Below are 1,153,433 nucleotides of genomic sequence, written 5' to 3'. Positions count from 1 at the left end.
TATTTGTGTTGAAGTCTTAAAATAAGCAAAGTGCAATAAAACTATTTCTTATTGTGTTCTTAAATGTTATATCCTCTTGTATAGTCATATGTAACCTAATATCTCACCGTCTTGAATATATTTTCAGATTATTTTAGCTAAAGTATTATGAACTGTATTTTAAAAATAGTGGCTGTATGTAAAGATGAAGAACCTACATGTGACTTACATGAAGGTTATGAAGTAATGGAGAATTAATGCAGCCTTCCTTAGTCTTTGGAACCAATACTTGAATGATCATATAAATAATGCTGTATTTTGTCATGCTTTTTTTCAGCTCTGCATTTCAATTGCTTTATTTCAAGTCAATGTGAGGCTAACACAGTTGTGATCCATAGCCAGCAAGTTTTGCAAATTTAGCCCATTGTGTTAATGGATCCTATTCAGTATAGCAATGACTAAACTAGTTAACATTAATGCTCACTTATGAATATTACACAACCTAAAAGCCTGTGGCTACAACATAAAGGGCCTTTGATATGTCAATTAATTTTTCTAAATTGCAGAACTTTTCTAGGGTGACAAAAGACTGTTATATGTTATTCAGATAATGTTAGTCAGTTAAATCATTTAATATGTTCTTTCTTTTTCTCTTGTTTTCCAGGAAATATTTCTGTTTATTACCCCAATTGCCAGAACACTTAATTAAAACAAAAATGATTTTCAGCCTTACTTTGTTATATGCTATAGGTAGCCTTAACAACATATCAGAGAAGGTAAAAAACAGCAACATACTGGAAAAAGCAAAATGTTGTTAAAAATGAGGCTGGCAGAATGGACTGAGTATCTACCCTTTTGATTCTATTACACAAATCACTTTAATCTCAACATGAAAAAAGAGGAATTTTGCCAAACATGTCAATTTGGCCAAGCTCTGCTTTTCATCCCTACTCCCTGTCTTGTTTTGCTAAATTAAAAGACTTGATTTCTTGCCTGTTAATTAATTTGCATAAGTAGCAGCCTTTATCACTTACAATAGAATCTCTGCATGATGATTCATTGTATTGAAGGAAGCATGCAGATCTGCTTTCTATTTTTGTGACTGACAATGTCCAAGCAGCCTTCTCCCTTATGGCATTTGAAGAGGACAGCAGATGACAATTTCAAGAATATTTAGAGAGTGCATTTAATTTTGTACCTCAGCAAATCCTTTCAATAATCTTTGCCACAAGAAAAGATACATGTTGTACAACTTCCTTTTCTCAATACACTCATTGTCATAGGAATGAGAAACAGTACATAATTGACAAGGAATAGTTTTGCCATCTAACAAACTACCAAACTGCTGTAAATTTAACAGCATTTTTGAAGACTTTAAACATTGCCATTAATCCAACCCTTTCTAAGAGCAGAGGTTTCTAAGAGCAGGTGACTGATTAGCAGACCGTAGTGTACACTGTTGAAAGGGTTGAGATAACACTTTTGGTTGTTTCTCACCACAGCTCCCCAAAGTCATAACATAAAATTGGAAGTGCTAGTGTTCTTAGCTTCCTGCCAAGAACAAATCAGTTTGACCAAGTGCTGGTCCACAGCTGGAGGGCTGCCTGAAGTAATAACGCAATCATGCCATACTGAAGTGCCTCACACATTAAGTCAGACACAGTGTGATACAACGATTGCACATAAAATGCATCTTATGAAAAACAAAGACACAAACAAATCCTGTAATCAGGGCAGAGCACCAGATTGCATGTTTATTTTTATTGTGTTTTCTTTCATATAGAAAGTCCGTTTTACACTATGAATGTCTTAATTTCATATTTATATGGTATGTTATCGATGACATCTCATGCTGAAATGAAAGCTGATAAAATAGATCAATGGCTACCTATTCCCATATCAGGTGCAAATTTACCAAAGAGGTGTTAATGCTACTCCTACATCATGCCACTTAGTGCTGTGTTCACCTTATGGCTCTTTACTTTTATGAAATCTGCTTTTCATTGTTGTGTACATCTTTTTATGAGGCTGCTTTAAATAGGATATATCTGCATGTGGCCCTCTAAGGACTGTAGTACTTGAGCTCAAGGTGTAAACTGATCCAGCTCATCAGCAGGATGGCAATCATTTTGTATGTTTATATAAAACATTCTTACACAGAGACTGCTTTCAACACTACATTGTTCTAGAAGCTGGAAAACAATGCTGCTTTTCATCATCAGAAGGTCTGTTTTGTTTCTAACACTACTGCACCTAAAAGCAGAGCAATTGTGAGATTCAGTAATGAAAACCAGGGCAAAGAGAAACTAGCAGTCTCTGAGATATCCTCACCAGTGGAACTGGACATCATTAGCCTAACATTTTTATTAAAACAACCTTTTCCATAGTTGTTAAACTGAGACAAAGCATAGTTTTGTTTTGTTTTGTTTTGTTTTCCTGTGGCAGCCAGTCCATATAATCATAATCTGTATCTCCAACTGAAAAGAATTGAACAAATAGAGCTGTAGCAAAAATGCATGCTTTGCCACACTTCTTTTTACTATATTGATTTAAACTTTCAGAAAGGAAACATTGTAGAGGTATCATACTGACAGATTTTTGAAGAGAACTGTTCTGAAGGATGAATAGAATAGAATAGAATAGAACAGAACAGAACAGAACAGAACAGAACAGAATAGAATAGGAGAATAGAATAGAATAGAATAGAATAGAATAGAATAGAATAGAGTAGAGTAGAATAGAATAGGATGTGTTTAACTCATAGACAATTCAAGAGACTTACAGATCTACCAATATAGCCAAGTGTTTGTGTATATCACTACCACCTCTGTTTCCTTAGTATCCAGAGGTGGTTAAACAGTTTCAGAATTTCAGGTGAACAGAGACCTAACTGTTTGTCTTTCCTTCCAGTAATATTAATATTATTATTATTTATTATTATTATCTTTTACCCCTCTGACCAATTTCCATCAGTTTCAGCAAGTATGACAATGGAAAGTATTGCTTTCTCTCAAAAAGCAGCATGTCCTTTTTCTTCTGCTCTTGTACTTTCTCCCTTCTTCCTGCAGAATACTGGCTTTGTGTATGTTGCACCCCCTCCATTGTTCCACTGAGACAAAGTTTATTCAAACTAGTTTATATATATATATTTTATATTTTTGTCAGACAAAAGACTAGGAGTTCCTGTCTTTCTAACAGAAAAATAGGTGATGTAGGAAAATGTTGACAATCAAAGGACAAGAAAACAATGCAAAGAACTCATTATATCAGAAAACATTAATCAGAAACACACATACATACAGATTTGTTCCCCAAACTGCCAAAAGAAATATCTGATATAGAAAATACTTTTGTATATCTATTAAGGAAGAAGCATTGCTGTGAAAGGTAATTAGTGTACTCTGTAATTCCATTTCAGTGAAACATAGTTTCTTGCCTTTCATATTCTATACAGAATGCTATTTCCCTAATTAGGATTAAGAGAGTTTGTGCTCCTGAGCTCTCTGGTCTTTGGAAGTCTCAGAACTCAGTCCATTTCTTGCTTGGTTACCTAGCTATTTTTAATTTGCTCTTCCAATCATATCATCACAGCAAGCCTGTGTGTTTCTTGGTGAATTCTTTAGCTAAGAGCCACGTGTCTCCCGGCTACCAGCTAAGTGTTAAAAGGCACAGTGACAGTAGAAGAACAGTACGCTATCAAGTAGTTGACACAGCAACCTTTTGAAGGGCACTACAACTTAATATAACATCTGTCCTTAGAAAAATCATTGAACCTATAAAAAGAAGTTCAGTCAGAGAAGCTGGGTGTTCAGGACCAATTTTCAGATGGTCCAGACCATTCAGCTTTTGCTCACTTCAAGTAGTTCTATTTTAACTATGCTGAGATTCAAGTGCTGTGATTCCCTGCTGTCTACACTAGAACAGCTCTCTTCAAAAACTGCCCTAGATATGACTTTCAAGAAACTATATATGCAATTTTATAACACTAAGTCTTTGTAAGAGGCTGGATCGCCTTGAAGACAGTGTCTGATGTCACTGCCTGGAGAGATCATTTTGTTCATTAGGAGAATTGTATCTGCTAGATCCTATGAGGCAGCATCCTGACATCATTAAACAAATAGATAGATAGACATGGCACAAAGACTCCATGGGTACGAAAAGATAGACAAAAGCCAACTTAGCCAACATTTCAATGGTCTTTTTGAATAAAAGTTTGAAATGGGCTTTATATGCAGAATTTTATAGTTTGCCTGTTACAGTTATTGCAATTGAATGTGTAAACTAACCTTCTAGTTGCTCCATCTCAACTGGAGATGGAGCAACTTTCTTTTAAAGAATAGGTAATTGCTCAGATGATATAAAGCATTGAGCAGAGATGTTGCTTAATACAATTCTGAATCAATATACTTTATCTGCTTTCTTTTACTTTACAGTTTCAAAACTGTAGTGAGCAAAAAAGAAGAGTAATAGCGACTCTGCTTTGAAGCTTTTGGGTCAGTTCTGAAAGTTATTAGGATACCAAGACCAAAGGCAGATTTAGTGTTGTAGGATAAGGCATACAAAACAAGGCAAGACTATGAGATTGATTCAAAATTGATCAATGTCAAGCTCTCTAATTTTTTTACTCATTATTTTGTAAATTAGTAATTTAAAGAGTTAGGCTTTATTCTCATTAAGTTATTTGTCATGAGAACTCTGAAGAATTGTATGCCCAGTAAATTATGTGAGATCAGGTTGAGTTCTGTGTTTCTCCTTCTTTTCTATATATTGTTTCGATGCAAATGTTTCCAGCTGAAGAAGGCAAACAGCAATCAGACCTGTTAAAAAAAATCTAAGTGATATATTTATGTATAACTCACAGAAACAATCATAAAGAAAAAAAGTTTACGGCGAGCAGGACAGACAGACATAAACCAGCTGCTATAGATGGCCACGCTGCATTGGAGCTGGGCCTCATCTTTGAGTCCCCCAGTCTCAGGAAAGCTTGCAATACACTAGCATAGCAGGTGGTTCTTGTGATCACTTTATCAATCTGTTTTGCTCACCAGATTTCTTGATGTGATGCTGGGAACTGCACAAAGAGGGTATCATAGGTCTCTACCATGTGTTTGGATAGCATTTGTCATAATTAAGCATAATCACAGAGGATTTTTATTTTTTGAGGTAATTTGACAGTCAGACACTTTGTCCCCTCTATTTACGCAATGTCAAAGAAAGAATTTGAAAATCCTGGATTTATCTTTTAAAGACAAGTAATGCAGTAACACTGTCTGCAGAAACACTATTATCATGGTAGGCAGAAGGGGAATTCTTAGATCATGGACACAAAGGAAGCCCATGCAAAAAGCCAAAAACACGAATGTGGAAGTTCCTACTGGAATACTCCAATTAGAGTGTATCTATTAACCTACTCAGCTTTTTCCTGTTAAAACACTGAGCTGGATTTATGGAACATGGTTAATCCTATTCATGGTGCATCAGGTTCTCTGGCGCTTGGGAAATCAAATCAGAGGGAATTGTTTAAGCTTTGCAAAAATGCAATCATGGAAGCATAGAGATGAAAATACTTTAGTTGTAGGCAGATTAAACAGTGGGGCCTACATACAAATTGACTTTTTTTTTTGTTACATACAGCCTAAGCAATAATACTATGAACCTAAGTGGTGACAAAATACAGATAATATGCAGTAGTTAAAATAAGGATGTGATTCTTTGGAGATATCTTTTGAGTGATCTTTCTGGATATTAAGCCATGTGTATTTTAAAAAGCTATGTTAACACACATAATTTTAACATTATTTTAGCAATGTTGATAGCAAATATTGACTTGTTTCTTTGTAATCCACATGAAGCAAGGTCAATTATAACAGTAATGACAAAATATTTGTTATGCTTAGAAAAAAAAATCCATATGAAGAAAACTGGAAGATTTGAGAGTGAGAAAATCATCTTCTAATGTCACATTTTTTCTACCTGTGAAAGAAACTCTATAGAGATTGAAAATCTGAGTATCTTAAGCCACTCGTAATCCAGAAAACCTCAGACATTTCATTTTATTGCAACACGTATTCTTTTCTTAAGAGTAAGATTAATCTGAGCACTTCCAGTGTTATACTATATGTCTGAATCTTTACATAGCTGTTTCACACATATGGGGGGAAGGGTGCCCTCATTTTCACTAATCAGGTTAGCCATTGCAGTTTCTTCACAGCCCCACGGCTTTGTTTCTACGTGTAAAAAAGGACCAATTTATAAATATGCTGTCAAATTTAGCTACCTGGAACTGATCCGAATGTTTTTTTAAAATGGCAGTGCAAAGTATAGAAAGAAGCAGTGCAAAATGGCCAGGAGATGCACATCAAAGGAATTAAAAATGTGGTTAAAATATAGATCTCTTCACTCAGCACACTATCTGAGAGCTACAAGATTGCAATCATAACAGAGTAATGAAAACGGATTTAGCTGATGGCATTTCTCATTCTCATTACCATCATTTTCATGAGAATGGATTAATATTGTGCTATTTTGTATTCTCGTGGCAATTTTTGTCACAAAATAGATTCATGCAAAGCCATCTTCTGTTCTTGTTAATCTTTGTCAGGAAGGCAGAACACCAAATTTTTCATGACCCAATGAGTTCATAAGAATCTGTAAAACTTCTACAGGCCTGCCGAATTCAAACTTCTCTTTTTGGTGGTTTGGATAGTATAACCCTCTGTGATGAAACAATACCAGTAGAAACAGAAAGCATGAGAAACACAACAAAATATTAAGATTTTTTTTTATTAGTGTAGTTTATAGCAAGAACAGTAGAAAATACAAAAATGTAATACCTATGGAGACAAGTGGATAGAGGTCATAAGTGACTTAGTTAACTATTTAGGTTTTTACATTTTCATGGAAAAGTAGGGTTATACATCCAAAATACCTCTAGCATACATAAGTGTACTTGGTATTTAAATTATGACAATAAGACATAAAGATATTGATTATAACCAAAACTCAAACCCACTATGTTTTCATTGTAGTGAAGTATGTATGGTGGAGCTTAAAACACGGCAGAGAAAGCACCTCAGAGAACATATACAATCCTTTTCATATGTGTATATATTTGTGCATAACCCATTTGACTATAATTTTGAGCTAGCCTGTTTGAATTAGTTTATTTTTATTTTTTTTACTTTCTCTTCAATCTACTTCTGATTCATATCAAATACATGAAATAGTAATCTGAATACTGTTCATCAACCATTCATCAAATATCTGAAATAGTAATAATTTTGAAATAAAACAAGTCCATACAAGCATTATATAATCATTGGCATTACATAACTTACAAACTGATATATTTTTGCTTTACATGCTGAAAGAAGAATGTAAGATAGCATGGTAATTCAAGTAGGATGGTGGAATTGTATGAAACTCTCCTCCACATAGGGATATGTTCTTATTCCTGTCTTGAGCAAGACTGCATGTGATCATTAAATAAGTTGATACATTTGTGTGTGTGTGTCATGGTGTTGGCAGAAGGGGCTGCGGAGGAACGCTGCGAAGAGAAGTGAGGGCTGCCCTTTGCTGGGCACAGCCAGTTCCGTATGGCTCCAACCGCCCCCCCGCAGGGCACAGCTGGGCCTGGCAGCCAAGATGGCAGTGCCTTTAGGAGAGTGTTTTCAAGAAAGGGGAGAAAATGGTCAACAGACAAAGAAAGAGGGGACAAAAAGTCAGCACATGGAACTGTTGAGTGAGGTGAAGAGCATGGCTGCCTCCTCCAGCTGCTCTGGCCCAGGACCACTCCTGCAGAGCTGCCGGGGCCCAGCCAGTCTCAGGACCCAGGGTCTCTGTCCAGGCTGGGGCACATGTTTACTGTTTTCTCCTTTGCAGTTTCAACAGGTAGCAAAGCTAAGCACATATCCCAGAGACACACAAACATACACAGAGAGAGACAGGACAGACACAAGCGGTCATGCAGGCTGTCCCACCCCAGGGGTAACTTCAACAGAACTTACACACAGGACTCTTGCAAAATAAAGACACAGACAGCCACAATCCCTTCCTCCTCTTCAGGTGGTACAGACAGATGGTCACTAGTGAAAGCTCACTCATAGCACTGTCTAGGTTTACAAGCATACACACATTTGTGAATCATTTGAGTACTGGCACAGCTCATCTGTCTGACAAGCACCCCTGCCTGGATCCCAGGTCCCTTACCCACTTGAAAGGTTGCCTGCTCACCAGCTGGTCCATATTTAAGCTCGCTGCGCGCACACATGCACACAGACCCATACACACACAGACACACACACAGACCTACACACACACACACACACACTTATCCCTCATGTACATCATGTTCTCCAGTCCCCCTGAGCTTACCAACACAGACTCTCCACCGAACTGATAGCACAGCCCAGTGCTGAGGCCCAGAGACTTTCCATCTAGTCCAGTTTAAAGTTTTCTATGTATACACACACTCATTCCATGTGCTTTGGATTTGGGGAAAACATACTCACCCCTCCCAGAAGCTGGCACCAGACACATGGGCTGTGACCCATGGCCCTGCTCCAGCTGCTGCTGCGGAGCCCTGAAGTCACCTCATTCACATTGGTCCCCCCCAGTTGCTGGTTTAGGAAAACACACTGCTCCTGTCCCATGGAGCTCCAGGAGCTGGCACCACAACCCGCAGGGCTGACACAGGGCTGACACCCCTGGCCTAACTCCAGCAGTTGGCACCAATTTCACTCACATACACACACAGGTCACCCAAGTAACTGGAGCTGAGACCCCTGCACTCACTCCAGTAGTTGGCACTAGAGGCCAGAGGTGCCTGCTCCCCAGTCTGACTCCAGTAGCTGGCACCACTCTTCTCTCACACTCACAGTCTTCCCGTTAGCTGGCACATACTCCCTGCAGCACACAGGAGAGAGAGAGTGAATATGAAGAGATAGTTAAGAAAAGATTTAATGAGAAAATATAAGAAGATAGGACAGTCTGAGTTGATCAGGTGCAGGGCTCAGCCAGAGAAGTGTACTGCCCAGCCCCATTTTACACATGATCAGGCCTTTTATACCCCCCTTTATTTTTTCCTCCTTATTTCCCTCTCTCTGCACACCCTCCCATGCGTTTGCAGAGCTTTGCCTTTTCCTGCTCTCCCCCCAGCCCCCGCATAATTTCAGTCTCAACAACTGAAAAGTCCAGGTTGGTCTTACTGAAACTGGCTCCTGTAGTTTGATGGACCATCAGCTATTGTGACTGGGAGGTTTGTTCCTTGTCATTGTCTCCATGTTTGCTTTGTCAGCTCTGTATCTGAGCATTTAGCTTATTGTTCCCCTTCTTTTTTCTTACCATCCCAATCCAGAAATTCTCACTCAGATAACCTTGCTTCAGTCAACACTTCCACAATCTGTTCCTTTCCTTATCAAATCGTACAACTGACCAGGTTTTTATTCCCATCCCATCCTCCCTTTTTTATTATCCGTTGTTGCATTGGAAAAGGTCCTTGACCAGATACAATTAAAGGAGCAGACATTCCTTCATACACATACCTAAGTCAAGTCTGAATACTGATGAAGTAGCAAAGTTCTTAGTAGTATAGCGCAGAGTACAGAAAAGCCATATTTAATATAATTCAGTAGAAAATTATGAGTGAAAACTGAAACAGTCATGGTATCAATATTGTTTTAAATGATAATTGCCTTGTAAGAACACCTTTGAGCCTCTTCTATTTTATCTTGTTCTACCTACTTCAAAGTGCCTTAACTCTTTGCATCAATCTATTAAATGAAAGATAAGTAGAGAGAGATCACTTTGTTAGTACAGCCTGAAGCAAACCAGCATATCATCTCTGATTTGGAACTCAGTAATTTCTCATTGTCTGGAATGCTAGATTAAAATCTCATAGCTTTAGAAATTTTTTGTTTGCTTGTTTATTTGTTTTTTAATATAAACAGATAAAAAAAAAAGAATGGAAAACAAAATCTAACATGAATTTTAAAGACAAATCATTATCTCCCAACAAAATTATTTTTAAGCCTTTGGAAGAAAAATTTTTAAGATTCCCAAATTCTTACTTTGTAATCCTCTTCTGAATACCTTTCACCTTCAAGAAATCCCACATTGTTTTCAAAGTTGCTCGCAAAAATATGGCATGCATAGTTTAGTTTTCCTGACTTCATGCATTGCAGAATTTTCCTGACTAGTGGCTAGCTATTTCAAAAGGATGTGAATTCCTTTCAGAATGTAGCCCTTCTACTGGAGTGTTTGAAATGTTTCTCAGATATTTCTCCTCATGTCTTCTGGATGTATTCTAGTTCCTGAGTGTCATGTTACATATTTCCCAAAGATCTAGGTGTTTTTTCACCTGAATATCACTGTGCTTCTGGATTATAATACAAGGTTTATATTACAGTGTGGTGCATTACATGGTTCAGATTTCAATTGTTTATTTTCTATATAAAGAACTTAAAAAAGGAAATCCTGCCTGCCCAATATCAGAGCTGTGGGAAATAAACAAGACTTGGAGCTTTCTAGTCATTAGGATAATATTAAATGTCTGATCTGTTATTCCCACAGTTGATGACTCATCAAACAGTTTCAATTTAAAAGTTTGATTTGCAAATAAAACACAAGTCCTGGCCCAAGTGACTGTTGATGAATTAGACATCACAAATAAATTATCATATAACAGGTTTGGGAGCAAGAAGCAAAACTTAGAGCTGCTTTGTTGAATTTATACGGCCTTACTTTCCCAAAGCAGGAAAGTGAATTTCTTAGCTTCACTTTATCTCTACTTATGCAAAGTAATCTGTAGGAACATATATATTTGAATGCCTGTGAAAAATGAAGATATTGAACCTTGCTCTTGCACTTCTTGTGTCAATGCTCTAATAAGAAGACTATTACATCCTGAGTGGATGAGAGCATCATTCATAAACATTGTGTTACTCCTCTGTGATAAGGATTTTGAGGTCACCACTGCCCTCAGTGTTTCCTGTTTCCTTCATATAGGTAGCTATAATCAATTGCTGAATGTGCTAACTTCAGATGAACTCCTGTTCAGTGTTTGTAGATTTTGTTTTCAGATCTGTGTTGCTTTTATTTATAAGAGCCTCTGTGTCTACCATTAGAAAGCTGATCATGTTCCAAGGTCCAGATATTTAAAAGCTGAGTACTGCTGTGATATATTCAGTTCCTTGGATATGTACTACCATTATTATATAGTATGTGTTGCAAAATTATTTATGAAGAAATAGATATTAAAACCAAAGAAAGAGTTAGAGACTGTTTTACATATCTTCATTTGTTGAACAGAACAAGCACGCATAAAGACCCTATGAAACATTTCTAATAAGAAAATTCTGTAATGAGATTGCAGGACTGGTCATCATTACAGTGAACAAACCTTCAAAACCCCACTAGACACAGGTTACGTTAAGACACCTGCTGTGTAAAGGGCAGTGACAAGTGCATATGCTCAGTTTTTGATCACTTTTTACTGTATGTAAAACTCTTGCTGATAAAATCTAATGTCCCTATCCTGATGCATCTTTTTCTCTTCATATACATCCTACCATTAAGCAAACACCACACAAAATAATTTAGTTTTCTCTGTTAATTTTTTATGACTGTAGTCATATGGGAGGTAGAAGGAAATAATCTCCAATTACTCATTTTGGATAAAAACATCAAAACACAATTCTAAGTTTGTTGTAAGTGTTCTTTCACAAATCACACAAATATTTGTTAAATTAATTTTAAAGATTTAAAAGAAAGTGTAAAAGAAAACAATTTGTTGCTTCAAGAAAAAAAAAATTCTAGGAAAGTGAGAAAGCAGAAAGGGAGAGAGAATCACAGTGGTTAAGTGAAATGAATGCTCTTTTTTTTTTTCCCCTATTTTTTAAAAACACCAAGAAAAGGTGGGTTAAAAAATCACAGGAAAATCCTTAATCTTTCATGCTTTAAAGGATGAAATATATACATATTTCAAGTCACTACTGAGATGTAAATAACAAGCAATAATTTTCCTGTAAATTGTGACCTGTCTCAATCAGGTCACTACAAGACCTTGGGCAAAGTAAAATTGCAAAATGTTGACTCTGTGACTGAAGAATTGAACTAAGAGCAAGAAAGATAATAATCATTGCTGGCACCATTGACTGGAAAAAAGAGCAGAAACTTATGCCCATTTATCCAATAAGTGGCTGCCTTACTCTGTTTTAATCCATCTGGGATTAGGTTGATTTGTGCAGGAAGTTCCTTGTTTGCTTCTATTACATTGAAGATGTTCTCTCAAGGACTAAAGAAACAGAAGATCTTAAGATAAATTAATGTATGTAACAGAATGAGTCTATTTCTATCTCAGATGGTAAATATTATTTTAATTATGAGAAAAATTGATTATCTAGCAACTGCATCTGTTCAATATATTGTATTCATAATGTCTGTTAATAAAAAAGCATTCCATACACGTAAAAATAGAAATGGAAAAGAACTGTAATGAATTCTCATTCAGGGAAAAAGATAGCTTTGTACTATTTTTGTCTTTCTATTGCATACTGGAGTACCATTGTCTGTAGTAATCTACAGGGTTTTTTTTTGTTGTTGTTTTGTTTTGTTTTGTTTTAACCTTCTGTTTTATTCATATAAAGCAATTAGTGTCTTCATAGCACACAGACTTTCAGGCATGTTGCTTAGTTGTTAACAAACATAGCATGGAAGAAAACTGATGTAATCTTTTCCTTTATTAACATTTCCAGAGATTCTGACTGATACAGTGACTGATACATTTTTGTTGGTGCTGATGTTGGTTTTTGTTGTAGTTGTTTTATGATGGTGGTTTTCATTTTCACATAGATCTAACTTCTAAACAGGTAATAATGACTGATGTTACATGCAATGGTGTGTGATAAACACTGTGATATAGTGCTTTTCCCTGCAACTAATCATGATCTAAAAAAAATAAATTAGATTTGATCACTTGCTTTGAAATCAGCTATGGCTGTTGCAGTATCCAGTAAGCTCAGAAAGCATCATCTTCCTAAATCTAAATTTAAATTCCCTGAATTCTATAAATATAGGTATGTTGAGCCAAATTAATAGTATATTGTCACTACTATAGTCACCATTACTTTGTTGGAGACTAAACTCACAGCTGTGGAATAAGACGGTTGTGCATTACACATGCAACTATTCACTCTGACATACATAATAGAAGACTATAGATTTTTGTAGTGCAGGTGCATATATTAAAGAGATGAAGAAATAGCTTCACTGTGCAGGTAGTCTTGAAGAAAGTGTTCAATATTAAGCATATTTCTAATACTGTATTGGGAAAACCTCTGAAATAAACATCAAATGCAGAGTGTTCTGCTTTTCTAATCTCCATTAATGTTGTCATGGTTTCCAGAAAACAAAAACTCTACAAGAAGGAAGAACAGAAAATATCATAGTTTCTGACCATCTGCAGAAGAAGCATATTAATAATTCTGAAGAAATGCCATGGGAATTATTCATACACTGAGTTTTTGACACATTTATAGATAAACCAGATTATTTAGGGTTATTAACATTTTTGCCTAAACAATACAATATGCTTGAATATATGTAATATTTCTAATACAACACATTCTCTGTTATTTGGAGATCTCAAATTTGAAAGAGCTTCCATAAAAAAGGAAGCTATCATTATTTTGCTTCTGCAAATAATGATGAAACTTGGAAACTGTTCGTTTTTTTGTAACTGGAATAATATAATTCAAAGTCTTAAAAGAAGATAAAATGAGATTAAATTAGACAATAGACAAAATAACTGCAATGCCTTTGGTTTATTAGAAGTGACAGAGAAATAAACAGTCACTTGTTATGAATAATCTAGGGACTTGTTAGAAAAGTTTAGTGCATAAAATGACATTTTCTACTACTTCTGCACTAGTAAATGGATCTGCTGCGTATTGCCAATGGCACTTGCATTTATCTAAAGCGTTGAGAAGAAAAGCATCCAAAGTTTTAAATGTTTCAGAAAAATTCTAAATTGTTATGTCAACATGGAGGATATTGCATTTGAAGTTCTCAAATTTTAATGTCATTAATACAATTTTTAATACCCATGTACATTTATTATTTGGTACAAATATAATGTTCATAAGCTTTCAGTAGCTGACTGTGTTAAATAACCAAAAATCAATGCATTATTAAATTAGTATTGTAAAGGTTAAGTATGACCACAAAGAAGTCAGATAACACATGAATATCTTTAGAAGAACGGGTAAAGATACAGTGATATGTTGTGTAGAGGTTGTGGTGATGTCAGTTTTTTTTTTCCTGTTTTTTGCTATTGTGTGATTTTGTGTTTGTTTTTGTTTGATTTTTTAACAGAATTGAATAATTTCCATTCTTAAAATAAAATAAAAAAAACAGTCCAGAAAAAATAAAGTGCATTCTGGAGGACTGAATTTTGGAAGATCAAATCCATTTATTTCAACTTTGCCATATAATCAAACTGTACCAATAACTATGGCCTAATCCACATTTGTCATGATTACAGAATTTATTTCACATTATTGAAAATAATCACATAAATGCATGAACGGTTGCACTCATAATAAATGTATTACTCATAAAATATATAAATCAATAAAAATATTTGCTAAAAATCATGGAACATGCACTCTTAGAATAGCAACCTGATAAATATCTGATTAATATCTCATTATAATCAACTTTTTACATAAGTGAAGTGTACACTAAAATTATACCTGGTTATGTTTATTTTCCTTGGACTATGAACTTTCCAACTATCCTAAAAATTGGAACCGTTCTATTTTAATATAAACAGAAAAGATAGCGTATTAAGATAACTTTCATTTAAGCATAAAGTGTTTTAATATTGCAATATCTTAAAGTAGTACAATTCTTCAGTATTTCAATTCTTAATATATAGTTCACAAACAAACAAAAAGTTTCTGATGAGGTGTATGGCCTAAATAGAGGCTTACCTGTATTCATAGATGAGATAAAGATCTTTTCCAAATCTTTTTCTTCTGGATGATGAGAATTCCTTGTAGGTCTGCATTTTAATTTTTACCTTGGTTTAAAACAGATTCTAAAGGTATGTGGAAGAATGTGTGTGAGATTCTTAATAACCAAATGCATAGTACAGTCTCTTAAGAAACATATTAAATTGGGAAATTAGAATGGAAAACAATCATTTGTAGCCTGTCAAAACAAATATGTAATTTTTGCAGTTAGCATTTTTTCTAATATAGAAGGTATAAATTCGTTATTAAATTGATTAACATAAGCATGACCACTCTTTTGCACTTAAGGAAGTCACTGCATTTGCCTTCCTTAAATGTGTGCTTGTGTTTTACATACTCTTTTTATCAAAAAAGTCAGTTAGAAAATATGATAAGTTGTTAATGTCCCAAGGTACAGATGGTTAACATTTAAGTATTATTTAAATCACTGAACTGAATAATTAGGAACTGTTTTTTGAGAAACCTACTTGATAACTTTTACTATAGGATTAAATATGCTGCCTGAGCTAAAGAACACTTTTTTTTTTTTGCTTGCTTGATGTATAATATATTAAAAAGAAAAAAAATATTTCTATTTCCACATATGAAAATTTGAATATTTTGACACTTTTCAATCAAACACTGCTTGAAAAACAAACAAAATGAAACAACAGAAAATCCCACATGAATCCATCTTCAAGCACTTTTTCCTCAACATGGAGATGTTAGCTTTTCCAGCTTACAATTTATACAAGTTTGGAATGTAGCTGAAGAGAAAATGACGCTATTAAAATTTTTGGTTTATACTTATATATACATAAACACACATGTATATACATAAAACTATATATATACTATATTTAAGTTAAAACACACAAATTTCACAAGTATGCCTGAAAAAGAAAGTTAAAGATAATTAAATTTCTTAATATGGTTGTCCTGTATTTTAAGTTTGTAATTATACATTTATTCTCCTGTTTGATCAGACCACACACTTGCACTGCTGAGGTATCAGGGCAGATATTTCTTCCTATTCCAACAGTACTTGAAAATATCTCAAATTTCTTCAAGGCTATACAGCTTAGAGATGTAATAGTATTATTGGTGACAATTAAGCTAATGCCCTGAAACTTATATCTACTGTTTTCTTTTTAACTATCATTTTTATTTTTTTCTTTAAGTCATTCACACCCTAATTTTCCTCTCATTAAAATCTGTGGAAGCCCTAAGATCCCTAATAAATATGATGGAAAGGAAGACTTCACCATCGTTTCCAAGACTTGAACTACAGGAAAAATGGGTATACATATTTCCAAGGTAGCATATAAGTGTTTTTTTTGTTTTTTTTTGTTTTTTTTTGTTTTTTTGTGGTAGTATTTTTTGTTGTAGTCACTGTTGGGGTTGAAGAAGAAGGCTCTGAGGAGGCCATACAGTGGCCTTTCAGTACCTAAATGAGGCCTACAGGAAACATGTCTGTGGAGGGAGTGTAGTGACAAGACAAGGGGTTAACATTCTAAAAATAAAAAAGGGTAGACTTAGATTAGATACTTTGAATAAATTCTTTACTGTGAGAGCTGTAAGGCATTGTAACAGGTTGCCCAGAGAAGCTGTGGATGCTCCATCCCTGGAAATGTTCTAGGCCGGGTTGGATAGAACTTTGGGCAACCTGACCTAGTGGAAAGGTGTCCCTTCCCATGGCAGGAGGGCTGGAACAAGATGATCTTTAAGGTTCCTTCCAATTCAAACTATTCTATAGTTCTGTGATTCTGAAAGTAGATTCGTTTTTAAAAGTATGGTTATTTACTTATTTATTTATAAACCAGATAATGTACAAAACAAAAACAAAAAAACAACAACAACAAAACAGAGAAATTAATTCCATGATGCACCTGCTTAATAAGGTATTATGCTGATACTATATAAATTGCGCGGAACATAATTTCAAATAATACATTATCTTAATATTTACAACTTTTTCATTATTATATTTACTGTTTGTTCAGTGAAATCTACATTCTCAAAAGCAAGATTGCTACTTTTCTGTTGGGACTCTGAATACTAAACTCCTATCACATGCTCACAGTATTGAGAAAAAGAACAGTAACAACCTGAATATATTTTTGATCCTTTACTTCTCATCAGTCATTGTAAATAAAGAACATTTCATGTCATCAGAAATAAAATAGAGATATTGTATGTACCTTTCTGTGCACACTAAATTTTTTGGTTGTAGCTGTTCTTATATATCATTAATGAATAAAACTCTTAGATTATTTCCTTACATATACATTCAAGTAATAAATTTGTATATAAACATGAGGTTTCACAAAAATTCATAGATTAGCTGAGTTCTGGCTTTGATTTTCTTCTTTCTGTGCACAAGGGATGCACGATTTCAACAGTTTTCCCCTTAGTTCCTTGATGTGCTGCAGTTACATATGCATTGAACATTTGTTTATCGTGCCTGTTGGTAGATACAGAAAAAAGATAGACTTTTCTAAATGCAAAAGCTCAATGATTTTCCAAAATTCACCCACTAATGTCTAATGTCAGAAGTGTTTTTTGGTGTTTTTTTGTTGTTGTTGTTGTTTTTGTTGTTTATTTTTTATTATTATTTTTAAAATCAATATGGATATTAGCAAAGTTTAAAGAAAGTCTTCATTCTAAAGAATTAGATTCCTGCAATACTCTAAGGATGCTAGTCACCTGCCACAAAAACAGTAAAATAGAAGAGAAGAAAGAGTAATCTTCATGAGAAAGGTAACCGATAATAATATTTGTAGATTAAAAAAATAAAGCTATCATTTAATTCCCTAAATTAAATATGGTACCTGAGTAACCAACAAGAGATATTTGACTGAACAATCTTTAACTTATCTACAACACAGTTTTAATTTCTGTGATCGCAGTTAAATCCAAGAACTGAGCAGCTTTCTGTTGCTTACTCTTACTCAAGTTTATTTTCTTTCCTTTAACTGTTAAAACTAAATCCAGATGATTAAAAGCAAGCTCAAAGAAAGCAATTTCAATCTTAACTATTCCTATATTAACTTCACTCCTGTTGTGTTGGTATTAAGACAGATGAATGCACACTTTATATGAGAATCTCTGGTGTTTCATACATAAAAATTACACTAGTATTTAAGTTAGAGCAAATTCTTTCCATGTAATGATTGTTTTTGTAAATAATGGTGTAAAGATGGTTTCCAAGTTGTAGCAAGAGATTTAACTAGGTTTGCTTTTGTAATTAAAAAGGCTACACATTCACTTCAAGAATCTTTTAACCATTCCCAAGGTAGTTCAGAAAGCTCTGTGATCTAAGAAATCGATACTGAGTTTAATAGAGAAAATACCAATTGACTGAAGCTCTAGATTCCTTAGTGGTTAGATGACAAAAGCTTTTAGTTATAAAGCTAAGTTTTAATGTTGTGCTATTTGTGTACGTATAAACTAACGCAGTATACAAACAATTTATACTCATAAGGTATTTATGACTTACTAACCAAAGTAATTGTTAAGCAACAACTATCTGAAAGAGAAAAAGAGATTTGCTTTTACAATCAAGGTATTTGTATTATATCGTTCTTTTGAAGATGTACCATTCTCTGCTGTCATAAAGTAATGCTAAAAAAATTTCTTTCACAGCCTTACAATCAGCAAGTTAACCACCTATATTCATGTCAGAGTAAGAGTAGATAGAATAATAGAAATATTTAAGGTGAAGTTCTGTTCTTCTGAACGAGGCTTGAAAAAGAATCAGAAGTTGCTTAAGTGACAGTAATTTCAGATTCTCATTTCAGATGAGAATTACATATGGCTGCAAAGCCAAGATTGTCATTTTGTGCTCATGGTCAGTGATTCACCTTAATTCCAGAGGGGAAAGTTAGCAAAGACAGGAAATGACACCAGTCCAGAGTCCTTATCAAGTATCTGGCTTGACCACCTGTGCTAAAAACTATTCTGACTAAAAGGGTAAAAATGCTTTCAATTACACAGACAAACCTAAAAGGATATTTTCAACTAGTTCTATCATGAAAGCCATTTAGCACCCACAAGCACACACCTTTCATTTCTGAAATCAGTTACTGCAGGTTTTTCTGCAGTAGCTGTGAAGAGAGATCTTCAGAGTCAGCAGACTCTTCTTTTTTAAGAAATGAAATGGCCACTAAATATCCAGTGCTCACATGATTTATTCCAATCCAAAATCTGAAATGGACTTTAGATGCTTATATACATACACATGAAAAATTACTTAGTGTAATAATGAATAAACATTTGTGAGTGTTTATATAAATATAAAATGTATGTATATACACATTGTATTGATCTGAACAATCTGGGAAGCTTAGATGGTTTACAGTATACTGTCTTCTTTTATTTTTCTGTTAGCTTTCTAATTATCAGATAAAACACAATGTAAACATTTTCTTCTTGTCCTCAGAACTCCTTGTAAAATTTTCCTTAAATACCACTGTTCATAAGGATAAAGCTTTTGGTTTAATCCTTGTTCTCAAGTTACCACAGTTCTTCATTTTCACTTGCTAACTCAGGAATTTTCTTTTTACAAATCTCACTATGAGTTCTTCTGAGTGTCCTATGAATTTGAATATTTATAAAGACTCAATGAACACTTACCTTACTATGAAATCAAATTACAAAAAAATCCTGGTGATATTTTGCATTTTGTACTGATCAGTAAAGACTGAATTATCATCACTTCTTCTAATGAATGATGTTACTCCAGATGCCAAAAGCATCGCTTTCCATGAGACTTCTAACGTAGCTGGACACTGTTCAAACAGCTACACATTGCACAGCTGCAACCTACACCGTTTCCCACTTCAGAATAAGAACACTCCTTCATTATTTTGCTTCCTTATTTATTCACCAAATACAGAACTTTTCCAAGCCAGGGGTTATGAAACATCTCACACTTTTTTTTTTCTTTTTTTCTCTTTCTGAAGAAAACATTTCTTCTCAGCTTTATGTCTATGAAGCTAGTTCATTCTCCTCCCACCGACTCCCTTTTTCCTTTTTTCCTTTTTTCCTTTTTTTTTTTTTCCTTTTCTCATTTATCTCTCAAGGATGACAGCAGCTCTTCAATTAAAATGGTCATGCTTATTATTTTATTTTTTTTTTTAAGATTTGCCAAAACTCCAAGGTTTTCTTTTTGTATTTGTTTTTGAGAGGGAGAGAGAGGGAGAAAGAATGCAGAGTAGAAGGAAACATTTTATAAAGAATAGCATCTGTAGTAGGAAAGAAAGAAATTGTATGTAGGATTACATGGAAACATTAAATACAAGCAGATTTATGTTCCACAGATCTTTGTATTCCATTGCAGAATATTCCTGAATATTACTTTTTGTAGGAATTTTCTATTATGCAAGGGAGAAATAAATTGTACTTTTTTCTCATGTGTTTAACAATATGGTAAATATTTCTTTCAGTAAATCTTTGACATTTTCTAGGCAATGAAATGAGACTTTAGAAAATTAGAAGAAATTATTTACTGTGAAGGTGGTGAAGCACTGGAACAGGTTGCCCAGATAAGTTGTGGAAGCCCTGGATGTGTTCAAGACCAGGTTGGACAGTGTCCTGAGAAACCTGATCTAGTGGGTGGCATTCCTGTCTATGGCAGAGGTTCAGATGATCTTTAAGGTCTCTTCCAACCTAAAGCATTCTATGATTCTATCATTCTATGACTTCTGGAGGAGGAGTGGCCAACTTTTAATGCTGATTTCCAATTTTTTCATCACAACCTATTCTTCTATCAATTTTGGAGTTAGTATTTTTCATGTTTTCTCATTCTCGTGAAGATGTATGTTCATCATAAAATAATATGATGGAATTTCTGGATTGCGTGAGGAGACAACCTGTAGAAAAAAATGTAAAAAAAAAAAATGAAAAAAAAAATTAATTACTCTAATTAAAGTATTTGATTTGTAGCATAAAGCTCTTATGTAAAGGTTTTCAGACTTACTCTTCAACAATTGACTCTTTAGGTCTGTATGTGTGCTTTCCAGGTGTATGTCTCACAACTCTTCAAACTGTGCCCACCTTTTTACTTCTCCTATTTTTCTTTGCTTACATTATTGGGGCAAGAAGCTTACTTTATTTTAACATATTTATTTGGGTCATTAACCTTTTCATTCACATTTCAAGAAGCAGAAATTGAAATGTCAGCTCCATTCTGACAGTGTGGTATCTTCATATCTTCTTGGCTATGGCAATTAATTTCTCTGAGTATAGGTTCAGTCCACTGTGAAAAATATATATATTTTTTTTTTCTCTATGTCCTGAGCAGGAAAGAACAGGTCTATTTTAAGAAACACCCACATTACACTGGGTTAATGGTGCCAGGGGATCTGTGTACCTTCAGAGGACATGTCTCTTTCTTACCTCTATCCTGAGTGCCCTATTATTTTCATTATCTTTCAGAAAGCCACTTTCCAAATACCAGGCACTATGGAAACCTATTTGTACAATGACCCTGGCTTCTGGTCTTGAAACAATGGCTGTAGACTCAATGGTAAAACTTTGTCCCAAGCATGACTTTTATTCTGACTTTAGCAGCAGAGGCTTGCTTTGACTGTAATTCTCAATAAGCATGAAACCTTACTAACCCGGGGAGGACAACACCTACATATGATTTTTTTTCTTCAGTGACAGAGAATTTAATTCTAATCTGGGACTTTCATTATTTGTAAATCTACAAATTTGCAAGAACAAACCAAAGAACTACAACTTCTTTCCTTAAAGCCTTAGAAACTTTTCCTCATGAAATAAATGAGAAACTGCTTTTCTTCATTCCTCCACATTCTGCAACACTATGTGCTACATCAATTGAAAACCTTTCTTCAGAATTGCTTTCCTTTCCTTAGGAGTCTTATGTAGTCTTACTTTTGGAATCTGGAATGGTTTCCAGAAGTTGACAGGTACTGTACAGGGATTGGTCATAAGAGAAACCTTCCTAAGTCTTCCAGCTGCGTATTCTGGCTTAATATAGGAGATGTAATTTCATTTATCCAGGGTTCAGACCTCTTCTATGAAACTATAAATGATGTTTTACTATTTAGAGATACTTCTTTTATTGATCTGTAAAATCACTGATTGTCATATCTGAACTGTCTAACTGAACAGGTACAATTCTATGGGGCCTAATGATAACCTCATAACTTTACCTTTACTATGTCTTTCACCATAAAATATTGATACATACTTTTAGAATAAAAACTTTAGTTTCAGCACAAGCTGTGTATACTTCTAATGCTTATCAGACAATAAAGACAAACTTTTCAAACATTCTTTTTCCAGTAAATGAGACTGTGCTGCAGCTTCTGACATGAAGAAGAGTTGTTTGCAGGTGCTGCATTCGTGTAATGTGGGAATGAATGTCACAGGTTTACACCACCAAATGGTCACAAGGCAGGAATTAACTATGTGCATCTCACATTCAAGGCTTGACGTGTAGGTAAATTAGAATTGGGGATGCATTTTTAGGCCTTTCTTTATCAATTACTTTACGAATATATGTTGATTTATTTATTTATTCATTTATTTTGACCAAACATCATTTCAGTTTACTTTGGATATTCACTATTTGTACTTTGCATTCAATACTTGAAATTGAAGTCTGTTGTTGGCTTTGATGTTCTGGTGATCAGGATAAAACCGACTACCTAATAGATAGGAAATATATTTACATTTTGGGATTGTATATACCATGTTCCATTCATATTAAGCTTCATAATTGCAAAATTGACTGTACTTTGTAATATTAAAGAAATCAAAATTTTGTAAAAGTCTCCACTTAAACTACCGTGGTGTTCTTTCTTTTTCTCTATTGGTACTGAGTTAGAAAACTGAGTAGGATACTCTGTCTACCAGAATGATAAATTTACTTCAAATTGCCATGAAAAGTTTTGTTGTTGTTGTTGTATTTTTTTTCAATTGGTTGCAGCCCAGCAATACAAATACTTGTGCTAAAGCCTTTCCTAACATACTTGGCAGCAAGGATGATGGATACAATATGTAATTTAAGTCACACAGACATGAAAGATGCCTCATGAAATCAGCTGAAAGACAGATTTCTTGTCTTGAAAACATCTTATGTAATTATGGAAATACAAATTACAATTTTTACTTGAATTTTGATTTTGAAACCAATTTTTAAAGTATTAGGAAAAAAAAAAAAAAAGTGAGGAAAAACACAGCTTAAAAATGCTTCTGCAAATTCTTTTCTTTTTTTTTTTCCCCAAGCACTGAACAATGCATTTTTTCCAGGCAAATGGCATCATCATTTTCAAAGCTAACAATAGTTGTGAACTTCTCAAAATGACCAGTTCACTTAATGTTTGACAGAATTCACAATACATTGCACAAATCCCTGAAAGCCAATACTTACTTTTGCAATACATGAGGGTAGACAAATGTATTCTTGAAGACAGTAAAAACTACTCCGGGTCCTTGGAGTCAGCTCCATGGAAAAATGGGTGTCTTAGAAAACTACCTTTTTAGTAGTTGGCCAAAAAATTCCTCCCTGTCTTTTTGCAATGTGCAGATTTTTCATTTCCATTCTGTCCTCAGTTCTTTCATTCCTCTCACTGCAGGCGTCAGAATCAGAAACATTTTAAACTTAGTCAGCAAGCTTTCAACACTTTAATTATTTGATCAAGAGGAATAGATGACAAACAGCAGCTACATAAAGGAGTTCTAACTTTGCATAAGGCATTTATGAATCAGGAGCAATAACCACAATCATTTAGCTCTATGTCTCTAATTCCTGTTTTGAATGCAGAAGACTTTAATTTATGTTTTTTGAGACAAAAAATACAAGTGCCAGCATCCTCAAAACCAAGAGCTCTAGGGTTTCTCTCTCTCTCCTCACCCTAACTGTAGACCTAGTCCTAACTCTTGAAAAAGCTCTGAAATATTGGAAATAGTGGAAATTCTTGTGCAATAAAGGCTTATGTTTTTTTAACCTGCTTTGTTGTAGTTCATATATTGAATAAATTAAGTCTGAAGTCTTTGGTGCAGAATGTTTACCGAACATGTTCCCCTATTTCTTCCCCTAGAACAGAGGATCTAAGCTGATGCATGGAATCTGAAGATTCTTGCAGGAGAGATCCTATCTGGCACCACTGGCTCCAAGAAATCTGACCATAGAAGGATCTCCCTTGGATCCCTGAACTCCCAGATTCAAGTAGGGAGCAGGACTCAAAGCTACAGATAGGAGTCTCCTGGGAGTTCCTGGTCTGCAAGAACCATGCATAATCCATGAAAAGCCAGCATAGCATAGTTACTGAAAGATCACTCTATCTAAAATATTTCCTGATAACAGCAGGAAAAGCCACTTCCCCATCAAAAGGTTTAGGACTAGCTGTAGTCAGCCATTCAAGTTTACTTAGATTTGTGTGACAGGAACATGAGAAAGTATATCGGCAGCATTAGTACAGCACTGACCATGGGTCAGATCTCACTATATAGAAATGTATGCCCCTCTGTGCTCAGCTTTGAACAAAGTCGTTACTCTCTAGCAGTAAACTATACCTGCAGAATACTGCAAAGCAACAAGAAATCTTTGCCAATATTTAAATCTTTGCCAATATTTAAATATTGACAGTAAATATTGACAGTAACAGACAGTAACTATTCTTCTGTTGACTCAGACTGAAGCAGTAAGGCCATAATTATTTTTGTTTTAAGAATCTATTCCTTATAACATGCACACAGAACACTAATCAGTCATTATGTTCCAAATAGTATAGTTTCAAGAAAATCTGCAAAGTGTTACCCCAATGTCTTGTTTTTTCATGTGCTTTGATTACTTCAGAATATCATTTCAACAGAGTTGAGGTGAAATTATAGTATGGGAAAAAAAAAGTCCAAATAAACTGGAAATTGTGGAAAAACTTATTTCAGAAATCTTAAATCACTGTTTCACCTAAAAGACATCATCAGTGAAATTGGTAACTGGCAGAATTAAAATCTTAACAGGAAAAGGTGCAACTGCAGCTCCTGAAAGCACTTCAGCAAGTAAAGCACTTCAGCAAGTAATCTGTCTGTGCTGGGCTCTGTTGTTCCCCTTGAATTCTGACCTTCAAATGACCAAAAGGTTATTAGACATAACGTGTTTCCAACTTAACGCTTCAGAATCAATTAATTAGCTTTACTTGATTCAGCACACTTTATTAGGAAATTCCTGATCAGGTGTATAAATAAATATGAGCTCAAATGTCATTTTTTACATATGTAACACTCATAGCATGGTTATGATATATTGTAAAGTACGGTGAGAACGGTTAAGTACTTCTGGTTTAGGTAATGTTTGGGAAGCAAAAAGAATAAGTTTTGCAGAAATAATCTGAAATGAATGAAGAAAAGGCTTTGTCTATATTTTGTTCTTCATTTGAATTAACATTTCAACTATTTGTTTAGATTTTAAACATAACAGATTTGTTTTTATTTGAGAAATATTATAGGCCCACTTCTCGTGTGTGTTTTTTACTAACGTTACATAGCTTTTCATGTACTTAGAATTACATCATTCCAAGATTCTCTTGTTCACTTCTGCATGCAAAAAAGTGAGTTACCATTTTGACTGTTCATACTTTTAAATTAATAATTTTAACTTGCCAGTGTTTGTTATAGTAATGAATTAATAGAACAAACAAACAAAATACGAAAAAGTCTGCAGCTTTGGTCAACACTAGAATTGTGCAATATAAATATATTAAGATATTTACGTATTCTTTTGCTCTGAGTAGATTATTGAAGGTACATTTAAGTAATATTTTAATTATTTAGGTAATATTATTTTAATATGGAGTTTAACATAAATCGAGTATGCTTGAAAGCTTTTCTATTTTTGCAGTCATTTGGTAGCATATGCTAAATGATATTACCTCTTTACACAATACTTGACTCTCTTCAGTAATAGTGATATTGCGTGCTTTTTGCTAACAAACGTAAATGCAACAGCTAAACAAATGGGAATAACAATGACTATCTTAATGTTGTGTTTTCTGGTGGATCAGAGCTAAGGCTGCACGAGGAACTTTTCTTTTCCAGCTTTCTAATGATTTACATTAGAGAGCTGTCAGTCTGTAATGTAGCTGTTCCTTTTGTTTTATAAACCAATATGAAGCTGAAAGCATACAAACATCACAACCTTTCCTGACTTCTGAGTCAAAGAGTACTGTTGATATGAAACTAGTCAAAACAGTTCAGTCAGTTACTGGTTGTAGTATCAGGTTATTAGACCAGTGGTTTTTTTAAATAAGACTTTGTATTATGAGAAATTCTAGTAGTGAACATAACAGATCTATGGACAAACAATAAATCCAATTTGTTTTTTTGTTTGTTTGTTTGTTTTGTTTTGTTTTGCTTTTTTCCTTTTTGTACAGCTATCTTACATCTCTTTCTTCTTTAAAATGTGAATGTAAAAAGATTGCTTTCTTACTGGTGACTTTTTACAAGCTTGGGTTATAGTTAAAAAATAAGTTCTTGACAGTTATGTGGTATGAATGACAATATTTGATGATTTAAAAATGAAAGTGCAGTACACCATTTAGATCATTGTTCCAATTGTTTGCAAAAAAAAAAAAAAAAGTTTAAACTCTTGCTGCATTGTATCTTCAAACATTTTATGCACTATAAATATTACACATTAAAATAACTGGAGATGTGTTCAGAGAATCACAGGATCAGAGAATGGTTGAGGTTGGAAGGGACCTCTGGAGGTCACTTAGTCCAACGCACCTGATGATTGTGGGTTTTCTGATGTTTAGATGGAATCTCTTGTGTTCCAGTTTGTGCCCATTGCCTCTTGTCCTGCTACTAGGCACCATGAAAAGTGTCTGTCTCCATCTTCATTGCACCCTCCCTTCAGGTATTTATAGACATTGATAAGATACCCCCGTGAGCCTCCTCTTCTCCAGGCTGAACAGTCCCAGCTCTCTGAGCCTTTCCTCCAGGCAGATACTCTAGTCTCTTCACCATATTTACAGCTCTTCATTGGTCTCTTTCTAGTATGTCCATATCTCTCATACTGGGGGACCAAGAGCTTGACTCCATGGTACTCCTCACCGGAGCTGAGTAGAGGGCAAGGATCACTTCCGTTGATCTGCTGGCAATACTTTGCCTAATGCAGCCCAGGATACAATGAGCCTTCTTTGCTTAGCTGAAATTGCTGGCTCATGTTCAACTTGGTGTCTGCTGGGACCCCTAGATCCTTTTCTGAAAAGCTGATTTCCAGCTGTGTGGCCCCCAACATAGACTGGTTGTTCTTCCTCAGGTGCAGGAATATACATTTTCCTTGTTGAACTTCATAATGTTCCTGTCAGACCATTTCTCTAGCCAGTCCAGGTCCCTCTGTATGGCAGCATGACCCTCCTCAGCCATTCTTCCCAGAACTGTGTCATCAGCAACTTGCTGAGGGTACACTCTGGTTCATCACCAATGTCGTCAATGAAGATGTTAAACAGGACTGGACCCAGTATTGACCCTGGAGTACTCTGCTCTTTACTGGCCCCAAACTAGACCTTGCTCCAGTGATCACCACCCTCTGGGTCTGGCCGTTCAGACAGTTTTTGATCTGTCTTACTGCCTGATCATCCAACCCATGCTTTATCAACTTGTCTTTGAGGATCTTTTGGGGGACAGTGTCAAAGGCCTTACTGAAGTCCAGGTGGACAATATCCACTGCTCTCCCTTCATGCTCCAGGCTGGACATTTTGTCATAGAAGTTTATCAGGTTGGTCAAGCCTGACTTCCCTTTGCTGAATCCATACTGATTACTCCTGATGATTCTTGCTGAGCAGGTCTTGTTAATAGGACTTTATCTCTCTTTTATTTTCAACAATTTCTACTCTCATTTTTGGTCTCCACGTTTCGTTAAAGTGTAAAAGATTGCTACAAAGATGATTCAGAAACCATTTGCATAATGTAATCAAAGTCTAGGAATGGCATTTTTTATATAATTATTCTTTTCTTTTTCCAGGTCAGTTTAGGCCTTGACACAGTAAGATAATTTTCAGTAAGTACTTAGAAACATAAGTCTCACTGGGAGCTCTTGGGTGTTGGAAATAAAGCCTGTGTTATTGCAGTAATCATAGCTCAAAAATCCTTTAAAATCCATTTTAAAGTCGATGAATTTTCCTTTGCATTGATTTAATTTTTGTCCTTCTCTCTTTTAGTTGACAAACCTATTTATACCAGAATGCTGTTTAGGACAGGTTTAGTGACTATTAGATATTTTTCTAATTTCTGATTCAAATGTTTTCACAGCTGCTATATACCCATCCACTATTGTGCCAATACTGACCTGTAGCTTAAACAATGCATTTTTCTTTGCTGATGTTTATACCCTCATTGTGTTTGTAAAGAGGTATCATACTCCTCAGTCTTTCTTTTGCTAGATTGCATCTGATACAGACAGAATTCCACTGCCTAGAGTCTAGCTAAATAACAGATCCTTGGCTAATGTAAATCTTTATGACAAGCCCATAGATTTGAAATTTGTAGTAAGATGTTTCTAACACTACAATTCTTAGTGTTCCTCACAGTATATTAGAAATACTATGATAGAGTGCATAAACCGCATATTTCCTGTTTCCTCTCCTAAGATCAGGTCCCTACTCACTTTGTCATTGCTCTTGTCATCATCATTTGTAGTTTGATGCTATTGTTCTTGTACATGAGGAAAAAGAATGGTTTTGAGCATTTGAGAAAAAAAGTGATGGTGATTCCACATTTTTCTGGGGAAAGTCTTAGCTGAAGTATCTTGGAGCTTATCTTTCTTCCACTGATAGTTCATTTATTCATTCCATGATGACTTTGTATATTCAGGCTTTTCTTCTCCTCAGTTGCTTTCTGTCAATATGCTTGTGGAAAAGTTGTGTAGCTAAAAGAAATCTCCAGAAAGCAATTTGTTCTAAGGTAAATGTCTAAGACAGAAGGTATACATCTTATTGAGGTTTTTCTTTCTTTCCATTACTGATGGAGATCCAGAAAGACTAGCTTCACCCTGAGACCTGATTTTCAGCTAGCTTAAGTGGAATGCAGGACAGAAACTCGTATTTACATTTTACTTAATTTAAACCTGCAAATAATAGAAAGTTGAAAAAGGAATTATTTTTAAACTATACTTCAATATTTGTTTTTAAACCAGTGTCAATAATATCTAACTAGACATTATGTTGTCCATTTATCACTGATAATTTGTAAATCAGTATTTTTGAAATTAAAAACAAAACAAATAAACAAAACCAACAACAACAACAAAATCTAGTTTCACAGTACATGTATATACCTCTAGCTAGGTAGCTAAGAAAATATTCCATTATTTTGCTCAGATATGCAGTCATTCTCTGAAACTATCTTGCATTCTGCTGTGTTTCCAAGGATAACTGAATAGAAACACTGACAATTTAGAATTTAGACTTGTGCTCTCAAGAATTAGTGCTAATAAATGTAGTAAAACTAACTGACATAGTAAAATCACTATATTGCATGGAAAATGCTCAGTTTTCATTTTAGTTATTTGGCCCATTGGCCAGAATAAACTTAAATTTCACTCAAATCTAGAACACGATGAAGTTTGTATAAAATGTCCTTTAACCAGCTTATAATTTTAAAAGAAGTTGTATCAGTATTCATACATTTTACTGGTAAAGCTTTATTTACACCTTTGAATGTGTAAAGGAAATCTTAACTGAATAATTTATTATATTAATAAATATGTGTGAGCTTTTATTTTGAGAATGGTATGTTGTAGATGGTGTTGATTATTATATCATCAAGAAACAGCTGGAACACTTACGTCTTTGAAAATCTCTCCAGACGTTACTAAAATTGTTAAGGCAGATCTGTGATACAGGTTGATCTAAAAAATAGAACTTGGATTGAGAAAGCATGTTCATTTTTTATATCTGACACAGGTTTCTTGGGAGAATTCCACAGATAACTTTGGTTCTCATTGTTTGCTTCCCTCTGCATAAAACAGAGATGACAGTCATTCCATATCTAGGGTCTGTGTGAAAATATACACAAAGATTAAGACTGTTCTTGTAACACAAAAAGGAGGACAAACAATTACAGACTGTTAATCAAAACTTTGACAAATAAACCCCATTCTAATCTGACACATTCTTACAGTGGCTTCTTCAGGCCCTTCAGAACACAACCATCAACTTTTGGCCAGTAGAATGCCACCTATTTACCTTTCTCTTGGAAATTTAGTATCCACCAGTATCACTTTTCTGCCAGTCCATTATGCAGATGTTTTGAATTTGCAGCTTTCTCTGTTATAGGCAGATACCTATTAAAGCAGGAATAGACATGATCATTTTAAGCAAAATGTGATTGACTTTATCGTATAATACTGTTTAAAAGGACCACACAGATACATGATAAAGATGTTTTTGCAAGATAAATGCCAAAGTAATAAAGTAATAAGAGAATGGTTGGATGGAAGAGATGGTGTAGTTCAAGGTTTAGATCTTTCTTCCTATCCAAAAAAAAAAAAAAAAATCTGAACCAATTCTGTTTTGTTCTGTTCTATTCTATCTTACTCTATTAGGTGGAGAATAGATAGCTTGACATGTATATACTGTCACTTTCATTATTTCAGATTCCATTCTCCAAATCCAATTATTCAGGGAGATGTATTGTTTCAATGATATGGATACACAGGGATTAAGACAAGCTCAAGAAATAAAATTTAATTTGTGAGCTAATGATTTGAATTTGGGTCTCCAGTGATAAAAGGGAACATTTCAGCAACCCATTTTAAAATGTGTTGGATAGAGGTATCCTGTACGTAATGTGGTGTGTGATGTTCTGATACTCCATGTTGTGTTTCCACTGTTGACTATAATAAGTATCATCTCAAGATGCTGGAAAATTACTAACATGCCAAATAGATTTGGTAATCGCAACAAAAATATAAATGCAACTACAGAACAATGATATATTTTTGAGCCTGTCACTGTTATTAACACCATTATCTTCATCTACTAGATTCTTCTTCCACATTTTTTTTTTCTGTAACATCTCTTAACAATGACACCAACAGCATAGTAAGATAATGCTGTCATTCAGAAACGCAAATAACAGGAGGTCAAAGTGTTAAATAACACCAAACATTTGGCATCCTATTTTTAAATAACAAACTAAAGTAATAGATTTCATTGTATAATTTTTATACTTACTGAAAAGTTTTAAAATCTTTACAATTTATGGAAAGAAAATCTGAATTTTCAAGAACTAGAAGCTGTATTACATATTTATTCTGATTTTTTTTCCTTAGGTATCCAAGTCCTTGTTCATTTAATCCTGTAAAAGTCTCAGTCAGCTAGCAGAAAACAAACATATGTCACAGAAACCAAGAGACACTAGATTACGTCTATTTCCTCATCACAGGTGTTCCACATTTTGTCCTTTCTATAATCCAGTGTCATTTATTCTGACTTTATTGCTTTTTGACAATGTATTACACTCAAATATAGCAGGAAATCTGCTAAGTCTTTATATATTACTTTTATGTCAGTAGTACGTTTTGATGGTAGGATGAATGACTGCAAATGAGGATTATTCCCCATTCAAGGCTTACTTAGCTACAACTTCAATCAAATTAAAAATTCTTTGGTTCTTGCCTTTGACCATTGTCTAATGGTATCAAAGCACTGCAAAATCTCATGTCATGCATGACTCAAATTATTTGTTCAAATTTGGGGCAGGATTGGCCCAATCATTAGAGATTTTTCAAGAATGCATTAAAAATGTAGGATCATAGGTTATTGGTTCTGTTCTTTTCATTTTTATCTATCTTACGCATTATGTTTATGCACTGTCAGTGAAACAGCTTCTGCTATTTTAAGATAACAATTTTCTTTCTTATCTGTCGAGATTACACACATTTTGATGTTACACTTTCAAGTCTGGCAACAATATATCATTTGCTTTCTCTTGTCACCCACATTTTACTGTAAAAGTCAACATGGTATAAGTATATAGAATGACAGAAAAATAAACTGTGGCACAATACTTTTGATTTTGACAAAGTCTTAATGGTCTTTGCATCTGTTACACATTAGAAAGTGAGTGTAATAATTGATTTTCTTCTGACTTTATGCAAAATTTACAATAGTTGGAAAAATCTTTTGTTGACACTATATGCTTGACTGATAGATTTAACTTGACAAATAATGACATTATCTTCATCATGAAACACTATGGTTATGAAGAAATTTGAACACATTGATAGACACAGATGAATTAATTAGACAATAATTTCAGGTGTACTTTTTAAAAAGGAGTGATATCCTTAAAAGACAGTTTACTACTTTAGTTTTCACATAGTTCATTATCACATAATGAACTATGATCACATAAGATGTCATAACATAGGTTTTTATTTTAGACTAGTATCTAGAAGATTTATTCTGATCATATTTTTTTGTGTGTCAAAAGGTATTTAATTATGTAATAATACCTCCAAACCTGTACTATAATACCTATAATACCTCCAGACCCTACCCTACCTTTTTTTTATGATGATGAAAACATGACTCCAAAAATGTTTCTCATTTTTATTAAGACAAAAACTATATATAGAATCTATCCACTTCTTCCAAAAGGATCAGTTAGTTATTAGATATGTTTCCTTCTATAAGTTTGTCTAAATTTAGGCTCCAGACATTGATTCTTATTGTGCCTTTCTCTACATTAGAAAGTCTTTTTGATTTTTTTTTTCTTTTTTTTTCAGCGAGAGGAATGAAATACTATGGTCAAGCTGGAAATTTCTTCTATTGGAACATATTGTCATTTAAGTCAATGACAATAGGCTTTCTTCAGTGGCTGTATATCAGTTTAGCACTCTTCTTTGTGCTTTGTATATTTTGTTATCTGTAAAATCTAGTTATAAAAACTCAACGCAAACTTTTACAAGTAGAAAATTACTTTTCTCTGTGTCTGCACTATTTTTAACCAAATCACTCTCATTTTTTTTCATTTTTATGACTTAAATCTAGAGCCATTGCAGTTTATGAATGTGTTATCTGTAGGTATGGCCTTCATTTCTTGCTCCAAACCCTTTGCTTTCTGTTTGATTGGCCACAGCCAATCAAATCATGAAGACACTTTATCACTGACCTATCTTTCTAATTCTTTAACATCCCAATAACCTTTGTGTGTCCTATAAATTTTATTCATTTCTAATTAGAATTTCTAATTAAGTACACTTAATTTACATTTTACTGGCTCACTGTTTTAGTGTTACTTACTTGTTATACCAGCTTAATAGGTCACCTTCTTAAATGATATTGGAATTACATTTTATAAGGAAATATAACATTCTTCCTTATTTCAAATGTAACTTAAAGCCATTTGGCAGAAAAACACAGGGGAAAAATTAGGGGGGAAAAAAAAAAAAAAAAGGCAGTCTCCATCACGAGAATCTTATTGTATTACTGTTGTGTATATTTATTCATCTTCTTTTGAGCAATGGAGAATAGAGAGGAATCATCTTGCATAAAGTGCAGTAACATATTACGAGTAAGTTTATAAAAATCAGTGTCCTAGTTGCTGCATGCTGCTATCTAGTTTAGCAGAGGTTTCATCTTCCACACTGTTTGTGTTAACATTTAATTTATATTAGCAGAATTCTCCACTGCATTTGAAGTCAATTTATGAAATATTACCTTTGAAAATAATTTTATGGATACAATTTTTTATCTAATGGACTGTATGGAAAGTATACAATATTAATTTCACAGAGACTAAAACCTTGCTTTATGCTGAAACATGCACATATCAGCAGAAGTGGAAGCTTCCCCATGATGCTGTGTAGACAGACATAGGCATAATCTCATCTGGAAAGCAGAGGAACTGGATGTCAACATGCTAACTCATCAAGAAAGGTGAACAGGTAGACAGAAGTAAATAACACATTGTCATAGTGGAAAGATATTTTTAGCGTGAAGGAAAATAATGTATACTGTTGCACTGGTAGGTGAATTAGGTGTATTGGTTTAAATGATTTTTGTATCCAACTGTAATGGATTTCAGAAAAGTTGGGGGAAAAAAAAAAAAAAAAGCTATTTTGTTTTGGAAATAGAGTCCATAACCTAGGATTCATGGCTAAGGTGTATCAGTCCTGATGGTGTGACAGTAGGCCAGGATAAGGAACTAATAGGGTATTGATTTTGCATTGTACAAATCCTTTCTATTTTCTCAAATGTTTGAAGAGACATGTATAGGTCACTGATAAAAGATGAGCCTGATGTTGTTATTCTTGTATAGAACTGTGTGGCTGAAGTTTGTGTTTATGTGAGTTTATTGGTGTTTTGTATATTGGTATTTATCATTGTAGATTCTAAAGGTATACTGTAACATATACCTTAAGAACAGCCATTTTGTAATGGGAAATAGAAATAAAATTAAGAAGTTGAATACTTAAAGAATATGCTTAATACTTAAATATATTTCCCTAATATACTTAAGTGTATTCCTTCATATACTTAAGGAATTCCTTAATACTTAAGGAATCTCATATCTATAATGTTAGTTTCAGAACTTCAGAACTTGATATGGTCATGCCCTATTAGGGATATAGTGTCTTAGTTTCTTGTGTTGCAAGTCATTTATGCAAACATATATATTTTTTTCTCTCAATACATTATAGCAGATGTTACATTCTCTAATTGTACACAGACTAATCAGTCTTAAAATACTGGAAAATTACTAGTGACATAAAAAAAAAAAATGTATAGAGCTAATACCATCTTCTCAATCCAGTAAAAAAATAAAAAAATGTCTATATCACTTCCAATGACATATTAAAAGCTTATTGTTCTCAATGATGTTTCTGACTGCAGGAAAACTGAAGTTTTAAATTAAAAGTTGTTCCTGGAAATTTCTTTGGCATTATAAGAAGCAGTGTGGCCAGCAGGTCTAGGGAGGTGATTGTCCCCCTGTACTCAGCTCTGGTGAGGCCGCACCTCGAGTACTGTGTTCAGTTTTGGGCCCCTCGCTACAAGAAGGACATGGATGTGCTCGAGAGAGTCCAGAGAAGGGCAACGAAGCTGGTGAGGGGTCTGGAGAACAAGTCTTACGAGGAGCGGCTGAGGGAGCTGGGATTGTTTAGCCTGGAGAAGAGGAGGCTCAGGGGAGACCTCATCGCTCTCTACAGTTACCTTAAAGGAGGCTGTAGAGAGGTGGGGGTTAATCCATTCTCCCACATGCCTGGTGACAGGACGAGTGGGAATGGGCTAAAGTTGCTCCAGGGGAGGTTTAGGTTGGATATTAGGAAGAACTTCTTTACCGAAGGGGTTGTTAGGCATTGGAATGGGCTGCCCAGGGAAGTGGTTGAGTCGCCATCCCTGGAGGTCTTGAAAAGACGTTTAGATGTAGTCCTTAGTGATATGGTTTAGTGGAGGTTTTGTTAGTGTTAGGACAGAGGTTGGACTAGATGATCTTGGAGGCCTCTTCCAACCTAGACGATTCTGTGATTCTGTGATTCTGTGATTGATGTTCTCTTATGTTCTTGCTTATAGTGAAATGAAATAGTACTTAATTGCCATACATTTTGAATACAATGTAGTACATTAAAAATGTTTAAATAAAATTAATCCCTGAACTAAAAATTATATTGTTACATTTGAATATTATAACTGAGTATAAGTACACAGTTGGACATGTTAGATTTTTTTTTTCCTAAAAGACTTAATAGTTTCACTTATTTATTTATAAAATTTGATAATTTTCCTTTTCACATTGATAAACCTTTTGTCACAATTCATCTTAGTTAGCTGACATAAAAAAAAAAATGTCTAGTGCTTTATGGTTAAAAGTGCCAATGATATAATGTTTATAAAAGATACAAGCTAAATTTTACAGTGTAAACAAAACTGTAGTACTTTAGCTGGGATTAAGAGACAAATATTTAAGATTTCTGTAGGATTTCCTGTGGAAATCCTCAATCACTTATATCTCTGTACTATGGATTCTGTTCTCAAAAATGGAAATAAGAACATATCCATATTTATCAAGGTGTGGTGAAAAGGTTGAAAATATTACAAAGCATTATATGTGTGTGTGTATATATATAGTTCTAGGTATACAGTTTTGAAGTTATATATGTATGTATTTACCTGCATAATATAATTGCTTATGACAAGAAACTCTTTAAATAACATATCCAAGGCACTAAAACAACATGATAATATGGTAGAGAGCCATAAACTTTTTGAATAGCTTTAACTGACATAAAATGAGCTAACATTTTTATTATTTCTTGCATCCCATTCTATGTACATAGGCATAAATTAGTTCATTCGCTGAGATTCCAATTTAAAATCATTTAACATTCCTCCTTTAAGAATATTGTGGCAATAAAAAATCAATAATTCACACAGAATTTGATATGATTCTGTCTTATCTCAGTCTTATCTCACTGCCACAAGCCTCATCAAGTGATACTGTAAAACACATTTTTGAAAATATTAATTCCTTCACGTATAGCCTATAGTTCAAAGTAATTTGTCTGACAAGTAAGGTCTAATATTTCAGTGACAGGCATGAAACAAACTTTCTTTTCCAGTAAGGCTGTTTTGTACAACACACTCCCTCTTTTATATCATACTACCTTTTTTTCTTTTGGAAGTATAAACGGCATACAATGAAGCAAATTTATCTTTGAAATGAGATTTTTACTGTGATCAAATACAAAAATGCTTATTATTTCTTTCCTATGTATACTGTACAGTTTCTTTTCTAATAAGAATATTTATTTGCTAAATGTAATAGAATATCAGAACTATTGAGAATACAAGACTTTTACCTGCTTGTAATTCGTGCATTCTCCTAGCGGCATATAATTGATTTTTGAATCACTTTCACCCTGGCTTGAAGAAGTCAGTCCAAATATACATCTTTCTCTGAATTATACCATTTTAAAATACTTTATTCACTCTTATTTTCAGAAGTATGAGAAATCCCTAAATATCCTAAAAATATAATCTGTCATAATTTTATATATTTTAAACTACTCAGTTGTTTTATATTCACTTTGATACTAAATTAGAAATTCAAAGTATGCTCAAATATCCTTAACCCTAGGAGTTAAAAGCACCTGGTTTTTTTGCTTCCTACAACATTACTTTCTCATATTTCTTACATTACTTTCTTATATTTCTATAACATGAAATATAAATGGTATCTTTTAGAGTAGAAGTATACACTTTCTATCTAATCTGAGTGAGGAAAGGTTATTAATAGGCTTAATGGTTATTAACATAACATATTCAGGTTGATTGTTATATTTCTTTTCATTAGTACAAATCTTTTTTTTTTTTTTTCACTATCAACTTTTCAGTCATGTGATTCAATTTCTATATATTCAAATTATTCTGTGTATTATGCCTGGAATTTTGTGGAGTTATTAAGAAATGTTTATAGAATATTTTTGACTTATTTGCTTTTTTTAATATTTTGAGTAAATTCAACGTATGGTCAAATGTGGTAAATATATGTTCATGATTATTTTATAACACTTCCTATTTATTGGAAATCCTTTGAATTTTCAAAGTGCATCTGAGAATCTGGTGAAAAACATTGAAAACAGTCTCCTGGATGGGTATGCTCACCCTTGCTGGATGACAGCAATACCGCTGACTACCATTAGATGCAAGTACAACCTAAAGTAGAATAGTAACACTTAGCACAAAATTATTTATTAAACATAAGATAAATGTGGTAAAACAGAACAGTACATCTATAATTAACTTTCTGGACAAAATCAGACTTTAAAAGATTATCTACTGATTCTGTTTCTTATATTTAACTTTTCTCCATTCTCCTTTCATCGTTCCAAGCTTCTAAAAGACTGGTATGATAGAAAATCAAGAAATCTAGCATAGCCACTGAGACCCCTAGTGGCAAAAGCGTGAATCGCCATCACAGAGTTGGTCAGAAAAAATGTATTGTTGAACTACAGAAACTGAGGGAAAAAAAAGGATGGAAAAGACGGACTCCAGGAATGCCTTGGTTCCAACCTATTTCCTTCTTTTGATAAAAATGTTGTAAGTGGAATAACTGTTCACAGAAATCGAACTTAATCCCTTTAAATATAGTAACCAAGGCTAAAAAGTGTGAAGACATGGACTGCAAAAATAAAAAACTGAGGTCAATAAGCCACAAAACTGAGAAAAATTGAACAAAACATAGTTTATCAGCACAAAAGCCTAGATAAAACCTCCACGATTAGAAGGCAATATCAACCTTAAGGACTATGAATTTTTGAACAAATATTTCAGATAGCTTGCACATACCTGAAATTTTTCTCAGATATTGAGTCCTTTGTTGTCTCTGTTTCTAAATTTGGAAAAAAAAATTATAAACACAACCTTTAGTATAAAATAAGTGTTTCACTTTTGGATCAATAACAAATGTATTTACCAGGACAGACTAAGGAATAATGCTAAATATAGGGTAGGAATATTTTTGCACTCAAGGTAAGCTAGAGATGTAGTTACCACCACTATTGGAGGACTGGTATACAGCAGTTTAGTGGATGTAAGAATGGAGAAAAATGACTCTGAGTTTGAGACTTGACTGACTCTGGCATAAGAAAGATTGACCTTGTTCCTGTTTTGTTTGTTTGTTTTGTTCTTAAAAAAAAAAAAAAAGAACAACAAACAAACAAAAAGAAAAACTTTTTATTCAGGAGTCTCAGTAGCCGACCTGAATGACATTGTTGCTCAACTTCATTTGCATTTTATTTACCTTAGCATTAGCGTTAGAATCACTGACAGATATGAGTTGAGTAATTCATTTATTCTGCCATTTTCTTCTCTTGGACTTAACTTCGCAAGCTGCCACCTGTTCTTATTTTCACTTCTGTCCATATTTTAAGGAGAGGTTGGCAAAAAGATTATTATAGAAGCCTAAACAAATAGCGTAGGACAGGAACAATTACAGCAGGGTGGGTTTTTTTGTTTGTTTGTTTGTTTTCATTCCCCACTGGCTGACCTGCAAACAGAGGAGAAATTTGATGAGATCACACAAAAAGCAGTGAAGTTCTTGAAAATGAAAAATAAAGTTTCAGGTTTCTACTTCAGAAATCATTACTGTTGTCTACAGACATCACGTCTAATATAGTATCTTTAGGGAAGTAATTTTAGGTTTTGCCAACATCAGACACTACAGTTGTTACACATCTTGTGCAATTCAGAGTTGCCTGTGCTGAAGTAACAATTCCCATCTGAAATCACCTTAAAAGACTTGAGCAAGAGTTGAAAAGAGGAGGCCTAAAAGGCTTTACAGCAATCCTTCCACCTATCCAACCATATCTACTTAGCTAAGTTTCCATTTTCTCCTACAGTTTTTGCCTCTCTTTTTCCCCTGCCTCTAATTCCCTTTGTAATATAGTGTTCCAAATATATATATATATATTTTATTTTGCATCTAAACAATATATCAATATATATATACAGAGTGGGAGATGGAGATACTTTCCAACAGAGGCAGTCAAAGAGAGAAAGGGAGAAGTTCTTCCCCTATTATGGATACTTTGTCTTTTTCCTTAGTCTTACCATAGTTTAATTGTTAAGAATTAATATGCTGTAAATAAAAGTGGGAATATTTATTCAAAATTCATTATATACAAAGGAGAGAAGAACCCTCTTACTTTCATAGACTTTTGCCCAACTCTTGGTTGCTTTTATGTTCCTAGCCCCCTCCCCTCCCTCTCTTCCCCTCTCTTCCCCTCCCATCTCCTTTTCCCCAGTCACAGAACATTTAATAGAAATGTGTGATAGAAGCTGGAAGTCTGGGAGAATGCAAAGATGTCCATATCAATACAGATTTCTTGTTTTGAAGCTATGACCATCCCCCAAAAGTCTGATTTGCCTTTTGATTTGCCTTTACTTATCAATCTGATAATCTGAGTGGGAAAAATATATATATATATAATATATAAATAATATATAATATATATAATATGTATAAATATATAAATATATAAATAATATTTATATACATATATATACACATATATATAAATATATATATGTACATATAAAATTATAAAATAATTAAATAATATCTCCTACCAGAAATGATAGTGCAATGGCTAATACAGATTGGCAGGTAACACCTAAACAATTCAGTGCTTGAGCTAAATACAAAAGAAATTTGGCAGTGTCCTGAGTTTCCATGATTTTAATTAACTATTTCTATTTTGTGTCTCTGAACAACAGCACTCACAATGTTACCTATGTTTTGCATTATACATTCAAATGCAAAATGTACATTTCATAGGAAATAGCTTTTGATGCTTCATAAATAATTGTCTTTGCAATAAAGAAGCAGATGTTCTTCATCTGACTCACTCCAAGTACTAGATAAGCTCAGCCTGTTTTGAAATAAGATAAAGGATAAGATATAAGATAAAGGCTGTAGAAAATAGTCTTTGTTACAGTCATATTACAATCTTATAACTTTGTAATTTTAAAAAGTCATTGAAATAAATATAATATTTCTCATATAATTGCTCAACATTTTATGTCCAAGAGAAAGGAGAAAAAAAAAAAAAAAAAAGCTGATCCTCAGAATGATTCTCCTTGCACAGATAGGAATCACTATTTAAATAGAAGCCATCATAGAGGTTCAGGTCAGCTGTCTTGCCACAGGTGTGGATCCTGCTTCACAGAATCCTGTGAACAGATTCAAACTGTGGTAGCATGAAGTAACCACATTCTTTTCCACCTTCTCCATAAAAACTAAAATGTAGCAACGAAATGGTATTAAGAGGTTAGCTGGGAACTATAAAAATGTGGAGTGCTGACAATGATCTATTGATTTGATACATTCAACCATAGCCAAAGACATTATAAAGCATCTTCTTTGGTGTAACTGAAGCTTGTTCAAATTTGCATGTCTCAAATGGAATGAACCAATTAAAAATAAATGTTAAGATACCTGAGACTATATTCTGGAATCTAACCTCTCTCCTAATTACCTACATAAAGTGCATATACTGGAATAATATAGTAATATTTAAGGTATAATAATAAAATAATGGTAGCTAATAAACTGCTGTACCTTCTACTACAGTAAAAAGATTTGAGATATATAAAAAATTATACAGGAAAGACAGCTATTATATATGATTCAAATAAAGAAGGAGACAAGAATAAAAGTCAGCCTAAGATAAAAGCAAAAGCAAGGTCAGTAAGATGGCTGTAGAATTTTTTCTTTTTGATATAGATATTCTTTTGATATAGAAATAATTTTCATAGAAACAATCATTCACAACACTCATGTAGAGGAGACATTGTGTAAAACCTTTAAAGAAAACATAACAGCAATTTTTAGCACAATAAGGGGTGAAATTATTCATCAGATACAGTTTCATTACAGATACAAATCAAGAGATTTCTGTGTATACATGTTCTTAAAATACAGTGAGGTGAATGATATGACCTAAGAATGTGTGTGAAAATTAGAACCTGTCCCTACTTTCCTATCATCTTTCTAATAGTGAACTCTTAGTTGCATAGACAATCAGTGACTAATAAGAACTAAACTTCCCTTGAAGAATTGTTAGACTGCCACAGGGCTTTAAACTGTTATTGTAGAAAGCAAAAATCTGAAAGCTAACCTAAATGTCTCGTGTCTTTCTTGGATTCCAAAGTTTGGCAAATCCAGTTAAAATTATCATAATCAAATGAACTACAAATCTTGAGAGAAAAAAAAAAGATGGATTCTGATAATGTAAATGTTTTTGAATGGTCTTTTTTGTACAAAACTTCGACTCAGCCCTTTGGTTTTTATAGACAGGGGAAAAAAACTGCTATTCCAACCTGAAGTTGGGACACAAATAATTCTTAAGCAATATAATATTTATATAAAGGAAACTGTCACCATTCTTTTTGTTAGGAAAACTGTAACGGGACTTCATAAATAACACCGAACGAGATCAGTCATACTACAAACATCATATGCAACAGTAAAGTCAAAAACTATGTCCATGTTTATTCCTACATTATTTCATGGCCAATAATACTTTTATTTGCATTCCAGAAAGTTAAGCTGAGTAAGGTTCATTTGCATCATATCATCAAGTACAAATCAGTGCCCTTGTGGATAAGTTCTTATCCTAAAAAATAGACCAAATATTCTCTATAAAATGCTTCCAGAATTTTGTGAAAGATCAGTAATTATAATGTCATGTAACTACTACAAAAGATTAATTAATCTGTCAGTCAGTCAACAAGAATCACTCTCTGGAAGTGAAAGATATTTTTCCACTGACTAAAATGTAGCTTGGAAATAAGGATCTAATTTAGACATCTGAGGCAAGTGATTAACATTACCTGTAATGAAGCAAGACTTTAAGAAACAGTTATGAAATACATTTGAATGCTAGAAAATGAGTAAGAATAAAAAAGCAAGCCTACTACAGTGTACCATTTGAATAACAGAAGCACTGAAAAGACTTTTTCTGTCATAAAATACTTTTAGATGCAAGATTCAGTGAAGAACATGGAATTTGACATTTACTCAATTGCATAAAGTTTATTCCACTGAAGAAAGCTGTGATTTTTTGTGGACAATATGAGTATACTATGTATTACTCCAAACTGTAGGACTGGGCCTTAAGAGTGGGAGAAAAAAAAAATTTAAAAAAAAAAAAAAGAAGAGAAAGAGAAAAAAGGAAAAAGGAAAACGAATGAAAGAACAAAAGAGAAAAAGAAAGAAAGAAAGAAAGAAAGAAAGAAAGAAAGAAAGAAAGAAAGAAAGAAAGAAAGAAAGAAGAAGAGATAGAAGTAGAAGAAAGAAGAAAGAAGAAAAAAGAAAAGGATGTCTCCAACATTTTCCATCCAGTGGGGGAATCCAGTTTCATAAAAACACATGATAGGTTCAGGAAGAAGACACGCACAGCAACTCTGATAGTCTTTGTCTACCTGAAAAACAACACGAAGTGAAAAAAGTATTCTTGAAAAACATTCTTAATTTCAATAAAACAAATTTTACTGGATGTTTAAAAATTCCACAGTCTTTTGAAATTCTATAGAACAAGATGTTTTATCGCCTCTCGGCCACAAGAAATACTAACCTTGATATAATATTTGATGTAATAAACCCCATCTAAATATCTAGATGCCATGAAATACTGATGTAATCTTTCTTTTTCAGTTAACCTGAAAGAACAGGAATCAGTGAGACTCAGACTTAGTTTTTTCACAATAGTAGTTTGACTTCACTTCTGTCATTCACTCCAAGCTCTATCAAAATAGATTTACTTTTACAGTCATGGAGAAAGAGCACATTTCTTTTTAAAGTTAGAGGAAATTTATTAGTTTGTCGGACTACAGGTTTTGTAACCACCATATTCCAAGCCTTTAGGCAAAAATTAGAAATTAGACTAAGCAGCACAGCTTAACAGTAAACACTTAAAAATACTGCCCACTTCCCACTTCTTTAGCTTTAACTACTACATCTGCTCTAAAAGCAGAGAAAATAATATGTTAACTAGGTGGTCAATCACATCCTGAAAGAGATTTTCCAAGTTCAAAATAGGAATGTATAAGTGATATTTGTACTAAAGGTCTTTGCTTTTTTGCTTCATATTTATTAGCCAATGATAAGACAAAATATTAATTTGCTATGACAACAATATATATCTGATTTAATTTGATTATTTATACTGTTAAAGTGGTAAAATGGTAGGATGTAATAAGATAGTAATGTTTCTGCCTAGCTAATAATTACTTGACTGATCCATCCTTTCTAAAATAATGAATTGATTGAGTTAGCTTTAAATATGCAGCAGCAGTTAATTTGGTCCTGTGAGAAGTATGAGCATTTTTTTATGTGTTGGTAAAGTGTCTGAAACTGGTATCAATTAGTTCATAGTATAAATATACCCATAATTAAGCTAGCATATTTGAACCAGGCCAGACAAAATAAGAAAATCTGATAACCATTGTAAATTCTAAATAAACAGATTTACTGAAGACACTCTAGACATACTACTTCGAGTAAAATAAACATTTAAAGAAGTTATACTCACCAATTGCTAGTTTCAACAGATGGTATACAAACAATGCTTGTTTTTTTAAGTGTTGTCACACCACTTGTATAGTACCAGCAGAAAAAATATATCTCAAAATTTGTTGCTACTTTACGATGTGTTTTCAGAACCTTTTTCTCCCAGTTGTCTAAGTGGTTCTTTAATTTTTCCCACTCTCCCTATTCATATAATATACCCTCACATGCTTTTTTTTTTACATATGTGCATGTGTCTATACATACATGCAAGGGAGATAGACAGTGCTATGTGCACAAATTTTTGCTTGCATTTTACTACCCAAAAAGGTTTGGAGAAAGTTCTCTCCCAGAATTCACATTTTTCTTTACCTTTCCAGCAGATATATATTATCCCTATAAATGATTCAGAGGAAAAATAATAATTGAACAACAACAGCAAACAAACAAACAAAACTACATGGTTTTGTCCTCGTTTGTATTCAAATATCAATTGGTACTCTCAGGTCAGGAAGTCAGATATCCAGACACAACACCTTCACTGAAAAGGGCATACTTCCCTGTAATACGCGGGAAGAGAGACTCTGTGGTCTTTCTAGCATAGGTCCTGTGACTGTCTTGGAAGTATGAGAAGTGGCAAGGCATCCTTGCCTAACACTAAGTCTCATTACCACTAGACAAGCTTGAAACACTTTCTATGCAACATTATGTCATATTATTTTGAGACACAGACAAATTTATGTTTATGCATAAAGAATTCAGATATGGCCCATTTCTAAGTAACAGTATGTGGATAGCTTCTAGAATGACAGGTGTTAAAAATCATTAATGTATAGGGAGGCACTGCAATCCAGTTGTTGACAGCTCATATCGATCATATCAAATTTTTTTTTCCTTAAAGACCTTAACAGCAAGAAATGAGATAAATCAAATAATCCTTTCTTTTTTAGTAAGCATTTTAGTTCATTTGCTTACAGAGAATAAACAAAATATTAAATGTTTGAAAAAAAAAAAAAAACTCATATTTATTTATTTTTCTCGGTTGTCTTTCCAAAGTTTCATTTTGGCAGGACTTCACAAAATGCATCTTATCTGATTTTTGTAACAATTACCATTTTACTAATGTACTAGCAATTCACCTGTATATTAATTGATTTAATTCTTATGAGTGTACCATGCACACCTCATGCAGCAATTTTTGCAATTTAATATCACTGCCATGCTCTTCATTTTTGACTGGCCATACTAGTTTACTACTCACTTTTTATTGTATTTGAATTTCCTTACAAAACTCAATACACAACAGAAATATATACCTCTAAGGATGTACATGAAAACCCAGCCCTTCTAACTCATACAAAACTGCAGTCATCCATTTTTTCTAGTTGGTGGGAGCTGGTCAATGCTTTCAATAGGAAACCCTCCATCTAGACAGAAATTTCTGAGATGATAACCCTAAAAATAGTTATAAAATAACCTTTTGAATGATATCACTACATCGAGGCCCCTAATGAATTTTGTAAGGTTTACTTCTGATTTGTGAACAGTCAGGTTTTCTGTAATTTATTTATTTTTCTCTTCAGTAAATCATCAGTCACAGAGGGCTTTGGGAAAATACTTACAGACTTGTTTTAGGTTTACACGAACATTTAGTTAATTTTTGTTTTCATTTTACAAGTCAAATATTTTCAATACAAAACATGCTCTGAGACAAAGCAGAAAATATTCAAGAAAAACTGTATATAGGCAATAAAATATACACAATAATAATGTACCTCAGAGTCGTATCTTGAAAGAGGTTAAGAAACCCTTGCTTAGACAATGAGTAAGTTGGGTCAGCTTTTGGGAAATTTTATTTATTACTGCAGGTTAGAGATAGCTTCAGGGTTCCTGGCCTCAAGAAAGAGAGATATAGCTAAATTACTTTTGAATGCAAAAGGGCAAAATCTGTGAACATGGATACATATAAAAACTTTGCTAATGGTAGAAATAACTGAACTCTGCAGCTCTTCTCAAAAAACCCTGGGTCAATGCCACATACATTTAAAATTGCTGTGCTTCAGTGAAGTTAATTAGAATTTTCACTTAGACATGCAAGCTTATTTAGAAAAAAAAATATATATATATACATATATATATTGAGTAACTATAGAAGCAGCTATCAAATAGATGCACTTGATAGGAGCAATAAACTTCCTCAGACAGAAGCTGCTAGGGAACATGCCTGGATCAAAGGATTTCCAACACTTCTCTATAGATGCATCTTACGACTGAGCAGCACATTAATTTTAACTACTTCCAGTGTTTCTTCAAGAACAACTGTTTTCCACTTTGTATTGTCTCATGTATATATATTTTTCATTATAAATATGCCGTTCCATAATTTACAGTCAAAAGATGATAAAGTAGTTATGTTCTGGGCAGGTGTGAAATGTTGTCATCAAACTATATTATATTTTGTGAATTAATTTTACTTAAAATAATAATCATTTTAAAAAAACAGCAAAAATATGTCAAAAGAGGTGAAACAAAAAACATAACAGCAAAGGAAACTTCTGGTATGAGAGTGCTTTTATTTGCTTCAGCACAATAAAACCTCAGTAATGATTAACCTTAAAGTTCTACTTGCATTCTGTTCATATAGAAAAGACAGACATGCTGTGAAGTTCTAATCTTATTGAAGCTAACTGGTTTTCATTACTGAATGAACCAAGCTTACACTTTACACAGAGAATACATGTAAGACAAATTAAAATATAAGAATTTTATAAGAAGAATGTAAGAAGAATTTTCTGTTCTTTGCAGATAGTTTTCTTGTTCATTTTTTTTTCTCCTAAAACTCTAAAATGTAATTAAAATAAAAATTATGCATTTTAAAAGTGAGGTCAATTCCCAGTTCATAAGCAGTTTTTGTAGCACTACAATAACCATATTCTGGGGACATTAGAAAAGAAAAAAAAAAAAAAAAAAAAAGAGAGAGAGAGAGAGAGAGAGCAGAAAACTTCCAACTAATACTTCTTATACTTCTTCCAAAATCTTTGCTTCAGTAAACCAGTTATTTGAAATCTCTTTTGAATATTTACAGTAGCTAAGAATCTGGCCCTCTGATACAATGACTAATGGAACAGCTAAGGAGAAAAATGTCTCCAAAAGCCAAGCTTTATACTCTTTTTTTTTTTTTTTTTTTAAATGAAGATATTAAGGGTCATGAATTCGGATTCTACAATATAATATTAAATAACAAAAATACAATGTAACAGGTCTGGTCTTTCATTTTCCTTTTTTTTTTTTTTAATTGAATATTTACATTTTCATGTCTGAAGATATTTTGGAAGATATTTTTGAAGATTTTCTGGAGCACCTCTCCTATGAAGAAAGATTGAGGGAACTGGGCTTGTTTAGCTTGGAGAAGAGAAGTCTCGGGGGAGACCTCATTGCAGCCTTCCGGTACTTGAAGGGAGCATATAAACAGGAGGGGGAATGCCTGTTTACATGTGTTGATAGTGATAGGACAAGAGGGAGATATTAGGAGAAAGTTTTTCACTCAGAGGGTGGTGAGGCACAGGTTGCCCAGAGAGGCTGTGAATGCCCCATCCCTGGAAGCATTCAAGACCAGGCTGGATGCGGCTCTGGGCAGCCTGCTCTAGTGGTTGGCAACCCTGCCCAGAGCAGTGGGGTTGAAACTAGATGATCTTTAAGGTCCTTTTCAACCCAGGCCATTCTATGATTCTATGAAGATATTTTCAAATAGATTATTTAAACAAATATATTGATAATAAAGTAACCGAAGCAACTGCAATGGTTGGTAAATTCTCCAAGTACCTGAGAAAGATTTTGACATCTGTGACAGCTGCTGGTAGAGTGGCTTGACTCAGAGGTGTTAATAACTCTACTTTCATATCTTTGTTTGCATGTTTTGAATATATTTGATATTTTTGAATGTAGAACTCAAGCTGTTTGTCTTCAGTCAAAGACAATTGAAGTTATGTCAGTGAAAAGTAAGCCATACTTAGACAACAAATGATAAAAACATGCTTTTGTTTTATTAATTATCTAGAAGCAATAATAATTGAAATTCAACAGCTACAGTCTGCTTTCTTCTATTGGTCATAAGAAAGCAGTGCTTGCTCTTTCTTCCTCAATTTATTCTTCTTCTTCTTCTTTTTCTTTCCTTTAAATTAGATTGTAAAGTGAAAGCTTTTAAGCTTTCATCCTGCCTGACACTTGAAGCAAAAAGCTGCAACATTTAACACTTCTGTGATACACTTATCACTAAAATCTTTTTAACAGAGGTTTTATGAAATCCATGGGCGGTTCATTCAGGATCCACTCAGGTAAAGTATGGCTGTAATTGTATTAAGTTTGATGGGGCATCAATGATCTGCATCATCCTCAAACCACCCACTGCTGTTTTAATTGCTTTGGCAGGATTGTTAAGCCAATTAACATCAAGTCTCTACAAAATTAAAGTCTTCTGACTCCACTCCATGTGGTGTACTGTTATATGCACGTCACGACTTATGTTTTACTGGTACTGAAGGGAAAAGGAAATTATTTTAAAGATGAGGAAGAAATAAATTTGCATATTTTTTTCCTTTTGCAATGTTTTTCCTGCCTTATTTCCATTAAGCTAATTAATCATAATTTTAATGAGTATTATTTATGCACTTTTAACTCTAGTGAGCATGTTTAGAAAGCCAAGATTAACTGCATATTTTAAGAAAGAATGAGGACTATCAAACTTCCTACAAAGAAAGGCAAGAGAAAATTATTTACCCCTAGCTACTAATTAGAATTGTTAACAAGTGTTAACAAGCTGAAAACTTTAGTGTTCACCTAAACTAGTGAAAATATTCCATGCTTTTATCTAAATGCCCCCTTCAGATGTTCAGCTGGTATAGTTTGGAGAACTTATCTCTTAGATTCTTTAGATGATGTTTACGTGATGTGCTTGGCCATATACACAGTAGAAACCTTGGCTTTTACCTTGTAAGACATTTTCCTTTCCAGAAAAGTGATTTTAGATGACATAACAAATGCACTAAGAGTTAGAACTGCATTGTCACCGAACTGTTTGTATTTTCAAAGTAATTTATATTGTTAGGGTTAAAAGCTGTTCCCTAATGCTTATATCAATACTAACACCAAATTTGACAGAATTCATTGTAGGGAAAAAAAAAAATTACTACATTATTTTTGACTATTCTTCTGGACAGTTGTCATTTTTATGGTAGCATTTACTTCATGCTTCAGCTATGCTTTCTGTCTTTAATAATTTCTGATAAAAACAGTAATGTTTTGTTGGCAGTCTCTTACTCGTTTTCTGTTTCTGTTGTTCTGCTGGTTTTGTTCCCTTTTCCTATTACATTTCCCTCAGTATGTTCAGGCAAGTAGCAGAAATTAATACTCCAAAATGAAAGAGAATGAAGGTATCCCTGACTGGAACATCCAGGAAAAAAAAGTGAAATTATGGTCCTTCAGGTCTATTACAAAGGAATTATTTTACATTTTACAGCACATTATCCTTGAGATTGCTAGGGTCCATATGATATTGGCCTTTTCCTTCTCACAGTAAGAAAAGTGTACTCTTTAATTGGATGAATGGGTCAGGAAAAAAAGTCTGTCTAGATCTTCATTTCATAGCACATTTGCATAGTACAAGAAAGATCTTCAAGCTTATCTTTCTGCACTGAACATCACTTGCCATCTGCTGGCTAAATAACAACTCAAGTGCTTTTGAATTTGATTGCATTATTCTTATTTGTTTACCTTTCTAAATTTCCTGGACTTCAATTTGAAGGAAATCAGCATATCTCGCCATTATATATTTCTGAATTTTGCTTTTTTTTTTTATGCCCTGAGGAACCATCAAGATTCTGACTACTAATTTCAATGGTCACTAAAGAGACAAACAACATTTCACCTATTCCAGACATTATCAAGCTGAGTTGTGCTTCACTGTCTTCTCATAGAAAGGAAGTAATGTTGAAAAATTAACAGGTTTTAGACAAAGAGTCTTTTAGAAAAAAAAAAATCATAGAAAGTTGAAATTAGAAAATTGGCAGAAATGAAATAATAACTGTATAAACTGCAGAGAAAAAAAGGAACATTTTCAAAGGAGTAGTGGATGCCATTATTAGGTGGGAAAAATGAAAAGTAAATGTGAGGCATTACATAAAGAAGAGTGTCCTGCAGCAATTTCATATATTTCTGAAAAAGAGGGTGGTTTCCACCACTGTTCTTTGACTGACCTTTGCCATAACAAATTATGCAGGTACTTTATAATGGATTTACTAATACAGCCATTGTTAAAAGCAGGAGTGATGCTCTGATCATTTATAGCAGAGCAGAAGACTAAAGAGCAATCTCCTTGTCCACATGTATTTTCATAAATTCCTTCTTATTGAAGTCAACATGCCAAATTCAATTGAAACCAAGATGACTTGATGGGATGCACGTTAACATAGACTTAGTCCATAAGAGATATCCATGTACATTTATAACTGGACCTCAGGAAAGAAAAGATAGTGAATAAAGCTAGATAACTTAGACGAATTGACCAGTAAGTCCAAAATACTGGCAAATGCAACTTTTTGTCCAGAGCAAACGCTAGAAAAATAGGTTACAATAGTCTCTAAATTGCATGTGGATTGGTAATCTTTGGCATGGGATCATTAAGAGCATGTGACTGGTGAACGAATATGCTGAGTACCAGAGTAATTAATTCAATGAAGAGTGCTAGTTCTTCCTTAACCAAGTCTCACAGTTCAAAAACTTGTACATACTACTTGACAGACACAACTTTGACAGTTGGTAAAGGACAGGCTTTAATATTGCAATGTACTTAAAAAGGCAGAATACAGATTCTAAGATGGAATTCACAACTTTTAATAAATAATAACGAGGCAAAGCAGAACATTTAATCATAATAATCAATAAGTCTGCTGCTTCCATTAAGGTATACAAAAAGCTCCCCAAAATTAAAATTGACTGTTTTGTGGGCTTCTTGCTTGTATAACCTTAGACATATGTCCCTTACTATCCTGAAGGAACTACAAAGAATAGAAGTCAAATAAAGGTCAAAGCTGCAAATGCAGTTGATCCTTTGGAACCAAACCAGACTGAGCAGAACAGCATTTATTTATTTATTTAATGGAAGTGAAAACCTTAAAAACATCTTTAGTTTTCAAGGATATGTTCCACTCAGTCTGCTAAGAAATTTTATCTTGCATGAGAAAAGCGAAGAGAATTTGTGACTAGATTCAGAAAACTTGGTGGTTTCTCTACTGTTCAGTTATATATGTTTAACTATTCACTCAGAAAGCAGATCTAGGTTTTGTTGGTGGTGGGTTGTTTTTTGTTTGCTTTTTTACCTGAGACTTTTAATCACCTTCATTTCCAAGAATGTTTTATACACCCTTTTTAATTACCTAGGGGATACAACCTAGTGGGTTGCATATAAACAATTAAACATTTACTGGTCCAGATGAAACAGGGAGTCATTCAACCCCCTGCTTTATTTTCTAGCTCAATTTAAGTACTGTATAGCTGAACACTTAGACCTCAAAGTCAGAACCCCCAACACACACGTGAACACACATGTACATATATGACATATATACAAGCTAAATAATCAAATAGCACTTCACTGAGCTTCACCTAGCTTTCATGCAGTTCAAGCACAACTGTTCAGGGGCAATGTGCAATCAGCAATGAAATTTGCCTTGGCAGGATTTTGTTAGACTGAGTACTTAGTCATGGAAAACTGCAAATTAGCAGGGACTCCTGATGCTGATACAGCTCTCTTGCAGCAGGACTGAACTGTGTACCTACTCTGGCTGCTGTATCCATATCTGAAAAATATTCCACATTTTCTCCAAGATGTGTAGTTTTCAGCTCCGTTAAGATTTATACCTAGCTTACAGAGAAAAGTTAGTCATGTCAGATAGCATCAAAAAGGATGTTCCTTCCTACAAATTTTCCTTATGTTATATCCATGGACTATCCTGACTGCAGTAACACTAATATCAGAATAGTATACCTAATGCATAGTTAATACTAAGACATTATTTGATGAAGATTGATAATATGGGGAAATACGGAGACAATGCTATTTTACATTTTTATTTTATACAGTATATAATTTTGAAATTGTGCATAATTACGCCATTATAACATAAGGTCTGTACCTTGTGAGTCTTTCATTTCACTTCAAATTCTTCTAGATACCATTAAGCACACATTTATCTTTGAAATAAATCTTTTCCTTCCAGTGTATACCTTAAGTTCTCTTCTGACTAACCAAAGCTAGGAAACTTTTTTGATTTTGCTGTAAGGATGTGTTTGAGTTTTCAAACAACAAAATGATTATCAGTGTTTGACACAGCACCATAAAATAATAAAATAAGCTATTACTTGAATGATGATTTATGATATAATAACATGGAAACATTCCATAACATGGAAAAAGCATAGCAAGATGTTGGGTCCTTTCTTTTTCATATATTTCTGTGTTATGACTGACTGAATGGGATTTTTTCTGTTCAACAATTAATAGTGATTGCCACCCAATAGTTGTAAAGGTAAATGAAAAGTATTTAGTAACTATGTTTTGACATAAAGATTCTCCATATTGCTGTGTGAAATACGTGGATCAAGTGATTTAAATTTCTAACAATGTTTACAGGTGTGAAACGTGTATTATCTGAAAATAAGCACTTCATTGGAAGGATAAAGGGTCTTACAGTAGTTTATATGTACCACTGGAAAAGAAAAGTCAACCTTGGACAAATTAATGCATCTTGAATTTCTGGGATGGGAAATCAGAACTGCATTAGCAAAAACACTTGCATGAAGGCTCTGCAGGAGGATCTGGATAGGCTGGACTGATAGGCTGAGGTCAACTGTATGAAGTTCAACAAGGCCAAGTGCCGGGTCCTGCATCTGGGGCGCAACAACCCCAAGCAGCGCTACAAGCTGGGAGATGAGTGGTTGGAAAGCTGCCTGGCAGAGAAGGACCTGGGAGTATTGGTTGATAGGCAGCTGAATATGAGCCAGCAGTGTGCTCAGGTGACCAAGAAGGCCAACAGCATCCTGGCTTGTAGAAGAAACAGTGTAGCCAGCAGGTCTAGGGAAGTGATTGTGCCCCTGTATTCGGTTCTGGTGAGGCTGCACCTCAAGTACTGTGTTCAGTGTTGGACCCCTCGCTACACGAAGGACATGGAGGTGCTCAAGCGAGTCCAGAGAAGGGCAACGAAGCTGGTGAGGGGTCTGGAGAACAAGTCTTACGAGGAGCGGCTGAGGGAGCTGGGATTGTTTAGCCTGGAGAAGAGGAGGCTCAGGGGCGACCTTATTGCTCTCTATAGGTACCTTAAAGGAGGCTGTAGAGAGGTGGGGGTTGATCTATTCTCCCATGTGCCTGGTGACAGGACAAGTGGGAATGGGCTAAAGTTGCTCCAGGGGAGGTTTAGGTTGGATATTAGGAAGAACTTCTTTACCGAAGGGGTTGTTAGGCATTGGAATGGGCTGCCCAGGGAAGTGGTTGAGTCACCATCCCTGGAGGTCTTGAAAGGACGTTTAGATGTAGAGCTTAGTGGTATGGTTTAGTAGAGGACTTGTTAGTGTTAGGTCAGAGGTTGGACTAGGTCATCTTGGAGGCCTCTTCCAACCTAGATGATTCTGTGAACTTTCATAGAAAAGAGATTTTCCCCCAATTTTGAACCAAATAAATGTAAAAACCCTTCAGATTCTTCTAGGTTACTCTGCCTTATTCTGCAACTAAACCCAGCCCCCAATAATTTAAGCAACTATATTAAAAAATGATTCACCTTTCTAATAACATTATCCAGATATTTTTGCCCAACTTATTTTTCCTGAAGTATTTCTCCATAATGTCAGTAGTCTGAAGGTTAGAAATCTCTTTTTTTTTCCTCCTGAATTTACTTCTGGTGCAATTATAGTCATTCATTCTTGTGCCAGAATTGTGCTTCAGATTTAATAGTTGTTTTCTCTCCCAGACATTTGGTCTGTCTTTTTATGATCCTATATATAAACCTATATAGGCTTCACTTCACTAAATCAATCTGGCATAGTATTTTTGTCTAAATTAGGCTATTTTTTTGATCATTCAATTTCTGCATCTAACTAAATATTTAAAAACAATGACCCAAACAGTATACAATAAAGGATTCCCCATATTACTTGTCTGAGGATTCTATTATAGGTTCCTTATATGATAACATTTTAAAACAGGCCAGAGAGAATGATGATTCAGACTATTCACATATTCAAAAGCTTATTTGTTTCTATTGATTTCATAGGATACTTTTCTAATAATGAAGGTGTTTCAGTCACAAAACCTACAAGTAACAATTATTTCCAATACTCCAGATGAAGTCTCACTAGTATGTGCACATTAGCACAATTCCATACCTACTTCAAGTACATGGCCTGATCAGCCATAGAGAAATTCAGTGACTTTCATTTCTCCCTTACACTGCTAGTGGATGAACATCCTGTGATGAACTGATATAGGTAGGATTTTGTCCTCCTTTGCCCTTACTAACTCAAAATATTCATGCATACAGATTTTTTATTATTAGCAATCATGCATTTTATACTAATACAATTCATTTCCATTTCTGTTCCTGCAAACATCATTCCTCCCTGTAAAAATGTTCTGATTCTCTTTATCAGTATTGCTTTCCATATCTGTGTTAGACAAATGTTATTAACACTTTGTTACCTTTTTGGTCTTGTTATTGAGATCATCAGGATAAGGAATTTGTTTTTCAGCATGGTGCTTTTACTTTCAATACTACTATGCTTAATCTGCAGTAGAACAGAAAGCAGTTGAAAGACTGCTGTCTGAGTTCTCCAAATTCAGAATAATTCCCTATGTGTCTCACCATTAATACATCACATCTCTATAGTTTGAGAAAAATAACCAGCATATCACCTCTTCTCACAGAAAATCAACATCAGAAAGATGAGTACTGTATTCAGAAACAAACATGAGCACTTAGATCTCAAGAATGTGATAGGTAATCAATGTGAATTAACTTCACAAATGACTTCTGATGTGTAAGCGAATGTTTATTCTTTGAATTATTTCGTGAACATGAATTGAAATATCATGTCCCAAATAACAATTTACTCCTTAAAATTAACTAATTAAATTTGTGTGAAATTGAATGTAATTCTTGATTAAACAGTTTGTTGAAAAATAAGTGCAGACACAAAGAATTTTTCATTTTTCACTACAGAAATATACCCCTCCCAAATGCATAGTAACTAAATTATGTTAGTAACTCTTTTTGCATTTAATAGATTATCTATGAAAATGTTCATACTAATTTACACTAAAGCTCATGCTTCACTTTTATGACCTGATCCACACTAATCTCACTGCAAGTAATCCAGTTACTTGTCTTCTTTGGATTTGAAAATGCAAAAGCTTGTTTCTTATTACTTCATTTAGGACATGATAAAAGTTCTCTTACATATGACAAAAAGCTGCTGTTTTTCTATTATTGAGTCTGAGGATGTTATGTAACTGAAAGGTTTAAAAAACAACCTCTCAATTATGGAGCAGTGCCAATTTAACTGAGCTGTATATAGTGTTCAGAGTGACAGTCTCTTAACTGGGACAATCTGTGACTGACAGTTCTTCAGGAAGTGTCTGTTGAATCACTTTTCCAAAAGACCAAAAAAGAATTTTAAAACTGAGTGAAGATGTGGATTTTTTTCTGTTCTTTCCTCTTCAGACTCCCTTAGTATTTAATTCTATGATATCTTAATTTTTACAATTTTTGTTTGAATATATATCTTACAATTTATTTTTTCTAAATTTTATTTCTTTTTTTATAATAATCGTATTATTATTATCTTAAAATATATTGATAACAAGATTATAAATATTGGTTTTAATTTTTCCTAAAAAAATCCCTCACATACTCTGTTGTCTTACAATTTGAGCTATATTTTTTTCATAAATATACAGCAGCTATAATTTTGTTATGACATCTATTTTTGTGATATAATTTCAGGGAGGGTAACAGAAGTGTCCCTGAGAACAGATTTTGCACACTTTTTTCTATAGAAACCCCTTTTTGATTCAGTATATGCATTTTTTTATTATTATTTTATTAATTATTATTATTATTGTCTTGGAGACTGAAAGCAGATCATGTAATCCAAAGTTTAATGTTGCTTTCATGCAAATGTTAAGTGAAAAATATTAATCCCAATGACAAAGCAACAAGGAAGAAACAGAAACTGTTTTTAATATTTGAAGATAAGACTTTTAAAGACCTGAGATTTTTTTTTTTTTTTTTACTTTTACTCATACTAAATCTCAGATTTATTTTATAATATTCCTAACATACTGTCAGAATATCCTGGATGATAATTTGTGTACTAATAAACAATGCCAAAACATCTACATCTGCAGTGCTGAGCACTGAGACTGTATTTTTGAGGTTTAAAGTAAAAATTTAATATGATTTTAATGTGTAGAATAGAAAAACAAAAAGTCTCCTGACAGATGGTTTGGGGTTAGCAGCACTGGGTATCTTTTTCCCATGCCAATTGTCTTGACATTTCTGTGCTGCACATAAATCTGAGCTTACTTGCTAACAGAAACCAAATCTACTCTTTCTGAATGGTATGTTTACAGTTCATTCTTGGCTTGAACTCTGATTTAGCTTATTGAATTTCTTGTCCTGGCTATGTTGAGTGCAAATTCATGTCATTATGTTCACTTCCACCCTCTTCAAAGAATATATTAATCCCACTCAAGTCATGGATGGAAGCTGTCCCACAGGCATGTGCTGAGTAAATGTGAGATTTTGGAAGATAATTATACTATATAAATAATCTTATATAATCTGAAGCAAATATGCTCCAAAATCTCCATTCTAGTGCAGAACCTACCTCAACAGGTTGGGCCATTCCTTGAATCTTAGTAACATCCATCTGAGATACAGTTATTAAGTGAGAGTGGATGCTGGGTTTCATGAAGTCCCTCACATCCTTTCAGAATATAGCAAAAAACTTCTGATTTCTAACAGTAATAAATGGGAAAAAAAAATGGGATTCCTTAAATAGTGAAATACTCATATCTATGGGTGAAATAGATTAAATACAAGTTTGAAAATAAATTTCCTTTAAGCAGTCTGAACTTCCAACCATTCCTCTCATCTTGCCTTCCAGACAATAACTTTCAAAATTTTAGAGGCTCTACATGTCAAAATAATATGTGGTAATATCTCTCCATGGAAGCTCCCTTCTTTCCACCATTTCTGAGACTTAACTTTGAATTTGTTTCCAGTTATAAATGTGACCTCTTTTGCCTCCATTCTACTGTAGTCCCCCTTCTTTATTCCACAGTCCCATTTAGAAGGTTTTCTAAAACTGAGTACACTCTAATGATCAAGAGAAAATCTCAGTTTAATATACTCTGTGGTAGGTTTTCATACAAGATAAGACGACCAGGGCCAGATGAATGTACAGCCCTCTTTCCTGTGTTCTGTCACTATTTAACAGAAGACTTTACCCCATATTAGCAAGTGACATTGATTGAATAAATAGTAAAGCCACTGCCAACTGTACCAAGATAATTTTGAAGTGAAGACAGTCAAGTCTAACTAGCAGAGGATGTTACCTACTTGATTTTAACTGAACCAATCTAACCATACTTGTGAACTTAACTGATTACTTTGCAGCTTAATTTCCAGGATATTCTCCTTTGAAATGGAAGACAGAGGATTTGTATCCTGCATAGCTGAGGTGGAAAGTTATGCCTTTAATTTACTGAATGAGTATTTGAAATAGGTAGATTCCTAAGCAAAAGGAATCTTTACCAAAGGCATGATATAATTCTTAGATAAAATTTCAAAAAAAAAAAAAAGGACGAAAATATTTAAGATAATGTAAGAATGGAAAATTGTTAGTTGCCACATTTTACAGTTCACAACTGACAGTTAAAACAAATAAAAGGAAGTAGTATTTTAACATAATGCTTAAGTAAATTGTGGTATACTTTGCCATAGCATATTTCTATGTAGTAGAAAAAGAATGAGGTTTATCTAATGATAGGTCAATCAGTAACCACTTCTTCAATCAGTAATCAGTATTGAATAGCATGACCAAGTGCAATTTACTCATGGTTGCTCTGTTTCTTAAACTCTTTTTCTAAGTTCCTGCTGCTGGCTACTTACTGTCAGGGACAGCATATTGGAATATGCAGTTGCTTCTGCTGAAATATAAGCTGGTGATGCTTTTATCAGTCATCATTTGAACATGGGCACATTAGCAGATGCTTAAGTGTAGTAGATGACAGCTTCAGATACAGACCTTTTATTGGTATTTTGTATTAATAAGCTAATATTCTTCTCACTCATTTTCTCATTTTTTCTGTTGTGTATCCCATTTTTAGATTTAAATTGATAATCAATTTCCTATTTAAAATAGAAACTCCTGTGCTTATTTATTTAGAATGAATTGTTTAAAATGCAGTGTAAAAAGCCTGTAGATGCTATAGAAGAAAATGGAATATTTATGTCATTATTTCTTCAATGAATGTCCTATCTTCAGTTCAGTCTTATCAATTTATAACTGGAACTTGGCACCTAACAGGTACAGAGACTGTGTGTGTGTTTGTGCCTTGCTGTCTTTACCATATTCACTTTATCTTTGCAGCCATTTATATTGGCATTATTAGTAAAATTATCAATTCCTGTATATTCAACTTTGCTAACCTTTTTTTAAGAAGGACTTGCAGAAGATAAAAGCTAATTTTCATGAATCAAGAAAGCTATGAAATATGAAGTTTATCACCGTTGACTCAGGCTGTTCCTTGGCTTCATGTCTCTGGAGGGTGGGATATGTTGCATATTGGCCCTATTTCTGGTCTCTTTTCTAAGTGTTTGCAATTGGCTTTACAGCTGTTACAAAGAAAAGATAAAAACTAGACAGACTTGTTCAAATCCAGTGTGGATCATTGCTATATTCTTAAATGAAGAGAGTAATCCTATAACCAATGTGATGTTCGAAAAATTATTAAAAGTAATTTATGATCTGCCAATGTTTTTTTTGTTCGTTTGTTTTTTAATCACAATAGTCTTGTGATAGCTACCATCTTTGTTCATCTTTGCTTATCCTGATGATTTAAATCATCAGGTTGGCATACTTAATATTCAACTATTCATCATCATATCCAGTCCACTACCTACACAAAACCCAGAACACACTGCTGTCAAGAGAAATTTAAGATAACATAAACCAAAGCTCTTTAACTTTAGCAAGAAACTGTTCATAGAAACATGTTAATGATGTGGAAAGATAGTCATAGCTCAACTATCAGCTACAAGTATCACAGAATCACAGAATCATCTAGGTTGGAAGAGGCCTCCAAGATCATCTAGTCCAACCTCTGACCTAACACTAACAAGTCCTCTACTAAACCATACCACTAAGCTCTACATCTAAACGTCCTTTCAAGACCTCCAGGGATGGTGACTCAACCACTTCCCTGGGCAGCCCATTCCAATGCCTAACAACCCCTTCGGTAAAGAAGTTCTTCCTAATATCCAACCTAAACCTCCCCTGGAGCAACTTTAGCCCATTCCCACTCGTCCTGTTACCAGGCACGTGGGAGAATAGACCAACCCCCACCTCTCTACAGCCTCCTTTAAGGTACCTATAGAGAGCAATAAGGTCGCCCCTGAGCCTCCTCCTCTCCAGGCTGAACAACCCCAGCTCCCTTAGCTGCTCCTCATAAGACTTGTTCTCCAGACCCCTCACCAGCTTCGTTGCCCTTCTCTGGACTCGCTTGAGCACCTCCATGTCCTTCCTGTAGCGAGGGACCCAACACTGAACACAGTACTCAAGGTGCGGCCTCACCAGAACCGAATACAGGGGCACAATCACTTCCCTAGTCCTGCTGGCCACATACAAAGTAAATTTTATTTTGTCAGAAAAAAAAAAAAAAAAGACTGATAGTAGATGCCCCAGAGCTAAGATTATAACACAGTTTATCAACTCCTTTAAGTACACTATGGAAAAATGAGAATGAACTGCAAATTTAGGGGATTTTCTCATCTACCCTCTCCAGTGAGTATGGAGTAAATGTATCTGGCTTCTCTTGCATTGTTTCCTAAACTTCACCAAACTATAAAACAGAAGGATCATGTTCAACAAACACTGAACTCAGGTAACTTCCTGGAACTTGATTTCTTGATTACTTTTGTGAGTTAACATGATCTACAATTCTGAAAGGGCAGGATTAGAATCCAGAAAACATCTGGAGTGTTTTTAAGGAAAAGCTTCAGTTCAACAGCTGTATCTCATGAAGGCAAGTGAATAAAAATTTACCTACAAACATTTCATAAGCCTCAAAGCAGATCTGGTTAAATACAGTTCACTTCTATTGCGGAACAATGATATTTAGTTCTTAGCGTATATTAAAGATTATATTTTCTGATAAGAGTATACATATTCAAATTCTTAATTAATAGTTCAGCTTTGATTTTGCATTACCATTGTTTGTAGGAATTTTAATAGTCTTAACAGACTAAATGGCATTCTTATTTCAACAACACCAACCAGATGATGTACAGTAGGCTTTCAATACAAATACTGAAAATGGAGAATTTGATTTATTTCTCCTAATACTTGAATGAATCTATATCCCTTGTGTAAACAGATGTATATTTATTTTCCAATGATATAATAGATCCAGAGAAAAGAAATAACATTTTTGCTTTAAATATTTTGATTATATAGGGTCATATGTCTTTTCTTAATGAATTTTCTCCTAGGGAAGCTACTGTCCATGAGCAGCTGCTCTATCTGCCAGACAGCATAAAAAATTCCTATTTTGAGGTGCAGAAGCAGCTGGGTTTATTTAGTAGGTGCTAAAGGGAATCTCAGTCAGTGCTTAATGAGTTTACACAAAGTTCTCATCTCTTGTCATTATTATTAAATCGATTCTTTTTTCAATCACAGTCTTTGTCAAAGTGAGTGCTATTAACACACTAAATTTCAAATATTTTATCCATTTTAGCTATCTGTGTGGAAAAGGTGTGACAATAATTTTCACTCTTGGCTCTAGAGATTGTTCTATAAGGACATTTGTTTTCATTTTCATCAAACTGAAAAAAAAAATAGATTAGCACTCTTCCTCTAAAAGAAATAAAAAGGAAAAAATAAATCTATAAGCAAGCCCAATAACCTTTACTGCATAGCACTAGCAAGGAAAATTAATGTAATATTAAAATGCACATTTTTTTGTTATTCGAGTTTGTTGTTGAAAAAAATGCAATTCCACTTTGCATTTCTACATGATATATATAAATCAACAATTAAATTAGTGATTCTGAAAAATATATGAACCTTCAACTGTATTTTATATATAAATTTTATATATGAGTTGTCTTTTAGTTCAAAACAGTGTAACCAACATCAATTAATGGATATGTGGAAATGATAAAACTAGAAATTGGCTGTATATAATAGACATAAATATTTAACATTATAGGTATATTTGTTTATATAAAACAGATTTTCTAGTTTCCCCCAAACACTCCTTCTTCCCAAGTACCAGTGAATTTGGGTTGAATAGCTTAGATCTCCTCTTCTCTGAAGGACATTTTTAATCCAAAAATCACCATGCAACCTATTTTGACTATGCAAAAGACATTCAGAATTTGAGACTGAAGGCTTTTTTAGTGGTCAGTACAGGGGATGCAGTAAGAATATTCCCGTATTTTTTTCTGCTTTTTATGTATACATAAATGTACCTGTTATCTGCAGTTTATTAACATCTTATTTCAGTGAGCACTCAATTATATTTCACTTTCAAAAAGGGAAAAAAAAAAAGTACAACTCTAAAATAATTATTTATATTTATCTACACTAAGTACTCCTACAAACAGGAAACAGTAGTAAAAATAATTTCTTTGATATTTGTAGGGGGTTGACCCTGGTTAGCAGCGAAGCACCCACACAGCTACTGAGAGAGAAGTCTCAGTAGAATGGAGAACAAAATAGGAAGAGAAGGAATGAAGAAACTCAGGCTGAAATAAAGAGGGAAAAATCACTCGCCACTGTCACAGGTAAAACGAACCTGACTTGGCAAATTTCATTTAACTGATTGCCAAAATCATATAATGTAAACAATTAATTACTGATTCAGGTGTGGGAAATGAAATTAAACAATAAAACACTGCAGAGAATACCTTTCCTTCTCCTTTCCCAGGCTCAGCTTCGCTCTAGAAACTTTTCTTCCCTACTTCCAGTTGTCCATTCTCTTTGTTATTGCTGCAAATTACATGTAGTCTCTTTGGTGAGGGTGGTATGAGACTGAGATGAAGACAGAAGTTTCTGCCTGCTGCCCCTTCATTCTTACTTATTTTCACTTCTCTGGCATAGGTCCTCCATGGGCTGCAGTATCTTTAGGGTGCACCTGCTCTATTGTAGGCTTATCCATGGGTCTCCCTCTCTTCAGGGCTATTATCAGTTCCACCACGGATCACTTCCTACTATCATGAGATTCATCCCCTTTGTCTGTCTATTGTTCTTCAATGACCTCTTCAATATCTTTTGACCTTTCTTATATTTCCCAGAAGTGCCACCCACTTAGCTGATGGGATCAAATGCACCCTCTTGTGGCTCCTTTGCTGAGCCAACTGCAACCCACCACGTCTGGTACAGGAGCAGTCACGATTTCCTACAGGTGCCACACTTACACCCCGCAGCCCACACACACACCTTGCTACCAAAACCTAGCATTTATACCCCATGTGACAATCAGCACTTATATTGATTTTTGTTGTTGTTGTTTTTTGTTGTTGTTTTGTTGTTGGTGGTGGTGGTAGTCTAATCCATTATTTTATATGAAAATAATAAATTTTATCATGTCCAGCTTGCTCTTCATCATAGTTTATTTCAGTCAAGTTACAAAGAGTGACATGAGTGCTGAGTGTCTGTCTCAGATCAATCAAATTAAATAAGCAACTTAGTGTGAATGATTCAGGCATATCGATGTAAGGGACAAGTTCTGTTACTATTATTGTTATTATGTTCTTTTAGTGACTGCTATTAGGAGATAACTAGTCTTCTGCAGTTCAGATGTAAATCTCATTCCTGAAGACAGAAATACAAGGCCAATAGTCTAGAGCAAGAAAAGGAGATAGGTTTTTGTTATAAATGGAGTCATTACTGTATGTCTTTAAACAGGGCACCCTCCAGAAAGGAACTGTAAAAACATGAAGTAGCTGCCAACTCAGGAGGTTTCAGCAGGTGCTCTTGGATCCATGAACCACCTGATAAGTGGTTCATCTGGTGGATGAAAAGCTTGACGTGAGCCACCAGTGCACGCTTGCAGCCCAGAAGGCCAACTGCATCCTGGGCTGCATCAACGAAGGAGTGGCCAGCAGGTTGAGGGAGGTGATTGTACCCCTCTTCTCTGCCCCACTTGGAGCATTGTGTCCAGGTCTGGAGCCCCTAGCACAAGAAGGATGTGGACCTGTTATGGAGGGTCCAGAGGAGAGCCAAAAAATGATCAAAGGGCTGGAGCACCTCTCCTATGAAGAAAAGTTGAGAGAGCTGGGGATGTTCAGCCTGGAGAGAAGAGGACTCCAGGGAGACCTCATTATGACTTTTCAGTACTTAAAGGGGTCTTACAAAAAGGATGGAGAGATGGTCAATCAGATAATGACAGGACGAGGGTGAACGGTTTTAAACTAGAAGAGGGGAGATTTAGATTAGAGGTTTGGAGAGAATGCTTCACTCAGAGGGTGGTGAAGCACTGGAACAGGTTGCCCAGAGAAGCTGTGGATGCCCTGTCCCTGGAGGTGTTCAAGACCAGGTTAGATGAGTCCCCGGGCAACCAGATCTAGTGGGTGGCATCCCTGCCTATGGCAGGGGGGGTGGAACTAAATGATGCTTGAGGTCTCTTCCAACCCAGTCCATTCAGTGATAACTTAAGTAGCATTATCTGATAATAACTTCTTATTCTTATCATTGGCTAGAATTTAGTACTGACAAATTAAGATAAAAATTTATAAAGTATTTAATACATAAGCTTTTCTGATGGTGCTGCAGTTGTATCTCAACACAGACAGGAAACTCAGTAAAACAGATACATGAGGAAACATTTCTAAATGAAAATAATTAAAAAATAAAAAAAAAAAATCCAAAAATGAGAGTATGTGCCAGCTCTACACATAGAGGATTTCCTGTCAAATAATTTGTAAGATTATATGAGGATTTTTCAATTTTTAAGCCTGGGTGCATAGACCAAGCACTAAATCAAATGTTTCAAGATTATAAGGAAAATAAAAGTAGTATAGAAAAATATCATGAAATCAATATTACTATTCCCATAAAAATATATTTTTTTTTCCATTTCATTGCAGACCACGTAGGTAAATGATGTGAAAGAAAAAAATAAAGAAAGAAAGAAAAAAGAAAAAAGAAAAAAAGGAAAAGGTTGCATTTCTCTTACATCTCTCCCAATATTTATTTAATTAGTTTTTTTTTTTTTTTTTTTTTTTTTGTAACGGTATTATGAAAAACACATACAAAAACTTTCAGGTACTGTCAGTTTATTTACTTTTGTTTCATAGCAAAGTTTGTTCTTGCTCATTCATGTGTAAAGTGTTCCCATCTTCCTTTCTAAGTTTTCCATCCTTGACTGCCTGTTTGTCAGTTTCTTGTAGATTGACCCTATGCCTTCACTCACAGGGCTTCTTATGCATTGCATCTGATATCACAGCTTTATGCAGGGCCCCTGCTCTGATTGCATTTCAGGCCCTCTAATGACCCATTTCTTTGATGCTGCAGCCCTTTAGGCATTCAATCTAGTAGGTTTATATTTATTTTTAATTCCATTCTTTTTTTTTCTTTTTATTTTTTTTCCCTTCATTTCTTCCTCTGTCATTAGAATACAAATATCTTTGTACAGGGGTCATCTTGGAAGTGCAAAGAAGATGCTTTGCACACTGAGAGTGCAACTAAAAGAAATACTAGTGATATGTAATAGAATATATGTATGAATACAATATGTAACATTTTAAGGATGCTGCAGCATCTCATTTTGGAGCAAAATATGATTATATGAGTTATCTGTTATCATGTAACAGTGAGAAATTTAGAAATAAGAATAGAATAAATGTATTTTCTGGACAAGATATGTCTTAACCGTGCAAGACATCCAACACTAACCAGGCCTTCCAGCTCAGCATAATAGAAAAAGAAAGGGGGATTTGACTAAACGAGAAGGAAATCAGTACCTCTGGATTCTAGATAACATAGTAAAAAAGGTATTGTATCTCTCACACTCCCTTGAGCAAGACTTGGATTGACGGTTGCCAGCATGTTTGTCCTGAGACATTTTCCTTTCCATTAAAGTCATAAAGAATGTCTTTGGCATCAGCACACAATTGCCCTGCTCCTTATCTCAGCATTGTTTTGGAATGTAAATTTTTGAAGCCATCTTCAGGTTTTGGCTGTACTTTTGTTGCAGCTTGCCAGTTAAATTCTTTGAGGTAGCCATGCAGGTACTGATGCTAGATAGCAGTTTTGCTCTTATTTCTCTAATGTGGGTATTCTCTTTCAGAGGTGAGACGCAACTTCAGAGAAAATGTACTAGGTGAGACTTCCTCTGTGTAGAGCTACATTTTGTTTTACAGGTGTGATGTTAATATGCATTAGAAGCTTGACATTTCTGCTATAAATTGAAAAGACTGTCGTGCTGTCATCTATTATTTCTGTTTGGCAACATATCAGCTTTCCAAATTCTTTGATTTGATTATTAATATCTTAAATAATTGGTGAAAAAGCAATTATTGAAATTGCTGATAATCCACTTCCCTTTCAAATATGCACTGACATTGCTGAAATGAATATTTTACTTTTCATACAACACTGTTAATTACTGTGCATTTTGTTTGGCTTTGTTTGGTTTTGTTCTCCTTACAAACCTCTTTCTTCCTTGCATGTTAAACAGAAATTATATTTTAAAACATTAGCTTATGTAGCTCTTAGATTATGATAACACCATCTGCATCAGAATTGGATACAAGATTTCTCATGTTGAATATATTTTGCTGAAAATATAATTGGTGTCAGTACAGATCAAATGCAACAAATTGTGTATACATTGTAATTGACTTACTCACGCGAAGATTTCCTTCCTTCCTTCCTTCCTTTCTTCCGTCCGTCCGTCTAGTGATGTCACTCTTGTGCTCTTACCTGCACTATACAGACGATGCTGTAAATTGACTAAAATGTTGGGTGTCACAGGCTATATTTTACCTTGGCTGTTATTTTTAACAGTGCACTTCTTTGTGCATCTGACTTTATATACATTATGCTTCTGGAGTACATGCTTTTTATTTTAAAAATGAGAGTTTAATGAGTAACAGGATCCTGATAAACAGGTACATTAATAACTTAAATTTCTTGAAATTTTTAGATCATCACAAAAGTCTTCACAATGACTTTGGATTACCTGAGAACTCTGTTCCTGAGCTTTTAGTGCTTTGAAATCAAAGCCTATTAGTAGAAATAATTAACAACTTGCAATTTTTGTCTTATTGGACAGGAAAGGCTGATTATTTTTAGACTAGAAAGCAATATTTTTATTTTTTTAATCATGTAATAGATTTTTGTATTTATAATAAAGCAACACATAGTGACACTTCTGATAATTAGTTTCTTAGACTCTTCTTTTGCTGTCTTATCTAAATTGCTTCTGCAAATATGTATCATTACCTCCCAGTCACTAAGAAATTGTCTCAGGAGAGCTAACACCTTTTTTTCAAGTTCATTAACTGTTCTCATGATCTTCACCTGAAACGCTTGGCTGATCAAATCTCATTTTCCTAAAGCCTATAACTTACACCTGTAAACTCATCTTTCACAGTGATCTCCTGTATGTATGAGGCATTATTAGCACTCCTTTAAACATTGATGGGAAAGTGACTTCTACCTTAAAGATTAAGCTTATAAACTTAATTTAAGAGTGAACTATATAAGAATATATAAGAATAGTTCACACTGTTAAAAGCCACAATAGCTAGTCTTGAAACAGAACATAATTTTATCTCTATTTCTCTTATTTCAGTTTCTTATTTGTGTTCTGGATGTGACACAGAGACGACGAGATGTAGACTGCTGAAAATAGATTTGTAAATGGGACACCTGGCCAATAAACATAGTCCTAAAAATAATCTGAAATACTACACAGTGCAAAACGTTAGTGAACTGCATAGCTTTATACTTTATACTTAGTTTTATCTTATTGTATATATAAAGTATATTTTTGGTATATGTAGCACTTCTTTCTTTGTTGTTGTTTTTGTTGGCCTAGCTAACAAATACCTACCTTTGCTTATTAAAGCAAATGCTTTAATTTAAGGCTGGTGAAGGGTCTGGAACACAAGTTCTATGAGGAGCGGCTGAGGGAACTGGGGTTGTTTAGTCTGGAGAAGAGAAGGCTCATGGGAGACCTTATTGCTCTCTACAACTACCTGAAAGGAAGTTCTGGGAAGCCGGAGGTTGGCCTCTTCTCATAGATAACTAGTGTTAGGACTAGAGGGAATGGCCTCAAGTTGCGCCAGGGGAGGTTTAAGTTGGAAATTAGGAGACATTTCTTCTCAGGAAGAGCAGTCAGCCATTGGAAGGGGTTGCCCAGGGAAGTGGTAGCAACACTGACCCTGGGGGTGTTTGAGGAAAGGTTGGATGTGGTGCTTAGGGACATGGTTTAGTGGGTAACATTGGTAGTAGGACGATGGCTGGCCCAGATGATGTTGGAGGTCTTTTCCAACCTTAATGATTCTATGATTCGGCCAAGCAAGTTTTTTCTTCAAGTTTAAAGACATTTTTTCTTCCTATTCACTTTCCACGTTTAATATTTAATTTCACAGCTTTTTCCTCCCCACACCAAAATATCCTATGCTGAAAAATCTCCAAGCTTACTTTGAGAGTTTTCCATCCACATAGCCGATGTAACAAATGTAGGAAAATCTAGCACTTCACAGACATATTTCTACATAAAGTAAGAGAATTACACCAACTTACTAACTCTTGGCTTTTTTTTTTTAAAGCTCAAAGGCAGGAAGGACAGGGATTCTAAAGGGTAGCAAATGTCTCTAAGTAGCTATTCTGATTGTACTTATTTTATGTCTGCTCCATTCTACAAGGAAATAAATAAGAATTTTAAAATAGGTCATATATTTCTGTTTGGCTATTTCAGTCAAAAACAATCTCTGAGTTACAGGATAATATTCTGGCCTGTTCTGTGAGAATGATTACTGTCAATTAACTGAACAGATGCTAAGGCTAACTACTTTACGAGGAATTATTACCATTTTAAAATATTTTAATCTGATGGTTAGCTCGCAGCACATTTGTATGTAGTTTCCTTCCTTTTTTTATATTCACTTTTTTATATTCATGCTTTAAAATGTTCCATTGTTTGCTAATTCCAATTTTTAAATAATTTTATGCATTTATTAAAGAGAAATAGAAATTTTTACTGTTTTTTTCCTAATGACTGGAGAGTATGTTGACAATATTATTTTAAAACGTGTTCTTTATTTTAATTATATTTTATTAGTAGGAAAAGTCAAAATTGTATACTTCTGTACTCTCAAAATATGAATTGGCACAAACATAACCCAGTTCTGTATTCTTATGAACCAAATTAAATCCTTTGTTTGGTATAACATTGTAGGGCTACATCTAAGTTAAAGCTCAGATGACAAGATTAAATGGCCATTTAGTTTTAGTGCATTAAATATTTGTAGTGGGTTTATGTGGCAAGGTTTTGGTAGCAGGGGGCTATAGGGGTGGCTTCTGTGAGAAGGATCTAGAAGCTGCCCTATCTTTGGTAAGGGCCCCACTGCTGACCAGAGCTGAGCCAATAAGTGATGTTGTTTTGCACCTCTGTGAGAGCGTATTTAAGACAGGGGAAAAAAAAAAAATGGGCACTGCGCCACACAGCAGCTGGGAGAGTGAGAGGAGTGAGGAACAGCCTTGCAGGTGCCAAGGTCAGTGAAGAAGGAGGGGGAGAGGTGCTCCAGGCATCGGAGCAGAAGTCCCCTGCGGCCTGTGGTGAGGACCATGGTGAAGCAGGCTGTCCCCCTGCAGCCCATGGAGTACCACGGTGGAGCAGAGTTCCACGCAGCAGCCCATGGAGGAGACCATGGTAGAGCAGGTGGACCTGCATTGACGGAGATTGCGGCCTGTGGAAGACCCCTGCCGGAGCAGATTCCGGGCTGGACCTGTAGCCCGTGGAGAGGAGACCACGCAGGAGCAGGTGACCTGGCAGGAGCTGCTGCCCATGGGGGATCCAGGTTGGAGCAGTTCACTCCTGAGGGATGGACCCCGTGGTATGGACCCATATCTGGAACAGTTCTTGAAGAGCTGCTGCCTCTGGGCAGCCCACATCGGATCAGTTCAGCAAGGACTGCATCCCCTGGGAGGGACCCCACAGCACAGGGGACGAGAGTGACCGAGAAGGAGTGGCGGAGAAGAAGCGCTATAGACTGACCATAACCCCCATTCCCCCTGTTCCCCTGCGCCGCTCGGGGGGAGGAGGTGCAAGAGGGTGGATGGGGGGGAAGGTGCTTTTGGCTTCTTTCCTTTGTTTCTCACTTCTCTAGCTTGTTAGTAATAGGCAATAAATCTTACTATCTCCCTATGCTGAGTTTGTTTTGCCCGTCACAATAATTACTGTGCGATCTCCCTGTCCTTATCTCAACCCTTGAGCCCTTTTCATCGTATTTTCTCCGTGTTCCTCTTTGAGGAGGGGGAGTGAGAGAGCAGTTGTGGTGGAGCTCAGCCGCCCACCCGAGTAAAACCACCACAATATTCTATCTAAAATTTTTTACCAGCAGCAAGATTATTTTCAGATGCAGCATATTCCCACATATACAACTACATCAAAGATTTATTTTAGAGAAGCTGCATAGCTTAGCTAATGTGCCCCATGGATACCAAGCTCTACATCATACCTGTGAATGATACTGTAAAGAAAAATTGACACACAATTGTATATAGGAATAGCAGTATAACTTGTATCTTAATGAATTTGTAATTTACAGATAAGTGTATTTTTGTATTTTTGCATGTATTTTCCATTTTATATGGAAAACTTACAGTAGGTAATAAGCTTAAGAAACACAGACCAGCAGTTGAATATAGGCAGATACAACTGTCTAGAAAATCGGAAAAAAAAAAAAAGGAAAAAAAAAAGAGAGTTTTGAATATTTCTCATAGCTCCTCTTGAGACTTATGTATGGTGAAACGGAAGAAAGGGAAAAAAATGGGAGAGAGACAATACTCTAATTATTAGAGAAGTCAGGAAGATAGTCATGATGTTAAAGATTCAGACTGTATTTACTTTAGAGTAAATTGAACAATTCCAGTGAACTGTGATTTGCCTTAAAAGTAATATTAATTTGCCTTACATCTATTCCAAAGCAAGGATGGCTCATTTACTTCTGGAACACATGGTTGTTTTTTAATGTACAATATTACACTGTGATAATGCAAAGCACATTGAACCCTGGCAAAAGGGAAGTGGAAGCCATATGAAGTTTCTATACTCAAATATGCAGAAAGCAAGAAAGAAATAGGAATCTGTGACAGATAATAAAGCAATAAGAATGCAATTGCAAAACAAAAACCTTGTTAAAAATATTATTTGATATAAATAAAATGTTCTTAATTAATTCAGCTTCACATTAGTTGTGTAGAGGTATGATGATACTTAAAACACAACGACAAATTCAGAAATGCATACAGGGTTTGAAATTCACAAGTTGTTATTTGGTTAATAGGGGAAAATAAAATATGTAAAATTTTTCAAATATTTGTGGTTTTTTATCAGATACTAGGAATTGATTTATTCTTCCTTTTCTGTTTCCTCTCCTTTTAAAGGGACAACAGAAAAATAAATTTAAAAAAAAATCTATTTTGAAAATGGAAAATAATAAGTGGTGTTTTTTAAACATTCTATGAAAGATTTCATTTTTTTCTTAAAAAAAACGGGCACCGTCAAATTTATTGAAGAACACTCTCCTCCAATTATCTTAAAATAATCAAAACAATTTATTGTTTGACCATCCCTGTTTATAAGTCAGGGGAAAGTATATGACTAGCCACAACTTTTAAAATACATTGGGCTTCTGGTTCTTCTCTTTAAGAAATACCTATTTCCATTCTGTGCTAGAGGTTGCCACTTTGCCAGCTCTAGGTATTCTATACTACAATCAACCTATGACAAATAACTCAAGGTATATCTGCAGTACACAGTCAGGTGGTTTCTCTTGCCTCTCCTTTCCTGTGTATATATCTACATAATTGCACATTAAATTTGAAAGAATTAATGCTTTTCTACTGCTTAAAGGATTATGATCATTTTCTACTTGAACTGCAAGTATGATGACGGAAAATAGAACTAGTTAAGAGGATTACTTGTGAGACTGGAGATATACTAAGGTGCTAGTGTCAGGCCAGAGTTTCAGCCTTTTTTGTGACACATCTTGGTTTCATGGCTTGAACGTCAAACCTTCAACAATTTTAAATGTATCTTATTGTAATTACATGGAAGATCCATAAAGGAAAGTTGAAAGATACATTCATAAAGCAGTGTCTAGGAACAGAATAATTGCAAATGTACAACTTAGAAAAATAAATAAATAATCACACTCAGAAATGCTATTACAGCTATAAATGGGGGAACTTGAAAAAATACAGTAAGGAAATTAAAACAGGTTTTTCAACTATTATATGGTGAGAATACAAAAACCTCTTGAGAAGTAAAATGTGCCAAATGGAAATATAAAAGCATGGGGGGGAGGGGGGGGGGCAGGAACGACCCGACGACAACTTCTAGACTAAAAGTATTAAAATGCCACATTTTCAAGTTTTTAGAAAAATATGTTTTCATTATTTCTGTAGTACAGAAATACAGATTTATTTTACACAACATAAATAGCAAAATTAGTGCTTTTTCTAGAGAACAAATGAGAGAAACGTTGTTCAGATATTACTTTTTTGCATTTTAAGAGCCACTGATGGCTAATTCTGATTAAAGAACTGAAGAAGTGACAACAATACAAGGCAATTGAATTTCACATATGGAAAAGTAACGGTAATACCATTAGAAGATGTAAAATTGTGAATTAAATCATACATCAAGTAAAAGTAATTTTAAATGTTTTAAATGGATATAGAAATCTCCTAGTGTAGCTCGTGTATTGCAATGTGTTACAGAAGTCAACAGATTAAATATTTTAAAGAGTTACTGTTTTTTGAATAAGAATATGTGCACACAAAACAAACGGACAGAATGCTAGAAAACTTACAATAAAAAGAAGTGAGTATAAAATATAATTGAATTGTAAATCTCAATTATTGGAGGTGAATTCCCTGATGAGTTAGTCAATATATCTTTTTCATTTAATATTTGGAGAAGAACAAGAAATCAAACAAACAAACAAAAAACATAACCAAACAAGACAGCTTAATATTTTCTAAAATTAAATAGCTGCATTTTTCTCAATATATGTACATTCCTTCAGAAAATAAATTACTATGAATTAAAATATTTTATAGCTTCTGGAATGTTAATACAACTTTCTGAAAACCCTCAAAAACTGTTCTACACAAAGCGTGTTGAATTATTTTCCAGTTTTATTTATGCAATAATTAATATAATATTCTGAATTCACTGTATGTTAGACATTGTCTTTAGTCCTCTTAATGTTGAAGACTTATTAACATTAAAAAAAGTAGCTGTGGCTGATGATATTGTTTACCTGGGATAAGAAAAATAAAATTTAGACAGAAGTTTCCAGTCTACATTTCAAGTGTTGTATAACATTCCTAATACCAGAATAAGAATAATAAAACTTCGAAAGACAAAGTCTCTTTCCTTGATTCATAAGTGATGAAGTTTTTGTGTTTTAGTTCAGATTAAACATTTACTTTCAACTATATTCAGGAGACAGAAAATATATCCTCTGGTATCATTTTTTGAACTTCTGACTTAGTTGTTAGCTGGAGCAATTCATTTTATAGGTTTCTGTGACATGTCTGTCTCCTTGACACTTCCCACAGATGGTATTGATTTTATTTGTTTTGCTTATATTTTGCTGTGTTTTACACAACATGTTACAATAAGTGTGGCTTGGCAGCAGAGAAGAGTTATATATGTTCCCTGTCCTAATTGATGCATATGAATACCCTTAGAAAAAAGGGTATACCCATATGAAAAATCGAGCTGATTGTAGCTTTTAAAGTACAAGCTTTTAAAGAAGCTCTTGTGATGTGTGTGGTGAACAAGAACTGAAGTAAGAGTTTGTCAAGCATGAATAAAACCAATACAGTTTTTTCAACCCAGAAGATCTCTGAAAATTACTGGATTACAGAAAGGGATCATAGAATCACAGAATGTTTTGGGTTGGAAGGGACCTTAAAGATCATCTAATTCCACCCCCCCTGCCGTGGGCAGAAACACCTTCCACTCAGTCAGGTTGCTCAAAGCCCCATCCTACCAGCCTTAAACACTTCCAGGGATTGAACATCCACAACTTATACCTATACACAACAGGTATTAGTAATGCTTTTTACAAAACCTTTTTTTTTTTTTTTCTTGTCTGATCATCTCTATTTTATAAGGATCTTTCTCAAATAATTCTAGAAATCCATTCTTGCTCCTTCTAAAATAAAAATAATCAAAAGGGCCGATTCTACTTAAAAGCCGTAGCTGATTTGGGGTAAGTAGCCATCAATTGGTTTCTACGTTTACATGTTCTGGAGAGACTTCACTAATTTTTTTCCTTTGTCAGATGTTCTAAGGGTTTTGTTTTGTTTTGTTTTGTTTTGTTTTGCATTGCTTTGCTTTGTTTTGGTTTGTTTTGTTTCTGAGCTCTGCTGAGTTTTACCAAAGCCTACTGGGAAAAATGAAGTGTTCTCAGCAGGAAGCATTGAACAAGTTTCTGCTTTGCTCTGCCAATTACAGTCTGCATGCTTCCTTCAGAGCTGAAAGCTACTCTGGCACATGAACCTCTTTCATGAATTATCAGGAGAATAGCAAGGGATTTCTCACAGTTACTGGAGAGATTACTTTTCTGGGATCATAAAGAGGGACTGAGTAAAATATATACATTTTATCCATCTAAAGTCTGCCATTAGAGCAATGTTATTTTAAGAAAAGAAAATCAAAGTTCGTGTGCCAATGCAAATTAGTTTTGATGCATCAGTAACCTTTTCCCTCTGAGCCAAGTATTTCTGTCTTGACACAGGTATATGGCTGAATAAAATCACCAGCTGAATAAAAACAGCAGCCTGAGGTCCAAAACAGACCTTTGTAGGCAATTAAATTCAAGTATAGCCTCTTCAGAGTTTCTCAAAACTCTTTCAGTCCTACAGCGTGTTTCTGCAATTTAAACAGGTGACAAGATATCTGTCACCAAGATAATTCCTCATAATTAGAGCATTTGAATACTACTGTTTCAGGAACTAAGTCATTTAACTCAGCTAAAGATAACCTATAATGATCGCTAATTGTGATGAGGATATGGAGAATAATGTTGATTTTTAAAATTAATTTATTATTATTTTTTGTTGTCCACAGGTGTTTTTTTTTGTTTGTTTGTTTGGAGTTTTTTTTATTTGTTTTTACCAAATCAGTTAAAATCTGCTTTTGAGGACTATTGTTAGAGTCTTGATTACTTCCTGAGTATCCAGTTCAGATGAGGTTGGTTCTAGGAGAATTGCAAGTTTATATCTAGTGTTATCATTGCTCTTCATATATTTTTGACATCAAGACTGAAATTCTCTAATGCAATCTATATGATATGATATCTATATGAATTGTTCAAAATTTAGTTTAAAATTCCATTCATCTTGTTTTAACTAGTGGAAAGGTTGGCTTTGAAAAATACCTTATTTTCCTGTGCTGTATGTGAAAAAGATTTCCCCTATGCACCTGCTGCAGTTTAACACAGATAAAACTCAGTTTATTGACAGTGATTTTTAAAGGCTTTGTTGATATTCAGTGTTAATAGTGACTTCTGAAAACCTTGAAGGATCAGTCCATCATCAATCCATATACTTATTTATTCAAATTAAATAAGATGAGAATTTTGAGCTTTCTGCTTATTTTTATCACTGAAATATAGACGTCCCATATTCTTTTCCATGTAGATTCATGCAAGAATTATGATGGAGGCAACTAAATACACCATAAATTTTACACCATCTTCACAGGTGAAGATAAATCAGTTTTTTCATTTTTCTTGCTACCTAGATATGCTGTTGTACATTTGGTATCAAAATACATTCAATCTTAACATTTTAAGTAGAATATCTTTTTAATTCTATCATTAAATAGAATTTTCTGTAACCTCTACTAGGAATTTTCAAAGAAAAGACCTATTAGGTATATACATTATTAATATTTTTACCTACATTGAATATGTATTCATTGCATTTATGCATTTACACATTGTGTCAAGAATAAGATTTCATCACTGTGTTAACTTAAATATTTATCTGTGATTACATATTGCACATGCTGTTAGTACGTGTTTGGTAGCTATGGAATATTTACAAGAAAAAAGTAGTTCCTTAATCTGAATTCCTAATGTCTAGGATTACGTAAAATATATCTTTACAGAACTGATAAATATCATTCAGGCCCTTTAATACTGTGAGTCATACAAATGAAATTGTTATCATTACTTTGTTATTCATGTGTCCAATCATTTTGCTTTTATATATAATTTATATTTTAAAATATTAGTTAAATAGGCATTCTGGGCATAGATTCTAGGTCATATATTTTGGGCAATTATTGTATTTTTTGAGGTGAATATAAAAATTATATTTTGTCTTGTGCTTCCCAGCTTCTTAAAACAGAATAACCAAATCCTGCATTAAAGGCCTGAAGGCATTATTCTAATAACTGAGCATTGATGAGAGCCTGTTGTCTAGTTCTGAGGCTTAATGGGATTATCTTGCCTATCCAAACTATTATCCTTTCGTAGCCTCTAGAATATTTTTCTGCACTCTGTCTACTGGGAATGATCCTTGGCCTGAAATCTGTTGTAAATTGTGCCTCACAGCTGACTGTTAAAGTATGAGTTGGTAATAAGTCACAATAATTCCAAGAAACAGACTAACAGTATCAATGTCTTGTTCCCAGTACCAAACTATTATAATATGTATTGGTAATTTGCATGTGTTTCATTCTTTGCTGATACTATTATTAGACAGGATATTTCCATGATCTAAATATTATTCTGAATCGATCTTGTCTTCAGATTTGCTTTATTTTGATAATTGATTAGTACTACAGACATAGCCATTGTATCTTAAATTTAATTAATACCATATTGCCAAATTTGAATGCTTATACAGCTACAAAAATATTACAGTTTATTTCTTAGTTTATTTCTTAGGTGTTGCTAATAATTGAAGTCTTTTTTTTTACTTTTTTAGTTTTTTTTTTTTTTTTACTTTTTGTAGAATCGGGGAAAAATACATTCTAGTACTTTGTCAAAAAAAATGAAAAAAAAGAAAAATAACATTAAAAAAAAAGTAAAATCATAGTTCTGTGATCCTTTCTGAACATTTTGATATAAATTCAAAAAAAGAACTGAGCTTTCCCTTAACATCTGGCTTCCTTCTTTCTAGCTCCTTTGCTGATACATTTTTAATTTAAGTAGGACATCCTGGAGTCTCCAGTAATCTTGTTCTTTCTTTTCATCCTGAACTACATTTACAATAGACTGCAATAGTCAAGTGACCCTTAACTAATATGGTTTCTTAAGAATGAATGAATCAGGCTAATACTTCCTCTCATACAGTTGCAGAGACCAATTCATAGGACCTAAATTAGTTGGAGTTGGCAACAATGAATTTTTCAAAACTCAGGCCTAGTTTTCAGGCAGATTAGCCTATGTGATGGACTTAGTTCATTTTGCTCTAATTGAGGAACAATTTTGTTGAATATAATAAAGTATACTTCCTTGAATAGTTTAGGAAATTAGTTCTATTTTAGTTCACATTTAGTTCACAGTTAAGTCTACATTTTTGAGCAGTTTTGTAGCAGTAAGAGAATCTGAATGTGAAGTAGTGAGGTTACTTGATACAGTTACCTAATATCCATTCTATTATTCTTTCAGTGTTACTGTTGACTAGTCCTATACATATGGATCAACTGTCCATTAGTGGCTAGAGTGCACTAGTTATTTCTGAGGTGGTTCTTTCAGCTTTGTTTCATCCGAAGATCACTTGTTCTGAGAATGCTGCATTATGTGAACCAAAGCACACTAAGAGGGAATAATTCGGAGTTGAGTTCGGAACCACATTTCCAATCCTAAGGAAATGGTTATCGTGAACATACCTATAAAATGCCTACTATAGGTACGCAAAAAAAAAAAAAATCAATTAAAAACATGGAAGTAAGATTATAATCAGTTTAAAATTGATTTGTGGATCGGGGTGTCTACGGCAATAAAGATTAAGTTGTTCTGCACCTGTTCCTTACATTTTTAATATAGTTGCATACTGAAACTGAAAAAGATGAAGAATAACATTCTGTAGAATACAGCTCAGAGTTAGCTAAAGTACAGTTGATCTTAATTTAGTATGAATCATCTTAATATATAATATATAATATATATTATAATATACATAATATAGAAAATATAGAAAAAATATGTATTAAAAAAAAAAAAACTAAAAATGCACCATGAGTCAGTTTTAGTATAAAATCAGGCATTCCTGGAAACATATAAGCAGTTTTATATAAAAAATATTTTATAGTATACTAAACTTCTATTCAACTGAAAAGTGCTAACATTGGATGTCCGAGTATATGCATGTTACAATGATCATTACTATACTGTTAACTTTTATTTTTTTTCTTTCCTCCATCATTCACAGAGGTCTCCTTCCAAATTCAAGGAAACTGGAGTAAATGTGCTAAACAGCTGTTAGGTACAACACAAGGTTTGGAATATGCTACATCATATAATACACTAGTGTAAAATATGACAATTGGCTGAGTGTTAGGTACAACATATGTTTTATGATCTGCTATATTAATTAATTATTTATTTAATTACATTAGTAGTATTTTTATTTAATGTGGTTTCACTGTTCAGTCTTCTATACAGGAAAAACTGTGCCACTATGAAAATTCGAGTACTTTAGATAATACTATTCAAGTATTATCCAAAACATGAAAATAGCATATCACAGAATCACAGAATGGCCAAGGTTGTAAGGGACCTCTGAAGATCATCTAATCCAACCCCCCTGCTGAGCAGGATCACCTAGAGCAGATTGCACAGGATGGCATCTAGGCGGGTTTTGAATATTTCCAGAGAAGGAGACTCCACAACCTCTCAGGGCAACCTGTTCCAGTGCTCGGTCACCCTCATAGTAAAGTGCCTTTTCATATTCAGCTGGCACTTTCTGTGCTTCAGTTTTTGCCTGTTGCCTCTCATCCTGTCGCTGGGCACAACAGAAAAGAGACTGGCTCTATCCTCTTGACACCCTCTCCTCAGATATTTATACACAGTAATGAGGTCTCTCCTCAGTCTTGCCTTTTCCAGGCTAAACAGGCCCAGCTCTCTCAGCCTGTCTTCGTACAACAGGTGCTCCAGTCCTCTAATCATCTTAGTACCCCTCCTTTGAATTTGCTCCAGTAGCTCCATGTCCTTCTTGTACTGGGGAGCCCAGAACGGGACACAATGCTCCAGGCGTGGCCTTAGTAGTGCTGAGTCAAGGGGGAGGATCACCTCCCTCGACCTGCTGGCAACACTCTTCTGTACGCACTCCAGGACACCACTGGCCACAAGGGCACACTGCTGACTCATGGTCAGCCTGCTGTCCACCAGGACTCCCAGGTCTCTCTCTGCAGAGCTGCTCTCCAGCAGGTCAGCCCCCAGCCTGTACTGGTGCTTGGGGTTATTCCTCCCCAAGAGAGGACTCTGCACTTGCCATTGTTGAACTTCTTTGAGTTCCTCTCAGCCCAACCCTCCAGCCTGTCAAGTTCCTTCTGAATGGCAGCACAGCCCTCTGGGGTATCAGACACTCCTCCGAGCTTTGTGTCGTCAGCAAACTTGCTGAGGGTGCACTCCGTACCATCATCCAGGTTGTTGATGAATATAATATATATGATTTAATTATTCATAGAATCATATAATGGCCTGGACTGAAAAGGACCTTAAAGAGCATTTAGTTTCAACCCCCCTGCTCTGGGCAGGGTTGCCAACCACTAGAGCAGGCTGCCAAAAGCTGCATCCAGCCTGGCCTTGAATGCCTCCAGGGAGGGGGCATCCACAACCTCCTTGGGCAACCTGTTCCAGCGCCTCACCACCCTCTGAGTGAAAAACTTTCTCCTAATATCTAACCTAAATCTCCCCTGTCTTAGTTTAAAACCATTCCCCCTTGTCCTATCACTATCAACACACATAAACAGGCTCCTGTTTATACACTCCCTTCAAGTACTGGGAGACCGCAATGAGGTCTCCCTGGAGCCTTCTCTTTTCCAAGATAAGCAAGCCCAGTTCCATCAACCTTTTTGCATAGGAGAGGTGCTCCAACCCTCTGATCATCTTAGTGGTCCTCCTCTGGACCCGTTCCAAGAGCTCCACATCCTTCTTGTGCTGGGGGCCCCAGGCCTGCACACAGTATTCCAGGTGGGGTCTCACAAGAGCAAAGTAGAGGGGGACAATCACCTCCCTCTCCCCGCTGGCCACCCCTTTTTTAATGCAGCCCAGGACACAGTTGGCATTCCGGGCTGCAAGCATGCACTGCTGGCTCATGTCCAGCTTCTTGTCCATCAGAACCCCCTTCTCCGCAGGGCTGCTCTCAAGTTCTTCTTCTCCCAGTCTATACAAATACCTGGGATTGCCCCAGCCCAAGTGCAACACATTGCACTTGGCCTTGTTGAACCTCATTAGGTTCTCATGGGCCCACTTCTCCAGCCTGTCCAGGTCCCTCTGGATGGCATCCCTTCCCTCTATTTTATCGACTGCACCACTCAGTATCAAGCACTGACGTGAGACTGACAGGGCTGTAGTTGCCAGGGTCTTCCTTCATGCCCTTCTTGAAAATTGGTACATTTGCCAGCTTCCAGTCTACTAGGACCTCTCCAGATTCCCAGGACCATTAAAAAATAATTGAAACAGGTCCTGCAATGACATCAGGCAGCTCTCTAAGCACTCTGGGATGAATTCCATCTGGACCCATGGACTTTTATGACTCCAGCTGGAGAAGCAAATCCCACACACATTCAAGGTCAGTTGGGAGTTTATCATTCCCACCATCATGGTCCTCCAGCTCAGGACGCCAGGGTCCCAAAGCCCATCATCAGTGTTGAAGACAGAGGCAAAGAAGGCATTAAACATCTCCACTTTGTCTATGTCCTTGTCTGTGAGGTGACCTTCCCCAAGCAAATTCATTTATTTAATACTTGAAATCCTTTAACATTGGGTATTTCATGGGATGGTGTTCACTGTTGCTGTTAACTTTGTCTACTTTGTCTTAAATATCTTCTATCAACACTTCAAGTGTTAACAAATCTTCTGTGCCAGCCTCATCAAACTATGTCAAAGCAAATAGAGAAACAAAATGTAATTTATTTTTTCTAACTTATCTGCCTGCATGCTCCTTTTGTACACAGAATATTTGCTGGCTATGGAGGCTCTCTGTTAAGCTTTGTTACAACTACTTTTTTTTTTATTTTTGGCTTTGATACTGTGTTACTTGCATTTTTTTTTCTTCCCACTAGTGTTTTTTATATGAATCTGTTTTTTCTCTTAACCTGCCATAGTCTGCGATGGTTTTATTTCATTTATTTTTAGGGAATTGCAGATTCTGCAACTTGCTTTCCTTCCCAAACACTCCAGTTTAGCCATGCCAGCTACCTTTTTTCTATTCTTCAAGCTTTGATTAATGGCACATCTTTTTTTCACCCTCTAATACAGTATCCTTTCCTAATACAATCTTTGCTTTCTCTATGAGGATTTAACACCATTAGCCTCTTTTTAAACGCTTTCTTATAAATTAACTGCATAAGTAGTTTCTCTTTTGGAATTTGAGAACAACCATGGAGGGTTTGTTTTGCTTTGTTTTGTGTTTTGTTTTTGTTTTTGTTTTTTACTTTTGTTTCCTCAGCAAGCATTTTGAATCTAAGAACATAATGGCCACTGCTAGAGAGCCATTCTTCAGTTCTGAATCAGGACGTAAACAATAACTGGAATCTTGTCAATGGTTGCTTTGCATTTTGTGGCTTCTCTAACCTACTATTCCAAGATACAGTCACTTATTCTATGCAAATATTTAAATTTTAATCTTTAATTATGCTGTGTTGAGCTATTTGAACAATTTACAAAGTAGATGTAATTACCCATTACTGTTGAGTTTTCTGTCTCATCCTCTCTGATCCCAGCAAGTGACAATCCTGGTCGTAGTCCTGGTCAGGGGAAACATCACAATCTTAGCTAGAGAAGTATAACCAGAGAAGACAGAAGAAAAGAACAGTCTTTTCTTCTTAGGGAATTTCAAATAAGACATACTTTGTCTAGCATGTATTTTGTCTCTGTGACTCCTTGGATTCCCTTTTTGGCAGGTGCCTGGTCCTTAACGCTGGAATGTGGACATATTAAGCACTTAAAAATGTGCATGAAGTAAACAGGAGCCAAGTATGGTGTGATAGGCATGAAGAAAAGTGTTTGAGTAGCTGCAGGGTCGTGGTGGGATAAGGCCATAAACTATCCTGTGCCTCTCATGGCTGGTTCTTGATGCTCTGGGACTGATGTAAACTATGGTGGGAAAAACCACTGACACCAAAATGCCATAAAGCCAGAGGAGCTTACAGCCCTGCTCAGGCATATGTACAAGAGGCACTGCTAACCACTGGGGCTGGAGACATGTCAGCAGAGTATCGCCACGCCACAGTGGTACATACACCCCCAGTGGACTGCAGACATAGGCAACCCACATCAGGACGAGGACATTAAGGAACTGAGCATCAGTAATCCATTAAGCACAGGGCAACAGGAAAAAAAAAAAAGTGTTATGCTAAATACCCTAATTCCCTACTTTCCTTGCATTGTAGGAATTTGGACAAACTCATTGTGACCTACAGAGAAAGTTGAGATGAGTTTGGAGGAAATAGATGTTTATGTACATGTTTGTTTAATTGTTTATGAGGTTCTTTTTCTCTAAATAGGAATCACTGAACAGAAGTCAAGTAAAATTCTCTGAATCAAGACTGTTTTACCTACAATTATATTTTATGGATTCATGACCAAAAGACTAGCCATCAGAAATCCCTACAATTTCAATGCTGGCTGAATCTCCATTCCTTCTGTCTATAACTATAGTATATCTATAAAATAGAAATAATGATTCTGTATTTTGAGGTGCAGGTTAATTCCCTGTCTAAAATGTTCAATCTTCTAGAAAATCATATTAGCAAATTAATAATTCAGCTAACACTATACTTAAAATGTTGCATAGTAAATAAGGAGAGGATCATTTGCAAAGAGTGAAGACCAGTGCAAATATTCCATCATTTTCCAAGGATTCTTAATTTCGTGATGAAAAGTGTAAGGGTATAAAGACAATTAGGTATGTCATTGCCAAAATTAGCATGTATTTGTAAAATACACAGGGTGAAAGTCAAATTGTGCAAGCATTATATAACTTGAGGCATTTCTTGTATTACACGTATTAGTTGCAGTTTACCTATTACGTTGTGCTTAAATTTGATGTTTTCAAATGCACATCAGAAAAGCAAGTATGATGTCACCGTCTCATGGAGCAGCAAGTGTGGCCTGTCCTGCAAGGAAATGTAGCAGGGAGCAAGGAGTGACAAAGACCTCTGGGCACCATCCCATAGCACCCACGCAAGAAGCACAGAGCTGGTCTGGAATGGCACCCAGAGCCAGCCAATAGGCCAGTTGTTACCAGACACATCCATAATGAGGAGTCAGGTCCTATAATCAAGACATAAAGTTAAATATTTGGGTCAGAGCCTGGATAAATGGGATACAAGGGTAGGACATAAGAGCCAGCATAGCCCAGGTAAGTCATAGAATCATAAAATCATCAAATATACTGAATTGGAAGGGACCCACAAGGATAATCAAGTCCAAATCTTGCACAGAACCACACAAAAATCAAACAATATGTCTGAGAGCATTGTCCAAACGCTTCTTGAACTCTGGCAGGCTGGGTGCTCTGAACACTGCCCTGGGGAGCCTGTCCCAGGGCCCAGACACCCTCTGGGTGAAGAATCTTTTCCTAACACCCAGCCTGACCCTCCCCTGTCCCAGCTCCATGCCGTTCCCTCAGGTCCTGTCACTGTCCCCAGAGAGCAGAGCTCAGCGCCTGCCCCTCCGCTCCCCTTGTGAGGGAGCTGCAGGCCGCCATGAGGCCTCCCCTCAGCCTGCTCTGCTCTGGGCTGAACGAACCAAGGGACCTCAGCCTCTCCTCATATGTGAAGACCAACAATGAGAGCCTGAGCTTAAATGCAGCAGCTGAGGGAGGTGAGGGAGCCAACAGTTCTGTCTCACTTCTTTTCACAGCATCTTGATCCAAGGTCACAGCCCCATGCAACCAGAGCCAACCGTGAGCACAGACAGCAGACCATAAAGTGTGTGTGCAAGGTGCAGGGAGGGGACAAGAGGTACACCCCCAACTCCGGCATAGTGACATGATTTTAACAAACATTTTCTGATTTATTCCCTTCTTGGACAGATTTTTTTTTTTTCTGAGAAATTCTTAGGCAGATAAATTCCATGGGTACTTCTCCAATCTCAACTTAAAATGTATTTATTTTTGTCATTAATATTTATTAACTCTTATTAATAAAATAAAACCATATCCAGTAAGATACTGGACTGGAATGAAAGAAACATAGATATAATTTTTGCTTTTAAATGACTTCCCTGGGGTCCTGCATAAAACTTGCTGCTTTGCTTCTCCATTACTATAAAAAAAAATAAAAAATCATTATGCTTCTTTTCACTCAGTCTTATGTAACTTTTCCTTTGAGAGGTAGTTTTTCTTGAAGTATCTACAGCATGTCCACACAAGTCCCAGTCATGGGCATTTCTTAGTCTTTATCAATTACATGGAAACATCTGGGGTTATAGATAGGAAGATTTTGTCTTTGCCTAACGTTGACCTAAAATCTAACAGTTATCATAATTGCTTTCAAACTTTATCTCATGGCATGATTTTGTCTCATGACTTATGGCATCAACATTTTGTGGATGTTTAATTTTTTTGGTTGATCTTCTACTTCATGTATGTTAATATTGTAACTACTTCACACTTAGCTCTGTATTTTTCATACTCTTCGTTATATAACCTTTTTTCTCTTAATTTTATTGTTAAAAAATACAACAACATTTATTCTCTCTTATTGTTTTCCATGTATTGCATCTCGACCTATTTTTTCCATTGTTTTTACAGGATGTATTTGTTTACTTAACATTAGTCATTCTAGTATTCTCAGAATAATCTCTTTCAATTGTGTGAAAACATAATGGATTTTGTAAAGATTGAGTATCAAGTTTTGTAATGCTTATTTAAAAATAGATCAGAAGTTTTATCCCATCCCATTGTGAGGCAGCACCCTTTATCAGTAAAAATGAAGCCTGTATATGATATCAGAACTATGCAGAACCACAGAGATGAAAGGCAAAATATGTGGGCAAGAATTCTTCCATTTTAGTTCTCTTTTCAAAGTGTCTGAAAAGAAAGATAACCTTTTATAAACATCAATTTTAGTAACCCCTGACAAAATCTCATTATGAAAAAGGTATGTAAAGATGGGTTGCTGAATGTAGGATTTCTAAATATACAGTAATATAATGCATAGACTTTTACATCTGATAATAGTGACAGAAGTAATAGCAGCTATAATTGATATAATAGTTCAACACTGATAGCTTAAAAGAAAAAATGTTAAATTATCCAAATTACACATTTGCTAGAATATTATCTAATGGTATTGCTGAACTGTGATACTTCATGTGATACTGAAGATGATGGAATAGTCTCAAAATAGAAAGATGCTTAGTATTCAAGAAGAGCAGTTTGCTTGCAAATTCATTCTTTATTTATTTTATTTTATTATATTATTTTTCCTATGGGGAATTAACTCCCAGGTGTGTAAATATAAAGACAGAGACAGGAATTAGAAATTGGCATACCTGCCTGACTGTGGAGTTGGTGGTTAGAGTATATCACCTATTTGAAGGCAGAATTGGAATTTGATAATTAAATGAAAACAAAAACAGTTCTGAGAGGAGGAGCGAAACTAGTTTCCATCCCTTTTGAGTTTAATGTTTTAAGCCTGAAGTCTGTTAGTCATAGTTAACACCTTTCTTGTTTCTTCAAAAGCTTAAACAGTGCTGGACACTGCTTTCACAAAGGTCATTGGGCCAGACTTACATGTACAACAATTTCTTAATGAGGTCCAGTGTTGTCAAACATTGTCTCAAACAGTGAAGGTTACTTTGAAGCAAGAGAAGAGAGAGGGAAGGGAGAAGGGAAAGAGAGAAGGGAAAGCAAAGACAAAGGGAAAGGCAAACGTAAGTCTCTCCTCTGGTGAGCTGAGAAGAGAATTGATGGAGAAGTTCTTAGAAGAATGCTCTCCCCTGGCCATCCCCTCAAATCCTGCAAATGGTTGCCACATATCTTTACTGTAGTAAATATAGAGTTTCATCAGTTTGCCTATAAGTCACTTCCATATACAGTACAGTCTGTATAGAACACTGAATGGATGATCATTTCTTTGATCAGGGACAGGTGCTGCATACCGTTAAGCTTTGCACATGCATATCACTGAGTCTTTCATTGGGCCCCCCAAGAGAAAGAAAAGGAGGAAAAGAGAGGAATGCCAATGGCAATGACTTACCATGAAGTCTGCTATCAACAATATCAGGTCTTGCAGGAACAAGGGCATGGGAATAACAACATAAGAACAACAAGGAGAAAATACTGCCACAGAAGTTGTAGGGAACAGTGACACATCACCCTGGGTGAAAGGGTGCAGAGCCGTGAGCAGCAAGAAAGCTGCAGAAGTGCCAACGGAAGGATTTAGCAATTAAAAATGCTATGATACCTAAGGCACAATGCAGCAACCTGCCTGTCTGTTACCAAGTAATTCCTAAGTGGTAAACAAGGGAAACAAGAACCAAGTACACATAGATAAATAAATGTAAACATCCACAGAACTATCAAAGTAAATATAAAGGAACCTAATGAACACATTTACAGACCAGACTGAAATGCTTATGTAATGCTGAAAGCTAGTTAGACTAGACTGTAGTCTAGGACATAACTAAATTTTAGATGCTTTCACCCTACTTCAGGTGAAAATAGGAGAGACTAATATTACTCTATAATTTTCAACAGTTCACTGTAGCATTTAATAATTTTCATCTCAAGTTTTCCACTAATCACATCTTTATTTCTTGTCCTATTTGCCCACTTAACATAGTACAAAGTATGATCCAAAATACTTTGGAAATACATGGGGAAAGAAGATGAGATTTCATGATAAGAAGTAATTAAGGTAGTATTTCACATACTGTGTAAATATGAAAAAAAATAAATCAGAATAGGTATTTTGAAGGGCCAGAAAAGGCTTTTTCATAAACTAAATTATCCTGGAAGGCTCTGTAATCTTCTGGACATAATTCACTTGCCTACATAATCGGAATTTCTACTTTAATTATAAATTAATGATAAATTATTAAATCATTATCAGGAAAACATCTGTAGTTAAAACTCATGACTAGTACTTAGATGTTCTGCTTTACTCCTCAGTTTTGCCAGATGTATTATCTGAACTTGGTTATCATTAGCTTTGGCCAAGAGAGGGAGGGAAGATGGCATGTGTGATTTTAAGCTGTTTCTGTTCCATATGCAAGTATATTGACTAGCTAAATGAAAATCAAATCTTCAGCAGGATCAGAAAAAGAAGTCTGGCTTTAGTTATACCAGTGTAGTATAATTAGATGTAGACCCTGTTTTATTGTGTATATATATATATATATATATATAAATTTAATGAGGCTTTGACTGTATTTAGTGTGAACACAGAAATGTTTTTCTCCATTTGAATTCCTAGGCTGTGAAGGAAAATACAGAAGCGACTTAGGAAAAAAGTGCTCTAAATCTATCTTCAGTAATGCAGCAGGTGTGAACCAAGATTCCCATTTGCCAGGTGGAACAATGACTACAAAATCAACAGTTCACATGGTAGTGTGTTTTCTTCAACTCTGCATTGTAAAGGGGCAGATAATATGTGAGAGGCAAATGGTTGCTGAGTGGCAAGTGGAACCAAAACCCATTGTAATAAAATGGACACCAAGGGAAAACATCTGCTCAGACTTCTATGCAGAATGCTGGAAGATGAATAAAAATACTACTGGGGAAGATAAAAATCTCAGTGTCCCTCAGATATGCCCCTTACAGCTTCAATTAGGTGATAGTCTCTTCATCTCCTCTGAGCCATCCTTTCAGTCCTATGGAATGAATTTGGTAAACGTCTCCAAGGAAGAATTTATTAATTGCCCTAAAAGTGTTTTTTTTCAAGAGCAGCTGATTTTTGTTTGCCAGATAAGAGGACTGCACCAAGTTGACCCAAACTGGCTTGGTGCTGGAACTCATTACTTTGCAGAGCTTCATAAGAGAGGTCCAGCATTGTGCAAGATGGGCCTTCGTCTGAATGTAACCGTAAAGCAGCAGTTTTGCCAACAGTCTCCAAATGCACCATTATGCTCTGGGCATGGAAGATGTTTAAGCCACGTTTGGGAAAAAGCATATAATTGCCATTGTTTGCCACAGTATTCCGGAAAATTCTGCCAGAAGTTTGATATGTGCTCCACTAAACCTTGCCATAATAATGCCTCATGTACCGAGAAGTCAGAAGGTACCAGAAATTCATATGAGTGCACTTGTCCTCCAAAATTTTCAGGTATTTTTTTTTTCTCTCCATGTATAACTGTTACATAGATATATATTCTTTAATGCATAATAATGCAGTGAGCACATTATTAACAATGTTTTTATACAGTTTGATTGTCCATTGACCCTACCACACCTGCACTGTCCTTTTTACCTACAGTTTCTTATATGACTATGCAGTCATCCAAAGAAATGTAGTTGGTTACATTGTGTGTACATTGTGAGGAAAGAATAAATAAATCCTCATCGTGTTTCCTTCCCACTTAAGAACAAGACATAGATAAGTACTTCTGTATTTAAAAAGATAACTGATTATCTTTGTTTGCTTGCTCAGCAGATCAAGTTTACACAAAATAACATAAATAGCTGGGAATCAGCCCATACACAAATAGTTATTAAAACAAAATTCTGACAGCCAACAGTTTTGTTGAAATAAACATTTAATTCAACCAGCAACAAAAACGTCCTTTTCAGCTGAAAGACCTTTGAAGTTACATTAAAGAAAATGTTAAAATCAAAATCTGTTTTCAATTGAAAAATCATGCATTTAATTTGAAATGCAAGCAAAAAAAAAAAAAGTACTATTTTTTCCATATTTTTCCATTGTTAAATTCCTTTCCAAGTAAATTTACTAAAAATACTTCTGTTACCGGATTAAATATTTCACAAATTGAAAACAAAACAAACAAACAAAACAAACAAACAAACAAACAAAACAATTTTGTGTAGGAAATATTGCAGTATTTATCTAAAACCCACTGAAGGAACTACCAGAGAGTACAACATGATTATATACATTCTCACTCAGTCACTGTCTTGATTTCATGGAGGAACAGAAGTGGATGAAGGAAAGTACGGGTATGTTTTTCCTAGATTCAGAACAATGGAGTTCAGGAGTCCTTTAGGAAGTACCAGAAATAAACATTCCTATCAAAAGAAGGATTATTGTATCTCTTTCTTTTTTCGTGAAGCAGAATTCTAGCACTGTTCCTTCGGTGGATTGCAATTCTGTGCTCTTACAAATGTGATGTTATGCTGTGAAACACAATTGATGAGTCATGAACGAGTGAGGTTCACAGAACACAGAAATGAAAGTTATGTTGCATAAAGTTTGCTGTAATTTATTTTTAATTGCTTTTCAGACTGCATAATAATTTGATTACTAATGCACTTGCAAATAGCAGATTGTGCAGGTATGAATATGTCAGTATTATAAGAAAAATATATTTTTAATTATTCAAGGTTTGGTAAAAATAGTGGAAAAACAATGGCAAATTATTGATGCAGCATGTTTTCTTTTTTTTTTTATCTAAAAAAGCTTTGTACTACTTTTATTTAAACTGATGGAAAGATTCACAAGCAATTATATTAAAACCAATCATCGTGCTTAACACTATCATTAAGCAATGCTTAAAATATTCTGTTAGGCTATATGAGACAGTGTTGGCTAGGGCCATCATTTTGCACTGACATTATTGGTTCAGTAAATAAACTGTTTGTAAACAAGAAAAAATAGGAGATTAAACCATCGTATATTATGGATATGACTACACAAAAGTACAAGAGCTAAAAGCACCTCCCATAAAGTGCATTAGAAAGTGGAAAAATTGCTGAAGTGTGAATGATGTTATAGCAACAATTCAAGTGGCAAGCAGTTATGTGTTTTTTTCAGATCCATATGTTTTAATAGCATATAAGCTGATAATTAGAATTGTAATTCCCAGAAAGCTTCATATTAAGAAAAACTTAGTCAAAAGTTGGACTCCACTTGTAAACAGCTTTTGGTCTTATGCTGGAAGAAACTGTAAGCTACTTTCAAGTCACAAAGAAACAAATACCTATTGTACTAATAGCACTTCTGGGTTTTAATTTATATGTGAATTTGTAGCTATATGGTAAATGAGTTCATATTCCAGCAGCTGAACATCTTTATACCTCACTTTAGAACTTCAGTAATTTTGGTGAATGCTAGTGATAAGAGCACAAGTGTCTAACCATCTATCTATAAAATTAAATGTTATATTTTACATATAAATTTGACATTTCAAAAAAAAAAAAAGTAAATATTTACTTATTTTCAGTGTTCCTATTATCTCTTTTAAATAGGTAAAAATTGTACAGAAATAGTTGGACAGTGTCAGCCACATACGTGTCTCAGTGGTAACTGCAGCAATGTTACTCCAAACACTTTTCTTTGTGAATGTGACAAGGGCTTTACAGGTAAGAAAACACTTTTTTTCCTTTGCTATCATAATGGTGTGAACCTTTGCTTCACTGAAACAATTGTTTTAGATGATTGTTTCATGGTTTGTAATTTCCTCAGATTTTTAAAATGTCTTGTAACATAAAGAAATCAGACTTCCATGTGATAATTTTAAAGGACTTGAATACTAAAGTAAAGTTGTGTAAATGACAGCAGTTTTTGATATGTGGTTCACATCCATGAGGACCTTCCTCTTGTCGGTAATATGCCAAAAGTAGGATCATAATCACCAACTCACTGATTCTCAGATACAGAGTTTACAAGAATCAAGGATCAGTTCTTGCTCAATGATTTAGGATGATTGACATATATATTCAAAATTTCAATATCTTCTTAAGAGATGTGCTAGAAAAGTAAGGTAAAAATAATTTAAAGAGTCAATAATGTTATGATTAAGTGGTGTGTCTCTCAAAAGAAACAAAACTCAGAGGTTAATCAGTTTATGTAAGATAGTTGACAAATAAGATGATTTCATGAGAATAGCTTAAATCAGAAAGTGTATCTAAAACCATTCTATTATAAACACTTTTTCTGGGAGGTTGTGATAGCAGTTAAACTTAAAACTGTTCATTCTTATACTTCACAGCAGAGATTTATTGTGCTGGTATAAGAGAAGTAGCAATACTCAGAAGAACATTCTTTAAGAATGAGCTAAATATAAAACTAGCATTTGAATATCCAAGGACAGCAAAATTTCTAAAAAATGTTTCTTTCATGAAAGCATTAGTTATCCCTGAAAAGCACAGAATATAAATAAATCATCACATTGAGATAATAAATTAAAAGTAGAGCAAAACATGGGAGAAAAAAAAAAAGAAAAAGAAAGCAAAGGGGAGTAAATTCTAGTGCCACTGTTTATTTTCTTAAAGAAAGACTGAACATTCCTGTTTACATTTTAGTTGACTCCATTAAAAAAAAAAAAAAAAGATGTTCCTAATTCTATATTTTTAGTAGCTCCTTTTTATATTCCTCTCCCCTTTCCTTCACTGGATAGGGGATCATGATCAGCCTCATTCTGAGAAAATCCTTTCTTTCCAAAGCAGGAAACTCAGAGAGTCACAGAATCCATCAGTAAAGTTTTCTACAACCAACTTTTTCCCTGTGCATGGTCTATTTTTTTTAAATAGTTTTGTCCCTTTCACCCAAATTGTGCTGAAACATTCTTTTGAAATTTTTACCCATGAAATTCTTTTGGATCTAAGCAATCGTTGCCTATTGGGATTGAGGCAAGAAGACAAGGACCACCCTTCCATATACAGAAAACCTGAACCCAATGTGACATGAAAATAGTTCAATGTACTCAACTCTGGTGACATGGCAGCGGTCATTGAAATGTAGTGCTCCAGGTTTCTGGCAAGGATTGAGAAGAAGAAAATGAGACTCTGATTGTGAATTACCTTCCTTTTTCTTCCCTAGGTAGCTAAAAGAGCATGGAGTATTCTTTCTTCTCTCTAAGCACACTAAGGAGAAGGCAGGATTTCAGGAATGAGGAGGGTCTCTTTTATCAGGTGACAAGCGATAGGACATGAGGAAATGGTCCCAAGTTATGCCAGGGGAGGTTCAGAGGATATTAGGAAGAATTTCTTCATGTACAGGGTGCTCAAGCTGCCCAGAGAAGTGGTGTAGACCTCATCCCTGGAGCTATTTAAGAAACATGTGGACATGGCACTAAGGGACATGGCTTAGTGACGGGACTCGGTAGGTCAGGTTGATAGTTGGATTTGATGATCCTGAAGGTCTTTTACAACCTAGATGATTCTATGATTCTATTCTATGAATGAATCTTTTTTTTTCCTGTTGTAATATAAATTACTTCAGCTTTCGCTGTTATAGGGATGTAGTACATCAGCATACCTTGCATCAGAACTATTTGACCGATATACAATAACGTTCTTTAAGTATTTTTTGACCAAGTGTGCTTGTTTTAAGTTTACATTTCTTCCTGTGACACTATGTAAAATTTTCTGTCTGTATTAAGGCAATTTCAAGAATAGTTCCAAAAAAAAAAAGTTATAAAAAAGTGGCATTATTGGTATTCCAATGTATCTGTATTGTGTTCTGAGACAAGATGAGCTGTCTAACTATGAATCTTGTATCAAGAATGCTATTTTAAGTGTTTGAGTAGATTAAAATCATTCACCTGTTTTGGGGAATGAATTTGTGCATGGAAAATACAAACAAAAAAACAAGATTGTGTAAATGATGTTTGAGATTTTTTTAAACTTTTATAAATGTAATTTTTTTCCAAACTGAGGTAAGAGACTAGCAGTAACTGTTAACATGGTATGAAAGAAAATACAAAATATTTTTGTCACTGCAAGATGATAAGATGTAAATAAAATTATGATAAAGTTATTCTATATTTGTAAATACAATTATTATTTACAAGTATTTATTCAAAAGAAGTAAAGGTTACTTAACCCATGTTGTTGCGTTCACTATGATAGAATGCTCTTATTGGACTGGTAATGTATATGTTCATGTTAGCTATGGATTTTTATTTTTTATAGATTGTTTAGTTCATTCACTGAGCTCTCACAACTCTCCTCACACACATTTTAAACATATTTCAATAACAAGCAGTTAACATTAGGCATGCCATTACTTTATGATTGAATACTCTATGATGAAATTTGCATACTTAAATTTATTAAGGAATGTTTAGGATAGGCAAGGATATCTGGGAGAAATGAAGACAAGATGGATATAAGGATGAAGGTGGTAAAAAGACAGTATGAGAGCAGCTGCCAGTCTGCACACTTGTCTGAGTCCTGCATCTAATCACTGTAGTCAATCCTATCTTCTTATATAATCCTTTCTTAATTTTCTTTCCATGTAATCTCACTGTCAACTCTGACCGAATACTTCAAGATCTAGGTACCAGTGACAGGAGATAATAATGTGACTGAATATGGGGTCTGCAATGACAATTAGACAGCTGGTGGTAACAGCTCTGACTTGTGTGGTGCCAGCAGCTGGAGTGAATGAGGGTCTTAAGGTCTGCAACTGAAGGAACTAGAGATCATTAAGAGTGTGTGTCTGTAGTGAGTGAATATACTTTCACTGACTGGAGTCAGGTCTTGGATGATGGTGGTCAGCATGTCCAGTGCCATCATCTGGAACAAAAGAGGGTCCCAGCATCAGCACCTGTAGAGTGTAAGGGTTATAAGACCAGCGTGTCTGAGCACCAACAACTGTGGGGGCTGGTCCTTTTCCCTTAACCTGGTGAGTGTGTGTGTACGCGTGTGCGCGCATGTGGAGTTCTTTCGCAGATAGTGCTGGACTAGGTGGTGAGTGGGAAGCCTGGGATCTGGGCATTGATATAAGCTGAGCTGAGGGCACGTGCTGGTGTTCTAGGGATCCATGAATATGCATGTCCTTGTGAATAAGAAAGTAAAGGTGTGCATATTTTAGCTGTTTAGATTCAATGCTGGTAAATCAGAGAGGAGGACTGGGATTCGATGTTCTGTGCTTATGTTTCATGTCAGTTGTGGTGTTATCCATGGGTATTGCTAAAAGTACCTTCTCTGTGGGCAGTCTACGCATCGGGCCATTAGTGTTTTCTTCATGTGTGTCACCTGTGCATATATCTCTGGCTTACATGTTCATCTTTTCCACTGGTTGAACCTGCAATGGGAACACTGCAGCTCCATCCATCAGCCTGCAAGGGAAGGACTTCCAGGGTGAATGGGGCTGGCTTCCCACAGCTGGGAAAGGAGTATCCTTGAATCCTGGATTCCACTACAGGAGGTGCCTCTTATATATCCTCTAATAAGCAGAATGTTTCTGAAGCTGAAATTCTGACAGATTTTGTGGTACCATTCTGAAGATGCACACAAAAATTAATGGCTCATTCACAACCAACAGGAAATAGCAGTATCTTACTTATCTCCGTAATGGTAGTGTATTTACCACAGACAGTGTTTAGTGGATTGAGAGAAGAAGTTTTCTGCCTGAATATGTTTTGTTAAATCTGGGGGGCTTTTAATTCCTTAGGTGGGAAGAGGGGAGTTAACAGAAATGATTAAAAAAACAACCCTCTGTTGAGCACTTGAGATTGTTCCTTTTTTTTCACATATTCCTGTAACGGAAACCTGTATTTTCTGTCTTCCCCAGTGGTCCAATTAGCCTCTTTACAGACCATGATGAATTCCATCTTCCCTTTTGGGACAGGAGACAGTATGTTTATGAATGAGGTGGTTTTGCTTGGAGCCACTTTACTAGAGCTTCCATCATCCAGGTACTTTCATTTAAAATGGTCTGCTTAATCAGTCAATTACAGCCTGAGTACTGTGAAAAAAGTCATAATTATAAAAAGACATATATATATATATATATATATATATGGTCTGAATACATTTATTGTTTGTAGTTAGCATTTTAACAGCCTAATGATTCCATTTGTCTAACACTTGTAGTCCAATTTAAAACCTAAAGACTTATTAATAATAACCAAAAAAATGACTGGAAAAAAAAAAAAAACACTCTTCCTAGTACCTATTTTTTATTTGGGTGTTATGCTCAGCTTTTCAGTATTCCTCTTGGTCCCTAGATCAACACATCAAACTTCCTCAAAGACTGAGGACAGGACTCACTATAAGTCATCAGTATCCTGAAGTCTTTTCTGGGAGGAGCATGATGTCCATGGCGGAAGATTCTCCCCCATTAGTCAAGGGTCCAGGTTAATTTTACACATTTTCATATCACATCCTTCTTCTTTCTCCAAGCTATAGGCTGGCAGTGCCCCAACTACTCTTCCTCCCTTCCCTCCAAACACACACAGACACAAAGGGTTATTGTTTGTCAGGCAGTAACATAATGGGGAGAGGGAAGGTGGTGGTGTCACTCCCTCCACAGGGGGGCCATTCCTAGGGATGAAGCTAAATCGGTATCAGGGGATGCCAGGTATTAACCAGTCAGGTTCTGAGCCACTGCACTGTCAGGTCAGGACAAAGGTCAGCCTGAAGACATATTCCTCCTATATGGAATTTGTTATTTATTGTTTCTTTAGGGAGCAGGCAGGGCAACAACAGGGATGAAAGGAGATCAAGGGAAGAGGGCAATTAGAGATCAAGTCTTTCCAGGCTATTTTAATCTCTCTCTCTCTCTCTCTCTCTCTCTCTCTCTCTCTCAGCTGACAAAGGTTTAATAAAACAGTTTGTCAAGGATGACAGTTTACTCAGAGAAAGCTTTCAATCATGAGGATGATGATCCTTAGTTATAAAATCATCCTGAGAAATATTCCCTTAACTCTGCTCAATGTCACTGGAATGGAGAAAGTATGGCCAAGCCTTTTGGCCATTTTTATAAATGACACCAGAATGGCTGTAATTCTTTTAGTGTTAAAGAAGAAAATGCATGCTGTATTTTTTATTTTAAATGAAGTTGGGTTTTTTAATCATGTAATTTCGTGTATATTTCATGCTTCTTTCAGCAGTACTGTAAGATCTGTAACAGCATGTTCAGTATAAGAGTTTGTATCTCTCATCTCTCTCAAGTATCATAGAAATATTTCTTTCTTATTATAAAATGCTTTCTATATGAGAATTCAGTCCGGTTTGCTTTTCTCAACCCTTTCTACACCTTCATTTCTAATTTACTTTTAATCTAACTTTAAAACAATTAAAAAAAAGAAATTTTTAAGTTAGTTTTAGTCTTCCTCAGCATCTTTTGCTATATTTAGCCTCTGTCACAAACTACCATTCTGTAGATGCTTTGCTCTACTAATTTTCATCATGTTCCTCGGGCAGTACTTGTCCTCACTGATCTGATGATTAAGAGACTCAGCTCTTCTCCAGATGAGTCCTATCGCATGCCAGAGACCATAATATGTCAGTCACATGTGACTCAGACATGAAAGTAAACATGCAAATCCTAGCTCCCGATTCTCTGATACATACTTCTTTAATTACTGTATTTAACTCAGTACCAGGGAGTTCATAATATCTTATTTAAATCACTTTCAATTAGGTAATCTTAATTGGGACCTTAAGTTTTTTAGGGGCTGATATTTCAAGAGAGTGATGCAGGGAACTGAGACCTTGAAGACACCACTTCAGTAACAAAGGAACATTTTACTTTGAGAGCTAAGTGCCTTTAAGTTAGATGAAGAGAATATTTGACAGGACTTTTCATATACTTGCTGAGGCTAAAGCAATTTAGGCAACTGTCTAAACTTGTGCTAGATAAATCTGATAAAAATAACTATAATTTACTTCTACAAACATGATACAGATCAATCTTACATAATAATAAAGATACATAACAAAGACCTGTTGGAGCTGCACCAAATGGTATGAATTAGTTTCTCTGACCAAGCAGATTTAAGTTTTCTTAAATGTACTTTCCTGGCATGATTCTATTACACACTTCAGTAATCTAGTTTTCAAAATTTATGATATTTAATAAGCTTCCTGCGTCATACAATGCAGGAATTCCTTTTATTAATAGAAAAACATCATTGAGTAATAAATCAGTTTCAATACAATGATTGAGCATATCTCTGACAGTACTTTATGGTAGACAAATATAATTACTCTGGGATAACACCAGACATGTATCCTTCCTGTTGTTTATTGTTAACTACTAAGTAGAACAGCATCAAATGCTGAGCAGTTCAGTGATCCTTTGCTCACTTTAAAGGAATAAGCTAGCTTGCACTCAAGTTTCCTTATTATTAAAGTTATGTGACCTTTCCAAACCTTAAGACCTTAGAGAGTAAATTGTACATTTCAATGACACTCTAACCCAATATACCAACTAGTAAGCTTGTAACAAAATGCATTGTAACAAAATATTTTTAAAAACGGGCAGAAGGGGAGAGACAATTACTAGCCACGAGATGAATAACAATGCTTAGTTGTACAGTAAAAGACGGAAATTGTACTATTATATGAAAAGCAACACTATCAACACTAAAATAACTCTGAAGTAGATGGCAATGTGCAAACACTTGCGTGTGCTGTACAGATTTAAGTACATTGGTTATAAGATTCTTTGGGAATGTATGCTTGAGCTGTGATGAAGTAAACAGTTTGGCTGATGAAATCTATGGCAGAATACCAAAAGATGGCTGAATTCAGAAAATGTATTTTTCCTCATAATATCTCTTTGTCTTTGTGAAAGCAAGCTGTTCATCAGTATTGGAGGGCAGTGTCACCTTAAAAATTTGGTTTTAAAATTAGTTTTTTTTAACTATCTCATAATTCATTAAATGCCAAGACTTAGGCTATAAGTTAGTGTCCACAGAACACATCAGCATATAACTGATACATTTTATGAAAGCAGATATACAACCATTTATGTTATTTATAATAACTGATGCACTAGTTTGATTCAGGATAAAGTAAATTCCTGGTATCATTTTTTTTTTCAAATGAATAATTGTCTGACATATTCTTCAGGGAAGGTTTTTTTGTTTGTTTTTTTTTCCCCTACATGACTCTTAATATCATACTTTGCAACAAATTTCTAACTGAATAACTTTTTTTATTATTTCTGTTTAAAATTAAATCTGTTTATTTTAAAATGTGATTGGGTTATTAGTAGTTGGATAAACAACACAATTCTCACTGAAACTTAACTAAATTAAACCTCTTGTGATTCAATTCGTACTCACTACCCCTTGTCCTATCACTGGCCACCACTGAGAAGAGTTTGACCCCCTCCTCTTTACATTGTCCCCTCAGGTATTTGTAGAGGTTGATAAGATCCCCTCTCAATCTCCTTTTCTCTAGGCTAAACAGGCCCAGCCCACTTAGTGTTTCTTCTTAAGACAGATGCTTCAATCCCTTAATCACCTTCGTAGCTCTACACTGGACTCTCCCTAGAGATTCTATGCCCCTCTTGTACTGGGGAGCCCAGAACTGCACACAGTATTCCAGGTGTGGCCTCACCAGAGCTGAGTAGAGTGGTAGGATCACCTCTGTCAAGCTGCTGTCCACACTCCTACTGATCCTGTTGGCCTTCAAACTCTTTCTTTTAGCTGGAAAAAAAAAAAAAAAAAAAAAACTTCAACCTTTTCCACTTGATCAGTAGTCTGTTAGCACTGTTTATTTGAAGTACAAATAAAGAAAAAGAACTGCTATTTGGCTGAAAATTAACTTTTAATATCTGCAACTTGAAAATCTAAAGTGCTGTAGTTACCTAAACTATATTTTACATAGCTCTGATATATCGTGATATCAAATGCTTGCGTGTGTTCCCTGGTTATATGACATTGACTCAGCCTTACATAAGTAAGGATGGAAAGAGAATATCCTCTAAGACCAGCTGTTTTCTCAGTCAGATCCTTGGTAAGCAAAAGTGAATTTCTTCAAAGATACTATTCAGTTATCATTATCAAGGACTTTTGGCAGAACGTCTCGTAATGTAAATGTTTATGAATGTTTATGCAATGTAAAGTCATACAAAATTTTCCATACTAGCCAAAAATATATTATTAGCTAAAAGCATTTTTAGGATTATAGTCTTAAAATTTCATTTTAAGTTTCCCAGCTGTAAATCACATTATACAGAACCCTTCCCCCCACCCCCCACCCTTAAATGTGGAATTAAAAAGATAATTTTTACTTAGTTTCTGTAATCACCTCCACTTCAAGGGACATAAATTGAAAATGGCAATATAATATATATATTATAATATATTAAATATATTATAATATAATTTGCCCTCAAATACAAGGATACTAGCCTATCCACATCAGAGCAATCAGAACCATGGACACATCAGTTGAGGAGTACGGATGTGGAGCAGAAGGGTCAGGTTTATCCATGAATTCAGCAATGCCCTCCCTCTCTACCAGGCCTAACATGATTGCAGATTGTGAATAGCTTAGAGAGAGCATGTACTGCTGGCAGCAAGAGTCTCTGGGAAATGGACTGTGACAGACCTGCAGAAGTATGGGAAAAGTAAATTTGTGTCATGACACATATCTAAAAGTAAGTTTCCAGTTAGTAAAAACTAGTAGGAAAATAAATAAGGGGTAACAAGTCAGGAAAGAGATGAAAATTTATGTTCTTGTGCTGAGTTACAAGATATGGAGGATTACTTCCAACACTGGTAAGGGATAAATGTACTGATATGGAAGGAGCCAGTAATCTAGATTAGAGTAATATAGATTAGAAAGCTCAGAGGAGTTTGAGTTTCTACTGAGTACTGAAGGAAAGAAGGGCTAGGGAAAAAAATAAGAAGTAAGAAATGAGTGGCTTTTTACAGGGAGTGATTGGTTTAGGGTTAGCAACAGGATAAAGGTTTGGAAATAAGTCAAACAAGCTAGTTAAATATACAGTGGCTGTGGTATCAAAATATATCAGTTTAAATAATTTGGTGAAAAAATAAATAAATAAAAATAACAATAAAAAAATAAAAAAAATAAGGCCATTGAATGCACAACAAACACTAATGTGATTAAGAGTCAGTATGGATTACATAAAGGGAAATCCTGCCTCATAGAATCATTAAGGTTGGAAAAGACCTTCAAGATCATCTGGTCCAACCATCACCCTACTACCAATGTCACCCACTAAACCATGTCCCTAAGCACCACATCCAAACTTTCCTTGAACACCCCCAGGGACAGTGACTCCACCACCTCCCTGGGCAACCCATTCCAATGTCTGACTGCTCTTCCTGAGAAGAAATGTCTCCTAATTTCCAACCTGAACCTCTCCCGGTGCAACTTGAGGCCATTCCCTCTAATCCTATCACTAGTTATCTACAAGAAGAGGCCAACCCCCAGCTCTCCACAACTTCATTTCAGGTAGTTGTACAGTGAAATAATATCTCCCCTGAGCCCCCTCTTCTGCCGACTAAACAACCCCAGGTCCCTCAGCCACTCCTCATAGGACTTGTGTTCCAGGCCCTTCATTTTACTATGAGTTGAATTTGAGTTGAATGAGTTGAATTATGAGCATCAGTGTAGATTAGTAAATGATGGAAAACCTAGGCAAAAACTGATTTAAACAATCTTTAAATGATGCTGAGTTTCCATATATGACTCAGGAAAGGAGTCACAAAATCACAGTATTCTTTATGTCAGAATGGAACACTTACAGATTATGTTGCGCAAACCCTTTGCTCAAGCTGGGTCAGCTACAGAAGGCTGCATAAGACCATTCCCAGTCAAGTTTTGAATATGTACACAGATGGGAACTTCACAAACTTTTGGGCAACCTGCCCCAGTGTTTGACCACCCTTATAGTAAACAAGTGTTTTTGGGCATCCAAAAAGAATTTAATGTTTCAGTTTTGCCCATTGGTTCTTGTCCTGTTAATACGGACTACTTAGAAGAGTATGTCTCCCTCTCTTCCTTCTTTCCCATAAGGTATTTATATGCATGGGTAAGATGCCTCCTGAGCCTTCTCTTTCTCAGTCCCAGTTCTCTCAGCCTCTCTTCATATAAAAGGTGCTCCAGTCCCAATAATTCTCTTAGCCACCTTTGTGTTATTGTTTAAAAAATTCTGGAATCTTTGGCTAAATGTTCTGTGACAGACAGAAAAGCCAACAAATTCTTGGGCTTCATCAAGAACAATGTTGAGAACACGACAGAGGCCTCAATCTGTCACACGTAAAGCACTGATGTGGTCATATCTTGATTATTGCACATTATTTTGTTTTGAGAATAATTTAACAAAAATTCCTGCCACTTAAGTTTATAGAGGCATGCAATACCAATGGGCTGAAAAAAAAAAAAAAAACACAAATGTAGGCCCGACTGTTGCCATACCACATCGCAACAAGGTTGTTTCATGTACTAGTTTAAATTGTCAACTTGGTCAAAGGGGGGAAGAAGTTGAGTAGGGGGTTGAATAAGTGGATCCTCATATGGAGAGATTATAAAACAAAGGACTAAAGGAAAAGTACAGACTCAATACAGGATCTAGAGGAAATGAAGAAAAGGTTGCAACCTTGTGCATTCAATGAATATTTGCTCGTGTTTCTCCTTTGCTGAAGAAGGAAGATAAAGCAGGAAAACTATGTAATGCAGCATGAATAATCTGTGCCCTCTTCTCCCCAAAATAATTTTCAACTTATATACATTTTGACCATGGAGTCTGGTAAGAGTTCGATTTTTTCATATACTCTTCCAAGTGTTTTGACTGCCTGGGCTCATAGATGGTCAGGGAGTATAGTGGTAGGACAAGGAGTAATTGTTTTAAACTAAAAGAGGGTAGATTTTGATTAGATATTAGGAAGAAATTCTTTACCTTGAGGGTGGTGAGGCACTGGAACAGGTTGCCCAGAGAAGTTGTGGATTTCCTGTCCCTGAAAGTATTGAAGGCCAGGCTGGATGGGGCTTTGAGCAACCTGGTCTAGTGGGAGGTGTCCCTGCTCATGGCGGGGGGGGTGGAATTAGATGAGCTTTAAGGTCCCTTCCAACTCAAACCATTCTATGATTCTACGATTCTATGAATATGAAGGTAGAACACATGGCAGGGGACTCAGTAAGAGAGGGCAGACAGGAGAAGCCAAACTCACAAAGGCAGATAAGGGAGAGAGACCAGCAGAGCAAGGGAAGGGCCGCAATGAAAGTGAGGATCACGCATATGATTAGGTTTTCCCAGGATCTGGGAGGAATGAAGATCTCTACCTAGATCTTCACTCCTCTTAAGCTGCATCTTCAGAGGTCAGGAAGAAAACCATTTCCAATTATCTCAGAGGCTAACAGCACAAATAATACTTTAAGACACATGTAGATTTTGATTCATCACAGAAAAACTTTATCAGAATTTAAGAAGTATTTTTGTAAACTACAGTTATTCAGTAATTACTTGGATTTCTTAGTAATGTATTAAATAAATAAATCTAACACAGAAGTATTATTTTATTTCTTTTTGGAATATCTTTTGTCTGGTTTTGTTTTGTTTTGTTTTGTTTTCTGAAAAAATGATTGCCTGGTGCTAGACAAGTGATTTTTTGTATTTCTTTCAACACTTCTCAGCTTTTACACTTTCTACATTTTCTCAGTTTTTATTACAATTTGAGATGGTGAAAGGTAAAAAGAAATGTCCATTGATGACTGGAATGCCATTAAAAATGAAGGTCTGAAGAAGTAAAGACAGGCAATGAAGAAGTAATTATCTCCTTCTGTTTGTTTAAATGAAGTCTCCTGTTCCCACATATAGTTTTCTGCAACCTTTTTATCCACAGAGGGCTTTGCTGTAACTTTATGTAATCCTAGTCTTTAGCTGTCATGCCCCAACTTGATTACCTTTTACCTCTTCTGAGCTAATGTCACGGATGATTATACCATAATCTTTACCATTATAAATATATATCAAGGATGGGCATAAGTTTTCAGCTCTTCCTCTTACAAGTGAAAAGATACAGACAGCAAAAGAAAAGATAATTAATCTGTCCTTTGAACAAGACTGAAGAAAACCCACATCATTTCTTCTGCTGGGTGTCTTTACTGCTTGAATGAGAAAGAAGTCCAAAGTTGTTAAGTTTTTCTTTTTTATTTATTTTTTTTTTTCTGGGGTGTGGTGGATAGGGAGGAAGTGTTTCCCAGGCTCTATCTATAAAGAAGGAAAAAAAAAGAAAAAAAAAAAAAAAGAAAAAAAAAGATCCTGGAAAAATCTTGAGTCCCTCTGAATTTGAGCTAAATTCCATTTTAATGTGGTCAGGATTTTCTTGACTGCGTTTTTGCTAACTTTCTATTTTTCTCCTTTTTTTATTTTTATTCAACAATTAAGAATAAATAGAATCAGCAATGAATACATATTCTGCCATAGTTTTAAAGATAGTTCAATTTTTAGAGTTTTAAATTAAGATGTTCTGCCATTTCTTCTCCATGGCCCCTCCAAAACGGGCTCTAACCTTCTTTAGCAAAATAGGGCAGACACAGACTGTGTATCTCAGTACCTCTGTTATTGACTGAAGCTCGCATATACTTCAAGGAAAGCACAGAGCTTTGTACAGGTGGTATAAGTGCATGTGCACATTCAAGTACATGACTAGACTCAGTTACATGCTTTCCTAAGTGCTTTTCTGGATCAGGGCCATAAGCACTTCCTTAAAATTTTATGCCTGATGTTGCAGTTGGGAGAGTAAGATCGCTAATAAAAAGAAAAAAAGACAGAAAATAATAACTTTGAGATAAAGAAAAAAAAAAGAGTGATTGCATGAATTACTGCATGGCCATTTCATTACTAATTTTTTGTAAACTGATACATTAATGATTGGGTTTGAACAAAGTTTAAAACTGATATTTCTTATTAAATCAACCTTATCAAAGAAAAATAAACAAAAACTTGATAGCAATGATCCAAAAGCTGCATTTTACAAAGATGTCAATTATTATTGTAGATTTTTTTTTCTAATCTATACTATGCTGAATATTTTAAGAAACCATTAGAAGACTTAAATACATCTGAACATTCATAAGTTACAAGAAAGAAAAGTACATGTTTTGTCTAAGTGCAGATATTCTATTCATTTAAATATATTTTATGCCAAGCTTAATTTCAGCAGAAGTATAATTGAGGTTGATTTATATCAAGTTGACATTCCTTTTCTTTTAGACATTTATGGGTAAAGAGAAATGGTTTCTCTGATAACCAGTATCTTCTTGCTTTCCATGTCCTATAAAAATTAAAGACTGTGGCTTCACAGCTATAATCTTGCATTACAAATGCATTTTAAAAGAAAACAAAAAAACGAAACTATTTTTGGATAGCTCTTGTTTGATAGGGTCAAGTCTTAAGTCCTGTGAAAATTTTTATAAGCCAGAAGTTCCAGATTATCTTATTTTAACCTTAGTTATTTATCTGAATATTTAGCACTTCCAAACACCCTGCAGACAGTCTTTTACTGTTGTTTCAGATTGAAGTAAAGGCACCTTTAGCAGCAAAAGTAAAAATTCTGGAGAAAAATTAAAACTTAAAAAATTTTTTTTTGTTTTTAGTTTTAAACCAGATAAAGTATATTGTTAAATTTTGTCAACAGCAATTTAGAAGTTTTTAAGTGGTGGAATATAGCTTCAGTGTTCCAGCAGTTTTGTACTAGCATCCAAAGATGGTATACTTACCAACACATAGCAATGTATTTTTTTCTTTCACTTTCTTAGTCTCATTGTATTCTTCAGACACCAACCATAGCAGTTCATAACAATTTTCTCTTTACAAATCTCTCTGTTCATTTGAATCTGAATGTAGTTCACTTTCTATTTAAAACAATTATGGTAGGAAATGCAAAAATGTTTATCTAATTGTAATTCCAAGTGTATGATCATGAATCTTTTCTGAATAACAATGTAAGAATATATATTTCTATTCAAAGAAGCTTGGAGGGCAGGGCAGAAGAGAGGTGTGTGGGATGGAAGTAGAATTCTTGCCTATATTCTCCTCAAGTACTTCACACAATTGCCATGAATAGAGAGAAAAATGAACCCCTTATTGTAGAGACCAGAGCCTACAGTTGTTTTTATTTAAGCAATAAACACATAATATTATGACAATGGGGATAATAGATGATTCGCTGAGGCACCATCAGTGTGCGTACATTCTACAAAACCCATGAAAGAACACAGATGCAAGCAGTATCTAAGAATCTGAATATTTCAGTTTGCATATGTAGGAAAATTTACATTGGAGGACAAACCAAGTGGGATGTAACATTTCAAAACTGTAGGCGGGGATTAAGACTAAAAAATAAGCCAAACTACTCTCATCTGTATTTGATGGAATAATGGGCTGAAAATGCTAATGACTTGAGAGGCAGTACTGATACCAAGGACATTCAACAAGTGTTTTATCCTTTTCTGAAACTTAATTCATAACCGATACAGGTTGAAACAAGTCCAAAAGAATGGATAGGCCCCTTAATGATATAGTCACTGTCCTACAGGTCCTAGTACTTAATTTGCACTGGTGCATATATCATAATGAGATGATAAAAGATCATGACCCTTACAATACTACAGCCATTGCAGCTCAACATCCTTTTGATATTTTAGGAAGCCATAATCATGACTAGACAAGCCAAGAGCATCTGTTATTAGCAGCAGACACTATAAAGGAAACCTAATCTTATGGTTAATAAGCACTTCAAGCTCTTAACAGAGCTCCCAAATAGACTAATAATGGACACAGTTTTAAAGACAAGCACATATGCCTCAAGAATGGATATGATTTGATACAGTCATATGATGTCATGTGACCTATGTTATAAAAGGTGCTAGCATGTATGCACATGTGATGTAGGACGCCTGTTATCTTGTTTCAAAGCCCATATGTCTGTGATGTAAAATTCAGTACATACTTCCTGAATGTTATCAGATAAAAGAAAGAAGGCAGAGAAAAGAGGGAGGGAAAGAAAATAAAGGAAGGAAAGTGAATGAGGAAGAAGGGAAGAAAGAAAGGAAGAATGAGAGGAAGGAAGGCAGGCAGGAGATTAGGCAGTTTCTCAGAGGTCTCACTATGACATCAAAGCTGGCTACAAGCTGATGCTACAAAGCTATATCAGCTCATCAGAACGTTTCATTGTTCACTTTGTCATCCTGTAGCATCTCAGGATTTGTATGAGAAACTTTTTTGCAATCCTCATTCTTCTTGGGAGGAAGCTGTGTTCCTGAAAAGTCCACAGCCTCAGTCAGACAAGTAGCTGAAGAATCCCTCAACACATAACAGCTGGTGATGATTTCAGTACCTTAGTTTCATTAACTATGACTTCAGAGCATTATACATCTAATTAGTTAATTTCCTATCTTTATATTTCACTGGTGAATTACTCTGTACCAAGAGCATTCAAGTGCAAAAAAAGTCTCTAAATGTCTCTCTTTACAAAAAGGATAAAACAGATTTAATATGCCTAATACAGTCAGGCATATTTACCGTTTTGTGCTTTAAATAACATAAAAATATCATGCCATTTTTCTTGTGTCTTCTTTTGCATCCTGGTAGCACAGTATTTTTGTTGTTGCTGTTGTTTGTGGGTTTCTTTTTTTTCCTCCTTTTCAACCTAGAAAGTAAATCAACTATGCTGGAATGTTTTTTCCTTTTGATGTTAATGATGTGCTTTGGGCTAAGCTATATTTATAAATGATTTTTTTCAACAACTGATTGCAAATAATTTTATGTGATTTAAAAGAGGCACAAGTTGTTAAAGATATGCTATATAGTACATTACTATGAGTTCTTAAAAGCAAGAAGTGGAAGAATATGGTTAATACCTCAATACTCTTGATGACTATACAATCAACACTTATCAAAATGGTCTTCTGCAAAACAGATCTTGAAGAAACTTTACACTATGTTTATGTACTAAACCTAGACTTTGCAAAATAACAGCATCTGTAAAGTGCTAAAATAAATAATAGTGTGTAATAGTGTGTAAAATGGTACAAACATAATTGATATTTCAGATGTAGGCATAAATCATTATCTTGTGTTATTATTTCCATATTGTTCCTAACCTGATCAGTATCAGTGTCAGCATATGGTAGAAAACATAAAATTAACATTTCTAAAGGTTTTTAAGCTAGCAAAGTGTGAACAATGGTGTTGCAGATGCTGCAACTACAGTTTTAATATAGTCAAATACAATCTCATATAACTAGGAGAAAAGTAAATGTCTTCTTTACAAAGAGTTTTAATACTAGCAAAAGAAGAGGCTGTTACTTGATGTCAACATCATTTTAAAAGATGTAAGATTATCACAGAAAAACAGAAGAGGGGGAGATACCAAGAAGTAATCTAGAACTTACCCCTTTCCTTCGGGTGACTAATTGTATTTATCCTTTCCAGGGGGTGTAGGTGTCAAAGTATCAGTATCAGTATATGCAAAGTATCAGTATATGCAATATATATAAATATAGGCAGCGGCTGGGGGGTGGGTGGGAGGGTGGGGAGGCCGGGGAGGTGGGCTGCAGGGGTGGATGGCCTCTGTGAGGAGAGGCCAGGGCTGCCCTGTGCTGGACACAGCAGATTCCAATGGCCCCACCACAGGGCATATCTGAGCCCAGCAGCCAAAATGTGGCATCTTTGGTAAAGTGCTTTTAAGAAAGGGCAGTGATGGAGTGAATGAAGACAGGCCTGGGAAAGTGAGGAGGAAATGTGTTGTTTTAATATTTGTCTTTGTTTCTCACTACCAAAATCTGTTTTTATTGCCAGTAAATTAATTGTCATGATTGCCACATCGAGTCTGGTTTGCCCACAGCAATAGTTGACAAGCAACCTGCCAGTCTTTACTTCAATTCACAAGCATTCTAATTCCTGTCTTTCCTATTTTATGACCCTGTCCTGTTGAGAAAGGGGTAGTGAGCAAGCAGATGGGTGGGCATTTGGCCCTTAGCCAAGCCCACAATCATTCATATCAATATTTTTCTCATATGTTCTTAAAGAGCTCCAGAGAGAGACTTTCTGATCTCCCAAACATTTCTGTTCTAACCTCATCATTAACAGTTCGCTTAACAACTAATTTAAATATTTTTGCCAAGTTATGTTTAGTGCCATGACTTGTGCTGGGCAAACAGAACTGTCTTTTCTATTTGCAATGGTCTTTGTTGTATATGAAGATGATGATACCTACGTTCAATAATATCTTCCTTAGGCTAGTCTCTCCCAAATGCATTAAACTCTGTGCTGTCTTCTAGGTGCTTTGTTCCAGACTTTTTCTGGAACCTGACAGTAAATCAACCACCTATATTCTTTGTTTTCTCTTTTGTTTCTTTAATTTCTGAATTTAGACATTATATTAAATCTATTATTTCAGTGAAATGAGCTCATATGCTAGACAGGAACTCAAAGACATTTTTTAAAAGTGTTTAGTTTTTATTGTTGTTTATTAGTTTGTTTTTTTTTTAAGTTTTTGCTACAGTTTAATAGAAACTACTTACACATTTTATTGAAAAAACAAATAAGTAAATAAATAAAAACAACCCTATTTTTCCTTCTTCTGTCAGGCATGAAGACTCAAAACAGTTAAAGGTTAACTTTAAGGATAATATATTTCCATTCTAATAACCCCAGGAGCTGTGGAGTTTCTATCTGTTGCCCCATGAAGACAATACTCTGGGCACTGAGGATAGATGTATTAATATTTTGGATATTCTGAGAAAATACAATGACAGATGAAAAAATAAATAAATAGAATCCCCCAATTCTTGTACCTGAAAGGAATAGAATTAGTTGCATAATGTTGAGTCCACTTAACTCAAATGTTGTTATCTAGTTTTATTAGACAGTATCTAGTTGTATCTAGTTTTATTAGTCCTTATGTATTGGTAACCAGATCGATCAAACACACTGAAAAAAGCCTTAGACCAAATACTAAATAATGTTTTCTTTAATGGAAAGAAAACAATACTGAGATATGCAGCAATACAATGTAGGATATCAGAGTGGTCACCTCTGTACACTAAAAATACTTCATTATGCTATGAGTTATGAGCAGCTTCGTTAGTTTGTTACGAATTTTGATGTCAGTAATTGGCCATTTGTGTGCATTGCACTGCCTACTTTGATATGTTTCTGTACTTTCAACGCTTCTGCTTTGAACTCTAACGGACCCCTGCTACTATCTTGTTATTGTCCACTTTTGTATACTTACTTACTTAGCAGTAACACAGCACAACATTGGTGTTTGAAGGCATATATGTATCACTTTCTCAACTAGTTATTATCAATATCAAACCAGTGCAATTACTTGGTATGTTTTTTAATATGGTTCTTTAACAATTATAGTTCAATCCTGATACACAGTTAGTGGAGACACAGATTTTGATCTTACTTAATCTGTTCTAGAATCATCTGTCTCTCTAGAAAAAAAAAAAGAAAGAAAAAATAAAAGAAAAAAAAAATATCTACAGAAAGCAAGGTACTAACTTGTATGCCTCAGTTAAATACATAATGCCTTTTTTTTGTTTCAGTATTTACTAGTACTGATAGATATTGGGCTGCCTGTTCCTCAGAGTACGACCATGACTAGGGGAGCAGTGACATTCCATCTCTGGCCACCGAAATTGTAAGAGACCAGTTGTATCAGTTGAATGCTCATAAGTTCACAGGGCATGATGGAACTCACCAAGAGAGTAAATGAGGGAGTTAGCAGATGTTATAGCTGAATCCGCCTTCACAATTTATCAAAGGTCTTGGAAGTCCGGGGAGGTTTCTGCCAACTGGAATGCAGCTAATGTTATATCCATCTTTAAAAAGGGGACAACACCCTGGAAATTACAGACCTATTATTTTAACTGCAGCCCCTGGAAAAGTTATGGAGAAGATTATCCTGGGGGATACTGAAAGACACCTTAAGAACAAAGCTGTTATCAGACATAGTCCACGTGGGTTCATGAAGGGAAACTCCTGCCTTAGTAATTTGATTCCTTTCCATTATAAGGTTACCTGCTTGGTGGATGAGGGGAAGGTGGTGGATGTAATCTTTCTGGATTTCGGTAAGACCTTTGATACCATCCCTCACAGTATCCTTCTGGACAAATTGTTCAACTATGAGATAATCAGGTTCAAGCTACACTGAGTGAGGGACTGACTCAATGGTACAGCTCAAATGGTCATAGGAAACAGGGCTACATTTGGCTGGCAGATGTCACTAGTGGTGTTCCCCACGGCTCAATTCTAGGGACAATCGTGTACAACATTCTTATTAATGATCTGTATGCAGGTGTATAATGCATCCTTAGCAAGTTTGTTAATGATACTAAACTGTGAGGGGCTGTTGACTTCCTGGGGGGATGAGAGGCCTTGCAGAGGGATCTAGATACATTGGAGTACTGGTCAATCAGCAATGGTATGCGTGGTGGTTTTACCGTGCCATGCAGCTGAACTCCACCACAAGTGCTTTCTCACTCCCCCTCCTCAAAGAAAAAAAGGGCAGAAAATATGAGGGACAAGGCTCAAGGGTTGAGAGAAGAACAGGGAGATCACTTAACAAGTAGTGACATGGGCAAAAGAGACTCAGCATAGGGAGATTAATATAATGTATTGCCTATCATTAGCAGACTAGAACTGTGAGAAACTAAAAGCAAACCAAAAACACCTCCCCCTCCCCCCTTTCCCCATCTCCTACCTCCTCCCTCCAAGCACTGCAGGGGAAAGGGGGAATGGGGGCTGTGGTCAGTCTATAGCACTTCATCTCCGCTGCTCCTTCACGGTCACACTCTGCCCCTGCTCCAACTTGCAGTCCCTCCCACGGGATGCCGTCTTTCCTGAACAGATCCTGTGTGGGCTTTCAACTGACAGCAGCTCTGTAAGAACTGCTCCAAATATGAGTCCGTAACACAGGGTCCATCCCCCAGGAGCAAACTGCTCCAGCATGGGTCCCCCACGGGTGGCAGCTCCCCCCAGACCCCCTGCTCCTGCGTGGGCTCCTCTCCACAGGCTGCAGCTCTGGCCTGGGGCCTGCTCCTGTGGGTGCTCTCCATGGGCCGCAGCCTCCTCCAGGCCACATCCACCTGCTCCACCAGGGGCTCCTCCACAGGCTGCAGCGTGGAGATCTGCTCCATGTGGGACCCATGGGCTGCAGGGGGACAGCCTGCTCCACCAGGAGCCTCTCCACAGGCCACAGGGGAACTGCTGCTGCATGCCTGGAGCACCTCCTACCCTCCTTCTCTGGCGCCTGGCACACTCCCTCCCCCTCCTTCTTCACTGACCTTGATCTCTGCAGGGCTGTTTCTCTCTACGTTTTCTCACTCCTCTCTCCCAGCTGCTGTTGCACAGCAGCTTTTCCCCTTTCTTCAATCTGCTCTCCCAGAGGCCCACCCAGTGTCGCTCCCTGGCCTGGCTCTGGCCAGAGGCGGGCCCCTTTTGGAGCCATCTGGAGCTGGCTCTGATCTGACATGGGGCAGCTGCTGCGCTCTGCTCACAGAGGCCACGCCTGCAGCCCCCTGCTACCAAGCCCTTGCTACATAAATCCAAGACAGCATGAAATTCAAAAAAGGCCTCAGAAATTCAAAAAACACCTGGGATAGGATAACACCAGACACAGAAACAGACTGGGAGATAAGTGGCTAGAGAGCAGCCCAGCAGAAAGGGATCTGGGAGTGCTTGTTGACAGCAGGCTCAAGATGAATCAGCAGTGTGCCCTAGCAACCAAGAGAGCAAACAATATTTTGGGGTTTATTAAACATGGCGTAGGCAGCCAGTCAAAAGAGAAGATTCTCCCACTATATTTAGCATTGATGCAGACTCACCTTGAATAGTGCATGCAGCTGTGGACTCCACAATATAGAAAGAATGTTAAGATATTTGAAAGCATCCAGAGGACAGCACCAAAGCTGATAAAAGGGCTGGAAGGCATGTTATATGAGGAAAGGCTGAGGACACTGGGCTTGTCTAGTATGGAGAAAAGCAGGCTAAGAGGTGACTTCATTGCTCTCTACAACTTCCTCAGGAGAGAAAGTAGCGAGGGAGGTGCCAGTCTCTTCTTCCTGGTAAGCAATGATAGAACATGAGGGAAGAGCTCAAAGCTGTGCCAGGGAGGTTCGGAATAGCTATTAGGAAGTATTTCTTTACTGTGGGGGTGGTCAAACACTGGAACAGGCTTCTTAGTGAGGTGGTTGTTGCCCCATGACTGTCAGTGTTCAAGAGGCATTTGGATAATTTCCTCAATAATATGCTTAACTTTTGGTTAGCCTTGAATTGGTCAGTCAGTTGGACTTGATGACCTTTGTTGGTACCTTCCAACGCTTCTATTCTTCTATTCTATTCTATTCTATTCTATTCTATTCTATTCTGTTCTGTTCTGTTCTGTTCTGTTCTGTTCTATTCTATTCTGTTCTATTCTAAAAATATGATGGTGAAATTCTATGTTGTTTATTTCTTTGGCAAAGAAAAAGGGGATGGGTAGAACAACATAAAAATGGGGTAATGCATAATCAGAATATTTTTGGACATTAATTCCTTTTAGTTCATTGTTTCAGCACCTGCTAGATGCATCATGAAAGGGAATGTCATCAATAATATGCATTTATGAGGTAGCCAGTTCTGTAAAACATATTTTTAAAAGGCAGGTACATGCTATTTCTCTTACAGCTGCAAAGCATGCTGCTTAAATAATCTCTATCAAAGGAAGAATATATGAAATATGATAAGCAGTAGAAAGCCACAGAAGTGTTTCCACTTCCTTCCAAAGACCCAGAACAGAGCATGCATTTTCTTTTCTTGACAGCCCTGTACAGTTATGTTATCCAGAACAATTTTCAGTTTCATGTTATATGTATAACCAATGAATTAGAATGATTTAGAGCAAAGACTTAGTAGTAACTTCTTGTATAACCTATCTAAAGAGAGTGGTATTACCAAAAGGGGAGGGGGGGGGGGGAGGGAAGAAGAAAATGAGGATTTTTTCTGTAAAACTGAGTTTAAGGATGATGAGCCTTCATGGAACACAGGCTTACATGGTGGTGTCATGTAATAGACTGAGAAGAAATAAGGCATCAGAGAAAGACATTTTGAGTTTAACAATTAGGATTTAAAAAAAAAATTAAAGCTGAAGACAACAGAGAAGATAAAACGATAAAAATGAAGAGGGAAGGAAACAGTTCATGTGACCATAAAAACAGAGGTATAGTTTGCAAAATGCCCAAAGTGAGTGTGAGATATATCAATTATGCATGGGAGTCTAGGGGACGCAACAAGGCTGATGAATAAGAGGATAAGAGGTAGCTCAAATGTGACATCCTTTTTTAGACATAAGCCACAGCAAATACTGAGAAAAGAACTCTACCTCCAGAACAGTGCTGGGCCTGAAATATGGCCTGAGACATGCCAAAGGCTCTATTAAGCCCACAGAACACATCAGTATTCATTTTTATGGAAGTGATTGGTTACTGGGTTGAAGGATGAATAGACAGATAGATAGATAATACAACAAATAGAGATTGCTTATGGTTTGACTGTCAGTATTCATATTTAGCAATCATAGTTGGATTGGTGAAGACAAAGCATACATGGCAATATATTGGGTTAATATAGATGAAAATATAGAGATGAAATATTCCTTTTTGGTTCTGCCTGTGCTGCCGTTTCACTTACAGAGTTACAAATTACATTCACTGAGACAAAAAAACACAAGGTGATATGAAAAGTAAACCATAAAAAGTATACTGAAGACTGACAAATTCTGACCAAACAAATATTAAAAATAATAGCAATCATAAAAAGTTGACAAATACTGTAAGAAATAATAAAAATGACACAGTCAATAAAGGTACTGCCACTCCAAACAGAAGACTGTTTAAAATTCTTAATGTTAAGTAAATAATTTTTTTTAAAAAGAAAAATAGTGTGAAATCAAATCCATAGTTTAAGATCAAAAATAAAAGACAGATGTTATTATCTCACACTGATATGATACTAATGACTTAGAAAAGCCACAAAGAGGAGGAAAAAAGATCAAGAATAAGACAGAATATCATGAATTTGGAAAAAATAGAAGCTACTTTGTAGTTTCTTTTTTTCTCTTCCTTCCTTCCTTCCTTCCTTCCTTCCTTCCTTCCTTCCTCCCTCCCTCCCTCCCTCCCTCCCTCCCTGCCTTCCTGTAATTCCAGTCATTATTGTACTAAGGATTGTGCAAGGAAAATATCTCTTCTCCAAAGACTTTATGATGAAATAACATGTCAGGTGAATCCTGGGAAACTGTAGCTGAAGCTCCAAAGTCACTCAGCAGGACACTGTGGGAGCCAAGAGGTAGCCAAGAGCTCAGGTACCATACAAAAATCACTGCTTATTTACTGGATAACCCTAACTACAGTAGCATTCTATATACAGAAGTGACTTGCATAGTATGTATCTCATTGAGTTATTGTACAGTATGTGGAAAATACCAACAGAAAGTGACTGACTAACCAAAATCAGATTTCATGAAAAGAGAAAATTTTGATAGCACCTATGATAACAAAAACATTATGCACAACCATGGAAATCATAGTAACTATCTACATCAAACAACTGTATAAAAAGGTGATTACATTTGGAAATGTAAATCTACAATAACTGGTTCTTGGGCAAGTGAGCTGTTAAATATGTGTGAGAGATGATCAGCAATAGATTTAACATCATCCTATTAATTACTTGAATACAGAAGGTAAAGTTGTGGTAATTAAATCTGCTAAAGGCTCCAGTTAGGATGCTCTATCAATAAAAAGGAGAATTAGAAAAGTTTTACAGGAAGATTTGGGTGACCTTGAAGACTGGAGTAATAAAAGCATTAAAAATATACTTTTAAAGAGTAAAAATAACAACAACAACAACAAAAGTCTGTTAAAAAGTAAGGTTATTAATAGATGGAAAGGAAAATGTCAGTATTTGGCTGATCCCAAAGCAACCCATACAGAGCAAGCAGTGCAGTACTGTCATGAAGAAGGCAACTGAGATCCTATGACATTTTACTAGAGGTATTTTCTACTGGCATACAGAGGTATTCACACATTTACAAAGTACAGTAATGAAATTAGAAACTCAGAATATATTCTGTAAACTTCTGCTTATCTTCATGAAAGGGAAATAAAGTTGTGCAAGCAAAGCATAAAGGAAGAGGAGACTTATATCAACTTTATTCCTGTAACCCAGCAAAATACAATGTGAGAATACAATGATTTTTTTTTCCAAAGTTTTTTTTTTTTCTGTAGATTTTGAAAGACTTCTGTAATTTTGCTACTGTGAATGTCCTGTAAAACCAACAACCCAACTTGTGAAACATACATTCAGACAAATTTTTAAATAAATCATTAAAATAAATAAATCATTTAAAATAAATAAAACATTTAAAAATATAAAATTAAAAAAAAATCATTTAAATAAATCACAGAATGATGGAATTTGTAAAGGATCTCTCAAGGTCATCTGGTCAATGTGGCTCCTTTTTGCACCTTATGTGTTGTTCCTCCAGCAGAGATAAGGCAGGCTGAAGTGTCCCATGAAGGTCTTGTGAATGTGAAGCTGCTCCTAACCATCTAACCATCTAGGGAATGCCTCATCCACTTATTCTTCCTGGTCAAGCAGCCTATAGCAGACACCAACTACAATGTCACCCATACTGGTCTGCTCTTTAATCCTTACCCAAAAGCTCTTAGTTGGCTCTCCATCAACTCCCCAGGGAGAGCTCCACACATTCCAGCATAAATAAACATATAAACATTCCACTCCATAAACAGCATCTCCACCTCGTCTTCTTCCCTGTTATTCCTAAAGGTCTGTATCCCTCCATTGAAGCACTCCAGTCATGGGACCTATGCCACCAAGTTTCTATAATGACAAGTTTATAGCCCTGCAACCACACAGAGATCTCAAATTTCCCATTTTAGTTTTCATGCTGTGTGAATCAGTGTACAAATACTTCAGAAAGGCACCCCAACGTGCTGTTTTCTCAGAAAGGGTCTAGGGTTTGTTGTTGTTTTTTGTTTTTGTTTTGTTTTGTTTTGTTTCATAGTGATGAGTTCTTATTGGCATTTCCTTGCTTACATGAAAAAATGACAGAGGTGAAACCCTGTTTTGTTGATTTTGTGTTCCCTTTCATTCACATCACTTCAGGCCCTGTGCTTGTCAGCACTTTCCATCACTCTCTCACAGGGCTTCTGGTAACTCTGTTTGTCCCCCATTTTGTCTAGTTTAAAACTTTACTTGCCAGGTCAGCCTTTCTACTGGCAATGATGCCTTTGCCCTGCTTAGTCAGGTGGATCCTATCTCTCCCAAAACAAAGCTTGTTCATGTTTACAAAAGCAATTATATGATGTAGTGCTTGATGTAGTGCTTTCAACAGAGTATGGGACTCCACAGTCCAACTAAGTCCCTCTAATTCATGTATCTCCATGAAGCAACCGTAACCTGTATTTATCAACAGAAGGCAGTTTGTTGCCCACCTTTGTGGCAACTAAACAACTGTAAAAGAACTGCTAATTCTGGCTTGATATAGACTATTTTATTCAGTTGAGGAGTTCCAGTGTAAATTTGTCCACCAAATTATGTTTTGAGTATAATGTTTTATACTCAAAACCACCGCATTATGTTTTGAGTATAATGTCCTCCTGTTAATAATGTTACTCCTGTAATATAAATTCAGTTCACCCAGTATCATTCTCCTAGGAGTCCTAAATGGATACTATGGAAAACAGGAAATGACAGTTAAAATGATTCAAAGGGAAAGAAATGCTGGAAAAGAGGTCTAAATTATATAACAACAGTACTACAATGGAGTGTAGATCTAAAGAAGAAACCAAGATTATTCTAAGAACTTGTTAATGTTGTAGGATAAATTAAGGATTATTTAAGACCTTATTAATCTTTACTAAACAAGTAGGAAGGAAATGAAGATCTTTCATAAAAGTAGAAGAGAAATAAATGAATAATAATAGAAGGCTAACATGATAATCTAGTTGCTATGGTAACCATAAGTAAAAGCCAATGGTATCATTGATGATTTGCACTCCATAGTACAATAAATAAGTTAGTATTTCCTGGCAGAAAAGAGTCTGTATCACATCTATGATTTGTACTGAGGTTAGTTAGCTTTTTAAAAGCCTTCACACCAAACTACCTATTGTCTGCTACATGCCACAGGAAATAACATACCAGCAGCACAGATGATAATGAGGTAAATATTTAGTTTGTATGAGCATGTGTTATTTCCCTTGGCTTCACCCCCACAAACTAATCTTGTGCTGGCTTTTTTCACTTAGTAGATCAGATTTACAAAATCAGCTTGAAATCATATCATCAACATTCAGGGAGAAATGGTAATAGTTGTATTTGCTTAGATATTTTGATTGCAGCATATACATTATTTTTTCTTCCAGAATTATATTTAAAAAAAAACCACTCCAGCTTTAAAATAAAAATGGAGCCAGTTCACAAACAAATTTTTCTACAAAAAATAGTTTGACCTACATTTCACCACCACAACTCATGAAAGTTCTACTCATCCTGAATAAAACAAGTGTTTTTGTTTTGTTGTGTTTTTTCCTCCAAAGCTCTGCAGTGCCAGACTTCCATCAAAATATCCTAACTCTCAAACTGTCTTCTGTGTTTCTTTAAACATATGGGCTTTACAGGAATTTCTTTACAGAATCACTACTAACTCAGTATGTGAAGACTCAGCTTTGTGGCTTCCTCATGAGAACTTAGTCCCTTTTTTATAGCCATAGTAATTTATAATACTGACTTGTAGATAATTAGTACCATAAATACCATAAAAATATTATGTACTTTTCACTGCAGTCTGTTTGAATTTTGTCTTTCGTCCATGTTGTTTGAAAGATGTTGCTTGAAGGCCCTGGCAATATCAATACAGGTGGTTCTGTGACTCAGCAAATTACCCTTAGACTTTAGCTTTCCATTTTGCAGTGGTACTGCTGCCACTGCACTAAAGATTGAGTATAGCCATTTAATGTTTCATCAAACTTATTTTCAGCCATTTACTGTTTATTACCTTGCCAGTGAAAATAGATTTGAGCAATCTGTTATGTGACATGCAGATGCCTGAACCAGCATATTTGTTCCTAAAGAAACATACAGCCCTGCTGTTGATCTCAATATTCATACAGGCTCATGTGGAAAGCATTGAAATGTTTATTCTGATGACTGCAAGTTTCTAACTTTTGCACCTGACATAAAAATGGTTTTGAAAAGTGAGCAGAACACACTTTAATTCAAAATCATTTTATTTTATTTTTTCTTTATTCCATAGATGAGTTTTTAAAGTCCCAAAACTGAACTGGATTTCATTGTCACCAATGTCCATTTTATCAGTTACATTGCCAGCCTAGCTAAATTCTCTCACAGATATTTGAGTGCCTCAGTCTCTCAGTCATGCATGGGTCTAACTGACATTTTAGCATCTTCTAGATTTTCAGAGTTGTGAAGCTAGATCAAGACTTTAATTTCCTTTATGCTGAAGTGCACGTTTAATGGCTTAGTCTTGTGATCAAAAGAGTTAATGAGGCATCCTAATATATGCATAATTATTTGACAAAGAACAGCCGATGGTACAATGGTTATATAAATTTTGATATAGCACAAACTATTCCATTTTAACTGTTTTTGACTAAAAAGACCTAAGCAGTCTGCCTTAAGGACCTGTCCCCTTACCTTCTACAAATTAAAAGAAATATATTCAAAAACTTGCCTGAATGATGATATATTTTCCTGCAGCCACCAGAGAATCTGATAGCTGACAGTACTGTAGTAGTACACATTTTTCCTAAATATCCCTTGTTGCAAAAAAATTATATCAGCTTGTTCAGAAACTGAACTGATAGGTTAGAAGGAGTTTATTGCATCATCACTGTCAACTGGTATTCTTTTATAACAATTCTACCACTGAGAGAATCAATACGGTAGTTATCATGCATGAGAGGTCATGTTTCTCTTTGTAGAGATGAACATTATATTTTCTTGTGAAAAAAATGTCATTTTTTATATGAAGTCAATCAAAAACACACTTTTGCTGACACACTAGTGCCTCCAATATTTCCATACTTTGGTGGGAATACTGTTTAAGTTTCTGTTGAACTGCTTTATTGCATCTGTTTGGTAGCCAGGTATATCACAGAGGGGTATAGATACCTTCTGCTTTGTGATGGGCAGCTTAAGTTTCATTTAACATTTTGTCAGAAATGATAGATGAATGATTTAATGGTGTTGAGTTGTTCACTTTGCACCAGTGATTCAGGATTTCTCTTCCATCAGTTGGCAGAATTTGATCATCTCCACTGCAATGTTGTGCAACAGCACCATCATAGGGGATATATAGTTTAAAGTCATTGCAGAGGTGTTTGATGTGATATTGTTTGGAATTTTGTTGACATATGCTTCTCCTCATTAACATTTTAAATCTTTCATATATGCAGCTTTTTTGTTTGCCTGTTTTTACATTTCGGTCAAGCTTTGTGCCATATTTATATTTAATAGTGCTCTGATGAAATCACTTTTTATTAAAAACAAAAACAAAACAAAAGCAAGCAAACAAAAAATGCTTCTCACATTTGTCTTTGGCAAAGCAAAGAACCTACTCTGAGGCAGTGCATGCTGCCTGAGATACTTGCATTTTTACTGACAAAAATCAAAGAAATATAACATTAAAGTCTTCCCAGTGTCATCTACTCCATCACTCTTCTCCAGTACAGGATCAGGTATTACTTGCATTATTCCTTATAGGAAGGGATATTTCCTTTGTTAGGCTACAAGGTTACTACCATATAATTCCTCGTTAACGTCTGCCTTGCCTTTTCTTTAGTCACAAAGGTATTTTGCCCCAGAAGGTTCTGGAAGCTTCAGCTGTTAGAATGGAGCAGCTAAGTTTATCCTGAAGCCAAAGGTTATGCACAGCATAACAGGCCTGAAGGACACACTGTATGTGCAGCATGGCACAGGCCTGTAGCTACTAAGGGCAGCTGTTATGTGGATTACGAACTGCTGGGCGTAACGTGGTCTTTGATCAGGGTCAGTACAGAAGATTCTACAGTCTTCACAGGCACAGAGTATTTCCTTCAGCAGCACTTTTTGTACTTGAAAATTTCTATTATCTGTATTTTCTTCCTTAAGCTGAACTCAAAATTCATTGAAATTGCCTTTGTAAATCCTGCTCACGAAACTTTTCTTCTTTTTTTTTTTTTTTTTTTTCATTGATCAGGGCTTTCTCTAATGATTCACTTTTTCTCACTTTTTTTTTTTTACTTTTATTTTTAGGTTAAGCATGTAATCTAACTGAAATAGAACCAGTGTTGATTTAAATCAAAGCTATGTCATAAATGTTTGCCTTGTTTATATTTTAGTACACCTGTGGTTTTCAGTCATGCATTTTTGAATTGTGCAGTTTGTGACTGATGGTTCCAACATAAATTATTTTCTTCAGAACATGTTTAAATAGACAGGTTTTTCATAAGTGAATTATCTTGCAGTTGTGTCTTCTGAAACTGTCCTGGTCACCTCAGTTCAAAGAAGTCAAAGTAAAAGCAAGAATAACGGGGGCCCACATGAATCTTATGAAGTTCAACATGGCCAAGTACAAGTTGCTGCACCTGGGTCAGGTCAATCCCAAACATCAGTACAGACTGGGAGATGAATGGATGGACAGTGGCCCTGAAGAAAAGGAGTTGGGGATACCAGTGGATAAAAAGCTCGACATGAGCCAGCAACATGCTCTTGCAGCCCAGAAAGCCAACTGGGCTGCATCAAAAGAAGCATAGCTAGCAGGTCAAGGGAGTTGATTCTCCCTCTCTACTCTGCTCTTGTAAGACTCCACCTGGAGTACTGAATTCAGCTCTGGGGCCCACAGTTTAAGAAAGACTGTTAGAGAGACCTGTTAGAGAGGGTTAGAGGTGGGCCACAGAGATAATCAGAGGACTGGAGCACCTCCTCTACAATGACAGGCTAAAAAAGTTGAGGTTACTGAGCCTAGAGAAGAGAAGGAGAACTTATTGTGGCCTTCCAGTCCTTAAAGGCAACAGACTCTTTATCAGGGAGTGTAGTGACAGCACAAGGAGTAGCTGTTTTAAATTAAAAGAGGGTAGATTTAGATTAGACATTGGGAAGAAATTATTTGCTATGAGGGTGGTAAGGCACTGGAACAGGTTACCCAGAGAAGCTGTGAATGTCCCATCCCTGGAAATGTTCAAGGCCAGGTTGGGTGGGGCTTTGGGCAAGCTGATCTATTGGAAGGTGTCCCGGCCCTTGACAGGGCACTAAATTAAATTTAAGGTCCTTTCCAAACCAAACCATTTTATTATTCTATGATTCTCTATTAATGGCCACCCGAAACTGTAGTATACTACTTTTCTTCTCTAAGACTATGCTGATTTTTAAGATTCACAAACTTTGATCATATGTTCACATTAAACTTTCCAATATAGGAAGTAAAGGTTTTGCCATTTCATAATATTTATTCCCTTCATTATTTACCTTCAATTGTAAAAACAAACAAAAACTTTTACGACCTCCTGTGTTCTTTCATCATAGTGAGTGTATTGCCACAAGAGTAGCACGGGAACCAGCAAGTTCTTTGCAACACCAACTATTGGCCTACTAGTTCTTTACATAGTGGTTTATTTGTCAGTAATTGCATATTGTTCTTTTCCTTCCTCCGTTTTGCCAACCTATGCAGCTTCAAAGTCTTACAGCCGAGATTTGCTGGTGAAGCATTTCTAAATTCTAACTATTACATCTGCTTATCACTTTTTCTGTTTCTCCACTGTAGGAGTCGATATAGTCAAACATAAAAGGAAAGGTGCGGCACTGATTCTGAATATATATTCAAATTGTACGATCATAGCAAGAAAAATTGTGTGATACCATTCCTATTTTCCTATCTGTTAATTATATATTGACATAGATAACTGAAAAAAAAAAAAAAAAGATAGTAAGAGGCAAATTGTTTGAGTATGGTCAATGAATATAAATTTCTTATATTCAACAGCAGAAAATGCAGAAGCGTCTACACATTCTGTCTATTTATAGCCTTTTACATGGGTCCGCTGCTCAGAACTGCAACAGTACTAAATAGGAAAAAGCGTAGTTTCCAAGCCCTTAGGGCTTTGCAAAGTATCACTGCCGCCTTAATTTCAGTCCAAAATCCAGCAGGCAGCTACTGCCACAAATCAGAAACTATGCCTAAAGAGAAAAAGTAGAAGAGAAAATATTTCACTTTTTTTTTTCTTTATACAGAAAATATTTCAATTTATACAAGTTATTTTTTCAACAGCAAGAAATTACTGATTCACATTTTCAGTATGATACTCTAAAAACATGAAACTCTTTTCTAAAGAATGTTATTTAGCAAGTCATTACACATATTAATATTGTTATCTAATTGTAGAACTCTGAACATGCTCCACTGGATTGCCTACTACAATTCTCAAGTATTTTAAAAGCCGTATTCCATAGCAAAAAGCTGTCCCTAACACATCTTAGTAATTTGTGATTATAGACTCCCATTTGTATCAAGCTCATTTTTCATGATTTTATGGATTTATTCCAGTGATCATTTACAAAAGATTCAAACCCAGAGTCAAACAGTATACCATAAATTAATACACATTTAGAGCTGCAAGAAATATGTTTTGAATGGACTGAATTGCAGCTGCAAGATTACTGTAGCTTTGTTGGGTAAGAAGAACAAATCACTCAAACTTCTATTTAGTTTTATGTAAAAAGAAATAGCCAAACTGCATCTATCACTGTACTCCAATTTAAAATACGTTTTTGTACTTTGTGACTGTATTATTTACAACAAATTAAAATTTATTTAATTATACCTATTAAATAATCATTAAATCTTTTAAAAACAATGAAGTTCCTGAAAGACTGTCAATACAGTGACCTCTTCTGTAATTGTATATCTATATAAAGATATTTTTGTAATATCTATGTTTAAAAAAAAAAGTTTTGTGAACCAAACATACAAACATTCTGCAGTAAGCTTTTGTGAGAATAATATGACCTCCTCCAGAAAGTGGCTAGAGCTCAGTTTTATTAAAATTAACCATGATTGCATGTAACTGTAGCTTCTCATGCTGTGGACTGAATTCTTTATAATAATATATATTATATAATATAATATATAATAAGCATGACTTTCTCTAATTATGTATAGTTTATTGAGCTTTTCTGGCAATTTATGGAGGCTCCTAATTTTTGTATCCTCACTGAACATGGTTATAGTATGAAAAAAAAAAAAAGATAAGCAGATGTCCTTGGTATGTTACTTCAATTAGAAGTGAATAAATATCTTTTGGCTCTATTATCTTAGTTACACCACTGAAGAAGGGCAGTGAATAATCAAACTGGAGTAGCTCTAGCCTAAATATAGCATCTGCATGTTAGACAAATATAGAATACAGAAAACATGATGCCTATAAACTGTGGGTGTCTTGATGGTAGCTGTTTGGAGGATATTTTACCACAATTATTTATATAGAGAGAACTTAGTTACCAAAGTCTTGCCCTTAACTCTGAAGCTTTTATGAGATCTAGGCTGCAGATCACATGATCTTCCATATCCAGGTTTCCATGTAGATCTGAGCACTGTACCTTGAAGTGTTCCGTTACCATATATGGATACAGAATGTGGATGTACACACATAATTTGATTTGTCCAAAAGAAATGTCTTTCACAGCAGGAATAAAGAGCTTAATAAGTGTTCAGTATGAAAACTACAGATTCACAATTTCTTACTGTTATTATTGGCCTTTAAAATCAGCAGGTACTCTCTAGTCAATTAATTTTGTGGAAGATCACTTAGCAGGCACCATATTATCAACACTTGACAAGTAAAGAATGATTTGCTTATGACAGTAGGGTATTTCTTATTTTGTTGTTATTGTTCTATAAAAAGAAACAATCAGAACAGTTCCTGAAATGGAATTCATTAAAAGTACAGAAAGCCTTAATATACTGTCTTAAACTGTTGTACAAGACAGAAGCTTTTGTGGATGCCTATTAACATACATGGAATTCACCCCTTCAAAGGAATGCTGTGGTAGGTAAGGAACTGAGATTTTTTTTTAATGATGGAAATGACTGCAAATGCAGAAAAGTTAACAATGTAGAGTAACACTTTGTATAGAATGCTGTTGAGATTAATTCTAAATATTTTTCCTTTTGTTTGAGGGATATCCTTGCAGAATGTAAACTCATATTTTTATTCTGACAGTGCATTGAGAGGATTGAACACTAGATTTATAAAATAAATTGAAAAGATAATGCTGTACTTTTTACTGATTTAACTTACATATCATACACCTACAATTCTATCTGCTCAAAAGTTCAATTTCTTTTTAAATACTATGGTAATGGAACATAATTGCTGCTGTTACTTTTCCTATATCTGAACTTGTGTTGTTTTTATGGACTCACTATAGGGAATAATTTCTTTAGTTTGTTACTTAAATCTGTTATTTCTCTTACTTAAGCCCTAGGTGCTTACTGGTCAAGTTGTGATAGCTGGTTCAAATGTAAAACTGTAGTATACAGGAGCAGTAATTTGAAATTTCTTTTGACACTAAACATGACCACAGGAGCATATCAATCTACAGTCAAGAGAACTAGATTGCTTCTTCATTTGTTTTGTTACTATGACTTATTTCTTCCCTCTGGCTTTTCAGCTTTCTCCCAAGCTAATGGGTTCTCAACTCTGAGATACCTGATATCTTGCCTTGTTATTAATCACTCTGAAGTTAACAGATAGTACACCTTTCAGCATTATCTTGAATTTAACTTCGTCCACATAGTAATGAATCAAAGTCATCAAAATATAGGATAACTCCATTTGAAAGCAAGACTCTTTTCTTTTCATTTCAGTCTTTCGTTCTTAGAAAATCTTTACATTGTTTCAAGTGATTGGCAGCCTGATTGACATTAATGTGTTAAAAAAGCTAATTGCATATACAATTGGAAATACAAGCATATCCTGTAAGCAAATTTGAATGTTTATTATTTCTAGTAAAATAAAGTGTTGAAAAAGTATTGTATATTAAAGAATGTAACTCCTTTAGGCCTTTTATCATGTCATTTCAATTTAGAATTTCCATTTTTATCCATTATTATGTGGACAATTTGGTCTGTACATTAAAAATTGGTCTATACGGCAGTTCTTGTCAGGATTTCCAAACAAACAAAGAAATTTAAGTAGTTTGCAAATTACCTTTAACCCGTGGTTCATTTTGAAATTTATCCTTAACTTTGGTGTTGTTTCCTGCAAAATAGGCCACAAGTTCAGTGCAGGGCAAAGAATGATTGTTGATTGATTATTTAGTTTACTACCCAGAATAATAATTCTAATTCTGAACTTTCTAAATAAGCCATTAGCAAAAGAGATCTTCTTTCACTTTTCAGATCTTCTTTCACTTTTCAAGGAGAGGGAGTTGGACACTGGAAGTTTTGCCATATTTCAATCAGTTTGATTCTTGTTGTGTGTCTCACAACAATTTATAATAGGAGAGTGTTCTGAGAATGCAAATTCATTGAACCTTCCACTACATTGACCATAATCATAAAAAAAGCAACTCTAGCTTATGTGCATTGAAGCTTGAGCCCAGTAACCAAGATCCATAATGCGGTTTCACATTAGAAAAATACTTCCATATTGTATCTGCCTAGTCAAAAAACACAACTGCTAAATATTTATAATTATATGCATCTAATCAGAACTATATGCCTTCAAATGCACAGACTGTAATTTTCTATATACTTTATTGCTGGGTTGTATCAATAACTAGCTTTTTCACAGCTTTGCTTTATCAGAGGTCTTAAAAGCAGCCTCTATACATAAATGTGCACATGTATCTCTTACAGGCATAAAAGATTTGCAGAGATGAATAGAACATCCTTTTTAAAAACACCTTCCCTACTTTAATTGATAGTACGTGGTGGTTTTACCCTGTTACGCAGCTGAACACCACCACAAGCGCTCTTTCACTCCCTCTCCTCAAAAGAAAAAAAGTAGAGTAAACATGATGGAAGAGGCTCAAGGACAGGGAGACCACACAACAATTATTTTCATGGGCAAAATACACACAGCATAAGGAGATTAATATAATGTATTGCCTATCATTAGCAGACTAGAACTGTGAGAAACTAAAAGCAAACCAAAACCACGTTCCTCTCCATTCACCCTCTTCTACCTTCTCCCTCCGAGCGGTGCAGGGAAAGGGGGAATGGGGGCGGCGGTCAGTCCCCAGCTCTTTGTCTCTACCACTCCTTCACGGTCACTCTCTGCCCCTGCTCCACGTGGGGTCCCTCCCACGGGATGCCGTCCTTCCCGAACTGAGCCTGCAGGGGCTTCCCACAGGCAGCAGCTCTTCAAGAACTGCTCCCACATGGCTCCGTACCACGGGGTCCATCCCCCAGGAGCAAACTGCTCCAGCACGGGTCCCCCACGGGCAGCAGCTCCCCCCAGACCCCCTGCTCCTGCGTGGGCTCCTCTCCACAGGCTGCAGCTCCAGCCTGAGGCCTGCTCCTGCGGGTGCTCTCCATGGGCCGCAGCCTCCTCCAGGCCACATCCACCTCCTCCACCGGGGGCTCCTCCACGGGCTGCAGCGTGGAGATCTGCTCCATGTGGGACCCATGGGCTGCAGGGGGACAGCCTGCTCCACCAGGGGCCTCTCCACAGGCCACAGGGGAACTGCTGCTGCGTGCCTGGAGCACCCACCTCCTGCCCTCCTGCTGCACTGACCTTGGGGGCTGCAGGTCTGGTTGTCTCTCATTTTTTCTCTCCTCACTCTCCCAGTTGTTGTTGCACAGCAGTTTTTCCCCTTTCTTCAATCTGCTGTCCCAGAGGCCTACCCAGTGTTGCTCCCTGGCTTAGCCCTGGCTAGTGACGGGTCCCTTTTGGAGCCAGCTGGGTCTGATCTGACACTGGGGCAGCTGCTGGGCTCTGCTCACAGAGGCCACCCCTGCAGCTCCCCCTGCTACCAAATCCTCACCACATAAACCCAATACATAGTAATAGTATTAACTGTAAACATATATCATGACTCAATGTCAGCAGTACCTTTATCATTTTTATAGGAGTATTCAAAGTATTTAATGATAGTATGCAATAGGATAATAAATTCAGAATAGAAGGCTCTTCAGTCACAAGCGAGGTAGAAGAAACCGTAAGTAAGTCAGAGATATTGACATCAGTATGACACAGCATTTTAAACTAACTAAAATGAGCAGTATGGAATAATGGCACCCATTCAGCAGAGCATTTAAAAGGTATTGGTAACAAACTGAATTGCTGTTGTTTGGTGGTTTCAGTTGATATACTGTCACTTTAAACAACAACAACAACAAAAGTCAAGGGTAGATTCCTTCTTCCCTGTTGGGAACTGGGCAGACTTAGGGGAGAATCCTCTGCACTGTACAGGAGGCTCCACCTCAGTCTGGTGGCTGAATTGGTGACCCATTCCAATATATTTATGTCCCACTCATAAAACAGAATTTAAATAAATGTGCATGTACTTTGCATAGATGTTCTTCTCTTGGTAAATCACTTCCAAAGACAATTCTAACAAATCACAACTCATGATTCTCTTCTTCAGCCTGTCTCATAATTTAACCCATCCAAATGGCTTACCACTTCTCTGAGGAAATCTGAAGGAAATCAAGACTTAAAACAAGCCAAAAACAGCTACAGCAAAAGCAGAACTAATTTCAAACAAACAAAAAATCACCTGTCAGTGGGGACTAAATTACTGTATTTAAATACTCATTTATTTACTTCAAGAGTCAATCATGTAATTTGTTCTTGAGGTCAAATTACCCAAAACAGATAAGATGTATTCTAATATTCTTTCAAGAAAAAAAATGCACATACGTAGTCTCATTCATCTTGGGGTAATTTGAACAATACAACAACTTCTACTGGAAACAATGCTTACTGTAAAGGTGAAAAAGAAGTAAGGTTTCAGTCGCATCAGAGCACAGTTGAATATTTAAGTACGTGTTTGTACACATGCAATTTAAGTACGTGTTTTCAAGTAAAAGCTAGGTTTAAATCTTCTCTTACGTCCAGATCTCATGTCTGCTGAGATTCTAGAAGCTAAAACTACAGAATTATGTTTATGAATTAGAGTCTTTCTACCAAAGGATAGGTAAGGCTAAGGATATGAGAATGCTAGTTGGAACCTCAGTAAGTTGAAGAGTTGTAGGAAGTAAAAGTTATGGATTGAGTCCTGAAGAATTTGTCTTTTCTGCAGAGTTTAGCGATCACTACAGTTGTAAAGGTTTATGTTGTCAAACTGAACAGATAGAATAAGCTCAGTATATTTAGAAGTGAGTAGAAATGAAGGATATGAAGAAAGAACAGAACACAGTTTGAAAATAAAATGAAGGGAAAGGATTAAAAAAAAAAAAAGTTATTTTTTGCATCGGGTGGACTTAGAGGATGAATCAAACTTTACAAGGCTCTGTATACTTTATCTTCCAAAACAGTGTTCTAAATGAAGTAACAGAACATTTTTCCATAGCAGTATGAGTAAAGTCAATAAGATACAGGTTTGGATAGCAAGGCGATAGGTTCGTGCACAAACTGAAGTGCTTTCTAAAGTGAATATCACAAGTCCTTCAGTATATACGCATCAGATTACCTTTTTCTTTGCCAGTTAGAGGACAAGCATGCTACTGATTAGCTGGCTGACAATGTCTTGCACCTATGAGTGTGTGTAATGCTTGTGTGGCCCACTGAATATGTGATTTTTGCTGTTACCTATAGAAGCTCACAGTCTGACACAACAGTGCAGGGGCAGGGGCTCAGCCTGCCCTTTGTCTTAGTTGGATTTCATTGGTGTAATCCCTGCACGAGGGCCCAGTGTACTGCCCTTAGCTTCAGCTCTGGGAATGGCTTCACTGGGTGACACCACCATCATCACCAGTCACTTCCTGACAGACAGCAGGCCTTTGTGTGCATGGGGCTGGGGGCCACTGCTAGACTGCTGCTGGCAGAATGGGAGAAGTGGTCTATAATATGAAAATATATTGAAAGCGAGCAAGTAACTTACACCTGAGACAGAGGAGGATGAAACTCTTTCCATGAACATCATACTTTTCATCAAGAAGGCATCAAGAGCTCATAACTCTCATTGTTAATATTATGTTAATGCTATGTTATGCATAGTTAATACTAACATTCACCCCCTTCTTATTTAGGAAGACAAATCTGTCAAACTTGTGGTCCAGAAAACCACTGCAAGCATAAAAATAACAACAGAAGGAAGGGATATTAGCAAATCAGTAAATTAGTCATCATCCCAGTTCATCCTTAGCCTTAACAGCAGCAGAAGGGTAACAGTGGTTGTTAAATAACATGTGAGACAAGAAGGTATAGCTAGAAGCTATCATGCTGTTTGGCTCTGTCTTTGAGAACAATGCCTTGGGAGTGATCTGTAGTCATCCAGCATCAGAAACAGTACATTAGTGTGCCACACTTAAATAACTCAATAATTCATTTTGTTAATGTTTACAGTTCAGATGTAGTTCCTCAGAATTCATGCAGTAAAAAATAACATAGCAGATTGAGTGGAGCTGTCTTGACTCATAACACTGTATATTGAAAAGGGCAGAAGAGCTCTCACTCTTCAATTAATTAATTAAGATTTCATGTTTTTGTAAACTCTGAAACTCAAGCAGTTTTAAAATCAGATAGGCAGCTATAAGTGAAATACTTGCGAACACGTCCATTTTCTGCTTCTAGCAGTTTTCTGTTTTGTCTTCCATGTTCTCCAATACTTAGTTTTGTTTTGTTTAAGAGTTTTTCTTACCCTCCAAGTCAAGATTAAGGTAATTAGTACATTTTTTTAGTAGCCTACTCAAGTACCTTTTGTTCTAGCTAACTTGTACTGAGTGTAAGTGTATTATAATTATACTATACAATACAATATGATACGATACAATACAATATGATACTATACTATACTATACACTACCTTTTTCCACTACAGAGTAGGAAAAAAAATTAGAAAATGTGACATAACCTGAGTCAGCCAAAGCTTTGAAGCAGGCCTGCCTGCACTTTAATAAGGAAGGGCTTTAAACTGCTAAAGCTGTGTTTTATAAAAGCATGAGAACAATTAACTTATAAAGAGATACATAAATACTAGAACAGATTAAAATACAAAGACCTTTGTTGTGTCCTTTCCTCCAATTTCGCTATCAGTTCTCTAACAGTTCTTTTGTCAGCCCAGTTCTCTGCACTGAAGCAATTCCTATGCTTTTCTTCCTGGGATCACAGGAAAAATCTGTCTCTGTCCTTTACCAGAGTGCTTTAGCTCGTATGTTTTCTCTGTCTCTCTGTATGCTCATATCACCCACCTTGTTGATTGCAGCTCTGCCTGTATTCCAGCAGCTTCAGTTGTACTCAGGAGTGATTTCGCCCATTCCCTCCAGCAGCTTCCATCTAACATGTAGTATGGGAGACAGAAAAAGTTATAACAGACAATAATCCTTTATGCTGTACACTCTCATGGTTTTAAAAGTATTTAACATATACCAACTTATAGTGTCATTTTACATGCAGTAAAACCAGTAACACAAGTATCTAACTTTCTCATTTGGAATCTCTCCACCAGAAGTACAAGCTTCCTTAAAGAATTAAAGTTGAGGCTCTTCTATAATGACATGCTGTCCCATTCTGATTGCTCAGAGGACTGTGAGTCACCCACAGCAAGATCAAGATACAAGCAAGGTCAAATGTTGTCTGCCAGTTAATTACTTTTGTTTAAAAATATCAAAAGAGAAGCAAGAGTTAAGAAAGGAGGATTGACAGAAAAGGTATTGAAATATAAGCAAAGGTATCTGATAGATTGCAAGGGATAGTCACCACCATGGATCCAGTAACATCCTATTGGTCTGTTGTCTTCAAAGTTGCAGTGGGGAAGGTCCCTCGTGTCTTGAAAAGGCACCGTCTTTTTATAGTGTTCCCCTCGTGGTCTTTTTACCTGTTTTCCAAGGTAATGGCACGTAGCCAGTTCATCACTACGTATGCTCTTATTTCCAATTGGTCAAGACCGCTGTCACTGGGCAGGGAGACCTCCAGTACCACATGCCTAGCATGTGCCATACTTGCATTTTTCTCCTGCCCATGGATCCTGGTCTGTTCAATCAAGAAGAGATGCGCTAGCCATAGGGATATGTACGTCTATGTTGCTAGGCAGGAAACTCTGAAAACAATTTTTGGGACAGAGCGTAAATGACATCTTCCACACATGCCACTAAATGTTAGTGGTCTGTGAAATAATTTCCAGACAGAAAGTCACAGGATTAATAACACCGCTATTCACTATACCAATCTTTCTCCCTGGACTAGTAGCTAATTATCACTGATGGAGAAAAGATGCTAGAACTCATTGCACAGTTTTCATTATTCTTCCAAATAAGTATAGGTGGGTATGTTTAAAAAAATGGGTATGTTTAAAAATCTGAAAATATTGATTTTATTAGAAGGTAATAATTAAAGAATTATAAAATAATTTTGATTGACCTGCATACAACCCATTCATAATGTTGATTGACCTGCATACAACCAATTCATTTAATACATCTGCTGTTATGGCATTTGATATCATTTACCATTAGCATTTACAAATTACACCTTTAAGACCTTCAGTAGCATGTTAAACCAGTAGCATGGTTTAGTGGTGGATTTTAGTACTAGGATAAAGGTTGGACTAGATGATCTTAAAGGCCTTTTCCAACCTGAATGATTCTATGATTCATTAAAGTGGAGTATGGTCCTGAAGGCAAATGAAAGCTTAGTGTCCCTGTGCTGTTGGCGCTATAATATCTCTACATCATTCTCAAAGCAATCCAAATTTTGTCATACCAAAGATTTGCTGTTTGATATTTTAATACTTCCCAGAGAGCAACCCTCACTTGAACTGTCTTCCTGCTCTAAGTAGCAACTCAGCTTCACTTTGCTCCTTTTCCACACCCCAACATGCCTTAAGATCAATACCTACCCATAGGCAACATCCAAGAAATTTGGTTGGTAAATGACTAATGTTTGATTTCAGGTATGAGGCTGCTTTCATGTAACGTGGTGCACCCTGCAGACACTCTTATCTTATCTTAGTTCTGGTCTGGCATGGCTTGGCTTCATCAAACTCCAATCTTTTAAATTAAGGACATTGTCAAAAATGAATGGAGATTACAGGTGAAAATAAAAATACACTTTAGGAAAAATGAAAAGATTATGTTAACCACTGTCCATTTTAGAGTTTTAGCTGTCATATCCATAACAAAATCTCTAAAAATGTAGGTAGGAATACATCACTATTGAAGTAGCTTTTCTTTCATTGTCTTTTTTCCAAACAGTAACCAGTCATTTCAAAAACATGATTTACTACCTTGACAGTAAAAACAACAGACTAAAAAAAGATTGTTTTTATCGATTAGCTTTTCTAGCTTTCTGCAAAATGAATGCTTCTGAAGATAAATCTGTGGTAAGACTACATTCTCTGGTTACCTTTAATCTATTCATTTGACAAACAGATATTCTTTGTTGACCAGCCTCACATTACTTGCATAGTTCTGTGTCTAACCTGAACTCTTTGTTTAGTTTGCCCTGTTTAGTTAGGAGAAATTGAAGTTTCCCAGGAACAATTCATTGCATCTTTGCAATGATATCTTTTATAGATTTTTTTTTTTTTTAAGATGGAACGAACCATACTCTAAAGGTGTTTGATTCACTTTGGTGGTTTTAACGGGGGTTACAATGAACATCTAGTTTTTATATGATTCATGTTAGGTCATATAAAATTGCATTTTATATATCTCAGAGCACAGACATCACATATATTGAGAGAAAACATAATTTTCTGACACAATAGAGCTCTCATTTACTATTAAAGGGGTCCTCTTATTAACTAGTATATTTATTCTCAGAATCACAGAATGGCCGAGGTTGGAAGGGACCTCTGAAGATCATCTAGTCCAACCCCTCTGCCAAGCACAACCACCTAGAGCAAATCGAGCAGGATGGCATCCAGGCAGGTTTTGAATATTTCCAGAGAAGGAGACTCTACAACCTCTCTGTTCTAGTTCTCTGTCACCCTCATAGTAAAGTGACTCCCCGTATTAATCCAGAATTTACTGTGCTTCAGTTTGTGCCCATTGCCTCTCATCCTGTCGCTGGGCGCAACTGAGAAGAGGTCTGTATAAAGACAAAAATGTACAGTATAAATGAAATCTTAACAATCGTTAATGCAGAAAATATTTCAACAACAATACAGTTAAGGTTGTTATACACACATTTCTTGGCATCTAACCCTTTTCCAGATGTTATGCTTACCCTTTTTCTCTAAGAGGTTTTATACCAGTGTTGGCAGCAGAAATCCTTCTCCAGGAGAAATATAATATTTATTCTGGTGGATTCATCTTCCTTGTTCCAGGATCCACTTAGGGTCATGTTTATATGTTTGCTAACATGTCTTTATATCTTTCTTTCTCTTCACTGGGTTGCAGCTCCGCATTACATCTGAATTTATTATATGTGGTGGCTTTTAGTAAGTTGGATACTATTTCTTTGTTCTTTTTTTACACTTAAGATCAGTTTTGTCCAGCTCCAGGTCTGCATTTCTTTAACTGACCACTGGCGAGTTGCTTACAGCCATCAAATCTCTAGTGTCAAGCCTGTGCCCCATCTCTTATCATCCCTTACTTGTACTCCCTTATGCTTCATCCTCTGTTTCCATTTTCTAAGGCCTCTTTTATCATACCCAGCTTATATTGATTTATATTACATAACTATTTTAGAATCATAAGACCATGGCGGTACTATCTGCTTTTCAGACTCTAGGCCCTATTACCCTCTTGATATTATCGCCCTGGCGTGTTGTCTGTACCAAGTGCATTCTATGTCTTCAGTGCTTCCTGAATTGTTGGGTGCCCCGATAGACTGCTGAGCATCCTGAGGCATCCATCTAACTACTCCCAACCTGTCACATTAAATAATTCTGATGGATATCAAATTTGGCCTCAGGAAATGGAAATATACTGAAAGGTCCTTTGAGACTAAAAGTTACTGTTCTAAGAAGCCTTGGATGTTCAAAGGCTGATTTTCTTGAAAGGATATAATACTCTGTTGTTTCTGAGTCTAATAATGTTATCAATTGCCATAATAAACAGCCATTTTCTTTCTCACCACAATATGAATAGTTGGCAGATGTACAAAACGTGATTATCTAATTTTAATTAATGTTCTTTTTCTATAGGTAGTCCTAGAGATTTTTTCCTCTCAGGATTAATTCACTATAATACATTAACATGTATTCTAGAAGATGAAAAGATAAGTTGGATCATAAAACGATGTGATGTGGTCACCTAACACATAACACATTTTACCCACATGAACATTTTCTTCAGCACAACTGAGCCCTCTTGGGATTTTACATGGCAGTCTTAAAATCTTCTTAAAATTCACTAGCTAGTCTAAAAATCAGTGATGTGGCAATACTCAAGCTAAAAATAGCATCTTTTTCTCACCATCAACATAAAAGTTATAAATTTTTTTTTTTAAACAGCTGTTCTCAACATTTTTCTTCTTCCTCTGCCTGCTAGGATACAAAATGTACCAAAACAAGGATATTGGGAGCTACTCATCCCATTTTACTGCTTCTCCATTAGTGTCATGGACTCCTTTACTGAGATTCAAGGGCTTTTTTTTTCTCTTGCTTTCTCTACCATTCACTTGCTCCTCCTCCTCCTCCTCCTCCTTATAATCATCATCATCAGCAGCAGCAGCAATATACTCAGTCCTCACTTCTGCCTCAGGCTTCCCCTTATTTAACATATCTCCCTGCTCTCTGAAGTTGCCTGAGGGCACAACCTCCCAGAATATATTGCTACGATTTACATCTCTTCCTCAACCCTGAATTATTGAATTTCAAGTGGAAATCTCTCCAAGATCTGTTTTCCAGGTCTTTAGTAGTTTCCTCAAATCTACCGTCATGTTCCTGCACAATGTTAAGTAATTTGGTAGGGATGCATCTCAGCTGAAACCCTCTGTTTCACTATAATAGAGGGAATATGTCATTAGGACTGTGATTTCTGAGAACCATGGAAACAAACAAACAAAAAAGTATGTATATATATTCCAAATAATTCAGTCAAGCACTGAACAATGAATTCTCTTCCAATTTCATTATTCCCTACACCAATTTCTTTCTTCTTACTTTATTGTGAACCTGCTTCTACACTACCAACAGATTAGAAAAGTATGTCCTCTGTAACAGTAAAACCATAGACACAAATAAATTACTGCTTCAGTCATTCACATCTGTTAAACTTCTCATTTTGAAAATATTTTTGTGCAGGTATTCATAGGAATTAGTGGATTCTAAAGGTTCAAGCCACCAGCCCTTGGGTCTCATCCCTTTTCTCAATGGCCTTAGTTTGCTCGCTAAGTAGCACAGCTAACTGTACCTAGTAGTAATTTTTCTGGATGTATATATTGCTGGGGATTTTTCTTTTATTTATGTACTCTTGCATTTTGCATTACTAGTAATTGTGTTGTAGTAGTACTGTGTGAGAGAATTAAATGGTTTTAATAACTGTATCTCACTAAAGGACTCCACGTGAAAACTTGACGGTGAAAATATGTCAAGAGACTTGTCAAGTTCATTATGTAGATCTGCACATAATAAAATAGTGCTGTGAGCTGCATTTGACTACAGGTGTATTTTGTTGATTTAGAGCTGATGTACAAAGGTATAAATGGCTTGGTACCTGTTTACTAGAAACTTTTGACTTTCTCACACAATACAGATTTGACAGTAATCAAGAGAAGAGGTCACGCTACATGTTGCAGAAGAAAGCACTAGAGTATTCTAATGAATGCTCAACCCCTTGCAATGCTACAGGCTAGGTGGGGGAAGAGTCGCTGGAAAGCCACTTTTCGGGCTGGAAAGCTGCCTGGCAGAAAGGGATCTGGGGGTATTGGTTGATAGCCTGTTGAATATGAGCCAGCAGTGTGCTCAGGTGGCCAAGAAGGCCAACAGCTACCTAACTATGATCAGAAATACCATGGCAGGACTAGGGAAGTGATTGTCCCTCTGTACTTGGCCCTGGTGAGGCTGCAACTCAAATACTGTGTTCAGTTTTGGGCCCCTCAGTTCAAGAAGGACATTGAGGTGCTGGAGTGTGTCTAAAGAAGAGCAATGAAGCTGGTGAAGGGTCTGCAGAACAAGTCTTACAAGAAGTGGCTGCGGGAGCTGGGGTAGTACATTACTGTAAGTACAATTACCTTAAAGGAGGCTATAGCAAAGTGGGGATTGGTCTCTTCTCCCATGCACTAAGTGATAAGACAAGAGGAAATGGCCATAAGTGGCACCAGGGGAGCTTTAGGTTGAATATTAAGAAAAAATTCTTTGCTGAAAGGGTCATGAAGTATTGGAGAAGACTGCCCAAGGAAGTAGACACAGACACAGATTTCTAGGTTGGAAGAGACCTCAAGATCATCGAGTCCAACCTCTGACCTAACACTAAGTACTCCACTAAACCATATCACTAAGCTCTACATCTAAACGTCTTTTAAAGACCTCCAGGGATGGCGACTCCACCACCTCCCTGGGCAGCCCATTCCAATGCTTAATAACCCTTTCGGTAAAGAAGTACTTCCTAACATCCAACCTAAAACTCCCCTGTCGCAACTTTCGCCCATTCCCCCTCGTCCTGTCACCAGGCACGTGGGAGAACAGACCAACCCCCACCTCACTACAGCCTCCTTTAAGGTAACTGTAGAGAGCGATAAGGTCGCCCCTGAGCCTCCTCTTCTCCAGGCTGAACAAGCCCAGCTCCCTCAGCCGCGCCTCGTAAGACTTGTTCTCCAGACCCCTCACCAGCTTGGTCGCCCTTCTCTGGACTCGCTCGAGCACGTCCATGTCCTTCCTGTAGCGAGGGGCCCAAAACTGAACACAGTACTCGAGGTGCGGCCTCACCAGAGCCGAGTACAGGGGGACAATCACCTCCCTAGACCTGCTGGCCACACTGCTTCTTATACAGGCCAGGATGCTGTTGGCCTTCTTGGCCACCTGAGCACACTGCTGGCTCATATTCAGCCGACTATCAACCAATACTCCCAGGTCCTTCTCTGCCAGGCAGCTTTCCAACCACTCATCTCCCAGCCTGTAGCGCTGCTTGGGGTTGTTGCGCCCCAGGTGCAGGACCCGGCACTTGGCCTTGTTGAACTTCATACAGTTGACCTCAGCCCATCGCTCCAGCCTATCCAGATCCTCCTGCAGAGCCTTCCTGCCCTCAAGCAGATCGACACACGCACTTAGCTTGGTGTCATCTGCAAACTTACTGAGGGTGCACTGGACGTCCTCATCCAGATCATCGATAAAGATATTAAAGAGGACCGGCCCCAGTACCGAGCCCTGGGGGACACCACTTGTGACCAGCCTCCAACCAGATTTGACTCCATTCACCACAACTCTCTGGGCCCGGCTATCCAGCCAGTTTCTAACCCAGCGAAGCGTACGCCAGTCCAAGCCCCGAGCAGCCAGTTTCTTGAGGAGAATGTTGTGGGGAACGGTGTCAAAAGCCTTACTGAGGTCAAGGTAAACCACATCCACAGCCCTTCCCTCATCCACCAAGCGCGTCACTTTGTCATAGAAGGAGATCAGGTTCGTCAAGCAGGACCTGCCTTTCATAAACCCATGCTGACTGGGCCTGATCGCCTGCTCGCCCTGCAAGTGCCGCGTGATGACCCTCAAGATAATCTGCTCCATGAGCTTTCCTGGCACTGAGGTCAAACTGACAGGCCTATAGTTCCCCGGGTCTGCCCTCCGGCCCTTCTTATAGATGGGCGTCACATTGGCTAGCCGCCAGTCAACTGGGACCTCCCCCGATAGCCAGGACTGCCGATAAATGATGGAAAGCGGCTCGGCCAGCTCCTCCGCCAGTTCTTTCAGTACCCTCGGGTGCATCCCATCCGTTGAGTCATCCGTAGTTGAGTCATCATTCCTAGAGGTCTTCAAAAACATGTAGATGTGGTGCTTAGTGACATGGTTTAATGGTGGACTCGGCAGTGCTAGGTTAAAGGTTGGAACAGATGATCTTAGAGGGCTTTTCCAACCTAAATGAATCTATGATTCTATGAGTCCATTTGATTTTCCAGCCCACGCATATCCTTTATCATCAGTCAGTTGGCTGTAGTAACTTCGAGGAGAGAGGACAAAGCTAATGACCTGTCATGTGCTTCTAGAAACTTTGTATATTAGAAGATAAGTACCAAAATGTCAGCTTTTCTTCTGCTGCTTAATTTAAAGCTCTTCCAGGGTTCATATAACTACCTGAACTACCTATATTTAAAATATTACATCTCTGATTTCTACTAGTTTCAGAATAATTCTTGAAAATAATACTGCTGAAAAAAAAATAAAAAAAAATAGTAATAATAAACAACTCTTGAATAATTTAACAGTTCTTAAATGTTTACATTTATTATATTTTAGTCATGATTGCTAAATACTGAAGTACATAGTACAGGCATGCTAGAGCCAATATTTAGAGGTCTTTTAGGGAACTTCCAGTTACAGGTCTCTTTCATTTCTTTTGGATCTCAGTAAGAATTAGTCTAGAGCTTTCAGTGTCCAAAGATGTAAAATATACTATTAATCTGATGACTTCTACTCTGTAGGAAGGAAAGCTGAGGAAATTTCTGAATATATTTATTGCATCTATTGATATGTTTCATCAATGTACATTCATGAACTTTTTTATAGGATTCCTTCTGATTATACCAGACTATGTGAGATGATATATGCACTGAGATGGGTTAGTCAATAAGCATGATTATGACTGCCTAAAGACTAGGAGGTGCGGCATTTTGCATGTTTGCATAAGTGAATTAAAAATAGCCTAAGAAATATAACCCAGATTGTTACCAAAGAAGGGTGTATATTTTGTCAATCATTTCTTTCTACTTTATCTCTTTTATACCTAAATTCAGTTCAAATGGGATTTTTTGTTTTACCTGTTTGTCATAATAATAATATAATAATTTGAATATAATAATTTGACTCAGAAGTTTTAATCAAAATTTAAGAGTTATCTTCTTTCTTTTCATATAACATGTTCCATTGGAAGATAAAAAATATAAGTTAATTTAAGACTTAAGTCTCATCAGTCACAGAACAATAGAAAAACATATATCTGCAGATTGCATTTAGAATGACACCTGATTAGCTGATAATTGGTGACTTCTTTCTCTGTGAGAGAGGGAGGTTAGTTTTGCTAGAATATAACATTCTTTGGGTTTTTGTTTTTGTTGATTTTTTTATTTGCTTTAAAACCTTCTTTAATTTCAGAGACATGGGAGTTGCTCACCATTATTAATTCCAGGCTCTTCTTGCCTGGACTACATATATATTCATTGATGGCAAAACTCTATGCTACCCTGGGAACAAATGAATGACTAAACTAAATAAAAATTTTGCTATGAAATGCACAGAGTAAATCTTATGGATTCCAAAAATATGCTAGGAAAAAAAAATAAAAAAAATAAAAAAGAAGGAAAAAGAAGATGGGCAGAATAAATTATTATGTAGAATGCAGTAAACCTGTTAGCACAGAATTCACAATCACTTTTCAAAAATATGTGGCCAACTTGTGCATTCCACTATCTAAAGCTGTCATTTATCAGCGTATTTTGCAGTACTAGCTTAGAATTTTCATCCTGCAGGTGCCTAGATTGTTTTTAAAAATGGGGCTTCATAGGATATCAAAGTACCTAATTCACCCAAAAAATGAAGTGTAAAATTCAATATGGAGTTGCCAACACTACTTTATACAAGCTATTTTAAATTGTGAAATAGACTAGCTTTACTAGAAGAGACCTCTAAGTGAGATATCTCACATAGCACATTTATTTTCTGTGTCAAGTCATTTAGGTGCTTTCAGAAATGTAATTCAGGCTCTTTTTGTGTTTTTAACATCTCAGCTAGGTTTATGGTGCTAGAAAGGTAAGTACTAACAAATTACACAAATTTAGATTGCAGATTAGATTACACAAAACAGATTACACAAAGATTGTTATTCATGTTGTGAAAATTTTATGTTTTTATAAAATAGAATGACCCAAAGTATTATGAGTGTTTCACAGTAGCCAATAAATACATAATTTTATATATCCCATCAAAGAGGCTGTACATTCAATGCCTTCTGAAGGGGTTTTGCCACTTTTTAGCAATATGTCCTTTTCCATTTAAATAAAAACATACAATCTAGAGGAAAATTAATTTGGGGGTTAATGTAATTAAAGACATGTTGATCTTCCGCATTATAGACATAGGGTTTTGTAGCAGTGAGGACCAAAATCTGCAAGTAACTAACAACTGAAGGTCTAAAGATGAAAATAATGAAAGGTGGAAGTAAAAATACATTTATTGATTTGACAGAAACAGTTGAAGAAAAAAATAAATAAATAAAGACCCAGGTTTCGTCTACAAAAGCTGTTTTGTCCCTACAAAACTTCTCTTGCTTCATTTTGTAGTGCATTTTTTATGTTCCTAAAGAGCTTACTAAATAGCTAACTTCACCAATATATTTCTATAAATCTCAGTCTGTTTTAATTTTTAAATAATTTCCATTACGATAATACCTATGGTTTATCTTGGTAAGATAGAGTGTTCAAAATTTGAAAAAATAAATTGTTAAGTTGTTGCATGTATGCTACTTATCAGACTTGTACTGATCTTGTAAAATTAAACTGCCATGTAGCTTTTTAAAATCTCAAGCAGTAGTACAGTGTATCATTAAACATGAGTGTAGGAGCCAAAGTTACACAAAGTAATTACACTGCTCAGCCGTATGACTTCGTGCTGTTGAATGCGTGGTCTTTTCACATCTTTAATATAAATTTCAAACGTAGTTACTACATTTGTCTACTACAGATATCAACAATTTGAATCATATCATTACAAAGTTTGTCTGACTGATAATAGACTACAAATTAAGTTCAGAGTTAGTCTCATATTAAATTAGAAGAGATCTATTGATGCTTTGTAATACATCATTTTCTTACTTTACATGTGATACAAGCACAATGGTTGTATCACATGTAAAGTAAGAAAATGATTTTTATACTTTTTTTTTTGTAACCATTTCCTGCAATAATCTTGCCATCATCATTTTTTTCATTTTTCTTGTTTTCAAATTTGTCTGTTTATTAATCGTAGCATTTTCACCTCTTTTTCATACTCAGTAAATTTAAATAAACCTCTTAAATGTTAATTTTTCCATTTGGGGTTTCTATAGTTGTTTCATTCCCATTAAATAGTAATTCATGTGGGATTTGGGATAGGTTTTTTTCTGTATACATGACATTAAGCAGAAGGTATAAAAAGGAGGCCTACAGTAAAGATGGGAATGGATTCTACCAGTGAGTGCAGTGATAGAACAAGTTTAGAACAATTAGAACAATTTAGGAAAAAATTACAGTCTACTCTGTACATTTTTCTTCTTTCTTTCTTTCTTTCTTTCTTTCTTTCTTTCTTTCTTTCTTTCTTTCTTTCTTTCTTTCTTTTTCTTTCTTTCTTTCTTTCTTTTCTTTCTTTCTTTTCTTTTTCTTTCTTTTTCAGTATATTTCCCACTCTGTGTACTTCTTGGAGATGTAAGATCTAAATATTGATGTGGTCTTTTTAGAAATAAAAATCTTTAAATAACTTGAATCTTCAACTTACTGTTGTCACAATATTACCAAAATACGTACAAGTTTGGCTAATATTTTAAACTGCTATTCTACTTATTTTGTTGAACTAGACTGAGTCCCTTCAGTTAATATAATGATTAACTATCTTCTCATCCAACATTGGCTGGCAAGTCAGCAAATCTGAGCAGAAGAAATATAGAAACGGGATTTTATTTTTTATAGTAATATCATCTTAATATGCATATATAAAGACATAACTTTCTTTGATAGATATTTCACAGAAAATTATAATATATTAGAATTAGGAAAATTAAAGTATATCAACAATATTTTACCCACATTACGCACAATGATCAAATTATTTGTGTTTCAGAAAAACAAAAAAATAAAACACAGCATTTATTCAAAATTTCAGTGAAAAAAAAAATCTGTTAAAAGATCCAAGAGAAACAGCATAAGTAACAAACATACCTATGGGACATAGAAAAAAATATTTCAGTATTTTCTTTCATGTGAAATTTGTTTTTAAGCCCGTTGTTTAGCCTTTGGAAAAGAGGGAAGTTGAAAAAACAACTGAACAACTTAGACCGTAAGGAGAAGCAGAAGCCCCAAAGTCTCCACCGCTTAAAAAATAAAATGCAATAAAATAAAATAAAAATAAATTAAATTAAAATAAATTAAAATAAAATAAATTAAGTAAAGAAGGGATTGGATTTCAATAGGCAGTTAATCATTGCCACTATGAAGCATTGAAGCTACTACTCATTACTCCATTAAACAGAAGAGAAGAAAATATGGCTATATTTCCTCACAAATAACAGAAAGGTTCAGGACCTTTCAATTTCTGATGGGGTTTTTATAGACGTGCATATAAGTTTTAAGTAACACCTTGCCTGTTGCGAATTTATTAGACTTACACTGTTCCTTGAGGCATGTTCCCTTTCCTATATTATTAAGCTCTTCAGGAGGGATGTTGCTCTTCATTTCTAGCTGGCCAAAAACACACAAACAATAAAGTAGAAAAGGTTGGATCATATTTGTTCAAAATGTGTTTCTTTTCTTTAAGGTTTTTCACCTATCATTTACTAATAAATACTGCTTTTATTTTCTGCAACAGCTCTTGAAGACCAGGAAATATACATCCCTGTATTAGTAACATAAACATCTGACAATAGATGCCCTTTTGGTCATTTAACATTTTTCTTTCATGTGTGATTTTTTTTTCTATTCAATTTATTTTTGCTGCTTTGCCTACAACACCTTCTCATAACTGAAGTGGTTTCTGCCTGTTTCCTGAGGAAACGTCCTCTCAAATATCTCTAAAAAAGCACTTTCTGCCTACTAGTTCTGTCCTGATTCCTGTCCATACTAGATTAATCATACATTGTCTTTATGTTGCAAACCCAGGAAGATATTTCCCTTCTAAAAAAAAAAAAATGTTGGTATTTGCCCAATAGAAGGAGATAATATGAGCATATGAAGATGGTCTGTGAGCATGGGTAGGTCCAGCACTGGTACAATTTGACTTGATCTGTTCACAAATAAGCCTATCCTGGCAAAGCAAAACATTAGATTGCAGATGACAACAAGCTGAGTAGTGCAGTTGATACAATAGAAGGAAGGAATGCCATCCAAAGCTGGACAAGCTTGAGAACTGGGCCTACATGAACCTAATGAGATTCAACAAGTCCAAGTGCAAGGTGCTGCAACTGGGTCAGGGCAATCCTGGATGCAAGTACAGACTGAGAGAAGAACTCACTGAGAGCAGCCCTGCAGAGAAGGACTTCAGGGTTCTGGTGGACAAAAAGCTCGACATGAGCCAGCAGTGTGTGATTGCAGCCCAGAAAGCCAGCTGCATCCTTGGCTGCATCAAGAGAGGAGTGGCCAGCAGGTCGAGGGAGGTGATTGTACCCCTCCGCTCTACCCTTGTGAGGGCCCTCTTACTGTAGACCAGACTCAGTACTGCATCCAGGTCTGGGGCCCCCAGAACAAGAGGGATGTTGATCTGTTAGAGGGCCACGAAGATGATCAAGGGGTTGGAACACCTCTCCTGTGAAGAAAGGCTGACAGAGCTGGGGATATTCAGCCTACAGAAGGAAAGGCTCCAGGGAGACCTTGTTGCAGTTTTTCAGTACTTAAAGGAGGCTTATAAAAAGGATGGACAGTGACTCTGCTCAATTGAATAACAACAGGATAAGGAGGAATGGTTTTAAACTAAAAGAGGGGAGATTTAGATTAGAGGTTAGGAGGAAATTCTTCACTCAGAGGGTGGTGAGGCATTGGAACAGGTTGCCCAGAGAGGATGCCCCATCCCTGAAGGTGTTCAAGATCAGGTTAGATGAGGCCCTGGGCAACCTGATCTAGTGGGTGGCAGGGAGCTTGGCTTAGATGATCTTTAAGGTCCCTTCCAACCCAAGCCATTCTATGATTCTATGATCTTACACCTCTTGGATTCTCTCTTCTCCCTTCACTGATCTAGCTGCATCCCCAGGTTTCAGTCAGACAAACATTAGTGCCTTTGCACAATTTAAGTAAAAAAGTCTCTTTCGCATTCATACCTGTATAGAACATGCTGAATACAATGCTAGTCCACAAATTACAGAATAGACAATGTCATCTCAAAGAGGTGGAATATTTAGAAGAATTATATGTGAGCCATTAGCAGCATATCTTGCATTTTTGTATAAGAAAGGCCTTGTCACCTGAGGGGTAGCTGGGCAATTGCATTAATGTTATGTGGAGAAACTGTTGCCTTACAGAAGGGCATTTATTTATAAGGGAATTAATCACCAGACTTTTAAAATCACCTTCCCCAAAGATGCATAAGTAATCACATCATTTTACTGTAGTAAAAAATGCAGAGTATTAATGGCTTCCCTATTAATGGATACACTGTTAGATTTTCTTGTGCTGCATTGTAAACCCTGTTAGCCTGCTGCAAGAAAGGCACTTTTATATCCAGACTATTTGTGGGTGGGTAGCATTGGTATCCTTGGTAAAAGTCAAAGCTCTCAATTTGAACATTAAGGCTATTCTTCTTGCTGCCCCTAGCAGTGATTTGAACACCCCTTTCTGCAACAACCTGAGGCATTAGGAAATGATTTTAGACTGGAAATAGTATATCTGTTAGAACTAGGGTGATGCCCTTTTCTCACCCTAGAGAACAACTGCCTTCCACTAGCAGTGACAGCAAATGCATACTGCCTTCATAGTGACCAGGATGGCATCAGCTCAGAATCAGTCCAACTCTATTTGCTTCAGCAATTTTAGAATTTCTGAGGTTTAGTCAAGATAAGAAGTAAAACAAAAAGTTTACAAGGACTCTTGATGAGTCTTTCCAGCAGTGCCATAATTTTGTCTCTAATAGGCTTTCCTCTGATGGAAGCTAATGTTCTTTTCATTCATTTGCTTCGAAAATGTCTATTTTCAAGTCTGCTGATTGGAGCTTTGTATAAAGCACATCAGTGAGCTTTGATACTGCCTATTTGGTCTAAAATTAAGATTGTAGCCCTTATAATCTTTCATGGAGATTTGCACTCAGTCTCTTCTGAGACCTAGATTTACAGTGCCTTAAGTAGATTTCATTTTCATTCAAACTTTCTTGAAATTTCACATGCAGTAAAAAAATGTCATTCACTGTGTTTGATTAGAAATGTACATGAAGTTGTCAATACTGTATTCTTATTTCAAAGATTAGTATTTATTGTACCAACAGAAATATTGGTGCATTTCAGGGTCTAGATATATGAGAGACAATAGCTTATGATTCTTTTCCGAAGAGAATTGTTAAAAATCTATTTCAGTTTTGCATTTGAAAGGAAGGGCAGCTGATAAAACTCAGGAAAGTAAAAGCAAGAATTGAACTGCATTAGACTAATTACAATGAATTGTTAACTGAGCTATGCAAATAGGAATTAATTTAATTACAGAAATACTTTCATTTAATCAACAGAAATCCGATGGTCCTCAGATTAATAAAGCCTTATCTTGGAGTTAGTTTTAAAGTGAAAAAGAGTGCTGAACATTAGCAATGGCACAACTTAAGAAGGACATGACATAAGAAGTGGGTTTCTATAATTTCAGTTGTCAAACTGAACATAATAATAATAATAACATTTGAATTATCATTCTTCTCTCTATTCCCAGGCTATCTGCTGTTTACTGCCTACAGTGTATCTTGGTCCTTGATTGTAACTCCTAGCAACCACTTGTTTCAATTAAACTGAAAATAAATCACTCTCCCATTAAATAGTTCCTTTTTTTATGCTAACCCTGAAATATTATTGCTTCATTCTAAGTAAAGTGAATATATATGGATGTAGCACATGCTGTTTCCTGAAATAGTCTACTCTGCTTTATGCATAAATGCTTTAGAAAATACTAATTTTTCATTAGGGGAATGAAAAAATAAAAGTACTGAAATCACATTAAAGCATAGAAGCCTAGTATAATCTTTCACATATTTTGCTCCTTGGGAAATATTTCTCTTCCTAAGATAAATGGTTATATAAACACAAAGCCCAGAGAAACTTCTATTATATATATATATATATTTAATGTTAACCCGTAACACCAGATATTCATATAAATGGCACTACATGTTATTTTGACCAATTGATCCTTATCAAAGGTGCCAGGAATGTCCTTTGAATTTCAATGGATTATCATTCAAATTTAGTAATAAAACTATGGAAGACTAGCAGGGATACAGTTATATCAAACATTGAAAGATTTTATTGCTGTTGTTTGATTTTTTTTAGACAAAGGTACTGGAGGGTATTATTCATTTCACATGTAAAAGTAATAGGAAATTCTGGAAATAAGATTCAGTTCCTTAAATAAAAATTCATTTACTTTCATATAGGTCTATAGGATACTCCTATTTCCTAATTCATTCCTGCTTATTAATCTTCTGCAATTTTTATTTTATTGAAGTAAAACAAACAAGAATTCACTGTATTGAAAGACTATGGTGAACCCAGCCTACTGATGATGTCTTTAGTTTCTTGAATTTTCCTCTTTAATCAGAGGAAAATCTGATTAAAGATTTTCAGTCAAGCTGATAATTTATGTTATTTTTTTCATATTGAAGCTTCTTGAATCAGCCATCTCCCAATAGAATATGGTCTCTGTTAAGGGCATTTATTTTTCTGAAAATTTGAACAATATATCATAGCTACAAGTAGCTAATCATTCATCAATGAACACTAAGGAGTCTTCAGTATTTTCAGTAATTGTCTCTTTTTGGGTCTAACTAATGGAAGAAGTACTTCCATGATCTGCCGAAGTTGTTGACAACAAAAATACAAAACAGCTATGTTGAAAATTATGGCATTGTTACTGATATAAAGTAAAATAGAAGGTTATGCATCAAATCTATGCAGTTAAAAGAATTCGCCTTGCACATTTTTAATTTAAGCCTCTGGCCTCCAAAATTTGTAGATATTCTTTACGCACTTGCAAGTTGGACTGATATGTTGTTCCCAGATACATTTTTCATTGCTTAACAAGTATTATCCTTCTTCAAGGATTTACATTTGACTTCAGATTGCACAGATCTATTTTTATCCTGCTTCCTCTTTACCTTGCTAACAGCATTCAGAGGTCAGCTAACAGCATTCTAGATCTTAACACGGCTATGAAGTTAGTTATTTATTTAAACATAGCTAAACAAGAGGTACTGATAATGACAAAAATGTGAACTTTTAAATGGGAATTTGGTATGAATTCCTAATTTTACACAACCTTTAAGAGGTTTTGTATACATTTTGACTCAAAGTTGGTGAATAGATTTGTAAGTTTAGAAGAACAGTTCATCTGTTCTGGCCACAAGTCTTTATACTGCTTACCTATATATTGGGTCTTCTATCTTGCATATGGTTGAAGTACTGCCTTTCGAAAGCCATCTAGCCTTGACATAAAAACATCAGCAACTGCAGAATCCAGTTCTTTCATGGTAGTCTGTTACCTCACTTGTAAATATGTGAGGCATTTCTAACTGTATTTGATTCAAATTCTTTCTTCATTCATTTGCTTTTGTTATACTTTTCTCCACTGAATTAGAACCCTTTAGTGTTTGACATTTTCTCCCTCTGAGGGCTGTAATCAAGTCACCTTTCAATCTTCTTTAGAAAATATATTGAATATGACATCAGGTTTTGGAATGGTAAAATAAAAAGCTCAACACACTGGTTCTCCAGAATTCCTTTTATTGACTTGATTTTTCAAACTCATCAGGCATGGATGTTCAGGTGACAGAGCATTGCTCTTGCTTTCCACAGAAGATTCTGAACACAATAAATAATAAAGTAGAGGAATGCCAAAGACATAGGTAGCTTTAATGATTAAATAACCATTCCTGCTCAGCACTGAATTCTTCCTAAAAGATGTTAGATAGTTGGTAAAGAATTTGTTGAATTCACCCTAGATAGACCTATGGAAGTTGTGCTTTGTATTTTAGATCATGAGTACAGTTGCTGCCTCAGTGTCTCCTTTTAAATTGATCCCCTTTGACCTGGTTAGGTAATTGGCTTCCCAATTCACACTAAATGCACTCTTTTTCCAAAGTAGCAAATATATATAAATATATATACAATATATATATATATATAAATGTATATATTGCCCTTTTGCATGGTGAGGCCAAGGAGAAAAGAGGTTAAACACTTTTTTTCTTGCTGTCCTTGAACCCTGCATTCTTCCCTCCCATGCTGTGATTAACAATATTTCCTTATCTTTATCAGGTTTTTCTCTATTCCTCTTCTAGCTACCTTTACTGTTCCCTAAATATATATAAATATATATAACTATGTTCTTTTTAGCAGAACAATACCCTTTTCCTTGCTTTGCTACAAATGAGCACAGCATTACCAAAAAGGCACTTCTTTGATCTCTTTTTCCCAATTGGCCTTCATTGTACTGTGTTATTTTGTTCATTTAGCCTTTCACTGTTCTAATAATCCAATCCAGTGGCAATTTTAACAAAGGCTGAGAATATTTTTACACTGGTGGCAGGAAAAATGATGAGGATCAGAAAGATTCGGAGTAGAAACAATGGAAGAAGCAGCTCAGTAATCCACTTGGTTTGTAGAAATATGCCTTCTAGCTTTTGTAGAGCAGTTGGAATCATTGTTTTGATGATCTGTCTTCACTGGTTGTACAATGTGTGTGAGACAGGAGTACCCAGATGTTCCCAGGTCAAAGGAAAAAAATAAACAAGGTAAGCTTTGATATATAGTGTCAGCTTCATCTGTGAGTGCTGCTGTATTTTACTGAACTATAAAAGGACAGCTAATTATTAAATTGAATAATAAGAAATAATAGACCAATTCCCCTCACTTCATGTTGCAAATGTTCTCATATGTGCATGAATACCAGTCAATAGCCTCATTCCTCAAGCAACCTTGTCTAGTGGAGGGTGTCCTTGCCCATGGCAGTGGGGTTGGAACTAGATGATCTTTAAGGTCCCTTACAACCTGAGACATTCTATGATTCTATGACTCTGAGGAATGGCATTCTTGTTTATTCCTATTAGCAAGCCCTAACATCTGCAAGTTGCTATATAGTTTTACTGTAATTTTGTTACTATGGTGATGAGGAATAGCAACAAATTCAGAAAGGGTACTTTGAATGTCCTCTGATTCTGAAGAAAAGTGAATAATATGTCCTAAAAAATAAGTCCAATTCATCTTGCCTTTCTGAAACAACTATTTCCAATGAATGGATTGAATGATAAAATTAAAATGTGGTTTGACCCTTTTTCTGCTAATGGTATTTTCTTGTAAGGTGTTTGTTGCATCAGCTGTTTTTGTATATAATAGAGGTTGATTGTGGTATTTGGATCTCTTGGTAAATGTTCCACGTACTTACAATAGTTCCATACAGCTAGTATGTATTGGCAAGAAAATTATTTAGTGACCCACATGTTTATCTACTAGTTTATCTTCTGTTTATCTTCCAGTTTAGAACAAATTAGCTATGTTTTCTTATGTTTTACAATTCCAAGTTAAAAGCATTCTGTTTACCATTTCAAAACAAAAAAAAATCTTTTTGAAAAGTATAATTTACTGTTTTATGAATGTCTATTTTTAATTCTGTTGATTGAAGTGACTGACAAAATATGGAATCAATACATGCTACTACCTGAGAATAGATTTGTTATGAATTTAATGTTATTGCTACAGCAAATAATTGAAAAGTGCTTCTGATGTATGTATTGAGAAGGCATTTTAAATCAGAGTTCCTTCACAGCAGAATATCAAAGTACAGGATATGCAAAAAAGCATATTTGCTATACAATTTTCCATAAGTAAATGGAAGTAAATTCATTCTGCTATAGCTCTTCTACTTCTTTAATGTTACACAATTAAAAAAAGTTAATTGTCCGAAATATCTAGGCAGCTCATAACTGTTGAGTTATGTGGACAGATTTGTAGGCCCTTGACTGAATTTACAATAATTGAACAGGACATGGAAACTACTGGACATAACATGAGAAATTGCTAAGCATAACATTGCTGAATGAGTAGCAGACAAGTTATAAAGTCATGAATGATGACTGGATTTCAAAGATGGTTAGGGGAGAATTCAGAGATAACGGGGGGGGGGGGGGGGGGGGGGAGGTTAGAGAGAAGAGAAGGGGAGATTGAGGATTTGCAGGGGGATTATATTCTTGCAAGGCCAACAGCGCTAGGCAACCATATCGGTAATCCCATATAAAGCTAAGATTTTCTAGGTCACCATATCAAAAATACTGAATTTGTGTATGAATGTGACAAAACTGGGGTCAATGGGGACAAGCAATTAGGTAAGGGTTATTAATCTAGGAGGAAACAAAGGTAGAGAAAGGTAGGGGTTAGGGTGGATGGAAGTAAAAATACGGGAAAATGCAGAAAAGAGGTGACAAAAGGACTGGTGGAGTGTAATAAGGCTGCTGCTTATTATGTTTGTCTGGCTGAGCCCTGCATCTGATCAGTGTAGTCTCTGCAGAATTCTTTACTACCTTCTCTTTCTGTTTGACCACTCTTTTTGCTGGGCAGGGGTTGGGCTTTTAAGCTGGACTGGCCAGTGGCTATAGTGACACCCATATCTGGAAAGACTCCAAGTCTGAACTAGCAAGGCTCAGGATCTGTGTATAGATATTAGCCTGATTTAGAACTCGTGCTGATGCTTGAGGGCTTCATGAATCTGGGTCTATTTGTGTTTAGAAAGTGAGGAAGTGTGTATGTTCATTGGTGAGCTTCGATCCTGACCAGCTAGAGATGAGGAGAATGAATATTAAAGTCATCTGTGTTTTACACGCTCACATGAGTATTCTTTGTGCCTATGTGGTATGGGGAAGGATACCTCTTTCCATACCCATCTATGTGGGCACCATGAGTGTGTTGTGTCTGTGTGTTTGTGTGTGTGAGCAACTACTGAGAATACGCTCAGCCTCGCTGGACCCAAAGTAATGGGAACAACCTCCTTCGTCTGGAAGCCCACTGGATTCAGCTTCCTTTGTGACGCAGATGTGACTGTTCCCTGTCTCCTGGGACCACAGTTCCCTATCTCTTCCTTCCTTTAATAGAGATGAGTTTACTCACTCACACATATTTATGCCATGTGTATTCACCAAACAAACAAAACATACAGGGGTATTCTAATTTCTTTTTTTTAAGTGGTGATAGTTTACAGGTGTCTCAGTCAGTAACTAGAGCTTCACATTGTAGACAATTTAAGAAAAACACAATAAATAAAAGCATCTAAATGCCTCCTAAAATTAATCAAATAAATAGTTAATTAATTAAAGTGAGCTCATGAGAAATAATAGGCAAACACAAGATAGTAACTGTCCTGGGATCAGTAATGTTTAATATCTTGATCAATGACATATACAGTGGGATCAAGTGCACCCTCAGCAAATTTGCAGATGACACCAAGCTGAGTGCTGCAGTTGATAAAATAGTAGGAAGGAATGCCATCCAAAGGGACCTGGACAAGCTTGAGAACTGGGCCCACATGAACCTAAGGTACTGCACCTGCGTTGGGGCAATCCCAGGCATGAGTACAGACTGAGAGAAGAACTCGAAGAGAGCAGCCCTGCAGAGAAGGACTTCAGGGTTTCTGTGGATGAAAAGCTCGACATGAGCCAGCAGTGAACACTTGCAGCCCAGAAGGCCAACTGCATCCTGGGCTGCATCAACTGAGAAGTGGCCAGCAGGTCAAGGGAGGTGATTGTACCCCTCTACTTAGACCTTGTGAGGCCCCATTTGGAGAACTGCGTCCAGGTCTGGGGCCCCCAGAACACCAGGAGTGTTGACCTGTTCAAACAGGTCCAGAGGAGGGCCACAAAGATGATGAAGGAGTTGGAGCACCTCTCCTGTGAAGAAAGGCTGAGAGGGCTGAGACTGTCCAGCCTACAGAAGAGAAGGCTTCAGGGAGACCTCGTTGTGGTTTTTCAGTACTTAAAGTGGGCTCATAAAAAAAGATGGAGAAAACTCTTTGCTCAATCAGATAATGACAGGACAAGGAGGAATGGTTTTATACTAACAGAGAGGAGATTTAGATTAGAGGTTAGGAGGAAATTCTTCACTCAGAGGGTGGTGAGGCATTGAAACAGGTTGCCCAGAGAGGTTGTGGATACCCCATCCCTGAAGGTGTTCAAGGCCAGGCTGGAGGAGGCCCTGAGTAACCTGATCTAGTGGGTGGTGTCCCTGCTATGGCAGGGGGGTTGGAGTTAGATGATCTTTGATGTCCCTTCTGGCCCAAGCCACTCTATGATTCTAATATTTATAGGCAGCATACCAAGAAGTATCCTTCTCTCAAACACACCCTAATTTCCTATGTTCATTTCTTTTAGGTCCTTTCTGTGAGGAACCTAGTGATCCTTGTGCATCTCTGCCATGCCTAAATGGGGGTCTATGCCAATATAATCAGTCTGGATATATTTGTGATTGTCCAGCAGGCTTTCTTGGTCACAGTTGTGAAATTGATATCAATGAGTGTTCTTCAACGCCATGTAAGAACAGAGGTACATGTATTGATTTGCTGAATGTAAGTATAAACTTCAAAGATCTATATTTGAACACAGTGCAAAACAACTTAATTCTAACTTAGCGTTATCTGTATGTATTATGTTCACAATATTTCTGTGGTTAAAATGTTTGAATTCCACATTTTCAGTTGTTTAGAGGATACTTACAAAACCAACAATGTTGTTTCATTTCTTTTTTTATTTTTCTCTAATAAAATCTTCTAATATAAACATGATACAACAGTCATCTTTATTACCAAGTAGTAGTCTCATATTGTTGCTTTTCCTGTGGTATCTGTTTTTAATTTTATTATTTTAATTTATTTTATTTCATTGTAAAATAGAATAAAATTCACGCACACTCTCCAAGATTTGATAATACAGTTATATCTGGTAGTATTTCAAACTGCATTGTCAATGTTTTTTCATTAGCATGACTATTGAAAATAGCAGTGATTACACAGAAGCAATATAGTCAAAGAAGAGTTCAAAAGCTCAGTTACCATAAACCAGTGATATATGCTCATTCACAGAGAGAGAAAAAGAGAAGTCTAAGTTGCTAAAAAACATGATGGGTTTCTAAATTATGCAAACTGTCTAAATATTTCATGTCTCCACTTAATTCTTAGCTAGTAGATATACTAGCACATACTAGCAGTAGTTTGTTTCAAACATATAAAAATCTCTCAACAGATGATAAAATAAAGTTCCTTGATCATGCTTTTAGGACCAGTTCTGAAGCAACAGTTGAACACTACCAATTTCACTGGGGGAGCAACCCCCCATATACTTTCCCTTTTCTTTCTGACATGGAAAGGCCTGTAAAGAGCTTTACATTGTTCAGAAAAATAAGGATGAGAGTATCAGCTCTAATAAATATTTTGTTGTAAAATAATTTACTGTTCTTGCTGTGTAAATTACAGATTGCAGTAGCTGGCAGATGTCTTTCAGCATCATAAAGAAGCATATTATCCGTGCTTCATGTTGGGGAGGGGGGGAAGGATACAAACCATTTTCTTTCCTTCTCTAAATATTGAATACTCTTTGATATATGATGTATTTCCTGCACTATCACTGTTTGATAGAGATTTTCACACTCAAACAAATTTAGAAATGAGGAAAAACAAACAAGTTACAAAGCACCTTCTTGATTCAGTTATGAAATCACAAAGCCAGACAAATTTAGAGCTGGTGTATTTCGAACTAGCAAACTCACCTCTGGTATAATTTGTGCTGGAAGTCCTATTGCACTTGTCCTAAATTATGTTTGTAATCTATTTTGGGCTATGATTGTTTTTTGTTATGTATTTGTAGTCTGTTTAACATGATGAGATACTGTCCTGTTTAGGGTCTCTGTAGTAATGGAAGTAAATACTAATTTCTGAGTTGCCTTGGGTACAAAAAATAATTATTTCCAATTTCCTTTTCTTCTATAGGATGTGGCATGTAGTTGTCTGCCATTATTCACTGGCAGGTTCTGTGAGAGAATACTGAATCCATGTGAATTGTTGCCTTGCTTAAATAATGCAACCTGTGTAGCTCAACAACAGAACTATAACTGCCGGTAAGATTAGAAATTAATTTATGTCAGTACTTTGTAGGATCACTTGATGTCATTGACTGCAGAAAGAAAAGATGTCATCAGTTATAGAGTGCACAGAAAACTATAAACACATTTTAACAATTTTTTCTTATTTTCTGGTGCTCTACAATGTAACATCTTGAAAATTAATTGAAGTGATTAAAAAAAAAAGATTTAAAGCACTTAAGGAGTTATAAATTGTTTCCTCATTAATTCTTTAAGATAAAATATATAAATCCTGATGGACCGACAATATGTGAGACAATTAAATTACAGATACCATTCCCATTCAAAGGATATGATGTTTATGTTATGTTTCTGAAAAGATAAGACAACTGTGTTCATTCCTAATTCACAGACATGCATTAGTAGGTCTTAGATTCATCCTTCAAGAAGCATATTAAAAATTTCTTTATTCAGAAGGACCAGGCTGAAAATTGTCCATTTGCGAATAACAGAAGTGATGCAGTAGGTATACAACTTCATTCTGTTTTAAATAGCTTTATAGATATTTTCTCACACTACTGAGGAGTACAATTTGTACTCTTCAGATTTGCTTGGCTTTTATCTTGTTGCCTTAAAAAAGTCTGCTAAGCATTACTGAAGTGCAGTAAACAACTTTCAAATTTTAGGATATTCATTAAAGCAGAAAATTGATAGCTGTGGTACACAAAAGCCTGAAAACACATTACGAATGAACTTAGAAACTGCAAACACATAACAGAAGTATAGAACATAAAGTTACATAAGAGGAGATTCAGATGAAAATTTTGGAAATATAAAAATATGTAGAACTATGTTTACAACTTTCCCATGAAAGGGAACAAAAGAGATTCTACATACATACAGATACACACATAAACACACACACACACCGTTGTTTTCCCATATAGATATGCATAGCACAGAACAACAGTGTTACCATTTATTTTCCAATATTTGAAACACTGATATAAGATATTAATTTACTATTATGTAGCCAGTTTTTTACACAGTATGTTGGTGCATGAGTTAGTATGAAATGATGCCTAAAGCTTACATTTAAAATCTGAATGACACGAACAATTAATACCAAGATGCAGATTGCCTTTTCTCATAATAATCATAATAATAATCATAATAATATTGAAAAAAATATTCCGAGCCCTGTGTGTAATGCTATTTCAATAATTTATAATTTCAAAAAGCACTGCTAGAGATGGTGCTTTAACATTAACCTTGTTGTCCCACTGACTGTGGTTAATAAAAATAACTATGCACAGGTATGGTGTTTTAATGGTCTTTTTAGTGATATAATATGTGAGAATAAGATAGATATACATTATTTAGATCAATATAACAGAAAGTAGAAATGTAAAATTAACAACCCATTTAAATCGGTTATAAAGAGAACCACTTAAGTTATATTGTTAAAGGTAGGTACCAGAGGTTTTAGTCTTGGGCTCAAAAAGGGTACAAGCCTATTCGCTATTAATACCAAACACTAAGATCCTATTAATAGCAGTGTTGCCAAGATTTTACCTTTAGTATTTGCGTATTATTTATGCATTCAGTTATGCTATCTATAAAATACATATTTGACAAGACAGGCAAGTCACATTTATGGAAAGCTGGTTTGAGATATGCGATAAGGATTATAAGCTTATTATTTTAACACCAAGAATGATTTTAAAAGGGAAAGTAACATCCTAGAGAAAACATTACTGGATACAGTAATAAGCAGTGCATCCTTCAACTTTGTACAATGTCAATGGTTTGGCCCTGAACGTACCATTCAAGTAAAATCTTTTGCTCATGTTCTTTCCTCATGTTATTCCCTAATATCTAAACTATACAGCAGGCTTTCTTGGTGAAGGAAAATAAGAACTACAGCAAGTGATTCATACTTTCCAAAGTGAAGTATCCAAGACAGGTGGTGATATGAAGCACTTTCTGAAGGTTCCCAAGGTGCTCTGTAGAGAGGTACAGAGAAAGCCCAGACTGTTGTCCTGAACTAAATACTAAAACTGTAAACTTTTAAAGTTAGATAAAAATGGCCACATTGGAACTTAAGTTTCAAAACCCATCTTTCATTTTAACATTCAGTCACTGAAGGATCCAATTAGTGGTTACAACTTTAAAAATGTTATTGTTAATAAATTAAATTTATTTTCTCATTTTTGTGAAAATAAAATCAATTTTCCACAACTTAATCCCAAATGCTTAGGGAACGTAAATTATGTGCACATTTGTACCCTTGTACTTGGAAGAAAGGATTTAGGTGAGAGAAAGCATTTTGAGGGAGTATGTCAGGTACTTTTCACAAGGAGACCAGATACAGTAACTTGGTTGTGAGTGCTGCAGTCTTGACAAAGTGAGAGTGTTGAAATGCAGAGATGTGAAGAGCTCTAGAAAGGTCCAACTATCAGAAGGTTTTACGAATTTTAAGATTCAAAATCCCCTTTGTAAATGTGTCTTGCATTAGTTACTTGGATAAAAAAAATAATAAAATCAGAAGACCTATAGGAACTATGATTTAACAATTTCGGTTTTGTTAAGTTACAAACTTTGAAGCTTTCTGGGAGCGTGAGTCACTTTTTTATAATTTATTTTATGTGTGGAAAGCCTCAGGTAATATATATATATATATATATTAATATGTTAATATATGTTAATTAATATAAAATAATACCTTATTTAGATATTTTTATTTAGGAGGATTGGAGCCTTATTTAGGAGGATTGAAGCTGGTCATTCAAAGTTCTAAGTGGAAGTTTTGTTACATTTTTGGTAATAATTTTCAAATACTGTAGATGACTATATCTAGTTATTCCATAAGAAGCCACGTGTTTCATTTGGTGTTACACCTGATTGACTTAAATAGTATCGTAGCATTTTAAATAAATATAATGGCACTTAGTCTACATACATATATAAATAATAGCCGACTTGACCTTTTTGTTCCTTTTATTTTGTTTTGGTTGTACCTACTTTATCTGCTTCTCCTTATGCTCAGGCTGCATTCTGCTTATATCCACCACCATCTAAGCTTCTATCTTCTTCTTTGAGAAAGTAGTTGTTTCCCAGTCTAAACATAACCAAACAGACTTGATTTAATTTTCCTCGCTTCAGTTATGATGTATGACTATCTTGTATCCTAATTCCATCCCCTCAGTCTTCATATCATATACAACTTTGTGCTAAGAATCTAATAGTAGCATTTTTTCTTAAATGTCAAAATTTAAGGTGAATTCAAATAGGCAGTGAACAAGGATATCCATCACAATAAATGGTGACTGTTTACTTTGTAACTTCTTCTATTATTCATGTTCTTTAGGACAATAACAAGTCACAAAAAATGTGAAAGGATGTTCTGAGAAAATTTGTTTTCTTAGTGCCATATTTGCCACTTTACTGCCAAATTTTTTGCTGTTAATTTACCTTATATTCTCTGACATTTTCATGTCTATTGCAAAGAAACAACAAAAACAAAACTATGAAAAATGTGCAAATATAAAAATTAGAAGAAACAACTTTAAAAATTGGTTTACTAAATTATCTATTTTATGAAACAGTCATAGATTACTCAAGTAAATAGAACCAAGAATAACAGAAGCTCTCTTATCTGATTCATATCATAGCTGAAAACCTATCAGTAAAACAAATATTGTAATTGAGTTAATCTGATTTGTTTTTAAGTGTGATTTTAAAAACAAATTATAAAAAAGACACTATATAATTGTTTATATACATGTAATATTTCTTTTATGTCTAAGTATGTAACTGCCTGATATCGTTCAATAAATCCCTCATATCTTTGCTGAAATAAAAGCATCTAAGCATTATGAAAAAAATAAATAAACTAGCTACAATAGTTGAACTGGAATTTTTGTAAGAATAGACTTTGCAAGAATTCTGATTCCAAGTATTCAAAAGGGTAACAGTTGCATTTGGTGTAGGATTTCATACAGGATTTGCATGCAGCAACTATTTCTAAGAAGAAGGTGAGGATTACATAGTCCATTGCTACTTGTGGGTAGCATAGAGGACCCTCCTGTGGTTGTTTATACTAGCTTAAAGAAAGAAGTTTTGTAAATATCTATGTAGAGAAGGTTTTCCTATATCCACTGTCCTTCCACATGTCTCCTTCCACATGGTCCTCATGGTCCTACAAATAACCTGTGTGGATGCTGTTAAAGGGTTTGTAGTGAAAACCAGCCTGTTTGACACTTTACCAAAAGCTAATAAATGACTTATGCCCCTGGACATAGTAGACGTCTCTGTGCATCCCTCAGTGGCATAGCCATACACACTGATTAAGCTTCTTTAGAATTCTTTAACTGATTTAGAAAATACAATTAACTCAGAAATTTTCTATTGAAATTTATTGCCTCTACTATACTTGATATTGAAAATATATCTGTTAATGTTGTACATTCCATAATTATGAGAGGCTTCATGCATTCTGAAAACACCTTCATGATTTCCAGCTTCTGGGCTGAGCCATGAGACAAAATACCCATCAGAAAAAGCAAAAGAAACCTCCTATCTATTACTTTTGTGTTCCTTCACAGTCACATTTTTTCAGCTAACTGGATGTTTCCTTTCACTTTTACTTAAATATTTTCTACCAGAAAGAGCCTTTAAAAAGAGGAACATGCTTAGTATGTCTCTAAGTACATACCTAGTGAATTAGACAGGGATTATGTATCTTTCAAAATTCAAAAGAGAGTTTTTGCAGTCTGGCTTCTACTTTTTGCTCATGTTAAGCAAGATATAAATATTCAAATATTTATTTTTCTGCAGTGTTCTGTTATCTCTTTTGAATAAGACTTTTTTATTATCCATTTGAATCTCATCTTTTTTATTGCACATTGGATTCTTTTTAAACACTGTAGGGCTAGAATAGAAAAGACTATTCTATAATGATGAATGCTGGCATGAAGCAGAAGAAATATCTATAGCTACTTTTACAATAGAATGAATAGCCACAGCTCCATTCATATCACATAGAACCAACAAACAGTCACAACACAGAATATTAGTTTTCTCCTTTAAAGAAAATACAAAATTACAGTTAAGCAAACACAAAAACAGCCATGTGTTATCCTCTGAACAGGTTCCTTACATTGTTTCTTCATACCTAAGTGTGTCATTAGTGACTAGTCTTTGCTGATCATTAGCAATGATTGATGCTAACTATTTTAAACCCCATTTACAATCATATTTCTCATTTTTCTCTCTGATGGTTTAATTGACCCATCCTTTCTAATAGATTTCCAAAACCTTGTTTACAGCTTTTTATTAAATATCGCCTCATTCTAGATTGTGTTTGTTTCCGGAAGATTATATGAAGCATTGGTATGAAAATACTTTAATCAATGAAAAAAAATATTTTATGGACAAGTAAAAATATCCAAACTCATGAAACTGATTTTAATTGCTTGAAAACATGTTCTGCTTATTCTAAATAACGTTTGAGATCTGTTCTGTTACTGCAAGAATATTATTTAATAGAATTATGGAACATAATTAAATACAATTAACTTTTAAAATCCAAGCCCTCTAAAATACACTGGTGTATTTGCAGCTGCATGCCAGGATTCACTGGAAAGAACTGTGAGGAAGTAATTGACTACTGCAGACTGCTCAGCATCAACTGTCTGAATGAAGGATTGTGTCTTAATATAATTGGAGGATTCACTGTAAGTAATTTAATACATGTTAAACTAATTCAGTGTTCCAAAGTATAAAAGCTTCAGAAAACCAGAACTTGAAATGCATTCATTACTCTAAGAGACAAGAGGGACATACATTTATACGGTTGCTGTTTATTTAAATCAATAACACAAAGAGTACTCGCTTGGGTGATATGGATTTTTTTATTACTTTTCTACTGAGACAATGTTTTGCTTTTTATCAAGTAAGAGGACTGAAGAGTATTTTTATAGTTAAAAGAATACATAACTAATTGTGTTCCAGTGCTATTATCCACACAGATAATAATCACAGCTATGTTACAATCTTTAAAAATGCATTGCCTTAATTGAGTACATCTGTTGCCATTGTTTAAATTTAATAAAAACACAGTAGTTTGATGATGAAACTGCAGTGTGGTGAGGTTGGTTCTAACTGACAATTTGGGGAAAAAAAAAAAAAAGTAAAAAAATACACCATAATTCAGGCTGGTTTGAATTGAAATAGCTCTTGAAAATTCTGAGCAATATCCATTATATACCAAGATTTTTCTGGCCATAACTTGTCAATAGAGAGGAAATAATAATTTCCCCCAAAGCAACTTAAAGATTACTCTAAACTAGCACTCATTCTACAAATAATGGAAAGCGATCACACAATCAAAGACTTCCCTGCAGTCTGCAGTCCCTGCAGTCCCTGTCTGGGACCAAACAGTCTGGTATCTCTTCTCCCTTGGAATTTTGAAAAGAGGAATGTAGAACCTGGAAGAGGTGAGTAGAATCAGAATCTTCTAAGTTCGGTATAGCCTTCTGATTTTCAGACTGCTCCTGGGAGAATTAGAAACAGTTCAAATTCTAGACTGAACTCAAAATTCTCAGGATTCATAATCTTTTCAAAAGCTGTTTGATTATGTTTTATTAGAAACAATATTTGTCTTAACACTGTTCTGGTTTCCACTGGTCCGTTTAGGTGTTCAGGCAAAATATATTAGGATTACTGTTACTTCTTGTGACAGGGAGCTGGAAGAGTAGTCTACTCTGTAAGGGAAGGATTGCTGGGACCAAGTGTTACAGCAAGGCAGGCAGGAACAGTGAATGTCCTCACCAGCAAGGGGCATTGTCCCTCAGTAGCCACAAGAACACTGCAGATCAATATTCAGCCGATAGCCCACTGATACCAAGACAAGTCCGTAGTGATGAAGCAGATTTGCAGTCAAGCTGAGCAGTCAAGTCAACAGGTCAGAATCAGCAAGATACAAAGTTGGATACAGACCTACTGACAAAATAACTCGGGAAAAGTTCTAGTGTAAAGACCTGGGTTTTAACACAGCTCATGAATGGAAGGCGTGTAACTGGACATCTCAGAGTGGGGATTTGTTTTCACAGCAGGCTGATCCAAGGTGACACTTCTGTGCCATGTCTGAGCCGACCTTGAACACAGGCAGTTAAACCTGTGAAAGAGGGGAAAGAGGTCACAGAGGAAGAGTGCAGAGAAAGATAATTTCAAACTGGTTAGGCCGATTAGAGCCTGTGGATGCATTCAAGTTCCTGACAGTTTCTCTCCCAACTTAATTTGAATCTGAATGCTCCTTGCATGTAGTTATTCATTCAATACAAATCTTACTGACTTTCTTATAGTCACAAAAGCTGAACAAGCATAGATATTTTCTCCCCAGTGCTTTTCAGCTGACACTTTGTGTTTGGTCAGGTTTCTTGAGTCTTACCTGATCTCAAATTTGCTTCATACAGGTAACCAAAGATTGTTTATCCTATCTATATATAGGAACAAAGAGAAAAGAAACTTCCAGTCCTTTGTTCACAGTAGTTGGCTCGTATTTTTGCACCTAAGTCTTTGTGCAAGTTCTAAGTCAGATTCTGCTGTGGACTTTTCAAGCATCAGTAAGAATCAGATTCATACCACTGTTGACTGCATCACAGTCACATAGTTGCTTCATTTTGTCCTTTTCCTTGGTCCCTGATCTTAATTGCCAGAAGCTGCTATTTAGGTTGACCCATAACTCATTCAGCTGCTTGCAATTCTACAGAAAGGTAATCAGATCTGTAACAGTTCTATAACAATAATTTTATTTAAGAGCATGAGAAAGTTAATGAAATAAATACACGTGAATCATAAGTTGAGCAATTAATTAATACTGCTTTTTACTGGAAGAAGTAAGTATGTAGTATCTGCTAAATTCTGAATACTGATTTTTAAAAAAAAAGCATTTTAGGAATAATTTTTGCACTGTCAGCAAATATACATTAACTAGAGAAATAGTACTTAATGTATTTTAAGAGTAACCTGAGGCAGTTTGCAAGATATTGTGTATCAGACATTTTTACTAAGAGCATTAAAACATACACTTATAGAAGAACATAATTCTTGCTTTGATGAGTATGCAATATACCCACAGAAGAATAAAATAGATGGCTAGTAAGTATCTTTATCTGATAATTTGCCCCTCCACATTGTTGCCCTGTTGAACAGGTTTCCCAGAGATATTGTGGATGCCCCATCCCTGGAGGTGTTCAAGACCAGGTTAGATGAGGCCCTGGGCAAACTGATCTAGTGGGTGGCGTCCCTGCCCATGGCAGGGGGGTTAGAACTAGATGACCTTTAAGGTCCTTTCCAAACCAAGCCATTCTATGATTCTATGATTCTGTGATTCTATGGTTGTTGATAACAGATGCAACAAACAGGAACACTGAGCCCAGCTCTGCTGCACTGAAATAAGGAGAGTCAAGAAAAGAGTATACTGGTGTCTGTATCTCGCAGTTAACTTATCTACATGATACAAATGTTATATTCAGGTCCAAAACATTTCATTCAGCTCTTTTCAGATATTTATATGTCATGTCCAATTATGTCAAGCAACAGCAAAAACTAGAGTATACAAATTAAATTAAATTTTAAAAAGCACACAAGTAAAACAGGTGTCTGACAGTGAATGTCGTCATATGATAACCATCAAAAATACACATTCATGACCAGTATAAGATGTGATACTCCCTTAGCAGATACTTTGTTAGGTTATAAAATGTAGCCAAAAGAGCTGGCACAGCAAAGGCTGGATTATTTTATGTAGACTTCAATGCCTACAGTACTGGGTGGTATGGTGTAGTATGTGACACAATCACAGAATCATAGAATCATTTAGGTTGGAAAAGACTCATAAGATCAGCAAGTCCAACCATCACTTAACACTACCAAGTACACCACTAAGCCATGTCCCCAAGAGCCACATCCACATATCTCTTAAATACCTACAGTGATGGTGACTCCACCTCTTTCCTGAGAAATACTTTAAGAGACCTTAGGGATTGTTGAAAGAATTTTTAAAAAATCAGTGTTGAATCTTAAGATGTAGTTTATACATGGATTTTAGATTTGAAATTCATCTCTAATTTAGCTTCAAAGTGTAGTAATTAGAATTGAAATAGTATAGTTATATGTTTTCAGAATTGTAACATTTATCAGCACAAATCCTCTATTACTAATTAGCATTAATTACAAGTAATTGTAACACAAATAAATATTCTGCTTACATTTATTATGTTCGTTAATTTACTCTAAGTTTCAAAACTAATTCTGCCTCTATGAAGAACTCCCTAGGTCTAATGTATGCTAACTTTATGTTAGACAGTAATACTTAGGAAGCATTTACTGATGATGCTATTGTGTCAGATAAATATAGGTATTGTTACTTCTTAGGAAACTGACCTCATATTTCATATTCTCATAGTTCTTACATCTCAATTTTAATACCTCACAATTCAGAATACAGCTGTAGTAGCAACAAATGATATCCTTTGTTGAGGATATCTGTTGTTTTCTATCATCCTGGGAACCAAAGTAATGATGTATACATTGATATAGGATTTATCAATAGAAAAATAGTGTGTAGTTGCATAATTAATTGCAGTTAACATAGCTTAATGAAAACAGATCATATCAGACAAAGTTGACTTAATGAGATAACCTGATGGATAGTGATAGAGAAATATTTTCTGCTGCAATTCCCTCATGAAACAAAATAAATCATTTAATGGAGCATGTTCAGCTCTAAGAAAAAAAAAAATCTGAATCTAGATGACACTTTAATGGCTCTAGGCAAACAAAAAATATTGACACAAGATAGCTGAATATTCTGCTTTTTCTAGCCTCCCTCCCTCCTCAGATGAAGCACAAGATCCCACAGTGTGTTAGTGTGTGTGCTAGATGTGCATGTTATGGCCAACTGCCAAGAGGACTGTAACAGAGCTAGATTTCTTTCATAGATAAATTTTTGGATTTTTTTCAGAATTAGAAAAAAAAACATAAAAAGTGTTCTAAAAGAGTCTGCATACACAAGAAAAAATAATCTGTCAGTTACACAGCAGTGACTGTTTCCTGATAATCAGTGATGATTAAGACAACTTTGAGCTCATGTTAGATATTGAATTTGACGTGAGATCCCACCGCACTATTGATGAAGGGAGAAGGACAATCCATATAGTCAAAAACAGAAGCACTTCTGTGTGGGCGTAATTCTTTCAGTAGAGGGCATATCATGGGCAGTTCTATCAAAATTGTTTTAATGAGGCTGAAAAACTGGAAACCCCTATAACAATGAGTTTTGTAGGTTACAGATTATTCAAAACTATAGCCTTAAAAGTATGTACAGATTCACAAAGTGTAGGCAGTCCATGGGCTACCAGTTTTCCTTAGAAGAAAAACAAAGGAACAACTATATTTAAAATATTTAATTCTAGGTACCAAAAGATGTTGAAGTCACATTAGCAGGGAAATGGTTAATTTTATGTATAGCACTGTGCAGCTGCTTCTTCCATGCACCACTGACTACACCATAAGCATTTAAGAAATTGTTAGGTAATAAAATGCAGTGTAATGCAATGTATCAGCAGGTTTAAGGTAGATCAGCAAGGCCAGGTCACAGCTGTCCTGTCCTAGAGAATAACTACAGTATACATTAATTTTCAGTAGAATCATAGAATATCCCAAGTTGGAAGGATCATTGAGTCCAACTCCTGGCACCACACAGGTCTACCCAAAAATTCAGACCATGTGACTAAGTGCACAGTCCAAACACTTCTTGAACTCCAACGGGCTTGGTGCAGTGACTACATCCCTGGGGAGCTAGTTTCAGTGTGTGACAACCCTCTCAGTGAAGAACCTCTTCCTGATGTCTAGCCTAAACCTCCCCTGCCTCAGCTTGACACAATTCCTGTGGGTCCTGTCACTGGTCACTAAAGAGAATAGATTGGTGCCTTCCCCTCCACTCCCGCTCGTGAAGAAGCTGTAGACCGCGATGAGGTCTCCCCTCAGCCTCCTCTTTTTCAAGTCTGAACAGGCCAGGTGACCTCAGCAGCTCCTCATACATCTTCTGCTCTGGGCCCTTCACCATCGCCATCTTTGTAGCCCTGGTAGGACATAGTAGGATCTATTAATTGAAAATTAATAGTAGGATCTACTATTAATTTTCATGAGGATCTAAAACCCAGGATTCCTACAAAAGATTGAGGGCTGGAGAACTTATTGTGGATGGATTCTAAAAGACATGAAGCAGACTCCTTCCACTGATATTAAAAAGTTGGGACAAAAATTATAATTACCAGAGTTGCCATGAATAGTCACCATTTAAATAAAACACATTATTTGGACTCTATAGAAGGTCAAAGATATGATGTTTACTTCATTAGTTTCTAAAATAAGGAAAGATAGGATTGCCATCTTGCTTGAGAAATTTAGATATTTTAACACATATTTTAACAGGTGAGCATTTGAACATTAGAGATTTTCCTCTTTCAGAAAATCTTGCTATGTAAAATTCTAACATTTACTATTGATTTGTCAATTATTGAAAACTGTTATTGAATTTCTTCTGTTTTGCAGCTGTAATTTTGGAAATCACTTTTAAAAATCCATATAATCTCTGATAAACTTCTGAAGAAAATTTTATGTAGTTTGTTTTTCTATAATGTTGTTTACATAGGAATTTTTAAAATTAATGCTATCCTGATTCAGCAACCCTGAACCCTGAACACTTCCACCTGCTCAGTATTAGAAGACAAGGACCAGTATTTTAAGGAAAAATTAATAAAATTAATACAGGTTTAACATAAACCACACTTTCAAAATGACAGGTGCTGAAAGTGTAAACCAATTGTAGATTCCAGTAGTTTATTCAATAAAACTATTCACTTTAATTTGAAAATATGACAGGCTGCTTCTTAAAAACATTTCCAAAAAATCTGCCCACAGAAACAGATTTCAACAGATATTTCTATTCTCATTGTCACTTTTATTTTTCTTAAATTTATTTTATAAATGAGAAGTCAGTGTTTTTAACTTGCAGTTGATAGTATTTCCTCAATGCTTTTAATCTGAGGGTCTACAGTCATTTATAACTATAAGTATCTGTTTATTCTTTCTGTGAAGATGGGAAAAAACTGAACTCCCAGAGGACAGCTGATAGGAAAGAAAGAGCTGCTGTTTCTTTCATGTTAACCATTACCATCTGCAGAAGAAAAGGGCATGAGTGGTGTGAGTAAATTTCTCCCAGTGAATTAGAATGGCTCCAGAATTAGAATGGCCTGTCACACAAAGAGACTGGACAGTGAAAGCAGGTAAAAAAGGGCATACAAACAAGGAATCATCTGGGGATTGTGTGACTTTCCTCTAGGAAAGAAGGGATTCAAAGGTGGGATCCCACCTATTTATCTACAGCAAATGGATTAGATCAAGACAAAAAGAATTATCTCTGCTTAAGATCCCCTGTTTTTTTTTTCCTGACCCATTAATAGTAAAGTTAAATAAATAAATAGATAAATAAATAAACAAATATCGAAACCAAAGATACTAAATAAAATAATAAAAAGATTAAGCTAATTTAGTCTAACTTATGAGGATAACAGAACTGTCCATTATCAAATTTTGGAATCCTGGAAAGACGAGCAGAAGAATATGACAGTGGAAGGTTGAGGATTTGAAGACTGTCCAGTACCAGGCATACCAGCCTTATTCTGTAGGGAGGGACAAAAGATGGTGTTCTTATATTTCAACCATTGAATTGCATAGTGTTTACAGAATCCATAGGCTAATTATGACTACCTACAGAAGTGTATTTGAGGGAGAAGGTGCAGCCCTACAGCATTTGCAAGCAGGGAATTTGGAATAGCTACATATTTTTTCCAATTTCCGCTCAACCACACGTGTTATGGAGGGACTAAATGCAGATTAAAATTGCGTTCCACTTCTTGTAGGGTGTAAAAAAAGCTCATTCACAGCTTTTTTCTTTCCTCACTGCTCCTTACCATGTTACAAGCAACAATCTATCAACTTACATGGTTTGCATAGTGTACCCAAGACTATTTTGTCAATATGCCTTTCAACCGTCATCCTGACAAGTCACTGATTCGTGGACATGTGCTTACTGCAAACAAAAGAACTGAGTTATAAAGGCACAAATGCTGAAGCTAAAATATGAAGTGAAAGCAGTGTCATTGTAAGGGCCATTTCTATTTGCATGCGCTACACTTGAGACAAGGACTAAGCAAATCACACAGACTGCCTCAATAGCTGGGCTGAATTGGCAAGCAAATAAATACTGGAGCAATGTTAAAGAAAGAGACAATAATCTCTGCTATCTCTATAGGGTTTTAAATTAGGGTCATTCAAAGCAAATATTTACATTTTCTTTGAGAAGCTGTACTAAAACTGAAATGTGAAATGTAATGTTGGAATCATTGTCAATGAATGTCCTGGTGCCTTTCAAAAGATCAGCAGGAACTGGTGCTGATTCCTGGTTGTGTTTATACAGGGCTATGGAAGTAGATTGTGCTGTAAAGGCAGAACAAACCTAGATCAAAAACAAATCATGTTTTTAACTTCTATAAATGTCTTGAAGAATATGTGTTCTACAAACATCCAGCATATGCCTGGGAAATATTGATTAATAAAAAGATATATATACCAACCAAAACCAAACCAGAAACCACCTAAATATGTACCATTATGCATACCTTTCAGAGAATCACTTTCCAGTCACTCAGGTTTTGCTTTTTTATATGGATATGTATTTAATAATGTAGATAGAATAGTGTGTTCCACTGTAACAGGACATAAAAATTAATCCAATGGAAAAGGTTGGTATCTAAACACTTGCCCTGCAAATGGCTCTGTGGCTGTTCATGATAAATACTTTTGATCCTTTTCCTCATAAATATTACCAAAGACATAGCTGTTGTACTTGGAGTTTTATGGTGAACCTAAGATATTTCAATAACAAAATGTGAACTGAGAGAATATATGGTTGATAAAGTACACTTTTGAGTACAAATGAATAATCGGTAACACCAGAGGTCACGTGATTGTGGTTTAGATTTAAAAAGCAAATGTGTGCGGCCCAAGGATCATTGTGCTCCCTACTAAAGCAGAAGAGGTTTACATGCCAACACAAAGAACTACCTTCACCAAAGGCAATGATACAAGTTCTTTTTTTGCAGAATGGGGGAAGGAGGAAAGAGGGGGGAATCTCTCTTTCCCTTATTTTCACCCCCCATCCCCCCATTCCCCTACTTCTGAATGCCATTATATGGTACACCTTCACCATAACATAAGCAGAAATTACAATCAGGTATACAAAGCTCTAGGTCTTATTCATAACCAGATGAGTTTTGCCCTTGTGGGTGCAGAATCTGAGCCTTCAGCCACCTGCTAGGCTGGGAGTCCAACTGCTTCTTTCCAGAAGAGTGGCTAGAACAAGCCCACAAGCATGTGGTACACCCTAAAACAGCCTGACCAACAAACTCCGCAAACTCTGCTGTCACTGCTCCCCTTTTCCACTTTGTGAGCTGTTCCCTGAGGAGGCTCTCTCAGTCTTAATGCTTTTTGACAACAGTTTATCCCCAGAAGTCTGGCTGAATTTATAACCCAGAAGCAAAGCATTTCTATGCAGAATGAGCAATAATCTTCCAACTTGAGCTACATCAGTCACACTGCTTAGATCTCATTGCCCTAAGAAGGCCACAGACATACTCTTAGAGAACCCATTTGTATTTATTGCATGAGAGGAGAAATAAGTTCTAGATAACAAGCTCAGAATAAAAAGGAAGTAGAAGAAGTGTAGCTGAGAGAAAGCATTCCCCTGTTTAACAAACGTAGAAATGTAGTTCTAAACAAAACAAAACAAAACAAAACAAAACAAAACAAAAAAAAAGTCCAGAGGGGCAGAGGGGAGGGAGACTAGGGCTCTTTTGAAGCCCTCCATACTGTATCAATCAAAATTTGTCTTCTGAGTATTAAAAAAAAACATTTAATATGTTTGGCATACTATATATTAAAGTAGTTGGCTGGAGTGATAAAATTGTTATGAATATTTATAACAGCTCTACTAGCAATGCTAGAAGCAATGAAAATTGGCACTGCAAAATCTACTGCTCTCAGATGCAACTTTTATATTTATGTACAACATATAAAATAGATTATTGTCATTTTCCTTTTTAAAAAATCTAGAGACTTTCCTACTGTTTTCTCCCCATGGACTATCTGAGCAATATAGTTCCAACTATGTGAAGCCACTTTGCCACTGTCATTAATTCTACTGATGTCTCTCTTGTATTTGTCCTTCCAGCTGACTGTTCAAACAGCAGCAGTTCAAAGTCAGATACTTCCATTGGGGGCTAGTTTTGCACAAGTTAATTAGTCCATTTCCTTCCACACAGGAGTAGTAATTCTACAGAAGAGTTCACATAAATTTTAAAGCATCCTATACAGTTTCGTGCTTCTTCAGTATTTAATTAGAACTTTATCAAAATAACCTTTTCTTACTTTTCTTATTTTATTGAAATAAACAGCATCAAAGCACCCTAGGTGCATTTCACACATTATATTAAGTATTGCTGAGCATTCCAGAAGTTAATGAACAGTGGAATTCTTCATGTAATGAACTAAATATTCTGTTTTCCAAGTGTTAATTTAAAATAAAAATATTAAGTTAAAGCTCTGATAATGCAATACCTTTACAAGAGTAAATGGTAAAGGTAGAATGTATCTTAATCGATCTACTATAATGGCATATAGATAAATGTAAAATCGTAATAAAATAAACTGGAGATAACCAATAAGAATATCTTGTTTAATTTTTAAACAAATCTTCTGTGAGAACATGACAGTCATTTTAACTCAATGTCAGCAAAGCAAACAAAGCACAAGGCAGCACAAAAAAAATGAGAAATAAAATAGTTAAAACTAGGAAATATTACAGTGAAAGAGTTGGTATATGATAGTTATGAAATATTGTTTGTTATTGATAAAATGCAATGCCATTTCTAAGAATTATATGAAAAGGAAAAAATATGTTTTTGACACAATGAAAGAGACAAATAATATAAGCTGGGTTTTAGGTGATAGGAATGGAAAGACGAAAAGATTTTCTAGAAGAAAGGAAAATTAATCTTAAGGAAACAGTGTTAAAACAAGAATAGTAACAGTATTACTTACTGATTTTGTACTATGAAATAGTCCTTATATTAAAGGCCATACAACCTACAGCACAGATGTTTCTAATTTATATAGGAGGATATTAAACATATAGGGGGAGATGAAAACCTTTACCACGGTGGAACATCATGTGCATTAAAAAAGGACCATATGTAACCGTACGTGTCTGCAATGCACTTCTGTATCGTAGAATCCCGGAAAGGATACTGCTAATGAGCAACTTTTTTTTTTCCCCTTAAGGAATTATGATTTTAATCTCATTGAGTGAAGCCAGAATTGTTCTATGTAAAAGTTTAATAGGTTGGATAATAAATAGTCACAATGTTAATAGCCAGTGCTCTTTCAAAAAATATTTATTATGAAATCTTTCAGTGATTTAAGGTTCTATATATTCAAACATATAAAATTATATAAAATAATGTGTTATTGCCTAATCTAGCAGTTAGACGGTTTAAGTATTAAAGAGAGCTGGAAAGATTAATTTCAACACGTATGAAGAAGTTCTCTAGATAGAGGCAATTTTTATTGTCATTAGATATGATTTTAATCTGTTTGCATTAATGTGTTATCAACAGTCACAAACTGATACAAGAGACACTCCAACTAGATATAAGTTAAATGTTTTCACTGTACAGACAACCAAGAACTAGAGCAGGTTGGCCAGAGATGTTATGCAGACTCCAGAATTGGAAGTTTTCAAGACTCAACTGAATAAAGTCCTGAGCAACCTGATTTGATCTCATACATAAATTTTTATTGAAATAAAGCTATTAATGAAGAATTTTATGTTCTTATTGAATAAGATTATGTTCTTTAAAAAAATAGTACTGTGATTCATAAATATTATTTTTCCACTTCCCTTGCTTGTCCATGTGTTTAGTTCTTATATCCTCAATGCTTGAGTCAAAACTTCAATTGTTCTTGCCTAAAACTGTCAGGCAACAGTGTGACTTAAAGGCATTTAATTAAGAGCTGTACCAGGACTCAAATGTACAGTTTATACAAAACACACAAATTAGTTAACTATTCCCCAAAGTTGCCTAGTTATAGTAAGGAACACAGGATAGTATATATAGCAGTGTAAACTGAAAACATACTGAGCGTGTTTCAGTGTCAACTAGCTTAAGCTCATTGTTAAGCCTCTAAAAATTTGAGGAATTTTTCTATAGCTATGCTTTCATTGCTAGTAGGTAATCATAAATGTGCAATGCAATATATAAGCAATAAATATACAAATATTACATATATAAATATATAATATACATAAATGTATAAAATATATAAACGTATAACATATAAATATATAATATATAAAAATATATATTATGTATATATTTGCAATAATATATAAGATTATTAAATATCAGGGCCTTCTAGACTTACCAACATGAATAAGGGGTACAATCATATTAAACGCTTGTCACAATGATAGACTGTAACTAGAATTGCCTTGTTCATCTTGATACTTTGGCTGAATATAACTTAAATCACTAGATAGCTGTGCAAAAATGGGTTCCTTCCCACAGGATGCCGTCCTTCCCAAACTGATCCTGTGGGGGCTTCCCACAGGCAGCTGCTCTTCAAGAACTGCTCCCACATGGCTCTGTACTACGGCGTCCATCCCCCAGGAGCAAACTGCTCCAGCACGGGTCCCCCACGGGCAGCAGCTCCCCCCAGACCCCCTGCTCCTGTGTGGGCTCCTCTCCACAGGCTGCAGCTCTGGCCTGGGGCCTGCTCCTGCGGGTGCTCTCCATGGGCCGCAGCCTCCTCCAGGCCACATCCACCTCCTCCACCGGGGGCTCCTCCACGGGCTGTGGCATGGAGATCTGCTCCATGTGGGACCCATGGGCTGTAGGGGGACAGCCTGCTCCACCAGGGGCCTCTCCACAGGCCGCAGGGGAAGTTCTGCTGCATGCCTGGAGCACCTCCTGCCCTCCTTCTGCACTGACCTTGGGGTCTGCAGGGCTGTTTCTCTCTCAGTTTCTTATTCCTCTCTCCCAGCTGCTATTGCGTAGCAGATTTTCCCCTTTCTTAAATATGTTCTCCCAGAGGCATAACCAGCATCTCTGGCTTGGCTCTTGCCAACCAGCGGTCCCTTTTGGGGACCGGCTGGAGCTGGCTCTGATTTGACATGGGGCAGCAGAGTGTATCAAGCGTGACATTGCTATTCTGTCGAGGAAACTGATTATCCCACTCTACTCTGTGCTGGTGTGGCCTCACCTTGAATACTGTGTGCAGCCTGGAAAAGAGGAGGCTGAGGGGAGATCTCATTGCGGTTTACAGCTTCCTCACAAGGGGGAGTGGAGGGGCAGGCGCTGATCTATTCTCTTTAGTGACCAGTGATAGGACCTGAGGGAATGGTGTCAAGCTGCATAAGGGAAGGTTCAGGCTGGACATCAGGAAGAGGTTCTTCACTGAGAGTATTGTCGCACACTGGAACAGGCTCCCCAGGGATGTAGTCAGGGCACCAAGCCTGTCAGAGTTTAAGAAGCGTTTGGACTATGCTTTTAGTCACATGGTCTGAATTTTTGGGTAGACCTGTGTGGTGCCAGGAATTAGACTCGATGATCCTTGTGGGTCCCCTCCAACTCGGGATATTCCTTGATGCTATGAAATATGTTCTACCAGGGGCATAAGCAGCATCACTCTCTGGCTTGGCTCTGGCCAACAGTGGGTCCCTTTTGGAGCCATCTGGAGCTGGCTCTGATCTGACGTGGGGCAGCTGCTGGGCTTTGCTCACAGAGCCCACCCCTGCAGCCCCCTTGCTACCAAACCCTTGCCACATAAATCCAATATAGCCTTCACAAAACCTTTATACAAAGAAGAATTTTTTTTTTTAATGAAGCATTGAATTACAATGCAACAACTATCCCCAAAACAGAAATAAGAGAATCAAAGCAGACCTAATATTTCTTTTCTGTTGGTTGTATAAACCAATCAAAATAACACCTGGAATATTTTTCACATTGAAAAATAATTGCACTGATTTTCTAAATAAGTATCCTGATAAATGGAATATCTTCATCAAATGGGAATTATACTGGAAGCACAGAGGAATGAAGGATCATATTAATAATTACACTGATTGTAAACTAGTTAGCTGAGCTGACACAATATTTATTCCAGCTGTGATTATTCACAGTTAGGACCAGGTATAAAAACAAACAAACTAATAAACAAACAAAAAACAACTATGTACGATGATTTCTTGAGAAATATGGAGAAAGTAGTGGTTGGGTCTTTCACAATTTCTATTTCTTTTACACTCTTGTTACTCAACTGATCTAAAAGATTAGGTGTTTGGGGCAAAAGAAAGACAGGGCCCAGGGCTTAAGAGTCCTGTGAATAATCAAGAAGGAAATGTGGACTGAATTTTACTACTGTATTGACAAGTGAAAATTGATCTTTACTGTTATGAAGAGCATAGACTATATTTTCACTATAGGTAGAAAAGCAGTTATATGTTTCATATCGGCTGAATCACAATGGTTAATAGCAGCAGAAGGGTGAGTTTTCCCCAACACTGTCCATAGATTATGATTTTATAACAAAACAAGACTGTATAAGACCATTGCACCTTCACACATATACATTATGTAAGCAAAAGCAGTTTGTTTGGCCCCATGCATTGCATAGCAAAGTATGCATTTAATAATACGGAACCAACAATGTTGTATAACTGTTGAAATAAGCTCTTTTCCTACATCTCAGGAATAAGTTCAAGGAACGGGCAAACCAGCTGAGTTTGAATTATTTTTTAACAAAATCAGTTAAAAGCAAGCCTGTGCTCAAGTTTAAATTACTTTTCAAGGGTTCAGAAATTCCCTAAACATCATCTTTTCTGTCCTCATTATCTAATAAGGAGCTGGCCTTTTGAGATAAGGAGGGTGGCTGTAGAAAGATTCCATAAAAGTTCGGCCAGCCAGCTCAGCACTGTGTATCTCTGAGGTACATAACTTGTAACAAAAAAGTTTAACCTGTTTGTTAATGTGAATAAGATCAGACACACATTCTCCACATGCTGTATAAATTTTGTGGCACCCTCAGCAGCTGTTTCCAAAATTCCACCATGAATTTCTAGCACATGGTACAACTTCTTGATGGTTATTTTTCATCCCTCAATACCTTTCTTCCTCTACTACCAAACACTCAACAAAATTGAACATTCTTAACTACCCTTTCTCAGGTGTAATTAAATATTAATAAAATGCCATTATTTTATAAAATCTGATTATACAAGAGGTAGCACCTGTTTGAGCTATGCAAAAATCAAGATCCTCTCCCCCCCCCCCCCCCCATATCTCTATAAATGAGATATTCATAGACAGAATTTTACTTCATTGGAAGCCAGAGGAATATTAGTCTCTTTCATGTAGTTTCTGCTTCCCCACAAACGTCCACCTGAAAAATGAAAAAATATCATCTTTAATTATTTTTTTTTTCTGTCCAGACCCTTAATAACTTTACCTGAAATCAGAGATTCACATGAATGAGTATCTCATATTAGAGATGAAGTATCTCATCTCTTAATGTCCCTGGAGTGGTAAAGACCCTGGCCTGAGGTCAGGGGGAAGGGATTCCTGAGGATTCCTGAGGGAATGATTCCTGAGGGAATGGTATCAAGCTGAGGCAGGGGAGGTTTAGGCTAGACATCAGAAAGAGGTTTTTCACTGAGAGGGTTGTCACACACTGGAACTAGCTCCCCAGGGAAGTAGTCACTGCACCAAGCCTGTTGGAGTTTAAGAAGTGTTTGGACTGTGCGCTTAGTCACATGGTCTGAATTTTTGGGTAGACCTGTGTGGTGCCAGGAGTTGGACTCAATGATCCTTATGGGTCCCTTCCAACTCAAGATATTCTATGATTCTATGATTCTATGATTATGGTGATCACAGTGGACAGAATACTACAGCTGTACCAGCAGAAGGCTTAGCCACCTTTGTGGATCCCTTATCTATTCAGATTTGGGACCAAACAAGTAAGCCACTTCAGCAGCTATCGAGAACCAACACTGCAATAATGACTCATATACCATAAGCAGGATGTGGGGGAATGAATACTTCAACTCATGTATGCTGCCAACTCTAATATCCTCCTACTTAGATACTTGATGTTTTATCCTCTTTTGCCTCACTCTGAGGAAAAAAAAAAAAAAAAAAAAAAATGGAGGCTCTCCTCCTAATCACCTCCTAATATTACTTAACATTGGTGCTTTTTTTGTGTCTTGCCAGTGTATTGGGTTTACATGGGAAACTTTTGGTAGCAAGGGTCTGCAGGGGTGGCCTCTGTGAGCAGCACCCAGCAGCTGCCCCATGTCAGATCAGAGCCAGCTCCAGCCGGCTCCAAAAGGGACCCACTGCCAGCCAGAGCTGAGCCAATAAGCGATGCTGTTTGCGCCTCTGGGAGAGCAGATTCAAGAAAGAAAGAAAAAAAAATCTGCTGCGCAACTGCAGCTGGGAGAGAGAGGACTGAGGATCAGCCCTGCAGACCCCAAGATCAGTGCAGCAGAAGGGCAGGAGGTGCTCCAGGCACGGAGCCGAAGTTCCCCTGCGGCCTGTGGAGAGGCCCCTGGTGGAGCAGGCTGTCCCCCTGCAGCCCATGGGTCCCACATGGAGCAGATCTCCACACTGCAGCCCATGGAGCTGTTTGCTCCTGATGGATGGACCCTGTGGTAGTGACATACAAGACCCAAATAAATGTATACAAAGTTTCCACATTACATTTCCATTTTTTATTTTTATTGTTGTTGGTGGTAGTTTGTTGTTTGTTTGTTTTGTTTTAATTTGTTTTTAATACACATATATGTTTTTAATATCTAGTGTCTCTGTGCACCTGGATGGACAGGAAAATTTTGCCAATTCGCTGAAAATGCATGTTTGATTTACCCAAATATTTGTTCTGATGGAGCAACTTGCATTGATATGAGCCAACTGGGAGAGCAACCTGTTTTTCAGTGTTTGTGTCCTCATGGTTCCACAGGTAAGGCATATACATGTCATGTAGAATTCTATAGTTTCATTAACTTTCAAATATTGAAGCACAGGTATGCTGAATTTTCAAAAATAAGGAATAGAGAAGTGTTTGGTGCAGTAATCACATCTCTGTATTTTCTGTCCTCTGATGCTTACGAAATCTAAATTAAACTTACAGGTTACATTTGAACCTTCCATAGGAGCGTAAGAACAGACCTTGAGCAGGTTTCAGCTCCAGTTGAAGACACTAAGTGTATGTGTATACATGTGAATTATAGATCTAACTAGTGGAAAGACTGGGAGTTTGTTAGCTTTGTATCAGCCTATATTTGTTCAGATAACTATAGTTAGCTAAGAGCTGCATCCCGCCTTATATTTCAATTCCTTGGTGGACACTCGATGACTTATACAAGTCAGTTTGGGGTGGGATTAACTGATTCACTTTACTTGACTTTAGAAGTCTAATGGAATGTGAGACCTAGTAAACAAATTTTCCAGGCTCCACGTATACTCAGTGGGTAAGAATTTTCAGAGGGGAATAAAGACCACCTGTATTAGATATCTGTTAGTAGTTGCAACACTTTCTTCAGGAGTGTTTCTCTTTCTACTGGATATAAAGGAAGCCTAGAAAAATAGTTTAGGTTAACCACCTTGGGTTTTAGCTGGCAAGGAAACAATTTCAATATTTTCCTCCAGCCTTACCCTCTAAATAGAACCTTAGACTGAAGCAGATTCTACAATACTTTAGAAATCTTTGGTGAAGGAGAGCACTGAAAGAGAGGTATTACATGTGATTCACTCCAATTTTAGGTAAAATTAAGGAAACTTATATTAGCTGTATACATATAAATTTAAATATAAGTGCCAAAAAAAGTTTAAAAGAAAGAAAGAAAGGAAGGAAGGAAGGAAGGAAGGAAGGAAGGAAGGAAGAAAGAAAGGAAGGTAGAAACAATATTTACTACATAAATAAATAAAATAAAATTAGGCAAAAGAAATTCTAGTAATATACAGATGAAACAGATTTCAAATATACCGCCATTGAAAAAGAACCTCAGTAATAACTATCATCCTGTCTTTTCACTTTCACCTTGTCACTTGTATGATTTGCTTTTGTTATGCTTTTTGGCATAACAACCAAAATTGTGGATTTGTTGACAGCAGTACTATTTCACTAGAACACATCAAGGCTTTTGGGGTGGTAGTAAGGCTTCTACTTAAAAATATAAACCCCAGACAAAAGTTTGTCAGACAATAGTAAACCATAATAAATGTATGCAATCAAAACAGTTCAGCCTTACTAAAAACTGAATTACAACTGGGTTCAAGTGGAAGTGACTTCAGTGTTGAGTCCCATCCTACCTTCAGGTCAATATTCTTTCCTTTGTGGGATACTAATTTAAGAGATTCTTTGTATTGTAATAATTTTATTTTCTTTCTTTTCTTCTTTTTTATTGTTTTATTCTTTTTGCTTTTAAATAATGTCACTTTTTCAATCTTGTTCTTTAGCTTTTTTTATTATGTTTATTATTTCATTTGTGTGCCTGGGAAGGAAAGAGGGAAAGACCATTTATTGATTATTTTGGCATGTTTACTCAACTCAGAATTACATAGCATCTGCAACCACATGGGCTGTTGCAGTTTCACATCTAATTGTTTTAATATATGTCTATGTCTATAAATTATAAACACTAGAGCAGTAGCCTTTGCATTAACATTTAAATCATATTTGGGGTAGGTTTGTCTTAGGAAAAGCAAAGTATGATATGGTGTAACATTCTCAGCTCTGAAATGCAGCACTTAGACTTAAAAAATGTCAAAAGCAAAGTCAAAAAAGTTAAAAGCATTTCATTTTGGTGTCATATTCTTTAATGAAACCTCTGTACAAACTTAGTATATACACACAAATGTGATTTTGAAGTACTTTTTTATTTCTGTGTATATGTAAAATACATTTCAGATAATTGACTTAGAAAAAAATGTGTTTGCTTTAAAGGCTAAAAGGGTAGAATAAAAATGTTATAAAATACAGTTATTTTGGTGAATAGATGTCATGACTTTTGCATTTGATTTCCTTGAACAGATAGCTCCGTATTTTTCCTTACAATTCATTCCCTTCTCTGAAAGTGGATAAAAACCTGTGTTATCTACAAAGTACATGTAAGCAACACAGCTTATGACATTGAAATGAAACAATCCTTGTCAGCGATTTCTCAAGTTTTGCAGAGTAGACCAATTGTCCTTGAAGAAGCTTCCTCTAATTAATTACTAACTTTCCTTGTGTGTAGAGCAATCATATTGGCAGGAATTGATTGGGCATGTTAGACACTTAATTTAGTTGGTAGAAAAATCCTTTAATTACAATAATCTTACTGCTGCTAAAATGAACTGCACCCCAAGCAAACTCACAGATCAGAATTTAAAGTACTCCTTCAATAGCATACCTACTCCTCATATTCAAACTTTCTTTTTGGAAGACTCATTAAGAGCATTCACAGATTTATCCACAATTTATTGTTTCTCCTTCTCTCATTGTTCTATTGATTTAAGGCAGGGTTACTAATTTCCACAGGTATATTGGAAACATATACACAGACATGAATGAAATTTGCACTACTGAACTATGTAGGTGGTTTGAGACAGTCTTCTGTAGAAAGAATCATTGATGCCATAATAGCTAATCATATAATCATAGAATAATTAAGATTGGAAAAGACCTCCAAGATCATCTGGTCCAGCTGTCCCCCTACCACCAATATTACCCACTAAACCATGTCCTTAAGTACCATATTCAATGTCCAATAGAAGTAGATATGAAATATAAAAATTTCTAAATCTTTCATTTCACAATCCAGTTAAGACAATGCTTATACTAGTGAATAAAACAACGATACGGCCTGATCTAACTAGTTCTCTCTGGTCATATACACGCTTTAAAATTCTTTTATTCTCTATAATAGAATGGCTATACCCAAAACTGCCTATTAAGAGTCTTCTTGAGGCTAACACAAAAATTGTGCTTCAGAATTGTTTAAGAGGATACAGGAACCCACCTGGAAGTGTTCTAACCATTCAACAGACTTTTCATTGGCATTTTTTAATTTACTGATATAGATGTAGCCCTATAGAAGGGCTACATATAGGGGCATTGTCTTTCCCCAGCACAATGAACAGGTTAAGAAGCAGAGACTGAAAAAGACCATCCCAGGATAACTGATGGTCTGACAGTCCTCAAAATCACAGCAGATATTGGATACCATGATCAAGTCCCTGCTATGAAATAATTATATTTTACTTTTTCTCAGTTCAAGAAATTGTCCAGAACATTTGGATAAGGCCTCTATTTCATGTTGATGTTCAATGGAAGACTTTTATAAGTCTCAAAACCTTCAAATGGATAAAAAGAACTATAACATTTCTTCCCCAGCTCTATTCCCTGAGCTAAAGGTGAGCTGGTAAAAGAATTTTCATAGCATCATGGGAGGTTCCTACAACACAGAAGTGTAACTGGAATTACATTGAAGTGTGTCTCAGCACCAGATGCTGTCATTTTAAGCTTTGTTCACTGCACTTTAGGTGTTATTACTGCTGTCACCTTTAAAAGAGAAATTGTTGGTGCACACAGATTGCTCACAGACTGAACTTTGAAATCAAGACTACAAATTGAAATAATGGAATAAAAGAAAACACTTGCTAAGTATTACTAAAGGAATTCACTCAGAATACCTATCTTCTTTAAATGAAGAAAACCAGAACTGACTCCTTTGCAGAGGATTCAGTTTTCTGTTTAAGAACTTTCAGTGATAACTGACAGAGCAAAAATAATAACCACTGTAACTCAATCTCTAGTACTCTTCAACGGATGTCTAGAAATGTTTCCTGCTATTTAAAATGACCTTTAGAATAGGATGTGGCTGAATAACATTAGCTACAGTGAAAGGTAAATGGTTTTAAGGTAGGGCATGGGTTTTTACAAAGATCTTTTACCTAAGAAGATAGCAAGCTGAATTATTTGAGAGCATTGAAACAGCAGTGTTACCACTCCATCTGAAGCTAACTAAACTAACTGTACTGACTCCACTGTACTAACTGAAATAAGAGGATAGAGCAGTAAACAGTCCAAAAATAAAAGGAAGACATTAAAGCAGGCTGCCATACTTTGAGGCAGATAAACTCTAGAGTACTAAGAAAGGAGTGATGTCTGATGTACCATACTTGTGGGAGCTCCAGGCTGCCTGGGACCTAAAGGCAGGTTAAGTCAATATTTTTTCTCAGGTCTTGATTTCCACAAGAAATACTGAGCCTACTGAAAGTTTTATGCTGGAAACATTTTTTTTTCCTTTGGCATGCAGCAATTGCATGAAAAAGACTTTTAAAATGTTCTGATATTTCAACAGGAAACATGATATCAGTATTTAAGTTCTGGCTGCTTTTAAAATGAAACAAAACACTCCCAATGGACATGTATGTTTATGAATATGTTCATATTTCCTACTATTTCAGTTTTCTGTTTAAGTCAGTGCACAGTGAATGCATTTGGCCTTTATGAATAAGAAAACTTTGAAAGAATTTTTGTCCATTGTGAAGCTATATTTTACATGTTTAGTTTAATGGTGCTGTAGTTTGTTGAAAAGCTTATATATACCATTAATGTCTATGGATTTCTAAGTAAATAATTCAATAAGATAGCATACTGAAAGAGATGCTTAAAAATATGCCCTTAAACTCGACATATAAAATATTCTGGCTACATCTGTTCATGAACTCCAAATATAGTACTTTCAACCCTCTCTGTAAAACTTTTTTTTTTTTTTTTTTTGTTAAATCAAAGTACAATACTCATTAACCTTTTACTTTCTGGGTCTATTAGGTCAAAAAGAACACAGTGCACTCACTATTCATTCTCATTATTCTCATTACCCAGCATATATGTCTGCTGTAAGTGATGAAGGAAATAAGAGGTTGCAGCTTTCTTTAACCATACAGAGAGACAGCTGAAGAAACTGTACTTCCATATAGCTGTACATCACCAAAAAAAAAAAAAAAAAAAAAAAACATCAATAAGAAACAGAAACAGGAGGGCTGTGTTGTTAAGCTCAGCCAGACACAGCATTTCAGATCTTACCAAGGTTCAGAAATTTTCAACAGCACTATAAAATCTCCTATCACACTGATGGTCTTAAAACATAAAAACTGTGTAGTATGGATATAAATATTGCATGTTTAGAAAGAGAAAATGGATTGGAGAGATGAACAACACTATGACATAGACCTAGTGACAGTTTTGCTTTCGCAACTGATCTTCGTAGTTCTATCTTACTTCATTAAAAGGTCCCAGTCTTAAACCTTTTGTCCTCTGAAATCTTTCTGTATATTGGAAGAATACAGAATGGGGCTTAAGGTTTTTGAAGAATTTATCATAATAGGTAGAAAACATGATTAAACAAAACTCAATCTACCATAGTATTCTTATATCAGCCTGAATATCCCCTTTCTTCGTTAAAACACTGATAACCATGCTTAACCACATATCACTCTTAAGATACAATGTACCACACCGTTATTTAACATAGTCTACTGTACCTCTTCTGAAGTTAGATTTGTGCTAACATAGAAACAAATTATTCAAGGCTTTCTTATGCTGCTTCTCAAGCTTTGTATTCAGTTATTGTTCCTTCTAAAAAAAAAAAAAAAGATAATCAGTTTTGTTTGAATACTATATATGGTACTACAACAATGTGACAGACTGAAGGCATGGTTTCATCTACTGATGATGATATTTCTCCTCTGATATAAGCACTCATCATAAGCATTGCAAGACCTATTCACTTCTTTTTTAACCCACTTTATATTGTAAAATTGCATACAGCAAACTTCTGTACTTTGGTCTTCACTCTAACAATATTATTTTCTGGGATTCTGTCTCTGAATAGCTTAGTTTTACTTATCTTTTTTTTTTTTTCCACATAGATATGGATTTGATATGCAGAGAGATTAAAATCCAAATTAACTTTGCCTAATTTTAGGTAGCCCCAGCTGCAGATTGAAAACATTAATGAATCTAGAAACTAGACTTACTTGTACACTAACATATATTTAAAAAAAAAAAAAATCTATTCACAAGCTCTTTGACAAATAGGCCTGTGCTTGCTCTACTTCCATTGCAATCCAGCTAGACGTAAGTTCTAGTAAGATTGAATTTTTCATGGAAAGTCTAAGAGAACATGACACGTTTTGATTATATTTTACACTGACTTTTTATGTTAGGGTGTGAAGTAAGATCACTGAAATGTGTATATGTGAACATAAATGATCTGTGAATATACTTATATTAGAAATGTGAAAAGAGAAAAGAAAAGAAAAGAAAAGAAAAGAAAAGAAAAGAAAAGAAAAGAAAAGAAAAGAAAAGAAACTAATAAAAAAAATTTCTAATGATTGAAGTATTTGCCATGCTTAGCAAATTAGATTCGTTCAAATTTGAGAGAAGAGTAATCTCTCATAGTATTTTATCTACTTCTGCAAAAGCACAGTTTTTAATGCCCCTTTTAAAAAACATTAATTTAGCTTTTATTGTTAGCATTGGGATGTCTTCATCTCAACAGTGTAACAGTAAATTGAACAGATGTGCCTTGTTAAATAGATCACTCTACAGGTGGTTTGAGGTAGATGAATCTTCTGTTGATTTTTTTTTCAAATGAAAAATCAGATTTAAGTGAAAAAAAAATCTTTTGACATTTTTGACCAAGAATTATAAAGCAGAAAGATTTTTTGGTAAATGAGAAAATGTGGAAAATTAAATCAAAATGAATTATTTTGATTTTTTTATATGGAAATATTTGTAGTTTGCTATAATCTATCACCTGTAACAGTCTTTTTTAAAAAAAAAAAAAAAGAAAAGGAAAGGAAAGAAAAGAAAAAAAGCTCATAGAAACCATTCTTTTTTTTTTTAATGAAATTTTGTTGAAATACCCTGATATGCCATTGAACATATCCTACTACCCTGCTACTCATAGCAAGGAAGGGTAGAAGAAGAATGATGACATCCACAGCAAGTAACTGGCTGAAGAAAAGACCTTCCTAGGAGAGCTATGCATCTGAGAAAGCTGTAGGGAGAGTGTGCTCAGAGCTCTCTCCTTGTAACACCTACTTCTTTGCTCCTCTCGTCAATACTGAAATTAATCTGATAGGCATCCAGGCTAAACTACCAGTGCTCTATTAATTGGATTCTCTCCATCTGACTTAAGTGGGTGGAGTACTTTCATGTCTCTTAGACAGTATCTGTGGGATGGTTAGGGGAACTGCAGGATCTGGAAGGAAGAAAAACCTGCAAGGATAGTGTTGTTTATCTAGGCTGAGTGGGATGCTCACTGTGGAAGGCTTATTATCTCTGTGAGTGGTTGTTTTGGACCTCTTCATATATCAGATATGATGACTGACTGATTCCCATCAAATGAGGAAGACTTTAAAAGAAAATGAAACGAGAGAAAACTAGCAGGAATTTTTCTGTTCTAGGCATGAAAAATGCTTTGTACATTCTTCTAGTATCCTGTTGGTTTTTTGTTGTTGTTGCCATTGTTTTCTTAAGATCAACATATATTTTAATTATTTTTGTGAGACATATGATGGGCACATTAGCAACAAAACAAACAAATGCCTTACAAGAGTTTCTGTTTGAAGAAGAGGCCTAGAATAGGCTTAGCCAAGTGCTGAATCTTTAAGGCTGCATTTCCGGCTGAATCCTGGAGGTTTCTAAGAGAAAGGACAGCCAATCTATTTGATGGTCAAAAGTCAAATTGTCTGTTCCAGAACACTGAGTTACTTTAAGAACCAGCGTTAATAAAATGTTTCACACAAATGTAGAGATGTTCTGTAAAAAGTAGCTCAGCTAAAAGACTCTGCTAAAACAATGGTTACAGAGAAACTTTTATCACTGATTATTCCTAACAGTCATTTCATCCTAAACCAGGAGAAGGTGATATTTTAACTGCATATTTAACGTTTGATAATATGTACCTATAATTCATACAGCAGTAGATGTGAGGCTAAGTCATAAGCTGATGGCAATCAGTGAAAGCTCTTTATATCTTTTCAGAAATCTTGGAATCTATATCTATGTAAACAAAAGGATGCTGGCTGGTAAAATTTGAGAATAAGCATACCAGTTATATATAAATATATATAATACAAACTTGAACTGGAAAATGATTGTGTTAAAGTTTAGATTCCCTTCATCTATGAAACTGGGGCAGCATTTAGTGAATGTGTGTTTTCATTTTGGTTGCTCTCACTTATTGAGGCATATGTGTCTATATTAAAAAGGTTATGTTGCTCTCAAAAATAGGAGTAGTAGCTCTCTAGAATACTGCTCCACTGTGTGGTGTAAATATGCCTTATATCTTTCACCTAATCATGTTTAGTAAATTGTGAGTCCTGATTCCAGAACTGTTACCTCCAACCCAAGCAAATTATTGGTTCTGAGTAGCTAATGGAACTCGTTCCCTTTAAGTCTTGATTAGAAGAACTGTATCCTTAAAAATTATTAATATCACATTTTTCTTGGGCTAACTTTCTATAATCTCTTCCTCTCAGAAAAACAAGAATTAAATTTAAAGTGTGTTCATGTTAAACTCAAATATTAAAAGAAAGACAATTTCAATGCTATGCTATAAAGTTTTGTAAACCATTTCAACTTTTTGCAAGATTCTTTGAAAAAAATGTTTTAAAAACACCAGCTTCTAAACATAGAGTTCAAATATTTAAAACAATTTTTCACTGCTTCTGTGGATTTCACAATCTAGCACCTGTTCTTTATTAAGAATTAATTTCAGGAGATAAATTGCAAAATATTTCATAAAGGAAGAGCTCTAAGACTGAAAATGTTTGCTTCATTCTCTCTGTAAAACAACTGCATAAACTATTACTCAAGTAGGAAGAGCTCTACTGAGCTTTTAAAACCCCTAAGGTCTATATGATGCTACGTAATGCCAGATGCTGGGTAAAAAAAAAAAAAAAAAATGTAAAAACCAGGAGAAGGCTTTCCTCCAACCTATCCCCCCACCACCACACTGGGATTTAATCTCTATAAAGATAGTCTCTTTCCTTCATCCTTGTTATTTCTTTCCTTTCAAAATATTATCACTTATTATTCTTTCTACATCTGTTCTAGCTTTCTGTACAGATCTATTGCCTTTTCTTTTCATCCATTCGTTTTATTCCCATAATGAATGATTTTAAAACAATTTAAAAATTAGAGAGAGATATTCTTGCTGACGGTGTTTTAAAATATGTTTGATATGTTCAATACTTTCTACCTAAGTAACATTCAGTAAACAAATTCTTAGATGAGAAGTCCCAAAAAAACAATTAAGAAAGAAATATTGATGATTCAGTAGGTGATACTATCCTTTCCAAGTCCTTGTGGAACACCATCCTAAAAAGGAGGTAAACTGTGGAAATAAAGAGAGGAAAATATTAAAAATTTTCAGATTTAATGTGGTGGTTTTACTCGGGTGGGCGGCCGAGCTCCACCACAACTGCCCTCTCACTCCCCCTCCTCAAAGAGGAACACAGAGAAAATATGATGAAAAGTGCTCAAGGGTTGAGATAAGGATGAGGAGATAGCACAGTAATTATCGTGACTCAGCATAGGGAGATAGTAAGATTTATTGCCTATTACTAACAAGCTAGAGAAGTGAGAAACAAAGGAAAGAAACCAAAAGCACCTTCCCCCCCATCCACCCTCTTCCACCTCCTCCCCCCAAGCGGCGCAGGGGAATGGGAGGTTATGGTCAGTCTATAGCGCTTCTTCGCCGCCGCTCTTTCTCGGTCACTCTCGTCCCCTGTGCTGTGGGGTCCTTCCCAGGGGATGCAGTCCTTGCTGAACTGATCCGACGTGGGCTGCCCACAGGCAGCAGCTCTTCAAGAACTGCTCCAGATATGGGTCCGTACCACAGGGTCCATTCCTCAGGAGCAAACTGCTCCAACCTGGATCCCCCACAGGCAGCAGCTCCTGCCAGGTCACCTGCTCCTGCATGGTTTCCTCTCTACAGGCTGCAGGTCCGGCCCGGAATTTGCTTCGGCAGGGGTCTTCCACAGGCCGCAGCCTCCGTCAATGCAGGTCCACCTGCTCCACCGTGGTCTCCTCCACGGGTTGCTGCGTGGAACCCTGCTCCACCGTGGTACTCCATGGGCTGCAGGGGGACAGCCTGCTTCACCAGGGTCCTCACCACAGGCCGCAGGGGACTTCTGCTCCGATGCCTGGAGCACCTCTCCCCCTCCTTCTGCACTGACCTTGGCGCCTGCAAGGCTGTTCCTCACTCCTCTCGCTCTCCCAGCTGCTGTGTGGCACAGCGTTTTTTCCCCCGTCTTAAATATGGTCTCACAGAGGTGCAAAACAACATCACTTATTGGCTCAGCTCTGGTCAGCAGTGGGGCCCTTACCAAACATGGGGCAGTTTCTAGATCCTTCTCACAGAAGCCACCCCTATGGCCCCCTGCTACCAAAACCTTGCCACGTAAACCCACTACATTTAAGTATAAAAATAATATTCACAGATTACATTTAAAATACCACTATAGAAAAATGTGTGCATTCTGAAGTCAAGTGTCATTTCAGTAGGTGGTATTATTCATCAATTTTGTAAAGTATTCTTAAATACTTCCTATGTTCTGAGAAGCATACATAATAGATGCATTGTCTCAATTTGTAGCTCACATGTAAAGGTCAACATTTAGTAGTATGCATCCTACACTGAGTGTCTATGACTTACACAATTCAAGTATTTTTTTAATTAAATATTGGGATAGAAGTAAAGATAATTGATAACATACCTAATTCAGTATGATGTATCTTTAGCAATTTAAAAGTAAGAATTTAGTCTACAGGTTGTTTCGATTCTATGTATAGTCAGTGGAGTTTATCTAGTTGTAAGCACCCTCAACTCACAAAACAATTATTTTCACCTATATTATAAATTTCTCCTCAAACAGGATGAATTACGTCCTCCTGTTTTTAATGCTTAGCTGTAGAGGGAGTCTAGTCAACTATGTTTTATCAGTACACAATTATATTTTGTTTTGAAAGGACTGAAAAACAATGTGCATTTGTCTTAAATACTTATTTTCGTATTTGTAATCACTGGTTTATTATAGACAGATTTTTCATGGAGCCTATAGTAAAATTTTTGAACTCTAATAAAACCAAGTCATTAAACTTGGTTGTTCAACTCTGTGAGTTACAGACAGGCAGACGTTTTTACCATCTGCACATGTGAATTGTCAGATCAGTTCTTTTTTCCTGTGTTTTTTAATTGTTGTTGTTGCTCTTCTTTTCTCATTTGCAAAATCTACTTTATTTGGAAAAGCACAACAATTAATTGCTATGATTAGATTTATCTAAAAATACATTTACTACACAGTTCAACCAAATTTCCAATGAGGAATTATTCAGAACCAGTGAAAAACTGTTTTCCAAATTCTAGTGGGTCCAATACAGGTTATTGTAAATGAATTTAATGACCCTCAAAAGAATTAAATGTAGAGTTGCTGGGAGTGGAATAAATCAAGCCTGATTTTAAGTGCCTACATTGTAAATGTCTGTATCAAGCTTGTTGCTCTGTGTTATCTGCAGATAATGTGGAAAGAAATGAGCATTTTAAATATTCCAATCATCTGATCTAGTTTGGATGTAAAGTTCAGGATGAGACAAATCACGTTTTAAAAGTTAGGTTTTCATGGCCTGTAAATGCAATAGCATGGATATAAAGGCCCACACTTCAGCAGGTGAATCTCAAGTGTTCGTGCTTTTTCAAAGAACATTTTTATTTATTTATTTATTTATTTATTTATTTAAAGTTGTCAGGGGAAGAATGGTAAATTTGAATGAATCACTCTCTTGCTTCTACCTTCAAGTGTCATCGAAACATTTGCTTTCTTATGTTCCTAGTATCACCAATATGCAAAGTAGATATAACTGGATCAGTTGCTTCTGTCACGGAACTTGCTTTGTTCAGGGTTAAATTAAACCTTTAATATGTCATTAGCAGCAGTGGCTGAAAGTAAAACTGAATGTTACACCTGAGACGAGTTCTTGTCAGCTATAGGTCTGTATTTATTTACCTTACCACCGGTGACTCGTGTTTTGCTCTGGAGTCTCCAGTGCCAAGTCTGTGCCCCATCTGCTTTCATTCCATGCCTGTGGGACTCCATGCTACGTTCTGTTACTCCACTTCTCAAGGTCTCTGCTGTCATACCAGGCCTATATTTCTGTACAGCACTGCATTAGGGAAGGTTTTCTGTAAGTACATTTGTAGCAAAAGAAAATTCAGGAAAAATCAGGACTCTCTGCTTAATGGGACAGGGGGATCCGAAAAGAAGTAAATTGCTTTTTATGCCTCAGTTTTTACTGTTATATCCTTCTGGTTCCTTGAGACCAGTAGCAGTATCCACAGTAAAAGAAAATACTGTTAGAGAGCACAGAAGCACATCAGACATATAGAGGTCCATGGGAACCTCCTGTGTTTGTGCCCACTGCATCTTGTCCTGTCACTGGACACCACTGAAAGGGGAAAGTACAGGCTATTACCTCAGTCCCTAGTAAAGTTATGGACCAAGTCCACCTGGAAGGCACTTCCAAGCACATGAAAGACAAGATGATTTCCAGGGGTCTCTTCCAATCTATATGATTCCATGATTCTATCATCCTTCGTTATTTCCAAATGGTGGACTGTTGTAAAGCATCAGAAATTTTCATTCTTACTTGTTATAAGTATGAACATGTAGTCTGTGCAGCAGTATGTAATGTCTTCCCTTTTAAATCACTAATCCATGTAAATACTTGGCTGTAACCAGTACTTTTCCTTTCCATTTTCCTAAATACTTTGAAAATTGTTTAGCATTCCCCACTTCTTTGTTGTTAATTTTAAGTATGCGATTTCTTGTGGTCATATTTTATTTATGTGATATCTTGGGCATAAAATTTGTAATTAAACAATTTCACTGTAAGAGCATACACTTAGGTAAAAAACATGTAAGGATAATTTTTAAAATAAACAGTACAGCAGTAAACTCTTTAATCAAATTATTTCCCTCCCTCTTATGTTGCAATTTCTTCATTTTTTTCCTTTGTTCCTTGTACCTGCTGAACTTATTCCTGATAGAAGAATAACATTCTTAATTGCACACAAAAATCTTGTTTGAGTTATATAAGTACTGCAGTTCTCAATTATTCAGCCCTCACTCACTATGAAGTGATAATTAGGCATTAAAAGCTAAGTGGATTACTGTGGAGATCTCTCCTGACATCCATTTAGCACTTAATCAGATCTTAATACCATAAATTATGCATTTCTCAGCAGTATTAAGATTCTAAAAAATTTTATAACAGTTTGGAGTTACTGGGTTTCCATGACCTCATTGTGGCAGTGAAAAGTTGTAAAGTTTGCTTAAAGGATTCAGCCTTTATAAGGATTTCAGATTTATACCAAAATAATTCTTTAAGCCAGTTTGATGTGTACTAATGTTTATTCATAAGGGGGTTTTGGACAATACAATTCCACCTTTATGAATAAATGTGAAAAACAGATCCAAAATCTTTACTGAATGGAGCTGAAGTTTATTGCCACCTTTTTCCAATGTTGCTTTCCTTATCCTTTTTTAAATAAATAAATAAATAAAAATAAATAAAAAAAAATCTAGGAGACAGCATAACTTCCTAGATGCATTCAGCTATTTCCTGATTAAAATTCTATTAATTTTTTTTTACCTTTCTTTTTGCCAATCATATCACAAAGTCACGTCTTGTAACTCATCCTGGCTCATAGCATTACTTTCTAAAACTATTAATCACAATAGTATCAGATGCCTTTAGTTACTGTTAGTGTCAGTGCAATGTGAGCAAATTGGAATCTTGTAAATGTAAGGTCAAGTTGTCCATAGTTGTCCATGTAATGTTACACATTGCATTATGTAACAACTATAAATAACAAGAGGTATCTAATTTCCCATTGTCTGTATTTTTAAAATTTTACAGCGTTCATAAATAAATATTTTTAAGTCTTTCTAACTCAGTAAGCTTTACAACAGTAAAATATGCTCCTGACTGTTGAAAAATTGTTATATACTGGGCTATTTTTTGCTGAGGAGCAATGGGAAAAATAAACATTGTCTGATTGGTATGTTGGTCGACCTTTCTGAACATACATGAGACTGTATGTGTGCTGTACCACCTGTTACATAAGGTAGAGATTTATGGCCAGTAAATCACAGCAATGAGGCCTTAATACTCCTGTTAACATTTACAGAAGTCAGCAAAAAGCAAACTTTAAGTCTTAGTTTGATACTCTATTCCAGTTTATTAAAAGATATAATGTATGTTTCTGAAAACTTAAATATTTTTGGTTAGGAATGGAGTAATGTGACTGAAGTTAACAGAAATGCTTTGCTGAAACAGGGAGTCCTTCCCATACCATATTTTATACCATTAGTTCATGTTCTCTTGAGGTCTCTAGCTTTAGATCAAAAGGAGAAATGACTAAAAATCAGAAAGCATAAAAAAGTCATTATATATAAAATATGTATTTTTTGCTATATGAAGAATTTAAAATAGAATGCTAACTTTTTACATAGCATTTAACAGAACATATGGCCTGATTAAAAAAATATATTCCAGTTTCTTGTACATCTCTCCAATATGTTTGTCCTGTTCAGCTCTTTTGCTTTTTCTGCTTAAGCCATTGTAATCAGTAACATTGATTACAAACAAGTAGGTGGTAAACCTGAGTAATCTTAATGTTATTTTCTTTACTGAAGTTTTCCTTTATGAAACTGTTAAGAACTCCTCCATTTTCTTCTAGATTTTTCCACAGTAAAAATTGTTTCACTTTTTCATTTATGTATTTTTTATCTTTTCTAAAATTAAAAAAAAAAAATCAAAATTCCTGCCATAGGATTAACTAAAAATAAGATAAAAATATCATGGAAAAAAATATCACTCCAAGAACAAGAAAAAAATCTCAAGATCACTTACACAGAACTCATTATATTGTTTTTCATACCAAAAAAAAAATAAGGAGAAAATATTCCTCCCTTCCCCTTCCCTTCCTTTTCCTTCCTTTCCCTTTTTTTTTTTTTTTGTCAAATCTACTGGCTTTCCAGTTCATTGTCTTCCTTATAGACTCTTGCCAGAAATCTATTTCTCTCCTGTATAGTGTTTTTAGAACTGCCCAGTTACAAGTTCAGTTTCTTTCTGCTGAGCTAAGAAATATCTTCAGCTAAATAAGCAAATAATTGTCCAGCAGAATGACATTAAAGGTTACCTCAGACAAATGTAACTAGCTTTTTCCTAGCCAAAATAAAGCACAGAAAAGACATAAAAATTTTATATGTATAATAGAATAAGAAGTCTTAACTAGAGATCAGTTTTGGGTTCTTTTTTTTTAGCAGCAGTAAAATGTAGAAGAAAACGCAAAGGTATTACCTTTTTTTCAGATGATTATTTCCAGTAAAAATGCTCTCTTCAGCTCCGTATCCCCATTTGAATCCCAATCTAAAATTGTTTCTTAATATTGATAGGGATCTCTCAACGTAAGAAAATTTGTTTTGACTTTTTCCTTAAGACTGTAAGGCTTTTTCATATTATTAAAGCAGTCTTGAACCTTACATAAGGTTTACAAATTCTAAAAAAACAGAAAGGCTATTTTCCTATTTAAAGCAATGGCTATTTTACTAATATTACTAATATAGCTTGTTTATTTTTGTTGTGGTTTTGTTTGCTTATTTATTTTAAAAAACACAATATTAATTCTTAACCTTGTTAATTTTTTTTTCCAACCCCAGGAGAATTCTGCAAGGTGCAAATTGATAACTGTGATTCCAATTCATGTGAAAACGGAGGAACATGTGTGGACTATGAAGACCATTTTAAGTGCACTTGCCCCATAGGTGAGTCATTGTATTTTTTTATTTTATTTTCTGAACAGAACAAGAAAATCCCATCCCAATACTTAAGTTAAAAAATAGAAAATATAAAAATTAAATTAAAAAATAGTGATATATCTCAATGTATGAAATTAATATTTTTATGAAGAATAGAACTTTTTCACTTTGTTTAGGAAACAAAAATGCCAAATAGTAGAGTGATATTAACTGCTAACACCATGAATAGACACAATCTCAATATTGTGAATGAACTGTGATTAACCATTCTCTTTGTGGTGTAGGTTTTGAAGGTGAAAGATGTGAACGGGATGTTGACGCCTGCCTATTCTACAATATAAGCTGTGCCCCAGGAGCACTGTGTGTGAATAAATCTCATGGATTTAATTACACATGTTTATCACCATGTGTTGGAAACACAAAGGTAGGATAAAGTGATATATTCCCTCTAGTGTTTTGGGGAAATCAAAAAAGTTATTTGAAGAGCATTGTGCCAACAAAGGCTTATTTCCCAGGGCTTTCCTAAACACAGGATATATACTCATTCTCAGTATATTCTTATGCTAACCTTCCTCTTTCCTGTGTGTAACATGTGAATCCAAAAGTGCACGATATGACTGGCCTAGCCACTGTCAGACAAACAGTATGATGTCTGAGCTCTTCCTACATTACTCTTTATATGTTTATTTGTTATTGAATTATAGTTATCCTTCTGTTCCCTACTTTCTATGTTGTGAAACTTGTAAGAACTTGATGCAAAATTTGCTTGAAATGTCCTGATATGTTTAAAAGTTATTAGAGAGAAGGCTGATGATGCACCAATGCACAGAAAGAATAACAAAAGCTGCATTTCCACAGAAAACAAGAGTAGAGACCATAATCAACCAAATAAAACCAAACAAGCAAACAAAAAATAAAGACTAACTCTGCAAGGAGTATGAAAATGCGGTTAGAAAACAAGCAAAATTATTGAAAATTACTTTTAAGTGCTCATATAATATAGTAATGAATTTCATTTTAGTACATTCTTTTATAAATCATTGAATTAGATACTGATAATACTTAGGCCAAAGTAGCATCCATTGTGGACCCAGATGTCTTTAAGAACTTTGCTTACTGTGTCCTTCTCACTTCCCTTTAGTGACACTTTTAGTTAAATTATTGGTTTGTGTAACATTCGTTCACATCAGGGTGGTCTACAGACCCAGGTCCTTGAGTTACTGAGATTTTGGTGTGGGATAAAGTAAAATACTGTAGCACCTTTTCATTCTGAAAGTTATTTTAAAAGCTGTATACATAATGCCATATATCCATTCCAAACAGCTGCTCTAACATGATAACCAGTGTTTCAAAGGTTTAATCAAGTCTTTTATTGAAATATATTCACCATAAAAATATACCATGCAGAGCAAGCAATGTATTTACAAAGAAGCAATCAATATTTATGTCACCTTGAAGTCCTTGGGTACCCACTCACCAATGACTAAGAAATGTAGTACTGAAATACATACTGGCTTACAGGTTTATATTTAAATTGCTCAGCATCTGGTAAATTTTAACATTTTTATGATTTAAAGTGCCATACTGAGTGCAAATTTATTGTACATGGCATAACACTATAATGATGTAAAAATCATTATGGCTAGTCAGAATGGGAAGTAATAGTGTGCCAAGGATGCTGATGAGAGCTACTGAAACATTGTACTGTAATATTTGCTTAAAAGCTCACAAACATTTAATTTATTCATACAAACATGACACAGACCATCATAAATCTCATGTGGAGTATATATATACATGTATCTATCTATATTTATGAAATCACTCTATGGGACACTTAATTTTGCCATAATGTCAATAATTAGCACACTTTCTTATGGGAAAGCGAATAAAAACTAAAATAAAGGAGTGATATATTTGGCTTTTTACTTGTTTTCTTGGCCTATCATTAAAGTAATATCATTTGCTTATTGGAAAAAATAATGGTCTTATTCAAGCAAATGAATATTTGAATACTCTTTGAAGTTGTGTATGTAACAATGTGAGATTAAAGTTTTCCATTATTAAGTAAATTACATAATTCATTCAGCATTTAATCCTTTATTTATTCTTTGTGGCTAGAACATTAGTATATATTTTTCATTCTTCTTTCATTTCCTTTCCCTCTCCAATGGTACCTTAGGTATAGTGAACAGTTTTAACACAGTTCGTGCATTCAGCACAATAGACTAAAAAGAATGTTAATGTTTTTAATGTTATCTTAAAGTCCAAAAGGTAAAAGTTATTGGTGTTCTTTTATTTTTTTATAAACATATAATGACATAACATATAAACATGATTTTTTTTTCCCCCTGGCATAACATTTAAAGGGTTAAGGCTACTTTTCTTTAAAATAAACATACAAAAATAATAAAAGTGAACATATTAAAATAGGGAATATCTTCCTTTAAGTTTCAAACTCTAATCTTTGTAACCAGGAAAAAGCCTACCTGCCATGTGCCTAGAATTAAGAAGGACCTCAAAATAAATCAGATTTTTGTCATCTTTAAATTAATGACTTCCAACAAGACAGTATTTATGACATCAAAAGAAATAAAGAAAAATCCTTGTCCCATTAGAATATAGGATGTATGCTACAAAATCTAACATTTCTATTAACAGGACTTAATAGAGAATTGGTAAGAGCAATGTGAATAATAAATAAGTTTATTGCATCACACTAGGCCTACATGGAATACGCAGGAAAGGGAGCTTTCCTGCACTTTACAATATAGCTATAGGAATACTCTAATGCCTCAGAGAAAGAAACTTAGTTCCATTTTGTGTTGCATTAGTTTAATTCAGCTTCCTCACGAGGATGAGCGGAGAGGCAGGTGCTGACCTCTGCTCTCTAGTGACCAGTGACAGGACCCAAGCTTGAAGCCGTGACAGGGAAGGTCCAGGCTGGAAAAGATTCTTCACCCAGAGGGTGGTCAGGCACTAGAACAGGCTCCCCAGGGAAGTGGTCATGGCACCGAGCCTGCCAGAGTTCAAGAAATTCAGTGCTGTCAAACACATGATTAACACATGATCTGATTTTTTTTTTTTTTTTTTTTGGCTTGGGTGGTCCTGTGAGGAGCCAGGAGTTGGACTCGATGATCCTTGTGGATCTCTTTCAATTCTATGATAAGACATAGATAGTATTATCTGTGGTATTTTTCAACCATATCAAAGTAATTGTCAAAGCTGTTAGCCAAATCACCCAATCACCTGCTTGATTACAGTGGCCAGTTAGTGAATTGTCTGTGCTTTTTTGATTTCCCACGTGAATTTAGTTTGTCACTTTCTGAAAGCTAATAGCTGTCATAACTCAAGACTATTCATTCCTTCGGTGGAGGTCAGCATGATGTCCACAGGACAGGACTGCTATTCATTGCTTGGGCTTCCACCCCCACAAAATTGTCTCTGTCAAAAAAAGGCTGTGGCAAACATTGAAAATCTTCAGGCAGCCATACCCTTATCAGTAGAGACACAATGATGCAGAGATTCTGGTAAGACCTTAATATTTATATAGGTAAAAAAACTGTCCAGTCTTGCAAAAGGACTGATCATAACCATAATTTTAAAGTGATATCTACACAAGTGCTTCATTGGCTGTGAAGACTGCATTAAGACTCATGTCTTAATAATACTTGTGTTAATAAAAAGAGAAAGTATTCTCCTGCCAGAAGGATATTTCTGTTTATTATAGTGTTTCTTACTCTTTCCCTGGAATATTTTTTTAGTGAGATAGGGTATTGATGCAACATTATAAGGTTATTCCCTGCACTGCTCAGCTATTGCACTTTGTACACACAATTGAGCTGCTGTGTGTATGCACAGTATAAGAAAGAAATCAGTCTTCCTAGTAAGCATTGTTACTTAGTGTAACCTTAGTATTGGGGTGTCAGTTGCCAGGAACATAAAACATCAGTATTTCATGCCAAATTTAAAGTATAGCATCCTCACTGCTCTATGTCTACATCAGTAAGTAGTGTAGCACAAGAGAAAATCAATGGAGAGAAACAGTTTTGGCTGAAGGTTGACTGGATTGACTGGATGACGATTACTGTTTGGAACATGTTAGGCATGTTCCCAAAATGCATCTTTTGTTTAGTTTCATACAAAAAGAAGCTGCCCTGGGGTCTGAGCAATTGCTCAGCAATGTCAGAAATATGCAGAAATAGTGATAACTGGGAAATTCACTTCAAAAGCTCACACCTGTGACCAAAAATTCACAAAAGAGGAGGCATCCTGAGATTATTTTACTGATGTAAATCCTATGGCTCAATTATATTACTTCCCTCAAAATGTTTCAAAGTGCTTTTAGCAAGCTTAAAAAATAATTGGTTCCACTAGCATTGTGGAGGTTTGAAATTTGAGAAGTACAGGAACTTGAAGAAATTAGCCAATGGTTATTGTTTTATAAAAAGAATCATAGGAGTTAAAAACTTTTTTTCCAATCTTTTTCAGTTTTAAAATGTAAACAGGGACACTTTGTAGGCATCAGCTTGGATTATTAAAGATAATTCCTATATGAGTTAAGATCTGAACCATCTCAGAAAGTTCCTCTTAGTGTCTAGTCTACATCCTTAGGTACCAATTTCTTTTAGTCTGTCCTTCAGAATTTAGCAGTTCTGATAGCAGCATGTCAGTCCTCACTGGATCTGTATGTTCTTCCCCTCCAGGATGATGTCAGTACCTTGGCAAGACTCAAGATGGACATTAAATCCTGTGTTTCTCCAATTTAAATCCTGTCTTCCAGGCTTTTGTGTATTTTTTTTTTTAATTCTATTTGCAGACAGATACATCTTTTTTTCTTATTCCTTTATAGATCATATTTTTTGACAGTTGCAAGCTGAAGTCTGTGCAGTAGCTGATAAATTAGAAATGAACTGCATGCATGTGGAGTTCATCCTGATGTGTGTGTCTTTATCTAAGTACGACTTCCAAGAATTAAAAGTGTACCAGTCGCAGTTCTGTTTTTCATAATTTCTTCTGGTCTTTCCAGCAAATATTTCTTGAAAATCCAGTATTTTCATTTTAGGGAGTTAATTGTTTGTTTAAGAAAATCATTTTATCTGCTTACTCAATGTACTATTAGTCCAGGAAAGAACACAGGGCAGATGAATCAAAATTGTACTTCGGGAAAAAATTGAACATCTGGGTACAGTTGGATTTGCAGTAACAGAGCCTGAAGACTGTAGTAGTTATATGCCTGAAATATAACTTTAAAAATAAAAAATAAAAAATTAGTTTCATTCAAACTGCAGAGAACTCTGGGAAAAGTAAGCTGGAAGAAGTGTTAGGAAATAATGATTGCACTGAGGTGAGGTTCTTCTAGCTCAGTGTACTATCTCTAGCAATGGACAATAAGTGATACATAGAAAATAGTCATATATATTAGGGTTACTTCCCTCAATTACTGCAAAGCTAAGAGGGAAGAATAAAGTGTAATAATGTAGAAATTAATTATCTTTCCTTGCTGTAACAACATTTCTTGCTTGATATTAGAGTGAAGTAATTCTTCTTACATTTTATCAATGCTACATAATAAGGTACATTTATTTTATGATGCATGCAGTAGACAGAAGTTTGATGATCAGACTGACCAACAGTCTTTCTCTTAAATTGTAGGATTTGTGTTTAATCCCCAACTACAAGAAAGACTCACTTTGGGAAAAAGATAAAAGCTGATTAATGGGACATTGCTACTCTTTCCAGAAGTTCGTCTATTTATTTTAGTTTTAAAAAATGTTTCTTGTATAAAAAAGTGACAAAAAAATCTGCTGCTAGAAACTTTATAAAAACATAATGTGGAGATTTTCAGTAGTAGAGTAGAAGAGTTTTAGAATATGAAGGACATCAATACTAGATTAATAATCCTACTTTAATTAATTAGCCTTAATGTCTTATAAAACCTTTTATTTTTCTATTTCAGAGTTTTCAATATTTAAATTGATAGGAATTAATTTTTCAGCAGAGATAAACAGCTATCTGATAGAGAAAACTGCTTACTAGATTTTATGCTAAAGATATCTACAATAGATTTAATCAAATTTAAAGATGCTGTGGATTGCACTAAAATCTTAAAGGATAACATCTTTCTTCACAGTATAAAGCATCAAAATAACAAAAATACAGCCATGTTGTGACAATATTGAAATATGGAAATTTAATTTTTGTCTTAATTTTCTATTTTTTTCCTAAATGATTTCTGTTAAAAATAAGTGAATATTTTAACATAGCCTAGATACAATTCATAAAGATAATCTTTAGGATTTAAAAACAGTTTGTGTTAACAACAACTGTGTTAACAATTTTGTGATTTGATTCTGCTCTTTACCTTCTTACAGGCCCCAGTCCTGAAATGGACCTAGAAAACTCAGTTACAAGTTAACTTATAAATTTATGGCACATGATTTGTAGGATCATGTTTTTATTATGGAAGAAATCTGAGCTCATTCAATCCACACATAAGTAGAAATTTCTCAGAATTAAACCCATGGGAGCTGAATGTGCTCACTTCATGGTTAAATTTTGCTTAGCCTATCTTTCACAGGTGGTGAAAGTAAATATTAATGTTATCCCTGACCAGGTATATGCAAACATCAATGGGTAGAATAGCTTGGCTAAAGATTATTAGGCAATTAAAACTGTGTTACTTTTCCTTGAGTGTAAGTTTCTTTGGCTTTTTTTTGAGCTTTGAGTAAATAGTAATCTTCAGCACAAAATCCTGCAGCAATGGTTAAATAAAAAAGACAACGCATAAAAATTGAAAAAAAAAAAAAAGCTTCCAAGACTGTACACACAGTATTCTTTGCATTTATCTTGAACTGTGCTCCTCTTCAAGAAGATGTCCTATTTAAAAAGAATCCCAAGTTAAGTCTAAAATTCAGTACTGAGAGCATAGCAAAAATCTCTCAATTTTAAGGTCAATTTAAAACTTAATCAAAGACAAATGAGTATTAGAGGATTTCTGGCAAGAACTGTTATTATTACAAATCTTAACGATATTTTAAAGAGATTCAAACTCAATCAAACTGAAGTACTAGTACATTAGCTCATCTTCTAGACACCATTTTCTTTAGGAACCAATTGATTAGAAAGAGAGGTCTTAATTGCTTTGAAATGAAAGCATAGCTATCCATTTCTACACCAGCAAATTTTTCATTGAAATGAAACTAGACCTTAAAAGTACAATAAAGAAAGGAGTGTTCATTCCTACTTACAAGTTTCTGTAATGTTTAAAGAATGCAGGGGATACTGTGTTAATAAGTAATATTAGGAAAAAAGAGAGAGAGAAAAAAAGAAATGGAAAAAAAAAATGTTTTTCCTGTCTAGGTTTATTAATTTTTCAAGATATACGGCTTCAAAAGAAAGAAGACTACGGTTTTCCCAGAGCATAGATGTAATATTGATATATATATCAATGTGCACAAAGGAGGGCAAAAAAGGTGGTATCAACTGCAGGTATCAGCTTGGTGTCATCTGCAAACTTGCTGAGGGTGCACTTGATCCCAGTGTCTATGACACTGATGAAGATACTGATACTGATGATGATGATAAACAGCTCCTCCATATGAGGAGTGGCTGGGATCATTTTTTTTGTTCGGTTTAGAGAAGGAGACAGAGAGGTGATGTCATCGCGGCCCACAGCTTCCTCACCCTCATGGGACAGAAAGGGGGGCACTGACAGGACCCAAGGGAACAGCATGAAGCTGTATCAGAGGAGGTTCAGGATGGGAATTAGGAAAAAGTTCTTCACCAAGAGGTTGGGCACTAGAACAGGCTCCCCACGGAAGTGGTCATGGCACCAAGTCTGCCAGATTTCAGTAAGTGTTTGGACAACACTCTCAGAAATATGGTTTGATTTTCATGTGGTCTGTTGGATTCCATGATCCTTGTGGGTTCTTTCCAACTCAGGATATTCTTTGATTCTATAATATATCAATATCTATAGATATATTGATGTAAACAGGATTCGAGATTGTGAATGAGGATCACGATTAAAGTTTTAAAATATTCTGTCTTTTTATCCTGACAGCCACAAATTAAATTATATTACCCCTGAATTTTAAATGTAGGAACAGTTGCAGTCTTTCAGTGAAAGGTGAACTCAATCACTCTATCAATGGAAAAATAACAGGTTATTTCACTATCATCTCTCCTAAAATAAGCATATTCTAAAGTGAATTATGACAAAAGGCACTGTTACATTGAATTGTAACTGGCTGTTTCCAATTAAACAATGAATGATATGTTGGTTTAATGACACTCAGCATTTTACATCTGCAGAGATCTGTATTTTGTAAAATTACAATTTAAAAATATTAAATAACAGTATTTGTTACCAGTGATTTATTCAGTTAAAACTTTTGGGGTTAAAAAAACAATAATAAAAAAAAACATCTAAAGAAAAGCCTCTTCATATATGTAATTCTCATCATCAGGCATGTGCAAATGGAGGTAGCTGTTTCTATGATGAGGACAACCAGAGATCTCACTGTGTCTGTGCTCTTGGATGGACAGGACAAACATGCCTGGAGAATATTAATGACTGTGAAGTAAATCAGTGCCAACATGGAGCCACATGTGAAGATGGAATGAATGAATACAGGTACTAACATGATGTTAGAAGTTGATACTGTATGAAGATAGCACTGAAAATATTTTTCTTTCAACAAGAATTACAACAGGATTTGCTATTGCAGCAATATTTTCCTCAGATTATACAGTGTCATGGATACTAACTTTTAATAAGCACACATATTCAAAAAGGTAAGCTATTTTGTCAGAAGTATTACAAAGGAAACCCTCACAAATATTTCTTTTTGCTGGACAAAGAAGCTAAACCAGCTACGCAAAATTTCAGATAAATAAAACATTTATTTAGCAAATGGTAAACACTTTTTGAGCCTGGAGTGTGACATGGAATAACTTTTCTTGTTAAAACCTGAATTATAATTTTCAAATGAATAGTTGAAACTTTTAGCACTTTGTAGCTTTTTTTTTTCTTTTTTGAGGTATTGACAAAACTATAAAATATATGCTTTACTTAGCGATCTGTAACATGCTATAGATATTTGAAAATGAGACTCTATAAAAGTATGGGGAAAAATAAATGGAAAGGGATTTTTTGAATAAGCAGAGCTCAGTTCTTATCAGACTTGAATTATTTATTTCTTTCCTCTGAAAAAAAAAAAAGAAAAAAAAAAGAATAACTAAAATCTGTACATAATGTCTGTGAATGTATTTTGAAGGGCTTTGATTTTATGCTCTCTCCTGAACTTGAAAGCTCTGTAATTAAACAATTCAAATAGAAGTAACTAAACATTTCTTTCACTCCACCAATGTGTTTCTAGGTTCTTCAGTAATAATAATTACTGCTGTAATAATAATAGTAATAATAATAATAATAACTCAAATCCCCAAGTAAACACAGAAATACAGATAAGTATGTGAATCTCAATATACCAAAGTCGAAAGGATTTTGTTTTTACAGAGCCCTTGCAAAATGCACATCCTTCTTTTTTTGTCAGATTACACAACCTACTTTTATTTAAAAGTACTGGGACATAATTTGACATTTTATTTGATTGATAAATCTTTGTTTTTCCTGTCCATCTCAAGGAGAGAAAAGAGAATTTTATTAGAAGAACAAAGCCATGCTTAACTTAAAAATTCAAAAATATTTATCACAAAATGAGTAGATTTGAAGACTTCCAGTAGAACAAGAACTTTTGAATTTAACTCACTAATCCAGACTCAGGCTAACAAGAGAAAACACTTAATTCTTACATTTTCAGTCCTTGAAAGACAAATTATGCTGACTGATTAGTCTGTTTATTTACGGAACAAGAAAACATACCACTAAGATCCCAATCCTAGATGTGTTAGCTGACAGTTTTATCATAGAACTTGACCCCGCAGAAACATAATGGGATATTTTGCAAGGACAGTGTGCAAAGTGTTCACAGCATAATACCAGCTCTGTGGACAGAAGATTGTTACTTCTGAATGACAAAGAAGATTTTTTTAAGAGACCTGAACTGTATCTTCCTTAAGAATTATGGTTTTCCCAGGAGTTATTTTCAGCAAGTGAAACAATTGTCATTTTCCCTTTCCTATACACCAGTAAAGCTGAAAAGGAGAAATGCTGAATGTAACTACTGTAATCACCCAACATTTTCAAAGGACTCTTGCTATTTGCATTTCTATCCTAAAGTATCATTTTTGATAAGGCAGATATCAAGAGTTGTATTTGATGCAAAGTAGTGTTAGGAAGACACAAGAACACTATCAGCAGAACATGTGGTGAATTATATGTGTAAGTGACATCAACAATTCTACTGAGATCTATTTTTAAAGCTATTATAGCCATTCAAAGAATTACCTACCTTATCTCCTCCTCTCATTAAGTAAACATTTTAATTATTTGCTAACTATCAAAATGTCATATACTATTTTTTAATGGAAAATTGTCATAAAATTCTAGGCTTTTCTGCCAGTTTAAGAAAGTATACATTTTAAACTAATTTTTAAACTTTGATCATAACACATTTTCCAGTGACGGCTCGTTACAGCAATGTTAAGACCAGAAAATCATGGAGAATATCCAGCTTTGCTTAAAGAACATTGCCTACTCTCTTTTAAACTTTCATCTTCTGTGAGAGGAGCTGACAGGTTTTTGCAGATTGGAAATATGCATTCAGATGTACATAGTTTTTCTTACTTTCTATTGACTTGTTTACTCCGTTTCTTCTCCCATTATATAACTGCTGTTCCAGACAGTAGTGTCCTATAGGTGTACATTTGATATATGAGCAGAATTTGAGTTCACCACAGGAAGCTGCTCTGGATGAAGGAGGGGCACTGGGCTTCATGCCGTTCTACCTGTACTACTACCTACCTATACTAGGATGATAGTAAGGATATATAATAAGAACAGCATAATCAGAATAACATCTCTTAGAAGTTTTACTCCTTTGGTTTAGTGAGCCTCTCTTACAACTAAAGTGGCTAAAAACAGACTGTCACAAAGCCTCCTACTAATTCAAAAGAATTACTGCATTTCCTGCTGACCCTGTGCTATTTGAGTTATCGTAAGTTAATCATCATGTATTTAAAGTGATATCTTCTCCAAAGAATTACTGCTCCTACCACTGGGTTGATAATGCATCTGTAGATACTATGAATCTGGCAGATACCATGCAATAGTGCAGTGGGCCAAAGTATCAGCACACCAAAAGGATGTCTTGACCTTTGGTCACATACACCTGGGAGAAAAACAGATTTGTTGCCTTAGTAAATAGACTGTGTTGCTACATACAAAAGTATTTGAATTTTCCTTTCAAAATTACTTAGTCTAACCTCAGGTCCTGGAAAAATATGGAGAAGATTGTCCTGGTAATTTCATCTCCTTCTATGATAAGGTCACATGTATGGTAGATGAGGAGAAGGCAGTGGATGTAATCATTCTGGATTTTAGAATGGCCTTTAACACCATCCCTCACAGCATCCTTCTGGACACATTGTCCAAATGGGAGATGAACAGCTTCACAATGCACTGGGTGATGGACTGGCTCCATGGCAGAGCTCAAATGGGCTACCTCTGGCTGGCAGATGGTCACTAGCAGTGTTCCCCCAGGCTCTGCCCTAAGGCCAGTCTTGTTCAACATTTTAGTAAATGATCTGGAATGCATCCTCAGCAAGTTCACTGACAACACTAAACTGGGATGTGCTGTTGACTTCCTGGAGGGATGAGAAGCCTTGCAGAGGGATCTAGATAGATTGGAACAGTGGGATTTTAATGCATTTTGGGATGCATTAAACACAGCATAGCCAGCCTGTCAAAAGAGGGGATTCTCCCACTATATTTAGCATTGGTACCACCCCCCCTTTAATATTGTGTGCAGTTCTAGACTTCACCATATAGAAAGGATATTAAGGTACTTGAGTGTCCAGAGGAGGGCAACAAAGCTGAAAAAAGGGCTGGAAGGCATGTTGTATGAGGAGAGGCTGAGGAGAGTGGGTTTGTCTATTTGGGAGAAAAGGAGGCTAAGAGGCAACCTTATTGCTGTTTACAGTTTCCTGAGGAGGGCACGTAGAGAGGCGGGTGCTGGCCTCTTCTCCCTGGTAACTGATGACAGGATGAGTAGGACTGACACAAAGCATCACCAGAAGAGGTTCAGAATGAATATTAGGAAGAATTTCTTTATTGTAAATAATTTCATTATTTCTATTCTATTCTATTCTATTCTATTCTATGCTATTCTATTCTAAATAGCCTCTCCCTCTCCACTATGTTCTCTGAAGAGAGGAGAGAGAAGAACAGAATTAACATGGGCCAGTGAGGAGCAATTAATGAATAAAGTGAAAGAACACTTTATGGAGTTGTTCCTCCTGTTTTAAAATCCAAGGGTGGCAGAGGTTATTTTCTTCACCCTTGCAAATTTATTTCTTGCCAATAAGTAAAGTTTTGGACAATCAAGATCTTAACTGAAATAGGTCACAGATAGTGTATTGTAATCTATTTAGTAAAGGGAACCAATAAAGGGAAAAGATAGAATATATAATTCAATGTAGTTTCCATTAGCTGTCCTGTTTCTCATGTTTCTTCAGTTCAGTCCATTCAGATGAAGTTCTACACTTATAGCTCCAGGGAAGCCCATCAAGATTAAGATGCCTGAGGAAGCTGTATTGTATGACTTACTACTGCAATTTTTATAAAGGATTATATTAAACTATTATGATTTATAAATGTATCTTTCTCTATAGGTATTGCTCTGAGGTCAGCATTTCATGAAGTTTGATGCAGGAAAATTTCCCATAAAGTGGATTTGGTGTACAGGAAAGTTTAACTTGCCAACTCAATTTTCAATATTCAGCATATATATTTTAATGTGGACAGTTTAATCTTGAATTAACCTCAGTAGGAAAGACCTAGTGACACATTGTTAAATAAAGTGTTTTAGAATATGAAAATCTTATTTGCTTGATGCCAGCAAGATTATGAAAGCAAACATAATTTAGATAACTTTGGAGTATCACATTATCTAAAGCTTTATTCATTCTTGACTTGTTCCATTTTTTTTTCTGCCAGATGGATAAATTAAGCTGTTTGATTAGATTCCTTTGTATCTAATTTTCCATCTTCAATTTTATTCATTCTATAGTATATATGCAATTTGACTGCAGGTCCTAGTTGGCACTGCCATATAAAGTTAGTGTTATGATATACACAGTTTTCTGTAGCAATAATAGGCTTTTTCCAATAGAGAAAGAGGAAAAATACATTTCCTCACTTTGCTAAAGCTCCAGAAAGTGGGTGAATATATGCTACAATTTCTTAGGGAATATCTCTGTAGTAATTTATACTTATATATACTTACAGCTTTTCTGTAGATAACACAGATACTTACAAAAAGCCAAAGTGGCACTAAATAACCTTTCAGTCCCTTTATGAATGTGTTTGCAGTTCCTATAGAAAACAAAATAATTAACACTGAGTAAACACAGTTAATTTGCTTGGATTATTATAATAACAACATTAATATATCTATATTAAAAAGGAAAATAGATACTGAGAAATCTTTGCTAGTGCCTAGCTTAAATGTGCCTTCTTGTCTCAAAATAGAAAATAGTTGGGTCATGTAGCACAGATTAGCATAGACACAGTGTATCTTCAGTCTGGTCTTTAGCCTTTATCAGTCATTTTAAAGATTCATCAGTTGCCACAGTTATTTACTCAATGGCTCAAGTCCTACATGGCTTCAGTGCACGCAGTCTATAAATGCATTGTGACAACTACTGTGCCTGGACTAAACAGTATGAACCCACCTAACTACATACCTACTGTTCCAGACATTGGGGGGTAAAAAGGTTATGTCTTACTACATTTTGGTAGGAACACATTACAGCCACCCCATAACTATCCACATTCAAGTGTCATGTTACTTCTTAGACAAAATTCTGTGCATGACTTACATGAGTCTCCATCTTACATTTATTTCATGGGCATATCAAATTTTTGTGCAATATTAACCAGGTTTAGGCAGAAGAGTATCAATGTTCAGCCATCTACACAACATGTGTTGGAGCAAAGCAATCCATAATAGCGTAACTGTGGCTTGAGTTTGGTATCCACTACTAAAATCTATGTTTGTAGCAAAAGCACTAACATTGGCTTTCTCACAGAATCACAGAATCGTCTAGGTTGGAAGAGACCTCCAAGATCATCTAGTCCAACCTCTGACCTAACACTAACAAGTCCTCCACTAAACCATATCACTAAGTTCAACATCTAAATGTCTCTTAAAGACCTCCAGGGATGGTGACTCAACCACTTCCCTGGGCAGCCCATTCCAATGCCTAACAACAAGGACCTGTTTCCTAGGATCTGTTACACTCAGTCTTGTTATGGACAAAAGGGAGCACACATGAACCTAAGAAATTGTTGTTATTCCCATTAGTGTTTGAAGAGCCTAATAGATCAAATTATTAGTCGGATGGCCATACTTAATAGTCCAAATGAATACAATAAATCCTCAGTAAAACAGTTAAAAGTGGTATACAAAACTTCATATTTACATTTTCTGTAGTGCCTTGCTCGTCCTTTAAATGTTTCTCCAGTTTCTAAGGTTGACATTTTAGTATTCCGTAAGAAAGTAGTTGGTGGGTGACATGAGCATCTCCAGGTCTTTTCTGGGAGGTGTCTCCCTCTCCCCATCAGGGCCATTCAGAGCTGAAGCTAAAGCAGGGCAGCAGCAGCCACTGGGCTGTGGTGCAGTGGTTGAACCTGAGAAATCCAGCTCAGGCCAAGGCCAGGCAGAGCCCCTGCGCTGCTGGGTCAGCACACGGCCAGGGAGCTTCTGCTGCTAAGGGCAAAAAAACCATGTTTCTTGGGTGAGAGATTCACCTACAAACACAAATTATGGTACCACATGTACATCTGTAGTTACTGTTAATTTACTGGAGTATCTGTAACTCACCCCATACCAAAGGTGGAAATGAAAGGGCAAGACAAACATTCACTTAAAAATTATATGTATATGTATATGTATATGTATGTCATTGAAATATTAATATTTCTGTGTTGTTTTTTTCTTGGCTTGTGCTTTTTAAATTTATTGTAGGGAAGCATTTTAGCTTTACAGCAAATGAAAACTGCAAATCAATCTACCATTCAAAGCTTTTGATATCATGTTCAGTATTTTAGTACTGTTGAAGTATCAATGCAAGGTCATAGTCATTAAAATCTAATGTGGTGATGGTATTTTCCTAGCAAAAGGTCTAATTACTTAGAGATCATTGGACTTCATATCATTCCTAAGAAAGACAGGAAAAGGTATTTGAAGTTCAGCTACATCACTGTTACACCAGCGCAGCATTTAACAAAACTGTGTTCAAGACAAATTTCATAGAATAACAGAGAGAAAATGATAATATAAATCATACAAGTTGGATAATTTAGTATCTTATACAAATGCTGGAGCTACAAATAAATACAGTCAGATGCTAATATCCAAAGCCTACAGAACTCCACTTATGTCATTATATGTTAAATTTGAGAAACACACAGTATAATCATATCTGCTTAGTACATATTACTGTTATATGTACAAGACATTAATGTAAAAGGTAACTATTAATTGTTAATGCTATTAATTAGCAGAAAATGCATTAAAATTAAAGACCTGATTAGTTTAGATTTTGCTTCATAAAAAATAATCTCTTTTTCTTGAAAAATAGACATATTACCCATAAAATACAGATTTTAGATAATGACAGTTACTAATATATTTATTTCAAAGTATTTTGGCCCTTCTTTGTAGACTTTCCATTTATGATATTATGTGTTAATGTTATTTGTAAATATACATTTAGAATTTGAAGTAGATTATTAAAAATTATGTTTCTAAAATATTTATTGAGTTTTGTGATCCTATCACCACTAAAGATCAGTCTGGATTATAAAAAATAAATGAATGATTCTTAGATGTTGTAATCTTCAATAAATTACATCTTAATCTACAGTAAGAATTTAGGTTAGTAAGAGGACTAGAACACTCCTGTTTGCATTAATGTATATGTTTGTATATTGCTATGTGTTGAGCAAACAATAACAGAACAAAGCCTCATTCTGCAACATTAGTCTGTAGTAGGCCACTGTTGTGAGCTACTGCCACTATTTGGGGCATGATTAGCTTTATACATCAGTCACTGTTTCATATGACTGTAAGATCCAGTTTTGAAGTTACTTTCTCATCTGATATCACACCAATTCCATTTGAATATTATCATTGGAAGTTTGATTTTAAAAGCTATACAGCTGCTATTTTGTCCAATCTAAATTCGTACGATTTTGATTATTGCACAGTTCCATTTAATTAATTTCATTCCAAGCAGTCTATGTGAAACAAAGTTACTTGGTGACTAATTAAAAGTAAAGAATGAAGACTAAAAAAGAATCCAATTCATTTGTGAGTAATTAAAAGTACAAATGTTGTTAACACTGTTAGACATTATTGACCTACACACACCTATCAGAGACTGCCTTTTTTAATTTTCTCTTTTTAACAACAGGTGCATATGTCCCCTTGGTTATACTGGCACTTTCTGTGAACTTGATATAGATGACTGCATTGGAAACCAGTGCTCTGAATATGGTTTCTGCCAGGACCACTTGCATAATTACAGCTGTAACTGTATGCCTGGATATGAAGGACCCTTCTGTGAAGTTGAAATTAATGAATGTTCAAGTTCACCTTGCAAAAACGGAGCTACCTGTGTGAATTTAATTGATCACTTTTCATGTCATTGTGCTGAAGGGTTCAAAGGTAAGTTTTCACTGTTGAAGTGCCTTGTACTACAAATGTGCTTGTCCAACTCTATCTCAGCAATGTTTATAAGACCTTTTTATAAGAACTATGTGTATACATGTGTATACATGAAAGTATATGTGATTTGACAGAGTTTTAACTGAATTAGTATGGAAATTCTTACATTGTGTCTCCTAACTGTTCTTCTGCTGACCCTCCCTCTATTAACTGTACAATTCTGAACATGAATTTTGATGCTTTTGGCAATAAAAAAAGATCAAGTTCCAAAACACAATTTCAATTGGGTTCGTTTAGTTTCCCTAAAGAGCAAATCTTGTGACAAAGAAGGGTTATGATATCCTGTGTGGCCTTAGAAAGAGTGCTGCCAGCAGGTTGAAGGAGGTGATTCTTCCCCTCTACTCAGCCCTGGTGAGATTCATCTGCAGTTCTGGATACACTTATGGGCTCCCCAGTACAAGAGAGACATAGACATATTGGAGAGAGTCCTGTGAAGGGATATATGAAGATCATTGAGGAACTGAAGCACATCTCCTATGAGGAAAGGCTTAGAGAACTGGGACTGTTCAGCCTAGAGAAGAGAAAGGTCACAGGGAATCTCACTAATCTATATAAATACCTGAAAGGAAGTTGCGAAGAAGATGGACTCAGGCTCTTTTCAGTGGTGTCCACTGGAAATGGCACAAACTGGAACACAAGAGGTTCCATCTAAACATCAGGAGACAACATGAGGGTGATGGAGCACTGGAGCAGATCGCCCAGTGAGGTCGTGGAATCTCCCTTCTTAGAGATCTTCAAAAGCCATCCAGACATGGTCCTGGGCAACCTATTTTAAGTGACCCTGCTTGAGCAGAGGGATTGTACCAGATAACTTTGAGAGGTCCCTTCCAACCTCAACTATTCTGTGATTATGTGAGCATTAGGATTTACTTATATAGATGACATCTTACTGGAAAGTACTTTTGTCTTATTTTATCACCCAGAGAGGTATTATATGATAGTATTCCAAGAGAAGCAAATTCAAAGTCAAAAGAATTTTCACAATATTATTAATGTAGTGCAGCTCATTATCATATGTACAGAATATAATTAATTCTTTTTTTTCATACAGTATAAAACAAAAACAATTAATAAAAGACTAGAAATTTATAAAATGTGGTGGTTTTACTCAGGTGGGCGGCCGAGCTCCACCACAACCGCTCTCTCACTCCCCCTCCTCAAAGAGGAACACAGAGAAAATACGATGAAAAGGGCTTAAGGTTTGAGATAAGGATAAGGAGATCGCACAGTAATTATCGTGACGGGCAAAACAGACTCAGCATAGGGAGATAGTAAGATTTATTGCCTATTACTAACAAGCTAGAGAAGTGAGAAACAAAGGAAAGAAACCAAAAGCACCTTCCCCCCCATCCACCCTCTTCCACCTCCTCCCCCCAAGCGGCGCAGGGGAACAGGGGGAATGGGGGTTATGGTCAGTCTATAGCGCTTCTCCTCCGCCACTCCTTCTCGGTCACTCTCGCCCCCTGTGCTGTGGGGTCCCTCCCAGGGGATGCAGTCCTTGCTGAACTGATCCGACGTGGGCTGCCCACAGGCAGCAGCTCTTCAAGAACTGCTCCAGATATGGGTCCATACCACGGGGTCCATCCCTCAGGAGCGAACTGCTCCAACCTGGATCCCCCACGGGCAGCAGCTCCTGCCAGGTCACCTGCTCCTGCATGGTCTCCTCTCCATGGGCTACAGGTCCGGTCCGGAATCTGCTCCGGCAGGGGTCTTCCACAGGCCGCAGTCTCCGTCAATGCAGGTCCACCTGCTCCACCGTGGTCTCCTCCACGGGCTGCTGCGTGGAACCCTGCTCCACCGTGGTACTCCATGGGCTGCAGGGGGACAGCCTGCTTCACCATGGTCCTCACCACAGGCCGCAGGGGAGTTCTGCTCCGGCGCCTGGAGCACCTCTCCCCCTCCTTCTGCACTGACCTTGGCGCCTTCAAGGCTGTTCCTCACTCCTCTCGCTCTCCCAGCTGCTGTGTGGCACAGCGTTTTTTTTTTCCCTGTCTTAAATATGCTCTCACAGAGGCGCAAAACAACATCGCTTATTGGCTCAGCTCTGGTCAGCAGTGGGGCCCTTACCAAACATGGGGCAGTTTCTAGATCCTTCTCACAGAAGCCACCCCTATGGCCCCCTGCTACCAAAACCTTGCCACGTAAACCCACTACACATTTCTATTTTCCTTTTTTTTGTCTAGGGTTTTATGATCCTGGGATATGTTATATTACAGAACAGATTTGAAGTTCAGTCATAACTGCATGTTATGAATCAGTGAAGAGTATCTCAGTATGATGCTAGAAAGACACATTTTGGTTTTGTTATGCTATGTAATTCAACCTTTTTACATATCCACATGTGCTTCATTTTTCTTCATAAGTACTAAATTCAATTTCAGAGGAAATATCAAAGGCAGCAGTAAATAAATTTAAGAGTAAAACCGAAGTTATTCCTGCTCAGGACTCTGTAAATCTTTGGGAACTATTATACTATGTGTACCAGGATTCACAGATTTGCAAATAAGTCATGACTACTCAGCCACCAACTTGTTTTTTCTCCTGTTAATAAATGAAACCCTGGGTACTCTTTGATATAGCATTAGAGTCAGTTTTTCAGAACCAGATTTTACATAGACAACTCATAGCAGTCTCCTCTGCCTACATGATCATTTTAGTCTGATGTCTATCAGTATTTCACAAATGTTTTGCATTCTATTATCTAGGGTTCCCTTAGGCACTGTAAAGGGATTTATCAATATGAACAGCTTTCACAATCTCATTTGATAAAAAGAAGCTTATAAAAAATCCAAGGCTTGGGCATCTGCGTATTAAAAATAAATATAATATTTTATATAATATATTTAAATATATATTAATGTATAATACATAATATTTTGTAGCATCATATACCACATTCTTTTCTTTTGAGCTGTTAACTGTACTTGTGATGGAGACTTTAATATGGAGAGATTTTGTTGGTGTCTCCACTACCAGCAAGAGAATTTGGCCTGTGCCAGACTTGGAAGCTTGCAGTATGACCTGTAAAAATTTAGTAGTTTTATGAAAACCTTTATTCCACCATTTTGATCATGTGACAGTCCTCTATATTGCTTTGTTGTGATTCAGTTCTTCAAACATAATATAATTCTATTCACATGAGAAGTCATTGTCAGTCTCTCTTCTTCCATATCTTCATTTTATTCCATATAACAAAATCAGTGCTCAGCATCAAATGGTTCTATCTTTCATGATTAATGACTTGGATTTCTAAGCAAATACTGCTGTGCTTCATTCTGGCTCAATAGAAGCTCTTCTTGGAAGTATTTGTTAAAAGATTGCCTTTATTCAAACATATCCTTCATTAAAAGTCTTGTTTGTTCGGGTACTTACAAAAATGGGAAGACAGCTGCTGAGAATTCTAAGTAGATAAGCAATATTGCCTCTTGAGGTTTTGTATCTATACAACATTGATTGCTGTATAGTTAAGATGTGTGTTTTTTTTTATTTGTTTTCTTTTTCTGGATTTATACTGTAACTCACATAGCAAGATATTGATCCATCATTGCTTTATACATATGCAAGCAATGTATAACACAATTAACACTCATCACCAGTGTAGGTCTTCCAATAGCTTTTTAAGTAGCTTTATATGTTCTATATATGCTGCTTTTCAGTTTTCTCTCTCTTTTTTTGTCCAAAACAGGAAAATAACATACAGACTTTTAATATCATTGTATTACTTTAAATTTCTGTACTTTGCTTTTTTATCTATTATGCCACAGCTACATCAGAAGAATCCACCTAACATTTAGAGTCTATTAGAGGAAGCATTTAAGTGTTTGTACTTTCAGTAAGTTATTAATTGTTCTTAAATCATTTGGATGTTATTTAGATAGTTTTTCATTTCTGTGGTAGAAATTAACAGTATATCCTTGATGCTATTCTTAAAGACAAATCTTGAAAGGAAAAACACAAAGTTGTGTGAAACTTATCCTTTTCAATACAAGTGAACTTAACTGCTTGAACAACTAATGTCTAGAACAGCTGGTGGACACTAATATAATGAAGATTGACTATGTTATATCAAGGAGCAGCAAGTGCACAAGGCTGCTTCATGAGGGTAGCAATGAACCAGGGGCTGAAAACAACCCCAAGTGCAGGCACTGCCCTCACTAAGCAGAGCACAGTCCTGCAGCATCTAAGCAGAGCAGGCAGAGCCCTGTTAACCTGTTGCCCTCAAGAGCCCTAGGCACTGAAAGCAACTGGCCAGGCCCAGGCCCAGGGGGCCCAGTTAGAAGCAGCAGGAGGCAGGGCTACAGACAAGGCCAGAGGCAAGGCTGCAATGTACATACAAGGGGTCCATTCAAAGAGACAAATTACCCATGGTGTGAGCTGAGGTCCATTTTTGAGACAGGGCCTTGGGCAGGACTATAAACAGGCACAGATATAGCATAGCTCAGGCCAGAGCTGACTGCCTAGGGCTGAGCTGAAATGGGGCTTGTTGGACAATGGGCAGGGTGTTTGGGAAAGTCCCAGTTGGGGCTGCTAAGGACAATTAAGTTCCACCAGTGCTCTCAAGGACCTGATATGCATTTATCTTACAGGTCCACCTGAAATTATGAAATTATGAAAACTGTACAGAACCACAGTTTGTATAGCTACACATCGTATCAAATTCATAACTGTTTTCTGAGACATTTTTTTTAAAAAAAGTTTGTCTTTGAGATTTTCAGAGAACACTGATGTGTCTGATTCTTTTTAGTGCTAGATTTGTTTTCTGCTAATTCTTTAAGACAATTACCTCACGGATAAGATAGGATTTTGATTTTTAGTTTTCATTAAAGGATAGCCTACAGACACATAAGTAGTAGTCATCATGAACTGCAAAATTATTTGTAATATTTGCTAATTTAAGAGTTGTTGCTATTTTTTGCTAACTTTTCCTAAAAGCATACAAGTCATAGAACTGTATAGCTGGAAGATGCATCAACATGTAATGTCCTTCACCTCTGTTACTATATATGCCATTCTGATAGCTCTTAATCAAACTTATTGTAATATTATGGCTAATATTAAAAAGCTTTTACTAACATAAAAAATGGACACAGAGAATGTATTTATAAAGATCTTCATAAATAGAAAGATTGCATCTTCTCAGTCCCCTCTTTTTGAGTTTAAACCAGTCCATTGCCTTCATACTGTCTTCAATAATATTTCCTAAATTTCTAGTTTTACAGATTTTCCATCTGTAGGAAAAGAAAGAAGAATTGCCAAAGTAATTCAAAATTCAGAATAAAATACTATAAGCTTGCTATGTAGCTATTATCTGAATCACTGAATATGCTTTCTCCACTGCATATGCAGGAAACTTAAGACATTATGGGAGCACTTCCAGTGCTTCCAGTTCTAAGCATTAGATATCATTTTTGTTGTCTTAGCAGCCTAAGACATCCTCATAGGTCAGATATGACTCAAGGTGCACATGAGACTTCTGCCCTTTAGTAACATATGAAAGCCAAGACACTCTCAAGCATTAATGTAATACTAGATACCTATGTTTAACTTACTAATCCCCATCCTACTGTTCCTAATTTAGTAAAATTAAATTAATTCTGGATACATACAATTAGGTGAAATACATCCATGAAAAATTATTTACAAAGCATTGTCACATGCACAGATAATGTCCCTTTTATTTCAATGGCTATTTTATTAACTAGATCAGACTGGCTGTGTGCTGTGCAATCAATCTTCCAGTGCAGTCTGCCAAGCTGTCTTGTGAAAAGATATAGGAGCCCTCTACTCCAGCAAGTTCTTAACTGATCTGTGTAGCATGTGAAGTCAAGCTCATATATTTTGCTATTCAGCACATAATCTACACAGAGATTTGCTCTGATCTACTAAACAAATTGAAATCCAGACCTAAATGAAAACTCTTTAATAACAATATCAACATTGTTCCTCATATGAGTTTCTTACAGTACCAGGATGCAAAAAGGGCATAAGGACCTTTTAAAGGCCTGGAAGAGTAGCAGGTACTGATCTGGAATGAAACTACCTACCTGTGGTTGGCAGCTGCTAGTTGGCAGGTTTAAATGGTGCTTTTGTGTAGCAGGACAAAGATACCTAGATACTACTCTTATGAGAAAGAGATGTCTCCTTAGTTAGCCCATCCTTTGGCAAAGTGACCTATATGATGTATTGAAAACGTTTCTGCTGCACAAAGGAATGCAAATGGATTCACGTTTCTGTTCACCATTTCCAGTGAATGGAATTTTTCCATTTCAAGGAAAACATTGGGCTGATACTTGACAAAGAAGGTCACCTAGCAAGTAAGGATGAGGAAAAGTCATTTAATGCCTTTTTTTTTTGTCTCACTTTTTAAAATTCGTGGTAGATCTTGGGCTTCCTGGTCCTCAGAGTTGGGCGCCCATGACTGGGGGAGCAGCGACTTTCCGCTTGTGGGCAACACAGTTGTAAGACAACAGCTGTATCAGTTGAATATTCATAAGACCATGGGACATGAAGGGACTCACACCAGAGTAGTGAGGGAGTTAGCAGGTGTTATAGCTGGTCTCCTCTCCATAATACGTCTTGGGAGTCTTGGCAGGTCCCTGATGACTGGAAGTGAGCCAATGCAATAATAATCTACAAAAAGGGCAAGAGATAAGACCGAGGAAACTACAGACCTGTTAGTTTAACCCCAGTACCTGGAACCATTATAGATAAGATTATCCTAGGTGCTACTGAAAGGCATTTAAAGAACAAAGCAATTGTCATATGTAGTCAACATGCCTTCATAAAGGGAAAGACTTGCCATAGTAATTTCATCTCCTTCTATGATAAGGTCACATGCATGGTGGATGAGGAGAAGGCAGTGGATGTAATCATTCTGGATTTTAGAATGGCTTTTAATACCATCCCTCACAGCATCCTTCTGGACACATTGTCCAAATGGGAGATGAACAGCTTCACAATGCACTGGGTGATGGACTGGCTCCATGGCAGAGCTCAAATGGGCTACCTCTGGCTGGCAGATGGTCACTAGCAGTGTTCCCCCAGATGCTGTCCTAGGGGCAGTCTTGTTCAATATTTTTTTCCGTGTTCAATGTTCAACATTTTGATCTGGAGGCAGGAGTGGAATACATCCTCAGCAAGTTCACTGGCAATACTAAACTGGGATGTGCTGTTGACTTCCTGGAGGGATGAGAGGCCTTGCAGAGGGATCTAGATAGATTGGAACAGTGGGTGATCAGCAATGGCATGAAATACAACAAAGGCAAATTATGGGTTCTACACCTGGGATGGAGTAATGCCAGACACAGTTACAGAAAGGGAGATTAGTGGCTAGAGAACTGCTCAACAGAAAGGGAGGTGCTGGTTGATAGCAGGTTCAACACGAGCCAGCAGCGTGCCCTGACAGCCAAGAGGGTTAACTGCATTTTGGGATGCATTAAACACATCACAGCCAGCCTGTCAAAAGAGGGGATTCTCCCACTGTATTTAGCATTGGTGCTGCCTCCCCTTTAATATTGTGTGCAGTTCTAGATTCCACCATATAGAAAAGATGTTAAGGTACTTGAATGCATCCAGGGGAGGGCAACAAGGCTGATAAAAGGACTGGAAGGCATGCTGTATGAGGAGAGGTTGAGGAGAGTGAGTTAATCTATTTGGGAGAAAAGGAGGCTAAGAGACGACCTTATTGCTATCTACAGTTTATCCTCAGGAAAAGGATAAGGAGGTGCTGATCTCTTCTTTCTGGTAATCAATGATAGGATGCACTGGACTGGCACAAAGCTGTACCAGGGAAGCTTCAGACTGGATAGTCAGAAAAAATTCTTCGTTGTAAGAGTGGTCAAACACTGGAACAGGCTTCCTAGTTAGGCAGTTGATGGTCCATGCCTGTCAGTGTTAAATAGGCATTTGGTAAGATCCTTAATAATATGCGTTAACTTTTCATTAGCCCTGAATTCGCCAGGAAGTTGTGATTGCAACCTGCAAATAGATTGTTAGGTTTTATGGCTACTAGCTGGACTGAAAAAAAACAAGCATTTTTTTCAGTAGTACTTTATTAAGATTACATTAAGCAGAATTTTAAATCATTTGCTTTTCATTTGATCTGGGAATAGAAATATGCAGTTTATGTCTTGAAGTAATATTTCCCAATTAAGGGGTTAAGAGGTTTTAATAATAATAATAATTAAAAAAAAAAAAAAACTTAGACAATTTTTTTGTGTTCATTCTGTCCATCTTTTCATTGTCAAACTTTATATTCCATTATGCCTATAAAACAAAATTTGGTATGAACATTATGCAAATGAAGTGTGGCATTTTGATATTTTTGCATGAAGTAAGCCTGAAAGACATTAAAAGTAGCAGTGGCAATTTATAAAATGGATGACATTAAAATACAGATACTTATATATAACATCCGTTATATTAAGAAAATAAGCTTTCTAATTATTCCTGGTTTTACTCTAATGTACGAATATTTAATTTGAGAACAATATGAAATTAAGCTTACTCTGAGATTAAAAAAAAAAAAATCAGTTTTGCAGATATCCTAAAAAATGTCAAAACAGTTAAAATCATTCAGTTAAAGTGTGAGGTTAGGCAATTATGTCATCAGAAATAATCAAAATTTGAACTACTGAAATGTGCAGACTTTCAATGTTGTAATCTTACAGAGTTGCTGTTACTTCAGAGTAAAGGAATATTCAATGAGACTTCATCCATTATATTTTGAAAAGGAGTATTTCTTTGGTTTCTTATGTCTATTTACCTGAGAACTTACAAATGTCTTCATTTGCTAAAATAGTATGATTTCTTTAAACATTATATTAGTAATGCTGACAGACTATGTGTCTGCCAAATTCCTAAGCATGCATCCACTGAAGGTCCTAAACGCGTATCTCTTAGCAAGTCTTCTGTTCTGCAGAATAATCAGTCACTTCTGCGACATCAGTGTACCTGCAGAAAGCTGCTAAGCATCAGGCCATGAGATTTGCTAGAGTAACAGAGTTTCCTAGGCAGCTCTAATTATTTGTTATGTATTTTAAGAAGACTGCAATTTTATACATGATAAAACACACTATAAAGTAAAGGGAAATAGAATCAGCTTATGATGAGTTTTAACATTCTGCTTGTATTTCAGAATTTGATGACATGTACCCTGTGAATTGCTTAGGAATTCAGACCTAAAGCTATGATTTATTAAATAACTAATTAAATATTATGTTATACTACTAATTATGTTTGGATTTGTTGTATTAATGTTAACCTTAAAAGTGTAAACCCAGAAAATATTTATATGAACATACTTTGATGTTGAAAGTAATTTGTAGCCAATTAATTATTCTGACTGGATGTTCAAATAAGGTTTTCATCATCCATTTCAAACGTGTAGTTGAGATTAGCTGTATACTAAAAAAATAAATAAATGGATACACTGTATGCATCTAGCTTTTCCACCTTTCTTCCTGTCTTGCATACTCAGAAAATATCACACATTAACTTTATAAACTCTTTTCTTCTCTCCGAAACACTTTAAAAAGTACTGTCCAAATATTGCCCTCCTATTCTGAAGGCATAAATTCTTAAATTTCCATTGCAACTGCATGCAAGAAGTTTAAGGACATGCCTTTTGCTGGGTGCAACTACCAGCTTAGTGCTGCTCTGTGTTAGGACACATAACTACAAGAGTTATTGCACTAACACAGGAAGGTTTTTCCAAGGTTTAACATCATTCACATATAATAATAATTAAAAAATGCTGTTTCTGTAGCCTTTTCTGAGGTGTACAAAATAATAAAAGTGGCACTTTTAACTTTTAGATGGAAAATAATATCATTTTCTGTCATCTGTAATCTGGACATTTTTCAGTGGCTAGATAGAACAAGTAGAAGGAAAACAAAAGTGATCTTGATGGTATGGCAATACAGCTGCATGGAAGCTAAAGTCTTAGCTGTGAATGTCAAAAGTACTGCTCGTTTGTCAGGAAAACAAACAAAAACGAACAGGAATAAACAAAATACCAAAAAGAACAGTGAACTATTTAATGTGTTAAGAGTATTTTCAACTGGAATATTTCAGTAAATTAAATAATTTTCTAAATCATTCTGCAAGTAGTGCTAGCTAGCACAAAATGTAAAAGTCAGTGGTTTTTGTAAATATTTTTGTCAGTTATGAGAAAGGTATTCTCAAAGCTTGATAACTCAGATGAGGCTGAGTGGCATGTAATTGCTTCTTTGTCAACTGAAGTAATTTAGCTGTAATAACAGCCTCCAGGCATAAAATCAACACCATTGTTATCAGAGCGGGGACTTTTTTTCCTAATTCCCTTGTTCTTTTATTAATGCAGAATGGAATTCACACACATTTAACATGGCTACAGATAAATAAAAGCAAAATACCTGAAACCAGATTGTTTTTCAGCAGTGTTGAAAATGTACAGCAGGTATACTTCTACTGTATAGTATTAGTCTGGACATTTACATTTGGGATCAATCATCTAAATTGGGACTAAATATTTTAATCTATGGAGTGTTGCAGTATAGATTAATACATTAAGAAAAACTGCATTAATAAAGTCTTAAAAGAATGGGAGTTAATAGTGTGATATTTGAAATGAAAATCAGTTTCTGATAACACTAGTGGGAATTTCTTATCTATAGATTATAACCAATATTTATTTTATTTTTTTCCAAATGAAGGCACAAAATAAATCCCCTTTTTCTGCTTCCTTTCTCATATTGCTCAAATCACTATGCTTCTGGTTAGACTTCAATAGGAGAATGGCTTTGAATCCTTTCTCAGCTTTTCTACACACAATCAGATTTTGTCACTGCTCCTCAAAACAGCTAAAGCTCCAATGTTCATCTCATGTCCCAAACTTCTCGAGCCTTCATTATTTCATCATCCTCTCATGAATCCCCAGATGTGTCATTTCATATATTTCAGTCAAAACATGGCCAGAGAATTAACCTTTTGGTCTGTTTATCTGGTTGTCTTTTTACTTTTGAATTCCCCAAAGGCTTCACCTTGCACAGTGCAGACTACTTTTTGTTAGTTTTTGGAAATACTGTACAGTTCACTGCTGCCCTTTCTGTCTGGTCTTTTCTCTTATTTCCTACTATCCCATCAGGACTGCGAGCCTAAATGGTACCAATTTATGGTACTTTTATAAAACTGTTGTGACTGTCTCTGCTTAGTGTCCATTTAATCCCCTAAGAAGTATTTTCTTGAGGCTGAATACAGGATTGTCTATATAGCATTAGATAACATCATTTAGGGTGCTGAATTTCACTGTAAATTCTCAGTTGAAAAGTATAGACCTAATTAGAAGCCTAGATGCAGTTGACTCATCCCACACTAATTTTCATATCCCAAAAAGAACAGAAAAATCAAAGGACATAGTTAACAACAGTTCACAATTTGGAAGAAATTGTAGTTATACCTGGTACAGCCATGTCTTCAAATTATGGTACCATACAGTTCACAAAGATACCTTTGCTGCCTTAGATTCAAGAGGCAATTCCCTTAGAATTGCATTTGTTTTATTTTAGACTTTATCCATTAGAAGTATACCACAGCTTAAAGGATGTGAAAGAATCTGTTTCAGGTAGTTTTTCTTGTACATATTGCAGCTTACCCATGGCTTGTAAACATATTATTTACTCCTAGAAGAAACTCTGTGCTACTCTCCACTTATCTGTGCATAAGAAGAGAGCCAATGCATCTCCATTTATCTCCCTCCAAAGAGACCTACCGTATTCTGGGACATAGCTGTGGGAATAGGTCTGAACTAGAAAACATAAGGAAAGCAAAATATTGGAATTAGATCAGAAAGGTTGCATATAGTGCTATTTCTTTTTCAGCACTTCAAACAAACTTTACAAATATAAAAAAGAAATCTAAAAACATCTATATTTTGGCCACTTCCAAATATCTATATTCCTGACAGATGCCACAGCACACTGAGCAACATTCAGCAACTGCTGCTGTCAAGCAGGTAGCTCTTTAGTTTACTGAGTTATCTGGACTCTCCTTGGTCTCTACGTGTCTCCACTTTTTCCTCCACATATCTTAAAATCATATGAACAATGTAGAGCATGGTTAGACGTAAGAAAAAAACACTAATAGAAGTTACTCTGCCAACCATTTTAAGCGTGGAAGAGAACCTTAGTGCTACTATGGGCTTCCCTGATGAAGGCCTTTTATTTCTGGTAGATATGATAGGTACTTCTAGTGACAAAATAAAGGTTTTTCAGATCTGACTGTCTTGATACATATGGTTGCATGAGAGGACATTTATGTGTGCTGAGGATAAGAGACCAAATATTTTCCTCAGTGCAAGGAATTTAGGGCAATTTCAGGATTTTTATTTTTTTTATATACTTTTCTGTGAGGTTCAGCAAAAGCCCCACATGCTTTATACACTGCTGACCTATGATAAGCACTGCACTTATGATTTTCCTCCATATTCATGTGGCTGGAAGTACCTATTCCTGTTACAAATCAAAGCAACCCCTGTTGTAGATTACAAATCTACATTTAATTACACTTCTTACCTTAGCTCTGAATTATTTCATTAAGTAATAACTGTATTTTGCTTCATTAAATAAATATTCTTCAGTGACTTGATTATCCTCTTCTGTTGTATTCATGGAAAGGTATATCTGGTATCATAGTAGTGGCAACATTCTGCTGAACATAAGCTGAACTCTACTGTTACATATAACTCTGTAAATTAGTGTTGGCCTGCTTTTCATGTTCAATGGTACTCTGCCATTCTTTTTCAAAGGAGACAGTGAGTGAAATGAAAGAAAACGATTGACACAACTGAAAAAAAAAATAAAAAACTGCCTGAATACAGTAATTTTGTATAACAGGAAAACCCTCCAGGATTGTGTGTATCCTCTCTAGGAAAGCTCTCTATTTTCTGGATTGTCATGCTTCCAATATTGCCTGTCAAAATGGACTCTTGTAATGAATGAACTAGAAAAATTCATGACATAAAGGATGCCTACCAGCGTCCCTGCATGCTCTACTAAGTGTGCCTTGGCCAGTGAGGTCAACGTTCAGTCTATGACATTCTGATAGTCCTTTTCTATTATAAATATGTCCCTATAATTTGAACAGATCTGCATGTTTATTGATTTATTTGTTTATTTTAATATAAAATTTCAGGAGAAACATGTTCTGTTCACGTGAATGAGTGTCTAGACGGACACTGTTGGAATGGAGGAACCTGTGAAGAGGACATAAATGGATTCAAATGCAATTGCCCCCTTGGTAAGCATTTGAAATTTTTTATACAATTGTTAATTTGGTATAGTGTGTAAGTACCACATTTATATCTTGTGTGGTATGAAATCTCATATGGCAAAAGCACCTTGCTTGCATTTTGAAAGGTACAGAGGTAGTTATTTAGATTAAGGAAAATGAAAATTTCGTCAGTTAGTGTCCACGGCAATTTGTCTATGACCAATTTTTGTAGAATCATGGAATGGTTTGTGTTGGAAGGTCCCTTAAAGATCATCTAATTCCAATCCCACTGCCATGGTAAGGGACATCTCCCACTAGACCAGGTTGCTCAAAGCCCTATCCAACCTGACCTTGGGAGGGGGGCAGCCATTTTTAATAAATAAATGATTGCTTGGATTAAAAAAATACCTGTATTTTGTAAAAAGCCACTGAAATACTGTAACACACCATTAAAGAAATACGACAGAACTGGAGATTTCCAGTAGTTTAGTATCTGGTTATATATTTGACCTTATAGCAACACATTTCTTGATGAAATTGTAAGTTTTAGGCAGCAAAAAAAATGTTGAAATTTTACAAACATCTAAAATCCCTGGTTTTGGGATTCAATTCTGCTGGCTGCATTACTCACACCTAAAAGAATCAAGCACCACTCTAAAGTATGCATGAGCTCAATCAGGTTACCTGAGCATGTGCATTTTGTATCACATGAAGTGCCCTTAAGTATCCAAGATATTGTATGAGGCTGGCAGATAATAGTGCAGGCTATAAAGGACGTATAAGATAAATCAGGCCAGGCAGCAACACAGTGAAAAAAGACACAACAAAATAAAGGAAGAAAGAAATATGATGTTGAAGATTTTTCTTTGCCAATTATATATATACTGTATAATTTGTGATTTTGCATGCTATTATATGCAGATTAAGAAAAAATAGAAAAGGGGGGAAGTAGAGATTCCTGAGATTAGAGATCCTTTGGCCAGGATCAACAGCCTTTCTCCAGTTTTTAAAAGCACAGTGGCCAAAGAAGGCTGGAGTAGAGCTTTAAGACTGGTAAACTCACTGGCATTTATTGGTAAATACCAATAAGAAATCACTGATAAACTCTGAATAGGTTTTGACATGTGCATTTACAGACATTGTTACTGTGGAAAACAAGGTTAGAAAACCTGTTTTTACACAAGCATGGTCTGAGAAGGCTTACAGAAGTACTAAGGTGTTTAGAAGAAAAACTGATAGCTATCAGTTTTTGAAAATGTCAGAATACTGAAACACAAGTGTCCAACCATCCCAAGCAAAACAATTGTTTGTAAAAGCACTTTAATATACTTAATATCCAAAGATCCTTAAATGCTTTGAGTAGTATCCAGTTGAGTTTGGAACTGAAGACAACACTGAGTTACATCTTCAAATGCAAGACTGTGCTTTCATATTTGTTGCTTCATGTAGGCATGTGTTGCTTAATTAGGTCTGTAGCTAAAAATTATCACAAACATTATTTCCTTTGTTCTGGGATGGGGATACTCACATTCAATATACTGCTTTGCTATCCCACATTTAGTTCCTGTTGGTGTCTGTTAACTCTTGTGTACAGCGGAACTTCAGACAGCAGCGTCCTGCACCTCCTTGCACAGATCTGAAAGGAGATTGCTTTTCACATGGCAGAATGTGTGTCATTGATAGAAAATAAAATTATTGTGACATTCTCTCAGCAGATCATTTGTGCCTCTTCCTTTAAAGATGTCAGTCATTATATACAGGCTTTATCCAATGAATTTTTATTATTTTTCTTGGCTTGTGCATACATGGTTTGAGCGTCTGTAGCTATTCATTCCTTTTTGCATGTGCCTCTGAGGTTAATACAGGGATTTATTATGGACAATGAGGTTTATGTAATGGACATACATACAATATAAACTATGAGTTTCATCCTAATGACTCTACTAAAATGCTGTGAATAGCAGTGATTCTTCATCATTATCAAAGGATCAAGTAACTCCTAGTGAACAAGAGGTGATCTGTATAAATGGTCAGTTATTTTTTGAAAAGAATGAAGATTTGCTGTACTAACATTTGCAACTACATTATTAAAATTATGGGAACTTGAATTAGAGAAGGAAAAAAAAATGTTTAGTGACAAGCACACCTAACAATGAGCTGAAAAGATGTTTTAATCTAAATACAGATGCAGATATCCTTTGTGCCCTTGGGTAAATTAATTAATATCCCCAGTTCGTATTCTTCAGTTGAAGCTGTAGATAAATAAATGTAACCATCTCAAAAAAATATTTCAATGATTAAATAGATAATGTCTGTAAATTGCCTGAAAATAAAAGTCACTATGTTACTGGGCATTTTTACTGTTGGCTTGGTCCTAATAAGAACATCACTTCACAAAACAAAGCAACTAATTCTAACTAATCCTTAAGTGAAAAATGAAAACTTAAGCTTCCATACTTTCAGTAAAATCTAGTGTCATATTGGATGTGTGAAAATAAGTAGGTTTTGCTCATGAGAGGATCAGAACTGGACATAGTGCTCTAGGTGTGGCCTCACCAACAGAATAGTAAGAAATACACGTTGAAAATTTGAATACAGTTTTTGGAAAATAATTTGTTTAGGTATATCAAATACTTTGGTAGATTTAAAGCATTATTGCCATTAATTACTTAAGTTTGTTAAAATTTGCTTTAGATTTTTAGGGATCAGATTCTGACCCCTTTACAGAAAACAACTGCTGTTACTGAAAATTAAAATTTTAATTATTTTTACTGAATTCTTATTTTCTGATTCACACTTCATATATTAAGTCCTCAGAAAATATTCTATCTGAACTATGAGTAAGAGTGGCCTCTCCACCTAAATGCAAGGAAACTCAATTGTCTTTGACAATTTTGCTACCATTAGCTGGACCTCAGTATTAATCCCTCTGATGGCTCAAGTGATTAGCTAGCCTAGCTTGAATTCACTGATGCACTACCAACCTCTGCACTCACAACAGCAACATAAATACCAAAGTACTAAATTGATTAATAGCAGTTCATACAGTATGTCTTTTATGAAATCATGTTTCAACCCTGACACAAAAGTAGAAAATCATATTTCGCCACTCTTTTCTCAAAAAAAAAAAAAAACTTTGAGGAAATTCACAAAGTTTTTAAAAGAAAGGGTGTATGTCCCCTTCAGTTATACAAATTTGACCTCCATCCTTTAATATAAGAAGTAATAACTAAGTACAAAATAAGAGAAAAGTTTGCACACCAGTCTTCATACCTGTTCTGTCTCAGGTGAAATCAGGAAAACTCTCTTGTAAGTCTGAGCATGTGAGAAAAGCAAAAACAAACAAACAAACAAACAAAAACACTTTTTTTTTCAACAAAGAGAACACCACTAAGGAAATTGTTCATCTATAAAAGTTGAAAAGAATAATGGCCTGAGGGCTAAAGCAATGAACTGTGATGTAAGAAATCTACTGCAAATTCTTTGTTGCTCCAGAGCAAATTTTTACACAATATATTTTAATACCTCAAGTTTGTCAAAAAATTGGTTTGCTAATATAAGCTGCAGAATGACATTGATGGCAAAAAGTGTTGAGCAGAAGTTTCTGATCTCTGGCTTCTGCTCATCTAAATCTGAATTCTAACTGCAACCTTCACCTGAATCCTTGGTACCAGTTTAGGTATGCCATCTGTCACCAGACTATCATCCAGATCTACCGTAAACACTTCTTGTTCCTACACAGTCATGTAAAATGACTGAATACTACCTATGTTCGTTGTTTTAGTTTACAAACTTATATAGTTTTTCTGTCCCTGAGACGCAGGATTGCTCTCCCTTGATAAGAAAACTGAAGAACTATATGTATTTAGCACATCTAAAATATACACACTTAATTTGTATGTGCTGATTTTATGGAAATATACCTTATCCTTTATTAGTTTCTGTCAGGAGTTTCATTGTCTTAATATGTTAAAGTTAAGTTAATAATAATAAAGTTATTATTTTCATATGAAAAATATCTTTTCAGCAGCTTTAAAAATTATTTATTAAAATTCCCTACAGTACATCTGAGATATTTCTTAGAAATTACTTATTACTCCAGCCTGCTTAAGATGTTGTCACTAAATAGGATGAAATAACATTTAATAATATAGATCATTGATTCACATAAATATTTCTGAGCATTGCTGGAGACCTGATGTTAACTAAAGCCTTAATTTTTAAAAATGTGTAACTAGAGAAAACTCCTTCCATTTAAGCATTTGGGTTTGGTTGTTACCAGCTTTTTTTTTTTCCTTTTTTTTTTTTTTTTCTGTAGTGTAGTCTTAATTTTGTATCACAGCATAAGAACCCCACCCATCAAAAAAGTATATGTTACTTTAATTAGGGGACTCCTGTGGGACTCTGCTTCTGTGATAAAGTACAAATTCATTCATATCTCAAGAAATAAGATAAAGAGTACCATAGTAACATAAAATGGATGAAATGGAATTGCACAATGTCTTTAGATATTTTGTGGCATCACGAAGTCCTTCCTTTTCTCTCTGTGCGGAAGACATGTATTGCTTTCAGGTAAACATCTGTAAATTTAAACACCTTTTGAAAGTGTTCAACAGGAAAGTCATTTTATAATAATAGATTGCATCACTGGTTACTGCTAGTATGGCTTTTGGTATATTCTGCTGAGTCTTAGACCTTATACAGGAGATTTTACAAGCTCCTTTTATATTTGAACTTTGTCGTTTTAGAGAATAGTATTTCAATTTAGCTGGCAAACAGAATTGGTTGATTATGGTGTATGATTACCTACTGTGAATTTCTTTAGTTTATACACACACACACACACACACACACATATATATATATGATGTTGGCTGCATCCTATTAAAGGGCTGTTGAGGGTGTAAAGAACACACCCTCTGAATGTCAGCTGCCTGGCTATGCTAATTCATTTCTAACAGAGTAGCTTCTGAAAAAGCAGGTAAGACTGATGATCTGTACCTCCCACTCAATATATGGACCACTATGGACAGAATGTGCACACTGGCACTGTGCAACAGGCATATGAGTTTCTTGTGCATAGGCAAATTTTCAGTCTTCATGGAATGCAGCTCATGAAAACACATAACTGATAGCGCTGATAAAGACACAATTGAAAAAGCTAAAATTTTAGTCACAAGAAATTGAGGCACACCAGATTCACTGCATACGTTTTAGATACCTAGGCCAGAGAGATTTAGAAGTCTGGATTGTGCAAAGTGTATTGGGGGTAAGTGGAAAGGTGTTGGCAGTGGAGAGGCTGCATGGGTGGCCTCTGTGAGGAGAGACCAGGGCTGCCCCATGCCGGCCCCAGCCAGTTCCAGCTGGCTCCAATGGCCCCACCTCAGGGCACGGCTGGGCCCAGCAGCCAAGGTGGCAGCACCTCTGGGAAATGTGTTTAAGGAATGCCAGGTGGAGATAGGAGTAAGAAACAGCTCTGCCAACATTAAGGTCAGAAGAAGGAAGCCAGAAAGTGCTCCAGGTGCCAGAACAGAGATTCCCCTGCAGCCCATGGAGAGACCAATGGTGGAGCAGATATCCACACTGCAACCCATGCAGCCCCACACCAGAGCAGGCTGATATTTCTTGACAGATCAGTGGCCCATGCTAGAGCAGACTCCTGACAGGATTTGCAGCATGTGGAGAGGAGCCTGTACACAAGCGGTCTTTTCCTGAAGCGCTGTAGCCCATGGGAAACACCCATGTTGGAGCAGTTTTTGAAGAGCTGCAGGCTCTTCAAAACCAGGACCCATGCTGGAGCAGGTTTATCCTGAAGGACTGTAGCCTGTAGTGAAGACCCTTGTTGGAGCAGGGGTAAAATGTGATGAGGGAGACGTGGCAAAGAGGAACTGTTTTGGCCTGATTACAGTGCCCCATTTCCTCTCCCCCTGTTCTGTGGGGTAGAGTAGAGGAATCGGGAATAAAAGGTGAAGTTGAGCCTGAGAAAAAGGGGGAGGATGGGGACATGTGCTGGAGATTTTGTCTTCATTTCTCACTATCCTGCTCTACTTTATTTGGCAATAAATTAAATTAATCTTCCCCCAGTAAAGTCTGTTTTGCCAACAATGGGAATTGGTAAGTGATCTCCGTCTTTCTCTTGACCCTACGTTTTTATATCAACACTATCGTGTTGAGGGGGTGGGAGGTGAGGGTGAGAAAGTGGCTGGATGGGGATCTGGCAGCTTGCCAAGGTCAACCACCACACATACACAAGCACCAGTCTTGGAAATCAGCAGATTTAATAGAAAGAGAAGTAAAAATAGGATTCTTTATCATCATAACCTCCTCAAGTATGTCTTGCATATAAGGACAAAATTTATAGCAAGGCAGTTCTAAAATATTTAAGTCCAGGTTAGCCAATTATATTGTTAACATGAGGAATTATGTTTAAGATTCTTGAAATATGGTGCAAGTACCCTAATAATAATACATAAAGCACTATGAGCAGGATGAAAAGCCCCTAGAGAAACCTTCTGCTCAATACTTTGACAGAAACAAGTGCTACACCTTTGGCAAGAGATATGTCTGGAAGATGGGACTGAAAAAGCAAGGAATTCCAGGGAATTAGAATTCTTGCATTGCTAAATAATACAACCTAGAAAGATGTTTTCCATCAATTCTATTAGGAAGAAACAAATTTCTGCCTGTTTCATTGGAGTGGAGAAAACATCCCGCCATAACTACAAGTACTAAGGAAAATGTGATAGACACTACAACTGTGTGTGTTTCTGTCACACACAGTCCCTCTGTGATCTTTTTCATAAGAAAAAGAAGAATTGATGAGTATTGATTAGTTTGTATTCCAAATTTAGTGTAATAAAAGCACAACCTAATGCCATCCTTGTCAATGGAAGGAATGGCAGAGGAAGAGGAAGACAATGAAATTTCAGTGATGATATGTAGCTAGTATAGGATACTCAATATGTGATAAAGAATCTAATATGATGTTGGGTCAACACAGAGTGAATGCAATTCTTCACAGGGTCTGTCAAGAAACCTGAAGGGCAGATAACTGATGAGGAAACCCAGTACAGTATTTGAACCTATGCTGTGCTCTAGGATTTGTTAAGATTAATGTGTCCACAAAACATTTAATAAATCAGCATTTTTATCAGTAAAAAAAAAAAATCTCAATGGTGAGTTTTAGATTTGTTATAGCTCTGAAAAACAGCATTCATTTCCTGTGTATTTTATTGTCGTGTTACTTCATTGTACGTGCTACTTCTTTTAATGCAACTCAGTCTTCAGGTTTGTTATTTTGGTCATTTTGACAATTATATTGCATTGAAACACTATTACTTTGTTTGCCTTGGTGTTTGTTTTATATTCATTGCTTCAGGTTGTTTTCTGAAGATGTGTCAGTGTTGCCCTTCCCATTCGTTTCCCAATGGTACTTAGCACTTCTTTTGTTTGATGATAATTAATATTTAGAAAATTATTTGTGGGAGGTATGCTCACACTGACTAATTAAACTTCTGTTTCTTGCAGTAAGGCCAGTTAGCAAGCTTTTTTTATTTTTTATTTTTTTTATTATCCTAGTATTGGTGTTCCTTTTCTGATTAACTTGGCAAGTACGTTTACTTGTTTAAATTTTAAACCTCCTTTCTTTTTACTTTTATAAATGAGTTCTGTTAATTAACCACTTTAGTTCACATTACATTCATGTAGAATAAAGTAATTTAAGCATTTCAAAATTTGGGGGACTGTTTATGCATGTTTTCTTTTTCCTTCATTTCACTCCCGGCAAAATAGTCTAGAATGCCATGATAGCCTTTTATGGAGAGAGTGACTAACTCTTTTACTCATCTTTCTCTTTTAATCTTTCAGCTGACTGAGTGTGGGAGTAAAATGGAAGTTTTCATTTTTATATGTTTCAGTATAGATGAATATGCCATTAGTCATTGCCTTGAATCTGGAAGGTTCTTAACATAGCATTTTGTTTTGAGATATTTAAAATCATGAATGACTTGAGGAAGATTAATTTATTAAAAGAACATAAAGACTAAGCAGCAACTAAATAAAACTGTAGCAACAAAAAGATATCTAACCCAGCTGTTTCCATGACAACCTTCTTCCTGGCATTTCAAAAACCATTTTTGCATTACTCCCGTGCTACTCATCACTTTCATTATATGTTATTTTAATTGATAGATATTTCTATTTTATCCATATAAAATAGAAAATATTTCTTTACATGTACTATAATGGTGTTTGTGAGACCTGATTTATATTAGGAGCGATTATACAATGTGCTTTAGGTATGTGTGTGTTTTTGCAGTAGCAAAATAGGCACTCATCCAATCCAGAAAGTTCAGTAGTTTCTGCTTTTTTTTTTTTCTTTGCTTTCTTTTGTTTTTAAGGCCAATTGCCATTGCTGTAAACAAAATAATCAGAATAATCAGAGCATGATTGGATATATTAATATTGCTTTCCCTAGAAATTTCCTAGTAGTTGCAGAAGCAAGATGAATACAGGTAGGATGAACATTTTATTAGAGGTACCAGTCTCTTTTAACAGAGCTTAAGCTGAGAAATCTTAGGTTTAGGAAACTGAAGTGATTTTCTGTATGACTAGCAACACTGCACTAAAAGTGGATAGTCCTTAGTCTTAGTGTGTTGCCCTTCTTACGTCTTTATAACTGAATTTTGGGGATTGGATTTTTGATTCACAGTTTTCTACTCTGTTTTTCTCATCACACCTTTCAGCTTTCAAAAAGGTTCATCTACTTTAGTAAAGCACAACTTTATATAGATCCTGAGTAAATCTTAAAAGGACAAGTGGCAACTTGTGTGTATACTATAACTAAATGTGAATCCTCAGAGAAATAACATGAAGGAATTTATGTGCAAGAGGACTATAAGAGCAGAATCTCAATCCCTATTTGACAATGAAAATAAGTTGTAATAAAGCACCATTAAAAAGTTCAATAAAATTGAACCTCACAAAACCTACCAAACAATTTCATCAAATTCAACATAATTGGCAGTCCTTTTTAAAGAGTAACTCAGGACTGAAACAGCAAAGCTGATGCCTGCTAAGGTACATTGACATTTCAGGCAAACTGCACACAGTTTGCATACATTATACCTTATATATATTATCATAAAAATGAAAACTAATTAATAACATTGTTTTCTTGCAACCAAATTAATCTGGGCTGCCCACATTCTTATCCAGTTGTTGAATCCAGATTTAGTAAGCAGTCAACAAAGTCATATACCCAGGCCAAACAAAACCAAGAATGACTTAGACCAGATTCATGCAGTTCACTTTAATAACAATAAAACAATGATGATGTAATTGGCAATAACATAAAGACTATCGGTGACTAATTTGGCATACTTGTTTCTTAAGAAAAGAGCACCTGCAAAACACACTGGGATTTCCTACAGCGTTATGCTCCCAAACTAGAGGCACCTTTACCCTAGTTATGCTAATAGTTATGGTCTACTTCAGTTATTATCTACATGGTTATGTTGGGATCTCTGTACAAGGTTAACTGATTTTTCCACAAATATTTTTGTTTTGAAAACTTGAAAATGTGCCAGTTGTGTTGCCTGTCCTTCATTATGTATTTTCTTAGATAGCCTGTACATCTTAGAAAACCTGTTAATCTGTACACCATCTATGAAGTATATTTTTCTTCAGTTGCAGATAGACATTTTTTTAAGACAAGGTATGTTAGAATCATTACATCGCAATAATAAAAATATATTCAAAAAAATACAAACTCATTTGTAAAATATACATATTATATCAATTTATCTGTTATTACCATCTACTTATAACTGTTAATCACAGTTATCAAACTTGCTTATGGAAATGTATTTGATTTGATGAACCAAGCCACATGTTGATGAAAAAGATCTATATCTACTACTCTTGGGAAATATTTAAAAAGAAAGAACAATGACTTTAATCTTTTCTATAGCTGGTGATGAAACTCTTTCACTGGAAACAATTTTATGCAATATTTTCATTAAAATCTTGTTGTGAGGTGTAATTATTGGTATAAATATGTAAAGCTTATTTACTTACACTGCCCAAAGTTCTCTTCAATCTTTCTTTAAAGTATTTTGTTAAATTAAAGGAAAAATATGTATTTATTTGCTTATGCCTGGATGACAAATCATGCTGTATTTCATGGGAATATGTCATGACACTGCAACATTTCTATGCCTTATTTTATTACAGTGATTATACTTCTGTATGACAAGGCAGCCCTGCCACTTGAAGTATTCTACAACTTGAAATTGGTAACATGGTTAGGAAAAGATGCCTCATATCACTGGAGACCAACTTTGAATGGCAAATTTATCACTGTTGGATTCTATCATAGGGTGAAAAATGTATCTGTTGCAGTTAGCAATGCAGAAAATCTGTTTGGACTTCTAGTCTGCCACTGCAGCTAGTCACAATTATTCCCTCCAGTTGATTTTAGACAAACTGTGATTTGGTTAGACAGGAAGTTGACTGTTTGGTTATTCTTTCTACTCACCATCTGCAAGTACTTCCTGGGAGGGCTTGTCAGCTTGCCTTCTCAAAGCTTGTTGCTTAGCCTCTGGCAGCTGTATTGGCTGGACTTCCAGGGAATATAAAGCATGCTTCTGATAGCTGGATGGGGAGTCTGTACATTAACCAACAGAGACACAGTGTACGGTATGGACTGTATATAATCCCAAGATAATAATTTGGCTTTTCTAACTGAGATTCAGTTAACAGGTGCTGTACTTTGGAGGTTTTGGTGCAATTCAAGTTTCTTTTTTTTTTTTTTTTTTCAATTTAAGTCCATTTAATTTCTTTCTAATGCAATTAATTTCTATGTCACCAAAACCAAACTGATTTTATTTTATTTGTTTTAATGTAGACTTGTTTTGTCTGAGATGGAGTTAATTTAATTTAATTCATAGTACCAGTTATGGTGTTATTTTGGGGATTTTTGACCAAAACAGTGTTGATAACTTGCCAACATTTTAGCTATTGCTGAACAGTGCCTACAGAGAGTCAAGACCTTCTCTGTTTCTCACTCTGCCCCCACAGTGAGTAGTCTGGAGCTGCACAAGAAGTTGGGAGGGGACATGCTGGGACAGACAGACCCAACTGTTCCATACCATATGACATTATGCTCAGCAATAAAAGCTGGGGGAAGGAAGGAGAAAGGAGGGAACATTTGAATTATGGCATCTGTCTGCCCAAGTAACTGTTACATGTGATGAAGCCCTGGAAGTGACTAAACATCTGCCGGATGATGGGAAGTAGTCAATGAATCCTTATTTTGTTTTGCTTTGCTTGCACCACTTTGCTTCATATATTAAATACTCTTTATCTCCAGCCATGAGTTTTATCACTTTTGCCCTTCCGATTCTCTCTTCCATCCCACCAGACAGTGAATGAGTAGCTGTGTGGGGTTCAACTGCCCACCAGCATTACAGTCATAGAATCATTAAAGTTGGAAAACATCTCCAAGATCATCTGATCCAACAGTCCTCCAACCACCAACATCACCCACTAAACCATGTCCCTAAGCACCACATCCAACCTTTCCTTAAACACCCCCAGGGAGGGTGACTCCACCATCTCCCTGGGCAACCTGTTACAATGCCTGACTACTCTCTAAGAAGAAATTTCTCCTAATTTCCAACCTGAAATTGCCATTAACCCAATACATTATCATACTTTCTCTCCCTTGTTTCTGCTACCTAGAATAAGATGCAGCTATACTATAGAATACTAAAAGCATGAAGGTATTATCAGTACCCATTTTAGTTAAACAGATTTGTTACATATTCTTCTGTCTTCTCCTCTGAGATAAAATTAGCTCTGCTTTGGACTGTTCTCAGTAGCTCAATGAATAGTTCATACCACCAGTCATTTCCATTCTTCACATATATGTTATTATTGGCAAATAATTCTTGCCTTTGCCCACCCACTCCTTTCTAGTTACCTTTTTCCTCTTAAAGTATTCAGTTATTCTGCAGAAATTATCTTCTCAAGCCTTTTATTTGTCATTCTTATATTTATAATCACTCCAGAAGGCTGAGTGCCTTCAAGTAGTACAAGACACATGCTCGAGGAGCCCTTTTACTTCTTTTATCAAAATACTGAAATTATATGTGCATATTACATTCTTATATATATAAATGTATACGAAAAGCATTCTTTATGGTTCCAAGATGCATGAAATAAAATGTCATGTTTGCCTGTGATTATTGAATAGCTCTGAGTTCTTGTAAATAAGAGCTCCTTCCTTCCAGAAGAATTGTAGAATCTAGGGTGATGGCTGTATAATGTGATAAAAAGGTTTTAACTAAATGAGATTTTAATATATTCAAACTTGTGAAGGTTCTTCACATTGGCCAGACTTTACCATGGGTTTACTGAGCACACCCCTCCACCATGAACAGCTGTTTATTCATCTAAGTTCTTTAAGTGTCTACAGGATAAAAAAGTCATGCCTAATAACTTCAGTGGTCTTCAGGGGGAAGAGGGCAGCACCTCCCTCTCCACTTCCCTTCCTTAGAAACTTGTAGGGTCACCTCCTTTTCTCCAGTCTAGACAAACTCAGTCTCCTCAACCTCTCCTCATACAACATGCCTTCCAGCCATTTTATTAGCTTTGTTGCCCTCCTCTGGACACTTCCAAGTACCTTAGCATCCTTTCTATACTGTGAATCCCAGAACTGCACACAACGTTCAAGGGGAGGCTGCACTACTGCTAAATATAGTGGGAGAATCATTCAGTTAACTTTCTTGGCTGCCAGAGCACACTGCTGGCTCATGTTGAGTTTGCTGTCCAGCAGGATGCTGTAAGTAATAATAACAAAGGCCTTACTGAAATCAAGAATGATTACAGCCACCACCTAATGAAGTCTTAATTTTTAGATGTTTTTCTCTCAGGGCTGGAATTTCGCATGAATTCTATGATGTGTTAGAAGAGGAGAGATAATAGTAAAGATTTTTAGTCATCAGAACACCAAAACTCAACTTTCATTTTCATGGAATATATAGAAATAGTACTTTTATGTTTATGCCTTTTTGAAATTTTAAATTGGTGAGTGAATTTAATGTTAGGATTGCTTGGCTTTTTTCTTGTACACACACACACAAATGAAATACTTACATAAGATTTACTTTATAAAAAAAGTAGTCACATTAAGTTTATTTTAGAAAGAAATAAGGCTAAAAATAATATTCTTTAAATGCTTAAGCTCTTATATTTTTTCAAATTTTATTTAGCTAGTCAATTTATAACAGAAAATGATTAACTTTTTGACAAGTTGGAAAGAACTTCAGTATACATTCTAGCATATAACGTCTTGCTTTGAAAGGAGAAATTTAACAGACAAGACTTTCAAGAAATAATGAAACTTGACATTTCATAAAGAGCTTCATTAGAATTTACAGAAAAAAAAAAAAGGGAACAATCTTATATTTCAGGAAGATTTATTCCTAATACAAAGAATAGGCTACGATACATAGACATGTATGAAGTTTAATGGACTTGATATCTTGTTGCCTTTTATAAAGGCAGGTGGTTTTCTGGACATATGAAGGAATATCAACAAAAAGAGCTGATGTCTACAATTTTGCTGTCGTTTATGAAACAGTATTGATCAGATAATCACAGATGTTAGCTGTGTATGTGATGAATCTAATTATTTATTCTACATAGTGAAATCCATGGAAATCATTAGTTATACTAAATGTCTTCAAATTATTCTTTTTCTATGGAAGAATTAATATATTTCAAATCATCCAAAGTCCAGTCATTATCAACCACACTTGATTACGGAGTGAAATGTATGTGAGATGCCTCCAGCAGAACAATTCTAAAAGCAGTGGGAGGAATATTATGAATGAGTTAATTAGGTTTCTTGAGGAAGTACCTGATGTCATGTTGAAACTGGTATTTAGCTTTTTATTCTTTACATCTAAAATACCATGTGGCTTAGCTGATTTTCAAATCAGTATGACAATAGTCAGAAAGATCTTACCACCTTTTCATTTCTGTGCTCTTAGACACCTGGAACATATTTTAAGTCCTGTTTTTCTCAAAGTATTCCTCCAAAAGAATAGGCAATAGGAAATAATGTAGATGAACATTGTTCTGAAATACGTGCTTCCCTCCTTTCCTGTTCCCCAAAAGTGACACCAACTCTAGCACTACTAGAGCTAGGCCAAGTAACACAGCAATGCTCCTACGAGATATTTTTTTCTTGCATCATAGGTTACAGGTTTTATTGCAGTATGTATTTTCACAGGAAAAAATAGAATAACAGTATTCAACAACTGGGTGTAGCTACAAAAGTGACATTAAATCTAAAAGACTTCAGAAATCCAAGGTAAAATCTTGATTCTGTCAAAATGATATGAAATTTGCTAGTTGTCTACAATGAATCACATATTTCCAAGGTGAGCACGGCTTTGAAAAGGAACATACTTTATGAACTACTAGCTTTGGAAGCACTGGAAAAATATCAGAATACTAAATTGTTTCCTTAAGTGTCAAACTGCATTCAATTCTGTATATTTCTTTTCCCGGGGAAAAAACAAAAAATAAAATAAAATAGAAAAACTTGGTTTGGAAAGAAAAATGCCTTTTAGCCAAAACTAGAACAAACATAAAAGCAATGTTATGATGTTGCTTATTTTTCTTTATTTCATAAGCTACCATTTCTGTTCATATTTCCATGATAAATCATGGTCTTCTTGTTTCAGGAGATATATAGTGCATCTTCTGAGTCTCATGGCTGTGTCTTGGGAGCTAAAGTCAAGTGTGTCAACAATTCCAGCTGTTTTGATAAAATGATTGAAAGTTAAAATTTAAATGCTAGCCCTGACAAAATGTCAGAAGTAAATGGGAACTATTTACCCTAGAGTGGTGAGCACTTGTCTGGATAAACAGTATAGAAAAATTGAGAAAAGAAGACAAGGAAAAATAAAGAACTCCAAGTGTGTGGACCTGACTGAAGTGATGTAAAGTAAGTTCTATAGACAGCAGAGACAGCTGAATCAGAGAATGGGTGCAGTCACCAGCATAGCTGAAGCATGCTAACACCAGAAATACTTTCATTTCACCTGGAAAAGGTACTATAGCAGGGAAAACAATACACTATTTCTCCTCAGAAACTAGAGGAGAAATATACATAAGGACTTTCACAACTAATAGAGTGAGGAGATCCTCAAATGGATCTCCTTGTAATATTCCCCGTCAGCTTTGGTAGCTGTTATATGATCTGAAAGGAATGTAATACAGCACGTCAATTCTGACATCTGTGGCACCCTGTATCTTTTCAAATTTGTTAAGTCATGCTGACTTTGTGTCTTCCATCTGACTTGATGTGTCTGATATGACATTACTAAATTTATTGTTTCTGAAATTAGTAGCAAGTTTTTGTCATGTCAGAATAGAAACAGAATAGACTCAAGGGAATGCTGCAATTTCACAATACTGGCAACTTGTTTAACTTTAATCAAAATGAGTATTTACAAAAACTCTTTTCATGACTTGTTTCATGGAGCAGGTGGTTGTTTGGCAATATTTCACGGATGGGTTTGAATATTTTTTTTTTCAAATATAGTTGTTTAGAATGGATGGAATGCCAGTTTTCCTTTTGAATTTGACCCTCAATTTTCCTTTTGAATTTGAAAGCCTTTGTTTCCAGCTACAGTGCCATCCATTATTCATAACCAGTCCGACAGCCTGACTATTTTCGGAATGTCCTCTGAGAAGTCACAGCTCATGTAGCCATGGACTGAAATGGGTATGCACAGTTTCTTCTGTGTTACTTCTTAAAAAACATTTTCTCTGAGTATATCAACATATGCAGATACCACTATATCCACTATATGTTCTAAAATACATCCTTGGGTACAGTTCATTATACAAGATATAATACAAAACAAATTACTGTATAAAAATAGGGAAAAAGAGACATTTCTTGCAATAGGCCTTACAATATCTGCAGTGGCAAATTCCTAGTATTTCCTACAGTGTTTCCTACTTGTTACACTTTTATTTACTTGGGACTCGATTTTCATGAAAGCATTAACAAAATGATGATGTTACTTTAGAGAAACTTGTATACGTTTAATACCTATACAATACATTAAATTCCTTTTCCCAGTATACTGCAGTAATTGTAAAAAAAAGCTATAGTTATTTTAGATTCACAGAATATTATACATAAATATTATATATAAATGCAAGAAATGTTCACTTGTGAATTTTCAGCAGAGCTGGTTACCAAATCCAATGACAATATATTGCTTGTTGCTCTGATCAAACAATTATCATTATTACATATTTTAATACATAAACTGGGTTACTGTCTCACTGATGTCTAAATATAAAATACTTTTATTGATTTACCTCAGTTTACCATACAAAATCAATTAATCTAGTCTCCAGCTAATTTTCCTGTAAAAACATCTTCTTGATGCAGGGATATTTGTATATAGGCAGTAGGAAGGTACTTTCTTGATCTTTGAAGTATGATAAAGATTTATTTTTTTTTAATAAAAAAAAGATAATTACAATGATTGGGTAGTCTGATAGCACTGTCATCTTGATTATATACATCTCTAAAATTTATATTTTGGCTGAACATTATGCATGACCTAAAAATAACAATTCTGTGTTTTTATCACACTGTACCATATTTAAAGTCTGTCAGAATAAACCCGAGTTGAAAATATAAAATTTCATCTCATAATAGGGATAATGAATCTCTCATCCCAGCTGTTCAGTTTCATTCTCTGTTTGAAAGAGATCTTTTTTTGCACAAGAAAAAAAAAAAAAAGGTTGAAAAGGTATTTTAGAAGTCAGTTATTGAAATTTAAGCTATTAACTAAAACATTCATTTATCTAAAGCAAAACAGAAAACATTTCACTCAACCAAGCACTGAGAAAAAAATCTAAAGGCAAAATGTTATTTCTTGTTATATTGTTATAGCCAATAGCCAATATAGGCTATATTTGAAAATTGATTTTATTTATTTTTTAATAGTGAGCATGTTAAGGACAATACAAATATGCAATAATTAGATACTACAAAAAAAGGATGGAGAGGAAGTAGTAAGAATAAAAGACCATCGATGTGAATAACTCATGTGAATAATTAATTTGATGCATTCTACATCAAGTCATGTCCTAATAATTGTTGTGTAATCTGATCATACATCCTGTAAACTTTTTCAATATGTATATTTCATACTAGTAAGAGTGAAGAAATATATCCAATAAATAAAATAGTAGCGTATGAATATTTGCCATTGCCTTAATTGGGAAATTCCTTCTCTATTAAAAGAAACAGATGGGTTCCAGCAAGTTTTGTTAATGTAAAGACAGGGGCATTCCTCCCTCTTCCTTGTACTCCATCCCTCTTCTTCCAAAGGGCTAAGAAAGGATGTACCTGAAATAACCCCTCAGCTGAAAAGGGAAAGCAAAGTAGGTGCAACAGTTATGCTAAAGTTGATTTAAAAAATAAATTAATAAATAAAAGGATAACATAAGGGAATGCTATAGTTCTGAAAAAAATGATTTAAAAAAACAAAGAAACAACAACAACAAAAAAAAACACGGATAAGGTGAGTATTGTTCCATGTACAAGATGGGCTTTTATAGTAGTTTACCAGACATATTACATCTATTTTCATTATTTATATCATGACTTCTGCCCCAAGTGCTCTCTCCCAGTAGAAAACCATCACACATTTGCCAGGAATCATCTGCGAAAATTAACTGCTCAGGGATAGCCAGGACATTATGTCTTCCCAATGCTTTCTACGTGGCCACTCTCATTCCAGCATCTCAGCTCCAGAGCTACCTGCTCTGACCAGGAGAAGGGCCTTTGCTGTCTTCATATGGAAATAGAAAATCAGCTAAAGAAAACACCAAAACCAATGTCCTGTCCTATTCATTTTTTCCATATGCTCCAGTCTTGGGAGTATTATAATATTATATGTATTGTATAACAATACAAAAAAATGCAATAGGCAAGGAACAATACAAACCAATGCATTGAATCTTCTGCATTATCAACATCTGTGTAGGCTGTTACGGTAATATCAGTGCATATGGGTTTCTTAATCTTGCCAAGACAAATAAAATAGTATGCATAAATTTATCAACGTTGGCACTCTTGGTGATAATTTTATTGATGTTGAATTATCCCAAGGCAATTCAGAGGTAGGGCACATTACTAGAACTGTTTGCTACAAACTGAATTCTGAAGCAACTTGACAATAGTTTTTTGTTTTGTTTTGAGTTGGAAGAAGATACCCAACCATGTTCTTTGTTGCATCAAAAGAGGTGTGACCAGCAGATCAAAGGAGGTGATTGCCCCCCCTCTACTCTGCCCTCATGAGGCCCCACCTAGAATACTGCATCCAGGTTTGGGGCCCTCAGCACGAGAAAGATGTGGACCTGATAGAGCGAGTCCAGAGGAGGGCTACAAAGATGATCAAAGTGCTGGAACACCTCTCCTATGAAGGAAAGCTGAGAGAACTGAGGATGTCCAGTCTGGAGAAGAGAAGGTTCCAGAGAGACCTCATTATGGCCTTTCAATAATTAAAGGGGTCTTATAAAAAAGATGGAGAAGGACTCTTTACTTTGGTAGATAATGATACGACAAGGGGGAATGCTCTTAAACTAAAAGAGGATAGATTTAGATTAGACATTAGGAGGAAATTCTTCACTGTAAGGGTAGTGAGGCACTTGAACAGGTTGCCCAGAGAAATTGTGGATGCCCCGTCCGTGGAGATGTTCAAGGCCAGGCTGGATGGGGCCTTGGCCAACCTGATCTAGTGGGTGGCATCACTGCCTATGGCAGGGGGGTTGGAGTTAGACGTTCTTTAAGGTCCTTTCCAACCCAAACCATTCTATGATTCTATGATCTTTCAAGTACTACATTGTGGAAAAAATGGTGATCAAGTACTTGACTATGTCAATGTTAACATCAGTGTACTACCTTGAATGTATGCATGAACTGTGTACTCTTTCATTCATGATATAAAATAGGAATTCATTCTTTTCCCATTAAGAGTCAATATGCTAACTTTTTGATCAGATTCTGGGGAATAATGAGTTTAAGCAACTGGGAATATCAAACTCCATGGCACTGTTTCTATCTTACAATGTACTGGAAAAGGAACTGTTTGTGTTCCAGATTAACTGAAGAAAAAAGAGATTTTGGCTGACCAACATTCCAAGAACACCAGACATTTTAGAACAATAGATAAGGTTTGTTTAGATTTCAGAAACTGGAAGTACCTGAAGAGTCCTTTACAGCAATCTTGTATATTTCGAATATGAATTCCTTAAGCAGAGATGGTATTAATTTAATTCATCTTGAATTATTTTTGAAACAGTCATATGCCATATAGGCATAGCTGCATAGCAAATAGGGACAAAAGAGTTACTTTTAGTGAATGATTCATTTCATCACACCCAAAAACTACTGAATATGTTCCTCTCAGGAAATGAAATGCCCACAAGCAGATCTCCCTTTATCTCACTGAACTGTCTCCCACAGCTTTTTAGAAATGAAACCATTCTTTGAGCTGTAAGTACCCTGTCTTCCCCTAGAGATATTCAAAAGCTGTCTGGACGCAATCCTGGGTAGTGTGCTCTAGGTGACCCTGCTTGAGCAGGGCAGTTGGACTAGATGATCTCCAAAGGTCCTTTCCACCCTCAACCACTCTGGGATTCTGTCATTCATTTAACATCTCAGAGTACGGAAGATAAAAAAGAATTTATACGCATGCCTATGTGTATGATTTTAAACTATCCTATAAAGAAAATTTGAATTGAAAAGGTTGTTTCAGTTTGATAACATACAGAAAGTCTCAAAAAAAATTAGCAAACCAGTGAGAGTTACATCCAGTCTATATTCTTTTTTGTTTTATTTTATTTTTTGAGCAATTTAAGACGAAATTGTAGGAATGAAACCTTGCCAATAGGAATGTGCAAATAACATACTTTGGTTTACTTCATGGTGTTCATCATTACTATATAATGGAATTCCAGTAGCAGTTAAAATGGTGTTTCTCAAATGATTGTGGAGTCTTATTTCTATCCTTCTATTAAAAAGCACTTACATTTTCTCTTGCAGAAAAATTGATATTTGCCAAGTCATCTCTCTTTAAAGTCACTTGTTTATGAACACTACTAATCTGAACTATAATCAAAGCATTGTCAGAATGGGAAGAGTTGATTCTTCTTTCTGTCAGTAGTGCTGTGATACATAATTTAGGAGGAGAGACCTAGAGGCTTTGTTTATTTAGCCTGGGGAAGAGAAAGCAAGCAAAGGAGGCTCATATAGCACTATATAATGAGAGCTAATGGAGAAGATGGAGAAGAATTTTCTCTGGCATATACAACAACAGAACAAGGGATGATGGCCAAAAGTTGTAGCAGAGCTTCCACAGAGGTTGTAGAGTCTCCATCCTTTGAGAATTTCAGAATGCAACTGGAAACAGTCCTGAAAAAAACTCATCTCCTTTAAAGGCAGACTTGCTTTGGCTTGGAGGTTGAAGTAGATGACCCCTCAAGGTCCTTTCCACCCCTATTACTCTATTGTTCAACAAAACTGCTGTTTCATCTCCCTGCTGCCCTCTAGACTAGTTTGGAAGAAAATACGTCTTATTTATTTGCATGATCCTACAAAAAACATATACATATATTAAATACAGCCTCTCGTGAATTATTTAAAATATGAATTAGATTAATTCAGTGTCTCTTGTGAAGCTTTCTGAACTTATTCTGACACTATTTCCACAATGGATCTGTTTCTTGCAATTAGTGCAAAACTCAGTGGTTTTGTGCAGATTCTCAGACAGAGCTAACAAACAGTTATTCTCTACCTGAAACATGAATCATTTACCTGTACTGATATCTCTTCAGGGAACATGTTCTTGTTAGTAGTTTTCTGCTGTTGCATTTAAAGATACCATTATTTTAAGGGGATTTTTTTCTTTTTTAAGCTTCTTGAAAGGGAGCTAAGAGAATAAAAGAACACTCCTTGTCATTTTATCTTTGAAGTAAAACCTTTGTGTAAGTAAGTATGAGTCATTTGGATTTGCTGCCTACTGAAGTAAAGCACTTGCATACTGTAATATTGCAGATATATATTGTTTGAATTACAATTTCTGTAAAATTGAACTTCTGTAAAGGTTTGAACCAGTGAGAGGAATTGAAGATATTTTAATGTCTCCTTTCCTGAGGCACCTTCTAAATGATGACAAATAGTGATAGGATGAAGCTTCTATTAGACTGCACTTCATAGGATATGTGGCTGTAGTCCAGGGATACTGCAAAAGAGTAATGAAAAGTCATTAAACTTTAAAAGAGAATATGAGTTTTCTTTTATATATCAAGAAGCCATTATGTACTATTGCTGTATTCAAGTGTCTTTCCACGGTTTCTTTATTAACCTTCATTTTCAAGGACCTCATAACTCAGCCATTTTAATCACAGATTTAATCACAGAATCATCTAGGTTGGAAGAGACCTCCAAGATCATCTAGTCCAACCTCTGTCCTAACACTAACAAGACCTCCACTAAACCATATCACTAAGGACTACATCTAAACGTCTCTTAAAGACCTCCAGGGATGGCGACTCAACCACTTCCCTGGGCAGTCCATTCCAATGCCTAACAACCCTTTCAGTAAAGAAGTTCTTCCTAATATCCAACCTAAACCTCCCCTGGAGCAACTTTAGCCCATTCCCACTTGTCCTGTCACCAGGCATGTGGGAGAATAGACCAATCCCCACCTCGCTACAGCCTCCTTTAAGGTACCTATAGAGAGCAATAAGGCCTCCCCTGAGCCTCCTCTTCTCCAGGCTGAACAACCCCAGCTCCCTCAGCCGCTCCTCATAAGACTTGTTCTCCAGACCCCTCACCAGCTTCGTTGCCCTTCTCTGGACTCTCTCGAGCACCTCCATGTCCTTCTTGTAGCGAGGGGCCCAAAACTGAACACAGTACTTGCGGTGCGGCCTCACCAGAGCCGAGTACAGGGGGACAATCACCTCCCTAGAACTGCTGGCCACACTGCTTCTTATACAAGCCAGGACGCTGCTGGCCTTCTTGGCCACCTGAGCACACTGCTGGCTCATATTCAGCTGCCTATCAACCAGTACTCCCAGGTCCTTCTCGGCCAGGCAGCTTTCCAACCACTCGTCTCCCAGCCTGTAGCGCTGCTTGGGGTTGTTGCGCCCCAGATGCAGGACCCAGCACTTGGCCTTGTTGAACTTCATACAGTTGGCCTCAGCCCATTGGTCCAGCCTATCCAGATCCTCCTGCAGAGCCTTCCTTCCCTCGAGCAGATCGACACACGCACTTAACTTGGTGTCACCTGCAAACTTACTGAGGGTGCACTCGATCCCCTCATCCAGGTCATCGATAAAGATATTAAAGAGGACTGGCCCCAGTACTGAGCCCTGGGGGACTCCACTAGTCACCGGCCTCCAACTGGATTTGGCTCCATTCACCACAACTCTTTGGGCCCGGCCATCCAGCCAGTTTTTAACCCAACAAAGCGTACGCCAGTCCAAGCCACGAACAGCCAGTTTCTTGAGGAGAATGCTGTGGGAAACGGTGTCAAAAGCCTTACTGAAGTCAAGGTAGACCACATCCACAGCCTTCCCCTCATCCACCAAGCGCGTCACATTGTCATAGAAGGAGATCAGGTTCGTCAAGCAGGACCTGCCTTTCATAAACCCATGCTGACTGGGCCTGATCGCCTGGTTGCCCTGCAAGTGCTGCATGATGACATTCAAGATAATCTGCTCCATGAGCTTCCCTGGCACTGATGTCAAACTAACAGGCCTATAGTTCCCCAGGTCTACCCTCCAGCCCTTCTTGTAGATGGGCGTCACATTTGCTAGCCACCAGTCGACTGGGACCTCCCCTGATAGCCAGGACTGCCAATAAATGATGGAAAGCAGCTTGGCCAGCTCCTCCGCCAGTTTTCTCAGTACTCTCGGGTGGATCCCATCCAGCCCCATCGACTTGCGTACATCCAAGTGCTGTAGCAGGTCGCCAACCATTTCCTCGTGGATAGTGAGGGCCACATCCTGCTCCCCATCCCCTTCCACCAGCTCAGGGTACCGAGTGTCCAGAGAACAACTGGTCTTGCCGCTAAAGACTGAGGCAAAGAAGGCATTGAGCACCTCAGCCTTTTCCTCATCTTTTGTAAATAAGTTTCCCCCCACATCCAGTAAAGGATGGAGATTCTCCTTAGTCCTCCTTTTGGTGTTGATGTATTTGTAAAAACATTTTTTGTTATCTTTAACAGCAGTAGCCAGATTGAGCTCCAGATGAGCTTTGGCCCTTCTAATTTTGTCCCTGCACAGCCTCACAACAGCCTTATAGTCCTCGTGAGTAGCCTGCCCTCTTTTACAAAGATTATAAACCTTCCTTTTTCTCCTAAGCTCGAGCCACAACTCTCTGTTCAGCCAGGCCGGTCTAGTTCCACGCCGGCTCGTCTTTGGGCACGTGGGGACAGACCGCTCCTGAGCCATTAAGATTTCCTTCTTGAAGAGCGCCCAGCCTTCCTGGACTCCTCTGCCCTTCAGAACCTCCTCCCAAGGGACTCTGCCAACCAGTGTCCTGAACAGCTCAAAGTCAGCCCTCCAGAAGTCCAAGACAGCGGTTTTACTGGTCCCCTTCCTGACTTCACCAAGAATAGAGAACTGAACCATTTCGCGGTCACTCTGCCCAAGACAGCTCTCGACCACCACATCTCCCACCAGTCCGTCACTGTTTGTGAACAGAAGGTCTAGCGGGGCACCTCCCCTGGTAGGCTCTCTAACCAGCTGCGTCAGGAAGCTATCTTCCACGCTATCCAGAAACCTCTTAGACTGCTTTCTCTGGGCTGTGTTGTGCTTCCAGGATATGTCTGGGAAGTTGAAGTCCCCCACGAGAACAAGCGCTGATGATTTCGTGGCTTCTGCCAGCTGCCTGTAGAACTCCTCATCTGTCTCCTCATCCTGGTTTGGCGGTCTATAACAGACCCCCACCAGGATGCTTGCCTTGTTGGCCTTCCCTCTGATCTTAACCCATAGAGACTCAACCTTATCATTCCCAGCCTCAAGTTCCACAACATCAAAACACTCGCTAATATAGAAAGCCACACCACCACCCCTTCTGTGCTGCCTGTCCCTTCTGAAGAGCCTATAGCCAGACATTGCAGCACTCCAGTCATGAGAGTGGTCCCACCATGTTTCCGTGATGGCAACCAAGTCATAGCCTGCCTGCTGCATGATGGCTTCCAGCTTCTCTTGTTTGTTACCCATGCTGCATGCATTAGTGTAGATGCACTTCAGTCAGGCCATTGCCTTCTTCCCCGGCTTTGCCATTGTTCCCCCTGGTACAGCTCCAACAAGCCTTATTTCAGCCCCATCCCCCTTCTTCCCTAGTTTAAAGCCCTCTCAACGAGCCCTGCCAGCTCCTGGGCTAGGATCCGTTTTCCCCTTAGAGATAGGGACCCGTCTGCGGTCACCAGGCTGGGTGCCGAGTAAAGCGCCCCATGGTCAAAAAAAACAAAATTTCTGTGTTGGCACCAGCCTCTGAGCCACGTGTTAATCAGGTGGGCTTTCCGTGTCCTCTCAGTACCCCTCCCTGCCACTGCAGGGATAGACAAAAACACCACCTGAACTCCCGCTCCATCCACTAACCGTCCCAGTCCCCTAAAGTCCCGTTTGATAGCTTTCAGGCTTCTCTCTTCAATATCATCACTGCCAGCCTGGACTATCAAAAGAGGGTAGTAGTCAGAGGGGCGAACCAGGTTAGGAAGCTTTCTGGCAACATCCCTGACCCTGGCCCCAGGGAGGCAGCAAACTTCCCTACGGGTAGGGTCAGGTCGACAAATAGGGCCCTCTGTTCCCCTGAGAAGGGAGTCACCTACAACGATCACCCTTCTGTCTTTCTTGGTGGAGGCAGTCTTGAGGCATGGAGTCGGCTTCCTCACCCTAGGCATCCTCCTGGGTAGACTTCCTACCTCATCCTCACCCACCGGTCTCTCAAGCTCCAGGGCCTCAAATCTGTTATGTAAGGGCACCTGGGAAGGTGGGGCCGATAGGGGGGGGCGTTGCCTGTGAGGTCAAGCAGGGACCTATCTCCATTCCTCCTCACCTCCTAGGTCCCCTCCCTCTGCCCGACAGCGACAGGGCAGGGGGTCCACCCCCATTTGGGGTGTCTCACCCCGGTACCTCTCCTTCAGGCCCTGCAGGGAGTCGCTCCGTCAGTCTATCTCCCGCTCACACTCCCTGATAGCCCTCAACCTATCCACCTCCTCTTTGAGTTCTGCCACCAGGCGGACCAGGTCATCCACCTGCTCACACCTCACACACACGGTGCCTCTGCCTCCCTCAAATGGCAGCAACAGGCTCAGACACTCCCTGCACCCAGAGACCTGAACTGCCGCATTGTTGAGCAGGCGGTCAGTCTGCGTGGTTACAGACTTTCTAGAGAGAGCAGTCTGCCTGGTGTAGACCATTGCAGCCTAGCTAGCGGTCGACAGCCGTTAAAGGTGTTATTCTTATGGGCGGGAGGGAACCTCTGCCACCTCTGCCCCCTCCGCCCGCCCTGCTCGCCCGCCCTGCGCGAATTGCCGCGCAAACTGCCGCGCCCCGCCCTTCTGACGCGCCACGCCCTGTTTGCCCGCCCTGTTCGCCGTGCTCCCTAGGAGCTGCTTTTGAACGGCCGGGGAGAGGGCGCTGCTGGCTCCGCCTACGCCTCGTCAGCCTCCCTCGCGAGGGCTGCCGGGTCCTGCCGGCTCCCTCGGGCCGCCTCGATGTCGGAAGAAAAGCCCTGCCTGTCCCAATCCCCCACTCTGCTGCAGAACGCGCCTGCCCCGGAGCCGATCGCCTCGGCAAGTGGCGATCACATTACAAATGCACCTTATCTGTCCAAATGCATGCATGCTAATTTTGTTTAAAAATTCGAATATACTTAGGCTAAATATATTGACGTTATTGGCTGAGGGTCAGACAGTAGCTGTAAAGTGACAAGACATTGCTCTTCAAACCTCATGTGCTGAACTGGTGATGTTAATTCAGCTAAGGTCAAACTTGAACAACACTTACTTAAAAATAATGGGTTAGACTCTCCTGTCAGGCACTTCAGTCTGTGAAATAAACAGGAGTTAGAAAAACAACCCAGGCAGAAGAGATCATGAAAAGAAAAGAAAAGAAAAGAAAAGATAAGAAAAGAAAAGAAAAGAAAAGAAAAGAAAAGAAAAGAAAAGAAAAGAAAAGAAAAGAACAAAGAAAAGGAAAGAAAAGAAAAGAACAAAGAAAAGGAAAGGAAAGAGAAAAGGAAAGAAAAGGAAAGGAAAGAGAAAAGGAAAGGAAAGAAAAGAAAAGAAAAGCAAGGAAAAGAAAAGCAAGGAAAAGAAAAGAGAAAGAACGAAAAGGAGAGGGGAGGGGAAAGGGAAAGGAAGAGAAGTTGGGAAATTGTTGCAGATCCTTTTAACAGTATTTTCTACTGGAAACTTAGCAGGGAAAAGTCAAAGTGTATACTTTTTTACAGATTTATCAGGTTAAAAATTAATTTGAAAGTAAGAGTGTCGTTGATTGCCAAAATTTGCAGATATCTTCTCATTCCATGGGCAATTTGACTAGCTACACAGTAACCAACTGTCTTAAACACTCCATAAAAACAAGTTCCTATGGAGTAATATAGTATTAGGAGGTGTCTTCTGGGCCTGAGCCTAGTTCTCTGCTATTGCAGATGAGCACTTTTTATAATACTTTTCACAAACTGATGAAGTACCATTTAAAAGTAGTATTTTTTTTCCTGTGATTTGTGGAAAGTTGTTCTGGAAACTCAATCACTTTCATGGCTTGCAACTTTCTTCTTATTCGTATTCAATCATGACCGATTTTTACCAGTTTCTCTCTCTGCCTCTCTACTTCTTTCACAGAAATAAACCTCAAGAAAAAAAGGTAAACATCCTTATACCTCTTTTGTGCTATAAATCCATAAGTAGATGTGTAAATATATGGATCCTTCCAAACCTTGTTTAATTTTTTTCTGCCTTTTTTTTTTTTTTACTAATATTCATGCTCTTTTCATATATATACAATATTTGACTGGGTCACGAGGACTCATTTGAAGAGGAGAATGTAAATGGATGTGAATTACATTATAATAATTTATATGGGACAAAGGGATAATATGTGTGCTTATTTTGGCCTCCTAAGAAAAGCCTGGTATGTAACATTATTTGGAAAAGACAATTATCTTTGCCACAGTAATAGCTACGCATCCTGACCAAATCCTATCCAGTTGCTCCACTGATGCATAGACTCAACCCTGGAATTGTCAGGTCTCTGGGACATGACCAGTTTCACTTATCATTACCAGGGTAATGCATTCCTGATTTCACTAAGCAGCTTTTATTCATTTTGTAATCTAAACACTGTAAGTTAATTTGAATTACTGTGAAGTCCTTTCTAAACATGAACTATATATTCTTAGCATGTGTTTAATATGTTAACTACCTGTTTATTAATTGCATAATTCTATAGTTTACCAAATTATTGGTAGCAATTGATTATCATACTTCATTAAGTTCTGTTTTATTTATTTGCCATCAAATACAGTAGTTCAGACTTCATTTCTGAGATAAACAAACTTTTAAAAAACATGTTATATGTACCTTACGGCATTTTTTCCACACAGTGCTGCCACTTATGTACTTCATAGAAGTGCTATTTTGCATCCGATATATAGTAACTGAGTTGTGCCTCACAACAATCAAAACTTATTTATTTTGCTGTATGTCAGAATAACTGCATACTGGCTGCTTCAACATTTCTTTTACAGTTACCATTGACTTTGTATTTCAGCATGACATTTACTGTTGCTGGTTTATTAGAATATTCTGAAATGAAAGTTTGGTCTTCTAGTCAGAATAACAAAGTGGTATCTTGTAATATAAGTTACATTGAAATGCATTCCCATATTCATAAAAATGTGCTTTATCATCTTTTTCCACCTGTCTGCTTTGATAAATTTCACACAAATGACTATTTTTTTCGTAATCAATTTCAAAGAAAATGTAAATATTCATGAATTCATCCCCCCAGTATTAATTTGCTGGGGTTTTATTCGCATAATAGGGAGTCTCTGATGAATCTATTATAATCTCACATGCTTTTTAAACTTGACAGTGGTAAATGAGATCCAGGAAGCACATGCTTCTTCCATTCATAAAACTTAAAGAGTGATAATAAATTATTACAATTAGCTATAATAAGTCCATAACTATATAGAGGAAAACAATCCATAGAGGAGGGAATCACAACTATATCCCTCTTCAATTCCACTCTTTTTAGTGTGTTAATAGTACACGAATTAAAAATTCTGTATATTCAGTTGTGTGGTTAAGAATTTTGATAGTTTTAAAATTGTTTAAAATATTTTTTTCTAGAAATGTTCTTAACAAATTAAAAAAAATGTTTCATATGTAATAGGAATGAAAGCTAATCTTAAAAAATTTAGGCTTCTGTGAGAGAAGGAATTTCTGTTGTGTGTTTCAAAGGGACATTTATGCAGGACCTGTCTTTTAGGAGACAGAAATAGTTGCAAGTTAAATTCTTGAAAATTTAAAGTCGATTTAAAATCAAATCACCTTTTAGCTGCTGGACTTTAAATTACATCCAAGCCTTGCTTGCACATAAAGAGAAGGTATTCTAAACAGAAGTATGCATTATGACCAAAGATAGCCCAGAAGACCAGATAGAGGAGGCAGCTTGTGCTTTCTGTTTGTGGAGTTATTTAACATGTATTAATTATATAAGAATGGGTCATTTATTTGCCAGTGCGTTTAATTTCATTCTGTAATATAGACTCCCAAGTTCCTTTATGGTTTACCTCTAGACAGAATTTTAACAGGAAGGCAAAGGAATTATCTTTTTTTCCATCTGGAATACCATACAAAGTAAGTCACATATTGTACACATTGACTAGATGATGTGTTTTCTCCAGTGTAGGCCTTCTTCTGTCTTCCTCTTCCTTCTTTCCACTTTCTTCTACTCTTCATTCTAGAAATAAACATCACAAGTTCAGTGGACTTTGTAACAGTGGGGAGCGAGGGCCAAAAAGGAAATATAAGTCCATCTTTATATTAATGCACATCACATGAAGTGCACATTATCAATGCCTATACATCTGTACATTGTTCTGTGTTTACAAGCAAGCTCTTCTTAAAAAACAAATGGCTTCCAGCCTGTAGGGTACAAAACTGTTGATGCCTCAGCCCCTTTACTAAACAAATATTCATTAGGCATAATGAGCAGATCCTTTAAAAATGAAATACTGGGTTGTTCTAATAGCACTCTGGGACAAAATCAGACCTTCACTCATAAAAATTAAGATCTCTGCTGCTGCATAAAGCTACTCCAATATTTTTCTATCCTACCAACAAAAGCTCAAATCAGTAGGAAAAAATAACAAGATGTTTATGGTAAGAAGGTACTCATGTCATCCACTATTTATGCTCTGAAATGAATGGATGTCGCACTTAATAGTTCCCCAACTTTTGCTTCTCACCAAATTCACAAGTACATAAGTCTCGTCAGGATCTGAGAAGCATGAACTAGATGCTGAGCAAAGCCCAGTATGGATCTACAGAGTTCTCATGTGTAAGTTATCATGTATTCTGGTAAGGTGTCTACCACATGGGATTGTATACAAAATAAAATGGTAGGCTTTGCTTTATTTAAGGGTATTCTAATATTAACATATAATCTTCATTAATAGTGTACAGGTTACAGTAGTCACACAATTTTTGTCTTCCTTCATTGACACTCAAGCATTAGAGATCTGTCTTTCCATTGTCATTAGGCATTTTTTTAATGTTCTGTATCTAGAAGACTGGTTAAGGGAGGGTGAAGATCTGTCATTATAAGATAATGAGTTGCTCAGCTGGCATTAGACAATAAAATCAACTTTTTTTTTTTTTAACTAGCAGTCAAATTTCTACATGGCAGTGGTTTCAATCAATATAGAGCCCCCAATGGTCTTAATACATTCTCATTATATTCATGCATGACTGAACACAGAATGCTTTTCTATAATGAATAAAACAGAAAAATAGGAAGTACAACTAGTGACAAAGGTAGTCTTTCTAGATCTAGGGCAGAGATGACTTTATCTGACTCAGGTGGCTGGGTATGGGCTGGCTTGGACCAGGTGCAGCTCCCCGGGAGCACTGTAACACAATGTAGTAGCACTCCTGTGGAAATAAGTTAAATGGCATTGTCTCAGTGATCCGTTGGTTCATAACATCTCAGACTATACCTAGCTCATGGATTTCTTAATTTTTCACTGTGCTCCAAAACATATTATAAATATGTACTTGTATATTTTTTTTTAATATGCACATATATTCTTTCTTCAGAATTTCTTGTGTTGTTGTATTTCATTTGAGTGAGCTGTGGCAAGATAACATTGTGTTTGCTTTAATCTTGCTGCATGCAGTAAATTTTTCAGGAACTGGGTATTGCTGTTCAGATTTAGATTTCAGCAAGAGAGGTTTGTCTGTGCTACAGCATACCTATGCATCCACATAAGTATCCATGTAAATGTATATAAATGCTATCTCACAGACCACTCCTTCCAGTAGAAACTAGTCTACAAGGTAATTGTTTCAATTACCATTCAGGAGAAGAGCAGTAAGACTAAAAAATGTTCATTCTCATAGTGTTTACTCTGCAACCAGGAAAAGGAAAAATCATTTCTTGGGGCTAAACCTGTACATATTTGGAAGACATACCTCTCCTGTGTCTTCTCTTCAAAAGGCATTCACCACTGCACAAACAGATTTCTTGAAACCTACGTAAACATAGTATAGCAGCTATTTTCCTGGTAGAAAGTTCTATACATTGCTTTACACAGTTGTGAGAATCTAGAGCAGTATGTCTGAAACAAAGCTATGGTTATGTAACACTGCTCACATTGAAAAATCGGTATAGCAAACTAGGTCAGTATGCATTCATAAATGCTGAATCCTGCAATAAGAAGTACAGTCATCTTGTGAGCACCCTCCATGAATCTGTTAGTAATTTTCTTTACATTCAAATTGCAAACAATTATATTAACATCTCTCTAGGCTCCCTGTAGAGAAGCGTTGCAAATCAGACCTATGAGGGGTGTTAGAAGAGAACAATGTAAGTACAAAGCTATTGTGCTTCTGTGTGTCTGGTGATAAGGAGCCATAGTTTATAGCTGGCCATTTGCTGAGTATAATTAAGACATAGTAGGTAACAGAAACCAAAAATGCAGCATTAGATGAGTGACTGCAATTTAACATATTCTGTGGTAGAAAACTTAGCATGATACATTAGATGAAATAGAAGTCGTTTTCCTCTGGTACTAAGTGTTTCTGGCAGGAGTGTGACACACGTAGAAGCAAAGAATATAAACAAAGGCAAAAAGAACAAAGAAATAACTGCTGCTAATTTTAGAATAGGATATGTCTACTGATTCATTTAGGGAATCAGTGCACTATATTTCTCAGTATTTACTGTGTAAAACATAAAACCGTACCTCTGGATGGTGAAAACTTTTTTTTTTTTTAATTAATTTGTGCATTTGGTATTGGTTGCAGGTTGATGTAAAAATTAATAGCAAGAAATCAATAGCAAGAAATAAATTAATGAAAAATAAGTTTCAGTTATGCAATCTTTCTGCTAGTACAAATATTCTTATACAAACAGCTTTGTTATTGTCCACAGCTTTGAGCTGGGGATATTATTGCATCAATCAGGCAGGTCAAATATCCAACAACTAGGCAACTAGGCCTAGTAAAACTCAACAATAACATGATTTTGTGGTTGTACCTGTATTTAAAAAAAAAAAAAAAAGACTTGAAAATAATCAATGATCAATGAACATTGTCTTTTGAAGAAAGTAGGGCACATTCACTCTATGTGTGCAGGCTTACTTATCTGGAAGGTATAACCTATGGTTACTGACACCTCTAATGAATATAATGAATATTGTAATTAATGAACTATACTTTCTTTAGTGTATATATACTTATTAATCACCACGGAAGGAACATAATTTGAGGATACTTGCATAAATTAGTGTGTGTTTGAGAGAAAGGGAGAGAGAGGAGAAAAGAAATGAGACCAATATGGTTTAAAACAATGTCGATTGTGACATACGACATTTGTGTAAAAATAGGACATTTTTGCACTTCTTGATCCCAGATTTTACAATAAAGTCTACCAGGAAAAAGTACTGAGAGACATAGGATTGGAAATAAGATGAAAGAAACATTTTTGCTATTAAGTTTCATAAGGACATCATAAAACAGTTAATTTAACCATTTCTGTTCTGACATCACCAATAGGGTACTATAAATGTCTCAATCATTTTTAACTCATAAAATTTCTGCCTTTATGAATACATATGTAAGGCAAATGAGAAAAGTGAGAGTCAGTATTACAAACATTAATTTATGTGTCTGCCCACTAAAGTCTTTTCTTCAAGCTTTACGTAGTCTTTTCTTGTAAATGAATTTCATAGCTGTCATTCTGATATATTGATTTGTGCAAAATATACCTCAAGGCTCTCTGGCACACTTCCTCACCAAAAATAACAACAGTCGGAGGAAAAAAACTGCAGCAAATTGACATTAAGTATAGCAAAAATGTGTCAGTAAAATGACAAATTTAGTTTGATTGGGCTTCTTATGCAGTCTGTATAGGAAATTATCCATCTAATTATCTTTCAAAATGGCTTGTATTATACCATGCAGTATTCAATGTAGCTTGAAATGATGTCCTTACCACTGCATCTTAGGTGGATGATTTGCTAGCTGATGTTGCTTAGAACTAGTGTCTGTGTTTGGTAATTTTTATTCCACACTTCTCAATCTGCAGTTATTCGTATCGCATGATTTATAATTTCGCAGGGACTTTTTTTTTTTTTTTTTGAGAAAGGGAGCACCTTTCTCAATAAATCTGTAATTTTTCCTGTACATTAAAGAAAGAGAGGATTGCATCTATGTGGCTGTGCATGCATGAATAGCAGATACAGATGTATTTTTCTCTGTTCCTTGACTTGTGAGTAGCTCATGTTTATCAGAGTATCAGCTAACGCTAGTGCATCTGCTGTTCTGAACCAAATGTATTATACAAGCCTAGGCATTAGTATTCATGCTTTCTTTCTCCTTTTCACTTTTTCTGGCTTTATAATATATATGCCTTAACTTTCTGTGAGTTTATCAATACAGAGTACTCAGAGCATTATAATTAACATATAAGAACACAGATAACGATTCAAAAGGACAATATAGTATGAAGAGACTCTGTTCTTCATGCAGAAATAACAGCTATACTGCAAGATGTTTTGAACTTGTTACACCATTTACATTTAATGGCTGACCTGTTAGCAGAGGTGGTAATTTATACTGGAAATCAAAACACTTATCTTTTAATTAACCTCTTACACTGAAATATACTGTGGTAGATGCTATTGCTAATGCTCACAGTAGGTGCAAAGTGGCAATACGCTTACCTGGAAGACGTCAAATGTCTTTAGGTAAGAGAAAATCTCTAAGTTTGGTCTATAAATTACTCCACCTTGAGTGTTTAGGTACTGTACAAAATTATCTTTTGTATTTATTCATAGAATCATAGAATGGTTTGGGTTGGAAGGGACCTTAAACATCACCTATTTCTAACCCACCTTCCATAGGCATATCCCACCAGACCAGGTTTCTCAGAGCCCCATCCAACCTGGGGCATCCACAACTTCTCTGGACAACCTGTTCCAGTGCATCACCACCCTCTGAGTAAAGAATTGCTTCCTAATATCTAAACTAAATCTACCCTCTTTTAGTTTAAAGCCTTTCCACCTTTTCCTATCTCTGCACTCCCTGATGAAGAGTCCCTCCCCAGCTTTCCTGTAGGCCCCCTTTAGGTACTGAAAGGCTGCTATAAGGTCTCCCCAGAGCCTTCTCTTCTCCAGGCTGCACAACCCCAGCTCCCTCAGCCTGCCTTCATAGGAGAGGAGCTCCAGCCCCTTGATCACCTTTATGGTCCTCTTCTGGGCTTGTTCTAATACGTCAATGTCCTTCTTGTGCTTAATTCCATTTGTTTATTACTCAAAATTCCTGGTATCATTGGGAGGTAAATGCAAAGTATTGCCTGAATAAGGAACCAGCTCAAGGCTTAAATTCTTTAACAAGTTTAATGCAAGACAGCCAGAATAGAGTCACTCCAGCCCCAAAGTATGATTCCAAAGCCTTCTGCGTAGAGATGCATAACCTGAGAAACAAAGTGAAGGCTGTTTTTGTAGCCTTGCAGTTAGATCACTCACATCTGAGTTTCTCTTTTACAGATTTCTTGTGAAGATACTGTTCTTGTCAAAACTTGCCAACTGTAATGAGTTTTTAACCATTAGTCTACAAAGTTTTTCATTTTTGCCTCTGTCTGTGCATTGTCTTTACCCATTTTATGTATTATTTGTTCACTGAGGATGAGAAAATTATTAAGGTTGCATCTTTCACAAAGATATCTGATGGCTGCAAGGTTAGGACATTTTCCAAGTAATAGAAGATATTGGCACAAATAATTTAGGGATCTGAAACTCTCTGAATCAAGATTTTCACTTCATTGGTTAGGACTCAAAGTATAAAGTAATAAGAACCCTATGTCAGGGAGCAGCAAGGATGACCCCAGGGCAGGCAGTGCTCCACCCATAGGGCTTGAAACCTATGGACAGAGCCAGGGGCTGGTAGCAGTGGACATCCCAGACACAGTAAGTAATGAACCAGGTCCAAGGTCCATCCACAAAGTCCAGTCAGGAGCAAAGGAAACAGGGCCAGAGACAAGGCTGCAACATGAAGGCATACAGAAGAAGGGTCTATTTTTTTACTGTGTAGGGCTGAGGTCCATCCAGGAGACAGGGCAGAGACAGAGATCAAGACTGACTCTCCTGTGGCATTGCTGCAACTGGAGCTGAAATGAAATGGGGCTTATGGGTCCACAGGCAGAGGTCAGAGGAAGCATACCAGGGAAGCTAGGCAAGGACACAAAGGTCTATTGGTACCCTCAGGGTCCTGACACATGCCTGTCAATCTTCTGTGTGTTACCACCTAAAATATAAAGAGATGAGCGGAGATATTGATTCTCAGTAAATGATTCCCAGATTTGCTCTTGAAAGGGTTAGAGACACATAGTAAGAGATGACATGTATTTGAGGCACATGTTTCTTGGGATATATCTTACCAGCTAGCTGTCAGTGGTTCCTCATTTGGCATATGATTTTTGCCATTTCACAGTACCAGTGTCATCCCAAATTCTGGTATGGGAACCTCATTATTTCACTTCAGAAGCTTAACAACAGGGTCATCTATTAGACTGTGTGACAGGTGACTTTCCATAGATCTCCTATTCTAGAAGACAGTAGGAAAATTTTAAAGATAACCACACAGATTGTAACATTCCATCATGAACAGAACCAAGGTAGTCAATGACATTCTGCAGTACCTCTGTTAAATACAGTACATAATATGACTTTCAAAAGCTAAAGATTCAAGAATAAAATATTCCAATTTGAACTGAGAGGAAATAGAAAATCATAGAATCATAGAATTATAGAATGGTTTGAGTTGGAAGGGACCTTAAACATCACCTATTTCCAAACCCCCTTGCATGGGCAGGGACACCTCCTTCTAGACGAGGTTGCTCAAAGTCCCAAACAACCTGGCCTTCAATACTTCCAGGGATAGGGCATCCACAGCTTCTCTGGGCAACCTGTTCCAGTGCCTCACCACCCTCATAGTAAAGAATTTCTTCCATATATGTAATCTAAATCTACCCTCTACTAGTTTAAAACCAGTACTCCTTGTCCTATCACTGCAATCCCTGAATATACTAGTCTTTTGATTTGGTTTGTCTCTAACTTTCAATAATCTAGTGTAGTGTCCAGATATTAACAAAGCTCTCTTGCATTGTGGTATTGAAATTCATATTCAATAGGAGTTCAGCATTTTGCAGTTTTAAAATTTTGACCATATATCTTCCTATAACATTTACTCAGCTGTAAAGTATGCAAAGGTGGTGGGTTTTTTTTTGTTTTTTTTTTTGGGCGGGGGGGAGGTGTTTTTTGTTGTTGTGTTGTTTTTTTTTTTAGTTTGAAATAAGTACAGTAAAAGGAAGAAAAAAAAAACAAAACACCAAGAGTAACATTTCCATTCACTTAAATAAAACAGTGGTACGGTAGTTTGAAAGTAAATGTGCAATATTAGTGACAGCATCAAGCATTGAAGTGAATTTTACCTAGTCTGCAGTTAGGTTGAATTTCAAGTATTGAATTTTTTTGCAGTTGAGTGTAGAAACTATATCTTAAAATATATTTAGAGCAATCTACAAAAGTTAAAGTATTGTATTTATGTCAATATTTAGAGATACTTGCTTTTTAATTAGTAAGGTCATCTGATTGTACCTGGATTGTGGAATAACTGAGTTACAAAATAAAACAGCAGATCATAAAAGATTTGTAATTTCCATTGCATTAAAATTAGGAATTTAGATTATTTTTTTTCATATTTTATACCAAACTTAAATTTGTTAAATGAATACTGAATTTAACTTTGTGTGTTTCATGACTGAATAGTCAAAAAAAGATATCTAGTGAAGAAAAGGCTATGGAGAGATAAAATGTAGTATTGTGTATGAAAGGGCCAAAGTCTGCTTGAGGTACAAATCTACCAAGTTCTTAGAAATGCAAAATGTTCTTTTCAATATAACATTTTGCAATACTGCTTTGTTTCTTTTGCTGTCTATGCTCAGTGTACAGTTTTTTTTTTTTTTTTTTTGTATGAACCCATTCTGTGGCTGTCGTTATTCATCTTGGTTATGAGCTACCTCATCATTTATTCCTTTGATTTAGGCAGAATGGTTTATATAGTAAAGAATTGGTGAATATGAGTAAAGGGTTAATAACATCCCTTGAGGAATTTGCTTATAAATGTAATTTTTGTAATAAAACTCTTAATTTCCTTTGCTGGAATGATCTGACTGCACCTTTATACATTGAGATATAGATCTTTCACAATGAGATCAAACAAACTAACTAAAAGTGATAAAATTACTCTGATTTTGGAAAAAAAAAAAAAAGTAATTAAAATCAGTAAATATCCAGAGGGCTATATCAACATTTTATAGAAACAAGGAAAGTTCTTCCAAGATTTGTAAAAGACTTAATTTATCTCTCACTAAGCATTTTCATCTCTTCTAGTGCCAAATCTATATGCTAGATTTGGTCTTGCTATATAATTTCCTGGAAAGTACCTTAAGCCTCTAAGTCTCTGTTCAGTCATGACAGGGAGCTGAAATTGAATACAATGTCCTCTATTATTTTGACTGTTACTAAATGAAATGGAATTTGACTTGCCTTCATTTTGTCCTAATGCAAGGGATATGTTTTCACAGGGGTTTAGATCAAGCCATAACTTATTTTAGAAAAGTAAATATTTCAAGAAAGAAAATTCAAGTATACATGAAACAATGAAAAAGAAAATAAGAAGTTAAAATACCTTACTCCTTATTCTATTCATATTATCATTAACCAAAAGCTTATTTTAGTAAAAAGGAGCTTATCAAAAATCCGCAGCAAGCTAGTCTGAGCTCCTAACCCTCAACAGAATTGGATCTCTTAAATGAAAAACAAAGATTGACTGGTTTCAATATACATTACATTTGTAATTGAAAATAGAGAATGAGTAAATCCAAAGTGATATGTACTGACACATAACCTTCCTGTCAAAACAGCCTTTTCTTTCCTACAGTGTCAAAACTCATTTAAAAGAAAATTGACTTCATAGGATGTGGGTTTTTGTTAGTGGTGGTGGTGGTTTTTGTTGTTGTTCTTTGTTTTGTTTTGTTTTATTTAGCAGTTAGGTTTTGATTTTGTTTTGGACTGCAATGTAACTTTCTCCTTATACTGTGTAACAGTGTTGTCCTACCAAGAATAAGGAGAATTGGAGTAATTATGGAAGAATTCCCTGTAATGTCTTACATTATATCTTGTAAATGATAGGCTGTTGCATGTTCAGATGACCTCCTCACAATTGTTAGATGAAATCCATGTGCAGGATTGGACCAATATTTGTTAATGGTTTTCTGATATCTGTTAAAATGTATAATGTAATATGTAATATGATGTGTATTTTATTATTTAAATATTGTGAGGGTGCAGGAATTCTAAGACCATGTTAGCGAACGTCATTGCTTGTTACGCAAATCAGTGACTCTACAGTCACAACCTCCATTTTATAAAGTAAATGGGATATACTTGCACTTAATATTTACTAACTCCACTGCATTATCTCATACGTGGGGGGGAAAAAAAAAAAAAAAAAAAACCTCTGCTGTTCACTAAATAACTAATTGAAGCTACTTGTCTTTATCAATTACATCTGCAGCAGGTAGAATTTTCTGAACATGAGAAGTGCTAGAATTTTAAATATATAGTTGGTAAATCCTAAACAGTATTTTCAATGACAAAATCTAACAAATGTCCTTAATCAGCTCTTCAGCTGCCACTCTGCACAAAGTAACCAAGCAAAAAAGTTTAGTCACGGAGAAAACAAACAAACAAACAAACAAAAAAATCAGTATTTTGACCTTTATGAGATTTACATGTGAAAATATTCCTTCTTGCCTTTTATTTGCAGTTCTAATGTTTGGACTAGAACAACATGCATGGTCTTTTTTTTCTTCCTTCAGTCATTGGGATTACGGATTCTGTTCAGGTCCACCAAGGTTTTTTCTACAGCTCAGACAATTTTTTTTTTCAGTTGTTTTCCTCCATCCCATATTATAATCTCTCTACTTATAAGCACTCCCAAATAAATATTACATGATCTTTATTTAATTGGAACTGCTTTTACAGTTACTCCAACTGCCTTAATTCATTGTTAATTACTTCCCCTAGCTGACTCTGTTACTGTGGCCACTGTTTTCCACAGTGGCTGATGCTTCCTCACAGCTGACCCTGAAGCATTTCAGCAGTTTCAGGGTGGTATATGTGTAGTACTGATTTAACTTCATCCACTTTGGGAATTCTTAGACTAAATATTTTCTTCCTTTTCTAAAATAGGCAGACAATAGTAGCAAATTACTACAAAGCTAGCCTTACCTAAGCTGGTGTATTTTTCACTGGAGTATTGATTAGCCTGTGTCTCTCTGCTTCTCACCCAGCCCCTTGAGGACTTTCAGTATAATTTTCTTCTGTGAACCTTTCATAATTATTTTATCTCATTTAAATATAAATAATAAATTACAGAAAGTACAATTTTCAGTGACAATTTTTAAAGTAAAATTGTTAAAAACAATGCCTTTAGTTATTAGATATTTGAAAGAAAACTGTAATTTTGCTCTCCGCCAAATGTTTCAAGTCTTTACCTGCTTAAAGCAGTTTTGACCTATACCTGAGGAAAATTGACAGAAACAGAAGCCCACATTGAAGGGAGACCTGACAATGACACAATTGCATTTAAGGGACCATTTTTAAAATCTGACACTCGGAAATATTTTGTTTTATGTTTTCAGGAGAGCCATTATTTTATTTATAAAGTCTCTCAATTCTATTTTTTGTATTCATTTCACTGCATTTGTCTTTCCCTTTGTCACTTGTATTCATTTATTTTACATACTTCAGGAACAAACATTAGCATTAAACCTTGGCATATGTTAAAAGAAGTACTGGAAACAAAAAATCTAAAATCACGATATTCATTTTCTATTCTAGGTGCTTGAAAATTCTTCCAAATGAATAAGGTTTCCTATTTACCCTCTACCAATAAGGAATTTTTGGAAACCAGGTCTTTTGGTTTGTTTTTTTCCTCCTTTTGGGAGGGAGGTAAGAGTGGTATTTGTGGAATTATAGCCTAAGCAATCTCAAGGTAACAATTCTAATAGAGCAGTCAATGCTCTCATGGGCAAACTTCTTTTTACCAGGAATAATTTATAAAAGCATTCATCCCTAGGTGTTTAGAAAGGCAATTGTCAAAAGTGCTTAAGTAATTTAGAAGCCTAAGTCCCATGGTTATATCCAGGCAAACTCATTTTAGAAAATTTAACTTTAGGATATAATTTTCTTATGTGCTATGATCTAATGTTCTATTTACCTCATTTTTTAAAGAAACTATAACTCATGTTCTGCTTTAAAATGTTGGTCCATCTGGTTTGAAGCATCAAGTTTACAATAATGATAACTCCTTCCCCCTTATATAGGGGGAAGGATAACTCCTTCCCCCTATATAATGAAAGGGGACATGCTAAAACTATATCATCATATCAAAATTCACATAATTTCAATAACCAATGCTTGAGATGGATTTAGTATGGTTAAAAGGAAGTTACCTGCTGTTACATAGCCATATGGTAATGAAGTTCTCCAGTCTGCTAGAAATATATCTATTAGCCTAGACAAGATAGATAATGCCTGTTTTAGTATAGACATTCGTTTTTCCCTCATCCTTAAGACATTGACAGTGTAGCATACTGTCTGCTCATTTTAAAAGGCCTGGTGAAAAACTGGAGTGGACAATGCTGAATGTCTGAAATTGATTAAACAGTTTATAGTGAAAGATATAAGAGTTCAGTTTATCAGGAACGAATAATGGAGGGTTATGTCATAGCTCATAAGAAAACTTCCATGATGTAGAAAACAGGCAGCAATCATTTCTTCAGTGATAAAGATATAACAAAGAACTCGACTAATCTGTTTATTCTCTAGCTCTGCTCTGTAAATCAGGTTACATGCCTTACTTGAATAACCAAGTGAACTGTAATGCCCTTTTATCTACAGAAAGTAAGACCTGGTAGAAGTCCTTTCTGCCTTTAAAGCCTACACAGAACATACTTGTGATCTAAACATACTAAGTGTTTAAACTACTAAGTGTCTAAACATACTAAGTTTACTAAACATACTAAGTGTCTAAACTACTTGTGTTTAGAACATACTAAGTGTTCTAAACAAAGACCCAAACTGTGCATCTCTGCTCTGCACATTTGTAGTTTTGTATCAGTAGTAAGCAGAAGCAAGTTCTCAGTGTTGCTAAGTGGACATTGAATGTTTGCCAAGTGGAAAATGACACAATTAGCAGAGACAATTATTTTCATTCCTCAGATCTGCTCTTCTGAATGTTGGGGAAGAGAAAAAGAAAATTAAAATTTTGAAAGGCACTTAATGATTTCCCTGTCAGGCATACCATCTGAGAGCTGTCATTACATTTTATGATAATTTGAGAAGCTAATTGACATTTATAGCATAGAAAAATGGCTTTACACTCTCACAGTTCTAAAGACAAAAGTCTTAAGAAAGATACTGTGTGTTTAAAAAGCAGATAAATCAGAAGTCTAACAAAAAATGTCTGCTTTTACATTAAATATCTTTAAAAGTTTTAAAAAGTTGTTTTGGTTTGGTTTGGTTTGTAAGTCTAAGATTAACATTTTGAATTATAAGACTTGTTTCCTAACTGATTTAGTTAGGAAAACAATGAAATTATCTGACTAAAGTGTAATAGCCTCCAGTGAGTTATCAAAACTAAGTTAAAGTAGAAAGAGTACAGTTGGGCATATATGTGTGGTTAAGAGTTAATACTTTATGGTTTTCTCTGTGTGCATTTACTTCTGCTTTTTAGAACAACATCTGTTAACTTTGCAAATAAAGGAATAGCATAATTCTTAGCAGACTTCAAAATTCTTTATGATTTATTTTTTCATGGAGTGAAAATTGTGATAGGTTATTTCTTTAGAATTGTGTAGTTTGTAAATGTCTCTGATGGAGGACTTCTATTTTAAAATGTTGCGTAGTTGAGAGATCAATATTTGCAGTGTAATGCTGATTATAATATAATCACAGGAAGATTTGGTCTGGAAAGACCTTGTGGAAATGATCTTTTCTAATGTCTGCTAAAAACAGAGCTATATTCAATTTTGGGGGGATATTGTCCAGTAAAAAGATTTTTGAAAATCTCTAAGGATAGAATATCCCTAGCTTCTCTAGGCAATATTTTCTCTGTCTTTGTCCATCTTTAAGGGTCCTTCCAAACGAATAACTTTTTAAGTTATTAAACTCAAAACAGTGTTTTAAATTAAGACCTCTCCCCTTTATAGAACAGCTTTAATCTTTTTCATTTGTTGCTTCTCTTCTTTAATGAGCAAAATCATTTGCTTTTTAACTGCAGTGACACAATGAGCTAATATTGCTACTGAGCTTCCATGTTTTTTCTTAATTGAATACCTCAGTTTAGTCAACTGTAAAATGTCTCTAATAAAGCACTTTCCTCCCTCACAAGGGTGTTGTAAGGTTTAATGAGATAATAATGTGCAGTACTCAATATCTTCAGATAATAGATAACATGTATATGCAAAGCATTAATTATTATTATTCCTGTCCCTTAGAGAATACTTTAAATTCCAAATCAGCATGAGGATGTTTATCCTGTTTTTAACCAACTTTGGTTTTCTATAACTTTTGGTCAGCTGTGTGCTACAGGACCCTCATATTTATCCTTCCCTAGACTGACTTAGTTTTCTAGAGTTGATAATTCCCAAGTCCATGGTTAACATTACATTGGGGAAAAAAAAAAAAGTTGCTGCCAAAAATCTCATTATAAGTATAGCACATTTAGGTCTAGTGTTCCATTTAGGAGTTAGGAGGAATACAATTTGAAATGTTTTCTCTGTCTACTTTGTAAGTGTAGGACTTGATTCAGAGAAGGGTCTATGAAAGCATGCCTGTCTTTACTAATCTGAAGTTCTACTACCTTGACAAAATTCCAGAGCTAGGTTCCTAAGTTTATATTTAGACATCCTGAACATTAAAAAAAAAAAAAAAAAAAAAAAAAAAAAAGACTGTCTAGGATTATCCAGAATTCAAATTATACAGATAAATTGAACGAAATTTCACCTGTCAGTCAGTGCCAAGACACAGGCTGATATCTTCCCTTACCAGAGAAGGCCCCAGCTGTGTGCTAACCCAGCAGTGTAGGGGCTCAGCCTCTTCATGGCTTAAGCCAGGTTTCACTGGTCCCAGTGCTGGGTGCCCAGTGACTGCTGCTGCCCTCCTGCATTAGCTTCAGCTTAAGGACTATCCTATATAACACAAACTGACCCGTATCCATGCTGATCTTCTGAAGCAAAGAAAAATATAAGACTGTTATATGAACCAAAGAACAAATTACACAGTATAAGCAATACCACGTTTGGAGACTCATTCATATGTTCACAGTGTGAGCAAGTCATGATAACAAAGGCAGGTAGCCATAACTTCCCTTTTTCTCAGAATCCATTGCTTAAATACATTTTTAAACTAAACTATTGAGCAGTTTTGAACTGCCTTTCATCATTATAATTAGCAAGCATCATTAGAAATTAGCAAGCTAATATTAACTGTATAAATTTAATGTAAACATATTTTTGCACATATTGTTCCATATTTTGAGCTACAACATTGAATTCTAAAAGCTTTCCAGTTCTCATATTTCTATAAAACTCTACCTAAGTATTTCTGCTTTCTTTCTATCCTAGCTTTCCTAAATATTTCTATCCACCAAAAAGATTCAGGCCTCTTCTCCTACTTCTATTTCTGTCACTCCACACACTTCTGAACAGTCTGATTAATTACACATATTAGCAGAATGTGGCCCTAATAATTCATGAGGAAATGGTTGGCGACCTGCTACAGCACTTGGATGTACACAAGTCGATGGGGCCGGATGGGATCCACCCGAGAGTACTGAGAGAACTGGCGGAGGAGCTGGCCAAGCCGCTTTCCATCATTTATTGGCAGTCCTGGCTATCAGGAGAGGTCCCAGTCGACTGGTGGCTAGCAAATGTGACGCCCATCTACAAGAAGGGCTGGAAGGTAGATCCGGGAAACTACAGGCCTCTTAGTTTAACCTCGGTGCCAGGGAAGCTCATGGAGCAGATTATCTTGAATGTCATCACGCGGCACTTGCAGGGCAACCAGGCGATCAGGCCCAGTCAGCATGGGTTTATGAAAGGCAGGTCCTGCTTGACGAACCTGATCTCCTTCTATGACCAAGTGACACGCTTAGTGGATGAGGGGAAGGCTGTGGATGTGATCTACCTTGACTTCAGTAAGGCTTTTGACACCGTTTCCCACAGCATTCTCCTCAAGAAACTGGCTGCTCATGGCTTGGACTGGCGTATGCTTCATTGGGTTAAAAACTGTCTGGATAGCCAGGCCCAAAGAGTCGTGGTTAATGGAGTTAAATCCAGTTGGAAGCCAGTCACTAGTGGAGTCCCCCAGGGCTCAGTACTGGGGCCAGTTCTCTTTAATATCTTAGTCAATGATCTGGATGAGGGGATCAAGTGCACCCTCAGTAAGTTTGCAGATGACACCAAGTTAGGTGCGTGTGTCGATCTGCTCAAGGGTAGGAAGGCTCTGCAGGAGGATCTGGATAGGCTGGACCAATGGGCTGAGGCCAACTGTATGAAGTTCAACAAGGCTGGGTCCTGCACCTGGGGCGCAACAACCCCAAGCAGCGCTACAGGCTGGGAGACGAGTGGTTGGAAAGCTGCCTGGCCGAGAAGGACATGGGAGTACTGGTTGATAGGCAGCTGAATATGAGCCAGCAGTGTGCTCAGGTGGCCAAGAAGGCCAACAGCATCCTGGCTTGTATAAGAAGCAGTGTGGCCAGCAGGACTAGGGAGGTGATTGTCCCCCTGTACTCGGCTCTGGTGAGGCCGCACCTCAAGTACTGTGTTCAGTTTTGGGCCCCTCGCTACAAGAAGGACATGGAGGTGCTCAAGCGAGTCCAAAGAAGGGCAACGAAGCTGGTGAGGGGTCTGGAGAACAAGTCTTATGAGGAGCGGCTGAGGGAGCTGGGATTGTTCAGCCTGGAGAAGAGGAGGCTCAGGGGCGACTTTATTGCACTCCATAGGTACCTTAAAGGAGGCTGTAGCGAGGTGGGGGTTGGTCTATTCTCCCACGTGCCTGGTGACAGGATGAGGGGGAATGGGCTAAAGTTGTGCCAGGGGAGGTTTAGGTTGGATGTTAGGAAGAATTTCTTTACCAAAAGGGTTGTTAGGCATTGGAATGGGCTGCCCAGGGAAGTGGTTGAGTCACTGTCCCTGGAGGTCTTGAAAAGATGTTTAGATGTAGAGCTTAGTGATATGGTTTAGTGGAGGACTTGTTAGTGTTAGGTCAGAGGTTGGACTAGGTAATCTTGGAGGTCTCTTCCAACCTAGATGATTCTGTGATTCTGTGATTACCATGCATTGATTTATGCATTCCTTTGTAAGATAATGCCTTTATTTTTTAGATATTGTACAGGGATAAGCATCTTACCAATACTATATACAGGAGAGCGAGCCAGTCAAACTGGACTGTGATGAGTTGAATAAAGTATCCCTTTCATGAAAGCAGGTATTTCTTGTACATCTGAGCCCTACGTACGGATTAAACTAAAAGGCCATCAGGTTAACACTATAAAAATAAATTCATTTTGCACATGTGGAGGGAAAGGACTAATCTCTATTCTTGTCATGCTCTAGATCACATAGAACTTTAAAATTTAAAATAATATTCCTTAGAGAAAAATGATGAGAAATCAAATGGTCTGTTTGGTTTTACACAATACTTGTGTTGCTGTTTTTAGCTACCAAGATTTCCTATTCTGTTTTCTTCATTAACATTTAATGAATCTGAACTGAATTGGTTTTGTAACTGCACTGCATCCCATAGGTAGAGTCGTGTTCATTGGATTATTGAAATACCTATTGCTCTGGAGGTTTCCTGGAGTGGATATAAAGTCCAAATAGCAGCTGGAAGATACAAAGTGAAAGTAACTTCAGAACAAACCTAGCTTACACTTCTTTAAACTTCTGATCGTGTTTTCCGAACAGGGTGAAGAGTAGACCTGAAAGCAATAACCTCTGTAGGTTATGAGAGCTTCAGCCTTTTCTATAGAGACAAAGCTGTCTACAGATGATCTCTGAGCTTTCTGAAATATTTGCAGCTATCTTGGCCTTCCATATCTTGAGAGAAAGCATAAGTGTTTCAGTTATAGGATTAATTTTCTGCGTAAGACTATCATGCAGTGAATGAAATTTCAGTGTAATATATTGCAATAAAATGTAAGAGTAACTCTTTCTGAGCTGATATGAATTAGAGGAAATTTCTATTTCACCTTGAAGTGTAGACATAGCAGGCTAAATTCTGCTGCTGTTACACATTTATGTGTTTATTTTCTGCAGCATCCCTTTAGTTTTATGTGGGTTTTGAAATAGAAAGATATTTACTGTAGATGAAGTAAAACACTTAAGGTATAAATTTAATAACTGGTTTCCTTTCTTAAAAAGAAAAAAATATACTCATAGGGCTACTCAGTAAACTCTTTACAAATACACATATCACATGCTAAAGCTTCTAATATATCTGCAGTGGACCAAACATCAAGGCCATTCAAGATAAAAACATAGCTTTCTGAATATATGAACTGGTGTTAGTTACTTACTTCTTAGGGTAGGATATTGTCTTATGACTCTGCAAAGTAACTGTGATTCATCATTTTTTGGTAAGCTGTCAGAGTTTCAGAGTTCGTACCTGTTTCTCTCTAAGGTCAGAATTGCTTTCAGATGAATATTAAGAAAAAAAAAATCATTAAGAGAAATCTGCAGTAATTGATTTACTACTGTCCTGGGCTAAGCTGGTACATATTTATCTTCTCAGACTACTGTACAAGGCGAAGTAATGTTGAGGAGAATTTTTATAACATTTCATGTCAGTGATACAATTTCTACAATTTCCATATTGACTTTCCTTAATTTTTCTGTTTGTAATTCAATTCTTACTTTTCTGTAGTTTTAATAATTGAAGACAAATGTAATAAATCAGATCTATGATATATAATACCCTGTGATGTCTCCCACAGGATAAATTTTGGGGATAAAGCCTGATTTATATGGGTTCCACTAAACAATATCTAAAAGTAACTAAAAACCTGATCAATTTTCTCAAAGATTTTTCACAGAATCAAACTGATTTTTTTTACATCTCAGTTTTAAATTGTCAAGATTTTTGTTTATCTTCTTTTAAAATCTCCTACTGAATTCTGAAGTGAAAAATACCATCCGTCAGTGGTATAGGTCCTCTCCAGGAAGGTCAAAAGTAACACTTAAAATTAAAAGGTTAATTTCAAACACAATTTGTAGCATATTTTGGCAAGGAGTACTTCTCACTATGTGAGCATTCAGAATGATACACCTTGCAAATTGGATTAATTTTTTCTATAACTCTTTCACAGTAAGCTCAAGAGTAGTTCATAAGACAAAAACATTTTTTACAAAAAATAATAAAATGAAATAAAATAAAATAATAAAATAAAATAAAATAAAATAAAACCATGTTGTGATTATAAAGTAAGGATTAATGTTTATTTCTCCAAGATAGAATATATTTGTAGAACAATGTCCAGGGAATAGAGAACATTTAGCATTTTCTTTCTTTCAATTTAATTCAAAGACTTATTGGAATATAGCCTTTATAATACAGTGCTCTCAAGTTTTCAGCAGAATTACCATAATAGCTATTTGGAAATTTTCTGGCAAAATTTTGTTTATTTATTCTGTTCTGGTTTATTCAGCAAGCTTCTGTCTAATGACTGTGACACCTGGTTTGCTAAGTACTCTTCTGTGATCCACATCTTGCAGAGCCTGTGGCTTGAACAGAACTTTCAGGGCTTCCAGAAACCCTAGCAAAGTTCCCAAGTCTGGTAGCCATTGTTGCCATTGCAAAATCCCATCTGTCACTCAGTATCCAGGCTCCTTCGGCTTTGTATTGGAGTTGAACTGGGAAAAAAAAAAAAAAAAAAAAAAAAAAAGACTTCATGTGAAAACATTCACAGAACTGGAGTATAAATAATCTTGTCAACACCATGGACAGTTACTTCCCAAATTATGCTTTTTCAGGCTTTCTACTCCAAAGAAGGTTTTAAGATTGGTTCACATTCCAAGATCATCTAGAAAACAGTGTAAGCTAATTCTCAATTTGTCAGTTCCCATTGTGCACAGTTCCTATCAGCATGCTGAAACAGAAGATGTTGAATTGCCTCATGAAACTGTCCTGACGACTTCGTCAAGTCCTTGGCATGTTATTCCCAGCTAAAATCTTCTGAACAATTCAAATGCTTCAGCTACTTGTCCAGAACACAGCAGCTTTACACAGGCAAGAGGCCCTATTTCAATAACTAAGATCACTATTATTATCATTTTCTACTAACATATTAATAATGTTTATGGATACTGTTGGACCATTAAAGATGTTTTCATTATGGTTAGAGGCATGAGGCATATCTGGGAGCCCACAGACTTGCACGTGAGGAAAAACAAATAAAAGTGAGAGAGAAGATGAAGGAGCAGGATTTTTGCCCAGTCAAACAACAGCTCAAAAGTGGCATCTATTATACAGCACTTAGCCCTGCTTCGTGGCCCATTCCAGGCTTGCATGATTCTGCTTCTTGTAGTTTTCCTTCTCATGTGAAACTCTAGGTTAATAATTCTCTTGAACTAGAGTCGGGAGGTTAACCTAACCTACAGATTTCAGGGAATTCACCAGAACAAATGCCATCCAGGATGGGCTTTTTCAGTGCTGCTTGATTGTCACAACTGTTACTAACTTGGCAAGACTTGTGACAATATAACTATTTAAGTAGTCTTCAGTGACAGCTGACATTTGTTCTCAGTAGGAACAAGAAAGACTGTGTGGCATATTATTGACAATTTGTTCTTGAACTTTTTCTCTTTTTGGAAGGCTCTTGCGAATTGGAATTACTTTATATCCACTAGATATATTAAAATGAGTTAATATGCATTAAATAAAAAAGGATAACTTGCATACCTTCAGCAGTACAGTTAATTTTCAATTTTAATGAGATGGATAAATTTTATCAAATATATATATATACATATATATATATGTATAATCATTACATGTGCCCTGTATTCTATTAAAAATTTGTCATATATGGTTTTGCTGAATTTTTACAGCCAAGCATAAATAATTCTACACAGATCAACAAGTGTAAAGTGTATTCTGTTTCTTTTCAAAGAAAAGCTTTTTTTTTCTTTTTTTTCTTTTTTTTTTAATATAATGCAATAGTATTGATACTTTTACATTATTACCATTGATATAGATGGTTATTTTCAATACTGCAGTTACAGAGCATATATTACTGGCATTATATAAAAGGATGTTAATGAGTATAAGCGTATATACCTATATTGATATTCTTGTTTTCTCTCATGTTTCTGCCTGATACAAAACCATTTCCTTATATATGTTTTTGGCCTGTGTTCTGTTCTCATTTATAAACTAAATCAATGGAATAATTTTATTAAAATCTTTATGAAATCTATTGATTTTTTTTGAAAATGGTTTTGTGTGAATATTTAATTTTAAGAAAAGGTTTTATCCAAAGATCTTGTGTAAATTGCCATAGCATTTCATTGAAATAATGTAGGACTAGGTAGTGAAGGGAAGAAATTATTTAACTTCTTGAAAGAGAACAGCATACGTTATAAAAAGTAGGAACTATTAAGAAAGAAATCAATGGTCTTTTTCCTAAGACTGAGTAAGCAAACCAGGCTTGATCCTTACAAAATCCCTAAAAAAATCCTTACAATATTATTTCCAAATGTAACTTTTAATCTTCCATCTAGAAAATAATATGAAAAGGAAAGAGTTTCAGCCTTTATGTACAAAGATAGAAATGATATTATGTTAATAAAGCCTTCTTTGGATGTACCAACATACTGTAGTGCACCTCTGGATAAGCAAGTTCAGGTATTTAAAGTATGGATAGCACGATGTTTCTTAGAGCTTAATTTAGTCTACCTAGAAATCTCTCCACATGTCTTTGTGTAGTGTCTGTGTGTGCATGTATCACAGTATTACAACTCCGTGTCAGTAATTCCTTATCTTTGTAGGGAGCTAGTTCCCCTTAGCCCTTTAATAAAGTAAAAGGTTGTTTGTTTTCTTTTCACAGTTACATCAAAAACTCTTCTTGTTCATTAAGCAGATGGAAGCTTAATTAAATGTTTGTTATTTGCAAAGCTATTTTGTATCTATGCAGTCTTTGTATTCTTCATACCATACCCTACTCACTGTAGAGTGTGGCCTTGGACTAATTCAAATGATACTTGTTTGTTGGTGCAGTCAACAATAAAGAATACCTAAGATATCTAGACAAAAATGTATTGTTGACTGCCCATGTAAATCATGATGAGCTATGACCAAACCTTTATCCTGATCAAATACTCAACATATCAAGAAAGAGATTTTCCAGCTCTTTTTAATTTTTTTTATTAATTTTTATTAAATGAATTATTGAGGATGCTGGTTTTAAGATAACTGCAGTAGGAAAACCTTCCATAAACTAGTTTTCTTTAAAAAAAAAATATGCACAGATAATATCTATAAGTGATTTAAGAAAGGTTTTACGTTTCCTATTTATGCTATAAGCTTTCACTTTCAGACCCATCAAAAGTGGAAAAAATAAGCATTTCTGATTTTTACACTGCACAAGAGCAAGGTTAAAATGCTTTTGATTCTAAAGAAGGTTATATTATTTTCACTTGAAGTAGCAGAGCAGAGAAACAAACTGTGAATACTGAAATACGTCTTGTTCAAGGTCAAGTATCAGTAAAAACATTTTTTAATTATTTAATTTAATAAATATTTATTTTATTTATTTCTATAATTCATATATTTTTTCTCTATTTTTAGAGACATAGGTTATTGTATTAGATAATTAGCTAGGCAATCTAAAAGAATTCTTACTGTTTCTTTCTCCTCTAATTATATCTGTGTTATTTGTATTATTAATTCTTAAGATTGAAACACAAATTTTCTATTGCATGTGCTAAACATACCACATCCATGACATCTTCTGCTCTGTGTAGTCCCTTTAAGAATATGTGAAACAATTCAGGACATCACACACTTTGTGGAGGTAGAAATAAGTATAAAAGCTTTTCAGAAATAGATAATCAGGTTCCCTTTGTGCCAAATAACATTTCACATACAGAGATCTTGCCAAGGAGCACTCAGGCTTTGTTAGAGGAAATAGCAAGGGTGTGCATAACAGTAATTACTGCATATCCTGGTATTTGTTGCAGCAAACAAGTTCACATGCTTCTGAATTCCAGACAAAGACATAAGAGAAGAAGATCAAATCTTTTAGAAATTAGTTCATTTCTGATAAAGGCAAAATTTAGATGTTTCTATGGTTTATTTATGCAGATTAAGATATTTGCAATTAGAGCTGAACTGAAAGGGATTAAGTATTTTTTTCGAGATGAACTATAGGCAGATTACCAACCTTAAATTTCGACATCACTACTTTTGACAATTTGTGTCCTTTACAGATACAAAAAAAAATAAAGTTTATATTCTTGTAAAAAATATTGGTATTACCCAGTTGCCGCATATCATGTATATATTAAAAATTAGGCTTACTTACTTTTAACGTAGTTATTTACAGTAGATATATAGTAGACAGAGTAGATATGTACTGGACATTTATTTAGAGTAGATGTGATATTTTTGGATTTCAGCAAAGCTTTTGATACTGTTTCTCACAGTACCCTTCTGGACAATATTTGAGGCAATGCCCTGGATGTATGTACAGACTCAGTGACATGAGGCCGGAGAGCAGCCGCACAGAAAAGGATCTGTAGATTTTGGTCAACAGCAAGTTAACAGTGTGCCCTGGCAGCCAAAAGGGCCAGCTGTACCCTGGGGTGCATCAGGCACAACAATGCCAGCCGGTCGAGGGAAGGGATTGTCCTGCTCTGCTCTGCACTGGCGCATTTCTCTCTGCTGGTCCGTTTCAATTTACACAATATGCTCCAGGCAATCTCTGAAATGTCATACACAATGTAAAATAAATAATTGTCATGAGAATTCCAGATCAAACTTCTCAAATAAAAATCAAAAGTTTTAGTTAGTGCTTATAAAGCCTAAAATAGTTTGATCTAAGCGTAGATTTTAAGGAAGAACTGAGCTTGCCTATAGACATTAACTAGCTATTCCAAAGGCTGGTTATGTATAACAGAGGACTCTAGTTTTTAATGGTCCAAAGATGAACAGGCAGGATTGTTTTCAATGACTGTACTAAAAATATAAGCATTACCTCTAGAAGGACTGCTTCACTATGGACACTGAATTCCACTTTGTCTTATAACAGTGCCTCTTTTCAGTCACTCATGATTTATGGACCTCTTAGTTAAGAGGTTACTGTAAAACCCAGTGTGCTGAATTGAAATAGTAAATGATACATTCAACACTAACAATTCATATCAGCCTTCATTTTACTTTTTTTTTAATAAAAATAGATTTTATCTTGACATGAGATGCTGTGCTCCTTCTATCTGAGGAATTAAAGTTTTCATAGATTGTGCACTGATTTGACCTTTATGTCACTCCTGTATTAATTCTGGTTGTGTGCTCTCTGTTAGCTTTCCATGCAGACTGAAGTGTAATTTGGTGAATCAAATATTTTTCTGAAAATTGGACTAATTTGGTTTCTACCATATTTACACCTTCACAAGCATAATACTAAAAATATGTGATCATCAGTGTAGTTGAATGGCAAGACCCCAATGCAGATAGAAGAATCTAGAACCCATTATTTAGAATAATAGAATCATATAGCCACAGAATGGATTGGGTTGGAAGGGACCAAAGACCGTTTTATTCCAACCCCCCTGCCATGGGTAGGGACACCTCCCACCAGACCAGGTTGCCCACATCCAGCCTGGCCTTGAACACCTCCAGGGATGGGACATCCACAACTTCCCTGGGCAACCTGTGCCAGTGCCTCATCACCCTCACAGTAAAGAATTTTTTCCTAATGTCTAATTTAAATCTCCCATGTTTTAGTTTTAAACCATTACTTCTTGTCCAATCACTACACTCCCTAATAAAGTGTCCATCTCCGTCTTTCTTGTCTATCCCCTTTAGGTACTGGACTTTTTTCCCCCCCAAACAGAGATATCAATCAGAAACAATCCTGACAACATTTCATGCAAAGGTTGTAGGTTTCAAGAATAGCTAATTATATTGCTAAAAAGAAGGAGTCTGTAAGATACATACATAGCCACGTACATGAGAACTCTTTAAATGAGAAGACTCAGCTTACCCAAAACAGCAGAAAACACAAGTAAAGTGGGAGTAATGATATGAGAAGAGATTGATTTCTGCCAAATGTTCTTCATGGTGCCTTGCTGTCTGTTAATAATCCCTAGAAATTCTTCATTATATATGAATGTAAACTCTACTTTCTACACTATTTTTAATTGTGGGAGGAAGTGGTGAAGAAGGAATGCTATACAGTTTTATGCCAGAAGGTATCATCAAAACATCTGTTCCCACTTTCATATTACAGACTGTTATCTTCCTCCACCTCTCTATATTAATCAAAAAGTTTTAACGTGACAGCCCACTGGCACAGTTGCAGGGCACAGTTTATGTAAAGGAAATTTAAAGATATGAGTGTATCTTTAAAGTGTCTCAAGCTCCTGCAATGATAAAAGTAGGTTAAACAGAATATATTGTTTGATGTCAGAAAATATATACATGTATATGCTAATGTAGAAGAGAATTGGGAAAATTTGAGAACACTGGCAATCTGACATAGAGCAAAACTCCTTTTCAAAGATAAATCCAGTGATCAACATGACCACTAGTATGTAAATAGGATATCCTTGTCAGGTGTAGAAAGAGAAGATTTTTGGTGACCTCTGCTCTAGGCTGTACTGTATCCAGTTTCATTTAGCTTACATTCCTTCTGTAGTTATTTTGATCACACCTAGAGTACAGAAGAGTATGCATGAGTCTTTGGCAGGTTGTCATGAAAGGAGTTATGCACTTCACTCATAAAAGAGAAGTAGCAACGTATTTATTGATGAGAATTGTGATTTAGCGGGGCTTAGTTGTGAATAAGACAGTGGAGTTCTAATGGCAAATGAGACATTAACAAGATTTGTGATGGCAGTCACTTGATTATTTACCACATAGAGGACACTGCCAGACTAAAAGCATCAGGTTGAGTCTCAAGGTTCAGGATGGAGTTCCTTTTGCTGTCCAAACTCAGAGGAGTCTAGATGTGACTGGATCCTATCCCAGTCTGATATTTAATAGTTTATGCCTAAAGGATTATATACAAAATCAATCCTTTACATCACGTAACTAAGATAACTAAGTCTTAGCATGCTTAGCAAATTACTTGCAGATTTTCAACAAGCTTTCTATTAGACATTTTCCGAGTATCTGTCACAGGTAAAGAATCTCTCAACCTTGAGGAAGAGCCTTGAGTGGCACCCCTGCTCCAGGGGAAGATCCTGGCACACAGCTTGCTGCAGTACAGGAGAGCTCAATGGGCTTAGGGCTCTCCCCTGTTTATGGGGTAAGATGACTGACTACCAGTCATATTTGCATACCAGCCATATCTGACTGGTGCATGCTCCAGTAGCCCTTGGATCTATCTCCCTGGAATCCACCCTGAGCCCGATTCAGCTATCGCAACCAGACACATTCATCACAGCCGTCACTGATGGTTATCACCCAAGCAAAGTTAGAGGTCAGGATGGGGGGAGCAGGGGGAGGACAATGTCACACAGGCAAATGGAAAATTAGGGAGATTTTTTTTTTTTGATTGGGTGAGTATTTTTATGCATGCCCCTCTCTCCACCAGCTTGCACTGCAATCTGTATCAGACTGTATGACCAATAATTCTTACCAAAGCATAGTCCTGGAAAGCAGAATTATCTCTACAGGTTGCCTTGTCTCACTGAGCAAAAACTTTAACTTTTGTGTAAAAGATCTAGAGCAGCGAGATATGAAGCTCCTTCAAAAGACATAGTCAAATGGCATCAGAAGAGCTTGGCAAATTGTTTACTATGAAAATACCACTTGGACGATTACATGAAGTAAAGATTATATGGTGTTAGCCTTGGTTCTGTCGCTGTCTCTTTTTGAAGGCCTGGATCATTCCCATTCTTCATTTCCCCAGCAGTAAAATAGAGACTGTACGATTTAAAGATGTCTTCTAAGGACTTGGTCCAGAAACTTCTAGAAAGCAGTATCTCTCTATGCAAGGCTTTTCTTCAAACAAAAATCCTGAGAATATAAGGAATATCTGACACTTGTCCATCCCTTTGACAAATTATTCAGTGTCATCAACTAATAAACTAATAAATATTTTTATCATCTCCTTCCCCACTTTAAAATAAATCTAAGTGAATCTGACTGAAGAAAGCTGATTGGATATCTTTGATTTTCAAAGATTTGCTTCTTTTTTTTTCAGTGGAAGGAGAGTTTTCCAAGAAGGCAGATGTCAAAATGTCTTTAACTATGGCTGAAATTTCATGCTTTGAGGGTTATCTCTGTCAGTAATTGTTTATGTGAGAAAATTATATATACAGTCCTTGGTGTTACTTTAGATTCCATATTTTTAATGAGTTTGGCACGGCTGGCCCTTAGCAACCTGGACCTTACTTTCATAATATTTTAAAATATTTAAAATGCTTACAACATTTTAAATATATTGTGAAGTGGTTTTCTCTTGAGAGTCTATGTAATGTAAATAAACAGGAGTTACCATGCCTTTAATTAATTTCCCATGAATTTATGGTAAATTCAGTAAGCTTACGAAGTAACAGCCTATAAATACCTTCTCTCTTTTGAAAATAACCTAGCTTTACTGAAATATTTATAAAAAGGGGTTTATGTATCAGAATATGCTTCAAGAGAAAATTGTTTCATGAATAGTGTCCTTATTATGATGGTTCTAACTGACTTGGCTTATAATTTCAGTATATTTTTTTTTCCTTTATAAATTGTAGATCAAAAAGAATAATTATTTCTCTATAAAGAACATTTTCCCTATAAAGAAAAAGTCCCCACCTTCCTTTCTGTCCTTGTTCCTGATTATGTTCAGTCACTCCCTTCGTTGAAGCATTCAGCAGAAACAGACAGGTGGTGGCTCTAAGGCATCAGATGTTCTCGCTTGGGTTTATGTTCAAGATTCCTGATGCTCATTTTGTTCAGTGGTCTTGTGGGTCTGTTTCTGATGACATAGAGGACTTTCTGTCTATATAAGTGTGCTCTATTGGTAAACACATGACTACAATTCAGGTGAATCTGAAAATTCAGGCTGAATAAAATAATTCAAAAGATCTGATATATACCCTACTGTCCTTGGTGATATACTTTGTAGATTTCCTTTCTTCTTTATTGTAGTAATTTGTGCAAAGTCTAATAACCTGCATGTTAACAATTTGTATTACTCTCCCTTAAATGTTACAGTTTCTCAAACTTGTGGTAGGCTGGCATTAAGAGTGTCCAGCCCAAACTTCCCTCCTTCCTCCCAGGCTTCCAGCGGGGATTCACTGCATCTCCTCACTGCCTACAAAGTATCTTGTCTCCCTTGTTTGAACCATTCCAGGGGTCATTCTTTGTAGGTTTCACCGTCCCTGATGCCAGACCTTATCCATGATAGCTTCCACAATCCTTAGAAGATCTCTTCTTCCCATGCCCACAGGGAAAGACACTAGCTGCTTTAATCAGCATTGTGTTATGATGATCTAAAACCAGCCTACTACATTGCCTTTGCAGCAGGTTTTTCCCCATCCTGGTCAGTTTACCTTCCAGTATGAAAAAGAAAAGTAGGGGAGGGTGAATAGCCTTGCTTAATCATTCCAGGCTGTTGAAACCATAAATTGTATTAACTCAAGCTATCACATCTGGTGTGGTCTGACCTCAGCTGCTGGAACAGGATTGAGAGAGAGAGAGAAGTGGTGAGAGAAGGACTGTATGAAATTTTTGCATAGTTCCTCATTTTTCCATGATTTTTTTGTTTACTTCTCACTGTTACAGCAAAATGAGGAGGGAGGTTTGCAAAAGTTTTGTCTTACCCTGCTTCCAAGTTGACAGCTGTTGGTGCTTTCTATTAGCCCTTTGTTCTGATCAAGAGGGTAGAACTGACTTGTAGCTTATGTACATTTTCTTTATGTAGGGACAAACAGATCCAGACTATTTGTGGAAAGATAAACTGTAAACAGTGAAAATAATATTCCTCTTTCACAACTGTACAATGGAATATCGTTGACTTCAGTGAAATTCCATATAATTTATCCTAGCATAACACGCTTTTTTTAGCCCGCCACTTTTAGTATTTTTAGTATTTTTAGCTACTTTTTTTAGTATGGAATCATCTCTTCCAATTAGATGCTCACAATTAATGGCCATTCCAGGACCTAATGAGTCACAATCGTGTTTGCATAGGGAAAGTACATCTGGCAGCAGCAGACCCACTCCCATCCTGTGACCAAGGCATGAACTGATGTCAGCAGGAATAGAGGGACACTACCACTGTAAACTGCTTTCTCTAGCTAATAAATCTAACTTGCATAATTTGTAATTTGTCAAATTAATTTATACCACAGTAACTACTTAGCACGATTTTGGCAAAGTTGCAATCAACTCTCTTTTTGTTTGCAAAAGATTAGTTCCTGTTTACACTGGGATGGCCTTTGACAGTGCTTTGTCCCAACAGCAGCCTTTTTAAATCAGTGATGTTCCACATGCATGCTCTCGGGATTTGCTTGTGACTGATTGCTGTTGTTAAATTGTTTTCTGTAACACAGCATAACAAGATGTACAACGACATTTGACATTATATGAAAGCCCCCAGCCAATTTTAAATTCAGATCAGATCTGTTAATCAAATGTAAATCTTTTTCAAACTAGTGCAAGGCATTTGCACCTATTTGATAGTTGTTTCTAATAGCAGTGTCAATTTATTAATATATACTGGTGATCAATAGAATGCTAAACATTTCGTTAATATGAGATTAAAATTGAAATGCAATGAGATTGTTTTTAAAGGATATTGGTTTGAAATAGGCAGAAAAATATGTATATATAGATATCCATTGACTTTAAGCAGTAGAGGGTTTTTTAGAATTCTTAGATTTTTCATTGACAGATAATATTATTGCTTTGATTCTCTACTAGGTAAAGATCCCCAGCCCTAAACATTAGGAGTTCGAAAGTTTGGTATTTGATGTGTTAAATAAATGCAGTAGACAAGTCATTAGTCATATGGTATATGTAATTATACATGCAAATTTTAAAGAGCAGTTTATTAGAAACCTTTAGTGTACTGTAACCCCTAACTTACTATTAGATCCAAAAAAAAAAAAAATCACAAATACTCCTTCAATGCATTTTTGATTATATATATTTTACTTGAGGCCAATCTCACAGCCAGCATATCCATATTGCAGTCACCTATTCTCTCTCCTCATATAAACAATTAAATGAAGATATATGCTTTTAGCACCCAGTGAAGGAGAGGAGTCATAAGTTTTTATTTTCTTTGCTTTCTTTCCTTTATATCTTAGCATACACGTACTTTAACTGTTGGGTTCATACTTCTACTTTGACCCAATGCAGATTTTTTTGATTTTAAAACTCCACTGCCAGACATGTTTTTCACCCTTGATTAAGCACTTCAGTGTAGAGATAAAATGAAATGAGGAAAAAAGAATTCCTTGAAAAGTATTTAAATACCTTTTTTTATGGTCATGATACAATTAAACGACATTGACTGTGAGTGGGGGATGTAAAACAATGTCCTATAACACAACAAGCCATGATTATTCTTGTTACTCATCTGTTACTGACCTGTCAGGAGAAATTAAGATAAATTCCTTTAGTCTTAACATGTTGATACCAGTAGAGACTAAAATAATTGAACTTATGTACCTGAAGAAATTATTGGCTTAAACATAAAATACCTGATACGAAGCCTTGCATCATTGCTATTTTATTTTTAAGTCAATTAACTTATAAAAGCACTGTTATAAATAGATTATAGAGGTGTCGATTTCCTCACATAGATAATACACTAAAACACTAGTGGATTTACACCTTTCTAAGCATTCTTGAGTGTATCTTGTTCAAACAGAAGAAAGACTATACACAATAGGAAATACTGAACTTTCTAAGAAGCTTTATGAACCAAGAATAGACTAGTTCTTTCTATTACAAATTCTTTTGCTTTGATCTCATTATTTCCTTTCTTCCCTATATCTTCCATACATAGTCTCCACTAAGTTCTGCTTAATGAATCCTCATAAGTTACTATAGAAAGTGCCATAAATATGAGGAAGTGTGGAAAACACTGAGTCTAACAGATGTGGTTGGTTAAGTCAGAGTCAAACATTTAATTATGGAAAGACCTGATTGTCTGTCAGATGGTTTTATGCACAATCATAGCTATTCTGATTATAATACTGAGCAATTCAAACTGAAAATAGTCCTTATTAACCGAAGTTTAACGACTACCTCTAAATGTAGTACTATGCCATCTTCCTGAGCTTTGGCTATGTATTGGACTGGCAGGTGTAATCCTCACTATGGAGATCTTGGCTTGGGGAGATTAAGATCGGAGCCAAAGAGAATTTAAATCAATAGAGAGAATCATATTGACTTCAGTGGGATCAGGCCTTTGGAGAACAGCCTGGAGGACCCCTAAGCCAGCCAGTTCACCCTCAGCTATCCACTTCTCTCCAAGCTGGTGGTGCTGTTTTCCCGCAGAACTGTCTAGCTGGCACTAGCAAGCCAGCTGGCACTGGATTTTCCTGATAGGGTCGTTTCTCTGTTGTTTTATTTTGTTGTTGTCATTGTTTTAAGTCTGCTTGCATAGGGTATAAAAAGAAATATATTTTTAAAAACTGCTGAATTTCTTTTCTCACTTTTTATGCCATGAGTCCTAAAGAGTTTCCAGCTATCTGAAAGTTTTTGAAAGTTGGACTTTACTGCCTTTTGTCTTTGATTAATAGATTTGTTCTGGGCATCTCAGAATCTTTAACACCTAGCCATAATATAGAGATTAAAATGACTTAGCAGAATACCTCAAAGAGGTGTGCTAAGACAGTTAAAATATGTGGTGGCATAAATAGTTTTTTTTGGGGGGAGAAAGTTTCTGGATTAAGATTTCTGCCCTTATAAAATAGGTTATCATGTGGAGGTAACCTTAATTGTATAGTTGTTCCGAAGAGTATGAAAAAAGTGCCTTAAATCCATCACTACAGGGTAAGTAGCTTATGTGAGCTACTGATGTGTGACTGGAACAAGGGTACAAAGGGTGAGTTTCTCTGTAAAAATTGTAAAATATCCTGTATAAATTGTTATCTTAAACTGTAAGGTATTATATCAAGACAAAATTATAAATCTTCTTTCTATAAGAAGTTTAAGGTCTTTATGTATTTAAAACTTGAAGTTCCTCTTTTTGCTATGGCCAGCACCTCCTTCTGTCTATATTCTGATTTTTAACACAATAAAATATTGTTACAACAAATGCTAAAAGCAAATTTACAGATGGATAGGGAGCAAACATAGTGACAGATCCAGTAAGAGAAATAGGTATATTCAGAATTTGCAATGTAAAATAGGTTGAAAGTAAATATTTCAGTAGAAGCATTAAGGCTCCATTGTAAAGCAATGTAGAGAAAAGATAAGCCATAAAAGACCCCATAAATTCTCAGAAAAAAAAAAAAAACATATGCCACTCATTTACAACATAAAAAGTAATATGAAGAAAGATATTGTAGTTAAGCAGCATTAAGCAAGGGCGTACATAGAAGAGAAAGCACAGTAAAATAAAGCTGTGAAAACTGTAGAATGAAGCAAATTATATACAGGTCAATGAGCTGAATAAAGCTATCTTCAGTGTTTACTTTCACAATGTTTATATTTTTAAGCTTTTTGTTGCTGTGCAATGGTTTTATACACTTGCTTTAGCTCTGCTACAGCTGCAGGAGTAGATGCTGTAAACACTGTGACAAATCTGGCCCTGTACTCAATGCGTTCACAGTTTAACAGACAGCATTTACCCACAGTTCACACTCTGCATAGCATATGTCCTACGTTATCTTCCTTTTCAAAATAAAAAATAATTGTGGCATGTTATATATCTGGTTGTGTTACCTATTATTAAACATTGATTTTTGCTGGACATTTTTTGTGTCAGTACTAGCATAAAGCTGTGAGCCACAAACCAGCTAGCCTGGAGTCCAGCCACAGACAGCTAGGTATTAAATACTGCCTGTCTGATCAACTCTGACATGGAAAACAGTATTTGAACTATTTCTCATTCATCTTCAGGATAGAGCAATTGCAAACCATTTCTTTGTTTATGCATCTTGTAGAGAGATTCAGCTGCATCATTTTCATCAGCGGTTAATGAGCTGCAGTACAGCCTACTGGCTCTTAGATTCCTCTTTTCTCTCTGAAGGCATTGCATTACATTTCTCATTTTCTTTTCCCTGTCATAAAAACAAGAGCTAACACTCTCAGAGCTCTGGATGATGTAGGCGAAACTTGGATTGCCTTTTCAAATCTGCTCAGATATGAGAAATTAATTTCATTGTGTGCCTGTTTCCATTTCCCTACTTTGTCTGTCTCATCTTTGCATGTTCTAAGCTACTAGAACTGCCATACCTGTATAGATTGTAGGTATACCAGCATTTAGGCCAATAAATTTAACCATCTGAACAAGCTGGAATTTGCAACACAATTAATCGACAACAAAAAATAAATAAGCATAAGGGAAAGAGAGGTTAAATGTGGATGGCAACTTAGAAGACTCTTATCAAAATGCTTGTTTCTTTTTAGCTGAAGACCTCTTTTCACATCATGAATTTTTTGGAGTTTTTAAGTTAGCATGAAAACTGCCCAGAAGAATTTTAAAAATACTGTTTAGTATTTAGGAAATACACATTGACAAAATCCGAATAATTGCAGCCCATTGCTGGTGTAGTTGATATGCCTGCATTCCAAAGCTAAAGATGTTTTAAACACAGGTTTAAGGGAGTAATGCTGAGTAATTTTCTCATATAATTAATTATGTGGTTATGTAAATTAGTTGTAATAGCAGGAATCAGAAATATCACAACAATTTAATTACTACATTGTGAAGCATATCTTAACTTCAAATGAGTTTGCCTCATCAAAGTGCTTTCAGCAACTATTTGACTTCGTAAAGCATACAGTGAGTGTTTTGTGAAAAGGAAAAAAAGGTGGAGGCATTTGAGTTTGAATCAGATTGGATAAAGAGCCAAAAACAATATTATGGTAATCTCAGAGGGAAACTTGTTGAATAAATTCTGCACACATATGCTGAAGTCATTTACTTATGAGCCTTATACACATTTGTGTGCTAAAATGCTATGGCATTATAAAATTAATACTGTTAAAAATGTTTATATAAACCTTTTGATCTGTTTTTAGCATACACAGAGATTTAGAGACCTAGGACCCAGACGGTCTGCTGCCTGTTCTCAGCAATGGTAAATGACACTAAAATGCCATTATATCTATGTTGTAGCTCTATCTCCTGCTCTGAGCCAGTAAAAAGAACAACATTAGGTGAGGAGTAATGGTGAACTGGTTTCACTGATGAAAACTAGGATGGAGAAAGTCTCACACAGTGCAAGTGAGGTTTGTGTAACCAGCTCCTGCCTCATGTGGACCTGCCGCTAGGCCTGTGCCCTGCTCTTACTAACAACACTATGCCATGTCCTTCCTTCCGATCTGCAATGCCACATAGGTGTTTCTGGCTGGATCTCTGAGCTGGTTTCTATCTCTGGTAGGATTCTGCACTGCAACTGAACCTCAAACACACAGAACCCCCCTTAGCACCCTCCAAGCACCCCTGGGTGCACCCTGGGCTATTCCTTGCCCTGTGGGTGGGTTTGTGGCCTGCAACCCACCCATCCACCCACAGACAGCCTCTTCGCAGCACACGACCCACAAAGTCTCCCACTTCAAAATATAATAAATTGGTTTTCCGTGCTTATTCTGTGCGCTCTGCAAGTTCAATGGGAGGAATTATTTCTTGGGTTACAGTTGGTGTATCCAGGGTGACCTGCTCCAGTTTGAAAAAAATGACTGAGGAAATGAGTAAGGAAATAGACACATGATTGCTTTAAAAGCAAAATAAGAGATATAACTCAGCCAGAGCATTCTTTGACCATGTGATTTGTTTTATAGCAAGTGTGGTGTTCTGCTTTCTAAAAAGGAAAAGTTTGAGTGTCAACCCACACTAGAGTCCCCATTTTGAAAGTTTTATGAGATTTCTTTTTATTCTGCTGACTCTGGATTTTTGCGTAAGGGTGAATTTTATGCTGTACCAATGGGGTCCAAGTCCAGTAGAGAATTTAATCACCTGAGTAACTCCAATTATATAAGTGCCTCCACTGATATCAATACCATTCCTCACACACTTAAATTGTACCCCTAGTTAAGTGCTTTCTTGGATTCAGGCCTAAAGCACTGTCATTAGAAAATGTGTTTCTTTTTATTTCAAAGAAATGTAACAATAAAGGGATATTTATTGAAAATTTTCATAATTCAGATGCATGCTCATTTCAAAAGGTCAGATTGATTCAAGCGATCACATTAATAAAAATTATAAATAAACAACCTGAAATTTAATATGTCAATCAATTCCCTTTAAATAATTTGCAAATGCTGTTTCCTTTACAGATGTGCACATATTCAGTTAGTACTTTTTTTCTACATAGTCCTATACAAATTAAAATGAATTAGAATTGACTTTAGATTTCGTACAGGCCTGAACAGAATAAAAATCAGCATTACAAATTTCCATATGCAAAGTAAAGATTTAAAAGTAATCAAAATCAATAATAATCACAAATTCTTCTGACCACTGGAATGGACAAAAAGTATGTACAATATAAACTCATCTGGCAGAGGTTTTCTTCTGCATCTTTGTATTTTATATAGCATTTTGCATTTTTCAGACAAACTTGATTAACTGAGGTTCTTAAGATTGTCTCCACAAAGCAAAGTTTGAAGACCTGAAACTTTCCCAAATTGTTTTAAAAATGCCAACCCAAGGAGCAGGTATAGGATTCCCACAGTGTTCTCACTGGTAACATATTTAGGCCAAGAACAGATCTCTTCCATATCTAATTGAAATATTACTGCTTTGCAGAGGTTCTATAATCAAAATGACTTTTGTCTCAACTCATTTTATTTTCAGTAAATCTGGGGAGCCCTTAATTTGCATATCACTGATTATTCAGAATATTTTATGACACTAAGCCAAAAATATAAATAGAGAAATGCAATTTTGTTGTGTCAGCATGTTTTCTCTTAACTGTGCTTCTGATCATGCTAAAAATGTCAGTGTTATTTGACATAGTCCATTTTCCTAAAACAGCAATGAATGCTGTTAGTTATGTTGTTGTTCAACAAGATAATTCACATCTTACTATAACTGTTTTTTGGAATTACTGTCAAGCTAACAAATCTAAATCCCTAAGAGTCCTCTTATTGGGACTTTCAGTGTAATAGTCAACTGTGTGACTCTCTCCTCCATCATTCTGAAGTTTTCCTCTTATTCCAAGTTTTGTCTTAACAAATATTAATTGAGGATGACTCAGCTCATTCTTTTAATAATCCTGAATGAGAATTCAGTGCCTCCATAGACTGAAAATTTAGTGAATTGAATATCTGTCATTTAATGTTATCTGTAGTACTAATGAAATTGAAAATATTTCATGATCACTGCAAAAATAGAAGTAATTCCCAAGTTAAAAGGAAAAAGTAGTCTTGTCTCTTCAGTATAACTTCACAGTATTTTCAACAAATGCATCAACAATGATAATGAAATATAAGTTTGGAGGCATTAACGAAAATTCTTCAATGTGTCCGTTAAAAAATATATACATATATTTTCAGAATTTTTCAAATTTCACAAAGTATTTTACTTATGACTAATTTAAATCTTAATCTTAGTTGTGCTTCTTTGTAATTACATTAAACCTAGAGGATATAAGATGGATATATCTGTAAATTCCAAAGGAGGGATTTTTAATGTGATTTATTTATATTTGCACTGTCACAGGTAATATAATTTTGTTTATGCACTCCGGGTGTGACAGTATATGGAAGAATGACCTTCAGTACTTATAGTCTGATGTTCAAGTATGCTGTGGCATAAACATCTGATGAGGATGGGTTTTTAATTCTGAGATTTTAACAGATTGACAACATCTTATCTTGTTGCTGCATGCATGCTTCTTGAAGGCAGGAAAGGCAATTTACCCTCCACTGTGACTATTTATTAGCTTTTTAATTGTCTCAGACTAGTTCTGTACAAGAAGCCATTAAATCATTGTTGAAAAGAAAGGATCTGCATGGTGGGTGAAAGCATCTGTGTGGTTAATATCTAAGTAAATAAATTGCACCTATTCAAACATTATTTCTAACACCTGTTCAAGAGCAATTTAAGCTATTATATTGTCAGTCTGTTACTTTTTAATCAGTTATAGCTGGCATGGATCACCGTGATGAACAAAGCGGTAATCCTATAGCCACAACTGTCTTCAAGTTTGTGGTATGAATACTCTGACATATGCATTCCCTATACATAAATTTTGCCTTTAAAGGAAAAATACCACCTTTGAGGAAAAGTTTTGTAAAAAATAGTAGTTTTCATGTTTTGTTTCAGTAGGTGCAAAAGTCTTTAAAATAATCCTGATGTCTGAAGAAATATTTATTGAAATGTATGTGCTAAAAGAAGTTTGAAGTACACATTCTTTGAATAAAAAAATAAGATTCAGAAGTATAAGCTTTATGCCCAAACCAATAGCCATAGAAATCAGCTCCCTGCAAGGTTTAAATCCTTATACAAGCTGAATTCCTGTATCCCATTGCACTGTGGAAATATGAAGACACTATAACGAGATCTCAGGATCTCAGTATGTCAATGGATGTCCCAGTCTGTGTGTCTGTCACCAGGTTTTGAGAACAGCGACAGGAAATTAAATTTAACATGGGCCAAACTTTGTGTCAAAGAAGCAATATATAAATTGCCTGCCTGGGTATCTCTTGCATTTTTATTTGTATGGGATCTAGTTGCTGACATTACTTGAAATATATTTGCTTTTGAAATGCTTCTTTTACTCTCAAATACACTTGTAAAGACTTTCAAAATCTTCAAAATCTTGAAATAAACTCTGTTGATCTTAGCTCTATCCTGGGCAGCTGATCCTTGCTGCTTCTCATTGCCTGCCTTAATATTAATGGTGTGAATTTACCAAAAAAAAAAAAAAAAAAAGCTTTACTAAAATCTCCAGTATAAGAAACTGAATGTCTTCAAGGACATAAGTGCCTGATTTCCACTGACTGCTAATTGCAGTTACAACATCTGACTTCCCCGGACAGTCAGGGGAGAGTAACTCCCACAGGTACTTTTCATTTAGTCTTACTGAAAATAACACTACAGGTCATATAAGTAAGTAGTTTAGTTTATTAATTACACTTAAGATTTCTTCCCTGTCAGTTTCTTTTATAAATATTAAATATTTCAGCCTTCCTCCATAGCAGAGACTGTTCTCACATCCTAAATGACTAAGATCATCTTAGTCATAAAAACCATCCTAAGATTATAAAACTCAAGAAGTTTTATTAAGCAAATATTCTGTTGTTACTGTATCTTTTGTCAAATCTTTCAATTTATTTTTCCCATATAATTGTGGTTTTCTTGGCACAGTTGTTAATTTTATTACACTGTTTTGAAAAGATTTCTGCTAGGAGATGGGAATAAATTGTTAACTCTCCTGAAATAAACATTTATTTCATGATCAGAAGCTTTCAGGTGTGAGAAAGGAAGAGATGGCTGATTCAATGACTTCAATAGCATCTGCCAGTTATGTGTTCCTGTGACTTGTGCTGCTTTGAAAACTAACCGATTCCCACATTTCTCTGGAGAAATACCCGCTGTCCTTCTAAGATCTGATACCAGATTTGATCTGGTTTTTTAAATTTTAAATCCAAGAATGTGATTAATGTTCTTTAATTGCATTAAAGATTAATAACATGTAAGGCATATGCTTGGAAATCTTTAAGCTCCGACCTGTAGGCTTTTTAACTTCCCTTATGGATAATGGATTTTATAAAGAATTTGCATAAAATGATTAACATAAATTAAGTTAGTAAGTAGGATGAGTATGGACAGAACTATGCTAAGCTTTACCTGTCACACCCCAAATCTAACTTAGCAGTCAAGTGATCATAAGCTTTTCTCTGTGATACTCACATGACTATAGAGTTATTTGTATTGGTTTGCTTCTGAGTTCACTATTTCCTGCTTCCCCACTAGGCAGTTTCAATAATAAAATACAATAGATACTGGAAAATGAAATGCATTTCTGTTCTCAGAGGAGGCCCCTTCAAAGCCTGAATGAGTCACAATGTTTAGGATACTTCTGGGATGTCGTTGTACTTGTTTTAAGCACCTGTATTAAAGGACAATGCCTGTCCAATATACTTACTAACATTATGCACATGTTTTCAATGAAACATTTCTAGCTACATAGCTAAGAGAATACAGAAGTCTTGAATTTTCAAATTCCAACACTTTGTTCCATGGAATAACACACTTGAGACACTCCTTAACTATTCCCATAGCTAGTGGTGAAGCAAGCATACTCACACACAATGTCAGAAAAAGTGCTTTTTTTACCTGGCACAGGAGGTACAACACAACACTGAGTAAGTTTTCAGAGCTGCATCATTTTTTCTTGAATTTTTTTCTTAAGACTTGTTACCATTGTTAATTGTTCAGTAGATAAGGAAGTTTAGACTAGGGTTTCTTTACATATGAATTACACAAAGATATGAAGTTTAATAAAATCTACAGGAAAATGGAAAAGGATAGGGGAAAAGAACAAGAAGATACTTGTTTCTTCTTAGAAATAATATGAAAGATATTTTTGAACTGAAAGGCATGGAAAAGGTGAGTCTATTAAGAGAATAAAAATAATATTGACCCAGAAAGATTTCAGATAACTGAGGCTTTTACAAGTAAAAAAGAAAATTGCCTTTAATCAGTAAGTACAGAAATACTGATTCCCTACAGAAAATCAGTCATTGTGGAAGGTAAATAATGAAATATCGGGAAATATACACATTGCTATATATTCTTGTACACATGGAAGGACATGTTCCAAACTATTTTGCTAGCAAAAGAACTCCAAGTTGGCAGGTGCATAAGAATTGTTGGCTTGAAGAAAGCAAATGGAAACTTGTTTCTATTTTTTTGGATTATGAGGGAACAAAGAGTTGATTTCTAGTTACATGTTTATGTTTGTGTAGTTTATCTACACAAGGTGAATTTTTGTTGATGGTAAACATGCAAAGAAACATCTTGATTTAGCCTTAAGGCAGAATTTTTACGGTAAGTAGAGAAAAATACTGAAGGTAATTCTGATAATTTATTCTTATATTGAGTTCTTTTGCACTGTGATTCAAAACTTTGTGTTTAGACAGATTTCTAATCAGAATACAGGTTAAAAAAAAAAAGGCTTGCATTTCAGTTGCTATATATCACTATCTCGTGCTAGAACAACATTGTCATGCAGTTCAAATTTGAAGTTTGTTTTTTTTTTTTTTCATCATAATTTCACACTGTAATGCCAGCATGATAGACTCATAATGGGCTCCCTATAGACACATACAGAAATCATTTTGTCATGGTTATATCACCTTGTATCAGCACAGAAAGCAGTTGATCTCCATGGTCTTGCATTAAACTGTCACATCATTGTTAAAATTCTTTGTTTCAGGAAATGGTGATGGTACATCTTGAGTGGTGTAAAAAATAACTACTTCTTTGTTCGTGGTTCTTTAAAAACAGATTACTCTGTTATTCATAAGTGGGAGGGGAAATTATTTTTCAATAGTAAGTGATGGTAGAGATTAACCATTTTCTTTGCTTGTTTAGCTGTCTCAAAATGATCACATTAGCATTTTACTACCTCAGTACTAACTCTTATGGCAATATTTATGTTTCCAGGTATCCGTATTTTGGTTTTCCCTAATTTTAAAGCCTTTTTAAATATTACACTCTAAACATGCATTTTTTCCTCATGATTATTTAATTTTTCATGCTAAATATAGCTCAGTTACTCCCCTCAGAGGACACTAACTTGACTGTTAATATTTCTGAGTATTCATTTCTCAGAAATGTTTTTTTCTGCCTGTATTCTGACCATAGCTTCATGCATGTGCACTAGATGGAAGAGAAATTTATTATCATGTTGCTCCAAGGGAAGAAACTAGACTCACTCATATTGTTTGGCTCTGAGTTCAAATTGTTTTTATTTAATAAAAACTCTCGTCTTAATCATACAACTAGAAAGAAGAATCAGTTTAACTGTACCAGCAATGTACGTTAATGAGAAGGACCTCCCTTTTAATATTTAGCAGACAAAATATATCTGGTATACCAAGAGCATATCTTACAGTGTCCAAGCATTCATCACAGCAGGTGTGCAGAATGGGCCAGGAGAGGATTCTGCTGAAGTCTATGCAGAGATGGATATGAGGCCCCATGTGGCATGGTCTCCAACCTAGGATGGAGCACAGTCCCCAGCACACCAAGACAGAGCTTTATGGCAGGATGCTGCCATCCAGATCTTAGTTAGCAAGCAGTGCACATTGGCTTGGCAGCAGTGGGTAGTTGCTTCCATCCCTTGCAGGTCACCTCTTTGCTGACCTTGTTTGATGTCCAGAGACGTGTTGTGCTTTCCAGGCACTTGGATCCAGAATGCTGACTGACCCTCAGGACATTGTGTCTGCTACTTTTCCACATAAGCACCAAGCACTCAGGGCATGGGGGCCCTCATGGTGGTCTCCTTGATCCTGATGGTAAAGGTGAAAGTCTTGAGGGGGAGCAGATGGAACCAAGACAGGTTCTGACTGGATAAAAGGAAAAGCTTTTCAACAGGAGGATGGTCAAGAATAGGCTGGCCAGATAGATTGTGCAGTCTCTTTCCTTGGAGGCTTTCAAGACCAGATTGGACAAAGCTCTGAGCAATCTGGTGTGGTCTCACAGTTGACCCTGATCTGGGCATGCACTTGGACTAGATGGTTGCCTGAAATCCCTTCCCTCCCTTTCTATGATAATCAGGTTAAAGATTGATGGTAATTCAGTTTTCCTATTTTATTTCAATACAGTTAATTTGATTTACAATTACGGAAAAATACACATCTGAAAAATCATCTTCATATTTTATATGATCTAAATTTCCAGTCCTTAAAATATTTCTGTCATTTATTAATTTACTGGATTTTGAATCATCACAGTATATCATATCACCACTAACAAATATGGCCCTCGACTTTTATTCTAAAGTAATACAGAGATTGGTGTGACATAAGAATTTCCAGAACACCTTATTCCTGTCACATGCTAAGGAGGACAACAAGAGAAGCACATTCATACATAGTGTAGTATCTGTGAAGAACAGTGATCACAGCAGTAAATACAGAGGACTGTTTATAACCAATTCACAGTGAGAGTGAAAAACAGCTGTATTCCTGATGTTTTGTTGTATCGGTATGGAAAAGAACGTGTTGCATGGAACACAGTCATCAAACCTTACAGAGAATACTTCTTTAGTTGGCTTTTAGATAAAAAAGCCAACAGGCTTTTAGATAAAAAATTACTTTCTAAACATGTAAACATCTTACATGTTTACTGTAAGTGACATTCTCCATCAAGAGAAACCACATATTTTCAGTCTATTCAGAATGACATCTTTGGTGCCAGTCAAACCACTGTCAAGGGTGACACAGCATAAATGACAATACATAGTGGATCTGGATAATGAGGTTTATTTAAGAACAAATCAATTAGAGTTTTTACTCAACTTGGTTACCCCACAGAGTCACCCACTCACACCTCTTTAACACCCTGTTTACCATGTTTTGACTTGGTTGGAATCACAGAATCATAGAAGATCCTGAGTTGGAAGGGACCCAAAAAGATCACTGAGTCCAACTCCTGGCTCCGCAAAGGACCACCCAAGAATCTAACCTTATGTCTAAGAGTGTTGTCCAAACACTTCTTGAACTATGACAGGCTCGGTGCTGTGACCACAGCCCTGGGCAGCCTGTTCCAGTGCCTGACCACCTGCTCAGTGAAGAAGCTTTTGCTAATATCCAGCCTGAACCTCCCCTGATGCAGCTTCATGCCTTTCATTCCCTCAGGTCCTATCGTTGGTCCCCAGAGAGCAGAGGTTAATGCCTGCCCCTCTGCTCCCCCTCATGAGGAAGCTGCAGGCCGCCGTGAGGCCTCCGCTCAGTCTCCTCTTCTCTAAACTGAACAATTCAATTGACTTCAGCTGCTCCTTATACTTTTTGCTAAGCTCATGCAGAAATTCATGCTGGTTCATGTTAAGCTGCTACTCAAAGTTATTAGTCTTGGGAATCCCCTGCCATTTGTTTCAATGTCTCTCTCTGATTTCCAGAGATAGATCACTTCTAGGATATTTCCTCCAGCCAAGATCTTCACTACTTTCTTTGCCAGCCCCCTTTCTATCCAAGACCACTTCTTTTTAGGCTCTCATAATTTTCAGCACCAGCTCTTCTCTCTGGAACCCCAACTCCCCAGTTTTCTCACTGTAAACAGTCTATGTGCAGAAACACAATGGATGATCAGCCTCCTAATAAGTGTTTCTCTCTCATGGCTCTCCATTAACTGGCAGATTCTGGACATACCACTTTTACCTGGTCCAGGTGTAATCAAAATTTAGATAAAACCACAAACCACTGCAGCCAACAAGTTGCAGACTTTTGCTTGAGAGTTTAAAGTCAGTTTCAAATGATCACCCACATCCACAACTATCTGCTGTTTAAGCCTTTGTTTTTTTTCTCTGAGCGTCACATTAAGGATTTCATGATGAATGATTATCAAATTTCGAGGATGTGGATTCAACCGGTTTCACTGGGAGTTGTATTCAGCATATTTGCCCCTATAAATTACAGGAAATTAGAGAGCCTTCATTAATTGTTTATATGACAGAATTTGTTCAGATTTTACCAATAAGATGTAAAAATTAACATTCAAGTCCTAGTTGAAATGCTACACATGCTGAACTATTTGTCATTTAGATTTAAGTGCAGTGTCCAGACTATTTCTAAACTTACTTTTGAATTTTTCCTAGGGTAAAATTGTGTCCTGAATACTTTGCTTATAAGGACAGCTAATTTAAACAGACTTATGAATCTATGGAGTTGTAGAATTATTAATATTCTGCTGAATTATTTAAAAGAAATTCATAACACTCCATGTTCCCAGAGAAAAAAATGGCATCCTTGTGCATCTGCTGGGCAATGAGCATACTACAGTTATATGCATGATAATTTTAGTCTTTGGATGGAAAAGTTCCCACCTGGCTATTGCAGTCCAGATATACAATTATTATTTTTAATACCATTTGTCCATTCTATTTCATCTACTGTCAGTTAATCTAGAATATTTGTGTTTGATTTTAGTTTAAAATCTGTTAGAAAAATAGATGCAAAGACAATACAAAAAAAAAAAAGACACAACAGCCTCAAAAAGGAAAGAAAAGGAAAGAAAAGGAAAGAAAAGGAAAGAAAAGGAAAGAAAAGGAAAGGAAAGGAAAGGAAAGGAAAGAAAAGAAAAGAAAAGAAAAGAAAAGAAAAGAAAAGAAAAGAAAAGAAAAGAAAAGAAAAGAAAAGAAAAGAAAAGAAAAGAAAAGAAAAGAAAAGAAAAGAAAAGAAAAAAAAGAAAAGAAAAGAAAAAAGAAAAGAGAAGAGAAGAGAAGAGAAGAGAAGAGAAGAGAAGAGAAGAGAAGAGAAGAGAAGAGAAGAGAAGAGAAAGGAAAAGAAAGGAAGAGAAGAGAAAAAAGAAAGAAAAGAAAAGAAAAGAAAAGAAAAGAAAAGAAAAGAAAAGAAAAGAAAAGAAAAGAAAAGAAAAGAAAAGAAAAAAAAAGTAAGAAGAGGAAACAAGAAACCAAACAGTAGAATCCCAAATAAAAGCATTTCTTTAAATTCTTGTAAATATGTTGCCTTTAATATATTTATTATGTCTAGAGAGCACTGGAACAGGCTTCTTAGGGAAGTGGTCATGGAACCAAGCCTGTTATAGTTCAAGATGCATTTGAACAGTGCTATCAGACATATTATGGTTTGAGATTTGGGTGCTCCTGTGTCAAGCCAGCAGTTGGACTTGATGATCCTTGTGGGTTCCTTCCAATTCAAGATGTCCCATGATTCTATGATATTTACACCAGGTAAAATTTTGATTACATAGATCTGTTGTATTTTCTTACAACTCTGTGCACTTTATAAATTATTTTATTCAGCTGTAAATGCTGTTATTCCTTATATTCAAGCTGTAAGTCCTGAAGATGATAAATTCTGAAAGCAGTTCCTCAGACCTAGAGATGAAACAATGGTTGTCACTGTACTGACAGTAGTAGCAGGTATATTCAGCATCTCACTTGGAACAGAGCTCTATGTGGTGACATCTGTAGCCTTTTATCAGTGCAAGATACTCAGGTGCTGTTCATGTGTCCTTGGTTTTGATGTGGTTTTGTAAGTCTGTCTGCAGTAATGACATGCTATCAAAAAGGAAAAAAAAAAGTAAAAAGGTAATAAGAAAGTAAATAAATAAATATGTTCTTAACAGCCATGGAAGAATATTCTCTGCTGCTTTTCATCTTTAAACAAAAATTTCATTGAAAATTAGAATGGGTTGAGAGCAAAGTCTGGTAGATCTCCTGCAAGGAAATTCAGGAAGCCTCAAAGTACAATTTTTATACAATTACCCTGTCAGGGGCCACAATTTTCTGTTCAGGCCTATATTATGGTTTGTGTGATGAGCATCTACCACATGCAAGTCTTTCTTTATTTTTCTCTACAAAGACAAATCATACAGTGTTTTTTAAATAATTGACTGGCTGTACTCTCTGCTATACATTTGTTCATAATTCCTATTGAAATTTGTTCAGCAGTCTTTAACTGGCTGTCAAGAAAGCTTTATCTCCTGTACAAATAAGTTTAACCCTTGTAGGAGACAATTCTAATGGGTCTATTCTCTCCTTTTTCTAAGTTTTCTAAAATTTTGGTATCCTAGGCTCACACTACTGAGTGCTTGAAAAAAATAAAAATATGACATGAAATACCATAGCAGAGCTGGGTGGTTTGTGGAAGACAAGGTATCCCAGTTATAGATGTTCTTCTTGACTTCCTAAACCCACGAGGTTAGCAATGGCTTAACCCTGAACAGCCAGAAATGTAAAGCAAATCTTGATGCAGATTTAGAAAAATGAAACAATTGTGTAATACAGTGCTATAGCATTCAATGGAGTTTGAGATTCTGTTCTTTAATGCTTCTAGCATTAATCTACAGTAATTCATTTGTTTTAAACTAGTACTGAAACCAGAAAGTTACATACATTTCTTGGGGACTCTGTCAACTGGATTAATTCATCCCATGGAAGTCAGTGAAATTTTGTAAAAGCAAAATAGTTTGCCTATATCATTTTCCTTGCATGACTGGGGACTGCCTGTATCATTTTCCATGCATGACTGGGGACTTCATTCTTTCCTTGTTAATACGAGAATGTACCTATTGTGTATACACCCAAAAATTGGATTTAAAGAATGAGTTTTCGAAATCTCAAAAAGTCGGAATTAGGGTTGTCAGTATGATTTCCTGCACCCTCTCTTTTCTCCTTTGTGTAAATCCATAGCTTGGAGTTACATATAAACTTGGATTTACATATAATCTGAAGTTCCATAATTTCTTTTGGTTTACAGTATGCAGAATACATTCGTCCTGGGAGTAATGTTTCCATACCTACACTACAATATTGTTAGGTGCCAGTTAAAGTCCAGAATACTATGAACGACTTCTGTTTAGAGAATTATTTAAAAATTAATTTACATTAATAGGCAATCGATACTTTCTCTGCTTCTTCCTGGATTCCAATAGTCAAGGAGATGTCTTTATTTTGAATAATATTTAGCGCAGTGTTATCTCAATCATAAACATAATCTTGATCTTTGGAAAAATATTTTCTTCTGTCACATTCAGCTGCTGATATATGTTGTTAATTCAAAGCTGGTATGTTACCATACAAAAATAATCATGTGAGCAATTTTATATCCTTTCATTAACACCTAATACTATCACAATTCATTTATGCAGGTTTAAGAAGCTCAGGAGAGATGATGAGTACTTCTGTGAAAATATCTAATAAATAAAGTATACAGCAAGTAGCAGTAAGAAATCTTTTTCTTTTTCTTTTTTTTTCTTTTTTTTTTTCCTTCATACACTATTTTGGATGCATTTTAATATAAAACAAATGGTTTTATTTTAGGCAATTTAATAAGATTCATGAATAAGGAAATAAGTTTTATTTCCCAGACTCTGCTGTTATATTTGTTCCAGTACAAGATATTGACATATTAGAGCAAGTCCAATGGAGAGCCAGCAGGATAGTTACGGGACTCTTGCATTTTATATGTGGAGAAACCAGGAGAACTGGGTCTGTTTAGCCTTAAGAGGAAAAGGGTAAGGGGGATTTTATTGCTGTACACAACTACCTAATAGGAGGCTATAGAGAAGGCAGAGCCAGAATCTTCTCAGAAGTGGTCAGTAATTCTCAGCGCAGAAAATGCTTACTAGATATTTAAAACAACTTTTTTATTTTTTATTTTTTTTAACACCTGGAGCACCTTGTCCAGTGCTGGGCTCATCAGTGCAAGAGGGTCCAGAAAAGGGCCACCAAGATGATCAATAGGCTATCTCACCTCTCCTGTGAGGAATAGCTGAAAGAGCTGGGACTGCTTAGCCTAGAGAAGAGAAGGCTCAGAGGGGATCTCACTGATGTATATAAATACCTGAAAGAGGGGTGCAAAGAAGACCAACCCAGGCTCTTTTCGGTGGTGCCCATTGCCAGAAAAAGAGGCAGGGAGCACAAACTGAAACACAAGAGGTTCGATGTGAACACCAGAGAACACTTTTTTACTGTGCCTGAGCCCTGGTACAGGTTGCCCAGAGAGGTTGTGGAGTCTCCCTGCTTGGAGGTCTTCAAAAGTTGCCTGGACATGGTTCTGGGCAGCCCGCACTGGGTGTCCCTGATTGAGAGGGGAGTTGAACCAGATGGGCTCCAGAGATCCCTTCCAACCTCAACCATTCTGTGATCCTGTAATTTTATAACTATCTCAACATACCCTCGAAAGACTTTGCTGACACAGTTGTACGTCAAAGCGCTGGTGTGCATGCACTCATATCACAAAGCTACATGCTCCATTCCTGTGGCCTTTACAAGGGAGGAGAAAAGGGACTGATCTCAACACTTAATTTGGGTTCTTACTGTTCCTTGAATTTTGTATAGAATAACTCTATTTTCATATTTCTTTTTGTTGTAGTCTTGTTGTAGTCTTATGTATATCATCCAATTTCCTTAGTTTTCCAATTTTGAATGATATGTCAATATGCATAAGATGTAAAAATAGGGAATAGAACAGAACAGAACAGAACAGAATAGAATAGAATAGTCCTATTATACATATATTATACATATGATCATCTTTGAAATATAATTTTCTTATACCTACAACCTTTAACTAGGTATTTAATTTTAGAGTTTCATTACCATAAACTAATCAAAGACAAATATACTATTTCCCATTCGTGTACTGTCACAAGTGATAATTTTGTTCTATGTTAACACATATTCACATCAATTCCATTTCATATTTTCATCTGTATGAAACTAGTGAAACTTGTAGGATATCCAAGCTAAAATACAGAATCATAGAATCATAGATTCTATATTACCAAACTTGTACAGTTTCATGCACTCACATATACTTATATTTCAATTTCCCAATTCCTTTTATTTTATTGTCTGATTTAATTTTATTATATTAAAATTAGGTAATCAAGTGTGAATACATGGTTTAAAACTTCCCTCTTAACTGCTTCTTGATTTAAAAATAATGCAAATGTTGCTTATCCTCATGTTCTTTCAGTACATTAAGATAGATAACTGATGTTTGAGAAAGTGGTGTCATTTGTCAGCATTCAGATCAGCAAGAAATAAACATAATCAAAGTATATGATATTATATTGAAAATGAATAGTCTGCTATAGCAGAAACAAGATAAATACAAATTACATTTAAATTGCATCTGTCTGCAGGAGGTTCTCTTAAAGACATGAAAAGGAAAAGATAGAGAAATAAAAACCTATATTTTCTTTGTAAATCTTTCAGAATGGTTAATTCACACTGTGTACACCAAACAATTCTATTAAGGACAGATTATACTTATATCTTTAATTTCTTCTCTCCCCCTCTTTAGGTTTGTAATATACCAATGTCAGCTCCAAACAGCTGTAACAGCATGGACAATGTAATGAATTATGCATCAGCACCTTTAAAAACATGTTTCTGTTATCTGCAGCTCCCTTTCCTATCATTTGCCTCTATGATATTTCCCCTTGCCTGCTAGTCCTCCTGTAACAAATATCCTCAGTATGTCAGGAACTGACGCTGGCTATTTAATCCCTTCCTGAGAAAGGGTGCTCCTGCCATGTCTTGTCACAGGGAGCTCTTGCAGCTTCCCAACCAGATATGTTGAGTGCTGGGAGCTCTCGAGTCACTGTGATTTTCTCACATTTCAGAATAAGTCAATTGCCAATGCTAGGATCAAAAAGGGTATTTTTTTTCTTTTACTTTTTTTTTTTTTCCTGGCTCTGAAAGGGCAGTAGCAGTACCTAAAATACTTCCATGCTATTAACAGAAACTATGATATGAATGTTAAGCATTTGTTATTTAAAAAAGTCCTGTGTAATATATTTTATAACTGTTAAGAAGCTCTGTAAAAAGCATTGATTTGGGGAGATAACTTCTGAAATGGGGAATGCTAAAACAGAGCAGAAAAGAACTAGAAAATATTCTTTTTTATTTCTTAAGAAGGATGTGCCTCCGTTTGTGCTTGCAGTTGCCTACCTTATCACAAAAATAAAAGTTGTTTGAGCCAGATTAAGCAGGTTTTCAATTTGAATTAGTTTCCACCTAGTTGGCTAGTTCTCAGGTAATTTTAAGAAAGCTAGCAAGTACATTAAGATAGCTTGGCAGCTAACTGCCTGTTTGCTCCCTAAAGGTCAAAGAGCTAAAATGCACAGGCAAAAGGAATTTGCCTGTATTTATTTAATACATTCACATGCAAAACAGCCTTTTTTTTTTTCTATTTTATTTTGCTCTAATTGTCATAGCACAGTGCAACCATTTTAGTTTCAAAATAGTTACATTTTATATTTTAAATGTATAAACTATCAGCTCATATCAGTGTTCTTAGTATTTTGATTTTTTTCAGGTTTCTTCAGTGTTGGGTATCAACAAAACAAATTAAAATATACAGGCCTCAGTTTGCACTATAAAGCCTTAAGAACACTTCATCATTGTACTTTAGATTAAATCTTGCACTTTTGGTTGCTATTTCTAAGAATGCCAATTCATCTTGTGTATCTGGTGCATATAAATTAGGAGGAAGTGGATTAGCTCTGTCCTGAATTCCCACAGTAAGAGCCCATTTAAATTTTTTGTTGTTTTTTGATTGGCCAAACTGAATTTCTAACTCTGTGTTTCTAAGCTAAACAGTAAGGCAGTTTAATTCTTTACACCGTTTCCAGCTTTAGCCATGCAACCATATACTTAAAGAGTCACTAAAGAGAACATGAGGTAAGTTTTAGTTTGACTGACTAAAAGCTTACCTGATAATATCCACAGTTTAAGCTTTGTATTTCTATATCCAAGGACACATATCTGGTATTGTGATTTCTTGAAAAGTGCTGAAGTTTAGAACCAATCTCGGTGTCCTACGGACACAGGTCTGATCTGATAAGAGTTGCCAAATCCCACTGCCACAGCTCTGTGCCCTCTGGCCCATCCAGTAGTGAGGCTGAGCGGATTTGTCTAACAAGTACGTGCACAGACACAGTACTTGTACTCATATACTCATGGCCAGCCCCACAGATTGACACAATCAGGACACATGGCACTTGCAGAAACACAAACAACACCAACTTCCTCATCTGTTCTCTTCTCTAGCCAACCAGAATTAAAACAAGTTAGTGGAAGGCATATATGATACATATATACATACAATGTAGATCCATCCTGGCAGCTGGGCTCAGATGTTCAGTCTATCCAGTAGCTGCCCCTGCATCCCAGTCTACCCTGTTGCTGGTACCTGGGCCTCCATGGCAGCTGCTGGTACTCAAACCTATACACACACACATAAGTGCTTGGACACATGCACACCCACACACCATAGAGGCCTCTGGTACCAGGCCTTAGACACCCAGCCAGCCCTGTATCTGCCCCCTGGGTCTCCTGGTCTTCCAGGGGGAGTTGCACAGACATACACATGTTCAGATGGGTCTCCTCAGTAGCTAGGCCAGACCTACAGTCTCACCAGGAGCCAGTCCCCAAATCCCATGGACTTCCCACTAACCGGCTTGGACCTCCTGGTCCTTCAGTAGCCAACTTGCAGACTTCCAGTATCCAGCCCAAAATTAGGGCAGCTTTAGTACCTGCCTTCCAACCCACTGTACTCTTCCCCAACACTCTGTGATAAGCCCTGTACCCCTGGACAGTGACCTCCCTTGGAATGTGAGATGCCCAGGGGGCCATCCCCATGGACTCTTGGTGTGTGGCATCCTCTAGCCCCTGGGTCTGAAGGTACCCTGGGACAGACCTCAGGGGCCCGGAGTGGGTGTTTGTGTCTCTGAATGGGGTTTTGGTGTTCCCACACCCATCATCATGCCTCTGTGCTCCTTCACCCGTGTGGAGACAAGTCTTTTATCACATAACCTAATATAACCCATAAAACAATTTCACATGAACAATAATTCCACCTGAAAGCAAAATGATTTTTTATATTGTGATGTATTCCTGCAAAATTATTTCCATCTATTCATTGTCCTCTACATGACACTCTTTCAAGGAAAGGTGTTGTTAGGATAACTTCAGTTATTTACTTACATGAGGCACATTTAAAGAATTACTTAAAGAATTCTTACAGAAGATTGAGAGGGAGGTTATTTAGAGAGAAAAGGCCATTGGGCAGGTCATTTAAGAATGACAGCTTAGTAACAGAAATAAAGCAAAAGCTAATATGTAGGGTAATTGTAGTAGGCAACTGGGGGAATTAGGCGTGGGTTAAAGTAAGTAAGGCAGAAGACTGTTTACTTGAAAGAATTTGTTGGCATTCTTATCTTCCTTCAACACTGCATCATAGCCATCTCTGTGCTGCCTTCTTTCCTCAATTTTCCTGATGATATGGCACATCTCTTTTTGTCAGCAGCACATGTACAGGTCTGAAAGAAGAGAGACTTGGAAGGTGAGTTGAGTGAGACAATTTTTTCATTTCCTCCTCATTTATACCACCTCCTTGACGGAGAGGGAACAAGAAACTGTCACTTGACAGAACAGGAATGCTCAACACAATTTTCTGTCCTCATCCACTATTTTTTTGCCTCCTAATCTTCACCTTAAAAATCCTTTCGGGGGATTTTATCCATGCTCACACCCATTTTCTACTCTGAACATAAGGTGCTCAAACTCTCAGAGCCCATGGGGATGTTTTGGGATACCCTAGGTGATGATGTTTCAGTATTTTTCCGTTGACATTCAGACGAAATTACATAGAAGAATAGACAGTAACAGAATCAATTACTATGGAGTTAAGTATTATAATTTTGTGAGGCAGTGTCCAGGAATTGTGGATTTGTGGAGACAGAAAAAAAAAAAAAAAAAAAAAAAGGAATATAAGTTTTAGAGGGGTCCTTTCCCTGAAGACTAAATATACTATACTACTACTGGGAAATCCTGACTTAATACAAATTTTCTTGTATTTAAAACTTTTTTTTTTGGTATTAGGCGTGCTGATATGAGAAAAATAGCTTTTAGCATCGTCTATGACATCCTAATGTTCTTCTTATTCTTATAAGTTCCAAGGACAGCAGTTTTAAGACTTTGTGAGAAATAAAATAGTGCCAAACCCTTGAACTTCTTGAGCATTGTGTTTCACTCAGAAGCACTAAGCTGTCAGAAGAAATGAAGGCTATGGTTTAATACCACATACACCAGTTTTACAGCAGTATTAGGAAACTGCACTGAATTTTAGTTGTGTTTCTCTGATTTACAGTGGTCTGAGTGAGTGCAGAATCAATCTTATTGGTTTTTTGTTTGTTTGTTTGTTTAAAGTGGTTTAACTTTTAGCAGTGTGAATTATTTTATGGTTTTGTTTATCATCAAAGTACCATGATCTATACACAGTAAACCTGTCACATCCCATTATATCCATGAAGTAGTGAATTCATAAGCTGTTACCCAATGCAATATAATTTTGTTTACTTGAAGAATGCAGCAATACAAAGATTAACAGAGATAAATGCAGATTTAACTAAACAGATAATTTGGGAGGCTGCAGGACTACTTGCCTGCTACTTCAGCTTTGCTCTTCAATATCTGATATTCTTTAAGAAAATCTGTAACCAAATTAAGATTGCTAATAAAGTTTTACTCTGATTTGGCATGCCTTTATGCTTTCATGCAAACAAGGTCCTAGGGAAAAAAAAAGAAAAAAAAAAAAAAAAGAATAGAGTATAAATTTAAAGTGTGCATAGAGGGAATTTTAACTCTTCACAATTGATGTGATCAGCGCAACCCTAGTGTTGTGGTTTGGTCAGTTAGTACTAATGATTGTTAAAAGGTGAGGATTCAGAGCCAAGTAATATCTTAAAAAATTATCAAAATAAATAGAGGAGTCACATACTAAACTATGAAGAGATATGTCACATAGTAAACTATGAAGACGTAAGAGAAGCATTGAGGAAGTAAATGGATCTTCAATCTGAAAAGATTTATTCTTTTGTCACAAATAAATTTCTCCATTCTAACGTTGTATACAGGACTGAAAAAGTACACTTCCATAAATGCAAAACTTCACATGCAATCCATAGGTGAGCTGCATATTGGATTGAGATGTGCTGAAGAGTGCTTGCTCCCTTCAGCCTGAAAATGTTGCTACAAACAGTCCTCATGAAGTATAACTCTATCTCCTGACAAATTAGGAACATGAGCAGACTCACTTAAATTCATATTCTCAGCTGCGTAGAAATTAAAGCTAGAATAGGTCTTCTAGTTTATTGTTTGATTTCTTTGGTAGTGCAGAATTTTTGTTCCAGTTCTTTTCTTTTATAAATTCTTATCTAATTTGAGTATATATGGACCATTTATAAAATTATATTTCCGTTTTGTGTCTTGGTGGGTTTTCTCTTCAAAATCAACACCACTTTCAAGCTCTCCTCCCCTCTTCTCCTGTAACTTCCTCCCCTTTGATGAAAGTCAGAATATATTTTATATTTCACTCCTAATTTTTGATTCATATCTTATTATTATTATTCATAGAATCAAAGTATGAATCACAGAATGGTTTAGGTTGGAAGGGACCTTAAACATCACCTAGTTCCAAGCCCCCTGCCATGGAAAGGGACACTTCCCACTAAACCAGGTTGCTCGAAGGCCCATCCAGTCTGGCCTTGAATGCTTCAAGGGATGGGGCATCCACAGCCCCTCTGGGCAACCTGTTCCAGTGCCTCACCGTCCTCCATAGTAAATAATATCTTCCTAATATCTAATCTAAACCTATTTCTTAATATCTAATCTAATCTAATCTAATCCCTCTTTCAGTTTAACATTACCTCTTGTCCTATCACTACACTCCCTGATAATAAGTTACTCTCCTACTTTCTTGGAAGCCTCCCCCTTTAAGTACTGGAAAGCTACTATCAGGTCTCCTCTTCTCTAGGCAAAATTACCCCTTTCTCACCCTGTCTTCATAGAAGAGGTACTCCAATCCTTTTATCCTTTTTATCCTGTGGCCCTCCTCTGGACCTGCTCTAACAGGTCTACGTCTTTCTTATACTGTGGACCTGAGAACCAAATGCAGTACTCTAAATGGGGTTTCACAGGAGCAGAGTAGAGGGGGACAATCACTTCCCTCGACCTACTGGTCTTGCTTCTTTTGATGCAGCCCAGGATACAGTTGGCTTTCTGGGCATACGAACTTTCTTACTTTCTGTAAATTTCTTACTTTCTGTAAACTTTCTGTAGCTAGCATTATAAACAACATGAGGTCATCCTGCTCATAACTTAGAAAAATATAAATGTAAGATATTCTTTCTTCCTTTAGGAAATTCTTTCAACCACATCCCATACCTCAATATCATTTTTCTTGTACTTCTCTGAATTTTAGAAATTTGAAACTACCACTCTGAAAATAAAATTAAGAACATAGTACCTTCCCGTGCTATGTATTTTGTCAATATTTATCCAATATCCAAATTCGGTCCAAGCCATTGTCTGCTTATACCAGGATGACAATTCATAAAATAATCTTCTTACCAAATTTATAAAAAAATATATGTTATTTTTTCTGGATAGTATTTTTCATTCTTTATCTTTGATATTTTCTCTTTTCTGAGGGAAGCAGACTTTCTTCTTTTCAATTTGTGTTTAAAGAAATCTAACAAGAGATCTCAGCTGCCATGCCTTTGGAGGTAAACTGAGCTCTGCAGCTTCTCGTGAGCTATTGGGAAGTGATGGTACAGAATACCTTTGCAGGGAGGAAAATTGTCAATCACAGTTTAACAGGATTGTTTTTGAAACCAGGGCTTTCAGAAAGTGAGGGCTTTTTTTTTCCCCTTTGATTTGTGTGAGTCTCTTGTTAGTCTGAAAAATATTCACCTTTTTTCTTTTACTTTTTCTTTTTTTTTTTCCCTGAGAAGTATTGCCACAAAGTAGAAACATGCTGTAAGATCTTCAACCCATCTTCTGTTATTGAGTGCTTCTAATAAGAAGGTATATCTGTTTCTTGTTCTTTTAATTGGGGGACCTCCCTTTGATCAACACAGGCTACCACTGTGAAAGATGAGAAATTATTAGAACAGTAGTGTTCTCTCATCTTTTCCATGTAGAATTGTTCAGAGCCAAATCATGAAAATTCTTCATTATAAGAAATAAAAGTGCCGGTAACTTCATTTTTTTGGTAGCTAACGGTAACAGCTAACATACTGAACAATTTTCTCTCACAATCTTAAAGGAATATCTCCTTTCATCACAACGTTGTTTCCCATCCCTTGTCTTTGACATAAGGAGATTCTTATCTTCCTTCTGGACAGAAAGAAAGGCAGCAAGAAGTTGTGGCAATAACAATTACCAGTTAATAATTCATAACATTCGATTTAAAGAGAGTAAGTGGCAAAAGCTTAATTTCTCATCATTTCAAGCCTACCATATGTAAAATGCGTAAGAGTTAGGGCAAACTTCATAGAAAATGAAGAAGGAAATGCAAAAGATACTAGCCATAAGCTTGCTAGAAAAACAATGCTTTATTCAACCTGTCTGTGTATATAATAAATCACAACTTAGAGAAAGGATTTGAGAAATCATGGATTTCACATGAATATGTGGATTATTGGATATGTGTTCTCTACCAGTCCCATGGTAGTCCCATGGCTGAGAAAGCTGTATGTCTAAATGAGTGAATAAAGGGCTCCCATCTGTCTTTAACAATATAACGTCTTGAACATTTATTCTATCATCTGAGGCTGGCAGGAGTTATCTTGTTAGAATTCCTCCTGAATGTCTGATTGTACATCTGCAGATCAGTCAGATACAAATAACAAAAACTTGAAGTTACATATTTGCTATTTAAGAAGGGCACATCTTTCTCATTGTAAGTTTGAGAAAGGCTCTAGTCTCAGAGTTTTGCAGTTTCTGCCATGACAACTTCAAATTGTAGCAAAATTTATATTAAATTTTAGCATGGCACCATTGACGCTGTGTGCCTCTAAACTTACTCTTCCAGACTTTTAAATTAGGAAACTTTAATGAGTCTGTGAAAATTAGGAAATTTTGATGAGTCCTGCAAAAATAAATAAATAAATAGATAAATAATAATAATAATAATAATTTACCTGGGAATTGAATATGTTCTTCAAAGCTCCCAGTTTACAATGCCTTAAAGAAATAATTCTTTGTTAATTAAAGAACAGCTAAACATGTGATAATGCATGTATGCACTGCATTAGAATTTATTAATAAAGAATTTATAGCAATTAATTTTGGCCCTCAGCTTTTCATACTCACAATGTTTAATCTCATAATACATAGGTAAATTATTGTTTTTGTTTTAAATATGAAGAATGGTTTTACATTGCTTTATTCATTAGGAAGTTAGATAGGTCATATAAAAAATGTTAATTCATTTTGTCATGTTTTCCATTGCAAGTTTGAAACCACAGGGCCCATCTAGTATTCTGTGAATCAGTTCTAATCTCACAACTCTTTTTTTGTTGTTGTTGTTGAAATTTCTTCTTCAGGGGAATTCTTAGTATACAGAATCTAAAATATGCAGGATGAGTACTGGCGCATATTCTAGTCATTACAAAGATAAAATTGCCATCAGGTATCCCTTTATATCATGATCCCTTTACACATTCACTGTAGAACTAGTCCAAAAGTATTGTTGTGATGATAAAATTGTAATGAATAGTCAAATATGCAGTTTTGCATTTGGATTTGCTGTGGAATAGTTATATTAAAGAACATTGTTGTTAAATTTACTAATTTGTAAGACTATCAAATGTCTTTTCAACACCAATTCACCTAATTCTTCTGTCTTTCCTATTAATTTTCACTTTCTTCTGACATAAGGTTATTAGCTGGCACAAATCAGAATTGCTTCTTCTGTGTTCCTGAGTGAAAGAATATCAGACTGGATAGGACTAGCCTCAGAAGCAAGAGTGACATTGTGTATCTATGAGCTCAGGGTCATCTTCACAAAAGAACTGCAATTTCATGGTTGTTACTGTTCATGTAATGGCATGTAATCCTAAGAAATCCCTGGAACCTTTAGGCTTTGTGTCATGTGTTGACTGCTGTGTTTCTTTCCAGCTATTAATAATTTTTAGAAAGGGCCTGGAAACACACAGTTCCCAATCTTAATGCTTATAAATGAAATCGCTTTTGACTACAAATGGACTGGGATATTTGGTTGTTCTGAGTTCTTTCATTTTTCTTTTCCCTACAACGGTCAGTTACAATGGTCAAGTGTTAATGTCTCAGTTGTCTTGGCAATTAGGTCATCAGACACGTCAGGTATAATTCCCTATTGTAGTGGTTTAAACAAGTTTGTCATATTTCATAGAACCATAGAATCATAGAATCATTAAGGTTGGAAAAGACCTCCAAGATCATCTGGTCCAATCATCCCCCTACTACCAATATTACCCACTAAACCATGTCTCTAAGCACCATTTAAAGCTCTATTTTTGGAAAAATACAAAGTTGTTACAGTAACTGAGAGAACTGACCTAAAATGAAAATGTCAGACAATGGCTAGCAAAGCCTCAGTTCAGCAAAAAACATTATGTGTTTTGGAAGACCTCAAAACAACAGTTAGTCAATGGGATCATACCATTATAATAGAACTATAGCATGTCCCAAGTTGGAAGGGACCCACAAGGATCATCGAGTCCAACTCCTGGGTCCCCAAAGGACCACCCCAAAAACAAACCAAGAGTCTGAGAGCATTGTCCAAATGCTTCTTGAATTACGACAGGCTCAGTGCTGTGACCACTATCCTGGGCAGCCTGTTCCAGTGCCTGACCACCCTCTCAGTGAAGAAGCTTTTCCTAATATCCAGCCTGAACCTCTCCTGTCACAGCTCCATGCCATTCCCTCAGGTCCTGTCACTTTCACCAGAGAGATCAGTGCCTGCCCCTCTGCTCCCCCTCACAAGGAAGCTGTATATATTAAAATCCGTATTATAAAAAAACACTTCACAGGAAGATATCAACATGTGTCAGACTCTTCCAAGCAGTGAGAATTTGCAATTCTCTTTGTTTTTTTTTGGGCCAGCCAGACAGTCCGAAGAGTTGATGTTCCCACAACGTATAGTGTTGTTGTGGCCTCCCCTTGAATATTATGTGGAATTCTGGTCTCCACAATATAAAAAGAATATTAAGACACTTGATGAATCCAGGGGAGGGCAACAAAACTGATAAAAGGACTGGAAGGCATTCATATGAGGAGAGGCTGAGGAGACTGGGTTTGTCTAATTTGGAGAAAAGAGGCTAAGAGGTAACCTCATTGCACTCTACAAGTTCCTGGGGAGGGGAAATGGAGAAGGACTTTATGTGAAAGAATAGTTCAGAGAGGGCACCTCTACCAACAGACACAGGGAGGAGGGCATTATAAAGGTGAACAGCACTTTTCACAATGGAACCTTGAGTATTTTATGGTCCAGACATTTATGTTACCAACATCTGTGATGTAGAACACTATAGTTTGGCAGTCTGTATTTCATCATATCTTGCTGTAGGTTTTTCACCTTGAAAAAAGATAACCGGGTTAACATTTTTGATACTGAAACAATGTGTGTAGGGTGGGCTTAGTGTGATAAACCCCACAGGTGCTTATTTGGTGTGTATTTAAGCCTGCATGAAGGGTTAGCACAATGGATTAGCTAGCTCCCATGCTGTGCTCTTCCTGAATATGGGTTTAAAGTGTACATTTAAAATATTGTATAAAAGGGAATAAGCATTAAAGATATTTGTGTGTGAATATTGTTATGAATAAGGAAATTTGATTAGCAGTGTAAGCTAAATTAGACAAATTTAGTTCAGGACTTGAATGATGTACCAACATTTTATGATACTCCCACTCTTTAGAAAATGAAGTCTGTTGTCAAATATCCAAACGGTGGGAAAATAAATCTTATTGAAACTTAGGACAACTGGGAACATCATAGGTTATTAAGGCCAGTTCCACAGCACAACAGAGTAACAAAAAAAATAACAAAAAAGAACTGGAAGGGACAGTGTGCACTTCCCTGGTTTGACCATAGCAATGCACAGGAATTACAGTTTACCTCACACTAACCCACACTTTGGAATGTCTACCATCAACATATTAACTATTACAAGTCATCTACATTTTATTTGATAGTTAGAATCATGGGAAATATATGATACCAGAATATATCTGATATCAAGATATATACCAGAATATGTCTGATATCCAGAATAATCCAAATAGTGATGACTGTGTAGGGAGTCTTCTGAGAAAGTTCAGTTTAAGACAAGATTAAAATTAGATTATTTGAAAGCATGTCTGATATTTGACTTCTGTATTCGATGCAGGTTGTGCTCTATAACTTATGTGAGACTCCAACCATATATTAGAATTCATAAATAAATTCTGCAAGGAACAGGGAAAAGAATTGACAGATACACTGATTGCACTGGGGCACTCCACTATTTACCTGTATTTGTTGCTATTTTGCTGACACAACCATCAACTTTATACAAATTATTTTCTCTGGTATTCACAAATGCATCATAGATTGACATGTTATCATGGTTCTGAAGGCTTTTGAATTTGTTTTCCAAATGAGATAACGTTTTAGGGAACTTTAAAATTGACACAAAAATAGGAAAGAAAGATGTAAAACCAATTGGTTTTCCCAATATATACTGTAGTTTTAATTTATTAATTTTTATCTGCTAGTTTTAAAGACCACTTTTAGAGAAAATATACAAATTGGGATTTTTTTTGCTTTAGATAAATATACAGGTTTAATGGTGTGCCACGTCTTCACTATACATCTTTCACAAGTCATGTCCTGAGAACTTAATATAAAATAGAATGCTTTTTCTCCATTCAAATAATTACTGTAAGGTACATAAAAACAAAACAAAACAACAAAAACAACAACAACAGAAAGATCAAAAAAAAAATCAGCACAAACACTTTCATTTTATACATGGAATTATTTTTTTCTAGTAACAATGAACACATGATTTCTTTTGTTGTTTTAATTAAATTAGGACATGCCTTGCTTGTAGTAAGTAGGTCATCATCAGTTATATATTAAAAATTAGCTGAAGAACTCAATATGAATATATTCAGCTTTACAGGTGTGCACAGAATAGTATCTACTTTCCATCCATTGTTTATGTAATGCCTTAAAAATAATGATTAGAAGAAGAGTGGCAACTTGTTTGAATGGTGCACTTCAATGGAATGTGCTGACAATTGTGCAAAGATTAGTAGCAATATTTGGAATTAACATGGCACAAAGCTATATAGATTTGGTAGGTTGACATTGGCTGGCTGCCCAACACCCACCCAGCCGCTCTCTCTCCTTGGCAGGACTGGAGGAGAAAATGTGCAGAAAAAGCTCATGGGTTGAGATGAAGACAGGGAGATCATTTATCACCTACCATGACAGGCAAATCAGTCTCAACTTGGGGAAAATCAGTTTAATTTATTGCTGATTAAAATACGATGGCATAGTGAGAAACAAAGACAAAATAAAACACCTTCCACACACTTTTCCCAGGCTCAGCTTCACTCCTTCATTCCCAACTCCTCTACCTTCTCACCCAGCCCTGATCAGTGCAGCAGTCTGGCATTTTCTTCCCTTTTTTAAAATAAACTTTCCCAGAGGCACCGCTATCTTGACTGATGGGCCCAGCCATGCCCTGTGGTGGGGCCATTGGAGCTGGCTGGAATCAGCTGGGGCTGGCACCAGCACCAGGCAGCCCTGGCCTCTCCTCACAGAGGCCGCCCCACTGCCAATGCCTGACTACCTACCCCTAGTACGGTGTATTGAAGGAACAAGGAGACTAAGTTGCCTTTTCCTTTTGTTTCTGTGATGCCTACTTTCCTTCTTTTCACAAGATATGCAGACAGCATCCTCACCTATTGTAATTAAGTTATACAATTCACACGTACTGAAGATCTGACTCGTATGGCAGCTGTTTGGTATGCTTCAAAGTATTCGTACTCTGTATATTTTACTTCTCTCCACAGCTGAAAGAACTAGACAATAAAATAATTGATATACTGTCTCTTACATGTCAAAATTCACAAAAGGTATCATAAAAACATCAAAGTGGCTCTAATACAAGCAAAACACATGAAAATATGTATATTGTTTGCATAATGCTATTAATGTCTTCCTACTTTCTGGAAGTACTTCCTATTTTATTTATTGTTTTATATCAGGAATAAAGACATGTATTTGCAATACTGGATATGAAGTGAGAGAAATTTAATTCTTTGTCGATAAAATACAGAAGTTCTCCCTTTCAGGTTCCTCTTTCAATGAAATATAGATTCTAACAACTCTTGGTTTTAATTACAGAAAAACATTTGGAATGAAAGTTTCATGTTAATACCACACATAAAGATGAAGAAAATCAAAGATTGCCTTGTTTCCTTTGCAGGTTTTTCAGGCCAGTACTGTGAAATAGAAATGAATGAATGTGATTCGTCTCCTTGCTTGAATGGTGCTGTCTGTCAGAATGATGTCAACAGATACGATTGTTTTTGCCCTGAAGGTAAGTTGTTCAAAATAATTTATTTTTATTATCTCTGGCAATTTTTAAAATTGCCTTCAGTCTGCAAAATATATTCTTGACAATCTAAAAAACATTTTTTTTTAATTTTCTGTCTCTGAAAATAAATTATTCTTTAATGAAGTCTCATTTGCATTTTTGTCCATCAAGGCACCCAATAAAACAAGCACACTCAAAATGAATGGAGGCAGATATCTGTTACATTTATCACACAAAACCTCATGATTTTCGCAAAACCTGAATAAGTGAAGAAAAACATAAATGTGTAGCACGTGAAATTCACAGAAAATTGTATGAATAAGCTTACAAATAAAATATTTTATCCTGATGTACTAATTTGCAGTTTTGTGACTGAGCATAAGAAGCAAACTATAATGGCCAAAATCAAGATTTTGTAGCAATTCTTCAGTATGAAAATGTATTAAATTTTCACAAACAAAAAGAATGTGTTTTTCAAAACTTTGGTCAGTTTCTGTAAAAATGCAAATTGCCCAGTGTATGAAAAGTGTATGAACAAATGAGTGGTTTCAAGAAAAAAGGGTAGTTCAAGGAAAAAATAAAAAGCTTGAAAACATTAAATATTACATTGTCTTTCTGCAATACTTTCAAAAAATGTGTTTCTTCTGAATATTTGTATTTTTATAATTGTAATTTTAGTTAAAAAAGAGTCAAGCTTGTGTTTTATAAACTGATACTTAGTTTCTGCATTTTAAAATTTCTTATACTTGTTGAGTTTAATCTCAAACAGTGCTGTTTTGTATGTTTGGACTGATGGTGAATTGATTTCATAGTTTACAATATTTCAGTGATTTATACACTAATACAAGCATTCTAGTGCCGATGATAACTTTAGAAACTCATCACAAAATATGAAATTGCTACAAATATTTCTTTTAAGTACAGCCTCCATCATTAGTTAGTTTAAATTAGAAGCCAAAACAGATATTGGAAAGCAGTTGAAAACTGAGCTTGGAAAAGATCATTCTGCTGTTTACTCTGCCTGATCAGCTTACAGAAAAATAATTCTTGGCATCCACGTTGATAATTTTGTGGCTTACTTGTTACCTGTGAGACATGGGTCTGATTAAACTCTGATTCCAAATGAGAGTTGTTACTATATACATTATTAATGAACTCAGGGTAATTCTAAAGTTTTATGACTTAGGGATCAGTGGAAATTGGTTCCATGGTCAGTTTGAGAAATTATGAGAATATGGCTTGCACTGAGGGTGCTGATGGCTTAGCATTAGTCATGGTCTTTCTGCAGCCATGGCCTGTGACAGCACTAATGACAACCATTTTGTAGCATGACCAGGAATTAGAATACATTTACAAGAGCATAAAATGTCAGATATTGGAGTGGAGATTCTCCTGCAATTTCAAGTATAATTAAAAAAAAAAAAAAGAGAGAGAAAAAAAATGTTTGGACTTCTTAGTTTGCTAAAAGTCACTATTACATGAGAAACAAATAGAGAATAAGTGGAGAAGTGACTATTTGAGAGTTGATTATTAAAACTATAATCAGATGCCCAAATCCCAGCACATCTGTAATGTTCTCAAAATGGCAGAAGATATACCAATTCTTTAGTTTCTGCTGAACATAAAGTTCAACTAGATTAATGAAAATACTGAATCCTAAAATATGTTCTTTCAATTATTAGCTCTTTTTAAAGTATGTTTGATGGTCAAATTATTTTTTTATTAATGATAGCACAGGAAAAGCTTTTAGGAAGATCTTTCAAAAAGAGTTCAAGATAATTGTATTGAAAGAGTAAATTGAAACTAATCTATTCTTTAGAAAAAAAAAATACCCAGAGAAGGCACACATGTAGCTGAATAATGCATACCACTTGTTTTTGTTTGTTTGTTTGTTTGTTTTTTCCAAGGATTTGAAGGTCTTAACTGTGAAATGAATGTTGATGAGTGCACTTATGGCTTCTGTAAAAACAATTCAACTTGTTTGGACCTGATTGCAGACTACAGTTGTGTTTGTTCTCCAGGATTCACTGGTAAGATATATTGTACTCTGTACATTAAATACTGTACTCTGTACATTAAGTAGTTAAATGTTTATTTACTTTTCTGAAATTAAAAAAAAAAAAAAAACTCTTTGCGATTGCATTTTGTTTAGTATTTTAGCATTCATAAAAATAAATTCGACTTACTCTTCCATGCTATTGATAATCTGCTTTAGCATCCTTACTAAGATGATAAAAAATGAAAACAGTGTGTATGCTTTTAGACTAATTGATGGAAAGCAGAACTATACTTTGTCTAGATAAAAAGTGTTCAGAAAATACATAGCCCATGAAAAATATTATTTCATCTTTTCCTAGGCAAGCAACAATAGCTATAGCTGGTGATATTTGTCTTCAGAAGATCATATCACAGCCATAATTTTCTTGTGGTTCAGATGGAAAAAAAAAGAATACAATTTTAGCAAGAGTACACTTTGTTCTCTTCAAGAAAGATGCCATCAGATCCTTATGATAATTAGGTTGGAAATTGCACAATTATTTGTGTGTACAACAGGCTTAAGAAAATAGCTCTTGCATCAGGAGCAGTCTTCATGAACCTACTTGCTGCCAGAAGCAGCTAACAGGATCATGGGGAAATCAATAAAACTGTCTCAGAAAATATGCTATCTTAACAACTAATAGGCTGTGATGTCAGGGACTGGAACACACTGACTTTCAGCTGCTGATTTCAGGGAAGCAAATGGAATGGCATTAGTATGGAGTGAGTGGTAACAAGATGAGCCATGGCAGCAAAAAATCATCATTTGCTGGGCACTCTCAGCAATCCTACGAAGTTAGTGGGTGTTCTATAAAAAGCAAAATGTGTGTGTACAGGGTGTTCAAAATCTGTGGTGACAGAAAAGAAAAAAAAACAATTATGGAGAGATGGAAGGTTAAAGGAATGAGTCAAGTGGTGATGGATGAAGAGACAAATTTAAGTTATAAGTAAATAAAGCATTTGAGGTTGATAGTAACACCAATGACATCCAGTTTAGGAGAAAGTCATGTATTTTATCAATGGTTAACAATAGGCAGATGGGACATAAGGAATGTAAGATGATACACAGAAATGTAGAATCTGTGAAAGTGATAATAGTTGCAGTTCCCACAGATGTTTACAATTTTGCTTGATTCATGCCAACATATTTTAATGTTATTCTGCATTACAAAACTGAAATGTGCTCTATTTCCTACCAGATCATATTTTCCTTTTTTTCTTTGATAACTGGCTTTGTTCTTATGAGTTTGTATAGTGTATGCCTACGTTATATCAATCATAAAAATAAAGGAGGTGACCACAAAGTATTTGTTCATGTAAATGGGAGCATTTTTAATATGATACTTTTAAAATAACAAACTGAAAAAAATAAACAGAACAAACAAACAACAACAGCAGCAAACTCTCACTGCTATACTGCAAGGATCAAAACAGAAAACATGTAATTTTTTTATAGTAGTCTCCAAACAGTCAGTTTTAACTAGGGAATGCAGGAAAAGCTATTCATTTGAAAATACAGCTACAGTACTTTGGGATATAAGGGAGTTCGTATTACAGAACCAGAATTACAAGGAGAATTTTGTGTGTCATGAAAACCTTGAACAAGGTATGTTCTCCCTAGGAGGCTCACTTAATCCTAGATTCATACTGATGCAAGCAGTTTGCTAATCTATTCATTACAAGACAAAAAGGAAACGTTCTGTCAATGATGAAAACAGTTACCAGTGGATGATAGGCAGATTTTAATGGATACTTTGAGGGCTATCAATAGTACATTATGAAAAGTTCTGTTTTCTGCTTATTATACTGGCTTTTTTTTTCTTTCTTGTTTTTGTGAGACAGGACAGCTCCCGCGAGAAAACAAATCAGCCAGTGCACTGATTGGAACTGGAAGTGGGTATAAGGGCCCTCCTGATTACACTGAGTATTTTCATCTGTGCTTTATGCTATTTGTGCAATAAATGCACAATCAACTGTTGTGGATGTCATTAAAACAGACCTCTCCATGCCTTCTGAGAACTGCTTCATCCTCCCTAGATGCCAAATACTGAATATTTGAGCTTATATCTTCTAAGAAAAGCAAACAGTAGTAAATCAGCATATTGTCCACAAATATGCTGATTTAATGCAAGATTTACAGATTTCAGTATCTTGCAGCTTTCTGAATTGCCGCTATTTACTTATGGTACCCTTTATGTCCCATGTACTTCTGAGTTCTAGGACTGATGTAAATGTCCCTGGTAGATATTGCCATAATGGCAGTGGTATACTCAAAATAAGTTTAGAAGCAAAAGGAAACACTGTACATACAGGAATTTATTGTTCATCCAGTTAATATTTAAGCAATGTAGAAATCCATATTATATAACAGATACAGAAAAGCATCATTAGCAGGAGAGTCAAAATTGTTATACCAGAAATCCTGCTATTATCTACCCATCTTCTTTGTTATGTTCATCCTTCCAGTGTCCCTTCTGAGGAAGACAAGGAAAAGCCTTTCCTTCTCTATTAAATCAAACCTTGCTTTCAAATGCCCTCTTGTGGGAGTCAGCATACACATGATTACTGCAATTATCCCATACTAAAGAACGATTGGACAAATGGACAGATGGTGGCAGTGCCATTTCCTCCCCTCACAATGTTTTGTTGGGTTTTATCAAGTAGAGGGCTTTCAAGCACTTCTAGCAGTCAAGACAGGTAAAGACAGTCCATGTCTGTTAATCCATGTCTGTTAGCATATTCTATCCAGATGCAGAACCTATGCTGTAAATCTGGCAAACCTCTGCCTATCTGGGTAACATTCATCCCATTCTCTCAAAAGCAACATGAAGGTTCTCTGTGTAGGAGAAGTGCACAGGGTCAATTAAATGGGAGTCTCGTCTAAAATCAGCCCTGAGAGTTGCTGCTGCAGCTGGTGTGGGGGGAAGCTGAGGCCCCAAGAGGACAGCCCTGCTGCCTCACAGCTGGCCTGCCTCCTCGTGCCCAGCATCGCTGGCCCTTCCCAGCCTGGGCCTGCTTGGTGTAAAGACATGGATGGGACCTACAGGAGCAGTAGTAGTGTGTGGAAGGACACATCTCCAAGGGATTTTGCTTTCATTGGCCATATGGCTAAGATGGGCCTGATGGTGGTGCCTTCAGCCTCACGCCTTTTTCCTCCAGGGCCCCAGCAGGTCCCTGCTGGTTTATAACTGAAACAGCAGTGCTGGGCTCCTTGTAGACTTCAGCACAGCTTCCTCAAAAATGAAACCACATCCTTTTATTTTTTTATTTTTTTTCCCTTCAGGGAAATTTTATAGATCAAACCTATGCCTGTCTCCACTGGGGAGAAATAAAATGATTCCAAAGTGTTTTTTACTTCTCTTGAGTCATTTCGCTGTCTTATCAACCAACTAATTTAACCAGATGAGTAGAAAGGCTCAGAAATAGAGCAAGCCTGTTCAGATGAATGGCATGCATTACTGTTAACTTACTAAAATCAAAGCACAACTAGCCAGAAGTGAAGGGGACCTGCTGTGGTCCTAATTTTGTTAGGTTTTGTCATGTATGCTTTCTGGATGTAGGAATAATTTGGAATGGGGATGGATTTAAAAAAAAAAATTTAATGTTGGGAAGAGAAATTCAGGAAAGCAAAAGGCTTATATAAGCTCCAAGCTGCTGACGAGAACACCATGCTTGCTCTCAGAGGTAATCATAGAAATAGGTGATACAAATTAGCTGGCTGTGGATTAGTACTAATATTTATGATTCACAAATGCGATTTATTTTATTCATCACATATATCCACCAGTCATAGCATAGTTAAAAGTAATTGTCATGGTTCTGCCAGGTCCCATTAGCACTTAGCACTGACGTTTATTCTAATTTATATTCATGAGATTCTGACTTCCTCACTAATATCATGGTCCATATGAATGCTCTATGGGTAACGTGATCCTTATTTGAGGTTTTGCATCTCTCTTGTTCATGTTTGTCATTACCTTGAAACAGTACAAACCAACAGTCTAAATCTACCATCAGCTGAATGTTGATTTAAATAAGTCTCTAAGCTTTGCAAAGCAGAATAAATACATTTCCAAGCTTTCTGAAGATCAAATCTATATATTTCCCTCTGGTATGTCTCATACTATGAGTTTGAAGAATCCTGTAGTGGCTACTGTGGCTGAACAAGTGATTGCTGCAACACTGAACATTTATAAATCAAGATTATAAAAGGCAGTGTGGTGTCTTCTAACTCGATTCACTCCAATGCAAGGCAAACTGAGACACCTCTTTTGTGCTTTAAAAAAATCTTTTCCTGTGTATTCAATTTCTGAGGTTTTCTAAGGCTTGTTTTCAATGAGTCTGCAAAAGCTGTCCTACTTCAGGCAGTTTTTTCAGGCAGGATGATCTAGATGTTTTCAGTTAATGTCAGTAGCACTGTACAGTTTAAAATCATTGAGTCCCTCCATCATCCATTCCACGCTAATCATCTCCAGTCCTGCCCTCAATGATTCAAAGGAATGAACTGGCATAAGAAATCTTTTGGTGCTCACCCATCTTTAGAGTCACGGATAGCCTCACATGCATCTCATGCATCAGATTATCGTTCCACATCTCTAGCCCTTACAGAAGCAGGCCAAAAGCCAGGTATCCTTTTCTCTGATGTCTCCTAATGACTCCTAATAAAAACAAAGTACCTATATCTGATCTCTAGACTGAGCACTGATGTTTTTCAAACCAAACTAAAACCTGGAGACAGAAGACTGAACAGGGACAAGATGGTTTCCCTGGCTCCTGGCCATCAGAGCTCTATCTCAGAGCAGGCTGCTAGGATGGGACTGTGCTGCTGGGCTGCTGGCTTTGAGAAACGCTCCAGAAGGCGGGTCACCTAGCGCAGGCTTCCTACAGTTGTGTGTGCAAACCTGACAATCTGGAAAACAAACAATATCTGTGCATATGTGGAGCAGTATTCAATATGTATTTCTTTGGTTATTAGGGAATGTTTATCGTCATGTCTAATGCATAAGCATACCTGCTTCCCCTCAAAGGAATTCAGCTTAGAACACTGAGTGGAAAAAAAGATTAGTCGAGTGCACAAAAGTCTGTTTAAGTTTCATCATGCTGCAAATTACATTACATAAAAATTTTGATAGCCTAATACATTAAAGAAACTATTGAATTGCATGAAAGAAAAACAAATCAATTATAGTTCAGTAGCAATGTTTTTTTTCCAGTCATCTAAAAAATAAGCAAAGTCTATTTTTATGAGAAATCATATGGCACATTTTTCCAATAGTTTCTCATCTGCAAATACTAAGCATGATTTGTTTAAATTAGAGGGTGAATAATAACAGTCAGAACCATCTGAAAAAAAGATAAGTTAATTCTTCAATCAAAAATTTAATTAGTTTATGTAGGATTTACTTTATCATTGCTCTACTTGAGGTGTTATGAGATTATTTTTTTGTTTCAGTTCATCCCCTTTATTTTATTTATTCATATCCCCTTGATTTTTTTCAATGGTGATGCCAATTGTCATGTATAATATAAACTATTTAGAACAGAAATTAATATCTTTTGGGGAATGGCTGTGTATTTAATTAATTTAGATAAATTGGAACATAATTTAAAATGAAGAGGTTTATTTTTCAATAGATTAAAAAAATAAAAAGATTGTAGGTTGCTGGGAGGCCCTTATCAATTCAAAAATGGAAAGCCATCATGTCTAGAAAAGCTCGTATTGTGATTAAAGCACAAGCGCAAGACTGGAAAAGATTATTAAAATTCTTTGTCTTCCTGAGGTACTGTAGGAAATTATCCAGATTTTCATTAAGTCCCTACTTTTTGTATAAACCATTTCTCTTCTCTCTCTCTCTCTCTCTCTCTAAATGTATTTATATTATAAACAGTTAAGGTCACAGAATCACAGAATAACAGAATGGTTGAGGTTGGAAGGGACCTCTGGAGATCATCTGGTCCAACCCCCCTGCTCAGGCAGGGTCCCCTAGAGCTTATTACCCAGGATTCTGTACAGACAGCTTTTGAATATCTCCAGGGAAGAAAACTCCACAACCTCTCTGAGCAACCTGTGCCAGTGCTCAGGCACCCACGCAGTAAAGATGTTTTTCCTCTTGTTGAGGCAGAACTTCCCATGTTTCACTTTGTGCCCGCTGCCTCTTGTCCTATTGCTGGGCACTACTGAGAAAAGTCCGACCCCATCCTCTTGACACCCTCCCTTCAGAAGCTTATATACATTGATCAGATCCCCTCTGAGCCTTCTCTTCTCCAGGCTGAACAGGCCCAGCTCCCTCAGCCTTTCCTCATGTGAGTGATGCTCCGCTGCCTTAATCATTTTAGTAGCCCTTAACTCACTCCAAGAGCTCCATGTCTCCCTTGCACTGTGGAGCCCAAAACTGGACTCAGGACTCCAGGTGGAGTAGACTGGGAAGATCGCCAGAGGCAATGCTCTTCCTAATGCACTCCAGGATACCACTGGCCTTCTTGGACACATTGCTGGCTCATGGTCAACTTGCTGTCCACCAGGACCCCCAGGTCCTTCTCTACAGAGCTGCTTTCTAGCAGGTCAGACCCCAGCCTGTACTGGTGCATGGGTTTATTCTTTCCCAGGTGCAGGACCCTTTATTCACCTTTGCTGAACTCCATGAGGTCCCTCACCACCCAATGCTCCAGCCTGTCCAGGTCTCTCTGAATGGCAGCACAGCCCTCTAGGGTATCAGCCACTCCTCCCAGTTCTGTACCATTAGTGAACTTGCTGAGGAGGTGCTTTATGCCTTCATCCAAGTCATCTGTGACATCATAGAATGAACATAAACATGCCAGTACAGTGAACACCATTTTTATTTTTACCTGCATCTGACTGCACATGTAAAAATAACATGGATATCAAGATAGAATCTCCTACTGCATCAAGGTTTTTATTATAACTGGCTCAGTTAACCTGTTAGGACCAAATTTTATGTTATGACAAGAATAATTAGTGAGTGAATTCTGGTATGACAAAATCTGTCTCCTGACAGTTTGCGCAATGCACATTTTCCATTCCTCCCAAAGATTCTGTTATTGAGTTTGGAAAATGGAAGGGCTGTCTTACAAAAAGAACAGTTTCTTCTAGGTTTTGGTTTGTTTTATTTTGTTTTGTTTTGTAGCAGACAGATCCTTTTCTGAAAACTACAACAACAAGCCCACAAAACACTGATCTTGGATGAAGTCTGTTATTCAACACCATCTTAACAATACCAGCTAACATTGTACCGCAGGTTTTGATACTAAATGATAGTATGATATCTGTCTGTGTATTTAACAACAATTCACCTTTGGGCACCCCATTCTCTGGTAGCACCATACTAGAACTGGTCTGACACTATCAGTTTTGGAGAGACCACACTAAGTAGTGACCATATGTTATGCCATCTTCAGTGACACAGTTGACTTTTTTCTTCACTGTTCAGTCTTTGTTGTGATTTTTTTCTCTTTTTTTTTTTTTTTTTTACACCTTCCTTTTACTCAGGTCTGCAGCTTCCTATAACTTCTGATTTTGCTATATTTGAGGCACTTTACATATGTTAAGCATTTGTCCTTTGTCCCTTTTGTTACCCCTAGAACTGTGTTTGCCCAATATCACTATCAGTAATTGACTACAGGGGACCTATTAATAGCCTTGGAGTCTCCAGTATCATCCTACATACACAACTTCCAAGGCCTGTGCTCTCTCTCCTGTACTCCTTCAAGATGCAGCCTTAGGGTCATAATTAGTTCATTCTATAGAGTTCTACAGAATTCTTGTTATTCCTGTCTACAACTTATTAATTATAACAACATGCAATTGTACAAAACTAAGGAAAACTAAAACAAATGAGGGAAGATCTACTTGGCCATTAGAGGCCTCAACCCTGAGGCCTCTGTTGTTAGTTTGATGCAAAACCTGTGGGTTGATGCTAGCAATGGCAATTCCATATGTACTGGGCTACAGGGATGCAGTGGTGATGATGGAGACATTACCCAATAGCCAGACTCACTTCACTTGAATGGTGGGTGGCCAGAGACTGCTGCTTACCCAGATCTAAGGAGTGCCTGGGGCAGAAGGGGAAAAGTGTTAAATGCAGTTATGTTTTTAAAGCTGTTTTTATAACTTTTATCAGAAGTCTTCTTCCTTGGCAATTTTGCATTCAGACAAGAAACAGAAGTGCATAGATTACTTGCTCTGGTAACAACAGAGCAGCACCTGACAGACAGTTTTTCTAGGTAACAACAGAGCACGTATGCTGCCCAAGGACAGGATGTATATATTTCAGATGATGACAAGGATGCTACAGGGATCAGCTCTCTTGAGGTGGGCTATTGGTGCCACAGAAATATATCTGACTTGCAGAATTCTCTTGAATTTTTCCTAGAAAATGCAGTCACTCACAGAAGGCTATAGGATGAGTAAATTCATTCTGGAAGCCTTCTAACAACCCGTAGATTGCTGGTTGCATGCTCTACATTAGGTCTGTATACCAGAAGGCAGTTAATGTTGCCCATTAACCACCTTGTACTGGATCTAATTACTTAGTTTTGATTAAAGCACACATTGAATCCAAAAGCATTCAATCCTGATTTGAATGCATGAAGAGAAGCCAGAATATGACTGGCTTTTTTTTTTTCTAATAGTAATCACCATCAGATTTAGACGTTTATATTAAATATTTTGTTTATATTTTTGTCTTCAACTTTGAGTTATTGTGTGTCATTACCTTTGCTACACAAAATGAAAAAACCTCTTACTACCCAAGTATTTTCTCTTTGTAGAAACACTTATACACTCTAATCAAGTCACTTCTTGTTTTTGTTTATTCTAAATGAAGCATATGGAGGTCTTCAAGCTTTTGCCGACAGCATACTTTTTTCAGTGGTTGAATAAACCATGTAGCTTTTCCTGCATATTTTCAAATATACAAGGCTTAGGACTGTATGGAACTTTGTAGGCAATGCTTTACGCAGAGGTAAAATTACCCTTACACATAAATAGTCCTTTTTTTTTCCTTTTTTTTTTGTTAATATGTCTAAGAATTACTGTTTTTTGTCACAGCATTGCAACAGAGCTCATATGCTGAAGTAATCATCAGCAGTCCTTTCCAGATCACATTTGCTTTTTCCTTAAATATAGTTCAGCTATAGTTTAGTAGCTATATCTTTAGTAGCTACATATCTTTTTGCTTACTTGGCAGCAGTGAAAACTAACCTGCAGCACACTAAAAAAATGTACTGTTTAATTAAACAAAAATTATCACAACAGTTCGATTAGTGCATATGAGTGGTCTCATGTAGCAGAGGTATACAGGCAAGGAAGTGAGAGTGGAAATGCGGGTACTGGGTGAGTATAGGCTGAGAGTGTCAAAAGCTGTACCACTCCCTTCATAATAGTAGGATTTTCTATCTATCCATATGTATTTGCAACTATGTACATTTGTAGTCTGCATGAGGAATGTGTTTTCCTCCCCTTGCTAGTGTCGATATTTTTGTTATGCGCTGTGTGTCCTTTGTTTCTCTTGGCTACTGCATGCCTGGACTCACCTCTGTCTTATCTGACTACTACAGAAATGGTTGTTGATAGAGAGACAGAGTGGAGATACAAATCTGGATAGAAGCATAAGGCTCCAAAGTGGGAGCTCTGTTATCACATACCAAACAACTTAAGACCTTTCCGATTCTACTTTAAATTTCCAAGACTTTTGAAATGGATGTCTCTTGGTCCTTCCTTACATGACCACAGATTTGGAATACTTCTACTTTACACAGCGAATTTCAAGACAACACAATTTACAACACAAACATAAAAGCCCTTGGATCTTCTTCAGTGTTATAAATAGTGCAGGTGTCTATTACATAATCTTAGCACTAGAAGAAAACACTAAATATTGTCTATTCCAGCTTCATGCCAGCGGAAAACAAACACTACTATACTGTGTGATTCCTGACATGTGTGCCTCACCTTATCTCAAAGATATCCAAAGACATTCCTTATTTTCCTTAGGCAATCTGTTCAGTGTGTTATTATAGTAACCATTAGAAGGAGTTCCTTAACGTTTAATCTGACTTTCTCTCACAGCAGCTTGAATGCATTACTTCTTATCCTGTTGGCTATGGAGATGGAGAACTAAAAACATTTGTGAAAACCTTTTCTTATTTGATGATTGTCATCATATTTCTATTCAAATCTTCCTTACTTAGGCTTTACAAACCCATTCATTGTTTATTTTTTTTTTTACCCTAAGAGGTCACACCTTTTAGTTCCTCGTCGTTTTTGTAATGCAGCTCTGAACTGTCTTCATTTTCTCAGCAGAGAAGAGTTCATGAGACTAAGACTGGTGGAGTTCAAGAAGTATTTGGACAACACACTCAGACATGTGATTTAATTTTTCGGTAGTCTTCTGTGGAGCTAGGAGTTGGACTCGATGATTCTTGTGGGTCCCTTCCAACTTGGGATATTCTGTGATTCTATATAATTTTTCTTGAATGCAGCTCACTGCACAGTGCAAAGCACTTTGAATGCAGCTTTACGTCAGCTAGACAAGAATGGAAGGATTATTTTATGCATCTAACTGGTTATGTTCCTTTATATCTCAGCTGATTTGAAACAAAATTCTATTTTTTGTTCCTACTTATGATCTCATGTATTGTGATATCTTCCACTTGTTCTTAATGGATAAAATTTGTTATTTCAAACTTTATCTCCAATTTGTCAAAATTTATGAAGACTTCTAATCCTGTCCTCCAAAGTACCTTTTTGTGATGCCAGGATGTCATGTGAGATAGCAGTGTAGCAGCAGAAACTTACTGAAATGTGAAATATTAAATAGGCTGCTTTTTATTAATATATATATATTTTTAAAATCCACAAGGATGGTAGTTCTGGCTTAGAAGGGAATTGCTTTGCTTACATAGGGTTCATTTTTGATCATTTAGTTTTGTTTGTTTGTTTGTTTTAATTAGGTTCTTACAAGTAATTAAACTTATTAAACTAAGTTTTTCCCATGTTTTCTCCAGGAACTGAAATTACACAAACGGATCTATAATTTCACTGCTCCATCTTTTCTTCCTTTTTAAAGGCTGACATTACTGAGTCTTCAGGTACTTTACCTGTCTTCCACAAGTTCACAAAGAAAACCACTAAGTTTTTATCAGCCAGCTCTCAAAGTACCCAAGGGTGAAGTTCATCAGGCCAACTTGTCTGAACATCCAACTACTCTGAACATTCTCTGCCTGTCTTCTCCATTCAGCACTGAAGTCTTGCCCTTTAATCATAGTTATCAATTATGATAACAATCTGCTTGGAGCTGACCTTTTTTTATAATGATTGAAGCAAAAGAAGCATTAAATAATTTGGCATGATTGCCATTATCAGTAGCTATCCTTCTCCATTGAATTATCCTTCTCCATAAACCATACCTTCCCTTCATCTTTAAAACTGAAGTACTTACAGTATGATTTCTTGCTACCCTGCATATCCATGATAGTTACATCTTATTCTGTGTCTTTGCTGTTATAATTCTATGCCAACATATTTATGCTGTACTTTTAAGGTTATCCTTCTTAGCTCAGCTTAGCTTATCTTAACCTGACCTATTTTCTGTTAGTTGTGCATTTTTCATCCTTTGAAAACAATGACCTGCTAACCTGGTCTCCTAATACCCAGGCTCTTACTCCCACAGAAATGTAGTTCATCCTGGTAATCTTGCAGAAGCTTTCTTACTTATCTTTTTTATTTTAGTTCAGCCTCTCAGCAGGTTTCGCATCACCAATTTTTTTGCATTCCTAGTGATTTTTCTGAATTCTTTTGCTTTTACGCTGTTCATCCCCTCTCTTCTCCCTTCGCATGGGTCCATTGCTCTCATCTAAATTCTTCATATTGTGTTCTTAATTTTCAGAGACTACTCTTCTCTTTTGCTTAGAATCAAATCTCAGAAAATATCTGTTGTTGTTGCCATCTCCACTACTGAATAAAAAGGCTGCCAATAGAGCATTCAAAATCTATGCATTTTTGAAGGATAATTCATTTCCAAAATCATATTTGGGTTGTTAAATTCCCCACCATTCCAAGTCCTATGTTCTTAATACTTCTGTCTGTTCTATTATTTATTAAATTAAAAAAAAAAAAAAAAACGAAAGCAAGCAAGCAAGAAAGACTTCTTCCACTTCTGCCTCCTTCCTGTTTTTATTTTAGAGAAACAGTAGAAAAAGGTTGGCTTTTTTCTTCCACTGTCTTCCCATCAATTTGTCTCCAGCCCATTGATTTTGGTTTTTATGTAGATTCAATTTTTACCTGTTAGCTCAGAAATTATCATATGGTTAAGGAAGACAAAACTGTCAGGTGGCACCATCTGCCAGCCATGCATTTATTCTTAGAATGAATCTATCATTGTCTGAGCTTTGATCATCCAAGACGAAACGCAGAAACCCTACTTTAATTCCTACTCCCAGAGTTTCATACTCATTTGTAATTTTCTCACATAGCTTGTAGTATATGGTACAAGTCAGTGGGGGAAGCTTCAGTAGTTCCTTAGACTGAGATTCCTGGGAGACATTACCTATCTCTTATATCCAATTTGAGTAATATCCTTCCATCACTTTCTGGGTAGAATAGCAACCACTATTTTGCTTGCTCACATCAGTGATGGCTACAGTTTTCATTGTCCATCACTGGAGCTGTTAATATCCAAAGTTGTTCCTTGATTTTGGTTAAATTTTGGATCAGAAAGATCCCAGTATAATTAATAGCAGGTTAGAGCTTGCTCTAAATTATTGCAGTGCACAACACATAGATGAGGAACTGTGAATTTTCTTCAGTATGTCTGAGTTGTTTTCATATATTATATTGTATTCTAATGTTGTCTTCTACGTTTCTTCTATACATGCTTCTGCTACATTTTTTGTTGTTTCAGATTTGAATTAATTTGAATTTCAGCTCAGTTAAATATCTAAAACTAAAGCAACAGCTGAAAGAATTTGTTTTCTGTTGGGATCTAAGAACTACTTTTTAATCTAAGTATGGAAGTAACTTTGAGATTTTTTTTCTTATTGTTACCAAGTTTATTAAACCACTTAAAAAGTATTTTAAATATGATATATAGTTCTAGTAATTACAGTGTTGAGATATAATGCTAGAATACACAAAAATATATTTGCAAATTTAGTTCATACTTATTTCTTTAAAATATTTAATTTGTTAACTATCAGCTATGATCTATGAATAGCTATAGTTTTAAAGCTGTCAAGCAAATATAAAATAGTGTTTCCAACCTGGAAAAGTTAAATTATGCAGTTGTCACTTATACTGTGAAGTAGCTTTTCTGCTTTCCCAACCCAGCATGATTTATAGTTTTAATGTTTCATTTTCTTTTCTGTCAGACAAAAACTGCTCCACGGATATTGATGAATGTGCCTTCAAGCCCTGCAAAAATGGAGGCCATTGCCGGGATTTGATTGGTGAATTTTACTGTAGCTGTTTGCCAGGTAAGAAATCAGGTGATATTTACATGAGAAATGTTCTGTAATATTCCTGAAAGAAATATGTTTTTTCATAAGCCCACAGCTAAATAGTCATTTGTTTGGCTTGAAAAGAGAGAAGGACTGAGCAGGCACTATGTAAGTGTACTTAACAATTGCTATGTGGCCAGTGTCACTAGAATTTGTTTACAAAACATAGCTTGCATCCCAGAAGTTCTGCCTTGCAAAACTGGTGAATGAAGAGTCTTAGAATGTCTGTGGTATTTATGGAAGAATCTTTGAGGAATATTTCATTTCTCAATCCTTTCAAAAGTTAATTTTCTGGTTACCTTCCATAAATGTATAATAATTTTGTTTCCTTCTTTTTTATTTGCAAAAACAATTTTTGAAATTTCTTATTGAAGAAAAAAAACGGGGAGAATTTATATGTTAGTTGTCATAAAGATTGTCTGCGCCAAAGAGAGTTACAATTAATAACTGAACTGAAGTCATCAATAATATCAGATCAATCTCTTTCCTGTCTTTATATGATTTGGATAATTCCCATCAGATATAGAGTATCCTATAAATATATGAACTTACATGTTTCATTGTGGCTTTTTCTCTATAAAGCTGGATTGATGCTACAGGCCAGCTTCTACATATTGTAATGTAATGTTTTAATATAACCAGTTAATTTAAATGTTATACTTGTATAGTATCACTATTTGTTGATTTTTTTTTCCTGCTTTCTTTATTGAGTCAAATAGTCATCATGTGTTTGGAAAGTAGCAACTAAAACAAGAAATGATAGTGCTCTTTCAGCTGTGTTTTTTTTCAGATTTTTAGGACATTTTAATTAAACTTTGTTCCATTGTGTCAAGTTAGCAATTTAATAGTAAAATGATTGAGCTCATATTTGGACAGAGATATTTGCTTATAATGAAGAAGAAAAAAAAAAAGAAGTGGTTAAAATTATGTCACTATAAAAATTATGTATATTTTTAATATAAGTTATTTAAAAAACATACACAAGCCATTTCATTTACTGTATAAGTAGATGGATATATATTGAAATGTAAAATATAGAAATACCACTCACAGCAGCCAGCACTGCTACTAAATCACAGTGTACGCACATAAAAATAACTTGAATATATACACAAATACATTTAGGTATTAGTAAACATAGAGGCATGTGCATGTATGCATTATACATGCACAGACATACAACCTCTTTTAAAATCTGAGTCTCCTGACAAACTTTCAGGATGCAGAATACCGGTTCTGTCATTTTATTTTTTATTTATTACAATGGCTAATTTGTTAAGACTGAATTCTTTTGTTGATGTATTAGCTTAGTTTTACTTTTTAAATTACAAAGCATGTGACTATATTTCATTTCTTTTTCCATGGTGGATAAACCTAATGTCACACCTCTTTTTGTCACAGAGTATTTTGCTTTGTGCAAACTGAAATATAAGTATGAAAACATCTGCCTGCTGTACACGACTGAAATAGTGAGATCATTTGATCTTTGAAATTTGAGTCAACAGTGTGCCCTGGCGGTCAAAAGGGCCAACCATATCTGGGGGCTCATCAGGCATTGCTAGCCAGTCAAGGGAAAGGATTGTCCTGCTCTACTCTGAACTGGTGCACCTCACCTTGAGCACTGTGTGCAGTTTTGGGCACCACAGCACAGGGACATAAAACTATTAGAGAGTGCCCAAAGGATGATTACAAAGATGATGAAGGATGTACAGGGCAAGACATATGAGGATTACCTGTAGTACCTTGGTTGTTCAGCCCAGACCAGAGCAGGCTGAGGGGAGGCCTCATGGCGGCCTGCAGCTCACTCACAAGGGGAGCGGAGGGGCAGGCGCTGAGCTCTGCTCTCTGGGGACAGTGACAGGACCTGAGGGAACGGCATGGAGCTGGGACAGGGGAGGGTCAGTTTGGATGTGAGGAAAAGGTTCTTCACTGACAGGGTGGCCAGACACTGGGACGGGCTCCCCAGGGAAATGGTCACAGCACTGAGCCTGTTGGAGTTCAAGAAGCATTTGGACAACACTCTCAGACACATGGTTTGATTTTGGGGTGGTCCTGTGTGGAACAAGGAGCTGGACTCAATGAGCCTTGTGGCTCCCTTCCAACTCAGGATATATTATGATTCTATGATTCTACGATACGCACAGAATCATTATTAAAATGATGTAACAAATACAAATATGAATTTAGACTATATAAATTTTCTAATAATATTTTGTTAGGTACTTTTTTTTGAAGAATTATCACGTACAAAATACTGGATGAAAATAAATGATTTAGATGGTATTTAGTCTAAGAAAATAGGAAGTTATGCATACATGCACTGGATTTGAAAGAAGAAAGCAATAAGGTTTATAAATAAAAGAATTTATAAATTTATAAAAGTTTATAAATAAAAGAAGACAAGTGACATATAATAATTATGTGTCATAAGGACTGTGATGACATAAAACAGAACAGCTAACAGCTAAGCAGTAGTCATCAGCATCAGCTGAAGCAAATATCCCAGGCAAATCAGTCTTGATACAGACAGTACTACTGAAGTATGATGTTGCCATGCAGGTTTTGATCTGCAGGGAATACTGCTTTCTTCTTCCTGGGGTGGGGATGATGATGTCATCTATGACGGAGATGAGCAGACTGCAAACCATCACAGAGAATGAATGCGGGAGATCAATCAGTAAGGTCTTTCCAAATACACTGCAGAGGCAGAAGACTGAGCCACATCATATCTTGCTACACCACAGTTAAATGATTCGTGGTCAGTAGTACAAAGCCTAGTTGGCAATTGTTACCTATTGGCATTCATCTGGATTTGATACTGTCAAAATCTATCTAAAGTCTTCATTAGTGACCTGGATGATGGGGTGGGTTTTGTTCTCAGGAAATTCACAGATTTTAAACTGGGCCAGCAGTTGATGTGCTCAAGGTTAAGGATGCTATTCAGAGGGACCGGATAAACAGGTCAACAAGAACCTCATGGAGTTCAATAAACAAAAGTGCAAGTCCTATACCTTTGGAGGAATAATCCCATGTACCAGCAGAGAGAGGCTGAAGGCCAACTTGCTGGAAAGCAACTTTGCAGAAAAGCACCTGAGAGTCCTGTTGTTCATCAAGTAGAACAGGAGTCAGCCATGTGCTCTTGGAGCAAAGGAGCATTCTGGGCTGCATTGGGAAGAGAGTACCAAGACTGGAGGTGTTTATTTTTCTACTCATGACTTGTGAAACTGTATCTGAAGGACTGTGTCTAAGTTTTGCACTCTCCAGTAAAAGAAGGATGGTGGAATAACGGGACAAGTCTATCAAAGGGCCGTGAAGATGGTTGGGGCCTGAAACACCTGAAGTACAAAGAGAGTCTGAGGGAATTAAACCTGCTCAGCCTGAAGAAAAGTCTAAGGGAAGATTTTATGGGGTTTACAACTACCTTGTGGGAAGGTAGGAGCAAGACTCTTAGAGATGAAAATCAGGACGGGGAAGAAGTAATGAACACAAGTTGGAACTCAGGAAAATTCTGATGAGATGTTGTTGTTGTTTTTTGTTTGTTTGTTTGTTTTTAAGAAAAAAAGAAGCGCTAAGAAGATGATTAACCATTGGAATGAGTTGTCCAAAAACCTTGTGGAATCCCTGTTCTTGAAGACAGTCAGATCTTGCCTGGATAGTACCCTAAACAACATGATCTAGCTGGCTTTGCTGTCAGTGAAGATTAGACTGTGTGGCCTCAAGAAGTCCCTTCCAACATAAATTATTTTATGAGTCCATTACTGAAAAAGGAATCTTTGCCCCATTTTATCTATGCTTTATAAATGTAATATTTCTAATTGTATTTGAATTGAATTACCTATGCCTATATGCACAGTCTTTAAGACTGCAAACATTTGGGCCATATCAAAAAATCTTCTTTAATAATCATTAGGATGTCACCTTGCATCAATCAACTTTGTAGATGAAAGGAAAAAATATAGTGTAGAGACAATGTTTTTCAAAAGTCAAAATTTGTATGAATATTTAAAAACTTCGCAAACGTCATTTTTTCCCTATGTGTTAATTTAACCTTCCACTAGGAAATTGTTTCACAGCTATACTGAATTCTAAAAAGGAAAAAAAAAAAGACAAGCACTACAGTGTTGTAGCAAAAATTGGTTAATACTAACCTGTCATGTGGAAAACATGCCTTGAAATGGTACACTAGAGAAGCACAGTTCAAGGAAGAGTGAGGTGTTGCTGTTTATTACTTAAAGTTTATTAGTTGGAGAGAAGTTATCTGCTATTTGAGGAAGTATCAATCTAGAAGATGTTGGAATTTCAGAAGGTATTCAGAAAAGCAATAAAAGTGATCACTGGAATAGAGTTACTGCCTCATGATAAAGCAAGTTTGTAAAAGAAAAGGATAAGAGAAAGAGAGGAAGCTTTGAAAGAAAATCATGAAAGCATGTACAAAACAAAAAGCAGAGCTGTTGTCCACCAAAGCCTTTTCACAAGAAACAAGAAGGCAGTTAAAAACCCAGTAGGATCTGGGGTTAAAACACACAAAAGAACTTTTAACAGATGACATTCATTTCTGAATTTGTTGCCACAGAGTGTGATGTAGCTAGACAATTTTAATTAGAAGGTTTGGCAATGGATTAGCCAAGCACACAAACAAAAAGTCTGTAAATGTATACAAATGGATCTTCTGACATCTTTAATACAGAGTGGAACAGACTGCTGGAAATGGCTAGGCTAATATGCTCTCCCTAAATAGTCTCTCATTTTGCCACTCTCACAGTTCTGGGCTAGATGCAACATTGCACTGATGACACAGTGTTTCTTAGGTTCTTACAAGGCATTCTCATGTTTTTGTCTTTTACAAAACCTAACGTCTACTACACAGCTTCTTTCCCATCCCTATCCATGCTTCAGTGATGTATCACCCCTGCTACACCTAACTGAATAAATAAATATTTATTTTCTAAGTGGCATTAGTGCATGATTAGCAAGATTGCTAAAGAAGACTTTTCTTGAAGCAGAAAATCCTAAAAGTTGAGATGTTTGGGCTGATGGATTCAACCTAGAATCAACTTTTGTTCAGCTTAATATGTTGAAACAGAGAAGCAGTAGTTCTTATGAAAAGTAAACTCATACACAGAAAAATTATAAATCAAATTCTTTATTTGGGTGGTTCCCTGTTCTAAAGTTTACTGTACCATGAAATAAGACTGTACTTTCTTTTAAACATTTCTGGCAACTGTTTTTATGAAGTAGAAGTTTATACACGAAAGTTTTTACTCCAGGAAGAGAGTTCAGGAAAACTGTCACATTCTGTGACTGAAAAAAATAGAGTGAATAATTGAAACAGCAGATGGGAAATATTTAGGGAATCACTCAGTCCTTCACACTGCTACAGCACAATCACCCTTAACATAGAATTTGTAGAGAATATTTTTTTGCTTTAAAGTTGCCTGATAAGGGGGTCAAATATTTTTTTATGTGAAACTGTTCTTCAGCTTAACAAAAATGATTTTCTTGAAACGTAGTTTAAAAATTCTATTATCAATTTCTTCCTCCAAGTTACAATTTATTTATACAATTTTGAAGTCTTTTTTTTTTTTTCTTTCTACCTCTAACATCATCTTTCTTTATACCAGCATACCAGCATAGCATTCTTTCTAAGCATGTTCCTCCTCTCAGCTCTAGAAACGCTGTTGACCAGTCTACCACTTACAGGAGATGATATGCAAAAGAGTACAGGACCATCCAAAGGAAATTGGTAGCTGGACTCAGAATTTTTAGGACGTTAGTACATGTTATCTCTTTTGCAAAGTCTTTATACTGAAACTTCTGTGGGTGGCCACATCCAAGAGATAACAGCATTTGACTCACAGTCCAGGAAGAGGGCCGAGGTCATTGATGATCAGAGCTGTTAGAGGTTGAAGGTTGTGCAAATGGCTCCCCAGGCAGGGAAGCCATCTGCCATCTTTTGCAAAAGCCATACCTTTTCTGGCAGCGATGACTAAGAGGGAGCTTCAGTAGGACCCCTTCCCAGGAGTTCCTTTTTGCATTTGTATCTGATCCATACACAAGCCTTATTTTTTCTCAGATATTTGTTAAATATATTTTTACTAACTATATTAATTCTTCTGCATTTTTGAGAATCTTGATACATTTAGCTATTTTTCTAATAATGGCACTCCTCACTGAGAATGTCCAGCCATTTGCTACTGTAGAAGGTCTGATTGCTCATTTCACTTTTTCATGAAAATCTTTACAAAATTAAAGGCCATTTATTTGTTACTTTTTGTATAATATTTTAGTCATAAAATGTCTAGAGGAAAAAGTGGACCATTTTAAAATTAGCACAGGCTATGACAGTGAGTCCTCTTTTATAAAGAACTGTGGTGCTTTAATGTTGATGGGCAGCACACCAGCACCACACAACTCTCTCCCCTTCCTCAACAGTACAGGGGAAGAAAATATGATGGAAAAAGGCTCATAGGCTGAGATAAAGACAGGGAGACCCCTCACCATTTACCATCACTAGCGAAGCAGACTCAGCATATGGGAGACATGTATTTTATTACCTGATGCTAACAGATTACAGCAGTAAGAACTAAAAGCAAACCAAAAACACCTTCACCACCCCTTACCCCCCTCTATCCACCCTCTTCTACCTCCTCCCCCTGAGCAGTGCAGGAGAATAGGGAATGGGGGCTGTGGTCAGTACCTAACGCTTCATCCCTTCCATGGGATGCCGTCCTTCCCGAACTGAGCCTCTGGGGGCTGCCCACAGGCAGCAGCTCTTCAAGAACTGCTCCCACATGGCTCCGTACCACGGGGTCCATCCCCCAGGAGCAAACTGCTCCAGCACGGGTCCCCCACGGGCGGCAGCTCCCCCCAGACCCCCTGCTCCTGCGTGGGCTCCTCTCCACGGGCTGCAGCTCTGGCCCAGGGCCTGCTCCTGCGGGGGCTCTCCATGGGCCACAGCCTCCTCCAGGCCACATCCACCTGCTCCACCGGGGACTCCTCCACAGGGGGGCTGCAGCGTGGAGATCTGCTCCATGTGGGACCCATGGGCTGCAGGGGGACAGCCTGCTCCACCAGAGGCCTCTCCACAGGCCACAGGGAAACTTCTGCTGCGTGCCTGGAGCACCTCCAGCCCTCCTTCTGTGCTGACCTTAGGGTCTGCAGTGCTGGTTCGCACCCCTCTCTCCCAGCTGCAGTTGTACAGCAGTTTTTTCCCCTTTCTTCAATCTGCTCTCCCAGAGGCCCACCCAGCGTCGCTCCCTGGCTCAGCTCTGGCCAGCAGCAGGTCCCTTTTGGAGCCAGCTGGAGCTGGCTCTGATCTGACATGGGGCAGCTGCTGGGCTCTGCTCACAGAAGACACCCCTGTAGCTCCCCACTACCAAAACCTTGCCAGGTACACTCAATACAATAATAAAATTTGCAAATATTCTAAAGTATTTGCAAAGGAGGGAAGTAGGAAAAATAATCTTGCTGGTCTATCTTTCCTTTTCAGTTCTGCAAAGTAATGGTTAACCTGTCCTTCCTCTCTTCCTTTCTCCCCTGTAATACTTGCGTTAACCACCACATTGTTTAAGCATGTACATGAAAGAGTGCCATTTATTTTAGCTTTCTAAGATGTATCAAATAATATGTTGAATAAATCATGGCCTCGTGAAATTCAGACATCACTATATTAGGGTGGTTGCTAGAATTTTCTGCATGCCTCAGCAAAAATGTCAGATGATTAATTATGGTAATAAAACAGAAGCATGCTGATCAATCCTAGCCTCAGCCTAAGAGACTGATGGAGCAAAGATGATAATCAGGCTAAGCAAAATTGTCCTATATGGGGACCTAGGACAGAATCTAGAACAGCAAATGTGTAACCCATCCTTCCTGCACAAAACAACCATACATGCTGTACAACAGGCTTGGATCCTGAAAATGTGAAAAAATTACCTATTTTTAACTTCAATATTATCACTTATTTTTACCTCTAAAAAATTACCTAATTTTTAACCTCTATAAAGTTACCTATTTTTTCTGTTATTTCTTAAAAAAAAAAAAAAAAACATTATTCAGAATTAAGAAAAATAATTTAAAAATAGTCTGTAACCTGTTCCTCCTCAGAAAAGAAGCACTCAAAAAGAGAGATTAAAAAAGTATGGGTCATTAATGGGCATTCCTCGCATTGATTGGCTCAATGTACTTGGTCTGGTTGATATACATATAAAACACTTTATCTGCATTCTATGTGTGACCAAAAGTGTTTATACCATGCCCATGCTTTTGCTATTGCTGAGCAGTGCTTGTACAGTGTCAAGGCCTTCTCTGCCTTGGCAGCAAGGAGGCCGGGGATGCTCAAGGAGGGGACACAGCCAGGACAGCTGACCAAAGAGATATTCTATACCATACAATGTTGTGCTCAGCAGCAAAACTGGGGCAAGGACAGTTTCACAAAGTAGTCATTGCCCAGAGACTGGCTACGCATGGGTCTGCTGGTGGGAGGTGGTGACTGACAGCCTTTGCATCACTTGTTTTGTTTTATTTTTTTCTTCACTTATTAAACTGTCTTTATCTTGATTCATAGTAAAGATTCATAGTAAAGACTTTCTTCCTAATGTCCAGCATGAATGTCTGTCCCTTGCACAGTTTTGTGCCATTCCCTCACATTCTTCATTGCCTCTTCTGTTTCTCATATGCATATTTAGCAACAGATACACACACCTATACACACATATTTATATACATGCACGTGTACGGAATCTCATCCTACATTATTTCAGAATATTTTCTTATCAAAGGAGATAATCCTGATATTTATTATACTTTCTAAATAACTCTATTTTCCATACACTTAATGGAGGGCACACTTCAATAAACCATACCATTCTTTAAAGACAGTACTAGAGATCAACTGACAGGTTGTACATTTGCTAACAGTTAGATAGACTCAAACTTTTTTTATGCAGCCTGTACTTTTCTTAAGAACACAGATAAAATTACATAAATTAATTCTAACACTTCAGTTTTTCTTATTTATGTATTTAGTTCGGCCATTCAGTTTTAAGGAATTGGATTGAAATTGTTGCCTGCTGCTTACAAAATGAAAAGCTATAAATGTCAGGTCAACAGAAAGACAACATCAGTTTTCCCACTTTACCTTTTCAATATAAGAGGTATTTAACAATTTTGTAATACAACATTATTCTGCCTTTAAGTCATATACAGAACGGGCAATTAAAATGCTATTGTATGGTATATGTAATATTTCAAAATGTACACATCTCTTGTTATTTTCATTATTTTCACTGGAAGAACAAGGTGACAATACAGTAAGGTTTAAGTAATCATGTAATCCATGAATTCATAGTGGTAACTATGTATTCAAAGTGTTTGTCATGTTCCATGATACTTGTACCTTCTTTTATATATTGATCCCAAAAGCATAGTAGGATTTTAATTTTCAAACCTAACTTTTATTACTTTTTTAAAAGTGGACATATATGTATGACAGGAAACAAAACTGCAATTTCTACTTAGGCGAGATTTCATTGTGTTATTTTTACACAGATAATCATTTGGTGACCTTTTGTGCTTGAATACTGGAATATGCTTAATTTTGTAAGTTAAAAAGATAAAAGAAGACATAATTATTAACATTTCTTGCAATAGATATACATTTTAATTACAGACAGTTTCTACAAAAGATAAGAAAGGAAGTAAAAGGATAAGGAAACCAAGGAATGCAAAACATTCATTATACACCAGCATATAAAAGGCAGCATAAAGAAGCATGAAATGAAGTGTAGGGGAAGGCAAAATATGGAAGCTGAAAGCACTGTGATGAAAATAGGAAGTGAAAAGCTAAGAAAGGTCAAATGAGATGAGCAACATACTTCACAAACTTTGTTAAAAAAGTCTCTTTTAGGATTCGGTGTTAAGGGAGGCTGTGATGAAGGAAGGGAAAGTAAACTTACCAATAGGCCAGAAGATGGCAAATTTCTCACTTATAAAAGGAACCAAACTTAATAGGTCTAATAGCCTTACTAAGTTACTTTCTTTTTTATATTTCCAATTTTATTCTGTGTTTCTATCCTTATCAGTATAAGTGCTTCATGATAGTGGTAAGTGAAAACTTCTTGCAACAGAACAAGAAAAAGCTGCTGGCTTTCTCCCTTTTTTCCAAAAATGTGCTGTCAGTTATGAAGCTAAAAATAAAGACGTTTTTCAATTGATTAGCAGCTCATTTGTAATGTCAATTCTAGCCTACAATCCTAACAGAGATGACTTAAAATTTTGACATTTTTGTAATAGAAATATATTATTTATTTCAAAGTAGATAATAAGACATTGAGTTACTGTTAACAAAAGCAGACAAGAAACAGTGATCTCTTGAGAAATATTTTAATAACTTATTACAAATCCCCCAGGTGAAGAAATATCTCTATGATAGCCCTCAGCTTGAGTCTATTCATTTCTAAAACTACTATATGGGCAGTAATATAATGGAATGGAAATGTCTGTTCTCTAAATATTAAGCAGTTACTTTAAAGACTTGTTCAAACATTCACAGCCATATTTCACAATTCACCAAGTTTACACTCTTCTGCAGGGGATTTACTCCTCAACTGATAGTTAATTTTTCATTTGCTGCTTCTTATTTTTGGCGTCGCTGCATTTTTCTTTTTGTCTGATTCATTGATCGCATATGTTACCATATTTACGAGTTTCTTGCTAATAGAAGCCATTGACACATAACAGGAAATACATAAGATCACCCCTGACAGCAAAAAGAAAGGAAAAAAAGGAAGCAAACAAACAGAAAGCTAAGGTTTATTAGGTAAACCAATGAATCAGTTCTAAAAAGTCACTTAATTCCCTTTCAAATGTGAGAAACCTCAGGTTTTGGATGCATGCATATAATCTCTGTGGGCAAGAAGAATCTGAGCTGTAGCAGATCCAGATTTCTAACCCCCAGCATTTACCAGAGGAATTAGAAGATTCATGCATTGCTTGTGTTGGATAGTAGATAACCCAATAGTAAACAAGCTCCATTGTTTACTCCATTGAAGCTTTGAGTCTTCTACTGAAAAAAAGAAAGTGTGACAGTGAGCTTCTGACTAATGTACCCTATAAATGGGATCTGTCACACCCTCATCCTTCACTGTGTGATCCTTTTGTCAATGGTATGCACAGATGTCATTAAACCAGACCTTTTTATAGAAAATAGACACATTTCATTGCCATATGCTTGTTTAGAACAAGGTCAGCACAGGACAAAACCTCCATAATGATAAATGGAAGGGTAATCGCACAAAAATAACTGCATAGACAGCTGACTACATGTATAAGGGTATCTAGGCTTATTTAGATTACTGTCATTGGTGAGAAAAAAAAAAGGAGTAAGGTAAAACACTAATTAATTTCTCAGAAAATGAGGAAGAGCACTCCATCTGTTTAGGAGAAGCTTCACTATGAAAAACTATCTGGAAAGTATTGTGCATGCTATAGAAAATGTGTAGCAGTACAGACAATTATAATTTTCTATTAAAAAAAAAAAAAACAAACATATTTTACTACCCTCATGTTGATATCTATCCTGTTCTAAGACTGCAGAGAGTAACTACTCGTGCACATTGATTGTTTGGCCACATATATTTTAAAATTAATTTTAAAGATGGCACTTACATTACACCAAGCTTCATATCTTCAAAAGTTTTTAGCTCATTTTCAAGGCACACCTTAGAGATGATAAACTTTGTTCCCCATTTCAGAGGAAGAGAGGAAAAAGAAAGCAAAAAAAAAAAAAAAGCAACTGTTTTCTAAAAAAACGGCCCAAATTAAATTGGAAGCATTACTTGGTGTAAATCTGCCTATCTTAGTCACCATACAGAGGCAAGTACATGAATGTTTTTACTTCTGTCACGTCAGTTCTAAGCAGACAGTGACTAGAAGAATAATGAATAATTCCTCATTTCTCTTCTACATTGTCTGGCATAGCTAGCCAGAAGTCAGGCATAGCTAGCCAGAAGAAGGCAAACAATCAATGTTATGAGTATTTTTAAATTATAATACTCCAATTCAATATACCTCCCAAAACCTACCTTGGGCAATGCCAAAACAGCTATACAAGACACTTCGTTAAAGAAAAATGAAGCCAGTAATGTATACATTTCACTTAGATATTCCATGATGATGAGAAATGAAGCAATTATCATTAAGCAGGAGCACTCATACTTTCCCCTTACAATGAAAAGGAAATATGTATATGCATGTATGTGCATGGGATGAGATAAGAGGGTGTATAAACTCACATGCATATTCTTTGTCATTCTTTGTCATTTTTTTTTTGTCACATTTCTTCATATTACAGATTTCTGAAGCTTGAATTTTAGTCTGATTGTTGCTCTGCCCAGCCTTTCATGTTGACAGCCTCTGGATACTCTCTATTTTCTTCTGTTTCTGTTATTAGAAATACAAAAATATTTATATTTAGACATCCTTTTCCAGAACATAGCTATAGACACCTAAAATTTTAGTCAATATGCTTAAAATCACAGAATCATCTAGGTTGGAAGAGACCTCCAAGATCACCTAGTCCAACCTCTGACCTAACACTAACAAGTCCTCCACTAAACCATATCACTAAGCTCTACATCTAAAAACGTCTTTTAAAGACCTCCAGGGATGGTGACTCAACCACTTCCCTGGGCAGCCCATTCCAATGCCCAACAGCTCTTTCAGTAAAGAAGTTTTTCCTAATATCCAACCTAGACCTCCCGCTATTTGCAAAGCAGCTAAGGTGATAATCAAACTACAGACTTTTTCTGTAGTTACTATGTCGCATCTGCTAAACATAAATTTTATATGTCTGATTGATACGTTTGAGAGTTGTCTACTCCAAAAATTCTCTTTCTGGAAAGTAGGTATCTAACTAAAAAGAGATTTGTCCAATGTGTCTGAATATATTCAAATTTATAATCAGGGATGTAAAGGTTTTGGAGTTATGTTCTGCTCTGTCGTTTGCAATCTACTATTTGAAAAAAAAACCTGGAGTGTATTTATATGGACAAAACCAGAATGGTCTTAGTTCTACTGCCATTATTTAGCAATATTAACATTTCATATTTTGGATGGCATTTAATCTTTTCCTTAGACATTTCCATACACTTCTTTAATTCTTCATTTGTATTTTTGCTCTGTCTTTACTCTTTCCTACCCTTCTGTAAAATAACTTCCTTATTCAACAATTCACTGTCAAACTGATCTTGTCCTGTTCCTGTAATATACTGAAAAGTAAGTAACATTCAAGTAACAGTTTTAATTTTCTGTGGCTATATTTGCATTAGTAAGCAGAAAAAAAATGTTGTATAAAAATCTTGATGTTTTCAGCTAACAGAATTGTCTGACCAGACTTAGCAAAGTCTATAGCTGTTGCTTTATGTTCTTTGATAACCTACCTCTTTTCTGGTATCAAATGGTGTACTTATCCGGTGAGAAATGAAAGATCATATTTGGATCTTATAACTATTGTCTTTCATAGTTACAAAAGATAAACTAGAATATATATGATGGATGAAAGGTAATGTTTACGTGCTTTTTCTTTGTCAAAGAGGTTGCTTATTGTCAATTCTGAAAAAAACAGTTCAAAAGCAAAACTTTATTTATTGTTTGCCAACCTTAATACTGTGAATGTCATGAATAGCAGTCTAATGGATTTTTGCTTTTATTTGCCTTTTTTATTTGCCTTTTTGTCTTCTTGAATTTTACTTCAAAAAAAGTTTTTACACAATTGAGGAAACGTATACCCAACTTTATATTGCACTTTAGAAACTTTTAATTTAAGGCATTTAACATAGCTTCTGTAATAAATCTGTTTCTAAGATAAGAATATTACTCTGAAGAGTTTTTTATTTATTTGAGTGTCAAATTTATTTAATGAGTGTCAAATCACACTATGGGGGGCAGCTCATCCTCTTGTCTCCTTGTTTTTAACACATGAATTCTGAAAGGCAAGCAATGCTTCCAAGATGTGACTGATGGGAGACAGTACCACTGCCCACTGCTTGTGCTGATTTTACAGGAAGGTTCATGTTTCACTGATTTTTACTTTTTTTCCAAAGATATTACGATAAGTTACATTTTGTGTAATTATCAAAAGTTAGAAAATATACATTAGTTATTACTATTATAATTACTATATTCACTTTTCTATAGAAAACATAGTTCAGCACATATACTGGATTTCTATTGAAATTCACAGATGTTTATTTCTAAGAAATATTAAGTGTTTGAAAATTATTTAGATCTGTCAAATAAATATAAGTTTTGAGGGTAAACACACACAGAAATTAAAATTTCTCTACCAGTCTCCTTTACTGGTTTTAAAGAAGAGCTGGTTTGAATTAATTGAGTACTTTATTTCCATTCATTAAATTTTAATTCTTTTCACTTGAAACACTATTCCTATTCTTTTCAGAAAGAAATAGTTTAGCACAATAGACACAAGTTTTCAATAGTGATAGACATTAAGGTAGCAGACTACCAATAGAGAGCAGGTGTTGGATACATAAGATTTATCGCTAAAAGTAAGTAATAGCAGCAAACAATTATAAATAAATTCTGTCAAAAGGAAGCACCAAAGAACACTGTTAAAACAGAAAAAAAAATCAATATTTAAGCCACCCCCTATATATTCTACTGAAACATGATTATTGCGTATATCAGCACTGCAGCAAGATGAAAGAGATGATGGACTTTTGTTTTAATTCTAGACAGGCAGAAATCTTCCTGTAAGCTACCTGTAAGCTATCCGTGAGAGAAAAAAAAAAAAAAAGTTCCCTAAGAAATATGCTTTTGCAAAACAGGCATTCTGGAAATAAATAAATAAATATTTTTTTATTTCCTCATTTTTATCTTTTTTTTTTTTTTTTTTTTAAGAAGAGTTATAGTTCTGGCTCTGCTTTCTGGAGCAACATCATTTTAATTTGAGTTAATCTCACTACAGGTGCTTTAAATCACATGAGAATCAAGATGTTTAGTTTCTTTATTTTCTGATACACCTAACAACATTTGAGCTGTAAGATTTTATGTTTTTTAGTTCTGGATTATTAATCTGTGAACTATTTTTTTTGTTTAAAATATGTCGTTGGTTTAGAAGCTGAAATCAACTGTTACATCCTGATCTACTAGCAGCATTGTTTCTTCCCTGATTCTAACTGATTTTTGATTCCAGACAAAGTACTTGCTGTACTTGTTTAGATAATATTCACAGGGGGATAAAATTACTGAAAACCAGTCGGTATCCTTAAAGCCCTTTAAAAATTTTCTGGATATGCAAATTTATATTTAAGGTTTCCAGTGTGCATTTTGCCTTATTTGGATAAAAATGCCCGTAATATTTATTTTGGTCTTGTTACACAGAATTTGTCTTAAAAAAAATCAAAGTAGCATGTACAATCACTCCTTTATGGGCAGAAGAGAGGAGTATGTCTCAAGAATTCATCTTTACTTATCTGCTGAATTTTTGTGAAGTGTTATATTATACTTATCTCTGACAATGCAATATAAAATTATACGGAAAGATCAAAGCTATTACTGTTAGGCAACTTCTTAGTCTCATTTTTTTTCTTATGCACAAAGGAATGTATAAATGTCTGAGGTTCTTATATAAGTTATTAGAACAGATAAGCTAGGAAAGGGTAATAAATTACCTATTGCTAATAAGAAACAAGATATGTACAGTGATATACATTACCTTCTAAGTATGTCTTGTCATCCTTCCAAACAAAGCCACAAACACTGACCTCTTAGAAGTCCATCTTGTAAAATGAAAACGGATAACTGCTATTATTTCATAAGGCTTTTCTTTTCCTTTTCTTCGTCTAAGTTATTCTGCAGCTGTAAAATGGCATTAGGTCCTGTTCTAATACATCATACCATAAAATGATAAGATATAGTCTGACACATTCCAAGGCAGCAAGCACAGTCAGAATAAAATGTTATTCTGTGACTTCTTAGCGTAAATAAAAGAGAAACTGGAGTTGCCTGCTGTGCTATAGTAATCAAACTTCTGTTGTAATAGCTGTAAGTCTTCTGGTGTATTTCTGTAAGATGTATAGAGTACACCTCTGTTCTTACTTAATCCTTTTTTCTCTAGGTCTAATCCATCTTTTACTGGAACTGACAAAAATGTTCCTAGAGTACTGGAAGCTGTATTTGGCCTTTGTCTCTACCCTGGTTGGGGGGGGGGGGGGCAGTGTTGAAAGAAAAGTATTGTAGAACAATGGTTTTCTTACATCTTATTAAATTTTATGGCTTAAGATCCAGTTTGTCCAAAGCAGTAGAAACAGTCATTCAAGTCAGGCTGCTAAGAGAGAGGTAAGGGATGCACTCATTAGCCCTGACTAGCAGAAGGAAATTCTAGACAGGGGAGAATAAAGAGAAAGAGTAACAGAAAGGTCAGAGATCTACAGAGAAATTTGAAGATCACTAACAGCAGAGTTTATAGAGTCACATATCTTGAAAGAAATTTCTAGATAATTAACTCTTGTTCTTCTGTTTTGCTCTATATCTAAGAGATGAAGTAACCTGAAAATAAAAAATGATAGGAGGAAATCTATATCTGATATTTGGGCAATTCTTTATAAGAGATAAGAAAGTTTTGTTTCCTAGAGAAAGAGACAAAGTTGTTGACATATTATGACAAGAAGTTTTCAACATCCCTTCTGTATAAAGTAAAAAAAAAAAAAAACAATCAATCACAGTGAACAGTCCACAAGAAAGATCTTTAAAGATAAGAAAAAAAAAAAAAAAGAATAACCTAGAAAACACTTAGATAAAAATGTATACTTTAAAGTCTGTTTGGCCACAACTCCAGCATGCTATTTAGAAAAGATTCGGAGCAATTTCAGTGTTTTGTTCTTGTGGATAGGTCAAGTAACAGAAGAGTAGAAATGAGCAGAGGTGAATTACAGAACTGTCAGGTTTAACTTGAATTCTTATCCCCAAAAAAAAGAAAATAGACAAGACGTAAAGATGAACTGCATTTTTAGCACTTGAAAATAACAAAAGGATAACAATTGGTCATTAGGCAACGTGGATTTCTCAAGAGCAAAATGTGTGAAGAACCAACACCTCCAAGTCCTTCTCATTGGGGCTGATTTCAATCCATTCTCCACCCAGCCTGTATTTGTGCTTGGGATTTCCCCAGCCCATGTACAGGACCTTGCACTCAGCCTCATTGAACTTTGTGAGGTTCCCACAGGCCCATCTCTCAAGCCCGTCAAAGTCCCTCTGGTTGGCATTCCTTCCCTCCAGCATGTCACAGCTGGTGCCATCAGCAAACTTACTGAGGGTGCACTCAATTTCACTGTCCATGTCACCAACAAAGGTGTTAAACAGTGCTGGTCTCAATGCTGAACCCCAAGGAACACCAATCATTACTGATCTCCATTTGGACATTGAGCCATTGACCACAACTATTTGAGTGCAACCATCCAGCCAATTCCTTACCCACTGAGTGGTCCATCCATCAAATCCACGTCTCTCCAATTTACAGACAAGGATATCATGAGGGACAGTGTCAAATGCTTTCCACAAATCCACATAAATGATGTCAGCTGCTCTTCCCCTATCCAGCAATGTTATAACCCCATCATAGAAGGCCACCAGATTTGTCAGGCACAATCTGCCCTTAGTGAAGCCTTGTTGGCTGTCACCAATCACCTCCTTATTTTCCATGTGCCTTAGCATAGTTTCCAAGAGGATCTGCTCCATGATCTTGGCAGGCACAGAGGTGAGACTGACTGGCCTCTAGTTCCCTGGTTCTACATTTTTTTCCTTTTTAAAAATGGGGGTTATGTTTCCCCTCTTCCAGTCAGCAGGAATTTCACTGGACTGCCACGACTTCTCAAATACGATGGATAGTGGCTTAGCAACTATATCCGACTGTTCCCTAAGGACCCATGGATGTATCTCATCAGGTCCCATGGACTTGTGCACCTTGGGCTCCTTAGCTAGTCTCAAACCTGATCTTCTCCTACAGTGGGTGGTTCATCATTCTTCCGGTCCCTGCCTTCTCCTTTTAAGGCCCAGGCTATGTGGCTAGAGCTCTTGCTAGTGAAGACTGAGGCAAAAAAGTCACAGTTTCTGTATCTGGTGCCTAGATGGAATCTCTGGTTGTTGCCTGTGAGAGATACACCATCTTGACATCATTGTCGCATTAGTGTTTATGGTATATGTACATGTATTTTTTGATACCAAAGGAAGTGAATGGTCAGCAGAAGGTGGACTTCTATCTAAGATTCCTCTCCAGATTAAATTAATCTTAAATGATGTATGTTAGTTTGTGCTGTAAAAATATCTTTTCAGTCTTCCTGTCAGAAAATTGTGATATTAAATTTAAAGCAAGCTGTAGTGATGATTTTTCAGCTGCCAGGAAAGCTTTTTGAGGAATATCTGATAAAATGTTATTTCATCAGAAAAGATGGGATAGAAATGACTATTGGTCTACGACATTTATTTTTTAACTTACTACTTAGTCAAGAAACCTTTGCAAGAGATTTAAAACTGTTGAAATACTTCACTTCAAACCTTCTGCCATTCCCAGCAGAAAAGAACCTGGGGGTATTGGTCAATAGCCAGGTGAATATGAGCCAGCAGTGTGCTTGGGTGGCCAAGAAGGCCAACAGCATCTTGGCTTGTATCAGAAACAGTGTGGCCAGGAGGACTAGGGCAGTGATTGTCCCCCTGTACTCAGCTCTGGTGAGGCCACACCTCAAATGATGTGTTCAGCTTGGGGCCCCTCACTACAAGAAGGACAGTGAGATGCTAGAACATGTCCAGAGAAGCACAACGAAGCCACTGAAGGGTCTAGAGAACAAGTCTTGCAAGGAGTGGCTGAGGGAACTGGGGTTGTTTAGCCTAGAGAAAATGAGGCTCAGGGAAGACCTCATTGCTCTCTACCACCACCTCAAAGAAGGTTGTACCGAGGTGCGGATTGGTCTGTTCTCCCAAGCACCAAATGATAAGACAAGAGGAAATGGCCTCAAGTTGTGCCAGGGGAGGTCTAGATTGGATGTGTCGAGAAAAAAATCTTCACCAAAAGGGTTGTGTAGTATTGGAACAGGCTGCCCAGGGAAGCGGTTGAGTCACCGCCCCTGGAGGTATTTAAAAGACATGTAAATGTGGTGCTTAGGTGGTTTACTGGTTTAATTGTAAACTTGGTAGTGCTATGTTAACAGTTGGACTTGATGATCTTGGAGGTCATTTCCAACATAAATGATTCTATGACTCTATGATTCTAATGATATAGAATTGTAAATCTGTTGAAATTATTTTTCCTTAGAATATTTATCTATTTATCCAAGGAATGGAATACTTAGGTAAGAAATTGATGTACAAACACCCTAAATACTCATAAAAACGTATTCTTACAAGGTGTTTTAACTTCTTTTTAGATTATGTGTACATAAACACAAGTTTTGGCTTGTCCCTGAGACAGACTGGGAAATTAAATGACACCTGAACTTCTCACAGGAACACAGTACCATTTCCAAGATTTCAGCTGTTGTAAAATCACAAGTCTGCTTGTGATAATGAGCAGTCTTCAAAGAATGCAAAAGCCTTCTCAAAGTCACATATGCATCATTTCTCAATCTCTTTAATTTTGGAATATGACGTTTCTAAAATTTTTAGAGAGGAATTCTGTTATGTTACAGAAACCTAACTGAAGTTCTCATTGTCTTTACTGAGAATTACTTAGTGGTTTTTGATCTCTGAGTTCCAGAAACCATATATGCAAGAGGGATACAGCAGAGGAAATTATATCTTACACTGTGTCTTTTATAGCTGCAGCTGGTTACTCCAACACACCAATAACATGTATTTATTAGTGCAGATGATCATAGTACAGTACTGTTGTATTTTCTTAGGTAACGGCAGCATTTTTTTTTTCTGTTTTCCATCCAGAGGTGATTTTTCCTTTTTATTACTTCTTCTCTATTTTGTTCACCTATGTTAATATCAGCTATGAACTTTTTACATTTTGTATAATTTTAGCAACATGTACCATTTTTATATTTGAAATTCTAGAGGACCCCAGCAAAATTATGATAGGTATTGCATGACAAAAACAGTATCAATCACTTCTATCTCAAAAAATAATAATAAAAAAAAATAAAATGGCTTGTATGTTATTAATATCCAGTGTAAGACTGTAAGTAAAGTGAAATTAGCAACCCATTAGTGTGTAAGGATCTTAATAACAGTGAAAATATTGTTTGGGTTTTAAATAATTAAACAAATTCTGACATTTGTCCCTGCCAGTCTTTAATTTTTTTCCCCAGTATAATTTTAACCGTAATCATAAAACTTTTTCACCGTAAGTAATACTTGTTCAATAAGAGTGAATGAATGCACATCAAATCCTGCTGGCCCTGACAATAACCCTTAATGTGAGGTTCCAGCTAACAGCCTCAGATGTACCTGCCATCCATAACATAAGGAACCATGTAGTGAAATTCTCGTAAATGTGGCTGGACTATGTCAGAATGGATCACAATGCAGCGATCTCCCCAGGGAGTTTACATGTCATAGTCTGACTGCTAAAAATCACTTTTTTCGTGAGACATTTGGGTTTGTCAGAAAGAAAGGTCTGAAGAATATAAAAGCAGCATATCTGCAAAAATATATATATTTTAAATAGTTTGCTGCTAAATTTCCATTGTCTTAATTCATGAAGTGTCTTTTAAGAAACTGTATTAGAAAAAGACACTTACTCATTTCTTTTGATGGGAAACAGTATATTCTTAAGTAATACTACTGAATCTGTTTTGCTGAGAAACTTTATACAAAACCATATTTTTAATATTAAAATTTGGCCCTGAAACCACCACCCCTTGTTTTTCAACTTGGTATATTAACTTCAGATATATTTGTCAATGCAACAACACTGCTAATGGATTCAAAACACAGAAGTGAAAGCATACATAGGTTATGATCCTTTTTTCCAATCTTTAAAGTTATTAAGAATATTTAATTTGTCAAGTAAAAGAAAACACATTAGATTTTCTACATTGTCTCCAATTTGATGTCAATCTCACTTAACCACATACAACAGTTGTGCATATATCTGTGCATAACTATTACCATTACTGATTAATGTTTCAATTTTACTTCTTTATCTTAATTTTGATGTTTTATGTAGTAGTTCAATAAGCAGACGTTAACATTTATTTACAAAGGCAAAAGTGAGAGAGATGCTTAAATTTTTAATAGCAATCAACAGGGAGGAAAATTTCAGCTTTATGAGGACATTGCACAGCTGGTGTTTTGGATGGAGCAGAAACATAGCTTGAAGACACCTTTCTGCATCTATTGATTTAAAAATCAAAATGACTGAATGTGTAGGGCGGTTTTAATATGCATTGTCTTGTATTTATGCCTCAAAGGCTTGTTATACAAGCCAGGATTTCTGAAGTGCAGTATGTTTCAGCAATTTACCCTGATGGTCAGAAGTTGCTGTCTTACCTCATCTAACCAGCTGTTCAACAACTAAAAATTCTTCTAGATTGGGAGCTCTTCAGTAGTGCCCTAAGGACATGCTTTACATATGTTTTAATTTGAAGACTACACTAAACTAGGCCCAAGCAAGAATGAACTTCTAAGATTTTGTAATAATTTATTACAAAATGCAGGCTGGGTCGAGAATGGATTGAAATCAGTCCTGATGAGAAGGACCTTGAGGTGCTGGTTGATGAGAAGCTTGATATGAATCGGCAATGTGTACTTGCAGCCCAGAAAGCCAACCTTATCCTGGGCTTCATCAAAAGAAGCGTGGCCAGCAGGTCAAGGGAGGTGATTCGCACCCTCTGCTCTGCTCTTGTGAGACCCCACCTGGAGGGCTGTGTTCAGTTCTGGGACATGTCCAGCACAAGAAGGAAATGGACCTATTAGAGCGAGTCCAGAGGAGGGCTACAGAGATGATCAAGGGGCTGGAGGGCCTCTCCTATGAAGACAGGCTGAGTGCTGGGGCTGTTCAGCCTGGAGAAGAGAAGGTTCCAGGGAGACCTTCTTGTGGCCTTCCATGTACCTAAAGGGGGCCTATAGGAAAGCTAGGGAGGGACTCTTCATCCAGGGGTGTATCGACAGGACAAGGAGTAATGGCTTTAAATTAAAAAGGATAGATTTAGATTAGATATTAGGAAGAAGTTCCTTACTCTGAAGGTGGTGAGACACTGGCACAGGTTGCCCAGAGAAGCTGTGGATGCCCCATCCCTGGCAGTGCTCAAGGCCAGGTTGGATGGGGCTTTGGGCAACCTGGTCTGGTGGGAGGTGTCCCTGCCCATGGCAGGGGGGTGGAACTAGGTGACCTTTAATGTCCCTTCCAACCCAACCCAAACCATTCTATGATTATATGATTCCTCTGCATCTGCACTTATTAAAAAAAAATAATAATAAAAAAAAGGTTATTTTGAGATTTTAAGCTAACACAGTATACTGTAGGAATACAGATTTGTTTGAATGCCTTTGACCAAAGATTCTCTCTTTTTCTCATTGTTGTGTAAAATGTTGATGAACTCAAGGTTAGATACAGGGCAACTCACTGGCACACTAGAATCTTTTATTGCAAAACCTATGCTACTGAAGCAGGACATTCAATCATAAATCTATTTTAAAATGAAATGTGAAGTTCAGGTTTTCAACCAGACTTGGTATCCCAGCTTGCAAGACATTTGAATTAATTATATTTAGCTCACTGAACCAAATCCCTGGTTTAAGTCTTTAGTGGCTTTTTATGCTATAATTGTTAAATTATAATAAATAGGTCCAGTCTCTTTTGATCTTTGCTGAAACATTATTTTTTCAAGAATCTAAAAACCTTTAGAAACTTTTTCGGTGTTCTGTTAATAAGAAAACAGAAAACTTACACTTCTTTTATTCACAGATAGTATTTTTTTTCTGACATAAGTTACAACAAAAATGTCTGAAGTTTGAAATTCGGCATTTATACCGAGCACTTGGATCCTAGCTCCACACATAATGCTTGATATTTTAATTGATTTATATCAACTACTTCGAAATTATCTATAATTGAAAACATTTCTCAGTGAAAGTGTGTTAACTTTCAACTATTTATTGAGAACATTCTAAAATAAAGATGCTGTCATCTCTCAGCCATCTCTGATTTTCTTCCTGGTTGACGGTTTCAGAAACTCTAATACCATTGCCAATGTGCCAATACCCTAAGTGTAAAATTTTGATTCAAATTTTATCTTTGGTTTTCTTTTTTAAATGTTGTGCCTATGTAGCCCTCAACAAGAAACTAGGATATTCAGTGTTTCACAAAATTAGGTTTCTTATTAGGACAATTTTCTTTTTTCACTTTTTCTTAAAGACAGTACAGAGTGCTACACTAAAAATGAGAAAGCATTCATCAACAGTGCGCTTACCACTATTTCAGTAAAACTAGAAATATGTGTATAAAACTACTTTAACAAATTGTCATTCTGTCAAATTCTCTTCAAGGCCTGTTGTGTCATAAATGGTTTTGATCATTTCTAGTATGGCTTTATCATAGAGTTCTTTTGTTTAATTTAGAATTGGTTTGTATACAAAACAAGCTTTAAAAGAAACTGGGATATTTTTCTCTGTTCTAAACAAACTTTTGAAATAAAAGAACACAAAAGTACTTAGCAAAATTTCTCTCTCACTTGCCTGTTTTCTTGTACTAACTCTCATAATAAAGTCTTTGTCTTCTGCTTTATTTTTCATCAGGTTTTACTGGTCAGTTTTGTGAAGCAAATATTACTGCCTGCTTGTCACAACCATGTGGAGCCTCCAGCATCTGTAAAGACATATTTGATGGCTATCTTTGTTTCTGTGCACCTGGTTTTATAGGTGGGTTCAACAGAAAGTATTGTTTAACATCTGTTTAAGTCAGTCTTAAACCACAGAAAACAACATTATTCAAAAGTAGTAATTAATATAATTTAGCAGTGTTTCTGAGTCAGGCAGAAGCAGTTTTTGTTTTCCAGCACATGAGTATTCCATTGTAAAAATTACTAACTATGAGGGACTCTTTCAGCCACTCTTACTTTATGCTACTTTAGACAGGGTGTCTGACTTATGCTGATATGATTGCAGCTCCTGTAGCCATATGCAAGCTGGCCTTAATTTATTTGTTTGTGCTTCCTGTAACAATAAAGCTGCAGTAACAAGGACCTCAACTGTCAAATATCCATGCAATATTCTGGGCAGGCTTAACTACTCACGTTTAAATCTATCCTGCTGGTCATTGTCATCAGTACTGGGTATGACTAAATCAAAAGTAGTTTGGATATGTCAGCATGTTGTCTTTATAATTCCAGATTGCATTGTAAAGCAAACAAACAAAAAAGAACACTTCTAGACAGAGACTCAGATCAAACACAGCAGGATTTCCCTGTTCAGTAGGTCAGCTCTGCAGTCCAGATTCATCTGGACTGCAGGGACTTTGACTTGGCTTTTAAATCAGAAACAGGCTGACTCTAGAGTCTCTGTAGTCAAGGAGGACACGGGCGAACAGAGGGATTCAGGTCTCGAGTAGACTCAGTTATGTCCACCATACCTCTTAAATTGCTGCTCTGCATCCTAATGTAGGCATCCATTTAGATGAAACAACCTGTAATTTAATAACAGCAGTATTACTGTCTGTAACATAACAAAATGCTATATCTTGCTGCTATGTATGGTTGGTTCATTTTATTATCAAAATATTAAATAAAATTGTCCTGTGTTATTTATAATAAAGTTGTGATGACATATTATTTTATTGAAATATTTTGTTGTTTTTGTTTTGTTTTGTTTTGAAGTCTTATACTCACATCTACATAATATTAGATTAGTATTTTTAGTTTATACTTTTTCCGTGGGCAAATAAAACACAAAACCCCTCAGAAATAATCATGAACTTTTTAGCTATTATCATCTATTTGGATGTCATATATAATTTGCAAATAAATATTTTCTGAGCTTTTTCTACCTTGCAGGCCGGAAAAATATTAGGTACATCACGTCTCAACAAGAAATCAGTATCTATAATTTCTCCCTTTCATTTTATTTCCCATGGAAATCTTCATAAAAACTGCATAACTTAATAAATAGACGAAAAAGAATATTATAGAAAAAAAGACTCTGATATATGGTGTTAGAAACCAACTTACGCTTCCATGATGTTTCAGGAAAACTCAAAACTTCATTGCCCTTAAAATATGAAAAGATGCAAATATTTGAGTAGGTCTATAAATGAATCTATAAATTTTCCATCATGTCTTTGTTTAGCATTGTTGAGAAATAAATTCCCTGAGGGCAATTTTTGGATCATTGGTAAAAGTTGTATGTAACTAATCTCAGTTATTTCATTTTGTTGTTGCTTCTCACAACTGGTGACTCACCAGTGGCATGTTCCTAATAAAGTGAATCCTTCGTGTTTCCAGGTAATAACTGTGAGATTGAGGTGGATGAGTGTCTTAGTGATCCCTGTCACAGTGGAGCCACTTGTGTTGATCATCTGAATGCCTTCAGTTGTGTCTGTCAGGATGGATTTCAAGGTATTAAAAATCCACAGAACTATTATTTCACAAATGTTTACTTTGAGTTTCACACCAATTTTTTAATGTATCAGATGAGATACATGCAGACTTATTTTAGTGTCATCTAAAGTTCTAAACAAAGTAAATTAGGTACATCAGTTCTCAACAAGAAATGAATGAAAAAGAATATTATAGAAAAAAAAAAAAGACTACAGTCTTTAAGATGTAAGTACATCTTAACAAAAGTTATTTACTTTGTTTTCTTGACAGCATGGAAATAGGTGTTTTCTGTTGGCTGGTTGTTAGCTATTGAAAATAGATCAGCTGGGTTCAATGAAATTTTGCAAAAGCATATATTGTTTTCGATAAGCTCTTTAAACTGTTGGCAGATTTAATATAATAGAATCAGAGAAAAAAGCTATGTGGGAAAGGTTTTGTTCTTGGCACATTTGTATGATTCATATGAGAAATGTAATCACTTTGATAACTATCTGCAGTTATTCTTTGCTTCCAGCTCAGATTAGGAATTTAAAGTGCATCCTTTTTTTTTTTTTTAGTGCATCATCTTTTAAACAACATTGACTTGTAATCATTGAAATTCAAAGCAATGTACAATTCAAATGTCACAGGGCAAATTACTACATCTCTACTGCTAGTTATATTCAGATCAACTATAGCCTGAATTTTTGTTTATAAAAATTCTTTGAACTTCCCAAATCTTGCAATTTGCTGTAATTTTTCATTTATTCTTCAAATCTTCAAATGATAAAAAATTATTAGTGAATTCACTTATTATGTGATATATTCTTGATAGTCTTTGTGTATCCTAAGAAACTATGTTATGTTAGCTATAGTCTAGACTAAATGGTGTTCTCTACATTACATGTTCTCTACATTACATGTCTTCTTCCATTTCCCATAAGTATATCTTCTGTACTTACACATGGAAGATTTCCTCTCATATCATTGCAACGCTGTTTATTATATTTAACGTAATTTGCTTTCTATTCTTCTATATTGATATAATATGGAAATTACCTGCTTTAGGCCCAAGAAATTTATTCAGTGACTGCTAAGACTGTGCTTTTCATATTTTTGGAAAATGAGTGAATAGCTTAAACATTAAAATTCTCAACATACTGTCTTAAGTGACCAAATCTGAATATGAAGGCTACAAATCTTGAAGGCTGTCAAATATATTTCACTATGTGAGTTATATTCAATTAAAATAATTGTTATTTTATTATATGTTATACAATAACTTCTTCTCTATGCCTGACTGTATATTTATAGGCACAACCTGTGAAACAAATATAAATGAATGTCACTCTTCTCCATGTCTTCATAATGCAACATGTGAAGACCTTATTGGTGGCTATGAATGTATCTGTCTACCGGGCTTTACTGGTGAGTCCTGTCAGCAGTCAATCGTGTTTTCTGCAAAGAGGTAGATCACAAAACATTCATTAAGATATCATTGGCTAATTTGCTTGTATTTCCTTCTCATTTCTCCTTATCTGCCCTGGTCTAATGTTTCATTTGCATCCCAACAAACTGGAACACTGACTCCATCTGTAAACTAAACACCACAAGATAAATTAGTCTGCATATCAGGAAGATTAGTTACCATTTAGCAACTCAGAAATAAGTTGTGATATATTTGTGGTGAGAAGAATTAAATGGATGCTCACATTTGTATATATGGATCTTTATTTAGCTGATTTATATCAGTTTCTTCTCACAAGTTACTTGAGATCCTTGTGGTGCAAATGAATTAGAAATCGGCAGCTGATTGTCTCACTTAATGTTCAAATCTTTTGTCTTTTCAAAGGTGCAAGATGCGAAACAGATAGAGATGAGTGTGCTTCATTTCCCTGCAAGAATGGAGCCACCTGCATTGACCAACCTGGTAATTACTTCTGCCAATGTGTGGCTCCATTTAAAGGTAATGAACACCAAGGGAGAAGGGAAAGCAAACATAATTAACTTTAGAAAGCATTTCTGTCAATTGTCTGAACTCATTTCATTCTTCCTACAGCATTATTAGTCCTTCATTTTCTCAAGTGAAGCTCTTAAAGTGACCAGCCAATTATGCCCTAGGCTGCAAGTAATGTGAAGTAAACTTTATTTATACATCTACTAGAACTGTTTAATTATTAATCAGAATGGATACTATAAAATCAGTTTGTTAACAAATAAGATTATTTACAAAATGTGAGGCATATGTCCATAGAACAGCCATCACAATTGTTCTAAACGTTTTTCTCTCTAATTTGATTGGTCATGACATTCTCTAAATTATGTTTTCATTCTCAGAAAACAATCTATAGTTATCTTGGAATCCATAAATCATGTGTGGTTATTTCTGTTGATGCCTTAAAGAAATACTTAAAATGCAAGCTTTATTGTGACCTTTTTCATAGAAATTGGGGGGGGTGGGGAGGGGAGTGGGGGTGGTAATTTTAAACATGCACTGCTAAAATAATTTAAAATAACAAATTGTGCAGTGTTCTTGAGCAAATCTAGTTTAACTGATAATTTCCATTAAAGGCATTTGTTGATTTATAAATTAAATATAAACACATTTTTCCTCCTGCAGTTCAATATAATGATACATACTTAGGATTCCAGAATAATCATTAAAAAGACAATTTTCTTGGTATGTTGAGACAGCAGGGTTTTTCCCCTTTAGGGGAGATGGTTGCATTAAATTCATCATTCATGAGAAAGAGGGAGCTCTAATGTTTGTTCTTATTATTTTAGTTAATGGTCAAAGTCTAGTTTGTCATCTTTATTAGTTTTAATTTATGTTCTGCTGAATAAAATCTAGTAAAATAACAAGTAATTGTGTAGTGCAGTTTCAGAATTGTCTCTGCATAGGAAGATGTGGAATCATTTTCACACATGGTTACAAATAGTGGTCTCTTAAGTGTTCGCTTCACAAGGAGACAGATTTTTCAGGAGACTTCAGTATTCATTTAGATATTTAAGTAAATGATTAAAATTTCAGAAAGTCACTGTTTCTGTAATCACCCTTCAAGAAGCTCACATTTTCTAATGCTTTCATTGGTAAGGTTAAACTTCTCTGGCAAGGGGATTACATTAATGGTAACTGAGATCCTCTGAAAACATAACGCTCTTGGTATAAGATGCTTAGAATCCATAGGATTGTTGAAAAAAAGGATTTTTGAGACTGTTTAGTTCTTTACAGGCTTACTCAGCACCATTTCAAATCAAATTCTTACACTGATATTACCTAGTTTTATGATGGTATAAATAAAATCAGATTTAGATTCATAAGAAAACTCTACCTCGTTCTCCTACCATGTTTATTTAGTATTAAACAGCTGTAGAAGTAGTCTTTAACTGACTCACAGTAAGCCAACATAAATAATGGAAAGTTAAACTATGTTTTCTAATTGTGTGGAAATATTCAGGTTTCTGTGATGAATAGCTTTGTGTGTACTAATTACAGGTTACAGAATTGTTTTATTAAGAAAGCAAATACACGATAAAAGTAATATAGAAATATCTGTTCTAGTTTTGAATATTTTCACAGAAGTTCTTGATCTGTTTTTCTCAGTGTTTTCTCAAAGCATACATGCTGTGTTACGAATACTGTCATTTACTTGGAAAGAAACTTGAAGTTGTATATACCTAATACATTGTAAAGATTTTGTTCTTCAGTTACAAAATCAGATTTAAAGGGTATGCAGCACTATAGAGAAGAACATACACCACTTCGGAATGTGTTCAGCAACCCTCTACTATACAGAACATAGAATTAAGGAATTCAGAGCATGATTTGGACATTCCAGGTGCATTCATACAGAAGGTAGCCTTTCAGATTAATATAGAAATGGATTCAATCTATAGATAGTGGTTTGCATACATTTATTTGTCCCTGATTTCCCTTACTAACCTTATTTATTGTGAAAAAAGAGACTATGCTAAATTGCAAGAAGAAAGTTTTTATTTTTCCTTTTTTCTTTTTCTTTCACTTCATTTCCTCTTGCTAAACAGAGAACAGATTTTTTTATTATTATTATTATTATTGCTTTTTTTCCATTTCCTATTCTTCTGAGGACAAGCATAGCTACTTCTCATTTCTGTGCTGCAAACTTTTTTGATATCCTGAATATACACTTTCAGATTTTAATGAATTTCACATTAGTCTCAGGTGAGTATGAAAATTCATCATAAAATTCATTAAAATACTATTGTATACTATACTATACTATATATAATATATATATATTATTCTTGTATGCTTTTTAAAGCATGGATTTGTCTACTTTGACAAAATATTTTAGCTCATTCCACTCGCTTCTATAGAACACTGGAAGACATCCAAATCTTTTAAGAACAATGATGCTTGGGCAGTGGTACATATCTCGAATTTTCTTCAAACGTCTGACAGTCCAGGCTGTGCAAATGAACTGTACAAGCTTGATGTGAGCAGGATGTTTTCCTGTGGTCACAAACCACTTTGGAAAACCCAAGTTCTGTGGTAAAATCAATGCATGGTCAGCACTGGAGAAGTTGCTGTAACTGTAACAGTGACAGAACTAATACACCCCTCTCCATCAATGTTCACCTGGCAGAGGATTTTCCCACAGCTAGTGTAGATCACTGATCTTTCTATATATTCTAATATTTCATTGGAATTACTGCCACTGAAATTGCTGTTTCATGTTTTCCAAATGTTCTGCTGAACACAGCTTGAGGCTACTAGCAGTCCATCTATATGCATTTTTCGAAAGAAAACTGAAGAAATACAGAAATTCCAGATATGACAGAACATCCTGGAGGGCTGTTTACCGCACTGCCACTTACATCTACTGTAGTATAATGTTCTTTTCATACAGAGATTTAACCTAAGTACATATCTGGTATAGCTGCTTCTGTTCAGTTCTAACATATTAGTCCCTGCAAATATTTCTAAAATGTCTCCTCTCCCACCCATTTTCTGTCATATCTGAGGTACAACACTTAGTCATGTATATAGGAGGGTTTTTTTGAAGGGCATTCTGAAGTTATGCTGAAGTTAAGAAACAAGCTGTTTTTCTGCTGCATCCTCTACTATTGGAACTGGGAGCAGGTAGAAAGATAAAACTTGATTTAGCTGCAGGACAAATCAAAGATTTTAATGTTAGCAACAGGAGACAGATCGCTCAGAAGTGTATTTAGCTACAGTTCTGGCCAATACTCTATCACTGATAGTCTTTGGCAGTAATTTATCTATCACAGTGTTAAGCAGGCCTCTCAGTCCTCTTATGAGCTTGATTCCATTGTAGTATCCTAGCTGGGGAGTTATTATAATAACTTTTCTATTATGATATTGATCGTACAACTGTAGCCTTTCTATAATAGAATCACGGTTATTATAGAATAGATATTAAGTGCTTCAGAAGGGAGCAGAGTGTGTGAGAAACATATTGTGAGGCTGCATCTCATTTAAGGGTACTAACGGTCTCATGGAAGGTAGAGTAAAAGCTCCCATGTCTCTATAAGAAAATACTGTTTTGTTCCATTAAAAATTCGAACACGATTCAAGAATAGTGCAACTAGTAAACTACATAGCTACCATTGTCATATTCTATCTGTATATAAAATATCTATCTATATTATAATTCCATCTACATGTGGAAGCATGCTAAATGCAGACCTGAAAGTATTTAATTTATGTAGCACAAGCTCGTATATGTATATTAGTAGTTTATTAGTATATTACTAGTATATTAGTATATGAAGCACAAGCTAATAAAAATCATGTTTTCAAATCAACATGTCCTTTACTTTTCAGTGAAAAAGAGAAAGACTCCTCATTCTCTTATGCTAAGGAATTGAACAATATTTTTCCAAACCTCAAAACTACCATTTCTTATGGTCCTTTGCTGGTCTCCATTGTAAGTTAGCAAAGTACCTTTCTTGTCTTAAGCTATTTATTTTGTTATATGGATGAAACATTCCCATTATACTCTTCCATCTGTGGTGGCAAAATCAGAACCGTCTTTTTGGATTCCTGCAGCTTTATTTTGCTTTCATAATTTTAAAGTCTTCTCATATCTTAAAGCTTTAGAGGCACATCAGTATATAGATTTTACCTAGATCTTACTCAGCTGTATGAAGGAGAGGCGAGGAATGCTCACAGTTCATCAACTGTTCAAAGATATTCAAGCAGAAGAGGTTGTCAGATGCTCCACTGGTAAACATTGATTTACTACTTCTTGGTAAAATGGGCCAATTACACAGTAGGTGAATCTTTCTTACCCTGTTGAATTGTTCTAGTATTACGTATTTACTTTCAAGGTACCTCCAGATGCTTCAGCCCCATCATTAGCCATTTCATCCGTATTCAGATACACTGGTGCCCTAAGTGGTTTTGGTGTTCTACAAGAACCTTGCAGCAAATTCTAATATCCTTCTAACAGCTAGGTCCATAGATATAAATGCAAGTTCACTGCTCCCAGCTTTGAACTGCCAACATTTTAAAGTATTACACAGCCACATCAGTGTAGTTGGTCATAACTATTAGACATCAGTCTTTGCTGAAAGTGTAGCAAAGAGGGAATACCCTGTATCAGGCATGTGTCTTTTCAACATCCTTAGCATGCAAAAGGTGACCCCACTACAGCTTTCAGACTAGCTCATTTTTACAGAAAATAATATCAATCTCAACAGAGCACTTTATTCTTACACAGGTTTGGAAGCTGAGAACAGATCTTGCATTCCCACAACAAAATTGCAAATTTCCCCCATTTTCTACACTGGGATTTAAGGAAAAGGTGACCCAAACAACTTTGCCAACATTTCTGAGGCCCATATACTAAGCCAGTCTTCTATTTGCAAGGACAGCTCAGCAAGGAAGAAAGTATAAAAATGCCCCTTTCAGGTTAAGATTGTATATTTGATATGTGATACCCCTGTAATAGTTGATATTAATATTTCTTTTTTCCTTAACAAAAAAAAAAATAATAATAATAAAATGAAATAAAATAAAACAAAGCAAAAAGCTCCTTAGTATGTTTTTAATAGAGCAAAGAGAATTATCCTCTGATCCAAATGACTACATGACTCATTTAAAAAATGCACTGTGTGTGTTTGGTCTAGATGCTGCTAATAGGTATGACCTTTTTAATCAAATATATGTAATTGTAGAGGAAAATTGAAATTCAGTTCTGAGGAAATGTCTACTTATTTGTTGCAGTCTTAATGACACATGTCTCCAAATGTGTTGCAATTAAGATTAAAGCAAAAATGGTAATTGGCCATTAAACATGTTGCAAAAGAAAGTAAACTAGTGAGAAAGGCAACTCAGCAGAAAAAAAAATGCTTAAGTCTGTTGAAAAGCAAGAGTAATAATGGAGTTTTCAGCACAGGACACTCTATTATGGGAACAGCTAATTACAAAGCAGATAATAAGTAAGAAATGTAAGTGCTCATGAAGGCTAGAGTAGATATAATGGAGCAATTATTTCTTCAGTGCTCACAGGCCAAATCTCAGTCTTTCCTTTGCCAAGTCCCATGAAAAAAAAGAAAAAGAAAATGAAAAAAAAAGAAAAAAAAAAAAAGACCTGTGGCTCCTTCTAGCATATATATCTGTGTTATACCACAAAAGAATATCTCCTGTTCAATACCAGTTCATATCTGTTTTTGCCACTTGATGCTGAGCAGCCAAAGAAAATTTTATTTAGGGAAAAAAAATAAAAACAAAATGGTGCAGAGAGCTATGTGATTCACTTTTTATCATATTGGAGCTTTTTGTGGATAGAGAAGCACAGTGTCCAAGTCCGTGGTATATGATCTAGAAAATAAGTATTACTTCCAAGCAATAAAGAAAAAGATTGTCGTGGTTGATCAAAAAGGTTACGTGATGTGGGAAACAGTACAAATGGGAACTTGCTGTTTCTCCTATATGAAGTCACTGCAGAACTTCTTTGGAAATTTTTCTGGTATTTCTAGCAATCTTGCTATTGTTTCTAAAACTTGACATCTAGATACATAAATTCAGGCGTTTCTGTCTCCAAAAATAAACAAGTCAGGAAGCAGGTCTTTTGCTTAGCCAATTTAGACACTCCAGAGGTGGATGTTAGACATCCACAAGGGGCTGGCAAATATAAGATCAGCAGGAGACCCAGTACCTCCTGGAGCAGTGCCAAGAACCCAAAAGCATCTCTAAAAGCCCTCGTTGATAACTCTGTCCATACAAATTCAGTGAGGTAAGCGTTGTAATTTTAGCTCTGCTTTCAGTTTGCACCTTGGGATGCACCATTCCACAAGAAATATCTTCTAAGCCTTTACAGCCCTGAGTACTCTGGGAATACTGCCTCTGTAAATCCAGTCATCTACAGCAGATCAGGGGTTTGAATCAGGCATCACCTTGGTGACAGGGAGGAGATTTAAGTTATGTAGATGATACAAGGTATATTCATTGCAAATGAGAATCTCTATGTATCTGTCCCTTATTTCCCAGAAAGTATGTGCAAATCACAGTTTTTCAAAGGCTTAAAACATGGCCACCTTTGGGTATTGCTGTTAATCAGAAAAAGTTTATCAAGCTTTGTGGGTTTTTTGGTTGGTGAAATAAAAGTTTTCAGCTTTATGTTTCTACATGGCAAGCCTATATATGGTATAGGAACATCTGCCAACACACAAATCAAAGTAAGAAAATAATAATTCTGGCATATGTTATAAATAATGTCCGGCTAATCTGGCAAATTTTAAGCAAATGAAAACAGGATCTTGAAACACAGAAGGGTTTGGTTGCCTGAACTAAAGATGGCCAGTGGTATATGCAAAAACTATTTCCACAGGTACTAGGCCATGAAGAAAAACTGAGTTTAATATTGGCTTCCTGTGCATTCTTTTATATATTCTCCAGTAATTTCATTTGAGTTCTGACGTAGCAAAAAAGGTAAAGAAAAGCATTTATGTATGTGTCAGTAGGAATTAAATTTCTGGTAATTGTTTTGCTTTGTAGCATTCTTGTTTTTATTATCTGAGAAAGAATGAAGCATGATTTTATGCTGAAATCTGAAGTGCACAAATGTGGATATAGATTTGCATCTTCATTGTTTATTAGCTAGAAACTTGTAACATTTTTTACAAAAAAAAAATGCACCCAAATAATATCTTCAACTCCTGTTTTTGTCTGTTTTTACAGAAATTTATACAGGTATGGAACAATATATGCATCTGTGTGATTTTCACTTTAAGTGTGTGATGTGGATCTATCTTATGCTTTGTTCCATCATTGCTCCATGGCTTGCATTATCATACACAATTATGGGAATGTCCTTTACCTGAAAAGTGCCAAGTATTGCTTTGCAAATATTCTTCCTTTAAAAAACAAATACTAAAAACCGTGTTCAACTTGTATGGATTTCACAGAAAATGCCTTTTCACAGAATATGTATAGAATCACAAAACCATTCTTTTAATGTAAAGTAGAATTTGAATTCCACAGAAAATAAAGGATTTCCTGTAAGTGTGAACTGAAAGAAAACACGTCATATTGTTAAAATGTTAGAGTAATGCTTGGCTTAATTTCTGGTAATATCAATATATACATGCTTCTGTGGGTATTCTTTTCTTCCTATCGGGTTCCAGATTTTTTTTTTAATTATTGGTGTTTTTTTTTTTATTTACATGTACTATATTTTGTTTCCTTATGTCTAAAAGTAGATGAAACTAAGCAGCTAATTGATAAATAATCGCAAGCATATAGGTACATCTGAACTTTTCAAAGATACAGAAAATGACAGATTTGAACTTTTAATAGAAACAATTCAATCTTTATCCTTAAGACATTTAATCTTTACATTTGCAGGGACTTCAAATTTTAGGCATCCAACTTATTGCTCATTAGTGTTCCTGGGATTTCCCATTACATTATGATATGTTTATGAAAGTCTTTTGAGGTGGGAGCTGTATAAAGTTTATGCAAACCAAAACACAGATTTCTCTGGAGTGATTAAACTGTTTTGTAAAATAAAATTAAAATTATTGTATCTATTAGTTTCAAAAGAACAACTTCGGGAACAACAGCAAGTTACTTATAGATTCCAGGTGGGGATTATTTTGTTTTATATTTGCTTTTTATATAGCCTTAGAGTTCCATTTTATGCTGGATTATGTCCCATAACCAAACACATTTTTAATTTCATTGAATGGCATTCAGTTTACTTGGATTTACCCTTGGAAAAACAGTTGTAATTAATGATAGAAGTGTCTTTTAGATCTATTGTTAAAAGGGGAATGTTTTCTGAAAAGTTTCAGAAAGAGTGAAACTTAATGCTCTTGCAAGAATGTTATAATAATAAAGAAGAAAAAAAAGACATGGAAAACATCTAAGAAAGCATATTTATCATGAAAGGTTCACGTAGCTCATTAATTTTTACTTCATATACAAAATTAATTTACTGTCAGTTTGAAGAAAATGGTTTCTCTGTATTTTGAGCCTGAGCTCAACCAAATAGCATAAATTTAAATAAAAACATTCCTGAGTGAACACCAACTTTTGAAAAATTTCTTGTACACATACAAGCCATACAAAACTAGTCTGTCATAGATTTTCTTATTCTTTTCTTCCTGACATCCTTTAAGCAAGTATAATTTTCTTACTTCATAAGAAAAATGCTGTTAACCCCATTCATACGATATACATTCTGTTTCATCAAATTCATGGCAATGGTGAACAGACTTCAAGCAAGGCTACTGAAATCCAGTGATACCAGTGTAATAAGGTTACTGGACCTGGATCCCAATAAAATAATCTTCTAGTTATCTGATCAGCATCACAGTTTTGATCAAAGCAGCTAGCAGAACTAGGGCAGTAACACTCACCTCATAACTTCACAGTGCATCTTCCTCCTCTGACCCTGTGATGCCCAAGGGTAGGTGCTGCTACCTGCTTGGTTCTTCACCTCGTCTATGCCTCCATGTGGACCATTTGGCAATGATGCCAGTTTGTCTTCAGAGCTTTCTGTCCTCATGAGTCCATATTTAACACCAGTACTAGACTACATGCTATTTAGGAAATTGACATTCAAGTGACACTCTTCTTGTTCTAGAACTAGCCACAGATAGTTTATTTTCACTATATTGTCATAATCATGCCAGCAGTTTGCAATCAGATACGTTTTGTCATTGATCCAGTCCATACTTTTACTGCAAAAATGCTGACTTTGAAAGCTGTTGTCAGATTTAATTCCTTAAAATGTTTGTAGCAAATGGCTTTTTTATTAAATTATTTTCCCCAAAGAATAACAACATTGAAGTGGTGCCATTTCTGATTATAAGAGAATTCTGTAGTACGCGTCACAACATTTCATGTACAGGTTTATGCTGAGCAACTAAAAATAAACAAAGGTCAATAGTTTTGCATAAGAAAATGAAAACTTATGTCAGGTAATTTATTTTCTATGCCATTTTTCTAAATTATGTTTTTGACTTATAATAATAGCCTTAACAAATCAAAGTCTTTTTCAACAAGAAATTATCTGTTTTCATTTTTCATTTATGATACTTTGAGCCTACTGTAGAAGCGAACACACTAGAAAAGACAACTGATTAATATTAGCAGAATGACATTTCTGATTATGCAATACGCTTCTCATTCCTAAACAAAACAAAACAAAACAATATGTTTTCAAAATAACTTCTTTAGTATTTGATATATATTTTATGCTTATAAAGTCATACTAATTTGATATATTGTGCCACTGAAAACAAATCTCCTTCAACTGACTGTGTAATTTAATCACTAGTGCATATTCTTTTGTGTTTTGTTCAGTCTTATGCTAATGGAGAGATTTTTAATGCTCTAGTAAGGTAAAGACATTCTATTCCTGTAATCAATAAAATACAGCCAAGAATTAAACAAGCAAAAAGGTTAAACTTGTCTAATTGAAATAAGTAAAATTGGAAAGCTGTGCTGAACTTATTAATTCATTAATGAACTGGGTTTGAAACTTTCACACTTGATCTGTTGGACATGCTTTCTCTTTTTTGTCAGCTAACCGTGTTTAGTGAATATTATCATTTCTACCGTGTGATGGCCAATTTAAAAATCCTGATATGTTAGTGAGAGAAGAAAATTTATGAAGACAGTTTATGTTATGTTTCCCTGGCATAGCTTTCATTTCTCTCAAAAATCACAGACTTACTATTTCGGAAACTTACCAGATCAAGTAAGAACTTTCCAATATTTAGTTTAAAATAGATGTATTCAAATTAATCACCTAGAGTTATGCATTTAATATTTATATATTTACACAGAAATATTTTAGCAAATATTTTATTTTAAAACAAGAGAAAATGCAGCATTCTCATAAATCTACTTTAATACAGAAATATTGCATATGTAGTCTGTTTGTTGCTTGATTTAGCCAAATAGCTTTAACCATACAATTACAGCTTTGTAGAAAACGCTGATATGACAGCAACAGCAGCAGGACATTCATTTCACTAACACGTAACCACCACTGCCTGGTACCATCCAACTTTAATCTTTGTTTGGATATGCCCTTTTCCAAAAATTCTACTTTAAATCAGCAAACTTTCTTTTCTTGCATTCTTGCTACTTGTATTGATTAGCATAACTAATCAATTATTTATTGCTGAATGGTTTTCAGTATTGCATTGAAAATAATATAAACATTTGTAATCTTCTGAATGTGGGAAGAGTCTTTTACATTATTAATTCTCAACACTGAAGGTTAAAATTAATTGAGTCAAGGGAAAAGGCCAAGTAGGTAAAAGAATCTTCTTATTTTCTTGTCTTATTCTTTTTCCAACCTTCCAGTTTAATATGAATGAAATCTTAGCCACTTCAGTGGCAAATAAAGATTTTACATAGCAGAGAAAGATTTTCCATGCAGGGAAATGCAAGAAGGCTGTGTGGGAAGAAAAGAGGTTGAATTTCCAATTAAAGTGGCTTAAGGTGAAGGTGGCTTAAAAGAAGGCAGTGAAAAAAAAACTGTTTAGAACACTACATAAAATTAATATTGTATAAGCAGATATGGTTACGGCAGTGTGAGACGGTGATGTACTTACTGCTCAACTCAGTGGGGCAGGATGAGAAGGCAACCATTTAAAGAAATATTGCACTGCTCTAGACACCTTTATCCAGAAAAGTTTACAAAGCCGTCTTCAAGAAACTGGAAAAACGCCTCATGAACACAGGCCCTATTTCTCACTGCGACATTATGACCCTGACATTTCCTGGAAAGACAATGTGACAAGACTGGAAATTTTTGGACCATGTTGGGGACAATGTTTTGAAACAAGCACAGGGCAAGCCAAATATGGGATATAATTTATTGGGTTTTCTATTTCTGAATAAGGAAGAGGTAGTTTGGGATGTAAAGATCAAAAACAGCTTTTGCAACAGTGGCAGTGAGATGATGGAGCTCGTAATCCTAAGAGAAGTGAGAAATGAAAGCAGCAGAATAATGACCCTGGGCATCATTGAGCTGACTGGTTTGTTCAGGGATCTGTTTTCCAAGCTCCCATTGGAGGCTGCACCAAAGGGAAAACTGATATATCTTGGGCCCACTGATTTATCCTGAAGGATAACTCAAAGCACAGTTCTTTCCAATGTGCAGGAACTCAAGCAGAAGAATGGACAAGTGGGGAATTCCTGACTGAGCTTCAACAGAACAGGATATGTACAGAAAGTGAGCTACCTACCCAGAAGGCATCCAGTCATATAGGGACAGAATTAGGGAACCTAAACCACAGCTGGAGTTGAAACTAGCAAGGCAACTCGAAGACAACAAGAAAGAGATCCAAAGGTCTACTGGTAACTGAAGAAAGGATAACAAAAAAGAGATCCTGCTGCTGAATGATGTAACAACAGCATAGAAAATTCTGAGATACTCAATGACATTTTCATGATATTTTTTTTACCAGTGAGGGAGGTGGTCTTGCTCAGCCTGGAGAAGAGACAGTTTCATGGGGGCCAAACAGCAGCCTGTCATTTATTTAATGTGAACTAATAGAGAAGACAGAATAAGGCTCCTTTTCTCAATGTGCACAGTGAAAGACATCTACTCAGGCTTTCATTAAAAAATAACAACAACAACAACAACAAAACTTATCATCACTTACTGGATTTGAGAATAAAAATATGTCAATATTTGTTAAAAATAAGTTTATGAAAGTGCAGGTTACCTTGGTACCTTACTGTCTGAGTCTGTTCACATTGAACCTGCTACACTCCAAGTATTTCCAAAAATCATCTCAGAAATAGTGTTTGAGATAGCATCTTCACCTGATGCTTAAAATAAATTATGAGTTTCTGAGTAAGAAACATACACTTTTATCCATAGATCTTTGAAGACCACTGTCTCTTAGAGGCACTGAGACCAGCCCAAAGTTGTTTGGCTACTCTTTGGTTGTTCGGCTACTCTTTGTTTAAGGACACAGTGTTAGTGCACATACAGTATAGAAAGAAAATGCAGAAGAAACCTGACATATTACTGAATCAGCAAAATGTTTGAAAAAATATATATTAAAAAAAAAAAAAAGCATTCATAGAAGCCAGAGGTCTGGGAGTATATTGAAAGGTTTTTTTGTTTGTTTGTTTTTTAAAAAAAGGTAATAATTTTCTAAAATATATAGTTAATTCATGAAACTTGGCCACAAGATAATGAGGTTAAAAGGTTATAGATTCATTAGCATTCATATGACAGATATCTGTGCACAGTCCTATTTATACCAGACAAATATTTGTAAGTAATATGGCATTTAGGACATCCACCCTCACTGTTTCTTTTCTGATTCTTCTCCAACTGTTCATCAAGATTCTGTTATGCTCTCATCCAAAAAGCAGTTGGTATCCAGCGTTGGAGAATACTACAGTAGCAGAAAACTGATGCAATGTGGCATGACCTTGCTTTATCTACCAGAAATGTCTACCTCCCAAAACACTTGTCATGTAAAAGGACAGGCAAATCTGTTTAATGCTTTTTCCATCAACCCAAAAGAAAAACAAGTACTGCATTACTGGATCATCTGACAGTTCCACTTACCATTGTGAGCCATGTGTTAAGTTTATTCATGTGGGTGTGCACTGCACTTTAGGAATCAGCAGGGTTGTCACCCATGTCAAGCTGTCCTGATATAAAGATGAAAACTTCAGGGCAAAATATCAATGTGCCATATGGCAGCATTTGCTATGCAATCTCAGTGAATTCCATAATTGTCAACTGCCTGTGGCAGAATCACCCTGCATCGGAGAGACCACTGGTGGCATAAAGACAGGAACAACTTGTGCCATGCTTTTTCTCCTCCGTCAGCGTCACTGCTGGGGTCAGAGGGATGTGTATTTTGTTTGTTGTTGTTGTTTTTTACCCCAATCCTGTTCCTGCTTGTTGTTTTTGCTATCAGAAGCCTTGAGATTTCAGCCCTTAGCTTACTTCGCCTTACAGTGAGGATTCAGCTCACCAAAAATACTGCTGACATTTTGGAGAGCACGTGTTTCATTATTATGAAGAAGACCTGTTGACAGCCAGTGGGCTACTATGTGATCAGCAATCCCTGTAACAAAGGAAGGCAACCAACAGGGAACAGTCCAACAAAATTTTGTCTATAATGTCAGTATGAGCAAAGGAGGAGATATGTGGGTTCTGCTGACTGATGCCAATACTAAGCCTATATATAATAAATGTGAGTCTGACTGGTTAATTCCTTGTCAGGAATTCCCATCTGAAATCTTGAGTCTGAAAAGATATTGAAAATTCTCAGGACTATTATTCACGTCACAAAATATGGCTTACCTTATGGATTGGGTGCAGGCACACAGGCGGCAGCAGCTGGAGGCAGTGGGGCTCCTCTGAGTAGACGCCATGGCTGCCCCGTGTTTCAGATGGCTCCAGTGGCCCTGCTGCAGGGCACGGCTGGGCCCTGAAGCCAGAAACACTGCACAGCAGTTGTGTGAGAGGGGAGTGAGGAAAAATAACATGAGAGAAACAGCCCTGCAGACGCCAAGGTTAGTGAAGAAGGAGGGGGAGGAGGAAGGAATGGCTGGGCAGCCAGAGCTGGAGCACGGACTCAGGGGAGGTGGGCAGAGGGCCTGAAGGACAGCAAACACCAGACAACTCCTCTGGTAAGCACAGCATGGACACGGCCCAGCCTCAGCAGCTGCAGAACGGCAAGGAGGCTCCACAGGGCCTCAGAGGAGCTTGTGCACAGTTGGTTGCAGCCCTGAAAGTCACCGAGCTCTGCCGGAAACAGCCTGAAAGAGCAGACTTGCCGTCAGCAGTGCTGAGGGAAAGAGGAGGCAGCTTTACAATCCCATTTGATCTCTGTTCTGTCTGCCCTCAGCGTTTTGAGGTTTTGCTGCTGAAAAACGTGAACCAGTCTTGTTTACGTGCTAACAAAGTGAGACTCACTTTAAAGGGCCGTTTAATCTTTTTTGATCTATCTATTGCAAATTAAGAATTTAGATGAGGGCATCTGTGACCCATGATCACCATCATACAATTCCTTGATTACCCCGGATAAATGTACATAATCTGTTACACATTACAGTGTTTGTTAGGACGGAGTAGAAAGAGACTGTGAGAGATTTTGTATTATAAGGCATTTTTATACACTATGGAGGAAGCCACTTGTTATTAGAAAAACACATAATTTCAGTAAAATAATTTGTGTGCAGTCATGAATTGCAAGCTGAACAATAATATAAGGTTACTTGCATTTCTTTCATGTTCAGGATTAGGGGTTAACTATAAACAACTTACATGGTAGCTGTGATAGCAATATCAGGAAGAAGTAACAGGAACCTACAAATCAAAATTTATTTCTTTTTAAGTACACTTTTTGAGCCATCTAATGGATAAGGATAAACAAAAAAAGCATAAAATATTCACATAACTATTTTGATTTTGAAATCCAATGTCATGTAAAAATACCATACAAATTGTCTTTTTTGTTTGTAATACTACAAAGCAAATAAATACTTCTGCGTGGCACTATACATATCTGTATCTCTAAGACCTTCCAACTTAATTTTAAGCAGGGATCTAAAGAAAATACAGCTCATAATAGGCAGCAGCTGCAGGGATATGTTCATTCATTAAACACTGACAGCTTTGTTATTTTCCTTTTCAGGTTCAAACTGTGAGTTTAGGCCTTGTGAGGCCAGTAATCCCTGTGAGAATGGAGCTGTGTGCATAGAAGAAATGAATTTGGATGTTTTTCCCCTTGGATTCCAGTGCCAGTGTGTGAAGGGCTTTGCAGGTCCACGCTGTGAGATCAATGTCAATGAGTGCAGTTCTAACCCTTGCCTCCACGGATACTGCTATGACAGTGAGTTCACTCTGGTTACTCCTTTTAATGTAGAGTAGTCTTTCTGTTGAAGCATCTGTAGCTACTGAGCTGCTCTGGGGAGAGCAGTGGATAATTTACTGAAATTTAGCTTGTCTGGAGCTCCACAGCCAGTGCCTGGAGGATTATTTTTGCCAAACTGCCTCAAATCCTGGTACTGAGGTTTGTGTGTTCAGGGGGTCAGCATTGCAGCTAATGAGAAATTTTAATGAGATTTGTGCTGTCTCCTTTGATACCTAAATTAGCCAAACATATCTTACACTGTGCGTCTGATGAGAGAATATTCAGGTGCTGAAAAGGGGCTCACAGAGCAGTTAGGCAGTGTATATATGCCTAACAATTCTAACAAGTCGAAAAACTGCATTCAATACCAAACATGCAAAATGGAGTTTCTGTTTACTTCCAAGTGCCCTGTATTGTGTAACTGACTCTTACTAATAGCTATACTTATATGCTTTAGATGCAATCTGATGATGAATTACTCTACCATGTTCTGTTTGGGGTGGCAGGCTAAATTAATCTTCCATTATGTCTGGAGTACTTAGTGGAAAGATTTGTGGGATACTAACTATAAGACACTTTATGTGCTTGGTAAACAAAAGGAAAAGTGGTAATTTTCAGAGAATCTTATCAATGCTGGTTGGAAAGGAGAATGATGTCTGGAGGTCACAGTCAAACCTCCTGCAGAAAGCTGTGCTAATATCACTAGAACAGATCAGACATGTTTTTTTCTTGCTGTTTTGAAAGCCTGTAAGGATGGACAGAAATTCCAGAAACTTTTTGGGACAGCCTGTACCAGAGGAACAATACTCCTGTAGTGATTTCCACTCCCTTCTCCCTTGATAACCCATCTGAATCTCCCAAGTCATAATTTTTGGCCATCACCTCTTATTATATCATCTGTCACTACTGAGAGGAATTCAGTTGTCATTATTGTAACTGCTCTTGAAGTTATTATTACTTAACCTTCTAACTATTAAACCTTCACCGCAGGTACTAATACAAAGCAAACCTAGCTGACAAAACCTTTCCTCATAGGTCCCATACTTTAAGCACTGGGCAAACCTGCTTGTCTTCTGCTGCAGCCCTCTCCAGTTTCCCCATATCCCTTTCTAAATGAGAATGATGACTTGAGAAATTCAGAATTGATGACCCTGAAATTCAGAATTCTTAGACAAATTTGCAGATCTAATTAATTTACTGTTTTCCAAAATGTCTTAAAGATCTGACTCCAAATTGCAAAATATATCTTTGCCTAATACTTTCCTAGTTAAAAATAGTAATCATTATAAATGAGCTTTAAGAATTCCGTGTTTTCATACATGGGAATAAGGAGAGTGGGTTCATATTTTATCTAGTAAAGACTATTTCCCAAGATGTTTATTGATGTTTTCTATTTACTGTATATTAGTTCAGAGAGATTTTTGAACTGGAATTTAGATGAGATGCAGTAAAGTTATTCATGCTAACAAAGTGCCAGATTTTTTTGTGGGTGGCTTGTCTTTGTGTTGCCTCTGAAATTGACTTGTATCATATGGATGTCTCAGTTCATCTGCACTCTGCACACTGACTGCAGAAATGTGGAACCCTGAGGAAGGTGGGAAGCTCTGAGCAGATAAAAAATGCTGCTGCTCTGAAGGACTTAAAGCATTTAATGAATATAATAGCAGCTATGTGTACAGACACAATGACAACATAGATTCTGTGGTAAATCTCAGAGATAATGAAGAACCCAGGGACCTCTTTGAGTTTATAATAAATCCAGGCCTGTAAGAGCTGCAATTATTGTTCTCACGAACTCCTTATGTGAATGTAGTACTCTGAAGATCCTCTCCCTTTAGATCATTAACGATGAAAAACAGATAGAATTCTCATCATTAGCGTGATAAGATTGAAATGAAGCATGGAAATCTATCATAGGTTGAGCTGCCAATTTCAACTGAAGCAAGATTTCCTTTAATATGGTTGTATAATGTGAAGCATTCCTTACAAAACAAAACAATCTCCCCCCACCACCGAAAGCAAACAAAAACCTTACAATGTTTAACCATTCCTATATCAGGCAGGCACAATATTAAAGATAGAGTCTTATGTAGTTTCTGCACAGTTTATGTCATCACGTTTCAGAAGCATTAATTATAATTCTTATGTCAAAACATTTGAATTAAGTAAAATGCAGTGCAGTAATGTGTTTACATATTTAAAAAGGTGTTTTGAGATAATGTGTTTCATTTATTTCAATTTTTAACATGTCCACACCTTTCAGGTAAAGATAGTCCAAGTATTTTCCGGGGTAGTCATTACTGTAACATACTTAATTTTACTACATTCAGTTGTTATTCTGAAACGCTCCTATCTTTGTTACAGTTGTCGATGGCTTCTATTGTTTGTGCAATCCAGGATATGCAGGACTGAAATGTGAGCAGGACATTGATGACTGCATAATCAACGCTTGTGAACACAATTCTACGTGTGTTGATCTGCATTTGGTTAGTACAGAATATTTTTTAATTAAAATGATATCTAATTTTTCTTCCTGAAATTTAAAGCAATACTATTGCAAGTTCTGAACCCCCCACTTAATCCATACACCTGTAGAGTTTTATAACTAGGCTTTCCAGTCATTGCTTTTTTTTATTATTTATTCATTTATAATGATATAGGCAATGGGTGAGAAGAATGTTTTTACCATTTAAAATCAGTTGAGTCAATATGGTTATTTGAGGAGTTCAAAAAGAGGAGAATGTTTTCAACCAAGTGTGTTTATGGCCTCTTTATAACCGTGACAGTAATACTTGTTTACATCGATGACATAAGTCTCAAAGGGGCTTAAAAAGTGTCTTACCCTGCAAAATGGCTTTATTTTAAGTACTTCTGCATTTCCTTTCAAAATTCTTCAGTTATATTGGTTCTTGAAACTTGGAAGGTGTTAAAGATAACTTCTTTCTTCTCAGAAATAAAAACAGTCTATCAACTGATTCCTTCATGGAAGGAAAGGAGAAAAAGCATTTACATTGTATAAACTTTGGCGCCAGAAGTGACCTATGTTCTGTGTCAGACCCTCCAGGAATCTGTCAGGAATCAATTTGTTTTCAGTAGGGACACTAACACATAGAGTATACGCATTGTCTTTTGGGAGCATTCAAACTATCAGAGAAATTAGATGGGGTTAAAAAAAAATGGAAGAAAGTTTGGCTTTTTTTTTTATATTTCTTCTAGTTTCTCCAAGTATACTTGTGAGAAAATGACATTAAGAAAATGCTAAAGCAAGGTGTAGAATTCAGATTAAGACACCTAAAAGTTTGTGTCCATATATGAGCTAAGTATCTAAGCACCCTCCAATGGTACTATGAGTCCTTGATGGTGCAGTCAGCACAACCCAGAGATAATTCAGCCACCTATCTTGTAGATGTCCCCTTTGGGTGATCTGAACAACCCTGTAGTGCCCCTGACTGTATGGCTAGGCTGCACTAGTGCTGAAATAGACACCCATATTTAGGTATCTGCATTTCCAGCTGACTCCAATCCAAGGAGCCCGGAATTGTTGGGGGTGCGGGTGGGGTGTAGTTTATTTGGTTGATGGTTTGGCTTTTTTCTTTTTCTTTAGTAAATAGATAAAGAAACTGCGCTTCCTTCTGACAAATCATGGTGGTAACCCACAGCTATCACTATTTCCTAAACTTTAACAGAAGTTACATTCTTCAAAAGAATTTTCTCAGGTTCTCTACTCTAATTTCCAGAGTTGTTTCTTCTTTTCACAGTTTGAATACCTTATGCATAGCATAAATCTTTTTGTAAATGTACTTCAAGAACTAGTAGATGCCTTGGACAAAATTCAATGCTTGATACAGAGACCACAGAGCTTGTTCTGGTCTTTGGACATTATTGCAAATGCATATATTTCTTTAACGCTAGACTGCAATTAAAATTTCAAGCTCTCATACTGGAGGCATATTGCCATCTTAAAATCAGGCTAGAGAGTGTTCCAGAAATAAATTTTAAGCTCACAAGAAATGTACTATCCTGCTATTATGAAACTGCTTTATATGTAGACATTGCATGTATTACTCCCGTCTACAGCTGATGCATTGAAATGCAAAAAGTTAAAACAAAAACAAAGTTAAAAAAAAAAAGCAAAAGTTAAAACAAGACCTTTCTCCTCCAAAACAAAATATCAGGAATTGACAAAATTATGGGGTTCTTTATAAGATAAACATCTTTTCACCAAGAATGTCCACTAGGCTTCACAGAGTGAGTTGTAATATTGATCCGGGGGAGCTTTTTATTTAGGCAAAATTAAACCTGACAAAGAATGGTAGCTCCTGGCAATTTTTAATACAATTTTAGATTTTTCTTCATATGCCTTTCATGCTCTTGTTTTCTTGATTCATCTGTGTTTTTTTTTGTCCTGCAGTAGCTATACATTTCACATCTTCCTTGTCACAGATCTGTGACATTTTGTTGTAAATGGACTGTGACACAGCAAATCAGTGAGATGCATGCAGACCGAGAAGCCTGACATTAAAAAGTAAAAATTTATCCTATATGGATTCAGTGACTAACTAAAGGAAATAAATACGGTAGAAACTTAATGGCATGGTGTAATTTTAGACCTTGGATTTGATCTTTTTCAGTGGCTTTCTCAACACAGTTCACATATATTGTTAACATTATAGAAAACATTCAAAATGAAATGCTCATTCTGATGTTACTTAATGTGCACATAAAAGACCTTCAGTATGGTTTTTTTTTGCATTGGAAGACTGTTCATTGTCATTTTTAATCTTAACATGAATTTATGCTCATAAAAAAAAAAAAAGAAAAACAAATACAGAATGGGCTCTACTCAGTTTAAAAGTTAGTATCAGCTTGTAATTTGTAAGACAAGAAATAGGAAATTACTAGAAGTTTTATTTAGCTATAGCAATAATAATGTGTTGCTATTCAGTATTTAAACTTTCTCATTCTCTACTCTTCTCTGTATTATATTTACTTAAAATAATAATTTTGGTACAAGTTTATGAAATAACTTTCATGTGGTTCATTTTTTATGTTGACTCTATAAAGGGACATAAAAGACTATGTCACTAAGCGATTGCATTATTCAGTTTGTATAGGATGATGTTATTTGGCATGCAATTTCCTTCTTACTGTGTTCACTATGAAATGGTTTTGACCTGCTTCCATTTCAAATGATGCAGTTTTGTACAGTAAGATTCCTCAGTGATGGATACAAACAAGGTTAATGAATTAACATATATTCATAAAAACGGAAGAAGACTCGTTCCCTCTTCCTCAGCCAGAATATCTGTAAAAGAACACATATTGACATAACAATTCCCTAGAGAATGAATTTTTAATGTTTAAGGGGCTCCTCCTCCTCCTTTAAAAGGTAATAAATTGAGGAAAGGGGAACAACTGAGACATAATCCAGAAAGACTTAATAACAGATGGACATCTCAGAAGTTTCATGATTTCTCTATCAGCCATGCTTTTCTTCCAAAGATAAATTAGAGTTGCCTTATTATACAAGTCAAGGACTAAAGATCTTAATGTGAGAAAGAATTCAAATATACTCTGTAATTGCCACATACACTTCACAGCCTTTCCTTGAGTCTGCAGACAGTGGATGGCATTAAGCAATTGGACCATGGGATGAGATCAGGATAGGTGAAGTACACAGCTGAGTAGCACAACTAGGTCAGCTTAAGGAGGCTCTGAATTTCTACTGCATCCAAGAATTCCAGCCACCCAGGAGCTACTATATACCAAGACAAGTCACCGTCTGTTATATTAGTAGACCCTTTAGTGGCTCAGCAGTAATTAATTGGCTAACCCTATGCTCCATTCTGCAGTCCAAAAGCTCAAATACCTTTGACGCATTTTTTTCTAGGTCAAAGTGAGAAGTTGACAGAGACAATTAGCATTGCCAGAAAGACACTTGTGATAGCTCTTTTTCCTCTTTGGTGTTGGTAATGTACCATAATACAGAGCTTTAAAACTAGATAACCTTGTTATATTAACTATGCATCAGCACAAATTGGTAGAAAAAATGACACTCCTGTATGGTGGGTTGACCCCAGCTGGTGGCTAAGCACCACACAGCTGCTCACTGACTCTGTCCCCACCATAGGATGGGGAAAGCAATAGAAAGAGCAAAACCAATAAAACCTGTGGTTTACTTGTTGGGCTGGAGGTGAGCAAGAAATTGAAAGGGAGCATAGCTGGGACATCTGATCTAAACTGCCCAAAGAGATATTCCATACCTTTTGATGTCATGTTCAGCACCAAAAGCCAGGGGGAAAGGAGGAAGGAGTGACATTTTTTAGGAAGGCCTTGGTCTTCTGAAGCAACTGCTATGTATACTGAGGCCCTGCTTCCCAGGAAGTGGCCGGGCATTACCTGCTAATGGAAAGTAAAGGATAGTTTACATTACTCCCCTTCCACCCCCTAAAAAGAATAAATTAGTCAGGTCTTTGCACTAACATAATTTGCACTAACATCAAGTCCATATGAGTTGGATGTGATGATCCTTGTGGGTCCATTCGAACTTGGATATTCTATGATCCTAATTTCATAAATTTGTCATCCATCCTTATTTTCCATTTAAAACAGAATCTCCTGTACTTTCCAGAACTTTATTTTAGAACATCCGGAGATGCTCATGGTATGACGAAGTAACTCAGCCTCAGGAGGCTCTGCCTCCTAGCTGATAAGAGCAGGTGGTCTGACATTTGAAATGAGAACAGAGACTAGATAGGCTTGCATCAATGAAACATTTCCAGATTTCTGTGGGACTGGAAATTCTCTAAGGTTTCAATAAAGCAAACAAACTCTGCTACTGAAATTGGTCTGAAATAGGACCTAGATTGAACTAAAGGTCAGACCATATACCGTGAATGTCATGCAGTATATAACAAGCAATCAGCTGTTAACAGTTCCCAGGTCACATAAATTCAAGTTGAGTTGTATGTGACTTTAAGCTTACAAATGGACTTCATTGAGAGAATCCACGTGCCAAAATTGTGAATGTGCAGTTTGACAAATCATTTTCAGATTACCAATTACACATTCCAGAAGAGAGAAACACAGCAGCTGAAGTTCAGTTAAGAAACTAGCAACTGCAGCAGTTGTTCTGGAAACTTCTACTGCTAATATTTAGTTTAAAAAAAAAAAAAAGTGTCCCCACAGTCCTTCAGTAAAGGTTTTTTATTTTGTTTTGTTTTGTTTTTGTAAAAGACCTAGTGAAAGAAGTCCCTCATCTGCGTTGTACTGTAGAGCTAGTGAATATAGTCGTGCACAGACTAAAAACTTGATCATTATGTGTTGTATTCCTTTGTGCTCTATTAAGTCCATTTGAATCAAAGCCATTGGAATGTACAAAATTAACTATTGACTTACTTATTTAGGATAATGTCCTTAACATTGATCCACAGAATTGTACATTGCTTGGAGGAAGTGATTATGATGTATTATTCCTTACTCATCTAATTGAAAGTTGAAGTCAGCAAACAAGCAAGAGAAAAACAGGAACTATTAAAGATAAAAGTGACCAATTGTTCACTAGCTTTCCAGTTAACTTATTTGTTTTATTTATTATAGTGTTTTAAATGCTTTAATTTGAAAGAAATTGTAGACGTGGAAATTGTTAGCTTTACCCAATAAGTGTCTGTAAATGCCATGGGCATGTAAGTCTTCTGTTGTCATTTACATAAACTGAATTTTAAATACTGTACAGAATTGGATAAAATTGTTACAAAGAGGAGGAAAAGGAGACTAAGAGGCAGCTAAAGATGTGATTTCCAATGAGATTTCTGAACAGATGGCAAATCAGTGTGATAAAGGAACAGGAAGGTGGTCCCAGATGGTGTGTAAGCTCTAGGTTATGCCAGCAGCAAGGAGGCTGGACAGAGAAAATAAGTGACAGCAGGGAAAAAACCTGAAGAACTTCACAGTGTAAGGAACAGCCTGGAGAACAATGGCCTGTTTGTGGAAAGCATAACCCTAACCCCATGATTTTTGTGTGGTATGGAGACTAACATTTTATTTGAGGCAGAATATGAGGTGTTTGTACCTTCAAAAGCATCAAAAGAATGGCAGTTTTATTATAGAGACTCAGGCTTATAGATCATTGACTCAAGAGGAAGAGTATTCTAACATGAGGATTTAGCTGCAGAGAAGTGGACACAGTAAATTGTTTGTATTTAGTAAAATTACAGAGCAGAGGCTCACAAACGGTTATGGGTCCACAAGGAAATCACTCTGAAATAAGTTGAATGAGGAAATTCAAAGACCTGCAATCAGTCTTTCATAACTGCCCTCATATGTCTTTTCCATACAGCACACAAAAAAATAAGATTAAATTTATTTTTCAGTAAAATTTTGATGAATTAATCCATTTACTGTGGGATAAGTGTGAGCATCGGGACAATTACTGAAAAGGAGCTCTTGGACTGCAATTTCACACACCAGTTTTTATTGCAATCAGTCGTTTCTCTAAAGTCAAGCCATATGATTCTGGCCAGACAATTTCAAGTGTCATCTAAACCCTGTTTTGAGAACAGGATTGCTCATTTTCTCATGATGTATTTTTGTTATATTTGTCATCGAAGAAGCTAAGCATCTTGCAAATAGGTACTTTTCCGTTGAAAACACAACCTATTGGCTTCAGGTGCAGGTGGTGAGGGCTCAGCAGTTCTGAAAATCATACCTTAAACTGAAAATTCAGGAAATAACAAAAGTGAAGAATTAATTCTATCTATAAAAAGTTACCTGCTAGGTTACGCCACCTTCAGCTAATGTAGTATTTATTTTAATTTATTTAGGGCAACATTCAACTGGAACCGTAAAACTATTCTTTTCTGGTTTCCATTATTCTAAATACAAGTGAAGAGAAAAAAACATACTTTCCTGTACTGCAACTGTAGAGCAGACTAGTATCCTCATGCTTTTTTATGCACTGAATGAAGTGGTGGAAAATTATTTATTTTAAGTGGATAAAGACTCTTTCATGGTATGGAGTTGCAGAGGGGCTAAATTTAGTGAATCATAGAAAACTTAATTCTGGTATTTCCTTCATTTTGAATGTATCTGATTTTGCAACTCCTGCATTTTACCTTTGGCATACATTTTTATGAAAAATAAATGTAACGGATCTAAGTCATTACACAGATTTTTTTTTTTAAGCAAGCCATTTTCTGTCATCATAAAGTAGACCTTTTTCACTCTTGAGTGTGAACAGATGCTACATGTTCACAGCAATATTTGAAAAGCCCTGGCCTTGCTCTGCTACCAGGATAGCTGAGAGAAAAATTGTTGTTGACTTGAGAGTGCCACTAAATAATATATTCTAATTCTAATTCAAGGATTAGTTTTTTTGGATACTATGGCAGACACTTGGCATGTATTACCATTGCCAAGCAAATTTTTAATCTTTTTTAAGAAAAAAAATGTCCAGAATATTATCCGTAGTTTTTAAAGACAGATCTTCTTCACAAGTTTGGTATTGAAGGAGAAAAACAAAGATCTAAAATTGGTCTGACTTCAGGTCTGCTCATCCCTTTATCTGTTTCCCCAAAAAAATCCTATTTACAAAAAATGGATTCCATCTGTTTTCTCCTTTTCTCCTTCTAAGAAAGAAGAGAGCTTACCCAAGGATACCAAGTTTCCAGTCTAAGCAAATTTGCCTACATTAGCAACTCTTCTCCAGGAACTACATAGAGGAAAAGGCATCTAACCCTTAACTTCAGAGGCACTGCTGGGTGCTGTTATAATAAACTGATAATCAAACATCAAACAAAATCAAGTCTTCTGATAATCCTTCCTTGGCAATATAAATCATTGATCCTATACTGCCAGCTGTGTCAATTACTGTATCATAGTCAGCAGGGAGTTTGCTATTTTCGCACCCAGAAAGCAACAGAATATTCTCTTTCTGAAGCTTAAAAACAGTGTTAGACTTATCAATACCTTGGTGCCCTTAGGCTACTTGTCTGATGTTCCTTTGATTATTTTGTTTGAATGACTTTTTTCAGAAATCATACCAAGGCTTTTGACATAGTGTCCATTTTCACTACAGGGTCAGTTTAAGATATAAACTTTTATACTGAAATTTTGATTTCTGAAGCAAAGAACTTATGTAATATTAAGAGGGAAAGTATAAAAATGAACATACAGCAAGATATTTTTCCACTTCCAAAAGACCGGTTTAGATCATCAAGGTAAAAGCAGCTGTTTGCATACCAACTTAAAAGTCTGATGCTACTGTTTCAATAGTAGAATAGAATGAAAAAAAAAGCAATAAAATGTTCTTCATAAATGTCCTTTACATTTAGGAACATACTTTGGGGAAAGTAAAGGGAAAATATATTATTTAATATATTTAAGGGAAAATATAAGCATAGACTGTCATATTCCTAGTTACAAGTGCCTGATTCTGGGAATGCTCCCATTGACTTCAGACTGTTTCCATATGAAACAAGAACTTACATTATTTCTCAGATACCGAGAAAAGCAAGCCTTGTGTTGCTACATTGGACAGTTATGCCATAAAGCCAAACCCCGCCTGAAGTTAGTATCAAAGATGCATCTATGCTACATTCATTTCACTTCACACAGCCTTGCAAGCATTACAGTATTTTCCCTCTCAAAATAAATGCTACATGGGTGAAACAAAACCATTTTCTCCAGGTAGTAGGAGGGCCTTTGCTTTTTTATTTCAAGAAAATGAAATAGTTTTGTATATGGCTGAAGTTGTTTGCATTTCCAGAGAAAGTTTGTATGTAGCTTCTACTCTGTCAAATACAGCCTAGACTGTGGTGTCCCTGTCATAACAAAGTAAGTTCTAAAGGAGTAAATAAGAGAATGTGAAATATTTCATCCGAAAGATGCAGAACAGCTAACTCCATTTATCTACATATGCTTGTCATCCACTGACTAGCAGGTGAATTGCTCATTTTAGTAGGTCTGTCCAGTTGTTTATGTCTATTTAGAACTACCTTAAGGTTTGCAGGAAGTAATTGGTACTTACCTGCATGGAAAATAGCCCAGAGAAAGAATGGTTAGCTCTTTTTTTTAAAAGTTCACTTGCAAGTTTCTGTGATCTGCTGTCCTTTAGATTTTAAAATTCTTTTCTACATGTCTTGCTAGCAAAATGTGAGCGAAAACCAAGCTTTCAGCATCTTTTACCTTGGTAAAGTGTTTGTCAGGGCGTACAGAGATGGGCACTAACAGATAGTGCTGCACATAAGACTTGACGTGAGACTTTCTTTTATGGCTGGTTGCATACCTAGTGTAATATGTATATGGAAAATGTGGAAGAACTGTATTTACTGAGGGATGCCACCATTCTTTTTCTTCAGAGATGACAGTTAGTCATTGTATTGGTTAAAAGGTCACAGTAGAAAAACAAGTTCTAAGGAATCTCTTTAGAAGACCTTTATCAATTCTATTACATGGTTCTCATCTTACTAGTGAGGGCAGTTTCACAGGAAGCAGCATATTTTCTTAATATATATGTTGAGCTTAAATAATTTCAAGCATTAATTACGAATAATAATTAAGAAACATTGCATTTTAGCTATTATTTTGTTGCTGATTCATCTAATTTTGCTCAGTCCTTAGTAAACTGTTGTCATGTGCAGGATTTGCTGTATCGCTGTTTACTGCCACTTCTAAATCACCATGCTGTATGATTATCCTTTCTGCTTGCTGAAAACGTTCTCTCTCTTTGCATACACAATTCTGATATAGTGTGTGCCACATACCCAGTCAGAATATATGAAAAGCTCTGTTGTGTTGTCTGTCTTTGCCTTTGTCCGTAATCAAGACACTGTTTTACTGCACAGCACCTATATAGAAAGGGCATGGCCAAACCATGTGATAAACAAATGCTTTTACCAGATTCTGATCTTCTTTTTTCTAATATTTTTCTTAAGAAATAAAAATAAAAATAATAATAATAATAACAGTGCTTATACATTTAAACTGATTCAACAGTGGAGAATGCAATAAGCTATTTTTTACAAAAGATACGTTGAAGAATCCAGTTATCCAGAATTTGTGCTGCCTGTCTGTGCACACTTTAAATTGATACATACTAGAAAGACCTTGGGGTATTCAGTGTTGACTGCCAGCTAGATTAGATTCTCTCATTGGTACATATTGCTACAGTTTCACTCATACTATCCACTTAATGCTGGCTCTCTTTTGTTATAAAACGCTATGCCACCAGCTGGAAATTTATTTCTCATGGGTTCAGACTCTGGAAGTTGTCCTTCACTGACCAAAAGAATCCAAAATCGGTCATGCATCACACAGGCTGTAACAGGTGTCACATTTTGCCGGCAGGGTGTCACAGGTGGAAATGTTATGCTCTTCACTCGGAAGACAGAAACAACTACATGATTTATTGATATAAAGTAATGATTTAACAAAGCTTATACAACTTAAAGATTCAAGGATGGCAAGGTACACCTGATTATAATCAGAAGATACACTTAATTACACACTATTTAAAAGACGCTATTTACTAGTCAAAGACACTAAATGAAAGACATGGTATAGAGACTACATAAGGAACAGTTAGGTGACATTACGTCAAAGAAAACCTCCCGTTGAGTCACAAGGGTCAGAGTGGACCCCTTGCTTACTAAACTCCTTGAGTGGAAGAGGATGAATCTGCTCCTAGTCCCAGACTTGGTCAACAGTTTATGTCTAAAGGATTATATGCATTATGTGAATCCTTAATGCTGCTTGTCTGAGATTATAAGGCATGGTCACAAAGCACCATTACAGCACTCTGGCATGCTGTCACTCCCCCAATCCCCTTACCGACTACCTGTGGTGACAAGGCTCCTCGCACTCACTCTGCACAAGTTGCCTGGGCCGTCCCTGCCGACGGGGAGGTCCTGGTGTGCCACCCGCAGCCGTGTCAGGAGAGCCCAAAGGGCTCTCAGGCTGCTCGCAATTTATGGGGTAAGGTGAATGACCTATGGGCACGTTTGCATACCGATGTTAGTTTCTCCCAAATTTGGCTCAAGTTGCACTTTCTTCCAAATCTGGCCAGCACTGGGGTTGGGAGTGGGGTGAGGGTGCCCTGCTCAAACAGCCCTTGGCTGTGTGTCCTCTGTCTCCTCTGGATCCAGGATACAGCTGGCACGGCCGGGCGTACCCATCACGGCTGCCCGCAATGGTTAGCTGCTTAGGTCCCATGCTCTGCTTAACCAGGGGGTGAGGGGGAGTACACTGTCGCAGAGGGCTAAACGCACGGGATAACTTAAGAGTTTGATGAGAGGTTAGTTTTAATGTTACAAAGTTCATACTTTAATAAAAACATATCTCGGGGCCTAGCAAGTTGGCTGTTGGACGTGAAGAAGTGGGCTTTTAATCGTATCAAAATAAATTATTCCAGAATATTTCTCATAAGTAATACTTTCCACGTGCATCCTAATCACCAATTCCCACAATTATATCTCACCTGTTAGCATAGAAATTGCTATAATTAGATGTAAAATTTCAAAGGTCTCAGGCTAGTGGTAATGTTACTTCCTGAAAAGGTGTGATCACAAGAGAGATTCTGGAAATAAAAGTGCTCAAATGGGCTTAATAGACTTCTGAAATGGCTCTTTAACACTGGGCAAACTTTTTAATAGTTGTCTGCTTTAGCTCATTAATTTAGAACAAACGCAAATCCAACTTGTTTGCCTCACTAGGAAAAGTTCTTGCTCACTCTTCTGAATTTCATTCATCAGTCATGGATTCAGCCTTAGCTAATTTGAGACCAACTTGGTTCTCTTACGCTAAATTGCTCTATGAACAAACGTTTGCCCTTTTCACCTTTTTTTTTCCTTCTGTGCCACAGTTGCTAAATTAATTTTTCTTTAAAACAAATCATTTCCGATCATTTCTATCTTGCAAGTCAAAAGTAAAAATGAAAAAGAAAAAAAATCCTTTAAAATGTCTTGTTATTGTAGAGTATGTTTACATTAGCATTTTCATTTATATTACAAGAACACTTCTGAAGCAAATCTCCCAGCTGTAGCCACTTACACATATAATTTGCATTGTGGAGAAGACTTGGATTATGCAAACTGGATTTGCCTTGGGTGAAACTAAAACTGGAAATGCTCTCCACACAGGGATATAATGGACTCCAATCACTGACTTTCAGTCTGTGGGTTTAGATAAAATCAATTCTAAAATAAAACGCCTAGAGCCCAGGTAGCATGGATGCTGGGTCGTTGGTGCCAACTGTTTTGAGAGATTTGTTGCTATTCTGCAGGATTGATTGACAGTGTTGATGTAGATATAGTCATTTAAAGTTTCATGAAAATATAGCACAATTAATTCAGCCTGGTTACATCATATTACATAGTATTTGCTTTTAAATGTGTATAATTGACATAAATTGCATGCCATTGAAGGAATGCATGTTATAATCTATATGCCAGTGCATTTATTTTGCCACTAATGTTGCAGCAAAGTAAATTGTCAGCCACTCTAGCAATATTGTTTTACTCCATACATGCACAGCATGTACCCTCAAATGTTCAAAAATATGCTTAGAGTGATTGCTGTAAAACTGCATGAGTGAAATTTACCTCATGAAGTTCATTTCTGCTAAAAGCTTGTTCTTAAAACTGCAGTGATGATTTCTTGCATAGTAATCTACAAGGTTACTTTTATCTTACATCTCTGAATTTATTTCACTCAGCTGGACTGAGCAAAAACATTCCATTGGCTTTCAAGACTAACACTGGAACACATTTCCTCTGATAAATAATACTTTTCTGGCTTATTAGATTCTGATGATTCTATACTCTATAGCAAGGTGGGCAATGAGTGGAAAAAGGCAATAAATGTACCTGGACTTTTTCTACATGACAGTAAACAAGAACAAATAAAAGACAAGTTAGATGGAAGCCTTCTTTCTGCTACATTGCAATATCATACAAGTAAAAATACCAATAAATAATAGAGGGGAAAAAAAAAGGAATCCCTGTTAGAACTAATCACTAGGGACTGTAACCAAGTCCTGCCTGGCAATTCTTTTTTTTTCTTTTTTTTTTTTTTTCAAATAAGCAAGGTGCCCCTTTAAATATTTTTTTAAATCAGCACGTCTTGCAGTACTTTTTAATTTCATTCCTTATAATTTGTCCCTTTACCTATTTCTCATGACACTGGTAAAGAGGCTGCTGAAGAAAACCCCTAACAATTTAGCAGGTTCTATGCATGTGTTTGATACTGAATTATTTGTCATAAGAGCCAGACGTTTTTATTTCTGTATCATATTTATGCTCTTTCAGAGATAACTTTTTAAACCAAACTCTATTAAATATATAGTATGCTTGTATTTACTCTGTTTGTCTTGTCTTGTAACAGAGAGATCTGAAATATGCTGAGATATACTTAAAGGGCATACTTACAGGGTGGCTACCTGAAATCATTTTTTTTTTACACTGAGATCAATCTTTCAAACAACCTCTACAGGGACACGGTAGCATCCCCATCAGTGGATATTTTCAAGATGTGGTTGGACAGGGTGTTAGATAATCTCATCTAGGCTCCTTTTGCCAGCAAAAGGATGGACCCTGATAATCTTTTGAGAACCCTTCCAACCCAGGCTGTTTTATGACTCTAAATTGCCCAGGAAAAAAAAAAAAAAGTCATTTTCAAGATTAATTTTCAATAGGTTATACTTTTACAAAAGAACTGACTCTGAAAATATTAAATTCATTCATTGAGTAATCATACTAATTGATTTCTGTAGGATACTACTAGGGAACTAATGTGAAAATAGGAGATTACATCAGATTTGGGGCCAATTGAAATCAAAACTGTTGACCAAAATTTCCTTCCCAAATAATTGTGATAGCTTCTTAATATTTCCTCATTATTCTCCCTTTCAATTTCAAGATGTGCCTTGATACTTGCTTTGGACTTCCAAAACTGTGGTACAGTATAAGCGCTATTTGCAGTCCTATGTAGGAATACACTTCCACACAGCTAGAAGCTTTCTGAAGCAGTAATTACATATGTATTTGCTTCTTTGAGGCATGCTACCAAGACTTCAAAAATAATTAGTAATAGGCAACTACATCACCTGGAGCTGTTACAAAATATAAAGCTTTTGTAGAGTTCCCTATTAACATTTAGAATAATTCTTGTATCGTTGTTTATACTAATGCAAAGAGTTGTAATATTATATAAATGCCTTATGTTTGCTCAGAACAGCTTCAACACTAGCCAGAAATCCCTGAAAGTTAGAATAAACTGTTTCCTTCCAGATTAACTCTGTTCCAACCAGACATCGTATGCCTTGTATTTCAGTCCAGTACTATTTTCCAGGTTCATTTGTATAGAAGTACGTTTCCACTTGTAAGTGAAATAGATTATTTGAAACAAAAAGTTCACCATCTTAATGTAGATTCATTGGCTTCTTCTAAAATAGTAAATTAAACAATGTCAGAGCTTGTTCCCTAGCTTTAAGATCAAATGGTCACAGACATGTTGTTTAAACTTTTTAGCAACCAAAACAGGGTGGCTGTGTCCTGGTCACTTATGAATGTGTATAAAGTTATTTATTAACTGATTCCTGGTTCCATTTGTCCCATTTTCTGCTTAGAAGTTCTCAGCACAAGGGGATACCCCACTTCTTCATTTGTTTCTGAGAAGCACCTACCATTTTCTGAGAAACATAAAATTATAAAAATGCATTTAACTTTCCACATTTACAATTTTCTTCACATTCACAAATGGTATCTTATGTGAAAAATACCACAAGTGAATGACTACATTTGTAAGCTACTATTATTCAGTCAATACTGTAAAATATTTACTCTTATATGCAAAAATACTGTTTTCATAGCACAAAGGTGGGATATAAAAAGGTGAGAATTAGCACCAAGCAGCCAGAGTTTAAAGACCTTGTTATAAATTTTTGTTTTTAAGTATATTTTCACTCTTATGGCAGGATTAAGTTCTACCAACAGTGTGACTCACTAATGCAGCATGGTCAGTAGTTGGTTGAAGAGCTTGTGCCTCAAATTGATCCCAGAAGTCAAACAGTTTCACTTAATTTCCTCAAACACACACCAAAAAAAAAAAATGTTATTTTTAATATATAATTCTGCTTGCTTTTCTTGTTACTCACAGGGGATTTTAAGTTGTATCTTTGTGCTTTAAAATTATTTATGTTTTAAGAATTCTTTCTGAGTGGTTTACACTTATATTCTTTCATTTTCAGTCCGTGATTTGACTTTAAATTTTACCAGTTACTTATTATTTAAAGCATCTGTATATCATGAACCTTTGACATAAACACAACCCCACTGAAATGTCTACGGTCCTTTTTAATGCAAAAAGTAGACCTAAAATTTTATTCAACTCACTAGTGCTCCATATATAATACCAAGTACTTTAGCTCTTAATATTTCCTATCATTATCTGTTGAGCAACATCCTGCCAAAAAGATATCTCACCAATACAAAAAGAAATCCTATAGGAAAAATTCAGATTTCTCTGTTCTGTCAATTATAACTTTGGAAACTTTGGAAAAGTTATTTAACATCTGCTGCTGAGTATCTATTCAAGTCAAATGTCAAACTTGCTTGATATGATGGTAAGATTTAAAGTTCCATGATTTTTAATTACCATTTTCATAATATACATAATGTAGTCTAAAATAGAAATACTACCACAGTTTCTCAGGCCTCTGAGACCTATGGGAAGTTTTAGAACCAAGACTTACCCTTGGTGGAGGAGGTTCAAGTTAGTCAAGATTTCAAAAAAAGGACATGAACAAGTCATGCCCATGATGGCATATACTCAAATGAGCTGAGAGAGCTGGCTGATGTCATGAGGCCACTCTTAGAATCACAGAATGGTTGAGGTTGGAACAGACCTCTGGAAGTCATCTTGTCCAACCCCCCTGTTTAAGCTGGGATGCCTAGAGCCATCTGCCCAGGACCATGTCCAGATGGCCTTTGAATAATTTCTTGATAATCTTTGAAAATTCTTGGTGACTGGGAGGAATTCCTGAAGACAGGAAAGATGCAACTATCACTCCTATCTTCAAGAAGGGCAAGAAGGAGAGTCTGGAGAATTAGAAGCCGCTTGGTCTCACCTTCATAACTGGAAAGGTGATAGAGCAAATCCTCCTGAAAACCATTTCCAAGTATATTCAAGATTGGAAGGTGACTGAGAGTCGTCAGCATGAATTTATGAAGGGGAAGTCATGTCTGAGCAGCCTAATAGCCTTCTCTGACAAAATGACTATCTTCGTAGACAAGTGGAGAGCAATGGATATTGCTTCTCTTGACTTTAGCAAGGGTTTCTTGACAGTGCACTGTGTCCAATAACATCCTCATTGATAAACTCATGAAGTACAGACCAGGTAAGTGTACAGCGAAGTGGACTGAAAGCTAGCTGAACTGCTAGGCTCAAAGGATTGTGATCAGTGGCACAAAGTCCTGCTGGAGGCCAGTCACTAGTGATGTATCGCAGGGCTTGATATTGTGGCCAATACTTCTTCATTAAAGAAATGGATGACGGGACAGAGTACATTCCCAGAAAGTTGGCAGATGACACAGAACTAGGAGTAGTGGCTGATACACCATACAGTTGTGCTGCCATTCAGAGGGAACTGGACAAGCTGCAGAATTGGGCCAGGAGGAATCTCATGAAGTTCAACAAATGCTTGAGTCTTACACCAGTTCAGACAGGGGGCCAAATGGCTGCAAATCAGTTTTGGAGAAAAGGAACTGTGGGTCTTGATGAACAACAACTTGTACATAAACAAGCAATGTGCCCTTTTGGAAAAGAAGGCCAAAAGGGCTAATAAGGGCATTGCCAGCAAGCCAAAAGAAGTAATACATTCTCTCTACTCAGCAATGGTGAAACACATCTGGAGTGCCATGTCCAGTTCTGGATTCTATTGTGAAACAGGTTAGTTTTACCCTAGTGATGATGTGTATGGGAAAGAGATGGACTTAGTGGAGCAAGTTCAGCAAAAATGGTGAAGAGTATTAGAATAGCCTGAGAGAGCTGGGATTATTCAGCCTGGTAGAAAGAAACCTTGGCTTTGTGTGTGTGTTTGTGTGTGTGGCAAAGAGCACAAACTGAAATACAGTAAAATCCACTTAAATGTACAAAAAATCTTTTTGACTGTAAAGGTGATTGAACACTGGACAGTGTTGCCCAGAAAGGTTGTGAAATGTCCATCCTTGAAGATATTCAAAACTCAGATTGGACAAGGTCCTGAACAGCCTGCTCTAAGATGACACTGCTGTGAGCTGAGGTGCTGAACTAGACAATCTCCAAAGGTCCCTTCCAGTCTCTACCGTTTTAGGATTCTGTAATAAAAAAGGCTTGATTCCTGTATCTGATCCAACCACTTACAATTTAATACATACCTTTCACCACTCATATAAATTTATATGAGAATGGTGCATAGGTAAAGACAAAAAGTAGAGCCTAAGAATTGCATTGCAGAGATATTATACATTAAGAATTGATCGAATGGTGGTTTACACCTGTACAAATCACTTAGGTGGAGGAAATTATAATGACAAAATGTGACAATAAAATAACTCCACTTGAAAATGCAAGGGTAATTTATTTAACAACTATTTCATGAGTGTAAGTGAGTATACCAAGATAAAAGGTTCAGGTTCTTCTGGTCTAATCTTAGAGTAAATACCGTTTAAGATTGACATGCACTAAAACAGGGTCAGATTTTACTAACTAATAATACATTACAGATGTATCATTACACATTACTTTAGATCACTTTTACATGCTTTTCTTAAAAATTATTCTGTAAATGGACCTTCCTAAATGTACTAATATAAGTACTTTGCTGAAAGTCTGTAGCAGCCACTGCGGGATTGATTCACATAAAAAGGGGACTTTCCATGTAAATACACGTATTGGGCTTGTATGGCAAGCTTTTGGTGGTAGTGGGAGCTGCAGGGATGGCCTCTGTGAGCAGAGCCCAGCAGCTGCCCCATGTCAGATCACAGCCAGCTCCAGCCGGCTCCAAAACAGACCCGCCACTGTCCAGAGCCAAGCCAGGGAGTGACACTGGGAGGGCCTCTGGAAGAGCAAATTTAAGGAAGGGAAAAATCTGCTGTGCAACTGCAGCTGGAAGAGAGAATGAGAAATAAGAAAGAACCAGCCTTGCAGCCCCCAAGATCAGTGCAGCAGGAGGGCAGGAGGTGCTCCAGGCACGCAGCAGCAGTTCCCCTGCGGCCTGTGGAGAGGCCCCTGGTGGAGCAGGCTGTCCCCCTGCAGCCCATGGGTCCCACACGGAGCAGATCTCCACGCTGCAGCCCGTGGAGGAGCCCCTGGTGGAGCAGGTGGATGTGGCCTGGAGGAGGCTGCGGCCCATGGAGAGCACCCGCAGGAGCAGGCCCCGGGCCGGAGCTGCAGCCTGTGGAGAGGAGCCCACGCAGGAGCAGGAGGTGTAGGGGGAGCTGCCACCCATGGGGGACCCATGCTGGAGCAGTTTGCTCCTGGGGGACGGACCCCGTGGTACGGAGCCATGTGGGAGGAGTTCTTGAAGAGCTGCTGCTGCCTGTGGGCAGCCCCTGCAGGCTCAGTTCGGGAAGGACGGCATCCCGTGGGAGGGACCCCACGTGGAGCAGGGGCAGAGAGGGACCCTGAAGCAGTGGCGGAGACGAAGTGCTATAGACTGACCATAACAAGTGTCAGGGACTGACCACAGCCCCCATTCCCTGTTACCCTGTGCTGCTTGGGGGGAGGAGATGGAAGAGGGTGGATGAGGGTGGGGGTAAGGTGTTTTTTGTTTTTAGTTTTCACTGCTCTAGTTTGGTATTAGCAATGGGCAATAAAGTACATTAATGTTCTTTACACTGAGTCTGTTTTTCCCATGACAGTAATTAATTGGTGCGGGATCTCCCCATCCTTCTGTCAACTCATCAGCTTATTTTTCCATCATCCACTTGTTCGTTTGAGAAGGAGTGAGATAGCAGTGAGGTAGAGTTTAGCTTCCCATCAGTGTGAAACCACCACAATACAGTGTTAATCAGCGTGAAGAGTTCAGAAATGGAATCCAAGAAAGGAAAAATTATATCTTTTTCACTCACACTTCATAGCACACCTGAACTAAGGGTGTTGCTACACCAGGAAGTAGTGCAGACAAATAGAAGCAGAGTGAAACAACTGGAGCTGCAGCAAAACTGGAGTTTACTGGATGTAAATGAGATACATGTTTTGGGGCAGGGGCTTGTAATTTTGAACTAGTTCTGGTGTACTGAGTGCAGTTTTGTGGACCATATTTAATGCTGGTTGGACAGCAGCAAGTGTGTTCTTAGAGCACGTCTTCTGGTTCTCTTTCTTTCTGAAGTAATCTGGTTTGTGTTGTCAGAGTCCACCATGTGATGTGAAGCAAAGCACACAAAGTGAGGACAATTGGGAAATTAATCTGAAAAAACATAGTCATGATCTAAACTAAAACTCTAATAAGACTGATCCTTATGGATCCTAGGAAGCATATGAGTACATGGTTGTTTTAAAGTTACTTGGGCCAACAGATTCATAAAGGACAGGTCTTCTGAAACAGCAGTCTGTGATCTCAGTATGGACAGCAGCTTGGAAATCTCATTAGTCAGCCAGGACACTCAAATTATGTGTAAGTGTGCTGATTGCCTATAAATGTTCTCCATATGTTTGTCTGGTTTTGCGCCCACTAGAAAATCCGTGGTCCATTTAACAGAGTCAGACAAAATGTGCCAAGTGGTTGAAATTGTTTAACTCTTACTGGACCATAACAGTGCATCTCATACCTTTCCACATGAAGCAAACATAAATAAAACTCAGTATTCATTTTTCAAATAAACACTACTTAGTGTCCCAAGCCCTAAGGGGCATCAGAGCAAGGACACTACATTTAGACAGTTCTTACTGATAATCTGCCAATTGACAGAGGTGTATTACGGAACTGAATTGAACCATGAAGGAACCAGCTGGTTGTTAGCACTGCACTGGCAGGTTATCAAAGAAAGTGTGTTTTCTTTGAAAGGTGAATGACTATACGTAGCTTCAGTGTGTGACAAGCTTGAGTTACATATCAGTGTCACATCTGTCTGGATGCAATTCAGTTAGTGATATGAAATGGAAGCCTGGTAAGGAGACATTTTCAGTTCCTTGTTTCCGAGTTTTAAAGACAATGACGTTTTGTTTCTTGATACATCTATTTCTAGATACATCGTGCGATGAGCAGTGTTCAAGAACCCTGCTATTCCAATTTCACTCACATGCAATTCCTGAGATATACTGAAAAAAAAAAAAAGACTATTGATAGAGGACTGTAAACATTTCCAGCTGCTCTGGTTTCTTATGGTGCATGTGTTACTCTACCTTAACTACAGCACAAGTGTATGAGACATTCCTAAAATGAAAAACTCTAATTGTTAGCTACCAATACTATATATGTCCCTTGTTTCATGCACGTTGTTGCTCTGGTATGTCTGTGTCCTTTGAAACAAGTATCTGCAGATTATGGTCTTTGTAGAACAGTTTAGGATCTTCAAAGCTGTTATCAGTTTCTCGTATAAGATTTGTGTTATGATTTCTGATTTTCATGTTTGAAGACACTAATAGAATATATGTAGTACTTTTAAAATCAGCTGAGAAACGATAAACTGAATCTTAAAATTAGCTTTGTCCTAAAATATATTTATAATGTAAGAAGTCGACAATTTCAGATATTACTTTTTTTTTCTTTCTTTACTTTTGCTTTGAGAAACAACTGTGCATTTTGTACAGCATAGCGAAATACAATACGCTTTCTACTTTACTCTGTTGCCACTTAATGGTTAGCTAGCCATCTGGGATGACTGACACTAAATGAGTACTAAAAAAGTCCAAGCCTGGAAAGCCTTTGCATGGGGAAGTCCCAGTGCTATAAAGAACAATAATGTGCATTCTGCATGTGTGCACACAGGGGAAGACAAAAAATGCACAGCAAAGAGTCTGGCATTTTCATTTTCCCAAGGCTAGAGTGATTGTATTGCCTAGGCAACATTCCCAGTCTCCTCTGGCTATGGACATATGCTTTTTAGTCATTTTTAATAGTTGTTTCATGCTTGAGGAATGAACAATAATTGAGATGCTGTTTCTTCAATGACTTAAATATGTCAATTTCATTAAGAAGATTAATTATGAACAGTATGCTAACTACACTCTCTCACAGTATATAAGAGTCTGTAGAATAATAGAATCGTAGAATGCCCCGAGTTGGAAGGAACCCACAAGGATCATTGAGTTCAACTCCTAAATCCACACAAGGCAACCTAAGCATTAAACCATATACCTAAGAGCATTGTCCGAATGCTTCTTGAACACTGACAGTCCTGGGGCTGTAATCACTTCCCTGTGGAGCTTGTTCCAGTGCTTGACCAGTACTCAAGGTAAGGCCTTCCCAATGTTGAGTATAGTGGGATAGTCTTTTTTTTTTTTTTCACCAAGTAGCTATGCTGTGCTTAATGCACCCCAGAATACAGTTGGCCTCTTGGCTATGAGGGCACATTGTTGACTGATACTGAGCTTAGCATCAACCAAAAAAAGAATCCGAAATGTATTATAAAGCTTGATAATTAATGGCCAAGTGTTAAGTTTCCTATAATACTAGTTTTGATCCAGTTCAAGTGCACTGACTTAACGTCTGCTAATATAAGAAAATCCAGCCTTTACAAAGTTGTAGGCTTCCCCCCTCTATTGTTACTGAATATAACATTCAGTTCGTCCTTATGACAGTTGTATAAATCTTCTCTTTTAAAATCTCTGAGATTATTTCACTGTTGCTGTCAGATGTGTGATTTTTTCCTCTTCATTTTGATATACTAGATTTTCAAACCCAGACATTTCCTTCTGTCTCTAAACTGGCAGATAAGCAGAACACACATCAAATAAAGTCAAGTTTTATTTACCAAGTGTACATCAGAGTATATTTTCCCATATACTTCTCTCTCTAACCTGTAGGTGAGAGAAAAATGCACTGCAGATTTAATTTCTGGGAAAATGTCATTCTTCAGAAATCTAAGTCACAGCAATACTTAAATGGTTATAACTGAGAAATTGGCTCTTGGAATGTGCCCTGGCCATGGTTAGTCCTTAACTGTGCCTCAGAAGCCTTTCAAAGTGCACTGGTTGACCCAGGAAGGAAACATTCTAGGGACCAGATCATTCTAATGCTTTAATGGTAGAAATTGTCAAGCTTCAGTGCCAGGACACCGTTTAACTGGCTAGCATAGACGTAACTGTTGCTTCAGAGTCGTTCAAAGTTGCTGTTCAGGAAAAGCTATGAAAGAAATCATATCCTTGCCCCACTATATTATTCTTGTTTCAAGTTCAAAAGCAAATGGAAGGATGGAGCAAAAAGAGGAATTTTCTTCTTTTAGGAAGGTGATAAAAATACATAATTATCAGTGAGATTGAAGCTACAAGATCTTTTTTAATATCGAGTAATAGTTATATTCAAATGCTTAAATAAACTCTCGCTCTTGTAGAATCACTGTATTTAAACAGCAGTGAAAGTCTTATTATCCTAAGACACTATGTGATTGTCTTATCTGTAGCATTGAAAGCCTACATTTACGCAGAAGTGAATTTAGTAGGTGGATCACAACCTTGTCCCCTCTAAACAAAATCCAGTACCTGTCCCTGTGAGACAACTCAAGTAAGTCCACCTTGATCTGCTCTGCCCTTGGGTAACCAAATTTAATTTAAAATTTTACTACTAGAAGAGCAGGATTTCTCTTAGTGAATCATGTGCTGAGGGAAGAAAGAGAAGAGAAAGCAATTAGTCCCCTTTGCTCTTTTTTGTTATTTGTTGCTTCACACAATCCTTCCGTGGCCTAATGACAGCCACCTCTTTTATCTTGTCCCTGGCAATTTTTCCACTTCTTGACTCTGCTTCTAGACTTGATTCTAGTTTTGGTCACACACTCCTAACGTAAAGCATTGTTTTATCCTTACCTGTAGAACCTTTAAAATTCAGTTCTGTACTGCTCTGTATAATGTCACAGTTTATTGAAGTGACCATTAAGTACAACATATTCACACCTGTTTGGCTTTTTAGGCATTTGGGGGTCAAATGAGCTTTTCTTCTTTCTCCTATATCTAAGCTTTCTGTGGGGAAGAGAGTACACAGAAAGAAGCTTAATATATTTCTGAAATAATTAAACATGAACATAAAGTCCTTGTCTCCTACAAAGACTATGTGTGTGTGCAGACAGTTACTTATTTTTTTGTAATTGCTTACTAACAGCATGGTCATTCTGAAAAGTTTGCTTTTTTTTTCCTCTTTTTTCTTTTTTCTTTCAAAAATATATTTTTTAACTTTAGATGAAGATCCCAGTCTGCTTCTGATCTTCATTTTTAAACGAAGACACTAATTATGAATTGAGGGTTTGTATTCTAAATAAGCACCATCCTGTTTGACTTATAAAATTGAGACCTCCTTCCTCATTTATTATTTAGCACAGTGGCTGTAACTAATCCAGAATAATGCTTATGCTGGCTTTTTCCATACTTATCAGTAAACAAATATTCTTTATTCTTGCTAACAGTATGCGTGTTTAATGAAATACCAAAACAGCAAGATGCTCTGGTGCACTTCATTATCTCCTGATTTCTCAATGTACGGAATGTTAGAGCTCTACTTTGTTTTCTTGTGCTGTATTAGCTTTCAGAAGATTATAAGCACATTATGCAAATGAAAATGAGCAGAAACAATTCTTGAAACCATTTTTATTTATAAAATACATTTCAATTTTCAGAATGCTTAAGCAGAGATATTTTCTAGCTCCTTTGTGCACTTTTTGGCAACAATCATTTAATCAGAGAAAAACAATTTATTAACATTTGTATTTTAAACAATTCTGCAACTATCCACTTATTAAAACATCTGATACAAAGAAGCTGGTCCAATTTCTTTCCTCTCAGTAACAAATTCCCGTCCCTTCAACTCTACCTTTAGCTCTTGGTATAAAATTCTGTAACCATAACTCATTTGTCTTTTGACAGGAACACCCTGTCCTGCTTTCTTTAGGCCAGCTTTGGCATGTGAGTTGTTATTATTGGGAAAGTAAGCTATATCCTGTCTGTGCTGAAGTAAATTGCCACCACTTTCATGGCAAGTGAAAGCCAAGAAAAAATTCTTACCCTCGCTTTCTGCAGTGTCCCAGCTGTATGCCTCCCCTTTAAGAAAGCTGAGCCTCAAGTTCATGTCAGCAGTATAAAATAATTGGTCCCTAATATATTAAGCTTCTGTCTCAGTGATGGAAGAATCCAATATGGGACTTGTTTTACCCAATTTTCACCTTATAACTAGAGGGTGAAGAGCTTCAGGCCGTGTAAAAGGTACTTCAACACAGATACTGCACTTTTTAAAAGTAAATACTAATGGCTTCTATTAAGTAAAGAGAAGGAAAAAAATCAGCTGCACCTACTAATATTAATTTCATCTGCAAAGTTAAATTAAATCATATGCTGTTTTATCCTTATCATTTTGCTTTCCACTTTGCAATCAAAGTCAGAAGACTGAAAAAGCGACATATAGAATATAGCAAGCCATGTGAAGTAAAAAGAATTTGAAATCTAATTTTTAGATGACAGATAAGTGTCTTCTCTATTCTACTTTAACATCCTTATTAAGATATTTTGAGTAAAAGTATACAACCCATGAAAAAATGCACCCCACCCCAAGTTCTTCCACTACTTTAAAACATATTTTTTAAAAATTGAAGTTATAAACAACTGGAACAACTTTCAGTAACTAACACATGCCAGAGTTTTGTAGAAGCATGACCTTGGTGTTGCTTTAGAAAGGCTGAAATAGAAAATTTGGGGGAATTCCTCAAAAACAAGTAATATTTGAAAATAACGTGTAATGGTAGCATATTCTTTAGATACCTTCTATTTGAAACTGCATGGAGAGAACTCCTCCAACAATGACAAGAGCGGTCTGTGTCCTTAAATGTGTCAAAACCTAATTTTCCATTTTTTCTTCGTTTAACCAAATTGAGTTGTTGTATATGAATGTGTTTATGTTTTTCAGAATTTAGCATCTTAAAATACTGTGACATAACATTGTTGTATCTTGAGAACAAAAAAAAAAGAAGACACTGTAGGTGAAAAAGGGAGAGTGGAGATCTTGCATGTGTGTCTTGACAAACCATGGTCCTAAGTTCATGGGCCTCAGAAGATCAGCGGGTAATATATTATGATGATCTCCTAGGTCCAGAGTTCTCACAGGGCTCTTACAGCCTTTTTCTCCCACCTGCAGTACACTCATTTCTCCACAGCATCCCTTATTTCATAATTTGACTCGTTATCAGAGTATTATCAAAATCAGATTTGTGACAGATCTACAAATACTATGCAAATTGCGTAGTGAGAGGTTATGTCCCTTCATGCTCTCATTGCTTTAGTTCCCTATCTGGCTCTCCCTTCCTATTTTGCTACTGTTTATCTTCTTTAATGCTCCCTAAGTCACTAAGACAACCAGAGCATAGTTTTAGGCTTGGAGTCCACCGTCTCCTCATATTCCCCATCAATTTTGCAATCCGTTTTTTGTTTGTTTGTTTATTTTTACTGTCTGATAGCAACTTTTACAAACCTTGCATTAGCTGTAATGGCTGTACAAGTCCGTAACTTCACTCAGTTCCTCCGGAGACCTGTACAGGATTTCATAAGCAAAAGAAGAGGATGGGATTTATTCTCCATTAGAGTGGGGAGAGAAAGGGGGGAAAAAATGGAAAACAAGAGTCAGTGGCCAAATGATCACACAGCTGTACCTACACAGGTAGAAAAAGAAGAAATGTCATTGATCACATTTTAAACAAATTTCAGACACAATAATCTTTCTGTGGCTTGTTGGTGAGATTGCATGCTGAAATGCTGCTGAAATCCCAAGAATGAAGAAAAGCCCTATTCATGCTCCAGTGTCATAAACTGTAATATATTTAATAAGGAGAATGTGCATGGTGTTTGCAGTGCTTGTAAAAGGTGTGGAGCATCCAGAAATTCTGTAAGCAAGCACCATCGATATTCAAAAACAGAATTTCATTACAGGAAGACGAAACAAACTCCAGGAAACCCCACAACATGCAAATTACAGAAAATTTCCCTTAATAACATCAAGCTCTCCTAGGGAGTGGAAATGAGACAGAAGAAGTTATAGCTAAGATTAAATATTTTTACTGCCTTACAAGATTAGAATAAAAGTCTTTAAATTTGCTGCTATCAAATAGAAGAGCCTTTTCTTTCTCTCAGACGAAATATGAGCTAACAGGCAAAGAGTTGTTAACCTCTACCGTACCAAATATGGATAGAATCGTAAAATCTGAGGTCATAATTTCATAAAGTGTAATTTTCCTAAGGTCACAGTGGAGTCTAATTGCAGCACAAATTATTGATGGTTTTATTGTTTCATCCCAAGTTCTATTAAAATTCATTTGAACTAGGTGTTAAGAAAACAGAAAAAGAGGGGAAGATAGTTGACACTCGAATGTAGAGTTTTAGTTAAGGAATTTATTATAAGAATATTGCTATTCCCTTTTCTCTTATCTGTATATTTTTATAATGAAAATTCCTCCTTAATAGTACTTTTATATGGTAGTAATCTAGAATCAACTTGCATTTTTTTAAGAAAAAGAGAAATGGGTTACTAAATCTGGAGCTACTGCTGCTATAAAGTCATGTTCCGATTTTCACAACAAAGACAAACACATGCAAATGAAGAGAGGGGAAAAAAAAAAAAGACATGATTGGAAAAAGTTTCTAAAAACATTGGGGGTTCTATTGGGCTTCCATGGCAAGGTTTTTGTAGCAGGGAGCTGCAGGAGTGGCCTCTGTGAGCAGAGCCCAGCAGCTGCCCCATGTCAGATCAGAGCCAGCTCCAACCAGCTCCGAAAGGGACCTGCTGCTGGCCAGAGCCAAGCCAGGGAGCGACACTGGGTGGGCCTCTGGGAGTGTAGATTGAAGACAGGGAAAAAAAATACTGCTGTGCAACAGCAGCTGGGAGAGAGGAGTGGGAAATGAGAGAGAACCAGCCCTGCACATCCCAAGATCAGTGCAGAAGGAGGGCAGGAGGTGCTCCAGGCACGCAGCAGAAGTTCCCCTGTGGCCTGTGGAGAGGCCCCTGGTGGAGCAGGCTGTCCCCCTGCAGCCCATGGGTCCCACATGGAGCAGATCTCCACGCTGCAGCCCCCCTGTGGAGGAGCCCCCGGTGGAGCAGGTGGATGTGGCCTGGAGGAGGCTGTGGCCCATGGAGAGCCCCCGCAGGAGCAGGCCCTGGGCCAGAGCTGCAGCCCGTGGAGAGGAGCCCACGCAGGAGCAGGGGGTCTGGGGGGAGCTGCCGCCCACATGTGGGGGACCCATGCTGGAGCAGTTTGCTCCTGGGGGATGGACCCCGTGGTACGGAGCCATGTGGGAGCAGTTCTTGAAGAGCTGCTGCCTGTGGGCAGCCCCCGCAGGCTCAGTTCGGGAAGGACGGCATCCCGTGGGAGGGACCCCACGTGGAGCAGGGGCAGAGAGGGACCCTGAAGCAGTGGCGGAGACGAAGTGTCAGGGACTGACCACAGCCCCCATTCCCTGTTACCCTGTGCCGTTTGGAACAAAGAGGGTGGATGGGAAGGGGGAGGTGTTTTTAGTTCTTACAGCTCTAGTTTGGTATTAGCAATGGGCAATAAAGTAAATTAATGTTCTTTACGCTGAGTATTATTTCCCATGACAGTAATTAATTGGTGCGGGATCTCCCCATCCTTCTGTCAACCCATCAGCCTTTTTTTTTTTTTTTTTCTCCACTTGTTCTTTTGAGAAGGAGTAGTGAGATAGCAGTGTGGTAGAGTTTAGCTTCCCATCAGTGTGAAACTAGCACAGGGGTTGGTTGTAATGCTAACGCTCAGTTTATCTAATCTGTCTGCAATTTTTGCAGTTCCCTTTTGTTTTTCTCTCTTTCTTCTAGTAAACTGTAACTTTAAAGTGGTGACAAACATTAGCTAGTTAACATGTATCTCAATATTCACTTGTGCATCCTGTTCTACATCCTCTTTATTCATATTCTAGTTGACATACAATTTTTAGAAAAAGTCATGCTGATTACACTGATTTTTCGGTAAAAGAATTTGGTTCTCAAAAGACTACTTGTACTTGACTCTCACTTATTTCTTTGTAGAGGCTTACATGATACTGTGTTTTGGATTTTTGATGAAAAGTGTGATGATAACACACCAATGTTTAGCTGTTGTAGAGCAGTGCTTACACAGAGCCAAGGACTTTCCAGGTCCTCGTGCTGCCCTGCCAGCAAGGAGGCTGGGGGTGCACCAGGAGCTGGGAGGGGACACGACCAGGACAGCTGGCCCAGGCTGCCCAAAGGGATGTCCCACACCAGGTGGTGTCATGCTCAGCAATAAAAGAAGGAGGAAGGGGGTTATGTTTGGAGAGATGGTGTTCGTCTTCCCAAGAAACTGTTATATGTGATGAGCCCTGTTTTCCTGGAAGTGGCTGAACAACTGCCTGCTGATGGGAAGTAGTGAACGAATTCCTTGTTCTGCTTTGCCTGTGTGCACAGCTTTTGCTTTACCTAGTAACCTGTCTTTGTCTTAGCCCATGAGTGCTTGCACTTTTACCTTTCCAGTTCTCTCCCATATCCCACCTGGGGAGAGGGAGCAAGCGGCTCTGTGGGGCTGAGCTGCCTGCTGGGGCTAAACCACAACAGTTAACTAACAAGTGAATAAAACCAGTGGCCAGAATTTGTGCCTTTCCCAGAAGGCACTGTTCTTGTAAGAAAAATTTCTTAAGTATTACTTACAGAAATACTCTTACAATCAGAAACTACTATTATTTTTTAACTTATGAATACAGATACCACAAGGTGAGTAAACAGACTCTTCCAAGGTGTTAGTGTGTGAACCAACTTCAGTTGCGCATTATCAGAGAATCAAGTACTCTTAGTTTTCGTAATGAAAGACTGTGGGTGAAGAAACAGTGAAAAGAGCATTGAGATTTAGTTTGCAATGCAGAGGCCGTGTATCAAATACAAGTAACTGCAGTGCTGTGTTATTTTTTGTTCTGGGATAAAATTTTCCTGCCTTTAGTGACTCAGAGTCCAGGGACGCTCAGATTCTCCTCTCAGAGAACATGAGGGCAGACACCATGGCACTGAAGGGGCTGCAGTGCTGGGCTCCGAACAACAAAAGTCCCAGCAAGAAAGATGCTGGGCTTCCTCATAAAGGCATGCATGATCTTAATCGGTCATTAACAATCAACTATTTGTATGAGCTAAAAACATGGGGGAGTTTCCACCAGGTTTTAGACTTCTGTGCTTGTTGATCTAATTAAAAAGGCAAAGATCACCAGCACAGTTATGCCCTATGAGTTGCAAACATAGCCCCACTTGAACGTATTCTTCCAGATACCTGACTTCCAATGCACACCTCGTTTATCTCCATGTTTGTGCATTTATGTGATTTCCTACTACTAAATGTTTTGTGCTTTGCATCTTCATTTGCATACTAATAGCCTTGTACTAGCACCACCCATTTTATTTGAAAATACACCCTTGCAGGTAACTGTTCTGGCCTAGGGAGGGCTGCTTCCAGTCACCAGCACGATCTGCTGAGGGAAGGGGCACTCAGACTTTGGGCCAAATGGGACTGAAGTGGCAGCATGAGGACTTAATGGGCTCAAACTCCGAAATACTTTTAGTCACAGGTTTTTATGTTAATAAATAATGTTTTCCTGCCTTCAGTGGAGGCAGACTGGGAAAGAAGCCGAGCAAGCCAGGGTAAAAGTCCCTCATCAAGACCTGGGACAGGCTAGAAAGAAACGGACCGGGTAGGGATACGGGTTGGACAGAAGGAGGTGGTACGGGTACAGTCGGGTCATGGCAGCAGGTCTCGGCCAGGTCCCGTCCACGCCTCTGGTGCCCTCACACACTTCTACCACCACCCTCCGAGCTTGCTGCCAGCCTCCGTCAGTCACAGCAAATCCTCGGTTTTGATTGGCTGAATTTCCCATGGCGCCTGGTGATTGGCTGTCGCTGTGCAGGCTTTCCCGCCCCTCGCCCTAGGAAGTTCTTCGCAGTGCACCAGGGCCGCAATTTGCGGCTGGCGGTCGGTGAGGTAATGAGCGTGTGCTGGGCTGCTCCGCCGCATGGGCGGTGTTGTCGGCCAGCGAGACCGACAAGTGGATCCTGCCAGGGAGAGCCAGCGGCGATTCAGGACTGCTCTGAGGTACTAAAATGCAGAGTTACCGCTTGACCAGACAGAGAAGTGCTTTTAGTTTTGGAGACTTGGGTGTGAGGTGTGAGCAGGTGGATGACCTGGTCCACCGGGTGGCAGAACTCAAGGAGGAGGTGGAGAGGTTGAGGGCTATCAGGGAGTGTGAGCGGGAGATAGACTGGCGGAGCAACTCCCTGCAGGGCCTGAAGGAGAGGTGCTGGGCTAAGACCACCCAAATGGGGGTGGACCCCCTGCCCTGTCGCTGTCGGGCAGAGGGAGGGGACCTAGGAGTTGAGGAGGAATGGAGACAGGTCCCTGCTCGACCTCGCAGGCAACGCCCCCCCTACCGGCCCCACCTTCCCAGGTGCTCTTACACAACAGATTTGAGGCCCTGGAGCTTGAGAGACCGGTGGGTGAGGATGAGGTAGGAAGTCTACCCAGGAGGATGCCTAGGGAGAGGAAGCCGACTCCATGCCTCAAGACTGCCTCCACCAAGAAAGACAGAAGGGTGATCATTGTAGGTGACTCCCTTCTCAGGGGAACAGAGGGCCCTATTTGTCGACCAGACCCTACCCGTAGGGAAGTTTGCTGCCTCCCTGGGGCCAGGGTCAGGGATGTTGCCAGAAAGCTTCCCAACCTGGTTCGCCCCTCTGACTACTACCCTCTTTTGATAGTCCAGGCTGGCAGTGATGATATTGAAGAGAGAAGCCTGAAAGCTATCAAACGGGACTTTAGGGGACTGGGACGGTTAGTGGATGGAGCGGGAGTTCAGGTGGTGTTTTTGTCTATCCCTGCAGTGGCAGGGAGGGGTACTGAGAGGACACGGAAAGCCCACCTGATTAACACGTGGCTCAGAGGCTGGTGCCAACACAGAAATTTTGTTTTTTTTGACCATGGGGCGCTTTCCTCAGCACCCGGCCTGATGGCCGCAGACGGGTCCCTATCTCTAAGGGGAAAACGGATCCTAGCCCAGGAGCTGGCAGGGCTCGTTGAGAGGGCTTTAAACTAGGTAAGAAGGGGGATGGGGCTGAAATAAGGCTTGTTGGAGCTGTATCGGGGGAACAATGGCAAGGCTTGGGGAGAAGGCAATGGCCCGACTGAAGTGCATCTACACTAATGCACGCAGCATGGGTAACAAACAAGAGAAGCTGGAAGCCATCATGCAGCAGGCAGGCTATGACTTGGTTGCCATCACGGAAACATGGTGGGACCACTCTCATGACTGGAGTGCTGCAATGTCTGGCTATAGGCTCTTCAGAAGGGACAGGCAGCACAGAAGGGGTGGTGGTGTGGCTCTCTATATTAGCGAGTGTTTTGATGTTGTGGAACTTGAGGCTGGGAATGATAAGGTTGAGTCTCTATGGGTTAAGATCAGAGGGAAGGCCAACAAGGCAAGCATCCTGGTGGGGGTCTGTTATAGACCGCCAAACCAGGATGAGGAGACAGATGAGGAGTTCTACAGGCAGCTGGCAGAAGCAGCGAAATCGTCAGCGCTTGTTCTCGTGGGGGACTTCAACTTCCCAGACATATCCTGGAAGCACAACACAGCCCAGAGAAAGCAGTCTAGGAGGTTTCTGGAGAGCGTGGAAGATAGCTTCCTGACGCAGCTGGTTAGAGAGCCTACCAGGGGAGGTGCCCCGCTAGACCTTCTGTTCACAAACAGTGACGGACTGGTGGGAGATGTGGTGGTCGAGAGCTGTCTTGGGCAGAGTGACCGCGAAATGGTTCAGTTCTCTATTCTTGGCGAAGTCAGGAAGGGGACCAGTAAAACCGCTGTCTTGGACTTCTGGAGGGCTGACTTTGAGCTGTTCAGGACACTGGTTGGCAGAGTCCCTTGGGAGGCGGTTCTGAAGGGCAGAGGAGTCCAGGAAGGCTGGGCACTCTTCAAGAAGGAAATCTTAATGGCTCAGGAGCGGTCTGTCCCCACGTGCCCAAAGACGAGCCGGCACGGGAGAAGACCGGCCTGGCTGAACAGAGAGTTGTGGCTCGAGCTTAGGAGAAAAAAGAGGGTTTATAATCTTTGGAAAAGAGGGCGGGCTACTCACAAGGACTATAAGGAAGTTGCGAGGCTGTGCAGGGACAAAATTAGAAGGGCCAAAGCTCATCTGGAGCTCAATCTGGCTACTGCTGTTAAAGATAACAAAAAATGTTTTTACAAATACATCAACACCAAAAGGAGGACTAAGGAGAATCTCCATCCTTTACTGGATGCGGGGGGAAACTTAGTTACAAGGGATGAGGAAAAGGCTGAGGTGCTCAATGCCTTCTTTGCCTCAGTCTTTAGCGGCAAGACCAGTTGTTCTCTGGACACCCGGTACCTTGAGCTGGTGGAAGGGGATGGGGAGCAGGATGTGGCCCTCACTATCCACGAGGAAATGTTTGGTGACCTGCTACAGCACTTGGATGTACGCAAGTTGATGGGGCCGGATGAGATCCACCCGAGAGTACTGAGAGAACTGGCGGAGGAGCTGGCCAAGCTGCTTTCCATCATTTATCGGCAGTCCTGGCTATCAGGGGAGGTCCCAGTCGACTGGTGGCTAGCAAATGTGACGCCCATCTACAAGAAGGGCCGGAGGGTAGACCCGGGGAACTATAGGCCTGTTAGTTGGACCTCAGTGCCAGGGAAGCTCGTGGAGCAGATTATCTTGAATGTCATCATGCAGCACTTGCAGGGCAACCAGGCGATCAGGCCCAGTCAGCATGGGTTTATGAAAGGCAGGTCCTGCTTGACAAACCTGATCTCCTTCTATGACCAAGTGACGCGCTTGGTGGATGAGGGGAAGGCTGTGGATGTGATCTACCTTGACTTCAGTAAGGCTTTTGACACCGTTTCCCACAGTATTCTCCTCAAGAAACTGGCTGCTCGTGGCTTGCACTGGCGTACGCTTCGTTGGGTTAAAAACTGGCTTGGTATCCAGGCCTAAAGAGTCGTGGTGAATGGAGTCAAATCCGGTTGGAGGCCGGTGACTAGTGGAGTCCCCCAGGGCTCAGTACTGGGGCCAGTTCTCTTTAATATCTTTATCGATGACCTGGATGAGGGGATCGAGTGCACCCTCAGTAAGTTTGCAGATGACACCAAGTTAGGTGCGTGTGTCGATCTGCTCGAGGGAAGGAAGGCTCTGCAGGAGGATATGGATAGGCTGGACTGATGGGCTGAGGTCAACTGTATGAAGTTCAACAAGGCCAAGTGCTGGGTCCTGCACCTGGGGCGCAACAACCCCAAGCAGAGCTACAGGTTGGGAGATGAGTGGCTGGAAAGCTGCCTGGCCAAGAAGGACCTGGGAATACTGGTTGATAGGCAGCTGAATATGAGCCAGCAGTGTGCTCAGGTGGCCAAGAAGGCCAACAGCATTCTGGCTTGTGTAAGAAGCAGTGTGGCCAGCAGTTCTAGGGAGGTGATTGTCCCCCTGTACTCGGCTCTGGTGAGGCCGCACCTCGAGTACTGTGTTCAGTTTTGGGCCCCTTGCTACAAGAAGGACATGGACGTGCTTGAGAGAGTCCAGAGAAGGGCAACGAAGCTGGTGAGGGGTCTGGAGAACAAGTCTTATGAGGAGCGGCTGAGGGAGCTGGGGTTGTTTAGCCTGGAGAAGAGGAGGCTCGGGAGACCTCATCGCTCTCTATAGGTACCTTAAAGGAGGCTGTAGCGAGGTGGGGGTTGGTCTATTCTCCCACATGCCTGGTGACAGGATGAGGAGGAATGGGCTAAAGTTGTGCCAGGGGAGGTTTAGGTTGGATATTAGGAAGAACTTCTTTACTGAAAGGGTTGTTAGGCATTGGAATGGGCTGCCCAGGGAAGTGGTTGAGTCGCCATCCCTGGAGGTCTTTAAGAGACGTTTAGATGTTGAGCTTAGTGATATGGTTTAGTGGAGGTCTTGTTAGTGTTAGGTCAGAGGTTGGACTAGATGATCTTGGAGGTCTCTTCCAACCTAGATGATTTTGTGATTTTTTTTTTGACTTTTTTTACTCTGAGGTGGTAATGTTTCTTCATTTATCTGACTTTACACCCTGATTTTCACATAGTTGCTCTAAGGAGGCTGGTTGTCTGCATTATTCCTTCCCTTTAAACAATGTAACTCTGTGCAAGAACAACATTTTTATTCCCACATCAAGGCACTTGTTTATTTTTTCATTCTCCTCATAATTAATTATTCATAGGCTCCTTGTTGCTATATTATAAACAAATGTCCTTCATGCAGCCCAGCTGGTTTGTCAGCCATCTTACATTCATCACCGGAGCTTATCCTTGTGTCTTCTGGTGTTTAGTTTGGAGAATAATACCATTTACGGTTTGTGTAGGACTTTGGAACCTCCTTATTCTTCCCAATGATAATATTAGATTAAATTGAATAAAATTTGTTGCAGAATCATTTTTTTTATTGGTCTTTGAGCTGGTATTGAGCTGTTTGTTTTTATGCCAGTGGTACATAGAGTTGGCATTATTGCCTAATCTTGGCACCTCTTAGATACTCTTCTCTGTCTTAGGTATGATAGAGGCAGCACGTTGACTTGTAATGTGATTCATTTGTATTGAAGTGCTCTATAAATTTAAAGTAGAGATGAGTGAAGTTTCAAAAGAGAAGAGTTGACATCAAATAATCCTGTGAGGGTCTCAATGCTTCTAAGAAAATTTGGTTGAAGTATCTTTAGAACAGCCTGTTTCTTTAGGCTTCCACTACTTTTGAGTCTGATGTTGGCAAGAATGGGACTTGGTGATGTATGAAGTGTCCTGAGATGATACTGGTTGTATGTTCAAGATCTATATTTGAATCAGCTATTGTATGCAGGTATGAGATGGTGTAGTTTTAGGGAAAACAGTATGTGTTTTACTGTTTGGTCATACTTTAAATAAAAAAAAGCTACCAGCAGCAACACCATATTTGAAATTCAGAAGCAAAGCGTTATTTCCGTCTGCCGGTGTCTAGGCTACTCCTGTGCAATACCCCATTTAACTCCCATAGCTTTCCCTTAACCAGACATCTAGGGGCAAACTGGCAAGTTCCAGACAAGCCTTAAATGAGTCAAGCTGTGTTTCTGCTTAGCAGGAGTGTGTTTATGACCTTTAATTATTCATTGAAAAATTGAGGTAAATGTCAAACCAGATGCACTGCTCAAACCCTGCTATTCAAATGTCTGTCACTGTCTGGAGTAGGTGTTTGGTTTATTTTGCTTGAATAACTTAGTTGTTTCTCATTAGTTTTCCTGTGCTGTTCAGTACTTGTCACCTTGAAGGTGGTTTCTTTGACACATTTCTTATAGTAAGTACTCTCTCTCTAGAAGAATGCAAGAAGGGTATAAGTAGGATAAATGGCAGAAGTCAGAAAATAGAGACAAAATAATGTATCAGTTATTAATTATATAAGAGACTTCAAACTGACTTGGTTTGTTACTATGAAATTAATTCTAATGTGATTAGAGTAGGCATATATTTAGAATTACATTTCTGAAAGCAATTAAAAAAATCCAAAAAAAAATTGTTTTCCCCAGAAACAATACAGTTTTCCTCAGAAGGGTCCTTCCCAATTTGCTAAAAATTCTTCCCAATTTTCTCTGAAATAGAAAACCTGTATCAATAAGTAAAAGCTATATTGCAGATAAATCTCCACAAAAAAATAGCAAACCTAACCCCACTGAAATTTGAGTTGCACCATGAGAACTCTCACATCTGTGTGGTGATGGAATTAATTGATTAAATTCTAAAGGCACAGGTGATAACTCCGTTGTTTCCAATGGCAATGTGAAATCTAGAGCACCTTGAAGTCTGTTATTAGTCGTGATTTAATTTTAAAACCTCCAAACTTTCAGAGAAGTATCAATTTTACAGAAGTCTTGCTTTAAAATATTCAATGTTGAAGGCAGTGATGATAATGAATGTATTACAAAGCCACTGTTCAATGAAATGGTGGTATATAAAGACGTGCAGTGCAAATAACTAGTATTCCTATTTAAGGTAATTTTCCTGGTGGTCACAAATTACAGTACAGTGTACTTAGAGTTGTGAATATGCAGCATGTCTAGAAACAAGATGTATTTTAACTTGGAGGACATGTTAAATGAAAATGTAAGCCTCTGTTTGCTACTGGTGTGCTATTGACAGGAGAAAAATATTGTACTTTCACATGTGCTTATTGTTTGCTATACAGAAATGTAACAGTCTTACACTGCAAGGCAAGACAGGTTACAAGTAATCAAAACATAGCCTGTTTTAGCTGTTTTAAATATACAGTCTTGCTAATTTAAATGATTAATTATTTAAAAGGCTGGAGAGATAAGCAAATTAAAAATGTTCTTTGTTTCTCCTGTAAGTCTTGCTTAAACTTTAAATCAAAGGAACACTATTTTATCATTAATATCAGATAATGTATAATTTATAATAACTCAGGGTGCAGAAGATAAGTAGATTTGGAAGGACAAGTATACTGGTTAGCATTTAAACTTGTCAAACAGTTAGGGGAAGGATATATGAATTAAAGTAGTGGATTAGCTTCTGAAAATCCACATTGGTATCTCAACCTTTGTAGATAGTGTTTAGTATTAATGTAGTCAACTTAATATTTCTTGTTTTGCAGTGGTTAGTGCAAAAATCACTTTGGTTTTGTAATTGCATAGGTGTTCTACCTGAGCCATTCAGTTGTTGTAGTACAGTTTAGAAGTTAGACTTTTTTTGTGATTTTTCTACATCTTTGAATTTGTCCTTTGTATTTACTTTTCATCCTAGTGTCTCAAGTCAGTTGTTACAATCATTTAAACAGTTAATATAAGTATTAATATTTATATTGCAAACCTTATTGCACTTAAATGTTCCTTTGCCATAAGGTGAGCAATCTGACTTTATTTGTGAGCTAAGTCACGTGTGTCTTTAACACTAGGAAAGAACAAGGCCAATTGCAGACTTTTTTCTGATCTCAGAAGTCAATTTTCTTTTTTTTGACTTGTAGAGCAGCACCATAAATAAAATCGCTGTTTCTACACACTGTGAGGAACAGGTAAATTCATTATCGTGAAAGTGGCAGGTAGTGTAATTGCTGGGACTTTACTCTGCACGGATCTTGTTTTAATTGGTTTTCTACTAAAGGTTAAAGTAAGGGTTAAACCAACTGAAGATGAAAAGGTGTTCTGCTTTTTGTTTGTTGGCTTCTGTTTTTGATTAAACAAGCTAATTTATTTAGGATAAAAATGTGAAGGCTTGCATAATAAAAACAATGTCATAATGAAAAATGAGGGAGAAACCTAGTTTTGTTAGCCAGTGCGTAAGAGTGGTTATATAAATGGTTAAATCAATAACTTAAAAGTGAAGCCTTAAAGTAGCAATTTGTCGAAAACCTTTACATCAACAGAAAAGACTGACTAAATAATGTTATGAGCTCAGTATGGTTAAGAGCAATTGCAAATACGATTTTCATAGATGCTTATGTTTTTACATTCATGTTTATTTCACAAGGTTAAATGGACTACTGTTAGCACTGACAAAGTTAAGCTGCATGAAGGTGTTCTCTAGGAAAAAATGCTTCCAACAGAACAGAATTTTGTGATGAATCATTTTCTGTAGAGGCAAAAATACCATCTTTTTCAGGGGGGAAAAAAAAAATCAAAGGCAAACTTGGGATTTTCTTGTTGGAGAGCATCTCCCAGTATGTGGCAGCGGTGAGCGATCCTATGATATGCTCTTCCTGATTGGCCTTAATGGAAAAAGAGCTGCACCACAGGAAGAACGGTCCGACTGAAGAGCTCAGAACATGGAGAAGAAATGGAAATTTCTGCATTTCCACTTGCTTCTCTGTTTCCAGGCAACATATTTTTTTATCCTTTCTGATTGCCAAGAAATAAAATACTAAAACACCCCCCAAAAATGCCCTTTAAAAAGGGTTTTTTTTTCAAATTCTTCTCTAGACATGGAAAAAATACTTGCAGTGTAGTTCTGTTGTTAAAAACTCTTCTCAACCTACATGTGCAAAGTACGGGCTTGAAGATTAGCATGCTCATAATTCAGATCCTTGTTGTGTGTGATGAACCTTTTTCATTGTAGTTTCTATTTGCCAGATGTTCATTTGCCATTTTCCAGTAAAATAACATAGACTAAGGCTTGAGAAAATGATAAATTCTTCATTTACAATGTTAGAGAAGGGAAAATATGCAAATATTCTCAAATAATGCTTTCTTAACCACCCACACAGTTAATTGGGTAAAGACACGCTGGTGAGCATATATGGTTCTGGGTATGTATGCAAGAGATCATAATTACAGGTTGTGACTCTGTGTATAGCAAGTAAACCTACTTTTCTCATAATTGATGTGCTATATATATACTGTACGAGGAAAAACTATGATCTAAAAAAGCAGTTTGGGGATTTGTTCAGGTATTACTTAGTACATTTACTGTGCTCTTTAGAGAGCAAGCAAGAGATGATGTGGAGGAACTCAAAGGTACCATTTATTTTAATCTGTCTAGCATGGATAGTAGTTCATAGCTACAATAAATAAAAGGGAATAAATACATAAATAGGAATTGAATCTTATTCCTCCAGCCTATTGCATGATTCGCTGCATACACAACACAGCTTTTTGTCATCCTATGTTCAGTGCATACTGTGTCCTGACTGACAGCCCCTCTTCTCGCAGCCTTGCCTGATTCGAGAGATGCTCCAGTTCCCTGATCATCTTGGTGGCCCTTTGCTGGCCTCTCCAGCGTGCCCATGTTGTGCTGGGGGCCCAGAACTGGATGCAGAGCTGCAGGTGAGGCCTCACTGGGGTCACTTAGCTCCTGCTGGCAGTGCCCCTCCTGCAGCAGCCCAGGCTGCCATCTGCCACCAGTGTCCTTGCTGGGGCATGTCGCTGACTTGGTTGACTTTGTGCCCATGAGAGGCCCCAGGTCCTTTTCTGCAGCCTATTTTATCCATCAATCTATCTTACCTATCTATACTTACCATTTACTGTAACATGGCATCTTCAGTTAATGTAAACCATGATATGCAGAGATAATATGTAACATTTTGTAGTTCACATATACCGCACCCATGCATGGGATACATATATGTGAGTAATGGTTTGTGCTTAATGTGACAGTCCTCATATAGTGAGAAATAAATTTGCAAAGCATAGAATTTCAGTAGCTGACTCATAGATGATTTAGTGAAACCATGAAAAAACACTACTGCTTTCTAAACAGAATTGTTGGCAGCTTCCTCTCACTTCCAATCGTGTAATCTGTTTCTGGAAGAGGTTTTTGGAAATGATGATAAAATCATTCTCACGTTCCTGGTTTATGTGAAAGTGTAACGTGACAATAGAACGGTTTTAAGTGCCTAATAGTTACTTGTGAATATAGATTAATAGTCTCCATTTTTGCATTATGTGTTTGTAGCATCTTTTTTTCCTAATATTTGTTTTCATGTTGGTGATAATTATGCAGGGAATAGAGGAAATCTCAGAAAAACTTTCCAATTAATTACAATATTTAACAGCTAATTTGGATATGGCTGTGTTGTAATAGAAAACAAAAACATGTGGGCTAATAATGTAATCTGTATCAAGGATTTTTCTTCTTTCCTTGGCAGAATATCCAGAAAATTTTCTGAGTTCATCTTGGTATTTTCTTACTACTTATTTTACTTACTTAACAAGATCTCTTCATCTCCTATTTTAACCTTTGATTAACTGTCACTTCTAATATTTCACACTTCTTAGATTCATGTTGCCAATTTTTTTCTCTGTTCATGGAGAAGATTTTACAGGTTTTGAGCCTGAATTCAGGAGTACAGAGCAGTAACAGTAAACTACAAATTACACTTATTATGAAGATGGAATACACAGTTTGCAACTTACATTATTTAGTTGCATGGAATAGCCTTGCCTGTATAAAACACGAAGGACAATGTTAATTCCTTTTTTTAACTTAATATGTAGTTGACTGAACAGTGTATGTTGAACTCAGTTGTCCAGCTTGCTTTCAGGCAATTATTTTTCTGTTGTCTTATTTTCGTATATTAAGAAGTGACAGATATTTCATAACTGTCAAAATGCCTTAATTTAACTGGGAAAGAAAGCCTGTGTTCTGTGCCATAGGAGTCATGGATGCTACAAGCCTGGTACATTGTACATTTGATCATCATGCTATGGTAGCTTATTTATGCACTCAGCTTTAAAAAAAAAAAAAACACTTCTTTGCTGTTTGTTTTTTAATGGTTTCCAATTTACATGGAATTTAATAGGCTTTAAAATCTACCCTGGAGCCTATTGCAGTGTTTAGCAAGTAATGAAATAACGTGCATTAGTCATGCTTACCATTAAAGCATTTTCTAACTTTTGGTAGAAAGAAGCCTTGTTAGAAGTAAGCATGTTGCTAAAGAAGCAATTAAAACTTCTGCTGAATGGAAATGTTTGCCTTGCTGCCCATCTCTAATTAATACTCAATTCAGCAGATGTTCACCTCTTCTTTTTTAAGAGCATAGGAAGATGCCTTATGCTTTTCACTTCCGTGAAATGATGTCAAACACCCTATTGCTTGCAGCTACCAGATAATTTAGAGGCTGGGGGTAATACTGGAGTGTGATTACAATTTGATAGAGCATTGCAGTGTGATGAAAGTGTCCTGTAATATGTTGTTCAGAGTTGGATAGATATGCTGCAGAGAAGTTTTATTCAGTTAATGTCAGAAATACTGCATTTACAACATCTGGTCATCAATATATTAGGTACTATCACCACTAAGCTAGAGTACTTCTACTTAGGCTATCTCTATTATCTGATACACATGTATAGAAGACAGTATTTCTCTTGCCATAAGTTGTGCATCAGTATTTCATTTGTGCAGTACTAGACAATTTCATATTAAAGGTGTTAAACAAGTGGGATATATAATCCTGAGAACTTCATGATAAATTATTTTATATTGAGTTTGGTTTGGACTGCATGCTGAGCAATACAACTCAGATGATTGTTAGCACCTGTGTTTTAGGTGTGTCAGTGTAAGATCTAAGCCAAGTAGTTTTATGGGAGAGGTAGTATCTTTTATTACAAAAACTTAGAAGGAAGGAGGAGGAGATAGTAAAGAATTTTTGATTACACAAGTTGGCAGATACTGTGTAACGTATCTACTTCATACCCCATTTTTCATCATATTAGGGGGCTGAGCTATCAATAAGTTTATAATTTTTTAAAGTTTTAAAATAGTGAATCACCTGTTTGAAGAAAAGAAACACAGTTTATCACTTTATATAACATGTATATTATATATGTATAATATATGTAATATCATCTGTAAACATTTTTAAGAAATACACAAAAACTTTCCTTAATATGTTACAGAGATACCAGTGTGTTTGTCTGCCTGGATGGGAAGGAACATTTTGTGAATATGAATCAAATGAATGTAATTCAGAGCCTTGCAGAAACAACGGCACCTGCACAGATCTTTTCAACAGCTATCAGTAAGCATTGCATCTTCTCACAGTATCATTATGTTCCAGAACTGACAAGCTTATGCACCCAGTTATTCTTTTATTTCTCAGCTCTGTGAATGGAATGTTGCTACACAAAGATGAACTAACAACTTCTGTCATGGGTATGCTGTTTCAGTGCACATTCATTTGAAATCAGCAAACAGAATGATTCATTGACAGATATTTTTTAAAAAGCATCAGTTCAAAACACTTAATGAGTAACCTAACCTGGAACTGCATATTGTCAAAGAAAATACAGGATCTTTTTCATATATGCCCCATAAGCACATGAGATGCTTTTAGAGTAAAAGTAGTGGGAGTGGATGTGTTCGTGCGATCTTAAATGAAGAGATTGTATCATTGCTGCCACCTTGTGTCGTAAATTGACCACAAAATAGTAATTTAGCTAAAATTTGCAGCCATGCTGAGAGAAAATGAGGATTTGACATTAAATGTATTTCTAACAAACACCAACAATTGGTGCATTTATGATTTAAAATAAATATATTTTTCAGCTTTACAGGGATAAGGACCCCATAAACTGTCAGCTTCTGGTGTGTATAGCCAGGGTTTACCCATACCAGCCTTACCTATATTATAATATCAATACTAGAACAGTTAGTCTGTATCTGAATGTGAACAGTTAATAACAGATACTGATACAGCAGCTTTAAGAACATAGTGTAATGGCTATAGGCATTGTAGCTGTTGCACAGTTACGTCCTGGTAATACAGGCAGTAGTCAGAGAAGAAAACCTCTCACAGTTGAAAACAGACAATTTCCCCACTTGTCAAAGACAATTTTAAGTTCTCTGTTATTTTAACCACCACCTTGTTCACTTGAAACAGTTCATGATCAGCCTTGGCATAATTACATAATTTTGGATTAGGAGAATCCTGAAGAGAGATTTAGTTTGGGCTAAACACATTTTTTCAGTTGTGACATTAAATTAAAAATTCTAACTCTTTTTTAGTCTTTTTTAATTTAAATTCTTTCCTTTACTGTAAAAGAAGTCAAGTGAAACATTGTAATTTTAATGCTTTTTATGTTATTTAATTTATATTCAGAATTTAACTGAAATTCTTTCAGTTATCCTGGAACTTAATTTTTATATAGTATGAGATGTACAATTTTGGTGGTTTTTTCAGTCCAGTAACAGAAAAATAAGACTAGTGAAGTTTGAGAATTTAAAATATTTTAAATTGATTTTCTTCCCTTTTTAAGTTTATTGGGACATAGAAAAAAGTTTTACGTAGTTCTTATTTTGTGAAATTTTTACTTATTTGTAGATTACTAATGAAAATTTTATAACTGCATATTTTTGCCTGATTAGCTGTTACCTTACGGCAATTTGAATTCTGGCATGTTATGATGGATTGTGCAATGATGCATCCTGTTACCTATCCTTATATATTACCTATTCTTTCAGCTTCTGGAAGATTTTATTCATAGCTGGACCAACCGTGTAAGAGCAAATCCAGGGACTCCCTGTTGTACAGTGAGATGAAAAAAATGCTCAAAAAGTACTTTTTCTGGATTTGGCAAATACTGAACAGTTACAGAAAATGTTTAGAGGAGAATTGGTTTGAACTGTAAGCACCACACGTATTTTTCCTCACAGCTATTTGTCCTCTTTGACATATCAGAACAGGAAAACTAGACATACCATTGAATCATTATATATTAAGGTCGTGATAAGTCAAAGAAAAACAACTTCTTCCAAGATACCTGTAATTGAAACTGGGAGTCTGAGACTTAGCAACCACAGCGAAAATGAACAAAGTTTTTGTTGTATTATATAATGCAATCTAATTTCAGTCATTAGAGTTGATCTAGTTTATATTCACAAATGGTAAAAGACACTGTTTATTTTCACAATTACTCAATATAAAAAAGTTAATTTTTATTACTTTTTTTTAGCACTTTTCTCTTGAAAACAACAGCAATAAAATGTTTGTTTTCATGGTAGCTGAGCAGGGCTAGTGCCCAGTATCTGATTCTAAGGACATGCAGCTATATCTTTAACTGTAGTCTGTGAAGCAGGATAACTCTGTCCTAACTGCCTGATAGAAAAGATCATTGGCTCATCTTCTAACTCTTGAGCTGTGCCTAGCCATTGTTTTGGTTGATCACTAGTTGGTCTGGGTTGAAACCATGCCAAGCACTGCTTTGGAAATACAACAGTGATAAAGCAGTACAGTTTTCTTCCTTGTCTGGCAGTGTTTATTTTCCTGGTGTAAGTTTAGAGACTGTCAATGATTCTCAGAATTTCCTGAATCTGTTTGAAGTTGTCCACACCATTGATATCACTTGGTGTCACTTCTAACTGGAATTAATGGAATGGATAGATAACATAGCTTTCTTCTGTGCCTTTGATAATCCCCTTATGCTTATTTTCTGTAAATATTTTCAAATTCTTTTGAAAAGGTCAATTCTTGAAAAACTAGATAATGAAAAATACATTTTCTATAGAAAAATAAATAGAAAAGAATATAACAAATAAAGAAGTACCAAGTTTCAAATCTGTGTTAGTGAGAAAAATAATATAAACCAAAATAACTTGTTAAAAATTTCTTTAAGAATTTCATTTATTTAACTGCAGTATTCATTTTTGAACCTTGCTGTCAGAACTAAAGGATCAACAAGTATGCCGGAACTGAATGCTTTTCTCACTGGATTCTCTTAATAGTAAAATAAATAACATGGCAACTGAGAGGAAAAAATACCTTCTCAGATACATGTTTTTAGTAAAAAAGTCTTTTAGAATAAGAGAGCCTGAATCAAGAGTTAAGCTTGAATTGGTAATGAGTCATTTGTTTTGTAATTCCCATTTCATTCCAGTTTATTTTAGTGCAGCTGATAAAATGAGAATTTTTCTCCTTTTCCTTTTTCAGTTATGCACATGGCACAGAAAATAAATGAAGTTACAACCATGCATATATTTCCAGTACGCTGTGAACCTCACTCTAATTCTCATGATAGCATAAACTCTCAAATTGTCTCTGAACATTTACAGACAGATGCATCTATTACCAGCTGAATTCCTGGTTTCTCTTCTATCCTATTGTACCATCTTTTCTGCTTCTTCTGAGGTTCTGTCCTAATAACAACAAACCCTAATTAAAGCCCTGGGGTCTCCTTTGCTGTTACTATCTTACAGGGAAACTTTAAGTGAAAAATCTCTTCAACTCTTCTTGCAAAATAATAGGTAACATAGCTTTATAGATGAACTGATGTTTACAGTAATGTAGAATAGCTTGAAATCTGAATTTAATAAATATGACATTGAGGATTAACCCTGTGTCTTTCCAGAATGTTCAGTTCTTTCCATATATCTGGATTGAATCCCACAGATTCATGCTATTTGCCATTTTGGCAGTGTTATTTGTTGAGGTTGTTACAAAAAACAAAACATGTTAAGTGTTTTGCTGGTTTTTCTTTGTAGCATACCAATGGACTTCTCCATCCGAAATGGGAAATTAGACTTAGGCATATTTTCCTATGTCATGTATTGGAGGTCAGTGAATGTGACTCCAATCTACAAGAAGGGCAGGAAGGAGGATCCAGGGAATTATAGTCTGACCTCGGTATCAGGGAAGGTTATGGAGCAGATCAGCTTGAGTGCCATCACACGGCTCATAAGGGACAGTCAAGTGATTAAATGCAGACACAGTGGGTTCATAAAAGGCAGGTCCTGCTTAACTAACGTGATCTCCTTCAATGACAAGATGACCCACTTAGTAGATGAGGAAAAGGCTGTGAGTGTTTTTTACTTGGATTTTAGTAAAGTGCTTGAGGTTTAGTAAAGCTGTTTCCCACAGCATTCTCCTGGAGAAGCTGGCTGCTGATGGCTTGGACAGGTACAGTTCAGTGAGGGAAGAACAGACTGGATGGTCAGGCTCAAGGAGTCACAGTGAATGGAGTTCAGTCCTGTTGGCAGCTGGTCACCAGTGGTGTTCCCCAGGGCATGGTACTGGGGCCATTTTTGTTTAACAGTTTTGTCTGTGATCTGGATGAGGGGATTGAGTTGCACCCTCAGTAAGTTTGCAAATAGTACCAAGTTAGGCAGGGCTCTTGACCTGCCTGAGGGTAAGAAGGCTTTGCAGAGGGATCTGGAGAGGCTGGATTGATGGGCTGAGTCCAGTCACAGGACACCCAACAAGGCTAAGTGCCAGGTCCTGCACTTGGGTCGTAACAACCCCATGCAGCGTTACAGGCTTGGGGAAGAGTGGCTGGAAAGTTGACCATCAGGCAAGGACCTGGGGGGTGCTGGTTGGCAGCTGTCTGAGCATGAGCCATCAGTGTGCCCGGGTGGGCAAGAAGGCCAGTGGCATCCTGGCCTGTATCAGAAATGATGTGGCCAGCAGGACTGGGGAAGGGATTGTCCCCTTGTATGTGGCACTGGTGAGACCATGTCTCAAGTACTGTATTTAATTTTGGGCCCCTCGCTGGGAGAAGAACCTTGAGGTGCTCAGGTGTGTGCAGCGAAGACACATGAAGCTGGTGAAGGGACTAAATGAAAGAGTTATGAGGCATAGCTGAGGGATTTCGGGTTGGTTAGTCTGGGGAAGTGAAGGCTGAGGGGAGACCTCATGACTCTCTACAACTATCTAAAAGGAGATTGCAGTGAGGATTCTGCTGGTCTGTTTTCTCGTTTGAGAAGGAAGGGATAGGATGCAAGGACATTATCTCAAGATGCACCAAGGGAGGCTTAGATTGGACATTAGGAAGAGTTTCTTCACAAACAGGGCGGCCAAGCATTAGAATGTGCTGCTCAGGGAAGTGGTGGAGTCCCCATCGCGGGAGGTATTTAAGAGACCTGTGGACAAGGCACTACAGGACATGGTTTAGTGATGGAACTTGTAGGTTGAGTAGATGGTTGGATTTGATGATACTGAAGGCCTTTGGAAACCTGCATGGTTCTATGACTGTTGATGTCATACCCTTCTAACAATCACTAGACATGAGAAAAATTCTTTAATCAGCAGTTGAATCAATCAACTAGTTACTTAATCTAGTTACTTTTTAATCTCCTCCTAAACAGAACCCTACTCCTGTTTTATAGTTACAGTTTATCTGTAACTTTTTTAAAATTTAAAATTTGAGTAGTTTTGGAATGTTATTTGTATGCCCCTAAATTCTAGGAGCCAGCTTTTCCTATTCAGAGAAGATTGATGCTAAAACCCTGTTTCCCACTAACTTTTACAAAGATGAAAGTTGTTAAAGGCGATTCTGGCATTCAGCTATGGGCCATAAGTTCCTTAAGCACTTGGAAGAAATTACTGATAATGTGCAGAAATATTGCCCATATATAAATGTTCTTCTTTTAGACCCTTTTGTTGCTTTTCATGTTCTGTTTTAGTTCTCCTATTACCCCTCAGACTCCAGTTGAAATACTGGAGCCTGAAACAACTGAGATCAGTTGTTTTTAACTGGGTTCTTTTGAGTTACTTCTGAACCTCAAACTGTTTTAGTCTTGTTTGCAGTGTTTCTTCAATTATTACCCATGCAATGATCATCTTTCTTCACATTTACATAGATCATAATGTATGCCAGTTGACAGATTAGGTAACCATACTGTCAGCAAGAGTTAAAGTTAATCTCTCCCCTTCCTTCTACTTCTCAGTCCATTCATAAATACATCATCTCTTGCTTTAATTCCCTGCTTTGCTTCTTAGAATTTAAGCCAAGTCATCTTTTCAAAATCAGAAACTAATTTTCATTAGTGTAACTGTTCTTAACTTAAAAAATGGCTTGTCATGTCATTACAAAGTGTTCTGTGTTGTGCATACCATGAGCTTTGATTATAGTATTGTTACAGAAAGCAGCGTACTGTTTCATTTTCCCCCTTCTGGAGAGGATTTATTCGGAAAAGTTAAAAGCAGCCTCTGCATTTTCTCAGAACTATGCAAGAATTGAGTCAAAGATATCTCAAAGATCCATAAGTAAAAGTATGCATATATATATATGCATTATATTTTTAAAAATGTTTATTTCTAAATTAATAAATTTTAAACTATCATGGTATTAAAAAGTAAATTGTGATATTACAATTTGAATGCTGAGTCTAGTCTGCCTTCTGTTCTTACTGGCACTACTTTACTGCCATATTCCTTCTTACCTTTTCTTCCCCAGAAGCAGTAAACAGCTTTTCCCACAGATGGGGATCAGCTTGGCATTTAATGGTCCCTGATGCCAAACTCTGGAACATTTTTTTTGCAAGCAGCATCTGGCTTCTTAGCTGGCATTTTTTCAGGGTTCTTTGGCGAGCTCTTTCTGTCTAGCTGCTGAGATGTTTCCCAAAACATTTGGCTGTTGTGCTTTTGACATCTTCAGTTGTGACTCATAATTTTATTTTCACCATAGTACCAAGTTCTGTTCTCTTACTGAAAGCCATCTTCAAAAGATTTATATGGCCGGCTGGGAGACATACTAATGAATTATCTAAAGAAATTTGTGAAAGAGCAAACAAATGTTACCTACAAAGACAGCAAATGTTTTATATTTTTTATCTGGTAACACTGCTAACAACTGGAAATATGTAGTGTGCTGGTTGTTTCAATGCGGTGTGTGAAATCGGCTTTAGGGTTTTCATTGCCTTAGGCAAACAAAATATTGCTTTGCCATCTCAGTAGTATGTACTAAAAAAGTCACTGACAGTTTGCAGCCTTTGGGGTAAATTTTGGCTGTTACTCAACAGTTTTCAGAAAGGATAGTTGCATTTTTATTTAAAATCCTAACAAAATATAAAACTTCATGTGAAATCAATATTGAAACATGAAAATACACTAAGCCAGCTCATCAGCTTTCCATCTTGAACAGTAGTGTTGTTCCTTCTGGTGTATTAAATCACTGGGAGATGTGTTTTAAATGTTTTATAATACCTTTTGGTTACAGACACCCAAAGAGTCATGAAATTATCATTTTGTTGAATGCGGGTTAAATGGAGGGGGCACAGAACAGTTTCTAAAATAATGAGGTAACTGTGAGTGCATGAGCTGTGCTAAGTTACCCATATTAATCATACCTGTAGGTTTAAAAAAAAAATACAAAATACATGTTTAAAAAGATTTTCAACATAACATGCAAATACATGAGTGCATCGAACAGATGAAGCAGTTTGCACAGCAGTTTCTGGGCTGTAGTTTGAGCTATGTCAGATTTTCTGAGGACCGTTAGGAACTCTTTAAGGAGCTTCGGGGTGCCTGCAGCTCGTGTAAGGAGTGGCTACAGGAGGCTGTGACTATTAGCAAGCTGTGACAGCTTCTCACGAGCTTTGTTGTCAACTTTCCTTGAACAAAGGGGGCTTCTAGACTTCTGTTCTTCTGTTTCCAGCTGAATACTCATTAGGGACAGTCAAGCACCCTTTCAAGAAGTGCAGGAGAGGATGAAGGTAACTACCAGGCCTGGAGCACAGCCACTGGAGGCAGCAGTTAGTGCAGCGGGGGGCCAGAGATTGTCAGGGACACTGTGCTTAGCAATGGTGCTGCAGGGTGCAGTCCCCAACCACCCACTGGAGCAACTATCCCAGCATATCAGAGACCTCAGAACAGACTGAGCTTCCAAAGGAGGATGCTGTTCTTCAGGCCTGGGGCTGTGGAAATGTCTGAGGCCTCTTGCGGAGGCGGGGGTCAGGGTACAGTGTCCTTGCCTGCAAGAGGTGCATGTGCACTAGAGGAGGATCTGTGCTTCCAAGTAACTTCCAAGTAAATGAGCTGCAGGAGGCAGTCAGCAGACTGCACAGCTTCAGAGGTAATTGGAAGAGCAACAGCATCTTCTCCAAGGCACTGCAGAGATACCAGAACCTGAACTCGTAAGCATAGTGAAGGAAGAGCAGGCAGAGTCTGTTTTTGTGAGATTGGGAAATACTTTGTGATGGTCAGTGAGGATGAAGGCTGGAAGCATGACATTGACATCAGGGTGAGGTGTCCTGTCTTATCTGCAGCTTTGCAGCCATGGAATAGGTTCAGAAACTTGGTAGCAGAGGAGGGACTGGAAATTCTGTCCAGTGAAGCATCTGAATGAACTGAAGCTGAGCCACAAAACAGCGCTGGGAGGAAAGGATGAGTGGTGGTACAGAGAGATTCCCTACTGCAGGAACCCGATAGGATGGAAGTTGCTGAGGAAATCTGAGCCCACTCCTGATTATCTTTAAAAGGTCTCTTTGTGTGGTAAAGGTTCTTGAGGATTGGAAGAAAGCCTGAAAATGGAAGTGTGCCATGGAATAGGAAAAAAAAAAAGGGCAGAAAAAGGCAGGCCAGAAATGGAACATGTCACTGCTACCTTCAAGAAAAGCAAGAAGTATTTGGGAAACTGTGGAGCAGTCAGCTTCACCCCAGTCTGTGGGAAGATGTTGGAGTGAGTAATCCTGGAAACCATTTCTGCGCACATGATGTATAAGAAGGTGATCAGGAGCATAGATTTACAAAGGGGAAAGCATGCCTGGCCAACCTGATATAACTTAATGAGATGAACTGTCAATGGGGAATCCTGTCAGTGTAAGTACTGCAGGGGAGGGGACAGGTAAAGAAGGCAGAGCCGGACGCTTCTCAGTGGTGCTTCTCAGCGAAAGGACAAGTGATGGGCACAAATTGAATATAGGAGAGTCTGCCTAAATGGGAAAAGCGGTAAGGGTGATTGAACAAGTTGCCTAGAGAGGTTTTGGAGTGTCCATCATTGCAGATGCTCAAAACTCAATTGGATGAGGGTCCTGAGCAGCCTGTTCTAGTTGACTGTTTTGTTGTACTAGACAATCTCCAAAGGTCCCTTCCTTCCCTGGAGATTTTGTGCATTTCTTTCTGCAGTCATCCAGATTTTCCATCGGTTTAAATATGCAGAGCACATATCCCAAAACAGTTTTGGGATAAGTAGGTGATTTTAACAGTAAAATCTAGTATACATAAATTAACGTGAGTTATTCTGCACTTTAAATCTCCTTTAAATTCAGTCTAGTCCTATGTTTAATGCATGTGAAATAATGTGGAATTGCCTATGTGCAGTTCTTCAGTGCTGGTATGTATTCAGGATTCTGATACTTTAAAATAGCAAGTTCCATATATACCCATAGGTAAGATGTTCATTATACAAGGAGTGATGGAAGACTGAAGACTGGACCAAATACATAGGTGATATTAATTCAACAATATCCGGTCACATTTGTATGGAAACATTTAAAAGACAAACATGAAAGAAAGGGCTAAGGAGAGCAGAATGATTGAACTGTGCTTCTGTTGAGATTCATTTATCCTATGGTGGATGAAGTGAGAATGCAGGAAAAAATACAGATATAAACTTCCCCTTTGTTTCTTCTCCTGCACATGATGAGGTGGGAAGGAGATCACAGTATCTGTAATTACAGAGGGGCTCAACCTGTAATGTGTTTGGAGAAAAAGTACTGAGTCATAGTGGTTCTGAAGACTGTCTCATGGTGTTTCCTGTACTGGCAGAGTGTGGAGAAGGAATGGACTGACTATGCTTTCCCATTTGAGGAAAAGCCTTAGGGTAAATTACTAAAGCAGATGGAGGTACCTTTTTGTCTTTCTATCCTGAAACCTTAGCTTTCTTAATCTCAAGGTCAGATTGAACTACTGAAGAGAAAATCCACAGAAAAGTGGACATGTGCAACTGTAAAATCAGAATGAATCATTCAGGTTGGAAAAGACCTCCAAGATCATCTGGTCCAACCGTCCCCCTACCACGAACATCACCCACTAAACCATGTCCCTAAGCACCACGTCCAACCTTTCCTTAAACACCCCCAGGGACGGTGACGCCAGCACCTCCCTGGGCAACCCCTTCCAATGCCCAACCACTTTTTCTGAGAAGTTTCTCCTAATCGGCAGCATCTCCCACAGCAAGGTAGACCATTTGTTGAGCCATGTAAGATGGATGAATTGGAGATGAAATGGAGAAGACTGCTTCTTAGATCTGTGGTAAGGATGAGCAAAATGATGCTGGGTGTACTCAGTGTCTGCCTCCTTTGCCACAAAGGGGCCTCCTGTGATGTCAGCTGCCACCTACTGTGATGTCACCTCAGCGTACGCTGGCACCCACCCTATAAAAAGGGCTGCCCTGTGTCTGGCAACATCTTGCCAAGCTTCTCGCTCCTGGAGCTCAAGGAGACTTGGAGTAGCCAGGGTGCAGAGAAACCAGGCAGGAACTGCCAGCCTTTAAGCGGTGCACTGCAAAAGCCAAAGGATGGCTGTAATGTTCCGTCTGGGACGGAAGAGGAAATCTCAAGAACTGGATGACCTCAGTGGCCAACCCCCCCGGAAGCGTCCAAGGCTGGATAAAATGGTGCGGCTTGAGAGGAAGAGGAAATCTGCCCGAGAGCTGGATGACCTCGATGGCCAACCCCCCCACAAGCGTCCAAGGCTGGATGAAATGGTGCGTCTGGGAAGGAAGAGGAAATCCACCCAAGAACTGGATGACCTTGACGGCCAACCTCCCTGTAAGTGTCAGAAGGTGGATGATGCAGAAACGGAATTGCATCCACTGACAAAGTTTTTGCGGACCATCAGGTGGTGGGTTGACATTAACAAAATGATGGCAATTTGGGACAGATAGCCACCACCAGTGTTGGCGCAAAGCATCAGAGTTCAGCCTGAGAACAACATCCAGGCCACAGACAGACACCCACCAATAAAGCTGGTACAGACCACCGTGGTGAGGCGTGAGGCCGATGTCCAGCCCAAGAACAAGCACCCACGAAGAAATGGGGTCAGACCATCAAGGCACAGCGTGAGGAGGACGATATTCAGCCAGGGATGGATTGGGGGAATGACTGTGGATTTATCACAGGTGGGAAGGGGGGGTACATTAGTTCAGCTGGCCCATGCTTGCCTTTTGTTTGTCACCAATAAAAGACCTGTTATGTTAAGACAATAAAAGACCTGTTATCTTTTTCGTCACATATCCTAAAGTCCTATCCACATGTTAATTGATGCTTGTTTACGTTCTAAGTCTATTGGCTATTGAAGTCTTCTACTAGCGCAGGGAAGATCAAGAGTGAGAGCCAAAGGAGAAATTTATGAAGTCATCTGCAAAGACCAGCTTTAAAACCATATGAGCATGCAGTGAGCAGCCTGAAGTATGTTACAGGTGAATTAAGTACTCTGGTATCACTGAAAGGCATAGAAATGCTTTGCATGTATTCATAGAATGACTTAGGTTGGAATGGACTTCAAAGATCATCTAGTTCCAATCCCCTGTCATTGGCAGGGATGCCATGCACTAGATCAGGTTGGCCAGCACCCCATCCGACCTGGACTTGAACATCTCTAGGGATGGGGCATTCACAGCTTCTCTGGGCAAACTGTTCCAGTGTCTGTCTACCATTAGAGTGAAGAATTTCCTCCTAACGTGTAATCTAAATCCATCCTCTTCTAGTTTATGACTATTTCCCTTTGTCCTGTCATTACCTTCCCAAGTAAAGAGTCCCTCTCCATCCTTTTTGTAATAACCTTTAAGTACTGAAAGGCCGCAATGAGGTTTCCACAGAGCTTTCTTCAGGCTGAACATCCCCAGCTTTCTCAGTCTTTCTTCACAGGAGAGGTGCTCCAGCCCTCTGATCATCTTTATAGGTCTCCTTTGGATGCAGTTTCACAGGTCCACATCTTTTGTTGGGGACTCAAGAGCTGAACACAGTTCTCCAACACAATTTTCCAGGTGGGGCTTTGTGAGAGCGGATAAGAGGAGGGTAATCAACTTGCATGCATTGCTGGCTCATGTCGAGCCTTTCATCCACCAGAACCCCCAAGTCCTTCTCCACAGGGCTGCTCTCAGTGAGTTCTCCTCATCTGTCCTCAGGTCTGGAATTGCCCTGACACAGGAGCAGCACCTTGCACTTGGACTTGTTGAGCCTCATTAGGTTCACATGGGCCCACTTCTCCAGCCTGTCCAGGTCCCTTTGAATTTCATCTGTTCCTTCTTTGGTATCAACTGCACCGCTCAGCTTGGTGTCATCTGCGAACTTGGTGAGGGTGCATTCGATCCCATCATTTATGTCATTGATGAAGATGTTGTAACGCACTGAAAAGACAGACCCCTGAGGGACACCGCTCGTCATCAGCCTCTGCCTGGATGCGAGAACCATTGACCACTACTCTGGGTGCGGCCATCAAGCCAATTCCTTATCCACTTAATAGACCACCCTTTGAATCCGTATCTTTCCAGTTTAGAGATTAGGATGTCGTGTGGGACCATGTCTTCATCTAAGGATGAAGAAAGATTAGAAATGGGAGTCAGGTAGGTTTCCAGAGGTGGAAGAACTGATTCTGCAGGAGGTTGCCAAAAACTGGATTCGAAAACCTCAGGGAGTTCCTTTTTTTTTCTTTTTTTTCTTTTTTTTTTTTTTTTTAAAGAAACTGTTACAAATTAATTTAGAATTTGCTCAGAGGCGTCAAGGTAAAGGAGGCAGAGGTTTGGAGAAACAACTTGGACCATTTTAGGGTATTCTTGACTTTTTTTTTTTTAGGTTTGGTGATAAGTGATGGTAAGAGTACTGGATGAAAGAGTGGATAAAGCTTAAGGGGGTTGTAAAAGAGAGAGTGGGTGCTCATAATGAGATACGGCCAAATAAATAAAAATGATTGAACAAAGCATGACTAATTGCCTGCAGTGCAAATTACAACAGGTAGCATTGCTTCTTTGACGTTTTATTTATTTTGCTATAGACTACTTACATGCTCTCTTTAAGGATTAAACTGTAACTTTTAATACTTTATTTTTTTCCTGACTGATACTCAGTAGAAGTCATCCCTCCATCATGTTACATAGTAATGATACCAATATGAAAATACAATGACTTTTTTCCATTCTGTGACTGTTGCTCTGGGCAATAACAAAAATGCTGCTACCACAAAATACTCTTCGAGTGAGGGAGTGAGAATTAAAACTACAATGGATATGAATAAGAGAGGCAATGAACAGAAGAATACAGCAGGAAGAGTTTTCAAGACAGGCTTCAGTACCTCGTTATTTGTAATTCAAACCTGTTACAATGCTCACCTGTTGCATGTGATAGTAAACTCAGTTTTGTTTGTTCTTTTTCTGTCTTCATTTAACAGTTCTCTAAAAGCATGTTGCCTTTTATTTTTTAGAAAACTTCAGTAAAATAGGCAGTTTAAACAAAAAATGATGCTGACACAAAAAATGGCTTATTAGAAATGAATGGGAAAATGATCTGTTATTGTTAGCTGCAAATCAGATGTTTCATGCATCGGCAGTGTCTAATGCATGCAGAAAGGAGCAAAATTTAGAAAGGATTATGGGCATTGCTGCTGACATACATTGTTGAACCATGCAGAATGGATAATAAGCAGTTCCACGTTAAAGGAGAGAATGTAGATCATTCTGTTTAGTATGAAATCTGTTTTTTTTTTCCTTTAAATTTTCCTTTAAAAAAGGGTTGTTAATAAAATCTACTTGTTGCACTTGTTAGAACAGACTTCACAGTTTCATAGGTATCGTTGATTTTATCTTGTTTCTTAATGCAATTTTAAAGCAGTTAAGAACCAAAAATTTCATAATTGAGTTGTGTCACTTTTAATGCCAAGACTTAATGAAACCTGTATTTATTTTGTAGTGAAATAACTTTACAGCCAAAACAAAAAAGGCAAGGTTTCATCTTAAATTACGAGACTTTTTTATCTTTTGAATTAGAGAAAGATTTATTGAGATGATAACCACAGTTTTGTTTTACTGAGAATATTAGTTATCACAAGGGTGTTTTGCAGCATTTGCTCTGTTTTGTGAGATTCGGGGAGGGATGAAACTGACCATATTTTGGTTATGTGAAGCAATTCAGTAGTGAAATATTATCTATCTCATACAGTATTGATTTCAATCAGTGGTGCTCAAATACTTTAGATGAGTAGATAATATTTCTGTTTTCAGGTCACTGGGGTGAAGAAGATAACGTGAAAAATAATTTTGCAAGACTATTAACAGAATAGGATATAGTCTAGCATATGTAAAACTGGCAGTATATGGCCTACAGCTCATGGAGTAAAAAGAGTTTTCCCTGTTTAAAAGGTGATGAAAGAAATATCAGACATTTCTTTAAACAATTCTGTTGTGTTTTTTTTGTGCGCTAGCAATTACACACTTAAAGAGAGGAGTATAATTATGTGCTTAGAAAATGTATGCTTGGAAAAATGAAATACTCAAGTAAAGCAGTTACATCTTTGAAACTAATGATTATATATGATAGAACAATATGAAATATATGCACATGTATAAACTAAGAAATGGTTCTAGTATAAGTAAATTGTACACAATGCATGATTAGAAAATCGGCATTGTCTCCTCCACTACTACTTTCTACAGGTAATTGAATTTTCATTAATAGTCATCTTGGTTTTGCCTGGGATTTAAACTCTTTTGTTCTGTTAGATCAATAGAAGTATTATAGGAAAATTTATTTAGACTGCAATTACAGATAGTACACTATTTAGAGGTCCTCTGTAAAGCAACGCTCACTACAACAAGCAGACTAATGCAGGATCTGTAATTACCACATTTACTTCCACCAAATGCCAGTTTGGATGTGTGAAAAAAAAATCTATCTACCACAGTGGAAAGAAGCCTTTATCTTTGAAGGTCACAAGCAGAGAAAAGGGAGCACAAATATAAAAGTCACACCTCTCCATGAGCATCCCTAAGTATTGTTATGCATGTCTCTTGGTTTGTTCATTCTGTATTGGGAAGGGGCAGTCATAAAATTTTCATAGGTTTGCTCTATTGAAATAACTCATTGAGACAACCTGAGTAGAAAGCTGAATTGTTTATATCGCAGTAGATATCAAAGATAGATAAAGGCATAACTGACTCTCAGAGACCAATTGAAAATCATTTTTGTTGTTTGCTTTCATAGTTTTATATCAGAACAATAATATTTTTAAGGAAAAAGCAATTTTTGAAAGTCTTGTTACCAGGACATGGCAAAATGAGTTTTGTTTTTGTAACAGCGTGTAGTAGGGAAATCTCTGCCACATCTACTGACCGCAGCATTTGAGCAACATATACATGTATATGTGTGTATACCTACATATACTCATACTGTATATATTTGAACATTTTGAAATAACTGTCTGGGTTAAACTTAAAAATGCTTACTTCTGCTCTTTTGCTACTGCTTACATGCTTAGAAGTTGTAGCACTACTTTATAAAATATTTCATTTTCATAGTCTTTACTTAATTGTTCTTAGGAAAACTTAATTAAGGTTTATTTTAGGTGGTCTGTGGTAAATGTAGTTGTGGCAAAATGTAATCTTACTGCCTCAACTGTTGTTTGGAAGTTACAGTCATACAGGATCAGGTGAACAGTAAGAGATCATAATTTGACATACTAGCTTAGATCATTAACGAAGATGAAATTTACTAAAATAGCTTTTCTTATCTTGAAAAAAGTGTCTCCTAAATTCTTTTAGACTGCCAGTATTGATGAGAAACTGAGGAGCCTTTCCAAATGTTTTATTTCATATAGGCTACTTCGCAAATCTGAGTTTATAATGTTGAAATTATAAGCATTGTGTGAGTTGTTCACATGCTAAATGACTCACCACATAAGCTTTGATGAATATTTAGCTACTGGTGAGTTTTGAAGATGCTTGATCAGTGCTATTAAAATGTATAAACATGGGTGTTACACTGTTAAGCATTGTCCTGATGACCTGCTATACAAATGCTACAGCTGTCCTTGGTTATCAGTTGTTTACAGGCACCTAATTGATTCTAGGCATGATGTATCCAATATATTTTCTATTTGGATTTTTTTGGGGAAAAAAGAGGAACATAGGTCATTTGAGACATGTTCTCTTATGCCATTGCTTTCATTCCTGGAATTGATAGTGCCTTGGTATCAGACTGAGCAAAGATGGTTGGTTTCTTCTGTGATATAGCGTCTTGGAGCTTGAGTAGGCCCACAGTAGAGAACAAGAGACAATCCTTTAAGTAGCTGAAAAAAACAGGCATAGAACACTGAAAAAAGCTGATAAAGACATCTTGCTTAAATGGCACAAGTGTATTCAGAGTTCAGAAACAGAAACATGGGGAAGGGGCATGTTTTTTTTTGTCTCATCAGTATAAATCATTCAAATTATTATGCAGAGGTAATTTGCAAAGATGTTTGAATTCCTGTACATTATGTTCAGTTATTAATTTTTCATGTCAAATTTTCTAAATATCTCAGTAACCTATCTTCAGGGTAATATTCAGTATCACTGTTTCTTCGTAAAACTTCAAGTTGCAGCATGCCATCTACCACTTAATGTTGTTGTGCTAATCATTGCTAATAAGGATTAGCAATTGTAATTAACTTGGTCTTCCTTTGTTGCCTGTGGTAAAAAGAAGAGACCAAGGAAGATCTCTTTTACTCCCCTGGAGAAAAAGGTACCTTATGCTGTCAGCACTCTACCTGAGGAGTTAATGTTTCATTTTGGTACTCAGTGCCATCTCTGTACACTAGGTGAAAAGCTTTGAGATCAGTTGGCACACCTGCTGTTGCATCGCTAAATGTTCCCAGTCTAAATGCCTCTCCTGCAGAGGGGCTCTTTCCTGCTCTCATGTGACTACTTGTATTTTTTCAGTGTAACATGCTTTTTCCTTTCATGTGTGCTATGCTACTGCATAGCAACTGGTGCCCTCTGGTTCTTGAAGGAGTGAAATAGTATTTATGCGTTCTCTGAATCAGTACCATCCAAGATGCTGGAGGTAGATGCTTTGCTTATTGTTCACCATAACATCTATTTACTGTTTTCGCAAAGAGGTTTTCACTCTGGCAGACTCAGTCTGACTCAGTCAAGTTATTTTGTTGTTGTAGAGATTGTTGTTGCAGTGTGGGATGAAGGACATTAGGGCAAAGAATATAGCTCTTCTTTCTTTTACCATTTTGTCAGGAACAAAAGGAAGTCTAAAGCAGCTTGAAGTAGTAGATGATGTTGCTCAGAAGTGCAACTTCATATGCCAGAATGCATAGACAACACACATGGGGTCCACAGTAATTCAGAGAATTAGCATTGCAGCTCAGAAAATTAATTTTATATACTTAACATGAATTCAGTCAGATCTTTCTATTCCGTATTATGTGCTAACTACCTAAGCTGCATTCCAAAGTCTTCTGACTGTGATGCCCTTCCGATGTAGCTCAGAGACTGTAAGAGATGGAAGTTCCTTTTTTTTTTTTTTTTTTTTTTAAGGGATGGCTTGGTAACTTTTAATCTTCTAGTAATTTTTTTTAATGATCTCGAACACATTAAGTGGTTCCAAACCTGTAGAGCAAATGGGGGGTGAGGGGAAGTGCCCTAAAAACATTCTTTTTTTTTTTTTTCAATTTCGTTGCATTCCTCCTACATCTAAAATAGGTGTTTCAGGAAGTGAGACTGCAGGCATTTTAGTAATTGTTTTCTGTTTGGTCATGGTCTATAATTAAGACTGATGTCAAGCCATACTGTATTTATTGGTACCTGGCCATATGACATAAAAGACAGTAATAATGCTCAGTTTTACTTGTATTTTTCCATCTTTCTTAAAAAAAAAAAGTATTTAAAGTATTAGAAGTATTCAGTGTTTGTGCTCTTTGGAACACAAACATTCTAATGAGACTGCTCTCTAGTGTCAGTTTTGCTGGTAACTTTTCATTATTGTAACAATTTCCAACTGAAACAGAAAATAATTTCATCTGTTTTTTTAAATAGAAATATTTGTTGCAAAAATATTTCCCAAGATAAATAGCTTGATTGATACATGGAGGAACTGTGTATACCATGTTTCTGTGGTCCAGTAGACTGGAAGCTGCATCTAATCCAATGGTGTAAGATTTGTCTTGTATTTTGATATGCAGAAAATGAAAAAAGAAAATAGATGTATGTTTAATTTTCAAATTTAGCTTCATTAAAAAAAATAGGGAGTTGAAAGTTGAAAGATCGTTTTTACAACGAAATTGCTTCCTAAAACAGAAATCTGTGCATGACAGTTGAGCTAGAGTTTGAGGTAAAAGCTGACATACAGCTTGCAGTCTCCTTGAGCAGAGTGTTACATTGTGATTGCCTGAACTCATTGCTTCAAGTAGTGGAGGATTAAGGAAGAAATATCTGGAAAACAAGCGAATACAACTTGATCTATTTGTTCCTCTAAAACATTTTTTTTTCCTTGTGTCATATCACTGAATACCCAGAATATTAGGAATACATTTTATCTATTGTTACCAAAAGAAATAATGTGAGCAGAGGATTATGGGAGCCAAAAAACACAGAAGAGAGAAAATACATCCTAAAAAAATATAGAAAGGACAAGGATAAAAAGGCTGAAGCAATTAAGCTGGAAGGGAATGAAAACTACCTAAGCTCTCTGAAGTTTTTCTGTACACATCAAATATTCAAAAGGCACACTTATACACTATTACAGTAGCAGAAACATAATCTTTTTATCTCTCTTTCCAGCAGTTTACCTCCCAAATCCTTTTCCTCCAGTTACGGGTCAATATCCACTTTATTTCCAGCTTTGAGAACAAGCTTGAAGGGGTTCAGCATACTTTATTTGCAGGTTTTATTTATTTATTTGTATTGTACTTCATGTTTTCTGTGTAAAAGGGTTAATCCTTCTGATTTCTAATTCAGAAACGTACAAGCAGAAAAAAGACATTTCAAACTGTCTTCTGAAGGAGAAAATACAAATATCTTTAGCATGCATCAGGAATACATTTTTAAATTACAGGTCTAGCTTTTGAAAACTGTAAAAACCAAGGGGAAATCAAGCAGTTGTTACAGAGCTTTCTATTTATGATATGCTTTGAATACAATGAATATTAGAAGTTATGTGGCTCATGTAGTTCAGTTTTATTTCTGCTATTCTTTTAGACAGACATAATTTTTGTCATGCTCAGCAATATAAAAGACTAGAGGGAATACATATTTATTATGGTTATAATTAGTAAAATTATAAAAGCTGTGATCTGCATATTGGGGAAAAAATAAAATTTCGTTATCAGTTCTATGAGAAATTTGTGTAATTCTGTATTGAGCTGCCTTTTTAGTGGAGGAATATATTCCTCTGCCTCTCAAATACCATGGATTTGTGGCATGTCAAACTGAAGAAGATAGCATAGTTTAAAAAACAACATATAATTCAGTTTTCAGAAGTACCTGAATTATTTAGACTGCTACATATTGTTTGGAAATCTGAGGAAAGCAGTTTGGTCCAGATAGGTCTTTGTGTATCTGAGATATCCTAAGTTTATAAGCTGCTTTCTGTGTAGCCAGTGAAGATAAACAGGCAGAGATTCTTCCGCGTTTAATGTAGGTGTAAATCTAACTCTTTTGCCTCACAGATTGTCTCCATTTGTGCCACACTGTGGAGGCCTGGCCTTTGGCCCCTGTTCTCCCTTCTGTGTCATCCCAGCATGGACTGGACTGGGATGTCCAGAACAGGTGGTGCAAAGGCTTAGTTTCTGTTGCATAGGCACAACCAGTGAGACTATAACATACCCATGCCCATTTATCATTTTGTAAATGGGACTAAGATGCTGATTTGCACTGGGAGCTGCAGTTTTGTTATGAACCCAATATGAAAGGCACTCAAACACTGTCATGTACTGCTCAGGATGTCCTAGGTTGGAGATAAGGCTATAAGGAGAGAGAGGTTAGTACGTATAATCTGAGGTCCCATCATGTGCTGGGAACCCCGAGCTGTGCAGCGTCAAATGGATCTCCAGTCAGAGCGCGGTGCGCCATGCGTGCGGAACCAGTCTATGGAAAGGTTAGCCTAGTTCGGTGATTCAGGTTCCTACAGGTTTTTCTTACTTTACAAGTTTTTCTTACATGGAAACAACCCTATTCATCATTTCTACTGCCAAATAGGATGTCCACATGAGAACTAGTTGCTGCAGTCTTACATGAAGAAAGGCAAGGACACACAGCTGGTGTAGCCTCATGTACTGGACGTCTCTGTTAAAGTTAACCAAGCAAAGTTTGCCTTGTGGTCGAGAGATAAGTACAGCACAGTGCAGGCCAGAAGGCAGAGCTCTAGGTGCTGTGTAGCACAGCACAGAACACACCAACTCAGGTTAACTGTTAACCTAGATGACTGATACCTTGGATGTGCAACGGTATTCAGATCAGCATCCCTACAGATGCCGAAAGTGGTGTGCTACGTGTCTTTTGGTGGAGTTCTTGAAATTTTCCCTCATTAGGTATAACATCAGTTGTAGAATTGTAAAACTTGGATTAGTTTCCTACTGCCTAAACAACTTAGAGTACTTAGTGTTACTCACATTTCCACTGAACACCAGTGGATAATCACCAGCAATATGCGGTTCCTTATAGATAATGGCAGTGACTACTGGGATTAAACCCTAGTTTATATTCATTCAGTGCTTTGTATTTGCTGTTGGTGAATAAATAATACAAAGTGGCAGTTGAGTTATATCAGTAGTTTGAAAGTATACAAAATAAATAATAGATTGTTTTGCAAGTAGTAGTATTAACTTAGGAAACACATTTACTTGCATAGTGTTCAACAGCCTTCGTACAGTATGGGCCTAGAGAAAGAGTGAAAGTTGTTTCAGCCAGTTTGACCAAGTATCTTAGGACATACTTGGTGTAAATGTTATTGTAGGGTTCTTTTACAGATGAATTGCATGTCCAAGGTACAGCAGCAGCAAGGTGCATTGTATTTACAGTTCATGCACTCTATTATCATCTTACTATTGCATATATTTTACATTCCATGATGGAAACTTGTCAGAAGCCTAGAACTATGAGGTGCACAATGAAGAGTTTATGTATTGTTACCTGGTACTACTCCCCAGGTATTTTACATATTCCTTCATAGTACCTGGTTCAACTTGAAGAGTGCAGATGGTGCCTATGCTTCCCATAAGCTGACATCCACATTTGTTATATTAAGAAATTTCAGATGTATGTGTTCCGGAGGTAACAATTCTATTTTCCTTAATTTCAGTTTCCCATCATTATTCTAACAACTGAAAAAGGCAGATGGAATCTTTTATAATCTAATTGCTGAATTGATACTCGCCTATCAGTTTTGTGAAAGACAAATTTCTCTTCTCTCACCTATTGATTAATCCTTTGGAGAGAGGTGAGAAGTGGTATTTCTTTCTACATGGCCACTTTCTTGCTGTACACCTTTACACAATTTGGAAAGATATTTATTGCTTGGTTGTGACCAACATTAGGGAATTGAAGGTATTGGGGAATCAGAACCATTGGGTAATGGATGAGCTCATACGGATGAGCTTCTTGAGTGTTTTTTCCTTTGTTTAATCTTTTTATGCCCTGAACTTCATCGCTGAAAAAATAAATCAAACCAAGCTATTGTTTATTTCACTGCTAATGAAACTTCCATTGCCAGATTGACAGCCTGAAGGAGCTGAACTATTTTATTGACTAACAAAGGAACGGTAGTTTAATACTGCTTCCTTCTCTGAATTGAGAGGATGAAAGGTCAGTCACTATGCTCAGACTGATAATTCAGTTTACAAACAGCGGTGATGAGTAATGGCATTGCAATAATGAAGGATGTCCTAGTATTTCTCAGAGCCTTATGTCTGACCTACTGACATGCTATTGTTGATTGTGACAGCACCTAAACACACATGGAATTTATCTAAATGGCTATGCAATATATGTATTTTTACTTTATTTCTAACTTGAGTTCTAACTGAATAACTGATGAGTTTCTCAGGACAAATGCAAGCAAGAAGGCAGACCATTCCTAAAACAAAAAATGGTGGTCCCATAAGCTGTGATACTGGCATATTTTCACAGTGCTCAACACTCCTTACAACAGCCAGGTAGACCTTTGGGATAGGTTGTACACGTGCACTGAACTGCATGATTCAGTTCACGTGCCTGAAGTAGAAAGCACTGGTGTGGAAGAGATCTTCCTGTTACTCATAGTAACCAGAAATTTTCTGGCATGCATCAGGAAAGGGCAACAAGAGCACTGCTCTATCCCATTCCTGCTGTTTATGAAGATACTGTAAAGATTAATACGTATGTTCTATGTTAAAAGTACATTTAAACACAGAGCAAAATAAAAACTAATTACTTTTGCAATACTGAACAGAGTAAGCAACTAGTTTCATAAAAACTGCTAACAACCACTATGTTTCATGTTGTGCTGGAGCAGACTCAGTTATAGACTGCTCCATTTTTTATTTTTTTTTCCATTTTCTTTCAACCTGGTGCTAATGCTGTGTACCAGTAAAGCCTATGTTGACATCTAAGATGTTTCCCTCTCATGATCTGCAGCTGAGTCCCTTCTGAGCCACAGTCTCTCAGGAAGATTCTGAAGAGATTTTGTCCTGCCTCCTTTGAAACCACTAAGCACTAGAACAGTGCTTATTCACACATTTCTTTTTCACCAAAACCTGACAGTTTTGCGTGTCAGACTGTATGTCATAGAACCACAGAATGGTATGGGTTGGAAGGGACCTTAAAGATGATCTTGTTCCAAGCCCCCTACCGTGAGCAGAGACACCTCCCACCAGACCAGGTTGCCCAAAGCCCCATCCAGCCTGGCCTTGAACACTTCCAGGAATGGGGTGTCCACAGCTTTCTGGGCAACCTGTTCGAGTGCCTCATCACCCTCAAGGTAAAGAATTCCTTCCTAATATCTAACCTAAACCTACCCTCTTCTAGTTTAAATGCATTACCCCTTCCCCTGTCACTACACTCCCTAACAAAGAGTCCTTCCCCAGCTTTCATTTAGGCCCCCATTAGGTACTGGAAGGCCACAAGAAGGTCTCCCTGGAGCCTTCTCTTCTCTAGGTTGAACATCCCCAACTCCCTCGGCCTGTCTTTGTAGGAGAGTTGTTCTAGTCTTTGATCATCATCATGGCCCTCTTCTGAACTTGTTCTAATAGGTCCATGTCCTTCTTGTGCTGGACATGTCCCAGAACTGAACACAGAGCTCCAGGTGGGGTCTCACGAGAGCAGAGCGGGAGAATCACCTCCTTGACCTGCTGGCCACGCTGCTTTTGATGCAGCCCAGGATAGGGTTTGCTTTCTGGGCTGCAAGTACACATTGCTGGCTGTTTTTTGTCTACCAAAACCCCCAAGTTGTTCTCCTCAGAGCTGCTCTCAATTCATTTTCCACCCAGCCTGTATTTGTGTTTGGGATTGCCCTGACCCAGGTACAGGACCTTTCACTTGGTCTTACTTCACATGGGCCCACTTCTCAAGCCTATCAGTGTATGCCTGGATGGCATCCCTTCCCACCGGTGTGTTGATCACACCACTCAGTTTGGTGTCGTCCACAAGCTTCCTGAGGGTGCTCTCAGTATAACTGTCCATACAACTGACAAAGATGTTAAACAACACCAGTCCCAATACCACCCCCTGAGGGACACCACTCATCACTGGACTCCACCTGGACAGGGAGCCATTGACTGCAACTCTTTGAATGCAACCATCCAGCCAGTTCCTTGCCCACCAAGTGGTCCACCCATCATATCTGTGTCTCTCCAGTTCGGAGATGAGAATATTTTATGGGACAGTATCAAATGCTTTGCACAAGTCTGGGTAGATAATGTCAGTTGCTCTTCCCCACTGGTGAGAAAAGTGACAGCGAGCATTTCATACAACTTGAAAAAGAAATGGATTATTTTCTCTAGAAAGTGCAGGGAATGTAGGCACTAGTCATGCTGATTTCTCTTGATTTGAGGAGGTGAGATCTGTGTACTATAAAAATATACCAAAAAATGCCTTTTGATTCTCTATGTACATTCTCACTATAGCATCTTGATTGAAAAAGGCTTTACTTGTATATAAATAATGCCACTCCCAACACCCATCCATACACCCGCATGAGGTTTTGGTGAGCAGAGGCAGGCAAATACTTCTCAAGCTGCTGCTACAGTTGTGTTTGCTACAGAGCAGGTACCGGTTTCCTTCCTGTACGCTGCAGTTTTTTCTGACCACCCATCTAACTCAGCCTTTCCAGTCTTTGCTGTAGGGTACCCAAGGAAATGGGAAAGGCCAGGAAGAACCTGCTCCCTGCACAGTAGTGTGGAACAGAAATGCTGCATAATGGAGGGAATACCTAGATAAGAATTTATTGTTAGTCCAATCAAAGTTTAACAGTCTAATGGTCAAAATTGCCTAACGCAGAAAATCTCATACAGGAAAGCCAGCAACTGTCAATGCATTTTCTCTGTGTTACGATCACAATCCCGGTGTCTGGAGGTCTCTGCTAGGACGAAAAGCCTTAGGTATATGGACGGGATTTTATCATTCTCAGTCTTGAGCTGTATGCTTGGGATTATTTTTAAGTTTCCCTGTAAAAAAACTGCTTCTTTCTCCTGGGTGGCCAGCTGCAGGCTCGTAGTGCCCCCAGCCCTCAGCTCCGTGCCCACAGAGGGCTGCTGTTTGTCAGGCAGTGACTGGCCCCAGTGGGGGCCAAGAGCTGAAGCTCAAGCAGGGGAGGCAGCAGTCAGTGGGCCCCAGCACAGGGGTTAAACCTGTGAAACCCAGTTCTAGTCAAGGCAATGGGTTTAACGGATTGCAATGGAGAGCTTTAGGAAGAAAGCAGAGTGAGAAGGAATATGGAAGTAAGGGTAAAGAGAGGCTCAAGATGGAATTCAAAGGACAGTAGGAGAGGTGTGAGAATTTAAGAACAGTTAGGAGTGACATGAGAAGGGAGAACTAGTAGCACCAGAAGAGTGCTGATAAACTCTCAGTGGGGCTCTTAGAGGTGGAAGCTGAAGGAGTATGTCGGGTGGGTCATACAGCTGTCTGAGGAACAAAGAGTGTTTAAGCTTTCAGAGGAGAATAATGTTTGTGAAGGACAGAGGAGAGAGAAAATGAATATTTGAAGCTTCTGCGGTGACTGGAAATGTATGTCTGGAGCTTTGTGATAGGTGTTAGTGAATGGTATTCCAAATTCAAAGTTTTACCTGTACGGAAAGCAAGCTCTCGTTTTACTATTTCAGACAATCCAGTAGCCTCTAGCTTACAAGGAATAAATTTGTCAGTGAGCACTGCAGCTTTTCATGCTGTTAGCTGATGTGATTCAGTGCACTAGAGAATACAGACTTGCAGTAAATGGACCATTATTGCATGTGCTGTATAGCTAACAGGCTGACCTAAACTTCACTGAACATCCTGCCCTTTCTGATCAAGATCCTATCAAATAAAAAAGCAGGTGAATGATGGGCACAGTTTATCTGTGGGTTCAGCTCAGGATTTCAGTAGCTTTGACTGAACCACTAAGAAAAACACAGTTCTACTGTAGGTGGTTTTTTTTGTTTGTTTTTTTCCCATCATGCATATAGCATTTTGTTTTCCAGAATTATCCGTGACAAAGGCAAGTGCTTTGATTGATACTTTTTGAATATGGTACAAAATGCAGAGGGCTAAAATGCCAATTTCTTTTTTTTTTTTTTTTTCTGCTGTAAGACATCTGAAAGCAAAAATGGTTCCTTCTGAAATGTGTTTTGCACAGGTATAATCATCTGCATTACCTCTTTTGTCAAGATTTGGCATTTTTCCAGAGCTTCTAGCCGAGGTAGGTAAGAATGAGCACACCAGTGGGTTTTTGTAATTGATAGAAAGCCACTTCAGAATTCTGAGATTCAGAATAGATCGTGGTTCCTGTTGGCATGCTGAAAGGATGGCTTTGCTTCAGAGTGGCTCTTAGTAATGTATGTAAGTAACTGATGGAAGGGAAGGGAAAAGATGGAGCCAGGCTCTTCTGTTACCCAGTGACACAAAAAGAGGCAGTGGAAACAAGCTGAAGTAGATGAAATTCCACTTAATCACAATAAAATACTTTTTTACTGTGAGGGTGGTCAGACACTGGAACATGTTGCCCAGAGTGGTTGTGAACTCTCCCATCCTTGAAGGTACTCAAAACCCAGCTGTGCACAGACCTGAGGAACCTGCTGTAGTTGACCCTTTTTTGAGTGTGTGTGGGGTCTAGCTCTTCCAACGTCATCTGTTCCGTGGTTTCTGAGACTCTTAATTATGATTTGATTCCTTAAATAAGTAATATTTTGTAGAGAAGACTAGACTAGACTAGAATAGCTCAGTTGGAAGGGACCTTCAAAGATCGTCAAGTCCAACTGCCTGACCACTTCAGGGCTAACCAAAAGTTAAAGCACATCAATGAGAGCAGTATTCATATGTTTTTTGAACACTGACAGGCATGGGCTTCCTTGCTAGGAAGCCTGTTCCAGTGTTTGACCACCTTCACAGTAAAGAAATGTTTCCTTATATTAGCCTGAGCTTCCCCTGGCACAGCTTTGTGCTGTTCCCTTGCATCCTGTCATAGTTACCAGGGAGCAGAGACCGGCACCTCCCACTTCACTTCCCCTCCTCAGGAAGTTGCAAAGAGCAGTGAGGTTGCCTCTCAACCTCATTTTCTCCAGTCTAGACAACCCAAGTGTCCTCAGCCTCTCCTCGTATGACGTGCCTTCCAGCCCCTTTACTAGCTTTGTTGCTCTCCTCTGGACACTTTTAAGTATCTTGACGTACTTTTTGTTATGGTGGATTCCAGAACTGCTTACAGTATTCAAGGTGAGCCCTCACCAATTCTGCATGTAATGGGAGAAGCACCTCTTTTGACCATCTTGCTATGTTGTATTTAATGCACCCCAAAAACTCATAAAGTAGTTATGTAAGGCAAGTGATACCAAAGTAATTCACTGGAATGTGAGAAATAAAAGGGAAGGTTTCAAACTAGGGAGAACCAAATAATTTAATGCTTACGGAGTTGCGGGAACTTAAATATCATTTTTTTGCTAGGTACTTTTCATGACTACAGCTTGCAATTTTTAGCTTTGAGAAATCTATGGAAAGTCAAATATTATACTTACAGAAGCTAATCTCTGGGTTAGAGGAATTTTACACATAAGTCACAATCACAGCACCGTGCACGTATATATTATTGTTTGAGTGAATAATTTAAAGAAAGGAATCATGCATGATCTGATTTTGTAATATCAGGTATTTGAATTTAGTTATTTAAAAGGACGTTTTTAATGCAGACTCTGGAGGAAGGCAAGTTAGTTAAAATTATTTGTTTTTTAAGCAATCTTATGTTTCAGTTGTAAAATCTGTGGTGTGTACTTCCTCTTTCTGAAGATGCTCTAAATTACTCGGATTGATAGAAGCTTGTGCTGTTTAAAATACCGTTTTAATAAGACATCAAGTTATTTTCCACATTTTTTTTTACTTTTTTTTGTGTCAATTTTTTTCTTAGAACTGATAGTAAAATATAGAGCAGAAAGAGTACAGCAGTGGGATACCACAATTCTTGATGTATTTGATGGCTTATCTTCTCATAGCTGTTTTTGAAAGCTACACAGGAGCATACAATTAGGGAATTAAAGCATAAGATGTCATTTGCTTAATTGCATAATATTTATAAGTCATGTTTTCATAGTTGTTCTGGAAATATATGATATGCTTTACTGAGTGATTGGCTATGTTTTTATTTTAAGTTTTGTTTTGTCTTTTCACAAATGCCAACATTCTTATAAGAAAGGTCTCACAAAAACTTCAGCTTCAGAATTTACAACTTGCTAATGTAGGAATAAAGATAGTAATTTTGTTTGTTCTTAAGAGACAATGTAGGAAGCATTTTCCAGGTTGGAGTATTTTCTTCCTGATGTTTAGCCTCTTTCCTGCATTGTTTCTTCGTGAGTTTAGCAGGTGATAGAATTGTTTCATGTGCTCGGAGTAACTTATATCTAAAAGTATACAATACCTTAGGTTTTTAAGTAAATATAAAAATATCACACACTTTGGCTTAAAAATTCTTTTAGACTTTTAGACAGTTTCTCATTAAATTCTAAATATACTCCTATTTAATATAGCAGAGAAATCTTCTAAACATTGACAGAAGACCGAGTAATTTCCCAGGTAATAGCAGTTCTTCATACCTAAAGGGGTGTTGATTAATATGTGCACAGAATAGTTTTTATTTGTATAACTTGCACTTGTAGTTTGCTTTTAAAAAACTTGGCATAATTTAAACACCAAATATCAGCAAATGAATTCAAAAAATATTATAACTTTTCTAAACAGTTCAAGAGTAAACACAAAGTTGGATGCAGAACATCTCCCATGTTTACATTTTTCTCTTTAAAAGCTATGTGAAAACTTCAATGATATTTGCTAGCACTCTTAAAACTTTTTATCTGAGTTTAGAAGTTGGTAAAAAGGACTTTTTCTTCCCATGAATAACACATGGTAGCCTGATTTTGAATCCCTATTGCTAAAAGAGTCTAGACTTCCAATTATAAAGTTTCTTAGTAGTAACTACTTGATGTGGCATAGAAATTGTACCCACAAACCAATCGCAGAGAAAATCAACAACTCCAAAGAAAACACTCACTGTGTTTGTAGTAAAGGGTTCAAGTTCTTTTGTGTGGCGAGCAGTACCCATGTCCTACAGAACAGAGCTACCTAATTCTATTGATTCTGAATTGAATGTCCTTTTTATTATTTAAGAAAAAGTCCTCTTATCAGAGTAGAACTGTCCAGCCATATTTGAATGGTTTAATGCCTGGAAGCATCATCAATCAAAACACGAAAGAGCTGCTGTTAATCTTTCATATTGTCTGTTACACTGCAAAACAGTGGCAAGTAAATGTTGAATTCAGTGCTATCTTCAGTGAAAGTAATAAGAATGTGTACTTTTCAAAGTGTGTAGTCTTCATGAATTACAGCAGTTTGTCTTAAAAATATACCAAAAAGTTAATTAAATTAGCGAGAAAACTTTGTGGAACAAGAAGGCTTTAAATAATGTTTTAACTTAGAAGGGCATTGCATTCATATTATCTGCCCTTGGACAAATTTCACTTCAACAATTAAATATCCTCAGATCATATTTAAATATTTAGGCAGTGAGTAGCTGAATCCATTAGGTAAGTATGTAGAATGTAGAACAGACCTTTCTTTTATTGCAGTTAATGATGAAGTTTTCTCTGCAAATTTTGAAATCATCAGCAAATTGTAATCTTTGTTTGAATTTTTAAAACCTTGTCATATTCTTGTAAATAGAAACAGATATTTATGTAGTTCATGAAAGTAAATTCTGTACAATCAGATGTAATCTGGGTTTCGGCTCATTTTTTTCTCTCATGTATTGTCAGTATCATCCCTTTACACAAGCATACAAAAAAGAAACATCCTGTAAAAAGGATTCATTTTAAACACTGAAGTACCTAGAGTTTTCACACATGAAAAGATGTCTTTCCAATCCTAAATCTTGAAGAACCTTGAATTCCAGATTTCATAATTACTGTTGTAGTTTAACAGCTTAGAAAAGATACCCAGATGTTTCTGTCAGAATTAAATAAACCACATATAATTCCAAGTGGATAAATCCTGATATTCAGAATAAGTAATTCTGTCTTCACACAAAGAAACGGGGGGAGAACTTAAATATATCTTGTATTCATAGTGTGAACTGATGCAACTGGCAGAAAAAAAAGTTATGGACAGAAAGATTCCTGTGTTTTTGTTGTTGTTTATTGTTGTTTGTTTAATTAAAATAGTTAGAATTGATTGGACTAAGTTGTTGGTTTTCATTCTTTTTTTCATTCTCATTTTTTTCAGGTGCTCATGTACAGCAGGGTGGACAGGGCCAGACTGCAGTGTAGATATAAATGAATGTGATTCTGAACCATGCTTGAATGGAGCCACCTGCTATGAATCTGTTAAGCAGGGACAGTTTGTATGCATTTGTCCTCCATTTTATACTGGTGACTTTTGCCATCAGCGCTTCAGTCCCTGTGAGCTGCCTTACAATCCTTGCATAAACAACTCAACGTGCTTGGCACAAGTCAATGGAAATCCATTGTGCATTTGCAAAACAGGTAAGAACTGGTGTAGTTAATGTTTTGTACAGTGTGCTGCAGAGTAGTTGAAGATACATGTTGAATTTAATGCTGTCTTCAATGAAAGCAACAAGAATGTCTGTCTTTCAAAGCACATAAAGCCTTCATGAATTACAGCGGGTTTATCAGTTACGATGAAAGACTGGTAATACAGATGTCGGTTTGCCTAATATTAATTTCTTATATTGCAATAGTTACTAAATCTATGGCTGTTCAGATTCCAGCATTCAGAATTGCTATTTTTGAGTCAATTGTTACAAAAACATAGAGATAGACATCAGCCTGGCCAGCAGAGCTGACAGACTAAATTGACAAAACAGGCAGAAATAGACAGAATATATACATATTGTTAAAAGTACAAAAATTGGACCAAGTTGGAAATGCAGTCTCTTCCTGCTGAGCTGTCAGGAAGGCCTAGGACATCAGGGGAGTAATCTTCCTCTTACTGATGGAAAAAAGCAGATTGCTGTCTGTCTTCCTGTGCAACAAGTAAAATCACAACAGGCACTTAAAGCTTTCCTGGGCCATGGGTTGAAAACCACAATTTCTCCATCAGTGTACAAAAACTTGTAAGGTGGAACGGAGCAACAGTTTAACTGCAAAACATCTCTATGAAATTCAGCATAGGAATTGAAGAATACATTAGCTAGTTAAAGCTGCAGTGAAAGCGCTACTGAATTTGGAACTTAGGTAGGATTTTGAAGTCATAGCTTTTATACATAAAAATGGTGGGGGTATAGGGGTGTCTTAAGGGCCAAAGATAGCAAAACAGTCATTTCAGTGTACACCACAATAGTATTACTCATCTTACTGTTTACTAGGTTGCAAAGATACAGAGATAAGATGTAGAAGTCAGCATTACTTATAGTTTAGGATCTTTATTACTAAGGTTACTGTGAATTACTGAGTTAAAAAAGTCATTGTGAAGGTATGTGAGCTGCTTATTGAGTGCTATTATGATATTGAACTTCATGACAACAGTAGAAAAAAGCTTTTAATACAGTGTGTTTGATTCTGAAGCCTTTTTCAGAAATTATCTGTGAAGAGTTCAAACCTTTTCTTAACATCCACCAGAAAAGTCTTTCAAAAGATATTTGTGCATAGTTTCTCAAGAATACAAAAACCTTGCAGCCAAGATTCTGAAGGAACTTTAAAGGAATCTTCAAGGGTTCTTGAAACTTGCAGCTAGGAATCTTAACAAATCTTCAGGGAACTAGCAGAAGAGTAAAGTGCATAGCTAACAAATCTTGGAAAGCTGAAAATATCTCAGTATTGAAAAGGGGTAAAAGGCATAATTCATGAAACGAGTTAGTCATTCGTGCCCCCCAAAAAAGCAGTCACTTATTAAGGACTATCAAAACAGGGAGTATAGTAAAATATAAAAATCTAATTGAAGGCATTTTATGGAGATAGATTTTCTCAGTTGTCTTCTTTACTTACCCAGTTTTTGTCTGCCATGTGCATCACTTTCTCTCCCAATAAGCCTGTCACGATTATAGACTAGATTACAAAGGGTAATCACAACTGACATAGTTGGAATATTCCAAGATACCTGACTTAGTACCAAGTGACATATTGATTAAACAACTTGCATGATATGTAGTTAACAGTCCAGTCATTAGGTGTTTTGACTCTGGTTTATCAAGAGTTGCAAAATGCAGCTGTATATGAAAAGATCTAAATGAACAACGTGGTTGTTCATACAACTTCCATAGAATAAAAAAAGCTATTTAATATTTGTGTCAACTGACTAGACAATTTCATAAATATAGTAAATGTGCACTGTATTAACCTTCTGTGGTGATGTTTCGGTAGTGCAGGGGCTGCAGGGATGGCCTCTGTGAGCAGAGCCCAGCAGCTGCCCCATGTCAGATCAGAGCCAGCTCCAGCTGGCTCCAAAAGGGACCTGCTGCTGGCCAGAGCTGAGCCAGGGAGCGATGCTGGGTGGGCCTCTGGGAGTGTGGATTGAAGAAAGGGGAAAAAAAAGCAGCAGCAGGAAGAGAGGAGTGAGAAGCATCCCTGCACATCCCAAGATCAGTGCAGAAGGAGGGCAGGAGGTGCTCCAGGCACGCAGCAGAAGTTCCCCTGCGGCCTGTGGAGAGGCCCCTGGTGGAGCAGGCTGTCCCCCTGCAGCCCATGGGTCCCACATGGAGCAGGTCTCCACGCTGCAGCCCATGGAGGAGTCCCCGGTGGAGGAGGGGCAGAGAGTGACCGCGAAGGAGCCGCAGAGATGAAGTTTGCGTTAAGGACTGACTGCAGTCCCCATTCCCTGTTCCCCTGCCCTGCTCGGGGTGTGGAGGTGGAAGAGGGTGAATGGGGAGGAACATGTTTTTAGTTCGTTTTTAGTTTCTTACTCTTCTAGTCTTAGTAGCAAAAGGCAACAAATTACATAAATCTTCATTATGCTGAGTCTGTTTTTCCTGTGACGGTAATTGGTGCGTAGTCCTTATCTCAACCTATGAGGTTTTTTTTCATTGTATTTTCTCCTTCTATTCTGGTGAGGTGGGGGAATGGGAGCAGTGTGGTGGTGCTTAGCTACCCATTGGTGTTAAACCACCACATGCATATTAAACAAACTTTGGTTCAGCTGATGGTGAAGTGGGCTGCTTGAGAGAGTTGCTTGATATAATACTCAAACAGTGAGTCAAACAATATAATACGTATTTTGATGCAGTATGAAGTACTGTATCTAAAAATTTAAAGACTTCATAGCTGCGTATTATGATTATTATATCTGTGCTGCTTGCAAACATTGGTTCATAAGTGTTTCACAATGAGAAGACAAGTACAATCCATGATTCTTTGCTGATGTGTAAATCAGTGGAGAGCTTACAGAAAAAGAATGCAGTTTGTCCTTTTTGTTGCCTCTGAAGGTAAATTTTGTGGTATTTCTCTGAAATGGATTAAGGAAACGAACATGACCATAATAATAACAGCAGATGTGTAGCTACACTGTGTGTTGCAGATCACACAGAGTTGAGACACACAGTAGCCATTTCCAGTATTTCAGAGAAGCCCAAGGAGCAATGGGGTCTGTCCCAACTTAAGTAACAAGTTTTAATGCTTCATCCATTGATAGTGTTGGCAAAACTACCACAGGACGTTGGAATTTCTGTAAAAATTAAAGTGAATAACTACTTTGTGAAAATGATCCTATTTGAAACTTCTATAATACCAATGAGATTCCGTTCCTATCTTACTTCAGTTTCCCAAATGTCATAGGAAAAATAATGTAAAATATATTTGGCAAATAAAAACCATTTATTTGTCATTACAATGACATTCATCTACTCCTTATGGCTAGGCCCATGGAGGGGTGGGGGAGAGAGAAGAAAGAAAAACCACTTGATTGTCCGTCCCTGTTAAGATAATTTCTTAAACTCAATATTGGAAATTTTGAGCAGGTATCTAATGCAATTCTGTATTCCAGAGTGGCAGTGTGTGCCATTTGCTCTTCCCTATTGATTAGATGCAGCTTTTCATTTAGAAGTTCAGAGTAGTTTGAACCGAGTTCAGAAAGCTTTCAGGTTTTCCATATAAAAAGCGTTAAGGTCAAAAATTGCATTTTTAATGTGTCACCCAGGTTTGAAATGTGGAAAAGCTACCTGTTAAAGTATATGGCTGGAGAGCTGCAACAAATCATTTACATGTGCTATTGATTTACAGTTTAGATCCAAAGTTTGACTGATTTGCACTAGCAAAGGCAGAAAGTACTTGCATTTAAATGTGCATGTTACTTTCTTACACATTATACTAAATATTGTTACAGGAACAGTACCTTACAGCTGCATGCATATTTTCAGGCTTTTAAGTAATGTGCTGCTTTACAAAATAGTTTGCTTAAAATAAAAAGGATTGTGTTTTGTAATTCAAATGAATGAAATATATTTGCCGTATAAACTACAAATTAAGTCTTCTAGTATATTTTGTTGGCTCCACTAAGTGAATGCTTATTTATTTACTGCAAGTTTCTTTGTAACTTAAATGTTAGATTCAGTAGTATGTCTAACATTTTAAACATTTTAAGTCAGTTTAAATGGAAAACATGTCTGTTTCCCCCCCTCCCCCCCATTTGAAATAATCTGGAAACATCTACATTACTGAAAAAATTGCAACCATACATTGATCTTAGTTTAAGTCTTCCAGAAGATCCTGGCTGTGTGGCAGCATTTGTAAGTTATACAAAATTTACTAATGTGTTACACTGCACTTTAAATCATGTTTGACTGTCATGTAAAATATAAGAACTACATGTCCATGCGTGTTAGACCCACGAGGTCTCTCATAGTTTTAACAGCACTGTGTAAATAAATGACGAGGGTAACTCTTTCCTTAAGCCAACTCCTTCTACATGTGAGCATTTAAACTATTCTTTTGGATCCGAAAACAATGTGATTGGTTGCTGTCCAAACGTATTTGTACACGTTGTACAGGTATTTTGATCCTAACATAATAGTACATATTTTGAGGTTTGACCCCTGTTGTTTGTACAAGCAATGTGCACAGTTATATTTATTTTCATAATTTTCTTTGAGAACATACATCAGCAGTGAATTAAAATTGGCTTATTAACCAATATGCTTTCATTGAAACATTCTTTTATCAGACTTTATACTACACCACAGACATACAGAAATTATGTATAAAACACTGATATTTTTATGTCCTTTTAAGAAGATTTGAGTGTTTCTGCTCAACAGTTCTAGTTGAAAGCAAAAAGTTTTTGCTGAGATCTGTAAAAATTGCCAGCATGGCTAAAGTTGTTTAGTGTTGCTGCATGAATTCAGAAGTTGGTGCTTTTAAATTATAGATCAAAACATGTCATCTAAATAGTTCGGTGTCTTTTATGATTAGCATGTATCACTAAGAAAAATGAGATGGACTTTTTTTTAAAAAAAAAGATGAGCTAATTTATTTCAGTTACAAAAAGATAATATTCAATATTAGATTGAACACAGCTATTATTTCATAATGTAGTAAATAACTGGTTAAATTATGCAGTAAAGCCAGTATTTTTCTCCATTTGTAGGAATAGTAGGTAAAATACCATGCCTGCTTTATGTTTATTTCATTTATGTCTTTCCAAGGTAGCTATATTTTGCCATGGGCTGGAATAGTGTGTACTACTGCAATCAAAAATGTGTCTAAATGGTGCTTTATGTTTTCACTTCAGTATTATTTACCTCAAAAAGACTATAAAACATCCATAACCAATTGGGGTGTCAGGTAGAAGCAGAATGATGAATGCCCTTCATTTTCCTTTTTATGTATTTTAACGACAGCTGTGGTATTTTAAGAAGGAGATGCTTGCTCAGATATTACCGAGTATCACAAAAGAATAAGAAGCTGTTCCATATAAGATCATAATGAATTATATTTTTTCTTCATGTAAGTAGTAGAACCAGCTAAATGTTTTTTCTCATCTACTGACTGCTTTGGATAAATTTGGTCTCTCGTAACCTTTAATATGCTCTAGATTTTTGAATTAGCTTTTCATTTCTGATATTGTCCTGCACGCCCCAAGAAAGCCTTTTAAGTCCTTTAAAACCGGTTGCATTTCACAGTATCCAGGAGCTACATCCAAATGTGTTCTTTCTGGTTCATTGAAGTATGATAAGGCTTCTTTTAGTCTCTGGAGATGAACCGGTTGAAGCTAATGAATAAAATAATTGGAGAAAATTCCTTTAGGATGGCATCCACTTGCTGCACTTGATGTGCACTTGATGTGCAGCATGTGAGGGAGGGAGCAGTGAGGGTTGGCTGCTCTACAAGCAAAATTGAGCCAGGAGTTGAACCAAGCATGCCAGGGCAGGAACCTCACCATCGAGGATCTCATCTTGACAATATGTGAGTCAGGTGAGCAGGGCAGGACCAATTCCAGTATCCAGGGTCAGCCTAGGTGCCAGATCACCAGTCAAATATGTAGTAGTGGAGCGGGCGCAAGGTCCAGCCAGGGAGCTGATCAGCAAGGGGAGCAAGCCAGGGAGCCAGGGATCAGCCAGGGAGCAAGAGTCAGCAAGCAGAACTGGTACATGGTCACAGGCATGGCTGCAACACAGCTCAAAGGGCAGAGAGCCTCAGCTGAAGTGCTCCCGTGAGAAGGAGTAGTTGATGTTTTCCTCAGCTCTTTCTTCAGCAGCTTCTACAGTGGCTGAGTTTTCTCAAGCCTGACGCTTGCGTTAACAAAATTGATCCTGAGCTCAGATAGCTCAACTCCCAAGAAGATCCATGACCTTTATATTCAAATCGTGTAGTGGAATTCACTCATTCATAGTTAATACAGTCTATTTTTCAGGATTTGAAGGTACTTACTGTGAAGTTAACAGTGATGAGTGCATCTCCCATCCCTGCCAGAATGAAGGTCTCTGTGTGGACGGGGTTAACAGTTACAGGTGAGGGAAATTATTTGAGCAACAGATACTCAGTAGGATAAATTGCTAGTTAGCTTTTAGCTATTCTTTTCATCCTTTGCTTGTATTATGTTTGCTGCCCTTCGGTGCTACAGTGTGTCCTTATTTTGTTACGGGTTTGACACATTACGTGTTATGATACATTCAAAATCTTGTGGTCAAAAGGAAAGTGCCATATGTATGGACCCAATAATTTATTGTTAGGCTAATTAAAATCTTAACAACCTAATCATGTATTAAAACAGCTATTACTGATTCAGTTACAAACATACTAATACTTATGTCCATATTAATAAAAAAGAGCTTCATAAAACTATAGTTAAAATTGTTAGGTAAGAAAGTTTACAATTATCTTGCCCTTGCATCTGTTGTTATGGACATTCTCACAAAGTCTGTCTGGGTTCTGGGATCAGTGATTTCAATCTTTCTCAAGAAGAACTGGCAGCATTTTCACAAGTGAGCTGCATTTCGAAGTGTATGCTAGGTGGGTGTTTCATGGTTTTCGGTCTTGTACCTGCTTGGAGCTATGTTTCATTATCATGATTTGCTTCCTTTGCACTGCTTACGCGCTTCCGCAGCCCCCATGGACACAAGGGGCTGTTGTTCGCAACACCATGCTTGTCCCAGTGTGTCACACCCTCTCTGTAGGTGCCAATCCCAGATCTGAGACTAAAGCAAGGGGAGGCATCAGTCAGTTGGCTCCAGGGTAGGTCTCAAAACAAACAAAAACCACCTCAGGTCAAGACAAGCCCTGAGCCCCTGCACAGCTGGGTCAGCACAAAATCTGTGGCTTCAACTAATAACAGTAAAAATATTATTTCCTAGGCTGAACCCACTGTACTTAGGAAATTTGTTGAAATACAGAACTTTCTAATGATCATAAAAAATAATAAAAAAAAAGGAACCTTTTGATTTGTACCTCCCAAAATATGCCACATATTTTTCAGGAGTCTTTTTATGATAAACTGAAAAGTAAAATGATGACATCCTCTTTGCTAGGTGCTCCTGCCAGCATGGCTTCACTGGGACACTTTGTGAGGTGGAGATTAATGAATGCTTATCAGAACCTTGCAAAAACAATGGAACTTGCCTTGATCTCATTAACAGGTTAGTTACTACAGATAAATGAAATAAAAAAAAAAGTTGTTTGTATGTGAAGTGTACTTCACTGTATTGAGGTTTGGAAGGGACCTTCAGCAGCCGACACAGATTCTCTATTAAAATGGGGTCAGCAAATGTTGCTGACTCAGTTACTTGTTTCTTATGTGATCTGAGAGGAAAATGGAAGGGAAGTCGTTGGCACAATTTGTTCTTTTCCTCCTTTTTCTTAAATTTGGAATAAAAGTGAAATAGAGGAATTGAACTTCAGCTAGATTGCTTTCTCTCTCTTTTCAGTTCCCAACAATGAAGTTTTCTAAGGTAAATGTTTACTAATAACGTTAAGTATAAATAAGAAAAAAAATACTGTATCTTGTGTTTGTATCCACAACACTACAGTTTTTCAGAGATTTCTGACAAAATGTTATCCCATATGTAACTTCCTGTAGGTTCAGCTGAAATTTTTGAGCACAATTTTCCTACTAATTAAAAAAAAAAAAAAAAAAAGCCAACACAGTAAATTGTTTAGAAACATGGAAAAGAGAGGAGTCTGTTAATTATATTAATATGGATGGTGACTAGGGACCGCAGTTTGACATCAGAACATACCTATAGCTTCAGAATATTAGAATAGGTGATGTCGTTTGCTTTGATTGAGTTACCCAATTTTCTCTTTTGTGAAGATTCCTCTGTAATTGTGCACCTGGATACTATGGGTCTCTGTGTGAGATGGATGTAAATGAGTGTGAAACTTTGCCTTGTTTGCACGGAGGAAGCTGCATCAACAGGCTTGGAGGCTATCAGTGTTACTGTTCTCCTGGATTCACAGGTATGGTACATTCTCTACCACAGTGGAGAGGGCTATTTCACAGGTTTTACTTGTTTTTATTTTCATAGCAATGGCCTCAACTAAATCAAGGAAAAGGACACAGGATCTTTTGCTTATTGGAGGATAAATCAATATTAACTCAAACAGGACGTTGATCCAATTCTTGCTAAGTAGGTCAAGGTGTTACTTAAATTAAGTGTTGATTTATAGTTTCTTTACTCACTCATACATTATGCTGAAACACATTTAAAGGAGATTGTATAGTGCAAAGTAAATCATTGTTTTCTGAAATCAACCGATAAAAGGTATTACCATAGATACAAAGTAAATTTTACAAACACAATAAAATGCTACCTTGTCATCTAGATTTGCACATAACCGTAGTAACGCTTTGACTTTGCTGACCTGTTGGGCTGACTGTGTTGCTATTAGTGTTAATCTTTACATTTTTACAGCACTAATGACAAAATATTTAATGGGTAGAGATGTACTAAAATTTCTCTAAAACGATGGTGACATTTACTTAAATGCTTTATATGTAGCAGAACAATTCATGCTTAATGTTTTGATGTATTCAGTTTAAGCAACCTAAATACACTCGGGGTCATATGATTGTGCTTGAAGAAATGGTTACAGTTTTCTGCCTCAAGTTGCATGATTTCTGCATATTTTTTGCATAAATTTTTTTCATACACATTCCAGTCTGTGATGAATATCACAAAAGTTCAAAAGACTAGAAAGGATTCTGTTGGCATCCCCTTAACTGAGAAGAATGTAGTTTGTCTGCAGAGTGAAGTACAGTTCAGGAAATACCAGTATGGTTGTATAACCTTCCATTTGTCACAGACTTTAGTGCATGTATCACTTGTACAGTATTCTTCACATTTTTCATGACATTTCAGCAAAGTTTAGGAAAATCTATATAATTCTCTTGCCTAAAACTTTAAAAGCATTTTTCCCAGAATATTCTCGTCAGAAAGCGCTGTGTTCTGAATAATAATACTTCTTGGGTATCAAAAACGCTTCGGTTCATTAGTGGTGCAGTGATGCAGTGGTGCCAGTGGTCCTGCAGATGTAAAATTTTAACTACTAGATTTTAAACAATTGTCTTCAGCTTTACGTATATATTTCTGTAAGAATTTCCAGTTATATTCATAAAAGACGTCTGTACTTGAAGGGCTTATGAGACTCCAAGCTGAAAAGGAACATGCAATCTGCAAGTATTTTCTTTCAATGGTTTTTCATTATTTGACTAAGAAGGTTGACTTGAGTCATTTCCCTTACACACTTACCCTGGAAGGATAGGTGTTTTTCATTTTGTTTTTATATCAGCTATCATAGTTGTTTTCTATTACAAATTGTCATCTGCTACAAATGCGATACTCTTCAGTATATTAATAAGGATAGTTTTTTATTATCTAGTGTTAGTTATTTACTGATAAGGGCAATGTGTATTATGTGATATCCTGGTGACTATTACTCAAAAATTAGTGATAGATTGCCCATCACTTGATTGCAGTGAGTGCTTTTTTCACCCTTAAAGTGCAACATAGTGGACATCCGCTATGGAATGTACCAGTTGGACAAGTGTCAAAGAGTAATTCATCCAATGCAAAGTGTTGGGGGTATTGGTTGCTTTTAGAAACCTGACGCATAATAATGGTTAAAGAAGAAGTTGCAAAGCTGTATGTGCAGCATCTTCATGTCTTGGTGAAAGCAAACATAATCTTGAAAAAGTTTAAAGTGTGAGTGAAAAGTAGTTTGATTTCAAAGCAAGGTCTTTCAGAGCAAGACATCGCTCTTCAGAATTATGAAGAAAACTTCAGTAAAATTAGATGGTATGAGTCAGTCTGTTGGGAATATTCCACTTCAATATGCTGTGCAGTTGGATGAGTATCATTGAGTATTTTAAGGCTCTGACAGCATACTAACATTGGAAGTTTTCCTTATTTGCTTCAAACATTGCCACCTACCTTGTTTACTAATTATAAAACTAAGTAATACCCGAATAATAGTATGGACAATTGGATTTCTACCTAACGCTGATACTTAGTCAAATAGATGAACCCCTCACCTTTTCCATTGTTTTTAAGTAATATAATAGTATCACTTCTAATGAAGATAATAGTCTCATTTTTTTTTATTATAAAGTTGTTTTTGTCATTCTGTTAGCTCGACCATATAATTCCTTAGGACTTAGAACCCAGGACACATCACATTTCCAAAAAATAGAGTACATAGGGATGGTTAGTACTGGAAAGAAGAGCAGTAGAGGGTGTAATTTTAGATCCAGAAGGAGTAAATTCAAACTTTACAATAGTTATATTGTTTAATCTTGCTCTGAAATGTATCAAATGTCATATAATTTACTACACCTAGTGATGAGATCAGATTACAGATAATGAAATGCAGTATTTGTACATTAATTTTTTCTTCTGTGGAGGATACATGCCTTCTAAAATTTTTGTTTTGTACAGTTTCTAAAATGTGAAATGATTACAAAATATTCCTATTATTTACACTGAAACAGATACTGCAGAAAAATACTTTCAGTGTCACTGTGAACAAAGAGCATGTGTCAAGTGTATGTTTCCCTGACAAACATACAAAATTGTAAAGTAGTTCACTGGTTGTTTTGAGATTTTAGAAACTCAGTCATTACAATAATACATCAAATGGGTTAGGCCAAATTATGTTACTTTATTTCACTTTGTTTATAGAAACTTATTCTAAAAGTACAGTCTTTCATCAGACATTTTGAATGTGTTTTTCTGGTCATAATGTAACTTAATGTCTTAAAGAAGGCAGTCTTTAAACACTGATCTCTACTGTGTAGGCTCTAGAATTTTGATAGCTAATGTATTACTTAAAATTACGCGTTTTCTGTAAATTTACCTGATTTTTTATTCATTTTACATTGTTCAACATCTTATTTCATTTTAAATAGCTGTTTAACAAAAATATTGTAAAAATATTTTATTAATATTTAAAACATTTTTCTGAGCACTGTTAAGATCTGCTGTCTTGCAGCTCATGTAGACTTTTACGAAAAGTTATCACAGTTGAGATGACAAGTGCACAGATGTATCCTTTGTGTCAGGATTTAAGTGGCAGCAACAACGGTCTTCTTAACCTGTAGAGAGATTGCCCCAGAAAATAAAAGCAAGAGATCTAGGCATTCAAGAAACCGTTTTTTTTTCCGTGGTGAGAAAGGGAAAGTCATAAGTGACTTAATACAGCAGTGCTATATTAGGAGGAGGAGAAAAGTAACAAAAGCATAATATAAAATAATCAACAATCTTTTATACCTGCTAGAGATAACTGCATTCCCTCTTCTGCATTATAGGTTCATACGTTTAGTCATCCTCAATCACACTGTTGAGCAAGGCTACATCAAAGCAGCAGATGACCTAGTAATACGAACTTTCTGTCTCCAGCTTAGCCCTTCTTGCCTTTTTTTTTTTTTTAATTTGCTTTGGCTGGCCAGTGTTACTCCATGAAAGTGGCTGCTGTTTTTGTACTTATATGTGCTCTTCAGCAACTGTTTATATAGGTTATACATCATCTTTGTTTCTGAAAGTGACCTTTGGGAACAGACGCGTGTTCTTTCAGATCAGTGACTTCAGCATGCTAAAGCTACATCCTGTCTCCTTACATTAGTGTGACCACTCGCTTCCAAGCACACACAAGCTATTAGTTTTTCCCAGTTTTACACATACTGTTGCAATATATCTGTCCCTTCAATTCGTAGTAAAACTACTTTTAACTTTCCTAACATAATGAAGCATAAATGGCAAGAATCAGTTTTGGAAAAAAGTGCTTAAATTTATGTGTCTTTGCATCAAGAATATGCTGTCTGTCTAAGCTCCCAATATCATCAGCAGAGAGATAGTACAGTCAAAGGATTCTAGCAGCCTGTTCAGCTGTCAGATCCTGACATCAAGATTTAGTTGTATAAACACAGTCGTCTTATACTATTTTACACTTCCCCCACTATCTTGTCACTAGCTGACCCTCCAGAAGGTTATGGGTTTCCCATGGGTTTTAAATAGTAACTACAGGACTTGCACTATTTTATTGGATCCCAGAGGCCTTCTCATATGATGTGGTAAACCAATTTAGGTGACTTAATCCTTCCCTGAGTGCCTTTAGCGTTGACGGAATCAGTCTCTGAAGTTCTCATGATTATTTTTATTTAATCTCTGCAGACTATATTGTGGATTTAGACACTCAGCTCATATGTAGATATTAGGTGTCTTCATATAAAACTAAAGAGAGAACTAAAAGTGTTTCATTCTACTTGTTGGGCTCTTTTCTCTCCCAGATGCCATTTGAGTGCCTTTCCCTTTGGGGGCTTCCATCGTCTGAGACTGTCCGGATAGTCTTTGAAGACTCAGACTCAATTTACACTCTTGATTTATGCAGACAGGAATGGGAAGATGCAGATATAATTGAGCTACGAACAGATTTAGGACAACTGAAAGTATTTGAAAAACTGATCAGTATAGTTGGTTTGAGTCTGGCCAAAATATTAGAGGTACCAATGCAAGCAAAAACATTTTGTCAACTTTTTTTTTTTTTCAAATAAAAATAAACAGTTGATTTCTCATTTGAAAATTGTGCTTTCTTTTAGAAAATAGCAAAACCAAAAATTATGAAGTTAAAGGAATCCTCTACTACAGGTTAAAAAAAGACAAGTAAATTCTCTATTAGTTTTTCTGCTGAAAAAAATACTGCTTGAGTCATACTCAAGTCACTACATGTATAAGGACTAAAGTGAAAAAATATTCACTTGCGTTGTTCTACAAATAATCTATGGTAAAGATATTTCTCTAGCCTCTACGCTTGTGCATTAAATATTGTGCCATGTTCATACTAAAAGTAGTAGGTTACTTAATAAGTGAGTCATTCAAAAGAACAAGTAGAATTGAGAGTAGAATTAATACATTGACACTTGCTGTTCAACAACTTTAGATTAAAAAAAATAATATGGAAAAATGATCAGTGTTATTTTCCATTTTGCTGGAAGGTTATAGTTATTCTCATTTTATAAAATAGTTATTTTCATTAGATAAACATATTTATTGCAGAATCACAGGACCATTTAGGTCAGATGGGATCCCTTGAGATCATCTACTCCTATGCACTTCTCAAGCAAAGTCAACTAGAGCAGATTGTCTGGGACTGTGTCCACTTGGATTCTGAAGATCTCCAAGTACGGAGATTCCACAGCCTCTCTGGGCAACCTGTTCCGTGCTTGGTCACCTTCACAACAAAGATACGGTTCCTTAAGTTCTATCAGAACCTACAGTGTTGCAGTTAGTGCCCCTTGCTTCTTGTCCTGTTTGTGGATGCTACTGAGAAGAGTCTGTCTGCCTCTTCTTCATCCCTCTCCCATCAGGTATTTGTACACATTGGTAAGATCCCTTTGAGATTTCTCCAGGCTCAACAGTTCAAGCTCTCTCAGACTCTCCTCTTATGAAAGAGGCTCCAGTCCCTTAATCATCTTTGTGACACTGCTCTGGAGTTGCTCCAGTAAGTCCCTGCCTTTCTTGTTCTGGGGAGCCTAGAATTGGACTCCATATGGAGTAGAGAGGAAGAATCACCTCCTTCCACCTGCTGGCAAAACTCTTCTTCATGCAGGCCAGGATACTGTTGGCTTATTTTGTTGCAGAGATGCACTGATGATTCATGATTAGCTTGTTGTCCTCTAGGACTATACAGTGTTCTGCGAAGAGGCTTTCCATCTGGTTTTCCTGCAGAGTGTACTGGTTCACATGGCTGTTCTTTCCCAGGTATGGGAATTTGCATTTCTCCTTGTTTAGTTCTTTGAGAGTCCTCTCAGTCCTGTCTTGGGTCTGTCAAGGTACCTTTGAAGGGCAAAACAGCCAACTGCAAATGTTGAGGGTGCACTCCATTAAACGGTCTAAAGTCAGTAAAGGTGTTAAATAGTACTGGAGCTAGTATCAAACTCTGGGATACCCCACTAGTGACTGGCATCTGGATCGACTTTGTGCCACTGATCACAAACAAGTGGGTTTTTAATCCACCTCATTGGGCACTTGTCCAGCCTTTATTTTTTTAGCTTGTCTATATTGATGCTACAGGAGACAATGTTGGAAGCCTTAATAAAATTGAGATAGACAACAACCACTTCTCTCCCTTCATTCACTAAGACAGCCTTCTGTGGAGATGACTGTCAGGTTGGCCAAGCGTGACTTCCCCTTTGTAAATTCATGTTTATTGCTGAGCTTGACATTGTATGGTATGCAATATCCCTTTGGTCAGTTTGGGTCAACTGTTGCCTCCCAGCCTCTTGCCCACCACTGGCTTCTCCAGTGGATATACATTTTGAGGATTGTGTTTTGGGTTTTGATACTTAAAAGGGAAATCAAAGGAATATCAAAGGAATATGAAAGGCTATTGCACAAATTTCGTGATGGCTTGACAGGTTAATAAACCTTTGTTACAGAATCTGAAGATACAGTGCAGACGAGTGAAACTCCTGTTACTCTTTGTGAAATTATATGGAATATAATCACCAATTTAAAATTATAAGCATGATAATGAAATATAATAAATGAGTATAGCTATATCTTCATTATCACAAATCAATTAATGGGATGTTGCATTCTGAGTGTGCATTGCTACATAATTATGTTAACAAAGAGAAACACAACTAAAAACTACATATATATATATTCCACATTGATATTAAAAACAAGCCTGTTAACTAAAACATTGATATTACTCTCGCTTCAGCTGTGAAATATGACAAAGTAATAGGAATAAGTAATTAAACATAATGTATGATGATAACTTACCCTTAAGGTCTTTTTCGTGATTCAGGTGTTAATCATTTTTTCTTTATAAATCTTACCATCCAAACAACCTTATGTCAAAGTGCAAACCAGATGATTCAGACATGCCTCAAATTAAATATTTTTCATGTTCGTGAAAAATTATTTTATATTGAAGTATAAACTGTAAGTGTCAGGGTCACCAAGTCTGATGCAGAATGAATTTAATTAGAATACAACATTTTTGACTAGAGAGTTTTTTGGGATGATGCCTAATTGCTTCTTTTGAAAGGATTCTATGACTAGCAAAAGTCTTTACTTCATTCATTGACATATTTACTAGTTCTTAAAAGTCTTTATTTTCTGATATATATGTATATATTTAATCTTGAGGTTAACTAAATGATTTTAGAGATTAGAATAATTCTAAGAATTATTTAGTCACCAGCTGTGAGATGTCTGCCCAGCTGCTCTCACTCCACTTCTCAACAAGATGGGGAAGAAAATAAGGTGAAAAAGTTCATGGGTCAAGGTAAAGACAGGGAGACTTACCAGTTACCATCAAGAGCAGAACAGATTCAACTCAGGCAAAATTGATTTTATTGACAATTAAAATAGATTTTTGGATGGTGAGAAGCAAAGAGATTAAAACAACAGCTTTCTTCTACCCCACACTTCTTCACTGGCTCAACATCATTCCCTGACTCCTCTACTTTGCTCTCCTCAAGCGGTACAGAGTAGTGTGGTTTGCAATCCATTCGTAACAGTTCCTCTCTGCTGTTACCTACTCCTCACACTTTTCTCCTGCATGGGTCTTCTGCCGTGATGGCAGTCCTTCAAGTTAATCCTGGGAATACCTGCTCTGCTATGGTCTCCTGCATGGACTGCGGAAGAATGTCTGCCCTGGTGTCTGGAGTACCTCCTCTCCCTCCTTCTTTGACCTTGGTGTTCACAGAATTGTTTCTCATGCTTCTTTTTCCCTCAGTACTCACTCTGCCTGTGCAGCCTTTTCCCCTTTCTTACATACGCTTTCACAGAGGCACCACCAGCTTGTCTGATGGAACAGTGTGCATTGGTACATAATTGGTGTCCAGCACAGGGCAGCCCAGCCTCTCCTCACAGTTGCCACCCCAGCAGCCCCCCCACTACGGGCACCTTGGTACCCACATCCAATACACAAAATAAGATTTCAGTGACTAAAATGTGATGTGTGTAAAATAGGTATATAAATTCAAAATTCTGATCCAAACAGATGATTATTGGAGATGTGATAAAAAAAAAAATTGCCTAAAAATGACTACCATGAAAACACTTTTTGCTGTGAAAGTTCACGTATTGTTACTGCAGAGCACAGTAGTTATTCCTTAAATAGCTTGTCTCTTAATCTCAGGCCTACCCCTTATAGTCTTATTTTCTGTATGACATCAGTACAAACTGCCACTTGGAAGTAACTAAGGACATGTTTAAGTTTTACGTCAAACCAACTCAAAACCTTGTTTTAAAATTTACCTCATCATGTATTTTTTCTATAATACAAGGTCTGAACTCCAACTTTCCTTTTCCTGGGCCACAAAACTGCCTGTTCATCTTCTCTACATGACAATAAATAATTCTGCTCTGCTTTTTATACAGTGGGCTGACCTAACAGAAAAGTCCCCAAAACTTACCAGTGAAAAGGGAGAAAAGTTGGGTTTATCTTCCTGACCTTCCCAGCTACTTCTGCAGCTTCCTGCTGCAAGCCAGCTGGCAGTGGTTGCATCTGCTGTCCTCAGACCTCTGTCTTTACTCTCTGCTATTGATATGCAGAAGAAGAAGAGCAACTACACTACTAAGAGAATGACTGTATATTTATAGTCATTCCTCTAAGGGGAGGAATCTCTTGGTACACTCACTGAGATATCAAAGCAGGATGCAGCTTGAGTAGGGAGAGAGGCCAAAAGTGATTGGTGTGCTGAGAAGAAATTTCACATGTACGCTGTGAAATTCTTCACTAAATATGTAGGTAAGGGGGTCTGTCTTTAATAATTAGAGCATTCACATCAATACTGGGATTTTCAAGTTCAGTGAACACTCCCATCTTGAAGGGACAAACTCATTTTATCCATTCTCTGGAGAAGTGCTATAATGTCCATGCTATTTGTTAGCCTGATGTGTAAGGAAAGGTGGGGTCACTTCTGTTGTACTTGCTGAGCTTCAATGCTATTTGGCAGATTTCCTGGGCCAAGAGGAGTATACAAGAGTACTGTGTAACCTTATTTAGCATTTGGCTTGAAATGCTCCATGTCCCTCCCTCCCTCTTAAACTCTCATTGGATAAACAAATCCTGAGAGCCAAGATCATAAAGGACATAAACATTACTTTTGCCCTCAAAGGGACTTAAGTGCTAACTAAAGTCTTAAGCTATCCCTTAACTGATCAAACCTGAGACTGGTAGCAGCTTTGTTCAAATTACTGCTCATCCATGATCAAGGAAGAGAGTTGTCAAGAAGACATGGCAGGGATGAATAAGGAACAGCCAACTGAGCTCAGATGCAGAAAGGGAGCACGTAGATGGTGGAAGGAGCAGGGATGGGCTCCCTAGGAGGAATATAGGATCATTGTCCAAGTGTGCAGAGTTGAATTTAAGAAAGGACAAGCTCAGGTAGAGCTAAGACTAGAGAAGGATGTGCAAGGCCAGAAGAAATCCTTGTAGATGTAAACTGGCAGCAAAAGTAAGGCCAAGGAAAAAATACACCTTATTTGTTGGTGAGTGGAACCTAGAGATAAAAGACATGGAAAACTTGGAGGTATTCAATGTCTTCATTTTTTCAAGGTTAAATACTTACGTAGTCCACTATCAGGCCTCCCAGGTTTTTGGGCCTAGTGGAAGAGTCTAGGGTACTCCACTTGTTAAGCAGCCTCCAGGTAGAATACTATCTATCTAAGCCCAACCATCCAGCCTTTTAGTACCTAAAAGGGGTCTGCAGGAAAGCTGGGGAGGGACTCTTTGTCAGGGGGTGTAGTGATAGGACAAGGAGTAATGGCTTTAAACTAAAAGAGGGTAGATTTTAGATAACAGGAAGAAATTCTTTACTGTGAGGATGGTGAGGCACTGAAACAGGTTGTCCAGAGAAGCTGTGGATGCCCCATCCCTGGGCAACCCTCGTTCAAGACCAGGTTGGATGGGGCTTTGGCCAACCTGATCTAGTGGAAGATGTCCCTGCCCATGGCAGGGGGGTTGGAACTTGATGATCTTTAGTGTTCTTTCAAACTCAAAACATTCATTCTATGATTCTATGGGAATATTGTGGGAGTCAGTGTTAAAACCATGCTAGAATTAAGGTTAGTGCTATCCACTTCACTCTCCTCTTCCACATACCTGTCCACTTACTCATAAAATGCAAACAGACTGCTTAGATGTAATTTTCTCTTGATAAACCTAAGCTGACTGTTCCACCTTCAGGTGCCCAGAAATGACTTTCAAAAAGTCATTTCTGTGATGTTCTCAGGAACTGAAGTGAGGCTGACTGGCCTGTAGCTCCTTAGATAATCCTTCTAGTTTTTGGAGCAGAGATGAGTGCAATGTTTGTCCTTCCCCTGGTGATCTCCCCCAGTTTCTGTGGCTTTTCAGAATGATGACCTTCCACAATTTCCGTAAACTTTCAGACTACAGAAAGCAGCTTTCCAAGGTTATAAGGCAGTTTTCTCGGTACCCTCAGATGCAGCCCATCAGGTATTGAATTACACGAATTGAATACAAGGCTTCGTATGTTTGGCCCAGTGGTCTGTATGCCAGAACAGAAACCAGGCACCCATGATTAAATTACTGTGTCCAACCTTTAGCCACACAAAGCCAGTTTGGGGTTGTCACCTTTTGACGATTTTATTTCAAGTCTTATAGTCACAGCTTCAGCAGCAGGGGAAGATAGACTGGTCCATATTTTCAGTTTCACAGCAGTGAAGTTACTGAACAGCTAAGAATCCCAGTTGTAAGGAAGAAAGTCTCTATGGTGCATGCAAACTCTTAAGGAGACTCCTTAAGGTCGTTAAGTCAATAACTACCTAATTTTTTCTACAGATTATGTTCAAAATATGTGATGCTACAGCCCATTCATAATGAATGCTTGGCAGCAGCAACTCTCGCTGTGTATACAAATTGAATCTGGTGATTAGGAACTTGGATGACAGTACACTCTCCTTGTTTAGTAAAATATAATTGTTTTGGGTTACAGATCTGTGCCTTTAGGGAAGAAAATCCTTGTCTTTTGGCAATGAATATCTAAATGTGAAGTGTTTGTTCTTCATGCTCATTACTGTACAGTTTGTGTATTTTGTATAGTAATTCTAAGGCAATTTCATCAACGTGCTGTATAGTTAGTTACTATTGATCTTCAAACAGAACCATCTTCTTTCTCGATTCGTAGGAGTAAAAGAGGAATAGAACAAGCTCTGCTTCTTATTTTTGACTGCTGAAGAGAAGCAATGTCTTATTGATGAATAACATCTATGTAGAAGGTACCCCATTATACTCGTAAGAAGGATACTGTGCTCATGCAGTCATGTACATTTTAGGACCTACACCCATTTTTCATTGTACCCACTACCTAAAGCAATCATTGACTGCGAGAAAATCTCAATTTGATTCTCTCAGATTTTTATCCACGTTTCCTGCACCTTTGTAGAGGCCACTGACTGCAGCAACAGTATTAATAAAGAGTTCTGAATCACTTCTGCATGAAGTACTGCTTTTTCGCACATCACTCCATATTGACCAGAACAAAGTCTTGGATCTGATTCTTACACATAATGTAAGATTATGGTGATGCCTTCTCTCCCATATTGTCTATCTGTAGCTGGTGTATCAATTATTAATTATTTATACTAAGTAGGAAAAAAAAATTTCAATAAAAAATATCCAGTACAGTATATGCCATGGGTGCATTCAGTCAGTTTATCTTAAACATTATTGCTACATATGAAGCAGATTTAGAAATACTTGGAAACAGTTTTTATAATTCTTTAGTGAAAACGGGGGGCGATGGCTTAGATTAATTTAGCTGACAACGATGAACATACTGTCTGTACATCACAGGTCAAGACTTCCGAGCTAGACTGAATGTAAAAAAAAAAACACATCAGCATGGTGTCAGCCCGTCTAATTTATTCTCTTGAGAGGCATGGCAGTAAAGCCAGATATAATGCCATACTAACATGGCTAAAGTGCTTTTAACCTTCCAGAGCTACTGCTTTGCACATATTTCATAGGGACTCTAACACTACTTCATTATACTACCTAGACATGTGCTGATAGCTCCTTCCTCATTTTACAGGCTTCTAAAGTCCTTGGGTACCTTTCCTCCCTTGTGGATTTCATGGAAAGGTTGGTTGCCTCAAAGTTAAGGATTTTGCTGAGGCTGCCAAGTAGAATACTTAAACGTACTTGCTGATATGCTACTAGTTCAGTGCAGAAATAACTTGCTACATGGCACCTTTTGTAAGTAGGTAGCCATCCACGAACCTTATTCCTCAACAAGTGCAAGGTCATTTAAATTAGCTTAACTGTAATGATGAAGCCTTTTACTGAGGCCTGAGCTGATCTTCCATAACTTGCTTCTATGTCTGAGCCCAAATTTTGCTTGTCTGTGTCTAAGGTGTTCTTATTATCAGAAAGCTATGTATAATCTGTGGGATGAGTGATGTCCCCAGCTAAACAAAGTGAAAATTATATCCTAATTTATCTTACCATAAATATAATCTATCAGATCAGTGTTTCAGGGTAAAGCAGATGAGGCAGATGATTTTCCTTCCCTGAAAATTTTTGGAGCCACTTGAAATGCAAAATTTAAGGGCTAGTCCTATCCGGTGAGAATATCTGAGAGCTTGTGGTCAAATGATTAGATCTTATCTGTTATGGTAAGCTATTAGGTGAGAATTTAAGTTATCTAGGGCTTCAGGAGCCAAAATCAGTGCTTTGCATTATACCCAAAACAAATTTGAAAAGTTCTGATGCAACTGTTAAAGAGACTGGCTGGACAGTAATACAGCTGTTACTCCTAGCTAGGGAAGTTGCTGTACTTCTCAGCAAGTCTAACTTTGCAAGGGTCTTTGAATGTATTCAAGTATACTACTGTGAATGTGCTAAAGGAGTTTCTATTCTGTAAGAGTTAGCAAGGCCCAGGGGATTGAAATCTCAATTTCCACACAAATTGCTCTGCTACAGATACTATGAAAAAAGGAACTTTTAAGCAGCTTTAATGCTGACACCACAGAGGAACATTATGCATTACAATGTGTCTATTCTTCTGTGATTCTGCAATATTTCTTTGAGGTTTCTGTAAGTTGTAAATGTACTTAAAGTCTAAATCTTCTATATTAGATTATTGTAATATTTCTATAAGATGTTACAAAGGAAATAATATCTTAATAGTGACTTGTGATGGTGTTTTTTTGTTGTTTTTTTTTTTTGCTTGGAACTCAAAAAATGCCATGACTGGGAAGAGTTTAGATAAAAACAATTCATAATTTAAAAGTTTGTGGATGTTTCAATCAGTCACAGCAATAAATAACTAAAGCAATGACTGTTGGGTGTTTCACTTAGCAGAACTCAATGTGCTGTATGTTAGAACAGTTACTGCAAAGTTGTGCTTCTTCATATTTCTGAACAGCATGGCAGTGATAACATCATGGATCTGTTAGGTTCTTTAAAGCTGTTTTTGCCAGCAAACTGTCTTAATCTCAGTAGGATTCAGATAATAAGTATTTTGTTCGCTAAAGTAGAATGGGTTGACCTTGCGTGCTAAGAATCGAGTAGTTTTCCTAGCATTTCTGTTGGTTCTAGTTTGTAATGAAAAAATGTGTGGAACAGCTGTCTGGGTCTCACTCATTACATGACTTGGATCTGATTTACTTCCCTGCAATCACCCTAAAATGCAGTTCTGAATTGCAAAGTTATCATTTGACGTAAGGAGTCATAAAGGTGTTGTGCTGCCAGTACTTCAGTGAACCAAACATCATTATCCAAATACATTACTCAAGGCATACCTGTATTCTAAATACTACATTTCCTTAACAGTAATTAAGATTATTTCCTGTTATTTTTTCCAAGTATATGTACTTCCTGCTTGCCTGCATGGATTCTCAGTGTGTGATTAGCATCTATCTGAAAAGGAATAAAAGCAACCTACGTTCTTCATTTACTTTCTTTTAGGATTTTTGAGGGGAGTTGAATTTGACCAGATAGTGTTATTAAATAGCATAGTAAGTTTGAAAATGACAAGGCTGCAATGAAATTGATTCAGTTCACAAGTAATTTTGCATGCAACCATTCTCAAATTCTTGTTGCATTGTCACCGGTTTCCATGACCCATTACATACTTTGGATCCTGTGCATTTTGCTGTTGACCAAGCTTACCAGGTCAGGCTACAGTTTCATTCTCAAATAAGAACAATTCAGGCTGGAAGAGACCTTGTGAGCTCTTTAGCCCAAACTCTTGCTGAAAGCAGTGTTAACCATGGGGTCAGACCAAGAAGCTCAGGGCTTTGTCTTGTTGGGTCTGGAGAACCTCCAAGGACAGCATTGTTCTCATTTCTGATGGTACATTTAAACTGTAATGTGAATATTGCATTCCATTAGTAGTAGTAACTGTGATTCCTTGTGTCCCAAGAAGAGAAAGACACACTGAGTTTTTAGCCTTAATGTATACTGACTTTTATTTTCACTTGAGTCTAAAAACGTGGAAGTACTTCAGTTTTTAATAGGAATATTAACAGACTGCATAAAATAAGCCTAGTAGAGATGAAAATCAAAAGCTGTAATAATAATCATGATATTAGTATATTCTGGAGGCATTCATGTTATAGAGTGATAAGGACATAAATGTGAATATAATTTCTTTTACACCAAACTATACTCTTATTGTTTTACAGTGAAAGTCCTTTTTTTGATATCTTTACCACATAGTTAGTAAAGCTCTCCAATTTTCCATTACTTAGTTTTATTTTGTGCTGTATTTTGTATTACAGTGTTAAAATTAAGATGGCTAGTAAACAGCGCTTGCAAACATGGGTATTTCTCTGTGAGACTGTATGTGTCTGTTTATATGAATAACATATACACAACAAATATAATGTAGATACCATATATATGCAATACAATATACTAATATAGTTTTCTATGGATTTTTTTTACCCATATTGAACTGTATTAGTTCTAATGAAAGATACTTTGCTTCTTAGAAATTTCAGTCTTGTGGTTACATTTCTTTTGGTTATCTTTTAGTTTTAAAAGTTTTTCATTAATTTTAGTAAAGGAATTGTTCATACTAAAACCCATGTTCTTAAAATCATTTTAAAATGTCATAAATATTAAATTGATATTTGCATCCTGCTCATCTACAGTGTGACCTACTCTAGCAATATTGACAACTGTGACATTTTGCTCATGATGTTTTCTATGTGCCATAATGTTTCCAATTCAGACAAGAATTAAGAGATTTTATTTGTACTGTCTGCAGATTTATTTTGTTCTCTATCCCTTTCTGTTTCTTATACATGAACTGAATCTTAATTCTAAACTGTGGTATCTTTAGGTCCAGCTATTTTTTAATCATTTTGTAGTCCAATAAGTATGATTTCTGCCCTTACCAGAGGAGGTCCCAGCTTTCTGCTGGCTCGGCAGTGCAGGGGCTCAGCCTGGCTGTGGCCTGAGCTGGGTTTTGCTGGTTCAAGCCCTGCACCAGGGCCCAGTGGCTGTTGAAGCCCTGCTTTGGCTCCAGCTGTGGGCGTCCATCTCACCACCAGCAGCAGCCACAGCCTGGTGAACAGGAGCCCTTGGTGTGCGTGGGTTTGGGGACCACAACACCAATGGAAAGGAGCAAGGTGTTGGGGTTTTTTTCCTTTTCACCTATCACAAGATCATGAATGTTTAAATCTGTGCCATTTTCAGTAGAAGGTGTTCAGATCACTAAGATCTGATGCTTGCCCTGATGCTTTATGACAAGGCAGTACAAAAAGCCAAGAAGGAATTCTCTGAGGTAGATTGCTTCTCCTGATGCTCCGGTCTGGAGTTCAGATAGCTAAATAACCAGGCAGTGTATGCTGCCAGTGTGTATTTAATCTATGTGTTTCGTGTATTCACTTTAAAATTAAATGTATATATATAGTCTTCAAAGGCCATGCCAGATTATCTTAGATCTGAAGTTGATATTTAACAGAACAAATGATGTCTTAAATGTTTTAGACCAAGCAAATTAGTCTGTATTAACATTAATTATGGTGTTTTCTGTTGTCTAATCTTATCTTGTAAAGTTCTTTTCACTTTCCCATCCTGAATGGATATCAAATTTGTCTAAACAAATAAAAATGTATTCACTCCAAAATAGTTAGCAACCATGCAAATTTTCTGCAGTCAGCAGCAATTTAACTTCACTCAATGTAAGGAAGGTGAAATAATTCCCTGAAATAAATCTATTACTAACACAAAATACAACAGAAATAGAAAATCTAAATCTCTGGTATTAGTCACTAAGCTATACTAAATCTTCCTTAAGATGACATCAACAAAATCAGGCTCAGCAGCCTTATCAGTGCTAGTTTTTCTTGCAGCATACATAGAAAATGTTTGTTAGAGTTTATTAACTCAAAATGGGGTGGATGAGGCAATACTAAAATGATGTTGAAAACACATTGTGCTGTTCACAAAATTAATGTTCCTGTGACACAATGAGCATTAGTTCTTTGCTGTCGTCTACTAATTTTAAGATGAAACGTTCTTAGATTTGTTAGGCAGTGGTTTTAGAATATGATGATTGGTGTATATGGTATCAAAAGTTAATTTGTTGGATTGGAGATGGAAGACTTTCTGCTGGAAAATGTCTTCTAAGGAGACTAAAGCATTTATTTTGCACTGTGGCTTTGTATTTACGTGTGTATTCAGAAAATATATTTATTACAGCAACTATTTCAAAAGCAGTGGGAATAAAATTATAGCTGGTAGAAATTACAGATTCTTCAATGTCAGATCATATTGTTTTAAAAACTATCTTCAGCATCTTCCTGTAATTGGTAAAATACCTGAATTTTTCACCTAGTACTCATCCCAGCTTGTTCTTGCTTTAATTGTGCAATGCTATAGAATATATATTTCCATATACCTGTTTATCTTCACATTGCTTTTGATCTCAGATAACTCAGCTGTTATATTTTTTGCTCTCTATTACTTTCTTTCTTCTTTTTTTTTCCTCATGTAAAGAGTCAGCTAAGAACGGTCACTGATAATTCTTGATCATGGTCAAGAAGGAGAAGATATTTGAATATGTTTCCTATCTCAGTCCAGATTAAGATTTTGATAGCTGTAAATAACCACCAATGTTAAGTACTATATTATAATGTCCTTTCACAACTTCTGTCGATGAGTACTAATTGTTTACAGTTAGTTGTGGTTTAAACTTGGTGGGCAGTTAAGCACCACACTGCCACTCATTCGCTTCCTTATCTGCAACTGGATGAGGGGAGGAGAATCAGAAGGGCAAAAGCTACAAAACTTGTGAGTTGAGATAAAGTCAGGTGAATAAGAAAGAAAAAAATGGGGTATTGTGTTGGAATCCACAACCAAAGGAAAAAAGAACGCAAATTAAGCAAAACACAGTTGTTCTCGACTGTAGAATCATAGAATTGGAAGGGGCCCACAAGGATCATCAACACATCTCCACACAGGACCACCCAAAAATCAAACTGTATGTCTGAGCACATTGTCCAAATGCTTTTTGAACTCCAGAAGGCTTGGTGCCATGACCCGTTCACTGGGGAGCTTGTTCCAGGGCACAGCCACCCTCTCGGTGAAGAACCTTTTCTTTACACCTTTTTCAATATCATATGTAAATTAGTATAGTGTGCTAGTTTACTATCCCATTCAGTTTTGAGGTATGTCCTCAGCAGCCAGTTGTTCTTTAGCATGCATTTGTTTTTGTTTTCCTAGTAGTACATCTATGGCTTTATTCATATACAAGATTTTGTTTTTCTTCCTCTTTTCTGCACTAAAACATAGCCACTCACTATAAATCAGTAACCTAAATTTTTGATCTCCTGAAACAGCAAAAACCTAAATTCTTTGATCTCCTGAAACAGCACTCAAATCTCGTTATCATCTCATAAAAAAAAAATAACTGAAGAGGTCTATAAGTTAGCATCTTCCTCAGTTTGTAGCCCTAAAAGTCAAATATTTTAATATTTAGTACATAAATCTTTGGGTGTATTCGTATGTGCTTTTATATGTCTTCTTACATGTCTAATATGAAGAAAACAAACCAGGATATATACTGTTGTTTCAAAAATGAAAATATTTTTACTCTCAGAAATGTAACACACAGGCACAACAACGTCTGAGTACAAAAGGTTATAAAAATGCCAAGGTTAGTTACCAGGACAGAGAATCTGGAGATGATCACAGGAATTTTTTATAAAAATGTTCTTTACTCTCTAAGAAATTGAAACTTTGCAAATTTATGTTCATGTGGTATAAAGGAACTAAAAAAGCATCTTAAAGTAATGAAGCCAAATAGCTGAATGGTTTTAAGTGAAATAAAAACTTGCATAGACTACAAAACTTGGATTTTCAGGGAACGAGCACATCAGTCATAAGTTACAGTCAAAATGCAAAAATACATAGAAAAGCATTAAGGCTGTTAGTACCAGGATGTAGGCTTAGGGAATGCTTCTCCTTGACAGGGATTGTATGTAAGTCAGTGGTGTTTATTGTATGGTCCATTATGTTCACAATGTCTGCTTGCAGCCCTGTTCTGTTGAAAGGCAGATGGTCTTGAAGAGCTCAAGTTTTGCAGCTAGGAGAGTTTTTAAAAAAAGTACTTTGAAGATCACAGTCATTTCAGTCTTCCTCCTTTACTATCCTGAAATGCTTACGGGATCAAGTCTAGTGTCTGATTTTTCAGTTGAGTACACTACAGTTCGTAAAATATCAGTAGGATGTTGGGGGAATGTTTTTCTGGGATAAGGAATGCAAAAATGATTTATTTTTTTTTTTAATCAGAGGGCTGAGACTAAATACCCAGTGATCAGAAGAGGGAAAGGTTCTAGTTTGGATGAGAGGTTGGTGGGAAAATCTGTGAAGACAGAGAAGGGTATTTTCTTACTTGGGTTTACAGTTGAAAATCCGAAAGTCTTGATGGAAGATGTGATAAGCTCTTTATTAGGATGTAGATAAGGAGCACTGCAAGCGAGCTGCAAGAAACATGAAAGGGAGAGGCATCCCCAGTTAGTAAAGTGTGTTGAAGATTCAAAAGGCATTGGAAGAAGGTTGCTGAGTTTTCTTTATTAAGATATAAGACAGTCTGATCCTTGATGAATGTGAAGGAGTAGGAGGACACTACAAAAGGCTGTCTCCCATTTGTAGTGTTACTGTTACTGCTCCATGCTCTTGTGTTGTGACATCTATGCCATTTCCTTGCCATCTGCAGCACACTGACACGTTGGGGAGCGCCTAGGTTACCATTAGTATCAAAAATCACCCAAATGTGGCATGTATGGGGTAATTTTCACTTTTCTTGGGTGAGTGGAGGCATTGTTTATAGCATGGTAGTACAGTCTGTAAAGCAGAGCTCCAAGAGCTCCATCCCAGTGTGCCTGAACGTACCTGGCACAATCATAGCTAAGAAACAGAACGTGCAGGCAATGTTTAAGTCAAATGTTAGCTCTATGGTATTGTAGTCGGTCTCTCACACCAACTTTGCAGAATATTTGGATGTTTATACTACAGCAAGAAGACTTTTACTAAAGTTTTCATACATCCAACAAGAATTGAAAAGAAGGCAGGTTTCAAATTAGATGACAGTCAACATTGGAAGAGGATGACAGACTGTGTAGGTTACAGTTATGAATGATTACTAACCTTTCTGTGTCTAGAAAGTGACAGTTCACAAATTTAGTACATTTTGCTCTTGGAAATGGCTGCATGATAATGTCTATTCAGAATAGATGGGGTTCCTCTAGTGAATCTAAGGGATTAATGCCAGGGACATATTTGGCCTAATTTGTTCAGACAATGTTAGCATATAGGTGCTGAACTCAAAGAAGAAATTTTAGCATGTGAATATAAAATTATGTTTTATAAAAACTATCAAATATATTTTCCATGAGTGCACTTTAGCAAGAACATTTGAACTAGCTCCTACTATTTATGAATCTGTTCTCTTTGTTAGAACTAATTCTTCAAAATAACTTTCTTTAATTTTTATTTAATTATCTTTCTTATGTGAGAAATACTCATTTTCACCTTTAAGCCTGTTGTACCAGTAATCACTGTAATGATTATAGTCTGTATTCACAACAAATCTCACAAATTCCTTTCAGGGTGGAAAAGACAAAATGGACTTGTACTCCATGTGTGAAACATTAACACTAGGAAGAATATAAAGTCCATTTTGCCGATTAATAATGCTAAAGCTTTCCTAGTAAGGGCAGAGTATAGAGATAGCAGTAGAAGGCATTTTTATTCCTTCCATCAGATTTACTCTTTCTTGGCAGACTCTAATCTTAATTACATCTCATGATACCTATTTAAAAAAAAAAAAAAAAAAAAAACTTAAGCACAAAGTTAGAGTTCTGTAGCTTCTTTTTTATTTTTTCCCACAGTGCAAAAATTAATTGGAGAGTAATAGACACGTTTTGTCATTTTCGTCTGGTAACCAGATTTTCATTGGTGGCACTTAATCACTGGTTTATACCTGATTTTTATTTTTGTTTTTTTTTTGCGACTTTGACTCGTTAAAGCACTTTTTTTTTTTAAATTTATTTACAGTCCAACTCAACCCTTCAAAATCTTTCTCCTCTTTTCTATTAATAGACATTTCAAATTGAATTATTTCTCTGTAGAGTAGAAAGGGTCATTAAGAAAAAGCAGTGGTTATGTTGTTGAATTCCAAGGAATCTAAATCAACAACAAAGTTGAAAGTAGTGAGCTTGAACAACCCATGCCTCATATATTCCCTGCCTGAACATCGCTTCATGTATACTTCAGGAATTTTGGTGCTTGTACTTCAGTTACACCTAAAGACCACTTGCAGCCTAGCATTGTCTTAAGGAGAGGTCAGCCTGAAAGGTGCCGTACAGTGTATTGGGGCAGAAATGAAGGAAGATGACTGTGAAGTTCGTGCTGGACTCAAAGGTGTGAGAGAACTGAGACTGAGAAACAAAGCTTCATTTAATGAAACATTATGTAAGGGCTCATCCTGATATTCCAAAAACCCCTATACGCACCACAAAAAAAAAAAAAAAGTACAACATGTGGAGCAAGCTGCACTGCATGCATAATGATGTTTACAGCTGAGAATAGGAGCGAGCTTAATTTCCTTGAATTTTAGTCCTCTAAAAACTAAACGGCTAGTCCAACTCTTCCATTTAACTTCATTGTGCAATCATTGCCACGTCTAGGTAATTCAAGATAAGTGCTGTCTTAGACAGATGATACAGGTTACCCTTTGAGGCTGCTTCTCTCTTTATCCATTATAAAGGGAGTATATACACCTTAAACTATCTTCTTAATTTTTAATTACCTAACATTAGTGGAGATGTCTTAGACTGACTTCCCTAACAAAGCAGTATCTGAATTCTACTGTTTTATTTCACTGCCCCCTAGAAGTTTCGGAGTGGGTTGATAAATTATGTCAGCTGTAGTTTCAACAAAATTGTGTATGTGTAGAAAATAATTTTAAAAGTTTTTCATTGTGCATGAGCACCTTGTCTAGAATACTAATAATAGTTATTTTCTTCAATTTATGTAGTTACTCTGAGGGTTTTTTTTCATTAATTCATTATGAATATTTGACTTGATTGTCTGAGAGGAGGTATGCAAGCCTTTGCAAAAGACAAGAGACAGTATGACAGAAAAACATTTCTTGGTATTAATAATATGTATGACTAGTTCTAATTTATCAGTTTGATGAGAATTTTTCCTTTTTTCATAATCAACCAAACAACTGTTGGTGCAGTATAATGGAATTAACCTATTGAATACTTCTAAGAGTTGCAGGAGATTTGATTGCTATCTTGTGGCCTTGTACTAACATGTTCTCTTTCATTATGACTATTAAATATATTGAGTTACATCTAGGATGAACTTTCAAATATGCTATAGGAAAGGAAAATCTCTTCATATAATGTACACGTTGGATATTTCTCTGCAATTTGATAATTCTGAGTATGCAAATAGTTAAAAAAAAGGAACACTGCAGTGATTCCTGTTTTCAAAACTCTCTAAGGTTATTGCTGCAAGTTATAGGAATGAAAGGAAGATGTAAAGTATGTTTTTTCCCAGTACATCTTGTCTTTTGAAACATCATTTTCCTAATCATTTATTAACACATTAAATTATGCACTGGGTCTTTTTTTCCCACAATCAAGTAATGGATTTTCACTACATTGCCATTGCATTCATTGAGCTGTTCAAGCAAAAGTTAATTCAATGACATTGTGGTAGTAGATCAATGTAGCATAAATAAAGGTAGATCAGGAGCAGAATAACGTAACAAAATCTATTCAATTTCAAGATGTTAATCATCTAAAGGAGCTATAATTTTTTTCTTTTTGAATATATTATGAAGTAATGGAAGCATATCTGAATATGGAAGTATTATCAATGATGAACATTTAACACCTTGATCTGTCTTTCAGAATCAGTCTATCAATATGTATCAACTTCAAATGAAAGGTTACAACTATCTATCTCAACCAACTTTCTAACGGGTTGATAATAGGCAAATCAAATTTAGTCAGATGATTTGGAAATCTGCTACTGGTATATTTCTGAACTAATATTGAAATATCTTATTAGCAAAAGATTATTTTTTTAAAACTATTTGATGTCAGGTTTATTTTCCTTCAGTGAATATGTTACACCTAAGGAGAGGATAGAAGATAGCAACAATGAATGCCAGCAGTATGAATGAATGACCTTAGATTATTTATGAACTGAACTATTTTGAGTAATAAATTATTATTTGAGTAATAAACAGCTATTGAACAGAACTGTTCTAGGATGCGTTTTTTTGTTGTTTTTGGTTTGTTTGTTTGTTTTTTAAGATCAGAAATGTCTGCCTTAAAATTCATAAGAACACCAAATCTATTGTCTGTGGTGATAAATGCTTTCACATATCTCATTGTCAAAACCAAATTAGTAAATTTGAACTGAGAACTTTAACCCTTGAAATACAGATTTGGACCTACTAAGTAACATGTGATTGTTATTAAAATGAGTTTCCAAAGATAACTGCTATTGTTTTTGTAAGAGTATGTAGTGCAAAAAACATTAGTGGTCTATACACTTAAATACTACCCACTGCATTAATAAGTCCGCTCTCTGATTTTTTGTATATTTAAAATTCAATAAGACTTCATAGGAGAACACTTTTTTTTTTTCCATGGAAGCTAATACAATTTCGTATCAGCAGCTTTGAAAAGATTGGGAATATGAACATGATAGAGTGACAATGCAGCTGGTTATGAGAGGAAAAATTGGAATTGCTCATTTACCAAAAAAACCCTTAAATTCAGGACTATCACATTTTAACACTCACCATTTTTTCTGAAGGGATCAGGAAAATGAAAAGATAGGTAGTTATGAAATGACCTTTGTTTATAGCGATGTGGAATAGAAATGTGATGTTATAGGGATGGTGTCATCGTTCAGATACAAGACGAAAAATCATTTTAGAGTTGCAAATGAAGTAAAGTCAAGGTATATTATCGTGTAGTACTACCATCCTTCCTGCCAATGCTTTCTAAGCATTGCTTGTTAAGAGAAGATTAAGAATTGTCTTTCCTAATGCCAACTTACAGGGAAAAATGTCTGATATTTAGATCTTCTATAGTAGAATAGATGAACTAGTGTTCTCTGTTCTTGAATTTAGATTTTGGCAGCGTATTCACAGGACACGTGTTTTTGGAGAGTTTTAAGTTCTTATATGTAGCGAGTTCACATAAGAATCAGAGAATCTGACGCTGGAAATGAGCAAGAGTATCCAGAGCTGCTGTTTGCTGAATGCTTGCATGTGGTGGAGGATGAACATGTCAGAGAATTGCCCTCTAATTTGTACCAACATATAGCATAGCGTATTACAAGTACCACTGCATCAAGATCTGCTCAAACACAGAAATGCACAGCAGCCCCTCTCAGAGAGATCATTTTCCTGAGGATACCTGCCAAGTCCAGTTTCTTCAGTACTTTCCACTACTGCAAGATAGCAGTGCTCTAAGGCTGCTGAGGCTGTGGCCACAGACTTCTAAACAGAACCTGGGTTGTTATTTCATTCCTTTTGCCTTAATTAAGAAGCTGAGTGTATATTGTGAAAAAAGCAGTTTCCTCAAATGTGTACAATAGTTGTAAATAGCTAACATTCATATTAATATGAACATTACTCTATTAATCTTCATTAAGCAAAAATATTTCCCGTGATCTTAAAGAAACTATTTGTAGCTGTTAACAGATGTACTCTGAACTCCTGTTTTTGATCTTTTGCTAAATACTCACGCATACACCACAAAAAGGTTAGTGCCTCTCTGCTTCTTCCTTGCTATAGATTATTTTCTTTAAAAAAAACTGCCAGTAGTTGGGGTGCACAGTAATGAGAAAAGGCTATAGGAACTTTTCATTCCCTATGAAGTAGCAGTTGCTATTTTGAGATGAGACTGAGGTACTTAAGTAAATACAGGTGTTTTGTGAAATGGAGAGCCAGAGGAATTGATCTAACTTCTGGCTTCTGGACTCTTATGCTCTGGCAGATGACTTTTTGCCTTAAACATTCTTCTGTCCCTCACAGCCCACCTGACCCACACACCCTAAAAATCAGGATAGTGATCTTGCTAAAACAAGGTTACATATCCCTAGGTATGTGTTGATTGTCAATTAGTACTCCATAAAGTACTTCGAGAGGTTCAGGTGGAAGTTGTGTGGCACTAATTTGCAGGAAAACTACAAGCAGAAAAACATACCACCATATCTTCCATAATGGATATCATCATAAAGATTTCAAATAATTTTATGTCTAACATCAATTACCAAAAGCCCTTGAATTTTAATTTCAGTTAGAGAAAATAACTATTACAGTTAGATCGCTACTAAGACATATATCATTTTAATTCTGCATTTCTCTTATGGGAAACGTGCTATTCATCTTTCTAATAACTGTGTACAAAAAAATTCCTCTTGAACTTTGTTTCTCCACTTAATTATTCTGCTTGCAAGTTGACCCTCACAGCCTTCTTGCCTTGCCACAATTACAGATGTTATTGAAGTAACGTATTACATTATACCACTCCTTTTGGCATGTGCACTTGTAATTAATTCCAGCGTGATACTCTTTGTTGATTAATATAATGAATGTGAATAAAACAATGTATTAAACAATGTATGTGAATAAAAACAGTTTATCTGGAATTGACAGTATGAATAGATAAACTATTAGTTGCTTTGAGTTTAGAATTCAAAGCTTAGTTGTAACTGTTCTGTTTTTTACACAGGTGATAGATGTGAAGCAAATATAGATGAATGTATTTCTGCTCCTTGCCTAAACAATGGAAGTTGCATCGATGACATCAGTTCCTATACATGTCACTGTAGGAGAGGTTTCATTGGAACAAACTGCGAGATAAATGTTAATGAATGCTTGCCAGATCCTTGTCTTCATGGAAGGTGGCTATTTTTATTTAATTATTATTATCTCCAAGATAATGTACTTAACTAGCAATATTTAAGATTTAATGACATAAGAAGGGTGATAAATACTTTTTAAATTATTTTTTCCATAAAGTAAGAGTACAATCACACTTAAAGATGACAGATGTTGCCTGTTAAAGCTAATGTAATATACTGTAAAATTGTCTCAGTCCCTCTTTCATTTGTGTTCATTAGCATAAGCTGGTTTTCAGTAAATGTGTATTAATTAGACTTTAATATACTTAAAAGCAAATCTTTATCTGTTACATCCAACAGATTGAAGTCGGGAGGGGTCTTTTAATATGAGAATCAGTATTCTTGTAAAACCCCTTAGCACCAATAATATGCACATTTGAAACCCATTAGGAAAACTAATGAAAAATTCCATGGAGTGCAGAAGTTTGCATCAGACTGCTAATTTAAAATGTATAGAATGATACTTTAAGTGCTGAACCTAGAATTAGATAGCCTCATCTGAATAATACTGTTTTGTATTTCAGATGTATAGATCTCATTGATGGATATCAATGCTCTTGTGAAGCAGGATGGACCAGCACAAGATGTGAGATAAATATTAATGTAAGTCTTCAAATCTTATTTTAATTATAGGGGAAAGGGTAATATGCCACTCGAAACTCACTTTTTTAATGTAACTTCTGAATGTGTCAGTATATTGAAAATGCATGACAAATTCAGTTGTTTCAAATCCATTCTGAAAAGCTCATTATTGTTACTCATATGAAACTGCATTTAAAAGAAAATTGAGAAAATGTCTAAAGAACTTTAAACCATGAGTAATAAATCTGAAAAGCCACAGCAAACTAAGCCAGCATTCTCTGAAAATAATTTATACTTTCAGTTTGGTATGGTAATATAAAACTATCTTACATTGCTAAGCCCATGTGCTGTAGCTTAACTGTATAGTTAAATATTAAAGCCCAAGATGCAATTTTCTATACTGAAAGTCAGCATGACTTACATTTAGAATTTCAAGTTCCATATATTATAGAATTCCATGATATAAAACAATGGCGTATGAAATGCACTACCTGTTTCTTCCTGTTAAGGGAAAGAATGTAGTTGCATTATCATGGGGAAGGTAAGTGTATATTCATGTCTGTGCCGTGAAGATTCCGGTGGTCAGCAAACAAGATTGTAGAAGATCTTGGCACCTGGCATAACAATGAACAGCTCTTAGAAAGTTGGCTGCAGTTTGGAGAAAGTATTACATTCGTTCAGACTTTTTCAGGTTTTGTGCCAAACAGAGTTTAATCAGATTATGGTATTTGGACATTTTGAATGTATTTGTTCTCACAAGAAAGTCTGGCTTGAGGTCTGCCTCCCTTTTGGGCTATCTGACTTTTAAAATTGTGCTTCTGAATTGCCAAAAACACATCCCAAAATTTTATCCAAACCTTTTTTAAACTTACTTATGCATGTAGGGACCGTTCATGTTAAATACAGCTAAAAAGTATCAGACAACTAAAATGCCCTATATTACATAAAGGAAGTGTAGTCTATAACTTTCATGTTGAAAATGCATGGCAGTCTCACGCCAGGAGTAAGTGTGGCTGGAATGCTATCTTCCAACTTCCATTATAGAAAGAAAAAATAAAATAAGTAATTCAGTTCAGCAGAGTGTGCATTGTGATATGATATTGCAGATCTATATGATCATCAGTTCTTCCCAATGCTAATACAGCATACTGTTGGGTAATATTTTCTCTGGCAACATCCATAATTTACACTTTCCTCCATTTTGAGAGAATGAGACATTAAATGACCTGTAGACAACTGCATAAAATCATATTCAAAAGATAACCACATTTCATACTGAGATGTTTGAAAATGTATAGATTAGAAATTCACAGGAAGAAACAATATACATATACATTTGACAGAGAAGTCTGTCAGAGTGATGGCTTCATTCTATTTGCATGCACTGTGCTTCCCAGATTAGACTATGCTGCAGGTGTCATATTTTTAAAGGCTCTAATACTGCATTCATTCTGCTCAGACATATTTCATGCCTATCCAAGTCTTACAGAGATCAACAAGGCTTTTTGACTGTGTAGGGGTGTGCACATCTAGATAATGATGCTCGAATGGTGCTCTAAAATTGTTTTTCTCTGGATTAACATCAGCCAGTTTCTTTGTTTGAAAAAGAACAACCAGGAGTAAATATGTAAATACAATTCAGTATTTTTTTCTCTTGATGTATGTCTTTGTATTAAGGTATATGCAACTCAATATGTTGAGTGTAGGTAACAAGGTTTTAGTTTTGGTTTTGGGGGGGGCTGCAGATGTGGTCTCTGTGAAAGAAGCCAGGGGCTGCCCTATGAATGACAGATGGTTCTAGCCAGCTCCAGTGGATCCACTGCAGGACACATATGAGCCCATCAGCCAAGCTGGTTACACATCTGTAGAAATACAATTAAACAGTGTAAAAGTAGCAGTGCAGCAGAGAGAGTAATGAAAAAAAAAAGTCTGAGAAATGATCCTGAGAACACCAAGATCAGAGAAGGAGCAGGAGGAGGTGCTCCAGGTGCCAGAGCAGAGCAGCCTATGGAGAGGGTCATGGTGGAACAGTTACTACCCTAAAGCCCATGGAGAGGACCACTCTAAAGCAGATGCCCACACTGCAGCCCTCTGGAGGACCCCACATCACAGAAGGTGGACGTGCCCTGAAGGAAGCATACCCCCCTCCTTGTTCCCTGCATGCTACTCATGGTGGGAGGAGGAAGAGGTAGAAGAGTGGGGAAAGACAGAATAAAGTTAAGCCTGGGAAGAAGGGTTTGGAGGGAAGGTGGTTTTATTTATTTTTTCTCACTATCCTACTCTAACTGGTAGCAAGTTAAATAATCAAGTTAAATAATTTCTCCAAGCTGAGTCAGTTTTACTCATGATAGTAATTGTTAAGTGACCTCCTTGTCATTATCTTCAACCCATGATATTTTTCATGTTATTTTTTCTACCTGTCCCATTTAGGAGGGAGAATGAGAGAGTGGATGAGTGGGCATGAGGCAGCCAGGTACGATCAGCAAGTAAGCTGATTAAAATAGCCCATATGTTTGTGTTTTTGTATGTATTTCCTTAAAGATAACAGGGTATTTTTCAATTTTTCCTCTTGGATTTTTTCATCCTTTACATATGTTTGAAATATAGTTTAGAAGGAAATGCACTGCAAGACTTTCTCAGGTTGTCTAATACCTTATGAAAAAACTAAACACTTTATAACTTACAACCTCTAACCTTTGCATATGAAATGCATAGTGTGGATGTAGGAACTTCAATTTCTATTACAGTTGTCATTGTTTTTTTCTTGTATAGAATTAATGCAAGAAAGAGAAAAACCTCCCAACAGAGGTAAATAGATTGCTAATACTAGAATATTATTGATACACATCCTTTCTAATTTATTTTGGCTGCTTTGTGGTAGTGACAGTCATTGGCAATTGTGTTTCTTCCATGCTTAGCAAATGCATGGTCATAATGCTGTCTCATGCCGTTAAAAACGGTAAGAAAAAGTGTTTTGTGTCCTTACACAGTAGGATATGCAGTGTGTAGGTGCTCTTGCTTGCATTTGGTAGGAGGTTGTGATCAGACTATCTGGGAAAAGAAATAGATTGTTCAGTTAGAACAGATGGATGGGAGTGAGGACTACATCCTAGAATTACTTTCTTTTGTCTGGCTTTGGTAATCTTTTTTCTCTGCTTTCATAGAAGATAGAAACAAGAGGGAAATCAGGAAAAACAACTAATGTTGTATACGGAGACACCACAGCTGATGTTCATGTGGAGACACAGAGCAATATTCTGACAGTCCAAGCAGATAAGCAATTATTCACTAGGACTTGCCAGATTGCACAGAAGACATGAGACCTGACAGCTATTAATTACGTGTGATTTGGAGTTGGGAAGAACAGTAGGATTCAGCTTGCCTAACTTGACGTGTCTTTGTGAAAGCTAGTTGTCTGTATACTTACAGTCAACAAAAATGTGAATATTGAGTGAAATCTACAGAGCTGTTCAGCTGATTTTGAAAGGGAGATCTACATTTCATTAGCGAGTCCAGACTCCACTGGCTAATGACTGGTTCTTAACCAACTAACCATAGGTAAGCCAGAGAGTAGGATTGCCTCCTGAGATCTCTTTGTATGTGCGTAGCATGTACTTTATGACAACTGTTGGTGAACATAGGGAGAGCCTCCACAAGCTGGATGTTACAGTGTGTGCACGTGTTGGACTTCTTTACACTATTATTTTCTACCTATTGCTAATTAGTGTAAAAAGGGGTTGAGTAAGGTAAGTAGTTTCTTCAAAGAAGCTAACATAATGTAATAGATTTCTTCTCTTAATGTAAGAGAGGCTGAACTGGAGATTGTCTTAAATGGAGATGTAATAGAGGAATACAGAATAGAAATTAGAACAGTAACGAGTAATGGAGAAGTAGAGAAATGGATGAGACCTACAAGAATATTGCAGAGTTGCTTTGCTTCCAAGGTAATAAAAGCCCTCTGCTTCTATAGACTACAGAAGCCTTAGGACCTTCTCTGACAGGCAGATATCTGATCTCTTACATAAGAAAAGTGTGTTAGTTTATATCACAGTATGCTCTTGCATCAAGGATGTTCTAGAGTATGTTAAAAAAATAGGACTGTTCAATTAGTAGATACATAGGCAGCTAGAAGCCTTGGATGTAAATCATCAGTATGTCTAGAGACATTACTTCGGGAAGGATCTGAGACCTGTGGCCTGTGTTGAAAACTAGTGATGGAGAAAAGTGTAGGAGGGGTGTTACTGAATCTTCAAATTCAGGCTGAACAGGAAACCGAAGTCTAAGACATGCTTCTAGCTATTATTAAAAGGCTGCCAGTTCCACATGAGACCTAAGAGACAGATGGAGATTTGGCTCCAGTACAGGAGTAATATGATGGTGTAGACAGAAGAAACTGAAAGACATTTGAAAATGGAAAACCTTTTGAAATTGGAAGAACCTGGACAAGAATGGATTGCACCTTTATCATTAAGGAATCAGGTTAGTGAGTTAAAATAAAAATTGTTATAGGGGAGTCTTGAAACTAGACGCTTAGGAAATGCTGACAGGTATAAAAGAGCACTGTTGAAGAGTGACAGTTTTTTAAAATATGAATGGGACTAATGCTCAGTATGCTTCTGAAAAGACAAGCATCTGACTCAAGACATGTTAATGACAGAGCTGCTGTCTATTAGTGACTACAGCAGAGTTGGGTATATGAATGTAGTATGAGAGAGCATGCAAAATTAATATAGCAGAGGGACATTCAACTTCAGGAAGGGAGACTCAGTAGAAATGAGGCATGTAATTGTCAGGTGATTTAAGAGGAAAAAAACAAATCCACAAGAAACCTACAAGCAGCCTAGGGGCTATTAACAAATAATGTGTTAAAAGCCCAGCTAAAATGTGTTTCCCAATTCAAGAACACAAAGTGGTCTAAAACCCCTGAATGAATTAATGGGAAACTTAAGAAGGCTGCCGCAGGGGTTTTAACTCGTATTTTAACAAACAGAAAGCTTGTCCAAATGAGGAAAACAGAGAAGTTCATAAGACATTAGTTTAAATGTTAGTTGAAAATTCAAAAACCTGAAAAATAAATTGAAATGTGCCTTGTTAAAGAATATTCTTGTAAAAAGCTCTTTACATTTATCAAAGCCAGGAAGCCAGGCTGGGAACTGGTGAGATTGCTTGGGGGCAAAAGTTAAAGGTAGGCACTCAAACAGCATAAGGTCATAGCATGAAGAATCTCATTGAATTCTTTGCAACGGTCCTTACTACTGAAGATGCTAGGGAGGTTCCCACACCTGACGCTTGTATCATCTAACTGAATTTGAAGCAAGTACTCAGGAACTACTGAGCAGGGTACATAAGCAAGGCATACATGAGTCATCCTGACCAGATGGCATTAACCAAAGACTTCCAAAGGAAGTCAGAAGTGAAATTGTTGACATGCTTGCCAAGGTGTGTAATGTATTATAACAAACAGAAGTCCAGAAGATTTCGACTGTAATCCCATCTACTAAACTATTTGCTTTTTGTGCTACTGTAAAAACTAATTACTGTGGGCAGTTTTATAAGATTTTACAAGAAAAATAGATTCCACAGAAGAAAACAAAAAGGTTTTACAGTAAGTTTGTAACTTGATATGACTCTGATGGCATACTGAGCCAAGGCTGTGAACATTTGTTTGAGCTTTGAAGTTATACTTAGTAACTTTTGATGATGATTTTGCTATTTTTTGAATTACATCTTTTCAATTATAATTAGTTAAATCATCGGTCCATTAATTGATAGATTATTAATATATTCTGCTAATGAGCGAAGATAAAAAAGTAGAAGTAGAGAGCAGTACAAGTAAATACAAATTAAGAAGACTAAAATAAGTTAATGGAATAGGAAAAAAAAGCCAGAAAGTTGGAACTGTGAATTGTGATCTTTGTGTAACCAAAACAAAGATGACTTATGTTTGCCAACACCAAATTCAATTAACATTGCAAAAGACTACTTCTAGACTCAGAAGTCCTGGCAGTCTATAAAACTATCCCCAACTTTCCTATGGGATGTATAATTCAATTAGTTTATGTAAAGCTCACTAATAAATCATCCTATATATACCCAGCTGGAGAACTTATAGGGAAATAAGTTGTTTTCTCACAATTCCCTGTGGGTATCTGAATTTACATTCTGTCAAAGGAACTGCAATAACAGCAGGAAATCTAAGTGCCCTTGGATATCCTTAAAAAATCAAACCTTCTCAAGTTTAAGTACTGTGAAAATAAATTCCCTTTTAAAATACTGGGTTTAGCTATACTGTTTGGGTGGCAGCAGCAAAATAAAACTTCTATCGGATATAGGCAAAAAGTAGGTTTATATGCTCAAGGGTAAAAACACATATTTGCACTGGAAATCGCACAAACTATACTCTTGTCTAATTTTACACAAACAGTAATTTGTGGCTAGTTTTCTTGGTTTGAATTTGATGACTTCCACATTAACTTTATCAGAGGGAATCGCTATTATGTGAACACATAAACATTTCTACATGTTCTTGTTTGCAATGTTATGCATTAATTGATAATCAAAAAGTTAGCATTTATCAATAAATATTTGATAGAATGGGGCTCATATACGTTGGTTAGTATAAATTATTTATTCTGTCCAGAATTGTCTTATTAATGTGGCTTTTTTCACTGTGATAGCACTTAAAAACTTAGAAGGAATGATTGTATGAAATACAGCTCAAAAGCATTCTTTAAAATTTTAATATATATTTTAAAATTTTAAATTCTAAAAGGAATCACGAGTAGGAAGCACATACTTATATCCGTAAGATTTCTTATATAAAATATATTTGCATTTCTCCAAGATTAATCAGGAGGAGCAAGCATAGTTTCAAGAGTATGAGCAGTAATCAAACCATCTCTATATAAACAAAAATTGACCAAAATTTGAGCCTCTTGCATATCAGACATTAAAAAGTCTATTACTCTGTTCCTAATCTCCAGACTCAGTTTCTTGCACTTGCCGTAGACATGAATGAATAAATAATGTGCTTTAAAGCTGTGTAGTCACTGCATTGTTGTTTCTCTCCTCAGGAATGTGAATCTGTTCCCTGCATTAATGGAGGTTCTTGTCAAGATTTGGTTAATGCATTTGTTTGTATTTGCCTGAGTGGATACACTGGCAAGTTCTGTGAAGTTGATATTGATGTCTGCAGTGAACCTACGCTGAGCTCAGTTCTGTGTTACAACGGAGGTGTATGTGCTGATGGTCCTGGAAGAACTTTTCGCTGCAGGTTAGTAAGAATACTGCCATTTAACTGCTGTAGTTAATAACCATCGATTTGCTAAGATTTCAGGGCAGTGTTGCTCTGTGCACCATAAGAACACAATTGGATTTGACACCACTTAAGGGACTTAGCAGACTGAAAATGTTATAAAATAATCAGAGTTAATTATTGCAGTTTGCTGATGTGGCCACATATCATTTCAGACTTTTTGTAACTCAGAAAAACATCACTTTTTAATATTGAAGCTCTTAAGAATTTAGAAAATTAATGCAACTGCTTAGTCTGGTGCTCAAAAATATTATTTTAAGCCATTCATTGTTTAACATCAGGCCCTTTATTTTTATCTTCTAGTTATCTTCTGCATTATTATCTTCTAGTACTTTTCAGAATTATATGTGGAAACTTAAAGCATAAACAGAGCCTAAAAATTGAAAATCAGTGTTTAAAGATACATATATGCTCCTGTGTTTTGTACGCAGAGCTATTAATTTGCAAATTTACATAAGTTTGTATATTATCTGTGCAGAGTCATGTGTCCAAAGAAATGTGCTGTGATCCACCATCATCATTCCCTGGATAAATACATATAGTCTCATAGCTTAAGCACTTTACTATAGCAAAACTCCCTTAAAATTAAACTACTTCATAGGCTGTATACATTATTCTTTACTACATCTAATAAATGCATCAGCTCAGAATTGTTATCAGGTTCCCGATCCATTGCTATACTTCTAGAAATATCAAATACTAAGAAAACACTTTATAAACTTATATGACAATGAAGCAGAAATATCTTCCATATACAATCATGTGCTCGATATCTGGATTTTGTTTTATGTCCAGAAATGAAGCTTAAGGATGATAGTTTTATTTAAAAAATAACTGTAGATGATGAGGCAAGAATAATGATTATTAGCTGGATGTAACAATTTGATAGCTTTATAACGTACAGTCAGAGATGAAACTATAAGAAATGTTTAAATATGTGACGTACCTTCATCAGAGTCACCATGGTACTAAAATGAAGCTAAGGTTGAAATGTCATTTCCAACTAACCCTGTAATTTTCAAGTCTCTTAGAAAATACGTGAAGCCAGTGGAAATATGTTAAAATATCTCAAAGGATATGAAGCAGTCTTTCTGCATGAAATAGGGGACTGAATATCTTGCCATGTGAAAACCAACATTACTGGATAGTAACGTTTTTCATTTTTATTTCGTCATAACACTGTTTGAAATATGTTCTTTCATTTAGTTTTTCTCTTTTATAAGGTACTTGGACATGTTATATTAGTGTTTAATAAATGTCAAATTGTTCTATTTCCTTACTGCACACTGCAGTAGTTCTTGACCACTATTTTTGGACCAGCCTAACTCAGCATTTCCTGTCTTTACTGCATTGTGAGCAGCAGTGAGCCTCTCCTCATTATTCTTGTTTTCTAGTCCCTTCACCAGCTTTGTTGCTGTTTTCTGCACATGCTAAACCTTGAGTGTGGAGTTAGCTAACTCCAGATCCTTCTTGTAGTGAGGGACCCAAAACTGGACATGATATTTGAGGTTCAGTCTATCCAGTGCTGTGTACAAGGGGACAATCCCTTCCCCAGTCCTGCTGGCCACATCATTCCTGATACAGGCCAGGATGCCACTGGCCTTCTTGCCCACCCGGGCACACTGATGGCTCATGCTCAGACGGCTGCCAACCAGCACCCCCCAGGTTCTTGCCTGATGGGCTTCCCAGCCACTCTTCCCCAAGCCTGTAATGCTGCATGGGGTTGTTACGACCCAAGTGCAGGACCTGGCACTTAGCCTTGTTGGGTGTCCTGTGACTGGACTCAGCCCATCAATCCAACCTCTCCAGATCCCTCTGCAAAGCCTTCTTACCCTCAGGCAGGTCAAGAGCCCTGCCTAACTTGGTACTATTTGCAAACTTACTGAGGGTGCAACTCAATCCCCTCATCCAGATCACAGACAAAACTGTTAAACAAAAATGGCCCCAGTACCAAGCCCTGGGGAACACCACTGGTGACCAGCTGCCAACAGGACTGAACTCCATTCACTGTGACTCCTTGAGCCCGGCCATCCAGTCTGTTCTTCCCTCACTGAACTGTACCTCTCCAAGCCATCAGCAGCCAGCTTCTCCAGGAGAATGCTGTGGGAAACAGCTTTACTAAACCTCAAGCACTTTACTAAAATCCAAGTAAAAAACACTCACAGCCTTTTCCTCATCTACTAAGTGGGTCATCTTGTCATTGAAGGAGATCACGTTAGTTAAGCAGGACCTGCCTTTTATGAACCCACTGTGTCTGCATTTAATCACTTGACTGTCCCTTATGAGCCGTGTGATGGCACTCAAGCTGATCTGCTCCATAACCTTCCCTGATACCGAGGTCAGACTATAATTCCCTGGATCCTCCTTCCTGCCCTTCTTGTAGATTGGAGTCACATTCACTGACCTCCAGTCAAGTGGGACATCCTCTGTTAGCCAGGACTGCAGGTAAATTATTGAAAGTGGCTTGATGAGCACTTCCTCCAGAAGTAATGCTTAGTTTTACACACAGGCATTGTTCAGCTCAATTCTTGAACAACGGAGTCATTCCATGGAGCTGGGCAGGCAGCTAGCCTGTATTGGTGCATAGGGTTATTCTGACCGGGTACAGGACTTTATATTTCCCATTGTATTCAAGCTGTGGGCAAACCTTATTTATACAGTGGCATAATGATGCTTTTTCTCCTTCTCTATTCCTCTGTTTTTAATTCCTAACATCTTACTGCTTTTACTTATACCATGCGCTGAGCTGATACTGTAGTGGAACTATCTACCATAGTTTCAAGGTCCCAGACCTGAGTGGTAATGATCATCTCATAGTTCAATATTTTCCACGTAAGGTTTCCACCTAAGTGTTGTTTTCTTCTACTTCTACTCTCTAACACTTTGGATGACTATATTCATATTAAAATCGATAGAATGGTAATCAATATATTTACAGTAGCCTACAGATGAATTCAACTGAATAGCCAATTTAGACTGAGATGAGTTGCTTCCTGGGCTCCCTTGACTATTGCTCATTAGGTCTCCATTGCCTATAATCAAAGTTTAAACACCTAACTGTGACTGGATACATATTTGTAGACATTACATTTAAGGTTCATTAACTTTAGTTGTATCCTGCCTTAATTATCAAATTCTAAATTAAAACTGTAAGATGAATACTATTAATTTTGAGGGAAAACACTAAATTTGTTCTCTGTTAACACAATTTGTCAAAACTTCAAAGTTGTAATAGAATTTTAGATAGAATACACTGAAAAATATACTGAGAATTATGTTGAACAAATATGTTAGTATGTGCAGCTTTAATCTCTGTTTCTCTTCTGTAGAATATCTATGATTAGCATGGTGTAAAAGCTTTACCTTTGAGTGGATATCCCCTTCTTAACATCACGAGAGTGGATACGCAGATGATAAAACCAACAGTGTATGGTCATTCATGTTTTCAGATGGAGAAACAAATTTATTCCTTACAGTCTGTGGCTCAGTTTCCACCTGGTTTCCTTTGTGTCCTTGTATTAGAAGCTATGAAGTTTCATTAGTGTTCAACAGAATTAACAAGGCAAATGGCCCATGGACTGCCAGGACTTAATGGTTTCTGTATTTTAACCAAATATTTGCATTGATTGCTGACATCATTTTCCAGAATATGAGAGGAGAACAAGTTTTGTTATCATACAAGAAAAGTTTTACAAGTATGGCTTTTTAAAGTGTCATTTTATCAGGATAACACTCAACTGTTTCAACTATCTATTTATATTTTTTCTTTCTACATGCCTCTTTCAGTAGTGTATTGGGCTTATGCGGCAGGGTTTTGGTAGCATGAGGGCTGCAGGGGAGGGCTCTGTGAGCAGAGCCCAGCACCTATCCCATGTCAAATCAGAGCCAGCTCTAAAAGGGACCTGCTGCTGGCCAGAGCTGAGCCAGGGAGTGATGCTGGGTGGGCCTCTGGGAGAGAAGATTGAAGAAGGGGGAAAATTTCCATGCTGTTGCTGATGGCTCAGCGTTCCCATATACCTAGATATCTTTGCCAGGCCTCTCATCCCTCAAGAGTCAGCAGTGTCAACAGCAGCTCTCAGTCCAGTGTCATCAGCAAGTTTACTAAGCATGCATTCAACTCCAGTATCCAGATGGTTGATAAAAATATTGAACAGCACTGGCCCCAGGACTGAGCCTTGGGCAACACCAGTAGTGACTGGTCGCAAGCTAGATGTGTCCCCACTTACTACAACCTCTTGAGCCCTACTGTTCAGGCAGTTCTTCACCCAGTGTACTGTGTACCTGTTCATCTCACAGCTGTACAATTTGTCCGAAGGATACTGTGAGAGACAGTACCAAATGCCTTGCTAAAATCCAGAAAAACTACATCCACCACCTTTCCTCCATCCTCTAACCAGGTGATCTTATCCTGAAAGGATATCAAATTAGTGAAGCAGGGCTTTCCATTCGTGAGCCTGCGTTGGCTGGGTCTGATGATTATGTTGTTCTTTAAGTGCCTTTCAATGATGCCCAGGATAGTCATCTCCATAATTTTGGAGTACTAAAGTTAAACTAATAGGCCTTTAATTTCCAGGGTCTCCACTTGTGCGCTTCTTGTACACTGAGGTAACTGTGGCTAGTTTCCAGTCAGCAGGGACATCCCCGGACTCCCAAGACCCGTGGTAGGTAATTGAGAGAGGTCTGCGATAACGCTCGCTGACTTTCTCAGTACTGTGGCATGAATTCCGTCGAGCCTGATAAACATATAAACATGCAGCTGATAAAACTGATACCTTACAATTTTGATGGCAACATGAGGAAATTTGCTGCTTCACAGGTCACAGTCCTACAGTTCACAGAACCAGGCAGCCAGAGGCCTACAATTAATACCAAACATTGAGGGGGAAGAAAAATAAATAAAACACATTAAGGCAGGTCTGCTTATACTGTGATGTGAACATTCCTCCTTTTCTACCATTCCTTCCACCTGGTTTAAGAAATCTGAATACAACTCATGTGCAAACTGGAGAATAGTACTTACATGGAGAATGGAAAGGGAGAGTAATTGAAAAATAAGGGAAAAACAGCTCTTACTCAAGCGGAATGCCACAAACTTCCGAACAAATGGGTAGTCTTAGTATTGCCAATTGTCACACAGTTCTGTGGAGTGGACAGGAGGAAAGACAAAAACCCAGTGTCTTTTAGAGTCTCCTTATTTTGAGGATCTCCTTTCAGATGTTTGTACTGCTGTGGTTGGTAAAACTGGAAATAGCAAGTAATAAAAAGTGTCCAGTAATGGCTAAGTGTCAGGCTGCCTTAACTGTGGGCAGCGCTGCCAGCTTCAGCTATGATGTATGTGATGCTTTACCCAGTGGTATTGTGAATGGTCCAACTCTCCTTGACTTATGTGGGAATCAATTACATGAGCAACCCTACTGGCTTCTTCCTGAAATTAATATGAAAAATACCCTTTGGGATAGTCCTTGAATTGTGTTTTATCTGAAATATCTTTCTGTCTTTAAACCCACTGTTTAAAACAACTCATTGGAAATGAGAGAGGTGCTGGGAGTTATAATTCAGTTCTATCCTGGGCAGACTGCCACTAAATCAGGGCTTCAGGAAACAGATCACCATCTGAAATGCCCGCCTACCTTGCTTTGTATGGCGTATTTAATTAAAGCAACTGGCTGCCACAACAATGAACACCATATAAATTAGCAAATTAATAATAAAGCTATTATGGAGCCCAGAGGGGCTTTCAGTAGACAATCCAACACAACCTGCGTATGGTTGATATATTGAGTAATAGGAATTTTGAGGACTTTCCACAGAAAATAACCAGATTTTGTTTTTCATTATTTTTAATCCATAGTTGGTTCTTCCCAACTTTTGCATATTTTGGTCCCAAGACCATTTCATATATTTGGTTTGGGATTTAAAAAGTGGAAAAAAAAATCTCCCTCTCCAACCATGCATGCATAGAGCCTTTCTAAAATGTGCTTTTCAGGTCCTTCCTGCTGACTAGGTTCAGAAGTCATACTATTTTCAGAAAGGTTATCTGTGCAGTGCTTTCAGCCTGATCACATGAAAATAATGCCAACAACCTTATGACAGTTCTTGTCTTGGATTAAATTGTTGAATATTGTTGCTTCATATTACTTTTCCAGGAAGTTTTAGCACATTTGTTTTTTGTAATGTTTTTACTAGGCAAAACAGGTAATTTTTTATGTCATGTCTTTCATCATCAGCTCCAAATTGTTATTTTTTTCAGAATATTTAGTGCTATAATGTAACTTTTTTGGTCTTAGAAATGTGGAGGGTTACACCTAAGTGTGATCGTATCCTTTGGTTCATAAAGGGAGATCAGTGCTTTTTAAATCTACTTTCTTGATTACATTTGATATATAATTTGGTTTAAAACAGAAACTGTTTTGGAGTAATCTGTTGGAGATTAGTTTATACTTATACGACAGTTTCTGTGAATTTGAGTTTTGTATTCCAAGGGCATTTAAGAGTAAATATGTGATCAACAGAATACCTGATCAACACGATGTCAAGGTTTTTCTTAGAGCTTATGAGATTTTAGTTTGGAAGAATTCTAAAATAGGAATAGATTGTTCTACATTTCCTCTAAATGAAGTGCAATTATTTTTAAATGTTTATTTTGAAATCTACCACTTTTTTTTTTTTTTTAAATAGCATGGAGCTGGGACAGGGGTAGTTCAGGCTGGATGTTAGGAAACGGTTCTGTACCCAGGGGGTGGTCAGGCACTGGGACAGGCTCCCCAGGGAAGTGGTCATGGCACCGAGCCTGTCAGGGTTCAAGAAGTGTTTGGACAATGCTCTTGGACACATGGTCTCATTTTTGGGTGGTCCCTTGGGGACCCGGGAGTTGAACTGGATGATCCTTGTGGGTCCCTTCCAACTCAGGATATTCTATGATCCTATGATTTAATTGTGACCATGAAGTGATTGTAATGAATTCAATGATGAGTAGTGAAAGGCTAGATACTGCTCTTTATAGTCCACACGTATGTGAGAAAGGTGCAAGGATCTTTAACATATATTTAATCAAACATTTGCTACCATCTGTAAAAGATTATTATACAATATTACTTAAATACAAAGTTAAAGGAGCAAATAACATTGTCAAAAGCAGTCATAGTAGGGAAAAGTCTTTCATTTTCTCCTTTTTACCACTCCTCCCTTTTCCTTCTATCAGGAAAATCAAATTTTATGAATGTTACATTACATTCTTGTATACGTTTTCTTTATTTAAAGTTGAACATGCAGAACATGGAATTAAAAACCAAAGCTGTCCTACAATCTTCTTACTCTGCCGCTTAGGAAAAACTGGTAAAAATAAGTAGAAATCAATACACTAATATTCTTGCATTCAGCTGATAAGGAAGCAGAGCTCAGATTTGAAAATAACTTGCTTTCAGTTCCCTTGTGTTTTAATTTGGTCGATCTGTGTGATCAAGGTGTCCCACCGGAGAACCAGGCCTCATAAGTAACTGGGGCCTCTGCAGGGATCCAGGAAAGAGACAGAAACAATTGAAGGGTGGGGATACTGTGCGAGCAGAAAACGAGTCTGAACAATTTGTCATGCTCTAGCTTTATCATGCACAGGGCATATAAGATAAGAAATGGTAAAATAGAATGCCTTGTCTTAGAGCATATATGAGTTAAACAATAGATTGTAGCACATAATTGGGGGAGTTTGAGGGTGCACAGTCTTGCAGGGCAACGTGTATCAAGGCGTCTGTATCCTAAAAACCTCTGTTATTTAATTCTTTCGTGGTATGCAAAACGAGTTGATCCCTGTGGTTTTGAAAAATCAAAGTTGTTTGATAAGTGAAAGCCATCTATTTAAATGGAAAGATGTTGCAGATTGCAAGTCAAAATAAAGTTCAGTCTTGAAGAAATACATCTTCACATGGTTGCAGCCACACTTCACATTAATGGGGCTTTGCATTTCTCTGTATGAAATTGTCCTTGGCAAATTGCGATAGTCCAGTATGAAGCTGACAAACGCATATATTGCTGTACTGCTGGAGTCCACCTTCAAAAAGTAAGATTGAAATTTTGAAATTGGGCCTGTGTCAGTGATAGAAAGCACTGTGAACACTTCCAGCTTTGGCTGCTAGGAATATATATTAAATTATTGTTTCCCTTACGGCGTCCTAGTGAACTAGATAGATGGCAAGACACAATGCCACCTACTGTTCCTTTTTTAAACAGAAATTTTCTTTATCAATAGTATACATTCAGTCCTTCATCCCAAAGGAGAAAAAGCTATTCTTTGGAACTCTGTGTGTCAACTGTACCGCCAGGCAGTAGTAAAAAGCTTCTCCCGTACTTCAAAATCCTGAACTTGTGAAGCATTTGCACAGCTGTGTGCCCTCATCAACCCAAAGAGTGACTTAATGATAAAGTATTCATTTTGAGAGCCGCTCGGATCTTATGTGCTGTGTAACAGAAAAGGCATGCTCCTGTTGCCTGATTGTTAACTGAAAGGCTTCTTTTCATTCAGCAGATGATAGACAGTTTACGTGGTCTGACCAAAGCCGCAGTGTACACATTACACAGAGCTATGTAAGTTTCTCGGAGCACTGAGATAAAGGTAGGAAGAAATTCATTTTGTGATACAGAAGGAGTGACTCCAATTGAGTGGAACATCAGAACCTCTTTAAATAGATAGGGGGGTTCCTGAGCATGTTGTGGTTTGCTTAGTAGAGCATAGTGAGTCTCTAAATACTTACCCAGTCTTCCATTGAACCTAAATAAACTCCTCTTCTGAGCAGGGGTCTTCAGCTAGGCAGTGTCCAGAGATCCCTTGCAACAAGAGAGACAATATGATAATACCATTCAGCAGGCAGTCCCACAGGTCTAGCCTGCTGTATGAGGAACCACTTTCCTTTTTTAAGCATTGCTCCTGAAAGCTTTATTTCATGCCCCCTCATATGAATGTGAAAAAGGAGAATGATGAGCTGATTCCAAGCCATCTTCTCCATGCTTTTGTGGGCCATTCCCATATTTCTGCATGCCCCCTGCTGTCCAGGCAAATGATTCCTGGCTTTCCCAGTCCTTCCTCCTGTGGAAGCCATCCCAACTTCCCAGCTTCTGGTCATCCTTGTTGCTCTTTTCCAAGCCTTTTCAATTTCTGTTTTACCTTTATTGAAATAAGGAGACAAAAAGTACAGTATCCAAGGTCTGTGATTCACACAGTGGCATAGTGTTGTTTTCTTTCTGTTCCTGCCACAATAATGCCTGGCATTTTATTGATGCAGGGAGGAGAGGAAATAGGTGTTTCCATTTATGCTTAGGGTGGCTGATAGCAGTTTCTACGTAGAGTGGTTACATAAAGTTGGCATACTAGCAAGTTCATATACGACTTCCATGTTTAATTATTTAACCCATAAATAATCATATATGTGCATGATTACATTGCACTTCTTTTTATAGTCAAAATCCTGACCTTACTGTGAGACCAGTGACAATAGGTGATTATGTTAATGACAATTTTTAACCATTTACTCCATTTTATAATGACAAGCGCATGTGTAATACTTACCAATGCAATAATATCAAAAATAAGTGGTATAATAAAAATACATATAATGACCTGTATTTTTCTTACTTTTCTGTATATGTAGTCATATTCCTTATATACACACTACAAGTTTATATATAAAAGAGAACAAGTACACCATAGTCTGTATTTGTTACATGCTAATACAAAGTTAGCTGAGAATTTAATAAACTGCATATGCTATCTGGTACTCTTAACATATCTCTACACTTTCAACTAGAAGCAAAACTGTAATCATAATTAAAATCTGTAAGTAATTTAAAAATAATTCACCAAGTGAATTATAGTTCTGAATGATTTTAGGAATAGTTTTTAGAAATCTTGTTGAAGATTTGGCATGCCTAACTTGCCTACTTTCTAATCAGATTTGATGAATATATGCCTTGCTTATTCAGATTGAATCAAATTGACATATTGCTCTTTTTTATGATATTGCAAGATAGTTAAGGGAATATTTTATAGCTGTTAAGAAGCAACACATCCATTTTAGAAATGTTTCTGTTATGCTAGCAATTTTACCAGAAGGTCAAAATCACAGGATATAGAATGAGTATTTAAAACAAACAGATAATGTGTCTAGGGATCTTTAACGTGTGCAATGCGTCTGAGGAATAGCTGCTATACCTGTGTCCCCTAGAGCTCTAAAATGCAGAAAAATCAGCATTCTGTCACTCAAGTGGACATTTATATTGATATTCAAGCATTATATCAAACTATTTGAAGCATCTACAGAGTAATTTTGTCAATTAAATTGGAAAACAAAAATAGGAAAACTTGTAAATGCTAAGAGGCTGTAAAAGTGGAACATGAAGAAAGGCAAGACATTAAGAAACATATCAGAAGTATGGCTACTGTCTTACAGGGTTTTTATTTGGAACAGATACGTGTTTTGTCTTGTTGCATTTTACTAGTAATATTTAAAATGGTAGTACTTCATCTAGGTAAACTTGCCCAGTCTCCCTACCATTTAAAGTTTTAAGATTCATTGGTCAAGTGTAATATCCTAGAGGATTAGCATTGTCTACAATAGTGCAGACAATGGTGTTTGGACATGAGGCACACAAAACTAATATGAGAAGTACAACCCAAAACCAAAATACAAATCCAGTACAAATCACCCATCTGTCCAGTCTTGGAATAAAACCATTTTAACGCTTATATCTGATTGGATATTGCCAATGTTTTTTGTTTTTTTTTTGTTGGTGGTGGTTTTGCCTTTTTTTTTAGGCAGACATTCTAAAAATGCATTGCCTGAAAGATACAGGATATCCCTTCCCTACATATACATTTTTATCAAGGTGTTTTCTGACTTTCTGAAACAGAAGCCATTAAAAGGCAAACAAGAAGAGCTACTGGGTGAGGACGAGGTAGGAAGCCTGCCCAGGAGGATGCCTGAGGTGAGGAAGTTGACTCCACACCTCAGGACTGCCTCCACCAAGAAAGAAAGAAGGGTGATTGTTGTGGGCGACTCCCTACTCAGGGGAACGGAGGGCCCTATTTGTCGGCCTGACCCCACGCATAGGGAAGTCTGCTGCCTCCCTGGGGCCAGGGTCAGAGACGTTACCAGGAAGCTTCCAAACCTGGTTCGCCCCTCTGACTATTACCCGCTTTTGATAGTCCAGGCTGGCAGTGATGATCTTGAAAAGAGAAGCCTCAAGGCTATCAAACAGGACTATAGGGGGCTGGGACGATTGGTGGAGGGAGCGGGAGTGCAGGTGGTGTTTTTGTCTATCCCTACGGGGGAAGGGAGAGGCACGGAGAGGACATGGAAAGCTCACGTGGTTAATAGGTGGCTCAGAGACTGGTGCCAACACAGAAATTTTGGGTTTTTTCACCATGGGGAGCTTTACTCGGCACCCGGCCTGATGGCCTCAGACGGGTCCCTATCTCCAAGGGGAAAACGGATCCTAGGCCAGGAGCTGGCGGGGCTCATAGAGAGAGCTTTAAACTAGGCGAGAAGGGGGACGGGGCTCAAACAAGGCTTGTTGGAGCCGTGCCGGGGGAAACAATGGCTAGGCTGGGGAAGAAGGCGATGGCCCAGCTGAAGTGCATCTACACTAATGCACGCAGCATGGGTAACAAACAGGAGGAGCTGGAAGCCATCGTGCAGCAGGAAGGCTACGACTTGGTTTCCATCACGGAGACGTGGTGGGACCGCTCCCACGACTGGAGTGCTGCAATGCCTGGCTATCGGCTCTTCAGGAGGGACAGGCAGCACAGAGGGGGTGGTGGCGTGGCTCTCTACATTAGAGAATCTTTTGATGTTGTGGAACTCCAGGCTGGGAATGATAAGGTTGAATCCCTGTGGGTTAGGATCCGCGGGAAGGCCGGCAAGGCTAGCGTCCTGGTCGGGGTCTGTTATAGACCGCCGAACCAGGATGAGGAGACGGATGAGGAGTTTTATAGGCAACTGACAGAAGTTGCAAAATCGTCGGCGCTTGTCCTCGTGGGGGACTTCAACTTCCCGGATATATCCTGGAAACACAACACGGCACGGATAAAGCAGTCTAGGAGGTTTCTGGAGAGCGTGGGAGATAGCTTCCTGACGCAGCTGGTCAGTGAACCCACCAGGGGTGGTGCCCCGCTAGACCTTCTCTTCACAAACAGAGAAGGACTGGTGGGAGATGTGGTGGTCGGAAACTGTCTTGGGCAGAGTGACCACGAAATGGTAGAGTTCTCTATTCTTGGCGAGGCCAGGAAGGGGACCAGTAAAACTGCTGTCTTGGACTTCCGGAGGGCTGACTTTGAGCTGCTCAGGACGCTGGTTGGCCGAGTCCCTTGGGAGGCGGTTCTGAAGGGCAGAGGAGTCCAGGAAGGCTGGGCGCTCCTCAAGAAGGAAATCTTAACGGCACAGGAGCGGTCCGTCCCCACGTGCCCAAAGACGAGCCGGCATGGAAGAAGACCGGCCTGGCTCAACAGAGAGTTGCGGCTTGTGCTTAGGAGAAAAAAGAGGGTTTATAATCTTTGGAAAAAAGGGCGGGCCGCTGAGGAGGACTACAAGGATGTAGCGAGGCTGTGCAGGGAGAAAATTAGAAAGGCCAAAGCTCATCTGGAGCTCAACCTGGCTACTGCCGTTAAAGACAACAAAAAATCCTTTTACAAATATATCAATGCGAAACGGAGGACTAAGGAGAATCTCCATCCTTTACTGGATGCGAGGGGAAACCTAGTTACTAAGGATGAAGAAAAGGCTGAGGTGCTTAATGCCGCCTTTGCCTCAGTCTTTAGCGGCAATACCGGTTGTTCTCTGGATACCCAGTGCCCTGAGCTGGCGGAAGGGGATGGGGAGCAGGATGTGGCCTTTGCTATTCATGAGGAAATGGCTGGCGACCTGCTAAGGAGCTTGGATGTGCGCAAGTCGATGGGGCCGGATGGGATGCACCCGAGGGTACTGAAAGAACTGGCGGAGGAGCTGGCCGAGCCGCTTTCCATCATTTATCGGCAGTCCTGGCTATCGGGGGAGGTCCCAGTTGACTGGCGGCTAGCCAATGTGACGCCCATCTATAAGAAGGGCCGGAGGGCAGACCCGGGGAACTATAGGCCTGTCAGTTTGACCTCAGTGCCAGGAAAGCTCATGGAGCAGATTATCTTGAGGGTCATCACGCGGCACTTGCAGGGCGAGCAGGCGATCAGGCCCAGTCAGCATGGGTTTATGAAAGGCAGGTCCTGCTTGACGAACCTGATCTCCTTCTATGACAAAGTGACGCGCTTGGTGGATGAGGGAAGGGCTGTGGATGTGGTTTACCTTGACCTCAGTAAGGCTTTTGACACCGTTCCCCACAACATTCTCCTCAAGAAACTGGCTGCTCGGGGCTTGGACTGGCGTACGCTTCGCTGGGTTAGAAACTGGCTGGATGGCCGGGCCCAGAGAGTTGTGGTGAATGGAGTCAAATCTGGTTGGAGGCTGGTCACAAGTGGTGTCCCCCAGGGCTCGGTACTGGGGCCGGTCCTCTTTAATATCTTTATCGATGATCTGGATGAGGGCGTCCAGTGCACCCTCAGTAAGTTTGCAGATGACACCAAGCTAAGTGCGTGTGTCGATCTGCTCGAGGGCAGGAAGGCTCTGCAGGAGGATCTGGATAGGCTGGAGCGATGGGCTGAGGTCAACTGTATGAAGTTCAACAAGGCCAAGTGCCGGGTCCTGCACCTGGGGCGCAACAACCCCAAGCAGAGCTACAGGCTGGGAGATGAGTGGTTGGAAAGCTGCGTGGCCGAGAAGGACCTGGGAGTATTGGTTGATAGTCGGCTGAATATGAGCCAGCAGTGTGCTCAGGTGGCCAAGAAGGCCAACAGCATCCTGGCCTGTATAAGAAGCAGTGTGGCCAGCAGGTCTAGGGAGGTGATTGTCCCGCTGTACTAGGCTCTGGTGAGGCCACACCTCGAGTACTGTGTTCAGTTTTGGGCCCCTCGCTACAGGAAGGACATGGACGTGCTCGAGCGAGTCCAGAGAAGGGCGACCAAGCTGGTGAGGGGTCTGGAGAACAAGTCTTACGAGGAGCGGCTGAGGGAGCTGGGCTTGTTCAGCCTGGAGAAGAGGAGGCTCAGGGGCGACCTTATCGCTCTCTACAGTTACCTTAAAGGGAGCTGTAGTGAGGTGGGGGTTGGTCTGTTCTCCCACGTGCCTGGTGACAGGACGAGGGGGAATGGGCGAAAGTTGCTCCAGGGGAGTTTTAGGTTGGATGTTAGGAAGTACTTCTTTACTGAAAGGGTTATTAAGCATTGGAACGGGCTGCCCAGGGAGGTGGTGGAGTCGCCATCCCTGGAGGTCTTTAAAAGACGTTTAGATGTAGAGCTTAGCGATATGGTTTAGTGGAGGACTTAGTGTTAGGTCGGAGGTTGGACTCGATGATCTTGAGGTCTCTTCCAACCTAGATGATTCTGTGATTCTGTGATTCTGTGTCTACTGGGAATCACATGCACCTCCCCCCTTACAGAAGATGCAGTGGCTGAACAGTTGGGAATATGTCTGTAACATAACATTTCATTTCTTTCTAGCCACACACAGAGAATATTTAATTCAACATTACCCAAAATGGGCACGCCCAAATAAAATCCAACACCTGCAACAAGATTTAAAATGTCACAATGCTTTAATATGTAAGGTGCTGCTTATTCAGAATTCCGTATAGAATACTAAAGCATATTGCACAAGTGGTTCGAACACAAAACATCACCTTTGATACTCTTTGCTGTCACTGTTTTCAAAAATCTATATTTGTAGCATTCTTCTTTTTTCTTTTTCTTTCTAAGATACATACTCTGAGTGCATATACACAAATGGAACACATCATGTTAATGATTATTTTGTACTATAGTAGTAATTGTTAACAAAAACAGCAGTAGATCTATCATAAAAATTGTAACTTAAAAATATATTTGTTTATATTGAGAAGATATTTGTTAATTTTTTTAGCATGTTATTGTTTAAAATTCTTTATTTACTCTTTTGTAGAATGCCAACCTACTTGCATTTTATGAATGTAAGAAATGTTATTACCTTGTATCTTGAGGACCAGTCCATAAGTTAAAAAAAAGAGTCTATGAAAACTGTTACCTCAGATGAGAAGATAGAGTTTAAAAGAATTCCTGAGGGTCTTCATGATTTAATAAATTAATATGTCAATTTTTACAATGCAGAATAGTCTCTAGAAGTGTAAAAAATCAAGAGAAACTATTATTTCTTATTTTAAAACAAAAACATAAGTAGTAGTATTTAAACTTGTCCATATAAGAAGGGGTTTTTCCAAACTGCATGCACTTCTCCATAAACTGTTGGTTGCCTCAAGAATTTAAAGGGCAGTCTCTTTAAAATCATTGTATGAAATAATAATTCTCACAGGTTTTCTTCTTTTTATTTTTTTATATGAAAAAGTTATGGTGTAGCTTGCATTTCCTTGGTTTTGTTACAATCTCCTTGAAGATGGTGAGAAAACAAATTAGGTCTGAAAAAAGTAAGATTTAACTAAATTTTTTACCTTTTTTTTTTTAGCACAAGTTCTTTCACTTTGTTATTCAGATGTACAGATTATTACTTTTCAGAGAAGAGAGGGAAAAGGAGATGGGGAGAAAAGGAAGGAGAAAGAAAAGGAAAAGGACGTTGAAATGGGAAAAGAAAAGGAAAAAGGAAAAGAGAGCATTGTTCAGGTAGCTGTCATTTTGGAAACCCAGAATGATGAGTAAAATTGATCTTCCATCCAATTTCAGCATTGAAAATGGATGTTTCAGAGTTAGTCTCCAATATTTGACAGGCACATGTGTGTGTCAGTATGCATGAATATGGTTAGTTACTACCTTACTGTTTGACTCTGTGTTTATAAATAAGCAACAGTTTAAAATAATCTATGATATTTTTTGGACATGGAAAACACAAGGATGGGATTAGTTTGTCTAATTTGGCCGCTTTTTTATGAAGCACTGAGGCACTTTGCAAGTGTCTGAGAGCCTGTATCATCAGTGGAGAGAGAATGACTTCAGAAACTTTTGGAGAGAAATTTTATTTGCTTGTGTTAAGGTGTCTTTATTAGGCAAGCAGTCTTTCCGTGAAAATTTATGAAAACACTTGTGTTTGTCTTAGTTGAGAAGGCAGTTTGACTAAACATCTATTGTGTTAGAATGGTGTAAATATCTAAGTTACACTGGAGCATATCTCATTCATTTGCTTTTAAGAAGATTCTATAGAACCTCTTGTAGAAGAACCTTATTACGGTTTTGGTATCTTTCCTGAAAAAATCTTAAATACACTTAATTTCCATGAGGAATAAAGTGCAAAAATAAATAGTTATCTACAGCATGATACACTTTTAAGAAGCAGTTTGGATATCTAAGATTAAGCTAAATACCAAGTATTGATATTCAGCCTCTTCCATAAAGAAGCAGAAAGACCCTAGCCATTGTTTTCATGCAAGAACAGAGTGGCTCGAGGCAGATCTTGCTTTATGCTATTTCATCCTATTGTCTTGTTTTGTGTTTGTTTTTCTTGGATGTATGCAACTGTAGATAATACTAACACTTAAGTTGAAAACCATATACCATAGGCCAAGATGGAGAATATGGTGAGGAAGTCAGGTATTCCTTTCCAAATGAAAAGTAAAATTTCCAAGAACTCTCAGTAAGACCTGGATTTGAAGCTGAGGACAGGTTCAGCTCTTCTGCCTCAGTTTGCTGAGGAGATGCTTTCTAAGCTCACACATTCTCTGCATTCTCTACAGTTCTGCTGGAAAAAATAGTAATAATTTAGGCTTTCAAACTAACAGGAAGATTTGAAAAAAAATGATGGGGCAGAACCAGATACAGCTGTTACATATGTCTATCTGAATAGTAATAGTAGTTATGACAGGTCTGTTTATCTTTACAGTGTATATGTGTATAATGTTATCTGAAATAATCATGATCCTAAAATGGTCACGATCCATTCTGCTTAGTGTAGAATGCAAACATACCTTTAACTGCCTCTCCTGTGGCATTTAAGTTAAATTTGTGGAAATCAAAAATAGTGCATCTGTTTATAACAAATTCTCAGACATGTTCTGCTGAAATCACTAAATAAGAGCGGCATCTTTACCAAAGAAATTTACTGTTTGCAAAGTCCCCAGAAGTTAGTGTGTCTGTTCTAATAATAACTACCATTTAAGCTCTACTCGTATTTAAAAGTGTATAAAAGGTATTGAGCTCTATGTCCAAAAGTGACATAAAATGTAATTCTACTTGAATTTCTCTAAGTATCGTGAAATGCCCGTATTAATGTAACTGAAATTAAATTTAATGTCTGTACATGGTTTTACTTGAGGTGCTTCATTCTTTCCTGAAGGTTTCATACTGAAATTCTCATTTTCAATTTTGTAGGACATAGCTAAAGGACAGTGTTCTTTTCACAAAGTTTCCATGCATCTGCACTGGAGAAATAGTACTTTTCTGTAGAAATTAATCTCAGTGGGGTAACTTTTCCCCTTCTAAAGTTACTGTCCTATAGTACCAGGTAATGGCTGCCATGGTTCCCAGAACAGATTTTTATTTTTCTCCGTCTATGAAGGTAATCTTATTTTAGGAAGCACTAGCGCTAGAAGCAAGTCATCCAACCTTTGTAAAATACCCTTCCTCAGCTTTTGAGCGCTGTTGCAAAACTTTCTTGTGCACTGTCACTATCACTTCCAGTAGCTCTGTCTAATTTCAGCACGTAGTTCTTTGTACTAGTTATTGTGTGAGGGAATTTGGGCAGACAACATGGAAGACAGAAAATGCCATTTAACATCAGACCTCAGCTTCATCTTGTTCTCTATTATACTGTAACCAGACTTCTGAGGAATGCCTGAAGGACTCAGTGGATAAACAAGTTCTTTTTCCCAACTCTTCATCTACCACTACGTACAGATCTCATTTAATGGGTAACTGGAAGTGATTACCCTGAAGCGTAAAGTTAAGATCCTTCCCAAAGATTATTTTCAAACATTTTTAGATTAAATATAGATATTTAATCCCATAAAATGTATAAGCCCTTCCAAACTTTCATTTATGCCCACCATTAAAAATGGCTCATCTGTGATAAATCTGATCTGTAAAAATGTTGTATATGTCATGTATACTTGCTGTATATTTCTCCCCTCTTGAACTTCTTCCAGAACTATTTTTCCAAAACAAGTATTTGTCATTCTGGATAGGTATTCCCTGAGACGCTGCTTCCTGCAAGGTTGTTGATGTTCTGGCTTCTTTCATGAACTTCAAATATGTACTTCAAACACTATATGCTTTATTTCTCACTAAGTAGTCTTAGGGTTTTTCTGATTTCTCATCAACTAATTTCCTTGTGATGCTCTTGCTGTAGGAAATATAACTGTTGTTTGGTCTTAAATAATAGACAGGAACAGAGACATTTCTAAAAAGTGACGGGTCCACCTTTGCCTTCCAAGTAACTGTAAAATAGAGCCAGAAGTTAGTTAATTTTAATGAAAGTAGGGAACAGAAGACATAATTTGTCATTCACAGTGCTTCACTGGAATGAATATATTCTTTTTTCATACTGAATATTCAACTGATTGAAAAAGGCCAATAAAAACTAAAAAAAAAAAAAAAAAAGATCAGTCTCACTCTAATGTTTGGCTGTTTTGCTGTTTTCAACTCATTCTGCTTCTGAGAATTCCTTGGTTGTGTTTGGTGAATGCTCTCTGGCATTTACTGGAAGAGTAAAATCTACTTCTTGAGTACGTTTGATTTCTTTTTTTGTCAGCAAGCAGGTGTCTCCTTTTATATTCCTTCCAGCTATTTAGTGATGTTTGATGCAAGGTTTAGAAAAGGTTAAAGACTTTTTTTTATAGCACAATGTCATAAAGTTTAAGCAAGTTTTCATCCCACTTCTACATTTATGCTGGTTAGAACTTTAATTTGTTTTGCACTGTTTTTTGTAAATCTCTCAACAATTTTCAATATATGCAGCTGGCTGGGTTCAGAAATTAAGATGGGACTCAAGGTACTACATTGGCAATGCAAACACTGAAGTCATCTTAGTAAAATTTTTAAAAAGCAGGATGCTGTGAAGCTTGTGCAATGCCTTAATCGTATCATTTGCAAGTATCTCCTCTAGAGAGGTGGCATGCACTGAAAATAAATGAGAAGAATCTGTTTTTTATTCCAGGTCTTGCCAGGTTTAGGAGCCAACTTAGTTTTAACTGAAAAAATAAATTTATAGATCACTGATGTGTAATCCCAGGAGTTTATGTGCTTGTTTCCTGAAGCTCTTTCCAATGGGAAGTCTACCAGATAGGGTATATGAGGATCTGTTTGGACTTCCTTGGTGCAAGCTGGCAGAACAATAAAACAGAAATCAGTGGGGAAAAAAAGTAGGTGGTAGAAATTTGAATTTTTACAAAGGGCAAAATAATTGATAAGTGCTTTTCTGTTTTTCTTGTTCCATAGAAGGAAGAACTTTTCATTTTTGTTCATAATTATAATGAATAGAGTTTATTTAAAAGTTATTATTTGAAAACATTTATCAAAAATGCCGTCATAAATATTATTTTTTCCCTTCTTCAAAGGGAAATGTGTATTACCTGCTAGTAAGGATTTATTTTGTTTACTGAATCACTGTATCAATAAGTTTGTTATATCAATAAATATATGTATGCACATAATATATATTAAATAACCCCACATACATTTGAGCTAATATTTCACAGAATCACAGAATGGTTGAAGGTGGAAGGGACCTCTGGAGGGGAGGGGAGAGAAGATATGTTAAAAAGAAGTTCATGGGTTGAAATAAGCTCAGGGAGATCCATCACCGGTTACTATCACAGACAAACCAGACTCAGGATAAGGAATATCAGTGTAATTTAGTACCTACTGATAGCAGACAAAAGCAGTGAGAACTAAAAGCAAGTCAAAAACACCTTCCCTCCATCCACCCGCTCCTACCTCCTCCCCCCCGAGCAGTGCAGGGGAACAGGGAATGGGGGCTGCGGTCAGTCCCTAACATTCTGTCTCCACTGCTCCTTCACAGTCACTCTCTGCCCCTGCTCCACGTGGGGTCCCTCCCACGGGATGCCGTCCTTCCTGAACTGAGCCTGCGGGGGCTGCCCACAGGCAGCAGCTCTTCGAGAACTGCTCCCACATGGCTCCGTACCACAGGGTCCATCTGTCAGGATAGCTAAATTATGGATCAAAGCTTTTTTTCTTTCTTCCTACTGTGAATACTACAGTTAAAGAGCCTGGCTAGAGAGGAAGACTTTAGAGGAGAAGAAAAATATTGGAGAAAGAGAAAGACATGGATGAAAGTATTGGCACAGAAGTGGTTACATTTGAACAAAATGTGGCAAAAGATGATTCAGTGATAATTAAACTTACTTGGGTATGAATGATAAAGATATGAATGAGCATCTCAGGACATTACAAAACAGTAGCTTGGCCATAGTCCTTTCTTGACCCCTTCCACAGCAAAGAACATTAACTGTATCTACAAAGTTTACTAATTTTAGTTTTACAGGAATGGGAGAACTCATTCCAGTAGGAACAAGCATCACTGTCCCCATCACATCTCCATTTCAGCAGGGAAGAGAATTGCTTGAAAACAGAGCAGCTTGACATCATAGCAGGAAATACTGGGTTGGTACCATCTTACTTGGCACCAATGACAATAAAGCACATCTACCATCAACTGCTCAGCCACTCAGAAAATAACAGAATATCATGGGTTAAGTAAAAGTTACAGAGATAGAGTCTTTTCCTCTACAGTCCAACTTTTCTCCAAAGGCTCTATTAGACTGGTAATAAAGGTCTGCTCTTAAAGGTCTTGTGAAATAAGGAGGGGAAATAATAACAGAATCATAAAAAATTTGGCTTGAAGCAACCTTTTGCTTAAAATTGGACTACTGCCAGCACAACCTTTTGTTTAAAGTTGGATTATTGCCAGTGCTGGATCAGGTCATGACTTTGTCTAGCCAAATCTTGCAAGTTTTCAAAGACGGGAACTCCACCGCCTCTTTGAAGATGTTTTTCTAATATACAGCTTGAACCTTCCCACTCACAGTCTGTGACTTTTGGCCCTTCTTGTATTTTCTTCCATAACTCAAACAGAATTTTTCTCCATCGTCGTTGTACCACTCCAAGTTGCGTGCTGTTGTTAGATCACTCACTCTTGGCCTCCTCTTCACAAGATTAAACAAGATAGTTCCTTTAGCATCTCCGTGTAGATCACATCACCTGTATGCCTGAGTATTTTGATACTCTGCACAGGACTCTGTTGTGTTGCTTAACTGCAGGGGGCTAGGGGAGTGTGCATGGGGCCAAATCTAGACATAGTAGACATCTACACCATTGCCAAGAGAAAAGGTTGGTAAGTTCCCTTGATCTACTGACCCTATTGTTCCTAACAGAAGCCACTGTGCAGATTGCCTTGTCTGCACTGAGAAAGTAGTATCGTCTCAAATGTAAATTGCAGTCCACTGTAGCCCTCAGGTTGTATTTTTCAGTAGGACTGCTACTCGCTTTGCTCTGTATTATAGCATAGACTCACTCTGACTCAGCAACAGGGTGTTGCAGTCCTTCTTACATGAGCTTCATGGTTACTCCTCTGAGAGGCTGCTAGTCCAGCTAATTTTTAGCTCATCTACATTTAGTTATCTAGCTCAGATTTTCTCAGTTTACAAATGAGAATGCTGTGGGGAACAGTGTCAGAAGTCTTGCTATAGTCAACAAATGTTGAATGCCAATCAGTAAGAGAGATCTGGTAATAGCATCCTACCACCTTAGTGCATGTGATAGTTGATTATCATTGCTGTAATTGTTTTATAATCAAATTGAGATTAACTGAACGGTCTGTGTAATGTTTTACTGGCCCCCAATTTATTATATTCCCTTCACTGAACTTGTGGTTTAATTAGAGGTGTGTGAATAGAATACAACATACCAAGTGTAAGTACATCACAGTTTGCTGCTGCTAAGTCTTCTCTTCTTCCTATTTGTTTGATGCACAGTACTGAAAGAAGAGAGCTAAAAGTCAGTGCTTCCTGTTTTTGAGGGCCTTTGGGGTATGAAGTTGTGTGTATGACTGACTGGCATAGAACAATAGCCAGCTTTGGGGACAGAAGAACACGGGATCTAAATACTTTTCTGTCGTATTCTCAGAAATGGAAGTTGTACTGATGATGACAATATCCACTTAAATCAGTTGTTCTGAGTACTATCACACTGACAGTTAATTTGTTTTTGTTTCATAGCTGTGGATACTTTCTGAGAATCAATGACAGAATTTGCGATGATTATACCATTTTTCACTTTGTTTTGAGGGAAAAGCTGTGTTTCTATCAAAAAAAAAAAAAAAAGGGTCAACGTTAATGGCATAGACAGGCTTCTTGGTTGCCTGATTGTGGCAGGTGTGCAAAATTAGAAACGAAAGTAAAAGAAAGACAAGCCTAGACCACTAATAAGATAAGGGAGTTAAGGGATGCTTACCAGTATGAGTCCTTTCAGAGGCCTGAAGCAGCATGTGTGGTGCATATTGCTAGGATTATTTGGAAATTGAGAGCAAAGCTGAATGCACGGCCTGCTTTCAAATGAGAATGAATGCTGCTCAGCGTGATGTTTTCTTTATACTCAAAGCTAACTGCTTCAAAACAATAAAGAAAATCCTCTCCAAGCCACATCTATCCTTCAAATAGAAGGGCAACAATAGCTGGCGGTGAATGGAAGAATCCTGTGTACTCTTTTGGCATATGATTTCAAACATTTCCTTTGCTCATGATTCATACAGTAAAATTCTATTCCAGGATGAAAACTGACATCAGCTATATTATATGTATCTTTATGCACACCCATATATATATATATATGAATATATATACAGTTATGTTGTGAAAGAAAAATTTATCTGGAGAAATTAAAAAGGAAAAGGTAGATTTCCAGTACTAAATATGCCATACACTGAATTGAAGTTACATATTTTTAGTTATTCTATTAAGCCCTATGACTGTAAATAAAATAATAATAAAAAAGTATGCTTTTACCTGGAAAAAAAAATTACTGACCCAAATAATAAGTAATGACTTTTGTACATTGCTATATATATTTGGGCACAAATATTGAGACATAACAGGGATTGATGTTAATAAATGCACCTACTGTTTTTGATTCAAGGTTCTTGAATTTCACTCTTGAAAATGTAAGCATTGAAATGTTATATTAAAAAATAACCGCATAGACTGAAGACAATGCAACTGTCAATGCTTCTTGAATGTCCCAGTCGATAGTGTGATATGTATATGATATGAGAGGATTAAATATCAAATATTTAACATTCACTATTTAGATGTATAACATTCATGCAGACAATATTTATTTTTAAATGATACCCCCGTTTTTAAAGTCAGTAAATTTCTGTTGTAATTATGATCTTTGTTTACAGTTCAGATATTTTTTCCCTCAAGCAAAATGTATCTAAGTAATTTTTGCAGAAGTTCCCATTAGTTTGTGTACCTTCCAAGCAATATGCTATATAACCAAGGAACAGAAAATAGCACCAATCAAGAGGACAGAGCCCCTTCAATGTACTTTTTGAAAGCTTACAAACAAGGATCAATCCTATTATTGCAAAGGTATCAAAGCGAATTTCAGCCAAGATAAGCATTACTGAGTACTGGGTGCTTCTCAGAAAGCATTTAGCATTTCCATGGTTAGACCCATTCTGCACTCATGACCTTCACAGTTCTCTCATGTATTACCTTACCATTTACTACTTACACATTTCATTAACTTACGTTCTTCACTCACTGAATTTTCTAGAGGCAGCTCTTAGAAGTTATTAAGCATAGGCCACATTTCTGAACCTTATACCTGTTGAGTCACAGCATAATCTGAAAGTGAGAGCACAAAAATCAATAAGACTGGGAGGTACAATATGCTGTTCAGTTTAAAATGTAGCAGGATCAGTCTTTTGAGACTTACGTGGTAAATGTAGACAAATCAAAGCATGCAACTTATTCAAACTGATAAAAATAGTAAGAAAATGCTTAAGGAAATACATCTCACAAACATGAATTTGCAGGTTAGCACAAACAGGAATGTATAGGAGTGGTGCTAGAATGCCACCATCATGCCATTATAAAAACAGCTGACCTATCAACTACAGAGGTTGGCTTCTTGTTGGGCCTGGATCTGGGATATTTTGGAGGGACTTCCCTCCAGCCTTGGCTGGAGTGACCATGAAATGATGGAAATCAAGATCCTTATGGCAGCAAGGAGGGTGCAGAAGAAGGTCACAACATTAGACTTCAGGAGAGCAGCCTTCGGCCTTCTCAAGGATTTGCTTGGAAGAATCCCATGGAATAAGGTCCTGGAGGGAAGACAGGTCCAAGAAAGCTGTCTAATGTTCAAGAATCACCTCCTCCAAGCTCAAGAGCAGTGCATCCCTACAAAGAGTAAGTCAGGCAAAAACACCAGGAGGCCTGCATGGATGAATAAGGAGCTCCTGGACAAACTCAGGCAGAAAAAGAAGGCCTACAGAGGGTGAAAGTAAGGACAGGTAACCTGGAAGAGATACAGAGACCTTGTCCAAGAGTCCAGGGATGAAGATAGGAAAGCTAAAGCCTAAATGGAATTGAATCTGGCCAGGGATGTCAAGGGTAATGAGAAGGGCTTCTGCAAGTACATCGGTGACAAAAGGAAAACTAGGGAAAATGTGGACCCATTGCTGGACGAGGCAGGGGGCCTGATGACACTGAACATACAATAGGCTGAGGTACTGAATGCCTTCCTGTAGTGAGTTTATGTGGCAAGGTTTTGGTAGCAGGGAACCATAGGGGTGGCTTCTGTGAGAAGAATCTAGAAGCTCCTGCATGTTAGGTAAGGGTTCTGCTGCTGACCAGAGCCAAGCCAATAAGTGATGTTGTTTGTGCCTCTGTGAGAGCAGATTTAAGAAAGGGAAAAAAACAAAACAAAACGAAACAAAACTGCGGCCTCACAGCAGCTGGGAGAGAGAGGAGTGAGAAACAGCCTTGTAGGTGCCAAGGTCCCCTCTGGTCAGGGACTGGTTAAGCAAAATGATTTTGAAATTTTCATAAAGTGGTACAAGAAGTAAACATAAACTTTGTAAAGAAGCTTTTTCATTTTAGCTCCCTATGCAACACAGCATAGAAAGTTCAGTAATGTTTCAGTGAAATCCTTAAATCTTTGTTTTAGCTATAGGGCCTGACATTGTGCTCTCTAGAAAAACAGCCAGTTGCACCTGAACATCTGTATATACAGTATAAAAGAGTCATCTCTCTGTGTATATGTTCTTACATATATGTGATATAGTTATCACAGAAATCAACGTTTCCATTTAAACTGTCAGCTTTTGTGATTAGAAATTACTGACCTTTCTTTTTAAAGTTGATCTATCACACTTATTTGCTGTAGCCTTTGAAATAGAGCAAGGTCAACTTTTTTTTTGTCTTTTCTTGTCTTTCTTTCCTTTTGATGTCTTTTCTTGTCTTATGAAATCCCACTGTGTTACAGCTGAATTTCAGTCTGTGAGACTGCAGCAAGTTTGCTCATACAATGATACCAATAAACCCTTCTACTAGAGAAATATCTACCTGCGAAGGAAAGTCTTTCTCCACCATAATGAAACTGCCTTCTTGGATGGCATAACCCATAGCACTACCAGGAATCGTTTTCTTGTATAAATCATGTCTGCCCAGAGGTTTTTGTTCTCAGAGTTGTGTTGGATGGGAATGTGATTTTTTTTTCCATGTTCACTGCATCTATGCTAGCAAAACATTAAAAGTTCAGCCCCAGCCATTTTGCTTTTCTCCTCAGGAAAAAAGTTGGCAGTCTGACAAAATCATAAGTGAACATTTTTAGGAGCTAAGCTCATGCTGCTGCCAAAGCAACACCTGCAGCAGCAGCGTACACTGCATTTGGAGTGCCTGGGGGTTGCCAGAGCAGTTTTACTCGCTGGGGGAGGAGATGCCTTTCTCTTACCATCTCAGTCTGCAGACCTGGCAATGGCCAGGCAAGAGTTTCTTCAGAAGAGAAAGGAGTCTGCAACAGACCCCTTTTACAGTCATTTGGATGTAGTTTTAGTGGTGCACCTCTGTTTAGAAATAAACTTTCTCCAGATGCTGCCTCTTGCGGCTAATATGCAACTAAAAGTGCAGAAATATATGCAGGTAATTTGGGAAGCTGAAGATTCAAGCCATACACTTGTATGCAATGTATGTGTATGTGTATGCTATGTACATTTATGTATAAATTTGTGTGATCTTTTTACCTGTTGAACTACATTCTCAGAAAACTTACACAAAATCTGCTGAATGGCCGTTGTATAGATTACAAAGTCAAGTGGTTGAAGTATAGAAAGTGCTGAATCCATCATGTAAATCATGTATAAGACAATCTTTCTGTAGCCACATAATATTTTTAATAGTGCTTCGTCTGAGTGGTAAATATTTCAGAAAAGGGCAGCCTATGACATAAATTTTTCATTGAAAGTTTCTCTTGTACATATTTTTTCTGGCTAAGAAATGAAGCAGTTGTGTTTTTTTTGGGGTGGTGGTTTTTGTTTGGTTGTGTTTTTTTTTTAGAATGAGTACCATTTCCTTTATGAAGATATTACCTTCTTCATTGATGGCATGATTCTCTACCCTTCTCAGGTGATTTCATACAGGCAGAAGAATGTCTGGCTGTTAGACATGAGAAGAAATTCATAGGCGTGGTAGACATGTGAATGACACCGTGAAGTACAATTTGTATGATTGCATTAGACATGTGGTGGCAGGATTTCAACAGATGGAATTAAATGATTAGCGTAAGGAAATAGTTGATTTTAATTACACAAGGTGGTGCAAAGCACTAGTCCTGCTGTGTGATTAGTCCTTTATGTTTATTCACTCACATTTAAGTAGTTTCCTTCTGCGTGAAGTAGCCAGCAGTGCAGTAAGAATGTTCCCGCTAGCATACATACATAGTTGCTACTGTCACTTTGACATCTTCTATGAAAAAGATCGTTACTGACAACAGTATGAGACTTCCCCCCCCCCCCCCCCCAAAGGAAAGGGAAGTAATAAATAACCCAAAAACCCAAATATGGAAATGTGAAAAACTTGGCCCAGCCAGTTTCTACATTTCCTTCAAATTATGCGGTCAATTTTATTAAAAATGTGTGTAAGAAGATTTGTAGTATCTTTGTGAATTCATCTGGAATTTCTCCAACTGCATTTTACCTTCTCACAAGTTACCTTCACTCTTAAGGATTCCACAGTACAAGCTGAGTTCTTTGCTACCCCAGTCTCTATGATACCACTATCCAGCATTACTTAAAGGATTCTGAGCAGCACTTTAATTGTTCTACTGTTCAGTTTGCGTGGTGATCAAGTAAACCTGTAACCACAAAAACAGATACTGCTTTGGTATCCAGCCATCGCAGTGAGAGACAGAATAGCACCAGAATTGTGAATCACAATTTTGAGCAGGGATCAGTTACGGTAACTGTCTGATGGCTCTGAAAACTTGTTGATGCTAACCTGTATCCTGAACCTAGCTTCTTCTTTGGGAATCCATTAAATGGATTGGTGCCCAACAAAAGGTTTGCTGCTAATTAGTTAAAACTTTTTTCTCTGCAAATTAGGTGTATAACGAAATCCAAATAATAAAATAATAAATTGTCTGTGATAATTTAGTTGCATTTGAAAATCAAACATTATGATATTTCCAAGTTCACATTTGAAAGTTCTTCTGCATTATATGGAGCTTCTGGGTGCTTGGTCTGCAATGGGGCTGTATGTATAGGAGTGATTTTCACAGCCTTTGCATCTCTAATTTAAATCAGACAAATAGTTCATTTGTTGTCTCTGCTTTGGATTTTCAGCACAGGTGTGGATTCCAAACCCTTACTTTTTGAAAAACAGCCTCAAATATGCAAACATCTGCAAGCATTAAAATCTTTATTTCCCATATTTCAGCATTACTTTGGAATGTCACAATAGTAGTTTAAGCCACCTTTCTATTTTCTATTGCCAGTTTCCCCCAACAATTTCTAATTTTCAAGTCTAATTGAAATACGTAGTAGCATCACTTTCAGTGTTGAGGCCACCTTATTAGATATCTTTGGAATATCTGTCTCTCAGGGTTGTTCACTTTATACAATTTTTCAGTGCATGAACTGCTAGCTGCCCATCTGAGTACCTGTCCTAACCCTTCACAGAACTATGTTCCACTCCATTATTAAGTCTATTCCAAAGGAGTGTGTGTAGATGTGGTGGAGACTGGGGGCTGGGTTGCCAGTATTTGCTTTGTGAATTTTTGTGGTGAGAATAACAGCTGCTAGAGTCTGCATAAAATGTAACTTAAATGTGTATTTAGAAAGATTTGTTAATGATTTTAAATAAGTAGCTGAAGAAATGAAATTATGTAGAAAAATAAAAATCAGAGTTTAATGTAGGAAGCATCTTTCCTACACCGTTTTGAGCTTAAGTCTTGAGAGTTGCAATACTGAATATAAACTTTCTTTTTCATGCTTTCTTCCTGTAGCTAGCTCCTTACTGTTTTTCTGTTAGCACATGTATGTAATAATTGCCATAGGTGTCACACCCTGCATTTTTTGGGCTTAGCTGGAAATAGAGTCTTCAGTTTATTTGCTGAAGTCCAGAATACAGAGATTTCAAATCACTGTATATTCTTTATATGTTAGCGTTGAATATTTAAGCTTAAATCTTGCCACATAGGACTATACAAAACTTTTCCATTTAGGAGAGAAAACGCTTCACTACACACACAAACCAATTCTTTAGAAATGTGCCATTTTTATGGTTCCAGTGTTTCTTTTTTCTCAGTTTAATTTCTCTTTTTCATGTTTGATTTGTTTCTTCAGCAAAAAGGTTCACCTCTTTTACTGTGTGAATTCTTGTGTGCTAATGCTATTTCCCACTGACTGACATGCCTCAGTGTCCTCCAAGATTATTTAATATATTGTAAGATTATTTCCAGATCATTGTATTCTTGATAATACAAGATGCTAGGATCAGCTGTACTAAATCCTGAACAAAGCCATATAGCCTGGTCATTTCATATTTGAAATATCATAAAAAATATAATCAAAAGACAGTTCTGTTCTAAAAAATGGGAAAAAAATAGTAATGATAAAGACTGTAGAAACTGTAATCAGCAGTAGGCAAATGTGTAATCATAGAACTAGCTAATACTATACTGCCTGTGAAGTCAGATGAGTGAAAAATTCAGTGAGCTGACCAGCTAGATTTATATCTGATATCTGACTGATTCTGACTGGCTTCAGCTTACCCATTAGCAAATAAATAAATTAACATGATGTACTGGGTGGAAACGACTAAAGGCTAATGGGCTCATTTTCAAGGGTAACGTTTTTTGCTATTTATTTTATGTATCTCTATGTCTTAGTAAAAAATGATAAAGCAATGCTCTGTAATTTCGCTAATAATTCATGGAGAAGAATATGTTTGGTTTTTTTTTTTTTCAGTTGTCTGTACAACCTCCAGTGAAGTTTTAAACCTGACTATATGTAGCTTCTGCTACTGCAGTTCTGACTTATCAGAGTATTGATTCCTAGCTCTGAAAAGCCAGATGTCATCTGGGACTAGGCACTAACTAGCTTTCCTCAGTTGACATGTACAAAATTTAAAGCTGATAATCATCGGTGCAACATGGGAAGCCAGGGCTGTTGGAAGTTGGTGCCTAACATAAATTTTGGGGAAAGGCCTTTCCAGTTACTTTAAAAAACTGATTCAAATGGTAAAGTTCCACCAATCTGCTACCTGCAATCAAATGGAAGTGATAAGCTCTTAATTTAAATTGTCTTCTGGTTCTATCTTTACATTACCTGTCTCATGAGACTAACCACTAAACTTAGGCATTTAAATTTATGTAATGTATTTCTTCTGTAATATTCTACACCATATACTGTAGTATTTCCATTCTTCTCTGTTTTTCATCATATCTGATTCAAAAATTGTTAATTGTTAAAAAAAATTCCATGGGTCACCTCTGCCTCATTGTTAGGTGGCAGCTGGGATAGGAATATAAAGCTAAAACATTTAATACCTTTATTATTTTATACAATCATAATTTTAGAGTTTATGATTTTAAACATCTTTATAAACATTTTGACAATTCAAATAATTAATTAGGAAGAAAACGGACTATACTTATGAGTCAAAGGCAGTTAATATTTATGCAAGGTGTTACAGGACCAGTGTGTTAAGATTTGAAGGACTAGGATACCAGAGATTTAAGAAGTTACTAACTTGGTGTACATTATGTAGTGACTTACTGTAAACTAAAACACCTAACTTCAAGTACACGTTTCTTGAAATCTTTGAGTATTTTGCGAAGAGATACACCACCTCTACCTTTGCGTCATGCTTGAAAGAGAAGCACTTCATAGTGCTCAGTTGATAAGTAACTTACATGCAACTACGAGTTTAGTGCCTAACAATTCCCATTAGTTTGTAATCATAAAATGGTCAAGTGAACAGTCATTCTCTGAGCACTGTTATCACATACCCTTATGATACATGAAATGCCTTTAGCACAACTCATACATTTTTATGGAGAGCAAATGAGAGTTGTGTCCCTATGTCCGCCCCTAATGGAAAGTTGCAGTCTCAAATGCCAACATAAATCTTTCTGAGAGCTGTATACAGCATTCAGAAAGTCAGTAAGAGCTGTTTTTGTCTTCTGAGAAGGTTACAGATTCTGTTTCCTCTGTGTTGTACTACTGATGCCAGCAGTTTTTTTTTTTAATAGATATATGTATGCACACCATTTCTTTAAAAATTTTATTTTAAAAGCTTCCTTGAACTCTTCTGATCCATTTTGTCCTCTTTGCCAGGAGAAAAGCCAAATACACTGATGTGATCATTTTTCATCATGCATGCCCTTAGCAGATGTTCACAACGAGATACCTGTAGCTCTTCTGACAAGACCAGATAGAGGTTGGCAGAAATATGAAGGGAATGATCATCATTATTGACAATTTCTCTTGAGTCTCAGCGGATAACCTAAAATGCATTCTGTTAAATAGAATCCCATTAAACTTAAGCAGTAGGACAAATGTATACATTCAGGAAGTATGTTACAGATTTTTTTCTCTTAATTTGCTAGTGAAAGAAAAAAAAGAATGCAGATACAATTATATTTAGTTACAGCAAATAATGGAATTTAAACTAATAAATTTGGGAATACGTATGAATTTATAAAAGATAAAACTAAAATAATAGAAAAAATGCTATGAATCCTCTGTTAAGACATATATAAGAAACAATAACGGAAGCACTTTATAAAAACATCAGTTTATGGGTGAGACTCCAAATTACCAAGACTACCGGTATGTCCCATGATACAACATTTTCAGCTGATGATCATGTTCCAAAGTTTTGGGATGAATATTTCCATGCTAAGTTATCTATTTGAAGCTAAATTCCGCCAAAAGAAATATCATAACCAAGTCAAGAAAATGTACATTGATTTTCTTTTCTTTAAAAAGCTCACTGGGCAACCTATATTTTGAAGCAACAAACTCTGAGATTTGGCATCAGAGATTTAAAGCAGCTCTTCATGAATTTTTCTTAGTTCATTTTTTAAAAATTCGTATAAATATAATCAAACCTCAAAGAAAGTTGATTTAGTCTGTTTATTAAATGAAATCTTATAAATTCCATATCCAGAAATGTTATATCCAGGTTTATCTGAGCAGATACTTTGTGGATCAGTAAGCATCCTTCTTCTAAAATGAGTTTATTCTAGTCCAAGGTGAGGTTTCTAACTGCTGCTGTAAACAGTGGTGGAGCCAAACACTTCTGAACAAGGATAGGTTCCTTATTTGAAGTTTAAATACATAAGAATACTTTAAAATATTTTTAAAACTGTCAAAAGTAAGAAGATAGAGGCCACAGAGAATGTAAGGCACACGAATACATTGTTAACCAAGAAACACAGAAATTCTATGCATCTTGTTATTACCAGAAGAACAAAAGAAAACAAATTACCACAGTTAAAGCTAGACTATGAAACGAAGTGTTGATTCTTCACATGCATTTCTTTGAGCCCTACACAGACTAAGAATGGGGTTCTAATGTATTAAAGGACATTCAAGTGAAGATTTTACCATTTCTTAATGAGATCTTGTTGAATATTTTGGCTTGTTTACTTGGAAATACTACTGTTAAAAAATAGAAATAATCCTGAAAATTTCAGACACCATCCAGATCCAATCTACATCAACCATGTTTTTTATGTGTCAAGGTTATATATATCTTTCTATCCTATATTCTTAATGTACAACTTTTAACACTTCTATCTGAAAACACAATTTATAATTTAAGTCTATTCGATATTTTGGGAAAGAGAGATCTTCAGAGGGAATACAGTGATTAAAAATCTTGAGCGACTTACATTGTAAATCTTGAGCAATGTTGTAAATTAAAACCGTGCTAGCAACCGAGCTTCTTGCAGTGAGGTACGTCTTTCATTTACTTGTGGCTAAATTGCAACCTTTGACATTTGAAATATAAGTTGACTCTAAGGGTGATTTTTAAAAACTGGGTTGTCTATTAAAATAGTTACAGTGTGTACATATCTCCTCATACCACCTATTTAGAAATATAATACTAATTTTTCAAACCAAAAGCTGCTATAGTGTAGGATCATTGGTAGCATACAAATACATGGTTTCTTTCCTTTTTTTTTTCCTTTCATTTCTCCAAGTGCTTCTATTCAGCCCCATTCCTTTATTGTCTTGAAATGTAAAATATTAAAGAAGTGCCAGCATAACGTGCACTGTTATCTTTCCTTTGCTATGCTGTCAGGATTCTGATTTGCAAATTATCAGATACATCTTCTTTCTCATCAAAATGTCTTTGACTTTGTTATGTACTGCACAACCATCTGTCACACTGACAGTATTAATATGTGCTGTTTTTATTAGATAGTTTCCATTGTTTAAAGTGAGTGATTTTTCTGCTTAAGCTAAATTTTTGTAGCAGGACTGGAGTGCTGTGAAGTGTGGAGATCTGTGCTTTTTTGTCTTATTATATTTTTCTTGTTGTTGCTGGTTGTTTACAACTCACATGACAGACATTTTAGCTTCCCTCTGAACCAATGGCCTTTTTTACTTGGGAACATCCATTACAAAAGCTGGAGTTGTGCTACACTGAAATGAGCCAGGCCAGCCTACAGCAAAGCTCAGTGAGGAATTTGTTTTCCCCTTGCTGTAATATTTTGTGACTTGAGTTATCCCCGCAGAAATGGTACATATTGCCTCAAGTACTACAGCATAATCCTGCTTTTATACAAATCGCTACCTACTTTTCCACTCACTTCAGAGCAGCATAGTCAAACCTTAGGTTGTAAATGTGAGTAGAAAAAGTTTCCTGTTTCACAGTCTGATCTTCAGGTATAAATTTATATTTGTATAGTATAAGAAGTTTATAATAAGACAATCTTTACAATTAGTATTATTTTACATACAGAAATAGATCAATTTTTCAGTGATAACTTGTCCTTTCAGTTGCTGTGGTCCTTGCCTGGTACTATTTTTTTCTTTTACACACACAACTCAGATTTTTTTTTTCCTGAAAGAGTATGACATTAAAAACCCTTATTTTACCTTTATGAAATAGGTTGTTCGTAATGGCTACAACTTTTGGATACAGAGATACATATATCTCATTTTTGGAGACATACATATACATACATATATCTCTGATATTGGATATGAGATGCATATATCTCATTCTTGAAGCTTAATTATTTAAAAATATTCTTCTGCCTATCCATAACATCTCAGTGACTGGTTCTCTCCATAGGTATGTAATAGCTATTTATTCAGGTCATTTTCCTAAATTAGTCTCTGGTGAGTTTAAGGCCAGGTTTTAGGCCTAGTGGCAGGTGTAATAGTCATTCTCTCGGTTTACTCCTTGTGAGGCAGATCTTGCATTAAGCCTCATGGAACTTGTTTTAACTGTATGGTATTTCCTTAAAAGAACACATCTATGCAGCAATCTACGAGGATATTAATTTCAAATTATTTAACAGCAGTACGATTTTGATTACAGAGGATCTCTATTTCCCTAGTTCCCCTCACCCTAACTGAAACAAAAAGAACCAATAGCGGAGGCAAAACCAAAGAAGAAAACAATTCTGCAAGATAAATAAAGGGCATAAAGCTTCCAAGAGAGAATCCATTTTTGGCATAAGTCTGTTAGCTTCATGTAAAACAGCAGAAGTATGACACTTTATACTTCCCATAGTCTACTCCAAGATCATTTTTTTCCTGATCATGTCTGCAGTATTCTGTCAGTGCTGTAGCTGGAGGGAATAAACTGTAACTTCATGCCATTTTTTACAAAATGCTAATCTTATTGGGTGGCTATTTCTGGATTCTTCACACTATTTTTTTCTAAAATTTCTAGTATTCATATTAAAAAAGTATTATACAGTGGGGTTTTTTTTGTATCTTAAATTACTGAAGAATATTATTGCAATCAGTAGCACTACTGCATGTTTGCAGGTAAAGATGAGGTTAAACATTTGAATGATGGCCTCTGAGCTTTCTTTCTTACATAATATATTTATGCAGAAGTTCAATGAAGTAAATGATACACCATCTTCTGGTTTTTGATCCTTATTTGCCAATTTCTAAACTATGGTGGAATGGATAACTCAGTTTTCATTGAAGAAACCAATCACAACTGATAGGCGCTATCCTAGGTTTCAAGTGAAGTGTTATATACTGTAGTATTAATTTCTGTTGGATCAGTTTTGTCTCTTTCATCCACATCCCTCTTGTACTGGGGAGCCCAGAACTGGACGCAGGACTCCAGGTGAGGCCTCACCAGGTGTGAGTAGAAGAATCACCTTCCTCGACATGCTGGCAGTGCTCTTCCTGATGCAACCCAGGATACCATCAGCCTTCCTTGCCACAAGTGCACATTGTTAGCTCATGGTTGCAAGACTAGGTTTTTAAAAACAAAATTGGAGTAAATTTCAGTAAAATCACTATGATTTTGAATAAAGGGGGGGGGGTATTTTGCTCAGTGAAGATATTTATATCAAAAGATTAAGGTAAATATCCATTTTTATAAATGGGCTATGTTTGTCATCTGTTTATTCTGTAAGTTAGGAAGGATTTGGTTCTTTAAACTGGAACTGCTTTTCAGTCCCTGGGTTCAGTGGCACTTGCAAGGAGCCAATTCAAAAAGCTGTTCTCAAATCCATAATCAGGCCAGTAAGAATGATCTGCATAAGCATTGGTATGAATGGGATATAATTCATTTTGTTTGTGCTCAAAATAAAATGAAAATAAGCCCCCACTGAAATATTGACACTTATCATCCAAAATGGACTGTTATTCCACATGACAACTAAGCATGAGTAAGTATTATTTTTCTAATTTATCCTATGTAATTTGCTTCAGTTAGCGATGACAAAACATCAGTCCACTATGCAGCAGTTCATTACATGAGCTTTGTAGTAATATGGTAATAACCCCTTCTTGCTCTTTTCAAAAATTCATGATGCATTTTTCATCATAAAGCCATGACTTCTGGCTTCATAAAATAAGTGAAAACATAATTTTTCAGTACCTTTAGGATGTCATATCAGCAGTTGCACTTTAGCTTGTGACCCTGACTTTTCTTTGATGGCTGTTCACTGCAGCATTTAATACAATCTTATTAATAATTTCTTTGATTATGGTTACCCCAGGCATTCTACCTTATTTTACCAGAAGTTTCATCACCCTATCACTCCCCACCCTTCTCTTGTTATATGTCTACTTTTTTTTTTTTCCTTTGGAATTCGAATGGAGTATGTAGCTACATAATGACCTGGCTATAATATAACAGAATCAAAAGCAATATTATTTAACTTTTCTATACTATTCATGTTATTTACTGCCTATATTGTATATACATATATATATATATATTAAAAGTCAGTTTCTCTTAGTGGTTTCTATGATGCTGAAATACGTACTGGTATGTGTTCCAAATGGAGATAGCAGTGACTTCTTAGTTGTTGTTGTTGTTGTTTTCTGAAAAACAAAGATCTTCCCCCTTGTGTTTTATTCTAGCCCCATCTGTAGACTTCAAAGTAATACAGCCATATAGAATATGCTTAAAGATCTCAGGATACAATGTACAATCAGCTGTAAAATTTAACTTATCAACCAACTGACATTGCATGCAAATGCATCCTGGAGAACATCCATGAGAACCACCATTTATAGGCTGAGGTAAAACCTGGCCAAACACCAGGAATGTATAGATTGTACAGAGGTGCACAGAGAAAAAAAAAATTCTCCTCCTAGCTTATTCTGCTGAATCTCTCCTTCTCAGGCTCTAACATCTTGAGCCTTGTGAGTGTTGTCTTTATGCTCATCTAGATTCCATAAAGTTTTTCTGCAACTCCTGGGTTCAGCACTGCTGACAACTGAGACATTTTGGAATATTTTGTTTAGAAGGGAATAGTAATTTTGAAGAATAGGTAGTGAACATCCTAAAGTGAGTCATCCCAACAACTCCCTTCAGTCAAATAATATGGTTCTTATGATAAAGAAGTTAAGAATAACAGAGCCATATTCACCTAGATTTCTTTGGGTGTCTTCAAATCCCTTTTCAATGGGCAATTCAGACTAAAAGCAACAGTAAAACATAAGAGTTTTTACTTCAAGAGAATTAAAATATTTATGTAGTAGTTTCCCTTTGTATATACAATTCCTCTTCTAAAAGAGTCAGAAGATTGCATGACTCTTCAAATCCCTGATAATAATCACACATAAAGCTAATCATTCTCTAATGAAGTTACAGCTAACAGAAGCTGGAGAGCCCTTCTCTTAAGAAGATTTTTTATAACTATAATAAAATTGCAACAATTAGATGGTTTCTAATTGTTACAACATTCAGCTGTTCCAGACTGCCTAGTAGGGTGTTCTGATTTTATTTTCTCTATCTAAGTCAGCCTTTAAAAACACTTTCATAAGAAAAAAGAAAAGAAAAGAAAGAAAAGAAAAGAAAAAATATACGTATTTTACCAAATCTGCAGGCTAATAGTATGAATGTTTCTTTCCTTGCTAGGTTCTTTCAAATGTGTGTGTGCGTGTGTTTTAACATTTGCCTGTGTTTATACTCTTTTTTTTGTTTATGGGTAGAAGATCAGATTAGCTGATACCACCTTTCCTTTGTTATATATACCTGAATAGAACCACAGAGATTTACGTTTCAGTATGAAATGAAAAAAGACCAATATGGAGATAATGCAGTATATTTTCAACTCAGCTGTACAAACACAAATGGCTTAGTTATACATTGCCTGAAGATAAAAATATACAAAATGTCAAGAGAAATATCTTATCTCAAAAGCTGATAATTTGAACTTGCTATAATAAAAAAAATGCAGAAGGGTTGACATAAATATGAAATACTAGAGTTTTACTAGGAATTATTAGATGCTCTGAACATTGACTTCCATGCAATATTTAATCTCTGCCAGCATGCCAGGTCATACTACAGGAATTGTGGGTTATTTTTCTGATAGAGAAAAGAAAGAATTAAACCAATTCCATTCAAGCAGAAATCTGCTAAATATATTAGTTAATAATTGATGCATACATTTACCCTTAAATAATATTTCATTGTGTTGTGATTGATCTGTATGTGTAGGGTTAGGGCTAGGGTTGAAGGAAAGAGAAAGCCTAGAGGTACTGTTGTATTGGGGCTGGAAATGGGCTGTGAAAGACAACTTGCAGCTGCAAAGAGCTTTGTGATGAGAGGAAGTTCCTGGGTGGGACAGAGGTGAGAGTGTAATGTCAGTGTGAGATGGAAATTAGGGTTAGGGTTGAGCAAGGGTTCCCCTGGAGCCTAGAGATGCTCTTGGAGTTGGGTTGGAAGAGGGTTAAATATACAAGTTAAGACAGCAAAGACATCTGTGCCAAGAGAAACTTGTGGCATGGGCCTGAGATAGGATCATAGTCCCCAGCCTGAGATGGAAACTAGGGCTGGGGTTGACCAAAAGAGAAAGCCTTGAGGTGCTGTTGGAGTAGGGCTTGAATTGGGTAGCCAAAGACAAAATTAGGATAGAATAGAGATCTGTGCTGAGAGGAACTTTGTGGTTTGGGCAGATGAGGGGCTATTACTCCCAACCTGGGCTGGAAATTGGGGTTAGAGCTAAGTGAAAGAGAAAGCCTAGAGGTTCTGTTGCAGTGGGGCTGGAATTAGGTGACCGATGTCAAGTTAGGATCACAAAGAGATCTGTGCTGAGAGGAACTTTGCCATGTGTGCTAGAGGTGGGGCTTCGTAGTCCCAGCCTGGGCCAGAAATTAATGTTGGGATTAGGGTTGATCAAAAGATAAAGTGTAGAGGTGTCATTGGACTGGGGCAGGAATTGGACTGCCAAAGACAGGTTGGGAAAGCAAAGAGGTCTTTGCTCAGGAAAACCTTTTGTGGTGGGCCAGAGGTGGGGGGGCTATTTGTCCCGGTCTGAACCAGGAATTAGGGTTAGGACTGAGTAAAAGAGAAGGCCTAGAGCTGCTGTTGCATGAGTGCTGGAGGTGGGATGCCAAATACAATTTAGGGCTGCAAAAGACATCTGTGATGAGAGGAACTTTATGGTGGTAGCCAAAGGTGAGCAAGTTAATCCCAACCTGAGCAAGAATTTAGGGTTTGGTGGGGCTGGAATTGGGCGGTCAGCAACAAGGCAGCAGAGATCTGTGCTGGAACTGTGGGGCATGTGCCAGAAATGGGTGCTGTAATCCTAGCCTGAGTGAGAAATTTGGTCTAGGACTAGGTTTAAGTTTGGGGTTAGTGTTAATGCTAGGGTTAAGCAAATGAGAACATCTTTTCCAGGCACATGAAAAACTTGAAAATCATCAGGAGTAGTTAGCTTGGTTTCACAAGGGGAAGTCTGCTTGTCCATCTTTATGGACTTCTACAATGATATGACTGTCCTGTTATATGAGGGGAGAGCAGTGGATGATACTTGGACTACATTTAGGCCTTTGATACTGTTTTCCCTGAGATCCTCATAGGGAAGCTGTTGGTACGTGGTCTGTCTGAGAATATAAAGAGAGTTGGGCTGCAAACTGGCTGAATAGCCAGAAGGTGGTGATCAGTGGCGCAAAGTCTAGGAGTCAACACTAGGTCTGATCCTGTTTAACAATTTCATTAGTGGTCTGGCTGATGAGGTACAGTATACCCTCAGCAAGCTTGCAGATGGCACACAACTTGAGAAGTGGCTGATAGGCCAGAGTTTCATGCTACCATCCAGAGAGACCTGAACAGGCTGAAAAAAATGGGCTGATGGAAACCGTATGAAGTTCAATGTGGAGAAGTGCAAACTCTTGCACCTAGGAAGGAATAATTCCGTGTATCATTACACAGCTAGAAAGGAGCATTTATGGAGAAGGACCTGGGGTCCTGGTGGACACCAAGTTGAACATGAGCTAACAATGTGTACTTGTGGCAAGGAAGGCTATTGGTATCCTGGGCTGCATCAGGAAGAGCACTGCCAGCATGTCAAGGGAGGTGATTCTTCTACTCAGTAGTGGGGGGGCCACACCTGGAGCCCTATGTCCAGTTCTGGGCTCCTCAGTACAAGAGAGAAATAGGCATACTGGAGAGAACCCATGAAGGGCTACTAGGATGGTCAAGGGGCTGGAGCATTTCTCCTGTGGGGAAAGTATGAGAGGGGTGGGACTGTTCAGCCTAGAGAAGAGAAGGCTCAGGGGGATCTGCCAGTGTTTATGGACACCTGAAGTGAGGGAACAATGACGATGGAGCCAAGCTCTTTCAAGTGGTCTCTAGTGACAGGAAAAGAGGCAATGGGCACAAACTGAAATGCATCAGGTTCTGTTTGAACATTAGGAAACACTTTTTAACTGTGATGGTGACTGATAATGGGTACAGGCTATCCAAAGATTGTGGAGTCTTCAGATACTCAAAAACTTTCTGGACATCGTTCTGGGCAACCTGCTGTAGTTGGACCTTCTTAAGTAGGGGAATTGAACCAGAGGTCCTTTGCAAGCTCAGTGAATAATTTCCATTAAGTGTGCTTGTTTATATTGTTTCATGGGAAGGATTTTAAATACAATAGCATGATTTTGATTTAAAAAATATAATCTTAAGGCTACCATGGTTCTGTACCTTCTTCACCTAATCTTTAAATATGAAGATTGAATACTTCTTTAGAAATCTTACAATTCATGCTGAATATTAAAAAATGCTTAAAAAGGTATTGCTAAAACTTTTAGGTGTCAATGTATTAAGTCAGGGTAGGTAGGTTTTTTTTTTTCCTTTTTTTCATATAATTCATACATGTGAGTGGATTAGAGCTGAATTCTACAGAGGAAGAAAAATTGTTTTGTAATTGCAGGAACATTGTTTTTCTCAAACGTATATTGAGCTTTGAGATTTTGCAATATATCAGAAACATTGGATAATGTGTTATTATTTCAGTGCTATGGGGGTGTACCTGAGGGATGTAAATGCAGAGGTAATAAATAGCTGCTGCCTTCAACTACCTTACATTTCATGAAGAAATCTTACAGATACATAAACATGTACAGGATTGTATGCTGAATCTAAAATATTGAATTACATTTTTAATGTACAAAATGTAAAAATATGAATTTGAAATAGGAAAAATGGGAGAGGGGATCACAAGAGCGAATTATTTTAGCTGTTAATTTGAAATGCTTTGGAGAAGATATTTCAGAAAAAAAAAAGTAACATGTTTAATGCTACATATAGCAAACAGCTGTACGAAGAGGGTGATGGGTTATATATTTACATTTGTTTGGTTTTTCTGTAGACATGTCTTAAAAATGTTGAATAAATTTAAAAGTACTAAGTTTTGAATAGTGAGTTAAGAGTTCATGCACATCTGTCTGACTTGACACAATATATTAAAAATATATTTTGTAGAGACCATTCAAACTAACGCTGCTTTATTTTAACACAATTTTAACACATTTGTTGTTGTATTTTTAATTGGCTTTCCATGTAAAGGCCTGGTCCTGGATTATAAACTACTTAGCAAATGGGGTCTGTTGTCTCTCACTTCCTGTCAGGATTATCTACATTGTTTCATTATTGCTAAATCCTATTATTCATATAAACAGCCAAAGAAAGATTTCTTTTGTCAAAGAAAACAATATGTGTTTTTAAACTGTTCAATAACAGTATAACTGAAACTAATAAATAATATGTGTACTGCATTGCTGAAGTTGCTGACAAATAGCTCTAATCATTGCTTATTCTATCAGCCCTAGGTTGTATTTCCTGAATACATCTCAACTGGTTGTGTCAGGTAGGAGGAATGATGTTTAGATTTGCATAGGCAAGTGTCAGTTATAGTCAAATAAGGGAAAAATCAGTACATTTTATTTTAAAATACCACTTTTGGTCAAATGAAACTGTTATGTGAAAGAACCTTTAAAGTATTTCCTCTGGCTTTTTTATACACTCTGTTACAGGACTGATAAGGGAGGTCCCCCGGTGATGAGACAGTGTTTTGTAGCTTATCTTTGAAGTTTGTTCTGTGATTTTACAACAAAGCTAAATGTGGATATCATGTGGAAGTTTTTTGACGTATAATGCTGATGGCTATTTAAGCAAAGTGAGGAGGTGAACCATTCACACTGCACAGTTCTGTAGTTTCGAAAGTGAACTGTATGCTTCCAGAAGGTGATTCAGAGCACTTCATTTAGTAACACTGGATTGTACCTTGCATATTTGAAAAAAAGGGATTTCCAAGTGTGTTTGGTACATGTACTTTAAATTCTAAGTCCGTTCTAAAGCCACGATCCTTTAAAAGCCAGAAGAAAGGAAAACAGAAAATATAGAGGCTGTTGACAGAAATATGCAAACCAAAATATTGGCTTAAAAGTACACAAAAATGATGCAAAATGGTTGTGATTTTGGATAGAAATGCAGAATGTTCCACTTTTCAGCTGTGACTCAAAAATAAATTCTGTGTGAGCCTGTTAAGGATATTTTTGGGCTTCCAAAACTTGCATGTTTTTTCTCTGTGAGTAGCCTAGGCATCTAGTAAAACTTGAAAGTGTTAGTGAATAGTTCAAATGCAAGTTCATTTATGAAGATTGTATATTGCATGTTCATTCTATGGTCAGGCAGTTTCCCAGATGATACGCTGAAAGACAAACAGTACTATAGCATAACCTGAGGTCTGAGAAGGAATTGAGTATAAGGGCCACAGTGGCAAGTTTTCTTTTCTTGTTCCCTTGACATCCATATCAAATTACAGAACTGAGACTTCTTTTATTTTGCCAGCAATTAAGCTTAGGTTCTGATTCAGCAATTTTAAGCCATTGACTGCTGCTCTCACAGTCTTGTTAATTTACAGATGCAGTCAAAGCACAGTTCCTCAATTAAGTCAGTGAATACTTGTTTGTACTAATTTTTGTACAAAATTGTACAAATCAGTTGTACTGCTTTTCACAGGTGAAAATATTTCTGGATTTCTGGATTTTTATTTTTTGTAAGAGCCCAAATTAAATAAAGCTCTTCCTTGGACAGTACAGATCTCTACTCAAGGATTTGTATTTCAGGGCCAGTTACTTGGGAAATTATTTGAATGTTATGGCACATTTATCCACTTACAGCATCTTTGGTTTCAGGAAAATAATGGCTGGTGGGAGAAGCAGGGCAACTACATGGAGAAACCTATTGCCTTTCGTTGAGCATAATGCATCTGGCATGGTGGCCATGACAGTGAAATGCCATGTTGGTTACCAAATCCTAGAGTCATGGTACACCACCTGAAATTAATCTGTGCGACTATTAAGAAATTGCTGTTTGCCAGCTGTGATCTTCATTTATAAAAAGAAGCAATCAAACTGATCTCCACAATAAAACAGAAGGTTTCCTAAATGTACAGTCAATCCTAAACCCACTTTACTTCTCACCTTTTGGTCTTTAAATTATGAAGGAAACTAACAAAGGGGATTACAGCATTGATTAAAACATCCGCACACATAAACACAGTTGTAGCAGGATGAATAATTTAAAAATTAGACCTGCCTTCATCTTAGAAAGTTCATGTTTGCCAGGGAGGCAGTTCATTGTTCCATGAAGTGTTACTTTATACAGGGCCCTGCTTGCAACAGGAAGAAAGCGATAATGAAATTAAAGGATCAGAAGTCACAGAAAGAATAATCCAGACTAATGGAGAATTAACAAGAAAGAGAGAGAGATCTGTATAGAAAAAAAAATAAAGAATTTAGGACGTATGTTAAAATTGAAAGAAATGAAGCAAAACAGTGTTATCACCAGGGAAGCACCATGACTGTGCCTTGATTGGGAGTTGGGTAACTGGCCATAATGAGTGATGACCAAGGTGAGCAGGAACTGAGGGTGATGAGCCTTTGTACAAGCAGTCGATTAACAAGTCGGGAGAACAATACACGAAACTGCTGGAAAGGTTTAGTGTGCTAACAGTGGACACTGGTTTGATTGGTGGCCTGTAGTGATATCTGATTATAAAATGTCACAGTAATAAGGACTGGGGGGAAATGTTACACAGACATGCAGTACTGCTAAAGGCAGAGGACTGAGGTGAAACAGAGCCACCACTGAAAATGCAAGGGAGAAACCACATCAAGGAGTTTTATACTCAAGAGCACACACAGCTGTAGCTAACTGCATCCTGCTCCCATTACCCCTCCAGTGAGTTGGCACAGTCCAGCCTGATGGAAGTAAGACATTTATCCAACCAGTCCCAGTGCTAGGCTGCTAATTGGAAGAGCAAAAGTGAGAAGAACTCACAGGTAGAGATAAAGACAGTTTGATAAGTGAAGGTAATAGGAGAAAAAGAAAAAAGAAAAAAGTGATGCAATCACTCATCACTGAACAGAGTGACACCCAGGCAAGATATATCCTAATGCAAGGTATTATCCAGTACCCTCTAAATTGTTTTGGTTTTACTATTCTATCCTTAATTTCTTATGTGAGTTACAAGACTATATTAGAAATGAGGGGAGAGGAAAGAAATGGAAATATTTTTTGTACCTAGTGTATATGGCAAGCAGTTCACTACTTACAATTGAATAATATGGACTCATTGAATAGTAAACCACTAAAGTCTTGCCTGATACTTCTACATAGTTCAGGGTGTTTTGGCACTGCAAAATAACTAAATTAGGCTTAATCCTTGCTTAGAAAAGGACGTAGTCTTAGATGATGGTCTTCCCTTGGGATTCTCCAGTAGTAGCAGAATAAAATGTCTGAGCAAGTCAGAATACATTATTAGTTGATCAGAACAGAGTGTGTGAGTAATGAAAGTAAATGAAAATGCATTATGATATATATAATTTTAAAAGTGTAGTATGCAGTGTTTTGGGGGGTTGAGGTGGAAGGGAAATTTTTAAGTGTACGTTATGCTGCAAATGACGAAGAACACCCATTGGGAGGAGAAGGAAAGTTCTAGTACATATAATTAATTGCCTGCAACAGTGAGGCTTGAAAAGGTTTTTACAGCAATGATCCTTCCCAATACTGACTGCAGAATGATGGACCCAATAGATGATAAGTGAAAAAAAGGAGGCTGTGTACACACAACGGGTTTAAGCAGAAGTTGATGGGCTCAGTGAATAAATTATTGTGTGCAGTTTTATGATCTCTGTTTTGTCAGAAATCTAAATAGTTTAGGGTAGCAATCCCTCTGAATTTAGAATACATTAGTCTGTGCAGGGCTATGGCAGGGGTTGGATAGAAATGAAAAGAGTCCAATGCTAATGTTATTAGGGATTGTGCTCCATGCAGAAACAAGAAATTCATCTTTAATATCTACTGCAATAAAGAACCAGATATACCTGACTTCCAATATGATTCTTATTTCTTTAATATCTTCAACAGGTCGAAGTATTAATGAGGAACACTAAACTGACTTTCTTTCTTGGGCATCAATATCTCAATATCTCATGCTTAGATTATGGTTCTATCTTTTTGTTTTGTTTTGTTTTCTTATATACGTTCACTATTTTTTTCATCCAAATGTGTTTTTTTTTTCATTGCCCTGCCTCCCCTTTCAACAAAAGCTACCTGAAAACAGCTTCCCTGCCAAAGAACTGTTTGTAACTGGGAAGCTCCTATTATTTTGCCAGTGTTACCTATTAATAAAATTTAATGTGATACAGATACTGGCAAAATAAAAAAAAATCCGAGGTGAATTACTGAGAGAAACTATATATTTTTTTCTTTTTTAAAGCCCTAGATATACGTTTATGTTATAAAGCCATTGTCTCTACTATTCTCTAGCAAGTCATACAATGAGAACTGTGGCATAGTGTAGCACTGGAATAACATCTTCTGATACATAAAAGCTACATATGTTTTAATTTTCCAACAAAAAGTGAAGACCACGGACTATTTATGTTTTATTCCAGGCACTGCCTAGTAGAAAACTTGAGAGCCACATCAAGCACTTTGTTTTCCCAAAGCAAGCACCTGATGGATTATGAGATTATCTATAATACTCTGGCAATTTGCCAGCACTTTTATTTATTTATATAGATTTGCACACTGTGCCTTCTAGCAAATCTCTAAGCACACTTGAAATCAATCGGCCAAAACCAAAAGGACTCAGTCAGCCCTAATCAGATTTTGAAACATCTGCAGCTTTATAATTGACAGGTGCTGGATTGAACACGACTGCATATGGAAATTTTTTTTTTTTTCATAAGCACACAGCAGTGTCTCTTCTTTGCGTATGCAGAGGTCCTTGAGACTGTTATCTTTGTTGATTTACATCTCAGTTGCATTCTACATGGCCTTCTGAGATAACTGCTGCCTGGTTTTCTGCTATATCTTAATTCAGAAGCAAATGAACATCTAGCATCCAATTTGCATCAAAGCATCCAGTCACAGCAACAAAACATATACTTAAATCCACACATGCAGTTTTGAAGTTGCAAACATCTGCATACACAAATCAAATGTCTGCCCTAAAAATGGATTTCATGAATTTACAAGATTTAATGTCAGAACATACCCAAGTGTTAAAGTTTTTGAAGTGCTTTTTTCGGCTTTTCTGGAGTATATGCATAGAATGTGAACTTGTATTTCATTCAGTAAATCAGCATTAGAAACAGATAATAAGCCCTTTTGACATATAATGCTAAACTTGTAAAACCCATCTGTAAATGATAGCATTGTGTTTTCTAGTGAACAGGCAGTTGAGATATGCACACAGGTGTTTATATGGATTTAAGTGTACATATTTATCTCAACAAGAGGTCATAATGTGTACAGATATATATAAGACACTTTTATGTGCTCAAAAATAACACTGAAAAGTATCAAAATCCCACTTTTGATTTTTTTTCTACCTCTTTTGTTTTCTCTCTTTAACTGAACGACATTGACTACTGACTGTAGAATTCTCCTGTAGCAAGAAAAAGATTTTGTCCCCACACTTATATGATCTTTAATTTTTTTTAGACTGTTGTTCCAGATCTTGTGCATTTATAAAAATAGATTTTGTGTCATGCTCAACTAAGACATTGCAGGGCAAGTAAAAGTGAAAGATGTAAACTAGTGATTGCTGAGTTATTAGACAAACCAAACCTTCAGTTCTGCTTATTTTTTGATCTAAAACTGCAGTATGTATCCTCTCAGTTTGTATTTAAACTTGTGTAAGCTACTTTCAACATCGGTATTGATGAACAGGTATACAAATAGAAGCAAGAGCTAGGGCAGTTACAGGTATTTCTTCCAGAGGAGCGGGAGAGTGCAGACTTTCACACTGCTGAACCACATAAGAATGCAGATACATGGAAAGCTTGAAGTGTGATGAATAGAGCCCAAACAAAAGGGAAGGCACTGTGTGCACTCAGGATACCCATTGAACATTTCTCTACAAGATATGTGAACTGCCCTGTGTTCAAAAGGGCATACCTCCCAAGGAAACTTTTGTTGCTGTTTTTTTCTACTATTGACATAGGTGGATCATTTCCTGCTGCCACTGAAAGCAGACTTTAAATATTCACTGGGGTTCATAGGCCTCTATGCAACTTTTATAAAACAGTACTGCGCAGCACTACTCAAAAATGCCATCTGTGGAATGTTTTTTATGAAAAGCAGCCTGAAAAAACAAGAGATGGTTTACATTTTTCCTGTTAATTAGTATGAGAAAAGTAGTTGTAAACATCTCAAATGATTACACAGCTTAATAAACATAGTACAGTTCTGAATAAATTGAGTGTTAATTGCATTTTTATGTACATACATGTAAAAACAAAATGAATCTTGGAAGAAAAAAAAGCAGGAGTCTATTAATACAGATGCGTCTCCTGTTCTAATTTTGATTAATTATTTGCATTGTTGCTGGATGTGCTATAAGGCACTAATATGAAATATAATATTAGACATTATAACCAACATCAAGATTAACAAGTTACAAATTATTATTATTTCTGATTGTTCTGTATTTATGTCAGACTGGATTAGCAAGCCGCTATAGATTCATTTAAAGAGATCAAGCTAGAGGGTATTACATTATGCAGAATAACACTCTAAATTTAGATGGTTCTAATTTGGCAAGTTGTTTATATTACTTTTGAAATGACTACCACATGGTATGCTTCAGGAATTTTTACTAGGAGAAAACCTCAGTTCTTTCTCACTAATATTTTGAATGACCTTGAGTATTTTACTTCTCTTTGGCTGCGTTGCCATCCCTCTAGTTTCATCTATTTATATTGCTAGCACTTTCTCTTGTGTATATAGATCTGCAGCTGTTGATCTAGCTGTTTTGATATTACACTAATATGAATGATAACAACAACAGCAACAATAAATAAATCAGTCATTGATTCTGAGGCTGTAGAAAAAAAGTAATGCTTTAATGGTTGTTTTCTTGCCAGGGAGAAATCAGCTGGAAAAAAAAGTTTATTAAGTCCCTTAAACATATGTATCCCTCTCAGAATTGAACAGGGTCAAGGAAACTTACTGTGCATAAAGCTAGTATTTTTGTATGGCTTGGCAGGTTGTAACTGAAATTATTCTATCCTGTGAAAGTCAGTGTAACTGAGTTCTAGGATCCCTGCAGTATTTCATTTCTCTTTGAGAGTTGCAGGGAAACAGCAGTGAAGTAGTTTGAGTCACTCATTATTTTTAAGGCTTTAGTTCACATTCAGCCAAAGAAGTTAAATTAATGTTTTTCTTGTTGTCAGTAAGAGGCACAAAGAGAAATTTATTACTTATAACTTCTATCTAGTAAGCAGTAAGTGGCTTCAAAAGATTGAGCAGATCAGGCTTAGCAAGCTACTTAGTTCAGTTGTGCAAGGTCCCAGCATCCCAAATTGGCTGGAACGATAGCATAAGAGAAGTGTGAAAACTGTAGGTGTTAGAGCAATTTGGTCCTCTCTGTTTGTACTTGACATGCTGTCAGAGTCAGTAAGAGCACCAAAATATCACAGAGTCTTTGGCCTCTTCTACACAACTGCAAAATCCATTTAGGAGCTGTAGATGGACTGGAGAGACTGAAGTTTTGTGAAGTTTTACATGGCAAAAAAAGATTTGAGGGTGCAGCTGGACACTTAATTTTTAGTGATTTGGCTCACTGTCAAAACCCATGAGGAGGAATCTTCATTCCTAATGGAATGAAGGCGTATGGGTTAATGGGCTCCGGGCAGAAAGGAGTTGCATCTATCTTAACCCCAGCTTCTCTACTTAAAGGTGCTGGAGAAACCTTTAAAGAGTCTTTTACTTGGGCAAATTTGAAGTCAAAAGTCTGTTAGATCCTAGAAAAAGGAGGAGGTTCTCCAGACCATGCTGAATGTTTTTATAATATGTCTTTAGCTGTCATCATGTTTTCTGCTTGCTTTTACTTGGATTTGACAACTCTAGTATACAGGAAAGACCACACTGAATCCCTGCTTCCCCCCTATTCCTTCATAACCAGGAGAGTGATGAGGAGTGAGAAATGGGGAGACGAGAAGCAAGTGGAGCACCCTGAGTGCGGAGAGAGACTGTAAGTGTATCTGCAAAAACAGTTTCCATTCTGCAAAGCAAGAACACTGGGCAGTGAAGGAATCAGCGTTTTTGTGTCAGGTTTGTTGTTTGTTCCTGGTTTTGTCCCGCAGCCTCTCCTCACGCTGGCAGCATTGGTGCCATTTGGTTACTCCTCATTCCCTCCTGGTTTCGCCTTGAATCCAGGCTGCTGCTTCCAGAGCCTCCTGGTAGCTTCAGGGCCTCCTGCAGCCAGCCGAGGCGGGCCTGTGGCTCCCTCACTGCGGGCTGAGGGAGGCTGAGGCAGGGCAGTGAGGCCTCCCCTGACATAGCAGCAGGGACATGTTGTGTGGCTCACTCCCTGTCCAGTGCTGTCCCCTGGGTTGTGCTCTGGTCACTTCAGCACAGGGTGAATCGGGTGGGTTGGGCATGGGGGCAGTTCTTTTTGGGGCCCTAACCCAAAACAGCTTCCAAGAGGGCTTGCTCCACAGATCACAGTGGTTGAAGCCAGCTGTGGAGCCCACCTCTTTGTGTTTCCTCACCTGCTTTTAGATGGCTCCTCATCCTGGAGCTCACATCTAACTTGGCTTTCCTGTCCCTAGATTTACCAATCTGAATGTTATGCTGGGCAGCAGACTTCCAGGCCCACTTAAAAATGAGGCAGTCTGGTTTACTCAATCTGTGGGGACAAAGCATTTAGAGATTTTAACAGCATGGGTACTGCATATACACATTTTTTGTATCCCTCCTTTTTCTCCCTTTGTCCCTGCTTGACAGCCAGATTTTATTACATACATTTTTCTACTGCTAGAGTAAAATCATCTTCATTACAGGACCATGACAAATTGGACATGTTTATTTTTTCCCCCTCATGTGAACTTATAGTATGTCTGAGGAATGACTTGCTTTTTTTTTAATTAACGTGTTCTGAAGCATTGCAAGTGAGGGAAATGATCCCCTCACATGATTAAGATCTGAGGAAGTTACAGATAAATTAAAAGTGCCTTAAGAAAGGGTCATGTAACTTTGCTAATGAATATTTGTGATAGCTCTCTGAATGCCAAGAATGAATGAATAACGGTAGAAACAATCAGGCAAATCAAGCCTTCAAGTATAAAGGTGATTGTAGTTCCTGAGTACTTAATCATGAAATCGTAACTTTCAGTATCACTTTCTATGCAGAAAGTCTTGCGTAACTTAATGGGCAAGCTTTTCACTTCATCAGATGTGTGCATTTAGTATTGTGATTTGAGCTGTGGCATGTGGTAGAAACGACTGAAGACATGAGAACTGTCCTGTTGTGCCATGGGGTGGGATTCAGTTGTTAGACAGTGTCGTGATCCAGTGTGATTATGGGCAAAGGGGAGCACAGAATACACAGAGGAACCATGAACTAGTTTTATTAGTCCAGTGGTCTGAACTATCCAATTAATATGGAAAAAAAAATTAGAAATGCGGTTAAAGTTGTTAAGTAAAACTTTCTTAGTACTCGTCTAAAAAGTAGTTGGGTCAATATAGAGCTAGTGTCCTTCTGCTGTTAATGGCACAAATCCCATTTAATGGAGTTGTTCAGTACAGTTGGAGTTTCTCTTCTGAATCTGAACATCCAGACAGGGTAGAAAATATGGTATGGGACCTCTGGGAAAGCTGAGCACTTCTGGAAAAGTAGCAGGAAACTGCAGAGAATTCATTAGATTGCATAAGCTACCACTTGATACCTCTGTGTCAGCAACCAAATCCCACTCATAACACTACATGTAGCAACCAAAGGTTAGGTAACAAAAATAAGGAGAAGACACTACACTCTGCAAATGGTGAGAATGAAGCCTTCACTGCAGAGTATAAAGGATGTTCTAAACAGAGCTTAACAAGTTGAGTGCACAAAGTTGAGTAGATAATGGAGATGTTCGGGTTTGCAGTTGTGGTTTTAGGTAAATAAGGATTTGTAAAGAGTCTACATCTGACTTCTAAAAGACGGCAAAGGAGTTGTATTGTACTACAACTGTTTTGAATGGGCAGGAGAGGATTAATGTCAAAGGTGCTGAAAAATGATAGGATAAGATGTATAATGTATTATTTCCATTACTAAATTTTACAAACTTAGTTCTTGACTGAGCACTCCCTAATGCCATCTTTATGCTAACACTTATCCTATACATTTCTGAGGCAGGGGAAGGAGGAGACAGGTGGGGTAGGAGTCCACTTCTTAACTTAAATTCGGAAGTGGAGACGATCTGTTGGTGACAGCGGCATTGGTAGCTTAGCACACATTGTCATCAGTATTTGTAAGATACCAGACCATGCAAAGAAGGCATAAGTTTTCCCTTCTTTTATGCTGTAGGTGTGCTTGCTGAGGAAATATCCTGTGCCAAAGAAAAAGACAAAAGTGAAGTAATGAAAAAAAAGAGTCACATTATTCACTCAATCTCACTTAGAAAGTGCAAGTACTGATTTCTCCTAAATGTTCTTTTTTGTCTTTAGTATCTATTTCAGTTTTCTGCTTTTATCAATTGTTGTAATGTCTGCATATTTTATGGAAGGTTTATATTAATAACAAAGTCTAGAGAATTTTTGTTACTGTACAGGATCATGCAATGTTAAAATACTGAATTGTTCAGCAATTACACATAATAAGCAGAAAAACAACATTCTGGTTCGTGTGGAGAGCTCTTGTTTAGAAATATGTTCTTGTTTCATCCCCATTGACCTCTATACACTCTGTCCAAGAGGTTGGCATGTAGTACTGTTCTACATTATCCTTCCATGGTCTTCTTGAATAAAGCAATAAATACATGCTAAAAATAGTGCGGTAAGTACTATGTTTGCACTCAAATGCTCTCATCTATTTTTCCACTATTTTCTTCTATTGTGTCAAAATTGTTTTCATCTCTCCAAGAATTATTATGGCCTTGTCCAGCCTTTCAAAGAGATGCTCCATCTATTTCTGTGGGGATGCTTTTTTTAAGTGTTTTAACTACATTGATGGTAGTCAAGTATGTCCCTTGATAAACTGACTTGACAGCGTTGTTCTCTACTACTATTAAATGGAGCTATATGCTCACCTAAAATGGCTGCTGTGGAGAAATTGCTGTGGATGCTAGTAACCTGGACAGATTGCAGTATCGTTTGATCATGCTTCTGGGGAATTTAAGGTAACAGTTCTGCCTTTAAATGAGTTGCTCCTAGCCATTAGAGACATTTTTTATATATTATGGTTTCTCCTTGCTAAGATAGTTTGCCGGCACTTCACCCTCACCACCATGGGAAAGCTTTTAGTGCATTTCTCTTCAGCCAAAGAAACAGTAGCAGTGACTGGTCATGAAAGAGTAGCATCTCTTCTAGGTGATAGTGTTGCTCCATTTTCTTAAATCACTCTGGTTTGGGTAAGGACAGGGTTTTTGTCAGAATGTTTTCAAATCTCATCCTACTTATTACTAGATTTGCTCAGCAAAGCCTTTAGATAAAAGAAGAAGGAGGGAAAAACTGGGATAAAAGGTTCAACTGAATTTTAAATCTGCTTGCTTCACCCAGTATGCCATATCAAACTTTGGTGCACAGTGTGCACAGGAAACATGCTTTATATACAAGTCCAAGAATTTACTGTTGGCCTAACTGGGATCTTAACAGTTTTGGCAAAGTATTATCAATCTGGTTACAAAAGCACTAACACTTACATGTAAGTTACCCAATTATTATAGTCCCATCACAGTAATACTGGTAAAAGCCTACACACAAACTTTCTGCTTTCACTGGTGACTGTCAGGAGGTCAAGGTTAGTCACCATCCTGAACCCTTTGCCACGGGAATGTGGCTGGGGCTTTCTTCCTTCTCATAATAAATAGGAGCTATTTTTAACCATTTTCTTAAGTTCTATGTTTTGCTTCTTTTTGTATTTTTGTGTTACATCTGCATTTGTTATTAAGCATCTGACACACATAAAACACAGGCTAGTCTCTTGTTGCTCCTAAAGCCAGTTTCACTCAGCTGCAAATATATCATTCCTTTAATGATCAGTAGTTAGTCAGCGGTGATTATTCAGAACCTCGATCTGCCATCCCGTGTTTATGTTTTTCAAAGCCTCTTCTGTTACCCAGTGCTGGTGTTCCACAATGCCACCTAATTTATTCTGCGTACAATGAGCTGTGACACTGGAATGGCACTTGTTGCCACTATCTGTTACTCACAGAGCTATATCAGAATTACTTTAACAAGCATAACACCACACAATTGTACAAAGATAAGCAAAACTCCAGCAAATTAGATAAGTCTGCCAGAGTTAAAAAGCTAAAGCAGGGCTCCAGGCAGGCTTAAGACGAGTCCAGACAAATCATGCCTGATAAGCCCCCGTCCAGCCACCTTGCAGTGTTACCACAAACCCTGTGGTTTCTCCTTCAGCAAGACCATGTCTATTGAGCTGAAAGACTACAGAAGTGAGACACACGGAACAAGCTGCGTCGATGCCACTCGTAAAACTGAGAATGCATTCTCCAACAGAACTTGTTACATTCGCTTGCTTTCCAACCGTCCAGATTCTGAGTGGCTGACACTGGGAATCAGCTGAGACAAGCGCTACGAAATTATCTCTGGGGACCCTAACAGTAAGCTAAGTGGGGGCAGGGAGCTTGGTCTTGGCAGTAAATGGTAGGCTGCTAATGAAGTGTTCACAGTCTTGCATTGTGTATGTGTTAACAGAGTTGGGAAGTACGGAGGATTCAGTACTGGCAAACCTATACTAACAAAAGTAGTAAAGAATGTTTTATATCAGGAGGGATATCTCTCTGGTTAACATCTCTTCTCTCCTCCTTTAATGTTTATGAGCTATTCACTTGTATTATAAGCTGGTATACACAAAGGAGTTGAAGTTAAGTGCCTACAGTGAAGGAGCATGAAATGTTGGCTGTGATTTCTCACATCAGATCCCGTAGTGATTCACAAAAGAAAAGTAAAGGAACAGCATGACAAAAAAAAAAAAAAAAGCAAACACACAACTGAGGACCTCAGCTGTGATACAAATCAAGAAGTACCAACCTCTGTTGTTGCTGACAAAGATAATTCAGTTAAGGGGTGAAGTTCTGGGAGTAAGTTAACCTGAAGTCCCATTTACTTGAGCAGAGTCTGCAGGCAGTGTCTGGACGTGCAACAACATAGCCTTCTGGCAGGCTTTGAGGCAATGTGAAAGGACTCCAGCTCCACAGGGCCCTCGTACTTTGTACTTCAAATTCAGAAGCAGGAGTATTAAAGGAGTACTATCTGGTGGATTTTAAGACCAGAGCCTTGAACGTCAGTTGTGCTTGTTGCTGTTCTGTTAACATGCCCACCCAGTAGTGATGCCAAGTGCAAATTCCAAAAGTGCAAATGCACACCCCCAGCCAGCCACACTGATCAACGCAGCACTGCCTTTACATGTGCCCACGGAAATGCACCAGTACTCACACAGATGTGATCAGCAAGAACTGCCTCTTCCTATTCTTCCTCCTTCCCTGCTGATGGCCCTTCATTTAAAGTTCTGTAGTGTTTTGCACATCCCTACTGTCCCCTTAAAAAAGAAAGTTTTACACAGACCCAAATTCCTCCTCATATATCCTGTAAGAAGCTTGTTGTTTCCTATCACATGTATGATAATGCTGTTTTCTTTCTTGTTAAAAAGTTCTGGTTGAACCTCTCCTCCGTTCTGCTCCACTGGTTCCTTTAATGCCCCATCAGTCAGTGACCTGAGACGTCTTGTGTTTGTTGTCTTCTCAGTTATCTATTGCTCCTTAGGGTTTGTGTCACTGTTTTGATTGGTGCTTTTTTTTTCTTTTTTCTTATGATGAATAGCTTTTAACCAGATGACCATACAAACCAGGTATCCTTACATTCCAGGTGTCCTTAAGGAATTATGTGACTAAACCAAGGAAAAACAACGGGTTGGATTTAGCTTTGAGATGTGCCCTGTTGCAAAAAGCCTCCTGTGTCTAGAGCAACATCTTTGGTAACTTAAATGTAACAGAAAAGCCAGTTTCCAAGAGTAAGTTTCTTTTCAGTGAGAATTTTATAATCCAGTGTACTCCTGTAGATTTCTCCCTCAGGATAGCTTTCAGCTTGGAACAGTGAGTGCTTTGCATCTTTAGGAAACAAAAACAAACAGTACTTGTCTATAATTTGCAACTTTTTAAAAGAGAATACTTCTCATGAGCAATATTTGTAGATTCTGGCTATTTATAAGCAGGGAAGAATTTTAAGTGCAGAGGTACTCAAAGTAATTGAGAAAGCTTAGAGAGCAAACAAGTAAATGAGTTTTTTAGCTAACTAGCTTTATAAATACAAAATCTCACTACTGATACAATAGTCCAGGGAATATAATGCTAACAATGAGATCCACCTTGCTGAAATCTGCTACGCAAAAGATAGGCTCTGTGTGAATGTGTTGTAGAGCTTGCGAGGTAGGCTAGATGTCTGAAGTAGTGTGAATTGCCCTCTGGAAGCGCCAGCATCCCCCTGGTGAATGTGGGGAGATCTGAGATGAGTGGTTGAGTGTAGGTGCCGACATTTTCGATTACCAGAGTATGTCCAAGACAAAGCTGTAGATGGAATGCAAGATGCCCCATCAGAGGTTTAAAGCATTCGGAGGAGGAGAATGGCCTTTTACGGACACAGAAAAATCTGGGCTTGTGACCATGAGCCAACTATCCAAACAACTGTATTGAAGACAAAGATAGATGTTGCCACTCTATTTCAAATGTTTTGGGGTCTGTATGGAGGCCTGTAGGCACTCTGCGACCTTCATGGTTTGTACACTGCTGTTCTTCCCTGGGATTTTAATTCTATTATCTGTGAGATGGGAAAGAATGCACAGCATTTGTGGTTCTGCAGCTTTTCTGTGAAGTGAATGCTTACATTGCAGTCCCTTGATCATGTACCTCTGCCCTCCCTTCATGATGGGTACAACGGATCAATGGAAGTTACTACTAGTAGATAAATACATGCACATACATATATATCCTTACAGGTGAAACAGTCAGCTTGCTGGCTGCATCTTGTATCTCTCTCTAGAGGACATATATCTGTATATGACTACTCTTTCTTTCTTAAGTGCTTCTCATGCACATCTGTCCGCACCCTGTGGAAGTTTACCTTTTCATTTTGTTGTTTAAGTCTACTGCTGTATATTTGAAAATTCAGGGAGGCCTCAGAGAGTCTATAGAGAATTCCAAGGATAGTTCATTGTATTGCTTAAACAAGCATTTTAAAGGATCCTTAGAAATTCTGAAATTGGCAAAAAACACTTTGCCTTTTTGAGGGGTTGGGGAGAATGTTGCTACTTTTCCAGAGAGGATGAGGTAGACAGCTGACATGTGGAGTTAATCTCAGCCTCTTACAACAATTAATCTATCTTTTGTGTTCAGGAGTAACAAATTTCTCATGTTTAAGAGACAAACATCTATTGAATCAGTTACTTCTTTCTTTTAGAAAGGGATTGAGGATATATTTTACTTTTGAGGAGAAGATATTTTAAGCATGCAATAGAGTACTGATAGAGGACATTTTCAAATGTAGGAGTCTAACATTAGGAACTCATCTAAGAGGATTTTCAGAGTTATTAAGCTCTCTAATTGCTGTTGTTTTCTTAAGATGAAAGCCAGAGAGTTTGGAATGCTTAATGTAAATCATCAATTAGTTAAATTTTGTCCTGCTGTTTTGAGGACTTACTTTCAGAAATTGAAAGCATCTCTAATTTCAGTTAAAACCAGTGAGAGCTATTCGTGATTTGAACTATTGAAAATCCAGCATCAGGGTTGAAGAAAAAACTTAGAACTTCTGTTTTCTTGCTTGTTGATTTTGGCAAAGACAGAATGAAACTGGAGAAAGAAGGAAAAACTTAATTCCAAATGGAAAACACTTTGTAAAAGTTATTTAAGATCGGTAACTCAACACTTCAAGAATCTCTTTTTCATTATAGAGGGTTCCTACAAGCAAGCTCAGGATAAGTCTTCCATAAAGAGATGTGAGCTCTGCTTCAGACATTTGAAACCGAAGGAAGCCGTTATTCAGTGAGAGTAAAGAGTATTTTCTGCAAAAGACAACACACTTCAAAGATTAATGCAAAGCCTTTTATAAGATAAAGATTTTATGACAGCATAGGAAAGAGTGGGGGAAATATCACAGAAACAAGTAATAGAGAGTGCGAGAAATAGATCTTTCCATAAACAGTAATGGAAAAGAATGAAGTTTGCAGTGCCCTAGAAATTATGATGCCATTTTCAGTAACTTGGTAAGAAGAAAGATAAATGTTATCGATGCTGCTTAGATGAAATTATTCTTCGTAGTATATTAAATATTCAGAGAAGTAAACTCTCAGAGGATGACAGAGCTTCACTATTATTCCCCTCACTTGTTCAGAAGCAGGTCTTTGAAATCACTTGATGTTTTCCAGCTGAGTTCTAAGAATTGTTTTTAAACAACTTTTTGGTTAAGATATAGCTGAGTCTGTAAATAAAATGTATACATCACTTCTTATGTCGTTCCACCATCTTTGAATGTTCTCCTAATGTTGTTTCATTATCGTTGGGAGACTGGGAAGAAGGTGGTGCAAACAAAAAAAAAATCCATTTTCTGTCTTGGCTGGAATGGGCTAATGGCCGTTTTGTCTACATTCATCCTGATTTAGTTGCTGTTCCATCACCAAGAAATCTCTGAGACACTTCAAAGTAGTGTTTTTAAGTCGATCTATGTAAAACTATGAATTGAAAACTTCCAGTTTGGTATGTAACACAGTTGCTTAAGGAGCCAAAGAAACCAAAGAAATTGGATAAATAAATGTTTTTTTATTATTTTTTTTTTCTGATATTAAGCTGGATTTTATATCCATGATTGAGTGCCTGAATAGTACAGAAAGATGACAGAACTGGTGTTAGGAGAGTTTACATCAGCTAAGGTCCTGTTTTAACATATATGTTCATGTACAAGAACAAGTAGTTAAAAGCCCAAAAAGACATCAGTTTGAAGGATTGACCAGATAGATAACAATAGCTTTTCTGTGTAGGAAATCTGAGTGCAAATCTGGATTATGTTAGCAAACAGCTGAATGTTGGCTTTACATTAGTCCTACATGGACACGTGCACACACACCCACACGCGCACACATGCATGCACACACATTTCCAATTGGGTAGATTAATAAAATAAGGAAAGGTGTGTGTTAACTCTAATATACTTTCATCAAGGCACAGCCATTCTGGTTGCTTGCTGTATTCCTTCTAGCCTGAGCTTCCACTGATTAACCTTTTTTATAACATTGTCACACCCCACCGACTGTGATTTAGCAAGTACGTAATTTATCACTTAATACAAATGTCCATGATAACCACAGTGGGAGATTTTACTGGCAGTAAAATCTGCTTTTTCTCTCAGGGAAAATAAAGCATGAATCCAAGTGGACTGAAGAAGTTTAAAGTCTCTTATGATGAGGATTACTGCAGGAGCGCTACTGATAGTAGGAGAGTGACCTTAAAAAGAACAGAACTTTTTATTACCCAGTGTGTAGGATGTGTTTTGGTTGTCCTGAGACATTGTGTGAGAATAAAGACCCTTATTGGCTAGATACTTTTATAAATAAAATTAAGTGTCCTGAGTAGCTTTGTGTATCTGGAGTAGTAAAAAAGTAGTTTTGCTTAGTACACATTGCACTCTTATTATTATAGTCAGGAATAAAGCTCTAAATATAGTAATATGGTCCTTACAGCTCTGCATTGCTTCCTTCGCCCTCCCTCCCCACAAGAAGTAATAATTTCTCTATTTTATTAACTCTTTTTTTTCAAGCAAAGTAGGAAGCAGAAAAGCTGCAGAGCTTCTAGCTCCAATCCGGACAAAACTACCTGTTTTGTCTAATTTGTATTTTTTGCTAATCTGTTGTGATCTGCTACATGCAACATCCCTCCTCTGAGAAGAAAGACACCTTGCACTAGTGTATCTAGCATGGTATGCCAACAGGGGCACTTTTCCTGTCCAAGAGGACAAAGAGCAAACTACTCCTGTTTCTTTCATTCCCTGCAAAGTGTTGATTTATCAGTTCACTCTTCCTTACATTTACCCCTTAGGCATTTATATGCAGTAGAGGTGGGGCCAAAAACCAGCAGTAAATGTCTGATGTCTCTAAACCAGTTTTGTAAGCCTACTGTAAGTTCTGATTGGTAGTGAAAATTTGGAGCTGTTAAAAGTGAACATAAAGTGGCAACCTCATGGTTTGTAGCTCCTATTCTAAAATCAGTTCTCCAAGAGACTGGAAATATTAATTGCCCTTTTAAAATGCATTTTACCTTTGCAAAGCTACATTCTAGAGAAACAGATGATGAGCATGGAGAAGCTCATGACTACAAAAATCAGAGTAAAGATTTGAGCAAACAAGATCTGTCCCTAGATCTCTCGTACTATGTATGCGACTCCTCTTTTCAGCTTCATTTTTCTGTAATAATCATTGAATGGCTTCTCCCATAAAGTAAGAAAGAAAGGCAAAAGATGACTTTTGCTATCTTGGGCTATAAATATCTAGGAGGCACTCTGATGCTAAAGTAATGGGAACATAACTGTAGATGAATAAATGGAAGAAAGCTCTCTAAAATCAAATATATACACTCAAGTGTGTTATTACCAAATTTCTTCTTTTTGATTCCCACTCACTATTCTTTAAAATAGAGCTAACATTTCCTGACAACCGTGGAGAGCTTTAATTTATTTTTACGTCATTCTAAGCAAAATTTTACTTCAGAGGTAAATAAATGTGCTCCGTTCTTGACAGTGTCTCCAAGGAGAATTCAGAGGAGAGAAGGAAAAAGAAAAAAATTAATGTGATATATTAGACTTGTAGTTTGGAGAAAGCTTCATTGTATTGTCAGTATTCTAAAATTAACAGTCACAGTATCACCTTCGGGAAGGAAAGGATTTTGGAGAAAATAGTCTGAGAAAGGCTCTCCTGGGAGACTTCTGTAAGTTCCCTGCTTGCTGCTTTCTGAAATTCTTTCCATAGGAAGATGCTCCAAAGTACAGCAAGAGAAACAATTTTCAGTAGTGTTACTGACAGTAAGGCAGCTGACACACATTACTTTGAGTCCTCAGCCTCATGCAGGTGATCAGGTTAACCCACCCGTGAAGCCACAGTAACAACGAAGCTCTGTGGTGATCCACTGTGGGATCCCAGAAATTCCTAAGAGTCCATACACACATGCACACAAGTATGGGAAGTCTTCAAAACGGGTGTGTGTTTGTTTGTGCTTGTTTGTTCCCTGTTACCTTCCCTCCTCCTCCCTCCCTCCGATCACTTTTCCAAAATTTCAAAGCAACAGAAGACTTTAAAAGTTTGCTATGTAACCTACATGCTGGTTGAATAATCTGCTGCATCTACAACCTTCAGACAGATTACCAGATAGCAGATAACTCATCTGATGTGAAACCTTCATTTTTTAGTTTTTCATAGGGAATCGCTGTATCTGACCTTAATGTTGTAAAAGTTCAAAAGTTGTGGCTGCAAAACATATGTGGACTCGTTTCCTCAAAGAGGAACTCATTATTCTGCCTGTCCTGCTCCCAGATTTTTAGTGTTACTTGAAGGCCTTGGTAAAATTCACTGTGAAAGTTATTTGAAATGAATGATGCAAAGCTTAGAATAGTGAAAAGATCTGGAAGAAAGGTTTCCCAACTGAAGGAATTTGGCCTTAGAATTTATTTCTAAAGCACTGAGGTGTCAGTGGGATTTTGTCATTGTTGGGTAATTATAAAAGCTTCCTCTCTGAATCCTCTGTCAGGGTCACAGTAGCTTCCCCTTAGCTATTGGTATTGCTTTCAGAAAAATATCAAAAAGTTTCAGTAACTTCATAAATGAGATAAGAATGGTCTAAAGGAATCTACTACCAATAGTTTTGTTCTGTTAATCAAAGTAATTTTATAGTTATGGACTGTCAAAGGATGAAAGAGAAGCAAGCATTATGGAGTGAGAGCACCATCAGTATCGGTTAATTTTGGAGACAAAGTTTCTTTGCAAATATTGCTATTTTAGATGCCCTGTGATGTAGTGTTAATGGGCAGAAGTGTACAGGTCTAGTGGCTCATAAATTTGTTTTGACAGTTTATATTAGTATCAGTCATGGAATCACAGAGTCGTTTGGGTTGGAAAGGACGTTAAAGATCACCCAGTTCCATCCCCCCTGCCATGGGCAGGGATGCCACCCACTAGATCACATTGCCCAGGGCCTCGTCCAACCTGGTCAACGAGGTTCAACTAGGGCATTATGAAAAATAGAAGGGGGAAAAAAACGTTGTCACCAAAGGATGCTACTTAGCATTGTGTCGTAAAATTTCTTCTTTTATTATGGAGTATGCTTTTAGTACAGATTGATTCATGATGAAATTCTTGCCATATTACTGTTTCCTGGGATGGGTTCTCAGCAGGGTTCTATGGAGCTGTGAAGGAGCCTGATCTCTGTCTTTATTAGCGTAAGTAACAGTAATACTTGAAGTAGGGCAGTAACTTGAGAACTGCAGTAGTTATGTAGAAATCTCTGGCAAAGCTTACAACTTTGTGGTGGGTTGAATGTGGCTGGCTTCCAGACATCCACTCATCCACTCTTACACTCCCCCTCCTCAACAGGATGAGAGGAGAAAATAAGATGGAAAAGCTCAAGAGCCAAGATAAAGACGGGCATATCACTTACCAATTACTTTCACAGGGAGGAGGACTCACCTTGGGGAAAATTAATTTAATTTACTGCCAATTAAAAATAGAGTAAGGTGGTGAGAAGCAAAGATAAAAAGTGGAACACCTTCCCCCCACTCTGTCCTTTTTCCCAAGCTGAGTCTCACTCCTTCATTCCCGGCTCCTCCACCTCCCAGCCCAAGCAGTGCAGGGGAGGCAGCGCCAAGAAGGTACTTCAGAGACAAATCACTCCACGGCAAAGCTGTCCCTATCATCTGCTGTCACCCACTGGAAAACTGACAAATATGATGAATAGTTAATTAGAGTTTCAAGTTTATAAAATGTTATATGGAGAGTAAAGGAAATAAAGAAAATAATTACAATAAGTACTTTTAATTGGTAAGCTGCTGAGAAAACAACCCACATTCTTTCACTGTAGTCATTTGGATGGTAAAATGAAAAATGTCAGGAGCCTGAGGCGTGCGTTTTCTTGCTGGTCAAGCCCATAAAATAGGCTGCTCGTGGATGTCTAGCAGTGATTTACTTTAGGATTATATTTCACCACTTTTTTTCTTAAGAGGCCGATTTAATAATAATGATTACAATTTTTAGATCAACATCAGAATAAATACCTTGAACAAATCTCTATATTACCCCTCTCTTTCATGGAACATCAGTGAAAGCTGAAAACCTTATATCCATTTTGCTTTATTTATGGATTTTAAGAATAAACTCTGCAAGTCACTTATCTTTTAAAGCTGGAGTTACCATGAAAAGAACCGAAAGAGTAAAGGGAAATTAATTACTTTTTAAAGACATATTTCATATATAATGGAAAAGTAATCTCTGGGGAAAAAAAATAAAAATAAGAGGAGTTTTCAGTTCTGTGTATCTGATTGAGGGGAGCTGTTCAAGTTACAGTACTAGAGCCGTTGTATAACGTGATGACATTACTGGAGGTATGCATTCATTGACGAGGCAAGATTTTTTTTAACATGTATATTAGCAATACAGATAATGTGTAGGTGGTTAGTAATATAAGAAATAACACACAGATGTTAGGGCAGCAAAGTCTGAAAGGAAAAGATCTGGAAATTCAAAACTTTATAAACAACACAATGTAACTTGCAAGTGAAATAGATTTCATTTTCTCAAAGCAGCATTGGTAGGGTTGGGAATTTTGCTTGCTCCTGTACTTCTTGCAAAATAATAATTTCAGCTGAATAAAATGATGTTCATCTCTTTTGTGTTTCTTGTGAATAACCTTATTTAAAGGACCAAAACCAATATATTGGCTTCCACTAAATTGGAACTTAGGATCCAAAATGTTGGCTGCTAGGGAGTGAAGCATGATAATGATTGCAAATGTATTTCCACCATAGATGGAATAAATAAATGGAATAAATACATTCTGAAAGCTTTAAGAAAACATGTTGAAATAGATCTGTATATTTACAATGAATCAGTCCCCTTCTTCCATCTCTCTCTGAAATTAAAGAGGTTCTGAAGAAGTTCATTGTGTTAATACTGCTCAGGAAAGTCAAGCCTCAGTAGTTCTAAGTAAAACTGGTGCATTTCATAGGAAACATCTCTAGTAGACCTGAGGATGCTCAAATTATCTAGTTTTTCTTGCTTTTCCTTTTTTTACTTTCCAAGCTGGCATGTGAGCATTGATTAAATGAATGATAAGGTCCATGTTTGATCGATTTTTCACTTTTTTAATTTAGAAGGTAAAACTTTCTATCACATTTTAAGTTTAGAATTATGGCTGAGATAATAGAGGTCTGATTCCAGTGGAAGTTAAAAAGGAAGAAGTTGCCTCGCAAATGTCAAGGCACCTTGTGGTTCAAGATGATTAAAACTAAACTGTTTGCTATATGAATCCCAAGGTGCTGCTATATCTCAGCTTCCATGACATTTAGCCAGTGACTTTTCATAGCTTGTTAATAATGTATAGCGATCCCAGTATAAATTTGCAGTGACAGAGCTGGCCTGTTACTGTAGAGCAGTTAACTAGATTTATTTTGGACAGAAAATGCAGATTTGAAAATGCAGATTTTGACTAATGTCAAAAGAGATTGCACATTTACAAGACAATTTTACCCAAGACAGTTGCTCAGGAGAGGTGCTTTTCACATTGATCTATTATTCTGTCTGAAGTCCTAATTACCAAACCAAGAAGTATTAACAAAACATTAACCTACTCATCAAGATTAACACTCATGAAGAAAAATTGATGTCCCAAACAAATTCCATAGTGTGGTCTGGTCCATAAAATTAATTTATTTTACTAGGTTGAATGAGTCAAATAGACAGGTAAAGGTTACACCATAAATGCTCTCTCATAAGTACAATTGCTGTAAATCATTGCTCCCGGATAAACCTAATACTTCTGTGTTGTAGAAACCATGTTTTTTTCTGAACCGTATATCTCACAGATATACAAATTATTCATAAGCTGTAAAAGGTCACAAGGCAGTTGAAGAAAGAGAGGGAGAGATGAGGAAAAGGGTACAGATAAAAAATAGACTCAAAGAACAATTAGTTACAAAACCGACTCAAAGACCTATGAGTTACAACAGGATATGAATTAGAGTTATAGGGAAAAAAATTGGTTGACATTTGGGTTCTTCAGATTTTCTCTGAGGCTAAAAGTTTACTCACATAGAATAAATTTTATTATGCAGCTGTGATTGTCACAGATCAAAATCCTTCATTTAAGTCTTTTAATAAATCATGAATTGATCACTTTGGAATTGTTTTAAATGAAGTATTTTGTATAGTAGAAACTTAAGCATGCCAATAGCCATTAGAATGCAGAATTAACGTGAAGCAAAACTTTGACAAAAGTTACCACTGCTGCTTTTTTTTACAGGAGATTCACATAGGGCATCTTGGGCTTCTTACTGGTCTACCCACTGTTCATATGGAAACATGTCTGCAAAAATACAAATATTTTGGCAATCCCAAGATCTGATTAGGCTTAAATAGCTTCAGTTCTGTATAAAACACTCAAACAAGTCTGTGAAGTTGTGAAGTCCACCTACCTTTTCTCTGTTAAATGTCACCTGGAGTACTGAGTTCAGCCCTGGGGCCCCAAGCACAAGAAGGACATGGAAGTATTAAAATGAGTCCAGAGGAGGGCCACAAAGACGATAAAGGGGCGAGACCATCTCTTGCAAGAAGAAAGGCTGAGGGAGTTGGGTTTGTTCAGCCTGGAGAAGATTAGGCTCCAGAAGACCTTATAGTGGCCTTCCAGTACCTAAAGGGGCCTACAGGAAAGCTGGGGAGGGGGTAATGGCTTTAAACTGAAAGAGGGTAGGTTTAGATTAGATATTAAGGAGAAATTACTTACTCAGAGGGTGGTGAGGCACTGGCACACGTTGCCCAGAGAAGCTGTGGATGCCCCATCCCTGGAGGTGTTCAAGGCCAGGCTGGATGGAGCTTTGAACAACCTGGTCTGGTGGGAGGTCTCCCTGCCCATAGCAGGGGGTTGGAACTGGATGTCGCTTCCAACCGAAACCATTCTATGATTCTATGAAATATTTCCAATACTGATATAAATATGGAATTTGTTATTTGCATAGAGGTAGTTGCATAGTTTTTGTTGTTTAGATAATGGCAAGATTTTTTTCAAAGACTCTTACATACTTATACCACAAGACAGTAAAGTAAGTTATCTTCTTATTTAGCATAATCTCCAGGAACAGAGCAGTTGGGATTCAGATTTTTCTACAGTTAGTATTTTGTTTGATAATTGTTAATGTGAAAAACTATAGACAGTTGAGTTTATACTGAAGTGTGAGGAATCAGTTCATCCTCTGCTGCCCTTTTAGTTTTCATCCCCCCAAAAGATTGTTGCTTTGGTGAAGAAACATTGATATTCTTATGTTTGATCTGACATGCTCTGGACTAATAGAAGTATAACCACTTCATTCTCCCGGTGTCCATTCTGTGAATTTGTTATAAGTGTGTTTCTACCATATTATTAATTAACAAATCTTAATGTCTCTCCCCCCCCCCAAAAAAAAAAAAAAGAAAAAAGAAAAGGTATCTATAATACAGGTGTTTTTTTTATTTATTTTGGTAAATTTATACGCTGCATTTGTTGTGTTAATTATATTATTTGGTATGAAAAGCGGGAGTACAGGCTGGGATCGGTGTCATAAGGTGCAAGTGGTGCTGTATTAGAATGTTAAAAGTTATATGTAACAAGGGTTGCAATAATTTGCCCAGTCTGACCCACTGTATGGCAGGCCTTGGGGACATATACAGCACTTTGGGACAGGGCTACTTAAATCAGGTAGATGCCATTTTACCTGACCTTTGATTGATAAAATATTAAAAATGTTAAAATTTCCTGTAGTTCCGTAAATCTGTCAATAGGACAGTAGTGAATGCCTAAATTGCAATTTCACAGTACTAGCATCTGAGAATGTTTCTTCGGGCTTGATTCATCCAAGCGCCTGTAGCCAGCACCCTAATAACTCAGCCCTCTTTCTGTGTCTGTACAACTCCCTTAGGTTAAGAGGTCAATTCTTCACTCTACTAATGGGCAGAACCTGAGACAGCTAAACCCTCCTCCTGAGTGAATCTTATTTCTTTTAGCTTGAACTGTGTAGCCAGACCAGCTGCAAGCTTGCAGATTGCCTTTATACGGTGTCCATTACAGGTCCATTCTCCAGCCCCTGTTACCCGGCTCCCTGGGCAATGCCCCTCTGAGTTTAAATGTCGTAGCTGTGTTTTGCAAAAAATAAATCAGTCTTCCACAAGCACAGACAGAGTCTTTGCTCCAGAGCTCTTTCTTTTATGACCTCTAGATGAACATGGCTTCATGGGTTTCCTAGATATCTTGGGATTGATTTAAATATGAGATAGGTCTTAGCAGATGGAATTAAATTCTGAATACATCATTTTTTACATAAAATCAGCAATATTTTGCTGCTGCCATTCAATACTGAAAAATTGAACTTATGTTAATAACTTCACAAGTTTATAAGCTCAGCCATCGCAATGTATTATCTTTTTTATCAGAAGAGCTCTAAGAGTTATTTGCTGAAAATAAATATGCATTTATTTATAAAGGTACACCCTGTGTTCTTTTTTGTTAAATAGTATTCAGTATGCAAGGTCTGAAGTGGTCATACGTTGATATGTAAGCTAAATGCCTCTTTTTCATTTGCAGACTGGTGATATCCCAAGCTCCACATACAACTGTGTTCCAAAGTATTCCATGAGGTTTAATGCCTTTATGCCATTTACAGCACAAGAACTGTTCTCCATATGTATTTACACTTTAGGGGACTGTTTTATTTACATTCTCTTGTTTCCATCCCTCCTAATCGTCAAAAAGAAATGACATAAGGGAAGGAGGAATGTGGAGAGCCAGAACAAAATATAAATATATTTAAAAAGGAGCAAGAATGAGGTGAAGTGAGAGCAAACAAAAATTTCAGAAATGATCAAAGTGCTTGTCATATCTTAAGAAGCATTAACTTCATTAACACTCGGTAAAACATAAAATTTATTGCAATTTTTAAAAAGTGATTTGGGAAAGTTACTGACATTAAGGTGATGTTTTGTGACTTGCAAATAGTTACCAGTAGCATGCTTACCACTAGTGGTTTCATAATTGCTCAGAAACATTCAGTTAATAGAGTGCCTGCCTCTGCTGTCATCAGCATCATTTGTATCTAATTATGCTATCTGAACACAAGCAAACAATGTTGTGGTATTCTAGCATTAACAAAATAAGCAAGCAAACAAAAAAAAGCCACCTCAGTATCTGAAATACTTTCAATGTTCTTAAACACTCCGAGTTAAATGATTGACCTAGGAAAAGGAATGTATTCTGCAGATTGATGACAACTCATAGCAAGTATACACATAGCCTATAAAAATGTGCCCACTAGAAGATGCCAACCAGAGATTTCTTAAAAAAGACCTTTAAACTTTTCTTCAATATTTGAGTTTTACACTCAGAAGAAAAAGCAAGCCCACTCACCTTATATATATGTAGGTATAGTTATTCTGTCAATAATTTTTACATAATATATATTCCAGTTTGTTTTACTCAGTTTTTGTTGTTTTTTTTTTGTTTGTTTTTGTTTTTTTAAAGCAGTGTCTACAAACGTACCATAGTACAAGGTTAAAGTTAGCTGTGTTTAAAAGTCCCTTTGTTTAGCTGTCATGTTTTTCCAGTAGTTGCCAACAGAATGTTAGTTGCATTATATTATAAGCTTTCATCTATCTGGTCATCCTTCCAACACTTAGGAGAAGTAAGAGAAGTTGTTCTTTTTTTTTTTTTTTTTTAATATGACATATAGCTAGTGGAAAGACAAAGATATCTGCGGAAAATGTTTTAAACTTTCGGTGAGCAGAATCATCCTCTGCACCCCATAATCCCCTGAGTACAGAAGAATCCTAGGGTTATTAGAGCAAGATATGGAAGTTGGGTGGGTTGAATCCAGTTCTAAATCAGATTTTGATGTTTGGCAATTAGAATATATATTGTACTATATTTTGCTTAATGTTTTGTGGCCAAAAAGCAATACAGGTCACCTCATGGCTCACTCACTCAGCCTCATCCATGGCTTTTCTCTCACACTTTATAATTAGATACTTGCAAAATAGTAATGTGTGCTTCAGTTTGAACATTTTCCAAACAGTATGCCAGCACTGTCTTCTGTAGCTGTTGTGGACTTTGGAAAATCTGTTCTGCTTCATTGTCGTGGTAGATTCCAAATTCCCATTACCCAGAGTGCATTCCGTATAAAGTGAAACAAGTATGTTCTAACAGTCAAGGCAGAAATCAAAACATAATTACCAATACATAATGTAATGATTCGTCAGGAAGTGTTACATATACCTATTTGGTGATCCAGCCCCTTCTCTTCTACTTTAAAATCTGGAAAGCAAGCTAAATGCTGCAGGTACTTAGTTCTATCGATGTGTTTTGTATTCACCCCATGTGGTATCCTGAGGAGTAAGTGACATGACTATTCTAATTTATTGAAAGGCAATCTGTTAATGTACTCATCTTTCTCTAAGTGGGGCATAAACTTTTACGTTCTTCATTAGAAACAAGAAGACATGCAAGATGTGCACTACCCAGCTGGTAACAGTAGTTTCTGAATACCTTACCTCATGTGAAATATCTGTGTACAACACATCTCAACATCTCTTAACAAGCAGTTTTCCAAACACAGACTGCAGTTACTTTGCCAATTAAACTATTTTAGTAGACAGTCTCCCAAAAGCACATTAAGAAAGGTTTTTATTTACTCACCATGCTAGAACCAGTAAACTGAAATTGAGACTGTTAAGTTTGGTTGTGATCCAAATACTATGGTTAAAATACAAAAAATTTGGACAGGTTTTGCCATCGTAAAACCCTAAAACATTACCAAGGATTACATTTTGAAACTTGGAAGAGTTGCAGTAAAATAAGGAAAAACAGAAAGGAATATTTGAGATTATGTCTTGTTAATGTACACAGATGTTATGAATTGTTTCCACACAAAGTATATTCTATGTAATGGTTTATGCATAATGTAACACGTTGTAATGTTATTTGCTTCAGGTGTCTTGCTGGATTTTCTGGACAGTTTTGTGAAATAGAAGTTAATGAGTGTAATTCATCACCTTGTCTACATGGTTCAACCTGTGAAGATCATGTCAATGGATACACTTGTAAATGTCAACAAGGTAACTGACATTTGACAGAGCAATCTTAAAGAATGATAGTTTTGAATTATCAGTGTTAGTACTGAGAAAGCTGGTAAAATATATCTGGTTCTTATATGTGTATAGTCCATAAGGTACAAAAAGAATAACTATTCTTTGACAAGCGTTTTTGTATGAAATCTAAAGAGAATAAGCATGTCAGAAAGTCTTAAAACAGTTCATTAAGAGAGTCTGAAAAATTATGTAGAGATGGGTTTATTATGTGTGGTCTTCACAAACGTAGCTTACAGACCAACCAGTAGGCACTGTATAACAACTAGATATTTAAACTATCTATGTGTATTAGACATTTTTTTTCTGCAGTCTGTTTATTGGATCACCAAATAATTTTCTTCATTCTAGTAGTCCGCTCATCTAATTTTTACATTGTTGAGTTAAAGGGTAAGGAAGTTTGGCAGGCCCTAAGCCCTCGTGTGTTCCAGCTTGTCTTCAGGTATCAAGGGGGCTGGGGGCAGCTGTCCTTAGATTCTGTGTGGTGCCCAATTTGGTGTTATAAGCCTGGTCGCATTCAGTATATTATATATATATATATATTATATTATTATGATCACAGAAGCACAAATAGCACAATATCGCAGTACTATAAATCTGGTCACATTAATTATATTGAATAATCATGATCACAGATGCACAAATAACACAATGCACTTTCGATCTAGTAAATGACTGGTGTAGTTTATTGAAGCAATGGGAGTACAGGTTCCTTTGGATTGCTGGTGATAAACACCCTGTCTGCAAAGCACATGCAAATACCACGAATATGACAAACACAACCAACTGCACATGTGCTAACTTATTAAACAACTCTATAGAGGCTGTTAGGTTTCCCGGGGAAGCACTGGATATAACCGAGAGTTTGAATCTCACCCAATAGGTGTCCGTATGGGGTGGAAGTGGTGTCTTGCCTTGCATTTTCCTCTCTTGAGCCATTTTTATACTATTTTCTTATTTAGGAGGAGCTTGAGTGACTCTAGTCACACATGTCTGTTGTGATTGGTACAAATTTTTCTTGCTTTTGTTTTAAAGGTATAGGCTCTGAGAAATTCAGAGCACGTGCTCAGTGAGGGGTGGTCGCACTTTGGAGGCAGGTAGCCTTTGGGATGGAGGTGTGTTTTGGCATTATAATGGGATTATAATGAGCAAAGTTCACCCAGAGGACATGATTTGGTTATCAGTTAGACTCAGATCTGGCCATGCAGTCTACCAGTTCCACAGTCACATCAGGTTCCCCATCCCTGCAGTGATAGCACAGACCCAGGCCGCGGTGTCTTTGCTCCACCCTCCGTGCTATATCACTTAGAGTCAACACACCAAGCTCCCCTCATGTTACCAATACCTAAGGTTGCAGCTATATTGCCAAGGGGACTATCATGGAACAGATTCCTTGAATATCTGCCACATTTCACCCTGGATGAACCTCCTCTTAAGAGGTGGACATACGTTTAGCCCCAATAAGTCACCTCCAGCAATTATTCCACATACATATAATTATTTCCATGCTGTTTTTTCATTAAAAACAAACAACAACAACACATCAGATTTTAGGTATGCAAGAAAGTATGCAAGCACGTGTGTATATAGCAAGTCCATATGTACAGTCTATTTAGTTATTTAATCGGTACTAAGGAAGGATATTTTAATGCGTAAGACTAAAATGGAAGCACTTGTAGGGCAATCTATCTTTGGCTTACTAGGACCTCATTAATTTTAGGAATAAACTTACTCCCAGATGAAACTTTTTATAGCAACTTTTTTTTTTTCCCTTATTGTCCAAGAGACACTCAGTAATCCATAAAGATGCTATACTCTTGGTGTATGAACCACTGAGTGAAAAATTTCTTGAGTTCGCCATACAGAGGGCCAGAATTCACAATCATAACAGTCCCTTTTGATCTTCAAAGTTTGAGTCATCACCTATCTTTGGTAGCATATATCTTTTTTCCTCTCAGCACTGTTGTACAATGGAAATTCCACCTGAATAAAACTGTACGTCCCCTCAGGAAGCTCTGCCTATTACTAAATAAGGCCACATACCACTTCACCAGTACAGATGACTTAAAAACTAGTAAGATGTATTTTTTGATCATTACTGTGCCTCATGTAGAATATATGGTCAAGTTCAAAATGTTTCTCCCTATTTTAAAGCTACTGATAATGTAAGTATATTTGAATACAGACATTTTAAAATTGCTTACCAGCCAAGGGCTGTAACTGCTGCCTCTGTGCAACTTACATGGAAATGTTTGGTGTAAGCAGAAGAAGCTTTTTCTTAGGCGTTAGATCTCAGTCCTGCTGCTAACATGATTTAAACACATTTTAAGCCAAGTGTAAGCTGTTGTTCTTTTACCTTTGTTTAACAATAGCATTCTTTAGTATGGACAAAAGATCTCTGTGTGGTTTCTCCACTAGGAACATAAACAGTGAAAGAATCACGTGTTAGGTATATATATAATGGTTGAATACCTTTTCTGTTTAATTAATGTGATACTATCTTTTTTTTGAGTTCTATGGCTTCTGAAGTGGCTGGAGGTGAGAAAGTTATAGCTCAGAAAAGGAATGAATTTGGAGAAGGGGAACCTGTGGGAGGAATAGCTTGTTGTAAAGTTGCACAACTGAAGAAAGGGATTGGAAGATAAAGAAAAAATACCTTCCAGATACATGAAGTAGAAATACTTGGAATAAATCTGCTTTTGTGGCAGGCTACCTGCATATGATAGTTCTTTAATTTCTCTACTGACCTTCATCTGTAGAAATAAGGAGATGTCATTGAGTGTTTTTACATCTGTAGAGGCAGACATAAGAAGGAACTTTCCGCAAGGCAGGAAGTCTGCAATATCCAACAGATCCATGGTTGTAATTTAATTAAATGGAAGAGGGATCATGGCAAGACAGAACTAGGAACAAGGCGATGACAGCAGCTTTCCAAAAACCTTCAGAGAACAAAATGAAGCATGTGGTGAGAGCATGTGTTACCAGAACGGGGAATTCATTTAGCTCTGACAAATCCATTCTTTAGTGGACCATGAATTTTGTCAGCTATTGTCCCAGTAGCAGGCCCCATACCCCTAGAATAACAAATGCATATTGAGAATCTGTGGCCACAGCTGCAGGCTGTTCAGGTGCAGAAGCGACACAGAGAGATGTAAACTATATTCTGTCAGTATCTCAGACAGCTCTAAAGCAACAACAGCAGCCACTGGAACTAATGGTGGCCTCACAACTGAAGTCTTTAGCTGTACTTAAAACAATGCAGCTAAAACAGGGCTGGAACATAACTGGTGGGTCCATTTGACGCATGCACTGAGGCAAACACATGATACAGGCGACTGGATTTGGCTCAGCTGAAGTCTGCTGGGGTTTTTGGGTTGTGAAGTCTTTTTGTTTGGTTCACTGGTTTGCTTGTTTGTTTTTTAGAAAGGGCAAAAATGAATTAGAGAAATAACAAAGCTGTAATGGATGTAGTTGATATCGTGGCAGATGGTGTGGAGTTCTTCAACAGTTAGCCATATTTTACACAACTCTGGGTTTGGATTTTTGAAGCAAATGGGCTGCAAATGGGTTTGACTTAGCCTGTGAAGAGCACGTTCAAGACAGGTTCAAATTACTGATTTAAACCCCAGGTTTTGGACTCTAATTTATGGATTTATTTAATTATAAAGTAGATTTTGTAAGAAATGCATATTACCAAAAGTGCCAGTAACCTGAGTGTTGAAGTATAAGAAGACAGTGTTCTTAACGGTATTCAAAGATGAACCTGTATTTGCTGAGAAGTTGTCCTCCTCAGTGATCTGGTATGGTAATTTGAGTTTCTTTTTATTTTTTTCCTTTATTTTATTTTAGGTAAACATGACTATTGTTATCTGTCTAAACCTCCGCTCTTCATTCCCTGATGTGACAATAACGCACAAATTTAACTGGATAAAGAGGTCAAAAATTAAGATAAACAATTCCATACTCTTTCGGTTTAAATTTTGGAAAATAATGTGGCTTTGGTTGCACTGTGCTGATCTGAAATGAGATTAGAGGTTTCAGGGAACATTTTACCCTTGACTATTCTTAGACACGAGAGATAACAATACAGATAATTCTGTAGGTGAAGGGCAACCTGTCAAGTCAGTTAATTCAGTAAGGCAAGAATATATTCAGGTTTTACTCTTGTTTGCTTACTTAAATCTGTACAGATATAAAAGTCAGCAAATATTAATGTTCCCAAAAGATTTTTTGTAGGGTATAGTTATATAATACATATAGTTCGGGTTCTGACTTTTTATTGTTAAACTTTCTTTTCTTCTTTGAGAAACCACAGTACAAAGACAGTTTGTATCTATTCCATATGACATAAATAGATGTGAGGATTGATTGTAGTTACCTTTTTTGTTTGTTTGTTTGTTTTGTTTTTTTTATTGATGTTCAATAAATGGATTTATTTTTAATGTGCTTTTATTTATTTGTTTTTTTTTGACAGGATGGGAAGGTCTGCATTGTGAGTTAGATGTTGATGAGTGCATATCCAACCCCTGCATACACGGCATCTGTGTTCAGAGAGACCCCGGTTTTGGTTATTCCTGTTTTTGCAAGCCAGGATTTGTGGTGAGATGCTGACATTCTTTCTTCTCCTTCTCTTAACCTGAATTATAATTGGTGCACAGAAAATACTGTATGTAATCCCTTTCCTCTTTATCCTCACTCAGATAAAACATAGCCTTTCAGAAAAATACAATATTTTAGTAATTGTTCTTTGTTTATTTTGTTTGTTTTATTAATGGGAGTTCTACTATTCCAGAGAACTAGTTACCTAATATTCACAAAAAGTAAAAAAGCTGAGTATATAAAGCGGCTTTGTTAGTCATCAGAGTACGCTAATGTTTTTTACATATATACAAAGATAACTCATGTTTCAAACTGTTGCATACAGACAAATATTTGGAAAACAAGTCCCCTGAAACTAAATCAAACAATTCCTTTGAATGCTTGATCATGTGGACTTCTGTCTTATGTTTTATTCTCTGTTTAACATAACAAAAAATCCTTTGATGATGGCTGAATGCCAGTGATGTTATTTACCTAAGGTTAAAATTTCCATGCTGTCACCACCATTTTATGCCAGCTTTTTCTGCTGTTGGAAATGTGCAGTTGGTATCTACAATTTGAGCTTGTGTTTTACCTTGTTGCACTTCAGGTTTAACTTACTAGTATCATTTAATAGTTTGGGGTTAGTAACAAGGAGAGTAAGGAGTATACAATCTTTTTTATTATTATTTTCTTGCTTTAGTCATTCTTATCTCTACAGCTCCAAACTTGAGATTGTTATTTGATTACCTTTTCTTTATAAATGGTAACAATGATGCTCATTTTAATGTGCTCCATTTGTTTGATGTATTGAAGACTGTGAAGTAGAAGGAACAGATCGTTGTTAATAGGATCCAGATTTATCTTCATACATTCTCAGCAGTCGAGTCAAGAAAGAAAGGTGTAACTTTTCAGACTTTAGCAAGTTTCAGGGCTTCTTTCCTCAGCAGAAGATTCTTACTTACCATCAATGAGGGAAAAAGTAACTATGAAATACAACAGAAAAAAATATTCTATAAAGTGAAGGAACTCCTGTCTATCTTCAGTTCTTATCAGGCATCATACTTGTCTCTGTTGCATGCCTGTTCCCTTAAGGGCACCTACGGTGTAGCTGGATATCCCAGCACATGTTGTGGAGCATGAGTGTTGAGTGGGCTGCTCCACAAGGGAAGGCAGACCAGGAGCCAAGGATAGCAGTGAAGTAGGCAAGGGCTGTGACCTTAGAGACGAGCAGTACCTGAACAAGGGAAGCAGAGCAAGTCCAGTGATGGCAGTAACCATGTCCATCCAAAAAGTCCAGGTGCTAACGGGCAAGTCCGTGATCACAAGAGAAGTCTGAGGTTAAGCCAGGATGTCAAGTCTGCAAGGCAAGATCAGGATCAGCCAAGTGCCAGGCTTGCTACAGCAGGCTTTAGCTTTATTGTAAGCTGTAGCTTTAGTTTAGGACTTTAGTCCGATGGCAAGGGCCTGAGCTTAAATGCAGTTTCTGAGCTCAGGTATGAAGGTCAAAGATGAGTCATCTCACAAAAATCTTTCTCACAGTTTAGCTCTTTTCACAGCAGGCCAATCCAAGGTTTCACAGCTGCAACATACCAGAGCTGACCTTCAGCAATGGAGCTAAACCCGTGGTGCGATGGAAAAGGGTGCAGGAGCAGACTGCAGAAAAATGATAGTCACAGGTTGATTAGGGCCTTGACAATAACATGTTCAAGTCTAAAATATCAGAACACTGTTGTGTTAATGCTTTTATTGGACATTACTAAGTCCTTCACACATGCAAACATAAACATTCAGACTGGAACTTGCCATTCTAATCAAACTTCAGACCAAGTGCTTATCTGTAGTAGTAAATGAGGAAAGGGTTGCCTTCTTTGCCTTATGTGGTACAAACTTGTGTGGAAGCCTTCATAGGTAACTGAAACTTCCATATTTTCTGGAATTTTACATCCACTTCCAGAATAAGAGGGTAGGAGTTCCCTGAGTCTATATCCATATTTGCCACAGTACAAAATCTGGAGAAAGGATTCAATGGAACCTTATAACAATAAGTCTTTCCTAGATCCCTAAGACCCATCATGTCTGAACAAAGCAGTGGAAATGCATCCGTTTCTTTTTTTCCATTTTTTTTTTTTTTTTTTGGTTAGGACTTACACCTGGTGGTAATTTAAATGAGAAGAATATCCCTGCAGCCTAGATTTAGGGAGAACCAGTTGTTCCACCAGCTTCTCCCATTGTTCCTCCTCTATTTGCTTTAAATGCAGAATCACCATTCTGGGATCACTAGCTCCTTTATTTATAAAAGTTATCCCCATAGAAATCCACATGCAAAGGATTGTATGGAGGCAGAGATTTTTTTCTAAATAAGGTAAACTTTTCTCAAACTCCTCTAAAAACTAATATATAGAGGATAAAGACCAGTCTGAATGTCTGAATTTAATGCATATAATCTAAGTTTACAAAGAGACTATCCAAAGAAGGAAGAGAGTAACCCATAAGAAGGAACATACATATCTTATAGGGTGGATTTTGCAGAGTACAATGGACACAGTTGATACTTCGCCACACTCCACAGCAACTGCTATCATTTTTACCTCCAAAAGCAGGCTGGCATTGAAAACAAGGTCAGGTGATGATGAAGGATATATCAATTGAGGAACACAGTCTATTTATTTGGAAAATAATCATATTTTCATGTTAAAAAAACCTCCTTTTGTTCATTCAGTATTTAAACTCCTACACGAACAACCGTGGTGGAGAAAATTATGGTACTTATTGCATATTTCTCACCAAAAGAAAATCTTCTGAATGCCAAATAAAACTATCAGAAAACAAGTATAAAATTTGTAGGAAGAAATTATTTTTTCACTCAGTGCAAAATTCACTGGTGTCAGTGTTTCATGATACTGCATTGACCAAAATTACAAGTAAGTCCAAAAATGGGCTAGAAGGAAGATAGCTCCATCATTATTTAATCTGAATATTACCCTGATCCTGATCTGAATATTACAGAGAGGGAATCTCTGAATTACTCATTGCCAGAAATTCGAATATTTAGGACATTGTCAAAGACAAACTCTGCTTGCTTTATTCCTGTGTTTTTCCCCAAGCATTCAAGATTAGCTCATTGATGATGGAGCTGGATAGATATTTGTTTTGACCCATTGAGGGAGTCTTTCCATTAGTATGTACCTTGGGCATTAACTTACAGTATGTCACAGAACAGGCTCTTAATGAATGAGAAAGCTGCAAACCTCTGAGGTAGCTGGAATTTAAGATGTCTTTGCTTTTATTCTGTTATGCACTGTTCCATCTTCAGTCCAGATTCTGCTGTGCTTTGGGATTCCACAGTAGAGAAATAAAACCGGAGAAACAGAAAAACGTATAACGTGTCTGTCATCAGTGTGAAAAACAAGGACACCTAGGGTCTAAACGTCTCAAGATGATGGGTATTTTGTAAACCCCTGGTGGATTCTGTTTCCTAACAGTGAGTTAATGTGTGGTGGAAACAGTGGAATTCCCAGAGGAATTCCCAGTGGAACTCCAGCTAAAGTGTAGCATACACAAATCTTCTGTAGTGTATGTACGCAATGCTATCTGAAGCATGGGTCATAAAGTAGGGATCATGAAGTTTCGCAGAAATTTTGAGAATAAAAGCATAGCTAGTGGTGTATGGCATAAATGTTTACTTTTTAAATTGAAAACATCTATAGAAGCATACCTACTTTTAAATACAAATCTGCAGTATCTGCCTTCAGTGAAACTGTTAAAGCACTTAACTAAAGCATTTACAGTCACTTTCAAGGCTATCAAATTTATCTATGACTATTCAATGTACCCTTCATGCATAATGGAGGTTATCCACATCTGCTTTGTTTTCGTGAGTCATAAAATCATAATAAAATACATTAATAAGTAATAAAAATACACTAATTTGTCACAACGAAAGTCAGAATGAAACATAAGTTTTATGGGATTAAGAAAAAATATTAGGCAGAAATCTTATTTACATAATAAACTGATCATTTGTGCTTTGTATGGAATTGGAAGTAAGCAAGGAAGAAACATTTTTTTATCCTTGTATGGAAACCTATAAATCTATATATAGGATATAAACTGGCCTGCTGTTCCTTCATGTTTGAGAATACTAATACAGCAAGCAAGTATATAGGATGCTATGAATTTACCAGTTAGCTCATCTGCTTGCCAAAATAAATTAAGTGCTTGATTGAAACAATCTTGGGTGTACCTAAATCATACCAAGACCTCCATTTAACCTTTTCCATTTCAAACACTGAATGATTTCAACTACTTATAAAAACAGTTGAATTTCTATGTTCCCATTTCTGCCTTTTTCTCTTGTGTGTCCTATTGTTTTCTAATATCACGTACAATGTAGTAGAGTTGATAGAGATCTCAGAAATATGTAAGTTGTCTCAAGTTCTGTGAAAAAAACAAACCAGATAGACAAGAGAAACTGTTTAACTATCTTGTTTTAAGGAAAGTGTGCAATGAGCACGTGCTTATTGAACACTACTTGTTTTTTTCTTACATATGCCCCAGTTCCAGGAGAAGCTTCAGTTGGAACTCATCTCTCTTAGATTTTGAACACGAGATACACACTTCATAGGATATCAGGCTTCAGTAGCATGTAGTATTCAAAGAACATGTTTCCTGAATGCATCAATGTGGCTTGCACTGAGAATGTAATTTCTGAGGCTAATGTAGTAATTATTCAACATCATTAAAACATTTGTGATACCAGTTAAATGGTTTTCACAATATTTTCCTTGGTGATACAAGTATTATATTAATGTTTCACCACTTCCCTCTCTATTCTAGGAGGGATTCCGTATTTTGGGTGCAAACGAAGCCATAGAAATATAAAATATAAAGAATATAAATATAAATAGAAATATAAAATATAAAGAATGTGTGTGTTGAAAGAGTAAACGATCTTTGTTTATTATTCGTGGTCTAAATAATGTTTCAGACTTTTCTGGATTTAGCAGATAGGTCGAATACAATTTGAAATGCAGATGCCTAAATTCAAGTATCTGCACTCGGTACCTGTACTCACATTATACTAAATGAAGTCCTAGTCCAAAAGGATCAATGGAGCACAAAGGGTTGTTTGGCTGTCCAGACACTTGAAGCCTAAATATGAATCCCCATGCCGTTTTGGGTTTTCCCTGGCTTACCACTACCACACAGAAGACAGGTTTTCTGTATTTTAAGTACAGGTTTTCTATATTTTTTGTGTTAGATCTGCCAACACCATCTAGCTTTCTCATGAGAGCATCCCAACACATGGCTTCCAAATCCAGTTCTGTGTCTACATTAAGATATTGATTAGATTCTGGAACTTTCTTGACTTAAAGAGTGATCTAGTTGCCTAGCCATAAGCATCTAATACTACTTCAGACAGTCTAGAATATCCAATATATCTTCATAAGGCAGTCAGATTAACATATGGCCTGTGAGAAACCTGTAACTCTTGGATTGTCAGCTGGGACTCTGACGAGGTACTCATCAATTACAAAAATGATACTAGGCACCCACATTTAAGCAGTTAACTTCCTCAGAATCTGCGTTGACTTTAAAGGGAGTTTAGACTCCTAGCATGATTGCAGTCACTATATGACACCCACATTTGAATGTCCGTTTTAAAACAAGTCCCAAACTTTATGTCTAGGCTGCTAAATTAAGAAACAGAGAGCATTTCCAGACACCAAAGCTCACTGAATGATTTATATTGCTTGATGTACCTGTGTAGATGTGAATGAACTTGTTAGATCTGATCTGGTGTGGTTTCGACATGTACCACCTAATACTTTCACAAACAACTCCAACTTGTCTCTGATACATATTTCTGATTATTATCAGATGACCTAGAAGACATTCAAAGTTTCAAAGAAGACATTCATGTTTCAACAACTTAGATTCAAGATTGTTAATGAATGCTATTTGTTCATTTTCAAGCCCTTCCAAGGCTTGAAAATATGGCTGGCCCCAAGTCTCTCTCTGTCAACAGTTGTTTAAAGCAGCAGATACGAGGCAGAAAAAGAGCTAAAACTGTGGTTTCATTATGTAGCCTGGAAATCATGATGGTAAAATCATGGCCAAGCCCATTCAAAAACCCCATAGATTATTAGAAAACCATGTAGGATTACGTGTCAGATTATACATGGAAAGAGTTTTCTGTCTTTCAGAGATGACCCTGCATATTTTAAATGGCTATCCAAATGCGTAAGATCCCTCTAAGTTAGCTAAGTTAGCTCCCTCTCTTCACACAGCCCATTAGTTCATTACAACAGAAGTGAAAATAAAATGAACTCAGGCCTGGCTTCAGCTTATATTTATTTCACACTTCAAGAATGCATTTAATTCACATAATTATTGCTGTAAAAGAAATGCCTTATTTCTTCCCTTTATTACAGACCACTGATTATGAACATTCTTAATTTATTAGTAGGAAGGATATTTCAGACTTCTCATGAATTGTTAGTCTTGATAAAAATAAAGAGTGAATGCCAGCTCCAATTTGAGGCTGCCGCTGCACATTTCTAAAAGTAACATGCAAACCTAATGTGTTGAGATGGTGCTATGTGAAGATTTGTTAACAATAGGCAACAAATAATTAACTATGGTGTACGAAAAGAAAGTAGAAATTTAACTTGACAATCAGAGCAATCTGTAGGTTTTCAGACAGCTAAGTCCTCTGTATGGTTTTCTGTATAACTACATACAAACTTATTATCTAGAGGTTTTGCCATAATATGAAAATGATTATTTTACTTAATGACAATACTGTCTTTGATACTTTGCAACTACAAATTAGTGGGGAAATTATTGATAAATTGTAATACTAAGTGGGAATCAAAATATCATTTAGTTGAAATTAAAAAAAATACAACTATACTTTTATATTACTTGATCAATATTTTCCAGATTATTAGATTTTCTTTTGAAAATGTGGATAGTTTAATATAAGAAAACAACATTTTAGAATAAATAGAAAACAATAATTTGAACTAACATGACTATGAAATGCAAATTGCCTTCAAAAATGGCTTTTTAAAAATTTGCTTTCAGGGACGAAGCTGTGAGCTTAATTACAATGATTGCCTTATACAATCCTGCTCCACTGGGTTTCTTTGCGTTGATGGAATAAACAATATCACCTGTTTACCTACTATCCCCCAAAGCAAGAAAACTGAAATGGCTGAAGTGTTTCCTACTGAGATTTTAGATAATGACCGTCCAACAGCCCTAGCTGTGTCTGTGGAACTTTCGTCTAAACATGTTACCCCTGATTTTCATGCAGAAGAGATGTCCCAAGGTAAGAAGAATAAACTTCTGAGTCATATATTTATCAAACTTCTTTCCTTACTAGTGCTTTCTCAATGGTTGGAATATTTGAAGTGTATTCATTTTCATCTTCGTGTTGTTTTCCACTTCTATATTACCTTCTGTTCTTGTAATTTAATCCACCATCCTTTCATAATTACATGTTTAAACATAATTGGAAAATTAATCTTTTCTGTCAAGAATATTTTTCCCCAGCATCTTTCACATCCAGCAAGGAAAACTGCACTTAGCTTGGTTTTCAGTTTGCTTTGCAAGAGTGTAAAATCTCATGTGTGTCATACCGTGTTCAGCTCTGTCTGTCCCTAATGACAATCTGTCCTTTTTCCATTCAAAGCAATTTGCCTTACTCCTTGGGGACTTTGGTTTTCCATTCCAAGTTCACATCTTTTCTGAGTGCTTCCTCTTCTGTGCATCCAGATGTTTTTCACTAGAAATGTCTGAAACTAGTCTCTCAACACATCTGCCATTCTGACTGGTTTTAGTGATTTTTGGGGGGAACCCCAAAAATTCTTTGTATTCTTTCTTTTTAAATATCTCAGGGCTACAGTAATAGAAGTGCAACAGGTTATTTTGAAGTTTGTATCTTCATTGTCACCTGTTCATTTAACTAAAGCTAGTATTATACATATAGCATGTGTGTAAGACTGTCTTTACAGTTAGATTCAGAATTTTTGCCTAACTAGTCTTTCAGAGTATTTACTTGTTTAATAAATCAGCCAAGACCTGTTTTTATTTGGGCGAGTTTTAATAAACATTTGATTTGTGTACAGACTAGTATTTTAGGAATATACCTACAGTGTGGGTTTTTTTGTTTGTTTTTGGTGTGTTTTTTTCTTGGTTGGTTGTCTTCTTAATAGGTAATATTCCTTCTTGATGTAGGTAATGAGACTGAAAGAAATGCAGTTATTAATGCAGTTACATCTGTACCTCTTCCAAAATACCATGTCAGCTAGTTTGCTGATGTTCTCAATGGATAAGATATGTAATTCATTCGTTTTATATTGATTCACAGCAGCAGTTGGATTTAGAAAATTTAATACCTCTGTTCTGAGCACTGCCATTTGTTCTGGTGCTGGCCCTCATACAGAATATGAATAATGGGAAGATTTGCATTTACTCAGCTCTTGAGGTCACTAAAACCACTTCTATGCTTGTATTAAAAATATGATTTTATATGCCTTTATTAAAAATATGATCTTCTATGCTTTTATTAAAAATGTGGGTTTTTTTTTCTGTGCTTTTATTAAAAATATGATTTAAAGAGTTGTATTTGCTATATAATATCTTGGTAAGACTGAATAATGTTTTGGTGGTCATGTAATTTGCTGCAGACTCAGTCCAGAGCCAGAGTTGCTCCTTTTTTTTTCTTTCCTTAACATTTTTATCATTAAAGGTCTTAAAAAGGCATATATTTTCAGCAGAGGGATACTTCTGACCACTAATTTGGCAAAAGAGGGCCCCCCCCCCAAGAGGGCCAATGGGATCCTGGCATGCATTAAAAGGAGCGTGGCCAGCAGGTCAAGGGAGGTGATCCTCCCCCTCTACTCTGCCCTGGTCAGGCCTCACCTGGAGTAGTGTCCAGTTCTGGGCTCCCTGGTACAAAAAAGACAGGGAACTCCTGGAAAGAGTCCAGGGGAGGGCCACAAAGATGATACGGGGCCTGGAACATCTTCCCTATGAGGAAAGTCTGAGAGACCTGGGTCTGTTCAGCCTGGAGAAGAGAAGACTGAGAGGGGATCTTATCAATGTGTATAAATACCTGAGGTGTGGGAGACAGAGGGATTTGGCCAACCTCTTCTCAGTGGTTTGTGGGGATAGGACAAAGGGCAATGGCCACAAGATAGAGCACAGGAAGTTCTGCACCAGCATGCGAAAGAACTTCTTCATGGCGAGGGTGACAGAGCACTGGAACAGGCTGCCTAGGGAGGTTGTGGAGTCTCCCTCTCTGGAGATATTCAAGGCACATCTGGACGCCTACCTGGGCAGCTTGCTCTAAGGAGCCTGTTTTGGCAGGGGGGTTGGACCCGATGATCTTTCGAGGTCCCTTCCAACCCCTTCGGTTCTGTGATTCTGTGATTATGTGAAAACTGAGCTATCGGCTAGGAGGACTCACTGCCACTGGAGAGTCTTCAAGTGTTTAGGATAGCAACCTCAGAAGATGTTCCTTCACACGTTCTTAGTTCTGTTGTTTAGGTCTCAGTAAAAATGAAGACTGGTATTGCAGTAGTACATGGCTACTGATACTTCCACAGATTAAAGATCAGTACTTCCTTCCCAGCATAATTATGATACAATCTCATTTATCTGTAGTTAATAGCACTTTCTGTTTTCCCTGCACAAGCCTCATCATTAGAGCAGCACCAGACTGTTGTTTTATCTGCCGTAGACGTGAGTTCAGTAATTAGGAGCATACCAGGGGCTGAAATAGAATTAGAGAGTCATTGCTCTCCCATGGTTTACAGTTTACAACTGCTTCTGTAAATGCAGCTTCAGTTCTCTCTAGGTTGCCTCAAAAGGGTCCTGAAGAACTGTCAGAAGTCTTTGCAGGTTCAGAAGAGCAGTGGAGATTACCAAGTCCTTCAAAAATTTTCGATTCCCCTACTAAGATATTTATTTATAAACACATACCTCTTCTTATTTCATTGGTTATTCATGAAACTCAAATGCAAACATCTCTTCCTAGTGAATATCTGCTATTACTTTTTCATCCATCAACCAGAGACTTGCAAACATTAAACCACAGTCTGCTGATTCTTTAAGTGAATTAAGCCAGATATGTGCAACATGTTCCATGACTAGAATAAAACCCTCTGATGTATTCCCAGACCAAGTTCTGCACAGCAAACAGTCTCCATTTTATGAGACATTTTGGATGAACTCAGCAATATTAAACAGCTGCTATGCACTTGTGGAAGCTACTGTTACTACTTCTGGGTATTCATTTTCTTCATCTAGCAAAATAGCATAATCAGTGGAGTTCACAGAACTGTCATCCTTGCATCCCACTACAGAAAATACACACACCAATAGAACTGTCTATGCTGTCTTTGTATTCACAAGAATCACATACTCGTTTTCCATATTCCAATTCATAGTCTATTTTTCTTTCCCAGACCATCTCTTTAGAATCAACATTTTCAGCACTTACGTCCTTTAAAAAGATAAACATCAACTTGACAAAAAGATTAACTACTATCAAGCAGCTGACTACAGAGGAAATCTAACAATTACTGAGGTCAAAACTCTATGATCCAGTTATGGAGATCTGTTCCTTGTTAAGTCTTTCTTAGAGGCACAGCCGAGTAGTGTATTTCAAGAACTAATTTTAACCCGCATAATAAATAGTAGTTCTGAGTTCAAAACAAATCTAATGATAAAATCAGGAGATTCTAAAAATATTTTCAAAAACAAACTAGCAAGTGCTCTTGATTTGTATCTTCTGATTGTAGAAGCTTTATTTATAGACTTACTTGCTGAATACTCTGAAAAGTTCTCATTACTGAAATCTTGTACGAATGAGTTATCTTGCTCAGTTTTACCTGCACAAACCCAATCTGCAAACATAACTTTGTAAAATGTTGGTGACAAAGCATTTATCTTCTCACGCTAGTTATCCTGCTTTCAGTTCTCCCTTACAAGATGTTAGCAACACTGCTGGAACACATGGGCTGAGCAGACACTGCTGCTTTACATGCTAAGGAACTTCTCGTGAACATTAAAACTCCTTTACCCAGACTTCACCGCAGTGGGTTCCACTTCTGGTCTTTATCAGCTGATGTTATCTCCTCAGTTTCTCATTTCTGTTCAGACAACTTTTTGAGGTGGTGGGATGTTTTTAACAAAGATAAAAGCGTCCGTCAGGGTTGCCGGATGCTTGAAAGGGATTTATTTTAATCAGACAGCAGCTTGTTCAATGGATATCACACCTGCTACTGTACCTGGCACAGATGGTTGTTCTTCATTCTCTGCCATATACACTGCTAGATCAATATAGAATCAGGCTGGAGGCTGCTGTAATGCTGGCAGGCAATCAGCAACTAAACAGTTTCGCTTCACTACAGTAAACTTTTCAGAATTTGGGGTGTAATTTTCATTAGACTTGCATATAAATTCAGTAGGTATCTCTCTGGTTACAGTATATGAGTATTATTATTAACATAGAGGAAAAAACTTTTTTTTTTCAAAGAATCTATTTTTTTTTAATATGATGTAATTAAATTGCGACATCTGATTCCAAAAGGGGAGACAGATGATGGCTATGTTTTTTGAAGATGGATAGTACTTTTGTAAGAACATTACAACTCATTCAGAAAGAACAGGAATTAAAAGAACAAACAAAGTCTTGTGAATCCTAGAATTAAATATTAGGGAATATTGATTGGTTTTGACTATGTTTTATATTGTACTTCTATAAAACTACATGCTACAAAACAAATACATGCCAATGGGAAGTTTTTGACTTCTCATTTCTTTAATTTCAGTATTTGCTTTCTGGTTTATTTAGGGAGAAAAAATGGTTTGTATCATTGATTTCAATCCCGTCAAAAAATTAAAAAGAATTCTTGATTATGAATGTATAAAGAGGTGCCAAAAGAACAGTTCTTTTCCCTGTGAGTGCTTCCCTGGGCAGATTTAATTCTCAGTGTGCATACATAAGTAAACATCAAATTCTTTTTTTTTCCCCTTTCTTGTATGATACCCTCAGAGTGAAGTAATTTGTATGGATTAAGCCATACACTTCCCAGTTGTTTCTTTCAATTTCTCTGACTTCTTTGGCACCAAGTGAACTCTTCAGGGCCCATATTAATACTACTTATTTGCTTGTATGACGTCAAGGCACATAAAAGTTGCCAGGATCATAAAATTGCATACCTTGAGTTGACCATCCACTTCCTCTTTGAAAAACATCAGGAGGCCCAAATACACCAAAAATTACAGAAACATGCTTTCCTTTCACCTTGCCTGTAACAGCAAGAGATATTTTTCTTCTAGACCTTCCTCTTACAATGACTGCATGAGAAAGCAGAAAGGGGCTTTAGAGGTCACTTCCCAAGTGGAATACTGCTTGGGAATTACAGGAGGCTGGTATCACTTGCCATAATTCCAGTATCCACGTGTTCGAAAGACACAAACACAGATAAGTTCTGAGGTATGTAGAAGTGGTCCTTAAAAGGCAGTATCTTTCATCTTATTTTGCATGGCTGGATCTGCCCCCACCCCCCCCCCCCGCCTTTTTTTTTTTTTTTTTTTCCTCCAGTGGAAGTAGCAGATAAGGAAAAAAAAAAAAAACTATTATGAAGCCAATGTAAAATACTCATGGATGAAGAAGATCCTTGTTAATACCTTACTGGGGTATCCCTGGTAGAAGAAATGTTTTAAGCTGTTAAACCTGCTGTACACTTCTGTGCTTACTAGACTTCAGGTATTTATTAATAAGCCCATATTACTAAAACTTGGGGAATAAAAGACTGATGATTCACCATAACTTGCATTCTGGTGAAGATGGGTACTAAGTACTTTTTATGTTTTAGTATTGTCATTCTCATCTGACAGTGATTTCATACATCACAGCAAGTTCTAAGAGAGCTTAAAGTAGCAGGGGCCTCTAGAAAAGGGCTGTGAGATTTGTGATCTGTTTGGCAGAAAACATATCCTTTGCTCTGATCTCCAGGTATGCATTTAAACTACCAGACCATTGCTTGTGGAAAATAATGCTTTGAAAAAAAAAATTTGTTCTGAGAATAATCTGTGTTCATAGGGAAAACAACAACAACAACAAACTCTTACGGGCTTCAAGGAAATGATCAAAGTTCTTTATCACAGAGAAGTTTCTGTTAACACTCTTCAAAGTTCTGTATGCATGCTTAATATCCCTGTGCAAAATATGACCACATTCATACTGATGTGAATACTGTCTTGATCACAACTGTACTAGCAGGAAAGCTTCCATCTGAGTTTTGAAAGCTCTTCAACACAAAAATATTCAAAGAAGTTTTCTTCACGGGTTGTTTCCATAGGTGTGGCTTGAACACTCAGACCCCATGAAGAAAAGATGTCAGTCTTGGAATCTTTGCAGTTGTGGAATCCTATGCAGTTACTGTAGTTCACTATACAATGCTGCTGTTAATGCAGACACCAGGGAACTGACCACATTTCCAGAGCAGCTGACCCAGTCCATCTAATCCAGCATATATCTTCCCTTGAGCAACAGTTCTCATACCGTAAGTTTAGGGGGAAAAAAAAAATGAAGCAGTGTTTTGGAAGCTAGACTACATATCCCACTGTTTAACCCTCAAATTATGCAATAAATTACAGGAGTCACAAGAAATATGTTACCCATTTATACAGTGTCTTTTTGTAGGACTAATGGAGGCTTCTGGTTATTTGCTCTTCACAATATAAAATTTATAGGAATCATTTTAGATTCTAAGTCTGTTTCTTGCATAAGAACAATTCAGTACTGCAGAAGAATTCAACTTATTTAACATCAAGATCGTCCAAAGCTATTACAGGGCCTACACCTTGAGCTCTAAAGCAATGTAGTTTTCCATGATTCTCCTGTGTTCAAAAGTGATTGATCTATATATTTATTTAGCAGCCAAGTATGGTTATGACCATAGCACTCTTGTGAAATTATTCTTTTCTTACATGGACGGAATAACATCTACGTGCTTGCTAGAATAGCCCTCTCAACATTTCTACCTGTAAACATTGACATCAAATGCTTTCTATCACAAATGGCAGTTACATGTATGAATCCTTGAGACCTCATTTTCACATAAACATGCTATATCTCCTTGACATGCAGAATGTGCTAGACCTTTTCCAGAAATCTTAAGTCCAAAGATAATACACATGGAAAAGTATGTATCTGTACACCCAGATATCTCCATGTATTGTGTTATACAAAGGCTTAAAATATATATCCGCAGATACACATTCACAAAAATATTTTAGGCCTTTGTATAATGCAATACAATATCAGTAGATGGCAAAACACTTCAAAAAGTTGACCAGTACTATTATTACTACTTCAAAGCTGACAAAAAATGAAACACAATGAAATAATAATAATAAAATACTAAAAATACTGAGTAGTCTGTCAGTGACAGAACTGAAAACTCAGTTGTGATCTCTTAGCCCTGGCTGAGTATTCCAACAAATGTGTACTGTTATGCTGTTCTAACAGAGACGAGAATCCTTAATTGTCCTTGTCTACAGTGTACTCATTCGACAGTCCATCTTTTAGACTTTGGGATTCATTTCAGCAAACAGTTCTTAAATACTTACTACTAGTTGGTATAAATGGCATCTTTCAGAGTAGGGTTATTCATCAGTATTCGTATGTGACACAGACCGAAAGGAGAATTGTCAACTGATGTCCAAGTGAGGCTGAAATGGTCACCACAGAACAAAATTTGTACATATATTTGTATATAACAAAGCTTATGTGACTTGAAAATTCGATGGTGGCAAGGTACACCTGATTTTAATTGGAAGATACACTTTGTTACACACTATATAAAACACACTATTTCCTAGTCAAAGACACTAAATGAAAGCCATTACTCTCTATACTACACAGAGACTACATAAGGAACCGTGTTATGTGACATTACGTCAAAGAAAACCTCTCGTTGAGTCACAAGGGTCAGAGTGGACCCTTTGCTTTCTAAACTCTTTGAGTGGAAGAGGTAAGGAGCCTTGGTGCGGCTGAATCTGCTCCTAGTCCCAGGGTTGGTCAGCAGTTTATGACTAAAGGGTCATATGCATTATGTGAATCCTTAATGCTGCTTATCTTAGATTATAAGGCGTGGTCACAAAGCACCATTACAGCACGCTGGCATGCTGTCACTCCCACAATCCCCTTACTGACTACCTGTGGTGACAAGGCTCCTCGCACTGCACAAGTTGCCTGGGCCATCCCTGCCCACGGGGAGGTCCTGGTGTGCCACCCGCAGCCGTGTCAGGAGAGCCCAAAGGGCTCTCAGGCTGCTCTCTATTTATGGGGTAAGGTGAACGACCTATGGGCATATTTGCATACCGATGTTAGTTTCTCCCAGATTTGGCTTGAGTTGCACTTTCTTCCAAATCTGGCCAGCACTGGGGTTGGGAGTGGGGTGTGGGGGTGCCCTGCTCAAACAGCCCTTGGCTGTGTGTCCTCTGTCTCCTCTGGATCCAGGATACAGCTGGCACGGCCGGGCGTACCCATCACGGCTGCCCGCAATGGTTAGCTGCTTAGGCCCCATGCTCTGCTTAACCAGGGGGTGAGGGGGAGTACACTGTCACAGTATAAAGCTACATATGCAAGTTATATATATATTGTGTAAACATATACCCTATTGTAAATAAAGTATAAAATATTCTCAAAAATACACTGAGACATGTCTGTACACATACACATTCTGTACCCCTGATATAGACAGATATATTCTGTATTACCCATATGAACTGGTTGTAGTTTAGTCACATTAAAAATTATTTTGTTCCTTTTGAAAATACTGGCTTTTACCTCACATCATTGAATAGTTCATTCTCAGATCAGTAATTCTTAATATTCATCTCACTAATGTGCTATATCTGTAAAGTAAGCAATGCTTCTGTTCTCTAAACATTGTGTAGCTATTAAAAACAAGTAAACTTCCAATATTTGTCAATGTCATACTTTAAAATCTGTTAGGCTGTCATAACTTAAGTCATAACTTTAGGTATTGAATCATACATAATATTAAAAATGTTGACGCTATATCTGAAGAGCATACAGCTGGTGTTGATCAGGTGATGGGATATTTGAGCCTTCATAGAAAGTGAGGTTAAAGAACGTCTACTACTGTAATAATTTAGTTTCTGACTATGTAGAAATCCTTCACGTTTTCATTCATTTTATTATGTACTCTGAATAAGATGAAAATAAGCTCAATTAAGCCAGTCTGTTAAGTTAGGTCACCTCACTTTCATTTCAGAAATATTTTACCTCAATTTTTTCACTTTTTATACTCTGTCATCAACAGACGTGAATATAAAACTTAGAGAAACGTAGCAGAATCATGCAGACATCAGGTAACATTTTTGCTAATGATCTTTAAAACTACCATGAGAAACTAATTCATATGATAGTGTTATCTGATAGTAAAGTATACTGACTATTTTCCTTGAAAATTAACAGGCAGGCTTTTCAAGGAGATCATATTTATTTATGGATACATCTATAGTGGAAGTCTTTTTGCTGAAGACAGTGACTCACAGCAGTACAAAATACTTTGTACAAATGACAAAATAAATTTTTCAATCATGACTCTGTATATCTCCCAAACATGTAATTAGGTTTAGTTTAAAAATAAAAATAAAAATGATGGTGGTAATTTGGATAGGATATTGTTGTCCTAACAACAACAAAAGATAGTTATAAATGCCAGAGTTTTACCTATGATGGATGAAATTTCCCTTATAGGTTGACCAAGCCTGACAACTATGTTTTGCCTTTTAATTGTCAAAAAATGTTGCAGTAATATTTAAAAATTGTCTTGACTTTCTATTGTCCTTCTACATAGAGGTTCCTTTTTGCCTGTTATTCCTAGGACTATGTTAGTTTGCAGAGGAGAACATTGTGATATTGGGAAAAAAACTCTTGGCATACATGCCAATGACAGCAGATTTCGAGTGCCAGGAATACAGAAGCCACCTTGAGAACCGTGTCAATGATAGTCAGCAGCTCCTGTCACTCAGAGTTTCAAAGTCAGTGGGATCTACGAGCAGATCTATGGCCTGGGACTGATAGACTGGTTTGTTTTTCACAGTAACTCACAATTCTGTGGTAAGGTTCCTGCTGTACTTATGTAGGTTCAGGTTGCAGATTTTTGGACCAACAGCTATAAAGCATTTGTGCTAACATTCATGAGCACAGTCAAGAATATAGGCAAGAGTGCTATTCTGATATCTTAAAATTTCACTTGCGCTGTGAGTTCTGAGAGCCTAAAAAGACTATGTTTAATTTTCTTTACTGAACAGCAAATAAAAGATATGAGGAGTTGCATGCAGCTGGCGTTTTGCATATAAATTTTAGAGCAGTTAGTATAATTACTGAATTTCCTTATGCTTTGCTTTTAGCCCATATGTTGAATATATTCAAAATAAGTCATAATAATCAATTTCTGTAGTTTAAAATGATATCAAAAGTTTTAGAGTGAAGAGACCCTGAGAACTTCTCTAAGTCTACTAAGTAAGTTTAGTAAGAATTTCTCTCATTATTTGAACAACCTATTAGTTTGTGTAATATGAGGTGCATCCTAAATGCTGAGGTTGCCCTTCAAAGATACTGTTACACGCCCTGGAGATAAGCAGGCCTTAGGGATGATTTGGCAGCATTCAGGAAGTAGAAACAGTGCCAATTCCTGCAGCTTAGTGGCAGGAGTAAAGCTGTTAAAAACAAGGAGTTCTGGTAACAGCCACTGGGACCTGAACCAAAGAGGGGACCACAATAGGAGGGATGCACTGTTGGATTCGTGTACAAGGTCTGTAATTATGTGCTGATAAACATTGCTCAAACATAGGTACCTGCATTTAACTTCTATTGCGTAATGATTTGAAAATAAGTATTACATTTACCCTTCCTCTAAGGCTGGAGGATAGAAAACATCAAGGGTAGATGATGTATGATTTTTCTTGCAAATAATAATAACTCTGAGCAAACTTGACCTGTATTTAAGTAATGAGAATTCTCAGATTTTATCTTGCTAAGAAAAGATAATCAATAGGTAAGGGAAAATAATTTTCTTGAACTGGTGTATCTCAGAAACATTATCCGTTGATTGAGATCTGTACCTAACGTGGACATTGCACTGAGACAGAGGAAGCGTTGGCCAAACATTATGCATAAGTCTCAGATTTGTTTTAAAATCACATCATATCTCCGTAGAAGTAAAGAGGGTGGCATTATTTTGAAAATAAATAAAGAAAAAAATACTCTAAATTTCTGTGGTACATGCTTTCAAGTGAAGAAGTTGTGTGTTGGGGAGGGCGGACAAGGAAGAAATAGGTGAGCTAGAAGAGTGGGGGACCATGTAGGTTCAGGAGAGGATAAGCTGAAGTGTGTGCACTGTGAGGTAGCAGTGTATCAGCATCAGGCAGGAGAACTGGTCAGGAATGTGAGAGCATTCAGGATGACAAGTTTAGGAATGAGCCCTGAAATAGCACAGCAGGTTATTGGCCGTGAGGAAAACTAGAGTGTCTACTCTTCCCAAATTCCCCTCAGTTTCAGTAGAAATGTTAATTCTAAAAGCCTCCACCATTATCCTGCTGGAAGCAAGATGCAGTACCTCTCATGAATAAAGTGGTAGTCCTCCTAGGGAGGTTGGGTCACATAGGCTCACTATTTTATGCTTTCAGTGTATCTAATTTTAACAGGTTTGTAGAGTTGTGAGCAAGGGTGGGTTATGCACCTCAGACCTCTGACCAGGGGGTTCGTCTTGTTTCAAGTAGCCAGTAAATCTTTATGTGCAATTATGGGAAACGTAAAATGACTTCATAAGCCAATCCTATTTTTTCCTCTGATGTCACATGGGTCACTTTGTCATAAAGACTGAACTGATTACTCAATACTCTTGAGATGATTATGCCTGATTAACAGTATGTTGCTCTGTGGCTTGACTTGGCCTGGCCAGCAATTTGTCGTGCATAACTATTATTTATTTTCTTCTTAAAATAAAAGATGATGCAACGTGTTTTTCCCTATTAGTGAGTACACAGTATGGAGCTGGACCAAATTCTCTCTAGCGTGTGTTGTCTCAGATCTGCCTCAGAGGTGCTTCGACTACCTCCGTGTGCCTCCTTCCTAGCATTGACAGGGCATGTGTAACTACACAGTTGGTAATGAACCCCAGTTGTTAGGTGAAGATGTAACAGGGTAGGTGAAAAGGTGTTGGAATGATTCCTTTTCTGCATACCTGACTAGGTCAAGAATATACCAGAGGAAAAATATTTCACCCTTATCGGATGGAATTTACTGCTCCACAACTAAAGGTTGTAACGTACAAATTTGGGGTACTATTTTCTGTATTCAGGGGAAAAAATGTTTTAGCCTCTCTTGGCATAGCTTATTGTAGAGGCTCTTTTGCTCTTCCAAAGGTGGGCAGATGCAAGACAATCCTTAGTTAGAGGATGATTTATGTTTTATCGGTGTCGTATATTCCAAATACCAAAGAAACTCTTCAGACTATCAAATTCAACTGCATCTATCACAACTTCCTGGATTAGTAGTTTTAATAATAATATATAAAAAAATATTTAAGAATAATCACGTTTAGCACTTTTTGAGTATCAAGTATCACAACAAATGAGTCAGAAAGCTTGGAAGGGGAAAAAAAAGACCAGAAGATACTCACTTTAGAAATGTGAGTTTAAAGTCTAGAGTCTCTTTCATGGTAGAGGTAGGAATGAAAGAAGCAGAATAGAAACAGGAGATCTCTTCCAATGTAGTGCTTCTCCCAGTGTAGCACTATGTCTCTAAATGCATGAGTATCTGTATATACATTTTGGTCAAAGTACTTTCAGTTTCTCCTGTTTTCATAGTTTTCAATCTGAATATTCAAATGTTGATGTTTTTCTCCTAACTTGGAGGGTTAACTAATTATTGGCGTTTATCATCATATATAGATTTTTTCCTTAGTAGTTGGAGACTACTGAATGTTCCTAAAAAAAAAATATGTATGTATATATATTTTTTTCTTGTCACAGTTTTTTTCAGTCTTATGATCTCTTAGAACTGCTAAGAAAAAGAGGGCGGTTAAAGTGCAGTGTAACAGCACACTTACCAACATACTTAACTTACAGTAAGAATATTTATTTCAACGAAAAAACTCAGAATAGTATCTTGAAGGAAAATTTAAAACACTCATTATCTTAATTATCTTCTGTGGATCTGATTTTAAAAATTACATCTTAAAACATCTGTGGGACATGGAACAGTGTAACAGATTTTCCTTTTTTCTTTTTTTTTTTAAATCTACAGATACCATCCTTACTTATATCCTCACTTCAATCTTTTTAGAGATGGTTTCCGTGGTAACATTAATATTTTATGCATGCAGCCACATCATGTTTGTGTAAGGGTGGGAATACTGGAAAAAAGTTTAAAGATCATTGTACTTCAAGTTAGGATAGCGAAGTATGAAATATTTGTCTTTACCTCCAGTATCGTGCATATGTCACAGCTATTTCTGAAGAGAATGGAATTCTACTTAATGAAAATTTTCAGTAAATTATTTCGGCTATATTTATCTTTGTAAATATTATTAAAACTTAATAACTTCTTTTGTTGGTGAGAGGAAGTGAATCACTGTTGTACATTAATAGCACTCTGGGGGAAGTGAAATTCAAAACACAAAGGACAGCCAGAATTACTGGTGGTAGGGAAGGAAATGCAGTAGTTTGCTTTTTTTTTTTCAGTCATTTCTGAAAACATAGCATTGGAAGTTGAGATTGGGATGACTTTCTTTTTCCCTTCCCTTCCCTTCCCTTCCCTTCCCTTCCCTTCCCTTCCCTTCCCTTCCCTTCCCTTCCCTTCCCTTCCCTTCCCTTCCCTTCCCTTCCCTTCCCTTCCCTTCCCTTCCCTTCCCTTCCCTTCCCTTCCCTTCCCTTCCCTTCCCTTCCCTTCCCTTCCCTTCCCTTCCCTTCCCTTCCCTTCCCTTCCCTTCCCTTCCCTTCCCTTCCCTTCCCTTCCCTTCCCTTCCCTTCCCTTCCCTTCCCTTCCCTTCCCTTCCCACTATGTGACTTTCATCTCTGTTTCTTTCTAAGTCCTCACTCTGTGTCAGTGAAGACAAAACTTCAGCAAAGCTTTTCTGGGGGGCAGCGGGGTGGCGAAGGGACAGCTAAGCCTGGAGGATAAAATCTGTTCCAGAGTTACTGAGCTTTGTAGTGAAGATGAAGTACAGCCTAGGCTGCATCATCTTTCCATAAAGAATCTGAAGATGGGTGTCCTGTGGGGAAGAGGGAGAATTCTCACCAGCAGGTCTGTAGTAGAAACACCAGCCAGAGAAGCAGAGTTTCCATTAACCCTAGTTGTGTCATGAAGAGACATGAATTCTTTCTCTCTTTATGAGAAAAACTTGGGTGTGGAATCCTTGAGAACGCTTATCTCATGAGGTTTCTGCTGTGGACTTCTATCAAAAACTGCACTGTGGATTTGGCCAGGAGGATTGGCTAAGGGTGTAGGGAGATCAGTGTTTCCATTAATGTACTGGTTTTCTGATAGCCTACTTTAAAGGTTTCAGACTGTCTAGAAAGTGTACAGGGAACATAGACACCCAACAGAGAGCTCTGGATCTCTGGGGACAGAGGAAGTATCAGACACACAAATTACATTTCAGATCTCCTTAGAAATCACGGACTGCCAAGGAGGCTAGATAGAAGTCCTTTCAGTGTATCACTTTGATTCTTTTAACATGAATTACTTTGGAGAGAACTGTGCTTTCTTGCTTTCTAAAGGTGTTGTACCATGTGCATTTAGATCTTACAAATGCAAAGAAACGCTAAAAGAATAGTAAGTTGCTATTAAGAACAAAGGAACACAATGCAGAAACGGTGAGATTTGGGTGAATGAAAGTTCCCAGTTAATCTCATGCAGTCTTCTCAAGGTTATCAGGGTATACAAGTGGATTGTTGTGTTAAAGATGTAAGGACATTTTAAATTTTTTATACTCCAGTGTCTGAAAGAATATACAAGCCTAATCATTGACCTAGTTAGTAATCTTTTGTGATACGTAATAAAAGATTAATAAAACAATGAGCTCAGTAATGAAACCTCAGTTCAGTTTTCACATTTCAGTATAGAAAATGAGATATTTATCTTAAACATTCTTTTAAAAATTAACATCAGTTTTGCACTTCCTAAAGCATGACGGCTGCATCTTCATTTGATTAGAGGGGTAAGAACTATCCAGTCAATATTTTTTTTAATATTGAAGAAAGCAAAAAAAAACCTCTGTGATGTTGGACAACTTGCTTCTTATTCTAAAGGGCATGTTTCAAACTTCATATTATGTGATTCTTCAGAAGTTCCTCTGAAAGTTAGCCTCAGAACCATGATTTTGGTTCTTCTGGAGCCTGTGGCTTCCACAAGCCCTTTTCATAGAGATAGGTAGATTTCAGAACTTTGTAAAGAACTCATATTCAAATCTGAAAGACAGTCTTAGATTTTCGGGTGATAAGACTACCTCAAAACTGACAGATGTGGATACCTTTGAATCTACTGGGAGATATGTGTGGCAGACAGAAGATCACAATCACTTTGGACAATATTATCCAGATGCTAATATTTTTTTCTTCATCATTAGCCATCTGTTTTCTCACAGGGTATTCTGTCCCAGTTTTCTCCCTGCTATCACTTAATTAAGCTCTCCACCCCTGTATTCTCTTTGCTGCATAGATTGCTGAAAATGTACGATTTTCTGTGTACTTGGCTTGTCTGTGTGACGTAGCGATCAGGAATGGAAATGTTGCTGTCTCAATGAAAGCCTTGGGAATTAAGGTACAAATCTTCATAATGATATTGAGCATTTGTGTAATGGAAACTTTACAAACTTTGCACATATTCCAGGGTGCAACCTCACCTTTCCTCAGAATAGGACTATAGAAAGCCCTGATTATGCACAGGAATACCTTGGGGGTGTTCTATGGGAAGGAGCATGACCACTGTGTATTTCTGAGTGTTCATGACAGCTCATTACAAGATTCAGTATTATTGCAACTACAGCCAACAACTGGTTAAGACACAAGCTTATCTTTACCTTGATTCGTGTTAGAGGCTTGCAGAAAAAAATAACTGAAGCAAATGAGATTATTACTTATAAGCAATACTCAAGGAAGAGTGGATGACAATTCTGCTAATCTGAAAATATTAAATGCATCTTTGATGTTTAGAGTGAGGTTGGGCGATGTCCGACATGAAAAGTGATTTGTTCTCTGCTTCCTTGAGATACGGCCGGGTTTTTGAAAACTTCTGGTTTGCACATGCTTGATGGACTCCTAGTTTGTAACTGCACTCTGTGATTGTCATAAATTGCTGTGTCACTGTACCACTCTGAAATGGTACACCTCTAGATGTTGGGCATTCCCACCATTGTAACTGATTATATATCTGACTATATACCCACACAACTCCACATAACTCCACGATATTTGGAAAAGGAAGAATCACTACTAGTTTAGCCACCCTTTCTGCAGCTTTTCTAGCTGTGTCTGTATGGCCTCTGATAAACAGCATTTATATGCTGAATTAATTTCTGTGAATTTAGCTATAGCAGAGGTTCTTTTGGGTTCTAAGACATCTAGTAAATGTATTTTAGTATTTTGTAATTTTGGTCAAATTCTAATTCAAACTGAGTTTTAATTTAAAAAGAGAGAGAAACAAAGAACTTCATTACTATGATTAGAAGTGGGCTGCATTTACTACACTTACTTGTTCCTTTATTTATATTAAAAAGACAAGAAAAGGGGTAGAAAAAGTGATGGGATTTCATTTATTTTTCCACATCGTACTTTAAAGTGGATATATTTTTTACTGTACCTAATTCTTAAGTTACTTCTATCTAAGGTGTGTGCCTTATTTTTTTCTTCTAGTAATCATCTGCCTTTTTATTCTTCCTTTTTTTTATAACCTCAGATGCACAAAGGAAATAGAGTGCTTGTCAGCAATACTGTGGTGCTGAGTTATAATTCTGACCACCTCTAAAATGGTGAACTATTAATTCAGATGTTGCTTCTCTTTCTCTCAGAGCTTTTATTTAGGACTACTAGAGAGCCATCATGTTGAAAGATAGCTTCCTGTTGAAGACTGGAGAATAGAGCCAAGTTGTTTAATACTGACTCATCCCAAGTTCCTCAGATATGGGAGATTTTTTCAGTGTCACCTCATTGGATTTCTTTTTTTCACATTGAATAGACTGTCTCAAGATCAAGTAGAGAACTATTAAACTCTTATCTTCTCTTTAATTAAAGACGGTAGCTTCAGGAATTGTTTAAAATAATACACTATGACAAAGACTTGGCAAAACCTCAGAATTTACACTCGTGTGGGGTCAGTAGTCCAGGAGATGAACCTCAGTAGCTCACATAAATATGAATGTAGGAATAGCTAGGTTAGAAAATAATTCCTCAAGCTTTTATTTGTTTGTTTTAATATCTACTGTAGTAAGTCCATTCTGATTCACATCAAGAAATTACTCACATTAACAGCGTGCTATATGTATTAAAACTTCCAACTTCTTCAGAGAAAAAACAACCTAAATACTGCAGCCACAGAGTATAACGAGGATAGTGCCTGTACTGTGAAAAAAAAAAAAAAAAAAGAAGCACTTCAATATAAGAAGTTGTCGTTAAGTCACCTCTTGGTGATACTAAATTGACTTGAGAAAATGCATATTCAAGAAATAAAGGAGGTGAATTAGAATTTTGGAGACTAGCCTTCCTCAGGCATCAGAAAACGTAAGTGTCCTGAGTTCATCTGAGGCAGCCTGTTTACTCAGAGAAAGCTCTGGAGCTCTGTCTTTTGATGGAATTTGCTTCTGTTAGAGTTTCTTGTATTCATCTATGTGGCTTCAGAATGTAAATTTTCTTGGAGATGTTCTAAAAATATTTAAATTACTACTTGCTAATCTAATGAATTCAAGTATTATTTTCCCCATCCTTTTTTCTCCTTAATGCAGCTTTTCAGTTTACAATTTCCCACGCTTGCAATGTCTACATTATCCTGAGATAAGTGTACACATATGAATTAATGCATTCCATATGATCTGAATTTTCATTTGCTTTAGTTATATTTTGGTGGCTTCTGTACACATGATCAGTTTGCAACACAACTAGATTATTAATCTCACTAAAAATCTTCTCCTGGCAGAATGAAGTCCTGTGTTTTCCACCATACTTTTTGTGGAATATGAGGACTTAGAAGCATATGTGAGCTTTCCTGAGTTTTTCACATCTTTCTCCTTTTCCTTTCCATCTTGGTGGCAAAGGGTAAATGACTAAGATTGTCAAAAACTGTAATTCTAATACAATTAGTTTGGGATTTGAGAAAAATATATTTTTTATTAGCTTTGTTGAAATCAAGAGGAAATGCTGAAATGGGAAAATATGCTTAAGAACATAGTGTGTAGTGCTATCTGTTAGGGTATAAACACTGTGTAAGAACTTTGGCACAATGGAAAGTGGAATTGAAAAAGGTTGTGTTGTGTCTCCTCTTAAATTGGTTTCTGAAGGTTTTGTGTATAAACTTTTCATCTTAAAATCAGGAGGTTGAAAAGGAAACGGCTAAGATTAGCTCTCAAACTTATATTCACTTGTAAAAGCATCCTATCTTCAACATAAAAAAAAATTCAGTGCATTATACGATTCAGTGTGTTTTACTTCAGCTGCTCCTACAGGCAGTGACCATGTATTGCAGTCATTCACTCATGAACTAGTAAGGCGGATCAGGGATTGACAGTGCTGGTGCAGGAACTGCAAGCATTCATTTTTGTTTGTCAGCTTTGGGGTTAGGTTTGTCCACCTGTGCTAACCTACATCCCCAAATCACTGCTGGGGTCAAAGGATTTACTTTCAAGTGTATGGGACAGAAATGGCTGTAGACTCCCTTTCAGTTTAACATCATGCCCATTCCATCACGTCTTCCCTTCAAATGCATACTAATGTACCTGACATGACACAGTCAACAAATAAATTGTTTGGACATCTTGGGACTGATAGGAATTACTGAGGTTTTGTGAAATGGACTGCTGCTGCTTTCCATTGAGGTAGAATTTGTACTCTGTGCCATTCTAACATGTTTATGAGTCCTGAAGTCTTATAAAATGCTAGTCTTTCTCCAACTTCTGAAAACTTCTGAGATCTTTTTATCCTTACAGTTTTTATAATTGCAGGTAGAGTATCTTCAGTGTTTCTGCTAAGTTTTGGAAATATCGCCCTTTTTTGGTTCTTAAATCAGTGAAAGTTTTTTTCCTAAGGTACAAGTGCAAAAATCAGTATTTATTTTAATTGTTGCAATTATTTGCAATATATTCTGAAAGTGGCTGATTCCCATCAGGTAAATAAATAATATTCTGAGAGTGACCTTTCTTTCCTGGAAGTCTTCCTTGTAGTAGATGGTGCATATACAGAACTATGTAACATGGATGCTAGAAACATACTGCAGGTAGTTGTGGCTTTTCTGCAGTGACTGGTTTTTTCCTTTATATGTTTTGGTAAGTTCAGATAGCTAAAGCCCCCTTTTTATGTCAAAGCTGTATTTTCATAGAAAATGCATTTTCTAGTGGAAATAAAATTCAAATACTTGCAGCTGTCTGAAAAAAAAAGGGATTGTATTACACATTTCTAAATTAATTTCAGTATCTGCTAGCTTGAAACTATTCCCTCAACAGTACTAGTAGAATTAATACAGGCACACAAAAAATGAAAAATGCATACTGCAGTCTGCTTAGTATTTCCCAACTGTAAATAACCTTACAGTCAAGTCTCTTACTTTTTAAAATTATGCTTCTCAGTAACAATGAGTTGACTTTACTAAAATATTTACTGACCTGGAGTCAAAGGTAGATAATAGAAGGGTGTGCATTGTGCATTGGTTTCTAACTAACAGATGATTAAAGTATTTTTGTAAGGTACAAGTGCAAAAATCAGTACTTATTTTAATTGTTACAATTATTTGCAATATACTCTAAAAGTGACCGATTCCCACCTGGTAAATTAATATTCTGAGAGTGACCTTTCTTTCCTGAAAGACTTCCTTGCAGTAAATACAAAAAGTTTATTGGTGCTTGCACCTAAAGCTGCTGCTGTACTAATTGATATTAGGTATTTTTTTTAATTTGATCCTTAGGTCTCTTGTTTGGCCTTTTTGAGCTTGTTTTGATCTTGAAGATATCCATGGTACCAGATATAAGCAATGTTCACATGAGCTCATAAAGCTGACCATGAGATGTGACTCCCAATTCATTAGCAGAATTTGTATCTGGAGGGCAGGGGACCTCTTTTTAGTCCTTGGTGCTATGATAAGATCAATTTAAAACAAACAACAAAAAGCATACATATTTCTGTAGGCATGCGTTTCACAGGAAAGCAAATTCTGTGTATAATCCTACAAGCATTTACTAATGGGTATAACGCTTCCTGTCATGAATTTGATTTTCCTGTAATGTGATTTGCAGAATCTAAGCCTCAGCTAGCTGTATGTGCTTTATTATACCAATTTTAAATCTTGTAGGCTATATGAGCTTATCTGCTTAAAATGTAAATCACTTTTCTTTACTTATATTTCAGTCTTAGGTACATACTTTTTTTTTTTCTTTTTCATCAAGATTTTAGAGTGGGTTTCTGTTATCAAAAGTGTGTGTATTTTTTTTTCTTTAATTAGAAAAGAAAAAAAGCTGTTGAAGCTTCAGTGGGATATAGTTAGAAGAGGATACTTTAAATGACTTTTAGTGCAGCACCTTTTTGCTGTTTAAAAGTAATTAATTAGTTATTGCTATAGTGACTGCTGAAAATATCATGCCCGGTTTGCAGGGTAACCGAGTGTGGGTCATACAAATGATATAGATGTTCTTAGACTTAATTTGAAAAAGCTGTTAAAACACTCATTTCACTGAACTCTGCATTATAAACATTGTTTTGTGGGTTTTGTAGCTATTAAAACTTAATCCACTAAGTTTTCGATGGGTGGTTAATCTTTGCTCTTTACCAATTTTAAGTGAAAACGTTAAATACCAGCATTAAGGTACACGTATTGCAGTAAAATAACTTCATATGTACAAAAAAAAAAGTATTACCTTGAAGAGATTATAAAGTATCCACTCATAATCAGCACAATCAATACAAAATTTCTGAATGCTTTCTTTCCAACTTCTTACTTTTAGATAATACCACACTTTAAAAATGGTTTCTGTTTTGTAGCAGTATAGACTGCTGCTATATACAGCTTTCACTTAAAGAGCAGTTCAAATACCTTCATTAAACAAGCTTGATACAAATTTCATTAGGTTATTCCTGGTAACCATTTCATTCAGATTTGTGTTAGAAGAAAACGTGTAACAGCGTCAAGAAGAGCAATAACAACTTTTCAAGTATTGAAGTATTTGCCTAATACATAGTGTAATCTCTTAAAATGTAATTTTCTGGGCCCAATACAGCATTGGCTTATGAGGTGCATTGGAGTGTGTGGTTAAGCGTTGGCATGGGCTACCCAGGGAAGTGGTGGAGTTCCCCATTTCTGGAGGTTTTCGAGAGTTGCATGGATGTGGCATTAAGGGACAAGGTTTAGTGATGGGGCTTGGTAAACTAGAATAATGGTTGGATTTGATGATCTTCAAGGTCTTCTCCAACCTAGATGGTTCTATGATCCTAAGTAAGCAACTGCGTACACAGATGTGTTGCATCCATGGAAATGAATCAAATAAATGATTCATCCTTCTCAGCTGTGGGAGGTAATCCAATTTATTTCATAGGTTAACATGCTCTTTTCCTAAGAGACTTCAGAAGTTGAGGTGAGGTATGATTTCATAACTCAAAGTCCTAGCAAGCTCAAGGGAAAAAAAATAATGCAGTATTTCAGGAAAATAAGTAGTCTAATGCATGTGATTGGCCTGCTGAAAAGACCTTTAAAAGAAAGTTGTTTCCAAATTTTGTATTTCTAAAAGGTTCACGCAGGCATGGTCTTATGTACTGTGGTTACATCTGTCCTTCTGTCTGTAGAAATGAGCTGCAGTATTCAAAGTGAACGTGACCAACTATGTTTTGATCTTCAAGTTAAAATTGTCACTCTTCCTATTTCTAAAATAGTTTTATTTCCTTTATGCCTGCTCTTCATATATTGCAATTGACTCATTAAAAATGTTGAAGTGCTTCCAAATTACCTGAAACCATGTAACTGGGCGTTACTTTCTGTTGTTTCATTTCAACAGTTAGAGACTCAGGAGAAAGGATTTCACCCAAGGCTATAAAGCAAGATAACTAGAAAAATTACCATATGGATTGACCTTAGACATATTTTAAGAATAATTTGATTTATTTTTGGTCAGGTCTTTCCCACAAGATAAATATTTGAGATGTTCTGCAGCCTTCTTCATAATGGTCAGGATTAGGAAAGGTCCAGAACACTTGAAATAATTGTGCAATCTTATTCCACAGCATTTTCAAAAATACACTACTGAAAGCTTAAGTTAAATGGTAAATAGTATAAAACACATTGGCCAATATCACTTTGAGATTTTCAGTGAGGCAGCTTAGACTTCTGATGTTTCCTTTTTTTTTTTTTAAATTTATACTGGAAGTTTAGGCTTAAAGCATTGAGCATTCAAATTGTATTCTCAAGTGTCCAAATACAATGGAAAATTTAAATTCATCCCCTTGAAAACACAGACACTAATAGCTGCCAAGTGTAGACCTATATCCACGACATATTTGGACATAAGGTTTTTGTGGGTATTTTATATTCAAGTATAGAAAGTCCCTGTCCCTTTCGCTTTCCCTTTCCTGAAAATTCGCTTTAAGAACAAGATTTTTATTCATATATATAAAAATATATTTATATATATGTAATATATATATATATTATATATATATAAAACCCTCTTGTCTTACTTCCTGAATTGTTACTGAAATCCAGAATGCTTGGAAATAAGCATGTGCAGTATCTGAATTTGGAAGTAGAAAACCAACCAGGACTTCTGCAAAGGTAATAATAGTTCCTTCACAGTTGAAATTATCATCAGGATAGCTTACTATTTTGTGTAATTTTTATTTTCTAATGTAGAAAAACTATTGTGATTTAAGAATCAGTAAGCAAAATATATGGGGTATTTCTTGAATATTCTAAGCAAGGCAGTTGATTATGAAATTAAAGCAAAACATGCACACCTACCATGTATTTTCAGAGCAAGAGAGTTAATGAGAGACTGCTGCATATTGCCAGGATTTGTAGCTTATTTGTAAGTTACATATAGCTTTCTTCTCAATGTGATCAAAGCCCAGTCTCCATATTAATTTACGTCTGCTTGGTGGTTTATTTCTTATAAAGCATACTAACAGTGGTGCACCTCGGTGTTGATATCATCTGTTGTCACATTGGATTTAGCAGCTATCAAATATCACGGACTCTCAAGACAGAAATTTGCAGCTAAAAGGAATACAAGCTCTTGGCATTTCCTATTCTAATTCAGTGTCTTGGAATAACTTAGGGAATGGAGGAGAAGAGAGCCTGATCAGCTATGGCTTGCCTGGCCCTGTTTATTAATTAATTCACAATTGTATTTAAAATACTTAGTAGTCTGTTCTTCTTGCTGTTCTAATTGCAGCACTAGAAAGTTGGACACTTTCCTCTCTGAGCATTAAGTGGCCTTGTTTACACATCTGAAGCACTGAGGTTAGGGATTGTACCCACACAGAGTACTTAGAAACAGTCTACAAAAAGAGCCATAGGAAACTGGCATGGGTAAATATTATCTTTAATGAAGAACATTAAAGGAGATAAATTCTGAAACTCTGGCAGACGAAACATTAAAAAACATAAGGCAGGCCAAAAATGCTTTGAAGAACAACTGGCAAAGTGTGTCTAATCTAGTGACGAGTTTTTCTGCTGTACTTCAAGGGCAGGACGTCAGAAAGCAAGTTCATAAGGTTGATGGATAAAGGTAAAAACGGAGCAATGGAGATGCTATAGCCATTGCAGAGAAGCTGAAATCAGTCTTTGCATCTTTACATACACTGTTCTGTCTTCACTTACAAGAAACCAAGGAAACATTTAGGATGTATCTCTTCTTGAGTGGGAGTCATGAAAGATCAGTTTGAAAATAAACTGTATCAATTATAATGGGGGAAAAAAATGAGAAAATGAACATAAGAATTTTTCTGTGTCTTCAGTGCCAAGTCAGTTTTAAGTAAGACATTACTGTGATGCCAGAAGAGGTTTTAGGAGAAATCCAGGAAACTACAAGCCATGGCTGACATCCTGCTGTTATCAGGTAAGATAGAACTGATAATTAAGACATGGTGAATACACGAGTAAATATGACCTACTTAAGAAAAAGTAAGCTTTTTTTTTTTTTTTTTCTTAAAGAAAAATTGTACTCTAAAACCTACTGGAGAGCTTGGAAGAGTTAGCTGCCATATGCATAAGGGTAATTAAATCGATGGAGGCTTCGTGGGTTTCCAAAAGTCTGGTGCTGAGTCCCTTAAAAAGAGTTGTAAGGAAGTGGAGCAGCTAAAGGGTAGGAGACATTAAAACAGCAAATTTTTGCTACAGATGGAAGTCAGTAGTAAAATTCTGCAATCTAATATGTTCTTTAATGCCCCGAAGAGAGAGTAACTAGTGAAATGAAAAACAGTTTGCTTAAGAAATCAGGTTATTCACCTGAAGAACTTCAGAAGAGCTATGACACTGTGGGACTATATTATAAAACGGCATAATGAAATTCAGCATATGTCTGAAATGGTACACATGCATGGAAGGAAGATAAAGCAAGCCTGACTCAGTTTACAGGAGGAGAATAGGAAGAGGTATTTGGGGTTTATGCTTAATGTTTGTATTACTCAGTGTTGAGAAATCATCAAAAATTTCCAAATCAAGTGTTAGGATTTATTAAGAACATGAATGAGGAATTCTGTAGCATCATAGATGCAGCATAAATGTTCACATCTTGAATACTATGTGCAGTTTTGGTCTTCCTATCTGAAGAAGAGATATGATGGGAATAACCAGAGAAGAATATTCAAGCTATTTGTGTGAAAGCCATTAAAGCTTCATCTGAGCTGCAAAATAATAGGAGGCTAGTAGAGAGACTTGTATGTTTGATCTGTTCTTGCCTTTTTACTGTCATCCATTTTAAATACTTCTGCAGAACGGGGACTTCTGATCTCAAACAATATGGCTTTTTTTTTTTTTTTTATGTTTCCTATGGCAGAATTTGGAATTCCATCTTCAGTCTGACAGAATTATTGATTGGTTGCCATAAAACCAATGTTAAAAAAAAAAAAAAAAAGGGGGAGAGAGGAGAATGGAAAGAAAGACAAAAGAAAAAACACATTTTTGCTCATCTGTCTTACTGCAATTCAAGAATATACTTATTTTACCTTGAAATACAAACATAGCCTGCTGTTTTTACAGTAGTGTAATTTTTTTTCTTGTTTTGCTTCTAAGAAGACTTTCAAACCTTTAATCTTTATTTCTAATATCTAGTCACTTCCTTTAAGACCCTTACAGTGCTGCTCTAAACAACGTTACGTATCCATTTGCTATTCACCACCACCACCACCTGTATTTTATTTATTTATTTATTTTTATGCGTAGTGCAAAGAAGCCATTAAATGAGTTGAATTATATACCTAGGGATGACTTCTGATGTGAGGATTTTCACAGGGAGGGACATGCGGTTTCTTCGTCTTGTGTTGATTTCTGCTATCTTGCAGTTCCTGCAGTCAGAGTTTCCAGGCTGGAGGTGTAATGAGTTGCAGGAACCTTGAACATGTGTTCCAGGGGACTTGCTTTTTACCAACAAAAGGATAATGAAACTGAAAAGTGTGTTATGAGCCTGCATCCTATTTTAACTTCCTCTTCTATAAATGTGGTCTTGCACAGAAACAGAGCTTAAGTTTCTGGCTTCCTCATGAGAGCAATAATGTTGACAGTTTTTGAAATACAGTTACTATCAAAAAAAAGCTCCTATTGTCTTTCTCAGCAGGAAATCCTATAAAATGGGTTTGTCTAGTGGAAGAGGGAAATACAGAGTTGACTAAGGCAGAGCTAAGGGACTAATTGTACCACGTGGAAATTTCTATGTTAGTTTGGTCAGTGAAAGTCACAAATTAGATATGCCAATTAGGGGCTTTTTTTTTTTTTTTTTTGGATAAATAAAGAACAAGCAATAATTATCCGTGTAAGGTTGGAAAGTTGCAGTAGCTATGCTGGTTTAATGATTTATGCAGAAATTGTACTTGATAGTTGAGGTGAGTAAACCTTGTTACATAAATCACTATGAGGTTTTCAAACTCCCTTAGGCCGGTTAGAAAACCAGGGTTGGAAAGGGCTTATTCAGGCAAACATGAAACTGTTCTTCAGGGTTTGGGAATTTCTACCCAAAATGCTTTGGAAAATGAGGAGCAGGCATGTCTTTTAAAAGGTGCTCTTTTTTTTAAGAATTTCTTCATTTTAGCATTTAGAAAGTGAGGAGGCTTCCTCTGCCATGTATTAGCTTTTAGCATCACCTAAAATTATGTGCAATTCCTTAGGCTACAGTATTCAGACTGAGATCTGAAATGTATGGCTATGTTCACAGTTAGGTATGTAACTAAGTGCCCACACTTAAGAAGACGGAGTCCTCTGTTCACACTCTTCCAGGATTTTGTGTGTATTTTTTATTGAAAATCTATGGACTTCTAGTTTGTCCTTTGTGTTTATTTCACAATGTGTTTCTGCTTGTCACCAGCCTGTAGGGCCAAGCTCCTTACTCTTTCTTTGAAAGCTTTTAAACTGCTTTACCCTTTGATTTTTATTTATTTATTTATTTATTGCTTACTTATAGACAGGGTCTGTTGACGGCATATTCTGGGTTACAGCAGTTTCATAGGATGTATAGGAGGTATCCTTAAAATCTAACGATCGACAGGCGGAAAACAGATTTCAGTACTTTTAGGCTCTAAATGGCATAAAACGCTGGGATTCTAATTTGCTGAATGCATGGGCAATTGAACCCAAGGTATCAATAGAGAAATGACTCTGTTTCTTCCTCCCCAAGTAAATTTGAGTGTAAAAATGCTCAGAGTGACCAAAGTTCTAGACCCCCAGGGTAGCAGAATGTGATTACTAAATCTCTCAGGTTAGGGAAAAATTATCCACACTTTGTTATATTGCCTTTGCATATGCTGGGGAAAAGTGTAGTATACCCTGATTGTCTTGTTCATCACTTTATTTTCTTTCTGGAGATGCCATTAGAGCTTATTGAGTATCACAAAGGTACAGATTAACCTGAATTTAGCTTAATTTCAAAATAACTACGTAAAAATTATTTACGAGTATAGTATGGGAGAGTTAATTTAACTTAGCATAAAATGTGAAGATGCCTCTATACCCCTAAAAAAATCTTCAGCAATAGTTCTTATGATCCAGAAAGCAGTATTTTAACTTGGAAATTGCAATTTATGAAAATGTAACTTTGCAAAAGAACTGTCTAAAAACTACTGCAAAACTATGTGCTTTTCCCTGCTGCATGTGCTTTGCCACAGAGCAGTAGAGGGAAGGTGGAAAATGGAGAGAGGGGAACTGAGCTTAAATAAGATTCTAGATGCAGAAGAGAATGAGAAAGCCAGCTCAAAGTGAAGAACCAAGAGTTGATTTTGCAGTGAAAAAAAATAAATTGCAAAGACTGAAAGACAGAGTGCTGAGTTGGGAATACAAATGAGTTGAAATAACGGGGGAATGGCAGAGGTGCTAAGACTTGTCTGAACAGAAGGCAGGAAAGACATGATAAGGAGGTCCAAAAAGGGTCTTTTGGATAGCACAGCTCTTGTGATATATTTTGCCATTTTTTTCATATAACTGGGCATTATTTTTTTCTTTCCTCTATGATAGTAGCTAGATTAACTTAATAGAACCAACCCTAAATGTATGGACTTGTGAACTTATGGACTAACATTATTATGAGACTGTTCAATCTTATTATATCCCTTTTTATTCTCTTTCCCGGAATTTTCTTCACAAACATAATGTCGTCTGCTGGAACCCACTAACAGCTTGGACTAACAAGTAGAGTATGGTCTGCTCTGCAAATATAAATAAAGCATTTATTCGATGGCATATTTTCTGGGGAGAATCTGTTAACTCACCTATCACCCTGCCAGGAGGAAGAGGGAGCATTGTTTTGCTGTTATTCATTTGAGAGGGGGAAAGAGGCCGCCGATGGGGACAGAGTCCCCATACAGGACAGAAGGTAGTGTTTTTTATTATAGGCTGGTGAAAAGAGACTTCTGTCATGCTCTGAGATAAAGTCATGACAGGGTAAACCAAGAGACTGTGTTGCACCGATTTAAGACTTTATTATCTTTCTATGTAAATTGGAATTATGGCTGGAGAATGAAGGACAGACTGCTTGAAAGTGTGGTTGTATAATGCTTGGTCTCGTAACAGCAGAGTCTCTCTGGAACAAAGTTTTATAGTTACGTAAGGACTATGAATTTTTACATCCTCTAAGGCATATGTAGTTTAAAACTTAGAGGCTATGTTTGACAGCCAAAATCTCCGTGTAGTCTGTACCGAGTCCCTTGGAAAAAATCTTGCTGTCACCTTTAAAGTACAGCTATATGCCTGCTCCCTGCTTTTCTCAGATACCTGTCATTCTCTGTTCACGTTACAAATTCCTTTTCTTACAGTATTCATCCCAGCAGAGTATGGTTGCTTTTAAGGAAGGAGCACCGTCCTCCTTCCTCAGCTTGCCGTGTTTCTGCTCGCCAGGTGTGTGATAGCTGGGCTAAAGCAAATGGGTATTTCCTCTTTGCTGAAGGTAAACTGTGAACAAATAAAAAGGATAGAGCTTCTTTAACCACTGTGTTAATGTCTACTTTTCAAAGAGTCTGTCCTAGAGTACAGGAAACCTTGGTTAAACTCTTAGGAGGTGCAGAAGGGAAGGGGGAGAAGGCAAGCGTCGGGGAAATAGGATAAATGTTCGCTCACTTAAGTAAAAAGAGCTAGTCATGTAAGCAGTCACTGAGGAAAATACTCCAAAATACAGGGCCTAGAACCTAACGTACCCTGGGGATCTTACAGAATGAAAAGCACAAGAAAATGGATAGTGTTTTTGCTTGCAACAGGATATGAGCTTAACCAATATATTTCCTCAAGTGGATAACTTAGGAGGTATGTGTTCCTGAAGTCAGTGAGGAGCAGTCAGTGTTTTATCAGCTCACAAACTTATTCATTAGATTTAGTGTGTGGTTTGAGGGGCAGATAGGGTGGGGGTAAAAGATAGGATGGGGGAAGGAGAAGGTAGACTGGGCTTGTTCAGTGCCCCATTGTCACTCATTTAGCTCAGTGTTTCCCCCCCCCGCCTTCTCTCTCTCTCTCTCTCTCTCTCTCTCTCTCTCTGTGGTTTGTTGAATCATTTTGTCTTCTGCTACAACTGTTTTATCAAAAGTTAATCAATGTATTCACAGTGTGGTGTGTCTTAAAATCCCATCATTTCTGATGCTGCTGAAACAATGCCCCTGTTGCAAATAAACAAGTGATCTTCCTTCAGGAGTCAGCTGATGCGGCTTTTGCTTTGCAATACACTTTAGCATCAGGACATGAGTGAATGTCAGCCTTCTCTCTGTGTGATAATTCTTTAAAATGTAACTGCTTGTAAAATGCCAAACAAATCTGTTCTCCCCAGAGACTGAAATGTTATTGTCAACAACTGTTAAAAAAAAAAAAAAAGAAAAAGAAAAAAAATGCCCTGTCACATATTTAGATTATTGTAAGAGGCACAGCAGTTAATTACAGAACTATGAAATATTGATACCTAGCCTCTAACCTTGAGATCCAATGGAAAGTACATTTGTATTTGCTTTGTTAATACCCACTGACTTTATGGAAAGTCAGTGGATATAACAGTAGGACTTGATCAGAGAATATTTGTATGAGTAGATTGTCTTTAGAACAGTGCATGGGTGTATGAAGGATCATGCAAATATCCAGGCAATAAAAAAAATCAGCACACGGAGGGGAGCATACTGACTGCACTTCACAGTTAGCTGTTAACAATTCAATTCAATTTTTAATAATATTTTGTGAGTACTACTTGTGCAATGTTCAATTTGAACAGAGACAATAGGATTGCTTGGAAGTGATCAGCAACCCACTTGCCACTACCTGTTTTACGCTGACCAGGGATGCAAGCTTCACTTTTGTTGATTTACATTACTTTTTTTTTTTTTTTTACATGTTTCCAAGGAGATTTATTTATCCATGTTTTAAAACCACTTGCTGAAATATGGTATGTGAATGAAAAAGAATTCAGATCGTCATAATTGGCAATAAGTTGTATTGTTAGACAGTAAAATTTGATAAAGGAACATGGAGTTTTAAAGGATTTTTGTTGTTTGTGGCACTTGAACTAACGTACAGGCAACATTAACAGAAGCACGAGAACATAGAAAAAAACTTTAATATATGCTGACTTCATTTTTACATCATTTTTGCAAGGAAACAAACTTCTTGTAGTTGTAATAGCACATTCTCTGAAACCTGTCATTTGTCGGTTGCTTAAAGCAGAAATTGCAGTTGCAAGCCGTAGTGTTCTTTCTCTGCTTTCACAGTAGAAGAAAGAATTGGGAAAAGACTATTCAAGCAAATCCAGTTCTTAGCACTCTTTCAATCTAAACGAGTTGGTCTTCCCTGCACCAGTAGAAGACTTCAATAGCCTTAGAATGTAAACAAGCATCAATTAACATGTGGATAGGACTTTAGGATATGTGATGAAAAAGATAGTTTAAAACATAACAGGTCTTTTTTTGGTGGCAAGCGAAGGGCAAGCAGGGGCCAGCTGCACTAGTGTACCCCGCTTCCACCTGTGGTAAATCCACAGTCATTCCCCCAATCTGTCCCTGGCTGAATATCGTCCTCAGGCTGTGCCTTGATGGTCTGCCCCCATTTTCTTCGTGGGTGCTTGTTCTTGGGCTGGACATCGGCCTCACGCCTCACCACGGTGGTCTGTACCAGCTTTATTGGTGGGTGTCTGCCTGTGGCCTGGATGTTGTTCTCAGGCTGCATCCTGCTGGTCTGCGCCAAGTCTCTTGGTGGGCATCTGCCTGTGGCCTGGACATTGATCTTCTCAGGCTGAGCTCTGACGCTTTGTGCCAACACTGGTGGTGGATATCTATCCCAAATTGCCATCATTTTGTTAATGTCAACCCACCACCTGATGGTCCGCAAAAACTTTGCCAATGGGTCCAGTTCCATTTCTGCACCATCCACCTTTTGACGCTTACAGGGAGGTTGGCCACCGAGGTCATCCAGTTCTTGGGTGGATTTCCTCTTCCTCCCCAGACGCACCGTTTCATCCAGCTTTGGACGCTTGTGGGGGGGTTGGCCGTCGAGGTCATCCAGTTCTTGGGTGGATTTCCTCTTCCTCCCCAGACGCACCGTTTCATCCAGCTTTGGACGCTTCCGGGGGGGTTGGCCATCGAGGTCATCCAGTTCTTGGGTGGATTTCCTCTTCCTCCCCAGACGCACCATTTTATCCAGCCTTGGACGCTTCCGGGGGGGTTGGCCGTCGAGGTCATCCAGTTCTTGGGTGGATTTCCTCTTTCTCTCAAGCCGCACCATTTTATCCAGCCTTGGACGCTTCCGGGGGGGTTGGCCACTGAGGTCATCCAGTTCTTGAGATTTCCTCTTCCGTCCCAGACGGAACATTACAGCCATCCTTTGGCTTTTGCAGTGCACCGCTCAAAGGCTGGTAGTTCCTGCCTGGTTTCTCTGCACCCTGGCTACTCCAAGTCTCCTTGAGCTCCAGGAGCGAGAAGCTTGGCAAGATGTTGCCAGACACGGGGCAGCCCTTTTTATAGGGTGGGTGCCAGCATACACTGAGGTGACATCACAGTAGGTGGCAGCTGGCATCACAGGAGGCCCCTTTGTGGCAAAGGAGGCAGACACTGAGTACACCCAGCATCATTTTGCTCATCCTTACCACAGATCTAAGAAGCAGTCTTCTCCATTTCATCTCCAATTCATCCATCTTACATGGCTCAACAAATGGTCTACCTTGCTGTGGGAGATGGTGCCGATTAGGAGAAACTTCTTAGAAAAAGTGGTTGGGCATTGGAAGGGGTTGCCCAGGGAGGTGCTGGAGTCACCGTCCCTGGGGGTGTTTAAGGAAAGGTTGGACGTGGTGTTTAGGGACATGGTTTAGTGGGTGATGTTGGTGGCAGGGAGATGGTTGGACCAGATGATCTTGGATGTCTTTTCCAATCTGAATGATTCTGATTCTATGATAATAATATTAAAAAATATACTTGCCATATTGCATGTGAAAGAATGCTTTTTAGATTCAAATTTCTGAGAATTGTTCTGTATTGTAGTAATTGCATAGGTTTAAAGAGTAGTGATTTTATTTTCAATAGTATTAACAAAAGCATACAAGCTGAACTGTATATTTAAGAGTTTTTTTCAAACTTTTAAAAAGTACTTCGGATGAGATATGTAGCAGCTCTGTTAAGCTGAGTGATAGACTTCAGTTCACAATTCTTTTTCTCAGAATACTTTCTATCATATTTTGGATTTTAATTTTTAATGTATTGAAGAATAGCCATACGTATTGCTTAGGCACAGAAAATGGTGAGGTGAACAGGGAAGTCTGAGGAGTTTGAGCCCATGATTAGACAGTTTCAGGCAAGCTGTGGACATGATGTTGCATTCTGCCTTGAATGTCCTGTACTTCCCTTTTGACCTCAGCTAGCTTAGACTTTCTACAACAAAGAAGAATATTCATAGAGAAAGTTGTATCGTAACAATGCCGAGCATCATCCAAAATACTGTAATTAGAGTAGTTGATTGCAAAGATATACAGTTGAAACTGAGATGTACACATATCATTATAATTTCTTGTGTTCTTCTGCAGCAGAGGGGAGACAGTTATTCTAAGTACAGAGTAGTTATTCAGGATTTAACGAGTCAACAGATGAGACACCCATCTCAGAGGATAAGTTGTCTAAGCATCTGTGGGATATGATGCACCAGACTGGCATAAACTATATAAAGACAGGCTGCTAAGTTCTGCTGGTTCTGTAAGTGAGGTGAGAGAACTACATGTAACCAGAGTGGAAAACATGATGTTAACACCTATGGTTCCAGCTCAGAAGACACAATAATTATGTGTAATAAACAATAGAACCAGTCTATCTGCATCATATTTGAATTCTGGAATACAATCCAGCAATGTTTCAGAACAAGTGAGATTTCTGGAAACCTTTCTTCTTTCAAAAGTGAAACACGTGAAAATGCATGCACAAAGTCAGTGTGCAACACGTGTCCCTGACCAGAGCATGCTCCAGTCAAAACTAATAGCAGCAGCAGCGTGATGAAAACTGTACAGGCGTTGTGGTTAAGCATACACATCAGACAGAAAGCCCAGGGAAGGATGATCATCTGGACACGTGCTAAGTCTTGGAGGTAAAAGATGATCACATATTTAGCTAATGTATAGGAGTCTGTCCATCACTCTGCAGATTCCAGGTACTTCTGCAGCACTTAATTCCCACACCCTTGAGTGGCTTTCGCAGTGCAGTGGTGGTTATATGACAGTTCTGCTTCAGGTCCCAGAGTACTCGGATCCTATTTCAAGAAAATTACTAGAAAGTAAGTTCAATATTTTTCAAAGAAACATTTTTAAAGAAAGACCAGTGACTAAAACTTCTTCAGTGCACAAGTGAGGGAAAATGGTTGACTTGTCCTCTGTATTGTTGTTCAAAGACATTTGTTTCATAAACTGTATGCTGGAAGGTAGTGTTTGCAAGTGCATTTTTCTACAAAAAAATAAAAATAAAAAATGTGGAATTAGGGCAGTTAGTTAAGTATAAAGCACTGCTGAATCACTTTGATTCCATATTGAACTTAATGTTTGGTTTTCATCTTCTCAAAGGCAAATTTTAATATTTACTGTAACAAATCCTGAGAGAGAAGAACAATGCAGGTATCATTATAAAATTAAAAAATTGTAGAAATGATGAGAAATGAGTGCCATTTCTTGTTAGTTTGCCTCTATCTGCCTGGACAGATTTGAGACTATGCCTCTATTGTTCCTGTTTGAAAATGGTGAATACCTCATTAACTTTTCTCCTGTCACCCATAGATTTCTAGGCCTTTCTCATGGTATTCTTCCATCCTTCCTACTCTATTTAGTAATAAGATGATCATCGTTCTTTGTTATTTTTCTGGTTCTACTGTGTTGGTTCTTGAGATGGGGACCAGACCACTCAGTATTAATTGTATGGGGACATCACCATTACATGAGCTTAATGAGATCTTTTCTGTTTCCTTGTCTTTAAATTATTAATGTCTAACATCACTTCATGCTTATCTACATTGACTTTCGTTTACCGTTTTATTGCCCTGTAAGTAATATTGCAAAACCCTTCTACATTATTTCCAGTTCACTTGCTGTAACAAGCATCAGCTCAGAAACTAAAGCCATCATGAGCTGCTGTAACTGAAAAGGGAAATGCAGCTCTGTGTTTTGGGGGAGTTATTTCAGCTTTTAGCTTGAAGATTGAAGAGCCACAGTGGATATCTGATCTTGAAAACAGACTAAAGGAGAAGTGCATATTTATTGTCAGGGTGACTTGTACTGCAGTGTATAAACTATTATTCACCATAGGAATAAGTTTAGCAACTTTGTTATGCTGGGTATCTCACTGTTTATGATCAAATCTCTCCTTAACTGTTATTTCTGTTATTAGTCTTATTATGAACTGTATGTGTGCACAGGTGTACACATGGGTTTTTGTTTGTTTGTTTTTGCCAACAGAATGGCAGGAAGTGATTCATGCAGATCTGCATTGTGCAGTTTGTCAGCCACTGTTGGTCAGGATCAGTCTCTTCTCGGTCCAGACTTCGGATCCTTTGCTCTCATGATCAGACTGTTGTTTTCAGTCACTGTCTTCATTATTTCCAGCTCTTCATTAGAGGTACAAGAAGCATGAGGTTCATTACTTTGAGTGAAACAATGTCCCATGAAGAGCTGGGATTTAAAGCTAAGCTGTCAGAATGTAAAGGTGTCCCTGCCCATGGCAAGGGAGTTGGCACTAGATGACCTTTAAGGTCCCTTCCGACCCAAACCATTATGTGGTTCTACAAAGAAAGGCATAGTCATTATTGATGCAGGTATTTATGCATAAAACTAACTTCTTGTAACTGACTTCTTGCTCTGAAAATGTAAGCCAGAAAAAATGTTTGTGCCCCCTCACTCCCACCAGATGACAATTCCAAAATAAAAGGTTCAAACTGGAATGCAAGTGAGACTTCTTGAATCTGGGGAAAGGAGTGGTAGCATTTCTGGCTTCTTTAAAAAAGAGAAATATGGCTAATGTTGAATAACGTCTAACTGCTAGAAGATGGCAGGAACATTAAATCACACCTGTGGTGTGTGTGTGTGGTTTTTTTAAGTATGTCCTCCAGTCATGAATCAGTCTGACCATGCTTAAAACTGTTTCAAAGTAGGCGCCTTCAGATTGGTTCACTTCTAAATATTTTCCTTATTCAGTTTGATCAAAAGCCTACAGTTGTTTTCATTTTGTGCCAGGGACTTAGCAGCACTGCGCACTGCTGCAGTGTGTGGCTAGGCCTCATCACACTGCAGAACACTCATCATTCCTCATCCTCTGCTTTCTTGAGCATAGTCAAGTTTGCATTCCCAGCTTAGTACCTACCAGTAAGAGTCGGTTCCTCACAAAATGGCGGCTGTTCTCCTTCTGGTTCTGGGCCTGAACTTCAAGCTTCTGAAGCTGCTGCCAGTTCACAAAGATGGAAATCTGCTTTCATAAACCGAACACACATATGGAAAGTAGGTAGCGTCTATAGTACAACTGACACTGCCCTTCTTAAGAAGAAAATAAGAAATCCTTCCAAGTACATTGAGAAAGATCCTGACCCCTTTCTTTGGGAAGGGATCTGGCAGACAGAAAGTAGCAGTAAATCATAATTACTGATATATGCTGGACATCCTAGCAATTATTCCCTTAATAGCAAAGTTTTCTGAATGTATTTTGGTGTCTGTTGTGGTTTAGCCCGGCTGGCAGCCAAACACCACACAGCCGTTCACTCACCCTCCCCCCTCCCACTCTGGGATGGGGGAGAGAAACAGGAAAGTGAAGCCTGTGAGTTGAGATAAAGACAGTTTATTAAGACAGGAAAAATAATAATAATAATAATAGTATTAATAATAATAATGTGTACAAAATAAGTGATGCACAATGCAATTGCTCACCACCCGTTGACCGATGCCCAGCCTATCCCCGAGCAGCTGGCCCCCCTCCACCCCGGCTAGCCACCCCTATGTATTGTTCAGCATGACGTCAGATGGTATGGAATACCCCTTTGGCTAGTTTGGGTCAGCTGTCCTGGGTCTGTCCCCTCCCAGCTCCTGCTGCATCCCTAGCCTGCTCGCTAGCAGGACAGAGCGAGAAGCTGGAAAGTCCTTGGCTTGGTGTAAGCACTGCTCTACAACAATTAAAACATCAGCATGTTATCAGCGCTCTTCTCCTCCTAATCCAAAACATAGCACCCTGACGGCTACTAGGAGGAAAATTAACTCTGTCCTAGCTGAAACCAGGACAGTGTCTCACCTCGCATGAGCTCTGTGGAATGGTGTAAACATGGATCTTTGACCATTCAAGAACTACAGCCAATAAGGTATTAGTACTGGCAAAGGAGCATCATTCACTGTATAGACACGTTGGAATATTAATCCATTTAATATGCAAGAAGTGCACGGGGGGACATTTCGTAAGTGTGATGGGAAAGAGCCAGGAGACAATGATGATTAGAGAGAAGTTGGAAGAAAAGAGCAAATGCTTGATGTATCATTAGAAGAAGGAAGGTGAAGGCAAAATTTGATCAATAGGAATGTTTTTTAAAAGATGTGTGAGTAAAGGAGAAGAGCAGTCAATCACAGTAAAAAGAAAAGACAGAGTTATAAGCAAGGTACATGACTTTTATGTTTGTATGATGCTTGGCATATAGACAGTTTTATGCTCTCTTGAGACAATAAAATATGTTTCCTTCTTTGTTTTAGGAGAGGAAAGCACTCGCAGAATGTGGTGGTTATTAATAAATGTGTTGGGCATTACCTTATAGACTTCCTAATGCACGCTGTAGCTTTAAAATGAAACAAACAAAACCTTCTAAAACTCTGTGTAATGGCTTCTGTTATTTGGAAATTCTGAAAATACAGTGACTGGCAACTTGTACCTACCAAGGGCTTTTGGTTTTAAAAACATGATCCTGATAGCTGCTTGTGAGAGAAGTAGCACTGTGAGCAGAACCTGGGCATTGTTGTTGTTGGTTCCTACAGTCTCTGAATGCCTGTAGCTTCCCTGGGCTACTGCAGCTGTAAAATCATTTCAGGTGGCCCCAAAAAGCAGCCTAGCTTCTGCACGTGCTCACCTGTAAGTTTCTCAGCCTTTTCAGTGACAATTCCTGATGAACTGGTGTATCAGCCATGCACCTGGGGTGGAGGGTGGGCAGTAGGTAGGCAATGGAGTAAAATTGGGTCTGCGCAAGCTGCATGTAAAGCTACAACTGAAAAAGGTATTTCAATTTAAATCTACAGTAAGGGCAAAGAAAGCTAGCTAAAAGGTAGCTGATGACACGGATAAAATAAATACAAATCTAGTTTGGGACCAGGGATTGCTCATTTTCAGAGAAATGGCTATCAGGCTGGGATTCCTTCCTGGGTAGTGCTGATGGATGCCCCACCAGCACAGCCTTGCCAGCTATGCTCTGGGAGGGCCTTCTCCTTCTGGTTGGGTTTGGTACCTATTTGAAACAGTATTGAATGAGGGGCATGTTCTTTAGTAATTGGACTCATTGGTTTGTATTGGAGGGTTTTAGGACTTGTATTTTAAAACCAGCACCCTTTCTATCAGTTACTATAAATTCTTTTGTTTTTTTGTTACCAAGAACTATTTTTCTTTACAGATTGAAACAATGATGTCTTAATCCATTAAAGCTATCTGAGTGAAGGGTAACAATGCTGAATTCATGTCTTCCCAGTGTTCAGTATCAGACTGTTGCTTCACAGCTTAACAACAACATGAGATGAAATGAGCTTTGCACTGGTGCTCCTCTACAGAAACTCCAAGTCGTCAGCTGGTTGATTTGGGATATTTGTAAAACATTTACCCACAAAGAGACTCCTGGGGCTTTGTACTAGGAACTGGAAGGGTAGACATTAAGCAGTACCACATCAAATGCTTTGTTAATTATGTCTTTTTGTGAATCTGGTCCTTTAAGAGAACTCTGAATGCTAATAAAAGGAATCTAAGCAACAAAATACATTTTAAAGAACACTTCTGTACAAACCTGAGCAGCTCTTCAGGCACTATGAATTGTGTATCTTGATGCACAACAAAAAATAATCAGAGACATTAAGTCTTGAGCAGAATGAGCAACCGGCACCATATCTTCTTCCATCAGCTGAAGCTGCCTGGGTTGGGAACAGGACCGGAGAAAATCTCTAGACTAAGACTAACTGCATGAGCTGCCAGGGGTCTGTATCTATATGTATCTGACAGAAAATCCCAGTGAAATCACTACAGCTTGATGAAACAGAAAACTGTGCCAGTCTGGATCCTTCTATGCTGTTCTGGCAAGTGGGATAAATATTCAGTTCTCTGTAAGAGAGAATGGCTGCCTTTTACTGAGGAGTTAACTCCTGGCCTCATCAAAATGACATCAAAATTTACAGTAGTTTTAGGCTTGATATTTCATGGTACTGAGGTTGTATTACCTTGTAACCCTTGCTCTTGCTCTTGCTTTAATGTGCTGTCACCTGAGTCACCAGTATTGAGTTTGGAGGGATTTAATAGTCTACAACTATGGACATGGTACAGTGATCTTTGTATTCAAACTTCGCTAACTTCTCTTTGAGTAGTTTGAAGTTTCAGTACAAAATATATGTGAAACCAAGGCAGTGTCCCAAATCTGGCAGGACCACATAAAACTAAGCTTACACAGGTGGTTGTCTGTCAATTTAAGCATTCATTTCTGTACATCATTATCTTTGGTTTTGTGTGTTAGCTTTTTGAGCTTCATATAGACATGTACACACATTCTTCCTCGTATGATGACAGGAAAACTTATTTTGAAAAAAAAAAATTATATGGTGTGTTTTCAAAGGGAGAAAATGGGCTGAAATGAGGCATGCATTAGGTAAGTGTTCAGGCAAATCCCAATCAAAACTATCTCAAAAAGAGAGAGAGAGAGAAAGAAGAGGGGGAAGAAAAGTAAAAAAGGTTTAATCTCATCCCTTACTGAATCTCATGGTAATGTCACTGTGAAAATACAGAACAAAAAAAAAGCTTTCAAAAATGAGATAAGTCACTGGAAGACTGAACTGGGACAAGATAGAAAAAGGCCTCTACATCTGTTGGAAGCCTTTACTTAGCCCTTCTCTCATCTGAATCTTAAGAGAAACTCTAATTCATTTAGATATTTTAAAAAACAGAAACATCCAAAGAGGGCGTTCATAATTAACCTGAGTGCATTTTTTTAGCCTTTGTAACTCAATTGTATTTTATCCTTGTATACTGTCTATCAGTAACCTTCATTCACGAGTAGGGTGTTGGCATTCACCAGCCATCACTCTATGCGGACATGGTGCACATCTGCAGAGGCTGTGTTTTGCTGATTTGAGAGCGGACATTGGAGGGGTCAATCTTCCAGTGCTCTGAGAACTGTAAGAGCTTGTTGACATCAGGAGAGCTGGGTAGATAATGCCTGTTCTTCACAACTCTCTACAGTCATAATAAATATCAAAAATCTTTGCCGGGGTTTTGGTGCTACTCAGTGATATTTAATCTGTTTTCGACCAATGTGGTTGAAATTCTTTTAGCCAGGGAGGTTAAGCAGGACCCTTCAGCAACCTGCAAAGGCAGCAAAGGTAGTTTAGAAAGTAGAGTGACCCACAACACAAGCAGTGCTGCGCTGGAGCTCAGATCCATCCACAAATTGTACACTCATCCTTCAGTAACAAAACTGATTGTAAATGCTCTACGTATATTTGCATGTAATCTTAGTTCCTGAATCTCCATCAAAGTTCCATTTCTTAAAATGTTTATGTATAATAGCAAAAAACATTTTCCAAATATGAGCAAAAATCATTAATTCTTCGAGAGGCCTTTAGACAGTAAGGTCTTAAAATACCTTCACTACTATATATATTGTGAAAGCTATTTCACTTTATAAGGGAAAGTGGAAAATGAAATGCTAAACTCTAGTTTCTTCAGAAGAGACAAAAGTTGAAAAGTATCAGAGCTGTACTTTCCACAAAAGGATTTGTGAATTCCTGATTTGTGAAATCCTTTATGGTGTTGCTACATAAGAAGGACATCAGATAATTACCAATGAAATCTGAGAATAAATTATGTACATTCTATGTAAGAAAAAATCAGGAAGATCTATACAAATTATAACTTTGAAGTTCTTTATCATTAGTAATTTATCAAATAGTCATTTTACAGCATGCCAGTTAATTTTCTATACTCTGGATACATTTATATTTCCTTTTGAAATCCAGTCTATTGTTGTCACTATATCACTGCTGCTATTCAAGCCTCTCCAGGATCTTTGTATTTTAAAAATTCTGCTAGTTAAAAGATTTCTCTTCCAAGTGTCATTGCGATCTTGGTTGCCTGATAAGTAGTTAAAGGATCTTTTGTTTTGTTTTGTTTTATTTTATTTTTTTTTTTAGTTCTTCAGTTGATTTTCTTGCTATAGTTTTGTCTTTTCCATTTTTAATCTGGAGAGGTCAAGACTCTCAGCTAACTGTAGAATGCTGTGTTAGACAGAACATCATGATATTCCTCCAGTTTTTATGAAGAATCCTTCCCTTCACACCCCTGAGAAGACACTGTGCCCTCAAGTACTTACTGGTGCTTTCAAGCTTGACTGGAAGTACAAGTAGGATAGTCAATATAGAATTTTAATAATGCCTTTCTCCTTAAAGTTAAATCTGGTACATTTTATCCTAAAAAAAAGTTCTCAGCAACAAGGTCTGGTGTTTTGTTTGTTTGTTTGTTTTGGTTTGTTTTTGTTTTGTTTGCTTGTTCTAATACATTGTTATTGCTCATATTTTATACTTTTGACATGTCAAGAAGTACATATTCTGTAGTCTGTAGTATGTGCGTCAAAATGAAGGTTGAGCTTGTTGACAAAAGTGGTTGACTTCACGTTGTTTGTCTTAATTGATAACTAATAATGGTTATGCAGAGTCCCAAAGAGTTGTTGAGGAAAACTTGCAATTTGTCCCAGTGTAATGAGGGATCAAGTCCGAACTCTAAGGCAATTTAGAAAGAGGGAGTTTTAAACTAATGTTGAAGAATCATGCTTATGGCTAATGTGCTGATAATGCCTTTAATTATAGTGTTTGGTCTGCCACTGATGAATAACAATATTTTTGAGCAAACTTTGGCCAATACATGTGACAAAGTGGAGTAGGGTAGGCGTGGGGTGGGGATCAGCCATCTTTTCTTTCAATATATAGCTCAGTTATATATGTAGAAATATATACATATATGAAGTCATCGGACTTGCCATTGAACAGGCACTATTTTACCATTTTTTTCTTTAATGTTTTCTAATCAAGATTATTCTAAATCTTAATTAGCTTATATTTTATTTTGCATATAGTCATTAGAACGCAGTTTTATTTGTAGTTTCCTTTAGAAAATGATTTCTCTTCAAATTACACCCTCAGATGCTACCATAGTAAAGGTAATAGAATTATAAAGATTTAATTTAAAGTCTATTTTGGGAATAGTCAGCTTCTGTAGAAGTAGCCCATGGAAAAACTTGACCTGCAGAAACTTTATTACAAGTGATTTTGCCTTTTTCTCAGTTGGGTATTAAGCTGACTTTCAGATCCTGCCCTCTTTCTTACCACCAAGGAAATCATTTTGTTATGAACTTTTGAAAAATCATGCACCACTGGGCATAAAATTTACAAGCTAATTTTGCCATATGTTTTTGGAGTGTACCTATCCTCTCCCTTTTGACTTTTTTTTCTTGTTATGTTTTGTTTTGGTTTTAGTTGGTGTTTTGTTATGTTTTCCTAATAGCAGCCTTAACTAATATAACTTTCATGGGGCTTCAGAACCTTCAGTTCTCCCTTTTCGAGACAAATTAAGGTTACACGTCTTTAAATGTTTCCCTGTTGTTCGGTATTCTTGTTTTTGTTGTTGTTTGTTTGCTTGTTTATATCTTAATGTTCTATTTATGTATAGAGCCAGTAGACACAAGTTTGAGTCCCAGTCTTGCTATGACATGATCAGATAGCTCTATTAGCAACGAACACCATATAGTCAAAATACAGATCTGCAAAGCTGCCACTGAGACTGTCTGATCAACCAGTAGAAAGCACCTACTTCTGAGTGCACACTTATGAACGGAAAGAATCTCAAGTGCAAATTTTCAATGAAAATTTTGAACCTTTATGGTCTCTTGACCTTGGGAAAAAAGGCCAATGATTTTTTTCCTTGATAATTCCTAATTTCTAAGGGAGATTTATTGGTTCCTAGGAAATTTGCTACAGTTTACTTTTTGTGGCACTTAAAACTTTATAGTTCTATTTTCTTTCAATAACTACAGAGCTTGTTCTGTGTGTGCTGCTTATCTTCATCTGTAGATGTTTTTCAGGACAAAAGGTTGTTCTGTTTTTCTGAATTGCCTCCACCCTAGTATATGGAATTATTAGAGGAGTGAAAGTTGTGTGATTTTTTGCTTGGAACAAATTTGCACAAGAACATTCTTGTTTCTGCATTTGAGTAACAAACATATTCCGATTCACTTTGCATTGGAAGTAAGGAACGTGAAGGAAAAAGCACATTCAGCTGAAAAAGCACAAAGAGGCATAGAAGAGTGAAGATCTTTGTCATTGTATGCTGTGATTTTTAATGGTTCTTGGTTCAAGTGAGGCCAGGGCATTTTTTCAAGCACAGTCCAGCAAATACTTCACTAAACTGAAAGTCAGGTATGGGACTTGGTTTCTGTGTGACCTTGGGTACTTTTCTGCCTTATGTGGCCATGTGGCTTTAGTGGATTTTCCCTGAAAAGTGCTACTAAGCCAAAACCCTTACTTTCTTCGTCGCAGTACAGTCTTACTATAATGAGGGTTTAATGCAAATACTGCAAATAGCTGACTGTTTGAAACACAGAAGAAATTAACTAAAATTACCTTGAAATAATATTCAGGATTCATGATTTTTATTTATTTGAAATTGAAGACATCAGTTGTAACTAGGCATTTCCTGATAAATAGAAAGTTCATATATGTGCTTCAATGCCTGGCACAGTGCGAAATATAAGCTGAAGAAAATACTTGACTGAAACTTCTCGAACTGATTTTATACTAACACAAAGATATAAAGTAGTTCCTGATAACGAGAAACAAGATTAGGAGATGATTTGATATCAGATTGAATTTACCACTTGATTGTTTTAAATTTGCATTAAAAAAAAAATCTTACATGTAGCAGTTATTTCAAAGGATAATCAGAATCATTCAGGTTGGAAAAGACGTCCAAGATCATCTGGTCCAACCATCTCCCTGCCACCAACATCACCCACTAAACCATGTCCCTAAACACCACGTCCAACCTTTCCTTAAACACCCCCAGGGACGGTGACTCCAGCACCTCCCTGGGCAACCCCTTCCAATGCCCAACCACTTTTTCTAAGAAGTTTCTCCTAATCGGCACCATCTCCCACAGCAAGGTAGACCATTTGTTGAGCCATGTAAGATGGATGAATTGGAGATGAAATGGAGAAGACTGCTTCTTAGATCTGTGGTAAGGATGAGCAAAATGATGCTGGGTGTACTCAGTGTCTGCCTCCTTTGCCACAAAGGGGCCTCCTGTGATGCCAGCTGCCACCTACTGTGATGTCACCTCAGCGTACGCTGGCACCCACCCTATAAAAAGGGCTGCCCCGTGTCTGGCAACATCTTGCCAAGCTTCTCGCTCCTGGAGCTCAAGGAGACTTGGAGTAGCCAGGGTGCAGAGAAACCAGGCAGGAACTGCCAGCCTTTAAGCGGTGCACTGCAATAGCCAAAGGATGGCTGTAATGTTCTGTCTGGGACGGAAGAGGAAATCTCAAGAACTGGATGACCTCAGTGGCCAACCCCCCCGGAAGCGTCCAAGGCTGGATAAAATGGTGCGGCTGGAGAGAAAGAGGAAATCCACCCAAGAACTGGATGACCTCGACGGCCAACCCCCCCGGAAGCGTCCAAGGCTGGATAAAATGGTGCGTCTGGGGAGGAAGAGGAAATCCACCCAAGAACTGGATGACCTCGATGGCCAACCCCCCCGGAAGCGTCCAAAGCTGGATGAAACGGTGCGTCTGGGGAGGAAGAGGAAATCCACCCAAGAACTGGATGACCTCGATGGCCAACCCCCCCGGAAGCGTCCAAAGCTGGATGAAACGGTGCGTCTGGGGAGGAAGAGGAAATCCACCCAAGAACTGGATGACCTCGGTGGCCAACCTCCCTGTAAGCGTCAAAAGGTGGATGGTGCAGAAATGGAACTGGACCCATTGGCAAAGTTTTTGCGGACCATCAGGTGGTGGGTTGACATTAACAAAATGATGGCAATTTGGGATAGATATCCACCACCAGTGTTGGCACAAAGCGTCAGAGCTCAGCCTGAGAAGATCAATGTCCAGGCCACAGGCAGATGCCCACCAAGAGACTTGGCGCAGACCAGCAGGATGCAGCCTGAGAACAACATCCAGGCCACAGGCAGACACCCACCAATAAAGCTGGTACAGACCACCGTGGTGAGGCGTGAGGCCGATGTCCAGCCCAAGAACAAGCACCCACGAAGAAAATGGGGGCAGACCATCAAGGCACAGCCTGAGGACGATATTCAGCCAGGGACAGATTGGGGGAATGACTGTGGATTTACCACAGGTGGAAGCGGGGTACACTAGTGCAGCTGGCCCCTGCTTGCCTTTCGCTTGCCACCAAAAAAAGACCTGTTATGTTTTAAACTATCTTTTTCATCACATATCCTAAAGTCCTATCCACATGTTAATTGATGCTTGTTTACATTCTAAGGCTATTGAAGTCTTCTACTGGTGCAGGGAAGACCAACTCGTTTAGATTGAAAGAGTGCTAAGAACTGGATTTGCTTGAATAGTCTTTTCCCAATTCTTTCTTCTACTGTGAAAGCAGAGAAAGAACACTACGGCTTGCAACTGCAATTTCTGCTTTAAGCAACCGACAAATGACAGGTTTCAGAGAATGTGCTATTACAACTACAAGAAGTTTGTTTCCTTGCAAAAATGATGTAAAAATGAAGTCAGCATATATTAAAGTTTTTTTCTATGTTCTCGTGCTTCTGTTAATGTTGCCTGTACGTTAGTTCAAGTGCCACAAACAACAAAAATCCTTTAAAACTCCATGTTCCTTTATCAAATTTTACTGTCTAACAATACAACTTATTGCCAATTATGACGATCTGAATTCTTTTTCATTCACATACCATATTTCAGCAAGTGGTTTTAAAACATGGATAAATAAATCTCCTTGGAAACATGTAAAAAAAAAAAAAAAGTAATGTAAATCAACAAAAGTGAAGTTTGCATCCCTGGTCAGCGTAAAACAGGTAGTGTTAGTATCATTGTCTCATTCATGTGCATATAATGGGTATTGTTATACCATTTTGTACACAAATGTGTCCAGGATGTTCAATAAACTCCTGCTGTAATAAAATATATCAGCCTGTTTGGAATCTCATGAGGAGACGAATGAATCGCAAGTGATCATATTGTGTCAGAAAGCTTTCAGTCTGTGGTACGTACAGAATTACAGTGCTTCAGCTGCCTTTGTTTGTGACACAGATATTTGTCCTGTGGCATCAGTTCTAGACGAATTGAAATGCAACATCCTTCATTACCCTGTGCCTAATGTAGCACATTCCTGCCTTTAATATTCCCAACAGTGTAATGGCTGCACAGAGTTTAATTCTTTCCCTGAATCTGAACAAGAGACAAATGCCTGGTGAGGGGATGTGCATCATTTAGTCATCTCCCTGCGGAAGGCAGTCGTTTGAGCTAGATTTAAAATTAGGGAAGTCACAGACTTGGGCACACAGAGAGTCTTCCCTTTGCCCGTTTTGAAGGAGAATAATGAGTGTCAGTATAAACTGTAAGGGCTAAAAATATTGCTTTGTGCAATGAAAATTGTGCTGTTATACATTACCTCCTGTTTCCTCTGACACTTTCAATCAGTTTGTCAGTTGTCACGGGTAGATAATTTGATGAAAGCTTTGCACTGAGAAAGGCTTTTTGCTCAGTTGTGTACAGCAAGAAATGCTGCTTGTGTCAGGACCAATTAATAATGTTGAGTGTGTTTTCATACATGTGAGCAGTTACAATAAATCTTTTTTTTTTTTACATGAAACATCAGGATCCTTAAGAACAATGCTAGCAATAGTTACTAATGGTCTTTGTTGCTGGTCTAAAGACATTACAGTACCTAGCTGATAAATTTGATGACATCTGACAAATTTCTCACATATTAGGGTGTCTGTAGAAAGAATATTTTAAGGATTCATCTCTTGTGTTTACCTTTAATCACTCCTAAATGCTGCAAAACTATGTATGGGAGTTAGCCCATGCTAACATACTTTCTGCTCTTCAAGAAAAAAGAGGAATGTGGACCTTAAGACATCTGATATTTAGGAACTTTACCTCTTGCCTTGCCTTGCCTTGCCTTGCCTTGCCTTGCCTTGCCTTGCCTTGCCTTGCCTTGCCTTGCCTTGCCTTGCCTTGCCTTGCCTTGCCTTGCCTTGCCTTGCCTTCCCTTCCCTTCCCTTCCCTTCCCTTCCCTTCCCTTCCCTTCCCTTCCCTTCCCTTCCCTTCCCTTCCCTTCCCTTCCCTTCCCTTCCCTTCCCTTCCCTGTCTAGGATTTTCATGGCATTTACAATGCCAACTACATATTATGAAAAGTTGTGGGAAAAAATATCTGATAAGGAGAATGCATAATAATGTTGCCTTATAATAATAGCATCTCAATCACAAAGGCGTTGTTTGTGAGCCAGTTATCATTGGACACCCACAGGATCTTCCTAATTTTTTTCTCATTGGAAACAATACACCAAGAGCTGGGGAGTGAAATAAGAAATTGACAGCCACAGAGTCTGTAACTACAGGGTCTGAGCAGCTGAAAAGTGAAGTAATTGAAAAAGCTAGTTTCAGACACTTGACTATTTTTAGGAAAAAGTTGGTTTTAGTTGCTTTCATTCTCTCTAAACCATTTTTATTTTTACATACCAATATTTGTTTATATGTTATGGTAGTTACTTTGTAACTGCTTGGTTGCTGTGTTAAATAATTGAACACTGTTATGAGCCAGCAGTGTGCCCTGGCAGCCAGGAGGGCCAACCGCATCCTGGGATGCATCAAGCAGGGCATTGCTAGTCGGTCGAGGGAAGTGATTGTCCCGCTCTACTCTGCGCTGGTGTGGCCTCACCTCGAGTACTGTGTGCAGTTCTGGGCACCACAGTACAAAAAGGACGTGAAACTGTTGGAGAGTGTCCAGAGGAGGGCGACGAAGATGGTGAAGGGCCTAGAGGGGAAGACATATGAGGAGCGGCTGAGGGCACTGGGCCTGTTCAGCCTGGAGAAGAGGAGGCTGAGGGGGGACCTCATCGCAGTTACAACTTCCTCACGAGGGGCAGTGGAGAGGCAGGTGACCTATTCTCCGTTATCACCAGTGATAGGACCTGCGGGAACGGTGTTAAGCTGAGGCAGAGGAAGTTTAGGCTAGACATCAGGAAGAGGTTCTTCACCGAGCGGGTGGTTGCACGCTGGAACAGGCTCCCCAGTGAAGCAGTCACTGCACCAAGCCTGTCTGAATTTAAGAAGCAATTGGACTGTGCACTTAGTCACATGGTCTAAAATTTGGGGTAGACCTGTGCGGTGCCAGGAGTTGGACTTGATGATCCCTTCCAACTCGGGATATTCTATGACTGTTAACCAACTTTCTTCCCCTCAATGATACCTAAATTTTTCTTTACCTCTCAAGAGTGCAGTCTATACCTTATAATTGCCAGAGGGGAAAAATATCTACTGTGAGCACTTTTTCTTTATTTTTGATTTTGTGATATCAGTAGCATTAGCCCTACCTTAGGAGCTGTTAATTATTTTATGATTACTTTATAGTTCAGTGCTATAAGTTTCATTCTCTTTTCAGCTGCAGTCTATATGGAGAACAAATATGAGAAGACATATAATGAAGTTCATACGTTGGTCAGTTCTGCTTTCGAGGTGTTAGATGGTGGGCACAGGTTGTAAATGATTACTAACTCAGCAGGTTTCTCACAATCCTTGAACTTTAATCAACAAATTCATTTTATTCATTAATGAAAGCTATTACAATCTCACTGTATTCTTAATTCTCTTCACTAACTCCTCATTAATGTGTATTATTTTATTCCTAGGCTTGCATTTAAGTACTATTTATGGATTAGCTGTATATTTTTCGTGTTTGTACCTATTTCATTTATTTTGGCATAGTTCCTACAAATACCCGGACTAATGTTTAATGAATATTCAGTATTTAAATTGGGAAAATGACACCCATACTATTTTTTTTTATTGTTATTGTACAACCATTATAAAACTGCAAAGGAAAGAAGTTTCTTCTTTTTTTAAGAGTTACAGGTTTGAACAATTTGTAACTTTTCCTAGGCAAGATATTGACAACCCATGGAGAAGTTAGATTTCCATAAAGATGTATTTTAAAAAGAACGAAAAAATAAGAATGAAAGAAAAAAAAGGGGCTAAAACTAGAAAATTCAGTCTATTCCACAAGTGTTAAACAGGTAATAAGTTGAAATTCATGCTGGCTGACAATGCACTTTTTTTAAAATTTATTTGCCTCATTTGAAAACATTCTGTTGGAAGTCTTGAGGGTTGTGTTGGTGGCTGGGGTAGGGGCATGACTGAAAGCACTCTTAGATTTGTCATATTTCGTAGGGAAAACAGGGGTGGATGAATGGATCCACATACAAATGATGATATGTGAGAACTGTCAAGTGAAATCCTGAAATGTGCAAGGCAATAACTCAGCTGCCCTAGTAAGGTTGTCAGAAAAGACCGTATCAATCACTTTGCAGTGAAAGCACCAATTGTTTCCATTTCAATTCTGTTTTCAGTCCCTGCTTCTGATATGCTGACTTCATAAAAATCATTTCAGCATGTCTCGATTTCCCCATCTCTAAAATGGGAGATTAATACATGAGATCTTGTTTTTGAAGACCGTTAAGATCCAGTGATAGAAAGATACAATATAAGAAGTTATTACTGAATATCTCTTTATCAAAGGAAAGTGGTTTGGGAGAAAGTGCAATCTATAAAAGTAATTTTTGATTTTTTGTCATTACAGTTGATTAGTCTATGAATCTTCTTGTAAGTGCAATTACAGAGAAAATAAATAGGGAGCTAATATTTCTTGTGGAAGTTGCTGTGGTGCATACCCTATTTCATTATTGAAGTCCTAGCACAGTGTTCAGAACAGAACTGCAGGGACAGTGACATGATGTATTCCTGTCATTTCTTGATTCTGAATATGGTTTCCTCCAACCAGGTTTACTGCTGCCCTTTACGACATTTAATCAAGGCAGTGTTTGCCTGGATAGCTACAGGAATGTGATGTGAAACTGAGTCAAGGTATTGTAGCAGAACTTCCCAATCTCTAAGACTCTGTATTTTGCAGTAGAAAGACATTATTGGTAGCTTAGGGGTTATTTTTCTTCCTTCTTAATCCAGTTGGCATAAGGTTATCTGAAGAGTCTTAAGAAAATATGTTTATCCATCCTAAATTCTCAAAGCTTTATAAAGCATAAACTGGGGTCCTGGTTATGATAAAAATACAACTGCTTTTCAAACGATCGCTCCTTATGCCAGAGCTTCATGCATAATTTGAAAAACCATAAAATGATAATAAGAAATATGAGTTAATACAAGAATGACAGAAATTGAACTGTGCCTGTTACATTTTTTTTTGTCTCCAATGTGCGGTATGTCCAGAAGTGCTCAGAACATTCTGTTTTTAATGGCTCTTTCTCCCCTCATCTGTATTGGCAAATACACCTAGAGGGTTCTGCGCGAACTTGGTTGTGACAGAGGACAAGAGGGCTGGAGTCAACAAGGTTGTGTGTTTAAGTCCTTTAGATTCTTTTGAGACAAATAGTTACTTTCTCCCACATTTGAGAGAAAAAAAAATATATATATATAGAACATGGAAGCTCTTTGGCACAGGAGAGGAGAAATGAATACCATGCGGTGTGATGCTGATACATTCAGTTTACTAGGTGGACCAAGGACTCTGTGATGCTGTCCTGATGCATCTCTCCAGCAGTTTCAGGTGCTGTTGTCCTGCCAATTGTCAATGCATGGCATGTAGTGAGACTTGGCACACTCAGATCCTTTTCCTAGTGTCCAGTCAACCAGGCTCCCCAAACTTAACGCCCATTTGCACTGTATTCCTAGTCAAGGCAAGGCCATGATAATGCTTTTTAAAAATCTGTGAGGAGATTCCATGTAAATATTTTATAATAAGTGTATCCTGGACAAGTTTGAGACAGTAAAAAGTGTCAAGAGAAGGATGAAAGAATTCTATGCAGATGAGTACTAACTTGAGTAGTACTTCCTAACTAACTGGAGTAGTACAAGCTGATAATGCTGCGTGGAATAATGTATCTTAAAAAAGAAAAAATCCTTTTTCTTGAAAATGTGGCTGAAATTGATTTATGCATTTTATTAACTTTCCAGATGACATATTAGTAACTATTCAGAGCATTTAATAAACCTTTAAAATTAATTAAATTCATCCTGAATTAAATTATTTCTGGTCTATTATGAAAGCTTTAAAAGATTGTAAGGCTCCTGTCTTATGAGAGGAGAGGAGAGGTGTAATGTACTAGACTGCTTTAAAACATGATACTGCCAGCCATTTTTTCTTTGTGAACAATATCTGTTCTGCAGGTCGTTGATCCCAGATCATTCAGAGTAGAACTGCTGTAAAGGTGTTTACGATATATACAACATCTTTTGTAACTCCAAAATTAGAAATCGTGCCTTTGTAATAATAATAATTTTAAAAAAAAAAACAAAAACAAAAAAAAAAAACTGATGCAACATATTCCAGAATTCTAACTTTTTAGGTGAAACCAGCTGCTTGTTATAATAGGTGCACTTCTGTGGATGTGTCATCTTTGGATAAACCTTGTGATCCATGTATTGGATCATGGAATAAAATCATAGTATCACAGAGTGGCTCGGGTTGGAAGTGACATTAAAGACCACCCAGTTCCAACCTCCCTGCCATGGGCAGGGACACCTCCCACCAGACCAGGTTGCTCAAAGCCCCATCCAGCCTGGCCTTGAACGCTTCCAGGGATGGAGCATCCACAGCTTCTCTGGGCAACCTGTTCCAGTGCCTCACCACTCTCATAGGAAAAAATTTCTTCCTAATATCTAATCTAAACCTACCCTCTTCTAGTTTAAAGCCATTCCCCCTTGTCCTATCACTGCACCCCCTGACAAAGAGTCCCTCCCCAGATTTCCTGTAGGCCCTCTATAGGCACTAGAAGGCTGCCATAAGGCCTGCCTGGAGTCTTCTGTTCTCCATGGTGAAAAACCCCAACTCCATCAGCCTGTCTTCATCAGAGAGGTGCTTCAGCCCCTTCATCATCTTTGTGTCCCTCCTTTGGACTCATTCTGTTATGTCCTAAGGTACTAGAGAGCAAGCTTTCTTTATACATAATCTTGGAAGTGATCTCTGTGTCCCCTCTACCTGGCCTGTCAGTGTGAGAAAGGTTGGTTTCAGAATAGCCATGTTTTGTCTCTGAAGTGTTATAGTATCTTTACAACACTGTGTTGCATTTTTATGACCTGTTTTTTCTTTTCATCCTAAGCTCTGATTACTCTCTGTTCTTCAAACCTTTTATTTATGTTCATTTATTACATTTTATTACTTCACTTCTCTTTCATAAACTGATTATTATATTAATTTTGAACCATTAGGCAAAGATTTTACCTGCTTCGGTGATACTTATTTAATCTCCACATTAAATTAGCTATAAAAATCTCATTTTATATTACAAAGTGTTTGACCTTATTTATTTATACACATAAACCCAACTTTTCTAAGTATAAATAGACTTAAGTAATATCAGTGCCCTTAAAAAAAATAGGTTGTAAGATGTGTTTGGCTATGTCTTATTTTACCCGGAGAGAACTGTTTCCCTTAAGATCTTCCCTTTGAAACCAGAGACTGTAAGGAAGAAATGTCTAGGAAGAGCTTTTCCCAAGAACTCTGAAAAACAAATTGTGTGTTTGCCTTGACAAAAGCATGTAATATGTACCCATGGCTATTTGTTAAGTTTTCTGACCACAGTGGGAAAGAAAATGGTCTCTTCAGATTTTTCATATCCTGAACATAAATTCTTCTCTGATTTCTCTGGTTCTTGTTTGTTTCTTTCTGGTGCTTTTTTAAATCATTTGTGGGTTAGAATGATTGGTTGTCAGTCAGGTGGAATAGATTTTCGTAGTAGTGAAGTCTCTGTTACATTGCAAAAGTAGGGGAAATAAGTGAGCTGACCCGGAGCCATGCAAAGGGTGCAATATAATGAACGTTAAGGTGGACATCAGCTCACTTCCACTTGATTGCCATGAATGGCCGGAGCCTTTCAAGTTACAAGCATGCCTAAAGTTTGTGTGTGTACATGTGTAAAAGGTATGTTTGGGGGCTACAAAGCTTTATTGATGTTGCAGTGATCTAAGGTACCCATACAGCATTCCTCTGAATGACACACTGCTGTGGTCAGGGCTCTTTCAGTTGAATGTTAAGAAAGTAGACTGAAAGTCTGTTTAACTCCTCCTCAGGGTTTGCTGAATTTATGAGGTAAAATGTGGTGGTCGTCGTGTGATTGTTGCCATCATTTCTTCTCTCAGGCTACAATCATGGGTTTTGTGGATGGTTGGAATTTCTTCTGCCCCATTATCTCCCGTAACGGCAATGTGTAGTTACAGCCACACAAAAAATACCTGAACCAGTGGGTTTTAGGTAATAGCAAAAATATGTAGCAGGGAAAAATAAGAATATAAGCTTCTGTGGGAAAATCCTGTAAATTCAAGCTCGGAAGAACCAAAGGCATTTTGCAAGACTGGCAGGTGTGCTGTAAGGCAGTGAACCCAGAGAGAATGAGTGACCCTCTGGTGAGAAGTCCAGGGACTGGATAAAAGAGTTGCTGCAGTTTCCCAGGCTGGTGTTTGGGATTTTTTCAGTATGCTGTGATCATGACACAGTTGTAAAAGACATTTGCACAGGAGTAGGGCTAGACTGAACAGAGCTGTGACATATAAGTTTCTGTAAACCGTGGAAAGATGAGGTTGCATGAATCCCAGCATGGAGCTGGGGGAACACATTTGTGTTGGTGGAGTGAAGAAGTAGAAGGCAAAAAATGGTTAAGAGAAAGGAGTTGGGCTAGAAATAGAGATATCATAAGCCAGTGATTTCTGAAAGATAAAAAACATGACTGGTCTCTAGAAACTCGTTCTGCTATCTTTTTTTGTTGTTGTTGTTGTTTTTGTTTTGTTGGCTGTGATCTTTAAAAAACAACTTTGAAATGGGACACTGTAGGAAAGGGCACTGTTCTTCCCTTTTCCAAATCCCTTTCTTATATATTTTGAATTTATTAGCATCATCTATAAAAATCTAGGATTGGTGGAGGGCAGGAAAACAGATAGAGGTACCTGCTGTTCTGCTGCTTGCTTTAGGTCCCAGCTGCGGCTTTCTGAAGTGTGAAACTTCTGATATCCAATTCAATTAACTGAAATGACACAGATTTTATTTTATTTTATCTGTTAGCTGCGCTGTTTCTTAAATGAGTCCAGCATTTTACAGACATGGAAACACACACTCTTCCCCAAAGAGCTGGGAGGAAATGTGTTAGAACACACAAGAGATTGGCAAAATTAGGACAGGAAAAGTGAGAATTTAAAGTAGAATGAATATGGTTTTGTTGGTTCTTCAATCTGTACCTTGATAGTCATGACTTAATAACCTGACACATGTTCACATGGCTTTAAAGCATGTTGTTTTCAGGAAAAAAGGTACTGCTTATCTCAGCCATCACAGTAAGTTCTTTGGTTTTCTTCTCTGGGCATCACTCTGCACAGAAATCTTTGGGATTCACCAAAAAATTATGTGCATATCCATAGTAGAATTTGATATCCTGGTCTTTCTTTTTACCAGAAATTACTTTTTTCCTCACACTTTGTGGTGACCATAATGACCCCATTATATGTATGTATACATATGTATGTATGTAGCTTCCATATGAAAATCAGCTTTGTCTCATAAAAACCAAGTCTGTGTGCATGAGAGGATCCTTTTGCAATACTTTCTCTTTTCAGGGCAGTAACGCTGTGGGAGGTAACTCAGCTGATACTTTATTTCTTCGCTGAACTTCGCTGTAATTAAGTCTTATTTTTGTAGTTCTGATACATATAGATGGATGACTATGGAAAGATTGGCATCCAACCTACAAATTTTGATGGATAAAGTGAAGCTGCTGCTATTACAATTGTAAGTAACTCTACCTACGTTGCTTCTAAGTATTCAATTTACTGCCAAAACTTGATTGTCGAAAAAAATCATGGTTTAAGCAATGGAGGGGAGTTTAGATTTCCTTTTATTCCCAGCAGTAGGGACTGGGTAGGGAAATATTAGACATTTTACAACTATGATCTCTACACCCAAATGTTTCTTATGGCACCTAAGAGGCACTTTACCCTGGAAACAGCATTTTCTCGCTTTTTTCAACACCGGTTTGTACCCTGATGCAGTCCTAAGTGCTACTGTTACATCCTGCTTCAGTCAACCTGCCAGTCCACCTCCTTTAACATTTGTATTTATATTTTATTTAATTATGTAAAAGGCCTTATTCCCTGCGTGCTTTCTATAATCTCAGTTAATGTAGTGAAGGAAGATTTGCCTTCCAAAACTCAGAATAGAGAAAAAGAGAGAGAGAAAAAAAATTTCTGGGAAATGATGGTGAAAGTGAGAGGCACAGCACAAGCCAATGGATTGTGGAAGCAACTACCAGGATGAGAAATGGCAGCTATCTGTGTGACCAAAATATTGTTCCCTGGGTGCACAATGAGGGAAACTTACTCTGTTGAGAGTTCAGTTTGTGTTTGTCATGTTAGGTGATGAAATGCTCATCTCCACACATGTGAAAGAGCACTGGGGGACACTGGCATTTGGGGGAACCTGAATATGACTGTGCCCCAGTACCTTCCAGGGCTTTCATGGGAAACGTCAGCCCACCAAAGGCCAACAAAGTGTGTTTGCGTGCAAGAGGTAGTGGGAAAGAGCAAGGTGTGCTTGTGTGTGTGGTCCCGTTACGTGTAAGGGGCATCTGTACCAGGAACTGCAGAGCTGCTGGGGCCTTGGGGGCTCCTGTGTCCAGGTAACAGCAACTGGGGAGACTGGGATCCAGGGGCAGCTACTGAGCAGCCCAAAGGTGTGATCCCAGCTGCCGGAGGGATCACCTTTGTGTGTATGTATTTGCCCCTGACAGACCTCCTTCGTGAGTAGCCAGAGTGGAGAGTTTAAAGGGAGCTTTTAGTGTTTATCCATAGCTCGTGCTTAGGTTTGTGCAAAGAAAGGTCATTTGCTACATGTATTTGGAAGCATGTTACTTATTTTCCATTCTTGGGTAGCTTAAGTATGGATGAATATTTTAAGTTTTGCCAAGATTTTAAGTGCATTTGTTTACAGTTTTCTTACACAGGACCTCTTTTACTACTCTTTTACTACCTTTTTTACTCATGTCTTCCTCTTGTTCATAGTTTTTGTTAGTTCTGCTTTTGACTGGCTTGTAATTATCAATGAATTTTTTCCTGCCGTGTATTTTTCGAGTATCCCGTCTTAGAGCTGTCTCCATCTCTCTAAGGGAATTGTATTTGAGCTTACGTAACATTGAGAAAAGAATTCTTGACTCTTGTCAGGTTTGGGAGACTCATTTTTCTTCTGTGCCTACATTCAGCTTGGGTTATAGTTTCATCTCTCTGATGTTCTTTTGCACACAGTCTTCCATGAAATTGCATTTATTTACCCCAGAGTATTGATCATATCATTATTGAGGCTGACAGTTGTTCAGCAAGACAGAACAAGTTTGTTCCATCAAATGAAAAAGGAGAAAATCCAGTCAACTCCTTCTGCTGTTCCACATGATCCAGGCAGAAACCTGGGAGAGCTCGCTGAACATCAACCTTGCGTACCACTCCTGTGTAACTGCGAGAAGTTCAGATAGGTTCACAAAGCTCCATGTTATTTTATCTAAAAAGGCAAAGGTTTTTCTTAAACTTAATGGAGCTTAGGTTTTCAGTTTTATATACATTCTCTTCAGTTATATATTCTAATGCAAATGGTAGTCATCTAACACTTAACTGCTATGGTAGCGAAACAATTCAGATAGGTGGATTAGATAGATTCATTACTGCATGCTATCAGAGATATAAGAAGACCAGAGACTGAGACTTTGGTGTCTTAGGACATTGCTGAGGTTTTGGATGGAAATGGAAAATTCTGAACACATCCTGGGTTAAACTGCATAGGAATTTGATGGAACTGGGAATGAATGTCATCACTGACAAACCCTGAGGGGAGAACATTGACAGCTTAACGTGTCACGTATTATAAATGCAAAACGTCAGTGTTACATCATTTCTGAGATTAATTAACTAGTTAAACTAAACAAAGACTTCAAAATCAAATTCAGCTTTGCTGGACTATGACTGGATCTCTAGAACCTTTCTAGAAATGGTTCAAAAAATGGGGATAAAGAAATGGAAACTGGAAACTTTGCTGCTACGAATGTCAGGTTGAATTTGAATGCCCCAGAAATATCTTCTCCTTATTTTCTGTGTTACATAGACCTGAGTGTTCTTACAAAACTGCTGCAGCACTTTACAATTTTAGCTAGCACGTTATAAGCAAACAGAGACAATGATTCAGTGTTCTGTGTAACTGCAAATCATCAGTGACATTCTTCAGAATAAGTGCGAAGGTGCTGCTGCAGTCATCATGCATTTTGCAGAACTAATCCATTTCTATAATTGTAGAGCTCCTCTATTGAGATTTAGTCTGTTTTCCATTTCAGTATGAAAAGATACTTTAATTCTGATTTACTTAGAGAATACCTGGGAAGGGCGACAGCTCTTGAATCCAATTTTCCAGATCTTTCCTCACTGAGAGGGGTGCTTGTGGTTTTCATTTCTTTCTTCTAAAGAGTCCGTTTATGGTATAGTTTCATGAATATCATTAGGGAACATATTTTGCAATGTCAACATTTAATTAAGAGACATTCTGAATAGAAAACAGGTTTCTGTGTAAGGGATTTTCAGGTTTTTATGTAGTTATATTTAAGGCCTAAACTAAGTGGACTCTGCAGTTTGGCTTAGGATGCCTAGAAATAAAAGTAGTTACAGACAGAGATTCAGCATGATTCTGAAAACTACATTTAGGTGTTGCCAACTGCTGCAGGTGACTGAGATACTGTAGTCAGTACTGTCAGTGAATTGTAGAGAGCTATTCAGCTGACCAGGAATTCAATTCAGTTGACTAAACACAGATGTCAAGTGAAATACTAGATTATCCTGCGCATACTAAAGGGCTAGAAGATATGATCCAAGAATCCTCGCCAGGCAGGATATCCAACTGCAACTAATATGGTATCAAATATCTGTGTTCAGAAAGCTCACTAAGTGTCTGCCCCATAAAGCCCCACTGATTGTAATGGGAATTTAGCATGTCTTTATTTATATTTATCAAAACACCTCAATTTAGGCATTTACATCTTGAACTGAATCCCATCCCTCATACATTTTTGTTTCATGTGAAAACACTCTCAGAGCTTGTGAAGTCTCTGTCAACAGGGTGTTGGTTTTTCTGCAGGAAAATCAAAAGTGTGACTACAGCTTATGTGGGTACAGAGGACCCAACTTGAAAAAGCCTCGCTCTGGTACAGGTATTAGCGTAGCATTACCAGCACAGAGTTCAGCACTATGAAACCTGCCGAGGAACCCGAGCAATTAGCTCGTAATGGGCACTGCTTTTCTGACTTCGGGCCCCCAGCACAAGAAAGATGTGGACTTGTTAGAGTGAATCCAGAGGAGAGCTACAAAGATGATCAGAGGGCTGGAGCACCTCTCCTATGAAGAAAGGCTGAGAGAGCTGGGGATGTTCAGCCTGGAGAAGAGAAGGCTCTGGGGAGGCCTTATTGCAGCCCTTCAGCCTTCGAAGCCAAGCTGTTCAATGTTTCTATGACCTTTATACTGCTAAGAAAACTCTTCTGATAACCACAGAGGTCCACTGCACTAGGCGCAAGCTACACCTTCTGCATGTTGCAGCTGTTATTGTTCTGAACCATTTCAAGCACCGCACATTGAACTTACTCTGATGATAAAACATCGGTGTGTTATCAGCATTATTCTCATCCTAAATCCAAAGCACAGCACCATACCAGCTACTAGGAAGAAAGTTAACTCTAGCCAAGCCAAGACCAGGACAGATGAACTGTTGCATAGCTTGAGAAATGTGAAGTGATCCCACTCCTAAATGTCATAAACCACACTCTTAAGTGCACAGTGTGGAAGGGCTGTGACTAGTCAGCTAGAGTGATAACTGGGAAACGTACTCAGTGAAGAAAGATAGCTTACCTAGTTACAAAAGTGATTTCTGTGAGGATGCTGTAGGTAGAGTGGATCCCAAACATGCCCTACTCAAATCAGCTGAAGACTGTAAATCACAAGTGTATAGAGAGGGTTCTAGGTCTTTTTTCTGTTGTATCTTCTCTTGGGAAAACGTAAGGAGGCAGAGTTCACCTCATGGCCCCAGTAGACAAGTTAACAAAGAATTATTAGTTTTGTGCTATATACACATTAAAACAGTATATGAAGGGAACTATTACCTTTTAAAAGTACATATATAAGTATATAAAAGCACATATATAAGTTTGCACCACTCAGACTGCTGGTGATAAGTAACAAGGGATCATGTAAGCCTCTCTCCATCCAATCAGTCTGCTCTTGTTTTGGCCAGATGCAGCCTCCTTGAATCCCAAATCAGCCAGTGTCCTTCTGAACAGTTCCTCACGTTTTTGTGTACGTTTACTCTGTTTGGAAAATTCCTGAGCATTTAATTTTGCTTATTTACATTTATTTACAAGTACTTGATCTGTTATTTTCCTGCCTTTCTCAGCTCACTTTAAGAGAACATGAACATTTCATTTAAAAAAATTGGACACCAAGGATTTACCTCTATGTTTGTATGAGACAGAAACACTATAGTCTCTGTTGTTAAATCGTAGCTTGAAAGGTCTGGTCTTGCTGATAGCTCTGTGCTTTTTAGATGCTTTAGCTCATAATAATAATAATAATAAAAGAAGTCACGAAAAATTTTTATAGCTGTAAAGAGGTGGACCACTACCTGATTAGGTATATCTCTTTATTACATCTGTCAGCAATTTATGAAGTATATCAAAGGCTCTAGATGGAAAACTGCATCATAGTAATGGAACAGATGTTGACTAAATTAACAGTTTGACTCTCTAAGTACTGAGCAACAATTTAGCTGAGTTTGTTTTGGTTAGTTATGAGGTATTTTGATTGATGGAAGGTTTAGTGCCATTAAAAATAATAAATAAGGTTTCATATCCAGATTTTTCTTTTTTTTCTCTTTTTTTTCTTTTTCTTTTTTCATGCATTGCAATATCTTATATAACTGAAAGTGATGTTTTGAAATGACAGTATATGTTAGCTGTTGTATATTTGTTCTTGTTTTCTGGTAAGTCCTCCAATGTCATTTTCATTAATGCTTGATGCAGTCTATGAAGCGACAGAATTATTAGCTAAAGCTTGTCTTCTTTTTAAACTCAAGTATTATCTTGGACTTAATACATGTGTAAAAAACTTCTGAATAGTGAATCATGCCATTAAATGCCTCACAAATTGCCATAAAAGGTTTGCCTGCTCATCTCTTTTTGAAGCAGAAAGTGTTCACTGGTATAATAGATTTTCTGTGATCTACAATGACAGGTTTATAGGTGTTAAGCATCAAAAGGCTTTTTCTAGTTTTGCATTACAGGTACAATCACTTTAGGATCACTAAAAACAGTTAAATTGCTGAAGCTCTCATATGTGAAGCAGTATTACAGCTCAGTGATATTAAGTTAAATGAGGAACCAGTGGTAGAGTGAATTACAGGGAGATAATAAAAAAATAAGAGTATTATTTGGAATTGCTACATACAAACTAATCTTGAACCTCCCTTAGCAGTCATAGAATCACAGAATGTCTTGGGTTGGAAGAGACTTGAAAGACCACCCAGTTCCAACACCCCTGCCATGGGCAGGGACACCTCCCACTAGACCATGTTGTTCAAAGGCCCGTCCAGCCTGGCCTTGAGCACTTCCAGGGCTGGGGCATCGACGGCTTCTGTGGGCAACCTGTTCCGATAGTTTTATCTTCATAAACAGCCATAAGGAATTTCTATGAAGTCACAATCTATATGGCTCCATTCATGAAAAATACTTTATTCTGATTTTTTGAAATGGGAGTGTTGAATATAGAGGAAAGATCTTCATTGGCAGCATATACACCGGTATCCTGTTCACATACTAATGAAACGTGGGGCATCTGCATATGTGCCAGAATAACTAGAAACACTTAAGATCTGTGCTTTCTTTTTATAGCTTGCTTTAGTTTCATGTTATTCTCCACAGACAGTTAAATCAAATGGAGTTACCTTAGATTTACTCATCTACTGCAGTCAGATGGAAGAAAAAGATAAGAAGACTTTCTCTTGTTTATTCTGCAGGGTTTTACACTTTTGTGTCTGGTTTTAATCCCTTTGAAGCATACTTAGTCTTGTAAGTTATTTAGTTTTCTTCTAGTGCCTACATGAAAAAAGAAAAGAAAAAAAAAAAAGAGTTATTTAAAGTCTTGTCCTTTATCATTAGATAGCCTGTCCACAGGATGGGAACATTAACCTGCTGAGGAAATTCTTTTTAAGAAAGCTGTAGGTTGTAAATGAATTATCCTCTCTTTCGTGACAGTGGTGCCATATTCTCCCTCCTTTTCAAGGACCTTTCTTGACTTCAGCAATAATCTGACACCTTATGCTGGTGGAGCTTAAAGGTGAAAAGTGAAAGGGGAGGCTGTGAGAGGACGGATGCATTTATATAAACAAAAGTCTGCTCTAGCCAAAGGAAAAAAATAAAGCTATGCTGTACAGACTACCATGGCACCTTTATAGCTGTTATTGCCTCTGAATAATTAGCTCTTTGTTGTGGTAGAACAGGAGGCAGCAGCCTCCTCTTTATAACGGGCACTAGCTCTAAGTAGGCTACGCTTAATTACAGAAATGAACCTCAATTACAGAAATGAACCTCAAGCAGAAGAAAGTTAGCACCATAATTCCTTTTTTTCTCCCCTTGTACCCTGAGCTTCCATTGCACTGGTGATCAGAGCCCAGTCCAGAGGGAGTTAACTTCACCTCAGAGGGGATCTCTGCGTGTCTTCCGTGAAATCCAACCCGTCATGCGAGCCCCGTCACATCAGGCCTGACAAAGCAGGTATCCAAGACGAGGTTAATTCATAATGAAATGATCTGCTGCTGCTTCAGGGCAGAGGATGTGTTACCGGAGTGTTAAGATTAACTATTTCATCTGGAACATAGGGAGCAATGGAGCATCTCTGTGGAAGGCAGTTATTCCAAGGTAATATATTATAGGTGACAGATTTGCAAATTTTTTTTCTTTCTCCAAAACTCTGTGGTAGTTCTCCTTCTGGGAGAGGCTGTATTTTTGCTGAAGGGGGAGCACCAGGTCAGGAAGATGGCTCGGGTCACAGTCTCCTTGCCTCGGCTGTTTAAGTGCCCGCTGCAGCCGCAGATGTTGCTGAAGCAGCCTAGGCTTACATTGCCTGCAAGTCCCATTAACTTCTGCAGCGAGCAACCTGGGGGCTCTTCCCCCCTGGGTCCTGACCTCAGCTTAAATATTCTACACACTGACGCCTGAAATGTGCTCTGGCTGTTCCTTCGAGCAAGCAGAAGCCTTTAGGCTGCCGTTAAAAGATACTGTTTTGAAAAAGTCTCCCCAGCAGCAGCGGCTCGGAGTTAGTCACTGCTTGGGTGAGCAAGTGCAGGTGCTCCCAGGAAGCCTCAGAACCAGGCAGGAGGCCGGGCAGAGGATCTGCTCGGCAGATTCGCCTGCTGGCTGCTGCTTGACGGATCCAGGTTGAGACTAAGAAATAAGGAGACCATAAATGCCATCAGGAACCTGAACAGGGAAATTCAAGCTCTTAATCCCGAGCAGACATATCAGCACAACTCACGTACTGGGCAAACCAACAGGCCGATGAATATCAGCTTCCTCTTGGTGGTACAGGCAAATCTGCAGGTGTTGCTGTAGGTATTTATTATTCTCCAGAATGTCTGCTCCGGGTTGCCAGGCAACTTCAGCAGCGCTGTTACATGTGCTAGATAGGAACTACCAATGCTTTCTTTTCTTGCCCTGAAGTTCATTTTGAGAAAATTCACAATCTTGAGCCTGGTCATTCTTTATTATGGTTCTACTCAGCAGTACAGATTGTCTGTACTGAAGAAGCTGTGTGAATTGTTACCAAAATATTCCAGAGGCAATCTTCACTTAATAAAGACCTAAAAACAGCAGAGGAAACCCTTCTTAAGGACAGCAGGCTTATATGACAGTTTAATTTTGTTACATTCCTACATATATGAAATGCTTAAGACATCACTTTTCTGTCAGGAACTAAACAATAGATAAGGATGGAGAAAAATTATACAAATTTAGTTTGACATGTATGGTTCCCTTTTAAAGGATGTAAAATATTTAGAGTCAACACCACATGGTTATAGATGGCTACTATTATTTACTGTATAAAAGGAGATGTGTTAGCTTACTCAAAGCAATGAGAGACTGATTAAACAGGCTGGTGTTTTATTTATGTTAGGTTTCTACTAGGAACCATATCTGAAGTCAAATCACAGCTAGGGTTTGGGTTTCACTACTCTGAGATCTCTGAACAGCTCTTGTGAGACCTTTCGTTCAGTTAAGATACATTTTGCAAGACTAATCTTAGTACAGTTGAAATATATAGCAGGCTATCTCTTGAGTCTTCAGCTATCTTGGAATTAACTCCTAAATAAAGAGTAGAAAAGGGATGTGGGGAGGGAACCTGTGCAGTAATGTCAGTAGGAATGTATGGAGTACTGGAGAAAAAATGGGTGTTACATCCTTTAATTCAGTGTCCACAAAAGTGGTAGTACAGGTTGCTTCTTTGTTTTATCTGGAAAACTATTGCGTTTAACTTTTAAATTCATTGAATTAGGAGTCATCTCACGTTCCTTGAGTGTAAAGCTTCCTCTTCCAAGAGATTAGTGGATCTGGGGGAGCTGTGAGGGAGGATGAAGGTAAAGATTTCATCAGATTAATTAAACTTCTCTTAACTCTGCAAAAGAGCAAGAAGATACTTCACAGAACTCTGCAGGTGAATGGCTGTTTTTAATGCATGTCATGATAATATTTTCTAACTGGATTTTGACATGAATTGGCCAACTAGAACTTTTAGTGGCAACATTGCCTCATCCCACTCCTTTTTTTTTCCTCCCACTGCATAAGGTAACTTTTAGTCATGTCAGAAAACTCAGCTTGAATGACTTAGTTTGCAATAGATAGTGTTTGTCTTACCCTTGATCATTAATAGGCCGCAGTTTGTCCTTAGCAAGACTACAGGCACTAAAGATAGACTTCATCGTGCCTAATCTTGCAGGTTTATGATGATGTCCGTATGGGAGCAATGTAACTAATGTAGCCCATTAAATATCATTTTCCCATCATTTTTAGGAGGACATTTCCTCCATTGTTATTATTTCCTCCATGATTAGGAGGCCCCGTCTCTCTGTATGCTAGCCTGGCCGTGCAGGGGCTCAGCCTGGCCATAGCCTGAGCTGGGTTTTGCTGGTTCAAGCCCTGCACCAGGGCCCAGTGGCTGCTGGAGCCCTGCTTTGGCTCCAGCTGTGGGCATCCGTCTCACCACCAGCAGCAGCCACGGCCTGACAAACAGCAGCCCTTGGTGTGCGTGGGGCTAGAGGCTGCCAGGCTGCAGAGGGAGAATGAAGTGAGCTGCACTGTGGATGAGAGCTGTGATAAAAATACTTATAAAAATAAACAAACCCCAAGACTGAGGAGAAAGAGATGTGACACTTTCTGTGGTGAAGACCTGAGGATGCTGACAGCTCACTGTGACCCCCCTGCAACCTCCCACCCCTGTCCCTGTCCCTCCTGGGGGAGACTGAAGAGTCAACCTTATCAACAGGAGACTGGAAGCCCGAGCATAACTTCAAAGGAAAAAGGTAGAAGACTTCAGTGTATAGCAATTCTAAACTCTAATGATGCTTTTCTGTATTAGTTAGGTAATATGCATTATGAGACCTTTAGAACAATAATTTCTTGGCTCCGTATAAATTTTGGTTTCTCTTTTGCCTGTAGCAGGATTTTGTGTGGGAAACTAGACTGCCTTTATGTAGAGAAATGGATGTTTTTAGGGTGTGTTTCATCTTAGGGAATGCATCTAAAATTATTCAGATAAATCATGTTGTAGATGTTCCTCTCTCTCCATCCACCATAAAGCAAATCCGAATCATCCTGTGTCTCCCTATTCTCAGATAAGTGCCCTCACCTAAGGCTACAAAAGCTATGCTTTCCTCCTCACTTACGTTTTTCATGAATTTTGCTACTTTGGAAGACAAAATGCCCTCTGGGATGGCTTTCTATCTAGTATCTGGGACATCTGCAAATACATAGAAGATACAGATATTGAGTCCTAGACAAAGAAAAAAATTGAAGCTGGGTGTCCCATGGCTGAACAGTGTAATAATTGCATTGTAGCATAACAGATGAACGGTGGCACCTACTGTCACCTCTGTGGCAGCACTGTAAAGGAAAATAATGATTCCTGTTTAGTTCTTTAAAAGTACAATTGCACGTGTCAACAGGCAGCAGACAATGCTGGCCTTCAGCTTCCAGGTGGCTGGACCTGCATGCGATCCTTCATCAGATGCCTGCAGCTGAGGGGGGTCAGAAGCCCAGCTGCTGCCTGCCCTGGTTTCTATTATCTAGCGTTAGATAGGTTCCTGCTTTGTGTGCAGGTTTGGGATTATTGTTCGAAAATGCTTAATTTCCCAACTACCGCACAGCTCTTGATCCTATTTTCAGGGGGCAAAAAGCCATGGTATAGGGGTTTGGTGGTGATCAACCAGTGGAGATGGTCCTCAGTCAGAATATCCCTGAATTATGTAAAAAAAAGACATATATATTTTGAAAAATGAATTTTTAGATAGATAGCTATTTTTTACATGGCTTTTGATTATTTCAAGCCCAATATATCTGATTATGCATTATTCAAACTAAATAAGAGGCTTAACCCATTAAAGCTGTTATCTTTTTTTCTTCACGCTTTGCTAAGCAAATGATATGTAACGTCATATTTGCATAATTTTCCCAAATTTCATTTGCAAATATATCTCCTATTCTTTGTTCTTTCAATTGTTTTCTCAGCCCCCATTCAAAAACGATGCATTCTTTTAATAACATATAATTTCTTAGGGCAAAAAGATAACCTAAATTCTGTTCTTCATAGCTGTGGTACGGTTGAAGTCATAGAGTCAAAATCGTTTTACACTGCACAGCTCCTCCGAGGCCTCTCTCCAGGTGACAGTCCTGTTCACTAGGCTGCAACCAGAAGTCTTGGATTTTTTCCTCCAGCTCTCTTTCCCAGTGGATTTTGCATTCACGTCTGCAGAACGGCATTATTAAGAAATGAATACGGTCAATAATGCCCCTAAGGAAGATGAGAGCTGTATGTTAAACCTCTTCAGGCAGAGGGGTTTTGTAATATATATGTCAATTCCTTGACAGTAATGTGTGTGTGCGTGTGAATTGTTGTCACTTATTAAATATGCGTACTGTCCATATAGGAAAAGAAAGTGCTGCTCCTTCCTTCAGGAGAAGGCTTAGCACTGTGTTCTTATGGATGGAGCCTGATTTATGTTTTCAATAAGGGAGCAAGATCTAAGTCCTCAGAACTTAAAGCTGTGCACAAAGTTCAGTGTGCTGACCACTTTGGATGCTGTTAACCAGTTCTCACTGATCTGATTTTTTTCTGAAACTTCCACTTCACCAGATGGAAAGCTGAAAACATTGTACCTACCTTTTCAGATCCTTATTTAGGCATCTTATCCCTCCCTGGTGGTCTAGTGGTTAGGATTCGGCGCTTTCACCGCCGCAGCCCGGGTTCGATTCCCGGTCAGGGAAGAGTTTTTTGATGGGCAGAGGCCAACAGGATGAGGTTCAACATGGCTAAGTGCCAGGTCCTGCACTTTAATCACAACAACCCCATGCAATGCTACAGGCTTGGGGCAGAGTGGCTGGAAAGCTGTGCAGAGGAAAAGGATCTGGCAGTGTTGGTTAACGCTTGCCTGAACATGAGTCGTCAGTGTGCCCAGGTGGCTAAGAAGGCCAACGGCATCCTAGCTTGTGTCAGGAACAGTGAAGCCAGCAGGACCAGGGAGGCGATCGTCCCCCTGTACTCTGCTCTGGTGAGGCCGCACCTCAAGTTCTGTGTTCAGCTTTGGGCCCCTCAATACAAGAAGGACATCGAGGCCCTGGAGCACGTCCAGAGAAGGGCTACGAAGCTGGTGAGGGGCCTGGAACACAAGTCCTGTGAGGAGCAGCTGAGGGAACTGGGGTTGTTTATTCTGGGGAAGAGGAGGCTCAGGGGAGACCTTATTGCTCTCTCCAGCTACCTGAAGGGAAGGTGTGGGGAGCTGGGGGTCAGCCTCTTCTTGCAGATAACCAGTGACAGGACTAGAGGGAATGGCCTCAAGTTGTGCCAGGGGAGGTTTAGGTTGGAAGTGAGGAGACATTTCTTCTCAGAAAGAGCAGTCAGGCATTGGAAGGGGTTGCCCGGGGAGGTGGTGGAGTCACCGTCCCTGGCGGTGTTTGAGGAAAGGTTGAACGTGGTGCTTAGGGACATAGTTCAGTGGGTGACATTGGTAGTAGGGGGATGGTTGGACCAGATGATCTTGGAGGTCTTTTCCAACCTTAATGATGCTGTGATTCTGTGATGAAGAAGCAAAAACCTCACAATGAAGCTGATGAAAGCCACATAAGTCACAGGGATTTGTATTCTTGAGAATGTAGTTATTAATAACAACAATTGGTAGTGCTGGGGTTTGACTTTCAGTTAAATCCTTGAACTGGAATATTTGAAAGACATAAGATGAATTTATGATGTTTTAGACCTGTTAGTGTCAAATAATTTGAAGGTATTCAACTGAAAAATAATAATTTGGGGGTGGGCTGTTAAAGGTAGATTTTTTATATGTCCTGAAATATAGGACAGTCTTTTTTCCTTCTGGTTTGTTAGTGTTCTTCCAACATTTCAACATATTTCTAAATTTCTAAATTTCTAACTTTAATGTATCTTTCCAACATACTTCTCTCATTCTAGAAAGACCATCATAAGTAATACAAGCATTGTATAGTGCCATACTAAAGATTACACACTTAACCTCCGTGTGCTGAGCTAATACCTGTATTCAGGAGAAAGCCTGAAATTCCAGGCCCTTTCTGGGTTTAATTGATGACTGTTCCCATCAAAAGCGTGCACGCAACACATGTTCCTGTTAGAAAATGCACTGCAACTGTTTTATTACTTCTGACACAATAACAAGTGGAAGTGATAAATTATGAATTCTGTAGTGCTTCTCTTTAACCATGAGATTTCCGTAAGAATGGTTTTGATGAAAATCATAACTCAATAAATATCTGTAATGTGCAGCTCTTTTTTGATGTTGTATTTTTTGATCTGAAAATACGTTTTTTCAAATTGCTTGCATTTCATGCCTTAGAAGACATTTCTAATGAACTAAATTTGAATTTTGGAAAGGGTTTGAAAAAGAGTTGGGTAAAGGAAATGTCTGCATACCCAAGATTATAATATATTTTTTTCAAATTTATTTTGGCAAAAATAAGTTTTTTTTTCATCCTTATGTATATGTACTGACAATTCCTATCTCATTTTCTAAACAAATAAAATATAATGTAATCTTGCTGCCAAACAGTAATCTATTTTTGCAGGTGTTTTTCTCTTTGTTTTGGTCAGAACAAGATCCAGGGTTTGTCAGAAATTCTCAGTGACTGCTGCTGTGTGGTATTTAAGCATGTCAGGATTTATTTATTTATTTATTCATTTTTAAATGGTGTTTTATGTAGGACAGGTAAGCACTGGTCTTACCTGAGATGAATTTTAGATTTCTGTGAGAATTAACAAGTACACTTAGATGGAAGTGCCTGACATATTGCCACATCGGGCAGAAAATTGAGCAACAGCAACTAAGAAAAAAGATTTCTGGGTGGGGTTGGCTGTGAGATGTGACTATTTCCAGTTCCTATGCAAACTGTAATTTCGTACCTTTGTGCTTCCTTAAATTCCTCAAATATTTCTGTCTTCATGTTTACGTCTCGTGGAGTACCTGTCAGAAGCAGGTAAGGTGACATTACATTCACCCTGTTTACAAAGATTATTTTCTTGTTAGAAGATAAACACACAGTCTGTTTGTTTTTAAATATGCACAAGATGTAGAAAATATACTGGTTTATCTACTAAATATCATATAATATAAACAGTAATATAAACAATCATAGATGGAAAGTGATATAAAGACTTATAAGGAATAACGATAAAGCTGAAACAGCGATTCCTCTGTAACCAGCTTACTGATATCCTAGAGTTTTCTTGAAAGTGGGCTGGCATATTAGGAAGTACACTACTTGAAATTACAAGCATCTGGTCCATTCAACTCACCACACTAAGTGCCTCTTCTTAAAGGAGGCTTGCAGTTGTAGTGGCCCTGCTGCTCGGATTCACGGAGGTTTGTAAAACTAAATGAAAAACTCCAAACTCCACCTGTCTTCATGGGCAACACACCTTCCATACAGACATTACGAATTCTCCAGTGTATAAGTGACTAATATTAGATGGCCACCTAGTATCTGCAGAAGAATTTGCAGTGTTTTCTTCCCTTTCTTTTAGAAAGCTGTCTTGCGATGGGGGTGAGCTTCCCGCTGGGCATTCCTCTCCATTGGTTAAAGTCCCATTTAACCAGACGGTGTGGTATCGAGCTACTTTCCAGCTTTTGTATGGATAAGTTAGACAGCCCAGCCCCTGGCCAGGTGATCGCTTTAATTGATGCTAACATTCTCAACCCCTGCTGTACTTCAGTATGACTCAAACATAAATAAGTGTTTGTTTTCTTTTTCTCTCCCTTTGCCATTTGGTGCTGTAGCAACATTTTTGAGCAGAACAACCTTTCAAATCCATAGGGAATTTGCTGATGTGGTGGCTTTACCCTGCTGGGCAGCCAAAGCCCACCACAACTGCTCACTCACTCCCCCTCCTCAAAAGAAGTTGGGGGGAGAAGAAAGTATGCTGGAAAGAGGAAAAAAAAGGGCTCATGGGTTGAGATAAGGAGAATTTAATTAAATGGAAGAGAAAGAGGAAGAAGATAAAAAGTGAGCAAAGGCCATGTAGAAGCACAGACAGAGAGAAAAGTTACTCTCTACTTCCCGTCAATGAGCAATGTTCAGCCACGTCCCAGGAAGCAGGGCCTCAATACACGTAGCAGTCATTTGGGAGGACAGACGTCTTCGTAACAAGAGCCCCCCCCTCTCCTTCCCCTTTCCCACCTTTTATTGCTGAGTGTGACACCACATGGTATGGAATATCCCTTTGTTCGGTTTAGGTCAGCTGCCCTGGTGATGTCCCCTCCCCACCTCTTGCCCACCCCCAGCCTGCTGGCTCTTGGGGGCTTGGAGGGAGTCCTGATGCAGTGCCAGTATTGTGCAGCGATAGACACAACACTGGTGTGATACCAGTGCTGTTCTAGCTACAAGGGCAGAGCACAGCGCTTCATGGGCTGCTGCAGGGAAAGTTAACTCTGTCACAGCCAGACCCAGTACAACCTCCACCCCTTATTCCATAACATTTGTGTCACACCCAAGTCCCACCTACTTTAGTATATAGGTATCGCAATCACCACTGTTCCCTGTCCTTTACCAGATATATATATATAGGTACTTCTTTCCGTTCTGTAGGCCTCCCCACAAATGTCGACAAGAACTGTTGATGATTCAGGCTTCATCTGCCAAAGCGGTCACTCAGGACAAGCAGAGCAAGATTTTTGGATGCCAGTGCCAGCTTAGCTCAAGTCATTACTGCACTTGCCCGGTTCCTTGCGAAGTTGCCCTGTTGTTGGCTCTGCAGTGTCTTCTGTGCTGGCTGCAGGGTCTTCCTGGCTATCCCAGCCAGACCCATTACAGGTGATAAACTAGTAATTGAAAGAGATTATTTTGTTAAAGTTACAGAGGACCTGAGTAGATTTGCTTTGTAAGTGAATTGGTGAATAAGTGAAAGCTAATTATGATTTGTCCTTGTAGTTGTGGAATAGTCAACAGCTTTCCATCAATGTGAGGAGAACTACTGCTGTTTTGTAACGTGAAATCCAAATCTATCCCTGCTTATCTCACTGTACTTCAGTGCAGACAGAATCAGAAGGTTGGCAAGGACCTTTACATACTAAGTCAGTGCTCCTGCTGTTGCAGATTGCCAGATAGTGTAAACACTTTACATAAGCTTTCACCTGATCACAGTTCTGATCGCAGATAATCCTGCCTTTTCTTTTTCATAGTTTCAGAAACACCATCCATATTCTTCTTTAGAGGGAAGCTCTTAACACTTACCTTCCTCCCTGCTTGCATTAGTGACTTTGCTGGTATTGCATCTCATTCCTGGTTTCTCCTCTCTACTCTCTCTTTTACTAGCTGGGATCCTTTCCTGTCTTTTCCTTACTGTTGCATGCTTATCTGAATCACAATATCTTCCTAGTTTATCTGGCATACGTGTATGGATGTGGTTGTTTTATCTTCCACCAGCATCTTCTTTGCTCCATACATGTTCTTGGATCTATTCTAAATGTTACCAATATTTCCAGCTTTTGTTGTTGTCCTTAGATCTTCTTTTCTATTGGAAAATTTTCCCATATAAATGCATGTCTTTGTAACATAACCAAATATTGTATCTCACATCTAGCTAATATTTTTTAAGCCACTTAATCTCATTAAGCCTTGTCCTCTCAGTTAGGTTTGCTGCTAGCTTTCTGTTTATATTATGATCAAAAGTGCGAAAATTTCCCCAAATACTTGTTTAGAAACCCTCTATCCCAACCACAATATAGTTTCTTCAGATTCCAACCTGCACTTACACCAAGGATACTAGTCAACCATAATATTAACAAATACATTTACTCAGAAGCAACATGAATTAGCTTCTTCGTTACCACAGACAAATTTGATACACATAGTTATTTTGGAAGATGTCCTGTGTCTGCACACTTTAATCTTTATGATTCATGTGAAATCTTTGCTGCAGAAAATTTCTGTGAAGTCTTCCTTTAGCACCGTGAGTTCTTCTACATGGGGAAATTATTCTGCAGTGCTTAATCTGTAGCTCCAACTCTGAACTTAAATTTTTCAGCATAGAAATTGCATTAAATGTATATTTTGAAATAAATTACCCAAACAGCACTATCATTTTGCATCTTCCACATCCTTTGAGCTGCCAGTTGCCATATTAAAAAGCTATCAAATAAGAATTTTGTACTTACATGTTGCAAGTGACAAGATTGCATGCAAAGCAAGAGGGGAGATCTGGGACCCCTTTGGCTCTATAATTTATGAATCGTATATTTTATGTTTTGAGTTTTGGTTTTCTTTAATAGGTTATGTGTCATAAATAATATCCACCAAATTTCCTGATCCTGGTTTTAATCAGAGTTCCATTTGTGTGACCTTCAAAACATTCACTGAGTTTTATGTGGTGTGACATTGGTCTGTAGTGTTATTAATGATTCATTCCTTACTTATATTCTTAAATATTCATGACAGTATTTGTTTTGTTAGTGCTTGTTACATTAGCAGACCCTGGACCACTGTGACTTAGAAAATGAAACAGAAAATACAATGTTGTGTTCATCTATCTTATACCTCCACTATTGGACATCACTGAGGAAGTTAATACTGTGAATGATGAAAGAATGCTTTTAACATTCACCAAGTGACTTTTGTCAATGTTTCGCATGCATGCAGGTCTTCATTAGAATTCACAAGTTAAGTGGGGATAAAACACATCCGAGCACACCAGACAGCCTGCGGGCTTCTGCTACTTGACATAGGTTGATGAGGGAAGTCGGAATCAGGCTCACCACATTTTCAGTTGAGTGCCTTAGTATTTCTTTTGTAAGACAGCCACATATTTGCACTGCAAAGCGGTTTGGGGGAAAGGAAAGCAGAGAAATACAGACAGACTAAACTCAATACTATATGTAAGATTTTAGTAGAGGCAGTCACATCTTCACCAGGTGAGGTGAATTATTTTAGAGCACTGTGGCTTAGGATCAATAGCATCAGCCTTATGTGTAAAAGACAGCTTGGTAGGGCACTACTGTGACTAATATCTGTGTCTAAAGGTGCAGCTTCAGCTGCTACTGCTTTCACATCCCTGTGTCCAAAATAAAGACAGATTCTGCGGCTGATGTTCTTGCCCAGTAAGTTTTGGCTCCATTTTGAGAGGTGGCACACACAGCAGTGACCCAGACAAGGCATGCTGAAGAGAGAGGTGTGTTTGACCAATTTAATTACAACACTGGCTAACCACATAGGGCATACAGGAGCTTGTGCAGAGTTGCAATTGCAGTAAATACAGTGCGTTTATTTATAAATACAGAGCACATAAAACTTAGCTGTCAGCTTAGTGAGGTGTCTACCATTAACAGGTAAAAGTAATTAGTGTAAATTATGAGGAGTAAACATAGCTACTGTGCAAGCCATGCAGTGCCATCTTGCCAGAGGATTTAATCTGTGACTGCGAGAGAAGTTTTCCGGGATGAGCATAGTTTTAATCGTAGGACTCCAGGAGAATTTCCTGAATAACCTTCCACAGGAAGAAGCACACTCTTGAGAATACTTTTCTCAAGAATATCACTTCTCCCATACTAGTGTGGCGTTAACCAAATTCAAGCTGAAATGCCAAGTCAAAATATTGGATCTGTGAAGATCTGCGACTGAGAGAAGAAATTATTCATAGGGAGTTATCATTCTGCTATACCATGCATGCATTCTCAAGTAAATGCATAGAATACAGAATGTTATGGCATTTCATGAGTGCCACTTTCATACAACACCCATAGTCGGACAGTCCACGCAGCTCCTTCACAGTTGGTTTATTTGTTTCTGTGACCACTGACATTGGTTAGAATTTTTAAAATAGTTGCTAAGCTGTTAAAATTAGTTCGGTTCTCTTTGTTCAAAGTCTAGTTGTAACAGACTGAAAAGAGCAAGTTGGTTTATGAGTAGGGGAAATAAAGAAGCTTGATTTCTATAGATACACCTGCTTCTCACCCGGTGGTGGCTCTGATGCCTTCTGGCTGTGGGGATTATCAACATGGGAGCAGCAGCTCTGGGCTTGGTGGTGGCTGCATGCCAGCTGCCTGCACTGTGTGCTAGGGAGGGCAGGAGGGAAAGGTTTTACCAAGGCTTGTGAAGTTCTGCTGAGAGCCAGCCCTATTATCTTCAAGGTAAGAGCTGCTCCTGATTTCTGCTATAATACTTGATCCTCTCTCTGTCCTTTATGGTACATCTAAAAGGAAAGAAACAACACAGGCTTTAGTGGAAATAGAACTACACACAGCTGAGTTATTCCTGATTTTATATATATGTGTTTTTATACCTTCACTGAATCCTGATTGCACTAAAACATAACAGCTCTCTCCATTACCTGTGTGTTGTTGAGCTAGCCAACAGGCTGAAAAATCTCTTATGGGGAAAGACTGCCAGGCAGCAGGCACAAAAGCCTCAGTTCCTCCCACTAAACTAACAATTAATAGATCTAGACCTGCATTGTATTTAATGTCAAAATCCATGTTTGAGCATTACAAGGAACTATTTATACTTTATATTTAAACTTTAATAATAATAATAAAATTAAATTACTGCACTAATTGTATCCCACATGCCTTATATAATTTAAATGGCTCACTATTAGAAGAACCTGCCCCTCCTGTCCCTGAGTCTAGGGAGTGGCCAGGACTCACAATCTTCTCAACTCTTGGCAGTCAATATATATGTGAACACGTGTGAGGAAATGATTATTTTTAAATGCCCAGTAATCAACTAGTTTATTAACTGTTTTATATTCACAATTAAGAAAAAAAATAAGACACTATCAGATAATTCACTCCAATGTATATAAGCATTCACAGCTCTTGCTGCATGTATAAACTGTTCTTTTCCAGAAAATAAGTTGTGCATTTATTTGTAGACAGAAAAATACTTCTTCAAAGAATGAGTGAGAGTGAGCAGGGTCCAAAATTAAAGCAGATGGTTGAAACATCCAGGATTTTCATGCTCATCTTCATCTGTAGACATTTTCAGTGCTTTTAGTATTAGAATCCACCAGAATAAATGCCTCAGTTTTTATTATGCTCTCATTCTTGTAAACCTTGAATTTAGATAAGCTGTGTTACATATATATTATCCTGATTTCTTCTTCTTCTTTTTTTTTTTTTTAATATTGGATTTTTTTGCTATTATATAGTAGTACATTTGCATTTTCTGGTTGAATTATTGGTGGAATTCATTTATCAGTGACAGTAGCAGGAAAAGCATTTAATATGCCACTCTCAGTGGTAAATACAGACAAGAAATCTGTGAGGATTTTCGAGTGCATTGGGCAAGTTGATGTTCTGTATAGCAATCTTTAGTAGTCTTGATTTTAGAGAAAAATTTCTATTGGTCAAATTTAAATAGCAGTGGAATATACCAAAAGATGCTTTGGCACAGAACCCTAACAAGGGTTTTCTAAACTCAGGAAAAGATACTATACTAAGCCCTGATAGATGTTTGAGTGCAAAAGAGGCAGAGGAAATTTGGCATCTAACAGTAAGTAGGTAAAACTGGCAATTAAAGCATTGCTCAAAGGCAAGTAACAGCAGTAGAAGTAGGTTGCCTCGCATAAACATAGGGTGACTCACCTTGCAAGAGCATAAATATTGAGTTTTAAGTATTGAAATAAACATATACATTATCTGCACAAATTGCAAACTACTATTTCCAGAAACACAGTGTAGTTATGATTGTTCTGGCAATGCAGTTCATAGCCGTAATTTACCTGCTCTAGGTGATTCTGGAAAAAAGTTGAATTGAAAGTGTAGAGACTGGCATCTGCAAATGGCTTTCAGTTTGGCTGCCAGAATGTAGACATCAATAAAACTGGAATGGAAATCAATGGAAATAGGGAGGTTCACTGTAGGCATTAAGATTGAGTGTCTTTCATGAATATCATCCTGAAATAATCTCAAAGTAATTCGGGAATTCTTTGAATTCAACAATAATAAAGGCACAGGTGCTCTCCAAACTGTTATACTGATGGAAAAAAAAGTACATCTGATTTCTATTTATTTTGAAAGAGACTCATCAAAGTTATACTTTTGAAAGATGGTTGGAGCACAAACCTTTCACTGGCACATACCATACAGTCCCATCCGTTCCTGTCCATAGGCAGCTGATCTTCACAACTTCTTTTATGGGTCCATGTGAGTCATCCGAAAGGAACAAATACAAAACTATTTCCTGGTGCTCAGTGGGTTTTCTTTTATGTTAAAAATTCAGAATCGCTTAAAGGAAACTTTTTTTCCTCCTTCACAAGGGATTTAGGAAAAGCATGTGTTTTATGCATTTTATAGTTGTATTTCATATGACCCATACTCATTGAGATTTCTCTTTTATTACAAAAGAAAAAATCATTAAAAAAATGTGTAAAAAAATCTTGTATGTATAGATTTTTTGTTGTTTGTTTCCAACTGTACTTTTTAACTCTTGAACAGAATGGAGGAGAACTGAAAATAATAGCAAATGCAGCCAATTGTTCCCTTTTAAGGGGTGTACAGGAGGGGTAAGTGCAGATCTCACTACAAACAGCTGACAGAGGTATGGGTTTTCGTGTGAGTCACAGACTGACTTTTCAACCTGAAGGAGTTAAGGATCAAGATGTGGATGGGTATGAATGATGCATGCGTGAGAAAAGGAAAGCTATACAATAATTGCAGGAAAAGGGAAGGAACTTCATGTTTTTTAGGATCTGAATTTCCATATGTTTAAGGCAGCTGACTTACACATATGTGTTTGTGCACGTTTAGGCTTGAAGTATAGACAATATAAATTACAGGAGCTCTAAAAGAGCCGTGTTTCCCTTTCAGAAGAATTTTGCAGTCTACTCATATCTGTAGCTCTGTGTAATCATGACAAAGGAACAGTAAAGAAGGTTTATTCATAACTGTTGTTTTTCTTTGCTTGAAAGCTGCTTATGGGCTGCACTGGCAACAGTTCTGCATGTTAACCACATTTCATTGTTGTCTAGCATGCCACATTAGAGAGCATTTCAACTTTGAGAGAAAAACATAGTTATAATTCTCTGCTAGTCACGCAGCACGGACTTCTCTGACAGAATAAAACACAGGTTCACTGTAACTGTGGGTATGCTATCTGGAACCGAAGGTGAGGCATATCACAGTGAAATAGCAATGCATCTGGAAACAGAAATACTGTTTGGAAATCATTGCTCTGTTCTGTCTTTAAGGTATTTCAGCTGAAAAGACAAAATATTTGGAAGAATATGAGACTCATTTGAAAATAAACTAAAACCTTTAAAGTACTCTTTGCAAATACAAAATAAGTTACTGTATTTAAGGAAAATAATTATAATAATAAAGGTTATGGACTTTGTTGTGGCTGTCCTCCAGGACTCATTGGAATGATTGACCCCATCTTAGAATGTAAAAGAGAGTGATTAACATGACTCATTAAATACAAAACCTCAAAGAAATGTAGTTTTTGGAGATAAAACATAGAAATGTTAAGAAATGAAAGCTAATGTATATTCAGCATACGAAGAGTAAACTGAAAACACTGCTACTTGCATAGCCTACCTGAGACAGGAGGCTCTAAAAGAGGTAGAAGAAAGGCATCATACCACTAAATTTATCCATTCACCCTGCTTTTACATTCTGTCAGAGTTCACAAAAGTAGGGAAGCATGAACTCTTTACAGTTATGACAGCAAGCATGTCTCTACTGTGGTAAGTTGCCTGTTTCCATTTAAGAGCAGTGTCTCTTGCCATTCATGTCTATAAAGAGCCTGACTCTGTCTCCTCCATGACCTCCTTGTAGGTATTGAAAGGCTGCTGTCACATCACCCTGAAGCCTTCCCGAAAGGCTTCTCATCTTCATCATAAACACCATGACACTTTTTTTTTCCTTCTGTGAATCTTTTTTGGGTGTGGAAACCTTCAGCAGTGGTTGAAATGCCATCAAGGCACATCATTAAAACCATGCATACCAGTTAGTATAGAGAAAGTAGTATGCTTCCAGAGAAACTGAATTCCCATTATCAAATGTGATCTAGCTGCAAGCACAATTGCAGAGTAAAAAGAGAGAATGAAGGAACTGATAACAGCAGTTTAATGTTTGAAATTATTTACAAGTAATGAATTGAAATTATTTTAAAGTATTAAGCGCAAAGCTTGGGTACACTGTAGTTTTGATAAAATATTTAACTATAATTGACAGTAGTCGGAGTCATTGTTTGAAAATCTTCGCCAGGGTGCAGAATAATAATCATAAAATCATAGAATGCTTTAGGTTGGAAGGGACCTTTAAAGATCATCTAGTTCCAACCCTCTTGCCATGGGCAGGAACACCATATTGTATAATGCATAATTAAAAAATAATGTATAATATAAAAATAGAAAATAAAAAATATTTTATTGAAGACATATATTTCAGTCAGAAATGGAAGTCCCGCTAAGTGGTTTTAACCACTAAGAGAGACTGGTTATAAAAATCTCCCCCTTCCTTTTTCAATTTTCAACTTCAAGATAATTTAACACCAATAAAATGTTTTTTTTTCATGTATTTTCAATGTTTGTCAGAAAGTGAAGAAATAAACCCAGAGATAGAGTTTCGTAGCAAAGTATTTTGGCTGAGTTTTTCTTCTGCCATTCTAATTATAGGGCTGAGGACATATTTAAAACTTAAAAATGAAAAAAATACTTTCATGGTAATTGCAGAATTATTACCACCACTAATTTCCTCAAGAATGTGTTCACAAAAAATATTTGTTGAACTTCAACGTTCTGTAGGTATTCTTGTAAATTAAAAGAGTGCTGTGTATGAATACTCATAGGAGAAGGAAATGGTGGGGAGGGCTATTGAAATATAATGATGTTTTACCTGACTTACCATCTGCAGTTCTTTGCAGTGTTTGTACTGCTCTTTTCTTCATATGAAGTGTCAGTGGTCGAGCTGGTTATCTGTCCTATACCAGCATTGTTTTGAGTTAAATTCATACTTTACGGTGCTGGCAATCTTTTTGTTGTCAGTAGTTTCACGATATGCAAGCCAATTTATAATATCCTGCAAATCAATTTATTTTGCCACAGTTTACAGGATATTGATTCTCACTACAGCTTGCAACTTCTACTTCATGTATAATGGCGGTTTCTTACAGTGCTGTACTGGTACAGCTTCAGTCCCTTGGCAGGAAAAATGTCTTTAATGGATTTATTCCTCTCATCGTAGCAAGCAGTGAGGTTGACCAGACATGATTTGGCCTGGGTAAACCCATGCTGGCTGCTCCCAAACACCTTCTTGTCTTTCACATGTTAGGAAATGGCTTTTAAAAACATTTGCTCCATAACCTCACTGGGGAGCGTGTTTAGGCTGACTGGCCTATAGTTCTCTGAATCGTCCTTCTCCAAGACAGGTGCGATGTCTGCCTTTTTCCAGTCATCAGGAGTCTCCACTGACTGCTGTGACCTCTCAAAGATAGTAGAGAACCACCTTGCAGTGACATCAGACAGCTCCTTTAACACCTGTGTATGTATGGCATCGCATACCACAGACCTGGCCATGTCCAAGTGGGTTACGTCAGGTCTAACTTTCTTCTTCAACTGTGGGTACTGCTTTACTCTGCAAACTCTGCTGGGAGGGACCTGAGAGGCAGGGGAACAAGCCTTACCAGTGAAAACTAAGGCAAACTGAGTACCTCAACCTTTTTCCTACTGTTTTTCACTAGGTCCTACTGAACAGTGGGCCCACACAGCCTTCGTTTTGCTACCAATGTACTTACAGAAGCCTTTCTTATTGCCCTTCACATCCTTTGCTAGTTTCAACTCGAGCCTTGTTTTTCCTGACTCCCCATATTCCTGGTCTCATATTCCTTCCAAGCAGCCTGTCTCTGCTTCCAGCTCTGTGTGTTTCCTTTCTTGTGCTCTGAGGAGGATTAGTCAGCTCTCCTGAGCCTCTTTGCCCTCAAGGGCAGTTTCTGATGGGATTCTGCCAGAAAGATCCCCAGAAAGACTAAAATACATTCTTCTGAGTCCAGGGTTGCAATTCTGCTGTTTATCTTGGTTGCTTCTTTCCTTCTTTTCATTCTTTATGAAAAATAAATAACATTTCCAAGTAGGAAATTAATTGTTCATATTTTTCGTGAGAGAGTCCTTCCCACAGGTGCTTCTCTTTGAATGTTATAAGGTATTTCTAATTCAAAGAATAGTAAATGATATAGAAGATGTGTCCATGAAAAGGGAAAAACAATAGCTTGAATAAGAGTGTTTTATCCTAAGGTGGAACATAACAAAAGAGAAAAGCAGTAGAAAGAAGGAAGACGTTAACAGGAATCCTTCTGTGACTGAACCCATGCAAGCTGCAGAGTATGCATTAGACATTAGAAATATCCAGACACTGAAGCCCCACCATACAATAGGATAGGCTAATGAGCATATTAAAATCTTTGATTATTTCTGCCTGCCTTTAAAAAAACAGGATCTACACTTGTTTAACTCAGGTGTTAAATTTGAAACTCTCTATTCTGAAGCTTCGGCTGCCAAAGCTCACTGGAAGTGAGGAAATCCAGTAGATACTGGCAAGAATTAATGAAGATTGCCAGTCAGCTGGCTTGCAGAACTGTAGATGCTTACTGTTATGGTTAGGTCTGAAACCTTTTAACATTCTGATTTTAATGTGAATTCAAGTAAACATAAAAAAGTGGAGAGCTGTACGTACACAGGGGAACAAGCTACAACCGAAAAGATTTTGTAGGCCAAAGGGCTTTCCTGTTTCTTAGGAGAGCAAATGTTAGACATTCAGAGTTAAAGATAAAATGCAGCTTCAATTTCTTTTTTTTTTTTTCTTTGAAAGGGTTGGGTGATGAGCACTCTGCTTTAGGACAAATAACGATCTAGGAAGCCAGTTCTGGAGGTCAAACGAAAAAGCTGCATTTAAGTGTAGTGGGAGGATTATAAGCAAAGCTTATGTTCTATGAAAAGAGATTGTGTATTGTTACAAATAATGTAACAATCCTTACAGGTAAAACCACAGGGGTGGTTTTTTAATAGCTATTGTGTGAAGGTATGAAGCCATTTGTGATTCAAGTAGCACATTTTTATTGGTTTCAAAAAAAAACCTGTAGCCTGCTAAATAGTTTTCAGTGCTTTCTCTCATTAACTCCTTCCATATTTATGGACATGGAGCACTGTTTCAACAATTTAACTACTGAGCTGCTTCCTTTAAAAAGCTTTCTGGTTTGCACCATAAATATATTTCCCGTAAGAAGCCAAACTGGCCCTAAATCCACTGAATAATGGTGTGTATTGCTTTACAAGGCAGTGTCATTTGTGGCCATAGGAAGACAGAAGGATGTGGATGTCAGGGAGAATAAAGCTTTTTTTTTTTTTTTTTTTTTTTTTTTCTGCAGTGCTCTGTGTACCTATTATAATTATTCATACAAAGCTAAAGGTAGACACCACTAGCTCCTGTTTATTCAGTCCTTCCTGGAATTTAGTAGATAATCCAGTTATGACCTCAGTTACCAGAGCTGTGATATAGCTTCAGGAACCATGAGTAAATAAACGGCTTTGCTCTCTCCCTGTCTTTTTTTATTCTGCCCGCAATATACAGATTTTACTTCCCTGTACAGCTTTCTAGGTGATCAGATGCCTTGCATCAGCAGAACATCAGAGAAGAGACATAATTTTGACCTGCTTTGCTGAACACTGCACCAAAAAAAAAAAAAAAAATTTAAGGAATGAGGGCTGCAGGAAAGAGATGCTCTGTGCAACTTTGCTGTTCTTCAGCCAAGCTGGTCTCCTAAGTGGAGTCAAGAAAAAGACGTGGTTGGATATCAATATCTTAGAAGTGTGCGGATAAATGAAGGGTTCCATGGGAGGAGCAAAACCATGTGCAGGGGCATTTAGGGCAAATGGAACGAGGGGAAGATTTACAACTCAGGAAGGCACGCAAATAATGGGTGGGGACTGAAGGTAATCCTCTAAAGCTGTGTCTGCGCTTTTTAGAGGATTTGTTCTGTCTATAAAATGGAGGGTGTTTTCTGTGCAGTTTTTTTTTTTCTTTTTTTTTTTCATTGGGTTTTCTTAAATTTACAGATACAGGCTGATATTTCAAAACAGAAATTTAAAGATCATATACATTCAAGATTATGAAGTCATCTTTTTTCATCATTGGTCATTGACTGGCGTTGCTTGACATTTTTTGTTTCTTTTATTGTATATTGTATGTGTACATATATCACTGGTTTGTTGCTGTTTCTTTTTCACATCTTTCTGCAATTTTCTTTAAGAGCTTTGGTCAGGACTTGACTACAGATTTGACTACTTGGTTCAGTGTCTCTGAACTCAAATTTGTAAATAGCTTTCTGAAAAGTCATGAAAAGAAAAAAACATCATATATTTACAGTGATATACAAGAGGGCAATATTGGTAGTTTGTAATTTATTCTAGTATCATTGATGTTCAGAATTTAAACATATGTAGTAACGTATTTGCTGTTGGACTCAGTATCCAAGCAGATTGAAATTTTGCCTGTTTTGGAAAACAGAAATGGGATTTGTTACCTTTAAAGATACTCAGAATCACTCTATAGAATATTCAGTGAAATGTGAGCCAAGTAAAATAGAATCATTCACTTATTACATGCTATGTATTGTATCTAGGTTCATATTGTTGCACTGACTTTTAACAAAATTGGCGAATTGTTAATATACCTTTAAATTTGTAACAGTCTCATAAAGTTGATCAAGCAAGTAATTGTATGTTATGTGACTCTTCAAGTGAGACTATAGCATATTTCTGCTTGTGCAAAATCAAAATATTATAGTTGTATTAAAACAAAACTACTAAACAACTAAACTTCTTTTGTGTCACATGTGGAAGAGGATGCAATTTTTAATTCCTTACGAGCAGATAAATGTAGTCATTTGAGGTTCACTGTAAATATTGGCAAGTAAAAAAGCTAAGTGCATGTATGTATTTATGCACATTTGTACGGGTGCATATGTGCATGTTGAACACCCTGTTCTTGTGAAAACACAAACTGTGAAAGGGGAAGGGAAAGGGGAAAAAAATAAATAGGAAGGAAGGAAGGGGAAGAGAAAGAAAGAAATAAAATACCATGTGGTTTCTGCAAAGGCTTTCAAACTCCTTCATTTTTGCATCAAAAACTGTGAATAACTTCTCTTGGCTTATGCAGGAACCAAAGATTCTGTTGAAAAGATACTTCTGTGCTGCCAGATATGTTCCGAGTGCCATCAGCTTCAGAGCCTTTCCTTTCAGGCACTGATCCTAGTTGCCTGGTTAATATAAAACTTTATGTCCAGTTTTAAAAATTGTCAGCATTAGTCTTTTAAAGAAGAAAAGTAATAGTTTTTCAGATTCATATCTATCTGCTTGACAGATGTAAAAGAGTAGCCTTTATCTTTGCTACCATTAGCAGAATAAGAATGCAGTGAGTAAAGAGGAAAAATGTCTTTGTAGCCTTTTATTATATCTCTCAAAATTCCATTTACAGATTTTAGTTATGCTCGCTATTACGGTGATTCTTACCTGGAATTTCAAGGCTTGCATTTCAACATACTAAACTTCATCCACTTGGAATTTAAGACCCATGATCCTCATGGACTCCTCCTGTATATTGATCAGAGCCCAGAAACAATAGGACGGTTTTTAATTCAGCTTTTCATCAGACATGGCACCTTACAGGTAAGGCACCAAAATATTCTGCTGAAGGAGATGGAAGTAAAATTTGGGATTTATAGCAAAATTTTAATATATATATTTTAATATATATATTTCATTCTGTTTCCTACTGTAGAAGATCATATGTGCTATAGAAGTTCTTGAGATTCTTTAGTGTTTTAAGGAAAATAATTGTCAGACTTTTCATGTGGTAGGACAAAATCATGTCTGACAAGATTAATATGTCTTACAAGAGGTGGTGCTTGAGTACAACTGAATAGTGATAATAACTGCAATGTCTCATAGAAAATGTACACATTAAAAGACAAAAATAAAGAACAGATTTTTTCTCATTATCTTACATACAAAGCCTAAGCTTACTGAACCTCCTCATGTGCAAGTTCATTATAATTTTTTTAAGGGAAGAGGCTGTGGAACTGAGTCAATTTTGCATAGGAAAATTTACTGTGTAAGGGAAGAGAGACTAACTTCCTCACTGTTTGGGTCTGAGTAGAAACCTTTTACTTGATCTGTCATGTTAATTCATAGTTTCACAGGATTTGCCTGGCTTTTGTGGACAAATAAATAGAAATACATTTGTTTATAGACATTAAGGAGTGAAGTGTATGTTCCAGTACATCTTTACCTTTGGCAAATTACTCTCTCTTTTCTGAGAAAGAAATAGAACTTGCATTTGTGAAGAGGTATAAGAAGATATTAAGAGAAGTTACTTTTCTCATTAATGGATCTTCTTTTTTTTTTTTTTTATTACAAATTTCCAAAAGTTGGGCTGTAATTATATTCTTTTACAAGGATAGTGAAATGACTGTTAAGAACAGCGTATTTGCTTCATGTCGTAAAGAACATGGTCATTCTAAAAAAGGTGTGTAAATTGCAGATAATAAGGAAAAGAATCAAAATAACTTTTTATTTTGTTGTATTGTGATTTACTGTGTTTTATTATATTGTGACTATCTTTATCCAGAACAAGTGAGATTAGCTGGGGCAGGACATTATCCAAGGTTTAGAAAATGTTGATGGCTTTAAGTCCATCTTACTTGTATTCATGGTAAAGTAATGATGCAGAAAAATATTTTTCTAACATATCATAAGCACCATAAACTATGAAAGTACTTTAACTGACAAAAATCTATTCAGAGATCCCAGTGTGCCATGTTAAAACTAATTGAATTCACTTAATCATTCACAAAACTGGTCAATTAAATGTAGATTTAAAGCCCAATGAACAAATGGTTCTAAGCTCACAATCAAGCTACAATTACAAGTAGACAAACCATGAAATCAAGTGCTTGTTCACATTAGTATAGGAAATTAAATGGTGTTCCTAAATGCTCAGGCTTGCATGCTACATTACGTGTTTGGAAGTGTAAGGAGGCCATAAAATGGTAAGTAAAATTTACCCATGGCCAATGTTAATTTCATCTGGGTTGCAGATGGTCAACTTCTTTGCAGATCAGGTCTATAATAATAATACAATCTGATTGCAAAATACACAATGATAAAAGCATTTTCATGCAGGCTAGGAAACATTTATGTGTGCTTGTATATTTCTGCTATGATAGATTTCCTGATCCAGATCTTTAATGAAACATTAGTTTTTCTTGATATGCATGACATCCCTCAGGTTTTTATGCAACCATTCATTCTTTTTAAGTTTCTAAGCCAGTAGCTGTTTAATTATTAGAAATAATGTAAGAAAATAATTTTTTCCCATTCTGTAGTACCAGTTTCTATGTAATGAAGCAGCAGAAGTCAAAAACATCACAACTACAGATAGAGTGGATGATGGACACTGGTATAAAGTGCAAATTAGGTAAGTGTTACACTTTACTGTTGTCTGTGTTTATAATTACCTCAAAGATCATCTAGGTTGGACAGTTAGTTAATTCTAATGGCATTATATCTCGTTAGCTATAAGTGATACCTGAATATGTGCAATGAAATCATGCTATGGCAGTCTGGAATATGACATATCCTTGGACAGAGTGTTTCAAACTATAGTACAGTTGGACAATGCTTACCACATCAGCAATGTGCTTAAAGGAAATAAATTTATTTTCCTCTCTATCATGTAGCATAACAAACATGAGCATTCAGGAAGGGAAGGTACTGTGCAGTAGGCCCAAACCTAGTCCAGGAAAAAGCTCAGTTTCTGACAATGAAATGTGACTAATAGAAAAAACTGATATGGTAATTCTTGAAACTCACGGCTGCATTAACTACCATGATGTAAATGCACCTATTTTATGGATTTTTTTTTGTTCAAATCTGTGGTGGCTTTACCTTGCTGGGCAGCTGATATCCACCACAACTGCTCTCTCACTCCTCGTCTTCAAAGGGAAAGGGGGAGAAAATACAATGAAAAGGGCTCAAGGGTTGAGGTAAAGACAGGGAGATCACTCAACAATTACCATCGTGGGCAAAACAGACTCAGCACAGGGAGATTAGAGAAATGTATTGCCTATTACTAACAAGCTAGAAAAGTGAGAAACAAAGAAAACAAACTAAAAGCACCTTCCCCCACCCACCCTCTTCCACCTCCGCCTCCCAAGCGACGCAGAGGAACTAGGAATGGGGGCTGTGGTCAGTCCCTGACGCTTCATCTCTGCCGCTCCTTCACAGTCACTCTCTGCCCCTGCTCCACGTGGGGTCCCTCCCACGGGATGCCGTCCTTCCCGAACTGAGCCTGCGGGGGCTGCCCACAGGCAGCAGCTCTTCAAGAACTGCTCCCACATGGCTCCGTACCACGGGGTCCATCCCCCAGGAGCCAACTGCTCCAGCACGGGTCCCCAACATGTGGGCGGCAGCTCCCCCCAGACCCCCTGCTCCTGCGTGGGCTCCTCTCCACGGGCTGCAGCTCCGGCCCGGGAACTGCTCCTGCGGGGGCTCTCCATGGGCCACAGCCTCCTCCAGGCCACATCCACCTGCTCCACCGGGGGCTCCTCCACAGGGGGGCTGCAGCATGGAGATCTGCTCCATGTGGGACCCATGGGCTGTAGGGGTCCTCTCCACAGGCCGCAGGGGAACTTCTGCTCCTGTGCCTGGAGCACCTCCTGCCTTCCTGATGCACTGACCTTGGGGGCTGCAGGGCTGGTTCTCACTCCTCCCTCCCAGCTGCTGTTGCCCAGCAGATTTTTTTCCCTTTCTTAAATCTGCTTTCCCAGAGTCGCAAACGACATCGCTTATTGGCTCGTCTCTGGACAGCAGCAGGTCCCTTTGGAGCCCGCTGAAACTGGCCCTTATCTGACATGGGGCGGCTTCTGGATTCTTCTCACAGAAGCCACCACTGCAGCCTCCCACCACCAAAACCTTGCCATGTAAAGCCAATACAAACTCCACTGAGCAGAAAAGAACTTGAATCTTCAAACCAGTCCATGTGAATAGCCGGAGAGAAAAACAGTCCCATTTTTATTTCCAGTGTTTCTTTTGAGCCTAAGAAGGAAGCAGTGAATGGTGAATATTAAAAGACAGCTCAGGTAAGATGAGCTGAACTGATCTGTCATGTTGAAAAAGAGGGAATGCATAACATTAATGGGATTCAGAACATGTGTGCTGAGTAGTTGTTAATCACTCGACCCCCTCTAATGGACTGGAAATGGTTTTGGAAATTGTTTTAGGGTTTGAAAACTTAATGTTACCGATGTCAGAAGGATGTGGTTAGAAGTTGCTTCATCTTGTTTTAATCTAGCTTGTCTTCACATGTGCTCGAGTTAAGCAAATGCATATTCTGAACTGATAAGTATAATATCCACTGCTTGTTTCTACTAACAAAAATGTATTGTTGACTATTAGATTTGATACGGTCATTCTTGGAACGTGTGTTATTTATTAATTTAACATTTAATTTAATCAACTGTGGTATAATAAGGTATAGTAAAACTTAAAATAACTTTGGTGGAAAATTGCAGTAACTTATTCAACAGCTGCCTAGAGCTTTGCAAACATTATTTAGTCATCACAAAATTGACTTCCAGTGAGATAAAAAAGTTAAGTTCTGAATAACGCTACGTGGGAAGTTGGCAAAGCCAGGATGGGAATGTAGGAGTTACTGATTACTGTAACACAGTGTATATGCACAATGTGGGATCTTCTTCGTTCTGCAGATGTTGAGAATTATGACTAAATATCATGAGTAATAATAATTAAAAAAATATATGGTTCTTGTACTAGTTGTTGAAAGAAACTGTTTACTCATTAAAGTTCTCCATTAAAGTTAAAAACTCATTAAAGTATTCCAAATTCTTTGGAGCCCCTTTGAGGTGGCCCTATGATGGAAAGATTTTTGCCAAATTCACTAAAAGCAATGCATTTCAGTTACTGAAGTTAAACTTGCAAAGAATATACTGCCTGTATAGTATCATATTAAATGAAAAAAATAGAATCAAAAGCACTGCTGTGTAGTACAAAATGAAATACAGTGAAAATTAATGATAATATCTTCCTTTTCTGCTTACAGGAGAGTATTTTACTGCTTACTTTATTCCTCAGAAGTCATTGCTGGTGTGAATAAAATAAATGTCACACCTTCTAATGTTTGCAAATAAACATGCAGATTACTGTCAGACACTACACTGTATCCAGTTTTCATAGTTCACCAGAATATTCATACTGAAAGTAAAATAGAAGCATTGTTGAAATAAATTTTTCATGATGATAGAATATTGTGGCTACAGCTGTAACAATTGAATAAAATTAGATTCAGTAAGAGATTTTCATCACAGATCTTGGATAGCTTAATAATTTTGGATAGGATATCACTTTTTTGTCCCAGATAAGTCTTTATATACGGTGTTGGTTGTTTAAATCAAGCATGTTGCCAAGCTTTGCCTGAGAACAGTGCCCAAGAGTCCTGATTCGTATGTAAGCTAGTGCAGTTGTTTAGTAAGTCTATTTTTTAATGAAAATCGTGTTGTTTTTTTTTTTAACTTGCTTATCTGATTGTTTGGGTTTTGTGTTCTTAGGAATGTGAAAATGCAACAGTGAAAATCTGGATATGGACAAAACCTCACAGGGATTAGATTTTTGCAGGGCACTGTGGAGGAAAGAAAATGTTAAAAAGATTGAAGCACTTGGAAGTTTGTGTTTGTTCCAGTTGAGAATATGCAGTTACCTCACTGGCAATACGGGGGATTTTCTACCACAAACTTCTCATTCCACCCATTATAAGACCTCCTTCATTAACTGCTTAATATTTGTCTTCTTCAATCTTTGGCATCAAAACAAGTTGATAAAGTAACATGCATTGCAGAAACAGGCCGCACTGCATGTGCAATATTAGAAATTTGTCCTTTTCTTGGTCTACTATGCTCCATTTGAATAACAATCATTTCAGTACTGATAATAATAGTATCTTCATTTCGTTCATTAAATTAAATTATTTTTACTTATCTCGGATCACGGTTGGCAGTCACTTTAGCAAATCTAGCAGTTTATAAATTGTTTATGCAGTAGATGTCACTGATACAGCTTCTTTCTTTAAAATGAGTCTATCCAGTTCGTCCTTTTTGTTTATTTGACCCTGACCAGTAGGTTTAGAAAACTGGCGTAGAAGCTGCATCAGCCTAGAAATCATCTGCACAGAGTGCATTGTTCTCTTTTAACTCATAATGTTTGTAATTTGAGGTTTTCACTAGTTAACTACAGGGCTTCTGGTGATTGATTGCCTTGGTTTTGAGATGTGGATGTTTTCTGATTCTTCTAGTCAGAAAAGGATCTTTCTAATCATGGCATAATGCAACATATGCTCACTCTGGAGCTTGCACTTTGCTTGTTTGTTGATAGCTTTTCATGAAGGCCTGAAATAATCCATATGGTGCCAAATACGTTGTATATATTACCCTTCAGAATATGCTACGAAGCCCGTTATCTTCCCTAGGGCTTTCAGGCAGGTAAGATAAGCAGATAATAGATAAAATTGTTAGAAAAAAAAACGCAGACAGTGATAGAGAAGCCTGTTTCTTATTGTGTTGAGCTGTGGATACCTCTGTGCTGTTGTTGTTGTTTTTTAATGGTGAATTCTTATTTGTATTTTATCACAAAGGTGCTGAACATTGGTCTTGATTTGGAACATAAGAGCATATAGGTGAAGAGGTCATCCCCGTGCTGTTCTGAGTACTGTGTAAATGCAATGTACTCTACTTGATGGAAACATCCCAAATTGGCCATCTCCTCAAAAGCCAGTGTAAGCCACCAGTTACTAACAGCAGTGGCTGCTGGTTAATTAGAAGTGTGCTCATGCTATAAGAAGTATATTCTTGGTGTAAGATAGCTTCATGCTCTTTTCATTTTCTGGGCCTCTCAGAAGGAAGCTATCAATGGACTTGCATCAGCTGCAAGACACTTTAGGAAATCTAAGACATTTTAGGAAATATAACCTAAAATATGTCTGGTGACTATCACAGAGATGAAAGGCAAGAAGTGAAGAGTATCCCCCAGAAAGGGTGTTCTGGTACATATCTAAAAGAAAAAAGAACCTGGCTTTGCAGCAATAAAGAGTAGCTATTGGCACGAGTAGTTCAAAAAGCGGGAGCCTTTAAATTCTAAGTGCTGAAGATTTCTGTTCCATGGTAACACTGTTATGGCCCACTGACAGAGCATGACCGTGGCACAGAAATGGCAATGCTGGATTGAACCAAGAAAATCAAAGGAGATTCTGATTTATGAACTGTGAGATTAAAAACAAATATGAATCAAAACGACTAAACAGAGGAAAAGTTTTGAAATCTTCATAGTCAGAATGACTGTTTATATATTTTCCAGTTCATTCTGCAACCCCATGCAGTGTATTTAGAGAATTAATTTGATTTTAATCATTTCACAGATAAGTAGAAAGGGAGTTGAGTGAACAACATTCCCTCCTGTGACTAATGGTATTCCTTACTTTATCTCATAAATACTTGATAATTTAAATGTAGCTTAAACTATCTTTCTATTTAGAGGTCAAGTGTTCAAAATAAATAATGGTACTTCTTAAGAATAAATGTTCAATCAAAAAGGTTTTTCAGGTTATAAGATTTTTTGGCCAAGAACCTAATCCTCCCTTTCTGATAACTTAGAGCACTATGGAAATAATGACTTTTTAGATGCTGGAGATGAATAACAATGTAAATACAGCATCTCGCTAAAAAGCATCAGAACAATTAAAGTATAATAAACTTAGATAAACAAAGTGGTCTATGCATAGGATGAATGCTGAGAATGCACTGATGGTATGTGATGCTGAAGGAATGTGAAATGAAATTATACTTACCCAGTTTGTTTTGAGAGTAAGCATTAATTTCTGTTGCTGAAGATTATTTTTGTGTACAAGTACCAGAAATGAGTTTCTTGTACAATGTGTCAAAGCATTTAACTTCTATTAATCTTTGGTATATTCGAAATACTAATTTTTAGTGTTTTGAGCATTTTTTTCTGTTTTTGTTTTCTGAAGAGAGAACATCTTAAACTTTAGTAGAACTGCTTTACCAAAGCCATCATCTCTTCTTTGAATTGTCATTATAATGAAAAACAAAACTGTATTTTTATTTCTAGATTCTGAAACTATCATTTTTCCTTACTTACAGTTTCCTTTCTTTCTCCCTTTTCAGTAGAAAAGCAAAGAAACAACTCTTACTCACTGCTGCAGAGCACGAAATTCCCTATCTTTTAGAAATACTTTTTCAACATTTTATGTATTGCCAAAGGCTTTTCCTGAGGACATATCCTTAACTGGTTCTATGTTTAAGCACATTTAAATCCTGTGATATCCCATGTGATCTATACAGAAACTCTTAACTCCATTCTTCACACTATTAATTTCCAATAGCCCAAATTGCTAATTTTAAAATGAAGTAGTTACAACATTGACTGACATCTTTTATACATTTGAAATAACTTTTACTTGTTAAAAGTAATAGAACATAATAGTATCCTATTTTTGAATAGTTTTACTTATTTAGAAAGCATACCTGATGTACACAATACACACAATCCAATAACTTTTTAAATACTTTAAATGTGCTCTGCCCATTGACTTCGTAAAAAATAGTGTTTTTAAGTTCTCATGTTTTCACATCTGATGCCAATATATGTTACACTATATATGCATATATAATAAGAGCAAATACAACAGACATCACAAAGGGAAAAATAGTGTAGCATTTAAAGATATTTAATAGAATTTATTTTCCCCTCCACAGATAATTCTTACATCACTTGAATACTACAGATTAAGATACCATAGGCTACCATTTTTACCGAAGATAAAATTTCTTGGGTTTGGAGCTTCAGGCAAGAAGCAACCACCCATTTGACCACCAAGGAGCTGTTAACTTTACCTCCTCTATTTCAGAATTTTGATCAGAATTTTGTTCAGAAAGCCACAAACTTAATTTGAATCAAACCTGTATTTCTTCAACATCTTCCTAAGGTACATTCTGCTATGGTCACCTCTGCCTAAAACCACAGTATGGTGAGGAACGTGTGTGTATCCAAATGATTCTGGCTGGCAAACCCCGACCAGTACTTCAGTGAAAGGCTGAAACAAGAAAGTTGGGTAAAGTTTCCTTTCATAGCCTGCTAGCCCTATGTCTCTTAGGTATGTCACCTTGACTACATGAACAAACAGTGGCAGATATCTAAGAAGTGTAATTCACAGTTATCTCAAAAAAGTATCTTTTTACTTGCTAGGTATGCTTTCCCCACAAAACTCAAGCTCTGCTATTTGAGAAGTGTCACAGAGTATGGAGAAACAAAATTAATTAGCCAGTTCAGTAATGGGCGAAAAATGCTGTTAGGCACTGCACATTGCATCCAGAAGCCTGAAGGCATGAGTTTTATAAAAATCCTTGTACTGAGGCAGCAGGAGTATTTGAAAGATAATACAAGGCATTCTTTTTCACAGAAGAGAGAGAGGCACACACAGAGAGCAGGACAAGCAGTATAGCTGTCTTGTTTATTCAGAGGATGCCATGTGAATACTGTGCACTGCAACTCCTACTTGGTAAGAAGGAAGCTGTCTTTCTACTTTATCCTGCATGATGCACTTTCAGTCAGAGCCATCTGGAGGGAGGGAGATTGCTCTTCTTCTGAAAGCAAATAAGCTTTGTTTCCCTGAAGGACAGGATGGAGCTTGCAAAGTCTGCAGCAGCAGTGTGGACTGGGAGAATGCAGAAAAAAAAAAAAAAAGGAGTCTGCCTGCTGTAGGAAGCGAACGCTAAGTTGACCCTTGTAAGATCATGGAAGGAAACTTTTGTTCAGAACCAACAATATATAGTATGAAATTTCTTCAAGTTAGAGAATATCTTTACATTACCCCTTATTTAATCTATCACATTTAGTTCTACATTTTCATTATTTAAAAAGTTACCTTTTTACACTCTGGTTATTTTGTGCTCTAAACAAAACCTACCTTTAAATAGTGGGTTCCTTTTATGTCTTTTTGGAAGTCACTTTAATGGAAGATGGACAAGTCCCATTAAAGGGAGACTTTTGGCCTCAGGGAGACTCTATTTTATTTTTATTTTTTAATTTTTTTTCATGTTTAAGCTGCTTTTTTCTTTCTGTCTTCCTTCTTCTTACCCACCTTATCCAGTGACCAGAGCTCATATAGAGATATGATCTAGTTAAAAATATGTACTGTTTTTGTTTTCAGCTGAGTGATTTGCTTAATGCAAATTGCTGTGCAAAGAGAAGAGAGGGAACGTGTGAATGCCTGTGGAGTGAAAGCTGGAACTTTCCTTTTTGCCTCAGCTGGCAGTCAAACCACATCTACAGATGTATTGGAAGTGCCAGGGAGATGACCGAGGCTCTGTAACTACTATACATATTCCCAGTCCTCCCTTTACTTTTAGCATTTCTCCAAAATGTTAGCTTAAATCTCATCTTCTTATAATGAGCAGTTTACTTTTTAGAAACAAGCTTTCTGTCAGAAAAAAAAAATACCATGCTGTTACGCTGCTAATGTAGCATGAGCATACTCATTTAGAGCATTATGTAGTAAAGGTTTCAGCTCTGCATTGCTGGATGTGTCAGAATACCCTGTACCATTCTGAAGTCTCTGCAACAAGTACTTTATTCATTCAACAAAAACAAAGATTTCACAGAGAAAGAAAGAACAGTAAAATACAGAAATGATTACAGAGAAAACTGGAATTAATATTTGGAAACTAACCTTTCAGTTAGTTTCCAGAAACTGAGAATACTGGAAGTAGACTTTCTCCTTGCATATACATCTCAGAAGATTTGCACTGATCAAATCTTCTAAGAAATCAAAACATTGAAAATAAAACTGATGCAATGACAGAAAATCTAGCATACAAAAAAATGAAGAATTATGGGAAAATACTTTATTCCAAATGCTTTATTAAAAGTGCTTTCCTTTTTTTTTTCCTGTTATTAATGAGATTGACAGTTTCTCACTGTCAGTCTTTTATAGTACTAAATGCAGAGATAATCTCTACGTATGCATGAATGTATGTATGTACGTAGGTATTTTATTTGGGTAAATGGAAGATTAAATGTAACAGAGATCCAAATACCTTTTTGAGACCTCAATGGAAATATGGAGAAGTATTTCTCTTCTTTAAGGTCCCAAATTCTTAATCTGTTTAAAATGCTGAACACATATTAATTGTAATGACAGCTTTTGCATAGCTGAGTTAAAGTTTAGACATCAGGAGTTTTTATCTTTTTAGTATTACAAAAGTACATTTGTTTACAGCTAAATAATGTTTACTTTTGCATCAATATTATGTAAAAAATATTATTTGGAGTGAAAAACCATCAGGAAATCAAAGCTCAATATGTTGTGCATGGTTTTTATATTCCGCAAAGAATGATTATTTTTCGTAATCTTCATGAGAATCAACAGAAAATAAGCAACTGCCTTTTTCTAACAATGTAATTGAATGCAGTGGATTTAATTATACTAAAATGGTCATAATAACAGGTAATAACAATACGGCCAATTAGCTTAATACAAACTGTTGTTTTACAGCCTTTTTATAAGATAAGAGTTTGGTTAGTCATGCCACATCTTGGGTACAAATCACATAATACATCTTTTCAGAACTCTGCCATCAAAGGAGACATTCAGAGGTTAAAATTCGGGATCATCAAAGAAACATATCTCTGTCATGTAGTGGTCTATTCTTGTTCACTAGGTAATGCAAAAATAATTTGTCATTGCTGTTCTCTTTTACTTGGGATCTCAAAGGAGTTCTTTAGTCTCACTTGTAAGAATGAAAGTTTTCTGCTTTATCTTCTGAAAAAACTTGTTGTAGGGACAGGAACATAAAAACAGTAGACTCTAATAATATGCAACATACCTAAAACTTTGTTCTATATTATTGTCTGAGGAACATCAAACGACACATTGATAATAACGGTGGATTCAGGGTTCTGCAGCTGCCATGGCCCCATGCCACAGTCGTGGAAGTGATGCTGAGGAGAACACAGACAGGGTGTAGAGACCAGAAATGATCCTGACCCTCAGAGATCATGTCATCATGAATTCCCACCGTGTAAGTGTCATCCTATGCAGTGCGGTCTTTCTGTTTCACTTGAAATAAAATGTCAGTGTTGCAAGTCTAAATCCAACTCTAAGCTTGCCACTGTCACAATGTTTGGGTACAGTACTCTCATTTGGGCCAAGCTGTTCAGTAAATGACACTTCTTTTGCATCTGCCTGCATCAACTTGAACGAAATGCGCATTTAATTAGTGTAAATAGCATTTAAGGTTGTTACAATTAAGCAGCAAGAAACTTAGAGCTCTCCAAATTGCAAAGACAGAAGTGGCCAAAGACCAGCATATATTTTTTTCTTCTCCAGCTAAATATATAGGAGTAAATAAAATCATCTGAAGACTGTTCTCTGGACCTCATGCCAACTGACAGGCCCTAGATCATGCTTATAAAAGTACTTCTTGCAGAATACGTTGGCAACATTCAAAATAGGAATGATTCCTGAACTACCCTAACCGGTGAACTTTTTCAGTTTCACGGGTGATACTAGAGGGGTGGCAACATTTATAGGAACTGGAATAACTTGATAAAAATATGGATGATTATGTGTCAGCACCTCATGTTGTGGACCTTTTTTTTTTTAGTAAGTGTAACTTTTGTGAAAAGAATAAGGGGGTACCATATTTATTCATTACTTAGAATGTAATCCAAAGATTTTTTCCCCCCTGTATTCTTAGAGACCTTTACATGATGCCTTGTCATTCATTTCATTGTCCTTACTTATCTCACTCTGCAAGACCAGACAAAGAAATCAACTCCAGAAAATATAAGTGCTGTCAGAGAGAACAAGAAAAAATATGTTGTTGACTCATTAGTTCATCTGCAACATTAAAGAGCGTGTTACCCTGGTGTCTCAGTTGGGAACGATCAGGACCAACAGATGTGAGGAGTCTAAAACGATGCATCTTATTGCAGAGTGAAAATGTAATGACTCTGAGAGTAACTGATGTTGCCTATCTAAATAAATTTACACAGGGTAATGTGAGTGTAAACGGTATGTGGATGGAGAGTGGTGACTCCTTTATGGTTGTCTGGTCAAGGACCTCCTTCAGTACCTACCAAAAGGGATAAGAAAGGGCCAGGGACACAAACCTGGCCAAAAAAATGAGGAATGAGTGAGGGGAACCAAGCCTGGCCCCCCACACTAATTGATGAGGACAGTGAGAGTGTAGGGATGTTCAAGGTTATCTGCTCAGGGACCTTGTCAGCTGGGAAACTAAGGCAAAAAGGGGGAAGACAGAAACAAAGTGTACCAAGACACAGAGCTAACAAAGCAAACATAGAGACAATGACAAGGAACAAACCTCCCCATCAGGCTAATTGGTGAGCTAACAAGAAGCTGCAGCTGCCGCTTCAGGAAGATCAGCCTGGAGTTTGCAGCTGATGAAACTGTGAACAGGGATGGCAGACTGGGAGAGGTGCAGGAGTCAGAGAGCTCTGCTAAGCCATGAGGGGACTGCAGGGGAAAGGGCAAAAAGGAGGAACAAAGAGGGAAAAATGCAGAAAAAGAGTATAAAAGGGGCCGGTTGCATGTAAAATGGGGCAGTCACTCCGCTTGTCTGGCCGATCACTGCACTCTGTCCTTTCTCCTTACACATTCCCATTAAATCTTAACCACCTCAGCATTTCCTCACTCTGTGTGTGTGCTGCAAGGGCTAAGTGCCAGCTGCTGGCGAGACCTGCAGGTGCGTGAGTGAAACTGGTGCCAGCTACAGGAGTCAGGCTGGCGGTGTGGGGATCCCTGGCCTGTGGTGCCCACGGCTGGAGTGAGTGGGGGTCCACAGCTGGAGCTCTCTCGATCTGGGGAGGGGAGGTCCTACAGACTTTAAGCCCGGGGTCACCATCATGAGTGACAATCGGTGCCAGTCACTGAAGTCAGACCCGGGGTACAGGCACCCCTGGCCGTGCGTTGTCAGCTGCCAGGGTCAGTGGGGTCTCAGCGTCAGCTCCTGGAGCGAGTGGGGTCTTTAACTCCCCATCATGGGGCAGGAGCAGTGTGTGCCCCCAAACCAGCCTCTGGGGGTCTGGCGGGAGCAAAGCGAGTGTGGGGCTCAGCACTGGTGGCTGGAGCAGAGCCATGGCTCAAAGCCTGGCTGCTGGAAGGATCTACTCGATGCTGGGTGAAAACAGAGGGAAACAGTGGAGGTTGCTCTGATTCTTTTTTTTTTTTTTAAGCTAACAAATCTATATAAAGTAATGATTAAGCGCAGTGAAAATGAAATATGTTTCTGAGCTTTAATTAATCAGTTGTCTTCAACAAGATCAGGGAACTTGTGTGCTTTTTTTTTAGCATATATGATAATAAAACTTCTCTTTCGTTCTTGCAGTTCACAACTCATATTTGACACAGTTGTTTGCAGACCTACTGTGGTTTTTGTTTAATAGACTGAATGCTAACATCACATCCTAAATATTTCAAGGGTAATTAGTGAATTGTTTACTCTTGATCACATTCAAAGTGAAATTGCTAAGCAGGTAAAAGTTTCAGTCTTGGTTCTAGAACAAGAGGTTTACCTTCCTTATCAGGAAACCCAGATTAAAAGAGCTTTACACCACTTTCTCTGGACATCCCCTTTTCCCTCCTCCTCTTCCCCCATTTGTTTTATTACCTTTTTACCATTTTATGATAATCCCAAACATGCCGTTCAATCTTCACTGACAAATGTCAGCAAGTAAGGACATTATGTAAAAGAATTTGGATTTCATAAAGCTATTGTCATGCTTAGGTACCTTTTTCCCAGCAGTTATCAAATGATTATCTGACCTTTCTGTCCTTCCAACCCGAAATGCATTGGGCGATGGATTTAACACTGTTTAGATAGAACTCATCTTCAGGTTATAATTAATAGGCCCGTATTTAATCATTACATTTATGTAAGTACAAATGAGAAATCTGTGAACTATTACTGCTGGGTTGGACTGAGGCACAATTACCGGTAGCTTACCCAGCAAAAGTGCTCGATTGTTGCTGTATGCATTTCCACATTTATAATTATGCAAAAAGCCCTGTCTTCTTACTTGACCTTTAAAGCACCCAATGTGCTGATTGTAGAAAAAGTATTTTAAAAGCCTGATGGAAATTTCATAGAGTGCATATGCGACCTGGTGATTGTATCATCAGCAAATGCTAAACAATAATGGTTTAAGGTTGTTATTCTAATTTGGCCAGACCCTGCTACATTCAATCAAGCACAATCAAAGGTTCATGGCTGACATTCTAACAAGCGCAGGGTGAATGCAGCTCACACACTATTGAATTGCATTAACTTGTTTTCTGACATAAAGTACTGGGAATTAATTTCAAAATACGTTTATATATGCACACAGAAATACCTCTGCAAATCCATCATAGAAGCTTTTAAGGAAGAGCTAACAAATAGGTCTAAAGCCACTGTGAAAAGAACTGTATTTTTAAATAGAGGGCTTGTGTAATACAAGTACCCATGTGGTCATGTAACCAGTTACAGTGCTAGCAACTCAAAATATGTAGAAGAAAAATAGTAACTTATTTTTTTGAAGAAAAAGTTGTTGTGTGGTCAGCTTTCTTTTGTTTAGCACATCTGTAAATGAGTTTAAAAAAAAATCAAAAATGAAAACTCTTCCTGTCGGTTCCTCTCCTAACTTTCTTCCATTCCACTCTTAAGAATTATGGTGCATTAAAACATATGATATAAAATATTTCAGAAAGATTATGACACTATTATTATCCCTTTATTGATAAATATTATGTCCTATTATCAGAAAGAGAAGAAATTTTAGATCTTTAAAAGTCACTGCTTTTTTCCTTTAGAACTCTCACCAAAGCTTGCTGCTGCAGAATGACTGCAGTCAGGCTGTCACACTTGGTTCAAGCCTTAGGAAAAAACAGCTTGATCGTAGCAAACAGAGCCACTGAGAATGCACGGATGAAATTACATGCATTATCAGCAAACTTCCTTTGTAACCAAGTAATGAATACAGTGTGCTGCAGAACCTTGTGTATTTGCTTATCTACCAAACATGGCAGGAAAACATTTCATTCTGTGATAGCAGTTCTAGCTACAATTTCCTCCTTGCCTTCATTCGGGTTAGCAAGTTTAAAAAAAAAAAATTAATAATTAGCAAGTTTCAAAAAAACTCTGTAAAAAATGAGGTGATTTTTTTTTTTGATCTCATCAACTGATTCCTTACGTTTATTTTTAGCCCACAGAAGCCCTTTGTAATTTCTCTTATATTGATTTCATCAACAAAGCAAAACAATGCTTTTCATGCAAAGTTATTCACCATAGGATGGACATGCTGTTTGCTTTGCCTGCAAAAATGCTTATAGGCCTTTCAGTTAAAAGGCTAACATCACATTCGCATTTTTCTCTGAATATATCGCAAAACCAGAATTATACAGGAAATAAGCATAGAGAACTGCTTGCAAGTGTTGCTAATGTGGAGTCTTCATCCTCTCAAGAAAAAAGATAGGAGACCTTATCAAATGGTATGTGAAAAATCCTTTATATATCATTATCTAGAAAAGATAATGAAGAAACTGCTTTGCAATGCTTTTTGTCTAACTGTTTGTTTCAGAAGCTGATTTTGCATTATCAAACATAAACTGAGTTCATACCTTATCTATAGCATCCTAGCAAAAATACATGCTATTAGGTTTATATAGTTCTGTTTAGTATATTCTATTTTTACACAGATTTTTCGTGGCACCTGTATTACAAAGGCACTTGAATACTTTTATACATAAGGCTGATTGAACACTGTTTCTTTGACACTGAGCTTCACCAGAACTCCTCTGCTTCATTTGCTGAAAGAAATCCCTACCTGGGAGGCTCTTGTTTAGTTCTGGTATTTCTCCACCATGCTGTCTTTCATGAAGACTGAGGCCTTGCAGCCAGTTGGTTACGGGAATGTAAATAAGCTTTTCGTCTGCAAAAATAAATTTAAGAAAATGAAATTATTTACTTTGTACCTTCTGTTTATTGTTAACAATGTATTGATTCTGTTAAGAGTGACATTGTTAAAGGATGTGTGGACAAGGAGAGGGAGAAGGGAATGAATGTGTTAATATCAGGGCCTGATATTACTGCCTTCAGTCTTAGGAATGACGCTTTTGAAAATAAGTATTACAGATTACAGTAGGTCTGCACACTGTAAAATGCAGTGTATTTCAAATTGCTTTTCTGGATTATCTCTTTTGTGTGGTGAAAAAGGATATTTAAAAGATTTTAGGTCAATAGATGTTTTTCTGTCAAATTAAAAACCTTTTTGCTATTGTTAAAAGTGGTCTAACTTTTTTATTCAGCCACTAAGTTTTGACTTTTTTAGCAATTACACTGCTTAGATTTCCAGTGTGGTTTCATTTTAATGGAAGTTCAAGCCCCAATCACATGCCAACTTACAGCTTATTAAACATCTTCTTTTGTGTTTCTAGTCTTTAATACCAAAACAGGTATTTACATGATTTTCTTTACTCATTGTTTTAGTAACAGCCTCTTGTGGTTTGGCCCCAGCAGGCAGCTGAGCCCCACATGGCAGCTTGCTCCCTCTCCCCAGGCGGGGAGAGAATTGGAAAGGTAAAAGTGCAAGAGCTCAGTTTTACCCAGCTTTACCGTGAGACAACTTAATTAATTTGTCAGATAGTAATGTAAACTATATATGGTGGTAAAATGTCTCTATTTCTAAATTTATGCAGGCAAGGCATGGTGCCATGTGAAGCAGAAATGTCAGTCCTGGAGATATCTGCAAAGACAAGAATGCCTAGCAATTTCTGGTCCAGTTCGTATCAGCTTGAAACAGGATCCGTATTCTTCGGTGGTTTGCCTCATCCTTATGCAATAAAACAGGTATTTTTTATCATTATTTATTTTAAGATGTTTTTATTTAAGGAATGGTTTATTGAATAAAATATAATTGAAGAAATTTAAATTATACAAAAATAAAAATTTCTTACAGTCTTTTGAGGATTACATCCAAGGTATGAGTGTGCTGCAGAGTTTTTCTGGTGCCTGGGACTTCAGTAAAAACAGCACTGTGACTTCATCTGCAATCCTGTTTGCCTTGAGTAGGCAGAGTTAGGGAGTAAACATGAGCAAACCTAGAGCAAATCTTTTATGAAGATGTGGTAAGTATAATAGCACTGAGTTTCAGAACCAAAGAGGACCTCTGCTTGCACCCTGTGCTGGCACAGAAAGGTGTGTCTAAAAATGAGAGGAGAGAGAACCTGTGGAACTGCATCCAGGATTGACAAGTATGGAACAGGAGCTTGAATGTGTGGGGCTACGCTTGTAGTATGGTAAGGGTGTACATGGGGGTGAGGAGTAATGCTCAATAGGACTAACACAGAGTTAGGGAAGAAGTAAGCTGTGAAAATGGTGATGAGAGTACATACCAGGGCATGCAGTGGGCTGGAGAGAAGTGGATCAGTACTGAGTTGTTGTTATGGAGGAATTTGGGGTAGGGTAGTCACAGTAACAGACATCACTGAGTGACTTTAATGTTCTTGCGGAGCAGGAGGAGCACAGACACCAATTTCTATCCTATGACACACACTCTACACACTTGGTTTGATCAAAGCCCCAGCCCTGTAATCCAGCTGAGATAGGAGCTAAACACCCACTCCAGCTTCCAGAAGTGCAGCCCCTGTATGGAGCAGTTCCCAGATGGCTCAGCCTTCTATGTCTTGTCAGGTGTCTCAGTATGGAGAACCCCTCCACACCCAAGGGACTACTTTCTTAAGTATTTATGGCTTTGCAAATTAAATTGTCAGCATAAGGTGCCAGAGGCCTTTCTAGTCACATAGCCCCAGGACAACCCCTGATGTTCCCCTTACCTAAAGGCAACCAGTGTTGCTAGGTGGTTGATTTCACCCCCTAGTCTTATGTCCCAGCTGTGGTACAAGAAAGTAAAGTTGTTTATTATTAAATAACAAAGTTTATCTGTGAGTCTTTATTTGTTTTCCACATATAGTGGAGTACACTGAACTGTTAGTACTGGGTCAGCATAGACCAGATCTCATTTATCTGAGCAGTGGTCTTGGGTACTCATGGCCCCCATGGCTGTAACAAAGTTAATCTGTGTTGTTTGTTTTCCCCAGGCATAGCACAGTTATAGTCAGAGGTAAATACATGTAGCCAAAATTTCATTTTTCTGAGCCTTACTTGCGGGTAGGCTTCACCCTGTGACCATTGTTTTAACCTCTTCATTTCTATTCTGCTCTTTGGCAGGTGAAGGTCACCTTATCATGAGGTGAATACAGTAACTTCAAGCACAGATGTGTTTTTGATGCTGTGTTTGTAATGCAGCATTTCTAGATTGCATTTTGCTTGTAATAAATTACATAGTAACCAATGGAATGGCAATGCTGTTGAAATCCAATTTAAATGTTCTTGTGAGTAGGTGCTTTTAGGGTAGTAAAATACTCATCCAAAATTATACTTCTAAATACTATGTACTGGCATTAAGAGAACATGTCAAATAGCTTTTGCAATCATATAACTTTTCCCTTAATTCAAACATTCATATTCAACTAACCATTCGTATGGAATATTTTATCATATTTGTTGCATATAAAATTTAATTTACTATAGGAATCTATCTTCAAGAAGTATTCTAAACTAACAGGAAAGAAGGAAACAGCACTATCACTGTTTAAATGACATTTCTTGTAGAAGCTAAGTGAAATATTTTGGGGGCTCTCTAAAGAGGCTGCATTGAAGATTTAGAGAAGTTCAGTCTCTGGAGGGTATTTAGGAGAAGGTAAAGAAGCAATTTGTTTGAGGGCTGTTACTTAATAATGTGTGTGTGAGAAGGAAGCCTGAGATAGTAAAGAGCTTTTCACCAGCCAAAGGCGAAATAAAATCCAGGACAAGAAGTTTACCTTATGCAAGTTAAAATAACAATAAAACACAATGTTTTACGGGTAATTTACTGTGAAAACATATTGCCTGTACCTGTGTAGGACTCATAACAAGATGAGCTTTCTTCAAGTATGTGGCAATAGATGATTCTGTTCTTAATGCAGGATTATTAGGTTATAGTCTATGTTATTATTATGTTATGGTCTATGCTTTTATGTTTATCATGTTTATTATGTTATGGTCTATGTTTTTTTATTTAGATGAGGTAAAAACAGCATTGTGGGACAACTGTAAGTGCTCGAGCTGATGATACCTTACACTTTCTGAGTACTAGTAGGGGTATGTTCATTAAATGTCCCAAATGGTAAAAATGCATCTTAAACTATCAGTTGCCTCTCCAGTTGCCTCTTCAGTTTTCCACAACACTTTTTTGCAGTTTACTGCTTTTTGTTTGAGATTACGTAAACCTTTTATTTTCCTTCATTTTCCTTTCTCCTTTATGATTTCTGTGCTCATTTTTATCTTTTCTTAGTGTCTCATTTTGCCCTTTTTTTTTTTGTAGCTTTTGGCAAGTTTGATTTTCCTTGGTTTTCCCATCAAATTGTGTTGGCTATAAGCCACGTGCAGTCTATAAAGGCTGTATGCTCCCTTTTTATCAGGTAATGGAGAACAGTCTGTCTAAGTTCTTTTTATTTTGACTATTCATTCCCAGCAGCAGAAAACCACTCCTGGAAGTTTCTTTCTCGTCAGCTTTGACCCAGGCAGTCTGGTTGCTATTGTAAAACCTTCACCATCCCCAAAACAGAGAAGGTCTGTTTCTGACCTTGATCCTGCAGTTTGCTTCAAGGGAGATTTCAGCTCCAGCTGGGACTCAGCTCTTCCTGGCAAATGCTCTGATCACTCTTGGAGTCGAGTCTGATAATGACCCTCATGATACCTGTGGTATCTGCCTAATAATCCATTGTCTTGTTTTAGATGAGCTCCTTCTCTCACTAGAGTAGTTCATTGTGCTGTTGGCTGTTGGCCCTCCTACTGTCCAATTTTGTGGAAGTTGTAGAGAACAGTAATTTCAGACCCTAGACTGCTTTAGTTGATGCCAGTTGCCATCTAATGGGAACCAGGGCCATAGCTGTTGTCAAAGGATTTGTCCATATTATTGGAACAGGCTCACACTACATTATTGATTTCCATCCTAGACCCCTTTTTCTTTCTTTATTAGTGAAGTTTGATATGATTGGTGCTGCCCTCAAGGTAAAACATTCTCTGAGGATTTCCTATATTGCAATTTCCTAATCAGCTCTTGGGTGCCCATGCACTTTTTCCACATAATTATTTTTGGTCTGTATGTTTATTATTCTGCATTGCTTAGAGTCAGAGTGCCCTCAACATACAAGGCAAGGTGCAACAGTTAGTCTTTGCCTTTCGGTCTAAAGTTGAAGCTTACATTTCCAAAAATTAAGGGAAATTACTTTCCCTACCTTGACAGCTTTCCATTTTGTTCTTTAATACCATTCTGCATTAGGGGTACTGTAAGGGGTACCCATTTACTCTTTCATTGGGGGTCTTTTTAGGGTCTTTCACGAATTACTGAGAAGTTACTGTTTCTCTGTATGTACTCATAGAGGTCTTGAGTCTTTTCTGAACATGACTGGCATTCTGCCTGGCATACACCATCTTGAATGGAAATATCAATAAACAAAGTCATAATACTTCTAGGCTAGAAGGCTTGATTAGCACCACATATACATGTTTCCACCACTCAGGGTAATAAAAGACTTTGCATGCTATCAACAGAAGTTTGAATTTCCTTCCTAACCACCCTCTACTGATTTCCCTGGCTGTTGCCACAGCTTGGGAATGCAGAGATTATAGCCTTATAGAGAACAGATATATTACTCTCAAGGCAGCGATGTGTTTAAAAGAACATTTGTGACATCTGGGGAAGCAATGTTATACTACTTAATAGATTTCCTCACTAATCAGAAACTCTCAGACCTCCCAGATGACTGTGTCTAGTAGCAGTAGTTGGGGGGAGAAACGCTGTCAAGAGTAGAGCAGGACAGACTGATGGACTACTTAAGTGAGTTGAATAAAGAAAGTATCATGGGTCCAGATGGAATGCACACAAGCAAGCATGTGCTAGTAGCTCATGTTATTGCAAGGCCACTCTCTGTCATCTTTAAAAGACTATAGCAATCAGAGGAGTTACCTAATCTCTGGAAAAGGACAAGTGTCACGTCATGTTCATCTTCAAAAAGACTAAGGAGGAAGACTTGGGTAACCAGGTGCTGGTCAGTCCAATGGCACACTTCAGTTCCTGAGACAATTGCAAGGATGAAGGGAACAATCAAGGATTTAGCACGAGGAAACTGTGCCAGGCCAATATGATCACCTTCCATGTCAGAAGGCTCTGAACAAAGGTAGGACAGTGGATACCCCTTGCCTTTTCTTCCAGGCTCAGCTTCATTCCTGACTCCTCCCACTCCCCAACCCCAAGGTGTGCAGGGGAATGTGGAATGAGGGCTGTGGTCAGTCCATTACAGCTCCTCTCTGTGTCTCCTTCCTCCTCATGCTTTCCCCCTGCCCCGGTATGGTGCTCCACGGGCTGCAGTGCCCATAGGGACATAACTGCCTGCATGTTGCAGTGTGCCACAGGCTTCAGGGGACTCCCTGCTCTGGCACCTGAAGCACCTCCTCTCTCCTTCTTCTCTGTCCCTGGTGTTCACAGGATTGTTCTCACACATTTTTTCCTCACTCCTCTCTGCTGTCTGGCATTTTCTCCCTTTTTTTTTTTTTTAAATAAATTCCCCAGAGGCGCTGCCATCTTGGCTGCTGGGCCCAGCGGGGCTGTTGGAGCCATCTGGAACCAGCTGTGCCCAGCATGGGGCAGCCCCGACCTTTCCTCACAGAGGCCCTGCAGCACCCTGCAGACAACACCATGACACCTGTACCTGATACACAGCTATAGTTCTCTGATTATATATACCCGTAGGCCAAAGATAGACAAAATATTTGGCTCAATATGAATTGGATGTTGAGGATCTGAAAATGTGGGTGGAAAACTAGATAACAGATACATACATTGAAATATCTTGGATGAATTCATCCAAGTTCAAGCACTGCAAACTTTCACACACATGAATTGTTTTTATGACTCTCTGTAAACTCTCCTTTGTAAAGTTTAGTGGGTACATATGACAGTGTAGTAAAACAGACCTGGTCAGAAGAAAAGCTACGCAGTTATGTTACAAGTAGCTGGCTGGCAGAGATCTCGTGCTGCAGCCTCTGTAGAGTGAAAAAAATCCATTTCTCCCACAGTTTTGTTTATTAGTTATTTTAAAATTATATCCTGTTTCTTAGTTAAAGAATATAAAGGGTGTACTTGAGACTTGTCATGTATAACAAATAGGTAAACAGTTATATCAGCTAAACAGTTTAATAGCTTCATCTTAGTTTTTTAAAGCTGTTTATGATAGCTGTTTTCTAATACTTAAAAGTCAACAATGGGGGAATATAAACCAAATTACACACGCGAAAAAACATATTCAAATCAGAAATTGAAAAAAAAAAAAGTATTTTGAAATCTCAAGACATGTTTCAGAATAATTAATTTCATGCTAGCTTTAGTGTCATTAATTGTTTACAATAGCTTGTTCCTCTGCAGAGAAGATAAGATTGGTATACTTGAAGGGAAATTAAAGATTGTTTTCAAATACCTACAGCAATAGTTGATTGCAGTAATAGTGTTATTTCTGCTGCTATAATTGCTCCAGTAATTTATATTTCTAGACTTAATAGTATTTCAGTATTGGGAATGTGAAATGTCATTATATCTCCATACTCCTTTTCAACATAAACAAATCTCCATAATTAAACTTAAATATTCAAAGAGAAGTTTCAAAAGAAAAAGAAGCTTCTGTACCAGGAGAATAATTTTCTAAATAAAATAAGGATAAAAGATGAAGCAGAAAGCATGCAAATTTATATGCAAGCACTGGTATCTCCATATTGCCAATGGGGAAATGCAACGGATAATTGGGTGATATGCTCAGGGTTGTAGTGTGTTGGTGTTGTGGCTGAGATGAAATGGAGATAATTCTACATGTAAATTCTATTGATTAGACTACTGGCCCATGCCTGGGTGTGCTTTTCTGTGGGCACATGTTTTAAATACATAGATAGAAAACATACAGTTTTGTATGAAAAAAAAGTCAGTGTGATATCACAATTATATTTTGCTATAAAACTACTCAGCCTCAGAACATTCTCAGGTATTACTATATGTAGATATAAACAAACATTTTAATAAATGTTTGCTAGTATGTGAAGAATTATATCTTTTCTTTTGCCATTACTGAATTCAATGACATTCAGTGAAGATACAGACAATGTAAAACAGGTATTACAAAATGCAGAATCAGGCCCTTAATTTGTAATGATCTGAAGGCAGTTTGTTGTATGTACAGCTGCTGTGCTTCTATAGGCTGAAGCAACAGTAAACCCTCTGTAACTGCCTAGTTAGACATAGTTTATGACCCATTTCCCTTGCCAGAGTATTGCAAAGCAGTGGGAGAATTTAGTACAATCTGTGCACAGTATTCAGGTTTGATTGTCTGGCATTCACCTTATCTGATAAAGCTGCAGAGTGGGGCTCTGACAGTAACTGTCACAGAATAATTTATAATAATATTATATTTATATGATGCTTCAGTGTACTGCTACAGTAGTCACCGGGTGTGAGCAAATTAAAGTTGCTGTTGGTGGTTCTGACCCAGTTAATGCCTTCTGGGCCAGTGTTGCAGCTGAGAAGATTCCTGGAGAATCTGACAAAAAGACAGGACATCCATCTTTCAGAGGATTACAAGCACGTACGGGACTGCTGCATTACTGCAGTTGTTTGATGCAGTGGTATAAACAAGAGTGGCAAGTTTAAAACCTTGAAGGGATCAGGTCTTGAATATCCACGGATTTGCTGTTGTTTCACAGCAATCTGAAATTTTCATACTTAATCATTAATAATCATACGATTTATAAAAACATTTTATTTTGACAAAATTTTAACATACTTATGTCCAGTTAGATAGACAGATGTGTTCATAGTCCCCTAAGTGTAAAAATGACTTGTTTAATTTTCCGTTGGTTTTAGGTGGGTTTTTTTTGGACCGCTGTATATAGTGAGACCTGTACATCGGTTGTAGTCTGTTTGTTTTGTTTGTTGTTTTTTTTTTGGAAATCAGAAATCTGCTTGGCAATTGTTCAAATATTATTTCATATTTGATACAATTTAAAGCATCATCTGCTCCATGAGTTTAAGCTGTAGCTCAGAATATACTGTGTGGGAGCTAGTTGCTAGGCATTAATCTTCTCTCAAGGTGTAGTGGAATAAAAGTGCACAGCTTGTAGTGGCTCTGCGCTTGTATTTCACTGTACCTTGAGTCTGAGGTTCTGCCGTGGTACAGAATATGAAAGCAAGCAATGTTGACTCTTCTATCCAACATCTTGTGATTTCATTGGTACACCACTGAAACCATGAGCTGCTCCTGTTCTCATCAATTTCAGTGCCTGTATTTTTCCTAAAAAGAGATTACAGATTAAAATATTTGTCCTTGTAATTTTTCCATACCCTTTCAATTTGATTTCTCTTCCACATTGTATTTCTTCTAAGCCAGCTCTGTTGTCAGGTTTGTGATTACAGTATTGAGAAAGGCTTTTTCAGAGTGCTTGATGGTTTGAAATGCATGGTACATCCTGAAGAATGTCTGATTTCTCCTTGGATTCTGACAAGTTTTTTTTTCTTTCTAATGACCTATTTAAGGTGTGCTCCAGATCTGTCTTCACATCATCCAAATACATGCTAGTTAAAAGCTTTGGTTATTCTTCCACAAGCTATTTTATATATTTATATGCTTGTATATAAATATGTAGAGAGAGACTAAATAGATAGTTGTTACATCACAAAAAAAAATTGTATTCTACGTGTCAGTTGTTGTTTTATTGACTGCTGTCACATTCATCCCCACTCATCTCATATTTAGGTTGAGAAGCCATGGTCTACATGCTCTGCTCTCATGCAATTAATTATTTCCCTGAAATCAGTGGTCCTCTCTCTAGAGTGAAGAGTTGATTCTGCAGTCCTTTTCAGGAAGCTGTTGTTTTGACTGTTCTGTATGGGTTCTTATGATCAGCAAACTTTTTCACCTCAGCATTTGCTACATTCTCAAATAATTTGTGAATGTATTTAACAGCACTGGATTCAGTTGATGGTGTTTGTGACATCTGACCAGTACAAAAACTGACCTAGTATTTGTAATTTTTGTTTCTTATCTTTTAACCAGTTCATTAACCTGAAAGAAGACCTTCCTGTGTTTTTCATAACAATTAGTTTTCTTTAAAAACTTTTGGTGAGAAACCATGGCAAAAATATATTTGGTAATCAAATCAGCTATATTACTCTGATGACCCTATTGTATATGACCATTAATGTGTTCAAGGAATTCTAATAATCAAGGAAGCATAATGTCCTTTTAATGAATTACACTGATTCTTTGTCATATTATTCCATGTTTTTGCTACTTATATTCCTTATTACAATCTTTAGGAAATTGCCTCTGATGGAAAATATATCTACTGGCTCTATGTTTCAATCTTTTTGTCCTTTCACTGTCGTTTTTGAAGAACTGGTATTGTATTTGCCATCTTCCTGCATTTTGGTACCAAATACAACCCTTTAATTGGGAAGTTGCATACCATATTTGAATAATTCCAGGCTTCCTTTTTTTTTTTTTTTGACATTTTAGAAGGTTTTGATGTGTATTTTTACTGATTAACATGTATTGTATCCTAGAATCATACTGAATATATGTAGTTTAAAATTTAATTTACTAAATAGGTTCCCTTTGCACCTTCCACCCTTCTATTGGCCTGAAAAATGACTTCAAGTGGTCTTTATAATTATTCTGTTTTGTCACTCAAGCACCTTTTTCTAAAAAACAATGTTTTGTTTATTTATTTACCTATTGACTAGAGTATATATATTTATCTAAACTCTATGGATGTGTTTTACTCTAACCTGCAAGCATTTTACCCATTAGTTGTTCCTTTTATTTTTATCCTAGCAAACCTCTTCCTCTTGCAGTTAAACTATTTCTGGTGGATTTTTAAAGCGTGTTTTGCTCCCAGAAGAACAGTGGAGTACATTATAGTCACTGTTTTGAAATGTTGGGCTTTTTTTATGGTTATGTATTGAAGCAGATCCTCTGCCTGGCTCAATGCAAAATCAAGAATTATTTCTCCTCTTGTGGTCTCTCTAATGGTTCCAAGAAACCATTATTTACAGCATCTAAAAATGTAGTCCCTGCATCACATCTTGTCATGATTTCTAATCAGACTGCTTGGGAGTAATTGAAATCTGCTGTTACTATTGTGCTTTCTGCCTTACCCTTTCTAAACTGTTTCAGTATTTAACAAGCACTCTCATTGTCTTGTTTAAGTGATATATAATATAGCTCTAATACTGTATTTTTATTTCTGCATGAAATTTCATTCCAAAAGGATTTGTGCTACTGGCATGTATATATTTACTTGACTGCTTTATTTATACTGTCTTTGTTCTAGTGCAGCCTATGTCTTACATGATTTTTACTTTTGCATCCTGATATTCCAGTGTTTATTTTTCTACCCCCAAGATGATTATCATATCCTTCTTGTTTGACTATTTCTCTTTCTTTTTAGAATTTAGGTATTTTTTCCAGAGGTAGTTGCTTGCCTTTTTTAAAAAAAAATATAATGGCTTAGTGGTTTGATGGGGGAGGGTTTGGATTTAAGAGCACACAAATTATTCATGTTACATTGTTTGTAACATATTTCCCTAGCTCAGTTGTGTCATACACATTTTGAATGTGAACTAGTGATTTTTTTTAAAGATTTTCCAGATAAGGAGAGAAATACAATGGAATTAGATTGGAAAGTCAGTTTCAATCTATATATATGTAATAATATATAGATTATTATCATAGAATCATAGATTCAGAATCATTAAGGTTGGAAAAAACCTCCAAGATCATCTGGTCCAACCATCCCCCAGCCACCAACATCACCCACTAAACCATGTCCCTAAGCACCACGTCCAGCCTTTCCTTAAACACCCCCAGGGACGGTGATGCCAGCACCTCCCTGGGCAACCCCTTCCAATGCCCAACCACTTTTTCTGAGAAGTTTCTCCTAATCGGCACCATCTCCCACAGCAAGGTAGACCATTTGTTGAGCCATGTAAGATGGATGAATTGGAGATGAAATGGAGAAGACTGCTTCTTAGATCTGTGGTAAGGATGAGCAAAATGATGCTGGGTGTACTCAGTGTCTGCCTCCTTTGCCACAAAGGGGCCTCCTGTGATGCCAGCTGCCACCTACTGTGATGTCACCTCAGTGTACGCTGGCACCCACCCTATAAAAAGGGCTGCCCCGTGTCTGGCAACATCTTGCCAAGCTTCTCGCTCCTGGAGCTCAAGGAGACTTGGAGTAGCCAGGGTGCAGAGAAACCAGGCAGGAACTGCCAGCCTTTGAGCGGTGCACTGCAAAAGCCAAAGGATGGCTGTAATGTTCCGTCTGGGACGGAAGAGGAAATCTCAAGAACTGGATGACCTCAGTGGCCAACCCCCCCGGAAGCGTCCAAGGCTGGATAAAATGGTGCGGCTGGAGAGAAAGAGGAAATCCACCCAAGAACTGGATGACCTCGACGGCCAACCCCCCCACAAGCGTCCAAAGCTGGATGAAACGGTGCGTCTGGGGAGGAAGAGGAAATCCACCCAAGAACTGGATGACCTCGACGGCCAACCCCCCCACAAGCGTCCAAGGCTGGATGAAACGGTGCGTCTGGGGAGGAAGAGGAAATCCACCCAAGAACTGGATGACCTCGACGGCCAACCCCCCTGTAAGCGTCCAAGGCTAGATGAAACGGTGCGTCTGGGGAGGAAGAGGAAATCCACCCAAGAACTGGATGACCTTGATGGCCAACCCCCCCGGAAGCGTCCAAGGCTAGATGAAATGGTGCGTCTGGGGAGGAAGAGGAAATCCACCCAAGAACTGGATGACCTCGATGGCCAACCTCCCTGTAAGCGTCAAAAGGTGGATGGTGCAGAAATGGAACTGGACCCATTGACAAAGTTTTTGCGGACCATCAGGTGGTGGGTTGACATTAACAAAATGATGGCAATTTGGGATAGATATCCACCACCAGTGTTGGCACAAAGTGTCAGAGTTCAGCCTGAGAAGATCAATGTCCAGGCCACAGGCAGATGCCCACCAAGAGACTTGGCGCAGACCAGCAGGATGCAGCCTGAGAACAACATCCAGGCCACAGGCAGACACCCACCAATAAAGCTGGTACAGACCACCGTGGTGAGGCGTGAGGCCGATGTCCAGCCCAAGAACAAGCACCCACGAAGAAAATGGGGGCAGACCATCAAGGCACAGCCTGAGGACGATATTCAGCCAGGGACAGATTGGGGGAATGACTGTGGATTTACCACAGGTGGAAGCGGGGTACATTAGTGCAGCTGGCCCCTGCTTGCCTTTCGCTTGCCACCAAAAAAAGACCTGTTATGTTTTAAACTATCTTTTTCATCACATATCCTAAAGTCCTATCCACATGTTAATTGATGCTTGTTTACATTCTAAGGCTATTGAAGTCTTCTACTGGTGCAGGGAAGACCAACTCGTTTAGATTGAAAGAGTGCTAAGAACTGGATTTGCTTGAATAGTCTTTTCCCAATTCTTTCTTCTATTGTGAAAGCAGAGAAAGAACGCTATATAGATTATAAATATAGTGTAATTTGATAGTTTATAATTATGGCTATTATAGAATGGTAATATATTGTCTTGCTTATCCCATTGATCCGAAACTGAATATATGATGCTTAAGATACTTTGCTGCCAGGTCTGGATGTATACAATGCTTCCCTGTTGGTATTTTTTGTAACTAGTATGCCAGTAGCACTTAGCATCTAAGGGATCTTTTTACATCTCCAATGCTAAGGAATACAGAGATGTGATAACATCAGGGAAAATTTAAAATGTTCATGTAACACTGTGTTAGTTGCTTGTGTTCATCTTATCAAGTCAGTCTCTTTGGCAAAGTCTGCAGATAATGATCCTGGACATTGCAGTATTTGAGACACCCACTCAAAGACAATAGGTTAAACCTGTGTGTGGAGAGCATTCTATTGTTGCAGGTTTTTTTGTTGCTTTTTTTAATTAGATTAATGTAATCAGTATTCAGATAGACATATTATTGATTTGTTGATTCTTTTCCTTACATCTGAGTATGCTCATGTAAGATTTTTGGATAATTCAGTATTCATTTATCTGTTTGAATCAAGTGTGAAGAGCAGTATTAGTATTGCGCCATCCTGAAAGCTAGAAACTAATCCCAACTCATACAGGCTGCAGAAGTTTTGGATTCTGCTTGTTATACTAGAAGCTAAACTTCAACTATATTAATCAAAATATGCAGTAAATCTTTCTGGTATGTCTAGCAAATTCTTGATTTATCATATTGAAATTGAAGAATGGAAAACATAGAAAATAAGTACGAAGACCCCTCAATTCTTTTTATCCAGTGACTAGTACAATTTCCTGAATGCTTCTCAATAACTGTGTGTTCAAAAAATCATATTAAGTTGCAGATTGCATTTCATATTGTATTAGGAAGATAGCTGAGAGAAGTATTTTTGACATTTATAATATTAAGCTTCTTATTGATTGTGAACATGTATATTAGAAACAGTCATCTTTTTTGCCTCGTTACAGTTATATTCAGTAATACTTTTACAGCTTCTTTCTTTCACTGGAGTTGCCTTGAAGTTAGAATTTCATGTGTGTGTGTGTATATACACGTGTATTTTATATTATATCATGTAATGCAAATAGCATGAAAATATTAACTATTGATACTAATACTAATGTAATGTTACCAAATTGGTATTAATACTATATTGTTATTAGCAATTCCAAAAGGTTCACTAAAAAGCATAAGAAAAGAATTTCAAAGCAGAAACCCAAAAAATCCCTTTACTGTCTTAAGTGCATGGATCAGAAAGTATTGCTGGTAACGAGATCTTTTCTCAGGGATCTTCTTCCACATCACATTAAAGGAGAGACTTAAGGTTGTATATAAATTGATACATGTTCACATGGCTGTGATTTCCAGACAGAAGTGCAAAAATCTCATTGGTACCAGCAATTCTATAGGAAAAAAAATGCATTTGCATTCCACGTATATGTATTGTAAAGCACAATGTAAACAGATTATTATAAGCAAGAGTGAAAATGCAGTTCTGTCGCATTAGATAATGCTAGACGCCAAGCTCATTGTACTTATTACAGAGCTACAGAGCAGACCAACTACTGATGCCGTAGCTACACTACATTCTTGCAGAAAAGTAGTCAGTGAACTTTAAGTAGACAGCCCCAGGCCATCTGTGCAGAAGGCCTTGGCTAGGACTAGCCATACTGAATCCAAACATTAAAAACAATGGGTTTGCATTCCAAAACTCTGGGCAGAGTCAGGATGCTGAGCCAAATAGATTATCTCTATTTCTTACTTGCATGAGAGGCCTGATATGCAAGGGTTTAACCAAGATCTCTGGAAGTTCTTTTATGCAGCAAATAAACAAGCATACCTCTCTGTTTGTGCATTGGGAAATCAAACTGCTGAAGCTTCTGTGTCTGAAATTAAAGGCATGTGGGAAGAAAAGCAAAAGGAACTTGCAAAGTCTCCTGCTGAACCAGAACGATGATGATTGCCACTGTCTCTCTGCAATCCCCTCAGAATTTGGCTTTATGGAAGTATTTTTCTCAATGGATTTTAATTGTTTCATACTTACAGTGTCTGAATGCAGATTTTTGTGTTCTAAATGCTTAAAGCTACGCAGACGGTGTCCTCAGTAAATTAAAAGATTGATACAAAGGCAGCACTGAAACTTCCTCCATCTTGTTCTCTTGAAATCAGTTGAAAAAGCCATACAGGGAAGGGAATGTAAACAAACTTTGTATTTGGAGAATTTATTAAGATATTTGAGTTCAGATTTCTGTTTAGTATGGAAGAAGCATTTTTTAAACTAATATTTCCTACAAAGGGAAATAACGTTTCAGGAAATAAATTTAAATAAAAGATAAATTAAAAGGGAAATAGTATGATACCATTCATCTTGTAAAAGCAACTGGTGGGCACACAGATGAATTGATATACTGTTGTAAAAATACATATATACTGGAAAGAAAGTACATGTTGTGTTTTCCTGTGTGACACCAGAAGGCTTTTCTATTGCAATGCCTGTAGAGGACCTGCTTGAGCTCCTTTTCTCCTCTCAATCAACCAGAAAAATATAAGCATCTCTGCAGCCAGTTCTCACTGTAGTTGGTATTTCTTACTCTGAAGTTGTCTTTGCCTTTAGGATTTTAGGAAATTGGCTTTGACTCCCTTTCAGCCTTGTTCCAGCTTGTACCCCATGTCCTAAGCCGCATTCTGTTTTCTTTTACTGACTCCAGTGATGCAAGTCGTGTCCGGCAAGACAGGTCCATTAGGGAAAACACGGTCCCAGTGCCGAATGGGGTAGAGGGCCTGGCAGCAAATGGCACAGAGAAGACTGAGATACTCACTGCCTTCTTTACATCAGTCCTTACTCTCATTTTCAGGAGCGCGGTGGGTAAGCCTTGGCTAAGGGCCAAATGCTCCCCCAGCTGCTCCCTCACTCCCTTTCCTCAGGAGGACAGGGTGAGAAAGTGAGATGAAAAAGCTCACAGATTGAGATAAAGACAGGGAGATGGCTAATCAATTACCATCATGGGCAAAACAGACTTTTCTTGGGGAAAATTAATTCAATTTATTGCTAATTAAAATAATTCAGGTAGTGAGAAACGAAGCCAAGCTAAGGCAGTGTCTCCCCCCACCTTTTCCCAGGCCCAGTTACATTCCCAACTCCTCCTCTGAACCCTGAGGGGCTCAGGGGACATGGGGGCTGTGGTCACTCCGTAACAGCTCCTCTCTGCCTCACACTTTTCCCGTGTTCCTTCATGGGTCCTGTCCAGGGGCTGCTGTCCTTCAGGATAAGCCTGCTCCGGTGTGGGCTCTCCACAGGCCACAACTCTGCTAGGAAATACCCACCTACTCCGGCATGTTCCTCACCACAGACTGCTGGGGAATGTCTGCTCCAGCACCACGGAGCACCTCCTTCCCCTCATTCTTACGTGGCCATGGTTTTGCACTTCTGTATCTTCCTTTCTCTCTCTGTTTTTTGTTCCCCCTGGCACACACTGCTGCTCTGCCTGTGTGGTGTTTTCACAGAGGCACCACAAGTTTGGCTGCTGGGCTTAGCAGTGCCCTGCGGTGGGTCCTGTGTGCTGCCAACTGGAACCAGCTGTGTTAGCACGGGGCAGCCCCTGGCCTCTCCTCACAGAGGCCACCCCTCCAGCTCCCCCCCCACCAACACCTTGACACCAACATCTGATACAAGGAGACAATTTTATCAGAAGAAAGATGTTGTTTTGGCCAAGAGTGCAAAGATTTGATTCTGTTTCCACGGTGATTATTCCCTTATTTTGAAGGGATGAGGCTGTTTTGAACTCACATGCAAGTTGTTTTTATGAATTTAAGTTCAAATCCAGGTGAACATTTCTCTTTGAATGTATTGGCAAGGCTGCAAGATCTCTTTTTGTCTTTCAGCTGTGAGGGCATTTATTTTCCCATAGCTGCCAGGCTAACCTGCTGTTAACACCTTCAGTTTGTGGTTGATGTTGCCACTTAATTAGTCCACAGCTCCTGCATATTCAACAGGATCCTGGCAACAGCTTCTGCCCATTTTTGTTGGCAAGACATCTCCTTGATACCTTAGCTTGATGTGTGGGCTGATGCTGGAATTGTTCTGAGAGAAAATTGTGTCTGTGTGATGCTTTCATCCTTTGACAGCCCTGCTTCTCTTAGTAACATTAACCATTTGTCTCTCCTTCCTACTCAGTGCGCAAAATTAAGGGCAGTTGCAGACGTATGGGATGACTTATCTTCTGCTGAGCATATTCAGCCCTTCCTTCCCAATAGCAGATAACCACTTTTCAGGTACCTTGTCCAGTATTTCACCTTGTTTCTCTGTTGTTCATGGTCCAGTCTGAAAGCTACTTTTTAAAAAGTGATTGCTGTCTTGAAAGCAACAGCACACAGTGTTATGGGGTGGAGAGCACATTCAAGGAATCTACTACGCAGGGTTTGTGGTGTTTAATTATGCCTTCACTTTGACATCTTGGAACTCTATGCAATTCATAATGCATATATCTTTGAGAATTGCAGACATAGTTTTGCCACCACATGATATGCAAACAATGAAAAGTAATAATTTCCTTTGTCTGGAAGCAATGGAGCTCAACAGATGGCATCATCTGTGAAGATGACATTTCAGTAATTCGTCTGTGTGACTCTTTGAGATCCCTTTTGGACAATTTCAGTAGGTCTGGTTGATGATAAGTGAGAAGTAAGGCTTGAGCTGTTAGTAGGCAACTTCCATGAGCCCTTAGAGGATGTGTTTGGTATCAGTCCCCTCCAGCAAAGCTTAAAGCTTAAAGAAACTGTACTGAAGTGACTTTACATATGTAACAGTGCTCTGCAATGTTTGCAGCCCAGACATCTGTTGTCTGAGCACTTTGAGTTCCTTCCAGACACTCACTGAACAATATACTGTTCCCAAGCAGTCTTCAAAAGCTGGGGAGGATAGGCTGTAATCACTCATTGCATAAAAGTACTCTCAGATATTCCAAAAGAAGCTTGATGGCAGAGTATCTACTTGAACTGAAAATGTATGGGAGGATACTTTCCTGAAAAAAAAGAAAGGTTTCACAACGAAAATTCAGATGCAGTCCACAAGTGTGTTTGCGTAGCTCCTCACCCTGGCTTCCTCCTCCCTTTCAGTCTCTTTCTAAAGGCAGAATTATATCTAAGAGACTTGAATGGTGGTTATTACGTTCTCCCTCTAAACCAGGAAGAACAACTGAGAAAAGCTTGGGTGACCCCTCAGAAAAGGGACGTGTTGACCATGCGTACCAGTGGATACCATCAAGCAGTGGATACCAGTTACTGGTCTGTAATCTTCCTCTGTAGTTCTTATGGGGACATAGCCTGATGGTGTCAATCTAAAAAGGGAGCTATATGACAGCAGCTACTACTTCCACGTTGTTGAGGTAGGACCCTTTCAGCTTCAGCAGAAATGAGACTACAGCCAATTTGACAAGGCAGGTATACATTCAACAGAATGCGTATATATATTTAGCAGTCAGGCACCTAACGCAATAATTACCCAAGGAACCGTATCAATCAGCAGTTCCCTAGGTTAGTTGCCCCCTCTCTCCTTGTGTGTTCGGGGTCTGTAGGTTCTTCTCTTGCAGACTGGTTCTCTGCAATTGATGACAACGTGCAGATCTCACCTAGTGTTTCTTTGTGCATTCTCTGGAATGCACAGCTAGCTGAAATCAAGCATTGATCTCCTTTAGCTATCAATTTACTCCTCTGTTAACTTGTTTTGTATCATTAAGAGATTAGGCATAATCTGTAACAATCTAACCACAAGACTCAAGCTACATGAAAGAAAGCACATTACACAAACTTCACATCATATTGTAACAGATAAAAACAATATTCATCTCTTTCTACTCTATGTATGAATGATTTTTCTCCAAGCTTTTTAAAACAGAGAAGTTTATGCCACTAACATGAAATTTGTGGCATATACTTACCTCCTATTAAAATGTAAATCCAGGAGTTTCTCATCAGGAAAAAAAAAATCCCACAAAATCCCATTGGAAACTACTTTTACTGATCAAACTTGTGTGTTTGGATGGTAAGTGGAGCTAATTGTTGCTTTCTCTGACAAATACAAACTTAGTAACCAAAAGCATGCATGTGGCTAGAAAGGATATAAAGGTAATTTATTTGCTATTCTATAACCATATAGTGTCACCCCAAGCGATAATAAAAATAACATGTATATCTTTTCTCTCACACCTGTGTTTTTACAGTATTCTGGAACAGGCATTTTTGGGTTTTAATTCTCACCTCTGTCATCCTTATCAGTAGAACGATGTTCGTATCCCTTTCATTTTGCTAACAGCTTTAACAGTAGTTGGTTGTATTTCCATGCACTGATTCGCATTGAGCATTGCATCACCTGCTCTTGTCACGTGGCTGAGAAACTGTGGGTTTGTGCTGATTCCTTGTACTGAGTCTGCTGGCTTGGAGAGTTCTTCCTAGCAGCCTGTATGGTGCTGTGCTTCCTACTGGCGACCAGAGCAAAGCTGCTAACAACACGCTGTGTTTTAGCTATTGCTGGCACACTGTCAAAGCTGCCTCATCTCATTCTCCTTCAGCTCCCTCCCCAGAGAGTCAGCTGGGGTGGGCGAGAGACCCCAGCTGACCAAGGGGCAGTCATATCAGGTTATATACCTCCCCCGGTCATTAAGCTGAGGAAATGTTGAGATACGGGTTTTTCTCATGGAATACTAGCCCTGGGCTGCTTGAACACCCTCACAGTTGATAGCCGCCTGATCTGACCCAAATTGCAGGAAGCTATCTGGGAATGGTATACTGCATGGCCTTCTTTTACCAACGACCAAATGTCTTTAAATTAAAAAAAAGAAAAAAAAAATTTAAAGTCCCAGGTTTTAGTAGAATGAAAGCTAGAACAGCGATCCGATCCCCTTTATAAAAAATAAAAGCTTAACACGATGTCAGACAAAATAGGGGAAGAATGCCTTGGCACAATCCTCCTGTACCAGCCATGTCCTAGGTGGGATTTTAGTCTCTCGCTGGCTTTCTGAAGTATAGTTATTTGCATCTTCTTTCATCTTAAGTTTTCCTCTCTGAGCCCAGGTTCTCTGCTGTGTTCTCCTAACAGTAGCTTCAGTTGCACTGCTTTACTTGCAGTCTCCTAGTCCCATGTTATGCCTATCACCTGCCATCAGGGTTGTTCTCTGGATTTATTTATTTTTTTTAATCTGAGGCCACTCTGGGGCTCCTTATGGAAATAAATAACATTTTCCCTTTCTGTGAGGATAGCCATCCATTATTGTTAAGGGAACGTAACGCTACCTTAAAATACAAGCAAATGTAACGTGCAGCTCATATTGAAGACTATCTCAAAGAACCCTGGAAGTGCTTCTCCAGTGTTAGTAAGGCAAAGGGTTTTGGTCACATCTGCAGTATTTGTAACGTGATCCCTCTCCTCTGTTTTAGTTGACCTCTCGGCTTAATGTTTTTAAATTTTGTATAAAATCCAACTCAGTCTGAATTTTGGCAAGTTTTAGCTCATCTTTCTGCTTTGTATTTATTACTCCCAGTACCCTCTTTCAGCTGGTGATTGTCAGACCTTTCTGCCACTTTAATTAAGGAAATTTCAAACCTCCTATCTTTATGTTTTCAGTTCTGTAACTGATTCCTTTAATTTGGGGCTTTTTCCTTCCAAAAGAGAAAATCTTCATTAAAGATGTAGTTTTGTGTGTCCAGATTCTGTTTAAATTATGGTGATTCCTTCTTGCTCCTTCCAGAGTTAATTTTGGTGACTAGAGTTTCTAAAGCGTCCTTGGCATTTCTCAAACTAAAATATAAAGTATCATCGTTCTTTCTGGGTCAGTCTATTTCTGATGGAAAAAAGGTTATGAAACGTTACAATGAGGAATAAAGAGACTCTATCACTGTCAAAAGCAAGTGGTTTCCAGTTAAGGTAGACTCGCAGTTGTGTGATTTCCAACCGAACTTGCTTCTCTAATAATGCTAGCAATCTCTCCCCACATTCGTTCTCAATCCCAGGATCTTCCATTCTCATTGATCTTCTATGTACAAGTTTCCATCTTTTCAGTAACAATAAATTGAGTTCGTGTACCTTGGCACTTTTGGCATTTCACGGTGTTGTTTCATTTCTTTTTCCAACAGCAAAGAATGTGGCAGAGGCAATTTTTATAGAAAACTATAGTAAATGGAGGCCATTTCTGATCTCTGGCAAAGAAGCCCTTCAATGCTGTTTGCTTAATAGCTTCACTCTAACCTAAGTATCTGCATGTACCTACTGGGCATGCAGCAAATAGTCAAGCCTGAAAAATAGCCAAATAACACGTTTGCCAAGGCAGCAGGAAGTGCACTCTGCTCTAAAGGTAGAAGCAAGCTAAGCTGTTGTAATAAAAAGCAAGAGTCAATATTAAGAGAGGAACATGGTGATCACATTGTTTGTAAATTTGTGATTTCTGGTGTGCATCATCAAAACAAGAAAGGAACAAAGCAAGTGGCAACTGTTCTACATGAAACCAGTGGAAATGCAACTCATGTTTTGCTTTTTCATCTAAATGCTGTTAGATTTGGAAATGAAAGAATAAAGGAAAAGGAAGTACTTAATAAAATGGCACTTTGGGGAACAGTAGCAAAAAATCATTAATTTCATATTTGTGTTAGTATTAATGCTCTACATCCTGAAGGCAAAAAGGAATGAAGATGAGTAACTGTGTCAGTGTTTGTCATTCTCTTCTGTTGTTTAAACCTCCTTGTTTACTTATCTAGCTTCTACCTACTTTACTGTGCTGGTGTTTAAGTTCTGAGAATTATATATAGAACTACTCAAAGCTGCTTTCTCTATACGTAATAGTAAACAGAGAAGAAATGTTCCTTGATAGTGTCACTGTCTCATTATACAGATTCTCATTCCAGGTTACAAAATGCTGTTTTATAGACTGTTGTTCAGAGGAAAGGCAGAAGAGTACAAAAAAAAAAAAAAAGAAAAGAGAGGAAAACATGAAAAACAAATCTGTTTATAGAATGTACTTCAAAATTAACACAAATTAATTATAAAATGAAATTTTAATATAAACCTGAAATAGCAGGAATATCTGGGCTTCTCACATGATCCGAAATTGTTTGCTGTTTGTGATCTTGTGTGGACTCAATAACTGGAAAACAAAGCTATTGTTTTGTTTTGAAATCAGATAGTGAAAATGGTGAAAATTTTTCATCCATGCTGCAAAACTGCTGTCTATCTTATGGTAGGTTTCTGTTGTTGGATAGAAATAGCAGAATGTTGTTGAACCTTTTACGGGGTATAGGCACCAAATTGCAGGAAGGGGGATGTATGTAATTAAGAGATTGCTATGTAGATTGTATGTAATTAAAAGAAATTGCTGGTTAACAGCCTGAATGAGTGCATGACTGTAAGCCTGTGTGTGTTTGCATGTATGTATGTATTGATATTGGAAAGGAAAGTTTATTCCTTTTGGCTTCTGAAATTCTAATAGCTGAATTATCCTGTGACATTATGTCATTTTCCTGATCAGTATGTGAAAAGTCTTCTACTAACATGGTGAGGCTGCACCTGGAGTACTGTGTCCAGTCCGGGCTCCCCAGTACAATGGATGTACTGGGGAGAATCCAACAAAAGGCTATGAAGATGATGAAGGGATTGGAGCACCTCTCACATAAGGAAAGGCTGAAAGAGCTGGGGCTGCTCAGCCTAGAGGAAAGAAGGCCCACGGGGATATCAGAAATGTCTATAAATGCCTAAAGGCAGGGTGTAAAGAGGACAGAGCCAGGCCCTTTCCAGTGGTACCCAGTGCTGGGACAAGAGGTAATGGGCACAAACTGAAATGTGGAAGGTTCTGTCTGAACATCAGGAAACAGTTTTTTAAGTGAATAGCTTAGTCCACACTTCCAGTTTTTAGAATAATGTTTGATTTCTCTTCTAGATGATCTAGTGCATCATTTGAGTTCATGTCAATCTGATGGTTTTGGCTACCATGGCTTTCTTGGATATTATAAATAAAATGTGTGAAGGCAATAGACAAGTACGCTGGGTGCATTAACCCAAGGCAAGTATGGTGTGTCTTCTGACAAGTATATGAATTGTATATAAGTCAGCATGGGGGAAGACAGAACAGGGAGCGAGAACAAATGATGTCCCACATAAACCAACATCTCTGCCTGGCAATGAGGAGACAGAACAGAGAGAGTTTGGAGCTCTGGAGAAACATATATTGTCGTAAATCTCTAAGGACTGTGATTCTCAAAATGGGAATTCAAGCTAAAACAAATAATTAGGTAACTGAATCCAACTGCTTACCTCACTCCTTTGCTAAAGGTCTTTGTTTTCTCAGGAGGGATGACAAAATAGGTCATGGGTCCTCTTCTTGGTTGCGTCAAGTTAAATTGCCGTTAATCTATGTTAGTATTATGAATTACAGATATATTTCCTGTTCTGTTACATTTGCCACAGGGGCAGTATCATCTACCTGAAAGACAGTGCAGACAACAGTAGGTAGTAACCTGTCAGTTATCTCGTCAAAAATTGATAAAGGTTTTGATTTTTTGCTCATTGGTACAGCTCATTGGTTTTGGAACACAAAAAATGTGTCTCGTTTTGCTATAGAAAGAAAATTAAATGTTTTGGAAGTGTATGCATTCATAATCGTCTTCAGACATGATGGTTTACGTTGTTACGTGCACTGCAGGTACATACAGCTATGGTCACATACATACATGTCACTAACTTCTTGGTGACCGTGGAATTTACACATGCTCCCAAACACCTTGTTATGTGTCAGGCAGCTCTCCTTGTTACCGTGTTCCTAGCACTGCAGACCACCTTAATAGCAGTTCTCTGTGTCATTCCATAGCTTGTATATGCCATACTGTTAGCCTCTGAAAAAGTTTTGGGAAGTGAGGGCATTTGTCAAAAGGCATAGTGTCCCAGCTGAGATACTCCTTTCATCTCATGATGTGGGGAATGCTTCATTGGTACGTGGTTACCTTAAAAGAGGCTGAGCTAGAAAAATAAAACTGTATTTACAATTAAAAAAGAATAAAAATCTGTAAATCTAGTTGCAAATGTTTATAAACAATGTACCAGTATGATATAAGAAAGTACAAAGTCCTAAAAATGTATAAATAGATTTTCTCATCTCTCCCTTCTTCAGCTGAGATTCTTTGGCTTTCTTAGAACTCTGACAAAATGAATCCCTTCTGAATACCATATTCCTCAGGTTGCACTCACTAAAGGAAAGTCTATTTTGTTGCGACGTTTAGCTTTTATAGTCATTTTTCTTTCTGAAGACCTCCAGGTGTTCCAGATAAATATAATAATTCTTTCTGAAGCATATGTATTTCATCCCTATGCACAAAATAGTGTGATCATCATAGGAATATTAATTCCTTTGATATTCATTTGTCTTTGCTTTAGATAAGGTGATTTCTCTTCCAGTTCAGAGAGGAGATATACAACTCTGCTTCAGCCTCTCCCTCTTTTGTGACAGTGTGAAGTGTTTCACACTGAATCTTATTTTAGGTGTCCATTGACACTTAAAAATGGGTGCAAAAATCTCAGGTCAAATAATTGTAGGTTTGAGCTATTAATTATTGATTTGAGAAGAAACAGAACTACAGAAATTAACTGACTTGGACTGAAAACTAGTTCATGGTAATCTACCTCTGATGTGTTGTAAGACTATATTATGTTAGCTTAGCAAAGTGTTCAATAAATTTAACTTCATTATCACTCTGAAAAAGGGAAGTGCTGTATTTTACAATGAGATGAGTTAATTTCTGCAGTTAGTTGATAGAGTTTGTACTAGATAAGGGCATAAGCCTGCTCTCCAGATTTCACTCTGTATCTTGTAATCGTCTCAGGGCAGTACATTTTTCAGGATGTTCATGGGGAAGGCATTGCATCCCATTAATAAGAGATAACTAAATAGTAAAATCCAGTAGTTCAACTTAACTGAGAACTGCAGTAGCAAACAAAATAAGTAAATCATGCAGTATGCTTATAACCAGAAACACTGCAATTGTTTATAAAAAGGCCAGGCATTACTAGCTATAACATTTAGGGATGTCTATCCTTACTTCAAAATCTTCGTGTCACTTCTGCAATGCAACAGAATCACACAGAATCACAGAATCGTCTAGGTTGGGAGAGACCTCCAAGATCACCTAGTCCAACCTCTGACCTAACACTAACAAGTCCTCCACTAAACCATATCACTCTAAATGTCTCTTAAAGACCTCCAGGGATGGTGACTCAACCGCTTCCCTGGGCAGCCCATTCCAATGCCTAACAACCCTTTCAGTAAAGAAGTTCTTCCTAATACCCAACCTAAACCTCCCCTGGCGCAACTTTAGCCCATTCCCCCTCGTTCTGTCAACATTGTCAACAATGTCAACATTGCACTTGCTTAACTGCAAGGCAAGAGGAAGTTTAAAAGAAGGATCTTGACCAGGGATAAACTTCTATAAAAACGGTAAGGGAGCTTCTCAGTACCCTTAAATCTTTCAGACTTAGTGATTTTAAAGCTCTTAATCCTTGTGGCTTAGTGAACCATTCTCAGCCAGAGCAAAATGTCAGAGGCATGGGGAACTGATGGTGAAACACTTCAGCATGATTTTCCCACTGCCAGTGCCTTTAGATTTGGAAGCAGTGCAGGAGGATGCCAGCTACATGGGGGCTGGCTCTGCTGGAGTCCGGGACCAGGCAGCTGACCAGCCAAGCTCCCACTGCAAAGCACAGAAACCCAGGAGGTGCTGTACCCACACTGCGCAGCTCACAGATCAGGTGTGAGATTACAGGCTCAGTGCAAGGGACTGGAAGAAGTCATACAGGAGAGCTACCAGGGTAGCAAGTTTTGCAACCCCTGTGATTTGAGTTGCTGGAAAACATGAGAAATGAGGAGCAGAACTACAGAACTCTGCTGCTCTAGGCAGTTTGGGGATTCTTTTCCCCCCTCTTCTGTTTTGTTATGCTTCACCTTTCTTGTTTCATGAAAGTTTTGTGATAGTGTTTCAATATCCGTGACAGATATGATAAACACAGAGTCAGGATATGACCAATAAATTCTTCAAAAAATTCAGTAGAAGCAGTTACATGAAAAAATAATCTTGATTTAACTTCTTCGAGCCTTTTTTAGTATACTGAATTAAAATGATTTTTACATGTTTAGCTCAGTACCAATTTCAGTTTAAAATCATCTTTTATATTAACATTTCAATTTTTAAAAACTTGATATTATACTTCAGTTTCTGCTTAGGGTTTAATTTCATGACCAGTACTGTTCAAGATGTAAGAGACTTCAGTTCCTTTGTGTTTTATCCACTTTCTTTTATTTATGGTGGCATGTAGACAATTTTACCAGTATACCTTCCCATTTTTCTTTCCCACTTTAGCACTTAACAAGTACTAGTACAGAAGATGAAGCAATATTCCTTCTCCTCTATTTTAGGCGTTTTCTTTTATTACTTTTGTTTTCTGAATGAATACCACTTTTTACCTTCCTTCACATTTTGAAGTGTCATTAAAGTCTAATAACATTTGTTTTATACTACATTATCTAACAATAAAATGCATGTGCATTAAAATTGGAGCTGACTAGGAAAAGTATATAAAAATGTAAATATAATGTAAAATGTAAACATGTATAATTGTAAATGTATGTAACATGCAGTTACATGTATGTAAAATGCAGTAACAAACAACATAAATATGTTGGGGGGGGGGGAATAATTCACCTGTCTCCTTCAGCAACACTTCTCAAAGGAAGGCCTATTTATCTCTAGATAGTGTCTATACAAATTAGCCAGAGTCCCATTGTTCATTTTGCTTGAACAACCACAGTTAAAATGTGCGAGGTTTAATTTTTATGCCTCTGGCTTAGTAATTGATGCTAAAACAGTTTAAATCAGCAAGAATGAAAGTGTTAACTTTTTTTAGTGAAGATGGCGTCTGAGTGGCTAATGTTGATTTTTAACAAACTGTAAAATTTGGTGGGTTGAAGAGACTTGGAAAAATATATATCCTACCTATAGCACGTTGCTTGGATGGCAGGCAAATTTCAGTGCTTAATAAGTGGCATACAAGGCAGCATAAGATCCTGTTGGATTAAGCAGATTCTGTTTGCTTTCATGATTAGAAGATGCTAATTGGGTAGTCTGTGTAGTTTTATTTTGTACTGTATTGAATTCAATATCCAGCTCAGGAGCACAGACTGTAAAATGACATTTCCTAAGAAATTCTTTACAGGGCAAAAAAACACCTTTCCCTGAAGGAAGGTAGGCTCTTTTGAAAAGGACTTCCTTCCTGCCTGCCTGCCTGCCTGCCTGCATGCCTGCCTGCCTTCCTGCCTTCCTGCCTTCCTCCCTCCCTCTGGTGTTGGTACTACAGTTCAGATGCAGTAGGTTTAGAGCAGGTTAAAATTGAAGTTGAACTTTTTGCTGTTGGGCCAATCTGGGGAGTTCCAAGCTGGGAGCAGAACTTGCTTTATTTCAGGGTTCGGTATTGACCATTTCATATGCAAGATCCACAAGGGGAGTAGAGAAACCGTTAACTCAGGGTTGATTTTATATATTAATTTCCAAACTGTGTTAGTGAATATAAATAAAAATGCTAATAAGGGTATTCAAAAATTTGTACTTGGGCCTTTTTGTTTATTTTTAAAATATTACAATTTGACAAGTCTCACAGACTTTTGCAGAGAGCTCTACAAAGAGGAATCCAAAACCCAAGGTATTTCATAGGAATCAAAAAGATGTGAAAGATTACCAAACAATGTATTCTGGTGAGATACATTCTCACTATCTATAGTGAGAATTTCTGAGATCTATAAAATTTATCCTCAGGCAAGTCAAACAAGGAAAGATTGTGATGTGCTTTGTTTTGCGTTAATTATATTTTTGTAATAAAAAGCTCTGATCATAGGCCAAAACCTCATTATGCTATTTACGAATCTGTAACGAAATGACAGGATGCCAGCTCATTTCACTTAGGAACTCAATTCTGGGCTAATTCTACCTAACAGCAGCTCTAATTTGAGCTAGGCAGTAAGGGATGTTAATAAATGGTTTGGCATATATGTGTGAACTTTTCCTACCAGGTAAGTATCTGTACTCATTTTTGTCAAGTATAAAGGGCATTTAAAGAGCATGGTTACTATATGTCAAACATATCTGCATAGTTTCTGAATAGTGAATTGTATTAAATTAAATTTCTGATGTTGCTATGACCCTGACATTTTCAGGCAATTTAAGTATTACAGTTTGTCGGTATATTAATGTATTTTTATAAATGGAAGAAAACCTACATACATGTGAAGTCCACATTTTAATGCTCTATTCTGCTAAAAACAACTAGCACCTATCCTGAAAAATAGCAGAATAAAACATGGTCACATTTTATTTACTTGTAACAAAGCCCTTATTCCTAAAAATGTCCAGAAAGACATTAGCTTTTTGTGTAGACAGCATATTTGTATAGATGGCACTCCAAAGGAACGTGATTGTTTGAGCAAGGTGTTTATGATGTAGTTATGATTACAGAACCAAGAAGCGTCTAAGTATTTTAATATTACTTTAGAGAAATCCATTACATTCAAAATACACAAATATCAAGGTAAGAGAAATGGGAAGGAGCTGTCTGGATGTTTGTTTTGGGGGGGAAGGAAATCATGTTATTAAAATATTCACTGATAATAGTGCTTGGGGGAATGTGCAGATAAATGTTTATTCCCAAGCCAAGCTATTAATTTTTTGTTCAGTGTGCAAAATGGATCATAGGTTGCCATAGTGAATTTTCCCCATACTAACCTGATATTCGGAGTCTTGAATGAGCTTAGCAAGGAACAGGAGCTGCCATAAATGTGAAGGCTGTATTGTGTCTGACCTTTCCTTTTATTGGTTTCTTTTGTTTTCTGTGCTTTTTTTTTTCTTTTGCTTTCTTTGTGTTTTGTTTGTTTGTTTGTTTGTTTTTATAATCTGAAGAATAAGGATTTTTGTCAAAAAACTTATATGGTGTGACTGGAACAATCGTGATTATGCTTTTGTGAAACTTCATAAAAATTTAGGAGAGAGAAAAAGAAGAGTTCTAAAAAGAGCTCTTTATGCAGCCAATATTCAAACATTGTTCATTTTTTCAGTTTTCTTTTAGGCAATGTTATGGGTCCCATGTCGTTTTCATTCCAGAAGTGTGTAACTTTATGTCTTTGCTCATATTAAATTCTCAACAGTTCCTGCATCCCATTAATTTGAAAGTGTTTTTATTTACTGTTTATAAAAGGAAAAAAGAATAACAAGCATCTCTTACAAAAAGTAAAAAGTGAAATGTAATAGGACAATACACAGCCAAAGATCACCCACTATTACTTGTAATGGTGGTGGCAGCAAAAGCAGACTGTCAAGCGTAATGCTTGGCAGTCCATCACACTTATTTCCTTGCCAAAGTGACTGGCAAAGGAAGGAGAGAGATTGTCCATAATCCATATCAATAGTCTGTGTCAGCTAAATCAAATAAAATAATACTGTTCTTTTAATATCTGAAGCACACCTGTGAGGAGAGGAATGTCCATGTCCAGTCCCTGCATGGAGCTGTTCTCTCCTTTGGCAACCTCAGTGCTGTGCTCTGACATCTTAGGCCGCACCTTGCATACTGTGTTCAGTTTTGGGTCCCTCAGTACAAGAGGAACATCAAGGTCCTGGAGCATGTCCAGAGAAGGGATACGAAGCTGGTGAAGGGCCTAGAACACAAGTCCTGTGAGGAGCAGCTGAGGGAACTGGGGTTGTTTAGTCTGGGGAAGAGGAGGCTCAGGGGAGACCTTATTGCTCTCTCCAACTACCTGAAGGGAAGGTGTGGGGAGCTGGGGGTTGGCCTCTTCTCACAGGTAACTAGTGACAGGACTAGAGGGAATGGCTTCAAGTTGTGCCAGGGGAGGTTTAGGTTGGAAATGAGGAGACATTTCTTCTCAGAAAGAGCAGTCAGCCATTGGAATGGGTTGCCCGGGGAGGTGGTGGAGTCACCGTCCCTGGGGGTGTTTGAGGAAAGGTTGGACGTGGTGCTTAGGGACATGGTTTAGTGGGTGATATTGGTAGGGGTATGGTTGGCCAGATGATCTTGGAGATCCTTTTCAACCCTAATGATTCTGTGATTATTGGGCTTCATGGAGAGTCCACACTCCCAACTCCAGCCCCTGAGTTCAGCTGAGGTCAGATCCTACCGTAAAGCCTTGCCTAACTTCACACATGGTTGCAGTGTGGTAATGTCTCTCTTGTAAAGCCATAGCAGCCCTTAAACCTTTGCTGCTACAGAAGTAAGCAGCAAGCTCTTAAGGAACTTCTCTGAGCCCATGCTGTGCAATGGAAGGGCCACTTGTTTCATTCCATGTGTGCTGCCTGGCACGGCGTGTTAAGTTTCGCAGTGACTGACTAGCACAGAGGAAAGCTGCTTGCCTTGCTCCATCCATGCTATCCTTACACAGTGCATCCATCACCGGGGAGGGAAAGCCCTGTCCTTCCCCGAGGGCTCTGCTGGGAGCAGCTTTGGGAAGCAACAGGCAGGGAGCCCACAGGAGGAATAGAGGCTGGGGCAAACCTGAGAGGAACCTGAAGTTCACCTGAAGTGTGGAGGTGACTCTCAACCATCTTATAGAAGTGACAGCAAAAAGGGAATTTTCCTTGGGGCCCAGAAGCAGCCATGTGTGTCTTGAACACAGAGCATTGGTGGATTCACTGAAATTCTTCAAAAGCAAGACTAGGGGAAAGGGCCCTCCATGAAAGGACAGAGTAGGGAGCGGGGGAGATTTATCTATTTAATCTACCTTACCCAGCATGTCACAGCTCTGCTGAAGTGATTGCCATGTTCTAATTTGGTATTATGTGTTCTAGTAAAACTTGGTTTTAAAACCAGTCAGTCTTTTAAAAATCTGTTTTTCTGTATAAAGAAAAGGTCAGGCCTCAAGACTCTGGAGAAAGCAAGAAGCCATCACAATATGAAGCATGTTTTATTGACTGGTAAGGAAGAAGGCAAATGTTCAGGCTAGAGGCCATCATTTTTTTTTATGACCCCTAATAAAGAGAGGGGGAAGATTCTCTTGGAAAAGTCTCTTTCCATTAACTTGACTAATTTTTAACCCCACTTAGTCTTACAGCATCCACAACATCCTATGACAGAGTTCCACAGTTTTAATGTTGAGTTTTGTGAAAAGTACACCCTCTAGCTTGCTTTCATCCTGGCACTGATTTATGTAATTTCTTGTCCTTTTGATCCTGTACTGTAAGAAACTGTGAAAACTCTTCTTTATTCATCTGGACACTACCCTGTTCTAACTCTCCTTGATGGTGGGTTTTCCTGTGTAAAGATTCCTAATCTATATAGTCACTTTCTGTTCAGAAACTCACACATATTGTAGTCCTTATGGTTTTTGCATATTGTGAAATTCTGCTAGATCTCTTCTCAGGATTTTGTTTTTGCTATCCTGAGTAACTTAGCAAACGCTGAGCCACTTGTGAATAAGCTGAAGAGCACAGACCCTAATACAGATAGCTAGGAGACTTTCCAGGACCTCTCCATACTGAGAAAGCTCACTATTTATTCCCAATTCTTGCTGCTTCTATTTTAACTGTTCTCTTCATTTATTGAAGGCTTTCCTTGCTACCCCAGAGTGACTGAGTTACCTTAGACTCCTTTAGCATAGAAACTTGTTAAAAGCCTTTTGGAAATCAAGACTACGTGCCAAGGCATCTTTTTTCCAATGTTCAATGTTCCTCTTGTGAGTTACAATTTTCTTATTCAGAAACCAGCTAGACTATTTCTCAGTAAATTATGTTCCCATATGTACCTACTGATGCTGTTCTTTGATCTGTTTTTAAATGGTTTGTCTGGAATGGAACAGGGACTTACTGACCTGTAGTTTGCTTTTGCATTCTCCAGCCTGGTTCCCCTTTCCCAAATCATAAAAAGCAAAGAACAACCAACCAACCAACCAACCAACCAGCCAACCAGCGAACCAAACAAAGAGAAACACAACAACCAACTAAACAAAAGTCCCCAAAATTCACATCTTCCATTCCTGTGGTTTGGATGCCATTTGAAGTGATGACCATAGTAATTTTGCTGACCGTGTGTTCAGCAATTCCCATTAGAACTTTTGGTCAAACACTATTTGGTGTTTCTTCTTTGCTACTGTTCACTTTGTTAATTTATTTTAAGTCATTTTCTAGCGATGTTTCAAATTGAAACAGATCTCCTACTAAAAAGGGTTTCTGGCATGGGAACTTCCCAGAGATCCTCTACATTAATTTTTTATTTGGACAGCTCATTTATATTTCCTTGTAGAACCCTATCTCTTTGAACACTCCCTTTATACTTTGGTGGTGGATTAGTCCTACCTTTCTGGCAGGCTTCCTATTCCTGTTGGGTTTTAAAAAGCATTTAGTGCTCATCATTATGCTTTTAGAAAGTTGTTACTAAAGATCTTTTATTTTTCTTTATCTGGCCTCCTTTATTGGTTTTTCACTGCCAACATTTATATTATTTTCTGTTTTCCTTTGTTTGGACTTCAAATTATAAAGGATGTCTTCTTAGCCATTATAAATATTATTTTTTTAACTTGCTATTTAAACACCTCATGTTTGTGGGGCTCCAGAGTCTTTTTTCTTCTTCGTCTTTTTTTTTTTTCATTTTTTGTTTAAGTCTCTGATAGCTTGTGTGAAGTATTCATATGCATGGGCTTTACCCTTTTGGATGTTCATTTGAATATGCTTTAAGAAAATCCCTTTATTTCTATATAGTGCACTTGTATGACATTATTACCTCAGTGACTTCTTTAACATCTGTAGGTAACTAAACCTGACTTTAGGAATGGGTCCTCTGCAGTGCTAAAGAACAAGCCAAGACTTGCTTCTTACCCTATGGTCCATGGCTATCCGCCATTTAGGTGGCTCAGGTCATGCCCTCTTCCACTGTTAGTGTATTTTCTTCTTGAGTAGTCTCTCAGGTCCCTATCAGAATGTGGCAATGTCTTTCATCATCATGGACAGTCCTAGCAGTACTGTTTTCCTCTTTCAGCATAAAATGTAAATCCACAGACATGAAATTTATTACAAGCCTATGGACTCTTACTTGTTGTATGGCTGCAGAAGCAATTAAACTTGACCTGGTATGACTAGGAAACAGTCCCAGTACAGTGGCCCAGTCCATAAAGTCTCAGTTGCAACATTTTGGATGGCTTGTTTAAGCATTATAACACCTGTCAGCACATAGTTGTGTCTGTGTTACTTGTTTAGGTGGCTAGATATGCATACCAATTTATTGTGGGGGGTATTTTCAGTGCCCCTAGTGTGATTCCCATTCTTAGGCAGCTTTGGTCCTTAGGCGGCTTTGAATCATGATTAATGGTACTAGATATCTTTTGAGCAGGGAAGTAGTAAAGTTAAAAGTAGATTTTTCAAAGCTTCCTTGTTTGCTATTCCCTATGTCCTGTGTTCATCTATAAAAAATAAGCACCTTATTAAAATTAGAAAGTCCACTTTTGCTGAGGTCTCACGGTGCCTGTGGTGCTGTCTGTATTTCCAAAACTCTATGAGTTTATTTTTAAAAGTCACTACTGCTTATTTTGCTGTCACTGCTTTTCACATTGAATGTTATTTGATGGAATTTCATTATGGGAAAAAAAAAAAAAGGAGACCAGGAGGGTTCTTCAGCAGTAGGCTTAAAGTATATTAAAAATCTTTCACAGCAACGTAATGCTTTTGAAAACTGATTACAAAGACAACAAGCATAAGAGCTGTGTGCATTTTTCTCCTTTGTAGATACCTGGACCTGTCTACAATTTCACTGGCTGTATACAAGTCATAGAAATCAATAATGTGGGACCTTTCAACATCTCTAATGCTGTGCGAAGAAATAATATTGACAGTTGCAGGTAAACTACTCTCTGTGTCTATTCAAGTCAGAAGAAACTGTGTTGATTTTGCTTTCTTCCTTAAGTAGTGTGACCATTCTAGATAATTTCTACAATGATCAGAGAAAAAAAATATTATATAGATGGATATTGTGCTTTCTTGCTTGCTTCTTAACCCTTTTCTTTATGGAAGGTGCTTTTTCAGAATAGTTCAGTTAAACTTGACAACTTATTTAGAGTGAGCTTTCACCTGCTGGCTGCTGAAACATAAGACCAATGAGATCTGCTTTGTCCAATCTGTTTTTGTAACATCTATAGGGATCTGGACAGGAAGGAGAAGGTTTCTAAGCAAATTTAATTTAGTTCCTTTTTAAACTTGAGTAATTTAGAATACTATATTATCTGTTATATTATAATCTATAGATTTATATGTCAAGATTTATTGCGGTTTGTATTGATTTTGATACTTTACTTCATGTTTAGTCAATTGGAGTAGAATATGGCTGATGCTGTACAGCATCAATAAAAAAGATTTCTTTATTTGAATCAGAACTCAGTGACCAGAACCAGAACTTGCTGGGGGTCACCCAGCTGGAAAGCAGCTCTGCAGAAAAGGACATAGGAGTCCTGGCAGACACCAAGCTGAGCATGAGTCAGCAGTGTGCCCTTGCCACTAAGAAGGTTAGTGGTATTCTTGGCTGCATTAGGCAAGGTATTGCCAGCAGGCCAGGAAAGGTGATCCTTCCCCTCTATTCAGCATTGGTGAGGCTGCACCTGGAGTGCTGTGTCCAGTTTGCAGCCCTGCAGTGCAAGAGAGACATGGACATGGGAAGTGTCTGCTGTAGGACCACCAAGATGATCAAGGGACTGCAGCGCCTCTCCTATGAGGAAAGGCTGAGCGAGCTGGGGCTGTTCAGCCTGGAGAAGAGGAGGCTAAGAGGGGATCTTATCAATGTCTGTAAATACCTGAAGGGAGGATGCAAAGAAGACTGAGACAATCTCTGTTCAGTGGTGCCCAGTGCCAGGACAAGAGGCAATAGGTACAAACTGGGACACACGAGGTGCCATCTGAACATCAGGAAGCACTTCTGTGCTGTGTGGGTGACTGAGCACTGGCACAGGTTGCCCAGAGAAATTGTGGAGTCTCCTCCTTGGAGGTATTCAAAAGCTGTCTGGGCACAACACTGGTTAATGTGCTCCAGAGGCCCGTGCCTGAGCAGAGAGGTTGGACCAGATGATCTCCAGAGGTCCCTTCCAACCTCAACCATTTTGTGATCCTCTGTAGTGTAGAGCCTGTTTCTTGCAAATATTTGCTGTGTATATGTAACTGATTAGATGAGTAAAATGATGTAATAGTTTGTAGATTAACTTTGAAAACGGTCTTATGCATAAAAGGATGCTGGAAAGGAAGCTGGGCCTACTGAGTCACCTATCCTGGACAATGTGTTCCTTTTCCCTCCCTGCTTGTTCCAGAATGCTGCAGATGAGCCTAACAGTGTCCAGCCCCATGCAGCCCACACAGAGCTGGTTCCATCCTGGTCCAAATTGCAACTCTTTCAGTCTGTGAACACCTGGGAAGCAGAATTCATAGTCTGAATTTCCCTGCGTGGCGTGGTTGTCCCATAGGAGCAGACTGCAGGGAAGCCTGGCAAGCATTCTCCTGTCTCATTCTCTGCCCTGTGACAAATGGATTTCGTATCTGCCCACACATGGCAGCTTGCATTGTCCCTTGCTCTTCACTTTAGGTATACACAGCGTGCATCCTGACTGCCACCAATCTTAACACCTAAATTCTGCTTCCCAGAAGGTGTCCAGAAAGCCCTGCTACCGTTCTCTTTCTGCAAGACGGGCCTCCTGGGAAGAGATGTTTTTTAGAAGAAGGAAGGGGAAAGTGCTTGAAGAAAGTTACTTAAATAGGGCAATACTTGTTGCAAATATGAGAAGCCGGTGAATGCTACAAATCCTGGTGTAGTTACACAGGATTTGCAGAATTCATATGGTTCTGTCGATGCAATATTGCTACACTTGGAGCTGCCTGGCAGTAACAGAGTACTCTATAATGTGACAGACAAAGCACTCCAATTTCCTCGGGTAATAACATCCCCGTATTTGTCTTCCAGTGGCACTGAGTGTTTCTGTTCTTGCTGTAGTCATTTTTTTTCATTGATCTTCTATCTATCATCATCCATTTTTCGATTTTTACTCATTTTGAATGCCCCTGCTTTTGCAAACTTAGCCACACTCTCATCCATTTAACCTGCTGGAGTTTTTACTTCTTGGTGCCCCCACAGCATGGACTGCTTCATTACTGTGGTGTAGAAGGTCAGCCAGAGGGAGACATGCAGAAACTTCGTAAAGCGGATGGGCTTGTGAGTAAATTTTAAGCTTATGAATTTTTAATAGGTTTGAAATTTACTTAAATGTTCTGCCATTTTTTTAAATAGATCTATTTGAATTTTAAAATACCAAAAGGTTGAGCTAATATGTGCACAGAATATTCAGAGCTTCCAAAAACAACTTTTAGATACAGTTCATTAACCTTCTCAAAACTATTGGCATCACTACTTCAGCAGTGTTGGTGCTTTTCATAGGATATTATATACTTTATTGTTTATCTCAGGAGATTAATGCAATTTACATTACTTTAAAAGAAATAAGAATTAAGAAATGTAAAAAGTGAAGCCATAACTTTAATTTCACTGGGATATGTATCCGACTGTCTGCTTTCTAAAGTACCCAAAATATACAGGGCAAGAATGCTGTTTGGTCTTCCAGCTTTTTTTTTTTTTAATGCAAATGTCATATACTGCAAAGGAGGGAGAATTATTTTGACTTGGTAGAACTAAATGGAGATGGGGGCAACATGACAATTTCCTTTCATGTAATTTCAGAAGGTGCTAAATTCTGCTTAAATTCAAGAGGATGATTGGTAAAGGCAGCACTGGGCTATTGGAAATGATCGAAAACCTTAAAACTTGCAATAATCCTGATAATTCTGAAAGATGCAGCATTTCTGGGCACATGTAGAAGCACCAAGGTTTCAAGAGTGAGGCTGTGACACGGTTAATCTTTAGGGTCACAGCCGAGATCCTTCTCCTCAGCACAGGTATCAACACAGCTCCAAAAGAGCTATCATTCCACAAACTGGGTGTCAGTGAAAGGGTGGAGATGGTGCAGACCAATTTGATCTGTAATAGATGAGTGATGATTTCTTCTCAGTCTGGGGATATTTGATTTCTTCTCAGACGTGGATTCCACCTCAGTCTGGGGATATTTGAATCGCAGTCCACAATTTAGAGGGGGAAGCAGTGCCCAGGGCAAGTGTGAGAAACCAAAGCTGGTGGTTGCACTTCTCAAGGGAAAGCAGACTGGGGTTCTGGTTCCTACTCCCCAAATGACATAATTCATTACAATATCAAAAAGGGCCTGGCCCTCTAAAGGAGTTCTGGAGATGAGTTAATTTTCAGTAGAGAAGGCCGTGGATTAAGAGAAGGACAAGAACTTGAAACTCTGGTGCTATGGAGTAGGTCTAGGGAACCTCCTGTTCTGCTGAAAGGTGTTGTTTCACTGCGCTGTGGAAATGAGCAAGTTTGACACAGTTCGGTCTCAAATCCTTTGTGTTCAGCAAAGTTTCTGAGCTGGGATGGATAGCTGCTAGAGATCAAGTTAGGGAGCATTAGTGGGGACAGTTGGCATGTCTAGCTTTATGTGTTATTCTGAGACTGGCCTTCAGAACAAGCATACCCTCTGTTTCTCAGCTGAAGCAGTAAGGGGAGGTGCTGTGGTCGTTCTGCTCTTAATTCCTGAAGTAGCATGCAGACGGCTCGTGCTCCTTGGTCTCCGGTAGTGCAGATTCCTCTTCCATCTCACTGTGGCACAGAACAGAGAAAAGAAACATGGGAACCTGCTGCCGACACAGCCTGTTACAGCCTGGAGTTCGCCACAGCACATGGTACCATGGGGAGCAGCAAACAGCTGGGAGGGATGGATTGCACCGAGGGCTCATCAGAGCTTCCTGCCATAAGATGTAACCGAGGTGAATTAGGAAATGGCAGAATAATGGTATGGGCAGGAGAATGAACGTAAGCTTGACTCTCCTGAGAGCACATTTGCAGCCCTAAAAGTCCTCTGAGCTATGTGCTTTTGCTTTCAGGAAAGGTTATAATAGAACCATATCAATTAGCAAAGGTCAGCCTCCAATAGGTAGTTTTCCAGAATTACAGTAGACTATGTACTTATCTAAATCTTAGCAAAGTTTATTTTAAGATTACGTTTAAACTATTCCTGTCCCAGAGCTATGAATATATGGGCAATTTTGAAAGAGATTATATAATGCCCAACAATTGGAAATAACAGATCTCTGATGAAATCTGTTAAGAAACGAAATCTTTTTTTCTTTCCTTCTTCTGAAGCCAGTGAGGTACGTGGGATGTGTTAATGCACTATAACGGTTCGGTAAGTGTTTCAGAAAATGTTGCTGGAATAGATTTGCTGGAAAAATGATTACCACTTTCAGGTGGAGTTCAGATGACAGATATAAATGAAGCTTTGATTCCTGGTATTAAATGCTGGTGTTTACTGCAGCTCACTTCTGGTTTAGTGTCTGAGAGTTAGGAATACTTTATATTCCTGTGTTTACTGCATGTAGTAAATTCAAAGGTTCCAAACAAACACAAAGTATATAAAATATATACATACATATACATATATATGACAATTAGTCTTTTTAATGACACTTAATATTAAAAAAATAATAATAATCCTGATTTGAAACAATACTATTTGCTGCTTTCCTAAGAGGAGTCTTACTGTTGAATGTAAATGTACAAGGCTGATTTGACCTCGCAGACAGGAGCTAACAAGTTGAGTTCATCACTGCCTATAGGAGGCATTTTTGGATTTATTTTTTTTTAAGATTTTATTTTGCTGTTAATTTATCTTAAGATGTTTTTTCCAGGCTAAAACTGAGCTTCATTTCAGCAAGGACTCCAATTGCTATATGCATTTAGGGAAGAGGCTCTTGCGTGTGCATTACCCAAGTTCCGTTCCATCAAGAGGATTGATGGGTTTCCTAATGTATTGCAATTTTCTCGAGAGCTACACAATATATTTTGGTGTTCTCTAGATGTTTTCAGTAAACCCTCAGTTCCACTTTATCCTTAGTTATCCACTTTCCAGCAAGTTCTAAATCCCCATCCTTATGTGAGCACTCCCCTTTCCATTCTTTAGTTCTCTGCAATATGTTTAAAAACATCCCAGCAGACTTCTAACAGCTCTGTGAAATTCATTCTCCTGTGTGATTTCTCATCGTGTCTCTTCCTCTGTGAAACTCCCTGCTTTTTAAGAATATTACAGAACTTTCACAACCCAGAGCATCTGACACCAGTTTTCTGAGGGGGTTGATTTCTGTCTTCAGAATGAACGATGTACCTAGGAAAGGGGAAAGCTGGGACTGCTGAAAATTATTTTTCAGTTGGGTGTGAAAGTCAAAAAGTTACCATTCCACACCTCAAAACAGAAAAGCGCTGTGTTGGTACCTACTGCATAAAGTCCATAGTAAGAACCCATACAAGACTTAAGTAAGGTTAAAGGTTTTCTTCATATGAATCCATCTAAGCTGAAGAAATTAAATTCAAGCAAATGTACAAGCTGGTGGCACTAAGCTCTTTTGTCTACCTACATCTTAGTTTATGAATAAGTGCAAGATACTGTGAGAAGCATTGAGCTTCTGTTATATGTGAAAAACGGATTATTCAGACTTTAAGTTAAATTCTTTCTCAGCATGGGTAGATATGCTTGTATTTTCATTAACAGTTTGGAGCTATGTGCTTACCTCTGAAACAGCAAAATATATATAATGCTCTACAACACTGTAGAAGAAAATGATGAAATGAATAGTACTGATACTGAGATTTATTTAACAGGTTTTCTATATTTTTTTGTGGTTAGCACAGATTGGCCTAAAATGTTTATGAAATACAGAATTGAAGATAAAGCTTCAGAAATATTCATTTGTATTCATCACATATATGATTCTTGATATTATGTTAATAGCAATTCTGTGCAATTTTAACATAGAGAGTGATAACAAGTGTTTGTTCTTTTATATGCATTTTTGTTACTTTTTTCTCTCATTTGTTGCTTTTGATGGCTGATAACTGTTTTTGTGTGCTACTGATTGTCCCTTACTCCTTTTCCAGTGCCTGATTTGCTTTTATATACTTTCATCCTCTTTGCTTGATTTGTCCTTTCTGATTACCCTCATCTTTCATTACATTTGTTTTCAATGTTTCCTTTTCCTTTGTGACTCTTGCTGTCCAATTTCTTTCCTACGTGAATGTGTGAGTGATTTCTGGGTATTTTTCTGTTTTACCTTTTTTCCTCCTTTGGCATTCTTGTTCAGATGATGACTTTTCACTGATTCAGAAGTCAATGTCGGGGGGGAAAAAGCAGGAAGAGAGAGAGCGAGAGAAGTGACAGAGCTAATCTACCTATTGCTATAAACCTCAGTATCACTATAAATTGTTGTGTAAGCCTTTAGCTCAGTCTTTTGAAGAATTCTCTGGAAATTGTTTGTGCTAGACAAATCCATGTGCTAAATATATGCAGGTGAGATAATGTGTCTTTATAAAGATTACATTTCTCTCCTTATTTCTGGAAAAGGCATCCTCTCACCAGCATAACACAAAACTAACACCAGTTTTTTTAGGGCAACTCTCTATCCTGAAAGATTAATAACGATTTTTGGAAATGTTTATGTTTACCTTTCTTACCTTTCTGCCACTTCAGGCACGCGTGTTATACCAACAGAGGACTGTTACAGAATTCTGTGACAGTCACCGTCTGTTCGTGTGCCTGTAATGACCAAGTGTAATGAGATCTTGATTTCTGTTGGAATTGCCAGGTACCTGCATGACAGCTAATAAGACTTAAATGATAGCATGCATTTTTTCTGTCCCATTTTTATCAGGAAGTCATTTACGAGTATATATGTCAACGTATACATGCCAAAATATATGTCTGGGCCCTTGTGTTACTGCAAATAAATGATATCTCAAATATTTTGGAAAGCAGTCTGATACAGTTGTACAGAAAGGAAAATTTGTAATGAATAAGATTAATGGATTTTTTTATTATTTTTTTTTGTAAAGAAACGGACTTCCTGCTGTTCATGTGCACTTTATTATTTTATTGCATTTGTTTTGTGTGCCAAAAGAAAGATTTCAGTGCTGGAGAAATACTGTTTTGCTTCATGTCACATCTTTGCATCTATTTTAGTGCAGTTACATAATATTGAATATCTCCGGTTACTGGTGAATTTTACTCTGCATGATTACTGAATTTATTAATGCTATTTGTAGAGCTTCTTTCATCCCAAATATTTAAACACTGCATATAAATTTATCCTTTTGTACATCAGTAAAATAAAGTGCTAAGCTTTAATCAGAACACCCATACTATAGAACTGAAGACAGTATCTTATCCGATTTGTTACAGAAATAGTTTAGGAAGGAGAAACTTGTGTTAAAGACTTCTGTCACACCAAAAAAATCTGTCGGCCCTGACTTCTTTACGTCGAGTGGTAGGTTCAAAGCAACACAAATAACTGTGGTATAAGGCCACTGTAGCCATCCACAGCCCATTCTTAAAATGTGGAAATGACAGAGATTGCCTATCAGATGCCTCTTCAGTAGGTCATCACATGTTCTTACATGGGAGATGAGAGAGTTAAGGATATGACAGAGGTCCATGGGCCAGCCTGGAGTGACTAAGAAATTCCGGGAGGCATTACAGTGTAAAGGACCACACAGTGAACTTTCTGTAATTGTAGCTTCTTCACAATGTCAAAAGTGATCAGAATTAGAAGACTGCAAAGATAGCTTAAAAGCATTTTTGCAGTCTTCCAGACTCTCTTAGCTGTGGATTCCATGGCAGTTTGACAGGTGGAAAGGTGTAGGACTTGAGCTGTGTATTTTTAGCTGCAGCAAATGAGGAGGACCCCTTTTTTACTTTACATCAAAGATTATAGTTTCAGGAACCCTACAGATAGCTGCAACATTTTGGGTTGCTCTAGATTAATGGCAGTGTTGATTAACTTCTACCAAAGTGATCTGAATATTTTTACTTTCCTAGAAAAATCTGTCATCCAAGCAGGAATGTACTTGAACATACTTAGCTTTTGAAATGCAAAACCATGACAAAAATTATATCAACAAAATCAATTTTTAAGATTTATAAGACTTATTTTCTGATAAATGAATATAAATTTTTGCTGTCATATTTTGACATGGCTTCCCCATAAAGGCAAAATAATGTTGTAAACATGAAAATGCAAGGTTTTGGCTAAAACAAGCAGAAGGATTGGGATGAGAACATCCCAGCCTTCTAACAAAAGTGAGGCAGCTTCACAAAATAAAACCTAAATTTAAAGGCATTTTTCAAAGATTTTAAGACTTCCCCACATGTGGTTTTCACAGCATGAGTAATGTGATTTAGGATAGCCATTGCAATACTTGTTGGGAACTTTATGCTAATGCTTAAGGAAAATTATTTTAGTGACATGAGACATGAAGTGGAATGGTTCGGTAGTTTCTTGAAATAATCACTTGGTCTTCTGGCCAGACAGGTATACGAACAGCAAAACCCTCTTCTACTCTGTTGGAGTAGAAAAAGTAATCTTGATTTTTTGCTGCTTGCTAAAACTTGCAGATGGGTGCTCGATTGGTTTGGCAGAACTGTGCTTTAAAGAGATTTCCCTGTATATATAGCCTTATATTTATTATGAACAGTATCTCTGAAAAACCAAGTATATAACAGGAGGTATTGTCTAAAAACAATTGTGTAATAAAAGAAATTACCTTGCATGTCTTCCTTAACGGACTGCAGTCATACTGAGTTTTAGTACTAGCATTTGATGCCATTCCAATTACAGAAATCTAGAAATAGAGAAAAAAATGTTTTGTTATGTACTCACAAATAATTACACTTCACAGCAAGTTTCCATGATTTGCAAGTTATGTGCAGAGAGTGCCTCGTAATGGAGATGTAGTTGCTCTTACTATTGTACCAGACTGTACTGTGAAAAGAGGGGCATATTAGAGAGAATAAGTAGGGATAAGGCCATATTGAATGGAAGAATTTGCCTAATGGAAGCTTGAATCAGTGTAAGACTTTCTCTTTGCCTTTTTGTCATCTTTGAGATTCACTTTTGAAAATGATACAGAAGTAATAAGAAATCATGAGTTGCCTTCAACTGATAAACGCCAGATTCTCAAAAGTTTAGAAGTTCAGTTTTATTCTGGCTAGCAGCTATCTGCTGGAATCTATTCTGTGTGCTTCATTGTGTCAGTGAATAGACTACAGGACTTCATGACTGATAAAGTATTTGTGAGTTTGTAAAAATCTCATTTAAGAAAGCTAAAAGTGAAACAATCAACAGTACAAAACCTTCTGTGTTTTCATAGAAAATAAAGTTGATTACAAATACATATTTTTACAGTTTAAATGATTTCAGCTCCTCCTTGGCAGAACATTTTTAGTAACAATTGTTCACTTCAGATCTAAAAATGATTAAACAATACAAATTTTAAAACCAGATTTTTTAAAGTCCTTTATATCACTGATATCCAAAAGATATCCGTTGTAGTGATAGGAATTGTGACCATCTAAATCAATGGTTTATGTGTATATATATATATGGACTTTACTTTTTGAAAGGTGTTTGGAATAAAATAAAACTCCTCTAAAATTGCTCAGACATTGCAGGTTTAATTATAAGGAAATACATAGTAAATTTTAGGAAATCACTTTTTTACGCAACTTCATATTTTGAGTTCTTGTTTAAACAGGCCAAACCCCCAAAGGAAGGACAATGTCCTGTAGAGTTCTTTTTGGTTAATGTAGACAAGCAACACAATGTAAACTTCTGGAGCAAAAGGGTAAATGTGATTACTATGTGTGTGAATGAGAAAGTAGGTGGACAATTTCATTTCTGCATACACCATTGACTGTGATATTGGTCGGATTCTATTTCATTATGTACTGGTGCCCACCAGAGAAGTACATAAGAATTAGAAAGGATAAAAAATATATTTTAAAAATTCTCAAAGAAATCAGTGATTTAAATAAAAAAAAGATACGCAGAAAATTACTTTAGGAATTCAGGCTGTTTTTATTCTAAAAGATGACTACGTTCATTATAGTGTGCATGAGATCACACATGTTTCATGAGGAGAAACACTGGACGCAGAGGTTTCTTTAGGTCAGCAGAGCCCAGCCTGGTGGAACCAACGGCTGAAAGCTGTAACCAAACCCTCTGAATGGATAATAAAACAAATAGCAGTAACCGCAATGGGGGCAATCATTCCTAGGTCCTCAAATCAAAAGTATAAAATAACCTGATAAAATACTTAATTATTTCTTGAAATATATAATTATTGCTTACTGTAATGCATTCTTTTTTAAATGAGTCTGTGAATCAGAAAATATCTGTATTGGCTGATTAAGATATAAACAAGTTATTATCAACAGCTAATAAATGGGCTTCTCTGGGGAGCTGCTAAGCAAATTCTATTTTCTTTTTCTAGAGGGAATGGGGATTGTGTAAAGCTGTAATATTAAGTAATGCAATACTAGAAAGATACATCATCCTTCAAGGGACCTTGGTTCTAAAGTTAACAAAACAGTCTTATCCCTATAACTACTTGATTGAAGCAGAAAAACAAATATATTTACCAGTAAAAGAAACATTAATTCCCCTCCAAAATTCGTATAAATATTTTATAATTACCTAATTTTGAAAAAAACTAAATTGATTATAAATAGTTTATGTTTTTATTTTCTGTATCTGTAACCTGCAGGACCATTTAATCATATCCTGACTCTTGCTTTGCAGTGCTGTGGATATACAGTGCATCAGTGCCCCCTGCAGCCTTGAAACATTACTATAACGTAAAATTTTGATCTTTGTTCAAGTAACTGTTCAGAAAAATAGCTCGACAGCTTTAAATCCTGTGGTATCCTTTCCTTTTCTCCTTCTTTCTTTAAAAGTGAAATCACAGCTCTTGGGTAGGGAGAGAATGTTTTAGAAATTTAGCCTTAAAATATAGACAGATTTTTATAGGCATGTTCATTAGAAATAAAAATATCTTTCCTTTTTTTTTTTTTTTGAGGAACTAGTATATAAAAAGCAGAAACTAGAAGCATAAACAAATCGTAACATGCATGTAATTTTTTCCATTTAATAGTTTACAAAAAGAAACCGTCTCTCAGAAGATCATATTCCACAACACACAGAATGTTCAGAGTGTACTGAAATCGCTGTTTAGTCTGTGCAAACCTGCAGTAGGTATTCATGTACACTTTGGGCAATTCACACAAGATCACATGTAAGATATAAAGATAAGCCTGGGTTTTGTGTCCTCTCCTTAGCTCCTTCTCATATCCTTCTCAAGTTATTGGTAAATATATATAGAAACAATATTAGTTCTGCGTTTGAGGATTTCTTTTGAAGCTGTGAAGTTTACAGGAAGCAGTATTTTGTAGCAATAGTGGAAATCTTAGGTAATTTATTTATGTATGGGAAAATAGAAGGATTTCAGTTCCTAAAACCCAGAGCTGTTAAAATTGCAGGCACTGTCAAAAAGAGTAGAAGCACATAAAGGAATTGAACTTTTTTTTTTTTAAAGAGAGAGAAAGATAAACACAACAAAAGTCTGTCTCTGTGCTGTGCAAGAACGTATTAAGATGTACGTGCTCCAGACCAGCTCTCTGAAGCCAGATTTCACCATTTGTCCTCTCTCCAAGCACAGTAAAATTAAAAGTCTGACAGAAGATGCTACACTACTTGTACCCATCCAAGGCCCTATTGACATAACAGTGTAACCTAGCACGTCTTAACCCTCAAAAACATTCCTTATTTAACCAGATGTAATATGTAATTTTTATGGCCGTAAGGAGCAATGCTGAAGGCCAAATGACATTAGCCTATTGAAAATGCGGTCATTTCGTAGAATTAACTGCCTAATATATTTCATTTACATTATAAAATTGAATAAGCATTGTATGAAAATGAAGGGAAGTGATTAGACTCTTGAATTTCTGGGCACTATAAGCACAAGTGTGTACCATTAACTGGCTCCAACCATTTACCAATTAATGAATCCATTTCATAACCCATTTCCTGTCCTATTTCTTGTTTGGAAACTGCTATGCATTTTTTCCAGTGGTTCACACTGATAACAAAGCTTCTCCATTGCAGTTGTGATAATGCTGTCATTTATTGCTCTCCCAGTTCTAAGATTTTGCTAAACTGGAGTTCCTTTCTCTTGCTAATATTGAAGTCATATCCATCTTTTCACTGTGACCTTAAATAGTTCAAAGGTTTAGAAAAGATCAGTTTAGTAAGCATTGTTCTTTGCAGTAAAGGCTTGTGATTCATAATGAATGCTTTAGCATATGTTTTAAATATCTAAAAATGATTTGGGCTGTTTTTCTGTTATATAATCAAAACATACATGATTTTAAATGCGACATAGTGACCAGAAGTAGGAATTTGTCTCCACTCATCAAAGTTAATTTGTTCAGTTCCATCTCCAGTCAATGGAGAAAGGCGGTCACCTATCTTAGAGTGGGATGAAATGGAGATGCCTCTCTCTGTGTAGATGTCTACTGAGGGAATCAAGATGATCTATTTATGCAAGCTCCTAAACTCTTAGGTAATTTTTGATGAAGTAAACTCTATCCTAAGAGTTTTATTGGCAGCTGAAATGTATTCAAGTATTTAGGAGGGAAAAGGCTATTTTAAAGGCTATTTAAGGTGACATTTTGATGCCTTGAAGAATATGGAAGGAAAAAGAGGCTGAACATGAGGTCATAAGTATTGAACATGTTAATTACTATTTTATTAATTCTTCTTGTCGCTGCTGTCATTGTGATTGTTATAGTATTTTTTCATTCTCAAATGGGAATGCTCACTGCAGAAAAGCATTGTGGCCGAAATTCAAATAATTCTCCAATTACATGAAAGAAAAATATTCCATACTCCAGAATTTAACAACTTTCCCTTAGGAAAATCCCATTAATGTGAACATAACTTTTTTTAGTGTACCCTTACATTCATTCCATGTTTATGTGAGGAAGAAGGAAATGACATCTACCTGCACTGCCTCTTACACTGGGATACTCTAAGATATGATGCTGGAAGAAAAAGAAGGAAAGAAAAAAAAAAAGGGGGGGGGGGCTTAATTTGTTAACATTAATGGGCAGCAAATAATTGGGGGTGGGGGAAAATGGGACACGAATATCCAAATCTGAACTTCTGAACTCTCAAACAGAAGCCTCCTACTTGCCAGCTGCAATCAGTATGAGGTGGTTGTAAATTGTGATAATGTCTGGACTGAACAAACAAACATGGCACATACTGAAACCTCAGTTAATAAAGAGGCATGAGATAAAAGAACCAATTAGGCAGTTGATCACACATACACAGAGAGACTCTAGGCTGGGAAAAATGATTGGGAAAATGGTTCTGGAGAGTGCTGAAGTTCCTGAAAATAAGTAGTCTTGGAGAGAAGAAGAGGGCCAGGAAAGAAAGAGGTGAAGATCCTGGATAGAGGAAAGATTCTGGAAGTGGGGAAGAGCCTGAAGTTCACAGAGGTGCATGGAGATGAATACCAGGGGATGCACAGAGACCATGGTCAAAACCACTCAAGACGAGTAACTGCAAGCAGCAGCTAAACACGAAATGACCTGACTTTCCATCCAAGCTTCCTAGGTCAGCAGCAGCCTCGCTGCTGGGAAGGGAAATGGAGACCTGATGAATGTGATGGCGATGAGGGGAGTAAGGGAGCAAGGGAGTGTGTGAGATAATCACGTAGGGGAAAAGCCCTAATCTCATCAGTTATTAAGTACGCCCCCGTATCCAGATCCACTGTGGATTGTTGTTTACTCTCTCACCTGTGACAGATGCATTACTAAATATAAAATCATTTTTTCATCATAGGAAAATACTACATAAAGGACTATAATTTTGTTTATATCTGATCTGTTACATTGTTAAATACTATTTAGGAAGCTTTTCAACAGTGTATTATTTTACTTTATCTGTTAATACCATGCGGATTTTTGACTTGTCATATTTACACTATTCTTCCTTATGCACTGAATGGGAATGCAGCAATGTTTTAATTAAATGCCAGGTTACTGATGAGTAAATGATGTTTGTATTTATGCATGCCAGCCATTCAGCACCATTAAGATATAATTAGAAATTAAATCTGGAAGAAAGGCTTAATAATACATAATAGTACTCTGCATTTTTAACTCATTCTGTTCTAATAATTTCTACATACCTGTCTCATCTTGTGTCTAGGCCAGCTTTCATGGTAATTTCAGCAGTTTGGTACAGAATGCCTTTTTATATTCCCATCCCTCTCCAGTCACACACTCTTTGAATAGCATAATACTTTCTAGCCAGCAATCTTAATTGATATTTATAAAGCAATGTAGGCCTCCCCTCGTTCTATTATGTAGGCAAGAATGATTGTCAGCACATGGGGAAACTAATACACAAAGAGATTAAGGACTATATCTGTGAAAATGACTTAGATGCCTAAGCTATTCTCATGTGACAATAGCTCAAAACAAAGTATGTACTCTCAAGACTGCATTTTGTCTGTAAAGTAATTGGGGTGCACTGAAGTTCCAGCCTACCAACGTGCGAGTTTCTGTGCATTTCTGGAAGCACATTGATTGTCATGAGAGTTCCCCTCCTTCCTGCTAGGATCTGAGAATGCCTCTACTTGTCCTTCACAAGTGTATCTCACAGGAGGCAAGATCTACTAGAAGAAATATAACTGACTTTGGTACATACTCGTTTTCCCTTCTTACTATGGTCGATGGTCGATGATAAGAGGGCTGTTTCAGTTTATCAGGGACTTGATCTCAGTTGTGTCCTCAGCCTGATGGAGTTATAAACTTAACAGTCCACTATCAGAAATGCTATAAATACTCCCCAAACCAGTCCCTTGGGCTGTTCTGTCTTGCATGGAGTGAGCGTTCATTGGGTTGAACGAATTGGGTTGAATAGGAACAGTGTTTGAATATGGTTCCCCATCCATATGGTTAGAATATTCCTCTTGGATTTTTCCACTGTATCAATCATGTTTTAATATACCTTTTGAAACACCTTGTTTTCTTCCTGGTGAGGCAGGGCTCTAAGCATCTGGAGAACCTTCACTGTAGGCAAAAACCAAAGGTTTGGCTACTACAGCTCTGAGAATTACAATTCAGAGGTCATCCCTGAGTTAAATTATTACATAAGAAATCACTTGCACATCCAGGATGTAGATGTGATTCAGCTTTATCCTTCACAGATACATCGTGCAACAGTAGTATGCCATAGGTAGATCTTCCATTTTGGAGTCTAGATTATCAGTGGCATCAGTGAGCTGGAAGAAAGTGTATAAGCCTTGAAGCTAGATAGAAGCTTTGATAAACAGTAGTGATTCTGTTCTGGAATTATGATACGCTAGAAAGCTCTCACAGCTTCTCTGTTACGGGAACTCAGTTTACCTTGTAAAATTTACTCAGCCATTTAGGACTGGGACAGAGAGGTTACATTCTAATTGCAGAGCCTCTTCAGAAGGAGAAGTACAGTGCCACGTTAAAAATAACATTTTCTGATCCACTGAGAAAAGCATTGAAGAGGGAATGAAAGTATTTATCTTGTTCAGAAGCAATACTTTCAAGAAGAAGAAAAAAAAAGTTGCAAAAACCAACAGAAAAATATCGTATTTGGGCATTTTAAGTGCTGTGGTTTTTTTTTAAACAGCAGCTAAGAGATGAAATTGGGAAGAGGTTTTCTAACTGTGACTATTGACTGAATGTAGAACACAAAGCTGAAGTTCAGACAGGTTTAAGGTTTGCTTAAATTTCAGAAAGTTTGAGATTTGCACATTGGTCCACTTAGTGCTGAGTGGTTTTGATTGCTCTCCTTTTTCTGAATTTAATGTTTGGATGGTAGAAAGTCAAAAGGGGCTTAAAAAGGAGGATGAGGAAGGCTACGAGACAGCAAAACCAAACCAAACCAAAGATCATTGTGAGCAATTGACAGATTCGATACTCACTTGTGCATGCAAGCCTTGACATTGTTCCAGGGGAAAGAACAAGGATTGGATTTGGTACAGAAGTTCAGTTCTAGAAAAAATAGTATTTGTCATGTCCTAAACTTAGGACTTTCTTTTTTTTTTTTTTTCTTTTTTTTTTTGAATATCGTGTAAGGAAGTCTCCCTCATCTGAGGAAGACTCACTTCAATACCTTGTTTAGGAAGGTTTTTGATATTACAGTTTCAACATAAAGTGTTGCTGCAAATTGTCTGTCACATTAATTTACATATTTATCTGTTTTGTGGCCTATGGAATCTACATGCCTTAAAGCAAACAGTATGGGAGTATCTCTGAGTACATGTATTTCCTTTTCCTCTTCTCCTCTTCCATCCCGGTTTCCATACCTGACTTTTCTTCCCGTATCTGACAATGCTATGCATACTGTGCATCCTGGAGTTTGATTTTTTCTTTGGATTTGCAAACCAAGCCTTCATAAACTTCACTCTGTCAGTTAATTGCCTTTTCACGTTCTTGGCTGCATTGTACATCAAAAATATTATTTGCACTGCTAAGAGTTTGCACCGTTAAATGAGATGCTGCGTGTGCAAAAGCAGTTGCAAATGATGTTATACCAACTGAGAATTTTTAAATGGAAAGCTGTAACTACAGTATCACTGAGTTCTGCTGCCAAATGTTGTGCCTGGTAGGAGGGAAAAGCTGGGCTCATAGCCTGGAACATACCTTGAGAATTGAATTTTTCAAAGATACATGCCTGATTATAAGTTCTCTTCATACTTTATCAGGAAAACAGACATCTAATGCTCCCAAATCAAACAAAAGCTGAGATTGGTGAGGAAATATGATTCAGATATAAACTGCTGAACAAAAATAACGCCTCTCAAGTAATCTCTTAAATTGTTTTCTCACCTTAATGTGATGAGCGATTTAAGTGATTTCTCCAGTAAGGTGAGTGTGCAGTTGTACTGTTCTCTGGATTCATGGAAATCAGTGAACTGTCATTTAAAGTACTATTCTTGACATGGTTGTGAACAGTGAAATAAACAGTCTGTAAAAAGTTTTGTTCGTTCTTGCAAATTACATGCAAGGTATTAGGTTTTTATTCCTGTTAAAGCTGACATTTCTCTGAAGTGCAATTGTTTTCAGTTTCGTAGGGTTTTGAAATTATATTCTACCATGCATGCTAATGCCCTTGAAAAATCTTTCTTTTGGCTCCAAAATCTAAAACATTTGCTTACAATAATATTCTGTCACAGCCCAGCCAAAATGGCATGTACACACATCTCCAAAATGAAAATTGCAAATAAAAGCAATTGCTTCCCAGGACAAATTACTTTATTGACAAGCGAAAAATACAAACTTTCTTCTCACACTCATATCAGATAAGGCTAAATCCATTACTTCAGTAATAAAATGTTAAGTGCATAAGTACCAGAAGATACAGGCAGTGGAGATGTTATCATATCATTGGCACTCCCATGCCACTGCATGTCTCATCAGCCTGCTTCATAGAAAAATGTCAGAGTGCTTCTGCAGACGTGGCTTCCATCAACCCGATAATGAATTACTTTGGGGACAAGTCTACTCTCTTTGCAGGTCTCAGTTCGAAGTCCATTTTACAGCTGCTAAAATCTTCCTTGCTAAAACTAAATGAATAAATAAAAAATGAAATGTTTTTTCTTACATTTAGGTGGGATTTCTTGTGTTTCAAATTGTGTCCATTGCCCCATCTCCTTAGTGGCCACCACTAAGAAGACTCTGGCTGCATCATCTACTCCACCTCTCCACCACAGCTATTTATTATTGATCCCCCTGAGCTTTCTCTTCTCCAGGCTGAACAGTCCCACCTCTCTCATCCCTTCATTGTCTTAGTGACCCATCACTGGACTTGGTCTAGTAAGTCCAGTCTATGTCTCTGTTCTGCTGGGGAATGTAGAATTGAACACATCACTCTCACCAGCACTGAGAAGAGGGGAAGGATCACCTTCCTCGTCTCACTGGCGATGTTCTTCCTAATGTAGCCAAGGAGGCTGTCAGCCTTCTTTGCCGCAAGGCCACATAGCTGGCTCATGATCAGCTTGGTGTCCACCAGGACCCACAGCTCGTTTTCTGCCGAGCTGCTTTCCAGCTGGATGGCTCCAGCACGTATTGGTGCCTAGGGCTGCTCCTTCCCAGTTGGTGTCACTCCCTCACCAGCGGGGCCATTGCCAGAGCTGGAGCCAAAGCAAGGCTCCAGCAGCCACTGGTGGAGGGCCTGGACCAGCAAAACCCAGCTCAGGCCGTGGGCAGGCTGAGCCCCTGCACTGCCGGGACAGCACTCAGACATCAGGGGGCTTATACTGGTAAGGGTTCTACATACGGGGCAACAATTCCATGTGACTTTCCTAAGCAATAACTGATTTAACTCATTGATAGGCTTCCATTAAAAGTCTGTCTAATTAGGCCAATGTTTGTTGTGTAGAGTACCAGGTTCTGATATACTAGGTGTTTTTTGCTACAGGTTTTTCTGTTGGGAAGTAGACTTTGGTGAATAACTGTGAGTCTGATCTTAAAAACCTGTGATCCATAATCTGTTGTCAGATCCCTTTTTCATGTCTTTTCATATTTGATAGATAATTAGTAAATCAATATATTTGATACCTGCCACTGCAGTAAGTGTGACATGAAATAAATTACCTTTAATTTTCCAGTAATGACAGCTGTTTGAATTCAAAGTATGGTTATTTACGAGACATTTTGATCTTTTCTAAAGACTGTAGGTCTTTGTCTTTACAATGTTAAGAAGTATTTTTATGCCTGGTATACTTTTAATCTTGTCGTTAGGCTCAGACTACTTGGAAATGCATCATGAGTGGTAATATAGCAGGTAGCAAATGAAAATAAATAACAGACGGCCTTAATGGAAATGTGATTGATGGTTTATATAAAGTTAAAATTGTACACAAGAAATCAAGGTAACAATCAAGAGTCTGACAGAAATGAGGAATTTGCATACTTTATAATCCCAGCCTAAGAATCACTGGGTTTAGTCAGGCCTCTTTTTTTCCTTTAAACATTGTAACTGCTCCTGATTTTGTAATTTTTAGACTGTTTCTTCAGGGACTTTTTCATAAGCACAATTTTCAGTTTGCACAATTTTCAAGAATCTACAAACGTTTCCAAAATAGCAAGCTACTGGAGTATCCATATAACAAAATACACGAAGGCTTTATTTCCTTGCTTTGATTGGTACACAGGGATATTAATTTTGGGAAACAACAATATTATCTGGGCTATTCTTCAACTGTTTTACAAGTTCACCTATTTTCTCAGTTCACATATATGAGGCATGTTTTCCTAAAATGGTCGGTGTACACAGTAACATCTCAAAGTCTGCTTACAGTGAAGCAAAGCCAAGAACCCAAGGTGACATTTTTATTAACATTTTCATCCACAACATCCCTAACTCCTTGCACTCTTAGCTTCAGCCCCTTTTTGAAAAGAGGATGAGAGCTCGGGGGAGTGGGGAGAACAGTCTGTGTGTGCTTTTGATTTAACAACAGAACATTAAGTATGATCCCTAAGTGCTGTAGTATAGTCCTGCTATTCAGGTGATTGTATATCTCCCGAAGTGGTGAAGAATGTAATATTAAAAAAAAAAATATGCACTAACATCTATATTTAGACAAGCATTTCAAACTTACATGTACTCAGCTATGAAACACAAGGTTAGAGGCCTCTAAAACTCAGCTGTTTGAGCTCAACTGAAGACTAAAAACAATGTGTTGATGCTTGTAGCAAGTTACAAGATCTTTGTGTGCATCATTGACCTGAGAGGCAGCGACAGGCTGGGAAATTTAAGGGGAAAAAAAAAAAAAAAAGAAAAAAAAGAAGAAAAAAAAAGAAAATTGTGGCCTTGTATTGTAGTACCAGTGAATCAAGTTTTTCCTGATTTATTTTTATTGCACATTGTCAAAGCTTCTAACACCTCAATTACTAAATTCCTTTAAATACTTCCTGGTTCTTTATTCAAATAAATGTTTTAGTTAAACCGTGTTGAGTCGAGGTCATTACTAATTCATAGCAGCTTGAATGGATTGCGAGTGCAGCTGCAGATGTTTGCCTCATTGGCGAGCCCAGGCAAACTCTGCTCTGCTTTTGCAGTAAAAGAGCGAGCTGCAGGGAGCCTAAAAGCAGGGCTGGCACCATCTTGAAGCAAAACATCCAGAACAACACTGCAAGGGCTGACACCCTGAGAAAAACTAGCAAATGAACCAGGGAGAAATCAACCTGCCAAGAAGCTTTTCTTTATTTCTTCTCCGCTGATTAGAATGTCAACCAAAAAATGAAGCTAGGCTGCATTATTTGTGCTCATAAAATTTCATTCAAAATACGCTCCCGTGGTTCTACTTTCGAGAGAAATAGTAGCTTCTGTAGTTGGAAATCATTGCTTCCAATGCAAGAAAGCATGACTTGCAACACTCAGGTTGATACCCCTCTCATTTGGTATTTTACCCTTGACAATAGCAGTGACATAATTCAGAGGTAAATTTTGTAATGGTCATCTATAGATTATATGCCATTAGAGCAATAGTCTTTCTAATAGCTAGTAGTAAGTGCTTAAGTTTATGCCTGTGTTCTTCCCAGAGTCTCAGTTAGTTTTTACTGTGTTTTTATTTTTTTCCAAACAGAAATATTAACCCAAATTCCCAGTAATAGCTCCCCAAATGATTCTCCTGTAAATGTCTGATTCTTTATGTAAACCTGCTGGTAGTTCAGAGTTTCTCAAACGTTTAGTTTATTTCGGGGGAGAAAGTGATATATTTATTTTTTAATTCATATTCATATATATATATTATATATATTATTATATATATAATTTTTAATTGATCGTTGTGTATATAAATATCTGAGGGGAAGGTGTCGAGAGGATGGAGCTGGTCTCTTTTCAGTTGTACCCAGCGAGAGGACAAGAGGCAATGGGCACAAACTGAAGCACAGGAAGTTCCAGTTCAATATGAGGGGGCACTTTACTGTAAGAGTGACAGAGCACTGGAACAGGTTGCCCAGAGAGGTTGTGGAGTCTCCTTCTCTGGAGATATCCCAAACCCACCTGGATGCCATCCTGTGCAATGTGCTCTAGGCGATCCTGCTCAGCAGGGGGGTTGGACTGGATGATCTTCAGAGGTCCCTTACAACCCCTCAGCCATGCTGCGCTTCTGTGTAACCTCATCAGGTCACTCAGCAGTTGTAATTTGCTATGCTAGCTGGTAGAAGATAACAGACATGTCAGCACACCCTTAATGCTGCTCTTAATGGACTGGCCCATATTCAGATCATGTTAGTTATTTCCCTTAGGAGAAGAGAATGGGTATAAACCCAGAAATTTCTTTGTTGTAATAGTATTCGTATAAATAGAAATATTGTAATTCTGTGAACGTAAATAGGAATAATCAGGAAATCACTTATTTTTCTTAGATTTCTGAGCCTCTTATCAGCAAGTCCCCAGTCTCCGATATCTCTTTAGCATTTATTTTCAGTCTTGCTGTTATCTGCCATCTTTTTGGATGCTTTTCTGTCACAGAAAGTAGATGACTTAATCGCCTTGAAAGCCCTGTATCCTCATTCCTAACAACCGGTGTGTGTGGTTTGGATTTCTTATGCTTTGCATTATGTCACTCTTTATTCAAGGTATTTCTGAACACTTGCTCATCTTTTTTTTTTTTTTCAATTATTTTTAATGAAAAACTATCACCAAACCTCCTTCATAACCTTACTTTCTGTTTTTGTTTTGATAGAACATAATGGCAAGGAGCAGAGACTTCTATGTGCTACACAATTTCCAAGCGTGTAATATAAAGATGGCATTCCTTAAAAAAATGCAGTAAGATATGAAAGTATAGTTAGGTGGCTAAAGAGAAATTTATGACCAAATGTCTTTGGGTATCTGAGTTCACATTTACAGCATCTATGTAGGAGATAAAGATGTATTAGAGCTGACTGTACTTAGTATAACCCAACATAGCCTTTTAATCTCCATAAAATGTTTTGTAAGTAGCATGACTGTGTGTTTCTGAAACTATTCTAGTTAGTCCTCTGCTTTCTGTTTATGCTTTAAACATGTCATTTGTGATTTGAAAGTTTTCCTTTTCGTTTTCAATCCTTCACTCAGTTTTTTTCAACATTCTTTTACCTGTTTGTATTAATGAAGTCCTATTAAGTTTCTGAGTGCAGTAAGGTACTCTACTGTCTGTAAATCCCACAAACTTTATAAATATCTAGAACCTTTCGTGCTGTTCATGAATGACTGATGGAGTGGGGCACTGGAAAAGAGTTTTAATAAAAAGCAGTTCTGGTTCTGATGAATTGCTGTGTCAAGCAAATGTAACTGACTAAACTTAGATGCAGTTTTACATCCTTCTGGAATTTTGTGAAACAGGGTCGGTAGAAAACAGAAGGTAGAGGCAGTCACAAAGTCATTTTTCATTTTGGCAATGTATATTCTTTACCATTTATATCAAATTTTGTTTATCATTGATATGAATTCATGTCGATTCTGTGCAATATCATACAGAATACTTACTTTTTGTAGGCAAGAGGTTAATGAAGCAGTCAGACTTGATAAAGAGTTTTGTACCTGTCGCTCTTACCTCTCTGTAAGCCAAATTTTAACACAAATGATAGGGAATAGTATAATAAGCTATTGTCTTAATTATGTTTAGGGACCAGTAAGGGATGGGAGGGATTCCTCAGCTTTAAGACAGTTGCTGGAAGGGAAAAGAATGTGCAGAAAATAGGAGAGAGATGCTAGGGCTGGCACAGGTACAAAGAAGGGCATCGTGAAGGCTTGGATCCCATAGCTAGAAGTGCTTTGTCTGTTAGTTACTGACCCTCATCCCCTTCCTGCAGATCCATAAGGATCATATATTGCCAGAAACAGAACTTCCCACAGAGCTATACCTGGGGATTACCTTCTTTCTCCTGGAAGAACACAAGGGGTTCCCACTTTAGAAGACAGTATTTATACAATATAAGGCCTTATTATAAACAGACCTTGCTTCCCAAATGCCTCCTTTTCTGTTCTGCATCTCGCTGCTCTCCAGCTACCTATGGCAGTCTTTCTCTCTGCTTCGGCATCCCCTTCTAATGTTTCCTGTATCATCACTCTGCACATCTCTCCTACACTGTCATGTAAGCCTTGTGCCCCTATTATTCATTCCCTGGGCTCCTCTCCTTCCTCAATTGCTGTCCCTTTCTCTGAGTCCTATTAGATATTTACTTTGTCCTGAGTGATTTCTATCCTTTCTCCATCCAGCTGCCTTTCCTTCCTGCCTGCCTTGCAGCATATATCATTGTCTTCGTACAGGTTCTACATGTGCTCTATTGATGATTCAGAGAACTGTTTTTTCAATAAGGAGCTCTATACATGCCATATGTAATTAGACATGTTATATTCTATTCTTTCATGATATGATGAAGCTTGTTAGCACTTTATAAAACATGAATTCCAAAAAGTTAATTATTAAAACCAATTTTCGGGTAGTCGTTACTGAACAGGATGTGTAAAAAATGTGGAAGAAAGATTTAAGAAGACGATGTCTGGAGTCCCATCACACCGCTCTCTCCCCATCTACCTTGCTTCTGCAGTCACACCCACTGCATCATCCCTTTCAAATACTTCTTTTTAAGACATACCCCAACTTCTACAATACGATGATGAAGCAGAAAATTTAGCTGATACAAGAGTGGGTGACAAGGAGAAAGCAAAGTGTGCAGCAAGGGCTGAGATATGATATTATTATTATTATAGATAGGTTTATAATACCATTTTCACCGAAATAAATAAGAATTTCACTGTTGATGTTTAGTACATTCCCAGAAATGCTGACATCCCAGTGTGATGCTTATAAATCATTGTATGAAGTGTATATTCTCTGTGTTCTTTTTTGGTCAAAACGTGACTGCCATTTCAGTTAAACCTAGTCTGCCTTTCTCTAATATGATTTTTTTGATGCAGCATTGAGACATAAGAGAAATATTCAGAAATCTGAAAATTACCAATGAAGTAAGAACAGTAAGGTATTTTATTAGATTACTTACATGAAATCTGAAAATTCAAGTTATGTTCTGGAAAGAGCAGAACCTCTTGACCTTCATCAAATGAAGGAAGATCGTCTGTCTCTTATGTAAAATTTAGTGATTATTTTTTTAATTGTGGAAGCATATTGGGTACCATATATTAATTAGCCATGAACCTTCTTGTGACTTTGATTCTTTTTGCTTTGCCCTTATAATAGTAATATTATGTCACATACATAAGTTGTTCCGATTAGTAAATCAATAGCCTTAGATTTGAATGGTTTTAGTAAGCCACAAGTTTGGCGCTCTGGATGAAAACAGAAAGCAGTAATAAACAAAGCTGATAACTAGGACAAACAAGTGGCATTGCTAACTCATTTCTAGCCCTTGAGAAAATAAAAATAACAACCCTGAGATAGGAAATAATTAAAAAGGAAGAAACTGCTTAACATATCGGTCTAGTAGTTAATGTGAGAGCTCAAAAACTGAGAAGAGAAAGATAATGTCAGCTTGAACATTAAAATTTTGAGGGGGGAAGTGAAAAGAAAAATATTTCTCTTTTTGTTTCTCTCTCTTGTCCTCTCATGTATAGTCATTTATAACTAAATATAAAAGATAATGTATTGCACTAAGGCACTTTTCTTCTGTATATATATGCTTAATCTACTTGTATGGAAGTCTTGTCTTCTAGAATGGCTTTACAGGAATTGGGAACTTCAAGCAGTAAAATATTTAATAACAGAAGTCTGTATTTGCTTATCATTCCACTGTTGACATCCACCAAAAACGAATTATGACAGCTTGTACAAAATGTGCTATATGTATGGAGGTTATTTCTTTCTCCTACACAGGGAAAAATACCGTCATTTTCTTTTTGCTAACTTTCAGGATAAGGGCTTGATTTGGGATTTACTAATGCACTCGCATTTTCTTAAATATAGTCTGAATTTCAAAACAAATACTTACTGTTTTAACATGAAGCTGAAGTGTGGTGGTAAAAGCAGGTCTTGTGATATTTTGTTTTCAAATTTGATATTTTGTCTTTGTCATTTCAGGACTCCTGTACCTACACATCTGCCAACAGCATTCCCTGTGGTTTCTTACGATATGCCAGAATTGCCTGAGCCTGTTGTGCCCTCTCCACATTCCCCCGAATTGCCATCTGTGTGCCAGGAGGGTCTGTGCCGCAGCGGAGGGACCTGTCATCCCATCTCTCTGCCTACTGGGGCCACCTCATTTCAGTGTGACTGCCCACTGCACTTCACTGGTCGGTTCTGCGAAAAAGGTAGTTGTGGCTCATTCTTTCTATATTATTTGTGAAATGCATGTCTTATGTTCCTTTGGAACAAGAAAAGGGGAAGAGGTAATGATGATCATGTTTCTCTGCTTTTCATCTGAGTTGGTGGTGGTAACTCCAAAGTAGATTAGTTGAGGTATTTAGAGTAATTTTTTTTGGAGTGTTACATGGGTGGTATCAGAGTTGTGCACATTAGTAAGAGTTGAAGACTTGAGTTAACGAAAAAAAAAATTGTTATTTGTGCAAAACATTATGCACAGCTTTGATGCGTGGCATGCAACCTAGTATTTCTGGAAAAGAAGAAAGTTAATTTATGAAAATAAGGAAAATATTTCTTCAGAAGGTATTTTTTCATTTTCTATAGATTGTTCTCTTTTAGCCACTGTACCTGATCCTTTGTTGAAAAATACTTTTTTTACTCTGCAGTACATTTATAATTCAATTGTATTACTACTCCTTACAGTGCACAGATTAATCAAATGAACATAATTTAATTAAAATTTAAATAAAATGAAATCTTTGGACAATGTTTGTTTCCTTGTAAAAATCAGGGCTATAAGACGAACTAGATAATAACTGCTATGCTTTCTCTTTTGTAATCCTAATTATTTTGCATTACCACTTTTCAGAAAGTTGGTTTGGTTTTTTTTTGATAGATATTATAGCTGTCTTCAGAAGCTGTTTTAGCTTTTGAGTACAGTGGGTTATTAATGGTAGTGGATAATTCTCATAGTATTAAATGTCATCTCTGGTGTACAGGAAAAGAAAGAAATGTCTAGATTGTGATTATGTAACTGTAACATCCTCCTAATGAACTTCCCTGGGTATGAAATACAGACAACTGGAGTTAAAAATGCCCTTGCCAGACAGTACAGCTGAACTAATATCACCTAGTATTACTGTGTGAAAGTAGTACGCTCACTATATGAGAAAAAAAAAATGAAAACCAGTGACAGTCAGCTCAGAAAAATAATTGCAGTATGTAGCTGTAGATATCAGAGAATATTACACCTTTCAGGCTTTCCAAATTCTGTAATATATTAAATCATCCATATTCAGCTTTATCAATGTTAAAACTGAATTATGTGAGTATCTTCTACACAGTTCAAAAACCTGCAGTGTAAACCCAATACAACTACCTTAAGAGCAAATTAAAAGCAGAGGACTACCACAAGATGTTACCATTGTAACTAAATCTCTGATGATTAGGACCGAAGCATCCTACTTTAGACACAGTGGTAGCTATTCCATTTGGTAAAATCAGAATACAAACTTTAAAAAAAAATGTAGCAGGTAGCTCGTTTTGAGAATATAACCTCAGCTATATAATCATATAACCCTTTAACGGTTGAGTGTCTAGTTTCTGTGAGATATCTTCTCTTTTTTTCTAAACTTGGAAGAGATGCCATTTGCTTTGCAGAAGCTTGCAGGCGTGCTTGATGAACAGATTTGAGCAGCGATCCATTTTTCTGCAAAGGATATGTTTTAATAGTTCTGGCACTGAAAGAAGAGCATTTATCTTCTTTTTGTCCCATTGTATGGAGGAGACAAATTAAGGAGTTCCTCTTTTCACAAAGGTCTGCTTTTACTGTACACAGCCTCACCTTCAATACACTGAATAGCTCCCTGCCTCGTGCTTGGCAGTCCTGGGTCAGCCCGGGCTGCGGTGTGTGACAGGCTTATTGGCAGCTCCCCGAGGCATCAGGTACTGCCACGTTGTGTGCTCGTATAGATCAGGATCAGATTTGATGTATTCTCTGTTTAGTGGCTGAAAAGCAACTGTAGCATAATGTGATTTTATTTAGTCCTAAGGTTTCTACAAGACTGATAATTTAGTGTAAATGAGATGAGAAAATGCCCAGTCCTGTCATTATAATGCTTTGATGGTGAGGGTCCAGTTCTTCAAAAAGTGTGGGAAGAACTCATTATTGTAGAACATAAGGGTATCCAGTGATCCTGTTGTAATTATTTACTGTAGAAAAGGGAGAAAATAAACAATCAGGAATGCAATCCAGAAACTTAGTTCCAGTCAAGGAAATTGTCTTTTGACTCCGTAGCCATAGCCGTATCCAAGTGTTTCAATAATGCTATAGTTTATGCATGTGTATTTCATACATACTAATCCTTCTAGTGATCTACCTTGTGTCTATCATTACCTAAAATCCAGAAGGAGAATATGTGCTCATGTGGCATAGTAAAAGTCAAAAAGGCACCTTACATACAGCATTTTACATACAGCATTTTACATACAAGACCATGTGTAGATATCTTGCCTGCATTAGAACCCGTGCATTTGTATATCTTATATCTGGTTTAAGATGCATCACTTCATTTCTCGGAAGAAACTGTATATTTCTGATGGCATATGAGACCATCTCCTAGAGTGAAAGCAAGTGAATGTCATTATCTCACTTACATGGTTCAATTTGGTAGTGTTACATTATATGCAATATTGCCTTTTCCTATTAGGTTGCTTCTTAACGAATAAACTACAGCAGCTAGTTCTGCCCTTGTGAGAAATATGTTGAAGTCAGAAGCATCATTATGGGTACATTAGGTATAAGCCAGGTTTCTTGTAGTGTTTTTACTCTGCTTAATCAGATACTTCTGAAATCTGTAATATGCTTAAATGGCAATTTTAAAAAGTAGAAATGTATTTCCATTTTTCTAAGAAAACAGAAAATAGTGTATATGAATCAGTGTATTTGCTAAAGTGAAATTGAAGATATCATTTCTGGATATATGCCAAAGTATAGAAAGTGAGTATTTAGTCTAAAGCATACATGTGAAACCATCTGAAGCCTCAGTTCCCTTTAATACTACTTTCAATATTTTCCTTTTTTTTTTTTTTTTTTTTTTTAACTGTAACTTACCAAAGTTGCCTGGAAATGAGAAGTTGCTACAAGCCTTATTTTAAAAACTCTAATTTAAAATGCAGTGTAGAAAATTTGCCACCAGTGTAAATTAATCTTTATTACTGAGTAGTCATGCAAAAGAAAGAAAGGATTGCGTAAATAGGGAATACAGTGAAGGATAACCCCAGACGTCATGGCTAAATAGTATAATCTACACTTTTCTTTTTCTTTCTGGATAAATAAGCTTTGACTTTAATATGCAATGTGTATGTTCTTTCCTCCATGAAACAACTCTTTATTAGCTAAGCTGTTTTATCTGCTTCATCGTGATTTCCCTACACACGAGTGAAAGAAGCATAATGTTTCTGTTCTGACATGACGGCAGATGGTTGTCTATTACGGTAAAGTTCATAGTGGTAGGTTTAGAATATCACTGTCTTGCATGCGCAAAGAAAGTATGTCTCTGACTGCTAATTATATGATTAACATTTTTAAAGTCTCCAAATTTTTTTAGTATTCTGTAAAAGTTTTATAAATTGTTCAATCAAAGAATATTTAAATGTCGTATGTTAAAACCAGGAAATCATCTGTTTAATTTGATATTTTGCCTGTGTATGTGCTGTACATTACTTAAAGGTCAACTCCTTTGGCGAAGCTGCAAAACCAGGAGCAAAGTGGGAGGCAGTTAAAGGCATTTATCTTTTACCGGTCCAACCTTGAGATTTTGCTGCATTTATTCCCTGAGACACACTTGTTGAATACCTGATTTATTGAGTAATAATGGTAATACAACCTTAAACAGTAAAGATTTATTTTACTAGCAGCTCTTCTGTAATTTTTTCATAACTTAACATTTCTGACTTGCATTGTTGACTAATATCGCTGAAGTCAGACTTTGTTTTTCTTTGTTTTTGAAAATAAATGTAGTTGGTCCAGGTTCTATGAGGCAATGATTTCAATCATATTTAGTAGCACAGAATCTCATGTCTGTAGTAGGTTGTAGATCTACTTATCTCCTCAATAATGTTTATACTGTGTATATGGGGTTTTAAACAAATCTTTAACTATTTGCAACATAAAAAAAAAAAAGATGAGGAAATGGAAATCATATACAGAAGTGTGTGTGAGGAAGGGCAGTTCTTCATGCTTGCTTTTCTCTCTACATTCAGGTCTCAGTCTGAGGTACCCAGCAAGAAAAACACAATGTTGTTACCCCATAGCCTCTCTTTTTCCAGAATTTAATTGCTGTTTTACCCATTTTCTCCTCCCTCAAAATGATTCCTAAACCTGAAGGACTCTGTGGGCAGAAAAAGATAATGTGCTCAAGGACATGTACCAACTCTGAGTACTAAAACATGTTTCCCAGCGAGGTTTTGGAGTCTCCCACCTGAAGGACTTCAAAAGTCATCTGAGCATGGTCCTGGGCAACCTGCTCCAGGTGGCCCTGCTTGCGCAGGAGGGTTTGATCTGGATGACCGCCAGAGGTCTGTTCCATCCTCACCTGTTCTGTGATTCTGTGAACTGCATATAATTAATTTGATGCCATAAACCAGAGCCAATGTCTAAACTTATATCTATTGATTTAGTGCAAAACACATTTATTTGTGTATGTAAAACCAACAAAAAAAAACAGTAAGATCAAATGACAACATGAGTTTTAACTTCATCTTTGGAAAGCTTTTTAGAGTATGACTTTAAAAATTAAGAGCAAAGTAGAATAGAAAAAAACAGAATTTAGACAGAAGTTAAATAACATAGTGTGTTGTATATTGCATTGATACTCTAGTTGCCTTAAAAGCATGTTGTGTGTAGGAATTGGCTAGCCTTCCCCATACAATTTATTTAATATAATAAAATTCAACGGAAGTACTGTTTTTGTGAGCAATGCAAAAAGGAGTTATCTAATTAGCTTTAATGCGCTCAGCACTTTCACTCATGAATATAACCTTGCACTTTGAATACAGGACTACACAAACCTTGTAAAGTATAACTTGATAACAATACTTAGTATTTTTCTGCTTTGCATCTGTAAGTAATCACGTGGTGATACAGTGAGGGAGCAAACAACACAAAGCTTTTTGTCACCTTCATGATTTTGACTTTGTAGTAAGAGATTTTATCAGAATTCAAATTGCAATTGAAAAGTAGTACTTCACATAGACACTAAAATTTTCTATCTATTTATTTTATCTTCTCTGTAAATGTAATGGATCAAAATCTGATTTTATGTACTCCAATTACCATTTCCAGTGATGTAGGTGGAACATCCAGCTATCACTTAACAAAGTGATGAGTTCACTCTGATAACCTGGGCCAGGCAAGTTTAATGAGCTGATCGATAGATCAGAGGATTCTCATGGCCAGAACAACTCCCAAATGTTCACCCGGGAAACAAAGTTTAACAGGAAGCTCTATCTGCCTTTCCATCTTGCAGCCTTTTGACTTTCTTCCTCCTTGTTCAACTGTTGGTCTCTTCTATTTTGCTTTCCTTGAGATAAATCGGACTCTTCTATCACCAGGTTTATAGAATTATCCACTTTCTGAACACCCACCTGCTTTGGCCCTACCTTACTCATCTGTTTCTTCTTAGAAATGAGGTTTCAAAGAGCTGTGGAATTCAACAGTCCACTTTAACAAGTGCAGTAGTGTATGTGATGTGGCCAGGGCAAGAGGAAATAAATATATTCAGTGGATTTAATTCCAAAACCACTGAAATAAAGTACAGGAAAATAATATAAAAAATCACAAGCTATAAGACAGTAAAAAGGAAAAAACAAACATATATCATCTCTAAGTATCATGACAACATGTATCTTTCATTTTATCTCTAAATGGCAGGAAAGTTGGTACATGTTTATCATTAAAAAGTGTACATACATCTTACTGAATTCCAGAATAGTTTCAACATAGATTTTTTTTTCCACAGCTTTTCCTAAGGAAACTAGATCATTTAAACTATTTTCCTCTTTGAAGTAATCCTTATGAAGGAAATACTGCACTTTAAATGAAGGAAAGTATTTGACAGATCTGCAATTCACAAAAAAAAAAAAAGATCACCCATGCTGCCACTATTTAATTATTTTGTCCTTTAGGTACCCATCTTTATGTTTGAGAAAAAATTTTGAATTCTACTTCGGAAGTTGCATGATGAGAGGGAATTTGTGTCAATAAAATAATTTTTTTTGTAACTGCAGAATTTTTTTTATTGGTTGAAGTAATATTTAATTTCTGATAATTGGTTTATCTTTTAAATAAACATTTTATATAACTTATAAAATATATTAGCATATATATGATGTCAAACAAAGGCTTTTAGAAACCGGTCTATGCATGGATGATAAATAACTCTTCTGTATAACTACTGGTATATAAACTAATCATCACAGTTTCTCAGTGAGGCTCAGACTGTAACTTCTTGGCACATTCAGTCTTATATTTGTGCTATATAGAAGCATTTTTCAAAGCAAATGGCTCTGGTTCTTGAGAAGAGAGAGGCCTTGGTTCTTGAGGGCAAACAATCAGTTTAGTCCACCATTGATTTTCCAAACTAGTTGACTGGCAGATTGTTTTCTGTTTTTGCAGTCCTACATATTAGCTTGGAGCTTCTCACTGTATGCGGTTAATACTCACAGTATGGTCTTGTCTTTCAAGTACATCCACCTACCTCTTCCTGGAAATAGCTCTCTTCCTAGAACCTTGTGTAATTGACTTGCCTGTCAGTCCTGGTGGTTGCCCGTTATAAAAGCAGATTTCATATATAAGATAGATATAAGAAAGAAGCTTTAACTTCTCTTTTTCACTGTTACTAGAAACTCTCATCAACTTCATGTTGCAGCTCTATGTAGAAGCACAATGTGAAACAATTTCCTTCCTTATTAACACAGCATAGAAGGAATGAGCATGCTCCAGATTCAGTGCAAAGGGAGCTTCCTTTGGGCTTCAGGAGACGACAGAGAAGGAAAGCAGTTTTCCTTGTCAGAGTGGAGTTCCAGTGGGCTACATTCTCTTATGCATGCTTCAGGTAGTTTTGTGAAGTATTGCAGCCACAAGAAGGGGAGTGAGGAAAAGAAGCAGAACAGGCAGTTGACATCCGTAATACTGTCCAATACAGCATATGGGACCAATATTGTGTATCTGGGACTCTGCTCACTTCTCTGAAAAGTAGCAGGGTGTGACATACCATCACCTGATTTCAAATAATGTGGCCACAAGAGTTACTGATGATCCTAGGAATACCCACATCTGTATGCACAGATGTGCACACAACTGCAGTTAAAGGAGCTATTTTACATAGCAGTAGAAAAGAATAAATATTTGATTTGCTGATATGAGACTGCAGATTTTGTGAGCAGAAACTTATGAAAGCTCTTTCATTATTTTTCAAAGAAGCAGAGAAAAATAATAATATTATGGAACTTCCTTATCAAATATTGAAGGATTAAATCCTTGTGCTTGTCCTCTTAGCTGCTTTTCAAACTTAGAAGTCTCCCATTGATGATGTAGATTTGAGGAACCTGGATAAGCAGAAATAGTTTATGTGGTTTGTGCCAAGTATTGGCATTGATATACAAGTGTCTTTTGAATGAAGAATCAGTATGTTCTGTCAGTGTGAGCAGAATCTACAAGTCAAACTAAAAAGGATTTCCAATAAAAAGCAAAATTCTGAAGGTTATTTTAAATAATCATTTATGTCTGGGGAGTTGTAAATACCCCTGAAGCAGGATGAAATTTGTAGCTAAACTATTATATAAAATAAATAAATAGATTTAGACAGCTTCCCATTGATTTTATTTTGTAGTAACTTTTTAGCTTAGTAATTAAATTTACAACTTTTTTTTTTGTAAACAATCAAGTGTAAAAAACAAGCTATTTGTAAGCATGGCTATTTTAATAATAATTGCATGTATTCAGACATGATACGAAATTTCCCCATCCACGCTAGTCTCTTAAGGTCAAGTCTAATGTAAAGTTTAGATTCACTTGGACAAACTGCTGATCCATAGCTGGGAAATGATTCAGATATTTCATCCCTTGAGGGATCCATTTGAAGTTAGAGTCAGATTAATGTGATTTCAGTCAGTATTTGGAGTTAGGGTTTCACATTTTTTTGTATTATTGTAATTCTGTGTTAAGTAAGTCAGTGATACTCATCCTGGAACTCCTAACAGCAGACAAATTTTTGTCTGTAAGTACTGTCACTTTGCTCACAGATTTTGGAAAGTGTCATTCTTTATTCTCCACTAAACATTACTGTCATTATGTAGGCTCTGTATCCTCACCACACCTCATTTCTATACTTTTTATTCTGAAAAAACTTCAGACCAACAGAAGAAATGTAACCAGGAAAGGTGGATTTTTCCTTCCTGAAGTTCTGACAAAGCATTTTCTCTATTGTTACCATTTATCTTCTTCCTACAATCTTTGGACTTTTGAGAAATCCCAGTTGCACCATCATGCACAGAATTTGTGTAGGTTTGAAAAATATCTAGTGAGAGGGGAACAAATCCAGTCTTATATTAGCTGCACAGTCACCTGGACCTGGCTTGTGGTTCCTACATGTTCTTCCTTCTTAGTTCATAAAATTACAGAGAATATAATATCCCCAATCTAATGCCATCTTATTTTATCAGTTACTACATATCAGGTTCATATTTGCTTAAGTGTTTTTTTAAATTGAAGGAAAACAGGATTTTGATGGAAGAGCAGCTGGGCTCACAAGTGGTAAAGCAATTTTGTACCAATCCTTCTTCTGCCCTTCTGAACTGTTTGGAAGAATTTTACTACCTCAGAAGCAAGTGTCAGTGTAACTGAGCTTTAAGATAATTTACTATTACACTTTCATCCAATTTAGAAATCATGTCCTAGATCCAGTGGAGTGTGTAAGCTTTACATATAACTGTAAGAGTGTAGGAAATATGCACGATTCACGAGCTATGTGTTAAGGACTCTGGCATTCTGCTACATCAGATCCTGAACTGGGATCCATCCTATTCCTAGTTTGGTCACTTATGTAGCTCATCAGTTAAAAACAACCTGCATCTCAAACCCTTCCAGGGCCCTTTGTGAAATTGTAAAGGATCACGGCAGTTTTCTATGATTACTGATTAGGACCAGATTAAAAGCTTGATTAAATGACAGCTTAAGACACACCTTAGTTTTATCTAGAGGGAAGGTAACAAGTGAAGAAGAAGCTTTTCAAGACAGGGAAATAATTCATCACAGCACCAACCAATTATAACAGCTGGTGTCCCAGTCTCTGTAAAACTATTTACCATTGCAATTGCCACTTAACCCAAAATCGGCATCTTCAGAACTCCTATAGGGTCTGGTATAGGAGTATTGGTATATATTTCATGAGTCTGTTCTAGGAAAGTACATTATGAAGTCTGTTGGATTCTAATAGCTTTGAAAGATGACTGTGAAAACAGTTAAGAATTGTGATAGAAATATTAGAAAGAGCCGTCAGTTTGCAAGTATGTTCTCCATTCTGCTTTCACATCCACTCACATCTAGTCATGAGCTATTTAAAATAATTGTTTTTAGGCATTGCACAAAGATTTTTTTTTTCATTTGGATATTATTAGAAATGAGATAGCTGTAGCATTTAGATATAAAGGCTTGCATGCATATGGACTTTTAAAGAAGTTATGCTTTTATTTCTGGGAAAAAAAACAGTGGATAAAAAAAGCAGACAACTCTTTCTCTCCTCATGTGAATCAGACCTATGAAATTTTGACATTTTTAGCATTAGGCATCTAAATCACTTTCTTTAACATGGATGAATGTTTTCTTGTAACAGTAATCTGTAGGAGAATTGAAACAATTTGATAACAAACACCATTTTAAACAAGAACAGGTAACAGAAAATGAAATAATGATGAGCTTAGAATTTGTGGGGAACAAGCTTTCTTCGCTTCATTTTCCGCTTGAAAATATTAGTATAAAAATTGATTGTTTCTAAAGCCTGTAACCTATTCAGCTGCTAATCTTCCAGCTCCTTCAAGTCATTTTTCATTCAAAGATAACCATTGTTGCACAGGTGACAAATGTGTGATTTTTTTTCTTTCTTCTCCATTTATGGCATTTGCTGGAAACACCTTCTTTCAGTAATGCCTCAGTTGCTGCCATTTGTTCTGTTTGTGCTAATTTGCTGATAATCAAGTCATCTGCAGAAATGTTATGTGTCTCCCCAGGCAGGATGGCAATGCAACGGCAGTCTGATTTTCTGAGCCTGGCTCACTTGTGTTCTTCCATGGGAAACGCCATGTACTAAAGCGGGCAAGGTATTAAATAATCTTGAGCTTTATTACATAGCCTCTAAGGAAGAGACATAGAAGACTGGGTTTGATTTTATAGCACAAAATAAACAGTAGTTAGTTAGGTCTTTTACCATTGAAGTCACCTGTGTTACTGAGGTGGGGTAACTGCCTAGGGTTGTACTGCCTTGACAATTTGATCTCAAGAGTGCTGCAATTAAAAACAGAGGGGCTGTTTCATTTCTGGATACTAAGGTGTGCAACTTCTAGAAAGAATGTCTGACATTTGCCTTTTCATGCATCTTCATGGAACTTTGGTGCTTGTGTTTATATAAAACTTTAAACTATTATTGTTTTAGGGGGAGGAAGATTTACAATGTAAATATTACAATGTCACTGCTTTGATGCTCCTCAAAATAGAAAACTTCCCTTTGAGGACAAGAAGACAGCTTCACTTGAATAATATAAAATGTCAGTTTTTCTTCTGGCCATTGAAGTGTTTCGTTTTGTTTTGCTCTTTAACATTTTTGTAATTACATAAATAAAATATGCAAGTCCTTATATATCAAAAATATTTTAGCTACTAGGAAAGTTGTGGTTAAAAATGTGAATTTCCTAGTAGCACAATAAAGTATATTCTACAAATGTGTAGATCAGTTCTGTGCAGAATGTGTAGGATGTTTTAAAGCCTGTGATTGTGTCTGCTTCAGTGGAATTAGGCAAAATGCTGAATACACCATCAAGTAGAGCAAAGGGTTGAGACATTGCCCGAAGAGAAATCCAAGCCCCTGTTAGTTTCCAGCTCTCTGTTAGATTCAGGTTTTAGGCATGAAATTGCACAAGTGAAAACAATTTTCCTAAGTGAACCCTAGTGCCCTGTACCAAGGATTTTCTTCTGTAATGAATTCTTTAGCCTGGGAGCCTGGAAGCCTGTAACAAACAAAATAAAACTGCATTGTAAACAAATAATAAAAAAATCTTGCACTTTGGATACAATGGAGAATATGCAAATATGGGAAATAAACCAAGAAAATAAAGGCAAGCATCCTATTAGTCTCTACCAATCATAATAGGATGTAATTGGGTAATTGTCAGCAGATTTTTTAGGATAGCAACTGAAGATCTAAGAGCTTAAAAATGTTAACATTTATGAGACAACTGCAGAGAACTCCTGCTAAAGCTCTTGATGTACCAGAAATCTTGGCCAGATAATCACAATCCTGAAAGTTGTTTGAATTACAATGATTGCTTTCTGAAAATACCAGCTGCTGGCTTCAGTTTCCAATGGAAAACTATAGATTCATCTGACTTGCAAAAACATTTTCCAACACATGGCATTATTCTTAATACTATCTTATGGAAATAATCATAGCTCCAGTTACTTTTTGTTTTTATTCATATCAACAATCTGTTTCAGCAACTGGTGAACTTCAGCAAAATAAAGAGCATAAATCAACCCCACATTTATATTAATAAAAATGTATGATGTGGCAAAGTACTACATGGAAAATTTTCTTTCCAAGTTTAACAGCAGAAGCCTAGTCCCTGTTGGATACCTGTCTGTTTGTATCCATTTTCTCATATAACAGGGAATATACTAGTGTGGGGCTGTTTTGTTGTTGTTTTTTTGCAACACAGTACAAAAAGTTTTATCATTACAGGCTTTTCTGAGTTTTAAATTATTGAGTTGTTACTCTTAAAACTAAAAGAAAAAAAAAAAAAAAGCATCCTTTTCTCTAAAATGGAGAGACATGGATTTCATGGAGGGACCACTCAGCCGGATGGTGGCACTCAAAGACGTGTGATTAATAGCTCGATGTCCATGTGGAGACCAGTAACTAGTGGTGTCCCTTGTGGATCTGTATTGGGACCAGCACTATTTAACGTCTTTGTTGGTGGCATGGACAGTGGGATTGAGCGCACCCTCAGCAAGTTTGTTAATGACACCAAGCCGTGTGTTGCGGTCGACACGCTGGAGGGACTGGATGCCATCCAGAGGGACCCAAACAGGCTTGAGAGACATCAGTAAGGTGATGAAGTCATTTGGTCACTATTAGATACACTAAGAAGCTGAAGACGTTTAAGAAAAGGAGGGAGAACAGGATAAAGCTTTGTCACCTAACAGCAGGTAGGAGAGTTTTCTGAGATTGTGGGGTAGGGCAGCTCAACACTGAAAATATACTCGAAATACTAATCTGGAAACACAAAATAAAAATTAAATGAGTTATAAATAAAAATGTTCATCAGCGTTACACTTAATCCAGGTGGAGGTATTCTACAAAAATAAAATAAAAAATCTTGGACAGAGTACTCTAATACTCTTCGTCAGAGCTGTCTGAGGAAGGAAACTAATATTTTATACTTGATATTTGCCACAAACTCTTTCCACTTGTGCTGTTATCATCTTATCCCAGAGGTAGCCTACTGAACAGGATTTTTTTGTTGTTAAATGTACTTTCAACAGGGACCCCTGCATTTGTCTGTATTTTCTGCTACCTCTGAAATTACATCATGATTTCTGCATTTCAAGAACAGAGGAGTTCTTCACTCTTTCTTCTGGCTCCATTAGTGGTACATTGAAATCCTGCCGAGTTGTTACAGTTTCCAAAGCAGCAGATTAATACCATACTATTACGTTTATACACCTTATTTTTCACATAACCCACCAAAAGTATGTAGGACTCTAACTCTATGAGTAGTGGTGAGGCTTACTCAAAATAATTGGTAAGGCTTAGTCATTTTGCATGGTATTAGGATTGTAGAAGTTTTTCCATTATCTTCATTTATCTGCACCATGATTTCTTGCTCATAACATGGATATTTTCATTCTCAGCTTTAAAAGCTTCTCTCCTAAAAGTGTCTTCCCCCTTAACATTTGATTCATGAATCTTTGAGAGGATATAATCAGACAGTGTCTGCCCCTCCCTTCCCCCCAAATAGAATAAATAACTAAATAGAAGTGAGGGAGAAAACTGCTGAAGGGGTCTGTGGAAATGCTGCAAAGTGTCATTAAAAGTAGTGTCTTGACTAATAATAGAAATGCTCCTTATTGAATCTGACCAACACTGTTCCCCTCCCCTCCCCTCCCCTCCCCTCCCCTCCCCTCCCCTCCCCTCCCCTCCCCTCCCCTCCCCTCCCCTCCCCTCCCCTCCCCTCCCCTTCCCTTCCCTTCCCTTCCCTTCCCTTCCCTTCCCTTCCCTTCCCTTCCCTTCCCTTCCCTTCCCTTCCCTTCCCTTCCCTTCCCTTCCCTTCCCTTCCCTTCATTATTACAGACCTTTTGATACTGATATTATGTCTTTATTTCTTTTCTGGCTTTGTTCGCCGAAATAGTAATAAACTGCTTATATGCAATTGCATATAAAGAGCATACAAAAATACTGTATTTCAATTTCATAGCAGTTTAGTCTCTTTTCTTGTGGTCTGTGTTTATTCTCCCTTTCTTTCTGTAGCTGTTACAGGTTTTTGCAGCTTGCCAACCCACCAAGTGCAGAGTGAGCAGAATAGAAAAATATTGCCTGCACCTCTATTTTAATGAGCCACGGAAGAAAGATAGGGACATCTTCTAACATCTCCCTGTATTTGACAATTTCTTGTAAGTCTTACAAGCAGAGCAGTCCCCCAAAAGGCAAGGGAGATCCAGTGCGAGGGTTTTTCAATCTTCACTCAGATAGAAGGTGATGTCTTCTGCAGGGTGCCTGCCCACTGTTATAACCTTGCATCTCTCTATTCATAGTCTAGTTATGTGAAAAACGTTTCTAATTCCCAGCCCAAACCAGCTTAGTCTAAATTTAACAGATAGAGCAAAGCACATGTATGTTGTGTACCAGCTACACTATTGCACTGTCAGGCAGTCTTAGCCCTTGCCCAACTTACTGACCTAGAACAGCGTTTGATTTTACTAATCTACTCATTTCACATGAATCAGCAGGAGATGCGTATGTGGTGGTTGTGGTTCCAGGTGTCTGTGGTGGCCCTTGTGGTGGGAAGGTGAGGTCAGTGCTACAGTGGTGTACCACATCCCCTTTAATAAAGAATGGGGGTGAAATGAGAAGTGAGGTTCTCTCACCAGTTTACTACCTTTTTATGTACTAAATGCTCAGTGAAAAAATATTTTTACCTAAAATTAAAAAAAATATATCCATTTTCTATATGCTATCTGCACATACTTAGTGTGCTTTGTGATTATTTATAAATGATGATGACAGTAACTGTGAAAATGAGGTAATACATCAAGGAACATTTCCATATGATGAGGATGACCAAACAGTGGCACAGGCTGCCCAGAGAGGTTGTGGGGTCTCCACCTTAGAGATCTTCAAAAGCCACCAGGACCTGGGCCTGGGCACCCTTTGGGTGGCCCTGCTTGAGCAGGGGTTGGACCTGATGGGCTCCAGAGGGCCCTTTCCAGCTCAACCATTCTATGATTCTGTGACACATACTAAACAAAATCTGACTTCAGTTTCCTCTTGGTAGAAATCCGGGTGCAGTTCTACAGGCAATCATATTTAGTCCAACCAAGTCCAACTTAAACTCTTTTTCTTACAAGAGCATGAATGTTGTCCTATTTTCATCACTGAATAAAAACTGACCCATGGAAAAAAAAAAGTAAAAAAGGTTTATTTTTGGTGTGTTGGTGTTTGTTATTTTTTTTTCTGTTTATCTTCTCTGTGCTATAATTCAAAGGCTATTATTTTTTATTCTGACAGAAAATTGAAAACTTTGTAGAAAACAAGTTATGGCAGCACAACTACCAAATAACTAATCAGAAGAATAATGATGAATGCAAAAACTTTGAAAAGGTTAACTTTCAAGTATCTTTAGCATGTTTATAAATATTATTTCTTTCACCCTTAATGTTTTTGGACAACAGCATGTGTAGAATAAAAACAGTATTTTTATATTTCCATTCCATATTTCACTACAGTATTGTGAGCTTCTTAGTTCTTTTGTAATCGTGGGATGTCTGATAATTCAGATCAACTGCTTGCAAAAACTAATATACTATCACAAAGAGCTCAACTGAATTAGCAGCTATTGCGACCTTCAAAATTAATAGAATGTGGTAAAGGTGAAATGGAAAATCTCATGGAAATATGAGGTTGAAATTTTGTTAACATATTGGTCACCTAAAGATATGATATAAGGAAATGGTTGGAGAATTTGGCTAAAAACCTAAATACCTTTACTGCTATCATAAAATATTATTTCAGACAGTACACCCAAATACTTGTGTTACAATTTGAAGTTAATAATTACTGTGCTTTGCCTGTCTTATCTTTGATCACAAAACCTACTTTGCGTGTCCCTACTTTGTGTTTTTCTGCTAGTTCCATAAGCTCTTCTCTTGAAATCTGCAGTAGCTTGCTGTTTATTTTCATTGCTTTTGAGACCACTGGACCATTACGTGCATAATACAGCAGAGAACAGAATCCACCACCCAGCTTAGCTTGGTGCTCTGCACATATCACATCAAATCTACAATACGAATAAAGGAAAGGGAGAAAGGATTTAGAGAGGAAGAGTAATAAATACATGCTGAGATGGCCTGAATCATCAGAACCAGAAACGGTTTTCTTGGCTGTACATAGTGGATTATACAGCTAAATTAAAGGTAGCAAAGAAAAAAAAAAACCCTCACCAAGGTGGAGCATGGAAAAAGATTAATTTCCAGAGAGTTTGACACTTGAGAGATAAGTTTTGCAGAAAGTTGATGTCACGTAGCTTTGTAGAATTAGTTTCCTGGAGCCAACTGTTCAGTTGTTTCATGGCAACAGTGAAAGAGGTACTTGCACAATGTTCAGTTTAAGAGAAGAAATAACAAAGCCAAAAAAAAAAAAGGCAGAACAGACTGTCACAAATCAAAGAATGTGACTGTTTCTCAGTGAACACAGAATGCATTTGAGGAAAGAAAGAAACAATCAGATAAGGAAGTAAAAAGAGTCCTTCCCACCCCCAGTAAAACCTACAGTAATTTAGTAGAGCAAAAACCTGTTCATCAGAGTAAGTTAGGAAGCCTGCTTCAGGACACTGGAGGCAGCTCCAGGAATGTTCTGCAAGAAACCGATTTTCCATGAAGTTACTGATGTAGTCTTTTTTTTTTTTTTTTTTTTTTTCTGTTGTACTCTGGCAAGTTCACTGCTTGACAGATAAACCATGACTATTAAATAGTATAGGAGACTAGAGGTCAAGCTTTCCTATGTTGAATTAGCCTCAGACTCACTGTATGACCTTTGGATTCTGTTCACTCACTGCAATTCCTGCTGCACATTCTTCTGCAGTCTTTGTGGGATAATTGCGATGTGATTCTGCTTGCCAAGTGATAATTCACTCTTCCATTCTTTAGCTGTATGGTTTTTAAGATTTCCAGGGCTGCTTCAGTGAGGTCTTTAATTTACTTCCTTTTCTAATGGTGGGGTGTCTGATAATTCAGATCAACTGCTTTTGAAAGCCAGCATCATAAAGGGCATGAGGCTCAGTGAATTAGCTGCTATTGCAACCTGTCAAGTTCCATACATTAAATACTGAATTATATCCAATAGCAATCATGTCCCACAAAGGTAAGTTCCAAAAGTGTTTTTCTGCCAAGGAGCAGCAGATCACCTGGAGGGGCTGTGTTTTCATAGGCAGAACCAACTGTCCTTAACTCAGTGCAGTTCAGCACAGACAAACTCATTCTTATGAAAATGCTTGGGAATAGAAACCTAATACTGTGGACGCAGTTACTTCTATATCAGGAGTTTTAAAACTACTGCCTAGTAGCTTAAGACCAACCACAGATACTCCGTGTTTTTTCAAAGATCCTGTTCATCACAGGTGTTCATGAAACACATATCTTCAATTTTGTTTCTCTGAAATAGGCATATGTATGTTGCTGGTGATTTTTTTTCTTCTTTCTTTTCCCAGAATAAAATTTCTTTCCTGAAACAAAATCTTTACTTGGTTTTGAAAACTCAGTATATCAATGTGCAAATTGAATCTTCAGGATTCGTTTACAATGAACAAATTTAAAATATGTATTTATGTATATCAGCACTATGAATGTTCATTAAGTATCAGTAATTTATTCTTGTCAACAAATGCTAATTGTTATTAATAAAAATGTGATTACATAACAGCAATTTCCCGCAGTTTCAAAGGGATGAGTTGCACACCTAATTAAAAGACTTTATCTTGGTGCCCCTTTCCTTGATGATTGGCTGATATGAGAGAAAACATCCTCTTATAAATTGGATACTCAGCATATATTCAACATAATGAGAAATCTGCAGTATCTCTGAGATGTGATTTCTCTTGAGAAAAATCTTACATTCAGGGTTTATCTGGTTTGGAACAGATTTGAGAATCTTACGATTGGAAGTAAATCCAGACCCCATAATATAGTTGTTACTTGCCATGCTAGAGTATATAGCTGATTCGTGATGTGATAACTTTTATATCATAATCCAGATTATAGAATCATAGAATCATTAAGGTTGGAAGAGACCTTCAAGACCATCTGGTCCAACCATCACCCTACTACCAATGTCACCCACTAAACCATGTCCCTAAGCACCACGTCCAACCTTTCCTTGAACACCCCCAGGGACAGTGACTCCACCGCCTCTCTGGGCAACCCCTTCCAATGTCTGACCGCTCTTTCTGAGAAGAAATGTCTCCTCATTTCTAACCTAAACCTCCCCTAGTGCAACTTGAGGCCATTCCCTCTAGTCCTGTCACTGGTTATCTGCGAGAAGAGGCTGACCCCCAGCTCCCCACACCTAAGCCTCCTCTTCTCCAGACTAAACAATCCCGGTTCCCTCAGCCACTCCTCATAGGACTGGTGTTCCATTACTGGCATTTTGATTTATATTTTGACTAGATGCTGCAAGATTGTGCCACTCTGTGCCTGTTCACATGATCAGTGACATATGGTCATGCTCTTAACTTTGTCTGAGAAATCACTTGTCTTGAAGCAGTGTGTGAAGAAATTGTAAATAACGTTAATTTGTTAGCATGAGAATCCACACATTTGTGACAAGTACTGCTACCTGTGTATTAGTTTAACATCATGCCGTTTAGACTGGATCTGTTTCATGCCCCACCAACTTTGAATAGAAATGGAATTTATAAGTACTTTTCTGCACAAGATCATGTAGACAGGCCTTGGTATGTCCATCCAATTCCTGTCCCTGGAATACCAGAAAGACATGATGGCCAACATTTTCATACACGGCTAGTCAGATGAATCTGATTATGATAGAAATTAGATAAATGTGCCCATTTTGTTATATGCCATATTTTCCATCCACAAGAAGTGTGTCTGCCTGGAAGCTAACCACTCGACACCAGATCATATTTTCCATGAGTCATCAGGTCTGCAGAACACCGTAACAGAAAACTTTAGCAGACATACTCTCCGCATACTGTAAGTGGGAAATCAAAGGCTCCATATGCCAAAATATCTTTAAAGACTTGGGCTTAGCTTTAGGTGTGTATATATGTAGGCTTTGATTAGTTCTTAAAACATGGCTGTCAAGCAGGATTCAAGCAGTTGGTTTCTAGAGATAAAATATTTTTATCTTCCCTCCTCAACAGCCTACTGTTCTACCTGAAACTCTTGTCACAAACTTATGTTCTTTAAATAAGCAAGCAGTCTTTTACAGACTTCACGGAGGAGATTCCCTTGTCTTCATAAGAAAGCCACAGGACCTGAAATATAAGGGAAACTTTTCAAGGTGATACTGGAGATATCTTAGGAGGTTTCTGAGTCCAGTGAGAACTTGGTACCTTTGATGTTAGAGAATTACAACTGAAATAGACCTATTTGACATTAAATTTGGTTAAAGATTATTTAGCTGCTTTCAGCTACACTTTCTGTGTCAAACAACTGCCTTCCATCCTTCTTTAAAGTAAAATTTTTGAAGGTTTTGGTTAAAAAGGGTAACTGTTTCAACCCACTAAAGAGCTAGTCACATCTAGTACCTTCATTTACTATTTTTAGCCTATGGAACTGTCTTAAATCAACGGCAATATGATCCCTAATAGGCATATCAAGGAAAGTCACTTGTAGTTTGGCAAAAGAATAGATTTCTGAGCTGTGACGGCAGTTTCCTTGTCTTCTGTCATTACAAGCAAATTCCACCTGAATTTCCTGAAAGTGATAATAGAAATGCATTTTAACATGGGAACACATTTTCATGTAAAATCTCGATATATCAATACTATTTCCTAATTTTTATCCTTTGTATTCTGTAAGAGCTGGTAACAGCTCTCACATCTTCAATGTTCAGTGTGTTCCAATCTTCTATCTTTGAAAATTGAAATAATCCAGATCTTTGCCAATAATTTTTGCAGATGTCTCAGAAAGGAATGAATGACAAAGCTGTCTGAACTCAGTCTGTTAAGAAGATTTTCATCTGACGTAAAACTTCTTATTGAGTAGTTAATCACTTAGATGTCAGAACTCCTTGGTATCACTGGAGTATGCGTTTAATTTGAATATTTATACAACAGCTGCAGACATCCATTTATAATTTCATGAAGGCTTCTGTCATAACTTCAGGAGGTCAAGACAATTCATTTAGTTATTTGTGCTCTTAACACAAAATATAATTTTCATGATGCCTTTTGCAGGGAAAAAGAAGTTCAAATAAATCATAAGAACGAAATATAACACAGTGTTTGTGTCATTAGTGAAATATACAAGTAGGCAACACATTTCAAACGAGTATGTAATGTGAGGTGATTACTCATTTTCTTTTGCATACTCCAGAAATTATGAGAAAATTATAAGAAAGATATCTTATATATATATATATATATATATATATATAAAATGTAATATATATTGAGATCTTGAGAAATTAGAGGACTGGGCAGTCACCAACAATATGAAGTTTAAGAAGAGCAAATGCCATATTCTGCACCTGGGATGGGGAAATTCTGGATAAACTTAGGGACTGGGGGACCAGAGAGTGGAGAACGGCCCTGTTGAAAGGGATCTGGGGGTTCTGGTTGACAGCAGGCTGAATATGAGCCATCAGTGTGCCTTGGCAGCCAAAAGGGTCAGCCATGCCCAGGGGTCCATGAAGCATGGCATTGCTAGCTGGTCAAGGGAAGGGATTGTCCCACTCTGCTCTGTGCTGGTGCGGCCTCACCTCCAGCACTGTGTGCGGTTTTGGCTGCCACAGTATAAGGACATGAAGCTATTAGAGAGCGTCCAAAGGAGGGCTACAAAATGGTGAAGGGTCTAAAGAGCAAGATGTATGAGGAGCGGCTGAGGTCCCTTGGTTTGTTCAGCCCAGAGCAGAGCAGGCTGAGGGGAGGCCTCATGGCGGCCTGCAGCTCCCTCACAAGGGGAGCGGAGGGGCAGGCGCTGAGCTCTGCTCTCTGGGGACAGCGACAGGACCCGAGGGAACGGCATGGAGCTGGGACAGGGGAGGGTCAGGCTGGGTGTTAGGGAAAGGTTCTGCACCCAGAGGGTGGTCAGGCACTGGGACAGGCTCCCCAGGGCAGCGATCATGGCACTGAGCCTGTCAGAGCTCAAGAAGCGTTTGGACAACGCTCTCAGACATATGGCTTGATTTCTGGATGTTTCTGTGCGGAGACAGGAGTTGGATTGGATGATCCCTGTGGCTCCCTTCCAACTCAGGGTACTGTATGATTCTATGATATATTAATGAAGTTATGCGGGTATTTTAGCTGTAATTTATAGAACTTGGTATTGACTTCTGTGCATCAGTCCTAGATTAAGTACTGCTCCAGCAGCAACTTCTATGCATTACATAATGCTGCAATTTTGGGTACATTTTATTGAAGGAAACTGTGCAATAGTATATATACAAATTAAACACTTGCCAAAGTAGTTGGTATATTAAATATGCAAATTCAATTTAAGGAAGACATGTAACTGAATTAGTACTGAAAAGTCCCTGATATTCTGTGATTTACTTGGTGAGACCTTCAGAGAAATTTAATATTGTGGTGTTAGCAAAGCCATGAAAACTTTTACCCGTAAGAACAAGAGCCTCTAACTGAAGTTTAATGAGAAAAGTATTAATAATTGTCCCCAAAGTAGGGTAAAGGGGAACAGGAAACTTGCTGTGCTTTGGTGCTATTGATTATGGCCTCCTAGAATCCTTCATTATCAGCCAGCCATGCATTGCTTATAAATGCATTAGAGTTCTGGGACAGATCGCTCATTGTTAAAATTGGCAGCTTAATCCCTAAAGGCAGACAGGGTGCAGAGCCTAGATATGTGTGGTCCCTCAGTAACATCCCTCTTGTACTTCTACCTTCTTTCCAGGTAATTTTGTTACAGACTATAAAGTATCCTATTGATTGAGCTCTGAAAGTTGTAAATGTGATTTATGAGCTATATTTGATTAAAAGTGTGGCTGCTCTGGGGGACACAGACATTTCTTCCCCCTTGGTCTAACACTGTGTAAATCACTTAAATCCATTGCCTGAGAGAGTACGCCCTTATAAAAAACTAGTAAAAATGGAAAGTTGTGTTGGAAAACTAGATAGGATAGCTATATTTTAACCAAACTGCTAGGGCAAAAAAAAAAGGATGCATGGATATAAGAGAACTAAAACCACTGCAAACATTATTCACTGCTGGATGAAGTAATACAGTTTTTCTGGCAATTTTGTAACTACAGCCATTTGAAGTTAGTAAATTATAACTGGACAGCATGTTACGTAGCTAAACTGTCACTCCTGGCATTGTCTTTTTAATTATACTTTTATTTGATATACAGTGTTTTGTATCCAGTTTTGCATCATCAGGAAGGAAGCTTTGTCTTCTGAGAAAAAAAAACATGTAGAATGTGATGATAACAATAATAAATTTGAAGCAGAAAACACATTCGCCCCCTTTCCACAAAACAGGTATTTGGCTTTCAAATTGTTTACACGTAAAATAAGAGGTGTTTACAGACTTGGGACTTGAGCTGCTTTAAGTTAGAACCATGTGAGCATACATAGAGTGAAGATATATGGTATGTGCTGGTGTCCTTACTGCTAATTAAGATGAGGCATTTTTGTGTGCCCATCTGACTTACGGCTGATATCTTGTGGCTGATATCCAGTGAGGCTATGCTGTGTAATTTTAAAAGAAGAATGTCTCTCTCTTTATCATCAGCCTATAAAATTGGCTAGGAGACCATGCTTGCTATACCAATTGATCAAACTAACCTTGCAATGTACTGCAACTTTTTTTCCTATATTAATCATATTCCTAATGAGAATCATTTAGGAAGAAGAATATTTCAAGTCTTTATATTTCAGGGTGTTAACGACTCAGGAAATTAATATTTAATAGGAATTGAAAAAGCATGTTCAAAAGCTGATTGGGTAACTTTTCTGTAGTGCACATCAACTTTTTGTTTTATTTTTTTTAAAGTAGCATTGCATCTTTTTTGGGACACGAGACGTAAATAGCTGTACTAATGTACCTGATAGACAGTAACAGAAGCCATGTAATGAGATGTTAAAACATTTGACAAATGATTTAGGACTTCCTATACATTCACCCCACAAACCTATTCACCATTCATGAAACCATGGGTAGCTTTACATTCTTCTGACTGTAAAAAAATAAATAAATATTTCCTTTTGGATCAAATCTGTAACTCACCGTACTTAGTCTGACCTGTTGGATGGACAATATTTAGTTAAATACTAGTGCTAAGTTGCAGGCAATGCTTTCTTACTTTGTTTAGATTTCTGAGCCTTCTGATATGACAGAAATGTATGCTAAAATGACTGTGTCACTCTTGGGGATGTGCTTTTGTTTTTTTCAGAAAGTTCTGCATGCAAAATAAACTCATAAAATATTGTACTGAGCTTTCTGGACAGAGGAACTTAGAAAATAGCAGCAATAATATTTTAAAACACTTCCAGTTCTAATTAGTTCATCTATAAAATGTGTGATTCCTCAAAATATTACATTACAGTCACAGTTAGCAACTGCTGTTAGCAAGCTAGCTGCAGTAGCACTGAACCCAAGCTGTGATAACCAAGCTCTGCATGACTATTTATAAATATTGACTGTATACAGCAACTTGAATGAAGCCATCTCTACAAAGGTGTACGTCTGTGAAAGTAAGCTCTAGAGGTTGGGTAATCTTCTCCTCTTCTTAGTTCAAACCTGTCAGTAGCTTTAACCAGTGTTGTCAAATTTCTCACCACAGTTTCAAAAAAGAAGTGAAGTCTCAGTTTCCCAGTCTTGACCATCCTCTGCTTTTCTGATACTTAGGATTGTATTAGTGACAGTAAGCTGTAAGCAGCTCTTTGCTCATGCAAACAGTGAGTGTATAAGCGTGCCACCCTAAGAAAAAATTACTTAACTGAAGCTGTAGAGCAGCCTTCTGTTTGCTTTATAGTTTATTAGCTTAATTTTGGTACCTCACTTCTTACTAGTGGAGCTTGTCTAACATAGCTATATTTACAATTTAAGTATCTGTATCTGAGCTAGTCATTCTAGATTCTCCTAGTGAAGAGAAGCAGACATTTCTGGGACATACATTATCTTATGCATCTAAAACACTTCAGAGGAACCACGTACTCAATGTGCCTATTTCTACTCACTGACTGTAAACAGTCTGCCACACAAGTCGCTCATACTGGGTCAGGTGAACATTAGCTTATAAAAACAGTCATCTAATGCCAACAGTAAAGCCAGGAACCAAAATCAGGATTTTATTTTTTTTTAGCTGTAGGCACTGGTTGCTCTTTTCTTTTCGTCTCATGGTATTTCATGTTAGCTCTTATTACTAGCTACATGTCTTCGTTTCAAGAGAAGAGACACTTTCTGAAGCAGAAAATGACTTGTGTCTTCTGATGTTTTCTGCTCTCCCAATACATGAAAAATATGCTCCTCATTGAGCGATGGCTTGCATAGATTTTACTTACTGCTCATACATTGCCAAAAGTGGGGGTCAGATTTTAATTGGTTAACAATATATATATTGCAGTTGCACATATCCATCATAACTTGGCATATATACATAGGTATCTTTTCCACCATTATGAGCTCCGGAAGGGCTGTAGTCGATTGTAGCCTGTCAGGTCACTGTCTTACCAGATCATAAGAATATTCAGTGATCAATCTCATAGGAAAGGAGCACATGGCAAACGATGTTGTCCAGCGAAACCATTGGAACAAAGAATGCTGAAGTGATCCAAACTGGAGAAGTCCATGCAAATAGTCACATCTGTCCTGAACCATCAGGTTAGATAATTCTTCCTCACTCTCAGCCACTTCTTATTCATCTCTTCCAGGCCTCATTCTGTGCTGGTGAGCAGAGAAATAAAAGAGCAGTACATTGAAAATGTAAATCACCTCCCAGAGATACTGGGATTCTTGTTCTGACACTTGTGTGTTGTGTTTCAGCCTTCTGGGCCACTGTTAAAGATACAGGATTCCTGAGTGCCTTATGTGCGTGGCTTACTTGTCCTCATGAGTATAAACACTTGAATAGGAACACTGATTTTCTCCTAAAAAATTAAGATAGCTCTTATTTAGAAGGATTATTAGACAAATGGCTATTGTTTTATGGCATGGAAACAGTAAACTTATATGTAAGTGTTAAGTTGTATCTCCACTGGGTTTTGTTTAGCTAGGGTATGTATATAGTTCATATTGACATTATTTGGATGCTTTTAACAGTAATAATAATAAAACAGGAAATTTGATAATGAGCTCTCATTTAGTTGAGGCTGCTACATCACCCTAAGGCAACAACAATGGTATTTTTTTCATTATTACTTTAATCTGTCATTCTGAATTCTGAATAGAAGCTGAGATACACACACACCAAAAAAAAAAAAAAAAAAGGATTTTTCCTCAGATGGTCTCTAAAGGCATGAGATATACAGAAGCATTAAAAGGGAAGAAATCCTGTGAACATGCCTAAGGGTCATTGAAGTACAAGTCTAACATTCCCGATTGTTGCTTAAACATTGAGGTTTTTCACCTAGGGCAAAAAAATTAGGCTGATCTCCAAGTGCTTTATAACAATTTTGCATAATCAGATTCTTTTCTCTTAAGTGTCACCTAAGTTATAAAATCACTTCTCCCAGTTGCTCTGCCCTTTCATTGTGTTGGCACTCTAACCAGACTGCCAAATACAGCAGGCTCCGTTTGTCCCATGGTGATGCAGCTGCTGCTGCATTATCACTTCTGGGAAATTCTTACTAATTGTGAGTGCCAATCTTCACATGGTAGTAAAGCCCAAACAAAAAAGAAATCTTTAAACCCCTGTGGGCCACTGTTCTTTCCAGTGTTTGTGCCATTTTTCCCTCTGTGGGTATAGGAGCCTCTCATGTTTTCTCTTGTTTTTGAGTAGACAATAAAGACTTTGCTAGTTTTGTTCATTTTCATGATCAAAGAATGCTGCCATTATATATAGTCAGCAGTAGGTGCAGTGTAGTCATTTTGTGTTCATTTTGAAATATGACTGAGATCACCCTTACTTTTACTTCATATACGTCAGTATACATTTTTTGTAAGGTAAAGGTAACTTAGTGGTCTAACGCCTTGTTCCAGGCATCTTGCAGCCTTCCTTACTGGATACTCAATGCATGATTTCTTGAAGACAAGATGCATATTTCAGACATACCACAGAAGCCTGAGCATAACAGAAACAATTCTAGCAGACCCAGATACCTGCAAAATTTAAAAACAGCCTGTCGTTTTCTCTGCAATAACATCCATTACTAACTATATCTTAGATTCAAGATATCCTAAACTATTTGCTTAAGCAGCTTTGCCTGTCACTGGATTCGATAATGGTATATTTAGCTGCCACCTCAGCCATGTATCATCTGTTGCAGGGCCTTTTCAGCATTTTCTCAGCAAATAACAGGCTTTTCAAAGAATTTAAATAAAATTGCCCATTAAGTGGATCTATACTGAGTTTATACTTGCATTTAGTTTTATCCAACCTCCCAGTCTCAGTTTGAGCCTTATGGCTATTTTGTGTTTCATTACTAGTGGCTACTAGCTACTACTATCACTACCTCCATGAAAGAAGTAGATAACAGACATTGATGATTGAATCTCCTGCCATATTTCATAAAGTTCCTTGTGAAACTGCATCTTATACATACACTAGTTAGCTGTGAGTTGCTTCATAAATGAACCTATCCTCATGCTGGTATTTCCAAATGGCTTTCAAAGGAGAACACATACCCATCTACTAATGCCATAACCCCATTGTAGATGGCCACCAGATTTGTCAGGCATGAGAATTGCAGAGAATCTTCTGAAAAATCTTGTGAAAGAATTGCAGCTTGGTTTAGAACTCAGGTCCATATAGTGCACATTGGTAATAGGCAATTATTTAGTTTAGATACTTTCAGAAATATGATACAGGCATCTTTCTCAATATTCTAGTACCAAATGCATTTTTATTCTCTTGGTTGATGATACATAACGTGGTACACTTTTGCTTTGGTCACTGGGTAGCTAATTTTTATTTTTATTTTTTTGTCAGAGTTTCTGTTAAAGAACTACTGCAGTAGATCATCAGCAGTAGAAAGTGTACAATGGCCACTCAAGGAGGAGACTGCTGCTTATTTCACAGTGAACTGGGAACTTTGAAATATATTATACCTGTATTTTATGATGTGCATTCTGTTCCCACTGCTCAGTCTTTAAAACTTTGTAGAGAAGGAACTGCTCCAGCAGTTTGTACCTAGAGAAATCCTTGGACTGAATGCTTTGAATTTCTCTTGAACAAGAGAAAAATGCTTTCATGCACAGTACATCCCTGAAACCACTGGCTGTCATTAGGCACTTCGGTGTTTGGTGTTTGTCATCACTTGCATATATTTCATATATGAATTTTCATTATTTAAGCATTTTGCCTATGGTATCATTCTGGGCCACTTATAAACTGATAAAGGAACTACGTGTGAAGTTTCCATTTAATGAGTCCTTTAAATGAATGATAGAATGACAGAATCAGTCATCATCACTCTTTGGCTTTTTCATATTATTCTATACTATTTCCACCTTTTCTCAATGTTTTGTATTATCAGTTCTGCGTGTACTTGTATTTTTTCATTTCTGTGGGGTGATAGCCTATATTTCATCTATTATGATGGTGAAGGCTTCAGAATTTCCATGGACACAGGTTCTACCCCACACATACTTAGATGTTGATTTCTGTTTCAAGAGATCTATCCGTAACTAGAAGACAGTAAGGATGCAGTAATATACTCTCCTTTTCATGAACAAATGCAGGTCTCATCCTGTAATAGGAATGAAGGTCATATATTTGTACACAGATGGTTTTGCTTATTTGATGCAGCTTAATGCAACTGTCATATCAGTTGACCTACACAACTTGGTAAAGAATGCAGAGAAATAGAAAAATAAAACAGGAAATCTATTAGAAATGTTGCAGCAGAGTCTTAAATTTGTCTTCATTAGCCTTTTACATCGTCTGCAAGCTAAAGAGCTAATTCCAATCTTAACAGCTACTTCTTTGACAACATCATATACTTGTGTGACAGAAACATAAACTTCACCATTAATTATGAAATTACAGTACTTAGTGCATTTCTTTAAAAAAATGAAAGGAAATATTTTATTTATTTATTTATTTATTTCTAAGAAACAGAACATTCCATGAAAGTTATTTATCCTTTGCAGTAGAAGGCATTTTTGGGGGGATCATAACATGTCATGCAACAGTAGACTTGAAGTGGAAGATCCCTGCTTCTTTTCCCTAAATAAGCAGAGAGCTTATTGCAAGTGCACCATCAGTATTAGCATAATCACTGAGTTGCTAACAGTAATAGTTAGAATGATTACCTCTAGGACATGTCAGATCTGCTTCCAAGCTCACTGATGAAATTATTCACAGTACAAGTTGTTACGACAGTACTGACACTGCATTGGAAATGGGATGGCACCACCAAGTCTTTTTATGTAGATTATTGAAAACTGACGATCTCACAATGATCTCCTCACCTGTGCAGAAAGGCCTCAGTGCCACATTTTACCAGGGTTATTGGTGTGTGGAAGCACCTTGAGACTGGGCAGCTCTTGGTGCTGTGCGTGTGTGGTAACCAGAGCTCTTCATCTCTGCATCACGAGTGTGTGAAGTCGTCCAGGCTGGTTCCCAGCTGCCTCAGATACACCCAGTGGCTGTGCATCCCATAACACTCAAGAGATGAATGTTGAAGATGCCGTGGGCATCTTTTCTGAGGCATAAAGGTCAAATGAGTTTAGCCAGACTTAGGCTGTGAATGTTAATTTTCTTGTTCTCGGTCTCTGCAGTTGAATTCTAGCGTTCAAGTAGTATCTTTTGGACACAAGTCAGATGACTTGATTGAAGTTTCAATTTGTTTCATTTCACCAAGTGCTGACCAACAGAAATGGTGTTCTAAGGAAGTGTAAGGCAATGCCCCCCTGTATAATGTTACAGTATCTAGCCTTACTGTATGTGTAATAGAGACAAGAACAACAACAAATAACCTTTACAAACTTTACCACACCAAATTTCAGTGGTCCTTTTACACTAGTATTCCAAGTCATACCTGTATCAGCTGTGCTATAATATGACAAAAGCTTTCTCACAGAAGGTGGTGTTGCTAAAAATGAGGCAAAAAATGCTGAGTAATAAGTGTTGTGATTTGCTCCTTTTATTTTATGCAACAGTACTGCCATTTTGGTTATCCAAAATATAACTGCTACAAACCTCCTTTGTCATACGTGTAAGTTAGTTATTTGTCTAAGAAAAACAGGATCGTGACAAAACACCATACACAGGTGAAAAGTTTAAATCTCAAAAAAAAAAAAAAAAGTATAGCAATGATACAGTCGTTGTATTGCAATAATATAAAATATAATGTAATGCATGAGTTAAATAAGAACCAAACCCAAAGACCATAGAATCTTTTGCTAAATGTGGGTTTTATTATTACTCTTTTGCGCTAATTAAGCCATCAAGGGTGTGCTAGAAGGCTGCGTGTTCCACATGCCTGCCTTGAGGCAGTATTTGTTTCATGATTTGTGTAAGAGCTAGCAAGAATTTGAAAACTGCGTCAAATACCCTGTTTTCTGAAAGCTGAATGCTTATTTACCATTCGGAAGCACAAAGTTGAATGCATGAAGCAAAGGGCTTATCTTTAAAGATTTTTCAGAGGCGTGGTAACGTGTGAGTCTGCTGTCTAATTTTTCACCTGATTTAGGATATTACTGTAATACACGGTAATAAAAATCGATTCTGTAATGTTCTCATTTGCACAATAATTTAGGCTAATATGTTTTATTGCGCACTGAAATGTACTGAAAGGATTCACGATCCACATGATTAGGAGATCTTATCTGAAGGCATGATAATGAGAAGCTGAAGAACAGTAACATTTTAAGCTGCTACATCTAAGTCATAAATGAACATGAATATAGTCTCAGTGTTCCCACTATTTCCACAACCGTAGCTCATTCAGAGAAAGATTTTCCTGCTTTAATTTTCAAATTAGCAAGTTCTCGCTCTCTGTCACATGCCCTCTGGTGTTCTTTTTTAAGATAGTTAAACATCAGTTCTTTCATTAGGTGGCAGTATTTGTGAGGAACGAGAATCGAGTCATGAATTAAACTCACTTTTGTAGATGCAGACTACAGGTAGGCATATCTCTGTATGAACGCGAGGGTTATCAACAGTAACTTCTCACGTGACGCAACAGTGCATACTGTATGGAGAAACAATTGAAGGTTCAGAGCTTCTTGAGCTCTCCCTGTAAATTTATGCTGGTAGAAACTAATTTCTTTACAGAAAATAGTCTCATCTCTTTTGACATTAGGAGTGGCAGTTTGATATATTTTTGTTATGCCTACGTACTCTTTAGTCATCAAGAAAATCTTTTCTTTGTACTCTGAAAGAGCAGAATGTACTCTGAAAGAGTAGAATCATTTGCTTTCTTTCATTCTCAGCACATGTGCTGATAGCTACAATAGGTTTTCTTTGTTAAAAAAATCTCAATTTAAATAGGAAGTTCTTGAGGAAAGAAAAAAAGAAACATATATATATATATATATGTCCAGTTTTGGAAGTAATTACTGGGGTGGCATGTAGAACTGCTGACTTGAGTGTCCAAAGAACTGTTTTTTCATGGAATTTAGATCTTCCCACAGCTTTTAGGTGGTACAGGAATAGTACCTTTTAGCTGTTTTCTGTAAGCAGTTTAGAGAGGATTGTTTATCATTGGTTTTATCTTTTTAAGTCACTGTATGTTCTGAGGGGAAAAATACTCTCAGCCTGGTTGAAATCACTGGGAATTGTCCTGCTGGTATTTTCCACATAGTGTAATTAAGCTCTGGAACTCTTTGTAGGATGTTGTAGAGGCTAAAAGTTAAACGGGTTCCAAAAAGAACATGTATAAATTCATGAGAGGATTCATTAAAAAAATATTCAATGCAAAGAGGGAGTCTTTGGCTTACAAAGTCCATGAGTTGCAAAGTACTGGAACCTGGGAGAGAGTACTACAAAAGCATTACGTGCTTGCCATGTTCTTGTACTCTTCTGCAGCATCCTCTCTTATTCCCTATCTTAAAAAGAATCCTGGCCTAGGCAGCGGCTGGAATACCCATTCTTGTGACACTGGGAGTTTACTTTGCAGCTTGACTCGCATGCAAGTTTCATCTGTGTTACAGCTGGTCTAATTCTAGCTGCAAAAGTGAATGGGAGGGATGTAAGTGGCAATTTTTTGTGCATATGTGCCCCAGATGCAAGTCCCGCTTGGAGGGGTCAGCTCTTGAGAATAGACTCACCACCCTGACGTTTCTGACCTCAGATCTCTCATATCTGACATACGATATCTCAGATCCCTCCTTCATATTCCCCTGTCAACAAATCTCCTTTCTGATGCTTCTCTTACTAGAGCTTTAATTCCATGACCTGCACCAGCTGCTGCTCTGCTCCCTTCCCAGCTCTCCTAGCAAACAGAAGGACTGCTGCTCTAATTGAGAATATATCATTAATTCATTTTGTTGATCCATCAGGACATTTTTTGGCTCCTCAATACATAAATAGAGGCAAACAAGAATAAACATATTTTGTCTCCAGATATCTCCTTATGCAAATGTGCGAATCTAACTAAAGACCAAGCAGTACATTTTTACAGCAGTAGTACCAGTTCAGTTGCCACACTGTCTGTTCTGTGGCAGAGGGTTGTATGCCATGGTAGCATATATATTCATTTGTTTCCAAAGTAGAAAAGCAAAAAAAAAAAAAGTCCTAATTAGACACACAGCTCTTAATGTCAATGAAAACTTGCCATAGATTAAGAAGCAAATAGGTCAGCTTGTAGGGCTTTGGTCTTTTGGAAAGGTACCTGCTTCAGTCTATATTCATTTTATTATTTTCTCTCTTCATTCAAAAAATTTTAGACAAGTCTAACAAAGCTAACATGGCAGCTGAGCAAGACCACTATTGTGTGCTCTTAGAACTGCCAATATGATCTACAAATTCGTTTCGTCTTTGGGTATAATTTTGAAAATGCTTTACTATTGAAAGAATGGCTTTATTTCACACAGTTTGTTCTTCAATATCAATACAAAGCTTCTTTCAGAACAGTTGCTGCTGAGGAACAAAGGCACATGCTATATATAATGAGGGCTTTAACATCTGTTGTTTATTTACATGTTGTACATAAAGGAGAAAAATAAACAAGTTTGTATTGTGTTGGCCCAAGATACAAAAAAAAGTATTAAGTATATTTTTAGAATTATTTATATTGGTAATAACAGCTGTCCACACTTTGAAGTTGCCATCATTATCATATTTAGGTTTACAGACTTTTGATTTTGGCTTTGTACTACTGTATCTGACATCAATAAGCACTGCAGAAAAACAAACCAAATGGCAAATTTCAGTTTTTATAAGCATGCATTAAAACAAATGTGAATTTAAATCAGTCTAAACAAGACTGCTTAGTAGCTTCTGACTCTGCTAGACATTAGATAATAAAGGTAAAGAGCACTTTTCAAGATGACAGATGTTAGTCATTTTCTGTCTTACCATCCAAGTTATAAACTGGAAGTGGTATACTAATGACACTTTTTTTTTTTTTCTGCAAGATGTTTTCTTACAGAGCATAACTGAACAAAATTACTGGTTTGTTTATTGGTTTTTGAATTTGTGGGAGGTTATTTGGCTTGAGGAAGGGGTGTGTAGTCTTTTTTTCAAATGAGAGTTTTTATTTTGTTTTGTTTTTTAAATGTAGAAGTAACAGACGACAGTCCAAAACTAATTAAAGTGATTTAGTAGACAAATTAGATTAAATCTGTCCCGGATCATTTACCTGCAGTTCATCCATTGTGATACTTTTTAGTAGTTTTGTTACCAAATGAATGTAGTAAAAACCCAGAAAAGCAATTATATTTTCCAATCTGAAATCCATCAGCACTGAGACTGTTAGGAGGAAAATATCTGTGTGACTCTGAGTAAAATGTGGTTCAAAGAGGAAAAATCAACAGTACTAAAACGCAGAATGAACCTTTGTTAATAATTAGATGACACAAGCTAAAAGGGCAGGTGTTCTTTATCCTGGGACATATTCTTGTGAAGGTATTTTCTCTCTCTTTCAGCGTGTTTTGAGATTGTTTTTTTTTTCCAAAGAATAATCAGCACTGCTACTGCTGTCAAGTGCACCTGAGCTGTGCTGAATGCTGGTTCATTTCGGCCTTGTATTTTTTTCCACCTGCATTCATGTTTTTCACATATGATTTGAAAAAGAAGTAATTTCATTAATGATTATTTATATTCAAGCAGATTTTAAAGTAAGGCAGATGGGGAACATGTATTTAAGAGTGGCAGGAAATGTGATTTCAGTATTGTTTTATTCACTCCTTTCCTGTTTACTTTATCGTGTACTAGAGAACCATAATATCATGTGGTTTTAGAAGTAGAGCTGCGACATTGCTGTAAGGTTATTTTACAATTGCAGTTGCTCATTAGACTGGGGAAAAATGCATAGAAAATGAATGCTACAGTCATGCAAGTAGCTCTGAAAATAAAATTTAGCTCAACCTCTGGCAATGGCTATAAATAAAATTTCCTGTCCTAAAGCAGCATGCCATATTACAAAGGGATTGTTAGCAATTGTGTTTTCTTATATATAAGAGCAGATCTTGGGACAGGGTCCACTCCTATGCAGTTCAGACTGCAGTCTCTGGAAGCAGAGAATTCTCAAATGTCACTTGAGCTGTGTTTGTAAACCAAAACCTGAGTATAGTAAATTCATGATGCGACCTCCACCTGTTCTTTTTCTTGGGTTCTGCCAGTGATGTAGTTATGGTGATGTGATTTTTATTTTATTTTATTTTATTTTATTTTATTTACAGCGACTCTTGGGAACATAGAATCATTAAGGTTGGAAAAGACCTCCAAGACCATCTGGTCCAACCATCCCCCTACTACCAATGTCACCCACTAAACCATGTCCCTAAGCACCACGTCCAACCTTTCCTCAAACACCCCCAGGGTCAGTGTTGCCACCACTTCCCTGGGCAACCCCTTCCAATGTCTGACTGCTCTTTCTGAGAAGAAATGTCTCCTAATTTCTAACCTAAACCTCCCCTGGCACAACTTGAGGCCATTCCCTCTAGTCCTGTCACTGGTTATCTGCGAGAAGAGGCCGACCCCCATCTCCCCACATCTTCCCTTCAGGTAGTTGCAGAGAGCAATAAGGTCTCCCCTGAGCCTCCTCTTCTCCAGAATAAACAACCCCAGTTCCCTCAGCCGCTCCTCACAGGACTTGTGTTCCAGGCCCCTCACCAGCTTCGTAGCCCTTCTCTGGACGTGCTCCAGGGCCTCGATGTGCTTCTTGTACTGAGGGGCCCAAAACTGAACACAGTACTTGAGGTGCGGCCTCATCAGAGCAGAGTACAGGGGGACGATCACCTCCCTGGTCCTGCTGACTACAATATTCCTGATACAAGCCAGGATGCTGTTGGCCTTCTTGGCCACCTGGTGACTACTGATCTCATATTTCTCCTTTTCTGACCACTGTATTGGCCAAATCGCTTGAAACAACCTTTCAGTTTGCTGGGAGAATAGCACAGCTGATACTCAAAACAGCCTGTCAAAGAAGGAGTGATACCTCCTTTTTTCTAATAATTCTAGCAATTATTATTCTGAATTCTGTTACTCCAGATATTTCAGATCTTTTTTAGAAATTCTTAAAATTGTCAGTTAATGAGTATCTTACTATGTTTATTTTGGGAGTTCTGTGTTTGATCTTAGGACTCCAGATGAACGTGTACTTCCCAGCTATTGCTTCTAGTACTGAAGGCAGAACAGGGAGCTTTGCCTGCTTTCCAGGGGCTCTTTCTACTAGACCAGTAATAGCTGGTTTCTAAAAATGGCAACAGACTGCATTACAATGCTTTCTAGATAGCCTGGAACTATTTTCTGGAACAGTCATGTCATTGACATTTACTGTGGAACATTAGAAGTTTAAAATTGAAAGAATAATATTACAAATGGTAGCAATAACAGAAGTACTTAATTTCATGAAGTAGCTCTTGAAATTCCAATTAATGTGGCTAAGGACTGGCATGTTGAATAATTGATACTACTCTAGATTATAAGTAAATTTTAGCTATATAAAAGCAAATTAAAACTTTTCAGATTTTGATAGTATCTTTCAGTATGTTAGGTAACAGAAGTTAGAGCAAAATGGTAGATAAGTTGATATTTAATAAGTATCAGCTTTAACTCAGTGATAAAAGTCGGAAAGGATAAAATAGCAGTCCCTTACAGTTGGGTTATTTCACTACCTGTAGGTCAGACTGTAAGTTTGCTGTGCTGTATGTCAGTAATGGTATATTACATAGACTAATTCATATGAGGAGGTATTTGAGTTTTGAACCTGTTCTGCAAAGAGTAGATATCAGTTGTTTTGAGTACAAGAAATACTGCCCAGTGCTGTTGGACACGGTGAGCATTTTGTGAGCAACTCTAGTGTCAAAAATAAATACACCAGCTGAACAGCTGGAAGTGCCTTTTGCTTTCCATTGCCAAGGGCAGCAGACTTTCTAGCTCTGGTAGTTTGAGATCTTTGAAATCACATAATCCTGATTATCATCTTTCCCCATGCATTCCTCTCTGCCTCAGTACAGTTTTGATTTTAGCAGCTGCTAGCTGACAAAAATGTTAAAACTAAATCTAAAATTGATATCAGACATGAAGTAAAGTATTAATCTTGAAAACTTGGAGTTAATTCAGAACGTATGTTTTAAATCCATGATGGATGAAGGAAGGAGAAGGTAATCAGAAATACTTGCTTTTAAAAGGAAGGAGTTAATTAATTCATTTTTTTTTCTAATTTTCCTAATGAATCAAGTTGAAGCTTTAACAGTTTCATAAAATGTAATGAAAAATTAGTATTTGTCTCTCAGGTGTGTTCACCTCTCCAATCTGACAAATTGCCTGTATCTTAGCTAACTGTATTAAATCTTACAGAATTCCTAGCTTCATGTGTAACAGTGAAGTCATATTCCAATGGAATATTTAGGTGGATTTATTTATGATTTAAAGAAATAAATACCTAACATAATACCAGCACTTCTTTACTGAATGGTCTCAGCTTTTATAGAAAGGAGGACAAACAGCCTGTCACAGCAACGTCATAAGCTTCATTTTGAAACAACCTTTCAGAGTTTGCTGGGAGAAAAGAACAGTTGATGATACATGAACACTGAACTTCTAATAAAGATGTAATAAATTGCATAAATTTATTATTTGTGGCTTGCCAAGAGAGATGATTGTATTGGCAGACAAATGCAAATATCAAGCATATAAAGTTAGCATATAAAGTTAGTTACTTGTCCTGAGACAGTGTGTTGTTGTGTGCCACAGTATTTTGTGTGCTTTGTTTGTACAAAGCATTGGTCCAAATCAGAAAAGGAGAAAAAAGAACACTTTTTCTGAGCTCAGACTCTGTAGTTTTCAGTACCTTCAAGCAGACAATTGCTCCACTCACCTGTAACCAGAAATGAATTCTCTGAGTCCTTGAATTGATGTGGATTCCTGATTCAGTAGAAGGATCTGTTCTTCTGAACTGCAGTTCAATAGGGTCATGCGAAGTAAAGAGTAAGTTTGTACAACATGATTTGTACTTCTAACATAGACACTTGGCAGAGATCTGAGCAGTTCAGTCAAGTGCAACATTTTTTCTTTTCTTCCTGTTCAGACTTGAGAGACTAATTCTATCTGCCTTTTACATCCATGAGTGAAAAATACTTCTCTTCTGGGCTGGGTTTTCTCCCCCATATTTTTATCACTTTTCTTTCTCTGGCTCACATCTACAACAGGATTCTGGACTCAAAATTCCTTGCAGTGATTATAGTGTCATTTTTCTTCTTATTTTATTTACTACTAAATTTTAATATTGTCTTTGAAGATATCCCATAGGATATGCATGCATTAGGTTGATAACATATCCCTGGATATCCTTGAAAAGCTACTATTCAGAAGGATTTTCTAGTGAAATAATAAATAACTTGGAGTTGCTAAAACATGATGTCTAAATATGAAAAGCATCTGAATATATTGTATACAAATTTGTATGGTTTCATTCTCTCTTTAACATTGAAATTTGCCAGATGGGTTATGCCTATATGGGTTATACCTATTGTCCTGAAAAGTCCCCTTTTAAGACAAATTGGAAAAAAAGCAGAACATTTTAGATATCTTCTCCTGGCTGTTGGAAGCACATATAAAATATGCAGTGTCACGAAGTAATAAATAATGCAGAGTAACATAACCAACTACAAGCAAAGAAGTCCATGGTTGCACAGTACGTTTCATCAATAGTTTTTAAGCTTTGCTTCTTGGGAAATGCGTTCTGCAGCTGTGGGAAAAAAAAAAAAAAAAAGGATTTATATTTATATTTATAGTATATTTATGGTAATTTGCAACGTTAGAAAGAAATGTGATGATTGCTGGAACCTACTATTTTGACATTATTACCATTAGAAACTCATCATGGCATCATGGCTTTTCTAAACTTGAGCCAGCTGGTTCTTAAGTCTTGCAGAAATTCATCAGTCTCCAGTCAGTATTCTATAATCTGGAAACCTTTGGGTGTTCTAAGGGATGGCCTGAAGTGTAGGATTTCCTTCCCCAGTGCTGGAGACTCAGGGGTCTGAAGCATTCCAGATTCTAAGAGAGGAAATGGGAGCTTAGACCTGTTGATAGCACAACTCCTAAAGCTTCCAGATCCCTGTTGTGTTCCCGGGGAACCTGAGAATTACTGTCCAGTGTAGGCCACATTTTAGGACAGGTGTTGAGTAGTGAGAGACCTAGAAGTCTATCTCAGGACATAATGTATTTTTACACAGTCATATTCTAGTTACTCTTACTTACCTTTTTTAGTACTCTGGTTGCCCATCTAGCTGGAAGAACAACTCCTTCAGGTGGTGTAAAAAAGTGCTTAAGCATCTCTGTCCTGGTTTCAGGTAGGACAGAGTTAATTTTCCTCCTAGTAGCTGGCAGGGTGCTATGTTTTGGATTAGGATGAGAAGAGCGCTGATAACATGCTGATGTTTTAATTGTTGTAGAGCAGTGCTTACACCAAGCCAAGGACTTTTCAGCTTCTCGCTCTGTCCTGCTAGCGAGCAGGCTGGGGGTGCAGCAGGAGCTGGGAGGGGACAGACCCAGGACAGCTGACCCAAACTGGCCAAAGGGGTATTCCATACCATCTGACGTCATGCTGAACAATATATAGGGGTGGCTAGCCGGGGTGGGGGGGCCGGCTGCTCGGGAATAGGCTGGGCATCGGTCAATGGGTGGTGAGCAATTGCATTGTGCATCACTTATTTTGTACACATTATTACTATTATTATTACTATTATTATTATTATTGTTATTAATTTTCCTGTCTTAATAAACTGTCGTTATCTCAACTCACAGGCTTCACTTTCCCGTTTCTCTCCCCCATCCCGGAGAGGGAGGGGGGAGGGTGAGCGAACAGCTGTGTGGTGTTTGGCTGCCAGCCGGGCTAAACCACAACAATCTCCTATCTCAAACATCTTTCTGTTCTGTGAGTTCAGTTGTGCTCTTTACATGCAGAAAAGTGTGCTTGTTTGTATATTGGGTTTACACAGCAAGGTTGTAGTAGCATGGGGCTGCAGGGGTGACCTCAGTGAGCAGAGCCCAGCAGCTGCCCCATGTCAGATCAGGGCCAGCTCCAGATGGCTCCAAAAGGGACCTGCTGCTGGCCAGAGCCAAGCTAGGGAGTGACGCTGGGTGGGCCTCTGGGAGAGCAGATTGAAGAAAGGGGAAAAAACTGCTCTGCAACAGCAGCTGGGAGAGAGGAGTGAGAAAATGAGAGGGAACCCGCCCTGCAGACCCCAGGGTCAGAGCAGCAGGAGGGCAGGAGGTGCTCCAGACATGGAGCAGCAGTTCCCCTGCGGCCTGTGGAGAGGCCCCTGGTGGAGCAGGCTGTCCCCCTGCAGCCCATGGGTCCCACATGGAGCAGATCTCCACGCTGCAGCCCCCCTGTGGAGGAGTCCCCGGTGGAGCAGGTGGATGTGACCTGGAGGAGGCTGCGGCCCATGGAGAGCCCCCGCAGGAGCAGGCCCTGGGCCAGAGCTGCAGCCCGTGGAGAGGAGCCCACACAGGAGCAGGGGGTCTGGGGGGAGCTGCCGCCCACATGTTGGGGACCCGTGCTGGAGCAGTGTGCTCCTGGGGGATGGACCCCGTGGTACAGAGCCATGTGGGAGCAGTTCTTGAAGAGCTGCTGCCTGTGGGCAGCCCGCGCAGGCTCAGTTTGGGAAGGACGGCATCCCGTGGGAGGGACCCCACGTGGAGCAGGGGCAGAGAGTGACCGTGAAGGAGCGGTGGAGACAAAGCGTTAGGGACTGACCGCAGCCTCCATTCCCCATTCCCCTGCACTGCTCAGGGGGAGGAGGTAGAAGAGGGTGGACGGGGTAAAGGAGTTTTTGGTTTCCTTTTAGTTCTCACTGCTTTAGTCAGTTAGTAATAGGCAGTAAAGAACATTTATCTCTCTTATGCTTAATCTGTTTTTCCCATGATGGTAATTAGTGAGGGATCTCCCTGTCCCGTTCTCAGCCCATGAGCCTTTTCTTCCAACGTATTTTCTCCCCCTGTTGTATTGAGGAAGGGGAGTGAGAGAGTGGTGAGCTGCCTGTCAGGGTGAAAACACCGCAGAGTTCTGGTGTTCTTTTTTCTCAGACTGTCCACATATATTTGTATTAACAGGAGGAAGAGCATTTTGGCAACACCATGGAGAAGGAGATCTATATTTCTTATGTATGCATTCCTCATATACCCTCTCCATTTACTTAGACCTTACTTCCAAAATACATATCATTTCCTAAATAGTACAAAGGAAGAATTGCTTTCCTCCTGTCTTTTTCATCAGTGACTTGGAAGAATGTCTTGCCTTTACATTACATTAAGGTTTTAAATGGAACAGTTTAGATTCAGTATATGCCACAAAGAGCTCAGTATCAGCCTTCCAGTGCTGATTTTTTGTAATTACTATTTAGCTGTTTAACAGGTCTTATAATGGAAAACTGCTAGAATTATCACTTCGTTTGCCCTAAGAACATGGTGAAAGTCTTCTCGTTATATGAGAAAATCAATGACATCAATGAAAGAAATAGTTCAAAAAATATGAAAGAATGCAACACACTATTTAAACGTGTGAGTAATTGAAAATAAGATATCATAGATGGATTCTCTAGTTCAACAAATATTAAAAATAGATAGTACTCAAATAAAAATAGATACTCAAATAAAAATAGATAGTACTCAAAAAATTTACTTCTTTTTAAGACAGATTGATATCACTCATGATATGTATCCTGTGTGATCAGTAATTACTTTTTTTTTAAGTTTTTTTTTTTTTTTGCATTAGACTTGCTTAGACATTTGTCCCTTAAAAAGAAGTAATAATAAAAATAAGGAACAAAAGTTTTTTTAAACAGTTCAACAGCACAATACAGGGGGTCTGGATGTGGTTTCTATGACTGAGCTTTCTGTCTTTTCTCTACATTATCTGGGCACGGTACTTAAAAGCTGTGCAGTGTAGTCAGTCCTGTGGCACTGGCATAACTGACAAGGTCTTCTGATGGAGTTCTGCTTGCTTGTTTGTAGCAGCACCAGGTCTTGGGATGAAAAGAGGACCTGTTTCCTTAGGAATCAACCTAATTCAGAAGAGGTTTTATTGAAACACTTTTCTGTTAAATATGTCATTTGTATTTCAGTATTTGCCAGTACCCAAAGAGAACTTTGCATCTTTTGCTTTGCTTTGTACAGTGCAGTCTCCGAGGAGAACTGCTGCATTGTGTGCGTAGACTGAGCAGGTGCTCGTAGTGCGAGAACCAGCTGGAGCACTGTGACATACAAATTGTGGGTCCCTTTTACTTTCACAGTAGCATTTGGCTTTTGTCTTTAGAGCAGACCAGCTTCCAATAGCTCGGGTGCAGTTACCTTCTGAACTGAACAAACAAAAGCATACTGCAACATTAATAATTTAAGGACTTGTACTGGTTCATTGAGAAACTCTAACGTGGACATGTTTTATGCTTTTACTGTCACATAACCTTCATACATCTTGTTTGAATTCCTTGCCTCAGAAAGCATCAAACAAAATTTTAATAGTTTCTGTATTTTTTCTTTAATCAAGGCAGACATTCTTGAGATCTGTTACTGTTTACATACCCTGCTTTAGAGATTTTCTTTTGCATTGTGTTAAGGTGCAAGGATTATTTCAGTCCATGACAAATGTTGCTGTGTTTGTTTTGTTGCGTGGAGGAGAAGATTATTTTCCTCATGAGATCCTTTGTAGAAATCCATGTATACAAGACTGTGTTTCTTAAATATTGTTGGCAAGCGCTGGGAAAGAGTTTGTCATATGCTTTCCAACATTTGTGTCAATTTCATGTACTGTGTTTTCTGAACTGTAGTGTGGTGGCATAGCTTGGCCACCTGGACTTGAATTAGCAGTAGTTTAGCTTATTTTGAAACTAATATGTTTGAGTTCTACAGTAAGGTTAGGGAGAAGAGGAAATTTTTTTCTATATATGTTTTTCTATAGGATAAAATTATCTCTCTTCTTTCATTGACCACCTTGCTACGCATTAAACTATGTATGTTTACAAACTAATGCCGTAAATCACATTAGCAACCTGTTTGAGTAAACCTATTTACATGAATGCAAAGAAGCTTACAGCAGTGACAAGATTTATTTCTGTACCATTTAACAAAAGGGATGAAATTGCTAGGTGGTGTGTAATGCTTCACTTCAATAGGCATGTGACATTCTGCAGTAACTGGAAAACTGTTCCAGAAATGGTTCTGGAATAAGAGCTTTTAGGTTTGAGTTGCCACTTGGCAGTTTCCCAAGTAAGCTTCAACCTGGAGAAAAAATTTTTATAGATAAAGGTCAGGTCTGCACTGCAAAACAAATAAAAAGGGTTGGAAACAAGTTCAAGAAGGGTGACTTCCAAATTTGGATGAAACTCTGATAGAGCTATTGCCTAGGTGAACTAAATTTAGGCAGGTCTTTTGGGGTGGGTTGAATAGAGGGAGAGGAGAAAAGAGATGGGGAATGTCTGCGTTTACAGTCATGCTGCAGGCTTCTTCCATCTCCAAAAGGAGCTTGCTCAGTGGTTCCTTAGGGAAGCAGTCATCCCCTTGTTTCTTCCTTCTCTGAAGGGATTTACACCAACCCAAAATGTAGCAGCTATGACAAGACAGTAAGAATCTTTCTTCCCTACTGCTCACTCACTTGTGCTTTAACAGAGTCCACGTTACTGTCTCCCCACAGCAAGCAGCGTACGGGTAAATTGAGGAGTTACTCTCTGTTACACCTACACCCTCAATAGAGGTTTGCTACATCACTGTAGCATCAAATCAGTAGGAAAAGCATGAAGATGAGCTGAAAGCTCTAATGCTGAACATCCATCCTATCTGGCACTTTTACACGTTATGTTTGGAAGGGGATAGTGATGGTCTGGCAGGTAAAGCGATGATAGCAATAAAACTACTCATGTCAATCTACAATAATGTCAGACATGGCATTGCTTTCATGTCTTGGCTGAATAAGGCTGCTAAAAAAAATAAAGATTGTGTGAAAGGTTATGAATTTCTGAATTTTCATTTGTCTCATTAGATTTATCCAGGTATGTTTGCTTACATGATTGTAGCATTCTCCTGCAATTACCTGTGACTGAACTGGTTTTGTGTTAGATACAGTCTAGCACAAATTTTCATTATTTTTAAATGGTATTTCTAATTTGGTACTTTCCAACTAATATATTCTATTTTCACAGTGGCTGATATTAGGAAATAAGAGAAGGAGATAGGTAGGATGTCTATATAGATACTTCTCTATTTTATATTTTTGCTTTCTTCTATCCAAAAAATCAGGCTAAAAATAAATACATTATATTAGCAAAACTATAGAGAAGCAGAAAATTATTCTGCTTTTTAAATCCTCGAAGGAAAATGTCAAAACATAAAAATGCCTTTTTCTAATTCATGCTCTAATGCTAACTGAAGATTAATCTGCCTTATTTTATTAAAAATTTTAGCCCTTAAATATTCTTTTTGGTCTGATATATATATATTTTTTTATTCCACTAAACTCTAGAATTAGTGATATGATTCCCAAAAGAAGCCATGGTAAAGTACTTCTGCATTAATATAATTGAGCAGTGGAGCAGAAAATGCTTACATATTTACGTTTTGTGGTTCTCATTCCTCTTAAGACTTCACATTTTGATGGAACAGAATTTAACATTATTTATATTCAAATTGTTTCTAACCTTGCTTATTCTCACCTACAGACATTGTCACTGGTTAATCTCAGGTTCTTATCACAGATGTCAAAGCAGTCTTTTTCAGAATGAGGTCATAACTCTGGGATTTTAATCCAAAGACCTTGAAATATCCCCCACCCCAAACCCAAGTCCAAGGGACAACTACAAGATGTCGGCCTAAACAAACAAAAACATTGCGACCAATCCACTGGCTCACTGTAATTAAGTAGAATCAAGTAAATACATTCCAGGTTTATGAAGTAGGAGAGCTTACTCACAGGTTAGAAGGACTTCTTGATGAAGTTGGTGTTTCTGTTTTTAGCATCCTCTTGCCAAAATACAGCATTTATTTTTATAATTCTGTTCTCTTCTCACAGAGGCCACCCCTGTACTCATCACAGAGGCCCCCAATACCAAAACTGTGGCACATAAACCCAAGACAGAGCTCAGTGGATTTTATTGTCCAACCTCCTAATTAGTCCTGTATATGAGAGTGTAAGTTATGAAATTGCCTTTGAAATCCCATCTTCATATTTACTATTGCTATGTCCTGACCTGTACCACTGTCTTCTCTTTTTAGGCCTGCATCTACAGGTCTAAATAATAACATAATCATAGGAAAATCCTACTAAAATTTGGTGTATAAACAATGTTGCATTATCTAAACTGCATTATGTATATGAGCACGTTAAATTTAGTGTGCTTAAAACATATAATATTCATCATCAGTTATCTGGTGCCAAACATACAAAAAATTTGTCTTCCGTGTTATCCAGATGAAAGATTCCTCTTCAACTGACTAAATATGACACACACTGAAAGTTTGAATATTATCCAAATTAATCTTTTATAGCCAATTACTCATCAAGTATCTCTCTGATCCTTTGGGACAGGAATGTTAGTTTATGTGTTCAAGCACCATTGCAGAGAATAAAATTAAACTTAGCTGGCAGAAATAAAATTAGAGTAACTGAAAATACACTGGTATCTCATAAAATAAAAAGATGGCCTTGAAATTTTGATAAACATAAGAATTACAGGCATACAAATGAAATATGTACATGTCTAACTGAGACTCACGGTAAAACAACAGGAAATTAAGCTTTTGGGTCACATGCATTTAAGCAACCAAACAGTTTTCATTACATTGAGGACACAAAAATCTTGAGCTTCTAGAATTACTTGGATAGCTGCCTTCCCCCCCCCCCGCCCCCAAAGACCAATACTTTATTTCATTCGCTCCTTTTACCAGCTCATTAGACTTCATTCAAAAATGTGAAAGCTAATGTTCATGCAGACCTTCTGTGATACTTTACAGAACAAATATATTAATGAGCGAACTTCAAAAGATTTGTACAAGTCCTTGCTTCATTAGGATTTGCTGTAATATGCGTCATTGTGACCTTAAATGCAGCCAGCTTCCTAACATCAGATCTAGTAATTAATTATGAGAACTCCAGTGTAAATTATGGTGTGATATTCAAAGTCTACCTTAGATATTCTTCCTGTAATTGAGAAAGGTTGAAAAGCATACGTGAAGATATAAAGGAGGCTTATCTCCCTTCCAGATAGAACTTCTTTACAAAAAAAAGAAAAAAGAAAAAAAAAAAAAAGATAAAACTCTGGTGTTTTTGCAGTTAGATCATATTTCCAGTCAAATATGTTGAGCTTGAAGAAAATATTACGTAATAGTTTCCCAATTTCCTCTACATTAAGTTCAGGAAAAGATTTAACATTTACACATCATTTTGAATGTAGATGGTAAAATACATGACCCTAATAAGGTAGAAGTATCAATTAGGAACATTCTTTCTGTTTCAAAATTGAAGGCTCTGAAAAACAAAATAAGTTTTGGAGGTGAAGTTAAACAAGAAGAAAAAGATTTATGATGAGGCTGTTCTCAGAAGTACTAAAAACAGGTACTATGATGCTAATTTCATTTGTGGATTTGGACTAACAAAAAATAGGTTCTTTTTATTTTCAAGATGCTTGTAGATGTTACCATCCTAGAATAACAGAAAAGGCACCAGGAAATAGATCCTGAGGGATTTATTCTTATTGACTGTTTTTTATACCTTCTCTCATTTAGATAGTACTGTCATTCCTTTTTTTTTTTTCACAAAATCTTGTTGAACTGGATATGAATGAATTATTTTCCTTTTTTGTTTATCATGTCAATCTGTTCCATTTACTTACACATCTGGCCTTACTTTACATATCTATATAATATCCATAAATAACCATAACTGAATTTAAGAATTACGCTGCATCTTTCAGCTGGACAGTTGAGCATGCTTCGTGGCCTCTAAATGAATAAACTTCAGTGAGAGAAGAACAAGTGAGGAAGGTAATTTTCTTCCTGCTACAGATGAACAAGAGTTGTCTGAAAATACTGACTTCTCATCTGAAAACCGATGCAGTTATAACTGCTGATTTATAGCAAGGATATAGGGAAAAAAAGAGAAGTGATTCTTCTCTTCTAAAACATGAGGTCTGAAGAAGAAAAATGAAATCCACAAAACAGAAATCTGAAGGTAGTTTCTTCTTCTTGTGGCTCCTTGTTTCCCAAAGCATAGGAGCATAGAACTGCTTTATTATGATTTCCTTTTGTCAGACATGCAGCTAACTCTTGAACTGCTCAGTATTTAAGGAATGCTAAAACTATCAACATATCATTCCCCAATTTTGGGTGCCTCAAATAAAGTTGGCTGATCCAATAAGGATATAGAACTATTAGAGTGTCCAAAGGAGGGCAACAAAGATGGTGAAAGGTCTAGAGGGGAAGACGTATGAGGAGTGGCTGAGGTCCCTTGGTTTGTTCAGCCCAGAGCAGAGCAGGCTGAGGGGAGGCCTCATGGCGGCCTGCAGCTCCCTCACGAGGGGAGCAGAGGGGCAGGCGCTGAGCTCTGCTCTCTGGGGACAGCGACAGGACCCGAGGGAACGGCATGGAGCTGGGACAGGGGAGGGTCAGGCTGGGTGTTAGGGAAAGGTTCTGCACCCAGAGGGTGCTCGAGCACTGGGACAGGCTGCCCAGGGTCATGACCACTGGGTCATGGCACCGAGCCTATCAGAGTTCAAGAAGTGTTTGGACAATGCTCTCAGACAGAGGATCTGATTTTGGGGTATTCCTGTGTGGAGCCAGGAGTTGGACTCAATGATCCTTGTGGGTCCTTTACAACACAGGAGATTCTATGATTCTGTGAGTGTCTCATTTTTCTTCTGAAATAAAACCAAATCAATCTTTATGTTGGTTTCATCTACACAGGTGGTACTTATTACAACGCAGCTGCATAAAGAGGAGGTTAACTTGATCTCTAGGCACTAGATAATAGCAATCACTGTGTTTCAGATAACTATGGAATTATTAATTTCCTTTATATTAAATACCATGCATAAATTTGTCTCCTGTCATGTATCTTAGTAGCAAAGTGGAAAACAGAACAAATCACTATAAACTACCAGATGGATCAAGCTGGTAGGTCAGCTTCCTCAATATCCTGTCTCTGAGCAAAACGAGTCACAGACGCATTGGAAGAGATATGAGAAACAAGGCAGCTGTGACTTTTTCCGAAGAACAAAAGCTTCCACCAATCTGAGATGAGGATTTCCTGAGCTGCAGGAAATATATTTGTTTATATGTACAGGTCTGTTTTCCCCTCTTTTTCTCATTTTTTCATCATTTACTTTTTATACTTTTGATCCACATACCATCTGTGGCCATAAATTGCCCAAGGTAACTATTCATTCTGGGAAAAGTTAATAATCATTTCCTTTTGTTTTTCAAGTCTGTGATCTGATAGTGTCATTAAGAGCCCTTAGCTTTTATATTACAAGCCACCGAATTGTCATTTCTTATTCACATTTTCCTTTGCAAGTTTTATCCACGTTCCATAGTCCTGATATGTTTCTCACTCTGGAAGTCATACTATCCTTTTGATCATCCACACTTCGTTCTGTGTTTCACTGTACCTTTTCAGAGGCATGTTACCAGGCTGCTTGGAAAATTCAGAAGACTTTTAATGCCATCATCTGTTTTATTTTCCCAGATTTTTTAAACTCTTTTTATCTAGTATTCCTACACCTGTATGGCACTTTCAATGAAAATGGAATGATGTCCTGCTCTTAAGGATTGCTTATTTGACCTATTGTTTCTCAGTGCTTCCTCTGAGTCTTCATGATTAAATATACTTTTTGCTATTTGAAGCCCCTAGCAATCTGCAAAACAAGAGATTAAGTCAGTGATCTGAATTTAGATCCCCCAGTTGACAGCAGAGAACATTATCAACAAGGCACCAGGCTGCCCTGATAAGGAAAAACTTGTGTGTTTTATTCCATAAGGATTTTTTGCCTTGTAATGTAGTTGAGTTTCTACAAAAAGAAGGCTTTTGCTGAAAGAATGAAAGTAGTGAGGGTGGGATTTATTTTGTTTCATATTTTATTGTGTGGAAACAGCTGAACTCGCCTAATCAATTATTTTGTAGATTCCTAAAGTTACAGTCATTGAGCCAATGATTATTGTATTTCTTTCTGTAGATGTGTGTGATGTTTTATGATATACCCAAGTCAGGTTTTTGTATGTACCAGACTTATCCCTAGGAATTATCTGAATCATATTTATTTCACTTTGATTTTCTTTGCACCGTGACCATGAGGTAAAAGAATGCATTACTATCAGGTAGTTATATTTGGTTCTCTGAGCTATTCTGTGAGCTGTAGATGGATAGAGTAAGCCATGTATTCATCAGCCCCTTGGTATTGCTGCTAACCTGACTTCTTGCTTCAAATGCCTCTGGTTTTGGTAATGTGGAAAAGGTTTGCTGCACTACCTGGCAAACAAATCATCTGTGCTTTTTCTATATTCCTTCAGTGATGTAAAAGAAGCAAAGAATCTATCAGTAAGCTTCGAATCTCTCTTGTAGGATGTTTACCACTGTGATTGGAAAATAGAAATCAGAAATTCAGAGTTTAAGCCCCTAACCATTCCGACATCTTGTTTAGTGCACATATCTAACATTTCAGCTCAGAACTACTGTGTTAAGTAACTTGCTTTTGCCTAAAGAATATCCTCCAGCAGGCCATCTGCTTTTGATGCATGGTCATCAAGAGTATGGCTGGTTCATCTAACTTCAGATATTGCCTGTGTACATGTCTACAGCTAAGCTGCTGACCCTCAAGTCCTTTTAGGGTAAGTGGAGAGCAACTGGTAGTTTTAGGTCCTCATTCACCTGGCCTTTCTAGGTGTTTATTATAAGGTGGAATGAGTTCACCTCATCCTAGGATTACACATTTTTCTGCCTTACCAGTGATGACCAAGGACCTTCTGTACAGTTATTTATCCCGTTGGTTGTAGACGACTTGGCCAAATGTTTGGTCATATTCCTCATACCATGAGATGAATGAACTACTTCCCTTCCTAAGGTTTTGTTGGCTGTTGGTTTTGTTTGTTCATTTGTTTCCTAACTAATACTCATTCTTACTTTAAAAATGTTACTTATTTCTCATGTGAATTTACTTAATGATGGCTGGTGCACTTGACTGGCTCTTACTATCTTCAAGATTAAAGTCTTTTTTTTTTCTTTTTTTTTTTTATTTGAATAGAATGCAGTACTAAGCCAAACTTGTCACACACACAAAAGTACAAATGGAATTCAGAGGTATGAGTGGAAACAGACTGATTCCAATTTACTAGCAATGGGAAACTGTGTATTCTTCCCTTTACTCCTGTTTATTTTCTAATTAAAGCAAAGTCAAATAGGATGATAACAGAAACTTGTTAAAGCTTTCCCAACTTTTTCTTGTTATACTATGTTATGAAAATTATAGTCAGTCCTCTGCCAGATAACATATTTATTTCAGTAGAAAATTCAAACCTTCAGTTAAACTGTTAACACATCATTTTTAGCACTGTGTGCTATTCAGGGAATTCCAGAAACAGCTCTGTAGTCTGTTATGAATTTTTATAGGTATTGTATCTTGAATTATTCAGTCTCTTTTTTTTTTTTTACCTCTAAAATACTAGAAGATTTTCATTTCTTCCAGTGTAACTGAGACCTGTAAAACTGTTGAGTTACTTGTACTTGATTTTTATTTCTACTTACGAAGTTCTCTTTTTTATTTCTGTATTCATTTTCTTCAACATTGAATTATGTCACTTCCTGGTTATTGAAGGATTTAAGTATCTAAAGATGAAACTCAAACACACACAGGGACCTAAGTATGATCGGTGTAGGTTTCAGACAGCTAGATAACCTAAAACAAAGTTTGGGGAATAAAATTCATTAAGGCATTCTCCTTATTGAAACATGGACATACTCTGAATCTAAAGAACCTTGTGGTTTTTGAAAAGTTGTAATGTATTGGTTTCATTGCTATCCTCTGTTGGTACAGTGACACATTTGTCACCGTTTAGCTATAATAACCCCTTAAACGTAGGTCAAAAGAATCGTAACACAATTCCTTTTCAGACTTTCTCCATACTCCAGAACTGCTGTGCTGGTGGCTCCACTATGCTCCTCTCCTTCCTGTGGGGTATGTGGCTGCTGAGTCCGTATTGACCTTATTTTTTCCCTAATGCAGTGATCTCCAAACTATTTTTAAGCACACCCTTCCAGTATATGTATATTAATTTATTTATTAGTAAATTGCATACAAGTGCTACTGAAGTTATAATATTTTCTTTCCTGCACCCCTGTGGATTGTCTTGCACACCCCCTGGGGTGTGTGCACCCCACTTTGGAGACAACTGCCCCTGTGGAACAGTCCCTTGGGGCCATGTACAGATGGCTATGTAGTGGTCCCAGAAGAGACCGTAGAGAGAATAAACTCTTTCTTCTTTCAGCCTGACCTGTGAAATAAATGAAGCACAAAATGACTTAGTACCAGCAGTCATCTTAAAATATGTACATGTAAAATATGTAAGTGTAAAATATGTAAAAGTAACTCGGAAACAGTGTAAAATGCTCTCCTGCTGTGGTAGAGCATGCACATTATAGCTGGCATCAGTAGTATGTCTATGATTAACCTATTATTGTTCAGCTTATGCCCTCTTTGGCTCTGTTGAAATGGAGTGTTTCAGATTTGATTCCTAGTGCTGGGCAGGAACTTTTCCATGGTACCTTGTGCTTAAGAAGCCTTTGGTAGCTTCCTTGATTCATTGTGCCACCTGTGGAGCTTGTATTCCTGCTTCTGATCTACATTGCAGATAATCAGTCTCAGTTTGTGTGAAGATGAAAGCAGGAGGAGGTATGCACACTTTAAAGAAAGTCAGAAAGCTGTCTAGTTTTCTCCCGCTTAGGGCATTCATCCAAGGAGATGACTAATTCCTCTCCTCTCACCTCTTTGCTGACGTACAGTTGCATTCTGCATCCTCCTAGTCCTGAATGGCTTTGTTAGCTATAGTCAACTGCTGCTGAAATTACATTTTTCTCAGTTGTCTTCGCTGTTCAGTAGTGCAGAGAATTCTGGTTTCAGGGTGCCGGACTACCTGGGAAGTTGCATCTCTTTGTGGAAGGTCCGCCTTTTGAAGGGAGCTATTCCAGCTAAAGGACAGATGCAGTCATCCTTACTTTCAAGACTGACAGAACATCCTGTCCTCCCTCCCCTCCTCTCCTTCCCCTTCAGGTTTCTTGATAAGAGTAACTATCAGTTTTTATATAGCACTGCAAACACATATTATTAATGTTTGGCTCCTTTTCCTTTTTACAGCCTTTTTAAAACATAAGGTTAAAACTTCACATTGTTGGAACCATTAATGGTGGAAGAAAAAGCGTATTTTTCTTGTTGCAAGCTTTAGATAGAGTTTATAGGGCATAAAAATACAACACTAAGTGATTCATAAGTGGGGTTGCCAGAAGTGTGCACACTCTTGTAGGACATAATCCATAACAACATGTTCAGTAGCAGTACTGAATGAGTAAGCCCCTGATTCCTTGCTCTTCATTTCTGCTCTTTATGTTCTCTTACTTGTGCCAGTACCAATATCTTGGGGATCCATGGTAAAACAGATCAGGGTAGTGATCCAGATTTAAAAAAAAAAATCCCTTCTGCTCAAGATTATTTTAACTTGGATGAATTTCCTAATCTGATTAATTTCATGAGCATATGCAGTCATAATGACACAGCAGAAGAGGAAGCACATTGGTGGGTGGTTGTAAAGAAGTGTTCATCAGACTGCAGCATTAGATTTTGGAGAATATTGTCGTATAAAGAAAATATAAAGTAAATACAAGTTGAACAATAAATAGTTAAAATAATCAGAAGATGTAAAAGTTCAAATTATAATAGACACAAGAACACAGCTCTATTTCAAACATCTCCTTCCTTTACTACATGAAAAATATTGTCCATTAAAACTTTTCAAACTTCAGTCATTACTTTCATGATCCTCTCAAAAATATATATGGTCAGAATCATTTTTACATCATGAAAAATATGTTTTAGATTTTAGTAGATGGGGAAAGCTAGCTGAAAGGTACTTCACAAAATATTAATTTAAATATAGAAACTAAATTGTGGAGAGGTAATCTCAAATTTAAATATTTTTGAAAGCTGCCTAACGAAAGACTTAGTAGCTTTAGCTGCATGGTATGTTACTATATGGTGAGTATTACACTACACTAATGTTTCTGAAGGCACTGCACTTAAAAAATAAGAATTAACGTTTTCTGCACAGAACCTCTCTGTGAAAGATCACAGAATTGTCAAAATGTTGAGGTTGTAAGGGGCCTCTTGATATCATCAAGTCCAACCTCCTGTTCAAGCAGAGTCACCGAGAGCAGGTTTCTCACAACCACATCCAGCTGGGTTTTGAATATTTCAAAGGATGGAGAATTGACAACCACTCTGAGCAACCTGTTCCAGCACTTGACAACCCTCACAGTAAAAGTGTTTCCATGTGTTCAGACAGAATTTCCTGTTTTTTGATTTTGTCCATCACATCTTGTCCTGTCAGTGAGCACTACTGAAAAGAGCCTGTCTTCCTCCTCTTCATCCCCTTCCATGAGAAATTTATACACATTGATGAGATCTTCCTGAGCCTTCTCTTCTCCAGTTTCAGAAGTCCCACCTCTCTCAGCCACCCTTCATATGAGAAAAGCTTCAGTCACTTCATCATCTTTGTGGTCCTGTGCTGGATTAGCTATATATAATACTGTTTCCCTTGAAAATATAAACTTAATTAGACAAATGACTTTCTCCTAACAGTATAGGTCTGCTTCTGACTTACTATTCTGTGCAATGCCTTGGACCTGTCCCCCACACGCCAAGGAAATTTTTTCATCCCATTGTTTATTCAGTTTCTCCAATAATTCTAATCTTTTCAGACTCACCACTTAGGAACATAACTACTTCTTGCTTTCATTCTGCTTTTCTTCCTGCTTTCTATTTGCCTTTTTTTTTTTTCTATATGAATGCCTTTCAACTCATGCTTGTTTAACCATGACAAGTTTCATTTTTTTCTTTCTTCTTAAGTCCAGTAAAAAATGGCAGAGAACAAACTGTGGGCACATTTGAGAAACAAACAAAAAATTAATATTCAGAATGAATGTCCTGGTTTTGGCCGGGATGGAGTAGCTCATATCATGCTATGTTTTGGATTTTTGATGAAATATTGTTGATAACACACCAATATTTTTGTTGTTGCAGAGCAGTGTTTACACAGAGCCGAGGACTTTTCAGCTCCTTGTGCTGCCCTGCCAGCAAGGAGCCTGGGGGTGCACCAGGAGCTGGGAGGGGACCAAAGGGATGTCCCACACCATGTGGCGTGTTCAGCAGTGAAAGCTGAGGGGAAAGAAGGAGGAGGGGGGATGTTCAGTGATGGAGTTACTCTTCTCAAGTAGCTGTTATGTGCTTGCTTGAAGCCTGCTTGAAGCTGTGCTTGCTTGAAGCCTGGAAGTGGCTGAACACCTGCCTGCCGATGGGACGCAGTGACTGAATTCCTTATTTTGCTTTGCTTGCACATGCAGCTTTTTATTAAACTTATTTACTTATTAAACTGTCTTTATTTCAACCCACAAGTTTTCTCATTTTTACCTTTCAAATTTTCTCCCATGTGCCACTATGGGGGGATTGAGCGAGCACCTATGTGGTGCTTAGTGGTCTACTGCGGTTAAACAATAGCAGTGAATAAGAATACCCACATGCTAATCATGCCTAACTGTAATCATCAATTACAAATCCAGTATATATTTCTAGTTAAATAAATTATAAATTTATTTACCAATATATTACCTTATTCAGACTGCTCATTCCTTGTTCATATCCGTGATGATGAATTTGGACAGTTCTCAAGGAGCATTGCCTGACTATCAGGAAGACGCTCAGTCTAACCTCAGTTTAAACTATTTCTTCTAGCTTGGATGGTATTTTTTACCAGTATTTACCTACAGAGGAAAAAAAAATAAATGTAACAACAAAGGTAATTGATACAATAAAAGTTGCTGATGTTAAGCCTTCATATTTAAAGTTTTCACTTGTGATTGCTTATTTTGAAGACAGGAGTAGTCTAGTGGAAAAAATGTATGTACTGCCCAACAGAGCACTCATCATAATTTCAAACAAGAAACGTTAAAGTATCCTCAAAATAAAGAAAAACTGTATTTTCATCTATAATCATAAATCAAAAACACTTCAGAAGTATGTTAGTGGACAAAAATTCTGCATAGACGTCTATAAAGATGAAAATGTTTGACACAAGCTTCTGAACTTTATTCCGTCTTCTGACAGTGGTCCCTCCTATAACGGTCTTTTCACTTCTGGTAAGACGCAGATGCTAGAACATCTTCCTCTTCTAGTCTTTTAACTCAAATGTTTGAAATTAAATACATTTTTGCACGTACCTTGCAAATAATAGAGTTGATTACACTGTTCAAAGGTATTCAAAAGAATGGGTATTTTCAAATGTGCTTTGCTGATTATATTGTATTTTATTACTTTATTTTTGTAAAAAAATTGAAAAAAGCTTTTTTGTTATTCGTTGCAGACACAACCCTGTTTTTTCCATCTTTCACTGGAAATTCTTATTTGGAACTTCCTTCTCTAACATCTGTATCTGAGATCAGGACTGCATCTGGGCAGGAAGCAAGCAATCTGACGACTCTGTACTTGACAGTGAAGACAACTGCTCTAAGTGGCACTATTCTTTACAGTGAGTACCAATGATACTTGACGTTAAGTATCAGTTTTAACTTCTTCAGGTCCTTAATAACTTTGGTGTAGATCAGCAGCAAAAAATAATCATTAAAATGCAGCAGGAGCCTTTTGGTGTTCTAATACAAGATGTGTTATATAATTTGAAGTGTAGTTCTTTGTGTTATTCTGGAAAGTTCTTTGATATATGACTCATTGAGCAAAGCACAACTGATAACTGAAAATGCTGCTTTCTGACAAGAAAGAGCACAGTAAGCGTTTGACTCCAATAATATGTGTTACAACTCTAGAATACAAATGTTGAAGCAATTTCGACCAATTTATTGCAGAGAAATAAATTCTCCATATTTGGGTTGAGTCTCACTTTTTGTTAAAATTGTGATTTTGATTCCAATGCTTTTTTTTGGATTGCAGAAGTATCATAAGTTCTGCAAATTTGCCATATTTCAGAGTATTTACTGTGATTTCACACTTCAGAGGATTGTTTTGTGGCCCCCAGAGAGTATACTTGCAGACTTGGAAGTATACTTGTTAATACTACATAACAATGTTGCTTCTTGCCTATGTAATTCGTTCCTCAGTATACAGCATGAATTTACGAAACAGTGTATTTCTTGCAAGTCAGCAAGAAAAATAAGTTTCCCTTCCAGTTTAATAATTCATTATATATTTTAGCTTGTAACTTCTATCCAAAGGGAGAACCTGGACAGTGAGATGGTGTCTTCCTGAAAAGTGAGCTCATTTCTTCATGAACACAGGAAGGGATAGAAAAATGTGTTTGCACAGTCTTTCTGATAGATTTAATATTTCTCCACAAAGACAAAATCAGTAGAAGTGTTCACTCTTCACTGCAGTTTCTTTGGGTTAGTCTACATTAAGAAGTCGTGTTGATTTAATATAATTTTTCAAATTATTTTTTGTTGTTTGTATGTTCATCTGGAAGTAATACACATGAATTCACCTACACTATGTAAATATTTACAAGCCATGGTTAAAAGCTTTGTGGCATTATTTAATTATGCTTTTTATTATTGTCTGTATAACACTTTCTTTAGATGTAAAACACTGTAGCCCCAAACTGGACATATATGTTTACTTACTTTCAAAATACCAGAAGTTGTTACACGTTATAGCTGCAGCTGCCTAAGATACATGGCTACAAACTCTGCAGAAGTGGCAGGTGTACCTTTAGGCCAAAAGTCTTTTATTTTAAAGAAAAGACAAGTAGTATCAGGAAGAAGAATAAAACTTTGAGACTTTTGTTGCAGCAAGGTGTGTCTCATAAATCTAAGCTAGTAAACTGTTTAACCAGTGTAATATTATCATATTGAAAACATTCATTGTGTTTTCAGAGGGAAAAGTAACACATACTGTGCACCTCATAATTTATATCTCTTTTTTTGTTAATGTAATGCAAGACTCCAAGGAAAATCTGAGGAAGTGGCAGTGATGGAGTTTTACCACAGTTCCTCCTTACCACAAAAAGTCCTCCCACAGATTTTGATGGAAATTGCTATTTTAGCAATCATATTTTTTAACAAAAGTTTTGATGTTTCAATGTCCTTGGCTTGGTGAACCACAGAATTGTAGGTATCCTAGGAAAAAAAAAAGCTTTGAGTCTGTGTCAGATGGGCTTGCATGGAACATGCCCACCATAGTTATTCTGGATGTTTTTCCTTCTGTATGCCAGCCTTAGTTTTGCCTTCCTTATACGGTTCCAGAGCATGTCAACTGCATTCAGCCTATGTATATTTTTTCCCGGCATTTATTCAATTTACTGTTCCTATGCTTCAATACGTATATTGAATATACATTCAGTGTTATATTGAATATGCATATTATATATTTCTTTGAAAATATATTCAATCTTATATTCGATAAATGTTCAATACTTCAATAAAAATTCAATACTTCAACTTTTCCAGTAATGTATGTTACTGTAAAACATTTGTTTATGACTGCATGGAAATACAATGTCATATCAATGGTGGATGGAATGGCCTTTAAAGGTTTTCATCAGCTTATAAAAATGTTTTGTCATCCTCTTATCATAGAATCATAGAATGGCTCAGGTTGGAAGGAAACTCAAAGACCACCTAGTTCCACACACCTCCCCCAACCATGGGCAGGGATGCCGCCCAGTAGATCAGGTTGCCCAGGGCCCCATCCAACCTGGTCTTGAACACCTCCAGGGATGGGGCATCCACAGCTTCTCTGGGCAACCTGTGCCAGTGCCTCATCACCCCCTGAATGAAGAATTTTCTCCTAACCTCTAATCTAAATCTCTCCTCTTTTAGTTCATTCCCCCTTGTCCTGTCATTATCTGACTGAGCAAAGAATCACTCTCCATCTATTTTATAAGCCCCCTTTAGGTACTGAAAAGCTGGAGTGAGATTACCCCAGAGCCTTCTCTTCTGTAGGCTGAACATCCCCAGCTCTCTTAGCCTTTCTTCATAGGAGAGGTGCTCCAGCCCCTTGATCATCTTTGTGGCCCTCCTCTGGACCCGCTCTAACAGGCCCACATCCTTCTTGTGCTGGGGGCCCCAGACCTGGATGCAGCACTCCAGGTGGGGCCTCACAGGGGGGGACAATCACCTCCCTGCACCTGCTGGCCACTCTGTTGATGCAGCCCAGGATGCAGTTGGCTTTCTAGGCTGCAAGCACACACTGCTGGCTCATGTCGAGCTTTTCATCCACCAGAACCCCCAAGTCCTTCTCTGCAGGGCTGCTCTCAATGAGTTCTTCACCCAGTGTGTACTCATGACCAGGATTGCCCAGGTGCAGCACCTTGCACTTTGACTTGTTGAACCTCTTTAGGTTCATGTCAACCCAATTCTCAATCTTTTTCAGGTCCCTTTAGATGGCATCCCTTCCTTCTGTCATATCAAGTGCACCACTCAGCTTAGTGTCATCTGCAAATTTGCATTCCAGTTTTACCTTCCAGATTCTTGCAATAAAAAATAAAATAAAAATGGCTATAATTTCAGACAGTTGAAACATTTTATCTGATTTTGGTTATCTGACTTGAATTATTAGTCTTAAGATAGAAGATATTTTCTAGATAGTGTACTCATCATGGGTCTAACCTCATAGCTGTTCAGCTATCAGTTCATACTTCCCTTGTTAACTTGTTAATAGAGTATTTATGAGGTGTTTACAAAGATTCTTTTAGAACAGTATTTGGCCACTTCACATTCTTTAGAACTGGAAAGATAAAGTAGTATGAGTGGAGGACCATGCATTTCCTTGCTTTCCGCTTACCCACATCTGAGACCTCCATGCCCTGTGTCACAGCTGCCTTCATGCACCCAGAGGGAAGGAGGCAGGGTCAGGATGCAGTGAGTTCAGTCACACTCTGACAGAGTTGGGACAGCTCCAGGAACTTGGGCTTATTTTTACGTGATTTCTAACAGTTTTCTTACTTTTTTTTTTTTCCATTGGCTTGCAGTAACTTGCATTCCTGTTCCCTTTGCTATTCCTAAAACAGAGCTTTACCTGTCCTGCAGGATTCCACTCTTCCAGTGGCCATAAAGCTTTCTTCTAAGGTTAGGTTTTGCTAAGATTAAAAAAAAATCTGGATCTCCTTCTGGCTGTTGAACCAAACACATAAAGCAGGAGAGGCCTACATATTCTGTAGAACTTCAGCACTGTATTTAATGTTAATTATATCTTTGCTTTACATTTAAACTGTTCTTCTCCTCTTTTCTGTGGTGTCTTTCCCCTTGTCACCAGTGTCTTTCCCTTGTTTTTGCTTTTTCTTTTTTTGTTCTATTTTTCTCTGGTAATTTGAGTGTCCTTATCAATATCCTTATTGAGTTTTGCTTGAACGTAAAATACAATATTATATTCATGTGTAAATAAATATCTCTCAATTTTTTTTTTTTTGCATGTGTATTAACACTCTATGTATTTGTACAGGAAAAATTGATCCTGTATAGGTTACCCAGAGCTTTGTAATCTATTTTTTCTCTGTGCAGGCACCAAGATCTTCTGTAGTTCTGTCAGATAAACATAATACCTTTCATGAGTTCATATGCTCCCTCTGTTCTTCCTTCATCCCTGTTCTTTGCTCCTTGCTCCATCTTTCTTCTTCCTTTCTGACAGCTTCAAAAGAGAAGCTGCTGTTGTCAGCTGTGCTCCTTCAGAAGCAGTACAACTCCTGCTTCTGCTGCTGCTTTTTTGAAGCTGTGCTCCCATCAAATAGCTGAGAAATGAACTACCAGCAGAAAGTCCTCTTGGCTAGTGCACTCACTAGATACAAGAACAAAAAAATTATAAGAAAGGTTAACATTTCTGACATTTCCGTATTGTTAATATACTGATGTTAGCAGTAGCTCCATAATTATGACATTTCACACATTCATTAGGCAAAAATCCTCTTTGACAAAAGCATTTATAAAAACAGGAAGAAAATCACAGTGATCTTTTTGTTTCATGTGTATTGTACTAGAAAATAATTACTTTTTTTTTTTTTTAATTAGTCCACTTTTAGATCATTCATTTTACAGACACACCTGATTTTACCAGTTGGTGATAAGTTTAGATCTATTTCTCCATCAGGTAATTAGTAACCATTTAAATACTGTACTAACTTTTTTAATAATGATGATTTCCTTAATTATTTTTTTTTAAATAATAAAGCGTGTGTTTAATGACATATAAATGAACTAAAAATATTGTAGGACTCTTTGCAGTTACCTTACCTTTCTGTCATTGGCAAGGTGGGAGGAAATTTCTCTTTAAATGCGTCAGGACAGCAAGTTTGAAAATACACAGAATTATTACATTTGTGCCAATAAAGATTAACCATCATTTGAGAAATATTTCTTTGTTGGATACACTATACATTCTTGCAACTTCTTACTACATTCCTCATTGATTTCGTTTGCATGATTTAATTTCATCAAGTCAAAGCAAATTGTGATATTTAACCATAAAGGGAAATAAAAAGCAAATGGTCATAAAATAAGCCTGATACAGTTATAAAGTTTTATTTCATCATTTTCACTTCTAACAGAGTCAGCATAATGCTTTTCTCAATCCCTTCAAAGGCATATTGTTTGTTTTCTAGTATATATGGTATTCTGTAACTTCCGACAGTTGGATTTGAGATATCACAGCCCATGGTTATAGCATTCCTTAAGAACACCAGCTCCGTTTTCATAAGTTGTGCTCATAAATTATGTTCCTGTGCTCTCAAAAGCTGATTTCTCCAGATCTACCCATATTCTACTTATCCTCCTAAAAGTAAAGATGGGCCTTGCAGGCAGCTCAGTCATGGTCTAATTATCTGTTACTTCAGCCTGGCATTCTCAAGCAGAGTATTTCATGGCATCCCTCCTCCATGTCAAAATATACTTTCACCTAATAAAGCCTCCTCCCATAGCTTATTGGGATTTTAAATTTCTTCTGTAAATAGGCAACCATTTGAGACCAGTGGCCACTGACTTGCCACTGTAGTGACGTATGAAAACAGCCTTACAGTTTGCAGTTTCCTGTGAAACAATGTTTGCTGAGATCTGGTTTCTTTGACCCAATCCTCTCACGTAATTTTTACTAACATCAAGATGAGTAAACCCTACTACGCAAAAGATTTTTTTACTTAGTTGGTTCCTGATTTCCTGAATCCACAATTGGTTTCCTGAAAATGGGTCCTGGAACTCTTTTTTCTTCCTGAAGACTCGGGCTTTTCCTGTGAAGTCTTCCCACCTTGTATGCTGCAAGAATGCAAGAATATGTATGTTCTTTTACATTGCCAGAACAAAATTCTTCAGAGGGACACTCTGCCTCCTCATGTTCACTGTAGAAAGATTTAAAGGACTGTTTTTTCCAAGGTTCTTATACTACCTAGCAGACCATGTGAAGAATGTTATTAGTTACCCATAAGCATGGCCCATCAGTGCTCCCTAGACTAAAGCTCAAGCAGTAACACTCACCAGGGTTTCAAGGAGTGATGCTACCTCTGGGGTAGCTGTCCCAGATTTTTTACTTTACTAGTAATAACAAAAAACTTCTTCCAAGTTTTCAGTAGTGGGTAATGTAAGTGGTCACATGGTGTCACTGAGAGAAGAAAGCCTATTTATCTGTAACTTTTTTTCTTTTAAGCCATGTTGTCAATATATACAGTCAAAACCCTCTCCCACTTCTTTCTGCCTGAATTCAACATAACTTACAGATGTGTTTGTTGTTGAGAATGGGAAATGCCTGGAACAGCATGTGTGCGAAGGGAGGAGAAGATAAGGAAAATGATGCAGGATATGTATATATCAGTTATGCCAAAGTTAAAAATCAGTGACCTTTTTAACAGTGATAGTGCAAAACATTTTGAAAGGTAACAGGGTAGAAGGAAATCATAAAAGCCAAAGGCATAAAATCCAGTTGAACTCTTTCAGAGTTAATTACATATTTAGAATACAAAAAAGCCTAAGCCTAATGTCTACTTTTAGTAGGTTATCAGGATTTTTAACAGAATGAATAAATCCTGTGCTGGCTAGAAAGCTGCTCTAAAGGATAGGGTTTTTGTTGTGAATTGTTTCTGCTTTAAACTAAACAAGTGCAAATGATCAGGTAATTGCAAACATTTGTTGCTTCTCTTTGCTAAAAAATATTACCTATTTCTTTCTGTTATGTCCTCCAAAATAAAGTTATAGTTTTCTCTTTACAAATTAGTAGGTTTTCCAGCAAGGAGCTGTCCCACACACAGACTTTCTTTATAACTTTCTGCATAAAAATGTTAAGGGATGTTATAAGCTGTGGCCATGTCCGGCATCTCCAGAGCTCCTCCTGCCCAGCCTCTGGAACCCACCCCTGGGTCTCCATCCCAAGCCAAAGGACATGGCTGTTGCTTTCCTGTTTGCAGGTTAAACCAGTAGTGAAGTTAAACTTGTATCCTAGAGACACAAAAACATGTGCCCGCACACAGATGCACACAGAGCATAACACAGATGGCTACACAGGCTGCGCCCACAGGCCTGGGGGTGCCTACACCCCTGCTCTGACTCTTATAGCCAGCACCAAACCCAGTCATGGCGGCCCCCCAGTAGCTGGCATTTAGTCCTTGCAGCACTCACATATGTGGGGTAGAGAGTAAGCGTGCACATAAGGATAGTTAAGAAAGGATTTAATGGAAAGATAGGAGGACAGACTATAGTGATCAGGTGTAGGGCTCAGTTAGATAAGCATGCTGACTGGCCCCAGTTTACACATGACCCTCTCCCTTCATACCCTTTTCTATCTGCCTCCCTTGTTCCTCCCCAGTTCCCTACCAGCAGGTTGCCTCATTGCTTTGCATAGTTTCTCTCACACCCCTTTTCCCAGTAGTCAGCCGCCAGGTTTGCATATTATCAGTTGTGAAGTTCAGAGATTTTGAGAGAATCAAGTCCTTGATTTTGAGTCTTTGTAAGAAAAAAAATCTTTTTTTTTTTTTTCATCCAGGTTTGCAGAATGTAACAGAGAGTATATATAGTTTGAGAAAATGCATAGTGCACAGACTTCTTTTTCTTTAATTACTATAGATAAACTAAGAGCAAAATATGACCCTGATCATTATAAAAATAACTAAATGGAAATTAATCATAGTCTTCAAGTTATAGCTTAGTCATAACATATTATCTCTGCTCTGAAAGTGATGTGTTTGAGTTACGTCAAAACAACCTAATGATTCTGAAAGAAAATCGTAATCTTATGCTCAAATATTGCTGAACAAATAAACAATAAATTCAACTCTATGACGTAGCTATTAAGTCATTTTTACTTCAGTTAAATATAGTAAAATACAGTGGGGAAAAAAACAACAACAACAACAAAACATGAACACTTAACAGTTTGTCTTAAAGGGGAATAAAAATCCTAAACAGGAATCATGTCTTACTTAGTATGAGAAGTAAATACAGTTAAATTCAAAGGACAAAATATTAAAAAAAAATACATAAAACATAGAAAAACATACATGAAAAATACAAATAAAAACATACATATAAAAACATGAAAAAATGCATTTGTAGGTGTCAAGGTTGTTTTGTTTTGTTTTGGTTTTAGTAGATCAAGCATATGCTATCCATCATCTAAAAAAATATTTTCCAGTGATGTTTTAAAGTTGCTGTTTACTGGAAGAGAACAAAGACTGAATTTTTTTTTTCATAAATATCTTTTTATTCGTAGTTCTACTCTGCAAGTAGCATGGTATATCTGATGTTTTGTAGATCATTATTTATCTCATCAAGTTTGAAATGTGTCAATAATTGGCAAAGTTGAATTATCCATTGTCTTTACAGAGGTTATAGGAAAGAAGAGATGTTCTCTTACAATTTTTATTTTCTCTATTATGATTGAAAAACTGAATGAAATTGTAAATCATAATATTCTAATATTTTTTAATTTGATTTTACCATTGTCCTTGTCACTTTAATGATACTGCTGGATAAACAGAAAAGCTCACCTTCCATTAAAGATCTCTGTAGGGCTTATGTAATTATAGTGATATGTAAGTAAATTTTGTCTTGATATTTTTATTTTCTTTGATTTGTTATGACCTGTTGACACAAAGTTTAATCATATTCTCACAGTCACTGAAGCAGAGTCCGGTAAATGAATTGATCTCCTTCTATGACAAGACAATCCATTTAGTATATGAGAGAAAGGCTGTGGATTTTGTTTACTTGAATTTTAATAAAGTGTTTGATGCTGGAGAAAGTGCCTGCTGATGGCTTGGACAGGTGTACAGTTCAATGGAGGAAGAACAGGCTGGATGGCCGGGCTCAAGGAGCCACAGTGAATGAAGTTCAGTCCTGTTGGCAGCCGGTCACCAGTGGTGTTCCCCAGGGCTTGGTACTGGAGCCATGTTTATTTAACATTTTTGTCTGTGATCTGGTTGAGGGAATCGAGTGCACCCTCCATAAGTTTGCAGACAACAAGTTAGGCAGGGCTCTAGGTCTGCTTGAGTGTAGGAAGGCTTTGCAGAGGGATCTGGAGAGGCTGGATTGATGGGCTGAGTCCAGTCACAGGATACCCAACGAGGCTAAGTGCCAGGTCCTGCACTTGGGTTGTTACAACCCCATGCAGCGTTACAGGCTTGGGGAAGAGTGGCTGGAAAGTTGCCCATCAGGCAAGGACCTGGGGGGTGCTGGTTGGCAGCTGGCTGAGCATGAGCCATCAGTGTGCCCAGGTGGGCAAGAAGGCCAGTGGCGTCCTGGCCTTTGTCAGAAATGGTGTGGCCAGCAGGACTGGGGAAGGGATTGCCCCCTTGTATGCGGTACTCGTGAGACTGCATCTTGAATATTTTGTTTGGTTTTGGGCCCCTCACTAGAAGAAGGAATGTTGAGTTGCTTGAGTGTGTGTAGAGAAAAACAATGAAGCTGGTGAAGGAAGCAGAAAACAAGAGTTATGAGTAATGGCTGATGGAACTGGGGTTGTCCAGTCTAGAGAAGAGGTGATTAAGGGGGGACCTCATTGCTGACTAAAACTAGCTGAATGGGGCTTGCACCAAGGAGGGTGTCAATCTCTTTTCTCAGGTGACAAGTGATAGTATGCAAGGAAATGGTTTTAAGTTGCAGCAGGGGAGGTTTAGATGGGACGTTAGGAATAGTTTCTTTATGGAGAGGGTGATCAAGCACTGGAACAGGCTGCCCAGGGAAGTGATGGATTCCACATTCCTTGAGGCATTCAAGAGACTTGTGGATGTGTCACTAAAGGTTGATGGTTGGACTTGGTGATCTTGAAGGCCTTCCTTTTCCAACCTAGATGATTCTATGATTCTTTAATTCTATGAATGGAAGACACAGGCATTAAGACTAGTGGTAACTTCCCAGTAGCATTGAACCTTTTCAAAAGGTCCTGTGCTTTCACTGACTGAAACGTGACTGTCTCTATTTTTGTTTTCAAAGCTAGTGAAAAGAATTCTGGGGAGCAATTTCTTCACTTGTATCTTGTGGAAGGGAGACCAGCAGTTCGATTCAGCTGTGGAAACTCTCAGAACATTCTGACTGTATCTCTCAATCAATCCATTAGCAAGGGTATACTCATCCCTATCACAATAAGGTAAGAACTTAATACTGTGCTACACTAAAGAGATTTAGTCATATATGTCGACCAAAACAGAGGAATTTTGCTTTTTCTTTTTTTTTTTTTTTGACAGTAAGAAAAAAAAATACTGGAATGCGAAATTGTGTTCATGTTTGGAAATCTTTTTCATAAGGTAGTGTTCTTGATTTAAGATTCCTTTTTTTTCACATAGATTAGTTCAGTCTTTTTAAGAAAAACATATTGTTGGATGTTAAAAATAGGAGCTCATAATGTATGAGCTAACATGGGTTCACAAACGTAAAGTCCTATCCCATTAATTTGATATCGTTCTATGATAAGATAACCCACATAGGAGTGTCTGGCAGCCAGTCAATAGTGGTATTGCCCAAAGCTCAATCTCGGGGCCAATTCTGTTCAATATTTTTTGTCAATGTTCTGGGTGCAAGAGTTGAATCCATGCTTAGTAAATTTGCTGACGATACTAAGCTGAGAGATGCCGTGGACTCCTATGAGGAACAAGAGGATTTGCAGAGGGATCTAGATAGATTAGAAGAGTGGGCCATCAGCAGTGGCATGAAATTTTACTAGATCAAATGCCAGACTCTGCATTTGGATGGAGTAATGCCAGACACGAGTACAGTCTGGGAGATGAGGGGCTGCAGAGCAGCTCAGCAGAAAGGGATTTGTGAGTACTGGTCAACAGCAGACTTGACACGAGCCAGCAGTGTGCACTGGCAGCCAAGAAAGCAAACTGCATTTTGGGGTGCATTAAGCACAGCATAGCCAGCCCATCAAAAGGGGTGATTCTCCCACTGTATTTAGTATTGGTGTGTCCTCACCTTGAATAATATTGTGTGCAGTTCTGGGCTCCACAATTTAGAAAGGACTTTCAGATAATTGAATGTGTCCGGATGAAGGCAACAAAGCTGTTTAAAGGGCTGGAAGGCATGTCCTGTCAGGACAGCTGAGGACACTGGGCTTGTTAAACCTGGAAAAAAAGTAAATTGAGGAGTGACCTCATTGCCCTCTACAAATTCATGAGTGGAAGTGGAGAGAAAGGTGCTCATCTTTTGTCACAGCTATCTAGTGACAGAATGCATGAGAATAGCTTGAAGCTGCAACAGGGGCAGTTTAGACTAGACATTAGGAAAGTCTTATTTTCTGAGTGGGTAGTGTATTACTGGAACAGGCTTCCTAGAGAGATGGTTGAGAATCCATGCCTGTCCGTATTTAAGAGGCATTTGGATAATTATTATAATGTTTTAACTTTGGGTCAGCCCTGACGTAGTCTGACAGTTGGACTCAATGATCTGTTTAGATCCCTTCCAACTGAAATCTATTCTATTCTATTCTATTCTATTCTATTCTAAATTCATTAATTTACTAATTTAATAAATTAGACTTGTGATCATATTTCTAATGCTAAGTATAGAACTGAATTACTGCTTAATTTTAAGATGAGAAATTAAAATTAGGCATGCTAACATATCGCAGTGCAGTATCGTATCTACAATGTCATATCTACATATGCAATTGCACTGTTAGCAGTTTGCAATGGTGGCTGACCAGTACTGTTATTTTTCATCTAGCACACACACTAGTTCACAGGAAGGTTAATTTATAATTTTGGAAAATATATTGTTATGTCCTGGTAATGGATTAACTCTTTTCCACTCAAGGGATTTCATATGTGCAAGTTAGGACAGAGGTAAGAATGAAATAATATAAATTTTATGTTACGTTTATAATAGTGACAACAAAATAATGGTAAAGTGTGTAATGTTCACTTCAAAAATATTTGAGAATTCTCATGTCCATTAAAATTTTAAGTTACCGTCATTCTGATATTATTTTACTTTGTCGTATAGTTAAATTGCTGCACCTGAACCGTAAGCATTTGTGATACGAGGGAACTCGTAATGCAAATTATTTAAATTAAAGGTAGTTCTAGCTAGGAACATTTTTGCTGTTAAAGGATCATATGTGAAGGAGACTGCAAAAATTTCCTTGAAACATGTATAGTGGTGTTCTCAAAATTGCCTTCTTACTACCAATACAAGGAAGTAAAAGCATCATCTGAAGATTTTTATGTTTGTCTTTGGTGATACTTCTGTTTTAAGTAAATATTGCAAAATTCTGGAATGTTGCTCATACTAGAAGTTTTGATGACCTCATTATATAGAGTAGATTGCTAGGAGTATATTGGCATTGGTATATTTGTATGCTAAGTGATCGTTTGGAATTTTTTTGTTAGTTTTTATGCTCACACGTTAAGCCTTACCATATTCGCTTATAACAAAAACTTGTTTGAATATAAATAGGAAACCTCTTTTCAGCACATGTAGGGATGAAAGGATCTATCATTTAAGAAACTGTCCATCTTACATTTCCTCTCAGCTGCCAGTCTACACATTAGTCTTCCACTCCATTTTAAACCATTTTTTTCTTGTTTTTTATTCTTTATTAATGCCTAGTATTAATGAAGCAAAGTCACACAGCATACTCAAACCCCATTACTTCTTAACTGACAGTGTATTAATGTGTTTTAAGATTTTTATATAAACTGTAGATGTATATTAAACTTGCAAAGAAAACTTTATTCCTTCTTGTTCCCATGAGCAAGCAGATAGCATTTTTCTCATAGAAGATACTTGATAAAAAAATACAGTTCAAAAAATTATTCTAAGTTTGTTGTTCTCTTTAACCTCAGAGGCTAATCTTTTGTGAGACATTGGTCAACTGATTGCCTGCAGTGTATTAGCTGAGGTAGCCTTGTCCCTGATTGATAAAATTAAAACATTTAAATGCTGTATAGCTTTAAAACTCTAACAATATCTTAGCAACAAATGAAGCTATATGTCATTGAAAAGATTGATTCAAGTTATAGAATTCAAGTTGACACTGAAAAATAAATTTATTTCCTTATTTTTTACCCTAAAATTAGCATATATATTTATGGATTCACTCTTCATGTTGTTACACTAAAAGGTAATGTCAGTTCAATTTACACATTACCTTTGTTTACTGGAATTTATTCTGCTATCTTTAAAACAGTGGCATACTAAATAACGTGAAATGCATGATTGTAGACTGTGAGTGGCAGGGATTTATATGCATCTGAGTTTATGGGCATGGCCTTCAAAATGACTAGTGATTATTCTTGTGAGTCCTTCTAAAATGTAGAGAGAGCAGTATATCCTTCACCAAACAGCAATAAAATTGTAATCCTTCAGCAATCATCCTTAACCTCTGCCAAAGGAAAAAGCAAACTTGACAAGGCATTTGTGCCTCCCCAGGATCTTGTATCATTGGCTATAAAATATGAATGCATGACAAAACTGTTGATTTGTGTTCTCTTAGTGGCTGTTGAAGATAGATAACTCTATCTGTACATTTTACCTGCAAAATGAATGATTTTTTTCCCTATAATGCAGGAAAAGAAGAGACAAAGACTGGCATAAATAACTCTTTGTTACTGTTTGAAAATACTCCATGCGGAAAACGATATTTCTGTTAAATTTGACTTTGAATTATTCTATAAGGTCATATTTGACAGATGTTCCAGTTCTGGATATAACTACGGTTCCAATGGGATAAACAGCATAACTCCCGATAACCTCTGTAGAAGAAGGTTTCCATCTTTTTCACTTTTTGTTTCTAAATACACAATTAATAGGAAGCTAAGATATCCCCAGAGTTCACAGCTATTGCTTTCTCATAGATTAACTATATGTTTAGTTCCCTTAGATTATGGTCATCTCTTTGAAACCTGATGAAGATTAAAAGAGTTTTAAATATTCAGTCATTTTGTTTACGGTCCTTGTGAAATGACAGCTTTATGGAAACAACCAATAAAACTCTGACTGCTTATTTCTTCTGCCTTGCCTAAAGAAACTAGGGACCTGTTCCAGTCCTGTTTTATTTGTTGTTTCCATTTCTGTTGATTTTAGAATGAGTTGATGCCTGTTCTTGAAAATGGGTGTTTTGTTTGGGTTTATTTTTTTGTGACTTCGTAATTGGGATTGTATTGATCTTTTCTGTTAAGTCTGTGAACACACATCTGACGTGTTGTTTAGATTGCCTTTATGGTTTTCTATGGTTTTTTGGTCTAGATTGCCTTTATGGTTCTCTACAAATATTCAAAGAAGATTAGTTTGACAACATTTCGTTCCATATGCAGGTTTTGAAATATGTTTGCCTGTTGCAAAATTTGGTGTACATAATTTGTGGTTAAAGTGATATGGCTGTCATGGTGGCCAGATGGTGTTTCTTTAATTCATTGATTGAAGGAAAGTATCTTTAACAAACAAGAGATTGAGATTATCAAGTCACTATGACTTTGATTTTTCTAGATAGAGAGTGAGATGAATTTTAGCAATTGGAGTAAGAATACTGATTTTTTTGGACATCTTATACTTTTCTGAATGACAATTTTTTAGATATACTTCCTTCCTTTAGATTGTCCATGCCCTAGGCATGACCACATGCTTGAAGAAGGACACCAAATTCTTTTCTGTTTGGAAGACTCTACACAAGCATTAACTAAAATCTTGCCTGTATAATATAGTATTATTCTGTTGTATCCTACCTGCAGCATTGCCAAAATTTTTCTATGGGATTTAATGAGTATAGTGACTATCTCCACAGAGCTTTATTGTTGTATTATGTACAGTAAATTTTCATAAATCTTACAAGTGAATATATTGAATGTAGTTGTTTCCAGTTTTGTGTCACACTAAAATTAGTACTTGTGGTGTGGATGCAAGCATTTATTCATGGCTGAGGTCACCCATGGCAATCCATTAAAGCAAAATTTGTTAAATTATTCAGTTATTGTTGTCTGACAAACTCTAGCCTGGACCATGTAGTTGTACAGAAACTGCTGAAGTTTATTTGGTCTTTCATGCTTCAAAAGCAGAAGGCACCTTCTGAATTGTGAAAGTTCTAAACATGGTTTTGTACCTCCACATGGAAACTTTGGCAAGACATAACGTACTGAATGCAAGACACGTGATTATATTATTAGTTTCCATGTTTCACCTCCACTCCCTCATTTTATGCAGGAGACTATTGTTTGAACTGATCTAAAAACTTTTTTATTACATATGCCTTCTTAAAATGCAATTGTTTCTATAAAAATATGTAAACCATTATCCGTATGATCACTCAACTTGTTTTGAGTCATGGAGTTTACCTGCTTCATTTCATCATTCCAGAGAGATATGTGTTCTCAGCGTATACTTTTAAGTCATCATTTCATTAGTATTTAAAGATGCCAGATGCTCTGCTCTGTATTACTGAAAAAATATATTAAATCAGTAAAATAAATAATGATTAATTTTCTGATGGTTTAGCATTGTGTCCAACATTACCAGTTACCTAGGATTACAGGAATTTGTTTTTTCGATAAGTTGGAAACAACTGAGCTGCTCTTCCTAAAGTGGCTTTGATCTGAATTAGTATATAGTGTAGCATATACAGCGTTTTGCTGTCTTCAGGTACACCTTCCTAATAATAATAGTAATAGATAATATTAATTAGCCATTAGTAATAGCTAATACTTCCAACATTGTTATGTGAAGAATGAGAAATGGGAAGGTGTTTTATTAGATAGCTTGGATCAACTTGATGCAATGTTGCCATCATCTTATGACACCAAAAATTGTTCCAAAATTCTTTGAACATTAACAGTGAAAGCAATCTGGGAGAGGTGTAAGAATCATTGGCCATATGAATTTATAAACTGATAAAGAAAACACACTTAGATACAGTTTTGAAATGGAATATCTTACATATTGTAATTTTCTAATTATAAATTTTGAGTCAGCGCAAACATGATTCTTATCCATGTGGATGTTGTGTTAAATGCATAAAACTGTACATGCTGTAAAATGTCTAACAGATTATAATAAGCTTGGAATTAGTTTCAGAAGGAATGCCTAATTAACTATACATATTTATATTTACTGCATTTTCTACAGAAAACATAAATCATGGTATCTCAGCATAAATCACAGTGTGACAAAACATAGAAATGCTTTCAAAGAGATGGTTTTCCACTAAAATTGCATACAGTTGATGACAGTTTATCAACCCTTGTAAAAACAGTTGGGGGCTTATTTCAGTTTGTAATGTATATCTGTTTCCTAAAATCATCGTATTTGCCAGTGTAAGGTGGGAAGGTTCGTGCATATACAGTGTTTGTTTTCTGAAGCCCTTAATCCCATTTCCATCAATGCAGCATTTTCCTTGCACCTTGACAGGCTACTCTTTTAGCTATTACAGTTTTACATAATTAAATCACTTTTCATATAATAGTCTCAAAAGTAGTTCCATAATATGTGCATTACACCAAACTGATGTATATAAATTCCTGTATACTTAATTAAAATTGACCATTTGAGGGAACATTAGGATCAACCACTTAAATTATTCTGTGTGGCCTCCTAGCTGAAATAACTCAAATAGAAGAATGGATTCTCATGTAGAAAAGCTTTCTTTTTGTTTTCATTTCAGTTTCAAGTTTTGTGCTTGAACTGAACATTCAGTGTGTTTAGAAATGTATGTCACTTTTTGAAACAAATATTTTAACTTGATATAGCAATGACATTTAGCATTTCATCAATGATCCATCGAAGCCAAATAAACTCCACTCAACCGCAAAGCTAGTCACCTCATTGTAGAAGGTTATCAGATTGGTTAAGCATGATTTTTCCCTTCATAAATCCATAAATCTCAGATCCTTTTCTATAGAAGTGATATCTGCTTTGTTTTCTTATATGCAACTTAGGAAGCTGTAATAAATGTTATTGGAGTATCTGCAAGGATGTGTAGTCTAGAAGCTAAAACAATTAGGATATTAGGAAGAAATTCTTTCCTATGAGGGTGGTGAGGCACTGGCACAGGTTGCCCCAGAGAAGTTGCGGATGCCCCATCCCTGGAGATGTTGAAGGCCAGGCTGGATGGGGCTTTGAGCAACCTGATCTAGTAGGAGGTGTCCCTGCCCGTGGCAGAGAGGTTGGAATTAGATGATCTTTAAGGTCCCTTCCAACCCAAGCCATTCTGTAGTTGGAAATTCAAGGTTCTAATGTTGTAAGCCTTAATGACAAAAGGAACTCATTTGATAAATGTGTTTAGTACCCCAAAAAATATTTGAGCAAATAGAGACAAAGTTATTTTAAGTTTAGATAAATTTCTTATTCTCACGTCCAGTTGGTATGATGCCACTTTCAATCTCCTGTTGAACATGGAATTTGAAAAATTAGATTTTGTTGGTAATTTTGTGTAATCAAATTTTATGAAAATCTGGCATTTTGATAAATCAAATTGTCTGAGGGCAAATGCTGACTTTTAACCCAAAAAGGTGCTCTGAATTTAAGCTTGAAATTGATGTAGTTAAATTCTTATCTGTCCTTCAGTATCATGAAAAGAAATAAAAATAAAAAACAGCATAATTTAGCCTCTGTTCCTTAAGCTATCATCCACTAGAATTTTTTACTTGATGGAATGAGAAATGGTGCAGGTGACTTTATTCCCTATAAGAAACAAGGATAGCTCTTACTTTTATCTTCGTTACTAAACCTTTTAAGAATGTAACATACTTCACTTGTATGACCAATGCTGCTACAGCAAATTTATAAGTATATTCAACTTAGCACAATAAAGTGAAATCGGGTTGAAAGAGTGAATAAAGTGAAAAAGTGATAAAGTGAAAGGGTTGTTAGGCATTGGAATAGGCTGCCCAGGGAAGTGGTTGAGTCACCATCCCTGAAGTTCTTTAAGAGACGTTTAGATGTTGAGCTTAGTGATATGGTTTAGTGGAGGACTTGTTAGTGTTAGGTCAGAGGTTGGACTGGGTGATCTTGGAGGTCTCTTCCAACCTAGACGATTGATTCTGTGTGATTCTGTGTGATTTCAGAAATAGTCCTCATACTCTGAATTTCATTGCTAACACTTATTGATGGTAAAGGAATACCAAATAGTTCAAGACAGTATATTTTCTATTTTTTCATACTAGAATTGAAATACTGAAAGGAATAGGATACATGGAATAAGGGACACATGCAAACTCTGTCATATCAATATTCACGTTTGAACGAGATCAGATGTTTAATGACCGTTGTACTCTCTAATACATGATCAGTATTTCATCATTATACGTTTTATAAATAAGTTGGTAATTAGATAGGTGAGTAGATTGTTAGTTTTTCATGTCATAAACTTCAAAAAGCACAACTGAAGTATTGTATAATTCAGAGCATCCTAACATCTTCCTGTTTAGCACCCCCTCTTATCAAAAGTGACATAAATAATAGCTGATATAATTTGCAGAATCAAAAGTAACGAGGAAATCTCATTTTCTCAAAAATGTGCTCAGGATTAATAATCACATTAAAGAAACAGTTTCATTCCACTGTTGATAATTGCAACAATTATTTATGACTTTCTTTATGATAGATGTTGCTAATAGCCGTTATTAGATTATGTAATTTTACTGAAGCTCTATGTCATAATTTACTAGCTTTTCCAAAGACTGAGCTGTAGATTCACCAGAATTAAGAAAGGCATACATTATAAAACGTAATGAATACACATTTCATTACCTTTTATTTTCTGATTTGGCTTTGTATTATAATTTTAAAATTCCACATTTGGAAGCATCTCTATATTTCTGCAGGAAAAAATACAAGATTTAAGTTCTAATAGTATATATAGTCCACTTCCATTTTCTGGATGCTTTTGCTTTGAAAATTATCTGCTTTGCCTTTCAGTAATGTTACAGATAAAGTGTTTATAACTGTTCTGTTCCCTATATTATGAAAATTCTAAACTGCATTTAAACTAATTTCCAGAATTTGCTAAGCTCCTTAGAAACCTCCCTTCATGTATTACAGGTGACACTGCTTTAATGGGGCATACCAATTCTTTTGTAGTCCTTTTTTATCCCATGTGATGATAGATTGTCTTCCAAGTTCTGCTATGTGATTTCTTTTTCTAGAGTTGAAATTTCTCTAGATAGTTTCCGCTACATGATCCCATGTGATTCACTTTTTAGTCATCCTGTGGCTGGGTGAAACAGATGGTAAAGGCTTCAAAATCATAGAATCATAGAACCATATGTGGTTCATATGTAGCTGGTGGAAGGGGAAGAAAATACAGCTCCTGACTAGCCAGTTTGGCACTCTTTGATGTACCTCATGAGCACTAGTAATTGTACAGGAATCAGAGGGCAGGTCTCCACAAAGCAATAGAATGGGCAATGAAGTCTTGCAGATGAGGCTAATGCGGGGTTGGTTGGATTTTGTCCTCTGTGCTGAGGAGAAAGGAGCAGTTCTTCTTAGTCTAGGTTGTCAGCTCCTATCTCAGCAGCAAACTTCCCGTGAGGATTTAAACAGTCTGGCTAGCCCTAGCTTGTTGCTTAGTTTGCACAGCTGTCAAATGGGACTAGTACTTACCTACCTCAGAAAGATGTTCAAAAGATGAAATTTAATAATCCTGAGGCACTCATATACCACCATTCTGAGGGCAATTTAAGTATTTAAACAGACTTTTTAAATTGTTGAATTGCTGTCCTGGTATATGATCTGTAGTTTGCACTATGCCAAGTCCAGACCCAAAATCATCACGGGACTTCAGATTCACAACCGTGGTATCTCTGTTTCATACATTTCATTGGAAATCATTCTTTTGATGGGGGCCAAGGGAAGGAAGAAATAGTGAAGGTTATTTCATGTTTTATTACTATTATTTAATCTTAATTACTATAACCTTACTTTTGGTAACTTCCTGCTTTCTAAATAAATTTCAGGCTGGTATTTAATGTATAGTTTACACATATGCAAAGAAGAAACAAACAATATCACACAACTGACAGTTTTAAGACTAGCCGGTTTAGGTCTACTTTTACTTACTGTCTGTATGACAATTGGTGATGCAAATGGAGTGACCCGAGTAAAATTTACAGGTACATTTGTTAAATAGTCCTCCTTACTAGTTAGGTAAGAGAGAGAGAGAAGTGAGCTGCATCTTTCTGAAAGTTTGAAAGAAACTCATTTAAGAAGCATAATGAGGAAGGAAGGTACTTCTCTGCATTTGATTAAAGCACGTCAATTGTGTGATAAATTTATCTTCTGGGATGTAGTTAATTCAGGTGGGAAAAGCTTTTTTTTTCATCTGTCCTACACCTTGACTGTCCTCATTATTCTTTGCTTCTTCCTTGAAGCACACACTGACCCGGCTTTAGACCACGAATTTGAAACTTTCTTTTCTGCTTGCTCAACTTTGTCTGCTAGCTCTCCCACCCTGTTTAACTTTGTTGGTCTATTTTCTATGTAGTTACTGTTATATCTATGATCACTTTTATCCACAGATGAAAATGGTCACAGATGAAAACGGTCACAAAGTGACCATCGTGGTCACTTGATCTTGTCCTTGCAAGGCTGTTCAATAAGAGACTTAGTTTTTCTGCTAAGAAATTTACATCCACATGTCAATAGCTTAATCTTTTAGCAACATGCATACGCATTTGGTAGAAAGAAGGTGTAGAGTGCAGATGGCAAGGTTTCAGCAGTGGCAGTGGGGGCTGCAGGGCCTCTGTGAGGAGAGGCCGGGGCTGCCCCTTGCTGGCCCATTCCAGCTGGCCAATGGCCCCACCGCAGGGCACGGCTGGGCCCAGCAGCCGAGGTGGTGGTGCCTCTGGGAAATGTGTTGTAAGAAAGGGGAGAAAATGCCACATAGAGGAGGAGGGAACAGAAAGGAGAGAGGGTGCGGGAAGTACTCCATGGTGCTAGAGCAGAGATTCCCCTGCAGCTTGTGTAGGAGACCACACTGGAGCAGGTATTTCCCTGCAACCTGTGAAGAGAAAAGGACCTTTGGCAGAAAAGGACCTGAGCATCCTGGTGGACACCAAGTTGAACGCAAGTCAGCAATGTGCCCTTGCTGCTGACAAGGCTAGCAGTATTCTTGGCAGCATTAGGCAAAGTATCACCAGCAGGTCAGGAGGGCTGATCCTTCCCCTCCACTCAGTGATGGTGAGGCCGCACCTGGAGTGTTGTGGCCAGTTCTGCCCCCCCAAAACCTCCTCGTACACAGGGACACAAGGGAGACATGGACATACTGGAAAGAGCTCAACATAGAGCCACAAAAATGGTTCTGTGATTCTGTGACTGCAGCACTCCATTCCCCACCCCTCCTGTGGCACTCAGGGTGGGCAGACAGAGGATTTGGGAATGAAGGCGTGCAGGTGAGCCTGGGAAGAGGGGAATAGGGAGAAGGAGTTTTAATTTTTGACTTCATTTCTCAGAACCCAAATCTATTTTAACTGGCAGTAAATTAAACTAATTTTCCTGAAGTCAAATCTGTTTTGCCTGTGATGCTAATTGACAAGTGATCTCCCTGTCTTTATCTTGACCTTTTATCTCAATCTTTTTCATGCTATTTTCTTCCCCCAACCAAACAGTCAGGTTGAGGAAAGAGAGTGAGAGAGCGGCTGGGTTAGCAGCTGGCAGCTGGCCGAGGTCAACCCACCACAGAGGGAACTCAAAGCGATACAGAAAGTAATTTTTCTACATCCCTTACAAATGTAGTTGTCTAGGCAAAACTTGGTAATAAAGATGTGGCCTCTGTAGTTTATTTAAATTATAGCTACTGCTGCCATGTGTTGGACAAGATTTTATTCTGTTGTTCAACAGAAAGTAAAAGTGAATATACTGTAGAATTCCTGTAGTCACATCCTAAGTGCTAGCATATACTGAATATAGAGAAGTAATTAATGTCTAGCACTACTGGCACTGTTGTATTTCCAGAGGCATAAAAAACCATCTGTTGCACTACAAGGCATTTCAGGATATGGTGACTGTTTCAGCATAGTTTGTAAACAAGTTCTGTGGGTCTGTGAAACCCTGTGTTGTGCTGCAAAATGGCAAAATACTATAGAAGGCCAAATTCTTATTCAAACTCACAATCCAAGTGAACCCTGTTAAACAGATTTGTAAGGTGGAGGTTTGGAGTACATTAAAATAGAATTCTTCTCTGGTCTGTGGAGGCTCCTTTTCTGGAGGCTCTGTGTACATTTTTCTGTTTGGCTTGTATAGCTCCAGGTCACATCTGTGTCTTGTAGTATGTGCCTCTGTAGCTTTTCTTCTACTGCTTCTGTGCTGTTCTCAGTGCTGGTCAGCCTTCTGTGCTGCTGGTGGATATGTCTTGCTACTGAACTGGAGAGTTTTAGCGAGAACACTGGAAACTAGGGATCTATACATTGTCACAGAAATTGTTTTATCCCCCCTACGGTTCACATTGTCTTGTCAGAGCTGCCAGCACCTAGGGGACTGGTAGTAATGAAAGATGTGAATGTGAGAGCTATAGTGTTGCATGCTGTGTTGCTACTAAATTACTCAGCAGCTGTTCAAAACACCTTCAGAAAATACATTTTATCTTGCATTTGAATGCATTTTATGTAAAACTGATAGGTGGTTTGGCCCCTGGGTTTTGTTCCCAGCACTGTCAGAAACAATCTTCTGCAACCTCTTTTGTTCACCCATCTGGAAAATAACAGGATTATACTTGCCTGCCTTCTGTGGGAGGGTGTAGGTTTTGCTCAACAGCAAATGTTGTGAAAAATACAAATTTAAACACTGGTCTGTGCCTGACGTAAGACAAGACATGATCTGACCATTTCCTTCCTTGGCTGAAGTACATGAAAAGACTTCTTCCTGAACCTGCCAAAGAGGCAGATGTTTATTACTAAGAATGTGAATTCTTCTTTCACCTTTAACAGAAGAGAAGCACATACTGCTTTGTTTTGGTAAATTTATTTGGATAAAATACATACCATTATAATCTTTCTGTAGTCTCCTTTACCCCAGATTTCTAACTGTATTTTGTGTAGGTAGTGAATCTGGCACTTTTATCATACCACTTTGTAAATGATGTTTCTTCAATTCCCTTGCTGAGCAGCATGTACACAGTTTTACTGAAAACATAAGGTGGAAATATGTAAGATAAAACAGGCACACAGCAGCACATGAGTGAAGGATGCTGGTTGCTTGATGCAGACAATAATCCCAGCAGCAGCTCATGCCAAATGTATACACAATGTTCTTCAATTTTAGAGCTCAGTGTGGTAATGCACTGAGGTTCTCCCAGCCAACGGTGCAGTATTGCCCATCTTGCTAAATACCCAGATCCTGCTCCAAGGGCTAGAAATGCAAGTGCTCTTTAAAGCCTTTATTATTTCATCTGTTTCCTCTTAACCTCTTTAAGACTCAGACTTAAGCCCCAAAGGATGTGTGTGTTTTTTGTTTTGTTTTTATGGGTTTGGGTTGGTTGGTTTTCGTTTTCAGAACACAGAGCACATATTTAATAGGGAAATGGCAAGATGGTAGGCATCATCATTGGCTTTCCTTCTAATAACAATTGCAAAAAGTCTCTGAATGATAAAAGGTAATCCTGTGACCTTCAAATAATCACACATTCTGCACACATGCAACAGTGAGTTTCACTGAATTTCAGAATAAATTATTTTGAGCCACTTCTGCACACTATAACATCTGTGACAAATTATTTTATTTCCTTGTGTGGTGTTTTAGTTTGTTTTGTTTTTGTTTGTTTGTTTGTTTGTTTTACACTGATCAGCATCTTACAGCTTTTGGAATTTATATACATATATAAAAGTTCTGTTTGCTCAGGAGGGTATTGTCAGTCTTATTGGGCAGGCAATTCAAGAGCAGGCTGAATAACTTACACCAATTAGCTGTGAACTGCTGCTAAAATTCTGCCCATCCAATTAAAAGATGATCTTTCGGGGGATTTGGTAATTTGGCTTTCAGTCAGATTGGACTTCTAATCTTGCTCCCTGAACAGCTGTACCAAGGTGTTAGGGGGCACCATTCTTTTTGGCAGCAGCACAGTCCCAGATTGACTAAAACTGCCCCTTATTAACACTAGGACAAAACACCTTATCACTCAGACAAGTATGGCAGTGAGATCCAAAAAGAGGCCAAGATCTTGGAAAAGTCCTCTCTCTTTTTTTTTTATAACAGTTTCTGTTGACTCTTATTTTGACGAGTTAGTGTGTAGAAAACTAACCTTATCCAAAGATCATGGGTCCAACACTTTCAGAATTAGTTCTCTTTATACTATGATATATGTGCTATGATTTCAAGTGATTTGTCCATGTAATTTTAATTACAGCTAATTATGTTTTCTGACTGGTTTGCAGTAAGGTTGTGGGGATTTTTGATAGCTTTTATCTTTTTGTTCATGTAGCACTAAATCACCAATTAAACACAGAACAGGTTTTTGCTCTCAGATCTTCAGAATTCTTACTGTGATGTTTTCTTTTTTTTATATTATTTCAGTAGACCTTTCAAAATCTTTTTTAAGAAGACAGAGAATGGCTAAGATGACATTTTTCTTTGTGATAAGCAGGAAAACTGTTAAATATACCAAAGGTTGCACACTGAATACAGAAGACCAAAGGGCCAAAACATTTACAGCTACATTAAGTAGGAAATGAAGCTGCACAGAATTGTTCGGTTTGAACTCAAGCTGAGCTGCAGGAAGCTGGTATAGCTCCTCTCACATTACACAAGTTCTTAAACTGAAGATGAACTAACATCTTGCCACCTGCGACTTTTGTGCATAGTACTGTTGCATTTTGTGGTGATAAAATATACCGCTTAAAAATTGATAAAATTGTACGTATATATTCTGTATTTTTCTTATCTCTTTGCAACCCTTTAAACAACGGGATAAAAATTCAGGGATTCTATTCCTGACAAACCTCAACAGATCTTATTAAATGGTGTCTGAACAATTTATCTCTTTCGTTTTGGCTTCTGTTCTTTCTTCATTATTCAGAAGTGACCCCAACTGCACTGACTTCTTAACCAAAGACCTGTCTATCATGATGCCTAGCAGAACCTAGCAGATTCTAGAAGTCTCCAAAATGTATGTTCAAACATTTGAGATCTTTTGGATGTCAGCAACTGACAGAAGCCCTGCTCATTTGAATCCCAGATAACTGAGAATAGTTTTCTATAGGCTTAAAAGAATTTCTGCTATAAAACTAGTGTGCTTTAAATCATTTTCATGAATGGAGGACACGTAGGCTCCAAAATATTAAGTGATTGATCAAATATGAGCACTTAAAACTTTATCTGCTAAGATTCTTACTTTGTCCTTTGCAGTTTTCCCTCTGAAAATAAGCATTTTGTCTGTTTATGTTGGTATGGAGTTGGTTTATGATTCAAGCCAAATGGGCTATTTCTTTCCTACCTACCGAAACTCATTGTCACAACATTCAATAGTAACAATGAGTCAGAAGCAGAGCTTCATTTGCTCCCCCATGCTTTCCACAATGAGAAAAGGATGATAAAAGGAAGACAGTGAAAACAAAATAAAGCTAATTAGTCATGTAGTAGATTTTCTGTAATAGATTCCCAACACAACTTATTCTGCTTATATAATTATATGCAGCGCATATTACAGTTGAATCATCATCAGCATGCACCCAGCTGCTCCTATGCCAGACACAGGTGTTTGGGTTTATTTTTTTTCCTTCCTGACCAGGCAGTAGCCTTTTTTTTTTTTTTTTTTTCAATTTTTCTTTAATTCGAAAAAAACAATCCAGTAGCTGTTTACTGAAAGCAGCACTAGGATTAGCTGATCTAATCCTGCTCGCAGTATCTTTCTACCCACTCTATTCTTCTGGCTCACAACTGAGAAGTAGATGCATAATAAAGAAAGTTTCCCAGATTCATCGTTAAGCAAAGCAGTTAATATTGACAGAAGACAGACAAATATTTAACTGCTGCAATTTAATCAGAACAGTGAGTATGGTCTTTAAAAGCACATTGGATTTAGATTGATTCTTTTTAATTTCCAGCAAATTTATATAGGAAAGATACCTTTGTGAATAGAACTATAACAGTCACAGAACTTAAACTCATTATCTGGCATTTTGGGGCCATGTTCTTTAGCAAGTCTTTTCATCTATCTTTGCTTCACCTCCTTGTCTGTGATACAAGAGATCACAGAGATCTTGTTATGATAAAATTCATTAATAGTCACAAAATGCTGAGATGCATGGCCAAAGACTAAAATAATCAAAACAAATATCTTATGTCTGATAGGTGTTTCCTAAAATACAGTGATCTCAGTTAAAACACATTTGAAAACAGATCTACTTTGCTTGAACCTACTGCTGTCCTTTCTGTCCTTTAAACAAGCCTTTCAGTGTTGTAGTCCATAATACCCTTATGGCTGGATGGGATAACTGGGAGGAAATTTGGACCGTAGAGCTCAAAATTTGATGGTTAACAGTGCAAAATCTAGCTGGCAGTCAGTTCCCTTATTGCTCAATATTGTGGCCAAAAGAAATAATGAAGTAGTCTATTAAGTACTTCAGAGGAATAGAATCTTCCAGAATCAATCTTCCCTCCTAGGGATTGCTTCATACACTTGTCAGAAGTACAATGCTATAAATGCCCTTCTGACCAGGATGGAAATGTTTTACTATAAAACATTATTTGAAATTATCCTTTTTTCCTTTTCTATCTAATACTGAAGGACAACCTTCTTCTCCAAACCTTTCAAGTATATGGTGTGCAGACTGGGTTATGCTGGTATGTTCAGTTTGGTCATTTTTAGTAAGATTGTTTTGTTCTTTTTGTTATGGCATTTAAAGATTGAAAGAGTGGCTTGAAATGAAAGAATACTCTTATTTTTGTTCTCTCTTCCTTTCTAAAGGAAAACTTCATTTTTACAACCCATTTGATAAAATTCAACTGCTGATCATCATTGAATCCTCTGAGTAAAATCAAATCCCCAGTGTGATCATGTCACCATCCACTGTGCTGTGGTGCCCAGTATTCTTTTATCTACTGCAGTAAAAAAATAGAAAGTAACCTTTGGAGAAGGAATGTAATAATGGGACCAGATAGTATCATGAATACAAGCAGATAGGCCAAAACCAGCATTGAAATGTAAAATCGGTCTATACTCCACCTTTATAGTGGGCTGTATTAAGAGAGTGTCTACTTTTAGGCCCCTATGAAGGCCACCTGTAACTTAGGTGTTAGAGTGGCTAAAAAGTAATGGTCTTCCCTTCAGACTGATTCAGACCACCATAGTGAGTTGTATATTTTTTCTGTTGACTGAAAAGGCAGACAGTGACGATATGCCATTCCCACAATGTCGATTTCAAATATTTAGTATCAATTAGTAGGGAAGAAGACAGTATACATGACAGGCCTGACTCACACCCACACATTACGGGGTTCATTCCCTTTGGGATCCTAAACATTGACTTTTCAAACACAGAAAAAAAGTCCATAACACCGGAGATAAGCTAGAAGCAGCTTGACTTCAGGCTAGTGAGGTAGGATATTTTTGTTATGTTTTCACTGCACTTTATATATGCTATTTAGTGACCTTTATGACTTCAAAGTATATAAGAAGTTCTTGGACCAGTTGAGTCCCTGTCACAGTGGTATAGGCTCCAGTACATTCTTGTGTTTCAACCTGTGACCCCATAGATGATACATTCCTTTCTGTACAGTGGTCTAGCTTCAGTGAGAAGGCTGGAAAGTGGTCCTAATCCGTCTCAGCCCATTCTGGTTTACAGCAGGACAGCTCATCCATTCTCTTGGAGTGTGTGTTCTGGCTCTTGAAGGTTGAAGAGGACTGAGGGTCTCCTGCTAGCCAACATCCCTAACCACAAGACTTTTTTAAAGGAAATGGGCTTCTCAACATCTGCCTTTTTCCACTATGTTATATGCATGTCCATTTTCACTGTGCGTACTGAATAGCTCACACTCATCAGGGGTTTGGGCATCTATCTCTGAGCCACAGGAGAATGTAGGAAGAAACTAAACCCTGAAGTGCTCAGGGTAGGATCATCTGAAGCATGTGTGTGGTTACATTCTGAAGGACACTTCTGAGGTACAATTTTGAGCAACCTTCTGTGGCTGACCTTCCTGTGAGCAGGGGAACTGGACAAAAACATTTCCAGAGGTCCCTTCTGACCTCAGTTCTGTGATTATGTGATTGTGAGGCAGAAAGGAGGTGCTGTCAGCCTTTGGGTCTCAAAATTAAACACACATTCCTTAATTTACTGTATTGATCCTAGATAGTATGTGTCAAAATGCAAAATGTTTTGTTTTTTTTTTTGCTGAGCCTGCATTCTCCCATGTTTGTTTACACACTGAGTTAAATGTAGTGCATACTGCATATTTAAAAGCAGTAGTGACTGTGGTTTTATTTAAATGAGTATTTTTCTTTTACCTTTCTGTCAAGCTTGGGCTCTGATAAATTTAGTCTATCGTCTAGCCTACCCTTGGTCTGCAGTTGGTTACAGTTTGACACCAGCCAAGTAATTTCACTTATTTGAAATATGGAAGGATTAATAATTAACTTATTCATAGGGCTGTAGTAAGGTTTGGTTAGCTAGCTAGTAAGCCCTCAGTCCACCCTGCAAGTTTTAATATACATTTACAAAACAGACTTTTTCTTTACATTTTCTATTTAATTGCTCTATTTGTCATTATATTTACACATTCATACACAGAGTGTCAGAAGGACAGCCTCATACTGCCTACATTCTCCACCAGTTTGTCAAAATGCAGCCATGGTGCCAAAATGCAGGGATCGATTTGTGGCTTCCACTACCTTTAGTGCTTTCTGCCTGTGTGCTGCACACCAGACTTTGTCTTGAGGTACTTGATTGATTAGTGTGGGTGTAGCTATGCCAGGAAAATAGATGATCCCTCTCTTATTTCAATTCTTATTGCGTTACCTGAGATTGGGAAACCAATAATAATTAAAATTAGAAAATCGCAACTACTCAACAAAACACTGCTCACACAACAACGGTAATGAGTAACACATACATATCCCATTCACTCATTATCTGGAAGAGCTTCATGCCTCCCTGGGTGTAGTGTGGAGGCTGTGACCTCATGGACCATGCTACCTGTTGTTCCCTCAGGGCCCTGAATGCAGACCCCTTCCTGGGGTCTGGCTGATGGAGCTCAGGGCCAACACCATGGATGGCCTGGGGGCAGCCCCAGATCCCAGTGCCCCAGGCTGGGGCTGCTCAGGTGCCCCCGGCTGCCCTGCTCCTGGCAGGGGTGGTGGGGCTGGGACAGGCCCTACTGCCGGGCCCTGCCCTGCCACCCTAGGGAGCCCCTGCTGCTCCTGACACCCCGGCCTTGCAGGAGCAGCTGGCCCACACTTTGTCGTGACATAAAATCCTAAACCTGTTCAGGATTTAACACTCTGTTCACCTTGTCCTAGGTCCAGCAACAAGACCAAGGCTCCAGTACTTCCTCACTTTAGGCAGCACTTCCACGCACAAGTCAGCCTTCTGGGAGTGGCTTCTCTAGTGTCTTCAAAGCATCTTTTCTCCCACCAAAATATGCATAATACCATGGTGGGTTTCACATAAGCAGTCTCCTGGTCCAAACATTATGTGGGCCATTCAGTCAAATACTTTCTGTGATTTCCTCCAGTCATCCCTTTCATCTCCTGTTGCTTCCTCATGTTACCTTCAGTTCCAGCCTCCAGGCAGAGTTGTTTACTTCTGCATGTTACTTTTGAGTCACTACTAACTATAGCTGATCTCCAGAAAAATGTGGTTTGCTTCTTCCCACCAATCATGCTTAGTGACCTGCTTTCTTACAGCTAATAGCGATGAACATTTCCACATAGCATTTTTCTCTGACAAATTTGTGGAACCCAGACAGGGACATCCAGACTCTTTCACACAGCAAGAGTGTAATTTATAAAATCCATCTCCTCCTCAATGTGATAAATTGAATGCTGACTGATGGTGCTGAGTATCACCCAAAAAATTGGTTTGGTTATTTCAAAATTAACTGTTAAACTACTTCAAACCAATGGTGTCAGCAATTGCAGTACCCATAGTGAATATAGTGGCCAACATATGGAGACTTGTCTTCTTTGTGTATGTTATTCTCCCTATGATATTTGTCCATTATGAGCTTTCCTGTTGTATGGATGCTGAAGGGCTCCAGCTTCAAAAATGCTTCATATGTTAAATGTGTATACTTATATAATATATATATATTTATAAAGATAATGGCAATATAAATAAATATTTTATGAAGATAAAGCTTGTGATATGCGATATGCTTTGTTATGACAAATACAATATTTTGCATGTTTATGAACTTATGTGTATGTTTCATAGTTCCCCAAAACTTCATAATATGGGTGTTTTTCTGCCAAAAAAAAAAACAGGCCATCCAAACATTTTAGTGTTCTGAATTATACACTGAAAGTGGGGTTTACTACTGAATAGATCAATTTAAAAGTAAATAGGATCAAACCAAATGGATGTATTCATATTGTGGGACAAAATCTGAGCTAACACATTTTCAGGTGGGAACTTTGTGATTTCACATTATTTAATATAATAGTTAAATTGACTCTGATTTTATTTGTGCGTATAATCTATACACTGGCAAATCAGGAACAGATTAATCTGAAATGAATTTTTCTCAGTTATAGATGTTTATTCTGATAAATTGAAACTTTATGCAGTGCCTTATTTGTTACCTGAAGTATCTACATGATTGATAGTATTGAGCATCCCTTTAAAATGAAATGTTTAATTTCAGCTTTATTCTTGTAGAGAAATGCTTTCTAATATTTCTAATTTCAGCATGTATGGATTTGCATTCCCAATATTTTATTGAAAAAGTGGACATGAAAATGAAGAAATACAGCACCTCATCTGCAACGAAAACCAGACTGCACATACACAGCAACAGTCATTGTGTTGTTTACACTTCCTTAATTTCCTTAATGACATACATTCATAAAATATAATCTTGTTAAAGGGCTAGTGTCCAACATAAGGTTTCATCTACCCATGCATGAAGAAATGCTGCACATTTCACATCATAAAGATTTCTCTTTTCCATAAACACCTCACAGTTTCTATGTTTATACTCTGATGAAAGTAATCCGTCTTGTTTAAAAAATGGAAAACTTAATAAAGGGTGGCATATGAGCACACATTTACTCATACAAGCTAAATGTGTTATATTTACCTTGTTTTTCTTCTTTGCAGTTAATATTCATGAATCTTGTGAAGTATTTATTTTCCAAATAACACACTTCAGCTCAAATATACATTGCTAATCAAAGTGTCTGAATAAAATAGGAGATAAGACATTTATAATATGTTACAAAATGTGCATATGGCTATTTAAATATTCTCTCTCTTGAAACATATCCAAATTATATTGTAATCCATATTTTTTTATATTCAAGTAAGGAATAAATATATAATACTGTAGTTTCATGTGCATTTTAGAGTAGTTTTAAAGAAAATTGCAGCTAAAATGTATATAAACATATTCCCATAAAATAGTCTCTTTTTTTCTTTAAAAAAAAATGTTTGGCTATAGCTTAGAAAAAATTTCTCAGCTCTTCATATGGATTGCTGTGATTTAGAAAACTTCAAGTACAAGGTATATATGCAAGTATTATGAGAATATTAATTTCTCTGACATGGCAGTTCTAAAGCTCAAACTCTTTAGTGTTAAGGAAAAACACAGCATATATGTCATAAGCAGGCAGCAACAAAACAGCTAATGACTCTGGTCCAGTGAAAGGTGGACTTTCATCAGTTTAGATGATAACAATACACTATGAAGTTCTGTGCTATTCTATGCTTATATGTGCATTCTGAAAGCGCGGATGTGCTCCATTCTGGTCCTTTGTTCAAATAAATATGCAACAGCCAAGTGGCAGTTTTTGAAAAATGCAAGCAACTGATTGTATTGTCTGGTAGTTAGGCTTCACAAATCAATAAATCTTCAGTCTGGTAAGTGTATGTGCCATTTAATGTTTCTGTCTTGTATTATTGACCTGAGGTGGGTTGCTCATGCTTTGTGAAATTAGATTTGTAATGCGCCTGGCACTTTTAGTAGCACTGTTACCTCTCATTTGTTATCTAAAATCAGAGCTACTCTTCACTTGTGTTGAAGAGAGCCTGAAGGGATTATGATGACAGGGACTCATCTTCTTTCTTACTGATGATGTCAAAACAAAAGACACAATGTTGGTGAGGATTGGAGACACAGAGATTACTCTCTTAACTGTTGCTACACCCTACTAAGAAAGATAAATTATTCATTACCAGTTTCATGTGGGCTAGAAATTGTGTGTTCCCCTTCTAAAGTATACTCTGTTGGAATTCTTGGCCCTTTATTTATGACAACATAACAAGAAATGCTTACCACAAATAAAATGCTAGTGATATTTCTTGTAATATAGAGAAAACTACTTTTTGTCAATAACTTAGTTTCAGTTAGACTAAAATAATAATTTACCAAGTTAAGCAGTACAGTGGAGATTTCAATATCCTAAGAGGCAATCCTGATTCACATTCCCTTTCCATTTTTTTGATATTAATGTAATTCAACTGAATTAGGCATTCTTAGACCTTAGTTCATAGACAGTTGAGTAGAGAAGACAAGTGCTTCAGGAGCTGGTCCTGAATGATAACAGAGAGTAGATGTCTGCCTTTTCCTTTTTTTCTGACTAGGATTCGTCTGAAAATGTAAAGAAGCAAATTACTTGAATATGATCAGCAGAGCCTGAGAACAGGCTTCCTGAATCTCACTAGGAGGAGTAGGTACATAAAGTTTGTCTAAGTCTGAATTAGGGCAATGTGAGTGTTGCTCTAAGGTTCAAGGACTCTAGTTGCAAAGAACTAGAAGAGACGAACCTTAAAGACTCTGAAACCAAAATACCATTAAAGAATCTTCAATTTATTTAAAAAAAAAAAATCAATACTTAAATGCATACCACTGGAATACCAGGAGAAAATCTTTTGGTCATGAGTGGTGGTAAAGACAGCAACCTCAATTTCAGGGCTCGCACTAATTGGCAGTAGAAGGATTTTATTCTTTGCAGTCTCCCCTGTATTAACACTGTAAGTATATAAATTGTTCGTTCCCTTGGCATTCAAGTTAAAGAGTAGGCTTCTCATTAACCACATTGCTTAACCTATTTTTCTTTTAGTTTTCCCCAATGTAGAGGGGGGTGTAGTAGTTCATTTTAGGCCATCAGGCTATGTAAAGGAAAAATAATTAGTGCTGCCTGGTGGAAGTGATAAATGTTGCTCATTATTGTATTTCTTCTGTCTGCAATAGGTAAGAAAATAGAATATTCTCAATTGGAGGTCATTTTAGTATTGTATTGTTATCTGTACCACATTGCATTGAACAGTTTATTCATGTGTCAGGTGGCCTCCTAATTTTCATTCATAGGATCAGATTTATGTGAGACCCTAAACGGAAGACTATATCTTAAGATGGCTCACATAATCATTCATTCCTACATTCTAGTGCAATACTAAGCTTCTAACTCCAGAAGTGTCGATATGCTGCAGGGAGTAATAGCCCTTCTCAGGGGCGGGGAGAGAGAGAGAACTGGTAGGACATTACCTACCATGTCTCTTTGTAAGTATATTAAAGTACATTTTCATGCTCTTTTGAGGCAGTTTGTTGGTGAGGTGTTAGGACAATTCAATCCTCAACTTTTGTTTAAATTTACCTTTTTCATTACTGTGTTGAGTGGAATTTCCCCTGCTCAGAATGTGGTATTTTGGATATGTTCTTTTTTTTTTTTTTCATTCTTCATTCTGTTTTGGCCGTTCCATCAAGCACAATTTAAGTATACACAGAAAAATTCTTACTGCCATAGGCAAATTGTTAGTATAACCTTATGTAGGTAAACATTGGCTGTCAGAAACATACACAGACATGCATTTTCTTCACAATTTCTATCTCATAGCCATTTCACGTGGGACAATTGTTTTCATACATCCATACACTGATTTCTTATTTTTCTTTATTTTCACTGGTACTTTCATATGTATAAGATTCACTTAGCTGGTAGGTAGATACATGGTTTAACAAAGAGTATTATATATAATATCACAGTCTCCAATGCAACAATACAGAAGATATCCAAACAGTTTTTGAAATTTGAGGCTTTACCAAGTTTTATCTTGGTAAAGTTTCTCTTTTCTGTTTTGCCAGGCTTAGAAAAATGTTAATTTGCTCAGTGGGAGATAATACTAGATGTTTCCTATATAGAGTTATACTCTGCTTCTACTGATATTAATATGAATCTTAACAGTTTTTAAAATAGAAACATGATCCAACACACTTTTTCAGTGTGATCAAAATCACTGTAACTACAAGTGATACTGTAGCTAAAGAGAATGATGTGCCTGATAAAGGTGTCATGTTTCTCTCCAGAATAAAAGTTCTCTGACTTGGAAAATCTTGTACTTTTGTAAAGAGTACAAGTATTCTTCTATTCTTTTAAAGTTAAGTTTTGGGTGCTCTATGCAATCAAATTTAGGCTTCAATCTATTCACTGTTCAGCAGAAGTCTCCCAATTTGCCCTTTGTCAACAAAGTAATGTGTTGCTGCTTTTGATTGCTATTTAGGCTTTTTCTAAATGAACAAAAACACCTAATTTGGCTTCCCCAGAGGAAAGCATATGACTTTTTAGATAATAGATCAGTGTTAGGGAGCTTGTTTGCCATTTTCTGTACTTAAATGGTTTCATCTGTACTTAAGGGAAGAACAACAGGTCAAAACCTATTATGTAATGACTCTTCATATAAAGGGCTTCACTCTTTTCTTGTCAGTATATTCTTTTTGTGAAGATTATAGTTTAATTTTACTTTCTCTCTGTATGTCTTCCACGCTATTTATTAGGTGTTACGTAGGCTTTAACTGGGATTATATAAGGGGAGTAAAAGAAAAAGCAAACTTTCTTTTCAGTTGTTTTATATTATTAACTAAAATTGCTTGAATGCAATTATATTTATATTAAAATCTAGTCAATGAGAGAAACCAAATTAGTGGGTAAGAACAAGCTGTTCAAAAGACTGCAAGCACTTTCCAAAAGTAATGTTCATCTCTGGAGCTCTGAGGAGTAGAAGTCTTTTTCTTTGGTATATTATATGGACTCAAAGGCAAGTTAAAGGTGACCATAATGAAAACTGAAATAGCCATGTTCAAGTGGAGCAAATACCCAGTCAGTACATGAACATGAGGCCATGCTATCAAAAACAGGAGAATGTAACAGCATTGGATCTCAAAGGTGAATTATTGAGTTAAAAAGTACAGCTTTTTATTAGCAATAAACAGTAGTGGGCACATGCATTCATCTAACAGAAAGAAAAGCCCACAATAATACACAAAGAAGCCTATTGTGATCCAACAGAGAGCATAAGCACAGGTGCAGTATTCTCCATACTTCTAAGGAAAAACAGGTTGTCCTGAAACTCAGAATTGAACATCTGGTATTCCTAGGAGTTGGTGCCTACTGACAGGATCAAGGCTATAACAATCTCCTCTTGCAATACTGTCATGATCATGAATAATGATAACAATAACTATTGCAATGATGATGAGAACAACTATGAAATTTTGTTGCAGCTTCAAAACTCTGTATAAATATTAATGCTGTTTTTTCCAGTATTGGTGCCATTCCCATTTTTACATGTGTGCAATGGAGATGTCACAGTCTGTCAGTCTGTTGTCACAGTGCACTGATGTATTGTGTTTACACCAGTGCAGTCCCCGTGAAATCACTGGAATTGCAGAGATATGATTAAGAGCAGAACTTCTGCTTTCCTATTAGGAGTCAGTCTGAGAACAGATATCTTCGAAGTCATGATTCATAAAATATATCTGTTGAGGAAAAGCATTCCATTGAAGTAAATGATCCTTGGGTGCATGCTCCCTGTAGTATACCGGGTGATATATGCATTAGAAAGAATCCCATTAACTGATCTACTAAAGGATCACGTAACTCTGGGATTGGCGGAACTTGCAGAACTGGCATAAGTGAGGAATAAAGCAAGTTAAGTAGAACCTGGCAGAAACAGTCTCAGTTTCACATAAAGTGGGTATGATTAGATTTTCAGCTGGTGACATGCTTACTACACAAACATGGGTTGCTGTTTTTTTTTTTATATTCTATGTAATATGTGAAAAACTGTGTGCAGACGTTTCATAAAGAAATCGCATCTCCTATGCAAGATAGAGAATTTTATGCAAGATAAAGTATATTTGTTCTCCCTATACTATCCAATTCTTCTAGTATCTCTACAGCAGAAGAGAAAAAATAGTTTGAATGAGAACAAAAAGGGTTTCCTTTTTGCCTTTTTATTCAGAACTCTTTAGAAAGACTTCTTAGAAAGACTGTCTTCCTTAGGAGATAACGTTACAGTTGTGTCTAATAGAAAGAATCTAGGCCTATATGTATTCAGAGACATTAATCATTGCAGTTACTTCCATTATAGTCCTGTTGTTTGTCCATTCTAAGATCAGTTCTACTCTTTCTTTACTTTCAGAATCATCTGAAAGACTGTAAATGTCATTAATTTTAAGCTTAGATTTAACCAAATCAGAGACAAATATTAGTGTTAACATTCCTTCACTGAAATATATTTAATTCTTTTGATAGAAATGTTAGAATTATACAATTGCAGGGCTGCAAGAGATCTTAGGTCATCACCTGCTCTTTTCCACTGCCTTAGCAGGGCACGCTTACTCCATACTTTGTTATAACTGTAAAGTACATGGTTATGTCCTTTCTAACACGTTTTTCTCACCTGTGCTTAAAAACATGCAGCGAGGGACCCTGTATAAACCCATGAAATCTACCTTAATATCCATCCCATTATAGAGACTTTTTTCTAATAATGCCTGTCATGGAGAAAAAAACAGACTTTATTGTTGTTGTTGTTTGTAGCAGCCTTCTCTGTGCTTGGAGATTACAACGTGCATCTAATTTGTCTTGTCTTCTTCAGCTCTTTCAATTTTGCCTAAGTGATCTATGATGAGTATTAGCAAAAGTAATTATCTGCTAAAAGAACGCTAACAATGAAAGAATGTATCTTGGATTTGATGAAACCTTTAAACTTACCTTTCAGGTCACTTTTTCAGGTGTCTAGTGGTTCTTGAAGCTTTCTTCTAATTTTGCTTCTCTTGGCTGATGTATTCTTCAATGTGATGTACCATTTCAAGGCTATTAGCATGCCTTATGTATCAGCAATGATAGAAATGAGGGAAAGTTAGATACCAAACATGTTAATGACAGTAAGGGAACAGAGGATCAGAGACTAGTGAAAATTGATAGACTGAGCAAAGCTCCTACTGATTAATAAAGTGGGCCATTAAGGATTATAACGTCATTCATCATTCTTAAGTTGGAAGAAAGCAGAAAAATGTTTACATGTCTACTCTCTATATACCTATTTATACGTCACAGTCTTATGCTTACTTTTTCTGTAACAGGATGGCATTGTTGTCATATTTTCAGCTTGTCATCTAGTCTTAAGGATCTTTCTTGTGGAACTGTTTTCAGCTGTTTCCAATAGTCCTAGGAGGTTTCAAACACACTGTGGAGTACATTTGGCTTATAATTATTATTCTGTATTAAGTACTGTTTATTGTGTTAATAATAGATTAATTATTACTAAATTGTGTGAAGGGACATGACAGCAAGCCTGGCAAAACACCCTCATAAAAGCTACCTTGGAGCTGATGATGTACATCAAGCCAATTTTTGGTGAATCTTTATTATATTAAATAATCTGTAAATGAAAGAAAATATGTGAATGGAAGAGTAGAATAAATACATATTTTTGTTTTGGTTTTGTTTTTAAAACTTCAATATGACACACAAAAAAAAGATTCTGTCCAAGAAAATAACAGCAAAAAGTCACTGTCAGACTGGCTAGTCTTTCAATACTAAAACTGCCTACTTTGGGAGTATAGGTGTAGTAAACAGGTTTGAAATTAAGTGGGTTCACTTTGATGGTATTTAAAATAGCATGTTAGCAATATAAAGCCAAGTTCTAAATGCCGCTCCCTTATGGATACTTCATTTCTTATAGATTGATATATGTATGATAAGAAAAAGCTCAGCAATTTTAATAAAAGAGCCATGCAAAGATGCTGTTATTCTTCCTGGATTAATCAGAACTGAGGAAGAGCTGGCAATTTTTTCTCCCTCATGTTAATGTGAGGCAATTGACATTCATTACACTTTATTAGAACTTGGCCTGTTCTCAGAAGCTCTAGCAAGTACTATGATGGCAGTCTGAAAGTTGGAATTTTGACAAATACCATATTCTAATATACAGCAAATTATGCTAGTTGAAGGTCCACTAAGAAACAAAAGGCAAATAGTACCTCTTTAATGTCAAACTCTGTATTTAATATTATGATAATAGGAAAGTGTATAAAATGTGTGTAAGAAAGGTTTAATACAGTAACATATCACCAGTTTTATTAATACCATAAGATCTGTGTTAAGAAAATGATGACATCCAGGAATATGTTAAGTCACATGGGGAAGACCTATAAAGTTTTTCTATTTCTTGTTGCTCTTCTCCTTCTGACTTGTAATTTTGAATATTTTTTTAAAAGACCTACTTGGAAAAATGGGTGAAAAGAATGCATGTAGTACAAAAGATATGATACTACTGTACAAATCGTTCCGCTTGTATGCTACATAAGAGCTCTTGTTTAAATATCACATGTGAATTTCAGTTCAAACTTCCTCATACATTTTGAAGTGTTATTTCCCACAGATAAATCCAAAAGTCTGCAGAAAATCATATGTTCTATGCATAAAACAACCCTGCCAATAAATCTATAACCAAATGCAAATAAGAAACATTCAATTTAAAAGGAAATTAGTGTTGAAAGTGGTGTCTAAGACTGGTATCCATTAAACTATGTATGTGTGTTCAAACAACAACTACATAGTTCCTTTTTGTTGTTGTTTTTCTTTTCTTTTGTTTATAATTGATTGCACCCACAATGAAGAAAGAGAAAATGGAGTATCAGGAAGACTTTCAAAGTCAGCCATGATGTAATTGGACGGATGTTCTAAAAGCTCAGTTTTCAGTCTTGTTTAGACAATCCTTTTTTGCAACTATTCTTTTCATAGAAAACAATAAACAGTATTTTCAACAATGCAATGTGGAGCACTCAGGAGTCAGGCCAGTAACACGGACCTCCAACTTCCTTTTGAATAAAAGAGAATCACTGCACTACTGCAGGACCCTCTCTGCAATACAAACATACCAAGCATATCGATAGAAAAGTAGTATCATTTGTATGCTAGCTACAATACTCTTGAGTATGAATAAATCAGATCAACTGCTTATAATCATAAGTCACACTAGAGCCCCAAAGATATTCACGTGCATTATTATGTCCACTTTTATGTATGCTATCCTTAAAGAATTCACTCTCTCTCTGAAGTTTCTCCATCTTCATGTATTTTTTAAGTTCTGCTTTTCCTGCACACTCTAGTAAAACTTATCAAGGAATAAGGGAAGAATTTAAGTACAAATAGCAGAAGCTATTTTTTAGCATTGTTAGGAGGAAGGCTGTTGAGTTCGATGTATGGATATGAGGAAAGTGTCAGCAATAATAGGGAATGTAATATTAGGTGTAATGCTTCCAAAGAACTGTTAACTGTTTTACTTCACATATTGAAGAACAGCTTTCGAATCTTACACAAACACCAAACACTCTAAGACCCAATTAAGAAAACACTCAAAATAAACCGTCAGCAAGACTCAGATTTTCTACCCGAGCAGAAGAGCCTTTTAAGGGTTAGAATTTCCTTTCTCTTCCAAATCCAGACCTTTGACAAGCAACACATTCCAATAGACACACAAACACACTTTCTTTTTTATAAAGAGCATCAGGAGATTACTAGTACTGCAAGACACTATTAGGGGTCAAAGTCATCCGTGTTTTTTTCCTCTTCCATGCTTCTGTCGACTGCCTTGCCTTGTCTCTGTCTCTGTCTCTCTCTCTCTCCCCTGCTGGTTTGCATTTACATCTAGGTCACTTCATAATAACTAGAAAACGTGAAATTTGGTGTTGAATGGCTGGAGGTTACAATAGACATTTCATTGATTTCAAATAAAATGTCAGACATAAAATGAAGCATTCATTTCTGTAATTATCACTGCTTAGTGATACTAAAATTTCACCTTGTTGAAATAGAAGAGGGTAAAGAAACGTGAATATTTCCATAGAAGCAGCATGTTGAAGTCACTTTTCGGAAGAGAGGGTATGTTTTTAATAACAGAAATATTTTTTTTAGGGAAACAAATAATAAATGCAGCAATTCTGGAGAGAAGTACCAAGAGATCATTAAAACTGTAAGGCACAGTACACATTTTCACACTTGTGAATTGAATGTGCTCATTCAAAAGTAAAATCACTGTTCTTGAAAAATCTCCTGTATTGCTTGACAGCTGGTTAGATGTTCCCTTGACAACTGCTCTGGTTAATCAAGGGTGTAAATGAAGCTGCTGTTTCAGTGTTTTGCAGGAGTCATTTTAGATTGTCTCTTTAATATCAACACTTTTTCAGTGAAGAGTCATGTGTGTTTTTGTTGGGATTTTTTTCCCATGATGTATTATTAAGTTGGGTTAGTGTTTGTCAGCTTGAAGGAAAAAAATAGCAAATAGTTCTAAAAGTAATCCTCCAATTGTAACATTAAAAAGTGGACAGTAGTTTAACTGCTTTGTAATCATTTCTCAGAAGACTAGAAACCCCCATCTTCTATCTTCTAGATATTGATTTTTTTAAAAAATATTTCTATGACAATTTAGCTTGCATAAAATTAGAGGCCAATTCTCTTTATAAAGCCTGTTTGTTTCTGACCTTTTAATTTTATGTCTCTCCTTAGGCTGTTAGAAATCTGGCTGCACCTACAGCACTATACAGAAAATATAATTACTATAAACTATATTTTTTAAAGTTTGTTTACACAACCGTGAATGCACCATTTTTAGATGATTACATTATGTAGTTATAATGCATGAATGCAGTTAAGAGTCTTCCAGAAGTTCCACTTTCTGGACCCATTCTCATCCGTATTGTCAAATACGTAATCAGTTTAAGATACTTTACTGTGTTTCCCTTGATATAAACTGGTAGCTGAAGCAATCATGCTATCAATTAGGGCTTAAGTCAGTCTTTCCAATGTTTAGAAGAGACATCAGTATGCTTTTTGATCATACTTTCTATTGTGCTCCTTTAGTGCCACCTGGTGACCAGCTTGAAGAAAAAGAAATTATGATCATTTCTCACGTGGAGAAGTAGCTGTGATAATTTGAAATAAAACCTTTACTTGAGAAAGATTATACCAGGTGACAGATTTAGAAGTGCCTCAATCTTTGCTAGTTTAAGAGGATTTCTTTTAATACAATTTCCAACCTAAATTAATTCCATACTTTATATCTACAATTGTGTCATAGATACAAGCATGTTAGGTAAACATTGCACTTTGTTGGAAATTCAGTGTTCAGTCACTTGATTAATCAAGTTGTAACTAGTAACTGCAGTAATCACTGTATGCAACTTCAGTTTCGTATCTGCTGAGGTCCATCAGTCTTTTGTAAAGAAACAGCCCCTGTAGTAAACCCTTTCTTAATTCTTGTCCTTAACAAGAGCTTATATAAAATCCACAGCAGCTATGAAAAATCATGTTATTCTAAGCCAAATGCAGAAAAGAAGTCTGAACCTCTTCTCATTTCAAATCTGCAGAAACAAATATTCAGCTACATCAGGCCTGCACCTTCGCATTTACAGGAACAGGTTGGGCTCCACATGGCTCCAGACCTAGTTAGATTACTGTAAGAAATGCTCTGTATATCATTCCCATGCGTCCTACACACATACATGTTTCCCATACCTACTCTCTACACACTCAGTTCTCTTCTGCTACGTGAAACCTTTTTATATCATTACAAGTGTGATGTGCATGAATCAGACCAATTTTGGTGCCTGACAAAATAATCCTGCAATAGGAATCATATTGCATTCTATCCAGTCACTGTCTCTGGAAGTAAAAATACGCCGGCTTTGAATGCAACTGAAGTATGCCACTGAGATGTGAGGCAGATGGACTGAAATGCCTTCAGCATCTAAACAAGTGAAAAAGCACAACTGAACTACAAATACGTCAAAATTTAAAGATGTCGGTGATTAGCCACTTTTATCTCGGGTGTTCTTTATGTCAGGTCAGTATCTCATAATAGGAGGTTAATTAGAAAAAGAAAAAAATGTCAAGAGAATAAATCATCAGTTTGGTTTTATCTTTTCTAATATAGATAGTGGATTTTTTTATATATATATATATAAGGTGTGTGTAGTAATACTGCTGCATTTATCTAGCTGCAAGATTAAGACAGATTTAATCTTGGTTTATAAGAGAAATATTATCCAGTTGTACAGCTAGATGAAGAGGCATTTTATTTCAGGTCATTTCTGCTGCAGAACATTTCAAGCATATTCTTTTCTCCATCATTGTTTTTAAAAACTAGAATAATTATCTTTCATATGTCCATATTTTAGTACTTTGTGATTGCAAATGCTGTGGTAAAGATAGAGACAGCATTTCTGTTTTAATTGCCATTTTTCATTATTTTCATAATTTTCTCAGAAAGCTGTCTTTTGGGCTGAAATTTTCCATGCTCTGTCTCTTTTCAAAAGCTCTTCTAAGCATATGTGAGTAATCTAGCAAACTCAAACAGTCCTAATTTTGTGGTAATGTAAGCATGAAAAATATTCATTTTTCTCACATTTCAAATGACAAGTTTTTCATTTCTGTGACATAAGACAGAGAGAATTTTCATGTATTATTTGCTTGGAAGTTCTTGCAGAGAAAGGAGCAAACGCTGAAGGCAGTGGTGGCAGCAATCCTAACATGCGCTCCGGAATACAGGGCAGTAGATTGCTGCTCACAGCCTCTGCTTTTTTCTCACAGCTCAGTCACTAGTCTGCTGGCTGACATCAATCTAATCAGCTCTTCCCTTTGAGTTTTCATTGCCATATCTTAAAAAAAATATATAGCTTTATGTTCTTTGTGAAGTTGAGACCTGATGTTCAAAATCACTGTGTAATAGCTGTTGCTTATAGGTATTTATTATTTCCATTTTTCTGACATGTTACTTTAAAAGTAGAATGAATCACCAGATATACCTGAGTAGGGATAACCATGTTAGCATGTATATGATTTAGGATACCTGTGATTAGCTACATAAAAATACTGCAGTAAAAACCATTTCAGCATTGAATAATCTTTAAAGATTATTTTAATTGCACCTATTTTTATTTTTCTATGTCTTTTTTTCTTTCCTTTGCAAACAATCTAAACAAGAGAAATTACATACCCAAAGCAGTGATCATGTTTGAATACCAGACATTTGCAATGAAAACTTACAATGCTGAATTCAGCTTGGTAGGCTAATTGCTTGAAGCTGATCAAATGACATAGACCATGCTGTTCTATTCTTCTCTATCAGGCAAACATTCTTAGTTATGAATATTGCCACATCACTTAAAGCTTTATTTGTTGTTAGTTGGACTGTTGTCAAATGTGATATGTAGGGTTAAATCTTGAATTAATATAGAAACTACAGAATATGCAGATTCCAGAAATCTTTTTGAAAAGCAGGGATAAGGCAGGGGTGAGGAGGAGGCACTGCCGTGGGTATATTAGGTCTATGCCAAAAAATCCACATTGACTGATATCAAGGAAAGGTTATGAGTTGGTTTTCCCCACAAGAATGGTAAATTTACTTTTACCTGAGAAATTACCTTTATACACTGTGATTTTCCTGGAGAATTACCAGCAGCAGAAATATTAGTAGGAATATTAAATGAAATTCAAGGTATTTTTAACATACCACGAATTGGTTGGAAATCAGAGCAGACAGAAGTACTTTCTCCAAAATTGTCCTTATGCTGAGCATTTGTAAAGGAAATCACAAATGCCCACTATTTATTGAGGAGGAGCTTGTGTTTACTCAGTCCACATTTTATAAAGAAATTGTGAAAATTAGCTAATCTTCAGAACAGCAGATATTGCTGCTGACTCCCTACATTACAAATGAAATGTTATTGTAACTTTATACTACATAAGAAGGAACTGAAAATATTTTCACTTTTTTAAAACCTAAAATTCAAGAAAAACGAACATTTTTCAAATTCAGTTGAATAGTCTAAGAGTCTAGGTTACATTTTAAAGGGCGATGTAGAAGATGCCACTCAAATATCTGTCTTGCAAACAATTTTTAAAACACTGTTGTTCCTAATTTAAAAGTAGGAAAAGTGTTGCATACTTACAAAGGTGAAATAATTTAACACATTTCAACCCCGTGCAGCAGAATGCAGTGAAAAGTCAATGAGTTAGTATTGACTGAAGTAGCTCTGGAACCAGAAGCAATATAGCCATTAGAAAGGCAGGATTTATTTATATGGGTACATCACCTGCTGATATAGACATACTGCCTATGTGACTTGTGTTGGTGGATGTACTGTTTTTTTCTTGCTCACTCAGATGTCACTGAACTGCAGTTAGTGTTAGAAATGTACCCATATTCATTAGGGGCCTGATACTATATCAATTTATGTCAATACAGTGTTCCCAGTAACTTCACCCAGAGGTGAAAACTGAGACTCTGGATTTCGTACTGGATCTACAGATAGGAGGACAGAAAGTAAAGCGGTATACACAAGCAGAAAAGCAAAGCTCAAGGCATAACACAGGATAAATTATACCATGGCAGCATACAAACAGGTGGTGGTACATGAGGAAGTCGGCATTCAAGAGTGTGGTAGGTTTTGCTGCGGTTCATCCAGGAGTAAATTTATCTTTCGAAGTGCTGAGGTATGTCATTTCTAAGAGTAGTAACATGTGCTTGTAGTGTTCAGAACATGATGGGCTTTAAAATATGTTAACTCTTTCATATGTCTGAGGCCTGACATGAAGATTCATTTGCGCCAAAACAAAACAGTTTATGAGATTCCTGTCATTGTCTCTTAATTCAGCTATAAACATGGGAAATTGGGCAGTCCAAATAAATGTAGAAATTTATTTCAGGATCAAAATGTTGTGAAAATGTAATTATTTTTTTTTTGTTGAAGGCCTTTCTCTGGAAACACAATTGTATGGATATGACTGAGTAGAGTTTGATGACCTATTGTGCATGTAGTCAGTAAACGTGAACATGGTTCCCAAAAGGAGGCCCATCACATTTTCTTTTAAAGTATGTGAAAATTCAAACTGAGGGTGGAAGTCGGAAGCACTTGTACAGAATTATCATAGCTTGGTTTTAAAGAACCTGTCAAGTAATATTCTCATATCCTGCCATTGCTGCAATAATGTTTATGCTAATTCCTTTCTAAATGCTAAATATATATATTTGAAATATTTATATATTTACAAATCATCTTGTTGGATTGGATTTTTGTTATTGATATTATTCATAACACTTCCTCAGATCTCATCATAGAAAGAACTTAAAGAATTTGGGGTGTCTGATTGAATGTTCACTAGTGTTTGCTTTACAAATTCCCTTAACGTTATATTCTTCTTTATCTCTGAAGCTCAGTACCAGAGTTTACATTAACAGCATGCTTCCAAAGTAGTGATAACTGTATCACTTTGTAATCTTGCTGCTCTGAGGTATGCAGCCTTTCATTTCTTACTCCATTCTGTTTCCCCTGTAGGGCAGGAAAAGGAAATTTCCACCTATGGAGTTCAGCATCTTTCAACATTGATGATACTTGTCCAACAGTCTTCTATACTAGGGAGACCACATGTCAGCCACACTTAGCACTTAAACAATTTATCAGTACCCACTTACACATGTAAAGATCTCTTTCTTCTTCATCTCTGTATACATTTCAAAAAACTAGAGTCAAGAACAGTAGGAAAGCAAATAGAAGAGGGACATTAAAAGAAGAAGCTTACATCTTTTGTCTCCTGGGTAGTCCATGTAGCCATAAAACTAGAATTCTTACTGTCCAAAGACTGTCATCCCTTATGGAGGCAAAAGCATCTTTTTCACCTTGCCTTTGCTGTATGAGATTCGAATACTCCTCTGTCAGTGGCATAAACAGTAATGAGATCTTCTGTTTCCTTCCAGCTATATGTTGCCTGTTAGCAGTCCTGAAGGGTACTGCATGATTGAAATGGCTGCAGATGGAAATCCTCCTGTACAACACAGACTCTCGCTCTCATATCAAGCATCTCAGGTGAGTCTGCAAATCATCAAAAAACAGTTATTTGCTTTGAACACACAGATATCATTATACGCACTTACTTTCTCTTTAATATGTCATTTCACATAAGGCATCCATGGTATTTCCAATGATTTCTTCAGCTTACCGAACCCTGAAACGTCTATTTCAGCTGCTTAAAGTCCATGAAAAGGACACTGATACTGCAAGAGGAAAAATAAAATGTTTGCAGTGTCACTGACTTAGGCCACGGTGCTGCTAGGAACAATTCAGATAAAGTCTAGCAGTAATCCTGGTTACTTTTTATTTGCACTGCACACTGTATAGTGGAAGGCAGTTATGAATCATCACTGACTTAACCTGGTGTCAAAACTGTTGCTAGGATTTGCCTTCTGAACAGTATTATAAATATGATTGTCTCCATTTTGAAACTGGTAACAGAAGACTCACCCTAAATGGGCAATAGGCTAACTTTCCCAGAGCTTGAGATTTTCTGTTATTCTTTGTCTCCATTTTATCACCTGTCTTTGTTCTGCATTCTAGCATCACAAGATTCTTTCTGCATGGTATGTTTTAGGTGGTTTGGGACTTGAGAATTTGAACTATGATTGAGAGTTCACTTTATAAGTTTATTCACTAAGAGACAGTACAGTTAACTGTAGAGATACTAATCATGATGTGCATTGCATGGTATGCTCTGTCAATTAGTAATAGGATTTCTTCCCTGATCCTTCCTAGTCAATATCTGTGTTTGCTCAGTTTGATAGAAAGAATTAACTTGTGTTAGATATTACTATTACCCCAATTATTTCTCTTTTCCTAACTTTGAGATGATCATCCCGGTTTTCTGAAAAAGTAGAAGGTTTCTTTTTCTCTCCCTGTATGTCTGGAGTCTATAACTATGTCAGAAAGTAAATCTATCACTGTTGGCAGCTTCCGTGTAGAGAATCTGTGGAAAGCGCTTACCCACCAGCACATAATCATGTAGAGAAGCCAGCAATACCATACTAAAAGAAAAACTTACAGGCAGACACCTTTGATGTCATGCTCCATGTTCATACAGCAGAATCTTTCTGCCGCTAATCAGGAAATTTCTTTCATTCATAAGAAAGTCCACAGCTTTTTATCGTGCTCCACAATTACCTTAAAGGAGGCTATAGCGAGGTGGAAATCCGTCTCTTTGCCCAAGCACCAAGTGATAAGACAAGAGGAAATGGCCTTAAGTTGCACCAGAGGAGGTTTAGATTGGATATTAGGGAAAATTTCTTCACTGAAAGGGTTGTGTAGTATTGGAACAAGCTGCCCAGAGAAGTAGTTGAATCACCATCCTTGGAGGTCTTCAGAAAATGTGTAGATGTAGAGCTTAGGGACATCGTTTAATGGTGGACTTGGCAATGCTAGGTTAAAGTTTGGACTAGATGGTCTTAGATGTCTTTTCCAACCCAAATGATTCTATGATTCTCTTCTGTTTCTTTTTGTGGGGGTCCACAGTTGTGTTTCAGTTCATATGGATTTTTGAAGTGAATGTTCTGGTCACCCCCACTTAGCACACTTCATGTTGCAGAGCAGTCATGGACCATGCCAACTGAATTCTTTTAGAATAAAGACATTCGAAAGATGCTCTCTCTAAGTGCACTTACGGTTCTGTAACCACTAACAGCTATTTCAAAGGACCAAATTATATTTAATTCAGATAACCACTTACATGGTGTATAGTACGAATGTCAGATCCTCATGACTAACTATTGTGCTTTACAGATCTGTTTCTAACCTCCTGAAACCGCTGTTTTCTTTACACTTACACAAGCAATGAAAGAAAAAATGGTTTCCTATCTCTAGGAGGACTGAAGAATTTCTTCCCCTTTATGGCCAAGTTGATTCTCCTTACCACTATGGCTCCAGGTGAAGAAGGGCCATTTACAAATAAGTGTTAGAAAACTTAAGCATTAGTATTAGAAAGTTACCGTAATGTTATGTTAAGGCTGTTAGGTTATTAACAAGATTAACAGGAATTTTTCCTGTCTGCTTCCTTAAAATACATTCTGGTTGTGTCAGTTTAACTCAGAACAGGACCTTTACAGGAAAAAATGTGCTTTATGGTGTACTAGCATGAGTTTGAACATCTAACATACTATGATAAAAACCATTGATGCAAGAAACTGAGGAGAGCCAACTGAAGTTATTCTGTGGTTCACTGGATCTGCCCCCAGGTCATGGCTTTTGTAAAGTAAGTCCAATAATAAAAGGTTGTGCTGCAAGAGAAGTGTTAGATACATACCTTTTTTTTTTTTTTTATCATAGACGTTGTACATTCCAGCCCAGTGCTTTGCTTAATTCTTGTAACAGGTTCACAGATGGAGAGAAAATGTCTGTCTGCAAATACTACTTACAGATCTTGTCCAAAACTATGCTGGTTTACAGCTATGTTTGGTAGGAGAGAGAGTCAAGTGATATGAAATGAGTTTGACAAGTGCTGAACTGATGTCTTTGAATTCTTTCCATGTGAAAAGTCTGATTTAATTTTATCCATGCTCTAAAAGGTGTAGGATTTTTTTTCCTTTTCTTTTTAAATGAAAGTTGTTGTAAGTAGAGGAATATCTGAAGGCATTCATGTTCATTGTATCTCCAAATTTCACTTCAGATTGTCAGCAGCATAGTTCAAGCAGTGATAAAAACCATGTAAGAAACAGCAAAACAAGATTATATAGATATGTGAAGCCTAGACAAGTCAATATGACGTTTTCCTCCCTCTGCTCCTAAATTTTGCAGTTGGTGTCTGGATATGATAGTGAAGGGCTCCTTAACTATAAATTAGCTCCTCACATAAATGATCTCTGTTTTACACATCCTGTGGTATATTTGTTATTCCACTGATTTATTCGTACTTGAACTAACTAGGTTTCACTCACTTTCTAGATTGGTGGTATTGTATAAGTAAATGTATCAAAGAATGACAATGAAATTTTTTGTCTGATTTTTTAAATTATGCAAAAAAAAAATGACCTTTTCAATTCCTGACAGGCAAAGGAACTTAGGCGTGGTGAAGCTCCATATCAGAGCTCCAAATAGTCAAACACCAGCTTTAGGTGTGGAATTCACAGCACTAAATGAATCACTTGCAAAACTTTTATAAGTTACGAACAAGGGTTTTCATCCTAGATAGGTAGCACAAGAACACTAATATGACTTGGTCAGACCCAGTATGAAATAGTTGTGGGTGTTTCTTTGCCACCTTTACCAGGATGTTCTAGGCCTTTGTGACTCTAGAATTTACTAACTAAACCTTTCCCTTTTCTCCTGGGCTTCAACATAGTGGTTCGTTTTTTGTCACTCATTCAGGAAATGTAAAATCTTGATTGTATAATTCCTTTATTTTGGGGTTCTGTAGGTCACAGATCCTAAGGAAAAGCTTTATCATTTAGTATACAGTTTCTCCTGTGTTCCTGTGCCAGCCCACAACCAAGATTGTAAAACTTGTAGCATAGAATGAGGGAAACGCTAAGAAAACATTAAACCATGTTTAAGGTTAGTTAAGTCTCAGAATTCAAATTTGTATTTCATGGAACATATGCTGTTTTACACATTTGAAGATATGCACACACATAAAAACAGGTTCTTTGTATGAAGTAAAATTTAAAAAAAAAGCCACATTTTAAAAAAATCCTACAATCAAATATCATCCCTTTTGACCATCTTCAAGTAATGGCTGTTTCCTTTATCTCTTATTATTCCTTCATTGCTTATAGCATCATCACACATCACATTCTTTTCTGCTGTTTCTCTTCTTGTTTCTGCAGATCACCTTTGGATCAATCTTTCTTGGAAATGTTCCTGTTCATGAAAAGGTTCCTCGATGTGTTGGGCAAATACGTGGCTATAAAGGATGTATTAGGGATTTTCAAGTTAACAACAAAGAATTGTTCATCATAGATGAGGCTCTTGGAGGGAGGAATGTTGAGAACTGTAATGTTCCAATATGTGAATATCATCCATGTCACAATGGTGGGACCTGCACTAGGTAAGAGTTACCATTTTATCATTTTATCATCTACTTACACAGTGGCATCCTCAATGAGAAATTATTATAATTTTCTGTGTAATAAAGTAATCACCTATCTTCTGTCCCGATAATGCTCCATGCCTAACCAGAGAGGTTTTACACCTTATTTGCCTACATGAAAACAGATATAAAATGTAATCACATTGTCCATGCTACATGCATATTGGGTTGCTGCCAGAATTGCTTCATGGTCAACTAGTTCGCCTATAAGGCATGGTGACTAAATCAGACTCTTTTTACGGATAAGACAAAATCACATAAGGTCTCATTCTTCTGTCTAACTGTATATCCTGCTAGGCCTGTACCCTCACCCATCCTCACGATGTTCTGGGTACACATCACATGCATTCATCACCATGCTATGAAAACATTAACAAGTGAGTCATCACCTTCAGCACTTATGTAAAAGTATGCTCAAGAACCTTTGAAAGTTAAAGTGCATCATAATGAAAGAAGAAATGGGATCCAAAAGAGATGTGGGCTAAAAGCACAGAGGATGGTGTTTCAGTTGAATGATGGTTCAGTTGAAGCACAGTAAGTTTTTAAGCCATAGTAACTTGTTTAAGGCACTCAGAATTTGAGAACCGCATTTCTGTTTAAAATTGATGGAATTTTGTAAGTAGCTGCCATGCCTGTTTTAAAAGTATTCAGGTTCTGCAGTTCTGACTTCATAACATATACTTGCCAGAACAGTATTTGCTTTTTCAGAGACTGATCATTCCTCTAGATGTCACAAAACAGATTGTGTCTCAGGATATGGAAGTTTGGATAGGTTACTAGACAGGGATCTTCAGAGGTGCAGTTCCTACATCCCAAAGTGCTGATGCTTCATTTTGTCCACAGTGTGTGCAACACAGCTCCATCACTGTATACCATGTAATTAACTAAGGGGAGAACAAATTGCTTCTGCTTTTCTGAAAAGTGATGAAATGTATGCGTGTGACACATCTACAAGATTCACTCTTGATGAGTCATGTACCCATCTTCTACAATTTCTTTGTGCTGGATGTAAACAGGGTGACAAGGTGCTGGCAGGCATTTTACACGGACTCTGCCTGACAATGCCAGGGTCAGAAACCCATTTCTTCTCTTTACTGATCCCATTTTCCACAGCTTTTCATCAGATTGAGGAGGTATGGAAGAATAATGACTTTCATACCTCCCGATCAGCCTTGTCAGGTCTGGCTCCAGAATGTCTCTAATCTGGACGTGAATACTCCTCAAAGTTTTTTCCTTGAAATCTATTGTCTTAAGACCTGAATTGATTGCTTCAATGAATGAAGCATCTCCCAAAAGGAATGGTGAAATATTTTGTGAGAATAGACTCTTCCTGTAATTCTTTCAAGGCAATTCCTGCTAATAGTATTTAGGAATCTATGTATTAAGTACGTAGTCTAACAAAGTCTATATAGTAAATAGATCAACTTTAAAGCTGTAGTACTCATCACATTCTTCCTAGTTACAAACATTCTTTGATACTTCTTGAAGCTGAAAGATGCTACTCTCTCCCTTAACTCCACAATAGTTTATTAGTTGCTTTGTCCTAGAAACTAGTTGATAAACCACTATTCAGATTGAGAGGAATCCTGTAGTGGTTCACACCATGTTATGTGTGGAGCAGGAGTACTGAAAAAACAGAGATGGATATTCTGTATATAGTTTCTAGGGAAAAAAAATGTCAGTCCCAGTGTTCAAATGGTGCATGTGGACTACAGAACATTGTTATCTTCAGGTAATGATTTTAAATTGATGACTGCAAACAACAAGCTGTAAATAATCTATTGTTTTTACTTGGCAAGGTTTTAGTAGCATGAGGCTGCAGGGATGGCCTCTGTGAGCAGAGCCCAGCAGCTGCCCCATGTCAGATCAGAGCCAGCTCCAGATGGCTCCAAAAGGGACCTGCTGCTGGCCAGAGCCAAGCCAGGGAGTGACGCTGGGTGGGCCTCTGAGAGAGCAGATTGAAGAAATGGGAAAAAAACATCCTGTGGAGAGCCCCCGCAGGAGCAGGCCCCGGGCCGGAGCTGCAGCCCGTGGAGAGAAGCCCACGCAGGAGCAGGGATCTGGGGGGAGCTGCCGCCCATGGGGGACCCGTGCTGGAGCAGTTTGCTCCTGAGGGATGGACCCTGTGGTACAGAGCCATGTGGGAGCAGTTCTTGAAGAGCTGCTGCCTGTGGGAAGCCCACGCAGGATCATTTTGGGCAGGACAGCATCCCATGGGAGGGACCCCACGTGGAGCAGGAGCAGAGTGACTGTGAAGGAGCGGTGGAGGTGAGGCATTAGGGACTGCCCGCAGCCCCCATTCCCCTGCACCGCCTGGGGGGAGGAGGTAGAAGAGGGTGGATGGGGGAGAAGGTGTTTTTTGTTTTGTTTTGTTTTGTTTTGTTTTTCTCACTGCTCTAGCTTGTTAGTAATAGGAAATAAATTACATTTATCTCCTATATGCTGTTTGTTTATCCCTTGGCAGTAATTGTTGAGAGATCTCCCTGTCCCTTTCTCAGCCCATGAGCCTTTTTTTCCATCATATTATCTCCCCCTGTTGGGTTGAGGAAGGGAAGTGAGAGAGCGGTGTGGTGGTGATGAGCTGCCCATCCGTGTTAAACCACCATGTCAATAATAGTAAAAATATTCCCATCTCCACCATTAATTTTATCCATTTGCCTACTTATTACTGGAAACAACTTAGTTGCATTTATTTTAATTTTTTTTTTTCAGATGAAACAAGCAGTAATTTGACAACTCTTATGAAACTATTATTGACTTGTTTAAGATGTTGCCAGTTGTTTCACTTACACTGTTAAGTGGCAAGAAAAAAAGATTTTTTTATTACATGTTATTCTTCAAGTGCTTGGCAACTAATTAGAGCTTTTGCTTTTGAAAGGCCATGAAGTATTATATAATGAATAACTCAGCCATGTTTTATAATGAGCACTGGAACTTGTCAACACATACTGCTGTGCATAGACAGGTGTGTTTCATAAGAAACATTTTTTACAGTCATTCTTAAATGAAAGTTACTTGCCTGACAAGGGTCAGACACTGCCCCAGGATGTCCAGGAAGGGCCATGGTGATGGTGATGGGCCATACAATCACCATTTTGCCACAGTATGAAATTAATGAATGCATCATATTGTGGAAGTCAGAATCTCTTGTTATTTTTATTCTTTTGAAGTTATGCTTATATAGTTATATCTATGCTCTAAGAGCCCCTCTGCTTTCATAAAAAAAAGAAGTGTTATCGCAATTCCATTTATATTTTGACTAAAAATCTGTGTGTAGCACAAAAGCCATTCTGTTTTAAACATATGCTCTATCGACTGAGAGTTTTAGTATGAATCTAAATTTATAATTCTTTACATAACTGTTATTTTGTTAGTTTTTAAAAACTATTCTCTTTCATTTGTAAATGCCATGTGGCTTTTAGAGGCACTTTTGCATGTTCACTAGCTCTTTCACTGCACTTTAAATCCATGCTAAATGTAGAATTCCAGAGAGTGGTTTATTTCAGAGGAAAAAATAACAAATATTCAGTAAATTTAGGACTTGAGTGGCATATAGTTCTATGACTAATTTTGTGAAATCAGAATTCATTTTAAGTTCTGGTTTGGAAAGGGCATGGTAAGATTAACCTTGGAAGCTCTTAATATTCTGTGTGGCCCCCTTCTTTGTGTGAGCCAGATGTTGCAAACCAAGCTTAGTGTTAATTAAGAAGACACATCTGTGTGTAGGAAATAAATTCATAAAATTACTTCACCAATGGTTTGACAATTGTCAGCTGCAATGCTAGTAGCAGTTGATTAATACATTTGTTTTAAATTGTGTAAAGACTCGGGAAAATGTAAACGTAGACAAGCTTGTTTTTTGTAGTGCAGAGTACAATCTCAAAGTTAATTGCTCCCACGAACAATCATATTTCCAGTGTCTCAAACTATTCTCACCGTGATTTTTCGTACTGTTGTTGTTCCCCGTGTATTGGTGCAGCAGATGGGTCCATTAATGTTAATCAATTAGCTAAGACTGAAAAATCAAACTCAATTAGCAATAAATTTCAATAGAGAGACACTTAGCTTCAGATTTCAACCACGATGAATGCCATATGGACCAACTATGCCAGGAAAGCAAATTTTCAGTTTTGGTCCCTGAAAGTGCAAGAAATGCCTCCCCAGAAATGTAGATTTCATTTGTAGGGTACCTTTACAACTATAGATAGGAATGGCCATATTTTAAATCATATTTCAGAAACTGTCTGTTTTCCACATGTTGAAAGACCATACCATTCTTCTTAAGTTTTAAAGAACTAATTCACCCAATGAGAAAATCAGTCTGAAGTTTTTCCCAATCTTCATCTGAAAAGGCTTTTAATGCCTTTTTAAAAGTTATAAAATGAATTTTATATTAGCTTTCTTTTAAGTAAAAGGAAATTTTATAGTGGAACTTGATGTGTATTAGAATTCCATATATTTCAGCTATTGAGGAGAGCAGGTGAAGTGACTTAACAAATTTCATGATTCCTTTCTTCTCTATCTATTCTCAGTTGTTACGATTCTTACTTTTTTTTTTAGAAAAAGAGCTCAAACTGAAGACCATGGAGACTCTAAAATGTTGTGCTGACTTTGTTTACATCTCATTTTCCATTTCAAAGGGGTTATTCAAATATTGAATCTCTCCCATGACATATGTTAGAAATAATTCTTATGCTTCATTGTGCCCATAAGCCAGAAATGCATGTCAAGTCAGGTTTTAGCTGAAGGAATTCATCTAAAGGTAAGCTTTTATCCCCTTATAAATGTTTTTCTCAGACTTTTAGCACAGGTCTACATTATCAATCTCACAAAATCTGATTTTTAGTGGTTTTTTGAACTAAAGATTGTTATATGAGAATAAGCTATTTCCTATTCTCAAAGCAGGGACCATTGAAACACCTCCCAGGTAACACTAATAGTATTGTAAGTCAATTTTTAAGAACTGCTAATGGGTCTCCCATCACTGCTTTAGATGTAAGGTGAGAAAGGAACCAGGTATTCTGAAGTAGCAGAACTGATCATATTACAAGGATCTTTTTATAGATCTCTTTTATAGACTAGAAGACTCAGGCAAGAATGTTTTCCAGAACTCCCATTTTGTTGTTGATGCTGTTGTTTGGTATATGAATATGAATCCTAGTTACATAGCATTAGGATCCATATTAAGTCCAGAAATAATGTTTTTAAGTTCTGCTGTGTTCAACTCCTGCACAAAGATAAACCAAAGAGTTTAATTTTTATATAAGTAGATTTGAAAAGGGAGAAAAGGGAGTAGATTTCCAGATGGGAGTCGTGAATTCTTTTTCTGGACTCAGATATGTTGTTCATACCTTAAACTTTTTCAGAATTTGCACTATATGTGCCTAAGTAATACTGATTTGTGTAAAGAAGATATCCTGCTTCCTGCTTCCTTCCAAAGGGCTGGGTTTGGGTTAGCTCTGTCAATACTAAAGATGCTCACACACAAGTTTGACAACTCCAGCAACTGATGGTATTACTATTTCAATTCATGCTTCTACATGCCATTATTTAGGAAGACTCATTTGGGAGACTGAACTTGTTGGATCCTGTACATTTTACTAAATTATGTAGCTAGTGTAGCTGGAGTTTGCTAGATATGAAAGAGATTCACATTTGGAAATTCATTGTTTTTTCTAATGCTTATGTCAAATTGGGCTTTGGTGAAGAAAAATATTATTTGTTTACTTCCAAATTGTTTTATTTTTCTGATAGATTTTTCATTGTATCAGGTTCCACCTGATCTTAGGAAAAATAATGCCACTCTTACTCAGAAAATCTGTCACATCATTTTAGAGGAGAATGAGAAATACCATTGGTTTTCTCAAAATGACCAAAATCCTATTGGACATAGGTTTATTACATCATACTTTCATGGGGATGTCAAAGAGGCAAGCAAAAGAGAAAATTTCATCTGCAGTTTTACTAACACTATATATTAATAGATACTGTTGTATACAGTAGAACCTGACTGCTGTTCTTCCTACTCCAACATAATTTCTATTTAAATTCATTTAAAATATGCAACTCTTTTACCAGTGATTAAAATGTGGTACACTTTTCAGAATTTTTTAGCTTCAGAACCTCATTTTCTGACAGAACTATTGTTGAAATAACAAATTCTGTTGGTTGAATAATAGCATTAAAATCCAAATCCAAGCGGACAAGTTGGAAAAAGAGATGATCAAAGAGTAAATCTTCCTCTGTTTTTAATGTAGGCAGTACAGTGGTAGTTCTATTAAACATGTCTGGAAAAAATCAATTTTTTCTGTTCTCAGATCTGCAGATTTAGTATTCTATTAGTGTGAAAAGCATCATGCTGAAAACAGAGCATGCAGGAAAAGCAAGGATCCAAGTATAAATAGACTTTAAATTCCTCACTGTTCAGACAATGTGCAAGCTGTGCACAAAATTTGTTAAACGTGATGTTTATATATCATCTCAGTTCAATTGTATTTAAATCAGAGAAGCTGCCATAGCTCAAATTTTAGCGTAGGTATTGAAATACCAGTTAGTATCATTTTAATAGCAATCATTCTGGAATGATTTGACTCAATTCCCAGAAATACATGCAACATCATTTTCAAGGATTACCGCACAACCAAATTGGCATTTGTGATAGCACTGCTTCCAGAAGGGGAATCTTATTTGGAGTAGCTTTAAAACAAGATATCAGGAAAATGAATCAAATGCTATCCTTCTCCAAAGCGACTCAGATGTTTAAATGGATGTATAACTACTCAAAACACTGTTCAGACATGTTTGTCCAACTAGAGAAGTAGTGTGTGCATTTTTGTAAGAAGTTCACTGCTCTATAAATCCTGACAAATAGTATAGCCAGCACTGTTTGTTATATGTTTTACCACATGTAGTAGATGTATGAAAAATGATTAATGTGCCACATTCTTTGTACTAATGGTCACCCAAAATTCCACAGAGATAATGCTTTCAGTGAAAATGTGTATATTTTCCATAAGGAACCATTATAGGCTCCAGCTGTTTACTGTAAGATATCACAATAAAATTACAAGACTGGTACTGAGGAAGATGAATAATGCAGTATCTGTAATATATGTTAGAACGTTTATTCCTTTGCTCCTAACTTAACGCACACACCTACCAACTAATGATAGATTTCTAGACTTCAAGCAATGAAAATCACATAAGGGAGGAAGAAAAATATGACATTTCAGTCCTTACTAGCATGGTTGAATGGAGATTGAACAAGGTTCTGAATAACTGTTTGTGGAGCTTATCATGGAGAGTGAAGTTTATCTGAGGTGACCTCAGAGAACAGATTTTGATTATGGTTTTGAGAATCCTTCTTCACCTTTGGCATCTTGTTGAACAGAGAACTGAAAAATCACATGGTTAATATTCAGCCTGAATGTGGAGTGTCTGGATATGAGCTATAGCAGTGTTAGGAAATTTGGTTTTGTAACTTTATTTCTTTCTCAGTGACAGCATTTCAGTTCACTTTTTTTAAGTTCTGTTTAGAAAGATAGGAAGCTGGATTTTATTTTATTTTTATCACTGTTAAGCATTGTTTTTTTTTGATTTAATTAAAAAAAAAAAAAACCTTTATGATCATATGTACAGCTAAATACAAAGAGTGACATACACATAGTCACAGTTCTCTATGTGCATGTCCATATGTTGTGTGTGCATGAATACAATACATTTAGATTAGGCTTCTTTTAGCTAGCCAAACCTAGCCAAAATATAGCTTTTAGGGAGGAGAAAAGACAGAAATAGAGGGGACATTCTGCCTGCACTGATTATCCACAGCTGTCCAGTTGAATATTCAAAGGCAAAGGTAAGCTCACTAGTCCCTCACTTTTTTCTCACTGACCATTTCTGTGGGTCAATACATGGGGTGCTTGTAAAGATAGTCTTACTCACAACTGAGTCCAGTTGTTTCTGATTAAATATCACTCTTAAAACTTGTGAAAGAGTGAAATGGCTTTAGTTTTTATTTTTGCTTTTTGCTAGGGAAGACCTATTGAGGTTGTATACTATTCTTAAGTGAAAGGGTGTGTGGAAGATCAATGTGTTATTTGTAAAGAATCCACAGACTTAAGAATTATCTGGTGTCCTGCTAGAGAGTTAGTGCAGCCCCATTCAAAAAAGATTGTCTTGTTCAAAAACATGTATGATAAAACCACTCTTAAAGATTGATTCTTTCTAACATAATACCTTAGCAGATGCAAGGATAAAGAGACCTTCAAACAAGAATCTGTTTCTCCTTCAGCCAGAACCTTCCTCAGATTATCTTGAGGTTTTATAGCAGAGGTCTGCACAAGGTCTAATATGAGTCCATTGGCATTTTCCATAATCCATGAAGCCTTCTAGCATTGCTCTAGACTAGTTGTGGAACAATAAAAATCATAGAATTATAGAATTTCACAACAGCACCTTAAAAGCTCATGAAATTATTTCCAGTATTAGCTATCTATTATTTATTTCATTTATTTATTAAACAGTATCAATGCTGTTCTGTTACCTGTCTAGAATACTGTATTAATAGATAAAAAGTCCTGCATAGCTTTAGAAGGGTTTCCTTTATGGACAAGCTCATCTGTGTAACAGTTGTATTTGTACTATTACCAGACTCACTAGTCATACCCTGCTAAACTACACTCTTCAGATGCTCATAAGAGTACAGCTGGTATGGCTTCTTTGCTACTTCAAGAACTGATAGCACTTAAGAGTTATGAGTTAGAGGATCAGAGATGTCAAGACATGGTTTGTACTACTCCACAAGGCCTCAGTGTTCAATAAGGGATACGGTGTTCTCTTGTATTCGGGTCACCTTCTCTGTATGCCCATCAATTTAGCCTTATTGTGTTCTTTAGAAAATTCGTCTGGGTTGGAGGTCAGTGTTTGCACTAGGTTTCTTCTCACATTGCCCTAGTAAGGCATTTTACAGTCAGATAAGAAAGTATTTCATTGCTCTGGAGGGAAGTTACACAGAAAACTGACCATATTGGTTCTTCTTATTGTCTTCTAATGTGCTTGTGTTATTTTCATTGGACCATATGAAATAGTCATATGAGTTTTTGGACATCCTACTCATTGCTGCACCTGAGCCACTTCTAAATATATTAACATATAAATTACTTTAACAAATACTTTATTTTGGTGTGTACATGAAGCAATATAGAGCTGCTGGTGGTTTTTCACACTCATATCGGAATAGGTTGTAATAGCAATGAAATCAAATTCTGAAAAAGTCCAACTGGAGGGAGAACCTCAGGTCTCCCAGGGTGAAATATCCCACACAGAGACAAGTTGCTCAGAATCAGGAATGTTGTTTTAAGCAATTAGTCAAATTGTAAGTTATAAGGGCTCGTCTATGCAGCACTGTTATTTAAATTGAATATCTCTGTCTACACTCCCCCCAGAATTTTCTCAAGATTGCGGAGGGGTATGCAAGCCTTCAGTTCAGAAGCTGTGGCCATGGCTTCTCTTTCCAGTTTCCTTTGAGGCTGCTAGTAGAGCATGAAGTTTCATATCTTAGTTACCATCTCGTCATCTCTGCTGTAATCATCAGGAATTATGGACGTGTAAGTTAAGTATCCATATAGGAACACACATATGAACACATGCGTGTGTATATGCACTCAAATAGTTTAATTAGGATCTGGTGGGTGTAGTTCTTCAGCATGTATTGATCATTTATTTGTAATTGTCATCTCTTCATTATACTATGGAGTTTTATAATACGTTGTTGGTGAGGGTGCAAAGGGCAATTGGATTTATTCTGTGTCTCCCACCAGTTGTAAGAGAACAACAGAGAAATAGGTAAGATCCCCACCAGACAATAATGCTAATTAGAACATAATCTTGAGTACAGTGAGAGTGATACTGTTAATGAAATATAAATGAGCAACATTTGTTCAAGATGCACAATAGCTGTTCTGTAAATAACCATTTTTTTCTATTTTTCTTGATGACAATCTTAGCCCTGCAACTATTCACGGCTTTAATTTAATTTATTTTCTTCATAATTATACAAAGCAGAGTCTGGAAAAGCCAAAGAAAAGTCCCTGTAAGTCACACAGAAATATGCTGGGAGGTGGTATGGCATCAGTAACAGAGATTTTATTCTAAAATAAATTCTTCTTAACAACAAGGGATTTTGAGTTATAAACTGTTAGCATTTTTAACACAAATCTTCAGCTAAAACACAAAGACTGCTACTATCTGTAGGCTGAGGAATTTCCAGTAATTATTCTTTTTTTTTTTTTTTGTAGTGGCATGTAATATGGTAGTTTATCATCATTATATTTCAGTTGTCATACTTGTCCAATTATTCATCCACTTCATTCTGTAAACCATTTGCAGAAACAGTGCAATATATTTCTAGGGTGGAAACCAAGCACAATAGTTCATTAACCCAGATTTAAGTTGGTTCCTGGATACCTTCCGGGATTAATTATGAACTTCACACCTTAAAAAAAAAAAAAAATCAGAGATTGATTTAAAACCTAAAATTGAAGCTAAACATGTTTTCAGCGTGGTTTCTTTTTATGTAATCAATCCAGACTTCTTTTCTTGGTTTTCATCAGTAGTCATGATATTGCTCTATGGAACAGAGTCGCTACCTGGATAAATATATGAATGTTGTGGAGAGAATAAACTATATAGGAAAATCTAGGGTAAATTGGACTGAAAACCATTTATAGCTAACAACCATTAACAAATAAATTGGGTATTTTAAAGGTGCCTAGTTTTCTTTTCCCCCGCTTTCCCCAAATCAAATTTCATGGAGAAGTTAAGATGAAAGATAGCCGAAGGGTCAGAATCTCCCGTGGTCTCAATGCCACCTACTGTCCTGGACAATACACAGAAGCAGAGCTGTGATCCATTCCCTTTTTGTGGTGCTTTCTCTCAGTTTCTGATTGTCTGTATCCTCACACCCTAGCCTTCCCCAGGGTGAAATTTGCTTAAGATTCACTTAAACCCTGCAAGCCAAGTTGGCACAGGGGCCAGATTTTGCACTGGCCCTCGGAAAATGGCTCCTTGATTTGTCCTTGTTGCAGGGACCATGGCACAACCATGCAACATATAAACACACATCTCTCTTAACATTTAGTCAAATGTAGCCACTCACATTTAAAAAGATGGTGCAGTCTTTGAGTATCCTTAATATTTTCCCTGCTTTGAGTAACGGCAAGGTAGACAGCATGCATTTGTTTCACTGTTGTCAGATACCAATTTAATTGTTAGGCTTTGAAATTCTTTGAGTGGACGAACATAAGATGTTTTTAACATTGAGATCTAATTTTACTACACATTCTTAAACTGAAGTGAAAAATACAAAGCAATCAGGATTTTATTTTACTTGCTTTACAAGTGTTCAGACTCAGCATCCAGATTTATAATGTGATAGTATTGCCAGCTCGAGATTCAAGGCTAAATTATAAAGTTGGTTTTCAGCTTCAGCAAATGCTTTCTGGGTCCTGCTGTGTTTCACTTAATAGCAAGGACAAGTGGATTCCATCAGTAGGAGAGCACGTTTTGCATATGAACTACTGCAAGGCATGAGACAATGCTGGGATGGAGCAGGATTCAACATCAGGACACTTTATTTATGGACAATTGCTTGCTTCTTTTCAAGCATGTCTTTAAAGCTGAGTCGATGATTTAGAAGCAAATGTGAGGTTATAATACTTTCATTTTAAAATGAGCTGATATTTGTCCTGTAACTTGATGGTAAAATGCTGTGATTTAATATGAACAAGATGGTATTTGTGGGCATGAAGAGATCTTGGTAGGTGCAGAATGTGTACAAAATGGTAATTGAAATGAATTTATCTTTTTTTCTGCCTAGAACTAATGCAGTTAGAACCTCATCTTTTGATCCACATTCTGTGGAAAATTATTTTGTATAGTAGAAAATAGTTGCACATTGTTATATAACTGTATATGCATAGGTACAATGCTATGCATTGGTATATGATGACTTCGTTTATCAGTATGGTTTTTTCCATATTTTGTGCATTGTGTTTTTTTTTTCATTATCAATTGGGCAGTTCCTGATTCTTGGATGTTTTAATTTGCAGCCATTTTCTGTAGGCTAACCTTGGTAATATGCAGTTTTAGTAACTTTGTCTATATATATATTTCTCAAGTCCTTGACACAGATTGCATATACATTCTGCCACCTTGCACTAGGAAGCTGTACAAGTAACTTTCCTTAGTCAGGAACACTGCAAGCTTAGCTGCAAACCCAATATACCCAGTGCATCCTGAGTTCATTCAACACAGATTACCCCAATTTACAGAAACATAATTAGAGACAAAATGAGGAAGATTATTTTTATACCAAATTTCAGCTTTTCTCTCTGCAGCTGTTTGATTATACACTGTCGAAGATTCCATGGATGTAAACCAGGCCCTTTCTGAAATAAAACCTGAGGTAAAGAAAAATACTCGATTTGTACAATTTATTTAAAAAATAGAGATCATGATTTAAGTAACTGGGTGAAACTCATTTTCTTTGCCTCAGAAACTCCTTTTCTTTGCCAGGAAAACCGTGGAATTTTTGGCTGTGAGAAATCCTAATTAGTTGCATTTTGTTTCTGCTATATCGAAGTGAAACACTGCTCTGTATGCCTGGGCTGATTTTAATCCTCCGCTAGACTCTGAAATGGAAGAGCTATAGGTTACTGCCACCTAGAGCTGGAATGTCACCCACTCACAGCTAGAGAAATGGACCTTGCACTAAAGCCCCTCTGGACAGAATGCAGTAGATCTTATAGGTGAGCTAAAGGAGGACTTTTCCAAGCTAGTAGTAATTGGGTTTTGCCAGCATTTTATGACATTTAAATAAAAATAGGGCTACAGAGAAAGTAAATCCCCCAGTAGCATATTCAAGCAATTTGCTTCTCATAAAAGCACCTTCCTACTGGCAGTAGCTTGGCAGAAATGTTTAAATTTCATAGAGAGGAGAAAAAAAACCTCTGCTTTTGACAATCCTTATGCCAGCCTGCATTTGAAACACCGTGAGATTTACAAATAAATAATTAAAAAAAGACTCTGTTGTGCTGGGGCCTATTTGGTCATTGTGTTTTTGTGTGTTGCACCTATTTTTAAAGGCTTTCAATGTTCTTTGTCTCCTGTAACCTCTGTCCCTTCTCCCCTCTGCATTTTTATCTCTGCACTTCAAAAAAAAAAAGCACATTTTAAATTAAGACCTCAGGAGAATAGGAATAATAATGCCCAGCAGTGGTGCGCCATTTTCTGTGTATGCCCCCACCTTTTTTTTGTTCTGTGCTTCATTGCAGTTATTTGCAATATCTTCTTCAGTAAGTAAAATTCAGGGCTGCTAACTTCTTCTAGTAATTGTACTGCTTACCCAGTAAATATTTGCATAAAAAATTCTGTGTGCATGGGAAGGAGGGGAGATTGCCATTGTTTATTTCCATCGGAGTGTATCCTGTTTTTTCACTATTGCTGTGGTATCTGAGGAGTTCTTTTCTATGCTCTTCCTGATTTCATTTCCCTTTCTATGCTACATTGAAAAAGAGTGCTCTATGTGGGCCAATCAAGCTACTTCACTCCCAAAAGGATTCCTTATGTAAGTAGTTCCAGTGAGATTTAGTGAATGATGTATTTTAGTAGAAATGCTATGTTCGTGAAGGTATCCTGTGCAGTGAAGTGTATAAGCACATAGGCAAAAGCCTGCATTGCACTGCTATCTTATTTTCACTTACAGCAAAGAAAATATTTTTATACTGTGTTTACATATAATTTATTTATAAAAAAGAATTAAGCTTGAGACTTTTATTTCATTTTTGAATGCAGAATGAACCTAAGAAAAAACACAGGAACACATTGTGCTGTTAAAAAGAGAGAATCAACATATTCAAGTCATCCGTCAGAGCTGCCTTTTGTTTGAGCTAAGTTATGCCTGTAACCAGCCTTTCTTCCAAACACCTACCTTTCCTCAAACAGGAATTATGAACTGACATCTGAGTCACAGAAGCAGAAGTGCAAATTCTTTCAGGCAGCATCTCCAATTATCTGTCTTGCCAGCAAATGTTATGGGTATATTCCTCTCTGCCCAATTGCTGTAATCATTAATAATTAGTAATAGTACAATCCAGTTTTTACATGTAAAGGAGCTTCATCCTCTGACACATGATTTTGAGCTGACACCGCCAGCGGAACAGATGAAAGAAAATGGAGTTTGGTTCTCATTTACGTCTGAGCTTACACCATTTCAGAGAGCTGAGATTCCCTTGCCTTATGTGAAGCTACTCTGATTTATACCAGTGAAGTGAAAATCTAATCAAGCCCACAGCTGGATACATTCAACAACTTTTTGTTCACCCAAGATAACTCTGGATTGTATTGATCTGCATTATAGAACTGAACAGAAAACAACAGGAGGGAAATCTGAGAAACAGTGTCTCATTTATACCCTAATAAAAGTTCTTAAGGTGCTTGTTTCATTGCCGTACTCAGCTGGATCATCTTTAGAAATCAATGAAGGACCTGCAGTCAGAAGCATGCATAAAAATGTCTTGAACTTATTAAGTGGTTTCTATAGACAGAAGGTAAAGACTGGGGGCGGGGACGCAGAACCATCAAAAACACTGCAGTTCTGGGGATTAAAAATTTGTCTAACTTTGCCTTTATTATTCTTTAAAGCAAAGCATAGACAGTATAAGGGGAGAGATAGGGTGGTATAGAGATGGAAAACAGAGCACCAAAGTGCTGTTTGAGTCATTTCAAACTGCTGGATGAATGACTCTGTAGGAGAGAAATTGCTGTGGTGTCACTGGCTTGCTGCTACCAGCGTGTGTCACTATGGATGTCAGTGTAAAGTAAAACTAGGGAAAAAAGAAATCCACTTGCTTCTCACTTCTGAGACAAAGAAAAGGGCAAAACCTGCTCTACCTCTAGTGAGAGCAGGCGTAGATAAGTGTATGCGTTGCTGAGAAGTCTAAGAATTCATCCTCTGAGATAAAAGAATAGTCTTGAGACAACTTTGCAACCCTTAGAACAGAATGACTTAAGTGATCCACACAGGCCTGATTAATAACAGCAGGGATAGACTGTAAGCTCTAAACTAATATAAAGTCAATTCTGTCACATTTGTCTTTCAATATTTTAGGCATTAATATGTATTTAATGTTGGTGAAATAAAATGGCTTGATGTGTCCCTCAGAGCCCAGTGTTAGCTGAATGTATAGTAGCTCATGATTAAGTGGTACAGCACTTTGGTACTCCAGCTTAAAATTGGCTTCTAAATAAGTGCAGCACAAACAGAGGGGGCAATTGCAAATAACCACTTTCAGATCTCCCTGTTTTGGAATGGACATGTAGAGAAGTATAAAACCAGCATGTTTTCTCAACACTGATCTAATAGGAAAGGATGATTAAATCAATATTGTGTCCCAGAACCACATCAATATGAACAAGAATCCAACATCACAAGGATATGTTGCAGCCAGGAGACTTACTTGATTCAATTATTTATAATGATAGTGTGCCAATAATCCTGACTATTGCATGACCTATTTACATTTTCTCCCCTGACCTCACTATCATCCTGCTTTCTAGAGGGAGTTAATTATTACAAAGCCGTCGGCTGTTAGAGAAATCTTCAGCAGAGAAAGACGATTTAATGATTTTGCATAGAATTCCTGAAGTGTTAAAGCACTCTTCCTAAAACAATTTTCCAATTAATGCATTGAACTGTAGGAAGTTATTTGCCCTCCCACTTTTCTTGCTCGAGTAAAGAAACGTATATTAGCGAATCAACTGGTTTGGTTTGCTTCCATTTTGGTCTAAGGAGGAGATAGTGAGGATCTTTCTTTTTTCTCTTTTGTGAACATATTACCCCTTCCTACAAGCAGTCACCATAGCTACTGGTAAATAGCATTATGTTTGCCTTATTCTTTCTGTTTTGAGAAACAGAAGAAAGAAAAGGGGGGTGATTTTTTCAGTAATCAGAAAAGAACAGAATTCTTAAGTAATAACCAATTAGTTCTGTCTGAAAAGTAGGGCTCTCCTTTATTCTGCAGAGAACATGACTGTGAACCTTTGCATCTGGTTTTAGCCAACTCGATACTTCAAAGATTTTTGTCCCATTAAATGCTTTCATCCATATTTGATACAGCTGGAAACAACTCTGCCACAGCGCAATATGGATAATTACTTGGATGTCCACATTTGCAATTTTTTCTGTCTACATCCATTTTCTCAATTTAGGCAAACTTTAGGTTGTCTCAGACAGTAATTCAGATTGTTTGCTTTCAAGCAGTGCCTGGCTCCAAGCGGTGTGTAAAATTAGCTGGTACTTTCATTTTGACCTCCAGAGTTCCCAAATATATAAGCACAACAGTCTGTGCATGTTCAGAATTATGTAGTACAGAAAATTCGATGCGCATTTTCATACACAGTCAGTTTTTTACCTATTCTAAAATTTTTACTAATATTTCTCACAGGGGAGAAGCTGCTTAATTCATGCGGTTTAGACCAAGATCAAAGTGGTTTATGGATTTACTAATGACACATAATTAACTGGCAATAAGTGCACTATACATTCAGGATCAATACCGGCAATGCGACGGAAAACCCACAGTACTACTCACTGCAGAATGTTAATAAAAGTCAATGAATTTCCAAGCGATTTTCTGTAACCGATCTGCACACAGCTTCATAGCGTGGGCACCCAGCCCTTGATGGGCAGCCTGAGCTGCAAACACTGGTGCACCCTTCTAGAAGTGAAGGTGCCCACCTGCGAGGTGTAGGTGCTCCAGCTCTGCGTGCACCCCTGCTGCTGCCTGCACCCTGCCACGGCAGTGCCAGCTGGGGCCACTGCTCCTTGTCCTGCTGCAGGGCTTCTCCCAGCTCCTCTTGCACATCTCCAGGCTCCTTGGTTTCAAAAGTCTCTTTATAATTCCCTGGTTATTGCTTAGTCTGGTAGGGGGCTGCCGTGGAGTTCCTCGTTAGCATTATCAACTTGGGACAAGCGCTCGCATCGATTTGGGTGTCCCGTCACACGCTCACATTCCTATGTTATCACCTGCTGGTTTTGAGGGTGTTTTGCTGAAGGCAGACCAGGTAGGCACCTCCCAATATTACTGTACTGTTCAATAATTTTGAATATAACTTCAAGTAAATTATCTGCTGAGGTCCAGGTATATTATGTTTGTTTTACATTATTGTAGCATCAGGGCTTTTTTGTTTTTCCTGAGAGAATTAGATTCTATCGTAACATCTCTGCACAATGCTACCCCCAACCCTTGTTTTTTTCCTGAAGCTGTATTTGCTTTGTACCATGTTCCTATTATTTCTGTTATATCAAATTTTATGGTCTGCTTATTCTGTTTGGTTTTTCCTCTGTAATGCTCAAATTCTTCATGTTTTAATATTGAAATATCTAGGGGCCATTATTTTTCTCAGTGCCAGTATTCACTCTCCTAGCTCAAATGCAATCATTTTACTAACTAAATTGCTCGATTATTGTTCTTGTTAATAATTATATTTTCTCCATGCTGTCTATCCTCTTTTTGCTGATATTGCTCAATGATTGGAGTATCTTTGCTTACCCACTTTTTCTCTTTATTTATATGCAAGTAGGATGTAAACACTGCATTTTTTGCTCCATTATTTATTGAGTTTGACAGATGCAGTCCAAGAATCCATTGTTCCAGATAGTCAGGTGGAATCATCAGACAAGATTCTTTCTGCAGTTATTTCTCAATAATTGCATGTCTGCAGACCTTTGTTGGAAACATGCAATTTTAGTGACTGCAGCATTCTTTTATCTTTCTTCTCCTGAAGCTGGAAGATTTTCAGTGTGGATCATCACACTTTCTTAGGTGTTTTACTTAGTTTCTAGAACTTGTATTTTAAACTTTAGCATTTTTTTAGTTATAAAAATAAATTTAAAAATTTAAGTTTAAAATCATATTCTTGATAATAAGCATTACTAGCCCCTGCATGATGTCAAATCTTGAATTTCAGGTAACAATTGTTATCTTAAACCTTTAGATGAACCACTAAGGTAAGATATACCATAAAAATAACAGCCCCCAAGAAGCAGGATATCTGATCTAAGTTATGTGTTTGCTCTCTCCATACTCAGTGCAGACTTGCCGACACTTCTGGAAGAACATTCCACCTTCCTTGTATATGCATCTTAATACTTTATAAATCCTTCTCTGGAAGTACTTTTCTATCTATTTGACTGCTGAGGATATATGGATAATTAGCTTGGTCTAGATGTCTGATTTTCAGATCACTTCACAGTTTTCAGATCACAAGTTAAAACAGAGGGTTCCCACCCTTTCTGATTATGTAGTGAATCAATATCTTAGTGGTTAGTATAAAAACATTTGTAATCCTAACTTTAGGCAAATACACTTGCATGAATCTTATTTAGATATTTAAGGTAGACCATCTTGTCTGTTTTTCAAGTTAGATAAACCCAGAGAGTCCAAAAAAGTAGCACATAAACTTGCCCTTGTCTATTGTAAAATTTCAATTCTCTGTTGAGAGCTCTGACAGATAATGCTGACAGTGCTTGTTTAAGCTGTCTGCTCCACTTCAGAGTCAGATGAAGATATGTATGCCTGCGTCTCATCACACGGTTTGGCTTTTTTAGTGTCAACCAGGTGGATTTATATTAAGTCACTGAGCTGTGAAGAGGTGCAACTGAACTAGAGTTACACATTCTGTCCTTCTGATTGTCTCATGGTGGAGCTGCCTCCAGTGGAGGATGGTGCTGACGACTGATGGGTTGTGACTCTTAGGCTGTTTGAACCCTAATGAAACACATAAAAGTCAGAGCTTACACAATCCTATATATACAACACTAGTTTACCTCTTCATCTTCCTTTGCTATCTTGCTGGGGCATTTTTGCTAGATTTTTTTCTAAGCTCATGGATTATAAATGAATGTAACCCAAACTTCAAACCCTTATATCCTGAATAACTGAAATACTTCAGCATATTTGTAAGTCAGTTGAAACCATGGATTTGATGTCACGTGGATCATTGTGACTGTGTAGCTTGAGATGCTTCCTAACAGATAAAATGAAATTTCAGTGCACTCTGCTGATTGCCCATTATTTCTGCTCTAGCTCTAGCATATCTCTTAAAACACATTCTGTTCTTTTATACTGTTCCAAGATAATTGGTGCTTTCTGCCACTTTAGCAGCAAAAATTATTTACTGGTAATATTTGCGGTCAATGGGACTCATTAAAGTACCTTTATCTTTCCTAAGATACAGCATTGCTTCTCCTCACTCAAGGCAGATGGTATAGTCAAGGGTTTAGCCTTATGATGATGCAACACATCTAATTCTTTGACACTTTCTTCAGTAAATACTGACAATTTAGCATTGTATATGAAAGCTGAAGGGTTTTTTATGTACTAAGGGATTGTGTCTGCCTTGTTGCATTTCCTCCTTTCTGACAATCATTTTTAAACATTTTCCACATAGAACATGAAGAAGGGTGTGGTATGGGTGTAGTCATGGGTGTAGTATTGATTCACATAATACATAGTATGGAGAGTAGCTGATTTGAAATTAAACACATTTCTAATCTACATGTCATGACCTTGATGTCACATTCAGAATTCCAGTACAGTTAAAATTTTTGTCTGAAAACCAGAGAATATTCAGTTTCAGATTCAATTTATTTGTTCATGTATGGAAACTAAATACAAATACTTGTATTTCTCTGTAAATTAATTTTTTTAATTTAAGGATTAAGGATTAGTTTAAGGATGTCAAATAACACAGGATCTTTTTTTTTTTTTTTAGTGAGTTTAATAGGTTTATTATCAGGATTTTTTAAAAGAATTTGAAAAGATTGGCTATTTTTTATGTTTCAGATTTAAGTACCAGTAAAGGTTAATTTAGGTTCAGTTAGGGTTTGGCTACTTAAAGATATAATACTTAATCTCTCTATTAATGTTTTTATTATTCATAATTATTATTATTTTTATTTTTACATATACGTTTATAGTTAATCGGTGATATTTTACAAAGAAATGTACTAAGTACATTAACAAGAAATTAGTGTGTCACAGATTAAATATCTAGGGAAAGTTACAGAGCTCCCTTTTACCTTGGACATTTAAAAAGAAAACGTGTAGGGCAAATCCATAAGCAAAAGGAAACATTTCTTTGCTCCATATTTGACTGAAGAAAATTTCTAATTTAGCGCTGAAGAAGTGACAAAGCCTTACTGGCAATGTTCGACAGTTACTGACTCTTGGTTTTCTGGGTCTTAAATTGAAATTAATGTGTTCCATCTAAAAAGGAGAGAAGAACATTGGATTTCAGAGGTCAGCAAGTAACTTGAGAGGACATTTTTTGCCTAATTATGATGAAGTCCCTTCTTCCACTGTCTTTTTTATATTTTAAAATATTCTGAAGAATTCCTATTCTTATTTTCCTTTAAAGTGCTAAATTATCATGCTGAATTGCTACTGCTAAAAGTTGGACAAATTGGTGACCTGATGAAAGGCTTACAATTACATTTTCTTCCCACATTGCAGAATCATTCCTTTGTCTTTATTGCTAAGCCTTACTGTTTCATTAAGTAATACTTCGATTTACCTTCATGGATTTTGTGTTTTTGCACTTATTTACATTTTTAAACTTTATGAAGATGACACTTCTCCATAGCTGAACACTTCTCTGTAACTTCTCATAAACTGGAAGAATTTATCGCCACATTTCTGACCATCAATGAATATTTATACCTTATTGAAATAGATTTAATTTTTGAAATAAATGAACGTTTCAGTAATTCTTTCATTATTTTATTTTGTTAGTACGTGCTGAAGTTACGTTATTAGTGTGTTCCCTTTCTTGATCATCAAAAATTAAGTTAATGATCACGCAGGATTTCTGTCTTATTTTCAGGTGCTTTTGGTTCAACTACACATGTAAAGTGCCTCTCCCCAGGCACACAAATATATTGGCACATTTCAGAAAATCATTTTCTGAGTCTGGACGCTTAACTGTTGAATGTCTGCATGCAAATGGAAGTGTAGAGCCTGGAAACACTGTTCTGAACTCTCACTTAATATTCTTGGAAGCTATGGATACAATAGGTATAAGGCAAAATAATTGCTGCCACTGTTGTGGAACATAAGTCAAGATTTTTCTTTTCTACACAGTCATCAAGGATTCATGGTAATATATCAGGTATGCATCTATAAATACCCAGGACAAGGTCAAAGTTAAGCTTGTCACCTAGAGACCGAATTAATAAAATAAAAATGAAGTTGGGCATTCAAGTTTTAACTCACATGTCTGAGTTTGTAGAAAGAAGTGCCATGCCCTGTCTGCAGAAGCAGCAATATGGTAAGAATAGTAATTTCTTGAATGTTGCAGCTATGCGGTAAATGTCTTCCTGAGCTTTTTGTGGAGAATATTTTTCCTTAAAGAAGCCCAGAGGGAAAGACATATCACATAGCAGAAACATGTCGAGGAGGAATTATTTGGAAGCTGTTAGAATGGCTGAGCTGCAGCACTGGAAGAAGGGCGATGTTACAGAAATAATGTTTCTCAAGCATGGTTCAATTGAAAGGGATGGAGAAGTCCTTTAAAAACTTAGAATCTTATTAGTGAGAGGTAGGATAGACATGGGGTGTTGTCATATCTATTTGCATAAAAATAATTGGAATTGAGTGTTAGGAGCTACATTTACCAGAGTGTAGTGCTAAGATATGAAGGTCCGAATCGACCTCTCCAAGGTGGATGGGAGAAGATGGTGAAATATGACAGGCCAGCATAACAGGTAAGAAGCTAAGGTTAGAGACAAATTATGATTAATTAGCAAAATATAGAGTGAAACCCTTAGGGGAAAAAAAAAAAAAAAAAAAGACAAGAATTGGCTTCCTTTGTAATTTAGAAACAGTCTCAATATAGTTCTTAGGACTAGACAAAGCGGTAAGAGTGGAGAATACCCATACCTATCATTCTTACCTTGTCTTTACCACTTTCGTAAAAAAGGTTTCAAAATTTAAATGTGATAAGTGAAAAATTGCAGTGAGATAAACCACCAATATATATTTATTACCAGTGAAGGTAAGTAGTCAATTCAAGCAAAATTATTAAAACTTGTTCAGTCTGTGAAATTGCTAGGTCAAGTCAAGTCAAATTATTCTTTTATGTTGGCTGAAATGAGCCAAAGATTAGTCTGAGACTGCAAATTTAACTGTTTTATTACATAAGTGCCAGTTTATCAATCCCTGCAAACTGTAATTGCATTCTGGAGACAGTATTTTTTCTTCACAGCAACTTGCTTAAAAGGGCCATGTAAGTGCTAACAAACCATGGAAAAAAAGGATTTTTAGTAGAACTATTGATGCAATTTTCTGAATCAATTGGCTACTACAAAAATTTCAAAGTTACTAATTCACAGTCTTCCAGAGCTGCAGAGGAGAGAAGCAGGAAAGGAGTCTGAGGATGGTTTGGAAAGAGTTATACAGTACAGCCTTTTTAATCTCCTTGAAACATCTAGACATGGAAACATCCAGATGTTTCCAGAAAAGATGTGGAAACAATTTCACATCATTACTTGCACAACTGAGACTTGGGGCACTTTACTTTGCACTCTGTTAGTCACTGATGAGAAGTGCTGTTTTCGAGGGACTAGTTGATGGTCAGAAGAAACTAATAACACATATTCTGCTTGAGAAACCTTAACTTGAGATTTTAATTCTTGACATTCCTTGATGGAGAAAACTGGCATTTTTTATCAATGGCTAATTTCTCTTGACAGTGCAAGTAAGTATTTTGGCAAGTTGGGAATCAACTAATAACAGAAAGTTAGTGCTTGACTCCTGGCCCTGCAGACTGCAGTTTTTTACACTCTGCTGATCACTGCTTATTTATTTTTCTGTAGATTTCTTGGGCTGTATTATCACAGAGTATGGCTTAGCCTGATACAGTGAAAATCAGATTAGAAACAGTTCACTTCATCTGATTCAGTTTTCATTAAAATCCTTTAAATAATACATTACTACACATTACTTCTGACATACCCAAAGGTATGACAATGATCTGGTTCTGACCTGCTCAACTTATCTACACACTTGGTAATTCCAAGTCATGCATTTGTGTTAGCTCAGTGTAAATTGGACTTCTGCTGCAACAATCATAAATGTTCTTAATGCTTTCTTGAGTTTGTATGAAGCCTGCATGCTGCTAGAGTTGCTCTAAATGGTTTCTGCCTCAGGGATGATTATAAAATCATTCCTAACAGCTTCCTTTCAATTTATTTTATACATTAGGAAAATAAATTTTCCTCAATACAGATTTATATACTTACCATCCAAGGAAGCTTCTGAAATATGGGCAAAAATTTGACACAGCATTTTAAAGCTGCATGTATAAATGTGTTTACCCAGGTCGACCTTGTGGTTTGCAATTGCTCCATCAGTGAAGAAAGATCTACACAAGGTCCACCTGACCCAAAAGGGGAAGCAGGGGAACAAATAAATAAGTGCCTTTCAGAAAGAAAAGCCATGTAATAGTATGAGAGGTGCATATACCCTGTAGGCCTATTGTATTTTGCAGTGGAACTGTCAGAGCTTAGAAGTTAAGCTGTGTGATGCTAGTTCACTGCTCAGATGGGAAACCTCTGCAGAAAACCCAGGTGATAAAGAGTCGTCGTTGTTGTTTCAGCAAGAGACACTCATCCCTTTAAATCAGCTCTGATTAAATTTCTTAGTCTGACGCTAAGGAGCACAGCAGTTCTCTTTTAGATGGGACCGTAGGCATGAGTCTTACTCGTTTTCAACTACAAAAGGTTTTCTGAAACTTCAAAAATACATATAGCAGATTTACACAGGAGTAACCTACTGGTTGGAAAACAGCATGCCTTCTTACAGTTCTGCTTGCCCACCCAAAGAAGCAAAGATTTCCTCCCCAGATATTTGGTTCTTATTAAGCTACTGTTGCTTTCTGTCTTGAAGAAGGCTGCACATCAGTGATACAGAAAAAAATCTATTAAGTGTAGTGTTCAATTTGAATTATTAGCTTAAGAAACTGTAGCTTGTTGTTCCATAACTTAAGCCAGGATGAGCATCACACATTAGTAAAGTGTTCAGTCACTTTATTATACAGTTGGAATACAATATATCACCAAAATTATATCCTTACCCTGATTAAAAAGTAAGTTTTTATTTTTTTTCTTGGTAAATTAAACATATTAATTAATTTTAAATGGGTCCTTTGAGAAATGCCATTTGTTTTATGAGAACATTTTTTTCAACTACAGCAAAGCTTGTAGAAGTTTGTATTAATTGTATTTGAACAGTTATTTCTCAAAGGTTCAAGTAAAACCTTTTTTTTTTTTTTTTAAATATATATAGCCGGTATTCTATTTCTTTTAGCAGCAGTTGAAGAAAATATTATTTTGCAAAAGTCCACAAAGAATTTCCCTACCATCATCTGTTGTCTTTAGTGAGTGAACTCATGGCAGCCTTGGCAGAGTAGCCAATTCTCATCTCTCCTCTGGAAGGAAGGTTCCATACTTCCTATGGAACTCTCTGTATTTATTTATTTATTTATTTATTTATTTTTAGTTCTCATTGAACAAGTAGATTTCCAGAATGAGAAGATTAAACAATGCTGCTTTGTCTTTCACAAAATTTCATCACCAAGAAACTCTTAGGAAAATTTGGGAAGTGGAGAGGAAGCTTTTTTGTCTATTCACAGGTAAATGTATAGAAAGTTTGGGGAAAGAAAAGATAATATAGGTTTGGATATGAAATGATACCCTCATTCATATAATAAAAGTTTCAAGTTTGTTGCTTCTTAATATTAAATATGACATTTAAGATCAGTTTACTTACATATTTAGACTGAAACTTATTTCTTACAGTGTTGTTACCTTCTGCCACCATACTCACCAGGCTCCTTAATTTAAACTTATAGTCTATAGGTTATTTGGGCTTTCAGCTGATGGCTAAAAAAACAGTACATTTTGACATAACAGTTGTGTTCTTATGTATGATGAATGTGACAAATAATAAAAGTTTGCAACAGAGATCCATCATGTCAGATCCTGAATTGTTCAATAGATTATTTAATGTCTGTTGCAGTATATATTAAAGCAGCTAAAATTGAAGAGGTCGCTCTTGTGATCTTCAAGCAATGTCTTCTACTCTGTTTTACTTTTTCCTATTTCTCCTGTCCTAGACAAAAGAATCCCTATGGGAGACGGGTATGCAGGAGAGCATGTTATTAAGATGGAAAGTATGAGCTACTGAAAACAGTTCATTGTCCATACTACAATGATGGCAGGGAAACTAGGAAGATATATGTATATATATATAAGAAGTATATTAGTCCCTCGTTATTTCAGTGGGGTGACATAAGAGCAGAGACGAGTTTCAGTGCGTTCTTTGAACAGAAATTAGTCCTGGTCCAGTTTACCAAGTTTGCCTGAAATAATAAATCTTAATAGCAAAGGCATTCAGGAGATAAAAATTGCACTAATCTTTTCTCAGTTAGCTTTAACTTTTTGTGTCTCCTGTATAGGCACGCAAACAGCTAGATGTACATAATTAATTTTTTAAAGGGAGACATGGTAGGTACTATATGACAGCTTCCAAATGTTTTTCTGAAATATAATGTCATTATCCACTGACAGTGGACTAATAGCTAAAATTCTGGCAGCCATTTTAGATAATGTTTATAAAGTAGAGCTTCACATAGCTTTCTTTTTAGGGAAGAGATTCACTTTTAATCAGACTACACTGGTCAATCCATAAATCTTCTTTGGGAATCTGCTGCATGACAGGAGTTTGAAAACCTAATTATAGAAACTAAGATATACTGAAGAGGAGGCAGCAGTACAAATAATTTTGAAAACAGAGCCTTATTTTGGCATATATTTTCAGCATTTTCTTATATTTAAGTATGACATGTCATTTTACCTAAAATATTTGACCCAAAGCATAGAGAGTACGACATCATTATTTGTGTGTCTGTTAGCAGCATGGGAATTGTTACTCAATTTCTTTGCAGTGAGCCGTGTAGAGACTCTGCATTTGATTCTCCTTGAAAGACCATCACAAATATCTCAGCTTTGTGACAGAATAACAAATAGTGCAAGGGACAACTTGCTTAGACACTGCACTACTTAATGGAAAATATCTAAGCAAAAGAAGACCAGAGTTTAATTCCTTTCACCTTCATTCCCTGCTGAAAACACAGAGTTCTTCCGTACTAAATCTCAATATATACCTTAGTGTTATGGCTTTGTTAGCTTATTTTTTGCTGCCACCTAGTGTACTTTATAGTATATCACAAAGCTAAGTTTGAAATTTTTGCAAAAAGGGCTATGCTCATAAGAGTGATTACGTTTGTATTTAGCATATAAAAGAGAAAAAAAAATGGTATTTTTCTAACAGTAAAGACTTTCTCCCTGTGTAACATAGCCCTCTGTGTCTGCGGTATGTTCTCCTGGGTATTACTCATTTCTTTTGACCCTGTACCTTTACTATGTATCATTTGTCTCATCTAAAGAAATTCTCATATTTGTAACTGTTCCATTCGTCTGTTATCTGTGCAGGCTCTTCACCCTTATGCATACATTTATGTATCTCTTTTAATCTTCCTGAGAAGAGGTTTCCTATAGAATATGTAATAGTATAATTTGAACTGTTTGCTTTAAAATGGTGGAAAAAATGAAACATTCTGGAATTTAACGTATTCATTCCAATAGCTGGGTGTTGCGGTTTCTGATGAATTTATCTTACTTGGCATTTGTTTGCAAGGCACAGTGATCCTGAAAATTTGATTATAAATGCAAGCTAGCCACCTGACAAATAAACACTTTCAGCCTTGAAAAATGCTCAAAATCTAGTGAACATCCTTCACTGTCTTTTTGGTCTGTTATTTTACCTATGTAAGCAACTTTCATTTGACTGACAGCTAAAATCTATCTTGAAATTAAAGTGATTATTTGTCAGGTTGCCAGTGTCTTTATTTCTTTTTTGTTGTTTGGTTTTTGTTTTGTTTTCCCAACTAACTTGATAAGGAGTGAAATGAGCAGTAAGCTATATTCTGAGGTTGCAGTCATTTGCTTTTACTACAATATTAGCTAAATGTATGCTGCTGCAAGCTGTCCAGAGAGGCTGTGGGGTCTCCCTCCATGGAGGTCTTCAAAACCGCCTGGACGTGGTCCTGGGCAGCCTGCTCTGGGTGGCCCTGCTTGAGCAGGGGGTTGGACCTGATGCCCTCCAGAGGTCCCTTCCTACCTCAGCCATGCTGTGGTTCTGTGATCTTTGAACAAGAAATTCTGCTTCTGGCACAGATTTATGTTCTCTGCTTTTTAAGGAAGCTGAAAAGGAATCTGAATCTCACAGCTTTTTTTCTTTTTTCCTTTTTTTCTTTTTTCTCTATCACAGATATTATTTTGGATTGCTCTGGTTAGCAGCAGTCTAATAATTTAAAATATTCAGTAATGGCTGCTACCTCCTTTAAAGGATTTCATGGAAGTGCCTATTCTGTATTTTAAAAAACATAGGCTATGAAGCTAGATGTAAGCTTAGTATGGTTTAGTCACAAATGCTTGTGGATATTTCAGAAAAGGAACAAGTGCAGGACAGAGGAAAATAGGATGAAGAGATTTTTTTTTTTTTTAATCTTGTTTGCTTGATATTGCTAAGCAACGGGATTGTACTCCTTTAGGGTCCTCTCACAGCAGAAATGTGTTGTACACTTAAAACAATGACTGTCTACTTCAGGAGTTGAAGGGGCAAGGGTACTCCTTTCTGGTAAGCTATGTGAGTGCTGACTTCTGAAAAACAGACTCCTAGGCTGGTAGATTGTCTGTGGTTTCATAGCTTTTTACTTTTAAGGTGTCCAAATGAAAATAAAAATATGCATAATATTAGCTAGAGCCATGAATCTCTCCCTTGATTTTAGTAAGGTCTGCAATAGCATTCAGCAATATAAACAGTGGTTCCTCCAGCTTTTTCTGAATGTGTGCAAATGAAGCAAAGAAAATGAGGAAGCAGGGGCAAAAGGAGCTCCTCTACTCTTTAGATGCTTCTTATAATATTTTGTAGATTGATAGAAAAAAAAATACAACAGTAGTGTGCTGTACAATGCTACTTCTTTGCGTTGCAATCAGTGAAGGAGAGTGAAGTAGCACAGTGTTGAAGAGAACATCTGAGACACTAACAACTGAAAAAGGAAAACTTACAATAGAAAGTAGCATAATTTTAACATCTCATGCATTATTAAATAGCCTGTGATTTTTGGGCTACATTATGTCTGCTATTTTAAGAACTGCATAAAATGCTGTGCAGTATTATTTCAATAGAGCTTTTATGTAACTGTATAAAATTGCAGTATATTACTGCAAATGTACAGAGCCATATTGCAGTGGAGTACATTAAGATAATCCTAAACCAAGTGCATCATAACATATATAATAAATTCTATATAGTAGTTTTGATTTATTCTATTAGTATAAGAGCATTATTTTATCCTGATGACCACAGAGTTTACATTACAGACAGTTGCCAGCATCGTAAACATTACAAATGGTCATAAAGCAATTCCAAGCCCTGACTTGATGAAGGCTTCTGACTGTGCAGCCTGGTACTGAAGCAAACTGTGGTGGATGGCAAAGCTAGACTCAGCCAGTTACCCTCTAATAACAAACTGCAAATACACAACACATTTGTAACAAGCCGGGCGGACTTTCATTTGCTAAAATGCTTCATTCCCCAAATGCACCTCCAAATGAAATTACCAGAATGTTGTTTAACTTTTCAAGCATTTAAGCATAATGAAATAATCTTATAAATCGTGGTCTAATAGTACAAATCTCGTTCCCAGGCTTTTGTGACATGGAGAACCCCTAGCACAAACAAAAATTGCTCACCTCCATGAACTGCTTTAAGGAACACGTGGGTGAGGTTTGTTACTTCCGCTTATAGACAGATTTTAGGAGTGGGGTTAGCAGTGAGAGATGAGCCCCCTCATTTTTCCAGCCTACAGAGAAAGGAGCACAGGCAGAAACCATAGGAGCTACTGAGCTCCTGAAAACTTGAGGCTTTCTGTTTATCCTTTTGTCATCCCCATTGTATTTGACCAACTGCACGAACAGATCAGTTACTATGGTGTTAAAATATTATACTACCAGAGCTGACTCTTTCTGGGTATTCAACACCTGTTATAACAGGACTCAGCCCTCAACAGCTTCACAAGGCACTGCCTCAGTGATTGTTAACATATAAAGTTAATTACCTTTCATTAATATATCATTTCAGATTGGGGGTTGAGGGGGAGGGGAGTTGTTGTTCTTTGTTGTTGCTGCCTTTTTTTTTAGTATAGGAAAAGAAAAAGAAAACCAAGGCGTAAAAGGTTAATATTTAACAATGCTAAGAAACTATTACAAAAGGGATTTGCTGTTATGGCACGTACCATCTCCCAGTCTTCTCTGAAGGAATAAAATACATGTGTTACTAATAGGCTTCATGCAGACTCAAGAGAGAACCTGAAGTAAAGTAAACAGAAGTGCCTCATTTCTGTAAGCCACTGCAATAACTTCAGTTGACTTTACAGTCTTTCAAATCTATTTTAATTTCAGTTTTGAGAGTCTGAAAACAGACTGGTTAAGTCAGTTGCTTCCAGCAGCAGCATTTTACTTTGAATTTCCACAGCTATGACTTCTGAAAGATGAACTCCAATATTTTTTCAGGGGGTGAGTTCTTTTCTTCCACTTACTGAGTGTCAATCTTTATTTGCACTTATTTTTATAGAGCTTTCACCATCCTCTGCATTCAGCATTTACGGTATTTTCAAACAGCTAGTCTTTTCTTTTTTTTTTTTTTTTTTTTGTAAATGACTGACAAGTATTCAAACAAATACTAAAAGGGAAATTTTTTTTCCTACAGTGTTTCATCCAGAATATCATATATCTTCTTGTTTAGTCTTAGGTTTATCCACTTGGGTTTTTGATAAGTTTTCATGTCTATTAGTGATACTTGCCTACAAGTTATTTTCACATTTGTCCCTTCTGGTCTATATTCACAGAATCACAGAATCATTAAGGTTGGAAAAGACCTCCAAGATCATCTGGTCCAACAGTTGGACCAGTATCACCCACTAAACCATGTCCCTAAGCACCATGTCCAACTTTTCCTTGAACACCCCCAGGGACAGTGACTCCACCACCTCCCTGGGCAAAAATATTACATATCAGCATTGGCTTGGAGCTAAAAGCCTCCAACTGTTGAATGCTTCTACTGATTACTCAATGTAAAATTTTTGTTTGTTTGTTTTAGTATACTCTTGTTGCTATTCCTTTAGGAAAAATATGTTTATTCTAAAATGACCGTTGAAGGTGGAACATAAGCACACACAAGAAAGCCAGACAGCTGGTGTATGAACTTTAATGAAAGCAGTACAGTTTTACAGAAAAGTTTTTTGGGAATGTATTAAGTGCTCAGCAGGCTTGTAGAGAATATCCTGAAGCCCTTATTACACCAGTGATATTTGACTAGTTTGATTAGCACTAAAGCCATTTTCAGCATACTAATGCAATGGAAGTCACACACCTCTTTTCATATAAACATTGTTAGTAAGTTTACCTTTAAAAGCTTTAGAAATACTATGATAGTGTTGGTTTTGCTTCTGAAACCTTGCATTTATGAGCTTGATTTCAAATACAAATTAAAAAATAATCATAGCGATTTACTTAATTTAGAGTAAAATGGGCACATTCAGCAATTTTCAGCTTTCCTTTCCAAATGAAAATCTTTCAGTGTTGAAAGCCTGGAAAGCAGTGTTTCTCTCCAAATAATACACTAACACCCTGAAATTAAAAACAAGGGGTAAATACTGCTAAATGGAAATAGAAATGGTAGTTCATCCCATTGAACCACAAGCGTAGGATGAGTCTATGAGCAGACAACGTAAGTATTAACAGAATTTGTTTTAAATGTGTATTAAGGACGTATGTGGAACATTTTTCCACAATGCTTTGCTTCATGGTTTTTAATTCACCCAGAAAGACAAAATTACACCCATTTTACAGAGGAAGAACCTTAGGATGTGGAAACTTTGGCTTTCCTTAGGTGAACAATTACTCGGATTCAAAGTTGAGCTTCTTGAGCAGGAAGAGCAGGGGAGTTTCCTGTACCACAGTTCTCAGCACATTCTAAATTTCTGCATAAATACAGCAGGATTCTTCACAAACTGAACAGTAATGAGCCTTGTACCATCAGAAGCATTTAGTGATAATGAGCCTAGTACCATCAGAAGCAGTTAGTGAAAATAAGGATTAAATTTTGCTCTCTGTTTGGCAGTAATCCCATATTTGATGTTTTGTTTCTTTGCTTTCCAGAGATTTACCAGTTTCAAAACATAATTTTCAATGGCAACTGCTATTCCTGAGAAATGAGTGATATCACAGTCGTCAGAGCAGGAGACATACCTTCAGGACATTCATAACACTGAATGTATTGCTACTGACACTTGGAGACTAGGCAGCAGAAAGTCTACTTCAGATTTTATCAACCCAGTCTGCCTTAGCAGTTCTGTTGGCTGATTTCTAGAAAAAAATGACATGATAGATGAGAGTGTAAATTTTAAAAAATCCAGGTGAATGTCGTGTTTTCTTATCACCATTTTCAACCTTAACTTTTTTGCTCGTAATAGTGTTTTCCTTTATGCTCCAGAAATGGCCAATGGCCCTGTATAACTAGAATATGTTTGTATCCTTATCATCTCTGGACAACATCTCTATGACAGCTGACTTGAATGGAAACACGTTTAGAAATAGACTTAATATTATTTTACTTCAGAGCATCTTAGAATATAATTAACAGCTTTCTGAACCAGGCTTTTTTAATGGTTTAAATCAGGATGTGAAATAATAAGCATGACATCATTTTCACTTCTTTTTCTGTACAGAACATGGTCTTTTCTTAACTTTTTTTTTTTTTAATTCATTACTTTTAACTGAATACACATTTTAATGATTGTGGATTCACTTTTAAACGTTAACACAAATACAGACACAAGAGGTGGCCTGAAATTAAAAGAAGTTGCAACTGTATTGTAACATATCCATGTCTTCCCAGGCATCAATGCATGACTGGTGTATTGATGTTATTTACCTGTTCTCCGTATTCTAGAATTAAAAAAAAAAAAAAAAAAAAAAAAAAAACTTTATTCCAATTAGGGGAAAAAATAGAGCATGTGGTTCACTAAATACAAAGGTTTTGCTGTTCTTCCCAAAGTTTATGGTAGGTAAGCCTTCCGTACAATATTCCCTATTGCAAGTTGGTTTTTGACCCTGCACAAGGTCCACTATAGTGGCTCATATTGCCTTATCCTTTACTTCTTAAGGCTGATCCTTAGCCATCCAAGACAACTGAGAAGAGCTATATAAGAGCTCTCATAATACTGAGTGACTGAGTAATAAAAGTGGGTGGAAATCCAATATAAATTAAGTTCATACTGAGAAGGAAAACACATTTTAAAAGAGGGAAAGACCTTAACTTTACCAATTGAAGTCTTGGCTCTGAATGAGCTGCTGCCACTCAGAAGAGGTTTGGGAACTTCCTAGATTCTATAATATCCTGTGAAACAGTTTTTGAATATTCTGTGAAATAAACCAGCTCTGTGCTCAGTAGCAATTAAGAAAGCAAAGAGTAGACCTTAGGAGAAAAAAAAATGGTGCACAAATATTAATTGGCAGGGCACCATTACCCCACATTGTTTTTCTCATTTTAGTCTCTCATCTCAAAAAGGAGAGTGATGAATCAGGGAGGTTAGTCGAAAAAAAGGCAACAAGGATGATTGAAAGATGTGAAATGAGTGTTTCATTCAACAGATATTCAGCCTCAGATTCTCCAGTGTGGAAGAGGTGTTCAAAGAGCATTATGAAAGAGGTCTACAACATCAAAAGAGATGTGAGGAAAGCAAATAGACAATAACTGTTCATCTTCTAATAGAAAAACTTGTGTGCATCCCATGAAGCAAGGAGACAAATTCAAACTGAGCAGTAGATACTTAGATAATATTTCATGCATAAGCTGTGGAACTGTGCCACGCAGTGAAGATAATCAAAGGTTACACGGACTTGTAAAATGATTGGATAGGTTCACAGTGAAAAAAAAAAATCTATTAAGGACTGTGAAACACAAGGACATCAGCTCTGATTCAAGACATGCTTTGGTTCAGGTCACTAGAAGATGAACATCACTTAATGCTTACCTTATAAACATCCTCTTTTTTGAGATGCCAGTTTTGTCCGCTGTCTGAGATAGGATACTGGCACAGATGTGCATTGGTCTGATCTGGTGTATGTAATTGGACCAGGTATAACATTGCTGAGTATTATTGCTTGCAACTCACTGCAGTTTGCTGGTTCACCTGCTTAAAACTCCCGAGACGATCCCGAATTACTTTTAGATGCTGTTGGTCATGGACAGTAGGCACACCCAGCATCCAGTGTAGATCAGCATGTCCAGAACTCTGCCTATCCTTTGCCAATAGTGGAATGGATTTTCTAATTCTGAACACTCTGAAATACCCTAACAAATACTGCCTCCTCCTCAAAACTAATATCTGTAAGTATCACCAGATGCCCCACCAGAATCAAGTCCCTGGTGTGCTTTGGACCTTCCTCTTGGGTCTCACCCTTCAAAATTTTGTTGAGAACACTTATTCTGGGAAGCTCACCGATGTTAAGCAAATGTAGGAGTTACTAAATGGCTTGATAATGATACTTGTTCCCCATCTCCGATGACTCCCCTGATAGCGTGCAGCCTGCCTGCCCTGCAATCCTTCTTGTTCCTGGATTTCAAGGACTCCCCTGAGTCAGACTGAACTGCGTATTTAGGTGTGCTGCTTGGCCCCCCTTCATGTCAACATCAAGGACATATTTACAGCTCTGTGGGCACGACACTGGGATTTGTATTGACTCCAGGGGCTGGGTTTTCTGTGTTTGTCATCACAGAGCCTAGGCAAGGAGCTGCTGTGCTCTGTGAGCCAGCAGAGACAGGATCAAAATAAAGTATAAAAGCCTTTAAGGATATGCAGGATTTCTACTATCTATTCCTTGATTAAATGCATTGCAGCCTGGTTGTCACACAAACCCTGACCTGATGGTGAACTCACGGTGACAAATGTGTGTTGTTATCAAAATAGGGAAGAACTGCAGGAAGTTAATGTCCCTTGCAATGTCCAGTTTTTCCAGTCTTTGGGCCACATTATTTCTCCTTGAATAGCATGCTAAATAAAAACTCCTCCAGAATGACTGTATTGCTGTTCCTGCTACAATCACTTGCGGGCCCATTTAGGATTTGTTAGTTAACGTGGTGCAGAGGGTCGGCCCTGGCCAGCAGATGAGCCCCCACCCCGTTCCTCGCTCATTTGCCTCCAGCAGGATAAGAGAGAATTGGAAGGACAAAAGCAAGAAAACTCATGGGTTGAGATAGGGGCAGTTTAGTAAGTGGAGGGGAAAAAAGGAAGAGAAAAACAGTGATGCAAAAGTAAGCACTCACCACCAGCAGACCAATGCCCTGGCCGTCCCTGAGCAATGGCAACTTTGGGAAACACCCCCCCATGCTCAGTTTTGCAGCTGGACATGGTGTTGTGTGGTATGGGACATCCGTTTGGTCAGCCTGGGTCAGCTGTCCTGGCTGTGTCCCCTTCCAACCTCTTGCCCACTTGCAGCCTATGTGCTGGGGGGCAGAGAGAGAGGCAGAGGAAACCTTTGAGGTGTGCAAGCACTGCTCAGCAATAGCTACAGCATTGGGGTGTAGCTGTTTTTGACTGTTTTGGTCACCAGTCTAAAAGCCAGCACCATACGGGCTGCTCTGAATAAAGCTAACTCCATCCTAACCAACACCAGGACAGCCAGATGGAAAAAAAAATGTAGAGGGCCTGGTTCTCTGATCTGTTGCCTCAGTTGTAAACAATGAAATATAAGTCAGTAGGTTATACCTTGGTAATGGAACAATGTATAAAATCATACATAATGCTAGCACCCAGCTGTCTTGTGGCTTGTTTAGGATTTAGAGAGATATTGTCCTTAGTGTTTGTCCTTTCAGCAGCAATTGGCTTATTTTGTGGGAAGAAACAAATGAAGTACAAACTTTGACTTAAATCTAATGCCTGAGGGGCCTAGCTAGTCTCTAGAAAGTGCCAGCTCTCAGAAAAAAAAATGCTTTTCAAATTTTGCATAAAATTGAGAAGAAAATTAAACTAGTGCTTTTTCTGATATCTATCATAAAGCAGACATCTCATCAGTGTGAAATATTTGCAGCAACAGAAGTGTCATGGTGATAATTACAGGAAAATAATTGTAAAAGTTAGCTTTAAAAATATCAGAATATCTAATACATAGCATTTTCTAGGGGGAAAAATCTTTCACTCATTTGTTTTTCTGCCAAATGTGATAGAGTGTAATATCTCGGCTTTTCACTTTTCACCTCTTTTCTCGTTGCCTCTTACAATATTTTAAAATTTCTGATTTTGGAAACACTGCTAGAGTAGCAAAAGTAGAAATGGCATGGGTCTCTCTGCTACTCCTTACTGCTTCAGATGAGGAGATGTAGCCCAGTGTCAGTGTTTCCTGGACACAAGTAAGGTCTTAGAAGCAAAAAGTTTGATTTTCAACAGTACATGTCAGATAAGCTAAAAGGGAGCACGGCTTTGTCTGTCTGCCTGTAGGAAGAAAGGGTTTTGAGGTTCTTCCGAGAGTTGGGAAGGCACATCACCAAGTGCAGGTCAGATGGATCGCCAATTCGTTTTTGTATCTCCAAAAAGAAAGGTTGCACGATATCGTCTCATCAACCACAACTCTTTTGCTGTGAGATCACCAGCTTTCATTCATAATTCAGAGCACAGCTGTGAATCCTCTGAGCCTGTGTGAACATTGTGCTTATTTCTTCTAGGACAGTGAGATGGATTTTTTTGTTTGTTTGTTTGTTTGTTTGTCATCAGGTTGGGTTCAGTAAAGTGTGATTTAGGGCTTTCTCACAGTGCCTCTGGAGTGCATTTGGAAAAACCCTGCTGTTGCCATATGACAGGTGGTAGCAATGTGCTGCAGATTGTGTTCTTCGGAGAGCTGCACTGCCTGACAGGCAGGAGCACAGGGACTGCAGAGCAAGGTACTCATTGAAATGATGATCAATGGAGGATGTGGCTTTTTAATAGCTTGGGTAGTAAAAGGACAATGCCTTTTCTCCAGGATACTTAACCTTCATAAAACAGCACATAATGCTATTTTAGGTACTGGCTGCAACTGTTTAAGAAGGAGGGAGGGCACACCATTGGCCATCCTCTGGCAGGTGGTGATGTATGAAGGGGTGATTGATGAATGATTTGTGATCCTGTATGACTTATGCTAGGTGATTTTTAGATGAATTCCTTGTGCTAGTGCTCTTTGCATCTTGTTGTGTTGCATAAGCAGCAGATCTTAGCTAGGCATACAAAAAGATATTTGATAAATAACTGAGTGTAAAAGGTGCTCCACAAAAGCTATGTTTTCCTTGTCTTCCCTAAAATTTTAGATTTATGGAGTCCTATGTAAAGTATATTAGCTTGCATGTTTGGGACATAACTACATCAATCAGACGAGAAATGTGACCCTTAGACAAAACAAATATACCAAAATCTTAGTTACAATTGTATACATTATAGACTTCTTTTAAGCCCTGTCAACCACTTTTATAATGTATGTTACTTATAACTTTTACTTGGATAGCTTCAAATAATGTTTGTTTACAAACTCTGTCTATAATATCTTTTTTCTACTTACAGCTTTTATTACAGATACTCTCACTGTACATGGTTTAGTCTTTAACAGTAACAGTGTAATTATTGCCATATATATAAGCATTGTTCTGTGTGAGATTGTTTTTAGCAATGAAAAATTTTACCTTCCGTAAAACATCAGAAGCTGTGTGGTGTTCTCTCTGCAGAAGTGATGCTGCCATAGCTACCACCTGTGGAGTTGAACAGTTATAGCAGAGAAAGGCTTGCCATAGAAACACTCCAGCAACGAATCACTCCATTCTTCCAGTATTGCAATTTCTAGTCTAGCATAAATCCAGTTGCTGGAACAGGGGAAACACATAAATGATACCTTGGCATAAACAGTGTTTTAGGTTATACTAGCAGACACAGAATTATATTACACACAGAAAATACATTTAAAGGTAGCCATCCGAGTTACAGAAATTTCTATGAGAAAAGATTTTATGCACTGCAAAATCTTGGAGGACTCAAGACAGTTTCTTACAGCTGCAACACAGACTGCTCTTTTCCTGCTTTCTTTGCATTCACAATACAAATTCAATCCCAACTAAGATATTTTGTGTTCAATTGCATTAGCAGAAACCACTGCCAGAGATCCCTTTCCCATAAATACCATTGTGACCTGAATATTATTGCTGTGTGACAAATTAAAATATTAAGAGCATTAACACATTTAAAAACAGCTCTGTCACTGGTCTGACACCTTAAAAAAGAAATGGTAGTGCAAATACAGAAGGAAAGGGGGATTTAAAAGGAATTTGCTCATGAAATAATTACAATTGCTGATTTTATATTTTAAAATAATCCAGTAGAAAAAAATGATTAATAAATGCTTACAACCAGCCATGCTTTACATCAGTTGCAGGTAAAGATCTGATAAGTCCTTATTTCATAGGTGAATCAATACCAAATTGTCCTAACAAATTATGGTGTTACAGCTTTGGCATACCACATTTATATAGATCATATATGAAATGTTCTAAGTGAATATTAACAAAGTCACAATTTCACAAATTAAATCCAAAATTTAAAATGAAAACAAGAAGAAATTCCAGTCTTGCACCCTTTTCTACAGTATACCACACACACACAAATTGATTTCTGACTGTGCACACAAATGCAAGATTTTTATTTTGACGTTGGAGGCATTTGATTTGTAGTACATTCCGTTGTCACACAATATATTTTTGTGTATTAGCTTTTCAAGCCCTTGAGTAAAGAAAGCAACGTGTTTTTTTTTTTTTCTTTTCAAATGAGGAACAGGACTTACATCAAAGAATTCAAGTGTTTTACCAGTTTCTATAGTTGCTAAGTGGTTTCATGGAGATTCTTGTCTGCATTAAAGCATCTGCTACTGTGCTGAAGATTATGATCCTCATGAAACCAGTCAGCTGGTTCAGACACAAACTGAACATTCACACAGTGGTCTGATGCTTCAACAAGTTGAAAGCTATTGTGTTGGAGATTCAGTCACAGGTAGGATTTCCGAGAGAAACATGCTCTTTGATGTGGAAGTTGTTTAGTTGTTGGGGGACCTCAACTCCAGGGAACTGCCTTCCAGTCCTGAACCTCTTAAAAAGGCTTTACAAAGCACGTCAGAAAATGGAATCAGTTAACAGAGAAATTGTTCTAGTTTGATTAATAATTGTATAATTCATTTGGTTAGCAGAGTGCTGTTTGTATTTTTAATTTCTACACATCTATCTCATAATTCTTTTGGTATAATTTTTGGTAATTTTTTTTGGTAATTTTTGGTATAGGTCTCAAATAAACTTTAGATTCCAGGCCATGCTCTAAGTTCATCTTTAAGTACAAGAGTTTTTCAGAATACTTCTGGAAGCATTTTTCACTTCCTCTTTGCAGCTAGCAATGCAAGAGTAAATCTTTTGGTCTGGACCAAGAACAATCAGTAGGAACCCACTCGTGCCTTTGATCAGGGACATAACAGAAACAGAGAGAACTATGCTTCTAGTTGGTACTCCCAAGTCACTTTTGCTCTTTGTCAATACAATTTAATATTAAAGCATAAGCAGTCCAGAAGTAAAAAATGAGTGCCCCCAAATTATATTTCCAATTATAATTATTCCTGCTGTGTGTTACAGTCTACATCCAAAGCTGTGACTTTCAAGAGCACCACAGATTTCAGTAGATCTATCCTTATTTAACCAACTGAGCCAAGAAGATTAGGAAAACTCCAAGCACTACTGGCATTATTAGTAAGTCCTTTTGTGTCCAGAAGCAGGATGTTTAAATGTCTTCCCCAACCTGTTAGCTGAACTCTTGGAATAGCAGATCATGCTAATTAGCTCTAATGTGTGTTTTGGTGGTAGGATTATTGATACCAAAGGAAGACATTTTTGCATTAATTTTGCAGCTGATATGGATTTGGCAACTATGCTTATTATAAATTGACAGAAGAAAATAAATAGGAAGGGTTAAAAGGTATTCTATCTTCTGGCTGCATTACGCCTCTGTCTTATTTTTTCTATGCATTATTTTTTCTTTTTTCCTTAGGCACTCTCACTGCCTTTATGTGCTAACTTCAAAACAAAAGTGCGACCACAAGCATCACGGTTCCTTCTGTGCTCATTTCCATAGATACACAAAGAGCATGCCTATAAAACAAAATAGAGATAATGGCTGTAGAAAAGGAACAACCAAGATAGTTTACATGAAGAGAGAATGCATAGTAATGTCAATACATGTTAGTAAACTGAGAACATCCCCTGCTTTCCCTGAAGGATTAGCAGTCAGGATGAAACATCGTGCCATGTTTTTGCTACAGCTGGTAACTGTGCTAATTAGATTAAAGTTTGTCTGCGTTAGTTTAGCCTGGTATGTCATCCACCTATGCCAATTTTCAAGAACAGAACATTTCTAACTGCGGTAGTTCTTGCACGTTTGAAAAATGCCAACGCTCGGTTTTAAAGCATTTGATTTCACAGTTTTTAGGGCACCTTATACACTTCATAATTCATAGCCATCATCCACAAATGTGTGAAATTCAAAGCTGAGGCAGCAGGCAAAGTAAAAGGTCAACCTACAAGACAGAACTGAAGCTATTGATAAAAACTATATTGTAAAAATAAATGAAAGCACAGTGATTGCTGACTTTTGACTCCAATCAGTGTTGTCAGTAGTTCTGGTACTCAGCACTTCTCTTGCACTTCTTATGTTCAAAAAGTTGTACAAGCTTAGGTAATTAGGCTTTGTAAAAGGCTTGTGCAATCTGCTATATGTTACCTTTAATTTGCAGTAGGAGAATAATTGGTAGACAGGTGAAGATTTGGTCTTTCAAATGTGCTTATGTTCCTAATTGTTTTTGTTTTCAGTTTTTGTGACCTACTTTTGATGTCACTTAAAGAAAGAGCTTAGTCTGAATTAATTGTAGATATTCAGACAGAACTGTGGGCAGAGGGAAGCTATGAAGTTTTCTTTAACCCTGCACAGCTCAGTTAATGTATAAAAAGAAATCCCGTGCTGCGGGGATTTCTTCCAGCTTCTGAGAGCTGGGGCACCCCAAAGAAAGGACGCACAAGGAGACGTGTCTGTGGCTTTCTTCTCTCTTATTCTTGATAGTACAGGAAGATATCTGGAGTACAGTGGGGAAGCCAGTGAATCTCAAAAAGGGAGGAAGAAAGAGACAGAGGCTAAACATCCAAAATGTATGTAATGTATGTAAAATACTTTGTTTAATATATATTATGTTTTAAATCATATTTGCTATGATGTGTAGGCAGAAGGAACAAGGGACTACTTTTCACTAGCCACTGTGCAAACACAGAGAATATTTGACCACAAATGCTTACTGCTTTGAGGCGTGGTTTGTAGGGAGGAAAATTACCTTCTCTTATGTCACATGAAAGAATCAGAAGAAAACAGCAAGCTCCCAGATACATGGATAGCCAACATAAACAAATACAGTTAAAAATGAGAAATCACACACAAGCTTTGAATAATCAAACAGGAGAGATATGATGTCCTCATTAACATCAAAATATTGTTGGTAAAGTATTACTGTGTTACACAGTTGTATGCATATTTTAAAAAATCTTTTTTTTTTTAAGATAAAAACGGGAAGTTCAGAGACTGAGATGAAACTAGAATGACTTGAGATTGTACCTAGGATTGAAAAGAAGTGTGTCGAATTGAATATACATACAGGAGGTATTGGGAAGTAATTGTGTGAACAGCGCAATTCGCTGTGAGAACGGTGAAAATTCAAAGCCTAACTTACACTTTTGTGTGAATTCCTACCAATTCCTGGCTTCCAGCCTTGTACATAGACCAAACCTCTAAGAAAGTACTGATGATGAACTGCTTATGATTAGAAATGTTTTTCAAACACAAAAGGTAATGGGCGCTAAATGGATAAGGAAGTGCTGAGCCACTGATTATTGGAGTTGCAAAGTGATAGAAGAACTAGCGACACAACAATGAAGAGGTGGTTATGAAAACTTCTTTCCATAAATTGAATTCACAATGGGCTGGATAGAGTTTGCATAAATAAAAAAATCTGTTTTAGAAACAGAAAAAAATGTTAGGAAGAAACTGAGAAAGAAAGCATAATGAACACTGCATTTACACAAATTATACCTCTTTCTACAGTCTGCTGTTTCTGGATTTAGAGTAAACCCTTTATAGTTCAAAAGTATTATGCTGTGAATTTAAAATAAATGTTGTTATTTTACAAATTATTCACAGCTTTGTTCTTCGATTTTGTTATTATCCATCTCACAATCAGTGTAACAAACTATAGTTGCTCTGTGAGGAAATGTTGAAACCTTTGAAATGACTAAATTACATAGTTCTACAACCTATAAATTCATCTAACGTTGCAGTGATGAATGGTTTTGTGCTAAAAGATTTCTTTAAAATTCTAACAGAAATGATTAATAGTATACAATGCTACTTTAATGAAAACAGGGCAAGAAGCAATATGCTACATGCTAAAGCATTACTGCTTTGGATACAGTGCTGGTGAGGCTGCTTGCAAGTAGTAAATACATTGAAGCAAAGGTTGATTAGGGCACTTCTGGGAGTGATTGCAGACTTGCTGCCATAGAAGAATTATGAAAGATTTTCAAAGGACAAATAGGAGTTAGGCAGCATTTTGCTTTCATGAGTTGGAGATCTGGCTACTACTTTGCCCTGTCTATGTTCCATAAAGTGCTAGTTTTTAATTATCAAAATCATTGCCTTTCAGCATTTTTTTTTCATTTCATTTTCATAAATACATTTTAGCAGATGATAAAATCTATTTACCATTTGTCCCATACAACCCAAGGACAGGAAAAAATTGAGAAGTCTGAGGAGACTGGGGAAGGGCTAATAAGTGTCAGAGCCCTTGTGGTGGGCCCAGCATGACAGACCACTATTGCTGTCCGAGATGTGGCCAGGGAATGAATTGCTGCCCACGTAAATTGTTCTTACCAACCGTTGTTTGCTCTACTTTTTCCTGAGAGATCCCTTACTATCCACCACTATGTGTTACATGTCCAGAAGTGTTTGATCAGACAGTTGTGTATCCTCTTATGTGACAGGAGTGATGGCAATCGTCACATTATGGGACAGGACTTTATATGCATCCAACTTGTTAACAGATGGATGCCTATCCTTCACATGTGATGAGGAATCACCTGTATGTTCACCTTCTCAATGGAAAAGGGATTAAAGAGGTTTTATAAAAGAATCTGCAAGGGGCACTATGGTCCTGAAATGCTGGGTAGTATGGTATTAGCTATCTGAATGAGTACATTTTAAAATCGATTTTAACAGTTCTAAATTCCTGAAAACAGTGACATCTTCACAGGTCTGAAATGCATACTCTGTCAATAAGTAAAAACTTTTCCTCCTTCACCATTTCCATGAACCAAATGCAATCCTTCTCAAGTCGTAAGTAACACCAATATGATTTCAGTGAACTTTCTGAGGCTTAGGTATCATTTCAGGAGTGTACTCTTGGAAGCTCATATATGCTTAAAAATGATAAGACTGAGCAGATGCTTGCTGTTATTTGTCTGAGATGGATTAAGCATCTGTTTAATTAAATTTCTTAATTTGATTTTATAAATTTGTTTTCCATTTGAGCTGAATGATTTTATATGCAAGGGTCTCTTGTATATTGGCAGCAGGCAAAGAAAGTGCTGGAACCTTTTTGTCACTCGTTTTCTCCATTTTGAAGTGAAACTGGATCCTTCCCACTCTAATACTTTTAACATGGATCAAAGAATTTGAAGATACAGGTTAAGTGTGAGATCTGCAGTAGAATCGGGCCATTTAGTCCATGCTAAAAACGGCATAACAGTGAGAGTAGACCTGCCTCAAACAAAATTTAAAGCAAAAGCTTTTTTTCCCATGAGTGCACCCAACCAATCTGGAAGTATTTTTCCTAGGAGTTTTCAAAAGCAATTCTGTTCACAAGTGATTTAGACTTGGTTTAAAGAGAGCTTGTCAGTAGTTGTTTATACAAAGAGAAACAGTTTAGAAAGTACTTTTGGTGAAAGGAAGGGAAATTTAAAGTGAATCACCAGAGCTTGCAGAATAATAATTCCTGATAGGGGAAAAAGGATTCAAAACAGTAAAGCTAACAAAAGCACTCAGATCTAGAGAAGATACCATAATTGAGGAAACCTGGCTGAAAGTACCAAAGCAGCAGGAAAGCTGAATTGATTTTTGGAGCTGTATAATACAAGGAAGGATTGGCAGATATATTATATACTAGAAAATCGCCTGCTGTGCACAAGGAAGAAATGCCTCTTTTATGTATTGTCCTTTGATATTTTTAAGATTATTGATGAGATACTGTTATCCTTCTGGTTGCGATGAATTTCTGTGGATTTGTCTATTACACAAAGCTTTCAGAAGAAGAGCCTAATCCCTTTTACATTATTTGAGTATTTTCTAGAAGAAGATTTAACAAGTCTTTGCACGAAATGTAATTCAAATTAAAATGGAAAAGTATGATGCTCCTTTAAGTTTCCTTTTTTTTTTTTAAATGGCACTGGTAATAAAGAATGGTAATAACTTTAAAATAAATGGAATTACATCTATTATTTATTAACTGAACTAGCTTGGGAAGCTGTTGCCTCCTATTTCTGTATCTTTATCTCAGATAATATAGTGATAGCAGTAAAAGAACTTGCATCATTAAATATTGAACCCACTACAACAAGCAGGTTTTTTAATTCTTACTTTAGCACTGTCATGATTATAAGGTGTTGAGTGCACTTCCTTTCAGGGAAGCCCTTTCGCACACATGTAGGCAAATGGCACGTGCAGGGCTTTCAGTGGGGATCACAGAACACTCGAGGGCTCTGTAAATAGTGGTATTCCACCTTTATAGATGGAAGAAACACAGGCCTATAGGAGACTGTAGTATGCTTGGGAGAACCACACCACTGTATCACCATAGTATAAATGATGACTGTGATACATTATACAGAGGAATTGTAATATTGTTTTCAAAAAGGGAATTAGTTTTAAAGTCAAAAACTGTGGTTAAATACCGCTGTGACTGCATTTTTTTCATGTTATAATAATTTCCTTTGCATTGTGCAACATTTAAAAACACTAAGCTATCAAAAACTGTGTTGTCATCCCAAAGGTGGCACTCTTAAACAAAACTTTGATTTCACTAACTCAGAGCACTGGTGATTCCAGTAAAGATTCAAGGGGAAGAATTTGTGTTACTGAATTACCAATATCATATCAGATCTTGCACATACTTCTTGATGATTTTCTTTCCAAGCCAAGGTCTACGTCAAAGATCAAAGAAATATATATTTTAACATGGGAAATGGTAATGAAAAGTATGCCCTTTACCATTTCAGAAGAGGACTGTAAGAACGTGGGAGAACAGTTCATCTTCCCTACGCATGCTTCTTCCTATACCATAGGGCTGGTGACATGAGGTGATAGTGCTCTAGAAGCGTTGCTCTTGTCTCTTGCAATCTATTTCCATGGTATGTCTCTCTTCTCTCATTTTCTCTCATTCTTTGTGACATTCTTCCTTCATAAGATTCTGGATGTTTGTTTTGTTCTTTTTCTTTATCTACTTCAGGAGTTCATCAGTACCCCCAGTTTAAAATCTGGGGCTATTTTTTGGATATATAATATATACCATGTCTGCCTGATTTTCTTTTGAGAACTGCATCTGTAAATCTGCATCTATATTAGCAGATAATGCAGTTCAATACAAGTAGATTTACAGGCCACATAAGTGCTGAGGACAACATCCTTATTACACCTTGTTTCAAGGAGCTTTAACTCACACACAACCTGGTCTGGCCCCATGCCATGGATGCCCATTAGCAGCTGGAGTACCTGAGGTGTGAGACAGTCTTCTCGTTTGGGTTTGTCTGAAATTGAGCTCACATACTCTTCAGACCACTCCATAATGTGAAGTAAGGCATTTCAAATCAGGACAACAAAGAGATTTGTTTCAAAATCACTCTCTGGATCTGAACTAAAACACAAATGTAGACATGAAACATTTCTGCAAAACATTCTAAATTTGTTTCCAATTTTGCAGCCTAAAAATTCTGATATTTCCACAATGTTTCTATTGGTCAATATTCACTTTCTTCAGCCCACATTTATAATTATCGAATGACTTTTTCTTGGAGCCATTCATAGGTGTATGATATAAGCAAAAGATATTGCTGTTCAGATGTGCTGCCCCTTTTCATTCTCTGCATGCATTTATAAAGAATAGCAGGATACCATGGAATTGTGAAACCCACCTGGGAGAAGTGAACTCCCTAGTCATTGAAGCATTTTTGTGCTCCTTCCAGCTGAAATTAATTCAGCAGAATATAGGGGACCTTGTCCTTTTTGAAACCAAGCACAGCAACAGATTGCTTTGAGAGAGAATAATAAGTCATTTGGGACTTTGTATTTCAGTACACTAATTCTTGTGAATTGATTGTGATATTTATTCAGCGTGATTAACTATTATATTTTCAAGCTTTGTGTTATTTTGGAGAACTTTTTAAAAACTGTTTTCTTTACCTCATAGGGAATCACTCTTCTTTGTCATTAGGGTTATTATATTTTGTTATTATATTTACTGTTGATGTAAACGGTTAAGCAGTATTGTTTTAAAAACAGTAAAATGTTAGGACATTTCTCGTTTTATAATAATAATAACATTCCTCACAATTTTTGGTGATTCTTGTTATTTTTAATCTTCTGTACAGCACTAAAATAAGACTACAGAAGAAATGACCAATATTGATATACATAGTTCAATAAAGCAATATATTAAATTTCTTTTTTTTTTTTTAAAGGTGAAGACTAAAGTCTCTGTATTTTCACAGTCAGCAGTGATGATCTTTCTCCTCTACAAACAAACAAACACACACATTTGATAACTAATTTTAGAGAAGATCATCACTGTCAGTTGTAGATTTCCAGGAATAATTCAGTTTATTGTTGCTTTTTCAATTAGCTACACTATGTAATGATGATATTGAAACAGCTGAAAGCAGGCTTTTTGATGCTGCACAAGCAAAGGCAACCCAGTACCTCATTTACATTCCTGTCCCAGTGTCTGCAGCAGATCTATAAATAGAAGAGGCTACACACAGAAATTTATTATTGCAGCTGATAGCAATTTTCTTTTGCAAAGGTGTCTGGAGGCATTATTCATGAGATTCATTCTGGTAGACTTTCCAGCTGAGATTCTCTCTCCCCAGAACTGCGGGTGGTCAGTTTAGAAATATACTAATCAACTGCTATGCACAGGCTGTCACAAGACTCACTTATTTCCTTCTTTAAAAAAAAAATGCAGCAGTTCTCTCAGAGCGAGATTATTTTCTCTAACCTGATTGCATGGATATTGTAAGCAGTGGGCAAATTTTTAAAAATCATGTTTGTTTCATATATGACCACTGAAATTCCTAATGATTATGCTATTATCAGAAAAAATAAAATGGCTGTGGTTTGACATACCTCACATCATGTCTTCTGCATTCATACCCATGGGCACATGTGACCTTATCAAGTATAAGACATGTTTCTGTTCAATACTGAAGATGTGTAGTAATCACATAAACTGACCTATCTAGCTGTCATCTGATTTCAGATGTAAAACAAGGGGAAAATCCAATAAAGCCTTTAATGAAATGATATTTATACCGAGTGGTAGACAGGAATGCCTTACACTCCATGTATTCCTATCTGATTTTTATTTCCAGACTATATCTGCCACTGTGCTATCCTTGCATACTAAAAAGATACTTCATAAAAACAGAATAGGCACATTCTTACCCCTTGAGACTTATTGGGACTTATTTTTTCCCCTGTCTATTCTAATATTTTTTTCATAGTTGAGAACATAAGATATATGAAAGCAAAGATATTTCCTGTTTATTCTGGTTCAATTTCAATTGAATCACTACTGTAAGTATTCATATTTCAGTTTTCCCTGACTATGTTATCAAGACCTGTAGGTAATACCTGAATGTACAAATGGTTTGCAAAGTAAACTTTGCATATCTTGTTTTTCTTTCTTTCCTTTTTTTTTTTTCTGATACATGATAGAAGAGCTGTTTTTCTTTAGCTGTTACTTTAACCATGTTATGAAAGCAGCAGCACAAATAACTAATGAGACACATCAGAAAAAGTCACGTTTTACCATGAAAGGAAAGCTAAATTAAAATATAAAACAAAAAGGAACCTGTCAACTCAAGTCACCCAGAAAACATTCTGACATCTCCAATGCCAGGTACACAAGAAAACAATAAGGAAGGCAAATACAAAGAAATATATTATGCTCATAAGTCAAATGTCACTGATTTTCTGTGAGAATAAAACCCATCTTTTCTTAAGTATGTTTACATTTTTTGTTTTGTTTTTAATTTAAATTTTCCAGTGATGCAGAAAATTGGTTTTGTGAATGCCCTAAACTCTACTCTGGAAAACTCTGCCAGTTCATGACTTGTGACGAAAATCCATGTGGAAACGGTGCTACATGTTTTCCGAAGTCCAGGCAAGATGCTGTTTGCCTTTGTCCATATGGAAGATCTGGCATCCTCTGCAGTGATGGTAAGAACTGTATGCTTCACCTTTCTTAGAACAATGTTTCTATCATTCACAGAAGTTGTGGTAAGAAACAAGTCAAATACTTGGAAGACACTTTAAGTGACCACTTCCCCACTTTCACTGTTGCCTACAAACACATCCGTGCCCAATGCCCATTCCCAAACAAAGAATGTCTGAGCTGGGCACCTGCTTGGCATGTTGTTTCATAAAACAGGAAGGAAGACAGAAAGGTCATAGAATCATAGAAAAGGTTGGAAGAGACCTCCAAGATCATCTGGTCCAACCATCCCCCTACCACCAATGTTACCCACTAAACCATGTCCCTAAGCACCACGTCCAACCTTTCCTTGAACAGCCCCAGGGACAGTGACTCCAGCACCTCCCTGGGCAACCCCTTCCAATGCCTGACTGCTCTTTCTGAGAAGAAATGTCTCCTAATTTCCAACCTGAACCTCCCCTGGTGCAACTTGAGGCCATTCCCTCTAGTCCTATCACTAGTTACCTGTGAGAGGAGGCTGACCCCAGTTCCCCACACCTTCCTTTCAGGTAGTTGCAGAGAGCTATAAGGTCTCTCCTGAGCCTCCTCTTCTCCAGACTAAACAACCCCAGTTCCCTCAGCCGTGCCTCAGAGGACTTGTGCTCCAAGCCCTTCACCAGCTTCGTAGTCCTTCTCTGGTCATGCTCCAGGGCATCGATGTCCTTGTAGCGAGGGGCCCAAAACTGAGTAGACAAGCCAGGAAATACTGGGTAGTGGCTGAGAAAGATATTTGTCTCAGAGCTTCTTTGGACAAAACATTTTCTCCTGTAGTTTAATTTTGCTGTACCTAGGGAAGCATGACTTTGTACATTTTGTATATAAAAAGATAGTATAACCAGTACTTTCTGGATTGTAAGAATACGACCAGGTGTTACAATTTGATGAATTTCTTAGGTCAGAAAGAAAAACAGAATAAAAATGTAATGACAAGTAATGACTGACAGATCTGCATATAGAAAATAATCCCTGATTCTGAGCTGATTCAGAAGTGCATTTGAAATACTTTTCAAAATTAATATGAGGTAATGTTCAGGTCAGATCAAAAGATTGTGTTGTCTTTTTCATCATATCAAAAATGTTTACCTCTTATCTAAAATTTCAATTAGAAGAAATTTCCACAGTTTCCAGTAGAACATTTAGGTTTCATCCATGTTTTCATCTCACCCCGACACTTCATAGCCAATAGTAAGTGTGTAGGTAAGTGTATAAAATGTATTGGTATTTTTCTGTCTGGGGCATTGGGACTTCATGTACTGGGGTTGGTGTCTGCATATCACTTAGCCCTTGATAGATTTCTTTTCTTCCACACACTTCTCTAATTGGTCTTTGAGCCCATATAAATTTGATGTACAACGTCTTGTGACAAATGGCTCCAGGTGTAAGTGTGTAGCATGTGCAGAAGTACTGCCTTGTATTTGCTTGCATGTGTCAATTGCAATGACACATTGCAGTGTGTCCAATGACCTTAATGTGTCAAGATTTGTGTCAGAACGGATCTTTTAAACTTGTTCCCTATTTTGTGAATGTTCCCTGTTAACCTTATGAGTGCCTTTCCTGATTTCAGGCATCCTCATTATAAAACTCCCAAAATTATTTCTAAAGAAGCCAGATTGTTTTCTTAGTCTTGGTACACCAGCCAGGCTGTATCCAGACTGCCTACTCTGTTCCTTTTCAGTTCTACTGCATCCTTTTTAAGATGAGGGTCCAGAGCTGACCTCAATATTCAAGGTGTGATAATGCCACAGTGGTGTTTGACATTTTTCTGTCAAAAGGACTGTCTTTTCCTTAATCATTTCTTGTATTCTATTTCTTTTTATAAGTATGCTGAGGTTTTCACAAAACCACCTATTAAAACTCCTAAAACTCCTCTTTTTTTGCTGACAGCGAGTTCAGAGCCCACCATTCTGTGTGTCAGGCTAGGACTGTTTCTGTCATCTGCCTCAATTTACTAGGTTCTTCCACAACTCTTTGTAGTCAGCTGTCTCTAGTGTAGACTGAGAGAAAGTACACAAATTCATGAGTTTGGTTAGACTACAAACCTGAAGAATACAAAAGCACAGAAAGGATGATATTTTATTATGTGAAGAGGGAAAACTTTTTCTGGATCATTACTGTAAGAAAGAAAAATAGGGGAGAAAAACCAACTTAGTAGGTCAGAGTATAAATCTTTCAGGGTGAATAAGTCCACGACAAAAAATTATTGAAACATGAAAAATTCTTCCACCAAGCTGTGTCTTAAGAGTTTAGTAGGAATAGAAATAAAGTGAGCACAGATACAAGTCTTGTTAAGATGCTCTGAAAGTTAAAATGAGCTGCAAAAGGTCTTTTTGTCACATAAACTAAAACTGAACAAAGAGGTGAGAAACACAATGCAGTGAATGCTGGGTGCAGCCTTAAGAATAGTGCTAGCAAAACCAAAGCTATACATTTGGTGTGGCATTTGAAGATAATGACAGATTGCCTAATTACAATGGTGGAACAATGTAAATTGCAATAGAAACATAAGCCAATTTTAATTGTTTACTCTAACAAAATGAGTGGCTCAGATAATAAATTTATTAGAAAGAAATGATCCATAAAATTTAAAGACTAGAAGCATGCATATTTAATGAATTTTCTCCTGTTCAAGGCACAGAAATAATATTGTCTTTACTATTAAGATTAGTAACCAAGTTCATGCTACGTTGTGTCAGAAACTGAAGAAAAGCTGTTTCTCCTAGCTACTTATCAAGTAGTTGATGGTCTTCATCAACAGAAATGTTGATGAACCTATCATGTTTAAACCCTAGCATGTTTATTTGTTAGTATGAATATAGCAAATGTACCAAACAGAACTGCAGATTTTATGCCAGCACTGCTGCTCCTTCCTACCAAGAGAAAGTATTTACAAGAGGCAAAGTAAAAGTAACTCAAGATGTTGACAGAGCCACAAATGAGCCCACTGCTACAGGTCTTGCCTGTGCCAGAGCTCAAAGTGCTATCAGTTAAGTCACACTAAGAACAACATAAAACTTTACAGATATGTAAGAGAATATGATAATAAAACTGTTGTCACCATTAGAGGGGAAAAAATGGCATGGGTTAAAAATACATCATTTAACGTGGAATGCACAGCATTCTAAAAGTGAGAAAACTATAGAGCATTGTACAAATGACAAACAAGGCAAAAACTTAAAGATGGAGGGTAACTTCTATTAGACTAACCTGTATAATATGAAGAAGACAGACAAGCTCCTGGGGCTAACAAGGACTTTTCAGTTTCTGAAGGAGATGAAGCATACTGCAATCTAACCAGGCTGGGAACAATTGCTCTGTGTTTATCTTAGTTACATTATACTAGTTCAGAAATCAAGAAAAGCTTTCTAAAAGCATGTCCATTTTTTCCAAATATAAAAATAGTAAGATGCATTATCTGTCACTACACATCTTTCCTTGCTTTTATCACTAGATGACCATGTTACTCTGACTGCAACTTGACTATTATATATTGAAATCTCTCTCATGAAGCCACATACCTAAGGTATAATGGGTCAGTGGGTGGGGGGACAATAATATGGGTAGACATGAACACTAAATTGCAATTACATAAAATCACTAGGCTCCTTTCAAGCTTCTTAATATAAAGGTACCCAGCTCTACTCTCTATCATCAGTTTTAGAAGCATTTCACTCCTGTTTATTTGGGGGATAGGGCTGAATCTAGCAGTCTGGTAGAGGTGAGGCTGCCACAGCTCCATACCCCAGGTCCAACCCATAGCAAGGCACAGCACATGTCCCCAGCTGCACATGCACAGAGAGCACACATATACACTCCACATGGACATATATACCTGTCCAGTCACACAAACCACAGACAGACTCTTGGAGCACTTACACAAAGAGAGCACCAAAGGTCCCATCTTGCTCCCCTCTCTGGCTGAGCACAATGGAGGTCTGCTAGTGAGAAAAAATAGAGAGAGACGGTACCAAGTGGATCCCATCAGTGAGAATAAATAAAGAGATGGTACAAAGTGGATTCTCTCAACAGCTGGGCTCACACCCTCAGTCTGCCCAGTAGCTGCCCCTGGATCCCAGTCTCCCCAGTTGCTGGCACCTGGGTATATGAGCCCCCAAGAGCTGGCTGGGACTCTCCTGTGGTCTCTCCTTTGGGAGAGATACACCTGGATCCCACAATGTGTCCCATGCCCCCAGGCAGCAATCCCCTTCAGTCCTGAAGGTGCTCCAGCATCATGGTTGGTGCCATGCTGGGACACTGGGGCTGAGGCTCTCCTGGGAAAGGGAACAGGGTGCCTGTTCCTCTGGTGCCCAATCTGGGTTTCCACCTGCCTTTGGGCTCTGTGCATCTCTGGGCTTGTGGAGATGGTCCTGTGGTGGGCTGATGGCTCTTGTGATGGGCCACAGGAATCTGGGGCAGGGTGTTAATTGAGTTCCACCACCTGCTGGTGCCTCTGTGCTGTTTTCTGGAGGTGAGCTTTTATCACATAACCTAAGGCTATTGATTTGTGGTGTTAAAAGCCCTCATGAAACAAATTGATGCCTAAAAGAGGATTGTAGTCACTGGAATAGAAAACAGAAAATATTTAGCAATTCACATCACCAATATACAATAATTTGGAACAGAGATGGTGTCTGCATGGGCAGCTTGACTCAGTCTCTGAAGTGACTTAGGTTTTTTAAGCTCTACGTGAAGGGATCTACAGCATTTAAACCGAATCCAGTTATTGATAGTAGGTTTGTGTAAAAGCAGCCAGAATTCAAGCCCTGGTCTGATAAATTTCCTTTTACATTTAATTTAGTAAAAGCTGGCTTACTTTGTGTTTCTTGCAGATTGTAAATGAAAGTGTCTGTATCTTCCTACTCTGGTTTTTAGGATCGCAGTGGTGAATGAAAGTGCTTGTAAATAGTACCATTTCAGACCAAATGAACACACATTCTCCAACAGTGCTAAGAACACTTTCTATTTATGTGAAAAGATTTTTAAAATACCTCATATATATTTATTTTTTTTACTTTTAGAAGTTGGTCAGGAAGACATATCAACAACTCATTATGGAAACAAATGAGGATTAGGTTAGAACTAGAATGGGCTGTCACCTGGAGAAATTTATCATTTCATAAGATCTGATTTAAATGAAAAATTGGAGTCCTTCCTCCACTCAAGGAGAAAGCCTGAGCTCAAACATGTCCTTATCACCATACTTGAACTCTTTTAAAATATAAGAGAATTCTAATTATAAAAATTTAAATATAAATGTGGCCAAATTACTAGGGTTAGTATGAAACACAAGTCAAATATTTTCAGTTAGCCTAAACTATTAAAAATACTTGTCAACTAAACAGAGTTCACCATTCTGGTACATTTAAAAAAAAAAAAGAAAAGAAAAAAAGATCAGTTGCTATTATCTCTGTAATCAGGCTTTTGTTCTTTCTCTCTTTCTCTTGCTAGTGCTCTTGCTCTCTTTCTCTTTCTCTCTCTCTTCTCTCTCTCTTTCTCTTCCTCTTCCTTTTCCTCTTTTTCTTTTCTTTTTCCTTTTCCTTAACACCTTCATCTATGTACAATCTGGGGTCATCCCCTGGCTCATACAGGAGCTTGATATGGTCTGTATAATATGAGGTCCATATGTTTGAAATAAGGTAAGGAATTCAAATATAAAAAACACAGAAATCGTAAAGAGGAAATATCCAGGTGTCACTCTACTGCTGAGTTATGATGGCCTCATAAATGCTTATAAAATACATGAAATAAAAGTGGTTCATTCACCGAGAATGGAAATGAACACCTGGAGTTCTCAACCCTTGATGTGGTTAATTATATATTACACAAGAAATTAGGCCCTTCTGAAAAGCTGTTGGTCATAATAGGAAGCATTTTGCTATGCTTCAGGAGTCAAGGGCAAACACTTTGTTTACACAGAGATAAGTTTAAAAGAAAGAGAAGCATTTCAAAGGAGTGTGCATTGTGAAGATGAGTAATTGTGTAAACTGCAGTCTTTTAGACCAAGTTGCAGAGTTTATTTTAGTTTCACTATATGAAGGTATAGCTGCGACAAGATAAAATAGAATCCTAACTGTGACATTGTGTTTGATGAACACGCACTGAAAAGGGCTGTGCCCAGCATGTATTCACAGCACTCTGTAAGTATGTTCATTGCAACACATTTCTGAGCAACATTTATGGTAATGTTTGCCAGTCCAGAGGGTCTGGCCTGTGTTTTCTGTAGGATGTATTCCCCCATGTATAAAATTCATTTCAAAGTGCTGAAGTGGGAATAGCCACTTGCTCCAAACTCTATGGAGTGAAAATCAGCCTGCAAGTGAAGTGTTCTCTGCAGCTATGTTTGTCACAAAATGTCACCTTCAAAGTTTTTTACATCTGCAGACTAAATTGTGCAGTTCAGTGACAGTGGATGCCCAAGGGGAATTTCCTCAGATAAAAAAAAAATGCCTCACAAGGCTTTTGGTCAGTGGTAAGAGACTTTGGGGAATGCTGATCAGGATTTCTCTTTTTCCCGTTCAAGTGAATTTATTTTCTGGATCATTTGCTTTTATCTGGGCCTTAATTTCCCTCTTTCCTTCCCTCCAAAGTAAGGTATGTCATAAAAATTGTACAAAACACACATACACACAGTCACACGCACACACTTGATGTCAGTGCTATATTACCAGTTTTTCAGATTCATATGTTCATCCTTGAGCAGTGAAATCAGTTTTATTATATCAAATCTCAGCTTCCACTTAGAAGTGAAAAAATTACTACTCCGTAGAGTTACAGAAATAAGCTAAGCTAACAGGGCCCATGGGCTCCGTAACAATACCACATAACTATACCACCAATCCCACAAAACAGATAAAATGAATGCTTGAGATATTTTTCGTGGGGGAGAGCACACACCTGAATTTGCCGTTATGTGGATCACTAACTCCTCATATGGTAGTCTTCCAGACATCACGGTCTTCTACTACACCCTTGAACTCTCAGTTGGCACAGCTCCTTCATGCAGCTCAGGCTACCTTTATCTTTACCTCCTTGCATTTCACAGAGCTTCTGGTAAGGAAAGTTGGTTGATTGTTAAAAAAAACCAGTTCTTTATGTAGAAATAGCAAAACATGTAGAATAAATACCAGGTTAGTTCACTCATCTCACCTCTCCTTCACAAGTTTTGCGGTATCTGTTACCTGTCTGTACAACAAGCCTTCTCTCTCATTTCCACTGTTGGTCCCTGAGTACCTCCCTGTCCTCCCTATCCCTCTGCTTCTTTCCAGGCACAAAGGACAGGGGAGTTGTAGCAGAAAGTTCATCTCCCTTCACCTGTCAGCCAGCAATCCCTGATCTGATACCTTGTAATGTAATGCCATGCACAGAAAGAGGTTCCTGCCTCGGAGGTACCTGCACAGAGGTACCTTCCCTGTGGCAGAGGTCTGCATGCAAATTAGTATTTAAAATCAGCCATTGTGAATATATATTGATTTATAGAAATGGATTTGTAATTTGCTTTGCTTTGTTAAGCCAGCCACTTTCATTAGGAGCATATCTTGTCACTTAAACACCTATCCTTCTTGCTGCCTCCTTAGAAACATGATGAGTAAGAGCACGAACAGACCAGCAGCACTTAAAATATTTTTTGTAAATTCAGCAAAGGAAATATTTTTCACTCTGTTCATCCATATTTCTATGCTCAAGAGCAAGATTTTGTTTACTAAAAGCTGTACTGCAAACCAACAAAAGGAATGGTGTCTGCAGAATTTCATGACGACAAAGGACACATTTCTGAAGACTTTTATACATCTTGGAAGGCTGGAAAATATAATGTTTACCAGTTATTCCCATTTCAATATTGTATGTGAGTTGTTTTTTAGGAGAATTGATTAATACTCATCCCAAAAAGTATATGGCTGCTCATCCTGGAGCCAGGCACTCAGCTGATAACTGTTCAGAGACAGTCAATTATAATGTAAAGAATTGGCTTCTCTGACTGTAATTCTACAGCCTAAAGTCTTCACCTCTTTTTTATCCCATTCATCTGTCTTGTTTTTTACAATGAATTGTAAAGCTGTGGTCGAAGATGTATTGGCAGTGAATGCTGAAAGGAACATTTATTTTAACTCATAACAGAAAATTCAAAGATAATGAAACCATTTTTCTCTTTCTTCCTTGTCACTTTTTTCTCTCCTCTTTGTTAAGATTTTTTTTCAAACTATACTTGCTTTTTTCACCTCCCACTTTTGTATTCACCTCTGATGAGATGTACAGTCCTAGGGAAGTAGGTAGCCAACCGTATTTATATATTTATATAATGGGATAATTTGTCATTATTTGTTTGTGAGGCAATGGGACATATCATACCTTATTACCTGTTTGGTACTGGGAATGCAGAATAGGACAGTGATAAATGGCATAAGACTGACAGAGAGACACAGGACAAGATCAAGGACAAAAAATTTGATAAAAGGCTTCAAGTTCTCTGTCAGAGCTGTTTGTGTTTTAGGCACAGTTAATTTGGAGTGTGGCTTTGCATGGCTCATAAGAATAGCCTTTGGGACACAACTCTGTGCTTTATAACTTCATACTGTATACTGCAAAAGCAAAAGTGTGGGAATCTGGCTTGGATGGTGGCTAGGCAGAAAAAGGAAAATAATAATGGAGCCCACTGGAGACAGCTGTGCCCTCTGCTCTTCCTTCAGCAATAAGTGTTTTTAAAATAACATTTTGAAGGACTGTTTCTCAAGGAAAAGAGGGCTGCAAGATTACACAATTTTCTACCTTGGCTCCATACATTTGTAACGAAAAGAGAGAATAAAAGGAAAAGGTAGAGTTATATTACTTGATATGAATTTGCCAACTACTGTGTTTTTCATATGGTTTTCATGTGGGTTTTTTGTTTGTTTGTTGCATTTTTAAGTTAAAAATATGTAAGAGTATGGCAAAGTAGTGTGTTTAAAATTTAGACTAACGAAGGTCATTGTATGAAAGATATCTCAAAGACTGAACATTTTACACTGATACATATTTACAGTAACCTTTCAGGTTTTGATGTGATTGGATAAAGACCAGTTGATAAATAATACTTAGTGCAGAGAAGAATCATGATTTAAAATGTGGCATAAAACTATAAGCAACCACCCAGAAACAGATAAAACATGGATAAGTATCTCCTGACAAGTTAGATTTATTAGATTAGCCTGAAATGCAAGCTTTTGACTCAGGATTAATTAACATATCTAAATACTTTTTACCCTCCAGAGATCACCGTAGGAAGGACTATTTATGAACACTTGCTGCGTGTACCTGCCTGCTAAAGATAGGGTAGTTAATTGGACACTGCAGCTCACTTTTAGTAGGTGTCAGAATCTGCTCCAACACTGTGGAGAAAACTGTGGGGAACTAAAACAAAATAACTTAAAACGGTTTTCACAAAATATGCCTGTGGGGCTACAGTTGCCTCGTGTGTTATTTCTTCATTTGATGACCACACGCCTTATGTAAGTATAGTGCCATACGGTGGTTGTGCACCACTTTGGGTAGCATCCAGGCACTGCATGTACAGGGGAGAGAACAGACACAGAGGGGAGCAAGGGTGGGATGTGAGGGCTGGTCGACAAGTGCAGGTAGTCCTTCCAAGAGCCAACAGTAAAGGAAGATAGTCTAATTGGGGAATTATTTGAAATTTCCCAAACCTCTCAGTGGGTCTGAGCTCCTCATCCAGAGAAGAGGCCGTGCCCTGCAGCCTGCTGGCCTCTCTAATAACCAAGGTTGCACAAATCTTACGCTTAGCCCAATATTAATGAATGACTGGATTTACTGTCGTTTTGACCTGGGTAATTGTACTACTGATTTTTGTTTGTTTCTGTGCTGCTATTCTGAGATAAATTGTTTATCCTGAAAGCCATTGGTTGGTGGTGTCTGTTACTGTATCCAGAAGCTCTAGCACAGCAGTGATGCCTTAAGCGCCTACATGCTGGATATGTTATTAAGAGTACTTCACAGCCCCAGCAAAATGCATGGTTACACTCAGAACTGGGCAAAAAGGCCATAAAGGGATTTAATTATCATAGAATCATTCAGGTTGGAAAAGACCTCTGAGATCATCTAGTCCCACCTTTAACCTAGTACTGACAAGATGATGAGAGGAGATGTTCATGTAGCCAAAAGATGCAAATTAAGAAAATTATATCTTGTCAGGGATTTTGAAAGGGGCTGGGCTCAGACACCCAGGGGTAAGAAACTGAAAGGCTTAATATGCAAGGAATGCTTAGTGGCTGTTGTGCTCTAGCCTGGAGTTTAGACATCTATACTCAATTCTTTGGTCCACTTCAGCCATTATGTGCCTCTTTGAAAACATAATTTAGTTTCTGAGTGTCCTACAGTTCCTATTCTTTAAAACCAGAACAACAACAACAAAAATTTCCTTATTTCACAGAGAACTATTTCAGAATTTCTAAATCATTCAGCTTTATGGCAACGGATACCAAAAACAAAGGAGATGCAGACTGGGAGGTAGTTGCAGGATACAGAGAAGGTAGGCTTAATCCCACCTAACTTTAGAGACCTATAATACTCTCCTCTGACTTACTGCCCAAGACTGTTTATGTACTTGGTGGGGTCAAATTAGCGTTTTAGAATGCTATTCACCTGACCTATATTAGTGGTGTGTTTTAGAAGAAGCTGCATCCTAAATGTGCTTAATGTTTCTACTGACAAAACATATAACCTGGGGTAGCCAGCTGTTACATCTGCAGCATAGATGCCCTCAAGTGGTCAGATCACTGCCACCCATGGTGTACTTGTGCACATTGCTTTTAACAAGTGGGAGGCTTAGGACTTAGATGTCTCTTTCTTATTGTAAATAAATAATGAATAAAATAGAAATAGGCAAGTAATACTGTGAAATGAAAAAAGTATAACAAATATTAAATGCCAATATGATTTTTTTTTATTGTGACAAAGAAACAATTATTACATACCAGATTTATTTATTTGTTTATTTATTTTTGTAAGAGTGCATAAGTTATGGTGCCATGTAAGCCTTCTCTTTATGGAGAACTTGAAAGTAAAGTGCAATTCTTATACTCAAATAGTGGGTACCCAAAGCGTAGGTAAAATTGCAGTGTAGGTAAGGTTTAAACCAGAATGTTTATCGTGTTTTGGATTGAAGAAAGAGCTCCCATCTTCTTCCCCTGAACAGACGTTCGTTCAGGGTACATCCATGTTAAAGGTCATGGATGTAAGCCATTCATTAAGGGTCCTGTTAGAAATAGCTGTCCTGCCTTCAAGAACTCTTAAGTAATGTGTCACGTTGACATTCTCTGATACATCTTCTTCAGTATGGTCTTCCCCCCTTGCACAGTGTTCTTCAAAACATGTCACTTCTATCTAGGTGTTTCTAACTTGACTATCACTGAGGCATCCATTAGACTCTAAACTGATATTTCTAAGTATTTTAAGCATATTTGACAATGTCTGTCAAGGTTTTGACATTTGATGGCACATGGGTTGCAATTATTCTTGTTTAAATGACCAAAGAGATATGTTCTTTGTTGAGAGTAAGATGTTTGAACCTTTTTTTCTAGGACATGTCAAAACTGCAGTGAATTGAAACTGATATACAGTAATCTAATACGGTTATGCATCAACTTTCTCTATGTTGTGTAGCACCTGGTCAGTGGGAGTACTATCCTCCTAGTGTCCGGGTCTACAACTACAGTTGTAGTTCACTTTGTAAGGCATTCCTTTGTCAATGTTTAAATCCATCTAAATAGGGAGAATTACCTGGCTCCGTGGATGTACATGATAGAAATTACTTTTCCAGTTATAAAGTCAAGCATGAATAGAAAACAATATGAAGTTCTTCATTATAAGATCTTGTCTCTTAAATATTTTGTGTTGTATTAGATGATAGATAGATAGCAAGAAAATAAGAGAGAGAGAAAGAAAGAAAGAAAAAAAGAAAAGAAAGAAAGAAAGAAAAAGAAAGAAAGAAAAGAAGAAAGAAAGAAAGAAAAGAAAGAAAGAGAAAGAAAGAAAGAAAAAGAAAGAAAGAGAGAAAGAAATGAAAGAGACAAAGAAAAGTTCACATTAAAGGAGCTATCTGTCATAGCTTCCTGAAAATAAAAAAAAAATGGAGAACTTGAGCTGTCCTCAGCCATGTTGAGGTAGTCTCAGAGAATACTAGTGGACTGAGGCCAATACCAGATTTAGAGAGTTGAGAGTTGTGTTTCTTCTTCAAATCCACAACTCATAAAGTTCTAAGACCTGAGGTTACATTCAATGAGACTATGTTGAGAAGAACAAAATTATTGCCGGTTTTCTTGTAATTAGGTTAAAACAACCATTTCATATGGAAATTTCCTGGCTCCTGTTTGAAATCACAGAAGAAGGCATAATGTGCCACATGTGAAGTAGTGCTTAATAAATGGGACAGTACACACTGTATTGCTGCGGACTTGAATTTTGTGCCATAAAAGGTTTTCAACGGCTACATCTGCACCTTTTGTCAGGTTCAGATAATAAAGTAATCAGTGTCAATGTGGCAAATTTCTCAGGGTGCAAATTTAGAAGTAGATTCCACAAACTAGAGGTGGTGATATCATTTACACAATTACATTTGACTGTTTCTCCCAAACTGTAAGTATTTAGGGCTAGATGTTTAAAGGTACTTAGGCTAACATAGATTTACTTGGGGAAGATTATAATTCTTGACCAGGATTTCCCAATCTGGTTTGTACACACTGCTTCTATGCATTCCTTTCTCCCCCAATCCGTCCTACTGCCATCATTAGTAAAGCTAGATCCAGCCACATTTGGTGCTCAGATCAATTGCGTGTAAGTGCTTAAATCTTTAAAATCTAGCCCCACACCCAGTCTTTCAGGATTAAGCTTTACTCAGCTACTCTGCCTTTCTATCCTGTTTTTCACTAAATCATATTGTCAATACAAGCATTATGTTATCTTTGCTCTGAGCACTGACTGCAAGAATTGACAGCAGCCTAGATACTTGGCTCCAGCAGAAGGCCTTGGTGCCATGTGGGTGCTTGAACCAGAACTCCACTGACTGTTTACCAGTACAGATATATGTCTACAGACTTGATGTTATTTGCATTTTTATCTGCTTTTTTAATTCTACCATTTTTTACCATATAAACTTCTACATCACAAAACTGTTAGGTTTTTGAATGAATTTGTAACTTTTATGGCTTTTGAGGAAGCAGGAGCTGGCAAACTATTTTAGAAAGCTAAATGCTTTGTTTGGTCAATGCCCAACAAGTTTTTATTAAATTGATCCTTAATAATAATAATAATAATAATAATAATAATAATAATGTTAAATTAATTGTCAGTACTGTAAATTTTACATTTTATATACTAAATTCCCAGATATTCAAACATTTCAAAGGGTATAGGAAATAATGTGAAACAATATAATTCATGTAGGTCCTATTCACAGCACTGTAAATTCATCATATCGTGATGATTATTTCTATTACTTCTCCACCTGTGAAGAAATACTATTCCTTAACCTCTTCAGTATATCCCTGTACTCATTTTCACTGAGATGTGTGTAAGATGGCATTTCTTTTAACAGGATAATTTCTTTGTGTGTTTTCTTTTGTCTATCTGAGCTCTGAGTAAATATTGCAGTATATTTCAGTTTATAACAATACTATACGGAGACCAGGAGATGGCAGTAGTTGCCAGTAATTCAGTTGTACAAGAGGGGCTGTTTGTAAAATTAGAGGAAAAACTGAGCTATTTCTGCATGTATGTAAAATATTACAGCATATCAAATTTTTGGTATTATTTATTAAGTTTTAATTCTAGAACAGACTATTAAATACAAATTGCAAATACATATGTTAAAGAATTTGCCCTAACACTGAATTTCTGTTTCTTTTAAATGCAGTTATCAGTATTAGCCAGCCCAGTTTCAGTGGCACAGATGCTTTTGGCTATACTTCATTCCTAGCTTATTCTACTATCCCAAATATCACCTTCTACTATGAATTCCACTTGAAATTTCAGTTGATAAATCACCAGTCAGCTTTACAAGATAACCTGATATTTTTCACTGGACAAAAGGGCCAAGGTAAGCTTTATTATTGTTACATATTCTTACAGACTTTAGAATATTCATCAAGCAAGTAGGATGAAAATATACACAGCTTTTTCTTAGTTCTTTTCATGATATAATTTCATTGGGAAGAAAATAATCTCTTCAATACTTTATAGTTTTGTAAACACACAGCAAACAATCAGTGTTGTGGTGGTGGTGGTGGTTTTGTTGTTGTCGTTGTTCTTTTTTCTTTTTCCATAGAGGAGAAGTGTAACTGTTAACTTTAGTTACTGGAAACATTAATCTGATGCTTGAGGTAGCAGATTTCTGAAAAGGTTCTCTTTTCAGTCACAAACATTTCATTGTCGATTACATTTATTTATCGATTATATTAGCGATTACATTGATTTGGTGGCCACTTTTGAAACATGCTGTCTCGAATCTTCTTACATGGACACTCATTTTATTGGAAAACCAGTTCATCTATCCAGCGTGTCACAGCCACCCTGTCATTTCTTCTTCCTGTGTCCTCAAACAACCTGCCAGAGGAACAGCCATGAATTGCTGCTGTTATCACAGTGGCTGCACTTCCATGGCCCACAGGACTGAAATACAGCCTGTGGCAGTGAGAATTGGACTCCGTGTTCTTTATGTGAAATGCTAGACCCTAACCTTGACATCACTCAATGCAAGTTAACCCAAGGTAGCTATAAGTTCTGCTGGAATCTGTACAGCAAGATATTCAGCTTGGTCTGAATAACACAGCTGAGAAGTGGGTTATATAAATCTGCTTACAATACTTGCACTAAGATTTTAACAATGTTTTATGTATCTGCACAGCAGCCCATGTAGTAGACTGACATAGACTCAGCATTGAAATGGAGTAAAATATTACTGTTTGTGTTTTATCCATTTTAGCATCACTGTCAAGAAAGGACCTACAATACTGATGAAAGTTAGGAAAAGGGTTAATGAAATGTTAATGCAGATATACAGGAGTCAGTGTAGAAACTACTTAATAGTACATAGATCATTGGAAACATATTACTCATTTTTACCATAGTTGTTTCTGCAACTGGAATTAACTTTTGGATTTAGAGCTGTTGAATGAGATTGTCAAAGCCTAGAAGGGAGGTTTGGTGATGTGCCTTTATGTCTAATTTACATACACATTGCACAAAATTACTCTAGTACATCATAGCAATAAGATACAGGGTGTCCTCAGTTTACTGCGTTCATGCATTAGTGGCATTTTTAGTCTTGTTTTCTGTTAAGTTTCTTAAGAACTGAAGTTCCTGTACATTCTGTGGCAGACAGGGGAGTTAGCCCATTGCAATGCAAAATAACACGTCAGCTTAGAATGGCTTGGCAGTTTACATATCTGTGATGTAATTAAGCTGGTTACTTTTCATTTGGGAACATCCTGTCAAATTTAGTTAGTGCAGCTCCGTTGATCAGTTATACTTCACTGTGCCATGATACCTCGGTACAGCACATGGACCAACAACCACAAGCTGATTTACTTAATTTATCGAGTTGGTTATCCAAATTAGCTTAATACAAATATTAAACCACTGGAAGTGTATTAAACACAAAACTTTGCTTTGCCTCTGTGTGTGAATCTGGCTTTTCTATGACTTTTCTGTGTGAATCTGGCTTTTCTATTTTCCTTTTTCTTTTTTTTTTTTTTTCCCTCCTTTAGTGAAACATGGTCAGGCTTGAGTGATGCTGCTAACTGAATTATATTGAACAGCATTTTGATTGCATCCAGGTCTACCACTGGTGCCACATTTTACTTCCATAACAGTCCCTGGTTTATTCCCTGGCAGCTTTTCCTTTCACTTACTAATTATTTATTGTTGCAGATGAAGGAAATTTTGTCTTTTCAGATAACCAATTAGAAATGGTACACGGAGTTACCATTGCCAAAGCATTTCCATCCAGTCATTCGGAAAGCAGTTTTCAGAAACCAGTGTCCCCATTATTAAATTTTGATAATAATAATAAATATCTCTTTTGTAATACAAACACAAATGAACACTCCTCTCAATGAGAAAAACAAACCACAGCATTTTTACACGTTTCTGCAACCTTGGGAACAGACTTTCAAACTGTCGGTACAGAAACTGTAGGACACATAACCAAACAAAAAGTATAACCATTTGTCCGCTGCCTTTACTTGGGATAGAAAAAATGCAAATATAAAATTAACAACATCAATGGTGAAAAATAACCTGAATTTCTTTTTGAGCTACAATGATCAAAACAGAATGCAATAAATAAGTAAATAAATAAATAAATTGCTTACATATAAAACAGATCAAAACAACTGACTCAATTTCTTTGCACCGGTCTGTTTCAAAAAGCCTTGCCTGCAAGACGTGCCCTGTAGTGTCAAAGTTACTGTGACGTGCAGTTCTTGCAGCCATATTAAGCTGAACTGAGGACAAAAAAGATTATTAGTGGATCTTCCATGATGTCATTTTTATTTACCAGAATACTAGCATTCTGAGCTTATTATGTAGTTGTCAAGTGGAAATTTGTCTTTTTATTATTCAGCATCTATTTTTTTTTCATGAACGCTGCCACCCAGTAACAATACATTTCTGCACCTCCGTGTCAGATCAGGGGTGGGCAGCAGCTCACCAGCTGTCAGCAAGACCGGGAAGCAATGAGGTGCCAGGTGAAGTGTTCTGTAGCAGTTTTATTAATTTTCTTCTTAGTTCAAATGGCTGGGGAGATTGAGTAACCCCCATTCTCATTACCAGAAATCAGCATTTCCTACCAAGTGAACTTTGCCTGTTTCACTGGGAGGAGATGCTGTTGTTCCTACAATTTACTTTTATTGAATATCAAACAATAATGCTCTCACTATGAGAAGTATGAGATTTTTTCACAGCCTGTAATCTTGCTGTAAGGAAGCATTTTTAATATTCTGTGTTCCCTTTTCTCCATTTCATCCCATTTCTCTTAGTTAGCATTCTCTCGCAGTATCCCACTTAACTCCCCTCTCCTGTCATCCCTGCCTGGATTGTCTACGCAGACACAAAACAAGGATGGGATCATTCTCCATTTCCAGGCTCTGACCAGCTTCTTTGTTCTTTTATTCTGTTAATATTTCTGGATTACAATCAGTCAGTTTTCATCTCACATTAATTCCCATATTATATGTGAACTAAATCAATGTTGTGTCTAACCTCTTGTGAAGTATGATCAAATGATGTCTAATACACAGATGTCTAACATTTTCTTCCTCTTACCCCACAAAGCCTGTAAATCAAAAGTCACCCTATCTCTAATATCTCACCTAACTTAATGCTGAACCTCTCACAACAGTCAGACTAACTGGCCTCTGTATTTCTCCTGGTCATAGTGGACACGTCCCCTGCTTTTGGTCTCAGGTTTGTGGCTGACCCCTGGCTTGGGTTAGAATTCTTAAAAGAAAAAAAAATCTCCTGCTCCCACAGTCTGGGTCAGAAGTTGCCACACTGTACATACATAGGGTGTCCGTGGCAAGGTGCTGGCAGCCTCACCAGCTTTCTTGCTCCTGCTCTTGTCTCCACCCCACTTCCCATCCCACTGAGGAGGGTGAGTGAGTGAGCAGATGGATGGGAGCATGGCTGTTAGCTGAGGCTAACCCACCCACCTCAGCATGAAATATGGTTGATTTGATACCTTTCATCCACACTGGATTTTTGTTCTGTCCATGATAACTCTGAACAGTGCCATTAGTGTAAAACCTCCTTAAAATAATAACAATTTACCCAGAACAAAATAATTTTAGAGAGAAAAATCTTAAGAATCTATCAACGTCAGGAAAAAAATACATATTGCATGCATAGATTTTTTCTAAGACTTTACTGACTTCTTACATCTCTTCCTACCCTAAGTAATCATATTGTCACATTTCTGTTCATAGTTAAATAAGCTTATGTCCTTGTGGAAGTTAACAGCTTATCTCTTGTGTGTTTAAGAGGGGTTACTAAGAAGAATCCTAGAAAGGAAATTCCAATTACATAACAGTATTAAATGTTAAAGTTTTTTTTTCCTGAGGTTATAGAGTGTTTACAGCATTATATTCACCTTAGAATGTTTAGCTGATGTAGTAATTTCACATCCATCACAATGCCCAATGTTCCTCTGTAAATTTCTTTACAACTTTCAGATTTTTTTGTTCTATCACCTTTGTAAATATAATTAAACATTAAAATCTGATTATTGACACTCTTCCACTCACAGCAGTCCAGTGTTTTTTCAGACATTGCTCTACTGAAAGAGAAGCACACACGGAAAGAGTATATTTCCTCTATGTCTATTCACAGCCTCTGCTGCAGTCTCTGACCATAAATGAATGGGTTTTGTCACCTTTTCCCCATAATGCAGGAAAAAGTACAGTGCTAAAAAAAGTCTCATTTGTAGATAATGATGTTCACTGTCACCTTTTGGATTTATCTGTTCAAGAATGTGCAAATCTTGGAATTTTCTGACTTGAGGGACCACCCAGTTCTCCCTTTGATTTCACCATAGCTGCAGCCAGCAAGGACCCCTGCTTTGGAGTTAAACTGCAGGAGATACTTCAGGACGGGACCTTTGACTGTGAAGCTTACTATGTCCCTTTAAAATATTGTTCTTTTGAATAATTTCTGCTAGTGATAGCATATATTGACCTAAATGTAAAGCAATTAATTTATGTGCTGCAAATTTACAAAGAAATTAGTTCTAAATTGAAAGTTTAAGAAAAATTCAGAAAATTGAGATGTGAATATTCTGACCAGAGAAACCTCAGTAATAAATACTCTAGAGTTAACAACAGATACAGAAGAAGAAAGAGTGGGGAATTTTGAGTGATGTGAGGACTCCTTCCTTGCACCCTTCCACGCAAACCACCTACTACTGCTACAAACTGCTGCCTCCAGTAGCTGTGTTCTACACTGGCTCTTAGAAAGGTCTCTCCCTAGCACCAACTAAGTGCTAAGCACCAGTGCTTGGCAATCCCTAACCAGGGGTAGCTGTAGTAAAGTTTTTGGATGTTTCTGGGTCATGGGCAGCTGGCCGAGCTTGTTAGAAGCTGCTTGAGCTTCCCCAGGCTCATAAACCTATGGTTTCCCTTACCTTGTCCTAACCTCATAGTAGCAGTTACCCTCAAGTTCTGAGGCTGTTGGTTATTGCTGTTTCAAAAGAAAAGTATTTATCGTGAAAGTGTATTGGGATAGAATTAAGCCATGGATTCTGCAACTTGGAATTTCAAGGTTTTTTTGTGTTTTTGTTTGTTTGTTTGTTTTAAGTATGGTTTAGACTTTGAAGGAGGTTGAGAATCTATTTGTATTGCAGGCAGAGGAACAGCAATGACTACTAAACCCACCAGGCTCAACAGTAACCTACCCTACTGAAAAAAAAAAAAAAAAAACCTTCCTTCAAAAAACCTATAAATAGTTTATAAATCTCTGCAGTTTCTCTTTTAAATCCACAAGAATACTGGAATTTGTGTTATAAGCTGAACAGTGGATGTTAAAAGTAGCTTAAAAATTTAAAACCTTCCTGCCTAAAATTTTCCCAAACTGATGTATTTTCCGTGGATTTGAAGAATATTTTATGCCGCAGTATTCACTGAATCCTGGAAGAAGTAGCTATTCTGATTTTGTCTTTTCAGGTCTGAATGGAGATGATTTTTTGGTCTTAGGCCTCCGTGATGGCAGAGTAGTATATAGCTACAATCTAGGTTCTGGCACAGCAACAATCATTAGTAAACCACTTGATCTGACACTCAAAATTCATGTCATCCATCTTGGCAGATACCTCCAGAAAGGCTGGCTGAAGGTAAAAATTATATATATATTTATTTTAGAAGGATAGACTGTTAGATGATAGTGTTCTCCTCCATACACCCCTCCATTCAGTATGGAAATCTTTAAAATGACTGTTTTATATTTCCCTGTTAAGTTTGGAGGGTTCTCTTCTTTAGACTTTCCCAAATAAGGTAGAATGCTTTGTTGTAACAAATATAAATGTTTTATTGAAAGGTGGATGATCAGAAGAATAAAACTGTCACTTCTCCTGGAAGACTAGTTGGACTCAATGTCTTCAGTCAGTTTTATTTAGGAGGCTATCATGAGTATACTCCAGAACTCCTACCAAAGGGATCCAGATTTAAGAACAGCTTTCAAGGTAAAGATTATACTGTTTTCAATTCCTGTTAAAACATGTGTCAGCTTGTTTCGTTTGTCTATGAAATAAGGATCTAAAAACTCTATCCTAAAAGGAAACAAACTAGAATTTATTTGGCTGAAATTCCTGTGGCTTTTTCATTATTACCCTATGGCGACTAAAAAACATGATGCAAGGAGAGGCTTTGCTAAATATTTTTAACACTTTCTGTTTCTGATAAAAGCAGAAGTTTTGCCATGTTATCATTTCTTCTTATCTGCCCCTGTTGTATTGTATCGTTCCAAACGAGTTTCCTTTCCCTACGTCAAAGTGATTTAGATTCTTCTCCCAGCTAGTTCTAGCCATTGTCCCTGGCAGTGCTGGTTTGGGTAATTGCTTTCATGCTGAAGACTCCTTTCTGATAGGGCATCATAAAATCTGATTTTTTATTTTTTTCCCTGACATTATGTTTTTTTCCTCTGGACAGGTTAGGTGTCTGTAATGTCTGTAAGGAATATTTCAGCTATTTATATAACAGATGATAATTCCTACCTCTAAGCTTCATATTTTAAGCTCTGTAGAAATCTTAATTCAACTTCTATCAGTTGGATCAGCAGCAAAGCAAAGGACTTGCTCACAACACTTGTTTATATGCATTCCTTAGTTCTATAGAAAAAAAATGTGCTCAAAATTTGTTAGATAAACTTCAATTTGTTTTAAACACTGGAAAGCCTTTCACATGAATGTAAAACATTTTATTGCAGAGCAAATTTTATAGCAGAGCAAAGTTTGAGTTCCTAGTTATGAATCAGGGGTGTATTAAGAAGTATAGCAATAAAATTCACTTTCATACACTAGTACATTCCATTGCCAATAAGAGTGCCAAACTGCCTCTTTTCTAGCCTTCACCTTACTTTTTCTTATTATTAAGAAACTTCCCCAAAATCAAGTTCACGAAGACAAGCATAAATCCAAGACAACTTAAATCCATCTGATTTTGTCCCTGACATCTATGATTTGCTGACATCTATGAATTTATTAACTCATCTCTTAAGTCTGGTTTCAAAGGATAAATCCAACAGTATGGTAATTTTCTAAATGTGTATTCTCTATGATCCTTTATTCCAAGTGTAGTTCATAGTTTCTGGATGCCAGTGTATGCAAATGAATCCTCTGAGCTTCCAAGTTTCTAGGAACTGCCCTTCTTTTGTGTATTTTTAAATAGATATATAAACTCAACATTTGATCTTATGACAATGCAAATCATAAAATGATGACAAAAATACAAGATATTTCAAAACTCACATACTCTTAGTTACCATTACTATTGATCATTTTTTCTTACTGTTTAAAAAGAAGGTTCTATGTCAAAATTTTGTTAAATGTAGCACATAAACAGTTTTTCTTTGTCCCTGTCATTCACAGCATTAAATTTCTTATATTTGGTAATCAATTCCATGCTCTGGTTCCCAGTATCATCTTGTCTCTGTTCTCCAGATCATATTGACTTTCAAGGAAGCAACATTTCCCTACAACTGATTTCTTATGACCTTTTCTTGTGTAGTCAGCATCTCATTTATTCTTCTAACTCAGAAGTCTCCCCAGGTTCAGACCTCAGTCCCCAGGACCAGAAATAAATCTCCATAGGCCTCCAGAGTGGGAACTGCAATATCATTAACATAAAGAAAAATTTGTAACCACTGTACTTCAGCCAATCTGGAGCTGTAGGGAGTCCACATAAAAACTCTGGAAGTAACAAGATAAATTTGTCTACCATATAGTTGATTAAAACCCTCAGACTTTTGGAAAGCTTTTGTTGGCTGTTTTTAAAGACATGATTTATTAAAACCATTTTGCTTCTAATAGCACAGTGTACCTCTCCTTTTATAAGCAATTACTATTGGATCAAGAAACACTGAGAAGGTCAGCCTTGCTGCTGCAGACCCACTGCCCCCAGTAACAGTCTGCAATCACTCAGGATTTTCCTCTGTACAGCTACTGTTTCAGACCATTTGCTCATGCAAGGTTACGTGTCTTTAGCAGTTGTTATTGAAGTAATTTCCATAAGAGAGGATGGAACTGAAAATAAATGTCTTTATTAAACTATGTATAAGGAGTATACTCATAACTCTTTCAATACTATACTCTTTTAAAGTCTTATTTTCGCTGGGTTTGTTGGTCTCAAAAGAGTTGTGCTACAAAGCAGTGGGTGCAAACATTTTTCTAGTTGTCAGTCCAGGAAATGTTTATTTCTTCCTTCACAATGGAAACGCTACATCAGGACCATGACTTCCTCCAGCCTTATGCAAAGTAGCATTTCTCTATCAGTTTCTTGGGACTTTTTGTTGATCCCCACTTGTCCATTGCTCGTCTAGCAAGGCAGCAAGCAGGAAAATGAGAAGACAATAGAGATCAAAGCTAAGGTTGCAGCCTAGACAGCGGACTAGCAGGGAGGAACAAGCTTTAGGTCCATTCTTGTGTACAAATTGTTATGTCATGATGGTATATTAAAAAATGGGAAGGGTTTGTCGTCATGTATGAGCACTGAGTTCAAAATGCTTGCATGGCTTTAGAGATATTGTATCTGCTTCATGACTGTCCCCTCAAGATCTAAAAGAAAGGGACTTGTCATCTGTGAGTTGCAAAAGCAAGACAAGAACAGACAAGGAGAATGTTATGACATTAGGTATTTGGGTTAAAATTAAAGGTTTGTAATAGTGCAAGATAAGCTACAGGGAAAACCAGACAAAAAACAGGCAAAATTATGCTTGCACTTCTATGACTATACTAAAGGAGAAACCTTTTCCTTCCTTTTATTTGGGGCAGCACAGAAGGAGCAGACATCATTAAGGATCTGGTGAAATAGAGTGGCAGATATTGTTGTTGGTAGGGGAGCCAAAGAAGGAAGGGATCTGTTTTGTGAGCTCTGTTTGACTGGGGTGAAAACTATACGTTACATTTAGAGTAAAAAAGTTATTAACAGAAAGCTCCAAGTGTGGTCTAAGGAGCCACTAGACGAAAGACTACAGTACTACGACAGAGGTAGTAGTGCGTCCTCTGTGAGTTCACTGTCTCGCTGCATCTGCTTTCAGCTAACTTGCATCAAACTCTGATCTTTGGGATCAAACTGAGTTCAACTCATACATTCAGGAGCTTCTTTTGAGTTCCTCTTGCAAACTTGGCTGTGACAGAAAACCTCTCCGCTATTCAGAATAGTTGGCAGTTTCTCATTAAGAGGCCCAGAACTGGCAGAGTAAAGGGAATTCACGTCTGAAAGAAGGCGCATTCATCAGCTGATTCCTCTGCAGAAGTTTGTGTAGTGCTTGCTCGAGTTGTTGCTCTGAGTCCTTCACCTGCATCCCACTGACTAACAGTTAGAAGAAATAAGAAAATTAAATGAAAATCTCTACTGAGCTCACAAAGCTCTGCCAAAATACTCTCCAGTAATTACTATATGCTGTGTTTACAAATGCTCAGGAGCTGTTTCTAACCTAGGTGTTCTGCTGGTACGATCAAACTAGTCATTGTCACGAATGCCAGTTTATTTTCCATGGTGACCTTCCCAGTTCTTGGGTACTCCCTGTGCTTTCCATTGTTTACACAGAGCACTGGGCTGATTTTTCTCAGCATTCTAGCAAGACTCATGAGAACAGAACATGCTTTATCTACTACCGATAAACAGATGAAACATTAGTTAGGATTTACTGAGTATGTGGTGGCCTAAAACTAACACTGTTAAAAGCAAAGGAGGGATGTAATATGAAGATTGCAAACAGTCATCAAGCTAGGTTTGATTTAAATTGCCTAATATGAGTTTTTAAATTACCAGCTATGTGGCAGTGTAAACAGAACTACAAAGTGTGTGTAATAAGGAAAAATCCTAAGAAAGCAAATTTTTCTAATGTTGTTCTAACAGTTGTTAAAATAGATGTCTTGCTACGTTTTGGTCGATATAAATTATGATCCTTAAAAAAATAAAAAACACATACCTTCAACAGAATAGTCTTATAATCTAAAGTCTAATGGCATGTTTTTCAAAAATGAAGGAAAAAAATAAAAACAGAAATGCGGAGCTAAAATGAAGATATTTATTTCAGTATCTAGATATCTAAAGTGTATTTGTTTTGCATAGCTGCTATTGACCTTCCTTACTTAATAATTCTCTGAGGGACTAAAAAGCTACAGCCTACCTTACAGATTGTATAATTTGTCACTATGTCAAGTGTTTCTAAACCCAAGTTTGAAAAGTTTGATCATCAGTTAATGAATTCAAACCATATTGCTATATGAGAAGATGGCTTATTACATAAAGCTAGGTCCAATGAACTAGTGTTCAATGAATGTTCATGTGAGAACGTAAAATTATGAATAGTATTTTAGGATTTATAAAGCTCTTCTTGAAACATGGCTTCTTTAGACTGTGAAAATCACACTTTTCTTACCCTACTGAGGGTCAACAAATAGTTTTGTCAGTGGAATGTGAAATGACTCCTGTTCTCTATTACTTCTTTGTATAAAGATAATATGATCAGAGGGAGAAGTCTCAAAATTATATATAGTCAAAGTATTTGCAAGTCAACCATTCATATGTTCATAAATTCTTAACAAGATCAGAATTATATCAATAAATATTAAGGCACAAAGCAATTATACTTTTCCAGAATTGTCACAAGAATTGCATGAATTATGAAGTCCCTGACTGTGAAACAAACAATGGAGAAAGTCCGTATGTTCTTGATATCTATTAAAAACTGAAGAAATACCCATTATTGTAGAAATATAGAGAGATAAATATAAATAAATAGATAGAAATACATCTGCAATGTGCTCTAGGTGAATCTGCTTGGCAGGGGGGTTGGGCAAGATTTTCTCCAGAAGTCCCTTCCAACCTCAAACATACTGTCATTTAGTGATTTTGTATTGAACATTTATTTTGTCTTTCAGGTGCAAGTTTGTTTCTTAAATGATTTCAGTGAATCATGAAAAAATTATATTAAGTGAATTAGAAAAAAAAAAGGTTGATTATTTGCAGTCTTCATATCATGCCTTTTCCCCACTTTTAATGCTAAACAGGGAGCGTCTGGCATGCACTGCTCAAAACCTACTATTCTCAGGATTTTGAGCACTGTGGGAATTCACTATATCTCAACTAATACATATAAATATATATAAATCAGGTATAGAAAGGTATAAGCACTTTCAAATTCATTTTTTGCACTGTTTAAACCCACTATGAAGTGGGTTTAAGTCTGATTTTTAGTTTTAAATGGTATATATTAATGTATAGATCTGGATGACATTTCAAAAGTGCTTAATGTCACCTTTAAATATGGCTCTGAACCACTTGGTCAGGTATATTTTGAGAAGCTACTTAGAGTTTGATCCAAAAAGATATAATATAAGGCATACTCTTCAGCTTTGCAGAACATAAATAAGCACGTAGACCCGAAAAAGTGATTCACAAATGCTGATGGACTGCTAGACCTGTCAGACTAACCATCCTGTGTAGTCACTAGGAAGATCAAAATGTTTCCAAAGGGGCAAGCCCCAGAAAGCCCACAGGTCAAGTAGGCAGGAGCTGCCTGGACGTAGTGAGTCGGAAACAGCTCTGCTCCACCCTGAACATTTGACTCCATTTTTCATTTAGGATACCAATGTATTAGCAAATTAAAAGAATGTCAGTGTATGGATCTAGTTACTGACTCAATTATCTCTACAGATAAATTCTTACAGTTGTCATATACTTGGTCTGTGTCAATCCCCATTTTCCCAAACAATTATTAGGTGTATTTAGGGGTGACATAATGTCGTCACCATTCCCCATCAGTAGTTCGGATGCACCCATACTGTTCTGGAAGCTAGTAACAGTTTGGTGATACAGCTGTGGATACACTAGGGTACCCCTGTACCTTGTAAACCTACCTTAAGTAGGTTTACTTAAGGTTACTTGGCCCACAGGACCAAGGAACAGATCCTGGCACTGCTTGCCTTACTGCTAAAGATGAAAATTTGTAATCATTTTCTGAGAGCAAGGGCCTAAAGGAGCAGTGTATACACACTGTCAAATGTTGTGGTCATGTGTGATATGATCTGTATGTAACAGGGATTGAAGCATTTACCTGAGGAGGGGAGAATCTTGGTCTTTCCCTGAAGGAGTCCATTTTAGCCTAAAGAAATTCAAGTCCACATTTCCTCCCTGCATTAGCCAATGCTCTCTGAATTCTTACATATTTTACAGCAAACAGACTTATTGTCCTCTCTCCTTTTTTTTTTTTAAGTCTTTTATCCGATGTAGATGCATTTTTGTAAAAGCATGCACATGTAAACATGAAATTGCACCCACATCACTCCTTAGTCACTGATTCTGCATTCTGTCTATTCCTTGAGAAATTAATTCTATTGTTTCACCTATTATTAAGGAGGGATCTTAAAATCTTTCACTTGTTTGCCTGAACAGAAAGTAGCCAAGATAACTTTAGCTCTTGGAGATGGTATGATTGCACAGACATTGAAGACGTTCTGGTGGAATCCATTCAGTGAGGGATGACGGTGTTCTGTTTGATTTGCTATGTATCCCTGTATATGTTGTAAACTCCACTTCTTTCTCCTTTCTACTTCTAAGGTTGCATTTTTGATGTTCAAGTTCGCACCAACATGAATCAGGAGTTTAAATCACCAGGGATTCCAGAAGGTCACCCCAATTCAGGTCGCAGTGTTGGACAATGTAAAGATTCCCCATGCAGTTTAATAAAATGCAGAAATGGTGGCAAGTGTGTGGAAAGTGGCTCTACTGTTTAGTAAGTATGAAAAACTTTCTTCTAGATTACAACATAGACTGATCAGTAGACCTAATAACTGTGGTAATTTAGTTTCTTAATAACAGACGTCTCCAGAAAGCTATCATTTTATTGGAAAGGAAGAAAACTGTTGAAAGATTTTCTTCCTTTCAAATAACAGAAGAAAAAATAGAATTTGAATCTTAAATTAATAAAATCAAAACCAAAATTTAAAAATTCTTAGGACATTTGCTGAGGGTCTGTTTTAAGAAGCTCCACGGACTGGTCAAACTCCACTAAAGTCACTGGCATCCAGACTTACCACAAAATGTGTGGCTAGAACTAGATGTGTCAGAAAGGCATTTAATTAAACTAAGTAGCATCCTAGATATCGGAGAATAAAATAGCAAAGAGGGGAGCTCGAACATTGCCTGAACATGGCTGGTAGACCAAAAAAAAAGTATTTTTCTCTGACAAACCCTTTCTGGAGTAAATCATTGAATGTCTAACACTGGAAAGTTCTGAGCCAGTATAAATCATAGGAACAACCTTACTGAGCATCTGTGTGTAATTCTCTGCTGCTCAGTCTCTCCCTAATATACACAGGTCTTTGTGCCTCCAGTTATCATTTGTGTGGATACTTTGCTTTCTCTCAAATGCACCTTCCCTGGCTTCATGCCCTTCTCAAGTGTTCATTCACCATTGTCTTTCCAGATCTGCTGGCTGGCCTGCTCATGCAAGGCGTTCTTAATCCATTCCACACAAAACAAGGCACGTTAGTAAGGATCTTATGTCAAAACTGTTTGAACTAGGTCAGTTCATCATATGAGCTGTTCAGCTGGCTGATCAATCAGATAATAAGTGCTGATGGGGCAGAAAGGTCTTTAGCTGGCACAACAGATAAGTCTTTCATGCCTTATCACTAAGTTTAGATGGATCTTTGTGTCTAGTCTGTAAGACACAAAGAAGAAAGTGAATTTGCAGTTCCAAACTGCTGCTGTGTGTCAACATTTCCATTGTAATAAATCTTGTTTCCAAACTTTGTAACTCATCTGTAAAGCCTTCGCTGAAGAGCGCTATTGATTTTAAAAGCGTCTGCCAAGATTAATTATACTTGCTTTCCCTCATGTACTTCCTCATGTGTTCATTTATTAACATATATTTACATATTTTTTTTAAAAAAAAGAAAAGTGCTGATATAAAACATCTGAAAAAAATGACTGGAAACACTGCGGACAGCAAGACAGATAAGAAGGGAAAGACAGGCTTTACACTGTGGAGCCTCTGTGTATGTCAATTCTTCTTCAAAAAACAAAGACCTGTCCCTTCGTTGTAATATAAAGAAAAGAGTTTGCATACTTGTCAAGCTAAAAACGAGCTCCTAAATGTGTACTGGAGAGAGAATTAAATGGTAATTGGTTTTGTTGCCCCTGAGACAAATCTTTATCAGTAAGAAAACCTGTACAAAACTAGTGCTTCTAAAGCTAGTAAGGCTTTACTTACAATTTGGAAAATTCACCCCTGATATGTAGTATGTAATTCCCCTCCCCATTTCCCTTAAGAGCATCTTTATATGCTCTTAAATAAAGCAATGAAAGAAATGCTTTGAAAATCCTGAATAACAAAGTATAATTTGGAATTGCTTTCTGACTGTTGAGCTATAGTGTCCCAATTACTGGACATTGCAGGTTCCTTCCAGAACTATTAAGTCCTTGGCATCCAGTGTGTTTGATCTTTCTGAGGAAAAAGAAAGGAAAATGGCACCCTTTGCATTTACAGTGATGTTAGAGGAGACACAAAACCAAAACTGCAATAAAAATACCAGAAATGTAGGCTGAAGCATGCCCCTCCTATGTGCCCACCTATACCAACCTAAATCCTGGCTTCAGAAACTTACCCAGCACTGCTAAGTCATCTTCTGGCCTGCAAGGTGCACAGTACCACCACCAGCAAGACCTAGAGAACATTTGGAAAAGAGGTGACAGGCTAGAGTAGCAGCTGGTGATTGGGCTACATTGGAAGCTTGATATTGTAGGCAAAGTTCTTTTTCATCATTATAGTTTCATAATTTTAATTGCAGATTTGTTTAGGAACCGTTTTAAAATGTGGGGGTTGTTTGCTTTTAGAGGGGTGAGTTGTTTGTTTTTAATCTGTAGTGACCTCCTACTGAATTATAATCCTGACCTCATATTTCACGGCAGCTAGGTTGTCGCAGATAATATGTATGCATGCATGCATGTACCAGTAATTGCCACCTTCTCCTCACAAAACATACAGCAACAAAAAAAGCCAAAGAGGCCTGGATATAGCATGCATATGATTTTTGCCAATGTATAGTAGCTGTCAATACTGTCTTGCTTTTCTCAGGGGGATCTTCTCTCTGTTTTCACATCACCTCTGTTCCTCTGAAGAGCAGAGTCCTTGAGGGAACTGTATTTGTGTTCAGGTATATTTTCTCCTGAAATGAGATCTCTCCTGTTTTTCTTGCTGTTTTGAGCTATTTTTATGTCCTGCTTCCACCACTCTGCCAGAAAGTGTGCAGTGCCATTAAGCTGTAGATTCAGTTGCTACAGGGATAATACTTTGATTTAAATAGAAGCAGAAATGTACAGCATTAAACTTTACATTCTGTCCAGCAACAGAGCAGAACTACTATGTATTAACAAAATTAAGAGGAAATATTTGGATAGTAAAATGAAGAATTTTATGTTCAAGGGGCAGTAATATACTCCATTATTTTGTTTATGGCAATTACATCCAGTAAGATTGTCTATGAAGTGTTATAGCTATTGCTTGTTGCTGAAGTGAGAGGAGAAGTATGTCTTCTGTGTACTTTGAACAGAACATCACACATAATGGGTAGGATTCAGTTGCTGAATATAAGCCTGTAATGGCACTTTAGGTACCTCTGAGTAGACCATTTGGCCTTCAGCTGCAGCTTTGAAGAGTTCAAGACTTGCATAAGTCTTCTGTCATATCTCTGAGGCACATGTGGATTTCTCAGTACTCTTTAGCATTTCAAATAGCACTAGCCACTTAGGTTCGGGAAATTAAATCATAACTCTATATAGTACAGGGATACCCCATAAGGTAAGCTGTTGTAGTTTCATTATTAGGTTGAATTTGATTAGAAACAATTTTCAATTCAAGGACTGAAACAATTTTCAATGAAGGGACATACTTTTATGGTTTGTAAGGAAAAAGGCATTTCTCTATTTAATTGTTTTACATCAATAAAAGTTTTTACTTTTTTGGGAGGTGGATTTGCTACCTAAAATTGTCATCTAATTTGGCAGATTTAGTAGAAAATTTGTGCAGACTTCCATAGTACTCTTTGCTTAAATGCCATTAATTTTCTTCCAATCTTAATTGTTCCATGCTCTATTTTTGCCTTATAGCCTGAAGATAAACTGTTTTTCACTAATGTTCTAGTTTTCCATTGCCTTAGTTTAAAGCCACTTTTATTAAAAGATCTCCTCCATTGTTCAGCATCTTTCAGCTCCAATACAATATAAACTTACTAAATATATCCAGAAATCTCCAGTAGCTTGGGTTGGCCTGATGTGGCTAATACAGGACTGTATGAATTTGAGAAACCATGCAGGATCTGAGATATCCATATGCTGGCAAATGTAATACAGGATTTGGAGAGACCAATGTCCTCTCTCCTTGAAGAGACCAGCGGAAAAGTAGTTGGAGGCCAGATGGGATACCCCTGGGAAGTGTTAGTTGGCAGCAGACATCTGCCTAGTCTCAGTTGGCTTACCTGATTAGGTAAATTAATTGAGCCTCTCATCTCCGTTGAATAGATGCACATCTTAAATGTAGACACCTACTCTCACATACACCTGCACATATGCAGGTGTCTGAATCTGCAGGGCTGAATCCCTTCTGTTATAAGAAGATTTATTTATTTGACATCACTTTTGTCTAACTATAGAAAGTTACAGGTTTGTTAGCATTGAGCATGACATTTTAAACTTGATATTTTCTACATTTAATATGAGAATGCTCTTTGTTTAGTATAGGAAACCACAGTAGATATAAGCAAACATTCTAATTTCTTCACAGAAATCCTTTCGTACCTTTAGTTATTTCCTGATTAAGTTCAGTAAATTCTTCTAGCTTGATAAGGATTTTATGTAGTAAGATACCAGCATATTGCTTTTATAGTTTATAAAGTGAAATGAATTTTCTTTTTCTTTTTTTTAATGTTGCCAAAATTTTCATATAACACATTTCAGGTTTATGTCATCAACAGTGCTTTTTGTCCCTACTGATGCAGAAACTGTGTTACTTATTTGCGAGCTGACTTTGGCCTTGTTACTGGACTTGGAGCCTGGAAACCCGTTCTGTGAACACTGTGTGACACTGTTAAGCATTTGAGAAGAAAAAAAAAACAACAACAAATTGACATTAAATTAAACCATAATTGAACTTCCTAAACAGAAAGATTACAAAACTCTAAATAATATCTGAAACTTCCAGAATCAAAAGTGATTTTTTTTTTATTATTATTTATTTCTCCACGAGCTGTGAATTTGACAGTTCTTGCTTCCTGAATTGGCCTATCTTTGTCATATATATGCAGTGTGCAGTGCAACCTATTAAGAATCATTTGGAAAAACTAGGACTAGGAAAAAGAATTATCCAATTTCATCTAAGTCACACTATCAAAGTTATATATGAAGGCCTTCCTATCCTTTCTCCACGTAAAAATATGATAAAGAAAAATCAGAGGCATTTTGGCAGTTGTCTTGAGAAACTTAATAGCTGAGGCACAGAGGAATCAATTTAATCCATATTGTTCAAAACCCCTTAAAATAGAAAAGTATCTTGCAGTGAGATTTAACTCAAAAGACACATAAAGTGTCTACAGGTAAGCTAAATGTGTAAGATCAATGTCAATTGATCCACAGTCAGTGGAGGTCCAGGCCTTTCCAGTTGTCTTTTAACATCAGCACATATCTTGGGATACCTCTCCTGGTCTCCATGGAATGTCCAGAAGAGCATGTCTTCTGTGGACCTTCTGTCTTCTAGTTGCACAGATTTCTCAGATTCACCAAGGCATGTCAGAGGGCACTAAATGCCTGTGTTGAGGCAGTTGAATGCAGTCCTTGTCATTAGTTATGGTTGTCAATATATGAATAATGTCAGTGGATATTGCTCTAGTTCCCCTGACTGTTTCTGCTAGATCTACTGGATGTTAATTTATTAATCCATTAACTGGATGTTAATTAATCAATCCATTAACCTATGAGCTCAGGCACCTACTCTAGGATCCCATTCCCTAACAAGCATTCAGTGTTTTTTGGCAGTCTTGTCTTCCAGCTCTCAAGCTTCCTCTCCCACGTACCTCTAGGAAGGCAACTGGAGGCTGTGTGGGCATGTAAGGAATCACTGAACGTAGATGCATAGGCAACAGAACCCCAGTTCATACATACATACATAAAATTAAGTATCTTGATCTCAAACTGAATCTCACCTCTTTTAAAGAAATGGGTCTTTAAACACTTGAGAATCAAAGCACTGGTGATGTTACAAGCCACTGGGTTCTCCTGTTCTGGTAGAACAACATGCAACCATAATGAAGTATAGGGAAAACTAGACCAATATGACAGGCTATGTGATGCAAAGGATTTGAAATGCTACCTCTTCCTTCATCTTTCTGAAGATTAGGAAATTTGGGGTCGGAACTTCTCAACCCCTGTCCAACTTGCTTCGAAGTGTTAAGTAGGAGAGGTTGGCACTGTCAGCCACAGCAAACGTGTTCAGCTCCATGCAAATAGTTTTCAACTCATTTTAAAACCTAACTTTTATTAGGTCATAAGAGACAAATAATGAAAAGAAATTAGACATACACAGATGTAAAAAAGGTAAACGAGAAGAACCTTTGTGTATACTTCCCAACACTAGTAGCTTTGGCTCCGAACACCCTGCTTGACAGCACAAGAAATGGACATTTCTGCTTGCCACTTAGGGAGTTAAATTACTTCCCCTTCTCAGTAACTTTTCTGCATCAAAGCATAACAGTTGCTGGTGAGACGGAAAGCATTCTAATGCTGTGATGAATGGAGGTGTTTTTGCTTCTGCAAGGTCTTGTCCTCTCTCCCCTTTCATTACAGATAGCTCTTTATGATTTTGCTTTATTTACATGGTGTTGCCTGATCTGAAGGTTTAGTGAAACAGCAATAAAAGTATCACCGTGTCTTGTATGTGAACTGTGGAAGATGAAATATAGTGACAGAACATACTTGAAATGAGGCAGTTTCACAGACTCCCTGTTATGTTTTTCCCAGAAACAGTGGGCTGATTAATAGAGAAAGTGTAGCTCAGTGCGTTTGAAGAAAAATTCAAGATTTTGCACATATACAAAAAGACACGGACTAAGAATCAATCAAAATAGATGAGGTTTCATTCTTAGCCTTGAGAGAGAAAATATTTAGGAAAAAAATCAATTACTGTTTTTATTCAGGGGAATTATTTTTGTATCATAAAGTATCACTAGATTTTAAAATGCAAATAGGTCTCACATTTCATTTGAACTGTTTTGAAACTTTTGCTTCTTAATAAGAAGGGCATTTTTAACATCAGTGCCAAGTGTAATCTGTATTTTACAATGTCTATAGAATTCAAACTAATTTTAAATTTACAAGTTAATTTGAAATTTTTGTTCTATTCTCCTGGTTTGGATGAAAGAAAGGTATAGAAAGTACCAGACACTCACTAGTGATCTGGTCAATTTAGACAATTTGATAATGGCATAGATTTACAGTCATGTAACACTCAGATTGCCCCCTCATTCTTGGTCAAATCCACTATCCTCGTTTCCATTAAGTGCTTCACCAAGCCTATCTCTGATTGCCAATTATAAGAATTTAGCAAATGAATAACGGCTAAATGAAAGGCAGTTGCTGATAGACTCCTGTTAGTAGTTATAATTTGGAATTGTTAACAGTTCTTTTATAGTGACATCCGATTGTGTTTTTATAAATGCTCTTTGCTGCTTTGCTTTCCCTTTAAAATTCCACTTTGACTCATAGTAGTTTATGCAGTCAAATCTTCCTTGAGCTATTTGTAGAGCAAAATACAAAAAATAGCCACAAACTTGATTGTTTCTTTTAGATACTGATCCTGTAACTCAAATATTAAAAATAATATGTTCCCTATTAAATACAATTTTCTTGCTACAAAGTAAACAGATCAAAAAGGTAAATGATACAATTTTGTTACTACACTCTTCTATTTGCCATTTTGGACCAGATGATTAAATATAGGTATCCCAGACTTGAAAATCTTGATTACTTTGCTACTGAACCATTGATTTCTTTTGGTAATAATGTTGCATTCTTTCCTTTCACTTACCTACTGCAGCTGTGACTGCCTCACTGGATGGAAAGGTGCATTTTGCACAGAAATGGTGTCAGTATGTGATCCAGAGCATGATCCTCCACATCTGTGTAAGCAAGGCGGTACCTGTGTGCCACTACCTGATGGCTACACGTGTCACTGTGCTCTCGGAACAACCGGTACCTACTGCGAACAAGGTATGTCAAGTGAATAGTACACTGTACATAGAGTTACTTGACAGTAATGTCCAGGCAGAAAAAAAAAAAAAAAAAAAAAAACTATTTTGTAAAATATGAATGAAATGTGAAAGAAGTCACAAGGTATAAAATAGATTTTATTAAAGACAGAAACTGGTACTCCTTTCTGTTAGAAAAATCAAGTCATTTAAAACTGTGAAATGTTAGATAGTTTTCTGACTCTGCTTATTTTCAACACCATTTTTTCCCTCATTTTTTTTTCAAATCATTCAACTAAATCCATGGGCAGTTTGACACTGTCAGATACTGAGGGGACAGGAAGCATTCCAGAGCAGTGTTATAGTGATCCTCTGCTCAGGTCAATTCCCAAGCTCACCATAATGAAGTACATTGAGAAATACTCTTAAGAGCTCAGAAGCACACTTCTGAGAACATTTCAGAAGTAGTAAGCATTTAGGACCTTATCCAATTTCCTCTGAGAGTGGTGGAGAGGTTGTTCTTGACTTCAGTAGCTGTTGGATAGGGATGCACTGAGAATGATGATAGAAATGCAAATATCACTGTAATAATCTTCAGGTGATTGTTTTCCCTGACTTTCTATCAACATGTCTCCCACAAAATGTCTTCAATCTGCCAGTCTTTTCTTACCCGTACGTATAGGAAACCTTTATCAAGGTGTTTTCACCTGTAAGGGATTGTACAAATGAATATCCAGCAATGTGCATACACAAGTGCTACAAGCTCAGGGACTTTTCCTATAAGTGTCTGAAGTGTCTCTGTGCAAAAAGATGTACTATGGTCTGCATCCTCTATTCTGCAGTTCTCAAATTCAAGTGAATATTGTAGAAGTGTATGTTTTTCCTTCAAGACGCTCTCTTTACATCTTTTGAAGAACACCAGTTACTGTTAAATAGCTCCTTTCTCAAACTGCTTGCCAATGTCCAACCTTCCTTGTTCTGCCTATAGAACAAGTTTCAAGCACAAAACTGACAAGGTGAACTGTTTTTGACCTATTTTGCAGTCCTCAACCAATAGATTGGTACAGTTTCAAAATCCCATTACAGAGAGCACTTGCAATTGGTAGGCCCAAATCAAAGAGAATATAGCTTCTGGAAAGCCATTGTTAAATTCTTTATTCCAGGTTAAAATGTGCTTGCTCTATTGCCTCTGCTGCAACAGTTTTTCAGGGCTCTTCATGTGAACATTTAGACTTTGAATTCTCATTTTCGAGTGAGATTTTAAAATATAATACCAACTGGACTCAGGACACTGACCAACAGGATGCATGCTATACATAAAGCTGTTAATTAATCAAGTAAAAATCCCTGTGTTCTGGTTTCCTAATAGATTTGGATCTTCTTGTGATGGCCACTATTACCTAAAAGAGAGAGCTTATAACTGAGCAATAGAAAATTGTATTTCTTGTAGATTGTCATCCTCTTAGTAATTCTTCCACCTGGTAAACACATTAGAGGGTTCCTTTCTGTTTTATTTAAAAGCTTTCTTTTTATAAGTAGGGTCTATGGGTCCTCACCAAACTCCGTGCCCTGCATTTCACCTTACTCTGGCAGAGTAATGAATTATCATGAGATTTTTCAAAGCGGAGTTTGCACTTCTAGTGGATGGCAAATTGCTAAAAACAGCTGCTTATCAAGATTGAATATCTCATCTCTGGATTGATGGTGGTTATTGAAGCCAAAAGAAAAAGAGACAAAGAGGAATGAGTGGCCCAAGGGACCCAAAGAGAACAGAGGGAAATTAAATGATGGAGACTAATGAATGTGCAAGAAAGAAGGAAAGAAGTGTGAGGAAAGGACAGAAGAGATTTATGAGGCAAAAGACATCAGAGGAGAATAGCAAAGAGTAAGAACAAATAGGACTACCAAATAAAAGTGACTGGAAAATACTGGACAATAATATGGATTACACAGCAACAGGTCAGGTGAAATAAATAAGGCAGTAGGGCTAGAACCACAGTAATGAGAAATAGTACTTTGACCACAGAAGTTAGAGATAATTAAGTATAAAATGACAGAAATCAAGTACTAACCCGCCTAACAAACACTAAAAATATCATAGAATCATCGTAGAATGGCTTGGGTTGGAAGGGACCTTAAAGATCATCTAGTTCCAACCCCCCTGCCATGGGCAGGGATGCCACCCAGTAGATCAGGTGGTTCTTTCTGAAAACTGCATGAGAGAAATGAAATCATTCAGATGAGGCTATAACAGTTCTTAAAGAACTGCTTCTTTTGAAGAAGGGGGCCCACAGTTGAACTCAGTCCTTTCATATATTCTCGGATATGGTGGCAACATGCCACAGACCAGCAGGCAACAGAGCAGCTATCTCTGCTGATGTGGAGGCTTCAATACAGACAGAGCTTGAGATGACAGAAGCAACCTTCCAGGTCCCTGGCTGTATGCAGTACCTGGGGCCGAGAAATCACTAAGGACCTGGCTGTTTCAGCTCTCCTCTGAGTATGCAGTAGACCTATTGGCTTGTGAGAAAAGTGGCCAAGATCAAGTGTCAAAGTTTAGAGATGAAGGAACAGTCTAAAAACCTTTTGCTGCAGACAAATAGTTTGATTTGTAGCACATCATTATTACATTATTATATATATACATCATAGTATATATATATATTTTATATATGTGGACACAATGCCTTTTTCTCAACTAGTAATTATTAAGGGATGTTGACAGTAAAAATACAGATGTTATCCGTAATAACTGTCTGCATTTATATTCTAATCTTTACCAAATTGCACCTCAGCTGCTTATTCCTTGTGTATGAACAGTGTCCCTTTGTGAGTCCAGTAATCCTGTCTCTTGCAGTGGCCAATAGTAAAGGGTTAGAGAACAGTTTAATACAGCAACTATGTTTGACATCTCCCTGAGGTATTTTTCTATCACCCAAACATTTTTATCTCATATTTCCTTCTTTTTAATTTTCTTTTTTTTGTTCTTTACTTCTTTTTTTTTTTTTTTTAATAGATTAGGTCAGGCCTCTCGTCTTGACATAAACAGTCTCATTTAAGGCAGTAGACAACCTGAACAAAAATAAATTTGGAGTCAATGAAACTCCTCTTACATTATGTCAAGCTTTGAGATATCTTTCTACATAAGCTAGAATTCCACTAGATACTAAGCATATGGAATTTATATCCTATGTGATATACTCGTTTTTGTAGAGGAAAGAAGAAAACCTATAATTTCAGAGGAGTTAATTGTAAAATTTTACAGACCTGATAATATTCTCTTTTAAGGGGACATCAATGTAGTATTTGAAAGATTCTGTAGATGGCAGTGTTGGAGAAGAATTGACAGTGGCTAAAATAAGCACAGTTTTTATCACTGAATTTCTTTACATTTTTAATTATTCAATAGTTTTGTTCTTTACCAAGGAAGTTTTGGCTCTATTAAACAGATGCTGATCAGATAAATAGAAAACACTAATTTCATCATGTCCCATAAACTTTAAGTGCACTTACTGAAACTATTACCATGTTCAAATACAAAGGCATTAGTTTGTATGACATACTTTCACAATACCTACTGAAATAACTTTTGTTTTCTTCAAGGCCCCATAATGGAATGCTACTGCCCTTTTAACAAAGAAATAAGTTAATAATAGATGTCTTCTACTGTATATTATGCTCTGAATTCCATAGCTACAATCACTGCTTGTCAGTACAGGTCTTGAAGAAAGGAAAGCAAATGTAAAAGAGCTTGTCATTGTTCTTATCCTAAATTTAATAGGATACTTATCAAGCAGTAAAACAATTTTCTTGATGAACAAATGACAAACAATTTTCTTTGATCATGTTTATCAACAGAAGTCAATTTTCTAGATGTTACTCTGATATCAAATTCCATGTCTGATAAAATAGTACAGCAGAATTTTGCAAATACCTGAGAATAAAATAAAGACAATTCTGTAACTATCTAGTTCATCTAGTCACAATTTAGTCATGAAGAAAAGTGGAAGAAACTGTCTTTTAGAATCATTTTTACTATAAAGATTTTTTCTTTCTACATAGTCTAGAATGTTCCCCAATGTATATTTACTACTAGTATAAGACAAATTAATTTTAGAGTATGCTTTAGCTCGAGATTTTTATCATAAACAGGCACATTACATACAAACACTGAAGCACAAATGCACGTATACATGTATGCAAAATATGTTGGATTTATCTGACAATGCAGTTAGACCTGCTGATTTTATGCATAAACTGTTTCACAGTCACAGTTTGGAAACTTGTGTTTCTAACTATTTTAAAGACAACTGTGAGCACTTGCTAGCTGCTTGGTTTGAGTCACAGCGACTACTGTGTTCTCTTAATAATTTAAGCAACAAAGGGCCCATCGAGCTTTCTGTTTCCAGTAGAATTTTTTGAAACCTTGTGGCAACATGCTGAGAAGATCTTGGAGTAGCAGTCATATTCTATAAGGATAAAATGTTCTTTCAAAGTTTTATCAAAAAAAAGGAAACAGTCTAAACTTTCAGATTTATCAGTAAACAATATTCACAGTAGACACAAGAAAACATGCATTTGTAATATTTCTTTGTATAATTCAAAGTGTCAAGTAGAATACAGTGAGTTGCCTACTTAAACACATGCCATGGATTAATCATATATAAACTTTAGCAGAAATTATGCTTGGCAAAAAAGGAAAGAATTGGTATGCAGTACAAAAGTAATGCCCTCTGTACCAAGTCAGCCAAGAGTGATGTGAAGGCCCAATAAAAATTCAGCCATGCACTTACCATTCACTCTTGTTACCCAGTTCAGTAGAACAAGATACAGCCAGCTAACTACTATGTAGCAGGATGGCTCTGGAATTATTTTCAGACTTCTCTATGAGAATGAATGATTTGCTGAAAATATACTAGTTGCCTTACTTTGTGAAGGTGCACAGAGCTAGAAACTGTGACAAGGGTAGGAATTCATTTTAAAGACAAGGCACCTAGATTTAAGTATCTACATGTGAGTTCAATAGCTAAGTTGCCATTACGGTTGCCATTATCATAGAATCATAGAATCATTAAGGCTAGAAAAGACCTCCAAGATCATGTGGTCCAACCATCCCCCTACCACCAATATCACCCACTAAACCATGTCACTAAGCGCCACATTCAACCTTTCCTTAAACACCCCCAGGGACGGTGACTCCACCACCACCCTGGACAACCCCTTCCAATGCCTAACCAAGATCATGGTCAATTTAGGCAGTGGGGCTATCTAGCTGATCAGAAGCTTGTTTAAAGGCAGATGGTTAGTGCTGTTTGAGATGCCCTGGCGTTCGAATGCGCATCCAAAAGCATCCAACCAGGATTCATAGGTATGGTACAGGACCTGTCAGATGGCTATGCCTTTCTGGAGTGGAAGATGGATGTAAGCAATAGTGGTTGTAAAATAACAATAGGTGTCTACATTTAGGAAACCAAATGGAACATTGGAAGGGGCTGCTTCAGGTTGAGGAGAATGACTTCGTTGTCTCTGTTGATTGTTGCAAGAGAGATGCTACTCAATTGCCTGAAAATACATCTTTTTTGTATGCTGTCATAGATCTTTCATGGCTTCCAGTTGCCAACTCCAAACAGTCCTGTGTTTCCTGTTGTACCAGCCAGGCTCATGTGGATGTCCTGGAGTCCAGTATTCCTAGAGCATCTCAGTAGCAAGTGGCATGCATTTTTAAGCAACTGAACCCTATCCTACATCACACTTGACTGTAATAGGTATTTTAATGGTTACAAGTAATATGTGTAGGCAGCTAAATGTAAGTGTCTTAATGCCAAAATTGATCCCTCCAATTATATCGTAGTCTATTTCCTTGACTTAATTAATCTTATAAACACTATGTACCAACTTTCTTATACTCCAGTCATTCTCAAAGCACACATGCACACATGCACTATTTTCAGACTAAATCCAGTTCAAGATTAAGTGAAAATCTCAGTTTGGAAATAGATTCATAAATTCTGAGATAATTAGTTCTTTATCAATTGCTTTATCAGGCTGCACTGAGATACTCCCAATCCCTCTCAATGCCTTAGTCTTGAGACACTTGAAGGCTTCCAGTGCAGAAATGGTCCCGGTGAGGAACTTTCAGACTGGGTGTTTCTTCTTTCAGGTTTCACCTTGAAAGTGTCTTCAGAGCATTTCAGTACCTAGAAGAAGCTTGTTACCAAAGCTAGGCATGGATTAAACATCTGAAGCTCTTGCTTGTATCACATATCTAGTGATTAGGCATTCATTTTCACTATCAAACAAATGCTTGAACTCATATTTCAAAGAATATAATACCACTGAGCTATTGGATATGAAAGGATTTCTTTTATTTTTTGTCCTCTGTCTTCTAATCTCTTCTAGGAAATTTTTGTGTATCTACTGAAATATTCATTGTACAGAAGAAATAGAATCATAAAATCATAGAATATCCGAGTTGGAAGGGACCCACGAGGGTCATCGAGTCCAACTCCTGGGTCCCCAAAGGACCACCCAAAAAAAATGTGTATATATCAAACCATGTGTCTGAGAGGGTTGTCCAAAAGCTTCTTGAACTCCAGCAGGCTCGGTGCCATGACCGCTTCCCTGGGAAGTCTGTTCCAGTGCCCAACCACCCTCTGGGTGAAGAACCTTTTCATGATAACCAGCCTGAACCTCCCTTGTAATTATCCATAGATAGAAATTATCCATTTTGAATAGAAATTATCCATATCCCGCTGATAATATCCATATCCTCAGATACAGGAGAATTGGGTTCAGATTCCTACTCCAATTCATTTCATCACATTGAGGTTTCATAGCTGCTCCCAGTGCAGTTTGCTGGGCCCCATGACTTATTCTTAGGCACTCATCCCTTAATATGTATCATATGGAAAGCCTGAGGTCTACTGTTTTGACTTTGGATGGTAATAGCTATTTTAGGCTTTGGAAAACTGGAGTTCTCTTTAGGGATTTAACCATATGGTCCTAGATGTTACTTCCTAGCTAATTAGATATCTAATTAGTGATTACAAATCTACTGCAACAAAAACAAATAGAATTGTAGACTTCACTTACAAAATTGCAATCTCTTGTTCCAGTATTGTTCAGAATAATGTTTGGCTCGGTCATGTCTTCAGGGACAACAAAGATTACTAATGGCTGCAGGTCTGGCAAAATTACCACTTCCATGAATACATTGTTCTAACTGGTCTATTAGAATTGTGTTAATAATCAATATTTTCATTAACATGCTCTACTTCTTGTTACTGCACTAAAAATGGAAGTTCAACTGGTTATTTTGTTGTGTTTTTTGTTGTTGTTGTTGTTTTTTGTTGCTATACTTGAATTAATTTGTTGGTTATGGAAATGTTAGCTCTTCAAAGAATAAATCGGCAGTGATAATTGAAAATAAAAACACAGTTGAGAAAAGTTCTTTTTTTTTTTAATTTATCCAAATACCTAATACCTACACATGCAACCTTCCCCCCCACCCCCCCAAAAAAAAAACCTTGAAGGTTTCCATACAGCCACACCTGTCATTATTTTCCAAAGTGAAAAAAGTGTCTGGTGGAGCTGCTCACTCTCTATGATGGATTCAAAACATCAACTGTGAACTTTAAAAGATTTCAGACAACTGTTTATTGCTAATGAACTGTTAGTGTTGTGCTGTAAGTGGCAGGTCCTGAATGCATTCTTCCACCACCTCCTGATGATTTGTCTGCTTGGTCTCAGTCATCCTAGAGATGGTGCGGGTATCTAGTCTTGAAGACAGCTCTGCTGAGAAGCCTCAGCAGGAACTTCCTCCTGCTTTGCTCAAGAGCAGCTTTTAAATAGAGGCTCTTGACCTTGATCCCTGGCTGCACTGCAGCAGCACCACAACCAATCCATGAGCTGTGTTGATCTAGACCTGGACCCCAGTCCACAGGCTGACTTGTGGGCTTGACCTCAGCCCTGCCTCATCACTCTGGATCAGCCTGGTTGATCTGGGCTCCAAAGCTGGCACTGGCTGCTCCCCTGAGTCCGTCTGGCTCACCTTACTCAGGGACTGAGAGGCAGGAATCTTGTTTGTATTATCTAGTTGCAAAAAGGATTGGAGAGAAGAAAAACAAAGTGGTATAGCTGATATAGCATCAAAGGCTGATCATCCAAACCATATTTTGCCAATTTGGCTGTATAAGTATACTATGAAAAGACTGTGTCAAAGGCCTTGCTCAACTTGAGGCAAACATTCACTGTTCTTGGCTTGTCACAGAGCCACCCATCTCGTCAAAAAAGCTATCAGGCTGGTCATGCATAGTTTGACCTTGTTGACATCTTGTGTTTTATATGCTTGGATATTGCATCCAGGAGGTTTTTGCTCCATGGTAATTCCTAAGTGAGGTGAGGTTGACTGGGCCATAAGTCTTTATATCATCTTTCTTGCCTTTGCTGGAAGAGAATGTGATGTTTCTTTCCTCCGATCATCAGGAACCTCCTGTGATCACCACGATCTTTCACAGCTTATCAATCAGGAACAGCCCCATGGTGATATTGGCCATCTCATTACTCTGGGGTGCATCCCAGCCAGTCCCCTGCCCTTGGCTGTATCCGACTGGCTGAAGTGCTCCCAGATTCTTCCTCTGCCAAAGATAATGCTTCACTTCCCCAAGTGCTGCTTCCAGGCTCAGGGACCTGGGAGTCTTGAGCAGACCTTACCAGTAAAAAAAATCAAAGAAGGCTTTGAGTATCTTGCCTTTTTCCGTGTCCTTTGTCATTAGGTCCCCACTCTATTGAGGAGTGGCTCCACATTTTCCTTAGACTTCTGTTAGAAGTCTTCTTGTTTCCCTTCACATGTCTTGCCAGTTTCCACTCCTGCTGAGATTTGATTCCTAACTCCATCATTGTAACACTCAGGTGTTGGATCTGTATTCCTGCTGGGTAGCCCATCCCTGCTTCCACAGCCTGTAGGCTTCCTTCTTGGTGTCTGAGCTCAGTTTTTAATGTTGTTTGTTTTACTTTTCTGCTGCAAGATTTCTTGACAGACTGCATGGCAAATGGGCTCCCTGAAAGTTTTGAGGCAACAAGATGCTTGAATAAACCATGACAGTGTAATTCCTGAGGCTGCAGGGTGGGATGTGTAGAAGCAGTTGGGCTTCAATAGTGGTAAATGAGCTGCAAGTATTACCTAGAAATCTTTGTTCATAACAGCAGTTCAATAGGACATATGAGCATGTGGTAGTTTTACCCAGCTGGGCAGCTGAGTTCCACCACAACCCCTCTCTTACTCTCCTTCCTCAAAGGGAAAGGGGGAGAAAATACAATGAAAAGGGCTCAAGGGTTGAAATAAGGCCAGGGAGATCACTCAACAATTATCATCATGGACAAAACAGATTCAGCATAGGGAGATAACTGTAATTTATTGACTGACTAGGAGACTAAAGCAGCGAGAAATAAAAAGCAAACTAAAACCACCTTCCGCCCTCTTCCACCGCCTCCCGCCGAGCGGTGCAGGGGAATGGGGAATGGAATGTGGTCAGTTCCTGACGCTTCATCTCAGCCGCTCCTTCACGGTCACTCTCTGCCCCTGCTCCACGTGGGGTCCCTCCCACGGCATGCCATCCTTGCCAAAATGATCTGCAGGGTCTGCCCACAGGCAGCAGCTCTTCAAGAACTGCTCCCACATGGCTCTGTACCATGGGGTCCATACGTCAGACGTAAACTGCTCCAGCACGGGACCCCCATGGGCGGCAGCTCTCCCCAGACCCCCTGCTCCTGTGTGGGCTCCTCTCCACGGGCTGCAGCTCCGGCCCGGGGCCTGCTCCTGCGGGGGCTCTCCATGGGCTGCAGCCTCCTCCAGGCCACATCTACCTGCTCCCTCCTTCTGCATTGCCCTCGGGGTCTGCAGGGCTGGTTCTCACTTCTCACTCCCCCAGCAGCTGTTGCACAGCAGTTTTTTTCCCCTTTCTTCAATCTTCTCTCCCAGAGACCCACCCAGCATTGCTCCCTGGATCAGCTCTGGCCAACAGCAGGTCCCTTTTGGAGCCGTCTGGAGCTGGCTGTGATCTGACGTCGGGCAGCTGCTGGGCTCTGCTCATAGAGGCCACCCCTGCACACACTTTGCTACCAAACTCTTGCCACATAAACCTAATACAGAGCATTGCAGGGCTACTTAAAGGAGGGTAGCAGGAGGAACCTGAAATGTATGAATGTTTAGTAGAGGGAAACAGAAGCAAACTTCAGCGATAATACCTGCAGAAACTTGTTATGTGTTCCCATAGCTCTAATTGGTCTAAAGGGATTTAGAATTTCATTCTTTCAGTATCATTTAGAGATGCATAGCTTTATCAGATACTAGTACTCAGCTTAGAGAAGTGAGACATTAATCTGATACAGAATAAAAGTGTTTGCTTAAATGCCTGTTGTGCTAACAGTACGCCATGCAGTGCTGAGTGCGCTAATGAGGAATACAACAGTTACACAGAGGTCCTACAAATTTAGCTTATAGGACTGTCACAGGCATCCATTTATCTCAGCTGTTTTAGTGGAGTTTCTCTGGAGTAAGAATTTGTAACACAGGAACTGTTTTGCACAAGTTTTGCCAAACTACTTATATTCTTATCTTAGGGGAAAAAACAAAGGTTGTTGCCAAGAATACAATAGTAAAGTATCTCAGCATTTGACTTAACATGTTAGTTTTGCATATGCCTGCCATAAATGCAAACTGAAATGCTTAAATTTTCTTATTCTACAGCTTAAAAACTTGTCTATCTATAGATGCAGTGTTGCAAAAAATTGAATTTTATTCTGATTATCTCTGTGCACTGCAGTAGACTTAAAGCCTTCTGTTCTGAGCTATGGGTGGACTTCCCATGTACCTGTCAAGTCAGATCTTCTTCATGCATATAATCAATATTTATTGGATCTACAGAATAATTTACATGCAAATTAGAAGTCATTCAAGTACTTCCTGTAGTTAGTCCTGCCGCAGTGTGGCAAAATATGTTGTTCTCCGACATTTGTTCAGATAAATTTATTGGAAATAAAAATATTTTTATCAAAATGGAAATAAACTCTTTGCATCTTGAAAGTTGCAAAATAAAGTATATTAAATAGAGTATTTTACTTGATATCTGTAAATCAGAATCATGATACTGCTTTTCTAAATCATTCTGACACCTACTGATGATATTTTTAGAAATTGTTTGCAATAAAGTCATGGATTTAATTCATTCTCTGAGTGATACTATAATATCAGGATTTTTTTTCCATCCTTGTTCTCTCCCTCTGCTCCAAGGCTTTTTACTACAGCAATCTTGCTCCCATATACATGCCAATGATAAGCAATGTAGCATTTCACCTGCTGCAGCAGAACATTTTGCTTTCACACTAGTCATTGTCCATGCTTCCTTCATAAGCTGTAAAGAATTAACTATATTGACAAAGTGAAACTGAATGTGTCATGAAGACTTTCAGATATTTCATTGTATACGTCACCTAGTATGACCTTTTAAGCAGTATTTTATTTTTATATTATTTTAGTATGAGATTAGTATAAGATTTTTACTTATTTTAGTATAAAATTGACAGCTGTGGCACAGTTCTTCCATATGTAAGTCTTGCTGTGCAAAACTTTGGTAGGAGAAGACTGACTGACTGATGCAGAAAGCAAAAAAGTCTATGAACAAAAGAATCATTATTTCTGTGTAATTTTTAAATATGAAGCCATCAAGGTATAGACTACATCTATAACTGCTAATGAAGAATATTTTCTCTTACCCACTAAAAAAATACAAGCATCTAAAAATCCAAATCAAAATCATTAATTTTAAGTATTACTTTGTTTTGGCTTTTGTACCTGATAGTGTTCATACATTTTAATTGCGTGCATTATATCACTTAATCTGTTTAAAAAGTTCTATTACTGTTTGTCTTACACAGTCATTGCTACTCTCAAGACTGTATTTTTATTACAGTTATCTTTTAAGTATAGATGCCAGGAACTTTATGTTTCTGACATATATTACTACAGACACTGCATAGCCTTGATGCCATAACAGCTATTATGATGCTTAAGATGGGAATGATTTGTAAATGTAATGTTTTTGAGTGAGAATATATGTGTAGGTTGAATAGCAGATCATCAAAAGTTTCATTCAGATCATTAGAACATTTCATAAATCCATTATAGATGGTTTTACAGAGGTTAAAACTTATTTCTAAACTCACTGAGAATTTGTGGTGTTAAATCCATGCACATTCCTTGGAAGTATTAATTGTAACCTACGGGAAAAAATAAAATAACAAAGAGGCCGGTTGTGTTATTTACTGAGGCATCATCAAGTACTGAAAACAGGTGAGGCATCTGGATCCTGTATAATGCTGCATCTGTCTGCTGGAAACAATCCACCAAAAACACCTTGAATCCAATTCTGAGGGAGGTGATATGACAAACAGATAAATTACAAAGTGTTGCAGCATGCTGGCTGTATACCAATCTAATAATTAAGGCCCATCTGTGATAGGCAGTACAAGGTGCAACTGCATGACAAGTGAATTCACAAGCAGATGCTATAGAGAAAACTTGAGTGTGGAAAGATAATATAAGGTCAAGTAGGAGTGCACTTCTAGGAAATTTGTGGTGCCAAATTGAGGAAAGTTGTTGGTTTCTTAAAAAAGAAACAACACAGCTTCAGCAGAAAAACTGTGAAAACGATTAGAAAATGTATAATATTTCAAAATTTATACATTTCATTATAATACAGAACCATTTGAATTACTGAGCAGCTCAGTTTGATTATCCTAAAAACAAATTTCAGCAGCTATTAATAATGTACTTTCAACTTAAAATGTACATTCTTATGTCATAAGAAGCAGTTCATAAAGATCTTCCACTAAAGATTTTGTCTATGTAGTGAAGAAATGACTGCTTATTTTGACTCCTGCAAGAGTACTTTGTGCTTGAATTTGTAAACAATGTAAACATAACACTTTTATATATTTGAAAGTGAACACTAACAAGATCACATTTAGTTTGCATGAAAACTACAGGCTTGATTGTCAATGAAGACAAGGCATCCAGAAAACAAAATGACTGATTTGCTATTATGTGAGTTTTATTCTCTATATAGGTTGTTTTTAGTCTTCAGAAAGGGAAGAACTGGAAGTATTATGTACAGCATATGTGAGATATACAGAGTATCTGTAGACAGCTGATGCTACAGTAGTGCAGTACTCCCAAGTATCTTTCAGAAGAAGACATTTCCTCTCATATTTTTCAGCTATTTCCATTAGTGATCCTTCTTTCAGAAGTAACGAATCATCGTGGATGTCATTTGCACCCTTTTATATCCGACATAAGACCCATATCAAACTCCAGTTTCAGCCTCTATCTCCAGATGGTATCCTGTTTTACACTGCACAGCATTTGGGTACTCAATCAGGTAAGGATATTTCCAGTTTGCTAATATTATACATCCAGGTGCTTTTGTGAGAAAGAAAAGCAGCATATTCAAGTGATGCAGGTGTTCAGTCTCTGTAACTCATTGACCATGGTGACTGGGTTTTGAGCTGTGTGTATAATCATGTTCCTGAGAACAAACGTGTAATAAAATTTTGGATGAGTCCAAAGCCAACAAGGATTTAATGAAGTGATTCAACAAACCATTTTCCCTTGAAAAGTAATTGTAGCCAGATCTTCAACAAGTATTTACTGATACTGCGCCCATAGATCCAGTGCAGCTACACCAGCATTTACAGTCTAGGGCTTGGCTCAGTATTTTAAAATGTGCCAAAATAAAGCAATATAAAAACCGATCAACCTGAAGTTAAGCAAAAGTGAACTGTGAGGGAGAACTGAAGTTCATCAGAAACTTAATTGTTTCTTCTGTAATGCTGAAAAGTTTGCTGGTGCAGCATGCAAAACATACACATTCTACATTTGCCAGATATGCAGAATGAAAAACAAATTAAATAATTTCTGCTATTTACAAAATTATTGTAAATTTTGCTGAGTAACCATTCCTAAAACTTCATGGCAAAAAAACATAATTTGCCAAACAGTGCAAATACATTTTAAAATTTATTTTTAAGGTGTAATTTTTTTAATATACTTTATTAATGTATTTAATTTTTATATTGCATTTGTATGGTGGCTTGCATGTTTTTAAGCAGAAGAATGATGTATCACTTGTAACGTGATTTTAGAGCAAATTTTCCACTTGTATTAAGTAATATGCTATGCAAAACTGGGTCTTTGTATGACAAAAAAAACACATAACTGCTCATCATGTATTTTTATACTTGTTCAAGGTCTAGAGCTTAGAGACATTTCTATAAAGATACTCAGACATGCATGCATATAAATGCACATACACCCAGTCTACCATCTTCTTCTCTACACAGCTGCTTTAACAGGCTACTATTAGGTGAGACTGATAATATATCATACAGTGCTGGCTTGTCTTGTTCTAATTACAACCACATACAGAGAAGCAGCTTCAAAGAAAAATAGATGGCACAATACAAATACATTTATTTGCAAAGAACTCTGTCTTCTACAATGAATCTTTTATAACTATCACTCACAAGCGAAACTCTGAGATTCTCACTGAATAGTTCTCTCCCGTGTAAACTAAAGCATTATATGGGCCATGAAAAATAGAAGAGAAAAAAAAAGGATCCCTCTCAAGAGAACCCTGGAATAGTCAGAGGTCATGGAAGCAACTAGCATATAAAGAAATTAAATATCTCTTTGGCAGCATCAAGGAGAGTGCTCAGCCTGTTTAACTTGGGCTAGGAACGGTTTACCATGAGCATGCCCTCATTCTATTGCCATTCAGGAATGTTTAGTTTGCACAGAAAGGAATATTTTCTTAAAATCACTCTTTAGAAACATACCAAATTAATTTCAAAACAAAAACAAAAAAAATCAACAAAAGTCTTCTGTAGAGTAATGTAATTTCTTTACACATTTCCTACTCCCCTTTTCACTGTCCTGAAGTTTGAAAGATTTAGGAAAAGCTAATAGTGTGGCCCTTAATATTTGCCTTTATCTAATCCTGTCAAATCCAGACAGAATTAGACTGATGAAAGACTCAGAAGTATTCTTAGCAGCCAGCAGATGTGAAAGAGCTTTCTGTTGGGGATTAGTTTACAAAGCACTTTATATAAATCCTTTTCTTCTGTGCAGTTATGTAAGATTTAATAAATTGATTGTCCAAACCACATGATTTTTTTTCTAAACTTATTTTAATAGAAAATAATTAGGACATTAGGACATTTCTCCTTCCCTTCCCTTCCCTTCCCTTCCCTTCCCTTCCCTTCCCTTCCCTTCCCTTCCCTTCCCTTCCCTTCCCTTCCCTTCCCTTCCCTTCCCTTCCCTTCCCTTCCCTTCCCTTCCCTTCCCTTCCCTTCCCTTCCCTTCCCTTCCCTTCCCTTCCCTTCCCTTCCCTTTTCTCTTCACGCAGGCAATGCTGCTTTTGTAAAAGAAGTGAGCTCTGACTGTGCAGCTAATTTAGGAATGATACTGAGTTGTAGCATGTCACAGTGACACGATTATACATTGGCTTGTTACCCAATGTAAATAGTACGCTGGGACTTTCCCTGCAAAGGACTGCAAGGGCATTCTTTTGTAAGAAAAAAAAAAAAAAAGGGTTTCGTAAGTGAAAAATAACCATAAGACTTTCCTTAAAACATTTCCTTCTTCTTTTGTTCTCTCCAAAGAACATTACACACATTTCTAGAGAGAGTGGATAGTCTCTTTACTCAAAACTTGATATGCTGGTCCCAGTCTCTGCTCCTCTAACAAACTGGTTACTTCAGTAGACACATTTAAGTACTTGGCAAATTAGCATAAATGGAAGATATCTTACCAATCATTTTCTGTTAGCGGAAGTTCCTATAATTCTGTCAATCATAGGCTTTCTTGCTTTGCCAGCTCCTTCTGAAGTTTCATCTTGACTTTCAGTAATAATACTAATATTATTGAATAATTAATTATTAATCCGTGCTGTTCCTATGAAAATCATTCCAAAGTTTAGCAAAATTTTAAGTGGCTAGTGGTTAATAATAATCTGGATAAAAGAGGGAAGGGAAGGGAAGGGAAGGGAAGGGAAGGGAAGGGAAGGGGAGGGGAGGGGAGGGGAGGGGAGGGGAGGGGAGGGGAGGGGAGGGGAGGGGAGGGAAGGGAAGGGAAGGGAAGGGAAGGGAAGGGAAGGGAAGGGAAGGGAAGGGAAGGGAAGGGAAGGGAAGGGAAGGGAAGGAAGAGAAGGGAAGGGAAGGGAAGGGAAGGGAAGGGAAGGGAAGGGAAGGGAAGGGAAGGGAAGGGAAGGGAAGGGAAGGGAAGGGAAGGGAAGGGAAGGGAAGGGAAGGATGTGTACATTTTTTAATTTGTAAACTTGCAGATAGAAAGACAAAAAGTTTTCTTCCCCTGCTTTGATTACTTGTTTTATTCTAGCAAGGTAAATATTTGGGAGATGCATATAGTTGTATGTACTGCTGCTGAGTGAGATCTCTGCAAATAATACAGCATTTTTGTGGAGTTCAGCAAAGTGTTGGTAGAAGGTCAGCCCATTTCACATTTTCTTCAGCGCAATCTATCGTATTCCTCCCAACAAGTGTGAGATTCCCACTAAATATCCTTTAATTCAGCTGGATGCCCATCAAATGCTTGAGCAACGTATAATTTAGTCCATTTACATAGAGACCACTCTACGTATTTGAAGTCCTTAAAACTCTGGGTAAAAAGCAGTGAGGAGCATTATTTTTTCATTGAGTCATAGCATTACTGAAGCTTTACATTTGTTCATAAAGGTGGAATATGTTGTAGGCTGCCTACACAGTTCTTAAATTCAGGCCAGGGTGATGGAAAGGTTTGATCCCTGATGAGATGAGAAAGAACAGTTATGCTGGGTGACTAAGAAGGTAGTCAGGTTAATAAACAGAATAGGATGACTCATACTAAATTTAATACTCAACGTTTGCAAAGCCAGTGCTCTGTCTCCTTTTAAAAGGATTATGTTACCTACCTGGTCTGAAAAACCTCCACACTTTAACTCCTGATAACGCATTTCAGTTTAAAAACCTGAACTAAGAGATAGCAAGTATGGGTGTATGATGGCTACTTGCTTTTCTAAGACATTTTTATGGTGAAAACCAAGTCATTCTATTGGACTAAAATCCTTTGAAAATATTCAAAATTGCTGGAATATACATGCAGAGAAAAGCTTTGTTTTCCTAATCAGAAACAAATTGACCAGTCTACCCACTTTTAGAAGAGAATCACAGCGGTTAAGTCTTCTCTCTTGGTATCAATTTTCATTTTCCAACAGGGGCATCAATTCTGCTTTTTTTTGCTAGCTTTAGGATCATTTGTATGGACTAAATTAGCAGCGTAGGAAGCTGAGCTGTTCACTTATCTATGTGGTGGAACAGTCATCCCCATTGTCCTGAAATCTGTTGTATATGAAGACCTGTTGCTACCCGTTTGCCACTGGCAAGCAAACCAAACATGAGGCAACAAAATTGAGATTGCTCAATAAAGGTGACTCATCCTAGCTGCTGAAACATGTCTGAGTGATAGTGGTTCATAAATGAAGCTGAAAAGTTTCTTCACCAAGAACAGCATTTTTGAAACATGAGGCTGAATAGTTTGACCCAAAAAGAGATAATAGCCAACCCCTTCTAGATGCATCAGCATCACTACATCCAGGCGGTTGTTCTGGACCCTAGCTGTGCCCTTCTGCTCCGAGATGGTGCTCCAAGCGTAAGGTGGAGTCTACCTATTATTATGGTGATTTTTACATGATTTGAGAGATTAACAGGCTTGGCTTGATACCCATTCTTAGTTTTGTATTATCCATGAGATGTGGCTCTGTACATGCAGTGTAATAATTTTGTAATAACCCACAAAAGTGTATATGGAATAGCTCCTATAAGGCAATGCTTATACCTTACAGGCACTGTGTTGTGGTCATCACCAGGTAAAAGATCAAGTTACAACAGGTGCAATAAGCTGCTGTAACCTGTCAGCTGAGTGCCTAGCAGGGTGCATGCACTCAGACCATGGCCAAGACAAGTTCAAGGTTAACAAGCCCCTAAAGCCAAGAGGAAGACAACAAAAGATACAGGTTGATATACTGAACATGAACAATGTAAATGTAGATATTTAACTTCCTTAAATTCTGGATAAATCACTAATGACCCTTCCTCTTTAGGGATAGGAAATAGCCACTGCAGAAACTACTATGCATGAAACAGGATGAAACTTCTGTACCATTCATTGACAGCAGTGCCAATGATCAGTAAAGGTTCCTGAAATAGGAATTGGGAGGAGAGGGGGAAGAAAGAGTGCTCCCTCATACCACAACCACAGAAACTGACATTCTGGCCTCGATTTAGAGGAAGCAAAGGCGAGGTAAAAGCAACACAAAGCATAGATTGAGGCCAGCAAACATACACTCAGAGATGCTGTCGCAGGGCTGAAGGAAGTAAGACCATACATCTTCTGCAACCACTGCCTAGAGCTCTTGGGACATGTACCCTGCAGATACATCAAAGCCTCTGTCCCCAGCAGAATATCATAGCACTGAGGCTTCTGTTTAGTCACAAAGGAAGAGATAAAGGACAAGTATCATATGTCTTAGGAGTCTTTGTAAAGAAACCTAGATCTTCAGTACGACAGGAATTTATTGGTGAGTTTCTGACAAACAAGGAGCCCTTAGAGAGATTTGCATCTCTATTTTGCTGTGGACATAATGACTGCATGAAAGGGGCAAATGTCACTGACTAGAAGACTGCATCTGCTGCTTCCAAAATTAATTAAAAGGATGTTTTGGTGGCCCTTTTGACCTTAAAAACCAATGGGAAATCGTCCTTACCATCAATGGAGTAACAGCTTCTCATCTAAGAGCTCAGACTTAAATCTGTGAGACAGCAGATTGCCTTATTCACATACACATAGAGCACAAGCATAGACTTTGAGTCACTGTGGGGAAGACATCGTGAAAGAGAAGAGTTAAAAATACTACCCATTATCCCGTATCCATGGTCTGTCAGCCCAAGATCCTCCGACGGCATGTTCAGTCTTCCTAGGAAATGCATCATCATTAGGCAGATTTGGTAGTGAATGCAGTAACTGTAAAGATCTTTGGCCAATACAGCTGTGCAAATTTAATGGTATTATCACATTTTACACACTATAATGCTTCTGCATGAATAGGATGTATCAAAATAGAGTGAAGCATTCCTATCATGCATTTCTAACTATACAGTCTTGATACATTACCATGTAGGTGAGTTTCCTGTGGTGACATAAAAACCTGGTGACCTGACACTGCTTAAGCTTGATTCCAACTCAAGAGGGATATAGAGACACACCTGCATGTCTAGATAGAGGCTGAACATGAAAGGGCATTGCCACCATTTGGGAGAATTTAAAACCTGGCTGTGTGACTGTAACCTACTTACAGATTTACATACTCAGAGTAGTAGAAAGCTGAAAATTTTTGTGATGCCTTCAGAATCAGTTGTAAGAAGTCATCCAAGCAGATATTGCTATGGATAATCCAGATCTCACAGCAGTAGTTGGATGAACCTATAGGAGACTTCTCACTAATTCTGTGTTTTAGCAGCTGACTGCTCAGTACATAGAGCTGGCTTGCCTTCTGGGAACTCAAACATCTGTCATGGGAGCAGTTGAGAAGCACATATTTGTGATGAAACCTAGAAAATGAGGGTAATGAAGAAAAATCAATACCTATTTTGGGGTGCTGCCTTGTAGTATGGGATAGAGAGACAATCCACTCTGAGGCGGAGCAACTTTGTCTGTCGTTCATTTGGTGAAAACCATGAACTTGGGTTTACAAGTAAAGGTGTTGCTTTAAGCCCATAATAGTTCTTTGCTTAAGGTAACACTTGCTACAAAATCCCCTTCTATTTAGGCCATAAAAACCTTCTCATTTTGCTGTTCTGAACAGGGAAGATGACAAGGAAAGGTATATCAGAACAGAAATGAAGGCTGAAACTGTCAAAAATTTTGTTCAACACCCTGGGACTTGACGTGTAGCTTCAAGCTGCAGCTGAGCTCCAGTAGCCTATTTCCAGAGAGGCTGATGTAACATTATTGAGACAGATTGCCTTACAGGTCTTTGCACACCCTCCAATGGGTTATACAAAGGCTTGAGTGCTCAGCAAAATAATGAATGTGAGTGCCTACCTCAGGAGTCTCTGCTTTTTTGTGACAATACTGATGGGGATAAATAGTCCATGTTAGATGAGATGCTAATCTGAAAAGCCAGAAGCAAAGTTATGTGCCCAGTGTTGTATTTTATATAAAGGAGGGACCAGCCCCAAGGGTCTAGCCCTGGAAAAACTGAGGATGTCTTCACCTTCCTTCTTAACAAAAGCAATCTTCTTCAGAAGAATCTTCTTCTTCAGTTAGTGTTTTATTTAATGGGTTTGAATAGTACTAAAACTAAAATAGTAGCAACTACTTTGCTTTGTGGTCTTCCATAATGAGACTGCTGAGAGGGGAAATTCAGTGCTAAGGATGCTTTCTGTTTGTTTAAAAAGGTGTTGCAAGTCTTACGATGGCATAAACCTACACAGACCTCAGCTGCGTAACTCATCCCTCAGATACAGGGCAGATAGAGGTCCCTTGTTGAAAATGTCAGTGGTTAAAGTGAAGAGTGACAAAGACAAGTCCATAACTGGCCTTTAAGAAGAAGTTTCATGGACACTGAGCACAAAACACCTCATAATCTAGTCCCAAATATTTTCAGCCAGTTGTCCCTGAGTAGTACTTATGGCATGGTAAACCTCGTGGAGGAATAGTGAGCTGAACTCTGGCATCAGTGTTCACATCATAAAGTTTATATTAACACTCTGCTCTTCTCACTAAAGGCTAAAAAGGCAAGTCATCAACTGTAAAATGAGAGAATATGACCTGAGGAAAGTGCCCTGAGAGCCTCGGAGAGTTGAAATTAGAAAGTTTAACTTTGTTTGTTGTTCACAACTAGCAGAAGGACTACAGAACTACATACAACTTCTGTTTGAGGAGAGGTCTCAAACCTGTGCTAAACATAATCCAGAACACTCGGCTATAAGCTCCCCTCACACTCTAGAGGGAAGGCGCTTATGCAGTGAGTAATCTAGAGCCATAACGCTAACTGCAGTACATTAGCAATAGACAGCACTAGGTCTGAGTCAGAAACAAGGCTGCTGAAACTGTGTTCACTTTTTGCTAGGCCTCACTGAACCACTGTTCTCTAATGACATCTCAGACAGACCGTTATCACATGTGCAAAGCTACTAAGAAACTTCCCTGTAGGCTGGGAAGTCTTGGAGAAGTTCCAGCTTCTCCAGCTCTTGATTACATGACAAATGAGCAAATAGCTCATTTAAGCAGCATCTGGTCAGATGCTTTCCTTCTTCCTAGGCAGCAAAGAATGAGTACTGATCTCCCTATGCAAGTCTGCATATCTGGGTAAGAGACAGGACTGAGGGATGCCAAAGGGGTAGTTCAGAAACGTCTTCTGATGCCCTTTTCTTACCCTGAGATTGAGGCCCTGATAAAAGAAATAGAGAAACAAGTTACGTACAAAGAGCACTAAATGCAGGTGAGTACAACAGATTGTTGCAGCTGGAGGTAGAAAACTAGAAGGAAGTGCGCTGCTTGGTGGGATTGGAGCCAAAACAACAAAAAGCCCTCTCCTCGATCTCCTTGTGAGTGCCCGGTGCAGGCAAGGTGAGGCACGAAGCACGTGCTCGACAGCCAGCACTAGAACTGAAACATCTCTGAATGTGAGCCTAAGCAATTGCTCAAGAGAGGTACAATTTGAGTAACTTCCAAAATCTTCCAGTAAATTAAGCCATTCATTTTTAACTTCACTAAAAGCAATGTAATTCAGGGATTCCTTTTTTTTCAAAAAAGTTAAACCTACAAGAAAACAAATTTTTTTCAGTGTACTAACAGGTCCACCCTTATGAAAGTTGATTTTTTAAGTAAACTGTACTTTCCCAATTTAAAAATATTTCTCCATTAGCAAAACACTACATTAAAAATTAGGTTTTACTGATAGCTAGGAGAGAAAGTATACATTCAGATTTAATAAATTATCAATTTAGTAAGCTTACCTTAAAAATATACCGTATACCTATTACTTCCAAAAGTAAGGTTAAACTGAAAAGTTAATTGTGAAGGCAAACATCAAAAAGTTAAAAAAATGAACTTTGTTTGCACAAGCTCTTTTGCTGTCCTCCTCTGCCTCCCTGTCGTCTTTTCCCTGTCAGACTCTCTCTACCCTCCATACCTTCCTTCCAGCTCCTGCTTCCTAACCTTTCCTAGCTTTTCCTGATTTGTAAGTATAGTTCAAAGAGGTTTTGTCTCTCCTTTCATATTGCTTGTAAGGCCAGAAACACCGATAGTACAAGAAAAGATACCTCCATCTAATTCTTCGTCATGGAGGCCTCCGGAAGAACAGTGAAATAAATAAATAAAAAGGCTTATCTGCTCCTACAGCTGTCAGATCATTAAACCCGACACGGCCCAGTTGCAAAAAGAAGCTGGAGGGAAAGCAGAGTATGTTTGGTGCAGACAACCGTCAGTGTCATTAAACTGACAAATCCATCAAACCTCTATTCAGCATACAGAAATTCAGCTTATCGTAGCATTTATATCTTAGCCAAAACTTTATTCTTTTTTATGGGAACACCAACTCACGCTCCCTGGATGCCAAAGTGATGCTGTTTCCTCCTACCCCCCAGTTATCTAGCCTCCGCACCAAAGCAGAGCTTTTCAGAAAGCTCGGCATGTTTCTTTGAAGCTGAGAAAACATGGGTTTCATTTCTAATAAGAGGAAAAAAAAAAGTGGAGAACCACGAGAAGCTCATGAGGGAACACAGCCCTTCATACAATTTACGTACAATGATAGTACAAGACCACTGAAAATAAATTACTGAATTGGGGAAGCGCAGGCTTATTGGGATTATGAATATGCTATTTTTCAACACGCTGCCTCTAAAAAGTAAAACTACTTTACACTGTTTTCCACAGGTGACTTCCTATGTATATCATTAGTAAATGGATTTATACAGCTACGCTACAATCTAGGAGACAAGACAATTATCCTACAGGCTCTTCAGAAGATCCAAGCAGATGGAAAAACATGGCATTTGCTCAAAGCAGGAAGAGTTGGTACCGAAGGCTACCTGGAACTGGATGGTACCAACATCACTCAGAAAGGCAGTGCTGGAATGAAGGCGCTAGACGTAAACACGGATTTTTACGTTGGAGGGGTGTCCTCTCTAAGTCTTGTCAACTCAATGGCAGTAGAAGATGAACCCACAGGTTTCAGTGGTTGTATAAGAGAAATTATTATAAATGACAGAGAACTGAAGCTTACAGCAACAGACCCCAACGGCGGAGCCAACATTGGTGACTGTGATGGAACAGCTTGCGGGTATTCAGTGTGCAAAAATAATGGAACGTGCCAGGTTGAAAGCTCAGGCTTTTCTTGTTCTTGCCCCCAAGGGTGGATAGGGAACACCTGTGAAGAATCTGTTCACTGTTCAGAGAACAGGTGTGGGTCTCGAGCTCTCTGTATTCCTCAGCCTACTTTGTTCTCGTATACCTGTGCGTGTGCGCTAGGCTGGTCAGGTAAGCACTGCGACAGTAAAATCAATTTTTTTACAGCAAAGTTTGTTGGTAACTCCTACATCAAATACGTAGACCCTCTTTATAGAAAACGAGACCTCCAGTATACCCGCATTTCTTTAAATTTTACTACCAATCAAACCGAAGCCTTAATAGTATGGATGGGAAAAGCTGAAGATGAAGACAATGATTTCCTTGCCATTGGTCTCGCCAATGGAACATTAAAAGTTGTCATTAATCTTGGTGAAAGAATCTCTGTTCCTCTAATTCACAGCAAAGACTCCACTTGTTGTGATGAAAGATGGCATTTTGTTACTGTAATTCAAAACCAAACTTGTATTAAGGTGTATCTTGACGAGGAACTAATTATTTTTGAAGATATTGATCCAGACAGAAAATACACTGCTTTAAATTATGGTGGCATTTGTTATTTTGGTGGGTTTGAAATTGGCAGAAACATCCATACAGTCACTACAGGGCTTTTTCAGAAGGAATTCAGTGGTAAAATTAAAGATATTGCACTCTTCCAGGATTCCAAAAAGGTTCAGCTAATGAAAGCAGAAGGTTATAATGTCCATAATGGAGATCATAGAAATTAATTGAAAAACTATTTAAGATCCTTTAAAAGTGATACATTTCATTTTTGTCCTGCCTCTTGTATTAGGTGACAGTGTAATATTCAGGAACAAATATAAGAAAGCAATGAGTAAAATTGTCCCCAATTCCTTTCCTTTTTTAATGTTGAGTATTAATAGCATATATAAAACGTCAGAATTTTTACTGTACTCATAAGTACTTTTACATACATTTTGGTATTTACTTTAAAGTATTGAAGAAGTCTGTTTTTTTCTTTATTGTGCTAGAAGTAATTTTGTAAACAGATAGTAATTAGCTTGCAAAAATGCAGTATTGGTTGTAGATAAGGACAACCTACCTGTTTCTCCAAAACTAAATTTTATTAGAATGCATAGCTTCTCTTTTGTAATTTGTAATTTTAAGACCAATAGAAAAAAAACAGTACTCGTAGGTGGAAAAAAAGTGTACTTGAGGTAAAAAGTGCATGTTAAAAAAAAATAACATGCACTTTCATAAAAATCATAACATCTATAGTTACTTGATAAGTCCACAAAGACTGTATTTCAGGTAATGACGTTGTTCTTCCTACCTTCTAAGTCTCTATCCATTACATATACTTTTATGTAAAACAGTAAAACTTAATAGACTGCTAAAATATGATGTTTAAAATCATTCTTCCTTAAGGGTAGAAAAGGTATTTTACTTAATTACTGTGCATAAAGCTCATACATATCCACTGACGCATAAAAATATGCCTACTGTATTTCTCCACCAGAGGTCTCCCTGATTTGACTATATGAAAACTTCTTAACTATTTACAGCTGGAATGTGGGACAGTGGCAGTCTGCCTACAAATAACTCCAGTTCCTAACAGATTTAATAAAGTCAAACAACTGCTTTGCTTTAGCTATACCTTCTGGCTTTTATCCCTCTAAATGAGAAGTTGAGATTTTACTAGACAAATTTTTAGCCACTATAAATTGAATTTCCGTGACTATTTTTCATAAATTTTTAACATCAAAAGTAAAAATAGAACACTTCAATATATAAATACAAAAGAAATCAGGTTGTATTTTAATCTGTTTAGACACATGATTTGTGATGGCATTTATTTTCCTCATTTGACTGCTGACTTACTGTATAAATAAAATATATAAAAATAGTAGTGATGGCTTCCTATCTTTTTCCCTTTTAACTTTACTATTGCTCCAAAGCACATTATCAACTCTCACCTCCTTGCACGGGAATTTTCCCAACAGAAGTCTTCAGTGGGTACTGATCAGGGACAAGCAACTATTACTGATTATTTTTTTCTTCCTATAAAGTAGGTCAGAAACATAGACAGTAGGCACAGCAAAAGCAGGTGACACACGTTACTTTGCACATAACCATCAAGAGTACATGGCAATGAGTGCCTTGCCAGCAGTAAGAGATGACTCAAAGATTAACCGAGGGGCAGGGTGATGGAACTGCCGCAAGATGTTCTAATAAGGCTTTGCAAACAACTTTGTGAGGTTCTTTCCATCCTCTTAAGCTGCTCTGAACCCTCAAGCGATCAGGCTGATGCAGCAGAGCTTCCTCCCCTCTTTCCTACAAGTAACAGCAGCTCGCAAAGCCTATTTGGCATTTGAGCTGGCTCCAGATTCTTCTCCTCTTCCAGTTTCTCCTAGAAGGGCCTTTTATGGCCATGTGATGCTGGGGACGGGAGCGTCTTTAGGGTTTATCCTGTTCTCTCTGGGGTTCCTGGTGTACTGCCAGTTCCCCACGAGTGCACGCTGCTTTTTGTGGTCTGAGCAGTGATTCAGCATAAAACAAGTAACAATTAATCAGAGCATTCCCAGCTAACACCAGTGTCGGAGGGAAAGTGACTGAAGGCAATGGAGAAGTCAACAGTCCTTCACCCCTGCAGCAGTGGGAGCCATTCCTGTTACCTTAACTCAGGTTCTAGGATTAAATTCTGTCAGCTGTCTCTGCCCGTTCATTTAAAATCTTAACAAAACCCTACCTCCAGAGCTGTTTCACTTTGGCACTCTTCAGGCTCCGCATACAAGAGGCAGGCAGTAAAGCATTCGGCAAACTTGGGAAATGTTTACTTATTCTTTCCAAACAAAATGCTTCTGGTAATTCTGATAGAAAGCACTCCCATTCTCTTCAGTGCAGCTGCGATTTTCACCGCTAACAGTTTATTTTTAGAGCACCTTTGGACAAGCCAAAAGAAAATCTTCACGAGCAGAGCTACTGATTTAAAATGGATTTCAAACACACACCAAGGTTGTGGTGCAGTTTTCTATCTAAAGAACACTGGGGTAAATGTTTAAGCAACACAACACATGCATATTACTACCTGATATAATCAGTGGCACTACTGCTATAAAGATCATGGAATTGATTTGGAAAAGGCTAATTTAATGTCATTTTATCACACTACAAAACTCAAAAAGATAAATATTGCTTCTGGTTACTAACAGAGGATTTTTCCCTTAAGAATCTTCTCAGTTATGAGGCTAAGAAACATCACTGAATAAAAGGCTACTGCCCCCTTCATTTGGTGCAAGATTTTTTTTATTTTAGTTGATTTGACTGTGAATCTATCTGCAGGGTACCCAAATGAAATTTTACTTTAAAATACATCCATAATTAAAATGAACAGTTATTAGTGTGTTGTTAGACTGGAAAGACCTTCTCAAAAAAGAAGAGGCTTTTCTACAGCAAAGTGCAAAATGCGATGTCCATACATAAGGTAATGTACTCAAAATAAAAAACAGAACACTGAGAAACAGAACAATAAACCTAATTTTTGGTTTACATAATGGAATGTTTTTCTCATTTCTAACAGACTCGACAAAATGACCGGGGTATTTAAGGAAGGGTAAGAGCAGGAGATTTTAGTTTCTATATTCAGGTTTTCTTCCTTTTTTTTTTCTTTTTTTCCTGCCTTTTAGTTTTTGAAATGGATGGCAGTCAATTTATTAAAAGTCCCAATGGTATAAACTTCCCTCCGCCTTTCTCCCCTCTCTTTACCCCCCCAGAACTCGGAATGACTTAGCCATAAAACCAGCGTGGCATAGTACAACTTAGCCTGCTATATTCATTTAGCCTACAGTTTCACACCTATGAAATCAAACACACACAGTATGTGAGAAAGTTTTATCATTTTAGAATCAAAATATCCCTTAAAATATTTACATTTTACAGTAAAAAGGATAGCAAAACACAAAGTAATGTACAAGCTTAGGTATTCAAGTTTTTGAAGCATGGAAAATGGTGGGAGAAATGAATCAACTACCACAAATCATATTTTCAAGAACTTAGATTAAAAATGCTTTCTTATTAAAACAAGTGCAGTTTAAAGCAATAACATTCGAGCAGCTCAGCCTTCCAATTTCTGGTCACAAACTGCTTTAGATGCTTAGGAAATACTTGAAAAACTGATGAAATACATTTGAATTATTTTATTGTACTACTGAATAATTTAAAAAACTCTTCACATCGCCGAGCATATTATGTTTTGTTGTAGTATGTGTGGATTCTGAAGCTTTGCTACAATCCTTAAAAAGAGTGCAATTTAAAAAGAAGGTTATCGTATGAAATTCATCTTTAAAATTATCAGAGCATCTTAAAACAGAAGAGAGCACAAATTACCAAAGGCAGCGACTATATTGCAGACTTGACTAAAGCCAACTTTATCAGCTAAGAAAATTTCTAAGCCTTTATTGCATATTAATAAAAGAAATCTTTAAAATTTTGAATATACAGCAATGTAAAATTTTTAAAAATATTAAACTCCTACTTCTAGCGATAGTTGGTATAATGAAAAAAAGGATGAGTATTGGTACATTGAGTGGTACCAAAACACAGACTTGTTTCTGCAAAAACACCAACACTGAATAAAAAAGATGGCACAATCCTAGCAGGCTTTTTTTTTTTATACAAAGTTTTACGACATTAATCTAACAGTTTATTTAAATAGGATTTTAAAAGACTGCCTGCATCTTTTTACCTTTTGCTTTTAGTTCTGTCACTGTGGTCCCTATGTCTATCTCTGTTCTTTTCACTTTCTCGTTCTCTATGCTTCTCTTTACTTTTCTCCCTCTCCTTATCTTTTTCTTGATCCTGCTCTTCCATCTTAGGCTTTTCCGTCTTTTTTTCTGGATTTCTAGTGGGGCATTTTCCATCAGCACCCCTATCACTGTGGGGAAGTCGCAATTTTTCTTTGTCTCTATGTCCTTCCTCTCTACTCTTCCTCTCTCTCTCTTTTTCCTGGTTTCTGTCTCTGCGTCTATTTCTTTCAGAATCTTGCTCCCAGTATTTTTCATTGTTCCACTCTTTTTCTTGTCTTTCTTTCTTTTGGTGCTGAGAGTCACTATAAAATCTTTGTCTGTGTTGATCGTTTTTTCCTCTACCGAACCCTCTCTCCAATTGCTGTTCTTGTCTGCCCCAAGGATCGCTATGACGTCTTTCTGGTCTCCTACTGTCTTTATTCTGAAAAAAATTTTCTGGCCCCAAAAATCTGGATTGTTTGTGAGCCACTGGTAGCCCTTGTGCAATGGGTCCAGCATAGTGTGGTGGCTGACCTGATAAATGAGCTACAGGTGGCCATGGCATCATCGGATTTTGAGGAAAGCCAAAGCCTGGAGGAGGAAGAAGTGGAGGTGGTAAATGAGGAGGAAATCCAAACATAGGGTTGTTTTGTGGAGGGAAGTTATGAGGTGCAGGAGCCTGAAACTGAAATCCAGGTGGATTAGACTTAGGATGCTGAAAATTCTGTTGCGGAGGTCTAACAGATGAGAAGCTGCCAGGGCTTGGGACTTTGGAAATAAACTCAGAACGAGAAGAATTTTCAGTTTCAAAATGAGATGAAGTTGCTGCTGGTCCTCTTCTAAATGAGTTCACTGTTTCAATGTTTTGCATCAGTGCATCTTCCTGTGACTGTTTGGTATCTTCTGCTTGCGATGCACATGCGTTATCTGCTTTTGTTGCAGCTGAACTGCACTGCATCTCATTAGTTTGTGCATCGCTTTGATACAGGTTTAATCCCATTTCTCCAGAAGATTGTTTATTCTCTGGTTCCATTTGTTCGTTTCCTGAAACATTCTGTCGGTCTTCATTTTTGCTAACATCCCCTTCCTTACTTTCTGAAGCACTAGTCTGCTGGCTTCGTCCTGCTGCCTGTCGGGGGTCTCTCTTAAGGTTAATAAATTGTGGCGATTTAGAGGTATTAGCAGTGGTACCTTCAGCAGAGCTTGCATTACCATTGTTCTCGTTTTTTTTTTCCTGCATTTGATGAAGAAGAAAAGCTGGAATTTGTTGTCCTTCTAGTTTCCTGTGCAGTATTATCCTTGTCAGGCAATTGCCGCTTTGAATCATTTTCTTTACTTTCTTCAGTTTCTTTATTCTGTGACTGAGCAGATAAATTTGCTAAAAATGCTTCTGTGGAGACATCAGGAGGTTTTCCCTTTAGACTAAGTCCTATCAAAGTTCCAGCACTCCTTGCAGAACTTGAGGTCCCTACAACTGCTGCATCCCCAGGTGCAGTAGCATTAGTGGATTCTTGTGTATCGTCCGAACTAGCCTTTGTCTCACTAACTTCAGTAGTTACTTCAGCAACATCCATGTTTTCTTCTTTTGAAGTTGTTTGTTCGTTTAATAAAGGTATGTCTTCACTGGGACTCGTCTCCAGCTTACTTTGTTCATATGCCTGCCCTGTTGTACCCAAAAGGCTTTGAAGAATATCATCCACTGGCAATGGTTTATTTGCTAGCTCCAGCGTGGAAGGCTGATTCTCCCACCCAACCAAGACTCCGGGAAGAAATCGGAGAGGCTTTGGTGGTTCATGTTTTGTACTTTCCACCAACGGTTCAATAACTGCTGAAGGATCATCTGTATTAGATTGCTGAGGTTTATTTCTCTGCTTGTGTAACACTGCTGTGAAGGAATTAAAAAAATCATTTTCCTCTTCTTCTTCTAGTGCCAACTCATTATGAGAGACCTCAGGTTTGTTTGGCTTGCTTTTCTTCTCTGGTGGCAAGCTACTCAAGGTACTTTCAGAAGCTTCATCCACAAAACTACTAGTAACACTTGCAACAGCAGTAATCTGTCTCTTCATTTTCTGCCGAATTATCAATCCCAGTAACAAATTTGGTCGATGCAATTCAATCCCTGCACAAAATTGTAACAGCAAATTATCATCTACTTATATTTTGGTTAAGGCAATCATTCTTAGCAAAAATAACCCACATACTTATATATTATGGAAATTATACACTTTATGACATTTGAGATTTCCATCATTAAGCAGAACAAACAATACTTATAATCAGAACTATTTCCAACATGAAATTTATGCCTTCAACCATCGCAAATTAAAATTGCTTTAAGTACTTTATCACCCAGTATAACTTCCAAATACAGAACACAAGACTGTTATAAAGGACATCTAGTCATGTAAGAAAAAAAGTTAAACATCTAAGTGAGCTACAGTGAGAGCAAAGCACAAGAGTAAAAAAAATAATAATAATAATAATATACCACTTGCAACTACGAAGTCTCGTAATCAATTTGTGTTGGATGCATTTCCTGAAAGGTTTGACCAAGACTGACTTTCCAAAATGCTTCTCTCATTCCAGAAGGGCACCATGTTTCAAGGTCTACTATTCTCTCTTCCTTATGCATTTTGTTCTGTCTGATTTAGGTTGTTGCAAAGAAAATGATGACTTGTAGCTTATCCCCTCTTAAGTTTCAACCCTGCCTATCTAAAATGAAATCATCTGCAATTTTTTTAATAACCAAAATAAATTGACACTAAAGAACTCAAGAACTCAGGTTTAAGCTATAAATTGACAACCATTTCAGGAGGTTTTTATTTCTTGCCCACTTGTTTTCAGACTTTCCGTGTCTGAGGTTTTTTTTCCTTCCCTTTTTAAAAAGTTTGGAACACTCAAGTGAAAGGAAAAAAAAAAGGAGCGAGTGTATTTCAAGTAATGAAAAATACTATTTTTAATTTACAATATCAACCTGGAGCTCAGTAGGATTACTGTCAAAGGTTACCTGTGTCACTGAATTTTCTGAGATAGTAACCACAAAGAAACCTGGGTTAGAGGAAGTATGCAATAAAACATGAAACAAAATTATTCAGTTATTTTTTTCAGCAACAGTATGTTAAATTATCAGAATAGTCTTAAAATTGGAAATTAATGTCTTTTCAAGGAAGTGAATATAACACTGAAAAAATCTTGACATGTTTCAACAGAATAACTTATTTTTCAAAAAGTCATTAACTGTCTTTTAAAATTAATTTTTCTCTTCTGTAATAAGCTTATATAAGAAGGGCTACAATAATAAACTTCCAAATTCCATGCTGTACTTACCGGGCCCATCAAAAGGCACAAGATGATGTGGGACTTTATCTGAGGAACCTAATGGGATGAGATACAAATCTTTCACTTGCTTCATGTTATTGGCAGCTACACCGTAACGTTTTCTGCTGCTGAAATATGCAAACAACAAAGCATAGGATATCTGATCCTCTTCAGTTACAGGGGTAAAGCGAACTACACAGATTTCCTGTTTACAAAAAGAGAAAAGAAAGATATTTATATAAGAAATGAAATTTCAATTGTTTTAATGACTATTCTTCATTTAAAGGCATATTTCAAAGAAGAAAAGAAAGCGTCTCCCCAGAAATGCAGAGAAGAACAGAGGAGACAGAAGGAGTAGAGACAAGGTCAAAAGTAATTAAAGCAAATGGAAAAAGCAAACAAAAAGCATTTAGTATTTAAATAAATAAATTACTCTATGACAAGCTAAATTTTATCAGCCTGCAAAATAACAAGCTTAAGTGGAAGATAGCATGCTTCCCTAAATTATTCCCCTCCCTAATGCTTAACATTACTAGAAAGATTTGCCTTGTATTGTCTTTCATGCCTGAGATATTAATTAATACTAAAGCAAGACCTGCATCCGAATCCCAGAATTACGCCTAAAACCCAGCTCAGCAGTTGATGCTGGGGCTGATGCTGTTTAATGACTTAATGACCGGGAAGATGGAACAGGAGACTCTTTGCAAAACCAAGATGACACCTGATTAGGGACAGTGGCTGATGTGCCAAAGGGCAGGCTGCTCTTCAGATGGACCTCAGCAGGCTGCCAGAACCTCATGAACATCAGCCAAGGCAAATGCAAAATCTTGCACCTTTAGATGGAGTATCCCCAAGAACCAAGACAGCCTAGGAAGCAGCATGGCATAAAAGGATGTGTGGGTCCTGGTGGGCAAATTGAATATGAACCAGCAACACACCCATGCTGCACAGAAAGCCAGCTGCGTACTGGGTGTCAGAACCACAGCAGCCAGCAGGTCAAGGGAAACAATCATTCCTTTCTATTCAGCACTTGTGAGATAGCAGCCAGAGTACCGTGTCTAGTTTGGGGTTCTCCAGCACAAGGACAGCCTGCACGCAGTGGTAAAAGTCCATCTTGGGCCACTGGGATGGTTTTACATACTTTAGCAGTACAGAAACTAGAAAGTAACACTTGAGACATATGAAGTTGTGTATGTCGCAAAGGAATATAAATGTTCTCGAACAACAACTGACAGATTGAGGTTAGACAGAAAGAAAACAAATGCCATCAGCTGCCACCCATCCCATTTAATGTAACCACGAGTTATCCTTAAACTGTTACATATTCTACAAATGTCCCAGGAGGAAAAGATATCCAGGGTAAACAGGATGTAGGTTAAGAAGTAAGTCTTCAATATGTCAGGTTTCTTACCTTGGTCCCTGAAGCTTTGATTTTTTCTACATACTCCCAGACAGTGTGAGGAGATATTCTGCCACCTACTTGAATACTATCAGGTAAATCCTATGAAAAAGGACAACAGAAATCTAAATCCAACATATTTGTTTCATATATTCAAAACATAATTTTTATAGTTCTAAAATTGTAATTTTAAAAGTCAGTAGAAGTTTTAACAGTAGAAAAAAGTAATTTACATTTAGATTTTGTATATTTGCATTAAGATTTTCAGTGCAAGATCAATGATTAGTAATAAATTAGTTATCAGTCAATGCCGTTCATCTCCACCTTCTTCCAAAATCATTTATTTCAGTAACACTAACTGTAAACACAACTGTGCTCTGTAAACACAAGTTATCTTTAAAATTAAACTGTTATGGAAGCCCTATGCCTATCAAAGAATATAACAAGCTTTCAAAATCTTAATCATGAGAAAAAAATGCAACCTATTCATGGATGTATATAGACAAAAATTTTTCTCAGATACTACTGAGTTCACTATTCACCAGTGACATAAACAGACTTCCAGAATAATTCCAGAACAACTTAGGAAAAACAGTCATTTTGAAGTAAAACAGAAGAGCTATGCAAAGTACATGTGCTAAAGGGTATGCCCTACGCTACACTGAAGATTTACAGCCAAGTAAAGATAAGCACATTAATAAAAGACTTAACACCTTTTAATTAGAAAGCTAATGTTTCCTGTGTCATTGGTGAGAAGTAATACTTAGCCTTATACAAGATCTTTGATCTTTATTTTATGCTGCAAAGACAACTGTTATAAGCAGTTGCATCCATTTCCTGCCTCTCAGATACTGAATAGAATACTACATATAAATATATATATTATTTTATTTTTAAAGGACAATTTAGTCTTACAATGGAAATTAGGAATAAAACTGCCACTAGACTGCCAAAAGTAAAATTCCTGTTATGCGGGTTTCTACTGTAGAAAATGAGACTTCACATAATGTTAAAAGAAACCACCAATAGTATCCATTTTTGCAGAGAAGTGTCTGACTTGTTTATTGCTTTGAATTAAAAACTGATCATTCACTTTCCCACCTCGAATTCAGAAAACAGATGCCACTGAGATGATTATTTCAGTAGCAAATTTTGTCCTGCCTTTCCCTGTTAGTTTGTAATATAGAAGATGCTCCGTAATAAACTAGAAACAATTCAACATTTATGAAGCCAGCTCTGGAAATACTGCTATTCATCCTCAAGAAATATGAGAGCAAAACATCTTAAACATTTCAGGGATTCAGAGAATTTGAATCCTGATGAACCATGGGTCCACGCAGGAAGAAATACTTTACTTATAAATACATATAAACCCTACCCTAGCCTATTTCCTCCCACAAGTACTTTACTCAGTGTAGCGATCATGCTTCACTGCCTTTCATCATTATACTATTATTAGTCTATGGTAAACAAGTCACTAAAGTTGATAAATGAATTGTTCATTCTTTGCAAGAAATGTAAATACCTCTGTTAAATACTCAAACGAGCCAGAAACTGGGTAAGCCTTAATAACAAACTTTGCCACAGAAGGCATGTTGATGAAACCCTTCCAGATGAAATTTAGGCGTGCCAGAAACAGACTTTCACACTCTACAGTACCAGGTGTTTCTGATCTGAAAAAACAAGACAGACAACACTTCATTTAGAATATGACATGCCAGGTCATGTAAATAATCACCTTTCTTTGTAAAACAGGTTACCTATCATTCAGAGTTTTATTTTTCAGTTAAGCATATTTGATGGTCCATGAAAAGAGATAGGCAGACAATCCTATTTCTCTCCTTCTAGAGGAGTAGATGTGTTATATGAAGGACCATCAGATAAGCAGCACGTTAGTTCACTACTCTATCATTTGAGCATGCAGAAGTTAAGATCTTCGCCTGCCACGGGGGGGAGGGAGATGACATACTAACTGCTGGCCTATCTTCACCTTGCTTTCCAACTCCTACTTTTGGTCGCAACACTGTCTGCCCACCACCTATCTGCTTTCCCCTTGCTTGTCACTGGCCCACAGGCTAGCTGCTCTCACTCACGCATCACACCCACAAGCTCTGCAAGCACCTCTTCCCAATTCCAATATCATCACCTGCACAAGGCAACGTTTCCTCACACACACTTTAAAAAAAAAAGAAAAGAAAGCAGTTGCAAGAAATAAACTAAAACACTTGAATAATTTCACAAGAGAGTGTTTTTCATCCTGGGGGTTTCCTCACCAAAAAGATTACAGCTAATTTTTTAGATTACAGATATATTTAATTTTTTCCAAACTTGTATTTATTAAAATACTCTAGGCATTCTACTAGCAGTGTTAAGCTAGCCACTCACTAGTAACAAATGCTGTGCTGCAACAGTAACACAATAACCGGTGTTTCTTTCTGTCTACACTAGAAATTACTTGTTTTTAGAATAGTTTGCTAAAGATTCGAAGTCCACTGTCCTTGGTGAAGGATCACACTGCTCTGATAAAGGCTGAATTTCAGCATGGACTCTAGTCAATTCTAAATAACTGAGAGTCAATGATTTTCTAGAAACACCTCTTGGAAACCAGAAAATACAGCCTCATAAATTGCAATTTGCCTTTAGCAGGTAGCAGAGAGGAAAGAGAGAGAGAGAGTGGAAGAAAATGAAGGGAGCTGACAGCAAACACAGCAAAACTCATACTGACAGACTGGCTAAATTACAAGCCAAGGAAAGAAGGGGAGGGCAAGGACTAAAGAGAAAAAAATCTCCAACAGAAGGGGTCTACAAAACTCGTGTGTTCAAGAACAGCTACTGCATTTTCATCTTAAAGAGAGTAAGACAACAGGCTTAAAAATTATTGCTGCTGCTTTTCGTCATTTGCTCTGTGGTTTTCTTCTAAATGTGAAAGAGCTATCAGCATCCCAAAATACACAGTCTGACATGGCTGGAAATATTAAAAGATAAACTATTCTTCTTTCATACGAAAATCCTTCCTACATTAACTCAACATTATAATGACTATTCTCTAAGTATCACTCGTACCAGACCTGACTGTAGCCTGGTGCATACCATAATGAAAATGCATACTAAGCACAATATAAATAGTATTTCCTTACCTTACCACAAACGGAAAAAAAAACACACATAGGAAACAGTGTAACAGGAAACAGTATATACTTTTTTTTTTTTTAGAAATGTAACATTGCTAACAACATAAGCAGCCACAACGCAAAAGCATTCTGTAACACAGCAAAGCATAAAATAAAAATAATCAGTAACTGCAAAGGGGCAAATGAAGAGTTGTTGCTTGGCTTCCAGACAGGGTACAGGAAGCATTTGTAAACAGTAACAAAATCTGCAAGGTAACAACAAAAGATGTAGGGCAGGCAGGAGAGAGAGATGTGATGATGACAGAACAAAAACAATCCAGCACAACAAGCAAGGAAGATGCCTAGAAAAACCAAGACTGTAAAAAAACAAACAAACAACAACAAAAAAAACACCACACACACAGTGTTGGGAACAAATGAGATTTCTCCATCTTTCCCCTTTCTTTTTGGAGAGAGTATAGACAGCACAGAACACCACTGATGAGAAAATAGGTGAGAAGGATGGCATAACTTCAGTTCCAGCTTCTCACACTGAGATCTCTGGTCTTAATAACCCTAACAAAGACCATGGACATCAGTGCTAACTGTAAGGCAACAGATCCACAGTACTGAATACTCACAGTTCATTTGGGCAAGATTTTTAAGTGCTAGTTATTTTTCAGAGATTTGTAACTAGGCTGGTTTATCATTTTCAATGCTCTGTCCAGAGCAACCTCAAAGTCCCTAACATTATATATGCACAAACACACACACACACTTTTGATTGCAGCACTGTAAATAATATGTCCCTTAATAGCACAATACAGTATGAAATCTATACTCTGACCTTTTTAATAGAAACCTACGTATCTTTTTAGGTATCTTTGTACCAGAAAATATAAGGTAGTTTATTCTCCCCGGAAGGAAATATGAGAATTAGAAGTTTGTAATCACAATATATGTAGCATTATTTACATAAATGAATAGCATTATGTACTCTAGCAAATAGCCCAAATCCTAAGAAGAGGTGTACTACTTCCGCTATACAAACAGGCTATGAAACACCATCAAAAAAATTAATGTTAGTCGTAATATGTTAACAATACAAATAATGTGTTTCATTAAAAATACTGTTTTTTCAGTTTATATTACTTTGGGAGAGGTGAGAATGATTTGGATAAGTCTTGCTTATCGTCTTCCAATAATTCGGAAGCTAAAATACATGATGTTGAAGAAAGTGCATCTGCAATGCTCTCTGCTTCATTGTCTGATTGTTTCCGTGCAACTCCAACAGACACTTTCACTTTTTTTGCAGAAATATCATCAGTAGGTGGTGCCATTCGACCTGCAGAGAATGAAGTAGAATTTTGTTTGTTTTATTAAATACATAAAGTGGACTTCCTCTGAAGACAAGGAAGATGAACCAAAAATACAGTATTGCCATTGCAGTGTGATATGATAGACGTATTATTTGCTCCAATATGCCCCATCCCTGGAGATGTTCATGACCACGCTGGATGAGGTCCTGAGCAACCTGATCTAATGGAAGGTGTCCCTGCCCATGGCAGAGGGGTTGGAACTGGATGATCTTTAAGGTCCCTTCCAACCTGAGCCATACTATTATTTCTATTGCGAATCAATGATAGCACATACACTCATAACAAGGATTTTCCTCTCTGCCTTAGTGCATGATGCATTTAAATAAATGTGCTTCTCAAAATTACCTATGCAGATTTTGCAGTTAAGATCAAAGAGATGATTTTTGTGTTGACTTGTGGTGTCTGGAGTTGCAGATTCATTTCCTTCTTTATCAGCTTCCTCTGACTTCTCAAACATCTTTATCATATTAGGTTCCTAAGGAAAGACAAAACATTTATTTCAGTTAGCTTTTTTCTTCTGTTAATTTTCCTAATACTTCTGTTCATATTCCTTCGCTTTATTTATGGTGTTTTCTTCCCTTCAGACAAAATTCTCTCTTCAGGTCTATAACCTAGAAGTTATCAAGTCTCTGTAACCTAAGAGACTATCACAAAATCTAGAAATGCATTAAAATTTTGCATAGTTATTCCTATATATATATTTCTTCACAAAAGATTCAGAGTGTTTCCTACTGTTGTTTGAATTCATCATCTGATCATGGACACAATGTGGGAAAAAAAACCACCAGGACACTAAGTGAAAGTCAGTAGGGATAAAAGAAAATTTCAACTCAAAACAGACCTAATGTAGTCACAGATCTTAATACACAGCATATTTGGTTCATGAATAAAATGATTGTAAAGTGTTCTGTTTACGGTTTTGTTTTCTACCTGAATTTCCATAACTTCTTGTTCCTTCATTGGTGTTTCACTTTCAATTTCTATTTCTCCTTTGTGAGTAATTTTTGTGATAGGTCTTCTTTCAACTTCCCTCTGTTCCTTCTCAATCATTTCTATTGTCTGTAAAAACAGGAGGTTATATATGTGTGTACGTTCATATAAAAACAACTTGGAAATTAGTAAATGTAACAACAGCAATCAGAAAACTCTGTGGGTATACAGTATATTCTTATTTTGCAAGTGTCAAGCAGTTTCATAAAGCAAAACCACAAGTAACAGGTCTAAAGAAAAACGCATTAACTCTTTCCCCATAATTATAGGAAAAATGTAGGACACAAATACATATAGATTTACATAATTTTCCAAGAGCTTGATTTTGAGTACATAAACGTTCTACCTCAATAAAAACATTTAAATGTACTCTTAATGCATATGTTAATTCTGATCAGGACTGCTATTTTGCTCCATCACAAAGAAGAAAACATACACCACTATTTCTAAAATTGCTTCTTAAATCAATCTCTTAAAACATCTTTACTACTTAAATCAGGAACAGTTTGTGTTGGCTGTCCCCAACACTTTAAGCCCGATTTCATTAAGAAACAAGGATTCTATGATTACTTTAGCTGTCTGACAAGTACTTAGTTACTTTTGAACACACTAGAAAATTTTGGAAAAAAAGCACTGTGAGCGACAATCTTAAAGTCTTCCTTTAACAGAAAAATGAAAAATACAATCAGATGAAACAATCATTGTTATTTATTTTTACATGTTGCATTATGTTTCTGTGTAATATTTGAAAACTTCTACAAGCTGAAATATTTAGGACCCTTCAGTAATTTTTAAGCAGAATATATTTTTGTTTTGAAGTTGTCCCTCAGAGCAGTACGGTATTGTGTTGTTTATTTTCAGTATTTTACTGTTGTTTATAAAAATAGAACGCATGTAACGAGGATGTAATGTAAAAGATGAGCATTAGATAGAAAATATGGGCTTTGAGAAAGGAAAAAAACAGGAATAAATAATGTTGCAAGGCAAATCAGTCTCTAAAATAGCATTTCACTGTACTGAATTAGGTATCACTAAACATTCTTTCACTCTTACCACACAGAATTCAAGATCATGGATTTCCACCTATTGTACAGAACAGTACCTATTCATTTGCAGCCAAACACAAAATGTATCCCAATTAACATGATACAAATTTTGTGCCTTTCAGTCCTATGCAGTGGCTTATAAATATCAAAGATTCTGCCAATGCAAATCAAGATCTTATAAACTAGAAAACTTGATGCTGTAAAACACGCATTTTTAAGTAGCCACAGTTAACTATCACTGGCTTACTATCATCAGTTAACTGACCAATAAAAAGAGTACTATTTAAGAAAAAGGCATCTTCTATAAAAAATAACACAGCTCTTCATATTCCTGCTTCACCTTTTAAACTATCAACGCAGCTACAATATAGCGTGACTTTCTGTTTCGAGAAAAGTAATAGCCAAAGTAACCTAATAAACCTTCTATACTTTATATTAATATTTATTTCCTTAAGATGACTTTTCAGACTGGCAGATCAAATTTCCAGCTTCAGATTTACTTCTTGGTGGATGAAATCTCATGCACCATCAATATGTGAGTTATAAAGACCAGTTAGGTTTCACTCATCTCAAGAGATCTCTCTACCTCTTTAAAAAAAGCCTGGTTTCTATAAAACCCCAGTTAGAGCTTTAAAATCTTATTGGAAATAAGGATAGACACAGAAGCCTGGACTCATGAGACAGAAAAAATGGAAAAGAAGAGCAGCAACAAAGCTGCATGGCAAAGGAAAATGCATTGTTTCCCCCTTTGGGGAATTTACTACTTCTTTCACTTCTGTCCTAATATTTCTTTTGGGTTTTGAATACTGCGTAAATTATAGAGGTCCTCCTGATTACTTAGAGTTGCTTTGCGTAACATGCATTTTGTTCTTCCCAAATACACTTAACAGACACAGACACAGACACAGATTTCTAGGTTGGAAGAGACCTCAAGATCATCGAGTCCAACCTCCGACCTAACACTAAGTACTCCACTAAACCATATCACTAAGCTCTACATCTAAACGTCTTTTAAAGACCTCCAGGGATGGCGACTCCACCACCTCCCTGGGCAGCCCGTTCCAATGCTTAATAACCCTTTCGGTAAAGAAGTACTTCCTAACATCCAACCTAAAACTCCCCTGTCGCAACTTTCGCCCATTCCTCCTCATCCTGTCACCAGGCACGTGGGAGAACAGACCAACCCCCACCTCACTACAGCCTCCTTTAAGGTAACTGTAGAGAGCGATAAGGTCGCCCCTGAGCCTCCTCTTCTCCAGGCTGAACAAGCCCAGCTCCCTCAGCCGCTCCTCGTAAGACTTGTTCTCCAGACCCCTCACCAGCTTGGTCGCCCTTCTCTGGACTCGCTCGAGCACGTCCATGTCCTTCCTGTAGCGAGGGGCCCAAAACTGAACACAGTACTCGAGGTGTGGCCTCACCAGAGCCGAGTACAGGGGGACAATCACCTCCCTAGACCTGCTGGCCACACTGCTTCTTATACAGGCCAGGATGCTGTTGGCCTTCTTGGCCACCTGAGCACACTGCTGGCTCATATTCAGCCGACTATCAACCAATACTCCCAGGTCCTTCTCGGCCAGGCAGCTTTCCAGCCACTCATCTCCCAGCCTGTAGCTCTGCTTGGGGTTGTTGCGCCCCAGGTGCAGGACCCGGCACTTGGCCTTGTTGAACTTCATACAGTTGACCTCAGCCCATCGCTCCAGCCTATCCAGATCCTCCTGCAGAGCCTTCCTGCCCTCGAGCAGATCGACACACGCACTTAGCTTGGTGTCATCTGCAAACTTACTGAGGGTGCACTGGACGCCCTCATCCAGATCATCGATAAAGATATTAAAGAGGACCGGCCCCAGTACCGAGCCCTGGGGGACACCACTTGTGACCAGCCTCCAACCAGATTTGACTCCATTCACCACAACTCTCTGGGCCCGGCTATCCAGCCAGTTTCTAACCCAGCGAAGCGTACGCCAGTCCAAGCCCCGAGCAGCCAGTTTCTTGAGGAGAATGTTGTGGGGAACGGTGTCAAAAGCCTTACTGAGGTCAAGGTAAACCACATCCACAGCCCTTCCCTCATCCACCAAGCGCGTCACTTTGTCATAGAAGGAGATCAGGTTCGTCAAGCAGGACCTGCCTTTCATAAACCCATGCTGACTGGGCCTGATCGCCTGGTTGCCCTGCAAGTGCCGCGTGATGACCCCCAAGATAATCTGCTCCATGAGCTTTCCTGGCACTGAGGTCAAACTGACAGGCCTATAGTTCCCCGGGTCTGCCCTCCGGCCCTTCTTATAGATGGGCGTCACATTGGCTAGCCGCCAGTCAACTGGGACCACCCCCGATAGCCAGGACTGCCGATAAATGATGGAAAGCGGCTCGGCCAGCTCCTCCGCCAGTTCTTTCAGTACCCTCGGGTGCATCCCATCCGGCCCCATCGACTTGCGCACATCCAAGCTCCTTAGCAGGTCGCCAATCATTTCCTCATGAATAGCAAAGGCCACATCCTGCTCCCCATCCCCTTCCGCCAGCTCAGGGCACTGGGTATCCAGAGAACAACCGGTATTGCCGTTAAAGACTGAGGCAAAGGCGGCATTAAGCACCTCAGCCTTTTCTTCATCCTTAGTAACTAGGTTTCCCCTCGCATCCAGTAAAGGATGGAGATTCTCCTTAGTCCTCCGTTTCGCATTGATATATTTGTAAAAGGATTTTTTGTTGTCTTTAACGGCAGTAGCCAGGTTGAGCTCCAGATGAGCTTTGGCCTTTCTAATTTTCTCCCTGCACAGCCTCGCTACATCCTTGTAGTCCTCCTCAGCGGCCCGCCCTTTTTTCCAAAGATTATAAACCCTCTTTTTTCTGCTAAGAAACCCTCTTTTTTCTGCTAAGAAAACAGAAACCTGAAACCTGAAAACAGAATTTAAATATGCTTCGGCATCCAACTAAAAAACATAAATTGATAAATCTCACGTGTCTGTTTTCTCTTAGTCTCCAAGCAGCCAGTTCTTTGGAAGCCAATTCTTCTGGGCTCATTTTTATTAGATGGTCTGGAGTAACCTCTCCTTTCAGCACTTTTTTAAACAGTATCTAGAAGAAAAAAATAATTAACTTCTGCTGAGATGAAACAGCTCCTAATAGGAAACAAAGTAGAGAAGCAACATACAATACGCTCTATACAGCTATATATATTGTTTGTAATTATTTCTCACTATCAGAATCACTACTAGATTTAGATTTTTAAAGATACAAACCTTAATTTCAGAGCTCCCTGTTTGTTCTACATCTATATATATATTCTTAATGACCAGCTGCACAGTTAACCGTTGTTCCAAAAAGAGAAAGCAAATTTATGCCCACTGCAGCAGTAATTGAGACTTTTTGTAATATTAAAGAGGATGTCTATACTTCTTGACTGATGTAAGTGAATCCTTGGGGGGGGACCCCATATAATTTGGGGGTATGAGCAAACAAGGCAAGTTAGTAAACCAAATTTAGTCTGCTCATACAATTTACAGTTGGTTATTATTAATATAGAGAGATTACTATAGGGAGAAACTAGACAAGGCATCTTGATCAGAACAAAGAAGAAACAATCAGAACAATTGATAAAAAGTCAAAAAGACAGAAGTTGAAGAGGCAATATTGAATAATGAGCTCAGAGAATGCAGAAAACATGAGTGAAGACTAAGTGAGAAATCTGGGTATGAAAACAACAGTGAGACAAGCTACAGGACACAAACAAAAAAAGAAAATTATGGGAAAAAATACACATCAGTAGTAATTACAAAAATTTTGACAAAACAATATATTCACTACACTTTGAAAGCCCACTATTAAGTACACAGGGAGGAAAGAGATGAAGAATTAATGATGAAGAAAAAACAGAGCACTGAATATGCAAGAGGACAAATAATAAAGATAAAAAAACATACAAAAAAGTAATCAACAGGATTAATTGTGAAAGAATTAATAATGTACCCACACAGAACACTTTTTCTTTAACCTACAGCAAATAAAGGATTTCTGCAAACCATTGTAAACAAGTAATACATACATTATTTTTAGGATCTTTTAGGTTGAACATTAAACTTCTGTATTTGTTCTTATATTTTGAGTCAGTGTCCCGAAAAAAAGAAAACAGTTCTCTTTCAATTCTTGTGGCAACTTTTGCTGCTCTCTCCTCAGGAATCTTTAAACTGGAGTCTGTCAATCTGTGAGAAAACACAAGTACAAAAATTACCAAATACTTCCAAATAATTAGTTTCTTACCCTGTCTTCTGAAGGAATTGTAAACACAAATTAAAAATTTCATTTAATAAATATATTTATACCTTTTCATTAGAATTTCCTTAAGAGATTGCTTAACACTCTGTCTTATCTGATCAGCAGAAGGTTTGGAAGCTGGCACAGCTGGTAGATGTGTTGCGCTGATTGATCCCTTCTCATTTTTCTTTTTCTTAATTTCTTGTTTCTCATGAACACCTATCAAAATACAGAGTTAAAAACTGTAAGCTACATGGCCACTGCAATAAACAATTACCATTGCTGGATATCCTGAGCTTTTGTTTTTAAGCTTCTAAGAATTGACCTTCTAGGAGAAGGAATGGATTCACACATTGGATTTCTTGTGTTGCGGATTTTTGTTATTGGTGTTTTGTTTTTTTTTCCTTAAGGAGGACATAAAGCTATTAGAGAGTGTCCAAAGGAGGGCAACAAAGACAGTAAAGGGTCTGGTAGAGGGGAAGACGTATGAGGAGCAGCTGAGATCCCTTGGTTTGTTCAACCCAGAGCAGAGCAGGCTGAGGGGAGGCCTCATGGCGGCCTGCAGCTCCCTCACGAGGGGAGCGGAGGGGCAGGCACTGAGCTCTGCTCTCTGGGGACAGCGACAGGACCCCAGGGAACAGCATGGAGCTGGGACAGGGGAGGGTCACGCTGGGTGTTAGGGAAAGGTTCTGCACCCAGAGGGTGGTCGGGCACTGGGACAGGCTCCCCAGGGCAGTGGTCATGGCAGCATGCCTACTGGAGTTCAAGAAGTTTTTGGACAACGCTCTCAGACACATGATCTGATTTTTGGGTGGTCCTGTGAGGGACCAGGAGCTGGACTCGATGATTCTTGTAGGTCCCCTTCCAACTTGGGATATTCTACCATTCTATGATGCTATGGTTTTATGTACTGGGACTTTTCCCCTTTGAATTTTCTTCTAACATGCACCAAGATGACCATGCTTCATCTTCAGTGGAATTTTTACCCTGAGTTTTTGTGAGACAAACATTAATTTTTCTGTGAGTAAATTGAGGAAAAAAAAACACGTGGGAGGCATTTACTATGAGCATATTAAATGTTACTTTAAAATAGAGTTTTCCATTAAACTTAACATTTCTGAATCTGCTAGCCATCAAAACCACTCCAATTACAATAATCTCAGCTGCTGATTCAGGTAACAGACATTTTTAAACAAGGCTTATAAGGTTTGTATCATAACTTTCTAATGTTTATGTCATAAATAATATAAATTTCTAATCAAATTACAATCACTTAACAACAAATTCCTTCAAATTTTAATTTTCAGAGTTTCAACATAAGCATATCACCAATTCAGAATAGTAGCCTTCCTTCTATATACAAAACTCAAGAGAAAAAACATTAACTTATTTCCTTCTCTGAAAAAAGGAAACAAATTTAAGACAGATAAAGACTGAACAGGAATGCTTGATGGTAAACAACAGGGAAATGATTGGTAAGGTTAACAATAAACAATGACACTAAAAAGCAGTTAAGAGATTAAGATAAATGTGCCGCTTAACCATTTTTATGCTAATTGTCCTGAATGAAACTGCCAAGCCACGTTTTGCACTTACCAAGTGCAAGGTCCTGCAACTGGGCTGGGGCAATCCCAAGCACAAATACAGGCTGGGAGGGGAATTGATTGAGAGCAGCCCTTATGAGAGGGAGCTGGAGGTGTTGGTTGACAAGAAGCTTGACAAAAGCCAGCAATGTGCACTTGCACCCTGGAAAGCCAACCGCATCCTGGGCTGCATCAAAAGAAGCGTGGCCAGCAGGTCAAGGGAGGTGACTCTCCCACTCTGTTCTGCTCTCCTGAGACTCTCGGGGTGCTGCACTCAGCCCTGGGACCCCCAGCACAAGGAGGACATGGAAGTATTAGAACGAGTCCAGAGGAGGGCCACAAAGATGATCAGAGGGCTGTAATGCCTCCCCTACGAAGAGGGGCTGAGGGAGTTGGGCTCATTCAGCTTGGAGAACAGAAGGTCTGGGGAGACCTTAGAGAGGCCTTCCAGTACCTAAAGGGGGCCTACAGGAAAGCTGGGGAGGGACTCTTTGTCAGGGAATGTAGTGACAGGTCAAGGGGTAATGGCTTTAAACTGAAAGAGGGTAGATACTAGGAAGAAATCCTGCACTCTGAAGGTGGTGAGGCTCTGGAATAGGTTGCCCAGAGAAGCTGTGGATGCCCCATCCCTGGAAGTGTTCAAGGCCAGGCTGGATGGGGCTTTGGGCAACCTGATCTGGTGGGAGGTGTCCCTGCCCATGGCGGGGGGGGGGTGGAATTAGATGATCTTTAAGGTACCTTCCAACCCAAGCCATTCTGTGATTCTATGTTTAAAAGTGATCTTTAGATTAACTACTATTCTGAACTCATCACAGTGACAGCATTTTGCCACCTCCTAATTTAATTAACATATTTTAGAATAATTCAAAGATATCATGGATACCAGACTCATTTAAACTCCTGCAATCTGCAGTTAGAAAGGATGTCAGCTATTTTGTGACTCAGAATTTCAAACAGCAAAGTGTTTGAAGTTTAAAAGATGCCATTACATTTAACCCCAACATTTTCGACTGTTTTCTTCCACAATTTTTTTTAGGATGTCAACATTGGCAAAAGACCAGAAAAGCGGATTTTTTTAGGACATGAATTCAAAACTTGAGTTTAGGATTTAAAGACACAGTTCTCACATGGAATCTCACTAGCATTGCTGCTGAGATTTCAAAGCCAAATCACAAGAATTTCACATTATCATGAACTTGGAAGAGTAATGCTTTCTGGAAGGGAGCTGGGGGGTGGGGGGTTGTTTGCTGTGAGCGAAAATAGGTCCCTTCTACCTTTCAAATAGAATTGCAAACGAAAATCTGATGGCTCGGTGTGCAATATAATGTTCCCCTTTGATATGAATTCTGATGCAATTATTTATCAATTTGTGCAAAAGAAATGAGTGTTTCAAGGTACTACTTATATACCGGTATCAACACTTCTATGCCCATTAAGTGCTCCTACTATTTTATGGAAGAGTGCTACAAAGTTTTCTACAACATGAAATTAAGCTTAATACAGATGCACTTTTTCTTCCACTCTTGATAATGTTATCACCGTCCACTATTCAAATAGGAAACATTTACCTGCTAAAAAAAGTTTAAAAAGAAATGAGAAATGAAGATCATAAACATCATGGGAACAAACAGCTCTCCAGATCACCATCACTTGCACTATGAAATGCTTGAAAATTGATACTATGAAGTCATCATTCTTCACTGTACACGTCATTTACAGCATGGAGTACTTTTCCAAACTTCCTTACCTGACTTGGTGGACTTTTCAACCATGCTAAGGGACTCTTTACTAATTTTTTCACTTTTCTCATCTGAAGATCGCCGAGGAATTACAGCGGTTTGTGTTGCTTTTCGAGTAGGAACATGTTGGCCTTTTTTAGTATCTGAGTCTCTGGATTCTGACAAGTTCTTCCCGTCACCAGATTCCTGAAATAGCCATTTATAAACACTAGCATGCTACTGAATGCTATAACGAACCACTATATAATTACCATGCATTTTCCCAAGTTTTTAAGTATACGGTATAATAAACTCCTCAGATGTATATGCACCATTATGTAATGTCTTCTAAGAAGTTACTGAACAATATCCCAAATTGCTACCAAATATGATTAACAATCTCATTGAAAAACTGGTCCAAGACACATCACAGGTATTTTGCAGTTAAGCTCCCTGTTGAAAAACACTATGTTTTCAGCTGTTTTCAAAAATCAGGGACACCAATGAACTTCTCTTAACCTGTTTTAGGCATGTATCCACAGGAAGTCACATATGATCAGACAAAAATTTGATCAAAATTAAACAGAAGAGTTTATGAATCAGAATTACAATAATACTATAAAGAAAAAAGACAGAAAGGATCAGTGATGACTGAAGTTATGGTGAATATAATACCATATATCAAAAGACTAAGGAAGTTTAACAAAAGCAAGTCACCACACTGCTCTTGCCAGTTACCCTTCGGTTAGTAAAAAGAAAGTAGAAAGGTCCTAATTAATGTGTTACATGTTTTCTTCTAAAACGCTGTTGTCATATAGAAATTTAAGATTTATGCTTTATGTAATATAGCAAATTGACAGATGCCATCTAAATGTGATTAGAATTTTGAAGGCAAAATTTGCTAACTTCTTCAAAATATCACTTATGTAAAATACAATATTCCAATCTTCCATTGAACCTCATATATACTGTTTATAAAGTGACCATTATCAGGGTCTGGAGAGACAGAAAAAAAAATATTTAACATAATATTCAAAAACTTCTGGCTATCCTTTACTCCTAGACCTGTGAAAGTCTATAGTGTAGTAAACACTTATTCTATTACATTTTTCATGTGTTCCTTCCCTGTTGAGAAGGGTTACGAGCTGTTTCTAATCATGTATTTTGCTTATTTTTAAACAGGCAAATATATAGGTGAATCTACAATGTATGACATGACTGCTGCTCAGTGTAAGACAGAATGTACCAACAGTATCTCAAAATAGCCAAACCTGTCTGAAAATAACGTAACTCTGATAATAATAGAGAAATTTTATATTAGATTCAAAAATGTTTGAAACACAGTATTTTGGATGACAGGGATTTAAAAGGAAACCTCCTGTATCTCCAATAACTAAAAGGAATTAAATGAGACTTACCCTTCTGAAAATTTTGACTTTGTGCTTCCCTGCATCTTCTGTCTGCTTTGTTTTTTCAGTTGTTACATTTAGATTACAAGTAGGTGCTTGCTTTGACATCCCTGGTTTTTCACATTCAATTGCTTTTTCTTCTCTGTGACTTTCAGGTTTCACTTGAGTATCCAGTAGACTTTGATCAAAACACTCTGCCTTTTTGTCTTCTTCAGCGCAGCATTTCACACACACATATTCTTTATCTTCTTCACCCATCTGCTGTGCTTGAGATAGACTCAGTCCAACACAATCACCATGAAACCAGTCATCACACCTACCACAGCCTACCATAAACCTGAAAACAAAGTAAAATACAGGTTAATGTCTAACTAATAATAATAAATAGAAAGCAACAATTTAAGAGAATATATCATATTTGGTTTTATTTGTACATGTCAACAATTTGCTCTTACCTGAAACATGATTTTCTTTGTAGCTTTACATCCATCTCCAGCCTTACGACATGGTATGATCTTCCTGAGAAATAGTTTTGGTTTTTTTTGTTTGTTTTTGCCTTTTTGCAACAGTCCAAGAGAGTACCATAACCTCATAAGGTGTTTGTAATCTGCCCCCAAACCCTACCAACAGAATCTTTCAGTGTATTATTAAAACACATGCAGAATTTTTTTTTTTTTAAATCTCAAAACTAGTAAACTTATGTTTGAGAAAACTTGAAAATTTTCTTGCAGGAGCATACTATATTCATATTCCTTCAAATGCGATTATCATCCTCACAGAAGAAACGTATCAACTGATACAACGTTCCATAGCAGTAATGGATGTTTAATTATTTTGACAAAATTAGCACAGAAAGAAAAGGCCATTAATAAGTTAGTTGATATTTTACACCATATTCCTTAGACTATTATTAGTAAATTATATACAGAAATTTGCCTTTTATTCTCTTTACTGGTGAACTTGGAGACAGGAATTAGGCTTCTAGCTATATCTGGCCAGCTGGCAGCGATTAGGTTGTTTGCTTGAAATAAGGTACATGCCACTGCTGTGTAGCTCAGCTACTTTATTCAGAGCTAGTATTTATTTAAAGAAAGTTTCAAATAAAAAAAATAGTATCATTTATATCATACTTTTCATCTCACAGTCACTTCAACTGTTTCATTGTTTTTAAATTAAAAGTAAGTTTATCTACAGGTTGCATTTTCTAAGCGTTAAGATCCCTTAGTCTAAAATAAAAGCCTAGTTCTGGCAATTTTGTTAAAACTATTTGAAAATGTTATTAGGTATCACTAGTGCCTAATTGCTCTGAAAGGTATAATTTCTCAGTAGAATTATTTTAGAATTATTTTGGAGTAAAGTGAAATTTCAAAGTTAAATAGATTAAACACCTCCACACATCTGTTACAGGAAACTTAATTGGCAGTATTTACTTTTCAACTAATTTCTTATAAAACTGAACATACTGTGATTACTGAAGATTTGCTTGCAAATGATGTAGAAAGAGCTCTTGCATTATCCATTTGCATTCTTTTTTCTGTATCTTTTTTTTAAATGTACCTTAATGTTTAGCAGAAGGAAATCCAAGACGACTTGCAAGTGCATTGTGAAAAGTGTGATTTTGTTAACACTGAAAAATTATGTACAGAACTATTTGGTTTTAATTCCATAGAAGAAATCTGATCTGAAGTTTGTATGACTATTCTAAAGAAGATTCCTAACCTGTATATATTGCAGTAAAGATCAGGACCTGCTACCTGCTGACTTACCTACTTTGTAATACTGTATGGTTTGGCAAAGTGTGCTTATTCATTCAGCAGAGCTGTAGATGAACTCTCCAGGTGGTTTGGTACTGATACTGTATTCAAGAAACTACAGGTATCTCAAGAGATGAAAAAAAAATCTTCCTAGTCTAACAGCAGAAGTTTGAAACACAAGAGCAGGAAAGAAGAAAATAGCAGCTTTATGTTCTGTTGTTGCTTACCCAAAATAAATCGGGATTAAATCCTGAAGTAAATAGAATCTTTTGAGGCAAAATGAGTCTGATAAGCTTTAAAGCTCCAGCTGTTTGAGAAAAAGGTCACTTCCAGCTTTAGTAGCCTACACTCCTGTTCATTAGATTTAAAGAAACTGGTTTTTATAATCTAGTTTGTGAAGAAAACTGTTTTCTGATTTTTCTCATTTTTATTTTTTTTCTGAACTACAAGTACATTTTTTGTGTTATTCATGAGGAAAAAAAAAAATATCTGGCTATCTATTCAGTAGTTTCAATTATGAAGGTGTAGGTTCCTTCAACTTTTGTCAGGATCTCCATCTTTTCACATCAATGTCCCAACAAAGCTAAAAGATACATTAATGGTAACATTACGGTTAAGTGCTTCTGACAGTCTTGCCACAGGAACACCATAATACTCTTAAGTACAATAGGAAAACAAAAGAGAAGTGATGTAAATTTAATACAAAGGTGATTGTTCCTTGCTGAGAACCTAAAGCCAAGCGTGATGGTAGGAAATATAGCATGAATGCCCATTTCACAATTGCAAAGATCTACAAGAGGATGTTTAACATCCTGCATCACTGCCAGAAAGTATTATGAAAACTCTGTGGATACCAAAAACTGGTTACAAAAATTCCAAAGTTTTCTACAGAGTTCATATAAGACCAAAAGCAGTCAAGTACGTCTTGCTTAAAGGGTATTTTGGTGTGCTAATGAATGAATGCCTTTTGGTTAAAAATTGAAGGAAACCAAGAATACACCATCTCAAAGCCACAAATGGTACTTATGTTTTTAATAAAAAAATCATTTTTTCAGTTTGTAAATTCAGGTACTGCAAGCTAATTTGTTAAATGAGCAGGGCAGATTACGACCCTTAGCAACAAAAATTTTGATTAACATTTAGAAAATTGTCTGAATTTACAAAAAAAGCAGAAATGAACTCCAGAGACTAAAACAGACAAAGTGCTGTACAAGTCCAACTTTAAATTGACAGCACATGCCATTTTCAGCTTTGCTCACAAACAGTAAGTTGGCAAAAGGGATGGTGTGTGTGATATGAGTAGAGCACCAGATAGGCATTCAGTCTTACATCTTTATTTTCTGGCCTATCAACAATAGAATTGAGACACACACTCACCCCTCCTCCCCCATAATAAAGACTTTACCTACTGTGGACAGTGTAAAATCTGTATTAGAAAGGTCTGTCCCATGTGTTTATCGTCTTAACTATGTAAGTTTCAGGTTCCAAGTGATTTTTTTTTCTTAGTAGTTTAACCTTGTTGAACAGGGATAATTTAAGGCAATGAAGCAGAACAGCAGAGGCAGTCTTCCAAGAATAAACTGATTACTAGCAGCCAACTTCACAGATACTTACAAGTATGTTTTTTTTTTTCTTTCCATATTCCTTGCAAATAATAAAAAGGTAAAGAAAGAAGTGTAACAAATTCTGCTCAGAAACAGGTAATTCTTCACCAAGAATATACACCAAGATAGACAGATGCCATTCAAGCCATCTTAAGCAAACTACTGAAGATGGAATGTCCATTTGGCTTCATTCCCGTCTTTACAACAAGGTTTCAATTGCTCTGTATGTAAACATGCACAATAAAACTTGGGATTCAGAAACCAAAGCTATGAAGAGAATCTGGAAGTGTCCAGAAAGCCTGTACTATAAACAGAATTTAAGCGTTTACAGTCGTTTTGCTTAAACCTTGTTACACATAATGGTAATAAAAATACCAGTGCTGCCTGCCTAAAACTTTCACTGCTTTCACATGACTCATGACATGAAAGACTGACTTCCAAGCTGGGAGAGAACATACTGATTTTGATACAAGTAATGTAAATAATCCTTTATACCATAAGGCCACTTTTACATCTTTTTCTGTTTCACTCATCTGCACACAAAAACGCATTTATGATCTGTAACAGTAATTGTATTTGGAGAACAGAAAAGTGACAGCGCAACGCTCAGATTAAAAAGGGGCATCAAGGGAAACTGAAGCCTGGCTTGAAGGATCAAAGATGTCCTCTTGCACAGCTGTCAGTTGTGACTGAAGAGGTTCTGATATCTTGGACTATTTAAAACACCAAAGTTTCTGAATGTAGATTGCTTCAAGTTTGATGTGCAGGAGTTTTACCCATGTTGTAAGGCTGGATTGGAAGATGTAAAGCTGAAAGAGAAAGAAAAATGTGTTTTAAAATATTATATCATGCCAAATTCAATAAAAGATTAGCACTCCTTTTACTTGTCTTTAATAAGAATAGTTGTTTGAGAAAAATCTAGGAAGAGCTGACAGGTAACAGCAGACACTATTATAGTTCACTGGGACTTTTACACAGAGTATGTTATTGTTTCATTCTGTTTCCAGAATTCTTGGCAGTCCCCACATAACAGCATAAAAAGATGTACCTTAAAGGCCATAAAGGAATGGATCACACAATAAAAAGAGACAATTAAAGCAAACCTTTCACCATCTCTCTTAGAGATTGACAGACTGTCTTTAGTATTATTTTTGGTAAATTAAATTCATCCGTGAGATGAAAACACTCAGGCTTGAAGCATTTATTTTCAAAATACATAGGCCATGTTTTTAAATTAACTTGCATACTTTCAGTTTATAGAGCAGTAAATTTTCAGAGAAATTGATTATCATGAAATAACATTTTAAAATATGGGCAGAAGCCCTCTTACTCATAAAATAATTGTTTGCTGTAAAGCTACAGTTACAAGTAAAACAAAAGACAAAAAAATCGGGAGCTGTCAGAATAGTTCTGTGTGGGCCACCAATCAGCATTTTAAGATTTATTAATAACCTAGAGTGCACTGACACAGAAAATCATTTACTTCAAAAATAACTTTCTTTTTAGCTCTTTGCATTTGGCAAGGCATAAGACAAAAACCTGCAACAAGACTCGAATCTTAACAAAAAAGCCTTGATACTTAAACTATTTAAAAAAGACACTCTAACCCTCAACTCAACTAAGAGGATAAACTATTCATGCACTTTTTAAAAGTTCAGACTTAAATATTTCTGCATCTGGCAAATATGGGGCATGCTTTAGGCACTAAAGTACTATTCCACATTCCCCATTAACAGTACCGTTAACCAATCTTCTATAAAATCTGTTGTAAATTTGTATTAACTATTAGCATTATAACTGTGTCCCAGCTGCATTGATGCTACAGTCCAGCCAACCTTAAGGAGAGACACTACATGGAGGCAACTGTGTTTCCTTCAGCTAATAAAGACATTCCTAACAAAAGGAATGAGTGACAGGCTTAACCTTTACCAACCCGCTTTATTCCTCAGAGACTGTGGAAGATATTCACAGCAGCTTTAGTAGAGCCTATGTTCCACACCACTGAAGCGGCATGGGCTCAATCCAAAACTCAGTGAAACAAGTGGTTACCAAGAAAACGTGCAGTACCTTGTTATCAGAGTACGTGCACATAAGCAGTTTTTCTTGTTCACCTTTAGTACAAGTTTAATACAGTTGTCTAATGATTTTTCAGCTTTTGATTTTCAAGAAACAAGAACAAGCTATCGTCAAAGAAACAATATAATCATCTATTTTTACGTGGAGTTTGTAGCACAGGAAAAAGACACTGAAAACTCTTACTTCTTCAGTATCAAGTTTCAGTACCCAATCTTTTATACAATACAAGCTTCTTCCTTAAAGGCATACGTTTATTTGTTTTTCATGTCATGAGCCTCTCCAAAAAGGAAGCAAACAATGACACAGGTAACCCTGTGCTCCCTGATCTGAATGTAAATGAATGAAACAGGCCCAACAACAGGAAAACCCAAATCCTTGAACTTCTCCAAACCTTGAAAAAATGGGTAAAATACATCTCATAATATTAACCACAAACCTATAAAAAAAAAATCATTAAAGGCAGCTCCATTAAAAAGTGGTTCTATATACATGTTGCTGGATCAGTTCTGTAAACTGCATATATAAAAATATTTTATAAAATTATGTATTTCAGACAACTTGTACTATCCATTTTCCTGATTACCTAACACTACTGATATTAACAATAATTCTACCAATATTGCAGCACAGCAATATAATGCATATAAAAACCAAGTTATAAAATGGTACGACTATAAATATGAACACTGGAGTCCTGCCATTCTTTAATTATATATTACAACACTGTGTTGCTTATACTGTCATTCAACTTTGCTACAGCTCATGTATAAGAGCTTTTAATGTTGCAAGGCTTTTCAAAGTGGGAGAAAGCAGTAGGAGGGAGAAAACCTGAAAGCATCATCCATGACTACAAATTGATGACATCTCACATAACCTATAGTTTAATATACTCATACTACACAATGAACATGTGTCAGAACTAAAGCATCGTAATTATTCTAATTACTGTTTCTTATGAAGAATGTTGTCACAACAATGATTCATGCACTGTTTATGCATCCACCCTTAAAAAGCATGTGCGCTTAACTTAAGGGTGGTTATGAGTTCAGATCCTTAATCTCCTTCCTCATCCATTCTTTTTTATATTAGTTTACTGAAGTACAGGCATTATTAAAAAATCTTAATAAATTCTACTATAGGTAAAATTTTCAGATTTTTTTTTTAAACTTCATACACAAGTCTAAGTAATTATTACATTACAGTTGTACAAAAACTTTTGGTGATTCTCTGTATGCAAGATGAGGAATACTGTATTTTTGCTATACCAACTTCTGCACTTCTCAATTGCCTTTTACAGCATTACTAACTTTTCTTCCAGCTTAAAGCAGAATTGAAATGTGGGGAAGACGACGACTATGTAAAACTCCAATTTTACTAAGCTTTTCTGCGAGCTCTGAGAAGGCCTGTTAGTCTAATCACACAAACTGCATGGGCAAATACCAAGCAACACCAGAACAAAAATAATAAAAACAGCACATAAAAAGAGCCCCTAATTCCCACAGTCTATTAAAAAAAATTAATAGAATTGTAGAAATCAAAAGACGAATTCACCAGAAAGCAATTAAAAGTACAAGCTTCCTTTTGCTTTCTACAATGCTTTCTAGAAGATTTGTTTAAAAAGAGGAAATCTCAAGTTCTGATTAATAATGCATAGTACATATGGAACTTCTTCCATTAAAAAAAGATAGAGTGAAGACAAAGTAGAGAATCTGCAAAACCTCAGTTAGGTTTTGTCTCTCTGTGTAAGAAAGGAATTCTCTCTGTGTAAGGGGAACAGCCCACCAGCCTGTACAGAACAAATACCTACAAAGAAAAATGGAGAAATTTATATTATGGGCCTTTACATCAGAAGGATGCATATGACACATACAAGAATAAATCTTGAATTAGCAAGTTTCTCACTATCTGCAGAGCATCTTCATCTAGCTCTACCCAAGAAATGAAATATTTTTCTTTGACTATTTTTAAATATCTTCAGTCTGTCTTCAGGAAAACTAACTATTACGTTTGTGATAAAGCTTACTATTTTCAATATTACTAGAACTCATTGAGAAGTTGAGGTAATAACTTCAGTCTGTAACATTTTTATGTGATACACATATATATACACATACTTTTCATCTATAGATGAATGAAAATTTATGTGTTATGTATGTTACTAGCTGATGAGAAAACATCTGACAGCAGTATTGGAACACAACGGCAAAGTTGAAAGAAATATTGAACAGGTAACACCAACTGAAACTTTGATCTAAGCAGAGAAAATGTTTCAGATGTGATGAAAATTACTACCTACAAAAAGATACATGATAGTTATCTGACTTGCTGAGAAACACCTGTTTTAGTTTTCACCTGAAAGAACAATTACTTTTTTAGTTATCTTGTAAAGGTAAATCTCTGAATGGGAATCAGCAGAATACATCAAGCAAACAGACTGTAACAATTTGCCCTTAAGCCAAAGGCTGACCACCCACTCTATGGGTAATGGTGATTACAATACAGCTATGTCGGTTCCAGTTTACAACCATCAAGGCAAGTGGAAAGCAGAGCACGAATAATCACTGTTCAAAACTCAGGTACCCAAGAGAAAATGATCAAATCTATTAACATTAAGAAGCAGGCATGCCTCTTATAAGAGAAGGAACATTGTAAGTTGAAAAATTTTTCATCATGCAAGTCACATGTTCACAAGAAAGGACTTTCCCAACCAAAATCAGCAGTGCAAGGTAGGTGTTCTTTGACTTTGCATGTGAGCAACAAATTACAGCTTGTATCCCTAAAGACACAAATTGATATGATTTTTTGAAGAGCTGATTCTGAAATAAACTAATATTCAACAGTACCATCCATCTTGCGCTGTTCTTCTAGCAGGCACACGAAGATCACCCTGGGGATGAGAGGGGCCTATGTAAGCACCCCCTTTGGGGATTCTATACACAAACACGGCTGACGAAATGATCTCCACACATTTTCTCCAACCTGAATCAATTCTCCAAGCTTAATATTACATTAGCAACAAGTTAGTGGGTTTGTATTTATTGCAGAGAATATAAAAAGGTTCAAATAACTACTATTTTGCACCCTGAATTGTAATGTTTCATTATCATATGCACATCATTTCCCAACTCAGGGCTGCAACTTCAGTTCAACTTAATTTTCTACAAGTAATTTGTACCACAGTGTTTACCAATATCTCCAAAGTACAAATGACTGAGTGGGATATAAATACAAACACTGTTTCAGATCTCAGCTCTGCTCTTTGCCATTTGTTGAGCTTATGCCATTTTAAAATATTTGACTCTCACACTCTTCCTTCGGCTTTTTCCTGTACTGTGAACAGATAAATAAAGGAAACAGGCTCGTTATTACAGAAGGGAAACAAATTCCTTGAAAAGCAATCCACAAAGTGAAGGGGGGGGGAGGGAACCAAAAACACAACAATTAATGCTACAGTAGATTTTCATCAGTTTGATATATTTCCAAGTGATGAAAATATGAAATTTGTCATTTTAAGCTTTTTGTACTGTAGTGAAAATGTTTGCTTGTTCTTGCTTCAATAATTAAACAAGTGCAAGTACGCTAAGACACTTCAGATAAGTTTTGCTCTCTTGTGTCTTAGCGACATGAAGTTAAGGTTAAGAATTTTTATTTTTAGCACCCAACTACATAATGGAAGAAATTTGAATAAATAAAAAATCATTTTTTAAGTGTCAATAAAAAGTAATGGACCATCAGTCTTAAGTCTCTGTTATTAACCATGAGGCTCAATAAATATGAGCTTCCTCACTCCACTAGCATGTCTCTATTCCACATACAAAGATTCTTCATTTACATTACAGATATCCTCCTACATTTGGAGGATCCAGTCTTCTCATGCTGAAACTACTGGTTGTGTCTGCCAACAGTTTTGTGGCACAGATTTTGATAAAGAAAATCTGAACAAGTGTTATTACAAAGGTAGGGATACCAGTAATCACCATCTTTGGCAACTCAAGGGCTCTCTCAAGTCTGACTTCAAGTAGTCATCCATGTGTTATAATGTTCTTCTAGGAGCACTAAGACCTAGCAACACCAAATTGGTTTGCTGAACTTATTCCTGTACAGTAGCATATCTGCTGTATCTCGTTTTCTGTATTTCACTTTGATAAATGGACTAAAATATATCAACTGAAAATTACTTTTAAAGAAAAGAAGAGCTTGGCAGGTAAATGCACAATATCTTGGATTGATAGCTCATTAGTGGAATATAATAACCTTTTCCAGTTCACTTACAGTGACAGAGGAACATCAACTTCATAGGCAACCTCAGTATTAGGTTTAAAGACAATTTCAGATATGCCTACGTGGAAGTTTCATAATCCCCCCCCCCCATTGCTTTTTCCCTTCCTTCCCCCCCCAACTTCAACTTCTTTGTTACTCCTGTTACATGAAAGCCTGGCAGCAATGATGATATCAGGAAAAAACAAATCTTAACCTCTAGGTACTAGAATCACAATTCTAAATGATAAAAACAGATGCAAACAACTATTCAATTCTTTTGATTGATGGCAATCCTTTAACTTAAGAGATCTCTGGAAGGAAGGAAATAGCAATCTGGAACACAGATATCTTAGTCTGGTTTCTTTTCTGAGAAAAAGAATGAGTTTAGAATACATAACATTACAACACAGTTGCAAATTCCTTGAGAATACACTCATGTAATAAAACATTCTTAGTAAAAGTTTATGGCCAAACTCATTTCTAATGATCTATTTAAAAGACAAAAAGACATGTATGAGTGCAAATAAAACCAATTTGCAGTATAACACACAGGATTCCATTACAAGGCTTTTCCTTGTACGCTTGGGTACCAGCAGTAAGAAACATTTGGTAAGAGGAAAAAAAAAAGTATCTTCTGAGACCAATAATAAAGAACTCTGCAGACACAAAGCCACACACACCTGTTGCCATGTGGCTTTTTGCAAAAGCCACACTGCTTGCTGGGCACCCAAACATGTTTACTTTCACTAGCAGAGGTATGTTCCAAGCCTTCCCGTTTAACAGTTGATATGTTATCTGGAATAAACAGTGGAGGTTCATCAAGTGAAAGACTTTTGCTACTTCTTCTCTGGCGAGGCTGAAGATTCTTATCAATTCTTTTTGATTTTTTTTCTTTATCATCCTCCTTCAGATGTTCTACCATAGAGGCATCTTTTGCCTCTGACTCCTCCTTTGTGGAGCTATTTGTTTTTAGCACAGTTGTAAGTTGTTTCTGGGCTTGCTTCTGACCAAGATTTGAAATATGGCCTGATACTGGGTGCACAGAGTGGTGAGTATCTTTAGAACAGCTTTGTTGTGTAGCAGATTTGTCAATTGCTCTCTGAATTGACGACTTCTGTCCTTGCCCAGAAGCCTGGACTCGGGGTATTTTCTTCAGCATTGTATTGGTCTGCTTTTTTACTGTGGTCCCTGAAAGACAACTCTTGGTTTTCAAACCAAGGTCAGATTGTTTCTTCCTAATTTTAACAGGGTTGTTTGGATGCTGATGACTCTCTTGCTCATCTGCATTCCGCTTCAGACTTGCTGGAGATGGACTGTGAAGACCTGAAACAGCAATACCAGCTCTTGTTCTTGAATTCCTTGTATCTTGTTGCACTGTACCTGATTTCTGTCGAGTACCTGCGGTCAGATTTTGCTTATTCTGTACTGCAGATTTACTATGCCGAGGCCTAATGTTCTTTTCACATTTTGAAGGAACACTAATTTGTTTATCATCATCCTGAACTTCTGAGGTCTCAGGGCCTTCTACTTTAGTACTGCTGATCTGCTGCTGTACATCTTGGCTTGCATGGTCAAGAACAGTGCTTTCTAAAATGCTATTTCCTGGGTGAGCAGAAGCAAGCTCCTCATTTTTCAAGTCTTTATTATCAAACTCTGTACTGTCCAGTAATTCCTCTGATGAACTTACAGTTTTCTCCACTCCCTTTCCATCATCTACAGGCTCTGTTACACTTTCTTTTACTGACAACGTATTTTCATCAGGAAATTCCACACTATGGGAATCTAATCTACATTCAACCCCCTCTTCTAAAGAGCCAGACAAATTTGGAAAGGTCTCATAAATTTCACTTGGATTCACACAAACACTAGATGGATCATTAGTTTCTCCAGTTATCCCACTTTGATCATGTTCTTCTGTTATCTTCTCCAATTCATCTGCTTTATTTTCAGTCTTTTCTTCTGCAGAAGTTTCAGAGCCCACTGAATCGATCACATCATTTGCTTCATTTTTAGCAATTTCAGTATCTGCAGATGCTGAACAAACTGAATCAACATTCCCAGACTCAGTCTTTGTTGCAACCTCTGTTATTTCCTTTGTTTCTCCAGGAGGAGTACAAGCTCCTGGTAACTCAGAACAACTTAACTCTTGGGATATTTCTTCAACTTTTGCCTGCTCAGGGGTTTCGGACTTTACTTCATTCACCTCTTCAGGACTAGGAAGAGGCTTTGTATTACTTTGGGAAGCAGTTGCTGCTGCTGCTGCTCCTTCTGTCTGTCCTGATCGTCTTGTACTACGCCTAACTTCTTTAGGATGTTCTGCTTTCACAGGTGGGGCAACATCTGCCTCTTTAGCTGGACTTTTCTCTTGTTGTTTCTGTCCTGTTTTGGGGGCAGATCCACTTTTTACAGATGATTTCTTGGTACTGACAGGAGGTGCAACATTTGAACGCTTGGCCAGTGTGCTCTGTCGCAAACTCCGTACCGGTTCTATGAAGGTAAAGAGAAAGTGTCTTAGCTATACTGTGTACTTCTATTTGCAAACACAAGACTAATCTAGAATAGAAGTGATTGAGCCTAATTTACCTTACTGGACACAAAAAGAATCTTGTTAATTAAACTTAATGAAAATTAAAAAAACACAGTTTGAATGGAAAAAATTGTTACTTTTATGACCACTAAAGCTCTGAATAGTATATGAAAAAAACAAAAGTACCTCTGGTGATAAAAAGACAAAACCCACTCTACTTTTCTAGCACTCAACCTTTTCTACTCTTTCTACTTTAAGTAAAAATTGCATAAAGCTATATCGTGATAAATAGAAATGTGAATTTTACAAAGTTTTTAGAGAACACAGTATATGAATCTGAAATCCAGTCACATTCTCACTTAATGACATCTTCCACAATAATCAATAAGCAATAATCTAAGTAATAATCAAATTTAAGTGCATTTTAAAAGTGTATTCATCAGCTTTGTAACACAGGCTCTTCCTTAAATTCTGATTTCCCTATTAATTTTATCTTAGCTCAGCCTACTCGTTGGGGACAAAGTAGAGCTGTCAATAACTCCACCTGTTCAACAAGTTTTAAAAAATCCCTAATTATAAACAATTAGCTATCACACAATTTAAATGTGAAATAACTATTAAGCATATTAAGATATCCATATGAAAGACTTTAGAAGTGCAATTACTGTAACTTTAAAACAAAAAGATTACACACAAATCAGAACAAACAATTAAATTTTTAATTGCAAATAAAGAGCCATGCTAACCTAATTTTCCAATACCCCTTGAAAATACAACGTGGCTTTGTTAAAGAACCACAGTGCTAATCTGATTTAGATAAAGGGAACAAAATTTCAAAAAGATGTTTGAGAACCACAGGCCATAAGGAAGAATATTTGTTATAGAGGAATTCAGATTGAATAGCACTCCACTGATGCCAAACTCTAGCTGCAGTTTATAAAAAAAATGTAAAAAAAGGAAGCACCTGTACTCCACACAACCAAATACTAAAAAATACTTAGCATTTATGATTATTAGGAAGGGATTATAAAAATTTAGTTGATCTTGAATGTGCAAAAACATACATCCTGTATTGAGTGATCACCTTGTGCCATTAAACGTGGTGACTTTCTTGGTGACGCGACTGACGTTTCTTCTAAACGACTCCTCAAATTCCTGTTCGGTAAAGTTAACTCATCTTCATCGATGGTGTCATTTCCACTCTCTTTAACTCCCTCTTCATCCATAATATCATCAAGACCAATAACTGGAAAAACAAACAAGAAAGATCCTAAAACTTAAAATGAACAAAAAGTGTTGCAACTGTAAGGGTGAGTAAGGCTGGGGAAGAAACAGGGAAAAATAAATAAATTGGCCATCTAAAAACAAAAGGAAAAAAAATGAAGAAAGGCAGGACAGAAAAGTCCCATGTGAGGCAGTTTCAGTGTAGAAGAAGCTATCACCCAAAGCTTAAAATTTCTGCAGATAGTCCTTACAGCTTTTTGGTGGACTCACATTTTTATTGGTTTTGGTTTTTTGTTTTTATTTTGGCACAAGAAGGTCCACGGTCTTAGAGGATCAGCTGTCCCTCACTGCCCCTTCTCACCTAAGAAAAAGTGAAGAAAGGTAAACAGTAGAAAGAGCTGATCCAGAAGAGCAATGAGTATAAAAATCAGTTTTCTCATAAGACACAATTTTAAAACTGAAAGTCCCACCCACCTCACATATCTCCATCTGGAACCCGTTTTTGGAAGGGCATGGAGTGCAGCATGCACTAGTCTCCCAGCCAGAGTCAGAGAACATTGTCAAATTCCTATCCTCCACTAACCTGAGAAGGATCCCAGAGGTTGCTCCTGAAAATAGGTTTCCTAAGAGGCAGTCAGGCCACTGTACCAGCCATTCTCCTCACTTTCTCTAAGTTTGGTTCTGCAATGGTAGCCTCTCCTATCCCAAGATCCTATGTGTGATTAATGAATCCTGGTCCCTGTAGGATGCGAAATTTGTGAGATCAGGCCAAACACCCAAGCGATTTTATAAAACATGTAGAAGGGTCTGACAAATACAACACAGACTTCCAAACAACCAAGAAAGCCTATTCTTCACTATCCCAGCACCAACTCCAGCATTTTTAAGGCAAACTAACTTACACAACAGAACTAAGATCTGTAAAAATTTCTAACAATTATTTTCTTAAGTTTGCTTTAATATATTCATCTTAGAAATTAAAACAAGGTAATAAAAATTAAAAATTGTTAGAATTTTCAGCTTGCCTCTGAAAACCTGTCAATTTCTGCTCCAACTCAGATGTTTTCACAACTTAAATAGAAATTCTCTTGTGAAGCCACTGTAAAAACGAGCACAGAGTAACAAAAAACAGGAGTTATAAAACACTGCTAAAGCCAAGCAGCGATGAATAATCAAGTCTATCTAGACTGTCATTCAACCCACAGTCACATGACAGAGATTTTACAAAAAACACCCGTTAAAGGTCAACTATTAGAAAGATTTTAAACAGCCTCAAAGTAAGGCTGAGCTTGGCACCAGGTGAACTTCATTCTGGTCCTCTGTACTTAGACAGCTGTCAGAAGCTGAAAGCTAGAAGTTTCTTCAGCTAACAACTTACTGTCACTCATTTTATTTTAACCATATTATTTAGTTACTGCATTGTATGCCCCAGTTAGAGAAAATGTATATTTCTGGCAATTACTGGCAGCTTTCTCTTTCCAATCTACAGAGCTATCTTTATGGGTGTATTTGTACATAGATATCACACACCAGCTGCACCGGACTGATAAATCTAGTGTCAGTCCACTCATCCAAATGTTTCTTCATCACTTATTTGCTACAAGCTACATAATGGGGAAAATATGACACTAATTGCTCTGTCAGACTTTATTTTCCCCTAAATATGCAACGCTGACCTTTGTCCAACACAGGACATTGAACAAGATGGATCCTAATCCTAACTCAGGCCACCCTTCCTGTGTTCTGAAAGATTACATGATTACGTCCTCCTGACAGCTCCGCACTTTGGTGTGAGCTGACTTACTGCAACAGTGATCCTACAGAACATGCAGCTGGTGTTAGTGTACAGCCTGTGACAAAGGAGACCCTTATGACTCTTTGGTGTAGAACTACACTAACTACTGAAGATAACACGAAGAATAAAAACTACTCAGACAACTTCTGAAACAGTTCTGGAGCTGATTTCACAGATCACTAAAGCCTCGGGCTTTACATGTTCTTGCACAAGTTAATTCATTTACACACCCTTCATTAACACAAGGGACATATTCAGTCTACTATTGACAGACAGCTTGAAATATCAGAATTAAAGTATTTTCATACTTACAAGACTCTGTGCTGTAGCTTTAATTTTATGGATGAGTTTGAAGCACAGAATCTTGTTTATTTCAAACGACCTGAGCTACAACTCAGCTATTACAGCCACATGAGGCAGGAAGAGGAGAAGTCAACACAGAACCCTGCTGGGAAAGGAAAAAGGGACAAGGAATAGTAATAGATACGGAGAAGGAGACTGGAAAATTGAATTATGAAAGGGAAATGGACGTAGAGATAGGAATTTGGAATGACAAAACCACCAAAAGCAGAAACAGACAGAAATAAAACAACAGAAAGAGATACGGATGATGTTAGTAATAAATATTTATAGAAATTAAGACAGAGGCATAAGTGATAAATAATCACATAGGAGGAAGGGGAAAAAAACATCAAAACTGCATACAACTGAAAAAGCTGCAAAAAAGGAAAATACGTAGAGACTGTGACCTATATCTTCATGCGTATACAAATACACACGCTTGAAGAAGCACTACTGGCTATCACCTCAATATATTGAGACTGTTATCTGCAAAGTACTTAAATTTCCAGACTACTGTCTCACTTTTCATACATGTCAAGCAATAACAGAAGAACACATTAAAAATATTTGCAATTTTAAAGCAGAATTTTCCATGTGTTAAAACAAAACTGTGACAAATTTTTATTTCCTCATTGATATATAATTGAGGAAAACAAGCCTTACTTGTTGGAAGAAGGGGAGGGAAGGAGAAGAAAATACCTAAAATATCATCAAAATCCTTTAAATGTATGTATGTTATTAACATATGTCTTCCTCTGATTATCTTTAGCCAAAGTTATACAAAGATATTCAGATTTTTGACACACTGCTCAAGGTAAATTTCAAGTGTAGAACTAAAGTTCTCCTGTAGATATCAGCTCTGGTTTTCTTTTGCTTAGCTAACCAGATGGAATAACATTCCACTGTTTCTGCTCTGTACTGTTGTGAATGCTAAAGATCCAACCTCCTTCCATTCACAGAACTGATCCAAAGAAATAACTAAGACTTCAGAAGAACGTACAGTGGGGAAAACTGCTAGTTTGTTACCTACAGACAAAAAGCATGCAAAATAAACATTTTCCATGTTCTCAGTATGACAGCAATATAACAAATTTAAATTTTATACAGAAAGGTTACTACCTTGGTCACAAGACACTGTGCAACTGTTCACAGGGACAGCTTGGAGGAAGGAAGGCAGAAAGAGGTAAGAATACTGAGAAACCATAAAGCATTTGGGGTTGCAATCGAGAAGTTATATTCAAAATCACTTCATAAGCAGGTAGAAAAAATAGATGTACATTTGATTTTAGTGAAATGAGCATCGAGTGCCTAAAACAGAAAACAGCTACAAAAAAAAGTTTTTATAGTCAGAAAAATCATTTTGGCTCCAAAGATTTAGTAGATGATCACAGTTTTAGCAGAGGTAATGCTGCTTTCAACAGTACTCATGAACACACAGGGTAAAACTGGGAAGAACAGACTGCACTCAGGGGAAACCCTTTTCAAGAAGCAATCTAGAAGCACAGGAAAAAAAATGCAATTTAAAAGATGTCCCCAACAGTCTTTGTACACTCTCTTATAGGGCCAGTCCTCCTCATCATTTATTAAAAATATCTGATTGGATAAATATAAACTGGTAAAAGTTTAATTTTGCTATGAAATCCAGAAACATCTCTAGATGATACGCAATTCAAATGCCATACCATCTACTACACGTATAATAAAATCAAACTGCTCCAGTAAATAACAACCTGAAAAGCTGCAGAATTTACGATAGCTGAGAAATGCCCAGTTAGTATGATTCCTGCTTACTTAGTTTGATTTTGGCATATATATGCATGTGTGCATATATATATATACACACACACACAGAGACACAAATATACTGAAAAAAACAAGGGAAGAGGAAAATCCCAAATCTGGGGCTGTTGACCAGGAGTCGGACAACTCTTTGCAGCTTGGTGGCAAATCACCACATGATTTGTGGTGAAGGAAACCATATGATCTCAGCTATCAAGGGTTCCAGCCTGACCTGCCATGCTCACAAACTTATAAAATTAGTGCATAAATTTCCAGCATGCCTTACAGCAAGAAATAACAGAACAAAACAGAACACCCCCCCCATCACTAAGGTACCAAGTCTGAAAAAAGGTGCTGCTCTAAAGAGTTAAGTCATATTCTTAACTTCACATTTTCCCATTTCTGATTAAAGAAAAAGGATCAGAAGGAAAAGCAAAAACAAACAACAACAAAAAACATGCACACACACCACCCAAACATCAAAGATAACCAGGAACTATTCCACATAATCTACCTGTGTTGATTACACAGCTCTTTGGAGAACAAACATCTTACCAAACTGATGAACGGAAACACAGAGACACCTCAAACATGATATAGGACACCTCTGAGTATTTCAAAAACTTGTGTTTCATTTAATTTTTGAAAGCCTTGTTTTGTCAAATTCTTTTATCTGGCAAACACAGTAGTTGCACCAACTTCCACTAGGTCTCACTGCCAATACCTACCTCAGGACAGTAAATGGCTTCCATTACTGCTAAGCTCCTGAGATCTGCAAATAGGTTGTGCCTTGCTTCATTGAAATAACAGAAGACTTCCTTGCTGCTCAGGTATAACAGCTATCTGCACCATCTAATCCCACAAACCAGCAACCCAACCACATCTTCACAGTTTAGCAGTCACTTCTCACAAACACATCCTAAAAGGATTTCAGCATAACAGCTGTTAACTTGACCCATACCCTCTCCACCTTGGGAAAAAGTCAAGAAAAGTTACTTCCATCTCTGCTCAAAGACATTAACAGATCTGGAAAGGATTTTGTCTTCTCTAAAAATCTAACTGTTCAGTCAAAGCTGAACGAGACAACCCCATTCTATTACTCGGCAGCAATTACAGAGCAAGCTCATAGAGCAGACAGATCAATAAGATCATCTAAGAACAAAAAAATTAGATCCAGCATAAAGCTGGATTCTGGCCAAGACACGAACATAAGACTGCTTTACTGGCACTGATACAGTTCCTCATATCAACACACAGGCAACAGACATCTATTTTCATGCTCCTCGCTATTTGTCATATACCAGTACTGCCGACTATGATGCTACTATTTTCCCCATGACAATTACATGTAATCCAATTTACAAAGCAGTTTGTGCATTTTCTGTGGAAATGCCTCTAACCAGCAGTGATGGAAATCAAACTTCAACTCACAAAAGTCTATGCGGTTCTGTCGTATAGACAAGTACCTAAACTGTTTAAGGGATGTAAACCAATTGCTACCGGTATCCATCACATCCAGTCAGATCATCGCCTTTGAAAGAGCTCAGCAGTAACAAAAAGCTTAGTTCGTGGTGAATGGTGTGCAATATAAAACCTAATGCTGAGCAAGACAGATGCAATACTGATGACTAATGACTTTGGGTTAGGCCTGTGAACAACGCTCATCAAGAACTTACGTCAACCCAACAGTAAGAGAAAGGGCAGAACACAGGCCCACAGGTGAAACCAAGTTAAGAGCCAGAAGAAAGAAGGGGTTCTTAAGACTGATGTAGCTGAGAGCCAAAAAGCTCTAATCTCCAAAGTAGAGCATAGAAAAGGCTGTTAGTTCTGAGAAATTTGATATACTGCTATGCAGGCCTTACTCCAGTCCTTCTCAAAGCTCCTGCCACAGAAATGTACCCATTTGCACATAAAAATCTCATGTTTAAAGACACAGAATCATAAAATCATCTAGGTTGGAAAAGCCTTCAAGATCAGCTAGTCCAACCATCGTTCTGACCTACAAGGCCCGTCACTAAACCATGTCCCTTACTGCCATGTCCACACATCTCTTGATACCTCCCGGGATGAGGACTCCACCACCTCCCTGAGCAGACCGTTCCAATGCTTGGCCACCCTTTGCACGAAGAAATTCTTCCTAATGTCCAACCCAAACCTCCCCTGGCACAACTTGAGACCATTTCCTTGTGTTCAATTTAAATCCTATCACTTGCCACCTGAGAAAAGAGAGACCAACACTGCAACCTCCTTCCAGGTAGTTGTGGAGAGCGATGAGGTCTCCCCTGAGCCTCCTCTTCTCCAGACTAAACAACCCCAATTCCCTCAGCCGCTCCTCTTAACTCCTCTTTTCTAGTCTCTTCCCCAGCTTCATTGCTCGTTTTCCACACCCACTCAAGCAACTCAATATCCTCCTTGCAGTTAAGTGGTGCCAGGTCTTCTGGCTGAAGTCAGCATCTTGCTTTGTGTACAGGTTTACAAATACTCTTGAACTCTTTGCTCAGAACAAGAGCCATGCACTCTGCTCCTTCAATTTACCTGTCAGACCTAATTCCACTTTAGCCAAATCACCTCAGTCCAACTATTTATACTTTTCTCTCTTCAGCTTACCCACAGAAGAAGAACATAGCATGAAATTTTCACAGCAAAAGAACATAGAAAGAAATTTTCACCACTTTAAAAACTGAACAAAACTGGACATTTCAGCTATTCATGGACCAGCAACTATGCTAAACTTGTCCTTTGCTGGCCTTCTGAGCTGATTTTCAAAAGGATTTTGCTCCATTCTTAAACTGTTCCACGGTCTTGATAAGGGTTTTGCAAGATACTGTTTGTAGGTCTAAAATAAGTAGCAAAAAAATAATTCTGCCTCTGAAAAAAAAAAAAAAAAAAGGTTTATCTACAGGAGTCCAAGCAACTGCAGTTCCCTGCAGACTTCACAGTAAGAAACTCAGCCATCTAACATTTCAGCTTTAAAAATAAATAAATCAAACAAACAAAAAAAAAAGAAACAGAACGCCACCACAGACTTCCTCCCCCATCCCCTCCCCCCCAAAAAAACAGTATTTCCTAGGTCGTGCCCAGGTTAACAGCTTCTTTTGTAAGGTTTTACTACACATTTGTTGTTACCAATTTATCCTAAGGAAAGGATAAAAGGGCTAACAACCAACCATTCTGTAACCATACTGCTTAATGCACCACAGATTAAATTCATGTTAATATCCTACAAAAAGGAGGAAAAAAACACCAAAAAAATGAATAACATAGCAAACTACACTCTGTATGAAACAAAGATGTTACAGATCTAAGGACATAAGCAAGGCAAGTTTTGTGGGGAGAACTGTGGCGTTTTCTTTCCTTCTCTTCTCCAGACAAAATGATACTGGAGCAGAGAGGAGCTTTCATGCACACATTTTGGAAATATCAGCCTTTCTATTGTCAGTTCTTACAAAGGGCATTACCATCTTCTGTGACTGCGTTCTTACCAGCAGACTATTTAAGTTGCCTTAGATCACCAACTCTCACACAAATCAAATAAATCATGAGGAATGAGGACAAACAAAGAAACATTGCTTCAAACTGATAACTGTTATTCTCAACTGAAAAAAAAAACTCTGATAGAAAAATATCAGGGTCCTACCATCTCAGAATAAAGACAAGACCTTCTTAACAAGACCTATAAAGAACAAGCAACAGCAAGAACATGGCACATCCTTTTGGATCACTACGACATTAATTGCAAATTGCATGTTTTTATTTACATACCGAAACATGGTTTTAGTCTTGCTTTCAGATTTAAAATAAATAAATTCAAAAACTCAGTGGAAGTTATATCGGTTTCGATTCTCTGAGCCTATACGCAGCCTGAAGTAATAGCCACAATTAATGAGCTTGCTCATTTATTTTAATGGACAGAAAATTTCAAAAAATTAATTTTAAAAAGTTAAATGTGATTATTTAAATATCAATACTATTAACTGTTCCACTGATCACTTTTAAGAGAAATATCCAGCTAGTTTGCCAAAAAGCCCCCAAACGCCTCCCTGTAACTTCTAAAATATCCAGCTGTACCCTATAAGTTAATTCAAAAATTTTAAATGCAGTATAGTTTTACAGAAGGATACACAGCTGTGACTCTGTGAAACAAGAATTCACATCATTGTTTTACTGGATGGAAATAAACAGAGAGGAAGATTGGTTTAGCTGTGTACACTGCAGTCTTACGCACATTAAGACGGATACAATTTTGTTTGGTAGGTTAAAGACAAAGTTTAAGCATATGGACTATTACAAGGAGAAACAAGTACAATAAAGATGGCCTCAAACCATATTGTATTAAGCAGTAAAAAGATCAAATATCTTGGTTTCTGAAGCTCACTTTGTCATTGCCCTAATCAGTAGCATCTTTGATTTACAATTTTCCATGCCAAAATACCACTTGATTTAACAAAGGTAAGAATTTAGTCTGTTAGTAGAAACAAACATAATATACTACGAAATTGTCAAGATTTTCAGAAACAGTTCACAAAAGTTACCAGAAAAAAAAAGAAATGCTGATAAGTTATTTGCACTAATCTACAACACATTTCAGTAATGAACCTGGTTTTTTTTTTAAACTTCCTGTCAAAAACAAACAAAATAACCCTACTAAGCAAGGGGTATATTTTTATCTGTTACAGTAAATTCAGAGTAATTATTCCAACTATTCACAATATACATAATTTAGGAACTGGATTATGGTTTTGTTCCCCACCCACCCCCATCTTCCAAAACTGCTCCACAACTCCTAACATGATTTTTATTTAAAAACTTCGTTCTAAATCAGTTCCAACTCAGGTGTTTCCAAACAATAAAAAAGAATTGTTTGAAGCCAAACAGAGCAAAACACCCAGTATCAATGCTAGAACTCCTAGCACTAACAGAGTAACCCTGAGGTCAGAGCAGTAACATAAAAGCTATATACCTCTAACACTCCTCTTGGTAATCCTGCACTATTAAATTTTTGAAGACAACTAACAATTTCACTAACCAGGCATGGTTCTTATGCTAAAGAAATCAAACTTTAATTGGGAATAATTTACACATATTCAAGTCAAAGCCTAGATTAATTTTGACCCAGATTAGGAGCTTTCCCCTGTTGTTACGTGACCAAGTTAAAAAGAACTGCATGTTTTACATGCCAAGCATGTAAGCAGCACAACAAAAGGGGCAGGAAAAAGAGACAGAAATCCCAAATTATTATTTCTACATTATGAAAAAGGGTTGGCACTAGAGTATTAATGTATTTTAAATTGTAATCTTAAAAAATTATAAGATTTACCTGTTGAACAAGGCATCTGGAAATTGGGATCATTGCTATCCAAAACAGGCAAACAGAACTGGGCACTTGCAGATCCTAGCATAGGATCCTTATCGCTGAGCATGTTCTTCAGCGAATCCTCTAAGACATTTTGACTTGTACTAAAATCCTCACAGACTTCATTCTCCAGGTTGGATCCTAGAAATAGGGCATCATCTAAGTGTTCAGTAGGAATTAAATGGTTAAATGTATCAACTATATCCATGAAGACTCCTGTGTGTCTTTCAACCCTATAGAAAGACAAGAAAAATACCATAAGAAAATAAGCTACAAATAGAAAAAAAAAAGAAAAAGAAAAAAAGATAAAAGAAAAAAAGAAAAAAGCACCTAAGAAACCAGCAAATTGTTTTGGTTGTTTTGTTTAATAAAGAATGCTTAAGGTATTTTAGACTTGTAAAAAAAATAAAAAATAAATCTGCTTATGGCTTAGTATGACCCACTGCACATCTAAAATCACTTCTCTTTCTAACTGACTGCCTTTGCAAGAACTTGCATGCTAAGTTACTAACATAAGCTCCTCCATCAACATCAGTGTTGCCACTTCTGCAAAGCATGTACGACAAGGTTTAAGTGAAATATTTCCTTTCTAAAATTTGTTTGAACCTTAACCAGCCCAGGTGCAGGGGGTGGTGTGGAAATCAGCAAGCACGGAGCAGTGGCACTGCAAGGGCACATCTTTCTTCACCTTTACGTATGAAACCGCGGTCAGCAGAGCAGAGGAAGCTCAGGAGCCTGCATACTGGGCCCCAAACTGAGAAGGATTATATTTCTGTCCATGCAATTCATGGCAAGTAACTATTTTTAAGCAGTAGAGTCTTACCCCTATTTTTCACCTACTTACATCCAATAAAATTATAAAGTTTTATGTGAAAGTTTGACCCCAACTGTATATGCTTCAAAAGAGACAGAATCCTTCTATAAGTTTCAGTTTTGAAGAAGCTTAAGACTTCAGGAACTACAGTCAAAGACAGCACCTACATTTCCCAAGCAATTCGCCATTTCCTACATCACTTCGTTGTGATAGAGTAGAAGTACAACTGTTTCAGCAGAGATTCAACTGATAAGAAAGCACAACTACGCAACAGATGAAAAAAAATCAACAAAATGCTTCTTCAGGGGTTTAGCATGACCATATACTTCAAGTGCAGAGTGAAAATTATAATAAATATGGTAACTTTAAGATGCAAGGAAAATGAAGAAGTGTCTGGCATTATTTGGAGAGCCTAGGAGACCAGTTTTGGCACACACAAAGCTGTTCAGGCTTCTTGAAACGGGAAAAGGACACAAATTCTCTCCAGCTCCTTCCTCTATTAGCCGCCTCCCACACACCAGACAGGATTTTATTTTTTGAATGAATGCACTAATTAAAGGAAAAGAGAAAAGGGGGTTTTACAGCTTGTAGTGCTTGAATTAGTTTCTAGATTCTCATTCCAGCAACCTGCTGCTAAACGAGCCCGGTATCTACTTACGCTTACTACAGCAGTAAGTATGCTTTCTTATAATTATTAACTGGATATTTCTGCTTTAATGATCAACAGGGAAAATCCTAGCCATACACATACTCAAATGCTTTGCCCCAATTTCAACCCTGTTCTCACAATTTAGTTTTGCAATTTCACAAGTTTCCATGAACAACATGCGAGCATGAAAAAATTCTTTTTTTTTTGTTGTTAAAAACATGGCAGTCTTTCTTCATTCTCCCATCTGGCAGTCCAGAAGGAAACAGTGGTCAGGTATATCACTGCAGAGCATGAAGTCTTTACAGTATCTACACATCAACCATGATGAAAACAGTGTAATGCACAACATCCTACTGACTGAACAGTCAGCAAGAAGGAAAAATGAGGCCAAATCAGGTGCCTTTACTTACAGAGGTAACAGCCTTACAGGAGGAAGTTTGTTATATTTGAATATTCCCTACAAGAAAATACAGACTTGTTTGTTATTAAGCAGTGCATCTATGTGTGTACCATGCCAACTAGCATCTATAGCAGCCCATATTCTTCTCCCCATTCATAAAATAATATCCAAACTTGGCAACAAACAAAGTAGCAAACTGTAACTGAGGAAGTGCTGTGCCCTTTTAAATAGTCTCTTCTATTAACCTTAGGCAATGTAGCTACAACAATCTGATACTATACAGGATAAACTACAAGAGCTGGAGTAGCCCAGAGTAGGAAAATAATTGCAAATGCCACAATCCAGTACTTCAAAACAGCCTCCTGTAATGACCGTGTTTTTTTCATATCAGCATCATGCAAGCATGTGAGTCACAGGCACAGGACAAACTGATGGCAAACCTCGCCAGTGACATCGCAGATATAACACTCACAAATTACTGGAAGAATTTTTTTGTGCCCAACATTAAATATAAGGGGCATGGGGGGTAGGAAGCTTTGAACATATTTACAGTAATCTTTCTCAAGAGGGTTTTGTTTGTTTGTTTGTTTGTATAGGAGGGGAACCTTTATGTAATGCCTGTTACCAAAGCAGCACTATCCACTTCATGAAGAGCAGTTGCAAGTAACAAAAGCTCCGGCAGAACTGCAGCCCTTAGCTGCAGCCCCAAGCTGCAACATAGCAAGGCTGCTGACAGAATTAACCTCTCTACAACAATGTGATTGGGGGGGCGGGGGGGGAATACCTACAGTTTTGCAAGACCACCACACAGCCATCCAGAACACCAAATGCATTATTACAAAATAAAACAATGGCCTCAGCCATCTTCAGTGAATCACAGAATCATTAAGGTTGGAAGAGACCTTCAAGATCATCTGGTCCAACCATCCCCCTACCACCAATGTCACCCACTAAACCATGTCCCTAAGCACCACGTCCAACCTTTCCTTGAACACCCCCAGGGACAGTGACTCCAGCACCTCCCTGGGCAACCCCTTCCAATGCCTGACTGCTCTTTCTGAGAAGAAATGTCTCCTCATTTCCAACCTGAACCTCCCCTGGTGCAACTGGCATTCCCTCTAGTCCTATCACTGGTTATCTGCAAGAAGAGGCCGACCTCCAGCTCCCCACGCCTTCCTTTCAGGTACCTGTAGAGAGCAATAAGGTCTCCTCTGAGCCTCCTCTTCTCCAGACTAAACAACCCCAGTTCCCTCAGCCGCTCCTCATAGGACTTGCTCCAGGCCCTTCACCAGCTTCGTAGCCCTTCTCTGGACACACCCCAGGGCCTCAATGTCCTTCTTGTAGTGAGGGGCCCAAAACTGAACACGGTACTTGAGGTACAGCCTTGACATCTACCTAGTTATTAGAGAGAACTACAGAAAAAAATTGTTGTAAAGTTTGTTTCTGAAGCATGATTCTATGATCAAGTTCTATCCAAATTTTGTATCAAAAGATCCCTGTAAGGTTTTAACCAGTGAGGTTTCACATAAAAATCCTGCCATCACAAAACCTAGTAAGTTTTAAAAAAATTGATGTTCTACAATTGTTAAAAGCTAGAGGGGCATCCCAGTAAAGTACTTGGGATGAAAATTTTGCTTTACTTGGTTCAAGAACCTGATGTTCAATTCCTTGCATACCTTGTACCATACCAAGTTCAGAAGAAGTACTTTAGCATTACTAGATCAGCACACGGCATAGGATCCACAGGGACTGACAATGAAAGGCAGACATACCTCTTGCTAGACAACAGATTTTTAAAAAGCAATTGCTACAAAAAATTACTTTCCCTCTTCCCTCCTTCACACAGGAGAGGACTTGTATTTAAAATATAAGCATATATATACAATAGAAATTCCTGTATTTTCAATGACTTATTTAAAAGAAGTCTAGTTTATGAAAACCCTCAGAAGTTAGGCTTCAAAAAAATACAGTATTTCCACAGAAAGTTAACAACTTTTTCATATTATATTCATTCCTTCAAGTAGTACTATTAAGAACACCAGTCAGAAAAGTATACAAAAGGAACAGAGCTGTTTGGATAAATAGCTTCTTAGATATCAAAACAAACGTAAAAAGCTGGCACTGCACTGCCACAGAGAAACCCAACAGCACGTACTAACAAAAACACAACTGCATTTTAGTACAATAGTACAACTGACAAAAGCAGCTTTCCAGCAAAACAGAGGGAAATTGCACCTTAATTGACATGAAATTAGCTGACTACACATACAATTAAAGGAATCCCTCTTCTGCATGCTTTGGTGAATACTGTAACTAAAAGAGCATTCAGCATACCCAACGTCTGCCTTAGCTCACCAGAGCTGGGATGCCAGCACACCCCAGGAACCCCATGTCCCAAGAGCTACAACCCGACATCCATCCACCAGCACTGCTCCAAGTGCTGGCACTGCACACAGGCAGCATTACTGCCATCCTCCTGCCCTCCTTGCACGTGGAACCGTAACAGGTACGCTCACAAACGCCTGACTGAAAGTTAATGAGGTTGCCATGTGTCCGTGCTTAAGCGTTGGCAGCTGTACTTAGTCCGACAACTTCTATGGGTATTACAGCTCCAAAAGCCACAGCGAAGACCCAGGCCTCTGTAGTAACGGAGGTTCTAGCCAACGGAGCTCACGGCCTCAACACACCATGGGATGAAAAAGGAAACACCATTACTACACAATACACCGGCGGCACAGTCAGCAACAATGCTGTCCCTTTGCAACACTCACACCAATGCACCTTCTCCTCTGGTTGACACAGTTTGAAATCCCATCACCTAGGGCAGTCATCAAGGAATAAATGAACTGACAAAACATCTCTGACAGGACAATCACTTCTGATTTACGAGCATCTGAATTGTGATATAACCACAGAAATGTATTCAGAACTGTCAAAGGAAATGTTAGTGTCCTTTCTAAAAGAAAAAATATACAAAGCTTGGATGGAATATGGTTTCCTGAGCTTTGGCCTTTGAGAATAATTAAATCTGGTCTCTTTCTAGTTCACCAGCCGCTCAAACAGGACACCGAAGACTAGCCTAACAGCAACATGTAACCAAAATAATGTATTTGTAACAACAATATTGCTGCATTGCAGGTACACTGACAAAGATACACACCAAAAATGTCAACCCATAAGTATCTACGTACCACCTCTGTTCCTTGAATTCCCTATTATTGAATCCCTCATTTAAAACTGCCTATCTAACTCTTAATGGCTCTTGTTATCCTCCTCTTACCCTAAAGTCTTCAAACACCAACTGACCCAAATCTTACCACCCTGTTACTAAAATCTCAGTAGTCTTGACATATCAAGCAATAAGCACATCCCAAAATCTATAATCTGAAGATGCATGCTGTACCCCTCACTGACACACAGCAGATCCCCTACTCTTTCCTACCAGGTTATTTGAAGGAAGGTCAGACAGCTCAAGATTTTTCTTTATTAAACTTCGCTATCCGAAAGAATTACGTTCTACTACCAGAACTGTAACTCATTTCACTGAACAGGAAAAAAAAGTACATTTCAAACAAAGGATTAAATTAGAAGACAAAGAAAAGCGGAAGAGACAGAGATAAACCTTTTCCTAATCATACAAGATCAAATTATATCACACAAAATCAGATCTTTTGCACAGAAAAACCTTTCCTCAAAAACATGTTTCTCATTCTCCCTCTACAGCTAGAAGAGGCACAAAAAACTGCACTAGAAGTTGTGTTCTGTCACAAAAAATGACTTTACACTTTGATATCCTTCAAATTTATTTCATGAAGTAGACTGCTTTCCTTTACTGGACCATCCCATCAGTGAATCCCAAAAAAGTTAATAATAATCAAAGATTATACCTCTCTGTATCATTCAGAGAGTACACATCTCTCCATATGCCTCTAGAATTTGTAAGCTCACTAAGAAGAGACGTTTCCCTGAAAAGAAAAAGCTAATGACAGATTATTTTTCCATGACTACTGCTATGTTCTTCAACTCTTTTCCACCCTCACATTGCTCAATAATTGTTTCAGGAATTTTCAGCATGGTCATTATATAAACATTAAGCTTTGTAATAGGTTACATCGATTATTTGTCAGTAGTCCCAGACAGAATAATTTCATTTGTAACACTTGTTGAATTTTTCAGTGCCTCTCTGATAATGGTTAATTTGGATACACATATTAGAATTAGTTTTTTTCAAAACCAGTTAGATGCTTATTGGTGAAGCTTTGTGAGGTTTTGCACAGAAACGTAACATCTGCCATGTGCACATATTGATACCATTCAGGTGCATGCCACAAGCAGTCCATATTTTTCATTTTGCTCTTATATAATGAACACTCACATCCAGTTTATTGGACTTTGGCATTTCTACTTCATAATGCCACCTTAAAACAAAAAAAAAAACATTCCCTTACCTATCAACATTTCTGACATAATAGGCAAAACAATGAAAGATTACTATTTTCTACAAATAACTTCTCTTCCCTTAACATTTTTAAGGCTTGGATTCAACAGTATTTAGGTACCCCAGGAAAAATAAAAAGAATTACAGAAAAATTAAAGAATTACAGACTCATTAAACTAACAGCTAAAATAATTCCATACAGCATACACATGCTCAGCTCTTTGCACACGAATAACATCTAAGCCACGAGATAGAGCCAAGCTCTAAAGAGTTTCTAAGAAGAGGTCACAGAAGTATGGTAGATAATCACAAGTTTGAGCTTTTGCTTTCTTAGAGACACCTTAACAACTGCTTCCACACTGTGATAACTATATTGGATTAGATATAGACAGCATGGTTCGTAGTTAGATGCCCTTCCATCCAGCTACATAAAATTCATGAGGATTTGCAAATGTAACATGCCCATATAAAACAAATGGCCAAATAGCTGAAAATGATGGTTGAAACAAAAAAATCTAGGCGTTTAGAACTCCATACTCATACGTCTAATCTTTAAAGCAGAACCAAAAGTTAGAAGTAGCAGCTTTGTGATGAAGCAAAAAGAGAGCTGACCACAGCTTTATTGTGAGCTGCACACTAAGCGTGAAGACCGAAGTTAAATTATTCTAAGAAATCTTGAAATCCTGGATTTCAAGATCTCCCGTGCAGAATATTTCCCAAACCTTACCAGATGAATTTACTAAGCACAACAAATTGTAAATTGGGGTTGTCAGAGAGAAGCCACGTTTACAATCCTCGCGCATAACCCTACAGTATTTCCCCAGTTTAGCAATATGAGCATCAACTTTTACAACAGCAAGCGTACAGAACTTACTTAACAGATTAACAGCCCCATAAAGGACAACACCACAACTATAATTTGTTTGCTACACTTGTCACCCCATGTCCCTGTGTTCCCAACTTTCATGCTCCATTCTGCACGCCATTTCCGTAGGTCACCCTACAATAAATAGAGTGCTCTTCTGCCAACCTCTTGTGCCATGGCTGTAATGTACCCCCACTTTACAGAAAGCACACTTGTTGTTACGTGAGCAATGGCTCTTCTGAAGCCTAATAGGCATTAATTATTTACATTCCAGTAGCAAGGAGGAAGCATGGACAGACCGCCCTAGAAAGCCCATGGCACCCAAGGGTGGGATGACAGTGCCACCAGGCCTCCCCTGGCTCCCCCAGCCTCTTGTGCCATGCCTCCCGCAGCGGGTACCCTACACAAGAGTTAACCACAGAACCCGTTGACGATGCGAAGTGTGAGGGACGGGAGGAGGAGCCCCACGCAGGCCAGGCCAATAGCAGGGTAACAGCTGGCTCCGAATCGCCGCTTGCTCCCCAGCTTTCGGGGCTGCTGGAGCCCGGGGCCGGCCGGGCGGAGCTGGTAGGCCAGGACGGAGCCCTGGGGAGGCTGGCGCGGAGCTCAGGCCCCGGCCGCGGCCTGCGCAAGGTCAGCGGGGTGCGTGCGGCTGTGCGAGGGGACCCGGCCCGGCCCCCGAGCCACGGCCCGGCCCCGCGGCCCGCTGCGGCCTCAAGGCCCGAGCCGCGGCGCTGGGCCCCGCTAGGCCCGGCCAGGCCAGGCCTCAGCCCCGGCCCCTCCAGGCGCTGCCCTGCCCTGCCCGGCCGCAGCGGGCCCGGCCGTGCTGCAGAGGCCGCGCGAAGCCCAGCGCCCCCGGCCCCCCTCGCCCGCGCCCCGCCGGCGGTGACTCACCCCGCTCCGCTCCGCGCCGCGCCGCCCGCCGACGAAGGGCCGCGGAGGCCGCGCCGAAAGGGAAGACAGGGCTCGCGGGAGCGCGCACCGGCTTCCCCCGGCCCCGCTGCCCGCGCCCCCGCTCCCGGCTCCGGCTCCTCCGCCTGGCGCCGCCGGCCGCGTGCCCGCTCCCCCCGTAGGCGCGCCCCCACCGGGCCCGCCGCTCACGTGACCGCGCTGTTTACCGGGAGGCGGGCGCGGCGCCGCGCAGGCGCCCGGCCCGTCAGGGCCCCGCCGCTCGGTGTGCTGGGTCCCGGCCCCCGCCCTCAGCACCCCCGGCGGGGCTGGGGCCGAGGCAACGGGGCACGGCCCGGTGGTGGCCCGCGAAGAGCTACGGGTCTCCGTTGGGTGTCGGACGGGGCGAGCCGGGCGCGCCGCCTGTGGGGTGGTGGTGGTCAGGGGTGCTCGGATCTTGGTGGTCCTGGTTCCTCAGATCACAGAATCATCTAGGTTGGAAGAGACCTCCAAAATCAACTAGTCCAACCTCTGACCTAACACTAACAAGTCCTTCACTAAACCATATCACTAAGCTCTACATCCAAACGTCTTTTAAAGACCTCCAGGGATGGCGACTCAACCGCTTCCCTGGGCAGCCTATTCCTTGGGAGGCTCTCATGCTGCCCCTCAGCACGCACATTTCTTCCCTGTGGCCTTGTTTTCAGGTAACTTTGTCCCCTCACACCATGTCTATGACATGTTCATGCAAATTCCCACCACAGGGGCTTTTATCAGGTCATCAGAGCCTGAAGTAATCCAGTCTCCACATAATGTCACCCAGGAAAAGGGCTGTTCTGCTGGTTTGCATTGTAACATTACATACATTTTTCTCCTTCAGCCTGATGATGAACAGTATCTGCAATCCTGACACTTTGTTCCACATACCATGTTTCAAATTGAATACCCCCCCACCCAAAAAAAAATGAGTATTAGTTTTAAAATAATAGATTTATATCGTGAACGGCAATATATTAAACACTATCTTTGCATATTAGTCTTAAAAATAGAATTATATTCAGAATGACAATGTATTAACACTGTCTTTGCATATTCCTCATTTTGCAGTGCAGTGCAAGCAACATCAAGACAAAATAAAAAGGCAAGGAAGTTGAAATGGGTTGGTTTTCCTTTGTTTCTTTTTCTCAGTTCTGTTTTGAGTCTTCGAAATGCATGTTCTTTTGTGGTTCTATAAAGGCTGAAATGCAGTAAATATTTATCTCACTACCATCACATTGAGAGAGGGGGCTTAAACCTAGAGCACTACAGTACACTTCGTGTTTTCAGCCACTGCACAGACTAGTTGCAACAAGACAAAAACTTTTGTTGCGGACCACAGTTTTTAACCCAAACATTTTTCTCTCTGTCCTTAAATCACCTTTATGCAAATCACCACAAGTTTGGTTTTTATCCTCTTTTATTTCTTTTCCTCTGCTTTTCCAGTTTTGAATATTCTCTCTCCAAGGTGGGCATCTCTTAAAAAGATTGCCTTCTTATGATGGCACAAAACTGAACTACTGAGTTGATGGTGCTCATTTCTCCAAAGGCTTTCAACAAGGTACTAAGCCTCTGATATTTTCTTGAGATTATACTAAGAAATGAAATTACTGTCTGAAGTGAAATTAAGTTTATCACATTTGCGTCCAAACACATCGCATAGATTTTCCAGCATTCAAGCCTTCTGCCACAAGCACCAGGCAAACGATTGCTAGTAATCTGGTTGTTGATCATTACCCTATTCAGTTCTTTCTTTACGCTTTCAAAAGGCACCTAACTCCTGTGGCTCATCTCAGTGTAACAGAGTTCATATACTTCTCTGTGTGATGACCCACAGCATGCCAGTCCCTTTAGAATCATAGTTGCCTGTCATATATAGCGAATTGCTCACCTGTACCACCTATGTTGTGGTTTTATTTAACATCAAAAAAAAAGGAAAAAAAATTAAACCACTACAAAGGAAAATGTAATAGGTATTGCAGACAAGTTTGTATACAATGACATCGGATCAGCTACACACAACTACAGCTACACCATCTGCTATCTTTCTTAGCGATGTTTTTATCACGTCATCCCATTACACGAGATAGTTGGTAATATTCCAGATCTTGCAAGTTGTTTCCATTGGAAAGCAACCTATTTATTTTCAGAAAACAGTCTACTACTGCCCTAAACACAAGAGAAAGCAGCAGCAGAAGGCAGTTTCTTTGCCAATAGTTCCAAGTCTCTTTACAGCCATAACTCTTTCCAAGAGGTTCCTGAATGATTTTGCTTATAGCCTTCTCTTGCCTTCCATGTATTTTTTTCAGTAAACAATACCTTTGCAAATATGGTATACACAGTCAAATTTCTTACTGGAATTAAACATGGTTTGCTTTTGAGTGTTAATTACTGTTCCATTTGTAGAAATGTTGAAAGGCGCCGGATTGCTACATACGCTTAACTGGATAAAGAAGTTAGTGGATATGGTTGCAAACTAACAAGTTTCTCCCATGCTCAAGGAAAATATCCACTGTCAAAAGCCAAGATACACTACAGCAGTAGCAGTAGGCCAATAACTATTCAAACAAACTCTCACAAGAACTTTTTTTTTTTTTGGCTAGGCATATTTATTTGAATTTTCTCAAAGACATTTGATTTAAATTATTTTAAAGCCCAAGTGTTGCACTAATTTTGTAACCTACATAACTTCTTAGAACGTTATGCAAAGCAGAATTAGACTTCTGAAAGAAATTTAAATACTAGAGCAGCAGTTGTATTAATCTTCCAAGTTTACAACACTAAACAAGCTTATTTTTTATGCTAGTATCCATATTCTGAAAAGTCATACATATTACACTTGCACCTCTTAATAATTATATAACAGCCTTTTATACTGCATTTGCCATGATTTTTTCCCAATGTCAACAGCAAAGTATCTGTTCAAATTATCTAGGATTGGCTGGTATCAATAGTTTGGGAAGCTCCATGGTTAGTTCATTTGAAAGCTATTAGCTGTATATTTTCCCAAACTAGTATCCTTAACAAAATTTAAAATTTAAAATAAGAACTAAAATAAGAATCATTCAGTTCCATGGAAAAAAGGTAGAAGGAACTGTTTTATTTGAAAATAACAATACAATTTAGTGAGCTAGGGTGAAGTTCTGAAGAAAAAGATGTTAGTCATTGGTTATATGACTACGGGTAGGTTTTTGTAGGGATATGAAATATACAGATAATACAAGCTATCTATTACAACCTACTCAGTTGAATACTTAAATAATTGAATTAAAGACTGAAAGACATTTCATCCCAGAAGATGAGATTGAGTTGCAGTTATTGGCAGAGATTGGTGTATGCCAGGAAAAAAAAGCCTTGAATGAAAACAGACTACAACAGCTCACATAAAACTGACTTAATTCACAAACAAGTTTGCGCAGTTGCCTATGGAATTGCTGCTCGAGTTACTAATACTCTAAGTACCTGATATTTCACTCCAGTGTGTTTACCTTAATTGTAATGTTCTGTGAAGATGATCATTTGCTACTAAATGATAGTAAAAACAATACATTTTGACTAAGTGCTTGTTTTATGATATTTTTTTTCCCTGTATATTCATAAGGAGAGATCTGAGAGAGCATAAATTACTTTTTTTAATAAGTACAATTGTATTCAGATGAGTAACTGTTCATATATATATTCATTTAACTTAAAACATATACATTGTAGTGTGTACATATATCTTGCATTAAAAATTTATATATGTTTCCTGTAAGGCTGTTTTCTGATTTGTGGTATTTCCTCTCTGCCTTTCCACTAAGGCTTGACATTACATTTCCTTCACACACGTGTTCAGCGATCGTCCCTGCATTCTATTCCTGTTCTAGAGCAAGTTGTCCTAAGTGTTTTTTCCCGCCAACAAATGTGGTATTGCATCAAGTAGCTGGGGCACAGGCATGGTGCTAGAAATAGAGACTGTCAGTACGTCTGTTTGCTGGGGTTGCTGGGTTGTAGGGCTGTTCTGCTGAATATCAGAGCACAAAACCAAGAGACTGTAAAGAGACAACCACACAGAAAAAAAGCAAATAACAGGTAAAGAATAATGCAGTATAAATAAATAAGTTTGTGAATGAAGGACATATGATTTATCACTCTGAAAATCAAAATCAAATGAAAGAACTTCAAAGATATAAAATTTTAATTTGATATTGCTAGAAGTCCCATCCTCTGTTGGAGCAGAATTCTTACTGAGCACACATACCTTAGTTTGGCTTCGTCTTTCTTGGACAAACTTGACAAGGACTATGCATGGCATTCTGATCTTTCTCTATCAGCACAATTCTTGATCATTTTCTAGGTTTTATGCAAATGCTATTAAGTAGTTATATATATAGGATATTTTATATTAAAATATACAATATCCATTATACATTATGCTACATATACCCAGAAATGGAGTTCTCAAATCAGTTGAGAAATTCCATTTAACTTCTCCCTACTCTTCCATTGTTACCTGTTACTGTCTCCTGCTTTTTCTACTTTGAAACTGTTCTACTAAATCTTCCAGTTGAACTAATAATTTCTAGTGTGATATGATGACCTTATTTAACCTATTTTTTCTCCTCAGAATTTGTAATTATTATCATATTACCAGGCCCAAAGTTGCTTTCCTCGTTTTTGCTAATCTCCAGTTTTACAGTACAATGATTGCAGTCTGAATGAGTGGGAATCTATAGCTACACATCACAAATATTTTATGCTCGTGGGGATGCTGGCTGTGCAGCTCTCAGCTCTGCAATAAATCCATTCCTAGCCTTGGCTTCCTGCCGACATGGGCTGCTGCTCCTAGTGGTCCTCTGGGAGAGGGGTTGGGTATGCAGAGAGACAACTGCAGCTGCATGGTTCAATCCCAGACTTAGCTACAATAGAAGCAAAAAACTGCTCATGTGTGCTTGCCTCTGACTTTCATATAGACAAACAGCTAAGTTTGTGTACGGCTCAAGTTCAGTTTGCCTCTGAACTTGAGATGCGATGAGCCAGTTCTTTCAGAATTGGTAGGCTGATGTTTTCCAGTCTCTCCAACTAGAAAATTTGGAATTGCTTCCATGTGAAGTATTCGATTTCTACATTCTTATTTCCATAACCTTCATAACCTTTGTCTTCTACTTTATATTATTCAACATTGAAGAAAAGTATTAATTTAGGTTGAAACTATTCCTAGTTTATAATTAATCTTTGTTCTGTTTTCAAAATGCAGTAATCTGTGTTCTTTTTTTTTTCTGCCCCTTTCCCACTTTTCAAATTGGGACTGAAGAACTATTTGCTATGTGTTTTAGTTTATCTTAAAGGAGATACTGCAGCTTCATTTTTACAGCTCTTTAACTCTATTCCTCTGATTCTTGGATTCTAAAATATGAAGAAGATTCTCCTTTCCCAAGACTTACTCTTTTTTCTTTTTTTTTTTTTTTTCCCCTATAGCAAGGCTAGGTGGGATGCTGCTCAGGGTAGAACACTGAAGAATAAAAGTTTAGGACTGAGGCATGTCAAAGATCCCTCTAAGGACTTCCTTATCACTACCCAAAAGCAGATATCTAGGTGATTGGACTAGATGATCTTTCAAGGTCCCTTCCAATCCCTAACATTCTGCGATTCTGTGATTCTGAGACTAGCTACCAAGAAAAAAGTATTCACTAGGAGGGCAGTTGAACAAATCCTAGAACAGATGCCTGGAGAGACTGAGTTATCTTGATGGATAGGCTCCTGTATAACCTGATCTAATTTTGAAGCTAGCCCTGCTTTGAACATGGGGTTGGATTAGATGACCTCCTGATGTTTTGTACAACCTCAGTTGTTCAATAACTGGGCCAGTTAGGGCATTTCCTTCAAACCCATCTTACTGCTTCAGCCCACAAAGATGTAATAACCCTTTCTAATTCCCTTTCTGGGCTTAGCTCAGAACCTTCCAATTTTTTCCTTTTGTACTTCTATGGGAGAAGGGATTGCTATTTTAAAGAACTTACTGAGACCCGAGTTTAAATCAGCAAAAATACTTGGGCTGGAACACAATTGATACGGTAAAGTAAACAAGTGCTGATGAATAGAACTACTTTTTTTTGTTTCTGTTTTTGTTTTTTCCAGTGAAGGTACCAATTAAGGAAGTCCAGAAGGTAACTTTGAAGAGAAGTGAAATAGAAATAACAAAGAATTTCTGGGAAGGGAAAAGAGGAGCAAAATTGTTGTGGTTTAACCCAGCAGACAACTAAACACCACAGCCATCCACTCACCATACAGCCATCTCAGTGGGATGGGGAAGAGAATTGAAAAGTACAAGAACTCATAGGTTGAGATAAGGACAGGTTAATAAGAAAAGAAAAAGAAATAGGAGAAAAGAAAAAAAAAAAAGAAAAAAAAAGAAAGCAAGTAGTAATGCTCAACACAGTTGCTCACCAGCAGCTGACTGATGTCTATCAGCTGGCTGTCCTGGCTGTATCCGCTCCCAGATTCTTGTGTCCCCCTGGCCTCCTTGCTGGCAGGGCAGCACAAGAGGTCAAAAAGTCCTCGTGTGTAAGCACCACTCTGCAACAACTAAAACATCAGTCAGTTATCAACATTATTTTCATCCTAAATCCAAAACACAGCACCATACCAGCTACTAGGAAGAAAATTTACTCCCCCAGCCAAAACCAGGACAATGTTAAAGAAGTCAAGTTTCTCAGAGTATGAAAGAAACCTTATGTATCAAATAGCTAACGGAGATCAGGCATCTGAATGAAGCCTGAGAATTGTAGAAGTAAAAATGATTGAATCAGGTTTGTAATTAAATACAGTTCAATTAAAATTTTAAGTTTGCATGTTCTCCATCAGAAGGATAGCCTGCTTAACACAACGTGGTTGAATGTCATAAAATTGCCTGACTGCTTAACGGTTGTGGTCAACGTTTATGTGTCTGGGTGGAGGCCGGTCACAAGTGGTGTCCCTCGGGGGTCGGTCTTGGGTCTGGTGCTCTTCAACATCTTTATCAACGACATAGACGACGGAATCAAGTGCACCCTCAGCAAGTTTGCAGATGATACCAAGCTGAGTGGTGCAGTCGATACAACAGAGGGAAGGGATGCCATCCAGAGGGACCTGGACAGGCTGGAGGAGTGGGCCCATGAGAACCTAATGAGGTTCAACAAGGCCAACTGCAAGGTGTTACACTTGGGCTGGGGCAATCCCAGGTATCTATATAGACTGGAGAACTTGAGAGCAGCCCTGTGATGAAGGATTTGGGGGTCCTGATGGACAAGAAGCTGGACATGAGCCAGCAGTGCACGCTTGCAGCCTGGAAGGCCAACCATGTCCTGGGCTGCATTAAAAAAGGGGTGCCAACAGGGAGAAGGAGGTGATTGTCCCCCTCTACTCTGCTCTTGTGAGACCCCACCTGGAATACTGCGTGCAGGCCTGGGGCCCCCAGCACAAGAAGGATGTGGAGCTCTTGGAACGGGTCCAGAGGAGGACCACTAAGATGATCAGAGAGCTGGAGCACCTCTCCTATGAAGAAAGGTTGAGGGAACTGGGCTTGTTTATCTTGGAGAAGAGAAGGCTCCAGACCTCATTGCGGCCTTCCAGTACTTGAAGGGAGAGTATAAACAGGAGGGGGAACACCTGTTTACATGTGTTGGAAGTGATAGGACAAGGGGGAGTGGTTTTAAACTAAGACAGGGGAGATTTAGGAGAAAGTTTTTCACTCAGAGGGTAGTGAGGCACTGGAACAGGTTGCCCAGGGAGGTTGTGGATGCCCCATCCCTGAAGGAGTTCAAGGCCAGGCTGGATGTGGCTCTGGGCAGCCTGCTCTAGTGGTTGGCAACCCTGCCTGGAGCAGGGGGGTTGAAACTAGATGATCTTTAAGGTCCTTTTCAACCCAGGCCATTCTATGATTCTAAGATTCTTAAGATGGGAAGTCACTGCCTAGTCTGCCTAGAAAAAAAGCCTGTACATTAACCACATTACTACTGACTTAAAAAAGATGTGGTGAAAACACAGTCCATGCAGGGGGACCAGAGGCAGCACCTGAGAGCAACACGGCTACGTTGCTCCTGCCAGGTATCCATCCTCCATAGTGTCCTACAAGGAACTCCCTGTTAGAAGGAAGGAAGAAGCAAAAAGCCTGACATACCAATTAGAGGACTGGAGAGACAGATAGCCCATCCCTGGGAGAAGAGCTGGGTGTTAATGCAGAAAACCTTGCATATCAAGCTCAAAGGGATGATTATACTCCCAGTATAAGGGAATGCTTTCATCATTTTACACTTCTGCTATGCCCCCACTGCTTTTATTAGAATGGATTGAAAATTGTTGTGCAGTTGAATTGAGACATTAAAGGTAAGCTCAGGGTTTGCATTCCAGACCTGAAAACACAAATTTGCTCAGGACTTGAAGAAGGGAAACTAAGCAGTGTGTAGCATACTATTAGTACCAGCCACTGACACATCAATTGTGCGACAATGCTGAAGTGATATTGTCATGTCCAGATCAGTATTGTAACTGTGGTTCTGTGTGTGTTTGGAAGATTTCATTGTCTTCACTTGGTTCTCCTCTGAAGCCCAAATCTAGTTACACTTGATTTGTAGTTACATGAAGTTCTACTCTCTTCAGAAAATGTATCTGTGAAACTTGCTGACAAAGTATTCTCATGTGCAAATTTATGAGGGATAAGATTGTTCTACTACTCTTACTCACCACTGAAGTGGAATTAAGATTCCAGCCCACTACAAAATACACTTTCCTTATCCATAGGTTTCATTACACTGACACAGGTTACATGCAGTGATGACATACTGATGGTATACTGCTTGAGTATTTCTACGTTGAGCATTCCCTTGTATCTAAACACTGGTGTCCGGTTTTCTACAGCTACACTTTGAAAGAGTTTTCATTTGAATCAGATATCGGAGCAGGCAACTTGATCTTCTGGCACCGTCCCTATCTTTTCTTGTCAGACCATTATTTAACCACTGTTACCTCACAAAGATGCTTTCCACTGATGAGTAACTTACTTGTGTTGTTACTGAGATAATTAATTATCAATGCACTGAGGACAGAATGCATTATAACAGTGCCTATCAAAACTAACAGTGTTCATCCAGGCAATCACTGATAGGAAAATAATGCCATGCTTGCTTTGGTGACCGACAGCATAAATTCATGCCAATAAAAATAAAATCAGGTTATAATTGTTAATGTTTATTACACATTAAGAACAGGGTTGTATGTTGAAAGAAATGACTTTTTACCTGGTACCTTGATATATATATTTCACTTAGACAAGTTGGTGAGATATTTTTCATCTACCTGTAGATACCAACATTGCAAAGTGAGTTTGCTGTCCCATGCTCCCTTTGCAAAACTGTGCTCTCACCTGTAGGGAGCTTTTCATGTAGCCTGTTTTAGGCATCTCTTTTAGCACAAGACTGATTAGAAGTGGAAAATTACTTCCATGGAGTATAAGGAAAGCATTTACTCACATGTAAACATCCATATTTGTTCAGGAGTCCCAGCTGTTAAAAAAAAAAAAAAAAAAGAGCTTCATTCTATAAGAATTGCATTAACCTTACAAATTATAATTATCTTTTTGTAAGTGATGATAACCTCAGTAGAGATTATACAAATATGTACAAAAAGATAGCATCATTCCAGATAGATTACTGTGGTTTCCTATTTGACAATCTCCCCTATAGTTACAGAGAATACTTGCTTAATGATGCAGCAAAATTGCAACAACTCTAAAATATTAAATATTTGAGAAGCAGTAATCAAAACATTAAATTACATCACATATATTTAAAAAAAAATTGCAAAAATAGTCTTATTAATGCTACACAGTCAAACATGCAGAAACTTAAAAATGTTAAAATGTTATTCTCAAATATAAATACATAATTCCAGAAGTTTTTTCCCCCAACTCACTTGCTAGAATGAACAATGTTCATATGAATGAGCAGCTCTTTAGTATTTTTCTTAAGATCTCAAGTTTCACTTAAAATTTTTTACTCAATACAGACTTATATATTGTCCTACTTGTTTCTTCTACAGTAAACACTACAGATGTATCTGAACTTCAGAAACAGTGCTCATCTCTGCAACTACCTTCCTTATGTGAAGTTTGGAATTAATGGAGTTTTATGGGTGGAGAACTGAAGACCAGGGAGGTTAACAACCAGAAGGCCGGTCAGTCTCACCTCTGTGCCCAGTAAGATCATAGAGCAGATCCTCCTGGAAACTCTGCTAAGGCACATGGAAAATAAGGTGGTGACTGGTGACAGCCAACAAGGCTTCAATAAGGGCAGATCATGCCTGAAAAATCTGGTGGCCTTCTACAATGGGGTTACAATATGGGTGGATAGCAGAAGAGCAACTGATATCTCCTGGACTGGATGTGCAAAGCATTTGACACTGTCTCCCATGGCATCCTCGTCCTTACATTGGAGAGACATGGGTTTGACAGACCACTCGATGGGTAAGGAACTGGCTGGATGGTCGCTCATAGGGTTGCGGTCAACAGCTCAATGGCCAGTTGAAGACCAGTAACAAGTGGTGTTCCTCAGGGGGTCAGTACTGGGAGTGGCACTGTTTAACATCTTTGTTGGTTTACATTGACAGTGGGATCAAGTGCACCCTCAGCAAGTTTGCCAGTGACACCAAGCTGTGTGGCGCAGTCAACACACTGGAAGGAAGGAATGCCATCCAGAAGGACCTGGACAGGCGGACCTGTGAGAACCTCGTGAGGTTCAACAAGGCCAAGTGTAAGGTCTTGCACGTGGACCAAGGCAATCCCAGGCACAAATAATACAGGCTGGGTGGAGAATGGATTGAGAGTAGTCCTGATGAGAAGGACACCTGGGGGTGTTGGTTGACACAAAGTTTGACATGAGCCAGCAATGTGCGCTTGCAGCCCGGAAAGCCAACCACACCCTGGGCTGCATCAAAAAAATCGTGGCCAGCAGGTCAAGGGAGGTGATTGTCCCCTTCTACTCCGCTCTTGTGAGACCCCACCTGGAAGACTGCATTCAGCTCTGGGGCCCCCAGCACAAGGACATGGATGTATTAGAACGAGTCCAGAGGAGGGCCACAAAGACCATCAAAGGGTTGGAGTACCTCTCCTACAAAGACAAGGCTGAGAGTTGCGATTGTTCAGCCTGGAGAAGAGAAGGCTCCAGGGATACCTCACTTAAGCCTTCCATTATCTAAAGGGGGTCTACAGGAAAGTGGGGAGGGACTCTTTGTCAGGGAGTGTAGTGGTAGGACAAGGGGTAATGGCTTTAAACTAAAAGAGGGTAATTTAGATTAGATATTAGTAAGAAATTCTTCCCTCTGAGGGTGGTGAGGCAGTGGAACAGGTTGCCCAGAGAAGCTGTGGACGCCCCATCCCTGGAGGCGCTGAAGGTCAGAGATAGGATGGGGCTTTGAGCAACCTGGTCTGGTAGGAGATGTTCCTTACCATGGCCATGGCAGTGGGGTTGGAACTAGGTGATCTTTAAGGTCCCTTCCAATCCAAACCATTCTGTAGTTCTATGATAAATATTAACTACTTTTGAGTGCTGAGTCTGAAATGCTTTGGGACTGTTCAAAAATACGTAATACTATGTAACGTCAAATATGTTTTTACACTTTGATTAAAATTGACTAGTCAGCACTTCTGAGAATCAGATTCAAAAGAATCATATTTGACTTCATACATGATTTTGGATGCCTGGTCACAGAATATCTTGTTTCACTACCTTTCCCCAGCATCATTTAGGAAACACATGACAGAACAGTAGAGTCCATCAATTTTCTTCTGCAGTAATCGCAAGATCATACTCTCCCCCTCTCTAAATATTTACCATAGATATTTAACTTCTGCTACAATATGCTAAGGAATCTTGTAGGTAATACTACCATTTACAAACTATACTTACCCAGCCCATTCACAGTCCACTCGATGAAACACAGCCTAGTAGAAGAGAATGATATGCTATTGTGTAATTAAGTACTTCCAAGAAAATAGAAGCACTTAAGGAAAGGACAACATTCAAATGATTAGGATCACTATAAAATTACATGCAGCAGTAGGGCCTTCTCTTTCATGTGAGGTTTTAGCCTTAATTGAAGATACAGTAATTCCATTTAAGTTTCTTCCCTTTTATTTGGCAATTCATGTAAATTATACTGAATTTTAACTCACTTCATATTTTCATGTTATCTTCATATTTTGAGTATAGCCAACATTTTAGTGCCTAAAATCTACCAGAGTTGTTATGCAAAAGAAATGGTATTTTCCATTCCCTAGGGATTCACGTTCAGATATGATTAACATAGTACAGAAGTTGCTTGATCTTTGCTTGAAACTGATATCTACATGATGCAAAGTTTTCCTCTTTAGAGCAGTTTATGTGACTGATTAAACTCAGTAGTGGGCTTGACATAAACCAGTCCAGAGGACCAAGCTACCATCACAAACATGTTACAGCTCTCAAACTAAATGCAGTTTAAGATGTACTGGCATTGCACTAATGATTTAAGTAAAAAAAAAAATACAAGCATTTTACTAGGACTTACAGGAATACAAGTAAGCTAAGATATGCTAAGATATGTGAATAAATTACTTTTACCTTAGTTTGGATACCAATTTATATTGGATAACAATAGCCTGATGAACTCCTGAGTTATCAACTTTTTGTAGATTTGCAATTGTTCCCAAGACCGGACTATTTTGACAATCGAAACACTGATGACACTGGTCTTCATTCTAAAGGTCTCATTTCCTCAGACAAATGGACGTACAATCATGTATACACAGGAGTAATAAACCAATTAACCTAGAAAGTGTAGAGTTGTATCCTGTCAATTCTTATTTGCACAAAGCGGTAGCCCCTGTGCAACCAGTTATATTAAAACTGTTCAAGGACCAGTTTTATTCATTTAACAAAGCATGATTTGAATACAGAAGACAGCTATATTTACCCTAATAAATATTTGCAAAGTCTCTTCAGGTGGCAGGTGCCACAGTGATAGTAAGATACTAGAATATTCCTCTGTTCACTCAATGTTACCTTTTTCAGGAAGTATAAGATGATCCCAGTTCTGATGCACAAGGCTTTATTTTTTATTTTTTTGCCGGAAACAGTCTGACAAGACACAATAATTAAGGAGGAAAGAATGGATCAGCTTTGCTATAGGATCAGAAGATACTCTCCAGCGTCCCATCTCACTGCAAAACATGAATCCCCTGCAAGATTCTGGCTCTTGGTTTTCAGCTACCTCCTCTCTATTTTTTCCCCGACTTTTACATATAAAAGTGTTCAATTACTTTAGAATTTACTTTCATATAACTTTGAATTATGTTTGCAGTACAAGAAAGTGCCCTTAGCTTAGAAGACTTAATTACAGCAATTGAGCAGATGGAGCATTTCCAGCTTATCAGAAATTCATAAGGAAGCAGGTAAGTAGAAAGCTTACAGAATAGACTTTAACACCTTTAAGCTTGCCAATTTTTACGTTCTTGAAAATTGTATCTTGAAAATACAAGAAACATTAAGATTTATTCCTTTAGTCAAAATATTCTTTAAACCAAGTTTAATTTCCTCTTAAGAGTTTAATTTCCTACTGTACAGAACTCATGGCAAAGGTAAATTATATTCAGTTGCAGGCCTTTTTCAAACAACATAGAATTTCAAAGTGCTCTTTTTAATGAGACCACACCTCTCCAAAGTCCTTCTGAAGTCTCATTAAAGCTTCTGTTGTACATAGCATTTCACCTCACCTTTTAGAAAGCTAAGATATATTTAGCCACAACTTCAATTTTTGGGCAGACATATACCTGGTAAGAACAGCAGCCCAGCTGACTAATAAAGTCTTCCAGTTTCCATCAGGAAGTTAAATCACCACTATGGAAACCTGAAATTGCCTAAGTTTTAGGTTGCATAATTTTTGTAATACCTTCTGTTTGTACATAGCATTTCATTGTCAAGGCTGAGGCTATCACATAATTCACTACACATATCTGTAAAACTTAGATAACACTTATGAGTAGCATTAGTTTTATTACTCCTCTGTATTTATTGCATCATTTCAAGAACGTTAAGTTAGTAACTTACCTTAGTACTGGGGAAAGGAAGTCAAAAGTAAGCTCCATAAAGAAATAGCATACTTTCTACTATTAATTTTTGTCCACATTTATTTATGAGTAAAACAAACAGCAAACATTACAGCAAAGGGGACACAGGCCCAGATTTAAAAAAAACAGGTGCCTGGATAGATTCTGAATTTAGGCACCGTAAGATTGCTGACAAAGTACACAAGAAGTGAAAGTCATGAGTGTTTCAGCAAACTTTAAGTGCATTTCAGTATTTATTTAGATGTTTAAGCTCTCGCACTAGATTTTACAAGCTGGTGAACACTGGCAAAATTATTTCTCCCACAGAACTATAACCACACATTCCCAAGACAGTATAAATATATGGTTGAACTAACATTAATACACATCACCATTTTATCAATTACATAATAAAACAAATTATCAAGTATCCAAATATTAAGTTACGCAGCTTGAAAGGCATACAAAATATTACAGAGGTCTGCCCAAGTCATAGCAGAAACTCAAGGAGGGAAAAACAAAAGAAAAAAAAAATCACACTTTCAACAAAGCAATAGTTGGTAAACAACTTTCAATAGGTACAGAAAAAGAAACTACAAGATTTTTCAGAAATTTTCTGATTAAGAATTTTTAGCTACAATAACAAAGCATTTCTACGTTTTAAAAAAATATTTACTAAAGTAAAGGGCATATTCTATACTTCCTGCACAAGACAAAGGCAACATTTTACTAGAAATATTAAATAGCCCCTCCCAACCTTTTTAGGCCCTCTGTTAAGTTGCACATCAAGTGCCAACATTAATTTTACTGTAAGGCTTTTTGTCTGGAGACATTAAAGACTTGTGTGCTTCTGTACAATTTAAAAGATTTTCTACATGAGTAACCACAGAGTAATGATTTGTAAAATGGAGAGGTTCAGGTAACAGAAAGTACAGACACTGGAGAAAAAGTTGCTGTAATTCATAGTATTAAAAAAAACAGACTGTGCAAATCCTGATAATTCTAGTGCGATTGTGGGAGACGAAACATACAGTGAAGCAGGCAAGACTATCTTAGAGGCCATATTCTTCAATATTGAAATGACTAGAAAAAAAAAGTAAGGTCCAGATAAGCTGGTAGTTCTTAATTCATCAGAACTACGCTCATTTATAAGGAAAAACATATAGCTGATATGCTGGGTATTTTGGCACCTAATCTCTCTACGGATTGATTTACTTTAGTACCCCAATTTTTAGTAGTAGAAACTAGGTGGGTAAGACTCAATGGCATGATTAAAGGATATTTGAACTGGTAATTAATAAACAAGGAGACAGCTCAGACAGCTCAGGGTACAGCAAAAACATTTACTGGGTCTCCAAACAGTTGAGTATTTATCTAAACATACAGTTGCATTTCTACTAAGCTTTTAGCCTATTAATTACTCCTAAGGAAGCTTCCTTTACTACTAAAAAATATCAGACCCATGTCTTTGGCATGCAGTCTGCTTAAATCTTAGTTCCCATCCTTTAATCCTAAAATAGTAGCATAGGCTGTTGGGCTTTACTGAATGCAACAGTTATTTCGGTGACCATTGGAGTCTTTAAAACGGAGGCGCATCTTGGGGCGGTACTTCTCCAAGTACAGAAGTTGCTTGCTGTTAAAAGCTCCACGACGCTTCCTAAATGAAAGAAAAAGTATCTTAAAATATTAAACTACTGCCCAGTGAAATAATACCACCCATCGGAGAAAAATATTTTTAGGTCACTTGAAAAAAATACCATTAAGTCAGGACTGTAATGAAAATAACAGTAATTAAAAGTTAAGTGCCAGGAAAGAGGGTGGTAGCTTCCTTTCACAAATACCTCATTGGACCACATAGTATTTTAGATAGTGTTTTCACCTCTGATATATACAAGACAAAGATCTTGCATAAGATCTTTAGAAGAAACTTCAAAAGAAAGCTACAGAGAGCAGATCTGAGATTGTCTCCTCCTTAAACAAGTTAAAGTTATTCAATCTCTTAAAATAATTAAGAATACTACAATATTAAGAGAATACTTAGTATTATAAGTTGAACTTTCTTGGTTCTGCTCAAATCAAGAGCCTATGGAAGAGCTACATTTTCATTTATTCTTTGGAATGTGTACCAGGCTTCATATTCCTCACTTTGTATATACCAGCCTGAAGATGTGCAAGCTGAACATAATTCCTTAAAGGCTTGGCAATTATACAAGTATTTTGCTATTTTTAGTTTGCAATAAACCCTCTTTAAAATATAAATGACATCTAGAAAGTTAGCGCATCAAGACTAAAATTGTTCTCATTCAACTTGCATGTAGGCACAAAAAATACAAGGAAATACTCTTCTTAGGTAGACTACCAGAAAAAAACATGGGGAAAAAACTGTTTAGGACACTTTGATCTAATAAAGAAAGAAGCCACAAATGTGAATGAATGAATGTTAGCTCCAGCTAGTAGACAGAACCTAAGTTTCAAAGGTGTTGTGCCTCTCATGAGGAAATACCCATCCCACAGGTCAAGTCTTACAACACTGACTGTTATGGAGAATGTTTGTTATAAGAGAAGTCTGAACTTTTTAAAGATCAACAAACAAGAATTTAGAATTCCCTGCAGTACCCAAGGATATGTCAGTGTGTTATATCTTGGAAACAGATGTTAGCTTCATACTTACTGTCTTATAAACTGCACTGCATCTTCATACTTCATTCCACATTCTATCAGTGCAAGAGCAACTAAGACTGGAGCTCTAGTAAAAAAAAAATTGTTCAATTTAGCATTTACCAGTGCATACTCAGGAAAGAATTATACTTCTCTCACTTCTTCCCTGGAGAAGCAAAAAAGACATGCAAAGGACAGAAGAGAAAGCTAAGAAAGATGGAAAGGTTTTCTACATAACTGGGCAATTATACCATGTTTTCAAGCTACGTATTGCCCTTAAAAAAAAAAAAGGAAGAATTAGCTTTAGTTAACCTTAGTTTTGTTCACCTGACTTCAGGTATATGGGAAGACAGCAGGAAGAAATTGTAAGTTATTCCACCCAAGCCAAGGATTTCCTTGCTTGCTAAAGTGTTCTTCATCCGACAGAATACTGTCTTCAGTTAAGAAAGCCTGGCACAAATTAACTCAAAGATTAACAACGTATGGTTCCATTTATTTATTTTTTTAAGAAAGAGCCACATGCAAGACAGAAAAAACACGCCATATTGCAGCAAAAGGTATGCGCACCTAATAACAAGCTTACAAAATGGTTTTATATGTTCAAGGATTTAATAAGCCTTACATGGTAAGTTACGAACTTTTTTTTCCAACTAGTTAACCAACAAATTTTGAGGGGGAAAACCAGATATATCACTTGTTTCGGTGGCATTCAGCACTACAGTCAACTCATGCGAAGCCATAATGCAAGAAGTGGATAAGCCATGCCAAGACCAGAAACCTCCATTTTATTTTATATTGAAAATGCTGAAACCAATGGCTAAAATATTTCAGCTACCTTTTGAGGAGACTTATTTCTAGGTAGTCTAAAAAAGTAACAGAAAAAACATTGTGTCTTCAGAACTGTTAGAGCTGTATTTAAGAGTCCCAGCAGACAGAAGAAGCAGGGTTAGTAGGGTATTTAGCTTCATCTGTGTAAATTTGGAGGCTCAGAGTTAAAAGTGTGACACTGAAACAGAGCTTCCAGACTTTGGAAAACAACCAAATATCTGGTGAGTTAAAGTTGTTCTTGATATGCCAAAACACTGCACTCATTTGGGGCTAATGGCTATAGTATCCCCGTTACCAGGAAACTGGCAATACTGCTGCAATAGGGATGGAAAAAGACATATAGATGAGAATCAATAAAGAACAAATCCATACAGAAAAGGAAGACTGTAGCAAGACAAAAAATATCAGTGGGATACTCATTAATATGCTTGGTATAGGAATGTAGTTTTTTACTTCATTTAGTAATTCAATAGCTGTGATAACAGCACAATCTTTTGACTAATATAATTCCTATATATTACATACAACAGTTTGCTGTCATTTAACTTACTTGAGTGTGATCTTATTCCAATGCTGGATCTGTGACTATTTTACATTTGCCTCAACTAAACTTTTGTACTAAATATTCAGAAGTCTGACTAGAGATGACAATTCAACAGATCTTTAAAACTTTACCCACCGTCCCAGACCAGCAACACAGTGTACAGCAATACAACAACCAGGTTCTTCACGAAATTTAACTTTAAGGAGGTTTAGCCAATCATCAACAATCTGGTTGGATGGTGGAGCACCGTCATCAAAGGGCCAGTCCTATAATATAACATGACACATGCATAAATACACAGAAGATGCAACTCTTACTGTTTTGTGCATAAAAAAGTAGTATGCATAATTGACAAAAGAGCTGACAAGGTAAGGGAACCACTCAAATTTATGTTTTTCTAAAAATATAAGCATAGCAACATTAGGAGTATATTCCTCTCAATCTGTTTCATTGAGCAAAGGCATTTGCACAAAAACTGTTTTTTTTCTCCTAACAGAAGAGGTCTATGGAGCTTTTGCTGCTAGAATATGCTTATAGAGTAAATTAAGCCGGTGACTAACAACTATAAACTTTAAGTGTAAAAAAGCATCTGCTACACTACTTACCAAAACCTGAATGCCTTCTTTTTCCACCGGAGCAGTGTCATAAGTAGCTTCACACACTCTTACCACTGTGGTAACACCATATTTCTTAAGTTCCTAGGGAGTGAAAAGAACCATTTTAAGAGTAAACTGACTTATTTTCTCAACAGGTTTGCTTATTAACTTAACATATCTGAAGTGTTTGTTGTTTCTGTTGTTTTGTTTTAAGTCAGATCCAGATACATACTGATGAAATAAGCAGTAAGCTTCAAAAGATTACTCCTTTTAAAGGAACAGTTAGCTTCCTGGTTAGCTATATACTTCACTAAAGCATTCTAAGTGATGCTAAGATCTTCCCCTTTGCACATACTATTTAAAACTAGCAGTTTATATCTAACACGCCTTACTGATAAGAATTGTGAGCATAGGACAATAAATCATTCCAGTTCATGGGTTTTCATAATTTGAGAATAAAAAAAATGAACATTTTACTATTAACCCTCATTTATGAGGGATTGCACAACAGTGCAATCACACTTCATTTTCCCTGCAAAAACCCATCATTCACGCTGTCATGTGAAATGAACACTTCGTCTAGCTGTGAGAGTATAAAAAAATGTATTAACTCACTGTGTTTCTTGTAAATTAGCCCATACTGAATGCATATATAAAACAGAGGTATGACAGAAAGACCTTAAATCTTGCTAATAAGATTGCATTACAAACTCAAACCTCACCTACAGGTAACTCTGGAGGAAGGCATTTTTAGCATACACTTCACTGTACACCTTTATGCCTCCAACATGCTAGCTGCAAGGTTCAGATGAAAGATTCAGATACTAGCAATATATGCAAAGACATGCTTTAGCTGGGAAAGAGTTTCAGCACATACTGAAACACTTAAGTAGCATCAACAACTCAGGATGCAGAACAAATTTACTACCATAAATTTCAGTCATGTAAACACTGACACCTAAGAGGATTGTATTAAGCTACACTAGAACCATTATCTACTAATACTGAAAGGAAACAGGCAGCGAAAGCACATTGTGATTCTATTATTTGTTCCGAAGTTTCTAGTCTACAATCTATACTGAATTATTCTCTTTATAACCAGTACTGCAATAAAGGCAAGGAAATGTTATACTGCTTAGATGAATCTGAACATGGGTTCCCATCACTAGCAGATTCTAGTTCTACAGAACTCAGACAGACCATTCCTGATTACACTCCTAAGCAGTGTACTAAATACTAGACAACAATTATTTCCGTGCTTCACTTTCAGAAGTATGCTTTGGTGAAGGCCAAAGTCTCCAAGTAGATTTGTCTGTGAAGCGTGGCACTGCTACTTAAAATGAGTTAACATATGAACAGTCTCATTACTGCTTCATACAGACTCTGCAGTTATCAAATACTCAAGAAGGAAATTGTTAGTATAGCATGCTGTTGAGGCATAAATAAGAATACATCAGTAAGAACTCCGGCCCAACCTTACCTCTATAAATTTGTTTAAGGTTGCATTGGTTGGATTGTGTGTGATTAGGAATCTCATGTTCTTGTAGGTGATTTCCACAGGAGCTGGGCGGTTCATTCGGGCCATATTAATTTAGTTAAACATGCAACAAGATTATGAAAGGATTCAAAAAAATCTAATACAGAAGTGATGTAGAGAAACTGAAGTCTACTTCACTATACTCCACGTGAAATTCTCAGTGCTTCGAAGTATGAAGTTGGGAGCAATGGGAAATGAAATGAACCTCCTAACAAGAAGCAGCAATTCTTCAATCCAGTAATACTGAGGCAAAAGAAAGGCAGTGCACTGAGGTTTACCCCATCCAGGTCTGAATTCTTTTGTTAAATGCTCTGCCAATTTCAATTCAATACTTCTTATCCTGGTCAACCACTCTTAGGGGGGCTTCTTGGTGGAGTAGTAATGAATTTCTACAGTTCACTTGTCTGCATAGAGGTCGTGCTGTGCCTGGCAGTAGTCTCCACTGCCCTTCAGAAACTCCATAAATGTGTGACCAAGAACACCACAGAACTGCTGTAAAGAAAAAGGAGAAAAAAGCGAAATGAGCATATGTGAGATAAGGTTATTTTTAAGACAATACGCATTATAAACTGAATAAATGAAAGGAGAAAGACCAAGTTTCACATGGTTTATTCTTTAAATCCAAGAATTTGATTTGCATAAAAATCCTGTTACCTTCCTTGACAAAGAAACTAACTGTTTACTAGAAAGTCAATATATTTATTAAAACAAAGTTACTATATCAAGTAGTTTTAATACTGAAGATTTAAATATTTTCAAGTATAAACTCAAAAGTGCTAACTTAGCAAGAAAATATGAAGTTTTAAGAACTCCCAGTGTACGTATCTTCTACTGCAAATTAAGAAATATCACAACACCTACTAAAGTTACACTGACCTTAAGCAGCCACACAAAGACACACATGAGATTCCTTAAACATTCACTCTGAATATTCAGACAACTACTGTTTAAACCAAACTACCATTCTCTACACAGAGACAGAATAACTTGCCTTAAAGGCTAATGCAATGGACAGACTTTGCATGTAAGAACCATTAATTCACATACAGAATAGCCAGTTAAAAAAGAAAAAAACACCTTGGAAATGCAGGAGGCCTTGAAAGCAAACCCCAAAACCTTCGTGGCCTAACAAAATATCACAAGCTTTGAAACACGTTTTGAGACTTAAAGCACGCAGACTTCTAAAGGAACATTTCACATACTTAAGGATGAAGACATAGCAGCTTTTATCTACACTTAATTGCCTTTCCGCACCATTGCTTTATTACTATATCAAGATAGTGGTTATACTCTAGCTAAAAAAATATGAAGGCAAGTTTATTGAGTAGGTTATTCCTGCCCAGTAGCCTGCTATTTTCCTAAGATTAAATTTGCATATAAAGTTACTGCAAGATGCACAATCAGGAAGTAGATAGCTGATGAACTGCCATGAGTTATGCGGTCATTTGCAGATGTTGCTGTGAATATGATCCAAGAATACGTGCTTTCATGCACTCTGGAAGCTTATGGCACAGGAGTTAGTTTCGTGCCCAGTCACAGTGGCAGTGCTGGTGATGATACCCAGAAGGCCCCTTCTACCTAGGGAACAGAAGGGAAGAAGAAAGTTTTGTTTCCCAAAAGGATAGATACAAGCTGAAACAGATGCTCACGAATTATTCTTAGGTATAATGAGAAACATCACCAACCCTACAACTTCTCAGGAAAAATGAAGTATGCTGGCCAGTCAACTTCAAACACTGGAAGGAATTCAAACATTTTTAAGTCCAAACAAAATATCATCCAACATACTTTGGGAAGGGGTTAGCTGAGCATGCAATATTACAGAATTACTATCAGCGACTCACTGTTTTAAATGGGATTTTTGGTAGGCTGGGAAATCTTTGCCTTCAAAAATCTACTTACTAGAAAAATATACAATGTAGGTAAACTGTAGCAATATTCAGATATTTTTTTAACCACAAACTCCATGCATCCATCCATGTATATGATCATGGCAAGCACGCATGAGAAAATAAGCAACAGCATTTCAGTGCTCCTACACTCAACTTTCTTTCAAATAACCATGAAAGAACCAGCCTGAAAAGCAGCCCAACCACAAGAAAGCAAATTCAAAAGATGAGAACCTAAAGAAAACTGCACAATAAAGCCTGACAACTGCCAATGTCTTAAAACACTGTTGAAAAGGGCAGAAAGAAAAAGCTACATGCAAATAATTGAAGTTTGCTAGTTGCCATCCAGGATTTAGAGTCCCACCAAGACCCCACTGCAGACACTAAACCATATCCAGGAAGACTACAGCAAGCATATTCATAACAATGGTGAGTATTAAGCAGAAGTCACAACAGATCAAATGACCTAACAATTGCTGGTTTTCCTAAGATGCCTCCCAGCAGCACAGGAGTTCTCCAAGTGCTCTATGCTTTTAAAGAACTGCAACAATGTTTTATGTTGCAGGCAGGGCTTTGCTCCATTCCTAAGCCCAGAGGAGAGGAAGTTCTTGTAACAGGGAAAAGTCATTCCAGTTTATACTGTAGCAGAGATGAACCATACAGTTATCAAGTACCTTTACAAAAAGCACACCAAATGCCTCCCCTTGTCCTTTTCGCATTTTCAGACAGCTTTTTGTTAACAATTTTTAAGGATGCACCATACTGGCTTAAAAACAAGACAAAAAAAACAGCTGCTAACCAATATGACAAACTAGTTAGCAGAAAGAGCACAAAAACAGCTGCACACACGCATTGCTGCTGTTCCAGAGGTACTATCATCACCATTTTAATGAAGACTAGAGGATTAATTCTCCAAGTAATTGGCAAATTTATTTGTGATGTAACCTGAGATCTTGAAATAAAATAAGCATAAAAAAGGAGCACGAAGGATCCCTCGAAAAGTTAAAGGGCGACAGAGTAACAGTAACCAGCAGAACGTGAGGAATTTCAAGCATCATCAACATACCACCCATACCAGCAAAAGGTAGATAGTGCACTAAAGAGTTCTAGGACCAGACTTACGGAACACCTAAAATAGCAACTGAGGACTGAAGAGGGCTTATTTAAAGTCACTTTCAATTAGTTTAAGAAGCAGAATGCCAGAAAGGCACAGGACAGCTTTAAGCAGATCCATCTGCACAAGGTCTTACACTGCTTTTCTCATGTGCTGGCAGATCTCAAGTTTATCTCTTTGTAAGTCTTCTAAGACAAGCTGGCCATTTTCTCCAGTAGAGGATGAGGGAGAGAAAAGTGTCAGAAACAGAAATAACAGAGCATAAACGTGAGCTCGAAATTATGAGACAGAATTGGGTCACTAGGGTAAAGAAAAGGTTTTTCAATCCACAAGATGAAGAATTTAGAGGGAAAGGAACACAGAGGAATCAGAAACAAGGCAGCACGACCCCATACGGGGGCAGGTAGGAAGTAAGAAGCCATTGGGTTTCATCTAGTCTAGTGGTTTGGCTGCCCTCAGTGCGCTCCTGGGAGTACTCAATATAAAGCAGACAAACACATCGCAGGGGTAAAGAGGAGGGCAGGCAGCAGAGCACTTGTTAAACAGCAACGCCTCCTTTTTCAAAGCAGATTGTTAATCACATCCAGAAACTGCGTTCACAATTCAAATTATACAAAGTTGAAGGGACTACATTACACGATGTTAAGTTTGAGTTCTCTGTGCAATTAACCCCTACAAATGGATTCATTTCTTTAATACTGACTTAGCAGTTAGCAATTAGACACATCAGCACCTTACTAATTCAGAGAAGTAAGGACCTAACTAAGCATGCATTTCATTCTCACTGTTTGCCTTGGCAACAGCTGCTGCCACATTATAAAGGAGCAAAGCTCTCATTTTCCTTTGATGAGTATGCCGTCTCTTCTCATCACTGTTAGCTGGAAAGCTCCATGTGCAGACTGATTCCTTAACGCTGCAATAGTCTGTACTATGCTAAGATAGATTTTGCCAACCTAGTTTAGGTCTGTTCCAGGAGTCAAGTTAAAATTACAGACAAGTATATCGGCATGCTATTTGTGTTAGGACATTAAGCTGGAGTACAAGGTTTCATACGTCTTCAGCAAAAAGATCTGGAAGACAAAAAGTCAGCTATAAACACGCTGTTGCAGTAATTAACACCACCTCATGCTTGGTGAGAACTCAAATGACTTCAGCAACTTTCAAAACGCTTGGAAGTACAGTTTAAGTCACTATATTGTTTGAGGCAGTTAGTTATTTGGTAGGTGATTTATCAAAAAATCAAGATACTATAGAAAAGCATAAGGCTGCAAAAGTGAAACCCAAATGCATGCTGTTGTATACAGAAGCTTAACAGAATGATACCAACAAATAGTTTGTACTGTTAATTTGGGTACTCCTTCACATGGCTTTCCATTTCAAAGTGAGCTATCCTTGAGGAAATTAACACCGAAGGATTTTTGGTGATGACAGCAGCAGTTTCTATTAGTAACAGAAAGCCATGCTACATTTAGACTCTCAGATCCATCAAGACTTGGAAAACAAAATGAAGGTTAATATGCCAAGACCTCCTATTAAAAGGAGGTATCCTGTCCAATAAGGGACAAAGTCATCTAAATTATGATTGCTCCATCTATCACATATGCTAGAAGAAATTACAGAATAATTATTCAAGCAAGAGAAAGACATCTCATAAAGAAAAGCTTTAATTCACACTCTTCTTTGGGACAGGAAGCTAAATTATTTGTCTTTGCTGACAGGAAGATTCAAACGTCAATTCTGTTCGAAACAATCATTTACATCTGGCAAAAAGTGCTTACAAAAAATGTGTTAGATTGGTACCACTATGTGGAAACGGAAGACCTGTAAGGTTATCCCATGCCAGTGACATTCTTGTTCAAAACCTGGTAGCACCTTTAGAAGTGTGCAAACAGAAGCACTTGTCTACACGGCTGCATGGCACTTCACTTTCAGAAGATGCATAAGATGGCTCTCAGCTGCTCAACCCACCTGCTCCTACACTGAACATTTATGTCCAGAATCAACTACGTGGGCATCACATTCTCTGAATCCAGACTTACTACTTTCAGTAACACTTTGGTACTGAAACTACAGAATAAAAGCTAGAAAACTGAACTTCATTACAATGTGTCAGTGCCTACAATTGTTCTAACTTGCTACTTGGTAAAAAGTTACTGAAAAACACTTGTGTAAGTATCCTGACTTTCTCTTACTAGGCAAGGCCTAAGTGGTAACAAAGGCAGGCGCAAAGAAGTGGGAGAGAAAGGGGTACTAACTGCAGAGCCATTACATAAAGTGATGGCACACCTTCATTAGGTATTGTTGACAAGATTCATCTTCCATCTACAGGGTACACAAACACCTGTGTTATGATATCCACAATGACAGGGCTATCCATTTTGGCTCACAGAAAGCAACTCACAGCCTAAGAAAATACACTTGCATATCACAAACAAGAGATGCCAAGGGTTTATCACAAATTCGTTACAACATGCTCCACAAAGGAAGGACATTTCTTGTGGTTAAAGCATGCAGTTCAGGGGAAGAAAAAAATTATCTTAAAACTTCCTGTATAACAAGTCAATGCAACTTCAACAGATGATGAAACCAAGGCCTTGTGACTATATTCCCAGTTCTCCTACTTGCACCATGAAAGAACACGAAAAAAAGCCTTAATTCCCTATTGGGGAAAGCAAGACATGACAGTCCAATTCCACCCCTTTTCTAATGCATCCTCTGAGTTTCTGAAAGCGAGGAAGGCCAGACTCAAAAATGACTTAACACTTCTGTTGCTTAAACAGCAAACTACATAGTTCCTGTCATTCTACTCAAAATTTACTCCATTATGTTTTAAGCATATACAGGCAAGAACAGTTATTGCTGTATTTTAAGTGTAATACAAGTCTCAAAGAAGAAGCTGCATCTGTGAAAGAAGCTGTAAGAAGTTAGGGATCTACTCGTAACAGTTACCTTTTTTATTGATCTTATAGAATGAGTTTTATTTCTTTAAATAACAGGTATCTACAACTAGCTTAGAATTCAGTAATACCCTAATCTGGTAGTTCTGGTTAATCTTTAAGAGAAGTGATCACTTACAGTCAGCCTACACACTGGGATAGATCCAGCATTATTACGTGTTATGTCTCTGTCATAATAAAAAGGTTTCACAAGATAGGATTTATTAGATAAGATTAAGTTTTATTTATTTACTGCTATACTGACACGTTTAATTTCACTAAGACAATGATATCCTTCTCCCTTAGCCCCTGCTACAACTGTCACTCATTTTTCTTCCTCATTCTCACATTTCCTCCCTGTGCAATTTCTGCATTCTTTCACATTTTTCCCCTGAAACAATGCCGCTCCTGTACGACAATTTCAAAGCACTCTGCCATTCCATTGGTATAGTAACAAGAGCTGACATTTAAGTGTCATCTTCACGTTTTTTTGATCTGACAGTTTAATGAAGTTACAAGGAGACATTGTTCGTACTTCTGAGTCACTGCTTTGGCGACTCCGCAGACACAGGTAGACATATTGGGAAGTTGTCTCCGGCAGCAACAAGGCACACCAGGATCGCTGAACACAGTGCCAGCTCAGGGGATTTGCTGTGCACACAGCTGGCGACCAGACTAAGAGCTGCACACGAATGATCGTGCTTCTACTACTACGAGCTGATAGCAACCTGATTTTGATCATGTTTTGCTTGCTTGCAGAGGGCGTACCACCACCTGCCAGCTTTGTGGCGTTGCTGCTTTAACACACAGCATGCTCTGCGGTCACGGAAGTTAAGCAACAGAGAGATTACGAGGACAGGGGAAGAAAACAACACAAAGAAAGGTCTTAACGACAGGTTCCGGCAAAATTCATGGATTTTATTACGCTCGTGAGCTTGTAACCGTGAAGCGGCAGGCTGCTACGGCAGCACCCGCTCAAACGTGCCTTTGGCCGGGTCCTCTGCAGCCTCCTCTTCCCTTCGAGGAGCCGGCCAGGCGTTCAGCCCGCTCCCAGCCTCGTTCCATGAAGGCTCCGCGTCCCGACAGCCGCAGCCCGGCCGAGACAAAGCGCGGCCGCCCCGCCGCCCTCACGGCCTCCCTCATGGCCGCCCCGCCGCCCTCATGGCCGCCACGCACGTGCCTGCCGCCGCGGGGCCCGCCGCCATGGCTCCCTCCCTGCCTCCCTCCCTGCCTTCGCCCACGCGGCCGGACAAGCCGAGGCTTGTCCCAGCGCCCGGCGGGCCCGGGGCCGCTCTGAGCGCTGCGTTAAGCCGCCGGGGGGCCGCCTCCTCCTCCTGCCGGGTCGGAGCCGCGCTTCCCTCCGGCTCCCGCCGCGGAGCCATCTTGTCCCCCGCAGCCGCCGCCCGGCCCCGGCCTCCCCCCGGCAGGGGGCTCCCGGCCCCCGCCGCGCCGCGGGCCTGCCACAACGCCGGGGCGCTGCGGTGCCCGCACCGGGAGCCGCCGCCGCCGAGCTTCCAACGCGGTGAAGAGCAGCGGACAGGTCAACCCATCCTCTGGCGGCGCGGCGAGGGCGAGCCTGTCCCGGCTGCCCTGCGGCCCGCCCGGGCGCCAGAACAAAGGAGACAACATGGAGGAGACGGAAGGGGCCTGGGAGGGCGGGGGGAGAGGAGAGGGAGAGGCGCCGAGCCCGGCACGCCCGGCGGGGCGAGGGTCCGCGGGCAGCGTGTGTGTCAGTGTGCGGGGGGGCGTCGCGTCGCGGCGGCACTCACAGGAATATGGTTACTCATTGAAGACTGTAGCCTGATCATACAGCCGGGGTGCGGGCGCCACCGCCGGGGGCAGGAGGAGCAGAAGCAGGAGGACGCGGAGGCGCTGGAGGCCGCGGAGCTGCCGGAGGGGGTTCGGCGGCGGAGCGGGGCTGGGGCATACAGCTGCGGCGGCGGCGGGCGGCTCTGCAGGCTGGCGCGGCGCGGACGCGGCGGCACAAGGGGGGAGCCTGGGCGCCGCCTCCTGCACTAGCGCCGCGGGGCCCGCCCCTCGCCGGCGCCCGGCCGCGACGAGCGTGGCGCTCGCCCAATCGGAGGCGCCGCCTGCGCGGAGGGGGCGGGAGCGGCGCCGCCCGCGGGGCGGGGCTTCAGCGGGCGGGGGCGGGAGGGCGCCGAGAGGCGGAGGCAGCCGGCGGGAACCGGTTGCTGAGGGAGAGGGGCGGGGGCAGGGCCCGGCGCGATTGCGCCTCGCCTACAGGGGCGGGGAGCGCCGCCCCCGGCCGCTGCGGAGAGGAGGGTGCCCGAGGGAGGCACCGGCGGTGTTAGCGACGGGTCTGACCGCGGAGGTAGAGGCGGCTCCCAGCCGGCACCGTCAGCCGGGGAAACACCTCATGTGGGGTAGCTCTGCCTGAGGTGACAGGCTGTGTGAGGCAGTGCCTGCTGCATCCGACTCGTTAAACCTTTCTTCTGCGTAGTGCGTTATTGCAGATCAGCAATATCCTGCTCTGACAGACCTGTGTCTTATCTAAAAAATAAACAACTCAGTTCTAAGTCTTGCCTGTTTTATATTAAATTGCACAAAGGCATGGCGCCTCCCTGGAGGTGCTCAAGACCAGGTTAGATGAGGCCCCGAGCAACCCTGTCATGATCTTCGATGATCTGCGAGGTCCTTTCCAACCCAAACCATTCTATGATTTCATGATGCCTGGTTTTGCCTAAATTTTCTATTTTTGTATACCCTCCATGGCATATTCACAGTCTTTGTTCTGTTTTTTGATAACTTGTATATAAAAGAGGTGTTACTTGGAAGACGCCTGTATCACCTTTCATTCCACCTGCCTTCAGACTACACACACATAAACTAATTTCTGTCCAGAAGTCATGTCTCTGCTGAGGTTATAAACTCAGATTTTCTGGGCTATAAATACATCTGGCCCGTATTTATTGACATTTGCGTTTTCTATTTACTGACTGACTCAGGGCACGCCTCTGGTGAACTTGTAGCTGCTCCGTATAAAGCTTCTTGTAAATGTGCTTGGAATACTATAAAATAATAAGATGAACCCAAGGTTAATGGCTGCTTGGAATATTGTTTATTTGTTGGTGGTTACGATGTTAGGAAAGTTTCAGTGGAAAAAGAGAAAATGCAGACAGACCTTCCCTCTCTCATCAATAAAGCCTGAGGAATTTGCTTTGGACAGAGTTCTGAGACAGATTAAATACCTCTCTACCTGCTTTAATCTGTGCTGTTTTTTTCCTCCAACAATGCAAGCTTTTGTTTACTGTTTCATTGCACATTAAACTGATCACAATTTTAGGATCAAATTACTTTCTGATGCAACATCCTTTCAGTACTGTAGCACAGTAGTGTACACTGGAAGTAAGGGTCACCGGCAGTTTCTTTGAAATTGTATTCCCTAAGAGGAAAGGATTTAGCTCAGAAAGCGTAGTCTAAAACTACTTTTTTTGAGGAAATAATGCCGGTATCATTTAAACTATATTAATTTGTATTATGATAGTCCCTATCTGGACCCCTTTGTCATGGTCAAATATGTCCTACTAATCACCACATAAGATAACAGTCCCTGTGTTTTATGGTCTAAGATGTCAAGACATACTTGGAGTGTTAGAAGAGAGACAATAAGCTACTATTTCATTCAACATAGAACAAAGATATTTACAGAAGAAATAAACGTGGATTGTTACAAAGTGCAAGCCAGTGTACTGATGAAACAAAGTGAGTTGAGGAGGCAGAAAGTAACAGATAGAAAGAGACAAGGACTCCTGAAGATAAGGAAAAAGAAATGCCTGTAAAGAGAAACCTGTGGGAGAATTCAGAAGAGACCGGGATTAGCGGTTTGAGAGGCAAAGATGCAGTCACTACAGCTGTGATATTAGGAAGACTAATATAACTTTTATGATAAGAGGTTATAATGGGGAACAGTTGGACAACTTTGCCAACCTTCCTGTACTTTTCAAAAATCCATTATATTGTTTTTTTTTAACCAGAGGGACCACAACAAGAAGTAGTCTTCAACATGCAGTCACTGTGGCTGTGCATCACTTTGCTCATGTGAACCTCAGGAAGCTGAACAAGGCTGAGTGCAAGGTGCTGCACCTGGGTCGGGGCAATTCCTGGTATCTGTACAGGCTGGGGATGAATGGAGAGCAGCCAGGTGGAGAGGGACTTGGAGATAGTGATGGATGACAAATTGGACATGAGATTTGTGTGCTTGCAGCTGAGAAGGCCAACGGTATCCTGGGCTGCATAAAAAAAGATAAATAAATAAATAAATAAATAAATAAAAGCACGGCCTGCAAGTCCAGGGGCCTCTACTTTGCTCTTGTGAGACTCCACCTGGAGTACTGCATTCAGCTCTGGGGACCCCAGGAAAAGGACACGGAGATATTGTGATGAGTCCAGAGGAGAGCCACAAGGATGATCAAAGGGCTGCAGAACCTCTCCTGTGAAGAAAGGCTGAGAGAGCTGGGGATGTTCAGCCTGGAGAAGAGAAGGCTCCAGAGAAACCTCAGTGCAACTTGTCAAGACTTCAAGGGAGCTTGTAAGGAGGATGGAGAGAGACTTTACAGTAGTGATAGGAAAAGGGGTAATGTTTTTAAACTAAAAGACCTAACAGTCTTTAAACTAAAAGGTAGGTTTAAATTAGTTATAAAGAAGAAATTCTTCACTCAGAGAGTGGTGAGGCACCGGCACAGGCTGCCCAGAGAAGCTGTGGATGCCCCATCCCTGGTGGTGTTCAAGGCCAGGCTGGATGGGGCTTTGAGCAACCTGGTCTGGTGGGAGGTGTCCCTGCCCATGGCAGGGGTTTGGAACTAGATGGTCTTTAACATTCCTTCCAACCCAAACCATTCTTTGATTCTATGAAATGTTTTTTATTACTTTTTTGCTTGTACCTGCTTCCATGCAATTTGTAAAAGTTAAACTTCAAAATACTACCTTTATGTTTGCAATATTTATGTATCAACTAATATAGATATTACTCAGAGACTAAGCAAAAATATCGATCCTTAATGTGTTTGTCTTTTGCCAGCACTTCCTTAGTCCTTCTAGTCAGAAATCAATGTTCCCTGCCATTTATTTGGGTCTTCTGTGTCATAACAGGAGGGTAAAAAAAAAAAATCAGAGATCTGTATTTGTTTCAGTATCAGTTGGATGTAATTTCACTGAACTTGGTGTTTATATGGACTAATCATTTAAATTTGAATAAATTCAGAGACATTTTATATCAATATCATTGCTGTGTTTGTCACTAGTCTATCCATATGGAACTAACACTGAAAAGTTTTCTGGTAAGATTTTTCACTTGTTGAACTGTAGCTTTTTGTGGTGAAATTTCAGAAGGCTGTATTCATGCCCGTGTCATGCCAATATTTAAAAAGGTGAAGTGGGTTGACCATGAACTGCTTAGACTGTTATCTAATAAAAAACTCATACATGACTAAGCTGATTAAAACAAAAAAAGAGTTAAAGGATAAGAATATAATTAATGCAATTTTTTATAGTTCTAGGGAAAATAGCTATTGTCAAAGAAACCTGGCTTAATGCTTTGATAAAATTACAAGGTTGGCATGAAAGTAACTACATGGCTGGTACACTAAATGTTCATGTTTTCAAACAGTTTTATCAAAGAAACATAATCAAAGATCACTGAAAAAAAAAAAGTGTGACTGATGCAAAGACTGATGAATAGCAAGTACCAGTGATGTCAAAGTAGTTATGCAGAGATTGTTCAGTAACTTGTGTTCACTCAAAAATGTGCTTAAGTACAGCCGCAAGCAAAGTCATATAGCTAGAACCTGGAACTTGAGATAGTTTTGTACATTTTTAAGAATACTTCTGTTACTCTGAAGAGAGTCTGGGACTCATAATGGACCAATATGAATGACAAATATATGGCAAGTATATGACAAGTCAATATGAGCTCCCAAGGTGGTGTTGTGGTAACAGTAAAAGTGATCCTTATGTGATCCCTAGAAAAATAACACGAAATCTTGAGAAGGGCTAGAGAGATTTTTATTTTCATATAGCATTGATACTGACTATTAACAGTTCTGTGGCCATAAACCTCTAAAATTACCATATTTTTCCATATTAAAAAAAAGAGTGCATGGAGCCTGTGTAGCATTTTGTTACTTGCCCTGTTACTTACCCCTTCCTTTACCCTTACCCCTCCTACACTTAGCTCTTTTTCTCATCCTTCCTCAGCTTAGGTTCTGTGCCATGGCCTCTCTCAGATTCCACAGTCTTCTGGCTTTCTGGTGAACAGGGTAACGGAGTGTGAGAGTCTGCAGAACAGTGTGAGGCTCAAGTCAATAATTTGTGTAAGTCTTGTGTTTGAATTGTGAGAGATCCAGAGCCATGGTTTAGAAGAGACATGGACATATTGATGAGAATTCAAGTAGAAAAAAATATTTGAAGACTGGAAGAAGTTGCTGAGACACATGAAGAACTCTCCATGTTCAGCTCAAAAAGTAGCTTCAGGAGACCTCGCAGAGAGAAGATGCAGGCTCTAAAGTTTCTTAACTTGAAGAGAAATCTGGAATGTTGTCTGACAACAAGTCAGACAAACTCGTGTGCTCTGAAAAAATATAAATTACTGAGTTCAATACAGGAATAACTGGGTGAAATTTCACAGACTGTGACACAAAGGGGATTATAAACCACAAAATACATTTTTTTTTTATTATTCATCTTGAGGTAAGAATCTAATGGGAGAAGAAGGCTTTTAATAGCAGATCCTTTGAATTTATTTATCTAGTTCAAACTCCGCTTGATATTTAGGTCACAATGGTAGCATATAATTTCTTATTTTTTTTTCTTATATGAAAATTCTGCTTTTAATATTTCCAGAGTTCATTAATATTTGCAGTTTAACTGATTGATGCCTTACACTTTTCCACTGGTGATCTTTCCTTAGTGTACATGAAATTGTTCTAAATTTCTAAGTTTTTTCCCTTGTCAGTTTTTAACTGTCAGCTTCATTTCCATGGCTTGATCTCTCATTTATTCCATTTTTGTTTAGCATGTTTTCCTCTTACTGTCTGATGGATGTCTCCAGTCAAAGTCTTTCAAACTGCATCCTTTTGTTCAGTCCCTTGAAAAGTCTCATGATTGTTTTTCACTTTGGATTAAAAACATTAGTTGTTTTCTCTCCTGTTTCCAAGTTTCAGTCAACAGTGCAGTGGGGCTGCCTGTTCTATTTCCATGGGCCTGGGCCAGCACGGTCACAACGTGCATTTGAGTCCTCTGCTGCTGCCATATAGCACCTAGGGAACACTATTCTAGTGGAAGATTGATGGAACAGGCCTATGTTTTTTGCTAGAGGGGGGAACCTTTCTGCCATGGAAATTTCTGCACTGATGTGTTAGAGATATATTTGATGTATTTGTGATTTTGAGTAGAATGAAGTGGTTGAAGTGTGACACAGAATTCAGTTTATTGTAGGAATTGAATGTCTGTTGCTCTAGCAAATTATCAAAACTGAAAACTTTACACTGGACTCTTTTGTCTATACAAATTTATTAAAATAGTCTGAATTCATTCTCAGGATTTAGCATAGACCTCTTCACCCATTAATGTAAACGGGCACTTTTACAAGGTGTGATACAATTTAAGTTTTGATCTTTGGCTACATCTTGTCTATATGCTTTAATGATAGCAAGAGTTTTCCATTTTCAGCTTCTAAAACTTTCTCTGGTTTTGGAAGAGAAGGTCATTTATGTTTCTTTCTGGAACTCTGGTTATATCAGCCATGAACTGGTTAGAGGGAGTAGAGAACTACTAGGCTGATACCTCATAAATACAAGGACACATCATGAAGTCCTTTTTCAGTTGTTTATTTGGAAAATTCAGTGAATTCCTCATGTTGCTTCTGTTTATTTCAGTACAGTATTGTTTCTGGTGTGGACATCATTCCCAATATGTGTTAAAACATTAGAGATCAGCAAATGAAGGATTTCTTATGACTGAAGAAGTAATCTAAATCACAGGCTGATCTTTAAAAGACGTTTGCCTACTGTAGTGGAGCTGCCACTCTGCAGGTTTAACATTTATAATTGTCACTTAGGCAACAGATAAACCAGGTAGATGGTGATTTAAGCAGTGCTACAGGAGTAATCCTAAAGATGAATAGTCTCAACAAAATTTTGCAAAATACTTCTCACAAGTTTTCTGTTGTTACCCGCTTTTACAATGTCTACTTATTTATTCCTACTTTCCTAGCAGTTCCTTCCTAGCAGTTTAGGTCTACGTGTTAGGAAAGCTGGGACTTGTTGATTTGATTCATGTTACATTTTCTCTACGCTCTTTTTGGAACAATCCAATGGTCTGACATTTTGAATATATCACGGTGCTTATCTCAGCAAGCTGTTCAAGCTAACAGCCTGGGAATACTTTTTGAGGACATGTTAGGAGTGAATCAGAGCCTAGCCATAGGGAAGACGAGCAGAACCTTTGGTGCTAATCATGTTTTCCCTATTTGCTATGACTGTGTAGGAAATTGTGCGTTAAAGATCCTATACAACTGCTGTTACACAACTGAAATCTAATTCTAATCTTTCTGCTACTGCCTGGCACCAATGCCACCCGTGCAGGCTGCTAAGATAATACTTTAATAATAATATATTTGACATTTTAATGGCTATTACAAGAGTATACAGCAATTACAAGGCCTTGTTACTGTTCCCTTTTGAAACATTATTCTGGATGAATATGAAAATTCATTTATGCTTTTGGTCTAAAATGTTAACCACAGATTATATTGCCTTGTGCTCTTACTGCTGCAGCCAGCACTAAACAGCCCTCTCTTTCCTCGGTCTGTTCAGGCTGTAGGACTGTGGAGTTTTCTGAAAATGTACTGCTAGCTTTCAGTATTCTAGGTCTGTAAAGCTTAAAAGACTTCATGAAAACATCTGTAGAAAAGTTCCCAGGCTTCAGCTTATTCCATATTCTTTACGGCAGCTAGCAGTCACTCATTGCCTGTTCAGTATCTTACCCACTGCTCCTGATTTTTTCCCCCTTCATTGCTAGGAAGAAATGTTTGCAGATTTGTATTTATTTATTTTTGTGCCAACTGATATGCTCTACTGTCACTATATGCAAAGTTTGTCTTGCCATTTACTGTTGGAATTTCATTATTATTATGAATTCCTGTGCTTAATTTGGTCTATTCTCCCACACGCCTGGTGAACAGATGAGGGGGAATGGGCTAAAGTTGCGCCAGGGGAGGTTTAGGTTGGATATTAGGAAGAAATTCTTTACCGAAAGGGTTGTTAGGCATTGGAATAGGCTGCCCAGGGAAGTGGTTGAGTCACCATCCCTGGAGGTCTTGAAAAGAGGTTTAGATGTTGAGCTTAGTGATATAGTTTAGTGGAGGACTTGTTAGTGTGAGGTCAGAGGTTGGACTGGGTGATCTTGCAGGTCTCTTCCAACCTAGATGATTCTGTGATTAATTATGAGATTTGGATTAAAAATTGAAAGATAGAGGCAAAAGGTGGTAATAGAAGTTCTGTTGCAGTTCAGATCCATGCTCAAATACAAGCCTATGTCCTTAAGTGACAATTAAAATTATTATAGGAGATGGAAGTTTAGAACATGTCACATGTCATAGAAAATAAAAATTATATATTTTTTTGCTTGGCATACATGTTCCTTTTGTTGCTTCTTTGCTTAATGGATATTTCACTTTTGTATAGTAGCATAATTGTCATTGTATTAGAAAGGATATACCTGTATTCATACCTCTGAAATTTTTAATTTAACAGAAGAAACAAAACACTTGAAAACAAAATACATGAAATCCTATGATCCAAAACTCACAAACACGTGAAAACTAATATGTCTTTAAATGGAGAAAACCAACTACATTTCAAATTCAAATTGGAAGCCATAACCCAGTACAAAGGAATGATTAATTGTTTTCTGTACTTGCTAAGAGAAAAAAAAAATCAGCAGCTTTTCTATTCAGTTTTAAACCAGAAAACACCTCAGAACTACCATGGTCTGATGCTGGAATTATTTATTATCCCTCATTTCCTTTGTCTTTTGCTTGAGTAAACTGATTCAGCAAAACAGAAGTATGATAAGTCCATCTTATATTAAAGTACTTTCATTTGGTCTTTCAGCAAGTGGGTAGAGTATATCATTAAGTACGTAGTTTTTGCAACACTGACATTCACATGGTTTTGTAGGCCTTATGCTATTTTGCTTTCAATCTGCCAGATGAACTCTGCAAGAGACTTCACAGATGCTGTGTGTGTGATTAAATTGTCTTTTCCCGGGGCTTGAACAGAACATTGCTTTGGCCATCAGTCCCATTAATACTATTGGCCAAAATAATACATGCTAAACTAGTAGTAGGGACCCATGTCCCATTGAGAATATGAGGAATTAATACATTGTGGTTTGCCTGTGCAAGTAGTTTCTTTCTGCAGAAGGGCCTCCTTTGTACCCTTAATGACATGTGCCTTTAACATTTTTCAAACTAGTATTTCTGAACCTGCCATCAAGCCCAAGACTGGGAAGTAATACTGTTCCAACTAACATGTTCATATGTGTTTTCAGCAAAGCAAGCTGTAGGCATATGCATCTCAGCAATAATGCTGTTCCACGAAACAGCTATTACCTCAATATGTTTCTGATGCCACACGGGTAACTTTTTTTTTTTTTTTTTTTTTAAATAATGGCAGTTAGCATCCCCACACCAAGGGGAGTGGGACACATTTGTTTCTACATCTGTTTAGATGAAAATTCTGGAGCCACCTCAAACATTGTCTGCGTTTAAACAATCCTGTTGTAGAATTGCACAGTCCTTGCCTGAAACACTAACGTATAGTTGGAGATAGAGTAATGACTGCAGCAGCTTTTCATGGCCATCCAGTTTGCCATGAAAACATTACGGTAGTCTTTTTCTTTTGTTGTTTTTCAGGATCTTCTCACTTTCCAGTATTGTGCAAAAGGCATCAAGCATCACATGAATGCCTCCATCATAACATAAATACTTAAAATTGGAGCAGCTCTTTTAATATCAGTGATGCAAATGGAGAATAGTAAGAACTGTAGGGCCAGAAGTACCCCATGCGCATTTGATGGCAAGCTGAAATAACTTCTGTTCTTAGAGCCATAAGGGTAAAATAATCCTTTGGCTTTGTACCTAGAGACACACCACTCAGAAGGGCACTACATAAATTGGGAGATACATTTATAACCATTGGAGTGAGTGTACCTGTTAGTATTATGATATACATGGTTTATGAAATTGCAGGTAATCAGATGGACTTTGTGTGGTTTCAGGAGGTCTGAGCAGATTTGAAAATACTCTGCCTTGTAGGCACGCCCACTGTAGATAACCACAAGTAGTAAAACTCATGTCTTTAAAGCTGGTCTTTGGAAGGGGAGGAAAAAGAGCAGAAAGGTAAGGGCTAAGTCGTACTACATAGGTTATGACAAGTAATTCAGAAAACAGTATGTTTGCAATGACAGGAAAAGGTCAAGTAGCTCTTTGAGAGGCCAATAAATCCATTATTTCCTGCAGAATCTTTCTCAGACAGTTTTGAAAGATTTCAGTACCCTGAAAGAAACTCCATGAAAAGTCCTTGTAGATAGTAGAAGAAAATTCTTAGGATGCAGACAAGATGGATGTAAAAGTAATAAACACAAATGGACTAATGATTGTTCTACAGTGCTTTAGAGTAAACAATGCTGACAGCTTAGGAGGAATTTTCAATACATAAAGTATTCTTTTGGAAGAAAACAAATTCTAAAACATTACATCTTCCTTGGAGCTTGTAATTTTATCACAAATTCTAGGGTTTTTGTTTGTTTGTTGTTTTTACTGAACCCCATTGTAGAAAACATCATGAAATTCCAAAACTTATAATGCCTAAGCATCAAGATACATTTCAAGATTTAATTTTATTTGGTGATTTGTAAGCAAACAAGAAACAGTCTAGAGACATTTTCAAAAGACTGGGCAATGTGTTACCAGAACTCTACATATACTATTGCTAAGACAATACTCTCAATACTCAAGTTTGCTCTACAGACTTTGGCAAAACCCTCCAAAAATAGGCATGTTATGCTGCTCAGTGCATGCAAATAAAAACCTGAAAACCTCTGCTGTCTGTATTGCTAGGCTTTTAAGTGAGCTTTGTGAATCATACGTTCTCTGAAGCCTCTCAACCTGTTAGTGACTCAGTAAGTCCAGGCTTGAACAGAAGCTTTCAGAACCATGCACTGTTTGTACAGGATAAAAGGTATAAATTTCCCTCTGATTTAAATAAAATACAATGAAAGCTAATGCAGGAATCATGACTTTTTGTTGAAGGTGCTGTTTTGTATACAACTGGCCATAAAGACTGTGCTATTTTCCATTTTGATGTACTTTCACTATCCCTATTTAGGAAACATCAACAGATACCTTATTTTAGTTGTTTTTCAGAAAACAATCTGAAGCCTTTATTCAGGTTTTACTCTATTTTATTAGGGCACATTCTCACACAGGAAATTTATTTTGGAAAGGTAAAGAGGACTTCATCTCTGTTTAAGAGCTGAGCAAAAGGTAAATTCTGTCTTTAGAATTAATTTCTTTAGAATCTGTTGCTTAACAGATTACTTTTCTAAAGCATCTAAATGATCTCAGAGCATAAATTACATTTTCCAGGGCAATCATCTCTTGGAGATGCCCAGCTTTAGATGGTTCCAGTGCAAGGGAATTCACACCCTTAATTAGATGGTAAGGATTCCTGTCCAAAACATGAAGAGAATTAGGAAACTGAGAACAGAATCAGCAGGAGTCATCACAGCTAGCAAGGAGATACCAGACCAAAAAATGCAGAAGGGAGAAGTAAAACTTAAGTAACTATGAGTCAACTCTCGGGGAATGAAAGTGTCTTTCTTTACTCAGATTGCAATGAAAACAAAGGAAGTTTTTTAAAGAAAAAGTTCTTGAACATAACCAAGAAACTTTTATTTTAAAATATTTTGAAAGCATACTATGGCCTTTAAGAAAGCTCACTTTCTTAGAAAATGTTGTTATGTAAAATAGGTTTCAGTACAGCCTGCAGGTGAATGAAAGTATCAGCAAAGAAATGGCTTCTCCAGCCAACTCATAAATATATTTCAGCCTGTGCAGTAAGTACCACCAGAATAATATTTCTTGAAACAAAGTGCTGTTTTCTGTCTTTATCCATTATAGTCTGAGAATGGGGAAAAACAAACAAACAAACAAAAAAAACAAACCACAAGGTAGGTACAAGAAACTTCCCACCTACAATTTTCTCGTTCCAACACTGCCTCACTCAAATCTATTCTTTGCCTAGAAACTAAAGCCACGTGCCTTGTTTACTGTTATGATTATGTAACATCTTAACTATTTTTTGTGTACTCTGTTGCAGTACAAGTTCTTCATTTTTAAGGATTAAAACACACGTACCTGTGTTTGACAACCCTTCCTTCTGCTTTTTTCCCTGCTGGCATTATAGGGACCAACTAAAAGTAACAATAGTATTTTCTTGGTCTTATTTGCCACAAAACCGCACATTTATTTTTTCCTTATTCCCGTGACCTCAGTACTCAATGTTGTTCACCAGGCTACCTCAATCTTCTTCAGAACATTCATCAAGGATTGCAGCTTTCAACCTCAGAGTCAGAAGTGAAGTTTTATTACTTCATTTCCCCCTGATGAATGATCAGGAATTGAGTTTTATATCCAGTCTCAGGAATCAGTTAGTTTTCCCCTCCCTTAGGCTCTGTATTTCTTCTGTGCTGTATTTAGCATGGTCAGAGCAGTCTATTCCTGACTACTTGTGGCTTTCCTTATATTGCCTTCTCCCATATTATTGTGTGGCAAAAAGGCTATAAATGTTGCCTTCAAATTAGCTGTCATTGTCTTAAGATAGTGTTGCATTATGTAAGATATGTAAAAGTATTGTAGAAGTTGTTTAACTGGATTTTAGTAAAGTGCTTGATTCTGTTTTCCACAGCGTTCTCCCGGAGAAGCTGGCTGCTCATGGCTTGGACAGGTGTACAGTTCAGTGGGGGAAGAACAGGCTGGATGGCCAGGATCAAGGAGTCACACTGAATGGAGTTCAGTCCTGTTGGCAGCCAGTTGGCAGTGGTTTTCCCCAGGGCTTGGTACTGGGACCAGTTTTGACAGTTTTGTCTGTGATCTGGATGAGGGGATTGAGTGAGCCCTCAGTAAGCTTGCAGACAGTGCTGACTTAAGAGGGACTCTTGATCTTCTTTAGAGTCAGAAGGCTTTGCAGAGGGATCTGGATGGGTCGAGTCCAGTCACTGGACACTTAACTGGGTCCTAAGTCCTAAGTACTGGGTCCTGTACTTGGGTCATAACAACCCCATGCAGTTTTACAGGCTTGGGAAAGAGTGGCTGGGAAGTTGCCAAGCAGGCAAGGACCTGGGGGTGCTGGTTGACAGCTGGCTGAGCATGAGCCATCAGTGTGCCAAGGTGGGCAAGAAGGCCAGTGGCACCCTGGACTGCATCAGAAATGGTGTGGAACACCTAGCAGGAACTAAGGAAGGGATTGCCTTTCTGTACTCAGTGATGTCTGGTGAGACTGCACCTCAAATATTGTGTATAGCTTTGGGCCCCTCACTACAAGAAAGACAATGAGTTGCTCAAGTGTGCATAGAGAAGAGCAACAAAGCCAGTGAAGGGCCTAGAAAACAGGAGTTAAGAGGAGTGGCTGAGGTAACTGGGGTTGTTTAGTCCAGAGAAAAGGAAAATGAGGGAAGACCTCATCATTCTTCATAACTACCTGAAAGTAGATTACAGCAAGGAGTGTTGGGCTCTTTTCTTAGGAGACAAATGATAGGACACAAGGAAATGGTCTTAAGTTGCACCAGGGGAGATTTAAATTGGACATTTGGAAGAATTTATTCATGGAGAGGGTGGTGAAGCATTGGACAAGTCTGCTCAAGGAGGTGGTGGAGTCCCCATTCCTGAAGGTATTCAAGAGACGTGTGGACATGGCACTAAGGGACGTGGTTTAGTGATGGGCCTTACAGGTCAGGATGATGGTTGGACTAGCTGATCTTGAAGGCTTTTCCAATCTAGATGATTCTATGATTCTATAACAGGAAGCAAAATGATAAATACATTAAACCTTAATCAGAGGACAGACTTGTAACACAGATTTATGAACTGATATTCACACAAGTTCAGACATCTATCTCAAGTTAAATCAAAATCATTATCCTTATTGTGGAGAAACAGACACCAAACTTTGTGCTGCACCTCATATAGGGACCTACAGTAGGATACATTCTGCTTAAGTTTTGCCATTGTAAGTTAGGTGTCAAATGTGAGTTAAAGATCTAGGTTTCCTCTATAAGAGAGAGATACATCCTTCTAGAGAGTTATTAATCATGTTCTGAAAGAAGTATTTAAGATGGGATGAGTTGCTTTTCAGCAGTATTTCTCTTGACTGTAAAAAATGAACAATTAGAATTAGCACTTATATTTTAAACTAGTCATGTGTGCATGGGAATGGTTTCCAGGATTAGTTGCTTCATCACATTCTGAGGGATTGAGGTGAGGTTAATCCACCAAGTCCTCCTTCCTACCCTTCTTGAAGATAAGAGTGACATTTGCCCAAGATTATTGATAGTGGCCTCACAATGACATCAGACAGCTCCCTCAGCTCTTGATGGTTAATCCCATCATGGCCAATGGACTTCTGTATGTTCATTTTTTTGAAGTATTCCCTGATCTCATCCTCCTCCACTAAGGGTTTGTATTCATTGTTCCAAACTTTCCCCCTGGTCTCCAGGTCCTTGGATTTCTAAAGGCCGGTCTTGCTAGTAAAGACCAAGGCAAAGAAGACATTCAGTACCTCATTCAGCCCATTTTCCCTAGTCTTTCTTTTGTTCACTGTGTACTTAGAGAAGCCCTTCTTGTTGTCTTTAATATCTTCAGCCAAATTAAATTCTAATTGGTCTTTGGCTTTCTTAACCATGTTTTTGTGTTCTCAGATGGTGTGTCTCCATTTCTTCCAAGTTACCTGTCCCTGTTTCCACCCTTTTTGTCTTTGAGTATTGCCAAGACTTCCTTGTTAATCCATTCAGGCCTTGGCATTTTTTCCTGACTTCCTCTTTGTTGGGATGAACTGCTCATCACTTCAAGGTGATCCTTGAATATTAACCAGCTTTCTTTGGCTCCTTGTCCCTCCAGGGTCTTATCCCACAGCACTCTACCAAGCAGATCCTTGAGGAGACCTAAGTCCACTCTTCTGTAGTGATCTTGCTTTTTGCCCCAATTCCTCTCGAGATTATAAGCTCCACCACCTAATGATCATTGCAGCCAAGGCTGCCTTCAAACTTCATACCCCCAGTGAGCCTCTCCTTATAACTGAGCGTGAAGTCAAGCATAGCACCTCTTGTTATTGGCTTCTCTACTGGTTGCAGGGGTGGCCTCTGTGAGCTCCCCTGCAGCCCGTGGAGGAGCCCCCAGTGGAGCAGGTGGATGTGGCCTGGAGGAGGCTGCGGCCCATGGAGAACCCCCACAGGAGCAGGCCCTGGGCCGGAGCTGCAGCCCATGGAGAGGAGCCCACACAGGAACAGGAGGTCTGGGGGGAGCTGCTGCCCATGGGGGACCCATGCTGGAGCAGTTTGCTCCTGATGGATGGACCACATGGCACAGAGCCATGTGGGAGCAGTTCTTGAAGAGCTGCTGCCTGTGGGCAGCCCCTGCAGGATCATTTTGGCAAGGACGGCATTCCGTGGGAGGGACCCCACGTGGAGCAGAGGCAGCGAGTGACCGTGAAGGAGCAGCGGAGACGAAGCGTTAGGGACTGACCACAGCCCCCATTCCCCTGTGCTGCTTGAGGGGAGGAGGTAGGAGAGGCTGGATGGGAGGAAGGTGGGTTTAGTTTGCTTTTCATTTCTCACTACTCTAGTCTGCTAGTCATAGGCAATAAATTACAGTTATCTCCCTTATGCTGAGTCTGTTTTGCCTGTGATGGTAATTGATGAGGGATCTTCCTGTCTTTATCTCAGCCCTTGAGCCCTTTTTCATCATATTTTCTTCTACAGTTCCTTTAACTTGGGATAGTGAAAGTGCGCTGTGGTGGAGTTTAGCTAGCTATCAGTTTGAAACCACCACAGTAGTCCAGAGCTTTGCTAGGAATTATTCATGCTAAAGATTCCACATTCATTGAGACTGTGTGTAATAGTCTAGATTACTGTCCATAAATATTTAAAAAACTCTTTCCCTTCTGACTATTCTAATAGTAATGTCTCTAGACAAAAATCTAAAAGTTAAAGGAAAAATTCTAAAATTACATTGTACTACCCTGAATGTATCTAATGCTTACTATCCCATAGTATCCAATGTAGTGATATGCAAACAATGCCCACAACAAAATGAAACTTGGTCTTTGCATTGTAACTCTTACCATCAAGTTATGGTAGGAAGAGAAAAAAGGGAGAAAAAAAATAAAAAACAAAAACAAACAAACAAAAAACCAGTTCTGTGTTCTGTTGAAGCTCTAGAGTTCATGTGGATTTGGGTATCAGGCCAAAAGTAATACACCAAATCATGCCAAGCTAGAATGTCATGGATTCTTATGGTTATCAGTGGCTTTAATCTATCTCACATCTGAAAGAATAACCATGTCAATATCTAAAACCATACTAGATTTTTAGCTTAGTTCTGAGTCTGAGGAAAGAATATCTACTCATCAGTAGCTCTTCCTATATTCTGCCCAATGTTTTACTTTCAGTAGTTCTATGTACCAAATAGACCTTAATGCACTTGACTTGAGAAAAAGGAATTGCAGTACAGTCAAATGTGACTATTGATAAATATATTCAGCCACTTGACACAATACATTTAATATTCCACAGGATGTGATTTTCTACCTTTATTATCGAAGATATCAACACATTCTCCTAACTCACCATCCTGATGTTAAACAGTGACACTGTATTTCAGAGCATCAAATTAAAAGGACAAGTAGAGTACTTGCAAGCCCTGAGAACATATGTTAGCATTTCAGACCTATGCAGTTGAATTTAAATTTCTCGTATTTTGATGGAACCTGTAATCTTTAAACCTGTGGGAGGATTTTCTGCTTTTGCTAAGGCTAAAACCAGTCTGATCCCTTCTGAGGGATGGAAAATTAGAGAAAAAAAAAAAAAAGGCTAGCTAATAACATCAGGAAGTCACCCAATACATTTTACTGTCCCAACAAGTTATGTGTCAGTGAATATCATTCCTGGCAGATGCTTTTCTAATCTGTTCTGAATTGTACTCCATTGTTTGGGATACTACAACCACTCAGACATCTATTTCAGCTCTTTGTTATCCTTACCTAGGAGACATTTAGAAATCATAAGGAACAGAAAATATCATCATTTCGTCTCTGCAGCATAAAAAGGTGTATTTGACCTGAAATGATTTATGCACTTTTAAGTAAAGCAAAATAAGTGAAGGGCTTCACATGCTCTCCAAATACAACTATGTGACAGTGTTCATCTTACACTGTTAGGGCACTCATTAAGAAATACAAGACCTTAATTTTAATTTTCTGTTCCTTCTTCTGGGTTTTGAACCTGCATCTCTCAGAAGACTACCTTAATCCTAAAACTGTACTGCATCTCTAGTATACAGTGAGTGAGTAGGGCCTCTCAATCTCTCCTGGTGCTCCTCCATGCTCTAGCAATAACTACAAATGGAACACAGGCCATACCTATTAACTAGGTGTCTACCTTCTTATTTTTTTGGTCTCTGACTTACTGATTATTTATGCATTTTATCCACAGTGGAACAGTATCATCACTGGTCCAGGATGCTCCAGGAAAGACCAGTGATTACAGAAACAGGAACCTTAGTTTCAAGTCAAGTCTGTTTGATTCTGAATAATGATTTAAACAGAAGCCTCAAACATTTCAGGAAAGTGCATTAACTACTAGCAATTTATTTCTTATTGCTGGATGTAGAAGAGCAAGGAGTTAAAGTGTATTTCAAACAGCATAATAAAAGACTGAACACTAAAAGGCTGGCAATGAGTTTTATGTCAATTTAGAAAGGACAAATCCCTAGACTGCAGGGTTGATGAAGCTCTGGAGTGTACTGTGGGTATACTTGACCTGAGCTATGTATGTAAGTTTAGTGTGACACAAAATTGAGGAATTTGTAATCTGGTTACTGCTTTCTGGCGTGGGCCATTCAGCCAAATTAAATCATTATCTTCTACTGTTTATGTAAAAGGTGCAATAGCTTATTTAGTCTTTAAACATTCATTTTAGAAAGTGGTTTCAGCCATACATGACATTGAAATAAAAAGTATGATTTTGAACAAAGGGTTTTTATTTGTCATGCTTTTTAACATGAAATAGATATCTTAGGAAGCACCATTTTCTGCAGATTTTCATGCCTACCTTGATTAATAACACCTGAGATCTCCCTTTAATTTGCATTATTTCTTTAACAATTTTTCTGCTCATGACAAAATATACGGCGCCTTTTGATTCTTCTGATATTAAAGCCTTCCTAAATTCGAAATGTAATACTGAAAAACAAGTTTAAATTAAGCATTATTAGTTATGTTAATGTTTTTTATGACTTTTTGTCAAATTTATTCTGCTGGTCTGAACAGCATAAGGAAGACTTTGCTAATGTCCTCTCTGCTGTTGGTAGCAGTCAGTCATCTGTTTAGTTAAAAAGAGAGTATTACTGCATAGGTGCCTTGGCTCTCTGTCTTATAAATAGTCTTCTAATTTAGAGGGGCTAAAACTGACCTTTAAAAGTGGATTTATAAATATAGCTAAAATATTTTAAATATTAAACTAACGTTGATTTTTTTTTACAGTTTACAATTCATTTTAGACTTACTGCTATTTTTTTCCAGATTTTGTTTTCATTTGCATTTACTTTTTTCTTTGTAAATAACATGTTTGCTTCAACCCTATGTACTTTTGTATATTTTCTGCTGACTTTACATTTCTAATGATGAAGTTATTTATGGATGTAAGCCAGACATTGTAAATAGGGAGGGAAAAAAAGGAAACCTTACAGCAATGATTTAATTATGGTCCTAGATATGGATGACATGGCCACCCATAAAAGCAAATATTTTTAGTTTGGGTTTTCTCACTTGGAAGGAGGACTCTGGAAGGAACCTGATACACCCCAGAACTTCAGACACAGCTTTGGAAGTTTTGTAAAGCAACTAAAATACCGTCTGCCTAAATCATTGCTGGGATTCTTTAGGTTCAGGTTTCTTCTGAAATTAATCCAACCAAGGTCCTTCAGTCTTTTGCTCCAGAGCATATACTTTACCTCTTATCCATCTCAGACTCCTTTCTTGAATTTAGCGGCCTGAAACAGGATGCAGTACTCAAGCTGAGGATCTATCAATGTCTGTGGGAGTAGAAAAGCTCTTTCATATTGCATTACCTGTAACACTTTTATTTATGCATCCCAGGAAGACTTATTTTTTTCACAATAGTAAGACAGTGTTGGTTCACCTTGATTTGTGAACCGCAGTGACGCCCAGATTCTTTTTTGAAGAAATGCTACCTGGTCATCTTGCTGTTGTACTTTTGGTAAACCCCTAATAGAGCAATACTTCGACCTTGTCTTTTAATTGCGTTGATCTTTTCTCCAATTTCTTCAAGCATTCAAATTCTAAGTACGCCATTCAGTCTGGCTAACACTCTCCAAAATCCAAGATAAAATACAACTGTCAAAAATTACTCTTTTATTTGTTAATCTAATTTACTGATTACACATTTTTGAATAGTACCAGATGTAATGAATATTTCTGTGGTTTTATAATTAATCATCCCTCCCTTTAGACAATAAACTATTAATTTTATTTTTTCTTTAAAAAATAATTAAAATAGTTTCCCAAGTTTTGCACCCATTTTCAAAGCTTTTGTATCTATTCTATTTTAGTTTCATCAATATTTTTTTCTGATTGCTTGAAATAAAGTATCAAGAAAGTGTCCAAAAACTTTTACAGGTTAATGCATATAATCTTTCCTACTTGTCTTCTATTCAGAAGGCCTATTGCCTGTTTTAGAAGAAGATTGCATTGGTATAATGTTATTTGTAGGGAATCCCTTACAAATCTCTTAGGCTGTCCTGTAGAGACCTTCAAATTCTTTGATTGTGTATTGCAGTATTTTTCTGAGAACTGCAGTTAGCTAGCTAGTTCATAAGTTCCTCATTCCTTCTCTGCCTCCATTTAAAATGTGCTATTTTTCTTTCTGGAGCCTTATTCACCTTCTACTGATAGACATAGGAAAGTTTCTCCTACAAATAAAAATGAGGAAACATGGGTTTGAGGTTGAAAACAAATTTTAAACACAAGACAATCCTTCCTTTTTCAGTGTATTAGCCTCAAGGTAGTTATGCAGAAACCATTCCATTGATGTCTGTGCGGAAGAGAATAAAACTGGATCCAGCCAACTCTCAAGCAAGAATTCATGACTGTGGGTCACAAGTGGACAGGAATGCCTTACAGCAGTCTGGCATTACATGCAGTATTTCTGGGAGGATAGATTTCAGACATGTCACTGTCTTCAGGATTTTTTATTGTCTGTGCAGCAAGTTTTCAACTTTTTCTGTTGTCATTGTCATTCCAAGTCACTTACATATTGGTATGTGCTATATTTATCATATTGATACCAAATCCTCCGTTTTGAAGTTTATTCTTGGGGCCAAGTGCTTGAACATTTTTATTGTGTCTCTTTTCAGATCTTCTTTGAACACAAGATGCAATGTGCTTTTAGGCTAAGGATTTCCAGCTGAAAATACCAGGGGCAGGGAGGTCACAAGAACAAGTTACTGGAAAGACAGGTGCTCTTCAGTCTTATGAGCAGACCTGCTGGACACTATGGTGAGTTTTCTAACAGAAGAGCAGTCTGACCATTGGCTTACTGGATGTCGCTGTCTTTTGGCAAGGTTAATAACATCTCTAAAAAAACAGTCAAGGAGGAAAAAGAATAGATGCATAGGGCAATTCCCTTGGAACAGGAAACTGATCTCTTGAAATGCTTCCAAAGCTCCCAATCTGCTGCATGGCAGAAGTTCAACTTTTTTTTTTTTTTTTTGACTTTTAAGATCATTGCTTCCTATACAAATTGTTCTTTGTCCCACAGATCTGGGCCAGCCAAAGACTAATTTGATAGCGCCTTTCCTCAGGCTGGCCAGATCACATGGGCTATGGGCCAGCTGCTGCAGCTGGTAGACTCCCGTTGTACTATTGCTGCCATTAAGTAGGTTTGGTACATTCTAATTGTCTTAGGGATGTGACGTGCTCTGAGGGCATCTGGAATAAAGCAGCCCCTATGCTTTTTCCTCTGAACTGCAGAGGCTATAATGCTGCCTGGCTCTTTCTTTGGCCTTTACTCTCCCTTGCCGTCATCCCACAAAGCATTCATGACCATATCAGTGCCAGGCAGAAATGTCTGAAGAAATGTGAATGAGTGGTAGTGCAGAAAAAAAAAATTACAGAAAAAATCCCAAAGAAAAAGGATGAAGTTTATTTCTAAAACACACAGGGTGCTCTAGTATTTGACTGTGGTCATTGCAATAGTGCAAACGATAATTATACTCCAGCAAAAAAATAGGTTTGTTCTCACTACTGGTTTCTTCCATCTTGTTTGCAACCTGTTTTTGTACAGATCACCACATCTATTTATAAACTGCAAGTGGGAGCTGAGAATAGGAAGAGCTTTGTGTTCATATAGTGACAGTGTCAGGAGAGCAATTCTTTAGCTAAATTAGGATGGCCTCTATACCGTCCTATTTTTATTATTGTAATACTATTGGTATTTTGGGGACTGAAGTCTCCCAGACACAGGTCTAGCTTTATGTGATTTATCTCTTCTTACATATAAAAATAAACCAATTTATGTTAAAAAGACATATATTTTTTGTTTTTGTTTTTGAGTAAAGCAAATCTCAGTGCTGTTTTTAATTTTAGCTATATGAAATTAGTCAGTAGGACAGACTGTTCACTGGAAAATACAAGCAATTTACCAGAGAAGGCCAAAAGGTGGTTGTTACAATACTGTTATTTTGAGGAGAGAACAGGGAAGTGGGGGGGACAGATAGCTACATTAAGAAAAAAATGTCTTCTCTTGCAGTAGTAGAAAATACAGTACAGTTCTAGCTAGTCTGCATATGCCTGCAAATGAACATCTCAGATATTATTTTTTTCTTTTGCCTTTCTTTTGTTCTAGGGAAGATACAGCACAAGGGAATGAAGAACCTGACATCTAAAACTTTCTTAGTCATTGCAAGGGAGATATTCTAAAGTTTTATAGTAGAAAAGTCTTCTCTAGCTCAATTGCCACACAGACCTATTGTGTTTTGTTTGGAGCAATATCAGCCTGGAATAATTACCTGGCATATGCTGGCTTGTAAGAAAGAAAACAAAGTAAGACAGAAGCCTTTTTGCACTTGCTTTATGTATCCTGGGGAAAAAAATACAGTGGAAATTTGCTAGAGACAAATTGTCAGTTTGAGATCTTACAGAACTGTTAGACTATCAGTAGAACACAAGCCTGCAACCTGGTATACCACCTGTTTTTGCCAAATAGACATTACAGAGCAGTACATTAAAAGATGTGCATTTTTAGTTTTTCTGAAGGTTTTTTTTTTTTTTAATCAGTCAAAACAACTCTTCTTCAGATTTGGCAAGACACTTGCCTCTCATTTGAACATACCAACTAAGTAACATTAGGACATATTTGATTTCCTTCTTAATAATAAGTAAAAGAGTTTGCAGTTTTGATTTATGATCTTTTAGAACTGGCATTAAAAGCAATGTATTACTGCTCAGTTCATGGGTAAAATACCTTTGAAACCTACTATTTGTATTCCTACAACACAAATGTCTTAGAAGGCAATGGGGAATGACTCAGCATCAGAGTCACTGTTTTTGACACTTAGATATGACTAGAAAAATACAGTTAAGGAAATTATAGCTTCTCAATTTCTGCAGAAGGACATTTAAGAATAATGGAACTTACAAAGCATTTTTAAAATACAAAGCAAATACAGACAACTCCCAATTAACAGTTGCCGATAGCTTTTTGTCGCTGTCTAGTGATTTGGAGGTCCAAGGCAAAAAAGGCAAAGAGAGATATTCAATTCAGCTGTCAAGCTGGTTAAAAGAAAGAATGGAACATAAAAGAAGAATAATGACATGAAGTTCAATAAAAAAGAGGGTAAACTTCCTTTTTGATATACACGAGTTAAGTAAACTCTATTGCCTAGATTGGAAGCAGGTGAGCTATACTTATCAGCGTCAAAATCCATCACCATCATCCGGTGTTTTCAGCCTGTCAGTAGTATATGTTGACCATAATCTTGTGTCAGTAACATGAATTATAGCTACTACTCAGAAGCTCTAATTTATGCCAAAGTACACACTTGAAGAACATTAAGTGGCTCCTACTGATTCTAACCTTTGTTAGCAGTTGGAAAAGCCTAGAATCCAATTACATCTGAATTTTGGACCCAGTTTCCATAATCAAATGGAAGTTTGCCTACTCCTTTGGGGATCCTGAAGTGACATGCTGATATCTTATGAATTTGTTGCCTGAATTAACTTAGTTTTCTTGTACTATTGTTTGTACATCTGCAGTATTTCTCCTGCTTGCTACTACATAAGATCTTCACACATCTGGATCAGGCTATAGAAAAAGCATTTGTATGCTGAGGGAAAAGTAAATACTGACGTAGTTTATGATCAAGATAATTTTAATAATTTATTTTAGTAATGAAGGAGTAGTCTATATATGCAAGATCCCCGAATTCATTTTGAGGAATCAAAGGATACTTTATGCAGATAATCCATTAAAGATTTTCTCTTGAGGTCAGAGACTACTGAGACAGGACCTTAGAATTTCAGTCAGTAAGATATAAATAGATGGTGGTTATAAAAAAGAGAAGAATGGGGCAGCATTCTCTTAGCAAATCTGTTTCTGAAACATGCTCTGCTCAATGATTGTACACTAGATTTTCAAGGAGTTCAAAAGGAGTTCATTCTTCAATGTTTTCAGAAGTCTTTGATTATCCTCGCTTTATGTCTGAATCACTGATATTGAGAAGTGCTTAAGAGGTCTAAACCTTTTAGTCTTTTCTTGTTTGTTATGGACTTGTTCTGTATCACTTGATAATTTATCTTTTTTTTTTTTTTCCCCACGTGATTTGAAAGTGGCAGGATTTTAGGATAAATTTGATGTGGAACAACATATGTAGATAGATAGGTATGTATGCAAACTCAAATGATTTTTATCTAAATTAAAGCCCATAATGAAATATGCAGTATTTTTAAAGAGTTAGTGAAGGTAAGAGAACCCTTTCTTTTCCGTTTTCAAGTCTGAGTCATTGTTTAGGAGAGGGAAATGGTGTCACTGCTTCAAAAATCCAAGTCCGAACCACCTGCTTTCATATATATACAAGCAGAATAAATACATGCTAATACATACATACATACATACCTAGCTGGCACTAGTTCCTTTAGTCCCAATCAGTTCAAGTAATCTCAGTGAAGCTAGGCACAAATTTATATTTTTTTTATCTTCATAGTGTAAATGAAAAGTTAAGAAAACATGTTGCAAAGTGTCCTCAGATTCATTCTCAGCTTCTCTTGAAAACTAAAGAGATGCCTCCAAAGTACCCTAAAACTTGGGTTTAGAAATTGACCTTTCAGAATTACTTTTGTCTAGCCTGCCTACCTAGCTTTCATGGTATTTTGTAAATCTGATGGCAGGTGTTAGGAGTTACAAATATTATTACAATTACTACAATCATTAGCTGATTCAGATGCTGAATGGAAAAATATATAGGAGAAACAGTTTTTAGATAAAATTATGACAAAGTGAAACAGGTGGGATCTCTGGAGGAAACTTTGGAAAAGTACAGTCTGGTATCAAGTCAGGCATGCAACAGAGCGAGTCAAGCGTTTACAGTGAATATGTAGACTACAATGCAGAATGTAAGGTACTGATCTGTAAGCGCTGCTATCCCTCACTTTATTAAAAAAAAAAAAAAGTAATTTTTGTCTTTTGGGAATTCTGATGAAGCATTTTGAAGGATACAATAGAACATTCTTGTTATGTTGCTTGAATTGTTAAACATTAACTCTGTGCTGACTGCAATGCAAACTGCCCTTTATATATTTCATAGGAAAACTGAAAACATATTGCCATTGGTGATATAACATGGGAGCCACAATGCAGTGCACGGTTAATTGAAGTTTAACTTTGGTTACTTTTAGGCTGTAATGTTCAAAAACTGTTCTTTTATGTGAAGTGTATGGAACAGTAGTGTATTTGGATCTCAACAGCTTGCTAAGTGTATTTAACACCCACACATGTATTTGAATGCTATCCTAAAACCCGTAATTTGTAGCACCTTTGTTATGGATAAACTTGCAGCAGCACAACAAAAGAAATGAAAAAAACGACATGATTTTTATCTCATAGGAACTCCAGTGAATAAAACAAGTTAAGTCCATATCCTGCTCATACGGCAGTGCTTAGAATGGTGATTGTGATTTCATGTACATTTTTGTACATGGGATTCTGTTTCAGATTGGGCTTTGAGGTACTTATAGCATACCTGTTATATTTGGAACACCCGTTTATTCTGATCTCAGGATTCATCTAAAGTTTTATGTTCTCTTTATATTTTTGATCTTTAAACTTATGAAAGCATGAGCAGTATTCTAAACTTAACTGTGCTTTATTACACCAGCGATTCAATTTATTCTTTTGCATGATTTTCTCCTGCATACAGTTTGTCTCTAATTTATCACTGGGATAAAGGACTTTTATTTTGTAAAATTGATTTGCTATGGTGAATTTCTCTTGCTGCTATTTTAATCTTTGTTGATCTGGATTTATAGTGACCTCTCTTAGAGAAATTGTTTTGTATAGCATCCCCCCGCTTTTTATTTTCCTTAGGTTTTAAATGATTGCTTCAGCTGCATCCCTGATTTTTTTTCCTGTCTAGTTTTCATCTTTAGGACTATTTTTGTTTTACACTAGTGAGGCTGTTGTTTTCCTGGTTGTTTTGGCCGTCACAATGTCCAGACTCGGTCTTTATGGTTATGCTCTTTTTTAAAATGCTGTTTCTAAAAATCTGCCTGCTAAAACAGCATGCCAATAGAAGGACAGTTCAAGTTTTCTTTGTGGTGATGTGCAAAATTTACCACAGCATCTGTTTGTGTTTTTTCCGTATTGGCTTTCACCATAGTACTGGAGTGAATATATAGTCATGTTGTCTTTTTTTTTTTTATCAACTCTAGGCTACTGGATACTACAAGTGCCACTCAATCAAATTCTAATTAAAAGGTCAGGCTGTAGCTTTCCTTGAACAATATTTACGTAAATATAACACTTTCTTATCAAATAATTCTATTCCTTAATTAACCAAGAGACACAACTGCAAACATAAACCCAGTGGCAAAACAAAGTAGAAAACATGTTCATGCAAAGCCCTTTCACGTCTCCAGATTTAACATCACAAATATATTCATATGGCTGATTTTAGCTGGTGGTAGTTAAAAATAAAATTAAGTGTATTGACATGTAGCACAGACAGAAATTTCCAACCTTCCTCAAGGTCAAGTGATACTAAAACAAACTGGTTGGTAAAAATGTCTCAGAGGTGAAACAGGACAAGAAATAAACAGTAAACTGTTATCTGTTATGTTTCTCATTTATCTGATTTTATAGCCTTTAGGCAAAAATCTGGAAGTGGACGCTTTCTCCAGTAGCTTATTTTTCATTCTGGTCATTAACTGAAATATTAAGCAGTTTATAAACAGAGCTCTGTGCTCAGGTAGTGCAACAACGCATCAGCAAGCAGGCTGCAAAGCAAGGGTGGGCAGTGTCTCTGAAATGGTTTCAGTTTGTACAGGAGTTAGCAAATTGCCCTGCAAAGTGAGGCTTACAGTGAGAAAACAGGCTGTATAAAAGCAAACTACAGTCAACAATGATAAATAACAATTACAAGGGGAAACAATCATGGGAGTCATAAGTAAGTCCTTTTCTGTTCAAGGGCTGAAGAACTTGCCATTAACTGCATTAAAATGCTGCTGCAGCAAAATTCAGTTTTAAATCTACAGACACACACAAACATTATAATTGTAAGTAAGGTTGAGAAACCAAGCATTAAAGTGTTTGTAAGTACCAGAATGAAAGGTGCTTTTGCAATCTTAGTTACAAGACATCCAAGTCCCTATATATTAACATATAGAAACACATATTCAAAACATTGCCTAATACATTACAGATGACCATGCACACTATTTAAATTCTTCTCTGAATAGGGAATCATTACCTTTCTCACAGATATTACTATGAAATGTATTGCTTGCATCTGAAATCACCACAAATATTCATTAATTTATTTTCCCAATGCCCATGTGAAATAATAGTGCATTCTAACCCTATCTGATTTGTAGGAAGCTGAAGTATAGTGAGGTTAAGGTCAAAGGGATCCATTAATTTCATGTGTCTGAAAAGGCCGAGACTACATTTTTCAAGTAAAGTAGTATTTTTAGCAATTCATATGTCTAGAGCAGAGGTCCTTCTGACAACTCTTACAGTCTGAGTGCATAGCACTTGAAAAATCAGACTATGTGGTTGCAGTTTTTACTTCTTGTAACAGAGTCTGTGTAAGGCAGAGCAGCTGGGGACAGCCATGACAGGAAAAAAAAATCCACAGTCTGTGTATCATCTTAGTCATTCACTTTATGGAGATGGTGCAGGAACAGCCTACTCATCGCTACAAACCTTGTAAAGCTTTAATGTGTTCAATGGGTATGGAATTTTTAGGGATTTTGACTGGTCTTTCTCACAGGTCCCTATGGGCATATGTGAGTTTTTAAAGGTTTGTGATGTAGCTATTATGGATGGAATTTCACAGTGAAAGGTCCATCCTTGAAATGTCCACATCCTGCTTAAATTCAAAACCATGACAACGTATGGAGAAGGGGAAGACAGAGGGCAAGTGAGATAGGATGCTATCTCACTCTTGCAAATATTGCAAATAAAAGGTCTTTTTTTTTTTTTTGTATGTATATACATATGTAGAAAACAATCTGTTTTTCCTTACTCTCGTCTCAGAAAAAACCTAAATTATTATGGCTAACATTTTCTAAAAGTTTCCAGGCTGGGAAGGCCAGCTTAAACACTTATTGTTGGAAAAGTTTAAAATAACTGATCCAAGTATTGGATTGGGAAAATATTGGCTATCGTTATGTCAGCCACCTGCCCTTCTAGTAATTCTGAGGGGCTCATTCTGCTCTACATTACAGCAATACAAGTTCACAAAAATTTCATTTTTGTAAATGAAATGACATCAGTGCAAAAATGATATCAAATAATCAAAATAATGTCAAATAAAAATGAATTGAAATAATGTCTTTGGTTAAAAAACATGCAATGCCTAATGGAAATGTAGTTGATATTGAGCAGCTAAAAATGAGATAAAGAAATAGGGCTTTTTTACCTCATTAACTATTTAACAAGTATTTCTAGGTCCAGTTGCTTTTCCAGACACCTTCTGGCCATTTTTCTAGGACCTCAGTGTCAGCAATGTATCAAAATGAAAGTTTGTTTTCCAATTTGCCTTCAATTGTCTGCATCAGAAATCCCAGATAAGCAATAATTTACATCAAATCTTTTTTATTTTGCCAAACCAGATCAATCCCTGAGCTAACACACATAGACAAGTGCATAATTTCTGTATATGCTTTAAAATGAAATCCACTGTTGTTCATAAAAGAACAATCACGTTCCAATGGACCAGCTATCTCTTGCACTTTTATTGTGTAAATCAGGAGTTATTTCAGTGTTATAAAAGAAAATACATGACTTTTAACCTGGGTCAAATGGGACAAGTGAACTGTTTTTAATGAAATTACATGGAATTAACACTATTAGGGAAGTTTCTGTTTTGTTTTCAAAAGTAAGTCAGAGGAGAATATAATAATGTATGTCAATAAAGAGAATGAAAGAATAGTTATGAATTTGGACTAAAAAAAAATGTACAAATTATAATAAACATCTATTTTTTTTTCCTTTAGTACACTGAAGAAGGAAGTTAAATGTCTCTGAATTTCTTGTGTCTCTAGGCAAATTCCGTTGTCCAGAAAATTTATGATAATGAAGAATTGTACTCAGGACTATGACTTTTGCCTTACTACTGCTGTAGCAAAAACAACAGCAAGACTATGATGATTCTTATCCTGTTTATGTTGCCTTTATTTTCTTCCTAACTGGAAATTAAAAGTATCAGATGGTATCTTGGACTTTGCATGTATCTGGAGCTAATCCAAACCTTTCATGCACATACATTGCAGTCTTTTTTCATCATAGCAGCAGCTGGCTTTCCTTCCCTATACCCTGTATTTGAGTTGTGACTTGTTTATTAGTTCCTGAAAGGAAATCCAGTCTGTTTTCATTGCTAATAACCTCTTCAAGTTTAATGCAAACCTTTTTTTTTTTTTCTGATCATATCACTTTCATAATAAGAGAAGTACACAGAAAATGTATTACATTCTTGTGAAATTAGTTATTTCAGGAATTGATTTAAAATATTAGGCTTATTGTGAAATGTTTGGCATTATAGGTACTATTGGCATTATAGTCATTACTGGCTTCCGTCAAGGTTTCTTTGAACTCTAAGGAGAGTTGTGTGGAGCTAGCTTCTTTTTCTGAAAGAACATAGCAGAATGAGAAGCCTTAGTTCCCCTTTTGCCTCACCCGTAATTCATCTGGACACAGTTATATTTTTTTGAAATAGCAGTCACTTCATGAAGTAATATTGGTAATTAGGTGAAATCTCTAAATTTTGAGAAGTTATATATGCTAATATATGTAAAATGTGTACTATTTGTAAAAATAAATACGTAAAGCCGTATGATTTTAAATTTCATTTGTTTTGCCAAATATAAGTTTTACAGTATGACCACAACATGTATTTCCTTAAACTTGTGTTATTCGCATGTGAATTACTAGTCTATATTTTGAAGAAAATAATCATCTTAATTTTAAGGGAGGGTTATCTGAATAGAAATTCAGAAAAAAAAAAACAAACATAGAAAAACTGTCTTCCCTGCCATTGATTTCAAGAGGATCTTAACAGACTACAGTCTTAAGTCTTTTAATTAAGTCTTTTAATATTTTTTTAATTAATGATGATCTTAAGTAATTTTGACTTTCTATAATAATAACTAAAATATTTTTGTAATCTTAATTTTTATCACAAATCTAAATGAAAGAAACAAAATGCTTTAGAACTTTTTTTTTTTTTTTTCCTTCAGGAAAGAAACATGAATATTTAAATAACATAACACATTTCAAATAGATTATTTCTTTATAGCTACTGTCGAAAAATATTTGCAAATATTACAATTATTTTGTTACGTTCTCTAGGTATTAGGTGAAAGTTTTGTGTATTTTCCTTTGCTAGCCATGAATTCCACAACTGGGAATGGCCCAACCATATTGACTATTGGCAAAATATCTATCCCTAATGTAAATAATGTAAAATATCCATCCCTAACTTTATATCCTTTTGTGGGAAGACTTAGTATGAAGCAACCATCCTGAGTTGGTATCAAGCATTCCAGAATGCAGGCAGGAATAAGATAATTTTTTTTTCTTTGATTTCCTTTCTGAAGCTGGTGAATAGGCAAATAACTGGGTTAAAATAGTTGTCTTTTTTCCCCTGGTTTATTTTTAACCCAGATCAGCTTCAATATCTGTCACACCCATGGCCAGACAAATAAATGAACCAACAGAACAATGGGGGCAGCACAAACAGAAATGAATAGCTGGGGTGGAGAGAAATTGTTGTTTTAAAACCAAACTAACATCAGAAAAAATGGTTGTGAAACCGACTTTAAAATTGTGACATACGTCATACAGGAGTTACTAATCTTTTCCTATTGAGTATGGTGTGAAATCTTCACTTAAGTGGTCAGCCTAGTTAGGCTTAGTCCCTTTATGGTAAATATTCTGTTTTTAAAGTTCTAACCAACACGAGAGTGTGAAGCCAAGATTATGCAACAACAGAATACCTCCTAGGCTATGCTTTTGCTCTTCATACGATGTTTACTAAAACAGAGGGAGAGAATAGCGGGGAGAAGAAAACTGAGACATAACTGCCTCCCACCAGACTCTCTAGCAATATTAGATTTATGTACTTCCTAGTGAGAAGTACATGCTTAGCCTTATTGTTCACATCCTTCCTTTCCCTAATAGATGGTTTATCCCAACAGCATGCGCCAGTATGAACACATATTCTACTTCAATAATATATAAAATATTAATTTATTTCCATCCTATTAGCAGACTCAAATATCAAGGTTTCTGCCTCAGTGCAGTTTTAAGGGCACAAAAAGAGAAACCTTGCATTTTCATTGAAGTAAATATGCATTTTGAATACAAGAGATCTAAATCAGCCTCTGAGAAAAAATGAAAGTGAAAAAAACTTATTTTCTATTGCATTTGTTTCATATTAATATTTAACCAATTTCCTCTAGAAATGGAAAAACAGGAGAAGTATTGCTAGTTATTTAGTTGAACAGCTGTAAGAGAAGAGCGTTAACATTCATATTAGTTTTCTATGTAATTACAAGAAATATGTTGAAATATTCAGGTTTGGCATAGCTGGTATATTTCTTGGATGTGTACATTTTCATTATGTTTTCACAGAATTTAATATTAAAATGGATCTGTGACAGGGTTCACTGGTTACTTTTAGTGGTGACACAGCGTTAGTTCTTGAAACTCAGAGTTGTTTCAACAGAATTTCATTTGGAATAAAATAAATCACTTGTTCTCCTTTTTAACAAAATGAAAATAATTTTGAAAGCAGTTGGAGAATGGAACTGTTTTCCAGATAATCTTAATAATTAACTTTCTTTCCAGTATTGTTGTCAAGTATCATAGCTACTGTAGTTCATCTTTATTAAAGGAAGCATGGCTGGCAACTCCATTTCTGGTACATTCCCTGAGATGCAGTTTAATAACTGATATGTGTCAAATGTCAGCTCTGCTGTTCCTCTTGGGATTCCCCCAGCAAGAGAATACATATTCTGTCTGTGCTATACAGGCATTTTCTAAAGCTATCCTCTGACTTGCTTGCCCAAGACACACAGAGGATTCAGAAAAACAAAGAAGTTTGTGTGTGTGTGTGTTTGTTGTTGTTTTGTTTTCCGAATTACTACATAAGCAGTTTTAAATATGTGTCGCTTTCATCATCACAAGTCAGCGAAAGGAGAAAATATCATTAAATCAGCTGTTTCATAAAAATCTCCCTTACTAACCAGAAAAAGGGGTGCTATTCTTGTATAGCAGCCATTAATGAGACAAAGCATAGTGCAGAAGGAGAGGTACAGCTTGTAGAGGCACTTTCTCCTCTATATCCCTGTACTCAAATATATTCTGGTTCCTTTCTGAATTATACATTGTTGATTGGTTATGCAGCTTCAATTAACTTTCTGACAAGTAGTTATTCCAAACATGCTAACAAGGTGTGGTGTTTTGTTTTTTTTTTTTGATTTTTTTTGTTGATTTGATCATTTTCTTTTAGAAGTAAAAAATAGAGCTAAGACATAACGTTGGGATGGGGAAAGAGAGGACAAGAAGAGGGCAGGAAGACAAGAGAAACAAGACATTTTAAACCTATAAAATAAGGGGTCAAGTAAAAAAAAAATGGGGCTGGGATACTACAAGAAAAAATGAGAGGAGATCGAAACTGTCCTGAACTCATTCTGTCTGTGAGAGAGAGCAAATACTATATTCAGAAATCTGGATACAGTTGATCTACTGACTTGTCAGTCACATAAGATTTCAGGATGCTGGTTCCAAAGTCTGATCTACACCACTGTAGGAGTTACTAAACAAGGAATGGGGAAATGGGAGGTTTTCTAGGGAGTACACTATCTGAAGTAGGTTAAATGAGGTAATGAAATGGAATGGAAAAAAAGGAAGGGAGAAACTAAAGAGGGGGGAAAAAAGAAAAAAGGAAGAGAAATAGAATTGTGTTATAATTATTTTTATTATTTTAGCATAGACCTTTATGCTTGCTATTTTCTTGTGATGAATTTTTTTGCAAAGTGATTAGTTGGTGCCCCTACATGACAAGTGCTTGGTGCTCTGATGAGGTAATGAAAAGTGACTGTTTTACCTGGGATTCTGGCACCATGAGCAGCTGCTACCTGTGAATATTTCATGGCATAACTTGCTTGAACAACCTTCCTCCTGGTTTGAAAAATTATAGTGAGCACAGACGAACATTTTCAAGCTTGAATGCTCACTTAAGTCCTAAAACTAGAAATGGACCTGAAATAAATAACCAGGGGAAGTCTGTGTTTGTGGAGCTGACACTTCTGAGCAGCTTTTTTCAGACAAGATGCTTCTTTCACTGTGTAGAAGGATTTTAAGGATTTATACTTGAAAATGTTGGCTTTGTTCCACAGTATATTTCTGTGCCATGTATAAATTTTCCACCCCATTATTTTGCATTGTCTACCCGTTTAAACTAAATATTTTCTTGTAGGTCCTGAATATAATGTGGTATCCTAAAAAGCTATATGACTACTGTTGCTGTCAGGGCCTTGCTTTTTTTTTTTTTAATATATATATATATTTTTTTTTTGCATGCATACCCCTGCAATACCTGCAAGGTTTTTTCCATTATCATAGAATCACAGAATGGGTTGGGGAAGGAACCTTAAAGACCATCTAGTTCCAACCCTCCTTCCACTAGATCAAGTTATCCAGAGGCTCATCCAACCTGGCCTTGAACACCTCCAGGAATGGGGCATCCATGGCTTCTCTGGGCAGACATCTAATACCAAAAGATACTAATGCAAAGGTGTTTCACTTAGGTAGTGCTAGCTCCTTTTACTCTGTGAATTTCTGCCACTGAGTTGCATCTGTCACTTGGTACTTGGGGACCTATGCTGAAACCTCTGTCCTGACAGGATTGCCATACCAGACATTTTCCCATCTATCTTCTCTTGGATGGAGAAAGGATGCTGTCATACTATTTCTGACAAACATTGGAGACTTTTACAGTCTATGTAGTCATGGATATACACATTAACTCCAAAAAATAGGGTAGATGGGGTGCCTGCTTGGTTCATGTGGAAAGCAAAAAGCAAATATTCACATTTTCATTTTAATATGTCAGGATCTGGAGGACACTTCTCCCTTTATGTGAGAACACTTTAATCAACAGAATATAGAGGAGAGAAAAAATCATTGAAGTAGTTTCATTTTTATAAAGTAATTATTCACTGCTACAAAAAAGAAAAGACAACAAAATGTTTTAAAGCCAGGATATAGGAAAGTCAGTCTTAGATTTCTATTTCAGTATCTTTTATATTTTGCAACAACTTCGAAAAGTAAGACTTTCGGCTGTACTATTGAATAGAACACTGAAAACCTATATAAGCAGAGAATAAGATATATAATATTTTAAAAATAACATTTTTCAAAAAATGTAGTAGGCAGCTATTAAAAATTAACAGATATTAATGTTTCAAAACAGAAGATGAATCACTACAGCCTTTATGCTAATGACAACCTATCCTGAGGATAATTTATTTAGTGATTTTTGTCATTTTTGGTAGAATTACCTGGCAATGGGATATCCTCAATCTGTTACCAGAGACAGGCAAGAATAGAGAAGTTTCGTATTCTGCCACTCGTCTTGCATTTTCTGTAGACATTTTTTATGTCCTACCTCTTCTGAAAAACATTAAAAATAAATTATGGGACTTTAAAATTTGTCTGTATACTACATCACTGCCAGGATACACGTGGGCTAGTTGAAGGCTATCCATATCCCTGCCAGAGCTCATTTCCCTTGCGCTTAGACGTATGCCTTTTGGATGTAAACCAGAAAAATTAAATGTACCAAAACCACGTGGGAGTATTCAGAACTATAAAGCTATAATCAGCAAAGAAGTCATGTTCAGCTCAGTCAAAGGTGTGTGGGTGGACTGCTCATGCCAGTTTTCTTCTCCCTACTGACCATAAAGCCCTCTGTAAAACTCTGTAGGTTTCAGCCCCAGTTAAGGGGATGGAGGACAAGGGGTACCTGCCTGGGACAAGGTATTCCCATGTAATTTCTCTTCTTGCACTGTCTGTGTGGTATTCTTCCCTCTGCTTCACAACACCACCACTGGGAGGGAACAAGGCGGATGCGTGTTCATGGAGCTCTGGAAAATTACCCAAATCAGAGTGAGCATAAACACAACCCAAATGAAATTTTGAAGGGTGTTTGTGAATAAGAGCAGAAGGAACAATCAGGACTTCATTTAAAAATCAGCACCGTAGTGATGTTTAAGATGAATAAAAAGTATTTTAAAAGCAACACTGTGAAACCTACAATAATTGTTAAAATTTGTTGTCATGCTGAAGTATGTGAGATTCTGGATTATACATGAAGAGTACACAAACAAAAACAAACAAAAGTTAAGGGATTGCACAGATCTGAACAGACACCAAAGAACTGTTAACAAAACCCCAAAATCTTGATTTCTACTTGTGTTCTAACAAATGTATAGTCAAAGTGAGCTTACAAGCAAGAGTAATGTAAAAGAAGAGACAGAATTAATTTGATTCTTCAATATTTTATTGGGAGTATTTTATTCAGCATGGAAACTACCAGCAGCCAAATGCAGGGGAAATTTAGTTTGTCTTTAGATATGAATGTTGCTATGTGACTCAACAAGAGATTTCAGATACAATTGTTGTCAGGACTTCCAAGAACAAGAGTTTACTCTCACCATAAAAAGAAAAGTGCAATTTGATCTGTTACAATAGAAGTATCTGCAAAAATTTTTCCATGCTGTGTTATCTGTAAATAACAGAAAAATTATGGTAGCTAAACAGTAAATAATTGTTCCAGACTGAATTTCATGTCACATATTCTGTCCATTGTTAACCTTTCAGGAAACATTAACCCAGAATATGGTATTCAAACAACTAGAGCAGTTATGACAATTTTTAACTGTATGTAACAGTTCTACTCTGCAAAATGAAACTCAACGAATTAGATAATTTAATGCTGTTATTTGAACACTGAGACAAAATACAGATAGGTCACTGTTAAAATGTTGTTGACCATGACATTCATAAAGATACTATTGCAGAAATGTGATTTAGAGGCATATCCAGAGAAAGACCAATGGCATCTAGAGCAAGACATATACAAAGTCAGAACACAGGAAAGTGATTCCTGGTTAGACATTAAGAACCTTAAGTTTTGAATTTTATACTTAGATGCACACAGGCATGCCTGTTATAATAATAATAGGCAGCTATTATTGTAGTTGATGGAAGTCTTATCAACACAGTTAATGGAGTCTAAAGAGGAGTTCAGCTCACCTTGGAGCAGATATTATGGCTATGACCTTACTAGCAAATAAAACAATTCCACAGTTTTGATAGCTGTAACACTTAAATTTAGGTGTTTATCTCATACTCAATGCAGCTCAGAAAACCTTCATGGGGTTGCTGTAAATGTTTCATTTCAGCAGGTCCTCCTGCCTGTTCCCTTGTTGCTCAGAGTTTTTGCTTCTGCTCTATCCCAGTTTAAGCATCTCAGTGCTTTGCTTCCACTTTTGCCACTAGATTCCCAAACCTACCCAGAAAAGCTCTTAAAACTTCAGAGCAGTTTCATGCTCTAAACGTGCTCCAAATGTGTGTGTAACTCCACGTAGAGATCTGAGATCATTCAAGTTCAGTCAGAGCTTCAGAACTCTAGCTTTGCGTTTTAAAACAGCTAATAGAAGAGATAATAGTCACAATATGCATTCTTGTGCTTTGTGTAATGGTTGGAGTATTCTTTGAGGATATGGGAAATTTGGTTTCCAGTCCTTTTTCTGGTGCCTTATTTCAAAATCAGATTTTCTGTGGGCCAGTTTGGGTTGATATTGTTGAATGGGTCTTATTCTGCAGAACTGAGTTGGAGCTACCTATCAAGAAAGACTGTAGTCAGGACTATGACTCTGTTGCCTCATGGACAAGGCACTCACAGAAGGAACAGATTTCTTAAACAATGTCCTTTGCTCAAGTGATTATGTTTTATTTTAACTGGTCTCTCATTGGGGACCATTTACAACCAATTCAATATGACCTTGACCTATTCATATGACCTATTCAATATGACCTATTCAGTGTGAGGACTTACAGAAACTCATTTTAAACAAAACTGGTTCCAGTCATCCCTAAGCTTTCACTCACTCATACCCACATACTCACAAGCACAGAGATGTGTATGCCACCTGGTCTGGAAAGAATGATCTGTATGTGTTATGTGAGTAACGAATAATATTGGTTGTTGAGTCCTCGCTATGTCTCTTGGCTTCCTCTTTACTGGTGATGACAAATGGGTTTTTGGGCTGGTCTTCAATATCCCTTAGAAACCAAAAAAATCTATTAAGGTGGTTCTTCTATTTCAGAATTTAATTTCACTCTCCATGAATCTTAGGTAATGTGCTGCCCATTGTATTATTTTCCCATTTGAGGTATCTTCATCGCTACAATCTGTTTTCCTTTTAGGATAAGAGGAAAAAGAATGATGCATATGATATTGTGCACCTTTACTGACATTCTCATTTTATCAGACCACAGACCCTCTTGTCTTTACAAAAAACACATTTTACAAAAACACATCAGTGTTTGCCAGTTGGATCGCTGTTGGTTTTGTCCTAAGTTATCAATACAGGCTGTTATTTTAGCTCCTGCTTGTGATGCTTTTGGACACAAACTTTTCTGTATATCCTTCAATGATACCAATCTTCATATTTCTGCTACAACTCTGTACTGTTGGAGAAATCGTGAAGATAAAGAAAATTAACCTTTCTTTCACTTCACATGTATAGCCAAGCAATTTTAATATGTTGAACTTACTAACAACCACTTTTCTCAGTTGTAGTATTGCCTATTTCTTACAAACAACTTAGCCTCACTAGGCAGGAAGGGATTTGGGCATAGCATTTACAATTAATGGAAAGAGTCTAGTAAATAAAAATGTAAAAATATAAAGCAATATAAAAAAATATATGGTAAATCTACTTCTCATTAGGTAAATGAAACACTGACTAAGGCATATACATTACTGAAAGCTCTTCATGACAGAATAGACAAATTTCATCAACAGTCACAAAGCTGATCTTGCACTGCAGCAGAGAGAAAGGCTGAAAATGATCTCCTAACATCCACTGCAGGCCTGCTTCCTATTGGTTTATTAGTATCATGAACATGTCACAGTTTTATGATGCTGAAATTCCCGTAGCTTCAGGAAGCTATTACATATATATATGGAAATGTGTCTGTACATATATGTACATATACACAGTTTATTAGCCAGTGAAAAAACTCTCAAACTGTTGTAGTAAAAGAGATGCAAAGCACAAACTCTCTTTTCATACTTTTAGATAAGTAGTCCCAACAAAATGAACAATTAAGACAAAGTGTTCATTTTTTTATCTCGTGGAATTTTAAAATTAATTTATAACACTTGCAGGCTTGAGGACATAGGGTTTATTTGATTTTAGACCTAGCTAAGAAGTCTAATGATAAGCAACTATGTCATATCTGTGCAGAACCAGATAATCTGGCAGAACAGATAAAGAACAATTCAACATGTACTTGCAAGGTCAGGTCATGAATGGTCACTGCCTGCATTAGAAAGATCATACATTACGTGTTTATGACCACTTCTCTTGTGTATTTTATGTGATATTTTGGGTTGTCTTGTGTCTAGCCTTTCCTCTACTTTCCACAAGATTGTCATATGCAGTGCTTTTCTATCTGCTTTTTGCTTCAGAGCTTGGCTGCTGCCCCTGGAAGCAGCTGTACTGGAAGCTGATTCTGCCAGATATAGCCACAACTTGTATCTATCTCCCCACCTGGGCAGGAGTGACAACACAAGTAGTGTGCTGGAAGGAGTCTTGCAGATGATATTTCTGTTCAAAGCATACCAATCCTGTTGTGTGCCCAGCCACTGAGCTCAGTGGACACTTACGATAAGAAATAGTGCAGGCCAGGCTGGGACCTGCTAACTTCATCACCACCTGTGCTGGTCCACTCTACTCAATTTCCGTGTCAGTAAAATAAATAAAGAGAGAAATAAATCATCCAGACTCATAAATCTGCACTCAGGGCATCAAATTTGAGAATACTGCATGACTCTTCGGAACAGAGCTGTGATATAACACAAGGGACGTAGGTTAAAGGCATCAGCAGAAGTGCATACTGAAGTATACAGAAGTATATACTTTCATTGGACCAGTCCTATGTCACTGAACTTGTGTGGTTTGGCTGATCTAGTTGCGCCTAGACAAAGAGCTCATTTTGAAAGGAACTGCTCTAGGTGGATGTATCAAAATCTCAAATGCATCAATTTGCAGCTATGTCTCACTCTATTTACCAGCTAATCAGAATTTATGATTACATTTATTATAGTTAATTGATTACCAATTCATCAAAATGTATAGTGCAGTCCTGCCTTGGCAGTGACGTATTTCAAGTCTCAAAAATTCTTACAAGACACGTTGCCAATAGATTGTGATTGCAAACACCTCGGTGTTGATAACCTAGCAGGAAAAAATGAGAGGAAAGGTGGTTGCATTACCGTTTTGCCTCTGAATTGTGAAAGAAACATGGTTCCAAAGAGTTTGAATGAAGAAATATCACGTGGTGAAGGCAATAAAGCATAACACAAGAACAAATAGAAAAGCTTTCATGATATTTGAAAGATTAAACCGTTTATTTGTGTGCCTCTGAAGGTGTATAAGACACAGTAGAATTGAAATAGACTAACAAACCAGTACATTTCGGAGCAAAAGGGAAGATTCAAGGCAGGAACATGATAAAAAGTGATGTGTTCATACCCTTAGACAGAGAAAAACAAATAGGATGCAAACAAATCATTTCCAATTTCACAGCTTTATCAACATTCCAAAAATTTGAAGAAGAGAACTTATCCCTTCCTTTTGCAGATGCACTTCATGTCTAAGTCACAACTAAAACCAAAACCAGAAAAAGTAATGAATTAGACAAATGTGATGAGAACGTTTGGGGGTATGCTGATTTTGCCACTTTGGGCTAAGTTAACAGTTATCTCATTTAAGGGCAGAAATGCACATCTGGAGTGAAAAAAAAAAAAGTGAGAAAACCTCTCAAGGTTCAAGCTAAATCAGAGTGCTCTCCAGTTTGGTTGCAGCATTGTCAGGTGGCAGATGAGTGAATCTACACCTGAGCAATCTATCAAAGCGTAAACACCACAGATGATGAACTTCACTTTGAAAGAGTGAATTAAAACGTTATTATTTCTCATTTATTTGTTTGCTTTTGTAGTGAGAAAGCTGTAATTTAAAAAGAATTAATTTACGTTCTGTCTGATTGTGTAGCAGGGGCATTAAATTTAAATATCATTAGGTTAGAATTTGCCCTGCTGAACTGGTAAACACAGTAATTTACAGACAATTAGCTGCTCGCTGATGTCTTTCAGATGCTGATCACTGTGAAATGTGTCCCCCGTGCCATGCCTGCGCAAGCAATTCCTGCCATCCTCCCACTGCAGTCTATTCATCGGGACCTCAGATTTGACAGGCTTATTTCAGCAGTAAGTAAAGACAGCATTGTTGGCAGAGGTACAACTATCGGGTGCCGGAATTACAATGATGCTTTGAGTTAATCTGACTAAAGCAAACTGGTAGAAACCGTGTAGTCATGTCTCACACCAGCTAGAATTTTGCAGCTATCAATACACTGTCTATTCCCAATATTTCTAGCACCTAAAACATACTAAATTATTAGAAAACAGGATTATTTGTTCTGTTCTCGTCGAACTTCATGGTTATGGTTTTGTCAGTGTTGTAACCGTTCAGAATTGTTCGACCACTTTCCTTGGCAGGCATTTAAAACTAATTGCTTCTCAGTATCTGGTTTATAATCTGTACTATCTGAAACACTAGTGATTGTTTGTGCAGAGCATGATACGCCTCATAGTCCACATGTCCAGTAATCTGCCTGGCTTCCAAGCGACATTGTTTAATAGCACTGATGAAAAACAGGAATATTCTACAAAATAATTATTATGGCATTCAAATTCCTCATAGTAGTCAATGAGGAAATATACGCAAAACAAGCAGAGAAATGAAAAAGTGCTGCACAGATTAAATAAATGATCAGCATGAAACCTCAATAATATTGTCTTTTCTGAACTAATAATTAGTTTTCAACAATTTCTTAATCCTCCACTACCTTTGAGGTGTATTACATAAACTAAAGCATTAGTAATAAAGATGTGAAATGATCTCTGTTTCTGTCTTGTCCTTTGCCTGCTTACCCCACCAACTTCCCTTGACTATTGAACAGTACAGTGCCTCCTTACCCATTAGGAAAACACATAAAAAATGAATGGGCCAAACTCCAGCTCAGCCTCATCTCTGGAAGTAGCAAAGTCAACTTACACTGGCTCCATCAATTCTCTCTACAGTAACACCTGTCTTGTCACATGCTGTTCTCCAGACTGAAGCTCTTCTATGGACTCCGAAAGGAGGAACGAGCTCTGAAGTTTTCATTTCCCAGACTACTTAAAATTTGTCCAGAACCACAATCCTAAAAAATGGCATGTGCAGTGAATAAGCCTGGACAGTATCATTTATTTTCAGAAAATTATTCTGCAATTACATTACTAAGAATTTACAGAAACACATTGTAAGACCTTGCACAGAGTTGCAAACATTATGCTGTACCCCAATCAATCTACCTTGCTAACGAAGAAGGCTTCAGTATATTGAAAAAAGGTTGTTTTCATTTGGAGTTTTAATTGTGAATGTATTTTTATGATACAACATCTCATCTCTGGGACTCATCCCATTAACCCCATCATATAAGAATAAAACAGCTGTCAAGAGCTTCTACTTGTTACCAAACCTGGGACAGCATCAAACCAGCAATATCATCATGATCTTGCAACCACTATCTAACCACTGATACAAAGTCCAGATTGACTTTTGTTTTAAAATATGCTTACTCCAGAACAGCTGTAAAGATCATATTTCCAACAAGAATCTGGTTGAATCCTGCTGTCAAAACATAACAGCAACTTTGCTGGATCATAACAAACATCTATTCAAGCTTTTATAATCATAGAATCACAGAATGGTTTTGGGTTGGAAGGGACCTTAAAGATCATCTTGTTCCAACCCTCCTGCCATGGGCAGGAACACCTTCCACTAGGCCAGGTTGCTCAAAGCCCCATCCAGCCTGGCCTTGAACGTTTCCAGAGATGGGGCATTCACAGCTTCTCTGAGCAACCTGTGCTAGTGCCTCACCAACCCCATAGGAAAAAATTTCTTCCTAATATCTAGTCTAAACCCACCTTCTTTCAGTTTAAAGCCACTACCTCTTGACCTATCACTACAGGCCTGAGTAAAAAGTCTCTCCACAAAGTATCACCAGCAGGTGAAGATAGGTGATCCTTCCCCTCTACTCAACATTGGTGAAGCTGTCTGTGGGGTGTTCAGGGACCTGCAGTACAAGAGAGACCTAGACAAACTGGAATGAGTCTAACGTAGGGCCACCTAGTTGCTGAAGGGACTGGAGCACCCCTCCTATGAAGAGAGGTTGAGGGAGTTGGAGCTGTTCAGCCTGGAGAAGAGGAAGGTGATGGAGAAGAAGGTGGATCTTATCAGTGTCCATAAGTATCTGAAGGGAGGGTTCAAAGAGGCTGAAGCCAGGCTCTTTTCAGTGGTGCCCAGTGTCAGGACAAGAGGCATCAGGCACAAACTTTAGGAAAGATGACAAAACAAGGTGAACACAGAATGATTTTTTCCCTGGTAATACCTTTATAGCTTTCAGTAATCTGAGACTCAGGGACTTTCAGAACAGAGATCTTCCACGAATTCTTACATAAATTTGTCTAATTGCTTTTTGGGCCCATTTATACTCTTGGCATCCACAACATCCTATGGCAATGAGTGCTACAATGTGATTATGTGTCACAAGAAAAATACTTCCTTCTATTTGTTTTAAAGCTGTTGCCTGGTAATTTCATTTTTTTCTGCACTGTTTTTATGTTGTGGGAAAGAGTGAATAGTTATTCCCTACTCACCCTTTCAATGTGTATCACATATCCTGCATATTTCTCTCCAATTTCCCCATATTTATCTCTTTTCCATACTAAAGATTATTAGTTTATTTAATCCTCAAATGAAAACATTCCAAATCCCCCTGATTTTTTTTAAACCCATTTTACTGTGTTCTTTTTGGATAGAATCGGAGTGTCTTATTTCCATTTGATTCTTTACTGTTTTCATAATCCTATTCTATTTTCTGTTGTGATCTCCTGAACATTGAAAAAAATGTTTTCACAGAAGCACAGAATTGTGGGGGTTGGAAAGGACCTCAAGAGATCATTGGGTCCAACCCTCTTGCCAAAGCAGATTCCCTAGAGCAGGTTGCCCAGGTAGGTGTCCAGACGGGCCTTGAATATCTCCAGGGAAGGAGACTCCACAGCCTCCCTGGGCAGCCCATTCCAGTGCTCCGTCACCCTCACTGTGAAGAAGTTCTTTTGCATGTTGGTGCAGAACGTCCTGTGCTCCATTTTGTGGCCATTGCCCCTTGTCCTGTCCCCACAAACCACTGAAAAGAGGTTGGCCAAATCCCTCTGTCTCACACACTTAAGATATTTGTAAACATTAATAAGATCCCCTCTCGGTCTTCTCTTCTCCAGGCTGAACAAACCCAGGTCTCTCAGTCTTTTCCTCATAGGGAAGATGCTCCAGGCCCCATACAATCTTTGTGGCCCTCTGCTGGACTCTTTCCAGGAGATCCCTGTCTTTTTTTTGTACCAGGAAACAGAGAACTTACTATAAATTACTAACTATAACTTACTATAAATTACTAACTTATAGTAAGTTCAGAGAACTTACTATAAATTTTACTTCCAGTACTGCCTTCCTGATGGTCACTTAATATTCAATCTTATGTTCCACAAATTATGGTTTATTTCCATTCACGGTATGTATAGATTTGCATTCATGAAGGATGAATTTTATTTACCATTCTATCAAACATGTATGCTGTACCATAAGACTATTCCGCTACTTTTTCTTGTCAGCTCCTGTGCTGACTATTGTAATTAATTTTGTACTATTTGAAGATTTTTTTTTTGTTTCACTATTTACCTCTTCACAAGTTCACTTAGGAAAATTTTTATACTATATATAAAATATCACGTATATACATGACGTATATGTTATATATATAATAATGTCACATGCTTAAACACTTATACCTGAGAGACTTAATGTTCAATTCTTTTAAAAGAGCTTTGTCAAAGAATATTTTCAAAAGCTTATTGAAAATCTAAATTTAACTAATTCAAGAAAGAGTTTCAAATATTAATTCCTTAAGGTAATTATTGCTTTTGAGTTTGATGATAGGATAGAAATAATTTACAGTTTTCAATTAGGGGTTAGGATTTAGCCATGTTTATGATGCAAAAATGTCTAGAATTGACACCTATCGCTGTCTAATCCACCATGAAGAAAAGCTCAGGGGAGCAGCAGAAAGCTGCTTTTTGATTCTCTCCAGTTTTCAGTTTACCACTTTTCTGTGTTTCCAGTGGAGGACAGTGGGCTAAGTAATATTCCAAACCCTGTGCTGGTGATGGACACAGGAGGAAAAAAGCTGGAAGCTTTAGTTTTGAAAATCAGGATTTCAGGTAGCTGGTATGTAGAGACCCACAGTAGCTACCAATCTAGAAGACTTGGATATCACTGTAGCCAGAGATATAAATTATGTCGTGTTCCACTGCCGGTCTTCACTAATACAGTTGTGCAGACAAAAATAGCTTCCTATGATTGGATAGCTTTGTCAAAAGATACCCTACAGAAGAGCTCAACAAACTGGTGGGAAGCTAGTCTGGAATGAGAATCTTCCATGGGAAGAAAAACAGGAAAATTTTACTGTTTTTATCTTTATTATTTTTGGGATACCATGACTACTTTTTATGTATTTTATAGACTTGGCCCCACAAGGTATTGTTTCCCCAGCAGAGACATTTTGTTATTCTGTAGCTCTCTTCTGGCCTCTTTTTTGCTCCTTAAGCATATAAGCTAGACATACTACTATACTGTGATAATGGTGATCCATATGGGATCACGGGATAAAGAAGCAGCAGAGATGTCACAAAATGTAAATGTATGTAGTCTTAACTTTGGAGTGTATCTCAGCTTCAATGTGTGAAACTTGACAAGTCAAGGAATACCTAAATTTAATCAGAGACAGATACAATTCTTGCCAAACCTTCTAGTATTTCTCTCTGCAATTTTGCTGGCTTGTAGCCATTCTTAATTGGAAACAAGACAGAATTTAATCTCTGAACAATATACAAAATTCACTATGACCTACCTTTCAAGTCATCATGGAAATTGAATTTTCTTTGTCTGGGAAAAGATTTTAGAATATGGCCCATGGTGTCTGTCAAATATCAGTTGATTATGGGTAGAAATCTTCATGCTTGGGTAAAAAACCCAAGCTCAAGATGGGGAATGAGAACATGAGATTGCTTCATAAAGGATGACAACTTAGAAGAATTTTAAATATCTGTAACTGTTATGTTCTTAAAGGTGTAGTCCACTAAATATACACAAATAAAAAATGAGGGTTTCAGGTGGCTGAAAATTTGATATGACCTGTAGAAGAAAATACATCTGAATAGAAATATGTAATAAATCTGCACTACTTCTTAATCTACTGTTCCAACATAAAAGAAACATAAACAAGTCCAGGTATTTTATCCTTCATTAACAATATTGAACCCCTGGAGCCTCATTATACTTGTGTTTTGCCTCCTGGACTTCAGTTATGCACCTAAACTTGGACATATTTATTATACACATGTGATTCGAGATCTTTTTATGCAAGATAGAAATTCATTATAGGAATAGAGCAGAATTGTTGACTTCAAGTCAACAGTGAATTTTGAGATTAGAATAAGAAAATAAAAGTTCATTTGGTACATCATTTGCTTCCCCCCCCCCCCCCCATCTTTTTCTGTTACCATAGTAATCCTCATTTATCTAAACATATTTAATATTCAGATATTTCACAAATAATGGCAACAAATAATTCATCAGCTAAAGTGCTTTCTTTGACTCTGTATTCCGTATTTTTCTAGTTTCCGTGTTTGGTAACCAGAAAATTACCTTTAGGATTTCTTATTAGTTTGCTACTCATCCAATATTTGAGGTAATTCCTAATTCTGCCCATTCCTACTTCTGAAAGTGGTTCTGGGCTATACATGCAGAACCTTCTTTTTCATATCAGTATAGATGAGAGCCTGTAGAGTTCACAGTCACAAGGTATTGTTTCAGCTGCTTGGCTGGAACATAGACTTAATTACGAAGTACACACTACTTCATAGTGAGAGGGGATATTTTATGCTTTCACTAAACTTGAATTGAACCAGAATTCATAGTAAAAGTTATTAAACTTTCAGGATTCACAGCTTTTTGATTTTTTTAATCAGTAGTCCTTTGAGTATTTGTGAAGAACAATACAGCCTCATGAAAAACTAAAGAATCTATGTTATTAAACACCACGTGTACATATGAATCTTCCTGAAATGAGGGTAAAGAAACTATAAAAAAAAAAAAAAAGGCTAAAGAAGCACTAGAAAACAACACAATTTGCTCGAAGTGTTTGCTTCATGGTATATCAAATGCAGATTGCTGAGCTGTTGTGTAAAATGTGTCATTTAGAATACCATCTCATCTTCCTATTAGAAGCAATTATTGGTTCTTGCAGCTACCCCTTGTATTATTTGCGCTTGGATTATAAAGTAGGGTTATTTCTTTGTGAAAATCTAGACCAAGAAATACTAATTTGGTTTCATTTCTTGACTTTCAGTGCCATTTCTGAAAAGATTAGCCCATATAAAAGAACTCAGCCATGAAATGTTCTTCCCTTGAAACAACACATTCTCATTTAAGTCCACAGCCATGTACCACAGAGTTGTGTTTGCCTCGCATTTAGCACAGCCTGACAGACTGACTTCAACAGCCTTTGTATAGGCAGGATGTAGGTATGCATACTGTGTTCAGAAGCAAAACAGAATAAAATAAAATAAAATAAAACAAAACAAAACAAAACAAAACAAAATAAAAAGCAACCTTGATTCTCATCAGGGAACAATTTCGGAGACCTGTAAGAAATCATTTATATTTTTCACTCTGAAAAGCACACAGAATCCCCGAAGTTTATACAGAGGAATACTTTCTAACCCAATTACATGTCCAAGTAGCTTGGCAAATCTCTATCTGCAGTAATTTGAATCTAAAACTGAGTAACTTTTGCCCTTGTTCTGGTTACTGGTATTTCTGGAGTACACAAGCTAGCTTTTGGGTTTCCTGGTTCCCTTAATGTCATCTGATATCCATGATTGTGCTGGCCTCGACTGTAGAGCTACTCCTTTTATTTACTCACTGGACTCTTGTCCATTCCCAAGTTTTAAACTGTATTCGATCCTCCTGCTGCCAAAAGTAACTATAACAGAGCCTGAGGTTTTTAGGGCCCAGCATCATACGATTCGCTTTTGTCTGGGATTTTCCTTTTCCTGTGAGGAATGATGCAGTAAGCTCCCTTACTGTCTGTCCTTCAATTAGATACAGCTGATGTGGGTATATCAGACCTATTTACCTTGTGGATGATGTGTGGGAGTAATGCCTACACATATGGGAACACCAGAGCATAAAGTAAGTAGAAGTGCCAAAAAAAATAATCATAATTATTTCTTATTTCAGGACATTTATTATTAATACTACCCTATAAGTTGTTAAAAGACTGGTGCTCTTTAGACGTAGAAAAGTTGTGCTTATCACAGAAAAATATAGTTTCTATCTATTCTGCTGCAGCCCACTCTCAGTCAAGTGTAGACAGTGGCATGAGCAACAAGTCATTCTGCTCATGTCCTTTGTGGAAATAAAGCATTTGGAGAAGGAGAGAAGACCATTTTACTGGGCTGTGAATACAAAGCACAAGAGAGACCTTCACCCTGTAGCACTGTAATTAGGGCACACACCTGGAGAACAGGACCCTGGATTTTGAAAAGTTTCTGTACTGGCTGTTGATATTAGAGCATCATAGATATAATATATAAACCCCTATGGAGAAGTACCAGTGTTTAGAACTCTACTCCTTTGTTTACCCAAGAAAGTACTTTTGCCTACTTTGTCGTGTTTCCTCTTGCTTTTTATTGTGTGGCCAAATGACTTTTATGTTCTCTGTAGAATGAAATTTCCAGCAAAAATACTGAACCGTGCCATTTTTATTCAATTAACCTCTTGTCTGTTGTGTAAGCTAGTCAAAAGTTATGTGTGCTTAAATTTCCTCAGCAGCACAGAGTGCTGAGGTTGCATATTCACCTTGCTAAAGGAGATGTGATATCAAACTGATGTTCATGTTTAAAGTTTAAAGGGCAGATCTGTGTCCTCAACCTTTGTGTTTTAAATAAGCACAGTGCTCACTGACAAATTCTTCAAGGTGTAGCTTTGAAAACAAAGCCTTCACGGGTGAGTCTGCCTTTAATCTCCAGGGGGTAGGGGAACTTAACTACACGGCTGGGAGAGGCACCAAATCTCCAAAACAGAAACCAGCCTTGCCCCAACCCATCCACCCGCTGCCTTTTATTTTTGTGATTCTTCTTGGCTGACTTCTGAAATCATCTTTTTAACATTTTGGGGGGAATGTCATAGTCTATATTCCCACTTCTTTCTATAGTCTATTTGCAAAATTAGGGTATCTAGCAGAAGTTTCTGTGGTGACCAGATACTTAAGCTACACATTATATTTTATATTTATATTTAATTAGTTTTATTTTATATTTAGTATTAATTAAATACTTTAAATATTGTTTATGTTTAAGAAAGTATTTCCTTACATGTTAGTTATTTATTGACTAATATATATTTTGCCTCCAAAATTCACAGATATGTAGACTTAAGAGAGACTTTCTCAACCAGAGACACCATTGTTCCTAGTTCATCTCAGAAGAGCAGAATATCTGCCATACATCTCCTGTTCCGTGGCTGCTTGTCTTCAGAAATAACAGACCTGTATGTATTTCCCATTATTATAAGGCAATGCTTCAGCCAGTAAGCAGAGGTGACTTTGGGTAAAGCTAGGTCAGATCCTAGGATAATTAAGAAAATCGTATCTGTTTTAAATTCCATGACAGGAATTGTGTTTACAAGAAAATATTTGATGACAAAGAAATAAAACAATAATTATGTGGGTTGAATTTTATGCTGAGCTGAAGCAGTGTTCCAGATGTATTAGTGGAGATAAACAGCCAAAGGGGATTTCTGATAATTAGGTGTTATTTCCAACTGAAGAATTAAAACAAAATGGTGCAGATGTATTTTGCTGCCTTCTGTTAATATGCACTCTAACTTCCTTCATCTTTTCCATTTTCTTTTACTACTCATTATATCTATGGGAGTACATTGAGCTAAGCTTATTGTGCCCAGAAACTTGTACTGGGGTAGAAAATGGGGTTTATACTTGTACAGCACTTGCAACATAGAGCTTAACTGAAACACCTATAAGGCATAAATAATAATAGTTATTATTAATGTTACATAGCAAGATAAGAAATCATGTCTGGTGATGCAACATATCTGTGTTTCATCTCTCTTTGTAGCTAACAATCATAAGTCTAAAGGGAAATTTTTGCTGGAATTGCAAAATATAAAACAGCTTTGCAGAGAGCAATCTTCTGCTGGTTAAAGAAAAAAAGAAGAAAGAAGAGAGAACTATTAAAAAAAGGCATTTTTTTCTACTCACACTATGCTTAAGCACAATTTATCATTAACTCCTTAATTATTTGCTTTGCGTAACTTAATATTTTCATGTTGAAACATGAGAGGGAAAACAAACAAACAAAAAACCAACCAAAAAAACCCACGTTTCCAGGTGAAAGAAAATAATTTTTGGAATCAAAATGAACTATGAGTAGGATTTGCTGCAGAGTATTCAGTATATGTTGAAGAACAATGTGTCTGTTGCAATGACAGAAGCATTTATGAGCAATTCAATATCCAGGTCTGGCTGAGAGGGAAAGCTGCTCTGAAGTGATTTCTTTGACCTTCAGAACCAATGATGTTTCTTCAGCTTTCTGTTTTGCTTTTTGCTAATCAGTTTCTGCATCAACAGTGCTGACTGCTTGGTTCTGCTATATACCCTGTTGTTTGTCTGGGGTTTTGAAGTTCACTGTCTCTTTGTGCCTGGATGTGGGTTCGTGTGCAGGTGTCTTGAAAAACAATAACCTCAACCGTGCACCATTTAATTCCTGGAAGGGAAACTCCATATTACATGTCCTGTTGCAGCCTATGAATATGACCACATGAGCTTCTATTTGCCTTAATAAAACAAGAAAAATACCTCTAGAAATCTTATGGTAAAGGTAGAAGATTGTTTAGCAAAACAAGATTTTCTTTACTGACTTCTGAAAAGTAGTGAAAACCCATTCCAATATAAATCTTCTTTCTGTACAAAATTCTGACTCTTTGGATGGGGAATGTATATTAACTAAATGGCACCATACAGGCTACAGGAAAACTTCCCTTCTGAATCTATGTGTGTCAGCTGATGTCATTACTGTCTCCAGATGTACCATCTGGTGTTTTATGACACTGATGCTGAAAGGCTTGTGCATTCATTTTCTAATCTACTTTCAGGCAAGATCAACGAGGTAATCAATGATAATGACGATACAAGATTGTGTGCTAACCCAAACACCTTTGCCTGAAGTAAATTAGGGATTGCTCATAGGATTCCTCCCACAGAAGGGTTGTGGGATCAGTAACCTCCCACAGAACGGTTGTGGGGTCAGTAACCTCCCACAGACAGCCAGGATCAGACAACCTGGGACTGAAAATGTTGTCAATCACCTAAAAGAAAGCTTGTTGTTGCCTAATTTGACAGCATTGTAATACTACCTTTTTGCTTTCTTGCACTCAGCAGCTTGTGTTATTATTATGTTTGTTTCATATGTGGTACGACTATATAGAGGAATAAAAATGTACTTATTTGTGGAAATTAGAAAATTAGGTGGTGATGAGTAATCTATGCTTTCAGATTCTCATTGAGAACAGTTCTGGAATACTTAAAGCTTAAAAGACATGTCAAGCAGAAAAAAAAAGATATATCAAAGTTGAATATTAAACAATAATTATCTTGCAATTTGATTAAAACAAATTTAAACTGCCAATTCTTCTTCCTCCAGATTTCTCAATATCATCTCTGAAGTTAAATCTGGAGGTCTGTCTTCTAATTTAAGATGGCTGTGTTGGGAGAACTGTTCCCCCACCCACCCCCCCCCCGCCCCAACCCGCCTCTCTTTTTCTTTGCGTATTTGAATATTTCATAAGTATAAATACACATCAGATTTACTATTACATATACAAAATTAGACTATTTACTTGTCTCTGTTGTGTGCTACTTGTGTTTACAAGGAATAACATATAAGCACAAATATCAGATCTTTCACGTTTCACTGAAATCCCAATGAACATTCAATCTGACTTATCAGCTTTTAAATATATTTCCTTCAGTTAAGCTGCATTAGCACTTTCTGTTTACAGAAGATATACAAAAATTTACTGTGAGCTACTACAGATGTCAAGGACAGCATATGCTGCCTTGGGGTAGATGGTACTTGTGATGATGCAGTTGTATTGTTTTTAGTGACCTTAAAACCTCCAAGAGAATTGCACAGAGAAAAAGTATTTCAGAAAGTTAGCTAAAATAGAGTGAATTTGGAAAATTATCAAGCATAAGGGTCTATCTTTGACTCAGTTACTGGTTTTGTTTGGCATTTCATAGAGAAAGGAAAAATCACATCAGAGCTAAGTCAGACAGAGCTCTTACAGGATGCCATACATATTCCTGCTAAGGACAGTCACCTACATAAATTAAGGCCAAGAACAAGTTACACATCTGCAATCAATGCCAAACGTGTAATGAAGCAGACATAATTTCCTTTCCTTTCCTTTTTTTTTTTTTTTTCCTGTTGTCTAATTAAGGGTTGTTTTGAGTTATAGAATATTTTCCAATTGACAGAAAAAAATGCTTGATCAATTTGTTACCGTATCATACTGTTCCTAAATATCTTAGATGGGTGGTTGTTACTTTGCACCTATAGTAGAACAATCTCTGGGAATTTTCCATTGCATTATATCAGGCAAAGCTGCTTTTGACTTCTGAAGATAAAGTGACGTTTCCCAAGGTTTCAGAAGTATTTTCATCAAGATGGATGCTGGGAACAGCCTGGTCACCAATTCTACTCTTTGTTCAATGGCTGAAACTCTGTCACTGAGGGACTCACAGCAGGCACGTACATCCCCCTGGGGTCTCCCTGTTCTGAGTTTCCTTTGAAAGAAATACCTGCTTTTACTCAGTAGCCTGGGGGAATAGAGCACTTGTTCAGGAAATACAGGACCATAGCCATCACCTTTGCTCTGGGATATGCTGAAATTGCCCCTTCTCACCTAATTGCCTCGGAGTGTAGGAAGCACCTGGCTTATGGATATCTCCAGTGAGGATGAAGCTGGACAACTGAGCAGAAAAGACCAGAAAATTCGTGGAGCCAGGAAGAGAAAAATTAACAGGCTTGAGGGTAGGAAGGTTTTACAGAGGGATCTGGACAGGCTGGATTAATGGTCAGAAGCCAACCGTATGAAGTTCAACAAGACCAAGTGAAGGGTCCTGCACTTGGGGCAAAACAACCCCTTGCAGTTCTACAGGCTGGTGGAAGAGTGTCTGGAAAGCTGCACAGCAGGAAGGGATTTGAGGGTATTGGTTGATAGCCAGTTGAATATGAGCCAACAATGTGCTCATGTGGCCAAGAAGGCCAACAGCATCCTGGCTTGTATTAGAAATAACATGGCCAGCAGGACTAGGGAAGTGATTGTCCCTTTGTACTGGGCTCTGGTGAGACCGCACCTCGAGTACTGTGTTCAGTTTTGGGCTCCTCACTACAGGAAGGACTTTGAGGTGCTGGAGCATGTCCAAAGAAGGGCAATGAAGCTGGTGAAGGGTCTATAGAACAAGTCTTATGAGGAGCGGTTGAGGGAACTGAGGGAACTGGGGTTATTTAGCCTACAGAAAAGGCGTCTCAAGGGAGGCCTCATCTGTCTGTACAATTATCTCAAAGGAGGTTGTAGCAGGGTGGGGGTTGGTCTCTTCTCCCAAGCAACAAGCCATAGGACAAGAGGAAATGGCCTCAAGTTGCACCAGGGGAGATTTAGGTTGGATATTAGGAAAAATTTCTTCACGGATAGGGTGGTCAAGCATTGGAAGAGGCTGCCCAGGGAAGTGGTTAGGTTACCATCCCTGCAGGTATTCCAAAGATGTGTAGATGTGGAGCTTAGTGACATAGTTTAGTGGTAGACTTGGTAGTACTAGGTTAATAGTTGGGCTTGAGGATCTTAGAGGTCTTTTCCAACCCAAATTATTCTAAAATTCTATGAATAGGGAATGGGGAAATGTCTGTTTCTGGTACTGTTTGTGCTTTATATCCCATGTATCTTAATGGGTAGTGCACAAGCAGAACTCAGACAGGAAACAGAATGAAGAAAACACTCTCAAAAGGGCTGTAGACACATTCCCTCTTGTTTGCCGTCTCACGTTAGTGCACTCTTGTAAGGCACTGAACATGGACAAATTGGGTACAGACAAGGATCTGAGGGTCTTGTTCCAGCCCAGCAGCTGCAACAGTTGCAGCTGAGGATATCTCAGCAGGGTGAGATGTCAGTTCCAGTCCGGGAACTATCAGACCCCAAATCCAGATTATAAGGAGGTGGGGTAGATTACAGCCAGCATGACTTTAGTCCACTTGAATCTTTCCATGAACTGCCTTATTTCACAGTCTGTGTGTAATATTGATAGACTTCATTTAAACCTATAGGGAAAATGTTGTGAAAACAGATGCAGTTTATTACAGATATGAGCCTATTAAATTGAAAGATATTAAACGGTGAAATAAATTATTAAGAAAAAATCAAAACTAACAGACAATCACAGACATTCTCTTGGGGGAGAAATCTATTTTCTGCTCAGCCACAAGCTCAGTAATGGTGAGATATGGTCCATTTAATGCAGGTTGAAATGTACAAACACTTGTACTAGATACTGTTATGAACGGTACGCTCTAGCTGTGCACTTCCATGCATTCAAAAATAAATGTTGCAGTGTCTTACAAAAGACATAAAAACAAGACATAACAGCAACAACAAAAGTGCTCCCCTTTAGTAAGGCTCAGCACCCCTTTATATAAAGAACTGGTTTTATCACCTCAGAATATTCTTCTAAAGCTAGTCATATATCTTAAGGTTTTGCAAAAATACTTATGTTGTGTTTGACTTCATTAGCAAGCTAAAATGTGCTCCTTCTTAACATTCACAGCCAGCTCCAACACTTCAGCAGACTGATTAATAATGAAGAGAAAATGGGAGAAAGTAGCTATTTGTCCCTTTAGAAATTGTTTAGATACAAAAAGATTAATAACAGCCACAGGTAGATCGGAACCAAGAATCTATCTTCAAAAACTTCCCAGGTGATAATGGCACAATGTCAAAGAGAGTTTTAAATAATTTTTTAGAGTCCTAAGAGCTGTTCCCAAGATCCAAGAACCCTTACATTTTAAATCTGGATGTGAATCTTTGGATGTGAATCTTTTACAACACAGGTGCAGGTTTGTGTGTCTTCAAGCATTGGTTTAATGCAGTCAAATCAATCTTGAAGTTCTCTCTCTCTCTCTCTCTCTCTCTCTCTCTCTCTCTCTCTCTCTCTCTCTCTCTCTCTCTCTCTCTCTCTCTCTCTCCCTCTCCCCCTCTCCCTCTTTCTCTCTCTCTCTCTCTCTTTTGGTTGTTGTTTGTTTGTTAGACAGAAATAAATGAGACTTAGGCAATAGTATGTGCTAAGCTTACTTATGCATATATGATTTCCTGAATACTCTCTGATAACTTGAAACTCCTGTCTGATTCTTACCTCATTTGACAAAATGACTGAGGACAGAGAAAAAAAAAAATGTTTTCTGCAAATAAATGAACACTTAGAGGGGAGAAATCCTATTAATTAAAGTCTGCTGTAGAAATTTATACACTATTAGAATAGACATGAAAAAGAAACTTGGAACCTAGAATGAAAAACTTCATTCAGACATCACAGTTTGTGAAAAATAGTGTTTCTAGTGCTTACACCTGGCCAAAGTCTATCAAGTACAAGGCACAAATTTATAGGAAACCAAGCTTTATTAGCTTCAATGTTCAGGGAGAGGTTTTGTTTTACTGAGTAAATAATTTATTCCTTCATTCTTGCAGTCTGCAGTGCCTCAGTTTTTGGCTGGGTTTGGAAGAAATGTAGTAGCACTGTGAGAAAGGCCAAGGCATTTCTGAGCCAGTCTAAAAGAGAAAGTCTGGGCAGTCATGTGAAAATCAATTTGTTATGAGATTCGCGGCCCACTTGTTAATCGAATCGGTTTTGATAATAAGCACCATTACAGTGCGTCTTGTTCCAGTCTTTCTCTGTGTTGTTTCGAGCTGGTTGTCACCTCAGTAAAAGGTATATTACTTTTAATTATCTAGTCCAAGACTTTTCTCTTTCCTTGATGCAGCACTTCCAACAAAAATATCATTGCTGGGGCCCAAACTTTTGTTTCTTCCCTCTGTTCTTCACTACTCAGATTGAGAAACAAGGCTTTTTCTTGACAGCTCTATCAGCATCTCTGCTAACTGTGTAACCATGTGAGAGAGCGCTGGCAAGGAAACTGTAGAGATGTGCATATACATTTAGGCTTCATGAAGCAAAATCTATGAAATTACGAAGCTCTTCCCAAAAGCTTATTTCCAAGGAAGCTAATATCACTGCAGCTCAATCACAAAATTGATCAAAGTGCAGTTTATGATAGCGTCACTATTGCAAATGTACTACCGAGTTGGACAATTTTTTTTTTTTCTGCTTTCTCCTCTCTTTTTCTATGACACTAGGTAAATAAAGTTTAATGCTTCTAGCATAGAAGTGGAAGCCTCAGTAGCTACCACTAAAGCTTATAAATATTTGCAGTGGGATTTCCTGACAGGCTTCATAGAAAAAAAAGACCCATTGTTTGAAGCCCAATTCATTTTTTTGGATAAGACCGATCAAAATAGTTTATACAGATTTTCATAAGCTTTTTGCTTACACCATGTATTATTTGGCTTAGTGATCACAGCTGAAAAGCATGATTTTAATAAAGGAGTTGAATAAGTAGATTAAAGTAAGTTGCAGGGACTTCCTCATTCCAATGGTAAACAAAGTAAACTAGTTTAATCAAAGTAAGGTAGGTTATATATAGCATGTGTATTATCATTAATTCATTTGATTATTGCTTTACATTTATATTTAAAGTAGCAAACATATTACAGATTATAAGAAATACTACTTTGTTATTACCAGCTGAGCTCCTTAGTTTCATTCTCTTCTGATGAAGTAAGGAGAGCTGTTGCTGTGAACTCAAATTCTAATTAACATCCCCCACACACCCAAGAATCAATAATTTGTTTACAAGTCCCTGTAAGGAATGGCTGAGAGAATCACTCTGAATACACTTGTGCAAGGAAAAATATATGCTCCTGTGAATGTCCGTGCTAACTGCAGATTGATTTCATTGACTCGACCATTTAACTCCAGGTGAAAGAAGAGGCAGGAAAGAGACTGCTACTCCGATCACCTCACATGGTGTGTACAGCCAGACACCTAAGTGCAGACGGGGTTAAATGGATTGCCAGCTTTGGACTTGGGAAGGAATTTTGTTCAAGGGTGTAGCGGCCAGGGACTGCTGGGTCTGGGAGTTTTTCTGGCTCTGTTAAGGTCATGAAGATGTGTACTCCACAGCACCATGCTCCTGCGGTTGCTGGAGGGAAGGTGCCGGTGACCCCGGCTGCTCCTTGTCCCTGCTGCCAAGGCTGGGCTCAGGCCTCTGGGACGCTGCTTTCTCTGAGCTGCCTTTGCCTCATGGAAATCTCCAGTGTGTGTAAGATGATATGCATGAGAGCATTAGTGTGGGCACATGATTGCTGGCACCGTTTGATATTAATCAGCAAACAAGCTCACGTACCAAATGAGCTCCAGTGACAGCTTCCTGGGGAAGGAATAGCCAGTCTCACCGGGCAAAGGAAATCTGCTGCTTCTCCTGTAGCTTCCCCAGGATATTTCCCTAATGTAGAGTTTAAAAGCACTTGATCCCTGGTCAAAGGTCTGGTCTTGTCACTAAAGCTGCAGCCCCAAACGTCTGAAAGCAAATGGCCCACATCTTGCATAAAATCCGAGGCGGAGCAAGCAAGTGCCTGTAAAGTAAGATCTATTTAATTGTGTCTTGTCATTGCAACAATATTTATGCAGAGGCAGTGTTGTATTTTGATACATTCATCAAGGAAAAAAAAAGAAGTGTTTTTTCCAGGTTTTTCCAGCTGAATGACTAATCACAGAAATCCGTGGTTCGTTTCGGATACAGGTAACCATAGCTACTTTTGTTGCCTAGCGACTCCTTCTTCGTACAGCTGAGAGTGGTCCTGATCTTGCCACCTGCTGCACAGCCATATTCGGCTGTCATACGGCTGCAGCCCTGCAGCAGCTCCCCGTGACACAGAACAAGTGGTGTGGGGCTTATCCTGCAACCCAAGGGATTAGAATTGGAGCTGGTGCTGTTATAGGAAGATTAAGAGGGCTGCCCAGCACAAGGGAGGGGACCAAATGCTGGTCTCCCTTATACATAAACCCAGCTGTGGCGTAAGGCAGGATCTGACTCGGTGTCCTCAGTTGTGCGACAATACATCTGAGACACAAATATATACGTATATTAAATCATACCTTCTCCATTAGTTTGCATTAAAGACCATTTGGGGCAGAATTTAAGGGTAGTGATTAGTTTCTCAGCCCAGACACAGAACAACTAGTAATAAACCAAGGGTCTGGCTCCTTTACTGGGTGAAAAGCAGCACTGGTTCTTTTAAAGACAGGTAATGATGAATTATGTCATTTTGGAAACAGAAAATGTATTTATTTAATAGATAAGGTTTTAAAAATAGACTTATAAAAAGTCTATGAGTCAGATTCTCCCAATTACGTCAATTTAATCTGAGTTAATTGTAAATTAACAACAATAAACTTTATTGGCCTTGGTTGTGAAGGGCTTCTCAAATGCAGCTGCTTTATGCATGATGTGACTCACCAGCATCCAGGCTTGGTTTGCAGATGTGTGTGGGTGATGTCACGGCCTTGGGCTCTCCTTTTCAGAGCATTTTCTCAGAACAATGACTTGCAACTGCTTTTCACCTGAGCACTCATCTGGTATTTGTGGTCTAGCTGGATTGTTTGCACCAGAAGGACAAACTGCTTATGTAAGTCCAGGCACTTCTTGTGCAATTTTGTCTGTTTGTAAATAGGGATGCCCTTGTCTCCCTCCTCGGCCTTTCCCCTCAGCACTCAGCAAACTCATTGCCTTGCAATAGGAGCAGACAAAAGAAAACAGTTTCCATGCTCACAGACCTGAGTTTGCCCTTCCAAGCAGCACTCTGCTGAACAACAGCTCCTTCTCAGGAGCTTCCTTTCTGGAGCATCAATCTGTTTTCTGCTGCTGATACATACAGCTCTGCAGACCAATTAATGTGCTTTTGCAGTAAGTTCTTGAAAGCACTGTTTTCTCCTTCTGTTAATTCTTGTTAATTCATGAGTTCTATCAGGTTAGTGCCACAGGTGGTGTCTGTTGCTAAATCTTCTAGAGTAATGAAACTCAGTCATCTGTACTGCTAGATCATTAACCTGGTCCCTGGTTCATGCTGGATCAGCTCGGACTTCTCCAAGCAGTTCTTGGGCACTTCTTAGGAATTAGTGCAGAACAGAGGCAATTCCCTCGAGGCAGTTTGGAAGCAACAACTGTGCTTTGGAGAGAAAGAGTTGTCATTAGTGCAGACACAGGCCATTCTGGTCTAGCCAGTTTGAGTATCAGAAGGTTCAGAGAAGTTCTAGGCATGTTTAATTATTTTTCCATAAAAAGGCACAGTGTTTTGACCAGTTTATTCCAGCACGTTGCTTACTTGCCACCTCTTGAGCAGGTTCAGCCTGATCCTTTTTTTTCCAGAGGTATAGACGAGTATGGGACTCATTCTCCTACAGTTCCTGGGATCTATTTAGAAAATCAGTAACCTACAAATACTGTATCAGCAGCTAGAGTGGGTGCAGGTGTACTTTGATCACAGTCTGTCATGGTCAACAAGGATGTTTCAAGGTGCTTTCCCATTTACAAGGGGATGTTAGGCTGGAAAGGACCACCTAGATCCACTGAGTGATGTTCCTCTGTGTGTATCTGTTAATTCTTGTGTTGTAGTCAGGTTGTTAGCAGTAGGGGGATTGTAAAGTGCATAGCAAATAGGGTCCCGATTCAAGACTGAAAATAAGCTCTACAGTTCAGTGAGTAAGGAGATACCAATGACCTTAGTCAGGCAAGGGGTCCAGGTTGCCCAGTAGGGTGCTGGTGACCTTATACTGTGAGAAAATAAGGGACTTCCTGCTCACTTGGAATGCCTGTCCAGAGTCTTTGTAAGAAGTGCATTTCTCCTTCATTTTAATGTCTGTTACAAAGCTTATTGAAACTTTCATTGCTTTTCTTCTACTCTTTATTTTCCATTGTATTTTTGTGTCTTGACTACTCCCAAATTACCCCTTCCTCTCTGTTTATCCTATATTCTATGCTTTGCATTAGAGAGTTGTATTTTTTCTTTCTGCATGCTGTTCCTTGTAAAAGGAAGGGTTCCTGGTTGAATGTCATCTGTTTTTCTGTGTTAATTTAGGATAATAGCTCCCCTTGCCCCATTTGCAGCCCACATACTGATGCAACTTCCCCTTGTTTTGTTCCCAGATAAGTATTGCCACAGTACTTTAATAAAATGATGTAGGACTCTGTTTACAGAAGAGTGCTTCTGTGGTATCTTACTGCTTTCACAGGAAGCTTAACAGCTTGCAGAACAGTAAGTGGCAAATGTTTAGTGCAACATTATGCCAACTTGAGGACAAACTGTTCCTCTCAGGAATGTTTTCAGACTTAAATGAGAGGAAAATCCCCCTCGCAGAATGTGAATTCTTGGAGGGGGCGGGGAGTGACTGCCACTTACTCGCCTTGCCAGCAGCTCCAGTTCTCAAGAACCTTCCAAGGCTTTTATAGATCAAGTGTAGCGTATACTCAGAAGCAATGAGTGATGAAGCTGTGGCTGGCTTTTCCAGAGTAGCAAAGATTCCAGTATCGTAGATGAAGTGGTAAACCTAGCCTACCTCAGACTGCAAATGTTAGCCTGTGCAGACAGATGCTGGGAGGGCGCTGAGGAGGGAGACATGAGGCCATGGAAAAGCTATTGTTGTGATTAAGCAAAGAGTAGCAGCGTAGCTGAAAACAACATGAGACAGAATGATTCAGAACTTAAATGGTGATGAGACAGACTGAAATATGTGGCACTTCAACCATGGGTGCTCGTCACCCATCAAGAAGATAAGTGGATATTAATGAATTAATGAATAGTTTGACTAAACAGTGAAAGGAATTGAATTTAATACCATTCTGTCTGTTAATCCTCCTAAGTGTTAAAAAATTGTTGGCTCTGCTCATCAGTAGCACTCTATATCTTCAGACCTCAACGGCAGGTTAAAATATTCTGCTGGTTTTCAGTGACTGCTGTGTCCAGAACACATTAAAGGGGAACTGGGCGGCAGTTATCTGTTGGTGGATCTAGGATGCCCAGATGGGTAGCTGAGCTGCACATTGTGCCAGAAAGCACAAGAGAAAATGCACTGAGTGCTTTCTATTTTATTTCCAATCTCTGGGGCAAGGCAGCAGTCTGATGCTCTGGAGCTAGTAGGATTTTCAGCTGAAGCTTGTATTTACCATAGGGAGAGTACAGAGAGATGCAACTCAGTGCCTGAAGGCTGATGCCAAAGCAGCATGGAAATGGCTATGTATAGAGAGTGCCATGAGGTCTTTGTAAAGTGAATGAATTTCAGCCCTGGATGCCCTAATCCTCCACCGCAGGAAAGTGGCCTAATAAGGGAGGAAAATTCGAACAGAATGAAAAAGCTCATCAGATGAAACCTGTGGCCTGATAAAGAAACACTGCTCCTTCACTCTAGTAAGGGATATCTCCAGTATATCATGGGAAATATAGTCTGGTCAGGAAGCTTCACAGGAGACAACGGGGGATGACAGCTTCTAACTCACAAGGCTCCTGAAGCAGCAGTTCTACAGTTCATTATGCAGCAAAGAACAATTTTACAGTCATGGTTAAGTGAATTATCATGTTTCATTTCTCTTCATCAAGAAATAATTTTCAATGGAACATCCAGATTTTGCAGAAACTCTGTTTTCCATAAAACATCTTAACAAAATGCAACCTTGAGACATGTGCATAGGCTTCAGCTATGTTTAGTTATGGTGGCAGGAGCAGTCTCTGGACAGACCTACAGTCCAGGCTGAGGCCCTGCTGGTATCCATAGGGACCATGTTCTGGCCCAGGTTGTCTTCAAGTGGGAAGGTGAGACATTTTCAGGTCTCTGTTTGATAGGGATTTAGATAGGATCAATGTGTGCTTTCAGATCTGGTTGCTGAAATGTGTTCCCTAGCTCAAATACAGCCAGAAAGCACCACTTGGTGACTTGACCATGAATTGCAAACATGGTAGACAAATAACCTTTGCAAACGTGACAGCAGAAAAGACTCTTTAGAGAAGGCACACTGGCCAAAGATAAGCCTAGAAGCTTAATTTACATTATGGCAAAAAAATCAAAAAAAATCAGAACCAGACTTTTCAGTACTTGGAAATGTTTGTGTCAATTTTGAACTAAATTTCGTTCCCTCCATCCCTCCATGAAAAAGTACAGTTTTTCCGCCAAACACTTCAGTCATCTTCTGTGCTTCAAAACTGTCAAGAAAAACTGTTAGGCAGGTAAACTGGATTTAAAGGAATTTAAAACTTTCAACCACACAGAAACATTTCAGGGAAGGAAGAACTAACCAAAGATCATCCTTGATACCGCTGGAACTAGATCGTACACGCGGAGTTTTGCAAGATTTTGATAAATTATTTGAAAAATCCCAAAGATCCTCTAAGTCATGTGGAAACCCTTCTTCAAATGGAAATGCCTTAGTAAAGAAAATGGAAAGAATATGGATGGTGAAATGTTTGTTTTATATGTAAGAGGATGTACTGAGAAATATAAAGAAAATTTTATATTATGATGTGTAATCCATGGATTCCTATGGATTTCTAGCACCAATAACTACTTAAATATTTTTCCATGTGATTAAATAGCAATTATTATGCCTGTATGAAGTGACAGGAAACATCATTATACGTACACATGATATGGCTTGTACAGCCTCCATAGCATAGTCTGTATTCATAAAAACAGTAGACTGGACTTGGAAATTAAACTGTGGATACAAAACTTCTTTTATGAGAAAGTGAAGATTAAAGTGACAGTAGCTTTGATTACAGTATTATACCTCTGTAAATTAATTTTAAGTGTCTGAAACTTCATTAAACACAAAAACATCAAAGATGGAGGTATTTTCATAATGTTACCTTGTTCACTAAAAACTAACAGTATGTTTTATACATGCAGAAAATTAATTTCTAGCACAAGTTGCACCAACTCGTGCTACAAAATTAGAACATTTTATTAAAGTTTTTAAATGCTAGGAAAAAATATTTTTCATATTATTTTCTGCAAATTATATCCATATTCATACATGCTAGATTCACTTCCACATGACATCAGGAAGGAACAATAGTCTGAAAACAGCAAAAGTCAGTAAGTTCATGTGCTGTGCTGTTTTTTCCTTATTTCCATTAAAAACAGTTTTCTGAAAGTTCTACTCCTGGAATTCATTTATCTCCAATGTAAAATTATCATAAACATGTGTGCGAAAATAGTATTTTTATGACAGTCTACTGCAATGTCACATATACTTCTATGAGTTTGGAGGCAAAAAGGAGAACATTCTTTGGAAAAAGAATGGTGAGACTTCATTTATTCTCTAGCATTATGGTAGATAGCAAATAGTAACTAACAGATGTTTTGTTGCTTTTTCAAAGATGAAAGGCACTAAATGAATGCTAAAAAGTGGTGTTCTTATGAATAAATCTCAAAGAATAAAAATCCTGTTTTCATACAAATGTTAATTTTCATAATAATAAAAATGAGAGGCATAATAAAAAAATCCCTTGTAGCAACACCATAAAAAGAGAATGCTTTTCTCAAAAAATGTTTCCACAAAGCAACAGCGGTTCTCTGGAAGAGCCATATTCTGTGAACAGTAGAAAATTTAATTCAGATTAAAAAAAAATTAGTAATTGTCATTTCTTGAGCAGATTATTTTTAGGTACTTTTTCTGTATGATGGCTTCCATGTCCCCTACACTAATACAACAAGATAGGATAGGCAATCTGCATCAAGCCAGATCTGATAAAACTCCTGTTTTTTTTTCAGTAAAGGCATTTCATTAGTGTGAAAGGCTTTTGAAAAGAAGGAGTCCCATAGGAATGCACAGTATTGCCTTTTAAATTTTGATATCACAGCGATTTATTAGCTTCAGGCACAAGACGTCTGGTGCAAGCCATAACAAAGTCTCAGGGCTGTACAGTGACAATCTGTTCTCCTAAAGATTCATAAAAGAATTTAATACAAAAGCCCATCAGCCAAAACTTTGTATCATAATAAAACTTTATAAATCTCAAATATTTCCCATGTTCCATGGTAGCGTGGAATCTCCTTGACTGATTAAATAGGTTCACAGGTTAATGACCTCTAGGAAAGTTTCATATTTTTTCATCACATTCCTGGGATATTTGGCTTCTTTTATGTTCACACTTTAGCCTTAGTTACAAGACTGAAAAGAGGAGCCAAAATGAAGAACATCTGCCTGAAGGCAGCCTAGCCCAAACTCCAGGCAAACCTGGAAAAACAGGCTGAAGATGCGGAGAAACTGGAGTAGAAGTGGCCATGAGTCACCTAGTTGAATAAAGAGCAAATCTGACATCCAGATCACGTTAGCTCACAATATATTAAACCGGAATGAATAAACTCCTTCAGAACAATACAAAAAGCTTTCAGGTCTGGTCAGTGGTGGTTGGAAAAAGATGCTTTTAAACAGGCACTAAGCAGAAACAGCAATATCAAAGCTTCTTAAATTACCAAGAAGAAAATGTAACGTTTTGTTTTCAATCTTTGGACCCACTGACTGGCCTGGACAAAAACACAGTGTTCTTTGAGTGGTTCATCAATACCTCCAGAACTTCATTATAACTACAAACAAAAGAGCTGAAGTAGGTTAAGTAAACAAAACTAGAAACAGTTTCTTCCCTTCAATTTCAAAGGCAAGTTAAAGTACATTGAGGAAAGAATTTTGTTTAATTTGTTCTCTGCCGTTCTACTATTGCCTGGTAACATTTTCAAACAGTGCTAGCTACCACTTGCAAGCAGAGTAACTATGAGAGTTGACTTTCTTCCCTGAAAGAAAATTTTGGGTTTTCGGTGAAAAAATGAATGCTGGAAGTCTGAACCTGACCTCATCAATTTGCAACTCCAAACTTTTATGTTTAAAAAAAAATATATATATATATATATATATATATATTTAATTTGGAATGCTACCTTGCGAGAATTGCAGATCAATTACTTGTCTTATTTTCTTTCAAGATTTTCAGTGAGAATGTGACATCTCCCATGAAATATGATTACATTTCAACATTTATTAGAAACATTTTTCCTCTAGAAACAAACCAACCAAACAATGAAACTTTTCACAAGGCAATGTGTGTGGGTTTGAAGCTTGTGATGCATGAAAAACAAAGACCATCTACATCAGCCACTTGCAAAGCTGGGGTAAAAGACACTCTCAATTCACCTTACTTTGATGTTATCATTCCATTTAAACTTACATATGAAAAAAAAACTATTCCAAAAAATATAAATTAGGATGCAGGGTCAAGCATCTGAAAGCTAGGGATCACTACATCTACAGTTGCTTCTGAAATCTTAATTTAGCTACCATGAGAATCCATTTTCTTCATTAAAAATAAGAGGCAAAAAGGGGAAGAATAGGATGTGATTACATAATTAAAGACTGCATTGAAATGTAATTGCACAAGGGAACAGAATTAAAGTTGCCAGGAAGTAATTTATCTGATGTTTCTTAACTCCTAGTGTCTGACCTAAGTTCCTAGCTCGCATTCCCCGCCGGATGGTCACACACCAGCTGTGTGGCTGTGTTAAGGTAGTGTTGTGCCAAGCTAATATATTCAAACACTCACTTGTGTTCTTTAACTTGAGCAGGGTAAAGGAACTTAAGTGGCTGACAGAGCAACAGCTAATGCAACTCTTCAGCATCTGGACTGAAGCTGGCCAGAATCTCTTTTGCCAGCAGCACAGGCAGAGCCTGCACAGGGGTAGCAGCATCTAAAAAAGTAAAAGTCAGCAAATACCTTGCAACCTGGGTAATATTCTTTTTGCATATTCATTTTTGAGTCAATTCCTTATCTGTCTGTTAGAAAAAATGACTGGAACAACTTCTGCTACATGACACTGTAAGAATCTCCATTATCAGATTTGAGCCCTCAGTTATTTTTTAAATCCCTGATGTCAAAACTTGTTAGAGGTGACTTTTGCACAAGATGAGCCTGTTTTATCTGTGGGAATATGAATCCATATGTTAGTGCTTAGATGCCTTCATGAAGAAGACTTACAAACACTGTAGTTCACCTGTGGAGTGATTTTGTACTCCACATGGGACTTGACTGAGGATGAGTAGCTGTGGCCTCCTTTGTAAGCATGGGTGAAGGGATCTTGTCCATTTCAGCATGTTTTAAATTTCTACTGCTCACTCAGAGCTAGAGGTCTTGAGCTCACTGTGTGGTTTTGCTAGGAACTGTGGGGTTGTTCAGGTGCTGAAGGTGGGCTGTTCTCTGGGAGAAGTATGATTTGCTTCTCATTCTTAAGCATTAAAATTTCCCCCAGCCTGTAGGATGTCACTCAGCTCCCTTTCACCAGTATTCAGTGACAACTCCTACCTTAGAATATTTGTGTTTATTTTTTTCAGTAGGCTGCCAAAAAGTTCTGAGAAATAAAATTGAGAGAAAGTGGTTCTTAAAGCAGCAGTAGATGAACAAAATCTAATGAAATGCAGGCACAGCTCCTTTGTGGGCTCTGTGTTCCTGCTGCCTCCATCCCCAAATATCAAAGACTTGGTGGAAAATAAGGTATGATAAGAATTTCTCAGAGAACAAGATGCAATACTGTTTTGTAAGAGTAGTGGAGCCACAACCAGCCCCATGTGATAGTAACTAATTTTTGAAACAATCACAAGAAGGTTACTGCAATAACTAAATATAAGAATAGGGAGACCTTGAAAACTACAGTTATTTTTACAAAAATTATTTTAAAGATGCTCTGGTGCAATTGTGCTAAGGACTCTTCAGCTCTCTGTATGGATGCTGAGTCATTCTGATGTCAAATGCCTGAAGCCTGCAGGAAATTGCAGGTTTGTTGTTGCTGAGTCACAGTGGCATGTACATCTTGTTCACATTAGCTGGCACACAGGATACACACCGCTCACTTTCCACAGGTCTCTTTGTCTCTCGCGGGTTGGGACGGCTGTGGTCTGCATTGGAGATGTCAGAGAGAGAATAATACTAGGCATATCTTCAGACTGTTTATTTCTTTGTTATTTTTTGAGACCCTAATTAAAATGGCATGCCAAGTTGAGGAAAAATGAAAATTATATAGGATGGGTCATTAATGACTCTTTAATGTATTCTGGTATTTGTATTAAAAAAAAACTTCCCCTACTGCAGTAATGGAAAGTAAAAAAGCAGGTCAGAACTCTGTTACGTGTGGTGTTAGCAGCACCACTTATTATGCACCACTGAAGGCACCATTGAAGACAGCTACCATTCCCATTATGCAATAGTGCTTTTAGTTGTTTCCACCTTTTTTGAAATGTTGAGTTTAAGCCAAAACTTTTCCTACCCTGCCTGTGCCCCTGGCTGAATTCCATAATATTTCAGCCAAATCGTTCAGCCCCTTCAACAAATGAGCCCAGGAACAAAGTGCCATTTTGCTCATGTTAATACTTTGTGGCCTTTGAAACAGTCCAGCACCACCCTGCTTTGAAGAGGGGATTTTGTTTAGCAGAGGGATAGCATTCATGTCAAGAATAAGCCTTCCACTTTATGAAAAGCCTCCCAAATTTTTTCAAAGGCTTACTAATTATGTCAACTGCAATTCATACAGATTCAGGAAAGTTGTGAGAAAGCTGGTATGTTAGGCTTCTTACAGTTGCCTTAGCTGACCAGACATGGTATGTGTGCTTTCCCCACAGAGTCAGTGTTCTTCAGTTAGTGACTTTGGGGGAACTCAAAAAACAGTCACAGAATGGTTGATGTTGGAAGGGACCTCTGGAGGCCCTCTGGTCCAACACCCATGCTCAAGCAGGGACACCTACGGCAGGTTGCCCAGTACAGCCCAGGGCTCATACATGGTGTCATTGGTGCTCATTTTGCCCTTTTCTCTCCTGGAACCAATAAGGAGGTGATGTTCACCTTCCATAGCTCTCCCAATAGGTATCTTCTTGAATCTGAAGATCCTGGGGCAGTGTGTGGTGAGGTGCTAAGCTCTGGCATTCCTCTGTGAATGGGAACAGGGATTTTCATGAGATCAGACCTGTCAAGCTTTGGGAGCAGCTGTCCCTCTTGAGCAGAAGTTTCTTCTCTCTCTCCTGTATCTCAGGACGTGAATGGTCACAGCAAACACTCATCACACTAATGAGGTGCTTAAGCACCTGTTCTACTCCTTGTGTTAATTCTGTTTCTGGTGGCAGCACAGTCACAGTCTCATTATAACAAGGTCAGGTTCCTTTTAGCTGTTTTTGCAATGACTTTTACCTTGGACTCCTACACTTAGTGCCCTGTCCTTACACTTAACTAGATCAGCCTGCCACATGAATCCCAGGAAAAAAAAAAAAATCTTCTAAATTACACTTCTAAATAGTAAGAAAAAAAAAAGTAGGCTTTTGATAATTGTTTATTTAAGCAGATTGGAAAACTTTCCTTATACCCTCTCCAACTCCTGTTTAGAAAGGCAGTCAGGTACTTGCTGAAAACACAAGCAGGTGTCTACATTTATTATTAAAAACATCTACAGGCTAAATGGAGTTTTTTATGAGTGAAAGTTTGAACATTTGGATGGGATATGGGAGGGAAGGGTCTGCTTATGATACTGCAACTAATAAGCTTGGAGAAAGCAGAAGCATGGTAGGTGTGAATAGGCCTGAAAAGGCCAAAATAATAAATTACATCTCTACAGTCTCTTTATTACCAATATATGCCAATTTTTTCAACACATTAAGAAAGTTTGCAGAAGGTCCAGATGTGCTAAGTAATGACCCCCAGACTATGGTGCAGAGGGGCAAGTCCTTTGCAGTGCTTATTGGAGTTGCAGAAAATGCTCTGGCAGATGAATTATTTCAAAGGCTTTTGTTATAAATCGTAAGGGCCATATATTTCGTAGCTTCCTATGTACTATATCATTTCTATCTCCTTCTCCTCTGATTGGGCTGTCATCCTTATAACCAGGACATGAATATGGCCAAGACCAGCTCTTGGGTTGTCAGGTTAAATGAAACAGCAAGACTCATGCCCTTATGTCTGATCTCTCGTACCTTTCAAAATGGGGTTGATTTATCTAAGCCAATTGTTGGGAATGGTTCCTGGCCTGAACTGTGCCCAGGTATTGCTCAGTGGAATGCCAGTTGGCATGTGGGCATGTACCAAACCTACAGCAGGCTTTCTGGTGGAGGGAAAAATTGTAATAATCCACTAGGGACAAGGAAGTGTGAAGGGCCAAAATGGGCTATCCCAAAATGATTTCATGGTATGCTTTCAGTCCATTCATCTGTTTTACTCACAGACGTTTCCATACCTGAGGTCTATCAGGGTATGAAACATCTTTACAAGTTTTATGAAAAGTACAGTACTGAGAATATATTAATCTTCATGCACCCTTGACCCAGTGGTATTTCAACAGATAAAGTAGATTTGTACTTTATCTGTTACAGATGTAAGTATACGTATTACAGGGCATCAGAGGAAGCAAACTTAGCTTCCCTCTGTTCAGTTCCTTTCCAAATATAGATAATATAATTCTGTGGTTCAGCCTCAAGGGTGTTTGGTTCTAGTATGACAAACAATAAATGACACTTGTCTAATCCACTGATATTACCTGACTCAGGTAAATGTGCAAAATTGCAGCAAGATGATGATAAGCTATATTCTCTGCTGCAATGTGTTACTGTATATATTAGTTACTTTTAACTCAAGTATATATATATATGTATATGTCTCTTTTTCTATAGTTATAGATAAAGTTCCAGTAACAGTAAACTACACAAAAAGCCTCTGATTCTTTTCTCTTCCTTTACAGATGGTACTATTACCTAAGTAAGTGTGTAAGATATACACATACCTATGTATAAATCTGCTTTCCAGGACTACTGTGGCTTGGTTTATTGAAAACATATACAGATTACTTGTAACTTTTATAAACACCATGTATTAGGCACCTGTGTGTGTCCACTATCCATTGACTTTTTAGGTGCTGAAAGTCCCATTACATCTGGTCCATAAACACACAGAAATAAGAGGGAATTCAGAAACACATTTTAAGAATGAACTTGTAGCCCTCACTGTCTAGAAGTATTTTTAGCAAGATTCTACTGCAGTTCATTGACAATTCTAACACTGATATCAATGGAGTTTCCTTGAGAGTAATAGAAAAAGTGTACTAAGATTCTTTGCAATATATTCTAACTTTTCTTGCTGTCATTTGATATATAACATTTTTATAATGAATAGATCAATCATCCTTAATTTAGATATGAATTAGTAATATTAGCAAGAAAACAAAACTAGTGTCTTTTGCAATCAGTCCAATCTTACCTGGGACTTGATGCATTTAATAATACTACGATGCATTTAATAATAATTGCATGGCCATCACATGATGTCATCCCAAAACATAGTTAAGGCTGGTATTTAAGACCTTCCACGCCTTAACAGCTTTTTCACCTAAATCACCTACTCGGTCATAATTTCAATTTATCATTGCTTTTTTATCTGTACATAAATGGTGTGGAAAGACATTTAAAATTGCTGGGTCAAATCTTAAGGTTTATTAAAAGCCCTTCCATTGTCACTAGTTGTAGTAGGACTCAGAGGCTGTTTTTAACTTGTACCTAAATTTGTATATTGGGTCCTTTGAAGATTTAAAAAATAGTTGATTCCCAGTTAAGTCACAGTCAGTTTTGGTCACCTGTCTCTGTAAGTATAAATGACATGAACTTGTACTGAGGGAAAATTTGATATCAAAGAATCACCAACAAACAGAACAAAAATATGTGTATGGAAAATTTCAAATAGCATCTACTTGCTTCTACAAATTTGACTCTAACTCCTTAGGTGGTGAAAAAGAGGTTACCGAAACTGATTACATGAGCTATGAGGGTGTTAAACTATATACAGAGCAATGAAATAGAAAGCCACATCTCCTCTGAGTTCCTGAAACATTTAGAGAGTTCTCATCCATCTGTTCCTATCTATTTGACTATATATGTTTTTTCCAAATTTGGCAAAACTAAGCCTGAAGCTTTCAAGTACTTCTCTTCCAACAGTTCATGCCAAGACCAGGAACCCTAGTGTCATGAGCCCTATAAGAATTTCTTTCTATTGAGATTTTCAACTGTGATGGCAGAGTAACAGCATGGGAATAGGTCTACAGCCACGTGGAACACTGTTGTCAAGGTATTGAAGTACATCAGAGTGAAAGCATTTTGCAGAAAGGGGCTGATGTATATATAAACTTTTCTTCACAAGCAGAAAACCTCGTTACTTTGCTACCCTTGGTTTTGAGGTACCACCTAGAGATGCCGGATAAGCATTCCTAAGTAAACACCTTGCCGGTTGTATATGTGATTTGAGAAGAGGCTGATCTGAATTGAAAATGAAGTTGATTGCTGTGTCAACTTACCCTCTCCCTCATTTCTTTTGCAAAAGCATTTTAGAAGTTCTGACTTCACTTTAACATTGGGTGAACCACATGGTGAAATATGTTACAAAATGGTATTGTCAGCCTCAGTCAACTTTTTTGAGAAATTCCCCCATTAATACCTGAAGAATGTGAGTCCTGGCAAATTATTACAATTCAGCTTAATAGTTGAATCATAAGTCGGTTTTAGCTTTCACTTTTCTGAGAACAGAACCTGTTTAGAGATGGTAAATGCAATGCAGGTTTAATAATAAGCCTATTAAAGAGCAAGGTTTACCAGTAAATCCCTTGGCTGTTCTATTCTCCTGCTAGCTATGTCTTGCAGCATTTCTTCAGTACTGGAGATTTCTTGTACACTGAAACTAATTTTGCTTGCCTAAATAATGTAAGATGCAAGTCAAGTACCTGCCATATGAAGGGTGGTTTTTCACTTGATTTCAGAATGATCGTTTTACAGCTTTTTGAGATAAACCATAAATCTGCGAGAATGGTGCCACCTAATGTAAACAGAGAACATGACAACCATTTTCCATACATACGACATTATTAATTTACCACTTGAGATCAGAAGGTTGGAAATTTAGTATTCCCTTCTTTTATTCCTTAAGCATAATTATCTGCAGGGCCATTCCACGTAAGATATCAATGGAATGACTGAAAAGGTCTCATTCCTACAGGATTTGCTTCTATTTTGGGCTTTGCATAGGTAAGTTTTGAACTATTACAAGTTCTTAAAGCATATAAAATACAGAAAATGTTTTGAATAAAAATCTCTTAGGTTTAGCTGTATGCAGCTCTCCTGGATTCAGTCAGATTCATCTGTTACCTGAGAAACTTTTCAAATACTGCTGGAGGGGGAGAGAGCAGAATTTAACAGACACTGCCTCATGAGAAGAAGCGAGGGGAAATAACTCAGAGAAAGCCTACTGGATTAGGACCTGCCATGTATCCTCCTTACCCATGCTTTTTCTATACTTGCATTTGTTGCAGTCTTAGCCCAATCGTCATGCTGAATCTGTTATCTGCACCAATGGAATCTACTCAGATTTTGAGAGTGTTTATTAGGTTTGTAACAATTTACATTTTTTTTTCATTGGTGTATCTTTATGTATTCAGTCTCAGCTATGGTTGAACGTGGTCTGAAAGGTGTTTTAAATATTTTTTTCCTGTAATAGGAAAAGGAATTTTAAAGTTCTGTAAATGCAAACGAAGTTTAGGTACCTACCTTGAAGCAAGACATTATGAAGACCTACTTTCAGATGCTCTATTTCTTAGGACATTTGGGGATAATTAGTATGGAAACTATGGATATGATTTAAACAACATTGTTTGAAATAGTGTTTTACAAGTCATAGTGCCCTTGTCTTTTAGTTTGTGTAAATGAGCTATATAACTCTTCATAATTTTCAGTGTAACTAAGAAAGTTCATTCAAAAATAGTGGTTTGGGTAAGGCTGAATGTCTATATCACTGAGGGTTATTTTCTGGAATACGTTTCTTAAATTATGGTATTTCCAATTAAGAAAAAAAAATCCCAAGCATAGTTATTAATCATAAAAGATAAACATTTTGACTGCGAATGGACATTTCAATTAACTAGAAAGCCTTATATTCTTTCCACTCATCCTCTATTTCCTTCTTTCCCCAGGCTCATGTGTGGTGGTTGCAGAAAACTGAATAATGTTTTAGTCATACAACCTTCACTGAAACTATCAAAAACTTACAGTTAATTCCCTGAGTTCAGCCTTGAAAACACAAAAGTTACTGTTTATTCCCATATCTAAGAGCATGAGAATTTTTAACAGGTATAGGAACAAACATTGCTTCATGTGGTAAAAATCCTCTTGATCTGAGAAGAATTATATTAAAAGTTCAACATTATTGAGACACTCTTTGGGTCTTTTGACAGTGTCTTTATAGAAATATGAAGGATAAAAAAATCCACAATATTCAGATCACTGAGGACAGGATTTATATGAATCAGAAATTTAGACTTTACACAGCTAGCAGATAAAAAGGGTGCAGTATCATTGATATATGTAAGTACTAAGAAAAAGGACATTTTGAGATAGCTATGACCTTTTTATGCTATCATTCATTGACCCTACTAATATGCATTGTAAGTAGCCTTTTTCTTCACACGGAAAGAATTAGCATTTTTATTGCAAAAACAGCCAAGTTGTCTGGGGTTAATATTTCCTTAAAATACCAGTATCATTCAGGTTCAGCTGACCATGGTAGAACAGAGATGGCTGGTTTGCCAGACTATAACATCCATGAGAAGGAATTCATCCCATTTATAACATAAAACATGTTTTCTTCTCTGTCTCTGTCACTTTGATTGGTCTGGAACACAAAACTTCACTTGCAGTTGAAGAGTATAATGCCCAATTCAGTACAGTTTTATTTTTCCCCTCTCTTCTACCTAATCATATTTTTACATGGATTAATATTTCACCTTCTTTAACTAACCTATAACAGTCTAAAAATGCTTCTTTTTTGTCGTATATCTAGTAGGGGGACAAGAATATTCTGAAGACCACTCATAGTCCTGGTTGCTGGGTTGTGCTCTTGGCTGTGTCCTGACTCTGTGCCAGGACAAGAAGTGGGTGTGGGTGTATGTCATCCTGTATTTGACCTTGCTTCTCTTGAAGGGAAACCCAGGTTTGTGGGTAGCAAAGGAGTTAAAGCAATAGTGCACTAAGTCAGGTCTGCACTATGCAAGAGTGGACTAAAACGTGTCAGCGGAGCCATTGAAATCACTGAGGCAGACCCATTAATATCAGCGACAACCTGGGCACATCTGAATCTGGATACCATATAATAAAAGCCATAAGTGAAGTCATAAGTGATTTCATATACAGCATGTATACTCTTATTTACTTACTAAGGCTGGTTTACTTACTAAACCCCTAGTACAGAGTTTTAAAAGAAGAGAAAAATCAAAACAAACTCCCACCAAACCACCAGACTCACAAAGAGGCTATTTCTTTATGCATTGGCTTGTTTTCAAGTCTTCCTTGAAAATGTAAGACAAAGATGTTTTTTAAATGAAAGATGAGGTTCTTAAATTGTCTCATTGAGTGTATTGGTGCTCCAAGAATAGACAAAAGCTATGGTGACATTTGCTATAATATTCTTGAGTGTTGTTAATAAGATGTCTTTACATTATTCCCTATGGGAATTCAGGAAAACATGACAATTGCTTAATACTTTTCGTTCTTAATGAGCAGATAAGGAGCATTTTTTTTTTTTTAAATTTTAATGATTCCTGGAAAAAAATAGATTTCGAGGGTTACTTTTGGTTAAACTCATAAATTTACGTTTTTATAGCTGTGATCATTATACCCTTGTATTCTTATGGTTGGTTTAGATTTCTTGCTCCCAATTAGGAAAACATTTGAAAACTATTTATGTTTTTCATATAACCATTTAAAATTCTAAACCATTTGGTTTGGGGTATAGTTCTTAACGTCATCCTAATAATTTCACTGAAATCCTAAAAATACCACTGGCTTCCTACTGGTGTGACTGAGATCAGTGTAATCCCCATGGACTGAATGAATATCATCTAAAGGGAAGGGACCCTACACCATCTAAGCAAAACCTGCCTGGCACAAAAATTAAATAGAAAAACAACTTCTATGTAAAATATATAATTTTTACTGAGGCAGAGATTTAACGAGGTTCTCCATTTGTCTAGCAGAGTCCCTCACTAATGATATATAGAATTAAAATTATATTTCCTTTATTTGACCCAATGAATTTGTAAGCAGTTTGCATCAAGTGGAACAATTCTGACAAGGAAGATTAAGCTCCTTTGTCACCTTTTCCTTCTGCAACAGCAGCTGTTGGCCTGATTGGTAGGGGAATTGGTATAGAGAGACCACTACATTGAATGGATGTTCAGACACTAGTTGGATCAAAACCATATCTACTGTACCTTAGGTGAATATTTACTGAACAAATGAAACATATGCTCCTTTCTGCCTGAACAACATAAATAATGTATTGGGGAAAAGGGAATAGGCATCTATGAATAGAAGAAAAAAAGAATTTATTTTCACAGCAGACAGATTTACTGAGGAAATAAAAATAAAGAATAGTGGAGTTATGGTATAATAGCACAAACACATCAAAAGGTCTAGATAACTAGGCTAATAAAGCTAGGATCAAATTTTAATCAGCAGAACTACAGAAGTTTAAAGTAAGCATAATAACACAGTACTGAATTCTTCTTCATCTATAAAGTGCTAAAAATTGCTCTGTAGATAATGTTAGAGATATTTTCCCCTATGTTTGTTTTAAGACTCCAGGTTTGTTTTAAGACTCCTAAGTTTGTTTTAAGACTAACCTGACAAAGACCTTAAACTTAGTGTCTATAAAGATTTTTTTTACAAGCAAATGCATAAAGTGGACAAATATGTAGTTTCTCATTTGATTTCTTTGATTTTTCCAATTTATAAGTACAAATTAAAGTAGCAGACACCATTAATTCTTCTTATTGATCACATACAGGTACTGTTTGGGTAGGCAATTAGAAAATTCAGGACAGGAGAATGACTGGCATGAGTATTGTTAGTAGTCTCAAACTATGCGCTACACTCCCTAATTTTCCTGTGGTATACCTCATTACTTTCAATGATTTGCATAACTAAGTACTATGAAACCGTTGCTAGCTCCTCAGTAAAAGTATTTGACAAGTCAGCCACCAGGCAGGCTGAAATGTTTGCACACTGCAAGAAAGTTGGATCAGTCTGGTCCTGTAGTTCTTGAAGGATGTTTTTCCTTTTCCCTCTGTATTGCCATGGAGCACCTCCTGCTGTAGTGTTAATGCATGTCAGTGACAGCTTGCAGTCTGCTGTTTGGTTTAACGTAGAAGAATTTGGAAGCCTTGTCAAGGCACATCTAAACTTCCTATGTCTAAATGGAAGGCTAAGGCTGCTAGTGTCACTGTGCTCCTCTTTCTGCAGCAGGCAGGGCCACGTGCATAGGATTAACCATGGAAAAAGTGAAATGAGTGAGGCATAATAGTTATCTTGCTGTGGTAACCTGGAGGACATAGAACTCATGAACAAAGGCAAGGGTTGTAAGAGGTTAGAGACGGTTGAGGGATAATTAATTTATCCCATCCTTCTGCTAAAAGCAGTCTGGCAGACAAAATGTGAAACAGCTCTTGAAGACAGATCTGGAAAAGAAGAAAGCTGCGGGGAGTAGCGGAAAGTAACAAGAGGTAACAAATCAAACCATGATGCAAGGATCTTGGCCCACGCTGACAGCCAATGGTAAACATCTAACCTTCCTTCAGCATGGGTACACAGCATCCTGAATTAGCACGGTTCTGGAATGAATTAACAAGACATTACAGACCTTACATCCTTAACAAGGACGCAATGAACTGTGGTTACAGCACCTCAGCCTGTGACACTGTTGTGTTGATGAGTCAAGGCCTGTGACATCTGCCAGAAGTTTAGATGGTAAATTAATGTGGAAAATCCCAGCTACTGCAGGAGACTGTGTTGGTGCTTCTGTTGTGCTGTTTCCATTGCACAGCTTCTTCCAGTTCATCTCAGAGAGTGCATCATAGCTAGACAGCATTAGACAGATAGCTGTAAAATTGGAATGGTATTAGTGATGCTCAAATAACATGTTTGGTAGGATTAGAAATTTAAGCATTATTATCTGGATTTAACTAAATCCAGATTAATTCCTAATTATAGCCTGCAGGGCCATGTGCAGTCACTGTGTTCACTGGGAGAATTGTCTCGCACCTTGCTTGCTGGTTTCCCTCCCCAGACTCCACCACAGGTTATGCCATGCCTCAGCACTGGGTTGGTGTGATGAGCTTCCCATGTGATGCCATGCTGGTAGAGGCATGGAAAACCAGACACAGATTTCTAGCTGCTGCATAGCTCTGTAACTGTATACCCACAGCAACATCTGCCTTGTGACAGTGTGTGACTGCCAGGGGACTGAGCGTATGTTGCCATGGTGGTGGCAAAGGATGGGGAGGGAAGAATATTGGGGCAGAGCTCGGGGCAAAGGCATTTGAAAGGTTGCATTTTAATGGTTGGTCTTTTCTGACATGAATGATTCTATGATTCTGTGATTCTATTAATTCTTCTTCTAGCTATGGCTTTATTCTAGTTCCAATCTAATATTCTTCACCCCCTGTCTAAAAATTTTAACATTATTCTGTATTTTTTTTTTGATTCTGTTTCAGTGACAGCTGTATGCGGGAGCAAGCAAACTAGTATATGCCTTGGAAGGAAAAGATGGCATATGAGAAAGAATTTTTGGCGAAAAGCTCAAAACATACAAAGAACAGCCTGATTCCCAGACTGGAAAAGAAATTCTATTTTTGACAAAGAATGCAAGAAAAAAAAAAAAAGCAATGAAAAGCAACAGATAAAAGAAACAGAATTATTTCCAGTCACTTATTAAGATAGAAGAGGCAATGTAAAGGATGAAAAAATAACAGATTCATTTTATTAGGAATGATGCAAACTTACAAGGTCTTGGCTGTTCGTGTAAAGGTATCACTTTGACTTACAGAATGACAGACCCATCATGATCCAATTAGTGGTTCTTTGTGACTTGAAAAGTAATTTTAAGATTTCAATACAGAAAATAAATCAAGTGTGATGTCAAGAGTAAAATAAACAATAGGTCTCTGCATTTCATTTTCACATTTGATACATGAAAGACCAAGAACTGGGAGAGGTATAATAAGGTCTGGCATTCAATTTTAATGCTTTAGTTATGGAGAGCATATATTAAGGCATCATCTGAAGCACAAATAGTGCTACAGTTTCCAATAATCAACATTTAAGACAACTGCAGTTCTTCTGAGTATAAAATAGTTGCCTATTACAAATTGATAAGATTTTTTACTAATGTCATTGATTAAAAAAAAATTACCATAATTAACTCCTCATATGTCTTAGGCCAGCTTTTCAGTCCTCTCCTTGTCTGTGAGTATCATTTGTGCCTACTTTTTGACACCTGAAAATACAGGAGAGAACAGCTTTTTGTAGGGGCATTGCTTGCTGCCTAACTGGAATATAAATCAAGAAAGAAGCACTGGGCAATGGATGGGGGAGTGCTAGATAAATGTTGTCATGCATAGTGAAGGCATACTTGTGAGAGTGTTAAAAGAGAAAATCACATGAATAAATCCTAAAAGAGGACATAGCAGACAGATAGCTATAGTAACTGAATAAAGATTAATAGAAAATCAAGCTCTAATCGTGTTTCTATGCTCATAGTTTACTAGGTGGCAATTTAAAATGGAATTTATCTGAAGTCTTCTGCAAATCTTGACACTGGATAATATCTAACATCAGCTGTGAAGAAATGGTGAAGAAAAAGACACTTTCTACAACACAAAGTACAGTTTTGTTTAATAATGATGGCAATGCACAAGTTTAGAAGTTAAAACAGAAATATATCCTGTTGTTGAAGGAACACATTAGGTTGGATTTTCCTAAAGGGATTTTGGTGTTCAAATTTCTCTTTTGGCTTTATAATGCCAGCCTTTTGGTATTAGCACAGAATTTTATAGATTTATGGTTGTGAGGGAGAGACTTAGTGAATATCTCCTTTTACTTCTATGTAATTGCCAGCCTTGGAACTGGGGAGCTCAAGGGTTTTTGTTCTCAAAAGCTCCTGAGATAGGTCTGTACAAAATCCATCTTAACCTGTATATCCATACAGACCTGTGTCCTGTGGATGTTAGTTGGCACTAGCCAATTGATACCAGTTTGGAAGTCTCTGAGTGTTATAAGAATACTATAAGACATTGAAAGGCTCTGTATTTTTAAAGGCTTCTGCAAGTGGAGGAAGCAAATTTCCATTTGAACTGTTTCCTCTGTTAACTTTTAGTTACCTACTTTAGCAACCTCTAAGAGAACTATTTTTGAAACCATTTAGGGGATAAAGGTGTATTTTGGCATGCCTGTCAGGATTAGAAACAGGAATGGCTGCATCCAATTAAATTTAGGTGATAAAAGGAAGTGATAAAATTACTGTGATAAATTTTCCAGGCCCATGAACAGATTACAGGACATAATCCTCCCTTCTTCCAACCTGGGAATAGTTAGGCACCATTCAAGACCTATCCAAGATACAGAAATTTTGTCCTGTAGAGTTTCTTCTTAAAAATGTAGGTATTCCAGGGAACCCACTGAAATTAACAACTGAAAGTAACCTACACCCAACACTGAGAGAAAAAAGATTCCCGATGGATGCTTGAGGCCTGATTCTTTACTACTTAAAAATAAGTTAATTAAGAGTATGTAGAAATTTCCCCTTCTGGAAAACCAATTCGAATGGGAGAAGATTATGAACAGTGATAATTTTCATCTCTTCTCTGGAAAACACGTGAAAAAAAACCCTGACATCAGTAGCTGGGATCAGAAATAGTTGTAAACCGCAGTGACGGTGAAGTGAGATTTTGGCCACTAGCCAGCAGAGAGCTCCCCTGAGCTGGCAGTTATCTGCTGCAATAGCTGTCATAAGAGAAGCTGTCTCTCTTTTTTAGCTACTGAAGAGAGGCTAATGGGATAATTGAGCAGTTTCCATTTTCTCATTACCATGTATTCATCACAGTGCATACAAAGTATCTGTAGTTAAAATATTAACTGACCACTTTTGTTAATGGCTGGTCTCTGTGTTGTATTTCTGAAGTGTCTAGGTTTTTAGATTAATATTTGATAAGTTGTGGCTGAAGTCCTGCATATTTAAATTAAATAATTACACAAACTCATGATATCAGTACTACATTCTAAAAGAAACAGAATGTTTTGCGTAAATCTCTGCTTCTCCTCCAGAGAACACGCTTATGGGCTGTTCTTTGGGGTCACTTTCCAGGGACGCTACAAAGAACATATATCCATGAAAACATTAGGGTACCTAGTACACCTTTGATGAGCTGTTAAAAATTAATTTGTAGCTAGTATAAGCTGAAGAAAGCATTTTTAGCACAATGTTGCATTGTTAATAGTCTTATGAGTAAGTCTATTTCTTGAACACTGATAAACTCACAGACGCAGATATTGTCCTGCTCTGCCTTGTGACAAGTGGGGCAGTTCAGAATAAGGGCAGTCAGAGCACTTGAGTAGATGGAGTAACTGAGATGAGAGCTCCAGAGCCTTTCAGTGCCTCCAAGTTGAGGAAGGGTTTTCAGAATCATTGTTTGGGTCCCAGGCACCTATCTTTATAAATTTAACTGAAGAAGCCAGAGATTTTTGTGAACTATAACTTCAAATACATAGTTGTTATTCTGATGGGGTAATTTTAACAAACTCAGTATTTTATTTTTGAAAAGTATGAAAAATTACTGAACCTGCTTTTTTGCACGATGAAGTGGTATTCTTAACATGATGCTCACGTGAGTTTATTGGGAGATCAGCTGCTGGCTGTAATCACACACAGTCATCCTCTAACATTAGGTCAGATAAAGGAATTGGATGAATGAAATATCAGTTAAACATAGTCCTTTGAATCCATATTAAAACAGATAACTAAAGAAGTATAAGAAAGGCAACCTTAGCTATCTGATCACTGATATGATTTTAGAGACCTGATGGAAAAAAAAAAAAAACAAAAAACAAAAAACAAACACTACAAAACAAACAAACAAACATACAAAACCCAAATCCTTCTCCCCAAGTCTACAAAAACCAGATCCACCAGTATTAATTAGCTACATGCAAGCACCTAGAACAGCAGTCTAGTACTTTGTGTTGTTCTTGTAATGTGCTGTGCCTTTCAAATTCCTACCTCTGTGCCCTGATAACATACTGTTGTTATAAAGTCCAGTATAGGTTTTACCTCGAAGGAGCCTAACAATAGCTTCTGTTCTAGAACAAAAATGGCTTGCTACAGAGCAAAAAAACCTTTTGTGAGGAGAAAAGTTGAGCAAAACAGTTTTATACTCAGTTGTCTTTGTTTCCAGGCAGGCAGCTAATAATGTGCATTTGTTATTTTACTACTTTAACACTGTTCCAGAAAGTGGTGCTCTTGGCCATGACACATTAGGGTTGCTCTGTATGGTTCATTACCTGCATAGCCTTCTGGGAAAAGAACTTTACAGCAATTCTGTTTTAACTAACCTTTGTTTCGTCCATACCTATAAATACGGGATGTACTTCTATTAGAATTTTACCAAGCTATTTCTAATGGTGACTTGAACTAGAATGAAGTGGACATGAACGAGAAGAAAGATCTTACTCAGGAGGTAAGGGACTGACTGTGAATGATATCTGAGCAGATAATATGATATAAAATACATTTTATATCTGCTTCAAGATTTTAAGTGAGCAAATACTTAATTGTGGTGTATGTGTATGTCTTCATGCATGTGTGTTGTGCATGGTCTAATTCTGAGCCAGATGCAGGTCAAAGAAAGACTTCTGGTTTAAGCTCAAACAACCATTTACCTTAGAAAGCAAGTCTAACACATTTTAATTTCCTATATCTTTCATTTATAACTTTAGCAAAAGTATCAGAAATAGAGGTCTAAAATCTGACCATTAGTATTTGTGGAAAAGTAGATTGACACCATTAATGTAAATGAAACCACTAAGATAAATGTCTGACCTGAAAGTGATGCTCTTAATTTGTTCTAATGAGCTGAGTGGAGTTGGAGCTGCTTAGTTTCTACATAAGTGCATTTTAAAGCTGATTCTGACCCTGAAGTTGTAATAAATATTTTCAACAAAATTAAAAACAAACAAAAAACAACAACCACTGTTATCTTGGGTAGGGTCCAAGAGATCTCATTGTGAAAAACATGAAATTAAAATGTTTAATTAAAAATACCAGGAACGATATAAGGTAGCTTGGAAGTAAAGGTGAAGGCAGACTTCCTGAGGCTACTAAAATTTTTTATCAAGGTGAACAAATGAATACTATGCTAGAGATATACCTTCTGTGAGTCACTAGCTGCCTCCCAGACCATCTTTGAATATGAAATGAGTCATAGAAATTAGACATAAAAATCCTGTAGATCATTAAGTCCATTTCCTTGCAAATGTCTTCCAGAGAGAGGATCAGTCATGTGTTAAATGGATCCTGTTCTTACATCTCATTTACACTACTGCAAGTTGCAGATGACACCACCAATGTACTTTTCTGGTCCAAAGTCATTTTGAAAGCAGGATCAGTTTCTTAATTTTGAGACTCCATCTTGCTTTAGGGAATTTTCTTACATGTTGCAGGTGGCACAGTCCAAGGGAAAATATTTGCAAATAACTTTACCATAAGGACTCTGCAGCCTTGAAGCAGTGAATCAATGACCTTGAGAGCTAATCTACTAATTGGATATGTAGCATGAAGGCTTTGGATGGGAGTAGCAGATGAAGGTAGATGTCAGATGTGAAAATAAGTGAGCTAAACTCTTCTATTCATTTTCCCATGAAGGACATTAATAATCCTGAGTATATTTAAAAGTTCCAAAAAAAGAAAGGAGACTTTGCTTCTGCTCCTAACATTATCACACATCTTCCCATGACCTATGGCAAGATTGTGCTTCACAGCTTCTCTAACTGCATAACAATCACATGTACCTAATATTTATGCCACTTGCAGGTCCTTCACAGGGAGGTTTTTGTAGCAGTAAATCACTCTCTGAGAACCACTTTATAAAACAAGGTCACTGAGAGAGAAATTAGTTACAGCAATAACTTGACAATGTGCTGTAATCTTCATGTCTCTAGCTTACAAACCACCAGTGTCTACTGACAGTAGCATACATTGTTTTAGCACTGCAGGCAAAAAACCAAAATCCTTCTCTGTTCCTGGAGCAACTCCCTGGAAATGTCTGTGCTGTCTTCTGTGGCATTCTCCTCCATGGACCAAATTCTCTCCTGGTATAAATCTGAGTAGCTCCAGTGACTCTAGTGAAGCTGCATTAATTCCCAGCAGTAGATAATTATTCCATCATCCTCTGCTCCTTTGCTGCCTGGTTGCTGGAGCAAGCAGCTGGGTAACCCTTTCCATCTGTCAGGGGAAGAGACAGAGAAAAAAACTTGGACATGGATGTACTAGATTTACGTACACTGTTATATAACGTCTTAAGGAGCACCTCTTGCTAAGACTTGAATTTTAGTTTTTGAGGTTTGTTGCCACATGAAAACATTAATTAACTTGACTGTACCAAACAGAGGAAGCTGCAAAGGGTAACCTGGTAACAGCCAGAGTGGGTCAGAGAAAGTTCTTCAGCATTTACTGTTCCATAACAATTGAAAGATAAAGTGCAATACAAAAATTGGTTTACTTTTGAAGTCTGGAAAAATGCTCAAACAATGTGAATAAGGCCAGTTGTCAACATCATTTGAACAATATTTTAAGATTTTTTTAGACTGGAAATTAGACTGGAAACATTTAATTTAAATTTTTCATCACTGCCTTTTATGATAGAAAAACAAATTCAAACCCGTGTGAAGCTATTTAACTTTAAATAAATAAAACATTCAGCCAAACACACCTTACATATTTTTGAATTTTAATACCAGATTTTCATGTCTTGATGTTCTATGCACAATGAGTCTTCCATTCTTGAAAAATCTTTAGTGATAACAGAGGAAGATCATCACAATTTGACCTCCTGACTCCCTGACCTCCTAACTAAATAATGGCTACAATTGGTTAATAATCTGAAAGAATAGAGAAAACAAGAATGTGATTGATACACCAGTGCTGTTTGCTGAGTGGCTGCATTACGTTTTTGGATAGCCAGTAGCAGAAACATTGGGTTATCTTGTTGATTATATATATAAAAGCTGCTGCTGGAGTTTCACTGTTCTCTCTTTCACTTTCTTTCTGTGATATAAATCCTAGTGCAGCTATTCATCTGCAGTTACTCAGGGAATCTTTTAAACCATATTTCTTTTCTCCCTTTTTTTTTCCTTTCATATGCTATAGTATGAGTTTTTTGTTATTTATTTTATTTATTTATTTATTTTCTCATTTCTCTGTCTCTCTCTGTCAGTAGATTTTTTTAGAGAGGTTTATAAATCCCAATAATGTTTGAGTTCTTTCCTAAGGTCAGGAAGGAAACAAAAGGTAAGAAAAAATAGAAGGTTCCCTCTGCAACCTCTGAATTTTTCTCATAGTACATTGCAGATATATTTTGAGTCATCTATAAAAGCCTTCTAAGGTAAAGGTTCAAGAACTGTCTCGGATTTTCACCTGTTCCACACACCAGATATTCCTGTGCTTATTATTCTTCCCAAAGGCAACACTTTACATTTCCAAATGTTCTTGGCTTGTGGATTGGCAGGTTTACAGATGAACTGCCATTTGGCAGTGCTGTATTTCATGATATAGTTAATGTTCCACTTCAGAGCTTGAACAAAGCTGAGAAGTGAACACAAACTGATTGAGATAAATTGCTTTAGATGTATGGCTTTTGTGTTGCCACAAGATATAAAATGTCTTTCAGCTGTAGGAGCCTGACGACATGCCAGCAGTGGCATGTAATTGGGTTAAGTAGAGCAAGCAATTTCATCTGCACAGGGCTGAAATATTTGCTTGCTGATACTGTCTTCTGTTCTCTACACCTTTTACCTGCCATTGTCATGTGAGAGCTGAACAGCAGGATATTCTCTTGTATAGCACCCTAATACAACGGTATTAGTGCTATACTTCATATAGTGCTATATTTTGTATAGCACCCTAATACAGTGCTGTAATACATAAGTGTAGCCCTGAAGCACTGTTTGTAGTTTGAGAACTTTGTTCTGTTGATAGTCACAAACATCCAGACTCTTGTGCACATGACATGATACACTCGGTGTCTAGTGAAGACATGCAAAGCTGTTATTTGTGTGAATTGAAATTATTCAATAACAAGACATTCAGTCTATTTCACCCCTAGTCTTCCTGCCTATTGTAGGACTCACAGTGGTCCACCCCTACTGAAAGCTTTCCAGGGCCAAATCCCCTGTGCAAAGGGGATCAATGTACCAGCATGAGTTACAGCACTGGGGCAAGAAGTCCCAAGAAGTCAAGACTTGGCAGAGTACTGATACCTATCAATGACATTTAACATCAGATACATCTTTTAGAGAACTTAAACTTTAGATTTATTGCATAGTATTGCATACAGTGTTTACATTTTGGAAGTAACCTTTCTGGCAATCACCACCTGAGTATTTATGAGTTAAGAAAGAGAAGAAAACTTCAAAACTTTCAAGATCTTTGACTGAGTGTGTCAGTAAATATTTGAAAATAAGAAACAAACAAACAAACAAACAGACAAAAAAAAACAACCCCATGAATGATTCTGAAACAAACGTTGGCTGAAAGAACTTTCACATAGCTATAGTAGCTCCTGTTAATTGTTGCCACACAGTAACAAAAATGTAGGAACATTCAGTAATTTCAGTAATGACATAAAAAATAATTAGAACTTTTGCCATATTAGTGCCATGAATATTTCTTTTTTCCTTTCTGCATAGCAGGACGCATGGTTCAATGAAATTATGTCATGATCACTATCCAGCTAAGTCTTTCAAGCTGATACTTGACTTGATTCTGTATTTTGTAAATGAATCTTTCTAGAAATAATAAATTAATGAGAAAATTCTTAGGTCCTATTTCCTGGGTTCTTCTGCCTCTGTGTCCAAGCACTAGACTCTTTCTGGTGGTAGACACACACATAAACTACTAGATAGTAAGGCTGTATAATAACTCATGCATATGACTATTTTTAATATGAAAGGATGCTATAACTGTACCTTGCAAAAACTTCAGCATTAGTCCACTTCAGAAAATGACATTAAATTACTTTAAAATGAAAATCCATACATATCTCAGTTTATTTAGAAGAATCATTCTTACACAGAGACAAAATCAAAGAGTGCCCTGTGCTGAGGGTCCTAAGTAATGCATAGATTGTTCTCTGTGTAAATGTAAGATTTTATTTTCTTTAAATGCAAAAAAGGTCAGTGTTCTTATTTAAGAGCAATGGGCACAATACCTTTTTCTATGATAAATATCCTACGATAAAAATGCAGTACCGTAGCCTCAATTTCTGTTGAGAAAATAAATTATTTGCAGAGTACTATAGCCACATTGGCCGTTAGAATTTTATTATGAAGAAATGTTTCCATTAATGGATATACAAGTGGTCAGTCCTTATCCTTCTCTTCTCTGTTCAGAAGGAATTTGTTTTGGTAAAGATTATAATGTGAACCTTGTGTTCAGGAAATCATTTAGCATGGTTAACTACACGAACAGGTAGATTTCTGATGTTTTACATTTGTTACATGAACTACTCTTTGTCTGACTTCAATATCTAAGTATTATACAAAAGGACGTGTTCATATTTAGTTATGTTCAACATATTTTCAAAGATCTACAATAGGGACAACTGACAAGAATTGAATCTAACATTAGAATTTTCAGTAGTTATCTTTAAGCACAGAATACAGAAATGCATTATAGGGCAGAAATGCAGATATTGTTATGTTATGTTACCGATTTCAAGCTATTGAAGAAGACAAAGGAAATATGAAGACTTCATAAAGAGGAAATCTGAATATTTTAATGATGGCAGTCTTTGCCGCAAAAGACGTTTAAGTAAATATTTTTAATAAATTCATTAAAAATGCAATCCTTTAATGATTATAGTTTTCATAGATGAAACTCTTCTCTCCTTTCGGAAAAAAAATATTTTATATATCTAGAAATTTAATTTGATGCCTATTTCATTTCAAAATGATTTAGGTTTCTCCATTTGGCAATCAGTAGTTCCCTAGCTTCACTTAAGTTGTATTACTAATGAGGATGTTAAAATGCTCCATTATAAGCAGTTCTTGTCTGCTTTGTTATTCAGGAACATTACTGAATGTAAATGAAGGAAACTTCATTACATTTTTATTCTGTTATGATACAGAGCTGTAAGAATTAGGCCTATTCTACATGGGTGAATGTGTAGAGGTATCAGAGTACACCCAGAATCACTTCATGAGAATAAACCAAAGCTTTTTGATGACAAAATGGAATCATTAGAAACTGAGTGCTAAAATTGAGGTAAGCAAAGATTTCTGTTGTCAATGAGACAGTAATCATGTCAATTCAAAGAGCCAACCAAGTCACGGTTGTGATATGTGCAAGGGAGTTACACGCAGAGAATGTCATGTCCTTCTTAGAGAGCTGGCAGTCATCTGCTTTCTGGGCTAGCAGGAGTGTCCCAGTGAGCTCCAAGAGAAGCTGTAGTTAAGTGCATCACAGAGATTCAGAGCAAGGGGGAGAGAGGAAGGAAATATTCCCTTGAGCTCTGTTTCAGGAAAAAAAGGTCTTATGCCTTTTTGACTGGGGCATTAATGGAAAACAGTGTAATGAGTGAACATAATGAGAAAATACGAGGAATAATACAGAAAAAGGGAGCTATTAATTATCTTAGTGGAAGCCATGTGACTGTTTCCTTCCATGTATGTTTCATACACTACTGCCTTTTCTTCTAAATGCTTTTGTCTGCCAGCAGGAAGCTCTTTTGCCTTATCCAGACTGGCATTCACTTTGCTTCTGTGCAGATCCCTATTTCTTCTGGAAATTCAGAAATTGGACAGAGTCTAGTCTTTGTGGAAAAGGTGAAGAACAGTAATAAAGATGGTATCTCTCAGTTTCCCAGTGATTTTACAGGTGTTAATTCCAGTCCGACCCAAGCAAACCAAGAACTCTTGGCTAAGTTGCTTAGTCATCCATAAATGCTTGAGCAGGATTTCGTGAGCAATATAACAGTTTGTGATCAGCTATGGAGTGATATATATTTTGGTTAAACAGTATTACAGAGTCTTCATTGGGACATCATGAGATGGAGAATTTGATCCCTACCTTGATAGTTTGCAAAATAATTAATTACGCACAGTGATGGGGTAATTACCCACAGTAATAGGACCACACATGGTCCTATCAGTTTACTTAGGAGAGGTGATTCAGACACTTCTTGACATTCTCTGGGATAATGCTAACAGATTAATTTTTGTTGCTCCTCTTTGCACCATCTCCATATTTTTTATATCAATTTAAAAATCTGCTCCCAACACTACAATGTAAATCATATCAATGCCAAATACAAAGGTAAACATCATCTTCTGGTTCTTTCCTCAATATATATCCAAATAGAGGTTTGTTCATTTGACAGCTGCCCTTGGAGTTTGGTTATTTGGCCAGACTAGATCCTTGAAATTCAGTTAAAGCCAGATTATTTTTAGGTTTCACTTCCCATACAATCCCAAATGATTGGCAGCGTTCTGTGTTTTAAGGCAATTTATTTCTTTTATAAATACAAATGTTTTTGATATGAACAAGAACATGTATAAATGTAATGATTAAAATACACTTTTTCACATTTAAAAGCCACTTTTTTGGACAAATGATGTCACACAGTGTACAGGGTCTTATATTTTCATTTATTAAGTCTGCCTAAAAATTAAATTATGAAGGTACTTTGACCAGTTTTGTTTTAAAACCTAAGACCTTCTCACTCAATTTTCAGTAAGAAAATTTTATCCAAATAGCATAATTTGAAGGTAGTAAGTATCCACAGAGACCTCCATGACCAAGAAGTGATGGAAATGCCACAAGGTAAATGAAGCTGGTGCTAGTAGACCATTCCTATGTTCTGTTTCATTCATGCATATTATTTAGTTGTATATTTTATTGCTGGTTACAGAACACATCTGGAAGTGCCAATGATGAAGTTGATGGCAACAATATATGTAGTTTCAGAAAGAAAAAAGGAGTCAAAGGTACAACAAAGCATGTTCCTCTGTTAGAAAATGAGAAGACGGAGTTGTCTCATACCTCGAAAATCCCAGATCCTCATCATCTTCAAGGAATCACTGGTTGTTCAGAACCACCATCACATCAATCTCTTCAAAACCTGACTAATTTTCCTCCAGTGCAAAAAGACAGAGGGGATAGTGGCAGTTCCCATTTTGTCAGCAGCGTGAAAGAAGACATGTCGGGGGAAACACATGAAATCCCAGAAAATTCCGGCACTGGGAAAAAAGTAATAGAAAAAATGCGTAAGAAGATAGATACACCAGATAAAACAAAGTTGCCTATGGGTGCACAAGCTGCCAGCAACACAGAAAAAGCTGGGTGTACAGACACAGTGTACAAGGAAGAGGACAGTGAAAAGATGGACTGTATACAAGAAGAACAGGGTAGGACAGATGAAGATAGCAAGTTTCATATGACAAAGACAGGCTTCATGGAGAGTACTGCAACCACACAAGGAAGAAGTACTGCAGAGTCCTTCACACCTGGCATTTCTGAACAAAGTCTGGAAGAGCTGAAAAAACTTCTAAGTGAAGGTCCTCTGCCTGACTATGGGCCCAATTGCAGTGGCAGGTCAGGTGGCACTTTTTCTCAGCAAAACCTGAAGCCTGGGGAGAAAATAGCTGACAAACAGGGCAGATCCTTTGAGATGTTTAGTCTCCATTTTGGAAAAGAGAATCAAAAGTACCATAGTTTCCACAAGGACGGAGTGGGACAGCAGAGCAAATCTCTTCTGGTCCTCAGCTCTGCTGGGTCTGATCAGCAACAGCCAGCAGGCGGTGAGGTGGATCAACCTATTCTGAGACAACCAGCAACTTCTACGAGTGCAGAAAGCACTGCTCCGGAGATTGAGTTCGGCTCTTCTGCAAGCCACACCGGTAAGGATATTTAGCCATCACCTGCTGTGCCGTTAAAGAAAATGCTTCTGTTATTTTGTGGGGTTCTGTGAAGTTGCAAAATTTAGTCAGAACTAATGAGAAAATTGACACCCGTAGTTTCTGTATCATTGGGGTGGATCAGAAGTTCTACCCTACATCTATGTTGAGTTTTTTAGAAAGTAAGGCATTTATGATGCCAAGCTGCCTGCCAAAAACTGCCATGCACAAGTGGTCATGTCATGTTCATTAAAACTGAAATATTTCCTCATTTAAACTAAGTGCAGGCAACATTTCCCAAAGGTCTGCTAGACACTGAAAAACTCTGAAGGCATTTGGGCTTCTTAAAATTTCCTTTTTGTTAACATATCCAGCAGTGGAAATTGCTCCCATGTAGGGATGATGTTTGCAATTATTAGTCCTGTGAGAGGACTGGAATGCAAAACATCTAATATAAACTATAGGGGAAGAAAAGCAAATGAGGCAGAGAACTTCCACTTATCTTCATGCTGTTCAATAAGTCCATTTTGGAAGTGTTTATAGAGCCAATTAATTGCTACTAATAGGTAGTGGTTTCTTTGAAACAGTAAAAACTAAACTTCTGGGCTAGCTGGATCAGCAAGCTGAAAGTTACTATTAACTATAATAATGTAATGGGCTTGAGCAGTTAGTTGCTTTGTGTCTGCTCCAGGAAGGACGCAAACAACAATTTGCCAGTTGAAGAGATATCAGGTTAATAAACTTCCAGGAGTATCAGGATCAGATAACATCATCAGCTTCTCAGGGCAGATATGATGTCCTCTGACTTATCTGACTGATACAATAAATATGAATCTTAACTCTTCATTAATAAAAAAAAATTGTCCATCATTGATTATATAATAAAATGTAATAGTCACAATTAAATTTGTATAACAATATTAAGTTATTCTGCTCTTTGAAAAGTCTGTTTTCGGATGGTAGAAACACGGTTGTATGTGCCCTGAAAACAGACAGTTTGAATATACCAAATTTTGTTGGCCACAGGAGGATTTTTCAGTAGACATTGTGTTAGCCAGTTTGAACAAATCTGAATAAGATATCCATGAATAGTTGTACATAGTGGGAGGTGTCCCTACCCATGGCAGGGGGCCTGGAACTAGGTGATCTTTGAGGTCCCTTCCAACCCAAACCATTCTATGATTCTATGATCATCAGAGCTAATTCAGTGCACTATATGAGAAATATAAAGGTCTGAAATGATATTTTGTGCTCAAACCACTCTCTATTTTTGTCTATTAGAATAAACAAGTTAGAGGATTATTTCTTAGCCTACAATGGATGTTGTTCCCTTACAATATTGCTTTTTATTTTTTTTTTTTTATTTTTCCCTGCTGAAAGGCTAGCAAAATTTATTGCCAAATTTAGATTACTACTGTTTTCTGCAAAACCAGAAAATAAGTTTTAAAAAATATAAAAAACTATTCTTTGTCATAACACCATTAAAAAAGTACAAGGAATAGATTAGATTAACTGTAGACTCCACAGAGAGATTTTAGCCACAATATTGCCACTAAAGTGTCTATCTAGTCAAGCTCATTTCTTTGTCAGTAGAGAAAGACAAAGACAGTCATCCTCTCTTCAAAGGCAGAATGGTTAATGAGAAATTGGCCTTGGGAAATTGGCTTCTCATTCCCCTCAATGGAGAAGAATTCTACATGTTTAGTTTAGATTATTTTCCTAACTCTGAAATGTCTAAATGAACCTGGTGTTAATTTTTATCTGTGTCACTGACAGTAACAAAGACTGTGAGAGAACTCTAGTTGAAAACTAACTATGAAGGGAGGTGAGGGAATCCTGTTTTGTCATATCTAAAACAAAACAAGTCTCGTAAGGTTTGGATTCCGTTTGTCTTTGACCAAACAAATGACAGGGTGCCGTGTATACTTTTATAGTTCCATTAATAAATGAAAACGAAAACCAACACACTCTTTGTGTAGAAATAGTTTCTACTTACATAGAAATGTGTGTGCTTTGAAATTAATCTTCATTGAATATACTTGGTAGCTCAAATGAAGGGAAGAAAGCTTTAGATAAAATTCTGCAGTCTTTAATGAGTCTTTGCATAAACAATATTTCATTGCTAATTAAGGTTTATAAGAAAAAATCCTAAATATTTTATTTTTATGACTAAAATATTATCTTGAACATTCTAGTTACCAAAGTGATTGAACAAAAGTCTTGGATCTAGACATGTATACTATACATCTATACTGTGTCTATCTGAAATACTACCCATATTCAGCAAATTTTCCAAACATTGGATTTACAGATTGTTCTCTTTGTGTCTTTGTTTAATATAGAATATAAAGTAGGACAGCGTTGAAATTATATGACTATAATAAATAATTATTAGATAAATAGTGCCCAGTGTAATTCTTTAGTTGTTATGTTGAGCACTTACAGATATTTGGATGTCTGGAGTATACCTTACTGTTCTAAAACTACACACCTGTCCTTTCAGTTATGGGACAATCACTAGCTGGAAGCAATAGGAGGGCTAAAACATAGCTGGGACTTATTGTAATGCAGAGGATTGAAATACAGCCATGCTAGTTACCTGGTTAACATCTCTCAAAAAAAAAAGTCCATGCATTTGTTCCAAAATTCTGTTTGGAAGTTGCGTGGGATTTCTATTCATCTTCTGAATACTTTATATTGCTTGCCAGCTCTTTTGTGAAAAGAAGTGTTTGAGGGCAATAATAATAATAATATATTATTATTATTATTATTATTATTAATAATAATAATAATAACTAACAATGCAGGATAATAATAATAATAAAAAAATAAATTACACCCAAAGTATTTGGCCAATATGAAAAATACTGTTTAGACACTGTCAGTGAAACTGGAGCTGAAACTAAAGCTCTTTGAATTTAATTCATCACCATGGAAAGATAGAAGCTAACACAGCTAATTAGTCAACTCTACTGACTGCATTAATATGAATTTATGAATTTTATTTGCATAAGTATCCATATATGATAATTATGGGCACTTCTGCAAATTAGCATGTAGTCATTAATAATCAGATGCTTCGTAAGCTGTTCACTGCCTATGATCTTGGGAGACCAAGAGAGAGTCTTCCAAACAGTAAAAATGCAGATGAAGTTTCATGTGTATAGCATTACACAACACTTTATAGCATGTAGATATACACACAGGAATGCACGTATTATATATGTAGTATATAATATAAATGTATATTAACCTCACTGAACTGAAAACATATCCCACGTTGCTTTACATACTGCTAAACTGAAATGTTTATACTGTGGTAACCAGAGAGGAGACCGAAGAAAATTTTACATGAGAAATCTGGAGTTCCCAAGGATCATGATTCACAACATGGGTGGGGTTCTCTTTGTCACAGAAAGAAATTAATTGCCAGAGTCGGGGAGTGCAGGTGGCTTCAGCAGCCATCTGGGCCACCCAGTATATGACAGAGGGACCTGAACAACCTGGTGCCGCTGCACAGGCTTAGGACAAAACTCTCCTCTGGATCTTAAGAGACAGCAGCATCTCCATGTAGCTGTGGGTGGGCAACACACTGTAATCGGGCTATCAAGGGGGCTTCAAATGCCCTTTTGTACATCCTGGTCTGTAGCTGAGAAAAAAAAAAAAAAAAAAAAAAAAGGAAGAGCTAAAATATGCACAGCTCCAGGAATGAGTCCTCTCAACAGGGCTGATCTCGTGCATATGTCAAGTAAGGACATGCAAATGTGACCAGCATTGGATCAGGAACTGCAGGAGGGTGGAGGAAATTTCTGAAGAATGAAAATATGTCTTAACTATAGCTGTAGGCATCACAAGTTACCTAGTGACTGTTGAAATGTTAGGTGCACAGAAGAAAAACTCCAACATGAGAAGTTATTCACGTGTTGACCCCAAATATTCAAGTTACTATTAGGTCCTTTGGTAAATTCTCCTTTTAAGGAAAAGCATGTCATAGAATCATAGAATATCCTGAGTTGGAACGGACCCATATGTTAAATAGCTGCTAACAGGCTATATTTCTTATATTTCTTAAGAGGGGAACTAATCGATTCTATGAGCACTTTTCCATTACAATGAGTAATCTCACGATGCCATTCTTAACATGTTCAAAGCTCTCACTGTTGGTAAAAAGGCAGTTAGAAGGGATGATAACTGGTATTTACAGGCAGAAGTATGAAAAGAAGACTTTCATAGAATGCAAATAGCATAGACTTTTTGCTCCACAGAAACCAATGTTTGTCCACATGTTTTTAACAAAGTCTGAACTCCTTGCTGCCAGAGTTCACCACCCCTGTGCTCACCTGGAAGAGGCATGTCTGTTCCCACTGATTTTGCTCAGTGATCAGGAAGTAGAAATAAAGACACTTTAGGAGCTGTAAGTGGAGACTGGAGATGTTTGTAAAATCCTGTTCTGGGCTGATCATGTTCAGTACCTCTTGGAGTCATTCCTGCATGACCTTGGAGATTACTGTGGGGAAGACAGTGTTTTTGACTTGCTGGTCTTCTCTGCTTTATATTTTATATAATCTGTTCTGTTCTCACAGCTCTCCCAAAGAGAAAAAAACAATGCTATGCTATTTCATCATGTTCCTTCCTTATACCCTATCTGCCGTTCATTTTTTTTTCTGATATTGCTTTTTCAACATTTTGAACTCAACTTGAATATAACTTGGCTTAAGCTTGGCTCCTTCCTAAACCTTCTTGATTGCCCCTATTTTCTGCCAAACAAACCATCATATTTTCTTTTTCTTTCATTTTCTCCTTAGAGCTGAGCTGTATATAACTTGCTACAATTTTTTTTTTTGCCTCACAAGCTGTAAGAGCAGATATTTTTCTTTAAAGCAAACCAAAACTCCTAAGTCCTTTATCTTCCATACCAATAGCTGAAAATCTCTTCCTGCTGTGTGACTCTGTATGATTTTCCATTTTTTTTCTTGATCTATACAAAACAAAAATGCTCAGATAGCATTTCCATCCTATCTTTCTGCTCTATTATGTACCCTTTTGGGTGAAATTCTTCTCACCTGTCTCTGGTGCCTGCAGTAAGCTAGTCATCCTGTAGCTCTGTGAGAAAAAGAGGTATAGTCAGACAGTAATTCTTCCTGTCCTTTAGAAATGCTTAGTTTCTCTCTAATAACAGTGATAGTAACAATTGCCAAAACAATTAGTTTAGACCTAATGTAAGTGAAATAGATTCTCTGCTTGATTTCTTTGCTTGCCACCTCTCCTTCTATAATGTATTCAAGAAGAATTTAGTCTCTACCTTGACTATTGTGCAAAACCTTCTTTTCCCTAAATAATTTTACTTTTGGCTAATGTGGTTCTTGCACTCGTTTTTTTTTTTTTTTTTAAGACTTTTTTTTTCCTCATTAGTTCAAATATTTTTAACTCAGAAGGGGCTATCTAGTTTGCAATACTGTATAACTCACTTCATGGAACTTGGCTTAATGATTCCTCTCTTAAATCCAATTTTTCTATTTGAGTTTGAAGAAAGGCATGGCACTCTAGATCCATCATATTTAAGATTATCGATTAGGTATTACTCACATTATTATTTTCAGACATTTCTACATATTATATTTTCAACTTTTCTTGTCTAGGTGGAATCGTCTCTAACTTTTATATAAAACTGTGATCATTTTCTCATTCAATACAGAACAGCCATTTTATAAAACACCCTGGAAGATAGAAAAAATGAGTCTTTTATTTTATCTTCCATCAATTGGTAAATAAAATTATATTTTGTATTTTAATTCTCAATAATGTAGCTCCTCTGAGAAGCCATGTCATGTACTGTCATACAGTTTGGAAAGAATAATCTATGGATGGTTGAAACTGGCCTCTAAATTAGATATGAAACTCATGAAAAAGAGCTGAACTTCTCTGTGACCACATTAGTTTAAAAAGCCATTTTCAGAGTTAAGATTAAAAAGGAAAACAAGATAAAATGAGACAAAGAAACAGATGGAAAAACATTCCAATATGAAAATCAAACAGATCAGGGAAATATTTTTACTTTCTCCCACACTTTAATAATTTTTTGGTATGCTTACATCTTTCTTCCCCTGTCAAAGGTCTTGTAGGGGAGAAAAAAATAAGAGTTATGGAACACCTTTTGACTGCAGAAATCAATATTGTAAACATTTTTGGTGAAACTATAATTAGGTGAAAATAAAGTTAAATTACATAATGTTTTCAAGTGTAAATGTTTCTGATTGCTATTCATATCAATACTACTATTTAAATATAACTCAGTACTCCTACTTACCATGTTAAAAAACAGATGGGGATACAAAAGAGAGATTTTAAATACTAGCAGTAAGAATGATGTATAGCATTGGAAAGGCTGTCATATGAGGTTTGAGAAAGAGGCTGTTAATGTTTTAAGACAAATGTAAGAATATGCTGTACAAACCAAGTACACTGTCTGCTCTTGAATACACAGACCAGAGTCATGTAAAGATGAATGGCTATATTTAAGTTAGTACTGACAAGTATTTTCATAGGATTTAGAAGGGTGTAAATGTATTTATCCCGTGGGACACAATGCCAGTGAATATCGTCTACCCAAGACTTATAAAGGGGGTCAATATCACACAGACCTTTAGAGCACCCAATGACAGCTTTCTAAGGGCACCCAGACCCTTTCTCATGGGACAGGAAGAGGGAGCAGAGCAGCTATGTGACTGCAGCAGGGTTGTATCTAGCACAGCTGGTGCTGCTGGAAGAAGAGACTTGAGGGGACCAGTGGAAATGTGGTCCATTCTCCAGTGCATGATCTGTATCTGGAGGCTACCTCCTGGTATCTGCTGTTATTGCCTTATGATACCTTGGTGGTTGTATTTCTCAAAGAAGAGTTTCCAATATTACTACATTTGTTAGGTCAGCCTTTTCCTGTCACTGTTAAGTCCCCTGGCAACATGTAACACGTTCTTTTCATTTCATCAGTTTGACACAGTCACCTCTTATAGAACTGAGAAATTGTTTGCTTTAGATGCTGTGTGATTTAACAAGAGACCATGGGAAAGAATTTCTTTGAACAAGCAGATAACGACAGATTGATCTGGGACATGCGGACTTTCCTTCTGTGATGGTACTTTTCTGAGAATATAAAGCAAATGTTAACAATTTGCCCTAGACAGAAGTCAGCTGTTCTTAGGAAACTGAATGATTTCAATAGTAATGATTGAAGAATGACATCACTCTTCTGCTAGAAATAATCATAATACTATAGTTTGTAGAGTTTGTAGATTTAGGGGGTAAAATAATATTTATAGTTTTGTATATTCATATTAAAAAAATATATATGTAGATAATTTACGTGGATTAGTAGCTAGTTTGTAGTAATTGCAAAACAAACATAAGCCATACTAATTTTTTCTCTGTGGTAACTTGAATTGGAAATACAGACAGAAACATAGAAACATTGAATGCTTTCCTGTGTACTACTGATTAAACATAAATATCTAAAGATCTACATGTATCATTTTGTTTTATAAAAGAAATACAGTATGGATTTATAAATATTTTTTAAAATGAAAATCTGAAACCAAATCTGAACACCCTGTGAAATGTACATACATGTTTCTGTAAGTAGAGTTTATGAATTGAGAATGAATTTGTTGTTACTTCTACAGTCCCAGGGAGCTAGGGAAACAATTACACTCATGGATACAGTCCTACCTCATAAGAATGTAAGACTGTGCATTAAATTCAGGTAGAAACTTATTTATTAGCTACCTTCTCTCCAGTAGCTATTGCTCTAGTTAAAGACCATACGAACTGGGAAAAGACAAAGTACTCAGATCCTCAGTACACCTTTCCAAACTTTAGTCATCACTAGCTTCATGGACTTAGTTTGCCAGTGATTTATACAGCAGCTACCAACAAAATATATTTTTGGGACTTGTGCTGGAGAAATATAAGTATTGTTATTAATCAGTCATTCTATATATTATGCAAAAAAAATCCCCTTTCATATTTTCAAAATCAGAGATATTAAGTCTTAAGACAGATATTAATATTTTTATCTATCATATAATTTACAAGAGCTTATCATTTCAGTGGGAAAGACAACATACAAATGATATCATAAATAACAAAGTGCCTCTAAAAAGTATGCGAAAGTTGTGGGAATGTTTCTATTGATTCTAACAGATTTTGTGTCAAGAATCTTGTAAATAAAATAAATGTCTGTCTTTTGACTATTGTGTTGTCCAAATTAGTATTTAGGCTAGTTTTAGACTACTACTAGGTCAATGTTAATTTTAGTTTTAGATAAATCTAGAAAAATTTATCATTAATCATAACAAATGCAACTGGAGAAGACAATTTTTGCTTTTTCAGTTAATTGTTTTTACTTTTTTAATGTTTACACATGAGTTAAACACTTGTAGAATAAAGGCTTGAGCACTGTTTTTAGATTGAAAAACCTCAGGCTTCTTACACTTTTTAGAATGTTTATGAACTCTATCCGTCTGATAAATAGCCACAGTTTATTTTCTGTTAATAGATGGCTAATTGATGGTCCGTAAGGAGGTCAAATTTGCTAAAATTCAGTAAACATTTATGCTGTAAAACAAAGTTATAGGACAACTGAATTGGAATTCAAATAACAATTACTTGGATGACATAAGTAAGATAAGGATAGTTTACATATATTCTGTGCTCACTAGTTGTGTTTTAGCTGCTATTGTAACACAGAATGTAACACAAAATTTAAACAATACTTCCTTATTCAATGTACATCTATTTAAGGACATAGTGCCCTGATGTTTATAGAAGACAGAAGAAAAAAGGTATTTCAATAAGCAGCTCACAACTGAAGCAAATGAAAGGGAAAGAGGTCATAAGAAGAAGTGGATGTTACAATTATTTTTTTTTCCTTGGTTTTACCCTTTTACTTTATACTTTTTTTTTTCTTAATATCAGATTTTGCCCTTGATTTAATAAGTTTATTGTAGTAAATTGAAATTAATGTTTTATTCAGTTTAGCTTGGATAGTAATAATACTTAGATACTTAAAAGGAAAGCCATCTGGCAGATGAAGAGGTTTGTGAAAAGAAGTTACAGTGCCTAGGTCTCTGCTCCATTATAAAAGTTATACTCAAACGTTACTGCTTTTATATCAAGAAGTTTATACTGTCCTACAGCTGCTGTAATACAGTAAAGAAGGCAACTCTATTCCAGTAAATGCATAAACTTCTCTTAAATGTCTGCTGCTTGTGGAGAAGACTGCAGGCTTCCTCAGAAGGTATTGGGAAAGATTTAATAGATAAGTGCCCTTTTTATTACATTTCTGTATCCACATGCTTTTCGAAGGCATTAAAGAAATACAGCACCCGAATTCTATCAGGTTTCAGTGAGAAACAGATATCCAGCTGATATTTGTGCTCCTAAATTCACCCAACAAAACAGCTGAGGTATCCCTAAGAAATTCCTGGATTTACTACATGATACTTCTGTGTTTTCTTATCACAATAAAAATTCATTCAAATTATAGACCACTCCAGAAAACAAGGGATTCTATATGGATCCTCAGGTGAAAAAATTGCCTGTTTACTTACAAAAATGTTTTGTGATCCATATCTTTTTCTCAGTTCTGTTTTTACACTGTTTTTTGTCAGTTTGCCACTATTGCACTTTTTTAGGAGAACAACCTGTATTCCAGCATTCATTATTTTGTTTGATGTGAACATTCCTCTTCACTTATAGCATCCAGCAGAGAGCCTGATATAAACAGCCTCAGAAATCCAACTCTCCTTCACCTCTTCTCTCATATTGAATTTATTAAGCAGCAGATGGCCAGAGACAACATACAGTTCGTCAGATTTGAATCAATAGACCTCCACGGTGTGTCAAGATCAAAGAATGTTCCTTCTCGCTTTTTTCATGTAAGTATTTTGGTTTTTAGGTATATCATAATGTATTTTCATGGCATCATCCTTAATTTATGTTATATATATATATTATTTTTGAAGTGCAGGCAGAAAGTTCAACTTCGAACAAATTATCTGTTCCTTCTACTTATTAATGTTCCCAAAAGATCTATACTTTCCCCCTCCCCCCCCGCTATAATTTAGATTACCCTCTTTTCCACAAAAATGGTAATCTAAAGAAGTAAATCTAATAATTTCAGTTATTTGCGCTTCTAATAATCTCTTTCCTCAGAATCATCAAGTTCAACACAATTAAAGATTTTGGTTCCTGAATATCAGTAAATTGTAAAGAGAAAGTGTAACCACTAACAGAAAGAAAATGAGGAAATGAAAATGCCTTTAGCTATGAGTCAATCAGATGAGAAAATAATGATTTAATAGCAATACTTGCCATATGATGATTCAGGGAATAAGAACCAAATTAAGAAGCAGTTGTATCCCTGACTAGTCAGCCTTTTCAGTATATTGCTTCTGTGATACTTCATGTGCATAGCTATATTATACTTTCACTCATATCAGTACAAATATTTTAAGCATGATCACAAAAAAAATAAAAAAAAATCATCAAGACAAGATATAGAACACTTTTGTTTCAAGCTACTTCTGAAGCCTGAGCAATATTTTCATTATTTTCCTTTTAGATTTTCCTAAACTGCATCTGTATCATCTAGATACAATTTGATTTCATTGGTGTTATTTAGATTTTATCAAAATAAACTTTCTCTCTGTCATTTTAATTGTTTTGAGAGGTTAACTGCAACTTAACTTAAGTGAACCTGCAAATGTCTATTTCATGTTGTTCAAAGACAGCCTCTGTGTTTACCTTACTTACCAGCTCAAAAAATGGAGGCCTTGGGTGACAGATTAAATTTTTGGACACTGAAAAAATGTGTATGTGTATACACACATATATCTGTATGTATATGCACAGAAGAGAGTGAAAATTTATTTATTTATTTATTTATTTTTTGGTGGAGGTTTTGGTGGACAGAGAGGTGGGTGTAATATAGGGCGTTTACCTTCAGTACTTCTTCAGTGTTGAATGGACAGCTTAGATACCTTGCAGCAGTATTCACCAAAGTGGGCAGTTTTGTTTATGGGTGTTAGTGAGAATTGTTACCAGTGGATTTCCATCTGTTTTAGAGAAGGCAGACATTTATTTATTAATTTTAAGAGGAGCTGTTATGTGCAGTTTGAAGTGTTTAAAAAATATTCCATCTGGATAAGCAAAATTTTGTTTTATCAGCCAGAGACAGAACTAAAAGGTTTCCCCCTTTTTAGGTTCATTTTGTGTCTTCTGATCATTCAGATGGCAATCCTTTCTCTTAGATGAATAAATGTAAGACATAAACATGAGCCAAGTTTCACTAAGTAGGTGTTGGCATAATTGTTGGCCCGTCCCCTCCCCTCCCCTCCCATCCCCTCCTGTCCCCTCCCCTCCCCTCCTGTCCCCTCCCCTCCCCTCCCCTCCCCTCCTGTCCCCTCCCCTCCTCTCCTCTCCTCTCCTCTCCTCTCCTCTCCTCTCCTCTCCTCTCCTCTCCTCTCCTCTCCTCTCCTCTCCTCTCCTCTCCTCTCCTCTCCTCTCCTCTCCTCTCCTCTCCTCTCCTCTCCTCTCCTCTCCTCTCCTCTCCTCTCCTCTCCCTCTTTTTTCCCCTTATTTGACAGATCCATACATTTTTGGCTTAACTTTGCAACTGAAAAATGGTGAGGTATGCGTTATGACATTTAAAGGGAAGTGACAGACTGAATTTGTTTTGCCATGAGTCTTGTATGGTCACTTGGATCTATGTAAAGTAAATGCTCTGAGAATGTGAAAGCCTAAAAATGTGATTATAAATAAAAGCTTGACTTGCAAAGTTTCCATATAACTGATGATTCCATAATTGTACAACGACCATGGAAGATTAGGTGTTGAACAATTTTTTTTTTTTTCAGTTATGGATGGGAATTTAAAAAGCAATCATCAGGGTATCTGATGCCAGGGTTTTCATTGGGTTTCACATTGACACCATAATTGGCTGTTATCCACCACCTCAGTGATAACTGTCTTAGGTGTTCTTTTATTCCAGCTAAGAGTCTGTGTTTTGTAAATTTAACATACATAGAAATACTGTTCGGTTCTTTCTCATTTGGTAATCTGTCATTCTGCTCTGTGTTTAGGAAAAAGCAATTCATGGTGTTGCCATGCCCAGAAGTTATCTTGAACTGACCCTGAATCCTAAGGATAATGAAATAGATTACATAAATGCAACAAATTTTAATTGTGACATAATCCTCAACCCTGATTTATCAACGTTTCGAATTCTACCCTGGACTGAGCAGACTGCTAGAGTGATATGTGATTCTTTCACTGTACTGGGCAACCCTCTAATGACCTCACCTAGGCACATTGCCAAGAAGCAGCTGAGCCAGCTTCAGGACAATGGCTTTTCTCTACACTCTGCCTTCACTTATGAATTTTGTATTTATGGCATTACTGAGGTTGTAAATTCAAAGACAATATCCTTTCCTGCAGCAACGATACTAAATAACCATGACCAGACATTCATTCAGGAGCTCATTGAAGGAATGTATTATACTGGAGCCAACATTGAAAGCTTTTCTTCTTCCAGTGGGCCTGGACAAATGGAGATCACTTTTCATCCAGCATTTGGAATAGATGCTGCTGACAGTGCCTTCACATTTAGAACAGGCATTAAAGAGGTGGCTAAGAAGTATAACTATGTAGCTAGCTTTTTCTCAGAATCAGGATTCTACAATTCAGGGGCTCTTTCACACAGCCTGTGGGATGTGAATGGCCAAAAGAATTTGTTTTCTACTGGTTATGGAGTTGAGGAGCTCACAGATATTGGAACAAATTGGCTATCTGGTCTCTTGGCACACTCAGCAGCTATTAGCTGTTTGATGGCTCCTACCACCAGCTGCCGTAAGCCTTATTCCAAATACAGTAAAGAATCAAAAGAGACTGTAAATGCAAAATGGGCATATAATGATAACAGCTGTGCCTTTAATGTCAAATGTCACGTTGGAAAAGGTACTCATATAGAGAATAAATTAAGTTCTGCTACAGCAAACCCCTACCTCGTGCTCGCTGCTACAGTTGCTGCAGGTCTAGATGGAATAAAAAGAGGACTTAGGTATGATGATATGTCCCAAGAAGAAAACCGTGTTTCTGATCTGAAACCTTCATCCATCCCTTTGAAGCTAGAAGATGCTCTTGTTGCACTTGAGAAAGATTCATGCATTCAGGAAGCATTAGGTGAAACTTTTATCAGATATTTTGTTGCCATGAAACATTATGAGTTAGAAACTGAAGAAATGGATATTGAAAGGAATAAATGCCTGGGGTATTTTATTTAGAAGGAGCATTCTTCTGTAGTAATGCTGTGTAAATGCATATACTGTAGACAAGTATCTTGAAATTAATAAATATATTTTAAATTATTTTTATTTTTTATTTTTAAAAACAGTATTTTTAAAGTGAATTTAAGTGAACAGACCTGCTGGTGAAAAGAAGAAAAGAGTAAATGAAATAGAAAAGACCAATTGTACAACTATAATAGGACTGTATAATGTGGAGAAAAGCAGGAGTAATGGAGTGAAAGGTGGCAGTCAGGAAAATTGAAGGTGAAGGAATTTTTGTTCCATTTGGCTTTGGGATTTCTCCCAGCCTATTCAGTAGGTGAAAGGTTGATAAACCAGAAGAATTTAACTTCAATTTAAAACTTCAGCTAGAATGATGAACATTGTAGAAATAGGGGCAAAAGACTCTCCCAGGCCAGAGAACCTGAGAGACAGGAATCAGTATTTTAGTAGTAAATAAAAGAAAGGAGGGAGAAGTGGGTATGAAATAATCTATACATCAAGAATACTGTTGTTGAATGAAATTTGCAAAAAATTCTGTTGGATAAAGATATTAAAAGAAATTAAATAGTGGCATGAAGAAGGAACGATTGATGGAAAGCTAGGAGAATCAAGCCACTATGCAATAAAAAGAGTTGGTATTATGAGAGTTTTGATGGTTAATGGGTTAATTTAGAGTTGAATGAGAAACGAGAAGAAAAAAGGCAAAGAAGCCAGAGAATAAAGAGCCTAAAATGAGCTTTTTAGGGCAATCTGATGTTATCAAAGATGAAGAAAATGACTGTGAAAAGGAGTCAGACTAAAATCAGAAAGAACAAGTGAAAATATGAACTCAGAGACTGGAAGACAAACATTAATACAGTGGAAGAGAAAACCCATCCTAAAATAAAAAAGAGTACCTAGTGTAAAGTTTTTTTTTTTTTTTGAATGGCATGAGGCAGATTTTAGGTTTGCTCTCATCCTTTAGGTTTGCTCCCATTTTTTATTATTAAAAACAACCATCATTTTGTATTCCAACTCCACATTAAGAATGGTTTATGATGTTCTTTATCCTGTTGCGATATTTGGTTGATGTGTAGGAATTCCTGAGTGAAAATTTTGGGTCACTAGTGGAGTGGAAATAAGGTTCAATCACTGCCTCTGTCAACCTCTTGAACTAGAAGGTGAAAGCAGAAATGTGTTACTTGCCTATTGATGGACCTGCCACTCTTCCCCTCCAGAGTGTTGTACTGGAAATTTTCTAAGTTATAGAAACTTAGATATTATACTTGCGCTGATAGTTGAACTGCAACTGTAATAATGTTGAAATAATTTTAGAAGACTTTGAAAGCAATACTGTTTCTGATCTTGTTTATTTGTTGTAGTCTCAGCCATGGTATGTACCATTTTCTCAGGGCACATTGCCTGTCCCATTACTAGGCTTCTGGCTAAGGTCTTCATAAGCTGTACTCATACACTCTTGAACTTTGGCCTTAAGTATGGTTCCTGTTTCACTGGCACACTCTCAGCATGGCCTTCTATCAGCTGCAGTAACGAGGCCATGTAGTTCAGTTTTCATAGTCTCGAATAGAAGTTATCTTCATTAATTTAGTACAACCTTTCTCAGATCTTTACACTTCTGTCTACTTAAAGGTTAAAGTATAATCTTCAAGGACATGAGACAAATGAGGCACCTGATATGCTAAAACTTGATGTAGAATTCCAAAGAAGAAATCACTTCATACTCACATAACGAGAGGATATGAATAGATCTGAGGAAACATAATAAATGTGTTCCCTTGTCTCAGTTTGTGGTTGGTGGGTGGATTTGCTTCTCTCCCTTACTCACCTGACACTTGTTTTTTGGGTGCCCCAGATTTTTAAATAAAAACTATTTTTATCTGCTCCAGGCTGATTTGCTTTACCCAAGTCTAGTCTTGAATTTAAACTGAGCTTCTCATTCTGAAAAAAAAATAATATTTGTTTTGCTGCCCTAAAAGTTCTTCAGGGGCTTTGTGAACCTGTTGTTCTTTACCAAGACCTGTATTCTATTTCTGGTAATTTCTTACTCTTGTTTTCACAAGCTCTTGGCAGAAAATACCCACAAAAATATTTTCCTTGCTCAGACAACTTTCTTACCTTACTCCTTGTTCAGTCCCAACAGTAGCACAGGTTAATAGCTATTCCTTGTTCTTCATCTGGCAAGGATGTATTAAAGCCTGTCACTGCATATAGGATGTGTATTAATCTGATGAAATTTTTATGTGGTGGTAAATACACTGGCTAAGCAAAGCTGTACGAGAAATGGCCATGGAACATGCATTAAGCTTCTGCAGGCATAATTATCTTAACAAGTTTAAAGTTTATCTAGAAGTTATCTTGAAATAGAAATGCATTCCCACACTAGAGTTTCCAAAATCCATTTTCAGGTCTATATCTATTTTTCACAAATTATTCCTATAAAATAAACCAGGTTAAATAAAACATAAGTTAGCTCACCCTTCCCAGAGAGACCCAATGAAATACCTTATAAAACAGAGATGTTGCTCTTTCAGTTCTTTTGTGACTTGGATAGCCAACCTGTCATAACTTTGAAATAGACAGTTGAATTCTGTTTGAAATAAAAGGTTCACAAATGCAGCTTGAAGTTATTGTATCTTAAATTCTGTTCAATATTTTGTTCAACACTGGTTCCTAAATATCTTCTATATATTAAAAACAAGATAATTCCAACTCTGGGGAAAACATCAAAAATATTTCTTTCAAAATAAGCAGTCCTGACTTTTTAAAGCAGTCTTCATCCTTGAGTAAATTTTCATGCTTATGCTTGAGAAAGGCAACAAGAAAAAGACAACTATTTCTTACTGCTCAATTGAAATCAATTACTATTGACTAATGTATCACTAACATTTCATCGCTTGAAGTGTTGTTTGGAAAAATCCTTCACTGATCTACAGATTCAGGATCGATATCTTGAGCATCACTAGTTTGGCAATTTAAATGTCTGCATGTTTTACATTGAAAAAAAAAAAGAAAAAAAAATGACACGAAATCTCTAGCTTTGCATAAGGTAGTGCTGATTTCCCAGGATACTATAGTCAGATGCTGCAAAGCTTTGCATAAGAAATTTCTGATATTAATAAAGCATCTTTTAATCTCTTCAGATTTATCCAGACTATGCATTTATTTGTAGACAAATTAGTACTGCTTTTGCACAATGTCACAACTTCTTTTTCTATATATTTGTACATACCAGGCCTTGTTTCCATATCATGCAAAAGAATTATAAGTAACATTGTTCTAAACTCCTAGACCTCTAAAATATCAAAAGATGGCTTTTTGTAATGCCAGTATGGTAAAGGCATTATGGCAGCATTATGGTAGTTTGCAATTCAGAATACACAGGTAAATAAGTAGTTGCTAGGTTGTCTATGCCTTTTGATCAATACCATTAATAATTATTAAAGAAACTTTCCCTCAAAACTTTTTTTTTTCTTTCAATAGAAAAGTTAGACAACATTTTTGTAATTAACAGCTAGTCTATAGACTTTTATGGAAAAATATTTCATATTGCATACATTTTATAATTCATTTAGAATTTGCATCGCTGCCATACATCACCAAATCTTTTATATGAAAATAGAATATGGATAGGTGCTATGATTTATTTTTCATTAAAATTTTGGGATACTTTTCTGAGGAAAAACTTCCACCTGGAATTGCCTGCTGGGGTTAAACCACAACAATTTGTAAATATTTTTTTTTCCCTCCCCTTATATTAAGGACAAGATTAAAATAAAAATGGTGTTAATAAACTGGAGAAAAATTCTGGAAAAAAAAAAGTACTTCAGTAAAGGTAAATGCAAAATACTAAATTGGGACAAGGATCTGAGCTGCATAAGTATGAGTTTGTTCAGAAGGAGTCTGGGTTGTGTTCCATTTCACTAGCTCAGCAATTTTAAGGAAGTACAGATTGGAAATAAACAAAACTATAACCTGCAAGAACCACAGATTTATAGTTTTCCTTAATGTAATTCTTTTCAGGATTTGATAACAGGGTGCCACACCTTGAAGACCTGTAGATTAATTAGTGAAAATCCAGAGATGAGCAAAGGAAATGATCGTAATTCTAGGACCTATTTAGTAGAAAGGACTGAATGGCTTTGTTTAGCTTAGAAAGAGGGAAAGAGGGGATATGGTATAAGGGACTATAACATGTAAAAGATGCTGATAAGTAGCAGAATATAATATTTTCTTCCTGTCCATTGTGGTCAGAATGGAACTAAGAGAGTTGTATCAAAGAAGATTTTAACTAGACAGTCTGGAGACCTTCATAGTGTTCAGGATATTGAACCAATAAAAGTGACATTTAAGAAAACTGTGGAGTCTCCAGTACTGGTAATCTTCATGTTATCAGCATGCTTTTACCCAGTGGATGTCTGTGGAACATGGCAGAGTTTTGAAAAGAGTCACTGAAGTGTAATTTAATATTTACCAGGATAGGTACATCCTTAGATGCATAAGCATTAATAGGAATAACGAGCTGGAATAATAATCATAAACAATTTTCCTTGTTTGCAGGGATCCCATGTTGTTGTGTGTCAGTGGAACAGACAGTTGGACTGTGAGCTTGTAGCTGAGTTTATAGGAAAAGAAATACATTTTACTTATTAGCCCAATGATACATAAGCCCATCTCTGAGTCTAGAGAGGAGGATGAGATCACTTGCCCCGGCTTCCAAATAATTAAATATGTAGTTTAAGGTAATCAGAGTAAGATAGACTTAAAGACTTAGATCGCAGAATCACAGAATTGTAGGGGTTGGAAGGGACCTTGAGAGATCATCGGGTCCAACCCCCCTGCCAAAGCAGGTTCCTTAGAGCAGGTTGCCCAGGTAGGCATCCAGACGGGCCTTGAATATCTCCAGGGAAGGAGGCTCCACAACCTCCCTGGGCAGCCTGTTCCAGTGCTCCATCACCCTCACCACGAAGAAGTTCTTTTGCATATTGGTGCGGAACTTCCTGTGCTCTATCTTGTGGCCATTACCCCTTGTCCTGTCCCCACAAACCACTGAAAAGAGGTTGGCCAAATCCCTCTGTCTCCTACACCTCAGGTATTTATACACATTGATGAGATCCCCTCTCAGTCTTCTTTTCTCAAGGCTGAACAGACCCAGGTCTCTCAGCCTTTCTTCATAGGGAAGATGCTCCAGGCCCTGTGCTGGACTCTTTGTGGCCCTCTGCTGGACTCTTTCCAGGAGTTCCCTGTCTTTTTTGTACTGGGGAGCCCAGAACTGGACACAGTACTCCAGGTGAGGCCTGACCAGGGCAGAGTAGAGGGGGAGGATCACCTCCCTTGACCTGCTGGCCACACTCCTTTTAATGCACGCCAGGATCCCATTGGCCCTCTTGGCCACCAGGACCCCCAGGTCCTTCTCCATGGAGCTCCTCTCCAGCAGGTCATCCCCCAGCCTGTACTGATATGTGCGGTTGTTCCTTCCCAGCTGCAGGACTCTACACTTACTCTTGTTAAATTCATTTGGTTTCTTCATGCCCTGCTCTCCAGCCTGTCCAGGTCTTGCTTGAATGGCAGCACAGCCTTCTGGTGTGTTGGCCACTCCTCCCGGCTTTGTATCATTGGCGTACTTGCTGAGGGTGGACACTGTTCCCTCATCAAGGTCGTCGATGAAGATGTTGAACAAGATCAGACCCAGCACCGACCCCTGGGGAACACTGCTAGTCACAGGTCTCCAGCTGGACTCTGCGCCACCGATCACCACCCTCTGAGCTCAGCCAGTCAGCCAGTTCTCAACCCACCTTACTGTCTACTTGTCTATCCCACTCTTTCTCAGCTTTGCTAGCAGGATGTTATGGGAGACAGTATCAAAAGCCTTGCTAAAGTCAAGGTAGATGACATCCACTGATCTGCCCCCATCTACCCAGCTGGTGATGTCATCATAGAAGGCAACGAGGTTGGTTGAATGTTTGAGCTACTTTCATTTACTACCTACAGAAGTGACTTAGGTGTTTGGCCTAGACCACACAATTTAACTTTTAGTTGATCATCTCATTTCCATATCAGCAACGCCTACAGACTTCTGTGAAAATTAATCATACATTTCACATAGATTTTTGACTCACCAGGAGATGAATTTGGAAATGACATTCTTCTGACTGTGCTTCAGGTTTTGTGAGATATAAAAACAAAATTTGATTTATTAAGTAACATTTCTCCAGTATGTCAAGCCACTGACACCATGCACACAAAGTGAATATTCAGCCTTCCTTCTTCCAGGCTCCAGCCAGAGGGCAGCAGTGTACTGTGCAACTTTCCTCTGGGATCTCAAATTCTCATGCTGTGCTGCAAAATGCCGCTGTAGTGGGTTTACGTGGCAAGGTTTTGGTAGCAGGGGGCTATAGGGGTGGCTTCTGTGAGAAGGATCTAGAAGCTGCCCCATGTTTGGTAAGGGCTCCATTGCTGACCAGAGCTGAGCCAATAAGTGATGTTTTCCGCCTCTGTGAGAGCATATTTAAGACGGGGGAAAAAAAACAAAACAACGCTGCGCCACACAGCAGCTGGGAGAGTGAGAGGAGTAAGAAACAGCCTTGCAGGTGCCACGATCAGTGAAGAAGGAGGGGGAGAGGTGCTCCAGGCATCGGAGCAGAAGTCCCCTGCGGCCTGTGGTGAGGACCATGGTGAAGCAGGCTGTCCCCCTGCAGCCCATGGAGTACCACGGTGGAGCAGGGTTCCACACTGCAGCCCATGGAGGAGACCACACAGGAGCAGGTGACCTGGCAGGAGCTGCTGCCCATGCGGGATCCAGGTTGGAGCAGTTTGCTCCTGAGGCATGGACCCTGTGGTACGGACCCATATCTGGAGGAGTTCTTGAAGAGCTGCTGCCTGTGGGCAGCCCACGTCGGATCAGTTCAGCAAGGACTGCATCCCCTGGGAGGGACCCCACAGCACAGGGGACGAGAGTGACCGAGAAGGAGTGGTGGAGAAGAAGCGCTATAGACTGACCATAACCCCCATTCCCCCGTTGCCCTGCACCGCTTGGGGGGAGGAGGTAGAAGAGGGTGGATGGGGGGGAAGGTGCTTTTGGTTTCTTTCCTTTGTTTCTTGTTTCTCTAGCTTGTTAGTAATAGGTAATAAATCTTACTATCTCCCTATGCTGAGTCTGTTTTGCCCGTCATGATAATTACTGTGTGATCTCCCTGTCCTTATCTCAACCCTTGAGCCCTTTTTATCATATTTTCTCCCCGTTCCTCTTTGAGGAGGGGGAGTGAGAGAGCGGTTGCGGTGGAGCTTGGCTGCCCACCCGAGTAAAACTACCACAGCCACATAAAAATATACCCATATATTTTAAATATGTACATATAGTATTTTAAAGAAGCATAGCACAGCAGCTGAAAGCTAATTAATCTCTTTATCATTTGGTTAGATAAGCCTAATTTACTGTAGAATTTTTGGTAAAGGATGCACTACAAGACTTCTCAAAATATTATGTTAATTCCTGATAATATTATATAAATTTTTATATAATCTTAAAAGGTGCTTGTCTATATTTGTGCAGGTGTATGCATATGCATATATTTATATACTTTATATATTCTCTAACATAGCAATTTGTTATTTAATAGCAGTATTCAGTATTTGAATGTATGCCTTCACTGCAAGCTCTTTCGTACTTCCATCTGATTAAAATGCTGTGGAAAATCTTCTTGCTTATAGGGATTGCCATTTTACATATACTAATTTCTTTCCTTTCCAACACATTATTTGTTGTCTGCTGTGGGAAAATCATAAATACATAATAAATGCACCCTAGACACAACTATTCCAACTACCTTTCTATTCCTGAGCAGAAACTTTACACAGAATTTAGATTATTAGGATTTAGCTATACAGTCTATATATAAGTCAGCATGTGGGATAGACATTTTAAAGTATTTCTGCCTAAATATATATATATATATATATATATATATGGCTTCACTCTGTAAGTCATCTTCTGCATCTCATATTTCACATATTTAATCTCTTCATAAAATTGCGACGTTCATCTTAACAATCCCTTTCTTCTAACTCTTTCTTTGCAACAACTTCATTTTTTTAAAGAACTCAAATATATTCAAAATACTTCAAATGCTTCAAATATAAATTGATCCTGCAATGTTGTTGCAGAACATTAATTTAGCTGCTCTGAAATTATTTTGAAACATTTTTATACACTATCTGTGGAAAACAGACAAATATGGTCCTACAATATGCCAGGAAAAGAAGTAAAGAGGAAAGGAACTATTCACAGGCAATTTCACCAAATGTCTATGTTAGATTTCAACAGTGGAAGAAATATGTGAAGATGGCTGAATAGGTGAGAGTGCTCTGTGCAAACTCTAATTCACCACCTGAGAAAAACCCAGTAAGGCAACGGTCAGGAGATCAGGTGCTGGGTGAAGAATGATTGGTTGAAGGTGAATAAAACTCTGACTGACAGAGAAACTGCTTGGATGAGTTTGCAACTGCAGAGCAATTTTCTTTGATTGAAGGTATGCAACAACAATTGTTCAATTTAATCTGTAATTTAAGAGTGTTTTTTGATTTCTTTGCTGATACTAAGCTCTCATTGTAACATCCACAAATAGTGCTTTCTATCATCTCGTATCGGTGATGATATTTCATCCTGATAAAAGTTATATCCTTAGTGTTTTGCTCCCTTTTTTGTTTGCCTTATAAAAATACAGTATACCGAAGATAGAACTTACAGAATTGCAGTTAATACATGATGTTGTGCCTCTTCCACACATACTCTAAATAGTCTTTTTGTAGAATATTGAGCCAGTTTCAAAGCTTTTGGGTGCAGACTTACCCCAACAAATTTTAGTCAACTGGTGCACCTCAGTTTGGAGCTTAGTTCTCATAGATTCAGTGGCAAGGGATTTTCAAAGTTACAAAGTTTCCAAAGGATAACTGATATTAATTTTTTTATGCTGTATTTTAACATTTCAGTTGCAGTAGCTTTAGAGGTGGGGCTAAAGACAACCTTATTAAAGCCTGCATCATTCAACTACTACATCATTCAACAGTATACTGGTTCTGGCTGTGGTGGAGTTTATTTTTTTGCAGCGGCAGCCTGTATAGTGCTGTGTTTTGGATTTGTGACTAAAACAGTGTTAACTGTGCACCAGTGTATTAGCTACTGCTAAACAGAACATTAAATAAAGTTTTCTGTTTCTCACTCTGACTCCCCACTGAGTAGGCTGGGGGTGGGCAAGAAGTTGGGAGGGGAACCAAAGGGGTATTCCATACCATATGCCATAATACTCAGCAACAGAAACTGGGAGGTAGTTTTTCCTAAAGTAGCCATTGCTTGCAGACTGGCTGGGCATTGATCTGCCTGTGGAAAGCAGTGAGTGATCCTTCACATCACTTCCCCTTACCCCTTTCTTCACTTACTAAACTGCCCTTATTTTGAACCATGAGATTTTTTCTTGTTTGCTTTTCCACTTCTCTCCCCCATCCCAATGGAGGGGGACAGGGTGAGCGGGGAACTGACTGTGTGTTTAGTTTCTGTCCAGGGTCAATCTACCGTTAAAAAAACACATTTGAATACTCTTTCTCCTGGTTAAAGAGAACCCTAGGTGAAAGATAGTTCATTAGCTAAAAATTTTGGAGTTTTTGGAGGGGGAAAAATGATGTTTAGTATTAGTAATGCTAGAATTTTTGTGGAAAAAAGTGGAAAAGTTTGAGGCTTCTGAAACCTGGGAGATATTAGGTATACATAGTATGATCTTTTTGCCTGTGTGTTTGATCTCTTGAAGAAAATGGTCTTTTATGTATGGTGCCTTATTCTTGGGTGGAATAGCAGCTAGTATATTTTAATACAGATGATGTGCTCTGGAGGATGTTTTTTATATTTAATTGGCTGCAGATTTGTTTATTTATTTACTTTACCACACAGCTGCATCAGTGGGTTGTTAAGGTTGTGGTGTACACTTGTGCTCTGTCTGCATGTGCCTAGTGGCATGCTCAGCCTTGTCACTGGCATGGAGCTGTGCCAGCCTCACCTCTATCTGGCTATTTTCCCCTTGTATATATAATTTGTTTTAAAAATGAGGTTAGACAGATTCTGATACAAGAGACGAATACAGGATAACCTCCCATGAACTCAGAACAAAATAAGTAGAAGGAATGTCCATATAGCTTGCCCCTGACACATCTTTTTAAGGACAAGAAATATTTAATAAGTATTCCAGCAGTTCTGTGCAACCTTCCAACATGTGAAGATGCTTGTCCATTACATTTCAAAGTAATTGTAACTTTGTACAATTTCTTTAGCAATAAAATATTTCTCAAAATCTCCTATGATATTTATTCCTTAAGTCTAATATCTGATGGAATAACAATACAGTTTCTTACGTTGCTGTTTACACAGGCCTGCTCAGGATCTTTGGCTGAAAACAGAAGAGGCTTTTATTGTAAAAATTCTTGGGTAATAGAAGTTAATCTGAAGTTTAACTTTGCAGTGTCTCTTGCTAACTGCTGACTTGCAAAACTTAAAATACTGCTAATATTTATATATACATATTTATTTTGTAAGGCCAAATTATTCAAGTGAACATGTTTGGAACAGAACCATAAAAATATTTGTTTTTTCTACAGTAATGTTAAGAGGTACAGATGTAGGCAACATGAAGAAATAAATGATTAAGCAGCACAGTAAACTAAAACAATCATTGCCACCTACTAAGAAAGAAAAGAATGTAAATACTGTTTTTATTCTCTTCCTTTTCTTTTTTGGGATCCTGATCTTGGAAAGAAGAGAAAGAAAAACAGTATTTTCTTAGTCTGTGGTTCACTCTGTCTAAAGCATGCATTTTTTTCCCCCATAAAAGAATATCACTTTTTAATATTTATGTATTCTCTTATACCAATCAAAATCAGAGCTATTAATTATCATAATTATCATTAATTATACTGTTAAAAGATATGTTAAAATTAAGGGTTTTTAAAATATTCTATTTTCATCATAATCTCTTGTCATTTCTTCTTTTATGTGCTGTTCTGCCAACAGGGTGCATAATAACACACTGCATTTTTAAATCTTTGTTCAGGATTTTGGATGAAATGCTGCCCAACCATTCCTTTCTGCAGCATGCAGGTCGAGTTATCTTACAGTTCTGTCCTATACAAACTGTCTTTTTTTTTTTTTTTTAAACAAACTAGCAAAAACAAACAAAAACACACACACACACAAACAAAACAAAAAAAACCTCACACATATCTGTATTTTATTCTTAAAAAAAAGTTTGAACCTACACTATGATTAAGAATTTAAATGGAGAACTTTGGGGGGGGGGGAAGGAGGGATTTATTTTCTTACAGAAAATAAATCTCACTTTCAGTGATATTTATGGAATGTTATTTATTTGAGTGCAATTAACCCAGATAATCATAGCATTCAATTCTTTGATTTATCTTCTAACCTGTTTAAACTCTAGGGCACTGCATGGTAAGTTTTAGCGATTTTAAAGATAGAAGTGAAAAAAAAGGCACTTCTGGTTTTTCAAAATCAATAAATCATTTTGCTGTGTAAATAACAACAATGAAAATACTTCTTAGCTTTAAGAAGATTTATTCTAGCTTATCTGATGCTTTAAACATATGTCCTGATATAGTAGGCTATAGTATCAACGTTTTGCATGTCAGATTTTATACTGTGAAAATCCTGTCTGATCTCTGTAAAAGCTACCTTTTTTTTTTTTTCTTCCCTCCCCCGCAGACACTTACATTTCAAAATCCTCTCCTCTATGTTTTCTTTTTACATAAGTCTACCCAACTGTGGGAAGCCTCCTTGGTGTTTGGAGTCTTGCCCCTTATTTTATTTATTCTCATTTTATATCAGTTTAAATCCACCTATAGTAGAGCTGCTCTGAACTTACACCCTGGTGATAATAGAGTTTAACCCGATAGTTTAGCCCTTAATTACATCTTCATGGACAGTCTACTTAGTTGTTTATTCCTATACAGTGAACAGAAGATATGTAAAAACAGATCTTCGAATGAGTGTACTGTAAGGGATAGTTGTCAGGAAGGATAGGCTTTGGTGTATTCATGCTTTGTGGTGCAGACTCTTATCTTTTATGCTACTGCACTGCTGAGGAGCGGCTGTGAATTTCCAGAAGTAGCCTGAACAAATACGGGCTTCAGTCTTATGAAGTGTTACTGGAATTGTGATGTTGGTCAGAGATGTGATGAGGAGTGATTTCTGGACTTGCTCACAGAGTAGATCACATTTTCCCAAATAAAATGTTGTATGACTACAAGTGATGACTCTTATACATATGCTTGTCTTGTAAGTCTTGCAAGCACAAGCGTCCTTGAACCCTGATCATCCAGAATGGGACATAGCTAAGTGTGCATCATCCCAAAGAAGGATAAAACAGAATGTGGCCTAGTCATGGACATCTGGAAGATCCCTTGCAGCTACCAATTTAGACAAAGCTCAGAGGACTGTGCCTATGCCAGGGCACATTGCGGGACAGTCCTGTGCAGAGGAGTTCTGCTGTTCTATTAGGAGGAAATTCTTCACTTAGAGGGTAGTGGGACACTGGAACAGGTAGCCTAGGGAAGCTGTGGATGCTCCATCCCGGAAGGTGTTCAAGACCAGGTTGGATGAGGCCCTGACCAACCTGATCTAGTGGGTGACATCCCTACCTATGGCAGGGGGGATGGAATTAGATGATCTTTAAGGACTCTTCCAACCCAAGCTGTTCTATGATTCTATGCAAGGGGTTCATTTCTTACTATATACCGGCTCCCCTCTATCAGCAGAGACTTATAACTTCCCTTTGGTAGGTTCTTGGAGATGCACATGAGTTGCTACTGTACTCTTGGGATTGTCTGGACTCCCATAGTGAATTGCATCTTCCTCAGCTATGGTCTGATGAGGTGAAAGAGAAAGGGCTTAAATCTGCTATACCTTAGATAAATGCCCACTGTCTAAAGACTTCATATGGTCTCATTGGCTGCAGCACTCCTAAGCATGTAACGTATTTCTCCTGTTTGCCTGGGCACTTTATACTGCTCTGCATGGCTCATTATTTGTATTGCAGAAGTGCCTACAGCAGTAGCCTGCAAATCAGGAATTACAATTGGGAGCAGAGGGGTAGCAGGAGATATAAGGGAGTGTTATAAGAAATTGAGTTGTTTTTTACTGTATTTGAGGTTGCATGTCTGGAGGCGAGCAAGAAGTGAACCTGCAATCAAACAATTTGGGAATGAAACCCATGGTCTCTAGTAATGACTAAATCCTAACAGCAAGGCACTGTAGAGATAGCACTTGGAGACAGAAATATATGGCTTGCAATCTATGTAGCTATTTACTTAATTTAAAAAGGTAGGGGTGAAATGGTATCCCTTCATCAATATAATGAACAGTGATATAAATGTCTGAGAAATAAACGTCAAAAATGTTTCGGCCAGAGACCAGAAGCATTTCACTTCTCTGGGAGCTTCCTAATGGTGATTTTCAGAATGGGGAAGATAAAATTTGTCTACACAGACACACTACAGTCTGAGAACTCCATTCAGGAGGTTGACGCATTGCAAACTGTTAAGTAGCTATGTTTCAGTAAATCAAATAAATGTCTAATCAGTACCTATGCATTATGCACAGCTACTTCAAGTTGTCCACAAAAGGATTCAGGATTTGTGGAAGGATTTTACTCTCTTTTCTTTTCCTAATCAAGAGGAAATAATCTGACAGGTTCATTCCTCATTTTCAAAGGGTCCTCAGGGTGTAGTCACAACAACTATGCTAGTTACAATTCAATTAATTGTCAGTCTATGCAGCATAAATCACTGATATCTACTTATACTTAGAATTTTCTAATGATCTGTAAAGCTTCACCAATGGACAGCAAAGTCTTAGGCATTTTGAAGATTTTCATCAAAGTAGGGTTTTAATGTTTCTGGTTTTACAATTCTTCCATGTATTGCATAGTTTTTTCTGTAAAAACATTGAATTGCAAAGCTGTGATAATATTCCCATTTTCATCCTAGCTTTTAATATTAATTAGTTGCTTATATAATCTCCAGTGTGTGAATATGTAGATAGTTTTTTTTGGCTTAGGAAACAAGCTAAGTCAACAAGATCTGAATGTATGAACAATATTGGCAGGACAGATCAATGTTAGTTATTTATTAACAATACAGCCATGTATTAGTATTGATATAATTTCTATGGAATACAGTCCTGCACCAAACAGAACAGAGATATTCTCATCCCCAGCACAACAGTGTTATCATTGTAGTCAAATTTCTTTCGAGCATCCCTTCTGAAGATAGTGCTGTGTTCTCACCACACCTGCTCATCTTCACAAAAAAACAATAATTAATGATAAGACCTCAGCAGTATACAGCCAGGTATGAAACTAGGCCGTCTCTTCTCATGTCTGCCAGTTACTTGCTCTCTGATCTTCAGCAATTTCTCAGACTGATTCTGGGTAAAATTACATGTTGTGAAAACTGTGATACATTTGTCTTCTCTTTCAAAATAAATTGATTCAAATCTATGGTTCCATGAGACTCTCAGGATCTTTGGTCTAAACAAAGAACTTCTAAAGATAATTAAGGACATAAACGTAAACTTTCTCAAAGGAAAACCTTTTGAGAATGTCTATAGTTTGAAAAACACATACACAAAAGTTAAAAAATACTATTTTAAGTCTGGGTCTATGCTGGAGTCTTTTTATGATATAGTGATGTTTGTTGCAGGTATCAGTGTCATAGCTGTGATGGTATGGAATCTGGAAGGAGAAGTAGTATCTTCATTATATAAACTTTCATACTTTAAAAAAACATGCATTTCTAAAGATAAAATTTGCCTATATTTTGTAAGCTATGTTAGTTTAAATAAATATTTTTGGTAAATTTCGTAATAGCTTGCAGGAGTATTCTATAACATTTGTAGCTGTAAGTCTTAATGTAAGCACAATAATACCGGGGAAAAACTGGTTTTCATTTGCTGAAGTGAAGCTGGATATGTTATGCTTCCAAAAGGTGTGTCTTAGAAATGTTTCTTGATACAGCTGTACAATAAATCTTTTTCTAATGACAGCTAAGCCTATGATCTTTCATTTCCCTTCACTTCCCTCTTCCTTTCCAGAGATTATCCTGGTTTATTTGGACTGGAGTTCTTCTCATTGAAGTTATACTTGCAAGAATTTTACAGCACCAAGCCATAGCTGAAATTGTAATACATCAAGGATTTGATGGCCTCTCAAACAAACTTTTTATAGATTGAAAGCCTTTCTGTGGGAAGGTTGAAGAAAGTTGGTTAAGATGTTTCAGCAGATCAATGCTGTGCCAGTATACGAAGTTTCAGCTACAGAGGGATTTGCAGATCAAAACAAAAGCCCGAATATTTTACAGAGCTAAACAAGAGTCCTTGAAAGAGAGACTTATTTCTCACTCCAGTAAACAAGTTGGCAGCTACTTTCAGCACAAGTGTAGATTTCTGCAGGCCTTCAAAAATAGCTCATCTGGCAAACATCTCATTAGTTCATCTGGGAGACCTCAAACAGGCATAAACTTGTGCAATGCATGACAGTAATAGAAATGGTAGAACAACTCCATAAGTACTCTAGCTCCCACATCCTTCAGTCTGACATATCTTGTTATGCAAGGAATATATTTACTTCGGTGGGTATAGAGGGACTTTGCATGAAATCTCACGGAACTCTTGCTTTTGTGAGGGTAGGTGACATCTAGTTTCAACTGCTTTACTCACATTTAATGAGAAAGGGACTCTTCAATGCCCTAAGGGAAAACAACCTTACTTTCACTAAAGTCTTCCTCCCATCTCTTTTCCTGGAGCCCACAGTGAAGGCTGTGCTGTGATGCCTGACCTCTCTGTGCTCCATCTCTGGGAACATACATGCAGATCCTGCTCACACAGGGTTTTGCAGGAATAGATGGAAGCCTGTACTGGATTCAGAGCCAAGTTTCAAGAGAGAACACTGTCAGCAGCTAACAGCCACTATTACAGAATCACAGAATAGTCTAGGTTGGAAGAGATCTCCAAGATCACCAAGTCCAAACTCTGACCTAACACTAACAAGTAAATTAAACATTAAACATCTTCCTCTCCTACTGTCTTTTATTTTGTCTATGTAAGTATATTTAAATTATGTAAAACTTATTAAAATGTAAGACTTTTTAAAAAGCGAAAATAAAAAGATGAATTTTTGCAGAGTTTAAAAATGATTACCATGCCAAAAATAAAAATATAATAAATAATAATATTTTTGCAATCCTATGTATAGATGAGACAAAAAATATCTTTGTAAACAAGAGAGCCACGACCGTGTACTAGTAATGCAAGAAAAATGGTGGAAAAAAAGAAGAAAATAGTACTCCTTGTCTGAAGATTTAGTTTGCTCTGAAACATAAAGAAGTCTGGATTAGCTCTCATGAAGATCTTGTGTGACTAAAAATTGTCATTTTTTTTTTCCAATTACGTCAGTTGCTTAATAAAATATATTTCCTTTCCCCTACAAACCTATTATTTAAGCCATATTGCACATGGTAAGGAAAGGGAAATAAAGTAATTCTCTAAAATAATGCAATCATGCTATCAGTTGAGATATTTGTTTATACATGGTGCAGCTACAGATGGAGTGGAAGGAAGAAGGATTTTAAGTTACATTTAAATATGTTAGCAAAGTCATTAAACAGCTCTTTCACAGAAAGCAGTATACTCCTTTCCATCCACTAGATAGAGCTAGGGGACTTTATGCATCAGTACAAAGTTCTTGGTGTGACCTGTTTTTTTTTCCTTCTGACAGGCAACCTGTTGCTCCTCCGTACCAATCAGGAAATTAAAAAAAACACATTTTCAAAACTGGGAACTGGGTAGGTTTCCACATTTAGAAACATATTTGAAAACTCATTTTATATCATATGTTGAGTATCTTGTTGGGGACAGTGAAATTAAAAAAAACAAAAGTGTTTTTTTTTCTTAATTTATGTTTGTAGGGTATGGCTATGAATCCTCTTATTTTGTATTTATTATGTTTTATCTTCCTTCATGTTAATATGATTATTTGATCTTCGAATCTTATATCAGCTGCACCTTTTTATCTTACCTGACAAAATGACCAAACAGCTAATTTAACCACTGAAAAACATACCTTTTGTAATTTAATGTCTCTAATAATTAGAATTTATAGCCATCTGGTGATTTAATATTTGACACAAATGGGAAATCGAACATTATCTTCTGAGATTTATTTTGGTAAAATGTGAAATTTTGACCTTAATGACATTTTTTTTTCCTTGCTATTTTCAGTGTTCTAACTATTCTTAAAGAAATGTACTACAAAATTGAATTGGGATAAAACTAATAAAGTTCCATGGATATGACTCCAAAAAGCATAGCTTTTCTAATGATGCAACAAAACTAGGGAAGTAGATTTTGATTGATTTATATATATACTGCCTTAATGAAGGTTTTTGATAAAAGTACCATTTGCTATTACATTTTATTGAATTAAATAGAATGCTTCAAACAGCTCTGTTTTAAAATCGTAATTGTCTGCTATACTCTTTTGTGCTTTCTCTAAAGTTGCTACACTTGCAAAGGAAAAGGCTGGCACGATATACTTGTGGTTAAGCAATCCATCTCTCTGAGGGAGGGCTGAGCCTGCAGGAGGCAGATGGGAGAGGCTTGCTCTGGAGCCAGCTGGCTTGCTCTTTGGCTCTTGCTTACAAAGCTTGCAACAAGGCCATCAGAGCAACTAGGGACAGAAGTGCAGACATTTGAAGGATTTGAGTGGAATGCTTGTTAAAATGGAATATTTACATTTTCCTGTATTTGTTGCTTTTCTCTTTCTCTTCATTTTATAATATTACTTGAGTTTTATGGAACTCCATTCAGATGCCTAAGTGGGGAAGGATGGAAAGGATAAACATGAGAAGGCAAGAGGGCTAAACCATCCTTCTGTGGGTAAGAAGGAGGTGGGGAGGAATAGATGTAAAACTTTCCCCCATAGGAAGAATACAGACCGATTCAGGAATCCAAGAATTTGTTCAGTCTGTGGAACCCTATCATCCTACATTTGAGATTTTTCTGTTCCCTGGTTTCTGAACTGGTTAGATCTCGTTATCCTGCCTCCTCTAGGGATATTTCTGTAAACAAGCTTGACAGGCTTTAAAGCAAAAGTTACAGCACACGAAGTGTAAAACGTTGAAAAAGACAAAAGCAGATACTGAATTAGGATGGATATCCTCCTCTTTCAAGTCTCTCCGTAGAAGAGGGGTAATGAAAATTTTATGTTTCCCATGGTATGCTCTGTGCATTGTACACTATTCCTGGTGATCATAAAAGAAAAATTATATGGGGTTGCTGTGTAGAATTGTGGTCTCATTGACAAAAGGAGAAAGCTTAATTCTGTTGTTTCATGAAAAGACAGATGTTTATGTATTAAATGTATTCATTTAATGTATTAAAGTATGGTCTCCACTCCTTGCATGTGATGTGCTCAGATATAGAGCAAAAATTACAAATTTAAGTGGCCATTTCATGTTTATTTGGGTCATCATCTTTCATATCGAAATATTTGCAAAGTCAAACTAAGGACTTTGGCAGAAAAGTTGAATCTCAGGTATGCTTCTCTTCCTAGAGATACTATACTATCCTTAGACTATATTTATGTATCCTTAGACTATATGTATGACTTTACCAGTTACTTCATTCACCAAAACACACCTAGGGAACCCTAAGGCAGGAATGGAACAAACTGGGATTAATTTTATTTTTGAATGGTTATTCCCTCCCCGCTCCCTTTACAGTGTTCTTTGCAAAATCCAGTATGTCCATGTGCATACAAATGCATGCACACATTATCATCCAACATAGAAATTGTTTGAACCAAAAAGCACAGTTTTTAACATAGAGCTAAGTATTTCAGTTGCTAACCTACAGACTGGACAGGTAGAATAGGGATTTGAGGTTCCTGCCTAAGGAAATTTACAACAGTTTTTCTCTATCCTAGTAACCCACATCTTTCTCATATGAAATGAGTAATGGTTTCCTGTGTCAATTTACTTATACAACATGCTCTTCTAAGAGCAAACATATATTTATCCATGTTTTGGCTCCCAATGACATTTCATGAATGTCCTGATTGCAGATTGAATTGCTACTGCCAAGATTGCAACATTCATTTGCCTGCTCAGTGGTTGAGATGGAGATGCTCCTTTGAGTCAATGAGTTCCATATTTATTTGTATTATTTTCCTCCATCTTCATCACAAGACTTAGTACCTGATGCTACTAATCCTGGCAAGCTTCAGTGAGCCGACTGAACATACGTACTAATTTCACCATGTATAGTTAGATATAAAAGACTTTGATCATTAGTTTTGAATGAGAAAAGTGATGCCAATATTTTGTCAGGCTTACTATTACATAGACTGACTGGAAAATTGACTTTCTTTTATTTTCTTTCATAGAAGTTTAATTATGCTTTCAAATATTTTTCCACGTTTGATTTTTTTTTCTCCCCATTTTTCTGACTGTGGGATCAGTATAAAACCTCAGTTTATTAAACTGTGTAACTCAGAGGACATTCTTATGTATCTATCAAAGAAAGCAAACATAAAAATAGTACTAATTTGATATATAGAATATTGTAATTCACTAAGCTCTTTTTTTTCCTAGAATTGAAGAATACTTTTTCATCACTTTGTCTTTTTTCTTCAGATCCACTTTCCTTAGCTTTTCTTTCTAGATCTAAACTAATGTGGGATTCTCTTGAAAACAATAATATTAATAAATATGAATGGGAATCAGTGGCTCCCAGAATTCAGCTGGAGCTGTTTCAAGCCATTTCTTTTCTCCATTGAGCTAATTCTGCTAGGCATCAGATTTGGTGAACTTGAGGCATATGGCTGGACTATCTGAGTCTTGGTCCTTCCTGCATGAAATGGATATCAGTAATCTCATTTTACTTTAGACACACATAATGTGGGTATTTACACCTAACCTAGTTGTTCTGGCTCCTAGACCTTTCTCAATTTTGATTAACTTGACCTGTTACAGACTTCAGGTTCAGGACTAGATCAATTATAACATAGATGTATTTATTTCCCCTGCATAAAATGGTCCCACAAAGGTTAGCTTAATTCAGACATTCACATTATAAGCATCTTCATTTGGACAGATTAATCCTGCCAGATTAATCTACTTGTCCATTTTATGTGCATGTGGTATGTGCAACTACACTCAACTGCTGAAAACAATATGTAAAAACTCTGCTAGTACTATCTCATTTATAGCAAACTCTGTTTAGCACTTGTTTGTTACTGAATTATCCAGTATGTATATAAGATACCATAGCTTTCCTTATAAACACTAAGTATACTCAGATTGGAGACCTGATGTTTGGATCAATAGTGGCAATCTAAATAAAAGTGTGTTTCTTTTTAAATTATAGATGTCCTGTTAAATTACACTCTTTTGTGCATTGCTGGCAAAACGTCAGACAAGTCATTACCAAGACAGCAAGAGCTCAAAATCACTCTACTTTTCAAATATGCAAGTTTTAAATAGGGAAAGGCACTCCATGGCACTTTTTTTCCCCCATAAGGATATTAATAAAAATTATCCTTCATATTTATAATAATTTTCATCATCGTGCAACTGATTGATCTTCAGCAAAGAGTGCTTCGGTTTGCTTATGTGTATCTTTTCCGCAGTAGTTCATGAAAGACAAATATGTCTAGGCTTTTGCAGAAAGTGAAAATGTTAAGTAGGAAGGTGCCCCAAAAATGTCTTTTTAAATTCCAGTATATCTTTCATGTTTTAGATACCGTACATACTGATAAACATAAATTTTAATATCTGTGTTCAAATTATATGACTAGAACATGAAACAGACTGCCAAAATGTAATGTGGAATTTAACCTCTTTTAAAAACCAAAAACAATAGCAACAAAAACAAAAAAAAATGATTAAGGTATCCAAATAACTGTGAAATACTGAAATACTGTGAATACTGTGAAATACTGAAATACTGAAATCACTGTGAAAGTTACTGCTAGCACTTTCCTAATTAAAGTCACAGTGTTCATAACAGCACTGTAGCATGGGTATTGAATTCCCTATTAAAATAATCACAATTCATTCTCAGAAGGTTTCTGCTCTGTTTTTTCATGTGCTTGGGAAAAAACAGTCCAGTTAATGTTGCCACTCCAGAATGCTTGAGTATGGCGCAATGAGTCATTGAAAATATGTAATGTTTCACCCATGAAGGGTGAGTATAATATTTCTTTCACAAGTATGAAAGATTCATTACAGGTTTTGAAGTTTTATTTTTATTTTATTTTATTTTTTTAAGGTGACTGAAATATACGCTTCATACACATGACCTATTTTATTTGTTCTGTCGGGATTCATTGCAATTTGTTAATTCGAACAAGTGAAATTTCAAAGCCTGGCATTTTGTTGTGTCTTTGAGAAGAAAAGATGAGGTAGTAGATGATGCTGAGGGTGGGCTGAGGGCAATCTGTGTTAGGATTTATGCTTTCCAAGTGTTTGAACATCATTGTCATAAAATGGACTGTAAATTAACTGTCCAAATTTATTAATTCAAAGAGAAAGACATCTTCTAAAGGTGTAATATTTTGCTCCTGAGTATGCAAATACAGATCAACTCAGGACCATGAAGTTCAGTTAGAAATATTCCATGGCCTGTACATAAAAAGAAAGTAAGTGTAACTTATTTTAAATTAAATATTTTTTTTTCTTTTCACTTTCCTTATACCTTTCCTTCCAAGAACTTCTTAAGTGACACATGAATTGCACAGTGTTGTGGGTGAGTCAACAGCAGCCAGCATTATGAATAACAAATCAAAATCCTTAGAACTCACTTTAATGTGGGTGCAAACAGAACAGAAAGTTGTAGGATTCAGGAAGTTTAACATCTGATTTCTCTTCTGGCCAAGACTACTTTATATTCAACGTGCATATCTTATACCTTCCATTCCTGAGTTGTGGGACACAAATTTCCAATACATACTTTACAGAGTAACAAGGAATATAATATATAGATATATAACATCACGTTGCGTATTAAAATAGAATTTGCTTTATAATTAATTTCTGTTACACTAAAATTATATTAATGTTTATATTTTTGGTAATTATTTCTTTCCTGGTGTATGTTTGCTTGCTACATTGCTAACTACAGGAAGGAGTTGGCTTTTTGATCTGTGTGTAAATCAGAGTTTTTCAACCCTTTTTTCTATTTGCTGATCATTAACTGCTTTTCAGTAAGATCACAGCCAAGCTAAAATATTTTGCATGCATATGATGTTGTGTAGCATATATGAATTTCTTCCCCTTGCCCTTCTCTTTCTCCCTCTCCCTCCCCTTTATCAATCATAGAATTATAGAATGACTTGGGATGGAAGGGACCTTAAAGACCATCTAATTCCAACTCTCCTGCCATGGGGAGAGACACCTCCCATTAGACCAGGTTGCTCAAAGCCCCATCCAGTCTGGCCTTGAACACTTCTAGGGATGGAGCATCCACAACTTCTCTGGGCACCATCTTCCAGTTCCTCATCGCCACATAGTAAAGAATTTCTTCTGTATATCTAATCTAAATCTACCCTCTTTTAGTTTAAAGCCATTACTTCTTGTGTTATCACTACACTCCCTGATAAAGTGTCCCTTTCCAGCTTTCTTTTAGGCCCCTTTTAGGTATAAGTCAGTATAGGGTTCCCTTTCCCTTCTTCCCTTTTCCCACAATTTTTTTGCAGGTCTCACAAGCAGATTAAGAGTTTCTGAGAAGAAACTGAAACTTCTGATTTAAATATTTGATTCACTGATTATGTTACAAAATAGATTAAATGATTTTATATGATATACTGCCATTTCTATTGAAATAGGAGGATAATCAGTGAAATAATAATCAATTTGGAATAAGTCATGCCCACTGATGGCTTTGAGAAAAGGCGCTTGTACAATTCTTTACTTTTCAGACATTGACATGCACATCTGGATTTGAGAAAGTTAAGAGAGGAAAAAAAGATTTTTTTGAAAAGTGTTTCTAAAACTGTAATTTGCAAAACTTTTGTTCACCGTCTTGGTGATCTCCTGATGTAGTTTTCTTTTTCAATGGGACAATCAAACCACTATGCATAGTGAACATTATATATTTTATGAATTCCAGTTTGATTTTATGGCATGATTCTATATAATATCTAACCTTTCTTTACCCTAAACTGTCTTTTACCATTTTTGGTAGGTGAGCTGAGAAGAGATAAGAAGGGAGTAATGTTACGTCTCACCGTGACAAGTTAATTATTATCATAAGTATCTGAATAAACTGCACAGATGAAGATAATACATTCTAGGTAAAGATAGTTTCTTATGAAGTACTGGAGTTTAGATGTCCTCAGGAGATCAAAGAAACTGAATACAGTTGCTCTGTATTGAAAATCACTGAAGTTAAAAGATTCTGGAAGAACTCGAAGGGATTCAGAGAAAAATGTAGCTTGCTTGAAGAAACAAAAACTCTGGCATTGTAGCAGAAGAGACGTTTTTAACTACAGAACCCATAGGGGAGAAGAAAATGGGCAGCATAAGAAAGACATTTCTATGATTTGGAGGAGGAAATTGGAGGACTACTTGCTGGACTGGCATTAAAAAAACAATATTCAAGAACTGTGTAAAATTATTCTCCTATTTTTTTCTATTGGTTAACACTTATGTGCCCTGAAGAAGTAAATGGTAAACCCTGGAGTACCCGTAAAACTGTAGGAAAAAATGCTCAAACTAGCACAAAACCTGGGGTGGGAGGAGGGAATGGCTGTGCTTCACAACACATAAGGAAAGGAGCTTTTGTGCACCTCCATTCAAGAACAGTCTGTGTGCAGGAGCATGTCAGAGAGGCCCAAGAAAATGTGTTTCAGCCAACTGGGAGCTATGTTCAGATTCATCAACAGTGGTGATGAATTTAAATAAAAACAATAAAAGTGGCCTTGAAATACAAAATATAATTACTTCTTTTTACCATTTTCCACCTTAATCTGGATACAAACCTAAGATGGATGGCTAAGATGAGTGAAACTATGAATATATCTCATATGTATGAATGTGATAATTCTACAATTTGTACTGTGTAGGATATAGTAATGTATAATTCAGATGTTAAAATTCAACAAAACTGTCTATTTAGCTCAGCCATTAACCAAAAACTGTCTATTTAGCTCAGCCATTAACCAGAAACATTAAAATTATGTGCAGAAACACTTTTATAGACTTTTTTTTTTTTTTTTTTTTTAAATCTTGCAGTGTCTAATTAGTGGTTTGGAGCTTTAAGTTAAAGTACAATTAAACATCCAAATCTTTTCTCATCTGAAAGTAACCAGAATACAAAACCTTTTGATATTTATCTATCACTAATTAATGAACTATAGTATTTTAGATTGTAAGGAAGAATGACATTTATAACTGAGATTTTCAGTACATCAGGCAATTAATAGAGCTTTTATCCAGGGATGGAGAGCAAGAGAAATAAACTGACAAGAAAAAAAATCTCAATTACATATCTACATATTTTTTTCCTAATAGTCAAAAACCAATTGTGTCCAAAATCAAAGCAAGTAGTTTTGTTAATTATTTGGTAGAAGGTTAGATGTCAATATTTTAAAAATTTCTCAATTTTGAATATTATTTCAGAATTTATTAAAGATCATCTTTATGAAAAGAAATTATATTTAAATTCAAGTTAATTGTATTCTTATATTCACATAGAATATTCTGGGTTGCAATTATCAATGAATATATATAGAAGAAGAAGAAATTGATTCATGTGTGTTTCTGGTTTCTCTAGATTTAAAATATTACCTGGGTTGCAGAGACAGTCTCATTTCAGATTTTGTTCTTTGTTTGATAAAGTAATCATAGAAAATATCTTGTTCTTCCTTCAAGCTATCCTATTAATGTTTACTACAAAATAGAAACGTGTTTTGAGAGATGATGTCTAATTATCTATTAATTACCAAGTCACCCCACAATCTCTATTTAGGATCTGCAATCATAGAATCACAGAATGGTTTGGGTTGGAAAGGACCTTAAAGATCACCTAGTTCCACCCCCCTGCCATGGGCAGGGACACCTTCCCCCAGACAAGGCTGTTCAAAGCCCCATCCAACCTGGCTTTGAACTCTTCCAGGGATGGAGCATCCACAGCTTCTCTGGGCAACCTCTTCCAGTGCCTCACCACCCTCATAGCAAATATTTTTTTCCTAATATCTAATCTAAATCTACCCTCTTTTAATTTAAAACCATTACCCCTTGTCCTATCACTACACTTCCTGATATAGACTCCCTTTCTAGCTGTCTTGTAGGTCCCCTTTAGATACTGAAAGTCTTGTCTCTGTGTTTTGGAAGCACTGGCAATTTTTGTGTTCACATGAAACTGTTCTGTTTTATTAGGAATGGTTTAGGGCAGAAGTTTTCCATATACTTTTTTTTGCTCCTTTTTAGCATTTCATGTTTTAAAAATTTAGTTCTCTCTCTCTCTCTTTTTTTTTTTTTGATTCTTTTACCTGATAAATCTTTATTCAGACTTTTTTTTTTTTTTTTCTTCCCATATGTAACTGGTTTCTTAGTGAGAGGCATGGTTCAGATTTTCCTTCTAGGTAATATCTCTGCTGGGCTGGCTCTGTACCTTGCTGTTTGTCCCTTGTACCTTGTACATTTGTATCTTGGGTTTGTCCCAAGAGTAAACTGAAGATCTTGCTGTAATACCCCCTCTTTAGTCCAACTCATGCATTCTGTGTGGTGGCTACCAGTCCATGTTGCATTGGATAACCAAACTTGCCAGTGAGCATTTGAAATTGTACTCAGCAATAAAACACTGACATTCAAAACAAGTAGCTGAAACCCATGTTATTCTCAGGGAGGTCAAAATAGTTGCAAAACTTTTCATGTTTTTATAAATTGACACTGAATAGCAGGTAGACAAAGTAGTTTTTCAATTGAAAAAAATAGTAATTACTAAGCATATGGAGTCTTGCAGTTTGCAAAACATGCAGTATAATTTTGTCAAAATTGCTCTCCCTAGCAATGGTCTTATAACGAGTAGTTCTGTTTTCTGAAACTTTATATCCTCCATATTTCCACTGGTTTTAACCTTGATGTTGCTGAAACATTTAAGCTAAGTGCCTTTATTTATTTATCAGTGTAAAAGTGGTCCTGTATCCTCCTCTGTGGGACTTAGGCCTCTGGGTCTGTGTAGTAATAGATCATATGTGTCACTGTAGAAAATTACTTGACACACGTAGTTTAAATCAAACCAGGATCAAAGTGTTTTATTGATTTATTAATGACACTGTTAACTGGCAATCAGTGAACTATACATTCAGGATCGATACTGGCAATACAGTAGATAAACCACAACCCCAGATGCTTGAAAAATATTAATATATACAGATTTCCAAATATCCTTCCATAACTAATGCCTACTTGCACCCCTGAACCTCCTCTCTGTGCTAGTTCCCCCCATGGCGCCAGGTGTTGGGTGCAGGCCCCACATGTTGTCCCCCACTTGGGGCCATCGGCCCCACGTGGCACTACATGCACACCAAGCAGAGGTGCCCCCACACTGCCCCCATGATATGGGTCTCTGTCTGGGTAGATTGTCATTCCTAGCCAGAACATTAGTCACTGCAGACTTTGGGTATGGAGACTGAGGAAAAGTGTTTGTGTTCAAAAGGCAGTTTTGTTTCAGAAATCATGCTGTGGCATCGTTTCCCAACCAATGGTAAGAGTCATACGGTATCATCCCACTAGCAGCAGTAAATAAAAAAGAGGCTGTATATTCCTACAAAGACATAGTTTACTGCCACAGAAGTAGTGGATTGCAAATAACAAGTACTTTTCCAGCACTTGAAATAGGAATCTACAAGAAATAAAATGGCCAGAGACATTATGCTCTGAAGCCATAAAAGCAGGTGCAACTTATCAAAGCCAACCACCTAATTGCACCATCTGTGTTACTGTTGTGGTTTAACACAGCAGGCAGCTCAGCACTACGCAGCCGTTCGTTCACTCCCCCCCCAGTGGGATCGGGGACAGAATCAAAAAAAAAAGGTAAAAACTCATGGGCTGAGATAAAGACAATTTAATAGGACAGAAAAAGAAGGAAAAATAATAATAATGATCAGAGAATATACAAAGCAAGTGATGTACAGTGCAATTGCTCATCACCTGCTGACTGATGTCCAGCCTGTCTGGAGCAGCAGTCTCCTCCCAGCCAATTCCCCTAGCTGTTATTGCTGAGCATGACAGCACATGGTGTGGGACATCCCTTTGGCCAGCCTGGGCCAGCTGTCCTGGCTGTGTCCCCTTGCAGCTCCTGGTGCACCCCCAGCCTCCTCGCTGGCAGGGCAGCACCAGGAACTGAAAAATCCTTGGCTTTGTGTGAGCACTGCTCTGCAACAACCAAAACATCAGTGTGTTATCAATTTTATTTCCATCCTGAATCCAAAACATAGCACCATACCAGCTACTAGGAGGAAAATTAACTCCATCCCAGCTGAAATCAGGACAGTTACTCCATTTTCAAAGCAAATAAAACAGCAAATATTGCATGGGTCCATTGGTATGTGAACAAACATGCTTAGTAATCTGTGGTGCTATTTTCATTTTGCAGAGACAGTGGGCATGGCTCCAGTATTCTCATCCCATGAAACCCCCGCTGAAATCTTGTCTAATCAGTCCTGCAGAATTAGGTCAATATTGATGTTTCTAGCCCAGCATATCAGTGAGGTTAATGCTGTTTCTCTGACTGTATACCATAAAACTCACTACAGACCAATCTGAAGAAACTCCAGGCTTTAAATTTAGTAGTGTCTTTAACACTGCTTCAGAATCAGTTTTTACATATGCTGTGTTTTCAAACCTCACTTTTTTTTTTTTTTTTTGTGTGTGTGTAGAATAGAATCATAGATTCATAGAATGCTTTGAGTTGGAAGGGATCTTAAAGATCATCTAATTTCAATCCCCCTGCTGTGGAGTGGGGAGTAATAATAATAATTCAGAATCAAGTTAGTCATGTTTCTTCACCGAGAAATATGCCGAAGATGAACACATGGGAGTCTTCCTATGTGGAACAAAGTGCCCAAGGAAGAAGTGGAGTTCCTATCCATGCATGTATTTAAAAGACAAGTGGACGTGGCACTAAGGGACCTGGTTTAGTGAGGGGACTCAGATGGTCAGCCTGATGGTTGTTTTTTTTCCAAGGTAATTGATTCTATGATTCATGCTTAAGCAGACATAATAAGGTTTTCTTAGGGACCCTTGCAGTCTGCATTTTCTCTTTGCTCCCAAGTATCCAGTGCTTACAAGAGGTGTTTGGAGGACCCTAATAAAGCATTCCTGAAACAGTTTGGGTCCAATGAAGCAAAACTAGAGAAGCTTCTCTGTGTTGAGACATTCAAGAACACTCTTTTGCCTGTTTAGCCCCTTCCTTACTCTGTTTTTGCAAACGTGTCCCTGGTTATTCAGATCTGTCACAGTGCAAGATTTTAAACTTTTAAAAATACATCATTTGACAAGGTCTGAAGGTCAGGCAGGGCTAGACAGGATCAATTTATAGCAAGAACTATGGGAAGTTTTTAATGCAAACTGGTGTGAAATAGTGCACATAGACAAAAGAAGAAACAGCTTTCTATCTTTGATGATAACATTGGATTTTAAAATTAAGCACAGCAGGTACAGAGAGATGCCTCACAGATTTCGAAAGAGGATGCATGTCCTGGTGCTAACACACACTTCAAAGTGCTGTGGAATTGAAAAATCACTACGTTTAACAATACCTTTAGCTTAACATAAACAATGGTACCAGGCAGCACTGCTACTAATGCCAAGCTGCTATGCAGCATTTAACACACCTGAAGCATACAAACATCAGTAATGACAACTCTGTATTTTCATCTAGTTGCTGCCAGTACAAAGGTCCCTCTGTTTTGCTGATACACATCCACCAGAGCAAGGCTCTCATTCAAGTCTTTTTAAATTTGTAGGCTCATTTCTGACTTACAGAAAAATGAGAAGCCCAAACAAGCCCTTCTAAATTTACTAGGAAATTTTAGACCTTCCATCTTGCTGGTATTGCATTAGCTAGAGACCAGTTTTGCCCCTGTCAAGAGTAGTAGGAAGATAGTCCTTGCTTATATCTTTGATTGCCCTTGTTTTTCATTGGAAAATTGGAAAGTTGCAGTTTTCTGCATGCCTAAATCCTCTTTTTAAATAGTATGATGAATGGAATTCTGTTTAGTTTTATATAAGAAAATTTTTCTGAAGGCAGCAGTTCTCTAGCAAGACAGAAGAGTTTATGGTGATGGACAAGGATAATGAAAAAGAATATCATGCATATAAATCATTGTTATTAGGGGTTAAATAGGATGTGTAATGACCTGTGCAGATATTAGAAATGCTAGTTGATGCTGTGTGTATCAGCATGGTTGATTCTTGCAGGCACAAATACTCAGACTTAGAAAAGTATTAATTTATCACTGAAGGTTTAAAACACAGGACTTCTTAATGGAAGTTTAAAGGGTAAATTTGTATAATCTTGAATTAAACCTTAAAAACTTACTTTAAGTGTCAGAAGAAATTGCAGATGTATGAACTGCAAAAATGCTCCTTTTGAGCGTGTTTTACCAGAAGCGATAAGAGCAGAAGGATGCTAGAAGGAACAGAAGTGGTATTTACTCATGATATTTTTTGTTGTTTGAGGAAAACATGAGACAGAAACTAAGGAACTGAAAATAATCATTGTAGTAGGAGGAAAGGAAAAAAAAACCAAACAAACATGGAAATAAAGTATAATTTTAGAAGAAATTAAATAAGCATTTTTCTCCACACTCAAAGGGAAAATAAAATGGAAAACTGATATTTTAAGTCCTTTTGTTCCATACATATAATATTCATGTTAGTTTAGTTTCCAAACTGCCTGTGCTGCCTTCCCCCACTTTTAGGAATTCACTTAAAAATCTGATATTCTGAATCGATAAAATAGAATTCTTCTGATTTTTAGTCTAAATAACCATAAATTTTCTCCCTACCAAAATTGAGCTTATTTATTCCATTGGTGTCTGAAACACTGTAATAGATGGCATTCCTAGAGGCACCCATGTTTTCTCTCAGTGCCATATTGAAATAGAGGAAGCTCAGAAGTTTCACCCTGTCACAGTGTTGTTACACAGTTCAGGACCTTCACCTGGACATGGCAGTAGTGTTTTTAGACCAAACACAACAGAAGAAAAAGCTGCAGGAATGTGGTTAGGTTTCTGAAAAATGTAGTAAAACTTGAAGCTTAGCTAGAGCTTAGCTAGAGAGCAGTGCAGTCAACGAAGAAAACCTTTTTTTGCTAATGATGTTCCCACAGGGCTATCTACATCTCCTTTTGCTCCTTCAGTGCCTGAGCTTGTTCAACAGTTTGCTATGCAGGCCAAGGGGGTAGTTTGCCAGTTTTCTAATTTCAGATTTCACTGAATCAGTCTGAAAAAAGGATTTGTTCCTGAAGTAATTTGAAAGGCTGACAGGCCGTGAACAATTAAAGCTACATGTTTTT

General features: G+C 37.2%; 5 protein-coding genes and 1 non-coding gene across 7 annotated transcripts; 4 read left to right on the top strand and 2 right to left on the bottom strand.

Moving 5' to 3' along the window:
• The first annotated feature begins 208,816 nt into the window (after positions 1-208,816).
• On the top strand, positions 208,817-937,349 carry EYS (eyes shut homolog). The gene is made up of 38 exons (XM_035543068.2): positions 208,817-208,946; positions 222,177-222,281; positions 314,617-314,739; positions 328,133-328,237; positions 352,019-352,141; positions 353,719-353,832; positions 355,108-355,221; positions 355,646-355,759; positions 370,936-371,133; positions 373,519-373,640; positions 414,702-414,823; positions 444,423-444,682; positions 450,999-451,095; positions 452,113-452,220; positions 452,895-453,040; positions 478,345-478,516; positions 479,041-479,119; positions 486,172-486,371; positions 555,695-555,819; positions 560,324-560,448; positions 567,520-567,766; positions 650,706-650,896; positions 652,615-652,706; positions 668,070-668,220; positions 700,865-700,977; positions 726,195-726,424; positions 780,320-780,484; positions 790,368-790,521; positions 826,544-826,652; positions 830,435-830,655; positions 878,405-878,577; positions 892,509-892,691; positions 898,309-898,475; positions 898,679-898,823; positions 905,425-905,599; positions 912,953-913,125; positions 926,378-926,539; positions 936,151-937,349. The coding sequence occupies exons 1-38, from the start codon at positions 208,817-208,819 to the stop codon at positions 937,347-937,349; spliced, it is 6,732 nt and encodes a 2,243-aa protein (XP_035398961.2).
• TRNAE-UUC (transfer RNA glutamic acid (anticodon UUC)) lies at positions 633,913-633,984 on the top strand. The gene has a single exon. It is a non-coding gene; the product is annotated as a tRNA-Glu (tRNA).
• Positions 937,350-939,870: 2,521 nt separating the features above from the next.
• Positions 939,871-992,535, bottom strand: PHF3 (PHD finger protein 3). The gene is given in 17 exon segments (XM_050710003.1): positions 939,871-942,597; positions 942,599-943,485; positions 944,694-944,889; positions 946,096-946,185; positions 947,609-947,756; positions 950,346-950,538; positions 950,918-951,047; positions 951,503-951,631; positions 955,561-955,677; positions 956,645-956,801; positions 956,922-957,072; positions 960,184-960,361; positions 961,573-961,900; positions 971,938-973,744; positions 974,869-975,030; positions 984,242-984,510; positions 992,338-992,535. Coding segments are annotated over 16 exon segments (6,192 nt in total). The 5' UTR covers positions 984,486-984,510; positions 992,338-992,535; the 3' UTR covers positions 939,871-941,322.
• On the top strand, positions 988,737-992,826 carry LOC126913227 (basic proline-rich protein-like). The gene is made up of 2 exons (XM_050709489.1): positions 988,737-988,877; positions 991,885-992,826. The coding sequence occupies exons 1-2, from the start codon at positions 988,737-988,739 to the stop codon at positions 992,824-992,826; spliced, it is 1,083 nt and encodes a 360-aa protein (XP_050565446.1).
• A 13,690-nt stretch (positions 992,827-1,006,516) lies between these two features.
• On the bottom strand, positions 1,006,517-1,020,642 carry PTP4A1 (protein tyrosine phosphatase 4A1). Of its 2 annotated transcripts, none has more exons than XM_035543067.2 (6): positions 1,020,334-1,020,642; positions 1,012,569-1,013,114; positions 1,011,098-1,011,190; positions 1,010,628-1,010,758; positions 1,009,134-1,009,208; positions 1,006,517-1,008,119 (listed from the first exon to the last, which is right to left on the bottom strand). In XM_035543067.2, the coding sequence occupies exons 2-6, from the start codon at positions 1,012,671-1,012,673 to the stop codon at positions 1,008,002-1,008,004; spliced, it is 522 nt and encodes a 173-aa protein (XP_035398960.1). In that variant the 5' UTR covers positions 1,012,674-1,013,114; positions 1,020,334-1,020,642; the 3' UTR covers positions 1,006,517-1,008,001. The 2 variants fall into 2 exon arrangements, with proteins under 2 accessions (XP_035398960.1, XP_035398959.1); XM_035543066.2 differs by having other exon boundaries at positions 1,012,569-1,013,117; positions 1,020,334-1,020,628.
• Positions 1,020,643-1,100,995: 80,353 nt separating this feature from the next.
• On the top strand, positions 1,100,996-1,122,793 carry LGSN (lengsin, lens protein with glutamine synthetase domain). The gene is made up of 4 exons (XM_035543077.1): positions 1,100,996-1,101,025; positions 1,108,472-1,109,459; positions 1,119,210-1,119,388; positions 1,121,594-1,122,793. The coding sequence occupies exons 1-4, from the start codon at positions 1,100,996-1,100,998 to the stop codon at positions 1,122,791-1,122,793; spliced, it is 2,397 nt and encodes a 798-aa protein (XP_035398970.1).
• The last annotated feature ends 30,640 nt before the right edge of the window (positions 1,122,794-1,153,433 follow it).

The sequence above is a fragment of the Cygnus atratus genome, chromosome 3 (assembly GCF_013377495.2).
Source record: "Cygnus atratus isolate AKBS03 ecotype Queensland, Australia chromosome 3, CAtr_DNAZoo_HiC_assembly, whole genome shotgun sequence".
Taxonomy (NCBI): domain Eukaryota; kingdom Metazoa; phylum Chordata; class Aves; order Anseriformes; family Anatidae; genus Cygnus; species Cygnus atratus.
Note: the sequence above shows the minus strand (reverse complement) of the source record. Positions and strands in the feature narration are given on the sequence as shown.

Coding starts and splice junctions, on each gene's coding strand:
- PTP4A1 (XM_035543067.2), bottom strand. CDS start 1,012,673: ATGGCCCGAATGAACCGCCCAGCTCCTGTGGAAATCACCTACAAGAAC. Junction 1,011,191..1,012,568: donor CCTTAAACAAATTTATAGAG/GTAAGGTTGGGC, acceptor TTCACTCCCTAG/GAACTTAAGAAATATGGTGT. Junction 1,010,759..1,011,097: donor AAGAAGGCATTCAGGTTTTG/GTAAGTAGTGTA, acceptor GTTATATTATAG/GACTGGCCCTTTGATGACGG.
- LOC126913227 (XM_050709489.1), top strand. CDS start 988,737: ATGGGTATTACAGCTCCAAAAGCCACAGCGAAGACCCAGGCCTCTGTA. Junction 988,878..991,884: donor CACAATACACCGGCGGCACA/GTCAGCAACAAT, acceptor GACGATGCGAAG/TGTGAGGGACGGGAGGAGGA.
- LGSN (XM_035543077.1), top strand. CDS start 1,100,996: ATGAACGAGAAGAAAGATCTTACTCAGGAG. Junction 1,101,026..1,108,471: donor AGAAAGATCTTACTCAGGAG/GTAAGGGACTGA, acceptor TGCTGGTTACAG/AACACATCTGGAAGTGCCAA. Junction 1,119,389..1,121,593: donor TTCCTTCTCGCTTTTTTCAT/GTAAGTATTTTG, acceptor CTCTGTGTTTAG/GAAAAAGCAATTCATGGTGT.
- EYS (XM_035543068.2), top strand. CDS start 208,817: ATGCCTGGATATGAAGGACCCTTCTGTGAAGTTGAAATTAATGAATGT. Junction 898,824..905,424: donor ATTTAAGAACAGCTTTCAAG/GTAAAGATTATA, acceptor TCTACTTCTAAG/GTTGCATTTTTGATGTTCAA. Junction 905,600..912,952: donor GAAAGTGGCTCTACTGTTTA/GTAAGTATGAAA, acceptor TACCTACTGCAG/CTGTGACTGCCTCACTGGAT.